At 47.6% G+C, this 1153433-nt stretch overlaps 3 protein-coding genes and 1 long non-coding RNA gene across 5 annotated transcripts in view; 2 read left to right on the top strand and 2 right to left on the bottom strand.

Annotated features, from left to right (window-relative positions):
- Positions 1-42670: 42670 nt before the first annotated feature.
- Positions 42671-596394, bottom strand: ARMH4 (armadillo like helical domain containing 4). Its single transcript, XM_069638088.1, has 6 exons — positions 596317-596394; positions 545245-546522; positions 492019-492264; positions 104210-104241; positions 44605-44739; positions 42671-44032 (listed from the first exon to the last, which is right to left on the bottom strand). The coding sequence occupies exons 2-6, from the start codon at positions 546479-546481 to the stop codon at positions 43964-43966; spliced, it is 1719 nt and encodes a 572-aa protein (XP_069494189.1). The 5' UTR covers positions 546482-546522; positions 596317-596394; the 3' UTR covers positions 42671-43963.
- LOC138527379 (uncharacterized) lies at positions 403596-459139 on the top strand. The gene is made up of 2 exons (XR_011283913.1): positions 403596-403673; positions 458720-459139. It is a non-coding gene; the product is annotated as an uncharacterized lncRNA (long non-coding RNA).
- A 155574-nt stretch (positions 596395-751968) lies between the features above and the next one.
- Positions 751969-898172, bottom strand: ACTR10 (actin related protein 10). Of its 2 annotated transcripts, XM_069638089.1 has the most exons (13): positions 898009-898170; positions 875991-876063; positions 875720-875802; positions 860169-860277; positions 858283-858390; positions 854905-854972; positions 834536-834615; positions 820612-820647; positions 795808-795887; positions 795635-795708; positions 789487-789568; positions 767343-767544; positions 751969-753590 (listed from the first exon to the last, which is right to left on the bottom strand). In XM_069638089.1, exons 1-13 carry the CDS (start codon positions 898083-898085, stop codon positions 753409-753411), a joined length of 1254 nt encoding a protein of 417 aa, XP_069494190.1. In that variant the 5' UTR covers positions 898086-898170; the 3' UTR covers positions 751969-753408. The 2 variants fall into 2 exon arrangements, with proteins under 2 accessions (XP_069494190.1, XP_069494191.1); XM_069638090.1 differs by lacking the exons at positions 875720-875802; positions 875991-876063 and having other exon boundaries at positions 898009-898172.
- A 22-nt stretch (positions 898173-898194) lies between these two features.
- The window catches only part of PSMA3 (proteasome 20S subunit alpha 3), a 261063-nt gene continuing 5824 nt past the window's right edge, over positions 898195-1153433 (top strand). The window contains exons 1-10 of the mRNA XM_069638091.1: positions 898195-898618; positions 910304-910386; positions 951547-951670; positions 999799-999900; positions 1022064-1022137; positions 1052583-1052655; positions 1086895-1086960; positions 1108073-1108119; positions 1139882-1139949; positions 1140797-1140861. Coding sequence (XP_069494192.1) covers positions 898598-898618; positions 910304-910386; positions 951547-951670; positions 999799-999900; positions 1022064-1022137; positions 1052583-1052655; positions 1086895-1086960; positions 1108073-1108119; positions 1139882-1139949; positions 1140797-1140861 — 723 coding nt within the window. The 5' untranslated portion in view covers positions 898195-898597. The remainder of the gene's footprint in view (positions 898619-910303; positions 910387-951546; positions 951671-999798; positions 999901-1022063; positions 1022138-1052582; positions 1052656-1086894; positions 1086961-1108072; positions 1108120-1139881; positions 1139950-1140796; positions 1140862-1153433) is intronic.

The raw sequence follows: 1153433 nt of genomic DNA on the forward strand, positions 1-1153433 counted from the left end.
AGTGAACTTCCCTGTCTTCTCCTTTTACATTGTACACTTTACAAATTACTGCCATCTAATTCTGCAGAGTGTGTACTAATAAGAGGCTTACTTACTCAAGCTTCAATAGGATTTTTTCCTGGCCAACATCTGCCATGGTTTTTCCTCATTCTCCAACCTAGTTTTCAGGTTGCCTGTTTTATCACACTCCCCTAGCTTGCTCTAGTTGCTGTCTTGCTCTAGTTGTGGCAGAAAGGAAGCAGCCATCCTTATGTTCGCTACAGTCTTCTATTAAACACCCAAGTAAGACCGGATATTGAAAGCCATTTCCTTTTTTGGAGGAAAGAAAAAAGCTGTGAGTTTTCTTGGGTTTGAACATTTGTATTGACAAAAGTATATAATCCTAATTCTCATAGGATGTCTGTGCATTGGGAACTGAGCATGTGTGCCTCCATTCTTATCCCAGAGCCTGATAAAATACATTATCAGGAAAAGGAAACATTATCTCCAGATGGCGCTTGCAATGCTATGTTCTATCCTCCCATCTAACTGTGAGTGTTTGCGGAAAATGAAATGGCGACCAAGCTCCGTGTGCATTAAATAATAAGTGATCAAGCATAAACCCCCCTCCTATCTCAGACCTAGTTATCAGATATAAAGACCTCTGGTCATTTTTACGTTTCCATTATGATCTATGATTTTGTGGAAAGCAATTAGGTAGCCTCCCTGGTGTTATTTGTCCCGTCCCCTTTCTTACAGGGGTATTTCTTAAGAGTACATTATGAGTGTACTATCCTGCCCATCTTGCAATGATCACGTATCAGGAAATAATTGATGTGGCTATTCTAGGTTTTGATAATGTGACTTGCTCAGTAAGACAAGTCATGTCCTTATTGTGATGAAACTATACCCTGTAAGTGATCATTACAAATTAACATTGTCCAATTTTAAGAAGACCCAGATTACTACAAGTAAATATTTTCTTTTTAGAAAGGAGCTACTATTCCTTACTGCCTGACTATTATGCAAGTCTATGCAAAAAGGACGAGCATTCTCGTCCTTGGCGCTTAAGGGGTTAAAAAACAGCCCTTGCACCTCAAGATGCTGGGTCAACACACAAGTGTGGGCCAATGCGTATCTCTTGCAAGGCATTTTGTGCCTGTTTTCCTTTTTCTATATTACTTCACGGTTGTTCATCTATTGCATATGCTTTTGTTGGCACATTGGTGGCAGAGACTTTGCCTAATTGCTCCTCTTTCTCTTCCTTGGCGGGGCTCTGGGTGGTTTACACCTAGTTTTGCACATTTATTTATTTAATTAGATATGCAAGAAAGTCCCTGTGAGTGTGTATTTAATTTCAACATTTGGTTTTGCATACAGTCCATGGAAATTTTAAAGAAATGTAACTCAGTATTGTGGATCTGCTTGCCACACTTTTTCTGTTTTTGATGTCACTTTTTGCAGGCCTGTGTTAAAAGCATTTGTGGCTTTGCCTCCCTTGTTTGTTTTGTGGCTTGTGCACCTCAATATAGCTGTTCATTCCTCTGCTCATGCAGCAGTCAGCACTGACGGGGCTGGCAATAGGAAATGCACATCTGACAATGCAGAACACAGAGAGCGTGCTAGGTCAGCTATAACACCAGTGCGGCTAGTCTATGCAAAATGACTCCATCTGTGCCTCTGAATTGTTTCAACTATTGAAAAAGGGACATCTTGTTCAAGGGTCTAAATTCAGATTTCATGAGCAGGAGCTAAAACGAGCTCCTGGGCTTCAGGCATCACATAGCAGGCAGGAGCTACCTCGAGAGAACCAGGAGCTAGTACATACTGTGCCGCAAAACTACTTTTATGTGAGATGCAAACTTTAACCTTCTTTAAATGCTTATTTGTACATTTTGCCAAATATAGAAAGTTATATCACAAAGATATGTTAGAATGGCACCACTTGGTCTCTGGAGCCAAATGTAACTCCTGGTAGCTGTTGGTGCCAAGCTATGCAGGTTCTCCAGTCAGAGACGCAGGAGCTAAATAGCTCACAGCAATTTCAAACCCTGCTTGTTTAAGGTTTTTGTTGGGACAATAGAGTTTAGAAATCCTTTGCCGTTTTGAAACATGCTTTTATTTGAGGATCGGGTTTGAGACCGCCAAAACCTCTAAAGCTTTCGTCGGCTAAACTGATCCCTCTGAGAAAGAGCAATGAGGGAAATTCTTTTGCAGATACATGAGGAAAATCAAACAGACCATCTGGTAATGTCACCAGACACTTTCTGGGGGGAAAATACTCTTATTGAACAAGATTGTTTGAAAATAAAGAAATCTTTTCCAGAATAGAACAGAGGCTGTTGCGTATGGGTATAGATGAGAGCAATTTGTATATTTTGTGACCAGTTCGGTATCGTAACAGTGTTTATACCAGATGAGCTTACTTTATTTTAATGTAGACTCTTAGGTCCACTTTTGTCAAAGTGAATGCCTTGTTGAGGCACTACGCTAATTGTAATCCTTCGGCTCTCCTGCCTTCATCGTCTAAACTGATACCTGTGAGAGAGGGCAACAAGGGCAGCTCGATTTCGGATAATCAAACTGTCTTCTAATGTCACATGTATGTGACATTGGGCCTCATTCAGAGTTTGCCGGTCCGGAAACAACGTAAAGGAGACAGTGGGTGGAATCTGTGTAAGGAGAGAAGAAGAAGGGAGCATGTGTTGGAGAGATACAGGAAGAGGAATATGAGGGTGTGGAAGGAACAGCGAGGGAGAATACCTGCGTGTCTGAAAGGTACATCCCTTAAGTAATTCTTGTGGGGAAAGCCATTGGTTGGGAATCCGTAGATCGTTCCAAGAGGAAGCAAAGGTAGTCCATCACCAGAAGACAGATCGTTTCTTTTAGACAGCAGGAGTTACCGATCTCTAGTACCAATCCAGGATCAAGGGGCGCATGAGTTGGATGTGGGGCTGCCCCTTCCTAGGTTAGAGAGGGACGGCAATAAGGCCTGCTGCTAAAATACAAAAAAAAAGACTCTTGAACTGTCTCTGGGAGCTGGTGTGCAAATAACAAGGGGGGGGGGGGGGGGTCCTGGGAGACTCTCTGCCAGACATGAGCCCTGGTTACAAGAGCCTTACCCAGAGTCTTTGTCCTTGATGCCATCTGTGACACACTTTCAAACCAATTGTCAGACACGCAAATGCTACAGCGATATCTGTGTTTTGTGTATGCTGCTAAGACCAATTCCTGTGCACAGATTCTACATGAAAGTGTTTATACAGTGGCATGCTGGCATATATTGAACACAGTCACCATGAATATGTTTTACAGTGGTAACACTGGCATATGCTGTGCACATAGTTTGAAAATGTTCATGCCGTCATATGCTGGCGTGTTTTACAGGACCATGTTGGAATATCTTTGTGGATACTGGCACCATACAATGGCCTCATTACACGGAAGGTGGTATTGATTTAACGTTACCGGTAACAGAATACCGGTAACGTTAAATCCCCATGCGGATTACGACCCGGCTCACCGCCATTAGCGGCACCGTTAAGTACGGTGCCACTAATAGCGGGCAGGCCGCGTGCGCGCGACCCTCCATCCTGTAAATTACGCCATGCCGCTATTAGCACAGCATCACAAGGCTGGTGGACATGCCAATAGCGGCATTGGTAAAGCTCCCCCAAACCCCTTACCGCCATGGTGCTAATACCGGCATCGCGAACCACCCTGTTAAGTGAACTGAGCAGTGTTCCCACCTGCCACAGGTTGACACAATCAGCACAGGTGGAGGAAATGGAGACTGTGGCAGCTCAAAAGGAGCACACAACACCCCTTCCCACACAAAGATGGTTCCAATACTGGCAGCATTACATGGCCTGGAGGACCTGATTGCAGCGCAGCTGCTACAACAACAGGCAGCACAAAGGAGACGCAGGAGGAGGAGGAGGAGGAGGGCAAGATCGGCACAGCAAGCACCACCACGGCACTTAATCGTACCACAGAGGCACCCACCAATCCCCAGGATCAGAGCCAGCCCATTTAACCTAACCCCTGAGCAGATACACACCCTGTACCGTCTGGACCGGGATACCATCACCAGCATCGTGGACATGATACACGACGACATTGTGAGCCTCATAGACATCAGAACTGCCATCCGCCCGCTACTGAAGGTGGTGATTGTGCTCCACTTCCTGGCCACAGGCACCTACCAGCATACAGTGGGACAGATGCATGGCATCTCACAACCAGTATTCTCCCGCACGCTGAACCAGGTACTCAATGCCCTCCTGAAGCATGCACCTGAACACATAACCATGCCACGGACTGCACAGGAGATTGCAAACACAAAAGTTGGATTCTATTCACTGGCAGGCATACCAAGTTGCATCGGGGCCATCGACTGTACCCATGTGGAATTGGTGGTCCCACATCACAATGAAGTAGTCTACCGAAACAGGAAGCAATTCCACTCCATCAATGTCCAAATGGTATGTGACGGCAACAAGATAATCACACATTGCTGTGCTCGATTTCCCGGATCAACCCATGATTCCATGGTCCTGCGGAACTCAACTATCCCACGCTACATGGAGCGACAAACCGCACAACGTTCGTGGCTACTTGGTGAGTAGCAGGGCAAGCACATGGCAGTGTGATTGGGGGGGGGGAGATACATACTCCAACTGGGTGTGTTTTGGGGGGGAGAGATACATACTCCAATTGGGTGTGTTTTGGGGGGGGGGATACATACTCCAACTGGGTGTGTTTTGGGGGGAGAGATACATACTCCAACTGGGAGTGTTTTGGGGAGGGGGGAGAGATACATACTCAAAATGGGTGTAGCTTGTCGTCCGCCGGACAAATGCACATACAGATGTACGCCAATGTCCATCTGGGAAGGCCACAACGTACTTGAGATGAACCGACATGCAGGTATAAGCTACACAACATAGATAACAATCCAGGTCTAGAAACATTAAACATCCATCCACATTGCACAACATTCCACGCCACAAAATATTACATTTTACACATGCCATCAAGAGAGCCATCCTGAATTAGTCCACCCCAACATCATATATGCAATGTGCCCCATAATGCATGCAAATGGATCACCCCTAGCCATAGCATTTCACCACGCACCTATAGCACCACTGAAGCGATACCTCTCTGCATGGCAACATCAATGTTGGTATGGCAGTACACCAGCAGTGCAGAACTACATCTGCCTGGCCCCAGGGACACCAGAGACCTCGCCTCACCCAGGACATGTCAATTACTGCTGGAGGCATTGATGGGGCATGTCCACTTGCAGGGTGTATCTCCCTCTTGCACATTGCTGTCACACAGACCATCTGCATGTATGCTGTCAATTGTGTACGTGAATCACAATGCAATGCCAATTTGTGTCATTTGAACAGGCCGCTCTTGAGGAGAACAGTGACAGGACCCCGTTCCCTCGCACATACAGGTGATGCGGGCTATCCCCTGACGAGCTGGCTCCTCACACCTGTACGGAACCCACAGAACAGGCACGAGGAGGAATACAACCGTGCACATACCCGGACCCGCATCATGATCGAGCAGACCTTTGGCCTTTTGAAGTCACGTTTTGGGTGCATTAGCAGGTCTGGTGGCGCTCTCCTGTATGGACATGAGAAGGTGTCCAAGATCACCATGGCATGTGTCATGTTGCACAATATGTGTATCAGACGGAATGTGCCACTGCCCCCTGACATTGAAATAGAAGCACCTGATGAGGATGATGATGAGGACGGAGGTGAAGGGGATGCAAGTCTTGCAAGAGGGGATGGGCAGGAGGGACGTGCTGTGAGGCAGCATCTGATCAACCAAATATTCTGAAGAATGTTTTCGTACTGTCACATGGATATTGTTAGTAATGCACTGGTGTATGTTTGTGAGCACGCAATGGACCCTGTTGCCAATAAAGTACACAGACACAATGAGGATGTCCAGGCCTGTGTTTTGAACATAAACCAGTGTATTGAGTAATGAAAAGGTGAAAAAGTGCAAGTCCCCGAACATCCCAACACCCTTCCCCACACGACACACCCATAACACCATTCCCCCCACCCCCCACAACACACCCATAACACCCTTCCCCCAACCCCCACAACACACCCATAACACCCTTCCCCCTAGGCCCCCAACATACCCATAACACCCCCCCCCAACCGCCACAACAGTTCTTCATGTGTCTGCCATGTATGCATTTGCCCATGCACGAAGTGGAATTTCTATCAACCCCCTATTTGTCATTGTCTGTGGCAGCATTTTGAGAATGGGCAAACGAGCGCCTGGTGGTGCATGTTGAGCGCCGGAGGGGGCTTGTCTGTCTTGATCCTGAAGCTGATGATGGGGCAGACTGTCCTTGTTTCAAGATGTGGGGGTCCATGGCATCAGCCATGCGAGATAGGACCTCCCTGAGCCTTGAAATCTCAGTACACAGGCTGTCAGTGTTTGCGTCCATCCTGTCAGTGGAGTGCCTCGCCGTCTCCGCAATGTTTTCCCTGAGATGGGCAACCTCTCAACATGCTGCCCAACCAGCACAGTCAATTCTCGTTGACGCTCCAGGATGGTGGTCAGTTGGAGGGCAGTGCTGGGTGATTGTGCACTGGATGCAGTGCCCTCAGAAGCATCCACTGCAGCTGGTGAAGTCACCATGGGGGACATAATGGCAGGATTGTTCTCTCCAACAGTCACATCAGACCCTGGGGTCTGGAATGGTGCAGGCTCTGCGGTACTAGGGGGGCTTGGGGTGTGCATCCCCATTGGGTCAACTATGGTGTCCTCAGGATCAGACAGGGGGGCAGTGGCAGCTGCCTCACCAGCAGAGCTTGCCGCAGCTGATGATGGGCCCTCAGTGGCTGCTATTGGTGCCTGTGGGATCTCCTCCAGTGGTGTGGCTGCAGTTTGTGGTACAGCTACTGCTGCCCTGACAGTGGCACTTCGTCGGTGTTTCATGGTCATCAGGTGTGACCTTCCCCCCCTTGCCCCAGGAAGTTGTGGGGGTGTCCTCCGATTCCTGGGCCCTTGGCCTCTTACTAGTCGCTGGTGCCAGGGATGCATCAGCGGCATCCTCGCCATCTGTGTGTGAGCCTGTCAGGGACAAGAAGGGGTTGGCATTGGATGATTTTCAATTTACTTAATGCAGTTAACATCAATGATGCAGTTGTGGCCATTGGGACTTAGTAGTTGTGGATGCAGGTGATGTGCCAGTTCAGTGCCTCATCCATGCATGGTTGTGTTTGGAACTTGTGACTGGTGATGTGCGCATGTGTGTGTGTTTGGGTCTGACACTGACATGGAGAGGGATGGATGCATGTGTGGATGTGTCCATGCATGAGAGGAGTCTGTGCTGACATATGGGTCAAACAGTACATTCACATCGCATTCTGTCATGTGTACACTCACCTGCATCCGAAGTGGTACCCACGCCGACCTCTATGCTGCCTACTCCCTCAATGGATTCAACTGCAATGAGGTTCCCACAGGTCTCCTCCCATTCTTTGAGTCAGATGGGTGATCCAGCTCCTCCTTCACTGGCAATCCGGTGGTTCTCCGCAAGGATGCCCCTCACCCGCAGCCTGAGGTCGTCCCACCTTTTCCGGCACTCTCGCACTGTGCGGGTGCTGGTGCCGACTGCACTGACTTTTACTGCCACTTGTTCCAAGATGGCTTTCTTCTTCAGTATTGTGGGCCGCCGCATGTCATTAGCAAAAACGACATCAGCATTCTCAGCCAGGGTCTGTGTTAGTATATTCAATTCCTCAGGAGTGAATTTCTCCTTGCGCTGCCTGTCAGCGCTTTTTTTGAAGGCCTTGGGCATGATGCAGGGGTACAGGATGATTTCCAACTCTGAACAACTCGTAACACGTCCAGGGGGCAGAGGATGTAATGGATTGTGTTTTTGAAGATGGCCGCCATGCTATTTCCCGTTCCTGTGCAATGACGCTATTTCCGGTTCCGCAAAATAACGGTCACCGCTAAAAGCGGTGACCGATATTTCCATGCAGCAGGAGGGCGGTAGGTGACTTTATTGGGTCTTTAACGCCATGGCGATAGGGGGTTTACCGGCATGGCGCTATGCTCGTGTCCGCGAACTCGTAATGGTATGCTATTGCCGCCCTCTTGTGAGGGCGTACACGTTAATAGCACCATGCCGGTAAATTACGTTTTTTACCGCGTAGCGTGTAATGAGGCCCACAGACACCTGTTTAATAATAAAAGGCTTTATTTAAGTGTAGTGTGTGTTTTATTTATGTATGTGGTTTGGAAGAATCCATCCAGCCCACCATGAGGCTAGATGGAATGTTGAAAGTAAAGTAAAAGACAGAACAATAAAAAAGAACTCCCTTGCCCGAGAATAGGCTGGGCAAGGCAGAGAAAGAATACAGGAGGATTTAAAAATAAAGACAGTTGAAAAGGGCAGTTGAAGAGAGGTAGAGAAAAAGAAAAAGACTTAACTGGCAGGCCTTAATCTGTTGAAAAGCACCGGGCGGCGCAACAGGGATCCCCTGCAGAGAATGTGCAGGGGGGACGAGCTGCTGTGCCAGGAGCGGCTCGGCCATGGCGTCTTTAGTCCCGCCAGGGTCATTCATGACCCGGGCAGTATGGCGGTGGCTGCACGGGTCCATCAAGAACAACCGGGCCAGGGCCGAATGTGTGGGATGGCCCCGACCAGACTGCCCAGCCGTGCCCCCAAAGACCCGGCTCGTGCCAGTGAGGCTGGCCGTTCATCAATGAAATCCTTCTGGGCTGGTATGTCAGGAGCAGCCCGGGAGGGCATGCAAAGACTCACAGCGGAAGCCCCGGTTTGGCAGCGCCCAACCTGGGTGAAGAGGAGGCAGTGTGCAAGTCCCGGGTCACTCCCTTGAGCGGACTGGGAGAAGAAAGCCCTGTGCTGCCCAGTAGAGTGGGCCAGGTGAAGACTCATTGCTGAGGGGGCGGGCCAGGAGGGGGCCTGACGCTGTACAATGAGCGCGGCAGTGTCCTCATAGCAACAAAGGATGCCTCCGGCTCCGCTAATGGTGCCCCCAATCAACAGGGCCCTCCCATGGACTTTAAAGAGGCTGCTGGTCATGGCAGTGATGTCAGGTGGGACCTGCATGATCCGAACGTGGCTGATTTTCCCGCGGCCGGAAAGTTTGCATGAGAAATGTGCGAACCACCAAAGGTTTGCACATTTCCCATGCAAACACACGTACACAATACCTACATACCCATACCCCCCACAGACACCACACCCACGACACACCCCTAACACACCTCCACCCACACCCCCAACATAAACATACCCTACTTACCTTGTTCTTCACGCTAAGTCCCTGCTGCGGCAGTTCCCTTTCACTTCCGTGATCGGGAACAGGCGCCACAGGGACCTTTTCTTTTATTTATTTATATTTTTGTTACGGGGGCTGCAGGGTTGTCCCCCGCAACCCCTGCTCACTATACCTGAAAGTACAGTAGTGAGCGGGGTGTTGCGGGGGACACCCCTGTGGCCCCAGTTTTTTTTTTTTTTCGGGTGTGCTGCGGGGGTGTTCCCTGCAACACCCTGCTCACTATACCACACAGTATAGTGAGCGGGGTGTTGCGGGAGATGCCCCGCAGTCTTTTCTTTTTTTTTTTACCTATAATGCTACCACCAAAGGTTCAAACTTGGTGGTTCGAACCTTTGGTGGTAGCATTTTTAGGACTTTTTGTCCATGCAAACCTTTGCATGTGGTCCGTTCGTACAATTCCGTCAGGTGGGCCTCCCAGCCAATGGGGCCCACCCTAGATATTATATAAATACCACGGGTCGCGGCGGTGAGTGTGGGTGGTCCTCGGGTGCATAGGGAGCTGCCCGGGACCATAAAAGAATGCAGGATGTGCGGTGGCCCCACCTGGTGGACAGGGCCACCCTGGAAGAAAAGGAGGGGGCCAGGCCTCACTCGTCATCTGTGAGGAAGGGCCCAGTTCAGCCAGTGTAATCAGGGACAGCCCTGCACATTGGACAGAATTAAAGATACTGTTAAGGGGTGGCTGTCTGCAGCAGTCACCCCGTTGTTATAAGTGTTTTATGTTGTGTGTATGTATGTATATATGCATGAGTAGTTATATGGGATTCATGTTATGTAGGGTAAATGTTAAGTAGGGAGAAATAGAGAGTTGGGGTGTTCGGGGAATGTTAGGTAGGGTAACTAAGTAAGCGTGGCTGCCCGGGCCATGAATGTCTCTGGTCTGTCCTTTCTGGCCCCCGCCCGGGCCGACAGGCACCAATGCCCAGGGGCAGCCGAGCCACTCCTGGCATAGCAGCTCGGCCCGCCTGCACAGTCTCTACGGGGGATAACTGTTGCGCTGGATGCTGCTTTTCAACAGATCAAGGCACCAGTGGGCCGCTCGAGGCAGCGAGCCTCCAGGTAAGCCTTTTTCTTTTACTCCCTCTCTTCAGATGTCCTTTTCAACTGTCTTTATTTTTAAAGCCTCCTGGATTTTTTCTCTTCCGCTGCCCAGCCTATTCTTGGGCTGGGGAGTTCTTTTAATTTGTTCTGTCTTTTACTTTACTTTCAACATTCCATCCAGCCCCATGGTGCGCTGGATGTATTCTTCCAAACCACATACATAATTAAAACACACACTAAACTTAAATAAATAAAGCCTTTTATTATTACACTGGTGTCTGTCTCTTTCTTTCCTAAGGGCCAGCATGTAGCCCAACTAGCTGGGACCTGTGGGGCCACGGGCTACACATATGTCCCCTTACAGAATGCCCTGTACATTGTATGGCTTTTTTGCACCATTTTTCGAATTTGTGCAGCAAAATCTGCCATTTCAACCCATTATTGGGCGAGTATCCCCCCAAACCCCCCTAAATGCCTTACGGTCACTTTCTCTGTAATTCTGGGGAAACTATCTACTGTACTCAAGTAAAAGATTCCCAGTCACCATTGCTTATGGATAAGTACATCTGAAAACAAAGACCCCTTGGAATCATTTGCTCTTACTCAACATAATATCTTTCAATACATTCTTCAGTGCCTAAAAATATTTCTGAATCTGGGACATTTTGTGAACATAGTCTAATTTTGTTTTGCGTGCTTGCTTTTTTTTTTAATTGCAAGTACTGAACATGTTGTGAATAATGTACAGAAGCCGGAAAGTTAATGGGTGTAATAAAGTTTGGAAACCATTGATCGTCCTAATGTTTCACGATTTCAAATGTAGGCATGCAAAGTAATAGCGCTAAATACTTTGAATATAGTGTTGCTTCATTAAAATTCCAGTACCCTCGTGAATGTTCTGGATCTTCCTCTTGAGGCTCCTGAATGACAGACACCGTCACCTCCCTTCCATGTATCGGAGTTTCATCGTCCCCTTCTGTCGAAGAACCCCACTTGCCATTCTCTCCATCTCCTCGAGAACATCTTATTGGATCGCGTATCATGGGAAGTGGTGAGGCCTTTGCTGCCCACCTTCGATTATCCTTACTACTGGATGTCCCCTGAGGTAGCATCAGTATGTGGTGCCTACTGTGCCAATTACCACTCAGCCAAAGTCAATCCAGAGCTGTAAACAATGTCATTCTTCTCTTCCTCCTTTGCTCCCCATTGCAGCGATTGCAGGGTTGTTCTTCAACTGAGATTGTGTTGCTCCTTGAAATGGAGTTACTCTAGAAAGCTTTGCTATGGCCTCGAAGATGAGGAAAATGCTATTATGAAATCTGGCTGACTTCCTACATCGTCAGGGTGGTGATTACACAAGATATGTGCATCCAATAGTAAGCTCCTTCTACCGTGATTTTCTTTCTCTATTCGGCAATGCTCTCTTTTTTCATATTGAGATGTAGATGGTTAAATGTGTTTGCTATTAATTATTTCTAATCTAATTGTATTGCTGCAATATCTTTAAAACTATGTAAAACAATCAAACTGAGACCAATAATACATGTGGCCCTCTGAACCCATGTTCCCTAAGTACAGAAATACAATTTTTTGTTGTGTAAACCATTGTTCTCGATGTTTGGTGAAGATTGTTTTTGGAAGGGAGATGGCGATTGATCTTCACCACTGCTGCTGACGAGCGGAGTACGAGTGGCGTTTTCTACAATACACTGTGCGTTAATGCTGTTAGGCCCTGCCCACTACTGACTACACAAACGGCAGCCACGTGATCCTGCGCCCCACACACCCAGAAGAGCACAGGCAGTGCTGTTTTGCTGGGAGACGCAGAGTGATTTTCACTGCTGCTGACGACGAGCGGAGTACAAATGGAGTTTTCTACAATACACTGTGCCTTAATCCGGTTGGTCCATACCTGATTACACTGATTCTATGCATTTGTGACTTTTCTGAACAGTTATTCAGTATTAGCCCCCTAAACAACTGTTCTCCTGGTATTAGTTACGACCCCGCCCACCACTGACTACAAAAAACAGCAACCACTTGCACCCAGAAGTGCACAAGAAGTGCTGGTTTTCTCGGAGATGCTGAGTGATCTTTACTGATGCTGCTGACGAGTGGAGTTTCTACAATAGACTGCCTTAATTTGGTTGGTTCTTAACTGACTACACTGATTCTACAGAGTAGAACTGACTTTTGTGACTTTTCTGAACAGTTATTCAGTATTATTCCCCCCTAAAGAACTGTTCTCCTGTTATTAGGTTTGGTCCCACCCACCAAAGACTACACAACAGTAGCCACGCGCACCTGCACCCACATGTGCAAAACAAGTGCTGTTTTGCTGTTCTGCAGTGTCCGAGTGGCTGTGCCGGCGAGGTAACGTGGGGAACATGCAACAGCACCTTTACTGGCTTTTCAGTTGGCCACAAGAGAGAGAGCCACGAATGTACTTCACATGCATTTGTTGGAGTAATTAGTGCCTGCAACGCTCATAGAATACGGTCAGATAAGGAACCGCCTAAAAAGGTTTGACGTTTCCCTAGCAGAAACGTGTCCATAACCCGGCACTTGTTAATGTCTGCTTAATTACAACATGACATTGTGATATATATGTATATGTACCTGGGTGATAATAGGTAGTAGTTAACATTCCCTACGGGCACCGTGGTGTTCGGTGTCAAAGTCATGGGCTGTGGAGGGTTGTGGGTTTGTGAAGGAAAAGAGATTGTGTTATATCCTGTGACTCTGTTACACAACTACTTACAAGTAACTTTTAGTATTTTTTTTACACTGCTGAGAGGGGGTGCAACGCCACGACTAAGTGTGTCCGCGTTGCGAGTGTACGAGTGTGTGTGTGTGTGTGTGTGTTTAGCGTGTTGAGTGAATATTCCAAAGCTTTTAATAGCACACCCTAAGTAACAAACTTCATGAGGCCGGAACAAAATTCTTTGATAACAATAGAAGTAATAACCAATTGTGTTGTGGCAAACACTGTTAATAGAATTAGCATCATTAAAGAAGCAGCTATTCACCTTACCGCCTCGCCGGAATGTGCCATAATTGAAAATGATGCAGATTAATTTGTCAACAATCGAACCACAATAGCAAATAAGACAAATCGGGGGGGATCATCTCGTGAGTTATCCCTTGTCACTGTCCCCTGGGAGGTTTTACCCACATCGTGGTAATTGGATGTGTACACCTAAAACTATCACCAAAACCAGCTTCAGCAAAACAAAGGGATGTGGGAGTATAGGTGGAATTGGAAATGGAGGGAGAAAAGTAATGTGCGTGAGAACAAAATTGGAGTTATGACTAACTATTACCCTAAGAAAGGCACTGCCACCATGGCAAATGTGATTGACATCTCTGAAACAATTGAAATCACGAACAATGTGTGAGCGATCCAATTAACCAAACAGAAAAAGTAGCTGCACCTAAATAGATAGCACAGGAACTAAATTAATTTTGTCCCTGTTTGGCAACCAAATTAATCGAAAATGCCCTTTATCTGCCATCTGATATCTATGTGAATGAGGCCCTGAATAAAGACTGAGGTCCAACAGCCTTGATAACACCATCACCACACATCCTCAAACGAATGCGCCTCCAGCAGTGAGACTCTTCCCACCTGAATCAACCAACATAATGACTAGTCCCCTCCGCCCAGGGGCCACTTCTATAGATTTAGATCAAAAACACGCTGACGTATATAACACTGCAACTAATACGTCATCACGGAACATACTGGAAGCTCATGACCAATATTTAAGTTAAGAGGATGTAACACGAGATCCATCTGAGCCAACAGAGACATCTAATGTAGCTCCCCAATCAAAACTAATGACAACGCCACAGGAAAATCATACCACCAATCTAGATGATTCTAATATTAGTACAGCAAGCATATCATCAGCAGCGATGTTTCAAATAGTACAAAATCTTGTGTGTAGTTTGACTTCAATGCCGCCTCGAATACAGAAGTTTTAGGTCCATCATTTGAAATTATCACTGAAGAATTGCTCCCCATAACATCTAAACGAAAAGGAAAGACTAAACTGAAAAGCAAAAAGCAAGTAATTGCTCAAGCATTCATGTACACGTCTAAAGGCCAAGCTAAAAAAGTAAATGGTTGCATCCACAAGGAGAACACAAATAATTCACCTATGATTATACAGGCGAGTGCAAACTCTGACTCTAGCAATACTAATGCATTTATTGTTCTAGGTTCCCACAGTGGCAAGCAACATCTGACACTTGATCACGAAAATGAGGATCAGAATTATAAAATATGTAATATATATAAATAAATTATAATGAGGGAGCCACCGCTTATTCTAACCTAACCAGTGAATTAATGTCATGCAATCATATTTGCAAATACCTATGTGACCTCATACATGAATCACAGAATATCTCCACAGGTGACAGTGACACAGTAGGGAGTCAAAGTGTACAGAAAGAAGTAGATACTCTTAAACATAATGAAGAAAATATGGATGTTCAATTGCCTTTGCCACCAAATAGTTTTACAGAAACATCCAGCGCCCCCGGTAAAACGGTGAACTCGGAGACAGGGAAGCAGATAAAACCTAATGAAACGCAAAATACGTGATCCAACGACTGCAAGAGAGAGAAATGCAGATGCCGATAACCTGAATAAAGTAATTAAAGCATTAGAAATGTAATCGGTAGAAGAAATCGATAACCATCTTCCATTTAATAGAACAACTGTGCTTCATATTCTTGATGAGCTAATACCACTTAGAGTGATAACATGTTAAGCTCTTCTAATTGTAGACCAACTGGAAGATAAAAACCATGTTACCTCCAACCTGTGGCCTAAATCCAATTTCATTATGACCTACATATTTACAATATGAGGATGAACTATTTAAACTGGGATACTGTTGTAAAGAAATCGAAATGAGAAAAATAAAATATCCAATAAAAAATCGAAGATCTATTTTAAAGGTAGCTATCCTGAATATATCTATACTAAGGATTAATGGTCCACAGCTAAATAGACCCCAATCAAGCACTATAGCTGTCAATAAATCATCTAATGGCATGACTAAAGTATTACAAGTCGAAGAAGAACATGATAAAGACGGTTATTGGCAATTGCTACCCACCGTCTTTAAAGCTCACTTCGCCGATAACATTGGCCTAATGTGTTCTTGGAACACCAGGGGGTTTGCCAACCAACAACAAATGGTGCATTGCTAGACAACATCGACTTTTTTACAATAGTGACACTACAAGAGACTTGGATGTCGGAATACTGTGAGATAGATGGTTGAAGCTCATTGCAAGTATTGGCAACTAAGGGGCCAGTGGGTCAACGTCGCGGTGGTGTACTTGTAACAGTGCGTCATCCCTGGAGTCTAACATCAATCTGCACTTCCCCGATGATACAAGCAGTGAAAATGAGTTGTGGGAAATCGGGTTATGAACAGGTTTTACGAATAAATATCTACAACCCCCCCAAATGATGTAGCCACCAAATAAAACACAGGAATAGTGAAAAGAATCCTTCAATCCACTAATAATAACAAGCCAGTGCTTGTTTTAGGATATTTTAACACCAGAATGAATGACCACACAGCTTGTCCATTTATCCAAAGTGGTTCTGGACCTACACCCACTCCTAAAACAGACAGGCAAGGTAAAACACAGCTGGAGCTGCTTACCCTTTTCTATTACACCATGCTTAATGGTAATTGTAAAGGCGACTCAATAAAAGTTTATACTAGAATTGGTGGTAAAAGTGCATCAACAATTGACTATGTGTTTGCCAATGAAGCGGCCACGGCCATTGTGAATGATATGTGCATTATACACCGTGAAGAAAGTGATCACCTCCCGCTGTGCGTTTTGCTGGACATGGGCAAGAATGAAAGTGCAACCTTATTGAATGGCGACATCTTTCTTAACTCAGGTAAAAATAGAATAAGTTGGAATCCCACATACTTGGAGGCCGCACGAGTAATAGCGGAAGAAGGTCTCTGTCAATTTACTGAACACGGTCTGCTTCCACCTAAAAAAAAGAGATTAACTGTCCTTACCGACTTCTCAGATCTAATTAAACTGATTAGTGCTGCTACGCAAAAAAAAGCCTAGCTATAAGACCCTGTGCGAAAGATGGAATAATAAGCATCGACAGTGACCGGAATAGCCAAAAAGCAAAAATAGCTTTGAGAGATGACATCGCTAAAGCAGTTAATAATGAGGGACCCGATGCATCCCAGAATAACATCCCAAAAATGATTAAAGATCTTAAAAAGAATTTTCGTAGCTCGTTACGCAGATATAACATAAAAAAGCAATATGAACTTTGGATGCAATTGGCCCTTTATGACAAAAATAATAACACAGGGATTTGGACCGTCCCGAGAGGGGCCGTAAAAATAAAATCTACCAATTAATAGTGTGCCTGAAGAGAGTTGGCGTAGCCACATTAAGAACACTCTGGGGGCCACTATTCTCTGTGATGAACAACACACAATAGATAAAGTGAGATGGATTTGTGGGTCATCGATTGACAATATCTCACTCATGATAACTAAACTAACGTCATCTCGTACAATGGGTCCCAATGGCAGATGTAATGCCCTGCTCAAGTTATCTCCTTGTAGCTGGGTCAAGGCTCTTCATCCCTTGTTTAATGAAATAGGTGCGAGTGGAAAAGTACCTGACTCATGGCAAGAGAGCACCATTCTGCCCGTGTATAAAAAAGATTGTTGAAAGTCACGATCAAATTATTGTATGCTAGCCGTGCTAGACATCCCTGCAAAAATGTTTGCACGCGTGCTTCTTAATGAGTTGAATCACTGGATAAATGATCAACAAATCCTATCCCTTAACCAACCTGGCTTTAGAGCAAAATCCAGTACCAACCACAACCTATTATGCTTGACCACTACCATAGAATATGCTTGTGAAAGATGTCAACTGCCAGTTTTTGGGGTGTTGATTGATTTTAGTGCCACCTTTGACACGATCATGAGGAATAGACTATGGAAGAAATTAGTGAAATTGAATATTCCTCATGGTCTGTTACATATGATCCAGTTGCTATATACTGACACTAATTGAGTGAGAACTAGTGGAAAGGGCCAAGTGACTTAGCCATTTCCTACAGAGCGTGGTGTAAAACAGGGCTTGCTGCCACCCTGTTTAATCTGTATTTGGCTGACTTGGCAGTGACATTAAGACTGGTGGAAGCCCGCCCAGTAAACCCTTGTACTCTTAGTTGGCTAGGATATGCCGATGACCTTTTGCTTTTTTTGAAGTCTCTCTCGGTAGGGTGGAGCACCCACCACGAGTCCACCACCTCCAGGGTTCTAAATAGGCGTAGGAGGCTAAGGGCTTGCGTGAAATCTCCCGGGGTGGGGGGGTGGTATTTATCTTTGGTGGGGTCTGGCACTCCGTTGAAGTCCCCTCCATTACTGTCTGGCCTTCTGTGAAGCCCGAAAGGGAGGCACCCAGTGAGTCATAGAAGCTTGCTTGACCCGAGTTGGGAGTGTACACTGAGACGAAGGTGTAGAAATCTCCCAGTAAAAGGCATTTAACTGCCACGAAGCGGCCCTCTGGGCATGATATTGAGTCCAAGATCTGGGGATTTAGGTCTTTCCTAATGAGGATCGGCGTGCACCCCTTATTAGATCCTCCTGAGGCGAGGAATTGATGTGGATATAGGCGGGATTGTAGGCACCTGAAGTCTGCTGGAAGGAGGTGAGTTTCTTGGAGCATCGTCACCCCGGCTTCCTTGTCCTGTAATTTCTGTAGGATTGACTTGCGTTTAGAGGGGGAGTTCAGCCCATTAACATTCAGTGAGAGGCACTGTAGTGTCTGATGTTCATGGGCCGGAGACCCTGTTGTGTCATGATCCAGTGGGAGGAGGTTGGAAGAGCAACAGTTAGTCGCCATCATAGGTGAGGGTTAAGTGTGTGTTGTCCTGCTCTTGGGGTTTTAACAGGGGCCCCCAATGGGAGGCCAACTTTTTAACTGGTGGAGTGGTCGGCGTTGTGAGTACGGCCAAGCCCCTGGCCAACTGGGCCAAATAAGTCACTAGAATAACTTGGCTTTCCAAGGACATAGAGGTGGAACGTACCTTGGCATGGGCTGTGGATGAAGCCCGCCGTAATGGGTAGTAATACTCTTCGGCTGTGTCGGAAATAGCGCTTAGCTGTAGAAGAAGGCTGGGCACGTAGTCCAAAGGTGCGGCAATGGTTTATGTGGTGTGGCCTGAATACTGTTTACCTCCTCCTGTTGTTTCGAGAGGCTCTCAACCATGAGGACCGTCTAGGCTGCGGGGAGACAGCGGACTCCAGATTCTCTGTCGCTTCTGCGATCGCTGAGGTGGACTTATTGGGGGAAGATGGGTGCATGATCTTACTGGCATCTTCCAGGTGGCTAATTCTCCACAGGGTACCGTTATATGAGAATTGCAGGGCTATTGGGAAAAGCCATCTATAATGTACCTGATGTTCTTGAAGGAAGAGGGCTAAGGGGCGAAGTGCTTTTCTCCTCTGAAGAGTTAAGAGCGAGAGGTCTTGGTAAATCTGGAGAGCGAGCCCTGAAAGGTGAGATCATCTTTTGAGCGGCTGATGGCGGAGATAGCCTCTTCTGTGGAGAAGAAATGGACCCTGGTGATGACATCTGGAGGGAGGTCCAAAGCTACCCCCCGACGTGGGCGCAGTCTGTGGGTGCGGTCTGGTAATAATAGAGATTTGTCCAGTTGTGGGAGAAGGGCTTGGAAGAAGTCACCCACATATTCCGCTAGCTTTTTGTCTGGGACCGAGGATGGAATACCCCGGATCCGAAGGTTGTTGCGCCGGGCCCTATTTTCCAAGTCTTCTTGCTTGAACTCCAGGATTTCGCACTTGTCTTGAAGGTCCCTAACTGCTTGTTGGATGTCACCCAGCATGGTTGCCTGGTCTTGGGAGCGGTCCTCAATCTCCCCCAGTCTCTGCTCCACTTCGGTTACTCTGTGGTCGGTTTGTTCCAACTTGGTGGAGAATTCTGTCATGCAGGACCTGAATTCAGCCTTAATATCTGCCATGAATGCTAGTATGTCACCTCTGGTGGCTGGCGGATCGCCCTCCACTTGATGGTCCTGTGAGGTAGGCTTGGCAAGGTCGGGGTTTTTCCCTTTGTCCGGGGCTGTAAGCATGGTGGCTATGTCCGCGTTTTTGCTTGCTTTTGTTTGTTTGGACATAGTGCCGGTTCGTGGGGCAGAAGATATGTCAGTGAGGCAGATTTGCGTTCACCCTAGGGGGGTGCTGATTTTGGCTGAGGTGTGTTGGTATTGGAGTCCGATGACGTGGGTCTCCCAGGAGTAGGCGATGGAAACTGAGTGGGGAGGAGGGTTGCGGCGCCCCAGGAGGTGGGAAGCTGAAGGAGTTGCTGCTTTTAGGAGAGGTGTGGGCTCAGAGCCTCCTCCAAGGAGGGGGGGAGGGTAGGGGACCGAGGTGTAGCAGCCGGCCTTGGTGCACAGCCCACCTGGACTGAGGATTATGAGCTTCACCACTGGCCTGGAGGGCCTGGGGGGGGGGTTAGAGCAGCTGCCTAGTGGCCCTAATTGCTTTTGTCGAAGGGTGGCTGTGGGCTCCTGCCACTGTGGAGGTGCTGGTTTGAGGGCCTTGGTCTCAGAGGTGGGTGTAGCAGGGTCCCCACTGCCCATCAGAGGGGGTGGCCACTAGTTATGGTGAGCCAGGCGTGGAGCCACCACTTTTGCTGGGAAAGGGAAAGAGGCAGCCCCTCTTATTCTTGGCTTGGGGGGAGGAGCTGTCCGGAGGTGTGGGCCGGGGTGCCCCAGGAACCGGGAGAGCAGGCCTTATGTTCAGGTTGTTCCTTCAGGTGCGGATCAGTGAGGAGAGGGGTCCAGGGGAAGTTTCCAGGGCCGCCGGGGGGGCAGGCACTGTCTTTGTGCCGCCCTCAGCGCGGGTCCACGACCCCCCCAGGTGGGGGCTCGGGACCCAGAGTAGATCGTCCCCCACCCGAAGCCCCTTAGCAGACCCTACCTGTGCGTGCGCCGACCGCGCCGCCTCTGCCGCAGTTGTTGGCGCAGGATCCCCCAGTCGGCAGGGCGCCGAGTCCCGCGGGGGCTGTTAGCCGGCCTGTAGAAGGCTGCCCATGGCTCGCGCCGCAGTGAAGGTTGCCTTTTGTGATGGTGTTGCGCGGGGAGTGAGACGAGGGCAACACCCCCTCTGTTCAGGGTTCAGAGTGTGGCCGCTTAACACAGGAGGACTTTGGTCCAGGGCTGCTGTAGTTGGGCGGTATTCTGCCTGGCCGCGGGGTCCAAAGCGCTATGGGGATCATCTGTGCCGCCTCTGCTGCCACTGCTCTCCCGATGAAGGCGCACCCGCCATCTTGGATTTTGGCACCGTCCTGAGCTAGGGCTCTTCGGTGAAGATTGCCGGGTCTTGTGAGAGTGTTAAGCTCTCATATTTGGACTATGGGTGTCTTAGTTGTTCCGACCGCCCTGGGTGTCAGCAGGGTCCCAGCTGAAAGTCAGGAAGCCGCATATTTTAGCTTTTACGGCGGACTTCTCACGGATGGCCTCAGGGGAGCAGCCACATTGATGGCGCTCCAAGCCACGCCCCCCAAACCAACCATATGTTTGACATTAGGGTATACAGAAGTTAAAGTCATCATCCATTGAATTGTAACGGCTAAAGTAAATACTGTGAGGCATGATGTTTTCACATTGTGACAAGGAGTATTGAAGAGGAGATAAAAGAGAAGAAAGAGAGATAAGAAGAAAAACAAGATTGTTAGTTTAACCCTGTTATGAGGTGCATGAGTGAAAAACAGCTGGGCAGGTGCTCACTAGAGCCATTATATTCACAACCTTGTTGTTGTAAAGTACCTTATATATATATATATATATATATATGAGTAGGATCTTGCCAGATCGATACTTGGAGAGGGCATGTATGATAGCCTGTAGCAAAGGACAAAAATGTGGTTGTTGTTTGGTAATCCACATATTATAAAACTCAGTCTCAGTTGGCAGTCAGTCAATGCCTTATTCCTTAATGCTCTTGTGGTAACGTGTCCAATGTATTAACATCAACATACCTATTTTGTGCATTTTGAATGAAAATGGATGATGACTTTAACTTCTTTATACCCTAATGTCAAAAATACAGTTGGTTTGTACATATAATTATTTTTTGATTTGTGTGTCCGCCTTGTTAATCTCTCTGTTGATTTGTGACCATGTTAATTGTTTATTATTTGCCCATCACACATGCCCGTAATATTTTGTTATTTGATTAGCCTCAGAGGAAGAGCACGTTTATGCTCGAAACACGTGTCAGGCTGTCCATGTGCAATACATTCTGCTGCAACACAAGCAGTTATACAAAAATGTAACTATTGGCGCTGTGTGATTGGCATTCTTGCGTGTACTTTATACGTAGCTTAACAACCCAAGACAACTTCCAGCGATGGCTACTAGGTGGCTTTATGGAATGTGTGACTTGGCTCAAATGGACTTTCCTATTTTTACATTTCAGGTGAAATGTTTTTTCAAACCTTTTTAAACCCACCATAACTTTCTTGGTGTTGTGAAAACAGGGCACAATGCTCCAACCACAAGGCTGTCAGGACTATACTACACTTATGATCCCTAATAAGGGTGAAACAAGGTATGTAGTTGTCCTGGCAGCCTTGCAAATGTCTGTTTTAGGTTGATTAAGCTATGTATAAAGTAGCACTGCCCTCTTAGACAAAGAAAATTTCCTGGTGAAGAAGGTTTGTAAGTGAGCTAATTTGCATACCCACAATGCCTTGCAGTTGGGGCTCAGAACTGGAGGTGAACTTCCAGCGATGGCTACTGGGTACTAGGTGGCGTTGTGGAATGTGTGACTTGCCACAAATGGACTTTCCTATTTGAAATCGACATCAGAATTCTTCAAATTATTATGTCATTCCAAAAGTTGGAGATAAACATTGTAACACTCCCCCTCCTGTTACGTCAGTATGAAAACTTGTTTTTACTTTATTTGCAGTGATGTTTGTTTGTTTGTTTATTTGGTAATGCGCACCAAACCCTCAGGAAGATGTGCTTGCCCAACCCATCACTTAATGGATAAAAAGTAGGCGGGGACAATGCACGGGAGTGAAGATGTGGGAATTGCTAATGCTCTCATCATTCTCACCATAACTCATGGAAACATAGTATGCAGATTTTCTGAAATACCTCCTTCAGTATCTTTAAAAAAAAAAACGACATAGCTTACAGATGTACTGGTGCTGCACATATAAGAATGCAATTGCCCTTAGTTGATCAGGTGCAGTGACTGTGCCAAGAATGTATACAATGCCTAGCGAGCCCCTGTGTGTCTCAAGAGGTTCTGGCACGTTGCGCAATCACTCCCATTTGCAGAGTGAAACCTGAAACAGAATTTTTGATTTGTAGCCAAAGATATGACTTTTTCCATAAAATACACTAACGCATGCACCATTGGATGGGAAATCTCGCCTGTGGTCTTTTGGATATGTTACTATTGGTGCACCTCCTCCCAGCCCCCGACCTATTGTTCTCAAAATGAATATTTTTACATCCGAATTCTAAAAGACTGGTGATCACTGGTTGAAATCAGCGAGCTTCTTCTCAAATTTCGTGGCAACCTGTTATGTGTCGTGCAGCATGACTCCCAAAAGATTGTCTTGTGCCAGCAAGTCACTTTTGGGGAGTATGCCACGCATTGGGGACCCATGTCATGATACTTCAAGTTAATGTTGATGCAAGCTCCTAAAAATCAAGCTGCCATAAGACTGGTGCTCTACCTGCATTTATAACATTCTGGATATTAATTCTAAAAAGTCTCCCAAATTCTGCAAAATGATTTGGTTTGTTTGAAAATGTTCAACAACTGTCGCTTTCTTCCTAAATATCAATTAATAAGGGCCTCTTTGTATTGTATTCCTGGTAATATTGGCACCATAATCATTAAAAAGAGAATTGTTTGAAGTTAAATGTTTGAGCTCGGCCAACTTTCTTTCCAGTCTGCTTGTTTCCCAAATGGTGTCATATTAGGAGTGGCAGTAATACATAAATCATTCCCAGCCTTGTGTACACAATATGCCATACAATTCTCTTAAGACATCCTTCAATCCTGTACCCTATTGATTCTTACAGCGCCCCATTTAATAGTTAAAGTCACAGGTCATAATCTCGGATGTCTGTGGTTTTTATTATGTGGGGCGAGACCCCCGCCCCTCCACTTCCTCCCACCTTATCCTATTCCCTTACCCAACCCCCCCATCTATGTTTTAAAATGTACCTACTTACCTAACCAATTCGAAGAAAAAATAATTCGAAGATTTCTGATTCGGTGAAATGTACAGATACATATAATCTCTGGCTGTCAAGAGCTTGCTACCCTTTTTTGTTGATTTGCTAGAAGAAACCTTTGTAGGCTTGTAGCATACTCCTATGATTAATACGATTTATGGACCATTTCTGAATTATAGTACCCCTCCAGAATATTTCAACTCCCCTTCCCTCTGATGACGCATCAAGACATATTTGAGCATTGCGCTTTAGTAAAGAAATTAAAAAAACCTCCTCTAAGCTCTACTTCTATGATGAAGTAACTGCAACAAATGGTGCTCGTCAGGACGTCTCACAAATTGTGTTCTTGGTCCAAACCTAGGCTAACCTAACATCTGCCTTACCACTATGCAAAGAAAGAAAGAGAATTTCAAGCAAGTCTCTTCTCCTGGGATGTATTCTCCTGACCTGTATGAGTTGCTGTTCAGTACCAAACCAAAGTTCGCTCTATGCCCCTCCTGTGATGTTTACAGTTTCAGCCTCGTGTAGGATCTAGGCCTGTTCAGCCCTATTTGCATTATTCCTTCTCTCGCGCCGCCTCCCGACCCCCCCCCCTGGGGGAGTCAGCTCGCTAGCCCTGCATGAGCTATGGTCCTGATCAGTCCTGTATCGTCGGTTGCTTCTCTCGCCCCCTATGGGGTACTTGGGATGTTAGCCCTGTGTGGGCTTCAGGCTTGCTCAGCCATGTATCGTTGATTGGTTCTCTGATGTCCTCATGGAGTACTCTGGTTGTTAGCCCAGTGTGGGCTTTGGGCTTTTTCAGCCTTTTGTGGTCGGTTGCTTTTCTCACCACAGCGTCTGGTATTCGTATTGTTGGCCCTGTAGGACTTTCGGGCCTTTTCAGGCCGGTGTGATCTGTTGTTTACCTCACCCTCTCCTGGGGTATCCATGTATCTTGGGCCTTCCCAGGCTGTGCACTCTGTTGCTTTTCTCACCCCATCTGGGGTATTTGGGTCGTTAGCCCTGTGTGTCTCTCGGGTCTTCTCAGGCTAGGGTGGTTGTTTGCTTTTCTTATCTCATTATGGGATATTGGGTCATTGGCCCTGTACCTTTCTTTCTGGCCCTTGCAGTTCAGCGTCCATGTCGCTACTTTGAGTCACGCGCTCTGTCCTTCCGCTGTGCCACTTACGTCTCTTGACGTTGGCAGAATAGGACACTGATGCATCCAGGTGTGGTGACCTCGTGGACCGCCTGATCTGCCAGGGCCTACTATGTCTCTCGTTCACACAAAGAGAGACAGAGACAGGAGATGGGGTATACACTTCTTTTTCGTCTTCATACAAACAGGAACTGGCCTCCCTCCCCTTAGCTCCTCCTCTTCCCACTGCCCCATGTCCCTTGCCACGTGACATGGGTCAGGTGACAACATCACACCAGGATTGTTCGGTTCATTTTCGGTCTTGCGCGGTTCTCTCTCTGGAGCGGCTGCAGGCTGCCATTGGCATTGGCGCTCCATGCCGAATGTATGGCTATCCACTCCTCCTGTGGGGGAGAATCTCCCTCTGTGGCCCATCCATGCAAGCTAGCATTCCTCTCCTTCCAGCTGATTCTCTTTTACTCGGTTAGCGTGGTGCTCCCAGAGATGCCGCGTCTCAAGTGTCACAGGCCTTTGGGGACTGTTTCTGCATGGAGTGACGTGTAGGGATCTTTTCCATCTGCGCAACAGCAGTCTTGCTTTCTTTGGAGTGTGGTCTGGGCGGTCCGGGTCATTCCTAGGCATGTTAAATATTTTTCTCCCTTTGTCTGCCATTTTGTTTTCACTGAGCTGACACTGCGGTCTCCGACTATGAACAACCGTTGGTTTCTTATGTGAGGAATTCCCCGCCCCCCCTTCTGGGTTGACACAACCACAACCCTCTTAGAACCGCAAGCTACTGGGAGCTTGAGGAGACACTGGGGACCCAGACAATGGGGGTCATTGCGAGGTTGAGGGAAGGGTTTAACGGCGCCGGTAAAGGTGCCGTTAACCCCTTACTGCCGTATTCCGAGGTCCTTTAGTGGGCCCCGCTAAGGGCGGCTGGTTTTACCAGGTGCCCTTAGTGGAGCCGCTAAAGGACCAGCATGCTAACAACGTTGTTAGCATGGTCCCCATTCCCATTGAGCCCTATGGGGGATCGAATGGGAATGGGGATGGGTTCCCTGGATGGGGAAATACCGGGTCCTCCAAGGTTGGAATGACCCGGTAATTCCCCATTTAGGGAACCTGGACCCGGTATGCGGTAAGGGGGTAGCCATGGCGCTAATAGCGCCATGGCTACCTCCAACCTTGTAATAACCCCCCCCCCCCTCCTCCCGCAAATGCCTTCATGGAGAGGGAGTGCAGCTTCACCCCTATCAAAATACCTGGTGAATTGTGGCTATCTGTGAGGAGAAGCACCTTAGGCCATGGGTGGACAGCAACACAAGCAACGATTTGATCTCTGATATAAGAGCAGCCTGTATCTGCCACCATTTTGCACATTTTAATCCTGTGACGGAGCCGATTTAGGCTTTCATAAATCAAGTGCTGCAGCCCTTCGTACCCCAACCCAGTGAGGGAAATGATTTGTGGATGCTGAGCTCCAGAGCTACAGTGCTTGTGAGCAGTGTAGTCACAGACTATGAACACTATGACCCTCTAAGGGGTGTGGTGAATCCAGTGACGTCATTGCTCCCTCTCCACGGACATTCTCTTCCCATGTGGCCAGTGAAGGGCAGCCGCTACCTGATCCCGACCCTGGGGCTGCCTGAAAGAGGATCACATGGGGGGAAGACACCCTACATGGGAGGGAAGGAGACTCATTGGCAGGAACCTAGTTTCCCCCTTTCCACTCGGGCTATGACGCTCACTCTTTAAATCCCCCAACCTGTATTGCATATTGCAAAATAAAACCTGCTCTCCTACTCAGTACTGACTATAAGGCTTTCTTCCATTCCCCTTATGGAAGACTGAGACGAGAAAGATTGCGGGAGTAATGCAGAGCACTGATCTAGAGACGTGCTCTAATCGTCGGAAATATCCGATAGGTGTAGGGACTTTCAAAAGCCCGGCACCACAAAGAAGATGGAGATCGAGGTGAAACAGATCCACTTTACCCGGCGCCGGTCAGAGAAGGAAGCAGATGACAGCAGGAGAAAGGAGCAGGCCAGTGGCTGTCGGCGCCACCGCAAGAGGCTGGACAGAAGGTTTCCTCCTTCCAAACATTTAGGAGTCACTATGTCGCCCAAGGTCAGTGTGCACAATAAAGATCGGTAATTCCTACTGTCTACAGTAGCATCTCTACTGGGGAGGGCTTTAAAAAACGAATGCCTTATCTGTCTTACTACCTCCGAGACTTCCTAAGGATACCCTACTCTACTGTCCTCCTAAATGATGGTCTTGTTGTTCGGGATAGTGCCTGTTTCTTCAATCTTCCGTACTGAGTCTCTCCCTGATGTTTTGACTCCTTACTGCCTGCTCTCATTCCCTACTTCCTCGCTCATCTTCCTCCCTCTTACTTACCCACCATGTCTGCTCCCTTTCTCGTCCCCGGGTCTTCTCCCTCCTTCTCTCCTACCTTCTATTCTCACCTCCCACTATCTCCATTCTCTGCCTCTTCTCTCTTTATTTTTCTCTTTCTTTCTTTTGCTCTTTCTGTCTTTCTCTGTCTCGCTTTCTCTCTCTCTCCTTCTCTGAGTTTGTCTTCACCTCCACCAGTGGTAGTTCAGCTTCAAGCAATTCGAAACAAGCATTGCTCTGTCTCTTGTGCAGAAGCTGAACTTGGTATATAGCAGGACCTCCTCAACTCTTTAGTGACAACCCATGCTGTCATGAGAGATTGGAGAGCAACCCTGGAAGAACTGTCACTCTGGGGGACATGCTCTAGACTAGTGGCAGTATGACCCTCCCAAATCAAGGGACCCAGAAGACTCTGTACACTCTTTCCCTGGAAAAAGGGCCAAGGCCTTCTAGGGTACCCCCACAACCAGGGTTGCTACACTCCGGGTATGGCGGCTTCTTTGGTTGAACTTAAAGGGGAATCCTGGAGAGACATTAAGAGCGCTGCTAAATCAGCTTCAAACATGCTTAGGCAAGCTTCAAACATGCTTAGTCATGACTAATTCAGTCTTTCCATAGAATGAACTCACAAGCTAAACAGTATTTCTGTCTGAAGGTTTTTTTCATTGCGTCATATGAACCAGAGAGCGTGGAGTGGCTTGCTACCTACTCATTGTGTAAGGCCTGTGAAAAGGAAGACATGACAAAGGGGGTAGTGGCCTGATTACTTAACATTATTCTTCATTACTCTGAGTCCGAGTCTTCCTCGTCACAGTAATTCGCTCCCAGTACACAACACTCGTGTATGTTTACTTCATTATGAACAGAAGGGTTCTTGGGGGGGGGTGAGGCTAACTCTTAGATTCTGGAGAGGGCGAGCATTGTGATGTGCTTGTCTCTGCATGTGAAAGCTGGTGATGTCATGTGGAGTGTTGCCTTGTGAATGTCGGAATGTTTACCCCGCCAGAGTATGTGTAGGTAGCGCTTCTGCTTGTGTCATTTGGTAGTGCCCTGCCAGAGTATTTAGAGGTAGCGCCTCTGCCTGAGTAATTGGAGGTAGCGCCTCCAGCAGAGTATGTGTAGGTAGCGCTTCTGCTTGTGTCATTTGGTAGCGCCCCGGTGTAGTTGGAGGTAACACATCCACCCGAGTAGTTAAACTAATCTCACCTCCCACCAAACCCCACCTGTTGAATCCTGCCCATCGATCGACTCTGTCCCTGAGGCCCTCCCGCCACATCTGAATCAATGAGACAGCTCATCTGCCTACATGTCTGTAAATGGGGGCTGTCCCCCATACCTGTGTTCCTCTCCAATCTATCCTCCCCGCCTTTCTCTCTCTAAATGGGGGCTCTGGTCCCTATCCCCATTCTTCTCTCTCCCAGCACCTTGCAATATTCACTCAACGTCCCTCCAGCTCCACTCCAACCTCCTTCTTCTGGTTCCTCAGCACGTCATCCCTCGTCCCGTTTCCTTCCATGGAAGTCGTCCAGCTCCCGGGCCTTCGAAAAAAATCAAGGCCCACACTTTGTCCTTCAGCACCTCATTCGCCAGCCCAGGTTCAGCCCTCCTGGATCTATGGAAGAGCTAGCAGATCCAGGAGAAGTCGTCCTTGCCATAGTGGAGCTCCAGGACTGGTCTGTAATGTGCTAACCAGTCCTGCCCTTGGGGAGGGGGAGTGGTGTCTTACGGTGGGAAGGTTGGCAGAGCGGAGGGTGGTGAGTGTGTTTCTCCAGACTGCCGGGGCGTCCGCTGTGTGTATATTAGCTGAATGTGTGTGTGTACTGTAAAGTGAAAGGGAGGAGGACCCATGGATTGGTGGTGGCAGGTTTGTTAGTAGTGACCTGCCCCTGGCTATCTGGTTCCTTGAGCCCATTTTGACTAAGCAATGTCAAGACCTACTTCTCTTTTGTGCTTATCTAACTCTTAGATTCTGGAGAGGGCGAGTGTTGTGATGTGCTTGTCTCTGCATGTGAAAGCTGGTGATGTCATGTGGAGTGTTGCCTTGTGAATGTCGGAATGTTTACCCCGCCAGAGTATGTGTAGGTAGCGCTTCTGCTTATGTCATTTGGTAGCACCCCGCCAGGGCCCCAGTGTAGTTGGAGGTAACACCTCCACCCGAGTAATTGGGGGTAGGGCCCCACCAGAGTATGTGTAGGTAGCGCTCCTGCTTGTGTCATTTGGTAGCGCCCTTCCAGAGTACTTGGAGGTAGCACCTCTGCCTGAGTAATTGGAGGTAGCACCTCTGCCAATGTCATTGGAGGTAGCGCCTCCGTAAGAGTATTTTGAGGTAGCGTGTAGCGAATCTGCTAGAGTATTTGGAGGTAGCATATCCACCAGTGCGATTGGGGATATCACCCCAGATGCTTGAAGGTGTAGCTGGGTGTGTAGGGTTAGTGGCCTACAGAAGTAGGGAGAGTGTCCCTAAGAATTGATATTCCCCATGCTGGTGATGGATGTGGAAAGGAGGGGAATATGCTGTGGTGTGCTTGTCCGTGTGTGTTGACATTTGAGAAGAAGGGAGATATGTTGTGTCTATTTGATGTATCTGTCTGGGTGCACTGTGAATCAGTAAAGGAAGGAGAGGTGTTATATCGTGCCTGAGTGTGTTTGTAATGTTTATCAGTAAAGGAAGGAGATGTGTTGTGATGTGCTTGTCTCTGCATGTGAAAGCTGGTGATGTCATGTGGAGTGTTGCCTTGTGAATGTCGGAATGTTTACCCAAGGATTCCACACCCAACCAGTTAGAGCTCCCCAGCCTGGGTGATGGGAGCTAGTGTTATGTCCTGTCCACTTATGTATATAACTTCATGTAACTGTGACTTAAGTACTTGTAATAAACATATAAGTAGTCCCAAGAAGCCTGGAAGTCACTTTACAACAGCGAGTTGAGAATAAGGGACACAGGCTCGTTTGCATAGGACCTGGAATGTGTTCTATTCTGGGAAGTGTGGCAAAGCATGCCTGTCTTGACAGAGATCCTCTTCAATATGTAAGGACTTTGACAGTGAAGACGAGGATTTGGGGGTAATGAAGGTTGCCAGTAAGTAGTCTGGTCATTGCTAGTGATGTTCATAGAGAACCATGTAAATTACAGGGTTTCAAGAACAAAGTAATACATCTGGATCAGGTACATTTGATCACACTTGCGTTTTGCTGCGTTTTTAGCAGTTTTTTTATGCGGGGGGCTATACCCTATAATCCCCTAGCCGTACCTCCTAAAAGAAACTCTGCAAAGAAAAGCAGCAAAACAGCTATTTTCCAAAGGCAGTGAAAAGGTTGAAATCAGATGGGTGGTTACCAATGACTCCTGGACCCCGCCCCTATGTCTCTGGGGCCGCTCATTCAATAAGTTTGACAGTGTTGACTCTTCTTTGCTCTGTCCCCAGCGTACCGCTGTCCTTTTGGTGGCATCCTGGGGCTCAGTCCTGCAAAGTGGGGGTTGGACTGGGGCGAGGCAAGATGTGAAACCTGCGGCCTTCATGCATGTCTTGAAGCCAGTAAGATAAGATAGCTCAGCGGGTTGAGCGCTCGCTGCTGCGATCTGAGCGTGATCTGCAGGTCGCAGATTCGGATCCTGACAAGGCCAACTCAGCCTTTCATCCTTCCGAGGTCGATAAATGAGTATCAATTTCAGTTGGGTAATATTGTATGTAAATATGTGCTCTGTAAAGCGCTTTGGATTAAGGCGCTATATAAATAACACATCATTAACACATCATTATCATTATGTAGGTCTTATCTGTCATCTATGTGCTTGTGATTTTCTCGGTGAGTTGCATGTGAGGTTTGTGTTGCCATATGATAGATTATTTAAAATGCGCTTAATACCCAGAGGTTTCTAAGCGCTGACCCGGGATCGAACCTGTGTTGCTCTGTGTCGTCTTGTTTCCAAGACGAGCATGTTGCCCCTGAGCTATATTCCAGAGAGTTGCCATAGGGATCTATATGTTTCCTACACAGCACCCCTTACTAATCTCACCTCCCACCAAACCCCACCTGTTGAATCCTGCCCATCGATCGACTGTCCCTGAGGCCCTCCCGCCACATCTGAATCAATGAGACAGCTCATCTGCCTACATGTCTGTAAATGAAGGCTGTCCCCCATACCTGTGTTCCTCTCCAATCTATCCTCCCCGCCTATCTCTCTCTAAATGGGGGCTCTGGTCCCTATTCCCATTCTTCTCTCTCCCAGCACCTTGCAATATTCACTCAACGTCCCTCCAGCTCCACTCCAACCTCCTTCTTCTGGTTCCTCAGCACGTCATCCCTCGTCCCGTTTCCTTCCATGGAAGTCGTCCAGCTCCCGGGCCTTCGAAAAAAATCAAGGCCCACACTTTGTCCTTCAGCACCTCATTCGCCAGCCACGGTTCAGCCCTCCTGGATCTATGGAAGAGCTAGCAGATCCAGGAGAAGTCGTCCTTGCCATAGTGGAACTCCAGGACTGGTCTGTAATGTGCTAACCAGTCCTGCCCTGTGAGCAGGAATGGTTCTTGGGGAGGGGGAGTGGTGTCTTACGGTGGGAAGGTTGGCAGAGCGGCGGGTGGTGAGTGTGTTTCTCCAGACTGCCGGGGCGTCCGCTGTGTGTATATTAGCTGAATGTGTGTGTGTACTGTAGAGTGAAAGGGAGGAGGACCCATGGATTGGTGGTGGCAGGTTTGTTAGTAGTGACCTTCCCCTGGCTATCTGGTTGCTTGAGCCCATTTTGACTAAGCAATGTCAAGACCTACTTCTCTTTTGTGCTTATCTGAGAAGTGTCTTGACTTGACAAGGTATTTCCTTGCTTATGTTACAGTCTTTGTTTACTTCCATCAGCTATGAGGTAGGCAATAGCAGAGCCGCCCCTGGTTTATTTGTGAAGAGGCAGTACATAAAGGGATTTCCTTGCTTATTCCTCAATGACTCAAGGGGTTACCTGGCGAGTGACCTGTTGCGGTGATGTCCGATTTTAAGGTTGTTATCTCTAGGTTTCTGAAACGTTAAGCTGGTTTCACTGTGATTGGAGAACTCCTTTCTCACGTCCTGTTGCCAGGCTGCCTGTAATGGGGGATGCTATCATCGGCATAGGATTAAGTTTATTGTCGCTGGATCAATTATCCCAGGATGTGCCCAAGCTCAGACGTTCCCTGCCTCGTGGGGTGCCAGTATTGGAATTATTTTCCATGAAGAGATGTAAGTTTTTCAGGGGCTACTGAAAGTTCAGCTGGTCCTCGTGTATTCAAAGTTGCCTGGACATAGTTTTCCAGAGGTTGGTGGGCAAACAGCCATGGTGGTCCCTCCTTGTCATGTCCTATTGGACTATGGAGTTGTTACTAAGAGGGCCTTGGTGAATCATGGTCTTGACCCGGGGCTTATGGGTGAACTTTTTCAAGGTCACTTCGATAACTATGACGTGAAAGGCTTGACGGGTGGTGCAGGGGTTTTGGACTGCATCTCTCTGGAAGGCAGTGAAGGGCCTGGGATGATATGTTTTCACATCTTCAGTCTCCGTCGGGATCAGGCTGCTGCGTTGAAAGCGTATCACAAGGTAGCCCGGGTGGCCTATGTACAGGCTGTTGGCATAGTCCCATCTTGAGGTTACTCTTGCGATGGCTGGCAATGTGTGGCTACAAAAGGCATGGAATGCACTTGGTGCTATGTTGAACTCATAAAAAACGAACATTGAGTTTGCATTACAAATGGGGCCTGTTAATTTGCAGTAATTAACAGTAATTGACTTGTTACCTTTGTTTGAAATTAAGTTATTGGCAGGGTTTGGAGGTTCTGACTAAAAGGTCATTTGGAAATGTTAGGAAGAGTTGGCGCCGTTAGAAGCACAGGAGTTCGAGGAACTTGGTCAGACTTCGCCAGGACTTAAAGACCATTTTATGAGGGGTTACGGTACGCCACCGCGGGATTTTGAGGCACGTAATTCCAAATGGTTCATTAATATGACTTGGCTGCAGTTAAGGATCACATTACGTGAAGCTTGCTGGTGCTCTTCCAAGAAAGAAATCCTTAGCAAATTGTGTGGACTATGCTCCATGGTCATGGCCATTTCATTTATGAAGTGTTTATTGCGTGCAGGGAGCTGTCAACGTAAACAAAATGTAAATGCCTCCAAATGGTCCTTTGCAGACGGCCTTGACCGTGGATTCCTGTGGAATCTGCCTGCTTTTAGCAAATGGAGCCCGATTCCATAGGATTCCATTCGTTTTCCTCTTGGATGACACAAAGTCCCCCTGGGAGACTGAGGAGGAGTGCACAGCAGAAACGCTCATTCTGCTTCAGGGCCCTACTCCCACATCAAATCGAAGCCACATTCCCCGGAGCGGTAAAAGCAAGGCGTAACTGCTTTACCGCTCCGACCCTTATGAAATGCCCCCTGTTTGTCTGAGGACCAGTAATAGTGTTCCGACTTCAGGGAAGGGGATTTATACTCAAAATATATGTGGGTGAAAGTGGGGGATCTTATGCACAGAATGCCAGAGAGATTTGCCACTTGAGGGGGAGTTTGGGAATTCTTTCTCGAGGAATATGAAGGATCTGGGGGCATTTGTAAGTACAAGGGAAGAGGGACATTGAGCAAAAGTTGGAAGGACAAAGACTATTTTACAGACATCACTGGGGGCTTTCCTCTAAGGGCTGTTCTGTAAATTCATTGGCACATGGGCTATGTAAAGGCCTATTGGGCCAGTCATTTGGCGTGTAGTGGCTGTTGCCCTCTGCATGAATTCGTGTTTTTGAAGGGCCTGTCGCTGGCCTTTCTATCATGCTACTCGACACCTGGACGTGCCTGTCACTTACACGCCTGTTATGCCCGAGGAATCTGTGCAAAGCACCAGAAGAAGAGAGGTTTGCACGAGAACACTGGCATGGGCACACATGTCACTTCCTGTACCTTGCATTCCTCTGCCAGCCTTGCAGAATATCAAAAGGCGACAGCTGGGCGCTGAAAGGTGTATGGAACATTTGTGACAAATAATATTGATGGCTTCAAAGAAAACCTCGCTTGTAAAGGTAATTCATGAACAGTTAGCCGCCGATGCCACATGTTTGCTCGTTTCCCACTTGCACATATGTGACTTTCATGGTGTCAAAGAAAAGACATTTAGTCTAGCAGGGTTGTCCAACTTCAGGACTCGAGGGCCAGAAACCTGACGGGTTTTCAGGATATCCCGAATTAATATTCATGAGCAAAAATGTGCATACATTAAGAATCATTGTATGATGTGATGTGATATTTTATTTATATCGCGCTCCTACACAAGTGGTTCAGAGCGCGAGAAGGCAAGGTGGGGGGCACAGGGGAGAACAACCTTACTAGTCCCATTGACATTGAGAATGCGCAAGTGCATGAAAAAGTGGTAGGGGAAAAGTGCACGGAAGGGTGGGGAAGTGAAAAGTGCAGAGCAGAGGAGAAACAGATAAAAAATTAATAAAGAAAATAAATAATAAAGGCAATAAACAGTGGTAGTGCAGCCAGCAAGTGCTGCGTTTAAGAGAGCAGACAGGGTATGTCTGATAAGTGCAGGGAGAAAAAGAAAGAGGGCGTGGGGTTCTGTATGGGTACATATACAGACCCCAGTGCAAGGGGTGGCTCGGGGACAGTGCAGGAGGATGGCAGGGTGAACAGGTACCTGGGCCCGGAGGCTAGAGGGTGGCCAGGTGCACAGTGTTGAGACAAACAGATCAGCAGGGGAGAGGGGGGGCAAAGGCAGAAGCAAAGAGGACGTTCTTGAGGTGCTTCTGGAATCTGAGATGGTTCTCCTCAAGTTTCAGAGTGGCAGAGAGGTTGCTCCAAGGGGAGACCCCAGCTAAAGACAGAGATCGACCCCCAGCTCGTTTATTTGAAAAATTACTGACCCTGATGGAGTTAGAGGTAGAGGAGCGAAGAGCTTTAGAGGGGATGAATTTACCGAGGGATAGTTGAAGTTATTTAGCACCCAGGCCCCAGAAAGCCTTGTGGACAATGCAGAGGGTTTTGAATTTAATCTTTACATCCACTGGGAGTCAATGGAGGGATTTCGGAGCTGGACAGGTACGATCCCAGGGCTTCAGGCCAAGGACAAGTCTCGCAGTTGTGTTCTGGATTAGTTGTAAAGGGCAGAGAGTAGAGACAGGAAGATTTAGAAAGAGACTGTTACAACAGTCCAACCTGGAGAGAACCAGAGCTTCGGGGACAATGAACTTCTGGGCGAAGGAGAGGAAAGGCAGAGTACCACTGAGGAGGTGCAGTAGGACGTTTCACTTTTTTTGACACATCAGAGATGTGGGCGGAGAAGGAAAGTGTGGAGTCAAAGATGACCCAGAGGTTCTTAGCCTTGCAGATGGGAGTAGGAGGAAAGGCAAGGGAGGCCTGCCAGAGAGTGAGGGGAATGGATGGTGAAGGTGTACCAATGAGGAGGATCTCCGTCTTATTGGCATTTAGACAAAGATCATTGGTGGCACACCGCTCTTGAATGGCAGTTAGGCAATCAGAGATGAGAGAAGGAGAGAAGGTGGCTGAGGCCAGCCTGAAGCTGAGTTGAGTGTTGTCAGCGTAGCACTGGAAATTTGAACAGAAAATGGCAATGCAGTGGGAAAGAGTTGCCAGGTATTGGTTGAAGAGCCAGGGTGAGCGGTTAGACGCCTGGGGAACACCCGAGAGGGAGATGGGTCCTTCCTATCATCTAAATTGGACCTGGGAGGGTCGGTCGGAAAGGAAAGAGGTCAGCCAGGCCAGAGCCTGATCAGTGATACCCAGGTTATCACAGAGACGGTTGAGCAGGGTGATATGGTTTACCATGTTGAAGGCAGAAGAGAGATCGAGTAAGATGAGGACAGAGGGAATGTTCGTGTCACGGTTGGAGAGCAGATCTTCACGGACGTTCAGCAGAGTAGTTTCCGTGCTTCTGGCAGTTCTGAAGCCAGACTGGTGGTCATGGAGTGAGCCAACAGAATCGGAATGGTTAAGCTGAGAGATGGCCAGTTTTTCCAGGAGTTTACTCAAAAGGGTGTAATAGAAATTGGGCAATAGTTAGCCGGACAAGAAGGGTCAGCTGTGGGTTTCTTGAGAAGAGGTTTCACAGGGGAGTGCTTCAGACGGGAGGGGAAGGATCCTGAGGCAAATGGGAGGTTGCAAAAATCTGCGAGGGTATCAATGTGGTCTTTGATGGTTTTAGAGGAACAGGGATGAACCTGTTTTGACGAGGCTTTCATAGATCGGACTTATCTAGCGACCTTATCAGGGGAGAAAAGCGGAAAGGATGAGAAAGAGGTTTGGGAGGTGGATGAAGGAGGGTCAGCAAGTGCAGACGGAGAGGGACGAGGAGGGGTAGGGGAGGAGAGGGTGGACAGGATGGCCTGGGTTTTTTAGATAAAGTGAGAGGCAAGGGCATTGCAAAGAGCCTGGGAGGCAAAAGGAGGGGTAGAGACTGCAGAAGGGTTGGCCAGCTCCTTTCAGATTTAAAAGAGTTTGGCCGAGTTGTTAGAAGCCGCAGAGACATGGGCTTGAATGTGGGCTCTCTTCTTGGTGAGGACAGAGAGTCGGTATTGCCTTTTGGAGCAGGCGACTGGCCAGTTTGTCAGAGGATGAACAAGAAGCCCTCCATTTCCGCTCAGCCGCCCTACACTTATGTTTAAGCGTAGCTAGCTCGGAGTCATACCAGGAATTGCACTTGGCCTTGGACTTCAGTCGGATTCTCACGACAGGGGCAAGAACATCAAGAGTATCAGAAATAGAAGAGTAGAGAAGGGACAGAGCTGTGTCAGGGTGTGAGTCAACTGGAGGAGGAGGGGGGAGAAGGTGGCAACGAAAGCCTCAATTGACGCACGCTTTGCGGGCCGGATGTCCAAGAAGGTAGGTGGCAATGTTGGGGTAGGCTGGGCTTGGGGGGAAGAGAGAGAGGGAGGGATGAGAGGAGAGGAGACAGTGGTCACTCCAGGAGAGAGGTGTGGTCAGAGGGGGAGCCCAGAGGAGATCAAGGCATTAAGTGTGTGTCCTGCAGAGTGAGTCGGGCCAGAGGGGAGGATGGAGAGGGAATCGCAGAGGTCGCGAAAGAGCACAGATGAGGAACAGGGAGAATCGAGATGGATGTTGAAGTCACCCAGGAGGAGGAGTTTAGGGGATGAGGCCAGGAGGGAGGACAGGTCTGCCCACTCAGAGGGAAAAGAGGTAATTTGACCAGGGGGCCGATAGAGAGTAGCGACAGTAAGAAAGTGGCTAGGAGAGAGGGAGAGCCTGCAGACAAGGCAATCGAAAGAGGTGTAAATCTGAGTGGGAACGGTAGTGGCAGGAATCCACACAGGAAAGATATGGGCTACACCTGCTCCAGGCCAGTGGATCTGGGTGCAGAGAGGATCTTTTAGCCTTCAGAGAGGAAAGTGTCAAAGCTTGTGACAGACCTGGCTGTTAACCATGTCTCTGTAAAACCGAGGACATCAAGGTCAAATTCTTCCAGGAGGTGGCAGATGTCAGAGGCGTGTTTGACAGAAGAGCAAGAGTTGAGTGGCAAGATGATGAAGGTTGCCAGCTTTAAAGACCTTCCGAGGAGGGGTACAAATCAGAGGTACGCCCTGTGGAGGTGTGGAGGGAGCCCGAAGTGGGGCAGAGAAGGAGGGAGGGGGGGGCAAGGTAGCCAAGGGAGGAAAGGAGGGGAAAGCCGGAGATGAATGGAAGTTGATGAGGTGAGGGAACCACCTATCGGAGAGGAGGAGATTGGCCTGAGGGCCTTGGACCATGACAGTGCCATTTAGGTAGACATTAATGAGGACTCTGGAGGAGTCGAAGGAATCCATAAGGACTTGCCAATGAGTGCCACCATTAATGAGAGAGGAGGAGACAGGACAGAGCACAGAGATCATATGTGGGGTCCATAGATCTGGTGAAGGAGCGTCAAAGAGGATGTCGGTGATGGTCTGTCTGGAAGAGGCGCTGGAATAGGCATCAGCAATAGAGAGACCTGGATTGGAGGCCAAGATATACTTTTTAAACTTCTTCCCAGACTTAGTGAGAAGGGAAGGATAGTTGATCGAGAAGAAGTAAGAGTAGATAGGAGAAACAGATAGCGCCATGGGCAAGTAGAGAGAGGAGGCAGTGGGAGGAGTATGCAAGTACAGTGGTATTGAACAGTCACTGGGCTAGAAGGTTATGCAAATTTATCTCGCAAATATTAATAAGGGGTATCCTGAAATCCCAACATGGATCGGGCCATTGAGGCCTGGAGTTGGCCAACCCTGTAACGTGTTACGTATATGCAAGTTGCACACATGCCAGTCAAACAAAAGTTACCAAGACACTTTATCCCCAGGTATGTCAGTATGCCACATCGGCCTCCATCTAGTCCGTATGCCACATCGGTCTCCAACTAACGTGCACATTACTTGTTCAAACCACACGATATGTGGAGCAGCTGCAGTAGAGTGCCCACTCTTGGTTAAAGGGTTTTTTTGCTCAGAAGGAGACCCTGCTCCAGGTAATGGTGGCCATCAGTCCAGCTCCTGGCCTAGTGAAGATGCAAGTTATCTGGCACTGCAGTGTTGAGTGGAGACAACTAAGAAGTGCTGATGCACTGGTATGCCCACTCTTTTAACCTGCTTGGCTATTCTTGACCAAAGCGTTTGGCCACTCAGACACCACCTAAAATGATGCCTACACAAGGGTGCGTGTGGTGTCAAGACATGCGGACCATACAGTTCGGATGGGCTGGTGGGGGCTAGTTCCTGTCAATTACAGCTGTAGTGTGGTTTTCCCAGGGCCTGTAGCAGGCCTAGTAAGTGTCCCTAATCCTTTTTCTCACTAGTTCTCTGCTCGGATACTTGTGTATTGCCTTACCAAATGGCTCAAGCAGTCCAGGTTTGTCGCCGGGTGGTTGTTTATTGGAGCTGAGGCATTGGGATCTCCAAGGGAACCACCTGAGCAGCAGCCTTAAGGCTCTCTGCAGCCTTTGCCTCATGTGTTCCTCTTGCATTGGCATGCAAGCGTCCACTGATATCGAGCATGCAAGCGGCCGCCATTTCTCTATCAGCCCTTCCCCGTCCTCATCCCTCAGGCCATCCGCATAACAGGCCAACTGGCTAGTCTTCAGGTGCTACTCTGACACAAAGTATAAAAACTGAAAACTGGAAAGTTGCAAGTGGAAATGTATTTTATTTGGAAAATGCTACTCTGACACAGCTTGCCTTCGGTATCTGGACTTTCCATCGAAAATGAATTCATCAAATTCATTTCCATCGAATTTTATTAATTGAAAATACTTTCCATCGAAATGCAGTTGTATTGAATAAAATTTGATGGATTTCAATGAAATTTAGGCTTAGGGTTAAGGATAGGGCAAGGGTTAGAAATAGGGTTAAGGCAAGGATTAGAATTAGGGTTAGGGTTAGTGGGGGTGCCCTTGGGGGTTGGGTTGGGAGGGGAACACCCCCTCCCATTAAATAATAAACACTAAAACGTTACATGAAGCTGGCCAGTGCCGAAATACTTTGAAGATTTCAGCACTGGACAGCTCCATGTAACGTTTTAAGGTGTAAAACAAATGCATGGAAATGCTATCTTTGACATTTAAAAGTACATATCCATCGAAACCGTCCATTCCTATATTCGATGGACAAATTTCGATGGATATGCACTTTTACATGTAAAAGATAGCAATTCGATGCATCTACATTCGATGCATTTCCTTCATGGATTTCGTTTTCTGTGAAATGTTTTTGTTGAAAAGACCATAAACCCTTGCCTTCACATTGCTGTCCCATCCCTGCAGGTTCTTTTTCTCACCAGCCTTCAGTCAGTGCCCAGATGAGACTGCTCTGTTTGGCCGAGCCTACTTTAACTTGCCCTGTCCCCCCCACCCCTGTTGTGATAGATGATGTTGCGTCAGTGCACGGATTGACCCCTTGTTCTCGGGTACTGCTAGTAATAGCCATTCAGCAGCACAGTAAGCGGCTTCAGGATCCAGTGGCAATTTCTCTTTTATGTTGGTAGTTACCAAGGGGCGAGCAATATTTTGGGGGTGCTGTAAACAACATGCTGCTCTCGAGCTATATGTTGGGGACCACTGGTATAGACAATCCCTTCATTGTTATTGCCCCCTATGACATGGGCTGCGAGCTATGCAATGCAACCCCTGGCAGTGGTGTCCGAGGGATCCTCAGTCTCCACTCGGGGCGCCCCATTCAGTGGAATGCAGTCACCTCGTCTTGCATCGAGCCATAGTCACCCAGCGGGAAATGGCTCTTATAAGAAGTCAGATGGAATCCATCAATGTGTAAGGCAGGAGGGAGAAAAACACCCGCAGTAAATCAGACCGATGAAAGGTAAAACACAAAAGATGGCCCTCTCCGACGGCTGACCCACATGTGGAATGGAGATTTGTGATGCACCAAATCCTACCGAGGACCTCAGAGATGAGACCGACAGAAAGGGCACTGCATTAGAGGAAAATACATGGATTTCCTCCATGACTGGGCGTCTGAGCAAGTGGGTTGAAATAATGCACAGGAGAGCAAATTCCACTCTCACACCCCAGGCCAACAACGGCTAAGTCCTATTGGCAAGAAAGCTGGGTGGAACTACAGGCACTCTTAACTCAGGGTGGGTTTTGAACTCTGGCTCGCTGGACCAGGCTGGCAGGACGTTCTTGAGGCGCTGGTAGCTTTGTGGGTATGGCTTCCCTGTGGCACCGACTGTGGCTTAGAGTATGGGCTCTTATGGGAGTCGACACTTGGACCAGGCTGGCCGGACGTTCATGAGGCGCTGGTAGCTTTATGGGTATGGCTTCCCTGTGGCACAGAGGATGGCTCTTTTAGGAGTCAACCCCTGGACCAGGCTGGATGGACGTTCTTGAGGCTGCTGGTAGCTTTATGTGTATGGCTTCCCTGTGGCACCGAGGATGGGCTCTTCAGGGAGTCGACACCTGGACCAGGCTGGCCGGACATTCTTGAGGCTGCTGGTAGCTTTATGGGCATGGCTTCCCTGCGGCACCGTGGATGGGCTGTTTATGTGTATGGCTTCCCTGTGGCACCGAGGATGGGCTCTTCAGGGAGTCGACACCTGGACCAGGCTGGCCGGACATTCTTGAGGCTGCTGGTAGCTTTATGGGCATGGCTTCCCTGTGGCACCGAGGATGGCTCTTTTAGGAGTCAACCCCTGGACCAGGCTGGATGGACGTTCTTGAGGCTGCTGGTAGCTTTATGGTCATGGCTTCCCTGTGGCACCGGGGATGGGCTGTTTATGTGTATGGCTTCCCTGTGGCACCGAGGATGGGCTCTTCAGGGAGTCGACACCTGGACCAGGCTGGCCGGACATTCTTGAGGCTGCTGGTAGCTTTATGGGCATGGCTTCCCTGTGGCACCGGGGATGGGCTTTTCTGGGAGTTAACCCCTGGACCAGGCTGGCCAGACGTTCTTGAGGCTGCTGGTAGCTTCATGGGTATGGCTTCCCTGTGGCACCGGGGATGGACTCTTCTGGGAGTCAGCCCCTGGGCCAGGCTGGCCGGACGTTCTTCAGGCTGCTGGTAGCTTTATGGGCATGGCTTCCCTGTGGCACCGAGGATGGCTCTTTTAGGAGTCAACCCCTGGACCAGGCTGGATGGACGTTCTTGAGGCTTCTGGTAGCTTTATGGGCATGGCTTCCCTGTGGCACCGGGGATGGGCTGTTTATGTGTATGGCTTCCCTGTGGCACCGAGGATGGGCTCTTCAGGGAGTCGACACCTGGACCAGGCTGGCCGGACGTTCTTGAGGCTGCTGGTAGCTTTATGGGCATGGCTTCCATGTGGCAAAGGGATGGGCTTTTCTGGGAGTTAACCCCTGGACCAGGCTGGCCGGACGTTCTTGAGGCTGCTGGTAGCTTCATGGGCATGGCTTCCCTGTGGCACCGGGGATGGGCTTTTCTGGGAGTCAGCCACTGGACCAGGCTGGCCGGACGTTCTTGAGGCTGCTGGTAGCTTCATGGGTATGGCTTCCCTGTGGCACCGGGGATGGGCTCTTCTGGGAGTCGATCTGCATAATCGAGGCTTTTGTAACTTTCTCGACCTGCGATTTACGCAACCAAATACTCACATATATTTTTAAAAAATCATGATTTTACGAAAAAAGAGGCTATAGACGGATTCCTTTTCTACAGCATGCCTCTACTGATAGCCACATAATGCCATAAAAACTCAATGCACCTCTTTGCATTTGTCAACAATATTGCGAATCTGTCTTATTGCAATTTTATGAATTTGCCAAAAAAGCAATGACAAGTACAGATGGTTGCTTGCTTATTCATGAACATGGCGTCGTCCCTCCCTCGTTATCTCTTTGCAAAGTCACGACTTTGCTGCAAATGTCGCCTTTTACCTTTCGCGCGCGGCGCTTCGCTGCCATCTTCCCGTATTGATTGCCTTCATTTGCCAGCCCGCCGCGCGTTACAGGCTCATTAAGTAAAATGCGAGTTCATTGGAGGTTTTTGAGAGATATCAATATTATGGATCAGACAGTCATTTATTTTTATGAATAATAAATTATAGGATGCATTACAGGCCCAGAGAGACAAACATTTACTGTTGAATCACATTTACTTGTTTCATCTTTTTAACTGTAAATTCAATATTCTAGCTGAACACACGCAGGGTGGGGACAGTACATGTCTTCTCCCGTACGAAGCCACGAACATACACAATAAGGGTCCTAAAAATAAACAACAGGCCATTAGTATAGAATACTTGTTTTCCTGTGTTCCCAAACATACGTTTTTTCTTTTTTTTTTTTACAACATCCGGTATAATTCTCCTGTATGACATGATCCAGTTCATTAGCAGGCACATTTCCATAACAATAATTTCCCAACACAAAATGGCGTCCCGCAGCAAGCTAAGCAACTTTGAAATGATCCATGCTGTTAAGTCTGATGGGACGTCGAGGGCACCATGGGGGCAAAGCATGAGCCAATGAAGTGCCAGAGAAGGAAGCAGGTGTGTCACGCAGGAGCCGTGGAGGACCGGCGCTCACCTGCACTTATGAAGTGCAAGCGAGCGTAGCAAATGTCCATTTGGCTCAAAGACTAAAGGTGACTATGGATGTGAGTGAAATACATATGTTGCTACTTGTTATGTGGTTCTCCAAATGTCTTGGACTACATCTCCCATGACCCTTCACCACTGTCTAAGCTTCTTAGGCCTGATGGACTTCAATTCCCATGACTCCTTCACCATTGACTATTCTAGCTAGGATTGGTGCAATGCACCTCCCATGCTCCTTCACAGCCACCTGTGCTGATCAGGGCTGATGGACTAGACCTGCCATGATTCTTCATCACGGACTAGGGTGATTGTCAACAACTCCCATGATCCTTCACCGCTAAATATTCTCGCGAGGGCTGATGGATTACAGCACCCACGAGCCTTCACCGCTGACTATGCCGGCTAAAGCTGGTGGGATTTCAAGTGCAAACCATTGGGTCTTGATCAGGCACTCATTTCAAAAGCTTGTCGCCCACAAATTAAATAGATTTGAACGTCTGCAACCACTTAAAAGAAACTGGTTACTAGTGGAAAAATAATCAGTTCTTATCACATCTTCAAAATAGCACTTAATGGACTCCGCACAGCCATGAGGTGGATTGTGCATAGAAACAAAGAAATCAGAATAAAAAAAGCATGCCAGTGTTTTTTCAGTGCATTAAAACCACTACACAGTTGGTGGAGAGCAGTGAGACAGCTGTGTTTCGGTCTTCTGCAAAAATGTCATTGGAAATCACAGCAGCACCAAGGGCGGATTCAAAATTCATCTTCTGAGCTGTCTGCGAGCAGCATCACTCGGTCCTGCATGCTGTTGAACTCTATCTGCTTGAGGAGCAAAAGAGGGAGAGAGAGAGAGAGAGAGAGAGAGAGAGAGATATTACACGGCCGAAACAATGGCAAAGCAGTCGCTCAATTTTCCTCATACAACTCTCATACAGAAAACCAGACAACCACTTCTCTGCACAGCAATCCACATGCACTTCACCACACTGCAACAACAAACTAATAACGCATAACCCGGCGCAACCGCACATGGGAGTTCGCACAGACCCGTTAACCATGCTTAAACTCAGCGAACGGTCCGAACAGAACTGAAGCTGCCAACACAACATCACAAATCTCACTTTCCTATTCCCAACTACACCATACTAACCCTCCACTAAACCCCATTTTTTCTACACTCTCCTTTTCAGCTCCGGCAGAGTGCCTGGGGACCACTTTGGTGGTGACGGTGCGCGGTACAAATACCTTTAACATTAACATTCTGTAGGACAAAAGGCCATAGATGTCACACAGGCGGCCCTGTGGCCCGTCAAGGTGACAGCCACAGTGATCAGATGAGAGCGGATTAAAAAGACAGCATGACAGAGAGGCGTAGGAGGAGAACACTGTAATACCTTTCTTTTATTCCGTTTGAAGCCCAATCTCCTCCGACGATTCATGAATTTGACGCTGTAGAGGACTCCCAGGATGAAGAAGGCTCCGGCGATGCCAATCCCTACTGGCAGCAGCATCCCTGACATGTATCCGGCCTGTACAAGAAGCAAACAACCACATGAATACTAAGTACGGCCCGGCGGCCCTTTACAAATGCATGGCACGCTACCGCTCTGTGGTATTTGCATCACTGCGCTTTCACAGCATCCTGGATGGCAAGGCTGATACAGGCCCTATTCTAGCAGCTGTATTCCAGATCTTTGCGTTACAGAGAAAGCAGGCAGAACTCATAGGGATTTCATAAACATGGCCACCACCATTACTGACCACCTGGAACAGAAACCCATGGGGAACCTGGATGACATTGCTATTTTCCGCTCTCTCCGTACATTGAACAAAATTCGGCAGGCCAGATGCGGATGCAGTCCAGGTCCGCTCTGCTCTGTCTGCGAGGGAGTAATTGTTTATTTAAACATTATAGCAATAGTTATATCTCCTGCAGATTCTTAATCTAGGATTGAAGTAAGTGATCCAGTTGCCGCCTTACAATGGCATGAAAGTAAATGCAGAGCTGCTGGGATGGTTGGTAAATCAGTGTGTGATGAAGGGCGTGGGTGCTTGTCTAATGGGCGTTTGAGCCATTAGTGTGGGAGATTGGAGGTGGTTGGTTGTTGCATGAAAACAACATGCCCCATGTCTTGGGAGGATTACTCCGGGGCAACTTGCTCGCCTTGGAAGCAAGACGGCGACACGGAGCAACACGGTTCGATCCCAGGGTCCGCACTTTGAAACCTCTGGGTATTAAGCGCGTTATAAATAACCGATCATATCATAACCAATCATATCAATCTATTGCTCAGTTGAAGGATTTGAAACATCTTTAGCGCACCAATTTCCTTTAACTGTCTCTACTGGAATGATCCGGGTTTTAATGAGTTGGTGAACAATCTGAGCCACTGTATATTTTTGAGAAACCATGCAATGTTCTTGCTTCAGGAAGCATGGCTAACGGAAGGTCCTGTGTTTGACGGTTAGCTATTAGTGTTTCATCTGGCCAGCAAGGGTAACCGCGGTTGCCCCTTCCGGGAGCCAACTCATTGCCGTGAGGAATGATCTAGAGTTTAACCGGATGAAGTATATTGCTTTGGGAAGGGGGGTGGTGGTGGACTACTTGCTGAGGGAAACAAGCTCCCTGCGGAAATACCTTATGATAGTCAATATAGATTGAAACTATGGAAGCGTGTGGCCTGCAATGCTGAATTATGAAGTCAATAAGATTTATTATACATGCCACAGAATAAGATGACATCTTATCACAAGGGGTCATCTTATTTGGTCCTGGATTACATATCGGTTTCTAAATCGCTCTTGGATATATGTATAGATTTTATGTATTAGGGATATTCACTTAAGTGACCATTGTCTGTTAGCAGCGACATTCTTAATTTCGAGGACAAGCAATGGGCTGAAATTGGTTGGATGGGCATGATCGCGGGGTGCAGTAGATTGAAATGGAATGATGCCAATGTGGATTGTTTCATGAGAATATCAAATTGACTTTTATTAATACGACCATTGAGCAGAAAATGCAACTTTATTCTGTGGATGACTTTAATAGTGTCATTAAACAAGCTATGCCACTCGGTAAAGATTGGAAGGGAAGAACCGTAACACTGAAGTCCCCTTTGCATAGGTAGGATAAAAGTGTACAGGGTCAAGAAAGAGTAGGAGAAAAGTTACAAGAGAGACCAGACAAAAGGGGTTAGATTTTAATAGTACTGTCAATCTAATAAAGAAGGAGAACAAAGGATGAAAAATTGCTTAAAGCCTGACGTTCCATCCTATGGCAGAAGGATGGAGAGGCGATGTTGTCCATCATTGAGGTCTGAATCCCATTCCAGAAGAGGTGTGGGTGTGGTATTTTTGCAACACCGTATGGGAGGGAAGTAGGGGGTGAGTGGCTGCATTTATCCATGGATACCCTTACATTGGATTTGACGTGGGATGAGGTGGTAGGGTTGATTGCGAATCGCTTGAGAGCTGGTGGTCCAAACCAACTCTCAAATATTATCTTTAAACAGACTCCCGAGTTATGGGAATGTATTTTGTTTGTTTTTGTTTAAAGATATTGGGCCTCACTCGAGTTAGGAGGTAGCCATGGTGCTATTAGCACCATGGCTACCCCCTTACCACATTCCGGGTTCCCTGAATGGGGACTTACTGGGTCATTCCAACCTTGGAATACCCGGTATTTCCCCATTCAGGGAAGCCATCCCCATTCCCATTCAAGCCCCCATAGGGCTCAATGGGAATGGGGAGGGAGCTAATAACAGGCCCGTTAATAACAGGCCCGTTATTAGCTCCCTGGTCCTTTAGCAGCTCCCGTTTTACCAGCCGCCCATAGTGGGACCCGCTAAAAAGTTGAACCAACAACTACTTCTCGAGGTAGTCTTTAGACTTTCCAAACAATTGGCTTCCATCTTCCTCAAGTATACTGAACACAAGGTTAATGATTCTCACATTGATATGTTTGCCATAGGCAATGCAGGTTACAGTTCTCTCCCCCTTGATCCCTTATACGAGGCAGAATTTGCTCCTGCAGTCTCTGATTACACAACCTTTTGGCTGCTGGCAATGTAGTTTTCAACTTTCTCCCACAGGGTATCTTGCTTTGGGAACATCATATTTAAATTGCTTTGGTGTCACCCTCAGCTTTCTTTGGCTTTGGCAATGCCGGTTACAATATTCCCTTATTGGATATCCCTCTTTAGGCAAGTTGTGTTTTTGCTTCATTATTGCCCCTTTTTGGCTTTGGCAATACGGGTCACAATACTCCCCTATTTGACATCTCTTAATAGGAGAGTTACGTCCAGTTTGCTTTAATTCAAATGTTCGATATTCAAAAGGTTCATTATTATCTAGCAGTCTTCCCCAGAGTGCCCTGGAGTCACCTGCATCAGGCCAACTCACTGGTATGTCCTGGCCTCTCCTTCTGACTTGTCAGTACTGCTTCTTCGTTCGTCAGGACTTCCTCAGCGTTTGCCAGCTCCTGTCAGTCTGCCAATGCACGTGCTGACTGTCAATGGAGCTTTCACAGCACCATATGCTCTCTGGTGAAAACCTTACACCGGAGCAGGTCACAGGACACAGAGAGCTTCTCTCTCTCTCTCTTGGGGTAACTGGCCTCGATACTGCTTACTGCTGCACGTCTTCTGTATAAACCAGGAATCCCGACCTCAGCCCATTTTTCTGCGCGATGTCCCGCTGTCAGCACAGTGGCAACTCCAGCTTCTGCTTCTCCCTGCTGCTCTTTCTTAGCCCGCACCTGAAAGGTCTTTAAATGTTTAAAGGTCCCGCTCAGGTGTGGGTCGTTACAACAACTAGACCGCTCATTACAGTTCGTTAACTCTGTACCCCTCTTCATCGTCTCAGTACTAAGGGGACTTCTAGCCAATAATGTTCTTAATTGTTTTCTCATTATTTAATCCAATCTGTTTGGGTGATTTATATGATGTATATTTAAGGGAAGATTTCAAAGGAAGTGGTGGTTTTCTCTTGGGTATACAATACAAACACAATGTAGAATCAGAACTACTAGAAGTAGTAATATTAACTCCCTGACCTTTATATACATCCTTTCCATGTTTATAAAAAGGGTTCTCATACTTGGCATCTTGGGTAAGTCTGGGAGGGAGCCCTACTGTGACAACATGCCATTAAATATTCAGACACTAGGCAAACCTCATTCTCAGGAGAGGATGAACACAGCGTCTCTCCTGACAGAGTCACCACCTTCCCTTTTATTTATTTTAATTGTTATGCATTTGTAAGGAGCTTATACATCAAGTAAATTGTGTTTCAAAGCGCCCACAGGGCAACGGGGAGGGCACATGGGAACGAAAGGCAAATATAATAACAATGAAGAGAAAGAGGCGGTTTTACTAGGCCTTGTGAGCATTCAGAACATGCAAGTACAGAGAAAGACAGAGAGAGAGAAGAGACGAGGAAAGGGGGTAAGTGCTAGGAGTTCCATGGAAGGAAGTGTTAGGGAATGAGTTGCAAGCAGCTGTTAAGTGCTTGGCAGAGATCACTTGGTAAGAGTTGTCAACCAATACAATGAGTGCAGGCCTGTGAGACAGCACAGGCCAGTGGGCGCCCAAAGGCAAGTGCAGGGCGTGGGCGGAGGCCAGAGGTGATTGGAGGGGGAGGACAGGACCCAGAAGGACACATAAGCGCCCAGGTCAGCAATCTCAGCAACTGTGGGGTTTAGCAAGGGAGGGAGAAGGCAAAGGAGGAGGAGAAAAGGAAAGTCTTGAAGAGCCCCTGGAATTTGAGGATATCCTGCTCAAGACAGAGGAAGGAGAGGCTGTTCCAGAGGAGGGGGCCAGCTGAGAAAAGAGATCGACTGGCTTGACAGCCTTCTCCTCCCATGTGATCCTCACTTCGAATACCACCCCCAGGGTTAGGATCAGGCAACAGCTGCCTTTTTCTGGCCACATGGGAGGGGACTTTAGGCTGGGTTTTGTGAGGACTCCGCAGGATTCATCACAATAATCACCCCCTATTGCCAGTGGCTTCCCCATCTAAGGCTATATAGGGGTTTTTGATGCTTTCACCGCAGGTCCCGGTAGGGGTGGCTGGTTTAAATTCATCCTCTTCCCAGGTGTCGAGGGGGGGGGGTATATCTGGACTTCTCCGTTTTTTCAATGATGTTTCCAATTGTGAGAAGTCTGTGGCGATAACAATTTCCTCTGGGAGTCTGCGGATGACGGCTGAGCTAATAAGGATGACACCTGATTTTAATAGTGACTGGTGTCTGGTGATATACCTCCTCATCTCCATGTACATAGATGATTTTGAGGAGCATTCCCTTCTGTAGTTCATTGGTAGAGATCAGATCGTCTCTTACCGCCGTTTGTTTGCGTCTCGGGTCTACTAGAGCGGACACTTGGACTCCATTCACTGTGACAAGTTCATGTGTCTTAAAGGGGGTGAGCAGACAGAAACAGTTGCTCATTGTTTCAATGTCCGAGTCCTCTCGAGATTCTGTATTTTCTCACTCTTCACCCCCTCCATCGAACCTATCACCATAGGTGCCTCCTTTTTATTTTGTGGGCTGTTTCTAGCTAGGTGTCCTTTCTCCTTACAAGAGAAACAGGTTAATATCGGTGCTCTCATCCTCTTCCCCTCTTCTGGTTCCCCCAACCCTGCTCTTTCATGAGAGGATATCGTAATCTCTTTTCTCAGCCTCCATAGCCCCTGCTTTCACAGATTTAATGGGGTCTTCGGGGGGCCATTCTCTAAAATGACCCTGGGACTTGTTAGAAGGTGGATTTCGGAAGACTATTTTTTGGTCTTTACATCCTTCGTTTTTGTGTAAAGCCCTTAGCTGTTTGGAGGCTTCAGCATGAGCCTGGTCGGTTTCAACGGTGGTATTCATAGAGGGCTTACTTAGTTGAAACACTGCCCTTTGTAAGGAGAGCCGCAAGCTATTAATCAGTTGCTCGAAGGCAAATTCCCCAATAGCCCCTGGCAAGTTTTTTCTCGAACCACTGAGACAGTGTATTTTATATTCAAGCGCCTAACTCTAAATGTGTTTCATTAGAGTTAAACGTAATTTCCCTGAATTATTGCCGGTAGAAGCTTTCTGTCTGTCCCACCTGGTGTACTAAGCCCTGTTTAATTTCATCAAAGGGAGTGATACCCAGTGGGTTCAGGCTTTGGTATGAGGCCTGAAGTTCACCTTGCAAAAGAGGAGCGAGATAACAAGTTCTAATAACTTCACTCCAATGAAATTGCGGGGCAAGTCTCTCGAAATTTAAAAAAGGAATCCCAAGGTCGTCTCGCTCCCTTTAGGGCTGTAGAATACCTTGCAGGAGAATTGGTCTTTGTTGGCAATCTGTAAACCTATCTAATCCTTCTTGAAACCTAGTGTCTGACTGCATTTGGTGTGCCACTAGGCGTTCGTGTAGGGCCTCGTTTGTGTTCAGGTTGACTGATATTATAGGGAAACTGGAGGTCTCAGGAATCTCCTCCACCTCTGGTGCTAGAAGCAGCCAGTAACAGGGATCTGGGTTTTCTTTTGAGGGGAACACTTCCTCAAATTATTTAGGGAAACTTCCTTCTTCCTTTGACAACTCTGCTTTTTCCAGGTTATCCCCTTTTTCTTCAATTGGGCTCTCGGCAGGAGAGGAAGTTTGAATAGTTCCCATGGGAGCTGTAAAAGGGGGTCGTTCTATGCTACATTTTATGCCTAGGAGCCTATTGGTGGCAACTCCCTATTTGGTTTTACTACCAAGTTCAACCTTGAGTTTGGACTGATCAAATAATCATAAAGTCGTAACTCATTCACTGGGGCTGTTTCCTTGTAGAGGAGCCGTCGTTGGCAAATGTCAGCTTTGAGCTTTTCCAAAATCAACACTTTGATAGCAGAGATTTGGTCCCTGGAGAAACTTGGAAACAGATTTCTTCTCCTTTCAACTCTTTGCTTGTTATGATCCTAGATCTTTTTCATGGGGCAATAGAGAGGGTGGTAAGGATTTTGATCATGGGCATCTCTGGGCCCTCTGCTTTTTATCAGGCGAATCAGCATCCCGCTCTAACACCATATATAAGGGTGTGGAAGGAGGAGACTAACACACAGGTGACATTGTTGTGGTTGTAAACTTTTATTTGGCAGAAATAAAGGAAGAAAAACCCCAAGAATCCCTAAAACTAAGAGGGGTTTCCCTGCCTTAGCTAAACACTAAAGATTCTGTCAGGAAGTCTTTCGAGATTATGTAGTCCACCCTCCTGTGTCAAAAGACTATTTCCATCCCTGACACTTTTAACTCAACTAAAAAGGTTGGCGAGTTTACTTAGTACCGAAGAATGGCTTCCTTCTCCTGTATAGCAGACCATCTTGCCAGTAGTCTGAGGGGACTATTTCCTGAGGGAATTACTCCATTTTCCAGGTTGCAGTTCTTCTCAAAGGTACAACAAAAGGTTCCAGATTGAAAAGTCTCAGTTCCAAATTAAAGCAAAGTTCTAACTCAAACTCCTGGTACCAAGAGAATGAATCCCTTCCCTTGGTCTTTCCCAGGCATTTAAAAATATTCACAAATACCAGGGGGTGTATGCTTTTCTTCCCTTGGTCTTTCTCAGGTTTGCGCAGTTCACTATGCTTGGGGGTGTGATTCTTCCCCTGCCCTTTTTCAGGTTTGCACAATTCACAAACATTATCACAATGTTCCCAGGTACCAGGGGTTATGACTCTCTACACCTGGCAACTCTTAGGCTTCTTGTGATGCCAAGAGAATGACTCCCTCCTCTTGGCCTTCGCAATCTTCACAAACTTTATCTCAATGTGTTGAATGGGGGGGTTCTGCTTCTTCCCCTGACCTTCCTCAGTTCACAATGCCAGGGGGCATGCGCCTGTTCTCCTGGCCTTTCTCTCACTACCCACCTGGTTCACTACCCTGCCAGGTACTGTCACTCTGAAGATGGCTTTGGAGGCAGTTTGTGTTCTGTTGCAGGTTTCAGACATGTTCCTTGTGACCTCTCCGCCCCTCAGGGTACCCTCCAACTGTCCAGCTAGCCAGACCTCTCCAGGTTTCTTACAAGTGCCCACCAGTTGTCTGTGGGCTTCTCTAACCCCACTCTGGCTTCTCACAGCCCTCCATGACCCATACTGTACTTGCCACGTTCCTCTGCTCCTGGACAGTGCACTTCCAGCTCTCTGCGCACACCAGCTCTCTGTGTTGGCTGTGTGAGGAGTCAGACATGCAAGTCAGACACCGGTTTGCCATGTTTTTGGTTAAAAAGGGGTTGGGAAAAGGCCTCTCTGACCCTGCTCTAAGATGAATTTCCCTACCCAAACCAAAAACGTAGGATCAGTCTGTGTCAGGATTTCAAAGAAAAAGGGCCTCATTACACGGTAGGCGGTAACCATGGCGCTATTAGCGCCATGGTTGCCGCCGGTATTTTACCGTGTCCGCCTTGGTGGATGGCGGAATTACCGCCCTACTCCAGGGTGAGCGAGGGCGGTAATTCCCCATTCACCAAGGCACTTCCGCATTCCCATTTTTTCCCCCATAGGGCATAATGGGAATGGGGAAGGTGCTAATTACGGTACCGCAAATTGCGGTACCGTAATTAGCTCCAAGGTCCCTTTGCGGCACCCTACTTTAACGGCTGGTAAAACCAGCCGTTAAGGTCGGGTCCCACAAAGGGAACTCGTAGTAAGGCGGTAAGGGTTTACCGGTACCGGTGCCCTTACCGGTACCGGTAAACCCTTACCGCCTAACGTGTAATGAGGCCCAAACTGTCCTGTGGCAAAAAGGTCTATTCTGACCCTCACACTACAAACTATACTAAAAGGGTGAAAAGGGAAATGTCTTTAACCTTTGAAGGTTCGGAAAATGTGTTCATAAAGAATAAATGATGCAAACAAAATGTTCCTCAGAGAAGAAGGTTCTTCGTTCCAGAGGGTAGTTCCCTTCCCCCCCATTCTTCCTTGTTCCGTGAGGCTTTTTCCACACAAAAGTTCTTTGCGTCTCGTTAGGCCAACTACTACACTTGTAGTCAAAACTGTTTAGCTTTACAATATTGGTTTCTTCTTTCTTATTTAACACACTCCTTTCCAATTGCCTGGTATATTCTCCTGCCAGGTCTTTTGACACATACACATTTGAACTGACCTGGTTTGCTCTACTGCCAGGGATTCTGTTTTTGAAAACTTGGATGGCCTGGTTTACTCTCCTGGCAGAACATCTGTTTACCCACACTTCATTGGCTTGGTTTACTCTCCTGCCAGGGTTTCTGTTTACACACACTTGGATGGCCTGGTGTACTCTGCTACCGGGACTTCTGTTTTATACACACTTGATTGGCCTGGTTTACTCGTCTGCTAAGACTTCGGGATTCACACACTTGGATGGCCTGGTTTACTCTCCTGCAAGGACTTCTGTTTTCATACACTTGGAGACTTTGCCCGCTCCCACATGTCCTTGTATATAAGGTTGGATAAAGTGTCCCCCTAATAGGTTATCCATTCAGTGTTCGTTAAATGTTTGCACTTCGCACATCCACACAACAGGAGATGGGTTCATTGCACTTCACATTCCCCCTTTTCAATATGTCCAAACTGTGTCTCTGTATACTGCCTTTCATATATTTTCACTTGGGGTGCTTGCTGATCGGCCCCAGTGTCCCCTCTGCTTCTGGGTGGACTCACTGGTCTTCGCTGACGTTGACTCGCTCTCTCGCGATCTGCAAGGAAGGATCCCAGCCTGCTTTCTCGTTGTTGCTACCTTCTCTTCTTTCACCGGTGCTCCGCGGTTTCCGCTTGACACGCCTGCTTCCTTCTCGGCTTCGGTGAGTGCTGTACTGCATTTCCCCATCTGTGAATGCCCAGGAGTCCTTCACCGGCTCCTGGCATTCTTGTGACGGACCTTCAGTCCGCAGCTTTTTCCCCATCTGTGAGCCGCTCGGCTTCTCCACGCCGGCATTGGCTTGCAACGAGGTTCAGCTCTCGCTCCCCAGTCACCACAGCAGCTGTCAATTCCTCTTGGTTTGCGCTACTTACATTTCCCGGATATAGGTGTGTCCCGGTAAACACTAGACTGCCCCTTGTGCGTGTGATCTCTTTTGCCCCATTCTCTCTTTGTCGTCCCAGTACTTCAAGGATTCTGGGGCCTGTAGTCCACTGGTGATATTTTTGGTACTTTGAACAAGCCTAAAAAGGTTTTGATGGATAAGTGGATTTGTCAAAGCTGATTCCGTCAGGTTGGCAAAGTTGTTTTACAAGATTTTATATGAGGGTTTTCCCTTGTTCTTCTTAGAAAAAGGAGAAGATAACATGAGAATAAGCCATGAGGGTTGCAGACAAGGGGATGTTATCTTCAAGGGAAAATGAGGGATACCATTTCTCATCCGATGGAGTCATATTCCCCCGGAGGCTGTCTCCTCCCATGTGATCCTCCCTAATAAAACTGCCCCACAAGGTCAGGATGTTGTCCCCTGGCTGTCCCCTGGCCACATGGGAGGATGTTACCGCCAGGGAATTAGTGATGACTCCACCGGATTCATCAAAGCTGATTGTCCTGCCCTCTGCCTTCTTCTCTGCTCAGACCACAGTGGAGTTACCGGGGACGCCTCTGCCGACAGCCAAGTGTCTCGGCCTCTGCACTCGTGGCATCTCCCTTGCTTTGACTGCGTTCGGCTGTCTCTGCTCTTCCAGGAAGGATCTGATGGGTCGTAAAATCCTTCTTCCCTTTTAACCCTCAGCGTGTACTTGTTTGTTTCACATTGTCTGGGCTGCTCATGTTGGTTCTGTGGGGCACTCTGCATTGCTCTGCACCGCCTCCTCGTCGCAGTATTAGTGTTCTTACTCTCAAGTGGGTTTCTCCAGCATTGGATCTTTCATGGATTCACATGCTTAGAATATTCCCCGTCGTCAGGCTGGGAATCCTCAGTAAATTATATAGACCTTTTCCGTAGGAAAAATGTCGACACTTTTGTGTCCTATCTATGTCATTTTGGGCCACAAATCCCTGCCCCACTAGGACGTAGAGGTATAAGTAGCCCCGCCCCCGCGGCTACCTCAGATTTCAACCGTCTTCCAAAGTAGTGGGATTACCTCGAGTATCTGCTATTTTTGCTAGGTTGTGCGTTCTTTTTCTTCGACTTCCTTCGAAAATGTCTGGAAAGGCGTTGTTTCGTCCGTGTTCTACATGCGGTCTTAAAGTGTATGAAGGTGATGGGCATATGGACTGTATTTAATGTCTTCACCCTCATCATTCGGCCGACACGTGTGAGATCTGTCAAGGCTTCTCCCAGAAGACCCTGAAGGACCGCAACAGACGCCTGGTGACTTGGCTCAATGACAGGGCGGGTGCGTACCCTGCATCGGAGGTAGGCTCTACTGCCTCGAGATCTAAATCCCCAGTGCCCCCACGTCGCTCTGCGTCAGCAGAGCCCCCGACGAAGAAACCACGTTCATCGGAAAAACCCCCTCTGATAAACATCCTGCGAGGGACTCTTTGTCAAAGAAAACGTCCTTTTCTTCCTCCTCATCAAAATGACAAGAAATTGAAATCCTCCTCGGGAGACCGCCATGGCTCTACCTCGAGTCGAGTGTCGTTGGCCCACAAGCCGAGTTCAAAAACGGCGAGTGCGCCACAAGGCTCTGTGCCAAAACCTTCGTCGTCGACGATGGTCAGATCGTCAACGTCTTCTTTGCCATATGTGCGTGCTCTTCCCGCGATCACTTCGGCGGGTCAAGCAGCGGTTATGGAGAAGATGTCATCGACGGTGGCACCTTCGGTGGGTTAGCTGCCGGAAGTTTTCGACCCGATCTTGCCTGAGGCCTTGTTGCAGCTAGAAGCGGTCCTTTCCATCTCGTCGGCAGAGGATGACCATAGTCCGATCGTACAGCCAACTGATCTGGGGTTATGTGCAATCAGTTCGGGGGAACCCCCGAGTGGGAGTGCCATCCCAACCGCCTCTTCCTTGCTGAATCCCCAGTCTCTATTGTTCCTGGAGGTGTTGAACACGTTACAGAAGCTGTTACAGCGTCTGGACACGAAGTTTCCTCACGCTGGTGTCCCGACGGTACCGCGGGCTACGCCGGTCGTCGCCGAACCAGGCCCGGCTCCTCGTTCGACGACCAGAATACCTACAACTTGCCCGGTGGAGGAGGATTGTCTCGCCCACACTCGGAGGAGGGAGAACTGCCGGAGTCGGAGACAGAGCATGAAGGGTTCCTTTCAGACGTCTCACTGTCCCCCTCAAGGGACCCCACATGGGAGTAGGATGCGGAGATGGAAACTCCTAAGAGCCCGTCGCAACCATCACCACCGGATAACATCGGGGCCTTCCATGCAATGATGGGAAAAGCGTGTGCGGAATTTGGCAAGGCGCCGGAAGAAGTGAAGAAAGATTGCTTTCTCTTCGATCATATGGGCAAGAGAAGAAAATCGATGTTTGCTATCCCCATTTTGGACCATGTCTGGCAAGAGGGGTTGAGGACAATGCGTCATCCTTTCTCAGAACCGGCGATAAAAGGTCAGTTAGAAAAGAAATTCAAGGCTCCGGAGTCAACCCCCAAATGCTTGACGTCTCAAACTTCGCCGGATTCGATGTTGTCCACTGCTGCGTCCAGAAAAGCGAGGTCGCAACACAAATTCACGACCCCGCCGAACAACGATGCCAGGAGACAAGATGCGTTTGGAAAGAAGGTATTGTCAGTCGGTGCAACTACAGTGAAAGCAGCCAACTCCCTGGCCATTATGGCACGGTATGGTAGTGCGATGTGGCATCGTTTGGCTCCTATCTTAGACCATCTGCCAGAGGAACACAGGAAGTCCGCTATGCTGCTAGTACGTGAAGGGGAAGAAGCTTCCAATCACTCATAAATATCGCTGTCGACCTGGCGGAGGCCGGTTTTAAACAAATCAATAACGGCGTAGTGTTAAGGAGGCAAGCCTGGCTTAAGTGCATGACTTTTAGACCAGAGGTGCAATACAAAGTGCTGGACATGCCGTGCGAAGGGGAACAACTGTTTGGCGAGAAAGTGGATGAAGCCTTGAAGGGCATGAAAGGAGACTCTGACACTGCTCGGTCACTCGGAGCCCTCCAAAGTGGCAGAAATGTTCAATCCTTTCGTCCTTTTCAGAGGTGCTTCCGGAAACTCCCGGTTTGGATCACCTAGTGACTGAGGTTTCAGTCGGCCCTCCTACTCTTCCCAAGGCTACAGACGTGCAGCCCAAGCTACTCGTCGAGGCAGAGATTACCAGTCCTCAAGAAGGAGAGGCTCCTACTCATCGTCGGCGAAGGATCGACAGGCGAAAACCCAGCAATGACATGTTTCGAGACGTCCTGGGGGCAGAGTGTCTCGTCGCGTCGACGAGTGGGAACGCATAACAACGGACCAATGGGTTTTGGACACGATACATCTGGGTCACTCCCTACAGTTCAAGGACAAGCCACCACACATTCCGCCAGTGTTCTCGCCGCAATCCCATCTTCAGATACTGGTGCAGGAAGTGACGCTTATGCTGCAGAAAGGGGCTATAGAACTGGTCCCGGGGGCCGAAAGAGGAAGGGGAGTGTACTCCCGTTAATTCGTGGTCAAGAAACCCAATGGAAAATGGCGTCCCATTCTAGATCTACGGGCTCTCAACAAGCTGCTAAAGAATCTAAAGTTCAAAATGCTTAATCTGCAAGAGGTTATCCGATCGATACAACCGGGAGATGTTTTGTCGTCGCTAGACCTTCAAGACGCGTACTTTCATATCCCGATGAGTCGACGACACATAAGATTTCTGCGGTTCGTTGTCGGGCGAACCCACTATCAGTTCAAGGTCCTCCGATTCGGCCTAAAATCGTCTCCCAGGACGTTCACGAAATGTTTGGCACCAGTGGCAGCCTGGTTACAGAAGGAAGGTCATCATGTGTACCCATATCTGGACGATTGGTTAGTAAGGGGGTTATCTCCAGAAAGGGCACGGGAAAGTCCGAATGCCACCATGTCCCTTCTACAGCGCTTGGGCTTCGCAACAAACTTAGAAAAGTCCTCCTTAACGCCATCAAGGACCTTGGTCTTTCTGGGGGCGGATTTCCAGACGCAGTCAGGATTGGTAAAACATCCGTCGAAAGAGTTCTGAAACTACGACACAAGGCATCGGAATGGAAAGTCGACACCAGAGTTCGATGAGAAGGTACATGTCCCTGCTGGGGACCATGGCGTCCTGTATACCCTTGATCAACAATTGTCGTCTCTTCATGAGGCCCGTTCAGGAATTCTTGACGGATCGATGGGCACAGAGTCAAGGTCGTTGGTCGGACAAATTGACCATCAACAGCAAGCTCGTGCAGGCACTTCAGTGGTGGAGAATCTCCACAAATCTAACAAGAGGAGTGCCCTTACTGGAACCTGTGTTCCAGATGCTTCTCTGATTGGATGGGGAGCTCGTCTGGATTCCCTTCAAGTTCAAGGTTGATGGTCATCGGAGGAGTCCAGCCTTCACATCAACGTGCTGGAGTTAAGGGCAGTGTGTTGGGCCCTGAAGTCCTTTCTACCACGAATAAAGGGATCAGTTGTACGGATAATGACAGACAACACAACAACAATGTTTTACCTGAGAAAACAGGGGGGTACTCGCTCCAGGACTCTGTCGACCGAAGCCCAGGAGATCTGGCATTGGGCCCTCCGCCACAGGATATGTCTATTGGCGTTCCACTTACCAGGAGTCAAAAATGTGCAAGCAGACTCTCTCAGCAGAGAGATGAATCGACTACACGAATGGGAATTGAATGACCAACAACTACACTGTGTCTTTGAAAAGTGGGGTCGTCTGGCTCTAGATCTCTTTGCGACGAGAGAGAACACGAAGTGCTTACAATACACAAGCAGGTGGCCACAGCAAGACTCACTGGGGGAAACGTTCTCCTTCCTGTGGACGGACAAGTTTTTGTATGTGTTCCCCCCGTTTCCGCTCATACGTCGGACGCTGCAATGGATTCACAGATATCCATGTCGGGTGATCCTGGTGGCCCTGTGCTGGGCGAGGCAAGTGTGGTTCTCCGATCTACTCCATCTTTCAGCAGCAGAGCCCATGAGGTTCCAGAGGATCCCGAACCTTTTGTCTCAGGACAAAGGGGCGGTTTGGCATCACGACCCGGACAGCCTCAGTCTGACAGCCTGGCTCCTGATTTCTCCGAGTTTGGTACGTTAGCAATTCCACCGGACTGTCGTCACATTTTGCAAGCTACAAGGGCGCCGTCCACGAACGCTTCGTATACATACAAATGGAAGAGATTCTGTATTTGGTGCGGGGATCACCCAGGTTTACGTCCACTTCACATCACACCGGAGCAGCTTCTACCATACTTGCTACTCCTGGCTCAAAAAGGTTTGTCTTTTTCATCGATAAAAGTGCATCTGGCGGCCATTTCGAGATTTACTCGGAAGAGACATACAACTCCATTATTTAGTGACCGGTTGATTAAACATTTCATGAAAGGATTGTTCCGAACTTTTCCTCCAACGAAGAAGTTTCTTCCGATCTGAAGTCTTAACCTGGTCCTAGCAGCACTAATGAAGGCTCCTTTTGAGCCGATGTCATTGTCGTCATTGAAATTCCTATCATGGAAACTGGCTTTTCTGGTGGCTATTAATTCGGCTAGACGTCTGTCAGAAATACAAGCGTTAGTGATCGATCCACCATATTTGAGGTTTTTCAAAAATAAAGTCGTGTTGGCTACTAATCCTCATTTCATTCCTAAAGTCCCTACCATGTTCCATAAGCACTCTTTTATGGTGCTACCGACGTTTTTTCCAACACCTTCGTCTGCTGCAGAGAGGGCTCTCCATACGTTGGACGTGAGAAGGGCTCTGAAATTTTACCTCCATCGCACTCCAAATCTCAGGGACACAAGACAGCTATTTGTGGCCTATGGCCCTTCGGCTAAAGGTAAAGCAATCTCAAAACAAGGACTGTCCAGCTGGGTGTCATCTACCATTTCTTTTTGCCACTCAAAAGCTGGGAAACCGCTGGAAAGACGTCCATGAGCCCATTCGACGAGATCTGCTTCGTCGTCGACGGCATTGTGGTCCGGGATTCTGCTGGGAGATATGTCAGGCGGCTTCCTGGTCGGTACCACATACGTTTCCCCGGCATTATTGCCTCGAACAACAACATGTTGAGGATACACAGATGGGTCGTGCAGTCCTACAGCACCTATTTCAATAAGGTAGGCCCCAATAAAGGGGGTATATCGTTCGGCTAATGTACTTTAAAGTGTTGTTTTTTAGCTGTTCATGTACTATGATTTGAAGTTTAGCCATGATAAATATGCATTCATGGTTATAGTGTTATTGGTTTGCATACACACCTCCAACTATGGGGGATACTGCTGTACAATCTATTCTAAGCATGTGAATCCATGAAAGATCCAATGCTGGAGAAGGGAATAGTTTCTTACCTGTAACTCCATTTCTCCAGTATTGGTATCTTTCATGGATTCACATGCGCCCGCCGGCCTCCCCTGGCATGCAAACCAGATGTCCCCCCATACTACTTTGGGGGTCGAAACCTGAGGGAGCCGTGGGGGCGGGGTTACTTATACCTCTACGTCCTAGTGGCGCAGGCGTACGCGGCCCAAAACGACGTAGATAGGACACAAGTGTCAAAATATTTCCTATGGAAAAGGTCTATATAATTTACAGAGGATTCCCAGCCTGACGACAGGGAATATTCTAAGCATGTCAATCCATGAAAGATACCAATGCTGGAGAAATGGAGTTACAGGTAAGAAACTATTTGCTTCTTGCATTCTTCTTTGGGCCAGTTTCTATAGGTGATTCACAGAGATGATCCCTACCCTTCTTCGTCCCAGTATTTTCTAGGGAGGTCATGTCATCTACCCTACAAAGACACATGGAAATATGTAGAATTATGGGACTCTCTATAGGGTTGGAGGATGAGGGAGGTGGGGATATGTTTTGTGTGTACCGTGTTCCTCCCAGACTGTCGTCCCTAGTTCCATAGGGGGGGGTCCCTCCCCATGAGATCCACCGGCAGAGTACCACCCCCAGTGGGACTATCGGGTACCGGCTTGGCCTCATGGGAAGGGGCTCCCCTAGGGGAGAAGGGACACCATCCAAGGTTTTGTCACACTATAAACAGTGATTGGCTTGGGGTAAACATGCGGCAACTATCTATGGTTCCATATAATAATGTCGCCACAAAAATCTCGCCATGCAAAAATATCGCCGAAAAATGGGCGCTTTTTCTGGCGATATTATTGCATGGAAAATGCGGGGAACACCCCCGCAACACCTAAAACTTTTTTTATTTTTTTGAAAACATTTTGTTTGCCCCTGTCCCCATATATTTGGTCACCCATATAATATCGCCGCGACACTTTTCCCGGCGATATTATTTACGGCGACCATATATATGGGGATAATATTACCTGATACCCTATCTATATGGCCTCCTTAGAACTCTCTACAGTTTTTGATTTGGTTGCTCAGTATATCGTGTGGGCTAAACTACATAGGTTGGGCATTCCTATTGGGCTCCTAAAAATTATGATTTACCACCATTCAGATACTGTGATACAGGAAAACCTAAATCATGAGTGAGTACTGTCAAGAAAGATTGGTACTATGTCAGGCTTGAGGCAAAGGTGCATGTTGGCACCCTGCCTTTTTAATCTATATGTAGCTGATTTAGGAGCAGTTTTAGAAAAAGTGTCCGTTGTGCCCCCAAAATAGGAAATAAAGTTATCATGGCTTGCATATACTGATGACATTTTACTTTTAGATTTGACACCAATTGGTCTGGATCGCTTGTTAACGGCTTTTACACAGTTTATGGAGGAGAATAAATTAAAAATCAGTCTGATGAAATCTAAAGTGGTGACGTTTTGCCAGAAGGAAAAGAAATATAGATGGAATTGGTCTATTCAAAAGGTAAGGCTTGAAGTCCCAAATAGCTTCGTGTATTTGGGGCTTCTGATTGTGGCAAATCCGAACATGAACCATCATAGAGAAATTTTAAAAAACAAAGCAAATATTTTGGCAGCACAGATGGTGAAAATCGATACAAAATATGGGAAATTCTCCTTGGTTCGTGTTTAAAAATATTATACGGGTAAGGTCGTCCCAAAACTCTTGTATGGTCTAGAGGTTTTTCCGGATTGGCTCTTAGAGGAGCTGGACTAGTGCGAATTCCTTTTATGAAGAGAACACTCTATTTTGTTCTGAAATGGGTTTAAATCATGGAAATTAAGCATGAGTTGGGCCTACAATCATTATGGAGCAGGGTTGTGTGGAAAAGACTGGCCTTGTACCGTAAAATATTGTGTTTCACATAGGACACTATGTATTCAGAAATAGGATTAGATTCTTTGGCATATACTGGTGCTTTGGTTAGGGATTTTATGGCTAGCTGCGTGAGAAATCTTGAGGAGATAGACTTGCCAAAGGAGACTTTGATTTGTAATCCAATGAAAGTGAAGAGGGATTTGGTTTTAAGAGACTGGATACCAACAAGAGAGAAGCAAGGGGGATTTACCTTGCATGCCATTTAACATGCCTACATAAGAGTTGGTATATAATAATAATAATAATAATCTTTTAGCTCCAAAAAATAAATTTTACAAATTTAACTCACAGAAATACAAAATGTACAACTAAGAAGATCTCAAAAAGCAAAATACAAAATATGGAATACATATATGAATTCACAACAACATATAAATAGACAAACTGTTATGTAGTTGAACATTCAACATTTAAACCTGTCAAACATTCATTTAGCCCAATAATAAGTTCATTAGATAAAATTAGATAAAAATTCAATAAAAAAATGTAATTAGAATTAAATAAATATTATGCCCTACTTACACACATACAACTGTTGGGTAATTAGACATTCAAGAAGGTAGGCCTCCTATGACAATTATATTAACTACACAAAGAAAAAGTATATGAACTACACAAAGAAAAATAAAAGAAGAAAGGAAAAGAAAAAAAGGGAAGAAGAGGAAAACACCCTAAAAAAACAATAACACCATAAACTAAATGGATTGGCATACATAATATGATTGTATGGCCAATCTTCTACATCATTCAATATTATATCATTGTTTATGTTTATATTTAACTTTCTTGCGTATTTCTAAACCATCCCTCTTGCTGAACATGCTAAAGTAGGGCCTTTATATGTATCCAAAGGTTATACAATGCAATATGTACTGTATCCGAATCCGTGTTTAAACAATAATGCCAAAAGCCGTCTGACTTAATGGTATCATATTCGCCAACGAAATGTCCCAGTGTGCACATATAGTTTGAGGCCAACTTGGCACACTGGGTAAATACATGTCGTGTGCTTTCTAGTTTATCAGTACATTTGCAAATACACATATTCAGGTTTCTCTAGGCATTTTTATAAAGGTGCTCTGTGTCACTAATAAAGGGAGTTGGTTGGTTCTGAATCATAAGATAAAGCTGCAGACTTTCGCGTTTGGGCATTTAAGCAGATAATGCTGTGTTTGGAGGTATTTGTGGGAAACACCCATCATATATGTGTAGTTATGTAGTTTTTCCAAATTGACGCACTTTTTCACCCAGTAGTAAGTACCTTTCCATCTTATTTGTGAATATTTTCTGTAGCTTTTGAAAACCGGTGCCTCGGCTAAAATCAGGTACCCATCAATTTCATAGAAACATTTCTCATTCAAACTCACAAAGTCTGGTGATTTTAATTTTATCCTGTGCTTTTTTGCTCTGCCCACTATGTTAAATAGCGGGCATTTCGAATTGCTGCACGCGTTCACATACAGCAATCCCCGCCGTAACATACACTGCGCTCTCAGTGAAAGGAGGATGAGTTCCGGACGTAAGTAAGCCATCAGAGTGGACTGGGCCAAGGTCAAAATTAGTTTCCAAAAATTGCCCTCCAATACATCGAGCAATCTTAAATCAGGTATTGCCACAGCATCCAAACCATATAAAATACCAGACACAAAGCAATGTTGGTATAATTTGATGGTATCGGCAAGGAAGAATCCTGCCGTAGATTTGGAAAAGGTACTTATGGCATACAGCCTTACATTTCCGTGCTTCAATAAGGTTGTCATATTTGCTCTTTGCCGATAGTTCCACTCCCAGGTACTTCTATGAGTCTACATAATCTATGTGGCCCAATATTGTATCAAGTCGGACTTGGTTTACCTTGCCCCCGGGGACTACCATCATTTGTTTTTTATACATGTTTATTGTCAGATGTTTTTTCTTAGTACATTCAATCAAGATTTAAAATGTTTCCTTCACCCCAGCTATGGTCCGATCTGTGACTATGAGGTTGTCTACGTATAGGATGCTAGGTATACAGATGTCACCTATTTTACCAGAACAACCTTGGTTGGTAACCAGAATTGGCAGAAGGTCTGCCAAATATAGGTTGTACAGCAGGGGTGCCAAAGAGCATCCCTGCCTAACTACTACATGTATTTCCACCCTGAGGGACAAGTTTCCGGCATCATCCAAGCAAACATATGCTACGGTGTTAGTGTGTAGTGATATAAATAGTTTCACGATCCAGTCAGGGCAGCCTATAGTTCTTAACCTTTGCCAATGTAATTCCCTGTTTACTGAATCGAAGGCTGCACTGAAGTCAACGAATATAAGATAGGTGACTGAGTTACCTCTTGTTGCTGCTTCTAGGATACTTTTCTCTACTGCCCGATGTTATGTGTGGTACAAGAGCAAGGTCTAAAACCTGTCTGGGTAAAGTACAAGATGTTATTGCTAGTTGCCCAATTTTGTAGGGCCTCAAAGACAAAAGACGTAAACACTATCCCAGTTACATCAAGGAGAGAGAGTAATCTATAATTTTCTGGTCTTTCTCGATGACACTTCTTGTGTACGGATAGCAAAATGGCCTGTCGCCAAAAATCAGGTACAACATCCTTGCTACACTCCTTATTGTAGAGGATCTCCAAGATTTTAGACCAAATAAACGGGTTTCCTTTTAGTACCGCATTGGATAATCCATTGGGACCCATTGCTCGGGAACCCTTTAGCTTGAAAATTGCACTGCAGTTTGCCTCAGCTCCAATAACCAATGGAAAGGGGCTTCTTTCCTCATTGGTATTTTCCTCCTGCATTGCCCGTACAAATTTGGATTGAATGAAACAGGTCCACTTGTATGCATAAATAGGGTTAACAAGCTGCCGTTTTGATTCAGCCTTTGCACCAGCTAGGAGTTGCCATATTAGTTTAGAATTACGACTACATAGCGTAGAGAGCATATTCTGCCACCACAGGGTCATTTTGGCTAGCCTTTTTGTCTTGAGCCAGGGCTGAAAGTTATTTTTAATCTTTCTTACCCTGGCTCCGCCCTCCAGTTGTGATACTCCCATATTTTTATATTTTTTGCAGTCCTTTGCGGTTTTGTTTCCTATGATTGGCGATTCCTTTTTCTGCAAACCTGATAAGAGTCTCTGTTACCTGGATGCTGCACTTAGAAGTGTGTATTGCGGCTGCTGCAATATTTACCAAACAATTCTTTTTAACACCACACTTTTTAGGAGTGCGCTTCCGGTATTCCCTTTCTTGTCATTCAAATCATACAAAATAATATCTTTAGTTGTTGGTTCATATCTTTGTTTATTGTCAAACATGTGATTTTCTCCTTCAATTGTTAAACCATATTGCCTCTCAACACGTGTTTCTCCACGCCCAATATGCGTGGTTCATCAGGAGAGTTTCTAATTCAAAAAATAAAAATAAATTTCTTCACATAATGAAACCTTTTAACTTGTTTTGATACAACAAAAATAGTGGTGGTGAAAACACCTTACATTAAACTGTCTAACATACTCACCAATTTTTAGAAATATTGGTTTGATTTCAATTTTTAACTAGTAAATTATTACTTAATCCAGGAAAAACGTTTTTAATTCCTTTTCCATCTTCTAAGTGTGATATTTTTTGAAATTCTGTAAAAAACAGAAGTATCACAAGCAAGGTTTTAGACTTAAACTAAAGTTCTGTTATCCTTCTAATTCAGGGATCACAATGTGTGCCTTATGCTGCTCTCCTTATTATAAAATGTTACCTTGCTGTCGAGGTGCGATTGCCTCTAGTCCTTCTTGATCCGTGCTACTCAAAAAGTGAGTGACTTCTTTCTATTTATATTCGCGGGCCAGCTACGCGTGACGTCATCGCGCCGCGCGATGACGTCACGCGTTACGTTGCGCGATGACGTCACATGCATTACCTGAGCGTCTGGCGGCCATCTTGACTTCTAATTTTTGCCGTGTGTTTCACATAGTTTCAAAACACTATTAGAGATCATGGGGCTAAATCTGATTCAAATTGCATTTTTACAAGGATCAATGACAGTTTTACCGGTCTAGTATTTTCTTAGGTGTTCTTTGATTATAACCCTAAACTATTAGGTGTTCATTATAAAGAACATTTTTTTTTTTAATTTATAACTAATGAAACGTTAAAGCAGGATTTAGAAATAAAACCAAGGTTAGTCTACAGAAGGGCGCCAACCCTAAAACAAAAAATCAGTCTAAGTTATATGAAAGAGGAAAAACCGGAAGCTCTGAGTCAATTTTTACAAGTGCCGGCACCAACAGGAACTTATAGCTGTGGTAATTGTGGAATATGTGACCAAATGGAAAATGGTGTAAAAGAGATAAGGTTACCAAATGGTAAAAATCAAAAACTGAGACAATTCATTAATTGTAATACGAAATATGTGATTTACACAGTCATGTGCATCTGCAACAAAAAGTATGTGGGAAGTACCATCAGAGCATTGAAGATAAGATTACAAGAACACATAAGAGCAATTAAGAATAAGGACACGAGATATCCTATGGCTACTCATTTCAATAAAGAACATAAAATAACGGATATCAAGGAAATCAAGTTTTTAGGCATTGAAAGAATTGAAAGCATGGAAAGAGGTGGTAACAGAGAGTTACAATTAAGGAGAAGAGAAGCCAAATGGATTTGTATTTTGGACACTTGTAATTCGGGGTTAAATTCAGAAAATGAGATGAGTTACTGGCTGTAATGCAGTGATTTTCGAAACATCATTTCATGGGACTGTTTGTGAACATGTGAAAGTGAAAAATCGGTATTGTTGTTAATATGCTACAATGTAGTTTGTATTTTGCAAATCATTGTACCAATGTGAAGGAATACATCTATTTGAAGAGTGTGTGGGAAAGAGAAAGGTCTTCAAAAAAACATTGTTTATATATATTGTTTAAAAAAATATTGTTGAAAAGTCATTAGTTATAAATTAAAAAAAATGTTTTTCTTTATAATTAACACCTAATAGTTTAGGGTTATAATCAAAGAACACCTAAGAAAATACTAGACAGGTAAAACTGTCATTGATCCTTGTAAAAATGCAATTTGAATCAGATTTAGCCCCATGATCTCTAATAGTGTTTTCAAACTATGTGAAACACACGGCAAAAATTAGAAGCCAAGATGGCCGCCAGACGCTCAGGTAATGTGTGTGACGTCATCGCGCAACGTAACGCGTGACTCATCGCGCTGCGCGGCGCGATGACGTCACGCGTAGCAGGCCCGCGAATATAAATAGAAAGAATTCACTCACTTTTGAGTAGCACGGATCAAGAAGGACTAGAGGCAATCGCACCTGGACAGCAAGGTAACATTTTATAATAAGGAGAGCAGCATAAGGCACACATTGTGATCCCTGAATTAGAAGGATAACAGAACTTTAGTTTAAGTCTAAAACTTTGCTTGAGATACTTGTTTTTTACAAAATTTCAAAAAATATCACACTTAGAAGATGGAAAAGGAATTACATTTTTTTTTCATGGATTAAGTAATAATTACCTAGTTAAAAATTGAAATCAACACAAAATTTCTAAAAATTGGTGAGTAGGTTAGACAGATTAATGTAAGGTGTTTTTTCACCACCACTATTTTTGTTGTATCAAAACAAGTTAAAAGGTTTCATTATTTGAAGAAATTTATTTTTATTTTTGAATTAGAAACTCTCCTGATGAACCACGCATATTGGGCGTGGAGAAACACGTGTTGAGAGGCAATATGGTTTAACAATTGAAGGAGAAAATCACATGTTTGACAATAAACAAAGATATGAAGCAACAACTAAAGATATTATTTTGTATGATTTGAATGACAAGAAAGGGAATACCGGAAGCACACTCCTAAAAAGTGTGGTGTTAAGAAGAAGTGATACTCCCATGTATTTGATTTTTCTTATCTGCCAGCGCATTTTCCGTTTTCCGTAATCTTTCTTACCCTGGCTTCGCCCTCCATTCGTGATACCCCCATATATTAGATTTTTCTTATCTGCCAGCGCATTGTCCGTTTTCCGTAATCTTTCTTACCCTGGCTTCGCCCTCCAGTCGTGATACCCCCATATATTTGATTTTTCTTTTCTGCCAGCGCATTTTCCGTTTTGCATCTCTGATGTCTATTTAAAGTTGTTAGGTTGGGCACTTGTAATTCTATTAGCCATGGAACCTACTTCCAATGCCAAAATGTGTAGGCGAGCGGCCATTTCATTCGCGCCCATGCGTGCAATATTGATGGTTTCAAATTTCAATAGTCTATACGCAGCATTTGAAGCCTTATCAATATTTTGGGGTATCCAACCCAACCTGTTCCCGGCACTATTAACAACTACACCTGGGTTGCCTACTAAGGATTGTTTCAGTTTGGGCATTTTCAATGATATGGTCAAAACATGGTGGTTACTAAAAGCTGTATTCTGGTTTACCATGGAGACCACCTTCTCAGCACATGTATTGCTACCCAAGAAATAATCTAATGTAGTTTGTCTACTTGCCATCTGCCAGGTGCATTGCCCCGGGATATCCCCATATGTTCGTCCATTAAACATAACAAGGTCCCACTCACGAAGCACTGAGATCCATTTTGCTCCCTTGATGTTACCCCTCCCATTCAACATTACACTTGCAAGTACCACTGACCCATACTCAGCTACTAGCTCTTTATCTATGCAGCTGGCATTCAGATCTCCTCCCAGCAATAAACATTCATGGGTCTCCGTCATCAGCCAGCTCGTACAGATATTATCGATAGTTTCATGTACATCCTCTAGGTTTCTCAAAACCGGTGAGATATAGACATTCATCAATAATAGAATCAAAAGGCACATGGTCTCCAATATCCAAACTATGTTATGTTGTCAAAACATTTGCTGTACAACACATTATTTTTGCATTTAAAATAGATAAAGTACGTCTGACCCCTATAATCAGTTCAACCCTGGTTGCCAATGACTGAAATAAAGAAAATCCTTCCAACTGTATTCTCTTAGTCAACCATGTCTCTTGTAATAAGAAGCAAAAACAAAGGGATGATGGCTGGAAGGTTTAGACTGAATCTTAACCACTGGCATTGCTCGGGGCAACCCTCCAGACCATCGTTCTTCGCCTGCCAAGCCATTACAGAAGAGGAAAGACCATATGCAAATCAGGCATGGCCCCACCCCAAATGGGGCAGTCCAGCCCGAACTGCTAGGTCACATCCCTTCTGCACGAGACCACAAGCATCCCCAAACATGTTTCGCCCTTATTGGGGCTCATCAGTGAGGAGTAGCTTGGGTCTCTAGGCCCAGCAGGCACGGGACCCACGTCTGGGCATACCCGTCCCACTCGGGGTGACAAAGCAAAAACAAAGAGGTGATGGCTGGAAGGTTTAGACTGAATCTTAACCACTGGCATTGCTCGGGGCAACCCTCCAGACCATCGTTCTTCGCCTGCCAAGCCATTACAGAAGGGGAAAGACCATATGCAAATCAGGCTTGGCCCCACCCCAAAAGGGGAAGTCCAGCCCGAACTGCTAGGTCACATCCCTTCTGCACGAGACCACAAGCATCCCCAAACATGTTTCACCCTTGTTGGGGATCATCAGTGAGGAGTAGCTTGGGTCTCTAGGCCCAGCAGGCACGGGACCCACGTCTGGGCATACCCGTCCCACTCGGGGTGACAAAGCAAAAACAAAGAGGTGATGGCTGGAAGGTTTAGACTGAATCTTAACCACTGGCATTGCTCGGGGCAACCCTCCAGACCATCGTTCTTCGCCTGCCAAGCCATTACAGAAGGGGAAAGACCATATGCAAATCAGGCTTGGCCCCACCCCAAAAGGGGAAGTCCAGCCCGAACTGCTAGGTCACATCCCTTCTGCACGAGACCACAAGCATCCCCAAACATGTTTCACCCTTGTTGGGGATCATCAGTGAGGAGTAGCTTGGGTCTCTAGGCCTAGAGTGGGACGGGTATGCCCAGACGTGGGTCCCGTGCCTGCTGGGCCTAGAGACCCAAGCTACTCCTCACTGATGATCCCCAACAAGGGTGAAACATGTTTGGGGATGCTTGTGGTCTCGTGCAGAAGGGATGTGACCTAGCAGTTCGGGCTGGACTTCCCCTTTTGGGGTGGGGCCAAGCCTGATTTGCATATGGTCTTTCCCCTTCTGTAATGGCTTGGCAGGCGAAGAACGATGGTCTGGAGGGTTGCCCCGAGCAATGCCAGTGGTTAAGATTCAGTCTAAACCTTCCAGCCATCACCTCTTTGTTTTTGCTTTGTCACCCCGAGTGGGACGGGTATGCCCAGACGTGGGTCCCGTGCCTGCTGGGCCTAGAGACCCAAGCTACTCCTCACTGATGATCCCCAACAAGGGTGAAACATGTTTGGGGATGCTTGTGGTCTCGTGCAGAAGGGATGTGACCTAGCAGTTCGGGCTGGACTTCCCCTTTTGGGGTGGGGCCAAGCCTGATTTGCATATGGTCTTTCCCCTTCTGTAATGGCTTGGCAGGCGAAGAACGATGGTCTGGAGGGTTGCCCCGAGCAATGCCAGTGGTTAAGATTCAGTCTAAACCTTCCAGCCATCACCTCTTTGTTTTTGTCTTGTAATAAGAAAACATCAAGGTCTTGTAAATGAAACATGGATCCTTTAGGGTTCACCAAGTGGATACGCCCCAGTGTGTTCCAAGTGGCCACCTTCAGCAATCAATTAGGGTGCACTAGATGTCTCAACAGGAAAGTCCTGAACCATTCCCAGCTTATAGCATCCTCGGGAAGCGAGATTAGTGAGTTCCCCGTACCCATTATTGCAGTAATGGCTGGTATTTGTGACCTACTTGCCAGTTGGTTAGCTGCCTGGTCTTCATTTTATTGTTTAAGACTGATATGTGTGGCACTGTCCAGCAAGTATCCTACATTCTCGATTGCCTCTCGATGGCTCTTACGAGTGCTGAAACCTACTGTGTAGAACAGTGCACCCACACAAAATTGCCTCGTAAAGTTTTCACAGGTTCGACGAAACTAAAGTCAGCCGAAGAGAGCACACGATATACCAGAACTTTTTTACAGACCAGCATCACATCTGATCTATTGGTGGCTTTGTCCACAAAATTCTGTGCACCTCTCCCAAATGTAAACACTTTAGGGTCTTTGCTGTCATTGCCAACTCCAGCCACTAACGGTTCAAGGTGTACCATTACAGGTGAACGAATAGGCTGGTTTGACAATGCAATGGGCGCTAACACTGGAGAGGGTGCCTTATGCATAGGATCAGTAGGTTGAGATATGCAGGCAAGAAGGGCCGTAGGAGCCGATGTAAGATCTTCCTCCAATATCACAGGGAATGCTGGTCTCCAAATTTAGTTATTGGTCATTAGCAGCAATATCAGCAGAGGATGGTACCCCTAATCCTCTCAAAATGTACAAGAAAGTGCAAAGATAGATGCTGACAAATGGCGCTTAGACCATAAACATCAAAACATTAAAAAGTCTCTGAGTGATGCGTAATTTTTTACGGGTGAGGTCTAACACAGCCGACACGTGTTTCGACCTATGGTTGTCCTCAAAGCAACTCGTTCCATCAATTGCTTTCCCTAATAATAATGTCTGCCGAGTTATCTTCCAGTAATAGCGAGAACTTCTCAAAGTTCCCTATGGTCACCAAACCTAATTCGGATCTATTGTCGCGTAATTCTGTAATTCCCCAATTAATCAATAGAGTTCATCTTTCCTATGTTGTTTGTCCTATAGTTATTTGTCTAACCTTTATTATATAATAAATGGTGACTTGTGAGAAAACTCCACCTGTCTGTCAGTCTCCCATATCTGACTCCTCACAATATATTGCTTTGTCATTGGCGGTTTTACGTTTTCTTAAGGATTTAGACTTCTATAAATAATTAAATGTATAAAGAATGTGTTTTATTCTGGTATTTACATTGAATGTATTTTATTGGCATCTAATAATGAGGTGTATGGAAAGTGATGTTATTTAATGATGAGATGTGTTTAATGGGTTGGGATTCATTTTAAATGTGCATTATTGTAACTATTTGTTTTAAACCAAATATAATAAAAAAAACATCTTTATTGTTTATTGTGAAATACATTCTTAAAATCATTTTTTCACAAAAACAGTATCAAAAATGGTATCACAACCGTATCAAAGCTTGTTAAAACCAATAATTACAATTCACAATGTCTACAAACAATTAAAAGAATGGAATCATAACATTAATAGCAAACATAGGTTATTGCTACAAATCCACAATCAGTAAACATTTTTAAAAAAAAGAATGTAAATGCATACATCACATAAAGGAGAATTTATTTTGGAGATATTGTACATTTTATGAAAACTGTACAAACTAAATTCAAGTTTATATGGAGTACATCAGATGAACAAACACTTAGAGGTCATTAGGACTGCATAAGCGAACACCCTTAAATAAGGCATATAAAGAGGCCAGGAAGTTTTGTTGTGTGGACCTTTAGCTCCACTGCTTGTCTCTCCACCATCCAGAATACAGGTATACTGTAGTACGGCACATATTGTCCTATAGCATCATTGCTTTCTAACGGCATTGGATAATACAGCTTTTACTGTATGCCCCTAAGCCCCGGTGTTAGCTGTGTTATCAAATGTTTCATTCATTATAACTAACTCACTCACAGAACTACTGTAACAAGTAGTTGAAAAATCAAAAGCAAAAACTACCGAAAAAATGAAGGATTAAAAATAGTGCTGAAGTCAAAAGCAGGATATTGGTCCATATGGGCAAGGCAATTTTTCCCAAGTCAAGCCTTCAATTTGTGTTTTCGAAGAGCAGACCAGATTCTGATTGAGTTCCCTCAAGCAGGATCTGGTTGCTGATTTATTTCGGATTAAGTGTAATAGTTTTGAATCAGCTCGGTAAGAACTTCAATCAAGAAGGAAATTCTTGAAATGTCAGCCCACATTGCTGGACTCAGAAGGTGGATCCACGGTTGTCGGATCAAAGATGCAGATTTTGCAATTGTTTTGGAGCCTTTGAACAGTCGCTTGTGCAGGGACATCTGACTTATGCGTGCGTTGCCTGGCAGGTGTTGACTAGTTGTTCATAATCGCATGCATGTTCCCTTAAAGCGATATAAAGACTGGAAACAAAGAAGGCAGTGGTGACCATATTGCTATCTGTAAGGGAGTCCCAAGGAAATGGCATGTTTCGGGTTACAGAACTTTATTTTACAACCACAAAAAACGAATTATTCCTGTCTCTATTAGGGGGTTCCTTGCCTCAACCTAGGAAAATAAAGAAATGTCAGAATGTCTGTCAAATGATAATATGTCCTTGTCCAAAACCCTGCTTCTATCCCTTACACTTAAACCTAAAACGTTAGATATAATATAAAGTTCGTCTACTAGGACTCTGCCTCCCTTCTCCTAGTATCCGGTTATGGTAAATGTTCAGGAGAATACCTCCCTTCTCTTGGTAAAATCCAAAAGTTCAAAGCAAAAGAAAAGTTCTCTCACCAGGAGGATGCCTCCCTTCACCTCGTAGAAAACATCCAAAAAGCCAGCAAAATAAAGCCTGAATGGGAGATTTGGCCGAATTTCAGCCGATCGAAAATTCTGAACGGCCGAAAAGTTTGACCAAATCCCCCATTTGGTGCTAAGGGCTGCAGGGGTGTCCCCCGCACCCTTGTTCACTATATTGTGTGCGGGGGTTGCGTGGGTGTCCCCTGCAGCCGATCCCAACAAATAAAAAAAACGGAAAGGACCCTGCGGTGCCGGTTCCTGATCACGGAAGTAAAAAGGAACAGGTATCGCAAGGACACAGCAAGTCGGTGGCACACAACAAAGTTTGCTGCCGCAAGTTAAATAGGGGGTTCTGGGAGATGGGGGCCAGGGCCCAAGTCGGAAATTTTCAGATGAGAAAAGACAAAAGGTTTTTATGGAAAAATAATCTTCTGTCGTTTCTCCCTCTAACATTTTCGTCACAGGATTCTAACCCCAATCCCACCTGGTAAACTCCAAAAATTCAAAGGAAAAGAAAAGTTCTCTCACCAGGAGAATGCCTCCCTCCTCCTGATGTCTGGTGTCTCTAAGGTCAATGCTTCCCTTCTCCTGGTTCTTCTCCTTATCAAAGAACTGTCTCTGTAACTCTTGTAGCTCCTGCCGAGCTTCCTTCACTATGCCCCCAAAGTCTTCCTTGGTCCGGCCTCCTCTCCCAACGCCTTCTTGTTAAGGGATATTATTCCCTATGCACGGTTCCCTTGAGAGTTGGGAAGTGGTCTTTTCACTGTGAAGGGAAGATACTCCTCTGATACATTCTTTATGATTGGAGTATTGGTAAGTGGCTTTAGGATTGCCACTGTGGTGAGGAAACACTTCTCTGTGGTACTCTGTCTTCCAACTTGGGTCAGTGGTCTTATACCTGCCACTATAGTGAGGAAGTTCTCCTCAGATGCTTGATTCGATACTGCTAGGGTCCCCGACACATCTATGGTGATCATTGCACTGATTGCTGGCACTCTGATGAGGAAGTTCTGTGGGGATACTTGATTCGTTATTGTTAGGGTTCCTGGCCCATCTCTGGTGGTCGCTGGGCTTATTGCTACCACTGCGATGAGGAATTTCTCCTCGGATGCTGGATTTGATACTGCTAGGGTTCCCGACACATCTATGGTGATCAGTGCACTGATTGCTGGCACTCTGATGAGGAAGGTCTCCGGGGATACTGGATTCGTTATTGTTAGGGTTCCCGGCCTATCTCTGGTGGTCGCTGGGCTTATTGCTACCACTGCGATGAGGAATTTCTCTGCGGATGCTGGATTTGATATTGCTAGGGGCCCCGACCCGTCTCTGGTGGTCAGTGGGCTTGCCACTGTAACAAGCAGGCTCTCCTCGGATGCTCACTCCACTCTTCCCAATAGTTTGCCTGTTACTCCTGGGCCACAGCAGAGCCTCTCAAGCCTGCCTCTCTTTCACCCCTGTGTCCCCTCCAGGTCTCTCGTACCTCCCGTTACCTTTTTTGGGACTTTGGTACACCACTGGGGATTCCTGGGACTGGGGCCCGGCTTTTCGGCTTCTCTACTTTGCTTCCACGACACCGCAAACGCTTAGCGCTCTGCTGTACTGCTCAGTTCCCTTTTCTTGCTTCGAGCTCAGGTCTGCTCCACCTGGACCCACAGAGAACTCCCTCAGTGATTCGCTGGGGTCCTGGGCTCTCCCATTCCTCCGGTCTGTCGACAGAATTTGAAACTCCCGCTCCGGATGGCTTCCACACATGTTGCCTCTCCCGGCTGGGCTTGACAACTTATTTAGTCTATCATATCTTCTTATACATTGTTGCCAGTCCCTCCCTGGCGGATTGTTAAAGTCCTTTGTTCCTTTTGGCACCTTGATCTGTATGCCTGCTCTGGGCCACCTTGTACCACTACTAGTACAGTCAGTAATATCTGTGTCTTCTGTGCTCTTCTTTCTAGTACTTTCTGCTTTGGCTGCATACATTGTACTACAGTAATACATTGGCCTACTTTCAAGGAAGTGGTTTGGAATGGAGGGGCGGGCGGGGGCTAGGGAATGTTGGGGTGTGATGTGCAATGGACTGTACCCCAGGTGATTGTCCTTACCCCCAGAGGGGGGGTGAGATCTTCCCTCATTAAACCCCTAGGGGGACTACTGGGTAGGAGCCGCACCTCCCTAGCGTCGTGGAAAAGGGCTCCCCCTGGGGTGAAGTTACGACACCTATTGAATCATCACATACCCCTCTTGGGAACAAGCACACGTACAACAAGCGTACCGTAAAGGTGGTATATAGAGAAATGGGGACTTGGGGAGTACTACCAGGTCCCTGGGAAAGGGAGGCGGTGAGACAAGTAAAAAAAAAAGAATACTGGTTGTTTGGAAAACACCTTTTCAACCGGGCCTGTGGTAGAAGGACCTCATCTGGTGGTGTAATCTGAAAGGCCTGTTGTGCAGATGTGCGTCTGGCCCTATCCTTCCCTGTGAACAAGGTTCCAAGTCAAGGAGGAGAAGGAGACAAAGGGGCTCTAAATTTCCAGGAGAGTGGAGCGGGACATTTAAAACCCCCAGGATTGCTTTTCTGAGACACTAGCTAGTGACATGGAATCCTGGTTGGACAAGATGAGTCCACGGTTAATCTGCCCATCCTTCTTGAATAGGGAAAGTATCTTAGAAGTTGTGGTACGTTTTGGTGAATACATTTCTCTTGTTCCAACCCAGCATTAGAGAGAAAGTAAGTGTGAGAGACAGAGTGAGAGAGAGACAGACAAGTAGGAAACCCAAAAGATCAAAGCCTTACCAGTCTTTTGGTTATTGACAGCCACCCTGAAAGCTTTGTCCAGTTTTTCTTGGCAGTATTCACCCACCCAATCCATCCCATCTTTGAAAAATCCAAATAAAGCATGTTTTACTTTAGAAAAACTATACAGATGTTACGTTGATCTCACTTGGCTTAGTGACAGGAGGGGGTGCTGCGCCTGCTGTAACGTATCACTAAATCAACATTTTTCCACAGAAGTCTCTCAAATGTATATATACTCGAGTGCAGAAGCGCTCTTACTTTCACTGTCTTTTTCAGCCCAGCCAAGTTGCCACTATGATGGCTGATGTGTTTGGCAAGTAGACAATAGGGGTTAGCCGCAGCAAGATCTGGCAGCAAGAAGGGCACTCATGCGCAGATACGTCAAAAAAGGAACCAAATTCCTCAGGTTGACTCAAAGCTTCTACAGGGCCGCTCATGCAAAGATACGTCAAACTCAACAGGAGCCTGACTCCTCAGGTTGACTCAAATGCTTCTACTGGGCCATTCATGCACAGATACGTCAAACTCAACAGGAGCCTGACTCCTCAGGTTCACTCAAAAGCTTCTACTGGGCCATTCATGCACAGATACGTCAAACTCAACAGGAGCCTGACTCCTCAGGTTCACTCAAAAGCTTCTACTGGGCCATTCATGCACAGATACGTCAAACTCAACAGGAGCCTGACTCCTCAGGTTCACTCAAAAGCTTCTACTGGGCCATTCATGCACAGATACGTCAAACTCAACAGGAGCCTGACTCCTCAGGTTCACTCAAAAGCTTCTACTGGGCCATTCATGCACAGATACGTCAAACTCAACAGGAGCCTGACTCCTCAGGTTCACTCAAAAGCTTCTACTGGGCCATTCATGCACAGATACGTCAAACTCAACAGGAGCCTGACTCCTCAGGTTCACTCAAAAGCTTCTACTGGGCCATTCATGCACAGATACGTCAAACTCAACAGGAGCCTGACTCCTCAGGTTCACTCAAAAGCTTCTACTGGGCCATTCATGCACAGATACGTCAAACTCAACAGGAGCCTGACTCCTCAGGTTCACTCAAAAGCTTCTACTGGGCCATTCATGCACAGATACGTCAAACTCAACAGGAGCCTGACTCCTCAGGTTCACTCAAAAGCTTCTACTGGGCCATTCATGCACAGATACGTCAAACTCAACAGGAGCCTGACTCCTCAGGTTCACTCAAAAGCTTCTACTGGGCCATTCATGCACAGATACGTCAAACTCAACAGGAGCCTGACTCCTCAGGTTCACTCAAAAGCTTCTACTGGGCCATTCATGCACAGATACTTCAAACTCAACAGGAGCCTGACTCCTCAGGTTGACTCAAAGCTTCTACTGGGCCATTCATGTGCAGATATGTCAAACTAGTGCATGGTATAAATATCCTTTAAATAAATATCTTTTAACATAACAACTCAACAGGAACTTGGGCCGCTTATGCTTAGCAGCTGCTGCTCTCCCAAACTCGCTCCTCTGCAAATGAGCGCATAAGAGAAGGAGGAGGATTAGTAGTAATGTTTATTAAGGGCAAAAAAAACGGTTTCAAGGCACTGACTGACATTACATACATATAGTTACAATACTTACAAATAACACAAATATAATTATATAAAACCATTGTGAAAATCCTACAAGATTTCCCAACCACTTTTTCTTTCGGCATCAAAGAACTGAAGGCACAAAATAGGAGCATGGATGCTGTTAGATACGAAGTTTCAACATTTGTTAAGAAACACTATTTCTTTATACAAACTGGTAGGTTGTTCCACAAATGACAGCGTAACGCACGCCACCGTAGGGGTACGTTTGGCAACCTGCGATAAATCTTTGTCGCTAGATCTAAGAACTCGAGCAAGGGCATGTTGCTCAGCAAGGATAGACAACTATTTAGGTGCCAATCTATGTATTATTTTTCAAATGTGTGTAAGAATACATGCTTGGAATTGACCTTCTATCACTAGCCAGGTCAGTGAACTACGAGCAGATGAAATGGATATTAGTTGAAAATCTCTTTTTCGCCATACCAAAATAAAAAAAATGATCTTTAGAAAGACTACTCTGAGCAATATTTCTAAAGGGACCTGTCAAGTCCCTCTTCTTCCAGCTCGCAGCTTCCTTTCAGCTCCCCTCCCCAAGTATAAAATAGCTCCAACAAAAGTCTGAAAATTACCTTTAAGTTCAGGATGCTACAGTTTTAGCCAATACTCAGGGTTCCCTTCCCCTAGTTCCAAGTAACACAGTCCCAAACACAAAAGAAGCTTGAGACTCCGTCCTCAAGGCAGTACATGTTTCAAGTTTCAGGTTTCCCTTCCCCAAGACTTAGCTTCAGCATCACAGAAAGATCCTTTGCCTTCTTAGGGTTCTTCGTCACACTGGCGCCCTCTTTTTATGGTTGGTTTTCATGTGAATATCTTGACTGTGTTAGAGTAAACTTCAGGGTTCCAGTTCATTCTGCTTCCAAGGTATATTTCTGTTATATGTAGTTTTCACGCAATTTGGCATTCAATATGCCTCTGCTCGGTTCAATGTTAAAGTTCCATTCACTTTAGAATTCATCATATAGTGATTTTACCTGAATTTAAAGTTCTGTTCACTTCTGAACCCAATATGTAAGAATTCTGCTTATTTTATTTTTTATAAGCTTTATTTTGCTTAATGAACACAACACCAGTAACCATCACAGTCAAACAGCAATATTTCCATGCAACAGCTCGGCATTTAGGTTCACAATGTTTTAACTTTAACTCCCATCCTACCCCCAATTCCCCCACCCCGTCCAACAATTGAACTTTTGGTGGACGACATGACAAAGTATGATTGTACTCAAGGTTCAGGCTTAGTCCATCGACTGATTATGCAAGGTTTCCTTCACTTTATGTCCAGGTCGAGTGAAGATTGTTCAAAGTACATAGAAGTTTCAGAGCATGGCAGGTTTGTGGTAACATTGATCTCTCTCCAATACAAATTCGTGAAACGGGAGCCATGTGTTCACACATTTCTGATATTTACCCATTGCCAATGCTAACACTTTTTCCGGGGCCATAATACCCCACATTCCGACCCACCACATTGCTAGTATTCGGCCTTGTTCTGATTTCCAACTATGGGCCACAGTAATTCTTGCTGCAGTGAGCATGTGAGTAATTAGCTCGGCCCCTGGGCCGCTTGCGTCGTACAGGACCTCTGCCACTACTCTGAATAATACCACCTTTGGGCACAAAGGAAGTTCAATAACCATGATCTCCCGTATATGGCTCAGGATTTCTTTCCAGTAAGCCTTTGCCCTTCAGCACGTCCACCACATGTGCCCCATGTCCCCCTCCTGACCGCCCCCCCTCCAGCATGCCACCGGTAGTTTCGGGATTCATCGCATGCAGTCTGTGCCCCGTCATATACCATTGCATATAGATCTTATATGCCCACTCCTTCAACATGGAGCAACGTGAGCCCCTTTGCGCCCGCACCCAGACCTGCCCCCATTCGCCACCTGTGATTGTTACTCCCAGATCCTGCTCCCATTTACTCATTTATGGCAAGTTCTCCCCTGGCTCAGCCCCATCTAGCAAGTGGTACAGTCTCGAAATACCCTTCCCCGGGGATCCCTTCTTCATGGTTAATTCCAGACCCACTGGAGCTCTATTTGTTGCCTCCCTGCACTCTCTATTCCAAACCTGGTGTCTAACCTGTGCATAGTGGACCCTTTCTCGTTTGGGTAGGGAACATTTCTTTCTACATTCTTCAATCTGTAAGGGCGTATCATTCTTGGAAAAAATCGCTCAATCCCCGCCCAATTCACCCAAAAACCCGGACCTCTTCCCAGAGCGAAATCCAAGTTACACCCCATTGGGGTAACGGAGCCCATCTCCGGCTTGAGTTTTTTTGCACCATAATGCCTTGTCCCAGTAACGCAGTGTATTTTTCGTGGATTCTAACAGTCAACTACCCGCTTCCCGCGCCCTTGTTTTAAAAAACCCCAAGCACCCCAGTGGGATGTCAGTAGCATGCTGCTCCAGCTCGCACCACCCCCCTTTCTGTGGTTTGTGAGGCCCAGTGTAGCATTGGAGCCAGATGCGCTGCCAGAAGGTACTGGGACATTTCTGGGACCCCCAAGCCACCCATGCCTGGGTCCCAAAATAATATTTTCTTCAACACCTGTGGTTTCCTGCCTCGCCAGCTAAGTGGGTTATCCGTTCCTGTAATCGAAGGATTAGTTGAGTGGGACTCCCTATCAGGAGGGAACTCATAACATACAGGAATCTGGATAAAAGATCATTTTGATAACTGTAAAACAGGCGAACCATGAGAATTCCTGAAATTCCCATCTCTTGAGATCCCCATGCAAATTCCCCAGGAGGTCCAGGATGTTGCCAGCATATAGCCCCTCAAATGTGGACGTCAATTTCACCCCTAAGTATTCCATTCCCAGATCAGAGGGTAAGACTTACGCCAATGCCCTTCCATGGCGGATCTTCTGTGATGTTAAGCGCCTTAGATTTCATATAATGAATGCGAAAGCCGGATGCCTTGGCAAATTCATCTAAAAGGACCATCACCCTCGGGATCGAACGCCTGTGTCCCGCAGGAACAGGAGCACGTCGTCGGCGTATAATGCAATTTTTTGTTTGGTCCCTTTGACGTCTATTACCCTTACTGTCGGGTCCACCCTGATTTCTCGTGGCAGGGGCTCCATTGCCATAGCAAACATCAGGGGCAATAGCAAAACCCTCCAGTGTCAGTTTGAGGTAGTTCCAGTCCATGCTGTCGAATTCCCTTGTGGCGTCCAGAGCTAGCATGGAGAATTTCTGTCCCCTCCTCCTGCCCCATGTTGTCAAGTTCACTGCTCTCTGCGGGTTGTCTTGTGTGTGCCTTCCTATTATGAACCCTGCCTGGTCTGGGTGTATAGTTTTTGGCAGGACCGCCATCAAGCGGAAAGACAGGACCTTTGCATACAATTTAGCATCCCCATTGAGCAGGGAAATGGGCCAGTAACTGGAGCAAGATGTGGAGTCCTTCCCCGGTTTTAGCAACAGTGTGGTTGTGGATGTGCCCATGTCCCCGAAGACTACCCCAGTCTCTCGTACATGGTTAAAGATTCTGGTTAGGGGGCCTGTTAGAACAGTCTGAAATTATTTTTTGTAATTGTTCCCGAGCCCATCCGAACCAGGATTCTTATTCCCCGCTAATGAACGTATTGCCGAGCTAATCTCTTTCTCGGTAAAGGGGGCTTCCAAGGCCATGCTGTCTTCCTTCACGATATGCAGCAGGTCAAGTCCCCTCAGGAATTCCTTTTGGCCCCTTTCATTTAAGCCCTCACTTGCTAGTTCCCTGGAGTAGAAATTGTGCATGATTTCAATCTTTTCGGCTTCCCCTCTCTCCAGGATTAATTCCCCATTCCTCAACTGTGTCATATAATCCTTAGTGCGATGTTTCCTAAGTTTCACCACCAGCAATCTATTTGCCTTGTCCCCTTTCACATAATATGTTTGTTTTGTTTGGATAATTGATTGCGCCGATCTGTCTGCTAGATGTGTTTTTAATTTTGCCTTCACCTTCATCAGAGTCTGCCACGCTTTCTTAGACCCAGTGTCTTTGTGTATACCCTCGGCTTCAACTACCTCTTTTTCAAGTGCCACCCTCACCAGTTCCCTTTGCCTCATGAAGGCTGATGCTTAAGGTCTAAATTCCCCCCTCATGACAGCTTTATTTGCGTCCCATACTATGCCCCAGTCCGCTCCATCAGTATCGTTTGTCCCGGAACAATTTTCTCAAGGTGTCCTCCATATGAGTCCTCAACAGCAAATCCCTTAGTATTAGGGCATTCAGCTGCCATGGTTTATGGACACTTGGGGCCACCATGAAAGGCTCCAGATGGAGGATCACTGGGGCATGGTCCAATAAACATCTTGTCCCAATTTCCAAATTCGTCACCTGAGGGATGAGAGAATCCGAGACCAAACCATATCTATGTGGGAGAATCGCATGTGTACCGCCGAATAATGTGTGTATGCCCTGGTTTGAAGGTGAAATAAATGCCAGGTCTCTGAGAGGCAGGGTGGGAGGGAGAGTCTTGTCCATGAGAGGGTCCATCACGCAGTTGAAATCCTCCCCTACCATTACCTTTCCCACGCACCACAGCAACAATTTCCCCCACAGATTTGCAATAAAATGTCCTTGTTTCTCATTGGGCCCATAGACCACAACCAGTGTCTCCAGCTGGTCTTGTAGAAGCCTCCCAACCACTAGTTCTTGTAGGAGAACTGCTTATTGAAATCTACCTCCTTGGTGATCAGTATCGCCACTGCCCTCTTCTTTGTGCCACTTGAGGCAAAATACAGTTTGAGAAATGCTTTGTGTCTGAGCCATACTTCATCTTTGGTGAGCAAGTGTGTTTCTTGCAACCAGGCAACTGTGGTATGCATCTCTATCAGTCGCCTCAGTAAGGAGCGTCTCTTGACCGGGGAGTTTAAGCCCTGGATGTTTAAGGAAACCATATGTAGATCAGCCATCAGCCAATCCCCGTTCTGAACTCCTGGTGGGATTCCCTTCAATGGCACAGCACCCCAAGTACCAGACCAAGCCTCTCGTACCACCACCCCAACTACTCTAGTGAAACCAACAATAACTGAACCCCACCACCAACTACCCCCCCCTTGCACCCCCACATTCCCAACTGCCCCATAGGACTTTAGTCATCCACCACTGGGCATCAGCAGAATGATAAGGGCTATTCCGGTCTCTCTCTCCCGTCCCACCCCTCCCTGCCCCCTGTTCACATGTATCTTGTGTCCATCCCAAAGAATGGCTAAATATCAAAAAGTCAAGGCTTAAATTCTGTTTACCAGTTGTTCTGTGGTACCTCCCTCTTATTCAAGTACCTGGCGCCTTTCTGTACATTTTGATCAGGTCGGAGCAGCATCTTTAGTTCCCTTGTTCCTCCCTTTGGGCTGCAAGCGTGCCGATTTCCATCGCTCTTTCCTTGCCGACTGTATAGCACCTCCTTATCCTCACAACCCTCATTTAGCCTTGCAGGGTGCCCTTCTCCGCCCCCTACCATCAGTTCAGCCACTCCTCCTTTGGAGATCAAGTAGTGTTGTCTGTGCCATTTAAACCGCAGGGCATATGGGAGTGTCCATCGATATCGGATCTTGTTTGAGCAGAGCCAGTTTGTGAACACTCGCAGGTGTTACCATTTTACAAGTGGGGTGTCTCTGAACCTCACTGGTTCCTGTTTGCGGCCTTCTCTCATTTCTTCTTCCCCCTAAGAGGGACTGGAACAAACCCTTCACATAGTCCTGCAGATCAGCATCCGCCACTGACTTGGGGACCCCCAGATCCGAAAGTTATTCAGTCGTGATCTGTTCTCAGCCTCCTCCTGTTTATCCAGGACCGACTGCATCTGTTCTTCTATGACGTCCATTCTTTGTGCCAGCTCATCGTGCTCATGCCCTTGATCACACACGCTGTTTCAAGATGGTCTACTCGCCTCTCCACTGCCATTACATTTTTGTTAAGATCAGAGATGGCCTTTGTTAGATCAGCAGCGATCTCTTTGATGTCCTTCTTCAATTCCATCAGTAGGGCCATCAAGACCGACCTTCTTGGTAGAGGGTCCTCTACCTCCAGCTGTGCAGGGGTTGGCAAGTGTATTTGGACGTTTGCTTGTTGTTGTGCGTGCTTTTGCGATTCCGCGCCCTGCATAAGCGCTTTGATGTCCTCAGATTGTGGCCCTTTTTGCTTCACTGGTTGTTTGGCCATGGTAGTAAGCAGAACTCGTGAGGGAAGCCCCTTGCCTGTCTTGGGGGGTTACGCCACACTCTTAATATTACTCCACAGGACGCCTTCCCACTTGTCTTGCTCTTTTATGGCTCACACCCTCCACAATCTACTCCTCCTTATTGCTTCTAGCCTCCTCCTTCTCACTCCATCGTGCTACTTTCAACACATCCTACCGCCAGCTGCCTGTTTTGCTTAGTGGTCTGTGTTTCTCATCAAGCTGCGGTATTATTTATCCGCCTTTGTCACCTTTGTTTCCGTTCGGCTGCAGGGGACATGCTGTGGCTGTAACGCAGCAGCTACATGTAAAAAAGGTAAAGGTGGAAACCGCTGCCGGGACTGGGACCGGGATCTTCCTTCCAGACATGCTGCAGCAGCTCACTATGTCCTGCTTTGTCCTGCTCCAGCCCCACACTGGAGCCGTCCCTCGCCGCACCACACTCCCACGGGGGATGGGCTTTTACACAGAAGATTCTGATGGTGTCTGCCCCTCCACCCACTCTCAGTCCCCTTCCCTCGCAGTAGGTCTTCCCCTCACCGCGGCGATGCTGTACCTTCGACTAAGCTTCAATCAAATGTGATTGACAACGACGCCTCTCCTCTCCGACGGTTCAAATCTGCACACCTTTTTGTCGGATCCTCGGGCCTCTTTCAACTGATCTGCGCTCTCCGCTATACTGCCAGGTGCCACTCCATAATGCACACAGTGTGTCCCCAAGCAAGGGGGGGGGGGTACTGTGAGACACCTAGAGGTGTCTCACTTGCTAGTCCCCAGGGATCTGTCATCCAGCTGGCCAGGACATGGCCATTGCTACTGGATCCAGTTCCTGGGGTGGACCAGATGCGGGAGGATCACCTGGATGGGGGGTTCTCGGGAGTGGAAGTGGGACACTGACGGGTGAGATGTGGTATTCCCCTTCTTATAACACCTTTTCCCCATCCTACCACGTAGGATACTCAGAAACTCTACCCCCAAAGCCATTTACCTGACATGTCCCAACACAAAGGTCAGGCAAAGTCAGGAAATTGACCAGAATCACACACGCCTGACATCCCTTCACCTTCCCCACAGGGTTAAAAGGTGGAGTACGAGAGCACACTACGAGCAAGGCAGACCGCACAACGAGACAGCTATCTCAGGGCACCAGTTCAAGAGGAGGAGAAAGGTGGCGAGAACCGAAGGGGCAACAAAGAGAGAAGGGACCTTGCCCTTTTCTAGCCGGACCCACAAAGCCTCCGTGAAGGGAATCATAAGACCACAAACAATAGCCAGCCTGTGTTGCAGCAGATGTCAACAGTACACACAGCCCTCCTACATTGATAACCAGGACAGGAAGAGACGCTTGCTACCGCAGTACCGTCGGTGTCTTCAAAGATGAGAAAAGCCAAGCGGTTCATCACAGCCAGTGAGTCGAAAGGAAAACCGCTAAGAAACCGAACTGTGTTGAACGAAAGTTGTGAATGGCAAATTAAGGGAAAATCAAAGAACTGCTAACATCTCAGTGGAAAACCAGCTGCAGAGGGGTCTGGCACCACGTGGGTGCTCACTCGAGAGACTCTGGTTGATTCCCCTATTGCTGAAACTACCAAGACCAGAAGGCCTTAGGAGAGCCGCAAGGAAAAGGTCAAAGTGGTCATACAGAGGTCTAGCAAAACCCCCTGTACAGTCGAAAGTCTTCGATCGGCAAGTAATTGGAAAATGAAGAGAAGCGAATCCCACATAGTGCAGAAGTAGAAAGAACTGTGAGGCTGGCAAACGTGAACCCGACAGAGGGATGCCGGCAGAACGGGGGCCGAAGCATGATGCCCCAATTAAAATTGTGTTGACAAGAGTGAACCCGACGGAGGGAGGTCCACAGTGGATTAAGACTTGTGAATGCAACAGGTGAAATTGTTTAGGAAAAGCCATAATGAACCAGACATTTGAGGAAGGTTTGAGCCCGGAAGAGAGGATTCCCGGAGTGAAAAGCCATCACCCAAAGACTTGTGAATTAAATGGATGTAATCTTGTGATTAAAAGCCATAGTGACCCGACGGAGGGAGGTTAACATTCAAGAAGGTCTGAGCCTGGAAGAGGGGGATCCAGGGGTGAAAAGTCATCACCCAACGTACATAGTGACAGGACTTTTTTGTTTGATTGTTTTGAACACATCAGGTCCTCGAAGGCAAGAGACTTTTATTTTGAATAAGAGAGACTTAACCCCCATAGATCCTGATACCTGAGAATGGAAATGTAGTCTTGTGCTGGGAAAGCTCAGGAGTGTGCTGTGCATAGAGTGCCGCCTTGTCCCGAGCTCAAAACATGGGAAGGGAGACCCCCGGCTACCACATCCTGACTTATCATTTTGTGAACACTTCTTTCTTATGAACACTATCTCACACTCTTTTTGTATTTAGTTGTAAGGATTGGCAATAGTTTTTTTTTTTTTTTTTTTTTTTAGTAAGGGCCCTTTTATTTGACAAGACGCCACTAGAACGGTATCAGGTAATAATGTCCCCATACATAATGTCACCGGGAAAAGCCATTGGCAACATTATATATGGCGACATTGTGTATGGGGACGGGCTGCGGGGAAGTCCCTGGCACACCTTGTAAAAATTTTTAAAAAATCAGGGGTTGCGGGGTTGAACCCCGTATGTTCAATGTAATAATGTCTCCACAAAAAACGGCAATTTCTTTTGTCAGGAGACATTTCTGCGGGGACATTATTACATGGAACCACTAGGACTGCCTTATTATTAGTTGATGGTCGTAGCTTGCTCCCACCTTATATTTAGGTTTAGGGGGAGATACCAGGGTTTGGGCAGGATCAGGACCGGAAGCCCAGCGGAGAAGCATCTGCTGGCGTCTCTGGCTAGCCACGCCCCCCCAATTCTGCTTATTTTAAAAGTATTTTAGAATTCAGCAAATAGTGGTTTTACTTGAAATTAAAGTTCTGTTCACTTCTGAACTCAATGTGTAACAGTTCTGCTTATTTGTGAGGTTTTCATTCAGTTCGGTATTCAATAGACAATGGTTGCACTCGTAATACACTTTTAACTCAACTCCCTGTTTAATATTCTTTTAGTTTGCCTCAAACAAAATGCCCAGCACTCGGAGACTTTCAAAAACGTGTTTCTTTAAACAATCGACCACTACGATACAAAGTATTACTGATAGTGCCGTAGTTGACAATGGTTTAAACCGGAGACCTTAGAAAATGTGTTTCCCGAAACATGCGACCACTCCGATACAAAGTATTCCTCTAGAATAGAAAGGTTCAAACGTTCGCGCTCCGGGTTTCGCATATGTTAGAAACACTGGTCATGTTTACAGCTTTGCCAGCAGCGTGGATCACACAGCCTTATGCTTTTCATGTCGGGGGTCCAAATACTGCCACTTAGGAACTCCTGTGTCGACCTCTTAACACAGGGGAATGAGTATCTTGAACACAAGGGAAAGGGACAGCCTCTGCACACGGCTACCTTCACAACGTTTGATTCTGTTTCACAGAGCCCCAGCTCCCACGCTACACTTCCATTGACTGCCTCTCTCTGCAGACCTCAGTGTCTCAGCATGCTTCTCAGATAGGATTCCCTGCTGCTCACTCCGGCCTTCCTGCTGCTTCTCCTGTTGCTCTTCCTGTTGCTCCCCTTGTTGCTGGGCTGGTCTACTTTTTTTACACCTGCAGCCCCATGACAGGCTGCAGGTTTGGATGTCCAATTAGCCCTGCCTGACCACAATCAATGGGACATGCCTGACCCTCACAGTTGTTAGCAGGCATCTTCCTTTTCCCAGTATCAGGGTGATAAAAGAGCGTAGTCTTCATTGCTCTTAGTTGCCTCTTCTTCATCCCAGTACTGTCAAGTGTCATGTGTGAAGAATGAGGGGAACTGGCTTATAACAGCGCATGAAAGTTGAGGAAGGGTTGGTTTGGTCGTCGACAGGAAAATGGGGATACCATGTCTCTCCCAAGGGCACCCCAGTCCCAGTCACGAAGGACCCTCCACCCAGGTGATCTTCCTTCACTTCTATGCCCTCAGGGTCGGGATCCAAGAGTGATGGCCTTTCCCTAGCCACCTGCCCAGAGGATCTGAAGGGTTTAGGAGTGAGAATACCCTCAGGTTTCTCACACTGTGTATATTATTTTTGTGGGGGCGGGACTGTATATATCGGGAAATAAAGGGGAGGAGTAGTGATGGTATTCGTGGGGGTGAAAACCCCGATTTGACAGAAAGCACGGGAGAGATGATAGGCTTTAAGAGGTTCTTGGGGGGAGGGAGGAGGTGTAACCCCACCTCCCCGAAATCATGATATTTTCAAATATTGAAGGCCAAACCAAATCGGACGAAAAATATCAAGTCTTTTTTGCGGGCCCCTTCAATATTCGGAAATTTCACATAGAACCATGAAATGTGCTCATAATGTTTTACTTTTTAGCCCCAAAATGACACATATTGCACAATTTCAGACTGGTTGGAGCTTGGCGAGTAGTTTCTTAGCAATGCCCAGATAGATGGACACACAGTACTGTATCCGAGATCAGACCGCAGCCTGATCTAGTATCTTTACACAGTCCTTACTTAGTAGATGCCTACATAGATTTATGCAATACAGGTGAAAATGCACATTTTACATGACAGGGTGCATCTGTGGGGCAAAAGACAATTTACTGTCCAACAAAACACCCAGGTTTCTAACTACCACCAGAGAGTCAGGTGGAACGCCTAAACTAGTACGCCACGAAAAGGGAACAGGGGCCTCAATCAGACCACCAAGCAGTAGGATTTCCCTCTTGTTACCATCATTAGGCCTCAAATAGTTACCTTGCATCTCAACAAAAGATTCTCCCACTGCTCTGCCTCCATCATGTCTTTCATGTAGAGCTACTTTCAATTATTTATACCAGAAGATAAACATAAACATTGCTCCTTTTAAAAAACAGCTGAAGACATTCCTGTTCGATGAAGGGACGGTGTATCTTATCAGACTTTATCTTACTCCAGCCTATTAGAACTTTCTGCATTGAATGTTTTCTATCCTGCGCTGTATGTTGGTTTATGTCTGTGAGCGCCTTGAGGCCTATATGTCTAAAATATCTTCAGCAATCCCTATGCAAATACTTCCCCTCTCGAGCTCTTCGCTCGTCTACCTCTAACTCCCGCAGGGTCATTCGTTTTTTAAAGAAACCAGTTGGGGGTAGATCTCTTTCTGCAGCTGGGGCCTCCCTGTGGAACAGCCTCCCTGCCACTCTGAAACTTGAGTAGAACCATCTCCGGTTCCGGAAGCACCTTAAGACCTTCCTCTTTGCTTCTGCTTTCGCCCCCATCTCCTCTGCAGATCTGTTCTCTCTCGGCATCGTGCACCTGGCCACCCTCTGTCCTCCAGGCCCAGGTACCTGCTCACCCTGCCACCCTCCAGCACTGCCTCCGGGCCACCCCTTGCACTGGGGTCTGTATCTGTACCCATACAGTCCCCACCTTTTTCTTTCTGCACTTATCAGACCTACACTTGTCTGCTGCCTTAAACCGAGCACTTGCCATCTGCTGGCTGCACTAGCGGTGTTTGTTGCCTTTATTATTAATTAATTTATTATTATTTATCTGTTTCTCATTTTCTCCGCACTTTCGACTTCTCACCTCTCCCTTGCACTTTTCCCCTCTCCCTCTCCCATGCACTTGCGCATTCTCAATGTCACTGGGTCTAGTAATATTGTTTTTTTTTGTTCTCCCCTGTTCCCCTTCCTTGCCGCGCTCCGAAACACTTGTGTACGAGCGCGATAGAAATAACATTTCAATTCAATATGGGTGAATGGTGCGATACAAAAAACAATATAGATGGATGGATCGGTAGAAGAAAGGATGACAGAGCCTTGTGGGCCCCCCACACGCTAGATAACTACTGAGCTACTGGCAGAGAGAGAACTTCCCATCTGGGCCCGCTGACGTCTATTTTTTTAAATAGGAGTCCAGCCAATCTAGCGCTGTTCTGGAGAGGTTCATCAGAGAATTGAGACGATGTACCAGAATACTATGACATAGCAGATCCAAAAGCATTAACTCGCAGGGTCCCCTCGATCACTTGTGGCCGGGAATCGCTCCCGTACATACAACATCGATGTCTCTGTGAGAAGAGCCCAAGCCCGATTGAGAACTTGCCAATAGAGTGAATGTTTCTATCAGGCAGGCGATTTTGCCTAGGAAGGGAAGATTGGATATAGGTCTACAATTGAAAATTATTTTGCAAAAACACAGATTTGTAATCGTTTTTTTGCGAAGAGCCGTTGTATCTCCGATACAAAACATAACTGCTTTCCCAACAATGGATTACTCTCTCCAAACTGCTCAACTGCAGCCAGACGTCAGAAGTAATGGTCCCGCGCAATAGCCTTTCCAAATGAACAGGGCCGCCATATGCCAAATGGCAACTGTTGGCGGGCAGCAAAGCTCGCTTGTTCTCGCCTGTTCCAAGCCTTTTGTGAAGGCACCAAGAGCAGGCACGTTTTTGCTTGTTTGTTTCGAGGAGGCCTTCGAGAAAAGCAGCCTTCGTGGTAAAGATGTGTTGTGAACGAAAGGAAAAACTGTGTGTGGCTTTTTTATATTTTTAGCCTGCTATTCAATTTTCTTGGCATTTTTCCAATGGCTGTCACCAGCTTTTCCTCCCAAAGGGCCACAAGGTAATGACAGCGTGAGCTTTATTTAGCAGCGCTGGCCTGTCTATTGTCAGAGGTGCCCCAGATTGACTCAGCAATGGGGCGCAGAGAGAAACAATATGTCCATATTGTACCAGTCGCCAGCCTTATCCCGAATGTTGCAGCTATATGTTTTTTCCCAGGGAAAAAAAAGAGTCTGCATGTGAACGCAGTTACACCTCCCCCATCCCCAGCCTGCAAGAGAATCTCGATAATATGGATTTTAACAGATTTTGCTAGGAAGCAAATTTGAGCCAGCCCGGGACCGAGCGACGTAATGAAATCCGACATCATTCTCAACTTTCGAATAGCCAGGCTGGGACTCAATCGATAATTTTAAGGACAATTCCAGCCTGAAATTGGAAAGTGTGCCGTTTGCTGCGAAAGGACATCGGAAAAATGAAGAGAAAGCTAAATGGGCGGTGAGGCGTGACGCGCCTCGCCGCGCACTCAAAATAATGAAAAGGACATTAAATGACTGTGACAAAGTGAGCGCTTGCCCAATCATCCGCTGGCAACATGTGATTATGGACCAGCCACCGTGGGCCTTGCAACTGGTCCACGGACCGCGTACTGAAAATTGGAGCAGATCATTGAATGGGAAAATTGGCTCATTTTTCCATTCACTAAGCATTGGCTATTAAAACATTTCTAAGAATAGCTGTGACTTTGTGACCTCTTCTCATATGTTCCAGCTATTTCTGCATCACTGTGGAAGAGCAGTGAGGCAACTAACAAAAAACTAAAAAATATATATGATGACGATATATTATCCCAAAGCACCATCAGATGCAGCAGTTCTAGAGTTTCATCTTCCAAGAAATGTGGCCCGCACTGTATGTCTATTGCACATTACATATTTTGAAGCATTGCACGGGTGTCATGAGGATTATGTGAAGAGATGCTGCAGTGTTCCAGCCTTCTGCTTTCACCAGCCGTCGCTCTCTTGCAGGGGATAGGCTCTGCTCACCGGATACATACTTGCAGCCAAATACTATTATAACCCTTGGAATGTTCAAAGAAAATTCTTATTTTTGCAGAAAATCCCCATTCCACGGGCTTGGGCCTATAACGTGGGTTCCCGGGTCCGTTATTACCTGTCGCAGCCCGTGGAACGGGTGATTATTGCTATTAGCACCCTGGGTTGCCAATCCGGTAACATGGCGTGCTAAGAACAAAGTATTTTGTTTGAATGAACGGGACGCCCCACTGCGTCCCGTCCATTCAATCAAAATATTCACTAAAGATGGCCGTCATGGATCGGGGACACGGGGCAAGGTTCAGCCCGCCTTCCGAGCAACCTGATTGGTTACTACCCCCGCCGCGGGTGCTAATGGGCAATCTACAGACTATACGAATCAGAAGAGCCTGCAGATTCCTCAGAATGCTAGATTCAAAGTGCATACCCGCTGCCGATTCCGTATGACTGCTGAGTTAGGCTTATGTGAAATCAACTTCTATACTATGCAGCGGAATGCAAGTTATAATAGCTGCATAGAACACACCCTCTGGCCGTACAAGGCATTATGGGCCTGTGCACCTTTTAAATGCCCCCTGCTCTAAGACCTTGAACGCAGTCTTTAGGACCCATCAGACCAGGCCTATCAAGCTTTATCAATCTAGCACTCTTAATCTCCCTCAATGGCTTATACACATTTAATCTCTGTTGCTATTTGTAATGGCAGGTGGCCCCTACTCTTTTGCCTGGCCTGATTTACTTTCATGACCAATGAACGCTGGTAATTCTGGCACCGGCATTCTTCCCTGACCGGGGAATCACAAGTTTCTGAACTACTGGAAGGCCTGAGCTGCCAGGAGTTCAAGCCCCTACTGGCAAATGCCAGAATTACCGGCACTACCAGTCAATCCCTTACCATCGAGTCCTATAGGACTCGACAGAATGGGAACTTACCAGCGTCCCGATAATACCAGGATATTGGGCGGCGGAAACGGAAAGCAGTTTTGCCGTTATCCCGCCGGAATTAACGGCAACCCTGTAATGAGGGCCGTTGTTACTTATTTGTAAGTAGTTCTTGAAAATGAAAAAAGTGCTTTGCAAAGAAGCACTGTACAAAGGGGCACATTGATGGCTGGAGCGATTGTATTGCTGCGTGCCTTAGGTAATTGTGGTAGAGTTGATAATTCAGCAAAGCGGCCGGTGGAAGGGAGCGAGCTAGCAACAGTCAATAGGAGCTGCACAAGTACCACATTGAATACACCTTCAGCAAACCGGCGGCATTGGTGGCCATTGGAGGTCATGATGGCACTTTAAGACTCTTGAGCTCCCTCCTGGTACAGAAGGCCAATTTAAGGGGGATCTTGATGTCAGTCCCTGTTGGAATGCAGTTCATTTTTGGGTGAGGGAGGGAGTTCCAATGATGGCATGTCAGGTGGGTGATGCAGCATAGGCAAGCAGCAGCACGGGGGTTGGCACGCTTGTGGTGAGATTGTGTGCCCTGTCATGGATTTAAGTCCTTATGCTCAGGTTTCAATAGTTTGTGACCATTCAGTGGCAATATATTGAGAATCAGCCTCCCGTGTCCTTCTGATGGTTACCAGGGCAGTTCAGGGACTCTCATCCCACAGGAAATGCTATTCCTGTGCCTTGTGTGATGCTTTCCCGCCTACCTTTGGTGAGGTTCCTGACATGACCATGCTTTTTGACCTTGCCTTCCCTGGTGCCCCAGCCTGCTGCTGCCCTAGTGTTACCTGACCTTGCCCCCTCGCTTTTTCATCCTGGACATCCCTCATCGCCTGCAGGACTCTTGATGTTCCTATCCCGCCCTCCCACTCCAAGCTTCCCCTAGGCGGGGGGCACGCGTTGATTCGTTGTGCTGTGGAGCTGTGTGGCTGGCATGCCTCTGCGTACATGCTTGGTTGTGCTTTGGAGACAGGGTGTGGCTGGACTCAACATGAGTTGTAACACCGCCTCGGTTGTATCGCAGACCACAAATACGCTAGGATGGAGACCGGCACCTGAGCTCTGAGGACCGGTGATTCTGAACATGCTCAGATGGACTGATCAATAGCTGTAGGGATCCAGTGCTTCAATTCTAAAGAAAATAATGAGGTCCCATGGCCCAAATAGGTTCTAGCAAGCCTGTCTCGTGTCTCGGCGTCCACTGCTGCCACCACCCACTGCTGCTCGCCACAGTGCCGTCATACCCGGTGTTGCATCTGCTACTCGCAGTGGGTCCAAGTTTGCACTGCCCATGGCAGATAGGAAATTTGCGAGTACCAATCAGCATAATATTACATACAAGTTGTATCTTGAAATGAGACACTAGATGTTCAACTATTTCTTTAAGGACATGATCCCCGGGAGGATAGCTCAGCGGCAACGCGCTCGCCTTGGAAGCAAGACGACGTGAAGCAACACAGGTTAGATCCCTGGTTCCGCGCTTAGAAACCTCTGGGTTTTAAGTGCGTTATAAATAACCTATCATATCATATCCTCTGTCTAATTTTCCTGCGATTCTATAGGCGTGCATTTTGAGGTTCTAGTGGCACAAAATAGAGCAAGGGTGCTTTCTTCCTAGGTAGAAGTGATGGACAAATGAAGACAAAGACTCAGTATGACTTTGCTAGTCTAGAAAAAATGCAGGTAATTCCGGCATCGTCATTTTTTCCGGACCGGCAAAACACAAGTTTGCCGGTGGGGGCCACGGATCTCCCAGCATGCCCGACCTGCTGGTAGAACAGGCACCTGAATAACTGGCACCCGTAATACCGGCGATTCAGGCAATCCCATCCCATGGAGTCCTGTCGGGCTCCATAGAATGGGAACTTCCCATTGTCTCCACCGCCCGTGATATCCCAGTAATACCGGGATGTCAGGTGGTGGAGACGGTAGGGCCAGTTTTCCGGTACCCCACTGGAATTACCGGCGTGGTACCGGCATACTCGTAATGAGGGCCGAATTCATTACTGAACTGGTGGACCTGTCCGTGAGACAATGCGGCAAAACCTTATATAGATTGGACTCAGTACAGCCGCTTCTCCTCGCCAGTGGACCTGCACATATGCTGGTAGATGACGGTCTTCTGTTCCTCTCTGTGCTGGATGCCCCTCTACCCCACTAGGGGCACGAGTGAGGGTGCCCCACCAATTGTAGTCACGTGCTAGCCTGCGCTTAAGACTCAGTGAGTTGGCGACCTGGCACGTGCCTACATATCAGCGCTCCACATGCACACTGTGGACCAGAATAGGAAGGGGCTGTGCCCAGCTTATCAAGGCTCTGTGCCCGCGTTTGCAGAGGTGCAGCAGAGCCATGCATATCAAGCAGGGGCGTCGCTAGGACGGGTCTGAGGGGGCCGGGGCCCCCCCTGTGAAACCCTGTGCCCCCTCTTGTGCCCCCCTATCTAAGACGAGCAGTGACCATGTTCTCCCCCTACTTTTGTCTGTGCCCCCCTACTTTTGTCTTTGGCCCCCTCTGTGCCCCTCCTAAATTTGATTCCTGGCGACGCCACTGATATCAAGTGCCAGGCATACCAGAGGCACAGATACATGTGTGTGCCTGCCTGCCTACTCAACTAGTTAGCTGCCTGCCTCTGGTACTGGGGCTGTAAGGATGCTTCCTGCACCACACACATGTGCCACCCACTGCTGTTGTCAATTGTGTGACTATGAATGACAGCAAACTTAAAAATGAAGTTGCCAAACACGATCTCATAAGCAAACTTAATCTAGGGTAATAAGATGCAGCCCTGGCAAACACCCCCACAAATTAAGCACTGGAAGAACCTAACCCGGATGGCTGGTTCTGGTCTGCAGCAGGTGCACTGTGCTCTTCAATGGATGCAGTTTTGATTGGTTAGTTGCCTGCATGCTGCGGCTCCTGTTCTTGGGATTCTGGGATCTGCTCACCACAGGCCCTTGATTTTTGGCCCCCCATATCCCTGACACAACTGTTTCCTCTTCCCTGGAGGCGGGGGGCATTATTCGTGGGTCTCTTCCCTGGAGGCGTGGGGCATTATTCGTGGGTGCCTTGCTTCATGGGCCAATCGCTGAACCCCCCCTGCCCTAAACTTGTGCATCCCTGCATAGAGTGGATCCCTTTTTGACTGAGGATCCAACGCCTCCATTGCCTTGAAGATCTACTGCATGGAACTAGACGTGTTTGTCTAATCCACGGATGGCCTTCTGATGAGTGTGGCACCTGAGCCTGACAGATGTCACAATGTCACTCACCTGGACTGAATTCCTGCCAAGCACATTTTAATGTTCTGCTCATTAGCATAGAAGAAGGCACATTGATGCAGAAGGGTGACAGGCTTCTCCTGAGAAGGTCAGTGCATCTATGATCACCGTGAGCTGTCGGGGACAGCTCTGAAATCTGTGTGACTGCCACTTTACCTCTGAGGCCACATTCATCAGAAGCACCGGGCTCAGAATCCTAGGTCGCGCCACATCCCAAAATGTAGCGCCCTCACCTTTCTCCGAGAGACTCATTCTTTTTGTCATCACAGGTACATCGAAAAATTGAGCAGCCGCCAGGCAAGATATTGAAAATGTAATCTGATTTATAGCGACATCAATGTCCAATGCTCCAGCTGTGTCGCTCTCTTTAAGTGGATTTTGGAGGGCTGAGGAACAAAGCCTGCCCTTTTTGCAAAAACTCTTCCCTGTAATTCAGGCTTTTTTTTACAACAAAAACAAATACACTTCCAAGTTGGGCATGGTGTTTGAAATCCTCCCCCAACCCTGTCCAATTGTCTCAGCTTTCGGGGGTCATTGTTAGAATGACCCCATATCATCAGTGTGTGAAAATGCAACAAGTGGGGGGAGAGGGGGTGACTAAGGCTAGGATTCTACAGTTTTAAAAGCACATTTAGACCGTTATATGTCATTTTATCAACCAAAATTCTGAAAACCACCACGTTTTTGGGTCCCCCAAAACCCCTGTTTTTTTATCCTGACAACGCCACCCCAACCCCATCCCGACCCATTTTAACCCCTTACCCCACTACCCTATACATATTTATTTAATATTTTCAGTGTTTTCCGGCTTTATACCTACGGGTTCCTCGCGCTGTACAAATGACAAATAAATAAATATGGTCTTCGGTGAAATGTGCCACTCTGATTTGTTTTCGGTAAATTGACTTGATGCCCTTTAGACGAGAAAGGTTTTCATATATAGGGTTTGTCAAATGCACAAGAAATCCTAGCGAGAGTCTGGACAATTTTACAATAAGAGAACATTGAGAAAAGCTCTGGAAAGGGGGAGAGGAAGTGAGCTGGGGAAAGCCAAGAGCGAACACAGCTGTAACACGAGGTGTGTGAGATCTTGCAACGCGCGCGCTTCGTCTGGGCATCTTTCCTCTTAGGTGGCAAAAATGGATGCCATTGACGCGAAGTGCATTCATTTGTTTAGTCACTGTGGCATTTCAGTCGTTGGGCAGCCAGAGCAGGCAACACAAATGATTCACGGAGCAGAGGGTTTCAGTGACGGATCTGTTGTGGCGTGAGTGGGCCTAAGTCGCTGCGTGTGGCGCACGTGGAAACATGGACAGACACGGAGGATTGCAGCATACGTCTTCTCTTTATTCTTAACAACCTTCAACCAGTGTTGCCAGGTCGGAAGGAAAAAATAAGCTGAATGCCCTTCAAAAACAAGCCCAAAACAAGCTGACTCCCATCCAAATAAGCGGAAAAAACAAGCGTGCACCTAAAAAGTTGTAGAAAGGTCTCAAAAGTAAGAAACATAACACAACAAGAAAAACATACATAGACAGAACACTGACATAGTGTGTTAGAACAACAATATTTTATTGCATGGTGACTAGAAGTCCCAGATTGCAAAATAATACGGCCCTGAAATATTTGTATTTATTGTTTTATATAGCGCCTTACTCCAAGGCGCTATATAATATTGTAACATGGCCAATTGGAAGCTGAAAAAAAACATGGCCTTCCTGAATACATCTCTCTGAGAAAATGTTTTATATAGATGTAAGAATGTTAAGTGTTACCATAGTTACGTCTTCGTGTATGATTCCAGAATGTTGATGGAATCATACACGAAGATGTGGCTTGAATGAGAAAGCCCGTTTCGGGGGCTCCTCCTATTAAACTAATTAATAAGCTAAATGTACTGGCGTTACTTGTACATTTATCACAAAGCTATTTCACTACAATTGGCGACGAGGATGCTGATCAGTGGAGGGAGCCCCCGGACAGGAGAAAGAGTGGAAGTGAAAGTATATGGCGTGAGAGTCGTTTAAGAGTGAGCTGCGGTGCCGGAGGATACATTGGTGGCAAAGAAGGGGTGAGCTGCATTATGGAAAAGTGATAATTCATCAAGGAAGTAGAATATCATCTTACAAGGGAAAACGAGGGCAGCGCGAGAGGTTGGATCAACTGCCGCTGGAAGTTAGAGTAAAGGACCCTCGTGCGTGAGTTGCGTGCGGCCATTTTGGACACAAAAAAAAAAAAAAAAATTTTTTTTCGTATGATCGCGATTTCAGCGATCAGCTGTGCTGATACAGTTACAATGTATCAAAGAAGATAAATTAACGGAGAATAACCCAACGCTCACAGTGTGCACGGCGTTAATGATTTGAGTTCGTTTTTTTTTTTGCTGTAAAACAGGAAGTTCGGAAATAAAATAAGAAGTATACTAATGAACTTCAGAAGGTACTACCTATGAGTAGGACATTACAGACTATTGATCATCAAGCTTTAGCCATGCAAAACACGGCTGCTCCTATAAAATTCTTGTCGGCTCCTGGAAATCCAACATGCCCCTGGGAGCAGTGGCAGGACAACTTTCATGTGTATTTGAGAGCGATTGGTGGGGCAAAATTCAATGATGATCAGAAGGAAGCAACGTTGTTACACTGTATTGGTACAGAAGCTTTGAGGATATTTAGGTCGTTACCTGATCTAGAACAAGATGAAGAAACATGGGGTGAAGCGTCAAGTGGGTCAAGAAAGTACGATATAGCAGTTGCTAAATTGAACAAACATTTTGGTAATAAGTCCAACATTGTTTTGGAAAGATACAGATTTTTCACAAGAAAACAGGGCAAAGAAGAAAGCATTGATTCATATGTAGCTGCATTGAGAGGACTAATGGCCACATGTGCCTTCACTGGAGTCACGGATGAATATTTGAGGGATCAGATAGTGTTGCATGTGGCTGACCCGCGTATTCAGCAACGACTATGGCAGGCGAAAAATCCCACATTAGAGAAGACGGTGGAGATAGCCAGGTCGATGGAAATGGGTGAAAAATGTATGAGAGAGGTTCAAAGTAAACCAGAATTCACGGGAATTAAGTCAGTCCAAGGGATAGATGATGATCAGCTAAACAATCAAGAAGAAAATTTGGTTGCCATGGTCAAGAGAATGGTCAGGTCAGAGGCATCTGGTGTTTACAGACAAGATGGAGGAGATGCATTCAAGCAAAATAATAGGTGTACATATTGTGGATGGAGCAAACATGAAAATATGGAAAAGGAGTGTCCAGCGTTCTCTGCAGAGTGTTTTAGGTGTGGGCATACTGGACATTTTGGAAAGATGTGTCGCGCCAACAGAGGAAGAAGCAGATTTAATGGCAGATTTCGTAGGAATACTGGTCGATTTTTTAGAAGCAGAGGTGTAACTACCATGGGCGTGAGAGCAGTCGAGGAGAGTGCTGCTTCCAGTAATTTGGTAGCAATAACAGATCGGGCAGAGGATAGAGTCCAGATACTTACTGTTACACCAAGAGATGGTGGAGTAGGATCTTGGGTTCCTATGGATATTGATGGTGTAACGTTACAAGTGATGGTGAATACAGGTTCCCCTTATACTATGGTTGATGTACAGACGTATGTAAATGTTTTGAAGAAGAAGATGGAAGATTTACAGATGACAAACACCAGAGCAACAGGTTATGGAAAGACACCTATCAATATTATAGGTTGTGTTTGGGTGAAATTGAAATTTGAAGGACGCAAGACATACTGCAGATTGTATGTGGCGGAGGATGGCTTTTCAATAGTAGGATGGTGGGAGCAAGCTGCATTGAATATCAAAATTCATCCAGGAGAAAGTGTACCCATCCTGTGCATTTCTGAAAAGGTGTGTGACAATGCAGAGAGTTTGGAAAAAACGTTTCCAAATGTCTTTAATGACAAGATTGGTTTGCTTAAAGGATTTGAGCATCGCATTATTCTCAAACGAGGTGTGACACCAGTTGTACATAAAGTGAGAAGTATACCCATCGGCACCAGAGATGCATTAAAGGCTGAGTTAGAGAAACTATGCAAACAAGATGTCATTGAACCAATTGAAAGTTCGGAGTGGTTATCGCCTATTGTATTGGTTAGAAAAACAGATGGATCCATCAGAATGTGTGTTGATTTAAGAGATTTAAATGCAAACATATGGATTGATCGACATCCTTTACCGAATATTGGAGAAATGTTATCCACCATGAGTCCAGCGAAATTTTTCACGACTTTGGATTTGTCGTCGGCCTACCATCAGGTGGTACTTGAGGAAGGATCGAGACATTTGACATCTTTTGTGACGCCGTTGGGAGCTTTTAGGTACAAGAGAATGCCGTTTGGGTTAGCTTCGGCTGCTGCAGTGTTCCAGAGGTTAATGCATCATCTTTTTGAAGGTCTACAAGGAGTGTATTATTTCCAGGACGATATTTTGGTGTCAGGAAATTCTCAAGAGGAGCATGATGCAAAATTGTTAGCTGTGCTGCAAGTGTTACAGCAGAAGGGTATGACACTCAAGATTGAAAAGTGTAAGATAAAACAAAATGAAGTGACATATTTGGGTCATCGAATAAGTGATAAGGGCATCATGCCTAAAAAATCTTTGGTGGACACCATTCTTAAAATTGCAGAACCAAATAATAAAGACCAGTTGAGGAGTTTTTTGGGTCTCACAGAATATTATTCCAAATTTATTGACCACTACTCTGATAACACTGAAAACATGCGGAAGTTAATGTGCAAAGGAATGAAATATGTTTGGTCAGAAGAATGTAAAAAGGAGTTTGAAAAGATAAAGACTATGATTAATAAAGCACCAGCTTTGAAATTGTTTGACTCGAGTGCCAGAACAAGAATAGCAGTGGATGCAAGCAATGTGGGGTTAGGTGGTATGTTGGAACAAGTTCAAAATGGAGAAGTGGTTCCCATAGCGTTTGCATCAAGGACATTAAGAGGTGCTGAGAAAAGTTATTCGACAATAGAAAAAGAATCACTTGGAGTAAAGTGGATATTGGAACATTTTAAGAGTCTTATTTGGGGAATTCCTGTAGATGTAAGAACAGATCATAAGCCTCTTGTTCATGTATTGAACGCAAAAAATTCCCACATGATGTCTCCACGCATAAGAAGATGGACTTTGATTATTATGCAATTGAATGTGACCATAAAGTACACTCCGGGAAAGAGTAATGTGGTTGCGGACTGTTTCTCTAGATTGCCATGTGAGGATGATGTAGATAACGTCGAAGATGAACAAGTGTTCAGAGAAGAACAGAGCATGGATTGTATTGTAGCTCAGGTGCATCCTAGCTTTTCAAAAAAAGATTGGATGGAAGCAATGGACAATGATATTGAACAAGAGATGTTAAGAAAGGCTATTGAAGCTGGTTGGAGAGAAACTGATGATAAGCTGAGTCACTGGGAAAGATTTAAGGATGAATTGTCCAGTGATGAGGTATGTGTATATAGAGGAGATCGTATAATACCACCGACAGTTTTAAGAAAAAGGATCATGGACATTGTGCATGAGGGCCATGTGGGTAGAATGTTGACGAAAAGAAGAGTGTGAGAGGCTTATTGGTGGCCCAACATGTGGAGTGATATGGAAGCCTTGGTAAAAAATTGTACTGCTTGCTCTGTAAGCGACAAAAGCAAATCTGTACGAGTGACTCCATTACAACCTGTGGACATTCCTGTTACTGTTTGGACTAAATTGGCTATTGATATAGCTGGTCCATATGAATCTTTGGAGTGTCAGAAGATCTATCTAATGGTATTGGTTGATTATACATCCAAGTGGGTGGAATGTGGCATAGCAGAGGAGTCAGTATCTGCTGTTAAAGTAGTGAAATTTTTGGATGAGATTTTCAGTAGAGAAGGAGACCCGCAAGAAATTGTGTCAGATAATGGAGCCCAGTTCATGTCGTCAGAGGTTCAAGGATTTTTAAGGGACAGATCTATCAAACACAATACTACAGCGTTATACCACCCAATGGGTAATGGGCTGGTAGAAAGAATGAATGGTTTCATTAAAGGTATATTGCAGTTAGCGTTGGCAAATGGGTTACCATGGAAGGAGACACTTAAGGAAGCTCTCACAACATATAAGGTCACACCACATTCAATTACCGAGGAGGTGCCATTTACTTTAATGAGAGGGAGACTGTTCACCAATAGGTTGAGGCCAGCCTGGATGATGAGCAATGAGAGTAAAAAAATTAACATGGATGACATTGTTGTCAAAGTAAGAAGGAAACAAGAGAAATATAAAAGTTATTATGACAAGCAGAGAATCGTTCAAGAGAGTAAAGTCAAGAAAGGTGATATGGTTAGAGTGAGGGAACCAACACGTGTGATGAAAGGAGAACCTACGTTTCGTGCTCCACAGAAAGTTATGGAGTGCTCAAGAAAGTCTGTGTTATTGGAAGATGGCAAGAAATGGTCATGTGATGATATTGTGGTGGCAAAGGAGAAGGAAGTGATGAGATATGAAGAAGAGGGTCTTGCTGCAGAAAAAGGAAAGTTGCAAGAGATGGAAGAGCAGGAAGGTTCTATTGAAGAGAAAAATGACAGTGTTCAGTCTGGATCTAAATGTAGAAAAAGAGTATGGAATTACAAACAAGACTATGTATATTATTGAAGAGTTCAACTTAGTGTCAGTTTCAAGACGGGTTGATACGTGAGAAAGGAAAAACATGGAAGAAACTGTATCCTTTTTCTTGGTTATTAATATACAGTGTGATGTTTAAAATATATTGTTTAGTGTTTAGTTAACTTTGACAGATAATTTTTGTTGATTACAATTGGTAGTTTGTTTAGAAAGGGAGATGTAAGAATGTTAAGTGTTACCATAGTTACGTCTTCGTGTATGATTCCAGAATGTTGATGGAATCATACACGAAGATGTGGCTTGAATGAGAAAGCCCGTTTCGGGGGCTCCTCCTATTAAACTAATTAATAAGCTAAATGTACTGGCGTTACTTGTACATTTATCACAAAGCTATTTCACTACAATAGATTCCAATAATCCTCTAACCCAGTCTTGCAAAAAAAAGTTTTTAAAAAACAAATAAATAAAGGATGTTAGTGGATAATGCGTCAGCACTGGGGATATCACCAGGATAATATTGCTATAGAGTGACGCTTGCTAAACTAAACCAATCCCCTTCTTTACATCTTTACATGCCAGTGTGTCTGCCTGCATGAAAAAACTTTTAAAGTGCGCTTTTTTTGCATATGTTTAGGCATTTGGCATTGATGGGCAAGTAACGATCCCATCAGTGCCAAACACTTAAGCATATTCAAAATACAGGGCGCCCCCAAGAGCAAGACAAAGCAGCATTTGCCGTCAAATGCTGCCAGCAGCCCAGTGCAGGACGCTCTGTGCGACGTGTAATGGGCTTAACAGCAATATAAACAAGCCCAATTACACGCGCACAGACGGTCCAACAAGCGGACGAAAACCGCGACAAGCGACCTCCAAATATTATAAGCGACTTTGGGCAAAAACAAGCCCAAAGTCGCTTATAATAAGCGGACCTGGCAACACTGCCTTCAACTAACTCAAGTCCCTCCTCCCACCACCCGTCACATCCCTTTCCCCAACGTCACTTCCCTTTCCCCATGACCCGCCCCCCATAAACATGGAGATGTCAACATGACAGGCTCAAAACATATCATTAAAGCAAATCTAATGGGGGATTGAAAAGACATCTTACCTTGTCTTTCAGTTTCTCCATCCAGCTCCTCACTAGAAAACAGAAACACACAATGTTCACAATATCCCACACAAATGTTGTATTGTCACATTGACTTAAACAGAAAAAAGTGTAAGTGCTTGTTTTGAGATCGTTAAACATAGAGTATCAGGCCCATTACCTCCCTAAAAACAGACATATGCTCCCAACCAGAAAAGAACAGGGAGTGCAAGTAATCCTAGCATAACACAAACAACTGATCTCAAGGATCCTGCCCCTCCCCCTCCAGCTCCATGGAGACTATTGGTGGTACAGGGCATCAGCAGGGAATGAGCAATGCCTCAGGAAGGAACTCTAAAAACTGCAGATCTGAAGAGCAACTTTAAGATAAAAAGCCATCTGTTGCTGTGTTTGAATTACTAGGTGCAAAGAAGTATGCAATGAAAAAAGATATTGGTAGGGTTGATATATAATTTTGCTTGCCTAAAAATATCGCTATTAAGAATGGAAATGCCATTTCATAGCTCTCAACTCACACGCTTTTGGCGGGTGTCACCCGCCTTGTAAAGGGCTGACTCACCCGCCAAGCCTCCTGCACGCCCATTCATTCCAATGGGCCTCTCACCCGCCAAAAACAAAATCGGATGATTTCACCCACCTTTGCAAGACAAATGGTTGAGAGCTATGCCATTTTTACTCTCTAAAAACATTTTTCTCCCAGTTTCAGAGTTAGAGAGTAAAATAGGCCCTTTTCAAAATCGTACCTGGAGCCCTGATTAAACTAAACTTAAAAGACGGATTGGTTAATGCACGTGCAACAGTCTCGTGCTCAGAAGTCGCAACAGTTCTTCTAAAAAGCAGCATGCACTACAGGCTGGTTTAGGGATGGGTCACAGTACACGCCGTGCATTGACAATCAGCACAATCATGTACAGAAAAAATACATCTTTACAGGGAGTAAAGGTGAACACCTATAAAAATGGATCTATGTGATCACTGCGCGGCACGAAATTCCAACAACGAATATGTCGACTTCAAAATCTGAGCAGCGCAGTGACCACATAGATCACTTTTCCCCGAATCTCCATACCCGCTACACAGGGGTGTTGCTAGGTCTGGAATAGGTCCGGGGCTAGGCTAATGTTGGGACTGTCGAGACTCGGGGCTAGCCAGCCTTTTGCTTGTAGCTCCTGGGCTTCTCTCCGGGGCTACAACCAAAAGACCCGGGGCTATAGCCCAGGCCCTGCTCCAACAGGGGCGGGCAGGGGGGCCAGGCCCCCCTACAGCCAGTCTCTTGCCCCCCCCCTAGAAAGGAGGCTATGTCAGTGGTGTTACACACCACTGGTAACTGAGGGAGTGGGGGGTGGATGTCACTCTTGGATGTCAGCAGCAACCTCCGAGGCATCATTCTGAGAGTCTGAATTGCAGGAGGCCCGGCCAGGATTTGTTTTCTTGCCCTAGACAATGATTTATGCCCCATGCCATGAAAGTACAAATGACCAGGGAGATGGAGGGCCATTCACACCTCGAAGTGAGGTAGCACACTTATTCAAGCAGGCTGCCTACAACTATTTTCTCAAACCTAAGATCACAATTTTGGTTTCTGTAATCTAAAGTATGTTTATTTTTTGTGGCAATATAGTGGTTTTTCACATCATACTTAACTATATCAAACAATAAATGACAGGTAAAGTTGCTTGAACACAGATTTCTGTAGAAGGTGCGTCAACTGACTCGGAGCCCTTACAAATGACATTCAAAGTATATATTCTGCTGCATTAACTACTTGAGTATAAGTGAAAAGATAAGGTTGGTAGTAATGAAAATGTAATTCTGGAGGGGAGAATGTAGTCAATTCAAAAAGTGATAAATGCAAGGCTTTGATTTAAACATTACCACTAGCGTTGCTCTGCGCAACATTCCATGCCATAATTCTGTAGAATGTCTGTGCGATTAGAGAAGGGGACAAGGCATTAACCAATCCCTTTTGGTGCTGCCACCAAAAGGTGCAGTTCAGTCTCAGTTGCTAGGCCGTGTTCCATCTGCACTGGAACACAAGCAACCACATGAATGTTTAGGCCCTGGGGTCTAGCAGTTTGGGAAGGGCTTCTGGCATTAGTGACAGGGCCAAGGCTGATATGCAAACAACGGAATGGAAGGCTGGCCAGAGCAAAGATGGTGGTTCTAATTGATTCAGAGACGTTTTACCTATTAGGTACAACCAGAACGCATGCTGTGGAACACAGATAGGATGGCAATAAACTGTGAGGAGAAGCACACATCCTATGCTTGTGCCTAGTCATTTACCCACCTAAAGACTAGTCATGGCTATGTTAATGCCTCACCACCAAAACCTAATGTTTCTAGAACTCTTGGAGCAAGCTCTATCACACAGTAACACCAAACATGTTGCTGTATAGGGCCTGCCAGTGTTATAGCTACGCATTCTTTTGAGTGTTTAATTACTTAATTGCCTCTGTAAATGAGCTCCTGGTGTAGTAAAGTTCTCTTAATGTGTGTCTTCAGACAGTTGGTTTTATAAGCAATATATTTGTCACTGCCTCTGTGACTTTCGCTGAAGTCCTGTCTTAAACAAGCAATCACAAAGCCAGCAGTTTTGTCATGCGTATTGGTATTAGCAGACATTTGCCATGCCATCATATGCCCAGTTACTGACACCATTTTCCAGCTTGTACCCTTATGGCAGTGCCTGGAAAATGCCTATCCATGCCTAATCGAAAGCCCAAGCTGTTGGCTAGGCCAATGCATGTCCCGAAGTGAACGTGTATATGCCCAGATGTGGGTGTCTTGCTTGCTATGCCTAGGGAATCAAGCTGCACCTCACTGAGCTGGTCCAACAAGGCCCTACCTGAAAACGATAAGGCTAGTATTGACCAGTTTCGGATCTTCTCATGCATACTTGCCTGTGGGGCTCCGACCTAAATAGAATGTATCTTTGTTTGGAAGCCTAGTCTACTCTGCCAGAACGTTTCATAATTCAATCTGATAAGTACTGACTTGATAGCCTCGTTCTGTTTGAGTAACTTTACAGAGTTTGCATGCAAACGGAATATGTCATGTGTGTTGTGGGATTTGTTTGGAAAGTATGATGTAAATCCTGGGTGCTCAGTGCCAGAAATGAAACCTGAACACCCGTAAAATAACAAAAAAGAAGAGCGTTTTCTATAACGTTGCAGGCAAAGAATAAAAGGTGTACATCTTTTATAACTAAAAAGCCGTATTTAAATATTTTCTAAAGAGTGCAGAGGTGATTTAATATTTGGACAAGGGACAAAAGCCAATGCCCCCCGCCCCTGCTCTACTCTCACCCCTCGCCCCTCAAATACAAACAGCAGGGCTGATGACGTGTGTCAGAGGCAGATTATTTCCAACAGGAAGTGATTAGACATGAGAAAAGGTAAAAGGGCAGTGACCATGGCTGTGGAACTTAAAAAGAAAATGATATAAGGTTTTAAGAAGCTATTTAAGTGTAATTGTTGGGTGATTCATAATTAAGGGGATACAGAACAAGCTCTGTGAAACAATAACCTTGTCATGCATTTCATTTCACTTTGTGTCTGTATCAGACTTTTTGTAAGTTCTCATTAGTTGCTATGCTGGAGCTTCTAGGCTTCCATTCAGGATGGGGAATACTTTTCCAGCTCAAGCAGAGTGGAAGAAGTTGCACTAAATGCATTTAGCTCCACTTTTTATGAGCTGCAGGATTTTGTATGATTTGACAGGTGAAGTTGGAGAGCAGATCAGACTTAACAAGGTACCCCTACCAAATCCGATTGGTATTCCACCAGCATGTATTTTTACACTGGGGGAAAACCAATGGATTTCCTATGGGTTCTGCCTGACTTTTACACCTGGTAAAAGCGTGCAGAGTCCAAAGGAATACATTGTGGATGGCTCCCACAATCGTTAACTGTGGAAGTGATTTACATTTTTCCAGACACGTAGTGGTAAAGTAAAGAGCAAAGGCAATTTTCGCCTGTGTTTTACTCTTTACTTTTCCAGTACTTGGTGGAAACATTTAAAATTAATGAATGGCCCCTTTTGCAAAAAAGTGCAAACAGGAGAATTCTGCTCTGTGCAATTTAGGATTCAAAACAAAATGCCCCCCTTAATCTTATCATCAACATGTTTCTACAATGAGGAATACATTGTCAGGTTCGTTTATCATGTGACTTGTGCATTTTTAAAGTAATCTGTATAAGATTTAGCATTATTTTAGGTATTCAAAGCCAAACCTTGACACATATTTGTACCAACATGAGCTCGGAAGATGTGTGGTCAAGTATCTAAATTTCAGGCTAGGCTAAATTATGGCTTTACCACTTGACCTAAGTGTGTGATCCTTGGCATATTTTTTTATTTCACTATGCCTTACCTGTTAAAATTAGGTGCCCCCAGAAGTGATTCAGTTCGCATTTATTCCAAAAAGCCTCACTCATGGTTTAATAGATGGGCAGCCCAGGCATTAGGACACACACACATCTAACTTTGAAAATATCCGGCCCACATTTATTGAACAAAATTGTGTCATTCAATAGCAAATCAAAGTAAACACATAAAACAAAGAGTTAGGATGGACAATTGCATATTATAACAAGTATGTACCAATGATGTACAGGGGCACGCCACCAGGAGGCCGCAAACCCCTCAACCAGCACAGTCTGCCTCCTGATGCAGCCCTTACAGCCCTAGCACACTCAACTCAATTAAAATGTGCTGCAAAAATGCACCAGAAAATGTGTTTAAAATGAAATTTTGGAAATGAACCATTGATGGGAGACATTCAGAATGGGACTACTGTAGGGGTTCAGTTGGAAACGAGGGGGGTTGTGGAATTTATTGGAGGATATGTTGTTGTGCTAGAAATATTGTTAAAATCAACAAGGCTACCTGAATTGATTGGACATGACATGTTCTGTTCTTGAAATTAAAAGAAGCTTGAAAGAAATGTAATTTTGTAGGAAACAAAATCTCCTATTCCTTGTTTTGGTATTCTGGGGGGGTGTCTATCTTTCACAACAAGATGAAGGGAGCACAAGCATCTCCTCCGTGGCCTGCTGGGAGTAGCCACAGTGCTCAGGAAGGTATTGTTGGGTGGACATCATCTGAGATGGTACAAAGACTGGGGGCCTCACTGCTCAGCCCTCTCAGAGGAGGAAGAGGAGGCATCACCCTCAATTCTCCCAAGGCAGGCCAGGAAAGGCAAGCTGGGTGCTGGTGGGATAGAACGTAAATGGGATCGGTGGTTAGGGCAGCTGAGGGAAGATGACTGGACGGTGAAAGGTGAAGGAGGATCAGATATAACAGAAAGGGGAGAGCAGATGGGAAGGGAAGATAAGTAGATTGATGTTGCAACACTATTTCCCTTGCTTCTCTTTTGTTATGTACTGTTTTTTATAGAGGGGTTCAAATGTATTTTTGCAGATCTGGGAAGACACTTTTTGCTGGATCACGGATCTGAGAAATCTGGATCAACGCCAGAACTTTTTTTAGGATACTCCTAGACCCACACCCAATGGAATGTGGGCCCCCCTGATCTCGACCCTGGCCCACACAGATGAAAAAATTCCTGGAGCCGGGTCTGCCATAGCCCCCACCAGCAACGCCTCTGCTGCTACCCCTTTATACCCATACTTACTTTTCTGCGGCACACTTCTTTGTGTGCCCGTCACTAACTCCCCATTACCCCTGCGGCGTCAGTTCCATTCCACTAACTTGTGTCAGGACTGGCTTTACAGGGTCCTTTTTTTTGCTTTTTTTTTTACTTTTTTGTTCCCAGCTATCCATGTGATGGAAGCGCGGGACACCCCCACAACACCCAAACCCATTATACTGAATAAGTGGAGCGGAAACACCCCCAAAACCCTGCTCCCCTTGTTCGGTATAATTGGATTCGGTATTATGGTTGCAGCCGAATGCTCAGTGAAAGTGCTTCTGCTTTTTTATCAGTATTTTGAGCCAATACCATAAAAATGAATGTCCAAATGTTGCAAATGCCAACAGTCAGGCTACAGACTCGGTCCAAATCAACAATTTCCTGTGAACAAAGGCCATCCGACAACAAATCAAACTTGAACATACACTGCAGCACAACTTTAAAACACACTCTTTAACTATAGTCTTGATGTGACAATCTAATATTTAAAGTGAATGTTGTGACGTAGCACGGTAGTGCGAGTTAAGGTTGGATTTATAGTCAAAAGGGCTTTGTTACAATTCAAGAAGTTGCTTATTTGTTTTGTGTGTCTGTACCCTCCGTTGCCATTTTCAGTGTTTGCAGACTTTAATTTGTCTTGGTAGTAAGCTTTTCTCGCTGTAAAAAATATGTTTTATGCAGAATTGTGTGTTTCGGTCTGTGCCAAGATCGATCTGTGGGAAGGCATTGTCATGCTTGCTCCATGTCTGCACATGTTTTGTTTTCTGCATATTTGCATGAGTGTATCTGGTTCTATGTTCTTAGATCGCTAGGTTTTTTCGCAGAGTTTTTTCCTGAACATCTTTGGCTGAAAAAAGTCATTGAATATTATAATGTTTTATATTTGAGGGGTTCCCCCTCAAGCTTCTCTTCCCTATTATCTAGTGCCTATTCCCCCCTACCTCTTATATACCCTTACCCACCCCCCATATTTTTGGGAGTTTTTTTGGCCGAAAATTCGGCGAAAAAAAAGCTTGCTGATGTAACAACGTCGTACCGTGTTTCTACGATTTTCACGTCTGGCCAAATTATTTTTCTGGCGCATATTGAGCTCGGTTGCTGGTCTCATACGCACATGTGTATCCCAAGTTCCTGCTTTTTTGGTGCATGTTGTTTCGCGTGTTCTGTGCACCCCTAGAAACCAGGAAACATTTTTCAAATTTGAAATGTGATAAACTCCCCATTTCCAGGAATGCGTTTCGGAATGTTGGTTTTGTGCGCCAGTTTCTCATAAGAAGTAGGGGCGTGCCACATTCCTATTAATCAAAGTCTTTCATTTTGAAGTATTTGAGAAAGCATGGCGTTATGCTCTAATTTGCCATATCCTCACACTGGCTAAACTTGGTGAAGTTCCATGAGCGAGGTCAAAGTTGCTGAGAAAAATTTGTTGTCAGTTTCCTATGTGTGTGAAGTGCCATATGACCTTAACAATGGTGCCACTCTGATGACAATTATACATACATATGTATATTTATATCGAAAATAAATCTACAACCCAATACCTTAATCGGGCTAAGAAAGTCTTGCATATGCGTGATTTTGTGGTCTTCACCACTTTTTTTTAATTTTATTTGTGCCGCTGGTAATACAACCTTTGCACATAAAACAAACAAATAAATAAATAAAAAGGCCGAGATTAAATGAAGTCCATACATGAAATGAAATACAGAAAACATAATAACAAAATCAAATAGTAATCAGCAGTTATGGAAACCATAACTGCACCAGAGCCATGTTACAGCATGCATAACTTGGCCACTGTCATGTTCATGTCCTGCTCCCGATGTCACACAAATGCCATGTACATAAGCAAACTTTGAACTGGTCCAAAAACCAACAGAGAGTGCATTAAAAAAATACTGCCAACTGCTTGGGTTCGGTTCATGTTTATTGTCAGAGTGCACACAAACTAACAAAAATATTATAATGTAATAACTGGAATTGGTAGGGGGGGTCAGCAGAATAAGACCCTTCATGGGCAGTGCACGGGGTGGCCGAGGCATTTTCAGCATTGGGAGGCAAAGCTGTTTCTTTGCACCGAGCCCAGGACTTCACAACACTTTAAAAAAATATTATATGCAGATAACCGTACACTGGTCCAACTGGTCTTCGGTGGACTTACTGGCAGCCTATAACAGTGTCTCTTGGCCATATTGGTTGACATTCCCCTCCCCATCACGTGCCGTCTCTCTGTAGGCCTATCCTCAGCGTCGCTGTGCCTTCTCTCTATGGGCCTCATTTCGGGGCTAGCGGAAACCCTGCCGGTGATACAGGCAGGTTCCCGCCATATCTGAAAAAAATTACTGTCGCCTGACTTCCCGGTAACACTGGAGTATTACATCCCCGGCGGCCGGGAAGTCAGGTGCCGGTATTCCTTTTAATCCCCATTGAGTCCTGTAGGACTCCATGGAAATGGGGACACGGGAGCACCGGCACCATTAACAACAGTGTTGGTGCTCCTGTGAGAACTCAGCGAGCGGTTGCCGTTCCGCCTGGCAGGTCTGATCCTGGCGTGCAGGACGGCACTGGCCTGCAGAGTCGTACTGTCGCCGGTCCGTTAACAACGGTGCTGGTAAGCCTACCGGCAACATTGTTACTGGATGGCCGCCGGTCCTAATGAGTCCATGTCTCTGCTTTCATTCAACGGTGTGGTCCATGCAGTGCTTTCTACCCTTTGGTGAAAGCATGTAATGCCACTCTAAGCTTGGAAGAGTATTCGTGCATTAACTGTGCCTGCTCTCCAGGTCCACAGAGTGTGCATAGTCTACCTCTCGGTGACATCGAACATGCTCTTGCCCTCGTTAGGTCCATTAGCGGCCCCAGAGGGACGTAATATGCTCCTTTTCAAGCTGTTGGCAGTGTAGAATCTGCGTACTCAAGGCGGGAACCCTGCCAAGAAACCCTAGTGCCTAAACCTCTTTTGGTGATTTTATCTTTGATTTGAGGGCAGACATCTTCACGTGATCTGATAGCAGAAGCAACCCAAACTATTCAAGTACCATGATTCCAAACTAAAATAACATCTAGTCAATGTACCATAACATAGAACATTTTCATTTGAAACAATAATAATGCAATCAAATACCTTAACCCTATGACATCCCACCCCTGGAAAAGAATATAGAGAGTAAGCAGACTTTTGTGAAAGGGCACTCTAGGTAGATGAGCAGGAGTGTTCAGCCAATCGGACTGGTCAACAATCTCGATTTACAAAGTTTAAAAAAATAAGGTGGAAAAAGGTAGCTTAAAACAAGTCACTATGATCCCAAAGGTGAACCAGGGACGTCATTTGGGTGTCACTAGGGGTAGCAGCGGTGACCTCTTGAGGTCTCCCTTGCTACCCCTAAAAAAAAAATCATAATCTTTTGAGCACATTGGGCCTCATTACAAGTTTGCCGGTCTGGAAACAAGAGTGGTGGTAAGCTCACCGGCACCCTTGTTTCTAGACTGGCAAACTACAAGTCTGCCTGCCAGAGCCGCTGTGCCCGACATGTCAGACTCAGCTGGGCGCAGAGGCCACGGTAGGCAGACTTGTCACAGGAGCACTGGCATTGTTTAATGGTGCCAGTGCTTCCGTGTCCCAACTCTATGGGAATGGGGTTAACAAATGTACCAGCGCCTGACTTCCCGGCCCCCGGACTTGTAATGAGACCCATTTTCTTTTTTTTCATAAAATGGAAGTTCCTGGGCTGTGTCCAGCACCATGTGGCTCTTGGTGTCTGGAGTGGCTGGCTTTCTTTTTCAGGCCCCTTAAGAAATCAGGGGGTTCCACAAGTGTAACAGTTTCAGCAGTGACCCTAAATAAGAACGATTAGGAATAACACATAATTTCTCTTTCTGGAATTCTATACAATAATTGCTAGACTCATTAAAGTATTATTTCAGGCACACTTCAGGGGGTGAGACACTGACTTAGTCTGTTCTTAAACACCTCAAATTCACAATTCAGACAAAATCGTGCAAAAGGCATTTAGCGTAGAATAAGCATCCATTCCGCACTATGTATTTTGCCTTTCTCAAGTTGCAGTTATAGCATGTTTTTTTCTGCCCTTGTCTCTGTAACGATCATCACAAGACATTCCATCTCGGTGTCCTCAGTCACTTGACAAAATCCTTGTGCTTAAAGCTTGCGTACAGTGTAGAAATGTTTCACCATAGCACATCAAGTGGACATTGATTTCATTGTGCCACAATGAATGCTTTGTTGTAATGTGTCTATCTTTCCTATCTCCCTGGCATGCTGTTCAGGATGTTTGCTTGCATGAATAAGGTAATGAGTGCCAGAGTACAGGATGCCGTGTGAGTGCGCTACCTTCCCTGTAACGAGTGCCCAGTAAACGGAATGCTGTGTGAGTGCGCTACCTTCCCTGTAATGAGTGTCCAGTGTACGGGAGGCCGTGTGAGTGCGCTGCCTTCCCTGTAACGAGTGCCCAGAGTACGGGAGGCCGTGTGAGTGCGCTGCCTTCCCTGTAAGGAGTGACCAGAGTACGGGAGGCCGTGTGAGTGCGCTGCCTTCCCTGTAACGAGTGCCCAGTGTACGGGAGGCTGTGTGATTGCGCTACCTTCCCTGTAACGAGTGCCCAGAGTACGGGAGGCCGTGTGAGTGCGCTGCCTTCCCTGTAAGGAGTGCCCACAGTACGGGAGGCCGTGTGAGTGCGCTGCCTTCCCTGCGCTACTCTAAATTGTTTAATAGACAGCTATGAACCCTTCCAACGGTATGTATTTTGCCAACCTCTGAAGCCTGAAAAGTAGATCCACGCAGGCTTGATATGTGGCCAACATTGCACCAGACCTGCAGATGAACTGGCCTGCTACTACATCTCAGTTACCAGCTTAATGGTATCCACTACAGAGTGTAATTTGCTTTCTGACTTTGAGAACATTCAGACATGTAATTGCTCATTTTATTATAACCGGTAAGATAGTTCAGTGATGTGAGCGCGCAATGCTGCAATGCGTGTGTGTGTGATCTGCAGGTTGGAGGTTTGAATCCAAGCAACACCAACTCAGCCTTTCGTCTTTCTGAAGGCCGATAAATGAGTACCAACACAGGTTTGGTGATATTGTATGTATATTTGGTCTATATGAAGCACTTGAGCGTAAGGGCTATACAATAACACATCATTCGTTTGGCCTTGGACGTCTGCTTGCATTCACAGTAATTTGGTAATATGGGCCTATACACATTGATATTAACGATACATATGGTGATCCATTTTTGTATGAAATGTATATCACATTGCAGTGATATCGTAACCATATTTTCCATAGTGTACTTAGGACGATGATATGTGATGTCACTTACTGTTTTGTCAAAGAGTGAAAGGTTGTGTTCCATGGCTTCCCATGATGTCACATCCAGATAGGGTCAAATTACATCACTTCCTGTGATGTCGTGTGATGTCATGATGTCACTGAGGTGGACCAGGGGGACAGGGTATCTTCACAGTACCTTTTATTCTTGGCATTGGGGTCTCGACAGTGTTGAGCCAGACTACTTGGCACTTTAGCTGTGGGCGAACTGATGTTGAGATATTTCGAGAAGATGCAATCCCAGTGGAGGCCAGTGGTTCGATGGCGCAGGCTCACGAAGAGTCGGGTCGTGGTTTGAGATGGTGATATAGTGCCATCCAATGGTTCGAGCAGCAGGAGAGTCTGCAGAGAGACAATGGCTTCTGCTGGGTCAGGTCAACGTTCACAATAGTGAGTTTGATGAATTCCAGAAGGTCGAGTAGGTGCTCAAATCAGGTGCTCCCATAAAGGCCGAGCCGGTAGGTGGGTTGCTCGAGACGATCCGTAGCAATGGGTTGAGCTGGCGTCTGGATGGCTCGAAATGCAGAGAGCATTTTAAAGGGGTGTAAAGTGCCAAACGAAACACTCTGGTTCCTGTGGCGCTCGAAAGCATCAAGCACAGTCGTTCAGGCTTGAAGATGTCTCAAGGTGTGGAAACAGGATTCCAAGCTGCTTCTGGACTTCTGAGATGCTGTGCATCCCAAACCAGGGGCTCCAGAACAAGGTGAGTCCTTCTGGGGGCATGGTTCACCTCAGTGAACAGGGTGCTGATTCCTATGCAGCCAGCTGTGGGGCCTTGCCCCTTATTGTTCCCTGGGGATGGTTGGGAGAATTAGCTCTCCTCTGCCTTGACTTCTATCTTAACCTCTACGGCAGGGCACTTTGAAGTAGCCAGTACTTCCAACAGAAGTTCATTAAATCCTTCTGGTCCTTGGAAAAAGTCCAAAGATGATTAGAAAAATGAGGGGGTACCCCTCTCCTTATAAAGACAAAATGTGAGAGGATTGACCCAAAGCAAGCCTGCTGTGAGGGGTCCGATACAGGTTGTTGTAACAAGTTCCCTTTACTTCATGGCATGCTTTGACTGCCCATCAAAGTGGCAGCATTAACAGCCATTTTCATGTATACCCTTCAGCCATTATTGGACCGGAAAATATTGGCAATGTCAACGTAATTATTGGAGATTTTTCAAATAGTCCCCTCATTGCTAGCTCTTCCTTCTGGTGACATCGATTATGTGGCTCTACCCAATCACCGAAACGAGCGCATGGTCTGTCACTTTTATTCTAACCTAATGGCTCGTATGGTATGGGAGGAGCGGCTCACACTGAGCTCTTTAGGTTTTCATCGTCACAGACTCAATAACCAGGAAGAGGCCTTGGCCTTTTTGTCTGTTTTGTCTTTACCACAAAAGTGGGCAACTCGGAGAACGGCCTTAAGAGGAGCCTTGGACAGACTGTAATAACAACAACTGAACAATCATCTTCTTCAAGTGAACCCCCAGCTCAAGATTGGTCATGGTTGGATGCAGCTATAAATATCTTTTCAAACAGTAGAAAGGGCCTGAAGCTATTCTAACGAAGTGCCCTTATCACTAACTTCACAGAATGTTTGTGGTCAAGCCAACCTGGTTAAACCTCTTATGAACTGTATCTATTTCAAGGAAAAACAAATCAATTTGTTACAGAAGACGATGGTGAGGGTTTCTCCACATTTACCAAGCCGGCCTCTAGAGGCCTCACGGGTCGCCCCAGTGGAGGTCTGGCTATTGCAATTGACATGAATTTGGCAATTAATGCGCGGAACATCGATTGTCCCCACTAAGGCCTACTGGCTGTTGGGTTGACCTCAAGAGCAACTAACTTGGAACTTCTTTTAGTTCATTTGTATTGGAATCCCGCTAAGTCGACCTTGGCTTCGATTCAATCCGCCCTATCAGTGATATTGGAGGATTGGCTGGAGCAGGGTTTTCCAAATGTTGTAATCTTGGGGGGGATTTCAATTCGGACTGTGCTGTGGGTGCCAAAGTAAATGACTCGAGGGCTGTCCCCCTCTCGAACACCCCTCAATATGTGGTGAGGGGGGGGTCGCTCGGGACTAATTTCTGACCAACTGGGAGATCTCCCTCGTGTTGCTGCATGGTGGCAAAGACCCTTTGACTTATTACACATAGCATCGAAGAAGAAAGGTCCATCATTCTTGGATAGATCATATTTACGTTTGCAATACAGTCAGCAATTTGTGTACTCCTATCTCCTTTCATGATTGTTGGTGACCACATTATTTCCAGACCTTTACAATTCCAGAATAGCTGTATCTAAAAAGCTCAGACGTGTTAGACTGAGGGACTTGATGTAGCATAATATTTGCAACAAGGAGTATTCAAAGGCCAAGATGCTAATACTACAAGATCATAAGAACTATGTTAAGTCGCTCAAAGCTGAAATGTCCATCAACGTTAATCAGATAGTCCTAAAAACCAATCATGTGTCATAACACAGCTCAGTCTTGGTCTACTAGCAACAACAAACTGGGCAGTGTTAGTGTTCGTTTGGAATGTCCTATCGCAGAACAGGTTTGGGTTGACTGTTATAAACACAAATATTCTATGCCTATGGGCTATGAGACAGATGTACACAAGATTATAACTCGGGAGCCCCTCAGCACTTGTACTTGGACTGAAGACGATATCCAGCGGGCCATTACTAGAGCTAAGGCCTCGCGAGCTCCTGGACCAGATGGTCTGGCACCTATAGTTATCAAAAGTGTTCCAGACCTATGGTCCCCAATCTTAAAAGCACTGTTTGACTACATCTTTAAGACCCATGTTTTCCCCCTGACTTGGAGTGAGTCTATAATAGTACCAATTTTAAAGAAAGGTGATTCTAGCAATCCTGATATTTATAGGCCTATAGCCTTACTAGACGCGGCCAGTAAATCCATTTTCGTCACTACTCTTGAGAGACCTTAACATCAGTCTCAACAAGGCAGGAGCAATCACGAAACATCAGATCGGCTTCAGGCCACAAATGGGGACTGAATTGAATGCCACTGAAATGGCTCACCTACAAGCTTCTGTTAAAAGAAAGTACCATCTACATGGTATCAATTGATATGGCCAGCGGCTTTGATCGAGTGATAAGATCAACTTTGTGCTCAAAATTACTGCCCAATAAGGTTCTTTTAAAACTGGTTTAGTTGATGGCATTCCAACACACCGTTATGACCGTTAAGGTTAGACTTACAAGTGAAGGATCCTTGTCTAGATCTATAGAAACATCAGTGAGCCTTAAACAAAGATGTGTATTAGCACCAGTATTATTTAACACATACATCGGTGACATTGATCAACTCTGGCCAAATAGCAATACCTTTGCTGTCAAACTGGGTCATCTAAAATTACACTGGATAGCTTTTGCCGATGATCTTGTTTTCTTTAATAAGACGCAATGGGTCTGCAGCGGACACTAGACCTATTCTTCTAATTACCAATGCAAATATATTATTGGTCAATGGACAAAAATCCCAAATTGTTATTTTTTCGTCCACGTCTAAACCCAAGACTATGTATTGGGTAATTTTGAATTGCAGATTGGATAGAGCGCTTTCCATACGATATCTTGGCTACAATATTTCCAACTGTAACTCATTAAGGGCATGGAAGGAGTCCCTGAAAGGTAAGATGTGTCCTTTTGGTTTCTCAACTAAACCGGTTTTACTATCAACTATGTACGTTCTCAGCTGTTCCGATGTTCAGATACTATTCAGCTAAGATTGAACCAGTCTTGCTTTTTGGCCTTGATATGACCAATGTTGATCTGGGCGATTACTTAACTTAAACATCATCCAGGGTCAAATATGGAAAGAAACATTGTTTCTCGTCATGTCATTACCCAATGCAGTTGTAAAGACATGAGCTAGGGCTAACCTCTCTTCAAAATGACCACCTATGCCAAAATGATTTCGCCTCCACTGCAGTCCTTGTAAACAGATCTAAAAATAATGACTGATGAGAGCTCTATTGACTCAACGTCTTTAAGAGCAAGATGATGAACATCTTAGATAGCATCTGCTCTTCGGAGAAGGAACTCATTAATCCACCACTCTCCACCAAAAACAAGTAGACTGGGCTCTCACCAGTGAACAAATCACCTTATATGCTGGATTTATATGCTGGATACAAAGAGTATGTCACTTTTTTAAGAAAGAGAGGCGAACTATGAGGGTATTTGTGTATTTTTCCCTGTAATAAAGGTGCGCAACATGTATTTGTGTTTCCGACTTAACCAGTTACCTTCTTTGGAACTAACTGGCTGTTGGAAAGCGTGCAGGGTCGTGTCCACTGACTGTCGAATACGCAAGGGTTTTTCGAAACATTAAGACATTTGGTTGCTTCTTGTCCCAGTCTGTGTCAAAGGAATTGTCAATTTAAAGGCAAAACTCCTCCTGAAACAGATTGTACAGGAGACTTATTCCGGGCCAGAATGATGTGGGGGGTGAGAATGTCTCATTAATAATAGCTTTGTATAATTTTCTTGTGGCGGTTTTTGTGATACTTAATAATGATTAGGTTTTAGATTTGTCATGATTATTCTGTTTGTGTATGATTGATTATTTTATGTTTCTGCTTGTTTGGAAATTTCTTTGCTATGTAAGTATTGTAAAGGTTTTTGCTAAACCTCACTGATGGCACCCAATGAGGCCAAAACATGCCTGGGGATGCGTGTGCGGAAGGGACGTGACCTAGCAGTTCGGGCTGGACCAACCCTTTTGGGGTGGGACCAAGCCTGATTTGCATATGCTCTTTTCCCTCCCTTGATGGTTGACAATTCTGAACAACAATGATGTGGAGTGTTGCCCAGAGCAATGAATTACAAACAGTCCAGGCATCAACTCTTGTTTTGCTGTAGTCATCTCGAGTGGAACGGGTTTGCCCAGACGTGGGTCCTGTGCCTACTGGGCCTACAGAGCCAAGCTACTCCTCACTGAGGGTGCCCAATGAGGCCGAAACATGCGCTTGCTGGGGCTGCTTGTGGACTCCTGCAGAAGGCATGCGACCTAGCAGTTCGGGCTGGACTGCCCCTTTTGCGGGGTAGGGGGAGTCCGATTTGCATATGGTCTTTCCCCTTCTGTAATGTCTTGGCAGGCGAAGAACGATGGTCTGGTGGGATGCCCAGAGCAATGCCAGAGGTTAAGATTCATTCCAAACCTTGCAGCCATCAGCTCTTGTTTTGCGACTTGAATTAGGGCACTGTTTTGGTGCTATTTGCATGAGCATCTACCATCATCTGGGTTCAAGTCCATGCTGCATGCATTAATAAGGCATGCCCTAAAGATGCCCAGCGCCAGGGTCTGAGCATCGGCTGCACGGCCAGCACGGAAAGGGTTACATTCTGGTGCAATGGCCGGCGGAGAAGCCGGAGCAGCGCATGAATTCCCTTTGCGCCTATATTGACTCCATGCATAATGCAGATACCCGCAGCAGCAGCAGGCAGGCGGTTCTTTACGTGCCCTGTCTAGAGTACGAAACAGATTGGGATATGCATAATGGAGGGGATAACAGGCAATATAGTACTGCATTGAGCCCCCCCCCCAAAAGAAATGGACAGCAAACAATCGGATTGATGACCCAGCCACACAGAATTCCAATCCAGTTCCTTTGCACACAACCCTCCCCCAGGACTCTATGCATTGGGGTGATGGCAGAGGTTGGGAGAGGCCGGGAGTGAACTATGGAATCCAGTTCTTGTTTTGGCAGATCGATCCGGTTCTAAAAATGTGTAGTGAAATGAGACGGCAAGAGTGTGGTCGAAGAGAGCGGAAAATGACGGGAACGGCGTTCCACTACTTTTATTTTTTATTGTTAACAGTGCCACGACTTTTTTCACACTTCTCCACTTTAACAGGAGGTAGCAGTTACAGCTCAAATTAGATATGCGTCAACTCAGGTGGCTGTCAACAAGCACGGGTGCAACTCTTGAAATATGTGTTGCACGTTGCCCCCTTCCCGCCCACTCTGTACCCCGCCGGGGTCACCGCCCCACTACTTTTCTGGGTACACTTCTGCCAATGGGGCAAGGCCTAATCAGCCATCTTCTTGCGCCCCCGCATCCGCCCTTCCTGGAGCATTAGAGCGCTTGCAGCCTGTGTATTGAATCGGTGCGACCTTTCCAAGCAGAGCTTTTTCCCCTGAGAAAATGTTGTGCTGAAATATGCATTATGTACGACAAATTCCTGAATACCTGGGATACAAAGTCATAGAATGTGCAATTGCTTCGGTAGGAAAGGCACGAGATATTCCATGCCACTCACAGTACAGAGGGCATTTTGCAAAACAGGTTCATGCTGGCTGTGCCCAGAAAAACATGAGGCATGTCTAACAATATATGACACCACGGCCCCGCTTTCAAGTTGGTTATGGCTACAGTAGCTCGAGGGGCCGGTCAACCTTGCACCAGCAGTGCCCCCCTATCACGCTGGCTGTACCCCAAGAAAACCCAGGAGGCACGGGTCAGCAATATGTGCCCACACTGCCCGCTTTCAAGTTGGTTGTGCCCAAAGCAGATCGTGTGACCTGTCAGCACTGTACGCCATTCACGAGGGCACTCAAAACATTGTACTTTTATTCAAGTGACGTCATAGCGAGGGCTTAAAGCAACCTAGCTGCTGAAATTCGGCGAATGTGTTTCTGCTCAACTCTGAGCCCCTCTGTTGCTCAGCCCATGAGCAACACACTGGTCAGCCCAAAGATGACGTCACTTGCTGGCATTGCATTTGACATCATTGGAAACTATAGTTCCCTGATGATATCGCAGGTGGCATCAGATGCCATGTCTTTTATAAGTTCAGACATAACTACATCCAGTGGTTAAAACTCAATGACTGCTAACTGACTGCCCAACCTTACCATGCCACTGTAAACCATGTAAATATGTATATTCTTAAACAGTATATCACTGCCTCTATTGTAACTGTTTTTACCGATGTACTCACTGTAAATACTGGACAGCATTGTAACTAAGCTGAGAATATCCTTGTCCGCTCCTGAGCCCTCTTACCCTCGGGTCCGACGCGCAATATAAGTGAATAAAGAAACAAGTGAAATTTGCTTCGAACAACGCGGACCACGTGTACAATTGCGATGTTCTGTCAACACGACACAAAAGATGGACAATAATCCACAACAACACACGCCACTCTGCTGCACTTACAATTTAAAACGATGCAAAGATCCTTTTACTTTACTCCCCAAGGCCAGCATTAGATTAGACCAGGGTTGTCCACCTGCAGGCCTCGAGGACTGGATCCATTTCTCCATGTTTGGTAGATCTCTGTCCTCGGCTGGGGCCTCCCTTTGGAACTGCCTCCCTGCCACCTTCAAAACCCCTCTCGAGCCCTGCGCTCCTCTACCTCTAACTCCCTTACGGTCAGTTGTTTTTCAAAGAAACGAGCTGGGGGTAGATCTCTCTCTCTCCTCGGCTGAGGCTGCCCTTTAGAACTGCATCCCGGCCACCTTGAAACTTGAGGAGAACAATCTTCCTCCTCTAGACCTTCCTCTTCGCTTCTGCCTTCGTTCCCCCTCTTCTCCCCTGCTGATCTGTTCTCTCTCGGCATTCTGCACCTGGCCACCCTCTGTCCTCCAGGCCCAGGTACCTGCTCCCCCTGCCACCCTCCAGCACTGCCTCCGGGCCACCCCTTGCACTGGGGCTTGTGTCTGTACCCGTACAGTCCCTCACCCACTCTTCTTATGCACTCATCAGATACACCCTGTCGAACTAACCTTCACTTTGCCACTCACAGGCTGCACTACCACTGTTTTTTTGATCACCTTATTTATTTATTTACTTATTATTTACCTTGTTCTCTCCTATGCTTTGCACTTTCCAATTTCTCCCCCTCCCATGCACTTTCACCCTTTTCCCTTCCCCATGCACTTGCGCGTTCTCAATGTCACTGGGCCTAGTAAGATCGTTGTTTTTGTTTTCTCCCCTGTTCCCCTCCCTTTGCCTGGTCTCGCTCTGAAACACCTGTGTAAGAGCGTGATATAAATAAAATATCATATCATATCGGGTTTTCAGGACACCCCTCATTAATATTCTTGAGATACATTTGCATACAATGATTCTAAAGTAATGCACATTTTCCCTCGTGAATATTAATGAGGATATCCTGAAAACCCGTCAGGATCCCAGCCCTCGAGGCCTGGAGTTGGACAACCCTGCATTAGACTCAAAGTATTTCCTCATTTTTCTGCAAAGCAATTTATACTTTCCAACTATAATTAAACACTCACCACCAAACTTCACATGTATGATCCCTTCCCGGAATTCCTTCCGGGTGCTTTTTTATTACTTCCTCTTGTACACTCCTAAAACATTGAGACCTAATCCCTCTAGCAAAAATTAAAGGAATTCTCGGACATCCAAAATCATCTGCAAACTTGAATGTATCCACCTCACCGGCCGCTAGACACGCCAACGCCCCCTGGAAACATGCCTCAGGGACCCCCCTCTACCAGCACCTTCCATACAAATATTTGGACCCAAAGGGCTGCTTTTGTAAAGGTGAATTGAAGCTTCTCTGCCTGTCACACTGTCATTACAGGGGTATAAGAGGGTATAAGAGCCTAGTCAGTCATTTATCCATGGTTGTCTCTGATCAATTTCACGCCACTACCCACGCTGCAGACTCTCTTGTTGCTGTTGGGCTGCATATTATGTTTGGAAAAGAGTTTTTAATGATGTGTTGTAATTGGGGGTTAAAATGAAAATGGACTGGTGTGTGTGCATTTGCTGATAATTTTGTAATCTCTTTTGATTGTGTTGTAAGGCTCTTCGCTCATTTATTAACAATTGGACCCTGTGTTGTATAATTGTTTTACAGGTCTGTATCGCGCACATACATTTTACCCCTCTTCCCCCCCCCCCACTCCCCAACAGAATGCAGGCACGAAGCCATTCAGTGACTAATGGCCCATCATGAGGAGTTTCCTGCGCTACATTCTGTTGGGAGAGGCTGCAAGCTGCTCTGCACACTATGGAGGTCGCTGAGCGGAAGCCGGGCAGGAACACCTGAGCAGTGGCTCGTGCTCATGTTGGGAGGGGCTGCAAGGGGGGCCCAGGATTCGCCACTGGCCAGGCAACGCGTTCGTCTTGGTAGCAAGACAATGCAGTGCAACACAGGTTCGAATCACGGTCCCGCGCATAGAGGCTGCTCCCCGGTTTGAAGCGAGTTATACAAGATTCATTAGTTAAACATTAAACTTTGGTAACTCCAATAGCTCATGGGTTTCACCTGAACTATAGGGCAGATAATGACAACTCAGGCAGCTTTATTGACGGGGAATGCTCTGCATGACGTAGTGGCGGTCTGCGCACAATGGAGGGGCTCTGCCTAATGCCCGTTATGCATTCTGTCTCTGGTCTAGGGCAACCCTCCAGACCATCGTTCTTTGCCTGCCAAGCCATTACAGAAGGGGAAAGACCATATGCAAATCAGGCTTGTCCTACCCCAAAAGGGGCAGTCCAGCCCGAACTGCTAGGTCACATTCCCTCTGCACGAGACCACAAGCATCCCCAGACATGTTTCAGCCTCATTGGGCCTCATAAGTGAGGAGTAGCTTGGTTCTCTAGGCACAGCAGGCAGGGGACCCACGTCTGGCCATACCCGTCCCACTCGGGGTGACTTACACAAAATCTAGAACTTCCTGACTCAAGGAGTGAACTTCCCTGCATCACTAGGGTCTCTGCATTGTAAATAACTAAGGTTCCTATTACCCCAGTAAATGGTACTCATTTTATCTCTGCAAAAGGATGAAAGGCAGAGGCAGCCACGTCAGAATGGTAACATACACAGACATGTTGCACAAAGTACATATATGTGTACCTGGTCTAAAAGTGGTGAATGTTGAAATGTTTCCACTTTGTCTCACAACAGTAATCTACTTGAAAAAGTTACTGTTCTATATTAGAGTTCTAAAGTACCCACCAGAACCCATTTAACATCACTTGCTCTTTCACACTCTAAAAACATATCTGAAAGTAGAGCGCTCAAATCATACTAACGCATATCATTTTGCATTCACATAAACTCTAGCCTACAAGTACCAGAATGCAATATGATCTGAGCCTTAAAGCCAGGAATGGTTATTTTACACCTGGCATTGAGCAGTGGGAGATCTGGGTAAACTAGGTGTTAACTAAGGTTGAGAATTAGTCTAGGGCTATAAGTGGTCAGGGGCTATGTGGGACTCAGATGGATCAAAAATTGCGCTTGAGCCGCAGATGGGCCCGAGTTCTGCAGCCCGATTTCCTCAATCTGTTTTCGCCAACTTGATTTTCCTCTATCCTACAGACGATGAAAAGATGAGTGACGTTGCTGCTCTTGGCCATTAGATGTTATATCATCAACCCACCCTTAGGATTACGACATCAGTTTCAGACATTTGGAGTTAGATTATTTGTTTTTTAATACTCTGAAGGCATATATATATTATAGAGACACCATTTTGGGTTTTTTGCAAAACATTATATCCAAGTCTTGCATTTAGAATGCTAGAATAAAATGAATGAATGCATAAAATTGCATTCACTTATTTTGCTTAGATTTAGTTTTTATATTTGACTATTTTTATTTAAACTCTATTTTTTTACTTCTGATCATTCAAATGATATTGAACTCACCCATTAAAGTAGATTTAGCTCCCTTCCATGTCCTTTGGTTAGACAGGCCACGCCCCTTGTAAAGCTCCTTGTGATTCTTAGCTAGGGCAAGGCACTTTACTCCCCACCCCCACATATTGTTTTGTGACTCTTTCACACTTCCACTCAATTTCCTAACCCACTGATTTAGACACTCCCAAAAGAGACTGAGAAAAAGCTACCTGTTTGTAATCACTGACAGAGGCATGCAGCATCCAGCGATATTACCAAATAGGTAATAACGAAAAACATTTTTAATGAATCATTATTACAGAACAAATACAGAATATATATATTTGTATTTTGTATTTTATTGAATATATATATAGCATTTTAATCCAAAGCGCTTTACAAGAGGCACAAAACAAGATACATCAATCATTAGAAACATCAAGCATTAGGTAACAAATTGAATCAAACCAGAAAACGGTACAAGAAACACTTTACATTATAGATGAGTATTGGTGAGAGAGAAGAAGGAATAAGGCATTAGAGGGAAAAAGAGGAATGAGTAGTGGTAAAAGCAGAAGTAAAGAGGAAGGAGGCAGTGAAAGGGAGAAGAATGGATGAGATAAGAATTGGAGATGCTGGAAGTAGGGTAGGAGGGAGTAGAGTGGAAGGGTTGGGGAGGTGAATGGAAGAGATAAGATTTTAGAGAGCTACGGAAGATAGGGTATGGAGCGGATAGAGAGGGGGAGGCGGTTCCAATGGAGGGGAGCGAGCAGTTGGAAAGAGCGGAAGCGGGAAGAGGCGCAGGGGGGAGGAGGAGGAGGAGAGAGAAGGAAGAGATCAGCAGAATGGAGAGAACGAGAAGGAGTGTGGAAAATAAGGAGGGAGGATAGGTAGGGGAGGGCAAGACCATAGAGGGATTTGAAGACTAGGCAGAGGAAGTTGAATTTGAGCAGAGAGTAGAAAGGGAGCTAACCAAGTGAGGTGAGGGAGGAAGAGATAGAGTCAAGAGGTGAGAGGAGGCAGAGGGAGGGAATAGCAGAGTGGTAGACAGATTTGAGGGGGGAGAGATGAGAGGAGGGGAGGGGAGACCAAAGAAAAGAGTAGAGCAGTAGAAATGTCTAGAGAAGATGAGGGAGGAGATTAAGAGTTTAGTAGCATGAAAGGTTAGGAAGGGCCGAATTTTACGGATGTTGTAGAGGTGAAAACGGCAAGATCTGGCAGTAAGAGAAATGTGGTGAGATAGAGAGAGGTGAGGGTCAATGTAAAGACCAAGGCTACGTGCCTGGGGGGAGAAGGAGAGATGGGAGGGGAAAAGAGAATGAAAAGGGGAGGGGAGGGAGGAGGGAGAGTGTTGGCAGGGAAGAATAGGACTTCAGTTTTGTCAGCATTGAGAGTAAGGAAGTGAGAGGACATCCAGGATTTAATAGCGGAGAGAGACAGGAAGAAATCTTATGGTGGATATCGGGAGAGAAGGAGAGGAAGAGCTGAGTATCATCGGCATAGAAATGGTGTGAGACACCAAAGGAGGAGATGATAGGGGCAAGGAAGGAAGTGTAGAGTGAGAAGAGAAAGGGGCGAGGGCAGAATCTTGGGGAACACCATGTTTAAGAGGGAGGGTGGGAGAGGTGGAGCCACCCCAGGAAACAGCAAAGGTGCCGTTGGAAAGATAAGAGGACAACGAGTTAAGGACAGAGTCTTTGAGGCCAAAAGACGAGAGAGAGTTAAGGAGAATAAGAATAGAGGAATGTTTCGAGGAGCGTGCAGAAAGGAGAGAGTTGAGAACAGAGATGAGGGCAGTTTCAGTGGCGTGTAGAGGATGGAAACCAGATTGGGTAGAGGGAAGAAGGGAATGGGAAGAGAAGAAGGAAGAAAATTAAGAATAGACAATACGTTTGAGAAGTTTAGAGAGGAAAGGGAGGAGCGAGATGGGGCGATAGCTGGAAGCAAGGAGGGGATTAGCAGAAGGTTTTTTGAGAATGGGAATAATAGATGCATGCTTGAATGGGGTTGGAAAGGTGGAAGATGAAAGACAGGTGTTGAAAAAAGAGGTGAGGTAGGGTATGAGAAGGGGGTAGATTTTAGGAATGAGGGGGGTAGGAATGGGGTCGGTGGGAGAAGCTGTAGGATGAGTTTTAGAAAGAAGGATGGCAACATCAGATTGAGTGACAGTAGTAAATGAGGACATGGAGAAAGGAGGGGGAGGAGGAGAGTAAGAAGGGGAGGAGAGGATAGTTTGGCGGAGATTGAGGACTTTGTTAGAAAAGAAGGTGGCAAGATCAGAAGCAGAGAGAGGAGAGGCAATGGAAGGATCAGGGGTAGCTGGAGAGAGAAGTCTAGATAAGGTTTGAAAGATGCGACAAGGGTGAGAGGGTTGAGACTGGAGAAGGTCAGAAAAGTAGGTGCATTTAGCGCAGTGGAGGCAGGAGTCATAGAGGGTGTAATAGGAGAAGTAAGCTGTTTGGTTGTAGGGTGTAGGGTGTTTGAGCCAGAGTCGTTCAAGGCGCCTGAGGAGGCGGCATTGAGGAGAGATGAGAAGAAAGCCAGGGTTTGAGCAGGTCGATGGGAAAGGCGGAACGAGGAGAGAGGGTAAAGAAGATCAAGAGTGGAAGAGAGAGAGGAGGATAAGGTGGAAGAGGCTTCAGTAGCAGAAAGAGAAGAGAAATGAGAGAGGGGGGAGGGAAGAGGAGCAGGATGCCAGGAATAAAGAGGGGTTGAATTTGCGTAAATCACGCCGGGAGAGGTGGGTGTAGGATGGGGGGGAGGGAGCGGAAGGGAAAGGAGGGAGGGAAAGAGAGCGTAAGGAGTGGTCGGATAGATAGTTGGGTAGGATAGAAATAGTAGAAGCGGTGAAAGAGGAGTTAAAGATCAGGTCAATAGTACAGCCAGACTGATGAGTAGGAGGGGAAGGGAGGGGGGAGAGAAGGTAGGAGTCAAGGATGGATAAAAGAGGAGAGGTGGGAGAGATGGAGATTGAAGTCACCAAGTACAAGTAGTGGAGTAGGGCAAGGAGTAATGAGAATGAGGAGATGGTCAATGCCCTCATAGAAGGAGCCTAGAGGGCCAGGGGGGCGATAGATGATGAGGAAAGAAAAAGCATGGGGAGAATTAAATATTTTGAACATGAATTCAAAGGAAGGGAGAGTGGGTAGCGAAGTACGAGAGGGAGAGGAGGTAAAGTGAGGGCGAAAAAGAAGGGCCAAGCCACCACCGTGGCCTGAGGAACGAGGGACATGTTCAAAAGAGGATGAGGATGAAGTGAGGGAAGCAGGAACGGAGGTATTGTGGGGAGGGATCCAGGTTTCTGTGATGCAGAAAAAATGGAGGTTGAGACATAGAAAAAGGTCAAGAACAGCCGTAGTTTTGTTGCAGATCGAACGGATGTTCCAGAGTGCAACATCAAAGGCATTGGAAGTATTGGTGATTTGAGGGTAGATGAGGTTGGGGCGGTGGATTGAGGTGTTAGAATGCGGGGCAGTGTGGGTAAGGGGGGAGGTGAGGAGGTTGAGAGAGGAGATGGCTAAGAAGAGTAAGCAGAGAATTTTGAAGGGGGAAGGAGGGGAGGGAAGGGGAGAGTAATGGATCTGTGAAGAGGGACAGATCATAACAGAGAGTAATGGTAATGGGGGGATGGATGGTGAGTAGGGAGGTAGCCTATGGGTGTAATCCTGAGAGGGATAGGGACTGAGAGGATGAAGAAGGAGGATTTTTCGCAAGGAGACGGATGTACGGTCAGGAAGCCCAGCGCAAAACAGTAGTGATAGGAGGGGTGCCAAGGGAAGATCAGCAGCAGCCAAAGGTGCAGGGTGGAGGCTGGAAGCACCGGCAGAAACGCAGGGGAAACAGAAGAATGTATAATGGGTGGGGAGGGGGTTGGGGTGGTGTTATAAACAAAGGAAAATGTGGGGCTTGGGTGGCGGGGACCAACCCAAATAAAAGAAAATATAGAAAATCAGTATTTTGTCGGTAAAAAGGACCGTCCCAAATAAAATAAACAAATAGAAAATCTGTATTTTGTTGGTAAAAATGTTAAGTTAAAAAGGTTTTCGTTATTTTTTTAATTCGTTAATATCACATGGAACCGTCGCTCTACGGAGTTTTGGTGCTATTGAGTTGACCAAGAGTGGAGGTTTCCAATGCCTTTCTGAAAGTAAGGTGGTTGCCAAGTTCCCTAAGGTGGGCGGGAGGGAGTTCCAGAGATAATGGGCTTGAACAGAGAAGGCTCAGCCGTCTTTCCTGATGAGGCAGACTTTGGGTGGAGCCAGCAGTTCTTTTTTTGTGGCTTATCTCAGGGATCAGTGCCTGTTAGGAAGGATTACCATTTATGTGAAGTTTTCCCTCCAGTTGTGTACCCCCCAACTTTTTGCTGCTGTTTAAACACCCAAGTCTGTCTTCTTTGCCATTGGAGCGCAGCCTTCAGCTGCACTCTTTTTATGGGGAAACTGACATGCCCTTAAAGACAGTCAGTACTGGGAGACTTTGTTTCCCTTAGTCCTTTGCAATGTCTCAACTTTTCTGCAATATATTACAAGTGCACAATGTACCTTGCACCTTACAGTACAGTGCACTTGGCTCCCCCTGTCATTTCCAAAGGCCCTAGACACCCTCGAAGGATCTTTTTGGAGAAGTGCAGATGTGCCTTGGACAGGGCTGGTGGCAGCTTATCTTTTCATGTATTTTTAACCCTTTCTCGCCATGCAAACCGCATTTACCGCGGGTGTCACAGAAAGGTGGCCTGGCTGCAAAATGGCCATGCCACAAGGTTCTTTGTCCTGTCCTTTGGCCATCTTGCCCCTTCACCTTCCCCAGGTCGAGCCAACCAGGGTCAGTCCTTATTTGGGCATGCATTTTCCTGTGAAACGCCAAGCTATCGTGGGATTCTGCATGCCTTGTTGGTGTGCTGTGAATGGCTGGGACCACCGTGGTCCTTGATTGGTCCACGTATGGTGGGCCTGTATGTGAGCAGATCTCGCATTGGGTCCTCTTCATTTTGGCGCGAAGGAGATTCTGGATAAGAGAAGGCTCCAAACACCCATACCATGTCGACCTCTTGAGTTCTCACTGAACAAAGGATATGATCCAAGTATCCTGACACTAAGAAGCCGAGTCGAGGAACCGCTGGTGACCCGCTGGAAGGTTTGGCACCCTGAGCCTGCTGTCATCCTGTGGGGCCCCTCTGCATCTGATTGATCTAGAAGGTCTGCGAAGATGCTTTGACCCATTAGAATAGTGGGAACAACTATTCACGGCACCTTCACCAAACCCTGCAAGTAAGCTTTCTCTGAAGTGTCCCTGGGCCAACCAGTGGGCTGACCAGCTTGCGCAGGACCTTTGTTCTGACACCGCCGCCTTTTCAAGGAGACCCTTGAAACCTGGTACATCGCAAGCTCTGGTTTCACGGCACTCACGCCAAATTTTGTACACTTGGCATTCCCAGGCCTGGAGTAAAGAGAGCGCGCCAGAACCAGAGTACATGCAGTGTCCATGTCGCTCAGCAGTGGTGACAAACTTCGCAGGTGCCTTGCTGCTGTGCCCCCCTGTGCCCTGAAGCCTGCTACAGTGAAACTGGCTTGATCCATCCACCAGGAGTGGAGAAATTGCCACTGTCCCGTTTGGGAATCAACACTGTAACTTTGCTGCTGAAAGCCGCAGTGCCGCACAATTGCCGCATTTGAACCTGCAACCGAAGTGGACTCGACTGACAACCCTTACCGGTGGACCCTAGCGCATCCACCTACTTTTACGCACCAGTGTCCCCTGAGGGCCACTCTCCTTTCCACAGATAGCCTGAGCTATGGAACCATTCCCAACTCCTGGAACCTGTTCTGCCCTTTTGGGGAGACCCTCCAAGAATAGTGGGAACTTATTCTGTATCACCTCACCCACCTTCCTGAGCTGCTACAGTCCCTACAAGAGACCCCATTTTCACCCTTCTGCGCTATCGCATCCACCAGCACCTGAAAGTACATTTGAGCACTAGGGTCCTCTCAACGTAAGGACTGGACTGCCTTTCAGTTAGGTACTGAACTTTGCAGAACTGCTTAAATATAATTTGCACTGCCTGCTTCCTTCCCTTGTAGGTTGCGGATCCATTCTGTGCGTTTAACCCTTTAAGCCACTTGGTCTTGTATATATGTATTGTAGTAGGATCGTATTAGTTTAAAAGTATTACTGTTGATAATTACTGTGTGTTGAAACTCAAAGGCCTTGTATTTGTACTTTTAATATATATACACCTGACAGAGTGATTTGTAAGTGTCCTTTACTCTGTGTGCTCATTGAGGTCTTTCAGTCACCCTCACCCCTCCTGAGACCTAGTCTTGACCGTCGCCAATGATACCTTTATTGGTCTGGCTTGTCCAGAAGTTTACCCTGTTCCAAGAAACTGGGCTGGCCTTCTGAACCTCTGCCCACGAGGTCAGAGTTCAGAAATCCATCTTAACCATGCCATATGTTTTTCTGATGCTTTGAGGATGAAGGCGAGACACACGCCATGATAGGCTCAGCCAGCAAGGCTGAGGTTTTGTATCTGGTTCTCTGAAGCATGGGAGGCCAGCGGAGGAGTCCCAGTGCTTGTGAGATATGAAATCAAAGAGGATAGTGGCACTCCTTTTGCAGTGTTTTCTGCAGCCATTATAAAACTGCTGCTGCCGATCCGAGCTGCATTATGGAAACTAAGCCAGTGGGGGAGGTGGATTGGACGCCCAGGAGGTCTGCTGGATAAAATGGCTGGCACCCGTCTACCACATGCAGGGCCTTCCTGAATTGCTCTGACAGGGCTGCAGCTGGTCAAAAATTTTCCAGGCTGCTCCAGAAAACCCAGTTCCCTTCTCTTTGAAGGAGCCCACTGGCCCCCCCACCCCCCCACACACACACAGTTTCAGGGCCTGGGTAGTGGTAGAAACCTGCAGCTCTCATGCTCTGTCGCACCCAGCTGCTGAGAAGTCTGATCACATTACATCGCGTAGGTTGTCACCAAACTGCTGACGACTCATAACTCCAGCCGCATAATTGTGGGATGGAGGCCTGGGCTGCAGTTTCCATGATGCCGGGTAGGCTTTCATAAGAGCGTCCGCACAGCATTCTGTGAAGATGACGCTTACTTTGACCACTGAAAAAACTCTGACCTCAGGGCAGTTTCTAGCCAACTTGGTGCCCAGGCGAAACACTAGAATGTGCCCCCCTGACCGGCACACGTCACGCCCGAACTACACCTCTGTGTCGCACGACTAAACCCCTCCTCAATATCAATAAATCATTGCTGTGCAAATGTAGCTGGTTTCGTTGCATTGTAATTCAAGTGAAATCTAATGTGAGAACACAGCTGTCCTGTCCAAGTAAATGGTTTTCTGTCACCTGCTCTTAGGGAAGGCCTTGCCTGAATGCAGTTTCAAACTGTTTGTACTGGCACACTGCGGTGTGACGAGCCTTCTGGGGTCGGAGGGTCTCCATATGAATTATTTTCTGATAGAAGGTTATCATTCCAAGATGGACAGTCTGGAACACTCCTATTGTACTCTTTGAAAATACCTCTATGAGAGTGGGAACTGGGACAAATAGCACCAATGAGTGTTCCTGTCCGCTTTGCATTAAATCACAGAGCATTTCAGAAACATAACAGTGATCAGAGATCTCTATATTTGATTAACAAGTCTGTGATAAAAGGGTTGCTGTATGTGTGAATCTCTAAATACTGCGATGAATCAGAGGATGTCGTCCCTTCTCCCCTCGGGAGAGACCTTTCCCATGGGACCAGGGTGGTGCGTCCTCAGTACAATACGTGCACCACGAACACTGCCTCAGGCCTACCTATTACACCCGGTGGAGAAATACACCCACCCTTTCCCTCTAAGATCCACGAACAGCCATCTCCTCAGAGGGCCCACCTTCACCAGAAAGACCGCAGGAGGACAGAGCTCTCCCGTCATGGCTGCCAAACTCTGGAACAATCTCCCCATCAGCCTGAGAAAGAAACCCTCCTACTAGACCTTCAGAAAAATTCTAAAAACATGGCTTTTCACCTAAAAGCTCCCTGAGCTAACCGACTAAGACATTTGCATACCTGTCTCCTACTAGCCCCCCCCTCTTGGTTCTCGAACCAAGACTTTAAGACACCATGACACCCCTCCCTCTTGGGTGTGTTTCACATTGGTTTCTTGTGTTCTCTGTATTCTGTATTTTTTGTCTCACAATGTAACTAGCGCCTAGATAGCCAAGGGTTCAGTGCGCTGCAACAAATGCAAAAATAAATAAATAAATACTCCCCCTGAGGGTGGTGCACTGAGGGAGGATCACATGGTGGAGGAACCCCCTTTTGGGATTAGGGACGACCATGTTCAGAGTACACAGTAGGCCCCCGTGTTAGTACACCTAAACCCTTCTCCAATATCCAGTCCTCCCCTGCCAATATCTGTTATTGTCAAGTTACTCCACCTAATATACTTGACAAGGTTCAAACCTTAGAAAATGCAAAGTATGTTACAACTGACTCTATGGCATGTACTGAGAAGAAGATGATGACCAGGAGTCCAAGGATCACTCTGGAGAAGCAGAGTGAGCACTCTAGCTTCTCAACAACTGAGAATAAGAAGATGACCAGGAGTCCAAGGATCACTCTGGAGAAGCAGAGTGAGCACTCTAGCTTCTCAACAACTGAGAATAAGAAGATGACCAAGAGTCCAAGGATCACTCTGGAGAAGCAGAGTGAGCACTCTAGCTTCTCAATGACTGGGAAGAAGAAGATGCCCACTGTGGGACAGGCATGGTATAAAGAGAGATGACACAGACAACAGAACTTACATTTCAAAGAATGCTTTATTCAATTGTCAGGATGTTGTAAAGCCTAGCTTGCCCTAAAACTAAGGTAGGGATTGAAATCTAAGGGACGCCTGTACCTGGAAGTCCAAATCCAAAGTCTGTCTGAGTCAAAACCTATGCTTGCCCTCACATCTAGAAAAAATATGGTGTGGGATGCTTCTTAACCTAAAAAAAATGGTGATCAAAAGTAAAGTCTCAGCTGCTCTCAGCTTAAGTTCTTCTTGGATTCTCTATCCCAAGTTCAACATAGTTCCAATAGCTGCTTATTTCCCCAATGATCCACCAGATTTGAGATTCCCTTCCCCAAGTGCAATCAAGCACAGTTCACACAAAATGGGGGTCTTGAGGTTCCCTTCCCCAAGTCAGTGTTTCTCAGTTCTTTCTGTTTTCACAGTTCCATTCCCCAAGATTTCATTGTAAGACTTACCCTAGTTCACACAAAAGGGGGTCCGGAGGTTCCTTTCACCAAGACACTGTTTGTCCGTCCTTTTGATTCACAGGATTCCCTTCCCCAAGATTTCACTCTAGCACTTATATTGCGTTCGCTTGTTCAATGTTCATCATATTGCTCACAAGGTCTTTAGCTTGTCACCATTTAATGCTCCCTGGTCTAGGCGCAGTTGTCAGACCACACGGTCCACCCGTCATAGGTCGCACAACCAGGAACCCTACGCTTCCCCTTGGCTTGATTTGTGATGTTTGTGATGTTCACCGTAGGGGACTCCGTGGTCTAGGACCACCCAATACAGGTCACGCAACCATAAGTTCCCCCTAGCTTTGCTTGGCCTCCCACAGGCTATTCTGCTACGGGCTTCTGATTTCTCACACTGGCATTCCTTTTGGCTAGTGTAACACTCTTCTGCATCAGTCTTTTGCCTTGCCACAGAACTATATGACAATATGACGTGATCTTGTTCAAATAGCACTTTCCATTCAGTTCTGTATTCAATATAACGTGGTTTCATTATGACCACAATTTCCATTCAGTTCGGTATTCAATGTAGTTCGTAATTACTTGTATTCATGGACCGTTTCTTGCATGCCATCCCCTGGGAGCACTCCGGTCTTCCAGTGACCTCGGACACTCACCGGCTCTTCGTGTCTCCCCACCGGTGGTTTCCACTGCTTCTGTTCACCTTTTCCATTGCAGAGAAGCTGAAGGCTTGGACTCTGCTCACTTGCCAGGCACATCTCTGCATGTGTTGCCGTCCTCACTGCACCACATTGGACGCGGACTGCATCCCCTCTGTGCCCGGCTCTCTCTGCAGCTCCAGCTGAACGTGGGCTTTGGTAAGGGACCGGATGGCATCCTATCTGCCCCTCAGCTGTTTGACAGCCCCAGCTGCCTGCCTTCTGATTCGAAGGCTCCCGGTCCTGCAGCCACCATACAACTTGCTCTCTAAGGGTCCTGCAGGTCCTCCGGGATCGTTGCTGTCGTTCAGACCTCCTGACCTCATTCAACCACGTCGATTCTCCTGCCCTCCCCTGATCGAGTTTCCTTCCTTTATACACCTGATCCCATTAGGGGGCTTCAGGTGTGAGTCGTTGCCTGACCATAATGAACCCAATCAATGGGACATGCCTGACCTTTAGTACTGCAGGCTTTCAGACCCCTCTTGTTCGTCCCAGTGCTAGAGTGGCGTTTGTCATAGGAAGTGTGCATTTCTCCTAATGGCTTCTTCCTCTTCTCAGAACCTGGTGAGTCTTTACAGTGACAACTAGGGCATAGGTGGAAGTAGTCCATGAAGGCTGAGGGAAGGTAGGGTAAGTCAGTATTAGGGAAGGGGATACCATGTCTCGCCATCTGGCACCTTCTCCTCAATGCCTTAGGACCCTCCACCCAGGTGATCTTCCCTCGCTTGTCCACCCCCAGGGTGAGATCCAACAGCGATGGCCTTTCCCTGGCCACCTGGGCAGAGGATCCAAGAGGAAAAAATATGAGGACGCCCTCAGGTTTCTCACACCAGCAGTCAAAGGATCACTCTGGAGAAGCAGAGTGAGCGCACTAACTTCTCAATGAACGTGATTGACCAGGAAGCAACTCCCTTTTCCAACACAGGAGTTTAAACATCCCACAGCTGAGATGTATAGAGGGAAAGATCCTCCAAGGAGAAAACCAGCGAGCCTGGCAGGGGCGAGAGGCAGAAAAGCCAGCAAGAGCGAAGCCGAGAGCGCAGGAGGAAAACGTGAGTGAGGGTACAGAAGCAAGGACTGTTCATGTTGCTGCTGTGTGGAATCTCCAGGCATTCAGAGCACCGGCAAACCGTTGTGGAGACAGGACGCACTGCCGGGAAGAGACAGACGTCAAGAAAGCTGCTGTCGACTGCGCAAAAGCCACGAACATGACAAGTGCCTCCAGAGACTCAACAGCCACTCAGATACGTGAGATATCCGAGTGGTGCTGGAGGCCCTGGTGAGCAAGGGGGTGAAGGCAGAAGCCGGATTATGAGGGTCTGGGACCCTGGGAATGAAGTACGAGTCTGGGAGACTCAACCATATGAGAAACAGGAGCCAATCCGAATATTGCAAGTCTGGGACCCACAAATTTATGAGAAACTGAATCAAAGCAAAACAGTATATTGGGAGTCTGGGACCCGCACCCAAAAAGAGGACTGTTGCTTGGCAGGAGAGTAAACCAAGCAACTGGGCTTGGCAGGATAGAGTATCAAGCGGTTTGAATATTGCGAGTCCCGGAACCCTCACCCAAACAAGAAGTTCACGAAAAGATAACTGCTTGGCAGGGGAGTGAACCAAGTAGTTATATTGCAAGCCTGGGACCTGCACCCAAAAGAGGGATTGTCCATGAGAGGACATTTGTTTGTCAAGGACGAAACCAAGCCATTTGGAATACTGCGAGTCTGGGACATGGCCCTAAAATAAGTGAAGAATACATGGGGCCTCATTACAACCCTGGCGTTAAGGGGTTAACGGCGCCGCAAAAGGTGGCGGCGCCGCTAACCCCTTAACGCCTGATTACGAGGTCCCTTTGCGTGTTGGCGATTTTAACGCCTGCTTTTTGCAGGCGTTAAAATCCAACCCGCAAAGGGACCTTGGTGCTAAGTACGGTGCCGCAACTTGCGGCACCGTACTTAGCGCCTTCCCCATTCCCATTGAGCCCTATGGGGCAAAAATGGGAATGGGGAAGGGCCCATGGTGAATGGGGAATTACCGCCCCGCCAACCTTGGAATGGGGTGGTAATTCCACCATTCACCATGGCGGACCCCGGCATGGACCATGGTGCTAATAACACCATGGTTTAGCGCCGTGTCGTAATGAGGCCCATTGTGCAAACAGATGCTACACTAGGCCAAAAAGAGTGTGCCAAGTTGGTGGGATCAACAGAAAAAGCATAAGAAGTATATTCTTGTGAACTGCCTATTGACATTTGGTTAAGCAAGTGCAGGCCTGAGAGGCCTCAAAAAGGAGAGAGAACCCACAAGAAGGATTCTAGGGGAAAGGTTCATCATGACCCTAACCTTGGAGTTCTACCGGTTTTTTCATTGTTTTATTTTTGCCATTTGTGACCGCCTAGGAGCCTGGGAATGTTTCTGTTGGTTGGATCTACACAGAACACTTTACTTTAGGAAGAGAACTTCCTTGCACAGGTGGTTTAGATTATTAGTGTTAGGGACAGAAGTAGGCTTTTTGGGACACAACAGTGACAGACTTTATAATTCTGAAAATGTCCTTAGTTTACTTGGAGGGAGGGATCCCCTCTTAGTTTTAGGGACAGAGAGGCATTTTTCCAACCCCTTTCCGTATAATGAAGGTTTCTACTCAAAAGCATGCCACCATTGTGTCCGAGCCTTACTTCTGTACCCTCACAATACATAACAGACACATTTGCTCACATCACTGTTCACGACACTCACCCTAACATTCAAATGTTTGTAACCATAAACTATACATGCTCATTTGGACAGCTTACATTTTGGGATGCGTGTATAAAATGGCTGCAACATCAGTCACTCAAATGGGGTACAAAGGCTCTTTTGCCTCTTGTTTCTGGAGAATTGTAGATGATGGGAGGGCTGGGACTCAGTGTGAGCATACCCAGCCCCCAATACAGATACATCTTCAGGGAATTATATCTATAGACAGGAAAGGATACCCTACAAGAGACACCCAATAAACAATGCACAGTAAGGATACACAGAAAGGATTGTGCCTCTTGCAAGCGTTAGCCTGACCAGTAATAAGCTGATAAAGTGTTTTAAACAAAACTGGCTTCTAATGGATGATAAAGGGGCCACAGTTTCTCAGCCACTATATCCTCACCATTGCGCAGGCCTGAGGGGGTTTTTCTGCAAAAAATAGCAGGCCCATGCTTTGTGTAACAGAGGTCGCATTGACATCTCTTATTAGTGCTGGCCTGCAGCTTTTGAAAATCATGGTGTGGCAGAGTAAAAAGGGCATTTGGCCTAGTGGATATACAATTTGAAGCAACTTCTTTGATCACTTTATGTGTTTAAGTGTGGGCACAGTATGGCATACTTGTCAGAGCCACATACACAAAACGGTCCAGTGTGCTGTTGTATGGCATGGGACACATCAGACAAAAACAGGCATATGTGCCGTTACATACAGGATCACCACATAGATGCCATTAACCAACAGGGTGGTGACTTGTGCAGTGCACAATCATTGCTGCACACATCACTGCATTGATTTGCCTTGGATTACCGTCTGCTTGGTGACACACAATGAACCCTGCTTTCCTAAATCAAAGTGCCAAGTCACATTGAGCTGCCATCTGGTGGGCGCTAGGCAGTGGTTGGGTTGTTAAGAAAATTAAAAGACCTTTGATGCTGAGCTGAAGAATTTACTTCATGTCCCAAAGCAGCCACTAGAATACTTAAGCAAGAAAATGACAGTTAACCTTCCCGGGCATGCCCCATATGTAACTAAAAATGTACACAAAACAAAGTTTTGGTGTGTCAAAAAGACATGAAGATAGTCTAAAACGTTTTCTGTGTGGCACGTTAATTCTCTTGGAAGAATGCATAGATTTGGTCAGCTAGCTGATGTTTCGTGCTGGCCTTCAGAAAACAAATGCCCCATGTTCAGTTCTTAACACTGAAATGTTAAGCACATACTCTGTAAAAACAATTGTTTGCTAAATGGTCCATCCCTTAAAAATTGCCCCCACTTGAAAGGCTGCCAACAGAGTGAGGGGCACAGGGTGTATGCCTCAAGAGCATCTCGGAGGCTGCATTCGGAATATGCATTCCTTTGTTTTTAACAAAGGAATGCTAAACTTCTTCTCGTACGAGCTCAGAGGCAGATGTCTGGGTGGGCCGCTTCCTGCACCACCACCTTCCCTGAGCTATTCAGCTCATCTCCCCAGACAGTTGCCCCCCTTCGCCCGCCCCAAGAAATGGGTCTGGCAGAAACATCCTTCTTTGTGCAAGCTGGTCAGGATCTTGTGTATCTACAGTCTAGAGGCCTGTGTTCCTAGCACCACCTGCTTCTCTCAGCATTCTGCTCTCAGGGCCGCAAATATATTGTATTTATTTAAAAATGTGTACAGTGTATTAGCACCCGGGGAGCCGGCGCCAGCCAAATCAGCAGCTCTGGATTGCAGGATGAAACCGCTGATGAAAGCCCTTGTTCTATCCACTGGCCGGCATCTCACTCCTCAAGCCCCTTCCTCTCGAGCCATGCCCTGATGCCTTTCTCTCCCTTGGCCACCAGCACAGCATCAAACTGCTCCCCCACAGCAGGATAGACCACCTTAACGAGTGCAGGCCCTGACTCCTTCCTCCGTTGTCCCCCTAATTTTCCTGCCGTCTCCCAAATCATGAAAATAGAAGAGGGGCACTGAGTGGCGGAGCATGTAAATCAGAAACAGGTCCACCGTGGTGAAGGAGAAGGGATCCCGGGGAGGGTAATTGGTCATGTGGCGGAGAGAGCCAGTGAATATTTACATGCAATGGTGTGGCTGGACAGTTCCGTTCAGGAGGAAGAACAAGGGGATGGAAGCCTGGAGAAGGTGGAGGAGAAAGCTTGCAGATGAATCAGGTGGATTCTGTGACGAATTCCACGATGTCGTCACTGCTTCCGAAGGGGGAGCACTTTCCCATGAGGCCAGGGGGGTGAGGCCGCTACCCGATAATAGCCCTAGCGGTGCTACTCAGCGGGTGGATCTCATGGAAGGGGAGACCTCCTTTGGGACCAGTGATGACCATCTAGGGAGAAAGCGGTATTTGCACCTAACACATGAACATGGTGCCCCTTCCCAAAGTTACCCCACATTTGCTTCCTCACCTCTACCCCCTTCACAGTCACATCCCATCTATTTTGCTAAGGCAACTCCAATAGAGGATATTGAGACAAGGAGGAGGAATAGTGAGTCACCGTCTCAAAACTGACTCAGTACTGAGACGAGGAAGAGGGACAGGGAGTTATCATCTAAATATTCACCTGGGACTGGGACGAGGAGGGAAAGTGGAAAGTATGGAGTCCGCGTTGGAACTCCTTTCAACAGTCTAGTGGTTCATACTTCATGATTGGCCGAATGAAGATAAATACCAAAGAAGGACTTGAGAGGGTGCCAAGCCCTTTCAGGAGGAAACGCAAGAGCCGAATCTAGCCGAACGTAGAGACAGGTAATGACCGAGACGCTGTACAGTGGAGGAAGGAACTCTGGGGTTTGGTTCAGGCTGGAAGGACCACGAAGCACAAAAGCAGAAGAACCCTCCAGGCGTATCGGAGAACAGGGAACCCGTGAAAGTGAACAAGCATGTTTGCCCCGATGAAAAGAGCCCTGCACAGGCACTGCAGGGGGTGAGAAGCTCCAGAAAGGTTTTGGAGTACCGTGTGTGAGGTCAGCTGCCTCGAGGGAGCCAGCAGTCAGGGTTATCAGACTAGCCAACTGGGATGGGGTCACATGTCTTGATGTGGTATGAATAAGGTCATGGGTTTGACCTGTGCTGTGTTTAGGTCGGAAACAAGTTAGGGGAAGCTCAGAGACTCAAGGTTGGAGAGGAATGCTTTAGAGTGGAGTAGCCAGGGTTGCTTGGCCCAAATGATACAAATTGCAAAGAGTTTAGAATATCACAGGAGAGGGCAGGAGGGTGTTATATAGTTATTATGGCAATGCGAGCGGAATGTAAATTATAGAATCACCATACGCATGGTGATTCTAGAAGAGGTTTGGCTGAAGGAGTCTGCCGCAGCGTACGCTTCGGAGGCTCTCTATGAATAAATCATATAAAAGCTCATAATGTGTCGTGGCAATTTACTACAATTGGCGACGAGGAGACTATGAGCCCCCGCAGCCCACACTCTATGTCCAGGAGGTCGCTGGGGAACAGAGATTCACGCTTATGAGTGCTGCGTACCAACAACACAACAGGCGAAGACTGCATTCTTCTACAAAGGTTACAACGGCATTTAAAGAAAAGGTCAGGTGAGCTGACATTACTTCGTGTGAGCGGACATTGAAACTACGAGAAATAAGGAAACCAAAAGTATACCGTTAGACGCGTGCCTTTGGCGTCTTTTGAAGCCACAACTGAACGGTCTTTGGAAAAATATTAGAAGAAATGACCTGTGAACGTGGGGATACATGGCAGCCATGTTTTTTGTAACCATTGCAATGTTGTGGGGTTGCTAAGCAACCGAAATTAGACGCTGCCCAGACGAAACGCGTATGAACGCGTGTCAATTTCAGCAGTAAATTCTGTTTCATCTACTCTCCGGTTACATAAAACGAAGCGGAACGTGCAAATTTACATCTTTTACCCTTTGGAATGCATAATATAGTGAGACTGAAAGGGACATGTGTGCTATCATCCACAACCGGACATATTAACACAGGAAATATTATTTTGAAGTGAAAATCAAACTGAGTCCTTTTACGGAATGCAAATAGAGCTGATGTTTGGGCATATGAACTCCAGTGGGAGATAAAGTTGGGCGCAACAGAGTCAACCCACAAGGTGCATCATTGTGAACAATACAAACCTACAACCTTACTGATCTGTATACTGAATAGTGGGATACTCCCTGTATCCTGCATCATGCAGCATTTCACGGCGCCAACGCAATTTCTTCCATGCCCTGGAAATCCTACATGCCCCTGGGAGCAGTGGATAGATGGCTTTCAGGTATATGTGAGGCCGGTTGGTGGGAACAAGTACAATGATGACCTCAAAGAGGCAACACTGTTCAACAGCATAGGAGCGGAGGCGTTGAGAATTTTCAGCTCTCTTCCTGAATTGGATGATACAGAAGGTGGCTCCGGAGACACTAATCGCAAGTTTGAAAGTGCATTAGGTAAACTTGCAAAACATTTTGGAAATAAGACTAACATTGTGTTGGAGAGATATACATTTGTCTCCAGGAAGCAGCTTAATGGAGAGTCGATTGATACATATATAGCATCTCTGAGGGGACTTATGGCAAAATGCAGCTTCACTGGAGTGAGTGATGAGTACTTGCGAGATCAGCTTGTGTTGAATGTAGCCGATTCTCGTATCCAACAGAGACTATGGCAGATGAACAACCCATCTTTGGACCAGGCAATTGAGATTGCTAGGAGCATGTAACTTGGCGATCGCTGCATGAAGGAGAGACTTGATAGAACTGAGGACAAGGAAGTCAGAATGATCCAAGATAAGCCGAAGGAAGAGTTAGAAGAGCCTTTAGTGGCAATGGTAAGGAAAATGACCACTACTAACTCGAGAGCCAGTGCGAGGAGAGGTAGAGATACGGGACATATGCCTCTATACCAGAACCGTTGTCAAAAGTGTGGTTGGTGGAAACACAATGATACTGAAAAGGGGTGTCCTGCAGCGGCCGTAGAGTGTTACAAGTGTGGTAATTTGGGACATTTTGCCAAGGTATGCAGAAATGTCTGTGGCAGAGTGGCAAGGTTCAGCAGATACCAGCCCAACAGAACCTTGAGAGGCAATATAAGGGTCGTGGAGGAGAGTAAAAGTCACGACAATATGCTAACTGTTGCTCAGAGCAATGCACAAGTACAAATACTCACTGTTTCTTCAATGCATCAAGGCAAGGGTCCATGGGTAAACATGGAGATAAATGGCATATCTTTGCCAATTATGGTAGACAACGGATCCCCGTACACCATGGTAGATGTAAAAACTTTTGTTGAAGTGTTGTCTGGCAAAATGCAGGATGCACAGTGCACAAGGGTGAAAGAAACAGGGTATGGGAAGACCCCCATAGATATAGTTGGATGCATTTGGATAAAATTATGCTTCAAAGATAGAGAAACCTACTGCAAACTCTATATAGCAAAGAACGGATCTTTCGTAATAGGTTGGGAGGAACAGGCAGTGTTGAAGGTCAGAATTCATCCTGGAGAGGAAACCCCAATTCTGAGTGTATTTAAAGATGACAATGATATAAAGGCTACGTTAGCTAAGCAATTCTCAAGAGTATTCAGAGGAGAAATTGGGTTACTGGAGGGATTTCAACACAGAATAGTTCTCAAACATGGGGCGGTGCCTATACCTCACAAGGTTTGGGGCATTCCAATTGGTGCAAAGGAGGCATTGGAGGCTCAGAGTGGCTCGCTCCATTAGTTTTGGTGAAAAAACCTGATGGCTCCTTGAGAATGTGTGTGGACCTACGTGACATAAATAAGAATATATGGATAGATAGACACCCTCTCCCCAACATCGGTGAATTGTTGACTACAATGAAACCAGCCAGGTTTTTTAGTACCCTGGACTTATCTTCAGCTTATCGTCAGAATGCCCTAGAAGAATCATCAAGAAGTCTCACTTCATTTGTCACCCCTGTAGGAGCATTTAGGCTCAAAGGAATGCCTTTTGGCTTGGCTTCTGCGGCTGTGGTATTTCAAAGGCTAATGTCACATTTGTTTGGAGGTTTGGAGGAAGTGCAATGTTTTCAAGATGACATTCTTGTATCAGCCAACACGGAAGAAGAGCACGATGCCAAATTGATGGGAGTTTTACAAGTTATCCAGAAAAGTGGCATAACCTTAAAGTTGGAGAAATGTAAAATTAAATTTGACAGGGTATTATATCATGGTCATTCCATTGACGCCAACGGGATTAGCCCTAAAGTGGAGTTGATAAATACCATTTTGAAAATTTCCGAACTAGAAAATAAGGACCAATTGAGAAGCTTTCTAGGGATGACCGAATAGTATTCTAAGTTTGTGGATGGATACTCTGATAAGACAAAAACATGAGGTACATTATGAAAAAATCAACAAAATTTGTGTGGTCAGAAGAATGCAAGGAAGAATTCAATCAAATCAAAATTGCCATCAATAAAGCACCAACCCTTGGAATGTTTGATTGCAAGGCTAAAACCATACTTTCAGTGGATGCCAGTAAGGTCGGATTAGGAGGAGTCTTGGAACAACTACAGGAGAAAGGCAAAGTGACCATTGTGTTTGCATCAAGAGTTTTGAGAGGGGCGCAGTTGAATTACTCCACCATAGAAAGGGAAGCCCTAGGTGTTAAGTGGATCTTGGAACATTTTAGAAATCTGATTTGGTGCTTACCCATTATTCTCAGAACAGACCACAAGCCACTTGTGCATGTTTTACAGTCTAGGGCTCCTCACTTGATATCACTGAGAATTGAGATTGGTCCTAGACATAATGCAATATAATATTCAAGTAGGTTTCATGCCTGGTGCACAAAACCAAGTGGCTGATTGTTTTTCCAGATTACTGCCAAATCAGGATGTTATGATAGAATCAGTGGAGGAAGACATCATAGCTGCCATAAATCCTGGAGTTGACAAGGTGGAGTGGAAAATTTTGACGGACAATGATCCAGAACAGATGCAGATCAGGAAGGCTATAGCCAGCGATTGGGTAGAGTATGAACAAGATATTGCAGAGTTTGCTCGAATTAAAGACAAACTGTCTATGGACTCTAGTCATATTTACAGGGGTGATCGCATAGTTCCTCCTGTACAAGTGAGAAATAAGCTTCTTGCTTTGGCTCATGAAGGACATCTGGGAAGGAGCCTAACAAAAAGGAGAGTAAGAAATGGATACTGGTGGCCGAGCATGTGGAGAGAAGATGAAGAATTGTTAAAAAATTGCAATGCATGTGCTATGAGTGACAAATCTAAGGTGGTAAGGAAAACACCATTGCAGCCTGTGGAGATTCCTAAAAGTGTGTGGTCCAAGCTTGCTATTGATGTCATGGGTCCATATGAAAATCTTGGTTCTGTGAAAGTGTACATCATTGTGCTGATTGATTATACCTCCAAGTCGGTGGAATGGGGAGTAGCGGAGGGGTGCATAACTACAGAGAAGATGGTGATCTTTTTAATTGATGTGTTCAACAGGGAAGGTGACCTCAGAGAATTAGTGTCGGATAATGGATCACAGTTTACATCATTGGAATTTCAAAATTTTCCGAGGGATAGAGCTATTGATCACATAACAACCTCATTATACCATCCCATCGCCAATGGACTTGTAGAAAGAATGAACAAGTTGGTAAAGAGTGTGATCCAGTTGGCCATTGCAAATTCTCTTCCCTGGAAGGAGACACTTAAGGAAGCTCTATGTGCATATAGGTCAACCCCTCATTCCACCACTAACATTGAACCGTTCACCATGATGCGGGGTAGAGTAGCATCGAATCGACTGAGACCCGCTTGGATGTTTATGGACAAAAATGAGACAAGACTGGATATGGACTTAATATTGAGAGAAGTGAAGGAGAAACAAGAAAGATACAAGAAATATTATGATCATAGGAATGGAGTTATGGAAAAGTGTATTAAAGAGGGAGAGTGGGTCTTCATCAACGAACCAAAAAAAATAGTGAAGGGTGAATCCAGATTTAGGTCACCACACAGAGTGAAGAGCAGCCAAGGGAAGTTGGTGGTGATGGAGGACGGCAAAAGATGGTCATTTGATGATGTTGTAAAAATACAGAATGATTGTCAGAGACCGAGTACAAGTGGAGATCTCAGTTCGTTGTCTTCCAAGCAAGGAAACAATAACATTTCCGTGAAATCCAACTCTGTAAGGGACAAAGACTATGCAGTACTTGATACCAGAAGGAAAGAATCTTTTGACTGTGGCTATGATGGGTCATGTGAACATTTTCGGGGTGAATTATCTAGAAGAAATCGAAGAATCATTCGGAATTTCAACAATGATTACATTTACTACCAATTCGGCCACATTACACTGGCCACATATCCTTTGTAATATGTTAAGTGATTGAATGCTATTTATTTGTCATGTTCTTTACTTGGTTTCAGTTTTCCTCATTTCCCTTTGCCAGTTGTTTTCAGTTATGTTACTGTTGCTCATTTTCTGTTTGTATAAAGGAGGGAGATGTTACATAGTTATTATGGCAATGCGAGTGGAATGTAAATTATAGAATCACCATACGCAAGAGGTTTGGCTGAAGGAGTCTGCCGCACCGTACGCTTCGGGGGCTCTCTATGAATAAATCATATAAAAGCTCATAATGCGTCGTGGCAATTTACTACAGAGGGAGAGTCAGCAAAGTTTCCCAGAGTGTGATAGGCAACAGGGATATGAAAGTTTAATGTTTCTGAGAGGGGGCAATGGGAGCAGAAGGGCTTCACCTGAAAGGGTGGGTGAAACAATAAGAAACAGTCTTTTATAAAGGAGAGCCACTCCGCCATGGAGATTGGCTCTTGTGTACACGATTGTACCATGGGCTGTCCCCTCTGTGACAATGGGCCTCATTACGGGTATGGAGGAAGCCATGCTGCTATTAGCGGCATGGCTACCCCCATACCGGGTACCAGGTCCGGGTTCCCTGAATGGGGAAATACCGGGCAATTCCGACCTTGGAGGGCACGGTATTTCCCCATTCAAGGAACTTGGACCCGGTACATCCCCATTCCCATTCGAGCCCCCATAGGGCTCAATGGGAATGGGGATGATGCTAACAACGGGCCCGTTAATGAGGGGCCCGTTGTTAGCATCCTGGTCCGCTCGTGGGACCCACTAAGGATGCGTCCTTTGCGGGTCCCGCAAGCAAACCTCGTAATGATGCAGTAGGGGGTTAACGGGCTGGCAGCTCTCCCGGCTCCGTTAACCCCCTACCGCCAGGGTTGTAATGAGGCCCAATGTGAGTACTTTGATCAATTAGCCAGAGGATTCTACAGAGAAGGTACTCCATAGCATTATCAAAAATAATCGACTACGAAAGATCCTAGTGCCCTTGGAGCCCAAGCAAAGGGCCTGAGAACATTTTCAATGCCTCCACAAGCGAGGTAATACCCAATTTAAATCATGCACATAACCCTCCAAACCAAACAAAGGCACCTACATGATTCTTCTCTTCAGATCATATGGCAGAATGTTTCAGAAAACCATGGCAACCCTTGCCCCTTTAATCCAGGCTTCACCGCATGAATAGGAGCTCATCCAAATGCACTACACTTGCACGTTTTTCAATTGACCCTTTCACTACCATTAGGAGGTATATATGCGTGTCCTAATTCCCATACGAGAGCATTGATGCCCTGGCAGTGACAGGGTTAACTAAACCAAATTCAGAAAGGCTTCAGAGCAAACTGAAGCAACCAGATGGTTCTCTCAGTCCTCCAACCTAACTTGTGTTGACCTCTGGCACATCCAACCTTATGTAATACGATTTGGATTGTTTGACCACGGTTGAATTGTTTGCAGCGGAATTGACAATAGTCATTTTTGCCCCAAATACGTTTTTACCGCAGCCAAACAAACCAAACAAATGTCCCCCAAATTACAAGTATATCCATAAACCCCCAAATATCCTCTACTTACCTTTTCACCATCCGCTGCCTCCCCTGTGTCCTGTGGCGTCAGTTCCATCCCTCTAACGCGGGTCGATTCTGACGCTGCAGGGACCCTTTTTCTTTTCATCCGCCGCCTCCAATATTGAGGAAGCGGTGGACACCCTTGCACCTCCGAAAATCCAAAAATACCAAACACGGGGAACGGAGGACACCCCTTGCAACCTCTGCTCTCCGTGTTTGGTATTTTGAAAAATTGATCGAAAGGTACAGACTGAAATCGGTCAAATGTACCATTCGATCGATGTTTTTTTGATCAATTGAGCTAATTCCATATAATATGGTGTTTCTCGTGGGTAACTCAAACAGACTGCATGAGAACAGGGGAGACCCAGAAATTCTCTCCAACCCCGCTTGAAAGCAAAACTCACCAAAGTGTGGGGAAAATCCTGGGAAAAAGAAAGAAAAAAAAATCACCTGAGCACATGGCTGCCTACACAAAAATGGAAATTGAAAAGGAGGCAGGCCAGAAGCATCCTTAAAGATTTTCAGGGGAATGCACAGCCTATAGGGGAGTAGCTCAGCTAGATATTGACCAACAGGAACAGCTGACATAGAGGGCGAATGAGAGCATAGAGGAACTCCAGCTCAGATAAAGCTTGGCTATAAAAAGCCAGCAGGTGCAGGGGAGGATGAAAGGTGTTCATTTGAGGTCTGGAGCAGAGGAGGTGGACCAAGGGGCCATTGAGGTGGGCGTTGCAAGTGGAGAAGGATTGTAAGTGGAGTTTTGGAGTGCTGTGGAGGTGAGGTGTTGGTACTGGGAGGGGAGTATAATTAAGGTTGTTTGCGAGTGATTGAGAGATTGCCTGTAGGAAGGATAGAGAGAAGGAGGGAGAGTTAAGAGTAGGTGTAAGACAGGCTGATTGGGTGTGGGTGTGGGTATGAAAGGTAGAGGGAACTGAGAGAAGGCAGTTAGAGTGGTAGGAGTGAGGGAAGAACATGAGGAAGTTGGCTGCTTAGACAGGAGTGTGGAGAAAGAGAGCAGCAAGAACATGGGATGGAGTGTAGGGAGAGGAGTAGGAGTGTAGGGAGAGGAGTAATACCAGGAAGCAGAGTATAGGGACAGGGGAGAGACCAGTTTGAGGGGGGAGATGGGAAAGACAGTAAGATCGGTGGAAGGAGTGTGGAGAGAAAGGGAGACAGAAGCAGAAGGATGGGTGTGAGAGAGGAAGAGGAGACAGGAGTGAGTAGAATCGGTGGTGTTAACCATTGACGGAAAAGAGACAGTCAACCCCTTGGATTGATTAGAAATTCTCAGAGAGAGAGAGGAGAGAGAGAGAGCATTAGATAAGGCCACAGCCTTTAGACCTTCCTTGGTGTAAGGGATAGATCCAGTCAATAGGGGTCACTTGACGGTTGTGTATTGGTATTTAGAGAATCATCGTGGGGAAGCCTGGGTTGTGGAGATGGGAGCTCATTTGGAGATCGAGGAAAGCTGAAGGGAGCACCCCTAATCTGGGTACTCCAACTGATTTGAAAAATACCAATTTCTTTTCTGATAAAAAATTAAAAGGTAGTCATTGTCCTGGAGTAAAGTGTCACAAGTCGTGTCATCGCGGAATCGTTTAGGCCCGATACAAAGGCCACCCACAAAGGGGAGACCAAGGAAAAGAACACATTGGTCCTGTGCCCACACGATGTGGGCACAGGACCAGAATCTAGTCACAGATGCTAACTAGAGCAGAATATTATCAGAGAAGATCAGGGTTCCGGATCCAATCTCCCATGCAATGACCGATCGGCATGCCTACCAACTCTAAGATCCCAGTGGGAAAATGCTTCTGATATTGACAGCACTTACTACTGCGGGATCCCAGAAAAGGAGAGGATCATGTTCAAACCCGACATGAGGGTAGACCAGCCAGCAAACAGCTTTGAGAAATTCACCCCAACCCAGAGCAACCCGAAGGTACCACTCTACCAGTTGGTTACAGTGGTTTGACAATTCACGGGATCTCGTCAGAGGGGATCCCTTCTCTGTGAGGCTAGGGAGGCGAGTCCCCTACACAATATTTCCTCTAAGGGTGGCAGAAAGCAGGACCTCATGCACAGAGATTCCCTCTCTTGGGTATATGAATTCCTGTTCTGTCCAGGAACTCACCATAACCTCTTCCGAGGCGATAACCAGAACATCATATTACCAAAACCTTCTCTCCGAACCAGTCATTATCTGATACTGCAATATTATCAATAAACAATCTTCAACTACCACTCATACTGTGAAGAAGAAGATTAAGAGAACCATGAAGAGTAATCATTGGTTGGCAGCCAACCACACTGAGACGACGGAGAGAGAACGAGGCATAACGAATGTACCCCGAAAAAAAAAAAAAATGACATCGGCCTGTGCTGGGGAGGACCAAACGCTTCCTCATAAAAACCAAGAAAGGACTAATGAAAGACGTCTCATCTTCGGAGCCCGGGAAGTTCGAACCGGGTGGAGAAAGCAGTAGGAGGTTGGGGCGTGTGGTCCTCTAACAATGCTAAGACCATACCAGGATGGGCTCTGCAAAGCTACAAACTGAAGGAGGAAGGACAGGAAGCCCATGCAGGTTGTGTCAGTCAGACAAACCTGACCCCAATAGAAGAACCAGTGATGCCAGCCTGGCACAAGAGAGGTAACGGGAGCAGCAGGGAAAGGGGCGAGAAACTAATGAAGAGTGCTGAGTGACCAATCCTGCTTGTCCCACTAAAAATGAATTTTGGAGAGCTAATGACGAGTACCGAGGGACCAATAATACTCATCCCAGTATGAATGAATGTTGGAAAGCTAATGAAGAGTAACAAGGGACAAAATCATACTCGCCCCAGTATAAATTAATGTTGTAAACCTAATAAAGAGTATCAAGGACCAATCATATTTGTCCCGGTATAAGTGAAGGTTGGCAAGCTAGGGAAGATTACCAGTAAACCCTCATACTTGTCCCTGTATAACAAAATGACTATTTGTGAAATGAAACAAACAGGTTAGGGGAGGACCCCGGGCATACCAGAAGTTGGGAAACAACATAGAGACACTGCTAGACTCGGAGGAAAGAAAAGCCCCAAATCTCTGGTCATCGAATCAAGGAACTGTACTAACAGTAGAAAAGGGGAAGCTCCAGAGGGACAAAAGCCCCTTTGATGAATGAAAGGAACTTATTCAGAATATCGCCAGAAGCCATCGGTAGAGAGACTGGTTGAGGCTCTAGAAGCATGTCCAGGAGAAGGGAGTCATTTTTAGTTTGAGCCTTTCAGAATAGTCGTAGGGACAGAAAAGGGTAGTTTGGGATGGAGGACATAATATTCCTTTGGACAATCTAACTGATGACGAGCACAGTAGTTAGTTTGTGTTCGGTAGGGTAAACACCCTGTTATTTGGGATAAATAGGCCTTCTTTACTATTTAAAATGAATCTACTTGTGAAAATGCCACCAGTTACTCTCTGTCTCCTTCTTCTGACCTACCACAGTGGTCAACTCAACGGAGCACTGTAGTAACACTCGTGGCTTGCTGATCAATATCTTCCCCACCCTTATCCAGCTCTAGTCAGTCGGGTTTGGTAGGATACCATATGGAGCACTAAGAGAGACAGATCGCATGTTAGATGGAGGGATCCGCCAAGCCTCCAGTCCCTAGCTGCTTAGTACATCGGATACACAGACCAAGTAGCACCAGATAAAGGGAGCCGCCAGGCATGCTGCAAGGTTTCTTGCTGTGTTCTAAGGATGCTTAACACATCAGATGCAAAAGGCAAATCATACCAGATCGAGTGATCCACCGAGCATCCTGCATGCTCTCCTGCTGTTATTGAACCTTTACAAGTCATGATACTTTTGCTTGGTTCCACAAAGTTCTTTGCGAAAGTTGCACTATCACATCATCTTCTATGCCACTTATCCTGGTTTGAGTCTCAGTGTTCTTTCTAATTGTATGATGTAATTTCTAACTTACTGTGAGGTCATCTAGTCTTGTGTCCATCGAAGCAAAGCCCACTTTCATGTCGCTGAGTATTTGCTGGAATTCCTTTTCCTCGTGGCATTCACACCTTGTAGCCCATTAAGGGAACAACATGTTGCAATGCCTGACAACCGATATTTAGGAACCTTGTGTGCAGAGGTACTTTGCATTCTCCCTCTTTTTGTCATTTTAGGGATTCACTTGACGATCTAATGAGCAGCAGAGTAATGACACTGTATAAGAGCGGCGCAGTGGTTGCAGCGATTAGAGCACTAATCAATAGCAAATTAAAGTGCCAGCCATTTTACATAAATACAATTGAAACACTTGCATCCCAGTGCAATAAAATGAACAGGCACACATGCTTTGAATTTTCAAACATAAGTCACTGAACACGTAACCACTGTAACAGGTCTTAGGAGAATGATGACTAAGAAACTCATGGTGGCAACAGTAACGACAGACACAAGTGATCACAGTTCAAGGGTGTCTATTAAACTGCAAAAGTGGGTGAGATAAACGCCTAATCTAAACCTAAATCTAAGATGGGAGCAAGCTTCGACCATCAAATGAAAAATAAGGCCATCCTTGTGGTGTCTTGTTAAATCAAAAAGGGCCTATACTAAGAAACCTACTGCCACACCTTACAACTACATACAAACGAGTGTGAGATAGGATTCATAAGAAAGAAAGATGTGTTCACAAATAATGTGTCAGGATGCAGTAGTCAGGGTCTTCCCCACGTTTTGAGCACGGGATAAGGAGGAACCTCTGAGCACAGCACACTTCTCGGGCTTCCCCAGCACGAGACGACAGTTCCGCACTCAACCTTCAAGAACCTCGATGGCCAAGTCTCTTTTCATGCAAAAGTGTCTTGCTTTCGATGGTCGGAAAATAATAAACCAAAAAAGTTCCTTTTATACGATAGTTAGGGTGATAATAGCTCACCCCTGGGTCCCCCTCTTCCGGGCGTACCCTTCTAAATTTTCAGCCTCCCCCTGCCAGGTTCACTATGGCTCTTGTTCGCTCGTATTCAGTGCCTTTGTACCTTCATTCACCTCTTACGATATGGGATTCATTTGCCCTTAGCTTCACAATTCAAACAGTTCACTGTGGACATCCCTTGATCGGGCTCACTTCTGTCAACACACTGTTCATAGGGACTTCATGCTTTGCCACTTTTTGTCTGCATCCCTCAGCTCACTGTTGACGACTTTATCAATCGTGCCTTTCTCAATCACCTGTCAAAGTCTTTCGATTGTACAGAGGATTTTGTAAGACCCCTATATGACCACTTTGACCGTTCCTTTGCAGCCTCCCTGAGGCCTTCTCATATTAGCAGTTTCAACAAACACGGGATTGACCAGAGTCTCTCGAGTAACGTGATGCCAGATCCCTCTGCAGCTGGTTTCCCCTTTATTCTAACAGTTCTTTGAACTTCCGTTAAATTGCTATTTTGCAGCTTTTGTTCAACACAGTTTGGTTCTTATTGGTTCACCCCTCGATTTACCGGCTGTGGTGAACCGCTTGGCTTTTCAGAATATCTGGCGTCAAGGCCGATACAACGGTAGCAGGCACCTCCCTTGGTCCTGCTTATCAGTGTAGGCACTGTCTTTGTAACATAAAAGGCTCACTGTTTTCAAAATTCCTTCATCTTGTTGTGACGAATGTAGCAATATCGTCACTGATCCTCTGGAGTGAAGGTTCTCTTACATGGCCAGGGAAAAGCAGAAACTACCTGCGTCTGACCCTGTGGGTGGATATCTGCGGGAGGACCACTTGGGGGAAGACAAACTCCTGAGGGGCAGACAACCAATGGATAAAAATAATCCTGCAGTCACATTTCCTAATGACACTCATGTGCCTCTGCAACGTATCTACATGGCGCCCCCCTTTTTAGTACTGAGACGAAGAAGTGGGATAGAGCAATGAAGATGACCAGTAGCGAGAAGCCAAGGTCGTGTTTTAGTCTTTGGAAAATGTTAAGCAATGCTGGGAAGTTTAAAGCTGACATAGCTGACCAGACTGGTAGAGAGAGGCAGAGACAAACTGCTTGTAACTTGTTCTGACGCCGGTCGGAACGCTAAAGGCAAACAGACTGCAAAAAGCAGTACGGAGGCTGACACGAACAGCGTGCAAGGAGACCAAACTGAAGGAAGCTCACTATTTAATGGCCTTAAGCAGCTGAAGCCACACAGAGCAGAAGAAGGCAACGCGAGGGTCAGCGGGATGCACGCCAAATCAGCAGTTTGAAACAGAAAGAGAAGGAAAGACGTGAGATACACCAAAGCCGCCCGCTAAGCCCAGGGAAAGTGAATGGGTTAACAGAGCACCTGAAGGTGAATGCTGTGTCGCACTAACAGCACGAGAGAGTCAAAGTGATACCATTAAAGAAACTGATACGGATGCAAGCAATATTAAGACAGGGTCAGCGATCCAATATTTCAGAAGAGGAATTATTGTAAATGCAAACTTTGCTGAGAAAGGGTTGGTGACCCAATATTTGTAAAGAAGAGTTGAAACAGATACAAAATTTGATACTAAGTGGTCGGTGACCCAATACTGGAAAAGCATTGTTGCGTGGATGAATGAGAGAGTGATTGGAGAACGGAAAAGCCCTGGCAGGTTAGTGAACCAGGCAAACAGGGAGTATGGGACTCACATAAATACAGGAAGATAAAGCAAAACAGTAGCACGACATCCTGGCAGGAGAGTAAACCATGAGTGGAAGGGGAAGTGAACTTGAATTTGTGAAACAGTAGTGTGACATCTTGGCAGGAGAGTAAACCAGGAGTGGAAGGAGAAGCAAACTTGAATTTTTGGAACAGTAAAATGACATCCTGGCAGGAGAGTAAACCAGGAGTGAAAAGGAAAGTTAACCTGAAATTGTGAAACAGTGACAAATGGATATAAAAAGGAAGAATCATCCTCCTTTTAAAGAACAGGAAGATAAAGAGTCTAATGGAAGTACAAAGTGTGAGAAACTGAACATTTTATAGAATTGTGTATTGAAAGGTAGCTCAAGGGAAGATTCTTTCCCCTTGTACACACCTGAACTGTGTTAAGTGAAGTAAAATGTATCAACAGAATGAAGTATTTTCCTTATAAGCTCTGGAAGTAACACTGACGTGAAATACTAGGAGTAAAACGTGAACTGTGCTAAGTGAAGAAGAAAGTACCCAGGACAAGAGGTACTTTCCTTACAAACTGTGGAAGTGTAAAAAGGTGGAGAAACTCAAGGGAGAGGCCGTCCCCCTTTAAACGGAAAAGTTAAATATTGGAAGGAAAGCGAAACACTGGGGAGGAACCTCCCACCCCCCTGTTTATTTGAGCAGTGGAACATTGTTGATCTTTATCCGAAGGTGCTGGATAGACCGTGAAAGACCAGAAGGAACCATAGGGGAACTTTATTCTTTTCTTTTCTGCACCTTAAAACATTACATTGTGGAACTATGAAAGAAAGCTAAAAGTGTATAGCCTTCAGAAATCCACTTGGACGCATTGTATTGAGTGTAGAGTGTAAGGGTCGGAGTAGGATTTGTGGACACAGGATGGAGGACGCTCTTTTGACACAGATGATCCTTAGTTTCATTGAGGCAGGGAAACCCCTCTTAGGATTAGGGATAGATAGGATTTGCCCCAATGTTCTTATTACTTTGATAAGTAAATGTCTATAGCAAGCACCTAACAGGCCACTGTGTCCAAGCCTTACTCTTGATCCCTTACAGTATACAGAACCCCACTGCACTTCTAAGAGGGTATACAGTGCACCTACATATGTAAATGGCAGAGATTGTAGTGCTGTGCAGATAGAGGGGGGGAGTGAGAGAAGCCAGCTTGCACCACTCACACACACACTGGACAAGAAGGCATAGCCCTTGATCAGTAAACCTCTGCGTCAGGTCAGTTAACGGTGTCCAGAGAGCGCCTCCGCAGCTACTGCAAAGCATGCCTCGATCGGACAGTAAGGCCCAGTGCCGACAACCGGTGGCAGGAGAAGGGAACCTGCCAATTCCAACAGTTTTAAATCAGTTGGAGTAGCTGTCGCTGCACAGTAGGGAATCCCTCCATGATCCAGGCTAATCAATCTCAACGCGTTCAATCACGAGAAGCCGACCCCCTCCAGTCGAGATAGAGGGCATCCCGGCATCAGGATGGTGGTAGCGAGAGATGCACTCTGAGCCTGCATGGCCTCCAGATCAGTGCCAACCTCCACCCCCATCACCCCCCGCCCCCGCCCACCGACAGGTGCAAGGCTATCATGTGCCCTCCAGGGGAGTTGCTAGGTCTGTAAAAGACCCGGGGCTAAGCTGATGTTGGAAATGTCAGGACTGGGGGCTAGCTAGCCTTTTAGGTGTAACTCCCGAGATTCTATCCGGGGCTACAGCCAAAAGACCAGGGGCCATAGCCCCCTTATCCCCCCCCCTAGCAACACCTCTGGTGCCCACCATACCAGACAAAGGGTATGGAAAATATCGATATTAGTTCAGGCAAACTTAAAGGGGCCGAGTGGTTGATGGTTCCAAAAGAAATCGAAAGCTCCATTTTGAAAACCACCATTTTCCTTGAAGACTCACTACGCCAGTCCTTTCCTCTTTATTACAGCTCCCAAAAATGTAAAAAGCAAACGTAAGAGCTTTTACATCATGTCAAGAATATCATGCAAGGAGTTTCACGCTCCAGCTATTTCATGCTTCTGGACTTTAGGGGAAAGACAAAAGAAAAAGACATGTACAAAAAGTCTGTATGAACAAGATCATGAAAGAATTGTGCGACAGAAGGCCTTAAAAGTGCTCATGATGGCTCTTTCAGCCTTTTCATTATGCTGGTCTCACCTCGCACATGTTACACACATGGACTTCACAAGCAGAAGGAGGTATGCTTGAGAAAAGTGGGCATTTTAAGTCAAGTTTGCCCTCTGGCATTAAAGAAAAGAAAATTCATATTCAGAAACTGAATTCCTATTGCTGGGCGATACACCGAGGAATATGATCTTTTTGGAGTGACCCAACACTTGGGTATCTTTGTTAATGCAGACCTCCCCTTCATCCCCTCAAATCCACTACCCTGTGAATAAATACATCTTCCAGTCTCAAGATGGTAAGTGGCGTCCTGAGTGTTCTGATAAGATACAAAAGTGTTGTAAAGAATCCACATACGAGCTGCTACACTATGCATACATATCAGGACGTTGGGCCATTTCACTCCTGCCCGAAAGCGGCTCCACTAACTCCTGAGGATTGCATTCAGTCCATGTGTTCAAAGCCAACCCCAATCCAGTATATCTTAGAAAGCCGGACCCACGTTTAACCCCAACCACACCATGGAGGTCCACTATCTCTGATCAGAAGACCAAGTTCTTGCATCCCAACTGTGTAACACCCTAGACATGCCACTGACATCCTCTCCAAGCTCACATGCCATCAAAATAAACTTGAGAAGAGCAATATCGGAAATGCAGAAGACTCCCGGGGCGTCTCCATATGTGGCGGCGGCCCTGACATCAGCAAGGAACCGGAAATGTTGACTAAATGAGATAATATTGTTGAAATCCCCAAAATTTTGTAAAAAGGGAGCAGAGATGGTAAACGTAATAGTCTTAATTTCCCTTGTACAAATAACAAGGAGTAACAACCCCGGTCCCCTTCAAGCACCCAGCAAACGACCGTCCTAACGGGAAGTTCCAAGAGCAGAATGTTCTGGAAGGCAGTAGGTGGAAGGTGGAACGCAGTAGTGGAAAGGATGAGGAGCCAGCAATGGTGGTCAGGGGCAGTGCAGGGACAGAGGACAATGCAATGACAGGAAAGGACACAACAAATTAACCTTCAGAGATATTGAAGACGCGGAAATGGGGGGGGCGGGGCCAGTAGAGAAACTGGAGCAACAACCAGAACCTGGAAAAGTTAGAATTCCACACTTTCCCAACAGCAATAAAGTGTTTCAGAGGATCTATATTAAAAATCCAAGTAAGGCGAGATGAGACACCAAGAAAGGAAAAGAAAAGGTCTAAAGACTGTTTACGGAAGACTTAAGTTCGAGGGTAGATTTCATGTACACATTATGAGAAAGGAATAAGTACCAAGTTGCCCTGAAGAAGCACAAGTGCAGACGTGCCATGTTTATTGGATGGAAGTATATATTTCTGAAATAAACACAAACGTAATTTGAGTGGTTTTTTGTTTATTATTGTTAAATTACACACTCCGAAAAATTGATGCTAGCACAGTTGAAAGTGTGTAATTAGTAGTATTCTGACAGAGTCAATTCCCACCTACATGTGGAGACCCATTTAGGGAATATCCAAGTGAAATAACGGTGCTGACTAGATACACGCAAGCTTTGATGATCTACTTACCTGAAGAGAGCACCATCAAAGGAAGATGTCATTGTGTAGGACCACCCACATTCCACTTATCTGGGTGCACAAACTATAGATCTAACCCCCAAGAACAAACTCCAGCTTCTTGTGTACAGCAGCCCTGGACCCACTTTCTCCTCCAGCCAAATCTGACTTCTCCCGGGATTCCATCCTCCTTCGATGTGGACCCTCTTTTAATCAAGTCATCCCCCGAAATCTCTGAATGACATGCGGTTCCATTCACACAGCGAGACCAGCCTACAGTAGTTCAGTTTAGTTTATTATTTGTAGAGTGCACCACACCCTGGGGTATCTGGGCGTTTGGATGCCTTTTGTATGCACCCCACGAGGCGCTGCCCCCTCCTGAATGAAATTAATTCTGTAAAGTGGCTCTACAGTGACATTTACGCATGCCACCAAAACCGAGTACGCAAATAATTATTCAAAGAAGCTCCTTTTTCTTGGTCTAGCTGCCTCCCTCAAGTTAGTTGGGCCGTTTTTCTGATATTTCAAGTTTTTTGTAATCATTTAACTGAATAGTAGTCTTTGGGGAGAGGACCTGTAATAGAGCGGCGAGGAGGTTGGCTGATTTATCGCGAACCCTGGGTAAAGAAGGCTCTGATCCACCATTTGTGCCAAGGTTGGTGGCAGAGTGAGCGGGAATGCCACAAATAAGTATTTCAAAAGTAATTATTTACTTCTAAATCTAGAAAAATCCAAAATCAATTGGTAAAAATATGCGAAGGAAGAATAAGTGCATATGGAGTATAGATAACCGCAGGCTGGATAAGGTGAATCTGATTGCTTATTTATTTTAATCATTTTTTTTATATCGCAGCCAATTCCGTACCAGAATTCGGTTTCTAAGCACGGATCCAGGATTCGAACCTCTGCTGCTCTGCATAGTCTTTCTTCCAAGACCAGCACGTTGCCCCCTGTGCTATCCTCCGTTCACATATGTAGGATTACTTATTGGCAACAAAAAACACAATCTGCTACAATAAACACAGAAAGAGTGGCTGATAAATTAAGACCTACTTCCTGGGATATGGAAAATGGATCTGATGGTGTGTTTTTTTTCTGAGATACTGTCTAAACTGGAGGGACATATATTAAGATCTATGTGATCACTGTGCGCCCCGAAATTCTGAATACGTAAATGCTGAATACAAATGTCGCGGCGTGCATTGGTCAAATAGATCACTCTTTCTCGCATCCCCCATACCAGCTACCCCTTTACCCATTCATACTTTTTTCTGGGTCGCTTACCTTCTTTCCCATATATGATATGATACATGATATGTTATTTATAACGCACTTAATATCCAGAGGTTTCTAAGCGTGGACCCGGGGATCAAACCTGTGTTGCTTCGTGGCGTCTTGCTTCCAAGGCGAGCACTTTGCCTCTGAGCTATCCTCCCGAGACATACCTCGGCTTTCTTCCTCCTCTTTGCGACGTCAGCTCCCAAACCCTAAAGGGAGTAGGAACTTCCGCTGCTACATCCCTTTTGTTTGTTAAACTTTATTATCACCCGTAATCCATGTAATGGAAGCAGGGGGCACCCCCGCAATCCCCAAACCCATTATACCGTTCCTTGCTCGGTATAATTCGATTCAGCATTTTCGTCAATGCCGAATGCACAGTAAAAGCGCACTCAGCATTTTTTGCCGATAATTTCGAGCGATACAAATATCTTATGCTACCTCTCTGGTCTGCTCGGGGATGACCAGTGCAGGCTATTAAAATTGAAATTAACATACAATCTTTATATGCGTTAGCCGTACAAAAATGTTAATAATGTATTTTAAGATTATTCATTTTTGAGAAAACATATTAAAGAACATTTTAAACAAAGCTATTCAGATAGGTTTGAAAAAGAGTTGCTACAGTATAGAATTAATTGTGAACGATGTATTACCAACAAAGGGTGGTGGGGGGTATCGCAGGTGAGAATATAAAGAAAGGGATTTTTTAGGGACATTTGGACAAGAACATTGCTCTCTCAGAATGGGTTACATTTTCTGAACACCAGAGAAAGTTAAATATCTTACTAGAATTAACAATGCACTTCCCTAGATAGCGAGAGTTTTAAAAGTATACCTTACAACTACCAGAGAGAAATGTTGCCAGGACTCTCTTAACATTTGGACTAAGTCTACTGGAGAGGTTCTAGGAGCTGAGAATTAAAGATTTCATTACCTAGAAACTGTGGATTTTGCAAACGAGAACTGAATGACCTTGGTGAGAAAATGTTTACTAAGTGGGTACCCGTGAGCGGTTGCACTGGGATGGCTTTCCTTTGGTCTATAACTATGAATGGTAAGCAGATTTCTGTAATCATTGCTACTATACTGTGTGAAGATATTGTAACTTTATAAATGTCCATGATTTATTATAGTATTTTAAAAGATGTTTGATACAAACCAAAATACTGGAAACATGTACTGCTAATCAATGCATGTGGTGTCCATTGTGACGAACCCAAAGAATGTGTCGCCAATCTCCCCAAGAGGAAGCCACCCCCTTTGGGACAGCAAAAACAAAGAGGTGATGGCTGGAAGGTTTAGACTGAATCTTAACCACTGGCATTGCTCGGGGCAACCCTCCAGACCATCGTTCTTCGCCTGCCAAGCCATTACAGAAGGGGAAAGACCATATGCAAATCAGGCTTGGCCCCACCCCAAAAGGGTAAGTCCAGCCCAAACTGCTAGGTCACATCCCTTCTGAACGAGACCACAAGCATCCCCAAACATGTTTCACCCTTGTTGGGGCTCATCAGTGAGGAGTAGCTTGGGTCTCTAGGCCCAGCAGACACGGGACCCATGTCTGGGCATACCCGTCCCACTCGGGGTGACAAAGCAAAAACAAAGAGGTGATGGCTGGAGGGTTTAGACTGAATCTTAACCACTGGCATTGCTCGGGGCAACCCTCCAGACCATCGTTCTTCGCCTGCCAAGCCATTACAGAAGGGGAAAGACCATATGCAAATCAGGCTTGGCCCCACCCCAAAAGGGTAAGTCCAGCCCAAACTGCTAGGTCACATCCCTTCTGCACGAGACCACAAGCATCCCCAAACATGTTTCACCCTTGTTGGGGCTCATCAGTGAGGAGTAGCTTGGGTCTCTAGGCCCAGCAGGCACGGGACCCACGTCTGGGCATACCCGTCCCACTCGGGGTGACAAAGCAAAAACAAAGAGGTGATGGCTGGAAGGTTTAGACTGAATCTTAACCACTGGCATTGCTCGGGGCAACCCTCCAGACCATCGTTCTTCGCCTGCCAAGCCATTACAGAAGGGGAAAGACCATATGCAAATCAGGCTTGGCCCCACCCCAAAAGGGTAAGTCCAGCCCAAACTGCTAGGTCACATCCCTTCTGCACGAGACCACAAGCATCCCCAAACATGTTTCACCCTTGTTGGGGCTCATCAGTGAGGAGTAGCTTGGGTCTCTAGGCCCAGCAGACACGGGACCCACGTCTGGGCATACCCGTCCCACTCGGGGTGACAAAGCAAAAACAAAGAGGTGATGGCTGGAGGGTTTAGACTGAATCTTAACCACTGGCATTGCTCGGGGCAACCCTCCAGACCATCGTTCTTCGCCTGCCAAGCCATTACAGAAGGGGAAAGACCATATGCAAATCAGGCTTGGCCCCACCCCAAAAGGGTAAGTCCAGCCCAAACTGCTAGGTCACATCCCTTCTGCACGAGACCACAAGCATCCCCAAACATGTTTCACCCTTGTTGGGGCTCATCAGTGAGGAGTAGCTTGGGTCTCTAGGCCCAGCAGGCACGGGACCCACGTCTGGGCATACCCGTCCCACTCGGGGTGACAAAGCAAAAACAAAGAGGTGATGGCTGGAAGGTTTAGACTGAATCTTAACCACTGGCATTGCTCGGGGCAACCCTCCAGACCATCGTTCTTCGCCTGCCAAGCCATTACAGAAGGGGAAAGACCATATGCAAATCAGGCTTGGCCCCACCCCAAAAGGGTAAGTCCAGCCCAAACTGCTAGGTCACATCCCTTCTGCACGAGACCACAAGCATCCCCAAACATGTTTCACCCTTGTTGGGGCTCATCAGTGAGGAGTAGCTTGGGTCTCTAGGCCCAGCAGGCACGGGACCCACGTCTGGGCATACCCGTCCCACTCGGGGTGACAAAGCAAAAACAAAGAGGTGATGGCTGGAAGGTTTAGACTGAATCTTAACCACTGGCATTGCTCGGGGCAACCCTCCAGACCATCGTTCTTCGCTTGCCAAGCCATTACAGAAGGGGAAAGACCATATGCAAATCAGGCTTGGCCCCACCCCAAAAGGGTAAGTCCAGCCCAAACTGCTAGGTCACATACCTTCTGCACGAGACCACAAGCATCCCCAAACATGTTTCACCCTTGTTGGGGCTCATCAGTGAGGAGTAGCTTGGGTCTCTAGGCCCAGCAGACACGGGACCCATGTCTGGGCATACCCGTCCCACTCGGGGTGACAAAGCAAAAACAAAGAGGTGATGGCTGGAGGGTTTAGACTGAATCTTAACCACTGGCATTGCTCGGGGCAACCCTCCAGACCATCGTTCTTCGCCTGCCAAGCCATTACAGAAGGGGAAAGACCATATGCAAATCAGGCTTGGCCCCACCCCAAAAGGGTAAGTCCAGCCCAAACTGCTAGGTCACATCCCTTCTGCACGAGACCACAAGCATCCCCAAACATGTTTCACCCTTGTTGGGGCTCATCAGTGAGGAGTAGCTTGGGTCTCTAGGCCCAGCAGGCACGGGACCCACGTCTGGGCATACCCGTCCCACTCGGGGTGACAAAGCAAAAACAAAGAGGTGATGGCTGGAAGGTTTAGACTGAATCTTAACCACTGGCATTGCTTGGGGCAACCCTCCAGACCATCGTTCTTCGCCTGCCAAGCCATTACAGAAGGGGAAAGACCATATGCAAATCAGGCTTGGCCCCACCCCAAAAGGGTAAGTCCAGCCCAAACTGCTAGGTCACATCCCTTCTGCACGAGACCACAAGCATCCCCAAACATGTTTCACCCTTGTTGGGGCTCATCAGTGAGGAGTAGCTTGGGTCTCTAGGCCCAGCAGGCACGGGACCCACGTCTGGGCATACCCGTCCCACTCGGGGTGACAAAGCAAAAACAAAGAGGTGATGGCTGGAAGGTTTAGACTGAATCTTAACCACTGGCATTGCTCGGGGCAACCCTCCAGACCATCGTTCTTCGCCTGCCAAGCCATTACAGAAGGGGAAAGACCATATGCAAATCAGGCTTGGCCCCACCCCAAAAGGGTAAGTCCAGCCCAAACTGCTAGGTCACATCCCTTCTGCACGAGACCACAAGCATCCCCAAACATGTTTCACCCTTGTTGGGGCTCATCAGTGAGGAGTAGCTTGGGTCTCTAGGCCCAGCAGACACGGGACCCACGTCTGGGCATACCCGTCCCACTCGGGGTGACAAAGCAAAAACAAAGAGGTGATGGCTGGAGGGTTTAGACTGAATCTTAACCACTGGCATTGCTCGGGGCAACCCTCCAGACCATCGTTCTTCGCCTGCCAAGCCATTACAGAAGGGGAAAGACCATATGCAAATCAGGCTTGGCCCCACCCCAAAAGGGTAAGTCCAGCCCAAACTGCTAGGTCACATCCCTTCTGCACGAGACCACAAGCATCCCCAAACATGTTTCACCCTTGTTAGGGCTCATCAGTGAGGAGTAGCTTGGGTCTCTAGGCCCAGCAGGCACGGGACCCACGTCTGGGCATACCCGTCCCACTCGGGGTGACAAAGCAAAAACAAAGAGGTGATGGCTGGAAGGTTTAGACTGAATCTTAACCACTGGCATTGCTCGGGGCAACCCTCCAGACCATCGTTCTTCGCCTGCCAAGCCATTACAGAAGGGGAAAGACCATATGCAAATCAGGCTTGGCCCCACCCCAAAAGGGTAAGTCCAGCCCAAACTGCTAGGTCACATCCCTTCTGCACGAGACCACAAGCATCCCCAAACATGTTTCACCCTTGTTGGGGCTCATCAGTGAGGAGTAGCTTGGGTCTCTAGGCCCAGCAGGCACGGGACCCACGTCTGGGCATACCCGTCCCACTCGGGGTGACAAAGCAAAAACAAAGAGGGTGAGCCCGCTACGATTAACACCCCCTAAGGGACAAGGTAAGCAGGATCCCCTGGAGGTGACTCCACCTTACGGGACAGGGACAGCCCAGAGAGGCACATAAGGCACCCTCCGAAACCCTAACATTTTTATGGGGTATGTAGGAGCTAAGGTGCATGAGAACCCTCTAACAATGGCTAGCTCGGCTTCTGAACCAAACTTCATTCAACCCTCCTCGAGGGAAACAGCAGACCGGCAGAAAGACCATCCTCCTGGAGGCACATCAGAAGAGGAGCCAATCAGCAAGGAGTGTCCGCACAGGCCGAAGAGTTCAATTGCGCCACAGCACACATTGGGCATGGGAATCTCGGAGAGAGAGGGTACCAGATGTGGCATTGCGCTCGAAGGTCCGCACTGGGAGAGTGCGATGAGGCCCGGCAGGCGGGTAGCCGGGGCCATGTGGTATGGCAGCCTGAGCGAGATCGGAGTACCTCAGTGGCCCAAGGCAGAGCTTGGAGTTGGAACAGTCCATAAGACCCAGCACTGAGCAAGAGGGAACAAAGAGGAGGCGCATGCCATAGGCGAGTCCAGTTGCGGAGTCGTACAAGAGGTTCAGCGGCAAGAGGAGGTACAGTCGCACCACATCGCCCTCCCAGGGAGCACTACTCATCTCAGACAACTACCCAGAGGAAGGGAGGGCGGGTGGCAAGGCCACACAGAGAATCCACAGTGGGGGAGGGGTTCAAAGAGGGTGCAACCAGGTAAAATGGAGCCCACCCAGTGGAACCATTTACACAGGCAAGAAAACGACCATGCGCCTAGTCACGTGGCTAACAGAGAGGATACTCTATCTGGGCAACTATGCCCTTGGGGTACTCTTCCCTAGGAGTCATTAGAACCTTTAAGGCAGAGGACAAAAACTCAGAGCCCCACATTCTGTCAGACTTGAAATAAAAACTGGCGGGGAGAAAACTAGCCACAAACCCAGACAAGCCAAAATAAGTACAGAGTGCTACCACATGTGGTAAAAAGTGTCGAGCACATAGAAGGTTCTACTGTAACTGTCCCCTGCCGCATGATGCGGGCGTAGAGTGGATGACCAAGGGATCCGCCCTATGCCGTCCCCGGTCCCAACATCCAATAGCTTGAGGGGGCACCATGCCCAGAGAGTCACTGCGTTGGTGGTCCCCAGAACTAGCCAGAGGTCTTTTCTGCTTCATCATAACTCCATGATTAACTGCATACATGTACCTGTAATGAAATAAGTATTCATAACTAAGTGTACACATGTGACTAATGAAAGTGAGGGAGGTCACCCCATTACTGAGCTCAATACATGTAACTCTAATGAATAGGAGAGTGGAGTCACCCCATAACTGAGCTGAATAAATGTAACTCTAATGAATAGGAGTGGGTTCCATCCATAACTAAGTGAATACATGCAACTCTAATGAATAGGAGTGGGCTCTATCCATAACTAAGTGAATGCATGTAACTCTAATGAATAGGAGTGGGCTCTATCCATAACTAAGTGAATACACCTAAGTAATGAATAGGAGTGGGCTCTATCCATAACTAAGTGGGCTCAATCCATAACTAAGTGAATACACAAAAGTAATGAATAGGAGTGGGCTCTATCCATAACTAAGTGGGCTCTATCCATAACTAAGTGAATACATGCAACTCTAATGAATAGGAGTGGGCTCGATCCATAACTAAGTGAATAAATGTAACTCTAATTAATAGGAGTGGGCTCCATCCATAACTAAGTGAATACATGCAACTCTAATGAATAGGAGTGGGTTCCATCCATAACAAAGTGAATGCATGCAACTCTAATGAATAGGAGTGGGCTCTATCCATAACTAAGTGAATAAATGTAACTCTAATGAATAGGAGTGGGCTCCATCCATACCTAAGTGAACGCATGTAACTCTAATGAATAGGAGGGGCCTCTATCATAACTAATTGAATACATGTACTTAAAGAATAGGGATGGGGGTCTACCATAACTAAGTGAATGAATATCACTCTAATGGGTAGGAGGGGCTCTATACATAACTTATTGAGTACATTTAACTAATGACTAGGAGTGGGATCTATTTATAGCTAAGTGAATAACTATAACTCTAAGCAATACAAATGGGGTCTACCCATAACTAAGTGAATATACATAAGTAATGAATAGGAGTGGGCTCTATCCATAACTAAGTGGGCTCTACCCATAACTAAGTGAATACACATAAGTAATGAATAGGAGTGGGCTCTATCCATAACTAAGTGGGCTCTATCCATAACTAAGTGAATACACCTAAGTAATGAATAGGAGTGGGCTATTTCCATAACTAAGTGGGCTAAATCCATAACTAAGTGAATACACAAGTAATGAATAGGAGTGGGCTATTTTCTTAACTAAGTGGGCTAAATCCATAACTAAGTGAATACACAAGTAATGAATAGGAGTGGGCTATTTTCATAACTACGTGGGCTCAATCCATAACTAAGTGAATATACATAAGTAATGAATAGGAGTGGGCTCTATCCATAACTAAGTAGGCTCAATCCATAACCAAGTGAATACACCTAAGTAATGAATAGGAGTGGGCTATATCCATAACTAAGTGGGCTCTATCCATAACTATGGGAATACACCTAAGTAATGAATAGGAGTGGGCTCTATCCATAACTAAGTGGGCTCTATCCATAACCAAGTGAATACACATAAGTAATGAACAGGAGTGGGCTCTATCCATAACTAAGTGGGCTCTATCCATAACTAAGTGAATACACCTAAGTAATTAATAGGAGTGGGCTCTATCCATAACTAAGTGGGCTCTATCCATAACTATGGGAATACACCTAAGTAATGAATAGGAGTGGGCTCTATCCATAACTAAGTGGGCTCAATCCATAACTAAGTGAATACACCTAAGTAATGAATAGGAGTGGGCTCTATCCATAACTAAGTGGGCTCAATCCATAACCAAGTGAATACACATAAGTAATGAACAGGAGTGAGCTATTTCCATAACTAAGGGAATACATGTAATTCAAACCCAGGGAAGTGCAACGAGCCAATCAGGTGGCTGGAAACAGCAGGCGAGAATACACATTCGCCACCTGCTGTTTCCAGTCACCCGAGGCCCTGCCCAGGTGGCGCCACTTTAAAATAATGTTTTAATGTGTGGCGACAACAGGCAGCCTCTCCCTGTTGCCTGAACCTCTTCCTTACCCGCTCCCTCACTGCCCACTTACCTGCTGGACCGGAGCTTTGAGCAACAGTGCTATGTGGGTTCGGGTCTGGTGGGTAGGGAAGGGAACCCGTTCCCCTGAATTCGTCACTGCTCCAACAGCGGGTTTCCCCTCCCATGAGATCCACCCGCTGAGTACCGCCCCCAGGGGGGCCATCGGGTGGCGGCCTCACCTCCCTGGCTTCATGGGGGCAGAGGGGGGGGCTTCCCCATCTAAAGCAGTGATGATATTATGCATATGATTGGTGTCTAAGTGAACAGATGCACCTCTACTTAACGTGGGCAGTGTGCATCCAAACACTGATAATTGGATCACACCCATCTAATTAGTAGGAGCGAGGTGTGGGCAGAACTCATTCCTTTTAAGTACCTCTAATTGTTACCACTGGGGCTGTATGGCGAATTGTCGAAGTGTACCCCCAAGTAATACGCGGAGGAGCTGGCCAAAACACGCGGTGTACATGTACCCCTATTTCAAGCGAGTGGTGTGTGCCCACGAGCACCCGTAGAAAAGCGCCTCTCGTGATTACGAGCGCCTCCTGAGCGTTTCCAATTCCATGAAGCTGCGCCTCTGCTTAAGAACTGAGGGGTGGGGTACTAACTGCGCGCCCCACCGTTGGAGGACTTCTGCTATAACAGGATATTGGGCGAAGTTTTCAATTGCATTTCAAAAACAGAACATTGTGTATTTCAAATAGTTGCTCTTTATTGTCTCACGGGCTCAAGAATTGCTAAAGGTGAACACGCAAAGCATAAGCACGCACACGCACGCACCCGCCGGATATACTTATATAACTTAATGGAAACATGGCATTTTTATCACACAGGCAGTCCATTTATTTATTTATTTATTTATTCTTGGCATTTATATTGCACACCTAACCCTAAGGTGTCTGGGCGCTTTAGCATAAAATGATTGGGTACATCCATTGCTCACGATGGTTACATTGTAATGTTGCATTCATAGAGCGTGCGCAGGGTAGCAAACCTCACCTCGTGTTTGGGGTACATATTATGGTAAATGCAAAAAAAGAAACGAGAAGACATCAAGTTTGTTTAAGTGGGGTCCAGAAACCTTCGTGTAGCTCCCATGCTGCACTGCGTGCCGGTAAAGCTGGACGCTTCTGGAAGGGAACTCTCAAGCCTGCAGGGGGCCTGTTCCACAATGTCAGGCGTGCCCACAGGGCAGACCGGCGAAGGCTTCTCCTGCCGGGGGCTCTGCTACCAATTAGGCAAAGAGCCATGAATAATGGAAGATGAGACACCTACATCGGGGAGCGCAGCTGCATTTTAAGCACCTCTTCACGGTGTCACCGTGTTGCTTGCGGTTCCGGGCGCAGAGGTCTCTTTTTAGATAATGCGTCCCCTCGGGGTACAGAAGACCTTGCGCCGCATATCTATTCCATCCTCGTTGCCATCGAGAAGCCCTATATCGTCTATGCCGTCCTCGTCGCCAGCGAGCAGCCCCGTAGCGTCTATGCCATCCTCGTCGCCAGCGTGCAGCCCCGTAGCGTCTATGCCGTCCTCGTCGCCAGCGAGCAGCCCCGTAGTGTCTATGCCATCCTCGTCCCCAGCGAGAAGCCCCATAGCGTCTATTCCATCCTCGTCGCCAGCGAGAAGCCCCGTAGCGTCTATTCCATCCTGTTGCCATCGAGAAGCCCCATAGCGTCTATGCCATCCTCATCGCCAGCGAGACGCACCGTAACATCTATGCCATCCTCGTCGCCAGCGAGCAGCCCCGTAGCGTCTATGCCATCCTCGTCGCCAGCGAGCAGCCCCGTAGCGTCTATGGCGTCCTGGTAGCCAGCGAGCAGCCCCGTAGCATCTATGCAGTCCTCGTCACCAGCGATCAGCCCCGTAGCGTCTATGCCATCCCCGTCACCAGCGAGCAGCCCTGTAGCATCTATGCCATCCTCGTCACCAGCGGGCATCCCCGTAGCGCTTATGCCATCCTTGTCGCCAGCAAGCAGCCCCGTAGCATCGGAGCCATCCTCGTTGCCAGCGAGCAGCCCCATAGCGTCTATGCCATCCTCGTCGCCAGCGAGCAGCCCCATAGCATCTGAGCCATCCTCGTTGCCAGCGAGCAGCCCCATAGCGTCTGAGTTATCCTCGTCGCCCGGGAGAAGCCCCGTAGCGTCTATGCCATCCTCGTCGCCAGTGAGAGGCCCATAGCGCCTATGCCATCCTCGTCGCCAGCGAGCAGCCCCTTAGCATCTGTGCCTTCCTCATTGCCAGCGAGCAGCCCCGTAGCGTCTGTGCCATCCTAGTCACCAGCGGGCAGCCCTGTAGTGTCTGTGCCATCCTCGTCGCCAGCGAGCAGCCCAGTAGCGTCTGAGCCATCCTCGTTGCCAGCGAGCAGCCCCATAGCGTCTATGCCATCCGCGTCACCAGCAAGCAGCCCCATAGCGTCTGAGCCATCCTCGTTGCCAGCAAGCAGCCCCGTAGCATCTGAGCCATCCTCGTCGCCAGTGAGAAGCCCCGTAGCATCTATGCCATCCTCGTCGCCAGCGAGGCCCCATAGCGCCTATGCCATCCTCGTCGCCAGCGAGCAGCCCCTTAGCATCTGTGTCTTCCTCGTCGCCAGCGAGCAGCCCCGTAGCGTCTGTGCCATCCTCGTCACCAGTGAGCAGCCCCGTAGTGTCTTTGCCATCCTCGTCACCAGCGAGCAGCCCCGTAGCGTCTATGCCATCCTCATCGCCAGCGAGAAGCCGCCCATAGCGTCTATGCCATCCTCGTCGCCAGCGAGCAGCCCCGTAGCATTTGTGCCATCCTCGTGGCCAGCGAGAAACCCCATAGCATCTATGCCATCATGGTCGCCAGCGGGCAGCCCCATAGCATCTATGCCATCCTCGTCACCAGCGAGAAGCCCCATAGCGTCTATGCCATCCAAGTTGCCAGCGAGCAGCCCCATAGCGTCTATGCCATCCTCGTTGCCAGCGAGAAGCACTGTAGAATCTATGCAATCCTCGCCACCAGCGAGAAGTCCCATAGCGTCCATGCCATCCTCGTCACCAGCGAGAAACCGTCCATAGCGTCTATGCCATCCTGGTCGCCAGCGAGCAACCCCGTAGCATATGTGCCATCCTCGTCACCAGCGTGCAGCCCCGTAGCATCTATGCCATCCTCGTCGCCAGCGGGCAGCCCTGTAGTGTCTATGCCAACCTCATCGCCAGCGAGAATCCCCATATCGTCTATGCCATCCTTGTCACCAGCGAGCAGCCCTGTAGCATCTATGCCATCCTCGTCGCCAGCGAGAAGCCACCCATAGCATCTATGCCATCCTCATCGCCAGCGAGAAGCTGCCCATAGCGTCTATGCCATCCTTGTCGCCAGCTAGCAGCCTCGTAGCGTCTATGCCATCCTTCTCGCCAGCGAGCAGCCCTGTAGCATCTATGCCATCCTCGTCACCAACGAGAAGCCCTGTAGCGTCTATGCCATCCTCGTCGCCAGCAGGCAGCCCTGTAGCATCTATGCCATCCTCGTCGCCAGCGAGCAGCCCTGTAGCATCTATGCCATCCTCGTCACCAATGAGAAGCCCTGTAGCGTCTATGCCATCCTCGTCGCCAGCGAGCAGCCCTGTAGCATCTATGCCATCTTCATCGCCAACGAGAAGCCCTGTAGCATCTAGGCCATCCTCGTTGCCAGCGAGCAGCCGCCCCGCAGCGTCTATGCCATCCTCATCGCCAGCGAGAATCCCCATATCGTCTATGCCATCCTTGTCACCAGCGAGCAGCCCTGTAGCATCTATGCCATCCTCGTCGCCAGCGAGAAGCCACCCATAGCATCTATGCCATCCTCGTCGCCAGCGAGAAGCTGCCCATAGCGTCTATGCCATCCTTGTCGCCAGCTAGCAGCCTCGTAGCGTCTATGCCATCCTTCTCGCCAGCGAGCAGCCCTGTAGCATCTATGCCATCCTCGTCACCAACGAGAAGCCCTGTAGCGTCTATGCCATCCTCGTCGCCAGCAGGCAGCCCTGTAGCATCTATGCCATCCTCGTCGCCAGCGAGCAGCCCTGTAGCATCTATGCCATCCTCGTCACCAATGAGAAGCCCTGTAGCGTCTATGCCATCCTCGTCGCCAGCGAGCAGCCCTGTAGCATCTATGCCATCTTCATCGCCAACGAGAAGCCCTGTAGCATCTAGGCCATCCTCGTTGCCAGCGAGCAGCCGCCCCGCAGCGTCTATGCCATCCTCGTCGCCAGCGAGCAGCCCCGCAGCATCTGAGCCATCCTCGTCGCCAGCGAGAAGCCCCGTAGCATCTGAGCCATCCTCGTCGCCAGCGAGAGGTCCCATAGCGCCTATGCCATCCTCATCGCCAGCGAGCAGCCCCTTAGCATCTGTGCCGTCCTCGTCGCCAGCGAGAAGCCCCATAGCGTCTATGCCATCCTCGTCGCCAGTGAGCAGCCCCATAGCGTCTGTGCCATCCTCATCACCAGCGAGAAGCCCCATAGCGTCTATGCCATCCTCACCGCCAGCGAGCAGCCCCGTAGCATATGTGCCATCCTCGTCACCAGCGTGCAGCCCCGTAGCATCTATGCCATCCTCGTCGCCAGCGGGCAGCCCCGTAGCGTCTATGCCAACCTCATCGCCAGCGAGAAGCCCCATATCGTCTATGCCATCCTTGTCACCAGCGAGCAGCCCTGTAGCATCTATGCCATCCTCGTCGCCAGCGAGAAGCCACCCATAGCATCTATGCCATCCTCGTTGCCAGCGAGAAGCTGCCCATAGCGTCTATGCCATCCTTGTCGCCATCTAGCAGCCTCGTAGCGTCTATGCCATCCTTGTCGCCAGCGAGCAGCCCTGTAGCATCTATGCCATCCTCGTCACCAACGAGAAGCCCTGTAGCGTCTATGCCATCCTCGTCGCCAGCGAGCAGCCCTGTAGCATCTATGCCATCCTCGTCCCCAATGAGAAGCCCTGTAGCGTCTATGCCATCCTCGTCGCCAGCGAGCAGCCCTGTAGCATCTATGCCATCCTCGTCCCCAATGAGAAGCCCTGTAGCGTCTATGCCATCCTCGTCGCCAGCGAGCAGCCCTGTAGCATCTATGCCACCTTCATCGCCAACGAGAAGCCCTGTAGCATCTAGGCCATCCTCGTTGCCAGCGAGCAGCTGCCCCGCAGCGTCTATGCCATCCTCGTCGCCAGTGAGCAGCCCCATAGCGTCTGAGCCATCTTCGTCGCCAGCGAGCAGCCCCTTAGCATCCGAGCCATCCTCGTCGCCAGCGAGAAGCCCCGTAGCGTCTATGCCATCCTTGTCGCCAGCGAGAGGCCCCATAGCGCCTATGCCATCCTCATCGCCAGCGAGAAGCCCCTTAGCATCTGTGCCGTCCTCGTCGCCAGCGAGAAGCCCCATAGCGTCTATGCCATCCTCGTCGCCAGTGAGCAGCCCCATAGCGTCTGTGCCATCCTCATCACCAGCGAGAAGCCCCATAGCGTCTATGCCATCCTCGCCGCCAGCGAGCAGCCCCGTAGCATATGTGCCATCCTCGTCACCAGCGTGCAGCCCGGTAGCATCTATGCCATCCTCGTCGCCAGCGGGCAGCCCCGTAGCGTCTATGCCAACCTCATCGCCAACGAGAAGCCCCATATCGTCTATGCCATCCTTGTCACCAGCGAGCAGCCTTGTAGCATCTATGCCATCCTCGTCGCCAGCGAGAAGCCACCCATAGCATCTATGCCATCCTCGTTGCCAGCGAGAAGCTGCCCATAGCGTCTATGCCATCCTTGTCGCCATCCAGCAACCTCCTAGCGTACATGCCATCCTTGTCGCCAGCGAGCAGCCCTGTAACATCTATGCCATCCTCGTCACCAACGAGAAGCCCTGTAGCGTCTATGCCATCCTCGTCGCCAGCGAGCAGCCCTGTAGCATCTATGCCATCCTCGTCCCCAATGAGAAACCCTGTAGCGTCTATGCCATCCTCGTCGCCAGCGAGCAGCCCTGTAGCATCTATGCCACCTTCATCGCCAACGAGAAGCCCTGTAGCATCTAGGCCATCCTCGTTGCCAGCGAGCAGCTGCCCCGCAGCGTCTATGCCATCCTCGTCGCCAGCGAGCAGCCCCATAGCGTCTGAGCCATCCTCGTCGCCAGCGAGCAGCCCCGTAGCATCCGAGCCATCCTGGTCGCCAGCGAGCAGCCCCGTAGCATCCGAGCCATCCTCGTCGCCAGCGAGAAGCCCCGTAGCGTCTATGCCATCCTTGTCGCCAGCGAGAGGCCCAATAGCGCCTATGCCATCCTCATCGCCAGCGAGAAGCCCCTTAGCATCTGTGCCGTCCTCGTCGCCAGCGAGAAGCCCCATAGCGTCTATGCCATCCTCGTCGCCAGCGAGCAGCCCTGTAGCATCTATGCCATCTTCATCGCCAACGAGAAGCCCTGTAGCATCTACGCCATCCTCGTTGCCAGCGAGCAGCCGCCCCGCAGCGTCTATGCCATCCTTGTCACCAGCGAGCAGCCCCATAGCGTCTGAGCCATCCTCGTCGCCAGCGAGCAGCCCCGTAGCATCTGAGCCATCCTCGTCGCCAGCGAGAAGCCCCGTAGCATCTGAGCCATCCTCGTCGCCAGCGAGAGGTCCCATAGCGCCTATGCCATCCTCATCGCCAGCGAGCAGCCCCTTAGCATCTGTGCCGTCCTCGTCGCCAGCGAGAAGCCCCATAGCGTCTATGCCATCCTCGTTGCCAGTGAGCAGCCCCATAGCGTCTGTGCCATCCTCATCACCAGCGAGAAGCCCCATAGCGTCTATGCCATCCTCGCCGCCAGCGAGCAGCCCCGTAGCATATGTGCCATCCTCATCGCCAGCGTGCAGCCCCGTAGCATCTATCCCATCCTCGTCGCCAGCGGGCAGCCCCGTAGCGTCTATGCCAACCTCATCGCCAGCGAGAAGCCCCATATCGTCTATGCCATCCTTGTCACCAGCGAGCAGCCCTGTAGCATCTATGCCATCCTCGTCGCCAGCGAGAAGCCACCCATAGCATCTATGCCATCCTCGTTGCCAGCGAGAAGCTGCCCATAGCGTCTATGCCATCCTTGTCGCCATCTAGCAGCCTCGTAGCGTCTATGCCATCCTTGTCGCCAGCGAGCAGCCCTGTAGCATCTATGCCATCCTCATCACCAGCGAGAAGCCCCGTAGCGTCTGTGCCATCCTCGTCGCCAGCGAGCAGCCCCGTAGTGTCTATGCCATCCTCGTCCCCAGCGAGAAGCCCCGTAGCGTCTATGCCATCCTCGTTGCCAGCGAGAAGCCGCCCATAGCATCTGTGCCATCCTCGTCGCAAGAGAGCAGCCCCATAGCGTCTATGCCATCATAGTCACCAGTGGGCAGCCCCGTACCATCTATGCCATCCTCGTCGGCAGCGAGAAGCCCCATAGCGTCTATGCTATCCTTGTTGCCGGCGAGAAGCATCATAGCGTCTATGCCATCCTCGTCGCCAGCGAGAAGCACCGTAGCGTCTATGCCATCATCGCTGCCAGCGAGCAGCCCCGTAGCATCTATTCCATCCTCGTCGCCAGCGAGCAGCCCCATAGTGTCTATCCCATCCTCGTTGCCAGCGAGAAACACTGTAGAATCTATGCCATCCTCGTCGCCAGCGAGCAGCCCCGTAGCGTCTAGGCCATCCTCGTCACCAGCAAGAAACCGCCCATAGCGTCTATGCCATTCCCGTCTCCAGCGAGCAGCCCCGTAGCATATGTGCCATCCTCGTGACCAGCGAGAAGCCCGATAGCGTTTATGCCATCCTCGTCCCCAGCGAGAAGCCCCGTAGCGTCTATGCCATCCTCGTTGCCAGCGAGAAGCCGCCCATAGCATCTGTGCCATCCTCGTCGCAAGAGAACAGCCCCATAGCGTCTATGCCATCATAGTCACCAGTGGGCAGCCCCGTACCATCTATGCCATCCTCGTCGCCAGCGAGAAGCCCCATAGCGTCTATGCCATCCTTGTTGCCGGCGAGAAGCATCATAGCGTCTATGCCATCCTCGTCGACAGCGAGAAGCACCGTAGCGTCTATGCCCTCATCGCTGCCAGCGAGCAGCCCCGTAGCATCTATGCCATCGTCGTCGCCAGCGAGCAGCCCCATAGTGTCTATGCCATCCTCGTCGCCAGCGAGAAGCACTATAGATTCTATGCCATCCTCGTCGCCAGCGAGCAGCCCCGTAGCGTCTAGGCCATCCTCGTCGCCAGCAAGAAACCGCCCATAGCGTCTATGCCATCCTCGTCTCCAGCGAGCAGCCCCGTAGCATATGTGCCATCCTCGTGACCAGCGAGAAGCCCCATAGCGTTTATGCCATCCTCGTCACCAGCGAGAAGCCCCATAGTGTCTATGCCATCATGGTCGCCAGCAAGCAGCCCCGTAGCATCTATGCCATCCTAGTCGCCAGCGAGAAACCCCATAGCGTCTATGCCATCCTTGTTGCCAGCGAGAAGCACCGTAGCGTCTATGCCATCCTCGTCATCAGCGAGAAGCACCATAGCTTCTATGCCACCATCGGCTGCTGATTTGACACTAGTTCCCGTAAACATTGTTTGATGGAGAGCAGTGAGGGTGTCCCACACGACTGTGTTTTTCCTGACTTCCCAAAGTCTCTGAAGCGAGAGCCCCCACGAGTCGAAGTGCCCCCGTCTCTAAATGTTGGTCTAGTTGTGCCCATGGTTATAGGCCTAGAGGTTACAGTTGTGTTGTAATGTTACATCTTTGCATGGATTCCAACGCTTTTGGTTTTCCTTGGTGCCATGGAATCCTGATCTTGGCAATAGTCAATTTACAATAAATGGGCGGACTCTCTAAGAACCCATTTATTGTACTAAACTGTCTTCCTTAATTTGCGAGTTATGCAAAGCGCAGCATGCGTCCCCAAGCCATGACGACAAGGAAATAAGAGTATCTTTCTGAAAATGGCGACAGTTGACAAAGCGGCTTTCCCGGCGACATTATGTATGGGGACATTATTACCTGGTACCAGTTGTTCTTGGTCAGCTGGTACATGGCGAACGGGAAGGGCGGTGGTCTGTCAATGTCCCTCTACCCTCCGAATGACTGTCTACTTCTAGGATTGGTTTGAGTTCTTTCCTGAATGGTTGCTGCTTCCCTTGAGACCCCAGAGGGCTGTGCCAGTTGTTTCCAGGGTTTGGCGCCTGATAACTTTCCGACTTCTTCCGCTGCTTGTGGAGAGTCCCCGAGGAATAGCCCGACCCGTGCGGTCTCAGGCCATGGAGTCTCTTTGAGATTTGCACTGGTGGATTTGTAGGAGAGATTTACCACGCCTCATGAATGCAGTGGATTCGTGTATTTGCTCCTCCATGCACACTTCCAGGAGCCTTCACGCGACAGGGTGAGAAACTAGGGCCAATGCTAAAGAAAATCCCTAGCCCACACACCTGCATGGGTAATGGCCCAAAACGTCACCCTCACAATTACGACGGCCGAAAATGCGGACTTTTTTTTAGACCCTCTTACACCACATATATATGTGGGGGGTATATGATGGAATATTAATAAGGGAGTTTCCGGGGGTCTCCCCCCGCATATATATGTGGCGTAAAGGGAGCATTTTAGGCCGTCGTAATTATGACGGTCGCAGTGATCACATAGATCCTTTGCATGTACCCTTGGAATTATGAGGTCCACCATATACGGGCCACGGCTCCTCCCAGAATATCTCGATGCAGAGAACAACAAGCTGTGGAAAAGCCAACAGTTTGGGCTTTTTGTGTAGGTATTGCATATATACATTTGCCTGGCACTGCCCTAGTGGTACTGCTTGGCTGGAAAATGGTGTTAGGACCTGGGCATAGTCTGGCAGTGCCTGGCAAATGCCTATGTAATGCCCATATAAAAGGCAAAACTGTTGGCATTTCCAATGCTGGTTTCTAGCAGGAATTCAGTGCAAGTAACAGATGCAAGAACATACATAGTGCCTATGAATCAAGTGGCTGCAGGCACACTTGGTAAAGCCATTTTTTATTACACTAGGAGCTTAATTACAGAAGCAGTTAAGCTTTTAACTCACAGAGCCAATCCACAAAGCTCGCTCAAAGAGATCCCAGTGGGGTGTTTTGGGCCGGGACATGCAGGTAGTGGGTGGGAATGACGAGAAGGACTGCATTGGTCTTGGGTGGCTAAAGCCAAGCAACATCCTCAGGTGGTGTGCGCATCCTCGCCTCCCAGCTCTCTCACAGCTCACATATTCCTAGGCAATAGTTACAGCGGGATCTAAAAAAAAGAAAGGATGTTTCTGTGTTTTCTGTCTCTGCATCAGCATTTAGTAGATCATGGGTGTTCGAGTTCTTCACCCAGGTTCAGTTCTTTTAAATCTCTCCTGCTTGATCCGCTTGCCATTGCAAGAAAGCAGGCTCTGTAAGTGATGACTTGTGTATGTCTTTTATCCGGTACGACGTCCTTTCATCGTGGGATGTAATTTCGCAGGGTTTTTTGCAGCAATTTTTATATCGAAAAACCTCTCTGAATTATTTAGGCAGTATTAGAAAAATATATATATGGGGTGTGGGTGTCCGGGAATTGATAACAATTAAAGTGGATGGGGAGGATTTGGTGGGGAATCCCCCCAAAATAAAAAAATAAAAAATTCGATGAGTTTTTTCGTTATATCATCAGCGGAAAACTTTTATCCGGAGACCAATGCACAATGACATTTTATTAGCATTTCGGCAATTGAAATTTGTCGACATGTTTAAGAGTTGATCGTGTACAGATTGAATGAGGGGATTGGATCAAAGATCAGAAGAATGAGTAGAGTGCTTGATAGAATTAATGTGTGTTCCTTGCATTAATGCCGCGGCTGTGGGGTCGAGTGGAAGATTCGGATTAAGCCGGCCAGAGCACGTAGGCTTTGAGCCGGTTCACACTGTACTAACCTCAGCTTAAGAACTGCTTCCTGTCGGACATACGCACCCTCACTGCGCCGTCCGTTAGTGACTGCAACCCAACATGTCACTGTCTGGGATTGCCACGCTCCACCTAGGAGCAATGGCATGCATAGACCTCATTGCTGTCCAGGAAGCCTCGTCAGTAAGTCTGGACACAGATCTTGCGTCTTTCCTCTGGTTCTCTTACGCACTTGCACAGTGCTAGGACTATGGCGTTTTCTCCTGAAATGGTAAAAAGTGGGTGGCACTTCCTTCACACCTTGGTTCCACTACAGCTGCCACCACAGGACCAAAATCTGCCAAGGTTTAGAAAGGGTCATGAGTTATATTGCTGGTATTTTTCCTACTATGCACTATGACGATTCAAAGGTATTCGTCCTTTCTCCCCAAAAAGGGAGCCTCCCCCTTTGAGGCTAGGGAGATGAGTCCACTCTGCAAGACCCTCCCTAGGGGTCTGGGCAAGTGGAACCTCACTGGGAAAGACTCCCCTTTAGGGGACAAGAACTCCTGTTCCTGTGAGAAACCACACAGCTTAGTAGCATACACGGCACTAATTGCTACAAAGACTAATGTACCTTATACCTGTTTGGCTGAAGGTAATATTGGAACCTACCAGCATGAAGAAGGAAGTGTGACTATCTCTTTAAGAGGTCATGCATACAACTGGGAGGTGTGGAGGAATTTTGAGAAGCAGCGAGTATCCTGAGTTGGGGAAGCTCCCTGACATGATGTTATGGAACCACTTACCGGATATGATACCAGTGAGAAACCCTACAGCGGAATCCAATCTGGTGGTTGCGTAACTCCTACCCGGGGTCTCCTGATCTCAGCGGGACCTTTTCCCCTAAACACCTCTCTATCTTTTAGGTTAACCGACAGATTTGTGGTTAGAGCAAAAGAGCGAGTTATACCAACATAGTATGCACCAAGCTGTAAAGAAGAATAAAGAATACTTTAGAATCTTAATAAAGATGTAGGCACAACTGGACTGGAAAGGCAGTAGGGAAATTAACCTGAATAATGGCCAACTGAGCAGGAAACCTATAGTGGTATGAAGGCTCTTGACTCGTAGATGATGTGCCCGGAAAGAAATCCAAAACGTGGTGGACAAAATAATAAACAGGAAGGTTAATAGGAACCTACCCAGGCGGCACGGGGAAGCTCTAACGACCCTATCAAAGGCACCTGAAATACAGCAAAGCATCTTGCAAAGGTGTCCACCAATCGTTCCAAATCACTGAAGTACAAACAAGGAAAATCCACAGTAGTCCGATTGCCAGTCTGAGATCAGTTGAGGGAGCGAGGGCAAACGTAGAGCCAAGTGTATCCAGACAGTCCGTTATCAAGCCGAGGTCAGTGTAGGAGAAGAACATAGGAATGAAGAGCTGAGGAAGCCAGCAACCACTGTGCGACCCGATATTACAGCAAATAGCCGGATACAGCTGAGGTAACCAGACAACCCGCCGTGTGGTCCGATGTTACAGCTGTCCGCATGAGCACAGGTAACACGAGCACAGCCTGTAAGTAAGCGGGAGCCTGGGTAGTCAGCAATCTGCCGCGGTCCGATGCAGCAGCTGCTAAGTACGGGATCCGCCCGTAAGATGGTTGGCAGTTGCGGAAGCAAGAAGCTCATAATGGACAGGCGTCACAATGAGGGACAGAACTGGTGCGGAGACAGAGTCTGTTTCACTGCAGGGCTCCAAAGGAAGGAAGGAGAGAAGGCGAAATCCACTCGAATCAGCAAACAAGGTATCCAAGGAAGAACGGTCGTCGAGTAAGGCAGCAATAAAGTTTTAACCAAACAAACTTTAATTAGAAGCATAGGATTCCGGAAAAGGAAGACCTTTATGGAAAGGAAGATAATTCCCCTTCTGGCATTCCTAGCGTTGAGGTAACCATGGCAACCGACCGGGTTCCGCGACGCAAATCAGTCGTCTGCATGCATGAAGCTGATGCAAGCGGCAGGGAAGACGCCAATCTCGCAGAAGGGGATAGAGCGTGAGAAATCTTGTCCATATCTCTTCTTTCTGCCATGGCAAACCGAACACATGAGCACACCTGGAGGAGGCGGACCAGAGAACAGTCGGAGAGCCTGCGACTTTTGGAGAGCGGGTGAATGACTGAATGAGACGATGGATACCTGGCGTATCCAACGTCGGGAGAACCGTTTTACTGCAGGAAAGAAGAGTCCTGCTGCAGGTGGTGGCGAGACCACGTCTCTACCATGGTGGGCCCAACCAAACATGACAACACCAATCCGAGAAGATAAGTGGAAGCTTGAACAGCGTACGGCGTGAGGGAATCCAAGAATGGGAGACCAACGAGCACGCAGAACAAAAGAGTCATTGGGAATACGAGCAGCTTCAGAATTGCCCACTCTGCATACAGCAGGACAGCCGAAGAAGAGGGCACGGGGAAGGAAGGAGAAACCCAGTAGTGGAGAAGAACACCCGAGCTAAAGCAAGAGCCTACACTGTTCCCCAGTCTGCACAGAGGGAATTGAATAATCCTAGGTGTGAATTCTAGTAAGGTTCTAAACCAGAACCTAATAATAAAAGGAAAATACTCTATGAGCAACAAGCTGCAAAGATAAGAAACTCTGACATAAAGTCTGGTACAGTACAGAAAGTGGCAATAAAGAGAGAATCCATAGGGGGAAATATCAGGTGGGCAGAAAACCCAATCAAGCTGAGAGAACCTGGATCAATAGACTGTGGGAGGTCTAAACCCTGTGAGAAAGTATCACGAGGCAGGTTGGCCTAAATACCTGGTTAAAGGGAATATCAAATCCAGTAATGTAGAAGAATTACAAGAGTTAATTCAAGAAATAAACACAGACCATTACTAAAGATTCTGCTCAATAAATGACAACCGGAATAAAGACATTGATATAAAGATGCCGTCGGAAAAGACTGGTACAGAAGGAGACTCAAGCCAATCTCCTAGTTCTGTTTAAGTTTAGTTTCTTAGTAGCGGGATCAGGGTAGAACTAGATTAGGACGGAGGGCTTTTCATTCTTGGGTACGTCCTGGCAACAGACGAGCAACCTAAGTTCCTTTAGATAGGTAGGGAAGCCCCTTTTGTATAGGGAAAGCTAGGCTGTTCTCTTATCATTTAAATAAAGGTAATTTGGAAATGTCCTCCAAGAGTCTGACTCCTTCTTCCAACCCACCACAGAACCCTATGTCTGCAACAAGTCAGCAACGCAGACAAGACTGCCCCCCCACCATGCTGCGCTTTAGAAAGGACCTGCCGATACTACTCCAAGAACGCATTGCCAATTTCTGATCACTCCACTCAACACAGTCTCCAATCTGTATCCCTCCTTTAGAGCCGCTCTTCATTCCAGCGCTTATGCCCCTCCCCCCTGCAGGTTTACCTGTAACCCCTCATGTGCATCCCCTATGCATAGCACTGCATTGGCTCCCAGCGACGTTGGCTCTTTTTCCATCCCATACATTCAAGGGGTAACCAAGGCAACACGCGTCCACCCTTGGCTGGACAGTATCATACCGGCCAACTGGCCCAATGCCACAAGTGACACCTTCAGCAAATCCTATTTTATCACTTTGCATTCTGGGACATGCGGGCTCACACTTCGAACGATAAGAAAACAACTCCAAGTCTCAGTATGCTAAGTGCAGCGCCAGGGCGGGCTCCAGGTATTATGCCTGGCATGGAGTGACTTCGCCGCCAGGTGGTATCTGGGTGAGAGGTACCAGTGTCTTTTGCAAGCTGTAACTTTGTTGATACTTGCCGAGGACTCGGCGGAGCAAGGCTTTTCAGCCAGTGTTGCAGGCCTTGTTACCTCCATTGATTCCCGTCTGCCCACACCCCAGGTCTGCAGCCAGTTGCTCTTCAGATGTTCTGAACTATGACTCACATGATCCCTCACCATTGACAATGCTGTCTAGAGTAGATGGGAGATGTAGTCTGCAATACCTGGCGAGCCGAACGTTACAGACCCCTGACCTACACTTGGTTTATGCATCGATGTTAACATCCATGCAGACGACATAACACAAACTCAGTGACACTTGGTTATATCAGAATACTAGAACAATATGGTTAGAACTGCAATTTAACATGCGTTAGAAATCTATGATGCATGTCAATTCTGCATGCTTGTGCGGTTCCTTTTCCTGATCTCCCCCCTACTTCTGGGGTGGTGGAAATAAGTGGCAGACAAACAATTGCAATACTGGGTGACATTATAAGACTGGTTATGTCAGTTTTCATGTTCACCTAGAGCGTTTCCTAGGCTATGTGATGAGCTTCTTTACGTGACACCACCCTCATGCGTTAAAACTATTTAACAAACACCTTAAATACCAGAGAAGGAATATGGCCAGATTTCCCCTCAACCAGAACGTAGGAAAAATTGCCTCCCCAGATCCAGGTTCCGGTAAACAAAAAGCCACTTTGCAAAACGGCATAAGCAGTGATGACATGTGCGGCTTACATGTGAAGTGGGTGGATACTTCTGTCCTGAGCACAGAAGCATCCCTTCCCAGCAGCCCATAGACTTCATTCCAGGCTCAGCAGAGCTCCTGTCCTGTTTGTCTTTTTCCCATTTTTTAATTACACAGGGACATCCCCAATAACCAGGAAACAGGAAAAACTACCAATCATCATGAAAAGTAACTGAAGAACCATAAAAAAAACTCCTCCAACTTAACAGAACGACTGGAGATCACCAAACCACAAACAACGACCATGGGCAACGCTGACCTAGACACTGAAATAGATATACTTCACAACTGGATCACCACAACAATCGAAGAGATCGCAAAAGAAAAACCTTTCAGTCCATCCGGCAAAAGAGCAACAGCAAAATGGTTCACCGCACTACTAGGCGCCATGAGAAAAGGAAAAAAACGAAAACTATAACTAGAATGGAGGGCCAATAAAGACTGCAGAAAAAAACTTCACTTGTGTGCGTCGCAGGGGCTGACGGTTCGATTTAGAAAGAATGATCTGTGCGGTCACAGTGCAGTCTTTCTAAATGAGTCTTTTTTTCAATTTGGAAAAATGGGCTGGGTACTTGCTCCTGGCTCCACCGCAGAAGCTCCTGCTTACTGGGTGAGGCCTGACACCAAGGAGCTGGTTTTAGTCCATGCTCACTGAACCTTAGTGTAGAAGCAGGAGCTAAATTGCGCCCAGCAATTTCGAACCATGTAGTCATGCCTCCTGGGTTTGCCTTGGGGAGCGGGATTGGCTTTGTTCCAGCAAGTGGCAGACTAGGCTAAAAGCGGGCGAGGAGACCGCCTTGCCCGCATCCTGTTGTACCGCGGATCGAGTCTTCAGCGAGTTGGTCCACCATATTTGATTAACATAAGGTGTGGGCATGGGAGAAGACAGCTGTGCAAGAACCTGCAGATCGAAGACTTTTCACGCACCCCACATTTTTACACATTTGGTGGTAAGATAGCTCAGCGGGTTGAGCGCTCGCTGCTGCGATCTGAGCCTGATCTGCAGGTTACAGGTTTGAATCCCGGCAAGGCCATCTCAGCTTCTCATCCTTCCGGGGTCGATAAATGAGTACCAATTTCGGTTGGGTGATATTGTATGTAAATATGTGCTCTGTAAAGCGCTTTGGATTAAGGCACTCTATAAACACATCATTATCATTAAGTGAGCGGGTCTCTGAGTGGGGGCTTGTGAGGGTTCATTCCCACTCACAGTTTTCAATGCCAAGGCACCCCATAATAAATGCCCGAGCCTGCTTACGTTCTCTTCTTACTGAATTGGTGGTGGGGTCTTCTTGACTGTGGGAGTATTTTTCAATATCTACCCCTTCTGGGGTGGGATGTTATAGTTTAGCCTTTTGTGACAGGTGTGGACAAGGGGACCCTCCACATGGCACTTCTTCACTGCACATTAAAAAAAAAGGCTAGTACAGGAGGCTCAAGTTCCCTGGGGTAACGCTTCTCTACTTTTCATTAGAGCATTTAACATAGGAAGCGATGAAAGTCAGATGGCTGCAGACATAGCAGCGAGTGAGTAAATGGAAGTGGCTATGGTCTGCGGCAAGCCCCTTAAGAGGTGCGAGTACAAGCGGGTGAGGAATTGCATTTTCCTTCACTGCACGTTTTAAGTCCCAATGACACAATTGTACAACTCAGAGATTGTTTGGCTCACATTACATTGCATTCTGGTACTTGTAGGCTTCCATTCAGTATGGGTGAAATGAATCAACAATCATACTCTATTTTTGCTCAACATGTTACGTTAACTATATATATATGTATGATACATTACTCACCGTAATCATATTTATGGTGCTTGTATCTGCTTAGATTCACATGCTGTGCATAGGCCGACATCTAGTGGAAGCTGCAGAGTATTACAGTTTGTTTTTCGAAACTAAAAAAGGGGCGTCGAACTAGGGCGTGCCAGTAATACTATCCCTAGTGTGACGTCCACTGGACCCCTGATCCCTCACGCGTATAGGACCCTCCGATTTTATTTTTTCGGACATGAGGTAGCATGAGGAGTAGCATGAGTACAGAGTATCCAAGCAGATAGATAGATAAGACTACAAGCATCCATGCACCTTCTCTCAGAGGGGAGGAAGGGCGGGCGCATGTGAATCTAAGCAGATACAAGCATCAGAAATACGATTGCAGGGAGTAATGTATCCCTTCTGAGGCTTGTGGAATCTGCTACCCAGTACCTCTTGTAGAGTGGGCTCTTGGCGTAAAAGGCAGTGTCTTTTCTGAAAGGGAGTAACACAGCTGGATACATCTGACTATCCATTTAGAAATGGCACCTTTAGAGACGCGATCCCCCTCTCTGCCTGTAGCTACGGAAATGAACAGTTGATCTGTCTTTCTTAGCGGTCTGGTCTTGTCTACGTAGTAGGGAACCGCTCTTCTCACATCTAGAGTGTGTAGTTTCACCTCAGCAGAGCTTTTGGGTTCTTGGAAAAAGGCCGGTAGCTCAATGGACTGGTTAACGTGGAATTTAGAAATAAATTTAGGTGACAACCTAAGGTGAGTTCATAGAACCAGTTTATCCTTATGAACAGTAAAGAAAGGATCCTGCACTGACAGAGCTTGAATTTCACTGACCCTTCTTATGGATGTAATGGCTACTAAGGAGGCTGTTTTATAAGTCAGGTGTTTAAGACTAGCTTTATGCATGGGTTCAAAGGGTAGGGGGGGCATGAGTTTAGCAAGCACCACATTAAGGTCCCACCCTGGTGGTGGGTTAGAAATTGGAGGGTGGAGTCTCCTCACCCCTTCCATAAAGGCTTTGACAACTGGCAATTTCCACCATGACACCTTGTTATGGGAGGTCGTGTAGGCTGACAGCGCCGCCAGGTGTACCTTGAGTGAATTAAAGACCAACCCTGCGTCCAGAAGGTGGAGCATGTAGGTGACAATATTGGAAGGAGTGCAATCAATTGGTTTGATTTGCTTATTCTGGCACCAAATAACACATCTTTTCCATTTATCAAAATAATAGTGCCTTGTGTTAGGTTTCCTTGATTCTTTTAAGATACCCATACATCTCTGGGATAAATTGAGATGGCCGAACTCTATGACTTCAGGAGCCATACTGCCAAGTTCAACGAGTTCGGTTGAGCATGCACTGTTTGTCCTTCGTGCTGGGAGAGTAGGTTGTACCAGCACGGGAGCTTGATGGGGTCGCACACAGCCAGTCTGCGTAGGTGTGGAAACCATGGTTGTCTCGCCCACATAGGAGCAACTAGGATGAGCGTCATCGATTCCCTGTGTATCTTGTTGACCACCTTCCTCATCAGAGGGGTTGGTTGAAAAGCGTAGGCAAACATCCCTGACCAATTCATCCATAGAGCGTCCCCCTTGGAGCCTCGCTGGGGGAACCTGGATGCAAATTCTGGGCATTGTCTGTTTTCGCCTGTGGCGAATAGGTCTATAGTGGGGAAACTCCACTGAGAGAAGAGATCTTCTACGACTTCGTCGTGTAGTCGCCACTCATGTTCTTCTGGGAGGGGATCTCTGCTCAAAGCATCCGCTAGTGAATTGAGATACCCTGGAACATGTTGAGACGACAGGTAAATGTTCCGTCTGAGTGCCCATATCCAAATTTTCTGGGCAAGCTTGGACAGATTTGGCGAACAAGTGCCCCTTGTTTGTTTATGTAAAACATTGCCGACGTGCTGTCTGTTAGGATCTGCACTGACAGGTTGGATAGGTGGGGTTCGAATGCCCAAAGCGCTCTGAAGACTGCCAGAAGTTCTAGCAGGTTGATGTGAATCTGAGCCACTGTGTGAGACCAGACACCTTGAGCTGTGTGGTGAAGTAGGTGTGCTCCCCACCCTGACCGGGACGCGTCTGTTGTGACTACGACCTGTATTTCTGGATCGTAAAAGGGTTTCCCCTTTGAAAGATTCTCTCTTGTCCACCAGCGAAGACTCTACTAGTGTTGGCGAAACGACCACTTGATCGTCCCACTGACCACTTGCCTGAGACCACTGTTTCGCCAACCATTCCTGCATGGGTCGCATATGCAGGCGCGGGGGCGGAACCAGGTAAATGCATGATGCCACCATGCCTAGTAAACACATCGCTTTGCGCACCCTTATCTGGCGACCGGACTGATATTGAGGAATTTGCAGTAACAGATTCCGAATTCTTTCATTTGATGGAAAGGCCAACCCCTCTTTGGTGTCTAGGACAGCTCCTAGGAACTGTTTGGAGGTGCTTGGCACCATGCTTGATTTATTCTCGTTGATTGAGAAGCCCAATTGGAAGAGGAGGGCGATTGTTCTTTGAATGTTGGATCTGCAAATTAGGGGGGTTTCCCCTGTGATGAGCCAGTCGTCCAGGTAAGGGTACACTGGGATTGCCTCCCTGCGTAGGTGCACCGCCACCACCGCCAGTACCTTGGTGAATACCCTTGGTGCCAAGGCTATTCTGAAGGGCAGCACTTTGAACTGGTAGTGCTGGCTGTCTACCTTGAAACGCAATCATCTTCTGTGCGCTGGGAACATGGAAATATGAAAATAGGCATCTTTCATGTCCAATGTTGCCATGTAATCTCCTCTTTATAGTAGGGGGATTACCTCTTGGAGTGTAGCCATGTGAAATTTTTGAGGCTTGACATACTTATTTGCTGGGCGTAAGTCTAATACTGGGCGCATCGTTATATCTTTTTTTGGCACAAGGAAGTAAGTTGAATAAATACCCTTGTTTACCTCGTTGCCCAGGACGAGTTCTATCGCGTCCTTTGCGAGAAGAATGACGATCTCCTCGAGGAGAATTCTTTGGTGCTCCAAGGAGTGTATCTTCTGTCTTGGTCGATGGTCGCGGGGGCACTCTAGTGGTTCTATACAGCATCCCGCAGACACTGTGGATAACACCCATCTGTCCGAAGTGATCCCTTCCCATGCGTGGGTGAAGATGGAAATGCGCTCCCCTACCGGGGATGCATGGAGAGGGATCCGGAGCGGAATGTCACTGTTTATTGAGAGGCGTAGTGCTTCTACCTGGGCTGCCTCTCCCCCTACCATGGCCCCTCTTGACCTCTGGCGAAACCTTGGGTAGCTTGTTGGTTATCGCTCCACGAGGCTCCTTGGTTCTGGTAGTAATTGCACCCTCTCTGGGAGTTTTGGCCACGAAAGCAACAAAAATTGTTATTTCCCCACTGGTTTGTGGGCTTATTTGTTAGTTGGCCAAGGGACTTTAAGGTGTCATATTTGTCCTTAGCCGTCTTCAACACTTCCTCCACTGCTTTCCCAAACAGGACATTAGGTTCTACTGGCATATCTATAAGGGTGGCTTGGGTTTAAACCCTGACTGCCTTAGCCAAGCGTGTCGTTTAATTACTGTGCTTTCTGCTATCAGCCTCCCTGCATTGTCTGAGGCATCGAAGTTAGCCTTGACAATGCATCCGAACACTCATCTTCCTTCCGGCGCAATCCGGGCCAACTGGCTCTTTAGAGGTTCTGGTGCAGAGGCAATGAGGGCAGCTACCTGTTCCCATTGGCGGCAGTTGTAGCTTGCTAGCAGAGTGGTGGTATTGGCAATGCGTGCTTGGTATGTCGACGTGGATGCCACCTTCCTACCTAGAGCGTATATTCTCTTGCTCTCTTTGTCCGGGGAGCTTCCGAAGATGCTAATGGTGTTCCCGCCCTCTTCCTGCTGGTTGTAACCACTAATGAGTCGGGTTTTAGCTGACCTCTTATGTACAGTGGGTCCGAGGGAGCAGCCCTGAATCATTTTTCTACTCTTGGGTTAACTGCCCGAGTAAGATTAGAGGTCACCAGATTCTGCGTTGAATAGATTTTAGAATGGGGATAGCCTGAGCAATGGATCGTTTATCCCCTAGAATTTGCTCTGCAAAATCTCTCTTTTCCTGGGCATCCTGAGTGTCAATTTGGAAATGGGCTGCCGCCTTGGCTAAAACTTCGTTAAGCAAAGGCTGATTGTCAATAGGTGAGTCATTCACAGGGGGGTCCTTGGGAATAGGGGAGTCGAGACTATAGGCATCCACCTCGTCTTCCTCCTCCTCTTCCTGGTCCTCATCATCTCCATAGTAATCGACCCTGGCCTGGTCGTCTAGCATTTGTACTTCCGAATCCTCACCATACTTTTGGTAAGGTTCAAAACTGAAAGGGTCTGAAATGAGCCCCTGAACTGGAGTCTCAGTACGGAGTCTCTTAGTAGGAGGTTGAGGGTCTTTGGATCCCGAAGGGGCAGGGGTAGCAGGAGTACTCTGATAACTATGGAAGTAATTTGGGTCTTTTTCGTAGAAATCTACAAAAAAAGACATTCTCCTCAATACTCTGTCAATGTCCTCCGAGTTCCATTTTTTGGAACTGGGAATAACCCTTTCCTGCAGTGGTTCCTCATCCATGCCCATATCCCGAGGAGTGGGAGGGACAATTTTTGGTCTAGTGACAGGGTCAGGGGCCTTGGACTTTTCTAAAGGTTGTTTGTGTTTCTCCTTCTGAACTTGGTGTTCAGAGGCTTTCTTATGTTGTTTTTTCCCCTTTCCCATGTGTAGAGGAGTTTTTTCCTGACCCCTTGGACTTTTCTGAATCTTTCGATGCTTGGCGTCGAGATTCAGAGGAGGGATCATGAGATTCGGTAGTCTTGGAAGAGGGGCGTTGAATCTCGGAAGCTGATGTCGAACAACTACCGGAGTAGCCTTCGAACGTGTTGCCTGGGGGTAGAGGTCAGATTCGTCTTCTGACGACCATACATCCGTAACTTTAGGTAATGTGCCACTCTTAGCAATCGTAGACTGTTGCTGTGTGTCATGGGGCAACCATGACCTGGAACGCCCAGAAAACACCGATTCTGCGGACCGCTCTCTCTGTGCCTTCTTCTGCCAATCACTCGACACACGTGTCGGATCTCGGGTGGGGTGAGTGTGTTTAGTGGAAGAGGTGTGGGTAGCGCTCTTGCTGCCGGGTGTTGTCCCCATAACTGACCCGCCGGTCAGTCCTCCGAGGTTGGGGGCTTGTGATTGGGGGCCTGACGACACCCCTGTGCTCTGGCCATCCGATACAGCGGCATTGCTGCCATCGCTGAAGGAACCCACAGCGTCCATGGCCTCGAGTTGCCTGGCGTAGTGGGCCCAACGCTTGGTTGAGTGGTCCTTAAGTGTCTTGGCTTTGAAGAGCTTACAAGCTCTACAATTTGCCTCGGGGTGGTCCCTTGGAAGACACAGGTTACAGGTATTATGTTTATCTACCCAGGAGAACTTACGGTTGCACTTCGGGCAGAATTTAAATGGAGTACTCTCCATATGTCAATATCTGGCAGCGGGTGGGTATATGTAGGAAACAAGTGTGTGTGTATATCCAGCACCCACTCTCCCTACTTGGCAGGGCCGAGGCCAGAGGCCTTCCGAGGCTGAGGGCCGAGGCCAGAGGCCTTCCAAGGCCCAAAGTCCGTCGTGTAGTCCCGACGGCTGTTCTTCCTCGGTCTCAAGTACCGACGGCGATCTTCGGCGATCTTGGACATAGGGTTGGAGAACGGGGATTTTTTGATAATTATATGATAAATGGCTAAAAGCCAGGGCACTCTGCGATAATGCTTCCGACAAGTATGGCGGAAAAAAACAATCTGAGGGTCCTACACGCGTGACGGATCATGGGTACAGTGGACTAGGGATAGTATTACTGGCACGCCCTAGTTCGCCGCCCCTTTTCGAGTTTCGAAAAACAAACATCAATGCTCTGCAGCTTCCACTAGATGTCGGCCTATGCACAGCATGTGATCTAAGCAGATTCCACAAGCCTCAGAAATATATATAGATATTGTCAGGTGGGTTAATGGTGTCCTTTTCAAGCCATCTATGCAAAATGTAGTATTATTTTAACAGTGTTTTACACTTTTTACAAGCCGGTAACGTTCATGGCACGCCCTTTAAACCGCCCTAGCCCCGCCCCCAATGGCTCAGGCCGCTCCCCCACCCCCACAGATGGTGGGTTTCGGGTTCCTTAAGTGATGGATGCTAAGGGAAACAGTATACTGAACTTATCTGCTTCCACCAGAGGTAGCAGCCATGTTGCCTTGTGCAATGCATGACACCTCGAGCCAGTCCTGGTTTTACACACTATATGCTGCAATGTTATGTTATGTTAAAGGTACTTCTATAGCACACCGCCACCAACGGAATTGGTCGCCAGGCACTCTGGCGGATCTCAGGAAGGAGGGCAGGTAGGGTTAGTCGGGTGGAGCGTGAGTGGGAGAGGTGGTGTGCTGTTGGCATCTTCAGCTCGGCATACACTGAGTGCTGGGCTTTGGTGCAAGTATCGGTTCAGGCGAGACCTTGTGTGCTGTAGGTGCTGTTTATGTCGTGTGGTAAAGCGCGTGCGGATTGCTGGGAGAGAAATGGTTGTGTGAGTTTTGTGTGTGTTCAGTGTGCAGAGATTTGAAGGCTGGGTTAGTGGGGTCTGTATCCTGATTCTGAGACTCTGAATGCGTAGGGCCATACTTAGAGTGTGGGAAAATGTAACTAGAAGTCTCAGCGGGCGAGGGAAAAACCAGGACTGGCTCGAGCTGTCCCATGACAGGGGCAGCTTGGGAGCTAAGGAGAGGACAAGGTAATATTACATGTTACACAGTGAAATACATTATTATGAATCAAATCTCGCGCAACGCTGCCGTCGCTTGGCTGTGCCGTGCTTCCATTTCATTCGCCCCTTGTTTCAGGGTGACGGTAGACTTGGCCATTGTTCTTTAACTAACAAAGCCCTCTCCATTCTAATTGGTTATTTTAATACCCAGAGGTTTCTAAGTGCGGACCCGGGGATCGAACCTGTGTTGCTCTGTGTTGTCTTGCTTCCAAGGCAAGCATGTTGCCCCTGAGTTATCCTCCTGAGAAAGCATATGGGGATAGTCTGTCTGCTCCCATTAGTAACTCCATCTCGTACAGGCCGCGTTTCACAGGATTACTGAACCGAATGTAAAAAATCTCTTTGCCAGCAACCGGGCCGGTGACAAGTTAATAAGAAGGCAGAGCAGCTGCTGCTGTTCCCGCGCGAAAGCAAATGGACTTAATGATAAGAATGAAAAATCGCTGTCTGTGTTTCCTGGTTAGTACTGAGTCGGCTCCTCTGGCATCTCTGGTCGTAGGCACAGCATACGGAGACACTTCCAAAATGGAAGAAAAAGAAAACGGTGGACCCGATTCATGGAATATTTGCCCAGTTCAAAGTGAATTTGCACTGCTGAAAAGTGACTTTGCACTGCCGACACAAGCCCGGATTCCTGGAACCGTGCAAAGTGTATTTCTCCAGTGCAAAGTCAGTGCATAGTCATTTTTGCAGTTCAAAATTCCTTTGCTGGAACTTTGCATGGCAAAATATTTCCATGAATCGGGCCCATTGTCTGCTACAAGGTGTGGCAAAGGTGTTTCGTGTAGGGGCAGCCCTCATTTCCTTTGTGAATTGCATGACGGCCGGAATGAGTCTTCCGTTGATGGGCACGATGGTCCATGGTCTAGGGCTGTTGTTACCAACTCTGATACTGCGTTTTCTTTTGGTTTTCTCTGACGAGAGACTGAGCTACAGCGGAACAGCTGTGTCATGCAAGGTCGCAATGCTGTGGAATGTGTGCGCACCATGCCTCAGGCAGTCCGGCGGCCTCGGCCCCTCCTGAGAAGTACATAGCTGACGTGACTAAAGACGGCTGAAGCAAGACCCCGAAGGGTAGAGGTAACCTCGTGACCGGGAAAGAGCCCATTGTCCGGAGCAATTTCCAGCTCTTTCTCTGCATCCCACCTTGCATGGACTTCCTAGCTTGACGTGCTCGGTCACTGGTGGAGTTTGGGCTAGCCGCTCCATCTGTATATACGGACGTGACCCGCCTTGGAGAAGAGAGCAGTCCTTTCAGGCGTTTGGCTCCTGCTTGCATTACACGCCATACTTCTCTACTTCTGGTCTCCTGTGTCTTTATTTGGTGTTGGGGTGCACTGGTAGCGAGGCGGAGCAGGACGGGTCGGTAACAGCTGTAAAGGGAAAACATGAATTGTGTGCATGACATGAGCAAGCAGGATTGTGGTCTGTTCAATATTTCATGCTGGTCTAACCAGTGACCATTAGGAAATATATAGGGGCAAAGGTTAAATTGACAGGGAATGTCCTTGTTGAATCTGTTTTTTTAACACGAAAGGTATGGACAATTACCAACTGTATTGCAATTTGGGTGAGAACAACCAAAGGTCTAGTCTATTTTCCAAAGTTAGGTCAACGACCTGTTCATCGGAAAAAAACACTGTGGTTGAGGGCACACTTTGTCACAAAGGGGAGTGCTGTGGGTTTTAACACCCACAGGTGCAAGGCTGTGTAGGATGACAGAAAGGGATAGAATGACCAGTGACCACACAAAGATGACACTGACGTGGGCAGTGACCTCCATGAGCTGAGGACTAAGGGGCACAGATCCACAGAGGGAAGGGTCCTGCGTCCTAGTGCAATCACACACATACACATACTAGTAGGACCCACCCTGAAGACTGGGGTCTCACCGCCTCGTCACCTCTGCCACCAGAAATAGAGACTCTCTAGGCACTGAAAAGAGCCCTCTTCTGCGGTTCCCAAGTCACTGGCAGAGAGGTGTTTGCGATGTCGGCCAGGCCTTTTCCTCTAGGGGGTTTCTGCCTTCATCTCAGTGTCCCGCTGGCCTTAGCGGGGTTTGATTGAGAAGCTGGACCCTGCTCTTAATTGCTCCATCCTCCTCGTACGCCACTTCCCAGGACTGCGTCTAGTTTCTTTCTTCTTCTCGCTCTTTCCTTAATGTCCCACCGGTGGGGTGCCGCCATCTCAAAACTCCTCGCCCGCTAGCCTCTTCCCCGGATCCCCGTAGTCACTGGACACTCCCCCGTCTTATCTTGTTCTTTCCTATTCGTCACTTCCTTATACTGCCCCCTGTCTACCTCGGGTGTCTCTTTACCACTCCCTCTGATGGGATTTTAGACTCTTCACTATTTTGATCCTATCTGGTACCCCTTGCTCTGTTTATAGTCATTGCATCGAAAACAATAAATCGAAATGCCAATGCATTGAAATGTCAATGCGTCGAAAAAGATGCATCGAAAATAAAAGCATCGCCATTCTATCTTTTTCATTAAAAGTACATATCGATCAAAACTTTTCTATCGAATGGATATGTGCTTTTAAATGTAAAAGATAGCATTTCGATGCGTTTATTTTCTACATTAAAACGTTACATGGAGCTGTCCAGTGCTGAAATGTCGGCACTGCCCAGCTCCTTGTAACGTTTTTTTAAATAAATATTGGTGGGGAGGGGTTGCCCTAACCCCTAACCCAAACACTAATCTAACCCTTAATATAAACCTTAATCTTACCCTTAATCTAACCCAACCCTAACCTTAAACTAACCCTTAATCTAACCCTAGCCCCACCCCTAACCCCCAACCCTAAGCCAACCCTTCATCTAAACATAAATCTAACTCTAGCTCCAACCCTAACCTCTAACCCTAACACTAACCCTATCCATCGAAATTAACCATCGAAAATTATTCAATGAATATGCTTTTCGATAGAAAGGCAATTCAATGAATAATTTTCGATGGTGTGGTATTCGATGGTATGGCTTTAGATGGAAAGACAAGATACCCCCTGGCTCCCTTCTCTAATGTGATACGCTTCCCTCTCTCTTCGCAAACTGTGTCTTCATTTTGGATTGCGTTCTGGCCTCTGCTACATGTGTGCTTTCATTCCTTCTACTGAGGCTGTGTGCTGATCTCTGTGTGCCTCTGTGTGTCCAGTGCATGCTTTCCTTCTACAGCACTCCTCCACTAAGACTGGGAAAATGCTGCTTTGGTTTGTTTCCTCTGCTGTGGATTTAAAAGGGCCCCGTCTCCTGTACCCCTGACTGGTTCTGCATACCCGGGCACAATGGTTTATCAGGCAAAAGAGCGATTTGTCTTGTGGCCGGGGGAACCAGAGGGCCTCAGGTTTCTAAGAGACCCAACTCGGGTCTAGGGGTGGACTATGAACCAGAAGAGGCCCTGGAAATAATGTTCAAAGTGGCCCCATATTTCACTTCTTCAGCACCCAACCCTTTCCTTATGAAAACATTGGGAAATAAAACAAGTTACCACCCAAAAGAGGCCCTGGGTGCAGAGGCCTACCCGGAAAACTCTGGAGTTCCTTATAGGCCAGTCCACCGCTGGCTGGGTCCAAAATGACCCTAATTTCCTCGCCCTAAAAGTTAAAGAAACTTCAGCCACCACACTGCCTTTCCAGAGTAGATGCCCGATCGCCCACTTTAGCAATCCTCTCATCTGTGTCAGACATTCAGAGTTAAATGATTTGTTTTGTATGACTCTCTGGGGAAAACATAATAGAGAAAATACTTGGTTTCGTTTTTGCAAAATGTTATATTAATGTCTTGAATTAAAACAAACTAATTCCATTATAACCAAGGATATCTTCCAAGGAATTGGTTTGGGTTTATATGACCTAAAACATTTGATAGTATTTATGTGACCTCTTTTTCAGTCTAAAATGCGGGGGCGGGAGGAGACCCCTGCAATCCCCCACACTTCCCCTCAATCTAATCTGTGCACTTACCCACCCCCATATATATATTTAATTAAATTTGACTGACAAAAGGTCAAACAAAATTGATCAAATGTTTTTAGGTCAATTATGCTAATACCAAGGAATTGAGGCATCAGACGCTGCATTTACTTATTTCGATTTGATTTCCTTTATGCATTTGAATATAATTATTTGAGTCCATGTTATGTTTAACACTCAAAATAGCTTTCGCTCCCTTCAGTGGCAGGTAAGAAAACGCGAACACATCTTCTAGAAAATTCCTTCCGGTGCACGGGCGCACTTCTTGCAAAGGCTCCTTGGCCACTTGCGATTCTTAAGCTGCACCAGGCAGCCGTTAGGCCTGGCACCAAAATATTGTTTTGCTACTCCTTAGCGCTCCTGCACAATTTCTTATGGCGCTTAAAGCGGATGTGTTAGCTCGAGCCTCCCCCACACCCTACATTCACAGCAGTAGTGGGCCGGGCACTGCGGAAACAAGGTTGCAGTGCCAGGCTCTGGTTTTGATTGGACCGTATCCTGTGGTTTCACCAGCGGAAATCATTTCAGAGTAATTTACTAATTTACTCAAATATATAGAGTTGTGGGTTTAGGTGTAAAAAAGGGGCGGGGAGGGCTTTGGGTAGGGGTAGTAGGTTATATGTGATATTACCGAAGCACATTTCAGAGAGGTGCATTTCACCGCAACCAAAATACCTAAAAAATACTGAGCTTTATTATTTCTTAATTTGGAGGGTACCCCCCAACTTTCCCCATTTTATTATCCTTATAACCCCACCCAACCCTATCCCGACCCATTTTTCCCCTTACCCCACTAGCCTATATATATTTATTTAATATTTCCAGTATTTTTCAGTATTATGGTTGCACTGAAATGTACCACTCTGAAATTTGCTGCCGTAAATTACCTGGGTAACGGGGTAGGAGTGACGTAGAAGGAAAGGTATGGAGGGGAGGGGGCGCCAAACCTAAAAGAAATTTGAAGTAACATTTCACAGTAATGACTTCGAAGTAAATTAACGGTGAAATGACATGGAACCGATTGGATGGCTGTGCATCCATTTTGCTTTTCCAAAACAAAAGGCTGTTCGCAACTGAGCCTGAATTCACCCCATTGGGGAGAAACAGAGGGGTGACTGAGACAGACAAGGAGTCACACCTTGACGGGGGTGACGGGCAATAAGAGTAGAGGCTGGCCCTAGTAATGACAAGTGTCACCTTAATCAAAAGAAAACTGGGTAGAGAAATGAGTCTAAAGACACACAAAACAGAACGACGTGCCCCCAATTCTTTTGAATAAACTCCATTGCTTTGGCTAACTTTTTGTATAAATGACCGAATGCCAGAGGTACTGTGTGCCAGGAGGGCAACGATTGAGTGAAGCGTGTGGCAGCTGGAAGCGCTGTGTGCCAGGAGGGCAAGGATTGAGTCATGCGTGTGGCAGCTGAAAGCACTGTGTGCCGGGAGGGCAAGGATTGAGTCAACCGTGTTGAACCCAGAAGCACTGTGTTCCAGGAGGGTAAGGATTGAGTCAAGCGTGGGGCAGCCGGAAGCAGTGTGTGCCAGGAGGGCAAAGATTAAGTCACGCGTCTGGCAGCCCGAAGCACTGTGTGCCATCAGGTTAAGGATTGAGTGAACCAGAAGCACTGTGTGCCAGGAGGGCAAAGATTGAGTCAAGCATGTGGCAGCCGGAAGCACTGTGTGCCATCAGGGCAAGGATTGAGTCATGAGTGTGGCAGTCGAAAGCACTGTGTGCCAGGAGGGCAAGGATTGAGTCCAGCGTGTGGCAGCCAGAAGCACAGTGTGCCTGGAGATCAAGGATAGAGTCAGGCGTGTGGCAGCCGGAAGCACTCTGTGCTGGGAGGGCAAGGATTGTGTAAAGTATGTGGCAGCCAGAAGCACTGTGTGCCAGTAGGGCAAGGATTGAGTCAAGCATGTGGCAGCCAGAAGCACTGTGTGCCAGGTGAGAAAAGATTGAGTCAAGCATGTGGCAGCCAGAAGCACTGTGTGCCAGGTGAGAAAAGATTGAGTCAAGTGTGTCAGACCCAGAAGCACTGTGTGCAAGGATGGAAAGGATTTGAGTCAAGCGTGCGGCTGCCGGAAGGACTGTGTGCCATCAGGGCAAGGATTGTGTCACATGTGTGGCAGCCAGAAGCACTGTGTCCCATCAGGGCAAGGATTGAGTGAACCAGAAGCACTGTGTAACAGGAGGGCAAGGATTGAGTCAAGCATGTGGCAGCCGGAAGCACTATGTGCCATCAGGGCAAGGATTGAGTCATGTGTGTGGCAGTCGAGAGCGCTGTGTGCCAGGAGGGCAAGGATTGAGTCAAGCCTGTGGCAGCCAGAAGCACTGTGTGCCATCAGGGCAAGGATTGAGTGAACCAGAAGCACTGTGTGCCAGGATGGCAAGGATTGAGTCAAGCTTGTGGCAGCCAGAAGCACTGTGTGCCATCAGCGGAAGGATTGAGTCAAGCATGTGGCAGCCAGAAACACTGTGTGCCAGGAGGGCAAGGATTGAGCCAAGCCTGTGGCAGCCAGAATCACTGTGTGCCATCAGGGCAAGGATTGAGTGAATTAGAAGCACTGTGTGCCAGGATGGCAAGGATTAAGTCAAGCATGTGGCAGCCAGAAGCACTGTGTGCCATCAGCGGAAGGATTGAGTCAAGCATGTGGCAGCCGCAAACACTGTGCCAGGTGAGCAAAGATTGAGTCATGCATGTCAGACCCGGAAGCACTGTGTGCCAGGATGGCAAGGATTTGAGTCAAGCGTGCGGCTGCCCGAAGGACTGAGTGCCATCAGGGCAAGGATTGAGTCACATGTGTGGCAGCCGGAAGCACTGTGTGCCATCAGGGCAAGGATTGAGTGAACCAGAAGCACTGCGTACCAGGAGGGCAAGGATTGAGTCAAGCATGTGGCAGCCGGAAGCACTATGTGCCATCAGGGCAAGGATTGAGTCATGTGTGTGGCAGTCGAGAGCACTGTGTGCCAGGAGGGCAAGGATTGAGTCAAGCCTGTGGCAGCCAGAAGCACTGTGTGCCATCAGGGCAAGGATTGAATGAACCAGAAGCACTGTGTGCCAGAATGGCAAGGATTGAGTCAAGCGTGTGGCAGCGGAAGCACTGTGTGCCATCAGCGGAAGGATTGAGTCATGCATGTGGCAGCGAAAAGCAGTGTGTGCTGAGAGGGCAAGGATTGAGTCAAGCGTGTGGCAGCCAGAAGCACTGTGTGCCGGGAGAGCAAGGATTAAGTCAAGCGTATGGCAGCCAGAAGCACTGTGTGCCAGGAGGGTAAGAATTGAGTCATGTGTATGGCCGCCAGAAGTACTGTGTGCCAGGAGGGCAAGGATTGAGTCACGCGTGTGGCAGCCGGAAGCACTGTGTGCCAGGAGGGCAAGGACTGAGTCAAGCATTTGGCAGTTGGAAGCACTGTGTGTCATCAGAGCAAGGATTGCATGAACCAGAAGCACTGTTTGCCAGGGGGGAAAGGATTGAGTCAAGCATGTGGAAGCCAGAAGCACTGTGTGTCATCAGGGCAAGGATTGAGTCATGTGTGTGGCAGTCGAAAGCACTGTGTGCCAGGAGGGAAAGGATTGAGTCAAGCATATGGCAGCCAGAAGCACTGTGTGCCAGGAGGGCAAGGATTGAGTCAAGCGTGTGGCCGCCAGAAGCACTGTGTGCCAGGAGGGCAAGGACTGAGTCATGTGTGTGGCAGTTGAAAGCACTGTGTGCCGGAAGGGCAAGGATTGAGTCAAACATGTGGCAGCCGGAAGCACTGTGTGCCATCAGGGCAAGGATTGAGTGAACCAGAAGCACTGTGTGCCAGGAGGATAGGAATTGAGTCAAGCATGTGGCAGCCGGAAGCAGCGTGTTCCATCAGGGCAAGGATTGAGTCAAGCATGTGGCAGCCAGAATCACTGTGTGCCATCAGGGCAAGGATTGAGTGAATTAGAAGCACTGTGTGCCAGGATGGCAAGGATTAAGTCAAGCATGCGGCAGCCAGAAGCACTGTGTGCCATCCGCGGAAGGATTGAGTCAAGCATGTGGCAGCCGGAAACACTGTGCCAGGTGAGAAAAGATTGAGTCAAGCATGTCAGACCCGGAAGCACTGTGTGCCAGGATGGCAAGGATTTGAGTCAAGCGTGCGGCTGCCCGAAGGACTGAGTGCCATCAGAGCAAGGATTGAGTCACATGTGTGGCAGCCGGAAGCACTGTGTGCCATCAGGGCAAGGATTGAGTGAACCAGAAGCACTGTGTACCAGGAGGGCAAGGATTGAGTCAAGCATGTGGCAGCCGGAAGCACTATGTGCCATCAGGGCAAGGATTGAGTCATGTGTGTGGCAGTCGAGAGCACTGTGTGCCAGGAGGGCAAGGATTGAGTCAAGCCTGTGGCAGCCAGAAGCACTGTGTGCCATCAGGGCAAGGATTGAGTGAACCAGAAGCAGTGTGTGCCAGGATGGCAAGGATTGAGTCAAGCGTGTGGCAGCGGAAGCACTGTGTGCCATCAGCGGAAGGATTGAGTCATGCATGTGGCAGCGAAAAGCAGTGTGTGCTGAGAGGGCAAGGATTGAGTCAAGCGTGTGGCAGCCAGAAGCACTGTGTGCCAGGAGGGCAAGAATTAAGTCATGTGTATGGCAGCCAGAAGCACTTTGTGCCAGGAGGGCAAGGACTGAGTCAAGCATTTGGCAGTTGGAAGCACTGTGTGCCATCAGAGCAAGGATTGCATGAACCAGAAGCACTGTTTGCCAGGGGGGAAAGGATTGAGTCAAGCATGTGGAAGCCAGAAGCACTGTGTGTCATCAGGGCAAGGATTGAGTCATGTGTGTGGCAGTCGAAAGCACTGTGTGCCAGGAGGGAAAGGATTGAGTCAAGCATGTGGCAGCCAGAAGCACTGTGTGCCAGGAGGGTAGGAATTGAGTCAAGCATGTGGCAGCCGGAAGCAGCGAGTTCCATCAGGGCAAGGATTGAGTCATGCATGTGGCAGTCAAAAGCACTGTGCCGGGAGGGCAATGATTGAGTCAAGCATGTGGCAGCCAGAAGCACTGTGTGCCAGGAGGGCAAGGATTGAGTCAAGCGTGTGGCCGCCAGAAGCACTGTGTGCAGGAGGGCAAGGACTGAGTCAAGTGTGTGGCAGTTGAAAGCACTGTGTGCCGGGAGGGCAAGGATTGAGTCAAAAGTGTGGCACCCGGAAGCACTGTGTGCCATCAGGGCAAGGATTGAGTGAACCAGAAGCACTGTGTGCCAGGAGGGTAGGAATTGAGTCAAGCATGTGGCAGCTGGAAGCAGCGTGTGCCATCAGGGCAAGGATTGAGTCATGCATGTGGCAATCAAAAGAACTGTGCCGGGAGGGCAATGATTGAGTCAAGCATGTGGCAGTAGCCGGAAGCACTGTGTGCCATCAGGGCAAGGATTGAGTGAACCAGAAGCACTGTGTGCCAGGGGGCAAGGATTGAGTCAAGCATGTGGCAGTAGCCGGAAGGACTGTGTGCCATCAGGGCAAGGATTGAGTGAACCAGAAGCACTGTGTGCCAGGAGAGCAAGGATTGAGTCAAGCGTGTGGTAGCCTGAAGCACTGTGTGCCGGGAGGGCAAGGACTGAGTCAAGCGTGTCGCTGCCGGAAGCACTGTGTGCCAGGAGGGCAAGTATTGAGTCATGCGTGTGGCAGTTGAAAGCACTGTGTGCTGGGAGGGCAAGGATTGAGTCAAGCGTGTGGCAGCCGGAACCACTGTGTGCCATCAGGGCAAGGATTGAGTGCACCAGAAGCACTGTGTGCCGGGAAGGAAAGGATTGAATCAAGCATGTGGCAGCTGGAAGCACTGTGTGCCAGGAGTGCAAGGATTGGGTCAAGAGCTTGGGAGCCAGAAGCACTGTGTGCCAGGAGGGCAAGGATTGAGTCAAGCGTGTGGCAGCTGGAAGCACTGTGTGCCATCAGGGCAAGGATTGAGTGAACCAGAAGCACTGTGTGCCGGGAGGGCAAGGATTGAGTCAAGCGTGTGGCAGCCGGAAGCACTGTGTGCCAATAGGGCAAGGATTGAGTCAAGCATGTGGCAGCCAGAAGCACTATGTGCCAGGTGGGCAAGGATTGAGTTCAAGCGTGTGCTTAAGACCGGAAGGAGGGTGGGAGGAAAGACGGCAGTTCCAGACTGTGGCTCCATCTTGTGTTGTCTGCTCCCACTGGCATCCTCAGTGTATCTCTCTCTTGCCTTCTGATTGGCGCACTCACCATGTGAGATCAGATAGCTTGTGGGCTGCCCCTTCTACCTTGATGGAATCAATCTTGAGGTATAGCTGTGTGTCACCGGCGTATGGCTGTGTGGCTAAGAGGGCTAAAGCCACTAAAGAAAGATGTGTAACAGTGGATGTTCCAGGCTTAATTTAATGTTCAGGATTCCTTGAGCCAGGAAAGAAAGAGTAACGAGGAGCGCTGCATGCTGGAACTTGATGTCCAAGGTTCCTAGATCCGGTGGTAAAGAAAGGGGGCGTAACAAGGAGCCGTGAATGCTGGCAATTGATGTTTACTCTCTCTACAGGCAGCAAAGAAAGGAAAGGTAACAAGGGAAGATGAATGCTGGAACTTGATGTCCAAGGTTCCTAGATCCAGTAAAGAAGCAGAAAGTGAGCATGAGCCCTGCATGCTGGCACAAGACTAAAAGACGTGTTGACGGAGCTCTCCGCAGCATGTGCATTGATCTAGTTAGCAGCCTTAGCTGCGCAGTGATATTCTACCAAGCCAGAACACGTGTCCTGTGATTGAACAGGTGTATTACAGAAGAAGCCAAGAGCCGCTACATCAAGCAAGTGAGAATTCATCTAAAGTAGCCCACGTTTTGGGACAGAAGGATGAGCGCTGGCATACAGCTGGGCCTGTAGCCAACTGGGTTAATGCACCCATGACAGGAATCTGTGCTTGGCCTCATGGTTGGATGCTGGCAAGGGTGTTGCTAGGTTCGGAAAAGATCTGGGGCTATGCTAATTTTGGGACTGTCGGGACACGGGGCTAGCTAGCCTTTTTGTTTGTTACCTCTGAGCTTCTATCCGGGACTACAACCAAAAGACCTGGGGCTATAACCCCGTAAGCCCCCACCCCTAGCAACGCCTCTGGATGCAAGAATCCCAGCAGATCTGCTCAGGTGGATAAATATGGCATGAATATACTTCCAAGGTCTGTAGCCGGTGCCCTGCACCATTGGGAGGCGCTCGAAGGGATGTGGCGCAGACAGAGCCCGACTCGGCGCCTTCTGAAGTATGTCTGAAAAACAACAAAGCTTTGAGCAGGAGGCCAAAAGACTTTTAAAAGGAACCATTGAGGGGGTGCAGTGTTTGAACTGCTGAATATGTTATTGTGAATAAAAGAAAGGCGAGAAGGAAAGGAACTCCCCAAAGACCCTTATAAACTTGCATCTAATACCAGAAATGTATTGGGAGACAAAATATGCCATTGGATAGCATTTGTGTCAATAGTTCGTGAAAAAGTAGAAGACCGGCCCTCCTATCCTCTGGCCTACAGCCGCCAGGCATTTCTGCCTGGCTCTATTGGAAGGTTTTGCATTTCCAGGTAGTTCCATGAACTGTATAAAAGCTCTAGCGTCCATTTCCCTGGATACCAATCTGCCGCCAGGCAGGTCGCGCTAGAAGTCACTATTGCTCATTTGCAAAGGAATCATCCAAATTGACCGAATGGGGGATTAGGCCGTATTTCAGCCGTTCGAAAATTTCGAATGGCCAAAAAGTTCTACCAGATCAAGACCAAGTCGGAAATGTTCAGGGGAGAAAACATCAAAGGTTATTTCGGAAAATTAATCTTCAGTCTTTTCTCCCTCGAACATTACCGTCATGGTCTTTCAACCCTGATACTTTGCAAAAGAGGTTCTGAACAGTACCTTCTTTTGGTGATGGGGAGTACAGTGTGCCCTTCATTTCCTTTCTCATTAGAAATTTTGGGGTTTTTCTTCATTACCCCATAGCCCCTACTCCCTCCTTTCCAGGCTGGGAGGATAGCAAGACAACGCCGAGTGTCATGTGTTCGAATCCTGGTCCTGTGCTCGGAGCTTAGTCTTCAGCCTGAAGCGTGATATAAAAGTTAAATTCCATCTGTTTCCCTGTCTCCTTTTTTTCTTTTTCGCTATAACACAATAAACCCTGAATGCACCCCACTTAAATAGCACACCTTAATACCAGGACTCTGTTAATGTTACAATGTTTAATCAATTCTATAACTCATCCTGAAAACCAAAAGTCGTATAACTGTCAATGATGGCTGATTTCTGCTAGAAATATACTACATGTGGATAGTAAACTAGAACTCCGCCCGAAGGAACGGTCTATTGGCATTCGTGTACGGATATTTCTAAGTAGTGTGTACATACATATATGTGTGTGTGTGTATGTTTATACATAACATCGGTACACATGTTTTTTGACTTCGTTATCATGATGCCTTTCTTTTGTGCAGCACTGATATATATGTCTTGCGAGTACGAATACATGGACCTACCAAGGATGGGCAATTCTTCTTTGAGTCTTAACCTTGACATCATACTGAATTTTAAATGAATTATGTAAATTACAATGAACTGAATGAACTGTGATGAATGTACTATAATATGTATCTATGTATGTATATATTTGCAACTTATTCAATTGTATGTGTACTCGTATATAAGTCAATATGTGCATTTATGTATATGTATTAAATGTGTTCTATGTATGTTGTGATAAGCTCATTGAAGCTATATACTTAACAATGAACATAAGTAAACCAAAAATGTCCATAGCTCGTAAACCTTCTATTTTGAACTTTCCTTAATACAAACTGCAAATGTGATACATCCACACAATACTCCCAGTCACATTGTGCACATTTGATACCTCTATACAATACACACCTTGATTTTTGTGTATTGTGTAGATGTATCAAATTTGCAGTTTTTTATTGACGAAATTTCAAAATAGAAGGTTTCAGATATGGAAATTATTAGTTTACAAGGTGTATTTTTAGGATGAATTCCACAATCGATTAAACATTGTCACATTAACAGAGATCTGGTATTAAGGTGTGTTCATTAAGTGTGGCGCATTAGGGGTGTATTGTGTTATGGTATATTTTAAGAAGTGCTTTTACAGGTTGGGGCCGGATTAACCCTATGCTGACATATTTAGGAAGGATACATTTTGGTGTTTGAGTACTGTATAGTTTTAAGAGTCCGCCCAAGTGCGATCACTTCAGGAACCAGAGTTAGTACTCTTCTCTTTTGTACCCACTTACACTTACCTTTCCAGACCATGCATTTGCCCATTTGGCCCAGGTCACACATGCCACAGTCCCACCCAGTAGCCATCACTACACGCTCGCTTTATTTAGAGCCACTTCAGCAAAGTATTGTGGGTATGCAAATTAGCTTGACCGCAAGTCTTCTGCTCCAGAAAATTGGGTTTGTCTTACATGACAGTGCTACTTTAACATAGACTCTTCAACCGAAGACATACATTTATCAGCATACCTGTTTCACACTTATTATGCAACATCAGAGTAGTATGACAACATTATTGTTGGAGCGTGGGCAGCAAACAGCATCAAAGTTATGGTGGGTAAAAAAAAAGGCTTGGAAAAAACCCTTCCATCTGAAACGCGAAAGTAGAATAAGAGATTTGAGCTAAGTCACATGTGCCACAGCACCACCCACTGGCCACCACTGGAGACTCAGAGCAATATTAGCAATGCATTGTGGGTATGCAGATTGGCCAAAGTGCAAACCTTTAGCCCCAGAAAATGGTCTTTGTCTCACATCTTATACACAGCTTCTTTAACCAAAGTCAGACATTTCTCAAGGCTGCGGACAAATGTAGTCTGCTTCTGATTGAGCGAGGCTCTCTCCTTTCCTATGTTTATGTTTATTTATTTTATATAGCACTTTAAGCCAAAGCGCTTTACAATATAACAACAAGATACAATAATGGCAGAAGCAAGTTAACAATGATGATACAAACAACGATTTAATATGTAGAACAGTTTCCTTGGAAGTGGAGATGATGGACCGGAAAGAAGGAAGGGAGAGGAGGTAGAAAGGAAGAGGAGCAATAAAGTCAAATATGTGATATAAGGTCAGGTGGATGTGAGAAGGGAGGGGAAGGGAAGGTATGAGGGACAGGGAGATGGCGAGGAGAGATGGTAGATGGTCAATGGGGGAGTGAAGAAGAAGGGCTTTCAAGGTGGTGCGGAATGAGGTGTAGGTGGGGAAAGAGCGGACAGAGAGCGGTAAGGAGTGCCAGTGTAGGGGGGCCAAGAGCTGAAAGGAACAGAAGCGAGAGGCTGCACATGGTGACGGGGGTACAGTGAGCAAGAAGAGGTCAGCAGAGCGGAGAGGACGAGAGGGAGTGTAAAATGAGAGAAGAGACGAGCAATGTCGTGGAGTGATTTCCTTGCAGGGATGTGGGGTTAGTGAAGCAATGGACCCAACAGTGAGTATTGTTTCAGTGTTACACCAGGCAGCTGTCCCGAGGGCCTTGTCAGACCATGAAGACTTGGGTCTGCTAACACAATTATGTCAGTTCCTTTTTCATCACAAGCAAATGACCCAACCTTGAAACAGCATGTGCATAAATTGACATCAGTCCCCGAGAGGGAGGCACCAGCCAACCAGGAGGCTAGGAAAGCGGACTTGAACCAACCGTATAAACCCCCGTTCCTTTCCAGCCTCCATCACCACCAACCCATGCTACCATTTCTTTACTTGCAGGTCCCGCACCCAAATCCCCCAGTGGCCCCCCTCACCACGTCCATTACCTTCCCCACCTCCCACTCCTGTTCTCCCTCTGTCCTCGTCAACTGCTTAACCGCTCTTCCTGGCCCCTCGTTCCCTCGCGGCCTGCTCCGTCCTCCTTCAACACAGAAAGGGGACTTGCGCCTTTTTCTTTGCCGAGCGATGTCCATATATTTTTTGAGAGAATCTGGCTTTTGCTGTCGCTGCAGACCCAACTCCCCCCGCAAAAAAACGAAAATGTTGGGAACACCCCCAATTTTTACCATTAGACATTTTGCAGCATTAGGTTTCTAAGCGCGGACCCGGGGATCGAACCTGTGTTGCTCCATGTCCTCTTGCTTCCAAGGTGAGCGCGTTGCCCCCGAGCTATCCTCCTGAAACCATTACAGATGTGTGTCAGGTCGAGGGACAGAGAGCAATAAGAGGGGTCTGGGCCGCAGAGTAAGGAGGCAGACACTGCACATAAGAAGTGACGAAATGCAATAAAAGGTTCTGTGCAGTGAGACACTCTTGGGGGGGGGGGGGGGGGGGGGCGACTCTCTCTCTCTCTCTCTCTCTCTCTCTCTCTCTCTCTCTCTCTCTCTCTCTCTCTCTCTCTCTCTCTCTCTCTCTCTCTCTCTCTCTCTCTCTCTCTCTCTCTCTCTCTCTACATTAAGAAGAAGTCGCCAACATTTTCCATCGCCTCCCAACCAGAAGATTGATTTTTTTTTTTTTTTTTCCCTGTAGGTGACATTTAAGCCCCATTAGGGACCAGGCGGCAAGAGAGCTCTGACGACATTCTCCGGAAGGATCAAAAAGAAGCTTCTAGAACTGCCCTTTACTGTAAACGCCAAGATGACGTGTGACTGTATTTACCCTCTAACGCCTCTCTCCTTAGCCTTCTAATGGTACACCCTAATACTGTATCCCCTTGTCGTACAGTGCTCCCTTGCGCCACCGCTAGGTGTGTGCTATATAAAAACCTGACACACGCATACATATATGTCACAGTACTCTGTACCAGTGGAAATAATGGGTCCACATTGAATGTGAACTGTTTTCTTCACTTCAGATGGTGTGCAGTCGAGGCCTAGCTTTATTTGATAGATAGCTCAGTGGCAACGCGCTCCTCTTGGAAGCAAGACGATGCAGAGAAACACAGGTTCGAATCCCGGGTGTGCACTTAGAAACCTCTTCGGTATTAAGTGCGTTATAAATAACCAATTATAATGTGTGCGGATGCACATTATGCGGTCGCGCTTCCACACAGTGACATGCAGCGACTATAGTCCGCATCTGGGTCTGTGGCTCAGTGGACTAATGCATCCACTACATTGGCCTGTGTTTGACCTTATGGTCCCAGGTTCGAATCCCGGCAGGTCCCTTCATCGTTTCGAGGCCTTTAATTTGAGCACCATTAAGTTGGCCAACAAACATCTATGTCAATAGCGCCAATATACGAAAAAATGTGCGCTCTACAAATACAGCTGTTATCAGCCCTACAGATAAGGTGTGTATTGGCCACTTTCACTCTCTACAAATATTCCCAAATAATAAAAATTGTGAGTAAAAATATTCCAACAAAAAATAGGAAACAGACATTTAGGACCTTCTGGCCCTGCTTTAGCCCAAACAGCTCCATTGATAAGGTTGGACCAGCAATACATGAAGAACGACAGGAGGAAACTACTATTCTTACTGCCTGATTCGAAGTAGTAAACATGTATATTTTAATGTAAATGAATAAGTGCAAAGAAATAATTATTAAAAAAACATTTGCAGTTTTCTAGTTAAAACATGTTAACTCGCCCATAAAATACTCCCATGAACTTATATTTGTACTCCCCCAAAAATTATTTTACTTGAACTTTCAAAAATAGGGAGTAAATTACTCACACTTCAAAATCTTATCTGGAGCACTGGCTGTTAGGTTACAAATGGAAAGCGTGGCAGAAAATGGGAAGATGTTGATAATGTGCGAGGGATACAGAGGCGAAAGATATGGCAGGTAATGAGAGTTTCACCGCCAGTGAGCAAGCACATCATGATCCGTGGTAGCTGAGTGAGAGGACTTGTCGGGCAGTGACTGATAAAGTACTCACCCCCAGGGGGCCCATCTAACACTAAAAGACCAGACAGAAGTAAAAAAAAAAAAAAAAAAAAGAGAAGAATAGAGGAAGCCAGGAACTGCCCAGAAATGCCTTCAGTTTGGCTTAGAATGAAATACTGCGGGGTTCAGTCCTAGAGACTAAACACTGAAGAGGTGCAATCTTTCTCAAGAAGCGGTCGCTTGTATCCTACGTGGCGCCCCCTACACTATAGGCCGGGAGGATAGCTCAGGGTTAACGCGTTTGTCTTGGAAGCAGAGTAACACCGGTTTCAATCCCGGACTCGAGTTTAGAAACTGTATTCAGCGTGTTATAAAAGAATGATGATTATATAGTAGACCCCCTCCCCTATTCTATGGAACTCGCTCCGACACACAGGAATAATGAATGCCCATCTTGCCCCAATCTGTGTTGTGTATTCATAACCTACTTCTGCCTCATATGGAGTCTTCCCAACACCTTCTACTAATCCCCTCATTACATCCCCTGCCTTCCTTCCTTACCTCTTTCACTGACTCCATTCTCACAGGTCCCCCTCCTAGGTGTACCCACAACACACACTCTGTGGGAGCCACGTAATCCCTACAACTTAATTACAATATGTGTTCAATGGCACTAATTTATTAATCTTTTAAAAGGCGCTCAAGACCTGTCTCTTAGCTCTTGGGGCCCGGGATTCGAAAATGTGTTGCTTTGCATTGCTTTGCTTCCAAGACAAGTGTGTTGCCCCTGGGCTATCCTCCCGCCCCCTCCTGCAAAGCTTACCATGCTCACTGCCATTCCACGAAGACGCGGGCTGCTTTTTATATAGTACAGACGTAGCCAGAACGCAGTGGCGCGCGGTAGAACAGCGGCACATAGAAATAGAAAACAATTGGAAGGAATGGCTACTAAGGATACTCTTGAAGGTCGTGGAGAGAGGCGATACAGAGTTAGAGGCAGAGGTTACAGGTTTGGGCAGGAAAGGCAACCCTCTGTCTTGATTTATTTCTTTGGGGATCCCCAGCTTTGCTTCTGTTGACGCTCTGTAAATTTGACAAGATCTAGCCTTCCTAACTGGACGATTGGCTCCGTGGATCTCCATCCAGTCTTCTGTTATGAGAGAGGAAGCAAAGCTTCTCATCAGTCCAGGAATTGTAAAACACGAGATGTCCGATTTAATGTATCTTTCAATACATTCCTAATCTCCTGATGATTTTTCAGGAGGGACTGAAAACATACCGGTCTGCTTCATGCATTCAACGCTGCATCCCTGCGCGCGTTTAATGCCCGGGCAATGAGCGCATTGCTTTTTTCAATGATTTCTCTTGATCCTTTTTTTAATGCTTTTAAAAATACTTTATATCATTAATTCGTCTCGCTGCCTCTTTATAGTCTGCGATAGGCCCTCGAAGGCGCATCGACGGATATAGCCCCTCAATGATCGATGGATATAGCCCCTCAATGATCGACGGATATGGCCCCACAATGAAACGGATAACAAATTCCCCAGCAAACACTGTGAAGTGTTAAGTCCGCGGATAATGATCTTTTATTTCCAGAGTTTAATGGCTGCGCTGGGCTTTTGTGTTTAATTAAGAGGCAACGCGTTTCTTGGAAACATAGTTCTAGCTTTGCGGTGAAAAAAATCTATTTGCACTCCATCTTTCTGATGAAACATGTCCTACTAAATTATTTGAAGGTATCAAAATGTCTTTGGTACCAACATCAAGAGAGGGTTTCTTTTCTGCCAGCATATGGTGGTATGGGGCCTTGAGACTCGATTTTTCCTCCAGTTCATTGGACCGGCCCATTGTATTTGGTTGCCCGAGGTTTAGAGGACCATTATTCTTGGGTGTGATAGTCTTGCATGCATAGGGTGGTATGGGACCTTGAGGCTCGATCCCTCATTCAGTTCATTGGACCGGCCCATTGTTTTTGGTTGCCCGAGGGTCAGGGGACCATTGTCCTTTGGTGTGATAGTCTTGCATGCATGTATAGTAACCGATTGCGATACTCTTCTTCACTCTGGTCGTCTTCTTTTGGCGTCTTTTTATACATGCGAATCGTAGGAGTGTGCGTTATTAATCCCAGTAACATAACAAAGTCTGGCTTGCGTGGGATCCTACATCCAAGACTGGCGATCCCCTGCGACAGCCTCCCTGAGCCTACACCATGCTAGGGTAGTCGGTCCCAACACTGCAATTCTAGCCTCATAGTTACAATGACCAGCAAGGGAACTCAACAGGAGAGTGTCTTCCATGTACCGCTTGCCAACCTGTTGACATTAGCTCTGTCGGTGCAACTCAACTCCAAATCCTCCACTCTTCTCCCCATGTTCCGCACTTGCGTGGTGGCATTCGCTAACCGCGTGCAAGGTCTTGGGAGGATAGCTCAGGGGCAACGCACTCGCCTTGGAAGCAAGGCAACACAGGTTCGATCCCTGGGTCCACACTTAGAAACTTCTGGGTATTAAGCGCTTTATAAATAACCAATTGCAATAAAAATTGACGGGATTATATTATGTAATATATGTTGCTAAAGTTCCCCTCAAATCCTTCTACAATTCACTGCGTGCGGATCTTCACAATGCCCCCCCACATCCTGATTGTACAGTTTGCATAATATACCAGTTTGCAGCTGGTCCGATAGCACAGCGATTAGAGCGCTCGCTTTGACATCTGTGCAGAGCCTGCCAGCGCAGGGCCAAACTCAGCCTTTCATCCTTCGGGAAGGACGATAAATGGGCACCACACACCGTGGATAATAATAAGCAGCGCTCAGATACCTGAGGGTTTGTAGCGCTTATAAATGGTAAATTATTATTATTTTGTTTGTTTGTTTATTCATTTGTTAAGCGCACCAGACTCGTGAGTAAAAGGGCGCAACGACAAGGAAATGCAAGGCTTACATAGTTACGTATACACAGGTTACAGAATTTACATATAGCTAGATGAACAATTTTTGCATGACTACAGGATATATACAATATGAACAATAGGGCTGAAGCAAAGGTACATGCACTAAGGATATAAAGCTTATATGGTTACATATACACAGGCAACAATATTTACATAAAGAACGAATATAGCAAGATATACTGTTATCTTGATTGCAGGATAGTGTCCTCAGGGGAGAGGGTGATGGGAGTCTAAGGATTGGTGGCAGTGATGTGTTTTATTAGGTTTTTCCTGAAGAGTGGATATGGTTGGTCAGCCCTCAACTCGTGGGGCAGTGAATTCCAGCTTTTGGCTGCCTTAACAGTGAAGCCATTGCCCCCGATGGTAGTGAGTTTGTATTTGGGGATATTTAGGCAATTGGTGTTCCCACTTCTAGTTGGTTTGAGAGAAGTTCTTCTCTGAAGTTTGTCTATGAGGTAACTAGGGGCCGCATTGTTCAGGGCTTTGTGTGTCAAAGAGAGTGTTTTTTAGAAGTATTTTATTGGATGTGGAGAGCCATTTGTGTTGACGTCTCAAGGCAGAAATGTGGGTTTTCTTGTTTATGCCGAGGGATGCTCTTAAGGCGTTATTCTGTAGCGTTTGGAGCTTTTGAATAGTAGATTTGTTAGCCCCAATGTAGAGGGCATTGCAATAGTCGATTCTAGAGAGTATAAGAGCTCTAGCCAGGATCAGACAACTATTGTCAGAGAGGAACGTTTACCAGCTCTAAGAAGTTTGCATGTGTAAGCCGTAGCCGAGGTAAGGGATTTGACCTGCTTGTCAAAGGAAAGTGTGGAATCCAAGTAAAATCCCAGGGTTTTTACTTCCTTGGAGACTCTAATAGTATTGCCGTCAATTTTGAAAGATTAATATTCTTGACCTAATTTTTTAATATTGGCCTGCGAACCCAATATTATTAGTTCAGTCTTTTCATCGTTCAAACATAGACCGTGAGTGGCCATCCATGCTTGAATGATAAGGTAAACCTTGTTCACTAGGCCCATGTCCGTACCGTAATCCCCAGAAAATGGTAGGAGAATCTGGGTATCATCTGCATAGTTAGTGTAGGTGATACCCAGCTGGTCCAGATCGCCAAACAGTAGCTTAGTGAAGATGTTGTAGAGGGTAGGCGAGACGCAGGATCCTTGGGGAACACCACATGGGATGGGTGTAGGATCGGCCGATGCTGAGGGGGAGAAAACTCTCATGGTCCTCTCACTCAGGAAGGACTCGATCCACTTGATAGCGTCCGTGGAGAAGTGAGCTGCAGAGTCAAGGTGCCGACATAAGACCTTGTGGTTGACCAGGTCGAATGCAGCGGAGAGGTCGAGTAATTTTATTATTATAAAATGCATCTGTGTTGTCTGTGTGCACTGCCGCCAGAGCAAACCAAGGCATTTTTGAAGTAACCCAATCCACGCGCTTATTCTTCCATTTTGTGAGCCATCAAGCATCGCGGCGGGAGTTAAATATGGCGGTAGGCCGCCCTTTAACGCAGAATGTTGACAGCAACTCGGCGCAGTGCAATGCAACTCTAAAACAAATTCTCTAGACCGCGTTCAGCAACATCGTGCGCCCTGCGACCTATGGGTGAGTGGCGCGATATACAAATTAAAATAAAAAAATATTCAGTAACACATCGGAGGCGCCAACACTCTGAATGCCCTATATGGTGCCAAGCCTCTAGAAGACAGGGAATTAAGCCAGCCCCTTCACTCCTCGAGTCAGGTAGACGACCTCTCTGGACTGGCAGGAAATACACCCTCCAGTAATCCAGCCTCATTAATTCCATTTAAGCTTTTTATGCAGTGCGTGCAAGGCAGCAAGCGCAACAGGGCGTGGTACAATATTAGCATTTTTTTTTTTAAAAAAATGTTTTTTATTTATTGTGCAATAGCCAACTTTTGACTTTTAACACTTTCGAAACAATACATAGCAGAAATAAAATTACCACACTTCAAACAGTTTAGACAAGTCACTAACTAAAATCTTCCTCAAAAGGAACAAAGGAAAATAGCCTACTCGCACTGAAGTTACATTATGAAACACATAAGTAATAAAAGAAAAAAAAACATCATGAAAGCAAAAAGAGCCTAAGTCAAAAAAAGAGCAGAGAAGTCAAACTCCAAAAATCATCTATACACATAGCAACGGTTCCAATAGACAAAGCCATGAGAAAACAAAACAGAGCAGTGGCTCAGGCCATTTTGTCTCTAATTATTGTTCATTTCCTTTAGTTAAAAAAAAGGACTCAGTTCCTGATCAAATTCAAGTCCCTTAGAGCTCTGACGAGTTCCATTGAGAGAGCAGACTCATGACAAGAGGATAATCTCTCCCGGAACTCGCCGGAATTTAGCCAAGATACCCGATGAAGAAATCTGCCAAATCATGGACCAAGTGGCCGGACAGATTGATAATAAATCTTTAGATGATTGCATAACCTTGTTATGACACTTGTCACAGTACGGTTCTATTTTCCCTTCTTTGTCTCTAGTGGCCAAAATCTCCAGAGTAGAAAGTAGATTTCATCGAAATCTGAGGAGAGATGGTCCAAAACATGAAGCCAGTGTTTTTTTCAGATAGGCGGGGACCATGGATAGAGGCTTGTCAACCACAATAAAAGAGGCAGGTCTCTTCGCTCTCCTCATACTCTCTATAGTGTCTAACCAGTCCCTCTGTTTCACTTTATATTTTACCCTATCAGGAGTAAGTTTGAATCACAGTCTACTCTCCCTAAAATTTCCAAGCATCTTTGCTGGAACTTAGTCAGAAAAGAATTTTTACCCTCATGCAACTCTCCAGCAATTTCCTCAAATACAGAATTCTTCGGGGCATCTAAAATTGATCTATACAATGTCAGCCACTTCCGTTGTAGCCATGATCTGAGGGACAGAAAACCCAGTTCATAACGGAGAGAGACTATTGGCACACAATCCGGTAGTCCTAGTGTGCGTTTCCATAACTTGGCTTCCCAAAAGTAAGTCCCACTCAAGTTCCATAGCTACAAAGTTGTAGTCCAGACCAAACAGGATTATCGGAATTACTTTCCCTATATAAAATTTCACCAAAGGGAGAATCGAGAATTTGCAAAATTGGGATCTGATTTTTTTCATTTGTGCTACCAATTTTACAACTTTTAGGTCAACTGAGCGCAGCAAGCTGCCTTTTGTTGGAAAAGAGCTAATTGATGCTCCCAAATAGGTTAGTTCCGGGACAACCTCAATCGGTAGTTGGTCCAGATTCCAGACATAGTGCCTTACTATCTTTCTTGGATGTTTAACTCTTATAATCTTAGACTTCGCTGGATTGATGGTAAGATCATTTTTACCTGCATAATTTTCTAGAGCGGACTAAAGGCGCTGCAACCCTACTTGGGAATGGTCCAGGACTACCACATCATGTGCGTATGCCAGCCAATTGATTTTTGTTTTGCCAAGGACCGGTGATATTAAACATATATCCCTCAACCACTCGGCCAGATCTGCCATAAATAAAATAAACAGAAACGGGGCTAACACGCATCCTTGGCGGATCCCTCTCTCTACCCTGATAGGGTTTGTCAGAAGACCAGATCCTAGGTAGCCTCACCTGCATGGAGTTGTTGTGGTGTAATTCTCTCAAGATTGACAATAAACAAGGAGAAATACCCCAATCGTCCAGTTTTTGCCATAGAAGATTCCTGTCAATCGTATCAAAGGCTTGGAAGAGGTCTAACCAGGCCCTAAAAAGGGGAGTCCCCCCTCCTTGGATAGACGGGGTGGTCAGACAGCTTAAAACCAGCCCATTGAGAGAGGTAGATAGACCCTTTCTGAAGCCCGATTGCTGCCTTGGAATGACCCCCTTCTTTTTTGCCCAAGCTTCCAATTCCCCTAAAATGAGACCTGTAAAGATTTTGCTGTCTGCATCTAAAGGGGAGATTGGCCGGTAATTAATTGCTAACAGCCTATCCCCCTTTTTGTAAATTGGAATCACTATGGAATTCTTCCAAGAAACAGGGGAAAGCTTCAGACAAATGATGTTATCAAAAAGTTTGTTTTTTTTAAGAGTTTTTGCCCACAACGGAGGGTCCCTTTTTAGTATTGAGTTACTCAACCCATTGGGACCCACAGCTCTGGAAAGTGATGATTTCCTTATCAGCAATTCCAGATCCACAGCAGAGAAGCCCAGGGACCACTTAATCGATGTACTTCTATCCCTGACTATAGCATTTGGGGAGTCATAGACCCTAGCAAAGTGCACACACCAAACCTGTTCTTGGATGACTGCGTCAGGTTTTGGGCTACGATTTACCTCATTTTGCCCTACCAAAGCCCAAAAGTTCCTTGAGTTTCCCCTCGATAGAGCTGATAACATTCTCTCACCATCCTGTTGCCACATAAAGTACCTGTGCGCCCTATACCAGTTTCTGTAGTTATTACTGAGGGTTCTCAAACCTTCCTTAAGCTGCACCAAAACTGTACACATTCTCTTTAACTTCCATCTTTGAGATCTAAGAAGCTTCTTCCTTTCACATACTTCCAAATTAAAAGTGTGTTTGTGGATCCTATGTGTGTGCTGGGAAACAGAATCAGCAGATGCCAAGTTAGAAAGAAAAAGAGAAAATTCGCCTGGGCTACAAAGGTTTGAGAGTTGTTGATCTGAAAGTTGATGCACCAGAACCCTCAATTCACAATTTAAACCCCCCCCCCATGTGAAAAGACCTTACAACATAACCTGCTCTATTCGTAGTGAGCACATGATCATAAAACAATGCATCCTGAACCCATTCAAAGGGCAGGACTGCTCTTAATATTAAATGATCATCACTGTTCCCATCACCCACTTGAAAACTTGAGCATGATTCAAAAATACATTTCGAGGCAAAAAGATAATCGATAGTTGAAAAGGCGGATCCTTTACGCCACGACGGGGCATTTGGGATATCCCCCACAATGCTCCCATTAAACATTTCAATACCCCCATTCATGCATAAAGTCTACCCAAAGTTTACCGTTTGTGGTAATCTAACGACATCTACCCGAAATAGGGTCCTCTGTGGAGATACATTGGGAGTTTAAATCCCCTGCAATAATGAGATCATCCAAGGGAAATTGGAGAGAACATTCCAACAGGCCATCCGAGAGGTTAAGCAGAAACTCTGACAGGGAGAGAGAGCATTGGGATTCCAGTACACATTTACAATGAGCATGATTTTCCCTTGTTAACCCCTCTCTTTGTGGCTCTCACCACAAGAATGCCTTCACTGACATTCGACACAATTTTTGAAGACTCAAAAATCTCATTGCTACAGGCCACAAGCAATCCCCCCGTAGGTCTTCCCCCTTCTATTCCCCGAGCTAGTTGGTGAAAAATAGAGAAACCATCAACCCCCACTGAAACGGCTAACCAAGTCTCTTCAAAAAATATTAAATCAGATAAGTGAAATATTTGAGTTGTCCTGGGTTCCTGGGAGAAAGATGCGTACCCTCTGGTGTTCCATGATAGTAAATTAATTTGTTTCTTCCGTAGAGTCTCTGTTGGGATATTAACATATGCAAAATACATGTATGCCACCTTCAATTCCCATGTAACCAATAAGCATTGCAGTCTAGAAGGTGGGATGGAGCCCTGCCTTAAGCATTCATGGGATCCCACTTGGGAGGGTATCATGTGGCGGGTTCACCTCCCTATTCCCAAAGGGGGCAGTTCCCCCTTGGGGAGAAGGGACGAGAAGGGAGAAGGGACGAATTCCCTGGATGCGTCACAGCATGTAAACCAAATTTAAAAACGGAAGAACACACCATTATAAAGAAAAACCCTTCATAAAAAACACCACACACTTTTACCACAGTACCACATACTGTCACATAATATCCCTTCAAACACGCTATTATTTCACCTACTATCACAAATGTTCGTTCATTACTCTTTCAGCACACAAAAGCAAGGTGTATGAATAAGAAGCAAAGATGGGGTCCAGTGAAACGGGCATCCACAAATGTGATAGTCTTACATTTTATCGTGTGACCCCGCTCCACCTTCGGTGGGCAGCCTATCACGAGTTGCCCGAGCCTGACCTACTCCAGAGGTGGGGGTTGGGAGGGATCTTAGTCACCTATTGTCTGAACGCAGGTGAAAGATTGATGCCATTTTGGCATCTGCAATGCCTGCCAGTCTCTGCTGCCCATGTTTCTGGTCGTATTGCGGAACCACTACTCTCAGAAGCGACCAGTTAGGGGCAAGGAAAACCCAGACAGGAAACACCCAGGTGACCTTGTGAAACATAGAACCCCATTTTCGTCATCCAAAATGCGGAAACTGCAACCCTTCACCAACATGCAGATTACAAATGAATGGAGCGATGAGAATTCACTTCCGGCAGAAGCTAACATGGCAAAAACAAAGTGTTCTTACCGGCCGAAGCATAGGAGACCCAAAAGGCGGCGGGGCTAGCCAGACTTTTTGAAGCCTTTGGACACCTGTCCCAATAGAACAAACAGTGACTGGCCTGATAGGAGATGGAGTCCTGAGAGCCAATGAGAACAGAGAGGTTAGGCTGTACAGGGTAGGCTGGGCTATAAAAACCTGGCCAATCCATACCCGAGTGAGAGCGCACCTTCAATGTCGCCATGCGGTCTGAAATGTCCTCATCACATACCATCCGAGCAGGCGTGCCACAGGGTTCAAACCTCAGACCCTTCCAGTTCAACATCTTCATCCGACGATCTCCACAAGACCGACCTGGTGCTGTATGCGGACGATGTTGCAGTCATCTCCCAGTCATTCAGCGAAAAGGAAGTGGTGAAGAACCTGCAAGCTTCATTGGATAACATCTCGACGTGGTACAGCGACTGGCGGATAGAACTCATCAGCAAGACAACTGCCATGCTGTTCACCAAAAAGAAGATCAAGGAGCACCCACACATCAGCCTCAACGGAGAAACCACCATCAAGTGGGAGAGCAGCAGCCGCTACCTCGGTGTGACCCTGGACAGCAAACTCAACTGGGGAAGCCATATCGAAAATACTCATCAGAAGGCAATATTTAAGATGGCAGTACTGTACCCACTCCTGAAGACCAAGTCCATGCTCCTCCGGACAAAGATCAATGTCTACAAGACGATCATCAGACCTACCCTGACGTATGCCTCGCCAGCATGGATGACCTGCCATGAGTGACACCAGAAGAGTCTACAGATAGTCCAGAACAAGGCCCTGCGGATATCGTCTGGAGCTCCAATCTTTACAAGGATAACTGACCTTCACAGAGAACTGGGCATCGAGATGTTGGACGGACATCTAGCGAAGCTGAGTAAGAACTTCTGCCAAGTATTGGATCAGAATCCGAACCCTCTGATCAGAAGACTCACTGCTATCACTGCAAACCCTTTCAACCGCTACCCGCGGCCCATCATGGCGAAGACCATGTGAAACCAGCCCTACTGTGACAAGTCCACACAGACCAAGAAGAATCCTAACCCATGACCATACACTGAACCCGAGAAGATGGAGTAATGAGGCTCGAGCCTCGGTATTCAAAAACCACAGCTGATGGATAAAATCTATCGGCAATAAGAAGAGGAAGCAGGCGGACCTGAGTAGGTGGTGTCTGGGTGAGGTCAGTAGCGGAGTTGGTGGTCCAAGAGAGCAGGGTGGTGGTGGTTAAGTGTACGAGAGCAGCAGACACACTGTGGCGCTTTTGTAAGAGAGTGTGCAGGTATGGTGTTTTGTACGAGAGAAAGTGGTACCAATTTTGGAAATGTGGAGTGGTGTGTTTGATAAGAGTGCTTGTAAGGTAGAGGGAGGAATGAGATGCAGGAAAGTAAGAGCAGGAGGGGAACACATTTCGGGATCACTCCGAAACCTAAAGCTAACTTTGACAATTGGTTACAAGGTATATTCCATCAAAAGTAGGTTGAGTGCGAACAATTGTGAATCCCGATTGGAGTCAGAGTATAACTCTGTGATAATAAAGGGGAACACAATTCAATTTCGTGCAAGTCTTTAACCTTTCACCGGCCATGAGTTTTCCCCCCCCCAGTGCCAAGGCCTTTTTTGGTGATTTCAGTATTTCACCATGCAAAGCCTTCTAACATTTTCTCCTTCATTAACCCCTTAAGTCCCAAGGACGAGATACCTAAATCTCTATCTGTATTGAAGAAAGACCCTTGAAAAATTCAGACCATGTATCCTAAGAAGATAGACGTTATTAAACTGATGCGCCGAGCAAGCATTGCCCACGCTAGTAGGTGAATCCTTCGTATAGTGAAACCAGCCCTAAGAACTAATCACCCTGTAGAGGAGGAGCCAAGTACCTCCACTCCACCTGCCCCGCCTGCATTACCTGAGACGTATGAACCAAAGTATGTGACGTATACTGAACAGTTAAACCAGGAAAAAGAAGAGCGTGGGCTCTGTGCAGTACCCATAAGAATACCTATACCTAAGAGAATGTGGAAGGTGAAGTACCCATTGAGGAAACCATACCTGCATACAAGACACTATGATGGCCATTTGAACGAGATTCCAGAAGAAGCAAAGAAACGAAATGACCAGGATGAATGGTGACGTCATACAAAGCTGAATCGACACCCATATAGAAAGATAACCGGATCAGAGAGGCAGACGATTTATAAAGAACAAGGAAGTAGCAAGGATAAGTGACATCTTGGGATAAAGATGAAGAGACTTATGCCACAAACCTGATGAAGAAACTTAGTTTAAATGTGTACAGATGCAATGTAACGCAAGCAGCAAAGCAATCATGAAGCTAGCCACATGCTTAAATAGATTAGACCACGACAAGCGCCAACATATACCTATATACCTCATAGATACATATGGATTAAGTAAAGAATGAATGTTTCCACTACGTATAAAGCAGTACTGAACAACGAGAAAGGCTTCAGTCTAGCGTTGCAGTTACTAGAAGCAATTGAATTAAACAGAATACATTTCAGCTAAGGAGTTCACTGAGCCAAGAAAGTCAAGGTATTATCAAACTAGGAGTTGGCCGACATTAGATACAACTAACAGGAAGGAACAGAAGCTCCTGTTCAAGAAGGTCAAGCAAAAACAAAAGACGTCAGAAGACTATTGAAGAATAAAATCAAATACACAAAAATAGCTCAGTTCATGGTGTCCAGACACGTGATGGAAGAAAGTTGGACGGATGAGAAGATCCCACCTACGCACGGAAACCAGGCAGTACCCATACTCCTTGAAAATTCTCAGAGAACAGTACAGACTCAAGGCCAACTTCAAAGTGCTAATTGACACTGGACCATCGAGGTGATGATGGATCACATTTTTAATTGGTGGGAAGCTGGTATCAAGACAAGCTCATCCGCACCTGGTAGTTCGGTCTGCATGCTGATCACGTAGGTGGAAAGTTACTGACAGGGGTTAGTAGCCAACCACTTGTAGGGGACCTCGCAGTTGGGGGTCCTATAGTTTGTGTAGCCAATGGGATGTCGTACATTTAGTGATGTTCATAGTGGCCATTTTGAAGGGAGGTCTTAGTTGCCCCACCTGATGTTCACTATCCTATTATCTCTCTCCGTTACTCCATACAGATATAGAACCTATGCTTAGTTATTCCCTTAGAACCAATCCGCTTCCCGATAAGTTTCTGTAGTTTACCACGTAGGATGACGTTGATAATGACACAGGTCAACGCGTCAGCTATGACCAATTATGGGTCTAAGAACCCATCTTTTTTATGAAGTAGTAGAGTCAGAGTATCGAGCGATTGCTGATGTTCGTTGTACTCTCTGTTTTAAATACTTGCATCAAAACAGACTAACTTTTGCCAAACTATTTGTGACGTCTTGATTGATGTTTGATTAAAATCTGTAACCCCATCTATAGCCAGGGTACCGCTAATCATCTTAAAGGGGTGGGAGCGTCCAATTCAACCTGCATTCTGAGAGTGTTGAAGTTGTTAAAGGTCCAGTGTCCTCTGATACAAGAGTGACTTTATTATCCCAAGCTGGAAGTGTGGCAATACAGCTTCAGTGTAGATACTGGAACCATAAAAGTGTGCATGAAGCTGGGGAAGGGAGCTGGGTGCTTGAAAACAAGATCAAATTAACAATCTGTAAGACTGAGACTGTTTCAAAGAGAAGCAGTCTGGAAGCAGAGGCAGATTACATTGGTGGTAATAAGACAGGCAGAAGAGACAAAGAGCATACTCTGCCCCTTTCTCATAGTTTAGGAAAGAAGAGTACCTCATTTACCCGTGTAGGTCGAGAATCTTGTCTTCAAACACCTTATCTTTTTAAAAGCTTAATAAAATCTTGAAACTTTATATCTTTTGGCATTGGATTTTTGGAGCCATCTGTGACACTATATAAAAGTTTGGCTTGGGAGGATAGCTCAGGGGCAACGCGCTCACCTTGGAAGCAAGGCAACACAGAGCAGCTTAGAAAACTCTGGGTATCAAGTCTGTTACAAATAAATAACCAATTACAATATAATTAAATACCAAACACGAGGTAAAAGCAACATGAACACTAAATGTAATGTCAAATAAAATCAACACTATTGGAACCATAACACCCCCTCAAAAACGACAAGTAAAATAGTAAACTCAAAAGCCTGCATAGAAAACATGCCATACACCCATAAACACACAGCATCACCATTTAAATATATAGGACTAACATACACATTATATTACATGACCTACACGCACACACACACACACAATCACACCTAATGTTAAGTGACCTCAAAAAGTACACACTTACAATTACTAAAATAACTAGGAACCAACAACATATATTCACCAATTAAATGTAACACTGACCTGCCCGGTACAAACAAGTACACATACAATTTCAGTATAAAAAAGTAAACAGAACATTTGCTAGCTCTATCCGTCACATTTGACTTTTCAGAAAGCTGTGCAAGTGAACTTCTTCCATCCATTTTGTGTGACTTTTTTTTGTATGGATTAGTACATAATTTCCAATTACCGGTTAAAATAACCTCTGAAAGTCTCGAAGCCCAGGGCAGAAGACTGCCACATCAACTACCAATCCGCGAGCGGACCTGCCAATATTCCTTCACAAATGCTCGCGAGCCAATCCAACTGGAAATGATGGACTGTGATCCTCGCGAGAACTCTACGCACCCAAGGGCCACAGGGTTTTTTGCGAAGAGAGATTGACAATTGAATTAAACGATTGTGTGGCTTTGGTGATGCATGGTGTTGAAGATCGGGGATCAAAACTCATTCAGTATGAAGCTGCGGCCTGAAAGGTCAGTAGTCCATCAAGCCCCAGTACCCACAACATTTCTCAATGTTGCCAAAAAGATCAAATAGTACAGGCTCAACGAATAAGGAAGAGATTGCGTTCATCGTAAATGCGCGGTCACTCATTCTTTCAAATGTATTTCCAAATCCTAGATGAAATTACTTTTTAGAACTGCAGAATTTTGGGGGGGCATTTGGTGTTGCGGAATCGCTGAAAGAACCCATGAGAAATCAATTCCACTTCCAAACATGTATTAACAAACTGCAAATTAGTGATTCTATGGGATATGGTCGCTGCAAAAATCGCTGGAAAAAAAAAACGGATTTTTGTTTTAGAAAGAATTTGGACTTTATATGCAGGGGGGGTCTAATAAATAATTACTCTAACCCAACCCGCACATATATATATGTATGAAAAGTTAATTTATTTTTATTTAAATCAGTATTTTTTGCCGCTGGATTTTTTCGCGTCGACCATATGGGATACATTACTCACCCTAATATGCCACGAGAGGGCAAGTGTAGCGAGGGAACTCAAACAGATAATGTGGGGTTCGGGAGAGGATGCTCTGCCAAGAAAATGACACAACTGAAGGGCTTGTCTGCATTACTTTGTTGGAATTAACTCAACTTTCACAGAGATTTTTTTCTTGCGTGGTTTACCACGTTACATAATTTCTAGTACAAGTTTTTAATACACTGCAAAAATTCGGGGAAAGGGTGTATGCATTTAGGAGTTGCGCCGCACTTGTCTTTTGGTTTTCAAACAAACCAGTGATCAGACAGAGATGCCGCACTACGTGCATGATTTGTATGTACAGTGTGTTGTGAATGGAAAACCATTCAGTTGCAAGGTGTTGTTGCCCACAGCATAGTCTGCTATACTAATTAGGAATTATGAAGGTGGAAAATCTACCTTTTAATGCTTGTGTGTGGTGTGAGGAGCCAGGAATAAGACTCGGACACAAGGGATTCATGGTTCTGGTCAAAGACTTTTATTAAAACAGGAGGGGGTGGGGAAATACCTCTCTGTCCCTGCACTAGAGGTGTTTCCCCACCTAGAACCAACACTAAGGGTCTATTGATGTCAGAAGGTCCAAAACAAAACTGCCCTGTGTCCGAAGTACTATTCTGACCCTCACACAGTAACTCTAAGGTGAAAAGGGAAAATGTCTTTGGCCTTGAGTGATTGATCCAGAGTTCCTTGGTCCAGAGGGTGATTTCCTTCACATGGATTTCTCTTCCCTCTGTAATATTTTCAAAATATATCAGTTCCTTGAGTTTCTCATAAATCAAAACTGATGTTTAAACAACTTGGTTTGTTATCTTTTAGCTTCCAAAGATACCTGGTGTACTCCCCTGCCATGTTTTCCTTCTTCTTTTCTTTGGTTTTACACAGCCCTTGCCTAGTTCTGATATATCCTACTTAGGACCCCTTTAGGTGATGTATTTCTTATGTCTTCTCTACCAGGGCTTTTCTTATTTAATGTATAACTGTCTGGTATACTCTCATGCCAGGGCTTTCTTGAACACACTTATAGTTGCATGGTATACTCTCCTGCCAGGACTTCTCACAAACACTTGCAGCTTTATCTTGTTCGATTCACCATTCTATCTGGTCTTTTCTCCTTTGGGCCATGCACACACTTCCAACTGTGATGTCTTCCTGACTTTGCGATATCTAATACTGTATCTGTCAGGTATACTATCCTGCCAGGGCTTTTCTTATCTATGTATCGTATACATTCATATGACGGTAAGTCGCCTCTTTGGTTTCCCAGCTCAACAAAATGCCTTTTTGGCTTTATCAATTGTCAGTACTTTATTTGTAAGCTTAATGTTCATATGCATGCAGCTGTCACTTTTCAATGCTTCATTTGCTTTAATGTTTATTTACTTGCAGCTCGGTTGCCCATACGCCCCAGTATTTCTGTTTTCCCTTTTGGGGACTCAACAGAGCTGCTTGGCAGGTTTTCTCCCTTCTGCAGCAAACCAGTAACTGGCAATCAGCAAATCTTCTTCTCTTGCCTAGCTCACTCTTTGGTTTCTCTGCCTGCTGAGGTCCATCCTGGGCTTCTCTTCTCTGTGTAGGGCTTCCCTCAGGTAAGTAGTATCACTTGGTGACTGTGAACGCCCACAAGCCCTCGTTTGGCTTCTGGTGTTCCTGCAGTCCCTCTTCTCTCACCAATGACCTTCTTCTTGATCCTCTTTGAGCCAGATGGCTACACGGCAAATCCTGCAGCCCCACAGTCTTCCAAGTCCAATCGAGAGAAACAGCCTACTCCTTCCAGCAATGGCGTGCCAGCTGTGGACGCTCTTTAAATTTCCCGGTTTCAAGTATGCATGTTGAACAACTAGAGCGCAGCATGCTCTCCTGTTCTTTTACGCTCTGCATCAGTCGACTCCTCCTCCTCGTCTCAGTATCCTTGTAGTTATGGGAATGGTAGTCCATTTCTGATGCTTTATACAGAAAATGTGGGTAAGTGTTCTTTAAGGGCAAGTCAGCTGTGCGTAAATTGCAGGTAGGTTTTGGAAAAGTGTTTCCATGAGACTTCCATACAGTTTTTGAGAAATGATCTGCCATGTTCTCCCTAAATGGATGAGGGGATGTGTAACAACATGACATAAAGGCATTGGGTATGGATTTATGTGAACGAAGGCTGAGGACGGTGATCTATCTCCCATACTTAAGTGAGTTGATTACTTACTTTTCATTCATCTTCACCCTTACTGACCCTCACTTCTTTCCCCACCTCGCTCACCTCCGTGATATCTGAACACCAATATGCCTTTAAAGCTCCACGCTCTAGTATTCTGTATTCACTTAACATCTCAGAGACCTCTTACCGTTCTAACCTATCCTAACCCACCCAGGTTCACGTGGATAAATTGGGTCAGTTGTGATCACGTCTTGACTTACAGCTAGTTGGAGCAATGGTGTCCCATGAGTTTGACACAACATGTTGAACCATGATTTCTTTATGGGTTTCCTTTTTTTCTTGACACCCGGGCTCAACCTTCTCACTGTTTACCATCTACCAAGCATCCCAATATAAACACAGCTGTAATGCCATCTCTATGACATTGAATTGTATATGATTTTCCTTCCCCTTTTTTTTGTCTCCTTAAATTGTTAAAAAGAGTCCAATTAGGCCCTCTTGAAGAAGAGGGACTCCTCGAAACACGTCGGCCACCACATAATTGGACATCGTACTATGCATCATTTGTTGCTGCTTTTTTTCACATTTGAATATGTTGAATGTAAATAATCATTCTTTTCAATTGGAAAATGCCTTTGGGCATAATTTTGATAGGTTTAATAAATTGTGATTCTTAACCTATAGAGTATTGCTATACCTACATGTTTGAACACCTTTCTTTGGCATCTGTAATTAGTATCTAGGGAAACTTATACAGAAAATACCACTCCTGAACAGAGTCCACACTCACCAGTTGTTAGGCTTTTGCATTTGCACAGGACAACTTGGAAACTCTCTCCGCCTATGTCGTTATGCCAAGATGGTGACGATCACAGGACGCTCGTCACATAACCAGTGACGTCAGACGTCCAAGATGACCGCCGCCAGCAGTAAGGATTTGCTGTGGACATAAAAACGACACAGTTCCTTGTATTCTTCAAAGTTGCCTACGCTCCTGTCTCCTAGTTCCTTCTCTGTGTTCCTCTGCACCATTTGGTTTCCTTCCTTCTCATTCTGTTCTTCCTTGAACCTACTACCTGCTCCCCCTTGGATACTCTCCTACGTATGTCGGTGCTCGACTACTGGCTTTGGATACTCACTGTCCCTTGCCTACAGCAAGAGTATATAAAGGGCGCCTGGCGAAGTCCTGATATGCCCAGGAGGGTACTTATAGGCAAATAGATAGAAATCAGGGTGAGAGATCCGAGAACAGCTGTCAAGTTTTTGAAGCTATTTTATTTTGCCTCCAAAAAGATTTTGCACAGATTAGTATTTTTAAACATTTACACAACTTTCGATAAGCACGAAAGGTTAGGTGGACAGATATTTCTTTCTTTGCGAAATACAAATGCGTATCGTCTTTTTTTCTGGCGGAGGAACAATTTTCACAGTGATGCACGAGTATACAGTACAAGTGATTGGTGACAGAAGGTGTCAACAGTGCGCAGCCCAGGACTGTGATAGGTCCGGGGGTACTAGAATAACAATAGTGAACACAACAATATTTTACAAACATATATAAACAGGGGTTGTGTCACAGAAAATCGACATGACAGTGTTTCGGCCAAGCTGGGCTGGGATTGAGCCCGAGGTTGTAGTGGCCTTCATCAGGATGGTTTCTTACTACAGGTTCTGTCCGTAAAAGAAATCTGTGGGGAAGGGGAGAGCTGTCAGGATCTCGGGTAGTTAAGGTTTCATTTACGTATTAATAAATAATGGCTGAATGGTGCCTAAAAATACACTCGGCGTGTATTGCCATAGAACAGCTTACCGTCTGCAGTGGTGCAGCGGGGACGCTGTGCTAGAGTCCTGTAAAGGCTGCTGGACTCATTGGAGAGATGGGAAGACTCGTATGACTCGGGTCACTTAGGCTATTAATGCCTATGGTCTCTGGGAGCTGTAGAGACAAAGGTAAGTATACCATTAGCCCCGCAAGTGGGGGAGTTAGTGTATTTCAAGCAACACGAAGCCCATGTACATCCAGCATGGGAAGTGTTAGACTGGTGAGTGTTGGACCTGGAATGATGAACACCGGTGGTGGGGGTGTCTCGTGAGAGTGGTGTTTGTCAGCTAAATTATCAGGTGAAGCCTATCGATTTGGTATCGTGTCGGTGGCAGGAATCGAGTTAAAAATGCCACAGTGGACTATGGGCGGTAAAACCCAGTTGACTGTGATTCAAGGTGATACGACCGAGCAAGAGGAGATACGATTTTGTGGTGGGTGTAAGGCCCGGAGTGCTTGTGCTGGATCAGGAAGGAAGCCTGCTGTAGCCATCGCCATGTTTTTTTTTTTTTGGTATATAAGGTCTTCCAATCTTGGTGCAAGCATGGTGCTGTCGTGCGCGTTTAGAAATGTCTACCAAAAGGCTAAAGGTTTCTACAGCGCACGAGTGGGACTATAAAAGGACAGTGGATTAGGTAGGAAATGCTGGAGGTACCTAGGCTGTCTGTTCCGAATTGTCTGAATGAGAGAAAGAGCATAAATCAACAAGGTGACTTACCGATGTTCACTTATCCTTTGTTTAATGGGTCTAGTTGTTTTCCCAATGTAAATGAGCTTGCATGGACACTTAATCACATAGATAACGTTTTGCTACATTGGGAAAACAACTAGACCCATTAAACAAAGGATAAGTGAACATCGATCGTGCATCAAAAACTCCATACAGGATAAACCACTAGTGGAGCATTACAGCAGAAAAGGCCACACCAATGAGCAATTGACCTGGACCATCTTACAACAACTACAACAACAAAGAAGAGGAGGTGATATCAATCTAGTGCTCACGAGGCTCGAACAGAAATGGGTCCACAGACTGGACACAGTAAGGACTAGACTTAATATCACCGTAGAGTGGAAACACTTCTGGGACGAAGTAACCCCCGTAGATTCCACTGGCGATTGTCAAGTACAGGTCATCCCCGAGTACTGGTTCACATCCTGCTGTCCTCTGTTTTTGACACTGTATGTTTGCATATTTCTCTTGCAGATTTTAACATCAACATATATACCATTGAACAACTGTGTACATACAGCATTTTATGGTCCCGTTTTAAATTTATCAAATAAGAAACTATATTGCCTATCTTGCGTATATGTGGATTCTTCCACACTAGCTGTACTAGACGGGGACCCTCTTTGCCCTCTCGCAAGCTCACACATATGGGTCATTTCTGCTGCCTGTCATACCTCATCCTTATTGGCCCATGTTGAACACCAATAACCACGGCCATTACTCAGTCCTATCTCTGCCCTACCCTACTCTCCACTGGGCACCCCATTGGCTGGCCGGCCCGGCTGAGCTGTTTTTAACCTATGGTGTCGGCACTCCTTAGTAGCATTCATTACCGCGAGGAGCGCAGACATTGCCACAACAGGCTTCGGTAAGTCACCTTGTTGATTTATGCTCTTTCTCTCATTCAGACAATTCGCAACAGACAGCCTAGGTACCTCCAGCATTTCCTACCTAATCCACTGTCCTTTTATAGTCCCACTCGTGCGCTGTAGAAACCTTTAGCCTTTTGGTAGACATTTCTAAACGCACACGACAGCACCATGCTTGCACCAAGATTGGAAGACCCTATATACCAAAAAAAAAAAAAAAACATGGCGAGGGCTACAGCCGGCTTCCTTCCTAATCCAGCACAAGCACTCCGGACCTTACACCCACCACAAAATCGTATCTCCTCTTGCTCGCTCGTATCACCTTGAATCACAGTCAACTGGGTTTTACAGCCCATAGTCCACTGTGGCGTTTTTAACTCGATTCCTGCCACCGACAAGATACCAAATCGATAGGCTTCACCTGATCATTTAGCTGACAAACACCACTCTCACAAGACACCCCCACCACCGGTGTTCATCATTCCAGGTCCAACACTCACCAGTCCAACACTTCCCATGCTGGATGTACATGGGCTTCGTGTTGCTTGAAATACACTAACTCCCCCACTTACGGGGCTAATGGTATACTTACCTTTGTCTCTACAGCTCCCAGAGAACATAGGTATTAATAGCCTAAGTGACCCGAGTCCTACGAGTCTTCCCATCTCTCCAATGAGTCCGGCAACCTTTACAGGACTCTAGCACAGCGTCCCCGCTGCACCACTGCAGAGGGTAAGCTGTTCGATGGCAATACACTCCGAGTGTATTTTTAGGCACCATTCAGCCATTATTTATTAATACGTAAATGAAACCTTAACTACCCGAGATCCTGACAGCTCTCCCCTTCCCCACAGATTTCTTTTACGGACAGAACCTGTAGTAAGAAACCATCCTGATGAAGGCCACTACAACCTCGGGCTCAACTCCAGCCCAGCTTGGCCGAAACACCGTCGTGTCGATTTTCTGTGACACAACCCCTGTTTATATATGTTTGTAAAATATTGTTGCGTTCACTATTGTTGTTCTAGTACCCCCGGACCTATCACAGTCCTGGGCTGCGCACTGTTGACACCTTCTGTCACCAATCACTTGTACTGTATACTCGTGCATCACTGTGAAAATTGTTCCTCTGCCAGAAAAGAGGACGATACTCATTTGTATTTCGCAAAGAAAGAAATATCTGTCCACCTAACCTTTCGTGCTTATCGAAAGTTGTGTAAATGTTTAAAAATACTAATCTGTGCAAAATCTTTTTGAAGGCAAAATAAAATAGCTTCAAAAACTTGACAGCTGTTCTCGGATCTCTCACCCTGACCTTGCCTACAGCATCAATCGCTGGGCATTTGGTTGAGTGTTACGCATAATTTGGAGCCTTGCATTTTCCTCCTGAGTCCACGCAGCACTTGCCTGTTCCTTACCATCATTCTGGACACCCGGACTAGCAGCAGAGGTTTTTCTACCAGATCGGGTTTCCTCCTCAACTCGGGGTTGTACTTCCGGGGAAGCTGCTTCTACTCTCTGTTTTTTATCAGGGAGACGAGGTGTCTTCTCGGGTAGACAGGCCTTATCTCTTCAATAACTCAGCTAAGCAGACATCAGAGGTAAGTCCAGTCGCTGATACCAGTTCCTATCCAACTGGCGAAGACCAGCTAAATGTTTCAGGCTCATATCAATGCATCAATGCAGGAAACAAGGCCAAGGTAGTTCCTTTGCAGGACACAGTGGACTCAATTATGAAAGTCCCTTCAGAATCTAGGCTTTCAAAGAATGACCTCACCACTTCTTGCAGGGTGAACTCCTTGCCTTCATAGTCGTCCTTGTCCTTCACTGGGCAGCGTCGAGTCACTGTTATTCCGTGTACATTCAGGCTGTCTGCTTACATGCAGGTGGGCCCTTTTCCTCGCTACTGTCACAAGGCTAGGGCAGCGAGTTTAAGGAACATGTGGCTTTTGAAGTGTATCTCACTTCTGTTTCACCATCTCTTGTAAAACTCCATCTCGCCCTGCAGAAGACTTCAGCGTGACCGACACCAAAGCATCTTCTTCATCACCCTTTAATGGTCGCCTCATTGAAATACAGCAAACCTGCTGACCTTAAGAGCCATCTGACGTTCCTTGCACTCCTTTCAAGCTCCCCAAAATGGTTTCAATTCAATGGTTAGACTCTCCACTGAACTCTGTTTCATTAGAAACCCATGAGTCTCAATTGTGCCCCCCGTGTGGACTTTCCGGCACCCCAGTTTAGCTTCAAGTATCAGGATGCTCTTGACAACACACCTTTGCAACTCCTCTGCCACCCCAGCAGCCACCTTGCAGTGACCACACAGTGATTACAGCCTGGACTCTGATTGGACCATGGACTGTTTCACCTCCATTACTCTTCCTGTTATAACTTGAAGATGTCAGGACTGCCTGCCAACTTCTTCTCTTGCACGGGACATGGCCTCACATGGGGTGGATTGAACTGTTCAAGCAGATTGTATTGGTGCCCCACTCCTTTTGTGTAAGACAGGCTTGTACTTTGATTGCAGAGTCGGAATGCATGTTAGGAGGCGGGAAGAAGAAGAAGTGCTAATAGGTTGGTGCTGTTCTTAAATATTCTGTGGCTGTTGTGGTTTTGTGATCCTCCCAATTCCTTTCAGCTCATGCTGTAAAAGTAAAGCTGGCTCCCGAATGAACGGTCCTTTTGTTAAAACAGTGATCATCCTGGTTGGCTTTGTTTGTCATTTTGTGTTTTATGTGTAGAGTAAAACCTGTGACTCAGAGGCGTGGCCTGGATTGTCTAACAAGTGGGGCCTGAAGCTAATTAAGTTGGTCCCACCTTTGTGGCATAAACATCTGTAAATGCCTGCACAGAACTGCTGAGTGGTCATTTAAAGATTTTGGGTGGGCCTTGCCCACTCAGGCCCTACCCTGTCTACGCCTCTGCTGTGACTTAAGATCTGGTTGCAATATGCTCTTTTGGATAGTCAACTGGCTTGTCTTGATGAATTTGAGGTTTCAGATGTTAGCGATGCTTGCCTTTTCTGGTGATACACAAGGATGCTTGATTTGAGCTTTGCTTCTCCTGGAGGAAAGGGCCTCACAGAGTCGGTTTGTGTTGTTGATCTATTTGAAGGGCGTTGAAGGTTATGCATATAATAGTGAATGCAATAATTGCTTCCAATGGCAACCATTGCAAATTGACCAGTCGGGGAGTGTTGTGTTGCATAAATGGTGCATGGTTTGTGTTGGCAGGGGTGTGCACCAGACTCTAGTGCAGAAATGGGAAGAGCACGACAAGAACACAATTCATTACTGGGTCTGTTTTTAGTGAGTATTTTGCAGGATCCTGAGTTATCTTGGAGAACCTGCGGTGACTGAACACTGGAATAAACAAAAGCAAAAGCAAAGAAAGAAAGAAATCGAGAAAGGTACAGGGATGGGAAGCAGCAGGTGGTTCCTGAAGCAGATAATGAATGCTTTATAATGAGGACACCACACAAGGATGTGCACCAAGACAGGGGTGCGTTAAATGTACATGGTTATGCTGCTCTTGGTAGTGCCCCCATCTGCAGCCGAACAGTGCCATGCACTTCCAACAGTTCTACTGACCCAGCGCGTGCTCCGCATAATCAATCATTCTTAGTAATGACATGTTTCTGAAAGGACAGTCCCTATTTACATCATGTCATTGGAAAAGCTTTACAACTCCATCTCAACTACAACCAATCTTAAAGTAAGGCTGCAGGTGCGAGGACCACAATCTGCACCAGCCCATAAGTATTTTGGATATGTGGAGGTAGTTTGCTGTCTTGCCCCATTTCTACTACAGGAGGCCTGTGAGAAACATGAAGGTGTCTCACCCGCTAGTACCCGGGAATCTGTCATCCAGGTGGCCAGGACACGGTCATCGCTTTTGGATACAGTTCCTGGAGGTGGACCAGTGCGGGAGGATCACCTGGATGAGGGGTCTTCGGGGAGTGGAAGTGGGACACCCGATGATGAGACGCGGTATCCCCTTCCCTGTAACACCTTTACCCCATCCTACCAGGTAGGATATTTAGGGATTCAACCCCACCCCCCCGCACCCTTTTCCGACACAAACACTTTCTCAAGGACAACTCACTGTGAGGGAAAACAGACTAACACCGAGCCGTAAACCTGACATGTCCCAATACAATGGTCAGGCAGTATCAGGCAATTACTGATCATTACACACACCTGACTTCCATCTCACTTCCCCACACAGATTAAAGGAGAAGCACAAAAGCGCACTCTGAGCGAGGCAAAGCACACGAGGAAGCAGCAGTTCCAAGATGGCAGTTTAATACGAGGAAAAAGACGGTGAGACCAAAGAGGATTGCAAGGAGGGAAAGTGCCCTTGACCTTTTCACTGAAAGACTGTAACTTTCACGAGCCTTCGAGAGTAGAAAGCGTGAGACCTGGAATCAAAGCTGAAGAGTCCTGCATTGTGTGTTCAAGGTACCCGAGGCTCTCCTGCATCAATAATGAAGGTGGGGAGAATCGTTTGCCGCTGTTTTACTGTCCTTGGCTCCTACAACAAAGCAGCACCAGTGAAGTCAGCAGAGCTGGTGATTTGGGGAGAGCTTTGAAGCTAAAGACAGATACTGTAAACACAGTGGTCCGGCACCATGTGGGTGCTCATTCGAAAGACTCTGTTAGGTATCCACCCAAAAGGGGACCAATGTAAAGAGAAGGAATTGTAAAATCAAAGTGGTTCTGCGACGGGTCAAGCCAAACCCTGTGCACATTAGAAATTCTTCGATATTCGATTGAAATTGGTCCGAGCCTGGCTGAGGGAGACTAATTGTGTCAAGAGGTTCTGAGCCCAGCTGAGTGGGCTCGAAGGTGAAAAGTGTTAGCTTAAGGGGATCTGAGCCTGGCTGAGGGGGGGCCCGGGCTGGACCGTGAGTCACCCGAAAATAATATCCTACGAACATTGTGAAAGAAAGGGATCTGAGTCCATCCTGAGGGGCATCCAAGGGTGGACTGTGAGTCATCCGAAAAGAATATCCTACAAATATTGTGAAAGAAAGGTATCTGAGCCCGGATGAGGGGGATCCAAAGGGAACGCACATTGCATTAAAGAGATCCGAGCCCGACTGAGGGGGATCCGGGTGAATAGTGAATCACCTAAAAGTGAATACTTGTGAAATTGCGAAGAGGAAAAGAACTTGTCATTTATTTTGGTTGCATCAGGCCGTCTGAATGAAGAGACTTTGAGAAACAAAGAGACTTGCGTACAGAAGGTCCTGATGCTACTTATCAAACTGTATCCTCGTGCTAACGAAGTCAGAGACTGTGCTACGCTCGAGCGAATGGCGTGTTCCCGTGCTGAAAACATGGGCAAGGGAGGCCCACGGCCTGAACATCCTGACATATCATTTTGAGCACTTCTTTCTTTATAAACACTAACCCTACACTATTTGTATTTAGAGGTAAGGTTTGGCAATATGTTGTTTTAGTGTAGACCCTTTTATTTTGACGAGACTCCACTAGGACTGCATTATTATTATTTGATGGTCATAGCTTGCTCCCATCTATAGATTTAGGATTAAGTAGGCGTTTATCATGCCCTTGTTGAAGTTCAATAATAATAAAACACCCTTGATCTGTGGTCACTTGTGTCTCTCTTACTGTTGGTAACATGCCTTTCTTACAAGGCCCCAGCGAGCGGCATAGCTTGCCCCGCCTCTTGTGAGTAAGTAGTCCGCTCGTTTCCCTATCCTCTTTAATCATGGCGTAAGGGCCACGTGGGACTATGTACGGTTTTGTGTGAGGCTCTGTTAGGTGAGGCTTTGCACTTTTGTAAGCATCACTTGCCCTACACCGCATCTAGGGCCACTTTCCTCCATGGGTGCTTGATGCAAAACCGCGTAATAATTATATATGGAGCCGTGTGGTAGCTCTGTGCCCAAATAGGACCAGACACGGATAACATCTTCTTTCTTAGGTATGAAATTATTCCTTCAATAAATATTAATAAGAGTTATTAGACATTGCTGACCACACAATGGGTTGATATCAGAAAAGGCAAGATTAGCATCACTGAAAGATATCTGTCAGTATGGCAATTAAGGTGTTGTTGGATGGGTATCTAAATAGAGCCGACGAGGCAATGCTGGGTTCAATATTTAGCACGTAGAGAGATACATTTGTTTGCTCTGCTTGCTCCATGAGACACCACATCCATCTATGGAATCACCCAGCCTGAGAGGTGGCCACCTGCCTTCCATGGACAGAATCCATGTGGCAGCTCCAAGCTCTGTTCTGCAAAACTGAGCAAGTATATTCCCTGCTTGTACGATGATCCGTTATGCGATTTCATTTTCTGGGTTCCATGTCATTTCATCGCAGGATGTTTTTTCGCAGGTTTTTTTACTGCAGATTTTTTTTTTGAAAAAACTCATTGAATTTTTTATTTTTTTATTTTAGGGGGTTAACCCCCAAACCGCCATCCCCTTTAATTTTTTTTTATATCCCCGTACACCCACAGCCAATTTATATAATTTCTTTAACCTCCCCCCCCCCAAAAAATTAGATGATTTTTTTCGCAAAAAAAATCTGCGGTAAAAAACCCAGCGAAAAAACATCTGGGGATGAAATGTCGTCGTACTCTCTCCAATAACCTCTGGAGGCCCTTTGGGCCCACCTTTACTCCACGCACCCATCTACTTTGTGCAGGTGGGGTTCGGAATACAGAAATCTGGACTTCTGTGTGGGATTTTGTTTTATTTTTGTATTTCTGAAATATATTTCCGAAAATTCAGGGATATTCATATTTCCCTTGTCATATAGCCGAGTGGGGTCAACAAAGGGGCTCAACACAACTGCAGAGGTCAAAATAGATATTACTAAACACACGGGTCCTCCTCATGCATCACAAACAAAATAAAAAAGCTCATCGGTAGGATGGTATCTTCTCAGAACCTTCCAACCGGGTTAGGGTGGCTTTAAAAGCAAGTTCCCAAGGTTTGGGGTCTTCTCCACTCAATCCACCCCAGATGCTCATTCCTCCTCCCACCATGGCATCGGCCCCTTTAGATCGGGGCCTTATTAGCCCCCTGTCCTGCCTTCTAGTGTCTTCCTGATCTTACTTGCAAGCTCCTGCTAGACTCCTGAGATTTCCTACCAGCCTCCCCCCCCAATGTCCTTAAACAACTCATGTGTCCTTGTGCCAACCTTCTCCTTGCGTTTCCAGCAAACCAACTGTTCTTTAATCTTTTATCCTAACCTCCTCCAGATGACTTCCAGCAACCTCAAGAAGACATCTCTCCCTCTTCAGCCTCATTCACGCTCCTTCTCTGCCCAACCCTCTTCAAAGTCTTTTTCCCTCCAACCCCCTTTTAACTCAATCTCACCTCAACCTCCTTCAAATGTCTTCTCTTCCCAACCTCCAACTCTTGCTCGCCTTGCCAATCTCCACCAAATATCTGACACCAACTCCTACTCCAAACACCCGGGAGGGAGTATAGCTCAGGGCAACGTGCTCGCCTTGGAAGCAAGACGATACGGAGCAACACAGGTTCGATCCCCGGGTGCGCGCTTAGAAACCTCTGGGTATTAAGCGCGTTATAAATAACCTATCACAATCACAAAAACCAACACAGTTGGACTGAGAGCTTAGCCTTAAATAGTCCTGTAACCCTAGGGTTGGGATTGCGCTTCCTTTGAAGGTCTGCACTTGTGCAGTGGAATGAGTGTGAGCCTTTACACGTCTAAGCTTCATTGGCTCACCTTTGTCTGGTCTGAGGATTTGGTGTTGGGCCAGTCCTTTAAAAAGCAGAACCACCAATTAGTTTTTTCTGCTCTTTCCTGCAGTACCATGGGCGCTTAATGGCGACCCACTGGTATAGACAGTTAATGGAGCACGTGCTAGTGCGCTGCATGTTTTTACATGAAGATAAGAAAGGGGAAGGCACTTTTGTAGGTTTCACACTCTCTATACTGGATCCTCTGGGGTGGCTCTTCAGGAAAACAAATGAGATAGTCTATGGTGGAAAAGTCCATATTTCAGAGTCTCATGCGTTGGACGCTAGGTTAGCTACGAAAGAACAGTATTGGATGTACCAAACAGGCGGTCACATGGATTTATTTTTATTTTGTATTTTATTTATTTGTAATGCGCCATAGCTTGCAGGCATCAGGGTGCAATCCACAGAGGCCCCTTACAGAAACATAAGACTGTCTGAACAATACAGTTAGTTAAACAATAAAATGTTAACTTCCTTCTAAATGGGGCGAGTTTTTCTCCCTTCCGGACGAGCTCCGGAAGGGCGTTCCAAGCCATAGATGCTTTAACAGGGAAGGAAATGCCTTTCCCGCTTGCTCTTCTCACCCGAGGGACTACGAGCAGGTTTGCTGTGCTAGAGGGCAATGATCTGGTCGGCACATGCCTAGTTAGCATTTGTGTAAGGTATGCTGGAGCCTTGCCAAACGGGCATTTATGAGTTAGTGCAAGGATCTTAAACCGGATCCTTTCTGGGACAGGCAGCCAGTGGAACTCTCTCCTATAACTGGAGATATGTTCTTTCCTGGGGATGTTACAACCTATTCTTACCGCATTATTTTGAACAATCTGGAGTCGGTGTATATTCTCCTTACTTGCCCCCACAAGGAGGGCATTACAATAGTCCAGCCGTGGCATGATGATTGCGTGAACCAGAGTTTCGCAATTTTTGCGGGAAACTATTGGTTTTATTTGGCAGAGAATTTTTAGATGGTATTGGGGATTTTTAACGATGTTGTTTACGTGCGCATCCGCACTCATAGATGCTTCTACCACTGTAACCCGGGTTTTCACTTTTTGGTTTGATGGTTTGTATAACCAGGATGAGTAGCATCAATTAGGTTGTGTGTAAACTTGTGTGTATTGGAGTTAATTCTATGATGTAGCATATGTGCACACTACGTGTGAGAAGTCAGGCCTGCCAGATCGTATAACCACTTGTTATGGTGACCTCACCGATGATTATATTGTCATCTAGTTATGGTAGCCCTTTGCGACATACTTACAGCACGAGATATGTCAAATTTGAATTTAATAATTAATTGCTGACTCGATATCTCATCTTTTATATTGGAGTGTCGTATTCCCACATGACTAGATGCAAGGGACGTGACGTTCACGTGAGGATGTAATGGTTTGGGGCGTGATCATATGATTAAATGCTGCAACCGTTCAAGATGGCGATAAACGGTTGCGAAGCTGTTAGGCGTCTTGGCGCATTTCGGTGGTAGAGGCTGTCCCAACTAGGGAAGGTAAGTGCAGTTCCTTTTTAAGCAGTTTCCTTTTCATTCGTTGATGGGGCGAGCTGCTCGTCTGGTCTCAAATTCTTGTTAGATAAGAGTTGTTAGGTTTATGTTTGATTATACAACAGGTGACCTTCAATGTAATCCAAGTTCAAACGAACAAAGCCCTATGAGGATTAGACTGTTAGTATTTACCTATAATGGATGATGGCGTGTTCAACATCTATTACCGCGATTAGTCGATATATCGGCAGTATTGCCTTCAAAGAAATTCACACTAAGGTAAATACCATGGAGTTATGTGGATTATTGTTATTATATTAAGGGAATTAAACACCTTAAAAATCATACTTATCATTTTCGTATGCATAAATGAGCCTGGAATTAAGAAGAGTTGGCAATAGTGTCCAGTTCATTTAGGATTCAAACCAGAGAAACTAGGTAAATGATTGTGTATCAAATTTTGATTAGCCTGTTGTATACACAGTTGAGCGGGATTATTTATGGGAGTATTTGTTTGATTACACTTTCACTGATGTCTTGGTTCTGAAGAAGACTGATAATCGGGGAATGCGATGCCATCAAGTCAAAATTAGCATTATAGAAGGTGTTGAGGACTGTTAACGGAAGTACGGCCCTTGAAATATTTTTTCTCAGCTCGTCGACCATTGGTTTCATGTTTTCTTTAGGGTGTATCCTATGACTTGGTACACACCATGAATTATGAACAGGAGAGCAATATATGTATTTATTGTATGTATTTGAGTCATTTATTGTATGTGCTTTGTTTTTGCTGCTATTCGATTGCGATGTGATTATTCCGGTTTCATTTAGGTTATTGTTTCTGATGTGGTGTTTTTGGCAAATATTTATATGTGTTATGTTTCATTCTATTAAAGTAAATATGTTTTCACTTGATGTGTTACGAGGCTAATTAGGTGACCGATTTTCAAATTACATTTTCTGAACAATCATATCATTGAATGTATCTCATGGTACACCACTTGTCCTTGTTCGATTCAGGAAACCAAACGCACTCAAAATGATTGATCTATTCCTGTGTCCGACGCATCACATGGTATGGAAGTAAGAATAAGAATTGTATGATATTAAGTGGGCAAGAAATAAGTAGGTTTTCTTCTTTATGCCTCCTGGTATAAGTATCTATTGTCTTGCATTATGTAAAAATATTGGTTAAGGAAACTGGCTATTGGACCAAAACTTTTATCAGTAATGAAAATAAGGAGAAAGCCTAACTTTCCCTACCTTAACCAAAAGTGCTGACGGATCTGTCAGGACGTCGTTGCAACTAAAAAGAGTCCACCATCCTGTGTCAAAACCCTACTTCTGTCCCTCATACTTATATCTAAACTAAAGAGGTAGTGAATCTTCTTGGTCCAGAGGAATGGCTCCCTTCTTCTGGACAACGGATCACAGTTCCGATTGCTAGGTGGGATCTATACCTGAGGGTCTCAATCCCTTTCCAAGGCACAAAACAAAGGTCCAGCTTGTAATGCCAAAGAGCAGTAAAGTTCTTAATTCAAACTCAAAAAGGTACATTTCCAGTTCAAACATCAACGTTCCTTATTGCCTATAGTTGCTTCTTCACTATTGGGGTCCTGGAGAAGGCCTTCTCCAGGTATGTTGACACAAAGCTAGGGGGAATTACTTCCTTCCCCTGGACCCTCTTTTCACTTGGTTCCATGATTTTACAATGCCAGGGTGAATGACGCCCTTCCCCTGGCCTTCCTTGGCTTTGTTCTCACACTCTTGGCTTTTATTTTCACAGTTCACAACACCAGAGGGAGTGACTCCCTTCCCCTGGCCTTTCTTGATTTTAGTTTCACAGTTCACAATGCCATGGGGAATGTCACCCTTTCCCCGTCCCTTCTAAGTCTTTTTTATCACAGTTCACAATGCCAGGGGATTGTCTCCCTACCTCTGGCCTTTCTCATATACACTGGTCGATGTGGGTCCCAAACTTGTATCACAGTTCCTTTAGTGAATTGTTTTGGCAGAACTGGTTCACTACCCTGCCAGGTACTGCCACGAAGAAGATGACTAGTGATGCTCTCCCTCTCAAGTTGTGGGTGCCAGACCATGCTCTCTTCTTTGTATTTTACTCCTAATAGATCTTGTTCATTCTCCTGCCGGGTAATATTGTTTCGAGGATTCCTCTGTATTATATATGGTTCCCAGACCCTTGGTTTGAGGTTTCTCTTGTCCCCTTTTCTGACCCTGACAACCTGTGTACCTTCTGGGTCTCTGTCGTTCCTCATTCGACGGTCTCTGGCACGTTCCACATCCTCGTTAGCTTCTCTCGCTGCTTCCGAGGCACTTGTGGTGGCTCTGCAGCGTTTCATTCTGGGCAGTGTGAGGATCTCATGGTGACGACAAGAAAAATGCCTAATCTAAACCTAAATCTAAGATGAGAGTAAGCGTCAACCATCAAATGAATATAATGCAGTCCTAGTGGCATTGTGTCAAAATAAAAGGGCCTATACTAAGAAACTTATTGCCAAACCTCACAACTAATACAAAAAGGGGTGTGGGATAGTTCTCAAGAAAAGAAAATAGTGTTCTCAAATAATATGTCAGGATACAGTAGCCTGCGTCTCCCTTCCCCAGGTTTTGGACACGGTAAAATGTCAGCTGGAAGCACAGTACAGTCTCGGGCTTCTCCAGCACAAGACAACATTTCCAATGGCAGCTCTCAGGACACACTCTCTGCTTTTCTCGAACAAGATGGTAGTTCAGCTTTTAACGCTCAAGCTTTCAGTCATCAGGGCCGTCTATGGCCAAGTCTTGCTTCACTTGAAAGTCTCTTGCCTTCGAGGACCGGAAGTGTTCAAACAACAAAAAAAATGTTTCTTTAACAAATGAAAGTTCTTTTCCAATGTTTGCTGGGTGATGGGTTCACCCCTGGGTTCCCCTCTTCTGGGTGCTGACCCTTCTCAATCATATTCCAAAATATATTGCAGTTCCTTTATCAATCAACTTTTGGTGACAGCTTGACCCCTGGATCTCCTTCGGTGGTGCTCGGATCCCTCTTGCGGGATTTCTTTCCCTTGTTTTATCAATGTTCACTTTCACTGTGGCATTCACTTCCCTTTTCCTCACACTGCTTGTAGATCAAAGTCTTTCAATTGTACTGGGATTTTGCTTGACCCTCTGTATGACCACTTTGACATATTCCAGCGGCCCTCCTACGGCCTTCTATTACTGGTAGTTTCTCTAATATGGGGCTCGACCAGAGTGTCTTGAATTAGCACCCACGTGGTGCCGCTTTCCCTCTGCAGCAGGTCTCCCCTTCACACTTTTAACATTTCATTCAAAATTCATTAGCTTTGGCTCTTAACTTGCCACTTTGCGATTCCTCATCACAGCCCGGTTCTCCCCTCGACTCACCGGTTGTGATGAACCGTTTGGCTGTTGGCTTCTTTGGAGTCAAGGCCGGTACCACAGGTGCAGGAGCTTACCTCGCACCTGCCTTTCGGCATAGGCTTGCCCCGTGTACCGTTGACACTTGTGCTATTGTTCGCTGTCTTAGGCTCTCTTCCATGAAAGTTCTGCGGGTCTGGGACAAAAAGAGCAAGGCCACTCCTCTCCACCCACTTGATTCCTGCCGCCTTTCTCCTTCTCTTGAACTGCCACATGGTAGCCGTCTCATCATTCTGTCTGCTGTGCTCGCCTTGTTCGTACTGTGCTCTCTGGCTCCACCTTTTATCTCTGTGGGGAAGGGAAAGGGCTTTCAGGTGTGTGTGTGTGATTCTGATCAATTGCCTGACTTTGCCTGACCCTTGTATTGGGACATGTCAGGTAAACGGCTCTGGTGTTAGTCCGTTGTCCTTTGTGTGGTGCGAAAGCGTTAGAGTTAGAAAGGGGGGGCAGTGGTTTGGAATGTCCTCCGTGAGAGGATGGGAAAAGGTGTAAAAGGAAGAAGGATAGTGCGTCTCAACCGATTGTTGTCCCACTCCCACTCCCAAAGGACACCCCCCATCCAGATGAACCTCCCTCACTGGTCCACCCCCAGCAACTGGATCCAACAGTGATAGCCATGTACTGGCCGCCTGGATAACAGATCCCTGGGGATTAGCTAAAGGGACACCTTCAGGTTTCTCACAGCGAGCTGCGCGTGTCTCCATGAACATGCCATCCGATCCGGCTGCTCCTGCATCAAGACTCGCGTTTTTCCAGCTCTCCAGTTGGCCTGTGGACAGCGGACTGGATAGAGACGCCTTGGGGCCACTTCTCGCGTCCTGGACATCAACCTCTCCTTCCTTCCGTGCTAGATGTCCAACCAGCTTGCGTTTCCTCCTGGGAGGGTTTGACGACAAGGTAAGTCCTTCCTCTGTCTTTATGTTGAATGAGCAATGACAGCTTGAATGCTCTTTCAAGTTCTTAGGAGGACTCCTCATTGTTCTGCCCCTCCTCCTCCTCCTCCTCCTCTCAGTACCTGTCGAGGAGACCATGATTAACTCATCCCCATGCTTCCTCATCTCAGTAACTGTAGGGTATTCAGTCTCACATATATACATGGAAGTGTGTGTTATGGAAGTGGGGGATGATGAGGTGGGCCTCATGGAGAGAGGGGAGGTAAAGGAAGTTAGTGGAGGGTCAGAGGCGTTGTACCGAGTTCTCCCCAGATGGTCGTCCTTGTCCCTAGTGGTCTTCCGTGTCCCTAGGGGCGATCTCTCCCCCATGAGATCCTCCCGCCGAGTACCACCACCAGAGGGACTATCGGGTAGCATCCTCGCCTCCCTGGCCTCATAGGAAGGGGCACCGCCTCCGGGAGAAGTGAAGACATCTAAGGATTCGTCACAGCTCCCACAACCAGAACCCCAGAGAAACCTGGCTTAACACCACAAACACCACTCCCTGCCAAAACCTAGATCAGAATTCCATTATCTTCAGGTTTTTGTTTTAACAAAGACGTCGGCTAGAAGATTTTCCTGGAAAGAGTCTCCATAAAAATGCGGATCTGGTTTCTGCACGTCTTGTTATGCTTTACAAAGCTATACATGGTGGAATATCATTCTGAGTGATGCTTGTATTGATCACACATTAATACATTCTATGCACATAATTCACAATATTGCCCCGCCACTACCAATCCCAAGAACAGAATGATATTGACAACGCAGCGCAATAGCGATGAGAACTGCAGAGCTTCACTAAAGGCTGGTGATGAAACATTTGAAACTTTATTGGTTCGACTGCAAGTTTTCGCAAAATAAATTAGTCTCCCAGCCACTTCCCGCTACAAAGAGTGATGCGTCCCTCCCAACAGCTCCCGGCTGCCCGCGGGTTATTGAGCCGGAGTGCCGGACAGACCCAGAATGGATTCCTGTAGACTTGTGATCCATCACCCAGAAGTGCGAGGCTCAGTGGTTATCTTAGATGCGCCTCAAGGCAGCAGGCACCGAAGAGGAAAATAAAACACCTGCCTAGGTTTTAGTGGTCCCACTTCATGGGCTCTAATACAAAAAAAGCATTTTGTTTCCTACTTTTAGCTTTTTCTATCTGATTCATCCACAGGGGGAAGAACAGCCGCTCGCTTTGTTCTTACAAAATTATAGATATGTTGACCATCCTGGAAAACGTTTGCATAAAACATGCACTCTCCAAAAAGGTGGTAATACAGGTAGATTCCATGAGAGAAGCTCAACCTACTCAACTTATTATTATTATAATTGGTTATTTATAACGCACTTAATACCCAGAGGTTTCCAAGCGCGGAGCCGGGGATCGAACCTGTGTTGCTTTTCTCAATATTGCTTCCAAGGTGAGCGCTTTGCCACTGAGCTATCCTCCCGAGACATAAATAGGAATGAATGCACATTGTGTAAATCCAAGAAGAATGGCGGGTTGGGGAATCCAGTTCACCCAGGACACTCTGCCTTTTACCCAGAAGGTCTTTTGTGTACTGTTTTGCACGCGCGCAGGCGCAGCACGTTCAAGGGACGCAAAGTGATTTGAAGCTTTTTACGCACAGCGTGAAGACACATTCCAATCTATTTGACCTGGTCTGTTGGAGTTGTAGTAATTACCGACTCCCCGCTGTACGCATGGAACACTGTTTTCAGAAATAATAACTGAATCCAAGAAAAGACTAAAGCTTTTCTGTGCTCTGCCCACTGGCTGCTTCTAGCCCATGAAGTCCAATCAAGGAGCATTTCATGCGGCACGCGCTATATGATTGCATGACACTCCAGGCTCCATTATAACCCGGTGATGGCTCCTACCCAGTCTTTGGACGGTGTATTTTTCACTGCAGTAACTTTTGTTTACCCGTTTTTTTTTGTTTTACAGCTTTTTTGCCGAAAAATGCAGGGAGGCTGTTTGGGTAATGCAAAATGGCGTAGGTAGGAGTCAATAGGGTTTGGGAGGCTGGGAGGGTCGTAGGGGTTAAGGGGAAGTGGAGGGTATCTCCCCTCACTTTGCAGCAACAACAAAAAATCTGTGATGGAAAAAGTGCACGGTACAGACACATAGCACCCCCAGTGACACTATAGTGGAAACAATGCACGGTACAGACACATAGCACCCCCAATGACACCATAGTGGAAATAAATGCACGGTAGAGACACATAGCACCCCCAGTGACACCATAGTGGAAAAAAATGCACGGTAGACACATAACACCCCCAGTGAGACCATAGTGGAAATAAATGCACGGTAGAGACACATAGCATCCCCAGTGTCACCATAGTGGAAATAAATGCACGGTAGACACATAGCACCCCCAGTGACACCACAGTGGAAAAAAATGCACGGTAGACACATAACACCCCCAGTGACACCATAGTTGAAATAAATGCACGGTAGAGACAAATAGCATCCGCAGTGACACCATAGTGGAAATAAATGCACGGTAGACACATAGCACCCCCAGTGACACCATAGTGGAAATAAATGCACGGTAGACACATAGCACCCCCAGTGACACCATAGTGGAAATAAATACACGGTAGACGCATAGCACCCCCAGTGACACCATAGTGGGAAAAAATGCACGGTAGAGACACATAGCACCCCCAGTGACACCATAGTGGAAATAATTGCACGGTAGAGACACATAGCATCCCCAGTGACACCATAGTGGAAAAAATGCACGGTACAGACACATAGCACCCCCAATGACACCATAGTGGAAATAAATGCACGGTAGACACATAGCACCCCCAGTGACACTATAGTGGAAAAAATGCACGGTAGACACATAGCACCACCAGTGACACCATAGTGGAAATAAATGCACGGTAGACACATAGCACCCCCAGTGACACCATAGTGGAAACAAAATGCACGGTACAGACACATAGCACCCCCAGTGACACCATAGTGGAAATAAATACACGGTAGACACATAGCACCCCCCAGTGACACCATAGTGGAAAGAAATGCAGGGTACAGACACATAGCACCCCCAGTGACACCATAGTGGAAGAAAATGCACGGTACAAACACATAGCACCCCCAGTGACACCATAGTGGAGAACAATGCACGGTACAGACACATAGCATCCCCAGTGACACCATTTTGGAAATAAATGCACGGTAGACACATAGCACCCCCACTGACACCATAGTGGAAAAAAATGCACGGTACTGACACATAGCACCCCCACTGACACCATAGTGGAAAAAATGCACGGTAGAGACACATAGCACCCCCACTGACACCATAGTGGAAAAAAATGCACGGTAGAGACACATAGCACCCCCACTGACACCATAGTGGAAATAAATGCACGGTAGAAACATAGCACCCCCAGTGACTCCATAGTGGAAAAAAATGCACGGTACAGACAAATAGCACCCCCAGTGACTCCATAGTGGGAAAAAGGCACGGTATAGACACATAGCACCCCCAGTGACACCATAGTGGAATAAAATGCACGGTACAGACACATAGCACCCCCAGTGACACCATAGTGGAAAAAAATGCACGGTACAGACACATAGCATCCCCAGTGACACCATAGTGGAAATAAATGCACGGTAGACACACAGCACCCCCAGTGACACCATAGTGGAGAACAATGCACGGTACAGACACATATCATCCCCAGTGACACCATAGTGGAAATAAATGCACGGTAGACACATAGCACCCCCGCTGACACCATAGTGGAAAAAAATGCACGGTACTGACACATAGCACCCCCACTGACACCATAGTGGAAAAAATGCACGGTAGAGACACATAGCACCCCCACTGACACCATAGTGGAAAAAAATGCACGGTAGAGACACATAGCACCCCCACTGACACCATAGTGGAAATAAATGCACGGTAGAAACATAGCACCCCCAGTGACTCCATAGTGGAAAAAAATGCACGGTACAGACAAATAGCACCCCCAGTGACTCCATAGTGGGAAAAAGGCACGGTATAGACACATAGCACCCCCAGTGACACCATAGTGGAATAAAATGCACGGTACAGACACATAGCACCCCCAGTGACACCATAGTGGAAAAAAATGCACGGTACAGACACATAGCATCCCCAGTGACACCATAGTGGAAATAAATGCACGGTAGACACACAGCACCCCCAGTGACACCATAGTGGAAAAAAATGCACGGTACAGACACATAGCACCCCCAGTGACACCATAGTGGAAATAAATGCACGGTAGACACATAGCACCCCCAGTGACACCATAGTGGAAATAAATGCACGGTAGACACATAGCACCCCCAGTGACACCATAGTGGAAATAAATACACGGTAGACACATAGCACCCCCAGTGACACCATAGTGGAAAAAAATGCACGGTACAGACACATAGCACCCCCAGTGACACCATAGTGGAAAAAAATGCACGGTACAGACACATAGCACCCCCAGTGACCCCATAGTGGAAGAAAATGCATGGTACAGACACATATCACCCCCAGTGACACTATAGTGGAAAAAATGCATGGTACAGACACATAGCACCCCCAGAGACACTATAGTGGAAAAAATGCATGGTACAGACGCATAGCACCCCCAGTGACACCATAGTGGAAAAATGCATGGTACAGATACATAGCACCCCCAGTGACACTATAGTGGAAAAATGGATGGTACAGACACATAGCATCCCCAGTGACACCATAGTGGGATAAATGCATGGTACAGACACATAGCACCCCCACTGACACCATAGTGGAAAAAAAATGCACGGTACAGACACATAGCACCCCCAGTGACACCATAGTGGAAATAAATGCACCGTAGACACATAGCATCCCCACTGACACCATAGTGGAAATAAATGCACGGTAGAGACACATAGCACCCCCAGTGACACCATAGTGGAAATAAATGCACGGTAGACACATAACACCCCCCAGTTACACCATAGTGGAAATAAATGCATGGTACAGACACATAGCACCCCCAGTGACACTATAGTGGAAACAAATGCACGGTAGACACATAGCACCCCCACTGACACCATAGTGGAAATAAATGCACGGTAGACACATAGCACCCCCAGTGACACCATGGTGGAAAAAATGCACTGTATAGACACATAGCACCCCCAGTGACACCATAGTGGAAATAAATGCACGGTACAGACACATAGCACGCCCAATGACACCATAGTGGGAAAAACGCACGGTACAGACACATATCAACCCCAGTGACACCATAGTGGAAAAAATGCACGGTAGACACATAGCACCCCCCAGTGACACCATAGTGGAAAAAAATGCACAGTACAGACACATAGCACCCCCAGTGACAGCATAGTGGAAATAAATGCACGGTAGACACATAGCACCCCCAGGGACACTATAGTGGAAACAATGCATGGTACAGACACATAGCACCCCATGGACATTATAGTGGAAAAAATGCACAGTACAGACACATAGCACCCCCAGTGATACCATAGTGGGAAAAATGAACAGTGCAGACACATAGCACCCTAAGTGACACCATAGTGGAAATAAATGCACGGTAGATGCATAGCACCCCCAGTGACACTATAGTGGAAAAAATGCATGGTACAGACACATAGCACCCCCAGTGACACCATAGTGGAAAAAATGCATGGTACAGACACATAGCATCCCCACTGACACCATAGTGGAAATAAATGCACGGTAGAGACACATAGCACCCCCAGTGACACCATAGTGGAAATAAATGCACGGTAGACACATAACACCCCCCAGTTACACCATAGTGGAAATAAATGCATGGTACAGACACATAGCACCCCCAGTGACACTATAGTGGAAACAAATGCACGGTACACATATAGCACCCCCACTGACACCATAGTGGAAATAAATGCACGGTAGACACATAGCACCCCCAGTGACACCATGGTGGAAAAAATGCACTGTATAGACACATAGCACCCCCAGTGACACCATAGTGGAAATAAATGCACGGTACAGACACATAGCACGCCCAATGACACCATAGTGGGAAAAACGCACGGTACAGACACATATCAACCCCAGTGACACCATAGTGGAAAAAATGCACGGTAGACACATAGCACCCCCCAGTGACACCATAGTGGAAAAAAATGCACAGTACAGACACATAGCACCCCCAGTGACAGCATAGTGGAAATAAATGCACGGTAGACACATAGCACCCCCAGGGACACTATAGTGGAAACAATGCATGGTACAGACACATAGCACCCCAGGGACATTATAGTGGAAAAAATGCACAGTACAGACACATAGCACCCCCAGTGATACCATAGTGGGAAAAATGAACAGTGCAGACACATAGCACCCCAAGTGACACCATAGTGGAAATAAATGCACGGTAGATGCATAGCACCCCCAGTGACACTATAGTGGAAAAAATGCATGGTACAGACACATAGCACCCCCAGTGACACCATAGTGGAAAAAATGCATGGTACAGACACATAGCACCCGCACTGACACCATAGTGGAAATAAATGCATGGTAGACGCATAGCACCCCCAGTGACACTATAGTGGAAAAAATGCACGGTACAGACACATAGCACCGCCAGTGACACCATAGTGGGAAAAATGAACAGTGCAGACACATAGCACCCCCAGTGACACCATAGTGGAAAAAATGCATGGTACAGACACATAGCACCCCCAGTGACACCATAGTGGAAACAATACATGGTACAGACGCATAGCACCCCCACTGACACCATAGTGGAACAAAATGCACGGTACAGACACATAGCACCCCCAGTGACACCATAGTGGAAATAAATGCACGGTAGACACATAGCACCCCCACTGACACCATAGTGGGAAAAAATGCATGGTACAGACACATAGCACCCCCAGTGACACCATAGTGGAAATAAATGCACGGTAGACACATAGCACCCCAAGTGACACCATAGTGGAAAAAAATACACGGTACAGACACATAGCACCCCAAGTGACACCATAGTGGAAAAAAATGCACGGTGCAGACACATAGCACCCCCAGTGACACCATAGTGGAAATAAATGCACGGTAGACACATAGCACCCCCAGTGACACCATAGTGGAAATAAATGCACGGTAGACACATAGGACCCGGGTTACACCATAGTGCAAAAAATGCATGGTACAGACACATAGCACCCCCAGTGATTCCATAGTGGAAATAAATGCACGGTAGACACATAACACCCCCAGTGACACCATAGTGGAAAAAAATGCACGGTACAGACACATAGCACCCCCAGTGACACCATAGTGGAAATAAATACACGGTAGACACATAGCACCCTCAGTGACACCATCGTGGAAAAAAATGCATGGTACAGACACATAGCAACCCCAGTGACACTATAGTGGAAATAAACGCATGGTACAGACACATAGCACCCCCCAGTGACACCATAGTGGAAATAAATGCATGGTACAGACACATAGCACCCCCAGTGACACCATAGTGGAAAAAAATGCACAGTACAGACACATAGCACCCACAGTGACACCATAGTGGAAAAAATGCATGGTACAGACACATAGCAACCCCAGTGACACTATAGTGGAAATAAATGCATGGTGGACACATAGCACCCCCAGTGACACCATAGTGGGAAAAACGCATGGTACAGGCACATATCAACCCCAGTGACACCATAGTGGAAAAAATGCACGGTAGACACATAGCACCCCCCAGTGACACCATAGTGGAAAACAATGCACGGTAGACACATAGAACCCCCAGGAACACTATAGTGGAAAAAATGCATGGTACAGACACATAGCACCCCAGGGACACTATAGTGGAAAAATGCACAGTACAGACACATAGCACCCCAGTGATACCATAGTGGGAAAAATGAACAGTGCAAACACATAGCACCCCCAGTGACACCATAGTGGAAATAAATGCACGGTAGACGCATAGCACCCCCAGTGACACTATAGTGGAAAAAATGCATGGTACAGACACATAGCACCGCCAGTGACACCATAGTGGGAAAAACGAACAGTGCAGACACATAGCACCCCCAGTGACACCATAGTGGAAAAAAATGCACGGTAGTCACAAAGCACCCCCAGTGACACCATAGTGGAAAAAATGCATGGTACAGACACATAGCACCCCCAGTGACACCGTAGTGGGAAAAAATGCATGGTAGACACATAGCACCCCCAGTGAAACCATAGTGGAAAGAAAATGCATGGTACAGACACACCCCCAGTGACACCATAGTGGAAATAAATGCACGGTAGACACATAGCACCCCCAGTGACACCCCAGTGACACCATAGTGGAAAACAATGCACGGTACAGACACATAGCACCCCCAGTGACACCATAGTGGAAATAAATGCACGGTAGACACATAGCACCCTCAGTGACACCATAGTGGAAATAAATGCACGGTACAGACACATAGCACCCCCAGGGACATTATAGTGTAAAAAAATGCATGGTACAGACACATATCACCCCCAGTGACACTATAGTGGAAAAATGCATGGTACAGACACATAGCGCCGCCAGTGACACCAAAGAGGGAAAAAAGCATGGTACAGACACATAGCACCCCCAGGGACACTATAGTGGAAAAAATGCATGGTAGACACATAGCACCCCAGGGACACTATAGTGGAAAAAATACATGGTACAGACACATAGCACCCCCCAGGGACACTATAGTGAGAAAAATGCACGGTATACACATAGTACCCCCACTGACACCATAGTAGGAAAAAATGCACGGTAGAGACACATAGCATTCCCAGTGACACCAGAGTGGAAATAAATGCACGGTAGACACATAGCACCCCGAGTGACACCATAGTGGAAAAAAATACACGGTACAGACACATAGCACCCCCAGTGACACCATAGTGGAATAAAATGCACGGTACAGACACATAGCACCCCCAGTGACACCATAGTGGAAATAAATGCATGGTACAGACACATAGCACCCCCCAGTGACATCATAGTGCAATAAATGCATGGTACAGACACATAGCACCCCCAGTGACCCCATAGTGGAAATAAATGGACAGTAGACACATAGCACCCCCAGTGACACCATAGTGGAAAAAAATGCACGGTACAGACACATAGCACCCCCAGTGACACCATAGTGGAAATAAATGCACGGTAGACACATAGCACCCCTAGTGACACCATAGTGGAAAAAAATGCACGGTACAGACACATAGCAACCCCAGTGACACTATAGTGGAAATAAATGCATGGTACAGACACATAGCACCCCCAGTGACACCATAATGGAAATAAATGCATGGTACAGACACATAGCACCCCCAGTGACACCATAAAGGAAAAAATGCACGGTACAGACACATAGCACCCCCACTGACACCATAGTGGAAAAAAATGCACGGTACAGACACATAGCACCCCCAGTGACACCATAGTGGAAATAAATTCACGGTAGACACATAGCACCCCCACTGACACCATAGTGGGAAAAAATGCACGGTACAGACACATAGCACCCCCAGTGACACCATAGTGGGAAAAACGCACGGTACAGGCACATATCAACCCCAGTGACACCATAGTGGAAAAAATGCACGATAGACACATAGCACCCCCCAGTGACACCATAGTGGAAAACAATGCACGGTAGACACATAGCACCCCCAGGGACACTATAGTGGAAAAAATGCATGGTACAGACACATAGCACCCCAGAGACACTATAGTGGAAAAATGCACAGTACAGACACATAGCACCCCCAGTGACACCATAGTGGGAAAAATGCACGATATAGACACATAGCACCCCCAGTGACACCATAGTGGAAGAAAATGCACGGTACTAACACATAGCACCCCCAGTGACACCATAGTGGAAATAAATGCACGGTAGACACATAGCACCCCCAGTGACACCATAGTGGAAAAAAATGCACGGTACAGACACATAGCACCCCCAGTGACACCATAGTGGAAATAAATACACGGTAGACACATAGCACCCTCAGTGACACCATAGTTGAAAAAAATGCATGGTACAGACACATAGCAACCCCAGTGACACTATAGTGGAAATAAACGCATGGTACAGACACATAGCACCCCCAGTGACACCATAGTGGAAATAAATGCATGGTACAGACACATAGCACCCCCAGTGACACCATAGTGGAAAAAAATGCACGGTACAGACACATAGCACCCACAGTGACACCATAGTGGAAAAAATGCATGGTACAGACACATAGCAACCCCAGTGACACTATAGTGGAAATAAATGCATGGTGGACACATAGCACCCCCAGTGACACCATAGTGGGAAAAACGCATGGTACAGGCACATATCAACCCCAGTGACACCATAGTGGAAAAAATGCACGGTAGACACATAGCACCCCCCAGTGACACCATAGTGGAAAACAATGCACGGTAGACACATAGAACCCCCAGGAACACTATAGTGGAAAAAATGCATGGTACAGACACATAGCACCCCAGGGACACTATAGTGGAAAAATGCACAGTACAGACACATAGCACCCCAGTGATACCATAGCGGGAAAAATGAACAGTGCAAACACATAGCACCCCCAGTGACACCATAGTGGAAATAAATGCACGGTAGACGCATAGCACCCCCAGTGACACTATAGTGGAAAAAATGCACGGTACAGACACATAGCACCGCCAGTGACACCATAGTGGGAAAAACGAACAGTGCAGACACATAGCACCCCCAGTGACACCATAGTGGAAAAAAATGCACGGTAGTCACAAAGCACCCCCAGTGACACCATAGTGGAAAAAATGCATGGCACAGACACATAGCACCCCCAGTGACACCGTAGTGGGAATAAATGCATGGTAGACACATAGCACCCCCAGTGACACAATAGTGGAAATAAATGCACGGTACAGACACATAGCACCCCCCAGTGCCACCATAGTGGAAAAAAATGCACGGTACAGACACATAGCACCCCCAGTGAAACCATAGTGGAAAGAAAATGCATGGTACAGACACACCCCCAGTGACACCATAGTGGAAATAAATGCACGGTAGACACATAGCACCCCCAGTGACACCCCAGTGACACCATAGTGGAAAACAATGCACGGTACAGACACATAGCACCCCCAGTGACACCATAGTGGAAATAAATGCACGGTAGACACATAGCACCCTCAGTGACACCATAGTGGAAATAAATGCACGGTACAGACACCTAGCACCCCCAGGGACATTATAGTGTAAAAAAAATGCATGGTACAGACACATAGCACCCCCAGTGACACTATAGTGGAAAAATGCATGGTACAGACACATAGCGCCACCAGTGACACCAAAGAGGGTAAAAAGCATGGTACAGACACATAGCACCCCCAGGGACACTATAGTGGAAAAAATGCATGGTACAGACACATAGCACCCCAGGGACACTATAGTGGAAAAAATACATGGTACAGACACATAGCACCCCCCAGGGACACTATAGTGAGAAAAATGCACGGTATACACATAGTACCCCCACTGACACCATAGTGGGAAAAAATGCACGGTAGAGACACATAGCATTCCCAGTGACACCAGAGTGGAAATAAATGCACGGTAGACACATAGCACCCCGAGTGACACCATAGTGGAAAAAAATACACGGTACAGACACATAGCACCCCCAGTGACACCATAGTGGAATAAAATGCACGGTACAGACACATAGCACCCCCAGTGACACCATAGTGGAAATAAATGCACGGTAGACACATAGCACCCCCACTGACACCATAGTGGAAACAAATGCACGGTACAGACACATAGCACCCCCCAGTGACATCATAGTGCAATAAATGCATGGTACAGACACATAGCACCCCCAGTGACCCCATAGTGGAAATAAATGGACAGTAGACACATAGCACCCCAGTGACACCATAGTGGAAAAAAATGCACGGTACAGACACATAGCACCCCCAGTGACACCATAGTGGAAATAAATGCACGGTAGACACATAGCACCCCCAGTGACACCATAGTGGAAAAAAATGCACGGTACAGACACATAGCAACCCCAGTGACACTATAGTGGAAATAAATGCATGGTACAGACACATAGCACCCCCAGTGACACCATAATGGAAATAAATGCATGGTACAGACACATAGCATCCCCAGTGACACCATAAAGGAAAAAATGCACGGTACAGACACATAGCACCCCCAGTGACACCATAGTGGAAATAAATGCACGGTAGACACTTAGCACCCCCACTGACACCATAGTGGAAAAAAATGCACGGTACAGACACATAGCACCCCCAGTGACACCATAGTGGAAATAAATTCACGGTAGACACATAGCACCCCCACTGACACCATAGTGGAAAAAAATGCACGGTACAGACACATAGCACCCCCAGTGACACCATAGTGGGAAAAACGCACGGTACAGGCACATATCAACCCCAGTGACACCATAGTGGAAAAAATGCACGGTAGACACATAGCACCCCCCAGTGACACCATAGTGGAAAACAATGCACGGTAGACACATAGAACCCCCAGGAACACTATAGTGGAAAAAATGCATGGTACAGACACATAGAACCCCAGAGACACTATAGTGGAAAAATGCACAGTACAGACACCATAGTGGAAGAAAATGCACGGTACTAACACATAGCACCCCCAGTGACACCATAGTGGAAATAAATGCACGGTAGACGCATAGCACCGCCAGTGACACTATAGTGGAAAAAAATGCACGGTACAGACACATAGCACCCCTAGTGACACCATAGTGGGAAAAATGAACAGTGCAGACACATAGCACCCCCAGTGACACCATAGTGGAAAAAATGCACGGTACAGACACATAGCACCCCCAGTGACACCATAGTGGGAAAAAATGCACGGTAGACACATAGCACCCCCAGTGACACCATAGTGGAAATACATACACAGTAGACATATAGCACCCCCAGTGACACCATAGTGGAAATAAATGCACAGTAGACACATAGCACCCCCAGTGACACCATAGTGGAAATAAATGCACGGTAGACACATAGCACCCCCAGTGACACCATAGTGGAAATAAATACACGGTAGACACATAGCACCCCCAGTGACACCATAGTGGAAGAAAATGCACGGTACAAACACATAGCACCCCCACTGACACCATAGTGGAAGAAAATGCACGGTACAAACACATAGCACCCCCACTATAGTGGAAAAAATGCATGGTACAGACGCATAGCACCCCGAGTGACACCATAGTGGAAAAAATGCATGGTACAGACGCATATCACCCCCAGTGACACTATAGTGAAAAAATGCATGGTACAGACACATAGCACCCCCAGTGACACCATAGTGGAAAAATGCATGGTACAGACACATAGCACCCCCAGTGACACTATAGTGGAAAAAATGGATGGTACAGACACATAGCATCCCCAGTGACACCACAGTGGGAAAAATGCATGGTACAGACACATAGCACCCCCACTGACACCATAGTGGAAAGAAATGCACGGTACAGACACATAGCACCCCCAGTGACACCATAGTGGAAATAAATGCACGGTAGACACATAGCATCCCCACTGACACCATAGTGGAAATAAATGCACGGTAGAGACACATAGCACCCCCAGTGACACCATATTGGAAATAAATGCATGGTACAGACACATAGCACCCCCAGTGACACTATAGTGGAAAAAATGGATGGTACAGACACATAGCATCCCCAGTGACACCACAGTGGGAAAAATGCATGGTACAGACACATAGCACCCCCACTGACACCATAGTGGAAAGAAATGCACGGTACAGACACATAGCACCCCCAGTTACACCATAGTGGAAAAAATGCATGGTACAGACACATAGCACCCCCAGTGACACTATGGTGGAAACAAATGCACAGTAGACACATAGCACCCCCACTGACGCCATAGTGGAAATAAATGCACGGTACAGACACATAGCACCCCCAGTGACACCATGGTGGAAAGAAATGCACGGTATAGACACATAGCACCCCCAGTGACACCATAGTGGAAAGAAATGCACGGTACAGACACAGAGCACCCCCAGTGACAACATAGTGAATAAAAATGCACAGTAGACACATAGCACCCCCAGTGACACCATAGTGGGAAAAACGCACGGTACAGACACATATCAACCCCAGTGACACCATAGTGGAAAAAATGCACGGTAGACACATAGCACCCCCCAGTGACACCATAGTGGAAACAAATGCACAGTACAGACACATAGCACCCCCAGTGACACCATAGTGGAAAAAAATGCACGGTACAGACACATAGCACCCCCAGTGACACCATAGTGTAAAAAATGCACAGTACAGACACATAGCACCCCCAGTGACACCATAGTGGAAATAAATGCACGGTAGACACATAGCACCCCCAGGGACACTATAGTGGAGACAATGCATGGTACAGACACATAGCACCCCAGGGACACTATAGTGGAAAAAATGCACAGTACAGACACATAGCACCCCCAGTGACACAATAGTGGAAATAAATGCACGGTAGACACATAGCACCCCCATGGACACTATAGTGGAGACAATGGGCCTCATTACGACCCTGGCGGAGAGGGTTTTACGCCGGCGTAGTGCATGGCGTACCTTTCCGCCTGACTACGAGTTCCCGTAGCGCCATGGTGATTTTTACGCCTGCTTTTTGCAGGCGGTAAAATCCATGGCGCTAAGGGACCTTGTTGTTAATTACGCCACCGTAATTTACGGTGGCGTAATTAACGCCTTCCCCACTCCCATTATACCCTATGGGGCAAGAATGGGAATGGGGAAGGGTAAAATGGGGATTGGGGACTTACCGCCCCGCCAAGGTCGGCATGGGGCGGTAAGTCCGCCAACCACCATGGCGGAGTTGGCAGCTTAGCGCCATGGACCATGGTGCAAATTGCACCATGGTTCTCCGCCAGGGTCGTAATGAGGCCCAATGCATGGTACAGACACATAGCACCCCAGGGACACTATAGTGGAAAAAATGCACAGTACAGACACATAGCACCCCCAGTGATACCATAGTGGGAAAAATGAACAGTGCAGACACATAGCACCCCCAGTGACACCATAGTGGAAATAAATGCACGGTAGACGCATAGCACCCTCAGTGACACTATAATGGAAAAATGCATGGTACAGACACATAGCACCGCCAGTGACACCATAGTGGTAAAAATGAACAGTGCAGACACATAGCACACCCAGTGACACTATAATGGAAAAAATGCATGGTACAGACACATAGCACCCCGAGTGACACCATAGTGGAAAAAATGCATGGTACAGACACATAGCACCCCCACTGACACCATAGTGGAAATAAATGCATGGTAGACGCATAGCACCCCCAGTGACACCATAGTGGAAATAAATGCATGGTAGACGCATAGCACCCGCAGTGACACTATAGTGGAAAAAATGCATGGTACAGACACATAGCATCCCAGTGACATCATAGTGGCAATAAATGCACGATAGAGACACATAGCACCCCCAGTGACACCATAGTGGAAATAAATGCACGGTAGACACATAGCAACCCGAGTGACACCATAGTGGAAAAAAATACACGGTACAGACACATAGCACCCCCAGTGACACCATAGTGGAAAAAAATGCACGGTACAGACACATAGCACCCCCAGTGACAGCATAGTGGAAATAAATGCACGGTCGACACATAGCACCCCCAGTGACACCATAGTGGAAATAAATGCACGGTAGACACATAGCACCCCAGCTGACACCATAGTGGAAAAGAATGCACGGTACAGACACATAGAACCCCCAGTGACACCATAGTGGAAATAAATGCACGGTAGACGCCTAGCACCGCCAGTGACACTATAGTGGAAAAAATGCACGGTACAGACACATAGCACCGCCAGTGACACCATAGTGGGAAAAATGAACAGTGCAGACACATAGCACCCCCAGTGACGCCATAGTGGAAAAAAATGCACGGTACAGACACATAGCACCCCCAGTGACACCATAGTGGAAATAAATACACAGTAGACACATAGCACCCCCAGTGACACCATAGTGGAAGAAAATGCATGGTACAGACACATAGCACCCCGAGTGACACCATAGTGGAAAAAAATGCACGGTACAGACACATAGCACCCCCAGTGACACCATAGTGGAAAAAATGCATGGTACAGACACATAGCAACCCCAGTGACACTATAGTGGAAATAAATGTACGGTGGACACATAGCACCCCCAGTGACACCATAGTGGGAAAAACGCACGGTACAGGCACATATCAACCCCAGTGACACCATAGTGGAAAAAATGCACGGTAGACACATAGCACCCCCCAGTGACACCATAGTGGAAAACAATGCACGGTAGACACATAGCACCCCCAGGGACACTATAGTGGAAAAAATGCATGGTACAGACACATAGCACCCCAGAGACACTATAGTGGAAAAATGCACAGTACAGACACATAGCACCCCCAGTGACACCATAGTGGGAAAAATGCACGATACAGACACATAGCACCCCCAGTGACACCATAGTGGAAGAAAATGCACGGTACAAACACATAGCACCCCCAGTGACTCCATAGTGGAAATAAATGCACGGTAGACGCATAGCACCGCCAGTGACACTATAGTGGAAAAAATGCACGGTACAGACACATAGCACCCCCAGTGACACCATAGTGGGAAAAATGAACAGTGCAGACACATAGCACCCCCAGTGACACCATAGTGGAAAAAAATGCACGGTAGACACATAGCACCCCCAGTGACACCATAGTGGAAAAAATGCACGGTACAGACACATAGCACCCCCAGTGACACCATAGTGGGAAAAAATGCACGGTAGACACATAGCACCCCCAGTGACACCATAGTGGAAAAAAATGCACGGTAGACACATAGCACCCCCAGTGACACCATAGTGGAAAAAATGCACGGTACAGACACATAGCACCCCCAGTGACACCATAGTGGAAATAAATACACAGTAGACACATAGCACCCCCAGTGACACCATAGTGGAAAAAAATGCACAGTACACATACATAGCTCCCCTAGTGACACCATAGTGGAAATAAATGCACGGTAGACACATAGCACCCCCTGTGACACCATAGTGGAAATAAATACACGGTAGACACATAGCACCCCCAGTGACACCATAGTGGAAATAAATGCACGGTACAGATGCATAGCACCCCCAGTGACACCAGAGTGGAAATAAATGCACGGTACAGACACATAGCACCCCCAGTGACACCATAGTGGAAGAAAATGCACGGTACAAACACATAGCACCCCCACTGACACCATAGTGGAAGAAAATGCACGGTACAAACACATAGCACCCCCACTGACACCATAGTGGAAGAAAATGCATGGTACAGACACATAGCACCCCGAGTGACACCATAGTGGAAAAAATGCATGGTACAGACGCATAGCACCCCCAGTGACACCATAGTGGAAATAAATGCACGGTAGACACTTAGCACCCCCACTGACACCATAGTGGAAAAAAATGCACGGTACAGACACATAGCACCCCCAGTGACACCATAGTGGAAATAAATTCACGGTAGACACATAGCACCCCCACTGACACCATAGTGGAAAAAAATGCACGGTACAGACACATAGCACCCCCAGTGACACCATAGTGGAAAAAATGCAAGGTACAGACACATAGCAACCCCAGTGACACTATAGTGGAAATAAATGTACGGTGGACACATAGCACCCCCAGTGACACCATAGTGGGAAAAACGCACGGTACAGGCACATATCAACCCCAGTGACACCATAGTGGAAAAAATGCACGGTAGACACATAGCACCCCCCAGTGACACCATAGTGGAAAACAATGCACGGTAGACACATAGCACCCTCAGGGACACTATAGTGGAAAAAATGCATGGTACAGACACATAGCACCCCAGAGACACTATAGTGGAAAAATGCACAGTACAGACACATAGCACCCCCAGTGACACCATAGTGGGAAAAATGCACGATACAGACACATAGCACCCCCAGTGACACCATAGTGGAAGAAAATGCACGGTACAAACACATAGCACCCCCAGTGACACCATAGTGGAAATAAATGCACGGTAGACGCATAGCACCGCCAGTGACACTATAGTGGAAAAAATGCACGGTACAAGCACATAGCACCCCCAGTGACACCATAGTGGGAAAAATGAACAGTGCAGACACATAGCACCCCCAGTGACACCATAGTGGAAAAAAATGCACGGTAGACACATAGCACCCCCAGTGACACCATAGTGGAAAAAATGCACGGTACAGACACATAGCACCCCCAGTGACACCATAGTGGGAAAAAATGCACGGTAGACACATAGCACCCCCAGTGACACCATAGTGGAAATAAATACACGGTAGACATATAGCACCCCCAGTGACAACATAGTGGAAATAAATACACAGTAGACACATAGCACCCCCAGTGACACCATAGTGGAAAAAAATGCACAGTACAGATACATAGCACCCCCAGTGACACCCTAGTGGAAATAAATGCACGGTAGACATATAGCACCCCCTGTGACACCATAGTGGAAATAAATACACGGTAGACACATAGCACCCCCAGTGACACCATAGTGGAAATAAATGCACGGTACAGACACATAGCACCCCCAGTGACACCATAGTGGAAATAAATGCACGGTACAGACACATAGCACCCCCAGTGACACCATAGTGGAAGAAAATGCACGGTACAAACACATAGCACCCCCACTGACACCATAGTGGAAGAAAATGCACGGTACAAACACATAGCACCCCCACTGACACCATAGTGGAAGAAAATGCATGGTACAGACACATAGCACCCGAGTGACACCATAGTGGAAAGAAATGCATGGTACAGACGCATAGCACCCCCAGTGACACTATAGTGAAAAAATGCATGGTACACACACATAGCACCCCCAGTGACACCATAGTGGAAAAAATGCATGGTACAGACACATAGCACCCCCAGTGACACTATAGTGGAAAAAATGGATGGTACAGACACACAGCATCCCCAGTGACACCACAGAGGGAAAAATGCATGGTACAGACACATAGCACCCCCACTGACACCATAGTGGAAAGAAATGCACGGTACAGACACATAGCACCACCAGTGACACCATAGTGGAAATAAATGCACGGTAGACACATAGCACCCCCAGTGACACCATAGTGGGAAAAAAATGCATGGTACAGACACACAGCAACCCCAGTGACACTATAGTGGAAATAAATGCATGGTACAGACACATAGCACCCCCAGTGACACCATAGCGGAAAGAAATGCACGGTACAGACACATAGCACCCCCAGTGACACCATAGTGGAAATAAATGCACTGTAGACACATAGCACCTCCACTGACGCCATAGTGGAAAAAAATGCACGGTACAGACACATAGCACCCCCAGGGACACCATAGTGGAAAAAATGCATGGTAGAGACACATAGCACCCCCAGTGACACCATAGTGGAAATAACTGCACGGTAGACACATAGCAACCCCAGTGACACTATAGTGGAAATAAATGCACAGTGGACACATAGCACCCCCAGTGACACCATAGTCGGAAAAACGCACGGTACAGGCACATATCAACCCCAGTGACACCATAGTGGAAAACAATGTACGGTAGACACATAGCACCCCCAGGGACACTACAGTGGAAAACATGCATGGTACAGACACATAGCACCCCAGGGACACTATAGTGGAAAAATGCACAGTACAGACACATAGCACCCCCAGTGACACCATAGTGGAAATAAATGCACGGAAGACGCATAGCACCCCCAGTGACACTATAGTGGAAAAAATGCACGGTACAGACACATAGCACCGCCAGTGACCCCATAGTGGAAATAAATGCACGGTACAGACACATAGCACCCCCCAGTGACACCATAGTGGAAAAAATGCACGGTACAGAAACATAGCACCCCCAGTGACACCATAGTGGAAAGAAAATGCATGGTACAGACACAACCCCAGTGACACCATAGTGGAAAAAAATGCATGGTACAGACACATAGCACCCCCAGTGACACCATAGTGGAAAAAAATGCACGGTAGACACATAGCACCCCCAGTGACACAATAGTGGAAATAAATGCACGGTACAGACACATAGCACCCCCAGTGACACCATAGTGGAAATAAATGCACGGTAGACACATAGCACCCCCAGTGACACCATAGTGGAAATAAATGCACGGTACAGACACATAGCACCCCCAGGGACACTAGTGTGAAAAAATGCACGGTACAGACACATAGCGCCGCCAGTGGCACCATAGAGGGAAAAATGCACGGTACAGACACATAGCACCCCCAGGGACACTATAGTGGGAAAAATGCATGGTACAGACACATAGCACCCCAGGGACACTATAATGGAAAAAATACATGGTACAGACACATAGCACCCCCCAGGGACACTATAGTGAGAAAAATGCACGGTAGACACATAGTACCCCCACTGACACCATAGTGGGAAAAAATGCACGGTAGAGACACATAGCACCCCCAGTCACACCATAGTGGAAATAAATGCACGGTAGACACATAGCACCCCGAGTGACACCATAGTGGAAAGAAATACACGGTACAGACACATAGCACCCCCAGTGACACCATAGTGGAAAAAAATGCATGGTACAGACACATAGCACCCCCAGTGACACCATAGTGGAAATAAATGCATGGTAAACGCATAGCACCCCCAGTGACACCATAGTGGAAATAAATGCACGGTAGACACATAGCACCCCCACTGACACCATAGTGGAAAAAAAAGCACGATACAGACACATAGCACCCCCACTGACACCATAGTGGAAAAAAATGCACGGTACAGACACATAGCACCCCCAGTGACTCCATAGTGGAAATAAATGCACGGTAGACACATAGCACCCCCAGTGACTCCGTAGTGGAAATAAATGCACGGTAGACACATAGCACCCCCAGTGACACCATAGTGGAAATAAATGCATGGTAGACACATAGCACCCCCAGTGACACCATAGTGGAAAACAATGCACGGTACAGACACATAGCACCCCCAGTGACTCCATAGTGCAAATAAATGCACGGTAGACACATAGCACCCCCAGTGACACCATAGTGGAAATAAATGCATGGTAGACACATAGCACCCCCAGTGACACCATAGTGGAAATAAATGCACGGTACAGACACATAGCACCCTCAGTGACCCAATAGTGGAAAACAATGCACGGCACAGACACATAGCACCCCCAGTGACACCATAGTGGAAATAAATGCACGGTAGACACATAGCACCCCCAGTGACACTATAGTGGAAAAAATGCATGGTACAGACACATAGCACCCCCAGGGACACTATAGTGGAAAAAATGCATGGCACAGACACATAGCACCCCAGGGACACCATAGTGGAAAACAATGCACGGTACAGACACATAGCACCCCCAGTGCCACCATAGTGGAAAAAAATGCACGGTACAGACACATAGCACCCCCAGTGCCACCATAGTGGAAAAAAATGCATGGTACAGACACATAGCACCCCCAGTGACTCCATAGTGGAAATAAATGCACGGTAAACACATAGCACCCCCAGTGACTCCATAGTGGAAATAAATGCACGGTAGACACATAGCACCCCCAGTGATACCATAGTGGAAACAAATGCACGGTACAGACACATAGCACCCCCCAGTGACATCATAGTGCAATAAATGCATGGTACAGGCACATAGCACCCCCAGTGACCCCATAGTGGAAATAAATGGACAGTAGACACATAGCACCCCCAGTGACTCCATAGTGGAAATAAATGCACGGTAGACACATAGCACCCCCAGTAACACCATAGTGGAAATAAATGCACGGTAGACACATAGCACCCCCAGGGACACTATAGTGGAGACAATGCATGGTACAGACACATAACACCGCCAGTGACACCATAGTGGGAAAAATGAACAGTGCAGACACATAGCACCCCCAGTGACACCATAGTGGAAATAAATGCACGGTAGACGCATAGCACCCTCAGTGACACTATAGTGGAAAGAATGCATGGTACAGACACATAGCACCCCCAGTGACATCATAGTGGCAATAAATGCACGGTAGACACATAGTACCCCCACTGACACCATAATGGGAAAAAATGCACGGTAGAGACACATAGCACCCCCAGTGACACCATAGTGGAAATAAATGCACGGTAGACACATAGCACCCCGAGTGACACCATAGTGGAAAAAAATACACGGTACAGACACATAGAACCCCCAGTGACACCATAGTGGAAAGAAATGCACGGTACAGACACATAGCACCCCCAGTGACACCATAGTGGAAATAAATGCACGGTCGACACATAGCACCCCAGCTGACACCATAGTGGAAAAAAATGCACGGTACAGACACATAGCACCCCCAGTGACACCATAGTGGAAATAAATGCACAGTAGACACATAGCACCCCCAGTGACACCATAGTTGAAAAAAATGCACGGTACAGACACATAGCACCCCCAGTGACACCATAGTGGAAATAAAGGCACGGTAGACACATAGCACCCCCAGTGACACCATAGTGGAAAAAAATGCATGGTACAGACACATAGCACCCCCAGTGACACCATAGTGGAAGAAAATGCATGGTACAGACACATAGCACCCCGAGTGACACCATAGTGGAAAAAAATGCACGGTACAGACACATAGCACCCCCAGTGACACCATAGTGGAAGAAAATGCACGGTACAAACACATAGCACCCCCAGTGACACCATAGTGGAAATAAATGCACGGTAGACGCATAGCACCGCCAGTGACACTATAGTGGAAAAAATGCACGGTACAGACACATAGCACCCCCAGTGACACCATAGTGGGAAAAATGAACAGTGCAGACACATAGCACCCCCAGTGACACCATAGTGGAAAAAAATGCACGGTAGACACATAGCACCCCCAGTGACACCATAGTGGAAAAAATGCACGGTACAGACACATAGCACCCCCAGTGACACCATAGTGGGAAAAAATGCACGGTAGACACATAGCACCCCCAGTGACACCATAGTGGAAAAAAATGCACGGTAGACACATAGCACCCCCAGTGACACCATAGTGGAAAAAATGCACGGTACAGACACATAGCACCCCCAGTGACACCATAGTGGAAATAAATACACAGTAGACACATAGCACCCCCAGTGACACCATAGTGGAAAAAAATGCACAGTACAGATACATAGCTCCCCTAGTGACACCATAGTGGAAATAAATGCACGGTAGACACATAGCACCCCCTGTGACACCATAGTGGAAATAAATACACGGTAGACACATAGCACCCCCAGTGACACCATAGTGGAAATAAATGCACGGTACAGATGCATAGCACCCCCAGTGACACCATAGTGGAAATAAATGCACGGTACAGACACATAGCACCCCCAGTGACACCATAGTGGAAGAAAATGCACGGTACAAACACATAGCACCCCCACTGACACCATAGTGGAAGAAAATGCACGGTACAAACACATAGCACCCCCACTGACACCATAGTGGAAGAAAATGCATGGTACAGACACATAGCACCCCGAGTGACACCATAGTGGAGAAAATGCATGGTACAGACGCATAGCACCCCCAGTGACACCATAGTGGAAATAAATGCACGGTAGACACTTAGCACCCCCACTGACACCATAGTGGAAAAAAATGCACGGTACAGACACATAGCACCCCCAGTGACACCATAGTGGAAATAAATTCACGGTAGACACATAGCACCCCCACTGACACCATAGTGGAAAAAAATGCACGGTACAGACACATAGCACCCCCAGTGACACCATAGTGGAAAAAATGCAAGGTACAGACACATAGCAACCCCAGTGACACTATAGTGGAAATAAATGTACGGTGGACACATAGCACCCCCAGTGACACCATAGTGGGAAAAACGCACGGTACAGGCACATATCAACCCCAGTGACACCATAGTGGAAAAAATGCACGGTAGACACATAGCACCCCCCAGTGACACCATAGTGGAAAACAATGCACGGTAGACACATAGCACCCTCAGGGACACTATAGTGGAAAAAATGCATGGTACAGACACATAGCACCCCAGAGACACTATAGTGGAAAAATGCACAGTACAGACACATAGCACCCCCAGTGACACCATAGTGGGAAAAATGCACGATACAGACACATAGCACCCCCAGTGACACCATAGTGGAAGAAAATGCACGGTACAAACACATAGCACCCCCAGTGACACCATAGTGGAAATAAATGCACGGTAGACGCATAGCACCGCCAGTGACACTATAGTGGAAAAAATGCACGGTACAGACACATAGCACCCCCAGTGACACCATAGTGGGAAAAATGAACAGTGCAGACACATAGCACCCCCAGTGACACCATAGTGGAAAAAAATGCACGGTAGACACATAGCACCCCCAGTGACACCATAGTGGAAAAAATGCACGGTACAGACACATAGCACCCCCAGTGACACCATAGTGGGAAAAAATGCACGGTAGACACATAGCACCCCCAGTGACACCATAGTGGAAATAAATACACGGTAGACATATAGCACCCCCAGTGACAACATAGTGGAAATAAATACACAGTAGACACATAGCACCCCCAGTGACACCATAGTGGAAAAAAATGCACAGTACAGATACATAGCACCCCCAGTGACACCATAGTGGAAATAAATGCACGGTAGACATATAGCACCCCCTGTGACACCATAGTATAAATAAATACACGGTAAACACATAGCACCCCCAGTGACACCATAGTGGAAGAAAATGAACGGTACAAACACATAGCACCCCCACTGACACCATAGTGGAAGAAAATGCACGGTACAAACACATAGCACCCCCACTGACACCATAGTGGAAGAAAATGCATGGTACAGACACATAGCACCCGAGTGACACCATAGTGGAAAGAAATGCATGGTACAGACGCATAGCACCCCCAGTGACACTATAGTGAAAAAATGCATGGTACACACACATAGCACCCCCAGTGACACCATAGTGGAAAAATGCATGGTACAGACACATAGCACCCCCAGTGACACTATAGTGGAAAAAATGGATGGTACAGACACACAGCATCCCCAGTGACACCACAGTGGGAAAAATGCATGGTACAGACACATAGCACCCCCACTGACACCATAGTGGAAAGAAATGCACGGTACAGACACATAGCACCCCCAGTGACACCATAGTGGAAATAAATGCACGGTAGACACATAGCACCCCCAGTGACACCATAGTGGGAAAAAAATGCATGGTACAGACACACAGCAACCCCAGTGACACTATAGTGGAAATAAATGCATGGTACAGACACATAGCACCCCCAGTGACACCATAGCGGAAAGAAATGCACGGTACAGACACATAGCACCCCCAGTGACACCATAGTGGAAATAAATGCACTGTAGACACATAGCACCTCCACTGACGCCATAGTGGAAAAAAATGCACGGTACAGACACATAGCACCCCCAGGGACACCATAGTGGAAAAAATGCATGGTAGAGACACATAGCACCCCCAGTGACACCATAGTGGAAATAACTGCACGGTAGACACATAGCAACCCCAGTGACACTATAGTGGAAATAAATGCACAGTGGACACATAGCACCCCCAGTGACACCATAGTCGGAAAAACGCACGGTACAGGCACATATCAACCCCAGTGACACCATAGTGGAAAACAATGTACGGTAGACACATAGCACCCCCAGGGACACTACAGTGGAAAACATGCATGGTACAGACACATAGCACCCCAGGGACACTATAGTGGAAAAATGCACAGTACAGACACATAGCACCCCCAGTGACACCATAGTGGAAATAAATGCACGGTAGACGCATAGCACCCCCAGTGACACTATAGTGGAAAAAATGCACGGTACAGACACATAGCACCGCCAGTGACCCCATAGTGGAAATAAAGGCACGGTACAGACACATAGCACCCCCCAGTGACACCATAGTGGAAAAAATGCACGGTACAGAAACATAGCACCCCCAGTGACACCATAGTGGAAAGAAAATGCATGGTACAGACACAACCCCAGTGACACCATAGTGGAAAAAAATGCATGGTACAGACACATAGCACCCCCAGTGACACCATAGTGGAAAAAAATGCACGGTAGACACATAGCACCCCCAGTGACACAATAGTGGAAATAAATGCACAGTAGACACATAGCACCCCCAGTGACACCATAGTGGAAGAAAATGCATGGTACAGACACATAGCACCCCCAGTGACACCATAGTGGAAATAAATACACAGTAGACACATAGCACCCCCAGTGACACCATAGTGGAAGAAAATGCATGGTACAGACACATAGCACCCCGAGTGACACCATAGTGGAAAAAAATGCACGGTACAGACACATAGCACCCCCAGTGACACCATAGTGGAAAAAATGCATGGTACAGACACATAGCAACCCCAGTGACACTATAGTGGAAATAAATGTACGGTGGACACATAGCACCCCCAGTGACACCATAGTGGGAAAAACGCACGGTACAGGCACATATCAACCCCAGTGACACCATAGTGGAAAAAATGCACGGTAGACACATAGCACCCCCCAGTGACACCATAGTGGAAAACAATGCACGGTAGACACATAGCACCCCCAGGGACACTATAGTGGAAAAAATGCATGGTACAGACACATAGCACCCCAGAGACACTATAGTGGAAAAATGCACAGTACAGACACATAGCACCCCCAGTGACACCATAGTGGGAAAAATGCACGATACAGACACATAGCACCCCCAGTGACACCATAGTGGAAGAAAATGCACGGTACAAACACATAGCACCCCCAGTGACTCCATAGTGGAAATAAATGCACGGTAGACGCATAGCACCGCCAGTGACACTATAGTGGAAAAAATGCACGGTACAGACACATAGCACCCCCAGTGACACCATAGTGGGAAAAATGAACAGTGCAGACACATAGCACCCCCAGTGACACCATAGTGGAAAAAAATGCACGGTAGACACATAGCACCCCCAGTGACACCATAGTGGAAAAAATGCACGGTACAGACACATAGCACCCCCAGTGACACCATAGTGGGAAAAAATGCACGGTAGACACATAGCACCCCCAGTGACACCATAGTGGAAAAAAATGCACGGTAGACACATAGCACCCCCAGTGACACCATAGTGGAAAAAATGCACGGTACAGACACATAGCACCCCCAGTGACACCATAGTGGAAATAAATACACAGTAGACACATAGCACCCCCAGTGACACCATAGTGGAAAAAAATGCACAGTACAGATACATAGCTCCCCTAGTGACACCATAGTGGAAATAAATGCACGGTAGACACATAGCACCCCCTGTGACACCATAGTGGAAATAAATACACGGTAGACACATAGCACCCCCAGTGACACCATAGTGGAAATAAATGCACGGTACAGATGCATAGCACCCCCAGTGACACCAGAGTGGAAATAAATGCACGGTACAGACACATAGCACCCCCAGTGACACCATAGTGGAAGAAAATGCACGGTACAAACACATAGCACCCCCACTGACACCATAGTGGAAGAAAATGCACGGTACAAACACATAGCACCCCCACTGACACCATAGTGGAAGAAAATGCATGGTACAGACACATAGCACCCCGAGTGACACCATAGTGGAAAAAATGCATGGTACAGACGCATAGCACCCCCAGTGACACCATAGTGGAAATAAATGCACGGTAGACACTTAGCACCCCCACTGACACCATAGTGGAAAAAAATGCACGGTACAGACACATAGCACCCCCAGTGACACCATAGTGGAAATAAATTCACGGTAGACACATAGCACCCCCACTGACACCATAGTGGAAAAAAATGCACGGTACAGACACATAGCACCCCCAGTGACACCATAGTGGAAAAAATGCAAGGTACAGACACATAGCAACCCCAGTGACACTATAGTGGAAATAAATGTACGGTGGACACATAGCACCCCCAGTGACACCATAGTGGGAAAAACGCACGGTACAGGCACATATCAACCCCAGTGACACCATAGTGGAAAAAATGCACGGTAGACACATAGCACCCCCCAGTGACACCATAGTGGAAAACAATGCACGGTAGACACATAGCACCCTCAGGGACACTATAGTGGAAAAAATGCATGGTACAGACACATAGCACCCCAGAGACACTATAGTGGAAAAATGCACAGTACAGACACATAGCACCCCCAGTGACACCATAGTGGGAAAAATGCACGATACAGACACATAGCACCCCCAGTGACACCATAGTGGAAGAAAATGCACGGTACAAACACATAGCACCCCCAGTGACACCATAGTGGAAATAAATGCACGGTAGACGCATAGCACCGCCAGTGACACTATAGTGGAAAAAATGCACGGTACAAGCACATAGCACCCCCAGTGACACCATAGTGGGAAAAATGAACAGTGCAGACACATAGCACCCCCAGTGACACCATAGTGGAAAAAAATGCACGGTAGACACATAGCACCCCCAGTGACACCATAGTGGAAAAAATGCACGGTACAGACACATAGCACCCCCAGTGACACCATAGTGGGAAAAAATGCACGGTAGACACATAGCACCCCAGTGACACCACAGTGGAAATAAATACACGGTAGACATATAGCACCCCCAGTGACAACATAGTGGAAATAAATACACAGTAGACACATAGCACCCCCAGTGACACCATAGTGGAAAAAAATGCACAGTACAGATACATAGCACCCCCAGTGACACCATAGTGGAAATAAATGCACGGTAGACATATAGCACCCCCTGTGACACCATAGTGGAAATAAATACACGGTAGACACATAGCACCCCCAGTGACACCATAGTGGAAATAAATGCACGGTACAGACACATAGCACCCCCAGTGACACCATAGTGGAAATAAATGCACGGTACAGACACATAGCACCCCCAGTGACACCATAGTGGAAGAAAATGCACGGTACAAACACATAGCACCCCCACTGACACCATAGTGGAAGAAAATGCACGGTACAAACACATAGCACCCCCACTGACACCATAGTGGAAGAAAATGCATGGTACAGACACATAGCACCCGAGTGACACCATAGTGGAAAGAAATGCATGGTACAGACGCATAGCACCCCCAGTGACACTATAGTGAAAAAATGCATGGTACACACACATAGCACCCCCAGTGACACCATAGTGGAAAAATGCATGGTACAGACACATAGCACCCCCAGTGACACTATAGTGGAAAAAATGGATGGTACAGACACACAGCATCCCCAGTGACACCACAGTGGGAAAAATGCATGGTACAGACACATAGCACCCCCACTGACACCATAGTGGAAAGAAATGCACGGTACAGACACATAGCACCACCAGTGACACCATAGTGGAAATAAATGCACGGTAGACACATAGCACCCCCAGTGACACCATAGTGGGAAAAAAATGCATGGTACAGACACACAGCAACCCCAGTGACACTATAGTGGAAATAAATGCATGGTACAGACACATAGCACCCCCAGTGACACCATAGCGGAAAGAAATGCACGGTACAGACACATAGCACCCCCAGTGACACCATAGTGGAAATAAATGCACTGTAGACACATAGCACCTCCACTGACGCCATAGTGGAAAAAAATGCACGGTACAGACACATAGCACCCCCAGGGACACCATAGTGGAAAAAATGCATGGTAGAGACACATAGCACCCCCAGTGACACAATAGTGGAAATAACTGCACGGTAGACACATAGCAACCCCAGTGACACTATAGTGGAAATAAATGCACAGTGGACACATAGCACCCCCAGTGACACCATAGTCGGAAAAACGCACGGTACAGGCACATATCAACCCCAGTGACACCATAGTGGAAAACAATGTACGGTAGACACATAGCACCCCCAGGGACACTACAGTGGAAAACATGCATGGTACAGACACATAGCACCCCAGGGACACTATAGTGGAAAAATGCACAGTACAGACACATAGCACCCCCAGTGACACCATAGTGGAAATAAATGCACGGAAGACGCATAGCACCCCCAGTGACACTATAGTGGAAAAAATGCACGGTACAGACACATAGCACCGCCAGTGACCCCATAGTGGAAATAAATGCACGGTACAGACACATAGCACCCCCCAGTGACACCATAGTGGAAAAAATGCACGGTACAGAAACATAGCACCCCCAGTGACACCATAGTGGAAAGAAAATGCATGGTACAGACACAACCCCAGTGACACCATAGTGGAAAAAAATGCATGGTACAGACAAATAGCACCCCCAGTGACACCATAGTGGAAAAAAATGCACGGTAGACACATAGCACCCCCAGTGACACAATAGTGGAAATAAATGCACGGTACAGACACATAGCACCCCCAGTGACACCATAGTGGAAATAAATGCACGGTAGACACATAGCACCCCCAGTGACACCATAGTGGAAATAAATGCACAGTACAGACACATAGCACCCCCAGGGACACTATAGTGTGAAAAAATGCATGGTACAGACACATAGCACCCCCAGTGACACTATAGTGTAAAAATGCACGGTACAGACACATAGCGCCGCCAGTGGCACCATAGAGGGAAAAATGCACGGTACAGACACATAGCACCCCCAGGGACACTATAGTGGGAAAAATGCATGGTACAGACACATAGCACCCCAGGGACACTATAGTGGAAAAAATACATGGTACAGACACATAGCACCCCCCAGGGACACTATAGTGAGAAAAATGCACGGTAGACACATAGTACCCCCACTGACACCATAGTGGGAAAAAATGCACGGTAGAGACACATAGCACCCCCAGTCACACCATAGTGGAAATAAATGCACGGTAGACACATAGCACCCCGAGTGACACCATAGTGGAAAGAAATACACGGTACAGACACATAGCACCCCCAGTGACACCATAGTGGAAAAAAATGCATGGTACAGACACATAGCACCCCCAGTGACACCATAGTGGAAATAAATGCATGGTAAACACATAGCACCCCCAGTGACACCATAGTGGAAATAAATGCACGGTAGACACATAGCACCCCCACTGACACCATAGTGGAAAAAAAAGCACAATACAGACACATAGCACCCCCACTGACACCATAGTGGAAAAAAATGCACGGTACAGACACATAGCACCCCCAGTGACTCCATAGTGGAAATAAATGCACGGTAGACACATAGCACCCCCAGTGACTCCGTAGTGGAAATAAATGCACGGTAGACACATAGCACCCCCAGTGACACCATAGTGGAAATAAATGCATGGTAGACACATAGCACCCCCAGTGACACCATAGTGGAAAACAATGCACGGTACAGACACATAGCACCCCCAGTGACTCCATAGTGCAAATAAATGCACGGTAGACACATAGCACCCCCAGTGACACCATAGTGGAAATAAATGCATGGTAGACACATAGCACCCCCAGTGACACCATAGTGGAAATAAATGCACGGTACAGACACATAGCACCCTCAGTGACCCAATAGTGGAAAACAATGCACGGCACAGACACATAGCACCCCCAGTGACACCATAGTGGAAATAAATGCACGGTAGACACATAGCACCCCCAGTGACACTATAGTGGAAAAAATGCATGGTACAGACACATAGCACCCCCAGGGACACTATAGTGGAAAAAATGCATGGCACAGACACATAGCACCCCAGGGACACCATAGTGGAAAACAATGCACGGTACAGACACATAGCACCCCCAGTGCCACCATAGTGGAAAAAAATGCACGGTACAGACACATAGCACCCCCAGTGCCACCATAGTGGAAAAAAATGCATGGTACAGACACATAGCACCCCCAGTGACTCCATAGTGGAAATAAATGCACGGTAAACACATAGCACCCCCAGTGACTCCATAGTGGAAATAAATGCACGGTAGACACATAGCACCCCCAGTGATACCATAGTGGAAACAAATGCACGGTACAGACACATAGCACCCCCCAGTGACATCATAGTGCAATAAATGCATGGTACAGGCACATAGCACCCCCAGTGACCCCATAGTGGAAATAAATGGACAGTAGACACATAGCACCCCCAGTGACTCCATAGTGGAAATAAATGCACGGTAGACACATAGCACCCCCAGTAACACCATAGTGGAAATAAATGCACGGTAGACACATAGCACCCCCAGGGACACTATAGTGGAGACAATGCATGGTACAGACACATAGCACCCCCAGTGACACCATAGTGGAAATAAATGCACGGTAGACGCATAGCACCCTCAGTGACACTATAGTGGAAAGAATGCATGGTACAGACACATAGCACCCCCAGTGACATCATAGTGGCAATAAATGCACGGTAGACACATAGCACCCCGAGTGACACCATAGTGGAAAAAAATACACGGTACAGACACATAGAACCCCCAGTGACACCATAGTGGAAAGAAATGCACGGTACAGACACATAGCACCCCCAGTGACACCATAGTGGAAATAAATGCACGGTCGACACATAGCACCCCAGCTGACACCATAGTGGAAAAAAATGCACGGTACAGACACATAGCACCCCCAGTGACACCATAGTGGAAATAAATGCACAGTAGACACATAGCACCCCCAGTGACACCATAGTGGAAAAAAATGCACGGTACAGACACATAGCACCCCCAGTGACACCATAGTGGAAATAAAGGCACGGTAGACACATAGCACCCCCAGTGACACCATAGTGGAAAAAAATGCATGGTACAGACACATAGCACCCCCAGTGACACCATAGTGGAAGAAAATGCATGGTACAGACACATAGCACCCCGAGTGACACCATAGTGGAAAAAAATGCACGGTACAGACACATAGCACCCCCAGTGACACCATAGTGGAAAAAATGCATGGTACAGACACATAGCAACCCCAGTGACACTATAGTGGAAATAAATGTACGGTGGACACATAGCACCCCCAGTGACACCATAGTGGGAAAAACGCACGGTAGACACATAGCACCCCCCAGTGACACCATAGTGGAAAACAATGCACGGTAGACACATAGCACCCCCAGGGACACTATAGTGGAAAAAATGCATGGTACAGACACATAGCACCCCAGAGACACTATAGTGGAAAAATGCACAGTACAGACACATAGCACCCCCAGTGACACCATAGTGGGAAAAATGCACGATACAGACACATAGCACCCCCAGTGACACCATAGTGGAAGAAAATGCACGGTACAAACACATAGCACCCCCAGTGACACCATAGTGGAAATAAATGCACGGTAGACGCATAGCACCGCCAGTGACACCATAGTGGAAAAAAATGCACGGTAGACACATAGCACCCCCAGGGACACTATAGTGGAAAAAATGCACGGTACAGACACATAGCACCCCCAGTGACACCATAGTGGGAAAAATGAACAGTGCAGACACATAGCACCCCCAGTGACACCATAGTGGAAAAAAATGCACGGTAGACACATAGCACCCCCAGTGACACCATAGTGGAAAAAATGCACGGTACAGACACATAGCACCCCCAGTGACACCATAGTGGGAAAAAATGCACGGTAGACACATAGCACCCCCAGTGACACCATAGTGGAAAAAAATGCACGGTAGACACATAGCACCCCCAGTGACACCATAGTGGAAAAAATGCACGGTACAGACACATAGCACCCCCAGTGACACCATAGTGGAAATAAATACACAGTAGACACATAGCACCCCCAGTGACACCATAGTGGAAAAAAATGCACAGTACAGATACATAGCTCCCCTAGTGACACCATAGTGGAAATAAATGCACGGTAGACACATAGCACCCCCTGTGACACCATAGTGGAAATAAATACACGGTAGACACATAGCACCCCCAGTGACACCATAGTGGAAATAAATGCACGGTACAGATGCATAGCACCCCCAGTGACACCATAGTGGAAATAAATGCACGGTACAGACACATAGCACCCCCAGTGACACCATAGTGGAAGAAAATGCACGGTACAAACACATAGCACCCCCACTGACACCATAGTGGAAGAAAATGCACGGTACAAACACATAGCACCCCCACTGACACCATAGTGGAAGAAAATGCATGGTACAGACACATAGCACCCCGAGTGACACCATAGTGGAAAAAATGCATGGTACAGACGCATAGCACCCCCAGTGACACCATAGTGGAAATAAATGCACGGTAGACACTTAGCACCCCCACTGACACCATAGTGGAAAAAAATGCACGGTACAGACACATAGCACCCCCAGTGACACCATAGTGGAAATAAATTCACGGTAGACACATAGCACCCCCACTGACACCATAGTGGAAAAAAATGCACGGTACAGACACATAGCACCCCCAGTGACACCATAGTGGAAAAAATGCAAGGTACAGACACATAGCAACCCCAGTGACACTATAGTGGAAATAAATGTACGGTGGACACATAGCACCCCCAGTGACACCATAGTGGGAAAAACGCACGGTACAGGCACATATCAACCCCAGTGACACCATAGTGGAAAAAATGCACGGTAGACACATAGCACCCCCCAGTGACACCATAGTGGAAAACAATGCACGGTAGACACATAGCACCCTCAGGGACACTATAGTGGAAAAAATGCATGGTACAGACACATAGCACCCCAGAGACAATATAGTGGAAAAATGCACAGTACAGACACATAGCACCCCCAGTGACACCATAGTGGGAAAAATGCACGATACAGACACATAGCACCCCCAGTGACACCATAGTGGAAGAAAATGCACGGTACAAACACATAGCACCCCCAGTGACACCATAGTGGAAATAAATGCACGGTAGACTCATAGCACCGCCAGTGACACTATAGTGGAAAAAATGCACGGTACAGACACATAGCACCCCCAGTGACACCATAGTGGGAAAAATGAACAGTGCAGACACATAGCACCCCCAGTGACACCATAGTGGAAAAAAATGCACGGTAGACACATAGCACCCCCAGTGACACCATAGTGGAAAAAATGCACGGTACAGACACATAGCACCCCCAGTGACACCATAGTGGGAAAAAATGCACGGTAGACACATAGCACCCCCAGTGACACCATAGTGGAAATAAATACACGGTAGACATATAGCACCCCCAGTGACAACATAGTGGAAATAAATACACAGTAGACACATAGCACCCCCAGTGACACCATAGTGGAAAAAAATGCACAGTACAGATACATAGCACCCCCAGTGACACCATAGTGGAAATAAATGCACGGTAGACATATAGCACCCCCTGTGACACCATAGTGGAAATAAATACACGGTAGACACATAGCACCCCCAGTGACACCATAGTGGAAGAAAATGAACGGTACAAACACATAGCACCCCCACTGACACCATAGTGGAAGAAAATGCACGGTACAAACACATAGCACCCCCACTGACACCATAGTGGAAGAAAATGCATGGTACAGACACATAGCACCCGAGTGACACCATAGTGGAAAGAAATGCATGGTACAGACGCATAGCACCCCCAGTGACACTATAGTGAAAAAATGCATGGTACACACACATAGCACCCCCAGTGACACCATAGTGGAAAAATGCATGGTACAGACACATAGCACCCCCAGTGACACTATAGTGGAAAAAATGGATGGTACAGACACACAGCATCCCCAGTGACACCACAGTGGGAAAAATGCATGGTACAGACACATAGCACCCCCACTGACACCATAGTGGAAAGAAATGCACGGTACAGACACATAGCACCCCCAGTGACACCATAGTGGAAATAAATGCACGGTAGACACATAGCACCCCCAGTGACACCATAGTGGGAAAAAATGCATGGTACAGACACACAGCAACCCCAGTGACACTATAGTGGAAATAAATGCATGGTACAGACACATAGCACCCCCAGTGACACCATAGCGGAAAGAAATGCACGGTACAGACACATAGCACCCCCAGTGACACCATAGTGGAAATAAATGCACTGTAGACACATAGCACCTCCACTGACGCCATAGTGGAAAAAAATGCACGGTACAGACACATAGCACCCCCAGGGACACCATAGTGGAAAAAATGCATGGTAGAGACACATAGCACCCCCAGTGACACCATAGTGGAAATAACTGCACGGTAGACACATAGCAACCCCAGTGACACTATAGTGGAAATAAATGCACAGTGGACACATAGCACCCCCAGTGACACCATAGTCGGAAAAACGCACGGTACAGGCACATATCAACCCCAGTGACACCATAGTGGAAAACAATGTACGGTAGACACATAGCACCCCCAGGGACACTACAGTGGAAAACATGCATGGTACAGACACATAGCACCCCAGGGACACTATAGTGGAAAAATGCACAGTACAGACACATAGCACCCCCAGTGACACCATAGTGGAAATAAATGCACGGTAGACGCATAGCACCCCCAGTGACACTATAGTGGAAAAAATGCACGGTACAGACACATAGCACCGCCAGTGACCCCATAGTGGAAATAAAGGCACGGTACAGACACATAGCACCCCCCAGTGACACCATAGTGGAAAAAATGCACGGTACAGAAACATAGCACCCCCAGTGACACCATAGTGGAAAAAAATGCATGGTACAGACACATAGCACCCCCAGTGACACCATAGTGGAAAAAAATGCACGGTAGACACATAGCACCCCCAGTGACACAATAGTGGAAATAAATGCACGGTACAGACACATAGCACCCCCAGTGACACCATAGTGGAAATAAATGCACGGTAGACACATAGCACCCCCAGTGACACCATAGTGGAAATAAATGCACGGTACAGACACATAGCACCCCCAGGGACACTATAGTGTAAAAAAATGCATGGTACAGACACATAGCACCCCCAGTGACACTATAGTGTAAAAATGCACGGTACAGACACATAGCGCCGCCAGTGGCACCATAGAGGGAAAAATGCACGGTACAGACACATAGCACCCCCAGGGACACTATAGTGGGAAAAATGCATGGTACAGACACATAGCACCCCAGGGACACTATAGTGGAAAAAATACATGGTACAGACACATAGCACCCCCCAGGGACACTATAGTGAGAAAAATGCACGGTAGACACATAGTACCCCCACTGACACCATAGTGGGAAAAAATGCACGGTAGAGACACATAGCACCCCCAGTCACACCATAGTGGAAATAAATGCACGGTAGACACATAGCACCCCGAGTGACACCATAGTGGAAAGAAATACACGGTACAGACACATAGCACCCCGAGTGACACCATAGTGGAAAAAAATGCATGGTACAGACACATAGCACCCCCAGTGACACCATAGTGGAAATAAATGCATGGTAAACACATAGCACCCCCAGTGACACCATAGTGGAAATAAATGCACGGTAGACACATAGCACCCCCACTGACACCATAGTGGAAAAAAATGCACGGTACAGACACATAGCACCCCCAGTGACTCCATAGTGGAAATAAATGCACGGTAGACACATAGCACCCCCAGTGACTCCGTAGTGGAAATAAATGCACGGTAGACACATAGCACCCCCAGTGACACCATAGTGGAAATAAATGCATGGTAGACACATAGCACCCCCAGTGACACCATAGTGGAAAACAATGCACGGTACAGACACATAGCACCCCCAGTGACTCCATAGTGCAAATAAATGCACGGTAGACACATAGCACCCCCAGTGACACCATAGTGGAAATAAATGCATGGTAGACACATAGCACCCCCAGTGACACCATAGTGGAAATAAATGCACGGTACAGACACATAGCACCCTCAGTGACCCAATAGTGGAAAACAATGCACGGCACAGACACATAGCACCCCCAGTGACACCATAGTGGAAATAAATGCACGGTAGACACATAGCACCCCCAGTGCCACCATAGTGGAAAAAATGCACGGTACAGACACATAGCACCCCCAATGACACCATAGTGGAAATAAATGCACAGTAGACACATAGCACCCCCAGTGACACTATAGTGGAAAAAATGCATGGTACAGACACATAGCACCCCCAGGGACACTATAGTGGAAAAAATGCATGGCACAGACACATAGCACCCCAGGGACACCATAGTGGAAAACAATGCACGGTACAGACACATAGCACCCCCAGTGCCACCATAGTGGAAAAAAATGCACGGTACAGACACATAGCACCCCCAGTGCCACCATAGTGGAAAAAAATGCATGGTACAGACACATAGCACCCCCAGTGACTCCATAGTGGAAATAAATGCACGGTAGACACATAGCACCCCCAGTGACTCCATAGTGGAAATAAATGCACGGTAGACACATAGCACCCCCAGTGACACCATAGTGGAAACAAATGCACGGTACAGACACATAGCACCCCCCAGTGACATCATAGTGCAATAAATGCATGGTACAGGCACATAGCACCCCCAGTGACCCCATAGTGGAAATAAATGGACAGTAGACACATAGCACCCCCAGTGACTCCATAGTGGAAATAAATGCACGGTAGACACATAGCACCCCCAGTAACACCATAGTGGAAATAAATGCACGGTAGACACATAGCACCCCCAGGGACACTATAGTGGAGACAATGCATGGTACAGACACATAACACCGCCAGTGACACCATAGTGGGAAAAATGAACAGTGCAGACACATAGCACCCCCAGTGACACCATAGTGGAAATAAATGCACGGTAGACGCATAGCACCCTCAGTGACACTATAGTGGAAAGAATGCATGGTACAGAGACATAGCACCCCCAGTGACATCATAGTGGCAATAAATGCACGGTAGACACATAGTACCCCCACTGACACCATAATGGGAAAAAAATGCACGGTAGAGACACATAGCACCCCCAGTGACACCATAGTGGAAATAAATGCACGGTAGACACATAGCACCCCGAGTGACACCATAGTGGAAAAAAATACACGGTACAGACACATAGAACCCCCAGTGACACCATAGTGGAAAGAAATGCATGGTACAGACACATAGCACCCCCAGTGAAACCATAGTGGAAATAAATGCACGGTCGACACATAGCACCCCCAGTGACACCATAGTGGAAATAAATGCACGGTAGACACATAGCACCCCAGCTGACACCATAGTGGAAAAAAATGCACGGTACAGACACATAGCACCCCCAGTGACACCATAGTGGAAATAAATGCACAGTAGACACATAGCACCCCCAGTGACACCATAGTGGAAAAAAATGCACGGTACAGACACATAGCACCCCCAGTGACACCATAGTGGAAATAAAGGCACGGTAGACACATAGCACCCCCAGTGACACCATAGTGGAAAAAAATGCATGGTACAGACACATAGCACCCCCAGTGACACCATAGCGGAAAGAAATGCATGGTACAGACACATAGCACCCCCAGTGACACCATAGTGGAAATAAATGCACGGTAGACACATAGCACCTCCACTGACACCATAGTGGAAAAAAATGCACGGTACAGACACATAGCACCCCCAGTGACACCATAGTGGACAAAATGCATGGTAGAGACACATAGCACCCCCAGTGACACCATAGTGGAAATAAATGCACGGTAGACACATAGCAACCCCAGTGACACTATAGTGGAAATAAATGCACAGTGGACACATAGCACCCCCAGTGACACCATAGTGGGAAAAACGCACGGTACAGGCACATATCAACCCCAGTGACACGATAGTGGAAAAAATGCACGGTTGACACATAGCACCCCCCAGTGACACCATAGTGGAAAACAATGTACGGTAGACACATAGCACCCCAGGGACACTATAGTGGAAAAATGCACAGTACAGACACATAGCACCCCCAGTGAGACCATAGTGGAAATAAATGCACGGTAGACGCATAGCACCCCCAGTGACACTATAGTGGAAAAAATGCACGGTACAGACACATAGCACCGCCAGTGACACCATAGTGGAAATAAATGCACGGTACAGACACATAGCACCCCCCAGTGACACCATAGTGGAAAAAAATACACGGTACAGACACATAGAACCCCCAGTGACACCATAGTGGAAAGAAATGCACGGTACAGACACATAGCACCCCCAGTGACACCATAGTGGAAATAAATGCACGGTCGACACATAGCACCCCAGCTGACACCATAGTGGAAAAAAATGCACGGTACAGACACATAGCACCCCCAGTGACACCATAGTGGAAATAAATGCACAGTAGACACATAGCACCCCCAGTGACACCATAGTGGAAAAAAATGCACGGTACAGACACATAGCACCCCCAGTGACACCATAGTGGAAATAAAGGCACGGTAGACACATAGCACCCCCAGTGACACCATAGTGGAAAAAAATGCATGGTACAGACACATAGCACCCCCAGTGACACCATAGTGGAAGAAAATGCATGGTACAGACACATAGCACCCCGAGTGACACCATAGTGGAAAAAATGCACAGTACAGACACATAGCACCCCCAGTGACACCATAGTGGAAAAAATGCATGGTACAGACACATAGCAACCCCAGTGACACTATAGTGGAAATAAATGTACGGTGGACACATAGCACCCCCAGTGACACCATAGTGGGAAAAACGCACGGTACAGGCACATATCAACCCCAGTGACACCATAGTGGAAAAAATGCACGGTAGACACATAGCACCCCCCAGTGACACCATAGTGGAAAACAATGCACGGTAGACACATAGCACCCCCAGGGACACTATAGTGGAAAAAATGCATGGTACAGACACATAGCACCCCAGAGACACTATAGTGGAAAAATGCACAGTACAGACACATAGCACCCCCAGTGACACCATAGTGGGAAAAATGCACGATACAGACACATAGCACCCCCAGTGACACCATAGTGGAAGAAAATGCACGGTACAAACACATAGCACCCCCAGTGACACCATAGTGGAAATAAATGCACGGTAGACGCATAGCACCGCCAGTGACACTATAGTGGAAAAAATGCACGGTACAGACACATAGCACCCCCAGTGACACCATAGTGGAAAAAAATGCACGGTAGACACATAGCACCCCCAGTGACACCATAGTGGAAAAAATGCACGGTACAGACACATAGCACCCCCAGTGACACCATAGTGGAAAAAAATGCACGGTAGACACATAGCACCCCCAGTGACACCATAGTGGAAAAAATGCACGGTACAGACACATAGCACCCCCAGTGACACCATAGTGGGAAAAAATGCACGGTAGACACATAGCACCCCCAGTGACACCATAGTGGAAAAAAATGCACGGTAGACACATAGCACCCCCAGTGACACCATAGTGGAAAAAATGCACGGTACAGACACATAGCACCCCCAGTGACACCATAGTGGAAATAAATACACAGTAGACACATAGCACCCCCAGTGACACCATAGTGGAAAAAAATGCACAGTACAGATACATAGCTCCCCTAGTGACACCATAGTGGAAATAAATGCACGGTAGACACATAGCACCCCCTGTGACACCATAGTGGAAATAAATACACGGTAGACACATAGCACCCCCAGTGACACCATAGTGGAAATAAATGCACGGTACAGATGCATAGCACCCCCAGTGACACCATAGTGGAAATAAATGCACGGTACAGACACATAGCACCCCCAGTGACACCATAGTGGAAGAAAATGCACGGTACAAACACATAGCACCCCCTCTGACACCATAGTGGAAGAAAATGCACAGTACAAACACATAGCACCCCCACTGACACCATAGTGGAAGAAAATGCATGGTACAGACACATAGCACCCCGAGTGACACCATAGTGGAAAAAATGCATGGTACAGACGCATAGCACCCCCAGTGACACCATAGTGGAAATAAATGCACGGTACAAACACATAGCACCCCCTCTGACACCATAGTGGAAGAAAATGCACAGTACAAACACATAGCACCCCCACTGACACCATAGTGGAAGAAAATGCATGGTACAGACACATAGCACCCCGAGTGACACCATAGTGGAAAAAATGCATGGTACAGACGCATAGCACCCCCAGTGACACCATAGTGGAAATAAATGCACGGTAGACACTTAGCACCCCCACTGACACCATAGTGGAAAAAAATGCACGGTACAGACACATAGCACCCCCAGTGACACCATAGTGGAAAAAATGCAAGGTACAGACACATAGCAACCCCAGTGACACTATAGTGGAAATAAATGTACGGTGGACACATAGCACCCCCAGTGACACCATAGTGGGAAAAACGCACGGTACAGGCACATATCAACCCCAGTGACACCATAGTGGAAAAAATGCACGGTAGACACATAGCACCCCCCAGTGACACCATAGTGGAAAACAATGCACGGTAGACACATAGCACCCTCAGGGACACTATAGTGGAAAAAATGCATGGTACAGACACATAGCACCCCAGAGACACTATAGTGGAAAAATGCACAGTACAGACACATAGCACCCCCAGTGACACCATAGTGGGAAAAATGCACGATAGAGACACATAGCACCCCCAGTGACACCATAGTGGAAGAAAATGCACGGTACAAACACATAGCACCCCCAGTGACACCATAGTGGAAATAAATGCACGGTAGACGCATAGCACCGCCAGTGACACTATAGTGGAAAAAATGCACGGTACCGACACATAGCACCCCCAGTGACACCATAGTGGGAAAAATGAACAGTGCAGACACATAGCACCCCCAGTGACACCATAGTGGAAAAAAATGCACGGTAGACACATAGCACCCCCAGTGACACCATAGTGGAAAAAATGCACGGTACAGACACATAGCACCCCCAGTGACACCATAGTGGGAAAAAATGCACGGTAGACACATAGCACCCCCAGTGACACCATAGTGGAAATAAATACACGGTAGACATATAGCACCCCCAGTGACAACATAGTGGAAATAAATACACAGTAGACACATAGCACCCCCAGTGACACCATAGTGGAAAGAAATGGACAGTACAGATACATAGCACCCCCAGTGACACCATAGTGGAAATAAATGCACGGTAGACATATAGCACCCCCTGTGACACCATAGTGGAAATAAATACACGGTAGACACATAGCACCCCCAGTGACACCATAGTGGAAGAAAATGAACGGTACAAACACATAGCACCCCCACTGACACCATAGTGGAAGAAAATGCACGGTACAAACACATAGCACCCCCACTGACACCATAGTGGAAGAAAATGCATGGTACAGACACATAGCACCCGAGTGACACCATAGTGGAAAGAAATGCATGGTACAGACGCATAGCACCCCCAGTGACACTATAGTGAAAAAATGCATGGTACACACACATAGCACCCCCAGTGACACCATAGTGGAAAAATGCATGGTACAGACACATAGCACCCCCAGTGACACTATAGTGGAAAAAATGGATGGTACAGACACACAGCATCCCCAGTGACACCACAGTGGGAAAAATGCATGGTACAGACACATAGCACCCCCACTGACACCATAGTGGAAAGAAATGCACGGTACAGACACATAGCACCCCCAGTGACACCATAGTGGAAATAAATGCACGGTAGACACATAGCACCCCCAGTGACACCATAGTGGGAAAAAAATGCATGGTACAGACACACAGCAACCCCAGTGACACTATAGTGGAAATAAATGCATGGTACAGACACATAGCACCCCCAGTGACACCATAGCGGAAAGAAATGCACGGTACAGACACATAGCACCCCCAGTGACACCATAGTGGAAATAAATGCACTGTAGACACATAGCACCTCCACTGACGCCATAGTGGAAAAAAATGCACGGTACAGACACATAGCACCCCCAGGGACACCATAGTGGAAAAAATGCATGGTAGAGACACATAGCACCCCCAGTGACACCATAGTGGAAATAACTGCACGGTAGACACATAGCAACCCCAGTGACACTATAGTGGAAATAAATGCACAGTGGACACATAGCACCCCCAGTGACACCATAGTCGGAAAAACGCACGGTACAGGCACATATCAACCCCAGTGACACCATAGTGGAAAACAATGTACGGTAGACACATAGCACCCCCAGGGACACTACAGTGGAAAACATGCATGGTACAGACACATAGCACCCCAGGGACACTATAGTGGAAAAATGCACAGTACAGACACATAGCACCCCCAGTGACACCATAGTGGAAATAAATGCACGGTAGACGCATAGCACCCCCAGTGACACTATAGTGGAAAAAATGCACGGTACAGACACATAGCACCGCCAGTGACCCCATAGTGGAAATAAAGGCACGGTACAAACACATAGCACCCCCCAGTGACACCATAGTGGAAAAAATGCACGGTACAGAAACATAGCACCCCCAGTGACACCATAGTGGAAAGAAAATGCATGGTACAGACACAACCCCAGTGACACCATAGTGGAAAAAAATGCATGGTACAGACACATAGCACCCCCAGTGACACCATAGTGGAAAAAAATGCACGGTAGACACATAGCACCCCCAGTGACACAATAGTGGAAATAAATGCACGGTACAGACACATAGCACCCCCAGTGACACCATAGTGGAAATAAATGCACGGTAGACACATAGCACCCCCAGTGACACCATAGTGGAAATAAATGCACGGTACAGACACATAGCACCCCCAGGGACACTATAGTGTAAAAAAATGCATGGTACAGACACATAGCACCCCCAGTGACACTATAGTGTAAAAATGCACGGTACAGACACATAGCGCCGCCAGTGGCACCATAGAGGGAAAAATGCACGGTACAGACACATAGCACCCCCAGGGACACTATAGTGGGAAAAATGCATGGTACAGACACATAGCACCCCAGGGACACTATAGTGGAAAAAATACATGGTACAGACACATAGCACCCCCCAGGGACACTATAGTGAGAAAAATGCACGGTAGACATATAGTACCCCCACTGACACCATAGTGGGAAAAAATGCACGGTAGAGACACATAGCACCCCCAGTCACACCATAGTGGAAATAAATGCACGGTAGACACATAGCACCCCGAGTGACACCATAGTGGAAAGAAATACACGGTACAGACACATAGCACCCCCAGTGACACCATAGTGGAAAAAAATGCATGGTACAGACACATAGCACCCCCAGTGACACCATAGTGGAAATAAATGCATGGTAAACACATAGCACCCCCAGTGACACCATAGTGGAAATAAATGCACGGTAGACACATAGCACCCCCACTGACACCATAGTGGAAAAAAAAGCACGATACAGACACATAGCACCCCCACTGACACCATAGTGGAAAAAAATGCACGGTACAGACACATAGCACCCCCAGTGACTCCATAGTGGAAATAAATGCACGGTAGACACATAGCACCCCCAGTGACTCCGTAGTGGAAATAAATGCACGGTAGACACATAGCACCCCCAGTGACACCATAGTGGAAATAAATGCATGGTAGACACATAGCACCCCCAGTGACACCATAGTGGAAAACAATGCACGGTACAGACACATAGCACCCCCAGTGACTCCATAGTGCAAATAAATGCACGGTAGACACATAGCACCCCCAGTGACACCATAGTGGAAATAAATGCATGGTAGACACATAGCACCCCCAGTGACACCATAGTGGAAATAAATGCACGGTACAGACACATAGCACCCTCAGTGACCCAATAGTGGAAAACAATGCACGGCACAGACACATAGCACCCCCAGTGACACCATAGTGGAAATAAATGCACGGTAGACACATAGCACCCCCAGTGCCACCATAGTGGAAAAAATGCACGGTACAGACACATAGCACCCCCAATGACACCATAGTGGAAATAAATGCACAGTAGACACATAGCACCCCCAGTGACACTATAGTGGAAAAAATGCATGGTACAGACACATAGCACCCCCAGGGACACTATAGTGGAAAAAATGCATGGCACAGACACATAGCACCCCAGGGACACCATAGTGGAAAACAATGCACGGTACAGACACATAGCACCCCCAGTGCCACCATAGTGGAAAAAAATGCACGGTACAGACACATAGCACCCCCAGTGCCACCATAGTGGAAAAAAATGCATGGTACAGACACATAGCACCCCCAGTGACTCCATAGTGGAAATAAATGCACGGTAGACACATAGCACCCCCAGTGACTCCATAGTGGAAATAAATGCACGGTAGACACATAGCACCCCCAGTGACACCATAGTGGAAACAAATGCACGGTACAACATAGCACCCCCCAGTGACATCATAGTGCAATAAATGCATGGTACAGGCACATAGCACCCCCAGTGACCCCATAGTGGAAATAAATGGACAGTAGACACATAGCACCCCCAGTGACTCCATAGTGGAAATAAATGCACGGTAGACACATAGCACCCCCAGTAACACCATAGTGGAAATAAATGCACGGTAGACACATAGCACCCCCAGGGACACTATAGTGGAGACAATGCATGGTACAGACACATAACACCGCCAGTGACACCATAGTGGGAAAAATGAACAGTGCAGACACATAGCACCCCCAGTGACACCATAGTGGAAATAAATGCACGGTAGACGCATAGCACCCTCAGTGACACTATAGTGGAAAGAATGCATGGTACAGAGACATAGCACCCCCAGTGACATCATAGTGGCAATAAATGCACGGTAGACACATAGTACCCCCACTGACACCATAATGGGAAAAAAATGCACGGTAGAGACACATAGCACCCCCAGTGACACCATAGTGGAAATAAATGCACGGTAGACACATAGCACCCCGAGTGACACCATAGTGGAAAAAAATACACGGTACAGACACATAGAACCCCCAGTGACACCATAGTGGAAAGAAATGCATGGTACAGACACATAGCACCCCCAGTGAAACCATAGTGGAAATAAATGCACGGTCGACACATAGCACCCCCAGTGACACCATAGTGGAAATAAATGCACGGTAGACACATAGCACCCCAGCTGACACCATAGTGGAAAAAAATGCACGGTACAGACACATAGCACCCCCAGTGACACCATAGTGGAAATAAATGCACAGTAGACACATAGCACCCCCAGTGACACCATAGTGGAAAAAAATGCACGGTACAGACACATAGCACCCCCAGTGACACCATAGTGGAAATAAAGGCACGGTAGACACATAGCACCCCCAGTGACACCATAGTGGAAAAAAATGCATGGTACAGACACATAGCACCCCCAGTGACACCATAGCGGAAAGAAATGCATGGTACAGACACATAGCACCCCCAGTGACACCATAGTGGAAATAAATGCACGGTAGACACATAGCACCTCCACTGACACCATAGTGGAAAAAAATGCACGGTACAGACACATAGCACCCCCAGTGACACCATAGTGGAAAAAATGCATGGTAGAGACACATAGCACCCCCAGTGACACCATAGTGGAAATAAATGCACGGTAGACACATAGCAACCCCAGTGACACTATAGTGGAAATAAATGCACAGTGGACACATAGCACCCCCAGTGACACCATAGTGGGAAAAACGCACGGTACAGGCACATATCAACCCCAGTGACACGATAGTGGAAAAAATGCACGGTTGACACATAGCACCCCCCAGTGACACCATAGTGGAAAACAATGTACGGTAGACACATAGCACCCCAGGGACACTATAGTGGAAAAATGCACAGTACAGACACATAGCACCCCCAGTGAGACCATAGTGGAAATAAATGCACGGTAGACGCATAGCACCCCCAGTGACACTATAGTGGAAAAAATGCACGGTACAGACACATAGCACCGCCAGTGACACCATAGTGGAAATAAATGCACGGTACAGACACATAGCACCCCCCAGTGACACCATAGTGGAAAAAAATGCACGGTACAGAAACATAGCACCCCCAGTGACACCATAGTGGAAAGAAAATGCATGGTACAGACACACCCCCAGTGACACCATAGTGGAAAAAAATGCATGGTACAGACACATAGCACCCCCAGTGACACCATAGTGGAAAAAATGCACGGTAGACACATAGCACCCCCAGTGACACCATAGTGGAAATAAATGCACGGTAGACACATGGCACCCCCAGTGACACCATAGTGGAAAACAATGCACGGTACAGACACATAGCACCCCCAGTGACACCATAGTGGAAATAAATGCATGGTACAGACACATAGCACCCCCAGGGACACTATAGTGTAAAAAATGCATGGTACAGACACATAGCACCCCCAGTGACACCATAGAGGGAAAAATGCAGGGTACAGACACATAGCACCTCCAGGGACACTATAGTGGGAAAAATGCACGGTAGACACATAGTACCCCCACTGACACCATAGTGGGAAAAAATGCACGGTAGAGACACATAGCACCCCCAGTGACACCATAGTGGAAATAAATGCACGGTAGACACATAGCACCCCGAGTGACACCATAGTGGAAAGAAATACACGTACAGACACATAGCACCCCCAGTGACACCATAGTGGAAAAAAATGCACGGTACAGACACATAGCACCCCCAGTGACACCATAGTGGAAATAAATGCACGGTAGACACATAGCACCCCGAGTGACACCATAGTGGAAAGAAATACACGTACAGACACATAGCACCCCCAGTGACACCATAGTGGAAAAAAATGCACGGTACAGACACATAGCACCCCCAGTGACACCATAGTGGAAATAAATGCACGGTAGACACATAGCACCCCCACTGACACCATAGTGGAAAAAAATGCACGGTACAGACACATAGCACCCCCACTGACACCATAGTGGAAAAAAATGCACGGTGCAGACACATAGCACCCCCAGTGACTCCATAGTGGAAATAAATGCACGGTAGACACATAGCACCCCCAGTGACTCCATAGTGGAAATAAATGCACGGTAGACACATAGCACCCCCAGTGACACCATAGTGGAAATAAATGCACGGTAGACACATAGCACTCCCAGGGACACCATAGTGGAAAACAATGCACGGTACAGACACATAGTACCCCCAGTGACACCATAGTGGAAATAAATGCACGGTAGACACATAGCACCCCCAGTGACACCATAGTGGAAATAAATGCACGGTAGACACATAGCACCCCCAGTGACACCATAGTGGAAATAAATGCATGGTACAGACACATAGCACCCCAGGGACACTATAGTGGAAATAAATGCACGGTAGACACATAGTACCCCTACTGACACCATAGTGGGAAAAAATGCACGGTAGACACACATAGCACCCCCAGTGACGCCATAGTGGAAATAAATGCACGGTAGACACATAGCACCCCCACTGACACCATAGTGGAAAAAATGCACGGTACAGACACATAGCACCCCCAGTTACACCATAGTGGAAAAAATGCATGGTACAGACACATAGCAACCCCAGTGACACTATAGTGGAAATAAATGCACGGTGGACACATAGCACCCCCAGTGACACCATAATGGGAAAAACGCACGGTACAGGCACATATCAACCCCAGTGACACCATAGTGGAAAAAATGCACGGTAGACACATAGCACCCCCCAGTGACACCATAGTGGAAAACAATGCACGGTAGACACATAGCACCCCCAGGGACACTATAGTGGAAAAAATGCATGGTACAGACACATAGCACCCCAGGGACACTATAGTGGAAAAATGCACAGTACAGACACATAGCACCCCCAGTGATACCATAGTGGGAAAAATGCACGGTACAGACACATAGCACCCCCAGTGACACCATAGTGGAAGAAAATGCACGGTACAAACACATAGCACCCCCAGTGACACCATAGTGGAAATAAATGCACGGTAGGCGCATAGCACCGCCAGTGACATTATAGTGGAAAAAATGCACGGTACAGACACATAGCACCCCCAGTGACACCATAGTGGAAATAAATACACGGTAGACACATAGCACCCCCAGTGACACCATACTGGAAAAAAATGCACGGTACAGATACATAGCACCTCCAGTGACACCATAGTGGAAATAAATGCACGGTAGACATATAGCACCCCCAGTGACACCATAGTGGAAAAAAATACACGGTACAGACACATAGAACCCCCAGTGACACCATAGTGGAAAGAAATGCACGGTACAGACACATAGCACCCCCAGTGACACCATAGTGGAAGAAAATGCACGGTACAAACACATAGCACCCCCACTGACACCATAGTGGAAGAAAATGCATGGTACAGACACATAGCACCCCCAGTGACACCATAGTGGAAAAAATGCATGGTACAGACACATAGCACCCCCAGTGACACTATAGTGAAAAAATGCATGGTACAGACACATAGCACCCCCAGTGACACTATAGTGGAAAAATGGATGGTACAGACACATAGCATCCCCAGTGACACCATAGTGGGAAAAATGCATGGTACAGACACATAGCACCCCCACTGACACCATAGTGGAAAGAAATGCACGGTACAGACACATAGCACCCCCAGAGACACCATAGTGGAAATAAATGCACGGTAGACACATAGCATCCCCACTGACACCATAGTGGAAATAAATGCACGGTAGAGACACATAGCACCCCCATTAACACCATAGTGGAAATAAATGCACGGTAGATACATAGCACTTCCAGTGACACCATAGTGGAAATAAATGCACGGTAGACACATAGCACCCCCCAGTTACACCATAGTGGAAAAAATGCATGGTACAGACACATAGCACCCCCAGTGACACTATAGTGGAAAGAATGCATGGTACAGACGCATAGCACCCCCAGTGACACTATAGTGAAAAAATGCATGGTACAGACACATAGCACCCCCAGTGACACTATAGTGGAAAGAATGCATGGTACAGACGCATAGCACCCCCAGTGACACTATAGTGAAAAAATGCATGGTACAGACGCATAGCACCCCCAGTGACACCATAGTGGAAAAAATGCATGGTACAGACACGTAGCACCCCCAGTGACACTATAGTGGAAAGAATGCATGGTACAGACGCATAGCACCCCCAGTGACACTATAGTGAAAAAATGCATGGTACAGACACATAGCACCCCCAGTGACACACTAGTAGAAAAAATGGATGGTACAGACACATAGCATCCCCAGTGACACCAAAGTGGGAAAAATGCATGGTACAGACACATAGCACCCCCACTGACACCATAGTGGAAAGAAATGCACGGTAGAGACACATAGCACGCCCAGAGACACCATAGTGGAAATAAATGCACGGTAGACACATAGCATCCCCACTGACACGATAGTGGAAATAAATGCACGGTAGAGACACATAGCACCCCCAGTAACACCATAGTGGAAATAAATGCACGGTAGATACATAGCACCTCCAGTGACACCATAGTGGAAATAAATGCACGGTAGACACATAGCACCCCCCAGTTACACCATAGTGGAAAAATGCATGGTACAGACACATAGCACCCCCAGTGACACTATAGTGGAAACAAATGCACAGTAGACACATAGCACCCCCACTGACACCATAGTGGAAATAAATGCACGGTACAGACACATAGCACCCCCAGTGACACCATGGTGGAAAGAAATGCACGGTATAGACACATAGTACCCCCAGTGACACCATAGTGGAAAAAAATGCACGGTATAGACACATAGCACCCCCAGTGACACCATAGTGGAAAGAAATGCACGGTACAGACACAGAGCACCCCCAGTTACACCATAGTGGAAAAAATGCATGGTACAGACACATAGCACCCCCAGTGACACTATAGTGGAAACAAATGCACAGTAGACACATAGCACCCCCACTGACACCATAGTGGAAAAAAATGCACGGTACAGACACATAGCACCCCCAGTGACACCATGGTGGAAAGAAATGCACGGTACAGACACAGAGCACCCCCAGTGACACCATAGTGAATAAAAATGCACGGTAGACACATAGCACCTCCAGTGACACCATAGTGGAAATAAATGTACCGTGGACACATAGCACCCCCAGTGACACCATAGTGGAAAAAAATGCACAGTACAGACACATAGCACCCCCAGTGACACCATAGTGGAAATAAACGCACGGTAGACACATAGCACTCCCAGGGACACTATAGTGGAGACAATGCATGGTACAGACACATAGCACCCCAGGGACACTATAGTGGAAAAAATGCACAGTACAGACACATAGCACCCCCAGTGATACCATAGTGGGAAAAATGAACAGTGCAGACACATAGCACCCCCAGTGACACCATAGTGGAAATAAATGCACGGTAGACGCATAGCACTCTCAGTGACACTATAGTGGAAAAATGCATGGTACAGACACATAGCACACCCAGTGACACCATAGTGGTAAAAATGCATGGTACAGACACATAGCACCCCGAGTGACACCATAGTGGAAAAAATGCATGGTACAGACACATAGCACCCCCACTGACAACATAGTGGAAATAAATGCATGGTAGACGCATAGCACCCCCAGTGACACTATAGTGGAAAAAATGCACGGTACAGACACATAGCACCGCCCGTGACACCATAGTGGGAAGAATGAACAGTGCAGACACATAGCACCCGCAGTGACACTATAGTGGAAAAAATGCATGGTACAGACACATAGCACCCCCAGTGACATCATAGTGGAAATAAATGCACGGTAGACACATAGTACCCCCACTGACACCATAGTGGGAACAAATGCACGGTAGAGACACATAGCACCCCCAGTGACACCATAGTGGAAATAAATGCACGGTAGACACATAGCACCCCGAGTGATACCATAGTGGAAAAAAATACACGGTACAGACACATAGCACCCCCAGTGACACCATAGTGGAAAAAATGCACGGTACAGACACATAGCACCCCCAGTGACACCATAGTGGAAATAAATGCACGGTCGACACATAGCACCCCCAGTGACACCATAGTGGAAATAAATGCACGGAAGACACATAGCACCCCCACTGACACCATAGTGGAAAAAAATGCATGGTACAGACACATAGCACCCCCAGTGACACCATAGTGCAAAACATGCATGGTACAGACACATAGCACCCCCACTGACACCATAGTGGAAAAAATGCACGGTACAGACACATAGCACCCCCAGTGACACCATAGTGCAAAAAATGCACGGTACAGACACATAGCACCCCCAGTGACACCATAGTGGAAATAAATGCACGGTAGACACATAGCACCCCCAGTGACACCATAGTGGAAAAAAATGCATGGTACAGACACATAGCAAACCCAGTGACACTATAGTGGAAATAAATGCATGGTACAGACACATAGCACCCCCAGTGACACCATAGTGGAAAAAAATGCACGGTACAGACACATAGCACCCCCCGTGACACCATAGTGGAAAAAATGCACAGTACAGACACATAGCACCCCAGTGACACCATAGTGGAAATAAATGCACGGTAGACACATAGCACCTCCACTGACACCATAGTGGAAAAAATGCACAGTACAGACACATAGCACCCCAGTGACACCATAGTGGAAATAAATGCACGGTAGACACATAGCACCTCCACTGACACCATAGTGGAAAAAATGTACGGTACAGACAAATAGCACCCCCAGTGACACCATAGTGGAAAAAATGCATGGTAGAGACACATAGCACCCCCACTGACACCATAGTGGAAAAAAATGCACGGTACAGACAAATAGCACCCCCAGTGACACCATAGTGGAAAAAAATGTACGGTACAGACAAATAGCACCCCCAGTGACACCATAGTGGAAAAAATGTATGGTACAGACACATAGCACCCCCAGTGACATCATAGTGGAAATAAATGCACGGTAGACACATAGTACCCCCACTGACACCATAGTGGGAACAAATGCACTGTAGAGACACATAGCACCCCCAGTGACACCATAGTGGAAATAAATGCACGGTAGACACATAGCACCCCCAGAGACACCATAGTGGAAATAAATGCACGGTAGACACATAGCATCCCCACTGACCCCATAGTGGAAATAAATGCACGGTAGAGACACATAGCACCCCCAGTAACACCATAGTGGAAATAAATGCACGGTAGATACATAGCACCTCCAGTGACACCATAGTGGAAATAAATGCACGGTAGACACATAGCACCCCCCAGTTACACCATAGTGGAAAAAATGCATGGTACAGACACATAGCACCCCCAGTGACACTATAGTGGAAACAAATGCCCAGTAGACACATAGCACCCCCACTGACACCATAGTGGAAATAAATGCACGGTACAGACACATAGCACCCCCAGTGACACCATGGTGGAAAGAAATGCACGGTATAGACACATAGCACCCCCAGTGACACCATAGTGGAAAGAAATGCACGGTATAGACACATAGCACCCCCAGTGACACCATAGTGGAAAGAAATGCACGGTACAGACACAGAGCACCCCCAGTGACACCATAGTGAATAAAAATGCACAGTAGACACATAGCACCCCCAGTGACACCATAGTGAATAAAAATGCACGGTAGACACATAGCACCCCCAGTGACACCATAGTGGAAATAAATGTACGGTGGACACATAGCACCCCCAGTGACACCATAGTGGAAATAAATGCACGGTAGACACATAGCAGCCCCAGTGACACCATAGTGGAAAAAAATGCACGGTAGACACATAGCACCCCCCAGTGACACCATAGTGGAAAAAAATGCACAGTACAGACACATAGCACCCCCAGTGACACCATAGTGGAAATAAATGCACGGTAGACACATAGCACTCCCAGGGACACTATAGTGGAGACAATGCATGGTACAGACACATAGCACCCCAGGGACACTATAGTGGAAAGAATGCACAGTACAGACACATAGCACCCCCAGTGATACCATAGTGGGAAAAATGAACAGTGCAGACACATAGCACCCCCAGTGACACCATAGTGGAAATAAATGCACGGTAGACACAGTGACACTATAGTGGAAAAATGCATGGTACAGACACATAGCACCGCCAGTGACACCATAGTGGTAAAAATGAACAGTGCAGACACATAGCACACCCAGTGACACTATAGTGGAAAAAATGCACGGTACAGACACATAGCACCGCCAGTGACAACGTAGTGGGAAAAATGAACAGTGCAGACACATAGCACCCGCAGAGACACTATAGTGGAAAAAATGCATGGTACAGACACATAGCACCCCCAGTGACATCATAGTGGAAATAAATGCACGGTAGACACATAGTACCCCCACTGACACCATAGTGGGAACAAATGCACGGTAGAGACACATAGCACCCCCAGTGACACCATAGTGGAAATAAATGCACGGTAGACACATAGCACCCCGAGTGACACCACAGTGGAAAAAAAATACACGGTACAGACACATAGCACCCCCAGTGACACCATAGTGGAAAAAATGCACGGTACAGACACATAGCACCCCCAGTGACACCATAGTGGAAATAAATGCACGGTCGACACATAGCACCCCCAGTGACACCATAGTGGAAATAAATGCACGGAAGACACATAACACCCCCACTGACATAGTGGAAAAAATGCATGGTACAGACACATAGCACCCCCAGTGACACCATAGTGCAAAAAATGCATGGTACAGACACATAGCACCCCCACTGACACCATAGTGGAAAAAAATGCACGGTACAGACACATAGCACCCCCAGTGACACCATAGTGCAAAAAATGCACGGTACAGACACATAGCACCCCCAGTGACACCATAGTGGAAATAAATGCACGGTAGACACATAGCACCCCCAGTGACACCATAGTGGAAAAAAATGCATGGTACAGACACATAGCAACCCCAGTGACACTATAGTGGAAATAAATGCATGGTACAGACACATAGCACCCCCAGTGACACCATAGTGGAAACAAATGCACGGTACAGACACATAGCACCCCCAGTGACACCATAGTGGAAATAAATGCACGGTAGACACATAGCACCCCCACTGACACCATAGTGGAAAAAATGCACAGTACAGACACATAGCACCCCAGTGACACCATAGTGGAAATAAATGCACGGTAGACACATAGCACCTCCACTGACACCATAGTGGAAAAAATGCACGGTAGACACATAGCACCCCCAGTGACTCCATAGTGGAAAAAATGCATGGTAGAGACACATAGCACCCCCACTGACACCATAGTGGAAAAAAATGCACGGTACAGACAAATAGCACCCGCAGTGACACTATAGTGGAAAAAATACATGGTACAGACACATAGCACCCCCAGTGACATCATAGTGGAAATAAATGCACGGTAGACACATAGTACCCCCACTGACACCATAGTGGGAACAAATGCACGGTAGAGACACATAGCACCCCCAGTGACACCATAGTGGAAATAAATGCACGGTCGACACATAGCACCCCCAGTGACACCATAGTGGAAATAAATGCACAGTAGACACATAGCACCCCCACTGACACCATAGTAGAAAAAAATGCACGGTACAGACACATAGCACCCCCAGTGACACCATAGTGCAAAAAATGCATGGTACAGACGCATAGCACCCCCAGTGACTCCATAGTGGAAATAAATGCACGGTAGACATATAGCACCCCCAGTGACACCATAGTGGAATAAAATGCACGGTACAGACACATAGCACCCCCAGTGACACCATAGTGGAAATAAATGCACGGTAGACACATAGCACCCCCAGTGACACCATAGTGGAAAAAAATGCATGGTACAGACACATAGCAACCCCAGTGACACTATAGTGGAAATAAATGCATGGTACAGACACATAGCACCCCCAGTGACACCATAGTGGAAAAAAATGCACGGTGCAGACACATAGCACCCCAAGTGACACCATAGTGGAAATAAATGCACGGTAGACACATAGCACCCCCACTGACACCATAGTGGAAAAAATGCACAGTACAGACACATAGCACCCCCAGTGACACCATAGTGGAAATAAATGCACAGTAGACACATAGCACCTCCACTGACACCATAGTGGAAAAAATAAATGGTACAGACACATAGCACCCCCAGTGACACCATAGTGGAAAAAATGCATGGTACAGACACATAGCACCCCCAGTGACACCATAGTGCAAAAAATGCACGGTACAGACACATAGCACCCCCAGTGACAACATAGTGGAAATAAATGCATGGTAGACGCATAGCACCCCCAGTGACACTATAGTGGAAAAAATGCACGGTACAGACACATAGCACCGCCCGTGACACCATAGTGGGAAAAATGAACAGTGCAGACACATAGCACCCGCAGTGACACTATAGTGGAAAAAATGCATGGTACAGACACATAGCACCCCCAGTGACATCATAGTGGAAATAAATGCACGGTAGACACATAGTACCCCCACTCACACCATAGTGGGAACAAATGCACGGAAGACACACAGCACCCCCACTGACACCATAGTGGAAAAAAATGCATGGTACAGACACATAGCACCCCCACTGACACCATAGTGCAAAAAATGCATGGTACAGACACATAGCACCCCCACTGACACCATAGAGGAAAAAAATGCACGGTACAGACACATAGCACCCCCAGTGACACCATAGTGCAAAAAATGCATGGTACAGACACATAGCACCCCCAGTGACACCATAGTGGAAATAAATGCACGGTAGACACATAGCACCCCCAGTGACACCATAGTGGAAAAAAATGCATGGTACAGACACATAGCAACCCCAGTGACACTATAGTGGAAATAAATGCATGGTACAGACACATAGCACCCCCAGTGACACCATAGTGGAAAAAAATGCACGGTACAGACACATAGCACCCCCCGTGACACCATAGTGGAAAAAATGCACAGTACAGACACATAGCACCCCAGTGACACCATAGTGGAAATAAATGCACGGTAGACACATAGCACCTCCACTGACACCATAGTGGAAAAAATGCACAGTACAGACACATAGCACCCCAGTGACACCATAGTGGAAATAAATGCACGGTAGACACATAGCACCTCCACTGACACCATAGTGGAAAAAATGTACGGTACAGACAAATAGCACCCCCAGTGACACCATAGTGGAAAAAATGCATGGTAGAGACACATAGCACCCCCAGTGACACCATAGTGGAAAAAAATGTACGGTACAGACAAATAGCACCCCCAGTGACACCATAGTGGAAAAAATGTATGGTACAGACACATAGCACCCCCAGTGACATCATAGTGGAAATAAATGCACGGTAGACACATAGTACCCCCACTGACACCATAGTGGGAACAAATGCACTGTAGAGACACATAGCCCCCCCGTGACACCATAGTGGAAATAAATGCACGGTAGACACATAGCACCCCCAGAGACACCATAGTGGAAATAAATGCACGGTAGACACATAGCATCCCCACTGACACCATAGTGGAAATAAATGCACGGTAGAGACACATAGCACCCCCAGTAACACCATAGTGGAAATAAATGCACGGTAGATACATAGCACCTCCAGTGACACCATAGTGGAAATAAATGCACGGTAGACACATAGCACCCCCCAGTTACACCATAATGGAAAAAATGCATGGTACAGACACATAGCACCCCCAGTGACACTATAGTGGAAAAAATGCATGGTACAGACACATAGCACCCCCAGTGACACCATAGTGGAAATAAATGCACGGTAGACACATAGTACCCCCAGTGACACAATAGTGGAAAAAAATGTACGGTACAGACAAATAGCACCCCCAGTGACACCATAGTGGAAAAAATGTATGGTACAGACACATAGCACCCCCAGTGACATCATAGTGGAAATAAATGCACGGTAGACACATAGTACCCCCACTGACACCATAGTGGGAACAAATGCACTGTAGAGACACATAGCCCCCCCGTGACACCATAGTGGAAATAAATGCACGGTAGACACATAGCACCCCCAGAGACACCATAGTGGAAATAAATGCACGGTAGACACATAGCATCCCCACTGACACCATAGTGGAAATAAATGCACGGTAGAGACACATAGCACCCCCAGTAACACCATAGTGGAAATAAATGCACGGTAGATACATAGCACCTCCAGTGACACCATAGTGGAAATAAATGCACGGTAGACACATAGCACCCCCCAGTTACACCATAATGGAAAAAATGCATGGTACAGACACATAGCACCCCCAGTGACACTATAGTGGAAAAAATGCATGGTACAGACACATAGCACCCCCAGTGACACCATAGTGGAAATAAATGCACGGTAGACACATAGTACCCCCACTGACACCATAGTGGGAACAAATGCACGGTAGAGACACATAGCACCCCCAGTGACACCATAGTGGAAATAAATGCACGGTAGACACATAGCACCCCGAGTGACACCATAGTGGAAAAAATGCACGGTACAGACACATAGCACCCCCAGTGACACCATAGTGGAAATAAATGCACGGTCGACACATAGCACCCCCAGTGACACCATAGTGGAAATAAATGCACGGAAGACACATAGCACCCCCACTGACACCATAGTGGAAAAAATGCATGGTACAGACACATAGCACCCCCAGTGACACCATAGTGCAAAAAATGCATGGTACAGACACATAGCACCCCCACTGACACCATAGTGGAAAAAAATGCACGGTACAGACACATAGCACCCCCAGTGACACCATAGTGCAAAAAATGCACGGTACAGACACATAGCACCCCCAGTGACACCATAGTGGAAATAAATGCACGGTAGACACATAGCACCCCCAGTGACACCATAGTGGAAAAAAATGCATGGTACAGACACATAGCAACCCCAGTGACACTATAGTGGAAATAAATGCATGGTACAGACACATAGCACCCCCAGTGACACCATAGTGGAAAAAACTGCACGGTACAGACACATAGCACCCCCCGTGACACCATAGTGGAAAAAATGCACAGTACAGACACATAGCACCCCAGTGACACCATAGTGGAAATAAATGCACGGTAGACACATAGCACCTCCACTGACACCATAGTGGAAAAAATGTACGGTACAGACAAATAGCACCCCCAGTGACACCATAGTGGAAAAAATGCACGGTACAGACAAATAGCACCCCCAGTGACACCATAGTGGAAAAAAATGTACGGTACAGACAAATAGCACCCCCAGTGACACCATAGTGGAAAAAATGTATGGTACAGACACATAGCACCCCCAGTGACATCATAGTGGAAATAAATGCACGGTAGACACATAGTACCCCCACTGACACCATAGTGGGAACAAATGCACTGTAGAGACACATAGCACCCCCCGTGACACCATAGTGGAAATAAATGCACGAAAGACACATAGCACCCCCAGAGACACCATAGTGGAAATAAATGCACGGTAGACACATAGCATCCCCACTGACACCATAGTGGAAATAAATGCACGGTAGAGACACATAGCACCCCCAGTAACACCATAGTGGAAATAAATGCACGGTAGATACATAGCACCTCCAGTGACACCATAGTGGAAATAAATGCACGGTAGACACATAGCACCCCCCAGTTACACCATAGTGGAAAAAATGCATGGTACAGACACATAGCACCCCCAGTGACACTATAGTGGAAACAAATGCACAGTAGACACATAGCACCCCCACTGACACCATAGTGGAAATAAATGCACGGTACAGACACATAGCACCCCCAGTGACACCATAGTGGAAAGAAATGCACGGTATAGACACATAGCACCCCCAGTGACACCATAGTGGAAAGAAATGCACGGTACAGACACAGAGCACCCCCAGTGACACCATAGTGAATAAAAATGCACGGTAGACACATAGCACCCCCAGTGACACCATAGTGGAAAAAAATGCATGGTACAGACACATAGCAACCCCAGTGACACTATAGTGGAAATAAATGCATGGTACAGACACATAGCACCCCCAGTGACACCATAGTGGAAATAAATGCACGGTAGACACATAGCACCTCCACTGACACCATAGTGGAAAAAATGCACAGTACAGACACATAGCACCCCAGTGACACCATAGTGGAAATAAATGCACGGTAGACACATAGCACCTCCACTGACACCATAGTGGAAAAAATGTACGGTACAGACAAATAGCACCCCCAGTGACACCATAGTGGAAAAAATGCATGGTAGAGACACATAGCACCCCCACTGACACCATAATGGAAAAAATGCACGGTACAGACAAATAGCACCCCCAGTGACACCATAGTGGAAAAAAATGTACGGTACAGACAAATAGCACCCCCAGTGACACCATAGTGGAAAAAATGTATGGTACAGACACATAGCACCCCCAGTGACATCATAGTGGAAATAAATGCACGGTAGACACATAGTACCCCCACTGACACCATAGTGGGAACAAATGCACTGTAGAGACACATAGCACCCCCCGTGACACCATAGTGGAAATAAATGCACGGTAGACACATAGCACCCCCAGAGACACCATAGTGGAAATAAATGCACAGTAGACACATAGCATCCCCACTGACACCATAGTGGAAATAAATGCACAGTAGAGACACATAGCACCCCCAGTAACACCATAGTGGAAATAAATGCACGGTAGATACATAGCACCTCCAGTGACACCATAGTGGAAATCAATGCACGGTAGACACATAGCACCCCCCAGTTACACCATAGTGGAAAAAATGCATGGTACAGACACATAGCACCCCCAGTGACACTATAGTGGAAACAAATGCACAGTAGACACATAGCACCCCCACTGACACCATAGTGGAAATAAATGCACGGTACAGACACATAGCACCCCCAGTGACACCATAGTGGAAATAAATGCACGGTATAGACACATAGCACCCACAGTGACACCATAGTGGAAAGAAATGCACGGTACAGACACAGAGCACCCCCAGTGACACCATAGTGAATAAAAATGCACGGTAGACACATAGCACCCCCAGTGACACCATAGTGAATAAAAATGCACGGTAGACACATAGCACCCCCAGTGACACCATAATGGAAATAAATACACGGTAGACATATAGCACCCCCAGTGACACCATAGTGGAAATAAATGCACAGTAGACACATAGCACCCCCAGTGACACCATAGTGGAAATAAATGCACAGTAGACACATAGCACCCCCACTGACACCATAGTGGAAAAAAATGCACGGTACAGACACATAGCACCCCCAGTGACACCATAGTGCAAAAAATGCATGGTACAGACACATAGCACCCCCAGTGACTCCATAGTGGAAATAAATGCACGGTAGACACATAGCACCCCCAGTGACACCATAGTGGAAAAAAAATGCACGGTACAGACACATAGCACCCCCAGTGACACCATAGTGGAAATAAATGCACGGTAGACACATAGCACCCCCAGTGACACCATAGTGGAAAAAAATGCATGGTACAGACACATAGCAACCCCAGTGACACTATAGTGGAAATAAATGCATGGTACAGACACATAGCACCCCCAGTGACACCATAGTGGAAGAAAATGCACGGTGCAGACACATAGCACCCCCAGTGACACCATAGTGGAAATAAATGCACGGTAGACACATAGCACCCCCACTGACACCATAGTGGAAAAAATGCACAGTACAGACACATAGCACCCCCAGTGACACCATAGTGGAAATAAATGCACAGTAGACACATAGCACCTCCACTGACACCATAGTGGAAAAAATGCATGGTACAGACACATAGCACCCCCAGTGACACCATAGTGGAAAAAATGCATGGTACAGACACATAGCACCCCCAGGGACACTATAGTGGAAAAAATGCATGGTACAGACACATAGCACCCCAGGGACACTATAGTGGAAAAAATACATGGTACAGACACATATCACCCCCAGTGACACCATAGTGGACAAAATGCATGGTAGAGACACATAGCACCCCCAATGACACCATATTGGAAATAAATGCACGGTAGACACATAGCAACACCAGTGACACTATAGTGGAAATAAATGCACAGTGGACACATAGCACCCCCAGTGACACTATAGTGGAAAAAATGCATGGTACAGACACATAGCACCCGCACTGACACCATAGTGGAAATAAATGCATGGTAGACGCATAGCACCCCCAGTGACACCATAGTGGGAAAAATGCATGGTACAGACACATAGCACCCCCAGTGACACCATAGTGCAAAAAATGCATGGTACAGACACATAGCACCCCCAGTGACTCCATAGTGGAAATAAATGCACGGTAGACACATAGCACCCCCAGTGACACCATAGTGGAAAAAATGCATGGTACAGTCACATAGCACCCCCAGTGACTCCATAGTGGAAATAAATGCACGGTAGACACATAGCACCCCCAGTGACACCATAGTGGAAAAAAATGCACGGTACAGACACATAGCACCCCCAGTGACACCATAGTGGAAATAAATGCACGGTAGACACATAGCACCCCCAGTGACACCATAGTGGAAAAAAATGCATGGTACAGACACATAGCAACCCCAGTGACACTATAGTGGAAATAAATGCATGGTACAGACACATAGCACCCCCAGTGACACCATAGTGGAAAAAAATGCACGGTGCAGACACATAGCACCCCCAGTGACACCATAGTGGAAATAAATGCACGGTAGACACATAGCACCTCCACTGACACCATAGTGGAAAAAATGCATGGTACAGACACATAGCACCCCCAGTGACACCATAGTGGAAAAAATGCATGGTACAGACACATAGCACCCCCAGGGACACTATAGTGGAAAAAATGCATGGTACAGACACATAGCACCCCAGGGACACTATAGTGGAAAAAATACATGGTACAGACACATATCACCCCCAGTGACACCATAGTGGACAAAATGCATGGTAGAGACACATAGCACCCCCAATGACACCATATTGGAAATAAATGCACGGTAGACACATAGCAACACCAGTGACACTATAGTGGAAATAAATGCACAGTGGACACATAGCACCCCCAGTGACACTATAGTGGAAAAAATGCATGGTACAGACACATAGCACCCGCACTGACACCATAGTGGAAATAAATGCATGGTAGACGCATAGCACCCCCAGTGACACCATAGTGGGAAAAATCCATGGTACAGACACATAGCACCCCCAGTGACACCATAGTGGAAACAATACATGGTACAGACACATAGCACCCCCACTGACACCATAGTGGAAAAAAATGCACGGTACAGACACATAGCACCCCCAGTGACACCATAGTGGAAATAAATGCACGGTAGACACATAGCACCCCCACTGACACCATAGTGGGAAAAAATGCACAGTAGAGACACATAGCACCCCCAGTGACACCATAGTGGAAATAAATGCACGGTAGACACATAGCACCCCAAGTGACACCATAGTGGAAAAAAAAACACGGTACAGAAACATAGCACCCCCAGTGACACCATAGTGGAAAAAAATGCACGGTGCAGACACATAGCACCCCCAGTGACACCATAGTGGAAATAAATGCACGGTAGACACATAGCACCCCCAGTGACACCATAGTGGAAATAAATGCACGTTAGACACATAGCACCCCCGGTGACACCATAGTGCAAAAAATGCATGGTACAGACACATAGCACCCCCAGTGACTCCATAGTGGAAATAAATGCACGGTAGACACATAGCACCCCCAGTGACACCATAGTGGAAAAAAATGCACGGTACAGACACATAGCACCCCCAGGGACACTATAGTGGAAAAAATGCATGGTACAGACACATAGCACCCCCAGTGATACCATAGTGGGAAAAATGCACGGTACAGACACATAGCACCCCCAGTGACACCATAGTGGAAGAAAATGCACGGTACAAACACATAGCACCCCCAGTGACACCATAGTGGAAATAAATGCATGGTAGACGCATAGCACCGCCAGTGACACCATAGTGGGAAAAATGCATGGTACAGACACATAGCACCGCCAGTGACACCATAGTGGGAAAAATGAACAGTGCAGACACATAGCACCCCCAGTGACACCATAGTGGAAAAAAATGCACGGTAGACACATAGCACTCCCAGTGACACCATAGTGGAAATAAATGCACGGTAGACACATAGCACCCCCCAGTGACACCATAGTGGAAATAAATGCACAGTACAGACACATAGCACCCCCAGTGACACCATAGTGGAAATAAATGCACGGTAGACACATAGCACTCCCAGGGACACTATAGTGGAGACAATGCATGGTACAGACACATAGCACCCCAGGGACACTATAGTGGAAAAAATGCACAGTACAGACGCATAGCACCCCCAGTGATACCATAGTGGGAAAAATGAACAGTGCAGACACATAGCACCCCCAGTGACACCATAGTGGAAATAAATGCACGGTAGACACAGTGACACTATAGTGGAAAAATGCATGGTACAGACACATAGCACCGCCAGTGACACCATAGTGGTAAAAATGAACAGTGCAGACACATAGCACACCCAGTGACACTATAGTGGAAAAAATGCACGGTACAGACACATAGCACCGCCAGTGACACCATAGTGGGAAAAATGAACAGTGCAGACACATAGCACCCGCAGAGACACTATAGTGGAAAAAATGCATGGTACAGACACATAGCACCCCCAGTGACATCATAGTGGAAATAAATGCACGGTAGACACATAGTACCCCCACTGACACCATAGTGGGAACAAATGCACGGTAGAGACACATAGCACCCCCAGTGACACCATAGTGGAAATAAATGCACGGTAGATACATAGCACCCCGAGTGACACCACAGTGGAAAAGAAATACACGGTACAGACACATAGCACCCCCAGTGACACCATAGTGGAAAAAATGCACGGTACAGACACATAGCACCCCCAGTGACACCATAGTGGAAATAAATGCACGGTCGACACATAGCACCCCCAGTGACACCATAGTGGAAATAAATGCACGGAAGACACATAACACCCCCACTGACATCATAGTGGAAAAAAATGCATGGTACAGACACATAGCACCCCCAGTGACACCATAGTGCAAAAAATGCATGGTACAGACACATAGCACCCCCACTGACACCATAGTGGAAAAAAATGCACGGTACAGACACATAGCACCCCCAGTGACACCATAGTGCAAAAAATGCACGGTACAGACACATAGCACCCCCAGTGACACCATAGTGGAAATAAATGCACGGTAGACACATAGCACCCCCAGTGACACCATAGTGGAAAAAAATGCATGGTACAGACACATAGCAACCCCAGTGACACTATAGTGGAAATAAATGCATGGTACAGACACATAGCACCCCCAGTGACACCATAGTGGAAAAAAATGCACGGTACAGACACATAGCACCCCCAGTGACACCATAGTGGAAATAAATGCACGGTAGACACATAGCACCCCCACTGACACCATAGTGGAAAAAATGCACAGTACAGACACATAGCACCCCAGTGACACCATAGTGGAAATAAATGCACGGTAGACACATAGCACCTCCACTGACACCATAGTGGAAAAAATGCACGGTACAGACAAATAGCACCCCCAGTGACACCATAGTGGAAAAAATGCATGGTAGAGACACATAGCACCCCCACTGACACCATAGTGGAAAAAAATGCACGGTACAGACAAATAGCACCCGCAGTGACACTATAGTGGAAAAAATGCATGGTACAGACACATAGCACCCCCAGTGACATCATAGTGGAAATAAATGCACGGTAGACACATAGTACCCCCACTGACACCATAGTGGGAACAAATGCACGGTAGAGACACATAGCACCCCCAGTGACACCATAGTGGAAATAAATGCACGGTCGACACATAGCACCCCCAGTGACACCATAGTGGAAATAAATGCACAGTAGACACATAGCACCCCCACTGACACCATAGTGGAAAAAAATGCACAGTACAGACACATAGCACCCCCAGTGACACCATAGTGCAAAAAATGCATGGTACAGACACATAGCACCCCCAGTGACTCCATAGTGGAAATAAATGCACGGTAGACACATAGCACCCCCAGTGACACCATAGTGGAAAAAAATGCACGGTACAGACACATAGCATCCCCAGTGACACCATAGTGGAAATAAATGCACGGTAGACACATAGCACCCCCAGTGACACCATAGTGGAAAAAAATGCATGGTACAGACACATAGCAACCCCAGTGACACTATAGTGGAAATAAATGCATGGTACAGACACATAGCACCCCCAGTGACACCATAGTGGAAAAAAATGCACGGTGCAGACACATAGCACCCCCAGTGACACCATAGTGGAAATAAATGCACGGTAGACACATAGCACCCCCACTGACACCATAGTGGAAAAAATGCACAGTACAGACACATAGCACCCCCAGTGACACCATAGTGGAAATAAATGCACAGTAGACACATAGCACCTCCACTGACACCATAGTGGAAAAAATGCATGGTACAGACACATAGCACCCCCAGTGACACCATAGTGGAAAAAATGCATGGTACAGACACATAGCACCCCCAGGGACACTATAGTGGAAAAAATGCATGGTACAGACACATAGCACCCCAGGGACACTATAGTGGAAAAAATACATGGTACAGACACATAGCACCCCCCAGGGACACTATAGTGAGAAAAATGCACGGTACAGACACATATCATCCCCAGTGACACCATAGTGGAAAAAATGCATGGTAGAGACACATAGCACCCCCAATGACACCATATTGGAAATAAATGCACGGTAGACACATAGCAACACCAGTGACACTATAGTGGAAATAAATGCACGGTGGACACATAGCACCCGCACTGACACCATAGTGGAAATAAATGCATGGTAGACGCATAGCACCCCCAGTGACACTATAGTGGAAAAAATGCACGGTACAGACACATAGCACCGCCAGTGACACCATAGTGGGAAAAATGCATGGTACAGACACATAGCACCCCCAGTGACACCATAGTGGAAACAATACATGGTACAGACACATAGCACCCCCACTGACACCATAGTGGAAAAAAAAATGCACGGTACAGACACATAGCACCCCCAGTGACACCATAGTGGAAATAAATGCACGGTAGACACATAGCACCCCCAGTGACACCATAGTGGAAATAAATGCACGGTAGACACATAGCACCCCCACTGACACCATAGTGGGAAAAAATGCACAGTAGAGACACATAGCACCCCCAGTGACACCATAGTGGAAATAAATGCACGGTAGACACATAGCACCCCAAGTGACACCATAGTGGAAAAAAAAACACGGTACAGAAACATAGCACCCCCAGTGACACCATAGTGGAAATAAATGCACGGTAGACACATAGCACCCCCAGTGACACCATAGTGGAAATAAATGCACGTTAGACACATAGCACCCCCGGTGACACCATAGTGCAAAAAATGCATGGTACAGACACATAGCACCCCCAGTGACTCCATAGTGGAAATAAATGCACGGTAGACACATAGCACCCCCAGTGACACCATAGTGGAAAAAAATGCACGGTACAGACACATAGCACCCCCAGGGACACTATAGTGGAAAAAATGCATGGTACAGACACATAGCACCCCCAGTGATACCATAGTGGGAAAAATGCACGGTACAGACACATAGCACCCCCAGTGACACCATAGTGGAAGAAAATGCACGGTACAAACACATAGCACCCCCAGTGACACCATAGTGGAAATAAATGCACGGTAGACGCATAGCACCGCCAGTGACACTATAGTGGAAAAAATGCACGGTACAGACACATAGCACCGCCAGTGACACCATAGTGGGAAAAATGAACAGTGCAGACACATAGCACCCCCAGTGACACCATAGTGGAAAAAAATGCACGGTAGACACATAGCACCCCCAGTGACACCATAGTGGAAAAAATGCACGGTACAGACACATAGCACCCCCAGTGACACCATAGTGGGAAAAAATGCACGGTAGACACATAGCACCCCCAGTGACACCATAGTGGAAATAAATACACGGTTGACATATAGCACCCCCAGTGACACCATAGTGGAAATAAATACACGGTACAGATACATAGCACCTCCAGTGACACCATAGTGGAAATAAATGCACGGTAGACACATAGCACCCCCAGTGACACCATAGTGGAAATAAATACACGGTAGACACATAGCACCCCCAGTGACACCATAGTGGAAATAAATACACGGTAGACACATAGCACCCCCAGGGACACTATAGTGGAAAAAATGCATGGTACAGACACATAGCACCCCAGGGACACTATAGTGGAAAAAATACATGGTACAGACACATAGCACCCCCCAGGGACACTATAGTGAGAAAAATGCACGGTACAGACACATAGCACCCGCAGCGACACTATAGTGGAAAAAATGCATGGTAGACACATAGCACCCCCAGTGACACTAAAGTGGAAAAAATGCATGGTACAGCCACATAGCACCCCCAGTGACACCATAGTGGAAAAAATGCACGGTACAGACACATAGCGCCCCCAGGGAGTAAAATCCTCAGACTTGAAAATCTTGTTGGAGCCTGACTGGCCTCAAGCAGTGCGTAGGTCATAGGAAATTGTATTAGATGCTTTAGAAAGTGGCAGAACGTATCAGAGCTGTGCTCGATACCCGCGGGCAAAGCACGAGGACATGAGGAGGGCACGGCACAGGGATCCTTGTTACATTCCTCTAGCGACAGCCACCAAGTGATGCTAACTGTCCTCGTCACAGGAAGCCGCCGCCATGCTGGGACGGTCCTGCTTATATGGCCGATATGTCGCCAACGATGGATAGCCTAGGACAATCCTCTGCGAGCCCAGGTGGGCAAGCATGGCTTCTGAAGACTAACAGCACAGATACATTGATACTGATGGCAGATCATCTCTGCCCACAACCTCGTGGGCAGAGAAGATCTTTGTCTCGGGAGGATAGCTCAGCAGCAACGTGCTCGCCTTGGAAGCAAGACGACACAGAGCAACACAGGTTCGATCCCCGGGTCCGCGCTTAGAAACCGCTGGGTATTAAGCGCGTTATAAAATCCCTATCATATCCTAATCCCCTGAGACCACAATCTCAACTTTGCAGGAACCCACTGACTACCCACCTGAGGACTCAATCCCAATAACGGACCATCTTACACTTGGTCCATTATTGGGTGTATACGGGAGACCGGTGGAGGGGACAGAACAAGGAATTCTCCTTTAAACTGGTCTTTACTTGGCAGTTCGGGGAAGGGGAAACACTCCTGTGACGTGTGAGAATACATTCTATACAAACAGAGCGAGAAGCTAAGTTATGGAATTTCAGATATCGGTAGAGTTTGGACAGCCCTGGCACACTAGGACACTATCGGATATGTGGGTGCGCCTTTGGCATAAAAGGGGGGTCGAAGGAAATGGGGTTCCTTAAATCTTTTCACTACCCATGAATGTAGGAATCCTTAAGGCTCTACTTAGTCTCCAACTCTGTCTTTTCTCAAATAGTACGATTTCACCATTGCCTTAAATTCTGCTGATTGTTAAACACCTCCTCTCCCAAAAATGGCCATCGGCCGGCGGAACAGCCATCCTCTGCATTATTGCACTGATACCCTCCCATCAAGCAAGAGACTAGGTTGGTGCCGTCCAACTGTCTGTGATCAAGCAAAATGGGCGGCATCTGGCCAATCAGCAGGATGAAACATTCATGGCCATAGAACCTTTCAGCCAATAATTGAATAGGAAAGCTCTGCATTCTGGGATTGCTTAGGAATGTGCCGGCCAATCAGGTGGTCTCAACTCTTCAACCACTCTAATTGTCTGGAAATGTTCTTCTAATTAGAAAGGCCTTCATTCTGATAGCAGCACATGTTTTCAACCTCATTACACGTACATCGATGTACAAGCCCTCATCACGGTCAACAGACCTGGTGGCATGATAGACCTAGGATGGTCTATACGGGTCACCATTGGCCTCCAAGCCCCATTTTTAGTGGGTAGGTTCACAGCCATTAGAGAATCCAGCATCAATTGCATTTACTATGGGAAATAAAGAGGAACAGATTGCAAACGTCCTCCCCTGGCCAGGAGATGCTTCGATCAAAAGCTTATGCCAGTTGTCCGCAATCTTGCACTCTCTAGATATTTTGGACTGCAACTACCGTTAACCCAGCATAGTCAACAGTAAGGGATCATGGGAGTCATAATGCAAAACATCTGGAGAGCCCAAGGTTGTCTGGTGGACCGTGGAGCTGGTAGGCCGAAACATCTAGAGAGCCGCAGGTGGAAGATCCCTGCCTTAGACATGAGTTCTGCAAGCTGTGACTCTCCAGATGTGTTGACCTATGACCCCCATGATCCTTCACTGTTATCTATGCTGGCTTGGGCTGGTGGACCATGGAGCTGGTAGGCTGAAACATCTGGAGAGCCGCATGTTGAAGACCCCTGCCTTAGACATGAGTTCTGCAAGCTGTGACTCTCCAGATGTTTTGACCTATGACCGTCCCCATGATCCTTCACCATTGTCTATGCTGGCTTGGGCTGGTGGACCGTGGAGCTGGTAGGCCAAAACATCTGGAGAGACCTGGGTTGCAGGCCCCTCATTTAGACAGTCTAGGTGTCTGCTGTGACAATACATGTCTTTGCCGAAGCTCCAATGGGGTTATAAGGAGCCACATTACTTGCCCGAATCGTACAAAGTCAATAGCCAGTGTAAACTAATGAGGAAGCTGCTTGCAAACTACCTGCTGACTCTGCTTCTTCCGCGAGCATCTCGTCAATAAGCCAGTGATGGTCACAGAAGGGAAAGCATTTGTCGCCTTTAGGGAAAACCTTTAAGTCAGCTGACAGACCTGCAAGAAAGAAAAGGGTCGGGGATGACGGGTACATCTAAGCTCCCGTTGGCAATGGTCACTCTAAACCAGGGGTCTGCAAACTTGGTAGTGCACGACATGGTCTGCACTACAACTCCCATCTGCCCTAGCCAACATAGTCAATGGTGAGGTATCATGAGAGATGCAGTCCAAAAACATCTGGAACGCCACAGGTTGGCAACTCCTGCTCTAGACTCACAAGAATATGTGAGGCCCATGGTGAGGCTCGGACACAATGTGGAGCTCTCCAGGCCTTCGTCAATAACCAGGGGAGTTGGACACGGCTGCGTATTGGCTCAGTGGCGCGACACACAGATCCGGGACAGTCACAGTTTAAAGACACTGTAAATCTGCCGCTATCAGTCGCTTAACTTGAAATGGCCACCAAACCCAACTCAACTCCCTTGCCAATTATTGGAAGAAAGGGCACTGACCATCAAACTCAACAAGACAGACACTTGCACAAGGGAATAGGCACCGGAGCCTTTGGTGGACCGTTAAAGATCACAGAGTAGCGAAGGAGACCTGTCACCATAGGACAAAGGTCACCAGAGGCAAATGTTTCAATTTCAGCCACAGCCCTTTATGGGCCCTTTGCCTAGGACTAAAAAAAACTGGGTCCAAATGTTGCTCCCATAAGAGCGACGTTAATAGGGCAGTCTGCTACAGGCCGCCCCCTTCAAGGTACCTCTCGGCCACCACAACCCTTGCCACTTTTGGGGTACCGCCGCAAATACTGTTTCTGCTGTGTGGTTCCCACCTGCACACTTACCTGTGATTGGGGTCCACCAAGGACATCACTATTATGTGTCCACCCTCGCACTACGCTCTTGAGTGCATTGCACTTCCCAAAGGCAGCCACTTGACCACAATCGCAATAACACATAAATGCCTTAAGGTAAGCCAAGGCCGGCTGGCATTGGCCAACTATGTGGTCCGGGGGCACTCTTCTACTAGTCAGGCTCTAACTAGATATACAGTGCTTAAGAAAGTGCTTGACAAAAGCGCTTGCATTTGGCCTGTACCCACAATAGCACCCCCCTGCTAATACAGCGCCTAATACATGAACTGAGAATCTAGCAGCAAAACAGCCAAGCCCGGCCCCTACTGCAGGCCAGACACTTCCGTCTGTCCCATTTACTGCGACAACATACACCTACTGTGTAAGGAAAATCAGTGCCAGGCAGAAACCTGCGCCACAAAAATAATAGAACTGCAACAGAGGTGGAAACCCACCCACACAGCAATCACAACCAGTCTCACTGCAACACAAACAGGAATTAAGACAGGAGTACAAACTACCACCAATCAGACAGCGCTGCAAGATTAGAGGGATGCCCGTCTTCACTCCTTGTGCATTCACTTTGCCATGCAGTCACCTCTTCATGCCTTTACGACTTCTGCCTTTCACTCCAGGGGGTGACCACCTCTAACGCTCTTGTTTTAATGCCCATATTCTTCTCCCTAACCCCAACCTTACAGCTAACTAATTAATTAATCTTGCAATATAATAAAAGGCCAGATGCCTGTTTGTCCGATGTAGTCATGCGCAGTAGAGACTGCCTGTTTCACCTGTTGTCACCGCTAGAGGGAGCTGTTGCCTTAGAAATATATCCAGCCAGATGTAATATTAACACTCTGAAAATCTCTATCCTCATGCACTTTGGCCTGTGTACACAGGCTACGACATTAGTCGTTTACAACAAGCTTAATACCGGAGCCCGGTCTCGAAGCGCGGCACCGGAATTCGAACCTCTGTTGCTCTGCTTTATTTTGCTTCTAAGATAAAACGCGTTGCCACTGAGCTATCATCCCAGCCACCTATCCTGCTGGTTAACCTTACCACATCCATTGGCACCTTGACAATGTAAAGATGAAGACGAAGTCAAGGTAAGCAGGTGAAGTAAAGGGGGGGTGCATTGATTAGAGGAAGTATCACTTCAGCACAAATCACTGACAACAGGAAGTAGCGACAACACACATTTAAGCATCATGGCTTGTACGCACCACAATCCAAAAACAGCAAGATGCACCCGAGAACTAAGATGGCCGCTGACCACAACCCGACAACAGCAAGATGCACCCGAGAACTAAGATGGTTGCTGGCTGCAACCCAACAACAGCAAGATGCACTAGACAACTAAGATGGCCACTGGCCACAATCCAACAACAGCAAGATGCACCCGAGAACTAAGATTGTGGCTGGCCACAACCCAACAACAGCAAGTGCACCCGAGAACTAAGGTGGCGGCTGGCCACAACCCAACAACAGCAAGATGCACCCGAGAACTAAGGTGGCGGCTGGCCACAACCCAACAACAGCAAGATGCAGCCGCCACAACCCAACAACAGCAAGATGCACCCGAGAACTAAGATTGTGGCTGGCCACAACCCAACAACAGCAAGTGCACCCGAGAACTAAGGTGGCGGCTGGCCACAACCCAACAACAGCAAGATGCACCCGAGAACTAAGGTGGCGGCTGGCCACAACCCAACAACAGCAAGATGCACCCGAGAACTAAGGTGGCGGCTGGCCACAACCCAACAACAGCAAGATGCACCCGAGAACTAAGGTGGCGGCTGGCCACAACCCAACAACAGCATCAGCAAGATGCACCCGAGAACTAAGATGGCCGCTGGCCACAATCCAACAACAGCTAGATGCACCCGACAACTAAGATGGCGGCTGTCCCAAGTAACCAATCCAAATGTAAGGGCACAGAGCACGAGACTTCCTCTAGCGCCCGCGCACCCTGAATAGTTTATGGCCAGCTACAAATAAAGCGAGCCTTCAAAGTCAGCCACAAAGGCTGGCAATATTCTGGAATGCTGGTTCAGGCACACGTGCTTGCTCTTGGAAGCACGCGTCGCTTCCTGTCACGTACACCGCGCCCTGTTTCTTCTCGCGCGCCGTTTCCTGCTGACCTTGCACCGCTGGTAATGCTGCTTCATATCCCTGCCATATTGAGGGTTATTTTTGGGATGCTGCAGATCGATACATTACTGCATTAGAGAGTTCTTAATGGCTCCAAACCCAAGACTAGATTTTTGCAGCAAAGGCAGAACTTTCGTTTTTTTTCGTGCCAGAAGTGCATTCCTGAGCCATCAATGTTCAAGCCTCTTCGTCTTTTTGCGATATTACTTATAAAGTGTATTTTCTGATTGCAATCCGATATCATTATTTTTCTGGTGTGTGCAACTTTGCAGTTTGAGTTATTTGTGTGGGCTGGCCTGCACATGCTTACACCTCATTTTTAGGAGTTGTGTGTGGAGTGCTAAGCTTGGCACCTTGAGGACCTTTCACGGCGCCTGCAGGTGCGGTGGAAGGTTGAAACGGAGATGACTTGCTGTTTACCCCCACGATACTCCGCTACAAGGGCAATGCCTGGCCCTTTAAGACCACTAAAGTGGTGATGTGTGCAGTGTAACATAACTGTTGTGGATTGGCTGCAGCAGCGTTTGCGCGGTGCTTTCCCCTCTGATGGCGGGACCAAAGTCCTCAAGGGGGGGGAGAGGTAGGGGCTGCATGGCAGATCCTGGAGGAATCTGCAGAGCGCAGCTGGGCATGGCGGTGAGTGGGAATTAACTTGCTGTTACTTCATTGACAATTCTTTGTCTAAACAGAGTAGTTGTCAGGTTTCTCATAAACATTTTGGACCTAGTTACGAGTTTGGCCGTCTTAGCTGTGCTAATATCGCCAAACGGAAGTACTGTTGCCACATTCAATAACTATTTAACTGCATCATACAGGGTCGGGAGGATAGCTCAGGGGCAACGCGCTCACATTGGAAGCAAGACGACACGGAGCAACGCAGGTTCGATCCCTGGGTCCACGCTAGAAACCTCTATTTATTAAGCGCGTTATAAATAACCTATCATACCACATCATGTCATAGATGGAGCCCAGGGGACTCCCTTAGGAATGTGCGGAATTATCCCACGCAGCAATTCTGCATGAGTCAAAACTGCCCCGTACGATCTGTGGTGCAATAAAACAGGTGGTATTATGAGAGGTCTCTTTTACAGTGAGTGCACAACTCCGAATATGACCCTCCGACTTGCGGCTGTCAACTGAGTACTCAGACTCTTCCTGAGGTGTTTCAAATTCCAGAGGTGCACCCGAGTCTCAGGCTCCCCGTGTGCATGCTACAAGATCAATGGTATCCAGGGAAAATGTGAGCAACACAAATGTGGTCAGTGAAAAAGTCGTGGTGAAAATACCCCTGCAGTGAAAAAGCTACCAAGCAAAAAGTAGTACATTAATGCAGCTGAAAAGTAGCCAGAAATGTCGCTCTGCTCGGGTAACAGTTAGGGTTAAGAAAGGGTACATGGGCTTGTGATTGCCTGGTTAGGGGTTAAGATAGGGGTTGGGGAAAGGATAGGGGCTAGATTAAAGAAAATGGGGTTTGGTTCGTCGTTAGGGTAGATTAAGTGTGAGGATTAGTGTAAGGGCGCGGGTCATGGTTAAGGCTAGTAGACTAATGGTTTGGGCAAGTGTTAAGGAAAGGGATAGGGAATTGGCTGGGGCTGGTAATGTTGGCGCAGGATAGCGTTTAGGATAAACCTAGCGGCTAGGGTGAAGTAGGCACTAGGGTAAGGGGTACAGTTGCAGTTAGGGCATTCAGATGGATGTTCCGAAGCCCAGTTATGGTGCATCTATGGTGTCCAAATGTGGGCGTACTCAAGAGATTTTATTTTCTACACATTCCAGTTGGAATCAAGGCTCACACCCGTGCAGTCACCCTACAACGGGAATCGGCAACCCGCATCTGCTACAGATGAATTCGACTAAGATTTCCGTGATCCCTAATCATTGAATATGCTGACTACGGCTAATAGAAGTCTAAGATTGTATGATCCCTAATCATTGAATATGCCGACTACGGCTGATGCTAGTTTAAGATTGTATGATCCCTAATCATTGAATATGCCGACTATGGCTGATGCTAGTCTAGGATTGTTTGATCCCTAATCATTGAATATGCCGACTACGGCTAATAGAAGTCTAAGATTGTATGATCCCTAATCATGGAATATGCTGACTACGGCTGATGGGAGTCTAAGATTGTATGATCCCTAATCATTGAATATGCCGACTACGGCTGATGAGAGTCTAAGATTGTATGATCCCTAATCATTGAATATGCCGACTACGGCTGATGCTAGTCTAAGATTGTATGATCCCTAATCATTGAATATGCCGACTATGGCTGATGCTAGTCTAGGATTGTTTGATCCCTAATCATTGAATATGCCGACTACGGATAATAGAAGTCTAAGATTGTATGATCCCTAATAATTGAATATGCCGACTACAGCTGATGGAAATCTAAGATTGTATGATCCCTAATCATTGAATAAGCTGACTACGGCTGATGGGAGTTGTAGTCCAAAACATCTGGAGAGCCAAAGGTTGTAGACCTCTGCCCTACAAGTTAAAGCGGCTAAAATAGTATATAAGGGGGTCCTTCTACTGGGCCTTGTACGTTCATTGGTTTATTATTTAAATCTGCGGAATCTTCTACCACCGCTAAACTGCGGCAACCGGATTAATACCTGCAAGCTGCAGCTGCCCCCAGCAGAAAGGGGCTGCTTGCAGCTGATCCACTAATACATTTATTAAAGGGGCGGCCGCCTGAGCTGTGGGTTCCGCGCCAAGAGAAGGGAGGGAAGAGGGGGAGGCTGTGAGCCTCAGGAGAGCAGCGAGAGAATAATTGAGACTGGGAGCTGATGCTTCGAAAAGGAACCTCATACCACCTAGTCTTTTTGAGATTGCGTGATCCAATTTCCTGCCTTATTCAATCAAAAATAAAATAATTACAGAGTTGCAAAAAGGGCCTTTTTTGTTTTTTATATGTGGCTGCCTGTTAATGAAGGCAATTCAGACTCCGCAATCTTTGTACATATTAGGGAAATCGCCCGCCCCAGTATTTTCAAGATTTATTTTAATTTCAAATATTTTACTTTACTAAATAAAGCACACCCTAATTGCACCAAGGTTCCCAGGATTAATGGTATCTGATGATAGTGCATAACTGCTTGTTTCATGTCAAAAATGACTACAAGCACGTGGCTCACACAGCCTCTTTTGGAGTGTTTCTAAGTCTTGAAAGTAGTGTAACCCATTGGGCAGGCTCTAAAGATGCATAACAACAACTGTAGAATAAACAGTCTTGGCTTTTAGCTTACTTCACGTTGCATTCTGGTACTTGTAGGCCTATCTTTACATACTGTACCATAAATGTGAAATGGAGAGCTAGTACAGCCCCCTTCGGTCGATTTGATTGCCTACGACAACCCTTGTTTCCGATGCTGACCCAACAAGATCCAGCCACGGATCCCAAAACAGTGCCCGCTGGCACTAGCATCTTTAGTCCAGATGCACACGGTACCAGCACCTACTGAATCTCAGGCTTCTGCTCCGGCATCATAACGACAACCCTTGGTTCTATTGCCGACCCAACAAGATCCAGCCACGGATCCCAAAACAGTGCCCGCTGTCACTGGCGTCTTTAGTCCAGATGCACAGGGTACCAGCACCTACTGAAGCTTAGGCTTCTGCTCCGGCATCATAACGACAACCCTTGGTTCCATTGCCAACCCAACAAGATCCAGCCATGGATCCCAAAACAGTGCCCGCTGGCACTGGCGTCTTTAGTCCAGATGCACATGGTACCAGCACCTACTGAATCTCAGGCTTCTGCTCCGGCATCATAGCGACAACCCTTGGTTCCATTGCCGACCCAACAAGATCCAGCCACGGATCCCAAAACAGTGCCTGCTGGCACTGGCGTCTTTAGTCCAGATGCACACGGTATCAGCACCTACTGAATCTCAGGCTTCTGCTCCGGCGTCATAACGACAACCCTTGGTTCTATTGCCGACCCAACAAGATCCAGCCACGGATCCCAAAACAGTGCCCGCTGTCACTGGCGTCTTTAGTCCAGATGCACACGGTACCAGCACCTACTGAAGCTCAGGCTTCTGCTCCGGCATCATAACGACAACCCTTGTTTCCAATGCTGACCCAACAAGATCCAGTCATGGATCCCAAAACCGTGCCCGCTGGCACTGGCGTCTTTAGTCCAGATGCACACGGTACCAGCACCTACTGAATCTCAGGCTTCTGCTCCGGCATCATAACGACAACCCTTGGTTCCATTGCCAACCCAACAAGATCCAGCCACGGATCCCAAAACAGTGCCCGCTGGCACTGGCGTCTTTAGTCCAGATGCACATGGTACCAGCACCTACTGAATCTCAGGCTTCTGCTCCGGCATCATAGCGACAACCCTTGGTTCCATTGCCGACCCAACAAGATCCAGCCACGGATCCCAAAACAGTGCCTGCTGGCACTGGCGTCTTTAGTCCAGATGCACACGGTACCAGCACCTACTGAATCTCAGGCTTCTGCTCCGGCGTCATAACGACAACCCTTGGTTCTATTGCCGACCCAACAAGATCCAGCCACGGATCCCAAAACAGTGCCTGCTGGCACTGGCGTCTTTAGTCCAGATGCACACGGTACCAGCACCTACTGAATCTCAGGCTTCTGCTCCGGCGTCATAACGACAACCCTTGGTTCTATTGCTGACCCAACAAGATCCAGCCACGGATCCCAAACAGTGCCCGCTGGCACTGGCGTCTTTAGTCCAGATGCACACGGTAAAAGCATCTACTGAATCTCAGGCTTCTGCTCCGGCGTCATAACGACAATCCTTGGTTCCATTGCCGACCCAACAAGATCCAGCCACGGATCCCAAAACAGTGCCCGCTGGCACTGGCGTCTTTAGTCCAGATGCACACGGTACCAGCACCTACTGAATCTCAGGCTTCTGCTCCGGCGTCATAACGACAACCCTTGGTTCCATTACCAATCTAACAAGATCCAGTCACGGATCCCAAAACAGACGCAGGCGAGGATCAACAGGATTGTGTTGAGGAGCACTTACCCAAAAGCCGGATCTTTCGAATAATGACTTAACTGCATCATGGCCTGAAGGGGTCATCTATCGGAGGACCCTGCTGTAACTGAGTCTGGGGTCCTGGCAGGGTGTAAAGGGGAGCCAGTAGGTGGGGTGATATGCATGGCTCGGTCTTTATTCAAAATCTGATTGGTCTAATTCTTTGGAATTCTGCATCTGAAATACCTGAAACCGATCCACCCCCTCCGCCCTTCCCTCCCCCCGAGAATCCATTTCACCAAAAATGACAATTGAGCTACTAAGGGCCTGATTATGGGCCAGGTGGTACTGTCGGTGCTTCCACTGCCAAACTGAGGGGCTGGTTCCACCAGTGGGAGTGGTAATCCACTGCCCAATATGAGTGTTTGTTACTCCCCTTTGTGATACCCCAAAAGGCATTCATTGTAGAGTAATGGTATTACCACAAGCAGTAATGCCGCCAGCATCATCGCCAACATTGTGAGTGGTGGTAAAACCTACACCAGCGGTGGACAACCTGCGGCCCTCCAGATGTTTTGGCCTACAAACCCCATGATCCCTCGCCATTCACTTGGCTGTATAGGACTGCCGGAAGTTGTAGGCTGAAAAATCTAGAGAGCCGCAGGTTACACAAGCAGGGTTTTTTTCTCCATAGGTTTCAAAACCCATTATCAGGGGCCCGGTAACACAGGAGGTAATGGTATCACCACTCATTTGTAACACTACTACCCAAAGCGTAATATGGCCCGAAGTAACAATGCTGTTATAGTCTATGGGATAAACCAATTTTAGAAAAGTCCTTCCAGATAAACCAATCACATTCCACGAGCAGAGTACAGATTCAAGAGGTCCAATATCATTCCATCGCCTGGGTTTTGTCACACAGTTTTTTGGGGTGTTCCCCCAATCCTCCCTTCACAGTTTTTTACTACCTATTCCCCACACTCCCATACCCTTTATATGCCTTTGCCCCCTTCACCCCAAATTTTCGATTAGTTTTTACAGCCAATAATCGGCGGCAAAAAACTCTGAAGGAAAATATAACCTGGCGATGAATGAACGTCGTAAGGAATCAAGATGAGAGAGCAAGACGAGAGAGAGATTAACCCAGCAGGACACCAGCTGATCCGGGTTATAAGAATGTAAAATGGGCAAACCAACTAGCCCAGCTCAGCGGAAGCCTATCTTGGGATTATTACAGTGGCACAGGGGGCGAGCACCTACACACTGAGATAGGAAGGGGAGAGAACAACCTGTTAAAGAGCAGATGGTCGCCTGCCTCCGAAGAGGACACAGGCCTGGGACGAAGAAGAGCAAATGAAGGAGTAACGCAATGCCAATGCAGGACTCTGGTAAATGAAGTACGCTGTCCTTAATTGGGTCACTTATGCTCTCAAACTAAATGAAATATGGGTATGGGACGCGATTCCATACAGTGCACAGCCAACTCTAGTTTAGTACCCACAATAACCCATTCGATTTGTTCCTTCCGGTTGGGCAATCCTAATTAGGTCTCTGTAAACCTACGAAAGAGTGGCTGGGAGACAACAGAGAAACTCATATTGGAGGGACCAATATTGCACTTCCAGGGTGTTTACTCCTTTCACCATTTGATAGGTGTAGAATGGAAAGGGTCACCCACGCAAGATATCTTCCTTCAGAAGTCATGGTCTCGCTTAGACCTCATTCATCCCTGGATTTAGGAAAAGCCAAAACGGTCTTCCGTTGAATCCGGATGGCCCTTTGTCTTAATCACCTTCTGAAGGCTAGTCAGTTCCTTCCTATCAAGCAGAATGAGTCTCTTTCATTCTTTCCTATCAAGCAGAATGAGTCCCTTTCATTCCTTCCTATCAAGGAGAATGAGTCTCTTTCATTCCTTCCTATCAAGCAGAATGAGTCTCTTTCATAGTCCACAATTTGGTCAACTCAATTTGGTCGACTAAATTTCGACCTTTACTTTTTTGTTTTGTTATGGGGGACCCACCCATGCCCTCCTCCCCTAATACCACCTCCTACCAACCCCACACCTCGCCACCCGCATACATATGCACACAGACGGGGAGAGGGACATCAGGGAGTGAGAGAAGGAACACTGATCCGGCTACAGTGTCTGGAAAGCAAATTCCTACCTTATTTTAGCACAAACACTTTGATAGTTTCGGGCTAGGGACGGATTGCCCTTTTAAAAAAAAAAGAAATCCATGAGCCGCAATCAGCCGGGCCGATTGCCCTTACAGGGATGTTCTCATTGTTGGGATCGTTTCTCTTCATCGCCAGATGTTTTATCCTCGTTCACTCAAGGAGCCACGAATACAATAAACAGGACAGAGACACTGGAACAGGGAATATTCCTTTATTCCCCTGTACATCTCTATGTCTCAGGCTCTAGGAGCCCCGCCTCTTCCTCCCTCATCCCGTGCCATTTCCTTCCTCTTCCTACTTTAAGGTCGTCCCTGGTTTAAAGAGGACTGTCCTTATTTGCTCTACAACAGCTCCTGTATACAGCCAGAGGGAGACTAAAGAGTATGGGCCTCATTACGACCCTGGCGGTAAGGGGTTAACGCCAGCGTTAGCTGCGCCGACCCCTTACCGCCAATTACGAGGTCCCTTAGCGCCATGGCGCTTTTAACACCTGCTTTTAGCAGGTGTTAAAATCCATGGCGCTAAGGGACCATGGAGTTAATTACGCCACCGTAATTTACGGTGGCGTAATTAACGCCTTCCCCACTCCCATTATGCCCTATGGGGCAAAAATGGGAATGGGGAAGGGTAAATGGGGATTGGGGACTTACCGCCCCGCCGACCTCGGAATGGGGCGGTAAGTCCGCCAACCACCATGGCGTAAACGTAGTTTACTCCATGGTGGTAAAGTCACGGCCCAGGCGGTAACTTACCGCCTGGGTCGTAATGAGGCCCTATGAGTCAATCATCTCCAACTCCTCACCCATGGATTAGGTAAGCCCTAGCGTCCTACCAAAAGAATCAATAATAACCGTTGAACCTTCTGTAGAAGCTGGAGTGTTCTTTGGCCCATCTGCGACACACCGTCTCCCTGCACCGCTCCGGTCCCACTCTCCTTGTACTGTGTCTGTGGAACTAGTTAGGCCAAGCAGGCCTTGGTATGCCTGTGCTTCTCTGGTCGCTGATTTGATGACCTGGCCTTCGATGGCAAAATGCGGCCTCCAGCTTGTTGCTCCATCTTCTTAACTTCGGCCGTGTTGCAGATCGCCAATGTGGATAGGTCACCCTGCCGCTACATTCACGCACAGAGCAGGGAAATCACGTAACACTGTGACATGACTAAGCACTGTGCTACTTGTTGTATCAACTTTTCCAGTCCTAAGTGGTACACACAGTTACCCTGTGATTTCTTTTTTAATGTCCGAGCTGCAATTCAGGCGGCAGCGGTGAATATTGTTCACAGGCAGGCGGCTTCCACATGACTGTATTTTGTTTTGTGTTTAATGATTTGTATTTCTCATTTGATAATAATAAAAGTGAAACAAATGATTAGATCAATCTTTTTGATAGGTTTAACATGAATAGGTGAAATTACCAATAACGAAGGTATCGCAACAATGTTACACAAATCTAGTGGTAAACGAGAAGGATGATCAAATCATCGTGTAATAATTATGAATGGACGAACAAGGAGAGGACATACAAGAACGAACATCGCTCTCCTACCATCATAGGCCTGTCTCCAACCAACAGAGGGTGAGAGTTTAATCTCAGCCATTGCGGTCTACAAGATCACATTAACGGGTCGAGTAGGACACAATTACCACCAGCAATTGGCAAAATTCATCTTATATTTTGGATTCTCCTTTTTCGTGTTAAAACAGTATTCCACAGATCAAAACTGCCACCGTGAAACCAAATATTTGCGATTTCACCGATTTTTCGTGACTTATACATGGAAATTGGCTGGCATTTGCACCAACAGAGTGAAAGCATGGGCAGCCGAAGAGGATGGAGGAAGGCAAATCACCAAGCCCGATTGATGGATCCATGGCGCAGAACTTAGAGCCTTATGATATGAAGTTTAAAGTATTCTTGTTCCCGTGCCCTGATACCTTTGGGTCTGTTGCGCACTACAAATAAATAAACAAACAAGCATATGATAGGTTATTTATAACGCGCTTAATACCCAGCCGTTTCTAAGCGCAGACCTGGGGATCGAACCTGTGTTGCTCCGTGTCGTCTTGCTTCCAAGGCGAGCACGTTGCCCCCAAGCTACCTTCCCGAGCCTGCATTGCTTTCATCTGAAACCAGAGGCAATGCAGGCTTTGGGCACATTCACTGCTGTGGCACACAGCGCCCCCCACCTCTGCTCGCCAACACCTCGAGCAGTAATGTGACAGGCCGTTTGGATCCCTGCCATCCGGACAATGGGGCCGACAGCTTGCAACTCTGCCAACCGAGCATCTAATCAACCTGGCATCAAATGATCCGGAGATGGCAAACACAGAGGGGTAGATCACCCGATAGGTCGGAGGGGGGGGGCACCAAAGCGGGGCATAGGGCACTAACCAATCGAAGACTTCAGAAAATGCACACACACACAAAAAAACATTCAACCTCATTACGAGTTCAGCTGTGTGAAAGAAAAGGACGGTGATAGAATGACCCTAATGTCGCTTTCCCACGCCACCAAATTGTGAGCTTGGGGGTGAAGTGGAGGATTTACCCCAGCTACTTTACCTCCATGGCAGAGGTCAAGCCTCCACTTTACGATTTACTGCAGCAAAATTCTGCCAAAATCCCCATGGAGTCCCATGGCCCCCCAAAATGGGGACTAACACCGCTGTTACCCAATTCGTAATCCAGTGGTAAGGTCACAGTACCATGTGGCGCTACCAGTAAACAAATGTTAGGCCGTGAAGAGGCCCATTGCTCCTAAGGAAATTACAAAGATCAAATCATCTGAGCAGACAAAGGTTCTGGGGGAAGGCGGTCTGATCCAAGTCGTCCTTGAGCGGGGAGCTCTCCACAGTAGTCGCACATCTATCCATTTCTGCCTTATAGTTGCCATATGGGATCAAGAGATTTGTTTTTAGAGTAGGCTGACAGGGAAGGGGTCTGGTTTGGGGTGTTGCGTTTAGGGAGGGAACACTCCCCGCCAAAATAAATTGAAGACACCTTTTGATTGATTCAGAGGGTAGCGGGGTTTGGAAAAGTGTCTCACTCACTAGGTTGGTGGTGTGACTGGGCGGCCGGGCCTGTCTCAGGAGCAGTAGATGTGAGCTGTACATATGAAATGTGTAAATACAAGTCGCCAAGGCTCGGGAGGATAGCTCAGGGGCAACATGCTCGCCTTTGAAGCAAGTCGACACCGAGCAACACAGGTTTGATCCCAGAGTCTGCATTTAGAAACCTCTGGGTAGTAAGCACGTTATAAATAACCAATCATATCACTAGGCACAAAAAGATGGGTGTTCCCGTCAGTAGAAACATTACTAATTTCAGATGAAACCCCAAATGTTTCAACAACTCTCAAAATTGCGAAACCACTTCCATTGAGAACTACCATGGTGAAAGAACCTGTCCTATGGGATGTTACAGTCGCAGAACAGTCTAAAATCACCAAAAAGTGTGAGAGCGCCGTTCTCGGTAGAGGGGCACTCACACGCGTCACCCTAAGTTAGTAAGTGCAATCCAGACGTGGAGCCCTCGCTCTCTGTGCCTCGAGACGCTGTGCCTCAGCTACCTCCCTCATCTGCTGGCGGTACGCTTGTTCAGCTTGCAATTAGACTGGTTTACAGATGGTGAGTTCTCCTGTAGTATAGTATGAGAGCTGAAACGTGAATGTGGTTCCTCTTGAGTGGGCATCACCCCATAGAACTGGTTATTTGGCCTGGTTTGTTTTCAGTAGAGGAGGGCATGCACGCACGGAGCAGCAAGAAAGCTCTCTGCAGGACAAGGATCAACTAATACTGAACCAAGAAGGGGCCTCATGAAACTACACCCTGCACTGTCTCAGAACTCCCTCTTGAAAGAGCTTACAATCAGATGAAATTCACCTGCCTGGTCGATATTAGCCTATTTGACCTAAAACAATTGACCTAATGACCAATTTGGTGGAATTTTGCATGGGTGATTTGGCCTTTGGGGCAATTTGGTTGCATATATTGCAAAATACCAACCCTGGAGAGCAGGGGTTATGGGGGTGTCCCCTTGCTTCCTTAAAATTGAAGGCGGGGGACAAAAAAAATGCATGTGCATTTAAATTGGGCTCCGAGCAGATAAATTGTGGTCAGTTTGCCGAGATCAAAAAAATTCGGTCAAACACACTCAAAAACCGCCGGGTCCACCCTCCATAAAATATTTGTATTTGCATTTTGTATTTTATTTGTACTTAAATCGCACTTTACACCAAAACGCTAAACAAATTAAAATGGTACATCAAATTCGAGCAATGGGCAATAAAGCAGTTTAAGTGGAGAAAAGATCATTTTTTTTTAAAATTCTTTTATGTATATATTATATTTTACAACAGTTAAAAAATGCCACAATATCAAACAAGAAGCCAAACCAATATTGGTATCATAAAATCAACTGAAGCGACCCCATCTTTGAGGGGAGTGCGGAAGAGAGGGTAAGAGGAAAGGGAACGAAGATGAAGCGGGAGCGCGTTCCAGTGCAGAGGGCCAGCGGTGCAAAGGAACAAAAGCACGACTGAGCACAAGCAGGACGATAGACAGTAAGAAGAAAGTGAGAGTGTGAACGGAGAGATCGGGCAGGGGAGTAGGACACGAGGGAAGACCGAAGGGGCGGGACGAGATTATGAAGAGGTTTTAAGACTAGAGAGGAAATTGAATTTAAGGCACGAATGAAAGGGAAGCCAATGCAACGAGCTGGGCCAGGGAGATAGAGTCACAAGAGAATAGTAGGCATTCGAAGCGTTATAGATGGATTTAAGAAAACTTAAGGGTGAGACCAGAAGGCCACAGAGGAGACAAGAACAGTAAAAAGGCATGAAAAAATGAGTGAGGACACTAGTTGTTTAGAGGCATGAAAAGAAAGAACAGGCTGTGCTTTACGAATGTTACAGAGATGTGCAGGACAGGAACGGGATATAGAAGAGATGCGATGTGCGAAGGTGAGTGAAGAATAGAGATAGACTCCAAGATTACCCCCCCCCCCGTAGGAGAGATCAATAAAGTAGAGGGAGGAAACGAAATAGAAGTAAGTGGAAGAAGGGGAGGAACCGTAGAAGTGGGGAAGAAAAGAACCTCCGTTTTTGAGGAATTTAAGACTAGAAAGGGATATAACCATGTGGGCTGATTTGTGGACACTCTTGCTAGCCCGATCTTCAGGGCGGGCTGAAGACATGTCACAGCTGGCAGGGACCCCTTTCAACATGATGTTTAGAGGACCCCCTTGCCTTATGGCTGGGAGAAACAGTCGGAGGTATCCGTGCGGTGTTCAAATAAATCATAATGAAATCAAAAGAATGCAGAAAGGTGGTGAATAGCTGCAGATTATCATGGGACAATGAGCCAGCAGGGGGCAGACACGCTAAATGTCTGCGGAAAAGTTATTAATCGCTCTTTGACACGAGGGCGCTAAACCTGGGAAACCTGAATAAGATGGCGAAGAGGGACTAAGACTGCAAGAGTGGCGTGACGGCCTGTAGTGTGCATGCTGCACATGTTTAATGTCCCCAATTAAAGGAGTTTGTTTCTAGACTGCCAACATGGGGCAGCTGCCTGGCGTGTCCCGGTACCTCTGGCCCATTTCAACGGAACATTTTAAAGGCCCTCACGCCCCATCCTTCCTCAGGATCCTAAAGAGACTTATGCAACACAGCGCATCTATGTAACACCAAGTTCCCACATCTGCTCACTCATGGCACTAAAGTTTTGCCTTCTCCCATAAGGGTTATTGGGCCTCATTATGAGTGGTGGCAACGTGGTGTTGGTTCCCATTTTTTGTATTGGTAGGACTCAAAGGGGATTTTGGAAGTTTTACCGCAAGCAGAGACGTAGCCAGGATTGTCTAACAAGTGGGGCATGAAGCTGCAGTGACATTAACATCCGTAAAAGCCCACACAGCGCTGCTGAGTGGCCATTTACAGGTTTTGGGTGGGCCTTGCCGCTCAGGCCCTGCCCTGTCTACGCCTCTGTTAATTCCGCTTTGGACAATCTACACATTTTCGGCCATGAAGTGGACTATTTACCTTTAGTATCTTTCTGGTGGTAAACCCAATGCAAGTCTATAATTTGGGAGCGCGGTAAAAGTGGCAGTAATTCTGTTATCATCAAATAGAATAACCACTACTTTTTAACGCAACGCCGAATGCGTGATGTGGTTTGCCAACACTACAGAGATTGCAGGAGAGCCGTCTTCAGTCAAATAAAGCGGTATTGGCATAATTGACCTAAAACATTAGATTTTTTTAAAACCTTTTTTTGGTCCAATTTAATTAAATATATATATAGGGGTGGGTAAGGGTATAGATTGGGTTGAGGGGGAGTGTGGAGGGGTTAGCTGGGGTCCACCCCCACATTTTAGTCTGCAAAAAAGGTCATATAAATTTGATCAAATGTGATTAGGTCAAATACACCGAAACCAACAAAGCACATGCTGATGGTTTAACTACTCCCATTTTCACCTCACCCCTGCAACTGCTTCCTACCCTTGACAGAACAATGGCAATTCTTACTCAACCGCACCTCCCTATTGGGAGACTTTGGCATCCGGCACATACAACCCACAATGGGCACCTCCATTCAGGAGTTCTGAAATGTGGACCAGATTGCTGGCATGTGGTTTGCTTACAATGTGGGTATGTTAGAGGGCCAAGAAACCATGCAGGTGGCAACAATGCGCGGTATAAGAACCTTTAACATAACATGTTAGCCAATTACATACAACTTAGATGCTTCATTTGCACTGGTCGAAAGGTACAAATCTTCTGCAGTGTGTTGGCGGGGTCCAGGTTGGCACAGTCCTGCGCAAGTGTTGAGTGGACACGCACCTTGACTCACCATGCAAAATCACTGGGCGTCTAATGCATTCTTTTTGTGGGACAGAGAGCAATCCCAGAACGCACTTCAGAAGCAAGCATGGGGTGACATGTCACATTTCTGTTCACTTCAGTGACCTTTACATTAAAAAGGAGAAGGAGGTACGACTGTGCATACCAGAGAATAGAATACAGGAGCATGGGGCCGCATACCAGATTACTGTTTACACTGCTAACCTAACCCTGATAATAACCAGCACAAGGGGTAGTGACAGTGCATGTGGGCAACACAATACATGAGCGTGGGGTGGCATGTCACATCCCTGACCCAGACAATAACAAGAAAAGGGAGAGCGACCACACATGCCAGACAATACAATATATGAGCATCAGGTGGCCTGTCACATCCCTCACCCTGACAGTAACAAGAAAAGAGAGAGCGACCACACATGCCAGACAATACAATATATGAGCGTGAGGTGGCCTGTAGCATCCCTCACCCTGACAGTAACAAGAAAAGGAAGAGCAACCGCGCATGCCAGACAATACAATATATGAGCGTGGAGTGGTCTGTCACATCCCTGACCCAGACAACAAGAAAAGGGAGAGCAACCACACATGCCAGACAATACAATATATGAGCGTGAGGTGGCCCGTCACATCCCTCACCCTGACAGTAACAAGAAAAAGGAGAGCCACCACACATGCCAGACAATACAATATATGAGCGTGAGGTGGCCTGTCACATCCCTCACCCTGACAGCAACAAGAAAAGGAAGAGCAACCTCGCATGCCAGACAATACAATATATGAGCGTGAGGTGGCCTGTCACATCCCTCACCCTGACAACAAGAAAGGGGAGAGCGACCACACATGCCAGACAATACAATATATGAGCGTGAGGTGGCCCGTCACATCCCTCACCCTGACAGTAACAAGAAAAGGAAGAGCAATCGCGCAAGCCAGACAATACAATATATGAGCGTGAGGTGGCCTGTCGCATCCCTCACCCTGACAGCAACAAGAAAAGGAAGAGCAACCGCGCATGCCAGACAATACAATATATGAGCGTGAGGTGGCCTGTCGCATCCCTCACCCTGACAGTAACAAGAAAAGGAAGAGCAACCGCGCATGCCAGACAATACAATATATGAGCGTGAGGTGGCCTGTCGCATCCCTCACCCTGACAGTAACAAGAAAAGGGAGAGCGACCACACATGCCAGACAATACAATATATGAGCGTGAGGTGGCCTGTCACATCCCTCACCCTGACAACAAGAAAAGGGAGAGCGACCACACATGCCAGACAATACAATATATGAGCGTGAGGTGGCCTGTCACATCCCTCACCCTGACAGTAACAAGAAAAGGGAGAGCGACCACACATGCCAGACAATACAATATATGAGCGTGAGGTGGCCTGTCATATCCCTGACCCAGACAATAACAAGAAAAGGGAGAACGACCGCGCATGCCAGACAATACAATATATGAGCGTGAGGTGGCCCGTCACATCCCTGACCCAGACAATAACAAGAAAAGGGAGAACGACCGTGCATGCCAGACAATACAAGATATGAGCGTGAGGTGGCCTGTCACATCCCTGACCCAGACAATAACAAGAAAAGGAAGAGCGACCGCGCATGCCAGACAATACAATATATGAGCGTGAGGTGGCCTGTCACATCCCTGACCCAGACAATAAGAAAAGGAAGAGCGACCGCGCATGCCAGACCATACAATATATGAGCGTGAGGTGGCCTGTCACATCCCTCACCCTGACAGTAACAAGAAAAGGAAGAGCAACCGCGCATGCCAGACAATACAATATATGAGCGTGAGGTGGCCTGTCACATCCCTCACCCTGACAACAAGAAAAGGGAGAGCGACCACACATGCCAGACAATACAATATATGAGCGTGAGGTGGCCCGTCACATCCCTCTCCCTGACAGTAACAAGAAAAGGAAGAGCAACCGCGCATGCCAGACAATACAATATATGAGCGTGAGGTGGCCCGTCACATCCCTCACCCTTACAGTAACAAGAAAAGGGAGAGCGACCACACATGCCAGACAATACAATATATGAGCGTGAGGTGGCCTGTCACATCCCTGACCCAGACAATAACAAGAAAATGGAGAACGACCGCGCATGCCAGACAATACAATATATGAGCGTGAGGTGGCCTGTCACATCCCTGACCCAGACAATAAAAAGAAAAGGGAGAGCCACCGTGCATGCCAGACAATACAATATATGAGCGTGGAGTGGTCTGTCACATCCCTCACCCTGACAACAAGGAAAGGAAGAGCAACCGCGCATGCCAGGCAATACAATATATGAGCATGAGGTGGCCTGTCACATCCCTCACCCTGACAATAAAAAGAAAACGAAGAGCGTGGAGTCGTCTGTCACATCCCTGACCCAGACAATAACAAGAAAAGGGAGAGTGACCACACATGCCAGACAATACAATATATGAGCGTGAGGTGGCCTGTCACATCCCTCACCCTGACAGTAACAAGAAAAGGAAGAGCAACCGCGCAAGCCGGACAATACAATATATGAGCGTGAGGTGGCCTGTCACATCCCTCACCCTGACAACAAGAAAAGGGAGAGCGACCACACATGCCAGACAATACAATATATGAGCGTGAGGTGGCCTGTCACATCCCTCACCCTGACAGTAACAAGAAAAGGGAGAGCGACCACACATGCCAGACAATACAATTTATGAGCGTGAGGTGGCCTGTCACATCCCTGACCCAGACAATAACAAGAAAAGGAAGAGCGACCACGCATGCCAGACAATACAATATATGAGCGTGAGGTGGCCTGTCACATCCCTGACCCAGACAATAACAAGAAAAGGGAGAACGACCGCGCATGCCAGACAATACAATATATGAGCGTGAGGTGGCCTGTCACATCCCTGACCCAGACAATAAGAAAAGGAAGAGCGACCGCGCATGCCAGACAATACAATATATGAGCGTGAGGTGGCCTGTCAGATCCCTGACCCAGACAATAAAAAGAAAAGGGAGAGCCACCGTGCATGCCAGACAATACAATATATGAGCGTGAAGTGGTCTGTCACATCCCTCACCCTGACAACAAGGAAAGGAAGAGCAACCGCGCATGCCAGGCAATACAATATATGAGCATGAGGTGGCCTGTCACATCCCTCACCCTGACAATAAAAAGAAAAGGAAGAGCGTGGAGTCGTCTGTCACATCCCTGACCCAGACAATAACAAGAAAAGGGAGAGTGACCACACATGCCAGACAATACAATATATGAGCGTGAGGTGGCCTGTCACATCCCTCACCCTGACAGTAACAAGAAAAGGAAGAGCAACCGCGCAAGCCGGACAATACAATATATGAGCGTGAGGTGGCCTGTCACATCCCTCACCCTGACAACAAGAAAAGGGAGAGCGACCACACATGCCAGACAATACAATATATGAGCGTGAGGTGGCCTGTCACATCCCTCACCCTGACAGTAACAAGAAAAGGGAGAGCGACCACACATGCCAGACAATACAATTTATGAGCGTGAGGTGGCCTGTCACATCCCTGGCCCAGACAATAACAAGAAAAGGAAGAGCGACCACGCATGCCAGACAATACAATATATGGCGTGAGGTGGCCTGTCACATCCCTGACCCAGACAATAACAAGAAAAGGGAGAACGACCGTGCATGCCAGACAATACAAGATATGAGCGTGAGGTGGCCTGTCACATCCCTGACCCAGACAATAACAAGAAAAGGGAGAACGACCGCGCATGCCAGATAATACAATATATGAGCGTGAGGTGGCCTGTCACATCCCTGACCCAGACAATAACAAGAAAAGGAAGAGCGACCGCGCATGCCAGACAATACAATATATGGCGTGAGGTGGCCTGTCACATCCCTGACCCAGACAATAACAAGAAAAGGGAGAACGACTGTGCAAGCCAGACAATACAAGATATGAGCGTGAGGTGGCCTGTCACATCCCTGACCCAGACAATAACAAGAAAAGGAAGAGCGACCGCGCATGCCAGACAATACAATATATGAGCGTGAGGTGGCCTGTCACATCCCTGACCCAGACAATAAGAAAAGGAAGAGCGACCGCGCATGCCAGACAATACAATATATGAGCGTGAGGTGGCCTGTCAGATCCCTGACCCAGACAATAAAAAGAAAAGGGAGAGCCACCGTGCATGCCAGACAATACAATATATGAGCGTGGAGTGGTCTGTCACATCCCTCACCCTGACAACAAGAAAAGGAAGAGCAACCGCGCGTGCCAGGCAATACAATATATGAGCGTGAGGTGGCCTGTCACATCCCTGACCCAGACAATAAGAAAAGGAAGAGCGACCGCGCATGCAAGACAATACAATATATGAGCGTGAGGTGGCCTGTTAGATCCCTGACCCAGACAATAAAAAGAAAAGGGAGAGCCACCGTGCATGCCAGACAATACAATATATGAGCGTGGAGTGGTCTGTCACATCCCTCACCCTGACAATAAAAAGAAAAGGAAGAGCGTGGAGTCGTCTGTCACATCCCTGACCCAGACAATAACAAGAAAAGGGAGAGCGACCACACATGCCAGACAATGCAATATATGAGCGTGAGGTGGCCTGTCACATCCCTCACCCTGACAACAAGAAAGGGGAGAGCGACCACACATGCCAGACAATACAAGATATGAGCGTGAGGTGGCCTGTCACATCCCTGACCCAGACAATAACAAGAAAAGGGAGAACGACCGCGCATGCCAGACAATACAATATATGAGCGTGAGGTGGCCTGTCACATCCCTCACCCTGACAGTAACCAGAAAAGGAAGAGCGACCGCGCATGCCAGACAATACAATATATGGCGTGAGGTGGCCTGTCACATCCCTGACCCAGACAATAACAAGAAAAGGGAGAACGACCGTGCATGCCAGACAATACAAGATATGAGCGTGAGGTGGCCTGTCACATCCCTGACCCAGACAATAACAAGAAAAGGAAGAGCAACCGTGCATGCCAGACAATACAATATATGGCGTGAGGTGGCCTGTCACATCCCTGACCCAGACAATAACAAGAAAAGGGAGAACGACTGTGCATGCCAGACAATACAAGATATGAGCGTGAGGTGGCCTGTCACATCCCTGACCCAGACAATAACAAGAAAAGGAAGAGCGACCACGCATGCCAGACAATACAATATATGAGCGTGAGGTGGCCTGTCACATCCCTGACCCAGACAATAAGAAAAGGAAGAGCGACCGCGCATGCCAGACAATACAATATATGAGCGTGAGGTGGCCTGTCAGATCCCTGACCCAGACAATAAAAAGAAAAGGGAGAGCCACCGTGCATGCCAGACAATACAATATATGAGCGTGGAGTGGTCTGTCACATCCCTCACCCTGACAACAAGAAAAGGAAGAGCAACCGCGCATGCCAGGCAATACAATATATGAGCATGAGGTGGCCTGTCACATCCCTGACCCAGACAATAACAAGAAAAGGGAGAGCGACCACACATGCCAGACAATACAATATATGAGCGTGAGGTGGCCTGTCACATCCCTCACCCTGACAACAAGAAAGGGGAGAGCGACCACACATGCCAGACAATACAATATATGAGCGTAAGGTGGCCTGTCACATCCCTCACCCTGACAACAAGAAAGGGGAGAGCCACCACACATGCCAGACAATACAATATATGAGCGTGAGGTGGCCTGTCACATCCCTCACCCTGACAACAAGAAAAGGGAGAGCGACCACACATGCCAGACAATACAATATATGAGCGTGAGGTGGCCTGTCACATCCCTCACCCTGACAGTAACAAGAAAAGGAGAGCGACCACACATGCCAGACAATACAATTTATGAGCGTGAGGTGGCCTGTCACATCCCTGACCCAGACAATAACAAGAAAAGGAAGAGCGACCGCGCATGCCAGACAATACAATATATGGCGTGAGGTGGCCTGTCACATCCCTGACCCAGACAATAACAAGAAAAGGGAGAACGACCGTGCATGCCAGACAATACAAGATATGAGCGTGAGGTGGCCTGTCACATCCCTGACCCAGACTATAACAAGAAAAGGAAGAGCGACCGCGCATGCCAGACAATACAATATATGAGCGTGAGGTGGACTGTCACATCCCTGACCCAGACAATAAGAAAAGGAAGAGCGACCGCGCATGCCAGACAATACAATATATGAGCGTGAGGTGGCCTGTCAGATCCCTGACCCAGAAATTAACAAGAAAAGGGAGAGCCACCGCGCATGCCAGACAATAAAATATATGAGCGTGAGGTGGCCTGTCACATCCCTCACCCTGACAGTAACAAGAAAAGGAAGAGCGACCGCGCATGCCAGACAATACAATATATGGCGTGAGGTGGCCTGTCACATCCCTGACCCAGACAATAACAAGAAAAGGGAGAACGACTGTGCATGCCAGACAATACAAGATATGAGCGTGAGGTGGCCTGTCACATCCCTGACCCAGACAATAACAAGAAAAGGAAGAGCGACCGCGCATGCCAGACAATACAATATATGAGCGTGAGGTGGCCTGTCAGATCCCTGACCCAGACAATAAAAAGAAAAGGGAGAGCCACTGTGCATGCCAGACAATACAATATATGAGCGTGGAGTGGTCTGTCACATCCCTCACCCTGACAACAAGAAAAGGAAGAGCAACCGCGCATGCCAGGCAATACAATATATGAGCATGAGGTGGCCTGTCACATCCCTCACCCTGACAACAAGAAAGGGGAGAGCCACCACACATGCCAGACAATACAATATATGAGCGTGAGGTGGCCTGTCACATCCCTCACCCTGACAGTAACAAGAAAAGGAAGAGCAACCGCGCAAGCCGGACAATACAATATATGAGCGTGAGGTGGCCTGTCACATCCCTCACCCTGACAACAAGAAAAGGGAGAGCGACCACACATGCCAGACAATACAATATATGAGCGTGAGGTGGCCTGTCACATCCCTCACCCTGACAACAAGAAAAGGGAGAGCGACCACACATGCCAGACAATACAATATATGAGTATTGTTGACTTGCCTGATTTTTTTTGTCACAGATAGCCTCAAGATCACACCAACTTTCAAAAAAGATTCAAGCATTTTTATTTGTGGACATGAACAGGGTCCAAGCAAGGGCAGTCCCTCTCACTCGTCTCTCCCCAGGTCACCCTCCACCCTAGCACAGACTTCCCTCAATCCCAAGGATGACACTAGAGATTGGTAACACCTACTGTCTAGAATCTTGCTGGCTAGAGGGGACGGCTTAAAGGCAACCACTATATTTCCGTCTTACTCCCTTCAGTTCTTCTAAGTGGCTCCTAATATGGGGTACCACAAGAAAAATGATCACAGGAATTGGTACCCTCCAAACGGCAGGTCTTGATTAACCTTTCCTCCTACTCCTCACCCTGATGTTCTTTGCTTCCTTTCCCTTCTACTATCCTCACTTCTCTTCCTTCTCTCTCTTTCTCTGTCCCTCTGCTGTTACGCCACCTGAAGCATACTTTTCCTATCCATTCACACTACCCCCCACTACTCCCTGCTCTCCACTACTCTCTGCTATTCTCCTCCAACTATTCTCTTTACTCTTCTCTCCCACTACCTAGTATTCCCTCCTCTCTTCTGCGCTGTTCTCCTCCTCCTACAATCAACCTGCTTCCACTTTCTTAATTACCTTTATCACACAGCCTGACTCACTCCCCTATGCTCCCATTTAGTCTTACTCACTATACACACACACTCGCACCAAAGTACCACTTCTCTCACCAACCAATACCGCACCTTGCACATGCTCTCTGTAATTCTCTTCCATGCTCCACTCCACCGCTCTGCTGCCTGGTCTCTCTGTCTGCCTTCGCCTCACTCTACCTCAACCGAAGAACCCACACGCACCCATTCTTTCCAATCTCTGCCTTGCTCTGCCCCAGGGGCCGAATTACAGAGACGGGGTATCTTAAAGCTGCCCTTAAGCCCTGCCCCCTTTTGGAACGTGGGTCTGCCAGCGTTTTGCAATGGTGGCCCGCAGTAGCCGCAGTCAGTTTTACAATTTCGTGGCAGATCAGCATTCTGCTTTCTCGTCCCCCGCAAGCAACGTTCCGACGCCTTGTTGTTCACTCCCCCATCTTCCACCGGTAGGTTGTATGTGTGGTGCCGTCCTCGGCTGCAAGGATCTCTGGATGTGGTAATCCTGAAACAGCAATTTGGCCAACATGTTGTACAGCAAGTATAGGTGATCACAAGTGCTCCTTTGCAATTGTGACTAGGCACGTGGAGAGGGGGCCGAGCCTGTGGCCATCCCAACTACATCATCCCCGCCAGTGGGGTGGGACTGGCTCTGGGAACACCCTGATAAGCCTCCTGCCCCAGTTTGAGAGGGATCTCCACTCCTCTGACCCTGTCACACTTTTTACACAACTAATTCTGACAATTACAAGAGAATTGTGAGCCACAAAGTATGCCAGACATTACAATACATAATATGGGGTGACCTTTTAGATTAATGTCCACACCACTAACCCCTGTGATGGGGGCCAGGCAAGGGCTCAACCTCCACCTGCATGCTCTCAGGGAGGCGAATACAGGAGCCTTGAGTTATGGTGATAACTGGCACACAGGAATCCGTGCGCCCCTTTTATTAAGAACATGACATTGTGTACCACGTGTCACAACATGTGATACTGCACGAGCCCTGGGTGGGGCCGCAAATCATAAGATCCCATGCCAAGGGTATAATGTTGAAACAACGATAAAATACAACATGAGACACAACACAAACCACCTACAGTACAAATTGTTCCATTTGGGAACAGTGGGGCCAAACAATAGTTACATACGATGACAGTGGGGGAGGGGGGCAGCATTCGAACGAGGCACCAGCGTGGCATTCACTGAGTCAATTTTAAGCATCTTGGACATGACCGAACACAGCTTTTGCTGGGTTTACTTTAATCATCTTAGGACATACGGATCGCAGCTTCGGGCATGCCTCACAGTCTAACGGTGTACTGGGGCATTGGTACACCTGCGCCAAGGATAACAAAGTCTTTACGTTTTGGTCGGGCACTTTATTTATCCCTGAGTGGAGAGCGTTCCACTAGCTGGCAAAGCCGCACTCAGGAGCACCGGGTGCCACACCGACATCAGTTCCTTAGTTCCAGGGGAATTGCGCTCACTACGCCAGCAGGCAAAACCACACCCGGATACACCAGGGGCCGCTGAGTTTTTATTGTTGGAATTGGGTGCAGGGGGCAGGCATTGACCTTCAGGAGGTGATTGAGGGTATTGAGGGCGAGCATTCGGCAGGTCCCTTGAATGCAACCTTCTGCAGGAGTCTTGCTGGCATACTCTACGAGGCTTTGAGCACCGCGACTCTGCATGGCAATAAGTCATCCCTGTGAGGTCCACACCTTGCCCTCACTCCCAGGCGGGAGATGTGCATGTTTCAATGTGGCAGCGTGTTGCTTCCATCAGCACGGCAACATTGGCCCTGCCGCTCCCTCTTTCCCAGGCGGGAATTATTTTATATAATGCTGGTTGTGGAGCTGGCGGAGGGCCGCTTCTTGTATCCCCAGGCTGGATCTCCTTTGAGCGCCGGCTCACGGGCTGCACGGCTTATCAGGCCCAAGCTCTCGCAGTCTGGAGTACTCATCATGGGGACAGTGGGGCGGGCGGTGGTCACGGGGTGCGCCACAGTCAGCTCCGGGATCCAGTGACAAACAATGTGCAGGAGTACTTCAAGCTCTCTGGCAGCGCTGGGCTGTGCACACACAGGAGCTCGTCGGACCACTCACGGTCATCGGCAAGGCCGACAGCCTTTTGAAGATCGGCTGGGCGGATCTGGTTCGGCGTCGGGGAGGCTGTGGCCCAGGAGGACTCCATGGCCCTGAGTGCCATGCCAGCTCCGGTAGAAGCGAGCTTTGCCAGCATGGCAGGGGCAGGCTGAGCCACTTTGTATGTTCAGGAGCAGTGGGGTGCTGCATCCCACCTCCGTTGCCATTGTGATGGGGCACGGTAAGGCCTGATCCCCCCGCCCCCACCTCCATGCTCCCGAGTCTCACACAGGAGCCTTGAGTTGTGGCGATAAATGGCCCTTTCATTAAGAACTTGACATTGTGTACCACATGTCACCAACACGTGACACTGCGCGATGCCCTGGGTGGGGCCGCAACTCATAACCACAATGGCAAAAAGAAGGTGGCGAGGGGGAGCACATGCCAGACAATATAATATACAAGCATGGGTGACTGACGAGAAGAAGCGGGAGGGGGGTAACAGGGCATGCCAGATAGACCATTGGATGTCTGTTTATGTGCACGCTTCCACCAGCTCCGATATTAATTCTCCACTCTGCAGATCTTGCCCCCTCTTTCTCTTATGGACTATTAAAAGGTCCCTGTATTCCTCCCTCGAGCCCTCTCAACTCTCCTGCAAGGCAACACCATAAATCGCCGCTCTGCGTCACCCAGGAGGCAGCAGCAGAAGCAGCTCGGGCGGGCAAGTGGCCCTGCGCTCCCATCCCCCATTGCTCACATACGAGCCACGGCTCCGTCTGAGTCTGCGCAGCAGAGGTCACGCCCTTGAGCCCCGGAAGTCAGCCATTCTGTGTTTCAGGCATGATTGACGCATGCGCAGACGTGTTCTCATTCTCAGTCTGGCTGCTTGCGTAGGCATTCTACTGTCCAGCAAGTGCACAGCCACCCATGCTGTGTCATTTAAGGCAATAAGAAAGTGTCGACTACAGGTGGCCCATTCAGAGATCAAACTCTTCACGCAGGCCCCCACAAGCACAGTGTCAAAATAACAAGAACCAGTTTCGTATTTAGTGTTTGCTTAGTTTTGTTGTTTTCTGATTCTGCAAATACTGATTATTATGGGGGTTAGCCTGTCTGGCCCCCATGTTGAGAGGTTGCCCTAGGAGGCAGGGCTGCCCGTTGGGTCCATTGCACAGCCGGCTACAAGACGCACGCTCACACAGGTGTATGGCTCGAACTGCCGAGCGGGAGACCACTCAGCTCTTTTATCGCATGGTCACCTGGTCACACACACGTGACCTTCAACATGTGACAAAGTGCGAGCCCTGTGGCTTGGCGGTGACATCATAAGACTCCATGCCAAGGGTATAAACCAAATGAAGAGCACATTCATGACAACGAGACATAGCATGCATTATTATCACACATAATAAGCTCACATTATACTCATTGGTCATTGAGGGGCATTACTATAAACAATATATGGAGGGTCCGCTCTAAAACATGTGAGCGTTCAGCTGTAGCTCGTGAGTGAAGGTGATAACTACTTGGTGCATAGGGAGTTCTAGCAAACAATGATGACATGCTATCTTGCTGGGCCCGTTTTAAGCATAGCATCTTTACGGGATCAAAGCTTCAAATATACATTACTACTGAGTCCACTTTGAGCATAGCACGTTTGAAGGATCATAGCTTCAAATATGCCTCATTGATCATTCTCATGGTAGGAGTTTAGCGACACTTCATTAGTCCAGAACAGAGTAGAGGGCACCCCACTAGCCGGCAAAGCCGCCCTGGCGACACCAGAGCTACATCAGCAGTTTGATCGTGAGTACAGTCCCTCATTCTTAGTCCACAATAGAGTAGGGAGCGCCTCACTAGCCGGCAACGCCACACTGGGGCCACACCGGCTGTTGGCCGTGGGGACGGTCCCTCGTTGGTTGTGAGAAAAATGTGGAGAGCGCTCCACTAGCTGGCAAAGCCGCACCCGGCGGCACCAGGGGCCACATAGGCTGTTGTCTCACTGGCAAGTCAATGCTCAGTCTAGGCAGAGCACAGAGGCCACCGTTCCGAAGCCGGTGGAAGGCCTTCAGAGCCTCTGTTCCTAGGGCTCCCATTGCAGTAAGGTCATGCTTCCAGCGGGGCCTGGGGTGGGTCTTACTACTTGCGGTCGGCAGTTAGGGATCTTTTGTGCCCCCCCTTGATGATGGGGGTAAGGGGATGGGCCCACTCCTTGTGTCCCCTCTCAAGTGGGGAAAAGCTGATGGTAGTGGGCAGGGCATGCTGTGTTTCCTGCTGGGGCATCCAGCGCTAACAGTTGGATTGTTGTGGTCACACAGACTTACGTGGTTGTCAGGGGCACCAGTGTTCTTGCTGTGGCCATGGGCACACAGCTGGACAGTGGCCTGGGGGAACCCAGATTATACATACTGATCTGGGATCATCCAGATTAGTGGTAGCCGCAGTACTGTGATCACATGGCCTCAGCCTGCAGGCCCGAAATGAGATACGAGAAAGAAGTGCCATTCGTGGACTCTGCCATCATTCTCATTCTCCCCGGCAGGAGTTCCTTGTGGCTGCTGTCCAGGTCGCGCCATCTGTGGACTCCCCCAGGCGAGAGCGATTTGTGGTGATGGATGGGGCGTAGGAGAGGTAGCGGTACAGGTCGCACCATCTCCAGCCCCAGGGTCAACCCTCCTTGTCAAAGTGGCAGCTGCACCGCATCGCTTCCTCTCTCTCCCAAGCAAGAGAGGGTCCCACTGCTGTGTCGCAGCGAAGGCTGCGCTCGTGTTGTCTCCCCAGACGGGAGTTCGCTGTGGCTGCGGTCCAGGTCGTGTCATCTACAGGCTTCCCTTCAGGCGGGAGCAATTTGTAATGATGGGGCTGTGCAGGATAGGCAGCGGTCCAGGTTGCGCCAACTCCTTGCTCCTCTCTCCTCACTCTGCGGCGGTGGCTCAGGGGCCCCACCACATGCAGGCGTCTCGTCGCTTAACAGAGGCAGGCCACTACTCAGTCATTTCATGCGGCCATGATGATCGCCTCGTCTCTCCCCCAGGTGGGAGATTCATCTGTTTTTGCTGTGGTGGCCGTGCCACGATCTTCTCTCCCAAGCAGGAGTTGTTGTCTATATACGGCAGCCGGGGGTTCCGTGCCACTTCTCTCCCCCAGACGGAAGTATTATGTTTCAGCTCTGGATGCGGCAGGAGCATAGCATCCTCCATCTCCAGCAATGTGGGGCAGACCATGTCATGTTGGGCCGGAGGGCCTCAGGGCCGAGCACCGTGCACTAGCAGGGGCAGAGACCAGGCCAACTCTGGCTCAGCTCCCTCTTCCGGGAGTACAACAATATTTTGTGTTGTTTAATGTCAGGACTATCCCGCCACAGCAGACTGTGCTGCACGGGTCTGGGTGCCCCCAGGCACGAGCCGATGGGTTCATGAGAAGAACCCGACACAAGCCTGCGGGCCCGTAGACCCTCGTCGCCAGTGTTATGGGGACCAGCCTGTCTGGCCCTCAAGTTGAGAGGTTGCCCTAGGAGGAAATGTGGCTCAATGGACCCATTATGGAGCTGGCAGCATCCGGCTGCAAGAAGCACGCCACGTGGGTGTATGGCTCCAACTGCCGAGCGGGAGACTGCTCCGCTCTTCTATATGCATGGTCACCTGGTCACACACGTGACCTTGAACATGTGCCACGCACAAGCCCTGTCGCTCAGCAGTGACATCATAACACTGATTACTAATTTAACGATAGTGGTAAAATATCCAGGATATTGTAATAGTTTTGTCTCTGAAGCTCTTCTGTTATGCCTGATTTTATATGCGGTAATTACCGCCAAACAAAACCATCACATGCGGTAATTACCACATGCAGTAATTACCGAACACAATAGAGTTCTATGGGACTCCAAAATGGGAATATTAGAAGGGTCCGCATGACTTGGAATCACATGAACCCTTTTGGTTACCCATAATTTACTGCGTATAGTAATAGAACTGAGATTGCTGGTATTACCGGAGGTAATACCTCAGGTGATAATACCACCAAACCCATTCAGGCCTCAAGTGCTACTATTACCCATCTCGCAGATACTCCTTTTATCACCCTAGAAAGTGTGATAGGCGGAATCGACCCTGACAGAATTTGAATTGGAGACCGGGAGGTTGCACTCAGGAGTGAGTGATTAGTTAATGTACCTACTAGTAGGACTGTTCTTGTAGTATTAACACATACACATTTTGGAACAATTGCCAGCTTTGTAGTAGGTGAAACTGTTGCACACATTTGTTTTAAGCGAACTATAATAATTGTTGGCATAGAGAGCGTTTTCACTGCCTTGGGGATTTCCAGCTGCCTTGTCTTGCAACATAATTTCCTCAGGAGAGTTAACAGCTGCGCGGAGAAGGCTTGTGAATGAGGAATGGGAGAAACGTGAAGCAACTTACTGGAGTTTGGATTTATTACATCGAACCAACTTGATCGCAGGAGAATTGGTAGAATAATTTTTTGGCAGTTACATTTTGCTGCATATATATGCGGGGGCAGACCCTGCAGGCCCCCCCCATAACCCTTATACATTAATTATATCCCTAAACCCAACCCCCATATATATATATATATATATATATATATATATATATATGCCTAAATGCGCAGTAAAAATTGCAACCAAGTCGCCGGCAACCAATTCGGACACATAGTAATCAACCAACACCCTTACTGGTGGGCAGTGTAGCCCAATGTAGGAAGAAAGCCGCCTTGGTACGAGTGCCACCTGTTTCCTGGGTAGAGCTCCTGTTGGAGTGGAGCTTCAGAGCATCTGCATTGACCCCAAAAGATATGGGAAGGGAGCCAGAGTCCAATAAAATCAGTGGAGCCATTGAGACAGTGACCAAGAGTGAGGTTGTGGCCTATGGTCTGAGACTCACAGCCAAGGAGTTTGACTCAGAGCACCTGGATTTCAGAGGTGCCGCCTTGTCACATGATCCACTTAAAAGGCACATTTTTATTTAGGTTCAAAGCTTAAAAGTGTTATCAGAAAAGCCCTTGGAAAGTGGGCATGGGCCAATGTTTCAAAACAGCGGTCTGCCTGTATGTGTGAACAGGGGAGTTGCTAGGTCTGGAAAAGACCCGGGGCTAAGTTGATGTCGGAACTGTTGGGACTGGGGGCTAGCTAGACTTTTGGCTGTAGCTCCTGAGATTCTATCCGGGGCTACAACCAAAAGATCAGGGGCTATAGCCCCCTTCGCCCCCCCTAGCAACGCCCCTGTGTGTGAATCTCACAATGAGAGTCAGTTTGGTCGGAAGACTTAAGAAACTTTTCATGAAGCCTGCAAGTGCTCAATCCACCCGCCATTCCATGACACCCTAGGGCTGGTCTGGAGGTTTGGGGTTCTTTTAAGGGCAGAGACTCACAGAAATAAAACACTCAGGGGAATTATTAAAGGTTGGAGTCAGGAAGGGAGTCGAGAGGTCAGGAAAAATAAAGGGTATGGAAGAAGGTGAATCAGGTTAGCCAGAGCCAATGAAGCGTTGTTTTCTATACATATAAAATAGCAAATTAACCTCAGCTTAAAAACAGAACAGGTGGTGCGGGTGTGGCAAGGAGGCGGATGGCTACAGCCTGCGCGTTCAAGTGGTTAAATGTTAGGCTCTCTCACTAGATTATTTTATCTGCTTTGGAGGCCTGTGTGCACTATTTGGAATCTGAAAACAGACGTCTTTGCCACTCATCTTTGCAAAGTGTAGGAAAGATTAAGTGAGTTAAATTGAGATTTCATGGCACGACACCGAGACCGGTTTGGGACAGACAGCGCCAATCACATGTCGGGCATTCTTGGGTCTGCTTTTGATTTTTTGGGAAATCATGTAAATGAGTTGCATTGACACCTTTATACCGTGTGGATAGTTAATCGCAGTCATGAGCAGCTGAAGGCATGGAGGACTGGGACCGAATGACTCACTTAGCACGCATCCATGATGCCGCCTTCCATCCCTCTGACATGACTTGAATGGATAACAGCTTCATGGGCAATTCTGCAATGCTATGAGTTCATGGCAGCCCAGTACCAATGAAAGACCAAGACAGCACTGACCTCTCTGTTGAGTGCTTGATATGATATGATATGATATGGTATTTGTAACGCGCCTATACACAGGTGTTTCAAGGCGCGACGAGGCAGGGAGGGGAGGAACAAGGGGAGACAAAACAAACAATCCTACTAGGTCAGGTGTCATTCAGATCGCGCAAGTGCAGGGGTGGGGGAGGGGGGAAAAGTGCAAGGGGAAGGGGAGGGGGAAGTGCAGTAAAGGTAAGTGGCGTAAGTAATAAATAAAAAAGGGCCAGCTAGTGGCAAGTGCAAGGTAAGTGCAGAACAAGTGCTGGGGAAGGGGGGGGGGGCTGTAGGGATACAGAGACAGTCCCGTAGTGCAGAGGGGTTCCAGGGGATCAGTGACTGGGACCAGGACCGAAGGCAGTTTAGAGTGGTCCAGTTGCAGGATCAGTGCAGTTTAGTGAAGAATTAATTAGCTGTTCAGCAGGGGAGAGGGAGAGAGAAAGCAGAAGCAAAGAGGAAGGTTTTGAGGTGCTTCCGGAACCGGAGGTGGTTCTCCTCAAGTTTCAGGGAGGCAGGAAGGCTGTTCCAGAGGGAGGCCCCTGCCGCGGAGAGAGATCTACCCCCAGCTCGTTGCTTCGAGAAGCGGCTGACCATGAGGGAGTTGGAGGCGGATGAGCGAAGGGCTCGGGGAGGAAGATATTTGGGAAGAGAGAGTTGAAGGTATTTAGGACCCAGGCCCCAGAAGGCCTTGTGGACAATGCAGAGGGTTTTGAACTTTATCCTCGCAGCCACTGGGAGCCAGTGTAGAGATTTCAGTTCTGGAGAGATACGGTCCCTGGGCTTGAGGCCAAGGACAAGTCTCGCAGTTCTGTTCTGGATGAGTTGCAGAGGGCGGAGAGTGGAGGCAGGCAGATTAAGATAGAGGCTGTTACAGTAATCCAGCTTCGAGAGAACCAGGGCTCTGGAGACAGTGAGTTTCTGGGGGAAGGAGAGGAAGGGAAGAATACCTCTGAGGAGGTGCAGCTGGTAGTGTGACCTCTTGGCGACGTCAGAAATATGAGGAGAGAAGGAGAGTGTGGAGTCGAAGATGACCCCAAGGTTTTTTGCCTTGCAGGTAGGAGCAGGGAGGGGGCCAAGGGAGGCAGGCCAGAGAGCTGCAGGGAAGGAGGGAGTGGGTGTGCCGATGAGTAGAATCTCAGTCTTACTGGCATTAAGGCAGAGGTCATTGGCGGCACACCATTCTTGGATAGCAGACAGACAGTCAGAGATGAGGGAAGGAGAGGGGGAGGCTGAGGGTAGCCTTGCAGGTAGGAGCAGGGAGGGGGCCAAGGGAGGCAGGCCAGAGAGCTGCAGGGAAGGAGGGAGTGGGAGTACCGATGAGTAGAATCTCAGTCTTACTGGCATTAAGGCAGAGGTCATTGGCGGCACACCATTCTTGGATAGCAGACAGACAGTCAGAGATGAGGGAAGGAGAGGGGGAGGCTGAGGGTAGCCTTGCAGGTAGGAGCAGGGAGGGGGCCAAGGGAGGCAGGCCAGAGAGCTGCAGGGAAGGAGGGAGTGGGAGTACCGATGAGTAGAAGCTTCATTTGAAGTATATGTATAAGTATATGTATTGAGCAGCTAAAAGCAAAAGGGGTCATTATGAGGCGGGCAATAATGCGAGTTCCGGCAGTATTTGCCAAATACCATAGGAATTCAGGAATGAAGGGAAATACCTGTCACCGAAATCCGCCTTATTTGTACATACACCCGGAGGAAAAAGCAAACATTTTAAAATGTCTTCCAACATTTTAAAACTTTTTTTCACCTATATAGAAGGAAAGTGCAAACCCTGCTCTTCAATAAAGGAAAAAGTGCACACACAGTACCCCTCTCACCTCCTTTCACGTATAATACGGAAAAGGTCCAGAAATTATCATTTATTTTTGCACAAAAAGTACAGAAGTGGTCAAAACCACTAGTGTACATTCATACGTAATTTCCACCTTAACACTGAGCCAGGGTTGCTATTTAACCGGGACCAACAAGAGGAGTCCTTGCCACGCTTGTTGGGCCCCAGATTGGAGTTTAAGGTCAGTTAATTTTACTGTATGTTATCGAAGATGTTTTGGGCTCCTTAGGTACCTTTTCTCGAAAGATTCAAGTTAGCCAATAAAACTTTCAAATAGCTTCTAAAGGCAGAATCCATGTTTGCGAGATTCAGAATTGTTTTGTACAGGGCCGGAGGGAGATGTCCAACTATTAGAAAAGATCCTTTCACTGCAAATTGGATAGAGGATATGTCCAGGCGGGCTCTTTTTGCAATGGCAGAAGTGCGTCGAGGGGCAGCTACTGCATAGTAAGCATCATCCCCGACCAGCTGATGCCTCAGCATCCTCAGGCAGCAAGCATTCTGCTACCTCCCTTTATCCCGCTCAGCATCAGACGATGGGGAAGGCTGCAGCTTCTTCTTTTCAGTTAATTGATCTTGGCAGACATTCCCTGCCCAATCTGCAGGCAATTGCAGAGAATTCATGGGTGATATCGAGCTATACAAGCGCCTGAACTGACGTTTGCAGCAGGTATTCAGCTTCATGCGTCTACCCCAAATGCTGTGGCTATATATAGTTGTGTGATCCTAGTAGCCACCGTGTCATAATCAGGCATTACTTATATTTACAGTTTAACGTTTGCAATTTAACAGTTTTACAGTTTAATGTGAATGTCTACTGATTACTGCTAGTATATACACACAAACTTGGTGAATTTACTCTTGCTAACTATTTGTTAATCATGTGCATCAGGCTATTGCTACTATTCTCATGCAACATATCGCGCCACGCCTACTAGTGTCGCTGCAATCATGTTGTGCCCTTTGGTCGCTCATTGACCACAGTAATTGCGTTGTGCCCTTTGGTCGCTCATTGACCACAGTAATTGTGTTGTGCCCTTTGGTCGCTCATTGACCACAGTAATTGCGTTGTGCCCTTTTGGTCGCTCATTGACCACAGTAATTGTGTTGTGCCCTTTGGTCGCTCATTGACCACAGTAATTGTGTTGTGCCCTTTGGTCGCTCATTGACCACACTAATTGTGTTGTGCCCTTTGGTCGCTCATTGACCACAGTAATTGTGTTGTGCCCTTTGGTCGCTCATTGACCACAGTAATTGTGTTGTGCCCTTTGGTCGCTCATTGACCACAGTAATTATGTTATGCCCTTTTGGTCGCTCATTGACCACAGTAATTGTGTTGTGCCCTTTGGTCGCTCATCGACCACAGTAATTATGTTATGCCCTTTTGGTCGCTCATTGACCACAGTAATTGTGCTGTGCCCTTTGGTCGCTCATTGACCACAGTAATTGTGTTGTGCCCTTTGGTCGCTCATTGACCACAGTAATTGTGTTGTGCCCTTTGGTCGCTCATTGACCACAGTAATTGTGTTGTGCCCTTTGGTCGCTCATAGACTATAGCAATTGTGTTGCCCATGGCCATATATTCACCACACTGCCATCTGTACGAGCCCTATGATTACTGCAACTTAACACTATGTGCCTGACCTCATTCTCTAGATAACAACATAGCAGACTTAGCAGTTACTCTGCCTGCACTATACCATAACTAAAACTCTAGCCACCTATCCAGATACAGGATGCTTACACATTACACAATGCTCCTTATACTATCCTATCTAGTATACCTGGCCTCCTCACTTGCCTCACTCGCCCCATGGGAACATTTCACTATGTCGCCTCTTATAGCAACTACAATACAACAATCCACTACACAATATAACATAGCTGACAGAAACCTAAGATTACGAGCAAGACTACCCAGAATCTTTGATCCGCTCATCAAATACGAAACTAACACCACTCGAGAACCTACTCGCAAACCATTCACCCATAACCACGTTAAGCACAATAACTACCAAACTAACAAAGAAACATTTGCCACTCCCAATGCTGCAAAAAATACTACTACACATCTTAACCGCACACCTAAACTCAAAGGAGCCTTAATAAACGCTAGATCCTTAGTCGCCCACGCCATAGAAATATCTGAAGTTATCCTGACAGAAGACTACGATTTCCTAGCCATTACAGAAACTTGGCTGCATGAGGCATCAGGCCCAGCACTATCCCTAGCCGTGCCCAATAATTATACTATCCTCAGATCGGATAGGTGCGGAGCTCGAGGTGGAGGACTAGCCATCATCGTCAAAACTAAACTCCAGATGAGACTCACCCCCTCACCAACCATTGAATCTTGTGAGATAATGTCCACCAAGACACCTACAGCTAACTCACAAACCCTTAACCTTCACTTGATATACAGACCTCCAGGTCCAATCAAGAATTTCATAGAAGACTTAACTACCATCCTATCAGAAAACCTTAAAGATACTACTCAATCAATATTACTAGGCGACCTCAATATTGGCTTTAATGATATCAACGACTTACAAGCCACAGCAGCCTCCAACACCCTAACAGAACTGGGTTACACACAAAGAGTGCTTGAGCCCACCCATATCAAAGGGAGAACCCTTGATTGGATTGCTGACCACAACTGCATTATAGCCACTCTCACCATCTCACCCCAAATCTGGTCAGATCACCATCTAATCTCATTCTCCTTGGACACTGCCACCCCCAAACTGCAACAACCGTGTGCACCTCCTGCACTTACCAGAAACAAAAAAAACATGACACTAGACAAACTACTCCCCGGCATCATGCCCACTTTGGACGCTCTACCTGACAACCTTAACCCTAACAGCCTAGTGGAAGAATTTAACAATATCATGAACAAAACTCTTGACAACATCGCACCACTCAAGCTCAGAAACAGCAAGCCAAAGAACCACCTGAACAACTGGTTCACCCCTCTCTTAAAAAATCTGAGATTAGAAAAAAGGAAATGGGAAAATACATGGAAAATTAACCCCAGCCCAGAAAATAAACTGAAATTAGCTAAAATCTCTTCTCATTACAAAAAAGAAATCATCTTAGCTAAACAAGAGACCTACAATAACAGAATCACACAAGCCAAATCAAGTACTAAAGAACTGTTCACCATACTCAGAGAACTTGAAAACCCAATAACACCTCAAGACAACTGTCTTAAAGATAAAAAGTGGTGCTCCGAAATCCAGCAAGCCCTCTCTAACAAAGTCCGAAACCTCCAAAAGAAAATAGAACTAAAACGTGAGACCCTAGCACCCAATATATTACCGCCCATCAAGACACTTCCTAACTCCAAACCCACTACGCAATTCCACTTCTCCAAAGTCTCCATACTAGAAGTAGAGAAAGTAATACTCGGTCTAAAACCGTCCAACTGCAAAGGAGACTTATGTCCAGCACAACTCATCAAAGATGCCGCACGAGATCTAGCACCATTTATCACCAAGTTAATTAATGCCTCCTTTACCACAGGCATTATCCCCAGTAACTTAAAAGAGTCCTGGGTGCTCCCACTCTTAAAAAAGGCTACTCTAGACCCCACTATACCCACTAACTATAGACCTATTACTACGGTACCGTTCCTTCTGAAGATACTGGACAAGGTGGCATATATACAAATCCAGAGCTTCCTGGAACAAAACCAACTACTAGGCTCTCGACAATCTGGCTTCCGCCCTCTTCACGGTACAGAAACTGCATTGATTGACCTGAAAGCCCAAATAGACAAAGTAAGAGATTCTGGAAAACCAGCACTCCTCCTGCTACTAGACCTATCGGCCGCTTTTGATTTAGTGGACCATAAAGTCCTATGTAACCACCTAGATTCAGCAGCACACTTCTCCACTGAGGCTATAGCATGGATACAATCCTTCCTCAGTGACCGCACCATGAGGGTTTTCTCACCTATAGCAGCTGCAGACCCCATCCCTATTACCTGCGGTGTGCCACAGGGATCATGCGTTTCACCAACGCTATATAACATATTCACTAAGCCCCTGTTTGATGATCTGGACCATCTGGGTATCAGGTATACCAACTACGCTGACGATACCCAGATCCTCCTCCCACTCACAGGGGTTTAGCAATGGTCTAAAAGATCTAGCAATGGTGAACAAAATATACAGCATCGTTCAGGCATGGATGGCAACCCATGGCCTATGCCTGAACGATGATAAAACTGAGCTTCTTATCCTAGGCACCGCACCCCTCATCAAAAAACTAAGCTCAAACTACTCTTCCTTCATCATAGATGGGAACTGCATACAAGTTGCCAAAGAAGTTAAAACATTAGGCATCTACCTTGATTCTACCCTATCATTCTCCAAACAGGTAAACTCCCTAGCTTCCTCGACAGCCTACACATGTAAGCTCATTAGAGCAGGAAAACAATTCCTTTCCCAGCACAGTTGTCTAACATTAGCCAGAGCCCTTATCATCTCTAAACTAGATTATTGTAACGCACTGTACATAGGAGCCACTAAATCTATCATAAACAAAATCCAGATACAGCAAAACAAGGCCCTCCGAGCGGCATTGAACATCCCCAGGAGAGAACACATTACAGTAATAAGAAGGAAACACAAATGGCTCTCCACCCATGAGAAAATCAGACTCAAAACTGCATCTCTCACATACAAATCCCTACACAACAAAGCCCCCCAATATCTTAAGGACAGATTCACCAGAACACACCCCACAAGACAAACCAGACTTGCTTACACCAATCGCTTACAAGTACCACGCTTTAAACTGACCACCATAGGCGGAGCTAGCTTCCCAGTCAAAGCTGCTCAATTGTGGAACGAATTACCCACTACTGCGAGGCTAGAACACTCCTTTTCCAAATTCAGGCAAATTGTAATCAACTGGCTAACGACAGCAACTGCTAATTGAACCCATGATAATGCTCACGCCTGTTTGCTACACAGTATCTGCACCATACGATTGTAAACTTGTATTGTAAACTTGCACCTGTAACTGGTAATGTCTGTAACTGGTAATGTCTGTAACTTGTAACTGTAACCTGTAACTTATGCTCTAAGCTGTACATATTCTTACTTTCTGCGCCCTTATACCCCAGGGTCCGGTGCGCACAATAAATTCTAAACAAACAAACAAACAAACAAACAACGTGCCACCAGGCTGACTAAGGTGCACTATTATTATGTTTTGAATCCGAGCTGTAGAACATTAAAAAAATCACTTGTGTTGTTGGAACTTTGTCTCTCAGTAGCTGTCAGGAATGCAAATGTGACCTTTGAACCTGCACTTTTGTCACTCCAGGGCAGATGCTGGAGATGTAAGGAAGCCGGCCCATCAACGGCACATGACTACACTATGTGTGAAGCATTAAGGAAGGGGTGCTGATAAGCAGATATCCCTTTCAGAAACAGAATAACCCACATTATTTTATTAATAAAAATCAAAAAAGGTCTGGCTAGTCTGCCCTCACCAGATGGCCTTCTGCCACAGATACAAATCACAAAGCAGTGCTCGAGAAGGGGCACATATTGATTCAGAAGAGCGTGGTGTGGAGGGGCCTCTCTTATCTAATGTACATTGTTTTGCGACCTGCTGACACTGAGGCATTGGGAAGGTGGAAAGCCTCCCTATCAGAACCCCTGGTGAGCGGAAACTCTCTAGATTAGCACTCCAATCAGCTGTCTGTTGCCATGGCACAGCCAGAATGATAGAACACTAGTTTAGCAACACTGTAAAGGCCAATAGATATATAGATAAGGAATCGGGCAACAACTGGTCCTAAGCAATGGAGACCAAGCCTAAATAATGTCCTTCAAAATTGTAGGTATCCTCTTCGGTCATTGGAATAGACGCTGGGCCCTGATTTCTGGTCCGGGATCGCAGGAACTTGTCGTACCCCACTTCCCAGCGTTGGGCAAGCTGCTTTCCATTCTCTTCAACAAGCCCCACATTTTGGCAATAGGGAATTTCTGCATTTTTAAACTCGGGTCTTGGGATATATCCTCTCTACCGTATCCTTCCATCATACGAAATCTATAGTTAAGGCTTTCATCTCTGCCTGGATGGAGAATTGTTGTTCCAGCTATCAGTGAACTGCAGAAAAGGGAGAGGAAGAGGTTTTTTTTTTACAGAGTAACGAACATGGAGGGCCAGATGTGGCTCAGGCTTGTAAACGGGAGAATATCATGTCAGCATTAAGATCCCACCACCAGCTGGTAGTTCAACACAGCTTGATTCAAGATTTAGGTGTGAATCTTTGTTCTTCAGGAAGGTACTTGCCGGCCATGCTCTACTCTAAAGCAGGGGGAGGAGGCGAAGGGTTTTTCATTCTCAACTCTTGCCTCTACTCTTTGGAATTCTCTTACTGGGCAAGTCTGCTTCTGGATGACTTCATACATTTTCATCCAAGTAGTGAGTATGCGTTTCTCCCTTAGTGACCACATTTTGATTTTAGCCATTTGTTTAGCTAGATTAGCTTCATGTTACCCCGTGGTGGAGTGTGTGATCTAGAAAAATTTAATAGACCATTGTTAAAGGGGATACATTACTCACTTTAATTGTATTTCTGATGCTTGTATCTGCTTGCATATGCCAACATTTAGTGGAAGCTGCAGAGTATTACAGTTGTTGTTTTCGAAACTCGAAAAGGGACGTCGACAGGGCATGCCAGTAATACTATCCCAAGTTTGACATCCACTGTACCCATGATCCAAGGATCCTGATCTACTTGCAAATCGATTAAATACCCAGTTGGATGTTTTATACAGTTGTAAGCTGTAACCAGAAGGAGCCGCAATGAGTGCATCTGCACAGAAGTAAATGGAGGGTCTTCTGGGAGCGTGCCAGCATTTCCTTATGCTTGCGGCTCTTTCCTGGATGGTTCATCATATTCCAGCCATCTCTAGTGTGCCCGTAAACCCTTTGCATTTGCGGGACTGAGATTGCAGTTAAAAGTTCTCCCGTTAAGCTCGCCCTCCAATTTTCTACCGAGAGGCAAGAACGAGTATCCTCATTTGTAACCATATGACAGGTCCTTGGTTCTTGCTGTGTTGGTAGGTGGCAGATTATACAAGATGTTCATGAGGCCTAGGTACTTTATCCGGTGGCCTGAGTTATGCGGCTGCCTGAGCTACATGGGCCAGATGGTGTGTGCGGGAAGTGTGTGTGTTGGCACAGATGTGTTTGGAGCTCGTTATGGTAGCAGAGTTATTAGCCGTGGCAACTGGAAAAAATGATGGAGGTGAGGGCATTTTCCTACGACTTGTACACCGTCAACGATCTGTCAAAACCTTTTCGCATGTCGCTCAATAGGGAGGCCGCGTTCAGGCTTATTAGCATTAATGTTATGGAGGAAGGAGATAAGCCACACATCGTAGCCATGAGATCAGCCTCCTGAAAATGATTTCAGTGGATCATTATCCTGCAGAGTTATGTTATGTTAAAGGTTCTTGTACCTTGTACTTTTGCCACGTGCGTCGTTTCTTGGTACTCTGGCGGATCTGTAAAGCAAGCGGGGTGGTAGGTTGGTAGGACCGAGCGGGAGAAAAGAACAAGAGAGCTGTGATGTGCTGTTGGCAGCTTCAGTTCGGTTTACACTGTTCGCTGAGCATACTGTGTTATTTAAGTTGATAGTCGCCATGTGCTGTTGGGCGGGTCTATCTGTGTTTATTTTCGTTGATATGATAATTGGAGCACTGTTAAGACGTTTACAGTGCTTTTGTTGACTCATGCAGCCGTTGTATTTCAATGCGGCACCAGATAAATATTCTGGTATGGAATTCTGGGTTGTTTGTGTTTTAAAAAACAAGCACTCGTATCCAACATGGGCGTTGGAAAAGCAGTAGGTCCTGTTTGACCAAAAGAAGGGGCTGAAAATGGGGCAGGTTCTCCCGAATCGCAACTGTTCTTTCTTGTTGCATAACTCATGATTGGTCCTTATTCTGTTTCTCTTCAGTATTAATAACATTGTGACTTTCCTCCAAGTTCCTCCTGGAACATCGTCAATTCTCTCCAGCAGTTGAAGTGAACCATTGCCCACCAACCATGATGGGGGGAATTGGTGAGAGTGTGTCACAAAGATTGATCACTGCTTCTGTATCTGACATCAGATTTTTAAGCGAAGAATAATGTCTGGGATTGCCGAAAGCGAGGGGATCATTAAAAGAGCTACTGATCCACCAAGCGACGACGTAACAGAACCTTGTCGATAACCATTACTGATGTATTTGTCTTGCCAAGAAGCAGTAATACCCCTTGGGGTATGTCCGATGAGCTATTCCTTCCACTTCGGACGGTGGTATAATGCGTAAGGTCACAGAAGAGAGGAAGCCTGTGTCACAGAAGATTGCGTTCGAGGCAGGACTGTTTGCTGATGCATCCTGATGCCGTTAATATCCAAAATGAATGTTAATGATCTGCCTTTTCATAGAAAATATTACTGGAAAATACAATTATTTTACATTAACAAATGGAGAAAAATAATAGGATTGTCAGGAAAAAGTCTGGGGGAATAAGGGGAAATGGGGCTAAAGATGGGGAAAAATAGGATATGAGGGGGACCCCCAAATGTTGGCAGGGTCTTTGGAGGGATTCGGGGGGGGGTTCGAGGGAATGGCAGAAGTTGCAGTTCAGGGAAAGGGTGTGTCTGCTCTGTGGCATAGATCCATGTCATCGGGTGGAAGGGAGAAGGTGGGCAATGTTGAGCAGATGGAAGCAGAAGAAAATACCAGTTATTATGTTGACTAAGACATGGTTTGGAGCTTGTGTGACCATCAACATCTTTTCTATCACCTACAATTGTAGTTTATGGACACGCGGAGGCAAGAGGTAGATGAATTGTACCTATTTATATATATTTTTTTTAATTTTAATTTTTGGATTTGTAGAGCGCACTACAGCCCACAGGCATCGAGGCGCTTTAAGGTCACTTAAGGAGGCTTGCTTGAGGGTTACAATAAGAGGCCCAAGAATAATGCTTAGTTAAAGTTTGTTAGGTTACAGTTGTTCACAGTTTGTTACGTTACATTTGTTCACAGGATTCTTATGCATAGTAACATATGCAATACAGACAGGATTCTTATACATAGTAACATATGCAGTACAGAGCTCATAGGGATAAGCTCTTTAGACAAAGAGCCTGGTTTTTAAGGCCTTGCGGAAGGCTGCGTGAGAGTTGATGGATCTGATCTGTGCTGGGAGGTTGTTCCACAGGGTTGCTGCCATTGTTGGGAAGTAAGCGCCTCCCGCACGCACTCTGCACGTGTGAGGAACCGTGATAATAGGCCGACCTCGAAGGTCTGGAAGCTGTTTGTTTGGTGATCCTTTGCGCTAGGTACATAGGTGCCTGATTGTGAAGACATTTATGTGTTAGGGCCAATGTTTTAAAGACAACCCTTTCCTTGATGGGAAGCCAGTGTACCTGCCTCCTGACCTCAGGGATGTGCTCCTTACGTGAGAGGCCTGTTGCGGCCCTTAAGGCATTATTTTGGGCAATCTGGAGTTTGGCCAGGTTTTTCTGAGAGGTTACAATATAGAGGGCATTGCAGTAGTCCAGTCTGGATCCGATGATGGCTCTGGCTATGGTGATGCAGTTCTCTTGGGATAAGAAAGGCCTAACGGCATTGATCAGTTTGGAGTGGTATGCTGCAGAGGAGGCGATGGCATTGACCTGCCTGTCCATGGTAAGGCTCGGTTCAAGATACACGCCCAATGTCTTGATCGTTTGAGAGACTGTGATGGGGATGTTGTCAATGGTGAAAGAGTGGTACTTCCTGTCGAGTTTGCCCAGTGTGGAGGGAGACCCGACCAGCAAAAGTTTTTTTTTTCTCACTATTTAGACAGAGCCAATTGTCTGCCATCCAGGATTGAATGGTGGAGTAAATAAAATTCAGGGTGTTCATATCAGTTAGATAGTGCCCAGAGAGACGGATGAGTACCTGGGTATCATCAGCATAGTTGGTATATGAGATGCCCAGTGTATCAAGGATTCTGAACAGAGCTATGATACTATGTACATAATGAGCCCTGCCAGCTTCCATCTACCTCTCCTCTTCCTGCTCCAAACGTCGGCTCTCCTGTTCCCCTGATGGAATCTGATCCTCCTCCAGCACTCGCGTGGGCACCCGGAGAACGCAACCTGAGAACGAGCCACACCGCACACCCCATTCTCTTCACAAAGTTCCAACATTCATCCAGCGAAGCTTTGGGGGTCGTCTTTCTCGTCACATATTCTCTGAGGTACTTGGGCTTCTCATTGCACCTCCAGGAGCTCGAAATGAACGATTTCCCATCTCTACAGCTGGGCAAGGAAAATTATCTGTCATTAGATCTCATCTAGCTCATCCTGGCACCATCATCACTCTTGCAGACACTTGACCCAACATCTCTCTCACTCCTGCCTGACCCACTCACAGTGGCCTTCTCTTCCCTTTCCCCCCCTCTCATTAAAGACACTCTCTCTATGTTCCACACTCTGCCATCATCCAACCTAACAGCATGTTTCAAGACGTTTCTCACCTTTTTAAGCTTAGACCATCTACAACACACATCTCTGAGAGTGAGGGGTCATTTGATTCTCATCATATCTCCTATAGTGGGAAGAATGTTGCTCCTCCCCACACCAGCACCATTACACGGTCTTTTGCTACTAATGTGTCTCTTCTTTATATTCTCAACCACACTTCCTAATTTGCTCTCTAATTCAGGAGTTCTGCCCATCCAGGCAGGTACCCATTTTGTGTTGGCCTTCCTGCCCCTGCTACGTTCAAATGGGGAGATACCCGTTGTGCAATGAGGAGTGAACCAGTAAGCAACAACAATGGGCCTCATTACACGGTAGGCGGTGGACCAAGGTGCTATTAGCACCTTGGACCATGCCGGTAAAATACCGGCACCGCCTTGGAGGAAAGGGGAATTACCGCCCTATTCCAAGGTTGGCGGGGCGGTAATTCCCCCTTCCCCCATTGCCCTTCCCCATTCCCATTTTTGCCCCATAGGGCATAATGGGAATGGGGAAGGTGCTAATTACGGTACCGCAAATTGCGGTACCGTAATTAGCACCCTGGTCCCTTTGCGGGTTGGTTTTTAACGCCTGCTAAAAAGCAGGTGTTAAAGTGTAGCCGGTCAAGTGGCACAGCGGGTAGAGCGCTTGCTTTGACATCGGTGCAGAGTCTGCTAACGCAGGTTCGAATCCCGGCGGGGCCAAACTCAGCCTTTCATCCTTCCGAGGTCGATAAATGAGCACCACACACCGTGGGTAATAATAAGCAGCGTTCAGATACCTGAGGGTTCGTAGCGCTATACAAATGCCAAATTATTATTATTATTATTACCAACCCGCAAAGGGACCTCGTAATCAGGCGGTAAGGGTTAACGGTCACCGGTACCATTACCGGTGACCGTTAACCCTTACCGCCTTCCATGTAATGAGGCCCAATGTCTCTCACCGCCCCTTCCAATCTCTGCCATTGGCCAGGGCCCATCTGATTGATTCCTTCAAGACCTTATTAAAACGCTCTACCATGCCTTTGGTTTGGGAATGATATATGGCACGGGGGTAGGAGGAGGACCAAGGGAGGCCGGCCAGAGAGTCAGGAGAAAGGATGGAGAAGGTGTACTGATGAGGAGGATCTCAGTCTTGCTGGCGTTCAGACAAAGATCATTGGCTAAACACCAATCTTGAATGGCAGTTAGGCAATCAGAGATGAGAGAGGGAGAGGAGGTGGCCGAGGGCAGCCTGAAGAGGAGTCGAGTATCATCAGCGTAGCACTGGAAATCTGAGCAGAAAATGGTAATGCAGTGGGCGACAGTTGCCAGGTATTGGTTGAAAAGCCAGGGAGAGAGGTTAGACCCCTGGCGAACACCACAAGTAGAGAGGGAGATAGATGATAGGAAGGACGCAAGTTTGACCTGGGAGGGTCGATCGGGGAGGAAAGAGGTCAGCCAGGCACGAGCCGTGCTCGGTGATACCCAGGTTATCACGGAGACGGTTGAGCAGGATGGTATGGTTGACCATGTCAAAGGGAGATGAGAGATCGAGTAGGATGAGGACAGAGGGAATGTTAGAGACAAGGTTGGAGAGCAGATCCTCACGGATGTTCAGGAGAGCAGTTTCTGTGATTCTTGCAGCTCTGAAGCCAGATTGGTGGTCATGAAGAAAGCCAACAGAATCGGAATGAAGGTTAAGCTGAGAGATGGCCAGCTTTTCCAGGAGTTTGTCCAGAAAGGGAGTAATGGAAATTGGGCAATAGTTAGCCGGACAAGAAGAATCAGCTGTGGGTTTCTTGAGAAGAGGATGTACAAGGGAGTGCTTCAGAGGGGAGGGGAAAATCCAGAGGCAAAGGAGTGGTTGCAAAAGTCGGCAAGGGCCGGAGCAAGGGTGTCAATGTGGTCTTTGATGGTTTTAGAGGAACAGGGATGAACCTGTTTTGATGTGGTTTTCATAGATCAACCTCATCGGGGGAGAAAAGAGGAAAGGACGAGAAGGGGCCTGGGGAGTGGCGGAAGGAAGGTCAGCAGCACAGACCGAGAGGAGAGAGGAGGGGAAGGGGAGGAGAGGGTGGACAGGATGTCCTGGGCTTTTGAGATAAAGTGAGAGGCAAGGGCATTGCAAAGAACTTGGGAGGTGACAGGAGGGGTAGAGACTGCAGCAGGGTTGGACAGCTCCTTGCAGATTTTAAAGAGTTTGGCCAAGTTGTTAGATGCTGCCAAGACCCAGGCTTGAATGTGGACTCTCTTCTTGGTGAGGACAGAGAGTCGGTATTGCTTTTGGAGCAGGCGACAGGCCAGTTTGTCAGAGGATGAACAAGAAGCCCTCCATTTCCTCTCGTCCGCCCTACACTTACGTTTAAGTGTAGCTAAGCCAGAGTCAAACCAGAAATTGCACTTGGCTTTGGACTTCAAACGGATCCTCATGACAGGGGCAAGAGCATCAAGGTATCAGAAATAGAAGAGTAGAGAAGGGATAGGGATGTGTCAGGGTGGGAGTCAGCCAGAGGAGGAGTGGGGGGGGGGAGAAAAGGTGTTAGCAAAAGCCTCAACTGACACACGCTTCATGGGCCGGATGTCTGAGAAGGTAGGTGGAAGTGTTGCAGTAGGCTTGGTTTGGGGGGAAGAGAGTGAGAGTAGAGGAGGCAGTGGTCACTCCAGGAGAGAGGAGTGGTCAGAGGAATCGAGAGGGGGAGGCCAGAGGAGATCAAGACATCAAGTGTGTGACCTGCAGAGTGCGTCGGGCTGGAGTGGAGGATAGAGAAAGAGGGAGCAAGAGAATCGCAGAGGTTGCGAAAGAGCAAAGATGAGGGACAGGGAGAATCGAGATGGATGTTGAGGTCACCAAGGAAGAGGAGTTGAGTGGTTGAGGGCTGGAGGGAGGAGGAGAGGTCAGCCCACTCAGAGAGAAAAGAGGTGATTTGACCAGGGGGGCGATAGAGAGTAGCAACAGTAAGAGAGTGGCTAGGAGAGAGAGAGAGAGCCTGCAGACAAGGCATTCTAAAGAGGGGTAGACCTGAGTGGGAATGATAGTGGTAAGAATCAACTCATGAAAGATCAGGGCTACACCACCTCCGGGCAGATCTGGGTGTGGAGAGGATCTTGTAGCCATCGGGAAGGAGAGCGCCAAAGCTTGTGACAGAGCTGGCCGTGAACCATGTCTCCGTAAGACCGAGGACATCAAGGTCCAGTTCTTCAAGGAGGTGACAGATGTCAGATGAGTGTTTGACAGCAGAGCGGGAGTTGAGTGTGGCAAGATGCAGAAGGTTGCCAGCCTTAAAGACCTTCCGGGGAGGGGTACAAATCAGAGGTATGACCTGTGGAGGTAAGGGGGTAGCCTGAGGTCAGGCAGAGAAGGAGGGAGGAGAGGGCAAGGTAGACAAGGAATGAGAGGGAGGGACAGCCATAGATGAAAGGAAGTTGATTAGGTGAGGGAAATGCCTATCAAAGAGGAGGAGATTGGCCCGAGGACCTTGTACCATGACAGTGGCATTAAGATAGACATTAAAGATGACTCTGGAGGAGTCGAAGGAATCCTTGAGGACTTCCCAGCGAGTGCCACTATTAATGGGAGAGGTGGAGACAGGACCGAGCAGAGAGATCATATGAGGGGTCCATAGATCTGGCAAAGGAACGAAAAAGAGGATGTCAGTGAGGGTCTGTCTGGAAGAGGCACTGGAATAGGTACCAGCGATAGGGAGGCCACTATTAGATGCCAAGATATCCTTTTTAAACTTCTTCTTTCCAGACTTAGTGAGAAGGGAAGGATAGTTGATAGAGAAGCAGTTGGAATAGATGGGAGAAACAGAATGCGCCATGGGTTGGAAGGGAGAGGAGGCAGAGGGAGGAGTATGCAAGCACAGCGGTAAGTAGCAGTCAGTGGGCTAGCAGGTTACAATCAATGGGCAACGTTATATGCAAAATACACCCAAGTTTGACTTTCAAGTTAGGCCCTGTTGTTAAGGAAACAAAGTGGGAGTCAGATGATAAAGGTGAGTATAGAACGACTTAATTAAGTACATAACAGGGAGAGCTGAGAGTACAGGCAGAGATGGGGGTACAGGGCAGTCAGGAGGATGTAACTAACCCATGCAGAGTGAGGTAAGAGAGTCATGGTAGTCCAATAGTCCAGGGATAGCAACCACAAGGAGGGTTGGGCTGTGGTAGAAAGTCTCATGTAGCGGCCTGTCAGCGGACAGTGAAGCAGACATGGGGCTTAGAAGTGGGCCTTGGTACAGGGGCCGGCTGCCGCCTCCCGGTCCCTCGTTGGTTGAAGTAGGCAGCACCCCAGCCAATGCCAGAGCTGGATGTAGGCAGTCAGCTTGCACCCACTGTCTCAATGTAGATTTGTGCTCAGGCGGCCATGATGGAGGCACCACATGGTGACTGTGAGTTCTGGCCAACTGCAAGAAACATCTATAAATCGTAATGTGGCAGGCAGCAGGATGATTTGGCAAAAAATGCACAGTGGTGCAATGTCAAGCGCTATAAATTACTGCCTTCCCGCACCAAAACAAAAATATTTATGATACTTCAAAATATTTTCGGAAATGCAAAGGATACAACGTCTGATGATCCTCTCAATTTGTAGATCACATGCTGGCCACAAGTTGTCATTTCATATCCTCTGTTTCGTTTTAACTATTCCGTGCATGGCCAAATGCTATGAGGTGCTTCCGAATCCTTTCAGGTGGGATGATCTAGTCGCTACGCACCACCATTTCACCATGGACGCACAAATCACCCCTCACATTCCAGAAGGATGACAGTTGTAGTTTCTCGAACACCTTTTTGCTGTGAGGCCTGTCCATCTCCAGCTCCTGTTTAAGTCTATTTAAAATTGTATCAGGTCTCATCGCCTCCTTCCATTCCTCTCGATGTACGGGCAAGGACAATACTTCCAGAGCTACCTCTTGATCATTTTCTTCATTGCCCAGCTCTACCACAGTTGTCATTCTTGATAGCCAATCTGCTGCATAATTTCTCAAAACTGGTATATATTTGACTATGCACTTATACTCCTCCAGTTGGGATACCCATTTCCTAATGAAGTTCTTTTGAAGTTATTATTTCCACCAGAGGTTTATGATCTGTGTGAAATTCGAAATTTGTGCCCCAGATAAAGCCTCTAAATTTTTCAGCAGCCCATTTGATCGTGGCATAGGTTTTCTCAGCTCCCTTAAACAATCTGGAAGCAAAAGCAATGAGAAATTCCTTTCCCGGTTCTTCTTCCTGTGACATCACTGCATCCAAACCTACAAGTGGCGGGTCATTTGATTCTCACGATATCTCCTATAGAGGGCAGAATGTTGCTCCTCCCCACACCAGCACCATCACGTGCTCTTTTGTTCCTGACTTCCTGATATTCTCAACCACGCGCCCCAATTTGCTCTCCTATTCAGGAGTTCTGCCCATCCCAGCAGGTACCAGTTTTGTGTTGGCCTTCCTGCCCTGTATAGCGTTTGTGAGGATTAATCACCGAGGATGGATGATGATGGCTGCAGTGATGTAGCATTCGAGCCATTGGATGTTCGACCGCTCACATCACTGATACAAGGAAGGTGCAGAGTGATGATCATGATGATCATTGTAGGGATGTAGCATTCGAGCCACTGGATGTTCGACTACTCGCGTCTCTGATACAGAGAAGGTGCAGAGTGATGATGATGATGATGATTGTAGGGATGTAGCATTCGAGCCACTGCATGTTCGACTACTCACGTCTATGATTCAGAGAAGGTGCAAAGGGCATGAAATGGCTGTAACTGGTGTTGGGAAGGGAATGGCCCTATCCCCTCCCCAGTTGTAGCCCCATCTGAAGCTAAGGGGGGGGCAGCCCCCATCTTTAGGGCACGTGTAAAAGCCCTATAGTGTATGCAATTACATGAATAACATAAGCCATGCCCCAGCGTTAACACTTCATTTTGTATTAGGGCCGGGCGCCATTTTTTTACTAGCCCCAAAACCACCACTCCGAGAGCTGCGGCTCTCGCATTTCCAGCTCACACCGAGGTGCCAAGTCATCAGCACACCAGGCCAGCTCTGCACGAGCCTTGTTCCCACAGAAGTCCATACGTTCCCTGTCCTCTCAATGTTGCAAATAACCAGTATCATTTCCAAGAATGCGCTCTGCAAAGAGCGTGAGACAGTACCAGGCCCCAGCGCTGTGTCCATCCATCTCCACTAAACTGCCAGCGTACTCCTGACCCCCACCCCACCAGCCCGAAGCCCACCAAACTCCTTTTTCATGACCCTAACCCTCAATCTCCTCACATGCCAATAAATCTCTGGCCCTCTGATGCTGACCATTGTAGATTGGCCACCACAGATCTAAAGCCTGCACGGCTGTATATCACTCCGATGGTAACACAGGTCTTCTCGTTTCATGAGGCAGCAGGGCAGGTAGATCGTAGATCAAGCCCCCGGGGGAGAGCACTGGGTGAGGTAACTGCGGTCTTAACGATGTCCTAAATGTGAGGGTCAATATGCCTATATATTATGTCCCTTTGGTCAGGCATCTCAGTCACACAGTGTTCAGGTGCTTGCCATGTCTAAGAGAATTACGATTTCCTGTTTAGCTTAGATTAGATAGACTGTATCTCATGTATGACTCGACCCTCCCAGCGAGGATGAGCCCAGCTGACCCACGTGCACCAAGATCGACTGGGACGCAGCAGCCAATTAGCGCCTGGCATCCCCTATGGAGCAGGCAGAACTATATGTTCCCACCAACCAGCGATATGATTTTGTATCTTATGTAATGTCGTCCTTGATGATGCGTTTGCCCTTTTTAATGTGCTGCCCGTGTCATTTTTGGTAGAGCGCTCTCGGGCAGCAGAGTTCTTTGCTGGCATTCATCTATATAAAATGTGTTATCCTTGCAAACTATCTCCTTGCATTATTCCCTAGCGGGCTGTATTATTCTTTGGCGTGTACGTCAGGCGGCAGAACCATTCATTGGCCATACTAGGCTGTGTTGACACGTGTAGCAGTGTCACTAGCCCAGGATGGCTCTACTGGGTGTGGCTGTGGCAAATAACCACTGCAGTACTTGCTAGCAAGACACTACTTAGATAAACATCTTCTGTCTGCTTTGTAGCACTGTATTTCATCCCTCTTACACTACTTGTGGTATTTGTGTACATGCACTGTCCCTTCTTGTCATGCAATCCGGGTCAAATATAATCATGGAACATTGCTTCCTGCTCAGGTCAAAAAGTCACATGATGATTTTATCAGGCGCAGTATGCCACAGTTTCGATGAATTGACGTAATAAGTAGGGGTGCTGCTAGGTCTGGAAAAGATCCGGGGCTAAGCTGATGTCGGAACTGTCGGGACTCTGGGCTAGCTCGCCTTTTGGTTGTAGCCCCCCAGCTTCTATCTGGGGCTACAAGCAAAAGACCTGGAGCTATAAACCCGCCAGATCTCCCTAGTTACGCCTCTGGTAATCAGAAATATCTAAAGTAATTGGGGTGATTGCCCCTTCTGCGCCAACCTTGCACCCAAAGTTATACAGGGTTTTTGGCTGACTCAATGGCCCCGGGGAGGGACTCTAGATTCCAGTCCTCAGCTTCCACTTTCCCCTTAGCTGCCTTCTGGGGGCTGTAGTGCCGAGTCACTTCAATGTAATTCAAATGGTATGAAGGTGATGTTAAGTAAAAAAGCAAAGCCCGGGAAAGGACTAAGGTGCTCCTGGTGGCATGGAGCCATCTGGCAACACTAAGGATATATATATATATACCAAAGCCAAGTGGGCGTTGCCGCACAGTCCAAGTTACAGAAAACCCAATACTAGGATTTCAGGTCAGCACCCGGAAGAGCCCTTCCTTGTGGCACTGACTATAGCACCAAGCCTCCCACAGCCCCCCTCCACCAGACTTCCTCCATGAATCTCCTCTTGCAAGTGGTTATTTAATACATGTTGAATGGGAAGCAAGTCTCACTTTTTCCAAGATATATTTAGCTTCATCAAACCAATATAGGGGCGTCTTTTTCGTTCCATTACATAAAAGCAGGGGTCGTCATTCTTCAGTACCCCCCCTGCCTTAGAGTCAGGGATGTCTCACAGGGTGTTTCCCCTCCTGCCAGCTGGACACCGGCAGAGACAACATGGTTGAGTCTGCTGGGTGTCACGTGGCGTTGGAAGTTTCTCCGTACGTAAAGGCTGCGACATAACGGAGCACTACGCAGAGTAGGCGTGATCTGAAAATAGACAGGGTCTGGAGAAGTAGACACGGTTGGAGTCAGTCACGCGATAGCCACGGCTGTGACTCCTGTCATTTGGCTGTCTGGCTTCACTACATTATAGCCAGTTCCATCAGAGCCACTCAATTCTCCTCCACGCGCCTCCATAACTCAGCCTGGAACATTTTTTTATTGTTGTCCCGTGAAAAAAAAAGTCCCATTGTAGAGATGACTTATGCATATTAAGTAGATTTGGGTTTTCACCCTAAGTTACTAAGGTAATCCAGACACGGAACTCTAGCTCACTGTTATTAGAGAGGCACAGCGCCACCTCACTGACAAGACCCAACCAGGCCAAAACACATGTCTGGGGTTGCAGAAGAGAATTGCCTGGCATTTCGGTGCTGGACTGCCCTTGGGCAGGACAAAGACTGATATGTAGTGAAAATTTCTCTTCTGTGAAAGGATGGTGAGCTAAAGACTCTGGTTGAGACGCAAACCTGAGATATATGCCAGTAGAGAGAAACTCCCAGAACCCCCCTTGTTTTATATATTAAGTAGCCTTGGGTTTTCACCCTAAGTTACAAGGGTAATCCAGACGTGGAAACCTTGCTCACTGTTCTTAGAGAGGCACAGCTCCACCTCACTGACGAGGCCCAACCAGGCTGAAACACGTGTCTGGGGTTGCTGTTGGTACTCTTGTTCAGAAGAGAATTGCCTGGCATTTCGGTGCTGGACCGCCCTTCGTAGGACAAAGACTGATATGTAGTGAACATTTCTCTTCTGTGAAAGGATGGTGAGCTAAAGACTCTGGTTGAGACTCAAACACGGGATAGAGGCTGGTAGTAGAGAAACTCCCAGAACCCCCCCTTACTTATACGAGATGATTAAAATATTAATTGGGCCCATCCAACCGGCTTTCACACAGACTGGAACCATTTTATACCAGGCCCCCCAAAAATGGAATGTGGTAGATGGGCGTTGAACATGTTTATAGCGTCCCCTGGGGGCAGGAACAGGCAGTGACGCACGCCCACCTATCTGACACACCCCAAGGAAAGACCTGCGCTTATGCACTTATTTTTGGTCTCAGCGACTACAATGCGTGCTATATAATCCATGTGTTTTTTTTCTTCTGGATTATATGCTGCTTTATTTGGCTTAATTCAAGGCTACGTTCATAATCAAAACAGGTGCGTATTGTAATGTACTTCACACACACTCGTATTGTGTTCCGATGACTTACACAGATCTTAGTATAAAACCGCTTAATTATAAATAAATCGGATTCTCTGGTTCCAGTGCCTGTGGCAAGGCAGGAACCTCGCCCACCTGGTAACCATCTTAGTGCGCGGGCCCGGGTGAGGCATAAGATCCCATGTCACAATTTTGTGACTCTAAATATCGCTGCCCTAATATTTCCTATTTTTTTCTTGCAGCACTGCTACCTTTTCGCACAGGTCTCTGCCAACCCCCACCTTTGGCATCACTTTCAATCCCCATCTATTTTCCTTGCCTGCACCCAGCATCTCCCTCTGTAGCCCTCCTCCCCTCCACAAAGGTATAGTTTAATCGAGTATGCAACCTTTGGCGCGCCAGATGTTTTGAACTACAACTCCCATCATGCTCTAGCCAGCACAGCTGTTTGTAGTGAACTGTCACTGCTGTTTAGAACAGGTGCTGATTCTCAGGCTCCTCCCACCAACCCTGGGTAGTGGCGGTACCGAGCGGTGGGAGGGCGGGGGGCAAGCTGCCCCTCCACAGGCTCTTTTGCGAGCCTGACCGGGACATTTGTCACTGGGACATCTCTCTCGTTTGGCACCTCAATGAGGCTGCCCAACTGGAAAGGTGTCCCACTGGCAGAACAGTGTATCCCGAGCAATTCCTGCTCAACACGTGCATTGTCCTGGCAGCAGGACACCTTACTCTTACCCCAAACGGGAGAGGTGTCTGGCTGCCAGCACAATGTCCCCAGGAGCTCTGGGCAGCAGAGGGGCTCTCACATTGCTCTCTCTCAACAGAGCATTTCAATGTGAGCCATTAGGGGGAGGAGACTATTAGCAGGGACTTTTGTCCCTTTGGAAATGTGCATGGGAGGGAGTGATCAGCAGTGAGAAGGGTGCATAATGCTGCAGGCTTTAGGAAATAATGACTATGGCTTTACCCAAGGGGGATTTTGTTAGGCTACATTCATCGGCATGATGTTATTGTGACTTGGCATGCAGGATGGGGAGAATAAAACTAAAGCCATACTCTTATTGCTCAACCAACATATTTATGTGATGATGCATATGATGTAAAGCTAATTATGAAAAGTTAGTTTATTATGTATTGTCCTTTCAAGTATTATTTAAGCACATGAAATGCAAAGGGAAACCTTAGAAAATATCTATATCAACTGGACCTGTTAAGATGTGCTCAGTTGCTTAAATCGTTCACATCCTGGTTTCACCATTTAACCAAAGTGTGTGTGATCCTGGACATATCATTTAATCACACCGTGTGTTATCTGCAGCTCTGTGATTAACTTCACACCTTATGTTAATTTATCACGCTGTTATTTTTTTAAAAAAGCCTGACCGTAGAGCTGCTCCATATATAATAGTGCAATTTAGGTATTTTCCACCGCAAAGTTATGTGCCACTTGGCTTACCTATGGCAACTTATTCTAAAGTCACTTCCATGGCGCCTCCAAGTATCAAAGACGGATCATGCTCCGTGCAATGTCCTTTTCTTTGAAGTCACTTCTGTTGGTGTAACCCATATGCAAATTAGGAGGTCTGTATGTCAGTTGCAGGGACCGGCCTCTTTTGATAATCCTACAGACGTCACATCCGTCCTGCGTGAGTTCAATGCTAGGCCACGCTGGTGAGGCTGACGGCTCAAACATAACATTGCCCCGAGTCTAGATCCGGAGGAACCCTCTGCTTGAATCAGACCTTAGGGGACCTCCTCCACGTTAGCCATGTCCCTTAGCATAGCTCTCAACCATTTGTGTCGCAAAGGCGGTGAAATCACCCGATTTTGTTTTTGGCGGGTGAGACGCCCATTGGAATGAATGGGCGTGCAGGAGGCTTGGCGGGTGAGTCCGCCCTTTACAAGGTGGGTGACACCCGCCAAAAACGTGTGAGTTGAGAGCTTTGCCTTAGTCATGATCCTGGTGCCATGAAGGGGCCGGGCACCAAGTTCACAGACAGTAGGGCACATCTGGTAAACTTTCATTTAAGTTAGTGGCTTCCAGGGCCTTGTTCTGAGAAGCATGGCAGGAGTCAAGGTCGATGTCCCGGGAGCTCCTCCGTGCTGATATCCTTGTTACCACACTCCACCATTCAGCGTTTGCGAACCATCAGGTTCACCAGATCGGCCCTTGAAGAGCCCCACATTCCGGGCCACCTGAGTGCACCCCTGTTCTTCTGTGATGTCTCCACCGTTCGCCGATACTGCGACCATCAGACGCGTTGGCTTGAAGGGAAGACGTCAACCCTTGGTTCTTCAGCACAGCGGCTTGCCTAGATACCTCCAAGGAGGAGTAAGGCGTGGTGCGGTATTCAGGCAGGAAGCAGTGCATTGCCCACAGCAGCTTCCCATTTTCTGTGCGTGCTAGGCATGACTTCTTGTTGAGCATGCCCATGAACTGCTCCACGTGACCAAAGGCATCCCACAACCATGGGGTGATGAAAACGTGAAGACATCTCACTGTAGCAGGAATTCTTGATCCTGGAGCATTATCTCATGATATGGCCTCAGGGCGAGCATGGGTGGTGAGGACCTTCTGATGCACGTGAAAGACAGCTGCCATCACTTCATCACTTCATGTTACGACACCTACCTGGGTTAGCCCCGTGCGACGTGCCCGGGTCTGGCAGCTGTACATGTGGTTTCGCTTTTGGGGGAAATGCGCTCCCCGATTTGCAGGCTCGCGCCCTCTTCGCGCACGGGCTTGTGCGAATGCGCTGGACTCACGGGTCACGAGGAGACGAGCTTGCGTTTCAAGCCTCTTTCTCACTTCCGCTCTGTCAATGCGCGTACGCGGGGGGGATTTGCGAGCCAAGCCTCGGTTTCAGGCCGAGTAATGTAAACAGCGGTCGGGTCCGGAATCAACTGCATCTCAACACGGTTGGTTCCTGAAACACCGCAGCGCTCCCAGAAGTTCGGCTTGCCGTTTACAGCTTTAGCTGCCTCCTTGCCATTGCCTGTCCCTGGTTCCCTGTTTTCCCCCTCCTTCCTTCCCTATTCCTGGGTTGCTCTTGCCTTCTGGGTCCTGGTTCCCTGATCTCCCAGCTGCCTTGCGGTCCTTACTCCTCCTTTGTTGGTTTTGAGGTGGTTGGGTCCTGTTTCCCGTTTGGCTGGAACCCTTCTCTCTTCTCCCGTCAGGCTTGCCTTGGAGTCCTTCCTCCCTTGAACTGCCTCACCTGCCTCCTGTCTTGCTAGGGTACCAGCACCGGGTGGACTTCCTCTTCTCAGCAGCCTTTTACCTTGCCTGGACCTCTGCGCCTTGTGTAAATACCTTCCTACTGCTCTGCGAACTTGCTCCTAATCTCGTATCCTGACCAGAGGACCAACAGCTGCCAACCTTCCCTGTCAGTGCTTGCACTGCCCTGGCGTCACGCTAATCCGCAGGGAAGAGTTTATCCATGGCGTCAGGAGCTGGTCCCCTTTCAACCCTGTATTATCAGGGTGGAATTAGGGAAGGTTCCTTGCGTTGCATTTCATCACCCTGCCAACGGATCCAACAGTCTGGCTAACCCGGTACAGACTTCTCCTGGGAACCCAGGTACGCAGCGTCCACGTGAGGCACATCTTAACACTTACGGGTGCTGCAGCTGTGACCTGTGAGAGGAGGAGTGTGAGGAGAATGACCAGAGTGCAACTTACCGTGAATATGTGGATAGGGGGTTTCATGTGATAATCTCGCTGTGACCCCTAAAATTCTTTCCCCCAATATTCTTTATGTACTATTGCCTCCAATCGTAGAATATTTGGGGAGTGTTTGATTGTCACCACCTGGCGGCCATTTTCACAGTGACGTTATCACTGGATAGGGTGGGAGTAGCAGGTGGGCCGGTGGAAAGGGGCATGGCCCGCAGAGCGATAGCTGCCAGAGTCCCAAAGTGAGGGGTAGGAAGAGGGTGGATGGGGGAAGGATGAGGGTGTGTAGGAGCATGCCGGATGGGGTTTGGGGGGGAGCAAGACCAGCATTGGCCAACAGTGGGCCGTTAGCAGCCGCAAAGTGGAATGGAAAACAGTCCAATAAGGCACGTGTCACACGCACAGGGTGTTAGATAGGCTAATCCTTCTTATGATACTGTGTAGCAGTGCACAACCCTGGGATACAGTAACGGGTACAATAATACGGTTGGAAGGTCCTGGCCAGGCGATGTGGAGGGCAGCAGGAAGAGGATAAAGTTTAGGGCGGGAAATGCAGACCCAGCCTAGGTCAGGAAGTTCCAGGGCAGCGCATCAGTGCATGTTTCCAGCGACCTGACTTTTCCAAGTCCAGTCTTTAGTTTAGTCCTCAACCTGCACCAGTCCTCTTCTGCTATAAGCAAACGAACCAGGGTGTTCCCTTTACACCGCCACCCTCCCGACCGAAGACCTCAAAGGTGGCAATCAATCATAGGAGGAAGAACAAGGCTAGGGAGCAGAGAAACCAGGGAGTGGGGGGCTAACAACAGGGGAGAACTTCCCCTTGATTTCCAGGACATTTTAGGTGGACATTAACAGGAGGAAATGCCCACCAAGCAAAGCAAATTATATGCATTGAGTAAGAGGGGGGCACTGCGTAAAGAGATAGGGGCCCAGGTGTTATGGTACATAGGAGCCAGACAGAGCTCATTGAGTGCTCTTTACACCTTAGTAAGAAGACAGGCATTCCAGGTTTGGGGAAGAGGTAGGGCAGTGTTTGTTTGTTTGTTTATTTTATTTGTAGCGCGCGCCAGACCCGGAGGTAACCAGGCGCGTGTTCAAGAAAACTTAAAGCTTACAGGTTACAGTTACACATTCCAAATAATTACATGGTGTATTGGCAGCAAAAAGATGACGATATACAAGGTTATTTATACACAGGTATTTGTACACAGAGGTGTATACATAGTATACATTGAGAGTTAAAGGGGCATGTTGGTGTACGTTCAGTTGCAGGTTAGCAGGTGAGTTAGGCGTGAGTAGTCCTAGTGTCGGTCAGTTATAGGTCATTTTCTTTCAGCCATTTAATGCAGTTGAGTCTGAAGTGTGGATAGGATTGGTCAGACCTTAAGGAAGGTGGGAGGGAGTTCCACAGCTGGGCCGCTTTGACAGGGAAGCTGTTGCCTCCGGCTGTGCTCAATTTAAATGGGGGTACAGCTAGTTGGTTGGTGTAAGCTTCTCGGGTGGGTCTATTAGAAGTTCGTCTTTTGAATCTTTCTGTTAGGTATTTGGGGCTAAGTCATTGATACTTTTGAATGTTAGTGATACTGTTTTAAGTTTCATTTTGTCCGCTATAGAGAGCCAGTTAGATTGTCTTCCGATGTCTGATATGTGCTCTCTTCTTGGGATTCCTAGTGCGGCTCTGAGGGCATTGTTCTGCAAGGTTTGAATTTTTTGCAGTGTGTGTTTATTGGATCCTATGTATAGTGCGTTGCAATAGTCCAATTTGGATAATACCAGGGCACTTGATAGGGTGAGGCAGCTGGTAGTGGACAAGTATGGTTTAGCTGCTCTAATCAGTTTACAGGTGTAAGCGGTGCTAGAGTCCATCGCGCTCACCTGCTTTGTTAGGGAGAGGCAAGAGTCGAGGTATAAACCTAATGTTTTTACCTCTTTTGCTACTTTGATGGTGTTGCCATCAATAACAAATGATGAATAGTCATTGTTCAGTCTTTTGATATTTTGTGTGTTCCCCAGTATGATGAGTTCCGTTTTGTCATCATTCAGGCATAGACCATGACGGGGCCATCCATGCCTGGATGATGAGTTATATCTTGTTCACCAAGGCCAAATCCTGTTCGTAATCCCCCGAAAGTGGGATGAGAATCTGAGTGTCATCTGCATAGTTTGTGTAGGTGACACCCAGAAGGTCCAGATCATCAAACAGGGGCTTCGTGAAGATGTTATACATGGTCGGAGAGACCCAGGATCCCTGGGGAACGCCGTATGTGATGGGTACGGGGTCAGCTGCTGCAGAGGTAGAGAAAACCCTCATGGTTCTGCCACTTAAGAACGACTTGATCCATGCAATGGCATGTGTGGAGAAGTGGGCCGCAGATTCCAGGTGGGAGCAGAGCACACCGTGGTCCACCAGATCAAATGCCGCTGAGAGATCCAATAGGAGGAGTAGGCCAGTTTTTCCAAGATCTCTCAGCTCATTAACCTGGGTTTTGAGATCGATAAGTGCAGTTTCGGTACCATGTTGAGGCCTGAAGCCCGATTGTCTGGTACCTAATAGTTGATGCAGATCCAGATGCTTTTGGATCTGTAGATAAGCCACTCTGTCTAATATTTTTAGCAGGATCGGTACCGTAGTGATTGGTCTGTAGTTTTCATGATTTCATGAATATAATAATAATTTGGCATTTATATAGCGCTACGAACCCTCAGGCATCTGAGCGCTGCTTATTATTACCCACGGTGTGTGGTGCTCATTTATCGACCTCGCAAGGATGAAAGGCTGAGTTTGGCCGTGCCGGGATTTGAACCTTTGCCAGCAGGCTCTGCACAGATGTCAAAAGCAAGCGCTCTACTCGCTGTACGATCCGACCGGATAATGCCAGCAACCAGTGCTTTAAGTGGGCCGGGGCCAGCCTGGAGTGGGCCCCGGCAGTCTATGAAAAGTGGGACTGAGCTGGGGCCCAGATGGGGCCCCCTGGTCCCACCGCAACGTTGGTGGGACACATTATCTCACTGCAGCCGCGAGGGGAGATGCGCACGCATTAATTCAGGCAAACTGACAGAAGTCCCAGCCAGCCGCAGCGTTGCTGTGACTGGTTGGCACTTCTGTCAGTAACTGTAAATTCCTCTATTGACCCCTCGCGCGAGGGGTCACCAGAGGAAGTTAGAACCTGGGTCCTCTGTGCTGATTTGTGTGTTTATAAAAGATGACTTGAAAAGTACACAATTCAAGCCATGAAGCTGACAAAGGAAAAAAAAGCTTTGTCCGTCGGCAAAGCTTTATAAAAGATGTTTGTACTTTTCAAGCCATCTTTTATAAACCCAGAAATGTTTAAAAAAGATGGCTTGAAGAGTACGGAAACCATAAGGTTCGCACACAAATATATAAAAGTTATATATTTGTGTGCGTACCTTACTATGGTTTGTGTACTTTTCAAGCCATATTTTATAAACATAGAAATATTGTTACATATTTCTGTGTTTATAAAAGATGGCTTGCATAGTACACAAACCATAGTAAGGTACGCATACGTTATATATAAATGCCGACATGCATTTATACATTTGCGCACCTTCCTATGGCTTGTGTGCTTTTTTAGGCCACGCCCCCAAAGAAGCCCCCGCCCCCTTCGATGTTTATTACCCCACTTAAAGCCCTGCCAGCAACCGAACACGCAAGGCTGGTAGCGATTGCACAGAGCAGTGCCCGGAAGAGTTCCATAGTACTGCTCCGAGCAGGCCAGCTGCCAGCCCTGCTCCACTGCACACCTGTGTCGGAGAAGCCAAGGCCACCTGGGACAGGCGAGAACAGGGATGCCAAGCGGAACAGACCTGTCCGACAGGTTTCCGCCTCTGATCATGGGATGGGGATTCTGTTCTGGAAGCAGGGGGTCCAGGCGTGGTCATGTGCCCTCAAGCGCGCCACCGCCACTCAAAGCCCGTGTGACGGCTCAAGCACAACGTGCTCGCCTGGGGAACATGGCATTGCCCTGTGACGTGGGGCAGGGGAGCTCCGACTGGCCGACGCATCTCTTCATCCTTCATCCATAGCCGGTCAGATAGCATAGCGAGTAGAGCGCTCGCTTTGACATCCGTGCAGAAAAATCCCGGCAGGGCCAAACTCAGCCTTTCATCCTTGCGAGGTCGATAAATGAGCACCACCCACCGTGGGTAATAATAAGCAGCGCTCAGATGCCTGAGGGTTCGTAGCGCTATATAAATGCAAGATTATTCCTATTATCCTCCAGAATTCTGAAATTTGAGGACCACGAGTGGGTCACGACAGTGACAATATTATAACACCAATTAGAAGTTGGAGGATTAGACATGAAAAGCTACATAAATCGCCAGATTATTATAATTAATGATTGTAATTAATCATTGCGCACAGAGGCCTCCGGGCGCGCTGCGCTTTATAAGAAATTAAATAATAATAATGATAGCCCTGGCAAAGCCAATATGGCCTTAATTAAAAACGTGTGCATGTCTGGCATCTTTGTCTGCAAGCTAATTGGCAAGGCGCAACATTGTGGCACGCAAACCCTGGGTGGATAGCATAGGAGTTAAGTGCTCGCCTCCCAGTACATCCCGCGGCAGCGCAAACCGTCTATTAATTAAGCCGTATTACATTGTTTAATAACACCTGTTATTACAGCACTTGGAAGCAGGGGACTGGGCCACGATGTGCGATATAAGAAGTCACACATGACTATGTATGTAACACAGAAGAGGGAGGACCATGGGCCTTGCTAATAGTTCTGGCGCGAGGCATTTCATGATAAGTGTTCTCAGAGCTATTCACAGCCACACATAATGTAGGAAAAAAGACAGAGCCTGCTGCAGCGTCCATGTGCCCAGTGTGTGCTGTGAGAGAGAGAACCTTGGCCACCCCCCCTCGGCTTCATTCATGGCATGTGACCATTTCTACGGGAGGGAAGCTTGCAGGCTTTTCATTGTATAATGGCTTGCACTCCTGCTCGTGCTGGACCTTCTCTCTCTGCCAAGGAAGCTTGCAACCCTGCTCCTGCTGGACCTTCTCTCTCTACCAAGGAAGCTTGCACTCCTGCTGAACCTTCTCTCTCTGCCAAGGAAGCTTGCACCCCTGCTGAACCTTCTCTCTCTGCCAAGGAAGCTTGCACCGCTGCTCCTACTGACCCTTCGCTCTCTGCCAAGGAAGCTTGCACCCCTGCTCCTGCTCAACCTTCTCTCTCTGCCGACGAAGCTTGCACCCCTGCTCGTGCTGGACCTTCTCTCTCTGACAAGGAAGCTTGCACCCCTGCTCGTGCTGGACCTTCTCTCTCTGCCAAGGAAGCTTGCACCCCTGCTCCTGCTGAACCTTCGCTCTCTAGCAAGGAAGCTTGCACCCCTGCTCCTGCTGAACCTTCGCTCTCTGGCAAGGAAGCTTGCGCCCCTGCTTGTGCTGGACCTTCTCTCTCTACCAAGGAAGCTTGCACTCCTGCTGAACCTTCTCTCTCTGCCAAGGAAGCTTGCACCCCTGCTCCTGCTGAACCTTCGCTCTCTGGCAAGGAAGCTTGCACCCCTGCTCCTGCTGAACCTTCTCTCTCTGCCAAGGAATCTTGCACCCCTGCTTCTTTTAAACCTTCTCTGCCAAGGAAGCTTGCACCCCTCCTCCTGCTGAACCTTCTCTCTCTGCCAAGGAAGCTTGCACCCCTGTTCCTGCTGAACCTTCTCTCTCTGCCGACGAAGCTTGCACTCCTTCTCGCGTTGAACCTTCTCTCTCTGCCAAGGAAGCTTGCACCCCTGTTCCTGCTGAACCTTCTCTCTCTGCCGACGAAGCTTGCACTCCTTCTCGCGTTGAAACTTCTCTCTCTCTGCCAAGGAAGCTTTGACCCCTGCTCGATCAGAACCTTCTCCCTCTACCAAGAAAGCTTGCACCCCTGCTCATGCTCAACCTTCTCTGTCTGCTGAGGAAGCTTACACTCCTGCTCAAGCTGAATCTTCTCTCTCTGCCAAGGAAGCTTGCACCCCTGCTCCTCCAGAGCCTACTCTCTCTGCCAATTAATCTTGCACACCGGCTCCTGCTGAACCTTCTCTCTCTGCCAAGGAAGCTTGCACCCCTGCTCCTGCTAGGCCTTCTCTCTCTGCCAAGGAAGCTTGCACCCCTGCTCGTGTTGAACCTTTTCTCTCTGCCCAGGAAGCTTGCACCCTTGCTCATGGTGAACCATCTCTCTCCGCCAAGGAAGCTTGCACACCGGCTCCTGCTGAGCCTTCTCTCTCTGCCAAGGAAGCTTGCACTCCTGCTGAACCTTCTCTCTCTGCCAAGGAAGCTTGCACCCCTGCTCCTGCTGAGCCTTCTCTCTCTGCCAAGGAATCTTGCACGCTGCTTCTTTTAAACCTTCTCTGCCAAGGAAGCTTGCACCCCTCCTCCTGCTGAACCTTCTCTCTCTGCCAAGGAAGCTTGCACCCCTGTTCCTGCTGAACCTTCTCTCTCTGCCGACGAAGCTTGCACTCCTTCTCGCGTTGAACCTTCTCTCTCTCTGCCAAGGAAGCTTTGACCCCTGCTCGATCAGAACCTTCTCCCTCTACCAAGAAAGCTTGCACCCCTGCTCATGCTCAACCTTCTCTGTCTGCTGAGGAAGCTTACACTCCTGCTCACGCTGAACCTTCGTTCTCTCTGCCAAGGAAGCTTGCACTCCTGCTAGTGCTGAACCTTCTCTCTCTGCCAAGGAAGCTTGCACCCCTGCTCCTCCGGAGCCTACTCTCTCTGCCAATTAATCTTGCACACCCGCTCCTGCTGAACCTTCTCTCTCTGCCAAGGAAGCTTGCACCCCTGCTCCTGCTAGGCCTTCTCTCTCTGCCAAGGATGCTTGCACCCCTGCTCGTGTTGAACCTTTTCTCTCTGCCCAGGAAGCTTGCACCCTTGCTCGTGGTGAACCATCTCTCTCTGCCAAGGAAGCTTGCACCCCGGCTCCTGCTGAGCCTTCTCTCTCTGCCAAGGAAGCTTGCACCCCTGCTCCTGCTGAACCTTCTCTCTCTGCCAAGGAAGCTTGCACCCCTGCTCCTGCTGAGCCTTCTCTCTCTGCCAAGGAATCTTGCACCCACGCTCCTGCTGAACCTTCTCTCTCTGCCAAGGAAGCTTGCACCCTGCTCCTGCTGAACCTTCTCTCTCTGCCAATGAAGTTTGCACCCCTGCTCGCACTGAACCTGGCCTCTCTGCCATGGAAGCTTGCACCCCTGCTCGTGCTGAACCTTCTCTGTGCTGAATCTTCAATCTCTGCCAAGGAAGCTTGCACCCGTGCTCGTGCTGAACCATCTCTCTCTGCCAAGGAAGCTTGCCCCCCGGCTCCTGCTGAACCTTTTCTCTCTGCCAAGGAAGCTTGCACCCCGGCTCCTGCTGAACCTTCTCTCTCTGCCAAGGAAGCTTGCACCACTGCTCCTGCTGAACCTTCTCTCTCTGTCGAGAAAGCTTGCACCCCTGCTCCTGCTGAGCATTCGCTCTCTGGCAAGGAAGCTTGCACCAATGCTCCTGCTGAGCCTTCACTCTCTGGCAAGGAAGCTTGCACCAATGCTCGTGCTGGACCTTCTCTCTCTACCAAGGAAGCTTGCACTCCTGCTGAACCTTCTCTCTCTGCCAAGGAAGCTTGCACCCCGGCTCCTGCTGAACCTTCTCTCTCTGCCAAGGAATCTTGCACCCCCGCTCCTGCTGAACCTTCTCTCTCTGCCAAAGAAGCTTGCACCCCTACTCCTGCTGAACCTTCTCTCTCTCTGCCAAGGAAGCTTGCACCCTGCTCCTGCTGAACCTTCTCTCTCTGTCAAGGAAGTCTGCACCCCTGCTCGCACTGAACCTTCTCTCTCTGTCAAGGAAGCCTGGACACCTGCTCGTGCTGAACCTTCTCTCTCTGCCAAGGAAGCTTGCACTCCTGCTCGCACTGGACCTTCTCTCTCTGCCAAGGAAGCCTGGACACCTGCTCGTGCTGAACCTTCTCTCTCTGCCAAGGAAGCTTGCACTCCTGCTCGTGCTGAACCTTCTCTCTCTCTGCCAAGGACGCTTGCACCCGTGCTCGTGCTGAACCATCTCTCTCTGCCAAGGAAGCTTGCACCCCTGCTTGTGCCGAACCTTACCTCTCTCTGCCAAGCAAGCTTGCATCCCTGCTCCTACTGAAACTTCTCTCTCTGCCAAGGAAGCCTGCACCCCTGCTCGCGCTGAACCTTCTCTCTCTGCCAAGGAAGCTTGCACTACTGCTCGTGCTGAACCTTCTCTCTCAGCCAAGGAAGCTTGCACCCTGCTCCTGCTGAACCTTCTCTCTCTCTGACAAGGAAGTTTGCACCCCTGCTCGCACTGAACCTTCTCTCTCTGCCAAGAAAGCCTGCAAACCTGTTCCTGCTGTACCTTCTCTCTCTGCCAAGGAAGCTTGCACCCCAGCTCATGCTGACCCTTCTCTCTCTGCCAAGTAAGCTCGCACCCCCTGCTCGTGCTGAACCTTCTCTCTCTGCCAAGGAAGCTTGCACCCCTGCTCCTGCTGAGCCTTCGCTCTCTGGCAAGGAAGCTTGCACACCTGCTTGTGCTGGACCTTCTCTCTCTACCAAGGAAGCTTGCACTCCTGCTGAACCTTCTCTCTCTGCCAAGGAAGCTTGCACCCCGGCTCCTGCTGAACCTTCTCTCTCTGCCAAGGAATCTTGCACCCCCGCTCCTGCTGAACCTTCTCTCTCTGCCAAGGGAGTTTGCACCCCTGCTCCTGCTGGACCTTCTCTCTCTCTGCCAAGGACGCTTGCACCCGTGCTCGTGCTGAACCATCTCTCTCTGCCAAGGAAGCTTGCACCCTGCTCCTGCTGAACCTTCTCTCTCTGCCAAGGGAGTTTGCACCCCTGCTCCTGCTGGACCTTCTCTCTCTCTGCCAAGGACGCTTGCACCCGTGCTCGTGCTGAACCATCTCTCTCTGCCAAGGAAGCTTGCACCACTGATCGTGCTGAACCTTCCCTCTCTCTGCCAAGCAAGCTTGCACCCCTGCTCCTGTTGAACCCTCTCTCTCTGCCAAGGACGCTTGCACCCGTGCTCGTGCTGAACCATCTCTCTCTGCCAAGGAAGCTTGCACCCCTGCTTGTGCCGAACCTTACCTCTCTCTGCCAAGCAAGCTTGCATCCCTGCTCCTACTGAAACCTCTCTCTCTCTGCCAAGGAAGCTTGCACTACTGCTCGTGCTGAACTTACGCTCTTTGCCAAGGAAGCTTGCACTCCTGTTCGTGCTGAACCTTCTCTCTCTTTCGCTCTCTGCCAAGGAAGCTTGGACCCCCTGCTCGTGCTGAACCTTCTCTCTCAGCCAAGGAAGCTTGCACCCTGCTCCTGCTGAACCTTCTCTCTCTCTGACAAGGAAGTTTGCACCCCTGCTCGCACTGAACCTTCTCTCTCTGCCAAGAAAGCCTGCAAACCTGTTCCTGCTGTACCTTCTCTCTCTGCCAAGGAAGCTTGCACCCCCTGCTCGTGCTGAACCTTCTCTCTCTGCCAAGGAAGCTTGCACCCCTGCTCCTCCGGAGCCTACTCTCTCTGCCAATTAATCTTGCACACCCGCTCCTGCTGAACCTTCTCTCTCTGCCAAGGAAGCTTGCACCCCTGCTCCTGCTAGGCCTTCTCTCTCTGCCAAGGAAGCTTGCACCCCTGCTCGTGTTGAACCTTTTCTCTCTGCCCAGGAAGCTTGCACCCTTGCTCGTGGTGAACCATCTCTCTCTGCCAAGGAAGCTTGCACCCCGGCTCCTGCTGAGCCTTCTCTCTCTGCCAAGGAAGCCTGCACCCCTGCTCCTGCTGAACCTTCTCTCTCTGGCAAGGAAGCTTGCACCCCTGCTCATGCTGAGCCTTCTCTCTCTGCCAAGGAATCTTAAACCCCCGCTCCTGCTGAACCTTCTCTTTCTCTGTCAATGAAGCTTGCACCCTGCTCCTGCTGAACCTTCTCTCTCTGCCAAGGAATCCTGCACCCCTGCTCGTGCTGAACCTTCTCTCTCTGCCAAGGAAGTTTGCACCCCTGCTTGCACTGAACCTGGCCTCTCTGCCATGGAAGCTTGCACTCCTGCTCGTGCTGAACCTTCTCTGTGCTGAATCTTCAATCTCTGCCAAGGAAGCTTGCACCCGTGCTCGTGCTGAACCATCTCTCTCTGCCAAGGAAGCTTGCAACCCGGCTCCTGCTGAACCTTTTCTCTCTGCCAAGGAAGCTTGCACCCCGGCTCCTGCTGAACCTTCTCTCTCTGCCAAGGAAGCTTGCACCACTGCTCCTGCTGAACCTTCTCTCTCTGTCGAGAAAGCTTGCACCCCTGCTCCTGCTGAGTCTTCGCTCTCTGGCAAGGAAGCTTGCACCACTGCTCCTGCTGAGCCTTCGCTCTCTGGCAAGGAAGCTTGCACCCCTGCTCCTGCTGAGCCTTCGCTCTCTGGCAAGGAAGCTTGCACCACTGCTCCTGCTGAGCCTTCGCTCTCTGGCAAGGAAGCTTGCACCCCTGCTCGTGCTGGACCTTCTCTCTCTACCAAGGATGCTTGCACTCCTGCTGAACCTTCTCTCTCTGCCAAGGAAGCTTGCACCCCGGCTCCTGCTGAACCTTCTCTCTCTGCCAAGGAATCTTGCACCCCCGCTCCTGCTGAACCTTCTCTCTCTGCCAAAGAAGCTTGCACCCCTACTCCTGCTGAACCTTCTCTCTCTCTGCCAAGGAAGCTTGCACCCTGCTCCTGCTGAACCTTCTCTCTCTGTCAAGGAAGTTTGCACCCCTGCTCGCACTGAACCTTCTCTCTCTGTCAAGGAAGCCTGGACACCTGCTCGTGCTGAACCTTCTCTCTCTGCCAAGGAAGCTTGCACTCCTGCTCGCAGTGAACCTTCTCTCTCTGCCAAGGAAGCCTGGACACCTGCTCGTGCTGAACCTTCTCTCTCTGCCAAGGAAGCTTGCACTCCTGCTTGTGCCGAACCTTACCTCTCTCTGCCAAGCAAGCTTGCATCCCTGCTCCTACTGAAACTTCTCTCTCTGCCAAGGAATCCTGCACCCCTGCTCGTGCTGAACCTTCTCTCTCTGCCAAGGAAGCTTGCACTACTGCTCGTGCTGAACCTTTCTCTCTCTGCCAAGGAATCCTGCACCCCTGCTCGTGCTGAACCATCTCTCTCTGCCAAGGAAGCTTGCACCCCTGCTTGTGCCAAACCTTACCTCTCTCTGCCAAGCAAGCTTGCATCCCTGCTCCTACTGATACTTCTCTCTCTGCCAAGGAATCCTGCACCCCTGCTCGTGCTGAACCTTCTCTCTCTGCCAAGGAAGCTTGCACTACTGCTCGTGCTGAACCTTTCTCTCTCTCTCTCTCTCTCTCTCTGCCAAGGAAGCTTGCACCCCCTGCTCGTGCTGAACCTTCTCTCTCAGCCAAGGAAGCTTGCACCCTGCTCCTGCTGAACCTTCTCTCTCTCTGACAAGGAAGTTTGCACCCCTGCTCGCACTGAACCTTCTCTCTCTACCAAGAAAGCCTGCAAACCTGTTCCTGCTGTACCTTCTCTCTCTGCCAAGGAAGCTTGCACCCCAGCTCGTGCTGATCCTTCTCTCTGCCAAGTAAGCTCGCACCCCCTGCTCGTGCTGAAACTTCTCTCTGTGCCAAGGAAGCTTGCACCCCTGCTCTTGGGGAACCTTCTCTCTCTGCCAAGGAAGCTTGCATTGCTGCTCAGGCTATACTTCTTCGCACTGTGAAGGAAGCTTGCCCTTCGGCCCGTGCATTACATTGTCAGCCTGTGAAGGAAGCTTGCGCTCCAGCCAATGCTGTACTTTTCCTCTCAGTGAAGGAAGCTTGCACTCTGCCCGTGCATTGCATTCTCAACCTGTGAAGGAAGCCTGCCTATGCTGTACATTTCCTCTCTCTCTCCATGAAGGAAGCTTGCCCTTCTGCCGGTGCTTTACATTTTCAACCTATAAAGGAAGCTTGCACTCCAGCCTATGCTGTACTTTTCCTCGCTCTCTGTGAAGGAAGCTTGCCCTCACTCAAGGCCATGCTTTACATTCTCAACCTGTGAAGAAGCTTGCGCTCCAGCCTATGCTGTACTTTTCCTTTCTCCCCGTGAAGGAAGCTTGCCCTTCTGCCAGTGCTTTACATTTTCAACCTGTAAAGGAAGCTTGCACTCCAGCCAATGCTGTACTTTTCCTCTCTCTCTGTGAAGGAAGCTTGCCCTCACTCATGGCCATACTTTACATTCTCAAACTGTGAAAAAGCTTGCGCTCCAGCCTATGCTGTACTTTTCCTTGCTCCCCGTGAAGGAAGCTTGCCCTTCTGCCCGTGCTTTACATTCTCAACCTGTGAAGGAAGCTTGCCCTCTGCCCGTGCATTGCATTCTCAACCTGTAAAGGAAGCTTGCACTGCAGCCTATGCTGTACTTTTCCTCGCTCTGTGTGAAGGAAGCTTGCCCTCATGGCCATGCTTTACATTCTCAACCTGTGAAGGAAGCTTGCGCTCCATCCTATGCTGTACTTTTCCTTGCTCCCCGTGAAGGATGCTTGCCCTACTGCCCGTGCTTAACATTCTAAACCTGTGAAGGAAGCTTGCCTATGCTGACCTTTCCTCCGTTTCCGTGAAGGACGCTTGCCCTCCTCGCCATGATATGCTCTCTCTTTCTATGAAGGGAGCCTGTGAAGGAAGCTTGCATTTCTCAATCTCCTATACTTCTTTATCTCCATGAAGGAAGCTTGCCCTTCTGCCCGTGCTTTACATTTTTGAACCTGTGAAGGAAGCTTGCGCTCCAGCCTATGCTGTACTTTTCCTCGCTCTCCGTGAAGGAAGCTTGCGCTTCAGCCATGCTGTACTTTTCCTCTGTCTCTGTGAAGGAAGCTTGCCCGTCTGCCCGTGCTTTACATTCTGAACCTGTGAAGGAAGCTTCTGCTCCAGGCTATGTGATACTTTTCCTCACTCTCCGTGAAGGAAGCTTGCCCTACTGCCCGTGCTTAACATTCTAAACCTGTGAAGGAAGCTTGCCCTACTGCCCGTGCTTAACATTCTAAACCTGTGAAGGAAGCTTGCGCTCCAGCCTATGTGATACTTTTCCTCACTCTCCGTGAAGGAAGCTTGCCCTTCTGCCCGTGCTTTACATTCTCAACCTGTGGAGGAAGCTTACGCTCCAGCCTATGCTGTACTTTTCCTCGCCTTCCCTGAAGGAAGCTTGCCCTTCTGCCCGTGATTTACATTCTCAACCTGTGAAGGAAGCTTGCGCTCCAGCCTATGCTGTACTTTTCCTCACTCTCCGCGAAGGAAGCTTGTCCTCCTGCCTGTGCTTTACATTCTCAACCTGTGAAGCAAGCTTGCCCATGCTGTACTTTTCCTCGCTCTCCATGAGGGAAGCTTGCCCTTCTACCCGTGCTTAACATTCTCTACCTGTGAAGGAAGCTTGTACTCCAGCCTATGCTGTACTTTTCCTTACTCTCCGTGAAGGAAGCTTGCCCTTCTGCCTGTGCTTTACATTCTCAACCTGTGAAGGAAGCTTGCGCTCCAGCCTATGCTGTACTTTTCCTCTCTCTCTGTGAAGGAAGCTTGCCCTTCTTCCTGTGCGTTACATTCTCAACCTGTGAAGGAAGCTTGCACTCCTGGCCATGCCAAAATTTCTCTTTCGATGAAGGAAGTTGCAAAGGAAGCTTGCCCTTCTGCCCATGCTTTACATTCTCTACCTGTGAAGGAAGCTTGCACTTCAGCCTATGCTCTACTTTTCCTCACTCTCCGTTTAGGAAGCTTGCCCTTATGCCCGTGGTTTACATTCTCTACCTGTGAAGGAAGCTTGCACTCCAGGCTATGCTGCACTTTTCCTCGCTCCCCGTGAAGGAAGCTTGCCCTTCTGCCCATGCTTTAAATTCTCAACCTGTGAAGGAAGCTTGCGCTTCAGCCTATAATGTACTTTTCCTCTCTCTCCGTGAGGGAAGCTCGCCCTTCTGTATGTGCTTTACATTCTCTACCTGTGAAGGAAGCTTGCGCTCCAGGCTATGATGTACTTTTCCTCTCTCTCCATGAAGGAAGCTCGCCCTTCTGTATGTGCTTTACATTCTCTACCTGTGAAGGAAGCTTGCGCTCCAGCCTATGCTGTACTTTTCCTCACTCTCCGCGAAGGAACCTAGCCCTTTTGCCCGTGGTTTACATTCTCCACCTGTGAAGGAAGCTTGTGCTCCAGGCTATGATGTACTTTTTTTCTCTCTCCGTGAAGGAAGCTTGCCCTTCTGCCTGTGGTTTACATTCTTTACCTGTGAAGGAAGCTTGCCCTTCTGCCTGTGCTTTACATTCTCAACCTGTGAACGAAGCTTGCCTATGCTGACCTTTCCTCCGTCTCCGTGAAGGAAGCTTGCCCTCCTCGCCATGCTATGCTCTCTCTTTCTATGAAGGGAGCCTGTGAAGGAAGCTTGCATTTCTCAATCTCCTATACTTCTTTCTCTCCATGAAGGAAGCTTGCCCTTCTGCCCGTGCTTTACATTTTTGAACCTGTGAAGGAAGCTTGCGCTCCAGCCTATGCTGTACTTTTCCTCGCTCTCCGTGAAGGAAGCTTGCGCTTCAGCCATGCTGTACTTTTCCTCTGTCTCCGTGAAGGAAGCTTGCCCGTCTGCCCGTGCTTTACATTCTGAACCTGTGAAGGAAGCTTCTGCTCCAGGCTATGTGATACTTTTCCTCACTCTCCGTGAAGGAAGCTTGCCCTTCTGCCCGTGCTTTACATTCTCAACTTGTGAAGAAAGCTTGCACTCCAGCCTATGCTGTACTTTTCCTCTCTCTCTGTGAAGGAAGCTTGCCCTACTGCCCGTGCTTAACATTCTAAACCTGTGAAGGAAGCTTGCGCTCCAGCCTATGTGATACTTTTCCTCACTCTCCGTGAAGGAAGCTTGCCCTTCTGCCCGTGCTTTACATTCTCAACCTGTGAAGGAAGCTTACGCTCCAGCCTATGCTGTACTTTTCCTCGCCTTCCCTGAAGGAAGCTTGCACTTCTGCCCGTGCTTTACATTCTCAACCTGTGAAGGAAGCTTGCGCTCCAGCCTATGCTGTACTTTTCCTCTCTCTCTGTGAAGGAAGCTTGCCCTACTGCCCGTGCTTAACATTCTAAACCTGTGAAGGAAGCTTGCGCTCCAGTCTATGTGATACTTTTCTTCACTCTCCGTGGAGGAAGCTTGCCCTTCTGCCCGTGCTTTACATTCTCAACCTGTGAAGGAAGCTTGCGCTCCAGCCTATGCTGTACCTTTCCTCACTCTCCGCGAAGGAAGCTTGCCCTTCTGCCTGTGCTTTACATTCTCAACCTGTGAAGGACGCTTGCGCTCCAGCCTATGCTGTACTTTTCCTCACTCTCCGCGAAGGAAGCTTGCCCTTCTGCCTGTGGTTTACATTCTCAACCTGTGAAGGATGCTTGCGCTCCAGCCTGTGCTGTACTTTTCCTCGCTCTCCGCGAAGGAAGCTTGCCCTTCTGCCCGTGCTTTATATTCTCAACATGTGAAGGAAGCTTGCGCTCCAGCCTATGTTGGACTTTTCCTCACTCTCCGCGAAGGAAGCTTGTCCTCCTGCCTATGCTTTACATTCTCAACCTGTGAAGCAAGCTTGCCCATGCTGTACTTTTCCTCGCTCTCCATGAGGGAAGCTTGCCCTTCTGCCCGTGCTTTACATTCTCAACGTGTGAAGGAAGCTTGCGCTCCAGCCTATGTTGTACTTTTCCCTGCTCTCTGTGAAGGAAGCTCGCACTCCTGGCCATGCTATGGGGTGAGGGATGTGACACTGTCAAGAGGGGGCGGAGTTAAGGGGTAACCAATCTCCGTCCAAGTGAGTGCTTGGACATTGGTTTTGTTTGTGCAACCTATATTTATTAGAGTGGCCGACACGTGTTTTGGCCCACCTGGATCATTTTCAAGGTAATTAGTGTTGAGAGGTGGCTTCAGTGAGCCGTTTTAGACGGTGTCTTTGACACGTGTTCAAGACTCCTGCTGGCTATGGGTCTGGAGCCACAGAAAGTAGCACTTTGTGGACTCTGGGAGAGCTCTGTAAGATTTGCTCTTTTGGCCGATCAGCATGTCTGGGGATGCTTGTGGTCTTGTGCAGAGGGGATGTGACCTAGCAGTTCGGGCTGGACGGCCCCTTTTGGGGTGGGACCAAGCCTGATTTGCATATGGTCTTTCCCCTTCTGTAATGGCTTGGCAGGGGAAGAACAATGGTCTGGACGGTTGCCCCGAGCAGCGTCAGAGGTTAAGATTTATTCTAAACCTTCCAGCCATCACCTCTTTTGTTTTGCATAAGTCACCCGAGTGGGACGGGTATGCCCAGATGTGGGTCCCAAGCCTGCTGGGCCTAGAGACCCAAGTTACTCCTCACTGACGATGCCCAACGAGGCTGAAACATGTCTGGGGATGCTTGTGGTCTCGTGCAGAAGGGATGTGACCTAGCAGTTCGGGCTGGACTGCCCCTTTTGGGGTGGGGCCAAGCCTGATTTGCATATGGTCTTTCCCCTTCTGTAATGGCTTGGCAGGTGAAGAACGATGGCCTGGAGGATTGCCCGGAGCAATGCCTGAGGTTAAGATCTATTCTAAACCTTCCAGCCATCACCTCTTAGTGTTGCTATTGAATTCTAAATAAATACATTCAATTGGGGTATTTCTTGGGAGGCACAGGAGAGATTTCAAACAGGTGCGCTCAAGCATTCCCGGCTCAGTTTTTCATTTCTTTGCCCACATTTTTGCACCATAAATTACCGTAGGTATAAACTTTGCTATACATATCTTAAGAAGAGCCTTACTAGACTATCTTCCGTGCCTGCGTGCAAATGCATTGATTTATCTGTACACTATCAAGCTTTCTGTGCCAGTTAAACCCCGTATCCACTATAATGCCAAGATATTTGTAAGCAAGTACCTGCATCGTTTCATTATTTATGTACCAGCAAAAGTCCCTTTTTTATGTCTCGGACTGAATGCCATGATTTTACTGTTGCTGGCAATTATTTTACTCGAAGCCACTTGTACACAATCCAACCTTCAGTCTTGGAGCCGGGGTGTCCATACGGTGTTGCATCAGGAGACAAGGCGTGAAGCGCCTTTACTGAGTGGTGGACAATCCAACCTTCAGTCTTGGAGAGGGGCTGGCCATAGGTTATGTTATGTTACTTGGCATTTATATAGTGCCTTATGTATCATTGGTATGATCTCAAAGCGCTGGTAGGTTAAACGCCCTCGGGAACCGTAGTTCGTCAGTAGAGAGAGAGAGAGTCATAAGGTGCGTGGGTGCACCGGGTATGTGTGCAGCCGGTGTGGCAGTTGCATGATAGCTGCATCTTAGCGGTAGGTTAGGTGGTGGGACGGTCAGTATGCTGGAACATCAGGACTGCAGACTTGAACTGAATCTAGGAAGTTTAGAGCACTGTGGGGCACCGGAAGAAGGACTCAGACTACATTGGGTCATAGTTAAAGATGTGTGTTTAATATAAAGAAAACGCCTAACTAGCCCTATAGCTATGAGGGAAGTTCCATGCCTAACGTCAAGTCCAAAGTAAAAAGTCTTCTGGACGAATCCTGAACAACTTACTGGCCCTCCCACTTTAGAAAACACCTAACTAAAAGGGAAGAGAGGAGGTTTGCACAATAGCCTCGGCACGTGCTTCTGCCTGGCCCGACTTGCAATGGACTTGTTCTCGGTCTCAAAGCTCCTGTACAACACACTGGTTTATTCTTTTACAATCTTTGCATGGACTTTCCTGGTAAAAACAATAATTATCTTCTGTGTGGGGTTCACTCTCCCCTTGACAAAGAAAACTGTTGCTTAATTGTGCTTCCTCCTGATTTATTTCAAATGTCCAGATCCCTCCAGGATTACATCACAAGACACTTCTTTGTCTCCCACCTTCGTGGCACTGGCACTCCCCAAAGTCCTGTGGTTCTCGGGTACGTGTCTTGTTTCAGCGCTTGTTCGGGTATAGCAGGTTCTGTGGCCTTATGACCGTGGCTAGCCTTGCTGCAGAACATTCACATTCCTTTCACTCTGTTCCCCTGTAGCCTTCTCGGCTATTCCAAAACTGATATACAACGTTCATAACTCTTTCACACTGTTCAGCGGGCTGCGAGTCTGTTAGCTTCCCTTAAATTCTCTGGTCTTTTGGTGGCTATTCTAGCCATAACATATAGTGTTCGTATCTCTTTCACTCTGTTGTTCGTACATGCGTCGGTTTCGGTACTCCGTGAAACCAACCGCTGTAGGCATCCACAACTCGATAGCTTCCATGGTCCCACCATAACCTCCCTCGGTGTAACAGGCGCCTGCCGAGTGGAGCTCAGAGACCCATGCTCCTCTCCTGTCTCTGGTCTTGATTTTGGTTGCTGGGCGCCCAGCAACAACTGCTCTTCAATGGTTGCACTACCATAGACAACGGTTGTCTTCCTGTTGTGTCTCTTTTCCTGACCAGAGCCCCTGGCTCGGTCAAGGCATATGCGGCCAGCCTCCAGCTAGTGGGTATCCCTTTGTTCACACCACCACTGGCTCTGCGGCTTGACGCCCCTTCAGGATGTCGTTGCTGCATAGGCTCGGCTATGTGTAGCAGTTGTTCTCCCTCCGTAGGAGTCTTTCCTGCATTTACAGTCCGTTCTCCTCTTATATACGTCATTGGAATGAATGGAATTGTGTCCGTCTTCCTTGATTATGGCATTCAGGCAACGTTCAGCATTACCTGAAGGCAACAGATTTAAAGAAGGATCTTTGTGGATTATGGTTGTAACAGGGAATGCCAAAGTCTTTCCAACATCCATATGTGCAGAAAGGCTGGTTTGGACTGGGAGTTCCTTATTGGAATGGGAGACCTTGTCCCCAAGAGGGGAGTCACTCCAAGTGAGGTTCCACTTGCCCAAACCCCTAGGAAGGGCCTTGCTTAACTGGCTCCCCTCCTTAGCATTAAAAGTGGTGGCGCACCACTGTGGAAAATGGACAAATTGTCCAGATTCGTCACACCACCTAAGGTTCAGTCTTGGAGAAGGGGTGGCCGGCCATACAGTGGGTCATTAGGACTCAAGACTAGAAGCGCATTTACTGAGTGGTGGACGATACAACCTTCCGGCTTGCAGAGAGGATGGCCATACACTGGAATATCAGCACTGCAGACTTGAAGCTCATCTACGGAAGGTTAGACCATCCAAACATCAGTCTTGTAGAGCAGGTGGCCATACACTGGAATGTCAGGACTGCAAACTTGAAGCTCATCTACGGAAGGTTAGACCATCCAACCATCAGGCTTGGAGAGAGGTTGGCCATACGCTGGAATATCAGGAATGCAGACTTGAAGCTCATCTACAGAAGTTTAGACATTCTAACCTACAGTCTTGGGGAGAGGTTGGCCATACACTGGAATATCAGGAATGCAGACTTGAAGCTCATCTACAGAAGTTTAGACATTCTAACCTACAGTCTTGGAGAGAGGTTGGCCATACGCTGGAATATCAGGCAGGGTGGCATTGTGTCAGAGCATCAGAACCCACGCGATGAAGGTCATTTTTCTCAGAGTTAGACAATCCAACTTTAGTCTTGGAGAGAAGGTGGTCATAGAATGGAACATCATGACCCAAGACTTGAAGCGCCTTTACTAGAGGTACACAATCCAACCTTCAGTCTTGGAGACAAGCCTCTTTTGTAAGGTGGACACAAGTTTCGCTTTCGTGAAAGAACCAGGGACCTCAGAAGTCCATACCAGTAGCTCAAAAGAGGGTTATCTTTGCAAGGGCTGAGGAAATGACTTCTTGAATGGCTTTAATACGCCGCTTAGAAGGATAGCATACATTAATGCCTGAAGGTGGCATGGGAGACACTGCCTCAGGGCGGCTTGGACCAGTCTATAGGCCAATGCATGAAGGGTGGGTTCAGCAGAGTAGGGTTGGGCAGTTTTGTGAGCCAATGAAAGCCAGTTTGATGAATTAAGGCACAGTAAAGCTGGTAGTATTGACCAAGGTTACTAACCCAGTGGCCTTTAAAATACATTATTTTCCATAAATGTTACCAAAAATGTGTTCTTAGTAACTTCTCAAACGGTGTTCAGCATAAAGCTGTTGGTGGATCACTTTTTTTGTTGGTGCCTGGATGCAGTCTGACCCAAGATGAAGGTATAGAGCGATAGGGATGGCATATGCCCGCATTTCCCCTTCCTTGTCCAATGAGGATGAGGCATGTCACTGTAGTCACCATGGCAGAAGGCGACCAGGGCCAGTGCTCTCGCAGAGCGATGACACACACCAACGCTGGTATTTGTCTGCTAGGGACAGAGGCAAAAGCAGAGATGACAGTGTAGTATAAATCAATGGTTGGCATCTTGCATTCTGGGACTTATAGTTTACCATTCAGGATGTGAAACTGAAAGCCAGGATGATATTATGTTAAGGATTTACATGCTGTAATGAGGATTGATTTATTATGCAATTTGTGTTTCTTGTAAGTAAACTGTAAAAGACATTACTGTAGACCTTGAAATCCAACTATTTGAGGCAGGGTTTGTGATCCTCGTCGCCCCCCATTCACCCTCCCGCTCCCCTGCCCTCACGGCCATCTGTTCGGCCATCCCACTCCCTCCCTTTTGGATGCAGCCAGAGTACCACTAGTTCATTTTTTTCACTTCCATCCCTGGGCAGAAGTGACTGTGCCTCTGGCCCTGACTAGCATAGCACTGCCTATACAGGTCAGCAGTGGACTCAGATTAACACTAATGATGGATGCTCTTATGTGGTGGGACATTAGTTCAGCAAGTTAAGTGCATGTCGCTGAGCTCTGTCTGTGTTCGGCCAATCCCACAATGCCCAAATCAGCCTTTCACCAATTCGAACTTTCTAAATTTGGTTTGGTAATAATAATTGTATGTAAAAACATTCTAAATCAGGGTTGTCCAACTCAAGGCTCCGAGGGCTGGATCCATGTGGGATTTTCAGGATACCACTCATTAATATTCATGAGATACATTTGCATACAATGATTCTAAATGTATACACATCTGTGATCATGAATATTAACAAGGGATATCCTGAAAACCTGTCAGGTTTCTGGCCCTCAAGGATTGGAGTTGGACCACCCTGTTCTAAGTAAAGCGCTTTGCTGAAAGCACTATATGTAAAGTTATTTGTCTTTTATACTGCACACACCACCATCGTAATGGTCTTAAAGTGTAGAGTCTTGTCCGTATGGAGTTGAATTGCAAACGCCACCCATGGTGGCAGCCAGACGGTGGTGTGTGCGTGGTAAAAAGGAAAAAGCGCCAGGATAAATCGATTATTATTATTATTCCTACCAGACTCTCTTCGCATCTAAGTGCTCCGAGAACAGGTGTTCTTATTGCTGTCACTAATAAATCATTGATTTACTTTTCAAGTTATGTATAGTGCCACAAGCAGTGGGGATCCACTCTAAGGTGCTAGAATCAGGGTTGTCCAACTCCAGGCCTTGAGTGCCACACTCCTGACGGGGGTTTTTAGGATATCCGTTATTGATATTCATGAGGAAAAATGTGCATACATTTAGAAGAACAAGTTACTTTCTTACCTGGTAACGTTCTTTCGATGGGATGGTCCGACGACGTATTCCATATCTATGACAGGTAATCACCACAGCTGTGCTGCTTCGAGAAATTTTCACCACATGCGTCGATGATGTTGATACGCTGTCCTCGAGGGCCTCTGTTGAGCCGACGTCACCGGATGTTATAAGTAGAACGCACAACGCCCGTAGCCTCAGTTGTAGTTTTTTGCCCAGAACGTGTGGCACCAATCTTCTGCCAGTATGACCACAGAAAGCCTTGAGGAAACGGAAGCTGCAATAGCATAAGAAATTCTGTAGCAGGGCAGGCTTGGAGGGTACAATATGGAATACGTCGTCGGACCATCCCATTGAAAGAACGTTACCAGGTAAGAAAGTAACTTGTTCTTCGAGGGGATTGGGTCCTCCAAAGTATTCCATATCTATGACAGACTCCCAAAGCAGTACCAACGTATGGAGGAGGGAAAAGAATTTAGAATATAGAAATGTAAATGTCCAATCAAATTGCAGAATGGAGGACTGCCTTGCCAAAGGCCAGATCCTGCCCATGGATAGAATCTAGGGAGTAGTGTCTTACAAAAGTATGGACCGAAGCCCATGTGGCTGCTTCACAGATGTTACGAATGGGAACACCCCTCTGCAGGGCAGTAGAGGCAGCCATACCCCTAGTAGAATGGGCCCGTAAGCCTACCGGAGGGTCCTTACCCGCCAAGCGGTAACATTCAGATATTGCCAAGATAATCCATCTAGACAAAGTCTGCTTAGTCACAGCTTGTCCCAAATGCCTTCCAGCGTAACCTATGAAGGGCTGATCGTCCACTCTGACCCGGGACATGCGTGAAATATAGAAACTTAAAGCTCTCCTAAGATCCAACCTATGGAGCCTCTCCTCTTCCTTACCAGGATGCGGAGGAGGATACAATGCCGGAAGAACAACCTTCTGGCTTAATTGAAATTCCAACAAAAAATCAGGATGGGAGACCCACACTTTTGAGATTTAGGATAATTTTAGTTTAATCTCTGAATTTTGGTGATGATACATATAATATATCAATTGTTAGCATAATAACAGACAGACGGACAGTTGTACTTTTGATATGTAGGTGTACCGGTAGGTACCACCCTCAAGAGTGTGGAGCGTGCAAGCCTTCCGATGGTGCAAGATCTCTTGGATACACAGTTAACAAGAGTTTACAACACAAGAGTGAATGCAGCCCAGGACCTCAGTTGGTCCATGGGTATTGTCATAGGGAAAAAACACAACAACAGGTGTGTACAAGTATGCAAGGGGTGGAGTTGTGTCATAGATCGACACTGTAGTGTTTCGGCCACAGGGTACTTGGGATGGATCGGCACATGAAAGTAAGCGTCCTTGAGGTCGAGAGACACCAACCAGTCCTGAAGTTGAAGGGCCTGGAGGACTTGAGAGAGAGAGTAACCATCTTGAACTTGTCATTCCTGAGGAGCTTGTTCAAACCACGCAAGTCCATGATGGGTCTCAATTCCCCGTCTTTCTTCGTAATCAAATAATATGGGGAATACCATCCCTTGTCCCAATCCGCTACAGGCACCAGTTCTATGGCGCCTTTCTCCAGCTGGGATTTGATTTCCTGCGCAAGGAGCGGATCTAGACTCTTCAAAGAGAGATTCCCTGGTGGATTGTCATGAGGCCTCTGCCGGAAACGAAGACAGTAGCCGTGGGCTATGATCTCCAGAACCCACACATCTGAAGTAATGGCACGCCATTCTACAAGATGCTGTGCCAGCCTTCCCCCAACCGGCGAACCATGGGACATGGCCTCATGACTGAGCTGAAGCGGCTGCGGCAGTGCCTGAGGGCAAAGAGGCAACTGCTCGAGCGGCCTTGGAACCTCGAGTACCCTCTTTTCCACCTCTGGTACTCTTACATTGGCCTCTTTGACTGGCAGCTCCCCTCGATTTACCAAAGGTCGAGTAATATCGAAAGGAACCTCCCCTCCATTGCTGTCCCCTAGGATGAAAAGTTGGAGGTTGGCGAACTGCAGCGCTCAACGACTTTGCTGCAGCCTTCGAGGTCTGCAACCTATCAAGGCTCTCGTCAGCCTTGCTGCCAAAAAGATGGTCATCATCAAAGGGCATGTTGAGAAGCCAGGCTTGTACATCCGGAGCAAACGCCGACTTCCACAACCACGCAAATCTGCGCATCACGGTGCTCGCCGCCATGGACCGGCTGACACAGTCTGCCACGTCCAGACCCGACTGAACGGATTCACACATGGCCTCCTTGCCATCCTGTACAAGAGCAAGAAAGCCATCCTGTTCCTCCCCTTCGGGAATATATTCAGCCACTAAGGAAACACAATTCCACAGAGTATGAGTGAAACGTGCTAAGGCACACACAGAGTTGACTGCTTTCAAAGCCATACCCCCTGAAGAACACAATTTCTTCGCCCAACCGTCAAAACGCTTGTCGTCCCTATCAGGAGGGATGGTAGGGTACAACGCCTGTTTAGCCTGGACCGTAGCCGCCTGCACCACCAAACTCTCCGGAGTAGGGTGCACGGACAAGTAGCCGGGGTCGCCACTGGCTGGGCGGTATTTTCTCAGCAACAACTTCCCTACTGTCAGGAGACTCTCCGGAGCAGTCCAAGCCACTGCCACCCTTCTTTGCAAGGCCATATGGAATGGCAGAAATGGGTCAATTGGTGGACCTAAGTCCAGGATATCTGTCAGGTCATCCTGCAGAAAACCACTGGGGGCGCAGACCACCCCAAGTACTCCGACACCCTTGACATAAGCCGCCGGTACGAAGACTCGGTGTGCGTACCAGGCTCAGGCCTACCAAACTCGACCTCCGGGGAGGTGTCCAGACCACTGGCGTCGTGCAACGACTGACGCAGGTCTTCAATCTGGCTATGACCAGATAATATTTCGTCAGGTACCTCATCAGGAACCAAACTTTCCTCAGACCCTTCTTCCACCTCAGAAATATAATCCAGAGGCTGGAATGGGGGCACAGAAAAAGGGACAAAAAAATGTTTGGACTTGGCCAGCGCCTTTTTCGGGGCTTCCACGGTGCCATGGGGTACCTCCGACAAAGCAGCCTCGAAAGGCGTTGAGGGCGTCGATGGAGTTGACGTCGAGCGTGGTGCCGACGGCCTCGACACAGTCCTCTAGGGCGGTGCCCCGAGCGTGTCCTTCGACGGCCTTGGCGCCGATGGCGTCGAGGGTTTCCCCGGAGCCGGAGCCTCGAGTGAACCTCTCGACGGACATGGTGCCGATAGCGTCGACTTCATCGAAGAAGAACTCACAGGCTCCGACGGTCTCGAGGGCGTCGAGGACTGGGACCTGGAGCGGGCATGGCTAGAGTGATCCACCTTGTCCGATCGAGACCTCGAAGGTTCTCGATGATCGCGCCGACCACCCGAGCCGAGTGGTGGCTATAGCACGGTCACAGCTGGCTTCTCTCAAATGCGCAGACGGACCGGAGCCCTGTGATTCAAAAATCACCAACATTTTCTTGCGAAATGCCTCCCATTCTGCATGAGTCGAATGCTTGCTGGGACAAGCAACCCGTCGTCGGGCAGAGTCCTCGGACGAGGACAGGGAAGGCGACCGGTGGCGGCGCTTCCGCGAGTGCCTCGAGGAGACAGAGGAATGGCGGGAACTACTCCGGGACCGAGACCCCCTGGACTTACGCCGACGACGCAAAGAGTCGCCCGTCGAATTGTCGGTGGACAGTCCAGTGGACCTCGGCTTACTGGGTTTGGAAACCCTACCTACCGAAAGCTTCTTCTTCCGCTGCCGCAAGGCCTTCGACGTGAGCAACTGGCATTCGTCACAATCGTCCGCAGCGTGGTCCTCCCCGAGGCACCAGAGGCAGGCGTCGTGCGGGTCCGTCAGCGACATCTTGGAACCGCAGTCCCAACACTTCTTGAAACCCGACCACAGGACGGAAGAAGAGGAAGACATGATACAATCTTCACAAAACAAGTTCGAAGAACCGATAGAAACTCAGAAGATCCAAGGTGCGCCGAGATCTCCAAAGCGAACACATTCACAGAAGAAATAGAACTGAGGCTACGGGCATCGTGTGTCCTACTTATAACATCCGCTGACGTCGGCTCGACGGAGGCCCTCGAGGACAGCGTATCGACGTCATTGACGCAGGACGCAGATGCCAAAAACGTTCCGAAGCAGCACAGCTGTGGTGATTACCTGTCATAGATATGGAATACGTCGGAGGACCCAATCCCCTCGAATCATTGGATGAAAATGTATCCCATGAATATTAATAAGGGGTATCCTGAAAACCTAACAAGAATCCGGCCCTCAAGGATTGGAGTAGACAACCCTGTGCTAGATAGTTTACATTTGCCTTAAATACTACAAGCTATTGGAGGGAGCGTGGTAAGTCTTGCAAGCTTTACCAAATTCCTACCCTTTACATTAAATTACAGTCAGGAATAAAGCCAAGGTGATTATACCCGAGCAATTCTCTGAGTGAGGACTCACTTCACTCAGTGGGTCTTTTCCCAGGAGCACTGCCATTACCCTCACGTTGCTAAGGCCGAATGAAGTGTCTCTGGCACCTGACCTTTAAGGATTTCAAACAAGTCGGTATTTAAGACATCCCTCATTAATATTCATAAGCTCCATTTGCATGCATTTAGAACCATGATATGCAAATGGGGCTCATGAATATTAATGAATGATAGCCTGAAAACCCAACATGTTTGAGGCCCACAAGACCAGACGGTCAACACCCACTTACCTGTGTCAGAAACCCAGGCCAGCCCACTCCTATTCCAAGTATGCCAAATGAAGCACCAGCCCACTCCTATTCCAAGTACTCCAAATGAAGGACCAGCCCACTCCTATTCCAAGTACCCCAAAATGAAGGACCAGCCCACTCCTCTTCCAAGTAACCCAAATAAAGGACCGGCCCACTCCTCTTCCACTCCTATTCCAAGTACACCAAATGAAGAGGACCCAGCCACTGCACTTCAAAGTACCCTAAATATAGGACCCGGCCACTCCACTTCCAAGTACCCTAAATGAAGGACCAGCCCACTCCTCTTCCAAGTACCCCAAATGAAGGACCAGCCCACTCCTATTCCAAGTACCCCAAATGAAGGACCAGCCCACTCCCATTCCAAGTACCCCAAATGAAGAACCAGCCCACTCCCATTCCAAGTACCCCAAATGAAGGACCAGCCCACTCCTCTTCCACTCCTATTCCAAGTACACCAAATGAAGGACCAAGCCACTACACTCCCAAGTACCCTAAATATAGGGCCCGGCCACTCCCCTTCCAAGTACCCCAAATGAAAGACCCGGCCGCTCCACTTCCAAGTACCCCAGATGAAGGACCAGCCCACTCCTATTCCAAGTACCCCAAATGAAGGACCAGCCCACTCCTCTTCCACTCCTATTCCAAGTACACCAAATGAAGGACCAAGCCACTACACTCCCAAGTACCCTAAATATAGGGCCCGGCCACTCCCCTTCCAAGTACCCCAAATGAAAGACCCGGCCGCTCCACTTCCAAGTACCCCAGATGAAGGACCAGCCCACTCCTATTCCAAGTACCCCAAATGAAGGACCAGCCCACTCCTCTTCCACTCCTATTCCAAGTACACTAAATGAAAGACCCAGCCACTACGCTCCCAAGTACCCTAAATGTAGGGCCCGTCCACTCCCCTTCCAAGTACCCCAAATGAAAGACCCGGCGTTTCCAGAAGTAATGCCTGAAAATTGATAATCAATATAACTTCAGGAAATTGTAATGGTTTGTGTCTGTTGAGTAACCGGAAGAGCAGCTAAAAGGGTGTTGCCGTGGCAGCAGGATGGCTGACTACCTTGGCAGCAGGATGGGCACAGGCGAGATAACTACCCTGGCAGCAGGGTGGGCGCGGGCGGCCTCAACCGGTTTTACTATAGAAAGTCCAGCTGACTACCCTGGCAGCAGGGTGGGCGCGGGCGAGATGACTACCCTGGCAGCAGGATGGGCGCGGGCAGCCTCGCCCGGTTTTACTTTAGAAAAGCCAGCTGCCTACCCTGGCAGCAGGGTGGGCGCGGGCGAGATAACTACCCTGGCAGCAGGGTGGGCGCGGGCGGCCTCAACCGGTTTTACTATAGAAAGTCCAGCTGACTACCCTGGCAGCAGGGTGGGCGCGGGCGAGATGACTACCCTGGCAGCAGGGTGGGCGCGGGCAGCCTCACCCGGTTTTACTTTAGAAAAGCCAGCTGACTACCGTGGCAGCAGGGTGGGTGCGGGCGAGATGACTACCCTGGCAGCAGGGTTGGCGCGGGCAGCCTCACCCGGTTTTACTATAGAAAGTCCAGCTGACTACCCTGGCAGCAGGGTGGGGGCGGGCGAGATGACTACCCTGGCAGCAGGGTGGGCGCGGGCGGCCTCACCCGGTTTTACTATAGAAGGTCCAGCTGACTACCCTGGCAGCAGGGTGGGCGCGGGCGAGATGACTACCCTGGCAGCAGGGTGGGCGCGGGCAGCCTCGCCCGGTTTTACTTTAGAAAAGCCAGCTGCCTACCCTGGCAGCAGGGTGGGCGTGGGCGAGATGACTACCCTGGCAGCAGGGTGGGCGCGGGCGGCCTCACCCGGTTTTACTTTAGAAAAGCCAGCTGCCTACCCTGGCAGCAGGGTGGGCGCGGGCGAGATGACTACCCTGGCAGCAGGGTGGGCACGGGCAGCCTCGCCCGGTTTTACTTTAGAAAAGCCAGCTGCCTACCCTGGCAGCAGGGTGGGCGCGGGCGAGATGACTACCCTGGCAGCAGGGTGGGCGCGCGCAGCCTCACCCGGTTTTACTTTAGAAAAGCCAGCTGACTACCGTGGCAGCAGGGTGGGCGCGGGCGAGATGACTACCCTGGCAGCAGGGTGGGCGCGGGCAGCCTCGCCCGGTTTTACTTTAGAAAAGCCAGCTGCCTACCCTGGCAGCAGGGTGGGCGCGGGAGAGATGACTACCCTGGCAGCAGGGTGGGCGCGGGCGGCCTCGCGCGGTTTTACTTTAGAAAAGCCAGCTGTCTACCCCGCGGGCGAGATGACTACCCTGGCAGCAGGGTGGGCGCGGGCAGCCTCACCCGGTTTTACTTTAGAAAAGCCAGCTGACTACCGTGGCAGCAGGGTGGGTGCGGGCGAGATGACTACCCTGGCAGCAGGATTGGCGCCGGCGGCCTCACCTGGTGTTACTATAGCAAAAGTCAGCTGACTACCCTGGCAGCAGGGTGGGCGCGGGCGAGATGACTACCCTGGCAGCAGGGTGGGCGCGGGCGGCCTCACCCGGTTTTACTATAGAAAGTCCAGCTGACTACCCTGGCAGCAGGGTGGGCGCGGGCGAGATGACTACCCTGGCAGCAGGGTGGGCGCGGGCGGCCTCGCCCGGTTTTACTTTAGAAAAGCCCGCTGCCTACCCTGGCAGCAGGTTGGGCGCGGGCGAGATATCTACCCTGGCAGCAGGGTTGGCGCGGGCGGCCTCACCCGGTTTTACTTTAGAAAAGCCAGCTGCCTACCCTGGCAGCAGGGTGGGCGCGGGAGAGATGACTACCCTGGCAGCAGGGTGGGCGCGGGCGGCCTCGCGCGGTTTTACTTTAGAAAAGCCAGCTGCCTACCCCGCGGGCGAGATGACTACCCTGGCAGCAGGGTGGGCGCGGGCAGCCTCACCCGGTTTTACTTTAGAAAAGCCAGCTGACTACCGTGGCAGCAGGGTGGGTGCGGGCGAGATGACTACCCTGGCAGCAGGATTGGCGCCGGCGGCCTCACCTGGTGTTACTATAGCAAAAGTCAGCTGACTACCCTGGCAGCAGGGTGGGCGCGGGCGAGATGACTACCCTGGCAGCAGGGTGGGCGCGGGCGGCCTCACCCGGTTTTACTATAGAAAGTCCAGCTGACTACCCTGGCAGCAGGGTGGGCGCGGGCGAGATGACTACCCTGGCAGCAGGGTGGGCGCGGGCGGCCTCGCCCGGTTTTACTTTAGAAAAGCCCGCTGCCTACCCTGGCAGCAGGTTGGGCGCGGGCGAGATATCTACCCTGGCAGCAGGGTTGGCGCGGGCGGCCTCACCCGGTTTTACTTTAGAAAAGCCAGCTGACTTCCCTGGCAGCAGGGTGGGCGCGGGCGAGATGACTACCCTGGCAGCAGGGTGGGCGCGGGCGGCCTCACCCGGTTTTACTTTAGAAAAGCCTGCTGACTACCCTGGCAGCAGGGTGGGCGCGGGCGAGATGACTACCCTGGCAGCAGGGTGGGCGCGGGCGGCCTCACCCGGTTTTACTTTAGAAAAGCCAGCTGACTACCCTGGCAGCAGGGTGGGCGCGGGCGAGATGACTACCCTGGCAGCAGGGTGGGCAGATGACGGACATGGAAAGATATATGTTGAGAAAAAAAATGGGCAGAAAATTCATGCGCCAAGAATTCGAGGTAGCCAACGTGGCTTGAGAACTGGCACTGAATTCACGAGGCTGGAGTGGGTCTCCTTGTTTACATTGCAAAAAGCGGCGGCAAGACTGCGGTGGGGGGCGGGGAGGGGGCTCCTTAGAAACGGGGGCGAATAGCATTGCGGCCCCGCAAAGTGCTGCGCAGGGCTGGAAGGCAACGGCCCTTAATCACGCAGCGAGCTACAGGGAGCAAATATCCCCCAAGAGACACCTCTCACCTCTGCCCCCCACCCTCCTCTACACGCCGAATTACCGGAAGCATCCATCGTGCGTCCATTAAAAGGAGGCGGGATGGAGGAGGGGCGAGGGCCTCCAGCAGAAACAGAATACCTCTGCGCGCGAAACCATCAGGGGGTTAGAGCTATGTTCGGGTTCAGGATAGAACGCAACGGAGGTAATTAAGACTCGCCATTTACAGCTGCAGATGAATTATAGATTCATGTCTTTATTAGTCAGTACTTAAGTGCTAGATGTTTAATCTTTCCCTATGGAACTGACGTCGTAAATATAGATCCTAGGGGTGCTCGAAAGGGTTAACTCTGCCACCAGCGCCTAGCACGTGTCTTAAGCAAACACCGGCCCGCCCAGCCAATTTAATACTGTAGCGCTATTATTAGAACACATACCCCAGATAACGGTACTCTGCTACTCTACAACACAAACAATTATTGGCCTGTCCGCCAAAACAAATGGCTGCTTCCTCCAAGAAATGCTGTTCTGCAGCGCACAGCGGCATCCTTCATCGCGCGGCGCGTGTACGTGGCGCAGCATCGGTTTCCCGGATGCGCGCATGACGCCAAGGCCATCAATATCCCCATGTACACACTGGTGTATGAGCCGGGATGTTGGAATGGGACACTGTAGCTGTGGGCCTTTGGCAAGGCTGACGCGCGCCCTATTGCTCCACGCGCCTCCCCTTATCCGTCCTGGAGGCCGCCATCTTTGCTCAGTACCGCCTTTCCACATCATTTGGCACCGTCCTCTCCTTAAACTGCTGGACGCACCATTGTGGAGTTTATTGTGAGGCCCTCGGGCACACGGTAGCGCTTTGCACCCCTGAATGTTAAGCTATCCTTCTGGTTCCTGAAGTCCTAAAACAAAAACTCTAATTGAAAGAGGAGAAGCAATGGGTTCTAAACTTAACGCAAATCAGGAGGAGGTCCGCAGCTGCATATGGTAAGGTCTGAAGTAAGGGCATAAACAGAACCAGCTGTGCATAGATGGTTAGTGCAAGGGCACGTAGGGTCCACTGACCGCAACCAATATTGATGGCGGTCAGTGGCCGGAAGTGTCTTGGTGGCGGTCAGGAGAGCGGACAAATGGATGGTCCACAGCCTAATGGTTTTTAGCAGGACTTGAAGGAACGAGGCACCGTTTAATGGACCTAGGAAATGGCTCTTGCCAGTGAGGGGCGGGGGGGTGGAGACAGTCTGCGGCATGGCCAGACTTCCTGTGTTACGGTCAAGAGCAGCCGCAGAGTATGAAAGTCTGCTGCAGTGCTTTGTGGCATGCGCTGGAGTCTTGGAGTAGGCACAACTAGGTACTGGACACTGTCAGGTGATCGCGCAGCTTCCCAACTTATAAAGCGGCAAGCCCCAACGATGACTAACAAAAAAAAACATTGGTCCTCATTACGAGTGTGGCGGTGCGGAAATAATGTGCCGATCATTTCCGGTTACCGGCACTCATTCCGGACGGCAATGCTACGAGAGGGGATGCCGGTAACAACAGCACCTGTAACAGCGTCTACTGTGCTACCCCGTTGCCGGTAGCACCGTGAAATGAAGATACGAGTCCCTCCGGAAGCCGCGCCGGAAACACCAGCACAGGCACAAAAATGACGGTGCCACCGGGAAAACCATGCCGGGAACACTGGCACCGTTAAGCAGAAGGTAACCAGGCCCAGGTGTGGAGGAACAGGTCACAGATTTGATTTGATTTGAATATTTCTATTGCGTACCAAACAAAATAAACTACATACGGGTGCAGGTGTTAACTATAAGATAGGATTTCAGAGTATAGATTCATTTTGTTTGTTTATTTATAGGGCGCCATAAAACCCTTGGGTAGCTGGGCGCACAGAGCAACAAGAATACTTAGAACTTGGTTACAGGTTACAGTGTTATCACATGTTGGTATTATATGTTATATACAGTAATTACATTATATACAATCTTTACTTTACATATAGGTACATATTATAAACAGGAGATGCATTATGTACGTTTTACATGATAGAGTGGAGAGGTGCGTATGGTATCAGTACACAATACACAAGGTCTCAAGTTACAAATTATGTATTCTGTAAAGGAGGCAACTATTGAAATAAAAAAGTTTTCAAACTCTTTCTAAACAATGTTAGAGATTTGCAGGATCTGGTCTCGAACGGCAGTTGGCTCTATAATTTCAGGCCAAACACCCCAAATCTTCTGTCTCCCTTAGAGACCAGATTGGACCTTGGCACACAGATCAAGAGTTGGTCTCCTGAGCAGAGATCTCTGCGTGGACAGTATCAGGGTGATCTTGTCCACCAGATATTCAGGGGCGAGTCCATTCAAACCCTTCTAGATCAGACACGCCACTTTGAATTTTATTCTGTCCTCTACCTTCAGCCAATGTAGGGATCTGCGTAAGGCAGATACGTGGTCCTTTTTCTCAAGGTGTCCAATTAGCTAGATTGCAGCGTTTTGAGCTCTCTGCAATCTGGCAATCTGTTTGGCTGGGACTCCTGCCAGCAGACGGTTCCTGTAGTCCAGGTGGGGGTTGGTCACAGGTGCACACAATGCACCCAGCTGCACACAATGAGCAGTAGGACTGCTGAAAAGGACCACACCCACACCACACGCACTGGCCAACTCAACCATGCTGCCTATCTTAGCAGTAGCTATGGACCTGGCAGTGCTGCATGCAGGAGTGCAGCTTTAGGAGCGGGAGCTGCGTGAGAGTTAACAGGATGGCAGGCAGTGGAGGAGGAGGAGAATGCTGATGAACAATGGCATGCAAGTGGCGATACAGAGACGTGCAACAATACCCCGTTTTAGGGCCACACCCTGGGCCCTGACTGACAGGCAGATCCACACCCTAAACCGCCTGAACAGGGGCCGCATCCTGGAACTTGTGGAGCTCATTTTAGGATGACATCCAGAGCATCATAGGCACCCGGACTGCCATACCACCCCTGTCGAAAGTGGTGTCAGTGCTGCACTTTCTTGCCACAGGCACATTCCAGCACTCAGTCGGTGAGCTGCATGGCATCTCGCTGTCTGCATTTTCAATTGTGCTGGTGCAGGTCCTGGATGCCCTCCTGCGCCATGTGTCCCAGCACATCGCCCTAGCTACCACCCAGGTACAGGTCAACGCCACCAAGGTCTGCTTCCATGCACTTGCAGGCGTGCCTAATGTATTGGGAGCAGTGAACTGCACACACATAGAGCTTGTGGCTGCCCACGCCACAGAGGAGGTGCATAGAAACGGTAAGTAGTACCACTCATTAAATGTGCAGGTCGTCTGTGATGCAGACCTAACAATCACCCACTGCTGTGCCCGCTTCCCGGGATCAACCCATGACTCCATGGGTCCTGCGGTACAGCACCCTGCCTGGGTACATGGTGCATTATGGGGGACAGAAGACCTGGCTATTGGGTGAGTGAAAGCATCAACACACACACACCTAGTCGAATGGGAACTACGGCACACGGGGGAGGGGTTTGTTGTCTGGAACAAGTGCCTATCCCACAGCCACCATGCCAATGCAGGACACAATCGGCCTGCAAAAGTAGGTGGTCAAAGATAGCATCAATCACGTGTGACAACGGATGGACACACCCTTACAATCTGAGCACGGATCTACAGGCACAGATCTACAGGCACATTCAATGCACTACATGTACCAGAATGCATCACTGCCTTGTCACAATACCCATCCCATCCAGACTCAGCCTGACCCACCACCACCAACCCATCCTTGCGAGACAGACCCTACACATGGCCTGAGCAGCACTGCCCGTCATGGGGTGCATGAAGGTGAATGAGGGCCCGCAAGTGCACAGACCCAGATGCATGTGTCACACACTCACATCCCCAGATGTATGCACTGCCCAGCCACTTGCACGTAATGGCCTTCGCTGTGTCCCATTCCTTGCAGGGGTCTCTGGTTATCCATTACTGCCATGGCTGATGACCCCTGTCAGAGATCCCCAGACTCAGCAGGGGATAGCCTACAATCACGCTCACATCCGAACATGGACAACAATCGAGCAGACCATTGGACTGTTGAAGTCACCGCTCAGGTGGGGCAATAATGTACAGGCCACTGAAGGTGGGGAGGATAGACCTGGCCTGTACAATGTTGCACAATATGTGCATTAGGCGGAACCTACCACGTCCCACGGACATGAACATGCCTCCGGCGGACGCTGATGACTATGGCGACGGGAATGCAGCTGTAGAAATGCAACAGCACCAACACAGGGATGTCAGGAATGGGCGTGCAGCCTGGCAGGATCTCATTGAGAACTCCTTTTGAGCACCCATCCACCGCACACAACCCCTGGCCCACACTGCCTGTGATCCAGCGAAACAATAAAGCAGATAACTTCACAAAATGTATGTCCAGACGTAAATGCCTTTGCACAACTATGTGTATTCTGAAGGAAACAACATCACAAAATCTGTAACCCACCACACCCTCCCCAACTAATCCCCACCATCGCCCCCCTCCCAAACTAACACTCCCTACCCCCCTGTAGGATGCAGTTGTGTCACATGTTGTTTAGCGTCACTTCCATGGCCTCTTGTCACAAGACCTGCCCTTCCTTGGTAACCCCGACAGGTGCAGGGCACGACGTCTTGGGCTGCTCTGTTGGGAGATGGCAGACGTGGTGATGGTACGAGGGTGGGGGGTCAGAACCAGCTGCATCCCTGCGCTCTAGGGCCACCTGCAGAGAAATGGTGAGGAGATGGGCCTGTTCCCCGAGGACCCTCTGTGCCAGCAGGACCGTTGCACAGGTAGAGGAGCCCAGGGCACGGGCACAGCCGGCTGGTGGCTTTCACACTTTCATGCATAAGGCATCTCCTCAAGCTGCTGCCTCACAAGTCCAGCCATCTCCTCGTGCCTTGATTCAATCCTCCGGATGCAAGCATTAATTTCCCGGATACTGGGTATCGGTGGTGGTGTGCTGTGCAGGTCCGATGGGCTGAAGGCAGGGCGATGGTAGGGGGTGTGCTCCGGAAACTCCTTGGTGCTGTTCCTGCCCTCCTGCATGGCATCGTCGTCTGTGGATGTGGCAATATATCTAGGAGGCTGGTGGCGTGGGGGGGCAGTGGCTGTCTTGGCAGGCTAGTCAGCAGTGTGTCAGGGCCAGCCGGCTGTGCCTCCGTGGGTGAAGGTGCGGCTGCAGGGTCAGCTGGCTTGGTCACAGGGCCCGCAGTTTGTATTTGCGGGGCTGTTGTGGCCTCAGCAGTGGTGGCGGGAGGTGTGGACCTCCTCCTCGGTGGCTTTGATGTACTCGGCCCACCATGCTCGCTGTCAGACAAGGGGCCTTTGGGGGTGAGATGGGCATGCCATTATACACCTCTGTGACATCCTAAGACCTGCCAACATGCAGTTTCAACATTGTGTGGCATGATGCCTGTGCATGGAGTCATGACATCAGGACGGCTTTAATGCGTGCATGCATATGTGTGTATGTGTATGTGTGTGGTACGGAGGCACATTACTTGTGGTGCATGCACACCGCCTTGGTCAGGTGTGTGCCTCGACTATGTGTTGCTTCCCATGTCATCACTTGGTGCACATGACCATTACTCATGTGGTGATGTGTGTTTGGATGTTTTAGGGGGCAATGCCTGGCTACCCATGGGCAACGGCCATGGTATTCTGGCCACTTCATCCATTTCATGGGTTGGATGAGGTTTGGTGGCATGCTGTTGGACACGTCTCATTGTAGTGTGTGCTGCATTTTCCTGTCCACTGTGTATTGTTGTTTTGGTGTGGCAAGTTGCACTCACCGGCCTCTGCATGTATCCCTGCACCAGCCTCTGCCACGTCCACTCCCTTAATTCCTTCGAGGTGCAGCACATTGCTGCATTTCTCCTCCCAGGCCATCAGCTTGATTGGGAAGGCTGATGGACTCCTGTGGGCCGAGAGCAGGTTGTGGACACTCAGGTGGACGTCATCCCACCGCTTGTGGCAATCTTTTTGGGTGTGTGGGACGGGGCCTACGGCCGACGCCTTCTGTGCCACCACCTTTAATATGGCATTTTTCCAGATCTGGCTACTCCGCCTGCGGTCAGTGGCGAAGAGTTCCCCACATTTTCAACTATGGCCTCCGTCAGTACGGTGAATTCCTGCTCTGAGCAGAGAGTGGGGGGTAGATCTCTTTCCTCTACTGGAGCCTCCCTCTGGAACAGCCTCCCTGCCTCTCTCAAACTTGAGCAGAACCACCTCCGGTTCCGGAAGCAACTCAAGACTTTCCTTTTCGCTTCTGCTTTCTCTCTCTCTCCCCTGCTGATGTCCCTTCCTGCTCTGCACAGTGGTCCCCTGGCCACCCCCTGAACTTCGGGCCCAGGCTCCTGCATGTCCAGTTGCCGTTGCACTGCCTCCGGGCCTCCCAAGCACTTAAGGGTCTGGAACCCTACAGTCCCTTCTGCCTGCACTTAAGTGCCACCTCCGGCAGCAGTTATGAGTTACCTGCACTTTTCTCTCCACCCCCCCCTCCCCGGCACTTCTCCCCCCTCCGTCCCCCCACACTTGCGTGATCTGAATGACGCAAGGCCTAGTAAGATCGTTTTGTCCTCCCTCTGTCCTCCCCTCGTCTTGTCACGTCTAGAAACACTTGTGTACAGGCGCGTTATAAGTGACTTATCATATCATTATCCAGGCATAGGTCTTTGCAAAAGTCTTTCATCGGATGCGAGTCTTCTAAGTTGTTCATGGCAACCGCAGGTAATCTTCTCAATGATAATGAGTATTCTTGCTCGTCAAGCAATTGATTATAACACATAAATAATGCAAATCTAGCAGATTCAATAGTCCTGTTTCCCCTTCTTGTACCTTTATAATTACACCGGTGTTCTGGGAGACTACAGTATAAATTGTGGACTTCTGCCCGGAACCAAGGCCCAAATGACATCCTGAGCGTCCGCTGATGTTTCATCCGGGGAAAATGAACAGCAATTGGTGGGGACTGCAATGTCTTGTCCTTTTGTGGGCAGACATAAATATTTGTAATAAAAATATCAATGATAATGTGATCAGCCTGTCTGTGATAAGTTTGCGGGTTGTTAATTCGGTGCAAGTGGCCACTGCGTAGGACCCGCTGGGCACCATCTTATTATGAATCGATGGCCGGCTTTATCAAGCTTTACGGTTCCTTTGATGGAAGTAGTGCTGGGAAGGGCTGCGAGTTGGGGGAACAGGGTATTTCAGAGGGGTCCACAAATAACTGATTGCTCCACCTCTAAATGCTTCAGTGCGACTGGCGGGTCACCTATCGGGGCAGCAATCGTTGATCTGCGGCTTCACCACTGGAGGGAACGTGGTGGGGGGAGTCTTCACCGCCAGTCCAGGGCATTCGAGAAAGGCTCGAAAGACTTTGCCCAAAGTCTTGCACGGGATCATACAGCCTATTGGGAGCCAATCAGTGGGACTCCATTGCAGCTCAAGTGAGGCAAAGATTATGCAGAGTCGTGGAGATATGGGCGACCCTTCCGATATTCTACTGTACTGCCGCTGCATTGAACTCAGAAATGTGTGGAGCGGCCCATGGCAGAGTCCCCCCTCTATAGAAGTCTCCAGGCACAAAAGCCAACTGGTTTGCAGTTTTAGGGTCTGGCTTTGTTGACAGATGTGTGAAAATCCAGTGAACAATAGTGTAGTGACGCTCTTGGGAGAAAGCAAGACCAGGCTTTATAGGCTGGCAAAACTCTACTTCTCTTCAATCAACTTGCAAACCTCACCAACTGACCAAACACCTTACCAAGTCAAACACCGGAGGCCTCCCAGCTGGAGACGCAACGTCTCCGGTGTACAAATCAATACTCAGCTGGGGAACACGCGTGCACGTACGCCACTCGCTCGTGGTTCTACAAGCATCAACAGATAAGCACACCGCCTGGTCTTTGCCCTCCCCACTTTCTCTTTCAGACCCACGTGAGCACCTGGAGACCATGCAAATGGCAGCGGCGCGCAGCATAACTCCCAGTAAGATAACATGCCATGGATTCACCACGAGCACACAAGTCAAGACTGTCTGATCGGTGAGATTCCGAGCGGGCTGCCCCCATGCACACAGTGAACCTGCGGGCATGGGGAGACACCATTGGCAGACTACCACATCCGTCAAACGCCTTTTCCCCTGCATCAACCTTCATGAGAATTAGGGCTGTTTTTTCTTTCATAAAACAATGTATTTAAAAAATATATATGGTATTGTGGATGAATTGTGGCTTTTTTCATTTTCGAAATGGTTAAAAATGTTTGAGAATATTAAGCAATACCAATAGGGTTCTTGGAGAAACTGGGTCTTCACAGCAGACAGGTTGCAAGGTTTAAGACAAAATAAAGACGAGTGTACCCAAAAACGCCAACGCAGAACAACAAATATAGTGGCTTTGCAGCCAGCAGTGTCATGCCCGCGCCGCTGGCGCACGCATTGGCAACCATCATGGACTACTTGGTACTCATTTATCCTTCTAAAACTCTTTGAACAACTCCTATTCATGCCTTGGTCTTTTATTTCCATTTGCTCAACTTTGGTTATACTGTCATGCCCGCGCCGCTGGCGCACGCATTGGCAACCATCATGGACTACTTGGTACTCATTTATGCTTCTAATACTCCTATTCACGCCTTGGTCTTTTATTTCCATTTGCTCAACTTTGGTTATACTGTCATGCCCGCGCCGCTGGCGCACGCATTGGCAACCATCATGGACTACTTGGTACTCATTTATGCTTCTAATACTCTTTGAACAACTCCTATTCACGCCTTGGTCTTTTATTTCCATTTGCTCAACTTTGGTTCTTTCTTATTTTATTCAATTAACTACATTTACCATAATGCACCTGGCTACAGTCCTCTATTCCTGGCTATTCTCATTCATCGTTATTGGGACCACAATCCCCAGAAGCCCTAGCGGCCAGTGCTGCTTCCACCTGCTCAGGACCAGAGAGCGAGGAGGCAGATTGTCTTCAGGTGTGCTGCTCCAGGTGCTGTCAATTAGCCTGCCTCAGAACAGGGCAGGGCTGTATATAGGCAGCTGCCTGCAGGAGCACAGTGTCTTGCATCTTGAGATCTCCCCGCTCTTGTTTGCCTTGACCCTCTACTTTGTATGCTGTTCCTGTATTATCCTGTTTTGATCCAGTGCCCTTTCCGGGCTCCTTGCCTTACAGCCTGCCTCACTCCGGGCTGCCTACAGGCCTTGTCCTCTGGGCTCCCTACCTTGCAGCCTGCTCCCTCCGCTGCCTACAGCCCATGTCCTCTGGGCTCCTTCTTTGCAGCCTGTCGCCCTCCGCTGCCTACAGCCCTTGTCCTCTGGGCTCCCTGCCTTGCGGCTTGCTACACTCCTCTGCCTTACAGCCTGTTTTACACTTAGCTGCCGACGGCCCTGCTCCTCTTGGCTCCCTACCTCGCGGCCCTATTATTTTCTGCTCTCTGTCTGTCGCCTACTACTAATCTCTCTCTGTCCTGTTCTTCTGGACTCCCTGCCTTTCAGCCTACTACGGTCCTCCGCAGTCCAATACAGTTTGCCTGCACCTAGTGCCACTCTTGACTGCAGACCTGCTTCCTACTTTGCAGCCTTCTGTTTTCCTGACGGCTGCTCCTTGTTCTCTTCCTTGAGTCCTCTGTACTCCACCTTAGGTTATCTATTTCAGTCTAACTGCCTTTCCTTCATTTCCTTCTGCTAGATGGCTCATGGACTTCCTTTTCGCTGGATATTTCTGTTCTTGTCTTTCCATGTGTCTTATGTAATCCCTTTGTACAGAGCTTGCCCGTTGGTTTCCGGCAGGCAACCTCTGCCCCTTCCCTTGTCGCGTTTTCAGTGTTACAGACACCCACTGCTGTTGTTCCCAGCCATGAGCATACAGCGTGGGCTTCTGTTATAGCAATCTGTGCAGAAGGCTTGAGTTTCCTAAGGTTCGTGGAACACTCTTTCCCATTTCAGCATACACCCCAAGAGGGAATCCAGTTTGTTTGTATCTTTTGCCCCTTTTGGCTCACAGCTACAGTTTCCTACTCTTCTTTCTTGTTGAACTTCCTGCCGTGTGTGCTTATCTGCTGCCTTACTTCAGCACAGCCACCCAAAACCTACCTGGGTACCCTGTGCCACTCTTGACAGAGTGCCATTCTTGACAAGCAAAGTCACTTCCATCTTTCCCATTGGCGCAATGCGTCTCCCGGAAGTACGCATCTCCCGGGGGCAAGGGTGTCCCTTGGAGCGCTCTCCGCCAATAGGAGCATCGTTGCCTGCTCTAGTCCCGCCCACGCGTTGCAGACAGAGCAGATGCTCTCACCCCATGCTCATTGAGAGCATTTTAGAATCAATCTTAACCGACAGTACAGGGAGATCTGTTTCTCCATACGCTTCCAGATTCCCTGTGTCCTCACCAGGATTCCATAGCGCTACCTTTCATCCCTCTCTTCAAGTGCAAAGATGTTCTTCCAGTACAGTACCAAGCTTCTGTCCATGCAGCTAGAAAAAGAACATGTCCTCCTGTTACAACAAAAAACGAACATGTGTTCCAAACTGAAGTGTCTAGTGCCAATCACCAGTGATGAGAGGAAAGCATTCTCAAAACCATTGGCCAGATATGTGAACGAAACACTCTCTCTATGAGCGATGGAAGTATCCACATGGGTGCAATAGCACAGATGGGATCTGGAAGTATCCGCAGGGGCGCAATTGCACAGATGGGATCTGGAAGTATCCACAGGGGCGCAATAGCACAGATGGGATTCGCAAGTATCCACAGGGGCGCAATAGCACAGATGGGATTTGGAAGTATCCGCAGGGGTGCAATAGCACAGACGGGATTTGGAAGTATCCACAGGGGCGCAATAGCACAGATGGGATTTAGAAGTATCCGCAGGGGCGCAATAGCACAGATGGGATTTGGAAGGGATTCAGAAGTATCCACAGGGGCGCAATAGCACTGATTGGATTCAGAAGTATCCACAGGGGCGCAATAGCACTGATTGGATTCAGAAGTATCTACAGGGGCGCAATAGCACAGATGGGATTCGGAAGTATCCACAGGGGCAAAATAGCACAGATGGGATTTGGAAGGAATTCAGAAGTATCCACAGGGGCACAATAGCACTGATTGGATTCAGAAGTATCTACAGGGGCGCAATAGCACAGATGGGATTCGGAAGTATCCACAGGGGCGCAATAGCACAAATGGGATTCGGAAGTATCCACAGGGGCGCAATAGCACAGATGGGATTCGGAAGTATCCACAGGGGCGCAATAGCACAGATGGGATTCGGAAGTATCCACAGGGGCGCAATAGCACAGATGGGATTCGGAAGTATCCACAGGGGCGCAATAGCACAGATGGGATTCAGAAGTATCCACAGGGGCACAATAGCACAGATGGGATTTGGAAGGGATTCAGAAGTATCCACAGGGGCGCAATAGCACGGATTGGATTCGGAAGTATCCACAGGGGCGCAATAGCACAGATCGGATTCGGAAGTATGCACAGGGGCGCAATAGATTTGGAAGTATCCACAAGGGAACAATAGCACAGATCGACGCTGGAAGTTTGGACAGGTGCATAGTAGCGCTGGTAAGTGCTGAAAGTATCAAAGAGCAGAGTAGTACGGATCAGTGTTAGAAGTGTCGACAAGGGTCTACTAGCACAGGTCTGTGTTTGAAGTATCAAAGAGTGGAGCAATACAGATCAGTGTTTGAAGTAACAACAAGAGCGTAGTAGCAAAGCTTGGTGTTGGAAGTATCGACAAGGGTGTAGTAGAACAGATTAGTATTGGAATTTCTGTAGTGCAGATCAGTGTTGGGACTATCGGTATGGGTGTAATAGCACAGGTCGGTGTTGGAAGTATCAACAGGAGCATAGTAGCAAAGATCAATGTTGGAAGTATCAACAGAAGCGTAGCAGCACAGAATAGTGTTGGTATTGTCATCAGCGGTGCTGTAGCGCAGATCCATGTTGGAAGTAGTAATACAGATCCGTGTTGGAAGTATTGACAGAGGTGTTGTACCACATGTCAGTGTTGGAAGTATCAACAGGGGTGTAGTAGCAAAGATTGGTGTTGGAAGTATGGACAGGGGCATAGTAGCACAGATCAGTGTTGGAATTATCAGCAGCGAAGCTGTAGTACAGATCAGTGTTGAAACTATCAGCATGGGTGTAATAGCACAGATCAGTTTTGAAAGTATCAACAGGAGAGTAATAGCACAGACCAGTGTTGGAACTGTCAGCATCGGTGCTGTAGCGTACATCCATGTTGGAAGTAGTAATACAGATCAGTGTTGGAAGTATTGACAAAGGTGTTGTCGCACAGATCGCGGTTATAATTAGCAGCGGTGCTGTAGTGCAGATCTGTATTCGAAGCATCAGCAGATGCCTAATAGCAAAGATGAGTGTTGGAGAAGTACCGATAGGGACATGATAGCACAGATTGGTGTTGGAAGTATCAACAGTGGCGTAGTAGCAAAGATTGTGTAGGAAGTATCGGCAGGGGTGTAGTAGCAAAGATCGGTGTAGGAAGTATCGGCAGGGGTGTAATAGCACAGATCAGTGTTGGAACTATCGGTAGGAACATGATAGCACAGATCAGTGTTAGAAGTAGCGGTTGGGACGTGATAGCACAGATCGGTGTTGAAAGTATAGGGAGCGGCGTAGTAGCAAAGATAGGTCTAGAAAGTATCGGCTGGGGCGTAGCAGCAAACATCGGTGTAGGAAGTATCGTCAGGGGTGTAGCAGCAAAGATAGGTGTAGGAAGTATAGTAGCAAACATTGGTGTAATTAGTATTGGCAGCGGCGTAGTAGCAAAGATCGGTGTAGGAAGTATCACAGGGGCGTAGTAGCAAAGATAGGTCTAGGAAGTATCGGCAGGGGCATAGCAGCAAACATCAGTGTAAGAAGTATCGGCAGGGGCGTAGTAGCAAAGATCAGTGTTGGAACTATCGGCAGGAACATATTAGCACAGATCAGTGTTGAAAGCACTAGTTGGGACGTAATAGCACAGATCAGTGTTGGAACTATCGGCAAGAACATGATAGCACAGATCAGTACAATTCACAGGGACTCAATATTATCTTCAAGTGTCCTTCAAAATAAACGAAGCAGAAGGAACCAGAGTTATTAATCCAATCTATTCATGGCCTTGGCTCTTCCGGCAGGAGTCGTGCCAAATGGCCAGGGTCTAGGACGCCTCTTCTCGCCGTGCTCCCGATGCACTCCAAAAGCTCTGATCTCCTGTCTTCCGTCAGCTGGCCCATGAATATTTCATGCCGTCCCTTTAAACTCCCTACACCATGCCTTTGTTCAGGGGCATGAAAAGAAAAACAGATGTCTGATCCCAGCAGATTTGGCACATGTCGGTTCCTTCCCTGAACTGCAGATCAGTATGTGTTGGGTTTTAGGGAAAAACACATCTAAATACGATTTTAGGCACCAGTATTTTAAATCAAAGAACAGGAACAAGGCACTTGTAAAATGCAATCCAGTAATTTGCACATATCCCCTTATGGGACCCAAGCAACAAGCAGAGCCAGCAGCACAGGAGCCCGTGGTGGCGAATGAGACAGGTCAGCACCGCAAGAAGCGCCCGCACCCACACTACCCGCGAGCATGTGTGTATTTCCCACCAATACATTTGCGCCCGCATTTTAATAATGGTGCAAACATGCTGCCTTTGCGTGAAAATCGTTTCTGGCAATTTTCTTGCATCCTCTGCATTCCGATACGGTTTTTCAGAATGGAGCGGGATTCCAGGTGGAAAATCTGCCCCGCCCGTTTCACCACTCCGTGCAGGAAATCCGCGTGCGTCTCAGGCCGCCTCAGCGGAGAGACAGGGATTCCTATAGAATCCGCCTGCCAGAATGCGGAGTCCACAGGGATCCGCAATACAGGTGGCTGCACGTTTTATCACGGTGACCGCATTACAGTGCTCTGACTTCTGTGTATGGCGAGACCCGGTCGGATTTTCCGCGTGCAGTGAAGAGGCACAAGAATCCGGGTCTGCCTGGACTCCAGTACCTCGGCCCCACAGAGATGGCAGTTTAGGGCACTTGCTGACGGATTCCGTGGCACAAACAGAATGAACTCCTAGTGCACGAGTAAGGTATATGTGTAGTCTGTAAACATAGATATTCTCACTTGGTAAATACAACACAGTGGGCACCTTGAAAAGCTGTGTATCTAAATGAGCTTGCAAATATGATTTACTTAGAAAAACTATAAGATGTGGCAGAACTTGTGGGCTGTATGCTGCCCAATTGTAAGAGGTGTGTTTGTGGGTGTGTCTGACAATGGTGTGCAGTTTTTCTGTCCCGCCTCCCACCTTGTTCCATTTCCAAGTCAGCAGAGGACCTTTTAGTCTGGCAAGAAGAGCTTTGGCTCTCTGGCAGAGCTCTTGCAGTATGCAGAGCAGGGTCCCTCACTGGGGCCACACCTTCCTTGAGCTGTGAGGATGAGGCGAGGAGCCTTCCTTTTAGTCTGGCAAGAAGAGCTTAGGCTCTCTGGCAGAGCTCTTGCAGTATGTAGAGCAGGGTCCCTCACAGGGGCCACACGTTCCTTGAGCTGTGAGGATGAGGTGAGGAGCCTTCCTTTTAGTCTGGCAAGAAGAGCTTTGGCTCTCTGGCAGAGCTCTTGCAGTATGTAGAGCAGGGTCCCGCCGAGGAGCCACACGTTCCTTGAGCTGTGAGGATGAGGTGAGGAGCCTTCCTTTTAGTCTGGCAAGGAGAGCTTTGGCTCTCTGGCAGAGCTCTTGCAGTATGCAGAGCAGGGTCCCTCACAGGGGCCACACGCTCCTTGAGCTGTGAGGATGAGGTGAGGAACCTTCCTTTTAGTCTGGCAAGGAGAGCTTTGGCTCTCTGGCAGAGCTCTTGCAGTATGCAGAGCAGGGTCCCGCCGAGGAGCCACACGTTCCTTGAGCTGTGAGGATGAGGCGAGGAGCCTTCCTTTTAGTCTGGCAAGGAGAGCTTTGGCTCTCTGGCAGGGCTCTTGCAGTATGTAGAGCAGGGTCCCGCCGAGGAGCCACACGTTCCTTGAGCTGTGAGGATGAGTTGAAGAGCCTTCCTTTTAGTCTGGCAAGGAGAGCTTTGGCTCTCTGGCAGAGCTCTTGCAGTATGCAGAGCAGGGTCCCGCCGAGGAGCCACACGTTCCTTGAGCTGTGAGGATGAGGTGAGGAGCCTTCCTTTTAATCTGGCAAGGAGAGCTTTGGCTCTCTGGCAGAGCTCTTGCAGTATATAGAGCAGGGTCCCGCCGAGGAGCCACACGTTCCTTGAGCTGTGAGGATGAGGTGAGGAGCCTTCCTTTTAGTCTGGCAAGGAGAGCTTTGGCTCTCTGGCAGAGCTCTTGCAGTATGCAGAGCAGGGTCCCGCCGAGGAGCCACACGTTCCTTGAGCTGTGAGGATGAGGTGAGGAGCCTTCCTTTTAGTCTGGCAAGAAGAGCTTAGGCTCTCTGGCAGAGCTCTTGCAGTATGTAGAGCAGGGTCCCTCACAGGGGCCACACGTTCCTTGAGCTGTGAGGATGAGGTGAGGAGCCTTCCTTTTAGTCTGGCAAGAAGAGCTTTGGCTCTCTGGCAGAGCTCTTGCAGTATGTAGAGCAGGGTCCCGCCGAGGAGCCACACGTTCCTTGAGCTGTGAGGATGAGGTGAGGAGCCTTCCTTTTAGTCTGGCAAGGAGAGCTTTGGCTCTCTGGCAGAGCTCTTGCAGTATGCAGAGCAGGGTCCCTCACAGGGGCCACACGTTCCTTGAGCTGTGAGGATGAGGCGAGGAGCCTTCCTTTTAGTCTGGCAAGGAGAGCTTTGGCTCTCTGGCAGAGCTCTTGCAGTATGTAGAGCAGGGTCCCTCACAGGGGCCACACGTTCCTTGAGCTGTGAGGATGAGGTGAGGAGCCTTCCTTTTAGTCTGGCAAGAAGAGCTTAGGCTCTCTGGCAGAGCTCTTGCAGTATGTAGAGCAGGGTCCCTCACAGGGGCCACACGTTCCTTGAGCTGTGAGGATGAGGCGAGGAGCCTTCCTTTTAGTCTGGCAAGGAGAGCTTTGGCTCTCTGGCAGGGCTCTTGCAGTATGCAGAGCAGGGTCCCTCACAGGGGCCACACGCTCCTTGAGCTGTGAGGATGAGGTGAGGAACCTTCCTTTTAGTCTGGCAAGGAGAGCTTTGGCTCTCTGGCAGAGCTCTTGCAGTATGCAGAGCAGGGTCCCGCCGAGGAGCCACACGTTCCTTGAGCTGTGAGGATGAGGTGAGGAGCCTTCCTTTTAGTCTGGCAAGGAGAGCTTTGGCTCTCTGGCAGAGCTCTTGCAGTATGCAGAGCAGGGTCCCGCCGAGGAGCCACACGTTCCTTGAGCTGTGAGGATGAGTTGAGGAGCCTTCCTTTTAGTCTGGCAAGGAGAGCTTTGGCTCTCTGGCAGAGCTCTTGCAGTATGTAGAGCAGGGTCCCGCCGAGGAGCCACACGTTCCTTGAGCTGTGAGGATGAGTTGAAGAGCCTTCCTTTTAGTCTGGCAAGGAGAGCTTTGGCTCTCTGGCAGAGCTTTTGCAGTATGCAGAGCAGGGTCCCGCCGAGGAGCCACACGTTCCTTGAGCTGTGAGGATGAGTTGAAGAGCCTTCCTTTTAGTCTGGCAAGGAGAGCTTTGGCTCTCTGGCAGAGCTCTTGCAGTATGTAGAGCAGGGTCCCGCCGAGGAGCCACACGTTCCTTGAGCTGTGAGGAGCCTTCCTTTTAGTCTGGCAAGGAGAGCTTTGGCTCTCTGGCAAAGCTCTTGCAGTATGCAGAGCAGGGTCCCGCCGAGGAGCCACACGTTCCTTGAGCTGTGAGGATGAGTTGAAGAGCCTTCCTTTTAGTCTGGCAAGGAGAGCTTTGGCTCTCTGGCAGAGCTCTTGCAGTATGCAGAGCAGGGTCCCTCACAGGGGCCACGCATTCCTTGAGATGCGAGGATGAGGCGAGGAGCCTTCCTTTTAGTCTGGCAAGGAGAGCTTTGGCTCTCTGGCAGAACTCTTGCAGTATGCAGAGCAGGGTCCCTCACTGGGGCCACACGTTCCTTGAGATGTGAGGATGAGGCGAGGAGCCTTCCTTTTAGTCTGGCAAGGAGAGCTTTGGCTCTCTGGCAGAACTCTTGCAGTATGCAGAGCAGGGTCCCTCACTGGGGCCACACCTTCCTTGAGATGTGAGGATGAGGCGAGGAGCCTTCCTTTTAGTCTGGCAAGGAGAGCTTTGGCTCTCTGGCAGAGCTCTTGCAGTATGCAGAGCAGGGTCCCTCACAGGGGCCACGCATTCCTTGAGCTGTGAGGATGAGGCGAGGAGCCTTCCTTTTAGTCTGGCAAGGAGAGCTTTGGCTCTCTGGCAGAACTCTTGCAGTATGCAGAGCAGGGTCCCTCACTGGGGCCACACCTTCCTTGAGATGTGAGGATGAGGCGAGGAGCCTTCCTTTTAGTCTGGCAAGGAGAGCTTTGGCTCTCTGGCAGAACTCTTGCAGTATGCAGAGCAGGGTCCCTCACTGGGGCCACACGTTCCTTGAGATGTGAGGATGAGGCGAGGAGCCTTCCTTTTAGTCTGACAAGGAGAGCTTTGGCTCTCTGGCAGAACTCTTGCAGTATGCAGAGCAGGGTCCCTCACTGGGGCCACACGTTCCTTGAGATGTGAGGATGAGGCGAGGAGCCTTCCTTTTAGTCTGGCAAGGAGAGCTTTGGCTCTCTGGCAGAACTCTTGCAGTGTGCAGAGCAGGGTCCCTCACTGGGGCCACACCTTCCTTGAGATGTGAGGATGAGGCGAGGAGCCTTCCTTTTAGTCTGGCAAGGAGAGCTTTGGCTCTCTGGCAGAGCTCTTGCAGTATGCAGAGCAGGGTCCCTCACAGGGGCCACGCATTCCTTGAGCTGTGAGGATGAGGCGAGGAGCCTTCCTTTTAGTCTGGCAAGGAGAGCTTTGGCTCTCTGGCAGAACTCTTGCAGTATGCAGAGCAGGGTCCCTCACTGGGGCCACACCTTCCTTGAGATGTGAGGATGAGGCGAGGAGCCTTCCTTTTAGTCTGGCAAGGAGAGCTTTGGCTCTCTGGCAGAACTCTTGCAGTATGCAGAGCAGGGTCCCTCACTGGGGCCACACGTTCCTTGAGATGTGAGGATGAGGCGAGGAGCCTTCCTTTTAGTCTGACAAGGAGAGCTTTTGTCTCTGGCAGAGCTCTTGCAGTATGCAGAGCAGGGTCCCTCACAGGGGCCACGCATTCCTTGACCTGTGAGGATGAGGCGAGGAGCCTTCCTTTTAGTCTGGCAAGGAGAGCTTTGGCTCTCTGGCAGAACTCTTGCAGTATGCAGAGCAGGGTCCCTCACTGGGGCCACACCTTCCTTGAGATGTGAGGATGAGGCGAGGAGCCTTCCTTTTAGTCTGGCAAGGAGAGCTTTGGCTCTCTGGCAGAACTCTTGCAGTATGCAGAGCAGGGTCCCGCCGAGGAGCCACACGTTCCTTGAGATGTGAGGATGAGGCGAGGAGCCTTCCTTTTAGTCTGGCAAGGAGAGCTTTGGCTCTCTAGCAGAACTCTTGCAGTATGCAGAGCAGGGTCCCGCCGAGGAGCCACACGTTCCTTGAGCTGTGAGGATGAGTTGAAGAGCCTTCCTTTTAGTCTGGCAAGGAGAGCTTTGGCTCTCTAGCAGAACTCTTGCAGTATGTAGAGCAGGGTCCCTCACTGGGGCCACACGTTCCTTGAGATGTGAGGATGAGGCGAGGAGCCTTCCTTTTAGTCTGACAAGGAGAGCTTTTGTCTCTGGCAGAGCTCTTAGAGTATGCAGAGCAGGGTCCCGCCGAGGAGCCACACGTTCCTTGAGCTGTGAGGATGAGGCGAGGAGCCTTCCTTTTAGTCTGACAAGGAGAGCTTTGGCTCTCTGGCAGAGCTCTTGCAGTATGCAGAGCAGGGTCCCGCCGAGGAGCCACACGTTCCTTGAGCTGTGAGGATGAGTTGAAGAGCCTTCCTTTTAGTCTGGCAAGGAGAGCTTTGGCTCTCTGGCAGAGCTCTTGCAGTATGTAGAGCAGGGTCCCGCCGAGGAGCCACACGTTCCTTGAGCTGTGAGGATGAGGTGAGGAGCCTTCCTTTTAGTCTGGCAAGGAGAGCTTTGGCTCTCTGGCAGAGCTCTTGCAGTATGCAGAGCAGGGTCCCTCACAGGGGCCACGCGTTCCTTGAGCTGTGAGGATGAGGCGAGGAGCCTTCCTTTTAGTCTGGCAAGGAGAGCTTTGGCTCTCTGGCAGAGCTCTTGCAGTATGTAGAGCAGGGTCCCTCACAGGGGCCACACGTTCCTTGAGATGTGAGGATGAGGCGAGGAGCCTTCCTTTTAGTCTGGCAAGGAGAGCTTTGGCTCTCTGGCAGAACTCTTGCAGTATGCAGAGCAGGGTCCCTCACTGGGGCCACACGTTCCTTGAGATGTGAGGATGAGGCGAGGAGCCTTCCTTTTAGTCTGACAAGGAGAGCTTTTGTCTCTGGCAGAACTCTTGCAGTATGCAGAGCAGGGTCCCTCACTGGGGCCACACCTTCCTTGAGATGTGAGGATGAGGCGAGGAGCCTTCCTTTTAGTCTGGCAAGGAGAGCTTTGGCTCTCTGGCAGAGCTCTTGCAGTATGCAGAGCAGGGTCCCGCCGAGGAGCCACACGTTCCTTGAGCTGTGAGGATGAGTTGAAGAGCCTTCCTTTTAGTCTGGCAAGGAGAGCTTTGGCTCTCTGGCAGAGCTCTTGCAGTATGTAGAGCAGGGTCCCGCCGAGGAGCCACACGTTCCTTGAGCTGTGAGGATGAGGTGAGGAGCCTTCCTTTTAGTCTGGCAAGGAGAGCTTTGGCTCTCTGGCAGAGCTCTTGCAGTATGCAGAGCAGGGTCCCTCACAGGGGCCACGCGTTCCTTGAGCTGTGAGGATGAGGCGAGGAGCCTTCCTTTTAGTCTGGCAAGGAGAGCTTTGGCTCTCTGGCAGAGCTCTTGCAGTATGTAGAGCAGGGTCCCTCACAGGGGCCACACGTTCCTTGAGATGTGAGGATGAGGCGAGGAGCCTTCCTTTTAGTCTGGCAAGGAGAGCTTTGGCTCTCTGGCAGAACTCTTGCAGTATGCAGAGCAGGGTCCCTCACTGGGGCCACACGTTCCTTGAGATGTGAGGATGAGGCGAGGAGCCTTCCTTTTAGTCTGGCAAGGAGAGCTTTGGCTCTCTGGCAGAGCTCTTGCAGTATGCAGAGCAGGGTCCTGCCGAGTAGCCACACGTTCCTTGAGATGTGAGGATGAGTTGAAGAGCCTTCCTTTTAGTCTGGCAAGGAGAGCTTTGGCTCTCTGGCAGAGCTCTTGCAGTATGCAGAGCAGGGTCCCTCACAGGGGCCACGCGTTCCTTGAGCTGTGAGGATGAGGCGAGGAGCCTTCCTTTTAGTCTGGCAAGGAGAGCTTTGGCTCTCTGGCAGAGCTCTTGCAGTATGTAGAGCAGGGTCCCTCACAGGGGCCACACGTTCCTTGAGATGTGAGGATGAGGCGAGGAGCCTTCCTTTTAGTCTGGCAAGGAGAGCTTTGGCTCTCTGGCAGAACTCTTGCAGTATGCAGAGCAGGGTCCCTCACTGGGGCCACACGTTCCTTGAGATGTGAGGATGAGGCGAGGAGCCTTCCTTTTAGTCTGACAAGGAGAGCTTTTGTCTCTGGCAGAACTCTTGCAGTATGCAGAGCAGGGTCCCTCACTGGGGCCACACCTTCCTTGAGATGTGAGGATGAGGCGAGGAGCCTTCCTTTTAGTCTGGCAAGGAGAGCTTTGGCTCTCTGGCAGAGCTCTTGCAGTATGCAGAGCAGGGTCCCGCCGAGGAGCCACACGTTCCTTGAGCTGTGAGGATGAGTTGAAGAGCCTTCCTTTTAGTCTGGCAAGGAGAGCTTTGGCTCTCTGGCAGAGCTCTTGCAGTATGTAGAGCAGGGTCCCGCCGAGGAGCCACACGTTCCTTGAGCTGTGAGGATGAGGTGAGGAGCCTTCCTTTTAGTCTGGCAAGGAGAGCTTTGGCTCTCTGGCAGAGCTCTTGCAGTATGCAGAGCAGGGTCCCTCACAGGGGCCACGCGTTCCTTGAGCTGTGAGGATGAGGCGAGGAGCCTTCCTTTTAGTCTGGCAAGGAGAGCTTTGGCTCTCTGGCAGAGCTCTTGCAGTATGTAGAGCAGGGTCCCTCACAGGGGCCACACGTTCCTTGAGATGTGAGGATGAGGCGAGGAGCCTTCCTTTTAGTCTGGCAAGGAGAGCTTTGGCTCTCTGGCAGAACTCTTGCAGTATGTAGAGCAGGGTCCCGCCGAGGAGCCACACGTTCCTTGAGCTGTGAGGATGAGGTGAGGAGCCTTCCTTTTAGTCTGGCAAGGAGAGCTTTGGCTCTCTGGCAGAGCTCTTGCAGTATGCAGAGCAGGGTCCCTCACAGGGGCCACGCGTTCCTTGAGCTGTGAGGATGAGGCGAGGAGCCTTCCTTTTAGTCTGACAAGGAGAGCTTTTGTCTCTGGCAGAACTCTTGCAGTATGTAGAGCAGGGTCCCGCCGAGGAGCCACACGTTCCTTGAGCTGTGAGGATGAGGTGAGGAGCCTTCCTTTTAGTCTGGCAAGGAGAGCTTTGGCTCTCTGGCAGAGCTCTTGCAGTATGTAGAGCAGGGTCCCGCCGAGGAGCCACACGTTCCTTGAGCTGTGAGGATGAGGTGAGGAGCCTTCCTTTTAGTCTGGCAAGGAGAGCTTTGGCTCTCTGGCAGAGCTCTTGCAGTATGCAGAGCAGGGTCCCTCACAGGGGCCACGCGTTCCTTGAGCTGTGAGGATGAGGCGAGGAGCCTTCCTTTTAGTCTGGCAAGGAGAGCTTTGGCTCTCTGGCAGAGCTCTTGCAGTATGTAGAGCAGGGTCCCTCACAGGGGCCACACGTTCCTTGAGATGTGAGGATGAGGCGAGGAGCCTTCCTTTTAGTCTGACAAGGAGAGCTTTTGTCTCTGGCAGAACTCTTGCAGTATGCAGAGCAGGGTCCCTCACTGGGGCCACACCTTCCTTGAGATGTGAGGATGAGGCGAGGAGCCTTCCTTTTAGTCTGGCAAGGAGAGCTTTGGCTCTCTGGCAGAGCTCTTGCAGTATGCAGAGCAGGGTCCCGCCGAGGAGCCACACGTTCCTTGAGCTGTGAGGATGAGTTGAAGAGCCTTCCTTTTAGTCTGGCAAGGAGAGCTTTGGCTCTCTGGCAGAGCTCTTGCAGTATGTAGAGCAGGGTCCCGCCGAGGAGCCACACGTTCCTTGAGCTGTGAGGATGAGGTGAGGAGCCTTCCTTTTAGTCTGGCAAGGAGAGCTTTGGCTCTCTGGCAGAGCTCTTGCAGTATGCAGAGCAGGGTCCCTCACAGGGGCCACGCGTTCCTTGAGCTGTGAGGATGAGGCGAGGAGCCTTCCTTTTAGTCTGGCAAGGAGAGCTTTGGCTCTCTGGCAGAGCTCTTGCAGTATGTAGAGCAGGGTCCCTCACAGGGGCCACACGTTCCTTGAGATGTGAGGATGAGGCGAGGAGCCTTCCTTTTAGTCTGGCAAGGAGAGCTTTGGCTCTCTGGCAGAACTCTTGCAGTATGTAGAGCAGGGTCCCGCCGAGGAGCCACACGTTCCTTGAGCTGTGAGGATGAGGTGAGGAGCCTTCCTTTTAGTCTGGCAAGGAGAGCTTTGGCTCTCTGGCAGAGCTCTTGCAGTATGCAGAGCAGGGTCCCTCACAGGGGCCACGCGTTCCTTGAGCTGTGAGGATGAGGCGAGGAGCCTTCCTTTTAGTCTGACAAGGAGAGCTTTTGTCTCTGGCAGAACTCTTGCAGTATGTAGAGCAGGGTCCCGCCGAGGAGCCACACGTTCCTTGAGCTGTGAGGATGAGGTGAGGAGCCTTCCTTTTAGTCTGGCAAGGAGAGCTTTGGCTCTCTGGCAGAGCTCTTGCAGTATGTAGAGCAGGGTCCCGCCGAGGAGCCACACGTTCCTTGAGCTGTGAGGATGAGGTGAGGAGCCTTCCTTTTAGTCTGGCAAGGAGAGCTTTGGCTCTCTGGCAGAGCTCTTGCAGTATGCAGAGCAGGGTCCCTCACAGGGGCCACGCGTTCCTTGAGCTGTGAGGATGAGGCGAGGAGCCTTCCTTTTAGTCTGGCAAGGAGAGCTTTGGCTCTCTGGCAGAGCTCTTGCAGTATGTAGAGCAGGGTCCCTCACAGGGGCCACACGTTCCTTGAGCTGTGAGGATGAGGCGAGGAGCCTTCCTTTTAGTCTGGCAAGGAGAGCTTTGGCTCTCTGGCAGAGCTCTTGCAGTATGTAGAGCAGGGTCCCTCACAGGGGCCACGCATTCCTTGAGATGTGAGGATGAGGTGAGGAGCCTTCCTTTTAGTCTGGCAAGGAGAGCTTTTGTCTCTGGCAGAACTCTTGCAGTATGTAGAGCAGGGTCCCTCACAGGGGCCACGCATTCCTTGAGATGTGAGGATGAGGCGAGGAGCCTTCCTTTTAGTCTGGCAAGGAGAGCTTTTGTCTCTGGCAGAGCTCTTAGAGTATGCAGAAGCCTCCTGGTTTTAAACCTCTGCACTGTGACCATTCTGCAGAAGTTAGTGCAGCTGTCTAAGTTGGGGGAGTGAGGGTCCACAAATGTTGCTTTTAAGAGCTTCTTTTGTTTCTGTGCTTCGTGGCACCCTGGTATCAGGTAATAATATCGCCACATATATGGTTGCCGTAAATAATATCGCCGGGAAAATGTTGTGGCGATTTTATTTGGGTGACCATATATATGGGGACAGAGGCAAAACAAAATGTTTTTTTAAAAAAAATTTGGGGGTTGCGGGGGTGTCCCCCGCATGTTCCATGTAATAATGTCGCCACAAAAAACGACCATTTTTCGGCGATATTTTTGTATGGCCATATTTTTGTGGCGACATTATTACATGGAACCGGCGCACTACACAGCCTATAGCATCCATCACTGTGCAGTGCTATATGTTATGTTTTTGGGATTAATACTGCAAGCCGCTTATATTTGCATGGTCTCTGGGAAATATGGTGGACCTACAAGGGAGGGGGATGGGTTCGATGAATTAATTAATCTTTTATACCACGCTTAATATGGGAGACCAGGCCCGACGTGCAGGACCTGGAGTCGAGCCTGAGTCCTTCTGCTTCCAAGACAAACGCGTTGCCTCAGAGTTATACGCCCGGCTCAGTGGGGAATGGGGGGGAGAAAGAGGAAGAGAAAGACAGAAAGAGAGAGACAGAGAGAGAAAGAGAGAGTGAGAGAGAGAGAGAATCCATGCAGACTAGAAGTCCCCTAAGGGCCCCAATGGTGCCTGTTTCTATGGGGCTTCTGTGTCCAGAAGAGAGCCATGCCTACAAATGTTGTACAAAGCATTGGCCGCCACTCGGGAGGATAGCTCAGGGGAAAAGTGCTTGCCTTGGAAGCAAGACGACACGGAGCAACACAGGTTCGATCCCCGTGTCCGCGCTTTGAAACTTCTGGGTATTAAGCGCATTATAAATATCATATCATATCTAAGGTGATTGTAGAGGTGTAGCATTCTGTCGTTTCTTCTCTGTTGGATCGGTTATTCAATTGCTGTGCGTGAGTGACTTATTTAGTACGAGTATTGCGTGTTTCGGCATAGTGGCCGAGAAGGTTAGTGTGAAAAGATCAGTGGCGGGTACAGCGGGGAGCCTGGAGCATCCGTCCAGTGCGGCTCTGGCAAAGTCTTGGCAGAGGTCCTCCTCGGGAAACATCTCGGTAGTGACACCCTTCTTAAGGGACTTGTAGGAAGATGTCCTGAGGCCCCCCTGAAGTGGGCTGGTATCTCTGGCAGAGAAGAGAGTGAGGGACGACAGGGAGGAGTGGAAGCCCTACGGGGCATGCAGCAGTGAGTATGATATGATATTTTATTTATATCGCGCTCGTACACAAGTGTTTCAGAGCGCGACAAGGCAAGGGAGGGGAACAGAGGAGAAGAAAACAGCGATCTTACTAGGCCCAGTGACATTGAGAACGCGCAAGTGCATGGGAGCGGGGGAAGGGAAAAGTGCATGGAGGGGGAGAAGTAGAAAGTAGTGAGCAAAGGAAAACAGATAAATAAAAATAAGTACATGGATGATAAAGGCAACAAATGGTGGTAATGCAGCCAGCAAGTGGCAAGTGCTGGGTTTAAGGCAGCAGACGGGGTAGGTCTGATAAGTGCAGGAAGAAAAAGGGGCAGGCTGTATGGGTACAGATACAGACCCCAGTGCAAGGGGTGGCCTGGAGGCAGTGCTGGAGGGTGGCAGGGTGAGACCTGGGCCCGGAGGACAGAGGGTGGCCAGGTGCACGATGCCAAGAGAGAACAGATCAGCAGGGAACAGGGGGAGCGAAGGCAGAAGAAAAGAGGAAGATCTTGAGGTGCTTCCGGAACCGGGGATGGTTCTCCTCAAGTTTCAGCAGACAGTGGGTACAAATGGTTCCTGAGGGAGTTCAGAGAGGGAATTCCACGCAGGACACAATCCAAGGTAGTTGCCAGGTCCAATTTAGCAAGCTACAAGGTCATGTTGGGGTATCTAAAATGAATCGCGCTACCCGGCGGCCGCTCCCCCGCACTTGGCATTGAGAGAACTCCATAACTTCAGTTTCAGAATGATGCTAACACCCTGCTGTTGTGTGCCACCAGCTGCCCCCCCATCCACCTCCCACTCTCCCCAAAGCAGCATATGATGATCGATCGATATAGGATCGATTATTTATAACGCGCTTAATACCCAGAGGTTTCTAAGCGCGGACCCGGGGATCGAACCGGTGTTGCTCCGCGTCGTCTTGCTTCCAAGGCGAGCACGTTGCCCCTGAGCTATCCTCCCAATATGGTGCCCTGTCTCAGGCTCTCAACAGGTTGAAGCTTGTGAAGAATGAACTGAGGATGAAAAAGGAGAGGAAGTAGCGAAGGAACGAGGAAGGGCTTGGGGTCCCTGCTGAGTCTTTTTAACCCCTTAAGTGCCAAGGACGAGTATGCTTGTCCTTTTTGCATAGACTTGCATAATAGCTTGCCACTTTAGGGCATACATATGAACTGTATTTTCTTCTCTGTTCCTGCTTGCCATCCAATGAGTGCGAGCCCCTGGCTTTTTAAAGCGCTCTGCCCTCTTTCATTAATGACTCACTTAAATGGATTAATTATTGTAATTGCCCGTCATTAGTCTCCTGAAGTGTGGTGCAAACACGGATCCTATTTTGATGACAGGAACTGCATATATTTGTTCCTGGGAAAGTCGCCTAGGGCAGCAGCTCGGCTGCTGTCTTTATTTACCGCAGAGTTAGCGGATGCATGGCGGAGGAGCAGTGCACCGCTCTTTTGTGTCGCTAAGAGCTCGCCCACCACGAGAGGTTTCTTGGCACTGAAACGTATGCCATAAACACAGAGGGGCTCATACCTCGTTTGGCAGTGCGGTAAAAAAGTGGTGGTAATTCCATAACCAACACTTTTTTGGGCGATAACGAAAATGACCTCCATTTTATGTGCACCGCCAAATTACACGTTTTGCTGGAATTACCACAAGCAGAATTACCGAGTGGTAATTCTGCAGACTTTTGGAGGAAAAGGGCTGGCTACACCTCCAGCATGAGGCTGGAAGCAAATTCTCCACTTTTGCTCCAGAAATCTGCAGAATTGCCGCTTGGTAATTCCACCAGTGGTAATTTCCCCAGAAATCGCCAAATGGGGACTAACACGGCCATACCACCACTTGTAATCTGTGATAAACCCACAGGACCAAGTGGCAGTAATGGTATCCGATTTTGGCAGTAATTCAGCGGAATCAGGGGAGGAATGAGGCCTGAACAAGACGGAGCTCGCACTGAGAACAACTGTCTTTGTGAAGCACTGTTCTGTGTAGACACGAGGCTCAAACCCCCCTCACCTCCCACCTCCACCAACTTGAGGAAGCGCTCTGCCCCTGACTGCCATGAGTCTCCTGAACACTGTGTCTGGGACGCAGCATTCAGGAAACTGAAGCGAGTCACGCCGTGTCTGCGGCACAGCGGTCAGGAAACTGCAGCGAGCAGCAGTCAGGGGCAGAGAGCTGCGGAGAGCTTCCACAGCTTGCTCAGCTACACTGCATTGTGTGACAGGGCCAGCGTTGTCAATTTCCAGTTCTGGGCGGGATTACCACCGAATTACTGCCAAACTCTGAATGAGCCCCAGAGTATAATAGTACCTTATTTGTCAAGCAGAGAGGTTTCAAGGTGCTTTCAAAATTATAAATAATCTTATATTTCACGCACGGATGGTGGTAGGCAGTTCTAAACTATTTTAGCCGCACCGAAAAAGCTTGTCCGCCACCTCTGCTGCGTCGAACAAATCAGATTCTGTGGAGCATGGCATACAAATCTTTCAGAATTTTCTCTCAAAGAAATGTGCATTGCTGTGTGCACCATCCACAGTGCCTTGAAGTCTAGCCTAATGACAACAGGTCACCAAAGTAGACTTCTGGGGGTAGGGTATGTGTCCTCCTCTGCCCAGTCAAAGCAGAAGATGCGCAGCTGCGTTCCGCTTCAACTGGGACCCGAGAGTGGAACCCGGTTAATGCCAAGTTACAGCTGTGTAATGAAGAAGAGCCAAAGGGGTTGACCAATGACCCTCTATGAGAGAAGGTGGACGAGTGCACACGCCGTTTTTTCAGCAGCTAGAGTTGATGTTTCTGCCGCATTATCTACGTCGCTGCACAGGTTCAGGAGAATTGATCCAGCACTCGCATGCCTATATTGGAAAACCATTCTTTGCCCATACAACTGAAGGACTGGCGCGCAGAGATATAGGTTTAAAAAGGGGCGTGGAAACTAGCGGGTCCTGTGATGCACCAAAAGCCAATAGGGCCAGCTCTGGAATAATAAGCCGTTCCCTGTCGGATGGAAAAGATTTTAACCGATGGGGCACCTGATTTGGAATCCCGATTCCCAGTAGCCGTCCAAGTATTTCATGGTTGATGGTGTTGAGCGCAGCCAACAGATCCAATAAGATCAGTGCACATTGTCGGCCAAGCCACAGCCCTTGATCGAGGCAATAGATCCATCTTCCGTCAACTTCATCACATAAACCGGATTTTAGAGGAAGAAGTGCTTTTTCTGGTTAACTAGAGCAGGGTTCTTCCAAGTCTGGTCCCCGTAAGCCCAACACGCCATGTTTTTCAACGAGCCAATTACTATACAAAGGGCTCCCATTAACATTCATTATATTCAAATGTATGTTGTGTCAATATCCCGAAAACACAGAGTAGAGTAATCTCCGGAGGAGGAAACTGGGAACGGGAGGTTTTGCTGCAATACATTTCCTTGAAGGAGAATTTGTCACATTTCTTACTGCTGATTTTGCTGCACATAAATGTGGGGGGTGGGTTTAGGGAAATAATTAATGTAGAGGGTTTAAAGGGGTGTTCGGGGGTCTCCCTCCACATATATAAGCCGCCTAAACAACCTGTCAAAAAAAATGTGATGAATTCTCCTTCAATGTATTCAAACAAATCCTCCTAAACCGAGCAGCCTTGGAGACCCCTGAATGACAGGCAGGCCCCCTACCATGAAAGAAATGCAGGTGACGGTGTCCTTTGGCGCCTCGAGAGTTAACCCTTTGGCAGAGCAGTCTTGAGAACAAAAGGAGAGGGACTTGTGAGACAGGCATGGTATCAAGAGAGACACAGACTGAAAAGTATTTGTTTTAAAACCTTTATTTACTAATGTTCCTGGGGTGGTGGAGTGCCTGACTGGCCCTAACTCTAGAGGGAAGGTTCCCTTAACTGATGCTTCTAATGGCCGTCGTCCTCTAATAGTCCAAAATAAAAGTCTGCCTGTGCCTAAACCTAGGCTTGCCGTCACGCTGTACAAAAATGGGGTAGGACGTTTCTTGGAAAGGAAAAATAGTGGTTCAAGAAAAATGGTGAAACCAAAGTTGGTTTCAGATGGTCTTCTCACCAGGTGCAATTTGGTCAATGTCACAAAGAGGGGTTCACACTCACCGGGGCTGTTTGTAAGACCTTCCCCACACAGCCCTTACAGTGAATTCAAACATCTCCAATGTCTCTGAGTTCCTTGGGGTACCCTTCCCCAAGCCTTATCTTGTTCACTTTCAGCTTTCAATGCAAAACACAAAGTCAGTTTCTTGAATCGGCCTCTCAGGGTTCCCTTCCCCAAGCTCAGGCCTCTTCCAACTTTCAAAACACAAAAACACAAAGTCAGCTTCTTGAATCGGCCTCTCAGGTTCCCTTCCCCTAGCTCAGGCCTCTTCCAGCTTTCACAACACCAAGCAGCTGGTCAGGTTGTGCCTTTTCTCGTGTACAATCCTGTCCTGCATTTCATCCTCTTGTGGGGTAGAATCAGAGGCTTATGAAAACGCTAGGCTCTTTACTTTTCTTCAGCGCAACCATTCTGACCATTTGCCCCACTCTCTTGGTTAGTTAATTTCTCTTCCTTCTTAAATCTTTTAATTCCGGTGCTTCCTGCACAATTTTCCTATGTTCCTTCACCTTTTCCGTGCACACTTGCACTGACCTTTCTTTCTTATCTTGCTTGTGCCTCTTGCACGCTTCTTTCATGCTTTTGTGCAGGGTTACACTTGCTTCTTTCTTTCTGGGTCCCTGGCACCCTTTTTATACTGTCCTTTCCTTTTGTGGCACTTGCACCTATTTTCACGGCCTCCAGTCCCCTTCGTGTTGCTTGCACCCTCTTTATACTGTCCTTTCCTTTCGTGCCACTTGCACCTTTTTTCATGGCCTTCGGTCCCCTTTGTGTCCCTCGCACCCTCTTTATACTGTCCTTTCCTTTCGTGCCACTTGCACCTATTTTCACGGCCTTCGGTCCCCTTTGTGTCGCTTGCACCCTCTTTATACTGTCCTTTCCTTTCGTGCCACTTGCACCTTTTTTCACGGCCTTCGGTCCCCTTTGTGTCCCTCGCACCCTCTTTATACTGTCCTTTGCTTTTGTGCAACTTGCACCTATTTTCACGGCCTCCAGTCCCCTTCGTGTTGCTCGCACCCTCTTTATACTGTCCTTTCCTTTCGTGCCACTTGCACCTTTTTTCACGGCCTTTGGCCCCCTTTGTGTCCCTCGCAACCTCTTTATACTGTCCTTTCCTTTCGTGCCACTTGCACCTATTTTCACGGCCTTCGGTCCCCTTTGTGTCCCTCGCACCCTCTTTATACTGTCCTTTACTTTCGTGCCACTTGCACCTTTTTCCACGGCCTTCGGTCCCCTTTGTGTCCCTCGCACCCTCTTTATACTGTCCTTTCCTTTCGTGCCACTTGCACCTTTTTTCACGGCCTACGGTCCCCTTTGTGTCGCTTGCACCCTCTTTATACTGTCCTTTCCTTTTGTGCCACTTGCACCTTTTTTCACGGCCTTCGGTCCCCTTTGTGTCGCTTGCACCCTCTTTATACTGTCCTTTCCTTTCATGCCACTTGCACCTATTTTCACGGCCTTCGGTCCCCTTTGTGTCGCTCGCACCCTCTTTATACTGTCCTTTTCTTTCGCACCACTTGCACCTTCTCAACAGGCTTCTGGCCCTCTTTCATTCAACTTGTTTCATAGTCCAACACACATACACACGCGTGTCTTGCGCTTATACTGTTACAGTGTTACTGGTATCTTTGTCAGAGTTTTCCTGCCCGCTTCAATAAACGCCCATTCAAACGCAATCTGCTTTCTTACGTGTTTATGGCGGTACCTTCTGTCGCACTCTTGACAAGCTGGCTCGGCAAAGCTTTCCGACTCACCAGGCTGACTTCTGCGCCGCCGCTACACTCTGATTCTTCGTTCCGAGGTCAGGGTCTCACTACCAGCCCCTCGGACAATGCAGGGCTGTCTCGTCGGCCCAGGGGAATGAGAATTCACATAAACAGGTTCTGTGGGTCGACAGCATGCCTCTCGGCTCCCGTGTACGGACCCTTCATGGCTCCCTGGAGACACGGTTCCCTTGCCATGCTTCTGCCCTTTTGCACGGCAATTCCTCAGCGTTTCAGCCTCCCGGTCTCTGGACTCTGGTCCTGGATAATTCTGATGGTTTGGCTCTCTTCCCAACTCGTTCTCCTTCTGGCTCTTTTACTTGCTCATACACATGTGACAGACTACACTTTTACAGTGAAAAGACCAGTCAAGTGAAGTCTGGTGTGAATGGTTACCATTGAATGCCTGACCCTGCCTGACTATTAGAGGGACAACTTCACTTCTTTCTATGGTAGGTTTCCCTTGCCTTCCCCATGTTATTCCTATGGGGTAATCCTTACTGATCCTAGTCGCCTCTTCCTCGTCTCAGTATTTAGAGGAAATGGGGAGGGTGAGATGTGACTTGACATTGGTGGGCCAGGTTATTACAAGGAGATTGGTAAAGACTAGGGGAAGACCCATTGGCCCTACTTTGGTAAACAAGAGATGAATCCATTTGTATTAACGTATTCCCTATATTACCCCCTCGGATATTGCGAGCACAGGCCCTTGTGACCCTTCCTATGATCTGAATGGGGAAAGGACAAAGAGATGTTGGGATTGAGAGTCTGTTTTTGTCTCGCCTTGCTTCCTCCTTTCCCTGGGGTTGCTCCGGGACAATCTGGTGGTCTCTTTCTTGGGTTAGGGATAATGGGGCCTGCATACCCCGCAAAGGCTTCTGGGATTTCGCCACTTATTGTCTCATTGGTATATCGCGTCTCCCTTGGGTATTCTCCTGAGAGCTGCCCCGGCTCCCCCCACCCAGGTTATCCTCCCTCGCTTGTCCACCCCCAGAGTTGGGATCCAAAAGCGATGGCCCTCCCCAGGCCACCTGAATAGAGGCTTCTCTGGGCCTACATGGGAGAATACCCTTAGGTTTCTCACAGAGTGGATTAATTCACCCATGAACCAGTGCAATGCTAAGAGCAGTTATTTCAGCAAAGAGTAGTGCTCCAGTGCAGTAGATAAACTACTTTTCTGCCAATAATGGTCGTTTTTATGAAACAGGAAACTTCTCCAAAATCTAGGACTACGCAGAAGAGAGAAGTTAGAGCAATATTCCAAATGGTATTAAAGAAAGTTTAAAATATGTCATAAAATAATTAGAATATCAATCGATAAGTGAAAACTAAGATTTTATGAGGAATGTGAGGAAGGGGTCTTAGCCTAAAGGAACCGCATGAAAGACCTTAAATTCAGGTGCCTGCAATCTTGTGCAATTGTGTGTTCTGTAAAAGATACCCGAGAGGTTCTTAACTCGTATAGACACCAGAGGGAAACCTTCGAAGCGTATCAAATTGATTTATTCATATAAGTAACTGTTGTAAATCAGGCGCAGATTCGATATGAGATCTAAAAAATAAAATAACACTATAGTATTACTGGATAATTAATGATGGTTTTAATAAGGAAGTCTTCTTGGAAATGTAAATATTTAAATGGGTTTTAACCTAAAGTACCCAATCAAAAGTATTCGTGCATTTATCTGCATGGAGGCTCAAAACCAAGCACTAAAGCAATGATGGGGATGTTGCCAGAAACCTAGATGTCACAAGGTCATATGTACCCTCCCTCCCTGCCTTCAAGACGAATGTCAAACAATGGTTACACGCAAATGACCACTGACGACCTCAACCTATATTGTATATATGAATATTTTGTACTTTTCCTGATCTCTAACTATATATATATATGTGCCTGTAACTGTCTATGTATACTGCCCACAATGTATTGCTATTTTACCTATGCACATGTAACCATGTATATGTAACTATGTAAACCTTTCAAGCGCCCAGATGCCTGACGGCCAGGTGCGCTCTATAAATAAATAAACAAACAAAACATAGACTTTCTTATGTGCTACCCCGCACCACAGTGCCCTCAAGTTAAGGCCACCCGGCAGGTGTGCATCACACACTTTGGTGATGGAGTCCAGTCGACGGCTTGGCGAGGTCTTTGCCATTGTAGTGAGGACTGCCTTTGGAGGAGTTGGGGGTTCAGTGTTTCCACCCCTACAAACCTTCCTGAATTTTGGAGGGATGAGTCAGATGCCAGTTAGCTCTCTTTTGAGAAGGTTCTGGGGATGTCTGGGGCTTTTTCACTGGACAGCCTTGTGGATGGAGCAGAAGCCCTCCCTCGAGGAGGATTCTCCATTTGATCTAGAGCTTGCGGGGGTCTTGAGGGTAGGGGGCGTGATAGTGAAACCTGCCATTGTACAATTCTCTACCATTTAAGTTTATGGGTTCATTTTACGAGCAGACGAAGGTGCAGGATGTTTTAACGTTCCATTCGAACGGGCCATTGGATGCCACTAGGGAGGGCATTTCATGTTGTAATAATTGTGGCTTGACTCGTGATTTTGATGAATTGGTTAGTTTGGAAGAGGAAGGCGAGTTCTCAGTAGACAAACAGCCAGACATTGCTGACTTCATTTTGCGGTGGTCCACGGGTTGCATGGAACACCAAGTGCCCCGAGCAATGAAGGGACATTGAGGAAAGGGAGGCGTGAAGACCACTCCTCCTTGGCGCCATGCACCTGGCCACCCTCTGTCCTCCAGGCCCAGGTACCTGCTCACCCTGCCACCCCCCTGCACTGTCTGCGGGCCACCCCTTGCACTGGGGTCTGTATCTGTACCCATACAGTCCCCCACCCACTTCTCTTCTGCACTTATCAGATATACCCGATCTGTTTAACCGAGCACTTACCACTTGCTGGCTGCACTACCACCTTTATTTATTGTACTTATTTATTTATTTATTCTGTTCTCTCCTCTGTTCCGCACTTTCCACCTCTCCCCCCTCCCATGCACTTTCCCCCTTTTCCCTTCCCCATGCACTTGCGCGTTCTCAATGTCACTGGGCCTAGTAAGATTGTTGTTTTTGTTCTCCCATGTTCCCCTCCCTTTGCCTGGTTGCGCTCTGAAACACTTGTGTACGAGCGCGATAGAAATAAAATATATCATATCATACTGAGTGACAAGATTGTGCTAATATTGCAGAAGGATGGGGAACTTTCATGGATGTCATTTAAGGGTCGCCAAGGGTCGCAACTGGGACCCGTGAGGTCTCCCTTGCTACCCCTATAAATAAAATACAAAAAAAAAAGTTTCTTTTTACATATTTACATTGAGGCTCATGGGCTGTGGCCAGCAGCATGTGCTCTTTGTTTCTGGAGTGGCTGGTTTTCTGATGGCTACAGCAGGTAAGATAGCTCAGTGGGTTGAGCGCTGGCTGCTGCAATGTGTGTGATCTGCAGGTTCGACTCCCAACAAGGTCAACTCAGCCTTTCATCCTGCTGAGGTTGATAAATGAGTACCAACACAGGTTCAGTGATAGTGTATGTATGTTTGTTCTATATGAAACGCTTAAGTGTAAGTGCCATATAACGATAATGGTGTTATTTATATAGCGCCTTAATCCAAAGCGCTTTACAGGGCACATATTTACATACAATATCACCCAACTGAAATTGGCACTACATCATTATCGTTTGGCCTTGGACGTCTGCTTGCATTCACAGTAATTTGGTAATATGGGCCTATACACACTGATCTTAACGATACATATGGTGATCCATTCTTGTATGACATGCCGCTTCTTGTTTTGTCGTGGGATGAAAAGTCGTGTTCCATTGCTTCCTGTGATGTCACTTCGTGGTGGGATCAAATGACATAACTTCCTGTGATGTCATCAGAGGTCCAGGGTTGTGTGATGTCACTTCCGCTACCCCTGGCATATTGGTGAAATGACGTCCCTGGTAACTTTGCTGACAGGTGCCGTAGAACAGTGTACCAAAACCTGTTGACCTAAAATCAGGAACATTATGACTGAGGCTGAATATTCGGATGACCTTGGAAAGGCTAGTGGGAGTGCGGGGTGGGGAGTGCTTGTGGGATAGACCCATGGGCCCATGGCCGCACATTATAAATGTATTAAAGTAAAGTAAATGACTACTTATATCATATCATGATAGTAGGACCCATTCTCCCAGGCCATCCTTCCTCCCCCACCCGGGAGGCATACCGACACCGATTGACGGGCCCCCTACCACCAACGCTACTTGAGGGTTTAGTTTGCATACGTGAAGGGTGTGACGGCACCTGCTCTTGAGGGAGTCCGCCTGCACTCTTTTATTTATTTATTTATATTGCGCCGGTAGCTCTCGAGCTTCGGGGCGCAGAGACAAGAACACAAAGACAAAAAGTAAGACAATAAAACACGTAACACGAGACTTAGGGCTTCATAGGTCAGGTGTGGGTGATACTCTGAGTATCACCCACACCAGAGTCTTGGGGATCACATTCCTGGATCCAGCACTGTTGCACATTTTGTAAATGCAATCTCTGAGGCAGGTGGTGGCGGTGGCACCGGTCCTGCAGCCTCACCGCTGCTTCTAGAACAGCACGGGAGTGGTGCTCTCTATGAAGACTTGCACACGACGGCCCGGAATGGAGGGGAGACAGGCTTGCAAGTCTCGATAAACGGCTTTGTAGCTCTACTACCCAGCTGATGCACAGCTTCTGAGCCCGATGGGGGCCGTCATACTGCTCACCAATAGCACAAGAAGAGCACCGTGGCGGCATCAGAGCAATGGAAAGGCCTGGAGTTGGGAGCAGGGCTCCCCGAGTCACATTGTGGGGGGGCTGCGCCCGCAGGCTCGTTATCGTGAAGAACAAGGCGAAGAATCAATGACGGCGTTGTATCCGCACTCTATAACTGAGTAAGCCACCTCCTGAGCTGGGATGACTAGAACACGTGAGGACATGAGCCTAAGCACTCTATGACAGCACAGTGCGGTCTTCCAGCCGCAAAGCGAGCAGGAACTGCTTCGCACATTCCGAAGGTATGAATATCCGTTCATGTAACTGGAATGCCCACCCCGGGCCCGTGGTCAAGAGGCTCCCAATGAAGGCCACCTGATGGGTGGAAACTTGCGTGAGCTTTTTCTTCAGGGTTTCCCAACCATATAAACACCAGCAGAGTGCTATTGGCTAAATTTGTACATGTGAGAGGAGGCAGGGGGCGGTAGTCAAATTCCTACCTGCCACTTGTCCCTCACTGCCAACACCCCACAGCTCTCCTCTGAAAGCATGGACGCAGAGGAAGAGGTGCTTGCCATGCCATGCCATGAGTACTGATAAAAAAGAACCTGTAAATTAATTCACTCTACCGCCTGCACAGGTGAGCAGGACGCCTCATCACAAACTGGGCTATACCGTCCAGAACCTCCAGTCTCCAGCCTGACCAGCTTTTTACACTTTCAATGGTAAAGTCATATCAGGTGAGAGCACAAGGAGGCTAATGTGTTCGTCCTGGGTTCCCCTGCTCATTGGTTCCCTCTCTTGCATTGCCGCGTTGTTTGGTCACCGCAAGTAATATCTTATGATCCATTTTCTGCTTGGTGAGGACCAGAACTATTCCTCTGAGCCTGTACTGTGTGTCCTTAACAGTAGTGAACAACCTTAAGGCCTTCGTGTTTTGACCTACGATTCCCTCGATGCCTCATTATGGACTATGCTCGGTAGGAATGATGGAAGTTGTAGGCCAAACCATGTGGAAGACCGCAGTTTCCCACCACTGGTCCATAATGCATTGAACTGTCTTCAAATTATCCCCATTGGAAAGGACCATTTGAACAGTTCACAGGCTTAATTCCTTCCTAGTTTTTTCTGCTTCTGAGGATCTCCCGACACTGGGAAAGACCTTGAGCTCTTGGCCACACAGTCACATGTTTCTTCATAAAAAAGTGATCTTTGTGGCACTTGAGTCACTGGCTCATTTGTCTGAAGCCCCGTCCACAACCGCAGTGAAGAAGAGTCAATACTGCTTAGTCGGTTCCATGTGATAATATCCCCGCAAAAAATATCGCCATGCAAGAATTGTGCCGTATTGTTGCGGCGATTTTACCACATGGAACCTGCGGGGAACACCCCCATTTAAGGGAACAGGGGACACCCCCGCAACCTCTGCTCCCATTTACCCCATAAATAATATCGCCTATGCCATTTTCCAACGACCATATGTATGGCGATAATATTGGGATAATATTACCCGATACCTCTTAGTCCTCTATAAATGAAAATACTTTTGACTCAATTCACCTCCAATTCCCAGAGGCCCGTCTTGCTTCAGAAGTTAGTGTCTAGCTCAGCATTCCTTAAGCATTGCTGAAATCTCAGTCAACCAAATTCAAGAAGTCCATGTACACCGCAAAGCTCCGATTACCCGACTTTACACTCTCCCAGCTACGAGCGAAATCCTGATTATATGATAACCATAAATAGTTAATGTTCTTCCAAATTAATGTGTGTTCATGGGTTGATTATGCAAAATCGCTCTTGGACGAAGCGTCTCTCCTTCAGCGTCTTTCTGACATCCTCCAAATCGGGCCAATTTTCCTGGAGGAGCTCCATTATGAGAGCCTGTCGGCAATCCCCGGCTCTCATCACGGAGGATCAGACAGAGCACGGCTTTGGAAATACAGCACTTATGGGCCGACAGCACGTGCCGCTTAGAATGCACAATGCTCTTCCACCCACTCCGTCATTCAATGCGCGCCATCGGCTAATTGTCTGCGCGGAGAGACTGACATCTCAAGATGTGTTTTTGTCGTCTGCCCTTTGGAAGGCTGTTAAATCAATGAGATGGAAAATAGACGACTGGGGATACCGCTGAATAACATCTTTCACTGCAATGTGAAAATAGCCCTACACAGTGATAGTCTATGAATTGCAGCGGATCCGGGTTCGATCATGTGATAATCCTACCGAAGAGTGGCTCATTAGGATATCCATGTGGCGAGGTATAGTAATCGAATGATATGGCGGAGCATAACTACAGATACTGCCAAAGAACCAAGGGCTAGGAGGGCAATCTCACTCGCCTCCTGCCATACAGCCTGCCCTCGTGCCTAGAGTGAAGCTGACCCAGATCGAAACATGTTGCCCTTCCTCAGGACCGCCAGCTCCTGCCAATAAATGTCAAATATGCAGTTGGCTATCCACCAACTTTCTGCTGAGAACATACTTTTTTTTTCTCCAATTAAATGTTCTTATCTGCTTGGCAGTAGGTCTATGCTTGAGCAAAAAGTGCTCGAATTTTTTGGGCCCCCAGAATGCAGATAGTGAGTTGGGGGACAGGCAATATTAGTGGGGGTGGGGTCGGGTAGTGAGCAGTTTGGGGGTTGGGGCGGCTCCCGCCCCCCTTTCTATCAGAAAAATGTCAAGCAAAAAAACAAAAATAGAGCTTTTTGATTTGCGGTTCAGTCGTACATTCGTCTGCTTTTTGCTTAAAATAGGAAAACAAATGTTTTTCTCCAGTTCCATTTTTTGTAACATTATAACTTCTTCTCTGTTTCGGTTTTGCAATTTGTCGGTAACCATCCGCTCATGTTCTTGTTTTCCAATGAGGGGGAGGAGTAATTCGCTGCAGCGGGTTCATGGAGCAATGCTTGGCTGTGCTGGCAGATGCTGTAATACCGAGGTAGTACACCCAATACTTGCGCTACAGCCAGAGGTGTTGCATGGCCTGGAAAAGATTTGGGGCTACTCTAATGTCGGGACTGCCGGGACTCGCTAGCCTTTTCGTTGCAGCCTCTGAGCTTCTATCCGGGGCTACAACCAAAAGATTGAAGCTATTTTGCCAAGTGAAGATAGTCTGGTAAGACCTGCGGCCGCACGCGCAGCGAATGCCCGGCTTTTGCATCTCTGGGCATGGACATAATATGGGTTCTTGGTGCCTCCCCCGTAAAGATTCTCACCTCTGTAGATCCCCAGGACCTGCAGACGCTGTTTCTTTACACCAGGTGCAGTGTAATAATATATCCTGTTATAAGACAGGAAGCCAAGCTTGGAGGAGATCTCAGTAAGAGGGCCTTAGAGGGAGCGACGATGATCACAAGCATTGCTTTCAACTTCGCTTCAGCTCTCGATACAATGTGTTACTATTCGTCACTATTCGCTTTTTCCAATCTTTCGCTGTCTTCCTATTGGGTAGAGCCTTAGAGGGAGCCACGATGATGACAAGCATTGCTTTCCACTTCGCTTGAGCTCTCGATACAATGTGTTACTATTCGTTACGATTCGCTTTTTCCAATCTTTCGCTGTCTTCCTATTGGGTTGAGCCTTAGAGGGAGCCACGATGATCACAAGCATTGCTTTCCACTTCGCTTCAGCTCTCGATACAATGTGTTACTATTTGTTACCATTCGCTTTTTCCAATCTTTCGCTGTCTTTCTATTGGGTAGGGCCTTAGAGGGAGCCACGATGATCACAAGCATTGCTTTCCACTTCGCTTGAGCTCTCGATACAATGTGTTACTATTCGTTACTATTCACTTTTTCCAATCTTTCGCTGTCTTCCTATTGGGTAGGGCCCTAGAGGGAGCGACGATGATCACAAGCATTGCTTTCCACTTCGCTTCAGCTCTCGATACAATGTGTTACTATTTGTTACTATTCGCTTTTTCCAATCTTTCGCTGTCTTCCTATTGGGTAGGGCCCTAGAGGGAGCGACGATGATCACAAGCATTGCTTTCCACTTCGCTTGAGCTCTCGATACAATGTGTTACTATTCGTTACTATTCACTTTTTCCAATCTTTCGCTGTCTTCCTATTGGGTAGGGCCTTAGAGGGAGCGACGATGATCACAAGCATTGCTTTCCACTTCGCTTCAGCTCTCGATACAATGTGTTACTATTTGTTACTATTCGCTTTTTCCAATCTTTCGCTGTCTTCCTATTGGGTTGAGCCTTAGAGGGAGCCACGATGATCACAAGCATTGCTTTCCACTTCGCTTGAGCTCTCGATACAATGTGTTACTATTCGTTACGATTCGCTTTTTCCAATCTTTCGCTGTCTTCCTATTGGGTTGAGCCTTAGAGGGAGCCACGATGATAACAAGCATTGCTTTCCACTTCGCTTGAGCTCTCGATACAATGTGTTACTATTCGCTTTTTCCAATCTTTCGCTGTCTTCCTATTGGGTAGGGCCTTAGAGGGAGCGACGATGATCACAAGCATTGCTTTCCACTTCGCTTCAGCTCTCGATACAATGTGTTACTATTTGTTACTATTCGCTTTTTCCAATCTTTCGCTGTCTTCCTATTGGGTTGAGCCTTAGAGGGAGCCACGATGATCACAAGCATTGCTTTCCACTTCGCTTGAGCTCTCGATACAATGTGTTACTATTTGTTACCATTCGCTTTTTCCAATCTTTCGCTGTCTTTCTATTGGGTAGGGCCTTAGAGGGAGCCACGATGATCACAAGCATTGCTTTCCACTTCGCTTGAGCTCTCGATACAATGTGTTACTATTCGTTACTATTCACTTTTTCCAATCTTTCGCTGTCTTCCTATTGGGTAGGGCCCTAGAGGGAGCGACGATGATCACAAGCATTGCTTTCCACTTCGCTTCAGCTCTCGATACAATGTGTTACTATTTGTTACTATTCGCTTTTTCCAATCTTTCGCTGTCTTCCTATTGGGTAGGGCCCTAGAGGGAGCGACGATGATCACAAGCATTGCTTTCCACTTCGCTTGAGCTCTCGATACAATGTGTTACTATTCGTTACTATTCACTTTTTCCAATCTTTCGCTGTCTTCCTATTGGGTAGGGCCCTAGAGGGAGCGACGATGATCACAAGCATTGCTTTCCACTTCGCTTGAGCTCTCGATACAATGTGTTACTATTCGCTTTTTCCAATCTTTCGCTGTCTTCCTATTGGGTAGGGCCTTAGAGGGAGCGACGATGATCACAAGCATTGCTTTCCACTTCGCTTCAGCTCTCGATACAATGTGTTACTATTTGTTACTATTCGCTTTTTCCAATCTTTCGCTGTCTTCCTATTGGGTTGAGCCTTAGAGGGAGCCACGATGATCACAAGCATTGCTTTCCACTTCGCTTGAGCTCTCGATACAATGTGTTACTATTTGTTACCATTCGCTTTTTCCAATCTTTCGCTGTCTTTCTATTAGGTAGGGCCTTAGAGGGAGCCACGATGATCACAAGCATTGCTTTCCACTTCGCTTGAGCTCTCGATACAATGTGTTACTATTCGTTACTATTCACTTTTTCCAATCTTTCGCTGTCTTCCTATTGGGTAGGGCCCTAGAGGGAGCGACGATGATCACAAGCATTGCTTTCCACTTCGCTTCAGCTCTCGATACAATGTGTTACTATTTGTTACTATTCGCTTTTTCCAATCTTTCGCTGTCTTCCTATTGGGTTGAGCCTTAGAGGGAGCCACGATGATCACAAGCATTGCTTTCCACTTCGCTTGAGCTCTCGATACAATGTGTTACTATTTGTTACCATTCGCTTTTTCCAATCTTTCGCTGTCTTTCTATTGGGTAGGGCCCTAGAGGGAGCGACGATGATCACAAGCATTGCTTTCCACTTCGCTTGAGCTCTCGATACAATGTGTTACTATTCGTTACTATTCACTTTTTCCAATCTTTCGCTGTCTTCCTATTGGGTAGGGCCCTAGAGGGAGCGACGATGATCACAAGCATTGCTTTCCACTTCGCTTCAGCTCTCGATACAATGTGTTACTATTCGTTACGATTCGCTTTTTCCAATTTTTAACTGTCTGCCTATTGGGATAGGGATGTTTTGCTGCAGTGATTTCGTAGAATTAGCTTTCATCGAATTTATTTTAATGAATTTTGCTCCAAGTATATGTGGGGGGGGGTTTCACTGGAATACAAAATGTAGTGGGCTTATGGGGTGGCTGCGGGAGGTCGCCCCCGCATATATTTGCGGCAACATCTGCCAGAAAAAAATGTAATTTGTTCAAATCTTTCCAAAATAAACACATAGAAACCTTCCTATAAATGCATTCTCGAATCCTCCGAGAATTGTATATGCATTATTCCAAGTCCAACAGGTGGAAAGTGCCTGCAAAAAGAATCCTCCTTTTCAGCGGTGCTCTGTGTTTGTGATGTGCTGGGACTTTCATTATGAGGCAGTGCCTAAACCCAAGGGCATCTTTGTGTGGTGCAGCAGGAATGCCTGCTATTCTGTGCCCGATCCTGGGTGTTAGTTTTGGTGGAGAGTGGCCATGCTTATGCCTGATGTGATGGATTTCCTTGTGAGGGGCAGCAGGCATGCCTGCTATTCTGTGCCCGATCCTGGGTGTTAGTTTTGGTGGAGAGTGGCCATGCTTATGCCTGATCTGATGGATTTCCTTGTGAGGGGCAGCAGGCATGTCTGCTATTCTGTGCCCGATCCTGGGTGTTAGTTTTGGTGGAGAGTGGCCATGCTTATGCCTGATCTGATGGATTTCCTTGTGAGGTGCAGCAGGAATGCCTGCTATTCTGTGCCCGATCCTGGGTGTTAGTTTTGGTGGAGAGTGGCCATGCTTATGCCTGATCTGATGGATTTCCTTGTGAGGGGCAGCAGGCATGCCTGCTATTCTGTGCCCGATCCTGGGTGTTAGTTTTGGTGGAGAGTGGCCATGCTTATGCCTGATCTGAAGGATTTCCTTGTGAGGGGCAGCAGGCATGTCTGCTATTCTGTGCCCGATCCTGGGTGTTAGTTTTGGTGGAGAGTGGCCATGCTTATGCCTGATCTGAAGGATTTCCTTGTGAGGGGCAGCAGGCATGCCTGCTATTCTGTGCCCGATCCTGGGTGTTAGTTTTGGTGGAGAGTGGCCATGCTTATGCCTGATCTGATGGATTTCCTTGTGAGGGGCAGCAGGCATGTCTGCTATTCTGTGCCCGATCCTGGGTGTTAGTTTTGGTGGAGAGTGGCCATGCTTATGCCTGATCTGAAGGATTTCCTTGTGAGGGGCAGCAGGCATGTCTGCTATTCTGTGCCCGATCCTGGGTGTTAGTTTTGGTGGAGAGTGGCCATGCTTATGCCTGATCTGAAGGATTTCCTTGTGAGGGGCAGCAGGCATGTCTGCTATGCTGTGCCCGATCCTGGGTGTTAGTTTTGGTGGAGAGTGGCCATGCTTATGCCTGATCTGAAGGATTTCCTTGTGTGGTGCAGCAGGCATGTCTGCTATGCTGTGCCCGATCCTGGGTGTTAGTTTTGGTGGAGAGTGGCCATGCTTATGCCTGATCTGAAGGATTTCCTTGTGAGGTGCAGCAGGCATGCCTGCTATTCTGTGCCCGATCCTGGGTGTTAGTTTTGGTGGAGAGTGGCCATGCTTATGCCTGATCTGAAGGATTTCCTTGTGAGGGGCAGCAGGCATGTCTGCTATGCTGTGCCCGATCCTGGGTGTTAGTTTTGGTGGAGAGTGGCCATGCTTATGCCTGATCTGAAGGATTTCCTTGTGTGGTGCAGCAGGCATGTCTGCTATGCTGTGCCCGATCCTGGGTGTTAGTTTTGGTGGAGAGTGGCCATGCTTATGCCTGATCTGATGGATTTCCTTGTGAGGGGCAGCAGGCATGCCTGCTATTCTGTGCCCGATCCTGGGTGTTAGTTTTGGTGGAGAGTGGCCATGCTTATGCCTGATCTGATGGATTTCCTTGTGAGGGGCAGCAGGCATGTCTGCTATTCTGTGCCCGATCCTGGGTGTTAGTTTTGGTGGAGAGTGGCCATGCTTATGCCTGATCTGAAGGATTTCCTTGTGAGGTGCAGCAGGCATGTCTGCTATTCTGTGCCCGATCCTGGGTGTTAGTTTTGGTGGAGAGTGGCCATGCTTATGCCTGATCTGAAGGATTTCCTTGTGAGGTGCAGCAGGCATGTCTGCTATTCTGTGCCCGATCCTGGGTGTTAGTTTTGGTGGAGAGTGGCCATGCTTATGCCTGATCTGATGGATTTCCTTGTGAGGGGCAGCAGGCATGTCTGCTATTCTGTGCCCGATCCTGGGTGTTAGTTTTGGTGGAGAGTGGCCATGCTTATGCCTGATCTGATGGATTTCCTTGTGAGGGGCAGCAGGCATGTCTGCTATTCTGTGCCCGATCCTGGGTGTTAGTTTTGGTGGAGAGTGGCCATGCTTATGCCTGATCTGAAGGATTTCCTTGTGAGGGGCAGCAGGCATGTCTGCTATTCTGTGCCCGATCCTGGGTGTTAGTTTTGGTGGAGAGTGGCCATGCTTATGCCTGATCTGAAGGATTTCCTTGTGAGGGGCAGCAGGCATGTCTGCTATTCTGTGCCCGATCCTGGGTGTTAGTTTTGGTGGAGAGTGGCCATGCTTATGCCTGATCTGAAGGATTTCCTTGTGAGGGGCAGCAGGCATGTCTGCTATTCTGTGCCCGATCCTGGGTGTTAGTTTTGGTGGAGAGTGGCCATGCTTATGCCTGATCTGATGGATTTCCTTGTGAGGGGCAGCAGGCATGCCTGCTATTCTGTGCCCGATCCTGGGTGTTAGTTTTGGTGGAGAGTGGCCATGCTTATGCCTGATCTGAAGGATTTCCTTGTGAGTGGCAGCAGGCATGTCTGCTATTCTGTGCCCGATCCTGGGTGTTAGTTTTGGTGGAGGGTGGCCATGCTTATGCCTGATCTGATGGATTTCCTTGTGAGGGGCAGCAGGCATGCCTGCTATTCTGTGCCCGATCCTGGGTGTTAGTTTTGGTGGAGAGTGGCCATGCTTATGCCTGATCTGAAGGATTTCCTTGTGAGGGGCAGCAGGCATGCCTGCTATTCTGTGCCCGATCCTGGGTGTTAGTTTTGGTGGAGAGTGGCCATGCTTATGCCTGATCTGAAGGATTTCCTTGTGAGGGGCAGCAGGCATGCCTGCTATTCTGTGCCCGATCCTGGGTGTTAGTTTTGGTGGAGAGTGGCCATGCTTATGCCTGATCTGATGGATTTCCTTGTGAGGGGCAGCAGGCATGCCTGCTATTCTGTGCCCGATCCTGGGTGTTAGTTTTGGTGGAGAGTGGCCATGCTTATGCCTGATCTGAAGGATTTCCTTGTGAGGGGCAGCAGGCATGCCTGCTATTCTGTGCCCGATCCTGGGTGTTAGTTTTGGTGGAGAGTGGCCATGCTTATGCCTGATCTGATGGATTTCCTTGTGAGGGGCAGCAGGCATGCCTGCTATTCTGTGCCCGATCCTGGGTGTTAGTTTTGGTGGAGAGTGGCCATGCTTATGCCTGATCTGAAGGATTTCCTTGTGAGGGGCAGCAGGCATGCCTGCTATTCTGTGCCCGATCCTGGGTGTTAGTTTTGGTGGAGAGTGGCCATGCTTATGCCTGATCTGAAGGATTTCCTTGTGAGGGGCAGCAGGCATGTCTGCTATTCTGTGCCCGATCCTGGGTGTTAGTTTTGGTGGAGAGTGGCCATGCTTATGCCTGATCTGATGGATTTCCTTGTGAGGGGCAGCAGGCATGTCTGCTATTCTGTGCCCGATCCTGGGTGTTAGTTTTGGTGGAGAGTGGCCATGCTTATGCCTGATCTGAAGGATTTCCTTGTGAGGGGCAGCAGGCATGTCTGCTATTCTGTGCCCGATCCTGGGTGTTAGTTTTGGTGGAGAGTGGCCATGCTTATGCCTGATCTGAAGGATTTCCTTGTGAGGGGCAGCAGGCATGTCTGCTATTCTGTGCCCGATCCTGGGTGTTAGTTTTGGTGGAGAGTGGCCATGCTTATGCCTGATCTGAAGGATTTCCTTGTGAGGGGCAGCAGGCATGTCTGCTATTCTGTGCCCGATCCTGGGTGTTAGTTTTGGTGGAGAGTGGCCATGCTTATGCCTGATCTGAAGGATTTCCTTGTGAGGGGCAGCAGGCATGTCTGCTATTCTGTGCCCGATCCTGGGTGTTAGTTTTGGTGGAGAGTGGCCATGCTTATGCCTGATCTGAAGGATTTCCTTGTGAGGGGCAGCAGGCATGTCTGCTATTCTGTGCCCGATCCTGGGTGTTAGTTTTGGTGGAGAGTGGCCATGCTTATGCCTGATCTGATGGATTTCCTTGTGAGGGGCAGCAGGCATGCCTGCTATTCTGTGCCCGATCCTGGGTGTTAGTTTTGGTGGAGAGTGGCCATGCTTATGCCTGATCTGAAGGATTTCCTTGTGAGGGGCAGCAGGCATGTCTGCTATTCTGTGCCCGATCCTGGGTGTTAGTTTTGGTGGAGAGTGGCCATGCTTATGCCTGATCTGATGGATTTCCTTGTGAGGGGCAGCAGGCATGCCTGCTATTCTGTGCCCGATCCTGGGTGTTAGTTTTGGTGGAGAGTGGCCATGCTTATGCCTGATCTGATGGATTTCCTTGTGAGGGGCAGCAGGCATGCCTGCTATTCTGTGCCCGATCCTGGGTGTTAGTTTTGGTGGAGAGTGGCCATGCTTATGCCTGATCTGAAGGATTTCCTTGTGAGGGGCAGCAGGCATGTCTGCTATTCTGTGCCCGATCCTGGGTGTTAGTTTTGGTGGAGAGTGGCCATGCTTATGCCTGATCTGATGGATTTCCTTGTGAGGGGCAGCAGGCATGCCTGCTATTCTGTGCCCGATCCTGGGTGTTAGTTTTGGTGGAGAGTGGCCATGCTTATGCCTGATCTGAAGGATTTCCTTGTGAGGGGCAGCAGGCATGTCTGCTATTCTGTGCCCGATCCTGGGTGTTAGTTTTGGTGGAGAGTGGCCATGCTTATGCCTGATCTGAAGGATTTCCTTGTGAGGGGCAGCAGGCATGTCTGCTATTCTGTGCCCGATCCTGGGTGTTAGTTTTGGTGGAGAGTGGCCATGCTTATGCCTGATGTGATGGATTTCCTTGTGAGGGGCAGCAGGAATGTCTGCTATTCTGTGCCCGATCCTGGGTGTTAGTTTTGGTGGAGAGTGGCCATGCTTATGCCTGATCTGATGGATTTCCTTGTGAGGGGCAGCAGGCATGTCTGCTATTCTGTGCCCGATCCTGGGTGTTAGTTTTGGTGGAGAGTGGCCATGCTTATGCCTGATCTGATGGATTTCCTTGTGAGGGGCAGCAGGCATGTCTGCTATTCTGTGCCCGATCCTGGGTGTTAGTTTTGGTGGAGAGTGGCCATGCTTATGCCTGATCTGAAGGATTTCCTTGCGAGGGGCAGCAGGCATGCCTGCTATTCTGTGCCCGATCCTGGGTGTTAGTTTTGGTGGAGAGTGGCCATGCTTATGCCTGATCTGATGGATTTCCTTGTGAGGGGCAGCAGGCATGCCTGCTATTCTGTGCCCGATCCTGGGTGTTAGTTTTGGTGGAGAGTGGCCATGCTTATGCCTGATCTGAAGGATTTCCTTGTGAGGGGCAGCAGGCATGCCTGCTATTCTGTGCCCGATCCTGGGTGTTAGTTTTGGTGGAGAGTGGCCATGCTTATGCCTGATCTGAAGGATTTCCTTGTGAGGGGCAGCAGGCATGTCTGCTATTCTGTGCCCGATCCTGGGTGTTAGTTTTGGTGGAGAGTGGCCATGCTTATGCCTGATCTGATGGATTTCCTTGTGAGGGGCAGCAGGCATGCCTGCTATTCTGTGCCCGATCCTGGGTGTTAGTTTTGGTGGAGAGTGGCCATGCTTATGCCTGATCTGAAGGATTTCCTTGTGAGGGGCAGCAGGCATGTCTGCTATTCTGTGCCCGATCCTGGGTGTTAGTTTTGGTGGAGAGTGGCCATGCTTATGCCTGATCTGATGGATTTCCTTGTGAGGGGCAGCAGGCATGCCTGCTATTCTGTGCCCGATCCTGGGTGTTAGTTTTGGTGGAGAGTGGCCATGCTTATGCCTGATCTGAAGGATTTCCTTGTGAGGGGCAGCAGGCATGTCTGCTATTCTGTGCCCGATCCTGGGTGTTAGTTTTGGTGGAGAGTGGCCATGCTTATGCCTGATCTGATGGATTTCCTTGTGAGGGGCAGCAGGCATGCCTGCTATTCTGTGCCCGATCCTGGGTGTTAGTTTTGGTGGAGAGTGGCCATGCTTATGCCTGATCTGAAGGATTTCCTTGTGAGGGGCAGCAGGCATGTCTGCTATTCTGTGCCCGATCCTGGGTGTTAGTTTTGGTGGAGAGTGGCCATGCTTATGCCTGATCTGAAGGATTTCCTTGTGAGGGGCAGCAGGCATGTCTGCTATTCTGTGCCCGATCCTGGGTGTTAGTTTTGGTGGAGAGTGGCCATGCTTATGCCTGATCTGAAGGATTTCCTTGTGAGGGGCAGCAGGCATGTCTGCTATTCTGTGCCCGATCCTGGGTGTTAGTTTTGGTGGAGAGTGGCCATGCTTATGCCTGATCTGATGGATTTCCTTGTGAGGGGCAGCAGGAATGTCTGCTATTCTGTGCCCGATCCTGGGTGTTAGTTTTGGTGGAGAGTGGCCATGCTTATGCCTGATCTGATGGATTTCCTTGTGAGGGGCAGCAGGCATGTCTGCTATTCTGTGCCCGATCCTGGGTGTTAGTTTTGGTGGAGAGTGGCCATGCTTATGCCTGATCTGATGGATTTCCTTGTGAGGGGCAGCAGGCATGTCTGCTATTCTGTGCCCGATCCTGGGTGTTAGTTTTGGTGGAGAGTGGCCATGCTTATGCCTGATCTGAAGGATTTCCTTGCGAGGGGCAGCAGGCATGCCTGCTATTCTGTGCCCGATCCTGGGTGTTAGTTTTGGTGGAGAGTGGCCATGCTTATGCCTGATCTGATGGATTTCCTTGTGAGGGGCAGCAGGCATGCCTGCTATTCTGTGCCCGATCCTGGGTGTTAGTTTTGGTGGAGAGTGGCCATGCTTATGCCTGATCTGAAGGATTTCCTTGTGAGGGGCAGCAGGCATGCCTGCTATTCTGTGCCCGATCCTGGGTGTTAGTTTTGGTGGAGAGTGGCCATGCTTATGCCTGATCTGAAGGATTTCCTTGTGAGGGGCAGCAGGCATGTCTGCTATTCTGTGCCCGATCCTGGGTGTTAGTTTTGGTGGAGAGTGGCCATGCTTATGCCTGATCTGATGGATTTCCTTGTGAGGGGCAGCAGGCATGCCTGCTATTCTGTGCCCGATCCTGGGTGTTAGTTTTGGTGGAGAGTGGCCATGCTTATGCCTGATCTGAAGGATTTCCTTGTGAGGGGCAGCAGGCATGTCTGCTATTCTGTGCCCGATCCTGGGTGTTAGTTTTGGTGGAGAGTGGCCATGCTTATGCCTGATCTGAAGGATTTCCTTGTGAGGGGCAGCAGGCATGTCTGCTATTCTGTGCCCGATCCTGGGTGTTAGTTTTGGTGGAGAGTGGCCATGCTTATGCCTGATGTGATGGATTTCCTTGTGAGGGGCAGCAGGAATGTCTGCTATTCTGTGCCCGATCCTGGGTGTTAGTTTTGGTGGAGAGTGGCCATGCTTATGCCTGATCTGATGGATTTCCTTGTGAGGGGCAGCAGGCATGTCTGCTATTCTGTGCCCGATCCTGGGTGTTAGTTTTGGTGGAGAGTGGCCATGCTTATGCCTGATCTGATGGATTTCCTTGTGAGGGGCAGCAGGCATGTCTGCTATTCTGTGCCCGATCCTGGGTGTTAGTTTTGGTGGAGAGTGGCCATGCTTATGCCTGATCTGAAGGATTTCCTTGCGAGGGGCAGCAGGCATGCCTGCTATTCTGTGCCCGATCCTGGGTGTTAGTTTTGGTGGAGAGTGGCCATGCTTATGCCTGATCTGATGGATTTCCTTGTGAGGGGCAGCAGGCATGCCTGCTATTCTGTGCCCGATCCTGGGTGTTAGTTTTGGTGGAGAGTGGCCATGCTTATGCCTGATCTGAAGGATTTCCTTGTGAGGGGCAGCAGGCATGCCTGCTATTCTGTGCCCGATCCTGGGTGTTAGTTTTGGTGGAGAGTGGCCATGCTTATGCCTGATCTGAAGGATTTCCTTGTGAGGGGCAGCAGGCATGTCTGCTATTCTGTGCCCGATCCTGGGTGTTAGTTTTGGTGGAGAGTGGCCATGCTTATGCCTGATCTGATGGATTTCCTTGTGAGGGGCAGCAGGCATGCCTGCTATTCTGTGCCCGATCCTGGGTGTTAGTTTTGGTGGAGAGTGGCCATGCTTATGCCTGATCTGATGGATTTCCTTGTGAGGGGCAGCAGGCATGCCTGCTATTCTGTGCCCGATCCTGGGTGTTAGTTTTGGTGGAGAGTGGCCATGCTTATGCCTGATCTGAAGGATTTCCTTGTGAGGGGCAGCAGGCATGTCTGCTATTCTGTGCCCGATCCTGGGTGCTATTTTTGGTGGAACGCAGCCATGCTTATGCCTAATCCGAAATACATCTTTGTGAGGAGAGGCTGGCAGGTGTAAACCTGATGCTAAGGACATCTCTTCGAGGGGCAGTGACCATGCTTATGCCTGATCAAGGATATCTTTTTGAAGTGCCTCACGCATGCATGTCTGCTATTCTGTGCCTTTTCACTGGGCTCCATCTTTACGAAGTGCAACAGACAGGTCTGTGCCTGGTTCGACGACCATCTTTGTGAGGAGCAGCTGGTATGTGCATTATTATGTGCCTTAGTTGGTTTGAGAGATCGAGAGAGAATGACATACACAGACAAATCCATCCATGTGTGTGTCTGTTTTCCTTTTTCATTTCTCTTGCCACTCACAACGATGCCCTAGGACCAGACCCAGGCATGCTTCCTGCCCCTCATCAAGATGGAGCCAACAGCAAAATACCAAGCACACAACAGAAGACATCCCCACTTGCACTCACAAAGACGCCTTTACCATCAGGCACAGACATGCCTGCTGCACTTTGTAAAGATAGCACCCCAAGCCAAACACACAACAGAATACATCTCCACTTGCCCTCACAAAGATGCCATTGCCAGCACACAACAGAAGACATCCCCACTTGCACTCACAAAGACACCCTTACCATCAGGCATGGACATGCCTGCTGCACTTCGTAATGATAGCACCCCAAACCAAGCACACAACAGAAGACATCCCCAATTGCCCTCACAAAGATTCCCTTACCCTGAGGCATAGACATGCCTGCTGCACTTCGTAAAGATAGCACCCCAAACCAAGCACACAACAGATGACATTCCCACTTGCCCTCACAGAGACGCCCTTACCATCAGGCATAGACATGCCTGCTGCACGTCATAAAGATAGCACCCCAAGCCAATCACACAACAGAAGACATCCCCACTTGCCCTCACAAAGATGCCCTTACCATCAGGCATGGACATGCCTGCTGCACTTCGTAATGATAGCACCCCAAACCAAGCACACAACAGAAGACATCCCCACTTGCCCTCACAAAGACGGCCTTACCATCAGGCACAGACATGCCTGCTGCACTTTGTAAAGATAGCACCCCAAACCAAGCACACAACAAAAGACATCCCCACTTGCCCTCCCAAAGATGTCCTTACCAGCACACAACAGAAGACATCCCCACTTGCCCTCACAAAGACGGCCTTACCATCAGGCACAGACATGCCTGCTGCACTTTGTAAAGATAGCACCCCAAACCAAGCACACAACAGAAGACATTCCCACTTGTCCTCACAAAGACGCCCTTACCTTCATGCATAGACATGCCTGCTGCACTTCGTAAAGATAGCACTCCAAACCAAGCACACAACAGAAGACATCCCCACTTGCCACAGAAGACATCCCCACTTGCCCTCACAAAGACGCCCTTACCCTCAGGCATAGACATGCCTGCTGCACTTCGTAAAGATAGCACCCCAAACCAAGCCCACAACAGAAGACATCCCCACTTGTCCTCACAAAGATGCCCTTGCAGCAAACAACAGAAGACATCCACATTTGCCCTCACAAAGACACCCTTACCATCAGGTATAGACATGGCTGCTGCACTTTGTAAAGATAGCACCCCAAGCCAAGCACACAACAGAAGAAATCCCCACCTGCCATCACAAAGACGCCCTTACCATCAGACACAGACATGCCTGCAGCACTTTGTAAAGATAGCACCCCAAACCAAGCACACAACAGAAGACATTCCCACTTGCCCTCACAAAGATGCCCTTACCATCAGGTATGGATTTGCCTGCTGCACGTTGTAATGATAGCACCCCAAAGCAAGCATACAACAGAAGACTTCCCCACTTGCCCTCACAAAGATGCCCTTACCAGCACACAAGAAAAGACTTCCCCACTTGCCCTCACAAAGACACCCTTACCCTCAGGCATAGACATGCCTGCTGCACTTCATAAAGATAGCACCCCAAGCCAAGCACACAACAGAAGACCTCCCCACTTGCCCTCACAAAGATGCCCTTACCATCAGGCATGTACATGCCTGCTGCACTTCATAAAGATAGCACCCCCAACCAAGCACACAACAGAAGACATCCCCAATTGCCCTCACAAAGATGCCCTTGCCATCAGGCACGGACATGCCTGCTGCACTTCGTAATGATAGCACCCCAAACCAAGCACACAACAGAAGACATCCCCACTTGCCCTCACAAAGATGCCCTTACTAGCAATCAACAGAAGACATCCCTGCTTGTCCTTACAAAGATGCCCTTCCCAGAAAACAACAAAAGACATCCCCATTTGCCCTCACAAAGACACCCTTACCATCAGGCATGGACATGCCTGCTGCACTTCGTAATGATAGCACCCCAAACCAAGCACACAACAGAATACATCCCCACTTGCCCTCACAAAGATGCCCTTACCCTCAGGCATTGACATGCCTGCTGAACTTTATAAAGATAGCACCCCAGGCCAAGCACACAACAGAAGACATCCCCACTTGCCCTCACAAAGATGCCCTTACCCTCAGGCATAGACATGCCTGCTGCACTTCATAAAGATAGCACCCCAAACCAAGCACACAACAGAAGACATCCCCAATTGCCCTCACAAAGATTCCCTTACCCTGAGGCATAGACATGCCTGCTGCACTTCGTAAAGATAGCACCCCAAACCAAGCACACAACAGAAGACATTCCCACTTGGCCTCACAAATATGCCCTTACCATCAGGCATGGACATGCCTGCTGCACTTCATAAAGATAGCACCCCAAGCCAATCACACAACAGAAGACATCCCCACTTGCCCTCACAAAGATGCCCTTACCATCAGGCATGGACATGCCTGCTGCACTTCGTAATGATAGCACCCCAAACCAAGCACACAACAGAAGACATCCCCACTTGCCCTCACAAAGACGGCCTTACCATCAGGCACAGACATGCCTGCTGCACTTTGTAAAGATAGCACCCCAAACCAAGCACACAACAAAAGACATCCCCACTTGCCCTCCCAAAGATGTCCTTACCAGCACACAACAGAAGACATCCCCACTTGCCCTCAAAAAGACGGCCTTACCATCAGGCACAGACATGCCTGCTGCACTTTGTAAAGATAGCACCCCAAACCAAGCACACAACAGAAGACATTCCCACTTGTCCTCACAAAGACGCCCTTACCTTCAGGCATAGACATGCCTGCTGCACTTCGTAAAGATAGCACTCCAAACCAAGCACACAACAGAAGACATCCCCACTTGCCACAGAAGACATCCCCACTTGCCCTCACAAAGACGCCCTTACCCTCAGGCATAGACATGCCTGCTGCACTTCGTAAAGATAGCACCCCAAACCAAGCCCACAACAGAAGACATCCCCACTTGTCCTCACAAAGATGCACTTGCAGCAAACAACAGAAGACATCCACATTTGCCCTCACAAAGACACCCTTACCATCAGGTATAGACATGGTTGCTGCACTTTGTAAAGATAGCACCCCAAGCCAAGCACACAACAGAAGAAATCCCCACCTGCCCGCACAAAGACGCCCTTACCATCAGACACAGACATGCCTGCAGCACTTTGTAAAGATAGTACCCCAAACCAAGCACACAACAGAAGACATTTCCACTTGCCCTCACAAAGATGCCCTTACCATCATGTATGGATATGCCTGCTGCACGTTGTAATGATAGCACCCCAAAGCAAGCATACAACAGAAGACTTCCCCACTTGCCCTCACAAAGATGCCCTTACCAGCACACAACAAAAGACATCCCCACTTGCCCTCACAAAGACACCCTTACCCTCAGGCATAGACATGCCTGCTGCACTTCATAAAGATAGCACCCCAAGCCAAGCAGACAACAGAAGACCTCCCCACTTGCCCTCACAAAGATGCCCTTACCATCAGGCATGTACATGCCTGCTGCACTTCATAAAGATAGCACCCCAAACCAAGCACACAACAGAAGACATCCCCAATTGCCCTCACAAAGATGCCCTTGCCATCAGGCACGGACATGCCTGCTGCACTTCGTAATGATAGCACCCCAAACCAAGCACACAACAGAAGACATCCCCACTTGCCCTCACAAAGATGCCCTTACTAGCAAACAACAGAAGACATCCCTGCTTGTCCTTACAAAGATGCCCTTCCCAGAAAACAACAAAAGACATCCCCATTTGCCCTCACAAAGACACCCTTACCATCAGGCATGGACATGCCTGCTGCACTTCGTAATGATAGCACCCCAAACCAAGCACACAACAGAATACATCCCCACTTGCCCTCACAAAGATGCCCTTACCCTCAGGCATTGACATGCCTGTTGAACTTTATAAAGATAGCACCCCAGGCCAAGCACACAACAGAAGACATCCCCACTTGCCCTCACAAAGATGCCCTTACCCTCAGGCATAGACATGCCTGCTGCACTTCATAAAGATAGCACCCCAAACCAAGCACACAACAGAAGACATCCCCAATTGCCCTCACAAAGATTCCCTTACCCTGAGGCATAGACATGCCTGCTGCACTTCGTAAAGATAGCACCCCAAACCAAGCACACAACAGAAGACATTCCCACTTGGCCTCACAAATATGCCCTTACCATCAGGCATGGACATGCCTGCTGCACTTCACGAAGATAGCACCCCAAACCAAGCGTCTGTGTGCGTGTGCACACGCAGAGATCCATCCATATGTGTCTGTCTCTCTCTTTATACATACATATATAAATATATACATATTACAAATAGTATGTATAGTCGGTAAGATATATATATATATATATTTATATATATTTACAGCCGGTAAAATGGCTCAGCGGGTTTATTGCTCGTTGCTGTGATATGTGTTTGATATGCAGGTCGCAGGTTCAAATCCCGTTAAGGCCAACCCAGCCTTTCATCCTTCTGAAGTTGATAAATGAGTACTAATTTCAATTGGATAATGATAGTAATATATATAAATAGGTCCTATGTAAAGCGCTTTAGATTAAAGCACTATATAAAAAAGCAAATTATAAATATCTATAGAAATAAAAATGTAAATGTTTGTTCAAAATCTTAAATCTCCGAAAGTTCTTCACCGATTGCTTTGAAATTTGGACACAACGTTGCATTTGAATAGGCACGTGTTTTTATATACCTACTATACATAGATGTCACACCTGTGACAGGTAAAAAGATACTTTTTCTGAAAAGCAGCGCCATCTGTTGGATGTAAAATCAACACACGCTATACTAAATATTTTACAATCCATTTCAATGTTTCCGTAGCTCAAATACATGCCGAGGAAGCAGCAGAGCGGTGTGCGGCCAGACTTCAGGATGCACGGTTGTGAGCACGGCGATCGCGTTCTGCAGCTTCAGATCTACTTCGTTCTCAACAGAATGAACGCGACAGGTTAAGAGTGGCTGAAAGACGTCAACGAGAAACAGCAGATCAGCATCACACACGACTCCGTACTCAGCAATCACGCGATTACAATCGCCTTGCATTCCGGTACAACCCAGCTGATGATTATAGTTTGAGCCAGCATGTTCTCATCAGCACCATGACTGAAGTGTGTCCTTATTGCAAGGCTCTGAAATTTAATGGAGAAACGAAAGGAATGTGTTCCACCGCCGGGAAAATTAAACTGCCTCAACTTGGAGAACCGCCAGAGCCATTGTGAAATTAAACATATTAGAAACGTGCGCTTTCTCTTTTCTTTCTTTTCCATTTAACCAGACTGAGCCACAGCAACGCGTGGCCGGGGACAGCTAGTATGTAAAATAAATTGATATAGAAATCAGGGGTGTGCAGTCTTTGGAACCTTTCACTAACTACATGTAGTGGACTACAGTTCCCAAAAGCTTTATCCTGCACAGCCAATAGCGAGGATTAATGGAAGTCATAGTCCAAAATATCTGGAGAAACAGAGCGTAGATGGATGTCTGTAGAATCCACCAATCCCTCTACTACCAGCGGACCAACACCCCGAGATCCTGCAAAGCAGCTTCTATTAGCCATGCAAAACTTCAGTCGGAGACATCACTGAGAATATTCCTTCTCCGTTCTCTGGCCCAAACTGTGGAGCTTAGTCCTGAGACATCTGTGCGGAGAGGAGGGCCACCTTGCCTTCAGAAAAGCCCTCAAAACCTGGCAATCGACAATACCGCAACTCACAAACTAGCACGGCGCCCAAACACCGGACCCAAAAGAAGCATGTGTGACCAACAGCAATCCCAAACTCAGGACTCAACACGGGCAAGCAATCCCAAATACACGCAGCTTCTGACTTTTGACATCATAAGTACACATCCCAGACTGGGACCAAAAGCCCCCCTCCCCCCGAAGCAAAGAAGGACCGGAAGAGCAACCTTGCAAACCAAGAAGAAAAAGAAATGAGGCCCCTTCATTTAGTCTCCCCAACCAAGGAAGTCAGGAGATCAGACACAGTCAGGTCAGCCACCACCCCTGCTCTTGCTATAAAGTGACACCACTGCCTTTTCCAACAACACCACCACCCCAAAACCACCAATCTGAGAACAAGGGTAGACTGGACCTCTACTGGCTCCATCTAGCACTAAACCCTACACCGGGAGTCTCCACTAATTCCAAATCCAATCTCCTGCGCCAAATATCTAACACACATCTCCAATTCCTTGCACCTCGCACTAGACACACACACACACACAATACCTTGCACACACTATCTAACACCTACACGCTCTAAAATGGTACTTTCCTGTTGGGCAGCTGCCCAATTCCTCCAAATCGCAACACACGTTCATTTGCCCCACCTCCTTCCCTCGCTAGTAGAGGATACCAGTTTCCATGGCTTTTTCTACGTCTCTCACGCAACACCCTACCCCACAACATCAGCAGAAACAGTGCTGCCCACACAGAAGAGTACTCTAGCCTCACACACCTTTCCTGTGGGTCCAGACTGGCCTGTCATGTTACTCCAGAGTCTTCCCAATAAGTAGTGCTTCCAAGAGGCCAATATGGGGTGGGGAATGTCGGCAACAATGTGCACTGCCTGATATGTAATTGACTGATCCCCAATCCTATTGGCCTAGGAGTAACAGCCTGCCTGTCGCAAAGTCTTCAAGTTTCCAAACCTACTTTCCACCTTCACGATACTCCCTCTGGGGGAGACTGGCCATCAGGGGAGCGAGAGCGATTTCCCAACATGGAGTATCTTTCAAAGACCACGTAGGTGGGGGCATAGCACTCCGCCTGACATACAGCTGACTTCCCCATACCTAATGGTCTCCACTTCCTGTTGTGAATTCTTCACGTTTTTCATAGCAAGAAGCCCTGCTCACCTCTCACTCATCCTCACCACTCCTCCTCTCCAAAACACAAGCTTATGTATGTTAGTCTAATATTTCATCAGGAATGTTGTCAGACATTGTTTAATTCCATTCTCTTTTCTAATCGGCACCCCATATTTGCTTCTCTTGAGTTGTTACATTGCATTCAATTGAGGAGACGAAGTATTCGGCTGGAGCCGAATTGCTTCTTTTCAGCCCCTATTCGGTCGAGTACTTACTAGAAGATGACGTTCAGTGCACCCCTAGTGATTGGACCTGCCCCAACCCGGTCAGCTCACTGAGAGAATCCCCTCTCTTTTTTTGGCCTACGACGGTGGGGATAGTCATGAGACAGAATCCCCTTGCCTCACCACGTACCCTCGACTTGTGTCTTGCACAAGTGCACATAAACAATTTATGTAGTTCTATGTGAGATCCAAAGAAGGTATGAAACTCACTTTCTTTCTTAGCTACCTTTGAACTCACAAGAAATTGCAATGTGTGTGATTTGCAGTGGCAATTGTAAATGTCAGTGGCAATTTTATTAATTGCAACCTGGCACTTTGGGTCTGTGAAGCATGGCACTTTGAGAAGCAACATCCTTCCTTACATTTAATCACTGTTTTTTAATTTTTTGCTTTGTTAGACTATTATTTTCTGGCTTGTTTCCATTAAATATTGATGATAAATGGATAATTGAAATCTGTGAACACATTTTGAATATTGTTCTTTTTGTTTTTGTTTTTCTTCCAGGTGCAGAACCACTATTTGGTTATATATTTGGGTTCAGCCGAATAATTGATGAACTATTTGGTATTCGGATTAATAATGAATAGGCTATTAGGTACATAGATAGATAGATAGATAGATAGATAGATAGATAGATAGATAGATAGATAGATAGATAGATAGATAGAATTGTGTGGCTGGATGTCCTTACTGAATGCAATGAATGGCCGACATGCAGTGCTCGTGTTTACCTGCAGGATGGAGACTGTGCAGAAATGCTAACGAGGGTGCACTGCCACGCCCACTCAGTATTCGCAGCAGCTGGGTCTGTGCCGCGCAGCAATTAGAAGAAAGCACATCAGTCACCCTGGGCGAGATGAGTTTGATTTGCACCAGTGGCTCTCCGCCATCACCCCGGCATCCCAGCGCGCATTTCATTTCAGCGGTTTAATTGCGGTTTCGTTCTGCTGAGGCAAATTGTCTAGAATGCCAGAACTCTCTCCAGATAACTCTTGGAATACCAATGGAAATGTGAGGTAGGGAAAGAACAGGCAGAGAAAGAACAAACAGCCAGGGATTTCAGAACTGCCCAGGAAAGGATACATCTTAAATGGATGTCCTCGTGCACCCAAAAATAACGAGCTGGAAGTGAAAGTGATGTTGTAGGGTCAGATTATTTACTGCTAATCGTCATTACTCGGAGCCCCATTCTTCCTCGTCAAATTTTCTATCCAGTAGTAGGGGACCGGCCACTGCAGACAGGAACCCTGTTGCTCTAAAGGGCACTTCCTGTATAATACCAAGCAGCACCGTCTATGACTAAAGCATCTTCATGCACAAGGTCACACCTGCACCTTCCTTTCCTGTCACACTCTGAACGGCCTCCCTTGCCCTCCTCCTGCTCCCACCTGTGAGGCTAAGAATCTCGGGCTCATCTTCGACTCCACTCTTTCCTTTACTCCTCACATCTCTGACATCTCTAAGAAGTCAAATTACCAACTGCACCTCCTCAGAAGAATTCTTAATTTCCTCTTCTTCCCCCAGAATCTCACCGTCTCTCAAGCCCTGGTTCTCTCTAGGATGGACTACTGCAACAGCCACTTTCTAAATATTCCTGCTTCTACTCTCCGCCCTCTGCAACTCATACAGTACTGGACTGCAAGACTTGTCCTTGGCCGCAAGCCCAGGAATCGTATCTCTCCAGCCCTGAAATCTCTTCATTGACTCGCAGTGGCTGTAAGGATTAGGTTCAAGATCCTTTGCATTGTCCACAGGGCCTTCTGGTGCCGAAAGACCTTCAACTATCCATTCGGAAATAGCTTTCTACTCGAGCTCTTCGCTCCTCCACATCCAACTTCCTCCGGGTCAGTCGCTTCTCCAAACAACGAGTTGGGGGTAGGTCTCTTTCTTCGGCTGGGGCCTCCCTCTGGAACAGCCTCCCTGCCTCTATGAAACAAGGAGAAACATCTTCGGTTCTGGAAGCACCTCAAGACCTTCCTCTTTGCTTCTGCCTTCGCTCTTCCTCTCCCCTGCTGATCTGTCTGCTTCGGCACTGGACACCTGGCTACCCTCTGATTTCGGGCCCAGATCCTGGTCCACCCAGCAGCATTCCCGCACTGCCTCCTGGCAACCCTTGCACTTGGGTCTGTACCTGCAACCCTAAAGTCCCCTACCTGCACTTATTAGACACCCGCTGTCTGCACCTTATCCTTGCACTTACCAGCTGCGAGCCGTGCAACCTGTTTTTGTTTTGAGCATGTGTTGAGCACTTTTCACTCCCCCCTTCCCCCTGCACTTTCCCCCTTCCCTGCACTTGCGCGTTCTCCATATCACTGGGCCCAGCAAGATCGCTGTTTTTTCCTCCTTTGTTTCCCTCCCTTGCTTTGCCATGCTCTGAAACACGTGTGTATGAGCGCAATATACATAAAATATCATATCATAAGGGAGGGAGGGAGGGATATAGTACTGTGACGAAGAAGAGTATGGCTCTCCACCCGGTCCCTGTTCCAGGCCACAGTCCTTATTTATGAGGATACAGCAAGCCGTGCGCCTACTTTGTGACTGATAAAAGGGCAGCACTAGAAAGGAAAGTATTTGCTGAGGACCGTGCGACTGCAAGGAAGGCGCCAGAAATTGAAACTCCAATGGCCTTTCGCCCTAAAAGGCCACCTTTTATTTATGAGTGCAAAAAAAGTACAAAGCACATTATGGAGCACTATACCATAATACGGCGCAAATGTTGGCATGGAAACAGGAACATTCAATTAAAAACACAATAACTTAAAGAAAAGTTCAAAACAGTGGCGCACAACACAGACACAGGAAACCCGAGGAGCAGTGAACTGAAACCATGATGACGTCACATGGACCAGTGAGCCGGGGAGGCGGGATATCCAGTGAGTGAGCGGCAGGTACCGCAGGAGCCTGGAGCAGAGGCCGCGAGGCAGGGCTGCTGCTCTAAGGGCGGTCACTTCCGGGTCCATTACTGTACAGTGGCGCGTGACTTAAGGGACTTCTCCCTGAGCCCAAGGACAGGTACAGCTGTGTCCAGCAAAGCCATATGTGGGGACAGGCCGCGTGACGTTCAGCTAGCCCCAAGAGATGGCTTTATGGGAAGGCGAAAGGAGAGCTTGCCCCAGGACCCCACCACAGACCCCCACATGGCTGCCTGGTTCAAAGAAGTTGTATCCATTTTTTCAAAACCTAAAAAAACATGCACAATGAGATGGTGGTATAGTGTGCTGCTACGCATGGCCATCGTAAGGGATTTTGGTCACTGGGGCATTATAGACCCATTTTCGACCCAATCCACCCCTCACCCCACCCCCCTCAATCATGATCACTAGCCAAACCTTGATATGCTGCCCCGGCCAGCGATCAAAATAAGCATAGAACCCCTCGAAGTACTGTGAACCCCTTCATTGTGCTGTAATCAAGGTCGACATTAGCAGGCCATGAGGAGGGCCCTATATACGGAGTTATCTCCAGCAAAAATGCACGCTCATTACAAGTGGTATTGCAGAAACTTTCCACCAGTGCAAGGCAAAAAGCACATTCCTGCAATGCTTTATTCCACCAGAGCAAGTTAGGCCTATTTATTTGCCCTGTTGCAGCAATGCCATGCACGATTATGGGCCGGTATTACAGAATTGTTGCACGGGCACAAGTGCAATTAGCACTAGGGCAAAACCTGCCCGTGGTGCTGCCCCTTCAAGGGCACACGCACGCGGCAGAGTGACGTTACCCTCAGCTGCATGCAGTATAATGGGGTGTTCCCGGCCGCAGCAGAGCGACTGGGGAGCCCGAACTGACAAGTGTGTGCGAGTGGCCTTTGTTGACAGGAGTGGGGCTCACGCTAGCGGGGGAGTGGCGACGAGCATGTGACTCATGAACCCAGGCACGGCAGTGAAAGCGGTGAAGTTCTTTTCATTTATTTGATCTGTATTTCACCGTTCTAAATGCCGCAGAGAGGGGAAGAGCCACACGGGTTGGTTGCCATTTTGGAACACATACTCGGGATGGTCGCAGGTCTTTCTTAGAGTGTCTGTACACTATCTGGGCTGAATTTTTTGACGATTTGTCAGTGGAACAGCTGATAATGCACATGCTGTGCTTTTTGAAGTAATTTTCTTCATTTTCTTGTCAAGTATGAGGTGAGGAGCTGAAGCAGGCCTGCAATTTCCTTTGTCTTGTTCCCCTTGGCCCACCCTGGTCAATTTCTGCAGCCACTGGAGTGACTAGGTGGTCCCTTGGCAGTGCAATCTGCCCATCTACACACTACTGGAGAAGGTGGATGCCTGGTGCCCCATTTTGTTTTCATTTTGGACATTTTTGGGGTGCATGGTTGCATGGACAGGCGTGCTAGTTGCATGGTGGTAGAAGGAGTCATCAGAAGATCCCAGGAGCAGGAGCTCAGCTGCATTGTCACAATCATCCGGAGTGTGCTACATCTTCACTGCCTGACAGACACTGTCACACTCATCTTCTGGGTGCCGGGTGGGGTGCCTGTGCACTCGCCATCATGAGTAATGCTCAAGCAGCGGTGATACCTCCGGTGCCCCAGGCTCCGGTGCCCCAAGCACCGTTGGGGACGAGACATCCAGGGGCACTCCAGCCAATGCCGGAGTTTGACATCTCGGGTGCCCCGTCCTACTCGCCACAAGGATGACAAGACTTTGGACACTTTCTACGGGTGGCCCTGCCATGCGCATGGACAATCAAGACACAATGATGCGTAACCAACTGATCCAAGGGCGCACGTTTGGCAAGTTACGCAGGCAGGTGCTGCATGAACCAGGAATTCCGCTGTCTCGCATTTTGGAGCTGGGTCGGTGTCAGGAAGTGTGGGAGGTGACGGCGTCCAGAATGGAGGCAGGGGTGCGCCCAGGGAAATCGGGAAGAAGTCTGTGCAGTGGGCCGTGGCCAGTGTGGCAGAGACGCCAGGCGCCTTGGTGGAGACCAACGTGACCGGGGCACCATGACAATGGACTTGTGCATGAAGGGCAGATATGACCTCCCACACCCTGCAGAGTATCCAGCGCTGGGGAAATCATATGGCTGCTGTGGGGTGTCAAACCATTATGCCCGAATGTGCAGGGCTCCACTGCTGGTCGTGGTCCCAAGAGGGCCTGTCAGAGTGGGATTCTTCCAGCAACAACACCCACCCAATGTGGCCCACGTTGATTAAGGGGAAGAAGGTGCCCCTCTGGAGGACGATGATGAGGAGGAGGAGAATGTGTTCTTTGTGTCGGGTGTGGGCGTACTGCGGTCAAAGACTAGGAGGCAGCCACGGTGCCTGGTGAAGGTGAACTGGTCATCCGTTCCGGAGCTGGTTGACACAGGGCCCTCTGTGAATGTCATGGCACAGGAGCACTATGATGCCATGGAACACCCGCCAAAGCTATTGACTCCCAAAGCTTGCATCTTTACATTCGGTGGGGCACAACCAATCCCATTGGATAGTGCGTTCATAGCCAGCGTGGGACGTGGTGAAGCATCAATCTGAGCTCGCTTCTACGTGACGATGGTCAGCAGCGACACCTTGCTGAGCTGTGCGGCGGCAGAGGCGATGGGCATTGTCAGTTTTGCCTACTCTGTATACGTGGCGGACGTACAGGAGCTGTTGGCGAAGTACAGTCGTCTGTTTGAGGACATTGGGCACATGGCAGGTGACCCGGTGAGGCTCCACATCTATGAGTCCATTCAACCGATAGCATTGAAGCATCGCCGGGTTCCGTGTCACCTGAGGGACTTGGTTGACAAAGAGCTGGACAATCTGGTCAAATTAGACATTATTGAGAAGGTGGAAGGCCCGACGCCCTGGTTTTCCCCTATGTGATCGCCTGGAAACCGAAGCAGCCAGACTCAGTCCAAACATGTGTAGACACGCGGCTTCCTAACAAAGCAATTAAAAGGGAACTCCATCTGACCCCCACCATAGATGACATAATTGCTGAGTTGCAAGGGTCCCGTTTCTTCTCAAAACTGTACTTCAGGGCCGAATACCATCAGGTGGTGCTGCACCCGGAGTCGCAGTACATTACAACGTTTACAACTCACCGTAGTCTCTACCGCTACAAGCGCCTCCGTTTTGGTGTGTGATCGGTGGCTGAGGTCTTCCAGAATATCATCTGCGGTGCCCTCGCTGATCTGGACGGAGTACTGAACATTAGTGATGACATCTTGGTGTTTGCAGGGTCAGAGGTGGAACATCTGGGCAGGCTGGCAAAGACTTTTGAGTGGCTCCAATCTCTTGGTCTGACACTACACAAGGACAAGTGTGAGTTCCTGAAAACGAAAATCGAGTTCTTTGTCTTCAAAGAAGGGTGTGTGTCACCAGACCCTCGGAAGGTGCAGGACATTGTGGTGGCACGACCTCCGGAGAATGTGTCAGAAGTGCAAGGTTTTCTAGGAATGGTCACATATTGTAGCCGGTTCATCAAGAACCTCGCCTCCCGATCTGAGCCGTTGCGAGCTCTGACCAAGCAGGATGTCACCTGGCAGTGGGGGCCGCTGGAACAGGCTGCTTTTGAGGACGTCAATGGGGCCTTGACGACAAAGGACACCATAGCCTTCTTTGATCCGTCTCTTAAGTCTGAGTTTGTGGTGGATGCCAGCCCCTTTGGAATCAGGGCCGTGCTCACTCAGATCGATGCCAACTCGGAGGTCTGGCCAGTCGCGTATGCCAGCAAGGCCCTATCTGAGGCAGAGCAGAGGTACTCTCAGATCGAGAGAAAGGCGTTGGCAGTCCTGTGGGGTTGTTGTCATTTCTGGCTGAACGCCCTGGGGAGGTCAGTGACTGTAGTCACCGATCACGAGCCCCTGTTGCCCATACTGGCGGGGTCATCCTCTAAGCCGCCAGCAAGGATCAAGCACTGGCTGCTGACACTGCTAGAGTACGGAGTGTCCCCAGTGTACCGGCCCGGGAACAACAACGCAACCGACTACCTGTCCAGACACCCGATGGGGGATCCAGACGGGCAACACAGAATATCAGTGCGGAGGAGGCCGATGAACATGTCCGACTGGTGGTGGAGGCGGCCACACACAACTCAATACCGGTCGGTGAACTGGAACAGGCGGCAGCGGAGGATGAGCGTTTCATCATCCTGAAAGTGGCCCTGCAACAGGGCTTGTGGGGGTCTGTGGTGGACACGCTGGCACTGAGGACCAAGGAAACAAAGGCGGCGTTAGAACAGCTGTGGAGGATCAGGGATGAGCAGGCTTTCTCCGAGGCCGGACTGTTGCTCATGGGTGACCGGATTGTGGTCCCGCAATCAAAGAACTCGAAGGTCATTGAGCTGGCACACCTGGGACACCAGGGCACCGCCAAGACAAAGGCCTGCCTGCGCCAGAAGGTGTGGTTCCCCGATCTGGAGAGTAGAGTCGAAGAGTTTGTGGCAGTGTGTGTGTGGTGCCAGGCAGCGTCTCCGGCTCAGAGGGAACCTGTCATAGAGACGATGCAGCGAGGCACCAAGCCATGGGAAGCTGTCCACGCGGATTCGGGTCCACTGGCCGGGACACCCATTTTCTTGTGATCGTGGATGAGTGTTCCAGATACCAGGAGGTAGAGTTGGTAGAGTCGGTCGCTTTTGAGAATGTGGCTGTTTTGTTGTAAAGAAAATCTTCGCCACCCACAGACTGCCTCAGGTACTGTGCTCTGACAATGGTGCGCCCTTCCAAGGGGAGAGTTTTGCCCACATGATGGAGGGGTACGGGGTCCACCACCGAAAGATCACGCCATTGTGGCCCAGGTTGAATGGTGAGGCGGAGCGTCTAATGAGAACTCTGAGTAAGGTATTCCGAATTGCTCAGGGCCAGGTTCAAAGTCTGCAGAGAGCCCTCTACAAATTCCTGAAGGAGTACCGTGCCACCCCACATTCCACCACTGGTGTTGCGCCAGCTGAGGCAATGTTCAGGAGATGCCCAAGGGGCCTCATCCCGGAAGTGGTTGAGCGTGAACCAGCGGTCATCAATGATGAGCAGGTGGAAAGGGAGAGGAAAGAAAGGACCGAGCAGGAGAACATCCGAAGGGGACTTCGCCCCCAGCAGTTCATCCCAGGTGATGAGGTGCTGGTCAGGAACCGTCATCCGCAAGGAAAACTGTCGCTGACGAGCCTGCCCTTGGACGTGGTAGCAGTGCATGGCTCAATGGTAGCAGCGTTGGATGGGACTGCTTCAACGCGAGCTTCTTTGAGAGACTGGGAGAAGCCAGGATGGAGGCAGTGCAGAGAAGGGGTGTGACTGATGTGCCGGATGAGGGCGATGGCGCCCATCCGCCAAGGTCCCTAGCCCAGGGGAGTCCAGGTGAGGAGGGCCTGATCCAGTAGGTGGGCAGGAGGTATTCCCAGAGGGTCGGAGGGGGAAGCCTGCCCACCTAAGTGACTATGTTTTGGCCCCTGAACTGGCGGGAACACCCTGTGGACTGGAAGTTACATGCGGGATGGGGGTGGTTGTGATTAAAGGGGTCTGTCATTTTGTGTGCAGTGTGCTTTTATGTTTTGTAGGTAGCGATCCTTTGTTTTTTGTTTTGTTATGAAAAAGGAGAAGTGTGGTGCTGCCCCTTTAAGAGCACAAGCACGTGGCGGAGTGACGTTACAATCCGCTGCGTGCAGTATAAATAAAGGAAGCGTTCGCGGCAACAGCAGAGCAACCGGTGAGTCCTAACCAACAACAAGTGTGTGCGAGTGGCCTTTGTTGACGGGGGTGGGGCTCACGGTGCTCCGGCCCGGCTACCGGAGGAACACAAGACTGCCTGTGTGCAAAAAACCTATTCTTCCAAAGAATTTTCTCACCATGGCAACATTTGCTCTAGTACATACTGCATTGAAAGAATGTGTTTTTTTCTTGCATTTGAGCAATTTTTTGCACTGGTGCCAGTTGTACTCGCACCAGTACAACGTTTTTGTGTGAGCGCCCTGTGAGTTCTGTGCAATGTTTAAAGAACATCCCCGACTCCTGAGGATTGCTAAAAAAAAAAAAATACAAAATGACAAGTCTGCGGTCAAGTTTGTCTCCCAGCCAAACAATCAGTGCAAACAAACAGATGTGTTTTAATCTCTTGCATTCCATTCGCACGCGCCTTAATTTGTTTCATTATTTGAAAACGGCGACGGTATTTTTAACGAGTTAACAACTTGTCAGCGTCTAAGCTTTGGCTTTATCCTGCCCTGCCCTCTGCTGGACAGAGAGGGGCAGACATGCAAGGAGCTTGGAAAACGTCCATTGCAGTCTCAGGGCACCAGAGCCAGGCGGGGCCTCAGCAGCTTCTCTGAGGACCAGGGCACCAGAGCGAGGCTGGACGGCTGGACCTCAGCAGCTTCTCTGAGGATCCGGGCACCAGAGCGAGACTGGACCTCAGCAGATTCTCTGAGGATCAGGGCACCAGAGCGAGGCTGGATGGACCTCAGCAGCTTCTCTGAGGATCCGGGAACCAGAGCGAGGCTGGACGGCTGGACCTCAGCAGCTTCTCTGAGGATCCGGGCACCAGAGCGAGACTGGACGGCTGGACCTCAGCAGCTTCTCTGAGGATCAGGGCACCAGAGCGAGACTGGACCTCAGCAGATTCTCTGAGGATCAGGGCACCAGAGCGAGGCTGGATGGACCTCAGCAGCTTCTCTGAGGATCCGGGCACCAGAGCGAGGCTGGACCTCAGCAGATTCTCTGAGGATCAGGGCACTAGAGCGAGGATGGATCTCAGCAGCTTCTCTGAGGATCAGGGCACCAGAGCGAGGCTGGACCTCAGCAGATTCTCTGAGGATCAGGGCACCAGAGCGAGGCTGGACCTCAGCAGATTCTCTGAGGATCAGGGCACCAGAGCGAGGCTGGATGGACCTCAGCAGCTTCTCTGAGGATCAGGGCACCAGCTATGGACCTCAGCAGCTTCTCTGAGGATCAGGGCACCAGAGGGAGGCTGGATGGACCTCAGCAGCTTCTCTGAGGATCAGGGCACCAGCTCTGGACCTCAGCAGCTTCTCTGAGGATCAGGGCACCAGAGCGAGGCTGTACGGACCTCAGCAGCTTCTTTGAGGACCACAGGCAGCAGCAGGACCCTCCCAAAGAACACGCAGAGTCTTTCCCAGCAGATCACCGAGAAGATGGCCACAGGTGCAATACAATATACCAACAAGCGAAACATAGTGCAAAGAAGATGCTGGCGGACGGAATCCCTCCTGAAGCACTAGATGAGCACGTGGGAGTATTATCAGTAACGTGGGTGCAGCTCAAGGAGAGGAAATGCCACTGGTAAGCAGGGGAGTATCCAGCATTGCAAGAGTGAGGGTGGGGGAGAGTCACAAAAAAAGTCCTGATATTTTTACCCCAAAATGCACCTTGGAAAATGAATGCTAAACTGACTGAGGCACAATCGCTCCTGCACCAGATCTGAGTACTTGACTCTGTACCGTCTCCCTGCACCATTCAGACAAGCGATGGGACATGGAGCTGTGTGCTCCTGCGCAGCCCCTTATTGGGCCGATGCGATAGTGAGGTCATGCTCCTGCTATGCCCCCCATTCTGCAGGAAGGATGTAGAGCAGGAGCATACGGCCACACTGCTGTCCCGGACATCATAACCCCACCCCCAAAAAAAGGCACGCCACAGCCAGACGGGCTGCTCTTAAATGCCAGTCTACCTAAGCAATAACACATAACAGACATAGAAACCTAACTTGCATATGTGTTGCACGGTTGCACCAACACAAGTGACCTCACAGAAAAGGACATTGCAAGGAGCATCATCAGTCTTTGATACTTGGAGGCGCCATGGAAGTGACTTTAGAATCAGTTGCCATATGTAAGCCAAGTGGCAAATAACTGTGGTGGAAGATGCCTAAATTGCACTATTATTATATATGGAGCAACTCCAGAGTCATTAGGCTTTTTTAAATAATAGCATGATATATTAGCAGAAGTTATGAAGTGAATCACTTACGGAGCTGCAGATAAGACACTGTTCAATTACATTATTTGCCCAGGATCACACACTTGGTTAAATGGTGAAACTGGGACGTGGACAATTTAAGTAACTGAACACATATTCACAGGTTTAGTGGATATGATATGATAAGTCACTTATAACGCGCCTTTACACAAGTGTTTCTAGGTGCAACAAGACAAGGAAGAGTAGACAGAGGTAGGACAACAAAATATATCTTACTAGGCCTTGTGTCATTCAGATCGTGCAAGGGGGAGAGAAGAGGAGAAGTGCCAGGGGTGGAGCGTGGGGGGGGGGACAGAGTGCAGTGGCAAGCGTGGTAAGTGCTGCCAGACGCTATAAGTGCTGCCAGGGTAGTGGCTCAAGTAAGTGCAGAGAGGCAGGGGACTGTGGTTGCAGATACAGTGCCTAAGTGGGCGGGAGGCCAGGGGGCAGTGCAAGGGGCTACTGGTCGTGCAGTGCCCGAGAGGTTCAGTGGGTGGCCAAGTAACCAGTTAGCGCAGCAGACAGGAGCATCAGCAGGGGAGAGAGAGAGAAAGCAGAAGCGAAAAGGAAGGTCTTGAGTTGCTTCCGGAACCTTAGGTGGTTCTGCTCAAGTTTGAGAGAGGCAGGGAGGGTGTTCCAGAGGGAGGCCTCAGCCGAGGAAAGAGATCTACCCCCAACTCTGCCTGGAGCAGCGTCTGACCCTCAGAGAGTTGGAGGTGGACGAGTAGGGGGCTCGAGAAGGAAAGTATTTAGGAAGAGCGAGTTGGCTGTAGTGTGGTCCTGGCCCCAAAAAGCCTTGTACACAATTCAGAGGGTCTTGAAGTTGATCCTTGCAGCTACCGGGAGCCAGTGGAGAGATTTCATGGCTGGAGAGATACGATCCATGGGCTTGAGGCCAAGGACAAGTCTCACAGTCCTGTTCTGGATGAGTTGCAGAGGGCGGAGAGTAGAAGCAGGCAGATTTAGAAAGAGGCTGTTGCAGTAGCCCAGCCTAGAAAGAAACAGGGCTCCGGAGACAGTGAGCTTCTGGGTGAAAGTGAGAAAAGGAAGAATACCTCTTAGGAAGTGCAGCCGGTAATGTGACTTCTTAGAGATATCTGAGATGTAAGGAGAGGGTGGAGTCGAACATGACACCAAGGGTCTTTGCCTCACAGAAAGGTGAGGGCCGAGGGTGGGCGGCCAGAGTGCAAGAGGGAAAGCGGGAGCAGGGGTCCCAATAAGGAGGATCTCAGTATTACTGGCATTGAGGCAGGGATCGTTGGAGGCGTGCCATTCCTGAATCGCAGATGGACAGTCAGGGATGAGTGAGATGAGGCTGATGGGAGCCGGAAGGAGAGCCGAGTGTCATCTGCATAACACCATATATAACAGATATTTATTTATTAAGGTTTTGCTTTGCATTTCATGTGCTTAAATAATACTAGCAGTTATTAAATAGAGAGAATGAGACTTTGCCCAGAAATTACCTACAGAGTATTACACAGGTCAGTTACGCAAGGCGGGGGCAGTCCCTAGCGGGGGTGGCTTGACCAGTGTCATTGGAAGAATGGACGTGGTAGACCTGGCCATGAAAGGGGTAAGTTCAAGAAATAATTGAGACCCAGTACATTTGAATAGATGTGTGGGGTTGTGGAGGTGGAAGGGGCGCAGATGCCCTGTGCAAACCCACTGGGAGGAGTTTAGGGGTCAGTACTGTGTCCCCCATGGATCTCCTAGGGTGTACAGGTGTAGGGTTTGAAGAGGGCATGGCTATCCCCGGATGTTGGAGAGACCCGCGCCACTCGGCACAGGAACAGGGGTTTGGCTGGACCATGATTACCCTAGAGATCGCCCTTACAGCCCCAAGCACACATGCTGGGAGTGCAGGGGAACAGTGGGAAGCTGGGCCTGGATAGGAGCAGGGGGCCACTGGTAGCCCTGGGGGCCCAAGGGAACTCCCAGGCACACCTTCAGTAGGAGCCTCGGCAGCAGAGCTGCCCTGTCCCCGTCCCTCTGGCTACATGGATGGGGGGGGCTTCCAAGTGTAGAGCAGAGGTTTGTGCAGCAGACCCACCTGCCCTCTCCCCCATTCCCTCTCCACGGTCGCAAGAGCAGGATTTGCAGAGGGTCACACGTAGGCTCGCATTTGCTCTGGAGACCTGAAAGAGGAATACAGGCAGTACAGCGGGAAGGGGGAGGGGCAGCAGCACAGAATGGCCTGGATATCCCCAGGCATACACACTGGCAGCACAGGAGGCGAGGAGTAGACTTGGTGCTTCCGGAAGACCCCTACCCTGCGTGTACATACATAGGGGTAGCACTAGATGCATCCTGGAGAGCAGTAGAACATCACTGAACATGCAGAAGGTGAGGGGTAGCAGTGGATGCGACCTGGAGAGCCCTAGATACATCACTGACCGTGCAGAAGGCGAGGGGTAGCAGTGGATCATGGAGATCCCTAGATACATCACTGACCATGCAGAAGGAGAGGGGTAGCAGTGGATGCGACCTGGAGAGCCCTAGGTACACCACTGACCACGCAGAAGGGGAGGGGTAGCAGTGGATGCGACACAGAGAGCCCTAGAAACATCACTGACCGTGCAGAAGGCATGGGGTAGCAGTGGATGCGACACAGAGAGCCCTAGATACATCACTGACCGCACAGAAGGCGAGGGGTAGCAGTGGATGCGACCTGGAGAGCCCTAGGTACACCACTGACCACGCAGAAGGGGAGGGGTAGCAGTGGATGCGACACAAAGAGCCCTAGAAACATCACTGACCGTGCAGAAGGCGAGGGGTAGCAGTGGATGCGACACAGAGAGCCCTAGATACATCACTGACCGCACAGAAGGCGAGGGGTACCAGTGGATGCGACACAGAGAGCCCTAGATACATCACTGACCGCGCAGATGGCGAGGGGGTAGCAGTGGATGCAACACAGAGAGCCCTAGATACATCACTGACCGCGCAGAAGGTGAGGGGTAGCAGTGGATGCGACCTGGAGAGCCCTAGATACAACAATGACCTGCAGAAGGCGAGGGGTAGCAGTGGATGTGACCCAGAGAGCCCTAGATACACCACTGACCGCGCAGAAGGCGAGGGGTAGCAGTGGATGCCACACAGAGAGCCCTAGATACATCGCTGACCACGCAGAAGGTAAGGGGTAGCAGTGGATGCGACCTGGAGAGCCCTAGATACATCACTGACCGTGCCAAAGGCGAGGGGTAGCAGTGGATGTGACCCAGAGAGCCCTAGATACACCAGTGACCGCACAGAAGGGGAGGGGTAGCAATGGATGCGACACGGAGAGCCCTAGATACATCACTGACCATGCGGAAGGCGAGGGGTAGCAGTGGATGCGACATAGAGAGCCCTAGATACATCACTGACCGTGTAAAAGGTGAGGGGTAGCAGTGGAAGCGACTGTCACAGGATTCCCCTTTTCTCACCCGTTTTCTCTGTTTTGCAGAGTCCTTTGTTGGGGTTTTCTTCCGAGCAGTTCAGGTCTTGTACAAGCCCGCTCGGCCGTCTTCGGATTCCAGGATTTGGTCAGCTTCTTCGTCCGGGATCAATGGAACTCCAGGAAGCTTGGAAATGGAAGCAGCACACGGAGGCGGTCTGCGCGGAACGCAGAAGAAACAGGATCAAGGAAGGTAGAAGGAAAGGAGAAGGAGGAAGGTCCGGGAACCAGGAAGCAAGACAGTTCAGGAGAACGAACTACGGAGCAAGTCAGGCCACAGGTATCGGTAGAGTTGAGACGCACAGAACCGCAGGGGAGTGGGTCATTTATAAAACGTGCTGCATAGGACATAAAGGTTGATAGACCGCGTTCCGTGTATACGGCCATGTTGGGTGTACTACAGCAAGTAACCCCCAATGTGCCAGGGACCAGAAAGACCAGAAAGGGCGTGATCGACAGATCATGACAGCATGGCCCCTTCTAAAACCCGTTCCACTGGGTTTACCTGGATGTATTCGGTGGAACCTTCTGAGCAATCTGGGGGAGTTCAAATTTGAGACTGGTTCCCAGGTACGTTCGCTGGGTGGATAACCTTTCCATTCCACCAGGTATTGAAGTTTGCCTCGTCTATATCGGGAATCACAAATACAAGAAACTTCATATTCCAGCTGGTCATTGAAAAGCACAGGACTAGGTCTAAGAGCAGTCCGGGTAGTTTGGATGAAAGGCTTCAACAGGGATTTGTGAAAAACTGGATGCATCTTCTTCCAGGAGTCCGGGAGTTGGAGTTGAAAGGCCACAGGATTGATGATCTCTTTTATAGAGAAGGGTCCATAATACCGGGGAGCCAACTTATTCGGTCTGAGATGTCGAGGTAGAAGTTTCGAGGATAGCCATACTTTATCCCCAATGGAGTATGAAGGCCCTGGTCTTCTCCTTGAATCTGCATAGTGTTTGGGTTGGATTCGGGCTCTTTCGAGATGTTCCTTGGCTTCTCTCTGAACATTTATGAGTGTTTCAATCCAGGAATCGACAGTAGGAACAGGTGTAGGGTGTGGAAGAGCAGAAGGTAATACCGAAGGGTGAAATCCTTGGCTGCAGAAAAAAAGGGCTGGTCTTAACAGCCGATGGTCCGAATTATTGTAAGCGAATTTAGCTACTGGTATTAAAAGTGACCAATCATCCTGGACTTTGGTAGAGAAACAACGAAGAAATTGTTCAAGGGTTTGATTTACTCGTTCTGTGACACCGCTGGTTTGGGGATGATATCCCAAGGACAGAGCTTGTTGAATCCCTAGTATCCTGCAGAGGTGTTTCCAGAACTGAGAGATATACTGGGGACCTCTGCCCGAACTGATCTTGGAAGGAAGTCCATGCAGTCGAAAGATGTGTTCCAGGAACATACCAGCAAGTTCTGAGGAGGATGGTAATTTATACAGAGGAGTAAAGTGAGCCATATGAGTGAATAGATCAATGGTGGCCATGACAGTGGTATAACCTCTAGAAGGCGGCAATTCCACAATGAAGTCTGTAGCAATGATTTCCCACGGTCTGGTTGGTGGTGTAGGCTGTAATAAGAGACCTGCTGGTTTCTGGTTATCATGTTTGTTCTGATTGCAGACAGAGCAAGATTGAATATACAGTTGTACATCGGTCTTCATCTTGGGCCACCAAAATTGTCTTTGTATTAGACGGAGGGTGTTGGAAATACCACGATGACCGGAATGAAGAGTATCATGCCAGAGATTTATTATTCTTTGTTGTAATTTTTGTGTAGGAATGACCAGATTGGTATCTTTGAACAAGTATCCGTCCTTGATTCTCAAGTCCCATTGATTCCTTTCTGAGATTCCTTTCAAAAGTTCCAAAGTCTGAGTTTGCATACAAATCTCTTCCAGGAGGTTGTTTGCTTGAGCTACGAATATGGTATGAGGAAACATCTTGGGATACGTCCGATCTTCCGGAGGTTCATAGTCTGGACGACGAGAAAGTGCATCAGCTATTACATTTTGGGTTCCAGGGACGTGGTGAATCTGAAACTGATATTGGGCAAAAAAGAAGGCCCACTGAGCTTGGCGACTATTCCTACATTCCAGGGCTTGCAACACTTGTAGGTTTCGATGATCCGTGCAGACATGGACCGGACATTTGGCTCCTAGAAGTAAATGACACCATTCTGTGAAGGCTTGACGGATGGCTAGCAGCTCTTTTTCTAGGACGGAGTAATGGGTTTCACTAGGAGTTAATATCTGAGAAAGGTAGGCGATGGGATGTTCCGAGCTATCCTCGAATTGCTGTTTTAGGACGGCTCCAATGGCGTAATTGGAGGCGTCTGTCTCCACTATGAATGGTCGATTAACATCAGGCTGAGCAAGAATGGGAGCTTGTGTAAATTCAGACTTTAACTGTTGGAAAGCTTTCTCTTGGGCCATGGTCCAATGGAAAGGAACATCTTTTTTCAATAAGGCAATTATTGGTTGGACAATCTCGGAAAAGGAAGGTATGAATTTCCTATAGAAATTAGCCAAGCCCAGGAAGGATTGTATCTGTTTTACCGAGGCGGGGCTAGGCCAGGATAAAATAGCCTTAACCTTGGATTGATCCATACCGATACCATCGGGAGTAAGGACAAACCCTAGATAGTGAACAGTAGAAGTATGGAAGATGCATTTCTCGGGCTTCGCCAGGAGTTTATTTTTGCGTAAGCGTTGTAATACTGCTTTCACATGTTCTTCGTGCTTGAGAGGGTCCTTCGAAAATATTACAATATCGTCTAGATAGACAATCACAAAAAGGAACAGCATGTCCGAGAACACGCGATCCATGAAACGTTGGAACACCGCTGGGGCATTAGCAAGTCCAAAGGGCATGACTAAGTATTCAGAATGCCCAAAGGGTGTTCTAAAGGCTGTTTTCCACTCGTCACCTGCCCTGATATGAATCAAATGATAGGCACCCCTGAGATCCAGCTTGGTGAACACAACTGCGCCTCTTACTGCCTCCAGGATGTCTGAGATCAAGGGCAACGGATAGCGGTCCTTGCGAGTACATTGATTTAGACCTCGATAATCCAGACACGGTCTGAGTTCTTTAGTGTCTTTCTTAGGAATGAAGAACAGGGAGGCCCCTGATGGAGATTTAGATGGTCGTATTGGTGCCATTTGCAAGATTTGTATCCAGGTATTCACGAAGGGCTTTCTTTTCAGGTTCTGATAGGATGAACATCCTTCCAAAAGGAATCACCGCGGAAGGTTCTGTTTCAATAGCACAATCTTCAGGTCTGTGGGGAGGTAAGGCCTGAACTATGGCAGAGGAGAAAACATCGGAATATTCCTGGTAAGCCTCCGGAACCCGGATGATGTTTGAGACTGAGATTGTGTTCTGATGAGTTGTAGGAAGTCCTTTCGATGGTGTAGGATCAAGGTCTGGATGTAAGCAGTGGGACATACAAAACTCAGAACCCAGGAACAAGGATCCCGCTGCCCAATTCATATAGGGGTTGTGTCTTTGAAGCCAGGGCATTCCCAAAACCATGGGGTAATGGGCTGACTTGATGATGTCAAATCTTATCCTTTCTCGATGTTGATTTATAGCAAGCTCAATCTCCTTGGTCTGCAGGGTTATAGGTCCAGAGGAAAGGGATCTTCCATCAATTGCTTCTACAGGTTGCATGATAGTCCGGGATTTGTAAGGAATATGGTGTTTTACGACCCATTCATGATCTATGAATACCCCCATAGCTCCACAGTCGACCAGTGCCAGGATGGGGAATATTTCTTTCTTGGATGTTGTCAAGAAGGCCTGTAAGATTACCAAGGAATTTTGTCCAGGAGAGTTCAAGGATGGAATAGAGGTGGAGCAGACATCTCTCTCCCAAACCTGCGCTCCGTTTAGGATCGGGAGCTGGCGTTTCACAAGCGCCGTGGGGGGGCAATCGGACATTCTCTTACTAAATGTTTGTCGGATGCACAATACATACATAATCCAGTATGAATCCTTTGCATTCTCTCTTGGGGGGTAATGGGTCCACGGAAGGCCCCTAATTGCATAGGTTCAGGCTCATTGCTTGGAGTAGAAATGCCTTCTGAGCTCGAAGGGTTTCCAATGGAGTTTTTCTGGAGTGGTAACTTGGTTTTCTTTTTTTCTGCCTTTCTCTCCTGAATGCGAAAGTCAATCTGTAGAGCGAGATCCATTAGGGCTTGAAAGGAACCCGGGCGTGCCACTCTGGCTAGTTCGTCCGTGATCTCTTCGTTTAGCCCTCTTCGAAATAAAGTAAAACAAGCTTCAGAGGGCCAATCCGCTTCCTTAGCCAGCTGTTTGAAGCGTGTGACATACGAGAGCAAATCCTGGGTACCCTGATGAAAGTCGAGTAAACGTTCCTGGGCACTGTAAACCTGTTCCGGGTGTTCGAACATGGTCTTGGGGGCTTCTATAAAGCCGTCGTAGTCATCCAGGAGAGCATCACCAGAGTTAACCAATGGGGTGGCCCAGGTCTGGGCATTCCCGGAAAGATGCGAAATAATAAAGCTCACTTTAGCCCTGGGCGTAGAAAAATAATAAGGCTTAAATGTAAAGTGGACCAAACAAGAATCTAGGAATCCACAAAGGATCTTTGCTGAACCGTCGTACTCGTCAACAAAACCGCCTAGAATTACACTCTCCTTCGTGGCGGAATCACGGGATAACACCAATTGTTTTAACGCAGAGTTTTCCGCCTTTAATTTTTGCACTTCGGTCGTCAGCTCTTGCATGCCACGCATAAGATCCTGGACGGCCGCTTCCATGTCTGTATCGAGATCGGTCAGGTGGCGTCTCAATCTGTCACAGGATTCCCCTTTTCTCACCTGTTTTCTCTGTTTTGCGGAGTCCTTTGTCGAGGTTTTCTTCCGAGCAGTTCGGGTCTTGTACAAGCCCGCTCGGCCGTCTTCGGATTCCAGGATTCGTTCAGCTTCTTCGTCTGGGATCAATGGAACTCCAGGAAGCTTGGAAATGGAGGCAGCACACGGAGGCGGTCTGCGCGGAACGCAGAAGAAACAGGATCAAGGAAGGTAGAAGGGAAGGAGAAGGAGGAAGGTCCGGGAACCAGGAAGCAAGACAGTTCAGGAGAACGAACTACGGAGCACGTCAGGCCACAGCTATCGGTAGCGTTGAGATGCGCGGAAACGCAGGGGAGTGGCTAATTTATAGAACGTGCTGCATAGGACGTAAAGGTCGATAGACCGCGTTCTGTGTATACGGCCATGTTGGCTGTACTACATCGAGTAACCCCCGATGTGCCAGGGACCAGGAAGACCAGAAAGGGCGTGATCGACGGATCATGACAGCGACACAGAGAGCCGTAGATACATCACTGACTGTGCGGAAGGTGAGGGATAGCAGTGTATGCGACGCAGAGAGCCCTAGATACATCACTGACCATGCAGAAGGTGAGGGGTAGCAGTGGATGCGACAGAGAGCCCTAGATACATCACTGACTGTACGGAAGGCGAGGGGTAGCAGTGGATGCGACATAGAGAGCCCTAGATACATCACTGACCATGCAGAAGGTGAGGGGTAGCAGTGGGTGCGACGTGGAGAGCCCTAGATACACCACTGACCGTGCAGAATGCGAGGGGTAGCAGTGGATGTGACCTGGAGAGCCCTAGATACATCACTGACCTGCAGAAGGTGAGGGGTAGCAGTGGATGCGACATGGAGAGCCCTAGATACATCACTGACCTGCAGAAGGTGAGGGGTAGCAGTGGATGCGACATGGAGAGCCCTAGATACATCACTGACTGCGCAGAAGGTGAGGGGTAGCAGTGGATGTGACATGGAGAGCCATAGATACATCACTGACCGTGCAGAAGGCGAGGGGTAGCAGTGGATGCGACATGGAGAGCCCTAGATACACCACTGACCGTGCAGAAGGCGAGGGGTAGCAGTGGATGCGACATGGAGAGCCCTAGATACACCACTGACCGTGCAGAAGGCGAGGGGTAGCAGTGGATGCGACATGGAGAGCCCTAGATACACCACTGACCGTGCAGAAGGCGAGGGGTAGCACTGGATGCGACATGGAGAGCCCTAGATACACCACTGACCGTGCAGAATGCGAGGGGTAGCAGTGGTTGCGACATGGAGAGCCCTAGATACACCACTGACCGTGCAGAAGGTGAGGGGTAGCAGTGGATGCGACATGGAGAGCCCTAGATACACCACTGACCGTGCAGAAGGTGAGGGGTAGCACTGGATGCGACATGGAGAGCCCTAGATACACCACTGACCGTGCAGAAGGTGAGGGGTAGCAGTGGATGTGACCTGGAGAGCCATAGATACATCACTGACCGTGCAGAAGGTGAGGGGTAGCACTGGATGCGACATGGAGAGCCCTAGATACATCACTGACCGTGCAGAAGGTGAGGGGTAGCAGTGGATGCGACATGGAGAGCCCTAGATACACCACTGGATGCGACATGGAGAGCCATAGATACATCACTGACCGTGCAGAAGGTGAGGGGTAGCACTGGATGCGACATGGAGAGCCCTAGATACATCACTGACCGTGCAGAAGGTGAGGGGTAGCAGTGGATGAGACATGGAGAGCCCTAGATACACCACTGACCGTGCAGAATGCGAGGGGTAGCAGTGGTTGCGACATGGAGAGCCCTAGATACACCACTGACCGTGCAGAAGGCGAGAGGTAGCACTGGATGCGACATGAAGAGCCCTAGGATGCGACCTGGAGAGCCCTAGATACATCACTGACCGTGCAGAAGGTGAGGGGTAGCAGTGGATGCGACATGGAGAGCCCTAGATACACCACTGACCGTGCAGAAGGCGAGAGGTAGCAGTGGATGCGACATGGAGAGCCCTAGATACACCACTGACCGTGCAGAATGCGAGGGGTAGCAGTGGTTGCGACATGGAGAGCCCTAGATACATCACTGACCATGCAGAAGGTGAGGGGTAGCAGTGGATGCGACATGGAGAGCCCTAGATACACCACTGACCGTGCAGAAGGCGAAAGGTAGCAGTGGATGCGACATGGAGAGCCCTAGGATGCGACCTGGAGAGCCCTAGATACACCACTGACCGTGCAGAAGGCGAGAGGTAGCACTGGATGCGACATGAAGAGCCCTAGGATGCGACCTGGAGAGCCCTAGATACATCACTGACCGTGCAGAAGGTAAGGGGCTGCACTGTACTTCCCAGAGACCCTCTTATAGGCTCTCACAGGCAGTGCAGATAATTAGGGTAGGCGGGGGAGGGGCTCTTGCCTATAGCCCCCAGCACGCACAGGGATACACCAGAAGAGGAAAGCCCTGTGTGCCCAAGAACCCCCCAGGCCCACGGAGAGCAGGGAGTAGGTGTGAGAGAAGATGCCCTGGAGCCTTAGACCCCACTTAAGTCAGCGCACTCAAGCTGAACTATTAAAAATGCCCTTGACAATAGTCTTGCGTTTTCTTATTTCATATATATTAGTAACCCTCCTGCTTGTTAATATGCAAGAGTAGAGATGCACGACTATTCTTATGCATACACGGGAAGTTCAGTTTGCATAGTGGGCTGTTCACATGTTTCTTCTTTATTTTGTGAAACATTATGTGCCCTTCTCACTTCTGACCACTCCCTCCCATTCCCATTTCTAAAAGTCCCTGCTAATAGCCCCACCTCCCTCCCATCAGTGCCTTATGGCTCACATTGTAATGCTCTGTTGACACAGAGCAATGCGAGAGCCCCTCTGCATTGTCCTGGCATCAAAGCTCATTGAGACATTGTCCTGGCATCAAAGCTCATTGAGACATTGCCCTGGCAGCGGAGCGCCTTGGGACACTCTTCTGGCAGCGGAGCTCCTTGGAACTTTGTCCTGTCAGCGGAGCTACTTGAGACAATGGCCTGGCAGGAGAGCTTTTTGGGACATTGTCCTGGCAGCGTAGCTCCTTGGGACATTGTCCTGGCATCAAAGCTCTTTGGGACATTGTCCTGCCAGCAGAGCTCTTTGGGACATTGTCCTGTCAGCAGAGCTCCTTGGGTCATTGTCCTGGCAACAGAGCTCCTTGAGACATTGTCCTGGCAGCAAAGCTCCTTGGGACATTGTCCTAGCAGAAGAGCTCGATGGGATTTGTCCTTTCAGCGGAGCTACTTGAGACATTGTCCTGGCAGCAAAGCTCCTTGGGACATTGTCCTGGCAACAGAGCTCCATGGGATTTGTCCTTTCAGCGGAGCTACTTGAGACATTGTCCTGGCAGCAAAGCTCCTTGAGACATTGTCCTGGCAGCAAAGCTCCTTGGGACATTGTCCTGGCAACAGAGCTCCTTGAGAAATTGTCCTGGCAGCCGAGCTCCTTGTGACATTGTCCTGGCAGCGAAGCTTCTTGGGACATTGTCCCGGCAGTGGAGCTCCTTGGGACATTGTCCTAGCAGCGGAGCTCCTTGGGACATTGTCCTGGCAGCGGGACACCTCTCCCATTCGGAAAGGGTCAGGTGTCCTGCTGCCAGGACAATGAAAGTGCAGAGCAGGAATTGCTCGCCACACATTGTCCTGCCAGCGGGACACATTTCCTGTTTGCACCCTCATTAAGGTGCCCAACGGGAGAGGTGTCCGAATGACAAATGTCCCGGTCTGTATCTTAAAAGAGACACGGGGGGGGCAGCTTGACCCCCCTGACCATGCCCGGTTCACCACTGCTTGTAAGGTACTCTGAAGGACAGGCCACAATGGCCGTTTGTTTGTGACGGCCACTCTTAGTTGCCCTCCTACCTCTCTTCTAAAAACCCCATGTCCCCACCACCTTCCCTGCCCTGAATCCGCCAACATTCCCAATCCAAGGTGCCCTTTGGTGGATACACATGCATCCAAGCCCTCCCAAAACATTCCTTTTTTCCATTTTCCATCATCCCTTCCCTATTTCTGTCGAAATGACACCCGCGTTTGCATCCTCTTATCTTCTCCCGATTCCTTCCTTTTCCTGTACAGACTGGGGTCCCGATCCCCCGAGCGGGGCGCAATACACCAAGCTCCAGACAAGCCAGAAGCTCTGAGACCACTACATGTGTGATCTGGTGCAGCCTGAAAGCTTTGTAAAGGGCCAGAGATGGCACAGAAAACACGGCTAGTCCGAAGGACCGCTCGAGGGTTTTTATTGAGATCTTTGTGGGGCCTAAGGCTGCCCCTCTCTCTAATGTCTGAGGATTCCCTAAACGACTCCCTCAGCGCCTTCCTAACTTTCTCTACACTCACCAAAGGTTAGTGTTCTAACTGGAATTGGGATACTGCCTTGCACTTCCAAACTCTCCCACGGTCGCCTTTCACTTCTACTCAAGAGGCTTCCCCGCAGACTCCTCCCGCCAACCTCTGTCCCTCAGATGTTTCCCTCCTCCCGTCTCCTGCCTCGGGAAGATAGCTTGGGGGCAACGTGCTTGCCTTGGAAGCAAGACGACACAGAGCAACACAGGTTCGATTCCCGGGTCAGCGCTTAGAAACCTCTGGGTGTTAAGCTGGTTATTAATAACCCATCATATCATATCCTACCTCCACCCTTTGATGTTGTCTTCCACTTCTACTCATTCCACACTACTACTACTCGGCTCCCACACCACTACTCCTTCCCCACACTAGTCCTTCTCCCACGCACCTAATCATTCACCCTCTTTTTGCTCTGTATTCACACAACACTACCCTTCGTATACACACGTCTTTCAAACATTCTCACTCCAGAACCACTATCGCCCATAAGCCAAAAGCATCATCTACTCCACGCAACGAGCTCCCGCTTCCTCCTTCGTCCCACTGGTCTCGTGGTCGCTGTCCAACTTCACCTCTGACCTCTCCCAATATAACCATGCTTTCAGCTTCCTTTCTCCTATTGCTGCTTCTCTCTCTCTCTCTCTATAACCAATCTGGCCCTTTCTTCCCCTCCCCAGGCATGGATGTGCAGGGAAGATTCTTAAAAATGGAGCAAAGCAGCACCCACTTTCTTCACGTTGGCTTGCCACATAATGGACATGGCAGTATAAGCAGTTCAATGTTACAGGTCGTATTTCTGGGTTCAATTTCCTGGATCGTTTTGGTAAGTGTGGGGAGCGGGCCCTGGTTTCCTTAGTCTCTGGTGGTCTTGTGGGTTGCTGTGTGTATCGGCGAACTGATGTCGGTTTGCTGATCCTTGAAGCGGCACTGCGTGCTGCAGCAATGTGCAGCTGGCATCTCCCTCTCGCTGGTGAGCCGGGCGCTATGATCGGGTCTCTGCGGTGCTATGGCTGTTCGCTGGGCTCTGTTCTCGTCTCTCTGTATGTGTGGTGCTGAGACTGCTTTTCCTGCTGGTTTTCATCCGTTCTCTACTTTCTGTAGTCTGAATATTTCTGCAAATGAAAAATAACACTGGGAAGAATATGTACCAAGAGGTAAGGCTGGAAATAAGGGTCTGAAAAGACATCTTGGCGCGGTCGAAGGTAATATTATCCCCAGGTCATCGGGAACGGCCATAGGCGATATTTTCAGTGGGGATAATATTAGGGTTTTTTGAGAGCGGGGGTTGCAGGGGTGTCCCTCGCTCCTTCTAACAAAATACAGGGGTTGCAGGGGTGTCCTCTGCAGGTTCCATGCCTTAATATCTCTGCATAAATATGGCGATATTATTGTATGGCGATATTTTTGCGGGGATATTAACACATGGAACTGATGGTGCAAGGGAGGAGGGGGCAGAGTCGGGTCGCTCTCTACCGCCACCGTCCACCTCAGACGTAAGACTGGCTCTGGATATCTCCCTGGCAGGCCCCCCAGTTCTGCCTGACGGGGGGGGCGGGGAACTCCTGCTCCCCTTTGACAAGGCCAGGTTACCGGCCTTGTCACACATGTAACATACTAACAGGCATGCTGGAAGACCTTATTTTGTAAATTTCCCTAAAATTCCGGAACAAATAAACTATGGGCCCATTAGGCAATCATGCTGATGCAGCAACATGAGCAGGGCTGTCAAGAAGTGGAGATGCGGGCCTCGTGATTTCAAGGGCCTGGAACCGTGCTCTTAGGGGCATGTCCCCAACTGTCAGGATCTGTCTGCCCCCCACCCTGTTCTGAAGATCAACATCTTTAAAGGAAACCAAACACGACTAGCATGAAGCAGTGAATCTCCCTCCCTCCTGGGTCATAGTAAGAACGTTACAGTCGGCGTATTGAGCAAAGCACCTTATCAAAACCTAGACTAAGCCGATTCATTATTTTGTGATAGAAGGTTATCATTCCACAATGGACCGTCCGGTATGTATTCTTCTGAAGTACGCCCATGAGAAAGGCAAGCACCGTTCCACCTGTTTTTCATAAAACATAAGAGCATTCTGGTAGCATACAAAGGACCACACATCTTTATATTTGACAAATATATTTGTGATAAAAGGGTTTTATGCTTTAATCACTATGTACATAATGCACGCTGGGATTGGTGCTCATTTCATTTTTCGCAACACTCACCCAAACATAAAAATGTTTGTAACATTGAAACATTTGGTCCTTCCGCAAAAACCTCAAAACCTGGCTCTTTTCCCAAGATACATAGAAGTGACCCTCCTCGAGGTGTAGCAAATATGTCCTAACCTGCCTGTATTCGATACAGTACTTCTCCAGCACATAGTAACCTGGTATAATGTATAACTACCATAACCTAATGCAAGATGCAACCACTTTAACCAAAGAATGTAACCTACTATATAAGGCCTCTGTAACCAAATATGTAACCTACTATGTAAGACTGTAACCTAATTCAAGATACAACCAAAGTATGTAACCTACTATGTAAGACTGTAACCTAATTCAAGATACAACCAAAGTATGTAACCTACTATGTAAGACCGTAACCTAATGCAAGATGCAATCACTTTAACCAAAGAATGTAACCTACTATGTAAGACCTCTGTAACTAAAGTATGTAACCTACTATGTAAGACTGTAACCTAATGCAAGATGCAAGCACTGTAACTAAAGTATGTAACCTACTATGTAAGACAGTAACCTAATGCAAGATGCAACCACTGCAAGATGCAAGCACTGTAACCAAAGTATGTAACCTACTATTTAAGACCGTAACCTAATGCAAGATGCAACCACTGCAAGATGCAAGCACTGTAACCAAAGTATTTAACCTAGAAAAGTAAGACTGTAACCTAATGCAAGATGCAAGCACTGTAACTAAAATATGTAAACTACTATGTAAGACCATAACCTAATGCAAGATGCAACCACTGCAAGATGCAAGCACTGTAACCAAAGTATGTAACCTACTATTTAAGACCATAACCTAATGCAAGATGCAACCACTGCAAGATGCAAGCACTGTAACCAAAGTATGTAACCTACTATGTAAGACTGTAACCTAATGTAAGATGCCAAGCACTGTAACCAAAGTATGTAACCTACTATTTAAGACCATAACCTAATGCAAGATGCAACCACTGCAAGATGCAAGCACTGTAACCAAAGTATGTAACCTACTATTTAAGACCATAACCTAATGCAAGATGCAACCACTGCAAGATGCAAGCACTGTAACCAAAGTATGTAACCTACTATGTAAGACTGTAACCTAATGCAAGATGCAACCACTTTAACCAAAGAATGTAACCTACTATGTAAGTCCACTGTAACCAAATATGTAACCTACTATGTAAGACTGTAACCTAATACAAGATGCAAGCACTGTAACTAAAGTATATACACTACTATGTAAGACCGTAACCTAATGCAAGATGCAATCACTGCAAGATGCAAGCACTGTAACAAAAGTATGTAACCTACTATGTAAGACTGTAACCTAATGCAAGATGCAACCACTTTAACCAAGGAATGTAACCTACTATGTAGGACCACTGTAACCAAATATGTAACCTACTATGTAAGACTGTAACCTAATTCAAGATACAACCAAAGTATGTAACCTACTATGTAAGACTGTAACCTAATGCAAGATGTAACCACTGTAACCAAAGTATGTAACCTACTATGTAAGACAGTAACCTAATGGAAGATGCAACCACTGCAAGATGCAAGCACAGTAACCAAAGTATGTAACCTACTATGTAAGACTGTAACCTAATGCAAGATGCAACCACTGTAACCAAAGTATGTAACCTACTATGTAAGACAGTAACCTAATGGAAGATGCAACCACTGCAAGATGCAAGCACAGTAACCAAAGTATGTAACCTACTATGTAAGACTGTAACCTAATGCAAGATGCAACCACTGTAACCAAAGTATGTAACCTACTATGTAAGACAGTAACCTAATGGAAGATGCAACCACTGCAAGATGCAAGCACAGTAACCAAAGTATGTAACCTACTATGTAAGACTGTAACCTAATGCAAGATGCAACCACTTTAACCAAGGAATGTAACCTACTATGTAGGACCACTGTAACCAAATATGTAACCTACTATGTAAGACTGTAACCTAATGCAAGATGCAACCACAGTAACCAAAGTATGTAACCTACTATGTAAGACTGTAACCTAATGCAAGATGCAACCACTGTAACCAAAGTATGTAACCTACTATGTAAGACAGTAACCTAATGGAAGATGCAACCACTGCAAGATGCAAGCACAGTAACCAAAGTATGTAACCTACTATGTAAGACTGTAACCTAATGCAAGATGCAACCACTGTAACCAAAGTATGTAACCTACTATGTAAGACCGCAACCTAATGCAAGATGCAAGCACAGTAACCAAAGTATGTAACCTACTATGTAAGACTGTAACCTAATGCAAGATGCAAGCACTGTAACCAAAGTATGTAACCTACTATGTAAGACTGTAACCTAATGCAAGATGCAAGCACTGTAACTAAAGTATGTAACCTACTATGTAAGCAACTCTTGTAACCAACCATCTTATGCAAAAAGTACCTAGATGCATCCGGGTTCGGCACGCTATACAAATACCAAAATAAATAAATAAATATAAACTCATTCAGACAACCTTGGGATTCAGGTGTGTGGATGGAGCAGCTGTGATACAAGTCACTCCATTGGCATCCAAGGGCCACCTGTAGACAGCGTTACCTTTCCCTGCGCGTTTCGCAAGGTAACGATGGCTGTGCACATGCTCACTTCCCAATGTACAGAAATCCTAAAGCAATTATATATATTGATAGCATAAACATGGCGGCCTCTTGAAACAGCTACCGCTACTCATGATACCTTAGAGGCTACAAGAAACCGTCTTAAAAATGCATCATTTACATAGTCCAACCCACACCCCACTGCTAACAGCATCTAATACCAAACTGTGTTTGTTATTGGCTTCCCACGGGTCGTAAGGTAGAGGGAAAGAACACCAGCCATGGAGGCACCAGGGGACGCAGAAGTAGAAGGTGGTAGCTTCATCTGTTACCAACTCTGTATGCCCCCTCGACATTAGCAGCAACCCCCCACATAAAGCAAAATGCAAAACAAAGCCTGTATGTATCAATAAGCCACTGCGTCAGTACCAAAAGCTACTTTTGATAGAACGAAGCGTGTTGGTCTCTGCCCTCTTCTTTTTCAGGCCAGTGAAAGAGGCTGGGCCTGGGATGGCATAGGGCTAGAGAAAGTGGTTTTATATCCATGTTGGTGATAGGAGTCAATCCCTTTGTGGTGGTGCAGAGAGGTCCTGTGGGAATACCTGGGCTGAAGGCAAAGGAGATTGGTCCTGTCACCCTGGCGCCCACCCTTTGCATGGGCTTGTGGGCCATGCACTTGAGAACAGAAGCATGGAGACGAGAGTTCTGATCCTGGCTTTGGCTGTGCCCAAGACCTCAACTGATTCTGGTTAATCACTTTTTCTCCCCGTTGCTTCAACTCTAAATACCTGCTACGTGTGTCTATATATATTTTTTGCCGTACACCGGAAAACTGCCTCTGGTGCTGGTAATGTAAATATGCCGAAAATTGATTGTAAAGTGTGCTGACTAATCTTGTCCAAATTACATGCATCCCCTTAAATATTTGTAGGCCAACCCCTGTAAAATATAGGCTACCCCAGAATATTCACAGTCACCCTGTGCTCCTGAATCTCACCATGAAGTCTCTTGAAGAGTTGGGCGCTCTGCTAAAAGTATGGTAGACATAGAAAAGATACTGGTTCTAATGTGTCTTCAAGCATTCTTGAAATAGTCTTTCTTCTGTTTCTATCTCCCTTGCTGTAAATAAAAGTAGTATTATTTCTAGAACATAAGGGCCCCAGCACTAGAAATATCAGCAATCCTCTTTCTAGCATAAAGTCTGCATGTTGCTAGACGGACTATATGGTTTTGTTTTTAGCCGTGGCCGGGGGATCCTGCCCCTACATGCACAGCAATAGAAACAAACATTTATGGTACAGATCCTTATAAAAACAACGATTACTATTTCAAGCACAGGCAACACTGACCTAAAACAGAATAAATAGTTAATTTAGGAGAGGAAGATCCAGAAAAGTATGGGATCTAGTGTGTTTAGATCTTTCAGAGAAAAATAATACATACCATTTCTAAACTGAGCCTGCCCGCGCTAGAAATTGTCTGAAAAGGAAGCCAGGAAGGTACCACATACTGGCTCTTACGTATGATTTCCTATGAAAGGACAGATTGGCCGATCATGGGCTTGGCAACACCAATCATAGCATGCCACAGCTTCCCGGCTGCTTGACACCTTCAGCTTAGTCCATAAAGGTATTACATATATATCATAATTGGTTATTTATAACGCGCGTAATACCCAGAGGTTTCTAAGCACGTACCCGGGGATCGAACCTGTGTTGCTCCACGTTGTCTTGCTTCGAAGGCGAGCGTGCTGCCCCCGAGCTATCCTCCAGAGACTATTCATGGGGGCACCCTGAGCCCCTCCTCTAGATGGATTCCCACCACCACCGGCAATCTTTTATCTCCTCCCTTTTCAGGAAATCCTGAAATCTCTTTTGTTCATTATAGTTGCCCTCTGCCCTATGAGCTTTGGTGCCAAGGTGCAAGACTAACCCCTGGAAGCAATCCAGTTCACAAGCGGAGCCACTGAAGTCTAGAATAACACTCACAACACTAGCCGGCACGTGCCTTGCAGCAGTCCTATTTCTATGTTTGCTGACCGCCACACATCCAGAAGGCCATACAAATACCAGCCCCGCTACACAAGGCCCGATAACATTACATCATTATTCAATACACAGGTGGACAGTGTTTTGATCACAAACACACTCAGAGACATCTGGACACACAACAATAAGCAGACACATGTTATCAGGCCTACAGTAGCGGACTGCGCCCGGTCCATGTAGCTTTGTGTAACCACGGTCAGACTGTGCCCTGCAACTGGCCCGGACACCAATGGCCCAGAGTAGCAAATAGCAGTGCATTCATTTTGTGATGAGCTGTTTCAGCAATACCTAAGGGGAAATTTTGGGGTAAAATGTATTGCAAATTCCTCTTTTTAAAGGATATCTGTTCAGAAACACTGTTCAAAACGACTAGCCGCATAGTAACTAAACAAAGTGGTCCACTCTGGCTAAAATACTGGCCCAATTTGACATAAATAACGGCCTCACACTAGCATGCTGGGCATGCAATTCGGGCATTGCCCCATTGCCCTATAGACCAGTCCGAGCCAGTTTGTAACTAAATCACAAAATCATTTAGAATGCATTCCCCATCAAAACTTTGCCAAATTTGCATGTGATTGAAGGCCTGGGCTTTCCACTCACCGAGCCCTTGGTTCTGCTTCTCCCATGCCAAGGTGTCGGGCTCCCGGTAGGACAGCTCTTCCAACGCTTGCTCGTTCGTCTGTTCCGCCAGAGGCTCGCGGGAAGACACGATGGGGAGGGTGAACGCGGGGAGCTCGCCATCAGCCTCATCGCTCCCGTCTATGGAGTCCACATCTTTATCCTCTTCGTCCTCCTCCTCGTCATCCTCCTCCTCTTCATCATCTTCCCCTTCATCTTCCTCACCCCCTGGATGGCAAAGCCCAAAAAAAGGAATAAGCGCGCTTTAGAATGGAGTAATCGACACAACCGCGCGTTATTCATTACTGCATTTGGTAATAGTGTTTGTGTAGCGCTCCAACCCACCCAAAGGTGTCTAAGCTCATTGTCAAAAACAGTTGAAAAGAAGGATCTTAGTTTTCCTCTTAAACCGAAGGAGGTCCTTTGGTTTGGAAATGTGAGAAGCCCTTTAGCTCCTGCTTGTAACTTAGACACCGGGATAGCTTCACATCAACAGCCACCAGAAGCTACTTTGGACTCTGCAGGCCAACTAGTGCCATACAAACATGCATGTGTGAGAATAACTTTGTGTGTTTGGAATATGGATGACGGAACACTAGGACACACCTGGGAGACATAATAGATCACATATTCATTCATTCATTCTGTCATTTGTATAGCGCCTTTCACCATGATTATGCTTCCAACGTGCTGTTGGTTTAATGCCATCGTAGGGACCGGAGTCCAAATTTGGGAGAATTGGGATGTGCTGTTGAGCGTGTGTGCATTTCAGCCATTAAAGTTATGTGAGGGTGGGCAAGACCCTGCTAGTCACCCATGTCTCATGGGCGCAGCAGAGTTAAACTACAAACTAAACAGGGGTGCGTTGTGTTTACGGCGATAGTTATGTGAGAAGCTACAATTCAAATGTTGTCGTTAATGGTAGCTTCATTCTTATGACAGGGGTGTTGTGCAATCATGTTTGCATTATACGTGAGCGCAGGGTGTGTGGAGTGAGCATGTGTCTTCTGCTAAGTTACAAAGGTCACGAGGAGTGCGAGGGGAGAAAATGGGTTCGCTGTACAAACGAAAATATAATGGACTGTTATATTTGGCATCTCATGGGGAAGTTACCACACTATGTACTAGCTCCTCGTACCCAGGGGGTAGCTATCGCGTACTGGATGATGCCCGATACCCAGGATCTGCTGTTAGCACTTTCCTGGATACCAGGGACATACGTATGGAATCATCTATTTTCAGCGGCGCCTTCGCTCATTCCCAAGTGGGGCCACTAAATTTTGCAACTTAGAAATTGGGATAACTTAAATGGCGTGCAACTGGAATTCAGTAACCACGCGTCTTTTATGAAGTTTTGATACTTCCAAATAAAGATTTTACACACAGTAACCACAACGCTCTATGCATGGATTTTTGTTGGCCAAAGTAATGAATGCACCCCAACGAGGAGGACTGCAAAGGAGTAACAGGAAACTGTCCGTGGGTCCGGGTCTTGCGAAAGATGGCGGCGAGCTCACACTGGGATGCAGATATTGGCTGGGAAGATCCCAGGGAACTCATCAAAGTAGATGCCATGTGTGTGAAAATAAGAACTGCTATAGAAATCAGTAGATGTGGCACTCCTCCTGGCACTATAGAGAACTTCAGCTGCAGCGCGGCCGGCACTTCAATCCCTATACAGCAAGAAGCGCCTGCACTCTGCTATGGTTGTTGATACAGGACAGCTGCAGGCCAAATGCAGTGACGGCAATAGACTGGTTGCGGCTGCAGATCTGGGCAGCACTGCTCCATGAGGCTGTGGTTGGAATCCCTGCTCGTTGGGCGGACTGAGGCAGAACAAAAGCGGTGATGGCTGGAAGGTTTAGAATGAATCTTAACCTCTGGCATTGCTCTAGGCAACCCTCCAGACCATCTTTCATCACTTACCAAGCCATTACAGAAAGGGAAAAGAGTATATGCGTATCAGGCTTGGTTCGACCCCAAAAAGGGCAGTCGAGCTCAAACTGCTACGTCACATCCCTTCTGGACGAGACCACAAGAACTTCCAGACATGTGTCAGCCTCATTGGGTGTCATCAGGGCAGGGGAGCCGACTTATGAATTTCCTGGGGGTGCCCAAATGTAGTAAGTGACTTCACTGCCAGTTATATGACCGCATTTGCACATGGTCGCCAACTTGGGGTGAGGGGTGAGGGGGGGCGCAGAACAGTGGAAACATTGGCTAGCTTGTACTGCATATACTAAAGTCAAGTAAGAAAGAGGTTTAAGCCTTCCAGTTGCATTCCAGTAGGCCATCACTGCCCCTGCTCCACCCCTCTATAATCACCCAGGTTGTAGTAGCCCTCAAAAGACAGAGCAACACAAGTAGGATAGGAGAACGAAATGCCAGCCATCCTGTGAGCGTGTCAAACCTCAGAGCAAAGACTGTGCGTGTGCCTCCTACTTTGGAGCACAATCTCACTAATTTGGTGCAAATCTCACAAGTGGGAGCATGGGAATCCCCTGCGTGTGTGTGGGCTGCAGACCCCGGGATCACATGCTCACTTCTTCAGTGTACATTTCTGGCCAAGGCTCTTTGGGCAAGCATTTGGGATGGGTCTCACACCTTTAAACAGTGTGATATATTGAGTGAGCTCCTCACTCCTTGGAGCATAGTATCACCTGTTGCTGGTAATCTCACAACTGAACGTACAGTTTCACTCTTGGTCATCTCAGTGACCCCATGTGTATTAATGGGGTCAGTCTCCCTTCTGGGAAGATAATTATATTTCTGTTAAAACACTCTGAATTCTCGATCCATACCATATTCATTCAATGTGTGTGCAGGGGTGATAACTTGTGTCTGAGAGAGCTCATTCTTTCATTCAGGACAGATAAAGGGGTAACAGACCCTGCTGATCCTGATATCTTACAGGCTGAAGCCTTCTATCTCTTGCCCCATCACGGCTCCCAACATCCTGAGCGGCAGCTTATGGGCAGCAGGCAACTCGGGGCATGCCTGGTGTCAATTGAATGTAGCCAGATCTACTATTTAGACACTGGGAGAGTGCCATGAATCCACATTTGTGGTGAAGAAGTACTCAACATACAGAACACAATGGTAAAGTGTTGCAGTCCTGCTGAGAAATGACAATTCAGTCTGTTTAAATGTAAAGCAGAGTGGCTGACAGGTACACGCACTGTGCAGTTACAAATAAAGCAGCTGTGGTGGGTGGAAGTGCTGCCTCGGTGGCATCAAGAGCAGGCAATTCCCTCCGGGTAGTGTTGGTCATTTCCTATTGAAGTATAGCAGCCCTATTGAGAAGTGCCATTAAAAGTGAAGCTGTCCAGTAGGCTGGATCAGTGCTGCCCCATAAAAGGTGTAGAAGCCTCTGCGAGAAGTGGCAGTACTGTCCCAATGGTGAGAGGTGTAGTATTTTCACATGAACTATGCTTAGGCACTTTGGGTTATTGAATAGTGCTGCTACATTCGGAGTAATTCCATCCCTTTAAATATATAAGCTCTTGTATAACCACAACAGTGTTCAGTTATTCTGATGATGACAGACTTGCTCAATAGTTTTGGTTCTGTATCATTAAATGTACTTCAGATCTTTAGAGTATCGGAAGGATAGCTCAGGGGCAACGTGCTCGCCTTGGAAGCAAGGTGACACAGAGCAACACAGGTTCGCCGCCTCGGTCCGCGCAACACAGGTTCGCTCCCTCAGTCCGCGCAACACAGGTTTGCTCCCTCGGTCCGCGCTTAGAAACCTCTGGGTAGTACACGCATTATAAATAACCAATTAAAATAAAAAGAAATACATCTGTTGAGAAGTGCTGGGGCCTTGTCAATAAGAGTGTAGCAGCTCAACTGAGAAGTGCTGATGTTGTCCCATCAAAAGTATAGCAGCCCCACTAAAATGAACTAGCATTGCCTCAACAAAAGCATAGCAGCCCCACTAAGATGAACTAGCATTGCCTCAACAAAAGCATAGTATTACCGCTGAGAAGATTCAACAATTATAGAAGCCCTGTTACAGCAGTACTATCCCATCAAGAGTATAGCCAGCTAACTGAGGAGTACCAGCATTGCCCCATTTCAAATATGGCAGCTCTACTAGAAAGTGCTGGCTCATATAGATTGCACAGCCCTGCTGAGAAGGCTGTTACTGTCTCTTCCTTAGAATTCAGGGGACTTCTCTCCCTCAACACCTCCGTTCCCCGCCCATAGCATTCACCCTCACCACGTGCACAGTCAGAGACATGCAAACAGTCTCATTTGTCCTCTCCCTGCCCCCTCCCTCCGCAGATGCAATGGATGCAATGCAAGAGGGGTGCACAGATGTAGAGGTACACCCAAACCAAAACGATTTTTAGATATTGAGGGACAGATGCAAGCAAGAGCCTCTTGCTTTGCATATGTCCCTCAATTTCTAAACAACAGCTTTTCCCCGGGCCGCCAGAGAGAGACACTGTACGGATGGATGGAACAAAGGGTCATCCATTCTGCATCTCTTCTCTCTGCGGCCCGGGTGGGCGGGGGGAGGGGGGGGGGCTCAGCCCCAACTTCATTCTGCCGGCGCGTGCCCGGGCCCCGGAGCACCCGCGTACTCGGCGCCTCTGCATCAGGGTGGAATGGCTTGGGTCTGTAGGCCCAGCAGGCTGGGGACCTACTGGGCATCCCCTGTCCCACTCAGGGTGACTTATGCAAAACAAAAGAGGTGATGACTGGAAGGTTTTGAATTAATCCTAACTTCTGGCATTGCTCTGGGCAACCCTCTACACCATTGTTCTTCGCCTGTCAAGCCATTACAGAAAGGGGAAAGACCATATGCAAATCAGGCTTGGTACCGCCCCAAAAAAGGCAGTCCAGCCGGAACTGAAGTGATGAATCGAGTGAGCAGCCAACACCAAACACATGGAGGCCATCAGATGAGTTCATATTGGAAAGTTATTTTAGAATACCTGAACCAACTGAATATCATTGAGTAAATGAGTAATGCTGCTGCCCCTAGGCTGGTCAAGCAAATGGTGGGCTGGGGCCCCCTGACCAACAGAGAGAGGCTGCATTTGTACTGCCACAAAGAAGGAGGCCAGGGAGCTTGGTGGAAGTTCTGATGAGGGAGCTGTTGTTGGTCAGGTCCAAGTCTGGGGTAACAGAAGCTACCCCGGACTAGAACCCGGTTGCAACATGACTACGGCCAAAAGAGCAGCAGCGACGCATTAATGTTCCAGGGACACAAAAGCAGGCAACAAAATTAATAGGAAAACGGCGCAGCATCCTCTACATCATTATTTAAACCCCTTTCCCAGCATACAAGCTCAGCCAGGTTAAAAGTCACCCATTTGGGGAAAGCTTGGCCGGTTCATCAGAGAGAAGAAGGCCACCTTGCACAAGGAAGTGGGCAGGATGGAGCTCACCCTGAAAACCTTCTGTTCAAGTGTTTCATCTGCAAGGCAGCACACCAAAGGAGTGGAAGCCTGCATTATGGGCGCCTTTTCTGCAGTCAATGAACTGGCAACAAAAGAGTGGAAGCCTGCATTATGGCCGCCTTTTCTGCAGTCAATGAACCGGCAACAAAGGAGTGGAAGCCTGCATTATGGCCGCCTTTTCTGCAGTCAATGAACCGGCAACAAAGGAGTGGAAGCCTGCATTATGGCCGCCTTTTCTGCAGTCAATGAACCGGCAACAAAGGAGTGGAAGCCTGCATTATGGCCGCCTTTTCTGCAGTCAATGAACCGGCAACAAAGGAGTGGAAGCCTGCATTATGGCCGCCTTTTCTGCAGTCAATGAACCGGCAACAAAGGAGTGGAAGCCTGCATTATGGCCGCCTTTTCTGCAGTCAATGAACCGGCAACAAAGGAGTGGAAGCCTGCATTATGGCCCCCTTTTCTGCAGTCAATGAACCGGCAACAAAGGAGTGGAAGCCTGCATTATGGCCGCCTTTTCTGCAGTCAATGAACCGGCAACAAAGGAGTGGAAGCCTGCATTATGGCCGCCTTTTCTGCAGTCAATGAACCGGCAACAAAGGAGTGGAAGCCTGCATTATGGCCGCCTTTTCTGCAGTCAATGAACCGGCAACAAAGGAGTGGAAGCCTGCATTATGGCCGCCTTTTCTGCAGTCAATGAACCGGCAACAAAGGAGTGGAAGCCTGCATTATGGCCGCCTTTTCTGCAGTCAATGAACCGGCAACAAAGGAGTGGAAGCCTGCATTATGGCCGCCTTTTCTGCAGTCAATGAACCGGCAACAAAGGAGTGGAAGCCTGCATTATGGCCGCCTTTTCTGCAGTCAATGAACCGGCAACAAAGGAGTGGAAGCCTGCATTATGGCCGCCTTTTCTGCAGTCAATGAACCGGCAACAAAGGAGTGGAAGCCTGCATTATGGCCGCCTTTTCTGCAGTCAATGAACCGGCAACAAAGGAGTGGAAGCCTGCATTATGGCTGCCTTTTCTGCAGTCAATGAACCGGCAACAAAGGAGTGGAAGCCTGCATTATGGCCGCCTTTTCTGCAGTCAATGAACCGGCAACAAAGGAGTGGAAGCCTGCATTATGGCCGCCTTTTCTGCAGATAGATATATATATGAATGGGACACAGGCTACCCCTCCCTTCTAGACCTGCAAATATGTGTGATGCACTCCACTATGACAGATCACTAAATTGGTCTGTATTTTTCTTATAGCAGATCATCACTTCTTGTTAATACACAAAAATAACATTTTATTTGTCATCATATACTTTTAAAAATAGCCTGTTCTCAGGCTCTAAATTGTAACACAAACACATTTGTTATATACAATACATTTTTTGAGCACCTGCCAGCACCATATTTACATTCATATAGTGCTATATTATAGGGTGCTCTTGAACATGCGGTGAGGGAAGGTTAGTATACAGTGGCTCCATGTGTTGCTATTATTTCAATACACATTTCAAGGCGACACTGCGGGTGTTCCCAGCATGAGTGAAGTCTATACATTTGTTGCGATCGCTCCTCTCATGCTTTCCTCAGGACTGCTGAATAGGGGACTTTGGTGTTTTCTTCATATCCAAGAACCCACTAGATCTGGTCCTATAAATGTAATTAGAAAATGACATTGAGGCTGGGTGTATCTGTGGTAAATGGGTGCTGTGCATCCCTGCACGTGCACTCTCGGTGTATTGGCTGAATTCCTTTTCTGCAGTCAGTGAACTGGCAACAAAGGAGTGGAAGCCTGCATTACGGCCACCTTTTCTGTGGTTAATAAACTGGGAACAAAGGAGTGGAAGCCTGCATTACGGCCACCTTTTCTGTGGTTAATGAACTGGCAACAAAGGAGTGGAATCCTGCATTACGGCCACATTTTCTGCGGTCAATGAACTGGCAACAAAGGAGTGTAATCCTGCATTACGGCCGCCTTTTCTGTGGTTAATGAACTGGCAACAAAGGAGTGGAATCCTGCATTATGGCCGCCTTTTCTGCGGTCAATGAACTGGCAACAAAGGAGTGTAATCCTGCATTACGGCCACCTTTTCTGCGGTTAATGAACTGGCAACAAAGGAGTGGAATCCTGCATTACGGCCACATTTTCTGCGGTCAATGAACTGGCAACAAAGGAGTGTAATCCTGCATTACGGCCGCCTTTTCTGCAGTCAATGAACTGGCAACAAAGGAGTGGAATCCTGCATTACGGCCGCCTTTTCTGCGGTCAATGAACTGGCAACAAAGGAGTGTAATCCTGCATTACGGCCACCTTTTCTGCGGTTAATGAACTGGCAACAAAGGAGTGGAATCCTGCATTACGGCCACATTTTCTGCGGTCAATGAACTGGCAACAAAGGAGTGTAATCCTGCATTACGGCCGCCTTTTCTGCAGTCAATGAACCGGCAACAAAGGAGTGGAAGCCTGCATTATGGCCGCCTTTTCTGCAGTCAATGAACCGGCAACAAAGGAGTGGAAGCCTGCATTATGGCCGCCTTTTCTGCGGTCAATGAACTGGCAACAAAGGAGTGGAATCCTGCATTACGGCCACCTTTTCTGCGGTTAATGAACTGGCAACAAAGGAGTGGAAGCCTGCATTATGGCCACATTTCTGCAGTCAATTAACTGGGAACAAAGGAGTGGAAGCCTGCATTATGGCCACATTTCTGCAGTCAATTAACTGGGAAAAAAGGAGTGGAAGCCTGCATTATGGCCACCTTTTCTGCGGTCAATGAACTGGCAACAAAGGAGTGGAATCCTGCATTATGGCCACATTTCTGCAGTCGATTAACTGGGAACAAAGGAGTGGAAGCCTGCATAATGGCCATGTTTTCTGCAGTTAAAGAACTGGCAACAAAGGAGCGGAAACCTGCATTATGCCCACTTTTTCTGCTGTCAATTAACTCTGCATGAAGAAAGGACAGAACACTCTTTGGTGGCAGAGAGTGTCTCCAGCTCCAGACGGAACGCCCCTTCCTGGGCTGCTCCAGGCCCGGCCGCTTCAGCACAGCGTGTGGACAGGAAGCAGTAACATGTGGACCCAAAAGGTTAGTAACTGCCTCCCATGCTTTCCTCAGAAACTACCAAACAACAATTGTGTAAGTCTTGGCAATAAAAGGCTGTGGTTTTTATTGCACATTAGGTAATAATAATAATACACAATGATATGATAGGTTGTTTATAACGCACTTAATACCCTGAGGTTTCCAAGAGCGGACCTGGGGATCGAACCTGTGTTGCTCCGTGTTGTCTTGCTTCCAAGGCGAGCACGTTGCCCCCGAGCTATCCATCCTCCTAATCATCATGATAATACTTAATGTACACTTTTGGGCACGGGGTCCACGGTTGTGCCCCCCGGCCCGTGCTGCCTTCCTCTTCCCACGACAGCGTGGGCCCTGTTCGTTGCCCTGTATCTCTTCTCTAAGTTTTTTCTCTTCCCTTTTTTCTCGGGTGGGAGGGTTCTTGGGAAAGAAGAAAGTATTCTGCGTACGCAGACTACTTGTTCGCTGCTCCGTGTGGTGTCTCAAGCAGGACTGTACCTTCTTCCCGCTGCTGGGGCAGCTCCTTATATTGTATACTTCACACCTTGGGGTGCTGTTTTGTTCCCTACCTGGGGGTTTCCTGCCTCCTGCCTTTGTTGCTTGTCACCTTCTCTTGTACTGTATCGGCCCTTTGTTTCCCTCATCCTGCCTGGCACCGTGTGTCTGTGGGAAGGGCCGGGGAGAAGTGTTGCACTTGCCCTGTGTCGCTCGTTGCAGCCTGACAACCTGTGATCTGCCCCTCTCCCCATTTGTTTCGGGAGGATAGCTCAGGGGCAACGTGCTCGCCTTGGAAGCAAAACGACACATAGCAACACAGGTTCGATCCCCGGGTCAGCACTTACAAACCTCTGGGTATTAAGCGTGTTATAAATAACCTATCATATCATATCATTTGTCCTATGTTGCCCCGCAGGTTACTGGCCCCCGCTTTCTCAGCTACAGGGTGCCCCACCGCAGCGCTGACTAGAAGCAGGGCCAGTTTCTTCATCTTGCCAGAGCGTTAGAAACCGATGCACCCCCCAGGGCATTGGAATGTGCAGCGAGGCACAGGAGGGCCCCATTCACACGTGGCCCTGCAGTTCTCCAGCCTGCTTTCCCAGAGGGCCATGCGAGACTGAGAAAGAAACCCCCAAGCCTTGCATGGCAAAGGGAAACTAGGGTTCCCTGCCTTTGCTGTCTCGCTCTGGTACAGCGGCGAAGACCACACCGGAACTCCGGCATGTGAACTCGTCTTCCCAACTGTAGTTGGAAGCAGTGGCGTCGCTAGGGAGTGGTGGGGGGGGGGGCCGGGACCCCCCCTTGTGCCCCCCCACCTAAGATGAGCAGTGACCATGTTCTCCCCCAACTTTTTTCTGTGCCCCCCTACTTTTGTCTTTGGCCCCCTCTGTGCCCCTCCTAAATTGGATTCCTGGTGACGCCACTGGTTGGAAGACATTTTGTTTGCAAAAGTCATTTTTGCGTATTTGGATGGAAAACACTTTCCGACTGTGTAATACAGAGCTCTACTTTGCTAGGTGAATTCTTTTATTATGATTTATTTATTTAGTGTTCATAGAGCTCTACTTTGCCAACTGAATTCTTTTATTATTATTTATTTCGTGTTTATAGAGCTCTACTTTGCTAGCTGAATTCTTTTATTATTTATTTAGTGTTTATAGAGCTCTAATTTGCTAGCTGAATTCTTTTATTATTATTTATTTAGTGTTTATAGAGCTCTACTTTGCTAGCTGAATTTATTTATTTATTTATTTAGTGTTTATAGAGCTCTACTTTGCCAACTGAATTCTTTTATTATTATTTATTTAGTGTTCATAGAGCTCTACTTTGCCAACTGAATTCTTTTATTATTATTTATTTCGTGTTTATAGAGCTCTACTTTGCTAGCTGAATTCTTTTATTATTTATTTAGTGTTTATAGAGCTCTACTTTGTTAGCTGAATTATTTTATTATTATTTATTTAGTGTTTATAGAGCTCTACTTTGCTGGCTGAATTTATTTATTTATTTAGTGTTTATAGAGCTCTACTTTGCCAACTGAATTCTTTTGCCAACTGAATTCTTTTATTATTTATTTAGTGTTTATAGAGCTCTAATTTGCTAGCTGAATTATTTTATTATTTATTTAGTGTTTATAGAGCTCTACTTCGCTAGCTGATGTCAAGTGTTGTTTTTGCAGCAGTTTCATGATTTCTTTTTATTTTAATTGTGTTTTATGATGTATTGCCACCATCACGGCTAACTTGTCCTGTGCTCTTTTCCCCTCCCCATCAAAATGTTTGGGTTCTACCTGCTGAGTTTCATAAACAAGAACTGAAAAGTACACAAATCATCATAAAGTACTCGGACAAATGCGCAAATAATTATAGAAATAGGTTAAGCAAAAGGAGTACGTGTGAAGCCTTATTTTCTCCCGTCCTAAATGGAAGACTGCAACTACCAGAATGCAGTTCTGCGAAAGGCTAACAACTATAGCCCGTGGGTTTTATAAATGTACTTTCCAGACTTAAGGAGTGAAACTGTGACTGTTTTTTTAATGCATTGTTTGACTGAAGGCATGCTTCATATATGATGTGGGGAAACGGGTACTGCTCACAAAAAGTATTTTGAAGTGTCAAATGTAAAGCAAAATGTGGCCAGCTAGTTTGGGCTTTTTTGTATCCTTTCAGAATAAAAATGGGACGGGAAGAACAGTTAACCTGATGCCTGGAATACAACCTGCATTACTTGTTTTTCTCGCGGCAGCTGGAACCTGCGGGGCCCCCATGGGGGAGGCGCAGACGCCCCAATGCTTGGGCTGGCCGGAGTTTGGAGGCTGCAGCCATTTGATTTGGGACTGGGAAGCAAGCGGCCAGCAATCCTTGCCCCCACACTACATAACATAACGATTGCAGCCGAGTGTGCAGCTCATCTTCCTCCACAGGATGGCAGCATTGCACCGCGCACGAAGTCATCGGAACTCATGCGTTACAACACTAGTGTAGGCTGGTCGCCGCTAGCAGCAACACACTGATACCTTTTAAAACGAGTGTTTCCATCCACGCCCTAAACTCTGGGTTTTATTGAGACTTCGCTTTGGGAGCTGGCAAGCGGGCAAGCAAGCAGGGGCGGCAAAGTCCTTCAAAGGAAGCGTCGCCTCTAATCAAAGAATTGGCCTAACAGCGTTATTTATTTATTGTTTACATTTATTAAGCGCACAAAACCAAAGGGCATCGAGGCGCTGTTACAACCGGGTACTTTTGCATTGTGGACGATCGAGAGGGACAAAAGGGCGTAACAGGCGCGTGAGAGGCTGGGTGGTCGAGTTATCAATCTATTACCATATGTACTGCCCATCCAAGGGAGGACATTCTGTGGAAAAGAGGCGTGTTGAATACAAATAACCAGTAGTCAAAGAAAAATCTGCTACAATAAAGATATTTAAATAAAAACACACTTCAATGAAAATAAGCGGATGCAGGTCTGAATCGCCTGGAGATAGCCCAGGGTGTTCAAGTGCCTGCTCTCACATGCATGTGCCCTGCAAGTCAAAATGTCCTATACGCTTACGGCACATTCAAACATATGTTTATTGACTGCAAATTTGCCCAAACATTTTTGGAAATATGTTTGGGATACTTTGAAACGTATTTTTAAATGACCACGCCATATTAGTTTCCAGTTTCTCTTTTTCGGAAGCCATCTGCTCCAGGGTGCATTTCCAACTCACGCAAGGCATTTCTGTAATCTGTTTATTCTGGTTGCCATTCAAACTATTACAGCTGATTGGACTAATTTAGATCGCGTGAATTGCAACACCTGGTGGAACTCTAAGTGCAATATTCATAGATTGGAGGGAAATTCTGCCTCCTCTCCTGGTCTCCTTCGTAAACATGAATTAAGGTGGAAAAGGTTTCTTCAGCTTCTGTCTATTAATGCACCCACCCCATAGTACCCTAGTGGTACCATCTTATCCCTCCTTCCCCCGAATCCTTTTGTTTCGGTCTGTTGCGTCTGTCCTGTCTCCGTCTCTTCATTTTAAACATGTAGGATCTTAATTTGCTTCATGTATATGTATATATATATATATATATATATATATATATATATATATATATATATATATATATATACACATACATACATACCACTCTACTTTAATTTGTATTTTTTCTCCATCGCCCTATTCTATATTCATTTGCACTCATGCATTTCTGTTTACAATGTCTCCTGGTATATTGCTATGTACTACTTACTACTCCTCAATGAATTACTTCCAAACAAAAAAAGATGTCCTATGCCAGCAAGGTAGCTCAAGGGGCTAATGCGCCTGCTGCATGCATAGGCAAGGGGCATTACAGTGTGCAGTTCCCACCAGCAAAACAACAGCGCAGCAGTCATTCCACTCTCACTAAGGACCCAAAAATATACTCTCCATTTAGCTGCCCATATAAACTAAAATCCAAACTGCCCTAGAAAAGGTGGAAAGCACCTTTTAACAAATGCAAGCCTTTGCTTCCAGGACCGCTCTCTGGCAAGGTCACGTGTTTCCGCGCCTCGGGCCGGGCAGCCTCTAGACATTACAGCGCCCAGGATGAAACCCTAGAAATGTCCTGATTCACGCAAAACCGCTGCACTGTAACCCCGCTGCAACATTATTACGGCATTGCAATAAAACCAAACATTTGTAGGCCGATTCATGGAATTAATGTGCGCCGAAAAAACGGCGCATGCGTGCGAAAACGTGCGATTCGCAGTGAAATAGCGAAAATCGCAGTGCAAGTGCGATTATCGCACAGAAAACATCGCACATCAATTCATGGAAGTCCGTGCACGCGCAAAATGTGGGATGTGCGCTGAAAAAGTGCGCGGCGCACGCTGGCGCACAGGTCATCGAACGCCGTGCGATAAGGCCACAGTGAATTCGCACATAGCGCGGCGCACATAACAAAGTAGGCGTAACACGGGGCGTCACACGCAGAATGGGGAACAACTCGTTAAAATGTGGGCGTCACGGGGGAAGTACAGGAGGCAAGTGCGCAGAACGCCCACACGCTCGCCTACAACACGTATTCATGGAATCGAATAGGGAAAAACAGAGCACGGCCAAAGACGCGCACAGGCCCATACATGTCCGCCACACGAAAGCAGGCGGTAGCATCCCTGCGCAGGAAAAAAATGTGCGCCAAAGTTCTACACGCGCGAGAAGGCCCACACGCGATCGGGCCTGGGGGAGCGTGTGCGTGTATCTCAGAGGTGCGTGAGAAGTTTCACATGCGATCGGGCCTGTGGGAGCGTGTGCGTGTATTTCAGAGGTGCGCGAGAAGTTTCACACGCGATTGACCTGGGCGCGTGTATTTCAGAGGTGTGCGAGAAGTTCCACACGCGATTGGCCTGGGCGCGTGTATTTCAGAGGTGCGCGAGAAGTTCCACACGCGATCGGGCCTGGGGGAGCGTGTGCGTGTATTTCAGAGGTGGGCGAGAAGTTCCACACACGTTTGGCCTGGGCGCGTGTATTTCAGAGGCGCGCGAGAAGTTTCACATGCGATTGGCCTGGGCGCGTGTATTTCAGAGGTGCGCGAGAAGTTCCACACGCGATTGGCCTGGGCGCGTGTATTTCAGAGGTGCGCGAGAAGTTTCACACGCGATTGGCCTGGGCGCGTGTATTTCAGAGGGGCGCGAGAAGTTCCACACGCAATTGGCCTGGGCGCGTGTATATCAGGGGTGTGCGAGAAGTTCCACACGCGATTGGCCTGGGCGCGTGTATTTCAGAGGTGCGTGAGAAGTTCCACACGCGATCGGGCCTGGGGGAGCGTGTGCGTGTATTTCAGAGGTGCGCGAGAAGTTTCACACGCGATTGACCTGGGCGCGTGTATTTCAGAGGTGTGCGAGAAGTTCCACACGCGATTGGCCTGGGCGCGTGTATTTCAGAGGTGCGCGAGAAGTTCCACACGCGATCGGGCCTGGGGGAGCGTGTGCGTGTATTTCAGAGGTGCGCGAGAAGTTCCACACGCGTTTGGCCTGGGCGCGTGTATATCAGGGGTGCGCGAGAAGTTCCACACGCGATTGGCCTGGGCGCGTGTATTTCAGAGGGGCGCGAGAAGTTCCACACGCGATTGGCCTGGGCGCGTGTATATCAGGGGTGCGCGAGAAGTTCCACACGCGATTGGCCTGGGCGCATGTATTTCAGAGGTGCGCGAGAAGTTCCACACGCGATCGGGCCTGGGGGAGCGTGTGCGTGTATTTCAGAGGTGCGTGAGAAGTTTCACACGCGATTGGCCTGGGCGCGTGTATTTCAGAGGTGTGCGAGAAGTGCCACACGCGATTGGCCGGGGCGCGTGTATTTCAGGGGTGCGCAAGAAGTTCCACACGCGATTGGCCTGGGCGCGTGTATTTCAGAGGTGCGCGAGAAGTTCCACACGCGATCGGGCCTGGGGGAGCGTGTGCGTGTATTTCAGAGGTGCGCGAGAAGTGCCACACGCGATTGGCCTGTGTACGCGATTCCATTGGACCAACGGCCCTGACAGCGCAGGCGCGTCTGTGACGTGACACGCGCGGGCGTGTCCCTGTACCCGGGGGAATGTTACAAGACCAAAAACTGCACGTCCGAGTGTCAGCCCGCGTAATTGGAGGATAGTGCCTCAGTGCATATACGCAGAAGTGACGTTGGACGTGTGGCTCGGTTTAAAAGGTGCATGTAGTACGTCATTTCCTTGTACGTGCTTCCCGTGGAGAGCGAGTGGGTGAAATCTGTACTTCTTGTCGGTTCACACGCGATTTACTTCACAGCGTTTCTAGTTCGTACTCCCTGTTACCTCTGTCAGTATTTTTCTGATTTTCTCTTCGACCTGTTTCCTCAAACAGCGTTGACTTCTCCTTTTGTCCTGTCTCCTCAGACAGTGTACAATTCTTCTTTTGGCGGGGGTGTTGCCAATGCGCACACGCGCATATTTTTCACGCTCTTTTCCCAGGCAGACGGTGAGTCGCGCACGTATTTACCAACTGTGCTAGCCCCGTGTGTAGTGTACCCCTTCAGAGGTCATTGTAGGCTGCGTGTGACACGCATACGTTCATTTTTGTGTTTCTGGGTGCCACAGCGTAGTGCAGGTTCCTTTTCCCACACACGTGGTCTACGAGGGGTCGCGTGCACGTCATTTTCTGTTTTAGGGGTGCCTGTGCGCTGCGTGACCCGTCATCTTTCCCCAGGGGTTCCATACAGCCTTGCTAGAGCACTTGGGTACGAATTCCATCTAGTACCCTACCCCTTTGACCCCCAATTGCCCCGGACAATTGTCCACTGCAACTCCCATACGCGCAACTCCATCAGTGCCATGGCTGAGAGGCGAGCAAGTGGTAAGGGTGGCAAAGGTGGCCGAGCCTCAAGAGGTGGCCGTGGTGGGCGCGGTAGGGGACATTGCCAGGATTTGCAGACTCCCCCTAGCCCCCACGTGTGGAGGACCAGTCAGGGACACACATCCCTCCCCCCCCATGGTCGAGGGAAACGTGGCTGACACCATCCCTGCTCAGCCCTTGTTGGACCGGCCCGTTGTGGCACCTGACCTAGCACAGGGTGACTCCCAGGCTGACTTCCAGGTCGCCAAGTCTAGGCCACGGGTGGCGGTGCAAGCCAGTGTCACCAGGCCACGTGGTACAGGGGCAGCCATGTCATCTGCTGCCCCGAGTAGGCTGGGTGGGGAGGCTGCAGGGGCAGCTGCAGCTCCGTCCACCCCAGCTCTGACTCTCCCAGCAAGGACAGTGTTGGTCCCGGTACATCAGATTGAGGTTCCCCCTGCCATCATCACACTTCAGCTAATGCCTGCAGAAAGTCATGTGGTCAGTGTGCCATCGCACACTACTACTACACAGTCAACCGGTGCTCCTGCCTCTAGTGTCCAGAGCGGCGTAGGGCACTCCGGATCCCCACCACCCACAAAAAGAAAGAGGAAGAGTGCTCGTCCAGTACAGGCTGATGACCCCGACACGGCTACACGGTCCGGCACGCCAAGGAAGCCTAGCTTCAATGATGCCGAACTGGATGCACTTGTGCAGTATGTGTCCGAACATGACGCCGAAATGTTGGTCACTTCAGGGTGTAGGATTACACCTGCTCGACGTCAGGCACACTGGCAGTCCATCGCAGACAGCATAAGTGCCCTTGGGTTTATAAGGCGCACAGCTGTTGAGTGCTACAAGCGCTGGAACGACCTTAAGCGTAGGGCAAAGAAAAAGCTGGCCTCAAGTCATGTCGCAACTCTGGTGACTGGAGGTGGGTCTCCACAAGAGGACATAGAACTCACTCTACATGAGCATGTTGCCGGGACCTACGTCACTGAGGAGCAGATCCAAGGTGTGGGAGAACTGCCAGATTACGAGGCATTGTCCGGTGAGTGCACATGCATGTGTGTGTGATCCATGTGTATGTTGTTTGTGGGAGGGGTTCTGGTTGAGTGCCAGGTCAGGGTGTGTGTGCCTGAGTGTTTTGGGCCACCCAGGTGCTTCATCCAATGCATTCGGCCCCCCGGGATTTGGGTATTACAGTATCCCTTCTGGCCACAGTAGGCGTTTTGCACTACATCGCGCCAGTTGCCCTTGAAGTGGCATCTTGCTACAACATTGTTCCGTATTTAGCTGTGTTCATTCAGGCTGATTGTAGAAATTCACCTGGTTCTACTGCGCATCACTCTGCCCTATTGTCACATATATGACATGCCTATGGTACATGCCATCTGTGGTGATGGCATGTGTCATGTATGTGTATTGGACATGCCACTCACAGGCCAATGTGTGATGGCACTGCTAGCCAGCATGCAGCTGATGTGTTGCTCTCCCATCTTGGTGTCATCAGTGTCTGACATTTTCCTCCCCTTCCAACTCATGGACAGTGCATGCATGGGAGGGTTATAGTCATGTGGGACATGTGTAAATCAAGTACTGGTACTGTAGCTTGTCTGGCCTAATAGCGTGCCATGGTGCTAATGCCTGTTTCCATTTTTTGTCTTTCATGTTTTTGCAGAGGATGACGCACCTGATGCTGTTGAGGGAGAGGAGATGGTGCAGGCCCAGGAGGGATCTGAAGCACGACCAGGCACCAGTGGGGGACGTGGTTTGGTGGTGGGGGAGAACCCTCTCTTGCTGCAGGCCATACTGTCCAGGGGTGTCCCTGGCTGCACCTCCCCAGAACTCTTTTCAGGTGTTGATTCGGATAAGGCATATGTGGATTCTCAGGTATGTGTTCATGGAAGGGATACTGTTCTGTCCGACCCACCTGCACCAGGGGTAGAGCCCACTATGGGGATGTCAGTGTTGGTAGGTGCGCCTGTGGTGGTTACGGATGCAGGGCCACACTCCGCAACATCTGATCCTGTTCCTGGGCCAGCAGTTCAGAGGGGAAATGCAGTCCTGCAGCCTCAGGCAGTGCCGACACAGCAAGGCGCAGTTCGCCTTGCCCCAGACAGGTGTGGTGCCCGCCAACGCAGTGGCCGTCCGCCACCGGGCAATACCGCATGGGAGCAATCCATTTACGGTATGGCCAACCAACAGGCAGCATCATCAGAAATGATTGCTCAAGCCATGGAGAGGGTGGCCACTTCCATTGTCCCCCCAGAAAGGCAGATGGAGCTACTACAGCAGGCAACAGACTCCATTTGCCAATCAGTCAGGGAGGACATGTTGGCGTCCAACAGGGACAGACAGGCGGCCCTGGACAATCTGAGGGAATCAATTTCTATAGCTGCCCAGGGACAGAGGGAAGCCCTGAGGGGAGAGGTCCGGAACCTCAGGCAGACTCTTGTGGACCTTGAGGCCTTCCACTGTCACCAGGACGGAACAGCTGCTGGAGCATGTCACCCGTACGCTCTCAGCAGAGATGCAGGCAACTCGGGCGGAGGTCTGGGCAACACGTCGGGTGTTGCATGGGGATCTCGGCACCATATCCCTCCAGAACGAGGCCTTCCACACCCGCATGCTTGCTGCCATGGAGGACCAAACTAGGGCTTTGCGTGGGCTGCCTCCCATAGAACCACCACCTCCTGTGGCAGCATCAGCAGAGGTTGAGGAGAGCGAATCCAGCAGTGAATCTCCCACTATTTAGTAGCCGTGCAGGCCATGAGCCCATGGAGGTGTTTTTTTTTCTCGCAACATTCACGCAGGTGGCTGTTGGTGGGCACCCTGTCCTCGGACCTCCTGGGTGGCCTCCCCACCCCCCCTGGCCCACAAATGGCCATTTTTGATTTTTGATTTTTTGTTGCAGTGTGTTGCCTTGTGTGGCTTCCGTGGGCATCCACTGTATTCCGGCTGGGCACATGCAGGCTTGTCCCGAGTTTGGGTTAGATGCTTGGGTTCGTGAGACACACACCCCTCCTGCTTCCCGTTTCCATGGGCTTGCAAAGGGTGTGCCCAAGTGACAGTGACTTACACAGTGATGTTGGACTCCCACGACATGTGTGGGCAGTCTGTAGTCAATGCTGTGTATACATTCCTAGTGCATATTGTTGTTGTATTGTGCACTGCATGGTGTATTGATGTGTGCTTGTGCATCCATGTCTCCCTCCTAATTTGCAGGTTCTTTCCTCATGTCTTCACAAGGCCGTCCACTTTGGAGATGGAGCTCATGTTGTGAGCAGTGGACCTCCAGATGTGCGTGGCAACAACACTGTACAGTTGGAGGTGGTGGATGTGCTGGCATTCTCATGTTGTAAGACTACGTATCCTTTGCCTTAGTACTGTCATGTTTATGCTATGTCGATTGTATTGTGGTAAGTATTTAGTCATGTGTGTTGTTGTTTCTACATTTATGTGGGCATATTGTGTGTGGCCAGTTTCCATTAGGGACACTGTACTTTGTGACACGTGTCATGTTTGGGGGATGACTGTTTGCTCTCACATGGCATGTCATGCCATGGTGTGTTGGGTGGTGGTGCTGGGAAGGGGTTGGGTGACATGGCACTGTTGTCATGTTGTGTCTTGCAAGGGGGTAATGATTTTAGCAGCATAGAAGTGTGTTTTTTGAACACAGCATTGGTGGTGTTTGTGTAGGTAGGGAAGCACACAATGGAACACTTCCAGATGTACAATCTCAGGCTGGTATGGTTGTGACAGTTGACTGTCCATTGACACATCATAATTGTCAGTTACAATCATCATTGATTGTCAGCTGGTATGTGCCAGGGCTGTGTGCACTCCACAGGGGTGTGATTTTATGTGAAGTAATTAGCCACGAGCTGCGTACGGGCTGCCTCACCCCGTGCCCTTTCCCCTCCCATGCGCAGTGGGCATGCATGTGGTTGGGGATGTGGGGGCACCACCATGTCCACGGCCAGGGCCCGGCGTGTTGCAACGTTGTGCAGGACACATGCTGCCACTGTGATCCTGCACACTACTGGGGGAGCGTATAACAGCTGCCCGCCAGAACGGTCAAGGGAGCGGAAGCGTGACTTGAGCACTCCGAATGTGCGCTCTACAATGCCCCGGGTTGCAATGTGGGCTGTGTTGTATCTTTCCTGGGGTGGCGTGGTGGGGTTCCGAATTGGCGTCATCATGTGGGTGCTGAGAGGGTAGGCACTGTCCCCTGGGGAGGTGGTGATGGGTATCATTAGTGAGGTTGTGACTTTACTGTAGTATCTGCGCAGTGGCATTTATACTCACCGAGCAGCCATGTATCGCCATGCCACCCAGCTTCTATGTCCCGGTTTAGGGTAGACATTCTGTAGATGAAACTGTCGTGGGTGGAGCCTGGATAGTTGGCGTATACTGAGGTGATGATTCCCTTGGCATCACATACTACCTGGGCGTTGATGGAATGCCAGTGCTTGCGGTTTCTATAGATGTGCTCAGTTGCCCTGGGGGGACGTAGAGCCACATGGGTGCAATCAATGGCACCTAGCACTTTGGGGAATTGTGCTACCCTGTAGAAATCCTGGGCAACAGCCTGCCTTTCTGCAGGTGTTCTGGGCAGGTATATGTGCCTGTGGACTGATGGGCGTGCAGTGATGATGGCCAAGACCTGGTGTAGGCAGCGTGACTGCGTGGCCTGTGACACCCCCCCACTATGGCACTTGTCCGCTGAAATGATCCAGTGGCCAGGAAGTGCAGTACATTGAGGACCTTCTCCAGGGGGCTGAGTGCTTGGGAGCACAGGGTGGTTGATGTGAGGTCATCCTCCCACTCACTGACCAGGTCGAGTATTATGTGAGGTGGAAACCTGTACCTCCCATGCACATGGTCATCAGGCATCCCAAAAAGGCTGGTTCTGGGTGTAAAAATTCTGGCCCGGACTATCCTCCTCCTCCTCCTCCTGCGGTATCCCACGGCCACTGCTGCTAGAAACGGTATGTTCATCCTGGCGTCTGAGCTTGTTTGTTGTTTGCGTGCACTTTTATGCTGTGCGGGTGGACGTACGCCTACTTCCTGCTGGCGTACGTGTTTCCGGATTGGACACGTTCGATTCCATGAATACGTGTTGTAGGCGAGCGTGTAAAACTTCCCGCGCAGCCCTGGAATACCCGCACCCAGCACAATCGCGTGTGGAACTTCTCACGCACCCCTGAAATACACGTACCCTGCTCCCCCAGGCCCGATCGCGTGTGGAACTTCTCGCGCACCTCTGAAATACACGCACATGCTCCCCCAGGCCCGATCGCGTGTGGAACTTCTCGCGCACCTCTGAAATACACGCACACGCTCCCCCAGGCCCGATCGCGTGTGGAACTTCTCGCGCACCTCTGAACTACACGCGCCCAGGCCAATCGCGTGTGGAACTTCTCGCGCACCCCTGAAATACACGCACACGCTCCCCCAGGCCCGATCGCGTGTGGAACTTCTCGCGCACCTCTGAACTACACGCGCCCAGGCCAATCGCGTGTGGAACTTCTCGCGCACCCCTGAAATACACGCACACGCTCCCCCAGGCCCGATCACGTGTGAGACTTCTCGCGCACCCCTGAAATACACACACACGCTCCCCCAGGCCAGATCGCGTGTGGAACTTCACGATCGCGTGTAGTACTTCTCGCGCACCCCTGAAATACACGCGCCCAGGCCATTCGCGTGTGGAACTTCTGGCGCACCCCTGAAATACACGCACCCAGGCCATTCGCGTGTAATACTTCTCGCGCACCCCTGAAATACACGCACATGCTCCCCCAGGCCAGATCGCGTGTGAAACTTCTCGCACACGCGTGTTCCCGACACCCGTAATACTCGTTCCCCGCTTTGCGTTTGCTGTTTGCCAGTCCGGTAAACTGGTACAGGGTTGGCACAGCCCTTTGCGATGGTTTTGCGATCTTGATGGCTTTTCCTTGCGCGAGGGCGTTCTTGGGGGCGTAACTGGCGCTGCTGCAGGGTCGCTGCACCACTCTGCGCCACGTCTGCTTTTGGAGGCAAGAATCCATGAATACGCTGTGCGCGGAAATTGATTTTATCGCACGCGGCTGGCGCAGACATTCGCACGGGCACGCTGTGCACCAGCCGCGTGCGACACTTTTGTGAGGAATTACATGAATCGGCCTGTTGATCTCTTCACTGATTTTTTCTGGTCTTTTTTAGTGTTCTGTTTCCTTATTTGGTCTTACTCTATCTTTTATTTCTACTCTTGGTTGCCTCTTTTTTAATTCACGTTTAAAATGAAATTTCCTGTGCCTAGTCTTCAATTCTCTTTATGGTCTTGCCCCGATTTATCTTTCTTTTCTGGTATCTTTCTACACTCCGACCCGCTCTCTTCGCTCTCAGTCTCAATTTGTTCTTGCAGTACCGCGTCTTCCCTGTGCTAAATCTGGCTTTCGTTCCTTTTCATTACTCGCACCTTCTCATTGGAATTTGCTCCCACTTCCTCTTTGGCCCATTTCTCTATATTTTTTATTTCGTTCCTCACAAAGTCCATCGTCTTGAAATTGACTTGCACGGTTCAGTGCTTTTACTGTTAGATGCATTTTCATTTTAGTGTACTGTTTTTATTGCCTATGTACAGCGCTTTGGCTTACAGCGCTTTATACATTCCAAATGCCTACGGGCATGTGGTGCGGTTTATAAAAACTCAAAGAAATAAAAATAATTAAAAGAAAAGAAAGAAAACAAATACTAATACAAATAAAAATGTGTTTCATTTACTTTTAACTAAAACACTTAAATGTAGTATGATGCTACAACAAAGTAGAGAACAAATTGCACACACAAAAAAAATAAAAATCGCTCTTGTTATTTATTTCTATTTTCATTGCCTTAAGTGCCGTGTCCTAGATATTGCATGTACTTCTCATGGGTAATCTAGTATTGCAATCATTGTGCTGGCAATTCAAAATGTAACTACAGCCAATAGCCTTTTTTTTTAACCATTAAAGACCATAAATATGTTCAGGGAAGTTTTAATTTTCTGAATGTCCTGTTAAAAAATTGGTTTGGGTCTATTTGACCTAAAACATTTGACCGAATTTATTGGACCTTTTTTTTTGGTCTAAAATGTAGGGGGAGAACCCCTGCAACCCGCCCGCACTTACCCTCAAACTAATCTATACCCTTACCCACCACCATATATATATTAAATTAAATTTGACCAAAAAAAGGTCAGAATAATTCGATCAATTGTTTTAGGTCAAATGTTTTTAGGTCAATTATGCCAATGCCAAAAAATCAGCAACAGTGCCTGTAATCAAGATCGTCTGGGTGACCGGCACATCTGGAAACCGCAAATATTTCTTTGTGTGGGGAATAGGTTGAAACTAAGAAATCCTTTTTACACTCCACGAGTTATAACTTTTGATTCCGCTAATGCTTCAATATACACTATTAAGCTGGGGCTTTTATAATAGAATACACTGTGAACAGAATCATTTTTAAGGACTCACAATTCTGGCAGCAAGGGCCCAGTCAGGTTACTGGAGTTGCCCAGGATCCCACACTCTAGTTAAGTGGTGAAGCCGGGATTTGAACCCAGTCTGCAGGTTAGGCACTTATAGCTGATCCAGTCAAGTTGCCAGAGCTATATGTATTTTGGCTTTCCCGTCCTAAACACATCTTCTGCTTCATAGCGATGACTCAAAAAGTACACAAATCACACAATAAATCAACACGACATAATATAAATCCTCATAGAAACATGTTGACCAAAATGGGTGTGCTTGCAGCTTTATTGCCTCACCCTGAAGTGACTTAAAGACACACTGGGATGGGAAACGCATGATACGGTCCCCTTGCTGTAATAATTGCTTGACACATAATGCACCCCACCAAACTTTCTCTGTGGGGACATCCCAGTAATAATAATCACTCCCAATTACCCACTCAATCATACATCCACAATCATCTAATGCTAATCACCCGTTTACAAGTAACCAGGACAGTATGTTTTTCTTTGCACGTGATATGATATAAGTATTTATAGACGCGCCTGTACGCAAGTATTTCTAGGCGCGAGGTACAATGTGATACAGACCGACAGGAGCGAGCCCTGAGAGTGCTGACTGGGACCAGCAGGTCCTGCGCCCTCTCCATCATCCCGCCCTGGACGACTTCCCACTTCGCCCATGCCAAGACATGGCGCTGCCCCTATGACTTGAAGGATGAGCCCCCCGCCCGTCTGGACATGAGGGCAACCCCTGGCCCTGCCTGTGTCCTCCTGGTGCCTTGAGCACATATGCCAACCTTGGGACCACACCGCCACGCTGGACTCCTGGACCCAGGAATCGTGTCGCTTCTCAGGCTGCCTACTATGAATATTCATCAAGCAGATTTGCAGATGTGTTGCTCAGTCTGAAAGCCCACCCGTGGGCGGCCATGCACAGGACTGTGAGGGAACACCCGGAGGGACTCATCCAGGAAGTCGCTCACACTCACGCCTGAGAGAAAGAAACACCTACACACAAATATTAGAACATGCCTGTTTGACAGCATCGGAAAACCCAAACACCCCCCAAAAAAGGGTAATGAATACTTGATCGAAAAACATTTGACCTTTTCAATTTGACCGAATTTTTGTTATCATTTTTTCAGTCGAATTAAATGAAATAAATATATGGGGAGGGGTAAGCGAATAGGTTAGGGTGGGGGAATTGGGGGGGGGGTGCAGTGGGTTTCCCCCTGCATTTTCAACCACAAGAAACATACCAAAAAAAAATAGGTCAAATTGGAAAAGGTCAAATATTTTCGATCAAGTAGACCTACTTACTTGTGAATATATTTTATTGGAATGTGATTTTAGATATGCCAGAGACATCTTGGAATATAAATCTGCTATGTTGTTTGTGAAGTTGAGTAATTTGACAATTAATAACGTGGAGTTTTTATCCACGCCACTGCGCCACACTACACACCTTTGCCAATGGGGAAAGGAAATTGCCAAGAATGGAGGCAGTAACCCCTGTGCGCACTAAGTTTGCAACCCATTAAGGAGGCTGTATGCCCTGCCAAATACACCGGCAAAGTGGTGTAAAAGCAGGCATCACTGCTGTCACCTGTCATCTGTCATCTGTCACGGGAAACACGCCCACAGAATGGCTAAAATCCGAAAATGCCACTAAATACAGTTTCCTAATCAAGGGCAACCTTCAAAGTGCTGTTTTGGTGCTAAATTCAGTTATTTTTCCCAGTGAATTATTGAAGGGAGAGTGTGCTGGAATAACGTATCATCAAGGCAGCCAGAGGGATCCAGGCATCAGAGCCTGACAGCTGGCAAAAGAAATTGGCTGTAAAACTCAGCTTAAATGTATTTCTTTGCCCTGAACATTTTTTAATGTCACAGAGCCCAGTCTGAAGCCAATTCACATGTGAACTCTGATCTGACAGGGCCTGCCCTGGGAAATATGACTTCTCCTGTTGACACTTCCTTGGGAACAGGAAGACTAATGGCTGTTAATGGGTCACGCATAATCCCAGCAAGCCACTGATGGATTTGCATTAGACATTTGTCTGCTGACTAAGCAAAGAACAAAGGACATGCTGAGAATTGGCCTCTGTCAGGAAGAGCAGGAAGTGGGGAGGTTCTCAGTGAACTTCAAAGGACCGGCCATCTGCTCACTTTGGGAAGCAAGAGAAAACAAAACCTGGACTGGATTTTGAATGGAAATTACTTGTTTCTGCCTAAGAACTTTATGACATTTAACATGGCAGCCAAAATAAGTAGACAAGTGAAAGTACAAACTTATAAGTCTGAACTCATGCTAGACAGTTGAAGAGGTGGTAGGAGTTTTTACTACATCAGGAACCAAAGATACACTAAAACACTGATTGTGGCAAAACTATGAATGTTGAAAGCTTAAAATTGTATGTACACAATCCATTGATCAGCGCCCAGAGGTTTATCAAATTAGAAATAATGAATCTAAAGTGTTCTGGGTAAAATGGATGAAAATCCATAAAATGACCAATACAGCTCTCACAAAGATGGAAATTGCATGTAAATGTAGGCAATCAAATGTGAAAAATATGTGTCTAATCTTGTGAGGGTGCATAATGGAACAAATGTGCATTTGTGCAAAAGTATGTTTTGAGTAAAAATCCAGGTGGGAGTTCCCAAATCCTGTCATAAGATGACAGCCCTGCTTAAGCTGCCAACCAAAATGAAGTGCACGCCTGTAGCCACTCACAGATAGGGAGGTGTGTTCTGAAGTTCTACCCATGCCATAAAAAGGATAATGAATAAATACATGGAGGACTCAACTGAACTCTACTCCACACACCCTGCTCCCAGAACCCATGCAGATGTCTGCGCAGCACCTTATTCCTGAACCTTTCACTTTGTAGCTGACTCCAGAATTCTTTGAGAGACCCAGATTTCATTGCAGAATCCATACTCTAGCATTGCAAGATAACTGCTAGCCCGACCCAATTGCAGAAATCCCAAACCTGAAGAGATTTCATTTTAATTCAGCTTTGCTGGCTACCACTAGGCTTGCCCACTGGAAACTTGTCTCTGGCTATCCACCGTGTCCAGTCACCAGAAGGGGCTTTCCAAATCCAGTCTGAGGTGCAGTCCCAACTTGACCAGAACAGCGCTGCTGACCCAAATCTCTCCAGAGGTGCCTGTTTGCCGGTGGACCTGCCCAATCCATGACTAGAACTGACGGTCCAATTTAATAAATTATTCTGTGAGTATTAATAGGAAGAAAAGTGACCCTAATATTTTTGCATTGTCTGATCCCTATTTCAAACCTATCCCATCTCTAATTCAGAACCATCGTCTTGCTAGAACTATTTTTGCACTGATTTCTTTTCTCATCTGAAGAAGTAGAGTATCCACAGCGGGCGGGTTACGCTGATCACGTGACTGTAATATCCTTCTGTTTCATTCTCTTTTTAATAGTCATAAGCTATTATAATCAACCCATCTGTCTTTTCAAAGTGCATTTCTGTTTTCCATTCTCGCGCCTATTTTACAAAAACTACCTTTACTAAAACCTCTATAACTCTGTCAGTTTTTATGATAGAAACAAAATTTCAACTCCTACTTGTACCTTACATCCATAGTGCGATTCTCCCGTCATAGCAAAAATCGTGCAAGGAAAAGTTTGCCATGATTTTAAAATTTGAAAGGTTTTACACGTGTGAAATAGCTTTAAATTGTTTCTTATGTGGACTTTGAGATTTCAAATGCTTTCTTTGGACTAAATCATTGTTTGTGACTGTGTGCAACTGTTCAAAGCGGCTCCCATAGTAATATTTAACAATTTAAGTATTTTTGATCACATTTGGTGTTTTTGCTCAGTCAATTCTAAAGACAATTTAAAAGCCATGCTGACAGCTGAAAAGTCAATCCTGTTTTTCTCTTGTGTTTGAAGGGGGAAGGTGGGACTGATGTTCTGTCTGATTCATGCCATTCCTGAATACCTGCTCTCTCCTCACATCTATTTAATTGCCTATTGGGGGGTTTAGGGGTGTTGCAGGGGGAACCTATAACCATAGTGCCATCTATACCAAACCAGCACAAAAGTATTATTTCCTGTGCTGCATTTGTTTTTGTGCTCATTCCTTGATTCATAGTGTATTAAAGATATTATTCTGTGTTCTGTCACCCCATTGGTGATTGTTGTTTACCTATTAAAACATATTGGGCCTCATTACGAGTCGGGCGGTAACCGTGGCGGTAAAACCACCTGGTTACCGCCGGACTCGTATTCCCATTCCGCCTCCTTGATTCCCGGAATTACCGGGGCATTACAATCCCGGTTTTCCGGGAATCACGGAGGCGGAATGGTGTTAATCCCCATTCCCATCGAGTCCTATGGGACTCGATGGGAATGGGGATCATGGAAACACCGGCAGCATCTCGTAATGCTGCCGGTGTTTCCTTGTCCGCCTGCAGGCGGGCGGTGTTAAACCCGCCAGGTCAGACCTGGCCGGAACATCATCTCCCGCCTGCAGGAGTTGTGATCGCCCGGCATGGAAACAACGGTGGCGGCGGGTTTACCGCCACAGTTGTTTCCATAGCGGGCGATTTGTAATGAGGCCCATTGTGATTACATTTTAAATACATAAAAAAATATTAACCTTTACAAACTAGCCTGATTCCTTGTTCAGTGTGACCGGGGGGGTCTCTGGAGAAGGGTGTGATATGAATGGTATATCGTTGAGAATATTGAACTTATAGATAAAAATTAATAAGGGTTTCAGTTGCGCATTACATGCTGGCCGAGACTTGGGTGTGTGCCGGATTGAAATCACTTACAGTACATTTTTGGTGGAATTGATGAAAATATTTATCAAGAGGGAAAATTGTTGACAGCTTAAATCAATTTATTCATTATATTTGACATATGTTAGATGGGCAAAGGATAATGCCTCGACCTGGCTGAATATATCTCAGGCTAAGGTGAAGAGACTATTGCAATTATCGATCTATGGCTGCGCTAAAGAATGAGAAACGATACAATTAGCTACCAAATCTTCTAGATGGCAACTCCTTCAACATCGGTCTGTTGAGACAACGAAACTCAAATATGAATATCCGTTTCCCCATCAGGCAACGGTTAGTTCCTACCTTATGCTCAACAGATGTGATACGATGGAGATATTAGGTGCTAGAATTGGCATTGGCAGAAAGTTGAGAGTCTGTAGACTATGTGGCACGGCAAATATAGAGACTGTAAAACACCTGCTCCGCTACTGTGAACGTTTTAATCAGCAGCGTGATAGATACCTGAAAAGATATAAGAATTCCTGTCTGTCTGATGATATAGAAAAGATATGGCAAGGCCTGATGGAAGGGAATTACCTTAATCTAATATTCCACATGATGACATTTTATGATTTGATTTGAACTATTTTAAAAGAATTGTCTGCTGGTATTTTTGTATTATAATGTATTTGATGAGAACTGGTTTTAATCATTGAATTGAGTATGTATTTGTATGTTGTATATGTAAAGCCAGCGATGGCTATAAACATATTAAATAAATAAACCCAAAAAAGTACACACACCCTCTAAAACGACAACACAAAAAAGAAACGTGCATCACAAATCCATTCTTCCGATCCCTAAATCAACTCAAATCACATGCCCAGAGAGCTGACAATGGGATTTCCTCACTCAGCTTTACCAGCACACTGCAACTATCACACAGGCTCAGCAATAAAATAGCCACAAGAATGCGCAAAAACAGAACGATGGTAACAACCATACTGTATACTTGAGCGCCGCGCAGTGGCAGGTCCAGACTCTTCTAACTGAGGTGGCCCAAGTGGGGCACTGACTTATGCAGGGGTGGCATGAAGTACAAGGGTGCACACACACATAATGGTCATAGTTTAGGATAATGGGGTTGTGCCTGGGGTGGCCAATCAGATTCCAGGGGTAGCACGCACCACTCCCTGGACATGCCTCTGCCGCCAAACCAACCCTCAAGTTCTACCCAAATAACCACTAAGCAGCGTCCCAGCCGCCCCCTCACCTTACACTCAGTAAGGTACTGGGAAGTCCAAACACCACTGTTAACCCAGCGCTCTTCAAAAGCTACCGTCCGTGGCAAAACTGTAAATCGCCATTTTTAGTGGCGTTCATTTTGTGGCTTACCATCTGCCTTATGCTCCATCTGCTTCCAGACTCCCTCCATACGGTTGCAGGGGTGTTGCTACGTCTGGAAAAGATCTGGGGTACACTAATGTCGGGACTGTCGGAACTGAGGGCTAGCTAGCCTTTTGGCTGTAGCCCCTGAGCTTCTTTCCGGGGTACAACCAAAAGACCCGCACCCCTCTCTAGCAACGCCTCTGCGGATGCGGTTCTGTCCCAGTTTTTTACCCAGGGTAAAGCCAACGCAAAAAGGCTGCAGCTGGACGATGGATAGTGGCAGAGAATCTAGCAATGTGACTCTGAATACATTGGGGGCACCGCTAGCCTATTTCATCTGGTTTGCGCGCCGGACACAAAATTGAAACTCCTCTCCTCCTAAACATGTGTTACAAACGACTGCAGAGTGCAGCCAATCAATGTAGTGGACTAGTGCATCCCTCGTGGCCACTTTGGCACTAGCCAACTAGCGAGTCCGTCTAATGAAGTTCCCTCTTATCGCTCATCGCCTACCTAGACCTTAAAGCGACTAGTCCTCAACCAAGGACACAACTGTGACGCAATAGTCATTGTCGCAAGAACCTGAGCAGGACATCTCCAAGGTCCTTGCTATGTTATGTTACATGCATGTATTAAGCGCTGCCTTTACTGTCTAGGGCATCATGGCGCTAAAGGTTAAACTGTACAGAGGCAATCAGGGAGGCCACAAGGGGAGCTCAGGCTGAAAACAGAAAGGTCTTCAGGGCTGTTACGCTCACCTGATATCCCCGGGGGCGTCTGGAAGGCTCTGAGATCTGGAACCATGGATGCGTAGTTGCCCAGTGCTGAATAATGAATCTTAGTTATTTGTAGGGTGAGCTATCCGTCCTTCGTTTCTTGTGCAGGGGCGCTTGACGTTTGTTGGCGAGCTGCCCAAGTTGCTTCACTGGTGCAGTTCGCCTTCCTTGGGCCCAGGCCTGCTGTGAACCCGAATCTGCTGGTAGGCAGGAAGGTTTGTTAATTGTAAGTTTTTGTTCTGTTTATGGTGGGAATTCGTTAATGTCTTTATCTCCTTCTTTTCAGGTGGAAGGTCTTGATGCTGGCGTGTCGGAAGGAGAGGCATGTTTTCTAGGTAAGAGAAAGCGCGAAGCGCAGTGCCTTTATTGTCTTTTAAAGCTAACCCGTGTTTTCTTCTTCTTCTCCTCACAGGCCGCTGTGGTGCTGCGGGTGGATGAGAGTGCGATGAAAAACAGGCCCCCGGAATCCGTTAAGGTAAGTACAGCGCTGTGCGGTTATTATATATTGAAAGCAAACCTGAATATGTCTCTTTTCCTTTGCAGATGTTGCTGTGGTGCTCCGGATGGAAGTGTGGGGAGCGCGATGGAATTCAGGTGAGACTGTTGGAATTCAATGTTTTCGAAGCGCGCGTTCTAATCTTGTTTTCCCCTTTCTCGTTATTGCAGGTTGCAATGTTCGAACAGCAGCTGTGGTAGCGGTTCGCTGGAAGTCTTCAAGCTACTACTCACAGGTGAGTGATGTTTCTTCTTCTTTTGGTTTCCACAGATTGCAGCCCAGTTGAGATGCCGAGTGCTGGATGGTGTTTTCTCAGGTAAGACAGAATAATCTTGTTCTTGTTCTTGCAGGATTACAGGAAGATGCTGAAGACCAGGAACTGGACACAGTGAGTTTCACACTGCTGGTGGCAGAATAACACGAAGCGTGTTCTGCAGTCAGGGTGTGGTTTATATAGCCCAGGTAAAGTAGTACCAGGGAAAGTAGTTCCAGGCCTGCTACACCCAAAACACTAGACTGCATGGCATGATTCTTAGAACTAGACTGTTTGGTGCTTCCATGTTGGATTTAAAGGCCCATGTACATAAATGGGACCTAGTTTGAACAGTTCCTCCTTCCTACATATGAGCCTGGCATCAGGACTGGCTCTAGGAGCCCTTTTGCAGTGGTTTTAAGGCCCTCAGGGTTCTGGTGGGAGCATGCTTGTGGCACAACTTGTGCCCCCTCACAGTGGTCATGACAGCACGCCCCTGAAAGACAGGTGGTCAGTAATCTCCAGCAGGAACAGAGGGGTAGGATTCCATAGCTGAGCTGCCACCACAGAGAACGAACGACCACCCACGCGAGAATATATGAAGCGGGGAAACCAGCAGCCGCAATGTGGTAGAGGGACGCAAGGAACGGAATGGGACATCCTGATTAAACTTGCAGATATTCGGGCCCCGCTTTATAGAAGGCCGGATGGACAATGCAAATAAGACCCGCCAGGTAAGGAAAGCAGGCACATATGTACCCTCAGGAATTGAGCGGCCACACCTTCTGCATAAAGCGCGAGGATCGCCAACGTTATCTTTTTCATCTGGTAGATCAGTGAGTGTTCTGTAAGGCAGCGATGGCCTCCCCAGCAGAGCTTCTGTGCTGGGATCCGTAGCGTTCTTGCTCGTCAACCACCCTGTTCACTATTTTTACAAAACCATTATTTTAGTTGTTGGTAGACAGGGATATCCTGTATACAGATAATGCAGACAGAACTCAAATACTGATACAGCTTTCTGGGGACTATGAAACAGACTCAGCTAGGATTAATGTCATTTTTGAATTTATTCAAAGTTGGATGGCACATAGTGGGCTTGCACTCAAAGAGGCTAAAACTGAATGTCTTCTTGCTGGAACGCAACCCAGGCTTGCTAAACCTTCTGCTTCATACAAGAGTTTTACCACTGCCGGCTGCAACATCGATGTTCTTCCCAAGCATTGGGCATCTACTTGGACTTGTCACTTTCTATGAAAGATCATGTCAATGTGGAGGTATCCTCATCAGCGCACTATTTAAAGCTGCAAGGGCGGAATTGGCCGTACATCTCTGAGGGTAATTGTGCCGTGCTTGCTCTGGCAATAATAGGGACGGAAATAGATTACTCCAGTAGCTTGCTTTTGGGCACCTCATACAGCAATATTGCCAAGCTACAAGTGTTCCAGCACAACGCTGATAGGATTGTGACCTGCCTTAAGCGCAGATCACGCGCTACTTCGGCTCGTAGAGCACTGCACTGGCTACTGGTGAAAGAGCACCTACATTTTAGGACACTCACTATAGCCCAGAAATGTCTTTTGGGGAAAAATCTGTTTTACCGTAATCAAACCCTGCTTGTAAAACAATACCTGTACCCTTTAAGATCTAATCGGAGTGATCTACTTACCGTGCGCCAGATAAAGTTGGAGAAGGCTCATAAAGGTGTTTTTAACTTCCTCGCCCCTGTCCTTTGGAAGAAATTGCCCCCTCGTTTACAATTGGATACATCTCTTGTATCTTGAAAAAAAAATGACATGATTCAGCCCTAGAGTTTCTTTTTACCACTGGGGCTCAATGTTTTTATTTGTATATATGTTTTAATTTCCAGGTTCTAATTTGAGTATTTTTATTGTCTCTCCTTTTATTCTCTGTTTTTATCTCGTGGCCCTTTCTTAGTTTTTTCAACCTGGTTTTTATGGTGTTTATTTTGAGCTAATGTGCATTGCATTGCTTGTCCATCTTTCTTGTGTTTGCCCCTGTTTGCCAATGGGCCCAAGGCACATTATGAATGAATAAATAAATAACGCTACAGCACTAATGGCCTGGTACAAGAGATCCCAAGGAGATGAAATGGGGAGCCTGGCCAGCAACATACCTCCAGAAACACAGGGAATAGTCAGAAAAATTTTACCAGAAGGGAAACTTTCCGTAAATAATATTATCAAAAATAGTCTGGCTGCGGCAGAGACAGGTGGCCGACAAATAGTGTGGCAGTCGTAATCAAGAGGCATGCGCGGCTGAGAAATACAGGTTTCAAACCAGTAATTCCGGCTACTGTCATAGTAAACCTGAGTCAGACCTTTTCTACAGAACCAAATGAAACCATACAAAAAAGTGTTCAAGAAAAGAAAAAAAGACCGAGAATGAGACTGCGCCCAGTTGTAAGAAAATAATATTTAATGCGTTGAGGTGCCCTTTGTGATGACACGTGTTTCGGTCCCTTAATAGACCTTTCTCAAATCAGGGTGATTATAGTGAATATACAGTAATTAAGTGCCAAAAATAACAAAAAGACATTATGTTATATCACATATTGTACATTAGCAAAAGAATGAACATAGAACAAAGAAACAAGTCACATATCCAATTCATATGGATGATAAATCAAAAAGCAAAACAATAATGCAAAAATAAGATGAAAGACAAAAATAGGTGGGGGATTGGGAGGGACGGGAGGGGTTCAAGAGAAGGGCATAAAAGGCTCAGTTAGTTAATGCTTTGTCCATTATCTCATAATACCTTCTTACAGTGTATGGTAAGTAATAGTTGTGTTACCTCTTATTCTTTGAACTGCCCCTATTATTTTAGCTTTTGCAGAGAATATCCTCAATTACTGTATATTCACTATAATCAGCCCTGATTTGAGAAAGGTCTATTAAGGGACCGAAACACGTGTCATCACAAAGGGCACCTCAACGCATTAAATATTATTTTCTTAAAACTGGGCGCAGTCTCATTCTCTGTCTTTTTTTCTTTTCTTGAATACTTTTTGAGTGTTTTTTTTCTTGGCTGTACCACTAACCGTCTGAGACGCGACCTTACAGAAAAACCTTGGAAAGTAAACATTTGTTTATTTTATATAATTGAAGTGAAACTAAAATGTCGCCATGTTAGACCTGACCGACCTAGCCAAGAATTCTTAAACTTCCCATACAATAAAGTGTCTTTTTTTTCCAAAGTAGTTCATAGAACACAACCACGGGTTCTCACCAAAATATATATTATCATTCCATGTTAATCAATCCATTGAACTTCCTTGTTTTTTCCCCAACACACAGAGTAGCAGAGAAAAGGCATTACACACCCTGCATGTGCACAGGGAAGTGATGTTCTTTCTTGACAAAGCAAAGCAAACAAGGAAGACACAACAGGTCTTTGTCTCATTTACAACAGGCGGAGAAGGGGGATCCCGTTACCAAGGCCACCACCGCCAGATGGATCGTAAAATGCACCCAGCTTTGCTACATGCTGGAATAGAGAAAAACTCCCATTTACACAAAGAGCTCACTGCACACGCAGCGCCCGGGCAACCTTAGCCTGCAAGGCTAATGTACCTTTACAAGAAATGTGTAGGGCTGCGACATGGTGCTCAACATGTACTTTTACATAACACTATTGAGTAGACACGCTAGCTAGAGCGGATCCATACAGGCAATTCTAAAACATTTATTTTTGTCAGCGATTGGGCGTACCTGTTCCAGGTGATGGCGGTCTTTCGTGAGATAGGGTCTTTCTCTGCTGGAAGCCGCAATGTTCCAAGGGGTTTAGAACTGGAGAGGATGTGAATCCCAGGGCAATAGCCAAAGGAAAACCCTCACGTGGAAGACACACCTCAGACTGGTCTGTAACAGCATGATCAGTGTTGCAGCAGGGTGAAGGCCAGACCAGAACTGGATGGCAAAGATCAGCAATGCAGGATGGAAGGCTGCACCAGGACCAGAAGTAGGTATTCCCACAGAAGAAGGTACTCCCAAGACTAAAGGAATGGCAAGCCAGGAGGGGAAGACATCTCCCACAAGAGAAGATAAGACGCACAGAAACCACACAAGGAGAGGAACAGCAGTTCAAGTAGGAGAGCAGGAAAACTTAGGGCTACGAAGAGTCAGGAGGCCAGGAAGGGAAGAAAGAGGAACGTCTGCATTGGAGCGTTGAGACTCTCTGACCTGGGGGGGTTTTACCCGTTTATAACCGGTGTCCTGAGGGAAGCACGTCTCGGCATCAGGCATCACCATCTTGCGTTGGGTGCATGACGTCATGACGTAACCTGCATGACGTCTCGCGGGCACCATCGTGGAATGGGATTTAGACACAGTCGAGCCTGGATGTGCAGCATTATGAGAGGCACCACCTGTCCCATTGGGCCCAATGTCGTTCTAGGAATCGTCTGAGGCAAGTGGCACCTTTCTGATGTTCCTACTGCTCACTCTCCACCTGCTCCAGTTACTGCTTGCTAATCTATGCATAGCATGTGAATCTAAGCAGATTCATAAGCTCCAGAAGACATATAATACTTACCAAGTAATTGTCTGACTGTAGCTTGTATCTGCTTAGAGTCACATGCGCCCACCCTATTTTCCCGCAAGACAGAAGCGGAACAGTGGGCACAAAACACATTACTGAGTTGCAGTAAAACACATACTCTGGGGAAAACCAAGCAATCTGAGGACGTCGACGTGTGAAGGCTTGTGGGTCACTGCACACGTAGGATAGGGATAGTTTTAACAGGAACACCCCTGTGTACAACCAGTGTTTCAAATAAAAAAAAATGTAATACTCTGAGCCAACCACTAGATGGCAAACTATGCATAGTATGTCACTCTAAGGCTCTAAGCAGATGCAAGCTACAGAAGGACGATTACTGGGTAAGTAACATTTGTACAAAAGGAAAGATCAGGACTGTATTTATGAACTGGACTGAAGACACAGACAGGCCTTGGGAAACAAGGTCTGGTGACACAGAGCAAAGGAATGCACTATTAAGAGAAAAGGGATTGACAGACAATAGGGCGACAGTAGACCCCACACACGAATAGACATCAGAGGTAAAGAACTAAAGAGCTAAGAATAGAAATGGAAATAAGGAGAACAGGACTTGTGAGACAGGCATGGTATCAAGAGAGATGCGACAGACAACAGATGTGCAGTTCTAAACAAAACTGTAATAATGATCAGGATGGAGTAATGCCTAACTTGCCCTATACTATAGTGGGATTTCCCTACCTCAACAAACTAAGGACTTTCTGTGTCTGCAAGTGCAAAAGAAACGTCCGTCTGTGTCAAAACCTATGCTTGCCCTCACAACTATGATGTGGCATTTATAACGCGCCTGTACACAAGTGTTTCTAGGTGCGACAAAACAAGGAGGGGGAAACAAGGGAGGACAAAATAACGATCTTACTAGGGCTTGTGTCATGCAGATCGCGCAAGTGCGGGGGAAGAGGGAAGGGGAGAAGTGCCAGGCAGGTGGGAAAGGGGGCAGTGCAGTTAACTTACAAGTGCAGCCAGCCGGTAGCTCATAAGTGCAGAGAGAAGGGACTGTAGGGTTGCAGATACAGAGCCTTAAGTGCTGGGGAGCCTGGAGGTAGTGCAAGGGCAACTAAACATGCAGGAGCCTGGACCCTGGCTCAAAGGGTGACAAGTGCGCGGAGCAGTCAGGTGCATCAGCAGGGGAGAGGAAGAAAGAAAGAAAGCGGAAGTGAAAAAGAAGGTCTTGAGTGGCTTCCAGAACCGGGCGTGGTTCTGCTCAAGTCTGAGAGAAGGGAGGCTGTTCCCGAGGGAGGCCCCAGCTGAGGAGCTAGATCTGCCCCCAACTGCCTGCTTGGAGAAGTGTCTGACCCTCAGAGAGTTGGAGGTGGATGAGCGGCGAGCTTGAGAAGGAAGATGTTTTGGAAGAGAAAGTTGGAGGTAGAGCAGTCTCAGGTCTCAGAAGGCCTTGTGGACAATTCAGAGGGTCTTAAAGTTGATCCTTGCAGCCACAGGGAGCCAGTGAAGGGATTTCAGAGCTGGAGAGATACAATCCCTGGGCTTGAGGCCAAGGACAAGTCTTGCAGTCCTGTTCTGGATAAGTTGTAAACGTCGGAGAGTAGAGGCAGAAAGATTCAGAAAGAGGCTGTTGCAATAGTCCAGCCTAGAGAGGACCCGAGCTCTGGAGACTGAGCTTCTGGGGGAAAGTGAGGGAGGGAAGAATACCTCTGAGGGGGTGCAGGTGATAGTTTGACTTCTTAGAGACGTCAGAGATGTGAGGAGAGAAGGAGAGGGTGGGTCGAAGATGAACTATAACTAAACATGAGGTGGGAATCTTCAGCAAAAATAAAAGTGTTCAAAGGTAAAGGTTAAGCTACTTTCAGCTTGAGTTTTTCTTGGGATCCCCATCTCAAGTTCAATACAGTTACAATAGAGGTTCACATCAATAGCGTTTTGTCATGTTCTGAAATTCCCTTCTCCAAGTTCGAATATACCACAATTCACACAAAACGGAGGTACCTCCTGCCTCCTCCACCCAGAATCCTGAATCAGGGGAGTGAGAACTCCATAAACCCTGAAACCAGAACAGCAAACATTGCAACTTCGCATGGGGGGGGCTGATTGCGTCTGGCAGCTCGCTTAACACCGTGGCATAGCAATTACAACAAATATGGAGGCACCCAAATAGGGTCACTGTGCCAAGGCACAACAGAGTAGTAGTGGCCGCCAGGGCCTGGTAGAAGGACAACACACAGATTCAGACGTGGCTGAGTAACAAAGGCCATTATACAAACAATGATTTAGTTGCAGAACGATCCTGGTAAATGTTGGTCCAGGAATTTGCACAATGCGGAATCTGGCGGGGTCCATCATAGCATAGCTGACTCCAAGGTCCCTTAGCCTCTTCTTGACTGAAAGGAAAGATTTGCGTTCCTGTTGTACAGCGACAGAGAAGTCAGGGTATAGGTGGATTCTATTCGATCGAAACATTAGCTCGCCTTTGGCCATGGCAGCTTGAAGAAGCACATCCCAACTGCGATAGTTCAGAATCATGGCGATAATTGGGTGGGGGGGGGGGCCACAGGTTTAGGCTTGGTCACTGGCGAGTGATGAGCATGCTCTATAGCAAAGTGAGGGGAAAGCTTGGGGCTATCTAGTAGAGAGAGAAGGGTACTCTCCACAAAGTCCTCCATGGGGCCTGAGGTGTTGTCTTCGGTGACGCCAAAGATGCGTAGATCGTTGCGGCGAGACCCAGACTCGAGGTCCTCATTCTTCTTGCTGTCTGCCGGCACTTGTCTGGTGAACGCGGTCAAATTGGCTCGGAGCGTTGTAATATCATCTTGAGTAGTGCCGACTTTGGTCTCGACCTCTGCAACACAGGAATCAGTCTTCTCAATGCAAGCTTGTATGGCGCTTATCGTGCCGCTCATCTCGTCCTGTTTGGTGTCAAGGGTTGTAAAGCCTTCCCTCATGTAGTTCATCATTTTTTGCCTGGGGGGTGTGGCTTCACCATCATTCCCCGGCGCTTTGGGTGAGGTTTTGGAGAACATACTCAGAGCTCTGCCTCTTACCTCCACCCTTGGTCATGGCGGCACCCCAAGGCAGCGGTGGGAGTAGAAGAGGAGGATTACCGCCCAGAAGTGTCCGACCCCTCAGCGCTCATCCAAAAGCACTGGCTGGGGGCCAGTACAAGGAGCAGCGGAAGATATGTTACTCAAAGCAGCCCTGACCAAGGTGATACCATGGGGTGGGGGTGGAGGAATGATTGCAGGAGGCGTTGCACAGATGAAAGCAGACTGCCGCCGGAGGAAGGGCCGCATGGAAGCTCCCCTCGGACCCGCTGGCAGGTGGCAGTTCCCCGGTGCGGCAGGTGCTGTGCTGCGGGGATGAAGCGACACTGGTTCAGATCCAGCTACTTCAAGGCGCCCAGCACGGAAATAGAATCACACTGTGCAGACTATGAGACCAGGCGATAACAGCGAGGAGTCCTCCACCAAGGGTGAGCAGTACGAGCAGGGGCCTCCAGCTGCTCCGGTAAAACCGGGCACTAGGAGCACCCACAACACCAACCTGGCATCTGATGAGCAGGTCGCAGCCAGGCACAGAGTCTCAGTCCCAGGCGCACCCAAGAGAAGTAGCCCAGGTGCTGCAGTGATTAGACAGCAGGTGTTGAGTGTAGCTAGCAGCAATCCACAACAGGTCGGCTGCGACGCAGTGGATTAGACACCCCACAATCCACGTAGGGATGTGATCCCCACCAGTCCAGAGCAGTATCAGAGCAGGCAGAGGCTTAATGGCAGAGCGTAGATTGTGCCCTCACATCCCCATCGCAGCACAGTCAGGCAATTCCTGCAGCCGGGGTGTGCCATAGCTCATCAGGATAGCTGGCCGCACGGGTCTAAAGTTCAGCAAAACGGCTGGTAGCCCAGCTCAGCGCACGCCCAAAATGTCAGAGGCCCTGCTCCTCCATCCGAAAACGTTGCCACAAGCCCCCAGAGCCGCTGCAGGAGAGGAGGGGGGGGGGGGGGGCAGTATGGAGAGCTCAATCCACAAGTCCCCTGCTGGGAGTGAGTTCAGAATCCCCTTAGGCCGATAAAACAGATCTCGGTGGCCCAGGGATCACACAGCACTCTCTGTGGCCCACACAGTTCAGCAGAGCGTATATAGCAGCAGATGCGCCTCTGCAGTCCGGCAGGCAACGTGCAGTGCTAGTAGGGTCTCCCACACCGCCCATAGCACAGCACTCCTGGCAGCGCGAGATCCAGGGTAACCCAGGGAGAGAGTGTGCTGTCGCAGTAGGAGACGCCACCAAAAGGGAGCACAGTGTAGGAGCGGCCATGCAGGCAGCTTGTCAAGTCAGCGCCGTGTTGCCTCAGCGCAAAACAGCAGCGGTCCTCGCTCCAGAGGCCGCGAGATATCGCAGGAGGGAGCCGCAAGTAGTGCAGCGTCTTACAAGGCATATTCAGCCCAGCATACAAAGAAGGTGGATTGCCCCCGATTATCTCCGGAACAGGCGGGAGCTGCATTCGGTAGCCTGTGCACACTGGTTTGAGTGGGCTGCGCAGGCGGGTCAGGATTTTACTGCTCCAGTCCACTCAATAGCACCCAAAGCATGCCCCCTTGAAGCTGCCACCTTCAGGATGCTTCAGTGCCCAGTAAGACTTGGAATCGTGCCGGGGAAGGATGGTGTATCTGCCGCGGTGGATCGACAGGCGGCAGATCCGCTCGTTCAGGCAGCCATCTTAGTCCCTGGATACTGAGCCTTCTTGGCTTCATGTGGGTCCCAGACCGTTATTTCCCTTCTCTAGGAATCTAGCAGACCTGGAGAACCTTCCAGGTACTGCCACTAGGAGGATCGCTCTGGATGCACCTCGATTTCCCAGGTAGGTCCTAGACCCTTGTTCCCCTTCTTTGGGAACGTGGCAGATCTGGTGCACTAACCTCCCAGGTACTGCCACTCAATTTCACATGTGGGTTCAAGACCCTCACTTTCTTATCTCTGTCTCTCTGGGTCCCCAACAGCCTTTCCGGTCCTGCTCGCCGGTCTTTCACAGCTATCCGTGGGGTTCTGCTCCAGTTCTCTGCATCTCTCACAGGTTGCAGGGCCTGCGACAGCTCTGCAGCGGTTCCCTGTCTTTCTGGTAAACGAACTGGTCTACAACCCCTTCTCGTATAACACAGCTTCCCTGTTCCTTATTCCTTGAGGGAGGGGTTGACCTTGGTTCCAGCAGTAAGCAACTCTCTAGCTTCTTCCAGCACTCTGTACTTCACCAGCTCGCAAAGGTTCCCCCCTCTCTCTGGTAGGCAAACTGGTCCACACAGCCCCTTCTCACCCTAACAGTTTTCCTGCTCCTTGCTCCTCCAGGCAGGGCTTTACAAAACATCCTGGTTTGCCTCCTCTATTTCAACTCTAGTTAGACCAATCGGAAGCCAATGCTCAATGCGGTTCTCAGGAGTATTTGTCATGACTTAACTTCTCCTCTTCGTCCCAGTATTTGTTCCATGTTGTCTGGACCGCTCATGTTGGTTCCACGAGGCACTCTGAATTGCTCTGCATCTTCTTCGTCCCAGTAGTGAGGTTTTCACTCTCACTAAGTTGTTGGTGTTCATTCTCGTCTAAGTGTCTAGAGATAATCTACCTATGTGACACTTTCTCTTCCCCGTCTCATTACCTCCTAAGGACTGGGTGTTCTCTACCTTACCAAGGCGCATGGAAGTGAGAGGGCAAGATACATCTTGTGCGGGGTAAGTGGATTTCAGAGAGGTGATGTTTGGGGGACATACCGCATTCTCTCCAAATGGTTGTCCCTAACCTCTTAAGAAGTGTCACCCTCCTTTGGAGCAGCGACAATGCCTTACGCTTCATCACGCTTTACACAATCACAAGTATGAAAGCCGAACCTTAAATGAGCAGAATTGGAGTTGTGTAGTCAATAAAATGCGTGACGAATAACGCTACATGGAAACCTCTAAAATGTGGTAGCAAAAAAACGGGGAGGAAGGGAGAAACCCCCAGGTACAGATCCTTAAGGAGAGGAGAAAGCCCACTGCAAATCACTAACAAGTAATGTGAAAAGAGACTGTTACGCAAAAAGACTCAGAAAAGAGTCAAATGTGCTAGGTCAGAAGGAGGAGACAGACCAGGAATTTCCATTTCAAAAGATGTTTATTAGAAATCATGAAAAATGCCTAACTTTCCCTATTCTAAGAGTTTCCCTACCTAACAGAACTGACTATGATGCTCGTCGTCATGTTCTAAGTCCAAAGGGAAAGTCTGTCCTCTGTCCAAAAATAAACTACTCAATCCCTACCACTTATTCTAACTAACTAAAGACCAGGAGAATGACTCCCTTCTCTTGGGATTGCTTTTCTGCAATTTATTTTCAACACCAGATCTTCAAATCGTTCTTTGCTATTTCTTGCACTAGCTCATTCAGTTCTCTTAGGGGACTTCTCCACGTCCCTCTCTTTATGTCTCCTTGGTTTCTCAAGTTTCTCTAAGTGTAATAGGACCTGCATATCCTTTTCTTGTATTCCTCTCAAGGATGGCTGACAGTTCCTCTTTTGTTAACACCAGTTTCACCAGTGTTGGTCCTGCTCTCTCATTACTTTTTTATGATCTGTTGTACTCTTGTGTTCCTACTGGGATCTGTGTAATGTACCCAGTGACCAGTTTCCTTACTTTGATTATTCTTCCCTTCACTGGAACGAGTAGGCGAGTCCCTGAATATTCTTCACTTGTTTTAGGTTTTAACCATTCACTGGGATGAGTCCCGGAATGTTTGTCACTCTTCTTAGGCTTTACCCATTCACTGGAACGAGGAGCTGAATATAATAGTTATATTCATACCTCTTACTATGACACATATAATTATGCCTCTCTGTTTTATGATTCTTTGTCTGGGTCTCCCACCCTCCCTGTTACCTGGGGTGTTGTAGGGCTGAGTCACCGGGTGGGCACTCACTTTCATAGACTGTGTCTTGTCAGGGTGGCTCCTGTGGTTGCTTGTTCTCCCTACATTATCATGCGTCTGCGTCTCCCTCTTGGTGTGGGTTCGATTCGGTGTCGGAAGGGAGTTTTACCCTTTCACTTTTCCCACTACCCCTTTCCTATTGTAACTCTTTTCTGTGACTTCCATCAGGCAGGTAGGGTCCCCCACTTGGTTGCGATAGCCTGTACACTTCCCAGCGACGGATTTCCTTTAGTCTACCATGAGCATCCTGTAACAGTTCTCAGGCTTGCAAACTTCCTCTGGCCTGCTGCGTACGCAGTGCAATTCTGGCACTTCCTTCTTCCCACTGTTTGCCTGTGGTAAATGCAGCTTCTCCTCTGGGTTCCCAGGTTCTCTGTCCAGCTGATTTGAATCTCGCGGGTCACTCTCTCTTGTTCTCTGGCTCCTCCCCTTTTTATATGGGCGCTGTGGGGCTTCCCCAGTTTCTCATGGTAGTCCTTCTTTTGTGTCGGGGATATACCCGTTATATCTCCTTGGAGTTTCTTCGTCCCAGTACCCAGTGCTCCAGATAAGATTTTGAAGTGGGAGTAATTTACTCCTTATTTTTTTAAGTTGGGAGTAAAATGATTTTTTGGGTTTTAAAAATGTAAGTCCATTTCCCATTGGGGGTATTTTATAAGCGACAAAAAATGTTTCTACCGGAAATGTTCTTGTAATAATTATTTAATTGCACCTAGTTATTAATACCCATTTAAAGATACGCGTTTACTTCTTCCGGTCAGGTAGTAATTATAGCAGTTTATTCCTGTGGTACTTACTACAGGGACTATGTGAGAAACCTGAGGGTATTCTCCCAAGTAGACCTCAGGAAACTCTTATTCAGGTGGCCAGGGGAGGGCTGGTGCTCTCAGATGCCAACGCTGGGGGTGGACGAGCAAGGGAGGTGCAGTATTATACCGAGGAGGAAGCTGAAGGGGACAAAGTCCCTGAGGTTTTCATTGGTTATTCTACATCGACATCCCTTCCACCCAAAGAAGCTCCTTTAACAAAATCCTACCACCCCTACAACTCTAATAACCCAATTAGGAACCCGGTCACCCTTTACCATCGAAGAACCTGATGCTGGAACGGAACTGTCGGCTCGTGCTGGCAAAGCTCGAGCGTGTGCTGTTCTCTAAGGTCCCACCTTGTCCCGTGCTGAAAACGTGGCAAAGGGAGACTCCTGGCAATCACATCCTGACTTATAATTTGGAACACTTCTTTTCTTTATTGAAACCCTATCCCACACTCTTTCTATAATTAGTTGTAAGGAAGTGGCAATAGTTTTTTCTTAGTATAGGCCCTTTTATTTTGACACAACGCCACTAGGACTGCCTTCATTTTCATTTGATGGTTGACGCGTGCTACCATCTTAGATTTAGGTTAGGCGTTTTTCCATCCTGCATTAAAGTTCAATAAACACCCTTGAACTGTGATCACTTGTGTCTGTCTTTACTGTTGCCACTAGGAGTTCCTTACATATGGTGTCAGAGTGGGATATGATTCAATTGATAATAGTTGGAGAACCCACTTAGATGACGAGCGACCAAATTAAAATGTCCATGCTTTACCCAGGGTGTTAGAGAAAGAGCGAATGGACATCCCTCCCCAGTATGACTCAGAAACTTTGGCGTCAAAAGGCAAACTTTATCAAGCCCCTTTTGCCCTGAATGGTGAGAGATTGATGGAGAGCATAACACCTCCATTCCAATCCTTGGTACAGAAAATGGGAGTCCAATTCTTCCGCTTAACCTGTCAAGCTATTCTTCCTGACCAAAAAACTATAGAAGGAAATAGCTAATTTCTCTGATGTCCCTATACCTTTCACATCCCAGAGGGAGATAAAATAGTGGTCTCTCTGGGCTTACAGGTGGGTTATTCTACCACCTCCGCCATCTATGTGATACCCCTCAAAAAGCGGGGTATAGAGATCTTTCCCCTTAAATCAGGTGGAAACAAGCCAAGGTTCTCCTCTTCCCAGAACTATTCGGTAGGGTGAAATACTAGGAACTCTCATATATTAGAAAACTATGGAGCTCCCCACTGAAGAACCCCACTAAAAACTTGGACAGTGTTAATGAGACTCCAGTAAGATCTCCCTACCTCTTCTCAGAAAATCACCATCTTTTGTAACCCAAGACATATAAAGCCCCATCGTTAGAGAACTTCCTATCAAACTCATTTCAGGGGAAAACAATATGGACAAAATACCTTAAACTCCCCAGGTTGAAGGTAGGAGAAAATGGAAATTTGGTAAGTGAAACACCTGGGGAACCCAAGCTGAGGGAAATACCCAAAGAAAACCCAATGTACAAGACCTTGGGGTAAATATCTTCACCTAAAACATCAGGAGGAGACCTAGAAATCCCTTCTACCAAAAACCAGATCCCAGAAACCCTTCCTTATTATTCAAAGGAAAAAGTAGGGGCGAGCAAAGGAGAGGGGAGATGCGAGAGAGATTGTATGTTAACCAGGAGGGGCAAAACCTAGAGAAACAGAACACCCAGCAACATTTATTTTTAGGCCCCTGAATAAGAACAGCAGAGGGTCAACATCTACCATCTCTATGGGAGTCCGAAACATCCCAAATAGACTGGTGCCTATTTTGTGGGGAAAAAAGCAATGTTATATAAATCGGCCCTGAGGCCATCGAGGATGAACTATTGAGAGCTCAAGAAGGGGTACAGAAGATCGAGAGAGGAGGAGTAGTGCATACCCTCTTGAATGCATCTTCTAAACAATCCATGCTAGACCAAGAAGGGGTTAAAAGTCCTAACGGTGACAATCCCAGTTACATGATGAAAGGCTTGGACCAGCAGTCTGGGTGTTCCATAGAGGAGTATCGACATAAAACACTGCAGGCCAACCAGTACGGGGGAAGGGCATGTGAGAAAACTGAGGGTATTCTCTCAAGTAGACCTCAGAAAACCCTTATTCAGGTGGTCAGGAGAGAGCTAGCGCTCTCAGATCCCAGCCCTGAGATTGGACGAGCGAGGGAGGATCACCTGGGTAGGGGAGCCCAGGGTTATGCTAAGGGGAATTCCCAAAGGGAGACGCATTATATACCCAGGAGGAAGGTGAAGGGGATGAAGTCCCTGATATTTTCCTTGGTTATTCCATATCGACCTCCCTTCGACCCAAAGAAGCTCCCTTAACAAAATCCTACCACCCCTACAACTCTGGTAACCCAATTAGGAACCCTGTCTCTCTAAAAAACCACAAATCCCAGAATCCTTGTTTTCCCGGGTTTCACCCAAATACTCCCCATCCTTCGTCTCCACATCCCTCTGGTTATTCTTTTCTGAACACCCAATCTATTATGACAGACAACTACCCTTGACAGACAACTACCCTTGACAGACAACTACCCTTCCCACAATCCCTCTTGTACATTTCGCGATCCAGGCTATTCCTGTTCACTCCACAAACCCTACAACAACCACCCTTCTGAGATCACTACCGACCCTGCCAGTACGAGGGTTACAATTCCCTATAACAACTGTTCCCCCTCCTACCAGTAGGATATTCCGACACCAACACTTTCTCCCGATGTAGGAAGCAACAGACTAACCCTAAAATTGTTTACCTGACATGGCCCATCCGAAGGGTCAGGCAAAGTCAGGCAATTGACCTGAATCTCACACACACCCGACGGCCCTTCCCTTTCTCACAGGGATAAAAGGTGGAGCACAAGACGAGCAAGAAAGACTGCATGACATGAGAGGTAACTCAGCAAGGCAGTTAAAAGGAGGGGAAAGACAGCGCAGACAGAGAGGGTGACAAGGAGAGAAGTGACCTTGCCCTTTCCTGACCACGACCAGTAAAAACTTCTGCAGAAAATATAACACAGTGAACAATAGCCAGCATGTGTTTCAGCAGATGTCTACGGTACGCGAGACCCTTGTCCGCTTATAACCAAGGCGGGGAGAGACGATGGTCTCGGAGGTACCGACCTTGACTCCAAGGATAAAGAAAGGCAAGCAGTTCATCACAGCCGGTGAATCAAGGGGAGAATCGGTAAGAAACCGAAGTGTCATGAACGAAAAGTAGCCAACTGTTAATTTGAACTTTTAAATTGTAAAGATACAATTGAAGAAAGAGGGCAAAAGCCAGCAATAGAGGAGGTCGGCACAACATGGGTGCTCAAGCAGGAGACTCTGGACTACTCCCCGATGGTAGTAAGACTACCGTAACCAGAAGCCCCTGTGAAGAGGCGAAAAGAGGTCAAAGTGGTAATACAGGGCTCTTATAAAATCCTCTATACTGTTGAAAGTCTTTAACCTGCAGATTATTGAGAAAGCTAAGGGAAGTGAATCCGGCATGGTGAACATTAATACATGAACTGTATCTCGTAAAGATTAGCAAGAGTGAACCTGTTGGAGGGATGCTAATCAGAGGGGGTGAAGTCTAAAGTCCCATGAGAAGTGGCAAGAGTGAACCCGATGGAGGGATGCCAATTTAGAGGAGCAAAGTCTAAAGTCTTGAGAAAGAGTGTTTTGACAAAAGTGAACCCGGAAGAGGGATGTCCACGAGAATTGTTTGAAAAGACATCAAGACTGCTAAAAGTTAAAAGATAAACTGTCTTTGTGCAAAGCCATAGTGAACATGGAAGAGCGAGGCTGAAAACTGAGACAAATATTCGAAAGGGGTCTGCGCCCGGAAGAGAGACCCAGGGGTGATGAATCCCCACCTCGAGTGCAATCAGAAAGGAACTTTTGTTTATTGTGTTGTTTAGTTTCTTTTGGAACCATCAGACTCTTGGAAGCTGGAGACTCTGAAGGTTCTGATATTGATAAAGAACTGTTTGAGGGGTCTATGCCCAGAAGTGGGGGACCCACGGGGGACACCATCAACCGACAAGAACTATGGAATAGAATTTTGTGTTTTTTTGTTGGATACATCAGGCCTCGAAGGCAAGAGACTGTTGTTAAAAGAGACTTTACCATCGAACAACCTGATAGCTGGAACGGAACTGCCGGCTCATGCTGAGAAAGCTCGAGCGTGTTCTGTGCTCCAAGGTCTCACCTTGTTCCATGCTGAAAACGTGGCAAAGGGAGACCCCTGGCAATCACATCCTGACTTATTATTTGAAACACTTCCTTTCTTTAATGAAACCCTATTCCACACTCTTTCTATAATTAGTTGTAAGGCAGTGGCAATTGGTTTTTCTTAGCATAGGCCCTTTTATTTTTTTTGACACAACGCCACTAGGACTGCCTTAATTTGCATTTGATGGTTGACACTTGCTCCCATCTTAGATTTAGGTTTAGGTTAGGCGTTTTTCTATCCTGCATTTAAAGTTCAATAAACACCCTTGAACTGTGATCACATGTGTCTGTCTTTCCTGTTGCCACCATGAGATCCTTACATATAGTGTCAGGAGTGAGATATGATTCAATTGCTAATAGTTGGAGAACCCACTTAGATCACGAGAGACCAAATTAAGGTTTCCATGCTTTACCCACAGTGTTAGAGAAAGAGCGAATGGACAACCCTTTCCATGACTCAGAAACCTTGGAGTCAAGAGGCACATTTTATCAAGCCCTTTCTGCCTCAATGGTGAGAAATCGATGGAGAGCACGACACCTCCTTTCCAATCCTTGGTACAGAAGATGGGAGTCCAATGCGTCCCCTTAGCCCCTCAAGCTATTCTTCCCGACCGTAAAACTATAGAAGGAAATCGCTATTAAATCTGATGTCCCTATACCTATCACATCCCAGATAGAGAGAGAGAATAAAATTGTGATATCTCTGGGCATACAGGTGGGTTATCCTACCACCTCTGCCATCTATGTAATAACCCTCAAAATGCGGGGTATACAGATCTGTCCCCTTATATCATGTGGAAATGAGCCAAGGTTTGCTGTGCTTAACTTTGCTCCTATTCCCAGAACTATTCGGCGGGGTGAAATACTTGGAACTCTCAAATATGAGAACCTATGGAACCTATGGAACTCCACTAAAAACCTGGATGTGGTTAATGAGTCTCCAGTAAGATCTCCCTTCCTCTTCCCAGAAAATCACCATCCTATGGAACTCAAGAGATATAAAGGCCCATCATTAGAGAACCTCCTATCAAATTCATTTTAGGGAAAAAGACAATATGGACAAAATACCTTAAACTCCCACAGGTTGAAGGTAGGAGAAGAATGACATTTGGGAGATGAAACACCTAGGGAACCCGAATTGAGGGAAATACCCAAAGAAAACTCAATGTATGAGACGTTGGGGGAAATATCTTCACCTAAAACATCAGGAGGAAGCCTAGAAATCCCTTCTACTGAAAACAAGATCCCAGAAACCCTTCCTTATTATTCAAATGAAAATTAGGGGTGAGCAACGGAGAGGGGAGATGCGAGAGAGACCTTATGTTAACCATGAGGGGAGAAACCTAGAGAAACATAATTTATAAATTATTTTTAGCCCCCTGAATAAGAACAGGAGAGGGTCAACATCTACCATATCTCTAGGGGAGTCAGAAACATCCCAAATAAACTGGTGCCTATTTTGTGGGGAAAAGGCCACGTTATAGAAATCTACCTTGAGGCCACAGAGGAGGAATTATTGAGAGTTCAAGAAGGGGCAAGGGGGTAAGGAAGATTGAGAGTCCAATCACTCCAGCCATGACATCTAAACCTACCTCTAAGCCAGTCCAGACTTGGAAGCCAACCTAATGTTCCCTTGGTGGTGAGAGAACTAGATCTGGAGAGATTAATAGTCTTTCACTGACAGTGATAGTTATTTCGGCACTACTATGGAGAGATCAAAGCTAATTGGCTCAGCAGTGGCTACTGTGGGTGACAAAGCTTTGGGACTTTGTTTAGATAATTTGAGGATTCCCCAGCTTTTATCAGTGGAACCGGATCCCACCCCTGACACCCTTTGTGGTAGGACAGAAGGAAGATACAGACCAGGATTTTCCATTTCAAAAGATGTTTATTGAAAATTATATGAAAATTGCCGAACTTTCCCTAGTCCAAAGGAAAAGTCTGTCCTCTGTCCAAAATAGATTACTCTATCCCTACTTTGTATTCTTACTAATTAAAGACTAGGTGAATGATTCCGTTCTCCTGCGAAGTGTAATAGGACCTACATATAATTTTCTTGTATTCCTCTCAAGAATGGCTGACAGTTCCTCTTTTGTCAACACCCGTTTCACCAGTGTTGGTCCTTCTCCCTCTCATTACTTTTTATGATCTGTTGTATTCTTGTGTTCTTACTGGGATCTGTGTAATGTACCCAGTGACGAGTTTTCTTACTTTGATTATTCTTCCCTTCACTGGTACGAGTAGGCTGAGTCTCTATACGTTTCTCACTCTTTTTGGTTTTTAACCATACACTGGGATGAGTAGGCTCTGTCCCAGAATATTTTTCACTTGTTTTAGGTTTTACCCATTCACTGGGATGAGTTCCGGAACATTCTACACTCTTCTCATGCTTTACCCATTCACTGGAACGAGGAGCTGAATACAATAGTTATATTCATACCTCTTACTATGACACATATAATTGTGCCTCTGTTTTTATACTTCATTCTCTGGGTCTCCCCCTCTTCCCGTTACCTGTGGTATTGTAGGACTGAGTCACCGGGTCGGCACTCGCCTTCGTAGATTCTCTGTCTCGTCAGGATGGCTCTTGTGCTTGCTCGTTCTCCCTCATTTGACACGCTTCTGTGTATGACTCTCGGTGTGGTTTCAGCATTGGAAGGGAGTTTCACTCTCATTTCCCACCACTACTTTCCTGTTGTAACTCCTTTGTGGGACTTCCTTCAGGCAGGTAGGCTCTCCCGGTTGGTTGCGGTAGCCTGGGCACTTCCCAGCCACGGTTTTCCTTTAGCCTCCCATGAGTGTCCCTCCTGTAACCGTTCTCAGGCCTGCAAACTTCCTCTGGCCTGCGGTGTATACACTTCTGGCACTTCCTTCTTCGCGCTGTTTGCCTGCGGTAAATGCAGCTTCTCCTCGGGGTTCCCAGCTTCTCTGTCCAGATTTGATATCATTGGTTATTTATAACGTGCTTAATACCCAGAGGTTTCTAAGTGTGGACCCGGGGATCGAACCTGTGTTGCTCTGTGTCGCCTTGCTTCCAAGGCGAGCATGTTGCCCCTGAGCTATCCTCCCGAGACCTCCCGGGAGGATTTAAATCTCCCGGGGCTCTCGGGCTCTCTCTCTCTCCTCCCCTTTTTATGATGATGCTCTGGGGCTTCCCCCAGTTTCTCATGGTAGTTCTTCTTTTGTGTCATGGATATATATATATATATAACTTTAACAAATACAACCTTATGATTATTGAATTCAGAATTGAAAGAAAACGTAATAAATAAGTAGCACCGTTACATATGGGATTAAAAGTCAATGGAGCTTTAAATTCAATGCAATCACCATGTGCTGAACACAGAAATGAATGGAATGTCAATCCAAGTAAAAGCCATGTATGTTGAACTTTCAAGTGAACAGAACTTTGAATTTAAGTGAACCCAGTACCTACTGAACTTTAAAGTATATGGAAACTTAAGAGCGCAAGTGAACCTAATATCTGCTGAACGTCAGAGTGAATGGAACTTTGGAGGTGAACTTTAAGAGTGAATCAAAGAGAGACATAATAAACAGCAAAGTGAGAGAAAAATATGCTTTGAAGCTGAATGAACTGCAGCCCTGAAGTTGAACTAGCAGTCAAGATATTTGTAAAAAGATGAATCATCCAACAGGGCGCAAAGGGGCGCAGATCTTACAGACTCCTGAGAACACTATTGCGATAGGGAAACTGTGTCTTGGGGAAGGGACCCCTGAGGCTTAACCCTTTTATTGACTTGAGGACAGAGACTCAAGATTCTTTTGTGTTTGGAACTGTGTTTATTTGGAACTTGGGGAAGGGGACCCCGAGTATTGCTTAAAACGACATCATCCTGAACTTCAAGAATACAATCCTGAGACTTCCTGAGACAATCCTGAGACTTCCTGAGACAATCCTGAGACTTCCTGAGACTTCCTGAGACTTCCTGAGACTTCCTGAGACTTCTGTTGGAACTGTTTTACACTTGGGGGAAGGGAGCTGGAAGGAAGTTGTGAGCTGGAGGGAGCTCAGAACATTGTGTTGGACACTTATGCTGTTGGTTGCTGACATCGCTGCACATTGTATAGATTATTTGTGAGGGAAAGTATAGGTTTTGAACATAGACAGATTCCTAACTCTTTGACTCAGACTTTCCTTAGTTTTGTTTTGGTAGGGAAATCCCAGTATAGGGCACGTTAGGCCTTCTTCCATCCTGACTTTTAAGTTAATAAAGTGTTTTATTTCTAATTCAGAATCTGTTGTCAGTGTCTTACTCCAGGATGCCTTCACAAAGCCTATTAACATAGCATAACATTAGGCAAGGGGCCATGAGATTAGGGTTGACTGGTAAAGATACACAGCAAATGAATCTGGGCCAGCCGCTTTTCCTGCTCTCTGGTCACATATAGTTTCTGCTACTTGTACCAGAGAAATATAAGAGCCTAGTTCGGGGTTGATCAATCCCAGCCAACGTCAGTCTGCTGCCCCGCCTCCTACATGCCCTCGATATAAGTTACAGAAGAAATCTTCCCTCTTGCTCCTTAATAACACTGAGGTCAGTACTGTTAAACGGGGAGATTTTCTTGATGGTCAGGTAACTCTGAAAGGTGAGTAGACTTGGTGCAGAGTTAGTTACTTGTCAGATGCACCTGACTCTGCCCTTGATCTTTTCCGAGGGCAGTCGAAGGAATAATCTTAACCTGGATGATATTAATCAGGGAGGAAATATTGAAATCTATGAAAAGCAAGGTGCTCTAATGCTGAGGCGGTGACATGCCAAATGTGCCAGACTCTTCATCTTTCTCATGGCGACACAATCAGTACCATTGATATGGAACATATTAAATAATTGGTGACTTTGTGGTGATCAGTACTTCTGAAAGGCTATATGGGCCATGGAAGAGTTTGTCATTTATGGGGTATGCCTGGATCAGTCTTTCATCCTTCTAGGGGGCGGGGGTGATGCCGGTACAAGTGAAGTGGGTAATACTGCGAGTGACAATTTACTATTGGGATCTGGTAACCTCGAGACTCTGCTTGTGCTGGAGCGGAATCAGCCGTACTTTAGTTGCGCTTGACTCGTCCTTTCATCAAGCGTGAATCCAGAATCCATGGATCATTGACCCAGTTTCACCACTTGAGCACAAGTTGTCTACTTGGGCAATAATGCTCCATCGTCTGTGGCCCCGCATCCTCATTTTCTAAATTTAGCAGCACTTAGGAAAAGACCCACTACAGGTTTCCCAGCCCGATATCAAACTCTGACATTCTGCAAAATCAGCTCACCCATGGCTTAGGATCTCACTCTTCCACTATATGGCAAGGAACGTTTAAGGTTTCCCATTGATGTTCCCCAGAATCTCACTAACTGAAGCTTTGATATGTTGGAGGACAGAACCAATTAGATTCATTTAACAATGATAAAACAGAACACATTTTCAAATATGCTGATAAATTGCTTGACCAGCTAGCAAAGCAATGCCTGCTAGCTAGTTGGATTTCACATAGCAAATTCTGCACTAGTTCCTTCAAGTATGGCCTAGAATTATGTGAAAAAGGGATAAACATGTATTCATAACCTATTGCATGAGAATAACTAACATACTTTAAACTACTGGCTTTAAAACATGGTCTACCTCTAATTTAATTGATAATGGACTAATAGATATCAATAACAAAAATGCTGTCTTACCTCTGTCTTCGTTCGCCTCCAAACTTGAGAGACCGATGGTGCGAGGCAAAGGATTTGAAAGGATGTTACCAGCAGGCACAACTGTACTGCTTAGAGTAGGCCCAGGGTCGCCTGCATATGGCGCTTGGGAAACCTGTAATCCAGGGTCAGTGGCTTCAGCTGGCGTTCCTGGCTCTGCTATGGTTTCCAGTAAAGTGCCTGCTGAATGCGTGGCAAACCTTTCCTCCATTTTCTCTGTGGTTGCATCCATGGGATTTGTCAAAGTAAGACCCATTTTTCCGCTGTCGACGTCAGTACTCACTGTTTCAGGAGTCGTTAAAGTTGCACTTCCGTGTCTTGTGAATTTTTCTTGGCCCGTAGGAGGGAGTTTAGTATCATCCCAATCTTCACTGATTTCCGAGACAGGCGATACAGACAGTGTTTCCGCTACTAAGTTTTCTTTTATATCCCTGTTGTCGGTTTCCAATCGGGTAGAGATATCAGTGAACAGCTCGGCGCGTACGCTGGTGACAGTCGTCAGCTGTGCAGAACTCAGAATGTTGGATACACTCACGCCAAGTTCCGAATTTTCATGCTGGTCAACAGAGGGTGGAGACAGAGTAGAAGATTCGGTTCCTGTTTGAACAATGCTGGTTCTTGGGTTGGTAGTCAACATTTCTTCTGTGTTGAACTGTGACAGTGGTGGATGTTCAACTACGCTGCCATTATCTTGACTGTTATGTTCGGCCCCGTTTGTGGGCATAGATTCTTCCAAAGACTGGGAAGCATTAGGCTCATTGGTTGTGGGGATTCCAAGTGAGGTCTTGGCAACTGTAGCACTCGTCAAGTTGAACTCTATATTGGATGTTAACGGAGAGGCGATAATGATGGTTGTCAAAGCCAGTCCATTTCTATTTGACAGTCCACGGAGATTAGATAATTCCTGCTCCGCAGCTGATACAGACAAAGTTGTACTGTCAATATCTGAGCTCCGATCACCCGTGGGCACGTCCTGTTCAAGAGCTCTGGTGGTGAAATTGTTGTTCAGCGACGTCCTAGGTGGCACAGTCAATACACTTTGTACATCTAAGGAATCCGGCGCAGGAGAGGTCTGCGGGGACAGCATTGGATCATCCAGCGGGATTTGGGCCGGATCACCAGGCTCTGTTTTTTGAATGGCCGCACACATAACGCCCAGGGTGCTGAGCAGGACACCACAGAGGACCGCACAAACATGGAACCCGCAGAGTGTCATCATGTCCGAATATGGCTGAGCAGGTGTTGCAAGATGCTTGAGTCCTTCTGGGAACAATTAAACAAGCCTGTTACATTCAGCAATATGAATTCAAGTAAACACAGACTTAAGAACAACACTGCAATTAGTCAATATGTACACAATTTAATGTATTCTATTTAGTGTGTCGTAACATGCATCAGTTTGCTTTAATGTGGTTTTCTTTAAAAAAAAAAACACTTAATCACATTTGTCATGGTTTCTCCCCATAAGTTTTTAACCTAGAATACAGACACCCCAATTCCTTGACAACCAGATGGATAGGTCGTAGATAGAGCACCCTGATGTATGCTCCTTTTATGCACATTCACAAAGGTACTGAAATCAATCAGGAGTAAGGCTCGGACACAAGCGCATTTTGTTGATTGCTAGAGACTTTTATTAACATAAAATGGGTTAGAAAAGACCGTTCTCGCCCCATCACTAGGAGGGGTTTCCCTTCCTCAACAAAACTAAGGATGTCAATTGTCGGAATGTCCAAGTAAAAGAGGTCTCTGTCCTGTGTCCGAAATCCTAACCTGACCCTTAAATTCTAAACCTACGTGACAAGGGGTATAGCCTCTTAGGTGAGCAATGGCGGTTCTCCACACACTTTCAACACAATGTCCCAGAGTGGAAAGGTGCAAAAGGAAACAAGTAATCAAAATGCCACAATCCTCAGGGGGTCCTCCCTTCCCCCGAGTTTCTCAGCACAAGCCGTGTAGGCATCATGGAGCAAGACACATACAACAGATTTGCCTTTCCTAACAAAAGTATTTTTATTTTAAATGTCAGGGTGGAGTGAGGCCTAACTTGCCCTATGCTAAGGTGGGATTTCCCTACCTAAAGAAACTAAGTATAGACTGTGGCTGTAAATTCAACTTAAAAGTCTGTCTGTGGCCAAAAACTATACTTGCCCTCACAACTAAAGATATACAATGTGTAGGGATGTCAGCACTAAAAGAAACAGTGTACAAAAATAATGTTCTGAGCTTCTTTCAGGCCTGGCTTGTTTTCAAATTCCCCTTCCAGAAGTTCAAATAGTTCCACAAAAAGGCTCAGGGGTTCCTCTACACAAGTGCAACACAATTCCAGGATGTCTCTGGGAACCTTTCGTCAAGTTCAATACAGTTCCAGGGTATCTTGGGGTTCCCTTCCCCAAGTTCAACACAGTTCAAGTCTCTTGACTTTCAATGATACTTCCACAGTCTCACTTTATGATCCTTTGGCCTTCGCAACCCTTCAAACAGATGCTTGCCTTTTACTTCAACAATTATACAACACAGCCATTGTCTCTTGGCATCTCGCGGCTCTTTGCCAAGTAGGGCAACTCGGTCCAAGCGCAGTCGTCGGACCACACACTCCACCCATCACAGGTCACACAACCGATAACCTTTAGCACTTTGTGATGGTTTTTGGTTGTCCTTGACCAACACAGATTTGCACCCTGCACCAGTGCCAATAAATAAACATATGCTGTGATTTCTCCTTGGCGGACTCTTGGCTTTCACTGTATTCTGTGGTGTATCCTCCTCCCCCACCTTGCTTTCACACTGTCCATTCAAGTTCAGCAACTTGCCTTTCACGCTTGCTTTTCACTTTTTCATTAGTATTCATTACAGGCTTTTGCTTTGTTCATCAATACTTCTCAGTGGTTTTCACTACTTCCACAATAGCACATCATTCGCTTTCCACTTGTGTCATCATTTCATATCATTTCCATATCTTCTCTGTAGTTCGGTATTCAATATATGTTGTTGTATTAAAGAAAATACTTGCCAACTTGTTCAAGATTCAAAGTTCCCTCATTCGGGTTCCAAACCCCATTCTTATAAGTTTCACTTCTACTTCTGTCGCTACCAGCAAATGTCCAATTCTCACCTCTGGAGTGCCCCGGTGCGAATATTCCCTGTCTTGTACTCACCGTGGCTTGTCTGTGCCTATGGGCGCCTTTCTTCTGTTCTCCGACTTCGGCCTCACTCCTGGGTATGCGTCGAGAGTTCCAGTGAGCAGCTCTCACCATCTGTGAACCTCGTGGCAGCGGCCCACAGTGGTTCGGAGTCTTCTGTGTTCCCCAGCTCCAGCTGGGAACAAGCAGTAAAGGGGACTGCAGGGGGCTCCAACCTTTTCACGGCCCGTTTGGGTCATAGTGCCTCTCTCCTCCATCTTCAATGCACAGCATCCTCTCCACTGGCCCCTCTCCAGCCTCCTCCTTGCCTCGCAGCTGTGTCCTTCTCACCAGGCAGGTTTGTCCTCTAGTGCTGCTAGGCTCTCCTTTTAAGCACCTGTGGCGTTTTAATGGGTTGCAGGTGCAAGTCCTTTGCCTGACCACAATTGTACCAATTAACTGGACATAACTGACCCTCCCATAGGCATATGATTATGGGACAGTGGTTGTGTTTAGAAGGGATAAAGCCTTACAATAGCCTACGAAGGTAAGGAGAGGGCAGGACGCATTCTTATATGGGAAAAGAAGATACCAAGTCTCACCTGAAGACACACTCTCCCCACTCCCCAAGGTCCCTCCACCCAGGTGATCCTGCCTGGCATGTCCACCCCTAGGGTCCAGATCCAAAGGTGATGGCCTTTCCGAGGCCACCTGAGAGGAAGATCAAAGGGGAGTTTATGGGAGGATGCCCTCAGGTTCCTCACAAAGCACAGTTATTTTCCTCCGAGATTTACACTTTTCGAATCCAGGAGGTATGGTTCCCTTTTCATGGATTTCTCACACTCAAGGGGCACTCTGCTGACCCTTGCCTTCACAGTTCAAACAACACAATTCCCTCCCCAGGGGGTATGATTCTCTACCTCTGAAGTCTCCAAATTCTGAAGAGGTTACTTACTTGTTCCTAATTCTAACAGTCAATTACCCTGCCTAGCATACTCTGATGTCAAGTCTTTCTGTTACACTTTGGGTGTGGGTCCCAGACTCGCAGTTACATTGCCTGGTATACTCTCCTGCCAGGGCTTTCACTTCACTTTGGGGTGCAGGTCCCAGATTTGCAGTTACATTGCCTGATATACTCTCCTGCCAGTGCTACCACCTCACTCCAACAAAAAGGTTTCCTCTACTTCAGGGGGATTTTCTTTCCCTGAATCAAACTTCCACTGGTTTCCACTTTAAAGGGGTATGGGTCTTCCCTTGTTTTCTCAGATTTAGGTGTAAGTTCCGGACGCACTGGGTTTTCATCATTGTTCAAATGTCCCGTTTCTTTCCCATTCAAACAGTTTACAAACGTTCTCCTTTCCTTATTTATCGTTCATGTCTACGACCCACTCTCAATCAGATATATTATTTGTTTCTGCTATTTCGGTGTTTCAGCTCCCTCGCTGCCGTTTACCCAGTTTGTTAAAGGTGTGCGGCAAATCCTTCGGAACGCCTCAGCGTCCTAGATTTCCCTATTGGGCTCAAACGGTATTCGTCGGCATCTCCAGCTTCCCTCGCAACTTCCCATTCTCTCAGAAGTTGCCCATCAGCTGACCTTCCTTCCCAGAGTCTCTCCGTCTGACACTTCCCATAGTATCCCACTCCGCTCTGCAAACTGCTTCTTCTCCATATCCCGACCGACTTCGGGAATGAAGTGTCTCTCTCCATTTTGGCACTTCCTATTTTTAAAAAGCGCAACACCTCCTGGACTCACAAAACAACTAGAGCGTGTCTCTAGTTCTGGACTCCATACTACTCTCATGCTCTTCCTCGTCTCAGTTCTTGTAGGAGTAAAGTGGGAAAAAGTCTTACAGTTTTCTCAAAGTGGATGGACTGGTTCGATGTTGCAATAGGCCATATGTGTTGGGACATTTAAAGAGTGTGTTTCAAAGCTTGAATGAAAGAGGGTTTCCAGTTCCTCCTAGTGAGACTTCTTCCCTCCCATGAGGGTTACCTCCTCTCATGTAATCCCCACTCAGACAACCACCCACAGGGTCGGGATCAGGTAGTGGCTGCCGTTCCATGGGCACATGAAAAGAGGGTTACCACTGGGATGGAGTGATTACATTGTTAAATTCACCACAGTACACACAGTGTGGAGCTACACAAGGTCACATGTTTTAATCCTAAACATATCCACTAAGCCGCCCCATTTTGGGACAGATACAATATTTCTGTAATTGTATTCTCTTTTATATTTATTTATTGAAATGTAAAAGGTGCTGCCACAGGAAGCAGTTGTAAAGGTGCAGAAGGAGAGAGACGAGATACAGGTGGCCTATTTGTTTGGGCTAAAGATTTTTTTTTACACCAAAAGAAAGGAAAGGTAAAGCCTATCTTGCCCTCTTCACTATGAGGGGTTGCCCTACCTCAACAAAAAGAACACCAGGGACTCGGTCAGGATGTCCGTCAAACAAAAATTTCCATTGTCCCGTGTCTAAACCTATTTCCATCTCTTACACTTTCAACCTAACTAAAGAAAAAGTGGATGTCTTCTTAATTTCAGAAGGAGGTTTCTCCCATTTTGGAAGCACCTCAAGACCTTCCCTCTATGCTACTGCTTTCTCTCCTCCTCTGCCCTGCTGCTCTCCTGGCTGAAATGTGAAACTGCACTGGTTACCTTGCTACGCTCTGATCTCAGGCCCAGGTCCCGTCCCCGCCAGTTGCACACCTGCACTGCCCCCCTGGCAACCCTTGCACTCGGGGACTGTTTCTGTATCCCTGCAGCCCCTACTAGCACTTGACACCCGATCTCTGCACTTACCCTTGCCCTTGCCACCAGTTGGCCGCACTCTTATTTATTATTATTTACTGTCTTTATTTATTTCACTGTTATCCTATGTACTGTACTACCCCCTTCCCCCTGCAATCCCCCCTCCCCTGCACTTGCGCAATCTCAATATCACCTTACCTAGTAGGATCGCTGTCTCTTTCTTTCCTCCGTTTCCCCTCCCTTGCCGCGTCGCGCCTTGAAACACTTGTGTATAGGTGCGTTATAAATGCCATATCATATCATATCATGCCGACACCCAAAGCACAGTTCTTATGCAAACAAATATATATATAGTTCAATGTTCACAAGTTCAACCAAACTTAAAGATAACACAGTTCCCCACTCTCCTGGGGGTCGGGGGGGACCACTTCCTGGTTTCTTGGTTCCACTTATCCGCAGAACAAAGTTCCTCAAAATCCTTTGGGGAATTCCTCTTCCCCAGTCAGTAGCACAAAAGGATCCTTTTCAGTCTCTTGTCAGGTCTGGTTCATTAACCTGCCAAACCTCACTGTAGACTTTTCCAAAGATACACTAAGTCTGGTTTACTCCTCTGCCAGACTTGATTTCCACAATGTTCAGTTTCAAAGATATTTGTATTTTGGGCTCCAGCCCACTGGTTATAATTCTTCCTGCATCACAGTGGGCCCTTGACCTTTATATTTTCCACTGGTGCGCTTTGCCCTTTTCACCTGGGTCCCAGACCCTGTTCCTTTGTCTTGGTGGGATCTTTGTCCCTTCCTTACATAGTGTCCACTTGGACAGACCCGGTCTACTCCCCTGTCAGGCACTGTCCTACCTAGGTGCAATGTCGATGTTTGTATCTGACTGTATTCCTCGTCTGGTATTTCCTTGAGCCCATAGGGGCGTATTTATCTGCTTCAGACAGTTTGTGCTATATTGTGTATTCTCTTTCTCACCCCCTTGTGCTCTTCTGGATGTTCTTATTAGGTTTATAAAGTTTGTATCTGTTTGAATACTTCCCTTAGCATCCCCTTGTAATCTTCAGGGTGTTTTTATAAGGTTGGTAAAGTTAGTATTAATTTGTTTAGGATCTGTTTCTCCCCCTGGGGCTCTTCGGGATATTTGCTCCCTCAATGCCCCCCTGACTGGGCCGGCCCTTTCCCTACCTTTGGGAAATCTCAGGATGGTCTCCAGTCTCTTCAGGAGGAGGAACAAAGCTTCTACATTCCTGCCACGCTCGGCGTTCTTCTCACGGGTCCACAGCTTCAACATCTCTCTCTCTCGTTTTTGGTTGCCCGCGTCTTTGTTCCTGGTCGGTTTTCGCCGGTCTGGCTTCCCATGTCTCTGTCCCTTTTGGGGTGGGACCAAGCCTGATATGATCTTTCCGCTTTTGTTGTGGATTTGCAGGCAAATAACGATGGTCTGGAGGGCTTCCCATAGCAATTCCAGAGGTGAAGTTTAATTCTAAACCTTTCAGCCATCACCCCTTTTATTTTGCTCTGCCACCGGTCAGGTCCACCTCGTTAGGACCTCTCAGGTACCTGTGACTGTTAGCGTCCCGGTCTCTAGTCTTCAGGATTCGCTGTACAGGATCACCGTCTCTGTTTCCCTGTTCCTACAGGGCTGACTTCTCGACCTGAGAATGAGTCCTTCCGTTTTTACCATTAGGCTGGCCTTTGGAGGTGCTGCACCGCGTGTGTTGGTTCCGCGGTGGGCTTTTGCCTCCTTGCTTCATCTTCCTTATCACAGTGATATTTTGCATCAGGCTTGGGTGAGTCTCCCTCTTCCTCGTCTCAGTCCTTTTAAGGATGCCCTCTGCTAAACAAACAGTGGTGTGGGGGATCGGAGGGACTTGAGTGGCGCTAAAGGAAGGGGGGACACAAAGGGGTGAATGCATACTGCGTTCTCCCAGGACCATTGTCACCAATCCCATGAAGGGTTTCCATTCCCACATGATCCACCTGCTGAGTACCACCCCCAGGGAGACTATCGGGTAGCAGCCTCACCTCCCTGGCCTAGTGGACCTCCCCCATGGAAGAAGTGACAATGCCCTGGGATTCGCCACACAGTGCACAGGGTGATATTATAGGCTGAAGCAGCCCCATTGGTTGTTACTATACACATTCATGATGGAGTAGATAATACATTCAACTGGATGGTGACGGGGAATGAGCTGAAAACCGTGAACTTTAAACACAACTTCAGTCATTACAATAGTTAGATGTACACAGATGATGTGCAGTCCAGGGATGATGGTGGTTGGGGATCGTTGGGGGAAGGGATGGCAGAATTATCTGAGTCTAGAGTCCCCTCCTGTTAGAGAAGGTGCAGCTTGAAGCCAGTCACAGCCGGTACGTCCTTCTCAGAGGGTAGGACGTTCCAGTGATGAGAGTCGGAGGGGGTGAATGAGTAGATGCAGGAGCGAACACAAAATAAACAGGGGGCAGTTTTGTTGAGGCGAGCCTGGGAGCATAGAGGGGGGAGAGAGAGGGAGAGAGAGGGAGAGGGAGAGGGAGAGGGAGAGGGAGAGGGAGAGGGAGAGGGAGAGGGAGAGGGAGAGGGAGAGGGAGAGGGAGAGGGAGAGGGAGAGGGAGAGGGAGAGGGAGAGGGAGAGGGAGAGAGAGAGAGAGAGAGAGAGAGAGATGACAGATCGAGAGACCAGGCCGGGGGCGGACAGTGGGGCTCTTGAGACTGTGCCAGTGTTCTGAGAGGGTGCAGGTAAGGCATTGTGTGTAAGAGAGAGAGAGTGGTACAGTTGAGTGTAGTGTGGTGAGGGTGAGTGTGTAAAGGTGTAAAGGGTGAGTGAAAGAAAGGTGAGAGGGAGGGAGAGATAGGTATGGTGGGGTTTAGAATGGGTGAGAGTGAGAAAGTGTCACAGGGGGTGTGTCAGGAGATTGAGGGAGAGAATGAAAGGTGGCAGTAGTGGGGAGGGCAGAGGGGAGATGGGGAAGCTATCTTGGAGATGCAAGCGGAGAGAGTGTGTAAGATCACGAGACAGGGGAGTAGATCAGGTTTATTGAGGGAGATCACTGAGAGGAGAGCGGTGCAGGTAGAGAGAGAGGCTCATGTTGTGCACGGGGGGCAGAAGCGAGACTAGAGGAGAAAGAGAGGGGAGCAGATAGGAGAGGGAGAATCAACAGAATGGAGAGGAGCAGGAAAGAGGTGCAGGTAGAGAGAGCGAGACAAGGTGGATCACGGAGGGAGGAGAGTGGCGATGGGGAAAGATGGAGAATGAGGGAGTGACTGGAAGAGAAACCCTGGGGACATTGGGCATTCCCACAAAGTAAAAGTACCCCTTAGAAGGTCCCAGAGATAGAAAAGGCTACGGCCTGTAGGTTTCCCAGTCTAGATTAGAAAGACGTGGACAGTAGGGGTAATCTTGCTTTAGAGCAGCTAGGAGAGATTCGGGGGGGGGGGGGGGTCAGAACGCCTGCACTAAGGTGGTGGGTTCCCACAGGGAGGTTGAGAGAACAGTAGGGATCCCCTTAGTTTCAACTGTCCCAGTATTACCAGACCATGTGCCTCATTACGGGGCCAGCGGTAACCCTGCCGGTGCTACCAGCGCGTTGCTGCCGGCCCGTAATAATTTACCGGCGCTTGACTTCCCGGTGCTACCGGCTCATTACGAGTCCGGCAGCCCGGCAATCAGGCGCCGGCAAATTGTTACTCCCCATTCCCATATGGTCCTATGGCACTCCATGGCAGTCGGGACACGGGAGCACCGCCACCGTTAGCAACGGTGCTGGTGGTCCTGTGAAGAGTCGGCCTACTGTGGCCACTGAGGCCAGCAGGGTCAGACCAGTCGGGCGCAGCGGCCTCAGCAAGCAGGCACAGAGTTTGCCGCCACCCTTGTTTCCGGACCGGCAAACTCCTAATGAGGCCCCATGTCTTGAAAACTTTAATAAAACACCTTAAATCTACTATCCTTGTCTGTGGATTTCTGAGGCCATCTGTGACAATTGTCACAATAGAGTGTCTAGGAAATAAGACCGCAAACCTTGAAAAACTGAACTCCAATAAAGGGAGAGAACTGAGTGCCAGAAAGAAAGTTGCTGATAAGCTGTGCTCTCAGAAATGTTCTAGTATTAGAGAACCAGAAACCCAAGAAGGAACATTGGAACGCATTACGGGAAGAAAAGCATTTAAAGCGTCCACGAATGGGAGGAGGAGTTCAGGCCCAAAGAATAATAGAAACAAAAGAAGGAAACATTGAAGGACTGCACTCTGATGCAATGAAGAGCCTAGTGGCATAAAGAAATCCATGCAATTGGTGCATTCTGGGAAATAAATGTCAATCTCAAAAGCATGCCGGGAAAAGAAAAGGCGATATTCTAGATGATGAGTAGAAACCTAGAGAGACCATCCCAGTGACGAGAACCCAAGAGAAACGTGACACTGTGGGAGACGAAAAGAGCATCCATAATCCTGACAAAGGCAGAAGACTTGAGAGAAAAACCATAACCCTAGTGGAAAGAGACTTTCAAAGAAACTGCCCAGCTTATGGTTTCATTAATACATCTTTTAAATGTAATGTGATGTGTGTGCTTCCTCTAGAATTACGGTCACAGCATGCATGCAACTAACTAGCACCCTGTAGCCTCCTCTTGGCAAAATAAAAAGGAAAATGCAAACTCTTCATCCTCAGGCCCTCATTGGTTATCGGAAACTGGACTGTCTCTGTGCGTGAGGGGGAGTCGAGTCTGCAGCACTTTTATAAAGAGCCAATGCTCCTCAAAATCTACACAATTCAGTTTTTTTAGCCCTATAGTTTCAACCCAGAAATAAAAGGGTAAAGCCCGCGCAAGTAAAGGGCGCTCTCTACAATTACTGTTTGGCTGTTTGCTGTGCCGCTGTCCCGCTTCGCTGTGACGCCACAGCCAATGTTTGTTTGTCAGGTCATGATTTACAACCTTACCGACTGACACGTACCCTCGCATTGCCTCACCACTCTGAAAGCAAAGCGTCCCAATCACTCTTTTCACTAAACTCTATGGGCCTCATTACGACCCGGGCGGTAAGGGATTACCGGTACCGGTAAGGGCACTGGTGCCGGTAATCCCTTACCAATTCCGAGGTCCCTTTGCGGGTCCTCCCTTACCAGCCGTTAAGGACTGGACCCGAAAAGGGACCTTGTAGGTAATTACGGTACCGCAATTTGCGGTACCGTAATTACCGCCTTCCCCATTTCCATTGAGCCCTATGGGGGCAAAAATGGGAATGGGGAAGGGCCAATGGTGAATGGGGAATTACTGCCCCGCCAACCTTGGAATGGGGCAGTAATTCCGCCATTCACCATGGAGGAAACGGTAAGGTACCAGCGTCAACCATGGCGCTAATAGCGCCATGGTTAACGCCTGGGTCGTAATGAGGCCCTATATCCCGCCCCCTTGACGCTCCTGCATCGGATACAGCATTAAACCATCAAACCAACACACCGCTCCTTTTGCTCCGCAAGAACACGCCACATTGAACTGCAACTTTCAAAATCTAAAACCTCACTCTCTCCCAGTCCTCTGGGACTGCGAGGTGAGACGACTTGATCTCACCCTTTGACCGGAAGCCTGGTAACCATTTACCTGCATCAACCGCTAAGACGCTCCCATTCATCTTAAACATCCCATGTCCATGCCTCAGACCTGTAGACCATTACCAGTGGAATAGACTGGTTGAAAAAGGAGAGGCCCCGAGGACTGCGGGCATCAGCCTTTGACTCAGTGGCACGGACTACCTGGCAGTCTAAGTCACGCCACACACAGACCTCTCTGAAATTACTTTCTATGACAGACAGAACCAAGCAGAACCTTTGAACGATAGTAAAATCTTATATTACATAAAGACTCTGCGATTCTGCGGCGACAGGGCTTATTTCTGGAGACCCCTGTTTTCCCGCACTGGATACGATGGAAGAAGATCTCGCACAAACCACACATAATGACTCCAAAAAGGGCCCACATACAAGGCAAAGATCCAATGCACCACCTACCATAATTCCTCAAAAATAATCGCGAGGAAAAACCCTGAGTCACAACAAAAAAAGAGGATAAAGAGACCACAACCTTCATGAAAGAAGACCCTCAAACATTTCCTTCTCACCACACCACCGCCTGAACTCTCTGCCTCCCACGAACAAGCCAATACCCAAGGCGATTTAGATACAGAGCCAGACAAACCAATTCCATCACCAAAGAATGACTCCAAGAGCGACGATCTTACACAAGGACCACCTCCTCCATCAACATTGTGAGGAAGAGAATACACGCCATCTATACCCCGCAATACGGAGTCAAGCATGAAACGATGCATCAAAAGTCACTTCTTGAGTTGAACATAGCGCCATTATCAGTTAGCTGTCTAGTGTTAGACAGTTCTTTCCAACACGATACATCAAGTTTGCATCCAAACTCTACCCCTTTCCATAAAAAAGAAAGTACAGAGAAGCAAAATGAAGGCGCTAAAAAGCTACACAATAAGATGAGCAAGCCTTCCCTGCTTGGCACTCACACTCCACTCCTTCCATTGAACCATGGAGTATCAACTCATGTCGACTCTTCGACAGCACAAACCAGCAACTCCTCTCTTGCAAACTGGAATTCAGAAGCAAATGCACAATTCACCCCCCCTGATCTCACAGCGAGACAAGGCTGCTTTGGAAAAGACGATGGCAATCGCTTTATGAAAGCAAGCGGCTATCACAGGACATAGTAAACTCATCTTTCGCCCAACGAAATCCAAAGATTCCCCGATTGTCCTTGGCCATGATGGGGATTGAAGCGCTTCTCGCAAATCAAGAAAAGCGAAAAGAAGTGTTTGGCCATTCACATCACGCTAACTCGAATTTTATGCCACAACCATGTCACCTAGACGGCCTTTCTAAACTACATACATCGAACACAGAAGTGCTGATGGCGAACCTTCAGAGACAAATGTCACCACAGATACAAAAGAATTCTCCCTCCAACTTAAACGAGGCGAAACCACAGAAGCCCACGAACGCAAGTCCTCCGCATCCAACAGAGCATATGCCATCTATTTCAACCACCATGCAAGATCTTCAGAACATGCTTATTGCAGTAACATCCCAAACAATGATTCCATTCTTAAAAATGCAAGAGGCATGCGTGGATGTGAGCAAAGACCAAGCGACACTACTTGCCGTATTCATGCGAAACAGATCTTTATCGAATCTTTCGTACTCAAAATCCAGGGCCGTTTGGGCTATAAGGCTGAAACAAGCAAAATGTGGCAATCACGTCTTTCAGACATTGCCAGAAATGATCGAGTGGATAACACACAGCTTACGACAGCTCTAATAACCATGATGTCCTCCATGAATCGAACAAACAACCGCCATTGATTGAGACTCAGCAAAGATTTTCCCAAGCACTCAAAGACACAGCAAGTAAAGGGATAACCTCTGGAAACCCCACTAATAACCTTCAACCGACTGCAGACTTAAACTCCATTGTTTGCCCAGCGGCATCGAATCCCCAAATCCCAAAAAACGAAAACAAACTAAATCCAACTGCAAGCAACTATGCTATCTTTATGCCCTCGGCATCAAATGTAAAAGGACAAAACAAAGTAAAAGCAAAAAAAAAGGCAGACTGGGTCTAGAGCCTTTCTCCGAAACTTGACGACGCCAAACCAACATCACAGAAGCCACCTATGAAAAACCCACTACGGCCACCCATCTCTGCATCCCAATCCGCAAATTTGTCAGAAGATATTTCCTTGGGGCGTCGAGGATGTGCAACTAGATACCCTACTAAATCTAACGCAGCATCTTGACGAGGAACTCAACGTCTCAGAAGAAGCACAAATACAGCCAAGTGACACCAAGTGATTGTGGATGAATACGAGCAATCTGATTCTCGAAAAGATTCACAAATGAGTCTATCGTGTGAAGACGTATCAAATGCTACTCTAGACCCAGATCGAGCATACCCGATCCCCAATGGTCCCGTCGCTCCTCAGACCCAGCCATCACCTCGGTCTAGCAATTTGCCAACAGCTGCAATAAAAGAGACAATTTTCGTTAACCCGCGGAAAACTACACCTTCACAAGCATTATTTTTGAAAAGAACAGAAACGAATGCAGATGAACTGATTCTTAATAGAACAAATGTTCTGCGCCTCTTCAGAGCCATCCCTAATCTACAAAATATCACCACACAGGAGATTTAGGGCCTCATTACACGGACGGCGGTGGACCAAGTTGCTATTAGCACCTTGGTCCATGCCGGTAAAATACCGGCACCGCCTTGGAGGAAAGGGGAATTACCGCCCTATTCCAAGGTTGGTGGGGCGGTAATTCCCCCTTCCCCCATTGCCCTTCCCCATTCCCATTTTTGCCCCACAGGGCATAATGGGAATGGGGAAGGTGCTAATTACGGCACTGCAAATTGCGGTACCGTAATTAGCTCCCTGGTCCCTTTGCGGGTTGGTTTTTAACGCCTGCAAAAAGCAGGCGTTAAAGTCTCCAACCCGCAAAGGGACCTCGTAGTAAGGCGATAAGGGTTAACGGTCACCGGTACCATTAACGGTGACCGTTAACCCTTACCGCCGTCCGTGTAATGAGGCCCTTAGACAGTGGACTTCACGGATGAAAGTCATTTGGATCAAATTCACTTACTTCTTACATCTTCCAACATAAAACCGTTGATCACTAAGCAAAAAACCAATCTAAATCTGCTTGGTTTTGAAGTACACAATGTTGAACCACAAAAAGAAGCCCAAATGGAAAAAATTCTAGAAAGTAAAGGCCACCTGTCAAAACAAGACTATCGGATGGACAACTACCACAGCAAAACAAGGGACTAAAACTTGCATAAAAATGTTTGGCATACAGAAAACAATCATCAGGAGTTCCCCAAATCTTTTCAAAAACAATCTAATCATAATGGCCACCACATACGGAGGATAATGGAATGGTCACAAACAGCATATTCGGAAAGCACGGACACCACCCAATAACCACCACTGCAAACCCCTGATTCCGAAATGTCATTATGCTCTTGGAATACGCGAGGACATAGATCATAAGTCTGGTCGCAAAAGAGATAGCTATCTCAATATGACATCATCTGCATCCAAGAATCATGGATTACAACGCAGCCAATCTGCGATGGATACACAATTATGATGAGCAAAAAAGGGCAGCCATCTGCAGGTCTATTGACCCTCATCAAAGCGACCAGCAATCTCACAATCGTGGAATCAATTAAAGTAAATGATTGGATCCAAATGACCATACTCAGTACATGTGAGGCAAAGTCAAACACCAACCCTGAAATACTTGGAATAGTTAATAACTACTGGAACCCGATGGCCACGGCTGACAACGCATACATCGATAAAATATTCCCCGGTATTGATGAAATCATCTTAAAACATCCGAAGATCCACCTAATATTATGCGGGGATTTGAACCTGCCTGTATGATCATGCAGGGTTGGTGTTAGAACCAAAATACTTGTCCACACGGGCTCAACGATGGCTAAAAGAAACGTCAACCAGGGGTCTCGTTGAGTGCACTTTCTGGACAAAGCCACCAACAAACCACTGCACATGTGGACTCGAGGCTCTTCGGTGCCATCATTGATTACATCTTCATACCCAAACAGATCGAATCAAAGCTTCTACAAGTCAGAAATGTGAAATCTGACAACAGTGATCACACCTTAATGGCAACCACATGGCAAATGCATAACCCACTGACAGAAAAGTTAAATCTTCCTGAACTAACCCTAAATTCAGCTTTCAACAGATTGAAGATCTCTCACCATGATCTGAGAACATTCTCCAATGTAATCACCAGCGCTTCTATGTCAGACGCAAGACGCCTAAACTATCCACAACTACTGAATCCATTCAAGCTTCTCAGAACATCGAATAACCATAAGAACCACCCTCACATTCATGCTTATTCAAGCAAAATAGCAAACAAAAAAAGGAATTGAGATGTGAAATCAAAAAGATACAGCGTATGTCACACATGAACTACAAATAAATAAGACTACTGAAACAACAGTACAAAAACTGGATAAGTCCTAACAGAGCATTACAAAGTCAAAATGACACGGAAAAAATGCTGCATGCCCTTAACAACCGCAATTCAAGAGACTTGTGGAAATTACTGAACCCCCAAACAACATCGATAGACAAAATGTCAACAGACATCGATGAACAGGGATGGAAAATACACTTCTTGAAGCTTTATAAGAGTACCAGTAACACAGATACTCAAGACACAAACCGACAAAGACATCCTTGGTCCCTTTCTTGGCAGATATAAGAAATTGTGAAAGCCATTACCAACTTGAACCCCTCACGCGCACCTGGCCCCGATGATCTGTCAAATGAAGTCATCAAAGCGAACAAAGCCATCAGGGTAGACATCTGCTCTCACATCTTCAGCACAATTGCTAACATTCTTTTGGACAAATTAAACACTTGGGCCAAAGCAAACCGTATATTCGCAACAAGACAAACAGGTTTCGTCAAACATGTCGGGACTAACATCAATCTACTTTTACTGAATCTGCTGAAACAGGAGGCAATCCACAACAAAAGACAAATATATTTGCTGGCTTCTAGCTTTCTTTCTTCTATCCTCCTTGATTTCCCTTTCTTCTTTTCTATTCTCTACAAAACTGTTATTTTTAATTGTGCTACTCATTATTTGTCTGGACATTATATTGCTCGCTTCTGATGTTTGTTTATGCAATATTGAAATAAAGTTTGTAAAGCCCAAGAATATACGTTTGTGCAGTCTAAAACTGAAATAAATAGCATTCATTGATCTCAAACTCGCATTCGACCTATTTAATAGAACACAGCTCTGGTCCAAATTGCAGCGATGGGGATGCCCAAATGACATTCTGGAGCCAATAAAGCTACTCTATGAAAAAACATCTATTGGAGTCAGACTTTCAAAAGACGGCACAGTTACAGACACCATCCCCACACACAACGGACTCAAGCAAGGCTGCCCACTGGCAGCAGTGCTAGTCAATCTATTCACGGCAGATTACGGAAGTGAGACCAACTCGCCGCAGTGAAACCCACCAAAACTAAATTCAACAACCATTGCATGCATTATGTACACAGATGACATTGTCCTGTGCTCACAAACTCCAAGAGGACTTCAAACAGCAGTGAAAAAACTAAAGTCCTGCATGAAGACAAATCAACTAGAAATAAACACGCAAAAATCAAAAGTGATGCTGTTAGCTCCACCCCACAAGACAAAACGGGAAATAAAAACACTATTCTGGAATGACCAACCCCTTGAGCAAGTGGCAACTTAAATACATGGGGATTTGGGTGAACCAATCATCCACTGAAACTGATTGGACCAGCCTTTTGCTGGCGAAAACCTTATTAGCCCGTCAAGGTCGCTTCCTACATCGCAAACACAGGACATTTTCAGTCCAGCCTATTATAACATTCTATAGGCAAAAAGTTGTGGTAATCCTTCTCTATGGAAGCAAATCTATGATCAACATGGATGGAACAATATGGCTGCGTCTAGAAGGCATATTTTGGAGGAAAGTTTTATCATTAGCACAATCCTTCCCGATGGCCCGCCTCAGATACGAACTGGCACTCCGATCACTGAAGTCACTCTACACATGGCAAAAGCTAGATTTATATAGGAAAATCACTTCAGATCTTCATATCCCTGCGCTACACATACTCCAGCGAAAAGACCCTTCAACACAAGCAACTATGCTGTTGACCTGAAAAAACACATGGAAGCCATCAGAATTTCGGCAAATATTTCAAAATTGCTAACTCAACGTTCAGGGAAAGCAACAAAAAATAATTGCACTAAACGATTGGATAGCGACTATCGATGCCAAAGCGCAATTCAAACTCAACCAAGAATGCGAACAGGATGCTCATCCACTAAATTGCCATCCAATATATCTACAACGTGTCCCATCTGCCCATGTCAGAGACACCTTTCTACGCTTCCGGCTAAATCGGATCCCAATTCGAGAACTATCATCAACTAGGAAACTTGTATCAAAAGACACAGGCCCTCATTACGACCCTGGCGGAAAGTGACTGACATGACCGCCATAGCGTAAATAGCGTTTCCGCCACGGCACGACGGAGGAAAGTGCGGCCAATTCCGACCCATCGGGCACGAGCATCACGCCATGGCGGAAGTGCAAAGTCCGCGATGGCGGAAATGACCCCAAAACGCCCCTTACCGCCATCGTACTTCGCCCTAGGTGCAAATCCGCCACCCATCCAAGCGGCCACCGTAATGAGCGGTCAGCGCAAAATACGGTCACCGTAAATATACGGAAACGGAAGTAAAAACATGGGGCCGGAACGGGAAACTGCACGCCGCACACCTATAAATAGAGAATCCCAACACAACCATTAAAAATCGGACCCTGAGACACATCCCAACCCGTTAGCCACCCCAGGTAAAATAATAAATATGGGCAAAGTAGCAAAAAAAGCGTGCGACCGCAAGCGGCAGGTCCACTTCTCCCACGAGGAACTCACCGTGCTCACATAGACCCTCCAGGAGAATGCTGCCGTCGTCTTCTCCACGCAAATGACCAGGACGGCACTTGCGAACAAGAAGGCTATATGGGCCCTGGTGGCACAGCGGGTAAGTGCGGTGGGGACCGCACCCCGCAACCCACAGCAATGCAGAAAGCGATGGGACGACCTACGGATACGCGTCCGGAGCATACTCTCTGCCAACCGGAACATTGCCACAGCTACCGGGGGAGGATCGGAATCACCCATCAAGTTGACCCCCTGGGAAGAAATCTGTGCCTCCACCATTGGAATGGAGAGCATAGAGGGAGTCGGAGGGATGGAGAAAGGAGTGCAGACATCAAAAGAATCAGGTAGGTGGGCCAAAATAAACTATGCCAAATCCACATTCACCAACCATGTGAAGTACCACGTGTCCCCATAGTGCAACAGAAACACATGTCCAGGAGAACGACCACATACATTGCCATGACAGCGACCCTTAAAAGCCAGATAAAACAAATAAATAAATAAAAATCCAACAAACACACTCTACATGTGCACCATGCACACCCAACTGCAGACTGCAAAATAACTGCACCCCCAATCCACACAGAAATGAGACCACCCCCAAGGCCCTGACCCAAATCACCCCCAGGTACCACCCCAATGCATGTGATGCAATTGCCATTCCAATACCACAGACCCATGATTAACGCTCGCCCTCCTTTACTCCACCACAGGGTCCGATTCCAACGACGAGCTCCAGGACACCCCTACCAGCACACCTGCAAAGAGGGCCAAGACCAACGGCCAAAGACCCTCCACCTCAGCTGCACGGATCAAGACACGGCAGCTGCACAAATCGAGTGGCAGCACACTGGAGGGGACTCCAACAGGCACCCCAGCAGCCAGCATGTCCACAACATCAGCACCACAGGTACCCCCAATGGATGCCACAGAAGGCACTGCCTCTGGTGGCAGCAGCACCCCAGGTGACACTGCATACATGCCAGCATGCTCCGACACAGAAAACGGTGCTGTCAAAGCAGGACACAGCCATGACCTGTCACAATCCCCCTGTTTGTTCCATCCCGTACACCATGAGGAAACCACGCAGGGGCACCCACAAGACGACGACTGGCCAACCCCCACAAGGCCTGTTGCAAGGCAACATGAGGCGTCCAGCCCCTCTGTGACACCACCGCAAATGGGCATGGCCCAGCAGAGGCAACAGTCACTCGAGCAGATGGTAGAGCAACAGCAGCAACTGGCCACGCTCCTCAAGGAGCATGCTGCTGAATGTGGGGGTACCAAGGCAGCCATTGAAACCTCTACTGAGACACTTAGGGCAGAAATGGAGAGAAGTACCGAGAGCCTGAGGGCAGAAATGCAGAGAAGCACCGAGAGCCTGAGGGGGGAACTGCATGCGACGTCCAAAGACGTATGTGGTGAACTTGCCGCTGTGCGCCGTGTGCTCACTGAGCTCTCACAAACCCTCAGGGACATGCATGGACGTGAGCAGGCAGAGACATCATCCGTTGCAAGTTCCGTCCAGGGCAGCCCCCAACGTAGATCTGGGAGGACCCGCCGCTCCACAGGCAGGGGTGCCCCTGATACCCGGAAAGGGGGCTTGCAATAGCGTCAGCCCTCTGACATTGAGCGCCATTGGACACTGGTGTGTGGGGGGGGGGGTAGGAGGGTGGAGGGGGTGTGTTGTGCTTCATCGGGCGGCGGGTCGATTGGGTGTGTAATGTCATTTCACATCTGCAATACAAATCTTCACATCCATCAAATGAGTAGCGTGGACATTGATCTCTGTGTACGAGGCCTATCTTGGCGTACAGTCCACATTGTGCATGTTCCAGACACACACAGCGCCACAAGTCCCGTGTCCATGTAACAGCCACCAGGCGTGAGTGCTAGAAGCATACATCTGAGATTTTGACGGATCTCACGGGCCTCCTGTGCCTCGTGGACCCCTTGAGGTGCTGCCACATCCCCACCCTCATCTTGACCATCTTCAGGTGCTAGCAGTTCTGCGTCGGGGGGCATGGCCACATTCCTACGTACGCACATGTTGTGTAGCATGACACATGCGATGACCATCTTTGCCACCTTCTCATGGCGGTACAGGAGTGCCCCGCCAGACCTGCTGAGGCAGCGGAAACGACCCTTCAGTAGGCCGAATGCCTGTTCAATGACCACACGGGTACGTGAGTGGGCATGGTTGTAGTCCTCCTCATGCTGGTCCCGTGGGTTCCGGATTGGTGTAAGGAGCCATCTCTTCAGTGGATAGCCGCAATCACCTGCATGTGGACAACAAAGGATGTTTGTGGAATGTCATTACTACGTACGCACCCCCCCCCCTTCCTGCCAGGTCACTCACGCATCACCTACCCCACATAAACATGCATTTAATGAGACTCACCAAGTAGCCAGGATCGGCGCCCTGCGTGTCGCTCCATGTAGCGTGGTATTCTAGAGTTCCGCAAGACCATAGAATCATGTGTTGATCCTGGAAATCGGGCAGAACAATGTGTAATGATCCTGTTGGAGTCACACACCATTTGTACATTGATAGAATGATATTGCTTCCGGTTGCGGTACTGGGCCTCCATGGCATGTGGGACAACCAATTCCACATGGGTGCAGTCGATGGCACCAATGCAACCCGGTATGCCGCCAAGTGCATGGAATCCCACTTTTGTGTTTGTAAGCTCTTGCTCCGTGCGTGGTAAAGTGATGTAGTCGTCTGAGTGCTTCAGGAGGGCATCAAGTACTTGGAATAGTGTCCGTGAGAATAGTGGCTGTGAAATGCCATGCAACTGTCCGACTGTGTGCTGGTAGGTGCCTGTGGCCAGGAAGTGGAGTACAGACACCACCTTCAGTAGGGGTGGGATGGCGGTTGGGCTATCTATCATGCTGACAAGGTCAGCGTGTGTCATGTCGACAATGGCGGTTATGGTGTCTCGGTCCAAACGGTAGAGGGTGTGGATCTGCTCAGCTGTGAGGTTGAACGGATTAGCTCGGAGGCGTGGGATTGCGGGCTGCCTGCGTGGTGGTAGTGGCTGTGCTGGTGGGGCTTGCTGGCCATGCCTTGCCCTCCTCCTCCTCCTCCTCCTGCGTCTCCTCTGTGCGGCCGCTTGTTGTAGTAGTTGGCGTTCGTCTTCTTCTTCAAGTTGGAGTACTTGCAGTGCAATCAGGTTCCCCAGGCCCAAAATCGATAGTCCTGCCGGTAGCATTCTGGAGTGGGTGTGGTTGTGGGAGGGGGTTGGGTGTGCAATTTATGTGTTTGCAGGCTGTATTGCCTTCACCTGTGGTGATTCATTCCACCTGTGTCAGCTGCAATGCCTTTCGTGCGAGCACGTCCCGCACACGACGCTGCAATTAGACGCATGGCATCTTGCTTTTGCATTCATGTTCTTAATCCCGATGTCAGTGGAATATTGTTTTATACGCGAATTCTGCTATGGTCACATTGTTGCACATACTACATTTGCATTTGCCAGCAGACTTCTGAAGGGTCGGTGGAATGTAGTGCCCGATCAGCGGTGGACCCTCATGCAGCACTGCACCGACGTTAACCGACGGCGGGGAGTCCCATCAGTGATTGTGGCCAGTTGCCATTTTCACACACAGCCGCACTGCATAGATGTATTTGTGGATGCAAGCGTTCACAGCTGCCTTTTGAACGTGATGTTGCAAATTAGGAATTCGAAGGGCAGCGCTTTCGGTTTTCGACTAGTGGCGTGGAGACGCCCACAGGTCTGACTGGAAAAGTAACGTTCTATTGTTGAATGTCCTTGGGACAGGGCCCATGACGGGAATGCAATGAATGATATGATTTGAATGGGATGCGCTATAGCGTAGTGGACGATAAGGCAGGACGTTCCCAAATACATGTGACTTCACTGCACAAGGAATCCGGCCAGGGGCACAGTGGATTTAGAAGGCTGCATTACGCACAGACTCAATGGAAATTTCGAATGTGATGTGAGTGAATATTCAGGCGTCTTCATAACGGGATGAGGGAATGATGAATGGATGCATGGACAGTTAATTTAAATGGGAGTCTGCCATGTACATGGCTATTTGGAATCTATCCCCTTACCCTGCGCTATGTGATGCAAGGCTGCCATGGTGGGACGATCGTCTGTCTGCCCTTGTTGTACCCTCCCTGTCTCGACGCGCCTTCTATCACTTGTGTCTATGCACGTTGATGATCCCAGCTGATGCATCCTGTTCTGACAGGCGCATGCACACAGACACTCGTTTGTAATGGAGTATTCACATCGATTTGGGTCGTTATGATTCGCTAGTGGTTTTTGGGTGCAATTGGTCCTTATGAGTGGGCTAACATGCATGTGGTTGTAGGTTTGGTGTGTTGAATGATGTGAGTGATACATGAGAAGTTCGGATGCCCATTCTATCTTCTTTTTCCTTTTGGGTGACAGGTATCTCCTCCCCTTCTGCCGCTGCCATCTGTACGCCACTCCTGCAGATGGCTTCTACAGTCGACACCTGCATCTTCGAGTTAATCAGTGGAGCACCATTACGATCTTATGGGACGATCGCCAATGGCCCACATGCCCTTACGCAGTACTTGTGGCTAGGTGCAACATACCTAGCTTCCAGCTGGACTAGTGCCTACCTCATGGGACGGCCCTGCGGTCCTAGGCGCTTCCATGTTGCCTTTTTGGAGGTTGATGTTGCCCCTGTGTGCCATGAGGGTACAGGGCGTCACACTTGGGGTAGCTGGTCATTTATTGCGGATGCAGCCCACAGTAATGCTGATCATTTGTGAATTCCTGTTGTAATGGCTGTATGGCCTTGGTGATTTCGATGTGCATTAAATTTGTATTCAGATGTTAACCGTGTGGCGTTATTCTTTGCTAGTAATGTGGCATATTCCGTTTTGTGGCGCGATGTTTTGTGAGGTGTTCTGCATTGGGTTCCGGCTCCTGGGTACAGTTGTGTGGTACCTGCTTATGCTGATGGTCGGTTTGACTACTGGCATGTGTACAGGGCTGGTGCAGTCTCCCTCAGGTTGCCGCTTTGGATGTTGATTTGCACTGGTGGCAGGCGATGGGGGACAGTTGTTGTTTTGTGTCAGGATGGTATCTTCAGTTCATTTTGGTGTACTTGCACCTTCAGATGCCTGTGCTGCATCGGTACGGCAATGGTGTGTTGCCAATTGTGGGTGGCCACTCACAGGGCACTTGGGGCCCCTGCATGCATTTGTTCGTTGGCATGCTTGGGTGACTTGTGCATTTCACTGGTTGCATGGTGTGACTGCATTGCGCCTACGAGGAGTTGTGCAATGTGGGCAGGGAGTGGAGGACAGGCACTCAGTAGGGCCATTTACGGTTGGTTCGCGATGCCGTATTTCTCACCATGGCGGAATGGTACTTTCCGCCATGCTTGATTGCGTAAAGTACATGTACGCTAGGGTCGGAATTCGCGTACCGTTGCGACATGGAGGTAATTACGGTTTTGCAAGGCGCGCGTGCGCGTACTTGGTGCAGTTAGCGTTGGCGTTCACTGCGGTGTCGCTAATGGCATTGTACTTTACGGTGACGGGTCATGATCGCAACGGGCGCTATTCGATGGCGGTATTACATTTCCGCCATCGTTTTTCCTATTCCGCCAGGGTCGTAATGAGGGCCACAGCCTTTTGTTGATTCTGCAAACAAGCAAATGAGCTTGAAACTCTACAGCACATTATCATTTCTTGCCTGGCTCTGGCTGACACGAAGTCGCGTTTCAGAGACATGTATCTATCCTCAATAATCCTTATGGTCGCTAACAGACCACACTTGATTTGTGTTGTGCCTTATGGTTGCTAATAGGCTACATTTGACTGTGTTGTGTCTTATGGTCGCTAACAGATCACATTTGACTGTGATGTGCCTTATGGTCGCTAACAGACCACATCTGATTGTGTTGTGCCTTATGGTCGCTAGCTAGCTGCTACCTTAAACTTGCCTGTTAGTCGCGCCATTTACAAGCCACTTTGCAAGTGTGCTTCAATTTCGAATCCAACGCTACCTTAACTAGCCTGTCTTCCCAGGGCTTACAAGCACCAGTGCAGCCAACAACATCCACCATCCCCTAGTATCCCGCCCCGAATCCATATCTGAACTATGCCAGCCTGGCTAGTATTCATCATGTTCCCTTTCTGCATTATGCCCGATTGTACGCCATGTAGCAGAAATAGTTATATCCCAATCAGTAATGTACTCGCCAAGCTTGGCTGCCCTAGACACTACCCCGTTCTCTGCCCCACACCCTTCCTGCCCTCCCTGCATCCTTTCCCCCACAATGCACCTACAGACCATAGTACTAAAATCAGTGTTACTTTAGGTAACCCTCCACCTAACTTCACCACCCATGACCATTCTGACAATATCCACAACTCACACAATTTGCTAGAACATCGCCCTACAGCCTACCCTAACCTCATGACCCGTAACGACAGACTAGGTTATAGACTCCCCACTTTACTTAGCAAAATGACCAACACTTCTTCAACTAAAATCACTAATAAAAACACCATTGCAAACATTGTGCCACTCAAAGGAGACTTACTTAATGTTAGATTCCTTGTGGCCCACCCTACGGAAATTGCCGATATCATCGGTTCAGCAGACCTGGATTTCCTCGCCACCACAGAAACCTGGCTTCATGCCGCAGCAGGTCCCTCTCTAACCCTTGCGGTTCCAGACAACTACTCCATCCTCAGGGCCGACAGACCTAATGCCCGTGGAGGAGGTGTAGCACTTATATTCAAATCCTCGCTTGACATTAGATCTGTGACCTCCCTTCCTCTCAATTCCTGTCAACACCTATCCATTAAAATTCCAACCACCCCTAAGAATACTATCACCCTGGAACTAATGTATAGACCCCCTGGTCCCGTAGGTTCCTTCGAGGAAGATATAACTTCCCTCATAGCTGAAAAATCTAAACCTCTATCTCAGAATATTATTCTAGGTGACTTCATCTTGGGATACAATGATCCTCACGACACTCCAGCATCCTCCCTTGCTAATGCACTTTGCGAACACAACTAAATTCAATTTAACACCTTACCTACACATCAGAAAGGCAGAACCTTAGACTGGCTCGCTGCCCACAACTGTAACATTATCTGCAAGGACCCACAACCACTTATATGGACCGACCACTTCCTACTTTCATTTGACATTAGCACTAATAACCCACATCACATACAGTGCCCACCTGCACCAGCATGTCTGACGAGAAATAAGCAGAACATCACCGCTGAAGCCCTCATCCCACTGGTTCTACCCACCCTAAACATGATCCCCAACACATCGGACCTCAACTTACTAGTATACACCTACAATAACGCCATGACCAAAGCTATCGACCTTGTTGCCCCTCTAAAACTACGCAAAGGCAAACCCAAAGCACATCTTAACTTCTGGTACACACCAGTACTTAAAATACTAAGAAATAAAAAGTCTAAAATGGAAACCCTTTGGAAAATGAACCCATCAGAGGAACACAAAACCAATCTCACAAATGCATCCTCCCTTTATAAAAAAAAAATAATTTGCACTAAAAAGGAAGCCTACAATATAAGAATAAGTAATGCTAGTTCCAGTACTAAAGAATTATTCGCCATCCTGAAGGAGTTAGAAAACCCCAATCCACCTACGCACATGTCCGTGAAGGACCAACTCTGGTGCACTAGTATCCAGCATTACCTAGAGTCCAACCAACTACTCGGATTTCGTCAGTCTGGCTTCCAGCCTCAACATGGAACAGAAACGGCCCTTGTTGATCTTAAAAGTCAGATTGACGAAATCAAAGATAAGGGCAAGGCTGCCATCCTACTCCTCCTAGACCTCTCAGCAGCCTTCGACCTGGTCGACCATAAAATACTCTGCAACCACCTCTCCTCTGCCGTCCACTTTTCCCCCCTCTGCTGTCTCGTGGATACAGTCCTTCCTGGCCAATAGAACCATGGGAGTCTTCTCTCCGGTGGCAGAAGCAGACCCCATCCCTATCACTTGCGGTGTCCCACAAGGCTCATGTGTTTCACCCACCCTATACAATATCTTTACAAAGCCCCTCTTTGATAAACTGGATAGTCTCGGTGTCACCTACACAAACTATGCGGAAGACACCCAGATACTCCTCACCATCTCGGGCAATTACAATACTGATGTAGCCAGGATCAATGAAATCTTCTCTGTCATTCAGGCATGGATGGCCACACATGGCCCTGCCTGAATGACGAGAAGACTGAACTGTTGGTTCACCGAACAACTTACAAAAACGAAGTCAAAATTACTCCAACATCATAATTGATGGCAATACCATCCCGGTCGCCAAAAACGTGAAAAGACTTGGTTTCTATCTCAATGCCAATATTAACCTCACTAAGCAACTCAACTCGACCGCTTCAGCCACTGCCTATACTGGAAAACTAATCAGAGCCTGTAGACCATTTCTTTCCTCTAACAGTTGTCTCACGCTAGCCAGAGCCCTTATACAATCTAAGTTAGACTACTGCAACAGCCTCTACTTAGGGGCCAACCAAGCGATAATTAGTAAACTCCAAGTCCTTCAAAATAATGCGCTACGGACAGCGCTAAACATTCCCAGACGTGAGCACATCTCTGCCACCAGAACCACATGCAAATGGCTCACGATCCAACATAAAATTGATCTAAAAACACTCTGCCTCACCTACAAAGCTCTCAACCATCTACCCCCCCATACCTGACTAACAAATTCACCTTGAAATCTTCCATCAGAACCACAAGATCTTCCAATACCTTATGTCTCACAGTACCTAGATTTACCTCTAAAAGAGCCAGAGGCTCGAGCTTCACTGTCCTCGCCTCCCAACTCTGGAATGCCCTGCCACTGAATATTAAGTCGTCCAAATCCTTCCAGTCATTCAGGAAACTTGCCATCGGGTGGCTTCTGACAAAAAGTCAACCTTCAAGTTAGACTCGGCGATAAACCGTACTTATTGCACATGTCTCATCTCTGTCATTATTGGCTGCTATCACCTCCACTGTCTGTATATTCTATATATAACTGTTGTTCAAGTTGCTCAAGTATCACTGCTTATTACCATGTACTGTGCCTTGTAACTTGTACTAAGCGCCCTTTTACTCCCGGGTCCGGAGCGCTATAGAAATAAAATAAACAAACAAACAAACAATAATCCAACTTTCAACTGAAGATCGATGGCCGAAATTTCTCTAGGGCGGTACAAAGAAAAAAATCTTCACTATTGTTAGTTTTCTAAACACGATTTTTGAAGACAACGGAAAAAAGGAAACAGAATAATCACAGTCTGTTTACTTTCGTTTGTAGCAAAATATTGTATACACAAAAGATGAAAGGTTTAACATTTGAACCATATCATTTTAAATAAAAAAAATAAAAATAAAAAATAAGAAAAAGAAAGGGAATCCAGATAGCGGAGAGTGCCATATGCCACTCTCAGGCTGCCTACGAGCCATACATGTGTTGATTATGTTTTTGGAGGCAAGGATAAATATGCATTTTTTATCAATGGACACAGGAACTGTCTTCAATATCCTCAATCTGGCCTTTAAAGCTCCAACCTGCCATGTAGATATATTCTTATATATTCATATATTTAGAGAATGCTTATTCCTGCCAGTCCACATGGAAGGGCTCATTGGTGGCATCTCCTCGTCGCTAAGGTGCTCCTCGACAACTATGGCTTCCTCATCAAGGGTCTCAGGATTCAGGTGTTCATTGGTCATCATCATGAAGCGCCTTTGCCTCAATGTCAACACGATCCCAGTCTTCGACACCAGAAGCACCTTCCCCGGCTGGCATCCATGCCTGAGGGGCTCATATGCACCCGGACGGTCTTGCAGACATGCACAGATCCAACCTCTTAGATGACCCAATCTAAGAGGAAATCACTGGCTGAGTGGAGGTTAGTGGACATGATTGCCTGCTATGAACGATTTCTCTTGTAGCAACTTTCCAGCAATAGTTTCTATGTACCTGCAATCTTCTTGCTTTGTTTCTTAACATGTCCTGGCTTTTTGAATTGAAGTAAAGCCTTCAGCTTCACTTGACCTTTGCTCATTTGTTATGGGGAAACTGATCAGTCCTTCAGACTAGCAGTATTGGGAAACTGCTTTTCTGACATCTTTTTAATTTTTGTAAATTTTTAACCTTGCACACAGCAGTGCAATGGGGATACTTTTAGATCACCCTAGCTTTTAATACTTGGGATTTTGTGCCTAAAGACAACCTGGTGGCAGCATATATATTTTACCAATGTTTGCGTTATTTCTCGTGTGCACATTCGCGTTTACCGCGTATGGTGACTAAACGTAGCTAGTGCCCTAAAATGGCTGTGCCACGAGAGTTTTACTTGTTGTTTGTCCATATTTTAGATTGCCCTTCTTCCGGCCCTGCCAGGTCAGGAAATCCCTAATAAGGTCATGCACGTGCCCGGCAAAGCTGCTGCTTTTGCAGGTTAGGGCTGTTTTTGTGTGTGAGTGTGTGTCCCAGGAAGGGGATGGGACTATCTGGTCCCATTCACATCCGTGGGGCCAGAAAGTCTAGGTGTGGGGCATGAGTGAAACTCATAGTTGTTCCTGATTGGACAACTACTGGCTGTCTGAATGGAGCAGATCCTTACCATTGGTAGGTTTGGACTTGCTTTCAGGCTGGATTTTGCATAAGAAGATGACTCCTGCAGACATTGCTTCAGCTTTATGTCTGTAGGCCACGCACAAAAGGTTGCACCTGGGATTGCAGCACAAAAAGGTCACAATCCCGCGGGTGCAACCTTTTGTGCACGATCCCCTTCCTTTTTCTAGTTTGGGGGGGGGGGAGGGTCCCCCCGAATCCCTGGCCGCTTCAGATCAACATTGGAGCCAAGAATCCCTCATAGATGAACAGCCGACTGAAGATCCGATAAAGACTCCTGAAGAGGCCTGCAATCCCTTCCTACGTTTGGCCCGGTGAAGCCCTGTTGGAATACCTGATCTCCAAAGACCAGGAGCGGTGAGACTAGTCTGGAACTAGTGAGATCAACTAGCCTTGATACCTTCTCGAGCATCCAGTCGTACTGAGCCTTCAGAAGTGTCTGTGGACCACGCAGTGGACTGACCAGCTCTCTCATGGGCTACCTCGCCAGAAACGTCGCTGTTCTACGATTGCACCCAGAACTTCGAGTGGCCGCCAGGTCGTGGTACAAGTGAGCTTTCCTGTGGATTTCAGCATCCCAGGCTCAAGGTATTCTGTCCTAGAGAAGCTTCTTCAACTGTGACTGTAAGGACTCCTGCCGTCGTTTGTGTGCTGTGGCCATTGCGGGAACTCGTCTTCCCCCGTCCTGCGAGGTATCATGAAGGGGCCCTCATCAGTGACTCTTGCATTTCTTCATCGCCAGGGGTTGCATCTTGCATCTGGACCTGACCGGCGGAATCCGTGCACCTGCAGCTCCTGGGCATCGTTCCCTGAAACCAACTGTGGGAAATCTAACCTCAAGTGACCCCGCAGTTGACCCATCAAGTCATTTCGGAAAGTCAGAGTCAGGGGGGGGAAGTAAACGCAACGCATTTGCCCTCCCTGTCCTCCATAGGATAACATTAGGAGCCAGTGCCTTTTTTATCCTAAACTTCCATTCCACTGCCTTTTCCTCATCAAACCTGGGTAGTATTTTCTGAAAGATAAAAACACAATTTACGTAACTAGTAACCTTGCTGAATATCTTCTTTTGAACAATCACCAACACAAGTAAAATTAGAACTTACCTACACAGACTACATTCTGGGGAGAAGTATCGTGGTACCTGTGACTTATGGGCACAAGGCCCCATTCCTCTTAGGGATTGGACTGCTGAAGTTAGGAAAAGTCACTTGGGACTTGTTCTATCTTTACTGCATGGATGTCCTTACCTCCTGTGTTGATTAAGTCATTTGAATGCATATTAAGAACCTATGGTGAATGCACATATGTGTATTATTGAGTATTGTGTGAGATTACCTGCTAGTTGTATTTCTTTGTTGTGTGTGGGGCCTTGAATAAATACTTGTATTTTTCGACATCGCTGTCTAAATTGAATTATTGTGCACTATATTGTGTTGACTGATTGAGGGCCCCTGAAGCCACTCACACTCTCCTTAGAATAACCTTGACTGCTGCCTACATTTACCTTGATTGGGCTTGGCTACCCTCTCAGAATTCCCTCGATTTATCACATACCCTTTCCTTTATTTCTGTGGCTTCCCCTTCTCGATAGGGAACCGACTCGAAAAATCAACTTGCCCTCGTTCTTGACCTTTCCGATGTTCAACCGTAAAACAGAAGGCCGATGAATGCAAGAGCCAACTCATTACTCAGCCTGGAAGCACTTGTGCATAGGCGCGGTGTAAATGCCATATCATAGAATTTTCTCAAACTCATCCATGTTAACAGGGAGTGGTCTGTGATCACTCGTAAATTACGGCCTGTCAGAATGTACTTTAAATGTGCGACAGCCCACTTTATGCCAAGAGCCTTGCATTCTACAGTAGCGTAGGGATGTTCTCTTGGGAAAGGTTTCCGGCTCGTATATAGAATTGGATGTTCAACACCATCATGTTCCTGTGGGAACACCGCACTGAAGTCTACTTTAGAAGCATTGGTTTGTAATAGAAAGTCTTGATTGAAAGCTGGCATTTTAAGGGCAGGTTCACTACAAAGTATGTTCTTCAGACCATCAAACCTGGCTTGATCCGGTTTGCCCCAGAGTACCTTTTGAGGCTGGGCATTCTTGAGCTTGTCTGTTAGGTTTGCTGCTATTGTAGAATGCTTAGGGAGGAACCTCCTATAATATCCAGTTAACCCTAGGAAGGCACGTAAATCTCTTTTGGTCATGTGTATGGGTGCACACTGGACTGCCGTCACTTTCTCACTTAGCGGTTGTATCCTAAATATTTCACAGCAGATTGTGCCAGATGACGGTTTCGTGGGTTGGCTGTGAGGTCATCTTTTCTCAGGGCCCTAGTGATTTCATACAAATGATGGACGTTTTCTGGCCAAGTATCACTATCTATCACATTACCGTCCAAATATGTGGGGCATGGCTAAGCAGCCATGCAGTAGGGACATGTTTCTTGCAGCTCCTGCTGATCCAACATGATCCTGGCCTGCAGCACCGGCTCCAGCGCATGCTGATTCCTGGAAACACGCCACCCGTAGGCACAGGTGTAAGCTGAAAGTAGTCAGAGTGTGTACTGCAGAGTAGGGGCTTGCAAATAATATGCCCCGGCCGCCACAGTGAAAACAAAATGGCAGACGCGATTCATTGATCCGCGTACACAAAGAAGCAGCGCGGTATTGCACAGAGGCAGTGCAATAACCAAAGATCCCCGTGGTTCAGCTGGATCCTGCTTTGGGGCCGCAGCAGAGTCTGGCCCTGGCAAGTGAATAAGTGGAGGTGAGCGAAGCAGGCACCGCAACACGAACAGCTGTGTCGCGTGGAGGAGAGCAGAAGAGCCCAAGGCCGAGGAGAGGTACGGGTAGTACATTGTGACCTCCGCAGGACTATCAAAGGCACCACGTACAGAGCGGTAGGGCGAGTGGGGCAGGGGCGGCCCGAGGACGTGCTGCCCTGTACACAGTAACAAGGTCACGTATAACTGCAAGCGCTGTGCAGGCTCCAGGGCGCAGGTTAAGCTGGGCGACGACTAGGTCAGCACCCGGCTCGCGCTGCAAAACTCCAAACACTATAGATAATCTCAGAAAGCAGCGGCAGACTTGGGTGGAGACACAAGTCTCCGGAGTGCATTGCTCCAGTGAGCGCTATCCTTCATCCATGAAGACACAGCCCAGGAGGGGGGACCAACATAAGGCTCACGCCGGCACATAAAACATTCTTATTTCAACAGCGAATAGGCAGACAAAACCAGACACAACAGCGCCGTAAAGGACAATACACCCCAAGTAACAGGGGTAAGCTGCAAATAAGAGCCCGCTACTTTGACAAAAAGTGAACCCGGCTGAGTGTATAAAGCTGCATGCAAAACGCAACATCACACACATTTCTGACTGTGACGCGAGATAAAAGGGATAACATTTGGTGGAGCCCCAAGCTGCAACATTCATATTGGCCCATGAGACACTTGCCAAACTTTGATAGGTATGTGACAACCTAGTAGGGGGGAGACCTCAATGGAAACACGCTCCAGTGTACATATTGGCACTTGGGTGTAAATGGGCAATAGCTGACCCGCCAGGGGCGGACTACATCAGTCAGCATTACGAATGCAGCACAAGTATGAGCAGGTTGCTGCCTTCTGAAAGGGCACAAGGATGCTAAACAACACGGCAAGACGGAGAGCGTTGCCCACCGCCGGGGCATATAGGGGGTACCGGTGAGACAGCATTGCAGCCTTGGAATAGTGAGAGCTGCCTCCGCTCAGAGCCAGCTGATAACCAGAGGAACAAGTTGAAGACAAGCGTGGGACTAAAAGAGGGCGTGAAACTAACATTGTGAGTACCAACAATGGCATCCAAATCTCAGAACAACAAGTCTAAACAGCCCACATTGGATACTTTCACTACATCTACAAGCTCAACTGAGAACACCATGTCAAGGACCACAGCTCTGCAATTAGAGCAGATCCAAGTGTAGGGAGACCAGTAGGTCCTGGACGTGATAGCATTCATTTAGATTCTAGTGCAATCTTCAGGGATGCTATCAGTCTGGACGTAAACATTTTAAGGCAAGACGTTCGGTCACTAGCAGAATGTACAGGAATTCTCGAAAAGGAAGTTGCAGAGAACACATCTAGCTTGAAGGACACATCACAAGATGTGATGATACTACAACAATTGCGGAACCTGCAGGGCAGAGTTGACGATGCAGAAGGGCGTGTCAGATGCAATAACATATGAATCATTGTACTTCCTGAAGGGGAAGAAGGTACGAACCCTACTAAATTGATAGAAAACATGCTGTTAGAAGAAATTGTCCGAGGGACCCTCACTGAGGACTTTACAGTAGAAAGGGCACACAGGTCCCTGATGAGGAAACCGCCACCAGGAGCCCCGCCACGACCTATTATCGCCTGAATACTGAATTACAAAGTCAGAGAAAAGATTCTCGAACACTTCTGGTAAGGCGGCACGACACAGCGAGCATCACCCACCATCACTGCATACCCGGACTACACCTTGCAGGTGCAAAAACAGAGGATGCACTTCACATCAGTTAAGAGGGAGCTGGGGGTGGGGAACCTTAAGTATATGCTACTATACCCGACATGACTGAAAATAATATGTAAAGGCAGAGCCATTTTCTTCGACACCCCTGAGGATGCACATACTTGGATGGATACAGAAAACCTGCCAACTGAAGGGGTCAACCCGGATGACAGACGCAGGGGATACACACTGGAGGCCTACGGGGGATCCGTAAGATATGGCCAGACAGATCGGACTGATTGCAATGAGGAGTGACCTTATTGCAAAACTTCAGGCAAAGAGACCTCTGTGGAGTGCAGGAGCCAGCAATGTAGCCTCCATCCAGGAGCGCACTGCGTAGAAACATCTTTGACGTAATAGGAGATTAGTTCACAGATGCTAGTGGTTACGTATCCGCCTGCTGCACCTCAGGCACCAGAACAAGCAACTCGGGCGGGGGTGAGAAGCAGGGATGCCTGAGCACAAGGTATTGAGCTGGGCAATTGTTGGGGAGGGGGGGGCAGTTGAGGTACTTAGTTGGGAGTTAGCCTATAGATCCACACAAGAAATGTATAATATGCGCATGAGACTGTCAATGTATATAGGTATGCTTGGGTGAGATGGAGGAACTTAGGAAAGCCTTGTGGAACGTCAGGGGACTAAACAGTTATATTAAACGGAATAGGATTATGACATATTTGCAACGCCAAAAAATTGACATAGCACTCCTTCAGGAAACGCACCTTGCAGGGGAGAGGTTTGCTGCTCTGGCTAAGAAATGAAGTGGTACAACTCTAGGCTCACCATTCTCGGCATATGCTAGAGGAATCTTGATATGGGTGGTGCCATCAGTGCCATTCAAAGTCCTTAAGATTTTTAAGGCTGTAGAAGGCAGGATGATTACAGTGCAGGGACTTGTCGAGCAGAGAGAAATCTGTATTGTCAATACTTATGCCCCAAACCATGATACAGCAGCTTACTTCCGTTCGCTATACTCCCAAATGAGTACACATAGCGATGGTACGCAAGTATAGGGGGGTGGGGGAGACTTTAATTGCACACTGAACCCGGTACTCGATAGATCAGATGATAAAACTGCACATCCAAGCCCTTCAGCCAAAGCTTTGAATACACTGCTGAGAGCTTTCAATATGGAGGGCCCTACACCTGCAGGTCCGGGGATATTCTCATTACACTGCCCCCAAAGATGTATACACTAGTATTGACTACTTCTTCACAGGGGAGGAGACCATAGGGGAATTCACGATGGCAGAATACAAAGCATGAGTACTATCAGACCACACTCCTCTGGTGGTCACATGGCAAAACCGCTCTCCTAGGGAACGCATCCCGACTTGGAAGCTCAGAAGCGAATCCCTAAGAAATGCAGGGTTCCGGGAACATGTAAATGTGGCCGGTACACTATGGGAAGCCTTTAAAGTAGTGATTAGAGGGACAGCGATCGCTACGGCAAGGGGAACGCAAGCCAGGATAGAAAGGGATTTATACAAGGCTGAAACCAAGCTAGAGGCCATAGATGGCACTGGAGACGTGTACAGTGATCGTGCCTGTGAAGTCACCCATCTGCAGCAGGAATGTTTAGGACACTGAGAAAGACTGGGTAAGCTGAGTTATAAGAAATATGTAGAAAGGCAACACGCTGAAGGAGATACGCCAGGGACGTTTGCTGGCCTGGTTATGCAGAAGTGAATCTAAGCGAGATTTCATACAAGTGATTGCAGGGGGAAATGGGGAGGTTTGTATGACGCAAGAAGGCATAAACCAGTGCTTCCACAATTACTACAAGGAGCTATATGCAGCAACATCAGTAAAAACAGTTGTCAGAAATAGAGGAGGCCCTGGTACAGAAAGACCTCCCCAAACTAGATGCGGAGGCAGCAAGCAGGCTGGAGGCCCCCATTACTATAGAGAAGTTAGAATCCGCTATGCCGACCTGTCTGGAATTACGATCAACGCACAGGAATCGTGTTTGTTTCCCTTAACAGGCTATAGGGGGAAATCCCTAAACGCATTGCCAGTGCTACCGCTTAAGTGGGAGGTGAACGCATCTAGATACCTGGGAGTAGATATCTTCCGCAACCCCAAGATCGACCACTTACAGAACACATTAAAGGCTGTTGACATAATTGAGAAGTCAATGACTTTCTGGGCCAGATTGGCGCTTTCACTGATGGGGATGGCTGCTCTGTTAAAGATGGTAGTACTCCCAAGGCTCCTTCATTTTTTCACTAATGTCCCGTACAACATAACTAAAGGTTTTTCAATAGACTGGACACTATATGTCATAAGTTCCTATGGCACAATCGTGATGCCGGATGGTGCTAATGACATTAAATAAATAAACGTAAATAAATTAATGACATTGCAAAGGCCATATAATCAAGGAGGTATAAGAGTGCCCAACTTCGAAGTATATTTTGTGATGTGCCAAATGCAATTCGTCGCTAACTGGCTGTCCGAAGAACAGACCCAGGACACTGTGTTACTACAGCCTGTGTGCACCCTGTTTTTCTTGAGGGAGGTGATATGGACCGTGGCGCTGCGTGTCCCAAAACATCCGCTGCTGCCGACGCTAGGCAGGATAATACAGCATTGGGCTTGTTGCTTTTTTGAGGAAGAATTACCCTACTGCCCCCAGATTCCATTGGTGACACTAAAGGTGGAGGATCCACAACTCAGACTAAATGTGAGGAAATATTGGGAACCTATGGAGGCAGTGACTGTGGGAGATGTACTGCGAGATGGTGGACCGATGGACTTCAGCACACTCACCTCAGAAAGAGGCATACACGGAGGACAGCACATAATCCATGGTTTACTCCTCACCAGACTAAAGCAGAGATGGCCAGGAACAGACCGGGAACTACAGAAAGATAATAGAAACATTTTACAATATTTCGGAGGGTGGGTATGCAGTGTCGAGAATTTACAAATGTCACAGCGTAGAGATCAGCTTGTGAAGACCAGGCATAGCTGGAAGCAGACTTGCAGGAGATATTGACAGATGCAGTCTGCGGTTGAGCGTTAGCTCATCACAAATATGAATCCAGAAACGCAAAGCTCCAGTTGATTCAGTTGCATGTAACCCATAGGGCGTATTTAACCCCGAAGACAATCGCTAAATGTAGCAAGGCAACGCAACAGACCTGCCCAAAATGCAGATGCAGACCTGGTACACATGTTCTCGGCATGTATGATGATGCGACAATACTGGGAAGAGATAGCCCAGGCCCTAGCTAAGGCAGGTATAACGTTAGACACGCAGTCTCCCATAGCCTGTATGATTGGCATTTTTGCTTACCCTTAGCAGTCAAGACACGTTAGCAAGTTGAAAGATTTAACATCCATCCTGGTGAAGCGTAGAATAGCAATGGGTTGGAAAGCGCACAAGGGTCCAGATATGCACCTGGGGTGGAAGGACCTCCAAAAATGGACGCAGGCTGAAACCACAGTGTGGCAGGAGGTGGGCCATCGGGTATCGTACCAAAATGTCGCCCTCATTTGTGCGCCCCCACAGTCACTGCGACTTTGGAGGTGCACAAAATGAGGGCGACATTTACTGCGCCCAAGCAGAGCGGGGGTAGCGGGGGTGTCCCCCGCTTCCCATTTCGGAAAGCGGGGGACACGCAAGACATTTGTTTTACAAAAATGCACCCTGCAGCGTCAGCTCTAACCCACGTTAGTGGGAAGAGCTGACGCTGCAGGGATCGCAGAGTGCGGGCGGCACACGCGGAAGTGTGTATAGTGGATAGTGAGTAGCATAAGCCATATTTACTAGGATATAGCAATGCCCTAGCTTAGATGTTTCCAATGGCCCCACTATGTCCATTGCTATCCTGGAGAATGGCACTTCAATGATGAGTAAGGGTTTCAGTGGGGCGGGAGGAATGGGAGTGGTTGCCGTTTTCTGACAGATCTCCCACATCAGTACAAAGTTCTTAATGTCATCAAAGACTATGGGCTAATCTAATCTGGGTATTATCTGGCTTTGACTCTTTCCTATGTGCTGGTGTCCATCAGTCAAATGGGAGGGTGCCCGCTGGAGGACTTTTCCCTTATGACTTTGTGGGACAACTAGTTGTTTTCGCCATACTCCTTCTGGGGTTATGTCACCCTGATAAAGGGTTTTGGATTGTAGTCTAATATAGTTCCCTTGTGGAGGTGCTATGGTCAGTCCCATTGGGATTAGGCGTCTCTCGCCTGGCAGGATTAGAATTTTCTCAGTGCTATGTAGGCCAAAACCTTTGGACTCAGCTGTGGGTACTGTAGGGCCTTTGGACTTAGGAACAGCATGGACTACATATCACTTCTGACACCATATGTGGCTGGTCTAAAGAAGGACGCAGACTGTGTAAGGGCATTTTAGCAAGTGTTTTATTAACAAATAGAATAAGGCCTATCTTTCCCTAGCACTATGGGGAGTTCCGACTCCCTTCTCCTGAATGCTGTGTCTTGGCCCAGAGGTTTTCTGGGTTTTAATGTTCTCTTTAGTAGACCATACGTACATAGTCTCCTGTGCCTTGATGAATTAACTTCTGCAACTCCCTGAGGGGATTGTCCGTGTCTCCTTCGCCTTTCTTAGGTGGTTTCTTTGTCCTAGTAAGTCTAGAGGACTCAACGTTCCCCGGTATTTTATCCTTCTCATTTGATTGGTGATTGATTCTCAAATACTTATTATTCACGTCTTCCTAAAGTGTTCTTTCATATGTAAGATTTATCCGTGTGTCCCCACTGGGTCTTGGTTCCCAAATGTCTCTCTCTCTGGTAGCTCCGTCTGCTTATTTCTTGGGTATTGGGTAGTCTTTCCCTTTTCCCACTGTAATAGAGTTCCAATTCCATTTCTCGCAATCTTCGCTCATGGGTATTGGGACGAGTTGCTCTCCACTTATAATAACTGCCTCTCACTGTTCCAGGAGAGCGGTTCCCTTTGTTACCTTCTGCACTGCGGGGTAACGGCTCTGGTACCTGTAGCGGTTTTCTTTCTTCCTCCGCTTCCTGGCTGCTCTATGGTTCACTCTCCTTAACATCTGGTAACGTCTGCTTCATTCGCGGCCAGCTCTGGTGCGTTCGATCTGTTCAGGAATTGCTTTCTCCTAATGGTGGTCTCTGCGCCGTAGCAACGGTTCTCGCGTGATCTCGCCACCACCAAGCTCTCTACTCGAGGGGGATTGCTCCTCTTCTAGCACACCGGCCCCCCAGCATTTCTCTCAGCGTCTCTCACCTCATCGTCTCAGAGCCGTTGTGAATTACGTGGACTCCCTGCTCCACGCCATCTCTGCCTCCTTGAGCCGTATTACGCACAGGGGGCTTCCCCAGTCTCTCTCGGCTCTGTGCGCCCCATTCTCAGTGGTGAGCTGATCCTTGTCAACCTCCTCGGCACAGACCCTTGCAAGTTCTCATTTAAAGGGATAGCTTCAATTCAATCTTGACTATTAGATCGGTTCACTCTATCCTTATTTAGATCATGGAACTTATACAGTCAAGGTAGTTCAGACAAGACCATACAAGCCTTCACCTGGAGGGCATTAGGGAGTTCAACATGGGAATAGGAGTCCTTGTCCCCAAAGGGGGGGGGGGGTTCTCCCGGTAAGGTCCCACTTGCTTCGGCCCCTAGGGAGGTTATCGCGGAGCGTGCTCACCTCCCTAGCCTTTTACGGGGGGGGCACAAGAGAATCCAGCAGGAAAATACCTACAGAAAGCTCCCCCTTGGGGAGAAGGGACACATTCCCTCGATTCGTCAGACCATGTAAAGAAAAATTAGATTTGGCGACTAGTTTATTCTATTTCTTGTGTTTTCTTTTTATCCCCAGGAATAAAAGTGGACAAAACATAGCCTTGTGTGTCTTCCCAGGTTTTAAATAAATTCGTAAATGTTTAATTGGCATTACATTTAAGAGACATTAGTCCTATTCCGAAACTTGCTCCGAGATATTCAGTGCTAAAATATGTATTGAAGATAGACAATTTAAATTACATTTAAACACTTTCCTTTCAGCTTACGATACAAAAGAAAAAACAGACAGAAATGCAACTGTTGTCACTTGCCATAAATTATCACACAAGAGGGTTGTGGTTGCTATTTGGCATCTTTTCTGGGTCTGTAACCCACTGCCAGCACTCGGCTTAACCCTTCCCTTGCCACTCTGGACTTTGGGATACATGCTTTTGTGTACAGAGGAAGCGATACTGCTGTACTGGCACAGAGAAGATGCCCGGGCTTGGCAGTGTTGCCATGGCGACCCATCCTCCGGAGGAAGATTCAGACTGCAGCCCTCCTGGGCTCCCAGAGTGACGACTGGCACAGGCTGACACTGCAACATCAGAGGAGGGCGCTGCTGGCTTCCCCGTGTGAGGCAAGGACGCTGCAATGCAGCCAGTGCAATGGGAGGTGGTGGGCGCTGCTGGGCAATGCAGCCTTTTACCATGGGGGACGGGGGGCACAACAGAACCAAGCAGGAACATACCTATAGAAAGCTAGAGCCTGGCAGCCAAGAGAATAAGTGAAAAGGAGACAGAGCAGGAGAATAGAAAAGGGGGGTGGAAGGGAGGTGGAAATCATCGGGGAATGAATGAAAACACAAACTAGGGGTGCAGAGTATTCGGGGTAACTGCCCCGTGGGCCCCCTGCAATGATACGCACCATCGCTCCTCAGCTCAGCATTCCAAAATGGAAAGAAGGCATCAGACGTCTTGTACAACTGGAGAACTTGTGCCCCTCAACCATCGCCTCATGTGTGCCGGTGCTGCCCGGTGCTGGGCCACTGAATATGTTGCCCAGCACCAGCACTTATTACCAAAGCTCGGAAATTGCTTCATTTTCTGGGCAGGAGCCTGCCATGAAGAAGAGGCAAGGAAGCAGGGGGTTCAACTTCTCACCCACCCCTCCTGCCTCACAGGGACCGCCTGCGAAACCAGATCCAGCGCTTGGGAACGGGGGCAATGATTTAATGATCAGAAGATGAACAGCAGTCCTGGTCATAAAAAGGCACTATAATATGCAGGCAGTTATTAGGCAATAGAACTCGAGGAGGGGGGCATTACCGGCGGGTAAGGCCCACCTCTGAAGGTTATATTGCCATTAGTACCCAAGCACGTTGTAGCGGTGCACTAAGAGCAATTGTTCCCGCGCTGCAACCGTTTCACGACTCGAGAAAAAAATGGCCGCAAGTGATTGGGGAGAAGCGACTACATGTAGTCGCTTCTCCCTTTCCACGGAGGCCATTAAAACCAATGTTAAAAAAGCTGTGGAAGCAGCGAAGGGACTACACATAGTCCCTTCTCCCTTTCCATGGCGGCCACTCTAGGAAAGAACTCTGGGACCTAGCGGTGCACTGAGACTTGTAGGGCGGGTAAGGCGAGGGCCAATGAGCTTGCTCTTTACAAGCACATTGGCCCTCGACGGGTACTCATTTTGTGCACATTTCTTCTGTATAGGTCAGGGTTGTCCAACTCCAGGCCTCGAGGGCCGGAACACTGATGGCTTTCAGGATATCCCTCATTAATATTCATGAGGGAAAATGTGCACACATTTACAATGATTGTATGCAAATGTATCTCCTGAATATTAATGGAGGGGTATCCTGAAAATCTGACATGCTTTGGGCCCTTTAGGCCTGGAGTTGGACAACCCTAAACCAATTGTAAACCTGTTAAGTAGCTCAGCAGGTTAGTGTGCCTGCTGGACATAAGTCTTATGCAACTTGCAGAGCCACTCAAGTCTTTCGTTCTTCCAAGGTGGAAAAATATGTACCACTTGAGTTGAATATTAATAGCTCTTGTTTTTTCAAATTCCAGAAGACGTACATTTGTGGTGTGCGACATTTTTTCATTTGATTATTAATTGTACGGTGTGCAGCTTTCCCTTAACTATTAATATTATGTTCCCTTGGGAATAGTGACATTTGAGTTTGTTATAACTAACTAAGGGTAATCCAGACGTGGACTCCCTGCTCACGGTGCTCAGAGAGGCACAGCTCCACCTCACTGATGAGGCCCAACTAGGCAGAAACACGTGTCTGTGGTTGCTGGTGGTACTCTTGCTCAGATGAGAATTGCCATAACATTTCGGTGCTGGACTGCCCTTGTGGGTGGGACAAAGACTGATATGCAAATGGGTATTTTGGTATTACCCAAGTTGCCCACGACCGAATTGGCCGCATTTTTTTTGCGGCGGTTTTGAGTGAAAATATATGTGGGGGTGAGTTTGGCGTAATAAATAATATAGAGGGATTGGGCGGGGGCTGCTTAGGGGTTTCCCACCTGGATATATTTTTGGTCAAAACGGCCACAAAAAATTTGGCCTAATCGCCACGGCAATTTGATACGAGCAATTCATATACATCGGATATTTCGCCTCTGTGATGGGTGCAGTGAGCTAAAACGTGGCTGTAGGCCCTCCTGAGTGGGAGGAATTGCATAGACCAGGGTATTTGCCCCGTGTTCGTTCTCAGTAGAGGGGCCCCCACACCCTTGTTTAATTTTAGTTTGTTATGAGCTCCTTGCAAAAGCCGTGTTCTTTCCTTCCGGCCATTTGCTTCTTGATCATCGATTTCATATCAAGGTCCATCTGCCATTTTCCTCAATGGTGGTCGATGGCCTTGCCCATGAGTTGGAGTCTCTCTGGTGCTATACATTGATGGACCCCGGCTCTAAAATCCCACCCCGTTCCCCTGATTTGCTGGGACTAGCAGGCACACACAACCATAGGCATAATTTAAGGGGGGGACAGGGTTGTTTGTCCCCCCCAACTTTCATGCACACCATTTTGTCTCCATTAATTTGGCTGGGACACCTTTTCTTCAGATGTCATGTCCCCCCCCCCCCCCAACATTTTCAGCAAAGTTACACCACTGCACACAGGTCCTTGGAAGTGTCCAACCCTCTCCTAATGCACTAGGAAGACTACAAAATGGCTACCTTTAAGAAAATAACAGTAAGAAGAATGACTTCATTAGTCCTGGTTCATTTTACGTTTGGTTACAAAAAAAAATAATATAAACATTTAGTCCTGTTAAATAGATTACCCATGCCCGTTGCATGTCGATGATGGCAGGGGCGTGGGGTGGGGGGGGCAGTGCATAAACAAGGCCTTCATATTTTAACTTTGTATTTAAACTCACAATTACTGTCAAACCGTTTCTCAAATGTACCTTGCCATTTGAGATTTTTTTTTTGTATTCCAAATACAAACACGGGCCCTTGCACATCGCTGGTGGTAGGAGGGGAACATAGGCTGAGGAGAAATAGACTGAGGAAGGGAAACAGGCTGAGGAGGAGAAACAGAAATAGGCTGAGGAGGAGAAATAGGCCGAGGAGGAGAAACAGGCTGAGGGAGGGAAACAGGCTGAGGGAGGGAAACAGGCTGAGGGAGGGAAACAGGCTGAGGGAGGGAAACAGGCTGAGGGAGGGAAACAGGCTGAGGGAGGGAAACAGGCTGAAGAGGAGAAACGGGCTGAAGAGGGGAAACGGGCTGAGGGAGGGAAACAGGCTGAGGGAGGGAAACAGGCTGAGGGAGGGAAACAGGCTGAGGGAGGGAAACAGGCTGAGGGAGGGAAACAGGCTGAGGGAGGGAAACAGGCTGAGGGAGGGAAACAGGCTGAGGAGGAGAAACGGGCTGAGGAGGAGAAACAGAAATAGGCTGAGGAGGAGAAATAGGCTGAGGAGGAGAAATAGGCTGAAGAGGAGAAACAGAAATAGGCTGAGGAGGAGAAATAGGCTGAGGAGGAGAAACAGGCTGAGGAGAAGAAATAGGCTGAGGAGGAGAAACAGGCTGAGGAGGAGAAACAGGCTGAGGAGGAGAAACGGGCTGAGGGAGGGAAACGGGCTGAGGGAGGGAAACGGGCTGAGGGAGGGAAACAGGCTGAGGGAGGGAAACAGGCTGAGGGAGGGAAACAGGCTGAGGGAGGGAAACAGGCTGAGGGAGGGAAACAGGCTGAGGGAGGGAAACGGGCTGAGGGAGGGAAACGGGCTGAGGGAGGGAAACGGGCTGAGGGAGGGAAACGGGCTGAGGGAGGGAAACAGGCTGAGGGAGGGAAACAGGCTGAGGGAGGGAAACAGGCTGAGGGAGGGAAACAGGCTGAGGGAGGGAAACAGGCTGAGGGAGGGAAACAGGCTGAGGGAGGGAAACAGGCTGAGGGAGGGAAACAGGCTGAGGGAGGGAAACAGGCTGAGGGAGGGAAACAGGCTGAAGAGGGGAAACGGGCTGAGGGAGGGAAACAGGCTGAGGGAGGGAAACAGGCTGAGGGAGGGAAACAGGCTGAGGAGGGGAAACGGGCTGAAGAGGAGAAACGGGCTGAAGAGGGGAAACGGGCTGAGGGAGGGAAACAGGCTGAGGGAGGGAAACAGGCTGAGGGAGGGAAACAGGCTGAGGGAGGGAAACAGGCTGAGGGAGGGAAACAGGCTGAGGGAGGGAAACAGGCTGAGGGAGGGAAACAGGCTGAGGGAGGGAAACAGGCTGAGGAGGAGAAACGGGCTGAGGAATGGAAACAGGCTGAGGAGGAGAAACAGAAATAGGCTGAGGAGGAGAAATAGGCTGAAGAGGAGAAACAGAAATAGGCTGAGGAGGAGAAATAGGCTGAGGAGGAGAAACAGGCTGAGGAGAAGAAATAGGCTGAGGAGGAGAAACAGGCTGAGGAGGAGAAACAGGCTGAGGAGGAGAAACAGGCTGAGGAGGAGAAACAGGCTGAGGAGGAGAAACAGGCTGAGGGAGGGAAACGGGCTGAGGGAGGGAAACGGGCTGAGGGAGGGAAACAGGCTGAGGGAGGGAAACAGGCTGAGGGAGGGAAACAGGCTGAGGGAGGGAAACAGGCTGAGGGAGGGAAACGGGCTGAGGGAGGGAAACGGGCTGAGGGAGGGAAACGGGCTGAGGGAGGGAAACGGGCTGAGGGAGGGAAACGGGCTGAGGGAGGGAAACGGGCTGAGGGAGGGAAACAGGCTGAGGGAGGGAAACAGGCTGAGGGAGGGAAACAGGCTGAGGGAGGGAAACAGGCTGAAGAGGGGAAACGGGCTGAGGGAGGGAAACAGGCTGAGGGAGGGAAACAGGCTGAGGGAGGGAAACAGGCTGAGGGAGGGAAACAGGCTGAGGGAGGGAAACAGGCTGAGGGAGGGAAACAGGCTGAGGGGGGAAACAGGCTGAGGGGGGGAAACAGGCTGAGGGGGGAAACAGGCTGAGGGGGGGAAACAGGCTGAGGGGGGGAAACAGGCTGAGGAGGAGATATAAGGTGAGGAGAAGAAATAGGCTGAGGAATGGAAACAGGCTAAGGAGGAGAAAGAGGTTGAGGATTTGAAAGAGACTGAGGAGGAGAAATAGGCCGAGGATGAAAAGAAAGGCTGAAGAGGAGAAATAGGCTGGGGAGGAGAAAGAGGCAGAGGAGGAGAAAGAGACTGAGGAGGAGAAATAGGCCGAGGATGAAAAGAAAGGCTGAAGAGGAGAAATAGGCTGGGGAGGAGAAAGAGGCAGAGGAGGAGAAAGAGACTGAGGAGGAGAAATAGGCTGAGGAGGAGAAACAGAAACAGGCTGAGGAGGAGAAACAGGCTGAGGAGGGGAAACAGGCTGAGGAGGGGAAACAGGCTGAGGAGGGGAAACAGGCTGAGGAGGGGAAACAGGCTGAGGAGGGGAAACAGGCTGAGGAGGGGAAACAGGCTGAGGAGGGGAAACGGGCGAGGATGAGAAATAGGCCGAGGATGAGAAGCAGACTGAGGAGGGGAAACAGGCTGAGGAGGAGAAACAGAAACAGGCTGAGGAGGAGAAACAGGCTGAGGAGGGGAAACAGGCTGAGGAGGGGAAACAGGCTGAGGAGGGGAAACAGGCTGAGGAGGGGAAACAGGCTGAGGAGGGGAAACACGCTGAGGAGGGGAAACACGCTGAGGAGGGGAAACAGGCTGAGGAGGGGAAACACGCTGAGGAGAAGAAAGAGCCTGAAGAGAAGTAGGCCAGGGAGGAGAAAGAGACTTCCGGAGATCAGAGAAAAACAGTAAGAGAGGGATAAAAGGAGAGTCAGGGAGGGGGGTGAGAAAAGTAAAAGAGAACGGCTGGGCCGGGATTGCAGGAGAGGGAAGTCTGTACTGAGAATCTGGGGTGAAATAACCCGAGGCACAGAGAGAGGGGCGAGGGGGAGGGGCGGGCAGGGAGGGATGGAGACAGAGGGGTGGAGACTGATCAGGCGAGACTACTCGTGCTGCCGATTGCCTTTTCCTGTAGGTTTGATACGCATACTCTATTGTTAACCTTTTTGGAGGGTACATACAATGCCGATTATATGTGAGAAATAATACATTGCGGGGGACCTGGGGCGGTTATTATTATAATTGGTTATTTATAACGCACTTAATACCCCAGACCCGGGAATCGAACCTGTGAGGTTTGTATGTGTGGCACTGCATGAAAACATGTGGCTGGCGGCACTGCACAGTCCTCTGCTTTACGTGTCTTGCAAGGCAGCGTTCAGTACTGGGAAGCAGTGGCGTCTTCAGGAATCAAATTTAGGAGGGGCACAGAGGGGGCCACAGACAAAAGTAGGGGGGCCACAGACAAAAGTAGGGGGGCCACAGACAAAACTAGGGGGGCGCCTACAAAAGGGAAATGTCTGACGTCAGAAACACTCCCAAAGAGAATCTTTTGTGCACACCAATTGCCAGTGGAGTAACTTTGCTGAAAATGTTGGGGAGGACAGGACATCTGAAGAAAAGGTACCCAACCCAAATGAATGGGGACGGAATGGTGTGCCATGAAAGTTGGGGGGGACATACACCCCTATCCCCCCTAAAATTACGCCCATGCCAATTGCCACACCCTACTGCACCTCCCCTCCCATCAGAATGCAGGCGCTAAACCATTAAGTCACTAATGACCCATCATTCGCGGTTTCATTCACTACTTTCTGATTGGAGGGGCTGCTCTTGGCTGCAGGGGGAATTTACCAGCTCCTCATTGTTGTGTGGCAGCATTGATTGTGGCCCTGTGTGTGCGCTGTGCTGACAGTGCAGAGAAATTAACCCAGCTGATGTGGGGAGCAGAAAGGGGGCCACAGGATTTCAGAGTAGGGCCTCGGGCCCCCCTACCCTCTCCCTAGCAACGTGGAAGTAGGTGCAGATCCGTGCATCTCTCTGTATGTTTTTAAAAGTCTAGAACCGCCCGTAGCCGAGACCCAGCAGCCACCACTGTGATAGGCAGGCGCACCCTTGAGAAAGGACAAACGATTGTCCGAAACGCGTCGGGTATCTTAAATGTCAAATGCTAATAGATCACTCTTAAGCCATACATAGTTAAAGAGAGGTGTAGGAAGGAAGTGTAGCAAACTATCCGGAACACGATTTGTATATGCCTAAATGCGTGCTTTATTTTGAAAACAGAAGCAACATATGCAGGGGAGTTGCTAGGTCTGGTAAAGACCCTGGGCTAAGCTGATGTCGGAACTGTTGGGACTGGGGGCTAGCTAGCCTTTTGGCTGTAGCTCCTGAGATTCTATCCGGGGCTACAAAAAAGATCAGGGGCTGTAGCCCCCTTAGCCCCCCCCTAGCAACACATACATGTTAAATTGAAGACCACAGATATTGTCTGTTAGAACGCAATAAGTTTGGAAGTAAAATATGTATTTTTACAAAAACCATTCTTGAATCTTTGAATGCAAAGGCTATTCATTTATTTAAATCTGGTGATGGGTTAATCCCTAAAGGAGTGCAATTGGGCAACTCGTGTTCAACGAGTCCTGGGGCCTCATTACGACCCAGGCGGAGGACCATGGTGCTATTAGCACCATGGTCCATGCCGGTGTCCGCCATGGCGGAATGGGGAATTACCACCCCATTCCGAGGTTGGCGGGGCGGTAATTCCCCACACCGCCATGGCCCTTCCCCATTCCCATTTTTGCCCCATAGGGCTCAATGGGAATGCTGAAGGTGGTAATTACGGTACCGCTATTAGCGGTACCGTAATTATCACCAAGGTCCCTTTGCGGCACCCTACTTTAACGGCTGGTAAAACCAGCCGTTAAGGTCGGGTCCCGCAAAGGGACCTCGTAATTAGGCGCTAATAGGTTAACGGCGCCGCAGCCTTTTACTGCGCCGTTAACCCATTAGCGCCTGGGTCGTAATGAGGCCCCTTGTTTTAGTGATTTTGTCATTCGTTCTTTCTTGGGAGACACCCAATTGCACCTGAAGGGACTCAGAATATGCATAACACTTTGAATGTAGGGTACTACTAGCTGTGCACTCCCACGCGGCGTCTTGTCACAGCGATAGCATGGTCATCAGTCAGGACGCTGCGCACCACACACCGCGCGGGGACCCGGGAAGGACCGTGCAGCTGAGTGGGCGTTCTGAGCACAGTCTGGAGGGAGATGCCGTAAACCATGCACGCCACGACAACCCATTCCTCAGCATGGCGGCCCGTGGAAGTTCTCCCTTAGCACCGCCCTGAAAGACCAGAGGCCAGCCAAATGCCCGCCACTGGCGTATCCACCAGGCTGTAAACCCAAGCTGGTCAGTGCCGCCTGCCCGCCAGCCTTGCGATTCCCTCTAGCTCTGCTGGGCAGGCGCTACGCCGCAGAACATCACAACATTGCTCAACACTCGGTACGACTCAGCCTCCATGCCATGCTCCCGCCCAACCGCATCCAAACAGGAAACAGGAAGTCAAATATCCTAACCGCCAGTAGTGAAGGATGCCAAACCGCACCTTCAAGCACCAATGAGACCTTTTAGGTGGTCCTGCTGGCAGGATCAAGTTGATATATATGTTATTACGGGGGGGTTTATGGCTGTGGCAGTGCCCGTTGAGGCTCCGGGTGGCGCGACTTCTCCAGAGTCGGTCCATGGCTTATTTGAAGGCCGGTTGAGCCACCAGAACCGAGAGATCACGCAACACCACTATCCAAGTTCTGTAAAGAAGTGCTATGGTTTGACCTGTTGTGGTAACATACAAGTCAAAGGTTGTTATTAACCTACTATTCGGTCACCAACCAGAAGAAAGACACCACAGTTTGCTGCAGAACACAGATACAAAGGCAGGTCTTGAAAGAGTGGGGGGGCAGCCACGTCCATGACCAGGAAAAGGGATTCAACCCAGAAATATGTCCCTTAAAGTACCAACCATCATAGTGGCAGGGGAGAGAAGGTGGTCACTTCTAGGAGGGGCCCTCTTCCCCCCAAACTTAATAATAACGATGTGGTCGCTGGCTATTTTGAACACAAGCCGCTGCTTTTTTCTTTTTCAACCACAAGCCATTCTTTTGGTGACTGGGTCTCTGTGTCTTTGCAGGCTATGTATGGACTAGCAGCGGCTGGATGGAGGGTCAGCCTGGCCCTCTGAGGCCTCCCCGCGATGCCTCGCCACCCTCCTGCCTCTACCAGTGTCCTCCTACTTAAAGGAGTCTTAGAAGATTCCAAGAAGTAGTGTGTAAGAACTTGCGAGAAGCTGCTGCGCCTTGCCAACCTAGGACCTTCTGTGATTTGATTTGATAGGTTACTTATAACGCGCTTAATACCCAGCGGTTTCTAAGCGTGGACCCGGGGATCCAACCTGTGGTGCTCCGTGTCGTCTCGCTTCCAAGGCGAGCACGTTGCCGCTGAGCTATCCTCCCGAGACTCAAGTTTCTTACTGAATGCTGTATCCAGTGGGGTCACCGGAAAAAAAATTAATTAAATTTTACCGAAAAAATACTGAACAATAAATATATATGGGTGGGGGTAAGGGGTTAACAGGTGTGGGAGGTGGTTCAGTGGTTCGGGGGCGTGGGGGTATAAGTGTGGATACATGTGGGGCTTGGGGGAGGACCGGGACCAGTTAAAAAAACAATATTTTTTTCCGGTAACATTCATTTCGCTAAAATCACATGGAACTACTGATTTCCCATATACTCAGGATAGGAGTTTTGTATGGGATTAAATAATCCTCATACAAAATGAAGAGGAAATCTTTATATAAGCAGCATTTTTTTCTGTGCTCTGCTTGTGAGGGAAGGGTTCGTTTTATTTGCCAACATACACAGGAAGCTCCTCCAAGATCAGAAAATACCAAGATTCTAGTAGAAGGCCAGCCAGTGTTATAATGGGAAAAGCAGAACTACAAGTCCCAGAATGCAAAGAAAAAAAAAACAGGACTGGAGAAGCACCTACAGATTGGAATGGGTCATGTTGGCAAGCATACGAGCCATGTAATAAAAGGAGTGACTAACAGACGCGGGCGAGTTTTCGCACCTAAAACGAAAGAGCGTAAAATGTATTTTAAAGGGTGTGTTAATGTACAGTCAGAAAAAGGGATCAAAATACAGAAGCTCAAATATTTCATCAGAACAAGACATTACAGGGCCCATTCCCCAGTTATCGTTGCTCTGCATTAATTAATTTTATTAAATCATTCTCATGAAAAGACTTCAATATGACACTGTGCAAACAGATCAAAGCATTCATTCTCTATATTGTACTTCCACGTTAGAAAATCAATAATCTAACAGAAAGCGTCTATAACTGATGATGTGATTGTAAACATGGTGGATAGGGACATCTGCTGGAGAAGAGCAGTATTACCACCTGAGATTTTCTTTTAAACTTTATTTCATAATCAAGTTAGATCGGTAAATTCAGTTTTGGTGTGGTGGGGGAGGGGGGGTGCATGGATTACAGCAGAGTCCCGGCGAGAGGGCAGTTTTTGAACATTACTGGGTTGCTGGGGCTGAATCAGGGCTAGCCCAGTCCCACTTAAAGCCCACGTAACAGTGCGTTGCATTCATTTTAGATTATTAATAGAAGCCATTTAATTGAGTTTGCTGGCAAGGGGCTAGGTTTTTGGGAAGGAGAACCATGCTGCCTGGCCCGGCTGAAAATGTGTGGGGGCCCATTTCAACATGATGAATGTGGGGGCGTGCTTAGAGTGGAAAACAGTCTGAGGCACCCGTACATACATTATAATGGAGACAAAAATTACAGCAGGGGGCTAAAAGCCACTGATTATCAGGAGACAGCCAGCCAGCCAGGAACTGTAACACTAAATGTCCAGTGAAATGCTATAAATCCTTCTTTGTCAGCAAGGAGCGGATGTGGAGAAAACGGTGTTAAAAGGTAACAAGGAAATAACACTTCTGTCTACTCTGAGGGAAGTGACATCCGATGGGCTCCAGCAAACGCAGCTTATATAGCGATGCAAAGTTCGCATTTTAAGCCCCAGAACGAAAATAATATGGAAAAGAACATACTGCCCTGTTATAAGACTGCTGACTGGCAACGTGTGGGCAGTTGCTGAGAGCCCCCATGAGGCTCGAGGCCCCTTTCAACTGAAAGCGCTGAAAGGCCCCAACACCGTCCCTGCTGGTGCTGGCCCCTCTCACCTCAGTGCAGTGAGCAGGGGTGTGAAAGTGTACTAGGCACTCTGCCGTGTGGTAATTTGCAACCCCATGGGCTGGTGGGGAAAGGGAGCGTCTCTGCCCTTACCTTGTGCCCCGTTTCCTGCTTCCTGCCTTGAGAATAGCGCAGTGTGGGTGATACCAGCCTGCCTGCCTGCCTGCCTGCCAGCAGCCCAGCCCGAAATGAGTGCAGTCGGCCCACACCCTAGCAAGCGACAAAGCAAACACCTGCCACCCAGCCCCGCTCCCAGGGGCCTTGTTAGACGCTGTGCCCCAGACAAAGAAAAGAGTGTGGCTGGAGGTGTCAGTTTTCAAGCCAGGCCCGAGGAGGCGTGAGGGGAGGGGTGTGTGTGTGTGTGTGTGTGTGGGGGGCCACTAGGATTGCAATGATGTGTTAGTGTCACAGGGTTAGCAGGGTAGCTGGCCTGTGCCTTTTGTTTCGGTTTTGCTGCTCGGAAGCCTTTCTACTTTGCCATGCCTCGCTTTGCAAGGACTGTGACGAGGACGAGTAGGTGGTGCTTATATTGACCACTTCCTTCTCTTCCTCGTCACAGCCCCTACCACCTGCCCTTCCTAAGAATCGCTGCTTTGGCCAGAACCGGCCTGCCTGGGTAATACTCAAGAGAGTGCAGTCCAATCCAGCACCTTTTGGACAGCACATGGAGAAGCGGTCAGAGCAGGCCATGGAAAGGGTTAAATAATATTTAAAGTAACAGGGGATCCGAATGTCTTTTGTAAAGACTGGGACGAGGAAGAGTATAACAGGGAGTATTGAGAATTACCGCTAAATACTCTAGGCACTAACCCTCTGAGCTATCCTGCGTTTACTGGAAACTATGAGCTTTTACGTCACACAGACATCCCTCCAACATATGAAGCCCTTGAACATAGAAAACTATATAAAAAAAAAATACAAAAGAACATTTAAAACAACACAATTTCCAGGGAGGTAAAGTCGACTAACAACACATATTCAGCCTTAATTTTTTAATACTAGTGTAGAAGCCTGTGTACAGGGGCCAAAGTGCAGGTTCTCATTAACACAATAGGGCCACTATACATCCCAAGCCAACAGCTCCCACTAGCGGTGACACCAGGCGTAGCTATGACGGCATCGGACAAACACACCTCTGGCCCTTTATTATATTGTTAGATTAGATGTGATACCCACACGTGTGCTCACACACTCACCAAAACACAATTGTGCCAAGTGTGCCGAAATGGCTTGTGCTCTGTAGGAGTACCTGGAAGAGTAGTGTCTTAAATGCATATTCAGGCAGGCAGTGGCATCGAGTTCGGGGTACTAGAACACTCGGCAGGTCCCCGACCCGCAGAGACCGCAGAAAGTCCGCGTGACTCAGAGATGTTCAAGTTGGTGTTCTAAGGGCACCGTAAAGTTCCCATGAGGCAGCACCCATGGCATAGAAGGTGCCCAGACCGGCTTCAAGGCACTTCAGATGCAGGGAGAGCCATTGGTAGCTTTCTTGGTTCTGTGGTTGCTGTCAGACACAGTCCAGGGTCTCAGGGGCAAGGTACGTCCTGCAATTCCAAGCCAGGAAGGGTTGTAGCACACACATGCAAGATCCTGCCACCTCCAATAGGCAGGGTGCTGGGCGCCCGTGTCTCAGTTGCAGAGGCCTTGTCCGCAGCAGTGCCACCCTTGAGGTGGGTAGGTTGGCAAAGCTGCCTTCTTCCTTGGAGCCTTCTATCTTTGCTTCTATAGCAGAAGACTTTGGAATAGAAGGTATTGTCAGAGTTGCAGGGAATCCCCCTTCTTCTTCTGGGAATGCAGAGTTGAATAAGGTAACAGAAAAAGGTTTCCTTCCCTTATAAAAGGTAAAATGAGACTGTGGATTGGTCTAAAGCAAGCCTGCGGTCCGGGGTGCAAGCCGGGCTGCTGTAACAAGCGTCCTTTGCCTTTTGGCGTCATACCCAGTGGGCCTGGTCTGCTGGAAGTGGGGAGGGCAGGAACCTGGAAATGAAGGCGGTGGAACCTCTGCCTTGGCCTACCCTTTCCTGCGGGCTACTCTCAACTCCCCCCCCCCCCATGTCCGCTGGCTTCTAAGGGACTCCAGCGATCAGCACCATGGAACGAGAGCGGTGTTGTGGTGTGCCTTTGAAGGATTGGTTGCCAGGGGACCTCCAAGGAGGGTTCCTGGGACCTCCGAGGAAGGTGTTGCACTTCCACAGCAGAATTAATAGAGCAGTAGCTTCTTGGGCATTGCCCCAAATGGTGATTGTGGAGACATCCAGGCCAGACGGATAATACATATCAACCCGGTCAGGCACTGTTCACCAAGCTGGCACTAATATGATATCCAAATTCTGTGGCTGTATAGTTATGTTACCCAGTAGCCACCATCCCATAACCAGGCATGACTTATATTTACAGTTTAAGCTGCCACCAGGCTGACTAGAATCCACAAACATTATAGTTGGAGTCTGTGATGCAGACGATTAAAAAGCTTCCTCTGTTGGAACTTTGTATTCTAGCAGCTGTCAAGAATGCACACGACCCTTCGATCTGCCCTGCTGCCACTGCAGGCCTGAAGCTGGGGTCCAGGAGACTCACCAAAGGGCACACGAGTTGAGTATGATGTTGTCATGGATCATTATTAAAGGGGGGGTCCGATTAGCAGACCATCCTTTCGGAAAAAGAATTACCCGCCTCATTTCTTTCTAAAAATACCAAAAAGCTAAGGCTGCCATACCCTGTAAGAACCTCAGAATGGCCCAATCAACTTCAGCCATGCAGCTTTCTTTTCAGATAACTCAACGAGTTAACAGCTAGCTGCCGAGATCTACCATCAACCTGCAGGTCAGATGCTTGAATATTGTCAGCCTCGAAGTTTTCAGTGGAGTTAAGGTTAACCGCCCCCCAGACAGAGTGTGGTGTGGTGCTGGTGCTGTCGAGTGCCACTCTCTGGAAATACCGGCAATACATCCGGAACATTAACTCTGGTGACATCATCAGCGATGACGCCAGCCCTGCAGGGAAGCACTTAGCGTTTGCTGAATGCGCAGTGGGTATTCCAGCGGCGCCGCCACCTGCAGGGACTGGCCGGACTCTGGAAGAGCGCGGTTTACACAGTGTGTTTGCATTAGTCACCGCTCGGTCACAGACGTCTTATTTGCTAAGGCGACTGCATAAGTCCACATGTGGCTAAGGGAGGGGGGTGGGAGGGGAAGATAGACCCCTGCCAAGTTCCAGCTACATTCAGACTTCCACCAGACTCTACGGCTCAGAAGGACTAGAGAAGCCAAGCACCCCTAACTAAATGAGAGAACTCAGTGCTGAGACCACTGCTGGGTGTCAAAATGGAGCATCCTGTAGTGTACTCGACTACACGATGCTAAATATAGTGCTTTATGCGGCCTTCATCCTACTTCTAGGCACTAGAATAATAGCCGTTATTGCCCCATTGAATGGTACTCAAGTAAACGACCTTGGGCGGAAGGAGGGCAGATTCCGCCCTGCCAGGATTGCAACTTGCCAAGTGGAGGCTGGTGCCATGTTTAAGACCAGGGCTTGACTCAGGAGTATCCACGCAGACAACAGAGACCTCGTTACTTAGTGATCGAGGGAGACGCCCGCAGTAAGGATCAAACCACCCCAAGCTTATGTAAGGGTATGGAGGGAGGAGACTGGCACACAGGTGGCATGGGGATTGCTATAGACTTTTATTCACCAAGAATATAAAGGGGACATCTAACTTTCACCATCTCTAAGACGGGGTTCGCTGCCTCAACTAAAACACTCTTGGTTCTATCAGGATGTCTGTGTAAATCAATAGTCCACTGCCCTGTGTCAAAACCCGACCTCTGTCCCTTACACTTGAAACTGAACTAGAGATATAGTAGAGCGTCTTGATCACGAAGGATGACTCCCTTCTTCTGGACTGGGCATAAAAGTTCACTTTCAGTGTTTATCTTCTTAGGAGAAAGGCTTCCTTCCCCGGGTCAACCCTGTTCTCCAACAACAAAAAGGAAAAGTTCAAGCACTTCTCCTTGGCAGACACACTGTCTATCTCTTAACACTCTGCCTCAGAAAGTCTTTACAACTTACCGGGAGAATGACTCCCCTTCTCATGGTATCTTGGAATCAGAGTTCAGTACAGCCACAGGGAATGACTCCCTTCCCCTGGCCTTTCTCTTACTTAGGTATCACGGTTCAACAGCAGCAGGGGGAATGACTCCCTTCCCCTGGCCTTTCTATTACCTAGGTATCACCGTTCAACAGCACCAGGGGGAATGACTCCCTTCCCCTGGCCTTTCTCTTACCTAGGTATCACGGTTCAACAGCACCAGGGGGAATGACTCCCTTCCCCTGGCCTTTCTATTACCTAGGTATCACGGTTCAACAGCAGCAGGGGGAATGACTCCCTTCCCCTGGCCTTTCTATTACCTAGGTATCACCGTTCAACAGCACCAGGGGGAATGACTCCCTTCCCCTGGCCTTTCTCTTACCTAGGTATCACGGTTCAACAGCACCAGGGGGAATGACTCCCTTCCCCTGGCCTTTCTATTACCTAGGTATCACGGTTCAACAACACCAGGGGGAATGACTCCCTTCCCCTGGCCTTTCTATTACCTAGGTATCACCGTTCAACAACACCAGGGGAAATGACTCCCTTCCCCTGGCCTTTCTATTACCTAGGTATCACCGTTTAACAACACCAGGGGAAATGACTCCCTTCCCCTGGCTTCTCTCTTACCTAGGTATCACGGTTCAACAGCACCAGGGGAAATGACTCCCTTCCCCTGGCTTCTCTCTTACCTAGGTATCACGGTTCAACAGCACCAGGGGGAATGACTCCCTTCCCCTGGCCTTTCTATTACCTAGGTATCACCGTTCAACAGCACCAGGGGAAATGACTCCCTTCCCCTGGCTTCTCTCTTACCTAGGTATCACGGTTCAACAGCACCAGGGGGAATGACTCCCTTCCCCTGGCCTTTCTATTACCTAGGTATCACGGTTCCACAGCAGCAGGGGGAATGACTCCCTTCCCCTGGCATTTCTATTACCTAGGTATCACCGTTCAACAACACCAGGGGAAATGACTCCCTTCCCCTGGCCTTTCTATTACCTAGGTATCACCGTTTAACAACATCAGGGGAAATGACTCCCTTCCCCTGGCTTCTCTCTTACCTAGGTATCACGGTTCAACAGCACCAGGGGAAATGACTCCCTTCCCCTGGCTTCTCTCTTACCTAGGTATCACGGTTCAACAGCACCAGGGGGAATGACTCCCTTCCCCTGGCCTTTCTATTACCTAGGTATCACCGTTCAACAACACCAGGGGAAATGACTCCCTTCCCCTGGCTTCTCTCTTACCTAGGTATCACGGTTCAACAGCACCAGGGGGAATGACTCCCTTCCCCTGGCCTTTCTATTACCTAGGTATCACGGTTCCACAGCAGCAGGGGGAATGACTCCCTTCCCCTGGCCTTTCTATTACCTAGGTATCACCGTTCAACAACACCAGGGGAAATGACTCCCTTCCCCTGGCTTCTCTCTTACCTAGGTATCACCGTTCAACAACACCAGGGGAAATGACTCCCTTCCCCTGGCCTTTCTATTACCTAGGTATCACCGTTTAACAACACCAGGGGAAATGACTCCCTTCCCCTGGCTTCTCTCTTACCTAGGTATCACGGTTCAACAGCACCAGGGGAAATGACTCCCTTCCCCTGGCTTCTCTCTTACCTAGGTATCACGGTTCAACAGCACCAGGGGGAATGACTCCCTTCCCCTGGCCTTTCTATTACCTAGGTATCACCGTTCAACAACACCAGGGGAAATGACTCCCTTCCCCTGGCTTCTCTCTTACCTAGGTATCACGGTTCAACAGCACCAGGGGGAATGACTCCCTTCCCCTGGCCTTTCTATTACCTAGGTATCACGGTTCCACAGCAGCAGGGGGAATGACTCCCTTCCCCTGGCCTTTCTATTACCTAGGTATCACCGTTCAACAGCAGCAGGGGGAATGACTCCCTTCCCCTGGCCTTTCTCTTACCTAGGTATCACCGTTCAACAGCACCAGGGGGAATGACTCCCTTCCCCTGGCCTTTCTATTACCTAGGTATCACGGTTCCACAGCAGCAGGGGGAATGACTCCCGTCCCCTGGCCTCTCTCTCATGTTTAGGTTGCTCAGCACTGGCGGGGTCCTTGACCCATACTCCCCACTGGGGCCCACGTGGTTCACTATCCTGCCAAGTACTGCCTCGAGGAAGAAGATTTCTGATTTTTGTTCTGTTTTAGGTGCGGGTTCCAGGTGCGGGTTCCAGGTGCGGGTTCCAGATGCTTCTTTGATCTCACAGACTTGGTTTGCTCTCCTGCCAAGTACAGCCATGAGGAAGATGACATGTGTCCTTAGGTTTGGGGGTCCGATATGTGCCTCTCTTGAGGAACCACTTCTCATCATGGCTCTCCCTACTTCCCTCTAGCTCAGGGGTTACTCCCCATTGCTTGATTTCTGGATGTGTTCTTCTTGCGTGATCATGCGGTAACCAAGACCCTCTCGTACCCCCACCGACCAGCCCATTTACTCCCATACCTTCCGGGACTTCTCTGGAAGGCTCTGGTCTGCCTCTGGGTCTGCCTTCGCTCTGCCTGGGCCTCTCAGGCTTCCCCTGTCTTCTCCTGCACTGAAGCGGCTCTGCGGCTTCTGTGTCTCCGCAGTACGCATACCGTTACAGACCATGCAGTCCACCTCCCCTGTGAGGTCGGGTTACTTCTTCGCGAGGGGTCCTCTGGCATCAAACCCTTTGGGGATTCCGTCTGCTTCTTTTCAGCATCCCCGTCTGCAGCCGCTTGAATTTCCCACACCCAGCAGCTTCGGGGTCCTCGGTTCCTCCTGGGATGGCTGAGCAACATTGTAAGTCCTTCGTTGCTTTTTTATCTCACACTGCCATGGATGATTAGAATGATCACTCACCCAGGTTATATGGAGCGTTCTTTATGGCCCCACCTCACTGCCTCGTCACAGTACTTTTCTGGTACACTCCCTTTGAGTAGTCCCTACTCTTCTTTGTCTCAGTATTTCTTAAAGTCACAGACTTACAAAAGCTACATGGGAGTACCTGGCAAAGTGTTAGGGTCTATGGGTTCTAGAGGTGGGTAGAGTGTTGAGTGAGGGATATTATATTTTTTTCTCCCGAGATGTTCTCCCTTGTCCCCATAGGGGATGTCTCTTCCCATGAGTTCCTCCTGCTGGGTACCACCCCCAGGGGGACTATCAGGTAGCGGCCTCACCACCCTGGCCTCATTGGAAGGGGCTCCACCTCGGGTGAAGTGACTTCATCTCGGGATTGGTTCCACTTACCAAATGTCCTATTGTTGGAACGTTCCTTCTTTAGTTTGGGAAAAGCCAACCCCAAATAAAAGCCTTTCCGAAAGGCATGCGAAAAGTGCCGGACTGGTCCACAGTGAACTATGGAGATTTCACAGTGGGCCCCTGCGCCAACGGCCTCTTTGGTTGGGGTACTCTGGTTTTCTGCTCCTCTTAGAGGGATTGGGCTTGCTGACATGGTGTAACATCGGGGTACTTTGAACATTATTTCCAGGGCCACTGTTGGTTCCCAGTCCATTGTGTGCCAACCCATAAGGTCACTGAAATGCCAAAGATGGATAGTCTCAGTTTGACCCTGGGTCAGGAAAGTGGATCAACGAGGGCGCCAAGCCTTTCAGTGGGACCGTATCTTAGAAGTCACAAACTGTATGGCAGGATTCCGAGAGAAACACAGATGCTCTCAACCACCTGGCAGAGCTAAAGCCTAGAAACCACCAAAAACACACACCCTGGAAGTGCAGTCAGCTGCCGAAGGAAGGAGAACCATGCCATCCTCGGCCAGAAGAGAAACACCACTATCACCACAGCGCGCCCCTCTGCATCGGTGGCAAGAGTCTGGAAATGAAGGGGACATGGAGGGAAGGCACACCGGGCAACAGTTTAGGCCAAACAAACAGCAGAGTCCAACCACTTAGTCCCATCTTTGCGATCCAAATTGAAAGCCGAGGAAGAAGACCATTGTGCTAATTGACAAAGAGGTCTCCGTTCGCAGTCCTGGAATATATCAAATTTTTCGATATTACATCGAGATTATGTTCACACTATGTTTTGTTCAACATTTTTAACAGTTACAACTTGTACACATTTCTGATGAGATTATTTTTGTATACGTTGTCATGGTCACACCATCTGTTGAGTAGCTCTATTGCAAGTACGCCAGATTGTTGGGGATCCGATGACCGCACGCAGTAATTTCCATGAATGCAAGCGATAATCGCCGTTACCAACCACAATAATGAGGGTCTCCGCGTGATTAGGGTTTTCACCGCCCTAAGAGGCAAAACATGCAGATTTTTAGAGGTGCTATGCAATATTTCAGAAAACACGCATGTTGTATTTTGTGACTTTTTAAACATCAATTTTCATCCCTTTTTGGTGGGCGGGCTTGGATTGGATCCAATAGCAGATCACACCGCTACTGTACCATGTCAAATTCTGCACAGTAGGGTCAGTAATAACCCTTCCGTGCATTAAGGAGCGAAGCTGGTGGGATATGGGCATCGGACATGCCCACTTGCACCCCCCCCCTCCCAACCCAGTGTGCGGATCCTCTAGCACATAATTGTCCCTAAATTCAGGCAATGCATCCACGAATTCCTGCACAGAATGGCCAAAAGTGTTTTCCAGGCATGGACTGGACGATAGGGCAGTGCCCTAAGGGGCCATATCATGTCCCTGGAGGACAGCTCAGTGGCAACGTGTGCGCCTTGGAAGCAAGACGACACGAAGCAACACAGGTTCGATCCCCGGTCCGCGCTTAGAAACCTCTGGGTATTTAAGCGCGTTATAAATATGCAACTAAGACAACAACAAAACAAAAAAATGTGGCAACAGCGCCTCGATGCCACCGGGCTGCGTGAGCGCTTTAAAAATGCAAATAAATAAATAAATAAAATGGGGCAGTGGGGGGCCAGGATCGGGAGAGCGTCAGCAGACTACAGTGATCCAGTGCCGAGAGGGAGGCTCCAGGCCAAGGCACAGAACCTGGGGACCGAAGCTGGCAGTTAGTTCGCGGAAGAGTGCCAAAGTGAGCGAGAGGCATAGCATCCATTACGGTTGGCCGAGCGAGTAGAGCAGGGCATCTGCACTACCCAACACTATAGTGCTAGGACCTACCTACCTGCAATGTTGCCTACCTAAACACTGTCCCTCACCAGCCCTCCACCCATCTACCTCCAACCTTCTGTGAGTGAGTCGGTTCTCCAAGCAGAGATTTGGAGGGAGTTCCTTATCCTCAGCAGGTGCCTCCCTCTGGAATAGCTTCCCTGCTGCCTTTCGTCTTGAGCCTGATCTTCTTAAATTCCAGAAACTCCTCAAGACCTTCCTCTTGTTCTCTTCCTCGACCCTGCTAACCCAGCTCTCTGCTGTTGTCCTCCCTCCCTCCTCTTCCTTACAGCTTGCTGACTGGCCGCCCAGTGTACCTCAGAGTCTTACAGGTCCCTGGAACCCCTGCCAGTCCTCTCTCGCACTTGCCTCGGGGCCCTACGCCCCACCCACCTTCACTGCACTTGAGAAATAACCCAAGAGAGTGGCTCTCTCTGCACTTACCCCAGTCAGAACTGACCGGGTGCACTTGGACCTCCCCCTCCCCCTCCCTGTGACCGTTCAGTGAACTTGCACGAGGCGAATGCACTGCGCCTGAAGATAGTCAGTCTGTTCCGCCTGTCTCCACCCCCTAATTGCACTGGTAAAACTGCAGAATCGCCGTCAGGCCTATTTGCTCTGTCACCAACTGTTAAATGTATTATACGCACTTACTCTGCCTGTGCAGACTATTATCGTCTCAGAAATTCAAGGTCTCTGAGAGACTGTTGTTTTTTTCCCCATGTTCCCACCCTCCTTGAGCGCTCTGAAACACTTGCCTGTGGATAGGCGCTTTATAAATAAACAATACCAATACCAATAGCCAGTGGGGTGGGGAGGGAGAAGATCAATGTCTAGAAGGACCCTAGCAGTGGGAATTCCTACAAAGGTTGTCAAAGGCAGGAGACAGCCTAGATGTCTCGGGAGGATAGCTCAGGGGCAACGTGCTCGCCTTGGAAGCAAGACGACACAGAGCACCACAGGTTCGATCCTCGGGTCCGCCTATAAACCTCTGGGTATTAAGCGCGTTAAATAATAAATAACCTATCATATCATATCAAGGCCCCTAGGGTAGGAGGGAAAACAATGCACCGATTCCCCCCAGACTCCTGAAAACACGACGGGTCCAGCAATCACTGTAGACACTCTACTCATGCCCTTAGGTGGCTTGGCCGAGCTAACGGACCAAAACCAGGGTGTTGGAGGAGCGGACCCATCAAGAATACAAGAAATAACTCCCTGGGAATGAGTGGCTTTGTGGGACACTGTCCTGAGGGTACCCCCAAACTACTTTGCATTCTGGATCAGGGCCAGGAGGGTTGGACTCTGGACTATTAGCCTGTCTACTGCAGGGAATACATGGTATTGTGTGTCCCATCCAGACACGTAACCCCCCCCATCTTCTGTTGTGTAAAGAAGAGCCCCTACGCCTGCCAGAGGTCGCCCAACTGTCATTGGGGTCCTCACCATCTGGGCATCGGGCCTGCAGGTTGTCGCGAAACGTCACCCTAGTAGAGAGCCTCTGGGGTGGAGCAAGTGCTTTTATTTTGTACTTTACTTCCCTGTTGCCCAGGGGACTTGCTATTTGTGTTACTCCCTGAGGCATACAACCACGTGCTCTGTGTAAACAAAATGGGCCTGAGAAACCCAAACTCCAGCGGTTCTGTTCCACTCTTTTGACGACATCCTCTGTTAGTTAATGTTACGCTGCCTGAATATTTTCTGATGGGCTGATTGTGTCCGAATATAAAATAGTAGACATTGGGCCTCATAACGACTTCGGCGGTAACCCTTAAATCCGGCGGTAGCGCTATTACCGCCAGATTTAAGGGTCCGCCGAATCAGGGCTTCGGTGGATTTCGCCCCAGCTCTGAGCTGGGAGGAAATCTGCCGAAAATTCGCACTATTACCGCCGGCGGGAAATCCGCCTGCTGTATTAGCGCGAAGATTCCCCATTGGGGGAATGGGGCATTCCCGAATGGGCTCAGTGGGGAATGGGGACTTACATTACCGCCGAACTCGTGATCCGGCGCTATTAGCGCCGGGGAGTTCGGCTGTAGGGCTAATACCGTCCGCGCTAATAGCGTTACCGGCCAAGTCGTGACGAGGCCCATTGTATAGTTGCCGGAGGCTCACTAATGCACTTAGGTAACCTATTGTTGAACATATTGGATGTAATTTCAGTGCCACTTCTATGGTGTTGACTCACAAACCTTCAATGATCCATCAATAATCCTCTCTGTACCCCTCAACTCTGTACCCCTCTATCCCTGACTGTATCTCTGCCATCAGACTCCGCTCGCTTGATTACTTGCGCCACCTTAATTCACCCAAGACGGAAATCCTCTTCTTCTGACTGGGAGGCATGCCCTCCCCTGATGTTTCCTGGAATATCAGATTCTGCAAAAGGGGACGTGATCTTTGGAGACCTGGACCTACTTATGAATAAAGATCTCAGGAGGTGTGCCGTAAGTGGATCATGGTCAAAGTAGATTGACACTATTAGAGCGAGCGAGAGGATCCTATTAGAACTCAATCGTTCATAGTTTCATGAAGGCAAAACATCTCACAGGCGGCTTACTGAGTGCTGAAGGCCATATTCAATCAGGTTCCATAAGGGACAAAAAAGGGTGTTGAGTGTACAATAAGAAATCTAAAATGGAGCCGTCCAGAGATTTCCTTCAGAATTTGTACATCACAAGTTCGACCAACCCCGATTAAAAAAGAAACTACATTGCTAGGCCCGGTCTTTTTTTTTTAAAGGATCCCAAAACAAGCAGAGGAATTATGTAGGTCCGTGACTAAAGAGAAAGTCAGTTCTAGGTTCTTTGTTCGGCAGGTATTTTTCAAAGAGTTCTTGCAAAATATTTTTGGCTGAAAAAACCTCATTGAATTTTTTTCTTTTTATTTGGGGGGGGCTTTCCCCCTCCAACGCCCCACTTCCCGATTATATTGTCCCTATTCCCCAAACCTCTCATATCCCCTTACCCACCGCCACATTTTTTCGATTCGTTTTTTGGCCGAAAGGTTTTGTCAAAAACTCTGCAAAAAAAAGCCTGGCCATGTAACAACGTCATACCGAGAAAGTCATGTGGATCGCTAGGACTTTCAAGTCCTGTTCAGTTTTTTAAACGCTTGACAAGAGAGATATTGGCTCCCCTGATTCATGTGTTTGACTCCAAGTCATCCAGGGGTGTATCTTGATCCATCTCATGGCCAAGTATAGAAAATGCATTGGTGTTTGCTCCTTCGCTTCACTAGCGGATAACCTGGGGAATGCTAACCCCACAGAACCGAAAGATAACGACTTTACAAAGATCGCTGCAGTCGCTGCATCAGTGGACCCCCCAGCAACTTACACTTCCCACCTCAACTGCACAGATACACAGCACCCAGAATTCAGCCTTATACATTTTATGTGTCCATGCTTCATTTATTCTGTCCTATGTATTGTGATGAAGCCCTCAGGAGAGAACTGATTGTCTCAAAGGTGTCGTCACTCCTTTCCCAGCGGCGACCTCTGGTATTTTCCCCAAATATGAAAATACGGTAACAAAGAAGATGAACCGAGTAATGAAGATCAATGGAGGTCAAGAGCACAAGCTGCGCTCTAGTTGTTGCAGGAACATGCCTTATGCCGGTATATTTAAACTGGTGAACCAGCTGACAGAGAGATTCTGGCTGGAGAATTCTAGTCCTCTCAGTATCGACAGACTGCAGATTTGGTGCATGGTCCATGGAGCCAACCGGCTTACTGAAGAGGCTGACGAGAGCTGACTGCAGGGTACGGTATGCTGCAATGATGCCCAAAGCAGGAGAAAGGTTCAGAGTGTTCGCAGGTACCGAAAGGCAGCCTCCACACAGCTCAAGTCTGGAGGGACGCCAAACCGAAGAGCGGGAGCTGCGATAGGCACAGAAGCTACAGCGCAGAGGCGGCGAGAGGGAGCAGAACGCTGAAGAGCCACCACCAGCTTGCCACAGGAGAGCCGACACACACCATCAAGAGCCGGTGTGTCCACCCAAGGGAAGCAGGGACACCAGGGTTTATTGGCAACCCTGCCGAAAGCAAATAACGGTGAATGCAGTATATGAGAAAGGACAAGCAAGTGAAGGTCACTAAAAAAGACAGAACTAAGTAAATATAAGAGATTGTCAAATTTGTAAGTGTATGCTGTATACCTATAAGGAAAGCCCTGGCAGGATAGTATACCAGGCAGAGTCAGGACAGAACAGAATAAATGAAAGACTTAAGTCTGTAAGTATGTGCAGTGCACATATAAGAAAGCCCTAGCAGGAGTCAATGCCAAGCAGATTCAAGTCACAAGAGAAAAGTCCTGGCAGGAGAGTATACCAGACAGATTGAAGTCACAAGAGCATATATTTGAGAAAATCCCTGGTAGGAGAGTATACCAGGCAGATGCAAGTTTCAAGTGTGTTGATATAGGAATGCCCTGGCAGGAGAGTATATCGGGCAGATGCAAGCTGCAAGTGTATTCATATAAGAAAGCCCTGAGAGCAAGCATTCCAGTCAAGGTCAAGTTGAACAGTATGTAAAATACATCACCTAAGGAAGTCCTGATAAGGATACATCAGGACTAGCAAAAGGCTGTGTTAAAACATATTGAAAAGGAGTGAAAACCTGGAAGGAGAGTACACTGGGTATCCTACCAAGATACAGACTAACAGCCAAGGCGTTTTGTGTACCAGTTGTGTTGTTGATCAAGAGAAACCTAAGGAACCAATATTCTTAAAAGTATAAAACAGAGTGACGAGAAATCCACGGGAAGTAAACGACCCTCTGGAGCAAGGAACTCTATCCTTCTGGAACCTTTGTGTTGGGGTTACACATTTCCTTTTTGAACATTTGTACACTACTTAAAGCCAGAGACATTCTTCCCTTTCCCCTTAGAGTTGATTTTTAGAATGTGAGGGTCAGAATAGTACTTTGGACACAGGACGTTTTGCTTCGGACATTCTGACATTTGACAGACCCTTCGTTTTGTTTTAGGTAGGGAAACACCTCTTAAAGTAGGGGCAGAGCAGCATTTCCAACCCCCCTGTTCTTTTGTCAATAAAGGTTTTTGGCCAAAACCATGAAACCCCTGTGTCTGCATCTCAGTCCTAGCTCCTCACAATATGCACTCTTAGATGCCATTTTCGGTACAGCATGCATGCACTACCTCTGCGCCACAAAGGTGCACAGTACTTACTCAATATCACCACTCTAACTCCTGTATCCATCCTGTCCATCTGTAACACTTTGATGCCACTTGGATGCCAATAAGGCGCTTTACAAAATAATAATAAAATTTGAAATTCAAAAGTGTGTAGACATGCTGATTCCAATGTACAAATTGGGGGAACTAGCCTGAAGAATTTACTTTTTGTAGTCTCAGTTTATTTCGAAGGTCTCACGCATATAGTTTCAGAAGAACCAGTCTATTCTATTAGTCTTAGATTAAAAAAGGCATTCGATACGGTAAATTGGGACTTCTTGTTCGAAACCTTCAGTGCTATAGGATATTCTTGAAAAATGTCTTTGCAAACTTTGCCTGGAATACTACTAGCATTTGGGTACTTAGAAATGTATTGATTAAAATGTATTTGGGAAGAGTGACAGGCCAGGGGTGTTCTCTTTCCCTACAGTTGTTTGATATTGCTTTGGAACCATTGGGTTGAAGAATGAGGTGCAATGCCAATATTCATACCATTCATTGTGGAGATGAAACAAGGACTACAAATCCACACATTTTTAAAACAACATATTTGTTACTCTCCCAAACCCCACAGTCTCCCTCCCAGAATTCATCAGAGAGTTGAGTACCCATGCAGAAGGCCCCGGCTTCAATGTACATTATTCGAAATCAGAGATCGATGCTCTCACCATGAATCCTGAGGAAGAAACAAGTAAGAAATATCATTTTAATTTAATTGGCCACTAAATGCTCTCGACACTTGCGAGTGGACATTACTGTGATCTCTATGAATGTAAATACCCAGGCTTATTTGCGCATTGCATAAAGCTTTAGCCGACTGGGCGAAATATACTATGTCCTTGTTCAAATCGGATCAAATTGATTATCCCTCCACGGCTGTTCTCTTTCTTCCCTTTCCCAAATTGAACCCCATTTGTTTCCAAAATAACATCCTAAACTTCAGGTAAGGAGGGGATTGAAAAACGAGTGTCTTTAGACAAATAATTCTAGCATCAAATCATGATGAAACGTTGGGCCGCCAGGATTTCTTGAAATGTAAGTACCCCTCACAGCCATGGATCCTCGTGGAATGGTGTAAGAAGGTCTATGAACAACTATGGTGGGTCATGACAAGCAGGGGAGGTGAGAACTAACTAATATATATATAATGACTTTTCTAAAATATTGAAGACGCCACTCACTTCAAATTAACTCCGTCACTAAATCTGCCTTGAAGACATGGGGCACAAATGCAATCCCATTGAGTAGGACATCGGTCCCTGCCCTTTTTACTCTTATACATGGCAACCGTGACTTCAAACTGGCCCTAGACAAGAACCACGCTATGTTATCAGGCTTCAATAAGGCACCAAATGCTGAAAAGAAAGAAAGTGCATCTGCATTTTGGACATGTTTCTGGGAGAGAGAATGGAAAGCTTCCATGAACCTGAAGCTGAATTTAATCTCAGGAATTTTGATAGGTTGAAACAAAAGCACCTCCGGCACGAGGTTCTCCAATCAGAGGTAGAGAGGTGGGCTATGAGGCCGCTAACCTACTATGAGAGGAGATTGAAGTACAGTTGGTAACTTTAGAGGGTTAATATCATTAATGTACAGATTTTTGCTAGGTGTCGAAAAAGCCACTCAAGTTAAAAAACAAAGATGAAACAACATGGAACCCCACAACATGTGTCGTAGTGTGCTCTAATATCTACATCGACTATAACAATAAATATTGTGTTAGTTTAGCTATAAGACCTGAAAGCCATTGGACTAGTGTTGTTATGGCTTCTTGGTACTGAATCCAGGGATTGAGGAACACCGCCTTCACTGTATCTTAGGAAGGATCTCAAGTCTGTGGTGTTAGGAGATCGTGGTATGGAGATGGCAGATGTGATAGATTTGACCTGTCGGAAGTCTTTTGGGCATTATATGTACGGCTAAAGACTTTATCCAAATCCTTAATGGAAACCAAATTCCTAATTGAAGCCAGTAGGGTTCCCTCAAGATTGTCGCAAAATGCACCCTCTTAACACGCAAAGGACTAGTTTATCTGTGCCACATTAATTTGAAGCAATTGCGTGACCAAATATTGTGGTGAGGTGAGTCCAGTCTACGGGGGGAGAGGATGGTGGATGTTCCTGTAACCGGCTCCAACATAAGAAAAAGCCCTCTCAGGCACATAGCAAGAGCGCATGCAGGCACCACCCTACTCGCCTGGTCCACCTGGCATGGTCGCTGTGCAGAGGAATAGAATCATGCTTGCGACGTCGAGCAAACCAGAGTAATTAAAGAGAGTTGATTATCCAGTGGAAAGCCAATTTTCTTAATCTGTCATATCATTATTGCCCATGGTCGGGGTCCAAAACACATGGGTCCTGAAATCGATGTAGTCAAACACAATACCAACACGTCGGTCTTCCTGCTACTGGATTTCACCTCATTGGCTTCCACACAGGCGTGCAATGCACCCTTGCAAGCCTCAAGCCTCCTTCTAGATCTTCGGATGACCTTGGTATCGGCCACAGATGGATAATAAATGGGTCCAAAGGCATCCAGTAAAGAAGATTATAGGTGAACAGAAGCCTCGAAGTCATGGTGAAAGCAGCCGCCTGGCGCATACTACACATGTAAAAGGTGGTTGGTGCACACCTTGGGCCTCATTATGAGGTCAGGGGTAACCCGCTGGTGCGACTGGTGGGTTGCCACCGACCTCGTAACACCGGATCCCCTGCCTGGCTTCTCGGTGCCACCGGGACATTACAAGTCCTGGTGAAGCGGGAAGTGAGGCAGCAGATCTTGTAAGTCCCCATTCCCATGGAGTCCGTATAAACCTCCATGTATAAACCGTCACTGCCGGTGCTTCCATGGCAATTCTGCCTGCCGGGGCCGCGGCGCTTGGCAGGGTCAGACCTGCCTTGCGCAGCGCCCCCCGCAGGCAGACTCATAGTGTGGCAGTTCACAAACAAGGGTGTGGGCAAGCTTACCGGCACCCTAGTTTCTGGACCGCCACACTTGTAATGAGGGCCCTTGTATCTGCTCCGGAGACAGGGATCTTAACTAGCTGAGCAGTGCATACCACAACGATGAAGGTGGGAACGTAGGATCTGACGTTATAGTGCTGAGGTTCTGCGTGCCCGACGTCTAACTCCATCCTAAAAATCTCAAGTACGTGAGAGGGACGTGCATCTTCTCATGTTATATACATTCCTGCACACTCCTCCATAAGAACAGTATTAATGTTAGTAATTATATAATCATTCTTATTATTAGGGATAATAATAGAAGGGCCAGCAGTGTGGTTGGGATCAACTGCACCCTACGGTTAAAGCAGGTGTGTACAGCTGGGGTTGAGCACGCCCAGCAAGGGACCATGCTATAAAAATACTTGATATCTGGGATTAAGCGGGTTCTAATTCATGTGCGTGGCACCTCTAGGGCTCAGAGTACCCCATACTGATTGTCAGCCATCGGACCCTTCTAGACCAACTTGTGGCTCAGAAGATGTTTTGGAATACAGCTTGTATGATCACGCAACATTGACTATGCTGGCAAGGGCTGATGAAAGTTCTAGTCCAAAACATCTGGAGAGCCATGGTTGCAAATCTCCATAATAGAGAAACATTATGATATCAGACCAAACAGGTGGGAAGCATGTGGCCGAAAAGTTGCATGCCTGCCATCCCAAATAATAAAAATAAAAGAAATACTATTCTACAGAATCATTAGCAGCTGGTACGGGGGAGCCAGCCAATCAGCTCCCTCCAATGCCAGCTGTGAATGACCAATGAAAGCTCATGCGCTACAGTGCCATTGTCTACTTTGGCCCCTGGCTCCCTCTTTCTCATCCCACCCTCCTCACATCGTCCCCCTCTCCCTGCATTTGCTTGAGCTGCCTTTCACCCTCGTGGCCACCAACCACCACAGCCCACTTGTTCCAGACTGGTTGTTTTAAAGAGCGACAAGGAACTTGCTCCCAAGTGCGTGGTAGCCATCTTTATTGAGTACACCTTTGCTTTGAAGAAGGGGTGCACACTCGAACGTACTCCTTGTGGTGGGTCGGAAGAAGGAGTCGCCCACAAAGTGGACATTTTGAGGTGCTTTTATGTAAATAATAAAGAAAAAGCCTATTTCGCCCTATATAGGAGAATTCCCTACCTAATTAAATTAAACTAAAAAGTTGCCTGTTTGTCATCAGGAAGTCAAAAAACCAAAATGTCCTCAGTCCAAACCTAAATCTACCTGACCCTACCACTAATAACTAAGCTGAGCCAAAAGAATGTCTTTCTTCTGGCGGCCTCCCCTTTGCCTTTTATCTTGAGGCGTTCCTTAAGGTTTTCTTTTCTTTCATTAGCGCCTGTCGCTCCTCCCAACTGTTCATGGATCTTGCGTTCGAGGCCACATGGCCCTTACCTTGGTTCTCCTTGAGATAGTCTCTCAAACATCTTCCTTTTGCGTTATGTTGTTCACTTGCGTTAGCAGCTTCACGAGTTCCCCAGCTCCGCCGTCTCCTTAATGAACTCTTTTCATCCTGGTTTATCTCAGTATACATTCTTAACTGACACCACATTCTACACATTCTACACCCTCTCGTTAAGAGGTCTTGCTCCACTCTTCAGCACTTACCTCGCTTCGAGATATCTCTTGGGATTCTTTCTCTCTACCCCGGGTTCTTTGTCTCCACTTTCTTAATGCTTCACAGTTATTCTTATTGTTTTGGGCTTTAAACAGTTCCTTTGTTATCTCGTGATGCTTGATCTCTACTCTGTCATTGCCCCTATGGCCATCACAGTCTCTGCTCTTTATTACAGACTCTCCCGGCGGCTTCCCGCTACTCCAGTCCACCACAGTACCTGTTTTTATTGTGGGTGACCTCATGGGGCTGGTCACTCACTCAGGCAAGTTAGTCAGATTTCTTGCATCCTCTTTTCGGGCTTCTCGCTCATTCCAAACTCAGAGTCTCTGCGTCTTGCCATGTTCTGTGAATGGCGGCAGATGGGCGCTTTCCAATTTCCCAGTCTTCTAAGTTTCAGCGTTGTCATACGTGTGCCAGGCCCACCACGGCACATCTGTGGTTGCGCCACCTCGTTGGTTCCTCGGTCCCTTCCTGACAACAGCTTCCCCGTTGTCCACTTTGCCGGGCCTCTGGCATCTCCGATTAGCGTCCTCTGCTTCTCTGAGTGCCACGGGATCCGCAGCCACACTTTGCTCCGCCTCTCCACAACGTTGCGATGTAAGGGGGCTTCCCTTGAGTACCATTCTCTGTCCTCTCCTATGGCCTCCTTGTCCCATTTTCATACAAACTTTTTCTTAAAGGGGTATTCCCTTTTTGTGCAGACGGCGTGCTTGATTGAACATTGCCGATAGCCAGACAGACAGAGGACACAATGTTCGGGATGAGAGGCAGTCCCATATATGCAGATAAAGTGTCCTCCTTTGGGAATGGGAGTCTTTGTCCCCTAAGGAGGAGTCACTCCCAGTGAGGTCGCACTTGCCCAGACCCCTAGGTACGTCTTGCGAAGCGCGCTCACCTCCCTAGCCTCAAAGGGTGTGGCTCCATTTGGGGAGGAGGGACGAATATTCCCAATTCATCACACCCTTTATCAAAGTGAAAGTTTTTCTTTTGGAAAACACATTATTAGCAGCGATGCTGGGTACTAAAACTGTTAACACTGCATCCTTGCCGAGGTCGCTTCGCCCTGGCCTACTTCGGCTTGGGCTGGTGGGCTACCGTGGCTAAGTCTGCTTGCGAACATGGTGTTAGCGCAACATTATAAATTATAGTCATTATAAGTTATCATTATTGTTACATGTTATCACATGTGTAGATGGCCTGGAACTCTACTCCCTCGCCTCACCCATACTCTGGCTACCAGTAAAAAAAACACGCCAACTTTATAGTACTCTGCATCACCCACAAATCACTACACGGACAAGGGGTCGAATTTCTCCAATATAAAATCAACTGCTACCAAACCGGAAGAAATCTAAGATCGGCCCACAACGTCCAAATAGAAATGATACACTACGAGAAAAGGAAATTCAGAGGAATTGCATTCTCCTATTTGATAGCCAAACTATGGAACTCAGTACCGAAGGAATTAAGAACGACAGAAGACCACCTAACTTTCAGAAAAAGACTGAAAACCTGGTTATTCAACTCACTGAGAAGAGCATTAAAACATGCACTCCCATAAACCATAATTTAGGACCAAAGCAAATATGGGACAATACGGATCGAAGAAAACAACAATAAAACAACCACACACCCAGAGACAAACAGAAACCATCTAACCACCCCCTCCTGTTTGCCACACCTGCATCCATCTCATCTACTACACATGCCCAAAAGGGACAGCAAAACTACACACAAAACACAAAAACTACACACCCACCACTAACCACGCCACAAGACTAAACAGTTGCAAACAACAAACAAAATTTGGCGAACGGAGGATAGCACAGGGCAATGCATCTTGGAAGCAAGACCACGCAGAGCAACAGAGGTTCGAATCCTGGATCCGCGCTTAGAAACCAAACTTAGGGACGGTATTAGGCGCCTTATAAAAAAACAATTAAATGAACCCAGACACTAGACGCTACCTCTTCGGACCCAACAAGCATAGTGCACACAGCAAAGCCCGCCCAGAAATCTGACACGCACAGACGCCAGTTTCTCTCGGATTCTGCACGCATCAACAGAAGAGGACCACTTCTATCCTATCCCTCTTCCCTCACTAACCAACTCCACCCACTTTTCTTACAGAGCCACGTGAGCGCACGGAGACCAAGCTAATGGCAGCTGTGCGCGTGGTGTGCATCATCATAACATAACCTACCACATCAGTCCCCAGTACACGGATACTAAATAGTGACAATTCTAATATGAATCATGATAATTGTTGCTAAGTAACAGCCTACATGTGGCAATGTGACCCCTTTGCCTCTCCAGGTCTCCCAGCCATACCGTCTACAGTCATTACAAATAACAATCATGTGCTTCCCCATCAGTGCCATCTGTAATTAATACTAATGAATATACATTGTGTGTGGTTGTTGTGTTGCCAGCAATGGTGCTGCCTTCTCTCATGCGTAACTTTTAGGATCTTAAGAAATTAACGTTATTAGTAGTATTAGATTATTGAGTATACTAATAAAATGTAAATATTACTTTTTATTATTATAGATTATAAAAGTAGTGTTATCATATGAACATATGATAACATTCTGATATAAAGAATATGCTTAAAATCCAAACACAAAGTGTTGTTGTATTAATGCAATGATATATAATGTGTCGCTGTTGCTGCTGATCAGCACATGTGCGGGCAGCCCTGCAGGGGCATGTGCCCCTACCCCCTGTAATTACCATTATCATTTAAAATGGTCATCTATGTTGTGGTGTTGTTGCTACGGGGCAGCACATGTGTGGGCAGCGCAGGGACCCTGCCTTCTGGCCCTCCCTCTCTGTGCCCTGCACAGGCCTCCCCCTTTCTGCCCCTTGGGAGGCTGGCAGCTGCGCCCAGTGAATGCAGGTAGTGGGGGGCCGCCTTCCCTGGCAGGGCCTTCTGGCTGATCTCGAGGTAACCCTTGCAATCAACGGCAGAGCGTTGCCCGCACAGGCTGCGTGTGGGAGAGCCCAGTGCAGGGGCGGGCGCGCGCGCACACACACACACACACACACACACACACAGCAGCCTGGCTGGCTGGCACCCATGCAAACAAAGGGGCATGCTGGCAGGCAGCACATCACATACCGGCCTTGGGTGCAGCCCAGCCCTCACCGGCGGCAGCTCATGGCCCTGGGCGGCCCCAGCAGCATCCCCTGCCTCCCCAGCCACCTGCACAGGGACCAGGATGCTGCCTGCAGGATGCTTGGCTGGTCCAGCTCGGCGAACAAGCCCAACCTGCCGCCGGAAAACCAGCCAACGCAAGACTGGGGAAGGCTACACAAGTGACGGCTACACCTGAGGATGCTGTCAGATGCTTGCCTAACTAGCGACTAGACGCCCCCCGAGGCGACTTCGGGGCGCTGAGGAGTAACTGGCGGCTGAGGAGCAACTCACCAAAGATATACGAGCAATATTGAGCGCAAAATACATCTCCACACACGCACAGAGAAATTGCAGGTTGACACAAGGTCAGAGAAAGAGAGAGTGTACACTGCACGCGCACTTAAACCAACACAGTTGTTTTGGTTATTTAGTGGGATGGGCACCCTTGTGTTCTGAATTACTTTGTTACTTAGCCATAGAAATTCTGGCACGCTCTAGGACATGCTCATATGGTCCTGTTTTTTTGTGTGCATTCTGGGAGTTGTAGTCCCGGATTTCGTAGTAAAAGAAAAACTACAAGTCCCAAAATGCCGCAAAAAAGCACGACTGCATAAACAACTCCTAGAAATCATTAAGAATGTGACGCCCAATGAGGCTGAAACATGTCTGGGGTTGTTTGTACTCACACAAAACTCACACTCTGATAGCTATGCGCCTGCCCAACTAATATTCTTACTAAGATAATGAATAACAGTGGTTTAATGAAAGCGGAATAATAACAAAGCACATTCTTACCCTAGATAACGATAACCAATCAGATTATTACCCTAGCCTCAGATGTTTGCCCTAGCCTCAGATGCTTACCCTAGACTCAGATGCTTGCCCTAGCCTCAGATGTTTGCCCTAGACTCAGATGCTTGCCTTAGACTTAGATGCTTGCCCTAGCCTCAGATTATTGCCCTAGCCTCAGATGATTATTGCCCTAGCCTCAGATGCTTGCCTAGCCTCAGATGCTTGCCCTAGCCTCAGATTATTGCCCTAGCCTCAGATTCTTACCCTAGCCTCAGGTTATTGCCCTAGCCTCAGATGCTTGCCCTAGCCTCAGATTATTGACCTAGCCTCAGATGCTTGCCCTAGACTCAGATGCTTGCCCTAGACTCATATTATTGTCCTCGCTGACAAGTGTTTCAACCCTTCCAGATCTTTGGCAAGGTTTCACAATGGCAAGTATATCTTTTTTGCATTAGTTAATTATACAAGGTTCAATACAATCTGTGAGTCTAAAATACCGTGGAAGAAACAACGTCTTTTAGATATTATCTCACTGGCCTTTCGCCTCATTTCAGAGTCAACTCGTCAGATTCAAATGTCCATTTAGGACTACGAATCCGCCACCGAGACTGCACTCATGCGCGTCTCCAACATTCTCTCTAATGCTCACCACTCCAGACTCTCTGCTATACTCCTCCTTCTGGACCTTTCTGCCGCTTTTGACACTGTCGACCACTCCTCTTGCCTCCTCACTCTCCGGGACCTTGGGTTTCGCAAAACTGCACTTGCCTGGATCGCCTCCTACCTGTGAGGTCAATCATTTAATACCTCTTGAAACTTGAAAACCTTTGACCCCACCCCTTTCCCTGCCTGCTTCCCCCAAGGATCAGTCCTTGGACCTCTGCTCTTCACCCTCTGTACCTCTGCCCTAGGAAGACTTATCTCATCATTTGGCTTTCACCATCACCTTTTTTGATGACACACAAATATCCTTCAGCCCAGCCATCTCGGAACAGATTACGAACTGCCTCACTGTAATTCGTCACTGGGTGGCCCTCTGCTGCCACATGCTGAACTCTTCAAAAATGGAAGTCCTCTTTCTCTCAGCTTACAATGCCATTCCTCCACTCCCCCTCCTATCTCCTTCCCACCTGACCTTGCTCCCTCACCCCAGGCTCGCAATCTTGGGGTCCTCTTTGATAGCAACCTGCGACTGCAACAGTTCATCACTACCACTGCCTTTGCTGCTCGTATTAACCTCCTCAACATTCGTAAAATACATCCTTTTCTTTCTAACTGCTTTACAAAAACTCTAATCTCCACTCTTCAGCTCAGCAAACTGGACTACAACTCAAAGCCACTTCTTGGCCTTCCTACGGGCTCCTTCCTACCGCTCGGGAGGATAGCTTAGGGGCAACACGCTCGCCTTGGAAGCAAGACGACACGGAGCACCAGAGGTTCGATTCCCAGGTCCACGCTTATAAACCTCCAGGTATTAAGTGCGTTATAAAATAACCTATTATATCATATGAAGACAAAGTCCTCAACTTTGCTACCCGCATTCTTTACAAGCTACCCAATCGTCCACTACTACTGCCTACCGACAACATGTTGATTGGCTCTCCATCCACAACCGCTCTGATTTCAAGTTCCATCTCCTAGGCTACAAAGCCATCAATGATCTTGCTCCTCTGTACTTGTCTGATTGGATCTTAGTTTACTCATCTTCTTGGTCCCTCCAACCATCCGCTGCTCAACCTCAACGTCCCAAACCCTCTCTGTGCCTCTTCTCACTTCTGCTCTTTCCCCCTACTCGCAATTCTTCACTGGAAACCCATTGTCCATAACAATCAAATCCAGTCCAACTCTGGATCTCTTCAAAGCTTGGCTTAAACTTCACTTACTTGCTAAAGAGGGAGCTCCCCCTGTCCTCACCCCCATCCCCCCTACCTGACCCCACCACTGTGACACCCAATAATGTAATTTTGTATATTTAATTAGTACTCCTCTTTAGTTCAAAGCTCATGCCCCCTTAAGGTTAATGTTACCTTTGTAAGTCACCTATTTTCGTATACACATTTTGTTCCTGTTTTGTCACTGCGTCCATTTTTTTTGCAGAAACGGGCGCATTACTTGTCCTCGTCTTTGTGCTATTGTACAGGCACCCTTTGTGGGAATGCTTATGCCATCTGTAAATGTATTCTTGTAGGCCATTTCTGTTCGAAATTGACAATTCTGTTTTTCAAATAAATAAAAAGAAAAAAAATACAAATACAAAACGGTGAGAAAAAAATGGGCCTGGATAGTTTGATCAGGCATGCAATTCTTTTAGCTCATGTTTGTTCTCAGTAGAATATTTCTCCCAGTTGGCCCCATACAAATATACAACAAATGAATACAAAAAATACACATAGTGGACCTGCATACAATATACATGGAAATGTGAGCGCAGACAATACGCTCAGAATCTGCATAAGTAAAAACAATATGCATATAAAATGTGCTTGGGATGTACATAAGGACGGATGTTAGGCAAAGTATGTATGCAGTACCCTCTGGGACCACTGCACACAACTAGGACTACAGGTGTAAGCAAAACCAACCTTTGGTATAAGTCTGTTCCACACAGTTTTTGGTAGCGGAGCTGAGCAGCCAGGCTTATCTCAAGAGGGGATGTGAGCTTGTAAGGTTGTTACACAGAGGTCTACAGTTACAAGTATTCAAATAGACTCTTATACTCAAGGGTTCTTGGTAAAACACTTCTTTACACAATCATTTATAAAGCATTCACTAAATGAGGCAACCAATATCACACAAAGATTATACTACAATGCTGATTAATAAGCAGTTGCGCTCCCTTGAAGTCAGAGCAAAATAGCATTGAAGTAGGAGCAAAAAGGCATAAGTTAATAAAACGAATATTACAGTTACTTTAAAACGGTGCAAATAGTTTGAGTTCACCAGAGAAGTGGATTCAATGCAATAGGTAGGCCAAAGTCAATGGGCTAGTGTCTTGTATAAGTAAAAAGGGTTCTGGTATTTGAAACGGAAAAGTCTTTGCCACGGTTCTTAGAAGTAGTTCACCGAAGAAAGGTTTGTTTGTCGGGTTACAAGCTGACTATGCCTGCAAGTGGCAAAGTTCCACACTGTTTTGCAGTGAGAGGTAAGTTCTCTTGGTTGGGTTTTCACAGTATCTTATATTGAAGAAAAAGATGCAGCTGAAGTCTTCTGTTCATGGCAGTTAATGCAGATCTCGCTGTTCCTGAGCCTCAGTCATGGGGACAAGAGGGAGGACGTCGGGGGACTCCTGCACTGCACGGGCACGGATCACAAAGCTGGCAAATTGGCAAATCTTCAATTTCGGTTGCTGTTCTTCAAGCACACAAGCTGGTGTCCTTCTCCCTGGTTAATCCTAACTTGCTCCGAGAATGGTATTCAGATGGCTTACGAGTTGATTGGTCCCACCAACTCAAAGGAAGAAGTCGTCCTTGAAGGGGCTTCTCTGTCAAGATGAACTTGGCGATTCGGACCTGCAGCAGGGCTCCACCGGGCAAACCAACGTTCCAGTAGTTGCAGCAGCCGTCCTCTTCCAGCTCGTCTTCGGTTCTTTCGTTCCAGTGGTCGACTCTGCCTTTCAGTCCAAGAGACTCGCCTTTTAAACAGTTTTCTCCCATTCATTCCAGCCTAGCTGTCACTCACCCAGCAGGATGGCTGTCCTTGCCAGACAGTCAGCCAGCCAATCACGCCAGAGTGCATTTGGGTCTCCTAAGAGACTAAGCACAGGGAGGTTCGGGCACCTCCCTCACTTCCTGCCCACCCCAGACACTCAGGCGCCAGAGGCGGTCTTCATTCCTGAAGCCCGCCAAAGGCATAGAACCACAGGGACCAAACCTAGTTTGGCATACAGAGACAACCTCTACAAGGACCTTTGCAAAAAGAAATGCCAAAAAAAGAAGACCGGGAACTGTTTAAACAAAGGGGGCTCAGGCGCCATCTTGAAAAACATGGCTCCCGCGATTTTTAACTACCGGTGTTCGCGGTCGGGAAAAATCCATGGTAGTTCGTTGTAATACCACTGCCACCAGCCTAGCATTTGACTCTTACATGAGTTTCTAGACACAGGGGATACTAGGTAACCCCTCCAGCACTCTGTTGTAAGATAGTGTGGGCTGGGTCTAGGAATTTAAAAAGACTAGTAAAGTCAATTTAACTTTAAATTCTCTGGGAAACAGTAGTTTATCCCAGAGAAGGTTTTTACCTCGGGACAGCCCAAAAGGCCTCCCCTGTGCCACTGCACTGAGGGTGCTGTGTGACACAAATAAAAAAGATGATGCCTATGGAGTTGTCTAAAACTCCATAACCAAAGGAAATAAACACAGAAAACAAACAGAATTTAAAAGTTCAAAGTCCCAAAGTTTAGCAAAAGAGCTGGAGGTCTCTTATGTAGAGAAGAATGAGCACATTTTGAGAATTTTCCCTAACAACGGACAATAGGTTTTGAAAATGCTTAGACCAAAAGAACACGTTCTTAAGGAATATATACACCCCCAACCCACACCAGACACAAACACTATATTGTGAGAGGATCGGGCCATGTTTTCATGTAAGACATTTCTGTGTAACATGACCCCATGCACCCTGTTACTTTCTGCCCTTGGTCCCACTTTGGGAGGGGCCCTCACTGCCCCTCCCATCTATGACACTGCTGCTGCCTCCCCTTTATTTTTCTTGGTCTCGTGCAAGCGCCACTTCCGGGTTGCACAGGATCATTTATTGTGAACTCGGGTGGGTTGGATGCCCTTTCACTGGGGACACCCACATCCTTTTTTCCATACAGGGGACATCTCAGTGACCCCTGTTTCTTTTCATCTTGTGGTAACCTGGTCTGCAGAAACGCTCCATTATGAAGCACACACTTGCCACACACACATACCCACACACAGTTTTGATCAGGTCAGGGATTTGACCCAGTCAGGGGAACCAGGACCCCTCCCAATCTGGAGTAACGGCCTACCAGGGCATACGGCAGAACCAGTCTGTCAGGTCGTCGCCCGCGCAGGCATTGCCAGTCCACATCGTTATGTGGGCGGATCGCTGTTGCGGTCATTTCGGTAAAGGAAGGGAAATGACGTTGGTGTTAGGAAAGGGGGCGAGCGGGGTTCCGGCAGTTACTGCCTTGTACAAATAAAGGCTGGTTGTATTACGCCCCGGCTCCCGTGTGATAATTGTTAAGGCGGTTTCAGGGTCCACGCAAAACCTGACATCTGGTGACGAGGGGTGACCGGCACCCGCTCGTGCCGCACTGAGGACCGCAGTCGAGCGGCTTGGCGCATCGGCACTCCTCACCCAGCACACACCGGAAGGAGGCCACATAGCCTTGGGGCACCCACGCTGAGGCGCGCACAGTGCCAGTGGAGCAGCCCCACCCCCACGCAGCAGCCCCGACTACAACGGGCTCCATGCTGCACCCAGGGGGCCCTACCGGCACGCACACTCCAAACAGGCCTGCAGACTGGAGCCTGCACCACCCCCCCATGCCACGGACAGGGAATGCAGGGGAAGGCACGTGGGCCAGAGGGCCACGTGTAGCAAACCCCGGACTGGGTGCTACACTGCAGCCAGCAAGTGGCATCCGGAGGCACCAGACCCATGCACAAACCCCCCAAGAGGCACAGACGTCCACAGGCACCAGAAGAGCAAATCTCAGGCCCCCACTCAGGCACCATGTCAAATCCATCCAGTCCAGGAGCATCCTCGTCTGCAGCAACAGGTATGGCGCCAGATGACACACAACAGACGCAAGGGGCAGGAAACTCTTCCCAGAACATGCCCATGCCTGGCCCTTTTGACCTTAGAGACACATCTAATCTAGGACCCAGGTGGGTCATATGGCTACATGACTTTAAATTTTACACAGGGGCAATAGGCCTCACAAATGATGCAAGACTTAAAAACACACTATTCATGGCTGTAGGCCCGGCTGTCATTGCCGGTGAACTACTTAATGTAGACACAGTGACATACGGGGAACTCCATGGCAAACTGTCGAAATACTTTGCCTCCCACACCAACATAGAATACGAGCGTCACATATTCCATACCACGAGGCAAGAAAAAGGGGAATCAATGGACAACTTCGTGATGCGCCTCCACATCAAGCTAGAATATTGTGAATTCCACAGATACTCCAATGAAGAGGCACTAAGGTTACAGGTAATCGCAGGATGCATATCTCAACCTTTCAGAAAACAACTGCTTCAAAAGCAAAGGTCGCTGGAAGAAATACTTGCATTAGCCAGAATGGAGGCAGCAGTGGAATCGCAATTGGACAGCCTAGGTAAAGTCACCATACAGCAGCCGACACCAAACACGGACATGATTAACAAGCTATACAGCGCCCCCACGCAAGGCGGAAAACGCCCGGACGCCACCTGCTATCGCTGTGGATACGAGTACCCTCACACGGGTGAATGTCCCACAGTAGGACAACAATGCGCTGCATGCGGTGGAATGGACGACTATAGAGTGGTCTGCAAGAACGCGCCAGGACTGGCACCCAGCAGGCAGAGATATCAAGAAAGACGGAGGAGTTCACCCCTCAGCCCACCAGCCAACAGGGGAGAAGGAGAACAGGAGGGACCGAGAAGGGAAGACAGAGCATGAAGGAGCTCATATGCACGTGATGACAAAGGCCATCAGAAAGGTCCAGAAGGTTCCAGAGAAGGAGATTTGTCAGATACATCGGGATGCGATCCCCATCCAGCAGTGCAACTCAGTCATCTGAAGAAGACCAGAGGAAGAAAGGATACGTGTGTGCTCTCAACAATTCCACGGCCACCCAGCACAGCCCCACCCTCACACTACAGGCCAATAACATGCCCCTAGAATTCCTCATTGACACGGGGGCGACAGTTAATATAATAATTGAACAAGCATACAACTTCCTCACCAGTCCACCAAAGATTTGCAAGGCCACAGTAGATATCTATCCCAATGGAGCTACGACCCCGCTAGCCTGCAAAGGCACAATCTCAGCATGGTGTGTACACAAATCTCACGCCGCAAAGATCCCTCTACACATCTTGAAGACGGATGCCAACAGCGGGTGCATACTTATCTTTAAGACAGCGGTAGAAATGGGCGTGGTCCACATATTATACCAACTTATGGCCCACAAATATTTCGCCCGGCCTGACTCCATAGAACAAGCCTTTCCAAATCTTTTTAAAGCCCCTGGGACGCTGAAACACAGGAAGGTACAACGCCACAATAACCCAAAAATCCCTCCGGTCTCCCAACACTATCGCGGCATACCCGTCAACATACAGCAACAAGTAGAGGAAGTGCTGGACAAGCTCATCAAGCTAAATGTCATCGAACCCGTCTCTGGACCAACACCCTGGGTATCACCCATAGTCCCAGTCCCCAAGAAATCCCCGGACGGGTCAATACGCCTGTGCGTAGACATGAGAAGGGCAAACATAGCAAACGAAAGGGAAAGACATCAAGCACCCAGGATCACAGACATGATCCACCTTCTACATGGAGCACAAGTCTTCTCCAAGCTGGACTTAACAAAAGGGTACCATCAAATCGAGATAGCCCCTGAATCAAGATACATAACAACCTTTGTAACCCATCTAGGACTGTTTCAGTATAAGAGACTCCGTTTTGGCATTTCATCCGCTGCTGATATCTTTCAAGAGGAAATTCATCGAGTGATCAGACACGTACCCAACTGCTTAAATTACTCGGATGACGTCCTAGTCTTCGGAAAAACCAAAGAAGAACACGACACAGCACTACATAGGGTGTGTGTGGCCCTAGAAGCAGCTGGGCTTACATTCAACAAAGCCAAATGTGAATTCGGCAAAGGCTCCCTACGCTTCAGTCCTACCCCAAAAGTGGAGTGGGGGATTCGGGGGGGAGGGGTAGTTCCCCCTGGAGTGTGCATTGTACATGACTGCTCACACCCTTGTCTCATCCATAATGCCTGTCAGCCTCTGTTCTGGCCAGAGTTCTCTTTTGTCTGTGTCAGAACTGCCTTTCCCAGAATGTACCTTGGCGAAACCAAGAAAACCATGACTGGAACATAAGGAATAGAATCGAGACCGAACACGGAATGGATTGAGATTTTTCTTGCCCGACTGATGTGAGATACCAAACAACCGACCCACCGACCTCAGAGAAATGGTAAAGCAACAGAAAAGGTGCAGAGAGTGAGAGGGGACTCCAGGTGATCAGGGGAGGCACACAAATCTTCCCCAAATGCAGGAGGAAACAAAACTTACCAGCACATGGAGAAATCCATAAGGGAAACAAGTATCCTGAGCAGAAGCCTGCCACCCTGAAAATGGAGAGTGAAAAGGGCACGGGGCTAAAACCTGTCTTAAAGTTTCCAGAGGAAGTACAAACCCCCTGTATAAACTCACCAGAGATTGGCCAAGGGGACCATGTGACCAGGGAGACCAATGGATCCCAGAGGAGTTTTGGAAGGGAGTAGGCGGAGCTATAGGTGGTCGGCTCAGGTCAGATGGAGCGGTGGTGGCTCAAAGGGCTGGGCGGGGGGAGTCTGTGGAGTGCTGAGGAGACTGTGGCAGTGTTTTGAGAGAATGTAGGTAAAGTATTGTGTGTAGGAGAGAATGGTACCAGTTGTGTGTAGTAAGGTGTGGGGGGTTGTGAAAAGTGAAAGAAACAAATAGAGAGAAGGGTGGAGAGATTTAGAGAGGGTGAGAGTGATTGTACATGATAGGGAAGAGAGTGGGAAAGGAGAATGGGGAGAAAGTGAAAGGCGGTACTAGGAGTAATAGTGAGGCGAGCAGAGGGGAGGAAGGTGGTGGGTGAGATAGGCAGAGACCGTGTGATAAGATTAGGAGTTAGACAAGTAGACAAGCCATTTAGGGTACGAGGAGACGGGTGCATGTAGAGAGGGTGGAAGGTGAGAGGAGGAGAGTGGAGGAGGCAGACAGGGGGGGAGAAGGAGAGGGGCAAGCAGATAGGGGAGAAAGAAGCCAGAAAACAGATTGATAGTCAGGGAGATAAGAGAGAGATCAAGTAGGAAGGAGCGAGGAGACAGAGGGAGGGATAGAGAGCGAGAGAGAGAGAGTGAGGGGAAGAGAGAGAGAGAGACAAGAGGAAAGCGGTTTGCTGCTCCAAGGGAGATCATTTAGAAATCTCCTAGAGGGAGCCAGATAGAGAAGGCTACAGCCTTTAGGTTTCCCTTCCAGATTAGAAAAGACCTAGCCAGGATAATCTGTGGTCAGGGGCACCTGGGTTAGGGTGGGGGAAGTCCGCGCAGAGGTCATAGCGAGCCATGGCGACCCCAATAATCTTCCCAGACCACTTGATTAACATTTTAATAAAGCACCGTAAATACTCTTGGTCTGTGTTTTTTTAGGCCATCTGTCACACAAACTCAAAAATACAAACTACAACATGGCATGAAGAGCTTACTTTTATAAAGAGTTTTAGTTACTACTAAAGAGATGAAGTCTGCAAAGGGCGGGAAGATCAACCTTAAGGAACAAACACTCGAAATAAAGTATTTGACTAATGCAACCAAACATCACACTACACATTAAACAACTCCCTACGTCACTACTTCACATCACCCAACTCCCTACGCCACTACTTCACATCACCCAACTCCCTACGCCACTACTTCACATCACCCAACTCCCCACGCCACTACTTCACATCACCCAACTCCCCACGCCACTACTTCACATCATCCAACTCCCTACACCAATACTTCACATCACCCAACTCCCTACGTCACTACTTCACATCACTCAACTCCCTACGCCACTACTTCACATCACCCTATGCCACTACTTCACATCACCCAACTCCCAACGCCACCACTTCACATCACCCAACTCCCTACGTCACTACTTCAAATCACCCAACTCCCCACGCCACTACTTCACATCACCCAACTCCCTACACCACTACTTCACATCACACAACTCCCTACGCCACTACTTCACATCACCCTATGCCACTACTTCACATCACCCAACTCCCTACACCACTACTTCACATCACCCAACTCCCTAAACCACTACTTCACATCACCCAACTCCCTACGCCACTACTTCACATCACCCAACTCCCTAAGCCACTACTTCACATCACCCAACTCCCCATGCCACTACTTCACATCACCCAACTCCCTACACCACTACTTCACATCACCCAACTCCCTAAGCCACTACTTCACATCACCCAACTCCCTACGCCACTACTTCACATCACCCAACTCCCTACGCTACTACTTCACATCACTCAACTCCCTACGCCACTACTTCACATCACCCTATGCCACTACTTCACATCACCCAACTCCCCACGCCACCACTTCACATCACCCAACTCCCCACGCCACTACTTCACATCACCCAACTCCCTACACCACTACTTCACATCACCCAACTCCCTAAGCCACTACTTCACATCACCCAACTCCCTACGCCACTACTTCACATCACTCAACTTCCTACGCCACTACTTCACATCACTCAACTCCCTACGCCACTACTTCACATCACTCAACTCCCTACGCCACTACTTCACATCACCCTATGCCACTGCTTCACATCACCCAACTCCCCACGCCACCACTTCACATCACCCAACTCCCCACGCCACTACTTCACATCACCCAACTCCCTACACCACTACTTCACATCACCCAACTCCCTAAGCCACTACTTCACATCACCCAACTCCCTAAACCACTACTTCACATCACCCAACTCCCTGCACCACTACTTCACATCACCCAACTCCCTACGCCACTACTTCACATCACTCAACTCCCTACGCCACTACTTCACATCACCCTATGCCACTACTTCACATCACCCAACTCCCCACGCCACCACTTCACATCACCCAACTCCCTACGTCACTACTTCACATCACCCTATGCCACTACTTCACATCACCCAACTCCCCACACCACCACTTCACATCACCCAACTCCCTACGTCACTACTTCACATCACCCAACTCCCCACGCCACTACTTCACATCACCCAACTCCCTACACCACTACTTCACATCACACAACTCCCTACGCCACTACTTCACATCACCCTATGCCACTACTTCACATCACTCAACTCCCTACGCCACTAATCCACATCACCGAACTCCCTACGCCACTACTTCACATCACCCAACTCCCTAGGCCACTACTTCACATCACTCAACTCCCTACGTCACTACTTCACATCACCCTATGCCACTACTTCACATCACCCAACTCCCTACACCACCATTTCACATCACCCAACTCCCTACGTCACTACTTCACATCACCCTATGCCACTACTTCACATCACCCAACTCCCCACGCCACTACTTCACATCACCCAACTCCCTACACCACTACTTCACATCACACAACTCCCTACGCCACTACTTCACATCACCCTATGCCACTACTTCACATCACTCAACTCCCTACGCCACTAATTCACATCACCAAACTCCCTACGCCACTACTTCACATCACCCAACTCCCTACGCCACTACTTCACATCACCCAACTCCCTACACCACTACTTAATATCATCCTATGCCACTACTTCACATCACCCTATGCCACTATTTCACATCACTCAACTCCCTACGCCACTACTTCACATCACCCAACTCCCTACACCACAACTTCACATCACCCAACTCCCTATGCCACTACTTCTCATCACCCAACTCCCTACACCACTACTTCACATCACCCAACTCCCTACGCCACTACTTCACATCACCCTATGCCACTACTTCACATCACCCAACTCCCTACACCACTACTTCACATCACCCAACTCCCTACACCACTACTTCACATCACCCAACTTCCTACGCCACTACTTCACATCACCCAACTCCCTACGCCACTACTTCACATCACCCTATGCCACTACTTCACATCACCCAACTCCCTACACCACTACTTCACATCACCCAACTCCCTACGCCATTACTTCACATCACCCAACTCCCTATGCCACTACTTCACATCACCCAACTCCCTACGCCACTACTTCACATCACTCAACTCCCTACGCCACTACTTCACATCACCCTATGCTACTACTTCACATCACCCAACTCCCTACACCACTACTTCATATCACCCTATGCCACTACTTCACATCACTCAACTCCCTACGCCACTACTTCACATCACCCAACTCCCCACGCCACCACTTCACATCACCCAACTCCCTACGTCACTACTTCACATCACCCAACTCCCTACGCCACTACTTCACATCACCCAACTCCCCACGCCACTACTTCACATCACCCAACTCCCCACGCCACTACTTCACATCACCCAACTCCCCACGCCACTACTTCACATCACCCAACTCCCCACGCCACTACTTCACATCACCCAACTCCCTACACCACTACTTCACATCACCCAACTCCCTAAGCCACTACTTCACATCACCCAACTCCCTACGCCACTACTTCACATCACTCAACTCCCTACGCCACTACTTCACATCACCCTATGCCACTACTTCACATCACCCAACTCCCCACGCCACCACTTCACATCACCCAACTCCCCACGCCACTACTTCACATCACCCAACTCCCTACACCACTACTTCACATCACCCAACTCCCTAAGCCACTACTTCACATCACCCAACTCCCTACACCACTACTTCACATCACCCAACTCCCTACGCCACTGCTTCACATCACTCAACTCCCTACGCCACTACTTCACATCACCCTATGCCACTACTTCACATCACCCAACTCCCCACGCCACCACTTCACATCACCCAACTCCCCACGCCACTACTTCACATCACCCAACTCCCTACACCACTACTTCACATCACCCAACTCCCCACACCACTACTTCACATCACCCAACTCCCTACGCCACTACTTCACATCACTCAACTCCCTACGCCACTACTTCACATCACCCTAAGCCACTACTTCACATCACCCAACTCCCTATGCCACTACTTCACATCACCCAACTCCCTACACCACTACTTCACATCACGCCACTCCCCACGACACTACTTCACATCACCCTATGCCACTACTTCACATCACCCAACTCCCCACGACACTACTTCACATCATCCAACTCCCTAAGCCACTACTTCACATCACCCAACTCCCCACGCCACTACTTCACATCACCCAACTCCCTACGCCACTACTTCACATCACCCAACTCCCCACGCCACCACTTCACATCACCCAACTCCCTACGCCACTACTTCACATCACTCAACTCCCTACGCCACTACTTCACATCACCCTATGCCACTACTTCACATCACCCAACTCCCTACATCACTACTTCACATCACCCAACTCCCCACGCCACTACTTCACATCACCCAACTCCCTAAGCCACTACTTCACATCACCCAACTCCCCACACCACTACTTCACATCACCCAACTCCCTACGCCACTACTTCACATCACTCAACTCCCTACGCCACTACTTCACATCACCCTAAGCCACTACTTCACATCACCCAACTCCCTACGCCACTACTTCACATCACTCAACTCCCTATGCCACTACTTCACATCACCCTAAGCCACTACTTCACACCACCCAACTCCCTACGCCACTACTTCACATCACTCAACTCCCTACGCCACTACTTCATATCACCCTATGCCACTACTTCACATCACTCAACTCCCTACGCCACTACTTCACATCACCCAACTCCCCACGCCACCACTTCACATCACCCAACTCCCTACGCCACTACTTCACATCACTCAACTCCCTACACCACTACTTCACATCACCCTATGCCACTACTTCACATCACCCAACTCCCTAAGCCACTACTTCACATCACCCAACTCCCTACGCCACTACTTCACATCACTCAACTCCCTATGCCACTACTTCACATCACCCTATGCCACTACTTCACATCACCCAACTCCCCATGCCACCACTTCACATCACCCAACTCCCTACGTCACTACTTCACATCACCCAACTCCCCACGCCACTACTTCACATCACCCAACTCCCTACACCACTACTTCACATCACACAACTCCCTACGCCACTACTTCACATCACCCTATGCCACTACTTCACATCACCCAACTCCCCACGCCACTACTTCACATCACTCAACTCCCTACACCACTACTTCACATCACCCTAAGCCACTACTTCACATCACCCAACTCCCTACGCCACTACTTCACATCACCCAACTCCCTACGCCACTACTTCACATCACTCTAAGCCACTACTTCACATCACCCAACTCCCTAAGCCACTACTTCACATCACCCAACTCCCTACGCCACTACTTCACATCACCCTAAGCCACTACTTCACATCACCCAACTCCCTAAGCCACTACTTCACATCACCCTAAGCCACTACTTCACATCACCCAACTCCCTAAGCCACTACTTCACATCACCCAACTCCCTACGCCACTACTTCACATCACCCTAAGCCACTACTTCACATCACCCAACTCCCTAAGCCACTACTTCACATCACCCAACTCCCTACGCCACTACTTCACATCACTCAACTCCCTACGCCACTACTTCACATCACCCTATGCCACTACTTCACATCACCCAACTCCCCACGCCACCACTTCACATCACCCAACTCCCTACGTCACTACTTCACATCACCCTATGCCACTACTTCACATCACCCAACTCCCCACACCACCACTTCACATCACCCAACTCCCTACGTCACTACTTCACATCACCCAACTCCCCACGCCACTACTTCACATCACCCAACTCCCTACACCACTACTTCACATCACACAACTCCCTACGCCACTACTTCACATCACCCTATGCCACTACTTCACATCACTCAACTCCCTACGCCACTAATCCACATCACCGAACTCCCTACGCCACTACTTCACATCACCCAACTCCCTACGCCACTACTTCACATCACTCAACTCCCTACGTCACTACTTCACATCACCCTATGCCACTACTTCACATCACCCAACTCCCTACACCACCATTTCACATCACCCAACTCCCTACGTCACTACTTCACATCACCCTATGCCACTACTTCACATCACCCAACTCCCCACGCCACTACTTCACATCACCCAACTCCCTACACCACTACTTCACATCACACAACTCCCTACACCACTACTTCACATCACCCTATGCCACTACTTCACATCACTCAACTCCCTACGCCACTAATTCACATCACCGAACTCCCTACGCCACTACTTCACATCACCCAACTCCCTACGCCACTACTTCACATCACCCAACTCCCTACACCACTACTTAATATCATCCTATGCCACTAATTCACATCACCCTATGCCACTACTTCACATCACTCAACTCCCTACGCCACTACTTCACATCACCCAACTCCCTACACCACAACTTCACATCACCCAACTCCCTATGCCACTACTTCTCATCACCCAACTCCCTACACCACTACTTCACATCACCCAACTCCCTACGCCACTACTTCACATCACCCTATGCCACTACTTCACATCACCCAACTCCCTACACCACTTCTTCACATCACCCAACTCCCTACACCACTACTTCACATCACCCAACTTCCTACGCCACTACTTCACATCACCCAACTCCCTACGCCACTACTTCACATCACCCTATGCCACTACTTCACATCACCCAACTCCCTACACCACTACTTCACATCACCCAACTCCCTACGCCATTACTTCACATCACCCAACTCCCTATGCCACTACTTCACATCACCCAACTCCCTACGCCACTACTTCACATCACTCAACTCCCTACGCCACTACTTCACATCACCCTATGCTACTACTTCACATCACCCAACTCCCTACACCACTACTTCATATCACCCTATGCCACTACTTCACATCACTCAACTCCCTACGCCACTACTTCACATCACCCAACTCCCCACGCCACCACTTCACATCACCCAACTCCCTACGTCACTACTTCACATCACCCAACTCCCTACGCCACTACTTCACATCACCCAACTCCCCACGCCACTACTTCACATCACCCAACTCCCCACGCCACTACTTCACATCACCCAACTCCCCACGCCACTACTTCACATCACCCAACTCCCCACGCCACTACTTCACATCACCCAACTCCCTACACCACTACTTCACATCACCCAACTCCCTACGCCATTACTTCACATCACCCAACTCCCTATGCCACTACTTCACATCACCCAACTCCCTACGCCACTACTTCACATCACTCAACTCCCTACGCCACTACTTCACATCACCCTATGCTACTACTTCACATCACCCAACTCCCTACACCACTACTTCATATCACCCTATGCCACTACTTCACATCACTCAACTCCCTACGCCACTACTTCACATCACCCAACTCCCCACGCCACCACTTCACATCACCCAACTCCCTACGTCACTACTTCACATCACCCAACTCCCTACGCCACTACTTCACATCACCCAACTCCCCACGCCACTACTTCACATCACCCAACTCCCCACGCCACTACTTCACATCACCCAACTCCCCACGCCACTACTTCACATCACCCAACTCCCCACGCCACTACTTCACATCACCCAACTCCCTACACCACTACTTCACATCACCCAACTCCCTAAGCCACTACTTCACATCACCCAACTCCCTACGCCACTACTTCACATCACTCAACTCCCTACGCCACTACTTCACATCACCCTATGCCACTACTTCACATCACCCAACTCCCCACGCCACCACTTCACATCACCCAACTCCCCACGCCACTACTTCACATCACCCAACTCCCTACACCACTACTTCACATCACCCAACTCCCTAAGCCACTACTTCACATCACCCAACTCCCTACGCCACTACTTCACATCACCCAACTCCCTACGCCACTGCTTCACATCACTCAACTCCCTACGCCACTACTTCACATCACCCTATGCCACTACTTCACATCACCCAACTCCCCACGCCACCACTTCACATCACCCAACTCCCCACGCCACTACTTCACATCACCCAACTCCCTACACCACTACTTCACATCACCCAACTCCCCACACCACTACTTCACATCACCCAACTCCCTACGCCACTACTTCACATCACTCAACTCCCTACGCCACTACTTCACATCACCCTAAGCCACTACTTCACATCACCCAACTCCCTATGCCACTACTTCACATCACCCAACTCCCTACACCACTACTTCACATCACGCCACTCCCCACGACACTACTTCACATCACCCTATGCCACTACTTCACATCACCCAACTCCCCACGACACTACTTCACATCATCCAACTCCCTAAGCCACTACTTCACATCACCCAACTCCCCACGCCACTACTTCACATCACCCAACTCCTTACGCCACTACTTCACATCACCCAACTCCCTACGCCACTACTTCACATCACCCTATGCCACTACTTCACATCACCCAACTCCCTACATCACTACTTCACATCACCCAACTCCCCACGCCACTACTTCACATCACCCAACTCCCTTAGCCACTACTTCACATCACCCAACTCCCCACACCACTACTTCACATCACCCAACTCCCTACGCCACTACTTCACATCACTCAACTCCCTACGCCACTACTTCACATCACCCTAAGCCACTACTTCACATCACCCAACTCCCTACGCCACTACTTCACATCACTCAACTCCCTATGCCACTACTTCACATCACCCTAAGCCACTACTTCACACCACCCAACTCCCTATGCCACTACTTCACATCACTCAACTCCCTACGCCACTACTTCATATCACCCTATGCCACTACTTCACATCACTCAACTCCCTACGCCACTACTTCACATCACCCAACTCCCCACGCCACCACTTCACATCACCCAACTCCCTACGCCACTACTTCACATCACTCAACTCCCTACACCACTACTTCACATCACCCTATGCCACTACTTCACATCACCCAACTCCCTAAGCCACTACTTCACATCACCCAACTCCCTACGCCACTACTTCACATCACTCAACTCCCTACGCCACTACTCCACATCACCCTATGCCACTACTTCACATCACCCAACTCCCCATGCCACCACTTCACATCACCCAACTCCCTACGTCACTACTTCACATCGCCCAACTCCCCACGCCACTACTTCACATCACCCAACTCCCTACACCACTACTTCACATCACACAACTCCCTACGCCACTACTTCACATCACCCTATGCCACTACTTCACATCACCCAACTCCCTACGCCACTAATTCACATCACCCAACTCCCCACGCCACTACTTCACATCACTCAACTCCCTACACCACTACTTCACATCACCCTAAGCCACTACTTCACATCACCCAACTCCCTACGCCACTACTTAACATCACCCAACTCCCTACGCCACTACTTCACATCACTCTAAGCCACTACTTCACATCACCCAACTCCCTAAGCCACTACTTCACATCACCCAACTCCCTACGCCACTACTTCACATCACCCTAAGCCACTACTTCACATCACCCAACTCCCTAAGCCACTACTTCACATCACCCTAAGCCACTACTTCACATCACCCAACTCCCTAAGCCACTACTTCACATCACCCAACTCCCTACGCCACTACTTCACATCACCCTAAGCCACTACTTCACATCACCCAACTCCCTAAGCCACTACTTCACATCACCCAACTCCCTACGCCACTACTTCACATCACTCAACTCCCTACGCCACTACTTCACATCACCCTATGCCACTACTTCACATCACCCAACTCCCCACGCCACCACTTCACATCACCCAACTCCCCACGCCACTACTTCACATCACCCAACTCCCTACACCACTACTTCACATCACCCAACTCCCTACACCACTACTTCACATCACCCAACTCCCTACGCCACTACTTCACATCACTCTAAGCCACTACTTCACATCACCCAACTCCCTAAGCCACTACTTCACATCACCCAACTCCCTACGCCACTACTTCACATCACCCTAAGCCACTACTTCACATCACCCAACTCCCTAAGCCACTACTTCACATCACCCTAAGCCACTACTTCACATCACCCAACTCCCTACGCCACTACTTCACATCACCCTAAGCCACTACTTCACATCACCCAACTCCCTAAGCCACTACTTTACATCACCCAACTCCCTACGCCACTACTTCACATCACTCAACTCCCTACGCAACTACTTCACATCACCCTATGCCACTACTTCACATCACCCAACTCCCTACACCACTACTTCACATCACCCAACTCCCTACACCACTACTTCACATCACCCAACTCCCTAAGCCACTACTTCACATCACCCAACTCCCTACGCCACTACTTCACATCACTCAACTCCCTACGCCACTACTTCACATCACCCTATGCCACTACTTCACATCACCGCACTCCCTACACCACTACTTCACATCACCCAACTCCCTACACCACTACTTCACATCACCCAACTCCCTACGCCACTACTTCACATCACCCTATGCCACTACTTCACATCGCCCAACTCCCTAAGCCACTACTTCACATCACCCAACTCCCTAAGCCACTACTTCACATCACTCAACTCCCTACGCCACTACTTCACATCACCCTATGCCACTACTTCACATCACTCAACTCCCTACGCCACTACTTCACATCACCCAACTCCCCACGCCACCACTTCACATCACCCAACTCCCTACGCCACTACTTCACATCACTCAACTCCCTACACCACTACTTCACATCACCCTATGCCACTACTTCACATCACCCAACTCCCTAAGCCACTACTTCACATCACTCAACTCCCTACGCCACTACTTCACATCACCCTATGCCACTCCTTCACATCACCCAACTCCCCATGCCACCACTTCACATCACCCAACTCCCTACGTCACTACTTCACATCACCCAACTCCCCACGCCACTACTTCACATCACCCTAAGCCACTACTTCACATCACCCAACTCCCTACACCACTACTTCACATCACCCTAAGCCACTACTTCACATCACCCAACTCCCTACGCCACTACTTCACATCACCCAACTCCCTACGCCACTACTTCACATCACTCTAAGCCACTACTTCACATCACCCAACTCCCTAAGCCACTACTTCACATCACCCAACTCCCTACGCCACTACTTCACATCATCCTAAGCCACTACTTCACATCACCCAACTCCCTAAGCCACTACTTCACATCACCCTAAGCCACTACTTCACATCACCCAACTCCCTAAGCCACTACTTCACATCACCCAACTCCCTACGCCACTACTTCACATCACCCTAAGCCACTACTTCACATCACCCAACTCCCTAAGCCACTACTTCACATCACCCAACTCCCTACGCCACTACTTCACATCACTCAACTCCCTACGCCACTACTTCACATCACCCTATGCCACTACTTCACATCACCCAACTCCCCACGCCACCACTTCACATCACCCAACTCCCCACGCCACTACTTCACATCACCCAACTCCCTACACCACTACTTCACATCACCCAACTCCCTAAGCCACTACTTCACATCACCCAACTCCCTACGCCACTACTTCACATCACTCAACTCCCTACGCCACTACTTCACATCACCCTATGCCACTACTTCACATCACCCAACTCCCTACACCACTACTTCACAATACCCAACTCCCTACACCACTACTTCACATCACCCAACTCCCTACGCCACTACTTCACATCACCCTATGCCACTACTTCACATCGCCCAACTCCCTACGTCACAACTTCACATCACCCAACTCCCCACGCCACTACTTCACATCACCCAACTCCCTACACCACTACTTCACATCACACAACTCCCTACGCCACTACTTCACATCACCCTATGCCACTACTTCACATCACCCAACTCCCTACGCCACTAATTCACATCACCCTATGCCACTACTTCACATCACCCAACTCCCTACACCACTACTTAATATCACCCTATGCCACTACTTCACATCACCCAACTCCCTACACCACTTCACATCACCCAACTCCCTACACCACTACTTCACATCACCCAACTCCCTACACCACTACTTCACATCACCCTATGCCACTACTTCACATCACCCAACTCCCTAAGCCACTACTTCACATCACTCAACTCCCTACGCCACTACTTCACATCACCCTATGCCACTCCTTCACATCACCCAACTCCCCATGCCACCACTTCACATCACCCAACTCCCTACGTCACTACTTCACATCACCCAACTCCCCACGCCACTACTTCACATCACCCAACTCCCTACACCACTACTTCACATCACCCTAAGCCACTACTTCACATCACCCAACTCCCTACGCCACTACTTCACATCACCCAACTCCCTACGCCACTACTTCACATCACTCTAAGCCACTACTTCACATCACCCAACTCCCTAAGCCACTACTTCACATCACCCAACTCCCTACGCCACTACTTCACATCACCCTAAGCCACTACTTCACATCACCCAACTCCCTAAGCCACTACTTCACATCACCCTAAGCCACTACTTCACATCACCCAACTCCCTAAGCCACTACTTCACATCACCCAACTCCCTACGCCACTACTTCACATCACCCTAAGCCACTACTTCACATCACCCAACTCCCTAAGCCACTACTTCACATCACCCAACTCCCTACGCCACTACTTCACATCACTCAACTCCCTACGCCACTACTTCACATCACCCTATGCCACCACTTCACATCACCCAACTCCCCACGCCACCACTTCACATCACCCAACTCCCCACGCCACTACTTCACATCACCCAACTCCCTACACCACTACTTCACATCACCCAACTCCCTACGCCACTACTTCACATCACCCTATGCCACTACTTCACATCGCCCAACTCCCTACGTCACAACTTCACATCACCCAACTCCCCACGCCACTACTTCACATCACCCAACTCCCTACACCACTACTTCACATCACACAACTCCCTACGCCACTACTTCACATCACCCTATGCCACTACTTCACATCACCCAACTCCCTACGCCACTAATTCACATCACCCTATGCCACTACTTCACATCACCCAACTCCCTACACCACTACTTAATATCACCCTATGCCACTACTTCACATCACCCAACTCCCTACACCACTTCACATCACCCAACTCCCTACACCACTACTTCACATCACCCAACTCCCTACACCACTACTTCACATCACCCAACTTCCTACGCCACTACTTCACATCACCCAACTCCCTACGCCACTACTTCACATTACCCTATGCCATTACTTCACATCACCCAACTCCCTACACCACTACTTCACATCACCCAACTCCCTACGCCACTACTTCAAATCACCCAACTCCCTACACCACTACTTCACATCACCCAACTCCCTACGCCACTACTTCACATCACCCAACTCCCTACGCCACTACTTCACATCACTCAACTCCCTACGCCACTACTTCACATCACCCTATGCCACTACTTCACATCACCCAACTCCCTACACCACTACTTCATATCACCCTATGCCACTACTTCACATCACCCTATGCCACTACTTCACATCACTCAACTCCCTACGCCACTACTTCACATCACCCAACTCCCTATGCCACTACTTCACATCACCCAACTCCCTATGCCACTACTTCACATCACCCAACTCCCTACGCCACTACTTCACATCACCCTATGCCACTACTTCACATCACCCAACTCCCTACACCACTACTTCACATCACCCTATGCCACTACTTCACATCACTCAACTCCCTACGCCACTACTTCACATCACCCAACTCCCTATGCCACTACTTCACATCACCCAAATCCCTATGCCACTACTTCATATCACCCAACTCCCTACGCCACTACTTCACATCACCCAACTCCCCACGCCACTACTTCACATCACCCAACTCCCCACGCCACTACTTCACATCACCCAACTCCCCACGCCACTACTTCACATCACCCAACTCCCTATGCCACTACTTCACATCACCCAACTCCCTACGCCACTACTTCACATCACCCAACTCCCTACGCCACTACTTCACATCACCCTATGCCACTACTTCACATCACCCAACTCCCTACGCCACTACTTCACATCACCCAACTCCCTACACGACTAATTCATATCACCCTATGCCACTACTTCACATCACCCAACTCCCTATGCCACTACTTCACATCACCCAACTCCCTACGGCACTACTTCACATCACCCAACTCCCTACGCCACTACTTCACATCACCCTATGCCACTACTTCACATCACCCAACTCCCCACGCCACTACTTCACATCACCCAACTCCCCACGCCACTACTTCACATCACCCAACTCCCTATGCCACTACTTCACATCACCCAACTCCCTACGCCACTACTTCACATCACCCAACTCCCTACGCCACTACTTCACATCACCCTATGCCACTACTTCACATCACCCAACTCCCTACGCCACTACTTCACATCACCCAACTCCCTACACGACTACTTCATATCACCCTATGCCACTACTTCACATCACCCAACTCCCTATGCCACTACTTCACATCACCCAACTCCCTACGGCACTACTTCACATCACCCAACTCCCTACACCACTACTTCACATCACCCAACTCCCTACACCACTACTTCACATCACCCAACTTCCTACGCCACTACTTCACATCACCCAACTCCCTACGCCACTACTTCACATCACCCTATGCCACTACTTCACATCACCCAACTCCCTACACCACTACTTCACATCACCCAACTCCCTACGCCATTACTTCACATCACCCAACTCCCTATGCCACTACTTCACATCACCCAACTCCCTACGCCACTACTTCACATCACCCTATGCTACTACTTCACATCACCCAACTCCCTACACCACTACTTCATATCACCCTATGCCACTACTTCACATCACTCAACTCCCTACGCCACTACTTCACATCACCCAACTCCCCACGCCACCACTTCACATCACCCAACTCCCTACGTCACTACTTCACATCACCCAACTCCCTACGCCACTACTTCACATCACCCAACTCCCCACGCCACTACTTCACATCACCCAACTCCCCACGCCACTACTTCACATCACCCAACTCCCCACGCCACTACTTCACATCACTCAACTCCCTACGCCACTACTTCACATCACCCTATGCCACTACTTCACATCACCCAACTCCCTACACCACTACTTCATATCACCCTATGCCACTACTTCACATCACCCTATGCCACTACTTCACATCACTCAACTCCCTACGCCACTACTTCACATCACCCAACTCCCTATGCCACTACTTCACATCACCCAACTCCCTATGCCACTACTTCACATCACCCAACTCCCTACGCCACTACTTCACATCACCCTATGCCACTACTTCACATCACCCAACTCCCTACACCACTACTTCACATCACCCTATGCCACTACTTCACATCACTCAACTCCCTACGCCACTACTTCACATCACCCAACTCCCTATGCCACTACTTCACATCACCCAAATCCCTATGCCACTACTTCATATCACCCAACTCCCTACGCCACTACTTCACATCACCCAACTCCCCACGCCACTACTTCACATCACCCAACTCCCCACGCCACTACTTCACATCACCCAACTCCCCACGCCACTACTTCACATCACCCAACTCCCTATGCCACTACTTCACATCACCCAACTCCCTACGCCACTACTTCACATCACCCAACTCCCTACGCCACTACTTCACATCACCCTATGCCACTACTTCACATCACCCAACTCCCTACGCCACTACTTCACATCACCCAACTCCCTACACGACTAATTCATATCACCCTATGCCACTACTTCACATCACCCAACTCCCTATGCCACTACTTCACATCACCCAACTCCCTACGGCACTACTTCACATCACCCAACTCCCTACGCCACTACTTCACATCACCCTATGCCACTACTTCACATCACCCAACTCCCCACGCCACTACTTCACATCACCCAACTCCCCACGCCACTACTTCACATCACCCAACTCCCTATGCCACTACTTCACATCACCCAACTCCCTACGCCACTACTTCACATCACCCAACTCCCTACGCCACTACTTCACATCACCCTATGCCACTACTTCACATCACCCAACTCCCTACGCCACTACTTCACATCACCCAACTCCCTACACGACTACTTCATATCACCCTATGCCACTACTTCACATCACCCAACTCCCTATGCCACTACTTCACATCACCCAACTCCCTACGGCACTACTTCACATCACCCAACTCCCTACACCACTACTTCACATCACCCAACTCCCTACACCACTACTTCACATCACCCAACTTCCTACGCCACTACTTCACATCACCCAACTCCCTACGCCACTACTTCACATCACCCTATGCCACTACTTCACATCACCCAACTCCCTACACCACTACTTCACATCACCCAACTCCCTACGCCATTACTTCACATCACCCAACTCCCTATGCCACTACTTCACATCACCCAACTCCCTACGCCACTACTTCACATCACCCTATGCTACTACTTCACATCACCCAACTCCCTACACCACTACTTCATATCACCCTATGCCACTACTTCACATCACTCAACTCCCTACGCCACTACTTCACATCACCCAACTCCCCACGCCACCACTTCACATCACCCAACTCCCTACGTCACTACTTCACATCACCCAACTCCCTACGCCACTACTTCACATCACCCAACTCCCCACGCCACTACTTCACATCACCCAACTCCCCACGCCACTACTTCACATCACCCAACTCCCCACGCCACTACTTCACATCACCCTATGCCACTACTTCACATCACCCAACTCCCTACACCACCATTTCACATCACCCAACTCCCTACGTCACTACTTCACATCACCCTATGCCACTACTTCACATCACCCAACTCCCCACGCCACTACTTCACATCACCCAACTCCCTACACCACTACTTCACATCACACAACTCCCTACGCCACTACTTCACATCACCCTATGCCACTACTTCACATCACTCAACTCCCTACGCCACTAATTCACATCACCAAACTCCCTACGCCACTACTTCACATCACCCAACTCCCTACGCCACTACTTCACATCACCCAACTCCCTACACCACTACTTAATATCATCCTATGCCACTACTTCACATCACCCTATGCCACTATTTCACATCACTCAACTCCCTACGCCACTACTTCACATCACCCAACTCCCTACACCACAACTTCACATCACCCAACTCCCTATGCCACTACTTCTCATCACCCAACTCCCTACACCACTACTTCACATCACCCAACTCCCTACGCCACTACTTCACATCACCCTATGCCACTACTTCACATCACCCAACTCCCTACACCACTACTTCACATCACCCAACTCCCTACACCACTACTTCACATCACCCAACTTCCTACGCCACTACTTCACATCACCCAACTCCCTACGCCACTACTTCACATCACCCTATGCCACTACTTCACATCACCCAACTCCCTACACCACTACTTCACATCACCCAACTCCCTACGCCATTACTTCACATCACCCAACTCCCTATGCCACTACTTCACATCACCCAACTCCCTACGCCACTACTTCACATCACTCAACTCCCTACGCCACTACTTCACATCACCCTATGCTACTACTTCACATCACCCAACTCCCTACACCACTACTTCATATCACCCTATGCCACTACTTCACATCACTCAACTCCCTACGCCACTACTTCACATCACCCAACTCCCCACGCCACCACTTCACATCACCCAACTCCCTACGTCACTACTTCACATCACCCAACTCCCTACGCCACTACTTCACATCACCCAACTCCCCACGCCACTACTTCACATCACCCAACTCCCCACGCCACTACTTCACATCACCCAACTCCCCACGCCACTACTTCACATCACCCAACTCCCCACGCCACTACTTCACATCACCCAACTCCCTACACCACTACTTCACATCACCCAACTCCCTAAGCCACTACTTCACATCACCCAACTCCCTACGCCACTACTTCACATCACTCAACTCCCTACGCCACTACTTCACATCACCCTATGCCACTACTTCACATCACCCAACTCCCCACGCCACCACTTCACATCACCCAACTCCCCACGCCACTACTTCACATCACCCAACTCCCTACACCACTACTTCACATCACCCAACTCCCTAAGCCACTACTTCACATCACCCAACTCCCTACACCACTACTTCACATCACCCAACTCCCTACGCCACTGCTTCACATCACTCAACTCCCTACGCCACTACTTCACATCACCCTATGCCACTACTTCACATCACCCAACTCCCCACGCCACCACTTCACATCACCCAACTCCCCACGCCACTACTTCACATCACCCAACTCCCTACACCACTACTTCACATCACCCAACTCCCCACACCACTACTTCACATCACCCAACTCCCTACGCCACTACTTCACATCACTCAACTCCCTACGCCACTACTTCACATCACCCTAAGCCACTACTTCACATCACCCAACTCCCTATGCCACTACTTCACATCACCCAACTCCCTACACCACTACTTCACATCACGCCACTCCCCACGACACTACTTCACATCACCCTATGCCACTACTTCACATCACCCAACTCCCCACGACACTACTTCACATCATCCAACTCCCTAAGCCACTACTTCACATCACCCAACTCCCCACGCCACTACTTCACATCACCCAACTCCCTACGCCACTACTTCACATCACCCAACTCCCCACGCCACCACTTCACATCACCCAACTCCCTACGCCACTACTTCACATCACTCAACTCCCTACGCCACTACTTCACATCACCCTATGCCACTACTTCACATCACCCAACTCCCTACATCACTACTTCACATCACCCAACTCCCCACGCCACTACTTCACATCACCCAACTCCCTAAGCCACTACTTCACATCACCCAACTCCCCACACCACTACTTCACATCACCCAACTCCCTACGCCACTACTTCACATCACTCAACTCCCTACGCCACTACTTCACATCACCCTAAGCCACTACTTCACATCACCCAACTCCCTACGCCACTACTTCACATCACTCAACTCCCTATGCCACTACTTCACATCACCCTAAGCCACTACTTCACACCACCCAACTCCCTACGCCACTACTTCACATCACTCAACTCCCTACGCCACTACTTCATATCACCCTATGCCACTACTTCACATCACTCAACTCCCTACGCCACTACTTCACATCACCCAACTCCCCACGCCACCACTTCACATCACCCAACTCCCTACGCCACTACTTCACATCACTCAACTCCCTACACCACTACTTCACATCACCCTATGCCACTACTTCACATCACCCAACTCCCTAAGCCACTACTTCACATCACCCAACTCCCTACGCCACTACTTCACATCACTCAACTCCCTATGCCACTACTTCACATCACCCTATGCCACTACTTCACATCACCCAACTCCCCATGCCACCACTTCACATCACCCAACTCCCTACGTCACTACTTCACATCACCCAACTCCCCACGCCACTACTTCACATCACCCAACTCCCTACACCACTACTTCACATCACACAACTCCCTACGCCACTACTTCACATCACCCTATGCCACTACTTCACATCACCCAACTCCCCACGCCACTACTTCACATCACTCAACTCCCTACACCACTACTTCACATCACCCTAAGCCACTACTTCACATCACCCAACTCCCTACGCCACTACTTCACATCACCCAACTCCCTACGCCACTACTTCACATCACTCTAAGCCACTACTTCACATCACCCAACTCCCTAAGCCACTACTTCACATCACCCAACTCCCTACGCCACTACTTCACATCACCCTAAGCCACTACTTCACATCACCCAACTCCCTAAGCCACTACTTCACATCACCCTAAGCCACTACTTCACATCACCCAACTCCCTAAGCCACTACTTCACATCACCCAACTCCCTACGCCACTACTTCACATCACCCTAAGCCACTACTTCACATCACCCAACTCCCTAAGCCACTACTTCACATCACCCAACTCCCTACGCCACTACTTCACATCACTCAACTCCCTACGCCACTACTTCACATCACCCTATGCCACTACTTCACATCACCCAACTCCCCACGCCACCACTTCACATCACCCAACTCCCTACGTCACTACTTCACATCACCCTATGCCACTACTTCACATCACCCAACTCCCCACACCACCACTTCACATCACCCAACTCCCTACGTCACTACTTCACATCACCCAACTCCCCACGCCACTACTTCACATCACCCAACTCCCTACACCACTACTTCACATCACACAACTCCCTACGCCACTACTTCACATCACCCTATGCCACTACTTCACATCACTCAACTCCCTACGCCACTAATCCACATCACCGAACTCCCTACGCCACTACTTCACATCACCCAACTCCCTACGCCACTACTTCACATCACTCAACTCCCTACGTCACTACTTCACATCACCCTATGCCACTACTTCACATCACCCAACTCCCTACACCACCATTTCACATCACCCAACTCCCTACGTCACTACTTCACATCACCCTATGCCACTACTTCACATCACCCAACTCCCCACGCCACTACTTCACATCACCCAACTCCCTACACCACTACTTCACATCACACAACTCCCTACACCACTACTTCACATCACCCTATGCCACTACTTCACATCACTCAACTCCCTACGCCACTAATTCACATCACCGAACTCCCTACGCCACTACTTCACATCACCCAACTCCCTACGCCACTACTTCACATCACCCAACTCCCTACACCACTACTTAATATCATCCTATGCCACTAATTCACATCACCCTATGCCACTACTTCACATCACTCAACTCCCTACGCCACTACTTCACATCACCCAACTCCCTACACCACAACTTCACATCACCCAACTCCCTATGCCACTACTTCTCATCACCCAACTCCCTACACCACTACTTCACATCACCCAACTCCCTACGCCACTACTTCACATCACCCTATGCCACTACTTCACATCACCCAACTCCCTACACCACTTCTTCACATCACCCAACTCCCTACACCACTACTTCACATCACCCAACTTCCTACGCCACTACTTCACATCACCCAACTCCCTACGCCACTACTTCACATCACCCTATGCCACTACTTCACATCACCCAACTCCCTACACCACTACTTCACATCACCCAACTCCCTACGCCATTACTTCACATCACCCAACTCCCTATGCCACTACTTCACATCACCCAACTCCCTACGCCACTACTTCACATCACTCAACTCCCTACGCCACTACTTCACATCACCCTATGCTACTACTTCACATCACCCAACTCCCTACACCACTACTTCATATCACCCTATGCCACTACTTCACATCACTCAACTCCCTACGCCACTACTTCACATCACCCAACTCCCCACGCCACCACTTCACATCACCCAACTCCCTACGTCACTACTTCACATCACCCAACTCCCTACGCCACTACTTCACATCACCCAACTCCCCACGCCACTACTTCACATCACCCAACTCCCCACGCCACTACTTCACATCACCCAACTCCCCACGCCACTACTTCACATCACCCAACTCCCCACGCCACTACTTCACATCACCCAACTCCCTACACCACTACTTCACATCACCCAACTCCCTACGCCATTACTTCACATCACCCAACTCCCTATGCCACTACTTCACATCACCCAACTCCCTACGCCACTACTTCACATCACTCAACTCCCTACGCCACTACTTCACATCACCCTATGCTACTACTTCACATCACCCAACTCCCTACACCACTACTTCATATCACCCTATGCCACTACTTCACATCACTCAACTCCCTACGCCACTACTTCACATCACCCAACTCCCCACGCCACCACTTCACATCACCCAACTCCCTACGTCACTACTTCACATCACCCAACTCCCTACGCCACTACTTCACATCACCCAACTCCCCACGCCACTACTTCACATCACCCAACTCCCCACGCCACTACTTCACATCACCCAACTCCCCACGCCACTACTTCACATCACCCAACTCCCCACGCCACTACTTCACATCACCCAACTCCCTACACCACTACTTCACATCACCCAACTCCCTAAGCCACTACTTCACATCACCCAACTCCCTACGCCACTACTTCACATCACGCAACTCCCTACGCCACTACTTCACATCACCCTATGCCACTACTTCACATCACCCAACTCCCCACGCCACCACTTCACATCACCCAACTCCCCACGCCACTACTTCACATCACCCAACTCCCTACACCACTACTTCACATCACCCAACTCCCTAAGCCACTACTTCACATCACCCAACTCCCTACGCCACTACTTCACATCACCCAACTCCCTACGCCACTGCTTCACATCACTCAACTCCCTACGCCACTACTTCACATCACCCTATGCCACTACTTCACATCACCCAACTCCCCACGCCACCACTTCACATCACCCAACTCCCCACGCCACTACTTCACATCACCCAACTCCCTACACCACTACTTCACATCACCCAACTCCCCACACCACTACTTCACATCACCCAACTCCCTACGCCACTACTTCACATCACTCAACTCCCTACGCCACTACTTCACATCACCCTAAGCCACTACTTCACATCACCCAACTCCCTATGCCACTACTTCACATCACCCAACTCCCTACACCACTACTTCACATCACGCCACTCCCCACGACACTACTTCACATCACCCTATGCCACTACTTCACATCACCCAACTCCCCACGACACTACTTCACATCATCCAACTCCCTAAGCCACTACTTCACATCACCCAACTCCCCACGCCACTACTTCACATCACCCAACTCCTTACGCCACTACTTCACATCACCCAACTCCCTACGCCACTACTTCACATCACCCTATGCCACTACTTCACATCACCCAACTCCCTACATCACTACTTCACATCACCCAACTCCCCACGCCACTACTTCACATCACCCAACTCCCTTAGCCACTACTTCACATCACCCAACTCCCCACACCACTACTTCACATCACCCAACTCCCTACGCCACTACTTCACATCACTCAACTCCCTACGCCACTACTTCACATCACCCTAAGCCACTACTTCACATCACCCAACTCCCTACGCCACTACTTCACATCACTCAACTCCCTATGCCACTACTTCACATCACCCTAAGCCACTACTTCACACCACCCAACTCCCTATGCCACTACTTCACATCACTCAACTCCCTACGCCACTACTTCATATCACCCTATGCCACTACTTCACATCACTCAACTCCCTACGCCACTACTTCACATCACCCAACTCCCCACGCCACCACTTCACATCACCCAACTCCCTACGCCACTACTTCACATCACTCAACTCCCTACACCACTACTTCACATCACCCTATGCCACTACTTCACATCACCCAACTCCCTAAGCCACTACTTCACATCACCCAACTCCCTACGCCACTACTTCACATCACTCAACTCCCTACGCCACTACTCCACATCACCCTATGCCACTACTTCACATCACCCAACTCCCCATGCCACCACTTCACATCACCCAACTCCCTACGTCACTACTTCACATCGCCCAACTCCCCACGCCACTACTTCACATCACCCAACTCCCTACACCACTACTTCACATCACACAACTCCCTACGCCACTACTTCACATCACCCTATGCCACTACTTCACATCACCCAACTCCCTACGCCACTAATTCACATCACCCAACTCCCCACGCCACTACTTCACATCACTCAACTCCCTACACCACTACTTCACATCACCCTAAGCCACTACTTCACATCACCCAACTCCCTACGCCACTACTTAACATCACCCAACTCCCTACGCCACTACTTCACATCACTCTAAGCCACTACTTCACATCACCCAACTCCCTAAGCCACTACTTCACATCACCCAACTCCCTACGCCACTACTTCACATCACCCTAAGCCACTACTTCACATCACCCAACTCCCTAAGCCACTACTTCACATCACCCTAAGCCACTACTTCACATCACCCAACTCCCTAAGCCACTACTTCACATCACCCAACTCCCTACGCCACTACTTCACATCACCCTAAGCCACTACTTCACATCACCCAACTCCCTAAGCCACTACTTCACATCACCCAACTCCCTACGCCACTACTTCACATCACTCAACTCCCTACGCCACTACTTCACATCACCCTATGCCACTACTTCACATCACCCAACTCCCCACGCCACCACTTCACATCACCCAACTCCCCACGCCACTACTTCACATCACCCAACTCCCTACACCACTACTTCACATCACCCAACTCCCTACACCACTACTTCACATCACCCAACTCCCTACGCCACTACTTCACATCACTCTAAGCCACTACTTCACATCACCCAACTCCCTAAGCCACTACTTCACATCACCCAACTCCCTACGCCACTACTTCACATCACCCTAAGCCACTACTTCACATCACCCAACTCCCTAAGCCACTACTTCACATCACCCTAAGCCACTACTTCACATCACCCAACTCCCTACGCCACTACTTCACATCACCCTAAGCCACTACTTCACATCACCCAACTCCCTAAGCCACTACTTTACATCACCCAACTCCCTACGCCACTACTTCACATCACTCAACTCCCTACGCAACTACTTCACATCACCCTATGCCACTACTTCACATCACCCAACTCCCTACACCACTACTTCACATCACCCAACTCCCTACACCACTACTTCACATCACCCAACTCCCTAAGCCACTACTTCACATCACCCAACTCCCTACGCCACTACTTCACATCACTCAACTCCCTACGCCACTACTTCACATCACCCTATGCCACTACTTCACATCACCGCACTCCCTACACCACTACTTCACATCACCCAACTCCCTACACCACTACTTCACATCACCCAACTCCCTACGCCACTACTTCACATCACCCTATGCCACTACTTCACATCGCCCAACTCCCTAAGCCACTACTTCACATCACCCAACTCCCTAAGCCACTACTTCACATCACTCAACTCCCTACGCCACTACTTCACATCACCCTATGCCACTACTTCACATCACTCAACTCCCTACGCCACTACTTCACATCACCCAACTCCCCACGCCACCACTTCACATCACCCAACTCCCTACGCCACTACTTCACATCACTCAACTCCCTACACCACTACTTCACATCACCCTATGCCACTACTTCACATCACCCAACTCCCTAAGCCACTACTTCACATCACTCAACTCCCTACGCCACTACTTCACATCACCCTATGCCACTCCTTCACATCACCCAACTCCCCATGCCACCACTTCACATCACCCAACTCCCTACGTCACTACTTCACATCACCCAACTCCCCACGCCACTACTTCACATCACCCTAAGCCACTACTTCACATCACCCAACTCCCTACACCACTACTTCACATCACCCTAAGCCACTACTTCACATCACCCAACTCCCTACGCCACTACTTCACATCACCCAACTCCCTACGCCACTACTTCACATCACTCTAAGCCACTACTTCACATCACCCAACTCCCTAAGCCACTACTTCACATCACCCAACTCCCTACGCCACTACTTCACATCATCCTAAGCCACTACTTCACATCACCCAACTCCCTAAGCCACTACTTCACATCACCCTAAGCCACTACTTCACATCACCCAACTCCCTAAGCCACTACTTCACATCACCCAACTCCCTACGCCACTACTTCACATCACCCTAAGCCACTACTTCACATCACCCAACTCCCTAAGCCACTACTTCACATCACCCAACTCCCTACGCCACTACTTCACATCACTCAACTCCCTACGCCACTACTTCACATCACCCTATGCCACTACTTCACATCACCCAACTCCCCACGCCACCACTTCACATCACCCAACTCCCCACGCCACTACTTCACATCACCCAACTCCCTACACCACTACTTCACATCACCCAACTCCCTAAGCCACTACTTCACATCACCCAACTCCCTACGCCACTACTTCACATCACTCAACTCCCTACGCCACTACTTCACATCACCCTATGCCACTACTTCACATCACCCAACTCCCTACACCACTACTTCACAATACCCAACTCCCTACACCACTACTTCACATCACCCAACTCCCTACGCCACTACTTCACATCACCCTATGCCACTACTTCACATCGCCCAACTCCCTACGTCACAACTTCACATCACCCAACTCCCCACGCCACTACTTCACATCACCCAACTCCCTACACCACTACTTCACATCACACAACTCCCTACGCCACTACTTCACATCACCCTATGCCACTACTTCACATCACCCAACTCCCTACGCCACTAATTCACATCACCCTATGCCACTACTTCACATCACCCAACTCCCTACACCACTACTTAATATCACCCTATGCCACTACTTCACATCACCCAACTCCCTACACCACTTCACATCACCCAACTCCCTACACCACTACTTCACATCACCCAACTCCCTACACCACTACTTCACATCACCCTATGCCACTACTTCACATCACCCAACTCCCTAAGCCACTACTTCACATCACTCAACTCCCTACGCCACTACTTCACATCACCCTATGCCACTCCTTCACATCACCCAACTCCCCATGCCACCACTTCACATCACCCAACTCCCTACGTCACTACTTCACATCACCCAACTCCCCACGCCACTACTTCACATCACCCAACTCCCTACACCACTACTTCACATCACCCTAAGCCACTACTTCACATCACCCAACTCCCTACGCCACTACTTCACATCACCCAACTCCCTACGCCACTACTTCACATCACTCTAAGCCACTACTTCACATCACCCAACTCCCTAAGCCACTACTTCACATCACCCAACTCCCTACGCCACTACTTCACATCACCCTAAGCCACTACTTCACATCACCCAACTCCCTAAGCCACTACTTCACATCACCCTAAGCCACTACTTCACATCACCCAACTCCCTAAGCCACTACTTCACATCACCCAACTCCCTACGCCACTACTTCACATCACCCTAAGCCACTACTTCACATCACCCAACTCCCTAAGCCACTACTTCACATCACCCAACTCCCTACGCCACTACTTCACATCACTCAACTCCCTACGCCACTACTTCACATCACCCTATGCCACCACTTCACATCACCCAACTCCCCACGCCACCACTTCACATCACCCAACTCCCCACGCCACTACTTCACATCACCCAACTCCCTACACCACTACTTCACATCACCCAACTCCCTACGCCACTACTTCACATCACCCTATGCCACTACTTCACATCGCCCAACTCCCTACGTCACAACTTCACATCACCCAACTCCCCACGCCACTACTTCACATCACCCAACTCCCTACACCACTACTTCACATCACACAACTCCCTACGCCACTACTTCACATCACCCTATGCCACTACTTCACATCACCCAACTCCCTACGCCACTAATTCACATCACCCTATGCCACTACTTCACATCACCCAACTCCCTACACCACTACTTAATATCACCCTATGCCACTACTTCACATCACCCAACTCCCTACACCACTTCACATCACCCAACTCCCTACACCACTACTTCACATCACCCAACTCCCTACACCACTACTTCACATCACCCAACTTCCTACGCCACTACTTCACATCACCCAACTCCCTACGCCACTACTTCACATTACCCTATGCCATTACTTCACATCACCCAACTCCCTACACCACTACTTCACATCACCCAACTCCCTACGCCACTACTTCAAATCACCCAACTCCCTACACCACTACTTCACATCACCCAACTCCCTACGCCACTACTTCACATCACCCAACTCCCTACGCCACTACTTCACATCACTCAACTCCCTACGCCACTACTTCACATCACCCTATGCCACTACTTCACATCACCCAACTCCCTACACCACTACTTCATATCACCCTATGCCACTACTTCACATCACCCTATGCCACTACTTCACATCACTCAACTCCCTACGCCACTACTTCACATCACCCAACTCCCTATGCCACTACTTCACATCACCCAACTCCCTATGCCACTACTTCACATCACCCAACTCCCTACGCCACTACTTCACATCACCCTATGCCACTACTTCACATCACCCAACTCCCTACACCACTACTTCACATCACCCTATGCCACTACTTCACATCACTCAACTCCCTACGCCACTACTTCACATCACCCAACTCCCTATGCCACTACTTCACATCACCCAAATCCCTATGCCACTACTTCATATCACCCAACTCCCTACGCCACTACTTCACATCACCCAACTCCCCACGCCACTACTTCACATCACCCAACTCCCCACGCCACTACTTCACATCACCCAACTCCCCACGCCACTACTTCACATCACCCAACTCCCTATGCCACTACTTCACATCACCCAACTCCCTACGCCACTACTTCACATCACCCAACTCCCTACGCCACTACTTCACATCACCCTATGCCACTACTTCACATCACCCAACTCCCTACGCCACTACTTCACATCACCCAACTCCCTACACGACTAATTCATATCACCCTATGCCACTACTTCACATCACCCAACTCCCTATGCCACTACTTCACATCACCCAACTCCCTACGGCACTACTTCACATCACCCAACTCCCTACGCCACTACTTCACATCACCCTATGCCACTACTTCACATCACCCAACTCCCCACGCCACTACTTCACATCACCCAACTCCCCACGCCACTACTTCACATCACCCAACTCCCTATGCCACTACTTCACATCACCCAACTCCCTACGCCACTACTTCACATCACCCAACTCCCTACGCCACTACTTCACATCACCCTATGCCACTACTTCACATCACCCAACTCCCTACGCCACTACTTCACATCACCCAACTCCCTACACGACTACTTCATATCACCCTATGCCACTACTTCACATCACCCAACTCCCTATGCCACTACTTCACATCACCCAACTCCCTACGGCACTACTTCACATCACCCAACTCCCTACACCACTACTTCACATCACCCAACTCCCTACACCACTACTTCACATCACCCAACTTCCTACGCCACTACTTCACATCACCCAACTCCCTACGCCACTACTTCACATCACCCTATGCCACTACTTCACATCACCCAACTCCCTACACCACTACTTCACATCACCCAACTCCCTACGCCATTACTTCACATCACCCAACTCCCTATGCCACTACTTCACATCACCCAACTCCCTACGCCACTACTTCACATCACCCTATGCTACTACTTCACATCACCCAACTCCCTACACCACTACTTCATATCACCCTATGCCACTACTTCACATCACTCAACTCCCTACGCCACTACTTCACATCACCCAACTCCCCACGCCACCACTTCACATCACCCAACTCCCTACGTCACTACTTCACATCACCCAACTCCCTACGCCACTACTTCACATCACCCAACTCCCCACGCCACTACTTCACATCACCCAACTCCCCACGCCACTACTTCACATCACCCAACTCCCCACGCCACTACTTCACATCACCCAACTCCCCACGCCACTACTTCACATCACCCAACTCCCTACACCACTACTTCACATCACCCAACTCCCTAAGCCACTACTTCACATCACCCAACTCCCTACGCCACTACTTCACATCACCCAACTCCCTATGCCACTACTTCACATCACCCAACTCCCTACGCCACTACTTCACATCACCCAACTCCCTACGCCACTACTTCACATCACCCTATGCCACTACTTCACATCACCCAACTCCCCACGCCACTACTTCACATCACCCAACTCCCCACGCCACTACTTCACATCACCCAACTCCCTATGCCACTACTTCACATCACCCAACTCCCTACGCCACTACTTCACATCACCCAACTCCCTACGCCACTACTTCACATCACCCTATGCCACTACTTCACATCACCCAACTCCCTACGCCACTACTTCACATCACCCAACTCCCTACACGACTACTTCACATCACCCTATGCCACTACTTCACATCACCCAACTCCCCACGCCACCACTTCACATCACCCAACTCCCCACGCCACTACTTCACATCACCCAACTCCCTACACCACTACTTCACATCACCCAACTCCCTAAGCCACTACTTCACATCACCCAACTCCCTACGCCACTACTTCACATCACCCAACTCCCTACGCCACTGCTTCACATCACTCAACTCCCTACGCCACTACTTCACATCACCCTATGCCACTACTTCACATCACCCAACTCCCCACGCCACCACTTCACATCACCCAACTCCCCACGCCACTACTTCACATCACCCAACTCCCTACACCACTACTTCACATCACCCAACTCCCCACACCACTACTTCACATCACCCAACTCCCTACGCCACTACTTCACATCACTCAACTCCCTACGCCACTACTTCACATCACCCTAAGCCACTACTTCACATCACCCAACTCCCTATGCCACTAGTTCACATCACCCAACTCCCTACACCACTACTTCACATCACGCCACTCCCCACGACACTACTTCACATCACCCTATGCCACTACCTCACATCACCCAACTCCCCACGACACTACTTCACATCATCCAACTCCCTAAGCCACTACTTCACATCACCCAACTCCCCACGCCACTACTTCACATCACCCAACTCCCTACGCCACTACTTCACATCACCCAACTCCCTACGCCACTACTTCACATCACCCTATGCCACTACTTCACATCACCCAACTCCCTACATCACTACTTCACATCACCCAACTCCCCACGCCACTACTTCACATCACCCAACTCCCTAAGCCACTACTTCACATCACCCAACTCCCCACACCACTACTTCACATCACCCAACTCCCTACGCCACTACTTCACATCACTCAACTCCCTACGCCACTACTTCACATCACCCTAAGCCACTACTTCACATCACCCAACTCCCTACGCCACTACTTCACATCACTCAACTCCCTATGCCACTACTTCACATCACCCTAAGCCACTACTTCACACCACCCAACTCCCTACGCCACTACTTCACATCACTCAACTCCCTACGCCACTACTTCATATCACCCTATGCCACTACTTCACATCACTCAACTCCCTACGCCACTACTTCACATCACCCAACTCCCCACGCCACCACTTCACATCACCCAACTCCCTACGCCACTACTTCACATCACTCAACTCCCTACACCACTACTTCACATCACCCTATGCCACTACTTCACATCACCCAACTCCCTAAGCCACTACTTCACATCACCCAACTCCCTACGCCACTACTTCACATCACTCAACTCCCTATGCCACTACTTCACATCACCCTATGCCACTACTTCACATCACCCAACTCCCCATGCCACCACTTCACATCACCCAACTCCCTACGTCACTACTTCACATCACCCAACTCCCCACGCCACTACTTCACATCACCCAACTCCCTACACCACTACTTCACATCACACAACTCCCTACGCCACTACTTCACATCACCCTATGCCACTACTTCACATCACCCAACTCCCTACGCCACTAATTCACATCACCCAACTCCCCACGCCACTACTTCACATCACTCAACTCCCTAGACCACTACTTCACATCACCCTAAGCCACTACTTCACATCACCCAACTCCCTACGCCACTACTTCACATCACCCAACTCCCTACGCCACTACTTCACATCACTCTAAGCCACTACTTCACATCACCCAACTCCCTAAGCCACTACTTCACATCACCCAACTCCCTACGCCACTACTTCACATCACCCTAAGCCACTACTTCACATCACCCAACTCCCTAAGCCACTACTTCACATCACCCTAAGCCACTACTTCACATCACCCAACTCCCTAAGCCACTACTTCACATCACCCAACTCCCTACGCCACTACTTCACATCACCCTAAGCCACTACTTCACATCACCCAACTCCCTAAGCCACTACTTCACATCACCCAACTCCCTACGCCACTACTTCACATCACTCAACTCCCTACGCCACTACTTCACATCACCCTATGCCACTACTTCACATCACCCAACTCCCCACGCCACCACTTCACATCACCCAACTCCCTACGTCACTACTTCACATCACCCTATGCCACTACTTCACATCACCCAACTCCCCACACCACCACTTCACATTACCCAACTCCCTACGTCACTACTTCACATCACCCAACTCCCCACGCCACTACTTCACATCACCCAACTCCCTACACCACTACTTCACATCACACAACTCCCTACGCCACTACTTCACATCACCCTATGCCACTACTTCACATCACTCAACTCCCTACGCCACTAATCCACATCACCGAACTCCCTACGCCACTACTTCACATCACCCAACTCCCTACGCCACTACTTCACATCACTCAACTCCCTACGTCACTACTTCACATCACCCTATGCCACTACTTCACATCACCCAACTCCCTACACCACCATTTCACATCACCCAACTCCCTACGTCACTACTTCACATCACCCTATGCCACTACTTCACATCACCCAACTCCCCACGCCACTACTTCACATCACCCAACTCCCTACACCACTACTTCACATCACACAACTCCCTACGCCACTACTTCACATCACCCTATGCCACTACTTCACATCACTCAACTCCCTACGCCACTAATTCACATCACCGAACTCCCTACGCCACTACTTCACATCACCCAACTCCCTACGCCACTACTTCACATCACCCAACTCCCTACACCACTACTTAATATCATCCTATGCCACTACTTCACATCACCCTACGCCACTACTTCACATCACCCAACTCCCTATGCCACTACTTCTCATCACCCAACTCCCTACACCACTACTTCACATCACCCAACTCCCTACGCCACTACTTCACATCACCCTATGCCACTACTTCACATCACCCAACTCCCTACACCACTACTTCACATCACCCAACTCCCTACACCACTACTTCACATCACCCAACTTCCTACGCCACTACTTCACATCACCCAACTCCCTACGCCACTACTTCACATCAACCTATGCCACTACTTCACATCACCCAACTCCCTACACCACTACTTCACATCACCCAACTCCCTACGCCATTACTTCACATCACCCAACTCCCTATGCCACTACTTCACATCACCCAACTCCCTACGCCACTACTTCACATCACTCAACTCCCTACGCCACTACTTCACATCACCCTATGCTACTACTTCACATCACCCAACTCCCTACACCACTACTTCATATCACCCTATGCCACTACTTCACATCACTCAACTCCCTACGCCACTACTTCACATCACCCAACTCCCCACGCCACCACTTCACATCACCCAACTCCCTACGTCACTACTTCACATCACCCAACTCCCTACGCCACTACTTCACATCACCCAACTCCCCACGCCACTACTTCACATCACCCAACTCCCCACGCCACTACTTCACATCACCCAACTCCCCACGCCACTACTTCACATCACCCAACTCCCCACGCCACTACTTCACATCACCCAACTCCCTACACCACTACTTCACATCACCCAACTCCCTACGCCATTACTTCACATCACCCAACTCCCTATGCCACTACTTCACATCACCCAACTCCCTACGCCACTACTTCACATCACTCAACTCCCTACGCCACTACTTCACATCACCCTATGCTACTACTTCACATCACCCAACTCCCTATACCACTACTTCATATCACCCTATGCCACTACTTCACATCACTCAACTCCCTACGCCACTACTTCACATCACCCAACTCCCCACGCCACCACTTCACATCACCCAACTCCCTACGTCACTACTTCACATCACCCAACTCCCTACGCCACTACTTCACATCACCCAACTCCCCACGCCACTACTTCACATCACCCAACTCCCCACGCCACTACTTCACATCACCCAACTCCCCACGCCACTACTTCACATCACCCAACTCCCCACGCCACTACTTCACATCACCCAACTCCCTACACCACTACTTCACATCACCCAACTCCCTAAGCCACTACTTCACATCACCCAACTCCCTACGCCACTACTTCACATCACTCAACTCCCTACGCCACTACTTCACATCACCCTATGCCACTACTTCACATCACCCAACTCCCCACGCCACCACTTCACATCACTCAACTCCCTACGCCACTACTTCAAATCACCCAACTCCCTAAGCCACTACTTCACATCACCCAACTCCCTAAGCCACTACTTCACATCACCCAACTCCCTACGCCACTACTTCACATCACCCAACTCCCTACGCCACTGCTTCACATCACTCAACTCCCTACGCCACTACTTCACATCACCCTATGCCACTACTTCACATCACCCAACTCCCCACGCCACCACTTCACATCACCCAACTCCCCACGCCACTACTTCACATCACCCAACTCCCTACACCACTACTTCACATCACCCAACTCCCCACACCACTACTTCACATCACCCAACTCCCTACGCCACTACTTCACATCACTCAACTCCCTACGCCACTACTTCACATCACCCTAAGCCACTACTTCACATCACCCAACTCCCTATGCCACTACTTCACATCACCCAACTCCCTACACCACTACTTCACATCACGCCACTCCCCACGACACTACTTCACATCACCCTATGCCACTACTTCACATCACCCAACTCCCCACGACACTACTTCACATCATCCAACTCCCTAAGCCACTACTTCACATCACCCAACTCCCCACGCCACTACTTCACATCACCCAACTCCCTACGCCACTACTTCACATCACCCAACTCCCTACGCCACTACTTCACATCACCCTATGCCACTACTTCAAATCACCCAACTCCCTACATCACTACTTCACATCACCCAACTCCCCACGCCACTACTTCACATCACCCAACTCCCTAAGCCACTACTTCACATCACCCAACTCCCCACACCACTACTTCACATCAACCAACTCCCTACGCCACTACTTCACATCACTCAACTCCCTACGCCACTACTTCACATCACCCTAAGCCACTACTTCACATCACCCAACTCCCTACGCCACTACTTCACATCACTCAACTCCCTATGCCACTACTTCACATCACCCTAAGCCACTACTTCACACCACCCAACTCCCTACGCCACTACTTCACATCACTCAACTCCCTACGCCACTACTTCATATCACCCTATGCCACTACTTCACATCACTCAACTCCCTACGCCACTACTTCACATCACCCAACTCCCCACGCCACCACTTCACATCACCCAACTCCCTACGCCACTACTTCACATCACTCAACTCCCTACACCACTACTTCACATCACCCTATGCCACTACTTCACATCACCCAACTCCCTAAGCCACTACTTCACATCACCCAACTCCCTACGCCACTACTTCACATCACTCAACTCCCTACGCCACTACTTCACATCACCCTATGCCACTACTTCACATCACCCAACTCCCCATGCCACCACTTCACATCACCCAACTCCCTACGTCACTACTTCACATCGCCCAACTCCCCACGCCACTACTTCACATCACCCAACTCCCTACACCACTACTTCACATCACACAACTCCCTACGCCACTACTTCACATCACCCTATGCCACTACTTCACATCACCCAACTCCCTACGCCACTAATTCACATCACCCAACTCCCCACGCCACTACTTCACATCACTCAACTCCCTACACCACTACTTCACATCACCCTAAACCACTACTTCACATCACCCAACTCCCTACGCCACTACTTCACATCACCCAACTCCCTACGCCACTACTTCACATCACTCTAAGCCACTACTTCACATCACCCAACTCCCTAAGCCACTACTTCACATCACCCAACTCCCTACGCCACTACTTCACATCACCCTAAGCCACTACTTCACATCACCCAACTCCCTAAGCCACTACTTCAAATCACCCTAAGCCACTACTTCACATCACCCAACTCCCTAAGCCACTACTTCACATCACCCAACTCCCTACGCCACTACTTCACATCACCCTAAGCCACTACTTCACATCACCCAACTCCCTAAGCCACTACTTCACATCACCCAACTCCCTACGCCACTACTTCACATCACTCAACTCCCTACGCCACTACTTCACATCACCCTATGCCACTACTTCACATCACCCAACTCCCCACGCCACCACTTCACATCACCCAACTCCCCACGCCACTACTTCACATCACCCAACTCCCTACACCACTACTTCACATCACCCAACTCCCTACACCACTACTTCACATCACCCAACTCCCTACGCCACTACTTCACATCACTCTAAGCCACTACTTCACATCACCCAACTCCCTAAGCCACTACTTCACATCACCCAACTCCCTACGCCACTACTTCACATCACCCTAAGCCACTACTTCACATCACCCAACTCCCTAAGCCACTACTTCACATCACCCTAAGCCACTACTTCACATCACCCAACTCCCTACGCCACTACTTCACATCACCCTAAGCCACTACTTCACATCACCCAACTCCCGAAGCCACTACTTTACATCACCCAACTCCCTACGCCACTACTTCACATCACTCAACTCCCTACGCCACTACTTCACATCACCCTATGCCACTACTTCACATCACCCAACTCCCCACGCCACCACTTCACATCACCCAACTCCCCACGCCACTACTTCACATCACCCAACTCCCTACACCACTACTTCACATCACCCAACTCCCTACACCACTACTTCACATCACCCAACTCCCTAAGCCACTACTTCACATCACCCAACTCCCTACGCCACTACTTCACATCACTCAACTCCCTACGCCACTACTTCACATCACCCTATGCCACTACTTCACATCGCCCAACTCCCTAAGCCACTACTTCACATCACCCAACACCCTATGCCACTACTACACATCACTCAACTCCCTACGCCACTACTTCACATCACCCTATGCCACTACTTCACATCACTCAACTCCCTACGCCACTACTTCACATCACCCAACTCCCCACGCCACCACTTCACATCACCCAACTCCCTACGCCACTACTTCACATCACTCAACTCCCTACACCACTACTTCACATCACCCTATGCCACTACTTCACATCACCCAACTCCCTAAGCCACTACTTCACATCACTCAACTCCCTACGCCACTACTTCACATCACCCTATGCCACTCCTTCACATCACCCAACTCCCCATGCCACCACTTCACATCACCCAACTCCCTACGTCACTACTTCACATCAACCAACTCCCCACGCCACTACTTCACATCACCCAACTCCCTACACCACTACTTCACATCACCCTAAGCCACTACTTCACATCACCCAACTCCCTACGCCACTACTTCACATCACCCAACTCCCTACGCCACTACTTCACATCACTCTAAGCCACTACTTCACATCACCCAACTCCCTAAGCCACTACTTCACATCACCCAACTCCCTACGCCACTACTTCACATCACCCTAAGCCACTACTTCACATCACCCAACTCCCTAAGCCACTACTTCACATCACCCTAAGCCACTACTTCACATCACCCAACTCCCTAAGCCACTACTTCACACCACCCAACTCCCTACGCCACTACTTCACATCACCCTAAGCCACTACTTCACATCACCCAACTCCCTAAGCCACTACTTCACATCACCCAACTCCCTACGCCACTACTTCACATCACTCAACTCCCTACGCCACTACTTCACATCACCCTATGCCACTACTTCACATCACCCAACTCCCCACGCCACCACTTCACATCACCCAACTCCCCACGCCACTACTTCACATCACCCAACTCCCTACACCACTACTTCACATCACCCAACTCCCTACACCACTACTTCACATCACCCAACTCCCTAAGCCACTACTTCACATCACCCAACTCCCTACGCCACTACTTCACATCACTCAACTCCCTACGCCACTACTTCACATCACCCTATGCCACTACTTCACATCACCCAACTCCCTACACCACTACTTCACAATACCCAACTCCCTACACCACTACTTCACATCACCCAACTCCCTACGCCACTACTTCACATCACCCTATGTCACTACTTCACATCGCCCAACTCCCTACGCCACTACTTCACATCACTCAACTCCCTACACCACTACTTCACATCACCCAACTCCCTACGTCACAACTTCACATCACCCAACTCCCCACGCCACTACTTCACATCACCCAACTCCCTACACCACTACTTCACATCACACAACTCCCTACGCCACTACTTCACATCACCCTATGCCACTACTTTACATCACCCAACTCCCTACGCCACTAATTCACATCACCCTATGCCACTACTTCACATCACCCAACTCCCTACACCACTACTTAATATCACCCTATGCCACTACTTCACATCACCCAACTCCCTACACCACTTCACATCACCCAACTCCCTACACCACTACTTCACATCACCCAACTCCCTACACCACTACTTCACATCACCCAACTTCCTACGCCACTACTTCACATCACCCAACTCCCTACGCCACTACTTCACATTACCCTATGCCATTACTTCACATCACCCAACTCCCTACACCACTACTTCACATCACCCAACTCCCTACGCCACTACTTCAAATCACCCAACTCCCTACACCACTACTTCACATCACCCAACTCCCTACGCCACTACTTCACATCACCCAACTCCCTACGCCACTACTTCACATCACTCAACTCCCTACGCCACTACTTCACATCACCCTATGCCACTACTTCACATCACCCAACTCCCTACACCACTACTTCATATCACCCTATGCCACTACTTCACATCACCCTATGCCACTACTTCACATCACTCAACTCCCTACGCCACTACTTCACATCACCCAACTCCCTATGCCACTACTTCACATCACCCAACTCCCTATGCCACCCTATGCCACTACTTCACATCACCCAACTCCCTACACCACTACTTCACATCACCCAACTCCCTATGCCACTACTTCACATCACCCAACTCCCTACACCACTACTTCACATCACCCCACTCCCCACGTCACTACTTCACATCACCCTATGCCACTACTTCACATCACCCAACTCCCCACAACACTACTTCACATCACCAAACTCCCCACGACACTACTTCACATCACCCAACTCCCCACAACACTACTTCACATCACACAACTCCCCACGACACTACTTCACATCACCCAACTCCCCACAACACTACTTCACATCACCCAACTCCCTACACCACTCCTTCTCATCAGCCATTTTAGATATTCGGAAGCTAACATCCACGAGGGATAGTTAAATCGTGTCCTGTGAAACTCTGCTGTAATGTAGGCTAAGGTTTAATTTGTAGTGCGAGTATGTGCACCTTAGCTTAGCGCCCCCCCCAAAAAAAAATCACATCTCCCAATATCATGCATTGTTTGTTTTATCTTGTACTTTTATGGCCTAGAATTGATTGGTTGGTTGGTTGGTTGGTTGTGGACCTCACCTACTTATAAGTGGGGACCGTAACTCTTTACAAACATTGAGTGTACACAGACCAACTACTGTCTACCACAGGGGTCTGCAACCTCTGGCGCGCACATGTTTTGGACTACGACTCCCATGAGCCCTCATCATTTACTAAGCGGCAAGAACTGATGCTAGTTGTAGTGTCCCCACATATCTGGTCATCCAGAAGCTGCAGGCCACTGTTCCACTAGAAAGCTAGTTAGTTAAAGCAATTTGCTACCCAGGGGCACAGGGTGCCACCGCCCAACTTCCATACAACGTGTAGGCAAGCTGGAGCACGCACACGTTAAAGAGCCAGACCCCAAAGAGTAAGAGCCTCACAAATAAGGAGTGTTTGGAGTAAGCATTTAAAGACAGGGTCGGCAGTACCTGGGCCCGTCCTCAGTGTTGCTGTGGCCAGGTGTCCCTCCTGGACCCCAGGGGCAGTCACCCCCACTCAGTGGCCGGTGGTCCTTCCCTCAGCGTCCCGGGAGCACCACTGCCGCAGTATGAAGCCTGTCAGTGGGGTGGGGGGGACTCTTTAGTCAGCAATGCAGAGGAACCCGTCTGGGGAGTAGGCAGGCCACATTGCTGGGGGAGAGACACCCCTGTCCATGGGAACATCCGCATTCTCACCCAAACACACGTGGATCGTAAACACACTATTCCACCGAGCCACATTATCTCTGAGAGAAAGCAATGTAAGCCATGATATCAGCAAGTGGCTCATATGGACTGTCTTCTTAAATCTACAGACATAAACCGCCATGCCATGCAGGGGTGTGGCGATTTGAAAAGCACATCTTCAGTCAACGCTTCTGGTTTTCTCTTTTTCGATTTTCAAGGGGTGTTTTTTTTTCGTGAAAGTGTTTTCTGTGGAGAAAACGGCCATGACGCACTTTTAAAGTGAGAACTCGGTTATTAAGAATGCGCGGTATTCCCAGACTGGCCCCTGCAAGTGAGTGCAGCGGGGGTTTGGGCCTCATTGTCAGCTGTGTGGGACTGGTAATACAGGTTGTATCAGGAATGCCGCCCGTTTTTCCACTCTACATAATTATGGGTTTTGTCACCCACGTAACAAAAATCTACCAGGTTGTGAGTTGGGGTATTACAGTGACACAAAATGGCGGCAATAACCTAGGTGGAATTATCCGCGTGAGTCCAGTGGGACTAAATAACTGCCAGTCACGAAGTGTAAATGACGCAGTAAATGACTGTTACTGCGTGTGGTGATGGTAATTCAGTGTGGCAATACTGGCACAGGTACACAATTAAATGGGGTTTTCATATCACTCTTTATGCCGGAGTTCCAGTCTGGCCTCTAAGTGCGGCACCGGGTATTGAACCCTTGGTGCTTGGCGTCGTCTAGAGTCCAAGACAAGTGTGTTGCCCCATAAGGTGAAACAAGGCCCTCTGCATTTCCAATGTCAACGTTTTATCCGAGGATCACCAGGATGGAAGTATTGAGGACGGGCTGTGGAAAAAAAGCAGGGGTGTTGCTAGGTCTGGAAAAGATCCAGGGCGAGGGCATGGCTTGGGGCGAGATGTAAAGACATGGTCGCCTGAGAGCTCCCAACCTATCAAGGAGAAATGGCCTGCTACGATCACAGGGACCAGGGTTAACCCCTAGGCATGAGCAGAGCACAGGGAAAACCCTCATAGGTCTGAGGTGCACCACTCCACAACTTAGGGCGCAAGGCCGATATCGGGAGATATTGAGCCCGCAACACCGGGTCCACAGTGAAGATGGCTGCCGCCCTCCACGCGTCCTGTGGCACCCACATCAGAGCAGGTAGAGCAGACGGACGCTGCTACAATGTCTAATCCCCCACACTAGCGTGAGATGGGGGTTTAGATTCTATAAAAGACAAGGAGGGGAGTATTATGCATTACAATCTTTACTCTGAACCACAGCAGCAAAGAATAAAAAACTTTGTAAAACGAAATTTTTTCCCAATAACACAACGTTATAAGAATGCAATGGGAAACATCCCAGTCCAACATGGTGGGCAGGTCATGCCCTGGGGGTAGCCAATAGGGAGCGAGCCAGTCCCAATATAGGTCCATTCCTTTAATAACTCCCCCTCTTTCTGACGCTGATCTGTCTCACACGACCACCAAACACCTTCTCCACGTAGAACGAAGAACCAACTCCCATGGAGACGCCGGGGCTGAAACCTTCTGCAACCTGCAGCTCAATCTTCCACCTCCTCCTGCATCGAAGTCATCAACTGCCCTCTGAAACAACAACCGACACCAGTAAGGGTGGGTGGGTGGGATAATACTCGCCTCCTTGTCTTTTATAGAATCTAAACCCCCATCTCACGCTAGTGTGGGGGATTAGACATTCTATGGCAAGACAGGAGGCTCATATTATGCAAGTTCAAAGCCCTTGCATTACATCCACCGCTACATGGGCAATACGCTTATGGTAAAATGTCTTAAAAGTTGATTCCCTTGACCAGTCAGCTGCTTTTAGGATCTGTTCCAAACTACCCCCCAGAAAGGCTGCTTTAGAGGCCATAGCGCCTCGGACTGAGTGGGGACCAAAAGAGGATGTGTCAACCCCCGCCTCCTGCATAACCCATTTGATCCATCTGGCCAAAGTAGAAGGGGAGACCGGCTTATGGGGTTTCCTGTAGGAAATCAGCAGCTGAGAGGTATTGGGAGGTCTAAAACCGTCAGTTATAATCTCAAAACATTTCAAACAGTTGACCACACAGTTTACAATCTTCAGGAAAAGCTGGATAGGATATCGATGAAATCATGCATTTAGTCCTTCGTGAGATAAAGAAAGTAACCCCTTGAGGGGTGAACATCTTATTATCCACATCAAGAGCTCTGATATCAGAGACCCTTTTAATAGACACTAGACATAGTAACATAGCAAGTTTGGCAAACAACTGCTGCAGGGACAGTTCCTCATTAAGAGGCCAGGACCTGAAGAGCTGCAGCACCACATTAACATCCCAAAGAACCGAATACTTCGGCTGTGGCGGAATCTTAATACGGATAGATTTGAGGGCCCTTCGCACTAAAAAGTGCCTACCCACTGGTTCCCCTTTAACCAAAAGGTGACCGGCTGAAATAGCTGAACGAAAACCATTAACAGTCCTGTAGGCTTTCCCTTCCTTAAACAATTCTACAAGAAAATTAACCACCTCTACAGGAGGGGCAGAAACGGGATTGAGGTGCCTAGCCACACACCAGCTAACCCATCTGTTTCATGCTGTGGAATACCCTGCCTTAGTAGAGGGCGCCCAGGAGTCCCTGATGACCGCCATAGAGTCTTGCGAAAGGCCTCTGAAGCACCAGGAAGAGCTGAAATCTTCCAAGCCATAAGGGTGTATTGCTCTCCTCTAAATAGTGCACGGAACTACCCTAAATCACCAGTGCAATTATAGAGCAAATACTTCAACCCAAAAACAGACACAATAATTCACAGCCACGCACACTTTAGAAGATAATCAGCTCTTTACGGCTATTTATTCAAAGCTTACAGGTACATAGAAATAACTCGTACAACTCACATGGGCATAGATCACAGAAAACATAAAGAAGTCAAAGAAAGAAATACATCACCGTGGGCGTAGCTTAATGGAACTTCATCTGGCCAGAAGCGGCTGAAAGACCCCGATAACAGCCAGGCCAAGAGCACAACAACCCACAGGAGTGTCGGACCGAAGCGTCCCCCCTCCGACTGAAGTCTTTGTGCTTATCCCGCCTGACCGTTGAGGGCTTCCGCATATATGCCCTCCTCAACAAGGGGTGGAAACTTCTCGAACCTTCTGGCAGTGCGCTTGCGCATTGATGGGCGACAGTTGGTTGCCAGCTGAATCAACCGACAGTAACCTCAAGGAGCAAAGCACTTCTCTCTCCTAAACGCCCCGGGAAACAATTCCATAACTCATCTCAAAACCTTGGCACAGGCCGAGCAAACCCAAAACAAACTTCGCTATCAGGTACCAGCCGGCACCTGCGGATCTTAGCTTTCCCAGCGCCGTGTCCTTGGATGGGAATGCCTGCATTCCAAGCCCATCAGCAATAACGTTGAAAACATGTTGTTTCGCAAAGCAAGTGTAGCTTTCCACTGAGGCATGGATAAATATCCATCATGGCTCTGAGTTCCCCCAGAATGCACTGCGCACCAGCGCCATGTTTTAGCTCAACCATCACAATCCACCCTTGGATATTTACTTTCCATAGCCCAGTGGCAAAAGAGGCGGTCTTTAAAACCGACGAAATGTTAAAACCAAGTTGGGAATACATTGAATACAACAAGCTATTGTGATAGCTAATATAATACAAATGCAAGCAAAAGCATAACGCAGTGTACCTTAAACAACACATCCCTTCAACTGCGTTACAACCTAAATTATGTTTTAGCAATAGATAATCAACAGCAGCTCTGTTTTGCAAAGTAACTCTTCTAATAACTTCACTATCAAGGAGTAACTCTTGTAAAGCTTGCGAAATATGATTGATTGAAACTCTTAACTACTAAACATGCTAATTTCATCAAAGATTTGTAACCCCACAGCAGCTAAGCCCTAAACACCTACTAATGAAAGGGTTAATGCTTAAACCTCAGCTTCTGATAGCAAATGTACATGTTAATCACAGTCAGGAAATAATCCCATACATTCAAAAGTTGACCTTTTACCTCGAGTTATCACTGAGTGTAAAGGAAACATCATTAGTTCTAATCAAGTCAAAGCACATGTTACCACATGGAAAGAGCCATCCTGTTTCAAAGTCAACCATCTCTAATTAGAGCTCACACACTTGGCAGCATTACTACAAATCAAAGGCCTCAACATACGCACAGCTAACTCTGGTGTGCGCATTCCTTTTGTCTTAAAATATATAATGCTCCTGCTCGCCCAACCCTGCTGCCCAAACAATTCATGAATCATTTTCCTGGCCACATACAATGTAGTCATTTTGGAAAAGGCAAAACATATTAATCTCTGGTTAAGGCAATTCCTTTGGAAGGGCAAAACCTTTCATTTTTTCTTTTTCATACATTAATCTCAAAATGCATTTAAGAATTAGGTTTCAACATGTTGGCATTCAAGTGCTGTTTCACACAGCTGTTTGTGGTGCATGATGTCACAGTCCACAACTTATTGTCCACAGTCCTTTGAACAAAAAAGGTAAAACATATCAATAAGGTCATTACAACCGTCGACTGAATCATTCGAATATGCAGCATCAAATGTTTGACAATATGCCAAGTCCGCACCGTGACAGTTCAGCAAAAGTTATTACTTTGTTGGACACTTCTCACAGGTTGCCGAACGAATGTTTTCACTTTTCACGCACGTTAGCAGCCTTGAGTGCGGTGCAGGACAGGTTCAAAGTTGAAATAGCATGTCGCAGTGGCTCGCTTTCTCTGAGAATGCGTCTGCTTGACTGATCAGTGTTACCCGGCAATTGCACACGTCTACCCCTTAATCTACTTTCTTGGTTATTTGCCTAGGCAAAATACAAACAGAAAGGTTAAGATTTCATCAAAAGGTACACTATCAGTGTTATCCACATTAGGATGTCATCAAGACTTCAATATCAACGTTGTCCACCCCTTCCCTTAACACCACCCTTCTGCATGTTACTGGGGGCTTATTTGCACTCAATCATACGGGGTGTAACCGCCTACTCACAAACTCATTTGTGTAATGCGATCATAGTTGGTCAATGGTACCTCAGACTGATCTGTGATTTTACAATAGCCATATAATAAGTACCCAAGTCGCACTTCTCAATGGTCTTTTTCACCAAAGCAATCACGAATGCCAGGCACCAACTTGCTTCCAGTATTTCATGATCTTGATTTAAATTGCCCTGCTGGCATCACTCCATTTTTCATAGGTAAAGTCTTTTCGTCCAATACTGCCTACAGTTGCACAAGCAGCCTTGTTTATTTTCTCTCCATACAGGCAGTGTCTTTCAAGCCTCTGGTTTTCCACTTGTCATTTTCCCAAAGGGTGTTTGCGGGCCACCCTTTTGAGAGCGATAGTTTGAGTCAGTTCCTTTATTTGCTTCAACAAATCATTCATTCTTGCACTAAGCCGTGAGGCTTATGGATCATGGCTAATGTGCAGTGTTCATGTTATGCTCCAAAGCCTCGCTCTGCATGTTGTCTCTTGCAAAACGGCTATCTTTGTCAGTTTGCTTCCATCTGGAACACCATAATGTCTTTGTCAGTTACTCCAGCCCTGGCAATGTAACTTGCATTTTGCCGGCTGTGTGACAGCTGTGTATTTTCACTCACAAAGCGCCTAGAGGTTTCTTCTCCAGTGCACAGCGCTTTACTTCAGTTCACATCACATGGGGCACTGGAATGCAGCTTGCATGGCAATGTCTCTTGAAATGGGCAGCTGTGTCTTTTCTTAGCCCATTCACAAATGCACAGTTTTCCCCAAATGTTCATATGCGCGATGCGCCCAGTCTGCCATTTGATACTGGGCAAATTCTTTACTTGCATACATCATCCTTCAGTTCAGTTTCAGCATTCTGTAATTGCACCCCCCTCCTCAGTTTTTGACAGTGTCTCTCACAGGGGATGGAATGTCATTGTTTATCTTTCGCGCAGCAAGCTTATCTCTTTGCTCTATAACTCTTAAACTGTGGCGGCTTTAATGGAAGGCACTCGTTTCAGACAGTTCACTCAGATTAACTCTTTCCTGCACTGTTCCAGCAACTTAGATCTGCCAGCTTCTGTAAACACCATTTCACCGAACAGGAGTGCTTTTTCTGCCTTCCTCAGCAGTTTTTTTTTTTCGCGCACCTCGCCCAAGACAGTGCAAGTTATCTCCAAGCCACAAGCTCCGCACAGCAAGACTCCCATGTTCAAAAGAGGCACATTTTCTTGTCATCAGATTCAACTTCATGTAATTTTGCAAAATGTCTTTTTAGCCTGTTTAAACTGATGTCCCATTTAAAGGCATACATTTTTTTTCTTTTTCCTCGTAACCTTGAAGTTTGGCTTCACAAACTCAGTCCAATGCACTGTGCGATCTTTCAACCCACTAAATCTTTGTGCTGTCTTATCACACACAGATTTTCCATTCTGTTGTACCATGGCCAGAATATAACCACTTATGTCAGTGCATTTAAAACATGTCATGTGTAGTGCAGCTCCCTGCACGTTATCTACAAAAGCAACCCACACTCTGTATTGCTTGTGGGCCGTTAATTTGTCAACAACATTATCACTATATATCACAATCAACTTGTCCTTGTCTCGTATAAAACATACATCCCTTAATAACAACAGTACTTTTGCTTTTAGCAGCAATTCCATGGTATAGCGTGCGAACAGTCAAAATACTCTAGGGGCAATTTAGAAAATATAAATTGTCTTTTCCCCCCCCAAACAATTCCAAACTGGTTCTGCAATTTCAAATCAATATACAAAAATCGAAAATTCAAATGCCATTCACTCACTTTTTTTTTTAAGTGAGCCTCTCACCCATTGTAAACATGGCACAACAGGCAATTTTAGTGTGTTCCTTAAACATAATGCACCGCCAGCACATGGAATTTATAGTTGCCAAAAACAAACCCTTTAAGCTTTCAACACCGATGTTACTCTTTCTCCTAAACACGGCTCATTCCCACGTTATCTTCAGGAATGTGAACACTTCAAAAGCATACATTATAAGAAAGGCGCATCCTCGCCTCCTTGATATTACAGCCCCCCACTCACCAGCACACTGGGGCTGAATCGCAATGTTTAATGTTTAAACACTAGTTCACAATTTGCTCATCAAATACTTGCAATTGTTTCTTTCTCTGCTCTCATGCCAAAATAGGGCAAGCTTTCACTTTGCAACTTTGTCAAGGGAAACCGCATGAAAAAATTCTTTCCTAATTGAACATAAATCTTTAATTCATCATTCATCGGAGCACTGTGAACATAGACATTTTTTCCTTTCTGCTCACGGCTTTTCGGCTCCTTGGTTTCATTTCCCAGCAGTAAGTCAGCCACGACTGCTTTACTGAAGGGGAAAGATCTCAAACACACATGCTATCGGCCGCGGCAGGCCAACACAAAAGGTACTGTCTATTGGCTGTCTCAGAGCTGCAGTGAGACGACCAAGGAAAGGCGACAGCCTGCTCTGCACTCTCTCACACAATCGTCATTTCACAGCAAGGGAAAAGGAAAAAAACAAAACAGCTTAACACAGTTCAACACTCACTGCCCAATTAAAACAACCTTTCGCTCGTTCAAACAGATTATTTGGAACAGTTCATCACAAATATCTCTGCTGCATACAGACGGATTCTTTAATATTTGGAGCAATTCATCACAAATATCCCATCCTCGTCGCCAAAAATGTATTGCTCTCCTCTAAATAGTGCACAGAACTACCCAAATCACCAGTGCAATTATAGAGCAAATACTTCAACCCAAAAACAGACACAATAATTCACAGCCACGCACACTTTAGAAGATAATCAGCTCTTTACGGCTATTTATTCAAAGCTTACAGGTACATAGAAATAACTCGTACAACTCACATGGGCATAGATCACAGAAAACATAAAGAAGTCAAAGAAAGAAATACATCACCGTGGGCGTAGCTTAATGGAACTTCATCTGGCCAGAAGTGGCTGCAAGACCCCGATAACAGCCAGGCCAAGAGCACAACAACCCACAGGAGTGTCGGACCGAAGCGTCCCCCCTCCGACTGAAGTCTTTGTGCTTATCCCGCCTGACCGTTGAGGGCTTCCGCATATATGCCCTCCTCAACAAGGGGTGGAAACTTCTCAAACCTTCTGGCAGTGCGCTTGCGCATTGATGGGCGACCGTTGGTTGCCAGCTGAATCAACCGACAGTAACCTCAAGGAGCAAAGCACTTCTCTCTCCTAAACGCCCCGGGAAACAATTCCATAACTCATCTCAAAACCTTGGCACAGGCCGAGCAAACCCAAAACAAACTTCGCTATCAGGTACCAGCCGGCACCTGCGGATCTTAGCTTTCCCAGCGCCGTGTCCTTGGCTGGGAATGCCTGCATTCCAAGCCCATCAGCAATAACGTTGAAAACATGTTGTTTCGCAAAGCAAGTGTAGCTTTCCACTGAGGCATGGATAAATATCCATCATGGCTCTGAGTTCCCCCAGAATGCACAGCACACCAGCGCCATGTTTTAGCTCAACCATCACAAAGGGCAAGGTGTCCCTGCGAGACCAACTCGTGAGGGAGACCCTCCGGATCCACTAGCAACAGGGGATCGCGAGGGAGAAGACGGGGAATATCTATTGCCAATTCTAGAAGGGCCGGGAACCACACTTGAGAAGGCCAAAAGGGGGCAACCAGAACCAGAGACACCGCCTGAGTGCGAACCTGGACCAGAACCCGGGCTATCATTGCAAAGGGAGGAAAGGCATACCCCAACTGACCCGACCAATCCTGGAGGAAAGCGTTGGTGGCAAGAGCTAACGGATCTGGTCTCCAACTGTAAAACCTGGGAACTTGACAATTCAGTCTGGAGGCAAACAAGTCTATCATCAGAGGACCCCAGAGGGACTCTATGCGGGCGAAAAGAGACCTGTTCAGCATCCAATCGCTCCTGTCCTGCAGGTGCCTGGAGTTCCAATCTGCAACAACGTTGCTGACTCCTGGGAGGTATTCCGCTTTCAAGAGAATATCTCTGTCGAGGCAAAAATGCCAAAACTCTCTCGCCAAATCCGCTAAGACTTTGGATCTGGTACCCCCCAGGTGATTGATGTACCTCACCGCAGATATGTTGTCCATGCGGAGGAGAACACAACAATTTCCCTGATCCTTGAGGAGACTCCGAACAGCAAAAGACCCCGCTAACAACTCTAGGCAATTGATATGGAGTAGTTTCTCTGACTCCGACCATTTCCCTCCCGTGGAGACCTGACCCAATCTGGCTCCCCAACCTGATCTGCTCGCATCTGACTCCAGAACGACATCCGGCGATGGGCCAAAAATTGCCTTGCCATTCCAGGCCTCCATGTGCCTGAGCCACCACAGAAGTTCCAACCTGGCCTCTGGCGGCAATTCCACCATTTGGGAGTAAGAGAGACACTTGCGCAAATGCTTGGCCTTTAAGCGTTGCAGCGCTCTGTAATGTAGGGGAGCAGGGAAGATAGCCTGAATGGATGCCGACAACATCCCGACAACTCTGGCTAACTGCCTGAGGGAGATCCTCCCTCTCCTGAGGAGTAGACGAATTTCCTTCTTTATCTTGGACAGTCTGCTGTCTGGGAGAAGAAGGATGCAAAGCTTTGAATCTATATTGAAGCCCAGAAATTGGATACATTGCGTAGGCTTCAATATGGATTTTTTTTACATTTATCACAAAACCTAGATCCTGTAAGAGGGTCACAGTAATTTTCAGATGAGAACACAGAGTTTGATAATTCTGGGCTAGGAGCAACATGTCGTCCAGATAAACTATGATCCGAATCCCCCTGGATCTGAGAAGAGCCATCACAGGGCGCATGAGCTTGGTGAAACACCATGGGGCCGAGGACAGGCCAAACGGAAGGGATGCAAACTGCCACACCCGACCCCCGTACTGAAACTGAAGACACTCCTGATGTGGGGACAAACGGGAACCACTAGGTAAGCGTCTTTGAGGTCCAATTTGACCATCCAGTCTGCAGGGAGAAGAGTATCCCTGAGTAAATGAATTCCCTCCATCTTGAAGTGGTGATAAACCACAAAAGAGTTGAGAGCTTTCAGGTTGATTACTGGGCGAAACCCCTGGTCCAGTTTCGGAACTAGAAAAATGGTACTCAGGAACTGAGAGGCCCTGTAAGAGGCCGGGACTACCGCCCCTTTGGAGATGAGATCCCGTACCTCTCCATCTATAAGGGATTGTTTGACTTTGTCGAACACCAAAGGAAGGGGAAAGGACAACTGGCAAGGAGGGGCATAGAACTCTATCTGATAACCCTGAATCGTTTGTAGCACCCAAGGATCCGAAGTGAGAGCCTCCCACTGTGGAAGGAACCTGGCTAGTCTGCCACCTAAACTTTTGAGGGGAAAAAACTTTTAGCACCTCGGAAATTACCTGATGGCCCTCTTGATCTTCCGGCTCCCCTGCCGGCACGTCCTCTCCAACTGGAGTTTTGTTGCGGGTAGAACTGATTATGTGCTCCTTGAGCAGAGGAGGTATGGTATGCGCCACAGGGCGCAAACTGGCGGGGGCGGGAGGAGCCCTGGGAAAAACGGCCGGAGGAGCAGGCCCTACCTCGTCCAGCCTTGTTAAAAACCTTTGGGGCAAAAACCTTTTATATATTAACCTGCGCTTGGTCCAGCGCGGTAAATGTGTGAACATAAGCTGACAAATCTTTCAGGAAAGAATCCCCAAACAAATTACCCTGAGCTGCAGGGCCACCTTCCCTCTCCGACATAACTGCCAGTTTGGAATCCAACCTCATTAATAATGATTTTCTCCTTTCCCTACATATGGAGGCATTAGCATTGCCGAGCAGGCATACTGTACGTTGGATCCAACCCTTTAATGTGTCAACATCTATCGGGGTATTAGAGGACGCCGCCTCTTCTGCCATTTCAAAAATCTGCGTGACTGGACCCAGGATGTCCAATAGTCTGTCTTGACAACTACGCCACGCTTTATCGACCCCTTCTTGGGGTCCTTCCCTTTCTGGGAAAGAAAAGCCGCCATAGACTGGTCTATTTCTGGCGCTAGAGCTACCTTGTCGGCGAGCAACGGTCTAGGACATTCCGCCCGTAATTTATTACGATCCTCTTTGGCCATAGGGCGCCGGATCCAGAACTTGAGGAAAGAGGAAACCTCCTCAGAGGGTTGCCACTCAGCAGACCTGGGGTGTTGAATCAGGGCAGGATCAAAGAAAGGTACACCACTACCATCCAGCAGGGGACCCCTTGAGGGGCTACCAAGGTCACCTTCCTTTTTTGCCTCTTAGGGGGCAAATCCGAATCATCTGCACTGTCAGAGGAGGAGACATCAATAGGGGGCTCCACCGGCGCGAAAGGCGCAGGGGCCGGCCAGGGGGTGGAAGAGATAGGTCGAGATTCTTCCCACCCATGCTTTAAATTACACTTAGGGGAAGCAATAGGAGATATGGCCACTAGGGGACTGAGTTGTCCCTGGGTATGTTTAGTTTTAACTTTACATTTTCTGGGTGCCTGGGACGCCACAGATGGGACAGCGTCCTGGGAGGGATGAAAATCTGCAATGCGGGTAATCAATCTGTCAAAGGCTGACGCCAAAGTATTATTCCAATCAGTTAAAGCGGAGTCCAAAGAGGACTGAATAGCTTGTGCCACTAAAGGCTGGGAATGACAGGCTTGATCCCCAATGTTTTCAAGAACCTTCTCACTTTTTTTGGCAGTGCGCACTTGAGTGCTGGCATCTGCAGAGGAGGGAAGCACTCCTTTGTCCATGACAGCACCAATTTCTTTGGTAAATAGATATAAATATATATATATACCGTTAATTAAACACAGCTGGGTCAAAGCTGCACTCACACAAGCCGAGCAGGCTGTAAGGACTCAAGTTAATAGTGTGCCACAAACTTCAGGTAAGGGCCACCAAGGCAGAACATGGACAGTGTCTGAATTCCCACAGACAAACACGCGAGCAGCATGTGAGGGCAAAGAAGCAAAATTTTACCATACAAAACAACTGTAAACTATTACCAATTTATAACAGAAAATGGAACATATTACGGAAAAAATAAATATATATAAATTTTTTGTGGCGGAGAGCAGGCACAAACTGCTAAACCTGCCTTACACAAGGAGCACGCTTACCGCGTGTGCCACAGAGCTCCTTAGGCAACGCGCGTCGTCCGTCAGAATGTTACTGTTCTGAGCCGGTCGACGCACGCAACAAACAAAGCAAATGCTCGCGGCCTCACAACAGGCGAACAAGTAAATAGAACGCTGCAGCGTTCCCCAAGGGAAGGTCACGAAGAGTGCCTCACAATGCGAGCGAACGCCACGCTCGAACAAATCCCCTCAGGCGAACGCGGGCGAGATAAACAAACGCTCCGCTTGCCTGCTTGAGGAAAGTCTCAGCATATACAATGTAACAAGAACAAAAAGAAACGCGTTCTCCCAAACGCTGCTTCCTGAAAGCAAGTGATACAAGTAACACTTTGAACACACAGTCTAAGAGAAAACCAGAGGTGTGACTTAGCTGTGGGTCAGCAGCAAAGAAAGAGGGGGAGTTATTAAAGGAATGGACCTATATTGGGACTGGCTCGCTCCCTATTGGCTACCCCCAGGGCATGACCTGCCCACCATGTTGGACTGGGATGTTTCCCATTGCATTGTTATAACGTTATGTTATTGGGAAAAAATTTCGTTTTACAAAGTTTTTTATTCTTTGCTGCTGTGGTTCAGAGTAAAGATTGTAATGCATAATATGAGACTCCTGTCTTGCCATAGAATCAGAGCAGAGCAAAAGAAATCTGGAGCGGCAGCCCGTGGTGGTAGCCGTGAGAAGCACCGACGCCCCACCGCCTTGGCTTGGAAGAGGCAGGAGAGCCAAGGTGAGAACTTTTGGCTGGAGGGGCCTAGAACGTCCAGCTGGGCTGATAGAGCAGGCAGAGCTCAGAGCCCAGGCGACATCCTCACCCGCAGTTCAACATCCACCCACTGCGGTGGCCCGGCCTCGCCGTAGAAGGTAAGCTCAACGCAGCCCTGGACTGGAGCTCTCAAACCGAGAGGAGCAATGAAAGCGAGCTGGTTGGAAATGGGGGCCTGCCGGGGAGGCTCCAGGAACCCCAAGGCGGAGGAGCTTGCTCCGACACTCGGAGCCACCAGGGCTCTTACATTGCCCCTGAGGCCTAACACCCCACACAGTGCCCTTCTCATCTCATAGAAGGCCGGCCTGCCACACCAGTGGGTCCCCCACGGCCCAGGCATGCTCTAACCCGACCAGAGGAAACCAGTCGTCCCTGCAGGGGACATGGTCTGGGACACGGTCTGGGACATGGGGCCCCCACATCAGCACCCTACGCATTGCACAGTTGCTCCCGGGACGGGGCTGGCACCCCCACTGACCACCACTGGCCCCCGTAGGGCCCATACCACTGCAAATTCAAAGCAGATGGCTGCAAACAGACTGGCTCCGCCTTCCATATAATGGCAAAATCTGGTAAAACCTCCAAATCGGCAGACATTGCAACATTGCTGCAGACTCAGGACAAGAGGAAAAAAGAATCGATAATGGTGGCCCAGGTTCATGGAGGGAAGACAAGCTCGACTCCAAACCCGCAACTTGCCACGAAAGATTATCTCCTACAGTGGCTCACCGAGATCCACAAGGACATCCAGGGTAGTCTGGCGGAAATGGCGGGAAAAGTCTCGGCCATAGACAAACGCCTGACGACGATGAGCAGAGGGTGGAGGAGATGGAGACAACCCTCTGCGAGCAATCGTGTGAAACTAGCGAATGGGTCCAACGCCTGGAAGCGCTGGAGGACAAAGTGGCCTTCTTGGGGGACCAATATGAAGACTTCAAGAATTGCTCCTGGTGAAATAAACTTTGCATCAGAGGAGTCCCCGTTGACATCCCAGAGTTCAATTTAGAAGCGTATGTCATGGTCCTCTTTCACCAGATTCTCGGCACCCCGGCGGTTGAGCCAATCGAATTAGACAGAACGCATCGAGTCCAACTGGCAAGCTCGGCACGGCGAAACCTAGCTCCTGACGTCCTCCCAAGAGTGCGCTTTTACAAGGCAAAGGAGAGGATCTTGGCCCGCACCAGGCAAGCCGGAGAAATCTGCTTCAGGGGCAACATCCTGTCGCTTTACCAGGACTTGGTGGGCATCACTTTGTTCAAACGCAAGGCTCTCCGGCCACTGACAGAATGGCTCTGGGAGAGAGAGGTGTGCTACAGGTGGGGATTATCCACTGCCCTTCACTTCAATTACCAGAATCGGTCATGGTCGGTGTCATCGATGAAGGTGGCGGAGCCACTACTCACCCCGGATGCAGAGGACCTCCAAGTGGACGGCAAGCCGGCCCCAACGTCCAGGGCAGAAACCAGAGTCGGACCATGGGCCAGAGCAAGCAGGGGCCGAAGGAGGAGGAAGGACTCGAAAACCCCCGGGTTAAGCAGCGATCGCAGACACCAGCCAACTGTCCGGCCACGGACGATGCTAACCATCAAAGGCTCAGCACTGGATCACTATGGCTGCTCTCCCCTGTGAGTGAGGGAGACTGTCTATACTCAGGGAAAGGATCCTGGTCAACACTTGTAACTCACTGATAGCTGAACAGGCCGGTGCGTTGCTCAACCTCAATGCACAGATGAGAGGGAGCTGCTCCGGATAATAGTTCAGCCCAAGCTGTGGTGTTTTTCCCAAAAGGGAATACACCAAGAACCAGGCCACCTCAACTTGAGGAACTCTTTTTAGCAATATACCCTTCTGCTGTGTAAGATGACAGACAGAATGGTGGTTTACTCAAAAGAGCGGAGATACCCACACCGCTACGCCAAAACTGTAAGGAAAAAACAACAACAGGTTAGTCAGATGAAAAGGAACTACCTTCAAAAAAATTGGGGGTTGAATGTTAATCTACCTGTTTCCCCCTAAACAGAAACTTGGAATTCAATAGGAATGGATCTCTACCAAATAGCCAACAACTGGAAAAAAGGAGAAAAAAACAAGAAGAAACCAATTAACCCCTTAGGTGATAGGATAATGCCTAAATAAGTACCCTTTTGAGTTCTTACCCCTGGTGAGGCAGGAAGGACAAAGTGGTTGAGAAACAATGACAGGAGAAAATAACAAATAGGAAGGTTAGTAGCGGGAAGTACCCCGGACGACAAGCGGAACGCAAACTAGAGCCGGATGGTGCACTAACAACACGATAGCGTCCACAGTGCACAAGGGTTCCAAGGCGTAAAGTTTGACACAGAAAGAGTCACTACTAGGCGATGATATCAAAAGGTCCACTTGGAAGCAGGCGGGTTGATTTCAAAAAGAGTGTCAAGAAACAAAGGCAATCCACCCTTTGGTTTGCTAAGCGGTAGTATGAATGTATTGCAGGGTAATACAGGGGTAATACAGCGTTGACAAAACAGGATTGAGATCTCACCTTGAGGCTGATAGGGCTGTGTCATGAATTCCAGGAGAGAAGTATTGGAGGTGATGTTAGGTTGCCTGTTGCCGCGGGAGGTGAGAATGAATGAAGCGTACTGATGCTCCGAGCGGAACTTTAACAGCGGAAGAGGCAGCATGCAAAAAAGGAAAGTCCAGAACGTTGCAGTAGGCAGGGAAGACTTAAGGAGGAATTACCTCCAAAAGACCGGTACGGAAACCGGAACCAGTTTGACAAATCCAAGGGAGTAGACAAGCAGGAAGATCGGGTCGAGGTCCAAAGTCTGGTAAACAGGAATCAAGGTTTGAATTAGAAAAAGTGAGGAACGCTAATTAGAAGCAGCGTTCGGATGCGCGGTTGGCGTTTATGAATGCCTTGCTGGAGGGGCGCGTCCTCGGTGTGTCGCCGTCAGCTGACTTACACGTGACTCGGTGCCGAGGTGAGAGAGGCGAGCCCCGCGTCTCCACGGCAACCTCCAACGTTGGAGGAATGGAGACGCACACCGCCTGAATGTATTTAAATGGGCCGTGCGCCTACAGCGCGGGGCCCGAAATGTTACAGCATCCGCCCCAAAGGCCAGGACAACCCCCTGGCAACATGAAAGGATCGCAGTAAATCTGGCGAATGAATATGATCCAAAGGTTCCCAGGTACGGTCCTAAGGCCCGTAACCCTTCCAATCTACCAAATAGAATGGTTTGCCCCTGGACAACCGGACGTCAAGAATAGCGGAAACCTCGAATTCCTCCTCTCCATCAACCAAGATTGGGTCCGGTCTATGCAACGGCCGGGTACCAGCACGGTAAGGCTTCAACAGTGAAACATGAAAAACCGGGTGTATCCGCCAAGAGGGGGGCAGAGTTAGGAGGACCGCCACCGGATTGATCACAGAGCAACAAGGTAAGGACCCACAAACCTAGGCATTAATAGTTTCTTTCCAGGAATTTTCAAATTCGAGTGGACAACCAAACCTTCATACCGGGCAAGTAAGTAGGGGCCGAAGATCGTCGGGCATCAGCGTATTTCTTAGCCCTGGCTTGAGCACGTAGAAGGTGCAGGCGAACATCTCGATGCACTTGGTCCATATCCCGGACGCAGGCAAAGGCAGCCGGATTGCCGGACGGCAAGGACGATTCGAGTTTCAAAGAGCGAGGGTGAAACCCATGCAAAGCAAAAAATGGAGAAGAACCCACAGCTGAGTGCACAGAGTTGTTATAAGCAAATTCTGCTTGAGGTAAGGCAGATAGCCACGTGCACTGAAACTGAAGACATAGGCACCTTAAGTACTGCTCCATGGTTGAATTCAGACGTTCTGTCTGACCATCTGTCTGTGGATGGAAGGCGGAAGAAAACCGATCCTCGATTTTAAGAGACGAGGTAAGGACCTTCCAAAACTTTGAAGTAAACTGCGAACCTCTGTCATTTACAACAATAGAAGGGAGACCAAAACGTCTGAATACGTGCGCGGAAAAGAGTGTGGCCATGATAACATCAAAAACAATGTCTTCGGAATGTCCCTCCGACGTGCACATGGAAATAGGAACGGTCTGTTGAGTTACTAGACCGGATACCAACGCAGAACCATCCACCGCACTGACGGATACGGGGTTGTGACTTTTCGACCAGCTCGATCCCTGAACTAATGGCAAAATGCTGGTCGATATAGTTTTCAGTGGCACCCGAGTTGATGACCACCGACACCGGGAATGAAAGACCATTAGCCGCTGTAAATGTAGCAGATAGATAAACTAACGTTGTCTGATTGTGAAGGCGAGAGTCCAAAGCTAGCCTTCCCGACGTATGGACTCTGCCCACTGTCGGGATTTTGCGTTTCCCGCCTTCTTCTTGGGTTTTTTGGTACAATCAGGAAGAAGATGCTCAGAAGAACCGCAATACATACAAAGATTGTGACTATGGCGGTATTCCCATTGTGCCGGAGTTAGAGGTCTTCTAACGGCTCCTATTTGCATAGGCTCAGGTACAGGGACGACTGCCGTAGGGGCCTCTGGAAGCAGAGGAAGGATGTTGGAACGTTTCTCACCCTTCCGCTCTGCCCTACGGGCATCAATCTGAAGTACCATGTCCAGTAGTTCCCCCGAACACGGTTGGCATAATAGGTACTGTGGATAAAGTATCTTTCAATTCGTCAGAAATGCCCTGATAAAAAACGGCCGATTTCTTTTCTTCGGGCCAATCAGTTTCGGCTGCTAACTGATTGAAAGGGGCTAGGTAAGTGAATAGCGAAGAAGAACCTTGCCTAAGCTTGAGCAGTTCCAGATCAGAGGCTTGGGAAGTATACCTAGTATCAAAACCGTGCTCATGGCAGTTAGTAATGCGTCACAATTATACAGTACATGACTGTTGGCTTCCAGCAGAGGATTAGCCCATGCAGCAGCAGTACCTCCCAAATGGGACAATGTAAATGCAGCCTTGGTGGTAGAGGTGGGGAATGAAGTGGGCCGACACAAGAAGTGTAATTTGCACTGATTGACAAATGTCCGGTAATGCTTCTGGTCGCCCATAAATTGCTCAGGTGAGCTAACGGGAATTGTGCTGAAAGCACTATTGGCGTAGCCTCCTGTTTGGATGGAGGAAAACCAGAGCCAGATGCAGTAGCTCCTGATGCTCCTGCTCCCTGTTGACTGGAGGTGACTGGCGAATGGATAGCGTCGATGCACTGTTGGAAATTATCCTTCATGGAAGACATTTCAGCCCTTAGATCTGCAACTACCTGCAGTATCTGTCCCATCGTCTCCGTAGGATCCAGGCTTCTAATTCTGTAACTCACCGATAGCTGAACAGGCTGGGGTGTTGCTCAACCTCAATGCACAGATGAGAGGGAGCTGCTCCGGAAAATAGTTCAGCCCAAGCTGTGGTGTTTTTCCCAAAAGGGAATACACACAGAACCAGGCCACCTCAACTTGAGGAACTCTTTTTAGCAATATACCCTTCTGCTGTGTAAGATGACAGACGGAATGGTGGTTTACTCAAAAGAGCAGAGATACCCACACCGTTACGCCAAGACTGTAAGGAAAAAACAACAACAGGTTAGTCAGATGAAAAGGAACTACCTTCAAAACAATTGGGGGTTGAATGGTAATCTACCTGTATCCCCCTAAACAGAAACATGGGATTCAATAGGAATGGATGTCTACCAAATAGCCAACAACTGGAAAAAAGGAGAAAAAAACAAGAAGAAACCAGTTAACCCCTTAGGTGATAGGATAATGCCTAAATAAGTACCCTATTGAGTTCTTACCCTTGGTGAGACAGGAAGGGCCAAGAGATTGAGAAACAATGACAGGAGAAAATAACAAATAGGAAGGTTAGTGGCAGGAAGGACCCCAGACGACAAGCGGAAGGCAAACTAGAGCCGGGATGGTGCACTAACAACAGGATAGCGTCCACAGTGCACAAGGGTTCTAAGGCGTAAAGTTCCACACAGAAAGAGTCACTACTAGGCGATGATATCAAAAGGTCCAAATGGAAGCAGGCGGGTTGATTTCAAAAAGAGTGTCAAGAAACAAAGGCAATCCACCCTTTGGTTTGCTAAGCGGTAGTATGAATTTATTGCAGTGGTAATACAGGGGTAATACAGCGTTGACAAAACAGGATTGAGATCTCACCTTGAGGCTGACAGGGCTGTGTCATGAATTCCAGGAGAGAAGTATTGGTGGTGATGTTAGGTTGCCTGTTGCCGCAGGAGTTGAGAATGAATGAAGCGTACTGATGCTCCGAGCGGAACTTTAACAGCAGAAGAGGCAGCATGCAAAAAAGGAAAGTCCAGAACGTTGCAGTAGGCGGGGAAGACTTAAGGAGGAATTACCTCCGAAAGACCGGTACGGAAACCGGAACCAGTTCGACAAATCCAAGTGATTAGACAAGCAGCAAGGTCGGATCGAGGTCCGAAATCTGGTAAACGGGAATCAAGGTTTGAATTATAAAAAGTGAGGAACGCTAATTAGAAGCAGCGTTCTGATGCGTGGTTGGCGTTTATGAATGCCTTGCTGGAGGGGCGAGGCCTCGGTGTGTTGCCGTCAGCTGACTTACACGTGACTCGGCGCCGAGGTGAGAGAGGTGAGAGAGGCGAGCCCCGCGTCTCCACGGCAACCTCCAACGTTGGAGGAATGGAGACGCACACCGCCTGAATGTATTTAAACGGGCCGTGCGCCTACAGCGCGAGGCCCGAAATGTTACAACACTTAATATCCTGGCCACAGGCTACTCTTTGTTTTTGGCCCCCACTCCCCGACCTGATTCTTAGGCCACCCATTGGTTGGTATCAGGCATCGATAATGTTTGTTGGGGTTATGTTTGGGGGATCAGTGGTGGGGACAGGGGATGGGATCCAAAAGAGAGAGATGGGCTGCCAGCATGGGATGGATTCACCAGGGACACGAGCGGAACAGCTAGCGGTACATGTGTCACACACAAAACACACAATGGCTAACACAACCTTAGACCCGCATGACAGTACACTGACAAGATTTTTATTTATTTATTACATTTATTACATTTATAAAGCGCCTAAGCCCAAGCATCAGGGCGCTGTTGCAGACCAGTTACATTCAATGCTATGCAGTACCTCCCTTAGAGATAGCGGTGAACAGTCAGGTTTTCAGGGCTTTGCGGATGGCTCCATAGGATGTGTGTGCTCGGTGGCCCATCGGTAGGGCGTTCCAGTGGTGGGGAGCGATGGTCGGGAAGCTCACTCCACCTCACCCTTGGCTCTCTTCACTCCAGGTGTGGTGATTTTAAAAGCGTGGCATGATCTTGGTGGTCCTTTTCAATGGGCTCTTTCAATTCTTTGGGACAGGTACTTTGGCGCAGTGTGACTCAGCATTTGTGCGTGATGGTAAGTGTCTTGAAGATAATCCATGTTTTTTAGATTACGTTTTGAGGTTCCTGTAAAAAGGGAGTTACAATAATCCAGTCTGGCACCTGCGATCGCTCTGGCAATGGTGAGACAGCTTTCTGTGGAAAGGAATTGTTTGGCTGAAGTAATGAGATTGGCCGTATGGGCTGCAGATGGCATTCACTTGTCTGTCAAGGGTGAGGGAGGCGTCGAGGTACACCCCTAAGATTTTGATTACTTCAGAAACTTGGATTTGGATGCCGTCTATGAAGAACGCTGAGTATTGTGGGTTGAGTTTTTTTTAGGAAAGTCAGGATTCTACCAGGAGGATCTCAGTCTTTTGTTGTTGAGGCATATATGGTTGGTTGCCATCCATGCCTGTACTGAAGCATATACTTTGTTGAGTAGCTGTGTGTCAAGGTCGTAGTCACCCGTTAGTGGTAGGAGGACTTGTGCGTCATCCGGGTAGTTGGTATAGGAGATACCTAAGTGGTCCAGGAGTGGTTTTGTAAAAATGTTATAGAGGGCTCTCTATGTTGCTCTCTTGGAATATTCAGGGCCTTAACTCACCCATTAAGTGCAAATTAGTGACGGCGAGACTCAGCGATCTCTCCCCCTCAGTAGTGTTCCTACAGGAGACCCATTTACTGGAAGAAGATGAGGGGATATTCACTCATGCCCACTTTGCACCAGGATACTTTGCGACGAGTGGAGCAAAGAGGAGAGGGATGGCCATTTAGTTTAATAAAGCTACTCCCTTCACGCAATCTGGGAGCCTGCGGGACCCCGAAGGGAGGTTCCTGGGGTTAAAGGGACCCTATTAGGCAACGCCTTCACGTTGGTTGCAGTATATGCCCCCAATGGCTGGAAGGACTTGTTCTTAGAAAACCTTTTGGGCAGATTACAAGCTTTTGTTGAAGGCACTCCAATTATAGGCAGGATCTCAACGTAGCCCGAACCCCAAAGCAGATGAAACTCTTCCGGCATCTAGGACGGACTTTAGGAACTCCCTGGCACAGATGTGCATCTTGCGTGAGTTGTGACTGGTGGAACTCTGGAGGCCAAGGACCTGTGAGGATGGAGGTATGGATGGAGGTAGGGGGAGAGGCGCTCTGGGTGCGGGGCCGGGCTTGCGGCGGGGTGCCTTGGGAGCGCTGGTGCCGTCGGCACCCGCTCCGCTGCGGCCTGTGAGCAACTCCGGGGGAATGCCGCGGGGCCTGAGGACGCCTCCTCTACCTCCCGCGCCGGGGCCGCCTGCGCTGCCGCAGCACCAGCCCCTCTCGGATTGGCTCGGGGCGCGGACGCTGCGGCAGAGCAGCACAGGCCCACAGGCAAGCGGGCTGCGGGCCAGCCCATTTCCCTCCGGTGTTGGCCAGCGGCCGGGCCTGGGAATATGAGCACCGGGCTCGAGCCAGCCGCTCAGCGTCAGAGGGGTTGACAGCACCCCACAGTACAACGATAGGGACCCATTCAAAACCCCCTCCCATTACCTGTAATGACAGCCAGGCCTGTCTATCCCTCATGGTGGCCAGACCCCGGTGCTCCACACACGGGGGGCGGAGCCTGCAGGGGGCTCACATGCCAGGCTGCACACGTGTGCTACGACACCAGCCAAGGAAATGCTGCCAGGGTGCTGAACAGAGTGCTGCAAGGGCCTGGCACCTGTGCTGTCATGCTAGCAACAGCACTTCAGGGGACAGCGGCACAGAGCATCGCTTTCCGGCATCGTGCTTGTGCGACACATAAACAGGAACTAGGAAGCTCATTCAGTGTCCTGGTTTCTGTCTGGAGGCGCGGGAGTGCGAAGAGGTTAGGACGGTGTAACATGAGACGTGGCCCGGGCAGCATTTGAAAGCAGAGCAGAGGTACTTTAAAGAAAAAATGTTTTATTGTGTTTGTGTATGTTTGTTGGGGAGCTCTGTCCAAGCCCTCTGAGACAAAATACATGCACACTTCCTAATTAGCATATGGATTGCACGAACAAAAGGGACTTCACAGAAAAAGACATTGCAAGGTGCATCATCAGACTTTGACACTTGGAGGCACCATGGAAGTGACTTTAGAGTAAGTTGCCATAAACAAGACAAGTAACAAATAACTTTGTGGTGCAAAATACCTAAATTGCACTATTGTTATATTTGGAGCAACTCTATAGTCATTAGCCTTTTCCATTATAATAGCATGATTCTTTAAAATAAGATTTGAAGTGAATCAGAATCACTTACAGAGCTGCAGATAAGGCACAATGTGATTAAATAATTTGCTCACGATCACACACTTGGTTAAATGGTGAAACTGGGATGTAGCCAATTTAAGCGACCATGCCCATCTTTCCAGGCTTAGTTGATATAGATATTTATTAAGGTGTTGCTTTACATTTCATGTGCTTATTATTTATATAATACATATACCATATAACTATTTATAGCAATGCATTGGAAGCAAACCACATTACATAATATATACATAACTTTTCCTCCTTCGGCACTTCCCTGAAATCTCTCCTTCTCCATTCCCTATGAATCCTACCCCACCTCTCTTTCTCTCCCCTTCCTTTGAATCTTTCCTATGATCCTCACTCTCCTCCCTCTTCCCTTTATCCTTCCTCATTTTCGCCCTCATACCCCTTCCCTCATCCTTCCCTTCCTTACCCCTTCCCTATTCCCCAACAGATTAATTGCCCTACCTACTGTTTTTATTGGTTCGATTCATGATTGTTTATTGCTTCTACTGTTATAATGTTCTATGTATTCTGTTGTTATAATGTAAAGCGCTTTGGATGAAAGTGCTTTATAAACAAATAAATACAAATACAAATAGTAAACTAGCCTTTCATAGTAAACTAACCAACTACTATATACATTGTCATAGAAATATGTTGAGCAATGGGAATATGGCTTTAGTTTCATTCTCCCCATTCTGCATGCAATGTCACAATAGCATCATGCAGATTAATGTGAGCTTAACAAATCCTCCTTGGGTTTTAAAGCCAAAGGGCCTCATTACCCGGTAAGCGGTGAGCCATGGCGCTATTAGCGCCATGGTTCATGCCGGTAAAATACCGGCACCGCCTTGGCGGAAAGGGGATTTACCGCCCCATTCCAAGGTTGGAGGGGCGGTAAATCCCCTTTCCGCCATTGCCCTTCCCCATTCCCATTTCTGCTCCATAGGGCTCTATGGGAATGGGGAAGGCGCTAATTACGGCACCGCAATTTTGCGGTGCCGTAATTAGCTCCGAGGTCCCTTAGCGGGTTGGATTTTAACGCCTGCAAAAAGCAGACGTTAAATCCCCCAACCCACAAAGGGACCTCGTAGTAAGGCGGTAGGGATTTACCGGTACCGGTATTTTACCGGTACCGGTAAATCCCTACCGCCATCCATGTAATGAGGCCCATAGTCATTATTTCATAAAGCCTGCAACATTATGCACCATCTCACTTCTGATCACTCCCTCCCATTCACCTTTCTAAAGGCACAAAAGTCCCTGCTAATAGTACCCCACTCCCTCCTGTCAGTGCCTAATGGCTCACATTGTAATACTCTGTTGATACAGAGCAACGTGAGGACCCTCTGCTGCCCGGCACTCCTTGGGATATTGTCCTGGCAGTGGGACACCTCTACTATTCGGAACGGGTAAGGTGTCCTACTGCCAGGACAATGAGCGTGCTGAGCAGGAATTGCTCAGCGCATATTGTCCTGCCAGCGGGACACCTTTGCCGTTGGGCGCCCTCGTTGAGGTGCCGAATGGGAGGGATGTCCCAATGACAAATGTCCCGGTCTGGCTCTTAAAAGAGCTATGGGGGTGCAAATTGACCACCCCCTTGCGACTCACCCGCTCGGTACTCCACTGCTTGGAGCCATTTGAAGACAGGAAAACATACCTTAATTTTAATCCGTCAGAATCTTGTAGAAAAAATCTATCAGCACGCAGACATATAAGGTGCTGTGCAGAACCCAAGTTTGGACATATATGGCATTTAAAAATCTATACCAATTATACTTGGTCACCCACTGCACTGCATTAACCAATGGTTTCTGCCTTTGAATGAAAGGAAAAATCAGGCAAATTGCTGACATTCCAGTGAATCTGATCCTTTAATCCATGGCTTTATAGTTCAGCTAGGTCAAGTCAACATAGCCCAACATTTCAGGTATCAAGGGGTGATAAAGTCTGGTCTGCTCAAGGGACGTTGCGCCACTGTTTCCATGTGTTATAGTAAATGTACATATAAAAGTTGTGTACACACAGTGTATGTCAGTGGGGGTGCTGGGTGCATTTGTGTGTGAGTGAGAGTGTGTGCAAGCATATGTGTGTTGACATTTATGTCTGAATGAATGATACATAATGCATTGTTTGTATGTTCTAGTGGAATTAAGTTTGTGAATGTTATGTTGTGTCACTGGGTGCATGGCAGGCCTGCTGAAGATGTGTGGGGCCCAACTGAATTTTAAAGGTACGCCACCAGTCTTATGAAAGTTATAACAGAGCGTCAGCAATGGACTCTTGAGGTGTAGTAGTTTAGTGTTATCCCTCAGGGATTTAGGTTGTTTGACCGAAGGACAAAATCACGGCAGAATTAACCGTGGTCATTTTCGCTGCGAATATGTTTTTACCTCGGTACAAAAAACCAAACCCATGTCCCCTCAAACTGCCAGTACACCCATAAACCCCCAATTTACCTTTTCTTCATCCGCTGCCTCTCCTGTAACCTGCAGCGTCAGAACCATCCCTTTAACGTGGTTCGGATTTGATGCAGCAGTGTCCCTTTTCTTCTTTTTTTTTGTTGGGTACCCTGCCACCAATGCTGAAGAAGTGGAGGACCCCCCCCGCAACCGCCAGAGCCAAAAATACCGAACATGGGCTGAGGGGGCCACCCCTGCAACCACTGCTCTTATGTTTGGTATCTTCGGCTTCAAACTAATGGTGGTGACCGAATTCGGTCAAATCTACCATTCTACCACATTTAATTTAACAATTTGGCCAAAACGATCCCACAAAGCCACCATCCGCCCTCCCATCACCCCACCCCTTTCCTTCAGTTGTCATGTCCCCCCTACAACATTTTCAGCAAAGTTACTCCACTGATTATACTCATTAATTACATGTCCACCGGGCCTATACGCGTATTGGTCTCGACCTCCTTGGACCCTTGTATTCCGGATAACACCATCCATGTCATCTCCACATCGGACCATGTGCCGGTTTCACTCGCCCTTTCAATAACTGGCTTGGCCCAGTCGTCACGTAAACCATGGAAGTTCTATGGTCTGATATTGAAGGACCTGTTAATTCAGCGTGAGATAGGTTCAGCCATTACCTCATACTTCAATCACAATCTCACCTATGACATGCCCCTAGCCATAGTATGTGATGCCATGAAAGCCACGGTGAAGGGGATATCATAAGTCTTACGTCGCCTTACAGACGGGCTAGAACCCAGGCACAACAAACACTGGAAGAGGAGGTGCACCAACAAGAGGCCACACACAAATAGTCGGGTTCTTGCAAGGATGGGCGCCTCTTGAATATCATCAGAGCCAAACTTAATAACCCACTTGGCGGAACGCACCGCTCAGGCCCTCATCAAGGTCAAACAATTCTACTACAGTAGGAGGAATAAGGCCAACAAAATACCAGTTAACAAATTGGCTAAACACAGGGCCCACAACAATGTGCACATGCTAATAAACGAGGAGGGCATATCTCCCCCTCACCGAAGAGGATAAATTGGGGTGGGTACATACTTATCACCTGAAAGCAACAGAAGCTTCCCCTTCAAGCTCGGTCACCCTGACTTCCTACCTAGAACCAATTACTTTCCTCACCCTGGCCCCTTCCCTACTCACTCAGTTGGAACAACCCATAACACTAGAGGAGGTAACATTGGCCATCAAATCCATGAAAAACATGGTCCCAGGGCCGGACGGCTTCACTGCCGACTTTTATAAGGCCTACTACGAGATATGTGCCCCCCAGTTTACCCAACTCTACAAATCCTTTCTCGCATCAGGCACACTTAGATCAACAATGCTCAAGACCTCCACTATCTTACTCCTGAAACCACACAAAGACCCCGGCCAGCTTGGCTCATATCACCCTATTTCCCTCATCAACTTGGAATGCAAAGTGTACTCCAAGATTCTCGTCACTGGGCTAATGCCGACCCTGTCCACTTTGAGTCACACGGATCAGACCGGCTACATTTCACACCGATCCACTCAGGACAACATTAGGAAGGCGCTCAACCTAGTGGAGATAGTAACCAGGGCCAAACTTGGGGACAGCCTCTTGGCCCTCGATGCCCACAAGGTGTTCGACCGGCTGGACTGGTCGTATGTTAAAGCGGTCCTCCAGAGGGCGGGCCTTGGCACGGAATTTCGCCAAATGATTGCGGCCATTTATATAGGCCCCACAACCCGCATTCGGGTGAATAGTGGTACCTCCTCAATAATTCACATTGGCAGAGGCACGAGACAGGAGTGCCCATTGTCCCCTCTTTTATTCACCCTCTCTATGGAGCCTCTAAGCAGCCCGGGTCCGCACTCAACCGTTCATCCGAGGGATCTGCTACAAGGATGGCCAGCACAAAATATCTTTACATGCAGATGATGATCCCAGCCTTAATGGGCGAGTTGCTAGATTTTGGGCAGGCCTCAGGGTTCACGGTGAACTAAACCAAATCACTCAGCGTGACTATCGGGCTGATGTGGGGGGGGGCACAAACATCCTGGCGAATCTCTGTCCAATCAAATGGAAACAAGACAATATCGAGTATCTGGGTGTTAACATTCCCAGCTCTACCAAAGCGATATATTCGGCCAATTTCCCCTCATTATTTGCCATGGTGGAGTCAGACTTGAAGAGGTGGCACAAACAAACAACGTCATGGCTTGGGCGTATCACAGCCATTAAAATGACCATGAATCCCAGGCTCCGCTATCATTTCCTAGCACTTCCCACCGCTGTTCCACTCACAAAACTACATGAATTACAGGGGAAATTACTGACCTACATCTGGCAACACCGCAGACTGAGAGTGGCTACGAAGGCCTTGATGCACAAAGGATGCCTGAGGTCCCAGACCTCCTTCCTTACTACTTCATCTCACACCTTTCACACGGGGCCAGTCCGGGGAAATCCCGGGGTGGGCACAAATGGAACAGACTGCGTCAGTGATCCCATTAAAACAACCACCATTTGTTAGAGTATATGGCAGCCAGCCTAAACCAGAGTTCCTGCCGTCGACCCTGCACACACTTAAATGCTGGAACATAGCAACGAAACATTGGGGCTAACAGAACCCTGAACGCGCTGGAGCTCACATACTTGGTGGGCAGGACCAAGGGAAGCACCTCAAAGTTCTATGCTCGGCTGGATCGCTTTGACCCACAAGCCTGTTTGCCCTACATGGTGGGATGGGTGAGGGATATAGGCAGGGAAATCGGGGAAGACTCATAGAGACATACATGGCAGCGAAACCACAAAGCCTCCAGGTGCACCACAGACAAAGAGTGCTGATTACAATTCTGTTATCGCTGGAACTACTCCCCCGATAGGCTGCACTGCATGGACCCTTCTTATCCCGAAACCTGTGAAGGTGCTGCCAGGAGAGCAGAGCTTACTACCACATGTGGTGGCAATGTCCTAAAGTGCAATCCTATTGGAAGGAGGTACTTTCTCACATTCGGACCCTGTTAACTATTGACTTACCCTTGGACCCACCGATAGTTTTATTGGGGGACTGTGGCGATGGACATTACCTCTTGACGGGCTGCAGGGCAAAATTACTCAGCTACCTCTTGCTCGCAGCCAAAATTGCCCTGGCTCGAAATTGGAAAACTACCACCAGCCCAGTCCTGAATATGTGGTGGGGGAAACTGGAAAATGCTTGCATCAGAAAAGATTACGCCCCATGCTGAAGGGGGGTACCCTTCCTATGTGGCTACTTGGCTCCCTTCATTGACTATACACAAACAAATTACCATGGTGCCTACAGACCCACATTATATAAATACCTAGCACTACTTTAAGCAGAGGCAGGGACTTGGCCGCCTCACTTTCGTAGACCCAAACAGTGTGCAGTAATCCTGTGTGTATACGTTTATTGTTGTGGAAACTATGTATCCTGTGCATTCCGTTCTCTACGGAATCGATTCTGTGCTGTCTCCCAAAAATGTATAAATAAAGACATTTTTTAAAAAAAAGGAAAATATCTGGGGCTACGCTAATATCGGGGCTGTCTGGACTCGAGGGGTTAGCTAGCCTTTTGGTTCTGGCACCTGAGCTTCTATCAGGGGCTACAACCAAAAGACCTGGGGCTATAGCCCCCCCCTCCCCAGGCCCTCCTAGGCCCACCTAGCGATACCTCTGAATGAAAGTACGCTTGAAGAGCTTCCCGGTATCGTTCCTGGACTGTGGCATGGCCATTGTGCACATGACCAGTGCAAAACATCCATTGCCCAATCCAAGTAGTGAAAGACGGTGGAGCAATTGTGGCAAGTGGGGGGGAGTCAAGAGTTGGGGAGTGGTCAAATACTCTGAGGAGGAGAGGGGGGCAGGAGAAGTGTTGAGGGGGGGATGGGTGTCATGGATTCCGGCGGTGTTCCCTAGATACTGACAAAGCGGAGCCGGCACAGGGAGGACAAGCTGATGGAGAAGGTGGACAGAAGGTGTTCATGGGGTGGCTTCTGGAGAGTGAGAATGGGGAACAGGAGGTGGTTGTAGGAACATGGAGCAAGAAAGATCCTTTTCGAAACTCCCATTGTGCGAAATTCTGCGCTCAATAGCGGGTGTTACAAAAAGGCTAATTTAGCATTGATCACATACAATCAGCTGTACAATAGGGACATATATGACCGACAAAGGAGACAAGGTGGAGATGGTAAGGCCGTCACCGTCACAGTCTGGACTTCACTGCACTATGGACAAATAGAAAGGAAGTATGTCCCACTGGCATAGCCATGGTAGGGCTCTGGAACTCGGTCAGCACCAGAATCGCCATCTGGGCTGCTACAGTTCAAGGAGGAGTTTAAGATCAGTGTTTTCATGTCGTGGCTCCTCCCTAGCACCTAGGTCCACACATCCTCCACTCCGCACCCCACCTGAGACTGGGCGTTCTGCTCTACACTGGTTGCTTGTAGACCCCTTGCTGCCAAATTGCCCACCCTCCCCAGTTATTAGCTCCACACTCCCTTTTTCCTCTGGTTCACTCACAGTGTTCATCGCCCTAGGCTTGCAAAGGCCTCTGCTGCTTCCCAAAGCTAGGTCCATGCTCTGCTCGATCAATATCCTAATCATTATAAAGGGTTTGGAGATGTACTAAGAGGAATTTACCTATTGCTACATTTTTTTAATTTACTTGTGTATAATCGTGTTTGCGATTTTTACAAGGTAAGAGCTGCTCATTGTACTGTTCATTGAAATGTAAACTAAAAACGTTTAAACTGCGGACTGTAAACTAAGAACTGTAACCGCAGAACCCTCCAACGGCTAATGAAGACAGCTTGTTTGGGCTGAAAATAATCAGTTCAGCAGCTTCGAAGATTGATTAATCTTTTTGAGAGCGATGTCAAATAATGTTGTCGAAGCAATGGTCCTTTTGATGTTTTCTCCGGACATGAACCTGTTACACCATACTGATTTTTCGATGATGGAAAGGTCTGCGCAAAGTGGAAACAGGTATGCTGCCCTTTCCTGTTTAAGCTCGGGACAGTGAATAAGGAGATGTCGTGAGGTTTCAATTTGATTTGGCAGGGTGCACAATCTGCACTCCTTGTGATTTGTCTGCAATCTGATGGCTAGGATTTCACGAGTGGGGAGCAGGTTCAGACGAGCTCTCATGAAGATTTTCATTAAGCGTTTATCTGGGAATTTGGCGCAATAGGCCAAAGTTATTTTATGTTTGTTAAAGTTGGGAGGCAGGTGTTTTACAAGTTTGTTAGCTTGTGCTTTATCGGATGTAACGATCCAGTCCTAACATTCCATTTTAAACTTGACTCTCAGTGGATTCGTTATTAGATCGTCTTCAGTGCAGGCTAACTCATTCAGCTTTGTTTTTCGAATCTCTGCCCAGGCGTTTAGGGTATTTGATAGCCCGCTTGATATCTCTATAGCAATTATCTTGTATATCGGAAGTGTATCAGTAAGGAGAGTTCTCCTAAATAATTCCATAGTGCTCTGCTCTACTGTTGATGCCAGGGACAACAAGCCAAGGTCACGCCTGATGGTCGCTGTCGAGACCGAGTTGGGCAGGCCAAGGATTGATTTCCATAAGAGACCTTCAGTTTGGGCCAAATTGTTGCAGGCATGATGAGCGTAGCTCTCATTCCATAGGTTAGGGTCGGCACCACTTTGCCTTTGTAGAATTGAATGACTGGTACTAATGAGAATTTGCCATGTTTTTTGTCAATTGCTCTCATTTGCGCTGTAAGGTTCCTTGATTTTTCCCACAGGATCTATTGCGTTTTTAGCTCTTGCGCAGAGCCGTCAATTATCACTCCCAAGTACTTGTAGTGAGGAACCACTTCAATGTTAATGTTATCCAGATGCCATTTTCGGTTACGTTTATTTTTTGCTTGGTGTTTTTCGAGAATCATAACCTTTGTCTTTAGTTTGTTGATTTCCAAGTTATTTGTATCCATGTAGTGTGCAAGGTTGGTAAGTTGCCGCTGAAGCCCGATTTGGGTCTGATCTAGCAAGATCAGATCATCTGCGTATAGTATGCGCAACACATTGACATTGCCTAATTTAGGCGGGAAGGCCCGGATAGCAGCTTCTGTGTCCTTGTAGTCACCCAGGTAAGTGACAAAGTGCTGGTGGTAGGGGGCAACCCTGTTTTACCCCACGCTCAGATGGAATTTCCATTGACAGTAGACCTTGGCGGTTTAGTCGAACTCGCAGTTTGGTGTGGGTGTGTGGAGAGCCAACACAGGATCTAATATTTCATTCGGGCACTTCCATCTTTTAAGTTTGGTCCAGAGGATGCTTCTGTACACCTTGTCAAAAGCCTGTGAGAGGTCTACAAAGGCCAGAAAGACTGTTGGTGCACCATGCTTGACTTTAGATTTTATTAAGTTCAGTAGTAGAATGTTTACTGCTGTGCCACTGTTTTTTAAGAAGCCCATTTGGAACGGGTCATTGGCTGGTGATGTTTGGGCCCAGAATTGAAAGTGCTTAAGTAGCAAGGTGGCGAAGATTTTTCTGATGATGTCTAATAACGCAATCGGGCGATAGTTGGCTGGCTCTTCTCTGTTACACTGCTTGAATAGTGGAACCACCACTGAGTGTGTCCATGAAGTCGGGATTGATCTTGTTGAATTACAGTGGGTAAATAGGATACTGATGAATGTTGTCCATTCCTCCATATTTTGTTTGAGGTCAATGTTTGTTAGGCCATCGGGCCCCGGTGCTCTTGAAGTGTTCAGTTTTTTGATGGCATCTCGTATATCATCTTGGGAGGATAGATTAATCCAAGCGTCTGAGGCAGGCAGAGAAACTGGATTTTGGACGGACAGGGCTGCAAACAAGTTTTCAAATAATTTTACCCAGTTGTCTTCTGAGACTGAGTTGGTAAGTTGGTTCACCTGGGTCCTATCTGATTTTGTGATAAGGGACCAGAAGTCGCTGGATTTTTTGGTGCTGAGAGTCCTAAGCATAGCCTCTGCGTTGTTTTGGAACATGATGTGTCTACGATTTTATAGCCATGATTTAGAACTCTTGGCTTCTATTTGCCACTTTAGCCACACTGTTTCAGTATTGTGAGTAATAGCTGATCTTTTCGATTGTCTCACAAGTCTTCTTCTTTCGACCAAAATTCTGTCATACTCGTAGTTTGTCTTCATGCCGGTTATTTTCCCTCCTTTCGGCTCTATCTTGTATTTGAGCAGGAACGGAAGATAGTCTGGTCGTTCCTTTTTTTCAGAATTATTTAATATGGCTCTTTCATAATTGTCCGTGATGTTTTTGATGTTGGCGGCGGTCAGCCGTAGCCTGGTTTGTTGGTTATTTGCCACCATTAATGATGTGTATGTTTTTCCCACAGGACGGACCGATGTCCATGTCATGGAAAGGAGGTTATGGTCACTTTCTTTAGTCCGTGTGACTTCGAAGGATTCTATGAATGACAGGAGGCAGTGGGATACAAAAAAGTAGTCTAGGGTTGCCCTAGAATTTTCACCTTCATATGTCGGGATAGTCTGCTCACAAGATTTCAGCCAGGCCACATTATGAAAATTGAGAGAGTTCATCAAGGACAGCCATGCGTTTCCTCTATCTTCCGCTGAGCTTTGCGAGCCCTGAGTGTTAATCTTGCTCCTGGCCAGAACGCGCTTTGCGTTCAAGTCACCACATATAATTATATGTGTCGTATTCTGGTCCACGTAGATGTTGTCAATGACGCCAGCTACTTGATTGCAAACGTTTGGTGTTGTTGTTGTTTGTGGATTCCAATAAAGGTTTATGATGGCTAGCTGGGACGTGGAACGGACTCTGGAGCAGGATCTTGATGGCTCCATGTGGTTAGGACAGCTAGAATTCCATATGCCTCTGTTAATTTTTTGATGATCTTAATTCCTGATCCAAGCCGAGCTGCTAGTAGAAGACCCGACGAAGGCCGACCAAACAAGCCTTTTGAAGCCGGAGAGAGCTCAAATGAGAAGCCATCCAGGGATGGTTTCTCCATTAACCAGGTTTCTTGGAGGCATAGAATGTTAAAAGCCCCCAAGTCCTGGTTATTTGGGTTGGTGAGATGGGCATGACCTCTGGTGTTCCATGAGGCCATTGACAAGACTTTTATGGCCGGGTCTTCTTGGTCAAGATGTGTTGTTGACCATTCAGGGCTTAATTCCAGTTGTGATTGCTATCTGCTAGAGTTTACATTTAATGCTGCTTTTAGCCATTTGCATGGGCCACTCGGGGTTCTGTTTTCAATTTGATCCAGTGATTTCACTGTGATTCGGGAGGAGTTTTTAGGTGTCTTTACCGCTCTTGTTGGTTCCACAGGGACTTTACTACGCGGTCTGGTTTCTTGCAATCTTATCTGGTAGTTATAATCGTAAGTTTTGTCTGATCTTTGTCTTGCATATCTTTTTCAGTTATTCACTTGCTTGTCGAAACCGCTAGTGGAGGCCTGTCTTTCTTGGTGATGTCTGTGTGACCCTTGATGATCTGTCTCGCGTGTGGTCTCCCTTAAATTGTGTCTCTTTTTATTGTAAAGTTCTTGGATTTTTGATATGTAGTGAAATATTTGTTCCCGGCTGTCATTCTGTGTGTTTTTTCGAGTCTCTTTATGTGACCCTTCAATTTCAGTCAGTAGGAAACCAGCACACTTAAGGTCATTGTAAACCTCCACGGAAACGTCTTGTAGGGCCCTGGATTTTATGTGCAGATATCTTTGCTTTTTGGTCTTTGTGGTATGGCCCGATCAAGGTAAAATCTTACATTCTCAGCGAATGTAGTGCATCTATTTTGCTCAATGTTTTCAGCACTGTTTTCCTGTTTAAGATCATGTAGTTACTTCTGCTAGATACTTGCTCTAGTTTGAATATGCGGTTCCTCCTGAGTGTTTTTCTAAATTGGTTGATTGTTCACCGCGTTGCTTGTTTGTTGATTTTAAATCCAGCTGGCGGTATGTTCGCCTTTTTGGTGAAGTGACCAAGTTTCTAGAAGAGACGGCCATAGGTGATGACTCTATTACTTGAACCTTTTCATTTTGGCCAAATTTGTGATCGTAATGCTGTACTTATGTTGGGCGCCACTTTCCAGAGCAGGCTGAGTGTTGCCCCCCATAGAGGGTTCCGGTGCCTTCTGTGGTTCATCGTTGCTTGGTACTATGGAAGATTTCTAGCTGCTATGCACCCGAAATTTGAGTGGTGATGGGTCTGGATTTGAGTGGTGTGACAGGTCCATTAGGGTGCTTGATGCAAGAAATTCTGCAAGTGTCCTTGGCGATTTGGTGAGGACAGTAGGCTCTTGTGCCTCCCTTAGTTTTTTTTGTTGGGGGCTAATTATGATTGGGATCTGTTCACTACGGTCTTCGGCTTGTTTGTGACCTATAATCGGTTCCTTTGCGATGATCGTTTGGTTGGCTCCTGCCAACTGTAGGGCTATGCTTTGTTTTTTAGTGCAGACAGTTGTCAGGCTATTTTTGGGAGGACTGGTAAATACTGTGTTTGTTTATCGTAACTCTGTCATAGCTGGTTTGTTGAAAATTAGGGCAAGTCCTCCTTGTGTGTTGTCAATGGCGGTCTCAGTTGCTTTTTCTGATCCCATGTCCTTGGGCGGATGGATAGGTCTGGGTTCCTTCAGTTTGAGTTCTAAGCTTGCCAGTTTTGTTTCCCATGTGGCTTGATGATCAGCATTTTTTTCCCTCTACAGCCGTTATATAGCCCTCATTGAAGGTGAGTTTTGACTGGATCGTTGCCCGCATCGTGGTGTTGTCCTTTGTAGAGTCATTGATGGCTTCTCATAATTTGCCAAATGGGGCCAGCGCTATAGTTATAGCTGACATGATTGTCGTCAAGTCTGTCTTTTTCTTTGGTGAGGCTTTGTGCGGTTCAGCAGAGAGTTCACTGATTCTTCTGTTTTTAGCAGGTGAGTATCTGAGATCTGGACATTGGGTGGAGACATAAAGAGCGGGTGGAGTCTCCGACAGTTAACCAACCTGTGGTGCTGCCCTTGATCTTGACAGCATGAAATGCTCTCCACCGCTGCTCGTGTTCAGGCTTGCAGCTTCTAGATGCAGGTTTGTTGATTTAATGCCCCAATCTATTTGTTGAAGATGTACATTTGCCCAAGGTTGGGGGCTCATCGTTGCCCCTATGAGGGCCTCTTGATTGCGCTGCCCATAGATTGATTTAGCTCACTAGTGGATTGGCTGTTGCGCTCTAAGTTAGCCTCGGTGTGTACCCGCTTGACCGGTTGGTCGACCATTTGTGTATGTGCTTTACGCCCAGGTTCTGGTTGTCTGCTTTGAGGCCGGACACTATCAGATGTTTGTTCAGAGCAGGGAGGGACACCCAACACTAAAGGGCTTGGGGTAACGGTATTTGGAGGCTGAACAGAAGGCAATTCAGTTTGTGTATTGTTCTGATTGTCTGTTTTTCTAGACTTGTTTGCCGGTAAAGTGCTGTCTAAAATCTCCAGGATTTCTGCATCCGAAAGTTAAATTTCTGCATTTAATTTGCGCTTGCATTGTTGTTTCTTGAAGAAGTTGAAAAGAGCACTCGAGATCAGTGGATTTGATAGGGTTTGTTTCCCTGGATCGTTTTTCTTGTATGAGGTTGCATTGTTTTTCTTGGAGTCTTGAGGTGCGTTTTAACCTTTTTTATCAACTGGTATCCTCTCTCGGTGCTAACCTTTCACTAATCCAGGCTCCTTGTGCCTTTCCATTTCTTCTTTTGTTATACACTGATTGTTTCGGAACTAGAGGGTGAGATTTTTTTTTTAGGTGAGACGGCCTCCATGGCAGTTCCCTTCAGATCGATGAGCGCGGGATCACTGCTGGACTCATTTTGGATATCTTGATTAGCGTAGTTGACCGATTGAGGACCAATACTTCCCCTGTCAGCGACAGTCATTGTGATGCTGCCCGATGACGGGCGCGCACGCGGCGGTGTGACGTTGGACGCCGTCGCGTGCAGTATAAATAAACGGGGCGTTTCCCAGCCGCATCAGAGCGACCGGGAAGCCCGAACCAAGATGGACGTGTTGGTCTGTGTTCTTGGGGCCGGGGCTTACGGCGAAGCGCGCGGGGGGCGCCAGTCACCCTCAACAGTGGCGACGAGTGGGGGAAACGATGCCCGGGCCCGGCGGTGATAATCCGAACAATTTTTCACCGGAACGAGGTCGAAGGACAGACTTCGTTTCATGCCGCGGGTAGTGCGTTGCCCACGCGGCTTGCGGCCATTTTGTGCAACGGCTGTGGGACTTCAAGGAGCTCCGGTTTGGGCCCTGAAACGACCCCAGGCCTAATTTTTGGACATTTCAGTAGCTGACAGCTACATCTACACTGAGGTATGCATATTTAGTGCATTAACTCAATTTTGGGTTTACTACGTCGAGTGGAAGCTAGGAGAAGGCCTATCTTGACTGGGCCTGCTGTATCCAGTTACTATTTTGCTACCAATTTTTGGAACACTGAAAGGCACTCTGCTTTTTTCGTCCACTTCATCATCATCCTGGTGACTCCATCTATCTTCATCCTCTTCATCATCACAGAGGTGGCAGGAGTCACTGCATCCAGGGGTGGTCCATGCTGAGGGTCACTGTGGGCTGAAGATTTGAGTTGCGGCCCCGATCAGCACTATGGGGGTGCCAGTGCGCTCAAGCTCATGAGTGACACCGAGGACCAGGACGGAGTACACGGTGTGGCGGCGCAGTTTCATCCCCGTGCACCAGTGGCCCCGCAGGGTTTTCTACCCCCAATGCAGCAACCAGCAGCTCCAGTAGATGGTCAGGCAGCGGTTCCCGCCCTTCAACCCCCAGTTCAACCTGCTGTTGCTCCTGGTTTTCAGCAGGCAGCGCCTGCCATGGCGCAGGTACGTGCGCATGCTGCCCTGCAGCCCATCCCCGAATTTGATGTGTCGGGCCCGCCTTCCAGCCTGGGGCCCCGATGGAGAAGGTGGGTGGACCGCCTGGACATGTATTTCAGGGCTGCGCAAGTGGTTGATGATGACACCAGGCTGGCCACAATGCTGTAATCGGCAGGGCCCTCTGTCCAGGAGATTTTTGAATCTTTGCCACAAGGGAATGGAACCTACGATCAGGCAAAGGCCGCCCTCCAGGCATACTTTTTGCCCTTAGCCAACGCGGACTATGAGCGGTTCGTGATGCTCTCTGCCAAACAAAAAGACGACAAGACTTTGGACACGTTCTACGGGCGCCTGAGGCGTCTGTCGCTCCCCTGCGCCTGGGGCGATGCAGAGGACATGATCAGGACCATGCTTATCCAGGCGTGCTCATCAGGCAAGCTCAGGCGCCAAGTGCTGAGGGAGCCGGGGATAACGCTCCAGCGCATCCTTGAACTAGGAAGGAGCCATGAGGTGTCAGAGGCGAGAGCGGCAAGAATGGAAGCCGGGTCGCGCCCCATAAAGACTGAAGAGATCTGCGCGATGTGGCGAGGGGGAAGAGGTGCTAGGAGGTATGGCGGCGGCACACGGGATAGAGCTGGGAGGGCAGGAGAGATTTGCCAAAAATGCGGATACGACCTGCCTCACCCAGCGGAGTGCTCTGCAGCTGGAAAGACATGTGGACGGTGCGGTTTGCCAGACCACTTCTCAAGAGTGTGTAGGGCGGCCTTGCCCGTACTGGTGCCAAGGGGTCAGGGCCGAGCGGTCGCCATTCGCCAGGGTCAGCAATCCAATCTCGCCCAGGAGGACCAGGGCGAGGAGGAGGCTCAGGCAGAAGAAGCAGAGGAAGAAGATGAAGAGAACATTTTCTTCGTATCAAGTGTGGAGCTCCTAAGAGGCAGAAATCAACGTCAACCTAGGTGCGTGGTTGAAGTGAACCAGTCTCCGATCCCTGTACTCGTGGACACAGGGGTATCGGTGAACGTCATGGCCCGAGAACACTACAACGCCATGGATCGGCCGCCCAGGCTGGTCACGCCAAAGGCCCGCATCTTCGCGTTCGGTGGTGTGGAGCCCATCCCTCTGGACGGGGCCTTTGTGGCAAAAGTGTAACACGATGGCTCCCACATCACAGCCCGCTTCTACGTGACGCCAGTGAGTAAGAACACTTTGCTAAGTTGTGCAGCGGCGGAGGCTCTCGGCATCGTAAGCTTCGCATACTCCGTTTACCTGGAGGACATTAATGACTTGCTGGAGAAGCATCATGCCCTATTCAAGGGGATTGGACAGATGGTCGGAGAGCCGGTGCGGCTGCACATTGACGAGTCGGTACAGCCGGTGGCCCTCAAACATCGGAGGGTACCCTTCCACCTCTGTGAGCAGGTAGACAGAGAACTGGACAGCCTTGTTGATCTAGACATTATTGAGAAGGTGGAGGGACCGACTCCCTGGGTGTCCCCCATAGTGGTGGCAAGGAAACTCAAACAACCGGGCGCAGTCAGGATCTACGTAGATATGAGAATCCCCAACAAGGCCATCAGGAGAGAGAGGCACCTCACACCGACACTGGATGACATCATTGCGGAGGTGCAGGGCGCTCGTTTCTTCTCGAAGCTCGACCTCAGGGCCGGATATCATCAGGTCGTCCTCCACCCCGACTCAAGGTACATTACCACCGCACCACGCCACATGCGTCCACGGGGGTGGCCCCGGCAGAGGCGATGTTCAGGAGATGTCCGCGAGGGCTATTGCCGGAGGTCGGAGAGCGGGAACCTGCGGTGATTGACGACCAACGGGTCGAGATGGACTGGCAAGCAAGAACTGAGCAAGAAAACGTGCGGAGGGGGCTTCGCCCACAACAGCTGGAGCCGGGCGATGAGGTTCTCATTCGCAATCGACACCCGCATGGGAAGCTCTCTTTGCCGTACGAGCCTGAGCCGTCTGGGGCTCCATGGTGACGGCGTCGGATGGACGGTCGGAAGTGACGCGGAACGTGAGCTTCTTCAAAAAGATCAGAGACCCCCAGAACTGACCCACCTCCTGACCCGGACCTGGGAGGAGTTCTGGAAAACGAGGGAGACCCACCCTGCATGCTGGAGTCCCCAGTGCGGGGTCCGTCGGCGGACCGATCACCCGTGCCGGAGGCGAGCAGGAGGTACCCCCAGAGGACTGGGCGAGGGAAACCAGCTCGCCTCACCGATTATGTGCTGGGACAATTGGCTGATAATCCCGAGGGTGAGAAAGTCTAGTTAAGGGGACCCGGGTGGATGCTAATAAAGGGGTGCTCATGGGACAGGGTTTGTGTGATTTGTTTGTGTTGTCCCATTGTTCTCATGACTTGTTTCAGTTGCAGTGTTTTGTAGTTTGCAGTGGAGAGTTTAATGATGGTTGTTGGTTCTCCCCGAAAATGGAGGAGTGTGGCGCTGCCCGATGACGGGCGCGCACGCGGCGGCATGACGTTGCATGCCGTCGCGTGCAGTATAAATAAACGGGACGTTTCCCGGCCGCATCAGAGCGACCGAGAAGCCCGAACCAAGACGGACGTGTTGGTCTGTGTTCTTGGGGCCGCGCGACATGCTCCTCCTCGGCATGTATTAAGGATGTTGCCTGGAAGGGTGTCGAGCTGATGGATCCTGCTCGATTTCCAAGTTGATAGGGATCTTTTGCAAGCACCCTCGTTTGGGGCGTGTTAGCAAGTGCGACGACTGATCAATGCCCCCTGATTCAGTGCCCTTGTTTGCAAGTCCGATAAATCGTTGGTGCTTTGTTTGATCACTTGGATGTTTTCATATAGATTTCCATCCGGGTGACTACCGTTGCTGGCGTGCTGTGTGATGAGTCTGCAGTCGAGGTCTGTGATGACACGCACAGCCGAAGAAAGGGCCCGCCCAGGTCGCCCTCCGACGGCCTCGGTGGGCAAACCTCTCGCCGAAGCGGAACTCCGGCTTGCGCTAAGCCAGACTGGCGAAGCCTTAGCAGGTGGAGAAGCCGGGGACACATTCCGGGTATCAGAATCAGGTAAGTTGTAAATATTTTGAAAGTTCACCACTCTGGATTTGCTGGATTTGCCGGGTCTGTTGCCGACTACCTGAGGGGTTTGCGGGATGTCTGGTCCCTCGTCGGCTGCAAATTTTTTGGGCATTTTTCTAACAGAGCCGGGCTTGGGTCCGATGAATCTCCCATGGCGCCTGCCTGCCTCTGCCTGCAGAGGAATGCAGGACAGCTTAACTCTGCACTCAACTCCGCGGAAAGCTCTGCGGAAACCTCCGACGTTTTGTAGATTCGCCCACAGAGAAGTTAGTTACCTATTGGCCCGGGAGGGCTACCTTACCAGAAGGGGAGACTCACTGACTATTGCAATTCAGATAGAAACATCAGGCTCAGTGCAACAACCCTTGGCTGGAGGGTGGGAATATCGAAGCCTGACAATTACGCAGAGCAGGGGGTAGAAGTACTTGCTGGTAGAAGTGTATCAAGAGGAGTGCTGGTCCCTATATCCCTGGGGCTGAGACTGCCAAGGAGGAAGCAGGGTGCTGTATGCCAAGGTACGAGACAGTGAGAAGGCTGGAGACTAAAGAAAGGAGCAGAGTGCAATATCCCTAGGACCGACATTGTCAAGAAGCGAGCCTGTGCTATCCCTAGAACTGAGATCACCAAGAAGCAAGCAAGGTGCTATACCTCTAGGACTGAGACTGCCAAGGAGCAAGCAGAGTGCTGTATGCCTAGGTATGAGACGGTGAGGAGGACAGAGACTAAAGAAATGAGCAGGATGAAATATCCCTAGGACCGACATTGCCAAGAAGTCAGCCTGTGCTATCCCTAGAACTGAGATTTCCAAAAAGCGAGCAGGGTGCTATAACGCTAGGACTGAGATTGTCATGAAGTAAGCAGGGTGCTATCCATAGGACTGAGATTGCCAAGAAGCAAGCAGGGTATTATACCGCTAGGACTGAGATTGGCAAGACATAAGCAGGGTGCTATACCCCTAGTGCTGAGATTACCAAGAACCAAGCAGGGTACTATACCCCTAGGACTGAGATTGGCAAGAACCAAGCAGGGGGCTATACCCCTAGGAATGATATTGGCAGGAAGCAAGCAGGGTGCTATAGCCTTAGTACTGAGATTGCCAAGAACCAAGCAGAAGGCTCTACCCCTAGGAATGAGATTACCAGGAAGCAAGCACAGTACTATACCCCTAGGACTGAGATTGCCAAGAAGAAAGTAGGATGCTATACGGCTACAACAGATTACCAAGAACCAAACAGGGTGCTATACTCCTAGAACTGAGATTCCCAGGAAGCAAGCAGGGTGCTGTAACTCCTAGGACTGAGATTGCGAGGAAGCAAGGGTGCTAAACCTCTATGACTGAGATTACCAAGATCCAAGTAGGGTGCTATACCCCACGGACGGATATTGCCAAGAATCATGGAGGGTGCTATACCCCTATGACTGATATTACCAAGAACCAAGCAGGGTACTATATACCTAGGACTGATATTCCCCCAGACGTGAGGATGACAGAGACTAAAGAAATGAGCAGGGTGAAATATCCCTAGGACCGACATTGCCAAGATGCGAGCTTGTGCTGGCCCTAGAACTGAGATTACGAAGAAGCGAGCAGGGTGTTCTACCCCTAAGACTGAGATTACCAAGAAGCAAGCAAGGTGCTATACCTCTAGGACTGAGATCGGCAAGAACAAATCAGGGGGCTATACACCTAGGAATGAGATTGCCAGGAAGCAAGCAGGGTGCTATACCCCTAGGATTGAGATTGCCAAGAACCAAGCAGGGGCCTATACTACTAGGAATGAGATTGCCAGGAACCAAGCAGGGGGCTTTACCTGTAGGAATGAGATTGCCAGGAAGCAAGCAAGGTGCTATACCTCTACGACTGAGATTGGTATGAAGCAAGCAGGGTGCTATCCCTAGGACTGATATTGCCAAGAATCAAGCAGAGTGCTATACCGCTAGTACTAAGATTATCAAGAAGCCATACCACTAGGACTGAGATGACCAAGAAGCAAGCAGGGTGATATGCCCCTAAGACTGAGATTACCAAGAAGCAACCAAGGTGCTATACCTTTAGGACTGAGATTGACATAAAGCAAGTAAGGTGCTATACCTCTAGGACTGAGATTGTCATGAAGCAAGCAGGGTGCTATACCCCTCGGACTGAGATTGCCAAGAAGCATGGAGGGTGCTATACCCCTATGACTGACATTACCAAGAACCAAGCAGGGTGCTATACACCTAGGACTGATATTCCCCCAGAAGTGAGGATGACAGAGACTAAAGAAATGAGCAGGGTGAAATATCCCTAGGACCGACATTGCCAAGATGCAAGCTTGTGCTGTCCCTAGAACTGAGATTACCAATAAGCGAGCAGGGTGTTCTACCCCTAGGACTGAGATTACCAAGAAGCAAGCAAGGTGCTATGCCTCTAGGACTGAGATTGTCATGAAGCAAGCAGGGTGCTATACCCCTAGTACTGAGATTACCAAGAACCAAGCAAGGTGCTATACCCCTAGGACTGAGATTGGCAAGAACCAAGCAGGGGGCTAAACACCTAGGAATGAGATTACCAGGAAGCAAGCAGGGTGCTACACCCCTAGGACTGAGATTGCCAAGAACCAAGCAGGGGGCTATACTCCTAGGAATGAGATTGCCAGGAACAAGCAGGGTGCTACACCCCTAGTACTGAGATTGCCCAGAACCAAGCAAAGGGCTTTATCTCTACGAATGCGATTGCCATGAAGCAAGCAAGGTGCTATACCTCTATGACTGAGATTGTCATGAAGTAAGCAGGGTGCTATCCCTAGGACTGATATTGCCAAGAAGCAAGCAGGGTGCTATACCCCTAGTACTGAGATTACCAAGAAGCAAGTAGGGTGTCATACCACTAGGACTGAGATGACCAAGAAGCAAGCAGGGTGCTATGCCCCTAGGACTGAGATTACCAAGAAGCAAGCAAGGTGCTATACCTCTAGGACTGAGATTGTCATGAAGCAAGTGTGATGCTGGAAATGCATCTGAGGGACAGGGCCTCTGAATCCTTGTCCTTTTTCTGTTTTTGCCGTGTGTTCTGTTATGTTTTCTGCCCCGGAGTCCATGTGGGACTCCTGGCAGTGCAGCTCTCTCTTTTGGTTTGGTGAACAGACCCATGGGATACCCTTATGGCACCCATGGGTAGGGGTGCAACCCTGTGCCCCTAGTGTATGTTTTTGGGCACCTGTGGGTGGCCCCAGAGCAGGGTATGGGCTGGTGGCAGCTCCGTGCTGAAATTGACAGGTGCCCTGGGTGTCCTCCATTTTGGGATACCCAGGCCCTGCCATTGGGATCTGTTGATTCCTGATAGGAAACAAGATGGCCCCTGTGGCCTCTTGCTTTCTATTGCCTGTTATCTTGTTTTCCCAAAGTCCTGGGAAGCCCTGTCTCTGTCCCTTCCCCCTGACTGGCTGTTGGGTGGAAGTTCCATGTATGGCATTGTTGTGAAGGCCCAGCTAGACTGGCTGGAGCCTTCCCAGTGTCTGTATGTTGTGGGTACCTCCTGTGGGTGGGACCTGGGTGAATGGAGTGTGTGACCAATATACACTTCTTGTTGTGGTTGTCTGGTTTCTGGCATAAGAGATAAAGACTGAGACAGCCCTGCCCGAAACTGGCCTGAATGCAGTGTGTAGTGTTGAATGGCTGGGTACTTGTCCCAATCCACATTTCTTGTTGTGAGTGTCTGGAAGGGAGGAGTGTGGCCTGAATGCACTGTGTGCCTGATTGGCTGACTGACTGCATGAATGCCCTGCAGTATGATTGGCTGCTGAGTGTGTGCCAGCAGCGTGGATGAGAGAGAGGATAGTATATCTGGGGACCTCTCACCACTGGAAAAGTGTTCAGAAGGGACCTTTGGTTGAGAAGCGACCATTGTGCTCCTGAAGCAGCCAGGGAGCGGAGTCTCCACTCTACGAGTAACTGGAACTGCTGATCCTCGACGTCCAGCTGGAAGAAGAAGATTTGCTGTGGCATTTGCTTCGACCGATCCGAAGGCTGATGAATTCGTCGAGGGCTGACCCGAGAGAGGACCTGGTAAGGCGCTCTCTTCCCGTGCTCCGAGGGACCATCGAGCACCGCTCCATCTTCGCCGAAGCGCCCTGGAAGACAGACCCTCGAAAGGCTGTCGACCCGAGACGGGACCGCCGAGGAGATCGAAGTGAAGCACCCGGACATCGACGGCGTCGAAGTCCATTGCCGTCGACCAGGGTTCGCAGGTTTGTGGAACCGCTGGAGGCCCGTCGAAGTTGTGTTGCCCAGCCGTGAGAACCACTTGACGCCGTGCCGCCGACGACCGGAGCCGTCCGCTCCTTTGCCTAAGAACATTCAATCGAAGGACTCTCTCGACCGCTTTGTCGACCTCTTATCCTGCTGGAGAAAGTCGATGACGACCAACGCGCCGAGGAGAAACCTGCCGGTGGGTTTCCCGCCACCCGACGACCTCAAAGACTCGGACGACTCGACGCCCTTGCTGGGCTCCCGTCTCTACAATCTTTGCGGTCCAGAACTATTGTCATCGAGGTGCCCCGCACACCTCCTCCTTGCAGGACGCCGACGCCCCGACGCCGACGAGCACCGCTCGGACGAAGCTGCCGCCTCTTCGACATCGTTCTACCTCGTTTGTCGACGGACGTTCAACGCCCCGTGCCTCCCGCTTGAAAGGGAAGGCATTCAAGAAGGGCCGTCGATTCCCCGTCGCCGAACAGCGAGTCCCTCGACGTTTGTCGACGCCTCTTCGAGGAGCTCGACTCCACCAGGTACATTGGGGGGGTAAAAACATTATAGGAGAGAATAAGACTTGCAGAGCAATATATGGACTGGGCTTGTGCTATATCTTTCTTTACAGGTTGCCCAGGTGGGGGGATCTCCACACAGAACTGTGCCCAGTGGTAGGGGCCAGTATTCTGCCTATTGCTCAACCATCTTGTTTTCTCTCCTCTTTCTATTGCTGGTTTCACTCTATTGGTCTGTGTGACATTGTACAGTATTGTTCATGCACTTCAATGAGATCTAGGGTGGTACCACTTTAGGATTGTAAATATTTGTCATTGTAGATTTTGCCGGAGTACAAAGTGAGTTATCATGATGAATGTACATAACCTTAACTTTTGATTATATAAAGACTGTGTTTCTAACCAATACAGAGTGTGGATATTCCTTTGTGGGGGGCTTGGGAATACACTGTACTTAAGAACCAACCTGCATCACCTCCTGAGAAGCTAGGCCTTGATTGCTCGACCATTGCTACCAAATAGAGAATCTTGGCTGGGGTCTCCTGTGCCTCTCCTCCACCATATAGGGAGTGGGAGTACAGACACCCCCCACCGGTCGTTGAGACCCGTTCTCTCACAGCAAGCAGGGTGGTATACCCCTAGTACTGAGATTACCAAGAACCAAGCAGGGTGTTATACCCCTAGGACTGAGATTGGCAAGAACCAAGCAGGGGGCTATACATCTAGTATTGCGATTGCCAAGAAGCATGGAGGGTGCTATACCCCTAGGACTGACAGAGACTAAAGAAATGAGCAGGGTGAAATATCCCTAGGACCGACATTGCCAAGATGCGAGCTTGTGCTGTCCCTAGAACTGAGATTACCAAGAAGCGAGCAGGGTGTTCTACCCCTAGGACTGAGATTACCAAGAAGCAAGAAAGGTGCTATACGTCTAGGACTGAAATTGTCATAAAGCAAGCAGGGTGCTATCCCCCTAGTACTGAGATTACCAAGAACCAAGCAGGGTACTATACCCCTAGTACTGAGATTAACAAGAACCAAGCAGGGGGCTTTAGCTCTAGGAATGCGATTGCCAGGAAGCAAGCATGGTGCTATGCCCCTAGGACTGAGATGACCAAAACCCAAGCAGGGTGTTATACCCCTAGGACTGAGATTACCAGGAAGCAAGCAAGGTTCTATACCTCTACGACTGAGATTGTCATTATGCAAACAGGTTGCTATCCCTAGGACTGATATTGCCAAGAAGCAAGCACTGTGCTATACCCCTAGTACTGAGATTACCAAGAAGCAAGTTGGGTGCCATACCACTAGGACAGAGATTGACATGAAGGAAGCAAGGTGCTATACCTCTAGGACTGAGATTGTCATGAAGCAAGCAGGGTGCTATACCCCCAGTACTGAGATTACCAAGAACCAAGCAGGGTGCTATACCTCTAGAACTGCGATTGCCAGGAAGCAAGTAGGGTGCCATACCCCTAGTACTGAGATTGCCCAGAACCAAGCAGGGGCTTTACCTCTAGGAATGTGATTGTCAGGAAGCAAGCAGGGTGCTATCCCCCTAGTACTGAGATTACCAAGCACCAAGCAGGGTACTATACCCCTAGTACTGAGATTGCCAAGAACCAAGCAGGGGGCTTTAGCTCTAGGAATGCGATTGCCAGACAGCAAGCAGGGTGCTATGCCCCTAGGACTGAGATGACCAAGACCCAAGTGTCATGATCTCTGCTTCCAAAAGGTCAGGATTTACCCAACTCCCTTGGAAGCAGACCCATAACCCAGGTTCCGAGTGCCAACCAGTCCCAATTGGGACCTTTTGGACCCTGTCCTGGTGCCAGTGGCACCAGGCTCATAAATATGCCCAGTCCCAGCGCTGGAAGCGCCGGGCTCATAATGCTTGGGTGGACTTACCTGCAGCAGACCATGCTGCTTACTTACCTGCCAGTTGAGCCTCTAATCCTCTTCTGTTTGGGACTACTTTTCCTGTTGGGTGGGGCAGGAGCCACTCCCTAGGTTCAGAACACTGGAACTCTTCTGGAAAGCAGGAACTCTTTCTTACCTAGGCGTGGCTGTGGAAGAAGACACCTAAGCACCACAGGAGGCTATTTAAACCACACCCGATAGATGAATCTTGCTTTGTGTTATTCTGCATCCTCTGCAGCAGAACGCTCATCGTGTCTTCTGCATCTGATCCTGGGCCTAAGGGAAAAAGGCTTACCATCCTGAATCCAGTCTTCAGCAACACCTATAAAGACAAGAAAGAACAGGTTAGCATTACGGTCTTCAGTGACAGCGCTTCTCTTACCTTGTCCATCGGCTGTCACCAACGCCTCGCGCTGCATTCCGGCATCTGAAAGACAAAGGCTTACCTACTCTTCGCGTGCTCCGGAGGTCTTCGCACTGCATTCCGGCATCTGAAAGACAAAAGCTTACCAACTCTTTGCACGCTCCGGAGGCCTTCGGCGCTGCATCCCGCATCTAAAGACAAAAGAAGGTGCGTTTAAAGACATTGGGTAACTTTATTACTCACGTGCCATTACTCCTTCCCACGCCAAACCCAGTGGGTATTCCGGCACCCTTCAGCAGCTCCGAACTTGTACCTGCAAGATAAAAGGACAGTTAGTGCGCATCGTGAAGCAGGCAACAAGCGCTTACTTACGTGCTTCCAGGCGCTTCTATTCCTCACCCGGGTCCCATCCTCAACTCACTTCAGCCCGTCATCCGCCATCGCCGGAACCCTGCAAAACAAGAGACATCATTACAAAAGACTTTTAAAGACATTTGAAATACTCGGAACTTACCGTTCGTGCAGTAAACGACGGACAGCAGTCCTCTGAGGTCAAGAGGCCTGCACCCTTATCCAGTGAAGAAACTGGTTACGGCACCCTGCCCCGAGGCAGATGGAGAGCTTGGCGTTCACTTACCTACGACATCTTACTCTTCGAGTCAGACATACAGTGCACAGAGATCCAGCCCAAAGAGCCAATCGTGTATTACACATCACCTTTGAAGATACGGTATTCGCCCAGCCAAGACCGGCGCCTCTGCGGGAATCAGGTGAGCGTTACAGAACACAAAGCCTACCGCAAAACTCTCGCCCAGGCGCTATGGAAACCTCGGATACCGATCAGCTAGCCCAGTTACTTGGGGAACTAAGAGCAGAAGTGCATGCAGCCCGTCAGGAAACGAACGCTCTAAGAAGGGAACTGATCATTTCCAAGGAGCGAACAGACGATCTTGCTAGACAATTGCTACAGTCACAAGCCGGACAGACCCCATTACCCGCATCAGGGGCAAATCTTCCTTCAACATCCTCTATGAATCCAGTGCAAATCAACCTACCTGGGAATGTACCTCTGGCTCCGCCCGAACGATTTTCTGGTGACCCAAAGAGGTTTGCAGTATTTCTTAATCAGTGCCGGTTGCATTTCTTATGCCGGCCAGCAGCCTTTCCAACTGATCAAGCTAAAGTAGCTTTCGTGCTTTCGTACCTTAGTGGCAATGCGGCAGACTGGTCGATCCCTCTAATTAATCAAGATGATCCGGTTCTCCATGATTTTCAAGCTTTTCAGCTCAGTATGGAAAAACTGTTCGCAAGACATTCACAGGGGCAGGCCTTGGACAATGAGCTTCTTTCGTTGCGACAGGGTAATCAAGACCTTTTGGCTTATATTGTGTCTTTCAACAGACTGATAGTGGAAACCCAATGGCCTGAGGACAAAAGGATTATGCTGTTTTATAGAGGTCTACGTGGAGAGCTCAAAGATGTGTTAGCCCAAGTAGTGAATCCCCCGCAAGACTGTTCGGACTATATAGACTTAGTCGTTCAAATAGATCACAGACTGCAGAACAGGAAGGCCGATCGTTCCAAGTTTGATGCTCGAGTATTTTCCAAACCACCAACTCCTTCCAAAGGAGTAGACTCCGGGGAACCCATGCAAATAGGGGGCCTTAAAGGACCACTCACACAAAAGGAGCGGGAAAGGAGAAAACAGTTGCAATTATGCCTCTATTGCGGAAACTCAGGGCACTTTCTTCGAGACTGTCCGGTGAAACCAGCTAAGAAGGCAGTAGGAGCTGCAGTTACCAAGGTCACAAACTCTGAGCAGGGAAACAACCTCGCCCGACAAGAATAGAGGTCCTCTTGCCGAGCGTTAAAACCAGTTCCGTGACCTCGCATTTCGTGATACCTATGGTCCTCATTAGCCCTGATCATCCGGATCGATTACATGCGATTGAAGCTTACGTCGACAGCGGTGCCACCGGCAATTATGTGGATCATGAAATGGTTTTGAGGATGAATCTAACTCTTTGTCCTAAGGCTGTAAAGGACGTCATAACTATGGTGGATGGTACGGAGATAGCCTCCGGAACAGTAACGCATACCACTCAAGAAGTGACGCTAGTAAGTCAAGATGGACACCATGAGAAGATCGTGTTCGATGTGATCAAGGCCCCTCAATTCCAGATTATTCTAGGAATACCTTGGTTAGAGAAACACAATCCTCAGATCGATTGGCGAGCAAGAACGGTTCACTTTCCAGAATGTGTCTCTACTTGTCACCCTCCACCTGGTGTTGCACTGGCAGCAATTTCTTCGGAGACTCCCCAGTTACCTCCCGAATACCTAGAATTCCAAGATGTTTTCCAGAAGGATCAGGCTAACTCTCTACCTCCTCATAGGTCTTATGACTGCCAGATAGACCTGATACCTGGATCTACTCCTCCTTGTAGTAGAATTTATGCCCTCACCGAGCCTGAGAAACTTCACCTCCGACAATACCTGGATCAATACCTAGCGAATGGGTTTATTCATCCTTCCAAGTCCCCTGCTTCTTCAGCTTTGTTCTTCGTTCCAAAAAAAGAAGGGGACCTTAGAACTTGTATAGATTATCGTGCCCTGAACCAGATCACCGTTAAGAATAGATATCCGTTACCTTTGATCCCTGAACTCCTGGACCAAGTCAGAAAAGCATGCATATATACAAAGCTGGATCTTAGAGGAGCCTACCACTTGGTAGGAGTAAAAGAGGGCGATGAATGGAAGACGGCCTTCCGCACCAAGTATGGGCTATTTGAATATCAGGTCATGCCCTTCGGACTTTGCAATGCCCCGGCCGCCTTTCAATATTTTATGAACGATGTCCTCAGAGAGCTCATAGATGTGTGTGTTGTTGTTTACATTGACGACATCCTCGTTTATTCTTCATCGGAATCTGAACATCGGAAACACGTGAAAATGGTCCTCGAGAGATTGCGTCAACACAAACTTTTTGCCAAGTTGGAAAAATGTGTTTTCAACGTGACTGAAGTTGAGTTCTTGGGATTCATATTATCACCTAGCGGAGTGCATATGGATTCAAAGAAGGTCGATGCAATTCTCAAATGGCCATCACCATCCTCCGTAAAAGGTGTTCAAAGCATGTTAGGCTTCGCTAACTTTTACCGCAGGTTTATCCCCGAATTCTCTCGAATAGTCCAGCCCATCACCGCCTTGTTAAAGAAAAACAAACGTTTTGAATGGTCTACCGAGGCGGAGCAAGCTTTCCAGAATTTGAAGACTAAATTTATCTCTGCACCAATTTTAAAACATCCTCGCCCCGAACTCCCCTACATCGTGGAAACTGATGCTTCGAGCCTTGCCATGGGGGCAGTTCCATCACAAAAGGACCCAGTAACCAATCAGTTGCATCCCGTGGCATTTTGGTCCCGCAAATTCTCGCCTCCTGAAATCAATTACACTATTACTGATATGGAACTTCTGGCTATCAAGTCTGCCTTTAAGGCTTGGCGGCATTATCTTCTGGGGGCCCGACACACCGTTACTGTGATTACGGATCACCGAAACCTGCAATATTTGAAAACCGCAAAAGCCCAATCCTCTAGACAACTCCGTTGGGCACTATTCTTTGCCGAGTTTGACTTCATAATTACCTATCGACCTGGTACAAAAAACGGTAAAGCTGATGCCCTTTCTCGGATGGGAGTGGAAGAACACTTGATCAACCCTAAACCTGTACCTATCATTCCCGAACAAAGAATTGTGGGTGTAATCGCCACACAATCCATAGAGGAAGTTAAGGATAAAGCCAGGCAACTTGTAACTCCAGCAGACATACAGAATTGGCATCTGCAGGGAAAGGACTTTGCAGTGAAGGACAACTTATTGTATTTCCAAGAACGATTATACCTGCCCAGCACAGATTTACAGAAAAAGGTAATCTCTTGTTATCACGATTCCTTAATGGAAGGACATCCCGGTATGGCCAAAACCTCAGAAAAGATCAAGCGCTACTTCTGGTGGCCGTCTTGGAAAAAAGATATCAGAGACTTTATAATGTCCTGTGGAGTATGCGCCCAAAACAAGAGTCAAAAGGAAAAACCAGCCGGCCTCTTACGCCCTATTGACATCCCACCTCGCCCTTGGCATACGCTTTCTATGGACTTCATCACCGATCTACCTCCATGCTCCGGATACAATACGATCCTAGTAATCGTGCACTTATTCTCCAAGATGGTGCATTTCATTCCACTCAAAGGCTTGCCAACAGCAACAACTCTGGCCCGAGAATTTCTCGAAAACATCGTCCGACTGCACGGTTTTCCTTTAGTTCTAATTTCGGATCGAGGTAGTCAATTCATTTCTCATTTTTGGCGAAGTTGCTGTCGGTCGGCTCAAATTGATGTGAGACTATCGACCAGTCACCACCCTCAAACCGACGGACAAACCGAGAGGACCAATCAAACTCTGGAACAGTATTTATGCTGCATGCTGCAACAAACTGAAAAAACTTGGAAAGATATCCTTTGGATAGCCGAATATGCCTACAATAACTCTGTCCACTCGGGAACTGGGAAAACCCCGTTTTTTCTTCTATACGGCAGTCACCCTCGAACCTCGGAGTTGGATCCACTCCAAGATCTTGGAACACCAGCAGTAGACTACCTGCATTCTACAATCACCCAAGCCTTTAAGGAAGCCGTTTCTCACCTTCAAAGGGCTAAGGAACAATACAAGAAAGGAGCAGATCAACATCGGAAGGAAGCCCCCCAATATCAAGTAGGAGATCAAGTCTGGTTATCCACCAAATATCTACCTCTAAAAGGGCCACGCACATTCAACCCAAGATACCTTGGTCCCTATTCCATCACTACCATAGTAAACCCAGTAGCGGTCAAGTTGGACTTGCCCCCTCACATGAAGATACATCCGGTCTTCCACGTCTCTCTATTAAAACCCGTGCAACCTCAAACCCGACTAACTAAATCTCCAAAACCTATCCTAGTTGATGGAGAACTCGAGTTTGAAGTCAAAAGCATCCTGGACTCCAAGATCTCCAAATCCAAACTATTTTACCTAATTGACTGGAAAGGCTACGGCCCCCAAGAAAGATCCTGGGAACCTGCAGAATATGTCCACGCTCCTCGTCTAATCAAAGGATTCCATCGAACATTTCCTGACAAGCCCAAACCCCCGGAGAAGCCCGGTTTGGGAGGGGCCTTGAGGGGGGGGTGCTGTCATGATCTCTGCTTCCAAAAGGTCAGGACTTACCCAACTCCCTTGGAAGCAGACCCATAACCCAGGTTCCGAGTGCCAACCAGTCCCAATTGGGACCTTTTGGACCCTGTCCTGGCGCCAGTGGCACCAGGCTCATAAATATGCCCAGTCCCAGCGCTGGAAGCGCCGGGCTCATAATGCTTGGGTGGACTTACCTGCAGCAGACCATGCTGCTTACTTACCTGCCAGTTGAGCCTCTAATCCTCTTCTGTTTGGGACTACTTTTCCTGTTGGGTGGGGCAGGAGCCACTCCCTAGGTTCAGAACACTGGAACTCTTCTGGAAAGCAGGAACTCTTTTCTTACCTAGGCGTGGCTGTGGAAGCAGACACCTAAGCACCACAGGAGGCTATTTAAACCACACCCGATGGATGAATCTTGCTTTGTGTTATTCTGCATCCTCTGCAGCAGAACGCTCATCGTGTCTTCTGCATCTGATCCTGGGCCTAAAGGAAAAAGGCTTACCATCCTGAATCCAGTCTTCAGCAACACCTATAAAGACAAGAAAGAACAGGTTAGCATTACGGTCTTCAGTGACAGCGCTTCTCTTACCTTGTCCATCGGCTGTCACCAACGCCTCGCGCTGCATTCCGGCATCTGAAAGACAAAGGCTTACCTACTCTTCGCGTGCTCCGGAGGTCTTCGCACTGCATTCCGGCATCTGAAAGACAAAAGCTTACCAACTCTTCGCACACTCCGGAGGCCTTCGGCGCTGCATCCCGCATCTGAAGACAAAAGAAGGTGCGTTTAAAGACATTGGGTAAATTTATTACTCGCGTGCCATTACTCCTTCCCACGCCGAACCCAGTGGGTATTCCGGCACCCTTCAGCAGCTCTGAACTTGTACCTGCAAGATAAAAGGACAGTTAGTGTGCATCGTGAAGCAGGCAACAAGCGCTTACTTACGTGCTTCCAGGCGCTTCTATTCCTCACCCGGGTTCCATCCTCAACTCACTTCAGCCCGTCATCCGCCATCGCCGGAACCCTGCAAAACAAGAGACATCATTACAAAAGACTTTTAAAGACATTTGAAATACTCGGAACTTACCGTTCGTGCAGTAAACGACGGACAGCAGTCCTCTGAGGTCAAGAGGCCTGCACCCTTATCCAGTGAAGAAACTGGTTACGGCACCCTGCCCCGAGGCAGATGGAGAGCTCGGCGTTCACTTACCTACGACATCTTACTCTTCGAGTCAGACATACAGTGCACAGAGGTCCAGCCCAAAGAGCCAATCGTGTGTTACACATCACCTTTGAAGATACGGTATTCGCCCAGCCAAGACCGGCGCCTCTGCGGGAATCAGGTGAGCGTTACACCAAGCAGGGTGTTATACCCCTAGGACTGAGATTACCAGGAAGCAAGCAAGGTTCTATACCTCTACAACTGAGATTGTCATGACGCAAACAGGGTGCTATCCCTAGGACTGATATTGCCAAGAAGCAAGCACGGTGCTATACCCCTAGTACTGAGATTACCAAGAAGCGATTACCAAGAAGCAAGTAGGGCGCCATACCACTAGGACTGAGATGATCAGGAAGCAAGGAGGGTGCTATGCCCCTAGGACTGAGATTACCAAGAAGTAAGCAAGGTGCTATACCTCTAGGACTGAGATTGACATGACGCAAACAGGGTGCTATCATTATGACTGATATTGCCAAGAAGCAAGCAGGGTGCTATACCCCTAGTACTGAGATTACCAAGAAGCAAGTAGGGTGCCATACTACTAGGACTGAGATGACCAAGAAGCAAGCAGGGTGCTATGCCCCTAGGACTGAGATTACCAAGAAGCAAGCAAGGTGCTATACCTCTCGGACTGGGATTGACATGAAGCAAGCAGGGTGCTATAACCCTAGTACTGAGATTACCAACAACCAAGCAGGGTGCTGTACCCCTAGAACTGAGATTGGCAAGAACCAGGCAGGGGCTATACACCTAGGAATGAGATTTCCGGGAATTAAGCGGGGTGCTGTACCCCTAGGACTGAAATTGCCAATAGCCAAGCAGGGGCTATACTACTAGGAATGAGATTGCCAGGAACCAAGCACGGTGCTATACACCTAGGACTGATATTCCCCCAGAAGTGAGGATGACAGAGACTTAAGAAATTAGCAGGGTGAAATATCCCTAGGACCGACATTGCCAAGATGCAAGTTTGAACTGTCCTTAGAACTGAGATTACCAAGAAGCGAGCAGGGTGTTCCACCACTAGGACTGAGATTACCAAGAAGCGAGCAAGGTGCTATACCCCTAGTAGTGGGATTCCCAAGAACCAAGCAGGGGGCTTTACCTCTAGGAATGGGATTGCCAGGAAGCAAGCAAGGTGCTACACCTCTACGATTGAGATTGTCATGAAGCAAGGAGAGTGCTATCCCTAGGACTGATATTTTTTATTTTTTTATTTTATTTATTTTATTTTATTTCATTTAGTTTATACAAACTTTTTGAAACATTTTCCCTTCCATACACATTTACAAAAGGCAGAGATTTTGCAAACAGCCCTATTGGCCCAAGTTAGCACGGTTTGTTCCATTCATCACATAGAAAGGTGTGGAGAAAAGACTAAAAAGAAAGGCTATTCACGGTGGAGTAAAGTCCAATCCACGTTGGTCACAGCTACTATACGCTCATCAATTGATGTTGTTTTAGTTAGTCTCTCAGGTTGCTGTTTCGACATCTCTGCCCCTTTGTAGTTTCCGATTCCTGAGGTAATATCTCTCAATTTTCCATTGATAACAAGATTTCCAATTTTAGTAGGAAATTTGTCAGGCCAAAAACGTCTTTCTGTAGTGGATTTGCAAATTTCAACCAAAGCTCTTCTCCTGATAGTGTTGCGTATTGGTTAATTACTTTGCTCAGATGCACACTTCTCAGATCTGTTAGTCCAGGGCAATATAACGTGAGATGTTTTAGTGTTTCAGGGTGGTCATTACAGAATCGACAGCTCTGTTTCACATCAAGCTTCCGATATCTCAGGGCTAGACTTGATCTTGTGTCAAACAGGTTTAACCTGAATTTTAGAAGCATCCTTCTGTGTCTGGCATTTGCTGTTTTTACCACATATTACAGCTGTTTGTTTTGATCCTTTGCTTCAGTAGCCGCATCTCTCATCAGTGTATGGCGATTTCGTCCACTGTTGCACACCAATCTCGTACCCATAACTTTTTTTTCACATAGTTTGGGTTAGTTTTCAATGTTTCCGAGTTAGTGCCTATTTCAGCAAGATGGCTTTGGCATGCATCAATCCATTTTTTCAATACAGATTCCTGGTTTCCTTCCATTGCGTCTCGTAATATTACAAATTGAGGTGTACATTCGTCAATAATTATTTTCCTGTAGATAGACAGCGTGTTCCACAAGACTCGTGCATTTATGGATATTAGATTTAGTTCATACCGTAGACATGCGCTTGGAAGGCCTCTTTGTAGTTGAAGGACACGCCTACAATATTGATTTTCTAGTTGTCCCCATAGATTTGAGGCAACTCCTAAAGGGCATTCTGCTCCATAAATCAATGTTGGGACTGCTTTTTGATTGTAGTGGGCTAAAACAGGTAGCAAGGAAAACTTCCCATATCTTTTGTTTATTATCAATCCTTGACATGCTAGTTGTTTGCATTTTTGCTTTGCATTTTCGGCCCACTGGGCGTCATTTATGTTGCTGTTGATCCACATTCCCAGGTATTTGACCTTTTTGATGCAATTTAATTTTTCGTTGTTCAGTTTCCAGGTTAAATTGTTTCTTTTGACTTGTTTGTTATTTCGTGCAAGATCTTGTAGAATTATGACTTCCGATTTTGCAGGATTCATTTTCAATTTATTTTTCTCCACGTATTTTTCCAGACTCTTTAGCTTTCTTGCCAGTCCAATAGGTGTTAAATCGAGCAGTACAATATCATCTGCATATAGCAACCAGTTTACACTCGTTCCATTTATTCTCGGTGGATTGGAGTTTACTGCTTCGATGGATTCTCCGATATCGGACAGGTACAGGCCGAATAAAGTCGCTGCCAACGGGCAACCCTGTTTTACTCCTTGGTTTGTTTTTATAGATTCGCTGAGAGTCCCCCCAGCATCTAATCTGATTTTAATTTCCGTGTCGGTATGTAGCTCTTTAATAGGATCTAAAAAGTTTCCTGGACAATTCCATTTTTCCAGTTTATCCCAGAGCATTCCCCGATCGATGGTGTCAAATGCGCTGGACAGGTCGACAAACGTAATATAGATCTTCTTATTTTGGCGCATGGCTTCCATTTTTAGGAAATTTATGATTGCCAGGTTTAGGCCACAGCCGACACCCTTAACAAATCCTGCCTCCCGAACATCGTAACTTTGAGATTCTTGAATCCATTTAAGCAGTTTAATCTGGAGTTGAGTTGCAAATATTTTCCCCACCACATATAGAAGGGCTATTGGGCGATAGTTTCTTGGGTCAGTGCGTACGCCTTTTTAAAAAATTGGTACAATGATAGCGCTTCGCCATGCGGTCAGAATCTTTTTCTCCTGCAGGATAGTGGAAAATAGAATGTGGCACAAGTCTGTCCATAAATCAGGATGTTGTTTTAGCATTTGATTTGTAAGCCCGTCCGGTCCAGGGGCTCTGGATGTGCTGAGTCTCATGATATTTTTGTATATATCTTCTTTGTCTATTTTGATAGACCAGTCATTACTCAAATTGGATGGTTTGCTGCATGTTATGTTATTGTTGTTAAATGTGTCAGAGTAATGTTTGACCCAGTCTTTCTCCGGCACCATATTTTTTATTATAGCTTCTTGTGGTGTCGCTATGTTGTTCAAATAGGTCCAAAATGCATTGGTATTCCTTTTGGCTATTGTTTCCATCATTACTTCTGCATCTCTTTGTAGCATAACATGTTTATGACTGATCAACCAATTCTTGTAGGTTTGTCTCATTTGTTTTGTCTTCCTTTCACAATTAGCACAAGTATTGGTTCTTTTCAGCTTTCTCAGTGCTTTGCTCAGCTCTTTCTTTTTGACGACAATCTCACGATCCCAAGTATGTAGTTTTATAAAGTCAGGTCGTGGCTTCACAGTTTGCTTCTCTCGATACATTTCCAAGAGAGCTGTGTATTCAATTTTCCCTGTGGCTGGCCTATTCTCCAATGATTTTTTCAGTTTTTCTAACTTATTTTGGGTAAGCTTTAGTCGATTGCGCCCTGGCATCACAGTCAGGTTTGTACATTGGTAGGAGATTTTCCCTTTTGCACGGTGAATCTTCAGAGTTGTTTTTAGCATACAGTGATCGCTTGCCTCCATTTCAATAATGTCCAAGCGAGCAACATCCTGTTTCATTCTCTCTGACACGAACATGTAATTGATGGTAGACTGTTGTTGGTCCCTTTTCCATGTGAAATGTGCCGGAATATCACCTGGTGTTTCTCCATTAAGTATCTTCAGATTCCATGCTTTCATTTCTTGTAGCCATGCAGAGACAGTTGGGTCACTGGACTCTTTCCCATTTGCACGGTCAGTTCTAGTGGCATCTGTAAGGCAGTTTATGTTAAGATCGCCACAGATCAAAATCTTGGATCCTGTCCCATTGTCTTTGATATTCGAGATTATTTCCGTGACTAGTTCCAAGAATGTTTCTGTCTGCATCGCAGTATGTTGCCAATAGACGTTTATCAGTGTTATTTGATCTGCATTTCTGGGTTGCTGTATCGGCAGTTTAATCTCAACTACTTGTATATATGCTGATACGTTTTTTTCTGATAAAATACGTATGCCGCTTCCAAGTTTAACAAGTGTGAGCAGCCCCGACATTGGACGCCCTTTGGCTCCTTTGAATGCAGTATTAAAAGCAATCTTGAAGCCGTCAGCTACAGGCAGATGCAAAAGCCAGGTCTCCTGTAGGCACAGAATATCCACGTCTTCTAAATCCATTGGAATTTCACCAAACAAATGCCTGTGGCCTCTAGTGTTCCACGAGGCAATACAGAGCTCCTCTTGTTGACATGGTTTCTGGCATTAGCTTTTGTTACAACAATTGATGGTTTGGGCAACCCAGGTCCAGTCTTGTTCCTCACTGGGCTCGGGACAGTTTAGCTGGACGACTTTGTCGATCTTACTGATCGTTATTTTGATCTGTTCGTCTTCAAAGATCTGCTTGTCCTCACTCACCCGATGGGGCGACTCATTTTTCTTGCACTTGGCCTTACATACTCTCCCTTGCTTGAGGGGGCTTTTGATTGCAAGTGAGCGGCCATCTGAGGGACACATACGTTTCTTGGGCTCCTCCGGCCCATTGCTCTTATTAATTTCAGTAATGTCAAACCTCAGGGAGTTCAAAGTGATGCTACTATTTAGTAGTGAGTCACAGATAACTTTTGATGCTATATGTAGAATAACATGATCGTGCTCACTTTCATCTTCAAATTCCACAATTTGAATATCCTCAGAGGCCACCGTCCTCAATTGCGGTATGTGGTGAAGTAAAAACATCAAATTTTTCCGATTCAGTATCAGAGCATCTTTTTCTTTTTCAATTTGTTCAAGCCGTATAAGATATTTCCCCAATTTCTTCCGATCATTATCCGTTTTGGGTTTACGATTTATTTGTTTGTTTACTAGTGCATCTGATAACTTTGCCCCACGTTTATAGCAATCAAATTTTATCTTCCTTGTTATAGAGTGACATTTATCTGTTCTTCTTGTGTTTGTCTCCTGCTTAGGTGATTCGCTATTATACTTCACTGCTCGTGCGTTTAGGCTTTCTTTAAGTTTCACTGCATGCATCAGAGTTCTTTTTGACTCGAATGTGTGGAATTCCTATCTATTATTCTTTGGATCATAATTGGGTGATACTCCGTCCAGTTCGTTGGTCATAGATCTTTTATCATTAGCGATTCAAATTCTTTTAGCTTCTAAGGTGAGGAATTTCTCACAGCTAATAGTTGGAGGTATCGAGATGATTTCTTCCTGCTTTTTTATATCCACAGTCACCGTCCTTTGGTTGTTAGATGTGAGTACCCTTGTTTCCGGGGCAATCGATTTTGTTGCTGGATACTTGTTTCGTGGCGACTCAGCTGACCCCCCTGTTGCCATTTGTAGGTGAACATAGATCTATATTTATCTTTGCCGAGGGCAGTTGAGAAGCCACATATGTGTCAGTGGCTGTGGGCGGTACCGTTTCACTTAGCTCTTCTTCGTAGTCCTCATAAGTCGAAACGTTTAGCAGATCTCCAGGGATGCTATCGTCTTTCTTCGAATAGTCTTCACCAGCCATGTTATGGTTTTTTTGTTCATCGGTATTCGTTTTTTCACTCTTTTCCGTGTTGGGGTTTATTAGCCCTTTGTGTGTCTTATCACAGGTTGTTGTGATACTGAAGCCTTTGATGTTTCTTAGAAACAGTCGCACCTGTGATCTTTGCTGAGGTTTCCTTTTTCTCATGTTTTTAGATTTCTTTTCTGTCAATGTGTGTTTTGAGCCACTCTTTGTGGCAACATCCAGTTTATTTCGGTTGAAGATTGAGAATACTTCTTCTATGAGACAAATATCCTTTGCGCTATTTTCCACACAGTCATGTTCGTTGGCTGACCCTTGAGTGGGTAGGCTTTGAGTCTTATTATGGCCTGTTTGATTTACTGTATCAGCTGGGCAAGGGGTATCACTCTTCACCCCTGTTTCTAGTGCACCCGGACTCAGATCAGGATCTGGGATCGTAATGGGCAGTTGTTTGGAAGGTGTAAACTGTTTTGCTTCATCTGCCACTTGTTCAGACGGCATGGTTCCCGTAATCGCCTTGTGTACACTACTTCCACTTGGTTGCTCTTTTGATGGTCGTTTGTCTTCCACTTCCTTACTGTATTTCACCTTTTGTTTGCATTTTTGAGGTGGCGCAATGGTGATAGAGTTTGCAGGTAAGGTATCGTTAATGTTTTCAGCCATAGAGCTTGATTCAATACCTTCATTTCCTTTTGTTGCGGTTGTTCTCTCTTTGTGATTTGTATACATCTTTTCACCTGCAATTCCTCTCTGATCGTCGGTTGCGTGGTGTTCATCCAGTGTTGGCATTTTCACATTAGATGATTTCAGCAAGGCAATTGCTTCTCTGGCAACTTCAGCAAGCAGGCGCTTATCTGTTGCACTGTTCTTGGTGTGCTCCAATATTACCTTTACATTAATTTCAGATTTCGCATGTTCATTGGCCAAGATTTGTTTGGTCGCCGTTAGTTCTTGCTCTATTGCCATCATTTTAGTGTTCATCATGGCTAATAGAGTTGTATGATCCTTGGCATTGTCCTTCAGATGTTCGTAAAGTTTCATATAAGATGCCAAGGATATGATATGAGCCGCCATTATTATTGTGTTCAGATTTTCAGCAATTTTTTTGGCTAGAGTTTGTGCTAATGGTTGGGTTGGCTTTTGGCGTTTGTGGCATGGCCGTTTAATTCTTGCCCCCCAGAATGTCTGGGACTTTGTTGGTAGCTCGGAGAAGTCATTAGCAGCTGAGAATAAGGAAGGTGATCCAATTTGTAGTTCCTTGTTTAATCTCTTTTGTGAATGCGGAACATACTCTTCCGTTAAAGATTCCAATCTCTTCCTTTTCGCCAAGGGGCGCAGCCACGAATACGGTTTCTCATCCTGCCTGATATCAGGAGTTTGTACTTGTACTAGATTCTTAGGTTTAGTACCTTGAGCCCCACACGACTGATCATGTGGGCTATCTGCATTTGGGTACTCTGCAGGTTGTTCTGGAGGTTGTTCTAAGTTTGGTTCAGGATGATGTACATTTCCAAATTTTGCATTGAGCTCTTTTAGGTCGCTTAAGACCTTGTCAATGACCACAATAGAGCTACGCCTGTTAGCACCAGTCGTGAAACTGCCCGTTTCCTCATACAGGCAGTTCGCGTTGTCCCAATCAGGGCATATCTGTGGGTTTCCTGCTTGATCTGTTGATGATTTCTCACTCGGTGAATAAAAGCTGTTGCCTGCATCAAGGGAGTTGTCAAGCTCGATCTCTTGGATCATTTTATTTTCCAACGTTACGTTTTCCCAAATTATCTCTCCTGTTGGTAGATTTAGGGAGATTATAGGCTTTTCAGTCTCAGGGCCGTGCACATTTGTGCCGCTGGTGTCACAATTGTTGATAAGTATAGCGGCTTGACATGCCGAGGAATGGGGAGTTTGGGCGCTTTGGTCAGCGTTTCCCACGTTGTTTGAGGGTAGACCATTTGTCTCTCTGGTCCGCGTAACGCCAGAACACGTTGGACTGGTGGACCTAGTCGCCTCCGCTTCCACATTTTCTGCACACGTGGCCCCACTCATGTCTACCCCAGTGGTCATGCCCACAAGCGTTTAAGTACCTCTCGATCTCTCTATGACTGCCTCCTTATCCATGTTACCTTCCAGATCGATGATTATATATGGAATTAGCGGGGTGGGTGTCAGGGATACTGGGGAGCTGTTACCCAAGCAGTCTAAAAAACATCGTAGTTAGTGGACATAGTTGAAACACAAGTCCTTTTTCGTACAACACGGGCACTTACCGGTGGGGGCAGGGCCATTTGCTCCGGTGACTCCTTTCCACCAGCGGCTAAAATTTGTCGCTGTTGCCGTGTTAGTGGATGAACTCCACCGTCTGGACTCGTGTTCTGAATCAACACTGCTTCATTGTATGCCGTGTGTTTTAGTCCGGAGGTGCTGGGCCCCTGCATAGGTACGAGTTGTGAAGCAAGAAAGCTTCCGTTCCCGGAATGTTGCTTATATTGAATTACCATCAGGGCTCAGAGCCCAGTGCCCCCATGTCCACGTGCAACACGGACAACACACTCGCCGCACTCCGCGACACTCTGCGTGTGAATGTGTGTTTTGTACTGGTCGCTCCACCTCCACGCCAGTAGAAAGAAAAGATAGACTGCAGCTCCTCAGTGATTCAGGGAAACAACACAGACAACACACTCGCCGCACTCCGCCACTCTAGGACTGATATTGCCAAGAAGCAAGCAGGGTGCTATACCCCTAGTACTGAGATTACCAAGAAGCAAGTAGGGTGCCATAACACTAGGACTGAGATGACCAAGAAGCAAGCAGGGTGCTATGCCCCTAGGACTGACATTACCAAGAAGCAAGCAAGGTGCTATACCTCTAGGACTGAGATTGACATGAAGCAAGCAAGAAGCTATACCTCTAGGACTGAGCTTGTCATGAAGCAAGCAGGGTGCTATACCCCTATTACTTAGATTACCAAGAATGAAGCGGGTGCTATACCCCTAGAACTGAGATTGGCAAGAACCAAGCAGGGGCTATACACCTAGGAATGAGATTGCCAGGAAGCAAGCAGGGTGCTATACCCCTAGGACTGAAATTGCCAAGAGCCAAGCAGGGGGCTATACTCCTAGGAATGAGATTGCCAGGAACCAAGCAGGGTGCAATACCCGTAGTACTGAGATTGCCACGAACAAAGCAGGGGGCTATACCTCTAGGAATGTGATTGCCAGGAAGCAAGCAGGGTGCTATACCCCTAGGACTGAGATGGCCAAGAACCAAGCAGGGTGTTATACCCCTAGGACTCAGAATACCAGGAAGCAAGCAAGGTGCTATACCTCTACGACTGGGATTGTCATGAAGCAAGCAGGGTGCTATCCCTAGGACTGATATTGCCAAGAAGCACTCAGGGTGCTATACCCCTAGTACTGAGATTACCAAGAAGCAAGTAGGGTGCTATACCACTTGGACCGAGATGACCAAGAAGCAAGCAGGGTGCTATACCCCTAGGACTGAGATCACCAAGAAGCAAGCAAGGTCCTACACCTTGAGGACTGAGATTGTCATGAAGCAAGCAGGGTGCTATCCCTAGGACTGAGATTGCCAAGAAGCAAGATGTGTGCTATACCCCTATTACTGAGATTACCAAGAACCAAGCAGGGTGCTATACCCCTTGGACTGAGATTGCCAGGAAGCAAGCAGGGTGCTATACCCATAGGACTGAAATTACCAAGAACCAAGTAGGGTGCTATACCTCATAGGACTGAAATTGCCAAGAAGCAAGCAGGGTTCTATACACCTACGACTGAGATTTCCAAGAACCAAGCAGGGTGCTGTACCCCTAGGACTGAGATTGCCAGGAAGAAAGCAGGGTGCTATACCCCTAGGACTGATTTTATCAAGAACCAAGTAGGATGCTATACCTCCTAGGACTGAGATTGCCACGAAGCAAGCAGAGTGCTATACCCCTAGCACTGAGATGACCAAGAACAAAGCAGGGTGTTATACCCCTAGGACTGAGATGACCAAGAAGCAAGCAGGGTGCTATACGGCTACAAAAGATTACCAAGAACCAAACAGGGTGCTATACCCCTAGAACTGAGATTCCCAGGAAGCAAGCAGGATGCTATACCTCCTAGGACTGGGATTGTGAGGAAGCAAGCAGGGTTCTATACCTCTATGACAGAGATTACCAAGAACCAAGTAGGGTGCTATACCCCTCGGACTGAGATTGCCAAGAAGCATGGAGGGTGCTATACCCCTAGGACTGACATTACTAAGAACCAAGCAGGGTGCTATACACCTAGGACTGATAGTCCCTCAGAAGTGAGGATGACAGAGACTAAAGAAATGAGCAGGGTGAAATATCCCTAGGACCGACATTGCCAAGATGCAAGCTTGTGCAGTCCCTAGAACTGAGATTACCAAGAAGCGAGCAGGGTGTTCTACCCCTAGGACTGAGATTACCAAGAAGCAAGCAAGGTGCTATACCCCTAGTACTGAGATTACCAGGAACCAAGCAGGGTGCTATACCGCTAGGACTGAGATTGCTAGGAAGCAAGCAGAGTGCTATACCCCTAGGACTGAGATTATCAAGAACCAAGAAGGGTGCTATACCTCCTAGGACCGAGATTTCCAAGAAGCAAGCAGGGTGCTATAACCCTTGGACTGAGATTGCCAAGAACCATGCAGGGTGCTATACAACTAGGACTGAGATTCCCCCAGAAGCGAGTGGGTGCTATTGCTAGGAATTAAATTACCAAGAAGCAAATTGATTCACGATTTTAAACATTCTGACCTGCTTGAAGACAATCTTCTGACTACTCAGTGGGTTCCAATGTGCTTGCTCAAGGGAAGACATTGGCGTTTCACTCTAGGTTTTCATCACTTGGTCTTGAGGTTTTGGTTTCTTGGAAAGCACTCAATACTCACTCAGCCATTTCAGACAAGTGGTTGCCCATTTATGTGTTTCACCAGGAAAGAGTCCACCAGAATTGTAATACAAAGCAAATAGTTTAGATTGCGCCATTTGGGCTCTGAAGACAGAAGATATTGTCAAGCCCTGCTTAATCAGGTTGGAAGGTATATGATTCCTAATGCATTCTTGTCAACTTTATTGGTCTATCCCTGAAACCTATAGTAATATTTGCAATCCTTCTGTTAGAGAGTGGTCTCCCCAATTCACAAACCTAGTTCTGACTTCCCCTGTGCCCTTTAAAATCATGGCTTTTTCTATTTAAAAATTCTCTCTCTTGAAAATGGCCTCAATGCTGGCCATCACTGCAGCAGAACCAGCGTGGGCTACCTGACGATGATTCAGAGATGTACATGCAGGGGTTGCAGACTATCGCACAGTGCGGCACATGGTTGTGTTGCCGAGCATGTGACAGCATTATCCCTGGTGTTTTCTCTGACTCGTATTAAGCATGATAGTTGTAAATGCTGGCTTCAGATCAGTTCAGGGACACAGCACCACACCTTGACCTGTCTCAGGTAACTGGAGGTCTGATGCAGCGAGGGTAAAGCTTGGCCATCAGGACGGGTCTTAGCAGGTTGCAAATTCCAACATGCCCTCCTCATGCATGATCAGTCTTCTGGCTGAAGTTTTCCTCAATGCTTCAGGACTCATTCCCACGTGACTCAAACAGGCCCTCAACATTTCCAGGTATTTGGGCTTGAGGGAGACCCTAGGCCCCAAACAAAGGAATACATACATCAAAACGTTCAAGCAGCCACCCAAATAGTGGAGGATGCCACATCCAACCTTTGTGTGCATTCTGCCAGGGTTTCCTGCTGGTGTGGATTCAGGCTTTTATCCCAAGCACCATTTGCAAACCGTTCCTAAGTAGCTCTTACTCTAGTCCTCTCTCCCTGAGGCAGACAGTAGCCATGGCCATACATGGCCGCATCTGTATTCCACTCACTTGATGCATGCAGTGCTGGATTCTACTTGAAGTTCCTGGTTGGGTCAACCCCTGGGTATATGATGGAGTATCCCATGGGTTGTAGGATCAACAGAAATCACGAGGGCCAAATGTACATGTTTGCAACCTTTGCGGGCATGGAGGATAGCTCGGGGGCAAAGCGCCTGTCTTGGAAGCAGGACAACGCAAAGCAACACAGTTTCGGTGCCACGCTTAGGGACTGGTCCACTGTATTAAGCACATTTATAAAAGGTGAATTGCCGGTTCTGAATAGCTCTCCTAAAGATGTGGTGATCTGATATCCCCAAGGATGACATTTGCTTGCACTACCTGACCTTTCTTATACATGGACTGCAGCCGGTCCCTCACTCATGATGGGAGGATTCTGGCATAGACGACTCAATCAATGGAAGCTCACCTTGCAGGAGCCCTGGGCTTGCTGTGCATCAGCTATACAATCAGGTACCACAATTAATGCACTCGAGGTCCCTTCTAAGGTTACGCAGGAGAAGAACTCTTCCATTGACTTTCTTTCACCGCCAGCCATATCTCCCGGGAGCAAGCCTGCATGGGGAAAGTGGGCAGGGCTAAGATTTGCTTTTAAGCATTTCTTTACACATGCATACCCAGGGAGGGGGAGGAAGCCAGGAGATTGCTTAAGGGCAGTGGACCAACCCTCGCCCGGGGAGGGCTATATAACCCTGGGGCAGGAAACAGGAAGTGTGGGTTGTTCGGGTGAGGATAGAGGAGGTGGGTGTGGTGCACCAAGACAACAGCAGTAAGAGGAAGGAAGGAGCAGCAGAGCATGGGGGTGTTTATTGGAAAAATAGGAGTTATTGGATTAGTGAGGGCAAGAGTATTGCAGTATGAGTATGCGTGGCAGGTGAATAGATGTTAGAGTAAGGAGTTAATGTTAATTGAATGGTATTGGGTGGAAGGAGTGTGCCTGTGTAGTGGAGCGGCAGGAGAGTAGTAGCAGGAGGAGGAGAGTAGTAGTGGGGGAGGAGTAGTGTGGGAGGTGTTCTAGTGTGGGAGTAATAGTAGTGTGGGAAGAGTAGTAGAGAAGGAAGGGTAGCCGCAATATCACCGCAGGAAGAAGAGCAGTAGTGTGGGAGGAGTAGTAGTAGAGGTGGAGAAGAGCTAAACATCAAAGGGTGGGGGCATGAGAAAGGCCGAGCGAAACGGAGGGACAGACGATTGGAGGAGGGGAGTCGAGAAGAGGAGGCAGGTAGAGTAGAAGGGCAAGGTAACAGTGGTCGTGAGTGGAACCAGGTACATCTTTCAGAGCAATTGCAGGGTGCAACCCCACTCCCCATTAGAACACTACCTTGTGGTGAGAATATGGAAAATTAGGATTTCCCTGAGGGAGTTAGTGAGCCTGCATTAGAGAAACCATCTCTAGGCTAGCACAACAATCAGAAACTAGGGGATACGGATCTGTGAGGAATCTGGTGATGTCCTCACTTCTTTCCCTGGGGGGCCTTTCACCCATGTGGCCAGGGGATGGCAGCTACTACCCGATCCTGGCCCTGGGGATGGCTATATGAGGGAAGACCACATGGGGGAGGTGACCCTCGGAGGGGGGAGGGGAGGATAACATGGCGACTCCGGGATCAGGCCCTGGAGTGGTTGTCCTCCTGAACCGACCCGCTCGGGTCCAACTTGGGTCCTTTTCCTCCACCATCTCTCTCTCCACATGTGGTGTTTCCCAGGGCTCTATCCTTTCACCCTGGCTCTTTAATGTCTACTTGGCCGCTTTGAGCTCGCCATTCTCCTCTAACTTTCAGTGTTATCGGGATGACACTCCGCTCTCTTTCAGGCTCCCCTCAGCCTCCTCTACTCTCTCACTCATTCCTGACTGCCTCTCCGCGATTCAGGATTGGTGTGCCTCCAACGATCTCTGCCTTAATGCCAGTAAGAGGGAGATCCTTCTCTTTGGGACCCCTGTCCCCACTTGCCCTCTCACATTCTGGCCGCCCTTCTTGGGCCCTCTTCCTTCACGGCAAAAAGCCTTGGTGTCATCTTCGATTCCACACTCTCCTCACATCACGGACCATGCCAAGAAGGCTCACTACCAGCCACACCTTCTCAGAGGTATTCTTCCTTTTCTTACTTTCCCCAAGAGGTTCACTGTCTCCAGAGCCTTGGTTAGGGTTAGTTTACTATGGAACCTCCAAGGAAGGTTTGTGCTTTTCCAAGGAAGGTTTGTGCTTTATGAAGTTGTGAGAAACCCCGAAAAGCAACCTGGGGAAGGGAGCCATAGCCTGCAACTGTGCACCTTATCCATTGACAACCTTTTGTTGGAGTACCTCCATATTTCATTTTAACTTGAACAGTTGTGCACTTTTCAAGAATAAAGACATTTCCCCTTTACGCATAAGAGTTACTTTAGAATGTGAGGACAAGGATAGGATTTCAGACACAGGACAGTTTTGCTTTGGACATCTTGAAATTGGACAGATCCTTAGTTTTATTTGAGGTAGGGAAATACCTCTTGGAAGTAGGGATAGTGAGGCATTTTCCAAACCCTTATTATTCAATAAAAGTCTATAACCACAAATATGACTTCTCTGTGTCCGTGTCTCATCCCTGGCTCCTCACAAATCGGTAGCACTGTGAGTTACGGACAACCTGGGTTAGAAAGGAGATACCACGGAAGACGAGAGAGGCAGCGACGGCCCTAGCACCACTTCACAAACCCCTTCTCCAGCCGGTGCCTTGGGTTGAACTGACGGTCTCTATCCTTAAAAATATCCTTTGAACAGTCAAAAGATCTTACGGCATACTTCAATAAAACCCTTGGAACTTTTTTGTGGGCCCATGAATAATTAAAGCCATCTGTGACACTGGCTATACACAGAAAAAGCAAGAACTGAGTGGGAAAATGGTTTGTGAAGTACAGAAGTACACATGAGGTAAAGAACCATGGATGGAATTCAGTTTTTAAAGTGTAAGCACTTGGTGATTTTTTTTCTGATCACATCCGCAAGGAAGTTCTAACCAGATGGGAGAAAGGGACATAAAATATGGTTGCTTACTTATGAACGAAACACATGTTTAACAAAGTTTCAAGTGGCAATGTCCATCTCTAATAAATATCCGATGCTACTCATTGATTGTGTGTGCCATTCCCAAACAATGCTCCCTGCACTTCTTCATAGTTCGCTCTCTAAAGTACTTGTAATGCTTCTATGTAAGTACTTGATCAGCGCAAGTAGTTATAAGCTGTAACTTAGCACTCCTTGGGGTACAAGAGCATGAGACAGCCTCTGCCCAGAACTGCTATGAGTGGAAGAGCTGTACCTTATGGCCAATAAAGGTGCCCATTTGTACTGCATCAGTATCAGAGGATATGGAATTAGTCAATGATGCAAGAGAGCTTCTTCAGTACCACAGATAGCGTTATTACATATGCTGGCTACTGTTTAGTTTAGATCTCTCTGCGGCGTTGGACACCATCGGTCATTCACTGTGCCGACGCTTTCGAGCGGTTGTGTGGGCATCAGATTCTTCTGTGAAATGACCCTCGTCATGTTTAAGCAACCATACATCATGTGTCAAAGCTGGCCCATAAACTAGAGTACAGAGCCAGTGGTATTTGGGGTTACTCAGGAATCTTATTTCTTTTATATATATATATATATATCCACTTCAAGATCTTTTGGTCAGTCCAGGGGCAGTGTTCCAGAACTGCACAGACAACGTGCAGTTGATTTTTTTATCTAGAGTGGGACCAAGCAACCAACTGTGCGCATATTCAGTTCATCTTTCAATGCATTGAACTTAGGATGGTCCAAAACTGGCTTGGGTTGAACGAAGGCAAGACGGATATTCTATTGGTGGCCTCTGCTTCGGCACTTTCTAAATCAAGATCAACCTACCCTGACTTTATTCTAGGGGAACATAATATTAAAGTCCAGACTCATGTTAAAACCACGGGTCTGATGTTTGATTCCTCTCTCTCTGTGGTCCCGCTAATCAATCTTACATTATAAAGTTTTAATTATTTTGCAATGCTGCTCCGACAGATAAGGCCAGTCCTTTCAGAACACCATTGCTCTATTTTGGATAGAGCCCAAGTAGCGTCCAGATTAGACTACTGCAATTCTCTATATGCAGGGTCTACTCTGTTCTATATTCATCCATTTCAGGTTTTACAGATTCCTTTGGACAGGATTGTCCAGAACACAGCCAGATCGGCACTTATTACACCTGCTATTCGGGGACTTCTTTGGCTGCCAACTAGGAGTAGAATATCTTTTAAACTTGGCTCATAAATTGCTCTACTGACCTTTCCCTCTCTACATTAAGCAACGCTGTATGTGGTTGTCATCCTCTAGACCACAACGGTCTTCTTATTGTAATCTTTTGTTTATACATCCCTCAAATCATTCGACAGCATTTGGTAGATCTAATGCTGTTCCGACTGCTGAACTGTGAAATCATCTTCCATCTGATCTCCGAATAACAGACAGTCTGGTTTTTTTTTGTGGAAAATTGAACACCTTACTATTCTAATTTTCCAGATCTGTTGGTTATGGAATTGGGCAGAGCACTGTAAAACCTCATGATAGTAGTGCCTCTTGCCACGTAAAATAGATGTCGCAAAAATGTCCTGCTTCAGCCTTGCAGCATGGAAAGCTTATTTAGTTATTTGTCATGTAACATGGAAATCACTCTTCTGCTGAGAAGAACAAGTTACTTAAACCTGGTATTGTTATTTTGACTCGATGTTCCTCATCCTATGATATATCCTCTTCCAGCTTCAGCTGCTTTGGAATTTTTTTCCCTCAAGGGCTTCCATCTCTGAGTCGACGTCGTCGGTATATATCACGCACAGCACCCAGTAGGCTTCTGTTTCATTTTGACGCCTTCCTCATGCAGAATTACCAGCCATACTGAGTCCAAGACTCTGAAGGAGCGTAAAGTGTAATCCCTGGAAATTCTACAGCACTGGTAGGGTGGGAGGGGCAATGAGGAATACCTGGGAGGAACATCCGGTCGAAAGAACATTACCATTGGTAAGAAACCTGTTTTCGAAATGGATTGTGTCCTCCCACATATTTCTCATCCTATTTTAGACTCCCAAAGCAGTGTTAGGTTTTGGAGGAAGAACTTTCAGTTTCAAGATTTGTCATGGATCGGGTATAAGGCTGCTTTCCCAAATCGTCCTCCCTGGCTAGAGGATGAGTCCAGACAGTAATGTTTCGTAAAAATATAGATGGTGGACCAAGTGGCTGCCGCACAAATGTCATTTATCAGCAACCCTCTTTGAAGAGCGGAAGATGTCACCATGCCCCTTGTGGAATGGACTCGTACGCCTTCTGGGTGATCGTTCCCAGCACTCTGTAGCACTCTGAAATAGCGAGAATTATTCATCTGGACAAGGTTTGCTTTGTAACTAAAGACCCAGTTCGTGTCCAGTGTACTGTGAGAAACCTGAAGGTGTCTCCATAGCTAGTCGTGGCCAGGATCTGGCCATCGCTACTTGATCCAGTTCCTGGGGGTGAACCAGTGAGGGAGGATCACCTGGATGGGGGCTGCTTGGGGAGTGGGACACCGACGGGTGAGACGCGGTATCCCCCTTCTTTCAACACCTTTTCCCCATCCTACCACGTAGGATATTCCAAAATACTCCCCCCCCCTTTCTGACACAAATACTTTCGCACAACACAAAAGACATCAGACTAACACCGGAGCCGTTTATCTGACATGTCCCAATACAAGGATCAGGCAAAGGCAGGCAATTGACCAGATTCACCCACACCCGACAGCCCTTTTTCCGTTCCCCACATGTATAAAAGATGGTGCACGAGAGCAAGGATAAGCAAGGCAGACGGCACAACATGAGGGCTAACTCAGCATGGCAGTTCAAGAGGAGGCGAAAGACAGTGAATACTGAGTAGGGAGAGAAATGACCTTGCACTTTCCGATCAAGGCCTGTGAAACCTCCTCACAGAGAAACATAAGACCGCGAACAAAGGTCAGCGTGTGTTGCAGCAGATGCCTCTGGTACATGAGACCCTCCTCCGCTGATAACGAAGCCGGGGAAGAGATCAAGGTCTCCGTGGTAACAACCTTGACTCGAAGAAGAAAGGCAAAACAGTTCATCACATCCTGTGAGTCGAGGGGAGAATCGATAAGAAACCGAACTGTGTTGAACGAAAAGTAGCCAACGGCTAATTTGAACTTTGTGAAAGATCTAAAGAAACTATTGAGAGAAGAGGGGGAAAACCAGGAACAGAGGCGCCCAGCACCACGTGGGTGATCACGCAGGAAACCCTGGGAGATTAACCAATGATAAAAGACTACCATAAACAGAAGGCCTTGGGACATTTTTGACTGACAGATGATTGGGGAAAAAAGGGAAATGAATCCCGCATGGTGAAAGTTAATACATGAATTGTCTGTAGAAGTTGGCGAGAGTGAACCCGGCAGAAGGATGCAACGAGACGGGACAAAGTCTAAAGTCCCATAGTAAACTGTTTGTGCAAAAGTTGGCGGGAGTGAACCCGGCAGCAGGAAGCCGACAATCAGGGGCGGAGCCTGAAGAGCTGTTTAAAAATACATTAAGATTTGTGAACCAAGAAAAAGACATAGTGAACCCGAAGGAGGGAGGCTGATGAACAAAAAGTATCCAAACCCAAAGGAGGGAGATACTGGGGTGGAAAGTCAACACCCCAAAGGTGCATTGAAAAAGGAACTTTGCATTTGTTTTGTCTAATACGATTCGTGAGGGGTCTGCACCCAGAAGAGGAGGGCTCAAGTGTCCTCACCCAACGTATATGTGGAATGTAAATTTGTGTTTGTTTGTTGGATACATGCGGGCTCGAGGGCAAGCGGCTTTTTATTGAAGAGACTTAACCATCGAAGAACCTGATAGCTGGAGAGGAACTGTTGGCTCGTGCTGAAAAGCTTGAGCATGTGCTGTGCTACAAGGCCCTACCTTATCCTGTGCTGAAAACGTGGGGAAGGGAGACCCCTGGCAATCACATCCTGACTTATTATTTGGAACACTTCTTTCCTTATTAAAACCCTATCCCACACTCTTTCTGTTATTAGTTGTAAGGAATTGGCAATAGGTTTTTTCTTAGTATAGACCCTTTTATTTTGACACAACACTACAAGGACAGCCTTATTTTTCATTTGATGGCCGACGCTTGTCCCATCTTAGATTTAGAGTAGGCATTTTTCCACCCTGCATTTACAGTTTAATAAACACCCTTGAACTGTGATCACTTATGTCTGTCTTTACTGTTTGACACCATGAGTTCCTTCCAGTACCCAATGAAAAGCTTGATGTGTTGACGTATCTGTCATCCAAGAAATGTAAAAGCTCAAAGCCTTTCTGGGATCAACCCTAAGTAGCCTTTCCTCTTCCTTGCTAGAATGAGGCAGCGGATAAAGTTGGAAGCACAAGTTTCTGAGCTAAATGGAAATCCGACACAAATTTTAGCAAACAAGACAGTTTAACCTTAAGGTCAACCTTATCTTAAAAAATGGTAAACGGAGGCTTACTAGATCCTGCAACTCACTCACCCTGCAGGCTGATGTTAACACAACAGAATGGCTTTCAATGTTAGCAGTCTTAATAGACATGAGTGGCACGGCTCAGAGGAGCACACGTCCAAAATCTTAATACCAGATTAAGATCCCAAATTGGGGCTTGAAAAGGTGTAGTAGGGAACACGTTTGAAATTGTATAATCAATGGTATTTTGAAATAGGATACACCTCTTCGGAGGTGCGCTTAAAGATTGAAAGTGCTGCCAAGTATCCTTTAATAGTCCCAATCTGCAGCCCCTGATTAGCCAAATGTAACAAAAAAAAAATAACACCATTGGTGTATTGCATTGAAAAGGGTCCACATCCTTTTCCCTACACCAGCTGCAGAATTTGTTCAAACAGCAGCGGCATAAGGGTTTCGTTGCTGGGCTTCTGTCCGAGAGCAAAATCTCCATTACATCATCAGGGAGGTCCCAATCCTTATATCTCAATCTCTCAGAAACAAAGCGTGAAGGTTGAGTGTCCTGACCTCTGGATGGAGAACCCGACCCTCCTCTCGTGAGAGAAGGTCCTCTCTTCGTAGAAGACATATTGGAGGGCAGATGATATGCCCAGAAGGTCTGGGTATCACAACCTCCTGGAGCAATTAGGATCATGGATTTCCCGAACTTCCTCAACCTCCAAAGCACGTGAGGAATGACGGGGACTGGAGGAAACGCTTACATTAGTGGAAACTCCCAGTCCACCACAAACGCGTCTCCTAGAGATCCGCTTGGGGGAAATTCCCTGGAGCAGAACAGTTCGCACTTCTGGTTGACACTGGTCACAAACAGGTCTACCTGAGGGGTTACCCAAAGGGTGAAGATCTCTTAAAGGACTTCCTGAGCTAGTTCCCACTCGCAGGAGACTATGCTCTGCCTGCTCAGGCTGTCCGTCGCCGTGTTCTCCTCTCTGGCTATGTGAACTGTCGATAGGGAGACTCCTGCTTGAATTTCACAGAACCAGAGCTATTGTTGCATTGCCTCTCTGTACAGTGGTAGTGACCCTACACCTCACCTCTTGTTGAGGTACTACATAGCCACTGTGTTGTCTGTCATTACCAAGACATTCTTTCACCATACAGAGGGCAGAATGGCCTTTAGCGCTAGTCTGATCGTCCTCGGCGCCAAAGGGTTGACGTGTAGTTTGGACTTCGAGGGAGACCAATGACCGCTGACTGTCAGATTGTTGGTGTGGGCTCCCCACCCTGTGAGTGACGCATCCGTAACCACTGTAATCTCTGGCCATGGTTGCCAAAAGATTCTTCCGTCAGAATATTGTCCTCGCAGGCCCACCACAGTAGATTCTTTGCGACCCAGTTTGGAACCTGAAGTAGGTCTGACATCCTGCCCGTGAATTGAGACCACTGCTTCAAGAGGGCACATAGAAGGGATCTCATTCTCAGGCGAGCCTCTGGCACCACTAAAATGTAGGATGCCATGAGGTCGAACAACTTCAAAAAGTCAAACGGCGGAAGACACTGGCGACTCTGGAATTTGGGGACCATCTGCTCGGATGGTGAGGCTTTTCCCAAAGGATGCATCGAAGACTGCTCCTATGAATTGGAGTCTTTGAGATGGTATCATGTGGGGCTTCTTGAATTGAGGGAGAAGCCCAGTATGTGGAGAGAGTGGCAGGTTATGCTGAAATGTTCCAGGGCCTGTTCGGGAGAGCAAGCCCTGATCAGCTAATCGTCCAGGTAGGGGTAGACTTGAATCCCCCTCTCCTGAGACTCGCTGCCACCACCACCATCATCATCAACTTGGTAAACACCCGGGGTGGAGATCAGCCCACATGGCAGAACTCAAAACTGATAAGTTTGCGGTTCTCATTAGGTACTTTCTGTGCTTGTGATGGATCGACACACGAAAGGAAGCGTCCTGATGGTCCAATGACACCATCCAATCCTGAAGCTGGAGGGCCTGAAGGATCTGAAAAAGTGTGACCATTTTTAACTTGTCCTTCCTGAGGAACTTTTTTAAGCGTCTCAAGTCCAAAATGGGTCTCAATCCTCTGTCCTTCTTGGGGATTAGGAAATAGAGAGAGTACCACCCTGTGTTCCTCTCCATCACAGGTGCTGGGTCTACAGCACCTTTCTTTAGCAAGCTCAACATTTCCTGCACAAGGAACAGATCTGGAACTTTGAATGAGTGGTTCTCCGGTGGACGATTCCAAGGCCTCTTTAGAAATGGAAGGCATTAACCGTGGGCTGCTGTTTGGAATGCCCATGCAGTGGAAGCAATCCCTCGCCATTCTTTCAGATGCAGTGAGATTCTGCCTCCCACCGGGGTCTTGTGGGATAAGGCATCAGAGAACTTTTGAGGTGGCCGAAGCAACCACTGATGGTAAAGTAGTTGTTGCTTGGGCAGGCTTTGCACCTTTCCCTCGCCCACCACGAAGGAATCTTCTCTGACCCCTTTGACTAGCCAATCCTCTCGCTCTTCCAACTGAGTAGACGCAAAAGGACTAACCCCTCCAAGGTGATGCACTGCGATTTGAGGATTGTGGCTGTCCGATTGCGGCTCCAAGGGACTTTGCCGCTGCCTTTGAGGTCTGCATCTTCACCAAGCTTACGTCAGCTTTGCTGTCAAACAGCTGGGTGCTGTCAAAGGGCATGCTGAGGCAATACCCGACTTGCTCAACCACGGAATTCTGCATATTAACGTGCTTGCCGTCATGGCTCTGCTGATGCCATCAGCAGAGTTCAATCCTGATTGCAGAGGCTCACACCTCGCCTTCTTGCCTTCTCTTACATTGCTCAGGAAACCGTCTCTCTTACCCTTCGAGAGTATGGTCAGCCGCCATAACTACACATTCCCACAGGGTGAATGTAAACGTGTCTACAGCACAAGTGGAATTTTCAGACTTGAGTGCCATGCTTCCAGCAGAAAATACCTTTCTTGCCCAATCGTTGAAACACTTATCCCCATCTGGTTGAATGGTAGGGTACACAGTCTGCTTCAAGGTTGATCTTGCTGCCTGAACAACTAGGCTTTCAGGTTTTGGGTGTTTTGACTGGTAGCTAGGGTCACTACTAGATGGCCTATAATGTTTGGTGAGATTTTTGTTCACGGCTGGGCTCGACTCAGGAACCTCCCAATTAGCCATAACCCTTTTCTGGTGGGCTACATGAAAAGGAAGTATGGGATCCGGTGGAGCTGGTCTGCCCCATCCCAGAAAGTCAATGACTCTAATCGCCAGATGCCTATAAGAGGCATCAGCATGTTCTGCCGGATCTGGATTGCCAAATTCCATCTCATGTGAAGTGTCGACCCGACTAGCTGATTGCACATTTTCATATAAATCCTTTAGCCTGGATTAATCTGGAACAAGGCTTTCTGGGACATTATGTGTGCTTAATTCCAATCCAAATGGGGGAGGTTTGTGGTCTGAAGGCTCGTATTCCTCATGAATTGATCATAAAGCTTAAAGAAATCTTTTTTTGGTAGTGCTAAGATTTCTGAATTGCCTTAGGCTTGGGCTTGGAAGGTAAAAGCATCAATGGTTTTGCTAAAGACGTTGATGATCAACACTAACAGTGTTGACGACTGACATCGATTTGATTTCCACTAGTTTCCCTTTATGCTCTTTCAGAGCCTTACCGGTCATGGACTGACAGGATTCACAGTCCGCTTTTCCATGCTCAACACCAAGGCACCAAAGACACTCCCAATGGGGGGTCCGTGAGGGACATCTTGGTGCTGCAGTTATAGCACTTTTTGAACCCGGTCTTCGGAGTTGAAGGTGCTGAAGACGTGGCCATTGTAGTCAAATGAAATCTACTCACAGAAAAAACTGAAGCGTGCTGTAATTCTTCAAAGCGTTAGCTATCATGGAAAAACGAAACTGAAGGCAATGGGCGCTGCACGTGCTAGAGATAGATTATATATATATTACTCAACATAATCATATTTCTGATGCTTGTACCTGCTTAGATTCACTTGCTATCCATAGGCCGACATCTAGTGGAAGCTGCAGAGAATTACAGTTGTTTTTGAAACTCGAAAAGGGACGCCAACAGGACGTGCCGGTAATACTATCCCTAGTGTGATTTCCACTGTGCCCATGGTGCTTCACGCATCTAGGTCCCCCCAGATTGCTTTGTTTCTGACATGGGGTTGCATGAAGTGGAGCATGAGTACAGGTATAGTAAAACAGATTATGTATCATATAAAGCCCAGAAAACATCTATGCACCTTCTACTCCAAAGGGAGGAAGGGTGGACGCATGTGAATCTAAGCAGATACAAGCATCAGAAATAGAATTACAGTGAGTAATGTATCCCTTCTGAGGCTTGTGGAAATTGCTTATATCACATGGTATGCATAGATTAGCGAGCAGTGTTTGGAGAAGGTGGTGGGTTGCGAGAAGGTACAGCAGCAAATAGATGTTTTAGCACTGCTTGCCCCATCCGGGAATCTGGTTTAGAGTGTCAATGCAGTAGTGCTGAGTATAAGTGTGCATAGAGCTCCATGTAGCTGCTTTGCAAATGGCGTCCAGCGGGACATTTGCAATGGAAGCCAAAGTAGCTCCTGTAACCCTCGTGGAGTGAGCTCTAGCTTTGAAAGGCAGTGTTTTTTTTTTTTATAGAGAGTAGCAGAGCTGTATGCATCTGACTATCCACCTGGAGATGTCGTTTTTGGACACACATTCTCCTTTCCCGCCTACAGCTATGGAGAGAGTTACTCCGTTTTCCTTAGCGGTCTGGTCTTGTTTACATAGTAAAGGACCACCCTCCTTACATCTAGTGTATGGAGTTTTTTTCTCAGCCATGCTTGAGGGATTTTGGAAGAAAGCTGGTAGTTCAATGGCCTGATTGACATAGAACTTTAAATAAAATGAACATAGGTGACCTAAGGGTGCGTTCTTAATATCAATTTGTCTTTGTGGATAATAAAGAAAGGTTTTTGCACTGACAAAGCTTGCAGTTCACTGACTCTTCTTATGGAGGTGATAGCCAACAGAAAATGTGTCTTATATGTGATGTGTTTAAGGCTGGACTTATGCATGGGCTCAAAGGGGGGGGGGGGGTCCTATGAGTTTTGCAAGTACTACATTTAGGTCCCATCCTGGTGTGTTTGAAAAAGAAGGGTGGAGTCTTTTTACTCCCACCATGAATGCCTTAATGACTGGGATTTTCCACCACGACACCTTGCTTTGAGAAGTGGTGTACACAGATAGAGCTGCTAGGTGAACTTTGAGTTAAATACTAGCCCAGAGTCTAGTAAGTGAAGCATGTAATGAAGATTGTGTGATGGAGTACATTCTATTGGGTTTATTTGTTTTGACTGGCACCAAATTACAAATCTTTTCCACTTGTTAAAGTAACAGTGTCTAGTGTTTGGTTTAGTGCCTCCTTGAGGATTTCCATACACCTTTGGGGTAGATTTAAATGGCCAAACTCTAACTCCAGGAGCCAAGCTCATAAACAGAGGTTGAGGGTATTATAACGTCCCTCATGCTGTGTGAGTAGGTTCAAAGGGCATGGGAGCTTGATCGGGTCGCACATCGCCAGTTTGCGCAGATGTGGATACCAAGGTTGTCTCGCCCACATAGGAACAACTAGGATTAATGTCACTTGTTCTTTGTGCATTGGGGGGAGCATAGGCACATTTCCCTGACCAGTTCATCCACAAGGCGTTCCCCTTGGAGTTGTGTTGGGGGAACCTGGATGCAAAGTCTGGGCATTGTTTGTTTTGTCTTGTTGCAAACAAGTCTAGAGGGGGTAACCCCACTGTGTGAAGATGCAGCCTACGATAGCTTTGTCGAGTTGCTACTCGTGCTCCTCCGGTAGAGGATATCTGCTTAGTGAGTGTGCTAGAGAATTGAGTTCCCCTTGAAAATGTTGCAATGTTAGGAACATGCCCCGCTTGAGTGCCCACTTCCAGATGTTTTGTGCTAACCTGGACAGACTTAGAGAGTGTGTGCCCCCCTGTTTGCACACACTCTCCAAGTCTGTCCAGACTTGGAGAGTGTGTGCAAACCGTGAGTATTTGTACTGTCTGATCGGTCAGGTGAGCTTGGAAGGCTGCTAGTGCCTTGAGCACTACTCAAAGTTCCAGAAGGTTGATGTGATTCTGGGCTGTGATCCGAGTCCACAGACCATGCGCTGTGTGATGAAGGTAATGGGCCCCCCACCCAGTGAGAGATTTGTCTGTTACGACAACTGCTTGCAACACGCCAGGCCATGAAAGGGTTTTCTCTTCAACAGGTTCTCCTTTGTCCACTAGCATAGAGCTTGTACTAGGGTTGGCGAAAACAACCACTAGATCCTCCCACTGACCACTTTCCTGAGACCAGTTTCGCCAACCACTCTTGCATTGGGCGCATGCGCAATTGTGCATGTGTGGTCAGGTAAATGCACGATGCCATCATCCCAAGCAAATGCATTGCTTTGCGTACAGTTATCTGGCGACCAGCTAGATACTGAGGTATTTGCAGCATTATGTTTTGTACTCTTTCACTCGATGGAAAAACTGGACCATCATCTGTTTTTACGACAGCTCCTAGGAACCGTTTGGTTTTGTTTGGTACAAGGTTTGATTTTTTTCTCATTGATTGAGAAACCAAATTGAAAAAGTTGAAAACGTAGATTGATAGTTCTTTGGGTATTTTGCTTGCAAATTTGGGAGTTTTCCCCTGTGGTCAGCCAGTCGTCTAGCTAAGGGTACACTGGGATGGACTCCCTGCTGCCACTACCTTGGTGAATACCCTTGGAGCGGAGGATATGCCGAAGGGTAGCACCTTGAATTGGTAGTGCTGATTCGCTATTTTGAAACGCAAGAATCTTCTGTGTGCTGGGAACATTGAAATATGGAAGTATACATCTTTCATATCCAAGGTTGCAATGTAGTCCCCCTGCTTTAGCAGTGGGATTACTTCCTGTAGCGTTGTCATGCAGAATTTCTGTGGCTTGACATATGTGTTTGCAGAGTGCAGGCCTTTTTTTGACACAAGGAAGTACATTGAATAAATACCCTTGTTTACCTGGTTCGCCGCGACGATTTCTACAGTGTCCTTTAAAAGCAGCACTTTCACCTCTTCCAACAGGATATGTTGTTCTTCCTGGGAAGCGTTCCTTTGTCTTGGGGGGTGCTTGGTTGGTTGCTGCATCTGTTCTGTGCAATAACTGCACGCCACGGTTGAAAGTACCCACTGGTCTGAGGTGATTCTTCTCCATACGTGGCTAAAATATAAAATGCAGCCTCCTACTGGAGTAGCATGGGAAGGAACCTGTAGCGGGTGGTCATTGATTGGGGTGTGCTTAGCCGCCTCTGGAGGAGGAGGATCTAACCCTACTTCAAGACCTTCTTTGAAACCCGTTGAGACGTCTGTACCTGTGATGAACCCCAGGACAAGCTTTGACCTCGATTGTAACCCGATGCTTGTTGAGAGTTTTGCCTTCTAAAAGAGTGAAAATGATAAGCCTCTTTGCCCGGTGGGTTTATTGGTGATCTGCCTCAATGATTTAAGGGTGTCATATTCTTCTTTCACACTGTTTAGAGCGTCTTACACCGCTTTGCCAAACACAATGGGTTCTATGGGCATATTAAGGAGGGGAGCCTGAGTTTCCAGCTTGTAACCTGACTGGCATAGCCACACGTGGGGTTTGATCAATGAGACCTCTGCTATGATTCTTCCTGCATTCAAGTTGTTCTTGAGTTTGCTATTTGCTTACCCTCTACAATGGAAATTGACAGCTGTGTTTTAAGGGGCTCTGGAACTGATGCTGTGTGTTCAGCAGGGTCATCCCACTTGTGGCAGTTGTAACTAGCTAATAAAGTCGTGTTATTAGCAATTCTAGTCTGGTAAGCTGTTTTGTCCAAAAGGACCGAAAATATATGTCCAAATGCGTGATCTGGCTGAATTTCAGCCGTTCGAAAATTCCGAACGATTGAAGAGTTCTACCAAGTCACGCATTCAGTGCTGGGGGTTGCTGGGGCGTCCTCCGCACCCTTGCTCACTATATTGTGAGCAAGGGTTGTGGGGGTGTCCCCCGCAGCCATCCCCAAAGAAAAAAAATAATAAAGGGCTGCAGGGGTGTCCCCCCGCAACCCCTGCTCACTATACTATATATACTGCAGCCCTTTCATTTTATTATTTTTTTCTTTGGGGATGGCTGCGGGGGACAACTTAAAAGGTGTAATCTCCATTAGGTATGGGGAAGGCAGCCTGGCAAAATAAGTGGGGAGAGGGGACACAAACATTATGCAATACTTACACCACCACCCAAGCCTGGATGGCAGCTAATGGCTTATGCCTCAACAGGGATAAAACCGAACTCCTCATTGTAGGCCCCAAGGAAACGCTCAACAAGCTTGACAAACAGTACTCCTTTATCATGGACAAGTCCTAAATACCGGTCTCAGCAGCAGTCGAAACGCTTGAGGTGTACATTGACTCCACTCTCTCAAAGACACGTCAAGTTAGCACCATTGTGTCCTCAGCTGCTTTCACAACCAAAATAATCAATGCTGTCAAACCATACCTATCTACACCAAACTGTCTCTCCATAGCAAGAGCCACCATTGGAGCCAAATTCACCTACTGCAACGTCTTATTTGCCGGCACCTCGTCTAAATATCTGAACAGACTTCAAATCATTCAGAATGCGCTTAGGGCTGCACTCAGCATTCCCAAGAGGGCGCACATCTCCTGCGCCAGACAAAATGCTCATTGGCTTCCAGTCAAAGAACGGAGACTCTTCAAAACACTAGTCATAACCCATATATGCCTCTCACTCACAGACCCCCCCCCGAATCTGGCTGAAAATGTTACCTGAGCTACATCCTTTAGATCCAAGAGGTCACACCACTCCAACCAGCTCAAAGTCCCCACATTCAAAAGGGCCAAAGCAGGAGGGGCTAGGTTCACTTTCCTTGCTCCTAAACATTGGAATGCCCTCCCCACAACCCTTTGAAACAAGACCTCTCACCTAGCATTCCACAAATCTCTCAAAAAAGAGCTTTTCAATTAGCTCACCTAGTACTTTCTGCCCACCATTCCTTCATCCCGAAGAAGGTCTCCTGCCTTCTCTGGCCTTATGTGGTTACCTGAGCCATTTAGCCTGTTTTCTCTGCACACTCTGCCATTTCCCTGTCAATGTAAAATTCACATGTCTGGCAGTAGGTTCAATGCAACTAAGAACCACAGACAGGTGCTCATGTCTTTTTTTATGTAACCAAGTAAGCACTGCTGTAACAGCGCCGGGATGCCCCAGGGCCGCTTTGTGAGCTTCAGAAACGTAATAAATAAATAATATGCATTCTCTTAACGAGACTAAAGAAAGAACCACTCTCCCTATTGTGAGGGCCGAGGCCCATTGAGGCCTTCCGAGACCGTGGCAAAGGTTGGTTGAGCCAAGCTGTTGTAGTCGTCGACGATGGTAATGCATCCTCGATGCAGTCGCCGAAGATCTTGCAGTAGACGGATATCAAAAGGACAGAAAAAACATACCAAGTTAAACTTTTCTAAGCAATGGTGATAGCCAGAAGGAACTCGGCGATATGCAACAGACTATGATGGCGAACAAAAAAACAATCTGAGAGACCTCGATGCATGAAGCACCAAGGGTACAGTAGACATCACACTAGGGATAGTATTACTAGCACGCCCTGTCTATGGCCCTTTGAGTTTCGAAAACAACTGTAATACTAAGCAGCTTCCACTAGATGTCAGCCTATGCATAGCATGTAATCTAAGCAGATTCCACAAACCTCAGAAATATATACACAGACAATGTCCTCGACTCAGAGATGGAAGCTCTCGAGGGAACGCACAGCGCCCCCTGTGGAAAATAATTCCACAAGCAGCTGAAGCTGGAAGATACCATTTCATAAGATGAGGAATACGTGGGAGGACACAATCCATTCCAAAGCCCTTTTCAACGTGACCGAGCCTTGCTTGACTTGGTATTGCTGGTGTCATTCGTAAGTGGATACTGCTTCAATATGGACCAATGCTTTCATATTTGTTAAAAGGTACTTTTTCTTAGTCAAGGACAGCTCAGAGTCTAGTTGACTGGCAGCAGTTAACGAGCTCTAATGCATGAAGCCAAAGAGGTTCAAGGCACCTTCCTGATAATCTAACTGTATGTTTGCCCATATTGTCATTCAAAGCAGAGTCAGTCAGCACCAGCTTACTTTTATTTAGCAGCAAGAGCCTGGCAGGATGGAGGCAACACCACTAAGAGTCTCCTTCCAGGCAGCGTGCTGAACTTTAGATAGTCATCCAAACAGATATCTATGCCCTGACCCTTGGCAAGTCGTCGTGTTAAGAAACCAACAAACTATGCTGCTCCAAAAATATTTATGGGCATAGAGATGTTTTTAATGTGCATATGGTTTATTTGCGAAATTAAACTGCAAGCATACATTTGATTGCATTTAGATGAGCGAGAATAACTGGCAGCACGAACCATAAATGGTTAAACACAGAAATATCGGTTAAGACGTCTCGCCCCAACAGTATCCCTCATATACTATAAGCTATCTTACCTATAAAAGGAAGACTCGTTGAGCGGACCTACATTAATGCATCAAGAAGCAATGAAGCTATGCTGACACTAAAGGGGAAGATTAGAACCAAAGTGACACCTTGGAATGGAAAGAATGCGCCGTGATCTTTTTTTCGAAGCATGTTTCAATCGTTCCTTCCGTCCATCTCGGCCGTTACTCTATATTACAAGTGAACACTACATTTTCCATTGCACAGTTTCACGTTGCTCTATGATGTATTCTTTGCTCCAGTACAGTGCTCGGCTGCATTTGAGTCACTGGCTGCGTTAAACAGAACTGTACAAAGTACAACAGAAATCGATGATGGAATGGACCATTTAAAGGCAACGAAAAAACAGCATTGTAATATTTTCACTTGAGGAAAATTATGTACAATTTTTCACATGAATTATCACTTGTATTTCATTTTGACCCAAGTTATAAAAGAAACACTGGAATAACACACTATGAAACATATCTTAACTGCAGTGTATAACAGAAGTTCGAATAAATGCAAACAATATTAGCGACACATTCCAAGAGCAGAAGAGTGTGCGATGTGACATAAGACAGGGCTGAAACTTACTGCAAAGTGCACATAAACCTGGCGCCAACTTGTGAAGCACAAACTATAGCCGGACCTGGGCATGCACAATGATCCATTTTACAAACCTATCAGGATTGGACCTTGGATAACGAGTGCTTTCTGGGTTCAAAAACACACATGAAGAATGTCTCTGCTCAACAAACAGAACTTTTAGAACCGAAAATAAAAAATAAAAAAAAACAAGTTCATCTTGAATGAGAAACAAGGCCCAGCTTTCTGTCAGAATATTTATCTACGAAAGCCATTTTTTGAAATCCGGATTCGCAGCCACTCAAGGTGCGCCACGCTAGTAACCTGCACATTTATTAGTACTGCATAAGTGCTTCACTTACAGAAATGGTTCAAAAAAATACATAAATACTATTGCAGGGTACATTTTGCAGTAACAAAGCAAAACAGTTTTTTTACATCCACTCTGTGCAGTTGAAGCCATTTTCTTCTCCGCCTATAGAAAGTGAAATGGATTCAAAGTGGCCTTTGAAGATCTTTAATAAATAAAGACATATATAGTTAATTTGAGTGGGTTCCGGAGGGGCAGCAGTGCCGGAAAGCAATTACTGGGACCCTTGTCAATGTGGCCGAGTAGAAACCCTGATGAAGCCGCAGCAGCCGCACCGGTCACATGCCAGCGGTGGTCGCCCGGGTTATTTTTCGGTTGAGAAGGCCCTCTTCATCATTGGCGGCGGTGCTTTGGCAACATCGAACATCATTTCAAGCGGCGGGTTACTGATGCAGCACCAGTCCGGTATGCGGCCAGTCTGATTGTAATACTCCTTCGAAACTGAACGACTGCCGAGGATATCCTGGAGCGCTCCGAAAATGGCCCCTGCAAATCAAACAGTTAAACAATATTACTTCTAAAGAAGAATCTTTGCAAACTGATGCACACAGTAAATTATTTGTAGCACAACATGACCAGTGTTGGGAAGTCACCCCATATTAATCTATATAATCTTGTTGTCCATGTTATCGCGTATGCTCCAGGCAGGCTTTGACCAATTCATACAACTGGCATCTGGCCTTGCTATTCAACATCTGTTTTGGAAGGATCCTTCTCACAAAAAGATGCTTTTTCTGGGACTGTCCGATAACAAGGTGATCGAAGCAAGTTCGGGATGAGCGTATGGAAGACCAGTGTCACGAAGACAGCAAAGCCATGTTGTGCAGCCTCTATAGGAGCATGGACCAGAGCGAGGCCTGTTTTGGAGGGATTCGTGAGGCAAATACCTTCATAGTCCAGGTGCTATTAACGCATGGCACAAACACAAAATCTTTCCTGGGGCAGAAGGCAATACACTTTTAAACCAAGAAATAAGAAGGATTAAAACTCTATTGAGCCATCGACCACGCCTTTATCTCAATGTTAATTCTATTCTATTTTGTGGTGGGTCGGCTAGCACAGGTCATAAATAAGGGACTAAAGCCCAAAGTTCCATACACAGGAGGAATGACCACTTGAGCCACACACTTCTATTTTATGCACTATTAACTTCCAATTAATGAATTCTCAATGGAAACAATAGTAACGTTTCCATACAAATCTTTACTGGACAGCCAATGCGGGTTTTGACCTTGTTACACAGGTCTTCTTCGGGGCATTTGCACTGTATAGTCAGTTGGGTGTCGACACCCAAGACTTGGTTCCATTTTTCATTCTTCTTTAGAAAACGTAAGTAAAAATTTGATTTCTTGGCTTATTTTAAACCCGTAATATAAGAATCGATGAATAATCAACAAAAGCTACTGTTGTGGCACCTACACTGCACATTCCACTCTCTCTGGTCACTACCAGCTCAGAAGTCCATTAAAATGGAGTTGTGAAGCCCATCCACCTTTATGGATCCAACTAGCCGTGATGAGGTCGAAACATGTGTCGAAACTCGACTATTGTTTCTATTGAGAAATCATGTATTGGAAGTTAAAATAGAAGTGTGTGGCGCAAGTGGTCATTACTCCTGTGCGCATTTAAGCCAAGACAGATATTAGAGTAGCCAGAGAACAAGATGTTTAAGTTCACAAAATTCGGAACTTGGATAGGACTTTATTTTTTTTTTTAGGAAAATAGTTTTAAAATTTGCAAAGACAGAACTACAATTTACAAGTTCTCGAAATGGGATATATCAACCTGTTTTGCCAATGTAGAGTTCTGGAAAAGGAAGCTCCTTTTTATACATTTATTTTACTTAGCTATGCAAGTGCAGACTTAGTCCTGAGTGATTCAATCAAATACAATTGTTCTACAAGTGAAGGCGGGAAGAGGATAAACTAAATAAATTAATTTAAAAAAGGACACAGTGAGCTTATATGGGAATAGTAGGCTTTAAGATATTCAGTCAACAGGTAGGTTTTCTGGTTCTTTGGTTTCTTTCAAAGACCAGCATCCTTCGAACGTGCAATAACGTTTGGCACTAAGGGTATCGCTGTCAGCCCCCCCCACTTACTATCTGTGTTAAGGGGTATCAGATGTCCCCTAAGGTCATTAGGTTGGCTGTGGATAAATGAAATACTAAACACAACCATGGTTGCAGGTAAGCACATTTCCCAACAGAGTTGCATGTCCTGAATAGATCATGAAGTAGTTATTTGCCACCACAGGTTGGACTATTAAAGCAACAACAAACATCATACATGATGACTCCATTACCCGCAGCCAAAGAGTTTCATTCCATGGCGAAGGATCACCTGGAGAGCTGCAGGTTGCAGACCCCGACCCAAAAGATTGCAGTCTAGAATAGTTGTGCAGAGGCCGACTAGGTCAAGCTCAGCTATGGTAGGGAAGGGTGTACAATAGACCCCCTTTCCCGAGTAAGGATACCCGTAACCTGACGAAGCATGAAGACAGCGTTTTCAGATTACTGGGGCAATGTGAAAACCAAATCTGGGAAGGAAGGTGTGAAAGAGCAGGATCTACAGTGACCCTACTCATGATCTAAACCTCTGACATTTCAGAATCCTAGAAAAAAAAAAATGGAAGAGTCACACAGGGTCTACTTTGATCAGTTCAGAGGGAGGACATCGCCTAGAAAATGGATGCTGCAAACAAGACAAGGTACAGCATGTATATTAAGAGATCTGGTGAGTGGCAAGATGTGCATTAGATGGCACCTCCAGCGGTAGAGGGTCAAGTGTACCACTGCCGATTGGGATTCTGCTCATACAGAGCATGATGGAGCCTGCTCAGAAAATCTGTGACAACGTTGCTCTTCCATCAAGCGAATCGCTGCGGCTCAGATGCAGAGTGGGAATAAGTTGCTCCTTGTTAGTTGAAGCAGAACATCACTGTCGTGTTGTTTGTGATGGTGAGAAAGACATGCCATTAGAGCGGACATACTATGCATGCACCAGTAAGACAGCTGTCCAGTTCTGGTTGTTCATAAGACCAGTGTTTTGCGATCAGAGCAACAGGCTCCCGACTTATATCACAAAAACTGTTACAGAAATGTGTTGTTCAGGGAACATTGTAATGGTACCCGTTAGGGCAGCATTCCATTTGTGGCGGTTCTGCTGCCACATTTTATGGGACCCATAAACCTTTTGTCCCCCCCCCATCCCCCTCTTGGTTTCTCTGGATCTCTGACCATATATCTTTGGCCAGAGGGGGTTCTACAGACGTCCCCCCGCCACTTCAATCCTTTTTGATGTCTAGTGCTATGGTAGTACTAGCCCTTAAGGCTCCTAGGAACAGTGGTGCTTTTTCAGCACCCTATTTTGGCCTTAGGGCGATTACTCCACAAAACCAATATAGCGTGATCTAGGCTGGGGGCAGCTGCATTTTAGTTTTGGCTTCACCAAGGGTGCAGCAGGTTTTATCACATTAGTAGCCCAATGTACCTTTATGGTAGCCACTGAAGTACCAATTAATTAATTTAAGTCCTACTCTCTGCCATTTTGTTTTAGACCAGCCATTTGCTTGGAGAAACTTTGAGGCAGGCCTAAAATGGCGGTTGTGCGTACAAGGGCTCACTGGGATCCCAGGTGTGCACCACTATATTTTGTACTTGTTTAGACTGGTCCCGTACCCCGGATAACCCCAATACACAAAATGTGTGGCGGGCAAGTGTTTTTACATTCGTTAGGGCATGTAAACTTGGCTGGCCGCCAACACCTTTAAGTGGCTGTCCATTTGAATGGGGGGGGGCTGTTTTAGACAAGCTCATGAGTGAATGTGTATATCTAGGGGAGACCATGTGCATTCCACAAGTTTGCTGATGCTTACCTGATCTAGGGGATTTACCATGAAGATGGGTTGCTAGATCTCCAAGAACAAATTTGCCCATACTGACTGGGCTCTGTGCCCTTTGCTCCAATACCCTCTTTTCGCCGATAGATACTGTGACGAATCTCAAGGAGCCTTCACTGCTTTAGACGGGGGGGGGGGGGAGCCCCTTTCCATGAGGCCAGGAGGTGAGGCAGCTACCCGATAGTCCCTCTGGGGGTGGTACTCAGCGGGAGTATCTCATGGGGAAGAAGAAACCCATTTCGAATAGGGACCACTTTTTTTCGAAAACGCAGTATTCCTACCCCCTTCCACATTCCCTCAAGACCACTTCAATTCCACACTACCCAATAGCTCTATATGATTTTGTAATATATCCCAAATAGAAATTACTGGGACGAGGAAGAGGCCACAAGTAATGCAGATCAATAACCAGAAGAAACCTACCCGCTCTAGGTCTTTGGATGAGTCCATCAGTCAGCCGTCATTCATAGACACAGGGAAGAGAACCATGGCGTCTTCGTCAGTGTCGGCAGGAGCCGAGAGCTTGGGAAGGTTTGCGCAGACCAGCTGAGCAGGAGAGCAGCTGGTGTCCAGGAGAGAGACGCAGTCACAGAGGCCCGCTATGCATAGGGAGCACCGGAGAAGCAGAGAGGTACCCGCTGGTGACCGAGGCAGGTAAACAACCGCCAAACTGCAGAGATGAACGAAAGCCCGGAGAAGGTTCCGGTGAGCTGGAGAAGTCGCTGAAGCACCTGGGAGAGACAGACCTGTGAGCACCCAGAGGGTGACTGCTAAAACCCTACAGGTACAAGGGTGGCTACAACCAGGGTTGGGGTGACCCAGAAGAGAGATGAGACCCAGACTAAAGCACAGAAGGCATTCTCACCAGGCAGAGACACCAAGTGAATGGGGTCTGGGACCCATATTGGGAAAACTTATTCCGAAAGGCAACCGAGCAGAACACAAACTTTGCATATGCAAAAGCTACTCACAGGCCTTGGCAGGAGAGTAAACCAAGGCTGTGGGGTGAAGAAAAAAAAAAAAAATCAGATAAGGATAACTGTGAAAACAACCAAGTGAAGGGGGTCTGGAACCCATATTGGGAAGCAATACCCCCAAGCAGCAATTGAGAGAGATACAAACTTTCTGCATACAAGTAATACTTACAGACCTCGGCAGGGGAGTAAACCAAGGCTGTGGGTTGAAGTAAATTGTGAAAGCAAGAACGTGGAGTACCCCACTTGGCAAGCAGGTGGCCCAAGCGGAGGGGTATTGAGAGCGGGCCTGGGGCACGAGCCAGGTAAGAGGAAGACCCTTAAGAGAGCCTGGGAGAGAGAACTAGGTTGTTAAAGCTCAGTAACTGGGAGCAAGGTCAGCTTGCGTGGGGGGGTGGGGGGGGGGGTTTGGGGTCTGGGACCAAAGCGGCTTGGAAAAGGTGACCAGGCCATTCTTTTGTGTTGCAGGGCCTGAGAGACAGGCCTGTCAAGCAAAGATAAAGATTGATCTGAATCATTAAAGACACAGAGTCCAGTTTAATTAAAGTGGAAAGACTCTGGGGAAAGGGAGCCAGTCCCACGAGTCTTGTGGAACCTTTACTTGCTTTTATAAACATTTTCGGAACGTTTGCAGCCCGACAGACAGCCAAGAGACATTTTTACCTTATGTGGAGTTTAGCTTGTGAGGGATAGATTAAGATTTGGGCACAGGACAGTGAACTATACTTTGGACATTCTGACAAAGTTTCTTTAGCTAGTTTTGTTGAGGCAGGGAACCCCCTCTTAGAGGTAGCGTTAGATCGGATTCCCCCAGCCCCAGTCATTTCTGTTATTAATGAGTCTTTTCCAATCAACATGCCACCTTGTGTCTCAGTCTTACTCCTACACCCTCACAATACCTTTCCTGGGCTGTTCCTCATCATTCTCTGGTGCTCCTCACTGGATGTCCCGTGCTGCAACTGTTTCTCTGCCATTTCACAACTGTCCTCATGTGCTACCCATGTAGCACCTCAAGGTAGGAAGCCTACTCCATACAGAAGGGTGGTGGCACACTAGTACATCGCCTGTGCTCTTCGCCTGGCAAGTCCACGGTAGCCTCCACCACTGCCCCCATTGTGGGACAGTTTCTGCTGACTGGCTACCAGGGTATGCTCTTCGACTGGTCCGGATCCACTTTGTCAGGACCCTCATATTTCCAAGACACCATCCTAGTCATAGCATCTGCTCGCGATTGGTCATCCTTCTAGGAAAGTATAGTCTTCTTTTGGGCCACCATGGGAATTAAAGACCCAATATCACCAAAGACTTCTCTGGCAGCGGTAGTGCCAGATAAACCGGGATTTAGAGCAGGGGTGTGGGCGCATTGGGAATCCTGCGGTATCGCTATGATAGGAGACCTGAGGAACAAAAATAGGTTGCTGGAATTTAAGGAACGCCAGGATTCTTCAGGTATACACAAAGGTCAATTTCTACTACACGGAGCCATGCTAAGCACAATAAAGGGTAAGTGGCCAATAGTCACAGAGGAGATAGTAGGGCGAGAGGACATAGAAACAATCATGAATATCTCTGAGAGGGGCACGACATATCCAGGATATATCAGGTATTAATAGAGCGCAACTCTAAGGTGGAATTGAAATGCAGGGGGAGATGGGAGAAGGAATTGGAGAGACCTTTCGAAGACAGAGTGGCAAAGCATAGCCCTATATCATAAGAAAGTAACCAGAAATGCTAGATTACAGCTGCTCCTACTTTACATTACAAAAAGGGCATAGCTAACGCCAGCGGCAATAGCAAAGTTCAAAGGAGCGGGTGTTCAGACCTGTTATAAATTCAAGGAAGAATACGTAGGCATGTTACGCATGTTTTGGGAATGTCAGAGTATACAGGAATTTCGGAGGAATGTAGCAAATAATGAGGCCCCTGGAGGCATCAACTGTGACATCCAGTCCCCGGAGGCATGCATATTGGGGCTGTTTAGGAGAGGCACTAAACAAAAAACCCATGGGGAAGATTAGAGACCTAATATATGTGTTGGCCAAACATAGCATAACCATGCACTGGAAAGTCACAAATGGCCCAAGCATCAACATATGGTGGGAAGATCTTAGGAAATGGTCAACGGCAGAAACAGGGTTTTGGGAGAAGACACTGGGGGAGCAAAAACAACAACTACGAGCAGACATACTACAGTGGAGCGCCCTTACCGTAACACTGTTCGATCAGCGTAAGGCGAAAGCACAGCCCAGACTATACAAGACGGAACGGAGGCAAGTGGGTCGCAAAATGGAAACGGAGTGTTGCAGGACTATACTCAGGCAGTTGAGGTTGGGTAGCTAAAGAGGGTAGAGTTTCAGTTGTTTGCTAAGAATGTGATTTTAGACTTTTTTGTTACGTGCTCAAAAAGCCGATGGATATTAAACAATAAAATCAGACATTTTCCTGCGTCTCCCTTCGGTCCCTGGAGATTTACACTAAAGACAAGAATTTTATAATGCCTTTTATAAATTTCGCATTGGCCTCCTGCCTGTGGAAATGTATAAAGCTACACTATGAAACTGCTGGTTATTTTGTAGAGGTTGGGTGGGATTAAGAACCTGTTCATGTATTGGCATTTGTGGTTGCTGAACATGACCTTTTATTAAAAAAAAGTATTTTTATCACTAACCAGGTCCCCTTTTTCTCCCCCTACCGATTAGCCATATATGTACCATGCTAATCACGAGCCAATGGGCATAAATGTAGGCAAGGAGTGGGAAGGGTCTACCTTTGGCCACGTTATGGCTTTTATACATAAACAGAACATAAAGCAACAGTATAGTGCAACACAAAGTACTTATTTGAAAACTGTAGTTAATGTTGGTGTAATTTTATAACGAAGGGTATATGTTCGTATACCAGAGTATTTTAGTCTCTTGGGGTAACTAAATGACATCCTACCTCCTTTGATTAAAGCCCGACTGCTCTGCCACAGCTACTCTATTGAGCAGGCTACTACACGTCCCATGATACCTTCTCTCCTCATTGACTATGCTGCTAGAGGTGTTGTAGTCCAAAAACAGGAGCGCCAAAGGTTGCAGACCCCTGCTACAGAGTTTTTGGTCTTGCTTTTGATTAAAAACCTATCTTGCTAATAGGGTAGTGTGAGAAACCAAGAATGAGACGCAGATGACTCATGCTGATTGCTATAAACTCTAAAGGGGTTGAAAAAGGCCACACTGTCCCCAATCTAGAAGCTATTTCTCTACTGCAACCAAAAACGAACAGCCTGTCCTGTGTCAAGATGTCCAAAGCAAACTTTCCCGAGTCCGAAATCCTATCCTAGCCCCCTCATTCTAAAAGTAACTCTAAGGTGTTAAGGGTATTGTCGCTGGCTTGAAAAGTGCACAAACGTTCAAGTTCAACAAAAAGGTATAATCCAACATAAGGTCCAAATTGATAATGATCACTGTTTAGGGAATAACTCCTCTCCCCAGGGTTCAATCCAGCAAAACAAAAGTTCAAAAGAATAACCAAGTTCTTTTGTAGTGCAAGAGGATAACCCCCTCCTCTTGGTGTTGCATCTCACTCCAGGGGAAATGAGTCCCTCCCCCATGTCTTTTTCACATTCAATGTGGTTCAACATCCTAAGGGCATGAATCTTCCTTTGTATTCTCCAACTCACAAAACATCTGGTATACTTCCTGCCATGTTGCCTCACATGTTTCCTTGATATAATTTGGTTGCAGGTCCCAGACTCGCAAAGCACCTGGTATAGTCTCATGCCTGTCTTTCTCCCATGTCTATTTCACTCTCTCATACATCCTGGTATACTCCCCTGCCAGGACAATATCTCTCAGGGGATGATTGTTCCGTGCGATAATTGTGAGGAGTGTGAAACGGGAGGGTATTCTCACTCCTATTCCCCTTGGGTCATCTGCGCAGGTGACCAGGGAAAGGCCATTGCTTTTGGATCCTGACCCTGGGGGTGGACAAGTGAGGGAGGATCACTTGGGTGGAGGGTCCTTGAGGACTGGGAGTGGGGGGCCTTGGCCGAGACATGGTATCCCCTTTTCCTAACGACAACCCACCCAATCCTTCTCCAACCTTTATGGGTTAGTGTAAACTTGCTTCCCTTATTTTGTCTCAGTCATGCCATTCTAGTACTGGGACGAGGAAGAGACGACTAGGAGTCATACACCCCAATATGCAACTACACCTCTCTGGTACTGAGATGAGGAAGAGAGCCTTGCAGCAATACCAGGCATGTCTCACTAATAAGCCTAACTATAGCCAGGCAATTGAACGAGGACTCGCATCTGCAGCTCATTACAAACCACATGTGTATAAAAAGATGTCTGCATTCAAACATTCTTATTGAATCGTGCTTTTATACTCTGCCTTGGCTGCGTTCAAACAAACTTTGCCTTTGTGTATTTTTTTGCATTAGCACTCTTGTACCATTCAATCACTCGTTGGCGAGGTTGACTGAATGCCACAGCGTCCGAAGCCTTTGCGTGGATAACATGTCTCCTTCTCCACTGCTTGCTGTAACAACTCCTCACAATGGAACAAGGTTGCCATTTTTAAATTTCCCTTTCATCACAGGTTTGGGAAAACAACTAGTACGCATGTTGAACTCCGCTCTCCTGTCACTTTGCATAAAGTCTCGACTCAGTACCCGACGGTTTATGGGAGTTGAAGTCTATAACTTTCTTTGCCTTTTTAACTCCAGGGCATTTTTTTTCCATGGTTTTTACAAAAAGGTACATCAAGATCAAAAGATGTTATGAGTGAGTTGTGGGTGAAGGGTGGGAACCGGACTAAAATGGCAATAGGCCATTAAGAACCTTGGTATCAGAGGGTCTTCCTCATAGGGATGGAGGAGGGACACACCAACTCCTAATGAAGTCATGACAGCTCCCTGTAGTTGTCTCCTCCCATGTGATCCTCCCTCATAAAACTGCCCCCAGGGTCAGGATCAGGTAACGGCTGCTGTCCCTTGGCCACATGGGAGGAGGTCACCGCCGAGGGAATCCGTGATGACTCCATTGGATTCATCACATAGTATACTTCAACAATTACACTTATGGGTGCGGGTCCCAGACTCGCACAAGACTTAGTTTTCTAAAATTCACTTTTGTTCATTTGGTTTTCACAATGTCCCATCTCCCTTCCGTTCTGGGTTTCTCTGCGGTCCACGCTGTGAAGCGCCTTAGTATCCCCTTTCTGCGTTCTCTGGCTCACCGGTATTATTAGGCGGCTTTGGCTGACCCATGTGTGCTCCTCTCGCGCATCAGTGGTGCTTATCTAGGCGTCAGCGTCTCCAACACTCACCGGCCCTCTCCCTGCTCTGGTGTACGCTGCAGAGCTTCCCCTGCTCAGTGTCTTGCATCAGCGGGCTGCTCGGTCTTGTGTCCTTCTTTGCTTGTGTGTCCACCCAACAGCTCTGGTCCCCCGGCAATCACCAGCCGGTCAGAACTGCCAGCAATCACTATCCGGTCAGGTCTCTCTCCAGTTCTGCACAGCTTCATCTTTGAACTCTCGCAGTAGGGAAGGGAGCTGTCTGTAGCCAATTAGATTCCTCCAACAGCTGGACCGCTCACTTCAGTCGGGCTGAGTAATCGTCATTCTAGTTGCTCTCTTCTTCGTGACAAGTCTTTGTTAATGATAACACTGTGGGGTGTTTGAGAGTTGTGATGAATCCTGCAGAATCATGACTAAACCCCAGACTAAGATCTCCTGCCATGTGGCCTGGGGAAGGCAGACGCTACCTGATCCTAACCATGGCTGTGGTATCATGAGGGAGGATCACATGGGAGAAGATGGATGTCAGGGAGAAGTGGTGACTCCTTTGGGAGAGACTCTTCATTCATCTTCATGTGAAGATGAGTGTTCCGTAATGACAAAGTATCCGATAGCCTGCTGTCCTCACATAGGTCCTTCTCATGAGGAAACCCAAGGAAACATCTGTGGCAAGTTACTGGGACAGAATAAGTTGCACACCTTGGGAGTTCCTAAATATCAAGTGATATCCTCTAATGGCCGGGAATCTCTATAAATATTAAGTCTTACATCACTCCTATAACATTTCCTAACTCTAATAACATCCTGTTCAATAGACAAATGGAAATGGACATCAAAAGGCATAAACCTATTATGGACTTCAAGACCCATAATGTCTGTGGTACTGGGATGAGGAAGCAGGACCAGGAGTCAATGAGGATTGAGAATGTCATTGAAGAATGTCTACAATATAGTTGTTTTGATGCAAGGCACCTGAGCAGGACATTTAAATTTGAAGATGGACCACAGTTGAAGGAGCATGACAGTCTTTACTCTCCCAAGCTGCGGCTTAAGGTTGGAACGTATGCAGAGTAGCAGGTGTGCAGAGAGGCGAAGATACAGCCCTGACGTTGTGCAGAAGGAAGACGGTAGTCCGGGAACACCGTGGTTGCCGAGAGCAGAGCAGCACAGGCTCCCAGAGAGAGAGGGAGAGAGACCTAGATGGCGACAGAACCGGAGGGGCACCAGAGAAGCCGAGACACTGAAGGGAAGAGCTGCAATAGCATGCAGCACCCGAGGAGAACGCTGAAGCTGCCAACAGTAACCAGTGAGCCTCATTAGGGACACAGGGCACCGGGGCTCATGACGTTTGCTGCTCCTGGGATTGATACACAGGGAGTCCTAGAGCAAGGTGACAGAAGGAGGGGGCGGCCAAGAGACTTAAATTAACTCCTAAAGAAAATCTTTAACTGGCGCAGTAAAACAAGGGTGCAATTCTCAATTAATGAGAAGTCAAATTGGGGAAACCTGTAACCCCCGTTGCCAACAGCCAAGAGGTTATCCAGAAGGAGCAGAAATGCAAAGAAGCCACAATTCTCCATGTTATGAGACGTCAGCTTGGAGAAACCAGTAACCCGTATTATCACTAAAGAAACAAACTGTAGTGATGGGAGTTTTCTTCCTGGCAGGGGAGTAAACCAGGAAAGGGACCATTTAGAGTTAGTCCGGGCAGAAAAAGTCAAACTAAAGAAATGTGGCTGTGTTAAAAAGGTGTGAAGAAACATTGAGAAGTAATTCATTTTGACAAACTGTGGCATAACCAAAGTTAGTAGTCATGCTATACTCACAAAAGCATTCTATTGGAAGAATAGCAGATGTGTTGAGAAGTATTTTGGAGCCTGAAAAAGAGTGTGTGGAGGAAAACACGCTAGTGTTTGTAAAAGAGACATTTTGCTTGATCAGGAAGGATACTGTGAAAGAGAACTATTGGTCTGGCCTTTGAACAAGTGTTTGTGGAAAAGACATTTATTTTGGAACGGGGAAAAGATGTAATGGATGAAGAAGACATTTTGTGTTGAATTGAAAAAATCATTGGTCACATCAGAACGTATCTAAGGGTATTCCCGAATTGATCCAGGGGACAGAAGTCCAACTCTGGTCACAAGGAGGGCTCTCTAAAACCTAGGAGTTTAAACATTTTGCAATGTTTAGTTGAACTGAAGCCAGCTAAATGTTCCTTTTACATTTGTGTTATATGTAGTGGTGTGAGGGTCAGAAACTATTGGAGAGTAGGTAATCTTCTTTATTGCTAGGTAGGGCTACTCTCATTAGGATAGGGAACGATGGGCGTTTACCTCACCCCTTTTATTTTAATAAAATGGTAAAACTTGTGAAAACTATACCTTTGGATCTGTCTCGCTTTTCTGAACCCTCACAGAACTCTAAGACTAAGTGTTTGGGAATATTGGTGATTACTGCCACAATAAGCCATGAGGGCCTGGGTTACTGAAGGGGGTCTCTCTGAAAGGGAACTGGGGATACCATCATGTCCCACCAATGATGTTGCTTCACCCCCCCAGGGTCAGGATCAGGTAGCGGCTGCCGTCCCCTGGCCACATAAGGAGAGGCCACTACTGGGAAAGGAGTGAGGACACCATCAGGTTCATCACAGTAGATAGTTTTGCCTTCCTCACTAGACCGCTGTGACAAACCTCCAAGAGAATTTTTTTTTTTTTATATAATCGCCAGCAGAGGAGATTTGGGGTGTTGAAATTGTAATTTCTCAAACTGCCACTCTGATACAAGGTCTCAATTTCCATCTTAATAGTCTTATTTGCAATCTGGGCACAGAAAAACATGAATGTCCTGAGCCCCAGGAAGCTCTGATGTGGTGCAGGTCAGAATTGCACCGATAAATGAAACTGTTGGGGCATACAGAGATCTCGGCTCATGTACCAATCAGTTAAATTCTGGTGTTGCACACTTTCCGGAGACTCAAGAGGGTTTCACAGATGGCCTCAAAACACACTAACTCTCCAAGGCAGTTCAAGGCTTTTTATTGAAGAAATTGCCAAGGGGCTCGAAAATGGGCATCCCTCTCTCGTCTGGTGCAGGAGGTTCCCTCCACAGCCAAGGCTTCCCTCAACCCCAGGATGGCCTATAGAGTTTGGTAATCCCTACTGTCAAACCATTCTGCAGGTACTGGCAGAGCGTTGCAGTCAGCCTGGTCTTGGCAAGATGCACAGCAAACCTTCCTGAGGGTGGTCCTCTGGTTGGTGGCATCTTCTTTTGCTTCAGGACTCTTCCGAGGGTTTGTCACGATAAGGGGGAAAACTCCCAGGTTAGAAAGGGAGAACACGGGAGCAGAGTGCAAACTTTGCTTCCAAACACTACGGTGCACCCTTTCCAACCTTTGGCTGACACCCCAATAGCTAGAGGTCGTACCATTCCAGCTTTCCCCAGCTACTTCCCTAGCGTTTACTGAAGCAGCAGATACAGCTCGAGAATCCCAGACCAATCAGGGTCACCTGCCACGGCTTTTCAAAAGCAGATAGAAGCCATGACCATATATGGCTTCACATACGGTTTCCCTTTCACGTACAGGGAAACCGGTTCAGCTGCTAAAACTGGATTTCACCGTGACAACCTAACCGTGAGAGGGCAACAGTCTGAGGGGGCACTTCAAAGAGTCCTGGAAAAGGATGTGGACTTATCCTTGAAAACATTACGTAAACTAGTCATGAAAAAGCAAGAGTTCATGGTCTCTTGCCTGAGGTACAGTTTAGGACTTGAACCCTCAGATGAGAGTCCTGGACTAGTCACAAATCCAATGTTGATAATGGGGCGACTCTCTGCCATTTACAGGTGATCAATACAAGAGATGGGGCTGGTGAATACATTGTGAGCTAGGGGAGCTAAAACACAAGACGAGAAGTAAGTGTAAACATAGTGAACTGAGATACCATTCATGGAACCAACGCGTTACCTACCGGTTCAGAGAGCTCATTTCAAAGGGAGAGTTGAGGCGAGTGCCAATTAGTAAGCCACTCTGAAGAAGAAAAAACACAATTCAAGGTCAATCATTCATGTTGGCTCTTACCTCCAAGCCAGGCGACACAGTTGGGCTTTGCAGGAGGGTTGTGGATTCTGAAAGTCTTGGTTGCAAGAGCCTCTTTGTATTTTGGCTTTTCCACTAAATATCGGATCTCTGCCATCAATCGGTGTAGAAATCCAGGCAGCATCGTAGTGCCACCCATGACCACCAGGTTCTCAGCCAGCTGCTTTCTTGTGTCTATTGGGCACTGGAGAAAATTGAAACACAAAGTACACAGAAATGTAACTTCCATTTCAGCTGGCACATCACAACATTGGGGTTAAACATGTTTGGAGAATCCTTTATAGTTCTAGCCCAACCAACGTATTTGGTTTATTGATTTTCTAAATCATTTGGTGATCAGAAAACCGTATACTGTCAAGTCTGAAATCAAGAGGCTGCATCTCCGGGAAATAATCTGGGAGGAGCAAGTAGACACCGCCTAGGCTTTCTGGGGACGGCATTGGACTGTGTAACTGTGTGTACACAATGTACAAACGGAATACAACACAAGAAGGCGGCAGCTCCAGATAGGTTACTTAAAGAAATGCTCTAATGTAAAACATCACACAGTAATGTGAGAACTGTGGCGGGTCAGAAGGACAACGACTCTTGCATGACATGGCGTACGCCGTTTTATTAAATTAACTAAAAAGGCCTACCTTTCCCCATCACATAGTGATGCCTACGTTACTAAGGTGCTCGTTCGTCAGTCGTGAATGTACAAATAAACAAGTCAGCTGTCCAACACTACCCTATCACTCATACAAACTAACAAATCAGTAGAATGACTCCCTTCTCCTAAAGGTACTCCTCGTAGCACTATGTGTGTTCCTCATTAGCATTTGATTTGTAAATAGTCTCTTGTGACTTCGTGAATCAGTCTCTTTAATTCATCAATCGTATTATCAAATCTTCTTCTCTCTTTGGAGATCCCTTTTGGAACTTCACATATGATCCATAACTCTTGACGGTGCCGTTAGAATATCTTGGTAAAGTATTCTTGTTCCGGTAGATTGTCCTTCATGGACAGTTCTATTAGTCGCCTTCAGTTGGGCTACTTCTCTTATTATATTTTCCAATTGTCCATCTCTTTCAGACTTTGGTTCACACTCGGTTCTCTCTTTCTCTTTATGCCTTTGTGTAAAGTTATTAGTCGATTTCCCCTTTTCCCCAAGGAGTTTCATTCCTTTGCTTTTCTTTAGCCTGGCTTAGCTTTTCAATGGATTCTTTTTTTAGTATTACGATTGCAGTTAATTTGTTTCCAAATGCACTCGATTTCATATTCATCACTGGGACGAGTTGTTTGTGCGTTGTAACAATACCGTGGGTTTCCCAGGGTTTCTGGTCCTTCCAGTTACCTTTGGTCCTGGCAGGAGACATGCTCAGAAGATTAGTCGATCAGGCACCTCTCCTCACAAGCTACTGCTTGCTTTGTTTCACTGGCATTTCTCTTTACGCTTTCCTTGGCTTTTTCGTAGCGTCCCGGTCGATCATGGCATGACCGGACGTTTTTGGCCTCACTTCTGCTGGTGGTCTCGGCAATAGTTTGGGGATGGTGTGAGGGTGCAGAAGTAAGGCTCGGACACAATGGTAGCATATTTTTGAGCAGAAACGTTTATTATTCAAGAAAAGGGTTGGAAAATGCCTCTCTGTCCCTAAAACTAAGAGGGGTGTCCCTCACTCAAAAAAAACTAAGGAAATAGTCAGAATGTCCAAAACTAAAAACGTCTGTCCCCGTTGTATCTCAAAAGCTTACCTCTGTTCCTAACACTAAACTTAAACCAACTGTGCAAGGATGATATCTTCTAAAATGAAGTGTTCATTGAGGTTCCACCAACAGAAAAGTTCATTCTCTTGGGTAATCAAAACTGGCGAAATACAGAAATGTTCACAAATGTAGAACTCCAAGGCTAAGGTTGTGATCTATTCCCCTAAATGCCTCCTTGTGCTACTTTTTCCTTGCAAGCCTCTCAGGCCTGTAATTCCTTAAACAAATGCCACTGGATAATCCACAAGAATAGGTTTCTTGAATCCATACTGCTTTATCCCAAGAACTTGGTGTACTCCCTTTACCAAGCGTAGGATTCGTTTCGATTATTCTTCTCTCACTTTGGGTGCGGGTCCCAGATTTGCAATATTCAGAACGGCTCGTTTCACTCTCCTGACAGGCAATGTCCCCTCAAGGAATCTGGTGCGGGATCCAAACTCGCAATATTCTGAATGGCTTGAAGTTCTGTCTCTCATACGAGTGTGGGTCCCAGAGTCGCATTGCAGCATTGCATCTGCTTGGTCTGCTCCCCGACCAAGTATATAACTATTTCTTATTTGCTCATTTAATATTTAGCGTTCCAAACCCTCTTATTCTCGGTTTCTCATAAGGCTGCGGGTTCCAGACTCACACCATTCTATGGGTCCCAGACCTTCTTACTCAAGCCTCTGCCTTCAACCTCTTGCTTCCCCGGACCTCCAGCAGCTCTTGGGTAACCCGGGTACCCGTTTGCCTTCTCTGTGCACGTTCCTGGCATTTACAAAGCAGCTGCTTCTTCTCTCGAGGCTCTGGTAACTTTCGGGGAACCGACGAGGTCTGTGGACATTCGCTTCTTCACAGCTGCGTGTCCTGCCTCTCAAGGTGCTTTGCTGATGCCTGGAGGTTTGTCTCGCAATACCCTGAGCAATCCGGTCATGGACCACATTCAGGTTCTCAGTATCCTCCACTTGTGGCTTCCCTTCTGGCTCTCGTCTACTCGGCTGGTGCACGGCTGACCGATTTCCTCCTCGGAGGACAACACACTCTTGGCATCTCAGCAGAGCTGTGTCTGAACTCTCGCACTAGAAGGTTGAATTGATTTGGGCCATGACACACTATGGGAGTCTAGAGCGCTCCGCTCTGCTTCTCCAGAGTGACCCGTGGACTCCTGGTCATCATTTTCACAGTTCTCCAAACCACATGTAGCATACTTTGCATTTTCTGATGTATTAGTCTTGTCAAGTATATTCGGTTGACTAACTTGACAAGAGAAGATATTGGTCCTATTAAGAGGGGGGGGGGGGTTATTATTGGAGGACGGTTTAGATGGACCGACGCGGGGGAATACTGCATTCTCTGAGAATGGTCGTCCCAGATCCCATAAGGTCCCCCCAAACATGATCCTCCCTATGTGTACCACACTGGGGGGGGGGTAGGGGGGGCTACTGTACTGTGGATGCACGGCCCTGGCACCTAGCCCCATGGCAAAGGTCTCCCCCTAGGAAAGAAGGGACGACATCCTCAGATTCATCACATAGGGCTATCCTATGTGACGGGAGGATAGCTCAGGTTCAACACGCTCGCCTTGGAAGCAAGACGATGCAGAGCAACACAGGTTCAAACCTCGGGTCCGTGCTTAGAAACCTCTGGGTATTAAGCGCATTATAAATAAACAATTAAAACTATCCACCACGGTTGCCCGTTTGTGGTCTCACCACCACCTTTCGGCAGGCTTGTGTCCTGCTGGGTTCTCAATTTGGCTTTGCAATGTCACGGGCATCCCACACTGCTTTCTCTGGCGAGTTTGAAACTCGACGACTTCTGGGTTTCCGTCTTCACCAGGAATGACGTAGCAGGGGAGTTCCCCAAAGCCAGGTCTCCTCTCTGCTGCTCGCTGGGTTCTCACAAAGAACTCATTAATCAACCTCCATGTCTCAGTAGATTGGTTACTTTTGCTTAAAGGGGTATGCTCGGCTCCCACAAGATAATAGCATTGTTAGGTGCATCTTCATCCCTTTCTGGATACTTTGTATATTCTTGTTCATTTGAGCATCCCATGTGTCCAGTCTCAGGGAGTGCTTTATGGGAGCAGGAGTACCTGTCCCCAAAGGGGAGTCTCTCCCAGTGAGGTCCCACTTGCCTCTACCAATAGGGAGTGTGTTTTGCGGAGCAGACTCATCTCACTAGCCTCAAAGGGCGGTGGAGGGTTCGCCTTTGGGGAGAAGGGAGGAATTCCCTCAATTCGTCACAGAACACACACTTGTTCGAAGTCTCCAGGAAATTCAACAAAATGTTGAAGGCATTTAAAGAAAAAATGCAAAGTCACGTTGAACAGTAAGGGTTGCTTAAGGTGTCCCGTAAAACTAAGGGTGGACAGGGTAGGCAGGTGCAGTAAGGAGGTTGGCACAGGTAGGGCTCAGAAGTCTGAAAGACTATGATGTAGTGACAAAACATGCGACTGAAGTAGTCAATGTACAAGCATTTTATTTACAGATAAGTCGTTGTTGGGACAAACACCAATGGCGTTTTTGGGACTGGGGGCTGCTGGGAACCACCACCTGCTCCTAGATGCAGGAGCTTTAAAAGGGGCATAGAGAGGGTTCCCCAGGCCATCCTTAGCCTTCTCTGTCCCAATCACAGGGACCCTTTCCACTCTTGGCAATGTAAGAATATAGTACAAAATGGACAACCTAATAGAAGTTCAGACCCATGAGTAAAGATGGTTAAGTCTGCAAGTGTTGCTCACTGGCCTGTTCACAGACGCCGCTAACTTACATTCACAGGCTCTCGCAAGTATAAAAAAATCCCAAGTATTAACCGTTTATGCGAGAAAATAGGCAAGGGTCTCATTGGTAGCAATAAGTGCCACAGGCTGCAGTGCCAATCCAAAATGGCAGACAAAGGTAAAATATCTTTGGGTAGAAAAGCCACTACACGGTGTGCCAGCCAATAAGTATCACATGCTGAAACATGTGGTTACTGACCACACCCAGGTTCTCCAAGCACAAAGTCTCGGGCATCGAATGCCAGCTGCTTCTTGGCTCCCAAAAACACACAACAGGAAATGGATAGGATAAACGCCAAAGGGATCTACAAGTATGTGCACAACAGAACAAGGATTCCCTCCTTGATGTTGGCCTCCATAACACCGTCAAAATGACACAATGATATAGTGTCAGGGTTTTCACTATAATGCAGGGTTCGAAATTGTGATTCGATGAGGAGGAGCTAAAACCATCTGTGCGTCTCATCACCCAGTAGGCAGGAAATACCGCAAGGGAACTAGGAGCTACCAAAGATGCTCCCTTAACCTTTTGTCCATTTTGTAAGAACCAATGTGTTTAAATGTGTATTAGAGGTGTTCTAATTCTTCTTTATTAACATTCTCAAACACTCAAAATGAATGTCATATTTACATGTTTGTAGGTCACCAGTTGGCCCTAGGAGCCAAAAGTAGCTCCTGGTAGCTGTTGGTTTCAAGCTAACCAGGCTCTACTATGCTAGAGGCAGGAGCTAAATAGCACCCAGGTGTGCCCTCAATTTAGAACCCTGTAATGGGAATACTGAACTCCACTAGGTTCTCAAACCACAACACAGTCACAGCGATATAGTGACCAGCGTTTCTTTGCCACTTGTTCCCTTCACAGGGATTGAATGCCCAGCACACCCTTTGTAATCCATATCAGGAGGACAGCGATTACTTCATAATGCCAGATTTCACTAAGGAATTATGGCGCACCTCTCACTTTAAAGGGATATGAAGCTCTACTCAAATTGTGAGCAATGAAGTCAAAAGCCTCTGGAGCCCAGAAAATCTTAAGACCCGCATTGAGTTCCCAGCTTGGATACAGGGCACTGTCTGAGTCTGCTGCAGCGTCATTCATTACACCTCTGTAGGATTGCAGTAAATGCAAATTCTCCCTCTTCCCAAGAGAGTCCTCTTCAACACATGTGGTCCCTTTTTCCCATAAATAGAGACCTTGGGTGTAGTGAGAAGGGGCCGGTGGCGCTCGCCTGATGCTCTGATCAAAACGTTCACAGCCTCTAGTCTCAGGTGAGCACCTGGGTTCCTTGCAAGACCACCTTTGCTAAAGTGAATATTGTTGCGGTTTGGGATTGTACTACCAGCTGTGCAAGAGATAAGCTCTGGGTCGGATAGCACAGGCAAAGTGCTCTCCTCAGCGTCAGAGGCCAAGTCACAGAGGTCCAGGTAAGGCCCTGAGAACAGAGGGAGGGTCTCTGCTGATCCTAACCTGTACCACCTCGAGGCAGTCTGGCTTTCCTGGATTGAATAGAACCCTCTGAGCCTTGTGACCGGGATAGAGGCCTGTCCTTACCACTAGGCCTAAACTAACACAGTTAGGGATTCCAGGTTCTTATGAAACAGAGCTTATGGGCACCCAACAAAAGACCAGTACGTACAGTTGAGGTACCCCAATGTGGGGAAAACCATTACAGCAGTGATGGTTGGAGGAATTTTGGCAGAGGAAGACCACTCCTTGAAGGCAATAAGAAAAAAAAGAAAAAGGGCAACAAGAAATAGCTGCAGATTCCTGCTGAACTCCGCTACATCTGAATAATAATGAAACATGGCGATATAGATGTGCAAAGTATTTAGGGGTTTCTTATCATGCAAGGCGGTTTGAAGATTTCCAGGAAATGATATGAGAAGCCGCGGGTTCCTGGATGCATGGACTGGTCCAGATAGCTGAGCAAGATCTACCCATGTTCAGGGCAGATCTAGAGCTAAATGCATTGGGGCGACGTGACGACAACAATGTACTGCTACGTCATTGATGTAAAAGGTTGGACGGAAAAGCCGCCAAGGTGTTCCAGGCAGGAGGATGCAACACTCCTGAGTAGGAGACCACTGGAACTGCAAGCAGAGGTTTGAGGGAACGCTGTAAGTGGAGGGCCAAGTCAAATTACTGGGCAGGGTTAATGCCGCTCAGTGAAATAACTGGGCCTCACCAGACCATAAGCAAAAATTCCTCTACTAAGGTGGACCAGGTCCTGTGGCTAGGGTTTCTGGCTAGACCCAGCATATCTTAGCCTCCAGTTTCAGCTTCAAGCTAACTGTACAGCTGCTGCCAGATATATTATATGTTATACATGGGGCGTGGACTGGTCCCTCAGAGGTTGAATCGGGTGTACAGTAGGAGTACCAGTCATTTGTGTCTGTAACGGTTTCATTTGTACATAAACGAATTTGTGAGCCTTTTGACTTGGTCCACCTGTGAGGTATCTAAATTGGCAACAGAAGACTATCAATTCAGCATTATGAACAAAAAGCTTTCTTAGGGGCCCGGTGTTAAGGCAGGTTTTGCACAGGCTTCTGGTGAGGGCTGTACAAACACTAAACTTAAGGTGGGACAGATCAGTCAGCCCAAAAGGAAAGTCAAACCAATCTTAAAATGGTCTACTGGCAGGGCAGCCAGGTTTAACTCTAGGAGGTGGAAGTATGCAGACACAAAAAGGTACAAGAAGTCCATGCACTTAACCATAGACAATACTGCCCTTCTGAGAATTATACACATTAGGTTACACATATATACCTCCATCATAATAAAACTTCCAATTATTCTGCATACCCAACCTAAACACAAAAATGTAAAAAATAAAAAAAAAAAAACACTCCCATCTCAGCAGAAACTTGAAACCACCGCAACTGACACACATTCTGCAGCGCAATACCCACTACCTCAAACGCACCACAGAAAAATGAACCACAAACATGCAAATCACCCATGCATGCACAGGCACATACAAAAAAAACGGCTTGACCACCACTAACCAAACACACACACACACACACACACACACACACACACACACACACACACGTTGATTTCTGAACTGAAGCAACCAACGGCACATCAAAGCGCTCATGCGCTCTGCCTCTCGAACCCACTAACCAACCACGATCCCAGATTCCTTTTCAGATCAGCCAAAGTGCCTGGAGACCCTGAAAATGGCAGCGGTGCGCATTATAAATCACACTAAGATAAAATCAGTTAAGTTAGTACTATTGGTGAACATAACACACAATGTCAGTACCTAGTGTATTATAACGGCTCACTACATTGTGATAGGCACATTACAAAAAGGGCCAAGGAGTAGGAAGAGTGGGGAAAATGGCATTAAAAACCACAGATAAGATAGGCCAACACTAAGAAAGTCACAGTATTTCTGGACCTCTAGGAGCTAGTATTCGAAACATACAAATGGACACCTCACAAATCAATTAACTTTGAGACGTGCGGAAAACAAGACTAAAACTTAGCCAGAGGCCACCAAAGGACAAGACATTTGGTCTAAAAAGCACAAAGGTATTCCACTACAGGGAAAAATAAAAACCTTGTCATCCAAATCAGTTACAGTGTAATCAGGCAGTCACATTTATGGAGCAGTAATGCATATCTGTATAAAGACATCAAACATTACTGGTGCAGGCTGAAATCCCAGTCCTTAATCTAAAACTCCCTGGACACAAACGGGATGCAGCAAAATGTCAAAGGGCAGGTAACAACCTCCAAAGTCACTTTGCAGCGTTCAGGTGAGTAAAATGTTCCCCATAGACGTCAATAGGCAACCCACTTATATGAGGGAAACGAGATGCAACTCCCAGTTTTACTCCTTAGATGCAGATGTGGTAGTAAACAATCCTAGGGAGATCCACAGGGGACCTGAATGAAGAGTTCTGGAGGTTGATTAGAGTACCATTAGCTGCATAAGAAGGATCTATGTGTTCACTGTGCCACCGAAAATGTTGAATCGGAAAATCTCAAATTAAAAAACAGAGGCACACATTGATCATATAGTGCGATGGTAGCGCGGCTGAGCTGTTCTTTTCTTGTAGTCGGATGCATCAAAGTTGAGACATGTGCCTCCCCCACCTCCCTAAAGGCCTTTCCGGGATTCTTCTTTGTCAGTCTGCTTACCTTTTTTTGGCACGTACGTCTCCGCTCGCCTCCTTCCGCCTTACTCTGCTCGCTTTTCCTCTGCCCTACCGGCGTGTTCCTCTACTCCCACAAGACTTTATCATCTTCTCTGTCTTCCCTTCTTCATCGCAAACCCTCAAACCAGTTTGCCACATCCATATTTACCAGCAACACAACGCAGACACCCCTGCAACCTCTGGACCTGCTACGAGCATTATTGTAGCTGCAACATTTCCGTTACTGCTATTTTTGCAGTAAACGATCTTGCGCAGTATTCAATTCTGTATTTTTGAACGATACCCTATAAGAAGTTGCATCACAGTAGGAAAATCTCCAATGGAAACCTATTGGAAAATGAGTTGAGGAGCCTAGGAATGAGTTGGACTATGGACCATTGGATGCCCTTACTGAGAGCATCAAGAATAACCAACTACCCGAGGGCCCTCAGTTACTCACAATGTTGTTACTTAGAAAATTGTCTCCAAAAAGACTAAACAACCCGGTAAGCAGAAGGCTGCTTTTCTAGGTGCGGTTTACAGGATGCACCGCCCAATGACCCAAACAAACAAAAGACCTTTGAGAAGCGCGCCCCTCAAACCAGAAGCACACGCATCCGCAAGGAACCCTATAAGAAGGCGGCAGCACCCGACTGAAGGTGAAGCAGGAGCTTCCCTTCAGCAAGGTAAGCCCCGAGCCGATTTCCGCCTGAGACCGCCGACCACATCTTCAGCTATGCTATTATTCAACACAAACGTGGATTAGCACACCGACGCCGTGCTTACCCTCATACAGCTGTGTAAAGCAGCTGAAATTGGCAATCTAGCTAATTCTTCCTCGTGCACCCAGACGAATGCACACAGGGTCGACCACTCCAAGATGGCCGCCTAGCCCCCCCGGTCCTCACTGCCCGATTTCCACTTCCAGCTTACCTGGCCACAAACCCCTCTGATTGGCCCTTACGGAATTCAAATATCCAATCCGGAGCCGGGAGGCGTGAGCCGGCATCCGGAACGAAGGCAGTAGGAACAAAGGCTACTTCCTGTCTTAGCCTGTTCTTGCCTCTTGCCAGAACCCCTGTATCGCCGGACTTGTACTTAAGTTAGAAACCTAAGGTACTGTCTGACTACACGCCATATTACCACCTCATAACACAGCCACTCTCAGTGGCCATATTTCCCGGCTTATATTCCCGGCTGCCATTCAAGCATATGGACTATCAATAATATATACCGCCACATGTCACTATGCCTCTGACTACTAGATTGTATACTGCTGATTATTTACGCAATGTCTCCCTATGTGAGCCTGCTAATTGCAATTGATGCCCATACTGTGACACCTGAAATTACTTATAGCCAAATAACACCGAGTTTTGTTACATTCTGTCAGATATTACTGCATTCAGCCTGCCAATAGCACGATTTTAGCCTATCTGCACCCCGATTTAGGAATTGCACCCAGCCTATTAACTGGACCCAACCTATCTATGTCTTCCTATCTGACACTGCGACCATCCTGATAGTCGCATCTAGCCTGCCTGTACTTAGCCATTTCAAATTGTATTCTACCAACTGAAATTGCACCTAGCTTGCCTCTACTCAGCCACTTGGCATGTACACCCTGGGTCTCGCCTACAGGTCACCCTGGCTATCACTGTATATTACCCTCTCCATCATACTAGGAGTACAATCACTTAACTTGACCACCAAAGCTAACACCGAGTCTCTACGCCACGTCCTATCCCACCCATCTTACCTACTCTATCATGCTCGACACACAACAACACAATATAGGACTTAAAATGACCCAAAATCCTGACAGTATCACTCTACAAAGGCCATGTAATACTGTAGACAGAAACCTAAGACTACGCGCTCGCCTCTCCAAATTGCATGAGATCACCAGCCAAGAAAGTTGAACTTCTAAATCTCCAAAATAAAATACAGTTACCCTTCAAGGTTACCGCAGAACCCACCAGGAAACAGTCCAAGCCCATTAGACCTATACTAAACGGCACCAAACAGACAGCCAAAGTTAGTCATAACACTACCTGCCTTAACTCAGAATGCCACAAACCTTATCTCAAAGAAGCGCTTATAAACGCCAGGTCTCTAGTCGCACACGCTACAGAGATATCAGACATCATTCTTACTGACAACCTAGACTTCCGGGCCATCTCAGAATCCTGGCTACATGATGCGGCAGGCCCTGCATTATCATTAGCAGTCCCGGACAACTATACAATTCTACTAGCGGACAGACACCTCCCGAGGTGGAGGCATAGCAATCATAGCTAAAACCAGCCTAGACATGAGAATTATCACAACCACCACTATGAAATCCTGTGAATGCCTCAAAGTCAAAGTAGCCATCGCTAACTCCCAAACCCTAAACATCATCCTCATCTACAGACCACCAGGTCCTATCGGAACCTTCGCTGAGGACATCTCGACATCCCTGTCCAATAACCTAAAAAATACACCCCAAACAATAGTGCTAGGAGACTTTATTCTAGGCTACAATGACAATAAGGATATCCAATCTACAGCGATTGCCCTGACCCTGAAAGAGCTGGGTTTCTCCCAGAAAGTTGAATTACCCACCCACAACAAAGGTCGTATCCTTGATTGGATAGCAGAACATAATTGCGAAGTAAATATTACGGATTCCGTACCTCAGATCTGGACTGACCACCACCTGATATTATTCACAGTGACGACCAACCCGGCTACTGCCCTGTCCTCACTTGCCCCACCATTGCCCACGAGGAACAAGAAAATTCATGACAGCGGAAAATCTGATGCCCGTCATAATACCTAAACTGAACGCACTACCAGACATTATGGACCCCAATCTGTTAGTTGAACAGTATAATGAAGCTATGAATTCAGCCTTTGACCACATAGCTCTGCTCAAACTAAGAAATAGCAAACCGATAAAACACCTCAACTCATGGTTCACGCCTCATCTAAAAAATCTCAGGCTGACCAAAAGAAAACTTGACACCATTTGGAGACTCTCCCCATCATCCGAAAATAAATTCAACCTTTCCAAAGCCTCCTCCCATTACAAGAAAGAAATACTATTAGCCAAACAGGAAACCTATAACACCAGAATAGCCGATTCAAAATCTAGTATCAAAGAACTGTTCAGCATTCTGAAAGATTTGGAAACTCCCGTTGTACCTCAAGAAAACTGCACCAAGGACAAAAAATGGTGCTCCAGTATACAACTTGCCTTAACAAATAAAGTAGCTAACTTACAAACTAAAATTGCTCTCAAGAAGGCATCCAAAACGTCTCACATCCCTCAAAGCTTAGCGCCACCACCACAGCCTAATCAAGAAGCCCGATTCTGCTTTTCTAAGGTATCGACCATAGAGGTAGAAAAGGTCATCCTGGGACTTAAACCGTCTAACTGCAAAGGCGACCAATGCCCAGCACAACTTATCAAGGGTGCTGCGAGAGAACTATCGCCATTTATAACCAAACTTATCAACTCCTCCTTTACCACAGGCTCAGTAGCAAACAACCTAAAAGAGTCTTGGGTACTGCCACTTTTAAAGAAACAAACCCTCGACCCTGCCATTCCCACTAACATCAGGCCCATCACGACTGTGCCCTTTCTTCTAAAAATCCTACATAAAGTGGCTTACATGCAAATACAAAACTTCCTAGAGTCCAACCACCTACTTGGAACCCGTCAATCAGGATTCCGCCCGCAACATGGGACTGAGACAGCTCTAATAGATTTTAAGGCCCAAATAGATGAATGCAGAGATAATGGCCAAGCAGCCCTGCTGCTCCTTCTGTACTGATCAGCGGCATTCGACTTAGTTGATCACACAGTCCTATGTAGTCACCTCGACTCTGCAGCCCACTTCTCAAAAGAGGCTATAACATGGATCAAGTCATTTCTGAGTAACCGGACTATGAGAGTCTTCGCTCCATCAGCCTCAGCAGATCCAATCCCAATAACATCCGGTGTACCACAAGGATCTTGTGCGTCACCCACCCTCTACAATACTTTCACGAAGCCCCTCTTTGATGAAATGGATCATCTGGGTATCGCCTACACCAACTATGCAGACGATACCCAGATCCTCCTCCCGCTCTCAGGAGTTTACGCCAGGGACCTGGCCCTAGTGTATAGAATCTATAGCATCGTTCAGGCATGGATGGCCACACACGGCCTATGTCTGAACGACGATAAAACCGAGCTCATCATCCTAGGCACCCCTACCTATATAGCCAAACTCAGCCCTGATTATGCCAACTTCATTATTGATGGGAACAACATAAAAGTAGCTAATGAAGTGAAAACCCTAGGATTCTACCTAGACGCCACCATGAACTTTACCAAACAAGTTAACTCTCTAGCCTCTGCCACAGCATACACATGCAAACTTATCAGAGCGAGTAACCAATTCCTCTCTACAGACAGCTGCATTACACTTGCCAGAGCCCTGATACTATCCAAATTGGATTATTGTAATGGACTCTACATTGGGGCAAATAAACAGACCATCCACAAAATACAAGTTCTCCAGAACAATGCCTTGAGAGCAGCACTCAAGATTAACAGAAATGAGCATATATCCTCTATAAGAAGAGAATATAAATGGCTCTCCACCGCCGATAAAATTCAACTCAAGATCGCCTCCCTCACCCACAAATGCCTAAATAATAAAGCTCCACCCTACCTCATGGACAGGTTATGTAAAAGAACCTCGTCCAGACCAACTAGAACAGCCAACACTAACTGCCTCCAAGTTCCGCGCTTCAAACTCTCCACTATAGGAGGAAATGGCTTCCCTGTCAAGGCTGCGCAGTTATGGAACTCCCTCCCCCATGACATCAGAGGACCTCAGCCTTTCGCCAATTTTAGACAGAACCTAACTAGGTGGCAGAGAGCCAATGACAGCTAAACTACTCAAACCTGCTTTGACCTGATGTCACACTGTACATTACAGTATATTACCAGCCTATGACTTTGCATGAACATGCACCTTGTCCCCCTTGTTCCTGACCTTCCTTGTACATACCTGCCTATTGTAACATTGTTGATGTATGTACTTTTTTTCCCCCTACCTTCATGTACTTGCAAATAGTTGAGCATATCTGTAACCAAGCTCAGCAGATCTCTGTATTTTTTCCTACCTTCATGTATTTGTAACTAAATTGAGCATATCCTTGTCTGCTTGCGCCCTGATGCCCCAGGGTATGGCGCGCCATATAAATAAACTAAACAAAGCAGGTTCATCAGTTCAATGAACAAACTACGGCGGCACAACCACCAGAAACAGCCCACCAGCAAAGAATACTGTGGGGGCAGCCCAGGACGGTCCTCAAGAGCAAATCAGGTAGGATGGTGGAGTATCAACACCTTTCCAGGTAACGCAGCAACCAGTACCAAGTTGAGACGACCATGACAGGAAGCGGACAGTATAGAAGGCCTTGCCCAGCACACACGTGGAGCCAGGAGGAGGATGGAGGAGGCTGTGAGAAACCTCAAGGTGTCTCCGTAGCTAGTCTTTGGGGATCGGTCATCCAGCTGGACAGGACAGGGCCATCGATATTGGATCCAGTTCCTCGGGGTGGACCAGTGAGAGAGGATCACCTGGATGGGGGTTGTCGGGGAGTGGGACACCGACAGGTAAGACCTGGTATCCCCCTTGAACACATTTTCCCCATTCTACTGCAGACCTTCAAAAACACTGCCCCTGCCCCCTTTTCCGACACAAACACTTTCATACAACACGCAAGAGACAGACTAACACCAAAGCTGTTTACCTGACATGTCCCAATACAAGGATCAGGCAAAAGTCAGGCAATTGATCATAATTACACACACCTGACAGCCCTTATCCTTCCCCATAGGGATAAAAGGTGGAGCAAGAGAGCACAGTACGAGCATGGAGCATCTATCAGCAGTTCACGAGACAGAGAAAGGAGGTGAGAACAATAGCTATACAGTCTCGCAGCAGATGTCAACGGTACACAGGGCATGCCTACGCCGAAGACCCGGAGCGAGGGAAACTCCTGCTACCGTGGTACCGGCCTTGAATTCAGATAAAAGGAAAGCCAAGCGGTTCATCACAGCCGGTGAGTTGAGGTGGGGAACCGATAAGAACTGGGCTGTGTTGAATGAAAGACGCAAAATGGCATATTGCGAGAAGCTCAAAGAAACTGTAAAATTGTTAAAGAAAAACCAGCTGCAAAGGGGACCAGAACCACATGGGTGTTGTCTCAAGAAACCCTGGTTTATCCCATATTGATTATACTACAGATACCAGAAGGACATAGGAGAGCTGTCAAGACATGTCTAAGTGGTCATACAGGAGGTCTAGCAAACTCCCCATACAATCGAAAGCCTTTGACCTAAGAACTGTAGCGAAAGAAATGGAAGTGATTCCTGCATCATGAGAAGGCAAGGAAGTGAATCCCGCAGACATTGAAAGTAAATGAAAAGGGGGCAAAGTCTAAATTCCTCCCATGGTAAACTGTGTGGCAAAAGTTGGCTAGAGTGAACCCGGCGAAGGCTAATGAAAAGGGGGCAAAGTCTAAAGTCCAGAGAAACAGTGTGTTGACAAAGGTGAACCCAGGAGAGGGATTTCCACTGGAACTATTTATAAAGACATTGAGAATTGTGAATGAGAAAAGCCATAGTGAACCCAGTGGAGGGAGGATGAATATCCAAGAGGGGTCAGCACCCAGAAGAGGGGAGGCCGGGGGTGAGTAAACCGCATCCTAAGTGTCACAAGGATACAAACTATCATTTGCATTTGTTAAAGGAACTTTGTATTTGGTTATTGGGAGTACATCAGATCCTTGAAGGCAAGAGACTTTCAGGAGAAACAAGACTGAGGCGGAACAGTCGTCTCGTGCTGGGGAAGCTGAAGGGTGTACTGTGCTCCAAGATCCCACCTAACCCTGTGCTCAAAACATGGGGAAGGGAGTCCCAGGCCACTGCATGCGGACATGATTTGTGAACACTTTTCTTCAAAACTATCCCACACCTTCTTTGTATTAGTTGTAAGGATTGTCAATAGGTTTTTCTTAGTATAGGCCCTTTTATTTGACACAACGCTACTAGGACTGCCTTATTTTTCATTTAATGGTTGGCGCTTGCTCCCATTTTAGATTTAAGTTTAGATTATAGCCTGCATACAGTTTAATCAACACCCTTGAACTGTGATCACTTGTGTCTGTCTTTACTGTTGCCACCATGAGTTCTTTACAAGGCTCAGGACGGACCACCATTAGCCAAAAGCCACAACAAGAGATCAGCCCACGATACAGCAGTCAGCCAGTATGGCCAGATCTGGTCCTTAAAACGCTGTAACGGAGGGAAAACAGTAGGTAAGTAAACCCCCTCTTCTGAAACAATCCTGGCGAAAAACGAGCATAGGTAATGGGTTTCCTCTTCTATACCACCACTCAAAGGGGCTGGTCTAGGCCAGCCCAATAATCGCAATATGGGCCTAAGGACATAGGGGTAGGAGGCCAGCCCATTGGGTTGGCCCTTAAATATGCCACTCAGCCCAGATCCCTTAACCCTCGACCCCCTCAAGATGTGATAAGGCCATATTAGGGACAGGGTCTAAACAAGTCAAAACCTTATTGGACACAACAGCCATGTAAGGCCTTCTTCATGGTTTCCCTGAATACAGAAAGCACCCAAAATACAGTGTCTGAATACAGGACTTTAAAGAAAATCCATTGGTATCCTAAAGGCTGCCAAAATGAACATTGTGCTACCAATGTGGTAAATTGACTTGCACCATGAGTGTAGCCAAAACTAAACAGCTGGCACCAGCCTACGCCCTAACACCAAAGAAGGACGATTATAATCTAGAAAGAAATCTGGCCCGGAGTCCGGCCGCAAACCAATCAACATCAAAAGCCTCTCCCAGAACATCAGAGGACTTTCTGGCAGACGAGGTCCTGATGAATATCTCTCAACACCTTGAGGACACTCAAGACACATCACCGGACAAAAGTGGGAAAATGCCCCAACCACCAAATCCGCAGACTCCTTCACCTGAAGGTGATCAAAACGCTAAAAAAGAAAACCCAAAGGAATCGTCAGAAGAGGACTCCCCATACAATTTTACCACCTTGGAAGAGCGTAGGAAAATCCTCCAACGTCAGAAACTCGCTACCTCCCGTAGCCCTATGAGCTCCCGAGCGGTGTCATTCACATACCCACCAGCTCGCGAGGGGCAAACTTGTAAAAAGTCAGCCTCCGGCGTCCAACACAGCCCACAGCAGACGCGACGAATTCAGGACCTCCACCTAAAGTCCAAAGAGGACACACATTTGGAGCCAAGGAAAACCGACAAAAGGGGGCAACACCCACGACCCCACTTCATTTCAAGGACTGAACAACACCGGAAAAGACATGGCTCCGCGAGGGAGTCCCCCATCAAGCTTGAACAACACGCTGAAAAGGACGACGACATCATACTGAATAGAAGAGGGATTCTCACACTATTCAGCCTGATTCCAACCCTCCGGAAGATCAAGTCCTCCGATCTAAAAATCATCGACCCATACCACTCTAACGAAAGAGCGAAAGCCTATATCCACCCAGTATCAAAGCGCACCAAGACGAAAATCGCGGACGCAACAAACGACCTGGCTGCGCTAGGTTACATTGTGCAAAGGGATCCTCAAAATTCCCAACGTCGGGAGAAGGCTCAACCGGAAAGAAAACCGTATCGAAAGGACAAAATCCCTGAAAAAGAGAAGAAAGCGGAGCTACGAAGACTTTCAGAACTCACTCGAACAGTGGTAAATTCATCCTCAAAGCCACATGAGAGCCACCGAGAAAACAAACACGTCAACCCCAGGCGCGAAAAGCCGCAAAAGTCCATAGAAGCGACGACCTTGAAATCTAAACAGCCAAAAGCAAACCTAATCAACTTGACCAAGACCGTGTTTATGGCGCAGAAAAACAGGACGAACATCGGAACCCCCAACAGAGAGCGCCTCTACATCCTCAAAATCAGTCGTGAAACTACAGGGGCTGTGGGCCTGGCTCCCAAAGGCCTTATCCCACGCGACAAAATAGCAATCCGCAGGTCGGCCCGCCGAACCCATGGGGAAACGGAAAGTCGACCACTTCATATCTTCACTACATCTTTGCTCATGGAACACGAGAGGACACTTACATCTTACCACAACGGGTGATGCAAACCTAGCCTCATTCGACATCATTTGTCTCCAAGAGACCTGGCTCAGACAAAATCCAGCTATGGACGGATATGATACAATCCTGGCCCCAGCCAATAAAGGAGCCCTAGGTCGGCCGACATCAGGTCTCCTTTTGGCCTGCCGACAGGGAATTGGGCTGACACTCAAGTCTACCCTTCAATCGAATCTCTCAATACTAGCAGTACTACTTGAATGGGCCGAAAAACCCTCCTCCAGTCCATCGCAAATAGCGTTGATTAATACCTACTGGAACCCAGCCGCCATCAATCACCAGTCCTACCTTTCAATGATGGAAAACCTGGTTGACGAAATTCAAGCAACACGACAGGTCTCTTCAATCATTATCTGTGGGGACTTGAATGCCAAATGCTCCAAGGAAGTGCGAACGCTGGATGCATCCTCTCAAACCACAACAGCAGTGAAAAGAGGCTACCTATGGTCTTCCTTGATGTCCTCCAGAAAATTCGATAACCTGAACTTCGTCTTCCCAAATGAGAATCGTCTGCCGACTTGGGAACAAGGCTCACTAAACGCGACCATAGAGTACATCTACTTATCCAGACCCCTCCTGAGCAAAGTACAAACCTTTGAAGTCCGACAGACGACAGCCAGCGACCACAATCAGCTGACGATGTCTCTGGTAAACCACTTCAAGGCGCCCGAACCCTACACCATGGAAGTAGAATCAAACGCCCGTGGAAACCGCCTAAACTTGACAACTCGAGCGGTTAAATCTTTGTTGGCAAATTATACTGGGGAAGAAAGATCCAAGGGGGCAAACAGTCTCGACTATGTACCACTGCTGTTAAAACACCGGGTGAACTTAAAACAGAAAGCCGCGGCCTCCGCATCGCCAAAGCATGCCTATGATTCCACCTTGGTGACAAAACGACGGGAGCTCCGAAAACTCAAAAGACAACTAGGTAACGATCCGTCAAATAAAGAAAAACTAAAATCGGCAATCGTAACCTATAAATCATGGGTGAAAGAACACCGACTATACCAACAAGACGCGGAAATCATGCTAAAAGCCATCAGTGGCAACAAAGCCAAAGAATTCTGGTCTTTGCTGAAATCTGCGGTGCCTTCAATCAACGCCATGCCGGAGCACAAATGGATCACACACTTCTCTACGGTCTTTCAAGTCCCCGCTCAAACCACCTGCCGGGATATCACAGACCAGACGTCAGCCTGGATCCAACTGGACGACCAACAAGAAATCAGCAACCACATCAAAAAACTGAAGATCTCCAGAGCAGCGGCCCCGGACGGGATCTCAAACATCGACCTGAAAAATAACTGTCAGGAATGGGCCGCGCTGTTAGCTTCCATCTTTCAGAAATGTTCTGAGCAGAAATCCCTGCCGCCGTCCTGGACAAAAGCAATCATCGTTCCCATCTACAAAAAGGGGGACATTACTGATCCCCGAAATTACCGTCCAATTGCCCTGTTGGACTGCATTGGCAAAGTCTATGGAAGTCTGCTTCTGAACCGCTTTCAATCTTGGGCCGAATCTGCCCCATGCAATGACAAATACCAATCGGGCTTTAAGAAAAACATGGGCACGGCGGCGACCATGTTAGCGATCAGCACTTTGAAAAGCAAAGCCTGGGAAAAAAAATCTCGAATCTTTATCGCCTTCATCGACCTCTCACAGGCGTTTGACCTTGTCGACAGATCTCGCTTATGGGAAAAACTGGAGAGGTGGAGCTGCCCACAGGAAATACTACAACCAATCAAAGCTCTCCACACGGACATTTCCCTCAGGGTTCGACTTTCCCAAAGAGGCACCCTATCAGACAAAATTCAGATTGGGCGAGGGGTAAAACAGGGATGCCCGCTAGCTCCTGCACTGTTTCTTGCATATATCGGCGATTACGGGGACTCAGAAGATCTGGAGCATACCTTTCCACAGGCTCTCGCATCCTCGAAAATAAGCCATCTGTTGTATGCTGATGACTTAATACTCCTGGATCAGACCCAGATCGGCCTCCAGAGACAGCTATCCAACCTCTTGAGCTACACTGCTGAAAATAACTTAAAAATAAACCAAGAAAAAACTAAAATAATGATACTGGAAGGAGGCCAGAAGAACAAAACCTCTGAAAAATTCAAATGGTTCCTGGAGGGAAAAGAGATCGAGAGGGTCACCGACTATAAATATCTAGGCGTCCAGATTGACCCCATGAAAAATGAATTATCTATGCAGAGCGCCCTGGAAACCAAGCTAAAGAAATTAGCCTCTCAAGCAAAGGCGATCGATTCAAAATTTGGCAAATTTTCGTGCATCCCTGCAATAGACTTTTACAAGAAAAAAGTTGTCCCTTCAATTACCTACGGAGCTGAGGCTATACCAACAATCCCAGAAAGAACTTGGCAAAAACTGGAGAGCAAGTTCTGGAAAACGGTCCTGGGTCTCCCAAATTCCACATCCATTGCGGCAATCCGCCGAGAGCTAAGCTTATTGTCACTAACAGCAACAGTCAACCTAAATTCACTCAGGTTATTTAGGAAATGTATCACAGCCGACAGTGAGCAAATCTTTGGCCTGTTGAACAAAGAACTACAAAGTGGCAAAGTCAAAATGCTAACAACTTGGAAAGGCAAAAATACGTCCCTTTTGGATTCAGTGATGTGCTCGGAAGCTGACCTCGTCACAAATCCTTCGAGAGTTTACAAGAAATTGAAAGAATTAGACTGGATCCAGACTCAAGATCTAGCCACCAAAAATAAAATTCTTCACCTTCCCCCCTCGCTCTCTAAACTAAACGAGCCGATGCAATACCTCAGAAAATTCCCAAACAGGGGGGCACGAAACTACATGCTAAGAACCAGGTTGAATCTGCTCGAAACCAACGAGATTTTAAACATCAGAGGCCTATCTGACTCCAACACGTGTCGTCTGTACAACGCCAAAACAGAATCCATCAGGCACTTACTGCTCTCATGCCCAGAAACCCTAGATCTGAGATCGGCCTACATAAAGAACTTCAGCTCAGAGGAATGTGGGTGGGACGAAGACATCTGCTGGAAAAGACGGATAGGAGGGGATCAAACCTCCTGGCTCCTAGCAACAATCAAAATACTGCAACATAGTCTGCAGAGGATAGAGGGTTGATGGTCCCACCCTTGTGCAGTTACTGGACTTTTGTTTTTGTTTTCTCTGCGCAACTCTCTTCTCGTCTTTTTGTAAAGTTCTAAATGAACATACACAAATTAAAAAAAAAAAATTAAAAAAAAAATAAAAAAATAATCACCCTAGGCACAAATGGTGCAAACCAAGACCATATCATGTTAATGAGTGAAAAGGGGTTGGAGTAGCAGGGGATCTTGAGTACAAGTCCCCCTGCCAGTGTGACCACCAGAAAATAGATCAGTTATCCAAAAATAAAAAGGAGAAAAAACAAAAAGGTCAAGGGGAACCTACAATGTCCCACAGAATTTCCAGAAATGAAATTCTGTCCTAACACACTACAAAAAACTCCACACAAATGTACATACTGTTCCCATTACCTGGCTACACTGGGTGCAGAGTGAAGCAGGAAAGCTATCTGGCGTGATGCCCTCTAAACCCCCCCCTGCCTCACGGCCCCACCCCCTGGCCTTAGTTTACCAGCTGTGGACCTTAGTGTGGGGCGCATGGAACTATTATGATCTCTCGCTTTCTATGCCCCCAGCCAGGTCTGCTATGCTGCAAGTAGCACTTCAAAGTCCCATTCAGCAACCTAGACTTACAAGGAATTGCATTTTTTGAAGAACCCTAATTTTGGAAGCTACTAAAAACACACATTCAATTTTTTGCTTCCAGGTCTAGAACTATGCTGCTTATTTTTTATGCTTCTGGACAGGACACACCTTTGCTGCAATATATGAAAATAAATCAACTAGTCTGTCACTACACGTGGAAGAGTAAACACTTCCACGTTTAGTGGCATTTTATGAACACATGACCTTGAACAATTGCTATAATTAAGTGCTCTTTACGATGTAAATTAAATTGGGCATTCATAATTTTTTGCCTTTTTATAAACTGGCAGAAAGGCAATAAAACATCCCAGCAGATCCTTCAAAGAACGAGTGGTCTACTTTTGAATGTGTATTTCAACCACTGACTGGCAGGTTAGATTTTCAATTATTAGGATGCTGATCCGATACCACATTAGTTTCACCATTTCCACAGTTTTTAACATCTACACAATATACCTCTAGAACAGAACCTGCATGCATGCATGTGGGAATACCTGTACAAGGGAGTCCAGGATCAATGTTGCCACCGATTTCTCCTCGTTGTCCTGCTCAAAAAGGATTTCAACAACGGAATCTCTGTTGGGGGAAAACAGATCGGTCATCCCAGGTGCATACATGACTTGCTGGGGAAACATCTACTCCTTAATGCCACACACTACTCCGTTTTGCCATTGCAAACAACCACTGCAGGACATGTAAAGCAGAGCAAACACCCTAAATATCATACATCAGTGACAGGGTGGTCAGCGCCAAGCTTCTGGTTATGCTATCCATCTATGCTGGATGAACCACACTCCGATTATCACGTTTTCTACATTTGCCTTATCTCTCGTGAGAGGCGTGCTGGAACACAGAATACATATACAGTTAACGTGAATGGTCAGGTAAATAATCTTCTATGGGGACATACACAACAAATGCATCAAATAGAATGCCATGCTGGGTGCAAGTGCACAACAGCCGTTAATGATTGGAAGCACACATTTAATAATGTTTGGACAGTTTTTCTGAAGTACAACTGAGGGCTTCATAAAGCCATATCCGAGGCAGTAAAAAACTCCACTCTAAGTATAAGGCTGTACCACCCGAGAACATTTGGTAGCGTAGACAGAGCAACCAGGCTTATTTTTGGAGGGGGAGGGAACGGGGATGTAGCAAAGAAATTGTAGCATACATATGGTCCAATAAAACACTGAAATACTATGTATTGTAAAATAAATGGTTTAAATAAAGTAGGCCAAGACCAATCTTGGAAAAGTAAGTACTATTACATATCATGTAACCAATTGTTAAAACCAACTCAATACTTGGTATACAAAAACCAAAGTATAACCTTATTAAGAATAGCAAGTCCAGATTCAAGGTGAGTCAAACCTATTACCCATTCAGAATGGCATTCAGCTATTCTTGGAGAGTAAAACCACAGTTACTTTTAGATTGCATTAAGTAAACCAAGGGTAGTAGACCCGACTGGTTAGAACATACAGTATTATTCACTTTCAGAAGAGTCCTTAGTTATGCCAACTCTGGTTACAAGTATCTCTTGCAACCTATGTAACTTTCTTCTATCAAGAATGGATAAAGTTACAAGACCAAGGTCACTTATACAACCTAGAGGCCTAAAGCTTCAAGGATACGTATGGATACAATACATTATTTTAGAAGTACCCTAGAGCAGTTCAGGGAAGCACAACTCTGGATTTCAGCTATAGTAGAGCAGCAGCTATTCAAGGTCAGTAAAACCTATAGGTATTTAAATGATTACACTATTTCTAAGCATAGGGATATACAGTTTGACCAATGATACTTTTCAGAAGTGTACAATTCTATGTTAAGTAGGAACTTTAGGACAATTTCAGAAGTTCTCTGCAGCAGTTCAGGGAAAGTATAACCCAAGTATACACTTTAAGAATGGCAAAGCTATTCAAGGTAAGTCTGGAACCCATTATATAGAAGGGCACTGAGCAATTCAAAGACTAGTATCAACTCCGAGTGTTTTAGAAATGCACAAGGCAGATCAGGGAATGCAAAACCCAACAGTACACTTTAAGAAGAACAGTTATTCACGGTAGGGGACCCCTATTGGTAAGCTTTTACACTCATTCAGTTAATAATAAAACAATGCCAACACTTACTTTAAGAAGAGTGCAACACTATTCAAAGTAAACCAATGTATATACTTTTTAAAAGGAGCAACTTAAAAAGTAATAACTTTTGTAACACTTTTTAACTTATCAATTTCAGAGATACAGTTACAATACTAACTCCTTTGCAAGCAAGTACTTTTACACTGGTTATAGTTTTCAAGACAACAGCCTTATCTTTTGTAGTCCTTCCAGATTCTAAAGCAGGAGTGATTTCAGAGGCAGAAGCGGGACCCTAGTGGTCTAGGAGCCAGCTGTAGGAAAGTCAGGGACAGGACAGTCAGAGTTCCAGAGGATATCTACGTCAACAAGTAAGTATTAGTTTTAGTGTTAGTTTTAAGTGTTCAGGGACTTCACAGAATGCTCCCTATATGCGGTTCAGCTTTAGGCCTGGGCAAATGGTATGCGCAAACTCCCAAACACTTGAATCACCCACTCAGCCTCACCGGATTCACCCAAGGTTTAAGCTATTACCCAAGCCAACACAGTACCTTAGGAGAAAAGAAGAGCTTTTGGTTGGTTACCTTCAGGATGCAGCAGAACAGGACCCCTTCCCTGGATTCTTGGTCTGGAGACGAACAAAACAGACACTGGATAGGAACTTGCAGCAGCCAGAGGAGGCTTCCAGCAAAGGATTCTTCACAGCTTCTCATGGCTCTGTGGATTTGGCACCTTTTTATACAATCGTGGCTCTGGAGGGATAGCAGAAGTCCACCAAAGTTTCAGGGGGCTTCAGACTTTGGAAGACCGTGCACTGCACTCAGGCTCAAGATCCCCAAGCATTGGCTGTAGCCTAGGAAGGTCCCAGCACGTCAAAGATGGCTTGTTTTTCAGGTCTTTTTGAGACTTGTGGGTCTCACCAGCCTCTGGGTAGGAGTTGTCATTTTTGGAATCCCTCCACCCCCAGGTCAGAAAGGAAGGGTTCCATCAGGCTATGGTTACAAAGCAGGCTCTTCAGTCGCTGGAAAACTGTTAGATGTCGTTTCTTCAACTTTTTCTTCGAATTTGGTTCCAGTGGTCGACTTTTTCAGCAGCTTCCAGAATCGGAGTATTTATCAAGAACTACTGCACAACTTCTACAAACTCTCCCTGCAGTTTAAAGAAAGGGGTGGTCTGCCTGTCCAATCAGGACTGCCAGCCCCCCAGTGGGAACTGGTTCCTTTCAGGAAAAGTCAAACACAAAGGGCTGCAGAGTTTTGGACTCCTCCCTCGCTTCCTGCCTTCTCGAACACCCTGGAGCCTCCGCGGATAATACAAAGCATTTCTACCAAAGACAAAACGTCAACCAGGGTCTTTCCCATCCAGGACCGCAGAAGCAAACTCAAGTAACAATAAGCAAAATAGAAATGGCAAAAAAAGGATCCCACCTTTCTCGCAGAATGGTGGCCCTCGTGTGCATGCCGGGGCGGATTTGACAGCTTGCAAGCAATAATGACTAAAAGTCATAAAAGTAGTTTCACTGCAACGAGCCATTCAAGTAAACTTGCAATTGTAACAGATATGTTACCAAGTAAGTAAGAAAGGGGATACATTCCATCCCCCCAGCACTCCACATAAGGTGGGGTGTGCTGCCTCACTATATAAAATGTAAAGGGGATGCAAATCCCACTTTACCCCTTGGGAACAGTAGTTCACCCAAGTAAACTAAAGAGAAATTAAAGGGAAGGCACTGCATTTAAAATGCAGTGTGCTGCCATAGTACTTTACAGTCAGTCCAAAGTTATAGGAAACTATAACTCCAATCACACTATGGATACAGAAAAAAAAAAAAAAAAGAGGTCAGCCATAAAAAGCGTAAGACTAGGAGAGAGGTGGAAAGGTGCCCACTCACCCAGGAATAAGGAACAAAATCATCACAAAAGTGATCAAAGTGAGCAAGATTCAGCTGGGGACGCTGATTTTTCGCATCATTATAATGGTTTACGATTCGGATAACTTTCCTAAGTTACACAATAATTTAGGTGAAGATTTACTACAGTATGTACTTGCCATTTTGCAATTGTCAGTAGAACTCTTCAACGTAGGTTATCTTTCGAAAACGTCTGTTAACTTGTGGCAAGAAAGACATGCCGTGACAAAATCCTATTCTGGCCACAAGTAGCACAATATGGAGGCACAGGCAACTGAAGGGCAATGCCCAACCTTGTAGCGTTACTCCCTCCGATGTGTTTGCAGTCAAAAGTGAAACAGAAAAGAGTCAATACTCCTCTCCTTTGCCTCTATTTTCGTAGCATGGTCCGAGGGCATGCCAGGCTTTCCTGTGATGTGTATCAGCCACAATATGGTAAGTACCAAAATAAAGGTAATGTCCAAGCAAGGCTGGCTCTACGAAAATAACAGCCTTTACTAAACATAGAAATTAAAGTATTAATGGTAGTTCCAACCAACAGAAAAGTTCCCAGTCTCTGGGGCAATCAAAACAGATGAAATAAACAATGTTCACAAACGTAACACTCCAAGGCTAGGGTTGCGCTCCTTTGCCCTAGATGACTTTTTACTTTCCTTCCTTTGGGCGTCTGAGCCCCGAATCCTCTCAGGTAAATGTCACTGGGCAATTCACAAGGATATGCGTTTCATATTCACGGTTCTTTATCCCACCAACTTGGCGCACTTCCCTACCAGGTGTAGGATTCCTTCCGATTAGTACTCTTCAGTTCCAGGGTTCTTGTTCTCTTCTACTCAACCGCTCAGGTCTCAGACTCCCAATATTATCAACGTCTTGGTTTACGTTCCTGCCGAAAAACTGTCCTCTCATGGACGGTCTCTCTTTCTCTCACAGGGTCCCAGACACTCTTATTCTTTGTTACTTTAGTCTTTTGTCTCTAATGGGTGCAGACTCACAATGTAGCATTGCATCCGCTTATTTTACTGCCCTGACAAGCAGACAATGCTTCATTGTTTGCTTCTTTTAGAATCAGAGTCCCCAACCCTCTTATTCTCAGCTTCTCAAATGGGTGCGGGTCCCAGACTCCCAATTCATTATCAGATCGGCTTAGTTGACTCTCCTGCCAAACATATGATTCCTCTTATTCTATCTTGAATATTTTTTGGGTCCTAGACCCACTGATACTTTGATTTCCACATGGGTGTGGGTCCCAGACTTGCAATCTCTTCTCAGTGCCCCAGACCCCATCATGTTTGCTTCTGCTGTCACACCCTTGCTTACCCAGACCTATAGCACCTCTCGGGTAACCTACATATCTGTTGGTTTCTCGAGCAACTGCGTCCGTTCGATGCTCTGGTAGCATTCTGTCCACTGGTGGGGTCTGCGGCGCTCTACAGGCATCTGACTCTTGCCTGCTATGCGTCCTCTCTCTCAGGCACTTTGCCTGAGCCCGGGACGGCCAGAGGTTCGACTAGACAGCACCCCGAGTAGTCCTTCCGTCCTGGACCACGTTCGGGTTCTCTTTCTCTGTTCATCGCTTCCCTTTCTTCTCTGGTCTGCTCGCCTGGTGCACAGCTCCTGCAGTTCCCCCTCGCAGGATAGGTCTTCCTTAGCGAGAATTGTTCGAGGGATTAATCCCAACAGTTTACTTCTGACTATTCAAGGTGATTATAGACTCCATCCAACCAATATTCTGCACAGGATCTGGAGAATGGAATTGCTGTCTGACTTCGACGCAGGCTGTGCTTAGCAGCTGGGAAATATAATCAGATCACAGATGAGGCAGGCATCGACTATCTAGTCCTCGGAGCCCCACTATAATCACATCGCTCATCCAATTTTTTCTTAAACAAGGAAACAAAGTCCATTAAGGTATCATCAACCCGGAAACAGGCCTGGAAAACCACCACAAGGTCGAAACATGTGTGTCGGCTGTGCACAGTATGGAATAAATCCTACGCACCAATAGAACTACTTGTTTTTTGTTCACTATTTGAACTATACAGAAGATTACCAAATGTGTAGAGACAATATCCTGAGCACGAGTCACCCTTCCAACTTGTTTTGATTCCTTCAATCCCATAAGGGTCTTCCTTCCCCATGTGATCCTCCTGCGGTGCACCACCCCCAGGGGGGCATTGTAATTGTACTGTGGATGCACCGTCCTGATCCATGGGAAAGATCTCCCCCCAGGGTAGAAGGGACATGCTCAGATTTGTCACAGCAGGTTGTACTCTCAAAAGGGGTGTGAATGTGAAATTAACAACCCACGGCAAAGTACAACAGCCCAAAATAACGAAACGTCCAATCAAGGGTCTATAAAAATATACTTTAAGCAAACCATTAGCAAAAATAACTAAATAGAATACACTATACAAAACTCACCCAATGTGGAAAGAACACAGAATATGCGAGAGAGAGAAGGATGCACCCTGGGTAATGGAAATGGGGGTGAAAGGATGCACATACCATGTATCAGGAGGGGAGAGGTGGTGTTACTGCTCTCATTTGTTGCAAATAATGAGATTCAGTGATCAGCACAGGTTTTCATAAAGGTACTTATGTAGCAAAGCTACTATTGGATGCAAGGGTCCAACATAATGAAAACGATACCTGATTGAGCCATTTACATGCAAGATCTTTTCTCCATCTAGGGGGTAGTCGACATCAGGAGGAGGTGCAGGACGCTAAAGACCGGGACGAATCACAAAATAAAAGCATAATCAGACATTGTAGCCGCAACAACATTGATATCGTTAACGAAAGCGGGGAAGTCCTCATCATACCTCAGAACTGCCATCAATGTTAAACTTGGCTGCTTGAATGTTCAGGCCACGTTGAAGATCGCTCACAAAACATGTACGGACTAAAAGAAAATGTAAATGTCTTAAGAGTAGTCTCTTCTGATAAAGTTACTCATACAAACATGGTTTTTAAATACCATTATTAACTAATCGCCTGTAACATAGTTCTCCATATAGGTGGATCCTCCCCAAATTTATTAGCTCTTGAATAAGTCCTTACCTTTACAGGTTTGCATCCAGACCCATATTTATTCATTTTAAATAATTAAAATATGAAAACAAGGTCTTTAAATCAACAAAAAAGAAAAAGAATGTGTGGTCAACACAAACACCTCAGAAATACTGCAGTATTAGATAGTTTTCTAAAAGCAGTTAGCATCACTTCCTGCTACAATGCTAGGCACGAAGGCAGTCACTTTAGATTGTTATTTGGGGAATCATGAGCAACCCAGAAACCAGTGCGACAGGAGAATCATGTGGGTATTCGATGAGGAGCCAAAAGAATCGCACAGGTATCTCGACTGGATAACTATTCTGTACCATTATTTGAGGTAATTAATTGTTCCTCCTGGGATTCAGTCAATTCTCCCAAAAAGGGAGCGTTTCCTTGTGAGGCTAGGGAGGTGAGGCTGCTATGCAATAATGCCCCCATCAGTGGCAGGATACAGGACTTCACTAGAAAAGACTCCCCTTATCAGGACAAGAACTCCCGTTCCACAGAGGAACTCCCTAGAACCATAACATAAGAATTAGCGCAATATCAAACCAAACCATTATTTGTTATTGTAACAAAGGCTAAGAACCAAACTGAGGATCAATGTAGTACTGTGACGAAGAAGATTGAACAAACAATGAAGAGTGAGCAACTAAAAGAGAGAACAGACTATAATCCTCCACTGGGTAGGACTCAGTAGCCAGTAATAAAAAGAGATGCTGGACTACGGTCCATCAGAAGTGAAACCCAGGAGTTTCAAACTAGCGGAGTGAGGAGTGCTGAGAGAGAATGGGAGATCCTGTCGGGAGGAAACCACAAGTTGCTATCGGCAAGAAGCACCGAGGAACTAAAAGACAAAGAAAGGAACGATATACCAAGCAGCGAGTGGAGAACGTTGGCGTGACCCTGGAGAGGTGAACTGTTCAGTCTGGTAACAGCGCTGAGAACATGAAGCATAGTGCTGCGGAGAATAGAAGGAGACTAAGCGAGAACCAAAGCTATTATGACTACGAAAGAAGTTCCTATCTTGCAAACAGGTCCGGTGATGCCAACCCTTAGAAAACAAGTTAACGGGAAGAGACCCAGGAGGGAGGACAGGGCTAACGAGTACACTCTTCTTACTCGTCCCAGTGAACGGCCCAAAACTAAGAAGAGTGAGAAACACTCTAGGATACAGCCTACTCGTCCCAGTGAAGGGCAGGAACCCAAGAAGAGTGAGAAAATTATGAAACTTCTCTTACTCGGCTCAGTAATATAAGAAGTAATATAAATTGGGTTGACAATAAACCGCTCAAGGAGAAAGACCTAGGAACAGAGGAGGAGGAGCAAGATGGTAAATGCCTTATTAATTTAAAAGACCTCCAGAAACACAGAGGATAATCACCACAGAAAGAGGGATTCAGTATCCCTATTAGTCTCAGAGGAGACACTTGAGACATTGAACAAGGATATTCGAAGCCTGTAACATTTAGGAGGAAAAGCCTACAAAGAGAACGAACAGGGGAGCCAAAGACTTGGAAAAGTCCACCAGAAGAACTCCTTTCCTGGATGCCTATGAGCAGGCAGGTTCCCTTCAAGCCCCCGCTTACCTCAACCCGGAGATGGCAGCAGCAGCGCCGTCGCAGAGGAATACCAAGGGCCACCTTGGCAGACCGTGTGGAGTAGCGGTCTGCAAGAAACCACAAGACGCCACAAACGCGACCACAGCGCTTTGACGCCCATGGGCTTTAGCGCACAATAAATAAATGAATAAAACAGCAGTCAAGGGAGTGCCGCAGAGCAGCAGTGATTCTGTACCCTGGGATACAGTGGCTGGGTCAACACCAGCCGCTGCAGGGCGAAAGGAGCATGGGCAGGCACACAAAACCCCTAAAGGGAATGTATTAGAGGGGCCTCTAGGAAGGCCTTCCCCATCCAATTATGCCACCAGGGATTGATATATAACGGCCCACACGAAGGCCTTAAAGTAAAGTACATGGTCCATATTGAAAAAGGGGAGGGGCTTACAAGCCCTTTTTGAGCCTGAGCCTGTCACACCCCTCTAGCCAGGTAAGTCGATTGGTTAGGATAAGTATCCAATCCTGGGAGGACTGGCATATTTGAGGAGGTGTGTATGAGACGGAGGGCGTCCGAGGGACCAGAGCAGGCGAGAAAGGAGTGCAGAGACTATTGGAGAGATGGGGTCCGTGGAGTGTCTGGCTGAGAGTGGAGAGTATGAGGAGTAGAGGTAGAGAAGGAGTTGCATAGTGGCAGTAGTAGCAAAGGTAATAGCAGATGTTGGGAGTAAAGATAGTAGGGAGCCAGAGTAGCGAGTGAGAGGAATAGGCAGTAGGGCAGTTGGTAGTAGAGAGTGATAATGAGCGTTAGTGAGTAGAAGCATTAGGAGACTGACAGTAAGAGGAGAAAGAAAGGTAGAAAAGGGATGGGGTTAATAACAGAGTAGGAAAAGTAGTAGAGGGAGAACAGTAAGAGCGACAGGAAGTGGGAGAATAGGAAAAATGGTAGGAGCAGAGAGGGATCATAACAGGAATAACAAGAGGCAAGGAAGTAGAGTGGGAGGAAGGCGTGAAGAGAAGATAACGGAGACAGACGTAGAGGGGTAGTTGGAGGCAAGATCAATAGCAACAACAGGAGTAATAAGTGAAGTTAGATCAAAGGGTGGAGGTGGAAAGACTGAGTGAGAGATCAGAGGGTGTGACGAATCTGAGGATATCATCCCTTCTCCCCTAAGGGTAGACATTTCCCATTGGGCCAGGGTGCTGCATCCCCAGTACAATAATCCTCCTGGGGTGGTGCACCGAGGAAGGATCACATGGGGTGCAAAGCTCCCTATGGGATTGGGGATGACTAAACTCAGGGAACATGCTATTCCCCCACCTTAGTACATCCAACCCCTTTTCAAATACCAATCTTCCTCCCTCTTTCTAAATAGAGCAAACGTGCTCTGTTGCCATAACGCAAAATACGAGAGAATACAGAGTATCATGTATCCGAGTTGAAAGGGAGTACTCTGAAGATGATCATTGAGAGTCAGAGTATCAATCGGGAGAAGCAGAGTGAGCAGTCTAGCTTCTCACGAGATATCTGAACGAATACAGTAAGCCAGCGCAGTGTTCAAAAGGAACTCTGCTGGGTAACAGAACGATCAGAGGAGGAGGAACTTTGGGAGCCGTACACTGGGCGGGCAGAGAGAAGCTAAAGGGGAAGAAGCCACGAAGCGAGGAGGAGAAAGAGAAACCAAACGTGGTCCAAGCTGGAAGGACCGTTCGGGGTGCTGCTGGTACATACCTCAGGGCACTCCAGGTTCTGATGAACCACCTACAAAGCAGGACACATGCCGGGTGGAAAGAGAGACGCCTGCAGAACCGCTGCAGACCATGCCATTCATCCAAAAGCTGCTGGAGCCTCGAAGAACAACGCTGTGGCTGAGGAAACTCTGGTACTTACGGAGTTAGCAGGAAACAAGTATGCAGGTTTTCCGGGAGGCGTTTGCGGTCCGGGGAAGCCAGGGGGGCGAATACAACCACTGGAGAAGGAGCGTCTAGAACCCTGAGGGAACATTGCAAGTCTGGGACCTAGGGCTCCTAGTCCTTGTCCTACCATTTCTCTATGTGCGTTTTCTCTACATTTTCTGTTACTGATGTCCAGCCTGGACCTCGAAGTTGTAAGAAAGGCATGGTATCAAACAGTGAAGACTGACACAAATGATCACAGTTCAAGGGCGTTTATTGTACTTCAATGGGATGAACGCCTATCTAAACCTAAATCTAAAGATGGGAGACCAAGCTACGACCATCAAATAATAACGCAGTCCTAGCTGAGTCTGTCAAAATAAAAGGGCCTATTACTAATAAACCTATTGCCAATCCTTACTTCTAAATACAACATGGTGTATGTAAAAAGAAAAGCGTTTAAAAAATAATATGTCAGGATAGTTGAGCAGTTGGCTTCCCCACGTTTTCAGCACGGGGCAAGGCGGCACATTCAAGCTTCTCATACACTCTGGCTTTTCTGCCATAAGGATACAGTTTAAAGCAGGGGTATCGGGGCTTTTGGCAAAGCTTCTTTTCCAATAACTGTCTCTTACTGCAGAGGGCCTGTCACAACAAATAAGCACCAAAGTTCCTTTCTTATCAGGGCTTCGACATGTACAAGTTCTCGTTTTCAATATTCATCATTGGTCTCTCTTCTTTAGGCTTAGACCCTTTTTTACCACAATGTTCACAACTGGTCTCCCTCGTTCGGACTCTCATCCCTTTAGCACAATATTCACATTTGGTCTCCTTCGTTCGGGCTCGTACCATGCAATCTCACTTTCTACGGTTTCGTCTTCATATCAAAAATCGAAGATTTTCAAATGTGCGATGGGTTTTGCTTAACCGTTGTAGGACCACTTCAATTCACTTCACACAATGTTCTTACTTTCGTTTCTGCCAACTCTTGGCTGGATACCTTTACAGAGACCTTCGATTGAGCACCCACATGGCACCAGACGCTCCGTCACTGGTTTTGTATCTTTCCTTCTCAAAGTTCAAAGATTCATCAGCAATTTAGCTTTACTCGCGTTTTTCATCACACGCGTTTAACACTGTTAGTTCCTGCGCTCGTTCTACAATGTTGCCGCTTGCAACCTATACTCCAGACCGGTCTTGTATCGCCCTCCCCAACTCAACGCTGTGTTGATCTCTCTGGCGCTACTTTGTTCTTGGAGCCAAGGACGATCAACACGGCGGCTCCTGCCCCTACCCGACTTGGTCAGCCACGCAGGAGGGCTTCCGGTATCTACGACACAAAGCAGGATTATTTAGCCTGGTTTCCTGGCCTTAAGTTTTCTGATCTACAAGGTTCTTGAAAGTAACAGTTTCCTGTCGGAAAGGTCAAGGGTATTTCCCTTCTTGAAAATCCTTCTTGGTTTGCCATCTTTCTCCCCTTGTGCAGCTGCTTTCTCAAAACTGCTGCTCTTTCGTGTGCTTTCCCTCGCTCAGAGTGTGCTCTTGTGCTCCGCCTTTTATCCGTGTGGGGAAGTTTAATGTCGGTTGCGAGTCTGTTTTCTCCCAGAGCAGGCTGTCTGTGTGGAAGTGTTTGTGAAGGGAAAGGGGGCTTGTGGGATAAAGTTCTAACGTACCCTACCTGGTCAGACCCTCCAGGATATTGCAGCATTTAATGGCAAATTTTGCGGCATGAAATGTAAACTGTACAACACCGCCTCGATCACTGGTGCTCTCATTAATGCCAAATCACTGCCAGCCCATGCTCTAGACATTGCGGACTATATCACCTCACACAACTCTGACTTCCTAGCCATTACAGAGACCTGGCTCCATAATGCATTCGGACCCACACTGCCTCTTGCTACCCCAGACAACTAATCCTTCATCTGACACGATGGAGATTCCCAATCATCTAGAGGCAGGGGCATCGCCTTCATCTCAAAAACATTAGGCTGAAGAATCATTGCTAACCAAACCATGCCCTCTTCAGAACTATCATCTATCAAGCTTCCGATTTCTCCATCCCGCACGATCACCATCCACCTCATATATAGACCTCCTGGCCCCACCGCCACATTCGAAGAGGATATCTCGCTCCTTTTAATCGACCACCGCATAACAAAGGCAGAATCTTAGATTGGTTAGTTGACCTCAACTGCGACAAAGATTCTGTCCAACACACAATGTGCATGGTCAGACCATCACATTATCTCTTTCACCATCAAGAAAAGCAACCAGCCCAATCAACTGAACATCGCCCCGCTAATGAGCGCCAGAGACAAACTTAACATAACAATGGAGAAACATCTACCCCTACTACAGCCAATCATCAACTCCATGACACTCAACGACCCTACGGACTTAGTTGACCTTTATAATCGCACATTACTCAACGCCATCAATACCATAGCTCCTCTAAAACTGCGCAAAACTAAACCTTGTGCGCATCTTGGTTTTATCCTACACCTCAGAGCACTACGAAAAATCAAAAGAACTGCAGAGGCCCACTAGAAAATGCTTCCCTCAACAGCTAACAAGGATGCCTTTTTAACGACCTCTCTCAACTACAAAACAGCTATTGTCCAGGCTAAAAAAGACAACAATAGCGACCATATTTTCAAAACTAATTCTAATACCAAGGAACTCTTTAATATACTCAAAGAGCTAGAATCTCCTGCCCTACCACCTGACCCCGGCACCAAAGATATCTCTTGGTGCACTAATATCCAGAAGGCATTAGAAGACAAAATCTCAATGCTCAAAAGCAAGATCGAATCGAAAAAAAGTCAACACCACCAAGGTAGCACTCACCACCATTCCCCTCCATACCAAGTGTGAATCCCCATAACTAATTCAATTTCTCCCCCCTCTCGATCAAAGAGGTCGAGGACATTATCTCAAAACTAAAACCCTCCAAATGCCAGGGAGATATTTGCCCTGCCCCTATAATTAAAGGATCAGTTAAGGAACTCGCCCCCTTCATCACATCCCTAGAAAATGCTTCATTTAAGTCTAGCATTGTACCCAACAACCTAAAGGATGTCTGGGTACTCCCGCTACTAAAAAAAACAACCTTAGACCCTAATAACATCTCAAACTACAGACCCATTACCACAGTACCCTTCCTTTAGAATTTAACGGAACCCATCGTATATATGTAATTATATTCAAACCTTTGCCCTGTATGCAACTAAAATTCCGGTGTGCAATTTTTCAAGCTGTATGATAAGAATATTTAACTCTATAACCTGTAAGACAAGCGCTCAGATGCCTCCGGCCTCTGTGCGCTCTACAAATAAACAAACTACTACAAATGGCACATTTTGCAGCACAAACCTTTATTGCAGGATTTTTTCAGCACATTTCTTATTGACTGGAAGGTGCAAGATTGGCACATTGCAGGAAAGAGGCAGTGTTAAATAGGAAGAGTCCCAGGTTTGGGAGAATTGTTTTGGCTACTTTTTTGGTTTAATGTGCATGCCCATTTAATATTATTAATGGTATTGATAATTATAAGTTGCAATGCTGAAAACCTTGCCCTTCTATGTTCTCCAATCCCCCAAACACCCACACATCTCCCTCACCAATTGTCCATCACAACTTGTATTCCCGAACCGTTCACTCAGTCATACACACATGCTCTGTCACACTGCCAAGTCACAATTTGCACTCTCCCGTCCCTGCCAAACTCCAAACCATACTCCCAACTTGCACCTTACGCTCCTCAATTCCTCCCACAGTATACACAGTCCTTCATTCTTTTGTGCTACTTCTGCTTCTTGCATCCTTTCTCCCATTCTATTGCGCTCTTCCCTCATCCTTTCTCCCAATCTGCAGCTCACTGCCTCTTTCCCAGTTTTTGGCCCCTGACGACTGAGTCCAAGCTCCCTCTACTTTCTGTACCTCTGCTCCCTCTCCGATTTTTGGCCCACCACCCTATTGCTTCCTCTCTGCTCTCTTGCCCACTGCTTCCCCCTCTGCTTTGCCAACCACTCCACAACTCACCCATCACTCCCCACTTCCCTCTCATATAGTGAAATGTTTAAACATTTTGAAAACTGTAGATTTCGGCCCAGATCCTCATAAAATGGGGCATCTAAAAATAGAGCCGAGAGCATGCTATTTTTAGATGCCCCATTTTTAGAAATGAGCAGGTTACCCTATTCTCAAAAGGTCACCTGCGCATTTCCACAGGGCTGAGCTGTAGTGCAAATGATGCGCTAGGCAGCCGCCAGGAATATGTTTGTGTTGGAAGCGCTCTACCGACAATGTTTTACAGGCTCCCCGTGCAATGCACTGCAACGGGGTTCCATGTAATAATGTTGCCACAAAAACATTGCCATGCCAAATATTGCTGAAAAATGGTTGTTTTTTGTGGCGACATTATTGAATGGAACATGTGGGGGACACCCCTGCAACCCCTAAATATATATATATATATATATAAAAAAAATGTTTTGCCCCCGTCGCCACATATATGGTCACCCAAATAATATCAGCACGACATTTTCCCGCCAATATTATTTACGGTGACCATATATGTGGCGATATTATTACCCGATACCTGCGACGGGTAAAATGCGACCCAAAAAAGACAACAAAAAAAAATAAACACATTTCTATCCCGTCTGAGGAAATTAAAGATTTGCATATAAGATGCGCCCATTCAGATGTCATTTTTTGGATTGGGCTGCTATTTTTTTTTTCACATGTGATGAAATGTGTTTACGCATTTCATTTCGAGTCAAAGTTTTGAGAAACTGGGCCCTTGAGTTTTTTTTTTTTTAATGGTTTTTGCAAAAACTAGTTTTTGTGCTTTTTTAAAAAAACATCAGTTTTTGCAACATTTTGCACGATCGCTACAATGTGGAGGGTCTGCCTGGTAGGATTGTGTAAAAGTGATACAGGGCGAGGGATACCGTGTCTCGCCGGCCGGTGTCCCACTCCCAGGTGATCCTCCCGCACTGGTTCACCCCCAGGGTCTGGATCCAAAGGCGATGGCCGTGCCCTGGCATAGACAGACAGACAGACAGACAGAGATATCTCTGGGGACTAGCGGGTGAGGAACCTTCTGGTTTCTCACACAGTGCAATTCATCATGTTTTCCTTTTGGTGAACACCACCCACGGATAACCTTATGGCAACCCATGGGTGGAGGTACATCCTTGTACCCCTCTTACGTGTGTTATTGGGCACCTGTGTTTCTCCCACAGAGCAGGGCATGGGCTGGTGGCAGCTACATGCAGACTTGGCAGTAGCTCCGAGTGTCCTCCATTTTTGGGACACGCAGGCCCTGCCATAGGAATCAATGTATTCCTGATAGAAGACAAGATGGCCACTGTGGCCGTTGGTTTCGATTGTCTTTTACCTTGTTTTCCAAAGTCTTTGGAAGCCCGGACTCCGTCCCTTCCTTCCGTTTGGCTGTTGGGTGGAAATCCAATACATGGCTCTGGGGCTGCCTCCTGTCAGATTGACTGGAGCCTTCACAGAGGCTGTGTGCTGTGGGTACACCCTATGGGTGGGACATGTGTGAATGGCGTGCGTCTGAAGTCAACTCACATTCTGCGTTATGGGTGTCTATTTTCTGCGTGTGACACAATGGCTGAGACAACCGTGACTGAAACCGACATGAATGCAGTGTAGTGGGCTGAAAGGCTGGGTACTTGCACCAATCCACATTCTTTGTTATGGGTATCTGGGTGGAGTGAATGGCCCGAATGCCTGTGAGCCCGATTAGCTAGCTACCTGCCTGCCTGCATGAATGGCCTTCTGCCTGATTGGTTCCCATTCACACAGGCTGAGCCAGGCTCAATGTGTATAACCGGGGACCTCTCACTCACCAATTTGTTCAGAAGCTGAAGTCGAAGCTGAAGCGAGAAGCTGTTCCTTGAAGCCCAGCAGAAGGAGAAGTCTGCTGCTGCATTTTCTTTGTGTAATCCAAAAGCTGCCGTGTTCTTCCAAGGAATGATCCAGAGAAAACCTGCAAAGGAGACCTTTCCCCGAGGGACCATCGTGCAACCTGCTGCTCTTCATCCGAAGTGCCCTGGAAGCCAATCCTGTGTGCCTGCCATCAGAAGGCGTCTTTGCGAGTCCTGAAGAGGAGTGCCCGGACATCTCGAGTCGAAGAAGTCCATTGGTGTCACCCAGTGTCCAGATGTGCGTTTCGTGACTGCTGGAATCCGTTGCGGTCTAACGCCCAGAAGAGGGGGGTACCCTGGCATAGTGCTGCTGGACACCCAGAGCTGCGAAAGTTCCAAACTGCCTAAGAACATTTCAAAAGGACCTCCTTGCCATCAGCACCGACCACTTTTTCCCACCAAAGAGAGAGGCCAGAGTCGCTGAGTGCAAAGGAAACTGTTGATGGGTTTCCCACCACCAGAAGCTAACAAAGACATCCAGAGCGTCCAGACTTGAGGGTCTGTGGCCCACTCCAGTGGTCGAGTCCAGGTCTCCAGAAGCCGTCCAGAGGTCCATGATGCGGCTTCAGTACCGAAAGTCGGACAACCACAATATTCCGAACCCTGACACCAAAAGTGACCTATGCACCCGTAGCCAAGCCTTTAAAGGCACCCACAGCAAGTATCATCTTCACAGGACTTCTACAGACAAAGGAATCATTGACCAACGAAGAGCGCCGCGATGAGTCAAACTGCTGCACTACAGAAAGACTGTTCCATTTTTCTTCTTGGACTCAGCATCCCAGTGGCTCCTCCTCCCAAGAAGGGGGAGGGGAGGGGGACCATCCTCAGAGGGAATCATCAGGTGAAACCGAGAAACTGCCACTTCGCCTGCCAAGGCACCAAAGGTAATGTGACAAGACAAAGAAGAGCATCTTTTAGCCTCACGAGTAGTCCGGGGTTCCCAGATTCGTCTTGGATCCTATTCTCCTGTGGCCTCTCAGGTACTTTGGAGCAGTAGAACCTTTTAAAAGAAAGCAGAAGGTTGTTGAACATTATTGGACAGGGCTGTAAAAGAGAAGATAAGTTACTCCCTAACTTTTTCATTACGGGTGGTGGGAGGAGGGAGGGGGGATCTTCACACAGAATTGTATATCTAGCCTAAAGAAAATATTCTGCCACGGTTCACAACTAACCTGCCTTTCTTCCATATTTGATGCCGATACATCTCACTTAAGAATTCACATGTCCATTTAAAACTGTCTGCAGTTAGTGCATCCATTACTGAATTTGAGAACTGTGTGGTACCACACAGTGCATATATTTGCCATTCTTTGAATTAGTATTTCCAAGTGCAAAGTGTTATATGTATACATTTTGGTAGCAACCTTATTCTGTATAAAGAAGCTGTGTCATCACCAAGAACCTGCCTGCATCACCTCCTGAGTGTGTACATCTTCGTTGCTTGTCCATTCTACCATAATAGAGAACCTTGGCTGGGGTGCTCTGTGCCTTTGTCCCAACCATATAGAGGGCAGAAGTACAGATCCCCTCCTCCAGTCTTTACACACACCCATATGGAAACAAAGTATAAGAGGGCCGGGGACCATGAGAAACCCCCCAAGAGAAAGGAATCATATGTTTGGCAGGAGAGTGAACCAAACAGATCAGATAACCAACACATGAGCGATGAGGATATTAGCTTGGCAGGGGAGTGAACAAAGTTATATTGAGAGACTGGCACCCGCATTCATGTAGATTGGCAGAGAGTGAACTGAGCTATATTGCAAGTCTGGGATCGGCACCCACCTTAACCATGAGACGATATTAGCTTGGCAGGAGAGTGAATGAAGCTATATTGTGACTTTGGGGCCCACACACATGCGAGAGATTGAAAGCGTAAAGGGCCCCAGAATTGAAAAAAAAGGAATCCTACATTTTCTAACGGTATCAAGCTGATAAGATAAAGAATAGCAAAGCTAAGCTACATATCCCTGTTAATTGTCCAATGACATTTGCTTAAGAGGATACAAGGGGTTTACAAGCCCAAAAGGAATGAAACTCAGAAGAATTCCAGGGAAAAGGTGCACAACCCTAGCATGGGAAACATTGTTTATTTCACCACGTTTTACTACCAGAGAGACTGGGAACGTTTCTGTTGATTGAAAACACATTGAACAGTTGTTACTTTAAGAAGAGACCCTCCTTGCACATTTACTTTAGACTATTAGTGTTAGAGACAGAAGCAGGTTTTTTTGGGCACAACAGTGACAGACCTTTTACTTTCTGACTGGCCGACAATGTCAATAGTCTTCTTTGAGGCAGGGAAACCCCTCTTAGCTTTAGGGATGGAGAGGCATTTTTTCAACCTTTTCTTATTTAATAAAGGTTTATACCCAGAAAAATGCCACCGTTGTGTCCGACCTTACCCCTGCACCCTTACAAGGGATAGTAACATGGTGGGAGGAGAACATCTTCAGAACCAACCAGTGTGGTGAAAGGTCATGTAAGAAGGTGTGTGGACAAAGGGAGAGTGACACTGGGCAAAAGAAGGCACCATCCCCAACGCCCTATAGTACTAGGCAGGATAGGTTAGATAAAGTATAGCAAAACCACAGAGAGTGAGTTAGCGAACGCTTTGGGAAAACACCTATAGCGGACGATTGAGTGGGTACCTTCCCAAAGAATAGCTCATTTGTAACACTTGTGTATAGGCGCGTTACAAATGCCATTTCATATCATCTAGTTGTGTTAGTTCTTGCACAGGGGCGCGTAGGCCTATTTTTCGATTGTTTAAGGGACTTCGGTTTAGTCACCCTAGGTTTCCTGGGGTCATTCAGATGTGAACCCCTTGCTCACTGGGCTCAGAGGCACATCTCCACCTCACTGATGAGGCCCAACAAGGCTGAAACATGTGTCTGGGGTTGCTGTTGCTCCTCATGTTCAGAAGAGAATTGCCAGAACATTTTGGTGCTGGACTGCCCATGGGGGTGGGACAAAGACTGATATGCAAATGGGTATGTCCCATCTGTGAAAGGTACAGTGAGCTAAAGTGTGGCTGCTGAGTCTCGAGGGGTACCTTCCCAAAGAACAGGTCATTTAGGCGTGTTTGTTCTCGCAGAGAGAGGGCTATGACTATTTATTCACCTATAGCATTAGTCAGAACAGCAGACAGACAGTAGCTCACCAACAGGGACACCTAACACCTGTTAACGATGCCTTGGATAGGGAGGGGGTAAACCGGTGGGAAATGGGTAGAAAGGAATGGCCCTAGAACCTGGTAGAACCAAAAGACCCTTTTAAGACTCTACAGCCAACCTACCTAGAGACTGTCTGAAGCCGCCAGAGCGATTTGTGGCATCACACCGCACCTTACAAACATGATAAAAACGTAATTTAATAACAAAATTCACATTGACCTATGTTGGAGTACATTGAAAAATAACCTTACTATGTATGTATATTTCAATTCATGACATCATCAAGAGTTAAATTCTGCCTTCAGAGAAGTTCAACAGCATTTGAAAAAGTATTTTAAAAAGTGCCTACTTGACTCAGGACACAGCATGAAGTATTGCTGAAACAATGGTGCATTTGTTCTACCTTTCCCGCTACCATTCAACCAACGACCCAAGGACTGCAGCTACCGATGAACATGGTGAGCACGAAACAGGAATATATATTCTAGGTGCGATTTTACAAGGCACTCTGACATGAGTGGGGAAAGGTTCTGCTTCATAATATGAAGACTCCTCAACACAAGAGCCCGAATTTCTCTTACTCCCCTAGCTGATGCAACAGCCATCAAAAGAGTGCCTTTGTCGGTTACAAAAAGATAAGACGTTCAGCTCTTAAGGAGTGGCCGTTTGATTGGTGAAATCAACTATTTAACCCCTCTAAAGAAATCATACATTTTTGGAATCCTAAGCAAAAGGACTCCTGGGAAGGGGATTTTCTGTAAGCCGAAAACGGCAGTGAGAGAAGATCCGATGGATTGCAATCCTTGACTAGCAGAAAGCAGAGAAGGAGCTAATGCTTCTGTTGACAAGTTCAGGATCCTAGCTGTTTTGCACACACCAGTGACTGAAACAATGTCCATTTTAGGCATGACTTATGCAAGCAGTTTTGCCAAACTGCATGACTCCTGAGCTAGGGGAGCGATCAATGCTGCACTCTTCTTTGTCATTTCGGTAGCTTCTGGGGAGGGGGTTGCAGAAGACAGTCACACTTTCAGTGATATTCAACTTCCACCACATGTGCACGTATTTCAAAAAGTGGAGAGGAGCTCACTTCTCGTTGCCTCCTGATAATGTACATGCTTGCCTTATTTTCAGTTTCAATGGGGCCATGACGGTCTGCTGTTAGAAGACTTTTTGATGACAATGAGACTCAATGTGCCTTAATTCCATTCTATGTACCTATGGGAATTCCTCTTTATGTGCCAACATGCTGTGCATTCCCAAGAGCCGAGCAACCCTGAAGGGGGCATCTGTAATCAGTCTCCATATGAACCGGAGGCTCCAAGGGGAATGCCTCCAAGTTGGTCATCTTCCTTATACGGGAAGTTCTTGTGCTAGCAGGCTACGGTCTACGGGGAATTTCCTGTCCTGCAGAAATCTGGTGTGCACGCAAGCTGTTAGGGAGATTTCTCTTATGCCAATCGTTTCCCCTTTGTTTTGAGCCTCGCAGCACTACTGCTGGACTCCGCTATATTTTTCTGACTCAAGAGGTGAGTGAGACTGTCTCACCCGCCTCCTGCATGTACTTTGGATTTGGGTTCACTAGACAGCTCTTTAAAAAAAAAAAAAAAAGAAAAAAAAGGGACCCAGTGAAGGGGTGATCTCTCCCCTAGTCTTTTTGACCCTCATGCTTTCCTATGGCAGCACCTCACCATAGGTGTCATGCCAACAGGGACTCCTAGGGTCCCTATTGCAATGTCGTTTTGGGTTCACTGGGGTGCCCCGAGGCTCCCCAGTGCAGGAGTAGTCACCTTTTTTGTGACTAGTATTTTCTACCCATTGCAGCACATCCTCAATGGAGTGGTGTGGGGACACTTTGTATCCCCTTAACTTTGTTGGAAGTGACAACATGGTTACTTTCAGGCATTTCCTGAACAGGCTGCTGACAGTTACTTTTTACTCTTATTTGAGAGTGCATTGATCAAGGGTGCAGCCGCGATAATGCACTATGGGGTACCATATACGCAAAATGGCTCCCCTTGTCGTTTAAGTCTTGTTCAAGGTGTTCTGTCCTTTGTGGGCCATACTTACTTCCCAGGTGGGGGAGGGCCTCTTCCCTTCATGAACCTTTGCAGGTTTCTTGCAGAAAGCCTGCAAAGGTTCCCCTTTGTGTGCATGCTGGCAGGAAGTGTGAGGGTAGCCCAGACCACAATACACATTCCTTGAGGAGACTGTTGCTGGGGAATATTCTGGAAGGCCAGCTGTCCCCCAACTGGATTTGAATGTTGCTTGTGACCTTATTGGAGGGTTGAAATAACCCCCATCCCCTATTTTGTATATAGGAGACAAGCTGAATCTAGGAACACAAGTCGACCACTGGACCAGAGGAGATCCGAAGATGACGACCAAGGGACGCTGAAGGACTGCACCAGTGACCAGTAGAAACCACTGAAACCACTGCTCCGCGCACCTCAATCTTCTGATTGATAGAGAAGACCTCTTTGAGGTGCCTTCCTCCCTATGTCTAGTGGGACCAACCAGTCACCGGTCCTGCTAGAGGTTGGCACCAGTTTTCCACCTCAGAGCGCGCACTGCTGCACAAGCCCTGCAAGGCCCAAAACTAGCCAGCTCCCTTTGCATGGACTTCCGGCTGCCCAAACGGCGGGAGCTCAACATGGACATCTTCAAGGCTCTGCTGGGACTCTAGAAATCCACTGCGTTACCCTCCACCGGGAGAGGTGCCCGCTGGACGACCGGAGTTTGACCGCCGAGTTGCCTTGTGCCCCATGTCCCCGTCTGTGGTCAACACAAGGAGTGTATCCGTGAAGATGGGCCCCCTCTTCATTGTGGAATCAAATGCAAGATGTCCCATTTCCCATACGAGGCCACCAGAGGCTTCTGAAGACAACTGGGGGGTTACCAACCTTGAATCTGCGACCAGACGACCCTCCCCGACTGTTAGGTAAGATATGAATATTGATGAAAGATCTTCCGGACCTGTGTCAACCCCAGAACTGTTTGTACTTGGTAATTATTTTTACCTTGTCCTTAGGCGAGTGTGAATCTTTTCCCTCTTTCATCTAGTCTTTTACTCTTTATGGGTGACCTTTTTATGTCTCTCCATAGTGTTTGGTTGGAGTTAACGTTTCCTATAACGTTTGGGCTTAGGCTGGGTTGCCCCTTTGGGCTCCACTGTTAATTTCGCCTTCATGTACTTGCACATCCCACCTTATGTGAAGTATTGGGGGTGAAGGGATGCATGTCCCCTTTCTTACTTGCCTGTTATTTTTGTTACAATTGCAAGTTTACCTGAATGGCTGGTGGCAGTGGTTTTACCTTCGTGACCTTTTAGTCTTATTACTCACAGGCTTTTAAAATCAGCATTGGTAATGCATTGAAGGGCCACCATTTTGCCAAAATGGTGGGCTCCTTTTTTTCGCCGTTTCTCGTTTGCTTGTAGTGTCTGAGGTCTTCCCCTGCCATTCTAGGCAGGAACGACCACAGTGGAAGTTTGGTCTTCGGCAGGAATCCTTTGTATTCCCTGCCCAGGCTCCAGAGTGTCTGAGAAGGCAGGAAGCGAGGGAGGAGTCCAAAACTCTGCAGCCCTTTGTCTTTCACCTGCCTAAAAGGAACCAATTCTCAGTGGAGGGCTGGCTGCCCCGATTGGACAGCCAGACTGCCCCCTTTCTGTAAACTGCAGGGAGAGATTGCAGAGGTTGTGCTGTAGTTCCTGATAAATAATCTAAACCTGGAAGCTGCTGACAAGTCGAGCACAGGTGCTGAAACCTAAGAGTAAGATGAAGAAAGGACGTATGTAGCGATTTCCAGCAAACTGAGAGCCTGCTGTGTAACCAGAGCCCGATGTAACCCTTCCTTCCAGTCAATCTGGGGTTTCCGAACGTGACGACTCCTACCCAGAGGCTGGTTAGATCCACTAGTCTCAGGACGACCTGCATTTTGAGCCATCCCACAACATGTTGCAACCTTGCTGGGCTGCAATACCCCAATAGTCTGGGACCTAGAGCCATTGTGCAGTGCATGGTTTTCCTAAGTCTGAATCCGTCCAAAACTTTGGTGGCCTCCTCCTGGTTCTCCAGAGACACGATTCGAATCCCTGAAGTCCCCTCAACACACTGCAGGACAAGTTTACATCCAGTGTTCAGTTCTTTCGTCACCAGACCATTACTTACCTTAAGTCTGGTGGGCACCTTGTGAGGTTGAGTGGGCTATTCGTGTGGTTGGGAGTTTGCCCATACCACTTGCCCGGGCCTATTGCTGGAACACATAGGGAGTCTTCTCAGAAGTCCCTGAAAACTTAAACAAGGAAGTATTCACTTTCAGAGTTAGTTAAAGAAGATTTCCTCTGGAACTTTGACTTTCCTGCAATTGAAACCCATCTCAACCTGCCTACAGCTGGCACCTACACCACTAGGGTCCCTCTTCGGCCTCTGAGAAAACTCATGCAACAGACTATGGAAGGACCGGATAAGAAAAGGCTTCTTTTTTGAAAAGCAACGTATATAAATGTACTTACTTGCTGACACAATCAGTGAGGTAACCATCTCTGTGAAAGAAGAAGTTACAAAGTGTCCTTAAATGTATGCTTACCTTTGAGTTGCAGTGCCCTCTAAAAGTACTTAAGTGGGTTTTTGAATGGTGCCCCCCCCCTTCTGAAAAGTAATAAGCGTTGGCACTGTTTTAGCATTGCTGAACTGAATGAGTGTAAAAGCTTACCGATAGGGTTAACCTACCTTGAATGACATTGTGTTCTTAAAGTATACCATAGGGCGTTGCTTTCCCTGATCTGCTTCATACAGACCTAAAACAGTCCTTGCGTCAATACTGGCCTTTCAGTTGCTTGAACCCCCTCTTAAGGTATATGGCTCCTTACTTAACTTGAACAGCTGCTGCTCTTCTAAACGTGTAACACTGGGCTGTGCCTTTCCCGAATCTGCCTAAAGCATTTCCAAAATAGTCATAAGATACAATACTTACCTTGAAATACCTTGGGTATAAGTGTAATTGGGTTTTAATTTCCTTGAATTGCTGATTGCATTTAGAAACAGTTCTTGTGCGTTAATACTCGTCATTGAGTAGCTTAAGGCCTCTCCAGAAAGTATGAGTTGATGTACTAACTCTGAACTGAGTTCTAAAAAGTAATGTTGCAAGGAGTATACTTGTAACAGGGTTGGTTTATTAAGTGATTTCTTAACCGAGTGTCACTGCTTGACTGACATGGTCTATTACCCTTAGATTACGGACTGTATTCTAAAAGTATATCTAACTTGGTTTTACTCCCCCAAGAATAGCCGATTGCATTCTGAATGTGTAATAGGTTTTTGATGCATCTTGACTGCCAATTGCTATTCTAAATAAGGTTATACTTTGGGTTGTATCCCTCAAGTATTGCATTTGTTTTTATGATTGTGTTTATATGATATGTTATAGTACTTATTTCCCCAAGATTTATCTTGGCCTACTTGTATTTAAATAAACCATTTATTTTCACAAAACACGGTGTTTCAGTGTTTCTTTGGACCATATGTATGCCACAATTTCTTTGTACCAAGCTCCAGCCTTCTCTCCTGCCTAGCTGCTCGGTCTACGCTACCAAATGTTCTCAGGTGGTACAGCCTTATACTAAGAGTGGATCTATGTACTGCCTCAGATGTATGGTTTTATGAGGCCCTTAGTTAGACTGTAGAAAAACTGTCCCAACACCGACGCCTTCAATGGTGAGCCTTGCTTCTTCCAGCGATTTGCTATCGTCTGGGCCTATTCCTAACATTTGGGGAATTTGGGGCGGGATGAGATTGCGTTTATCAATTGGCCCGCCGCCTCCCCATAGGGTCTGCATTGGACACAAAGTCCTGCTTACCTTAACGCTATCCGGGGCTGACCCAGAGAGGTGATGTCCAGGCCAGTACTTCTGTGGGTCCTCCTCTAGACTCCCAGTGGTGGGGTAATTGCTCCTCTTCAAACCGGAACTGGACTGAAGGCTTCTTAAATCCTCATCTCCCATTGATTTCTATCACCTGCATGGACTAAACATTGTACTGTGCCTGCCTGAACGTAGTGTATCCTCCAGACTACTCACCCACACCCTCTAGAACCTTTTGGGACAATTACAAGATCTTCAGAGACTTGGGTTGACTAGGGCTAGACTTCTAAAAGTGTACTATATATGTTATCAGGCCTCACTGTGAGATAACCTCACTTGATCCCTACTTTGAAGGTTTGCATGCACCATCTATGCTCACGTACGTTAAGCGTAGCATGTAACCCATATGGGTGACCAAATTCGAGTTGTATAGGAATCACACCAAAATGTTGACCACATAATTGCGACATATCCGTTACAGCGCCTTTGTGGCGTACAAAATCCCTGATCCCTTTGTTTGGTGTAACGGGCTCGGGGGTTGCAGGGTTATCCCCTGCTTCCATTACATGGATAGCAAGGGACAATAAAGTTTAAACAAAGGTTTTAAAAAGAAAGGAAAAAAACCCTGCAGTTCCAGTTCTGACCCACATTAGTGGAGGGGAATTGACGCTGCAGGGATAGAGGGGAGTCGGCAGCACACACAGAAGTGTTCCGCCGAAAAGGTAAGTAAGTAGGGAAGGCGTGGGGGGCGGGAGGGGTATGCGTGGCACAAGTGATCTACGTGATCATCGCTTCTCGCCGTAATGGAAGTCGCCCTTTTCGGCGGCGAAGTGATCACATAGATCCGTTGTATTAAGTATTTTTACCTACCTTATGATCTTTAAAATGGACCTTAGTGTAGTACTGTAATAAAAGTGTTATTTGATCAGTAAGAAGGCCCACACAGTTAAATTACCTGTTCCGATAAGAGTTAATTGTACTGCACAACAGTGCCCCCTTCCTCCTTGATTCAGCCTTGCTGCTCGGTCATGCTACTACAGTGATGGCTTCTCTCCAATGGGGGTTGTAAAAAACCTTGCTAACTCTAGATAGGCTTTCCCAAGTCCTATCCCAGATAGAGACTTTGAAAAACACTCCTAACACAAGCCTTTGTGGTGAAAAGAAAGCAGAACAGCATCAGGCCTAGAAGTGACCCATATCAGGTAAACTGAGTCTCCATGAAGTCCTGAATCTTCCAAAACGGGTCTACAAATGTCCGCCCTCCAGAGGTTTTGTTCTACAACTCCTATGAGACCTAGCCTGGAAGGAAAATCAACAGCTGGTCAGTCTCATGTACAGGCAAAATATGGGTAAACACTTTGCTATTAATAGTGTGGGAGCTCTAGCAACAGACATTAACATGGTTAATGTTGCAGTTGTGCGACATTATGGACTAACATCCAACCAGCGCCAGAATAATCCACGGATTTGTCTTCCCCACAGATGTTTGCAGAGGTAGGTCAATTGTCAGGCCACAAGATAAATTGGGGAAAAACAGTGGCATTCCCTCTGGATGTTAGTATCCCACGTGATGTTTTGGGTTCTTGGAATTGCCACTGGGAAATGGGGACAATAAAGTATCTTGAGATTTTAAAAGAATGGCTGAATTCAATGTATCACGAATATTGGAGGTGATCAAGAGGGACATATTAAAGTGGGGCCAGTTGAGGGTGGGGATATGGGCCAAGATTAATGCCATTAAAATGCTACTTTTACCAAAGATTCTCTACATAATACAGTCCATCCCCCTAAAATTCACGAATAAAGTAATTACTCCTGTTAACAAAGCCTTCCAAGATTTTCTTTTGGGGGGGGGGGGGAGGAGGCCTAGAGTTCCTAAATTTATTTTAACATGTCCTGTGAAGGATTGGGGATTTGGATACCCGAACTTGATGAATTATTGCATTTTATTGAGAGTGCCCAATTTTCACCATATGCTCTTAGAGATATGTACTCTATGTTGAAAGTACCGTCTTCAGTGAAGAAGCTACAATGTGCGCTACTAGTGAGGCGTTAATGCGCTTTATGGAGATTGATGTTGGGAATATTTGGATGCGTTATGATGCATCTTTGTGGCATAATGCGAGTCTACAGTTGGCAAATAGGCCCTTGTGCTGGAAGAGTTGGATCAGTAGGGGCATACTTAGAATTTGTGATGTGTGGCTAAACGATCAAATGATCCCCTTTGACCAATTGAGAATGTCTTTTGGGATTGGGGCTAGAGAAAGAGGACGTTATGATACCTTGAAGAGTCTCTCGTCTGAGAGGACGGGTTCATGAAAGAGAGACCTTCATTGTGTGAAATTCTCCGTTCTACCTCGTGTGTGGTTTCCACGTGTATGGGGTTAATGCCGATGGAAGGAACGGATGTGGAGGCTTGGGATAAACTTCGCCAGGCTTGGATGAATGACCTTGGTACAGATATCCTTGTTAAGGAATGGGTCTATTTACTTCATGTAGGGGTACACGCAAAGTTGGATTTACAACCGAGATATATTAGACAAAGGGTCCTCTACAGATTATATTGGACACCGTCCGAGATGGCTAGGTTGGGAATTTCGGATTCGGATTCTTGTTGGGGTTGTGGATGTGGCGGGGGTTCTTTGATGCATATGTTATGGATGTGCTCAAGAGTGTCTGATTTTTGGTCTGGTGTATTGGATAGGGTGGACCTTGTGGTGGAGGAGAAACTTCCACGCACTTTCCATTCAACCATATTATTATCCAACATGGGTAGAGGGGACAGGGCAGATTGGATTAATAGGGTTTTGATTTTAGCGACAAAGCAGATATTGCGAGTTGAAATCTAGAAAGAAACCTGGTGTGGAGGAATGGCTATTGGACAAGAAAATCTTGTCAAACTAGTTATGCTATTGGGACAGGAAAGGGAGGGACATTACTCTCGGCTTTGGGGACCTTTTAATGATCTATACGGTTGAGAGTACAGGTTCCGGGGTTTTATGATCTGTCCCTTGAGTGGGGGATGTTTTTATGGTGGAGGGGGACTGTTAGTTGTGCGTTTTACTGTTTTGTCTTTTTGGTTGTGTGTCATGGATCTTTTATAAGGTTGTAAAATATTGTTCTACATGAGTTATAAGTATCTATATTGTTAGGTATTTAATTAGTCCATTTTATTTCTAATGTTATTATAAGTTTTGCAATTTGGACATAATGTTGTGATATGTAGACTGTTGTACTGATTTTGCTTGTTTAAAATGTTATATAAAATGATTTTTAAAAAAATAAGAGTGAATGTGAACAGTACAAGCAGTTACACAGAGGACTTTCAATCACAGTGGTTCAAATAAACACTTATGCTCAAGGTTTCTTGGTAAAAACACTTATTCATTTATTACACAATCATTTAAAAAACATTTCACTAGAAGAGACAACTTAATATTATAAACCAATACACTTCAATACAACATTCTAAGGTTTTGGGACAGTATGAGCTCCCCTGAAATAGGAGCCAAATGGCAGTTCAGTTACTTAGAAAAGGAGCAAAAGGCACAAGGTAAGTAAAATAGATCATATATACTTTTTAGACAGTGCAAATAGTTTCAGTTCACCAGAAGAGTTAAATTCAACTCAATAGGCCAGGCCACAGTCAATGGGCTAGTGTTCTGGATAGGTTCCTAGCAGGTCCTGCAGATCTCACTGTTCCTGAGCCTCAGTCGTGAGGACGTCGGGGGACACCGGCAATGCACAGGATCGTCAGAAAAGCAAACAAGATTGAGTCACTACAGTTCCAGTAGCTGTAGATTAAAGGGCACAAGCTGGTATCCCTCTCCCTGGTTAATCCTAACCAGCCTTAAGAATGGTATCCAGGTGGCTTACAAACTGATTGGTCCCATCAACTCAAAGGAAGAAGTCATCCTAGAAGGGGCTTCTCTGTCAGATGAACTTGGCAATTCGGACCTGCAGCAGGGCTTCACCGGGCAAACCAACAGTCCAGGAGTTGCAGCAACCATCCTCTACTAGCTTCTTCGGTTCTTTCGTTCCAGTGGTCGACTCCGCTTTCCAGTCCTGGAGACTCGCCTTTTAAACAGTTTCCTCCCTCTCATTCCAGCCTAGCTGTCACTCACCCAGCAGGGTGGCTGTCCTTGCCACACAGTCAGCCAGCCAATCAGCCAGAGTGCTTTTGGGTCTCCTAGGAGACTAAGCACAGGGAATTTCGGGCACCTCGCTCACTTCCTGCCCACCCCAGACACTCCGATGGCAGAGGTGGTCTTCAGTCCTGAAGCCCACCAAAAGCACACAAACAAAGGGACCATACCTGGTTTGGCACGCAGAGAAACACAGTAGAAGGACCTTTCCAAAAAGAAATGGCGAAAAAAGAAGACCGGACCGGTTTAAACAAAGAGGCGTAAGGTGCCATCTTGAAAAACATGGCTCCCGTGATTTTTAGCTACCAGTGTTTGCGGTCGGGAAAAATCATGGTAGTTTGTTGTAAAACCACTGCCACCAGCCTTTTCAATAGGAAAGGGTAGCACTTGCCTGCTACATTAGTTTAGACACAGGGGATACTATGTAACCCCTCCAGCACTCCATCATGGGTCTAGGAATTTGGAAAGACTAGTAAAGTCAATTTAACCTTACATTCTCTGGGAAACAGTAGTTTATCCCAGAGAAGGTATTTAAAAACCTGTGGGAAGTCTAAAAAGACATCACTGTCACTGTACTGAGGTTGCTTTGTGACACACATGAAAAGATGATGCCTATGGAGTTATCTAAAACTCCATAATCAAAAGAACACAAATGTAACACACACAAACATACATGAAAGAGTGGGAAAAAAGGCTCACTCTTTCCAGATAAGAAAATCAAGTCCTGAAAAATCCAGCAAAGTTGCTGGGGGTCTCTAAGGTGAAGGGAATTAGTATATTTATGAGAATTCTTCCTAACAGTCTCCCCACGTAGAATGGTTTGCAAGAGGGGAAACAAGGTCCTAGGTATGCAACATGAAGCGACTCAAATAAAGACCCCTGGGAGAGGTAGGAAGACAGGGTTCCTGGCTACAACTTCCTTTTGGAGAGAAGCTGCTACTTTTATAAGAGCTGGTGAAGGAAACAAGGAGGCTTGTCTAAGAGGCAGGACGCTGAGGAAGTTTAGCCAACCTGCTGCTGGGACCCCCAAAACCAGCAACAGACACCAGAGATGACTGAAGAAAATGAGCAAGTCCGGGACTAAGACTGAGAACTAGTGAAAATCATCAGCAGGGCAAGATTGCATCACAGCAAAGGCACTGAAGTGGCTATTTGAGCGGTTTTGTTCTTTTCATTTATATTCCTTTATGTCCAGGCTGGTTGTCCTTCCCGCTCGCCATATGACAATACATGGAGAGGAACTGTTTTGGTCACAGCCAGTAAGCTGGGAACTAGAAGTGAGCCTAACGATACATAGAAGAAACCTTGTTTGAAAAAGGAAAATACACAGAGTAATACATTGACCAGAACCTTTAGGCGAAATATCAGCAATTAATTTAGGTGACTTTGAAAAGTTAGGTTACATGAACATGCTTTTATGCTCAGACAAATAACCACTGTGGTAGTTCGAGAACCTAGGATTATCCATAGAGTGGCGTGTTCTGGCGGCACCTGGGGTAGCCAGACCGTAGTCTGCTGGAGTAAAGGTTTAAGCCAGTAGATGAGAGAGAAGGAAACATTTGTAACCAACAAGTGGGGTCGGAGGAGGGGGGGGCGTGCAGCAAAGAAAGAAGCTTTTATGGTAGCATGGGTGCATGTATGCCAAAGCGGGTGACCTTAGTTCTGGAGAGAGAAAGGATGGTGTGAGTTGGAAGATTTCAAATAACAAGGTGTCCTTTTGGATGTGTGAGGGGCATGAGAAAGTGCCTTGGCAATCCTGAAAATGTGGCGGCTTAAGGTAATGCTGGAAAACACTGCAATTTGACCGATACATATTTGAACTACATTTGATGGTGAGACTGAAATAGTTCTGCAGTGTCCTCGTTTGAATGCCTGGGATTTGGTGGTGAACTAGAAGTGCAATTTGGTCAATGACATTCCAAACTCACAGTTGCATGCTGTTGAAAAAAAGTCTTTAGTGTACAAGCAATATGTATTACCTTTAATGTCTTCCACAATGTCTTCAGGAACAGAACCTAATAAGTGATTCAAAATAAAAAAATAAAAATTAATGAACTATTAACAGAGGTTTGCAAAATACTACTCAACTAAAAAAAGATCATGCAAGCACACAGGATAGGCAGTGCTACCCAATCAGATTTTAAGATCATGGTTTACGTAAATCCTTGTACCAAAGAAAATAAAATAGGGAAAGATTAGACTGCAGACTAGAAGTTACATGACTTTATTCCCAAATTACAGACTATGGTGTATATATTTGACTAGTCACTATTTCAATACACCCCACATGTTGTCGTAGGAGTCAGCATTAAGGAAGAGCACAAAGGTTGCAGTTTCCGGCTACTTTAAAAGCACAGAGATTAAAATTAGCATTGGATCTGGACGTTTGCCCAATGAGATCACCCTCAGGCTTTCTCTTCAAGTTCTCGCTGTCACTAGTTGTGCAACAGAAGGCCACTCAAAGCCAATCAGGGAGCTTGGGGAGGAAAGCCACGTTATTTGTATTCCTTTGATGTCAATGTTCCATAATTAACAAAGTTTGGTGAGGTTTGGTCCAGGGGGGCAAAGTTATAGGGGGGTCCCAAAATGTATTTTTTTACATAGACATAATGGGGAAAAACTTTGCTCACGCCTACAGCCCAAACCTCTGGACGTAGTTTCACCAAATTTGTGGCAGGAGCAGCGGCTTGATCCCAAAAACGTGCTTTTGTTAATTTGGTGTAAATCCGTACAGTATTTTCTTTTTTTAAATGACCAAAACGTAAAGCAAAAGAATTAGAGATATCTAGGTCTGCTGCGCGGACACACTTCCCTGTTCGCTCAGCAAACAGGACACCGATTGGCTTATTGACTTGCATCATGTCCGCAGACACCCAACGTTTTCGCTGATTGGTTGGAGTCAAGTGCGTCAGATTTTTGGAAACGCCCGCCAACTTGGATTCGCCGACATCGGCCGGGTGTCCGCAGACATCGCAGTAAAAAAATAAAAAAAAACACACCATTGCACTTGTCAAACATATCAAATAATCTCTGGGGAGGTGAGCGGTGATGAGGCTGGGATGTAATATGGCTGCAAGAAGCAAAAAAAACAGGTGTTTTTCACCGCAAAAGTCTGCAAACAGTTTGGATGTTCGCAAACAGTTCTGTGAAAGTTTGTGGACACCTCTGCATTACTGGTTTGGTGAAAAGCAGTTATTTGATGGCTTGCCACTTAATGGAACTGCATGTAACTTTGCAATTATATTCCTAACCTGATCCTGGATGAGTTTGCAAAGTTTGGTGGGATTCTGTCAAGAGGGGGAAAAATTAGAGGGGGGAGGGTCCCAAAATAATTTAAAGGCTTATAAATGAGGTGCCATTTGACAAATATACACTTAATTTGGCAAACTGATAATAGATCTAGATATAAATGTTTTTGGAAAGTCTGAATGGATTTTGTCAAGAGGGGGCTAGGTTATATGATGATTGTACGTGCATCATTTGACACTTTTGAAAAAAATAAAACATGGGTGGATTTCTAGCAAACTTGTATAAGGAGCATTGAGAAGGACCTGAAAGTATGGTTTTGCAAATATGCCCGCGTTTTATTTTTTGACACGTGTCATAATGTAGGTAAAAAAAAATATATATATATACCTTTGGTGACTCAGGTGTAGCCTGTGGCCATGGGCAGTGGCCGAATTGTCCGGGTCATGGAATAAGGTCATGATCCGGACAATTTGGCTACTTGCCATGACCACGACGGTCAAAACATGGGGTTAAAGTGGCCATCTCCACCTGGAACTGGCTTTGTAGTAAAGTTATTCGAAATTGGGAAAGATTTGAAAAATAAGAAAAATGTGCTTGTGGTAATATGGTCATAGAGTTCTCTTTTTGCCTTCTGCAGGCTGCCATGGAAAGCGAAGAAGGGCCCTGTATGGAACAATGCCTTCCCTTTCCATGGTGGCCATCTTGGAAAAGGATTTTCCTTCCTACACCGGGACGCCGCAGGTGTCCTGGTGTAGGAAGAAAAATCCTTTTTTTCAAACACCCCGAGATCCCTCTTTGGGAACCTAGGGTGCCAATGGCCTTCATCCCCCATTACAGGGGCTGGGATGGGGGGATAATGGTCCAGAGACCTCATTATCCACCCTTGCATCGCTTGGGCTGATAACTTGGGCTGCCGGCCGGTATCCACCGTTCCAGCCCTGGAACGGAGGATGAACGCCACAATATTCCCATTAGCATAACACAAAATGGAAATGTTGGCAAATCTTGAGTCAATGTACTTTACTGAGAAATAGCAAGTAGATGGGAGTCTATAATTTTTTTTAGTTCTATTTTTTTAACTGTGAAAGGTGGTTCCTCTGAAAGGAACATTTCTTTTGTTGTTTTTGGATTTATTTATTTTTTTGGGCAGGAAACTAAAAACGAAATGTGGGGAGGAAATAAGGGAAGAAGCACAAACACTAATATGGAGGGGTAGTTGGACAGGGGAAAATGTTGAGCGTGTTTTATTTCTAAGGTAGGGGGCAGTGTTTCTCATGCTCCTTAATTAAAGCAGTGGTGGTGGCTCTTGGGGAGGAGGGATGGCAACAGCTAATGCCCTTTTAAGATAAATAGCAGTTTTGCTAAATGTATGTACTGTGTACTAGATTGTTAATGGATAATGAGTAGGAATAGGTGTTGGAGCTGTGCAAGGGAAATTTTGAAGTTGAAAGTTCCTAGATCAGTAGAAAATGCAGTTCAGAACTGACCGCGAAGCACGGACGGATTTTCAGACATCATCATGCCGCGGGCCAGCATATGGTCATGTGGCACTGTCCGGAAGGTCTGCAATGAAGTCAGATGTTCGTAGACGTCCACGGATACAAAACTAGTTGATATAGTTGCAAAAAGTGTATAGAAGTGTTAAAAATGATTCTAGAAGGTGGGAAATGGCAGATGTTTAAGGTGACACTTTGTAAATTGGACACAAATGTCTATATTGGTAAGTATGATATTAGCAAGTTGTAGGAAAATAGCATGCACTGGTAAAAACCCATGAAATTCAATGAAAAAAAAAACTGTTATGGTTACAGGTAAAATCGAAAAAATCCTGAAATTCGCCAGTTATGGTAAGCTAAGCAACCATAACTCGCGCCACCACCGTGCACTGCTAAGACTAACACCCAGGACATCAATGATGGCATCACAAATATCATTGATGACATCACCTACTGGGAATATTCCGCCAAACAAGGCCCTATCTTGGATTCCGAGTGTGCAAGTGTATTGAGCAAACAGATCCTGTTCCAAGGACATCACAGTTGGCGGTTTCAATCCCTTGGCTCTGCAGGGTGAGGCTCTGCTTGGGGGTCTGGAATGCCCGAGCATAGACTCCTGTGCAACGGCTAGTGAGTCTTGTGGTGAACCGAGGTCTAGGACCATTAGAATTCATGTTCAAAGATATGTATTCAAATTAAAGAACCAGAACACCTGACTCACCCCATCACTATGATGGAGGTTCCCTACCTAGAAAAATAAAAACTAAGGGTGCACGTTAATGTCCAAATTAAAGTTCTTCAGTCCAAATCCTGTTCAACTAATTGGCCCTACCAATTTAGAAAATGCCCAACAAAAAAGAAAAAAGGAGGTGGCTTTGTAGGATAGCCTCATGTAAGACGGACACGAACCATGAGTAAGACAACAACACAAGCATACACGCTTCAACACCTTTGTTGGTAGTTTCAGGGGGTTGGAAAAAACGCCTGCATGGCCCTATAGCCAAGATGGGAGTAATTTCAACCATCAAATAAAAAGAAAAACAGTCCTAGTCAGTCTTAGTCAAATTATAATTGGCCTATGCAAACAAAACGTAACCTTGCTCTCTTTTAGTATACAAAAAGTGTAAAGGGAGGTGTAAAAGGAAAATTAGTGATGCTAAATCATATGTCAGAATGGCTTCTTGTACTGCCCAAGAGATCTCCCTTCCCCACATTTTAATCAGAGGGTTTTCCGGTCTCGGACGAAAACAAGTGAGCGACACAATCTGTTAGGGCGAATCCTCAGAAATGCGCTAATTCCCTTCTACCTTACAGACCCCTTAGAGTCCCTGGCTCTTTTGCTGAACTTTAGGACTTTTTATCTCATGTAATTCTAAATGTGACTTATTCTCTGCATTGCCTTTTACTTTGGAGTCTGAACCTCCATAGGCATCATCTTTACATTGTGTCAGACAGCACCCTAAGTGCAGTGGCACTGTGAAGTCTCTTAGATTTCTCAAGGGTTTAAATACCTTCTCTTGGTGAAACATCTGTTTACAAGAGCAGTGAAGTGAAATTGACTTTACTTACATTTTGTAACTTTCTAGACCCAGCACACACCATCTTACCATAGGGTATTACCCTTCCTACAATTAATGGCTGGTGGCAGTGGTTTACTTTTTACTACCATTGTGTGTTTTAAAGCGGGCTGCGTTCACAGTAAGGCACCCATGGGTGCCCATTTCATCAAAATGGACCGGTCTTTTTTCGCCATTTCTTGTCATGAAGGTCCTTATTGAGATCTGCTCTGCACGCCAAACCAAGTTTGGTCTCTTTCTTTTGTCTTTGGTGGGATTCACGAGTGAAGCCCGTCGCTGGCACCAGTAGGTCTGGCAGGGACAGGAAGTGAGGGAGGTGCCCGAAACTCCCTGTGCTTAATCCTCTTGGTTACAGAAATGCACCCAAAGGCGATTGGCCGGCAGCTGGCTGTCCGGCAAGGACAGCCACCCTGCTGTGTTATTGACAGTTAGGCTGGAATGAATGGAGAAACCTGCTTGGAAGGCAGAGTCGACCACTGGACGAAGGAATCCGAAGAAGAACTTGGAAGAGACGCCTGCTGCAACTCCTGGACCGTTGGTTTGCCCGGTGAAGCCCTGCTGCTGTGCTGAAGGTCCGAATTCGCCTCAACTAGAGAAGCCCTGCAAGGACGACTTCTCCCTTTGAGTTGGTGGGACCAATCAACTCCAGTAAGCCCGTCTGGACATCCTCTCCAAGCTGGTTGTATTTTCACTGCAGTTGCTGCTGGAACAGAAGAGCCAGGGAGAGGAACACCAGATTGTGTGCATTGCTTTTAAGTCAGACCCGAGCACTACGAAGATTCTCCGGACTTCCCTGATGCAGGACTGACCAAGCCCGAGGCACCTCACAGTGCAGGACCCCAGATGCGAGGAAAGTATGAAGTGGTATCCGAGAACCACAGTGTTGCTATTTGCTGTCAGACACGAGGAGCTGAAACACCCAAGAACCGCTGAATCGAATTTTACCCATTGCTGTAGCTTATCTTGCCAGCGCAGAGCAGGAGTCCACAGACATCCTCCCTCTTGTCCCCAAGACTGAGGCTCAGGAACAAAAGGATCTGCAAAGCTGTACTGGAACAGAAGCCAGCTGGATCCAGATCTTCTAACCAGAGGTACTGTAAAGTCTAAGAGAACTTACCTCTTGTTGTGTAGCCTTGCTTGCTCTCTGTTGAGACCTGCCTTGGTTACCTCGCAGAGTTGCTAAAGCTTTGCCCCTCACAAGCCTCCCAGCCTGTGGCCGTTCAAGTGTTCTATTTTCTACAAACATTTCTAAAAACATTCAACTCCCCTTGAAATTGTGCAATTAACATTGGCTGTCCTGGCTCCCTGAGAGACTCCTCTTTATCTCTGTCTTTGTGCTTTGGAAGGTGTTTTAACACTACTTGCCTGTTTATCAATTATTTGTTAACCTTTGTTTTATTCCTCCATTTTATCTTTTTCACCTAACTCAGTATTGCTCTAAATGTACCAGTGATAAATCAATGTCCACAGTGTCCTAGCTATTTAAGTCACCTGAGGGTGTAGGAAGTGTCTGTGTGCCATTCCCAATGGGCGGCATCTGATTTAGAGAAACTGAAAGTGTGTTTTGAAGTATATTTGTGTTACAGGTTTTGCTCCCTTTCTGAAGAAGGCTTATATAACTGACTGTTAAATAAATTAATAATTGTTTTATCAAGTAACCTTGAGTATGTGTTTATTTGGATAAATGTATTTATGAAACTCTGTCACAACATTAATGCTCACATTGACTCCCCTTTAGATAAGCCTGGCTGCTCAGCCACACTACCAACCTGTGTAGTTCTGACTTATACCAAAGGTTGGGTCCCTATTGCCAAGAGGTGAAGGTTATTGTAGTGCACCCCAGGGTACTGCATACAATCTTACATAATACAGTCCCTTGAGCTGGCCACACTTTGGCTGTTGAATGAGTCCCTTACATTTTTCACAGTTTGTGGTTCTCAATTCACGGTTCACAGTTTATAGTTAACAGTTCAATGAGGCCCCTTTGGTTCTCCTTCCCGAGTCTGGGTCTCCCCTTTTCTTTATAACTGGACTTCCCTCAGTCAGGGTCGAGTTACTCTTCCTTCTCTATGGGGTTCCTGTTCCCAGACTACAGCCTTTTCTCACAGTTTCAAAAATAATTCTGCTTTCTCCATTCATAAGAATGTTCTAGTTTCACAATTGCCTCCGTCACAATAAACAAAGTGCATCTTGGTTATTGTACTCAACAGTTCCTCAAATTTACAAGTGTCTGCAGTCAGCCACGCAATTGTTAACTCGCTACTTTTCTTCCACGGCAAGTCCCACACTGTCTTTTCTCTTTGCGCAAGTTGTTGGACTGCACATCGCATGATGCTTTTCATCAGGTTCACAGAACTTGATCCGCTTTTAGTTTCTTTTCACTGTGCCTGGCAAATATATATTAACTTTGTTTCTTCATTTGCATTCAACCACATTGATTCTGTATTTCTTGGTGCCACATGCGGTCACTTTTAAACCATACAAAGAGACTCTTGCACAATACAAAGACTCTTGAAGACTTTCGAAAATCGCGCCAATATTTCCCTTAGCACGGGACCACTTCAACCATCACTTCTAGTCTTTTGGTGTTCATTTATATATCTTGGATTCTCAAACAGTTCAACACTGGGCTCCCTTGAGCTGCACCACTTGACATAGATACAAAGGGCCTGATTCATGGAACGTTTTCCTATGGGACTGCGCCATTATAAAACACTTCCATGAATCAGGCCCAAAGTCTCATGCAACAATGCTTCTCTCCTTCATGGTTACACTCCAGCCGGCTTCTAGCTATCAAGCTTAACCGGCCAGAGACGAGAGATGTCCGGCCTGCTCTATGGGTCTCTGTGCGGTTTCCCAGCCAGGTGAGGGCCTCCTGTCCCTGAGAGACTCCAAGCAGTCTGCCTTGTTACGGGAAAAAGAACACACTTTGCAACTTGGGGTTGGGGGGGAGGGGTAAGGTCAGAGGCCACCAAACTTGACCTCCTCCTTTCCAGGTCTTGCAGACTTCGCTGGAAGCTCCTGCTCCACACCACACCAGCGTCTCCACCAGACAGTCCTGGGCTTCACTGGATTCTTGGTCCTGCTCTGTGCACCATGGCTCCACTCTGTGCCTCGCCGAGTGTCAGCACTTAGGGTTCCCCTGCTGGTCTCAGCCATGCAGCCTCCCTGTACCTGTGCTGTGCCTTGCTCACCACCCTCTGAGTTTGAGCCTTCTTCCTTTATACACCTGCATCAGGTTAACAGGATGCAGGTGTAAATCCGAGGGAAGGTTGCCCGACCTTCAATGAACTTATCTTTGTGACATGCCCGATCTTTCCTCTGCCGGGAGCTCTGTTCAAATTGAGATTGAGGGTTTTCCCATGAGGTTTTCGTTTTTGTTTCTTTATGGGAAAGTGCTGGCGTAGGAGGGGACTTGGTGGCAGTATCCCAAGAAAGCTGAGGGAATGTCGGGTAGGGTTGTGTCGGAAAGAGGGGATGGGGGGGGGGGGGGGAAGGGATGCCATGTCTCGCCCAGAGGGCGTTCCCTCCCCAGTCCCCAAAGATCCCCTGCCCAGATGATCCTTCCTTGCTCGACCGCCCCCAGGGTCGGGATGGAAGCATGATAGCCCTCCCCTGGCCATCTGAACAGAGGATCCCGGGATCTACAAGTGAGAACACCCTCAGGTTTCTCACTCAGCAAGCTTCTGCCTGGCCTAACTTGTACTTGACTTGTTCTCAGTCTTCATAGTTCCTTTTCATACAGCAGGATATTCTTCCCAGTCTTTGTTAAGAGGAGAGCATGAAACCCATAATTTGATACAAAGAAAACTGTCTCTTGATGTGAACATTTCCATTAATCCAAGATTTCTTGTAAATAAAAAAAATAAAAAAAAATAAAAAACAAACACTTCCACCATCGAAGCGTTAGGACCCCCCCCCCCTTCCTCCTCCTCCAAAGTCCTGTAACCCTCGGACAGCTTGTTTTTCACTCACCCAAGTTATTTCCCGTAGGGTGGCTGTCCACCCTGGTTTGTCAGCGTTCTCCAACTTCTTTGGCTTGCTCATCCCTAATTTGAAATTCTCAGGTCTGTCTCTGTGCCCCCCACTTCCTAGGGCATTTGTACACACGGGATCGCCAGTTGCTGTAACCTGGGGCGCTTTCCCGTTTGTATCTCCCCTTTCAGAGGGTGTTAGGACACTGTATTCTCAGGCTTCCGTAACCTTGATAGCTTTCTGTGGAGGGGACAGAAATGAGAGACAGGCACAAGGTTTTGTATTTTTGGTTAAAGAAATTATTAAATAAAAATGGGTTGGAAAAACACCTCTAGCCTCATTCTAAAGAGGCACTTCATTAACTCGAAACTAAAACTTAGGATCAGACAAATGTGAAGGAACCTTTGGGTCGGTTATCACTATGCCTCCGCGACCTGGTTAATTGCAAAAATGTGCGCTGTCGCATTGGTGTGTCATAGAAAGGAGACGGAGTTCCTCGACTCCGTTTGTTAAACTCAAAAAACAAGCTGCTGTGACTGCACCCTATTACTGCGCCAGAAGAAAATAAGGCTGAATCCAGGTAGGTTTATGTGATAGGAAGGTTTAATTAAATTGCCCTATAGATTACACATGTTACGGCAAGGTGCCTTCCTCAAATCAGGGCATATCCAGCATTGTTTCTTGTAACCATTACTGAAGATGTAATAACTGGGATCAATCCCAACTGAAAATGTTTTTTCCGCGTCCCGCGTCGTGGCAAAGTAGAGGGGCTCGATATGCCCTGATTTGAGAAAGGCACCTTGCTGAAACACGTGTAATCTATAGGGCAATTTAATTAAACCTTCCTATCACATAACCCCACCTGGATAAAACTTAGGACCAGTCTGTGTCAGGGTGTCCGTAACTGAAAAGCCATCGTGTTGTCCAAAACAACCTATCCGGACCCTCACACTTAGAGACAAACAACAAACGCTGCAAGAAAAGGTCTTTTAACTTGATGTTCCAAAAAGTGTTCAAAACCAAAAGTGGAAGAATAATTCCAACAAAAATGTTCAAGGTAAAGACCTCTGGACCCAGACCCATTTGGATCCATTTGATTCTTAAACATGATGGCAGAATTTCTCTTTAACCAACAGCTCCTTTGTATCTTCACTGGACTCACAAAGTTCTTGTTCAAGCAAAATGTTCTGTTCAAGCAAAATGTTCTTTAACAGTCTTTCTATAAAAGTTCTTGCATCTTTGCAGATTACCTGGTATGCTCCCATGTCATGAATCTTTACTCGCCTGCCAGGAATTCGTATGCGTTTCACAGTTCCTTGATAACACTTCAGCATATAGCATGTGGTGCTTGGTTGAACCGTCTATGGTAATATTTTCTCAAATGTACTTTCTCAAACTTCTCACCCACATTGGCATCTCATGCATCTGTAATTGATTGGGGTTTGCCTTTATACTTTGTCTTATCTGCATTCATACATTCTTCTTATTGGGTGTTGAATTTGTACTTTGCCTTGACTGCATTCAAACAAACTTTACTTCTGTATATTTTCTGCATTAGCAATCTTGTACCATTTAAGCACTTGTTGGTGCGCTTGTCGGAATGCCCCAGGTCCCCCAGCTGCTTTGGGCAGACTCACAGGTTTCTTCCAGGGTCTCCGATGCTGCTAAGGATTCTGCAGTATGGCTTCTCTACCCGCCTTCCAGTTTGAAGCGTGCAGGCGCTTCTCCAGCATCCAGCATGGTTCCGCGGTCGCACGGCAGCTTTCCTTTGAGGCCCTGGGTGAAGACTGCTGTCCCGGCGAGCAGCCCGGCCTCCAGGAGCTTCTGCCCTGCTCCCAGCATCTCTAGGACCTGGGCGATGACTGCTGTCCTGGTGAGCGGCAGGGCCTCCAGGAGCTTCTGCACTGCTCCTAGCATCTCTACAGACCCGCCTTGCTCGCACACGAGTCCCCTCTCCATGTCCCGGCGGCGTTCTCTGCTTCGCCAGCTTTCTTGGTGTGCCTCGTGTTCAGGAGCCTTGGCGTGGATGGCAACATCTCCTTCTGCACCTCCCTCCACCATAGTGCAGTTGCCATTTTTTAAAAAGCTGCAGTAATTGCAGGTTTGGAAAAACAACTAGTCTGCATGTTGCACTTCAAGTTCCTGTCACTTTGTACAAACTCCTTTGTCCTTCTCCTCGTCTAAGTACCTGAGTGGTTATGGCAGATGAAGTCCATAACTTTCTTTGGGCTTATAACTCCCGGTAGTTTCCTCTCATGGATTTCACAAAAACGCACATCAAGAACAAAAAAGATGTTATGTGCGAGTTGTGGGCGTTTGGGAACTCGGGTATCGGAGGGTCTTCCTCATGGGCGTGGGGCAGGGTACTGACTCCTCCAATTAAGTCATAACATCTCCCTGGTAGTTGTCTCCTCCCATGTGATCCTCCGTCATATAAACGCCCACAGGGTCAGGATCAGGTAGCGGCTGCCATCCCCAGGCCACATGGGAGGAGGTCACCACCAGGGAATCCGTGATGGCTCCACTGGATTCACCACATTTCACAGTCGTTATTCACAATGCTCGTATCGTTCTCAATCCCCTTCTTATAGGGCGTCTGCACACACTGGTTTCTCAGGCTCCCGTAACTGATAGCTTTCCCTGCTGTTACTCACAATATTCGTACCTAGTATCCGTAGGTTTTCTGTCTGGTTTTTCAGGCTCCTGAAACCTTGTTGACCTTCGTAGCCTTCGCTCAATGTCTGTGCATCTCTCTGCGGTATTTGTTTCTCATGCTCGCATAACCTTGTAGCTTTCGTAGCCCCTCTTCAATGCGATCGTACCTCTCAGCGGTACGCTCCGTCAGGTTTCTGCGGCTCCCATAACAGAGCAGGTTTTCCCCTTGGCTACTTGTCTCGGTAGCTATGATCTGACTTGTGTGGAGCTTGGCGACCTAGGCTCCCTCTACCTTCTGGTCTCGACGTCCGTAACTGGCCTACCATAGATACTTTGTGGTTGCGCAGGCCTACCATAGATACTTTGTGGTTGCGCAACCACACAGGACGGGTGGGCTTCAGTCTCTGATATCTCGCTGAACTTGGTCGGGTAGAACACCACCAACCTCGAGGTGTTCGGGTAGTAGCGCTTTTCTTGCCCTCTTCCATGCTACTGGCTCCGACCCTCTAGGATGTCGATGCTGCAGAGGCTCGCCTCTGCATAACCATTCTCCTTCCTCCATAAGAATCTCTCCTTATGCACGTCACAGGAATAAACAAGACAGTGTCCTTCGTTGACCATGGCATTCAGGTTGTGTTCAGCATTACCTGTATCCAATAGAGTTAACAAAGGATCTTTGTGGAATATAGTCATCATGGGAGATATTAAAGTCTTTTCCACATCCATCTATATATGCAGAAAGAGTGGTTTGGACTGGGAGTGCCACTCTGGAATGAAAGTCCCACTTACCCAGAGTCTTAGGGAGGGCCTTGCGTAGCGGGCTCACCTTCCTATTTATTTATTTGAATTTATAAAGCGCCCAACGGCCGGGCGGCATTGTGGCGCTGTTACAGCATATTCACTTAGTACAGGTACATTTACATAGCGGTTATACAGATTTGGGAAATAACTTTATGTAGTAGAACTGGTTAGGCATTGTAGGAGTAGTTAGTTAAATAGATTTGTTTTTAGCACCTTTCTGAAAGCTGTGAGGGATTCTTCGTGGCGTAGGTTTGGGGGGGGGGGGGAACTGCGTTACAAGCTTTAGGGGCTAGTACGTCAAAGCTCGTGCCACCTGCTTTGGCTCTGTTGAAAACTGGAATTGGTAATAGGTGGGAGTATAGGTCCCGTCTTGGCCTGTGGATTGGAGCAAGGTGTATTCTTTCAGTCAGGTAGGCAGAGGCTGTTTTTGCAATGCATTTGTGAGTGATCGTGAGGGCTTTAAGTGTTATGCGTTCTTTGATAGGGAGCCAGTGGGCATCTTTTGTTGCCGGTGAGATGTGTTCTCTCCTAGGGATGCTGAGGGCCGCTCTGAGGGTGTTTTGAGCCGTTTGGAGTTTGTTAATGTTTTTAGCGGAGGTGCCTAGGAGCAGGACGTTGCAGTAGTCACGTTTTGCGCCAATGGTGGCTCTGGCGATGTTGGGGCAGTTGGTCGGTGATAACGGAGGTTTTACTGTGTTTATGATTTTTATTGTGAGTGCAGCTGAGCCTCATAGGGGCTAGCTCCTATTTGGGGAGAAGGGACAACTTGTCCAGGTTGGTCACAATCTGCTCGTGACTTATATAGTGTTGGGTATGGGAACCCGAGCGTTATGGAGATTTTTACACACTCCTCTGGTGTGGGATATGCAACAGTCTAACCTAATGGCGAGACAACAAATTAACCAAAAGGGGAGGTTAAAACTTGCTAATGATGATAGCAATGGGAGAGTGATCAGGCTTAATTTAAGTAGGGAGACGGGCCGGTAAAGAAGGAGTTATTCTACATAATTAACCAAATTTAAAAAACACCCAACACTAGTATATTGAAATAATCATACACTTAATTTAAACTGATAGTTAATGTGTGTGACTTTAATAAAGTATCTTCGGTGCACACTACATGATAGAACAGAAGGTCACAGAACGGATGTGGGCTAGCAGTTTGGGCTAAACTGCCCCTTTTGGAGGTGGAACCAATCCTTATTTACACATGGCCTGTCCCCTACTCCTATTGTATTGACCCGGCAGCCAAAACAATGACGGTCAGGTGGTTTGCCTAGAGCAATGCCCATGGTTTTGATGGATTGAAAATCTTCCAGCAGTCACCCTTCGGTTTTGTTCATATTTCCAGTACATTAACCGCGCACAACACTGTCGGTGTACATTGTGTATATAGCGCAACGTTCACCACCTAGGTCATCTGTTAGCAGTGGTTCCAAGGTGGCGATGGAGGCCCAGGGAGGTATTTATTGTTGAAATAACCATGTTTTCAGGGCTCACCAAAGGTCAGCAAAACGCTAATCCTGCAGTAAAGCCGGTTCCAAAGAACTGTGTTGCAAACCCATTACCCCAGTTGCACAGTTGCTAAAAGAAAGATTGAGAGTTGAATACTGGGTGAAAAGCAGAGGTTTCTGAATGTGTTTTTAGTGATGGAATTTAGTCTCGACGAAATGAGGCCCCGTTTTGCAGTATGCACAGGTCTTGAATTCAAGCAGTTTTTCAACAGGCAAGCAGTAGAAGTAGGGTTGCGCACGGGACATATCTGTTTGCAAGTGCAGGATTCGCAAACCATTGGAGACTTCGGAAAGGCAAGCGTTGAGGGCCAACGTACATGCTGTTACCATAGTCAAATCTGGAGAAAATAAGGGTGTTAAACACTGCATCTTTAGGGGGAATAGGAGGAAAGGAAGGACTGGCTTGAGTTAGGAAGAGAGAGAGATCCACATCTAGCTGCATGTCCAGAATGTTATATTGTTGCAGGAGGTTTTGTTTAAATATTCAGGCAAACTTCAACAGTTGTCAATGTGCACCTGGCTTGAAGAAATTTGCATGCATTCCTGACGGGATGAATATGTGGTGTTCTTCGTGAAGAAAGAAGTTCTAAACTAAGAAATACTGCCAAACAAAGAAAAACATTAGATCACACTCACCCATGACAGATGTCAAATTCTGTCCCTTCGCCATGCCTGTGTCGACAGTGCACTGCTCCAGCAGTTGACTTTCCAACTCCCTAAGAGATTGCAAACCTAGGAATTAATAACTGTGTACAAAAAAAACGTAATCACTGCATTGTTTCGATTTTCACATTTCATCTCAATGTACTGGCACAAGTGCTTAGCAGGCTTTTTTCATCACCCCAATTAACTTGTGTGGCTACTGCCGATGTTGATGGAAATGCACTTGTTCTCTGCCTTTGCATTATGTTTTTATGAAATTGTGTCACATATGGCCTCAAAAATCCACCAACTTGAAGATAGTTCAAGAGCTTTTATGTTGAATCTTGAATAGGGTCTTCCCTATCTTGTGGCTTCCATAGCCCAGACATCCCCAATTCTTAAGATGTTCGCTAGATATCTGTAGCCCCTACAACATCAAGGTCTGCCTGTCTAAGCGCGAGGACCTAAAGGCTTGTCGCTCTAGGATCAACAAAGCATAAAATAAACAGTGTTGCATAGCAATTTGCATTGGTTGTCCTAGTAGGGCCCAGTATGCCCAAAGATGTGAAGCCGATAGTCCCTGAATTGCCCTCAGAAAGCCCATGAATGAGGGATGCTTGATCCAGACAAACCTTCAGTCACCTGCACTGTTAGGGAGAATTCTCAGAAATGTGCTAGTTCCCTCTGCCTTAGAGAACCCCAGCTCTTTTTGCTGGACTTTTGGACTTTTAAGTTCTAACCTGGAGAGAGTGAGACCCTATTCCCACTCTCTCATGCATTTTTCTGTGACTTGGACTCTGTGTTTCAATTGACTTTGGAGTCTGACAAACCCCATAGGCATCATCTTTACATTGTGACACACAGCACCTTCAGTGCAGTGGCACAGGGAAGTCTCCTAGATTTCCCAAAGGTTTAAATACCTTCTCTTGGATAAAGTACTGTTTCCAAGAGCTGTGAAGTGAAATTGACTTTACTTACATGCATAAATGTCTAGACCGAGCATAGACCGAGCACACACCATCTTACAATAGGGTGCTGGAGGGGTTACTTAGTATCCCCTTTGTCTAGTTTCTCATTTAACATTTTTATGTTACCCTTTCTACAATTAATGGCTGATGGCAGTGGTTTACGTTTTCCTACCATTGGGTGTTTTTACCACAGGCTGCAATTGCAGCTGCATTAAGACACCCATGGGTGCCCATTTTTCCAAAAAGGGCCTGGTCTTCTTGTTTCGGCATTGCTTGTTGGTTAAGGTCCTTCTTGAGATTTACTCAGAGCGCCAAACCAGGTTTTGATTATATTTTATTTCTATCGCACTGCTGAATTGAAGTTTGCCCATTGCTGCCGCCGAACTTCAAATTGTAGTGCAGGAGTCCCCAGACGTTCTCCCTCTTGTCCCCACCACTTAGGAACAACAGGATCTGCAGAGCTACACAGGAACAGAAGCCAGCTGGAACCATTTCTTACAGCCAAAGATACTGTAAGGTTAAGAGGACTTACCCCTTGTTGTGTAGCCTCACTTGTTCTCAGTTGATACTTGTCTTGGTTGCCATTGCAGAGTTGCTTGCAGCTTTGCCCCTCACAAGCCTCCCAGCTTGTGGCCCTTCAAGTGAATCTTATTTCTACAAACCTTTCTAAAAACATAGTATAAGACTTTCTCACCTGCAAGAAGATATTCAGCTCCCCTTGACTTTGTTCAACTAACATTGGCTTTCCTAGCTCCCTGAGAGTCTTTTCTTAGCTCAGACTTTGTGCTTTTGCCTTTCCCCCAGGAAACGGTTAATTTACTTTGCATTGGAGGGTTCAAACGTGCTTACTAGTTTATGAATGATTTGTTAACCTTTGTTTTATTCCCATATCTACTCCTTTGCACCAAACTCAGTATTGTTCTAAATGTACCAGTGATAAATCAATGTCCACAATGCCACAGCTATTCAAGTCACCTGAGGGTGTAGGAAGGGTCTGTGTGCCATCCCCAATGGGTATCATCGGATGTAGAGAAACAAAGTGTGCTTGAAGTATATTTTAAGTCTTACATGTTTTGCTCCCTTCTGAAGAAGGCTTATATAACAGTGAAATAAATTAATAATTTTTTTTATCAAGAAACCAAGTCTTTTTATGTGAATAAATGTCATTGTAAAACTCTTGTTACAACCTTAGAGCTCACATTGACCGCTCTTGAGATCAGCCTGGTGGCTCAGCCACACTACCAACCTGTGTAGTACAGACTTATGCCAAAGGTTGGGTTACCCATTACCAAGAGGACAAGGTTGGTGTAGTCCCCCAAAGGGTACTGCCCACAAACTTGGCCAACATGCACCAAGCCAGGTGAGGAAACCTTACTTGCGTCCAAAGCACAAACGTTGAGAGTGAAATTCATGGTTGCATTTGGTCAGTGATTTACCAGATGTTCTTTGAAGAGTAAGGTCTTCAGGTCCTTCCTGAAGTGTAGGATGGAGCCCACCAGGTAAGTTATTCAAAGGACAGGGTGTTTTCTTTATTCTACAGTTTCTTTATCCCAGTCTGGCAACGTCGTAACCTTTGGTAGTGCACCGTCCTCTGGAGATGCTAGATTTCTCTGCCAGATACAGTGGGGTTTTGGTTGAGACTGCTTTCTAGGCAATACAGGCTATCGTGAACATGATGCATGTTTGAAGGGGTAGCCAGTGCAGCTCCTTGAGGTTGGGGGTGATATGGTCAGAATTTCTCAGACCTGTGATGAGGCATGTGGCTGCATGGTGGACGGCTTTCAGAGAGGGCTATGGTGGTACATGGGATTCTAGCTAGAAGGGACTTCCACCGTCCAGGTGGGAGTTGACTAAAGCTTCGACAACTGTTCTGAAATCTGGTGTTGGGGATGAAAAGCTTGACTTTGCAGAGGTGCGCAATATGATGCCATACTGTTTGGGTCCTCTTGGCAATGTGCGTTATGACTGAGAGGTCAGTCTATGGTAAATCAGGGAGATTTTGCAGTGGACGAGATTGGAGTGGTGAATTTGAACTTCATGTCTGTCAAGAAAACTCTGTACTTGAGCATGCTTGGGGAGGTTACCTGGGAGAAGGAACTCTGCCTTTGTGATGGATGAGGTACAGACATTTCTGGAGTTGAAAGATGTATTTGATACAATTGATCTTAGGTAAAGGTACGAGTCCTCTGCACATCAGTGTACCTTAAACTGGTGTTGGTGAGAATTTCCCTTAGAGGATCCACATAGAGGATGAAAATGACAGGGAGCAGATGCAGCCTTGTGTAATTCTGCCGTAGCTAGGTGGTTCTGGGCTCTCTGCGGGCCCATCTGGATGAGTCGGCCTCTGTTGGAGAGGTAGGAGGCGAAGCACTTCAAGACTGTTCCATTGAAGACTAAGCGCATGGTGTGAGATTGAGGAGGCTTTATGGTCAGTGGTATCGTCGGTGTGACTCCCACATGGAAGGCACATAACTACACTAGATGCCGATTACCAAAGCATGTAATGGAGGCTCTGATCGATTAGTAAAGAAGGGATGCGTTCCTCCAAATGCATGCCTTGAATCCGGCGACATGCAACCTTGGCAGTGAAAGGGAGGTATTCTAAAAGAATTTAGATTAAAACTATGAAAAAATGAGTTAACTAAAAAAAAGTGTGAGGCGTTTTCACAGGTTCCCTCCTCTTCCCAGAGGCTTTAGCCTGGTTATTCACTCCTGGCTTTAAAGTCAGCATAATTGGAAGACCGTTTGTTCCTTTCCTTGGCATGGGGTTGGCTCAGGGTTCAAGCCCATGGGCACCAGATCCTGTGAGCTACACCTAGGAAAGAAGGCTCTACTTGGCTAGGTTCTTTCACTATGCTGTCGTTTCCAACGAAACTGCCGATGCGAGTACTGATCCCCCGACTGCTCCCATCCAACTTGGGGAAGCCATCCGCAACCTGATCCTTACTCTGGAGGTGGCATTATAAGGGAGGATCACATGGGAGGAGATGGCTGTCGGGGAGAAGTGGTAACTCCCTTGGGAGAGACAGTATTCTTTGGCATGTTGTCAATGGGCAAGCCCCTCCCACGTTAAAACCCAAAGAACACTATATGAGAAAGCACCTAGACAGAAGATCAAGGTACTTACTCCGGGTAACGTTCTTTCAACTGGAGGTTCCTCCCCCATTATTCCTCATCTTTTGATATGTTCGTCTCCAGCGTCAGCTGGTTTGGAAAAGAATATTTCGGAGAGGGCGTTGTGTGTCGATGCAGTCGACTCGTCCCTCGAGGGCCGCAATGTCATCACTGGTACATTTAGCATGCGCACCGCCCGTTAGATTCAGTTCTGTTTTTACGCCCCTTTTCTTGCAGAATTATCAGCATTAGTGTGCCCATGGCAGTGTAAGACCCAGAAAGAGTGTAAAGTGTAATGCATGGAAATTCTACTGCAGAGTAGGTTGGGAGGGGCGAATGCATGTGAGGAACATCCAACAGAAAGCACTTTCTCAGGGATAAGTAACTTGTTCTTCGAATGGATTGTGTCCTCCTATGTATTCCTCATCTTTTGATAGACTCCCAAAGCAGTGTCCGATCAGGAGGGATTAAGAATTTCAGAATGTACAACCGCCTTCCCAAACCCGCTTTCCTGGCCTGAGGATGAATCCAGACAGTAATGTTTACTGAAGTGTGAATGGAAGACCATGTGGCTGCTGCACAAATATCATGCATCGGCACCCAAGGCGTTTCCAAGCCCCTTGTGGAATGGGCTCCAAGGCCTTCTGGGGCATCTTTCCCAGCCAATCTGTAGCATTTTTAACACCGAATATAATAAAATCTAGACAAAGTTTGACTTCAAGTCTCAACTCTTGACATGTATACCCAACAAAAAGTTGGTCAGCTTGACGTGACTTAACCATCAAGTTGTAAAAGATAAAAGCTGGTCTTGGATCAAATCTATGCAGCATTTCCTTATCCTTGCCAGGATGTGCAGGAGGATAAAAAGATGCAAACACAATTTTCTGGGATAAACGAAAATCCAATACAATTTTTGGCAGAAAAGGTGGTTTGATTTTAAGAACTAACCTGTCCTTGAAGATGGCAGTACATGGAGGCTTGCAAGATTAGGCCTGAAGTTTGCTCACCCTGCGGGCTGATGTGAACGCAACTGAAAAGGATGGTCTTGAAGGTCAGCAATCTTATTGGACATGAATGGAGTGGCTCAAAAGGAGCGTACATAAGGAATTTTAGAAAAAGATGAAGGTCCTAAATCGTAACCTGAAATGGAGATGGACGCAACACGTTAGTAAATCCCTATAGAAATTGTATGACCAAACGTATCTTGAAGCATGATACCTACTCTAAAACGCGCTTGAAGATTGAAAGTGCAGCCAAGTATCCTTTAATGGTCCCAATATGGAGCCGCAGATTTGCCAAACCTAACAAAAAGGACAACACCATAGGTGTACTGCACATAAAAGGGTCCATATATTTTTCCCTACACCGGCTGTAGAATCTTTTCCAAAGTCAGCAATACAAGGATTTTGTTTCTGCCCAAAAGCAAAATCCCCATTACGATTTCCGGGAGGTCCCAATCCTTATACTTCAACCTCTCAGAAACCATTCATGAAGGTTGTGCGTCTTTATCTCAGAATAGAGACCCCAACCCTCCTCTTGCGAGAGAAGGTCCCCTCTTTGCAGAAAACTAATTGGAGGTGTAAGGAAGGCATGCATCAAACAGTAGGAAAGACAACAGACCACATTTCAAGTGTGTTTATTGAACTTCAATTGGGTTTGAAAAACGCCTATCTAATCCCAAGTCTAAAGATGGGAGCAAGCTATGACCATCAAAATAATAATAATGCAGTCCTAGTGGTGTCTTGACAACATAAAATGGCCTAATGCCAATAAACCAATTGCCAATCCTTACTTCCAAATACAAATTGTGTAGGAAACAATGTTATACAAAAGATAAGTGTTCCCTTCCCTGGGTTTTCAGCATGGGACAAGGCGGCACACTTGAGCTTAGCACATACTCTGGCTTTTCTAGCACGAGGATGCAGTGAAAATCTCAGTATCATGGCTTTCTGTGCCAAAGTCTCTATGCCATTCAAAGTCTCTTACTTCAGAGAGCCTGATGCGACAAACAAAGTTCCTTTCTCCTCAGGATTCTCACATGCACAATTTCTCTGACGATTCACTGTTCACCCTGGGTCCCCCTCTGCAGGGTTCAGACCCACTCACTCCGCCAGGCTCGGACCAATTAATCTTGTTTTCAAAATGTCTTTACGGTATCAAAATCGAAGACCTTGGACTGTGCGCAGGATTTTACTTGACCCATTGCAGGGCCACTTTGATTTACAGTTCTTTACAACATTTTGAAATTCACTTTTGAGACTTCTCAGCTGGATACCTTAGAGCACACACGCGGTGCCGGACAACTCGGTCAAAAGTATTGCATCTTTTCCTTTCAAAGTTCAAATACTCATTAGCGGTTAAAAACTTTACTGGAGTCTTTTATCACATGTGTTTTAACAATGTTTGTTCCTGCACTCGCCATACAATGCGTTTTTGAAATTTTAATTTTAAATTTTAACAATACCACAATACATTAAAAACATCAATGTAATGCAAAAATAAACTATATAGAAGATTACAAATCACTGAACACAAATTCCACCCCACCCCCAATCTTAGAATTCACATCCGAACATTTACAATTGTCATTTTCAGTATATTGAAAGAAATCTCCCCCATATCTTATTAAATAGCATTTTCTTGTCTTGTCTTTTGTATAAAAACTTTTCCACATCAGCCAGACAATGCATTTCATGAAACCAAAAATCTTTGTGTAAGGTAGTAGCATTTTTCCAATTCCTTAAGATGATTTTTTTTCCAATCATGGCACCTCTATATAACCATTTCTTCTGGCATTGTGTTAGATCTAACAAGTTATCATCACAACCCAAGACCAGTGTTTGAAAATCAAGCTCAATCCCCTCATTCAAAACCTTCTCAAAGATCTCTCCTAATTCCGTCCAAAATGCTCGCACCTTCCTGCAGTTGATGCTTGCAACCTTGGCTTAAACACAGACAGGTCTTGTAACGGTCTACACAACCCACCGGCTGTGTTGATTTTACTGATGCTTTGTTCTTGGAGCCAAGGATGGGACCACAGCGGCTGCTGCTTCTTCTTCTTCTTCTTCTTCCCGCCTTGATTAATGATTTGGGAGAGCACCAGGTATCTGACACACAATGCAGGATTCTTCAGCCTGGTTTCCTTGCATTATGCTTTCCAATTTTGAGGGGGCTTGAAAATAACGGTTCCTTGTCGGAAAGGTCAAGTGAATTTCCCTCCTTGCGATCCCCTGTTTTGCCGTCTTTCTTCTCTCATTCTGCAGCCTTCTTGAAACTGCTGTTTCCTCATGTGCTTTGCCTCACTCAGAGTGTGCTCTCAAGCTCCACCTTTTATCTGTGTGGGGGAAGTTTAATGCAAATCAGGCGTGAGTAATTGTCAGCAATTGCCTGACCTCATCTGACCAATGCATTGGGAAATGTCAGGTACACGGCTCGGGTGTTAATCCATTTTCTCTCATAGCGGGCTGTCCGTGTGAAAGTGTTTGTGTTGTAAAGGGGTGGGGAATAGAGTTCCTAAGTATCCTAACTGGTAGGATAGGGTAAAGGTGTTACAGGGTGGGGGAATACCACGTCTCACCATCTGGTGTCCCACTCCCTGAAGACCTCTCACCCAGGTGATCCTCCTGCACTGGTTCGCCCCCGGGAACTGGATCCAAAAGCGATGACGTGTCCTGGCCACCTGGATGACAGATCCCGGGGAGTAGTGGGTGAGACACCTTCTGGTTTCTCAAAGAGGGCAGATGTACATGTCGAGAAGGTCTGGGTACCCTGTCCTCCAGGCCCAATCCGGGGCAATTAAGCGCATGGATTTCGTGAACTTTCTCAACCTGCTGATCATCTGAGAAATTATAGGGACTGGAGGAAACCCGTATAGGAGTGGGAACTCCTAGTCCAGTACGAACACGTCTTCTGGAGCCCCTCTTGGGGAAAATTCCCTGGAGAAGAACAGTTTGCACTTCCGGTTGACACTGGTCACGAACAGAGCCACTTGAGAGTTTCCCCAAAGGGTGACAATCTCTTGAAGGACTTTCTGATCTAGTTCCCACTCGTGGGAGACTATGCCCTGCCTGCTCAGAGCGTCCGTCGCCATGTTCTCCTTTCCGGCTAGGTGAACCGCCGATAGGATTGCTTCTTGAAATGCCCAGAACCAGAGCTGCATCGCCTCTCTACATAGTGGTGGTGAACGTATGCCTCCTGTCTTGTTGAGGTAGTACATGGCCCCTGTGTTGCCCGTCATGTGGGAAACCTGAAGGTGTCTCATCTGCTAGTCCAAGGATTTATCGTCCAGGTGGCCAGGACATGGCCATCGCTTTTGGATCCAGTTCCTGGGGGTGGACCAGTGAAGGAGGATCACCTGGATGAGGGGGTCTACAGGGAGTGTAAGTGGGACATCGGATAACGAGACGTGGTGTCTCCTTCCCTGCAACACCTTTACCACATCCTACTAGGTAGGACACATAGAAACCTGCCCCTCCTTTTCCAACATGAACACTTTCTCACGGACAGCTCACTGTGAAAGAAAACGGACCAACACCCGAGCCATATCCCCGGCATGTCCAAATACAATGGTTAGGCAGGGTCAGGCAATTACTGATCATTACACACACCTGACCACACGGATAAAAGACAGAGCACGAACGCACACTAAGCAAGGCAAAGCTCACAAGGAAGCAACAGTTCCAAGATGGCAGTTTAATACAAGGCGAAAGATGGCAAGACCAAAGAGGATTGCAAGGAGTGAAACGCCTGTGACCTTTTCACAGAAAGGCCCCAACTTCATGAGCCTTCGAGAATAGGAAACGTAAGACGTGGAATTAAAGCTTGAAGAATCCTGCATTGTGTGTCGGAAGTACCCAGGGTTCTCCCGCGTAGATAGTCAAGGCAGGGAGAATAGTTTTCTGCTGTGGTACTGTCCTTGGCTCCTAAAACAAAGCAGCAGCAGTGAAGTCACAGCCAGTGAGTGAGTTAGTTTGTTTATTATTTATAATGCGCATCATACCCAGGGGTAGCAGGGTGCAGTAGTTACAAGTATATGCGAAGTATGGCAAAGTTGGGGAGACTGATACAAGACCGGTCTTTGTGGAAAACAAGTTTGCAAGCAGCAACATTGTATAAATAAAATTGAACAGTTTATGAATCGCATGTGGCAAGCAACGCAAATAGAATAGCAAAAGCAGATGAGTGACTGAATTTTGAAACTAAGAAACAATACCATAGACAGAATGGTCCAGCCTCACATGAGTGCTCATTCGAAAGTCTGTTAGGTATCCAACTGAAAGGTGATCAATGTGAAAAGGAAAGGAATTGTGAAATCGAAGTAGTCCCGCAATGGGTCAAGCTAAACCCTGTGCACAATCGAAAAATTGGTCCGAGCCTGGCCGAGGGAGACAAATTGTATTAAAAAGCGATCTGAGCCCGGATGAGCGGGATCCAAGGTGAACAGAGAATCACCTAAAGTGAACAATTGTGAAAATCTAAATAGGAAAATAACTCTGCTTTGTTGACAGGTTGCCAAGCAACCACACTGTCTCCGCATTGGGGATACCCTTGTATATTTGCTACTGTATCCCGCAGGAAGGTGCAAGCCGGCACCCTACTTAAGGCATGAATCTGTCCGTGCCGCTGGGCCACGGCATGCTGCCGGACCATCTCCAGCAGTGCACTGACGCCAGACATGAACCACTGGGATCCGCGGTAAGAAAAGCCTGCTACCTATAACTCCGTCTGAACGTTAAATCACTTGCAACCTTGTTCCCCTACCCCTGCGGCTGCATATGCAAATACCCCGTCTCTCTCTGTTCGCCGATTCCCATGACCCGATTCACTATCCACTCTGCGACTATGACTAGCACGCATTTGGCTGTCCATGACTTCCAATCCAGACTCTTTGTGCAAACAATGCCTTGCGATTTCTCATTTGCTCAACGCTGACCCATTCGTCAACCTTTGTCAATCACTGCCGATATTGTCATCTGCTAGCTTCACCGTATAACCATGCTTTCTAGATGAACTTTGTCTCCCAGCTTAGCTTGTTTCTCCAGCTGCAGTAAGAAGCATGGTTAATGTTGCGAATGACCTAGCATTACCATTACCGTGGTTACTGCATACCGCCTGACATCTGTGATACGAGTTATTACACAATGCTGAACTAGTTATGTTGCCGAATACATCACTAGAATGTTATATATATACACCCCCTCTTTACACGACCAATGTTTTTGTTGCCCAACCTTTACCTAATGCAGAACCAGCTTATGTATGCGCTTAGCGTCCATTTTCTCCTGTTGCATGATTGTAGCCTACTTGTAGGAATAATGCTCACTAGCCCATTGCTCAATTTTGAATTAGCCTACCTGTATGCATAGGGTTCTCTGGCCCATTGGTCAAATTCGAACTAGCCTACTTTTATGCATAAGTGTTCACCGGCCCATTGCTCATACTGGTAAGCCCACTGCTGCTCCAACTATTACACTGTACCACTATACTACTGCTTGTACCTCATGTAACACAGTACAGCTTCCCAGCTGTGGATACACTACACAGTTATTGACCTCTAACACACAATGTACGCCACCAACATCCTACATCTACACTTAATGTGTGCCTTACTAGTATTGGGTCAACTGACAAGCCCTACTGGTCACATTACCACTCCAGCGCCCTACCAATCAATGACTATATCATGCCAACTACCATAAAAGCCATATTTATGCCTCCTTTACCCCCAATTTAACAGGATTATCCAATACGGTATATCCACTACAGTGCCTGAAAAGATCATGCCTGACAAGAAATCTCAAACAGATCATATATATTCCAATAACATTAACCAACAATTGTCCGATAACCTTCATCCCACCTTGGGTTTATCCAAAACCAACACAACATGCCACACACTAATCAGAAATAACAGACTTCGATCCAGGCTGACTAGACTTCACAAACCACCTGTCACTAAGACCTACATAGAACAAAGCAAAGCATGCCTACATAGCCTGCCTATAGACAAATCTATTTGTAATCCGGTTACCACACTAGCCACTCCTACATTGGCTGACCTGACCACAAAGAAACAACAGAGTAAACATCCCTCTGTAAAACTTGATGAAGAAGCAAGCAAGTGCATTTTCATCTACCCTATTGAAAAAAAGGAATAACACGTCCCAGACCTCAAGGGTGCACTGATCAACGCCAGATCACTAGTGGTGCATGCCATCGAGATAGCTGACCTAATGACCTGCTAGCCATAACAGAAACTTGGCTACATGCAGCAGCAGGCCCTGCCCTCATGCTCGCAGTGCCTAATAACTACTCTATCCCCAGAGCAGACAGGACAGATGCTCGTGGTGGAGGCTTAGCCATCATAGCCAAATCCAACCTCAATTTAAGACGAATCCCTTCAATTGACACCAAATCTTGTGAATCTCTTATGGCCAAAATACCCATATCCGACTCACAAACGTACTATTCACCTAATATACAGACCTCCAGGCCCCATCCGCGCCTTCGAGGAAGATAGTTCCACTATTTTATCTGATAATCTGAAAACTTCCTCCCAAATACTCCTGCTGGGGGATCTCAACCTGGGATTCAATGACCCTAAAGACCAGAAAGTCCTAGCTGTCTTCAACGTGCTCAAGGAACTCGGCCTCTTCGAAAGAGTGTCCCTCCCCCGCCCCCCCCGATAAAGGGAAAACACTAGATTGGGTAGCAGACTTTAACTGTAATGCCTCAATCACCGCCATTACCCCCAGCTTTGGACTGATCACCACCTCCTAACCTTTACACTAGCTGCCAAAATGTTGTCACCTAAAAATAACCCAGTAAGCTCTGCCTATTCAAACCAGGAATATAAAGAACATCACGACTGACAAGCTCATATCCCTACTGGTACCGTCCCTTAACTCAATGCCAGAGTCCACTGACCCATCTACCCTAGTAGATGCCAACAATAAAGCTATGACCGAAGCTCCAGATACCATTGCTCCACTAAAAATGAGAAAAAGCAAACCCAGAGCCCACAAACTCGTGGTTCACACCAAGAGCGGAAAAAAGAAAATGTGAAGTTGCTTGGAGACACCCTCTGATGAAAACAAATCCAACCTCACCAACATCTCGTCCCGCTACAAGAAAGAAATAATACTTACAGAAAACGAAACTTATAAACAGGATTCTCCAAGCCAACTCAAGTTCAAAGGAATTCTTTGTAATCCTTAAAGAGCTAGAAACCCCGATTCCAGTGCCAGACAACTGCTTGAAAGAAACTCTGGTGCTCTAATGTTCAGCAAGCACTAAACAATGTTACGTCACTCCAGGCCAAAATCGCCATTGAAAAAGATGAATATTACCAACACTGATAGACCAGCCAATACTCCTTCACAATCAAATAAACCAGAACAACGCTTTAACTTTGGGAAAGTCTCAATCTTAGAGTTGAAAAAACTATCCTCACCCTAAAACCACCAAATTGTCAAGGAGACAAATGTCCACCCCAAATTATTAAGGATGCAGCAAGAGACCTCTCTCCCTTCATAACCAAGCTAATCAATGCCTCCTTCACCATTGGTCCGCTCTGAGCAATAGGACTATGAAGGTCTTCTCGCCAGCAGCAGCAGATCCTATTCCTATTACATGTCGGGTGCCACAGAGATCTTGTGTCTCACCCACTTTGTACATATTTACTAAGCCCCTTTTCGATGATCTGGACCACCTGGGTGTCACCTACACTAACTATGCAGATGACACCCAGATTCTCAGACCGCTTACCGGGGGATTATGACAAGGATTTGGCCATGGTAAACAAAATCTCTCATCATCCAGGCATGGATGGCTGTCCATGGACTATGTCTGAATGATGACAAAACTGAGCTCATCATTCTAGGGACTGCTTCCACCCTCAACAAACTGATCCAATTACACCTCATTTAATATTGATGGCAACAGGATTAAAGTTGCCAAAGAGGTAACACTCCTGGGCTTTTACATTGACTCCACCCTCTCAACGCTATGGCATCCGGAATAGGACAAAAAGTCTGAAGCCCAAAAGTCTGACCCCTATTTTTTATATACCAAGGTTCAAATTGACTAAAGCTGGAGGAAGCAGCTTCCCAGTCAAAGCAGCTCTATGGAACTCCCCCGCCCCCCCGCCCCCCCCGCCCCCCCACCCCCCTTTTCCTGAGGGCAGATCAAACCTTTCAAAAATTCTAACACCACCTTGGAATGGCTCCGAGAAAACGACCACTAGTCTGTCCACTAGACTGACATCTCCCCCGCTCACCACTTTCTGGACTCTTGTAAATAGAAAACACAAAGCCTATCCTTACGATGCTCTTTAACCTGGTAACCTATGCATCAATGCGCTGCCTGTACTTATTTCACACATACACCCCTCTAACTGTATGATTATAGGTAAATACTGTAATCCCTGCCTCCAACTATATGATATATGTACATTCTGTAATCCTTCCTTACTTCCTTCCTTCTTATCTGCTTGTAATTATGTAACTTTTCCTGTATAACACTGCTTGCTATCTATGTAACCTCAAGCTGAAAACATTCCTGTATCTGCTGCGCCTTGATACCTTTGGGTCTGGTGCGCATTACAAATACATAAACAAGTCGTTTATTTGGTTGCCTCAGGCCCTCTGAATGAAGAGACTCTGAGAAGCAAAGAGACTTGCGCAAAGAAGACCCTGATGCTAATGATTGCACTGTATCCTCGCACTAAAGCCGCCAGAGACTGTGTGAAGTGAAGCGCCTTGTCCCGTGTTGAAAATGTGGGCAAGGGAGGCCAACGGCCTGAACATACTGGCATATAATTTTGTGAACCCTTTTTCTTAACACCGTTTCCCACACTATTTGTATTTAGAGGAAATGATTGGCATTAGGTTTATTAGTATAGGCCCTTTCATAGCGACAAGACATAAGACCGCGTTATTTGAAGGTCATAGCTTGCTCCCATCTGCAGATTTAGGATGAGATGGGTGTTTTTCAAACCCCTTTTTGAAGTTCAATAAACATCCTTGAACTCTGGTTACTTGTGTCCGTCTTACTGTTCATTCCATTATCAAGACATTCTTTCCCCGTACAGAGGGCAGAAAGTCCTTCAGTGCTAGTCTGATTGCCCTCAGCTCCAAAAGGTTGATGTGTAGTTTGTACTCCGATGAAGACCAACGACTGCCGATTGTCAGATGGTTGGCGTGGGCTCCCCACCCTGTGGGTGAGGCGTCAGTCACTATGGTTATCTCCGGCCATGGTTGCCAAAAGGATCTGCCTTCACAGAAGATCCTGTGCGACTCTCCTTGTAACCTGAAGGTCTGACTTCTTGCCTGAGAAGCGAGACCACTGCGTCCTGAGAGCCCACTGGAGGGATCTCATTCTCAGGCGAGCCTGTGGCACCAGGAAAATGCAGGATGCCATGAGGCCGAGCAACCTTAAAAAGGCAAGCAGGATGGCAGAAACCTGTGTGTATCGGCGCTGGATCCGTGAATGATGATCACATCTGGTTAATTCCCAAAAAATCAAGGGTCAGGACACTTGTAGATTTAGTCTTGATTTAATGAGAGATCACATGAGGAAAGCCAACACATGTTTCGACCGTAGCTCTTTATCAAGGTGGGTAAACAAAGCTGTTGGAGGAATTATTCTTCAGTCAATGCCCAAATAGGTCAGAGCTGTAATCTCACATGTTACGTAGTTATAAAATACACTGCAGTTGGAGAGCTCTTAGTGAGCTCTTTTCTTTTTTATTATCAGGGCTGTTGAGAGTAATTTTCCTTGGTCACAGACCAGAGCGGTCAGAGCTGTATTCTAACATGCAACTTAGTTACAGAATGACAGGTTTTAAAATCGTTAAGCTCTTTATAGGAAGACATTGAGCTTATGCGCAGAAGTCCCAAGCTAACAGATCTTTGTTTCACCATTGTCACGGTATAACCACTTGGGTTACTAATTCTCTAAAGCATAAATCTTCCGGGTACAGCCCATCTCTTGCTATGGCAACCACCACCAAGCCCTACTGTATGCCCGACACATGCCTGTACCCAGAATCGGACGCTTTTTTCATCCCTATGTTGCAAACCACTGGTTTTCAGCCAGCCTGGCTAGGTCACCGCTATCAGATGTCCATTCAGACGCCCTCCTCTAGCCGCTCAGCCGACACAACCATCTTGTGAATATCAGATAACGGGCCGCCCTGCACATACTCCAAAAATCTCAGTCCGGTCGTGTTATAGTCATCCAGCATTTTACCATACTTGTATGCAGCCTCATGTAGCATTATACATTGTCACCCATCTAGTAGTAACTGGGCATACTTCCACATTTTTCTTTGTGAAACTCAGGTCACTCACCTACAGTAAACACACTAACTCGGGACACCGCCTGTCTCTACCTGATTAGCTCCCCTCTCCGGGGGACATCCAATCTGCTTCCAGCTTACTACGGACTGCCTGGCCACTCAGCAAGCTTCTCTTATTTAATACAGGAACAAGATGGCAGACGGGATTGAAATATCACTGACGGCGCATCTTGTTCCTGCAGCCCTCCAGGTTCCACAGCTAAGCACTCCTAATGGCCCCCTTCCCCCACCCACAGTGCACATCAGATTCCCCCTTGGCTTTTGTCGCAGGCCTCGCTCCACTTGTGCATCCAACTCCCTGTGCTAAGCCACCCATCACTGAACTTAACCCACCACGGATGCACCCCACCACCCTCGTGCCATGGTAGACACATACACTGGCATTAGGGACCAATAACACCCTTAATTGTCCCTCCGCTACTCACAACCATCAACGCGCACTAAAACTGGAGCCCAGGCACAATGCTGCTAAAGAGCTATATACTTGCACTTTTGTCCCTCAAAGTCAACTGCCTTTATCTTCAAAAGGCACCATGGACATCCTATCAGGTTATTTTAGCAACCCTTCACCTCAAGCTTCAAGAACGAATCCAGGCACAGGCCATGCTTCACTGCGATCACCACAAGGTACTGGCGCAGTCCGGGAACTCCCCTCCTAACACTACTACCTAAACCGGTCCATAAATGTCTTTTCTCTCCTTCAGTTGCTAATCAGCACCCCCCCAATCAAGGTCCTCACCTACCCATACAATCTGGTAAGCACTCCAACCAGGTACTAAGTATCCATACTATTTTTAGCGATCCGTGCTAACCAGCATCTCATTTATCTCCCTCCACTCCCCACAATCCTGGTCATGCCTTTCCTTGGTGCAAAAATTCTTTTTTTAAATTGCAAAAAACAAAGTTATATTTTTTCTGTACGTTTTTATTTTTTTTTAAAACTATAACCATTCCGACATGAATTGTAGTCATGCATATAATGGAAATTGGTGTGTAACATGTCACAACACTATTCCCCACACCATTCACACAATATAAGATGGACCATGTCTTGTTATATCACTCAATTAAATGTCTTGTAACATGCTGCATCGAGATATGTCACGGAAACTGTCACCACATTACACCTGCACATCACCACCAACTTTCACAGCCTTGATAAAGACCTACGGTCGAAACATGTGCTGGCTTTCCTCACGTGATCTCTGATTAAATCAAGACTAAATATACATTCAAGTGTCCTGACCCTTGATTTATTGGCATCAACCAGATGTGATTACCACTCACGGATCCAGCGCTGATACACACAGGGTTTCTGCCATCCTTCTTACCTCTACATATGGGAATCTGCAAGCTTGTCCCTTTGAAACCCTGTAAATAGGCAGCAGGAATAAATTAGGCACCTAAGAGAACCAATCGAGCACAGAGGTCCGCCTTTCCTATAAGCTTGCAACCACCTATTGAAAACAAAGACTTGAAATCCTTCCTTGGTAAAGGTTTACAAGTTTTTTCAAGCTCCTTAATGACACTGGCAGGGTTTAGAAGGCAAAGAAGTCTATGGTTTCGGCCCTGATGGCATTGATGCTTTGGACACTAATGGCATAAATGTTTGTGAAGACTTTCTCTAAGCCCTTGAGGGAGGGGCTCGATCCCTGACTCGATAAGAGTCTTCGACGATTTCTCGTCAAGACTTCAAAGGTTCGTGGGATTTTTCGCCTGTGTCCCGGGCTTGAAGTAGAGTAGGATTTTGGCTTAGTCCTTTCCTCGTCAGTCTCCAACAGCACAAAAGAAGCATGGCTCTGGTCTTCTGTTTCAAGGGAGTCGGGGCCTCCTTCTCAAAAATGTTTAACATTTCCTGTCTGAATGCCTCCCATTCAGCAGAAGTCGATGATTTGGTCAGCCAAGATATTACCCCTCCGACCCTCCCCAGAAAAGTATTGGAGGATGGAGTAGAATAAGATGAAGATTGGTGCAACCCATTCTTGGAGCGAAAGCACTTTTGGGAGTTTTTCCTACGGGGAGAGTTGCCTCTAGACTCGAACAAGCGTATTCGACAGATTCATCGAGGGGGATATAGTTTGGGACCCACCTGCCACCAATTTCCCTTTTTCAACGTCTTACCGGACATTGCTTGGCAGGGTCAGCAGTTTGCCGTCTCATGCTCCTCGCCAAGACACCATACACACACTCGATGAGGGCCAGTGAGCAACATCTTGCCACCGCAATCATGCAATTTTTCTTAACCCAGTCTTCAGGGTTGATGGTGTCGACGATGAGGCAATCGTTTTTGACTATGTCGCAGTTTATAACTGGAATTGAAGCGTGCCGTAATTCTCAAAGTGTTACCCATCACGGAAATACGGAACTGAAGCCAACGGGTGCTGTACGTGCTATATGCATCAGTGATGACGTCGACAATGCCCTTGAGGGACATGGCGTCGACTGCATAGACGCACAGCACCCTCTGCCTACATTTATTTCCCGAAGCTGGAGACTAATATATCAAAAGATGAGGAATATGTAGGAGGGCACAATCCATTTGAATAGGTTTTACACATTAGGAATCCATTAATTACATGCAACGTCTCCAGATTATAAAGATTCTGTCATGGGTAAATGTCCGGACCATAATATCACTGCAAATCATATTCACAGAACATCTATTGTTCATGACATACCCAAGTGCAACCAAACAATATAGCTTTGGAATGTGTAAAAATGTAATGGACTTAACTTCCCATAATACTTAGGGTACTGGGTCAAGGAAGGGGAGAGAAGATTCAATGTGGAACAGTTGCACTCTTAAGCCAGAAGTGCAGACTAGTTCTAATCATGATCAACTGTGTGGGAGATTTAAAAAAAATGGTGCACATTACTATGCACAAGAGAAAAGAGGATACAATTCTCTGCACGTGAGATGTCCGTTTGGGGAAACCTGGAACCCACATTGCCACATGCAAACAGTTTGCAGAGAATCATCATTAGCTATGTGAAACCATTCCTGGCAGGCGAGTGTACTGCGAAAGGAACAACTTGTGTGAAGTAAAAAGCATTCCTGTCAGGTGAGGAAACCAGAAAAGGAGCAGTTCCTTTAAAGGAGAAAAACCTGTAATAAAGAGTGCGGTGGGAACAAAGTATTTGCTTTAACATTTTGACAAACTATTGTTCAACAAGAGAGACTTGCTTCGACATTCTGACAAAAATATTCTACCAGAAAGACTGTTATTACATCCTTCAAAGTAATCATTTTGGCATCGGGACAGGAATACTTTGCGAGAGAAACAGTTGCTTTGGTTTTGAACCAGTGTTCTATGGAAGAGACATTTGTTTTCCCAATTTGAGAGACGTGTGGGATTTACATTAAACTGAATAGAATATTGTTGGACTAGAACCCTTTCAAAAGTCTTCCTGAATTGATCCTGGAGAATGGAGTCCAAACTGGGCACAAGGATTACTTCATCAGTTACAATTTTTAACTGTTGATTACTTTTATGAACTGGAATGATTAAGTTGGCTCGCAAATGAAAATGTATTTGAATAACATCGGTTCTGTTTTATATGTATGATGTTCATTTTTTTTTTTAAGTTCTTTATGAACTTTCTACCGTCCCTGGAACTCTTTCATTGGTTCATGTTGTAGTTGTACTTCCTTCCGTGAATATGTTTTTCTGCATCCACAAGGGTTTCAATGAGCTCTGGACCAAGAACTAGAATTTAAGGACTTGCTTCCGATTTTTTAATGCATTTTAAAAGTCACGATCTCCACTTCTCTCATTGTGAATGTATAAAAGCGGTGTGGCCATTTCCCCCCTGAAGTGTATTGTACGGATGAATGTTTGTTTCTAAAACGCCTTTCATTCTTGGGGGCCTCTGGCTAGAATTTTGAGGTTTCCTGCTCTTCATACACAGAGTTCTCGAATTGCAAAAACGTCAGTAGAGAGCGATATGCACAGATTACATCTATGAGGATTTTGCAGCATAGTTCCTCAGGTAAGCATGCACCAACACCTGTTTAAACCCTCTGTCCCAACAGGCCATCCCGACCCTCTCTGGTCCCCCCGGTGTTGCTCCCTTGTGCACCCCCCCCCTTCCTGCACACAGGAGTCCGTCATGATACATTCTGGTTTCACCATCACCGTCTTGTAACCAATGCTGGATTTTACTTTTATGGACTTCATTGATTCACGGTGCGTCACCCTTTCTCAACTCTCATGCTGGACTTCCTTTGCATCTTGTACTCATGGTGGCCCTGAATCATGCTGTTCCCATCTTCATCTTGTATCCTGGCTTGCAACATTATGTGTTACTACTGACTTCTGCAATTGCATTTGCTCTCCTCTCTTGCTTCTCCACTCTTTTTGACTGCTTACTCTCTGTTCTCTCCTCCCCTCACCTCTCCCTTTTCCTATCCCCTCCCCTTACTTTCTTCTATGCACTTCAGAATTGTCCCTGGACCTACTATGATAGCAACCTCGTTTGTCGCGCCCCTATCCCCTTACTGTTGCGCCCCCCCCTCCAGTACTATCTGAAACGTTGTCAGGCCTAGTACGATAGTCACTGGTTTTGTTCCTCCGCTCCCTTTCTGCAACCCTCTCCCTCACCTTTTGTTTTCCTCCGAAATGTCACCAGGCCTAGTACAGTAGTCGCCTGTCTGTTTCCATTTCCTTCCCACTCTCCCCCTCCCTTCCTTATCTAGGTCTTAGCACTTGCACCATCTGAAATGTCGTCAGGCTGAGTATGATGGTTAATTTTACATCCTTACTGTTCATGGCCTGTAACAATGTCGTATTTTCCCCTTGTTCCCTTCCTTGCCTTGAAGTGCTTTGAAACACATTGTGTATAGGCGCTATATAAATAAACTATCATATCATTGCTTACATTTTTGAAAAGTCACAGGGATGAACATTTTTGCCAGCACTTACTTGTGAATAGCCTTTCCGCCGAGTGGGAGGGCTTCCCAGCAGTTTAGAATCGGGATGCCTTCATAGATCTGCATATAGCTAAAGAGAAACCTGCAATCCGACAACACAATATGCTTTGAAAAAGTCACATTTCATGGGCTCGCTTGAGGAAAGGACAGAGTGAAAGACTGGGGCTTTGATATAGTTTGTGGGGAATGGGGGTGGATGAATGCATATCCCCAATTACACAGTACACACAGTGGGGCGGATCCGATCCAGCACCTAATTGTAGAACCCATCACAAATGCAGGGTCTTGAAGGAACACCTCAAAGTCCCCATGTCTGGTGGAGAGTAGCAGTGAAACCAGGTTGGCGGTTCTAATAGTTTTGGGGGACTCTAGTCATTTTACAAGCTTTGTACCACGGTGTAGGTCTCCATAACAATGTTCAAGCCGTCATAGGCTCCTGGCGTGCCTGCCACTGAGTGCACCCTCACCCCGCTACCTGATCAGCAAATCTGACCTTGCAAAATGAAGGAACGGATCCCTGGGCACAGAAAAGAGGCTACTGGAATCCACTGAAGGGGTAAGTGCGCTGATCTGCCTCACTCGGCTATACTACTTAGCCACTTTAGAGAGCCTGGAGAACATGCAAATAGCAGCGGTGTGCGGGACAACTCACAATAACGTAACATTTTGACAATACCATAGCATTAGGTGGTTAGGCAATCTAGGGGGGCCCGTAGAAATGGGTGGGAGGGAGCAGTGAAATAGTCTTAATGACGTCTATAATTGACATTTATTTATGAGAACAATGTCACATGTTTGTGCGGGTAGGTACTCAGACCAGATACATAAATAGAGGAAGTCCTATCATGCACACTGTGGAGGGAAAGCCGTGTTGCCAGGAGTCAGTGAGAAATTGGATGCTGTGCTATTCCTCATTGCTGCTCACTAAAAGGCCCTAAGGCCTTGGAGCCCAGATGCAAAGGCGGTAGGCGCGAGACGGGTCACTGGCCAAATAGAGTGAGTTGTGTGCATGAAGTGGACCAAGCAGCTGATGGTTAGTGTGGGTCTAGAGAAAAGGACATAGGACACAGGTACTCTGTTTCCTTATGGTGGTTGTCCAAAGGTTTAAGCCACATTTCTCTAAAGTAACCTGGGTTCTAACTTTACAGTGCAAGATTTGAATGTTTATTCAGAGAAAAGCTTACATTTTCATTTGCCACAAGCACATCTTTTTCTCCAGCACTTTTCAAGACGATGACTGTGCCAGTGCTGCCTCAGCACAAAGTTCATGTTGTCATCTCTAGTCCGAGCCTTCAGAACCCTCCTCATCCTCTTGGACATCACTAGTGTCAAGTACCTCCAATACTTTCATGATGACCAAACAAAAAAACTACCCTTACACCAACAAAAGCATGACCATTCCTGAAAACCTACCTCTATTGTTCTTGAACGACATATGCACCAGCTTCCTCCCATCCATTGAAATACCTCAACCTATGGCAATATGCCACATAAATACCATAATCAAATGCATACATAAACCACAACGCCTGGATCTGATAACTATTCTACCACAGAAGCATTACCAAAAAGGTCTTTAGATGCGAAGAAGGCGCAAGAACGTCAACTTTCAATGGTTATGAAGCAGTAGCTAATACAGCCTTCCTGTTGGATAGTATTATGTTGTAGCGAGGCAGATGTATACATCATCTATAGACCCCACGCCCTCACCGCCGCCATATTGGAAGAACAGCAAGAGAACACTGCACAACACCGGGTATCATCTCAATACCACAGAGAAGCTATGAAAGACGTTATGAACGCAGACAACCGTATCAAATGTACCCTTCAACTGAGGTGGTAGACAGAGTCAGCAGACACTACCAGACATAGAACAATAAGTGAAGTCTGACAGATGCAAAGTGATGTCATGAAGAGAAGACGTGTGGAAGCACTGAAACGATGTATGGATATCTAGAGAATGAAGATATGACTAAAGTGACGAAGTAAATATATGAGAATATGAAAAAAACCATATACACTTAGAAGATAAGTAACAAGAGATGCAGTAGATGTACATGCGCAGAAACGCAAGGTAGATAAGACAATGTAGAAGCTTGAAGTAGGAAGTATAAGGTGAGCAAAAGCAGCCATGTTGAGAAAATGGTCATCGGCATTGTATAAAAGTGAGAAACCTCGAGAAGGGAAACCAAGGCTGCAGTGCCGACAGGCGCTGGAGTACAGATTTGTGCAGAGCAAAGGATATTTGTTTGGCTCAGAATCAAGAATGCTGCAGCAAGAAGCAATTGCAAGGCACAAAAGGAGTTGAAAAGAATAAGCTATGTACGCAGGACAGATTTCTCTTAAGATTACGTAAAGGAGTGACTGAGTGCCAAGTATATGACGATCAAAGATCTAGAAGGCACATGCAAGACAGAGCAACCAAGTCTCCAGAGGCCGAGGCGAATAATAGCACCCAATATCATTGAATCAAATAGCACTAAATAGAAGGACTGAATGGACAAAATCATAGTCTCCTCACACATGATACAAGACCAGAAAACAAGTCCTATTCATAAAGCTCCAGACGTGGATAGCAATGTACCATCACTCCCTTTAAAGTTCTGAGGAAGAGAACAGTTTGGGCCTAATTGATGAGATGGTAGGCTAATTAGCTAAGGAGGGCAGATGTCCGACGTTCTCTTGCACCTGAGTTTCGTTGTTTACGTGCTGCTATCAAGCCGAATTTCCATGGTTGGAAGAGGGTGCCAACCAATCATGAGGGCCTATGTAATGGTGGACTATAAATTGTTGCAGAAGCCTATCCGCTGCTGGGATTATGTTAATATCAGTATTTTACGTAGTTGGAGGTGGTTCAAGCCATGCTTACCAGATAACGGGCAGCCAATGATGATACTTACACTCATATGAACTATGGGTATATGTTCCCTTCACCAATGCCTCCACGCGATAGATTTGTACCGTTTGCCATGTAGGTTTGACGTCATAGCTGACATACATCAAGGTATGAATGCGCTGAGTGTGCGAGCTACAATTTGTTTGTTCGCCAGGTTTCCCCAACTTTATTGAATTGATAATGAAGTAATATTTTGCCATATTCTTTGAGTCTGTCTGGTTATTTGGACCAAAGATTAATTTATTTGGTAATCCCATTCAGCACTTGGAAGGCTCCAAGTGCTATTGCACATTTTGCAGTATTTACCGCTCCCACCTCCTATTGGTTTGCCTTTTGTTGGATAAGGCTGGAAGCCGACTAATCTGTAACAGAAATATATTACAAAGATTCTTATAGATGCCTTGCAATGAACGCCATACAATTTTGCTCTGAAAACAAAAGGTTCTCGGGAAGAAACACTTTTCGAAAGGATACGGGCAGGACTAAACTTTCTGCATAGCCACAGTCCAGTACCATGGCTGAATTGATACCAAGCGTCAGCAGAGACATCAGGTGGCTTGGAGCAAACAGAACCGAAGGAACCTGCAAGTGAGCAACAAACCATTGTTAGTATAGAAAGGACATGTGCTGGATTAATGGATTTGTCACAACATTGACTACTTTACCACACTTGCTCCAGACGAAGGCCCTTCATTAGGTGGGTTTTGTGGATACTAGATTAACAATATGTTTTAAAAGAAATGATTACCCCAACACCACCAATGTACATTTGCCTCTCCTATTAAAACCAAATAATTTCTGGTTGCAATTGACTGCACACATGTTGGTAAGCCACCACAGCAGCAGAATACTTCTGCTTGGAGGTTTGGCTAGGGCAGCCAAATGTCCATTGGTGTGGGGTTATTTATTGAAAAAAGGATGGCTAATCCATTTGGTTACATTTAATAACTACACAAGGGACCGAATGACGAATCTGCGATCAGAAACCCGTCATGCAATGAAAAACACGTGAATAAAATCTATAAAACATAATACATGGTGATAATGGCCATCCTGGAAATTATAAAATCGGGGAAGATTTGGCAAATCGCATACAAAGGCAATGTAGCGGATATGAGCAAGAACATACATACTTTTAAAATACATTTAAAATGGAGTTTTGTACCTTTGTGTCAGTGTAGTTCATTTCTACTGGACACTACTGGGGGCGCATATAGCGAGCAACATCTCCCCCGCCCCCCGCCCCCGATGACGACAAAACAACCTGGAAGCCAATCTTTGATTTGGCAGGTGTTCATGACGAAATCCTAAAGCGTGAAAGCATTTAATTAAGTGTGCTGTGCTGATAGGAAAGAAATACTCCTGAAAGCAGTCTAATCGTCGCTCATTTGATGTGAGCACCACCAAGAAGTGCAGAGCCACTATCAAAACTATTTGTAACGGTGGCCCAAACGACATAAATGGGTAGTACGACAGGCTGAGCGGCAGCCTCGGGCCACCACCGATTTGCCCAATCGAGTTGGGGTACAAGCATACATTTTTTCTGCAAATTGATTCTATATGAGCTGTAGCATCTGCACACTGAGCAGTAGAGGATCAGGTGCGCTTTAATTAAAGCACTACCACACGTGACTCATGCAACTGTAAGACAGCGGATGACAAGGAACGACATGGGACGTCACTTATTCTCTGGGCCAGGCGGCACTGGTACGAGTATTGTTAGAGACTCCTAACAGCCACACTCGGGCACGGAACGTGTTCAGTCACTTCTGGAGGGGAGATAATCTCATGCTTGCCACCATTTTTTCCAATGAATTGCCCGACACACAAAGAATTAGAATAGAGTCTGGGAAACTTCAATAAACGTTTGAAATGTATTGATTGTTTTAATTTCCTAAAGAAAACATAGGTAGGAGAAGAGTTAGCAAAACAGTAGAGGACTAAGTGGTGGGGAGCACGAGGAAATCAATTTAACCAAAAAACAAAACAAAAAAACAAAACAAAAAAAAACACACTAAAATAAAACTAATCCCGGAGAGTAACCTTTTAGGCAAGTTGGTTAATGATGGCCTTCGTCTTCACGACATACAACCACAGACAGACTTCTCATAGCCAGACATGACAGGATCATACTTGGCCATTTTTTATTCATTTTACACAGTGGCACTAGAGTTAAATTGCACAGGCTCTGGGTTCCACCTTTTCTGAAAAATTGATAAGAACCGATGAGGGTCGCTGGCACCGCTGTTGGTATTAACAAGTCCATGTGAGGGTACCCGGGTACATCACAACAGGGCCGAACTAAAGATCTCATTATCACCATGAAACTTATGCCGGTCATTGAGAGTGCCCTCACTTACCTCGAAGTACTTGAAGAGAACACTTGTGAGCGTTTCTTTGAAGTGAGATGGGCACAGAACCGATTCCACAATGACCACACGCCGATCCCTTGGATTCACCAACAGATGCCTGCGATGGAGAAGGGAGAGAAGTTAAGTTATAGTATCACAAAATAATCAACAAGGTTTATGCATTTTATATAGTTTACGCTATAATATGTTTTTAAAAAAAGGCTGATTTGCATGGAGAATTGTGCCCCCTTATGGTCAGTCATCCTGTGAGGGCCGGGGAGGGGCAGATTTCAGTTAGTTTGTTGCCTCATCAGATGCTGGTTATATATAGATCTCCTGCTATGGTCTACGTGATAGGGAAGTGGGTGGGTTGGAGATGGTGAGGGATATGTGGGAAGGAGGATGGCTCCGTGGAGTGTATGCCCTGGCGGGATGGAGTATGGGGAGGACAGCATAATGGGTACTACCATGATCAAAATGGACAGTCATGGTGTTTGAAGGTCAGGCTTTGTGCTTCACTGTCATCTGCCAGCTTTCCTCCTGGGAAGTGCCAGGATACGGCCATATATTACTGTTGCGGACTGGGGCCTCAGCCTGTGAAGTAGTTTCAGTGTGTGAGCGACTGGTTTGGGTAAGCAGCAGCAGGTGGACTCAATCCATATTCCAAATCTTAAGTGAGTCCTGCCTGTACAGAAGCCGACTGTCCATGGTTGGAAAGGCGCCCAGACGTTTTTATGTAGCAGGTCTCCAAGTGTGTGTGCTTGCATCCTCAAGGCCAGCATTGTGCACATTAGGAAAGGATCTGGAACCAGTCTTCAGTGAATCACTGGGGCAAAGTATCCGAAGATGAAGAGGCTGGAACTGCCATTGTCCCAGCCAGCCACCGCAAGGCAACGCTCAGATTTCACTCGGTAGTGGAGAGATTGCATGGTGCCTCCATCCATCTCATAAACTTGACACCTGACCAGTTACAAGTTGTTGTGAGGGGACAGAAATGAGAGAGACACAAAGTTACAATTTTCTCATGTTTATTAAAAACAAAAAGGAGATGAATAAAGACCCATCCATCCCTATCCTGATAAAAATATTCCTGCCTATCAAACTAAAGTTAAAGAAAATTGACCTTTTGTCCAACTATGTCTGATCCTCACATTTACAACCAAAATGTGAAGTATCTATTTCCAGTTCAACAAACATTTTCACAAATTCAAAATTATAATTCCAACAAAGTAATCCTTGTATCCAGGGTTTGACTCCCATCCCCTGAATCAATTCAGGAAGACTTTAGGGTTTTGCTCCAACAATATTCCAGTCAATTCAATGAAAAATGTTTCTTTCATCCAACATGCTCCTCAAATTGGCAAAGTAAATACCTCTTCCACAGAACACTAGCTCAAGGGCAAAGCAACCGTTTCTTTCATGAAATACTCTCCTAAAGATGTCAAAACGATGACTTGGGCGGATGTAATACAGAATACTTTCTTCAAGATGTTACTCCAAGTGCTTCTTTCATAGAAGGCTTTTCTCAGGAGGTCAAAGCAAGCGTTTCTCTTATAGAAGATGTCAGATTGGCAAAACAAATGTCTCTTTTTGTACAATAATTTGTCAGGATGATAAAAGCTCATGTTTTCTTTCCACCACACTGTTTATAATGGGAAAGGTGCCTCCTTTACACAACTATCTTTCCTGATTTACTCTTCTGCCAGGAATTGTTTCTACTTCACACAACTGTTCACTTTCTTTCAAAGCACAACCGAGCTGTACATCCTTACAAATTACACTTAGTTGACTCCAGCCATTACTTGTTCCAACTTCCCCTTATTGGAGTTCCACATATGGAGGTTTGTTCAAGGACTGTCAACTTCCTTCTTAGCTTTGGCAATGGTTGTTCCAATTTTCCCCAAACTGACATCTCATGTAAGGGGAAATTGTACAATCTTTGCCCCTTTTATTTATTCTTAATGTCGATCTGCTTGTGGAAATGTTTGTTCCAGGTTTCTTCTCACCAACAGCTCACATGATCCAATACCAAGGAACTGTTTAGGATCCTAAAAGGAACTCGAGACCCTGTGCCACACCACAACAGAAGTTGTTAAAGATACCACCCGGTGCACCATCATACAGGAAGCAATGAGAGGAAACATTTAAAAGATCAGAAAAATATCGCAATAAACTATACCACCTTAGACTGTACGATGTACGAACTTCCTTCACCCATCGCTGCACCTTTCTCTTTTAAGGAGGCAACAGAAACGGCAGTTATTAGTCTTATGCCCACCACATGCAAGGGGGGACATCTGCCCAGCAGTGACTGTTCAGGCCTATGCGGCTCAACTACTGCCAATAACCAAATGGGTCAATTGCTCATTTCAAGAGGATAATGTAGACTGGCTCCATCAAACAGGCATGGATCTTCTCTCTCGAAGAAACCATCTCTTGACCCAGCCCTGCCTGAGAACTATTGCGAAATTACAAATATACCCTTTCTTCTTAGGATTTTGGATAGGGCATCATATACCCAGATACAGGGCTTCCTGGAAACCCACAACCTTCTAGGCTAGCAACAGTAAGTTTCAGAAAACAACGCAGGACTGCGTCCACGATCTTAAATCCAATATTCTGCATCACTTCAAAGAGGGCAGTACAGTTATTGTGCTTGATCTGTCCTCTGCATTTGATGTGGTGGATCATACTATATTGGCACAGAGACTCTGACACCACTTTCTTTGCTCCCAATGCAGCCAACTGGGTCAAATCATTTGTCCGAATGACCAACGTTTTAAGTTATTTGGTGACATGTGGGGTGCCATAGGGGGTGTGTACCTCGCCTTCTCTGTTTAACATCTTTACCACTCCCCACCTTAACATGCTGGATGAGGAAGGCACCCTGTATGCCAACTATGCCGATGACACTCAGTGCCTAATCCGCCTCACAAGGGACTATACCAAAGATACCACCCGTCAACCATGTGTTCGGCCACATTGAATCCTGGGTGAGGGATAATGGGCTAGCACTGAATGCCAAGAAAACAGAGCTGATGATTGCTGGCACTGTTGGCCAGACTAGAAAACTTTGGAATGAATACCAAGTCTAACATCTCGGTCTCCGAAATCAAGATGCTCAACAAGATCTTGGGGGTGGTACTGGATCAGGAGCTTTCCATGAAAGCACATATTAGTGGTCTGGTATCTAGCACAGGCTGAAGTGCTGACCCAAATCAGACACTTCCTCAGTAGAACCAACTCACAAGAACAATGACGGGACCTACATAGACTGTTGTCCTAGCCTTCTCCAGGGCATTGGCAAAGGGGAGCTGGCCAGATTACAGGTCGTCCAAAATAATGCTGTGAGGGGGGGGTGTGGAAGGTCTTAAAAGATCTGACCACGCCTCCGCCGCTCGACAAAATCTCCACTGGCTTCCAGTGGGAAAAAAAAAAAAACAAAAAAAAAAAAAATAAAAAGAGTGGTTTTCCAGACACTCTGCATCCCACAGCAATGCCTGCATAGAGATGTTCCCCAGATAGCTTGCAGGGAAACTGGCCCGGCTGCCGGAAAGAAGGGCTCTGCGATCTAACAACTCTAATCTCCTGCTTATCCCCAAGGCAAGACTGGCTGTTGTCGCACAAACTCTTTTGTCCACACAGCTCCAATGCTTTGGAATGACCTTCCACCGGATCTGAGAGCCTGTACCAGCTTTATGAAATTTAAACATGATCTCAAGACTACCCTCTTCTGCTAAACCGATCTCTGTCCACTCCTGCCCTTCTCTCTGATCCTAAATTGTGTGTCCTTGCGCCATTATGCCTATGAGCCAGATCTATGTGCAATGCACATAAAATAAATTAGGAGAATTGTACAATATTTGCCTTTCTAGCTCTTCTTTAATGCTTTTTGGCTTATGGCAATGTGGGTTGCAGGTAACATGTCCCGCCCCCAACTCCTTTTGGTTGGCTCACCGGTTTAACGTGCTTCCACAACGAAGAACCACCGCTTTGCTGATTTCCCCCAATTGCACAGAGTCGCTCTTGGTTCCTGCGTTGGTCTCTTACGTCTCTGCCTATGGAACCTTTGCTGTTCAGCAAAACTGTCTGGTCCAGTCCTGCAGCAGCTGACTTTCACCAGTGTCCTTCTCCTCCGGTACGCGACGCCTCCTGGTGGGTGCCTGCGAATGTCCCCCGCCTTCAGCACAGCTCGTTTCTGCCTCAGAGTTCCACTTCTGCTCTGCGCCCTCCGCAGCTTTCCGTTCCTTCTCATTAATTCAGACTGTGATCACCACCTCCTTCTCCTCTCCTACCGTTCATGATGATCCTATAAGTTGATATGCTGCCTCGCAGAATAATAAGCAAGTTTACTCCCTTTGCCCTCTTCATGCTTGCTCTCTTCATGCTTGCTCTAATCAGAATGATAAACAAGTAGCATTTGAAGACCAACATTAGCAGTCTACAAAGGGGTTACTGTTCTAGTACATACAGGATACTTGTTATCAATAACATCCATGAAGGTAGATGTAATATTAATGCAGGACAGTATGTAACAGGTATATGTAACCCATAATAGACAGAACTCACATTAGCTGCCTCACAGAATGCAAAAGTGCTCATGCACGGATAGACGCCACCAATTGGAAGGGAGGAGAACGCTACACATACCGTAGCATGGATAGTAGAGGCAGATTAGAAACTACCAGAAAGGTGTCTTTATCCAGACAGACTAAGATTAGAAGTGGGATATGGTTTTCAAATAGTAAAGGGCTGACAATTTTGAAAGGTTTAGGGACTGGCAATACAAGATTAAACGAGATGCCCAGGGTCACACATTGGTGAAGGGGTGAAGCTGGGATGTGTGCCTACTCTCCAATTTCTGCATTTGAACACTTTCTTTTCCAGTTCTTACCATGAACTGGACAATCTCATTGTTTTTATTTATTTTTTAAACGGACTTGGAAAGTACACAAATCACATGACCAAACCGACCATTTTTAAACAAAATATTATAGAAGGGTGTTATGCAAAATGGGAATGATTCTAGCTTCATTCTCTCCATCAAGGGAACTATATAAGAACCAGCATACCAATGATGCGATTTAACACATTTAATCTGGATTTGTCATTTGTATTTTAAACCTTTAAATACTTCCAAAACAATGGCTTGTGACATTTTCATTTATAAACGTGCATAAAAACCTTAGACTTTTACCAAAAAGCAAACCGTTTTTTGTGTCAAACAAGCAGACCTTAAAAAATGCTTGCCCGAGGCCGCCAACATATGGTCCACTGTTCGGTCTACCAACCCTTCCACCCAAATGGCCTACATAAGAAGAAAGATCAAGTAATGGGCTAAACGATACCAGCAGCAGGCAAGAAGGCAAACCTCACAGAAGACAGCACAGTAATGTAAGATATATTACATGATTTGAACAGGATCACTGTATCGTCTGCTGGCAAATCCAGAATACAAACATGAACGCGGTTGTTCCATAGTATTGAATCTGGAAACGTACTCACCCCTTGGACTGTTTATGCCATCGTTGGTGGCGATTGCCTCGGTTTTACAACACCCTATCTGAACTTTCCAATTTCTAGACCTTAACAATACGGATGATAGGTTCGTTTTTATAGCAACCCCTATCTGGTATAGGTACTTTGCTGATAATAGCAGATGTTCTGCAAAACCAAGTACATACGCAGGCAGGTTTATAAACTTCAGACATATGAAAGGCTCAGCCAGCCTTGCTGGAATGTGATATTCTAATTTTGCATATGACCACATCTCTGAAATGGGTGCTTCACACACTGAGCTAACTTCTGAACCACTGGGGCACTCAATTTATCAATATGCATTTCACTGTTACCTATTGCACATGATCAACATAATTCTCACAGGAAGGAAATAATGCTACAGAGTTGTGCCATAGGGAACGCAAACTATGTATACCACAGTGAACACAAAGCAATACATGATGAATTGATCAAGGCAGAAGGCACTAGCCAAAACAGAATGGCAATGGGTTTAGAGTCTCAACAGCATCCCATAAAATATCCTGAAGTGTGCTATTTAATACTGATGGAATCTTACTTCTTCAGATCAGCTGGCCATGTGGGGCCCCCGGGCAAGTGCCCCTTTTGCCCTCCAATAAAAACGTCTCTGCGAAGCGCACCATTTTTAAATCTCCCTCACAGCTGATTATTCCAACAACAAGTCTGCGTCTTCGGCTTGAGGTTATTCCTGTTCCACATGGAATCCTCTTCTTCGTCCGAGTACCATAGTTGTTTTGGGAGTTGAAGTCCATATTGTTTCTAAACTTTCCAAGGATATATTTTTCTAAATGCTTGTTGGAATTGAGTTTGTGAGAAACAGGAAAGGTTATGTGAATATGTGCAGCAATATTGTGCGAGGGCTCTTACCCAGTTTAGAACGATTAGAATCCAGGGATGTCAAGTGTGATCCAGGGATAAATCTGATTCTGCTTAGGTGGTTTTTCATACAAGGTTATTTGGGTTTTAACCTGTGAAGTAACAGCATGCCATTAGGCCTTTGGGGATTAGAAGATCTTCATTTTCAGAAACAGAAGGATACGGTGTCGCTCATAAGGGGGGGGGGTTGCCTCTTCTCCCAGACAGCCATCTCCTCCCATGTGATCCATCATCATAATGGCACCCCCAGGGCCATGATCAGATAGTCTCTGCCTTCGCCTGGCCACATGGGAGGAGATTTCAAACCATGGAACAGTCTCCAGGCAGGCAGCCTGTTACCCCACAAACTAGGGCCTCTGAAAATCCATGCACCCTGCAGAATACCTGCGAGTGATGGCGGAACATCGCCGTTTCTTTTACACCTTCCTCGCATTACCCATTTTCACTCATTCCGTCTTTCATCACATGTCGTGCCTTTTTGCAAATTCGAAACCTGGTGGGTGTCTTTTCATTTTTTTTATTTTTTAACATCTTTGCACTCATCTGCAGTACTAAAGTATTCCCAGCGCACCTGCCCTCTTTTTGCCTTGGCTACTAGGCTGCCTGGTGAGTTTGTGTTCGGACTGTGCTGTGCAGCCCCTCCTTTTTCTTCCAACTACCCTCCGCCGCCCCTATGGCACTCAACATCTCCCCTATCTTCTGTAACTACCTACCCTCCCTCTCTCAAGAAGTCTGGAAGAGGAAAAGCTTTAAAGAAAGACATCCCGACCACCAACACTGGCCTACCTATTGCAGATACCCATGTGAGCGCAACTTCCAGACACCGATATCCAATTTTCTGTCCCATCTCCAAATCTATGGACTCCTCATCTATACTGTCTCTCCACTCACTTCCTCACTCATTAATGGTGGCACTAAATGGGATGTCCGCTTGGCAGGCGTTGCATCATCCAGGTCTATCATTAATGTCCATCACACTGGCATCATCTTGGTTCAGGGTCCTCAACCCAACATCCTCCGCCTCTTTGACTGGCGCCTGCCATCCCGCATTAACTTCCTTCCAACACCTGCTACTCCTTCCACTCCCTCTGCCACCCACCCCCGCTCGTGTACCATGCCCATGTACCCCTCCTCTGAAGACCTTCAAAAGTGCTCGTTCTGCCATCGAACACTCTGCCGGCATCTGCCTCCTCCTTGAAGACATGGACCTAGATATCCTTGCCCTCACGGAAACGTGGTTCAATGCCAGCTCAGTCACTGCTTTTGACTCCCTTCTCCCCGATGGCTACAAGATCTCAAAGCCTCGCCCTAACCGTGCTGGCGGTGGGGCTACCCTAATCGTCCCCGAGTGGGTCCTTTCCTCCCTCATACGCAGCAGGCCTTACTCTTCCTTTGAGAGCCTGGTCTGCAAGCTGGTCATCTCTCCCACCTCCTCTCTGACCACTGCCACCATCTACGGGTCACCTGGTTCTAGCACCCCGATCTCTCCAAATGGGCAGATTACTTCTCTCTCTCTCTCTCTCTTTCTCTCTCATTGCAACCACCTCTAAACTCCTTCTCGTGGGCGATTTCAACATCCACCTTGTCCTCAATCACTGCATCCACTCTCTTTGCACCTTGCTCTCCCTCTCCATTCTCCCTTCTGGTCCTACCCACTCAGTTGGACACACTCTTGATGCCTTCATACACACTGATATTTCACTCTCCTCCACCTTTATCACCCCTCTCTCCTGGTCAGACCACTCTCCTCTCACCTGGGTCCTCTCGGCTCTCTGACCGCAACTCCCCCACGAACATACGTTCGATGAAGTGTGTTGGCTGCTGCCTTTACATATACCTTCATTCCCCTCTCTGTCCCCACTAAAGACTACCTCCGACTTTGCTCTCAGCAACCTTCATCTTGCCATTACTAATACCCTTGACATTCTTGCCCCAGTCATGAGAATCCACCTGAAACATGCCTTAAAGTAACACCTGGTATGATTCCGAATTTGCAGGCTTGAAGAACAGAAGTGGCAGACCTCAGGCTCACCCTCTGACAAACTGGCCCGTCACCTGCTCCAAAGGCAATACAGACTTTCCATCCACACCAGGAAAAGGGCCCATATCCAGGCTAGAGTTTCTGGTGTATCCAACAACACGAGTGAGTCAGTCTCTCCCTCATCCCCCTCACCCTTCACCCTTCACTGCAAAACCTCAGGACATTTTGGAGGAGCCATGCATCCCTCTCCCCCTCCCTTGCCTATCTCTCCAGTCACACCCGATTAGGTCACCAGAGGTGTCCGCTCCATAAAGGTCTCCTCCAAACAAGTTTCCCCCTGCTCCTCCAGAACCATTAAAGACAATATTTGCTCTCTTGACCCGGCACTGGCTGATTTCAGCAAACACTTTTGCTACTGGATTCCCCTCCCCCCCCCCCCCAGCCCCCTGCTGAAAAGACCTTATGCAGACCAGCATTGTCCAGCCATCTACCGCCCCATATCCATCACTCCCTTCCTTGGGAAACTCTTGGAGAAGCTGGTCTTCCCCCAACTGACCCAGCACACTAACTTGTCGGTTGCCTCCACGACCATCAATCTGGATTCTGAGCATCCAGAGCCACAGAAACTGCTCTTCTGAACACCTGTGCGGAACTGCTCGCTTCTCTTGATTGCTAGTCTCCAGCTGTGCTCATTCTACTTGATCTCATCTGCATTTGATACAGTCAATCACTCCATCCTCATAAAATGGCTCCAAGATACCTTAGGTATCTCAGAGCGGGCACTAGACTGGCTGACCTTCCTCAATGACCATCCATCCCAGGTTATTCTGGGCTATTTCTCCTCCCCCACCTATGGTGTCCTCCAGGGATCCAACCTTTCTCCCTGGCTCTTTAACACCCATCTTGCTACACTTGCAGACCACATTTCCACCTTCTCCCCTAATTTCCAGTGGTATGCAGATGACACAAAACTCTACGTCAAACTTCCCACTGACCCTCTCCTTACTTCCTCCTTCATTCCCCGACTACCTATCTGCCATCCAGTCCTGGTGTAATTCTAATCATCTCTGCCTCGACGCCAGCAAGACTGAGATCCTTCCTCTTGGGACTCCCGATTTCCCCCCCCCCCCCTTTCTTCCCCTCACACTGGCCTCTCTCCTTCTTCTGAAGCCAGTAACCTTGGAGTCATCTGCGACTCCTCTCTTTCCTTCCTCCCGCACATTCCAGACCTTCCTAAGAAGGCCCACTTTCTCTACCTCCTCAAAGGAATTCTTCCTTTCCTCACTTTCCCCCAGAAGCTCAATGTCTCTAGAGCACCGACTCCCTCTAGGCTAGACTACTGCAATACACAACAAAACACTAGGAGTTTGAGGGAGAAATTGGAATCACAAGCAAACCCTCACATTAAGGGTGGAACCCTTGGCAACAACAAAAAAGCTTGTGACTCAAAAACTACCGCTTTCTTGGAGAGTCCAAGAAAGTTAGTGCATGTCCTCAGTAAGCACCATGCTCATCAGTAACAGAAGACAAAAGGAGGTAAAAAGATATAAAAATTACATACTTTAACTGTTTTTCAATACAAATACAATAAATATGTTAAATACAAAAATCGGTGTAGATAACCTTTCATAAACTACACTAGCATGTTATGAGTTAGCAATGAGAAATAGAACACAGAGCATTAAAGTGCACTACCATTGCAACGCAATTCCACATTTAAGTCCCAAAGATGGTGACCTGGATGGTTAAGTAGCTTATACACAGTGATAATCCATGATAAAATTCATTTACTTCCTAACCCCACTCATCCTCATTCGTCCCATACACGAATCATTATTCATTTATACACAATCAGTAAATTCCGACAATCATAAAAACAAGCCCCCTGCAATAGCCTAGTGTGCTCCTGTTACTGGGCTCTCATGCAGCCTGGTGCAGTTATCCTGCAGTGCGTCCTTGTTGTGAACCTGGAAACTCCCTTCTCGGCTGCGACTGCCAGCCACCAAGAATGGAAGTCCTGCAGGAGCATCGGTCTTGTGGTCGATTGTCCTCTTGCCTACAAGAACCCCCCCCCCCACCACTCCCCCCAACCACTGTATGGAGTCACTTTAACTGCTCGCCGGGACCAAGATCTTACCAACCTGGGGGCAGGGTTTGAGCTACCCGGGGGCTTGGCTCTTTGTGGTGGAACCCAAACCTGGGCATCCCATCTGGGATAACCCTGGATGACTGAGCTAGGTAGCTGCCCTTCTCACAAAGTCAGGTTTCTTGTATAATTATGCGATATATTGCACTGGCCCCATTACTTTATATGGGAGAAATTTTAAATCTTTGCAAACTACACCCAAGCAGCCAAAACAGCAAACTTACTGTAAAGATTTGTGAATGCTGATCTGTGGCGAAGGCTTGTACTCCAAAAGCAGATTACTGAGCGTTGTTGTTTCCATAAAACAATGTGAGGCCCATGTTATATTGTTTAACATTTTCCTCGCCACTTCTACAGTTAGTTTTGACATTGAAAGTGTGTGAATTACAAAGTGTAGTATGGGCCCCCTTTTGAAAACCAAGTGTTAGCCCTTAGTTGGACTTCAGAAAAACTGTCTTAGTAAAACCATACAACTGAGACAGTACAAAACTCCACTCTTAGTATAAGGCTGTGCAACCTGAGTATTTGGTAGCATAGACAGAGCAGCCAGGCTAATCTCTGGAGGCAGAGAGGGCTGTAGGAAGGCACAAAGATCGTATACCAAGGGTTCAACCAGAAGCATTATAAAAAAATAAAGGTTTTATTATAAATACAATTAGGCCAAGTTATGTCTTGGAGGTAAGAACTTTGTCATAGAGCCATAGGCACATTATAAAAACACAACACAATGCTTTAAAGTACACAGACCAAAGCATAGACCCTGTTCAGAAATCTAGAAGTATTTCTAGGGAAGTCAGACCTTATCAAACACATTTAGTATAGGGCACACCTATTAATGGTTAGTAAAACCAGTTACTTTTGCATTTGTTTACAGTAAGTCAAGGGTAGTAGACCCTGTTGGTCATGCAGTGACACTCCGTTAAGGAATCACTTAGTAAACCAACCCTGTTACCAGGATACTTTTCTGAATAGTGGAACACAAATTCATCAAACAGTATAAACCTATGACTACATTCAGGATAACACATAGTTTTACCAGGTGAGTAAGACCTTTTGGTGTAATATACAATTACAGTTGCTTTTCAGATCAGTGGAAAACAGGCAAAGATAAGCAAGAACTCTTTACACTTATTTAGGATGCACCGGGCAGACCAAGGTCAGCTACACCTACAGGACACTTTTTAAGAATGGTACACAGCTATTCTAGATGGGTAAAACCTAAAGGGGGACTTAGACAGGCTAAACAGCAGGTCAGTGGAAGCAAGACCCAGTTGGCATACTTTTACATTTATATCCTAAGTGAAATAGTAAAGGGAAGCGAGCCGGATTACTTTTGGGAAGAGGCAGAACCAAATCGACAGGCGAGTAAAATAACCTTACATATACTTTTTTCAGAATGGCAAAACACATTCAAGCTAATTAAGAATGTTTGTAACTGCTCGCTCTCAGGGTGACTGTTACGAACCAACTCCTTCACAGTTAAGTAACTTTTAAACACGTGTTCTCTTTTCTAGGCAACGGGCCCAATCCTTGGAAGTCTTTCCCTATTCATGGAGCACGAGTGCTCTCAGTGCCAGACGGGGGGTCACTAGGTCTCTAGTGTGCAACAGACAGTTCAGGATAGGCACATGAATAGAGCGCCTAAGGATCTGCAGCCAAAAACCCAGGTGATTCATTCCTTGTCATGAAGACTGAAGACCGGACATTGGAGCAGGGATCAACAGGGAAAGCTCCGGGCTAATGTTTTTCATGGCTGGATGCGGCTATGGTTTAGGCGCGCTTTTCAGCAGCCAGAAGGCAGAATATCTCTGGTCGGATTTGCGTCACTTGCAAGGTCCAGAACAGCAGTCTGGTGGGAGGATTCAGACTTGATTCATGTCTCCGTAGGTACAGAACAATGCCACCAAAGTTTCAGCTCAATTCGGAAGACTGCGCACTGCACAGTGGCTTGAGGTCCCAGGGTGTTGGTGTATTGCAGCCCAGCAGGGTCACAGCACTTTGTGGGATGGCTCAAACTGTAGGTCGTCTTGAGTCCAGTGAATCTCACAAGGCCCTGGGGTCAGGGTCGTCATTTTCGGAGTCCCCAGGTCACTTGGAAGGAAGGGTAATAGCAGGCTCCAGTTACATAGAAGGCTCTTTGGTCGCTGGAAATCGTCTCAGCCGCATATTCTTAATCTTCCTCTTCGGATTCAGGTCCAGTGGTCGACTTGTCAGCAGCTTCCAGGTTCGGAGTATTTAACAGGAATTACAGCACAACGTCTGCAATCTATACATGCATTTTACAGAAAGGGGTGGTCTGGCTCTCCAATCAGGACAGCCAGCCCCCGCACCGCACATTGAGACTGGGCTCCTTTCAGGCAAGGTGAAAGAGAAAGGGGTGTAGAGTTTAGAGTTTTGGACTCCTCCCTTGCTTCCTGCCTTCTCAGACACTCTGGAGCCTTGACCGGGAATAAAAAAAAAAATAAAAAAAAAAAAAAAAAAAAAAAAGGATTCCCACTGATGACAAAACTCCCACCAAGGTCGTTTCCACCTAGAACGGCAGGGGAAGACCTCAGAAACTACAAGCAAGCAAGAAATGGCAAAAGAGAAGGAGCCCACCGTTTTAGAAAAATGGTCGCCCGTCTGTGCATTACTGAGGCTGAATTAACAGCCTGTGAGTAAAAATGACCAAACGGCAGAGATAAAGCCACTGCCACCAGCAATCCAATTGTAACAAAAATGTTACAGGTAAGTAAGAAAGGGGATACATTGTATCCCCCACATAAGGTGGGGTGTGCTGGCTCACTATATAAAATGTAAAGGTGGGGGAATGAAAATCCCTCTTTACTACTTGGGAACTGTAGTTCTAACAAGTTTAGCCATAGAAAATGCAGAACGGAAGCCGAAAGGGCAACCCAGCAACAAAGTTTTATATGTCAAAATGTTGTCAAAGAGTATAAAATTAAAAGGACACTATGGAGAGTCTTAATAATGACACCTATAAAAAAAATAAAGAGTAAAAACATCTGCGAGTGTGGAAAAGGGTACCCACTCACTAAGCTATAGGGAAAAATAATCCAGTCTAGCAAAACGTTCTGGAGTCTCACAAGTAAGAGCGATTTAGCACTAAATTTAAAATCTTACCTAACACCAAGCTTTAAACGTAGGTGTATGCAATAGTTTTCCTTACCTTTTATAAGTTTATAAATTAATGTGTTGCTAAATAAGAGTATTTTTGCACTTCCTGTATTATTGCTTGACAAGCTCTTTTGATCGTAATTGTACTTTCCACCAAACCCCCTGATCTGTCGAGCCTCAGCCTTACTGCTCAACCTCGTTACCAAGCACGAACCATACATCAATACTGGTTTCTGAGAAACCTTGAGCCTACTTAAAACAATGAACTGGAATTTTCTAACCGGAAATAAAAAGCTTACTGGGAGCTTACAGTGAATCTCACACGCAAACTGGCAACCATGGATCTCCTCTCTCTTAAGAAAGCCAAAGGCAAACATACATTTATCAAATGTGCCCCTGGTGTTAAGAAAAAATGCTTTCCTGCTCTTCTGGTTTCCTACAAAAAGCATCTGCTTGCCCTCTCCTCTTCCCTGGACTTCGCTAAATCTTCCAACACCAACCTAATATTGACTGGTTCCATGCTCAAAAGCCATTGTCCACTCTTTAAGCTTCCATCCTTGTCCAATCATCTCTTACCATTCCTCCCTCTGCTGATGACAATCTCCGATTAGTCCCCAAAACATTTTAAAATGAGGAACACCTTGATCACCCTCATCCTCCCGTCCAGCGCTACTCTGGCCCTTTTACAACCATGCCCATATCCCACTACCCAAGTTGAACTGGCTCCCATCCTCTGTTCTGTTAAAATACATCTGTGGCCCTTCCTACCCATTATCACTGCAGGCGATCAAGGAACTGGCCCCCAATATTTCCATTCTGAGAACTTCTAACCTTGAACTACACCAGGGGATGTAGGTCTTTACTTCTTCTGCGTTCACTTGGCCATACATTCACTTGGTTGCCTTTACCTCATCAGACCTTTATTTCTTTGGTCTTACTCTTCTTCATACATTCACTTGGTTGCCTTTACCTCATCAGACCTTTACTTCTTTGGTCTTACTCTTCTTCAAACATTCACTTGGTTGCCTTTACCTCATCAGACCTTTACTTCTTTGGTCTTACTCTTCTTCAAACATTCACTTGGTTGCCTTTACCTCATCAGACCTTTACTTCTTTGGTCTTACTCTTCTTCAAACATTCACTTGTTCATTACAAGGGGACACCGTCTTAAGCTCCCCTTAGTTTCTAACCTATATTATTCCCTTTACTCCAACCTTGATCCCAACCCTAACCTTAGAGCTAACCATATCCATTATTCCCTGATGATGTGAAGTTTGAAACAAAGTAAAGGTAAAAAGATGTAAATGCATGAGGAAGTTTATGTAGAGGCGGTAAGTGTAGAAGACATTATCCGAGCCAAGTAAAAGGGGCACACCAACCAAGGTGGCTACCCTCCTTCCCACCTTGAAAGGAAGCCTACAGCTGACCCAAGCACCGCAGCAAACCATAAGCCAGTCTGCCTCATTAAACTAAAGAATTTAAGAGTGGTTAAATCAACAACACTGCCCCGGCAACCCTGAGTAACGACCTGAACATCTGACTTGGTAAGTGGGTATACTGGAAATCTGCAAATATGTGCATTACGGGCACAGATGTGAGGGCATTAGTGCATCTGATAAGTGGGTATAAGGTGAACCAGTAATGATGTATTAAGTGTGTTTGTTGGAAACCGGCAAAGATGTGCTAAGTAGGCCTATAATGTGCGAGAAGAAAAAAGAAAAGAAGAAAGAAAAATACATGCATTATTATATTTTTCAAAAATATCGGCTGCCTTATATTAACATTGTTACTTTGACGTTTGTTTAAAAAAAAAATATTCAGTCCCAAATTCTCAACTCAAATATACAAATACAGCAATTCAGTTAGAAATGTCTGGAAAGTAAAGGCTTGAATCATGCTTACCTGAAATAGAGCATGTGAATAAACTCCTTCAAGTACGAATACAACTCTTCTGTATTGATATTATACTGAACAACTTTGATAAGCTAAAAAATAAAAAAACAAGGGCGTTGGTCACCCGTGGCTGATCTACTTCTAAATTGCCACAATTACAATTACCGAAACAAACAGACACAGCGTTCCCCAAAAAATAGAAATACTCATCAAGTGATGGAATCACTGCGTTAAGACGTTTCTTGGTACAAAATAAGAACTTTATCATGAAAGAAAATACCTTTGAACATTCCGTTTTTCTTATTTCACTCGGTATAATACATCGTGGCCCAGTTTCTCCAGCAAACCCGCATCTTAAATGTTTAAAAATAAAAAATGGTTAAATTGGTTTTTTCCCTCACTTGGATTCCTCACTTATGTAGAAAAGTAGGGTAAAATGGATGCCTATGAAGCGTAAAGGCAACAAAAAGCGACATTAAAAAAGGGAGGTGAAATTGTACACTACCGTAACATTCCTTAATACGTTTACCACAGGAAGTTCACAAAATATACCATGTTCTGTAGAAGATACTCATTCCCCATCAGGCCAACACATGAGAAAGTTGCCCTTGCATACACGACACTCTACAGAATGTGGTCCAGATCTGCGATTCAAAGCTTCTGCTACTTCTGTGGTGCATGTTGGGTGACTGATCAACCCATTTTTAATAGACACAGGATGTTCGATGCAATCCTGGCAAAGCCTTAGGGTATACACACAGTGCATGTACGGGTCGTTCTCAATCTTTGGGCTGGCAATGTTTAATTTGACAGGATTTATAAATGCTTTAAGGCTTTAAAGCCAATGCTTGCTCCACGAGTCAGAGTGGTCCCTGAAAAATACAAAGACCAGGGAACTCAAATCTAACAAACACAAAGTCTTTATAATATAACACAAAAATACTCTTATTAATTAAACAATTCTCAAATTATTTCTCATGCTGCACAACCCCATGCATGAATAACTCTTGGTTGGCCCGTTCAGTTTTGACAAGCCACACATTTTATAAAGGAGACAGTCACATAAAGACAATTATGTCATAATGGATATGAAAAAATGCATACAGAGCATAGTTATAAAACGGATACAAATCACATATAAAAATAGGACATAAGTGCAAAACGAATTGAAAAGTGCAAATGCTCACGTTTAAATATATGTCTAGCATGGAGATGCATATCAAGCTAGACATGTTAGTACAAGAAAAGGCCTTTGAGAAATCTGAACTCTTAAACGTCCCAATTGGTTGACGATAGACAAATATTAGCCCTTTAAAGTCTTGACTGATGGTGGAAATCTACACACAGTCCAGGGTATATACAAATCCACACAAAGGATATACAAAGTTGTGAAATCATGCACAGAACTCCAAGTGTAGAGATACTCGTTTCAACAATGAGCCACTAGAGTCTCTCCATCGGGCCAATATTGAGGATGAACGTATGGGCCAAATTTCAAGGCTATACAGCGCCCCTTACATACATCCAAGGCTGATGTGCTTCTTAGATGCCAAAATAAATCTGCTCTTTATTCATAGAGACATGGGAAGAATAGAATAGTCTTCCAGTTGAAGCAGGGAATTAACTCGGAATTGTGATCTGGACAATGTTCCAGGCGCAATACATGGTTTACGATATGGCTTTTTATTTGCATTTCAACAATCAATGACAGCATCAGACAAAATATATATTTATTCATATTTTTATTTTGTTGATAAATAACCGTCATGGCTTTCACTGATATTAACTAATTGTTACTCTAAAATTCTACATTTCTTTCGCTGTACTTTTTCTCAAGACTGACCTTTCTTCGACGAGTTCTTGGAGTGTTACTTGTGCACCTTCCGTGTCCAGAATTAGGGGGTTGAGAGGGAATACATATGACAAGTTTTGGGAACCCCCCCACCCTTCCCGATTTCCACCATATTATTCAAACGCCCACCGCTTTACTTGGCAATTGCAGTCACAGCGACGAGCGAGAGCCCTCTGTTTCGCTTTCCCCGTCAGCGTACAACCATAGCAGTGTGCTTAAACGCTGCTCAGTTCTGCAGCGACCTTTCTTTACTTTTGTCACAGCAGAAACCATGCAAAGTGCACGATTCTCCCGGGGCCTGGTCTATATTTATTTACCATTACATCTTCTGCATGGTTTAGCCATTTAAACCTTCAGTTATCACATAGTGGGGGGAGAAGATACTTCATTGTGTGGTTAAACCTTACCTGTGGATTGTGTTCCAATTGGTTGGCTGTGTACCTCGCAAGACCTCATTTCTGTTACAATGTACTATTGTTGTTTCCAAGTTGTCTGCAAATAAAGGGGGGTGCCCACACATAGTTTGGAGCTCTCTAACAGCAAGTTTCTGAGTGGTGATACAGCCGATTACAAGTGGTCACTATTGCATGCGTATTTAGGCTTAGTTGAGATAAGCACCTACAGTCCACGATGGCTCGATTTCTCACAGTGTAATTTAGTGAAGAACTGCTGGCAGAAGCAATTAACTTTCTTCTTTTTTTTGACAATTTATCTACCAATATTGTACCTGCTGGCATTCAGAAAGCGACTAGTGATTCAATTTTAAAATTATAGAAGAAGATGTTCACAACACAAATGCATGGACATTTGCTGACTGAATATCTTTAAAAATAAAGATCATAGCAGTCGGCCTACAGGGTCTAAATGAAGCGTGCCTCTCTATTGATGAAGAATATAAAATAGCATTTTCGGGAGTTGCCCCGAAATGCAGTAGAGATTGGATGTTAACCATAAATACTGCTTTAAAGAAGCTTAAAGATAGGAGAAGAAATAGAATGAGTAGAGTTGGCTTTTGCTGCTGATAATACAATATAAAATGCTAAAGAAAAGCTAGAAGTAGTAGAAAAACAAGTGAGCAATTTTGTCAAAAGCACTAATAAAAAATGGAAACGCTCGTAAAAAGATACTCAGAATGTATCTAAAGAAAATGTGTAGCCCCATCTCATTTCTGATTACAGATTATGATAATCAAAGATTTGAGCCAGGTCAGAATTTTCAAATAAAAGAGTGTCACCTTTTCCAACACATCCTCCGATGAGGGAGATGCTGGTTTTTTCCGAGGGGATAGAGGTAAATGGACAAAATAGACAACCAAGGGGCAGAGTCAATAGCATAGGTTGAAGAATAGGCGAGTTTCAAAGCATACTTATCAACATCAGAATTTTCCACAAGGTCTCCGGACCAGGGACCTCCACCAATATCCAGGTTTTTCGAGGGCTTGCAAATGTTACCTACAACGGTGCTCAATATTTCTGAAAGAATAGTCCAAAAACGATCTTGATGTGGTGGAAAAAGGAGAGACGACAGAAAACGGATGCAGAAATGTAACCGCCAAATTATTTTGAAAAAGAAGGCCAAAATAATGTTTCGGCTTGGGAACTAATGATAATCCTGTTATTGAGGAAAGTCCGCCCTTTAGGCATAAGTCTTCATTCACCCCCTGCATAAATATGATTTCCAAAGAGACCACTATTGAGAGGACAGTCTTAAGGGAATTGAATTTGGTTTATGACAGGAATGATCGTAAATACAACTCTAGTTTCAATTTTAATAAGGTAGAGGGGGACCATCTTTTACAGTTAGTACTGAGTAGTATAGTCATAAAAAAAGGCTGAAAGGGATGGAGGAATAGTAGTGTGGGATGCAGCCAAAGTTTAGATTTTTTTCTTAAAACCATTGGTAGCTAAATCAGGTACTTACCTGGCGGATACTACAGATGTGATAAAAATCAAGGTGTTACGCTCACCTGGTCTCCGTGGGGGCATTGGGGTGCGCTTGGAGCCCTCCCTGGGCCTGGCTCCCGTAGATCACCTCTCTCCCCCAGCCACTGCATTATCAAGGACCCAGGATACTGGTTCTGCTCCTGAGAGAGGAGCAGAGGGGGTGAAAATGGCATGGTGATGTTGGGATTTCCCTCAACCCTTTTGTACCAGAAGGTTGTGAGCAAGAGTTTGCTCATGCAGGCTCACCTGTTTTGATTGAAAGGTGAGCTCTCCGTCCTGCTTTCTTCCAGCAGGGGCGCTGTAGATGGATGCAGTTGCGTCACTGGTCCTTGGCGTGAAGGTCCAGACTGGCTATGACCATTCCGTCTTGAAGGTAGGTTTTGTGATTATGATTATTGTTTGTATTGATTGTGTTAAACTTCCTCCATGATTATTGTCCGTAACCCTTTATTGTCCTTTCTTTCTCCCTTGGGTATGAAGATGACATAGGAACGTGTGATGACAAAGTCTACTCCGGAGGAGCTACCAGTGGTAACTGGCCTCTACCTGGAGTTTGCTGCTTAGAGTATGAAAGTCTATGCAAGTGCTAATCTTGTGTTTCCTTTCCCTTTGCAGGTGCAGCTGATGCTTGATGGGCGGTTTCCGAACTCCTACAGGCGACCGGAGATGAAGATCCTCGAGGATGATGCGTCGGAAGATCCTGCGTTGATGGAAGCTCGGGACTGGAAAGGATGCCGGGCAGCACTCTCGATGGGCTGCAGATCCAGGTAAGATATGCACATGGCTGCAGAGGGGGAAGCGATAGCAGCGCTTCCAGCGATGATGCGGCTGACGCAGGCAAGATGCACGCGTAGCTGCAGAAGTGAAGTGGTGGCAGTGCTTCCAGCGATGGCGTGGCTGACCCAAGGTAAGATGCCGGAGTCTGAGGATACATGTGCTGAAACAGGTAAGGTCTTCTGATTGGCGGTAAGCGTTATGCTGTTCTAGCAGACTAACGCGAAGCGCCAGCATGCGGTTGGGGCCGGCTTATATAGCCTGGCCCCAGCCACTCCCTTTAGGCCCCACCTTGCCACTACTCCTGCCTTCTGCACGTGCCTTCCATGCATTGCTAGGGCCCCGCCCTGTCCAGATGCACGTGCCTTCAACAGTCTGTGTGCAAAGCACACTTTATAATGAGCTTGGTGCCAAGACTGTGTCCATTGGGACCCTGCAGGACGTGCAGTAACTGGCCCATGGCCAGTGGCCATGACACAAGGTGAGGGCCTAGCATTTGATGCAAGTACTGATTTCCTCATAGCAGTAGATGTAGAATCCCTTTATTCCAGCATCCCCAGAGATTCATTGAATATAACGAAGTAATGTTTAGATGAAAGCGAAGGACAGGTCTCAATACCTAGCAAGTTCTTAGTTGAACTTGTGGAAGTAGCCTTGACAACAACAAAACCACAAACATTTTTTTACCAAAATCACTGCAAATCCACTATTATACCCAGCTAGAAAGGGACAGCAAATGGGGCTGCTTTTGCCTCCAATTTTGCATAGATAGATATAAATGTGAGCAACTGTTTATTTTGGCAGACACTAATCCTTTCAAAAAGGCTTTGAAATGTTTACAAACGTTACAAAGATTTGGGACAGTAAAGAAGGCAATCACCTCATTTTCCTAGAGTGGATTAATGTGTTAAACTACAATTTAAGATTCACCATGCATTCAAATAAAAGTTAAATATTCTTAAAAGCATAGCGGCTCCTTGATTGTTGACTTATTTCGTAAAGATACAGACAGGAACACCACATTTAGATATGACAGTGTTCACTTACAGGTCCTTGTGAAGAATATCCCATATGGCCAATTTTTAAGGGCAAGAAGGAATTGTACGAGGTTAGAAGATTATAATATCCATTCAAATCAGATACAGGACCGGTTGTCTAAAAGGGCTCAACCTACTAGACTACTGAGAATGTCTAAAAAGAGAGCAAAGAACTAGCTAATGGAGAACCTACTGAGGAAGGATGATGGAGACGAACAAGGAGAATACTCGATTGGTATGTGCTATGACATACAATACTCATAATGAAATCAGAAAGGCCATTTGGAATACTTGGCATCTACTACAGTTTAAAAAACCCAGCCTTGGAATGTCCATGTTTGCCTTTAAGAAAGGAATGAATGGTTATGCAAGGCTCACAGAGGAAACATAGTTAGACCTCCCACTATTACATCTATGTGGGGATGGCACCTGTGTTAGGCCATTATCCGTGGGGCAGTTGCAGTAACTGTGGGTCTACATCTCCATGTAGTTCCATTACAATAAATCAAAAAACATGGAAGATAAGATGTCAAACTACATGTAATAGCAATGTTATCTATCTTATTACTTGCCCGTGTAATAAGACCTATATAGGGAAAACCTCTGGGGCTGTAAAATTGAAGATAATGGAACATAACCCCAGAATCAGAATCCAGAGTTTAACATCTCCTCTGATTAAAAAACATGGCCCAGAGGAGCTCACATGGTGGGCCCTCGAAAAAGTTAGTGGAGCCGATGCATACAATATAGCCACTAAACTCTCACAGCGAGAACAGTGGTGGATGTACCAAACCCAGAGTTATATTTATGATCTTAATAATCAGGATGAATGGAAACGGTTTGTGAATATTCCATTTATACGGCTGTGAGATTTGGGACACTCCATGCTGATAAGAGTCAGTATCCTTCCACATTCTTTGCCCATAGTTTATTGTCTGATATTAGCAAAAGACTTGATAATATTTGACGATACAACATGGGTACATTAGTGAGTCATTCTTGGCGTTATTCACTTTAGAAACCAGAGGCTTTGTGTATTGCCAGTGCCAGATGGCATGTTTTTAAAAATAAGAAACCAGAGGGTAATATGTGGTTTGGTAACAAAAGGTATTGCGCGACAATTGCAGTACTTGCTTGCTCTCTGAAAAAGACTAGTCGAAAGAAGCAGCTTCATGTAGTGGCATCTTTCTTCTAGTACATTAGAACATGAAGCTAGTTTTATTAGCAGACATATTTTTCTCTCTCTTTTTTTAGGACAAATGTGTGTATTCAACCTAGCACAAAGTTCAAGATTATGAAGGTGGGTTATAAGCGTCCATGTTAAGATGGTGCCCATTATTCAGTGTCAATTGTTGTGCCAGTTTGAATGCCGGTACAACACAGCAACAGCATTGTTGACACTGGTGCTGGCTTTCTATTGATGGAGAGTTGAACACAGAATGTGGTAAGCTAACATTATCAAAAATCCATAATGTAGGGTGCTTGACAAATCTACGGACCCTCCCTTTTTGGTAATTATGAAGTATAAGTGAAAAACAACATTTTCACATTAGTTGCTAGTTGGTTTGGCAGTCACAAGCGTTTGAAAAGCATAAATACAGAACACATGCTATTTTTGTGGTAACTGCTCGAGTGGCAAGGTACTATAGGTGCACCTTATTCATAGAGAGGGTTTAAAGATCTGCAATAGCCGGTAAATAAATAAAAAACTTCATGGAGTGCATCCCTTCTTCGTGGTAGTCGCTAGGGTTGCAATTAGCCAAGAGTATTTTAGTTGTTAATTTACAAGTCCCAAATAAAGAAATCTCTGCAGTATGTGCAACTTATTTGAGTAATAGTTGCTAAGCAACGTTTGCCTCAAAATGTTTGGAAAGAGGCTCATTTGTTTTTAATACAAGAACGATTTTTTTATTTTGCAAAATTCAAATAAAAGGTCTAGTATTTTAGATATATCCAGGCATGTGTAGACCATAATTAACCACAGGGTTGGTTTGCAACAAAAAAAGTTACTTCAAGGAAAGAATAAAATCATCTTTCGACGATTTTCTCGGTCGGGATGAATAAAATTGGCAGAAAAGGTAGGTTGATATGGTCTATTCCTAGCACAATTAGATTCACAGTATTCAGTGACCATTACCAAAATATTAGAGGTTATTTACTCAATAATTTGGTTTGGTCATTTGTAAATTTTGCATTGCTGATGAAGGTTGTCCGTTCATCGAGCAATTGGCAACGGCCTTTAGTAAGCCACAGAATATAGAGCAATGGGGTTTGAACAGGTACATGTCTGTATTTGAATGTTTATGTGTTTTACGTCTATAGACTTGCTACAGATTTTCCAAGAGGGTCAATGAAATGCAGAGCGAGATCAGGCACCTTCCTATCTACTAGTCTGTTCCTGAAGAAGACAGACATTATTATATTTACAGCATTATTATAGTTCTATATGTTTATCCGTCGAAACTAGATTAATGGAAAGTTGGAAGCTGAGGTGGAAGCAGTCTGCTGCAGTCACCCTGTGTTTTTGCAGCCTTTTCGCTGTCTCTACTGGTGCCTGTGGGAGGAGACAAACCTACATAAACCACCACATACCGCGGAGGGCCGCGGAGTTGGAAGCAGTTTGCTGCAGTCCGCGGCAGCACAGCGCAGCGTGCATCCCTCTAAGAATGGAGGATGTGGGGCAACGCCTCCGAAGTCAACGGCCAAGTCGAGAGGATTCAGGCTTGGATTTGAGGAGCCCCTTGAAAAATCCACCTCGGCAACAGCGCTTTGCTCCTGTATCATCGCCCAACATACTGCCAAATGCAGGTATGGATCAAACTGGTTCTAAACTTCCAACAACAAGCCCAAATAACTCTGTCATTTCCCGTTTGCTCACTCCCTCATTATGCCCACAGACAGAATTTATGCGTCCGGCAACTCATTCTGTGGATGCCGGTGGACAAGAGAATCTCCAAACTCTGCATGACTTATGCGCCCCACTTACCGGATGGGGGAGAGGGGGGGTGCGGAGGGGATGGACTGCGGGCGTTCAAGGCCCGCTGAGAAGGAGATCAGCAAGCGGCTGCGAGCGACCGCAGGAGGTGTCGACGAGGCCGTTTGGAATCCCGTGACTCCCAGAGGCCGGAGCATCCAGGGAGGTCGCTGGGGAGTGGGGGGGGCCGGGAGCGACCCGTGCGGAGTGTGACTTCGAGCAGGGGGGTCAGAGGTGGTAGAAGCGCCGCTGGTTGGGGCTGGCGAGGCGCGCACACAGTGGGAGAGCCTGCCGGGAACTGAGGCGGGGGAGGCCCCTGCTGCAAGTATGGTTGATCCGCTCCATGATAGTCAGGAAGGCGTGGATAGCGACGCACACCCGGAAACCCCCCAGGTCACGCTAACAGCACATACAGCAATCCCCAACAAATCAATAATTATCACTTAGAGATCCACCCTCTGATGACAAGGGCAGACTTGAAGAGCCCAGATAACAAGATTCCTCCAGATGAATCTGCAATACAAGAAAATATGAATTACCCAGAGGAAAAAAAATGAGGAAGTAGTGGGAAACAAGATTGGTGAAAGTAATCCTTCTAAAACCTGTGCCCTACCTGTGTGCAACGAACCACACTTAGCGTGTGGTGAGTCATTGAATACAAAAACTCCAATAAAAACCACTAAAAAAAATAAACCACACAAAAGGGCAGAACTAAAAGGGTAACAATAGTACCAGGGAAAGCGACTCAAAAAAAAAATACAGGCTTACTAAACAAAAGAGTGTTACGCAAGATCATTCCTGGATTACAAACAAAGGCCTGTTCCCCAAACTCTGTGCCCAGATTCTTCCTAAAACCATTAACTAAGGTCCAAACGCAAACAGGGGAACTGTCTGATGCGGATTTATTGGAAGGAGCAGCCTCGCCTATAAATCACAGTTTGCAAGGATCAAGTTTTCTTTGGTCAGGAATGAGAATGGACACCCCACGAACAGCTTTAAAAACAGGGATTCGATATTTTAAAGATCCGGAATCACATGTGGTGTCGGACAGTCAGGTTTTGCTCGTGCTAAACCACCAAGTGCCAGAGAAAATACTGGAGAAATCAAGAGACACCCCCTCCGGCAGCCAGAACAACTTGGCAAAAGGGCGTATATTTCACCCACAAGTAGATAGTGACGACAACAGAGACAAGGATGCCGATTACCTTTCCTCCCAGGAAAATAGGGAGCCAATTACATGTGAAAACAATTGTCCTCTGAGCGAAATAAACTCAAAGGACGTACCATATGAGATTTGCTCTGTGGGCAAGGACCCAAAAAAAATACACCAATAAGTGATACTGGAAAGGGAAAATCAAGTATAAAAATTACAGAAGAGTAATGACTTTGGAACAAGCCCTACGACTTATCCCCATTTGTCACCAACACGAAACAGAAGATCCTCAACCTTAATCTCTAATAATGAGAAAGAAACTCCCAAAAAAAAGAAATAAAAAAAAAAGACATTTTCGCTGTAATGTCAGCCATAAAAAATTGCCCTGGCTCCCTTCTGTAAATTATATGAATCCATCCATGATACTTTAAAGGACCATACAACTCTGGCAGCTAAGCTGCATACGAAAATGATTTATATAGAAGGGTATAACACGACTTTGGAAGCAAGGGGAGGAGGGTCTTGTACAGTCAATAGCGCATCGGGCTATACTAATGGAGTATCAAAACAACAAGACTATCTGGAAGTAGATAAGAGCATCCAGCAAAAAACCTTGGTCGCATCACAGACCGAGGAGATATTAAAAACAGCTATGAACATACCAGTCATAGATGAAGGACAAAAGCTAAGTGAATCACGAACGGCTCGAGATAAACACAGCTCTCCAGTCAACGTTTGTGAAGTATCCAAGAAAGCCCCCCCAGTAAAATCATTAAAACAGCAAGGGGCTCATCAGCAGATTCCAACAAAGAAGCAACCAGTTAATGGATGCGCGATTATGACCTTGGGGTAAAAAAAATGCTCCGAGTACGACTCCGGTTGTAGGCGGACGGGAAACCGAGCCCCAAATAGAGCCTTCATGGGCGATCCCTCTAGGGATTCTTGAACAAAGAGACATTGATCTACAAAGTAAGGAACAAACATCATATCCGCCATTTTCAAATGAAAAGAGACATACAAAAAAAGTAGGAAACCGAGTGATAATTGAAGATCAGCAAACAAACTTGGAGGCAAACAATCAGAGCAAAGAGGTTCGGATTAAAAAACAGACGAGAAATAGATTTGCGGTTGCTTCAGAATTCAGAGTCACCTATTGTTGAAAAAAATAGGCCAGGTTGTCACTTTAAATAAACAAATGGTGACTGAAGATCCCGAAGAAAGTACAGATCTTATGGCCCTCTCGGTCTACTCAGTAGAAAATTCGGATTCAGAAACCCCACAAATGGTACAACAACTGGCGATATCGGAAAAGGACCTTGGATTAAATACTGACAGAGCAAACAAGTCCATACCTTACTTTGCAAGAAAGGCGGAAGAAATTATTAAAGATCTCCCCTCAAAGAAAATTGGACAGAACGTATTCACCAGGCAGAGAGCCTAGAGGGAGAAAATTGGTTCAACGGGATATAAATCACAGGAGTAGATCACCCTGTGCAAGAAGAGATGTGAATAGCCAGGTTTGGGAGGAGGTTCAATCAGTAAATCATCGAAAGAATGCACAAAAGAGGAAAGCTGTACTGGAATTAAGCCAAGAACGAAATTTACCAAAGAAAAGCAGTCATGATCTAGACAAAGAAAAAGATACCTACATCTCATAGTAGTTGGGTAGTGAAAGGACTTTTAAACTGGAACGTGTGGGTGATATCCGTGATAATTTGATTTTGAACAGGAAAAACATCATGGCCCTAATTAAATGCATTCCAAATCTGAGGCAGATTAACTGCGAAGAATTCAGCTCCACCGGTAAAAGATTGTGTTTACCTACACATCCCTTCTCCAATAACAATGCTGATCATGGAGCAGGAAAGTTTCCAAATGATGGGCTATGATTTGTGCGATTGCCATTCAAGAAGCAACAAGGTACAACAAGAAAAACGACAACAGGAACCCTAAGAGAATACACACTCAACGCAAGGGAGTACATCAACTTGTACCAGCGAGTTAGCAGCTAGATCAATTAAAATGTTCACACACAAAGAGGAAGAGACCGCGACTGTGAAGCCGACTGGAACCTTCGGGAGGTCTGGTCAAATAGCAGAGCTGAATACAGGGCGACTGGAGGGAACCTCATACTTGGATCCTTTGAATAATGGAATATATCCAAAGGGACCTCTCCAGAGGTTAACAATTACATTTGCACAAGAAGCCCCAGATACGGAAAATGAACAATCAACCTCTAAAAAACTTAAGGATGGGGAAAAAGGCAACCATTCCCGATGGTCATGGATTTCAAAAGCACTAGTAAAAAAAAGCTAGCCATGTATGGAACAGATGGATAGAAGTGAGGATGTCTGGAGTGATGTAGCCAAGGATCCGGGGAAAGATACCATTGTAATGGGATGCTGGAACACTGGTTCAGTCACCTCCTGGCTACAAGCGATGTCAATTTAGGGGATTTCGACATCCTATGTCTCCAGGAGACATGGCTAAAAAAAAAAAAAAAAAAAAAAAGCCATTCTTGGAGGGCTACGAAACCTACCTTTCCCCAGTGATACGATCTGAAAGAGGCCGACCATCATCAGGCCTGCTGACCGCTATTAGATCTGGATTGGGACTACATTATATAAGTACAGTAACATCAAATATCCACTTCTAAAGATAAAGGACAGAATTCTACTTAAAACTATTTCCCTCACTTCTAAATCCCTCAACAATCAAGCACCCCCCTACCTAGCGGAAAGAATCAACAGGAGACCCTCTAACCGACTGACGAGATCCGCCAACACCTTCCTACTGGAAGTCCCCAGATTCAAACTTACCACAGCGGGCGGTGCTAGTTTCCCAGTTAGAGCTGCACAATCATGGAACACACCTTAGATGCCCTTTACCCTACACAAGATTCAGATCCTACGCTCTCAAATGGCTGCACAACAACGACATGCAACGACCCTCACCCTAGTGGAAACGGCACAACCTGTTAAAATGTTGCTCTTATGCGCTTAAACTTGATATTTTATATGCATTGTATCACCCACTGTAAGCAATCATTGTTTTTCTGTAATAGCCTGTGTCAGGCACTGTAACTAAGTTTCGAGTCCTCTTGTACTGCTGCGCCCAGATGCCCACGGGCTCGGAGCGCATTACCAAATAAACAAACAAACAAACAAACTTCCAAGTGTCTCTTTTGAAATGGACTAAGCAACCCATGGAAAAAAAACAAAAATAAAGGCTGAAACTGATTTTGAAACACATATTGGAATCCTGCAGTGATAAAGAACGTGGATTACCTGGAACAGGGAGATAACACCTTGGAAAAAATACATCTCGAATGGGCCCCGAAATTCATCATTCTATGTGGAGACCTCAATGCGGTTTGCCCTAAATCTAAAACTTCTGAAGGAACGAGGAAAGAAGTTCCATTACATATGGTCCGAGGACACTTATGGGTTGCGATGAGGACCTCTTGGGACCTACAAAGTTTAGAAACATCAATACCTAGATCCAGTTCTACAATACCAACATGGGAAAGAAATAATCAGAGTGCAAACCTAGATCATATTTTTGTCTCAAACGAGATGCTGAAGATCGTAACTGATTTTGAGGTTGTGAGAACAACCAATAGCGATCACAACCTTTTAGAGGTAAAATGGGCTTCTACAAGGAGCATCAGACCAAGCATGGCAGCCGAGATTGAGCCATGCAAGGGAGGAACAAAGCTGAGATTGTCCGCAAATGCAGTTGTAGAATTGACCGATACATACACCAACATTTGCAAGATAAAGCAGCAAATAGGCTGGAAAAATAACATTGATTACCAACCTTTGTTAAAAAAGTCTACGAAATGAAAAGAAAGACTTGGCCAAATCGCGAGATAAAAATGAATCTACACGAATTTAACAAATGTATTGTGGAAGAGAGAACAAAAAAAAAAAAAAAAAAAAAAAAAAAAAAAAAAAAATGTATGAAACTAAAACGTCAAGCAAAAAAAATAAACACCCTCGAGCTTGTGAACCAGGTAAAAGCTGCAACAAGGGTATATAAAAGTTGGGTACGACACCAAAGAGAGACTATCAACCAAGTAGACGCAGCTGCAATGCTGAAGACAGTGTGCAGTAGAAAAACAAGAGACTCCAATCAGGACTCTAATCCTGAATTGAACCTTCAGGATTGTAACTGAGACTAAGGGATTCAAAACAATCCGATAAACAATTTTGTGGGAGAAGAAGCCTGGTTGAATCATTTCACAAATCTATTTCAGAAAGTCGGACATATCAACCCACTTAACCAAGCTGTGTCAAATACACCATGGATGAAAACCTGGGACCTGAAAGATATTAATAGAAAACTTGCTCGTTTGAACAACTCAAGGTCCCCGGGGCCTGATGGCATTACGGACACGACCTAAAGGAACATCTGGTAGAATGGGCAGACTTCATCTACGAGGTAATAAAAAACTGCACAGAAGCCAGATCTATACCTTCCTCATGGACAACAGCAACTATCGTACCAATTTATAAACATGGATCCAGAGACGAAACCAAGAACTACCGTCCAATAGCACTTTTGGATGTTGTTGGGAAAGTGTTTGGATCGCTACTGCTGGAGAACTTTCAAAAATGGGCAAGCTCTACTGGACTGGAGGACCCACTTCAATCTGGAACAGCACCAAACATCCTTTTACTAAGCGCCGCCTTAAAAAGTAAGATCCATGAAGGAAGCCTTTTGTTGATCTGGTCCAGGCTTTCAAACAGGTCAACCGTTAAATTCTCTGGGAAAAATTAAGAGCAAGAAGTTGCCCAGAAAGCATTCTAGGACCTATCAGAGCTCTCCATCAAGACACCTCCATCAGGGTCATTTTTAATCAAGGAGGGAAGTTATCAGAGCAAATCCCTACGGCCAGAGGAGTGAAACAAAGGTGTTTCCTTGCGCCGACACTTTTCAACTCGTACCTTTGGGACATTAAAGAATGTGAATTGCAGGTCCACTCATTCCCCACCCTCCCCACCCGATAGTAGGGAAGACTAGGATCTCAAGACTGCTTTACGCGGATCTTACTTTATTGGATTACACCCCAACTGGCCTCCAGCGTCAACTAAATGAACTGGCGACCTACATAAAGAAGAACAATTTGGAAATTAATAAGGTTAAAACTGAAGTCATGACTATGGAGAAACAAAACCACCGTACTGAGACTTTTGGATGGACCCTGGAGGGGGGCGGAGAAGATTGAACAAGTGAAGGAATTCAAATACCTGGGGGTAATACTAAGCAATAATAAACAAGAGCGTCCAATGCAAAACCATCTTTTGGAAAGAGCAAGGAAGTTGGCAAGTCAGGCCAAAGCAATAGACAGAAGATACTGTCGATTCACAGCAACTCCCCTGGTATTTTATAAGGGAAAGGTGGTTTCCTCCCTAATCTACGGTAAAGATGCTATGCTGATGATACAAGAATTTTGGAAACGCATAGAAGGTCTCTTCTGGAGAAATACTCTGAATTTACCAGCATCAACACCAGTAGCGACTATACGTCAGGAACTGTGTTTGCAATCATTGGAGTCTATGTTTGCTAGAAACACAATAATGCTATATAGGAAGACCATAACTAGCAACTGTCCAAATGTAATATCCATCATCATTCAAACAGAAATCAAAGAACAAAAGCAATTTACTGATGACCTGGGTGAAATAAAAAAATAAAAAAAAATAAATCAAAAAATCTTGGAAGAAATAGATAACTCTGAAGAACTCATTCAAAACCCAAACAAAGTAAAACAAAAATTGTGGGAACGAGATTGAATACAGACGACATCCTTAAAACACAAAAGTAAACTGATAAACCACCTTCCACCAACAACAAGGGGCTTAAACGATCTACCGAAGTACTTAAAAAAGTTCCCAAACAAGTCTTTGAGAAACATCTTTTTACGAGTATGAATGAATCTTCTTCCAACTAATGAGATTAGAGCTATAAGAAAAACACTGGATAACAGTTGTCGTTTCTGCAAAAAGAAAGACCAAACTGAGACACTCCGACATCTTTTATTGTCATGTACAACACTGGCGAAGCTGAGCGCCACGCATTTGGGACATCTATTTAAAGATGTCGAGAATATGTGGAGAAGAGGAGTGGTGGAACCGACTAAGAGGGGGACAATACTTCATATGTGATAGCGGTTTCCCAATTCTTTATGAACTTGAAGCTTCAGGATTGTAACTGAGACTAAGATCAAGCTTTCTAAAATTCTTTGTTTTGTCTTAAGAAACTTTTTTCACTTGGTGAGGAGGGAGGGGGGAAAAGGTAAAAACTCTTTTGTAAAAATTCCTTGTAAATTGAATCAAGTAAATAAAAATTCAGGAAAAGTTCTACGTTGAATAGCGAGCGAGGAGCGGTCTTGCTCCGTGCAACAACCTTTAGTAGACGACTGTAAAGAATGGGGTTTGAAAAAGGTTCAATTTAATTTTGATAAATAGGGGCGTGTGCACTAACATTGCAAAGTATACAATTCAACACTTCCTAAATAGAATGCAACTCTAGCTGGTTTGCACTCTCAAGTGTATTAGCACATCCTATGCGTAGCTTTGCACAACATTCAATTCATGTATTGAGGAATTTTTATGGAATGTCTCTTCATTGTACGTACATTGTATTTATAAAAGGTTTTTTACTATAATTATTAAATTTACACATTTGCCTGGACAGATCTTTGTTTTTTCGTCTAAGCTTTAGAATTGTTACCATGGGAGACATAATTTCTGTTAGAATTGGCTCTGTACTTCTTCGTGCTTCCGAGAGACCCTCAGGCTCGCCGTGATCAATAACAAGTCTCCAAAGGATCAACTGGGTGGTCCAGCCAGTGGTGGAGAGTGGTGGTGTGAAGGAAGGTGAAGTTCACCAGGGGATCCTCCCCATTAAAAAGTGCAGAGGAGACAACCCAAAAGATTAACTACAACCATCAAAAAGCATGGTACAGTCCAAAGGATTCTGCATGGAGATCACTGCTCTTTCCGGGTACCAGTCTATATAATTTGCATAAGACTACTCCGTTCGCTCTTCAGATGGAATTACGAAAAGGCAGATGAAATTGCGAGATTGGAAGGACATGCCGGGAAAAAAAAAAAAAAAAAAAAAAAAAAAAAAAAAAACGAACAGTGTTATTTCATTTTACGTGATTCGCAATAAACACCAATGTTAGAAAAAGCGGTTTGATTTCACCAGTGTTTTGGCGGAAACGTATGTGAATATTTTCGTGATACAAAACCAAGCACATTACCAGGCTTTCCCATTGTCCACATTCCCCCTCAAGGTGACCATAGCGAACCCAAATGCCACATTTCATCACAGCACTCAGGAAAAGTGCCCTTAAAGACAAGTGCAGCAATCCCCACGCTCCTGTAGAGTTCCGAGTAGGCAGTCAGAAAGAGACATGCAAGCAAGCACTTGCATGCTTAATCCCAATCCCACCCACAGGCTTCAGACACTCAATGGTAGGCAGGCTCACGGATGAAAATGCTCAAACTTCATCTGACTGAAAACGAGAACATAGTGCCAAGCGAGTACCTCTGCTTGGTACCAAAATTGCAGATTTTGGCTTTAGCCCATGCCTACCCAGACACTAAATAGCATGAATTATGAAAGGAGAGAAAATCAGGGCCATCAGTTGGGTAACTGAAAACATCTGAGCAAACTTACAGGAAAACATACCAAAAGTAATCACAAGGTGGGGGTGAGAAGCGGAACTGAAATACACCAATCCATCACCCGATGAAGCCTATATAATAAAATTACAAAAAAAAAAACCATAAAACCTTGGAGTGACAGGTAGGCAGGATATCAGACAAGATCACTGGATTCAAGACAGAGGCGCACATTTCCAGAATAAGGAGAGCTGTTAGTCTGGAGAGGGCTTTATCTCAACAGTTGGGGGGAATTAGGACCAGATCAAGGACGTTGGCAACAAGGCTATTGAGTGCTATAGCCCGCCTAATGGTACGACCCCGAGACCAGAAAGGAGAAACCCATGCAACTGTTTAGCGCTGATATCAATACCCCCATGGAAAGAGTTGGGGGCAAACCTGCTGGAAGGAGTGTGCCAAGGCACTGCCATTAGCCCAGGAGGACAATCTGCAGATAGAGGGCAAGAACATTAATGCCCCGTCAGACCCATACATGGGACGGTGCTGTGTGCCTCATGGACACCACTTTAATTATTATATCTTCATCAAATAATGACAGGAGTCAGCCTGCATGTCTGAACTCCTTTATTCTCATATAACCTACTCCTCTCCATTCCATCCCTTCCCAAGTTCTACCCACCAAACATTCCACATTCTATTCAGCTACAACACCTCCTCCTTGCTTATCATAGAAGATTCAGCCATCCAAGATTCAGCTACAACACCTCCCCCTTGCTGATCATAGAAGTTCACTGTCACTGTCAGTGTCACCTCTACATTTGTTCAATGAGACATACAGAGGGCGCCCACAGCCGGTCAAATAAGGAGGTCGAATGTCCAGAGTATTTAAGGGACAGGAAATTTAACAGGTTCTTCACTCCTCCTTTCCCCATACAGTTCTCCATTTGAGCCATCCTGTGACATAAGCCTACCAGGTTCCCCATTTCTCCCTGATTCTTCTTCCAACTCCTCCAGGAACATTGCATGAAAGAGTGAAGCATCTTCCATCGTCCCCGTTACTACACCATTCTCTCTCACAACAGTTGCTATGGGCCTTTTGACAGCCACGAGTGTTACTGAATCTGGGTCACGACTGGATGCCACCTTCCTTTGTTGTTTTTGCCTATGCAGTATAAATTCACCTTCATTCACCCCCCATTTCCAAAATGCTTTGTGTCCAGACCTTTCCTTTGATGTTACTGCTTTGGCACATCTCAGCTGGGACTGACATTTTTTACATATCCATTCGCACTAGGTTTTATGCTCTCCTTATCAGGAAATCTCACCACGCCAAGCCTCCTCCTTGGTAGCAATTGTGTGCTAGATCTCCATGTTGCTGATACTGGGGTCTCTTCTTTGCACATGATCCAGAAATGATTTCTTTGCCCACATCTTATGCATATCCGACCAAAAGCTGGACATCTACCTCTGTGTGGAAAACCCAATCCACATCTATATCACTTCTTCTCCAGCTGACTCCTGCCTGTGCCATACCATGCACTTTTCCGGGTGAACAGGTTTGAACATCGAGATTGCCTCTGTCTGTTATCTCTGATACCGTTAATGGTATTTAACTCACTTCGGTTTTCCATCTTGGCTACCTGCCTTTCAGTTCTTTCATACACTCGTGCCAACTCCAGGACTTCTTTAATGAGAGAGGCACTCTTAGAAGACGTCTTCGAAGTTGTGATGACGTATGCGCTTCAATGATTCTCAGCCTAATCGCCTCATCATCGCTAAAGCTTGCGAATTCACAACATTCTGCTCTTCTCTTTAATCGTAATACAAATTGGTCAATTGTTTCATGTGGATTCTGTGTGCACTGATTAAATGCATATCGTTCATAGCCCTGATTGGGAGGGACAACCAAAAGTTCACCAATCGCAGCACCCAATTGTTGATATGTTGTTCTTTCCTGAGCTGGAATGCTCATTACCACATTTCTCACCTCCTTTCCAACCAAATTAACAAATTTGTCCATTTTGCTTGAGGCATCCTGTATCTCTGCTGCTCTCAAGAAGCCCTCAAACTCCTCCATCCATTCCTGCCATCGTTGACCCCGACTTTCCGGTGTCCCAAGTATAAATGGGTCCGGGCAATGTAGATAGTTCACCAGAATCCCCTCATTCTGGACTGATGCTGAAGATCACAAATGGGAATACAGGAACATGGTTACTTACTTCTGGCCCAGTTGCTTTGCTCTTTCTTTCATCAGCAGTAGTTGCCTTTGTTGCTTGATTGCATAATGTTATTTCCTTTATTGGTCAATATTATTTCATCTGTGCAACTTTCATTTGTCCAGTTCCATCTTATTTTGTTGCTCTCGCACCAGGATAACCATCCATGAAATTATGAGCTTTCTGAACAGTGTTACAGTATAAAGTTGCTCCGGCTGTTACAGTATACGGTTGCTCTATGCACCCGTGTGTGAGTGCAAATGAGGTGCACCTCACAATTAGCACCACTTTAAACACTCCCTTTTTTTGTGCCAATCCCTTGCTGGTTCACCTATGAAGTGTACTGTTCAAGGTCCTACAGCAGCACAATTGTGATTATATACACAGGGAGATAGTAGACCTTGTGCCACTAGCTCATATGTGTAGCATTCCACTTGTTCACTTTCATCCAGATTCACCTTCCATGGTGTGGGCTGTTCACTGGTATCTTTCTTTGCCACCTTAATTTTGTGTTATATTTTCCGTTCTGCAGCCAGTATGGAAAACAATTTCCCTGTGTGGGCACTTATGTTGTTGTTGCAATCTGTGCCTCACACACTGTGCTCTTTATTCCACACTTTGATTTAATTGAACTTTCATAGTTTCCATTTTGCACTCATGACACATTTTAGTTCATTTCACTGTTTGTTTTATTTAGTTAGTGTCTCGATCTTATGTTCCTTATTTGACACTCTTCGTGCAATCACTCATGAGATGGCAGCATTTTATTCTTTGCTCAATGTCCTTCATTTGGTTGCACTCGCACCACATCACTTTCCTTTCAATGCCTTACTTTAGTTTTGCTTCATAGAGTCTCAGCCAGCGACTCTGACACCTCCAACAGTCTTAGACCTCACACACCTGTGAATATCAACAGTTCCAGTTGATCAATTTTTTGGGGGAAAAATGCCTTTCTTGCTCAACAGCCCGCTGGCAATCTTCTCCTTCATGTATTCATGTATGCCCCATTAGAAAGTCATGCCAGTCAATTCCACGCAGCGTTGCTCCTTTGTCTTACTCTTTCCTTCCTTTGGCTTCTGTTTCCTTTAGCTTTATTTCTGTCTTTTCATTAACCACTTCCACTGTATTTTTTTCAAATAGTTTCACAGGCTGCTTTCTCTTGACCATCTCTTTAGCTCATCAGTGTTTCATTGGGTCAATCCCTCCTTCGTCGCCAATTGTTGTGTGCCTCATGGACACCACTTTAATTATTATATCTTCATCAAATAATGACAGGAGTCAGCCTGCATGTCTGAACTCCTTTATTCCCATATCATAACTGACTCCTCTCCGTTCCATCCCTTCCCAAGTTCTACCCACCAAACATTCCAAATTCTATTCAGCTACAACAGACTGGAGAGAATATTTCCTGGTACAAGAGTATCAAAACCTATCATTATAAGCCCGTATTGGCACCTCGTGCGAGAGAGTGAGAATATCTAACCCAAGGTTGTACAGTGAGCAAGCTGTGGGTGGGAAGATGGATGGTCAAGGGAGAATCCTTTCTGGTAGTAGTTTGTCAAAAACCCAACTCTGCACTGTATCCACCCCTTTGAGGTTTGAGACAAGAAGCATGTTGGGCACTATGTAGTAGAGTATTCTGAAAGGACCATTGGTCCTTTGTACAGGCTCTTGCACCATAAACACATGACATTTTTAGTAAAGTAGCTTATGGTGCTGAACGTGTTGCTCTGTCGAACCTTACAGTGTGTCTTTGAATGTCTCCAATGGTCGAAATTAAGACTGGATAAGCAGGACCTAAAAGCATCTCTTGGGTGTCAAGCATTAACAAGTAACAAGCTGGGGAATGAGGAGCTATTATATAGTGTCCCATCCATTTATCTTCCACATAAGATGCAAAAATGTCATTGTGTCCTTTATGACCCCTTAGGTTTTAAATGTCATATAGGTGTGTCCTAATGTTTAGTTATAGATAGTCCGACATGTACAGAGTCAAATTCACATAGGCAGTGCTCCAGATAAGATTTTGTAGTGGGAATATTTCATTCCCTATTTTTTAAAGTTGGAAGTAAAATAATTTCAAAAGGGAGTAAACATACAAGTCCAATTCCCAATGGGAGTATAAGTGAGTACAAATGTTTTAACTGGAAAAGGTACATGTTTTTTGTAATTATTATTTTCTTAGTCCAGTGATGCATCATGCTCAACAGCATTTACAGGGGAAATCGGGGACTCCTGCGATTAGGTTTTTGCCACTGTCAAAGTGAGAGACAACCTTGGGCTTGGACATCTGCTCTGAAACTCAGCGGGGCGATATCATTTTGACTTTGCAGAGAAACACCTCATGCAATGGAGCCTCAACCCCTCTCCTGCGCACTCATCTCCCTCTCTCACGTGCCGCTGCTGCTTATACGTGTCAACATGTCTGGTCCCATTAGGGGACGGCGAAATCCAGCGCTGCTTTACTTTGCATTCTGGGACTTGTAGTCCTGGATGTACCGCCACGATAAATCCAGAACGCAAGGGGGTCGGGGAAGCAGGACTATACTACCATGTCTCAGAAGGGGCACGCACAGATGTAGCCACCCCCCCCCCCCCCCATCGCATTCACGCAGTTGCTTTCACCCACCCACCCAGCCAGCCAAACACATCCAGTCGCAACCCCATACTCGCACACTACGCTGCACTAGCCCCGATCTGCCTGCCACTCACTTGGTGAACGCCTCTCCCAGGTCTATGACGACCGCTGTTTTCTCGCCTCCACTCCCCAGACCCTCGTAGAGCGGCATTTTGCTGCCCCTCTGACACTTCTGATCGCCACACACTGCGCATGCGTGACCAGTCCGCCTTCTTCCACTACAGCGAGGGTACTAAATCACTCCCTCGCGGCCACTGCGCAGGCGCAAAGCCGTTAGACAGGCCTAACAGGCTGCGCTTGCGCAGGACTTCCCGCTAGTGGTTGGGGTTCGTTTCTCATAGTGTACATTTATTCCCAGACATAGCTGAAACTTGGATGGCTATACTATTCCCAATTCATGATGGCGATAAGGGATTTTATATGCTGTCTACTGCGCATGTGCCTCATATGAAGATCCTTGCTGATCTGTGGCTTTCAAAGCTTTGACTACGTGAGAAAAGCCGGAAGTTTGGCGTTTGTCCTCTTTCTATTGCCACGCCAAAACTGTCACAGACTCTCGCTCGTCCAAGGGATTGGTTGCGGTTCAGCCAGTGAGAGCGCGTGTTGTTACCCGGTGAGCTTTCGGCGGATCTAGTGTGGAGAAAGTGCAGATTCACCGCGAAGATGAGCTCCATCGGCACCGGGGTGAGACCTGAGACTCGGTGAAGAAGTAGAGCAGCTTTACCTTAAGGGAGCCGGCGAAATAGCAGCCGGGGTGTGGGATGGGGGGCGTCATGTGTGCACCGAGAAGGTCTGCCCTTATCCTGGAGCTCCCAGCCTGTCTCACAAAGCCGCAAACCCTTAACCCAATGCAGAAGAAATGCCCCTCCCTCAAATAAAGTTAATACGGGACTTCTCCCAATTCCCCCCCCCCGTCCCTCCGCCACTGGACAAGTTTCCACTAACCTCATTTCCACAAAAGCTCATCCGTCTTCCCCAAAACACTGCCCCATTGCAAAATCCCCCCCCCCCCCCATCTCAGCACAGTGTGGGGACCACCCATCTACCCATGAGCCTCTATCTGCCCAGGGTCCTCCCTCAGGCCGAGCAGATGTAAGATGTCCGCCTCTGCTTGTGTTCTGTGCCTCCACTTATGCCAACAGCGTCTACCTGCATATAATAATAAGCCAGACTTGCTGAGCAGGCAGGGGTTGACAACTGCTCAGGCTCCACAGCAGAGACCAATTAATCACAGATCTAAAAGCTATGCTGTTGGGAAGAATTTTCAGTTTAGTGATAAAGTCCTCCCACCGTAGGAACCCCCCAGCTCTTTTGCTGAACTTTGGGACTTTGTACTTCTATGTGTTTTCTTGTTTCTTTGACGTTGGAGTCTGACAAACTCCATGGGCATCATCTTTATGTTGTGACACACAGCCCCTACAGTGGAGTGGCACGTGGAGGTCTCTTAGATTTCCCAAAGGTTAAAATGGCTTCTCTGGGATAAACTACTGTTTCTAAGAGCAGTGATGTAAAATTGACTTTAGTCACATTTTGTAACTTTCTAGACCCAGCACGCACTATCTTACAATAGGGTGCTGGATGGGTTACTTAGTATCCCCTTTATCTAGTTTCTAATGTAACATGTTTTTTTGTTACCCTTTCTACAAGTAATGGCTAGGGGTAGTGGTTTACTTTTTACTACCATTGTGTGTTTTTACTGCGGGCAGTGTTTGCAACTACATCAGTGCCAATTTTGTCAAAATGTCCCCGGACTTCTTTTTTTTGCCATTTCTTGTTGGAAAGGTCCTTCTTGAGATTTGCTTGGCACGCCAAACCTGGTCTGGTCCCTTTGTTCGTTTTGTCTTTGGCGAAATACACAAGTGAAACTCGCCTCTGGCTCCAGTATGTCTGGCAGGGGCATGAAGTGAGGGAGGGGCCTGAAACTCCCTGTGCTTAATCCCCTTGGTTATAGGAATGCACGCAAAGGTGATTGGCCAGCTGGCTGTCCGGCTGCTGTGTGATTGACAGCTAGGCTGGAAGGAATGGGAGAACCCTGCATAAAAGGTGAGGCTTTTTTACTTGGAAGTCAGTCGACCACCGGATGAAGGAATCCGAAGAAAAACTTGGAAGAGATGCCTGCTGCAACTCCTGGACAGTTGGTTTGCCCGGTGAAGCCCTGCTGCTGTGCGGAACTCCGAATTCGCCTCGACTAGAGAAGCTCTGCACGGACGACTTCTCCCTTTGAGTTGGTGGAACCGAACAACTCCAAAGTAAGCCCGCCTGGACATCCTCTCAGGGCTGGCTGTACTTCCACTGCTGCTGGAACTGACGTGCCTGGGAGGGGAACATCAGATTGTGTGCGTTGCTTTTAAGTCAGACCCGAGCACCATGAAGATCCTCTGGACTTCCTGAAGCAGGGCTCACCAAGCCTGAGCTACTTCAACCGAGTGCTGGACCCAAGATGCAAGGAAAGTCCAGAGTGGTATCCGAGAACTGCGGTGTTGCAATTTGCTGACAGAAGCGAGGAGCAGAAACACATAAGGACAGCTGAATTGAAGTTTGCCCATTGCTGCCGCTGACCTTCCCATTGTAGAGCAGGAGTCCCCAGACGTCCTGCCTCTTGTCCCCACGACTGAGGCTCAGGAACACCAGGGCTGCAGAGCTGTATAGGAACTGAAGCCAGCTGGAACCATTTCTTCTAACCAGAGGTACTGTAAAGCCTAAGAGAACTTACCTCTTGTGTAGCCTTGCTTGCTCTCCGTTGAGACCTGTCTTGGTTACCTTGCAGAGTTGCTATAGCTTTGCCTCTTACAAGCCTCCCAGCTTGTGGCCCTTCAAGTGTTATATTTTTAACAAACATTTCTAAAAACATTGTGCACTACTTTTTACCTACCTGCAAAGATATTCAGCTCCCCTACACATTGTGCAATTAACTTTGGCTGTCCTGGCTCCCTGAGTGACTCTTCTTTACCTCCGACTTTGTGCTTTGGCCTTTCCCCCAGGAAAGGGATAATTTTACTCTGCATTGGAAGGTTTCTAAAGTACTTACCAGTTTGGTAATTATTTGTTAACCTTTGTTTTATTCCCTTATCTAACCTTTGCACCAAACTCAGTATTGCTCTAACTGTACCAGTGATTAATCAATGTCCAGTGTCCTAGTTATTTAAGTCACCTGAGTGTGTAGGAAGTGTCTGTGTGCAATCCCCAATGGGTATCTGATTTAGAGAGTGTCTTTTGAAGTGTATTTTAAGTGTTACATATATTGCTCCCTTCTAAAGAAAGCTTATACAACTGACTGTGAAATAAATTAATCATTGTTTTATCAAGAAACCTTAAGTGTAAGAGTTTATTTGAATAACTGTCAATGTGAAACTGTCACATTACTGCTCACATTGACCCCCCTTGAGATCAGACTGGCTGCTCAGCCACACTACCAACCTGTGTAGACTTATACCAAAGGTTGGGTCCCTATTGCCAGGAGGTCAAGGTTATTGTAGCGCACCCAAAGGGTACTGCATACAATCTTGCCTAACATATGCACTAGCCACCCATTAATAAGAGTCCATGTCGAAGCACTTTACATCAATCCCAGAGCACTGCAAGGTTAAGGAGGCAAATTCATCAAATCCAATACCAACCAGGGAGCTAAAATCAAGTAGCATATGAATGGAAAGCAGGCAACACTGCGAGAAATACAGATGTTCTGCTTTCTCCACCACCGTTCATGGTCCCCTTCTATTGTCCCTTTACACTACCCCGTTATCTGATCTTATTAACACCTATGATCTATCCTCTCACTTCTACACTGATGGTCAAATCCTTTTCTCTTTTTCTCTGACCCTTCATTCTACTGTTTCCAACTGCCTTTCTGCTATCTAATCTTGGATGGCTTCTCACTTTCTCTCTCATTTGTACAAAAACAGCTCTTTTTTCCCCTGCTAAAACTCTATTTCCCCCTCTTCCTCCACACTCTCGATATTCCCCCCAACTCCTCTTGCCTTCTCGTCTTCTGCTAAAAACATAGCTGTCCTCTTTGCGCCATCTCTTTATTTTCCTATATATCCAACTCTGTTCGGATTGGTAATTTTTCATCTTTATATTGGTCATGCCTGACCCTTTATCTGCCACCAAACTGGTTATTGTCTCATTTTTTTAATCGCATAAATGTTAAAGGTATTTATACCGCACACAGTCACCAATGGAGTTGGTCCCCAGGCGCTCTGTCGGATCTGCAAATGAGAAGACTGGGTGGGTTAGTAGGGTGAAGAGGGAGTAGTGTACTGAGAGGAGTAGTGTTCTGTTGGCAGCTTCATCTCGGTATGCACCGTGCGCTGAGCTTTGGTGCGGGTATACGCACAATATCAGTCCTTGTGTGCTGTTGGTGCGGCTTATTTGTTGTTGTCACATAGACTATTATTCTGCTTTAATTGACCTTCCTAGTTCCTATCTTATGCGCCTTTGCTTCACTTATAATGCTGCAATGCGCCTCCCTTTTTCTCTCCTCCACGTACTCCTTCATTTTGACTACCATCTTTTATTGAACTTTCTTGTTGTGTATACATTTCTTAATGAGCTCCCGCGTTTCTATCTTTAATCTATTATTTCACTAGTTACTCTGCCACGTTCCTATGCTTACAAGTCCAATTCTTTCTTACGACTCCTTCTTGTGCTCCCGCTTGCTTCCGATCATTCCCACTTCATACGCGTAAACTCTGTAAATCCCTCACCCTTTCTATCCGCTTTATTCTTTCCTTGCAGCTTTCATGTACATTCCTCAAGCCCAACTACTTTGTTTGATCTCCGACCTGCTTACACCCCGGCCTACATGATTTTTTAAAATTGCATAAATAGTTTGTTTTGCTATTTTTCAATGATACATCAGCTTGGCAAATACGATTTATAAGTTCAAACAAATATACAATGGTGTCCAAACTTTGGACCGCGCTGCCTAGGGAAGTGCGACATGCTGTTCAATGCGTAATTGATGCGACCGCTAACAAGGCAATGTTAAATAAAGGAAATCAAACCACTGCACATGGCACTCGACTCGTGACATGGAACAAACCCATAGGCAGCACCACACCTCTCTCGGAAGCTACTGTGGGACACACAACTCCTACCACCACCAAAGACACGCCGCTGACAGAGACTGAATGAAAGTTAAAATCGGAGTGAACATCACACTGGCTCCTGAGACTGCCGTCTCCTATCAGTAAAGCTATGCAGGGAACCCACTCGCCCTTTTGAACCGCAGCAGAAACCAGTGTACCAGCGTCTTATCAGCCTCGTTTTACTGGCTCTACAAGGGCATTCCTCCCTTTGTAATCTGATTGGTACTGGGCAGTGCTACCATTTGCATGATCTCCGGACTCTGCGGCGTATCTAAAATGGGGTGGATTTGGTGTGTCGGGAATATAGGCGAGAAATGGTTTAGTTTATTTATTTCTATTGTGCGCCTGGCCCGGAGGCATCTGGGCGCATTTCTTTCAATGTGAAAGGTTACATATACGCAGTTCCTACAAGATAAGTTACATAGACAGTGAGTTGTTACAAAAATAGAAATGTTAGAGAAAATAGCTGGTACAAAGAATTGCTTACAGATTATCAATTACAGGGGATAAATGATACAGTTGTTATAACAAAGTGCATGATACAGTGTTTAGTGGTGCAAGTATGATGCTGCTATTTCCTGCTCTGAGAGCCATTTTTTTGTTTTGCGTTTGAAGGCAGGGAAGGAAGGCTCCTCTCCAAGTAGGCTGGGAAGGGTGTTCCAGAGTTTGGCAGCGAGGACCGGGAAGCTGGCCCTTCCAGCTGTTTGTAACTTGAATCTAGGAATGGACAGTGAGTAAGAGAGGATCTCGGAGATTGTGAGCGAGTTTATGTGGTAAAGCGGTTGGCCAAGTAATCGGGCGTGATGTTAGCTTGACACTTGTGAGTAATCATTGGTGTTTTCAATGAGATTCTGTGGGCAACCGGTAGCCAATGAAGGCTCCGCCTGGTGTCCAGGATATGTGATTTCCTGGGAAAATTGAGAGCAGCCCTGATGGCATTGCTCTGTGTACCCTGGAGTTTGTTGATGTCTTTGGCTAGTCCCAAGGTAGAGGGCATTACAATAATCAATCTTTGACAATATAAGTGGTCTCGCCAGGATGATAGTTATTAGTAGTAAGAAAGGGTCTGCAAGCTGTTATCAGCTTACAAGTGTAAGCTGTAGCAGAAACCACTTTTTGTTTGACGTTGAAGTGCTAATGTGGAGTCTAAATAGATGCCACAGGTTTTAGTATTATTGGAGACTTTAACAGTATTCCCCTCGATGAACGACTGGAATGTGGCGTCCAGTTTATTTAGTCTAGTCTTTGAGCCTAGAATAAGTAACTCGGTCTTATCGTTCAGGCATGATTTGCCATCCAGGCTTACTGTATAGACATCATTAAGCGTCTTTGAGTCGGTCTCATGATCACCTGTGATGGGGATCAGTATCTGGGTGTCATCTGCGTAATTCGTGTAGGTGACACCCAGAGAGCCCAAAATATCAAAGAGCGGCTTTGTAAATACATTATATAATGTGGGAGAAACACAGGACCCTTGTAGGATCCTGCATGTGACTGAAGAGGGATCAGCAGTAGCAGAAGGGGAGAAGACCCTCATTCTGTTCGCCAAGAAGGATCTAATCCATGAGATTGCATCTTCTGAGAAATGGGCTGCAATTTTGAGGTGATGGCATAGAATTAGGTGGTTGACCAAATCAAAAATTCTGACAGGTCAAGCAGGAGAAGGGGTGCCAGTTTGCCCTTGTCTTTTAGATCCTCAATTTGTGTTTTTAGATCAATCAGGACAGTTTCCGTCCCTTATCTATGTCGGAAGCCTGACTGACGAAGGCCCAGTAGTTTGTTGTCTTCCAGGTAGGCCTGAATTCGAAGATGGGCGGCATGGTCAAGAATTTCAGGAGAAATGGTACTGTGGTAATGGGTCAGTAGTTTAAAGGGTTACTTGGATCAGGGTTAGGTTTTTTGATTAGTGGGATGACCCACGCGTCGTTCAAATTTTTGGGTACAATGCAGGGCCTTGAAGGACACATTAATGAAGGTGGTGATGAAAGGAGCAAGGTCGTGGGCTGCCTCCTTGAAAATGGGGGGGCAGGGCAAGGATCACCTTGACAGTTGGAAGGTTTAATGTTTTCCACGTCTTGGATAAGGGAGTGAATCGGAGGGGTTGGAATGAATGATTAGGTGCTGGTAGTTTGTTGTTGTCGGAGTAGGTTAGTAGGTCTGGTGGCAGGTTACGTTGTTTTTTATTTGCAATGTTGAGAATATCAAGAAGTGCTTTTTGGATATTATTGCACCAGTGGCGTCAGTGTTGCATTTGTTAGTAGGGCAATCGGTGATTCGAGCTCTTTTTAGGATTTTGAATATCTCTTTAGTATTGGCTTGAGCTAGCAATATACGTGTTATAGACATCCTTTTTTGCTGAGAGAATTGCTTCTTTGTAGTTGGATGAAGCGGTGGTTAGCTTCGGTTGGATGCCCTTTCCAGTGAGACTCAGCATTTCTTTTTGCTTTTTCGTAGATGTTGCAAGCGGGTTGTAAACCACGAATTGAGATGTGCCTGGGGCTTGGGTTTACGTAATTTTAGTGGGTCTGGTATCCAGGGCTTTTTGTAAAGAGTGGTTGTAAGTGTCCACTAGAACGGTGGGATCAGAGCACAGTGACAATGTGTTATTGAGAAGAGAGAGGATGAGAGGAAGTCGTTTCTCCTTTGTTATATCCTTATTGTTGCAGGTGTGCATAGCAAGTGCAATATTGGGGGTAGGTCTGGAGGTGTTGGCTTGGATGGCAAAGGTAATCTTAAAGTGGTCACACCAGATACAGGGTGACGCGGACACCTGATCGATGTTACAGGTTAGATCAGCAAGCCAGTCAAGGGTTCTCCCTTTGTTCTGTGTAGGTTCTTGAATATGGTGGATGAAGCCTAAGTCTGTTAAGGAGTTAGCAAGGTCTGTGGCTTTGTGGTCGTTAGTCGAGATATCCTAGATTGAGGTCTCCAAGTAATATAATTTGAGACTTTGGCTTAGTGTTAGCTGCTAGGAGAGATGCTATGTCGTCTAGGAATGTGGAGATAGGTCCTGGAGGACTATAGATAAGGTGTACCATGACCGTTTGGTTAGGTGATAGTGGCAATTTGGCTGTGAGTAGCTCAGCCGAGGCGATAAGGGAGTTAGGGGTAGCTCTAAATTCAAGGGATTTTTTTGACGATAAATGCGACCCCTCCACCATTGGATTGATTTGCGTCTCTATCGCATCTGATAATGTCATCATTGTCAGGTATTACCAGTGCCCGCTGCTGCATGTAGCCAGTTTTCCATGATGGCTAGGATGTCAAGGTCTTCAGTTATTATGAAATCGGCAATGTCAAGGATGTGTGCTGGTATAGATATGGTATTGATCAGTGCGCCTTTAATCTGGGTGACTTTGGCTGTGGGGCAGCTGATGGCTTGGGTGATGGGCGTGGTGAACATAAGTTGCAACTGCGTTTTGGAAAGTCAGTATTTTGGGATGGACATCGTTTGGTCATAGGTAGTGGTTTGGTCTCAGGGAAAGAGTGTGTGTGTGAAGTTCTGTGGCGAAATCTGGAACCTAGTCTAGAGTTCCTCATTGTGAGTGTACAAGTTTGGTTGGGCGTGGGTTAAGTGACAGTGTTTCATCCATAATGCTGGGTCGTTAAGGTAAGGGTTAATACAAGGCATAGTGGGTCAAAGTTGAAAGGCGTGAGAGTGCGCTGTGTAGGACAGTGTGGCACAGTGGGTAGGACAGTGTGGCACAGGGCCAGAGGAGCTGGTAGAAGATAAGGTAGCGCCTGGGTTGCGTGTACCGTGAGTGTTTGCCTACTAGTGATGCACGTGATAGTGGAAGTAGGCTGTCTGCTTAATGTGGCGATGATAAATAGGAGATGTAAGCGGTAAAACTGGTGTAGCCAGTACTTTGTGAGGTAGTCGCGAGCGTGCGTAGGATGATGTTGGTGAGCCAGGTAAGCGATGGTGGGTAAGAATGGACCAGACTACATGCACTAGGCGGATCCGGGTGGAGTACTTTGGCGGTATGCAGTGATTTAAACAAAAAGAAAATAATGAATAACATTAATATCTAAACATTTATAAAGAAAAAAAGACCGACTTTATATATGGCTTGGCGTAAGCGGTTAGAACAGGTGGAGAGAGGGTTGGGGTGGGATTATAAATGAAGGGCGAACCAGGATTGGGGTGCGACCCAAATAATTTAAAAAATCTATTGTTTGTTATACATGTTTAGAAATAAATGTTGGTCTTTATTTTATATTCGTTAAAATCACATGTAACCGGGAGAAATGCAAGATTGTGGTGCTTTGTGTTCTGTGCAGACTGGAAGTGCCCGGTGCGTTGCATGCATTGGAGCTTGCTTCGTTTATAAGAGGCATTAATGGCATGTGTCCATGGAGGAGACCGTGTGTGCTTGTGCTGAAGGGATGCCTTGGCTACAGCCTTCATTTGTAACTTTGATTATTGATGGATGTTCGATTCTGAAAATTTGCTAATCAAAAGCAGTCAAAACTGTTTAATGCAATTTTTTTTAAAAAAATGAATACATTTGTATGCATATTTCTGACGAAATGTTTCTAGCCACTGATTAACTTTCGTTCTGCCTAATGAGTGGTATACACATTTAGTTAATTACGGCTGTGGCTTTGTATTGCCAACCAGTTATTGATCTATTCTTATTGGCTGGTCAATCTTGAATATTTTAAAAGCGCATATGACTATTTCTTATGTGGGAGCAGACTTTTGTGAAGGCTTTATTTTAAACAGTGATGCAATACTTATGGTTTGCTGCTTTGTGGACATGAGTGCAGAGTTTTTCAGCATGAACTGTCAGTATTTTTTGGAAAATGCAGCCAAATTGGGGGTCTCCATAGCCATTATTGCTAATTATTATTGCCTTACATGCCAGCCATGGGCAAAGGTTGGCCTGTGTGTGTATGTGGGAGATTACAAGGGTGTGCTTGGACCCTGGTAGTATTTAATGTGCATCTCGTTAATCTGCCTTTGCACTGAGTATGGAATGGAATGTCCTTGCCAAGTTGGGTAAGTACATGATGATGGGCCAAACTGCTGGAGCCCTCGAATGATCTGTTAGCAGTCCAACCACATGACACTTAATGTGATCTAATCCTAAATAAAGACAATTTATGACGGTTCGGAAAAAGGGAGGTATTTGTTTTAAATCCCAATTTAATACATTATTTACAATGGGGTAGAATGCTATTGCATTTTTGGAGTGCTGTTTAAGACTTTTCTATGCAAACCCTGCCCCGCTCTAAGCTGTACTTTTACCAGGCTGGTCCTTTTTTGTACCCTGACTTAGAGATGTCGAAGGACACATGCCTTAATTGGTACTTGGACAGTTGTGATTAAGGATTTAAGTAAAAGGCCAACGCTTCACTAGATACCTTCGATTTAAAAATGAACTGAAATGTAAAGACCAAGGCTTAGTAAAAAAATGTCAAGAATACTTTAGGTTTTTTCAGGGGAGTGGGTTCCTCGTCAGTATAAAGCCCAATTCCCAGATCTACGTGGTGCATATTCACAGAGCTTGGAGTCGCCAACTAAGGACGCAAGAGTGGAACCAAATACTGCGTGATAAAAGAACCTGCAGGTGATGTAAGGCTGCAGGAAACATCTGTCCATTGTCTAGAATGTAGTGCAGCTTCTTAATAGTGGTCTATGTATCCAGCAACAAGGATTGGTGATAAATGACTGGTTTGTAGCAGGAGGAGAGACATCAGCCTATTGATGCTTACAGATAACTCGCCCGCAGAGCTGAATCTGGGATCTGTTTGATTGTCGGTAGTTTGGGATAATGCTGATACCGGTCTTCTGTTATCTTGCTAACCAGAAGCAAATGGAACAGTTGTGATATAACTGACAAATCATATTTTAAGATGCCAGTAGAATTTTGACAGGCGTTTTTATTTGTCTGATTTATTTTGTAAAAAATGTATATAAAGGTTTGTGAATCAAATTATAAAACCAAGTCACTGCTGGTGAATTCAAATCCTACTTGGACAAACGGTTTGTATGGCACCATTTAGTTGGATGAGTTAAAGAGAGCTCCTGGAAGCTGTTGGTGTTACGCCTACTAGCGCGTCTTTTGAGCAAGCAGTAGCTAAATAAAGCTGAGACATTTCCAACCCTGAATTAGGGCATATTTAGAACATTCCACCCACCGCTCTTCAGTTGTGCTTCCTTTACTACAAAGTGTGTTTTCTAGTTGGACATAGAGCTTCTATGCCACACCCTGGCATGTCATTGGTGTTCATTTTCGTTTGTGTTCAATAGAAACAAACTCTTGCCAGTATTTGCACTCGATTGTTACACAATCGAACTGATGTCCATGCACTCTTTATTAACCAACCTGGCCAGTAATGTTGCTAGCAGCCAACACAGAACCGATCAAAACTACATTGCGACATGGTGGAATTACTAACAGCATTATGTGAGCTTTGCTTTAAGGTCAAACCGCCTAGGATTCTTCTTGCAACCAAACCACATAACCTCAAAGTAACATTGCCCTGACTTCATGGCAAATTGGGTTGTAATTTCTTCAAACTTAAGGCATTGATCCGTGCCTTTATCCCACATGCGTTTGGGTGGTAGTGATGAAAAGTGGCCTTTTACTCATTATAAAGGCAACTAGTGCAAATGCTGATTAATTTATTTGGTGTACAAAACGTACGCTTTTTGAGCTGTGCTGGAAATTGTGTTTAAATGCTGCAGAGGGAATCTCTGCTTTTACTGACCTCTTAAAGGGAAGGGAGCTGCATAGACCATGATGTATTAAAAACCCAGGTGGAAGCCATGCGAGTGCAAGACGAGTATTGTAAGGTTTCTCTTTTGCGTGTGTGTTTTTTTTTTTTTTGTGTTGCATGTGATTATAACTAACCAATAAATAACGAACAATACTTTTGTCTAAACATTTATAACATACAAATATGTTACGTTTTTTAAATTTGGGTCGTCGTCCCCCCATTCCACCTGTCTCCCTTCATCAATAACCCCACCCCCAGTTTTAACCCCTTACTACCCCAACATATATATTTACAAAAATGCGACATATTTTTCAGTTATGTTTAGTTCAAATTGCTGTTCGTTATTTTCCATTCGTTATAATCGCTGCATCCTGTTTTTCTTGTTGCTGCAGACAGAGTTCACCCCTTGTCGCTTTCCAACCCCCTTTATGAGTACACTTGTCATATAAGTTGTTAGATCAATTTGTTATGCCACTATAACTGAAAATTAATGAGGTCTGGAGGTTTGCTGTATTTTTGTTGTGCTGAAGATGGCTTCTCTTTGCTTTCGCAGTACGATCTGTCCGCCTCCACCTTCTCCCCAGATGGAAGAGTATTTCAAGTTGAATATGCCACAAAGGCCGTAGAGAACAGCAGGTGAGAACACAGCACTTTAATCGCAGACCAATGAAAGCTGAAGCCGGCCATATTGAGATACTGTTTTACTGAAGCATATCACTTTCGGAATGGCATTGAGATGTTGTTGTGAGAATGAAGTCCTGATCCTTCAGCTTTTTCCTGAGTATTTTTAACACCAGGATAAGTCCACATATTTTTGTATGCCCCCTGAGACACGACCGTGTCCCCAAGACCGTGAATGGTTGGCTCTTGGCACAGATTTATCCATTTGTGATAAGTGAGAACCAGTACAGATTGACGCACCTAATCTTTGCAATGGGAAACATCTGGGTTTGGCATTAATAAAACAAGGACATTGTTCATTTGCCTCAGTTTTGGTCTTATTTTATAAAACCTGGTTTCTCATTTAGCTGGATTTCTCTCGCCCTTATGATTACTTAGTATTTCTTCCACATGGTTTTTTGCCAGTGCCCTTCGAAGTATTTCACAATTAATTTTTTCTCAGGTTCACATACTTTTTCTCGTCACCTTACTTAAGCTCTAGAGAATGTTTAAAGCGCTCCATATCACTCTCATGCTCTAGACCAGTGGGGGGCAACCTGTGTCTTCGAGATTTGGCCTACAATTCCACGATTCATTAGCATTGACTATGTATGCTGTGTAGGGGCCATGGGAGTTGGAATAAAAAATATCAGAAAGGACTGCCGGTTGTCCAACATTGCGCTAGGTGCTTCTCGGGGGTTCCCAGCTCTTCTTTTAGTCTCTGTGCACTTCTCGGGGAATCTTGGCAACTAGCCACTCCGAGTTTTATTTTCAGCGCCACTCTGGCTTAGGTGCTTTTCAGGGTGGCCAGCAACCCTCTAGCTTGAGGTGATTCTAGGGGGTGGGGGGTGTTTTGTAGCATGGCATCCAGGAACTGGGAATCCCATCAGCCACTTCCTACGGCAACTTGGTGCTCCAAACGGCATCTGAATCGCCTTCAATCCCACACTCCTACCCTTCCTCACAGAAATCCTACCTCCTGACTAGATGTTGGGTCAGTGCAGGGTAGGAATTCTCCGTTTAGGTCAATGATCAAGTCCTGAATATGATGGGGCGTGATCCAGCGGGAATCCCCAACCGAGAGAGATCAGGAAATAAACCCACAAAAATTCAACGTTGCAGCTCTCTGGTGTTAAGCGCATTTTAAAAGAAGAAATTATAATTCGTGCTTAGAAACTGGTCTCTGTTCTGGTAGCGTTTTTAGAAAAGAACAATTATAATTATTCCACCTGAGTTGGCTTTGTTTCATTTGTATTGTGCACTCTGTAAATCTGGGTCGATTCTAGGCACTTCTGCTGTGTTCGACAACTTGAATATCTTATCTTGTGTCTAAGGACCAAGAGTCTGATGCAACTGGCTTGCAGTAGGTGTAGTGCCCAAGATCTTTGGATCCCCCAAGGTTCATTTGAGCACCTGGAGACCATGAAAATGGCAGTGGTGCCCATTTTAAATCAACTTGACATATTGGCTGCTAAAAAACCTACGTTTTCCACTGAGGCTTCAATCTTGGCTTCAGGGGAAGCTGTATCAATCACCAGCATCCGGTTCTTCTTGGTTCGGTCCGGCAACATTGACCAGGGTATTTGGGCCGATGCTTGGATGGGGTCCACCAGCTGATCTATATCTTCAACAGCTCCTTTTCACTACCTTGGAGTCTCACTGCAGGTGTCTGTGGCATTAAATAACATTGGCCCATCAAAAAGCATTGGGTGGTACTAAGCCCAATCTAGACTTGTGCTGGCTCTGCTCCCAGTTTGACAGCTGCACCTTACTGTTCCTTTCTACCTTGTTTACTATGATCTTTTAAAAAAAAAAAGGTAGCTTACCGATAAAATGACGGTTAACTATCTCAACCGTAAACCAGTATAACCAAAAATGAAATTCCACCATTAAGAAATGAAGACCTTATTGCTTGTTTTCTACAGTGATGTAGAACTGCAGAGATATCCAGAACTGTTCCTTATGATGGGCCTGCTTCTTTAGAAGTCTATCCTCATCTTTTTAAAGGCATTTAACATTGTTTTGTTATCTAGTCAAAGTGCGATTTTTAACGTCTCCTTTTTAATTTCTGTGCAATTTTACTCGATGTTTATTTGAATGTCCACCAATTGCAAGATTGTCTAAAACATCTTATAATATGAAAAAAAAAGTTATAAAAAACAATGGATTTCTAAACTCCCCTGTAACACTGCGCTTTTGTTTCTGCTAAAGCTACACATAGAGTATGATTTGACTTTGTGTGGCCACCGCCTTTTTATGTGTTGTGTTCTACGCTGCACAATTTGTCCACTCTGTCGCATCTCTGCCTCTCTCGCCCCCCACACCTTTTTCCCGACCCTGCTGGGAGAATGAAGCCCATACAGAGAGATTGCATCCTAGGTGTGTATTGAGATTCCCGAATTCTACTGTTGTGTTTCTCAGTACCAACCCTGGTGTGTGGTTCTGGGAAGCCGGTTTAGTGGACCTGCAAACGCTTTTCACACTTTGGTCTAACCAAACTCTCTAGGTTGCGGGGGCTGAGCAGTAAGGCTTAGGAGATCAGGCGTTTGGTGGAAGGTACAGTTAACATCAAATCAAGTTGGTAAGTAATTGAATGTCCGCACAGATCTATAAAAATGTATTAAATGATCACACATGTGCGAAATCCACATCAATGGATCTGCAGCGACTCTTGCCTGAAGGCAGCGGTGGTGTCATCTCTGAGGATGATCCAGGCACTTGGGGAGGTCCAGTAAGAGCAGGACCTCTGTGCTGGTCTAAGCTGTCCAGTCTAAGGTGTTACAGGCCCCCCTTGTTGCTGGAAGGCAGTACAGAGGTACCCTTGTGGGTGACTTTGACCATGCTGGTCCTCAGCACTAATCCACTTATAAGGGCCTTTTCGCTCCCTGTCTGGGCATTCCTACCAGCTACCACCAAACTCTGGAGTTTGCTTGCTCGACATTATTTCTGCTATGGCTGCTGCACTTGGCAGGTAAGACTTACCACTGCCTTCCTTGCCTATGTTCCCCTCGCCACCTCACCTGTGTAGGTGGTACGGTATACTACTGCCTTTAGCATGCCGCTGCATCTCCATCCCGGCACTCGCCGGGCACTTCGCTGCGTTGATGTTCTCATGGTGACGCTCTGTCTTTGTGACTTAACCTCCATCCTGCCTTGCAGTGCAGGACTCCTGGCATGCGCCTGCCAAACTTCATCGTGCCGTCCCGGCAGCTTGTGTTTTCTACCGGCTCTCCCCGTTAATGGGCTGAAAACTGGCGGGGATTGCAGCAGCTTTACTCCAGACTGCCATCTACTTTATCAAATATTGCATTGGTGGTCCCACAACAGACCTTGCATACCGGCCTGCATCTACTCTTTGGACTTTGTTGTTTGCCTAACGCTGCCTCTGCACCCTACTCAAATGTATCTAGCAGTTATCTGCATTTGCCTAGTACCTGCCGGTCACTTTGGATTGGGACTCTGAAGTCAGCCCAGGCTGCATTATATTTCACCTGCCTGTAACCACTGACTATTTCACCCTCTTACCTACATGTACCACCCAATAAAACCACTTTCTTGTAACGTCCTGATGCCCCCCACCCGCACTATGTGGTGTGGCAGTCCAATGTTGCTCCTCACCTACTTGTTCTTCTTTTTCGCTAAAGCCCCTCTTCACCACGAGGTGAGGCTGTCCCTTAGTGTCCACCCACTCCAACTGTCTCCTCCCTCCAGCCTGTGCTTGCTTGATCCTGTTAACTTTACACTTACTTTACCTCTCCTCGCACCTTCATTCCTTCCTTCCTGCACTCCCCTTTCCCACCTGATTTATGTTAAAGCACTTGCACGTTCCAAATGTATCTGACCTAGTAGGACTGTTTTTTGTTTTTTCTCCCCTGTCCACCCCTCACCCCACACCCTTTTTTGTCTTGATGCACCATGAAACACCATGTGATGTATAGGCTCATTATAGATTCCTAATAGATTTATTCTAATAAATGACTAGTGTCTTCAATCTTCAGAGTCTTGTTTTTAGTGGCAATATCCAGAATGGCTTCAGCCCCTCTCTTTATATTCCAAATTCGGGCTGGGAGTGACCCTAGCCCTCTAATGATAAGGATCTTCACGATTCAAATAGGAATAGGCTGCTCAATCATGGACAGCCAGATGTGGGTTGGGACACGCAGACTGGAAAAATAGGTCTTGTACCACATTGGCCAACCATTATGAGTGGCTCTACTGTGATAAAACCAGCAGAGGCAGGTTCACTGCAATCCTATTCTGTTCACATCAAAGAAGGGTAGCAAAAGGTTCCTAAAGAAAAGGGGGAACCATGTCCCTGCTGTACGCCACTTAACATGGCCTGTGCTACATTAAAACAAAGGACAAACTAATTGGACGGGAATCAGGTGCATGTCCTGGGACGATGAATTGGAATTGTTTTTTTATAACGCACTTAATACCCAGAGGTTTCTAAGCGCAGACGCGGGGATCAAGCCTGTGTTGCTCCACGTCGTCTTGCTTCCAAGACGACCATGTTACCCCTGCCCTTTCTTCCCGAGACAATACAGAACACCTCTAATGGCGCGTTACTAAACGGCCTCTGAAAAATGTCACGTGCATTCTGTAACCCCACAATTAATTACCCAGAATTGGCACAGGCCTTTGGTGTGAAGAATGCCGCTTTCTACTTGACCAAGTCTGCCAGGCCAATGGCCTGAAATAATGTGAAATGTTCTAAGAAATTTGGCAGTGCCTACAAGCTTGTCGGCTGGAGGCAATGGGTAACAGTCTGTCTTGCTGTTGGGGTGAATTCTCATTTCTGTGCGAATTCCCTTCTCCCCTAGAGACCCCTAACTCTTTTTGCTGGACTTTAGGACTTTTAATTTTTATCCTGGAGTGAGTGAGACCTTTTTCTCACTCCCTCAAGTATTTTTCTCTGATTTCGACTGTGTGGTTTTGGAGTCTGACAAACTCCATAGGCATCATCTTTTTTTATTGTGACACATTGCACCTTCATTTCAGTGTCACAGAAGTCCTTTGGATTTCTCTTAAGGTTTAAATACATTCTCTTGGATAAACTACTTTATCTAAGAGTAGTAAAGTGAAATTGACTTTACTTAACTTTTTTTTCTCTTTGTAGACCCAGCACACACCTGATGAGTGCCGGGGGGTTATTTAGTATCCCCTTTGTCTACTTTCTCATGTAACATTTTTGTTACCCTCACTACAATTAATGGCTGGTGGCAGTGGTTTAATTTTCCTACCATTATGTGTTTTTACCGCAGGCTGAATCCTCAGCTTCAGTATTGCAGCCATGGGTGCCCATTTTGTCAAAATGGCCCTGGTCTTCTTTTTTCACCATTTCTTGTTTGTGGGGTCCTTCTTGAGTTTTACTCTGCGCACCAAAAAAGGTTTGGTCCCTTTGTTTTGTCTTTGGCAGGATTTACAGGTGAAGCCGCCTCTGGTTCCAGCATGTCTGGCAGGGCAGGAAGCGAGGGAGGTTCTTCAAACTCGCTGTGCTTACTCTCCTTCGTTACAGGAATGTACCCAAAAGTGATTGGCTGGCTGTCCTTGGAGGACAGCCACCCTTCTTTGTGAGTGACAGCAGGGCTGCAAATGAATGGGAGAAACCTGTATAAAAGGCGAGGTCTTTTCTCTTTTGCATGGAAGGCAGAATCGACCACTGGACGAAGGAACCGAAGAAGAACCTGGAAGAGAAGCTTGCTGCACCCCCCTGGACTGTTGGTTTGCCGGGTGAAGCCCTGCTGCAGTGCTGAAGCTCCAATTTTCGTATCGACTTGAGAAGCCGGGAACGGACGACTTCTTGCCTTCAGTTGGTGGGACCAACTTGACTGGAACCCCTCTCCCTGCTGGCTGTACTTCTTAGCTGCTGCTGAAACCGAGTGCCAGGGGACAGGAACACCAGGAACGAGTGTGTTGTCTTTAAGCCTGACCCAAGCTCCGGGAAGATCCTGAGGACCCTCACGAAGCAGGGTGACCCAAGCTTGAGCCACCTCAACAGGGGGCTGGACCCCAGAAGCAAGGGGAGCCCACACGGTGGCCAAGAACCTTGGTGGTGATATTTGCCGGTAGCTGAAACCGCGAAGTGCTGGTGATCTGGAGTAAGCCCATTGCTGCCGCAGACCTTCAAACCGCTGTGCCGGAGAACCACAACGTCCTCCCTCTTGCACCCACTACTGAGGCCCAGAAACACAGGATCTTCAGGACTGCAACAGGAACAGAAGCCAGCTGGACCCTTTTCTTCAGACCTAAGGTACTGTCTAACTAGGGGTACTTTACTCTTGTGCGTAGCTCGCTTGCTCTCACTGGAGACTTGCATTTGCTGCCCTTTGCAGAGTTGCTTGAATCTTTGCTTTTCACAAGCCTCCCAGCTTGTGGCCCAGCAGTGATTGCTTTTCAACAAACTCTATATAACATTGTGCAAGACATTTGTGCTATCTCAGTATTGCAGGGTATCTACTTTCTTAACTGAAACTGAAGGACTGCTGTTGCATATTGCCCTTTCTAAAGAAGGCTCATTTTAAAACGGACTTAAATTTAATAAATTATTATTTTTAATAGGAAACCTTGAGTATAAATGATGTTTGAATGATTGTCATTCTGAATCTCTGTTGCACCTCTACATCTCACATTGACTCCTCTTGACATGAGCCTGGCTGCTCAGTCACTCTACCAACATGTGTAGTACAGACTTATACCAAAGGTTTGGTTCTTCCCTATTGCCAAGAGGCCAAGGCTGGTATAGTCTCCCACAGCGTTACTACATACAATCTTGCCTAACGCATGCACTGGTGCTTTAGGGCCTAGGACTACAGGCCAGGCCCATGGAGGGTTGAATAATCAAGATCACTGGGTATGCAACCATTGGCTCTCCAGGAGTTCTTCAGTACAGCACCATCAGTCTGAGGCTGCATAGTCAATCAAGGGAGTCGTAGTCCAAAATATAGGGAGAGCTGCATGTTGGCGACCTCGTCCCTATATCAATGGCTACAGCAGCGTGCAACCTGCTGAAAGGAGCTGCACCATTCAACGTGGAATGTTATGATTTGTGAAAGTGCTACAAATTGCCCTCTAGGGGCATCAAGGTACGGAGAGACTGGAAAGTTACACTCGTACAATGTATCCGGTCAGGTGGGCTGAACATGCATACAGAAAGCCACAGCCTAGACCTTGCCAAAAAGATATATTTTATTTTATAAATGCTTCAGGAAGGCTGGCTGAATGGTTATCAGTGTTAATGGCAATAGGTAAATTCATCTTTAGAATGGAGTCACTGGAAGAAAAGCAGCCAATCCCCAACTGGCCTTTTGGGAAGGGCTTTGGGCTGAGAAACGGAGGGCCAGCTTGGTGGGATCCTTCTGGAGTTGCCAGTGGAGCTGGGTCATTCTGGGAGTAGTGTGTGCTTAACCTTTAAATTAAAAAGAATTGGGCAGTAAAATTTAACTCTGGCTGAAATGTAGGCACTCGTTATAGTCACCTGATTGCTAAATGGAAAAAGAGATGGATGTCTATGTAGAGGGCGAAGCGAGCTGTATGTAGCAGGATTGGCTCACTAATTTTTTTGTGGGCAGAGAGAACATTGGTTGTTAAATGCAACTCCCAAATCACACTCTTGCCACTGGAAAAATGTGTAGGGTCTAAAACTGTGGGCCATGGTAATGTAGTCGATAGGAAACTGCAGTGGCCACAAAGTAGAAAAGTTTGCCTTTAAGGAATTCTATTTCCACTGATGGGCGTCGGCTTGTTGGGTTTGTGGCTGCATTGGAAGTCTTGCTGCACACCCACTCGAAGTGGAGAGCAGCTGCTGCATGCGGCAGGCATCCTGGGCCACAAGGTGAAGATTTGCTAGCCATAAGCTTCAACTCAAGCATGTTTGCAGCAGCGATGTGTGAAGGGTCCGGAATGAAACTCTGACACAGTGGATTCATGTTTTTGGCTATAAACCAGGGGGTGCGGCTTACACGTTTCTCGCAAGGAGGTCCTTTCTTCTGTGCTGATTAGCGTTAATTGCTGTTTCGGGCTGTAAGCAGCGACCAGCTGCAACCAGCATTCGGTGTTGGTGACGGGGAGACCCCTCCCGAGATATTCAGACCTCGAGATACAAGTTTCTTGCTCTGGGAGTCCCGGATGCCTCAGAGCCGAGGGAGGGGGGGGGGGGGGCTGCGAGAGCAGCAGAGTAGCTATTTCGAGCTGCAGAGTGCCAAGTGAGGATCGAGTATTAATCTCCTTTCTACCGCCCTATTTAATAGATAACTAAGATATAATAGCTAAGTCATAATTGTGGTGTGCGAAGTGTGTGTCGCAGTTTGGCAGGGTGAAATGCTGTTTTTTTCCCCCGACTTGGATTGTGACTGGAAAGCTAGTATGTCTCAGCGCTCTTTACTATGTGGAAGTGTACCGGTGTCTTTTAAAAAGGGGAAACGCAGCACAGAGTGCAACGTTTGTGTCACAGTTTGGCAGGAGGGGAGTGCCTCACATTATCATCTTGCAGCTTGCACCTCTGGGTGTGTGTACAACAACCCTCTTTCTTATCTCTCTGCTTTCCCAGATATAAGGTGGGCTGTTCTGTATGAACACTGATCATTTATAGAAAGCTAGTCCAGGAGTGTGGGGCGTTTTTCAAATAGCCCTATAGCCTGCATGTGCGAACACTGAATGACTGCAGTGAATATTTCCCCAGGAGTGTGGCGGACATAGAAAAGCCTCATAACCCGGGTTGAAGTTTTTCTGCAGCGCTCTGCTTCTGGAGTTTGATATCTGACACTAACGTGCGACTTGTGGAATGGTAAAGCTTGCATTTCCATCCAACTCACCTTTGATATCTCTGAAACACATATGCTGCAGGCAGTTAATCTATCATTGACGCCTTCCCCGGTACCAAAAAAAGCTTGTGAACCATGCTATAAACCCCTCGTATGGGAACTTAAGGAGCGGCTTGGAGTTGCAATCCCCCATGACAGCACCAGCGGAAACTATCCCCTGGATGAAACGACAAAACTCTGTGATCACCTCGTACTTATTTCCACAAGAAAAGCTTAATGTGTCAACAGATTTACTAGCCACCCCCGAAAATCTTGGTACTACACAAACATCTTCTGATTATACGAGCTGATCTTTTTGGATCCATAAAGATGACCAGATCTTGTTGTGTGACTTGGATGACTTGATAAACATGAGTGTTTATGATGAAGGCCAGAACAGATCTATAAGAATGGGGCTTGACTCTGTTCCTTTTTTTTTGTGCCTAACCATCGCCTTTGGATATGCTGAGACACCCCTCATTGTCCACTTCAGGAAGACATTTTCGATTTTCTCTTCCCCACGATCAGTCGCTTACCGAAATTAATCAAGCATTATGTATTTTGGTTAAACTTGAGGGTTTGAAAACTGATGTTAAGGCCAATACAGATCTACTTGAAACATTGTTAGCGAAAGTGGGGATAGTACATGATCCATGTTAGTAATCAAGGGATGAAAAAGATCCCTGCATCAAGTGTTCTAAAATTGCCCTTAAAAGTCGAACAAGGTGTGACTAATATGCTTCAGGGAAGCCTATTGTCTCTAATGTAAGTGATCTAAGTACTAATGAGGACCTGTGTGCTAGTAGCAAAGGTGTGGGAAAAAATACTGTGCCTATGAGTTAAAGTGCTCCTTAATGAACAAGTGCCTTGACCATCGGGTTGACAAGAGGTCACTGTCTGGGATGGTCTGAATCTGTAAATGTGTTGGGGGCGGAGAAAGCCCATGCAAACGATTGTGTCATATATGTGACATCACAGCCGCTACTTCAACAGAATCAATCCAAAGTAACACTGAAGCTTGTGTGCCAACAATTGTTACTCCTGTCTCTAGGAAAAAGATAATACTGAAGCGCAGAGTCCTTTTTCACCAATCCAAAAATTGTGCTGAGCTCTTCCCCTGGAGGTACAACGTTCAAAATTAGGGTGATTAGTTATGGCTGAATCCCAAGCACATGCTAACGAAACACTCTTGGAAAAGGAATGAATAATCCTGGGGGGGCCCACCGAATGTAAATTCTATGCGGGGTGCTGGAAAGGGAAAATGGACTAAAATCATATGCCCTGTTGTGGGGGGAAAAGGGATTTATTCAACAGGGTTTGGCCAAATCTCAAACCTTGACCCCCTATTCCTTCCCCATGGGCTCCCCAGTTACAGGCCAGGAGAGGCCTGGATGTACAGAAGACAGTATAGCCGCAGGGTGTTCCTCCAGTTAATGGCGAGCAGAGGCATGAGTGTACAAAAGAAACTGCTGTCGGAATGGAACCTCCACTACCTGAATGGTAAATGGAGTGGTCTGCAAAGTGGGCAATTACCTGATAGATTTCCAAGGGGTCCTTTACATTCCTGAGACGAAAATGATTTTAGATCTAATGGTATGAATAGTGGCGGGTGGCTGCAGGATCGTTCCTGGATTAATCCTAGTGACAATCGTTGTTCTATAATGGTTGAGTGCGTCCTTCCAGAAAATAAATCCCTAATAATGAAACTCTCTATGATCTTGCAGCTGTTTGCCGAAATCCCTAATTTGTCTGGCATAGCTTCCTCGGACATACAAAGAGTGGACTTTTTGGAGCATTAATATACTGATTGTGCTCTTGCAGTCTTAAAATCAAGATTTTATTTGACTCCATTTTGAAAGAAAGTGATAATCTGCGTGTACTGGGGTTTGATGTCTGTCCCTATAAGAAACAAGTTGGGGGGGAAAGTTCTATAGGGCCGATAGCTCAAATTTAACATATATTTTTAAAAACGACAATCGGAAGCCACAAGCAACTGGGCTTGGCTGCTAAATGCGACGCAGCAGCAATGATAACGCACAGGTATTTCCTTTTTGAAGATACTCAGATTAAGCTCCTCTCATGGAATACAAGGGGGGCTTCTACTTCTGTTTATTTGTTTCGGGTACAGGGCATAAATTAGAAGACTTTCAAATAATCCCCCTGCAGGAAACATCGTTGACTCTTCCACCAGCATTTGATGGATATAATATGGGTTTTCAATCAGCCAAGCAGGCTGCTTGGGGGCGCCCATCAGGACTCCTCTTTGCTCTTATTAGGTCTTCTAATTTGTGGGAGGAGGTAAACTCCTCTGAGATAAGCTAGGGGGGGTGATATATTTTATTTATAGCACGCCTATACACCAAGGCGCGACGAGGCATGGAAGAACAGGGGGGGGGGGCAAGACAACGATCCTACTAGGCTCAGTGACATTGAGACCGTGCAAGTGCAAGGGAGAGGAAAGGGAGAAGTGCCAGGGGAAGAGAAGTGCAGGGCATAGGGTCAACAAAAAACAAGAAGTGCAGCCATAAGGTGGCAGTGCAAGGGTAAAGTGCAGACAACAAGTGATTAGCTTGTGCAGGTAAGAGGTGGGGGGACTGTAGGGTTGCAGATACATCCCCTGGTGCGAGGGTGTCAATGTGGTCCTTGATGGTTTTGGAAGAACAGGGAAATACTGGTTTGGATGAGGTTTTCATAGATCAGACTTGTCTAGAAATCTCGTTGGGAGAGAAGAGAGGAAAGGTAGAGAAGGGAGGCGGGTGGCCGGAGGAAGAGGCGAGACTGGAAGGAGAAGCTGAGAGGGTGGACAGGATGTCCTGGGTTTTTCGAGATGAAGTGGGAAGCCAGGGCTCTACAGAGGGCCTGGGAAGGAACAGGATAGGAAGAGACTGCGGCAGGACTGGCCAGCTCCTTGCAGAGTCAGCCGAGTTGTTAGATGCCGCAGAAAAGCGGGCTTGTATGTGAACTCTCTCTTCTTGGCGAGGACAGCGAGTCGGTATTGCCTTTGGAGCAGTTTGTCTGAGGATGTACAAGATGCCAACCCTTTCCTCTCAGCCATCCTACACTTGTGTTTAAGGGTGACGAGATCTGAGTTGTACCAGGAGTTGCACTTGGCTTTAGGCTTCATGTGGATCCTCATGACGGGGGCAACTGCTTCAAGAGTATCAGATAGCGGAGTGGAGCTTGGAAATGGCTGTAGCAGGTTGTGACACAGCCAGGGATGCTTCATGTGTCGAATGACTGAGAAGGTGGGTGGCAATGTGGGCGTAGGCATGGCCTGAAAGTGGATGGAGTGAAGAGATAAAGATATATATCTATGGAGATCACAACATAGAGTGTGTGCCCTACAGAGTGAGTCAGGGAAGAATGGAGGGACCGGAGGAGGAGGAGGAGGAGGAAGAGGAACTGGAACTGTGAGAGAGAGCCTACTGACCAGACATTCCAAGGAGGAGTAGGTCTGCGTAGGGATGACCGGGGCAGGAATCCACTCCAGGAAGATCAAGACTACACTCCCACCAGAACGGTTGGGTCTGGGTTCGGAGAGGATCTTGTAGCCGCCCAGGAAGGAGAGTGTCAAAACTTGTGACAGAGCTGGCAGCGAACCATGTCTCGGTGAGATCAAGGTCAAGTTCTTCCAGGAGACGCCAGATGTCAGAGGAGTGTTTGACAGCTGAGCGTGAGTTGAGTGGCGGGATGGAGAAGGTTGCCATCTTTGAAAGACTCCCGGGAGGGGTACAAATGACAGGTTCTCCCTGTGGAGGTGTAGAAGGAGCCAGAGGGTGAGCAGAGGAGGTAGGAGGAGAGGGCAAGGTAGCAGTGGAGGATAAAGAGGTCACTGGACGAGTGGCAAAGGGTGGAGTCAGGGAAGCTGAAAACGGGAGAGAAGGGAGTGCAGGAGAAGAAAGGAAATTGATAAGGCGTGGGAAGCACCTATCGAAGCGGAGAAGGTTGGCCTGAGGGCCTTGGACCAAGACGGTACCATTGAGGTAGACATTGAAGACGACCTTGGAGGAGTGGAAGGAAGCCACAAGGGCCTCTCACTGGTGCCTCCATTAATGGGAGAGGAAGAGTAAGGAGAGAGAACAGAGACCATATGAAGAGTCCATAGGTCTGGCCAAGGGACGACAAAGTGGATGTCGGTGAGGGTTTGTCTAGAGGAAGCGCTAGTGTAGGTATCGGCGATGGGGAGGCCTGGGTTGGAGACCAGGATATCCTTTTTGAACTTCTACCAGACTTGGTGAGGAGGGTAGGATTGTCGATAGTGAAACAAACAGTTGGAGAAGATGGGAGAAACAGAGAGCACCATAGGTGACTAGGAGAGAGGAGGGTTGTGTGAGGGGAATGAGGAGAGAGTGGAAGTGGAGGTGGGGGCACTAGGGGAGAGCACAGGGGTGCAGGCAGACGCGACAGAACAAAACGGGAACAGCAGGACAGATGAAAGCACAATGCAGCCACTAGACACAGCCAAATACGGAATTAGCATAGCAGCTGAAAAACACAGTGAAGTTACAAGGCACAGCTTGCATTAATGAGTGGAAGTCCAGGTGAGACGAGATGAGGGAGGGAAAGTCATCAGTGTAGGAAGTGTTTGGGTGTAAGGGCAGACCCCACAGACCCAGTTAGTCAGTGGACAGGCAGCAGACGGGGCCTCGATGCAGGCTTTTCAGGAAGTGCCGTGCCCCGGTGCCGCTCATTGGTTAAAGAAGAAAAGTAGTATCCAATGGTGGGGCTCGGTGCAGGCACAATGAAGGAAATCGGTACAGCACTGGTAAAAGTGTTGCCATCTTGGAAGTGGCCGTGTGCAACAGGGTCAGTGGAGAATGGAGAGAGAAGCCCATATATTGTAAAGCATCAAATTCAAAACTGGGTGCTAGATGGTCAAAAAGCACTCAGTGAACAATCCTGATTATTCGCACTTAGATTTGAATGTGTGTCGTCCGTGGCGAAAAGTTGCAGAAAAATGCACTCGCAAGAAATGTGTAATTATTTGTATGATGCTGGGGCCAGTGGCGACGTTGCGGCAGCCTCGATGGTTTACCTTCAGAGAGATGCACACTGTAACAGATGTCGGGTGAGCATATGCACCAGAGCGGGAGGAACAGCTGTTGCGCAATGAAGTAGCAGAGAAATCAGGGCCTCGGTGCAGGCCTTTGAGCAAATGCCGGGTCCCGCCTCCCAGTGCCACTCATTGGCTAAAGAAGATGGTAGCCAATGGTGGGGGGTCCATGCAGGCAAAATGAAGGAAATCGGTACAGCACCGGTAAAAGTGCCGCCATCTTGGAAGTGGCTGTGTGCAACAGGGCCAGTGGCAAATGGAGAGAGAAGCCTTTATATTGTGCAGCCTTTCCACACCAGGATTGAACTTGGTACATCCTTAGAGGTGTTAATCTTGAATGTCTATTGGCATGAAGGTATGGGTACGTTGGAATCCCTTATGGAGAGCATCCCTGAGTATGTACTTGACTGGTGTGTATTTGTATTTTATTGAATTTATATAGCATTTTAATCCAAAATGCTTTACAAGAGGAACAAGCAAGATACAACAAACCATTAGATACAACAAGCATTAGATAACTAATTTAATCAAACCAGAAAACGGTACAAGAAACCATTTACATTATAGATGAGGATTGGTGAGAAAGAAGAGGGATCAAGGTGTGAGAGGGAATACGAGGTATGCGTAGTGGTAAAAGCAGAAGTAAAAGAGGAAGCAAACAGTGAAAGGGAGAAGAATGGAGAGATACGAATTAGAGATCCTGGAAGTAGGGTAGGAGGCAGTAGAGTGGAAGGGTTAGGGAGGTGAATGGAAGAGATGATTTTAGAGAGGTGCGGAAGGTAGGGTAGGAGGGAATGGAGCGGGTAGAGAGGGGGAGGTGGTTCCAGTGGAAAGGAGCGAGCAGCTGGAAAGATCAGAAGCGGGAAGGGGCGCAGGGTGGGGGAGAAGGAGTGGTTAGGAAGAGCTCATAAGATCGTAGAGAAGGAGTATAGAAAGTGAGGAGGGAGGATATGTAGGGGGAGTGTCGTGGACAGACATGCAGTGCTGGTCAGAGATCTCAACTCTGACTGTCCAGATCCAGAAACCTAGGAAGAAATTGGAAGTAGGGGGGCGTGGGGCAACAATAGGGGGAATGAGAGGCGATGGTTATCGACTATGGGAGGTCTGGGTATCAGATTTCTAACTGAGACTTATCATGGCAACGTACCATCCCTCACAACTTGGACGAATGGTGCGAGTAGCTCAATCCTAGACTGTGTTTGCCGATGAATGATTGGGGGTGAAATATTCCAGATATGTAGTTAGCAGCACTTATTTTAGTGATCATGCAATGATTGATTTAAGTTGGATTTGATTTTGTATGTAGCGTAAAGAAGCAGGGTTCTTCTCTCCTCCAAGGCACAAAGTGTATAGATAATCTCTTAACGACCAGTGCCGGTAACCGGGTCCTTTGGAGCCCTAGGAAAATCTTAAAAGTGAATTCCCTATTGGGCGATACCTCGACTCCACGGACCTCAGCTGGAGATGTAACACCTTTTATATCCTTTAACTCTGGCACCTTTATAAGAACGTTGCTACGGCAGGGAGGAGTCTTTGATAAGGGCCCTGACGAGAGGCTAAATAAGAGTCACATTCATGTGTACAATGAAGAACTGGTACAACAGAGGAACGAAATGCGTTGAAAGATTGCGCCGTTAAAAAGATCTGGCTGCCACTCGAACTCTGATATAAGAGGGGGAATACGAAAAATGTAAACTGGTCTACAGAAATTGGGTACCTCATTCAAAAGCAAGCAGAATCCAACTAGACGCAGAAGCTATGCTTCGGTGTATTAAGGGTCAAAACTCACAGGCTATTTGGCACATTATTAACAACACTGAAGCTCCTTTGCCCTGGCACAAATTAATGGAGTAGTGGAGGTGGAGTGGGTACGGCACTTTAGAGATTTATGCAGATCCAAACACACTATGGAAACCCCCAAGCTAACTCGGGATGATTTCGGGGAAGAGGTGGTTTTTGGGATACTCGCCTCCATCAGTTCTTCCCGAACCCCAGGACCGAATGGACTGACACATTTCCTACTTAAGTCAGACAAGAACTCCTGGGCCAAGACTTTATCCATAATTCTTGCTAATGTTCTGGCTACTGGTATTTTTCCATCGATCTGGGCCATGGGATACATTGTCCCTATGGGCCATTCCTGCCAGTACCGCCTGATGGCGCTTCTCAACGCGAATAGCAAAGTATTTGTGTCGATTGTTTTATCTCATTTGGAAAAATGGGCAGCTGGTACTGGAAGAATCCCGAAATGGCAGACCAGCTTCAGGCGTAAGATGGGGACAATGGTCAATGGGCTAGTGATGAACAGTGTCCAGAACTTGGCCTCAGAGGGGAAGTATGACATGATATTTGGATCCTCATCGGACCTGACCGCGGCTTTTGACGCTTTGGATCGTGGTAAGCTTTGGAAAAAATAATTAGCCTGGGGCATCCTATTAGGGCGGCTTAGATTGTCTTTATTCAAGAACTGAATTTCAGGTATGATGGAACAAGTGGGGAGCCCTATCAAGAAACATTTCAACTGTTTGGGCAGGTAAAACAGGGATGTGTGTTTGCTCCTTGTCTCATTTATTGCCCCTAGACTGCATCACTTACGATTTCTTTGGCTGGCCTATGCAGAAGACTTCTTTCTTTTTGCTGTCACTGCTTAAATGTAACAATTTGCCCTATACATGGAAGAGCATGCCCTAATAGTCAATCCAGCGAAGTCTAAGGTGATACAGTTCAGTGGGTCAAAAAAGAGGTGCAAATCCCAATGGCTTATTGGGAATACAGTGGTCTACAGTGGTCTCAACTGTTGAATTGATGATCTACTTGGGATTTTTTTGCCAACACTAGGCCTTCCCTGAGTAGCATCTATACATGGTCCAATGATCGTTCCTTTACGTTGACGGTGCACACGAAAAGGATCGACTCAAAATTTTGACAGTTCTCTCTAATACCAGCAATTCGATACTATGAGACCAAGGTTATTCCCAAGCTGCTTTATGGTATTGAAATGTACCCATGCGCCATGATGGGTCACTTATTGGTCCTGGAAGGAAGAATGTGGAGAATTCTGAATCTTCCAAATAGTTTTCCGGTGGCTGCCATAAGATACAATCTTGGTATGACATCTCTTATAGCTAGAGCTTACTGGAAAATTCTAATGCTTCTCTGTAAAATGTTATGTCCTTTAGAGGAATCCATATATGGGGATTTCAAGAAGATCTATGCAGAACAATGTTGCAGTTGGCTAAAATCGATTCAGCATACTTGTAATACCATTTTAGAATCTGTAAGCGGTTCTACCAGGTTCTACCATTGACCTGATGGACTGCCTGAGAAGAGTGAAGATTCTGATTTTATTAGAGTACTGAATTTAGAGTTTTAATTTGATGTATTCAAAGCTATGAGATGATCAAGAAATGTCAGTAGAAAATTGAAGGTAGAAGAGTTTTAATGGCATGATTGTTTATGAAATTGTGTATTTAATACTATTTTAAAGTAATGAAATATGTATTGGATTGTTTTCTTCAGATGTTCATGTAATGTGTATTGTTAAAGGTTAATATTTTCAAACAAAAATAATAAAATACATTTAAAAAAAATGGGTTGGGAAAAACGCCTCTGTTCCTGCTCCAAGAGGTATTTTCCCTATCAAAGCAGAATGAATGGCTTGGTTCTTTTGTCAAGATGTCCAAAGCACTATCTTGACTCTCACATTCTAAAGTGAAAGGGACATTTCATTGGCCTTAAAGTGTACATGTGTTCAAAAGAAGAAATGTTTAACTCCCAACACAAGTTGCAGGTACATATAGCTCACAGTTCAAGAGGGTAATTCCCTTCCCCAGGATTTCTATTAACTTAATAGCAGTTCTTTGAGTTCCTTTTAGATGGCATATGAAGTAGTGCCTGATGTACTCTCCTGAAAGACTTTCCTTTACTCTTGGGTACTTTTTATTCACACTCCTTGGTTAGCTCTCATTATTTCTTTGTCAGGATTCTTCTCCATAACCTTGCCCGATTTTGATCTTTGCCTGGAATGCCCTCTCGCCATGGCTTGCCTTTTACATAAACACCTCTTGCTTGCCAATCCCTGCTGCCAGGTCTTTGGATACAAACCACTTGTTCTCATATACTCAAAAACATTGGCAATGCCTTGTTCTCCTGGCAGGACTTTTTTGACTTTAATTTTGTACTGCGTTCCGTGTACGCTTTGATTTATTCATTAAAAAAAACATACTTTCCACCACTAGATGGCAATGTAGCATTTCTCTTGTCAGCAGCATAGCCTTCTTATGCATGATGGTGAATTTCCAACTGAAAGGCCAAATCTGTGACAGCTAAGCGAGCAACACAATAAAGCACGCATCCTTTTAAAATGTGTTCATACCCATAACGTATGTGTTGGATAAGTTTTACTCTCTTGCAGAGGAGAAAACTAATTTTTACTCTCTTGAAATTGCATTTACGCTCTAATTTGAAAAATCATGCGTAAAATACTCCCACCTCAAAATCTTATCTGGAGCACTGCTTGATATACTCTTATACGTATTCTCATATACTTGTATCATTGACATTTTCCTGAGTTGTGTCAACCCCAGAACATTTTGCTTTTACTGGAGAATTTTTCCACAAGCACAGAATCTTTTACACTTTGAGTGTCATTGTCTTTTAAAAGTTATCATCTTTGACAACTTATTGGCAATGAGTGCCAATTGTTGCTCGGTTGCCCTAGGGGCTCCCCTTTTAACTTTCTCTGGCTAACCTTGGGAGAACTGCAGTTCCCAAGGGTAGAACAGATCTTTGGATCCCTTTACATTTTATTAGGTGAGACCAGCACCACCCACCTTATGTGGAGTGCTAGGGAGTTAAGAGCATCCCCTTTCTCATTTTAAATGTAACATTTATGTTACAAGGACAAACTTGCCTTTAATGGCTGGTGGCACGGCCCCTTTAAAGGCACCCATGGGTGCCTATTTTACAAAAATGGCCCCGTCTTCTTTTTTCGCTTTTTAGTATTCCTGGTCCTTTCTTGTTTGTTCCCGAGGGAGGAGTCCAACACTCTACAGTCCTTTGTCTTCAAGTCTGATGTTGAGCGTCAAGTTCAAACTGGGAGGCTGGCTAGTCTGAAAGGATTGCCAACCCCCCAAGTTTTAATGTTGCAAGTCTGTTAGATTGGCTGGGCCCTACATAATAGTCTGATCCTGGAAGGTGAAGAGGTAGTTGACCATTTGAAACAAAACCGAAGAAAAGGATGAAGAATTTGTGGCTGAAGCGATTTCCATCGACCGGAGAGCCTGCTGTTACCCTTCCAATTGACCTGGGGACTTCGAAAACGACCCAGAGCCTGGTGCGACCCACTACACTCATGAAGACCTGCATTTTGAGCCATCCCATGTCGTGCTGGGACCTTGTGGGGCTGCAATACCCCAATACTCTGGGACTGCGAATCTTGCTGAAACTTTGGTGATATTCTGCTGGACCTGCAGCGACCTGAATCCAGTCTGAAAAGTGCCCTCGCCAGAGTGCTCAACCTTGCAAACGACGAGAATCCGACCAGCGATATTCTGTCTTCTGTGCTCCTGGAACAGTGCCAAATCCGCAGAGCCGCATCCAGCTGCGAAGAAACCCTTGCCTGAAGTCTTCTGTGTCGATACCTGCTGAAAAAAGCCCATCCAGAGTCCTGTCTTGCAATGCCTGTGTTCTTGGCTACAGATCCTGAAGTCCTCCTGCTTGGAAAAAAAAAATTCTGTGCTGACGTATTGTGCTGGCTCCTGTATTTAATTACTTTAAGTCTCTTGTTATTCCTGTGTAGTTTGGGGGTGTTTTCTATGATTGGGAGGTCTCTCGTCCAGTTCATCCAGGCGCACTTCTGAAATCCTCCTAGGGTGTCTTCTGTGAAGTCCCAGGACCCTCAACTAATTCAAAAGTAGGATACATAATTGTTTGAACAGTCTTCCTCTGGAACTCTGACTTTGCCTGCAACTGAGCCCCATCACACCTTAGCCACAGCCGGCTCCTAGACCACTAGGGTCCCTCTTCTGTCTCTGAGAGCACTTGTGTACTAGAATTTGGAAGGGCTGGATACTTTAAGGGGTCTGCGTTGAAAAGTAAAACAAGTGTTGAAAAGTTGACTGACTTGTAAATGAGTCGGCTGGTAATAGTTACAAGTTATTACTTACCTTAGATAGGTTTCCCATTCTGAAAAGTATACATAGGATTTACTTCCCTTGCATAAGCTGTGTGCCTTCTTAAATACATATTCTAAAAGTCTTACTTTACTTGGAAACTGTTTCGCCATTTTAACAGAAATTAGGTAAAGGATTAATTTACCTGTGACTTGGATTCCCCTCTTCCCAAAAGTAATGCTGTTGTTTCACTTTATTATTCACGTTAGGATAATTGTTTGAGTGTCCCTAATTGACTTGTTAGCCTGTCCAGAATAAGTATGCATAAGCATAAACTCTATACAAAAGTATATGTAGGTTTTACTTACCAGGGGTATAACTGTTATCCTAAAATAAGTTAGTTATTGCTTCCCTTAGTTTGTGAACTGAAAAGTTGTAATTGAATATTACACCACAAGATCCAACTCCTCTAGAATCTGTTATCTTGAATCAGAATTATAGGTTTATACTGTTCATAGAATAAGTGTTCCACTATTCTGAAAAGTATATTGTCTAGTTGACTTACTATGTGATTTCCTGCTGAGCGTCATGGTACAACTGATAGGGTCTACTACCCTGGTATTACTGAAAAAAATCTAAAATAAAATATTGGTTTTGACTTCCCTAGAACTACTGTTGGGTGTTCCAAATTAGGTTATATGGTATGGTCTGTGTAGCTTCAAGCTTAATGTTGCGTTTTTCTATAATGTGTTTATTTGATCTGTGATCGTACTTATTTCCCCCCAAGATGTATCTGGGACTACTTGTTTTTAAATAAACCCTTTATTTTTTAAAATACCTAGTGTTTCTTTGGGCCATTTGTATTACAATTTCTTTGTAATGATTCTACAGCCCTCTCTCCCTCCTAAGATGAGCCTGGCTGCTCTGTCTACGCTACCATATACTTGGGTGGTACATCCTTATACTAAGAGTGGAGTCTTGTACTATCTCAGTTGATTGGTTTCACTAAGGTTAATGTTAAAGGATATTTGTACCGTGCACTATCGCCACCGGATTGGTCCCCTGGCACTCTGGTGGCTCTGAAAAGAAAGGGAAGGCGGGGTGAGTTGGTGGGAATGAGCTGGAAAAGTGCAAGAGAGCCGTGATGTGCCGTTGTCAACCTCAACCAGGTTAACACACACGTTGGCCGTGCTTGGGGTGTTTTCTGGTCGGCAGCCATTGTGTACTGTTGTGCGAGTCTGTGTGGTTTCTTTTGTTGCAGTGTAGAGAGGTTTGTGTGGATTGTTGTGTTTATAGGCTTGTGGTTGTGTTTGGTTAGAGTTTGAGAGGTGTATGCAGAGGGTTGAAAATTGTTAGTGGATTTGTTAGTTGGCATAGCTGTTAGGCAGCGAGGCACTAAACTTCCATATTTCTTCTCCGGGTAAGGCGCTGGCAAAGCGCTGAACTACCATATTTCCTCTCCGGGTGGGGCACGGGAGAATCTCCACACCTCCATCCAGCTCTGGGACCAGCTGATACCCCACCATCCCTTCCACACATGATGCCCACCCGCATTCATAACCGTGTCCGAGTTTGGCCCTGCCTTTCTGTCATACCTGTCTGTATGCAGGGTAAGCAGGACTCCACTCAAATCTAGCCAAGATATCCTTCCCATAAGCCCTTAGTTGGACTTCAGAAAAACTGTCCTAACACTTGTGATTGGTAATATCGGGTATACTCTCCTGCCAGGTCTTCTATTCTTGAACTGCGTACACACGCACACTTGACTGTCTGTTATTAGACTGTTTTGGTTTCTGTAAGTTATTTGCCAACTTTCCTTCAGTCTCACTCAGCCCATTGGCTTTGGTGTCCTTTCGGCACCATTGTTGGAATAAATGTGCACATTTGCAACTTTGAGTCTCTTATTTGATTTGGTTTCTTTGATTATATGGCGCCATGTTCCGTTTCATTCATTACATTTACTTTGGTTTCTTTTCAGCACCATTGTTCGTATGCCCCGGTGTCCCATCTTCCCTTGAGTGGACTCACCAGGCTACTGCAACAGGAATACCTTCTCCCGTGGAGAACGGCCTGCAGACGTCTCGGTCTATTCTGTGGGGTTCACCACCTCTGTCGTCTGCTCTTGTTTAACGCTCGCCTGCTGCAGGCCTTCCTAGACTCTGGTAACGCGGGTGCTGGTCTCCGGTACAGCTGCACCTCGGGAGGCTGTCCCCTTCACCCTGGCATTCCCGCAGCTTTCCGGACTGGCAGTCTCTCTCTCTCTCCCAGTTCCTCTTCTGAGCCAGTTGGCTTCTCGGACCTCGCTTCTGGCTGGTAGTCCCTCTGACAGTACCGAGTGGATAGACATCACCCACACAGGCTCCTCTACTCGGCTGATCTCTCGGTTTAAATGTACCGCCTGCAGTCAGGTGCACGCAACAACTAGAGCTGCGAGATCCCTGAGGGAGTCCTCACTTCTCCCCCTCGCTCGGGTGGCCTAGGAAAGGCCATCGCTTTTGGATCCCGACCCTGGGGGTGGATATGTGATGGAGAATCACCTGTGTGGAGGGAACTTGGGGAGTGGGGAGAGGGCGTCTTTGGGTGAGACATGGTATCCCCATTCCCCCGTCAATGTGAACCCTCTCTCATGCCTTTATGGGCTGCCGTCAGTTTTTGTCCCTTTTTCCAGCCAAAATGTCCCACACACAGTTCACCTTAATACTGGGACGACTAGGAAACAGGAAGTTATGCACACTTCCATTCATTCAAATTTCCCTAAATACCACTTTGGTACTAAGCCGAGGAAAAGGTCCTAGGAGGAGTTCAGTTGTAATAGCCAGGCATGTCTAGCTAATAGGTTTCACAATAGTCGGGCAATTAAAGTTAAGGGCTCACAACTGCAGTATTTGCAAATTCCCATGTGTATAAAAATGGTCACTGCCCAGCACAAGTGAAGACTGCCTGGAGAGGACGTGGCCTGGAGAAGCGGAGCAGGCTGGAGAGGAACGAGCTTGAGAGAAGCCGTGCAGAGTAGGAGTGCGAGAGACGCTGGGACCAAGGCTGGCCATGAGGGTCTGCGACCTGGCTGTATCCCTGACCGGTGCTCACAGCAGCAGCTGTGAAGCATCGAAGCCTCCCAATCGCTGCAAGTCTCAAAGCGTGTGATGCTCTTCTAGTAGCTTCTGCTGGGGAAGAGTGGAGTTGCGTGTTACGGCATTCAAGGATGGCGAGCTCTGCACATCGTGGCTCCTGCGAAAGTAGGGCAGATCAAATGGAATCTGGGTATCGAAGCAGAGAAACCCAAAGGAGCCACTGCATGCCACCGGTGAGTGAAAAGAAGGGAACACTTATACCAGGCTAGCAGTCGTTACGGCTTGTGCCCCCTCTGCGTGTTGTCTTTCGATGTATTTCTTGTAGCTTAATTTGCCTAACCTCTCCCAGTGTTCCCTACGTTGCTGTTGTAGGCTAGGCGGAACACCTCCTAGGCTTCTTCTAGGGACCCCTTTCCTACTCGCATTATAGTTCTAACATATTTTCTGCCCTTTGTAGATCCTGCAAAATAACTTCTTGCATCCCTTTAGACTTGGCTATAGCTGCCCCCTCTTACCACTACTTTAGAGACCCCCCACAGCGTATCCGCTGAGTTTACGCTGCCTGTGTTGTACTTAAAATATTCTTTCACCTAGTCTCTCAAATGTTCTCGGAACATTTTATCTTTCAGTGCTTCAACTCTGAGTCGCCAGGTGGGGATCCTGGCTCAGGGGGGGGAGAACTTGCCAAGTAACTACCAGAGGGGCATGGTCCAAAAGGACCTGCACCTTACATTCAGCCTGTGTGAACTCACTCCGTGTTTTCTGCCCTACGAACACATAATCCAATGTTGTCTATAGATTCTGCAGGGCGGAGTAGGCTTGAGTATACTCGGTCTTGTGGGTACAATGTTCTCCATACATCTGCTAACTTAAATGTGCACTACAACATGCGTAAAGCTTTTGCTGAGGGAGTTGGACGATCAAATGTATCGACTGATCTGTCTCTCGACGGGTCCAGCATACAATTAAAATCTCCTCCCCATATCATCGCACAATCTCTAAATGGGCTAATTTTGGAGTATAAAGTTCTGAAGTAAGCAGCAGTTTCCTGATTCGATACATATTAATAATGCATATTTCTTTATTTTCAACCAATCCCTGAATTATTACCATCCTACCGTCTTTGTCTAGGAAGGTTTGTAGAATCTTGAATGGGACTGTCTGTGCCACCCATATTGGAACCCCTCTAGCATACGCTGAGTATGTTGAGCCCAGGGTCACCCCCCCCCCCCTCCATTTCCATGGTAGTGTATCTTGTCTCTTTAGTCAGGTGTGTTTCCTGCAAGAGAGCTACATCTATTTTCTGGCGTCTTCTCAAATACGTCAAAACCTGGTGCCTTTTTAATATAGCTATTCAAGCCTCTCACATTCCAGGTTGCTTTTTTGAGTGCACCCATATTCGTTGGCTTTTTCCACTTTCATCTCACCCTTGGCACCTTCACCCTCTCACCCTGTTTGTATCCGTAGGCCCACTCCTCTCTAACTACCCCAACTCCCACCAACCGTTCCCAACAATTGCCCAGCTCCAAGTCTGGATCTCAGGCATCCCTGCATCTCTCTCCTTTTCCTTGCACAATGCTTGTAATTTGAGCGCAGTGGGAGGATACTGAACTACTAGTATCCTAGCTACTATAAACTAATGTGGGTGATAGTGTGATTCTTAGCGTCGCTTAATACTAAGCAGCGCCTGTGCTTCCTGCATTTAGCTAACAGTGAGAAACATATTTGCTATGTTTCCATTTAGTTTGGTATTCAATATAGATGGGTTTGCTTACTTTCACAGACTGTTATTCACTCTCCTGATCATCTGCGGGGGACCGCCGTCGTTGCATGATCCTCTGTCGCCACAACAACCCGGGCCTTCCATCATGACCACCGGGTATACTGCGGTTTGCAGAGGCTTCTTCCAGCCTCCATCATGACTGGCTTCATGATGCATGAAGAACCCCATTGGCTGGGAGCTGGCAGGCGATCGCCGGCCCCCACCAAATGGCAACACTTTCACACCATGTCTGGCCCTGTCCGGGCTTGAGAGGGCTGTGAGGGAGCTGTGCTGCCTCATCTGCGTTCAAAGGTAGATTTACAATTCGTAACGTCCAATCTGTAACTTTGGGTTAGCTCTGCAGGAGGATCCCAACTATATGGGTACCCTCACCCCACCCCCCCGGTCCCTCCTCACTCACCCATGTTTGTGGGCATATAATAGAGATCTGTGTCTCAGCATATCTCTCCTGCAACCCTTGATTACTCCCGGAATGCCAGTACTTCTACTTCCTTCGGAATTCATACTCTAGGACTATTATTATAAGTCTGCTCCCTGCATAAATCATTGTATAACTTGCCTTAACATTTACACTGCCACGTGCACTGCTTATCTACGCAGTGCATTTCACACTTACTTGTTCCCCTCTTATACCGATGTGATCGCCAGTTCCTCAAACATTTGCTTCTTCATTGCTCCTGAAAGCTATACTTTGTGTGCTCTGACCGAGCATTTGTCAGCCTTGTATGTCTGCTTAAACTTGCTTGCCTACCACTTACTCGATGTAGTCCCCTGTACTGCGGGATTTTTTGTACCTAGCTGTGCTTAAAATTGCTTTTGCTGCATATCGATGCCATATACATGATGTAGTTCCCCTGTAACAAGAGGCGAGGCTCTCCCAAGTCATGCCACAATACCTTGTTACCTTTTTATTAAGACATTACTTAGCTGATGTAGTTCCCCGCAACAAGAGATGTGACTTTGCCAGATAGTATACACATACCAACTATGATGGTAACCATATGTATACTCCTGCATTTCAAAATATGTACTTGCACCTTCTGTAACTAGCGCCAAGATGCCTCCGGGTTAGGTGCGCTGAAATAAATGTAAAAATAAATGAATAGAAGTGCCCCGGGGCCTCAAGCACCCTCTCAACACTCCCCTGCCTTCTGTGCCTCTTCACAGGGGTTCCTGCTACTTCCCCCTTGCTTCGGAAGCCGGGAAATGCACTGGTGCAAGCCCCACTCACCTGCTGTGTCTTTCTCTAGACACACCTGCACTTCCAAGGCTTCTTCCCAGACGCCGGCATCCCCTCTGCTCCGGGTTCATTAGCAGCTCCTGCTGCTCGCTCTACGTTGTAGAGGCTCCCAGACCTGTGGCGAATACACAGCCCACTCATTTTGGGTCCCGCAAGTGGTATGGGATAACTGCTGGCATCCTGGCTCCTTCTCCCGTGCCACCACGGCTGCCCCCCCCACAAGGGTCTCCTGCTCATCTTCCTGTTGCTCTCTTCCTTGCTTGGCTAGTCTCCTTTTATACACCTGCAGCCCCTTGACAGGCTTCAGCTGTGGATGCTTGATTAGCCCTGCCTGACGATAATTAAAGGGACATGCATGACCCTCACAGCTCTTTGTACGCACCGTCCTCGTCCCCGTACTAAAATGGTGAATGGGTGTAGTCTTTATTACTTTGTTGCCTCTTCTTCGTCTCAGTACTGAGTGTCACATGGGGGGGGAAAGAGGGGAGCTGGCTTGTAACAGCCTAGAAAGGTTGGGGAGGGTTCGGTTGATCGTCAATATGGAAAGGGGGATACCATGTCTCGCCCAAGGGCACCCCACTCCCAATCCTCAAGGACCCTCAAACCAGCTGATCTCCCTCGCTTCTCCACCCCTAGGGTCAGGATCCAAGAGCAATGGCCTTTCTGTGGCCACCTGCTTAGAGGATCCAAGGGGAGTTGGAGTGAGTATACCCTCTGGTTTCTCGCAGCTTCCAGATTTGACTATGGTTCTTCTCTTCACCTAAAGTTGAATTTCACACACAAAAACAAATTGCCAAAAAGCAAAGTTCCCAAGTGTAACATCAAATCTGGTTTACTATCCTGCCAGACTTGATTGTATCTCTTTTCGTTCCCGAAAGTGTATAGTCTTTCTATATTGGGTCCTCAATCCCTTTCCTGTGCTTTTTCGTATACCTTTCACTCTTTTGCATGTTTCCCAGACCCCTCTGGGATATCTTGTTCTCCCAGACTTGCTCGTATCTCCTCTTTCATGTGGGTCCCCAACCCCTTTATGCTGTCTCAGGACTCTCTCCGACTTGCTGTGGGCCTTCCTTGTTTGCATGCTTCTTTAAACTTCAGCGGGTCCTTAACCCGTCTGTACTATTCTTGTGGGGCTTCCCCAGTTTCCTATAGATCCCAGACACCTCTATCAGGTGTGGTGCATAAGTTAACCAGACCTGGTTCATTAACCTGCCAGGTACTGTTTCTCATATGTCTGCTTTTTATTTCCCCAATTGCTGGGACATCCCCAACTGCCTTGTTTGTTCTCCGTAACCCCTGCTACCTGCTGCAGTAACCCAGGTACCATTTGTGGCGTTGCCAACTCGTTCAGGTGACTTTGCGGAACCACTCTTGGCGTTCAACGTGGCAACGTGGTCCGACTCCTGGTTGCTCATAGACCTCCGATTCTCCAGCCAGGACAGATCTGAACAACACGTGTATTCAGCGAGGCTCCTTCAGCGTCCCCTGTTCTCTGTGGCAAACCTCCAGCCAGCTCTCGGTTCCTCCAGGGAGGATCTGCATCAGCGTACACTCCTTCTTCCCCTTTTATGTTTTGCTTTGACTCTGATTGACTGTACCTCATGGGTGTACGACAGTGGGCTTTTCCTTCTTGCCCATTCTTCTTTGTGTCAGTTGTAAAAAACACTCCATCTGTATAGTTCCTACTCTTTCTACCTCATCCCCGGTAGCCTTATGGAGTGACCAACGGCCAAAAATATCTGAATTGAGCAGGCAAAATCTCACCCCAAAAATCAAAAAGCTGCTTATCTACTCTCAGGCCATAGACTGTTTTAACTTTTACTATGCCGTCTACCACTCCCCTACTAAGCTATATTTGCCCATACCTCCACTCACAGGAGCTACCTCATGACATTTCAAATGTAACTTTTTAAACCTCTGGTCTTCTCAAAGGCTCATTCCTGGTATTTATCTGGTTGCTCCAGTGAAGTTGTGTCTTGCAGACGTCCTTTAAGATGCCTCATGAATGATTTTTCTTCTTCTTGGAGTCCAGTACTTGGTGGTGCACTATATTATGAGTAGTTCTGTTATGTGTGACAGGGTCAGTAGCCTGACCTTGTCAAGCGGGATAGTAACATCGCTCAGCCATGGGCTGAGAGGCCTAACGGAGAAGAAGTTTGAGCCAGCCCACCGCAAAGGGTTGGGGTGGTGACAGTAGATAGGGCCCCATTTTCTGTCCCCTCTCCCAAAAATCCTGCCTTTTCATGTCTAGTACCAACTCGCTTTACCTCAAGCCTTCTGCAGAAAATGCTGGACAAGTCTTTTCTCTTTTCCAGAGTCACTGGAGAAGTAGCAAGAAGACAGACCATAGAATAGCAACCCATTAGCACTCCAGCCAGAAGAATGAGTTGACACATCTACCCTAACTGCAACACAACACTCCCTTGCTTCGATGCGCAGAGTAAACTTTCAGGGGAAGCGCCAGCACAGAAGGAACCAGCGAGTCTTCATGGATTTCCCCGTTCCCTGCTTCACTGGCCAGCCTCGGCGGGCAGAGCCACAGCACTGACAGCCAGGCTGCACAGCTGGGGACTTACGATGGAGTGAGTAACACTCCACCAGACTGCACTTACCTTGGGGTGTCCACACCACAGACCACTTACATGAACTCTGACACTTTACAGCATGGCTGCCATCATTCATACACAGCAGCTCTGCACTTAAAAAGGGGGCAGGCATTTGTAAGTTCTCCGCGGCAAGTTAGGGTCAGCATGATGAAGGTCCGAAAAAACAATCGGAATATGGTGGAAGGGGAATGAGAGCGGCAACAAGAGGCAGAACACTGTGGGTTATTCAACTGAGGTCAGAGGCGGAGCTAGCAGACCAAAGGACCACAAGGAGAGAGGCTGGTGGAATGACATGTGGGGGCGTATTGAAGAAAGGGTGAAGTATTGATTGCTGAGCGCAAATGGTACTGTTTAGTGAGTGCTTGGAAGTGATTGAGAGTGAAAGCGTGACTGGGGAGAAGGAGCGGAGGGGGGAGTGGTGGTAGTAGTATTGTGGAGGAGCGAGTAGTAAACTCGAAGGGTGGAGCCAAGTGGTAGGACGAGTGCTCGAGAGCTGAGGGACAGAGGAAGACTCTGGAGTAGGAGTGAAGGTGGCTGGAGTTGGGAGCAGGAGAGTATTGGGAAGAGAATATCGGCCCCAGGGAGAGGAATACATGGGCGTGATGGCGTTTGGTAAGATTTTCATCTTTATGATCAATCTTCCTGACCTTGCTTGGACTTGGGTATTTTACCTTGTCCCTAGGTGAGTGGGAATCTTTTTTCCCCTATTACCGAGTTTTTTACTATTTTATGGGTGACTTTATTTGTCTCTTCATAGTGTGTGATTGGAGTTATAGTTTCTTATAACTTTGTACCGACTGTAATGTACTATGGCAGCACACAGCATTTTAAATGCAGTGGCTTCCTTTTAATTGCACATGGTCTTTTTCCCCTGCTTTTGTAATGGCTTGGCAGACTGAAAAACTATAATTTGGAGGGTTGCCCAGAGCTGTGCCCGTGGTATGATTTATTCTAAACCTTCCAGCCATCAACTTTTGGTTTTGCTTGCTTTTCATTCTTATTATTTCTTGGTTGAACTACTGTTCTGAAGAGTTAAAGGGGGATTGACATCCCCTTTACATTAATGTTAACTGAGCCAGCACACACCGCCTTATGTGGAGCCCTGGGGGGGGGGGGGTACAGCTTATCCCCTTTCTTGCTTATCTGGTAAGATTGTTGTTACATTTGCAAGTTTACTTGAATGGCTGGTGGCAGTGGTTTAACCTTTATGACCTGTAGTCATTATTACTAACAGGCTGTCAAATCGGCCTCTATAATCCACAGAAGGGCCACCATTTTGCTAGATGGTGGGCTCCTTCATTTTTCACAATTTCTCGTTTGCTTGTTTTTTGAGGTCTTCTGCCATTCTAGGAGGGACCACCTTGGTTTAAGTTTTGTCTTCGGCAGGAATCCTTTGCATTTCACACTGTAGAAATCAGGACAGTAGGCGAAGTGGAGTTTTGTAGACCTTTATTACACAATGTCTTAACCAAGGTAGTTGGACTCCAGGTTGACCCCACAGTTACTTCACTGTGAGTAAAAGGCACCAGGAGTTCCTCTTCTCTTTGAGTGTCTCCTACTCTCACGGACCCGGATAGGCCCACCAGTTGCTCTCACTCTCCTCTCCTTCTCCCTGCAAAAAGCAACAAAAACGCCATTAGGCCAGTCCCTTTTATACCTGGGGTTTGGAGGGAAAAAGGGCCAATCGGGGACAACTCCCCCCCCCCCCCCCTGTCTGATTGGTGGGGACCCTAGGCAGCCACCCTCTATGAATAGTGCTGCCTCCTCCCCACCTCCTCCTTTATTCTGGCTGCCTGGCTCTAGCTTCCCCTCCCTGTTGTCAGCCACACACTCTCCATTGGCCCCGCCCCCCCAACATTGTGTCTCCTTCGAGGCATGTCTCCCGGAGGCCCGTCCTGCTTGAGGCCCCATGCTACCGTTCTGGGACTGCCCTGCATGAGGTAAGGAGGGGGTTCTGGTTGGCTGCCCCCGATGGGTCCTTGCCCAGCTGTCTGGCGCACCTCCGACGCCGAGCGGTCGGCACGAGTCGGGCTCTATAGTTCCCGAGCCTCGCCGCCGAGGTACGTTGTGCTCGCGGGTCTCCCAGCCGCAGCGCCAGTGAACCCGGTCCTCGTGGGCACACGCGGCGCTGCGGCTGTGAGCACCCGCGGCGCCGCGGCTGCAACGTTGGCACCGTCGCGGGACGCCGACGAGGCTCTCCCTTTAACAGGGACGCCTTCCCGGCGCCCGCGTTCGGCGCCGCACACGCCCGCGGCACAGCGGGCTCCTCTGGCCGTGCGTCCCGCTCTCCCTCTCCGTCCACCCTCACATCCCCACATACCCCCACCACAGATCCAGGCCGGTCGGGCCGGATCGAACTCCTGGACAAGTAATCCGCCACCAGCTGAAAGCTGGCAGGTCTATGCAAGGTAACGAAGTCGAAGGGCTAGAGGGACAGGAACCACCGTAGAACACGTTGGTTGGTGTCCTTGTGTCTCGCCAACCACTGCAGGGGTGCATGGTCGGTATATAACGTAAACTTCCTCCCCAGTAGGTAGTATCGCAATGAATCCACCGCCCATTTAATGGCGAGACATTCCTTTTCGATAGTGAAATACGCTAACTCATGCGGAAGGAGCTTCCGACTGACAAAACAGATCAGTCGCAGGAACCCGTCTACCTCTTACGTCAGGACCGCCCCCAACCCCATGCCAGAGGCATCCGTCTGCAGAAAAAAATGCTTCCGGAAGTCCAGGCATACCAACACCGGGTGGGATGATATACTGTGCTTCAGTCCCTCAACGGCCAGTATAGCGGCGTGATTGGTTGACAGGTCTGGGGAACCCCCGATTTTCAACGCCTCGGTCAGTGGCGCAGCCAGGGAAGAAAAACAGGGAATAAAGCGCCTATAGTACCCTATAAACCCCAAGAAGGCCCTAATTTGTTTTCTGTTAGTTGGTACTGGGATCCCCTGAATAGCCTCGATTTTGGACACCTGTGGCCGAATCACGCCGCCACCGACTATATGTCCGAGGTACTTGGTTTCCTGGGTCCCTAGTACTGATTTCACTGGGTTGATGTGGAGTCCGGCCTGGGTCAGGGTGCCGACCACCTTGCGTAGATGGGTTAGATGGTCATTCCATGATGCGCTGTATATCACGATGTCGTCCAGGTAGGCTGCAGCGTATTGGTCGTGGGGCTGTAGGAGGACGTCCATCAGCCTCTGAAAGGTGGCCGGAGCCCCATGCAACCCGAATGGTAGCACTTTATATTGAAAGAGCCCCTGTGGTGTAGCAAATGCGGTTTTTTCTTTGTCAGATTCCCGTAGTGGGATCTGCCAGTATCCCTTGGTGAGGTCCAGGGTACTGAGGTAACGGGCAGCACCCAACCTTTCCAGCAGTTCATCCATCCTGGCCATGGGATAGGCTTCGTATTGGGATATCAGGTTGAGTTGCCTAAAGTCCATACAAAATCGTACAGCCCCGTCTGGCTTGGGTACGAGCACGATTGGAGAACACCAGGCACTGGTTGAGGGTTCAATGATATCCAACCTAATCATTTCTTCGATCTCTTTCTTAATGATCAACCTTCGGGCCTCTGGGATCCTGTAGGGTCTCAGCCGGACTATCTGTCCGTTTAGGGTTTCGATACGATGCTCCATTAGGTCGGTCCTTCCAGGTAAATGGGAGAAGGTGTTGCGGTGTGGTTTGAGCGTCTCCAGGATCTCGTTCTTCATGTGTTCAGTGAGTGTTTCACCCCACTGCACCGCATCCAATTGGCCGGTTGCGTGTAACAACCCTGTATCCTGGGTGGTCAGAATATCGACCGGTGCAGGCTCGTTCCATTTCTTTAGTAGGTTTATATGGTAAACCTTATATGATGGGCATCGGTCAGGTTGGTATATCCGGTAATTCACTGGTCCCACCACGTCCTTCACCACATAAGGACCTCTCCACCGAGCCAACATTTTGTTCGTACTGGTGGGTAGTACCACCAGTACCTTATCCCCTGGTTCTAGCTTTCTTAGGCGACAGCCCTTGTTGTATGTCTTCTCCTGTCGGTCTTGGGCTATACTTAGATGGGATTCCGCTAGTCCCCTTAAAGTAGATAGATGGTTCTTAAGGTCCTCAGCGTACTCGGTGAGGGATGTTTCCTTAATGTTTTCCCAATCCTCTTTAACCAGGTCTAGGATTGTTCTGGGCTGTCTTCCAAACAGTAGCTCGAATGGGGAGAATCCTGTCGAGGACTGGGGGGTGTCCCTTAATACCATAAGGATCAGGGGTATGACTCTATCCCAGTCCTTCCCCTCTGGGCCTGTTACCCTCTTCATCATTTTCTTTATTGTTTGGTTGTACCTTTCCACCAACCCATCCGTTTGGGGGTGGTAGACTGAGGTACGTAGACGTCTGATCTGTAGTCTTTCACAGACTTGTCGCATGACAGCTGACATGAAGTTGGTACCCTGATCGGTGAGGATTTCGGTGGGTAGGCCTACCCGTGCGAAGTAGGGGATGAGCTGGTCACATATTTGGTTAGCCGACGTCCCCTTTAGGGGGAAGGCCTCGGGGTACCGGGTGGCATAATCCACAACGACCAGCAGGTATCGATATCCACGACTGACTGGCTCGAGCGGGCCTACCAGATCTATACCTATCCTTTGAAAGGGTATGGTGATCAATGGCATCCGCTGCAGAGGCGCTTTGGCTGGCTTTTCCCCACTCGTCAACTGGCAGACTTTGCATTCCTTACAGAATTTCGCCACCTCCCCATAGACCCCCGGCCAATAGAAGCGTTTTAGAATGTTTTGCTGTGTCTTTAGGGAGGCCATGTGGCCGCCACAAGGGTGATTATGTGCCAACTGGAGGTCAATGCCCCTGTGTGTTTTGGGTAGGAGTAGTTGTTCCCTCCGTGTACCTCCCTCTTCTTGGTAAACCCGATAGAGTAGGCCCTGTCTAGATATAAAACCAGCTCCCTTGGTCAGGTCTGGGTCCCCATTAGTGATGGCCCTTTCGCGGGCCAATGTTAAGGTAGGGTCCGTCGGGGTTTCTCCCCGGATGGAATCCTCATGGTCCTCCGGGTTCCAGGCTATCCGTTGGGTGGCATACATGGATGCGCACTGAGCAAGGCGAGCTTCCCTTCTTTTCCTGGTGGGTCTCTCTCGTCCCTGGGTGTTCGGGGGGATGGGCTCCCTGGCAAAGGGTGCTTCTTCCCACCATCCCTGGTCTAGGGCCTTGATAGTCTGGTGGAAGTGGGGTAGATCGGTCCCAATCACCACTGGGGCGGGTAAGGAGGGGAGGACGGCAGCTCTCATCTCTGCAATGGTAGGGCCCACCTCTACTGTTATGGATTTCATGGGGTAGGTCCTTACATCCCCATGCATACACCGAATCGGGATACTAACATTGGCGAGGTAAGGAGAATCACTTACGGTTGGTAGTACCGCCGTCTGTCGACTTCCACTGTCGAGTAGGGCCCTGGCTTGGTTCCCGTCTACCCGGACGTCCATCTCGTAGAGACCTTGGCATCTTGGTCCTTGCTCGGTCCTCATGAATCCGATCTCCATCGGCTCGGTGCCTCTCTTCCGGGGACAAAACCGGGCGATATGGCCCCACTCGCCAGTCATAACATTGCGGTTGTCGGTATCCCGTGGACAACTGGGTGGATCGAGGGTCGGGACCGCTCCTCTTCTCCTCGGATCCAGAAGGACGTCCTTCCGTTGCTCTCCATTTGGGAAGCCCTCCTCGCAGGCTCTTGGTTGGGAGGGGTTCCAATGGTGGCATTGGATTGCGTATGGGAGATCCGACTCCGAAGGGTTTACCTGCTCCCCCTGCCTTTTGGTAGGCCGACGCTATGTCCACCGCCTCAGATAAGGTGGGCCTGTGATGTTGTCGGACCCATCTTTGCATCGGAGGGGGTAGGGCCTCAATGAACTGCTCGAGGGTGACTTTATCTAAGACATCTTGGAGACCTGTTCCCGGTACTTGTAACCATTTCTCGGCGAGGTCCTTAACTCGGTAGAAGAGTTGTCGGGGGTTCTCACCCGGTTTGAGTTTAGTGTCGCGCAGCCTCATTCTGTAGGCCTCTTCGTCAAGTCCCAACCGGTCCAATACTGCTTTTTTGATTTCAGCGTAAGGCGTGGTTCCGTTTGGGTTAACGGCCTGGTAGGCACCTTGCATGATGCCAGACAAAAGGGGAGCAACATACTGGCTCCAGCGGTCCACCGGCCACTGAGCGTTTCGGGCGATTCTCTCGAATGTGGTGAAAAAGAAAGCCGGGTCTTCACCTTCCTTGAATTTTTGCAACACTGCGGAAGGGACCATGGGCTGGTTTTGGGTGCCGGTGACAGCATCCGTCAGGTGTTTTATCGTCTCTTGGTGTTTGTCTTGAGAAGTGGACTGCAGGGTACCTTGCAATTGTATGGCCTGCTGAAAGGCTTGGCGATCAGCGGCCGCCTGCTGGGCCTGAAGTTGGAAGAGCTGTTGTAACTGTTGTTGCCCTTCTGACAGTGTCTGTATGTATTATTTTCTCCATCGCGTACTCCTTAATCCTGCCGACTACGCCACTTGTAGAAATCAGGACAGTAGGCGAAGTGGAGTTTTGTAGACCTTTATTACACAATGTCTTAACCAAGGTAGTTGGACTCCAGGTTGACCCCACAGTTACTTCACTGTGAGTAAAAGGCACCAGGAGTTCCTCTTCTCTTTGAGTGTCTCCTACTCTCACGGACCCGGATAGGCACACCAGTTGCTCTCACTCTCCTCTCCTTCTCCCTGCAAAAAGCAACAAAAACGCCATTAGGCCAGTCCCTTTTATACCTGGGGTTTGGAGGGAAAAAGGGCCAATCGGGGACAACTTCCCTCCCCCCCTGTCTGATTGGTGGGGACCCTAGGCACCCACCCTCTATGAATAGTGCTGCCTCCTCCCCACCTCCTCCTTTATTCTGGCTGCCTGGCTCTAGCTTCCCCTCCCTGCTGTCAGCCACACCCTCTCCATTGGCCCCGCCCCCCCAACATTGTGTCTCCCTCGAGGCATGTCTCCCGGAGGCCCGTCCTGCTTGAGGCCCCATGCTACCATTCTGGGTCTGCCCTGCATGAGGTAAGGAGGGGGTTCTGGTTGGCTGCCCCCGATGGGTCCTTGCCCAGCTGTCTGGCGCACCTCCGACGCCGAGCGGTCGGCACGAGTCGGGCTCTCTAGTTCCCGAGCCTCGCCGCCGCTCGCCGCAGAGGTACGTTGTGCTCGCGGGTCTCCCAGCCGCAGCGCCAGTGAACCCGGTCCTCGTGGGCACACGCGGCGCTGCGGCTGTGAGCACCCGCGGCTGCAACGTCGGCACCGTCGCGGGACGCCGACAAGGCTCTCCCTTTAACAGGGACGCCTTCCCGGCGCCCGCGTTCGGCGCCGCACACGCCCGCGGCACAGCGGGCTCCTCTGGCCGTGCGTCCCGCTCTCCCTCTCCGTCCACCCTCACATCCCCACACACACCTAGGCTCCAGAGTGTCTGAGAAGGCAGAAGCTGAGGGAGGAGTCCAAAGCTCAGCAACCATATGTCTTTCACCTTGCCTGAAACGAGCCAGTTTCCCAATGTGTGGCTGGCTCGCTTGATTAGCCAGCTCGACCGCTCCTTTCTGTAAACTGCGTGGAGAGTTGGCAAAAGTTCTGCTGTAGGTCCTGTTAAATACTCCGAACCTGGAAGCTGCTGACAAGTCGACCACTGGAGCTGATTCCGAAGTGGAAGATGAAGAAAAGTCTGTAGCGATTTGCTGCCAATGCCAAGGGACCTTGAGCCTTAGTGGAGTGCATGGTCTTCTGACGTCGGAATCTCGCTGAAACTTTGGCCTCCTGTGCGATCTCCAGAGGCACCATTTGAATCCCTGAACTCCCCTCACCAGAGTGCAGGACTGAGAGAGTGAAGAGAATCCGCCAGCGATATGTGTTCTTCAGCCGGCTCCTGTAAAAGGTGCCAAATCCACAGACCCGAGGGAATCCCCGAAAAACCTTTGCTGGAAGCCGACTGCTGCTGCAAGTTCCCATCCAGTGTACAGTGCTTTTGTTTTCAGACCACGAATCCAGGGCATCCACTCGTAAGCTCTTCTCCTCTCCTAAGGCACTGTTTTGGCTTGGGTAATACTTGCCTGAAGTCTCGTGTGAATCCTGTGATGCTGCGGGGGTGATTCCTGTGGTTGGGGTTTGCCCATACCACTTGCCGAGGCCTAATGCTGGAACACGTATAAGGGGTCTTCTGTGAAGCCCCATAACACTAATTCTAAAGTGAATACTTCATTGTTTAAGACCATCTCCTATGGAACTCTGACTTCTGCAACTGAACCCTACCCTATCCTGACCTGCCTCCTAGACCACTAGGGTCCCTCTTCTGCGACTAGGGAAGGATTTTATAAGATAAGGATTCTGTCTTGAAGTATAACAATTGTAAAAGTACTTACTTGCTAAAGATATTAGTTTGGTAACTGCATCTCCTGTAATATAATAAGTTACAATGTGTCCTTAAGTTTATACTTACCTCTGAGTTGCATTCTGCCCCTCTAAAAAGTATACAAGTTACTTTGTATGGTGTTTGCCCACGTCTGAAATAAGTATTGGTACTGTTTTATTATTATTACCTGAATGAGTGTAAAAGCTTACCAATAGGGTTTACCTACCTTGAATAAGATTGTCATTCTGAAAGTGTACCACTGGGTTTTGTTTTCCCTGATCTGCTTAGTGGATTGCTAAAACAGTCTGGAAGTTAATGTTATGTTACTTTGCATTTATATAGCGCCTTATGTACCATTGGTATGGTCTCAAGGCGTTGGCAGGTTGAACGCCTTTGAGAACCGAAGTTCAAGTCAGTAGAGAGAATAGAGAGAGTCAAAGGTGCGTGTGCGCACCGGATATGTGTGCAGCTGGTGTGGCATTCGTGTGATAGCTGCCTCTTAGCAGTAGGTGTGGTGGTTGGGAGAGCAGTAGGTGTGGTGGTTGGGAGAGCAGTAGGTGTGGTGGTTGGGAGATCAAGAGTATGTGTTCATTCTGGCAGGTATTTATCCAGACCGATTCTGGCTGCGTTAGGCCTGAGGAGAACGCCCAGGCTGGAGGGTGTGTAACCAGCAGTGTTTAGTTACGGTGATGGGGAGTATGAGGCAGATGATGGTATGAGAACAGCTATACCCAATGGTGTCATAGCATCGCTGTGTTCTAGTTGAGTGGTGGTGTAAAGAGGAGAGTAAGCGTGTAGATGTGATATGGTGGTTTATCTTAGGTGTTTGAGATCGGGCTCCCTCCAACCGTTCCATGTACTCCATCCGTTCCATGCATTACGACCGCTTCAAGCACTCAAAATCGTTCTTTACCATGCTCTTTCAAATCCGCATTCCATGCACTCCAAACCATTGCATGCAAGTCAGGCCTTTCTATGCACTCCAGTCCGTTTCATGCACTCCAACCATTTTATGCATTCAACCATTTTATGCAATGCTCCATTCATTCATTGGTGCAATCACATTGTGTGAGACTACACAACACTTATCTGCTTAGTATTAGGTAACCCACCTTTTGGTATAGGTCTCTACTACACAAGTTGGTAGTGTGACTGAGCAGCTATGCCTATCTCAAGAGGGGTAAATGTGAGCTGTACAAACGAAATCCGTAAATGCAGGTATTCAAGTAACACTTACACTCAAGGTTTCAATGATAGTGATTTATTTAACATCAATTATTAAATGAGCAGTCTTTAAAAAGGCAATTTGTGCAACACTGTAAATATACTTTAAAAATACTTTCCAGAATCAAAACAAGTTGGTGGATAATCTTTGGATATGGTTCATACACAATTCCTACACCGAGGGGGATTTCCATCACAAGGACAGTAATGGCATTTATATAGTTATACTTATACTTTGCAGATTCTGAGGTTGCAGAAAGGAAAGGTTTGGGAAGGAAAAGGCGGAACAAGTTACTTACCTGTAACTGATCTCCAGCAAGGGTCTGGCATGGATTCACTGGCTCATGAACACTCTCCGTCGTCAGGCTGGGAATCCTCTGCAACAGAAAAAATCAGCTTAATTTCCAAACTGCACCTCCCCACAACCAACCACTGAGCTGTGGGTCACACCGCCCCAGCCAATGACTGCCCTCCACCCAAGCGCCTCCTCTGGCAGCCATTTTCAGATTTGTCTTTGAGTTGCTTGTATCCCCTCTTTAAAGTATATGGGTCTTTACTTGCCTTGAACAGCTGCTGCTCTTCTAAACTTGCAACATTGGGTTTTGCTTTCCCTGAATTGCTTTGTGCATTCTAAAATGGTGAATGTTCATACTTATCATTGAGTAGCTTAAGGCCCTTCCAGAAAGCAAATTAGTTACTTTACTAGCTCTGAACTGTGTTCTACAAAGTAATGTGTTACAAGGTGTATGCTTGTAACTGGGTTGGTTTAGCAAGTGATTTCTGTGAGTGAGTGTCCCTACATGACTGACAGGGTCTACTACCCTAGAAACACTGATTGTATTCTAAAAGAAATCCTAAAAAAAAAGGATTGTGTAGATGAACAAAAAAGGGGGAAATACTGCATCTCACCATCTGCTGCCTCACCCCCCTCCCCGAAGACCCCTCATCCAGGTGATCCTCCTTCACTGGTCCACCCACAGGAACTGGATCCAATAGCGATGGCCGTGTCCTGGCCACTTTGACGAGTTGCCAAGGACTAGCGGGTGAGACACCCTTTGGTTTCTCACATAATGCAGATATTTTTTGAGTTCATAGTTTGGAAGCTAGAATTATGATATTTGGACAGAAATTAAGAAAACATTCAGCTGGTTTTTAAATGATATCCTGGTTACCTTGCAGTGTAAGTAGTCGGACCCTTGTTAATGAAAGGATCTCTTTATCAAGGCAGTTCTCAGTTGACTAACGGAGCGAGCAGAAAGCAGGCATCAGCCCACTATTTCTTACTAATGGGACGTTCATTAGCCATTGGGTCTACGAACCGACTGGATTTGCCATACAAACCTTACCAACTGCCTTGATAAAGACCCTCAGGGGTTGAAATATATGTTGGCTGACCTTCACCACCTAGATAATTTGTCTAAACCTTATGACAATACAAGTAAAAACTTTCATGCGACAACCACAGCAGTAACGCTCGAGATCCTTTTAATTAATAAGGGTCCGACTACTTATACTGCAAGGTAACCAGGATATCTCTTTGAAATTTCCCCAGTAAGAGGTGTTGGGTTTACCTCTTCCAACCTGTGACAACGCAACCATCAGAACAATTCGAAGAGAACTATACACAGAGCTCAGCACCGGAGTGTTCATCACTTAGAACCCATCCTCTACTCTTTACCTTTTTTTTTAAATGGGTGCCCCCTTGAAACTGTTGATAAATGTTTATCTGGGGGTTCCGATTTGCAACACACCCATGGAGACATTTTACAGTAATTTTGTGCAAGCAGAAATATTGAAGAAATGGTTATTAAAATGTTGCATTCGCAAGAGGGGTGGATACAATATTGAGGGGCTATTGCCAGAATATCCCAGAAGTATCTTTCCAGGGATATTATATGGTCTTGTGATATTACCTGAGCCAATGATGAGTTGGGTGGACAAATTTGAAGGGAAACTGCTGCAATCCATCCTTGAAGTACCCTTTTTGGTTCCGTTGTGTGAGCTTGGGGTTCCCTCCATTCGTTCCCTGTGTTTGGATCAGCGTTGCAAGCTCTTTCTTGCAATTTGTAATCCCCCCCCCTCAGCGACTAATTTATTGAGCTATTTAGCTAGACTGTATCTGCGGAAAGCACACTCCTTTTTAAACACAATTAAGATCCACTGCTATGAGCCATTTTGTAACTATTGATGTAGTTTTTGAGGATTTAGTTTGTGCCTAATTTGTCGGTTCTTTTAATAAAGATATCCAATGGGTTTGATTTTAGATCCGATATTTCCTTCTTAAGGAAAAAGGTAAATAATGCAATTTTCTGTACGCTGGGATTTTGATGTGATAATCTCCCTAACAAAAGTATGCGCTCACGATATTCGCAGATATATTTTATATCTGAGTCTTAATATCCTTCCTACCCGTGAACATACTGACCGCTGGACTATTTTAGTCATGGGGTGAAGTCGATTGTCTATACGACTGCTTACGTATGGAAGGAAACGTTGCGTCTTATTGCCCTTAATAGTGGTGTTTAAGTGTAAAAAATCATGATAGTTGTCTGTTCTTTGACCATTATCAACTTTGCATTGAAATTGTATGGATTGATTTTGTATGGAAATATTTTAATGTTATATACAGTTTGAATAACTGACGTTTGTTGAAATGTTGATTCATTTTAATTGTGCAAAAGGTTTGTATTCAGCCATATGCACAAAAGAAATGTAAAAATCAAGGTCCTGTGTTGAATGTGAAGTAGTAACAGCAGTGGGTTCACTGCGCAATCTGGAGCTTGTGTGCTTTCATCTCCTAGCTAGCTCTAATTGGTCTCTTAATCATTTTTTTTGCAGCACGGCAGTTGGCATTCGGTGTAAAGATGGTGTTGTCTTTGGTGTGGAGAAGTTGGTTCTGTCCAAACTCTATGAAGAGGGTTCAAACAAACGGATATTTAACGTAGATCGACACGTTGGAATGGTGAGTCCTTGCATGTTACTTACACTACATATTTTTCTGTTCTCATAACACAATTAAATAGACTGCCACAAGATTACAATAAGATCTATTTGTTATGTGGCCTAAGAGTTTCCTGCATCAGTCAGGCCAGTAGCCTTGTTCCCTTTATAATGGGATGTCACACTAGAAGATGTGCTACAAGATTAAGCCATAATGGAAGCGCACCTGTTCTGAGAGCGAATGTCCTAACCTGCTGCTATGACACAGCATCTCTAACTGTTTCCTCTTTGGCACAATTCTTCATTGTTGAGCCCTTCTCTCTGGACTCCTCAACGTGAATGCTGTTTTTGCTCTGTGTGGTGAATCGAGGTTTTTCCTCGACTCGCACAAATAACATATTGCTGAATCACTTTGTCTGCGAGAGGAGTGACTGGTGAAGCCGGCAACATACATTGAGACACCAGCATGGGGAGAGGAAAATCACTCATCAGCTGCAAAGGAAAGGCTTCAGCATCCCTCACAACAAATGGCAGCATAGCTGAAATAGCGCAGTGGTAGAACTGGACCACCTGTTTTAATTTCCCCATTAAGGACCGTGGGTAAACTGAATCTAAATTAATAATCTCATCTACAACCCCACAAAGGCATGAAATAAAATAAAACCTTCTTTCAAAAAGCAAGAGGAACACAGAGCCATGCCAGCTATCTACCCAAGAGGAGCTAAACAGAAAAACTGGAACATACCTCTTATATAGGAGAGTTAATCGGAGCTCATTAATTGGAGCGCCTGTTATTCGAACTGACCATTAGAGTATGATTGCTCGGGGAGTCTGATGTAAGCACTACTTCCGCCAATGGTGAAGCTGGACAGTTGAGCTAATCAGTAGTCGACTAGTGGAGAAAGGACTGAATAAAAGGAGAGCCAGTTCAGTGTCAAGTGTCTCAGCTGGGTACTGGTTCCCTCGCTGGTTAAGGGGAAGCAGTGGAGAAGATGCCTGAAGCATGGGAAGGAAGCTGCTTTGTGCTTGTTAGCTACCTTGCTGTGCTCCAGATGGACACCTGAGAGAGCCCATCTGAGCCCAACGGGGGATACAAGGCCAGAGGAGCTGGAAGACAGACAGCCTGTTGCTTGCCTTTGTAACCTAAAGTTCCCCAGTGAAGAAGGGACTGTGGGCAGCCTAACGACTACAGTAGGGCAAGAGGCGAGAAGCGGTGAGCCCAGTGCGGAGTCGTGCAAGAGACTCACTCCCTTACTCTGGGTGAAGCTAACCCAAGAGGGGGTGCAAAGGAAGATACACCAAGAAAGGGCGTGAGAGTGAGGATACCCCAAGAGTGGGTAACTAGAGCCCAAAGGAGTGAGGGTGACTATGCCCAAAGAGTACAGCCAAAAAAAGGACAGGGAGTTAAGACACCCTGGAACAGGGATGAAAAAGAGAAACTAGAGAAATGCCCAGAGTGGAGCAAAAGAGTGTGTGAAGCCCTGGAGGGGAACAGAAACCCTCAGGCGTTCCGGTAAACAAGTTAAAATGGCACCCTGAGGTATCGGGAGAAAGAGAGACTGAAGTACCCCAAGCAAGATTTTACTTGGAACTACATTTGTAACATTTAGCCATTACAGTGGCACCCGAAGAACTTTATATCCAGTGAAGAAAACCTGTAACAGAAGCAGCAGTTGAGCATAGTTTAGTTGTTAAACCCTTTGGACTTGTTTGTTCGCTTTTTCTGTAAATGTAGTAGGCTAGTATAGGATTTGGGCTAGGGACCTATGAGAGTAGTAGGCTAGTATAGGATTTGGGCTATGGACTCATGTGAGAGTAGTAGGCTAGTATAGGATTCGGGCTAGGGACTAGTGTGAGAGTAGTAGGCTAGTATAGGATTTGGGCTGGGACTTGATGTGAGCGTATGTTAGACTGGCTTTCTGAACCCTGCTCTGGTGAAAAAAAGTTCGGGAGGCCGACCTAGTTTAGAGAAACAGGGAACACTTCTGCAAAGTTAGCCAGGACAATTCAAGGTAGCTTGGAGAGCAGTCATGGCTAAGTGTCAGGAGTAGTGGGGGTGATCTGAGGTCCTGGTTGAGCATACACAGTAGGACACAAGAATTACCCTTAGACGGTATATCAAAAATATACAATTTTAATGTATGTACAATCACTTTTCAGTCAATGCAGTAGAGTGCCGATTCCTGCCAAAACCTGTGAGGAGGGAAAGCGTACAAACCTCATCACAAATGGCCAACTCAAGAGAGAGGATATCCTTAACTTAAGTCCAGCCCTACGAAGATTGGTGCCTTGTACTCGGTTATTTTCGTGCATAAAAGCGCTTGTCAGTGCGTAAAGCTCACAAGGGACACACTTCAATGGGAACAAAAAGTTCGAAGAGGATACTGGAGTGTGAGGAATTTGGTTGAGTCGGAGGCGGCTCTGCTATGGAGAACAAAGCTGTCCCCAACTTTAGGACTATAGGGAGAAAGAGCTACCCCGGTTAAGACCAGGACGACAAAGGTTCCTTTCTGTGTAAAAACGGTATTTATGCACTAGCGGCCTCCGGTAATGGGTATGATTATTCCCCGCCCTTAGCTCAATCTGGGCTCAAACTTTGCAGGTGGTCGCCTGGACTACGAAATACCCTCCTTGGTTGCCCTTCAATGTGTCAGGAGCTGCGGGTGTGGGTCCAATTTACATCAGGAGCTGGATCTCGCGTCACAAATAAAGGACACAGAAAGCACCGATTCAGCTGGTCTCGGGACACTTGGAAAAAAGGCGGGAAAGTCGCCAGCGGTGACCGCCACTGCCGCACAGTGACGCAGGAGCACCCAAGTCTTTGCAGACTGATGGACGGTTCTCTCTCGCGGCCCAAAGCAGTAGATTTGGCAAGAAGGTGCCTTGCAGTGCGAACGAGGGTTCTCCCAAAGTTCGAACTGAAACCCGATATAGCCACACGCAACAATCCAGCACGGGTGCCAAGGGACAAGCTGGTCAGTCCACTGGAGGGCCTAGGGACACTGTCTTGTTTGCAGGGCACCAAGGAGACATTCAGTGATTGGTCCCACCACTCAAAAGGGTTGAATCATCTTTGCAGGTCTTAGGAGATCGAGCACAAAGCAGGGCTCTAACGGGACAACAGCAGGCTCAGGGTGCCAAACCTTCTTGGTTCCGGATAGTCACTGGCTCTGCTTCGTTTCTCTGAATACTTGGCTCCATGATTCAGACCTAAGGGTGATTTCTGGATCTGCACCCGGATCCCCCTCATATCCTAAAGTCCAAGTGCTTGCACCCATCTGGCCAATGAGATCTGCCCCACTCGTGCATGCCAGCAGTGGTCCAATCGGGGACCGCTGTGGCTCTCATGCTCTCATGCACACCAGACATCCTGGCACCAGTAGTGTGGATTGGGACCAGACAGTCCCAGCCCACTTCCTGTGTACCCACACACCTGACGTGCATTAGCCCGCAAAAAGTGCCGACTTTCGCGGGTGTGCATGCCCAAACAAGACTCCCCGGGTCACAAAGGGAAGGCCAACTGACAAAATGGCCAAAGGAGAAGACGAGACCTTGTGGCATGGCCTTGACGGACACTAGCCACAGTCATGAGCCAAGCGCAGTAAGCATGGTAATGGCTCAGTAAAAATTAATTAAAAATCCATGAAAAACTGTCTGCTGCCACCAGTCTACTCCTAGGCACATTGTTGAGTTACCAAAAAAACCTTAAGGGGTGTATAGCGTCCAAAAACGCAAGGACCCAAGTGCGAGGTACTGTAATGTACTTTGCACACTGAAATACTGTTGCCACTTTTGGCAACTGTATTTCAGTGTGCAAAGTCATAAGACTAAGGGAAAGAATGTTTCCCAATTCTGACTGTCAGAAGGACAAGTCATTTTGCCCAGAACCATGAGCGACTTGCAAAAAGTCAGGACGGGAGGCTGAAACAAAGCAAAAAGCTGGTGTCCACAAACAGAGGCGAAACGGCAGTAAGTGAAATTTTAGGTAAGAGTGGTAGCCTAGTATAGGATTTGGGCTAGGGACATACATTTTTGTTTGTTTTATTTATTTCTATAGCGCACCTTAACCCGGGGATATCTGTGCGTATTCAAGTTTACTGGGTTACAGATAAGTACAGGTGATAAAAGCAGAGAGAATTTACAGAGGAAAACTAATAATTACATAGTTACATCATTACAGAATAAGCAATAGGGAGGGTACTATGTTATTCATGTTTTGCAGTCATAGGTTAGTTCAGATTAGTGGTTTAGTGGTGGTGGAGTGGTAGAGGGAGGTATTAAGTTACTACTACTTGGTTAGCCATTTAATGGAGTTGCTTCTAAAGTTGGCAAATGAGTTGGATTTTTCTTAAGGATGGAGGGAGCGAATTCTCGCCAGATTTTTGTAATTTTTATCTTGGGACTATTAGGCCGAGTGTATTAGATGACCTGGTGGTTTGAGTAGATGGATTTAATTTGCATTTTTCTGTGAGATGCAGGGGGGGCGCTTGATTTAGTGCTTTTATACGTGAGGGACATCATTTTGGGTTGGATCTTGTCCTTTATTGACAGACAGTTATATTGTCTACTTGTTTCAGGTATGTGAGCTCTCCTTGAGATGGTCAGGGCTGATCGGAGTGCAGTGTTTTGCAGAGTTTGTAGTTTATTGAGCACATATTTGCTGGCTCCCAAATATAGTCCATTGCAGTAGTTCAGCTTTGAAAGTATTAGAGCTCTGGCAGGTGTAATACAGCTTTCCTTGGAGAGTAGGGCTTTGCATGCCCTAATAGGTTTCCTGGTATATGCCGTGGTGTTCACCTGTTTGTTGATTTAAGGTGGCGTTGAGATAGAAACCGGGTGTTTTTACCTCTTTGGCCACTGAGATCTTGTTTCCATCGATGTTGAAGGAGTTGTAGTCTGAGGTCAGTTTTTTTATGTTGGCTGCAGAGCCTACAATCAGTGTTCAGTTTTGTCATCATTCAGGCAGAGGAAGTGTGTGGCCATCCATGCCTGAATGGTGAGATACATTTTGTTCACTAATGCTACATCATCCTCGTAATTGCCCGACAACTGAAGGAGGATCGGGGTGTCATCTGCGTAGTTGGTATAGGTGACACCCAGACGATCCATTTTCTCGAACAAGGGGTTAGTAAAGATTTTGTACATAGTGGATGATACACAGGAGCCTTGGGGGGAATCCACATGTGATGGGAATAGGGTTGGTTGCTGCTGAGGGGGAGAAGACTACCGTAGTCCTATTTTTTAGAAAGGATTGAATCCAGGTAATGTCATTATGGGAAAAATGGGCTGCAGATGTGAGGTGGTTGCATAGTACCTTATGGTCAACCAAATAAAACACTGCTGATAGGTCTAATAATAGTAGTAGGGCCATTCTCTCATTGTCCTTTAGTTCGTCAATCTGAGCTTTTAGGTCTTGGCGTGGTTTCGGTCCCATGTTGATGTCCAAATTCCGATTGGCGAGTCCCTAGGAGGTGGTTAGTCTCAAGATATTCTTGGATTTGTAGATGGGCTACTCTGTCCAGGATCTTTAGTAAGAAAGGGACTATTGTAATTGGCCTATTATTTGTAGGAATGGTTGGGTCCAGAGTTTGTTTTTTAAGTAGGGGTATAACCCAGGAATCCTTTAGGTTGCTAGGTACTGTACCTGATGTAAATGAGTCGTTGATTAGTTTGGATATGAACACTGCTAGATCTCTTTCCGCATCTTTAATTATTTGTGCCTGACAGCTGTCGCCTTGGCATCGTGTGGGTTTGAGGCAGCCAATGATTTTTTGAACCTCCAGTGTGGAAGTTTTGGGGAATTCCTGGGGTGATTTGGTGTCCGGTTTAGTGTCGTCGTGGATGATGTCTTTGTTTTGAATGGGGTTTTTTTCCAGAGATTTGGAATTGCATAGTGGCTATTTTGTTGGAGAGGACGTTCTGAATGTTCGTGCATCAGAGTTGGTCCTTAGTGCATGTATCCACTGGGGTAATAAGCGTTTCCATCTCTTTAAGGATCACAAATAGCTCTTTGGTGCTAGAGCTGACCTGATTAATTCTATTATTGTAAGATTCCCGTTTAGTGCTCAGTATTTCTTCCTTGTATTTAGCAGATATAGTCTTTAGATTTGTTTTGTTCTCCGCAGAGGGGCTGAGCTTCCAGATAGTTTCTATCTTTTTTTTCCACCCGCAGATTTTTTAATTCAGGGGTGAACCAAGTGTTCAAATGCGCTCTTGGTTTGCTTTTGCGCAATTTGAAGGAGCAATGATATCCAGGGCTTTGGTCATAGAGGAGTTGTCTATCTCTACTAGTTTGTCTGGGTTGGTGATGTCCTTTGATGCGATTTAGTGTAGGGATCACAAGTGGCAGGATTGCCTCCACCGTGATGTTACATTTGTTCCTTGTCTGACATGGAGGTGCTGTTGGTTTAGTTTAGTTTTTTTAAGGGTTTATTGGAAGGGTAAATTATGAGCGTAGTAGCCTAGTATAAGATTTGGGCTAGGACTTTGTTTTGATTAATCCTGACCGGAATATCTTTTCCTTGAACATTTGAGGTTTAGAAAAGGGACCTTAGCACTTCGAGTTTATTATTTTTGTTTATTTTCTTTGATGCTGGCCAAGAAGTCAGACCAATTGTAAGACTATGAATATGATGTCATAGTCAGAGTCCTACTTCTGGTTAACCACAACTGCCAGTGACCTTGCACTGCAGACTGTGACTGGTGATGAGTCTACATGCTATCCTTGTATATCATAGTGACATGGTACAGCCATGAATTGCTACAGTGAGCATGTGAATGCGATATACATATACTCGTATATGATCCTGTTTCTGTCATGTGGCAGATGCATCTCTGCAGAAGCCAGCATGACTTTTGGGGTGAATCCACATATGGAGAGTGAACCTGCCCCCCATGTGCCATCTGGAAGAAGCCTTGCTGGGCCTAGTCCTCCTCCTGATCATGACACCAGGTAGTTGAGGGCACTAAATGGGATATTGAGAGATCCATCCCATTTCTTTCTTTCTTATCTCAACTTAAATAACTTACTTCCTTCTCAACAAGCTGGATTTTCTTCAGAAACTGCACTCCTGTGTGTATCTGATCCTATTTCACGCGCGTGATCTCAAATTTTCCCCTCTGCTGATTCTTCTTGATCTCAGTGCAGCCTTTGACACTTGATCACCCAACTCTGCCCTCCCACTCGTCTCTTGGTCTCTCTGGCACAGTCTTTAACTGGTTCACTTCTTATTTCTGTAACTGATCCTTTTGCCCTTTGGAAAGGTTCATGTTCCTTCCCTCTCTTGCATGGTGTATCACAAGGGTCTGTCCTTTGCCTGGTCTATTCTCCCTTTTTATCTTCATCGCTTCCTGCTTTGATTACGAGTTTCAGGTTCCAGGCACACCTCTTGTCATGAATCGGCCCGGGAAGCTATGGGATCGCTGAGGACACCATTGCAGTTCCGACACGTAACTATTGTGTGTTAGCGGTCTAGTTGTTAATCAACATGTATATCCATGTATATCCAGGATTCAGGGGAACGCTTCAGTGCGTTGCAACCCTGCCCAACTATAAGGTGAGATGCTAGTTCCCGCTTTCGTTGGCAACCTTGACATACTTGGTTCCGTTTCTCTAATGGCTCCTCTTTGCTCTTTCTATCCACATTTACCTTGCACGCTCCACGCTTGCTTTCCAGCCTCCTTTCGCTCCTTCTGGCCGTTCGGCCGCAGTTATCGTCCCGGCTGTGAGTCTCCTGTGGATTCTCCCGGTCTTTGTGGACTCTCCCTTATTCCGCTTACCTGGTTACAGCTATTAGCCTCAGGACAGTGCGCTCTCCTTCTTTTGGCCTATTTTCCTGCACTTCATTATACTTACCTCCTGCAGTATTATGGGCTCTGTATTCCTTATCTCATTTCCGAGCCTGAGCACACAGGTAGTCTGCCTCCGGGAGTTTATCTACTCCACCCATCCTTCATTGGACATTTGGACCAACAATCTCATTGGCTACCCAGTCACCCAACTGAACCTGCCTGCCCCCGCAAAGGACACCAGGGCCTTTCTGCCTGTTGGCTTTTCTTTGGACCGGGGTTGGCTCCCCGTAGCCCCCACTTCCGGGCTATTTGCACATTAGGCAAATAGGCAAAGTGGCCTCTGGGGGAGCCCGTCCTTACCTCTTACAGAAGAAGGGAAAGTAGTAGACAGCACCTCGGAGGGGACAGAAGCTCCTCTGAAACACCAGATGTGGAGTCTGAGGGAGAAGCTTGCATAGTTACTAAGAGTCAATCCATAGATTCTGAGACCTCTATGCTGATGATACCCAGATTCTTCTTTCATTTCCCTCCCTTTCAGACTCTTCATGATCATCTTTCCTTTTGTCTTTCTGGATGTGTTCCTGCTTTCTGGTTCTCAACTCGAAGAAAATGGAAATCTTGTTAATCCCTGCTTCCTCGCAGTTTCTCCCCCCCCCTCTCCTACTTTCCTGCACTGCACCTCCCGTTTGTCCTCTGAAGCGCAGAATCTGGGAGTCATCTTTGACCCTCCCCCTTTCTCCTTTCAAACACACATCTCGTCTGTATCCCGCTCCTGCCACTTCCATCTGTTCAACATCGGAAGAATTTGCTATCTGCTCACCTTCTCTTCAACCAAAACTTTGCTCCAGTCTCTGGTTCTCTCTCGTCTCTATCACTGCTCTTCACTTTATGTTGGCCTACCCAACTGTCTTTTTTCCTCTCCGCTCTATCCTGCACTCTGCAGTTAGGACTCTGTTTGGTCTTCATCCCTCTGTTCACATTTCACCTTACCCACCTTAAATGGTTCTGTTTCACCATTGTTAGAAATTAAATTTTCTTTGTCTTGTCTTCAAATCTATTCATGCTCTTGCCCCTTCTTACCTCTGTTCCTTGATTTCCCTTTATCAGCCCACTTGGAATCTCCGGCCGTCTTCTCAGTTTCTCCTTTCTGTTCCCTGTCCGCCTTGCGCCGCCTCTCGCATTTGCCCATTTCTACGTCTTTCCCCAAAAATGTGGAACCCTCTCCCCTTTTGAAATTCACTCTTGACCCTCTCTCTCCCCCTTTAAAAAACAGCTCAGCTCCCATCTACTCATCTTTCCTTTATTATTCTTGGTCTTTGAGCCTCAGCCCCTATTGTAAATGATTTTCTTCAGATAAAAGTGCTATATAAGCACCGCAAATAAATAAAAACAAAACATTCTCTGGCAGAATTTCCTGAGCATCTTTGCTCGTCCCCCCCCCCCCCCCCCCAACTAGTCTACTTTTTAAGGAGACCTGATCAAGGACCTAAATCTCCCTTGTTCTCCGGCGAACCTCAGAATTCAGGTCTCCCACAGCGCCTCCTTTTCTCTGAGCCAGTCTTCTTACCCACCTGGCTGTGTGAGCTCCTGTGTACATTTAGTAACTGGCCCAACATTGTTCTATTGTGTCAGATACAGATTGTTAGGACAGAATGCACATCAAGGGATTGTCTGTACACACTTTGTGGGTCCCATTTAGAGTACATTTCCCTTTGTTAGTGAAGTTCTCCAACTGTGAGTTCCTCAGCACTTTTTGCTGGACTCTTGGATTTCTGACTGATTCTCCTGAGGAGTGGGACCCTTTTTCGCTGCACTCACTCATTCTTTTGCTCTGTTCTTGGTAGCCCTTTTTACTTCTGTTTTGATGTCCCTCTTTTCTGGGATCTACCCAGTGCTCCAGATAAGATTTTGAGGTGGGAGTATTTTACTCCCTGTTTTTAAACTTTGAGAGTAAATGTGATTTTAAGAGAGTAAAAATGACTTTTCTCCTTTGCAAGAGTAAAATGTATGTGACATCCAGCGACGCATGCACAAACTGTATGGAAATCCTTACCGTACGGCAGCTTTCTGCATTGTGACAGAATACACCTTTTATTATTTCTCTAAGGTCTGGCCATTTGATCTCTCCTGTATATATTTAAATGTTGAAATCACAAAAACCTAGCCGGCTTCAGAGAAATACATTCTGTTTCAGATGTGGCTTGCAATTACATCCATGTAGATAAAAATCAAACAAAGCCTTCTGGTTTCTGTCAACCTGACCTTTGCAATGCCCTGTGCTCTAAACCTGTGTGTAAATGTACGCAGGAAAATAATAAAGCTGTCGTATTTGCAAGATTTTCATGCGTAAAAAAGCCTAGTACGCACCTTATCTGGAGGCCTGGATCTACCTTTTACTGAGGTAGCACACATCACTTTCTGTGCAGTGTTACTGGAAGCTCCTTGATCTCCAACTGAAGGTTTCTGTATTTTCCTTGGGTTAACAAACTATTACCAGGGCAGGGAGATGCGTTTTATCCTGCATGTTATTTTGTGAGATTAGCACACCCCACTTGATGTGGAATGCTGAGGGGGAAACATCTCCTTTTTCTCACTTCTACTCTTAACTTTTTGGTAACTGTTTATTTATTTTGCATTTGTAAAGCGCACTATAGCCCTCGGGCATTAAGGCGCTATGAGATCGCTTAGGGAGGCTTGATTCAGGGTTACAAGAATGCGGCCCCAGCAGAGACTTGAAAACAGAGAATAGTTACGGTTAACAACGACATTTTCATGAGTTACATTGTCAAAATCATGTTACAGAATGCATAGCAAAGGTTTTTTTAGATAAGTCTAGTTTTGATGGCCTTCCTGAAAGTTGCATGGGAGTAAATTCCCCTGATGGACGGGGGAAGGGAGTTCCACAGCGTGGCTGCCATGTTGGGGAAGCTTGAACCACCCGCTTTCACTCTGTGGGTGGAAGGTACAAGGATTCTGTTGGTATAGGCCACTCTGGTGGGCCTAATAGGAGTGTGCAGGCTGATTCTTTGAGCTAGGTAAGGTGGAGCGCGACCATGCAGGCACTTGTGCGCCAGGGCGAGAGTTTTGAAAGTAATTCTCTCCTTAACGGGGAGCCAGTGGACTTTACTTCTGGCCTCACTGTGACACGTCCCTTTTTTCAGGCTAGTGGCAGTGTACCTTTTACACAACCTTTTGTGAATTTTCATCTCCGGCTGTCATCGCGGCTGAGCTAGAGGACATCGGGGGCACCATTGACCGAAAATAGTGGCTGTATGTGTTTTTATTATTTATATTTAAAAAAAAAAAAAAGTCTAAGCCCTGGGTGGGGGAGGTTCTGTTACTTCCTTTGTGTTCCCCGGGCATCCGCTGGGAATCCTGCGAGGGGTCTTTGAGTGACTAGCAGGACAGGAAGTGGGGAGGGTCAAAAGAATCCCCCAGTCTTTGTCCTGCAGGCTGCCTGCAAGAAACCTTTTCTGTCTGTCCACAGCCATCCCCAAGTTTGAATGGTGCATGTGATATGATTTGTGGGCTCAGCCAGTGTTCCTGCATAAATCATGAGGTCTTGAAGCAGAAGCTCAGTCGACCCCTGGAACAGAAGAATCTGAAGACGACGCCAGCCACTTCTAGGGACCGCCAGAGTCCGTTGAGTAACCACTGCTGTCCTGACCTCCATTTCTGGGTAATAACAACAGGGTAAATTATGGCTTGCTTGAGCCGAAGTAACAATTATCATCCCAAACCGTAGGGGTATAGTGGTACACAAAAGACGGTTAGACGGGGAAAGGATACTTAAATTAGCAGCATACAGCTGCCATGGATAAGTAGTGAAGGTTGGGAGGTCCGGCATGGACGCTAGATGAAGAGATGCTCTGGCCCTCGGATCAGGCACCCCTTGCCCTACCTGTGGTGGAAAGGAGGGGGGGGTTGTATCTGAGGTGACCTGAGTGTGAACAAGTCTTAGTGTGGGGCTTTGTTTAGGAGGGAAGGAGTCGTTGGATGAATCTCATTTTGTGGGGTGGTAGGTATCCACCCAACATATATAGTGGTAACACCAATAGCCTGTTGGAAAAGGCGAAATCAGGCGGCAACCGCCAAAATGTTCTAAGTTGCTTAGAGAGGGAAATTATATCTCGTAGTGATGACTCAAGCACCTTATAACTAGCATGAAGGGTGTGAGGGGATTGGGATTTCCAAGTGGCTGCTTTATTCACCCAAATGTCTCAAAATCCTTTGCATGCGGGTGATTGTCTAGGTAAAAAAAAATAATAATAAACAAACAAAATGTCTAAAGTGTCAATTTTTCCGCATTTGCAGTGCTAGAAACCCATTTTGCACTGGGTTGTGGTATTTAATGTCTTGGTATCCCCTCCTTGTCTTGGGGATATCGTAAAGTATTGTGGAGGGGCCACGTCAGGACGACCGGTTTCGATGGTTAAAAGAGGTTGTGGACTATCTTCTTCAGGACATGGGATCTCTTCGTGTGATGATTAAATCACTGGCTGTCCTTGCGGGTAGGACAGCATACACAGCGTAAACAGGCTACACAGAATCCTGTATTGGGGAAACATAATGGAACATTGCAAGGAGGGCATAAGTAACCTCTAGTTGCAATGTTGCATAGCAGAATGTTCCAGAGCATTCAAAATCATATCACAGTAGCTTTTTTGGTATACAGGGATAGTGCATGTGCTCTTTTTTGAATTGGAGCATAGCCACAGAGTAGAACTTTTTGGCGGTTGCTGCCTGATTTCGCCTTTTCCAACAAGCTATTGGTGTTGCCACCATATATGGGGGGGGGGGATACCTACCACCCCACAAAAAGATTCATCCAACGACTCCTTCCCTCCTAAACAAAGCCCCACACTAAGACTTGTTCACACTCCGGTCACCTCAGATACAACCCCCCCCTTTCCACCACAGGTGGGGCAAGGGGTGCCTGATCCGAGGGCCAGAGCATCTCTTCATCTAGCGTCCATGCCGGACCTCCCAACCTTCACTACTTATCCATGGCAGCTGTATGCTGCTAATTTAAGTATCCTTTGCCCGTCCAACCGTCTTGTGTACCTCCATTTCTGGGTGACAGGGACGATCCAAACACTACTACTTCCTCCCTTGGACTGGTGGCTTTAACCAGCCCCAAAACTAACTGCATTTTGCGGCATCCTTTGGAGAGCTGTCAACTCCATGGTCTGCAATTCACCAATACCCGGGATTCTGTGCCACTTTGCGGTTATCACTATTAGATTTTACAGAAATCACAATGCACTCACCTGTATTGTGGTGTGGACTGCGTCTGAAGAGTGTGGAGTCCTCCACACCTCTCTCCACCCTCTGAAAGATGGTATCAGAGAGTGGGCGAAGGTCTGGAAAACTTTCCTGGGGAACAAAACCCAAAATTCTCAGAATGAGAAAGTGTTGATGGATATGCACGTGTCCTATAGGATAACAAGCAGTTGAATAAACTTCTAGACAAAGTACATGATGGATTAGTTCTTCACCCAACAGACTGTAACTGTAATGACAATTTAAAAATTGCAGGAGAGATATATCTAGTTAGGCAGAGGGCCAGCGTCACCAAATAGCTAAGGAGAAACGGATAACATAAATAAGGGAAAAATGAATAACTAGAAATTAATCGGGGAGAACTGTAAGGCGTAGGGAAGCGCTTTGGGCTGAGCGAGAGGTAGAGCTCCTATTAAACCAGTTAGTAGGAAAATAAGAGCAGGTCAAATAGCAGAAGCTATAGTACAGAGTGCCAGATAAGGATTTCCTCACGGCGTCGGCCATAGAGAGAGAACATGGAATGGGCACGGAATAAGTGGGGAATATGCTGCGCAAAGATCAAACTGAAGTGGTGCTCGAAGGAAAGATGGCATAGGCAAGAGAGAGGAGTCAAGGAAGATGGGGAATAAGGAAGAGGAAGGAAGTAAGTTATTGTAGCAAGTATACTTATGATGGCACTGAATCCAGGAAGAAGCAAACCATGAGGCCGAGTGTCCTGATCCGTTATATAAACTCGGCTGAGACCATGAGTCGGCACCTTTTGCGTGTGGGCCATTTTGAAAACTATACTGTTCAGTGAGTTCATTTATGTGGAGCGTTTGCCCAGCATGTTGGAGGAATAGTTAAGGGATCTGATTCCCCTATATTTCCATTTACGACATATTGGACCATGAAGGGACACGATTTGTGACAGTTTGTGCATGGAGAGGACCAGGCTTTCACGTCATGATCTATGAAATCGTCTCGCACATGTTAGAGCATGAACAAATGAGGCCGGTTCCCAAGTACGATCCAAAGGGGTATACCCCTTCCAGTCTATAAGATACTGGAGGTAGATACGATAATAACAGGAATAACATTCTGCTACTTCAAATTCTGGACAAGTGGTAGTATCCACAGGAGGTGGGGGGTCTTTGGCAGTTTTAATTGAGAAATGTGTAACACAGGATATATGCGAGACCAGGATTTGGGGAGTTGTAACCAGTAGGTTACTGGACCAATGGAATATGGTGAATGGTCCAAAATGTCGTGGGGAGAGTTTGGATGGTACCAGATGTCTGGGAAGTAATTGTGTGAATAACCAAACTTTGTCTCCTGTCTGAAGTGTGGGAGTCCTTTTTGTGATCTGTATTTTTCTTTTGTTGTAATCTCGAGGCAGGGAGGGCCGTGAGTGCCTTTTTGTGTCCTTGTATATCTTCTATCAAAACTTCAATGGCTGGACAGGTGGAGGAAGATGGTGTTGAGGATGGTATGCTAGAGGGATGATACCCGAAAGTGCTGAAGAATGGGCTACTGTTAATGGCAGCGTGATGAGTTATTGTAGGCGCATTCCGTAAGGGGGAGCAAGTTGATACAGTTCTCTTGTAGAACAGAAATAAAACAGGTTTTGATCGAATCTCTGTCTGCCCATTGGTCTGTGGATGGTATCCTGAACTAAGGGCTTGTTGAATACTCAGGGTTTTGCATACTAGAGTCTAATACCAGGAGCTATATTGTGGATTATAGTGCCGGGAAGTCCATGCATGGAAAATACAGATTTCAAGAAATGTCTTGCCATCTGAGCTGCATAGGGCACTTGGGGCACAGAGACTCCACAGTTAACATTATGGTTGTGTGGCCATTAGAAGTGGAGGGGAAGTGGGGGAGTTCAACAATAACATCTGTGGATATTTGTTGCCATGGTCTGGTAGGGAGATCTGGTTTTACTTTTTACTAATAGTCCAAACAGATAATCGGGGAGTTTTAGTTTGTAGACCAATAGTACAAGATTCCACATAATCTCCGACATCCCTCAGCAGGTCGGGCCACCAAAAAAGGGCGGCAGAGGAATTCTATAGTGGCTCAAATCGCATGGTGACCTGCGATGAAAGTATTGTGAGCCATTCTTAGTGTTTCTTTCTTCAAAGCTTTGGTAGGAATGAATAAGTGTTCAGCTTTAAAGTACAGCCAGTTTTCCAAGTCAAATTATTTTTGTTTACCTGTTCCTGTAAGGCGGATAGGCAGGTTTGCGTTTCCTTGTGAATAAGCGAGAGGAAATCGGTCATCAAGAAAATGAAGACTGCTTCAGCAAACATCTTTTCAGTCTGGAAGACTGGACCTTTCTCTATGGGGTTTCGAGATAAATCATCCACCATGATATTGTTTGTTCCGGATACAAAGGTAAAAGTCACCCTGTATGAGGAAAAGAAATGGGCCCATCGTGCCTTGCGGCTGTTTGGTGTCTGTTTGCTGGAGAACGCTCAAGTTATGGTGGTCTGTTCTTTCTTGCACTGGATCGAGGGGGCCTAATAATAGATGACGCCATTCCTGCAAGAATCTTTTTATTGCCAATAGTTATTTCTCCAGAACCGTAAAGTTTATTTCTGAAGATGTCAAGGTCTTGGACATGTAAGCAATCTGGTATTCCGGATCATCCTTCCCTGTTTCTGAACTGCTCCTATGGCATTATTAGATGCATCACTCGACTATGAATGGCTTGCTCTGATCAGGAAGTTTTAATACTGGGGCCGTAGTGAAGGCGTGTTTGAGGGAAAGAAAGGCTTGTTGTACCTCATCAGAAAACTGGGGGATGTTGCGATTAAAAATGAGAAAATCCCCAAAAACATTGTAATTCTCTTATGGTATGGGGAAATGGCCACTCCTTGACACCTTTTGACTTTCTCTGGGTCCATTTGAGTTCCATGAGCTAAAGGATGTATTCCCAAATATGAGATTTGTGATTGATGAAAGGAACATTTTTCTAATTTCGCCAATTGATTCTTTTGTAAGCGTCCAATAGCCTCTGTGACATGGTCGATATGGTTGGCAAGGGTTTTAGAGAATACCAAAATATCATCTATGTATGTGATGACCGAATGTAGTAACAAGTCTGCAAAGAAATGGTCCATGAACCTCTGAAAAATAGCTGGGTCATTGGAGAGACGGAAGGGCATTAGGCAATATTCATGGTGTCCGAAGGGCGTAATAAAGGCAGTTTTCCACTCTGCTCCCTGTCTGATGCAGATGAGGTGGTAGGCGCCTCCCAAGTCCAATATGCAATTTGGTAGAAATGGTAGACCCTCGAATGGCTTCCAAGATATCAGGGATCAAGGGCATGTGATATTTATCAGTAGTGGTGATCTTATTGAGACCCCGATAATCTATGCACGGTCTTAACTTGGTGGTGTTCTTTTTGGGTATGAAAAATAGTGTCGCCCCTGCCGGGGGTCGAGATTCTATGATCAACCCATTCTGTAGGGTTTTCTTTAGGTATTCTCTGAGGGACTCAGAATACATCTTGAAATGCAGAATAATGAAAGGGTAGAGTCACTAATAAATCCACCGGTACTGGTCGATAGACTTGAGAATGGGAAGTGCAAGGGGTATGAAGGCCAACTGAACCTTGAGTTAAACAGTGTTGTATACAATGCTCTGATCCTAAAACGAGAGAACCTGCCGTACGTTTTATAAAAGGATTTTTATTTAGTTCTATCGCGCTCGTACACAAGTGTTTCAGAGCAAGACAAGGGAGGGGAACAGGAGAGAACAAAACAACGATCTTACTAGGCCCAGTGACATTGAGAACGTGCAAGTGCATGGGAAGGGGGAGAAGTGGAAAGTGCGAAGCAAAGGAGAAACAGATAAATAATAATAAATAAATAAAAGAAACAAACAGTGGTAGTACAGCCAGCAATTTGCAAGTGCTAGGTTTAAGGCAGCAGACAGGGTAGGTCTGATAAGTGCAGGAAGAAAAGGGTGGGGCTGTATGGGTACAGATACAGTCCCTGGTGCAAGGGGTGGGCCGGAGGCAGTGCGGGAGGGTGGCAGGGTGAGCAGGTACCTGGGCCCCGAGGACAGAGGGTGGTCAGTCTGCACGGTGCCTAGAGAGAACAGATCAGCAGGGGAGAGGGCGAGCGAATGCAGAAGAAAAGAGCAAGGTCCTGAGGTGCTTCCGGAACCGGAGATGGTTCTCCTCAAGTTTCAGAGTGACAGGGAGGCTGTTCCAGAGGGAGGCCCCAGCCGAAGAGAGATCTACCCCCAGCTTGTTTCTTTGAAAAACGACTGACCCTGAGGGAGGTAGAGGAGCGAAGAGCTCGAGAGGGTAGGTATTTGCAGAGGGATAGCTGAAGGTATTTTGGACCCAGGCCCCAGAAAGCCTTGTGGATAATGCAGAGGGTTTTGAATTTAATCCTTGCATCCACTGGGAGCCAATGGAGGGATTTCAGAGCTGGAGAGATACGATCCCAGGGCTTGAGGCCAAGGACAAGTCTTGCAGTCCTGTTCTGGATTAGTTGCGGAGGGCAGAGAGTAGAGGCAGATAGATTTAGAAAGAGGCTTTTAAAATAGTCCAACTTAGAGAGAACCAGAGCTTGGGACACCATGAGCTTCTGAGGGAAGGAGAGGAAAGGCAGAGTACCTCTGAGGAGGTGCAGTAGGAAGTTTGACTTTTAAGAGACATCAGAGATGTGGGTGGAGAAGGAAAGTGTGGAGTCAAAGATGACCCTGAGGTTCTTAGCCTTGCAGTTAAGGGTAGGAGGGCCAAGGGAGGCCGGCCAGAGAGTGAGGGGAAAAGATGGTGAAGGTGTGCCGATGAGGAGGATCTCCGTCTTGCTAGCATTCAAAGATCATTGGCGGCACACCAATATTGAATGGCATTTAGGCAATCCGAGATGAGAGAGGGAGAGGAGGTGGCCGAGGGCAGCCTGAAAATGAGCCGAGTGTCGTCAGCGTAGCACTGGAAATCTGAGCAGAAAATTGCAATACAGTGGGCGAGGGTTGCCAGGTATTGGTGGAAAAGCCAGGGCGAGAGGTTAGACCCCTGGGGAACACCCCGGGTAAAGAGGAAGATGGATGATAGGAAGGACCCAAGTTGGACCTGGGAGAGTCGATCAGAGAGGAAAGAGGGCAGCCAGGCCAGAGCCGCGATACCCAGGTTATCACGGAGGCGGTTGAGCAGGATGATATGGTTGACCATGTCGAAGTGAGCTCGAGGAGGATGAGGACAGAGGGAATGTTAGTCAAAGTTGGAGAGTAGAAGATCTTCACAGATGTTCAGGAGAGCAGTTTCCGTGCTTCTGGCAGCCATAGTGGTGGTCATGGAGACAGCCAACATAATTGGCCAACTTTTCCAGGTGTTTGCCCAGAAAGGGAGTAATGGAAATTGGGTGATAGTTAGCTGGACAAGAAGGATCCGCTGTGGGTTTCTTGAGAAGAGTATTCACAAGGGAGTGCTTCAGAGGGGAGGGGAAGGATCCTGAGGCAAAGGAGTGGCTGCAAAAATCAGCAAGGGCTGGAGCGAGGGTGTCAATGTGGTCCTTAATGGTTTTAGAGGAACCGGGATGAACCTGTTTTGATGAGGCTTTCATAGATCGGACTTGTTTAGCAACCTTGTCGGGGGAGAAAAGAGGAAAGGACGAGAAGGATGGTGGGGGGGTGGTGGCTAAAGGAAGGTCAGCAAGCACAGATGGAGAGAGGAGGGGTGGGGGTGGAGAGGCTGGATAGGATGCCCTGTGTTTTTTGGATAAAGTGAGAGGCAAGGGCATTGCAAAGAGCCTGGGAGGCAACAGGAGGGCTAGAGACTGCAGCCGGGTTGGCCAGCTCCTTGCAGATTTTAAAGAGTTCGGCCGAGTTGTTAGTTGCCGGAGAGGCACGAGCTTGAATGTGGACTCTCTTCTTGGTGAGGACAGAGAGACGGTATTGCCTTTGTAGCAGGCGACGGGCCAGTTTGTCAGAGGATGAACAAGAAGCCCTCCATTTCCTCTCAGCCGCCCTACACTTACGTTCAAGTGTAGCAGGTTGGAGTCATACCAGGAATTGCACCTGGCTTTGGACTTCAGACGGATCCTCATGACAGAAGTAAGAGCATCAGAAATTGTAGAGCAGAGACAGGGCTGTGTCAGGATGAGATACAGGTGGAGGTGGAGGTGGAGGTGGAGGTGGGTTCGGGGCGGGGGGGAGAAAGTGGCAGCAAAAGCCTCAACTCACACACACTTCATGAGCTGGATGTTCGATAAGGCAGGTGGCAGTGTTGGGGGTAGGCTTGGCCTGGGAGAGGGGGGGGGTGTATAGGAGTGAGGGAGAGGATGAGATGAGATGAGAGAGTGATTGCTCCTGGTGAGGATAGTGTTCTGAGAAGCGGTCAGAAGAGATCAAGACATAGTGTGTGCACTGCAGAGTGAGTCGGGCGAGAGGGGAGGTTAGACTGGGAGAGAGTCGCAGAGGTGTCAGAAGAGTACAGAGGAGGGGGAAGGAGGAAGGAAGGTAGAGGAAGAAGAGTCGTCCACCCAGAGAGAGAGAGAGAGAGAGAGACACACGAGGGGTAGGTCTGAGTGGGAATGATGGAGGCAGGAAACCACTCAGGAAATATCGGGGCTACCGCCAAATTCCCACACCCCTCCCCTCCCACCGGACCGGGAGGATCTGGGTGTGGAAAGGATCTTGTAGCCATCAGGGAGGAGAGTGTCAAAGCTTGTGACAGAGCTGGCCGTGAACCATGTCTCAGTAAGACCAAGGACATCAAGGTCTAGTTCTTCAAGGAGGTGGCAGATGTCAGAGGAGTGTTTGACAGCAGAGCGAGAGTTGAGAGTGGCGATATGAAGAAGCCTTAAATACCTTCCGGGGAGGGGTACAGATCAGAGGTACATTCTGTGGAGGAGAAAGAGCCCTAGGAGGGGCAGAGGAGAAGGAGAGAGGGCAGGGTAACCAAGGGGGAGGGGGGGAAGAGGAGGGGACAGCAGGAGATGAGAGGAAATTGATGAGGCGAGGGAAGCGCCTGTCAAAGAGGAGGAGATTGGCCTGTGGGCCTTGGACCATGACAGTGTCATTTAGGTAGACATTAATGATGACTTTAGAGGAGTCGAAGGAAGCCATGAGAACTTCCCAGTGAGTGCCACTATTAATGGGAGATTAAGAAATGGGACACAGCACAGATATCATATGAGGAGTCCATAGATCTGGCGAAGGAACTACAGAGGATGCCGGCGAGGGTCTGTCTGGAGGAAGTATTGGAGTAGGTGTCGGTGATAGGAAGACCGGGGTTACAGGCCAAGATTTCCTCTTAGAATTTCTTCCTACCAGACTTGGTGAGAAGGGAAGGATAGTCAATGGAGAAACAGTTGGAAAAGATAGGAGAAACAGAAAGCACCATGGCGGTGGAAGTGAGGAGAGGAGGGAGAAACTGTGGGGGCTAAGGCAGGTAGGTGTGGGACAAGAAAGTGGTGAGGTCACTGGGCTGGCAAGTTACAGAGAAGCGTCAGTATACAAGCCAAATACAGAGAATTTCACAATGGGCAGCAAGATTTGACTTTTTTTTAGCAAAAATGGCAAGATCTGACTTTCCAATCAGGCATAACCATAGACGTCTGAGAATAATGGGATAATAGCCTGCTTTAATGAGGTCAAATCTAATCTCTTCCTGGTGAGTAGTTATCGTCATTAACAGGGGTCTTGTTTGTTCCTTAATGTGGCCTAACGAGAGGATTACCATCCACCCCTTCTACTGGAACTATGTTCTTTCTCTGACGGCGTGGAACTGAATGTATCAAGGCCCATTCATCATCAAGAAACAGACTGGCAGCTCCACAATCTATCAAAGTTGGTATATTCTCTACAGCAGGGTTAGGAAGACGAAGAGTGACTCACATCACTACCATCAATGAAGGATTGTGGGAACACAAATCGCCTTCCTGGATCGCAGTTCCCTCTACAACTCGGGGAAATAGCGTTTCCTGAGCGTCGAGGTGGAGCATTGGGGCATTCTTTGAACATATGGTCTTAATACATATAGTCCTTGGCGACATAGTCTAGCTCTTTCCTCTGTGGTTAATGGACTCCTAGCTGCCCCCATTTGCATTGTTTCTGTCTCAGTTGTGGAGATCGATCTGGGTGTTTCCCAGATTCTTCAGATTATGCCCTTTCGTTTTTCTGCTCGTCTTTCTAGTAGGCGATAGTCTAGTTGCATCACTACTGCTCTCATTTCAGCCATATTCCCTGGGCAAGGTAATCTGGAAACCTTGTCCTTTTAAGTCTTCTTTGAGACCTTGACAAAACAAGTTTGAGGGCATCATCAGACCAGACTGTATTGTGCGACATCTTCTTAAATTGTGTGATGTACGCCAGGATATCCATTGTTCTGACAAATGTTCTTGCGTCCATATAGTATCTCCTGTCTTCCGAACATTTCCCTTGCGCTGTTGGAAAAGCTAGGATAGGAATCTAATATGGGATTATTGGTTGTAACCAACGGTGTGGCCAAAGCAGCGCCTCTAGGTTGGAAATCATATCACCCACTTTAACCCTATCAGTGAGGAAAATACGCTAGTTTGAAGGAGAATTGGACTACACAAGAATCCAAAACTTCCTTCATTTACGAGGATTGCTGTCAAACTTGCCACCAGAAGGGCTCCCGGAGGGACTTCTCCAGCAAGTAACTGTTGGATCTGCTGGTCCATTTTGAGATTTTTAGGCGTTGCTTTCTGTTAAGATCACTATTAGATTTTACACAAAGGACTCAACTGTATTGTGGACTGCGTCTGAAGAGGGTGGGGAGTCTTCCATACCTCTCTCCACTCTCTGAAAGATGGTATCGGAGAGTGGGTGAACATCTAGGACACCCTCCTGGGGGGAGTAAAACCCAATATTCTCTGAATGAGAAAGTGTTGATGGTTATAAACACATTTTCCAGGATGACCAGCAGTAAAATAAACTTCTAGACAAAGTACACAAGTTGGTTCTGCACCCAACAGACTGTAATTGTAATGACAATTTAAATCTCGCAGGAGAGATGTCTAGTTAGGAAGAGTGCTAGAGTCACAGGAGAGCTAAGAAGAAACAGATTAAAAAAATAAGGGAGAAATGGATAACTGGAAGTGAATTGGGGAGAACTGTAAGGTGTAGGGAAGCGCTTGGGGCAGAGTGAGAGGTGGAGCTCCTATTGGACCACTTTTCAGACTGATTTTCTATACTGTGGCCTGGTGGACAGATGTATAGAAGGCCAACCTATATTGTGACAGGGACAACTCTGGGAAGCTGTAGCCAAACCAGTTTAGGTAGAAGTGACAGGCGGTCTAGGCTATGTTCTTCAGAGGTGGTGAGCTTGTAAAGGTTACACAATGGGCATCCCAAATTACACTTAGGATGTATAACAATACAGTTATTTAATTATGGCCAAAACACACTATAGGATGATTACTACAAGCAGGTAGACTCACACAACACTATTAAGCTAAATACATACATAGCCAAAAGTATTGCAAATAGTTGTATTATAAGCCCATTGACTTATTATAGGGGTAGGTTAAAAGCTCTGTACCTTACCCCCCCTTACTCCGAATCTTCCCCAGACTTGGCAGAACAAAGTAAGGGTGTCCTACATTGCTTTTCCCGCTTATTTCCAGGGGTTGCAGGTTCGAGCTTCACTCTGGTTGGTGTCTTTTGCTGGTGCAAGGACTCTCTGTCGAAGAATGCAAAAACACTTGATGCAGCACCCCTCTCGGGACTGGACTCTGGTCAGGTAAGTAGGTTTCGGACGATGCATGCCACGCACAGCGATACAACAGCGCTCAGTAGCTGCGGTTGGACTTTCTAGTCTATCTTGGGTACTTTTTGTGTCTGGACGCCGACATTTCGGAGGAGGGAGCCTTGCAATGGCAGCTGAGGCTCCACCAAGTTTCAGACTGAAACTCAGTGCAGTGACGTCGCTAGCACAGAAGTCCAAAAACTAAGCTGGTCAGCCCAGGACGTTTCCAGGGCCCTTCCGAAGGCTGTCTTTTGAAGGGAACCGAGCAGACGTCTGGAATGGATGGTTCCTCCATTCCAAGAGTCATAGCACCTTTGCAGGGCTAATGAAGATCTCAAGCAAGACCGGGCTGCAGCAGAAGTTGGTTGCCAGACCTCCTTCAGTCAGGTTTCAGGTTTTGTGACAGTGGTGCATAGTCGCACGATGAACAAATCCACCTGGAACTTTGTGGCCATCCTTTTTGACCTACGCAGACTCGACCCAGCTCCCCAAAGTCCTCTTGCATGAGACCAGGACTGATAAAATAAGTCTACCGCTGCAACATCTGTCCTTCAACTATACCTGAAAAAGGCAACAACAAGCCAAAAACTGAGAAAATACTTTGCTGGGCATCCGTGTGCACGAGAGCTGTCGCCAGATCCACCAAAGTACCCTTCTTCTGTCCACAAGACAGAGAAACCTGTGATTGTGTCTGCTGTTGCCTCACCGCTGGAACTGTCCTGCAGCAGTAACTTAATTTAAAGGTACTGTCCTGCTACCTGTAAAACGTACCTGGAGCTTTGCTTGCTGATCCCTGTATTCCTCTGGGCTGCAGATAGCTGTATCTTGCACCCCTCAAGAGCTCCCATACAGAAACATTAGGGTGGACAACCCATTCTACACTTTCCTGCCTTAGGGCACATGTCCTTGAGGCAACTCCAAAAGGAAACCCCTAGGCTCCCTAGACTTAACCTAACTTCACCTACCTGCAAACCCAGAGGGGATCCTGCTGGACTGTGCACTTTGGAGCCTTGAACTATCCTGCCTTGCCTCTGGTGGCCCAGTGCCCCTCATTGTGAGGCTCTCAAGCGAGGGTTGGACTGGTTAGAACAAAGTAATTCAAAGTTATGAGTTGGAAGAGATGTTACTGTATACGTTATTCTGAAAGTTGCTACACCTGTGATCTATTCCTGTAGGAATCTTGCAATTGTTTTGCACATAGCTTGATAATATTTCAGTGTGCCTTATTGTGTATAATTAACCATTTTATATAGCTTTTAAGGTATACGTGTTTTCTTGAATAGGTGTATGCTGAGAGTTCTTTGTACCTTCCTACAGCCGTCGTCCTCTTCTAGACTAAGAAGGGCTGGTCAGGCATTCTACAAAACCTTTGCTTGGTTCAGGCCAAACCTAAGAGTTGGAACCTTGTACATCCAAGTTGGGCTTTTCTAAGTTCTGTCAAAGACCGTAACTTGTGTAAAACTCCCTAACAGCCCTGAAACATGTTTTGCTTTGTTTTTGCTAGATGCCCTGTCTTTTTTTTATTTTTTCGTGCTTGGGGACTTGGTCTCTGCAACACTTTTTGTGCATTGCTGCCCTTTTAGGCCATTTGGCTTGTATAGACCAATTTCCAAGCCGCACAGTGGGCAAGGATTGTAAAAGCAAATGAGCATAAATGTGAAAGCCAGCCCACCTTCTGTGAGTCTATACAATGGACAGACGCTGCAGTATAAATCCATTTGTTTTTCATGTGGTAGCATGAGTAGTACCCTAAATTCTCTGGTGACTTGTTGGTTTTGTAATTTGCTGCCAGTGGTTGCCCCCCCACAACTGCTTATTTTGTGCTGCCCTAGATTTGTGCATGGGAGTGATTTATTACTCTGAAAATGTTTGGTAGCGCTGTGTAGCCTTTTTACTGCGTTCATAGCCACTTGCTACCTAAACACGAGCAAAGTCACTATGAAAGCATTTTTATAGTCTGATAGGGAAACATTTCTTTTTATTTGATTATTTAATCCATAGATGTATGGAACCCCTAACCATTTTTTGACCTGACCTGGAGGTAAGGAAAGCTTTTCTGATTCGCTCATCTATTTAGGGCACTAATCAGTCACTGCGGCCATCAAGGCAGGGGGATGATGTATGTTTTTATGCTGCACACTTAACCTCAGAGTGAGATGCAGCAGGAGAACTATGTATCCCTTTGTCTTTTGTTTTCGGCAACATTGTTACTTGCTTGATGTGTCCAAGATGGCCTGGTGGCCGCAGATATTTTTCTACAGTGTGTGATGAACCAGGAATGAGACGCGGACACAAGTGTCATGTTGATTGTAATAGATGTTGATTCAAATAAGACTGTTGGAAAATGCCTCGCTGTCCCTGCTCTAAGAGGTATTTCGCTACCTCAACCAAAACGAAGGGTCTGTCCAATGTCCAGATGTCCAAAGCAAAATGTCCCGTGTCTGAAATCCTATTCTGGCCGCTGCATACTAAGAGTAACACTAAGTTGCTAAGGGAAATAGCTTTGGCTTGAAAAGTGCCCAAATGTTAAAGTTCAACCAAATATAAGATTCCAACAGAAAGGCTTCCACTTAGGTGGTGGTCTTTCCAGCAGAACAAAAGTTCAAAAATATAATCAAATTCTTTATAAATCAAGCACATCACTTCCTCTTCCTGATATTTGCAATTCACTAGACAGACTTGCACAATTCCAAGGGTGTGGGTCTTCCTTGGGATCCTTTTCACACTATTGATTTTGCCTACTATACTGCCTTGCCAGGACTTGTATGCAGTTTCTTTTAGGCTCTTCATTGAATACTCTGAAGGGGTATGCGTCTTTCCTGGAGCTTCCCTAGCCTCTCAACATGTATCCATATACTTGGGTGCCAGCTGCAGACTCTCAATTTGACCCATCCCAACTTGGTTCACTCTCCTGCCCAACCTGGGGGTCTTCTTGCTTTCCTTTCAGGGTCTCCAACCCTCTTAAAGACAATTCAACAATGTGTGGGCTGCACTCTTTTAGAATACTTAGTCCCTGACTCCATCACGTACACTTATTCCTTGGATTCCCTTGGCCGCCGGCCCCTGTGCATCTGCCCGCGTAGCTTTTTATTGTGGTTCGTGTCTTTGGGGCAGCGGGGCGTCTCGCCAAGGCTACGGCAGCTCTCGGGACCTTTCTGTTGCTGTTCGCCATGCAGTCTTTGGTATTTATTTCATTTATTGAGTATTTATAATGCACCTTTACACAATGTGATTCGAGGTGCAACAAGACAAGGGGGTGTGGGAAAGGGGAGGACAAACCAAAAGGATCCTACTCAGCCATGTGAAATTCAGATTGTGCAAGTGCAGTAACGACAAGGACAAGGGTGGGGGTGTGGGTGGGTGGGTGGGTGGGTGTATTGGTCAGGGCGGGAGGGCCAATGAGAAAGCGAGTGCCAGGAGAGGTCAGGTGGACAGAGCCAGGGGAAAGCAGAGGGTGCAGGGAAAGGAAGTTCCCCCGAGCTAAGTGCCAGTTAAGGGGCTGGAAGGGCTACAAGGGTGCAAGCCCAACCAGGCTAGTGTGGGGGGAGGGGCCCGGAAGGGCAAGTGCAGGATGAGGAGGGTGGGGGGGGACTATGTGGAGGTCTAGCGTGGACTATGGTGCCCTGTAAGACTGAAGGACCAGGTAGCCTGTCCGGGCAGACAAGGACATTAGCGGGGGAGAGGGAAGGAAAAAGAGAAAAGGAGGGTCTCGGAGCTTCTGGTACTTGAGGAGATCTGGCACAAGTCTGAGAGGGACAGGAAGGCTGTTCCAGGGAGGCACCTGCAGAGGAGAGATCTCCCCTCCACACTCTGCTTTCTTGCTCTAACTCTCTGATCTGCAGAGAGTTAGAGTTAGACAACCGAAGGGCTCTAGCAGGGAAGTGTTTGGGAAGAGAGAGTTGGATGTAGCGGGGTCCCAGGCATCAGAAAGCCTTGTGGATGATGCAGAGGGTCTTGAACTTGATCCTCGCAGCAACCAGGAGCCAGTGAAGAGATTTAAGGGCTGGGGAAATGCAGTCTCTGGGCTTGAGGCCAAGGATAAGTCTTGCTGCCCTGTTCTGGATAAGTTGATGGGGGGCGAAGGGAGGAGTTGGGCAGATTGAGGAAGAGGTTGTTGCAGTAGTCTAGCCTGGAGAGAACCAGAGTTCTGGAGACATTGAGTTTCTGGGGGAAAAAAGAACTGCCCGTCATCCCCATAACGCTGGAAGTTAGGAGAAGGTGGAGATCAAATGGGTTAGAGGGGCCAGGTAGATGTTGAAAAGCCAGGGCGAGAGGATAGAGCCTTGAGGGACATCACAGGTGGAGAGTGAAATGGTGGAGTGAAAAGGCCCCAGTGAACCTGGGAGGGACGGTCCGAGAGGAAGGAGGTCAACCAATCCAGAGCTAGGTCCGTGATGCCAAGGGTATCCTGGAGCTGATTTATCAGGGTGGCATGGTTGACCGTATCGAAGGCAGAGGAAAGGTGAAGGTGGAGGAGAACGGAAGGAGAGCTGGGATCGAGATTTGAGTGCAAGCCTTCACAGGTGTTTAGGGGAGCAGTTACGGTGCCTCTGGCAGCTCTGAAGACAGACTGGTGGTCATGGAGACAACCAATCCAGTGTGGTGAGTAAGCTGGGAGATGGACTGCTTCTCCAAGAGTTTGCCCAGGAAGGGAGCAATGAGGATAAGGTGGTAGTTTGCAAGATAGGAAGGGTTGGCGGAAGGCTTTTTGAGGAGAGTGCACAAGGGAGTGCTTGAAGAATGAGGGGAAGGATCCAGTGGCAAAGGAGTGGTTGCAGAAATTGGCCAAGGCTGGATCAAGGGAGACCATGTTGTCAATAGTTCTGGAGGAGCAGGGGAGAACCTGTTTGGGTGAGACTTTCATAGAGTGGACTTGTCTAGAAACCTCATCCGGTGTTATGGAAGAAAAAGTGGAGAGGAGGAGGGGGGACAAGGGAGGCCTCAAAGCGGGTGAGGGAGAAGGGTGTGGAGCAGAGGAGAATGAGGACACGATGTCCTCAGTTTTAGAAATGAAGCGAGAGGTCAGAGAATTGCAAAGGGTCAGGGAAGGCAGAGGAGAAGTGGAGACAGCAGCCGGGTTGGCAAGTTCCTTGCATATTTTGAAAAGTTCAGCCGTGTTAGTGGCCGCAGAGATGCAGGCTTGGATATTTCTTTCCTGGAGTGCCTCGTCCCTTCGCTGCAGCACCCCCTTGGTTACTGAAGCTCATCCTGGGTGGTTGGTTCTCTGGGTTTTCCTTCCCGGAATGGGACTGGCACGTCTCCACCCTCCAGGCTCTGTGTCTTTTTCACGCTCTGGGGTTACCCGTACAGCTGCTACAACGGTTCTCCGGACGCCAGCTGCTTCCTCCTCACTGTCCCAGACCCGCATTTGGGTAGAGAGCGCTCTGTCCCCCCCTTCCAACTGCTGAGCAGACCAGGGTGGCTGCGATGTCGCTGGTACCTCGCTCTGCACAGGGAACTCTACTTGGTTCTCCCCAGTGAGGGAGCCTCCAGCTTCCTGTGGGCTGTGGCACTCTGTTGATGCCCAAGGGTTTCCCGTCTTTCTGGGACGAAGAGTGGTGCCCTTGGTTCCTCCAGCGCTGATCAGTTCCCCACAGGCAGTTGGGGTGCAAGGGTGCTCCTTCTTTTAGGCTGAAACAGTCCAGTGGCCCTTCACCTGTAACACACGATTCCTGTTCCCTTCTCCTCCAGGGAGGGTCTTTCTCATACTTCCGGAGTCTTTCCTGGCTTTTATACTGGCCCTGGCATGTAGGATTTGGGGAAAGACTAGACTGCTGTATGTGGTTCTTGTAGGAAATCCCCATTACTCCATACTTGCCCTCGTCACCGTACTGATCTTTTAACTCCCTTGTGAGTCATTGGGAATCTTTCTCTTCAGTCATTTTTAGGGATTTGGTAGTATTATTCATGAGCCTATTGGGGAAAGGGGTTGTTCTCAGTAAAACCACAAAACATAGAAGAGAGGTGAGTTGTATATAGGTTATTTTGATAATCTGGGTAAGGTGAATGCGACGTCTCATCTGGCAAGGCACCCTTACTTCCATGAGGATCGTCTCCCCCTCTGTGATTCCCCTCTCAAATAGCCACCCCCACGGTTTGGATCAGAAAGCGTCTGCCTCACCCTGACCACGTGAGGAGAGGTCCCCTCCCCACCTGCTAGCCCTGATGAGATCACCAAACACCAAGCCTGGTGTAACAGTATACAAGAAGTATTTCGCTCCTCCAAGATATAATACGAACCCAACACACTCTCCAAATCAGACCCGGCAGACACACCACCTATCACTAAACAGAAGCCTCCCCCTCACCTCTTCACATTCAGAGACTTCTCGGAATCTGAAGTCACTGCGCTCTTACAACACATCAAACCCTCCACATTAAAACGTGATATCTGCCCGCCTAATATTAAAGACGGCGCTGACTCCCTGGTTCCACTCATCACAGCTTTCATTAATGCATCATTCTCCTCAGGCATCGTCCCGACCAACTTCAAAGAAGCCTGGGTCCGTCCCCTCCTCAAGAAACCATCCCTAGACCCTTCATCCCCCAGCAACTACCGTCCCATCACGACCGTCCCTTTCCTCCTTAAACTCCTTGACAAGGCCGCCCACAACCAAATCCAGCACTTCCTAGAAACCCACTCCATCCTAGGTAAAAAGCAATCCGGGTTCTGTAAAGGCCATGGCACAAACTGCCCTCCCGGGCTTGAAGAACCAAATCACCAAAATAATGGACACTGGGAAACCAGCCCTACTACTACTAGACCTGCCGTCCTCCTACTACTACTACTAGACCTATCAGTCGCATTCGACCTCGTAGATCACAAAACTCTCACCTCACTAGTACGGCCCACTTCTCTAACCATACCACCGCTTGGATCACCTCCTTCTTAGAAGGCGGAGCAATGAAAGTCTTCTCAGACAGAGCTAACGCCGCTCCCACCACCATCCACTACGGTGTGCCACAGGGTTCTTGCACTGCGCTACACTCTACGACCTGTTCACCAAGCCATTTTGTCAAACTTGACTCCTTCGGCATAGCTTACACAAACTATGCCAACTACACTAGAGTCCTCCTCCCACTCACAGGCTCCTACGTTCATGACTCAGCAGCCTTTCTTAAGATCTACTCCACCATCAAGGCCTGGATGGCCATAAACTGTCTGTCTCAATGGAGACAAAACCGAGATAATCAACATAGGCCCAAAAGAAATTCTGAACAAACTCAACCCCAAATACGATATTTTCACCATTTGAAAACACCACCATCTCAGTCTCCCCATCTGTAAAGACCCTAGACGTGTATCTAGACGCCACATTATCTATGGACAAACCGGTCAGTGCCATTACCTCGGCTCACACCACCAAACTCCTAAACGCCGTCAAACTATTTCTAACCAACCAAAACTGCCTCTCCATCGCTAGAGCCACCATTGGTGCCAAGCTGGACTACTGTAACGCTCTCCTAGCAGGCACCTCTGCAAAAAATCGAAACCGCCTTCAGACAGTACAAAATAACACACTCAGAGCAGCCCTCAAAATCCCCAAGAGAGATCACATTACCCAAGCTAGGAGAGATGCCCACTGGCTTCTGGTTAAGGAAAAAAGAATGTTTAAAACGCTGACCCTAACCCACAAATGCCTTGGCTTCGCTGCACTTTCCTACCTTTCCGAAACCATTAACCAAGATACCTCCACACGCCCCAAAAGGACACATCACACCAAGCAACTACACATACCCTCAATCAAAAGGGCCAAAGCAGGAGGTATAGGCTTCCTCTATCTAGCCCCCAAACTCTGGAATGCCCTGCCCAACGTCCTTTTAGCTGAAACCTCCCTTGCCACATTAGGCAAAGGCCTCAAAACCACCCTGTACAACTGACTCACCCGATGTCCAACTGTTCTCCCCTGATGCTGACAATTTTAACGAAGTATGCATAATTGGTTGTTACTGTACCTGCAATTCATTACTCATGAATGTAACAACTCTTTGCTCCACTGTAACCAGTCATGATTTTTTCCTGTTACAAGTAACAGACTTTCCTGTAACAGCGCCACAATGGCTCAGGGCTGCTTTGCGCTTTAAAAATGCTAATAAATAAATGACATTGACAGATTCATCACATATGGTTTTTATTTTTCTCACATGCACTTTAATTATATTCTCTAAAATGGGCGTGCTGTGCATTCCTCCCCCCTGGTCCCCCCCCCCCCCTCCTGTCCTGTGGCTTTCTTCCAGCTCTGACTGATCCAGAAACATTCTATATGGAAAGCCCTTTCCTGGGCAAAGCTGTGGTATGTATGTATGTATGTATGTATCCAGATGTGGTGACTGGTACTGTCTGATACCAGTCCACAACTTGGTCAAAGGGGCTCTGTTGCTGCGCAGATGGGGTGGCCGCAGGCTGGCCATGATTAGACAGCCCTTGTCAGATTAAATGGTACAAATCCTTAATATTGGTGTGATCAGCGTGGGGGGTGCACCCCATACAAATGTAGGATAAAAAGAGGAATTCCAGAGCCATTCTTCAGTTCATTGTTGCAGCCGATATCCCTTCAAAGGGGAGCATCCTGCTGAAGACCATAGATCCGTCATTGCAGTCAACCAGCAGTGTGCTCCAACTCCTGAGGAACCCCTTCTCCTTTGTTTTGATGTAATGACGGCCTTCATTGGTGCTTCAACCACTGTAACGGTAGTGACAGCCAGTCCCTACTCCCGCTCCTGCTCTATTGCAAGTGTCCCGGGACCTGTAGACTGACCAGCACCCCTTGGGCTTCTGCGTTACATCAGCCGCCTTCCGAAGTTTGGACATGGGAAACCAGACTCTCAATAGGTGAAGAGGTCTCCGCTTGAAGTTGCAGCTTTTCAGTACGGAGAGGAACATTGTAGGACTAGCTTTTCCACCGTGCGAGCCTCATTCCGCTGCCGGATCGTGCTGTTTGTCGCTGTAGCCCGCCTTCGTGTCCTGGGGTCTCCTCAAAACATCACCATCCCGGTGGTCTTCCATTCTTTGTGCCATGGTCGGCCAGCTGTCCAATCCAGGCATAGTAACATCCTTGCCGGAAGCGCAACCGCTAACTAGCTGGACCCAATCCTGAAAGTTATCTCTGCACCAGTGACGCCTTGCTGTTGGGGAGAATTTTAATTTATTGTGCCAATTCCCCTCAACCTGACAGAGCCCCAGCACTTTTGTTGGACTTCTGGGATTTTTAGTTTTATTCTCCTGAGCGAGTTGGACCTTTTAACACTCCATGATTTTTGCTCTAAGATGGGGGTCCCTATTTTTTCTGCTACTGTTTTTTAAATGTTTTTTCTTTTCACTTTCAATGGAGTCATGCTTTGCTTCATATATTTCACTACAGGCAACAGTAATAAATAGTTGCAGGACACTGCACCCTATGTGCAGTGTTGCTGAGGAAACCCTTGGGCTTCCCTTCCAATTTTTAGTATTTTTCACTAAGAACTACTGTTTTCCAGGATAGGATACTTTTATCTTACCTTTCTTTTTGTGGGATCAGCACACCACACCGTATGTGGAGTACTGAGGGGGTATGCTGTAACTCCTTTCCCACTGATCCTGTAACATTTACAGACAAACCTAATTGGCTGGTGGCATTGGATACTTTTTTTTTAACCATGTTTGTGTTAGTTACACGCAAGCTGTTTCCACGGCTACAGTAGAGCACCCATGAGTGATCACTTCCCCAAAATAGCCCCAGTCTTTTATCTCGGTTTTACGTTTGTGTGTTCCTTCTTGCCCCTTCTTCTACTATTCCAGATTTGGGTGGGTCCTCTTTGGGTTTTGCCTTTGGCAGGTTTCCTTTGTGAAGCCTGCCAAAGGGTCCAGTGTCTGCTGAGGCAGGAAGTGAGGGCAGAGCCCGAAACTTCTCTGGCCTTTGTCTGAGGGTATGCCTGTCTGGAGCCCGTTTGAAATGGGCAGCTCTCTGTTCTGCAAGGTCAGCCGCCCCCAGGTGATTGACTGCACCGTAGGACTGAATGAATGGGTTCCTGTATAAAAGGTGAGGATTTTGAGAGGGAAGGATAAGTCGACCACTGTAACTGAATTTCTGAACAACCAGAGACGCCTGCAGCACCTCACTTATCGCAGAGGTACAGCTGCTGTTGACAGAGAAGCTCTGCCAAGGACGACTTCCTCCTCTGGGCAGGTGGGCATAACCAGCCTCAAGACACTCTTCAATTTGAGCCGTCCACTAACGTCCTGCGACTTTCCCTGGCTGCAGAATTCCAATACCCCTTCGACCATCTTGGAGTGGATTGTCTTGCCATTGACGACTGTTTCTGGAACTTCGTTGGCATCCGTATGGACTTCGACTGAGAAAAGATTACAACCAGCGGTGATCGTTCAGTGCTGTTGCTGACAAAAAGGTGCCAAAACTACAAACGGATGCAGGAGTAGGAAGAATTGTTTGCTGTCAAGTCCTTCTCTCGACTACTGATGCAGGAGCCCATCCAGGGTCCCCCCTTTCGTCACCACGACCAAGGATCAGGAGACTGGGTTTGCAGCTGTGCATCGAGCTGCATCATCTTCACTCACAAGGTGGGGCTCTTAGTAAACTTACCTTAAGCCAAATGTGTCAATCCTTTGCTTTGGGAGCATTTTTTCTGCTGTTTGGGTGTTCACTCATGTTCAGTCTCCCAGGCCTAACCGCTTGTGCCCTACTGGAAGGATTCTCCTAAGTGCCTGTACTTTTTACAAAGACTGACTTGTTACATATGTGAAGAATCCTACGGATCTTTCACTGAACCCCTGCCTAAAGGCTCCTTTCAGGTAGCCTGGGGAAGGCAGACGCTTCCTGATCCCAACCCTGGGGGTGGTGTACTGCGGGAGGATCACCTGGAAGGAGACCACGCCCAGGGCGATGAGGCGATTCCATGGGATGACACAGTATTTATTATCCTCTGACAGGAACACTCTTACCACTGTACTTAAAGAGGCTATTGCCTGTTGTCATTTCAATCTTTCAACGTCCTATTAAATCTAAAGTTGTGAACTCCAAGGTTATAAAATAAAAGCACACTATACCAAAGGAAAGATCCGTTTTGGTATCCCAAACTAAATACCCTGTTCAATCCCAAGGGTGCAGTACAAAGGAATATGGAAATGTTTTCTCTAAACCATCTTCCTCTGTAAAATTTAAATTGCACAGCCTCTTTGCTAAAAAAACCTTAAGGGAATTAAATCTACCCTCAAATGTAATTCAAAGTAGAGAAACCTAACTTTTTTGAAAAAGAACTACATGTCCCAGAATCCTAGAGGTACTGAGACAAGGAAGAGGGCTCAAGAGGCATGCAGATGTAGTAGTCAGGTAATTAAGCCTAGTAGCCATTATAGCAGTTTGGAAACTAAACCGAACAGTCTGCACCTGAATCCTATCGCCATACCTGTGAGGCATAAAAGGGCCAATCGGGAAAGCAGGAGTAGAAAGAGCTGGAACAGGAGTTGGAAGGCTGGCAGTAGTAGTGGTAGCAGAGGAGACGCACAAGGCTGGCAAATCACGAGAAAGTGTCATAATAAACAGAGGTTGGACACAGCAGATTTCATCTGTAAACTGAGTGAGTCCTTCTCTGTTAACTCTCAATTGCAGAGGCTGCGCAATGAAAGACGTGCTGGAAGCTGAGTTTTCCCCATGTGTGCGAGTTTCTGTGATTGTAGAGCTGTGACCATGCTGGAGCCCAAAGCCAAGGGTCTATGGCGAAAAGGAAACTCCCAATTGAAGTGGCCAGACCGGAGACCCCTGTGCTGGAGAAGGCAGTGGGTCCCAAGTGAGCCAGAAGTAGTAGCAGCGGTCGAGGAAGTCAGGAAAGCGCAGCATCCTGCAAAAGCAGGGACTCTGGAGCCGGTGAGTGAAGCACAGCGTTCAGATACACTTCCCGAGTCTTGCCAGGAACTTGGCCAGCTCCTAATGGACTCCCCTAATGTTTGAAGCAAATAGAAGTTGATATATTTCAACTGTCAGTTAACAATGTAATTGTAGCACTCACGCTTTTTATGAAAGCTTGAACACTCGTGTGAGAAGCGAAAAGCCATTATAGCCATTGTTGAACTCTTTTCTAGCTGAGTGGTTGCATGTCCTTAATTGGACCATTTCCGAATATTTAACATTGAAGTTGCACAAGTAATAACGAGTAAAAACTACATCAAGGGAAGATGGCATGTGCCCAATTGTGTTGCCCGAAAGAGGTCAAAGTTGCATCCTTTACCATTTCATGGGAATACAATTATATTCCTAGCTTTAACCTTGAAAATCTACCTTTTTAAAGAGTGATCATGTGTGCCCAATTATGGTTTCACTTTAAAGACTGGAATTTGTACTGTATCCAGAATTGCCATTCTTTCCAAATCCAAGACGCTGCTGCAGACAAGAACCAGCATTATCCAAGTCAAGAGGCAGCCCTTTTCTATAGTGAAATAGGTCTTGTTAAGAGCTATCCACCTATATTATGAAGTTTTCAGCAGTCACGTGGCCTAAGATACAAGTGTGGCATTGTTACCTGAAGCTGAAAAAGTGGAACTATGGCTTCTGGGTAATTACTTGGGCAGGAAAAAGTGCGAGCAAAGCTTGGGAATGGGAGCTAGGTGCTTGTGAAGTATATTCAGAAGTTGATCACAACCTGTGGTGCTAAAGACTGCTGAAGCTGAAAAGAAGCGAGTCCTGTGGGCAGAAGCAGGTTGTTATTGTGCAGTCGGACAGAAAGAGGCAAACCCTTTTTAGTACGTTTTTAAAAGTAAGAGTGCCTTGCATACTTGAAGAGGTCAACATGTCTTGTCAGATTTTGCCTAATAATTCTAAAGTACAAAGTGGTAGTAGTACCTGAACTGTGGTGGTATACAAAGTTGTCAGTGGATGTCACATTTAAGTGGTTTGAAGTAGCGGTGTACTGTGAGACAAATGTGACTGTTCTCATAGCCACAACAGTAGAAAGGTGGTTGTTGAAAGGGAAGCAGCAGCCCAGCAAAAAGCATCCGGACAAATCCACCAAATGTACTGAAGAAGTCTTAACCAAATGTAGAGTGGTAGCTGAAAGTCCTAAATAAATGTGTATTATAATTGAGGAAATATTACACCTTCTTTTGTACTGTTACGAATTATCTGGAAGAGGAGACAATTTATCATCATAACGAGGATTACCATTGGTGCTATTTTCTTTGCTGAAAATTGGAAGGGGATCTTCTCATCCAGGAACAAATCATTGTTACAAGTGGGCTTTTGTTTGGTGTACTTGGAACTGACTAGAACTGGTTCAAGACTTTTTTTCTTTTCCTTAGACCATTTTGAAGTTGACTATGAAGCCTTGAGAAGGGATCTTACCCAGGACAGGTGAAGCTCATTCAGATATTTTTAACATTGATATGGCATTTACAACGCGCCTATGCTAAAGTGTTTCAAGGTGCGAAGATGCAAGGGAGGGAGACAGTGAGGACAGAGACAATGATCTTACTAGGCCAACTGACATTGAGATTGTGCAAGTGCAGCGAAGAGGAGAGGGGGGAAAAGTGCCAGGGGAGGGGGGTAGTGTGGCAGTGCTGTACATGGGATCAACAGTAACAAGAAGTGTGTCCAGCATGTGGCAAGTTCAAGGGTAAGTGCAGACAGCAGTGTCAAACAAGTGCAGGTAAAGGGACTATGGGGTTGCAGATAAAGACCCAAGTGCAAGGGTTGCCTGGAGGCAGTGCAGGTGTGCAACTGGGTGGGCAGGGACCTGGGCCCGAACTCGGAGTAGCCAGGTGACCAGTGCAGTATCAGACAAGAGATCAGCAGGAGAGAGGAAGAGAGAAGGCAGAAGCAAAGAGGAAGGTCTTGAGGTGCTTCCAGAACCAGAGATGGTTCTGTTCAAGTTTCAGAGAGGCACGGAGGCTGTTCCAGAGGGAGGCCCCAGTCAAAGAACTTGTTGCTTGGAGAACCGACTGACCCTGAGGGAATTGGAGGAGCGAAGAGCCCTAGTAGGAAGGTATTTCCGAAGAGAGAGTTGGAGGTATTGAGGACCCGGGTGCTAGAAGGCCTTGTGGACAATGCAGTGTGTCTTGAACTTGATCCTTGCAGCCACTGGTAGCCAATGAATAGATTTCAGTGCTGGAGAGATACAATCCCTGGGCTTAAGACCAAGGACAAGTCTTGCAGTCCTGTTCTGGATGAGTTGCAGATGGCGGAGAGTAGAAGCAGGCAGATTTTGAAATAGGCTGTTGCAGTAGTCCAGCCTAGAGAGAACCGGGGCTCTAGAGACTGAGCTTCTGGGTGAAGGCGAGGAAAGGAAGAATACCTCTGAGGCGGTGCATTTTGGTAGTTTGACTTCTTAGAGACGTTGGAGATGTGAGGAGAAAAGGAGTGTGTGGAGTCGGAGATGACCCCTAGGTTCTTAGCCTCACAAGTGGGTGCAGGCAGAGGGCCAAGGCAGAGGGCCAAGGGAGGCCGGCCAGAGGGTGACAGAAAAGGAGGGTGCAGGTGTGCTGATGAGGAGGATCTCCATCTTACTGGCATTAAGGCAGAGGTCATTGGTGGCACACCACTCCTGGATAGCAGACGGAGATCAGAGAGGGAGAAGAGGTGGCGGAGGGGAGCCTGAAAACTGTCATCCGCATAGTACTAAAAGTTGGAGCAGACAGCGGCAATGCGGTGGGCGAGAGGTGCCAGGTATTGGTTGAAAAGCCAGGGAGAGAGGTTGGACCCCCTGGGGAATGCCACAGGTAGAGTGACAGAGGAAAGGAGGAAGGACCCAAGTTGGACATGGGAGGGTCGGTCGGAGAGGTCAACCAGGCCAGGGCCTAATCCGTGCTACCCAGGTTATCACAGATGGTTGAGCAGCATGGCATGGTTGACCGTGTCAAAGGCAGAAGAGAGATCGAGTAAGATGAGAACAGAGGATAGATTGGAATCAAGGTTAGAGAGCAGGTATTCACGGATGTTCAGAAGAGCAGTTTCCGTGCTTCTGGCTGCTCTGAAGCCAGACTGATGGTCATGGAGACAACCAACAGATTCAGTGTGATGATTAAGCTGGGAGATGGCCAGCTTTTCCAGGAGTTTGCCCAGGAAAGGAGTGATGGAGATCGGGCGATAGTTAGCCGGGCAGGAGGGGTCAGCAGAGGGTTTCTTGAGAAGATGCACAAGAGTGCTTCACAGGGGAAGGGAAGGCTCCAGTGGCAAAGGAGTGATTGCAGACATCTGCCAAGGCAGGAGCGTGGGTGTCAATGTGGTCGTTGATGGTAGATCAGACTTGTCTAGGAACCTTGTCAGGGGAGAACGGAGGAAAGGAAGAGAAAGAGGGAAGAGCGTTCGCCACGGGGGGGGGGAGACACAGTTAGAGGAGAGGGTAGAGCGAGGAGGAGGAGAGGACGTGAGGGTGGACAAGATGTCCTGGGTTTTAGAGATGAAATTACTTATTAGTGTCTGTTGCTATATAATTTAATTTGTATGTTTTGTTGTTTAGAATGAGTGCCATTTTACCCATGCTACATGCTAGAGATTGTTCCTTTAGCCTTTAAACTAGGTAGGGAATTCCACAGAGTAGGGAAAGAGACTTTATTTGCAAATATTTTCTTTAATAAAAATGTCTTATTTTGAGAAAACTACAAGCAGTTGTCTGACTCACATTACACACCCCTAGAACATAACTGTTCCAAGAGGTTTTTTCATCAGAACTATTGCTTGCCTTTTCACTTTGGCATTGCTGGTTCCCTTACAGTTAATCTTCTGACCCCCTTGTTACACTCCAAAACCTGAACTGAAGAACTCCTTTCTTGTTAGGGAAAAGGCTGCCTAAGCCTTATAACAGTTGCTACAGTATTGCTTACCTGTGATTGTTGCTCCTTACATTCTTGAACTTAACTATACCTGAATAATGCAGAGTTCATTTAAAAGAAGTACTTTTACTGACTTGAACTCACTCCATGTGTGGATAATAAAAGTATATAACAATTTACTCACCTGCTTTATTCTTCCTTAAGTAATCTAAAGGTACGTTTGATGCTGCTAGTTGATGGAATATTCCTTTAGCTTCTAGCTGCATTGTGGGTGTATATAAAATAAATCGTTATTTCTTTTTATATAACTACAAGTGTGTAAGTGCTTCTTTGGATCTATGTATATTCTGGTTTCTTTGTACTGATTTACAGCTCGCACTCCTCCTCCTAAACGAAGCCTGGCTGCTCTGGCACTCTACCACCCTTGGGTAGTACAGGCCTATATTAGAAGTTGGAGCTCTAATACCAAGGGATAAGACTTTGAGTCCAATATTAATTGGACTTGGAACCTACACTGGAAATAAGAGAAGACCAGTGGATTCAGAAATCCACTGGTGATTTCTGATGCAGTTGGAGTAAATGGGACAAACTTGCATATATTTCTACCCCCATACTCTTCAACTTATTAAGAGTGGTGTGTGTGTCTGAACCACCAGCCTCCCCACTCTCCCCTTAGTCTAGGCCTTACTGCCCAGTCACCTACCTTGACAGTCTGGCTAGGCTTAAGTGTCTCTTTCCTGGTCACTTCAACAGGGGGCCATTCAGAATCTGCTCAGAGGGTTGAGTCAGAAAATCCATCTTAACACAGTCCTTACACCCCTCCTCTTTTGGTTTGCGGTCTTTGTGTATTTGGGCCACAGGAAATGGCCAAAATTGTTGTTCTGGTTACTTTAGCTCACAGTGCATGCATCCCTGCATGACTGCCATCTGGTTTAGTCGGAATGAGCATTGTACTATGTAAGAATCGGAGGCGGACCCCGAGGCATGTTATCTGAACACTTATTTATTCATTAACAATGTTAGCCATTGCCACGTTTAGATAGAATTGTGAATGTCAGCCTACTTCACATCTAGACAGGATTGCGAATGTTAGTCATTGACACATTTAAATAGAATTGTGAATATTAGCCATTTCCACATCTGGAGAGAATTGTAAATGTTGGCCTGTGTCACATCTGGACAGAATTGTGAATGTTAGCCAGTACCACATTTAGATAGAATTCTGAATATTAGCTTGCGTCACATCTAGACAGGACTGTAAATATTGGTCCATGCGCTGGGTTGTTTGTTCTCCCTATTAGGGACTTCTTGAACATATCCCCACCCTGCGGCATGTTTCACTCTGGTTTCCCACTCTGGGGTTTTTCCTTTCCGTCCCCTACTTGGGCTCTCTCAGCTGTAACCTGCCTTTGGGGCTTCTCCGTATTCTTCCTTCTTGGGGTCTCTTTGTGCTCACCCCGCCTTGGGGCTTCTTGTGGTTCTCTCCGCTCTGGGGCTGTCCTGTGCTCTCCCCACCTTGGGGTCTCTTTATGCTCATCCCACCATGGGGCTTTCTGGTTCTCGCCCTGTTCCCTTGGGGCTCACCCCGCCTTGGGGCTACTCGATTCTCATCCAACCTTGCGAGGGCCTCTCGGTTCTCTCCCCGCCTTGGCTGGTCTCTCGGTTCTCTTCCCCGCCTTGGGTGGTCTCTCGGTTCTCTTCCCCGCCCCCCCCCCCTGCCTTGGGTGTTCTCTCGGTGTCCCCCCCACCCCCTGCCTTGGGTGTTCTCTCGGTGTCCCCCCCACCCCCTGCCTTGGGTGTTCTCTCGGTGTCCCCCCCACCCCCTGCCTTGGGTGTTCTCTCGGTGTCCCCCCCCACCCCCTGCCTTGGGTGTTCTCTCGGTGTCCCCCCCCACCCCCTGCCTTGGGTGTTCTCTCGGTGTCCCCCCCCACCCCCTGCCTTGGGTGTTCTCTCGGTGTCCCCCCCCACCCCCTGCCTTGGGTGTTCTCTCGGTGTCCCCCCCCACCCCCTGCCTTGGGTGTTCTCTCGGTGTCCCCCCCCCCCTGCCTTGGGTGTTCTCTCGGTGTCCCGCCCCCCCCCCGCCTTGGGTGTTCTCTCGGTGTCCCGTCCCCCCTGCCTTGGGTGTTCTCTCGGTGTCCCGTCCCCCCTGCCTTGGGTGTTCTCTCGGTGTCCCGTCCCCCCTGCCTTGGGTGTTCTCTCGGTGTCCCGTCCCCCCTGCCTTGGGTGTTCTCTCGGTGTCCCGTCCCCCCTGCCTTGGGTGTTCTCTCGGTGTCCCGTCCCCCCTGCCTTGGGTGTTCTCTCGGTGTCCCGTCCCCCCTGCCTTGGGTGTTCTATCGGTGTCCCGTCCCCCCTGCCTTGGGTGTTCTCTTGGTGTCCCGTCCCCCTGCCTTGGGTGTTCTCTCGGTGTCCCGTTCCCCCCCCCCTGCCTTGGGTGTTCTCTCGGTGTTCGCCCCCCCCCCCCTGCCTTGGGTGTTCTCTCGGTGTTCGCCCCCCCCACCCTGCCTTGGGTGTTCTCTCGGTGTTCGCCCCCCCCCACCCTGCCTTGGGTGTTCTCTCGGTGTCACCCCCACCCTGCCTTGGGTGTTCTCTCGGTGTTCCGTCCCCCCCCCCCTGCCTTGGGTGTTCTCTCGGTGTTCCGTCCCCCCCCCCCTGCCTTGGGTGTTCTCTCGGTGTTCCGTCCCCCCCCCCCCTGCCTTGGGTGTTCTCTCGGTGTTCCGTCCCCCCCCCCCCTGCCTTGGGTGTTCTCTCGGTGTTCCGTCCCCCCCACCCTGCCTTGGGTGTTCTCTCGGTGTTCGCCCCCCCCACCCTGCCTTGGGTGTTCTCTCGGTGTTCGCCCCCCCCACCCTGCCTTGGGTGTTCTCTCGGTGTTCGCCCCCCCCACCCTGCCTTGGGTGTTCTCTCGGTGTCCCCCCCCCCCGCCTTGGGTGTTCTCTCGGTGTCCCACCCCCCCCTGCCTTGGGTGTTCTCTCGGTGTCCAACCCCCCCCCCCTCTGCCTTGGGCGTTCTCTCGGTGTCCCCCCCCCCTCTGCCTTGGGCGTTCTCTCGGTGTCCCCCCCCCCGCCTTGGGTGTTCTCTCGGTGTCCCGTTCTCCCCCCCCCTGCCTTGGGTGTTCTCTCGGTGTCCCGTTCTCCCCCCCTGCCTTGGGTGTTCTCTCGGTGTCCCGTTCCCCCCCCCCTGCCTTGGGTGTTCTCTTCGTGTGTTTCCCCCCCCCCCCCTGCCTTGGGTGTTCTCTCGATGTCCCGTTCCCCCCTGCCTCGGGTGTTCTCTCGGTGTCTCTCCCCCCCCCCCCCCCTGCCTCGGGTGCTCTCTCGGTGTCTCTCCCCCCCCCCCCCCTGCCTTGGGTGCTCTTTCAGTGCCCCCCCACCCCCCCCTGCCTTGGGTGATCTCGGTTCCCCCCCCCTCACCCACTCCTTTACCTTGGGGTTCTCTTCGATGAGAGATGAGATATCGGAGGCTGGTTGGACTGACTCCAGATCCCCCTGAAGGTGATGATCTGCTTCTGTCCAGCAGGAATGGTTGCTACTCAGTGGACCTGAAGTGGTGGTCCCGCTGCCTGACCGGAGCAGGAGTTGCATGATCCTTCTGCCCCAAATGTACAGAATCCAGTGGGTTTGTTTTGGGGGTGGGGGGGGGGGGGGGGTTTGGTTGACAACTTACACAGAGGCATTTATTAATGAAACTATATCACTGAAAAAATACTGAATTTTACATTAAATATATTTGGGGGTGTGGTTAAAGGGTTAAAACGACTGGGTGGGATTATAAAAATAGGGAAACGGCAGTGTTGGGTGCAAAATAAAAGTTTACAAATTAGTAATCTTTTTTCAGTAGTCTATCTTTGGTATAAAAAAAAGCATCTCTAGGAGTTTAAAAAAAAAATACCATAGAAGCCAAATGTAGCTGCTTCTTTGTGGGGCTTCTCGGGTTCAGACCTCTGCAGCTCATCGTGCATGTGCGATTGCCTTGCAACCCTTTGTCTTTATTGGCCATACTTGTGACCTGCTACTGCTTACTCATGTCCAGCTCTTCGTGTGTCCCTTGAGAGGGCCATCCAACATTGCCAGCGGTCTCCTGTTACCCCAGTTTTCTCCAGGGGCCATGCATGTAGACCGAGCAACCACAACTGAAACATACTTCCAAACCTATGTCTGCAACAGTGAATGTAGGGCTTCCTAGGCGGCTTCCAACAGCCTTGGTCACCGTCCTGGAATTTCCGCTCCATCACGGTTCTCGTCCTTTGTGGTTCACGCCAATCCTGCTCCATTGCGCTTCTTGTCCTCTTGGGGCTTCACCACCAGTCCTACTTCAAGCACCCACTGACTGTGACACGTTTTGCAACGGGGCTTCCCTTCTGTCTTTCAACCTGCTATCGTTCTGGCCTCCTGACTTTTTCTGGTGGGGAATACTAGCATCTCTAGACCGAAAATTGCCTCCTACATCTCCTGGGACGAGCAGGTAATAATTAACTAGCTTTTCACTATAACCACAATCTGCCTACATACATTGGCAATTAAATTCTGTGGACAAACGTTTACCAACTATCTAAACTAATTGTATGACTATTCAAAACCTTTACTTCTCTGGTAAAATGTACTGTTTACTTTTTAGAGAATGGTTGGGCATCTTTTTTATTGCACTGCTTGGATTTTTACACTCCATGTTTTTCTTTTTTTATTAAAAGTTCTTGGCTTTTACGAACTGTTTAACGCTTGAAAAGTCTTGCATTTAACCTATGCTTTGAGGTCTTTGCAAAATGTCAGTCTAAAACCAATTCACACTGCAGAACTAATGTTTTTGTAGATCTATCAGTATAGGGCGTACTGGGACAAGGAAGAGTGTAGGCTCCACCAGCAAAGAGTATCCTGTAAGTACTGAGACGAAGGAGAAACCAATTGACCCACTGGAAGATCTCCAAGTTGATAGTAAGAAGAAGAGGCGAGGAGCTGTGCAGATGGCCCCTCAGAACCAAAGCGAGCAGTCGGCTGCGTCGGAGAAGGTACAAAACCTGTCAATAAGAGGTCAACCAATGTTGTCTGACCTGGAGGGATCAGAAATTCAAACCCAGAAAGACCAGAGCAGCCAGGAAAGCTGAAGCCGGGACACTTACTTGCAGCCAGAAGCCCCTGAAAGGTCTGCCGTCGACGGACCGGCAAAGGAGAAGCAACAGGCAACCAACTGATGGAGGATGCTGGCATACGCGGTCAGCAGGAGACATGCAGCCCGGGAACGGGGGAACATTGCAAAGCTGCCGCAGCCCCGGGAGAAACCAACAGACCCGAACAGGAAGGCAGAGAAACCCACACATGACCTGAGGACAACGGTAAACACCTTGCAGAGCGAAGAGTCTGGACGGTTGCTGGGGCCCCGTTAAGAACGGAAAATTAAAGAAAGGCTGGTCTGGGATCCACAACCCATAACGAGCAGTCTCCTAAGACATGTTCCTTGTGGCGCTAACTGGCAGGGTAGTGAGCCAGGTCTGCCAAAAACTTGAGACAAGGGAAGAATGGTCTGGGACCCGCACCAATAAAATTGAGAAACAAGTGGGAAATGTGCAAACCAAAGGGCCAGGGGAAGGTAGACATCCCCTCCCTGACATTGTGGACTACCTTACAAAATATAAGAAAGACCAGGGAAGAGATTCCTTCCCCCAGTGTTGGGGATCATTCTAATTTCTCCGTTAATTCCTTTCAACCTTAGAGACCCCCAGCTCTTCTGCTGGACTTTAGGACTTTTTCATTTTAACCTTGGAGTGAGTGAGGCCTTTTTCTCACTCTCTAGTATTTTGACCTAATTTGGATTATGTGTTTCCTCGGTTTTTGGAGTCTGCCAAACTCTATAGGCATCTACTTTTTGTATGGTGACACACAGCTCCTTCAGTGCAGTGTCACAGAGAAATTCTTTAGATTTCTCATACGCTTTTGTCACACCTTCCACATCACGTCCTCCTAGCATAGCTCCACCCCTACACCCAGGTACCCCAGGCAGCCCCTCTACCTTGAAACCTCCTGCGTGCACCCAGCGGCGGGATATTGTTAGGCGTTCTGTTGTTCCCATTTCAGATGGACTGTTTTCACACCGTATTCGGCGCCCATAGCGCCTATGGCCGCAATGGAGAATGCGGTTGCCATGGGGACGAGGTACAACCCACTGCCGCGCAACGCGGAACCAGTCGCGTGATCGCGCAAATCCCGATCACGTGATTGGAACGGGACGTTCATACGGAAGTCCCTCACTCAGAACTTTGCTTATCAGACGTTCGCAACAGTTGCTATGCAGCTCCTCAACCTTGTTACTTGGATCTATTCTGGTTCCTGAAATCTTGCATCGTCCCTTGACTGCGCCTGCACCACGTTTGGATCATTTCACCCGGTTCCACTAACGACTACGCTTTTGCTTGGATCACGTTTTGGTTTGTTGAACTCCTGCAAGTTATTTGATCACAGACTGCTTATCGGATTGCCTCAGTCTTCGCCCTCAGTACTATTGCTATCGCAAGAAGACTGACTCTCTGCAGGGATCCTGCTACGGCTCCTTTCCTCCTACGCTTCCTGGCAGCACTCTTGTGTCCCTTGGAATAACAGAACCTTTAGTTCCACTCGCCGACACTGAGCTGCTGCTGCTGCTGCTGGAGCCACCTTCCTGTTCCCTACTTTCCCCTGGCTTTCCATAGCTTCCCCTCAAGTGTAGAGAACATCTTTCCAGCACACCACTGCCCTTATTAGGTAGGTGTTCATTGTCTAGTTTGTGTTATACTGTTTGCAAAAACATTATCAGTAGCTAACCACTGCCTTTCTTTGCAGTAGTCCGGGGTCCTGTGTTCTTGCTCTCACCTACCTGTGGCCCTAATAACTGGTCAGCGTGTTCTGTTGCAATCTCTCTGACTGGTGCTTAGGGACGGAGGTTTTCATAGTCCACATGGTTGCAGTTTCCTGACCGGTTTAAAAATCTGTTCTTGTGTGAAGAATAGTAAAGTGAAATTGACTTTGCTTACCTTTTGTCAAGATGGCCCCGGTCTTCTTTTTTTCCACATTTTCTGTTTGAGGTCTTTCTTGGGTTTTACTATATTGAGCCAGGTTTGAGCCCTTTGTTTGTTTTGCCTTTGGCGGGTTTCAGGCCTGATGCCCGCCTCTGGCTTCAGTGTGTCTGTAAAGGCAGGATGTGAAGGAGGTGCATGAATTCAACCAGTCCTGACTGGCTGGCTGTCCTTTCAGGTCAGCCACCCTGCTGTCATTGACAGCCTAGGCGTCGCATGAATGGGAGAAACATCTTTAAAAGGCGATGGTTTTGGGACTAGAGGCAGAGTCGACCAACTGGGAGAAATACCTGACAAACCGTGAACAAAGCTTGCTGTATCCTCCTGGACCTTTGAATTCTCCGGTCAAGCCCTGCTGCTGTGCTGAAACTCGACAGAGAAACCCCGAAAGGGAAGACTTCTTCCCTTGGGTTAGTTGGACCAACTAACCCCGAGATGAACTCCTCTGGACCATCTTTCCTGATTGGCTGTACTTCTTCGCTCCTGCAAGAACCGAGTGCCAGGGGTCGAGAAATTGGTAGTAGAGTGCAACATCTGAAATGCAGCGAGAAGCTTCAGGAGTCTCATAAGGACCCTCCAGAAGCAGGACGACCAGAGCTCATGTTCCCTTTTACAGAAGGACAAAGTGCAGGACCCTAGGAGGGAAGGAAGCCCAACCAGTATCCGAGATCCACGGCGGTGCTGTTTACCGAGCGCTGCTTATCCGAAAAGAGCCGGTAGCTGCGGACGACCTCCAAATGGCTGCCGCAGGAGCCCTCCGACGTCCTCCCTCTTGTCCCCACGATTGAGGGTCAGGAACCCAGGGTCTACATTGCTGCAACAAGACCGAATCCAGCTGAACACTCTTCTTCTTAGCAGAGGTGCTGTTTAGTATTTACCTCAGTGTCTTTTTTTAGCTGTGTTCTTCTCATTTTGGAATATCATAATCCTACCTTTTTAGAGTTGATTCCAACTCTGCTTTTCACAGGCTTCACAGCTTGTGACGCTACAAGTGATTTCTACAAACTCCCTAACTTTGTGCAAGACTTGTTATCTAAGAAGTAACTCTGCTCCATAAACTGTATTCCGATTGACTGGCTGTCTTGGCTCCCTGCAGACTCTTCTCGCCCATTGTCATTGATATTTCTGTCCCTCATAGGTGGTAACTTGTTTTAGACTGTTACTGCTGGGAAAGGCTTGTCTAGATTCCATTGGTAGATTAAAGTGTCCTCACATATAGTGAGAGCCTGTTTAACCTTTTCCTTCTTTAAACCATTCCATTCTGGAACCTCACAATCGGCAAAGTATAATCTGTGTGATATATATAAATGCCATTACTGTCCTTATGAATGAAATCACTTCAGGGTGTAGGAAGTGTGGTAACAAGCATATCCATAGAGGATCCACTAACTTGTGCTGATCCTGAAAAGTATTTTTTAAAGTAATTTACCTTGTTACATGAATTGTCTTTTTTTAACAAATACTTATTTTAAAAATTGATGATGAATAACTAGTTATCACAGAAACCTTTGGTGTAAGTCTTACTTGGTTACCTGTATTTGCGATTTTAATTTCTACAGCTAATATTTACCCCTCTTGAGATGGGCCTGGCTGCTCAGTCACTCTACCAACTTGTGTAATACAGACCTATACCAAAAGGTGGGTTACCGAAAACCAAGCAGACGGTTGTCGTGTAGTCTCGCACAGTTTGACTGCATCAATTCTGACCTAACACCCAGCCTTCGTGAACTGTGGTAAAGAACCTAGGAAGGGCCCTGGGAAGAGGGTAATTTCCCTCTATCTCAGTGAAACTGCAAGCCAAGTGAGATCAGGTGTTGGAAGCCAATACACTCTGTTGTTTTGCGGGGAGTTGAGCGATCCGGGGAAGCAAGCCACTCCCTCCTTTGTTGTCTATCATGAAACGAAGCAGGAGAAGACCCAGTGAAGGGAGTTGTTTCCCTGGCACTGTGAAAGTGCTGAGGATAAGCTACCTGGAGTTGGGAGACATTCTCCAGGAACCCAATAGTGAGGACAACCTATGGCCAATAAGGAATGATGTTTTAGTTGGAACACTTGAGTTTGAACTGAATTTTACAGCATCTCAAGCTGGAACTTTTCTCGACATCCTGGAAAGGAACTGGGTCCTGGAGAAGGCAGTCATTCTCTCGGGTACAGTTCCCACCTGCCAACTGGAACTATAACCTAGTGTCTAGAAGAAGGAGCCATTCTTCTGGACCAAGAATAGCCAGTATCTCTTTAGTTTAATTGCTAGTGTAGAAGTAGGCATTTTGACACACAACAGTGGATTCTTTAATTTACTTGGACATTCTGACAGATAGTAGAGGCAGGGGAAACCCCTGTGTGAGTGTGACAATTTTGAACCAATAAAGGTCCATACCAACAATCCTGCCACGTGTGTTGGTCCCCTCCTTCTACACCCTTACAATAAGTAATCACAACTTGTGAATCTATACCCCATATCAAGCTACAAAACTGCTCTTGCAGGTACAGAATATTGTCCTTAATGTATGACAGCAAGTGATTGTCTTCACTGGACAGAAGGTGACATTACTGTGTGTTTTATTGTTGCAGGCAGTAGCCGGTCTGTTGGCCGATGCTCGCTCCCTAGCAGATATTGCAAGGGAAGAAGCTTCAAACTTCAGATCCAGTTACGGCTACGACATCCCGTTAAAGGTAAGGTGCTGGTTATGGCTGTTTTATTCTGTTCAATGTAAGATGCTGCTGTTTGTTTTTCTGCCTTGCTTGGTGCTGAACAGGGGGCAAGGAAGCATAAGATATCTGGAATCCTAATTCCTCACCCTACCAAGAGTATTTGTATTCAATTCATAAACACACAATTCCTGTCTGTGCCCTGGTTTGGAACTGTTTCTGCAATAGAGGGATTTTGTATTGATAAAAGAAAGGCGAACACTACTATCAAAAAAGCATTGTCTGAATACAACAGTGGCTCAAGTTATCCCTTGTTGGGGTGTTTTTACAGAAGGACAAAGTTGCAGATGTTTATACTTATTACAGCGGGGCAGAAGAGGAGGAGCTCATACATGCGAGAATCTGTGGTGGGAGAGTTTCTTTTGTGGGCAAGGAGATGTAGTTTGATATCTGCTTTGGAAACTGCTGCATTGGTGGTATATTTCAATATCCCGTGTGGGGGAGGGGAGTAAGGTGTCCTAGAGGAGTGGGGCAAGTATGGGGTAAGAGTGAAAGATGTAGGCAAGGAAGCAGGGGGATTGAGTAGCACGCTGGAGAGAAAATGGTGCGAGTAGAGTAGTAGTGCATGAGTGAGTCAGCAGGGATACGAGTAGATTACAGGCAAGGAGCAGATTTGAAATGGGATCAGTTTAAGTCAGTGAGAGAAAAACGAATTCAAACAGGTAAATGCACAAACGTAGTCTAATCCATTTGATATTTGTAATCAATTCTACATCTTTAGAAAACACATTTGTGCTATATTACAACTGTGAACCCGCATTCTATGAAGCGTGAAAAAAGCAATTTAACTGATAGGCATATGTTAAACATGTTAAAAACTGTCACCATAAACCAGATCCTAAAGCATGTCATTATGCTCCACAGAAGCAGTCGGGGACACTGCTGAGGGGAGGGGGTCTTCATTTATTTTCCTCATACCTTTCCCTAGACTCGCTGGCGTAGGGGGATGGGTTGTAAATTAGTTTAAGGAAGATGCTTAAGATCCAGAACTAAAATTACATTTTCACCTCCCCATCATGGGGCTCTTAATTAATTTTCATTAACCTGCATAGGTTAGCAAGCCATATCTTACCAGAGAAAAACATAAGAGGTGATGGCTGGAAGGTTTTGAATTATCTTAACCTCTGATATTGCTCTGGGCAACCCTCCAGACCATTGTTATTCACCAGCCAAGACATTACCAAAGGGGAAAGACCATATGCAAATCAGTCTTGGTCCCACCCAAAAAGGGGTAGTCAAGCCTGCACTGCTTGGTCACATCCCTTCTGCACAAGACCACAAGTAACCCCAAACATGTTTCGGCCTCGTTGTGCCTCATCAGTGAGGAGTAGCTTGGGTCTCTAGGCCCAGTAGGCACGGGACCCACGTCTGGGCATACTTGCCCCATTCTGGGTGACTACAGCAAAACAAGAGGTAATGGCTGGAAGGTTTAGAATTAATCCTGACCACTGACATTGTGCTAGGCAACCCTCCAGACCATCGACCTTCGCCTGCCAAGCCATTACTAAAGGGGAAAGACCCCTATCCAATCAGGCTTTTAGCCACACAAAAAAGGTTGTTGGTCAAATATGTGGCCCATTACTTTGCTAATATCATGTTCTGTTCCCTTGGAGGAGACCTTTCTAGGGCCAACTAAATTGACTTTATCTGACATAAAACTTGTAAACTAGATGCATGTTATGTGATGAATACTACAAATTCCTCACTAAACCCTGCCTAACGGCTCCTCCAAGGTGGCCAGGGAAAGGCAAACGCTTCCTGATAATGACTTTGGGGGTTGTGTACTGCGAGAGGATCACCTGGGAGGAGACGAGGCCCAGAGTGGTGAGGAGATCCGTGTGATAAGACACAGTATTTGTCCTTTGAAAGGGAGAACCTTCCAAGGTTGCCAAAACAGCTAATGGCGCATTGTCATTCTAATGTAGCTGAACCACATATAAGATCTGGGACGCTGGGCACAAGTACCATAAAACCTGAGCCAGCCTTACCAACAAAGACTCTTCAAGGTACTTCAGGATATACACACCCTCCTTATTCCTAAACCTATAATGTAAAGAAATCTAGAAATATTGCCTTAAGTATATTATCTTCCTCTATAACAAATTCTAATGGTTCATCTGTTAAAATCAAGCAGCTACCTAAAATAACTAACTTTGTTGGGGACTAAAAGTCCCACAAGCACTGGGACGAGGAAGAGGGCTAAGGAGGCAAAATCTCAGGGTCAGCATTATGTATTGCAGAGCCTATTTTCAGTGAACTCGTGATTCTATAATTGCTGTGAGTTTCGGCAGGCATTAGTCCAGGTTTATGGGAAAATCCAGGTTTTTAGAGCTTCACGGAAGGCCATGTATTCTTGGGTGTCTCGAAAATCAGGAGGGTGTGAGTTCCAGAGTTGGAGCCAGAGATAAGTAGGCAGACCTCCAATCCTGGTTGAATTGGAAGCTGGAATCGCTAGTAAGAGGGCAGTGCTTGACCTTACGGTGTGTGATACGGTATAATCTTCTCTTTTAGGTAAGCTGGCCTGGTTTTGTGCACTGCTTGGTCGGTAATGCATAGAATTTTGAAAGTGGCCCTTTGTCCAACAGGCAACAAGTGAAGGGTGAGGAGAGCAGGGGAGATGTGATCACTGTGTCCGAGTGCAAGGAGTCTGGCGGCAGCTTTTTGGGCTCTTTGGAGTTTAAGTTGGTATGCCGGGTTACCCAGATCTAAGGAGTTGGCATAGTCCAGTCTCGACATAACCGTGGACATAATAGCGGCAAGTCTGTTGGGGTAGGTGAAGTATGGAAAAATGTGCCTTAGGAACTTGAGGTGGTAGTGACAGGATTTTGATACATTTATCTGATGGGAGAGGGTTATTAAGCTTGAGTCCATAGTGCAGCCAAGGTTTTTGACTATTGTGGAAGTAGGGGGGTGCCAAGGGAGGAGGGCCAAGGGAGTGATTGTGGGTGAAGGACAGAGTTGCAGCTCACCATGATCTCAGTTTTAGCAGGGTTTAGAAGGAGGTGGTTTCTTGTCATCCATTGGTCAATGTCTGAGGCGGGATTCAAGGCTGAGGCTTGCCACTTTTGTCCCAGGTCGTTGTTTACGATCCTGTGATCCGTCGAAATTGGTACAACCAACATTTAAATTGAAAACGTATGGTGGCTTCATGTTTGTCATGCGCTGTCTCTGTGGAAGAAACTCACACCTTAGCTTCGGCAAGTAACTTCCTTAACTGAGTTTAAAAGGGTGTCAAGACTCTTCTGTTTAATATGAAACCAGACTAGCTTCTGTACAGAGCTCTCTATTTGTTTCTTCCCTACCGACTTCCCTCAGATCTCTCATTTTGGTTTATATGACTACCTGTTTTCTTTTGTTTGTCAAACGCTTTTAGGCCTATGGGCGAAGTAGCGGTTTATCAAAATTAAATCAATCAATGCAGTAGCCGTAGTTCAGAAATTAAGCCTAACAGCCCACACCTGAAGGAACCTAAAAGGCTTAAAAAGCCCCCTAGGTTGCAGGCAATAGGAAGGAGTTGGAACTGTGGCTGGAGTGTGCTCTGTAGTAGCGGATGAGGGAAGAAGACTGTGTTGGCAATCAAGGCAGAAGTGGGAGAACCAAAGGGACGCCGGAACGTTGATGCAGCAGATTTCACCTACTTGTTCTGTGAGTTTCCTGTTCCCCCAAACTGTGTTGCCGAGGCTGCGCAGTGGAAGGCGTGCAGGAAGACTGCCATCCCCATGTGAGACTAATTTGCAGAGATTGCACAGCAAGAAGCGTGTTGGAGGTGAGGAGTTGCTGGAAAGCCGTGGGTCGCAGGAGTGAGAGGGCCGGACCAGAGACACCTTCAGCGAGGAAGGGTGTGGCTCCTGGTGAAGCCAGAAGCAGTAGAATTTGTGTCCAAAGCCATGAAAGTTGTGCAACCAACAGGAACAAAGATCACAGAAGCTGGTGAGTCAAACCGGCCGTTGATTCTTTACGCAAGCACTGCCGGCAACAGTATCCTGTTCAATCTTCACTCACGGATAAGCAGAAGCGAGCTGAAGTTGTTTTTTGAACTTTTAACAATGGGAAAGTAGCAATTGCGTATGATCGTTAATTTCTCTGTGAAGTGTAAACTCTGCAAACAGCCAATGTTAATCTTTCTTCATTGTAAACTGTATGAAGAAGTGTTCGCGTGTGCCTAATTTCACTTAAGAGGGACCTTTACATAATTATTAATGCAAACATTAAATGCTCATAAAAAAAGTAAAGTGTTAGTGTTCAAACATTCTACCATTGAATAGAGCAAGCATTGCACAAGCCAAGAGTATCCCCCTATTAAAACTGGAAGCAGCCTTTCCAAAAGCCAGCAAACAATCCAACCAAGACTGAGTCCAATAGAAGTTTAACCATGCATAAATGACCAGTGTGCAAGCAGCACCTGGAGCCAAGAAAGTAGCACCAAGACTTCTGGGTAATTGTTTGGCTAACAGTTGGCAGAGAGATGAAGGGAAACTTGCTGCTCATAAGTATTATTTGAAGTTGAGACCATCTATATTGAGAAACCTTTTGAGCATCAGAGAAGTGGGTCGTAAAGATAAACTTAGGTTGTTGTGGCAAAGAGGCTGCCCTTTTTTGAATAGATCTTCAGAGGAAGAATCTGTTGCCTGTTTGAAGGTGTTGAAGTGCCTTGACGTAAATCTTGGCTGAACTAAAACCTGTTTTTAAATCACACAGTTCTGAAGATGTGGTGTAATCACAAAGTACTAAACCTGTGGTGATATAGCTGGGTGTCGGTGGATGCAAAAGTCAGATGTACAAGTGAAGTAGAGTACTGTGAGACAAAGGAGAAAGTACTCATGGTACACTTTAGTAGAAGTGAAGTTGTGGCAGTAGAAGCAGCTGCACTGTGAAGTCATCCTGACAAATCTACTGTGAATCCTAAGTTGTGAATAATGACATAACTGTTAACCATGAACTGAGTTTCACTAACAAATGCAGAAGTTGCATTTCGAATGGATTGTGTCCTCCCACGTATTCCTCATCTTATGATATCTTCATTTCCAGCTTCAGCTGCTTTGGAAAATGTCTTCTCGGCAGAGGGCGCTGTGCATCAAGACAGTCAACCCAATGTCCCTTGAGGGCTTTCATCTCGGTTGATGTCATCGTTGAGTACATATACCACGCACAGCGCCCATTGGCTTCAGTACCATTTTTCTGCAAATGCGATTTCTTCGCAAATTACAGCACGCTTCAGTTTTCCACGGATATGTTTCGAGATGGCCCTGTCTTCGACGCCTACTACTCCGAAGACAGGCTTCAAAAAGTGCTTAGATTGCGGCGCCAAAATGTCCATCACTGACCTGCATAAAATTTGAATCTGGTGCCTGGGTGTCGAGCACAAAACCACTGACTGTCTATCCTGTCAGTCGGTGACAGGCAAGGCCTTTAAAGAACAAAAAGCTGAACTGTCAATAGGTAGGATTTCCCCCAAATCCCCGTTCATCCGACGAGTCAAGTGATTCTTCATCTCATAAAAAAGCTCAAAAAAACGATCCCACTCGAGGAGCACACAATCCTCTGTCGTCAAAGTCAGAGAAGGTATAGAGCACCCTCTCCTTCCTCCGAGGAAAGGAGCGTAGTCTGCCCGACTAAATACTCTTCCGAAGATGAGTGGGAACTCTTTAGAAAGAAAATATGAGAAATCGTCTACGAACCGACCCCGTCACATGAAACGTAAGAAAAGTGGCCATGCTACAGTTGATGACCAGCATGATGCCAAGGCAAAACCCTGCGCACCCTCGGGCCTGGAAACAGTCAAGTCGAGGGTTGAGTCCCTCGAAGTCCAAGGACAAAGCGTCGATACCATCAACACCACAGACTTAGACAGTTGACACAAAAAAAACGGCAATACCGACTGCATTCATCGACGCCTTTGCCTCAAAGTCAGGAAAAAGAAAAGGGTTTTAAACTGCAACCTAAAAAGCGATTATTTCAGATACTTAACCTCAATACATGAGGGCTATGAAACTTCAGATGAAACCCCTCCATGTGGTCTTCAATTGGATACCCCTGGTATTCATAAAGATACCAATGTCCCTGAATGCTACATTTCAGAGGAGACCAGGGTTGGGTAGCTACATGACACCTTACAGAAAGTGGAGTAGGACCCCTCTCCAGAGCTAGAATTTGGGAAACTGGACACGGCTGATCACATGGATGCATCATACAGAAGCCTAATGTCCAGAGTAATAGAGTCCTAGGATGGAGTAAGCCAGCTCCTTCATTTGAGCAAGACGACCTTACAGACCTATTCGGGAAAGGTCCTCAATATAACCCTATACTACCATTTCATGTGGCACCCCGAAAAAAGGGTTTTGACAAACTGGGAGGCTCCAGCGTCCAACCCTGCAGTAAATAAAAATCTCACAAATACAGGCCATCCGGTAGCGACTGTGGCTACCTGTAAATACACTAGACTCTGGGAAAAGTCTAGTAGTGCAAGCAGCTACCATCCGCCTCTAAGCAAGCTGCGTATCCAACCATATCCCTTGATGGGGATGATAAAAAATGCATTGACTTATGGGCAAAGAAAATCTTTTCTGAAAGCAGCAGGGCTTTAAAGTCTAACTCTACATGTGCTCTGCAAAATTCAAAGACGGCAGCCAAGTCCCTACGTGCTATCGGGCTGTAAGTGATTTCAATCCGGCACTCCAACCAAGTCAACGCCAAGTATGGGATACCCAATGGAAACCCTTATTTATATATTTTTATGTCAAAGTTCTTTTAATTCTGGATGATGTACCCTTTTATAAAGCCCCTCTCTTTGAATTTCCCCGGTCTCACTGAACCAAGAAATAGGTTTGTTTAGCAAATTAAAAGATTTATTTGAATAATTGAACAATATATAGATTACACTTTTATGAATAATATCTGAATATCACACTTATGAATATGAACAATGATAAGCATTGGGTAATATTACAATATCAACAGTCTCTTTAATCAATTAGGAATAGGAATAGGAGGATTAACGTAGCAGAGAATACTTTGTATGGGTTCAAGGAAATGCAACACAGAAATGAAACTTATAAGACTTTAATCAAAAGACAATATGATCACCCTTTCCCCTGTTACTACTTACTCCCCCCACTATGCAATATGAAGATATGGAATGAGGACACACAGGTATCAGGAATATCAATCTACAATTGTAGTTTAATCCCAATCCCCCCAGCAGGTCAATCGCTTTTAATTGAATGGGAAAAATGCTAAAAATGATTTTAATTCACTAAATAGAGTTGCTTTGGATTGGGTCAAGTCAACACTAGCAATGATTATAGAATGATTAGCAAATGGAAAACCAAATTCAGAAGTAGAAAGCAAGAAATAGCTGTTTTATATAGAATGAAATTGAGCCAAATTTCAAATCGCGGCAACTTTTCCGCGTGCGGGAAACGTGATTGTGGAAAAACTCGCAGCAACTTTTCCGCGTGCGGGAAACGCGATTGCGGAAAAACTATAAGGAATGGGAATGTCGTTTTGGGTTCATTTGAAAGCTGAGGATGTTGACTTCAAAATGACATTTAAATTGCGTCCGGTTCAAAAGTTAGAGGTTTTTGTGAAGGTAGATTTTTCAGAAACAGAGTCAAGATTTAAAAAAAAAATGAAAGGTGCGCTTTAAAGATTTAGAACCAAGATGGACTTATACTAAGGAGCTATGAAAGTACAAGATACCCAAAGGGACAACCACCAGAACAGGGCGCCTTCCACTCTGATTGTTGTGCGCCAGGACACTTGACTTTCTTCAGAAAATATCAGCGCATAGATGATTATTGCTACAATTATCACAGACTATATAATGAGAAGAATTCAGGATAGACACACAATTCTATAATGCAGTTCTGGATAGGCTGAAATGGATGGAATAGGATTACCTTAAACTAAGAGATGACTATGGACCGTTTTAGACTAAATACTCACTCCTATGGCTTTGAAATGGAATGGGCCCGTCAAAGATCTGGTCAAGGGTTTGGACTTCACTCGCCACCGGACAGGATCAGGGCACCTGGACTCTGCTCTCAGCAAGGCACTCTGGTCTGCGCGGCCTCTTGGACTGGATCTAACGGGTTCTGGGTTACAGCTCTGCGGGTCTGGATCTTGGTTCTAGCACAGGGTTCTCAGCTAGAATAGCAAAACGGCTCAGCTAGGCTGTTGGATTTTGTGGTGCTCCTTGGAAGTTTAAGAGGTTAAAATCAGGTTGCTTAAGATTCTGAAGGCCAGCTGAGAAGAGTTCAGCTTTTGGGTTGGGCCTTTCTGCTTCAAAGGTCTAGAGTCTGGATTCTGCGTCTGTTTCTAGAGTCTGGATCTACCTGCAGGGTGTTTCGCCAAGAAATTGGTTGATGAGTGGAAAGTGTGTGTTTCTGGGTCCTCAACAGTCCCTATGTATCCATTTCCAAAGTGGGTGAGGAGGTTTATTGTCTATGCCCAACCCTCTAAGGATCTGATGGGTCGGAGAATTCCCTGTCCCCTGATTTGAGAAGGGAACAGTGTGTCATCATGTGCCATAGTGATGCTGCCATTTACAACCTAGGGAAGAACCTCCCTTTTGCTTTCACTTAGAAAATCTATTTTTCCCAAAAAATATATTTCCCATATGCACACCTTGTTCACATTACATATACACATCACAGATTAATTAAGGCACGTCTCTGTTGAAGTCCCATGTTCCTACGGGTTTCGGTTCACAAATGCCAGTTTTTTTCCCGCTTTTGGTTGGTTACACATTTTCGGATCTGTACAATTTATTTACAAATACATGCACATACCATCTGGTCATACTTCTATAATGTTTCATGTTCCTAGCACAACTAGAATAGCCACAATATTAAAAACTTCCGTGGTTCAGTCTCAGAACATCGCACAGATTCCAGGTTAGTTTTAAACTGTGAGCGAATTTTTCATTTTAATAATCTCTAAATTTCATATTTTTGTCAGTTCGGTACAATATTTTAGAAGTATTTTCCTTAAACATATATTTAATCCAATGTCAAATCCACATTTTCAGTCTGGGCCGCCTCCAAAGCTTGGCTGAGTCAGAGAGTCACATGGCTTGTCTTCCTGCCAGGGCAGTTTCTATTGACACCCCAAATTAGCATTTCCATTCAGCTCAAGGGAGCCCTTTGTCTGCACTCTCAGAGCAACAGGCCAGGGTGCCCCTCCCAGTTTCTTTCACACCAGCCTGCCAGTTTCTTAGCAGAGGGCAGGGGGCGGTAATTCCTTTGTTGGATAAAAGGTTGTGGAATGTCTTTGAAGCTCAGTGTGGGAAACTTTAACTTTTAAACACACTGTTTGAAATTGTCTTGTCCTAAAATATAACTTACATTTTTAACAAATACATCAAACCATTTCTTCAAGCCTTTTTAGAATATAGTTTTGAATTGTATCCACCTCTTAGGCTTCTGATAGCAAGTCTTTCTTTGGCATATTTTGAGTTCAATGTACAACTTTACACATGACAAGTTTTAAATCGCCGGCTTCTGACAGAGATGAACGTAACACCTGAGAGAGTAACGGTACTACACCCATTTTTGACAGATTTCTTCCAGCTCAACCATCCTCAAAAGTGGACTTTGTTCAGATAATATATACTTCTGTGGACATTGTATTTATGTGGATTCTTGAAGTAGAATGATGTTCACCACCCAACAAGGACGTTGAATCTTTTTGGGTGGTTTGAGCCATGATTTTTGCAATTTTGACAGCCAGGGAAAAACAGATTTTTAAAACAGTGCTGCGTTTCTTTTGCAATGATTTGCTCTGTGGGCAGCCAAATGATGGGTTTTGGCAGTGGTCTCCTGTGTTCCCACTGACTTAGGCAAAAGTGGACGACGGCCTATTTTTCAGATTTTTTCTGCGCACTTTCTGGTGATTTCTAGCGAGCAGCATGCTTTCTGGCGGCCATACTGATGTTTCTGCTGCAAGCAATGCACAGTAATGTTGCAGGGCCTGGACTAGTGGTTTGAAACATCCCACAGGGCAGCCCCACAGCCTTTTCACCCCAGCGGATCATCTTTGAGTGGTAGGTCCTTTCTCTGCTACTACTAAGTTGGAAGATGGAGAGGACAGGCTGGTCAAGGGGGTCAAATAAGATTACCTCGTGATGGACGAGGGAGAGGTGCAAAGTCCGCTCATGCGGCAGCATCTTTACCATCAGCCGCTGCTTCAGCCGCGAGTCTCTGGGGTCTTGACTCGTGACACCCTGGTGGGAGGCAGACTGTCGCAGCATCTGAAAGAATGGCAAGGTATTACTTCGGATGCATGGGGACTGGAAACAGTAGCCCAAGGGGTACTGCCTCCCCTTCATACTGACACCTTGGGACCGTCCGAGAAGACATTAGCTAAATGTTCCAGATCCATTCCTGTTTCAGGAAATGTTGACCCTGCTAAAGAAATGTGCTGTAGAACGAGTACCTGTGATGGAGAGGAACAAAGGATGGTATCCTCCATTTCCTAATCCCCAAGAACGGCAGAGGACTGAGACCTATCTTGCACTTGAGATACTTAAGTGCCTCAGGAAGATCAAGTTCAAGATGGTCACACTTTCTCAGATCCTTCAGGCCCTCCAGCTCCAGGATTGGATGGTATCATTGGACCTTCAGGATTCTTACTTTCATCTGCTAATCCATCACAAGGACAGGCAGTAACCCAGGTGCACCGTTGGCGGTTCTCATTATCTGTTTCAAGTTCTGCCATTCAGGCTGACCTCCGCCTGAGGGTTTTCACCAAGTTGATGGCGGTGGTGGCAGGGTTTCTCAGGAGAGGGGGGGATTCACGTCTACCCCTACCTGGACGATTGGTTGATCAGGGTACATTCACCCGAACAAGCCCTGAACATCTCGGAGTTACCTGCCACTCCCTTCACACACTGGGCTTCTCCCTCAATTACAATAGGTTCCACATGATACCATCTCGGAGTCAAGTTCATTGGAGCAGTCTTGGATGCATCCCTAAGAAAAACCTTGCCACCAGAGGTGAGGGCTCACCACATTCTGCAGATGGTATCCAAATTCCACAATGCCCAGCGTCTTTCGGCCTTTGACTTTTTGAGGTTGCTCAGCCTCATGGCACACTGCATTATTCTGGTGGCAGAGGCTTGTCTGAGAATTAGATCTCTGGACACAGTTCTCTCAATTATCAGGCAGGATGTCGGACCTACTTCAGGTTCAAAGCAGGGTCGCACAGGATCTTCTGCGGTGGGCCTGCCATGGCTGGAGATAACCGTAGTAATGGATGCCTCACTCGCAGGGGGAGCACATGCTAGCGATCTGACAATCAGCGCTCATTGGTCTCCATCGGAGTCCAAACTACACAACCTTTTGGAGCTGAGGGAAATCCTTTTTGCCCTCTGTACGGGGAAAGAATATCCTGATAATGACTCAACAAGTGAGGAAGGTGTAGGGTCACTACCACTGTGCAGAGAGTCAATGCAGCTTTGGTGGTTCTGGCCAGTTCAAGAAGGAATCTCCCTGTCGGCAGTTTACCTAGGCGGAGAGGAGAACACGGCAACAGACTCTGTGAGCATGCAGAACACAGTCTCCCACGAGGTGGTAACTAGCTCAGGAAGTCCTTCAAGAGATCTTCACCTTTTGGGAAACCCTCAAGGGGATCTGTTTGCAACCAGTGTCAACCGGAAGTGCGAACTGTTTTGTTCCAGGGAATTTCCTCCAAGAGGAGCTCTAGGGGACTCGTTCGTAGTGCACTGGTAGTTTCCACTCCTGTACAGGTTTCCTCCAGTCCTATCCTTCCTCGCGTGAACAGGATGTTCAGACTGTTCGGGAAATCCATGATCCCGATTGCCCCGGATTGGGCCAGGATGACGTAGTACCCGGACCTTCTGGACATCTCCGTCTGCCCTTCAGTACGTCTTGCACAAAGAGAGGACCTTCTCTCGCGACAGGGTCAGGTTCTGCATCCAGAGAGCCTTCATGCATGGTTTCTGAGAGGCTGAGGTTAAAAGGATTCGGACCTCATGGATGACTTAATGTAGATTTTGCTTTTGCCCAGAAGTCCAGCAACAAAATCCTTATACCGTTGCCGTTGGAACAAACTCTGCAGCTGGTGTAGGGAGAAAGATGTGGACACTTTTCAATGCAGTACACCTGCAGTGTTATCGTTTCTGCTGCATTTGGCAAATCTTGGGCTCGAGAATGGGACAGTCATGGGTTATCTAGCAGCGCTTTCCATATTCAAGCGCACCTTGGAGGAGGCGTCCTACTTCAAAATACCCTTAACTCAATTTCTTAAAGGATTCACAAATGTGTTACCTCCTCCTCCTACACCTTTCCAAATCCCAGCTTGGGACCTTTAATTTGGTTTTAAAGTTTTTGAGGTGTGTTCCTTTCGAGTCACTCAATTCCTGCCCATTAAGGTTGCTAACTTACAAAACGATTTTGTTGGTAGCGAGAACATCAACCCGCAGGGTGAGTTGCAGGCCTTATCCTGTAAACTTCTGTTTACCACCCTTTACAAGGATAAGGTTGTCCTTAAGGTCAAACCCTCTTTTCTATCTAAGATTTTATCGAATTACCATTTAGCACAGAAAACTGTCCTCCACCTCATCTTGGCAAGGAAGAGGAAAGGTTACATAGACTCGATCCAGGGAGAGCTCTAAGCTTTTATGTTTCAAGAATGGCAAAGTTGCTACAGCATGACTAACATTTCATTGGATATACCTGACACAAACTAGTTTCCAAACAAACTATCCAGATGGATCAGACCAGCTATTTCGGAGTGCTTCAGGCTAGCTGGGAAACATCCCCCAGAAGGTTTAAGGGCTCATTCCACTAGAGGCATGGCAACTTCCTTCGCTCTGATAAAGGATACCTGGTCCACCATCCACACGGTCAGTAAAAATTGTTTAAACACCACTAACAATGATGGAAGATTTGGGAAGGCAGCTCTATGCTCCATTCTTGACAAACATTAACTCTCACTCCCTCCTCCAAAAGAACTTAATACTGTTTTGGCAGTCTATCATAAGATGAGGCGTATGTGGGAGGACACAATCCATTCAAAGAACAAGTTACTTACGTTTCTTCGACTGGATGTTCATCCTACGTATTCCTCCTCGTCCTCCCAACCTACCCCATTGTAGAATTTCCGAGATTTAGACTTTACGCTCTTTTAAGGCCTGATAATATTGTCAATGGCGGTAATTCTGCATATGGGTGGCAAAAAAAAAGAGAACTGAAGCCAACGGGCGCTGGGCGTTGTATATGTCAACCGAGATGGAAGCCTTCGAGGAACATCTGGTCGACCGTCTCGGCGCACAGCTCCCTCTGCCGAGGAATATTTTTACCGTAGCAGCTGAAGCTGGAAACCAAAATATCATAAGATGAGGAATACGTAGGAGGAACATCCAGTAGAAAGAAAGTTACCAGCGATAAGTAACTTTCTTCTTTTGAACTGTGGCAAGTCTTCTTGGATTATTGAAGTGGAGGCAAATCATTGTGGCTGGGAATACCATTTGGTGCTGTTTTGAGGAAGTGGAAAGCCTATATTTCACCGAGATGATATTGTTGGAACTTTGGTTAACAAAACTTTACCTTGACATTGAAACATCAGAAAACTGACCTGAGACTATTTTACCTACGTGGAGTTCCTCGTTTCTTTTTGTTGAACATTGGAGCTGAATTTACATTGAATCCTGGGGATGGGAACTCGCCCTGGTTACTGAGAAGTTATCAAGAAACTGTGAATGTTATTGTATTTTGAAGCCATATATTTTCTTTGTATTTGATGTTAGAAGTGGGGGCCAGGCACCCTGTGTTAGTGTTTCCCTATAGTTTTGTTAGGCAGGCAAATCCTCAGCAGAGTAGGGATAGCGAGGCATTTAATATCATTTTAACTTAATGGCATATTTGGAACAGTCATCAAACAGCTGTCTGCCTCGCATTACTGACAACTCAGTTATTACCGAATGTAATCTCTTTTTAGCTGGTTCTAGGACTAGATGCATATTATTAGAGGACCGGCACAATCTCTCCTTAGCGGGTTCTAGTATCACAGCCTTTCTCCGATACCTAGAGTAGAATCTTCTCAATTGGGCTCTGTTGTTGCAGACTGCTTTTCTTAAGCGAGACATTTATGCAGTTTGGAGCCACAGAGTCTGTTCTCTGGCACTCATGAACTACGAGTGCAGCAATGATCGACTTTAGTGGTACCCTCTGAGGTTCGTCCTGAACAGATCTGGTCTGCCCATAAACTCCATGTAGCCATTGTGACAGGTTTGCACTTTACCCCTGTCGAGGATGTCCTCTGGCCAATGGGATTGTAGTCTGCGTGTCATTTTGAGAATCCCCTATAGAAGGAGTTCAAAATGGTAGAAACCCAAAAAGAAAAGCATCTGATCAGATTATCAAAATCAACGTAGACACTTGATGAGGCGTGCAGTCTTGTGTAGGACACTTCTCAGGTGCACAAAGGAGGACGACGGGAGGGCATTGCCCCCATCCAGGTGGGATAGGACCAGTGCTTGAACAGTGGATCTAAAGCTGTCCGGAGGAAGGAAGGACTTGACTTTCCGCAGGAGGGAGAACTGAGCAAGTTTTCGTAGCAATGTGTGTCCTGAAGGAGAAGTATTTGTTGATGTGTAGCCCGAGGGACTTGGTGCAGGAGGTGCACTTGGGTGTGAAGCCCTCGGGGTTCATGGTTGATAGCCAGGTCTGCATCTGGGTGTTCAGTGTTGTTGGTGAGGAGTGGGAATTCGGTCTTGGAGGGGTTGAGCTTCAAGTATGCACTAGACATCCAAAAAGAAAACTATTTGTGTAGTGTACCACTGTCAGCATTTTTTACCCCTTGAACAGGATGCTTGCCCAAATCTAATGCCTGATAGTTTGATCCTCTGCTACTTTTCTCGTCTTGGTTCATGGTGATTGAATTGCCGACAAAAGAAAAGGCTTTAGCGACCATTGTCAATATTTTAATATAGTAGGCTTTTCCCTAATTTGACTGGGTGTTTTGGATCGCAGGTGGTGCCATGTGCCCTACCGAGCATTCTGCAGACACATTTTTCCTAAGCGCCCGATGTGGGTTGTTACTGTAGTGCATTGGAGACCCCCAGCCATGTTGCTGGACTTTAGGACTTTTAATGTCTAACCTGGATAGAGTGAGGCTTTTTTTCCCCACTCCTGTAGTGTTCCGTGATTTGGACTCCGTTTCTTTTGACTTTAGAGTCTGACAAACTCCTTAGACATCTTTACATTGTGACACACAGCACCTTCAGTGAAGTGGCACAGGGAAGTCTACTAGATTTCCCAAAGGTTTAAATACTTTCTCTTGGTTAAACTGTTTCCAAGAGCATTGAAGTGAAATTGACTTTACTTACATGTTATAACTTTCTAGACCCAGCGTACACTATCTCACCATAGGGCGCTGGAGGGGTTACTTAGTATCACCTTTGTCTAGTTTCCCATGTACCATGTTACCCTTTCTACAATTAATGGCTGGTGGCAGTGGTTTACTTTTTCCTACCATTGTGTGTTTTTACCGCGGGCTGCAATTGCAGCTGCAGTAAGACACCCATGGGTGCCCATTTCGTCAAAATGGCCCGGTCTTCCTTTTTTGCCATTTATTGGAAAGGTCATTTTTGAGATTTACTCTGCGCGCCAAACCAGGTTTGGTCCCTTTGTTCGTTTTGTCTTTGGCGGACTTCAGTGCTGATACCCGCTTCTGGCATCGGCGTGTCTGGCAGGGGCAGGAAGTGAGGGAGGTGCCCAAAACTCCCTGTGCTTAATCATCTTAGTTACAGGAAGCACCCGAAGGTGATTTCCGGCTGGCTGTCCTCAGAGGATAGCCACCCTGCTGGGTGACTGACAGGCTGGAATGAATGGGAGCAACCTGCATAAAAGGCAAGGCTATTTGCCTGGAAGGCAGTGTCGACCACTGGACGAAGGAATCCGAAGAAGAACTTGGAAGATACACTTGCTGCAACTCCTGGGCTGTTGGTTTGCCCGGTGGAGCCCGGCTGCATTGCTGAAGCTCCCAATTCGCCTCGACTAGAGAAGCTCTGCAATGGACGACTTCTCCCCTTGGGTTAGTGGGACCAATCAATCCCAAAGTGAACTTGTCTGGACATGCACTCGGAGCTGGCTGTACATCCATTGCTGCTGCAGGAATCGAAGTGCCAGGGAGAGGAACACCAGATCGAGTGCATCGCTTTTAAGTCGGACCGACTCCCATGAAGCAAGAATGACCAAGCCTGAGCCATCTGAACATAGTTCTGGACCCCAGATGCGAGGAAAGTCCATTAAGGTATCTGAAAACCGCAGTGGTGCTTTTTGCGAGAGACGCGAAGAGCTGAAACTGCGAAGTACCGCTGATCTGAAGTTTGCCCATTGCTGCTGCCGACCTTTCATTTGTAGTGCAGAAGTCCCCAGACGTCCTCCCCTTTGTCCCCACGAATAAGGCCCAGGAACACGGGATCTGCAGACCTACACAGGAACAGAATACAGCTGGAAGCAGTTTTCTTCCAACCAGAGGTACTGTAAAAATAAGAGGACTTGCCTCTTGTTGTTTAGGCTTGCTTGTTCTCAGTTGATACTTGTCTTGGTTGCCTTTGCAGAGTTGCTTGCAGCTTTGCCCCTCACAAGCCTCCCAGCGTGTGGCCCTACAGTGATTTCATTTTCTACAAACATCTCTTAAACATTGTGCAAAACGTTTTACCTACCTGCAGAAAGTGCTTCAGCTCCCCTAACTTTTGCTCAACTAACATTGGCTGTCGTGTCTCTCTGAAAGACACTTCTTACCTCTGACTTTGTACTTTGCCTTTGCCCCACGAAAGGGTTCATTACTTTGCATTGGAGGGTTTTTAAAAAGTACTTACCTGCTTAATAAGATTTATTAACCATTGTTTTCTCCCTCTGAAACTTTTCCTTTTTGATCTCACACTCGGTATGTCTAGGACACTGTGGACATAGATTTAAGTCACCCGAGGGTGTACAAAGTGTCTGTATGCCATCCCCAATGGGTATCAACTGATTTAGTGAAACTGGGAGTGTGTATTTATTGAAGTACATTTTGTGTTATGATTGTTCCTTTCTAAAGAAGGCTTATTCAACTGACTGTTTAATCAAGCAACCATTTGAATACTTGTCACTGTGAATTCCTGTGTAACCACCTTACTGCTTGCATTGACCCCTCTTGAGATGAGCCTGGCTGCTCAGCCACACTTCAACCTGTGTTATGTTATTGGCATTTATATAGCGCCTTATGTATCATTGGTATGATCTCAAAGCGCTGGTAGGTTGAACGCCTTCAGAGTCAGAGGGAAAGGGACATTAGGTACATGTGTGCACCGGCTATGTGTGCAGCCGACGTGGCAGTTGAGTGTTAGCTACTTCTTAGCTGTAGGTGTAGCGGTTGGGAAGTCGGGCATGCGTTCATTCTGGGGGGATGACGCCCATACTGATTTGTGGCTGCGTTAGGCCTGAGGAGACGCTTAAGTTAGCGGTGTGCTCAGCTGATGTTTAGTCAGGATGATGGGGAGTATGCGGCGGGTGTTAGTATGAGAACAGCTATACCGAATGTGTCATAGTATCGGTGTGTTCTAGATGAGTGCTGGTGTGTAGGAGAGAGTAAGCATGGTGGTGTGAGATGGCGGTTATCCATTAAGTTATGCGTTTGAGATCAGGCACTCATCTGTACCATCCAATCCATCTGTACCATCCAATCCATCTGTACCATCCAATCCATCTGTACCATCCAATCCATCTGTACCATCCAATCCATCTGTACCATCCAATCCATCTGTACCATCCAATCCATCCGTTCCATCCGTTCCATCCACTCCATCCACTCCATTCGTTTCATCGCCTTCATAGGTTTCATACACTCTACCTGTTCCATCCATTCCATTTGTTCCATCCACTCCACCTGTTCGGTCTATTCCATCCGTTCCATCCACACTATCTGTTCCATCCACTCCATCCGTTTAGTAGCCTCCATATGTTTAGTACAGACCTATACCAAAAATTGTGTTACCTATTGCCAGGAAGATAGGGCTGGTGCAGTCTCACACAGGGTACTGCATACAATCTTGCCTAACACTTGCTTTTGATGGGGGAACTGGTATCCTGAGCACTTTCGATGAGCTAAAGAAGTTCAAAGCAGCCTGCTGACTTCATGCCTTGGAGGAACGCATCATGGGTAAACCTTGTGGATGACTGTTTAAGCCCCTCAAACGAAATCCAGTTGACCCTGTTGCCATAGACTCCACAGAATGTAGTGGAATAGGGGGGGGTATAGAATCAAGATTGCTTCTTGCGCTGCTGAGCCACGTGTTTGGGTTAATGGGGTGGCGGTTCAGGCTATGGACGATAGCCCATCCTGGAAATTAGCCATGTTCCCTGATGAATTGCCAGGGTGGTGTTAAGACAAGGATATTTATCGCCTGAAGACTCCTTTGTTGCTGCAGTGAAGTCAATGTTCTCGAGACTCATATGAAGGGCTCTGAAATAGTGTCACAATTGGTGCACAAAATGTTGCGTAGTCTGTGCCCAGGCACTGGAACACAGAGCAGGAGGGTGTAAATCAAAGGAAGGCTTGTTGGGGAGAATTTTCATTTCTATGCCAATTCCCTTTAAGCTTGGAGACCCCGAGCTCTTTTTCTGGGCTCTTTATTTCTACCTCTTGAGTGAGTGGGACTTTATTTCCTCACTCTGTGCTTTTCTGACTGGGATTGTTTGTTGCTGTTTATTGGAGTCTGGTAAACTCCATAGGGATCTGCTTTTTGCATTGTGGCACCCAGCACCCTTTGTACAGTGCCACTGAGAAGTCCCTCGGACTTCCCTTAATTAACTACATTTTATTGGGTGAATTACTGTTCCCAACAATAGTAAGATGACTCCTGTCTGTCTTGCGTTTTCTTTTGTGGGTCCAGCACACACCACCCTATGTGGAGTGCTGGGGTGGGGGTACATAGTAAACCCTTATCCCACTTGTGTAACGTTCTGGTACACTTACTAACTCGAATGGCTAGTGGCAGTGGTTTATTTTTCACTACCGTTATGCAATGTATCTGCAGGCTGATTGCTCAGCTGCAGTACAGCACCCAAGGGTGGCTGTTTTCCCAAAATGGCCCCAGTCTTCTTTTCTCACCATTTCTTGTCAGTTAGTTCCTTCTGGGCTTTTACTCTGTTGTTTGAATCGGGTTTGAGTCCTTTGTGCATTTTGCCTTTGACAGGCTTCAACCCTAAAGCCTGCCCCGGCTCCAGTGTCTCTGGAAAGGCAGGAAGTGAGGAAGGGTTTTGAAACCTCCATGTCCTAGGTCTCTAGGTGTGCCTGAGTGAAACCAGTTCTGATTGGCCGGCTGGCTGTCCAGGAGGACAGGCATCGTGCTGGGCGATTGACAGCCTAGGTCTGTGAAAGAATGGGAACTTGCTTAAAAGGCCAGGTTTTTGGGAGTAGAGGCAGTCAACCACTGGAGGACAACATCAGACGAAGAAGACGCTAAAATGCCGGCAGCACCCTTCTGGATGCAAAGTGCCTGGTGAAGCCCTGCAGCTGTGCTGACCTAGTTTTCGTTTCGACTGGGAAGACCCGCAAGGGGCGACTTCCTCCCTTGGGCTGGTGTGATGAACCAGCCTTAAGACAAGTTCCACTTTGGTGCAACCCCGACTTCCTGTCACTTTCCAAGGCTACAGAATCCCAGTGCCCGGGACCCCTGACTATCGAGTGCATTTTCTTCGGAAGTCCAAATGTGGTCAAAACTTTGTGGACATCCAGAGGACCCTACAGAAGCAGGAACCCTTCATCCAGAGTCCCCTCACCACAGTCCAGGGCCGAGGGGGATCAAGTAACTTCCAACCAGAGCTGTTTGTTCTTCTTTGGCGCTGAGAAAAAGGCACCAAAACCACAAAAGGCTACCGAATTGAGGCAAATCCATTGCTGCTGAGTCTCCTTTTTACCCCTCTTCCCCCCTCTATCCCCCCCTTCTCCTGCCGCCGCAGCAGCTCACCAGACGTCCTCCCTTTCAACACCATAACCAAGGACCAGGAACTGCAACATGAAGGCATCCAGCTGGAACCAATTCTTCAATTCACAGGTACTGTGGGACTTGGGGTACATCTACCTTTTGCCATTTGTGGTGCTTCCTAGCTTGAGGAGTACCCTTTTAACCCCCTTTTGAGTTGACCTCAACTCACCTGCACTGGCCTCCCAGCTTGTGCTTCTTCAAGGTGGCTTCTCTTCAGCTTATGTGATTTTCTACAGAACTATGGAGTATTTTAAAACATTTTCCAAGAAGGCATCAGATCTTTGAATTGGATCATTGACTTTTGGCTGTCCTGGCTCCCTTCTGAACCTATTGGCTTGGGCAGTGGGTGTTTCCTTTCAGGTTTTAATTGTTGAACACTATTATTGCTGGAATGAAAGACTGCCTACATCCCTCTGGGAGAATCTAACTTTTTCTACTTGGAGTATGTTCTGATCTAACTTAACTTTTCCCTCCTTCAAACTCAATATTGTAATGGTAATCACGAATAAGTGTTATTACTGACCTCAAAGTCACTGGGTGTGCTGGAATATGTATACAATAATACAACTTTACAAATCGCATAGACCTGCTTGTGTAGTAATGTAGCTGTCTAACCCCGCAATAATTTGACTGTTTTTGTAATTTTATGGGTTTGAATATTCATCAGACATTTGTTTTGTATTGATATTTTAAGGATCATTCACTTTTTTGTATTAATTGTTCTATAAGGTATCTTGTTTGCTAAAAATGCAGCAATAAACATAAAAAAGAGAAAAGTTTACTCACCTACTTTATTGCTCTTGCTGAACTGAATCCGAACAGCTCACATTACCCCTCTTGAGATATGCCTGGCTGCTCAGTCTCACTACCAACTTGCGTAGTACAGTCCTATATTAAAAGGTGGGTTACCTAATAACAATGGGTAAGTCTTGTAAGGTCCCACACTAGTTGGACTCTACAAATTCTTACTTAACAAAGCTGACTCGCAACCTGCATTTCCAGAAGCCTGAAGCAGATAAAAAAGCAAACGTGCTTGCGCCGAGCGGGAGGGAGGACGGGGAATAAAGAAGGAACTGCTTTGACAGTGTTCGAAAGGCTGCTGTACATGCAGTGGGAGATGGTCAGAATCATGGAGTAGCTCTCCGGTTGAGTGCTAGCTTCGCTTTTTTTCAGAAAATGACTGTGAAGATCTCTTGCTGCATCACCAGGGGACAGATATTTCGATTATAGGGCACGGGGTGTAATTCAACCTAGTAAAAAGTGTGCATGCAATGACAGTCCCGTCACAAAAACATTCGAATATGGGGCGACATTTGTGTGAAACCAAAATAAGGGCTTAAAATACAAAAAATGTAAAGTGAGAAAAAAAATACAAGAAAAGGTTGCACTACTCAGGGATTTGATTTCATCGAGCAGAAATAATTCATTCACTGGTTCATGTGGGGGGTCAGATCCACTGCCTTAAAGTGATGTTTGGTTTCTAAGTTTAACATCCAAACTTATGTAATTTTTTGCATTTTTCTTTTTCTCTTTATTTGATTCTGGTACTACACCTGCAAAGTAGGAGTGATGAGCATTTTACAAGTGAAATTGTGTATGTTTCTAGCCCGCAATTCAACGTTTGTCTTCGACAGAGATCCTCCATACAGGCGGAGACAGTGTTTTTTGTGAATGTTAATGAAGATCTAATGAAGGGAGTGCAGGGTAAAATCTGTTTTCCGCATGCAAGTCTAGTCTTCTTTGCAATCCTCTTCAGTGTTTCCCGCTTCAATCTGGATGTGCATACAGCCTGGCACCCGGACTACCCGCAGCCTGGGGTGATGCACTGAAGGCAGTTCAATTTTCTGGCCCACATTATCTTTCCATTGGTCTCCCCATCCTACTAAAATATGGACCATGGTGGCTCTCTCAATCCAGGGCCATCAATGGGTTCTAATCCTTCCAATCCAAAAGGCAGAATCCAAATGAGAAACTGTGGTCAGCCAGCATGAGCCAGGGCTCGCACCTTGCTCAGTTTAGTTTCATAGAATAGGTGTGCATGCCGCTTTATCTGAAAGGCCTGGTTTGTACGTATGCTCTGTCCCACCCATGAAGGTAAAAGTTCTTTGATTTTGAATTTCTTTCTTTGCAGCACCTTGCAGACCGGGTGGCCATGTATGTACACGCCTACACACTCTACAGTGCAGTCAGACCATTTGGATGCAGGTAGGACATGTTTTTGTACTTTCTGCATGTGGTGTGACTAGCTGTTTAATTATCCACTTCACTTTTTGTCTTTTGAGAAGCTTTAGTGTTTTTTTTATTATTTGCTTGTGTGGTGCACACTGCCCCAACATTTGCTCTCCTCTGCCATGCCACCTCCTACTACCAGGAGAGTTGATGGTGTAGAACAAGTTGCCCCTTCCATATCCATGTGTTTTCAGCTCCAAGTGCTCAACAGTACTGTATCAATAACAATTCCCTTTTGATGGGCAGTAGGTGCTACTGTTATGTTATTTGGCATTTATATAGCGCTCTATATCATTGGGATGATCTCAAAGCGTTGTTGGTTGAACGCCGTTGGACTGCATTCCGTGTCATTCGAGAGGGTATTATACAGTGCTTGTGTGCACTCAATATGTCTTGCCTTGGGAGGATAGCTCGGGCGCCAAGTACTCGCCTTGGAAGCAAGATGACCCGGAGCATCACAGGTTCAATTCCCAGGTCCGCGCTTAGAAACCTGTGGGTATTAAGCGCATTATAAATAACAAATCAGATCATGTGTGCAGCCAGTGTGATTTGCGTGATGGTGGCTGCATCCTAACATTAGGTATAGTGGTAGTGAGAGGTCAGTCGAATGTGTGCAGTCAGGTGGTTGATCTGAGACTGCATTCTGGGCGGCATTAGGCCTGTGTAGGACATCTGTGTGCAGCCTTTTTTTCCTTTTTTTTTTCTTCCTTCTTGGTGGGGGTATAGTTGCGGTCTAAAAGGTTGTTCATGGAGAATTGTTTGTATGTGTTCAGCTAGGCCGAAATTGATTGAGGGCTATAGCTGCGCTCTATTGTTTGTTGGTGTAAAGTGAAGTGAGCATGGTGGTACGATAGGTAAGTGTCTGGAGTGGATGATTTATTTGTAGGGGCCTGCTGCTCCTGTTTATTTTGGGTCTGATGACCTGCTGGTGATCCTTTTCATGTTTTGTGGTAGCGTTACTCTGAGGTAGATTCACAGGTCGAACGATAGTAATTTATGATTTGCACATTCTGAGGGTCATTATTTTAGGCACAGCACAATGTATCCGGGAGCTCATCTTCAGGGTCTCTGGTTATGGTTTATGGTGGGTTACAGGGTAGGTCTTGGCAGGATATTGGTTATTGGTCAGGATATAACTCGTAGCAACCTAGCCCTATCGAGACAATGGTGTTCAGGGACATGCTGTGTAAAGGTATGTTTTAGTGCCTTGGATGGTTTGTATCTTAAGTATGTAGTCGGGCAAGGCAGGGAGTGAATGGGTTTGATCAACTTGAAGACAGAGGGGCTACTAGGCCTGTGTAGTAGTATCGGGCAGTGGAGAGTCAGCAGATGCACATCATGGAACCAGCAGGACACGAAGGCTGCAACTCTGGCTTCACAGTTCCTAATTCTACCTTGATGGTTGGTTTCTGTGGTCACTTCCCACGGTATCCTTAGGAACACTTGTTGGCTGGCTGAAATACTTTCTAATTTAATGTCATCAAACTCATGATTCTAGAATTTGGTGAGTTTCGGCGGCCTGATACAGTACTAATCATGGTTTACGGAAAAGGCCAGGTTTTTAGAGCTTTACGGAAGGCCATGTAGTCTTGGGTGTGTCGAATGTGAAGAGGGAGTGAGTGCCACAGAGTTGGAACAAAGGTTGTGTTAGTGGACCCTCCAATCCTGGTCGAATTGGAGGCTGGAATCTCTAGTAAGAGGGCAGTGCTAGACCTTTCGTTGCTAGGATGTAATCTGCTCTTGTAAGTATGCTAGCTCGCTTTTGTGCACTGCTCAGTGGGTAATGCATTTTGAAAGTTGCCCTTTGTCCAATGGGGAGCCAGTGGAGGGTGCAGAGAGCAGGGGAGATGGGATCCCTGTGTCCCAGTGCAAGGAGTCGTCTGGCAAGTTGGTATGCCGGTGTACCGAGCTATAAGGCATTGGCATAGTCCAATCTTGACATAACATCAGACATAGTGGCGAGTCTGTTGGGAAAGCTGTGGTAAAGGACAATGCATTTTATGAGTTTGGGGTGGTAGTGACAAGATTTTGATACCTTGATCTGATGGGACAGGGTTAAGCCTGAGTCCATAGTGCAGCCAAGATATACGACTATTTCGGAAGTAGGAGGAAGGGTGCCGAGGGAGGGGGGTATGGGAGTGGTTGCAGGAGAAGGGCAGTGTTGCTGCCCACCATGATCTCAGTTTCATCTGGATTCAGAAGGTTGTTTCTTGTCAATGTCTCTGAGGCAAGCTTCAAGGTCGGGTTGTGGGTTGAAACTTGTTTTGAGAATTCTCAGGACAATTTGGGTATCGCCAATGTAGTTGTAGCAGGTGAGGTTGTGCATGCGGATGATCCCTGGTAGAGTGGTCAGATAGAGATTGCAGAGAGGCAAACGCCTTGTGGTACTCCAGTGTTCATGGTGCGAGCGGTTGTGAGAAAAGGGGAGAGAAAAGTGATTTGTTTCCTGTTGTTGAGGAATGAGGCAATCCAGTCCAGAGCCTCGGATACCAAGGTAGTGAAGTCTGTCAGGGAGGATAGAATGGTTAACAGTGTCAAAGGCGGCTGACAAATCAAGGAGAACCAGCGCTGCACAGCCCCCTAGTCTGCCAACACCTTGATCATCCCAGATCGAGATCAGAGTAGTTTCTGTTCCATGGCGCTGGCTGAAGCCTAATTGAGCTGGGTCAAGTAGGTTGTTGGAGTCTACAAAACTGTTCAGCTGAGAGTATGCTGCGTGGTCAATGAGTTTCGCCAAGAATCCGTGTTGGAAATCGGCCTGTAATTCTTGGGGTCGAGGGATGCCTTTTTCAGAAGAGGATTGACATGCACGATTTTAAAGGCCTCAGGAAAGATGCCAGAGGTGAGGGAGTCATTTAGTATGGACTTTGCTTGTTCTCATGCACATGTGGATGAGAATATTCCTTTCAAGAGAGGCAGGACAGGGGTGAAGGGAGGATCCAGAGGGTCTGCTGCCGATAGTAGATCAAGGAACTTGTCTCTCGAGATGGGGTCGAAAGAGTCGAAAGATGGCATTGGAGCGGTGGAGACAGGAGGGGGAGGTGTGGGGCAGGGGGTGAGGGTAGAACGTTGGGTATTAAGGATAGCCATCTTTTCTAGTTATGTGTTGTAGAAATGCAGTGAGGTGGAGTCGCAGAGTGTTTGCGTGGGCGTTATGGCAGAGGTGCAGGCGGGTTTCACCAATTCGGAGATGATCCTGTGAAGCTCTTGGCTGCTGTGGCGAAAGTACAGGATTAGTGTATTGTAATAGGCCTTTTTGGCCTTTCGGATTTCATGTTTGTAATTACGGTGGTGGCCGGCGAACATAGATCTGCTGAGGGCTTTTGGATGTTTGCCATTTGCGTTCAGGATTTGTTTTGGCTTTTGAAGGTCCTTGGATAGGGTGTGAACCATTTGGGGGACGGCCCGGTCCTTTGTGAGAGGCTGCGGGCATGAGGGGGTGAGTGGAAGTAGTGATGCTTTAAGCCAGGAGTCAAAGGATTTGATGGTTAACTGTCTAACTGGGGTCGGCGGTGCTGGGAGACTGTGTAGCATGCCTTCAGCTAGATCAGGGAGTACCTTGACTTTGTTCCAGAATTAGTGATCATGTGTGCGGGCCGGGAGAACCTTGGGTGGAGGGGGTGGAGTGTGGACAGAGAAGGGATGGCACATTGGTCTGTCGAGATGAGCGGTTTGGGACTAAATACAGAGAAGAGGTCGCAGGGGCTGAAGATTGCATCGAGAGTGTGACCTCCAGAGTGGGTTGGACCAGTCGTATGACTGGAGAGGTTTAGTGCCTCTACATTGTCAACCAGGGGGTGGGTCATAGGTTTGTTTGGCACATCAAACCAGATATTGAAGTCCCGAGTAGTGTGACGGTTGGGGGGTTTACCTGAATGGTAGCTAGCGAGTCACAGATTGTTGGCAAAATGTCTGTCATATCTGGGGGCTCTGTATAGGAGTAGAAAGCTGTGAGAGACTGTTGGCAGTAGAGTTTCACAAGAAGGGATTCACAGTTCGCATTGCATGGCTGATTTCGGTGAGTGAGATGGAGAAATTAGGTCTATAGAGGATTGCTACTCCACCACCTCTGGAAGGTCTATTGTGAGAGATGAGTGAGTAGCCTGGGGGAATGCCTTGTGGGCGACTGGAGCAAAATAGGCAGAGAACCAAGTTTCAGTGATGAAAATGTCAGGATTGTCAGAGGGTAGGAGGTCAAAGATGTTGTCTGTTTCTCGCTATGGAGTGAGCATTGAAAAGGAGGAAGGTGACTTTGTGTGGCGTGGGGGTTTTCCTGACACTCGGGGTTGGGAGGGTATGGTTGGATTGAAAAGCGGTGGGTAAGGTGTCAGTCGTTGCGATGCAAGGTGTGGTGGAAATAGTCTGGGTGGCTGAGGCTGATCGAGGGGTGGTAGTGGGGGTTTGGTACAGAAGTGTTCTTTGACGGGGGCGAGTTGGTTAAGTCGATAGGGAGCGGGAAGAATAGGTGGTGCGGGGGGAAGAGACTAAGTGTTCATGACGTGGTGGGGTGGATCATTGGTGGGAAATGTCCATCTCAGCCAGACAAGTTGTTTGGTGTGGTTCGTGTCTGGAGGGAGCAAGGGGTTTAGGTGTACTGGGTGAGGGGTTGTGTTAGAAGAAGTGGGGTGGGCTTGAATATAGGGCTGGGAATGGATCGGGTGTTGGACTGATTAAGAAATGGCGAGGTATGGAGACTCTATGGAGAGGGCAGGTGACCAATTCTGTGTTTTGTGCGTTTGGCTGCAAGAGGAATGTGAGAGAGTGTTGGAGGGTCAGAGGGGGAAAGGGGATGAAGCAACAGTTTTAGAAGTGGCAAGACGTGCTACTTGAGAGAAGGGAAAGGAGTTGAAGGGGGAGGTCTGTTGGTGGGGTTCGAGGAGTTGAGGGGAAGGGGGGACGGGGGTAGGGTGAGAGGGATTTGCAGGTGAAGTGTGGGGGAGTCGCCAGGGTGCAGAGGTCTTAGCGGGTCTGCGCTGTTAAGGAGATGCTGGGATTTTGAAGGGGTGATGTTTGAGATGAGGAGGTGTGGGTTTGATGGGGGGGATGGATGGAATGCGTGTCAGCAGAGACTTGATGATGGTGCGACGTGGAGCTCTGGACGAGTGGGTGAATGCTAGTGCAGGTGTCAAGGGGGTTTTGGCAGGGGTTGGAGGACAGGTTTGGGGGGAGAGTTCATGCGTAACTGCACCAATGCCATGGGCGTGTGGCTCGTGATGTTTGGAATGCCAGAGAGCTTCTCTGGCTTGTGAGTTGAAAAAAGCGCAGGGTGTAGGAGTGGGGGGTAGGGCGATGTTCTAAGTGGATGCTTGGGGGTGTGGGAGGTGATGGTGGGACGGTGGCCGTATGGTATTTGTCCCGCCAGAGCGCTCCTCGTATAGTTTTAGAGGAGGTATGGTGATTGGGGGTAGGGCGAGGGTTGTCGCAGTGTATGGGTGTTCGAGTGGAGGGGTCGGAGATGGCAGTGTGAACTGGGATGCAGAGGGCGATTGTGAATGAGGGGGCTAGTACAGAGGACAAGGGCCAGGTGGGGTGTGTTATTATTTGGCGGTAGTCTTGGTTGTCGTGGTATCTCGGTTAGGCAAGTTAGTCATGGTTGTGGGATGGAGTAGTGCAACAGGTGAGCAATGTGGGGGTCAGAGAGTAGCTGCAGATGCAGAGGATTAGGATAAGCTATCAGGGTTGATGCACCCAAGACTAAAATAGCAGCAGATGTGAGAGTTCATGAAATGGCAACAGCTAGATTTAGGACACCTGCATATAGGGAGAGAGGGCTTTACATGGAGGTGCAACAGTAAATGTAATAACAGTAAGTGCAATAATAGTAAATGGAAACACAGTAAATGTAATAATAGCACTTAGATTTTGGATACTTGGTTAGGTAGAGAAAGGGCCCAACACAGGGCACAACAGTAAGTGCAGCAACATTGAATTTGATGGCAATAAATGCAATAGCAGCACCTAGGTTTGGGACACCAGGATAGAGGGAGAATGGCCTAACATGTGGGACGGGGGGGGGGGGTGGAGGGCAACAGCTTGTGCAATAGCAGTAGATGTGATATCATAGCGAGAAGGGCCTAAAATGAGGCAGAACAGTAAATGCAGTAATAGTGAATTCAATGGCTAAGTGCAATAGTAGCACCTAGATTTGAGACACCTAGATAACGGGAGGAAAGGCCTAGGTTTCACAGAATGGCCGGCAGTAATAAAATACGCCTAGCTTAGAGACTCATATATAGTGGGAGTGGGAAGCGGCTGGTAAGGTTTGTGTTGGAACCGGCTGATCTGACTCAGAAACCAGTGTGGCTTGAGACAGCTACCTATGGGTACGGTTGTGTTATGAGCGTGTTCGTTCTGCGTAGGTCCCTTCCTCTAACAGGCTTCTCCCAGCAGGCTTGTTTGAGGCTGTTAGCGCAGGTGCTTTTGTGCTCGGAGTTCTGAAGTCTGCCAGGAACATGACTGAGACTGACAACGAGCTTAGAGAGTTTGTAGACTGCAGAGTGGCTCGAGAATCGGCTCAAGCTCAGCCAGTCTCAGCGGTCTTGGCAACGGTCTTCGCAGCGTAACGTGGAGCTGCCAGCGGCGTGTTGGAGGTAAGATGCCGTATACATTGCAGTACACTGCATTTTCCCCTGGTGTGAACTAGTGAGGGGAGTTGATTGGAGACCCCAGAGACCCAGAGTCTCCAGAGAGCGGTGTTGATATGGTTGCCCGCCTCTGATACACATACTGCTGACGGCTGACTATTGTCATCAGCGGGGGCTGTTTACACGCAACATTAATTTTTTTTCCGAATAATCTGCATTTCATCCACTGCTATACACACTGCAGTACGGGCGACTGTGGGCCAGTGGCCTTTGAGCCGTATTGACCATTGCTTAGCTACACTCTGTGGAACAAAGGGCTTCTGAGTCTTGAGTTTTCAACCTTGAAATGCCACGCCTGCGGGCCTAGGGCCTTTGAGCCGTACTGACCTGTGGGCCTAGCCTAATTCTATTGCACTTCGTGACAGTGTTTTCTGATCCTTGAGTTCTGCATTTTGTAGTGCGACGACTGCAGACATAGCACTTTTAGCCGCACCATCTCTGCGGAACTGGCTAAGAGGCAAAGAACAACTTTGAACTGCATTCTGGATAGGGTAGTGCACTAACCGTTCTCTGTGTGGAACCTAATTATTTTTCTGTGAAGTCAATGTGGGTACTGCCTCTGACCTCTACAAGCAATTATAATTAATTTGGATACGGCCTGGGCCCTGCACTGTCTAGCTGGTGACTGTGGATTTGACTATCTTTGAACCAGCTGGAGAATATTAGACATACGGCTGTGGGTACTGCACTGAACACTTGGTCCTGGGAATACGCTGTTGATTGGATACTCGACAAACTTGCTACCTCACACCTGTTGGTGGCTGCTGATTTGTCATTGAGCCTAGGCTGCTATTACTGAGCTACTAAACGGCCCCACTTACTGCTTTGCTGCAGATTAACTAAAATAAAATTTAGTAGTAAGCTGAAAGGCAGCAAAAAGACCAGAAGTGGTGTGCCTGAAGCAGATATGGTAGAAATAAGTACTAAAACCAAACCTATCCAAAGAAAAGAAGATCACTAACTTTTTTTGGGGAACAAACTGCGGTTGCAATGGTACATACCAAACCAGAAGGAACTGGTGTACTCTTTAACAAGGCTGCTTGCATCTCAGCAGAATTTGACAATAATAATTCAGTTAAATTTGTGCTTGAGCCTTGAAGGCCAAATATCTAACTTGGAGCAGATGAATGCACATGGGCACGATGTGGAATCTGGAAATAACGCTGCCCCAGACATTTGTGTTGCTGATACAACACCCAGTATTCCACATGCACTGGCTACGGATAGACTTTCTTGCTTGCCATGACTTACTGGCCTTGTGGGTGGGTTAACTGAGGCGAATGGTGCAAATCAAGACTATGCATTCAAGTACTTGCCATGAATGTGATAACTGTAACATTGGAAATAAGCTTAAGGAACTGGACATTCATAATACGGCAATTAGTTTTGCCCTGACAATTATGTTAAGACTGTTATACTATTGTTTCCCAAGTTAGAAATAACGATGATCTGCTTAAAGATATGATTAAGGTGAATACAACTGTAAGTCCTATGGCTCCAACTATACAAAAAAAGTATATCATCGATACCTGTCACAGTGGATATATGTAATGAAAATCTAGAATCCACATTAGTGGAGATCATGGCTGGTAGTGATTGTGAGACTCTAGATATTAGTATTGATAGTCTTATTGAAGCTATGTAAGCCCCAATCTCTAAAAAGAAGCCTAAAGTGAAGTTTATAAGCCCGGTACAGGAATTACCCCAGATAACATAGCAGGGTCATGTCTCTTTTATGGTCTCTTAACCTTCCTCTGAGAGTGAGAATAATTGTCTACCAAGGGGACAATTCACTAGATCGGCAAGAAAAATAGGAAGCTGATCAATAGAAGCAAGCTGCTGGAAATCATCAACTATCAATTAGCATTGGGGATTTTATGTTTGTAGAACAATATCCGGGGACGTCAACCCGGGTTCATTGCTTTTCCGAAACAGTGGTCTGTCTGATGAGGGATTGTAAGGATGAACTGAAAAGGAGTGGATATCTGTTTGATGTTGGAGTTGAAAGTGCTGATTCAGGTGGTGACGCGGGATTGAGATCAAGGAAAGATGCCTAAGGCAGACCATCCACCTTATGGCGATTTTGCGATTTGCAAAAAAATCGCAAAATTTGCCATTTCCTGCAATTGCCGCTATAAATCATTAAATGAGCGCAAAAAAGACACGTTACCTTAGTGTCTTTTTTCGCGCTCATTTAATGATTTAGAGCGAACACAGCTGGCTGCTGATTGCAGCAGCTTGAGGGTTAACACCTCGGCTCTGCGTTGCAGGCCCAGGATTGGGGGAGGGTCACGCAGGCCTGGGAGATGCACATCATTTGGCTGTGACCCCAGGCACCTCCAAGGCTCATTGAGTGCCCGAGCTGACAGTTGGTGAAGCTAGCCAGGTAAGCACTGGCCTGTCCACTCATCTGCCCCCAACTCAGAGCACCCAAAGAGGCCACTGGACTGTTTTCATTCCCGGCGCTCGACAGAAAAGTAAATTACTTTCCTGTCGAGCGCCGGAAAAGAAAGCATAAACTTAATGCTTCCTGACACTCGTCTACAATTGGTATCATGCAGCCCAGCCTCAAGGCTGGGCTGCATGATACCAATTGAAGACTCTCGTAGCTGTGTTAATTTCAAATTGCTTTACAATTGGTATCATGGGCTGCATGATACCAATTGTAAAGCAATTTGAAAACGAATACAGCTACGAGCGTTTGTATCATGCAGCCCAGCCTTGAATCAAGGCTGGGCTGCATGATGCCAATTGAAGACTCTCTTAGCTGTATTCGTTTCAAATTGCTTTACAATAATTGTAAAGCAATTTGAAACGAATACAGCTAATAATAATAATAATTTGGCATTTATATAGCGCTACGAACCCTCAGGTATCTGAGCGCTGCTTATTATTACCCACGGTGTGCGGTGCTCATTTATCGACCTCGGAAGGATGAAACGCTGAGTTTGGCGCTGCCGGGATTCGAACCTGCGTTCACAGGCTCTGCACTGATGTCAAAGCGTGCGCTCTACTCGCTGTGCCACTTGACCGGCTACGAGCGTTTGTATCATGCAGCCCAGCCTTGAATCAAGGCTGGGCTGTATGACACCAATTACGCACAAAATTGGGTGTTAAAATTTATGAAAGGCAAATGCCATTCGTCCTGTGCAATTTTGGTGGTTATGCAAAGCCAATTTAATGATATATGCATATTTCACCTTGATATGCTAATTTCTGATGACATCACATGCCATTGCATTTGTTAATGAGTTCCCTCCCCCACTTTAATTTGTAGGACTTGACCCCTGGTAGTGTTGTGTTGTTTCATTTCTGTTTGTGGGTGTGTTTAGTCACCATGTGTGGGTGGCATAACCAAGGAATTATGACCACCCAAGAGAGTTCATTGTTTGGCTAGGTATTATGGGCTTGCAGTTACTGCCACTGCATTGCCCCTGTGTCTTGGCCTCATGGATTCCTTCCATGGAGAAGTGTAGAGTTGTTTCCCCTCTCTCCTGGGGTCATAGGACAAGCGAAAAGCAAACCTATGGGCTTCAACCAGGGTTACACTTTTGAATTCAAGCCTATCTGTTTATTTGCTTTCCACTTGTCTGCTGGAAGTAGTGGCACAGCACCATTTCCCTGGAGCTCATCAGGCTGTATCCCCTTTCCCCCACCACAATCCAAAATGTTAGGCTGTGGTGACTCGACCTGGCTGTCCTACAGAGCGCAGCCAGACAGAACACATTTTGTTCCTCACTAACAAAAGCCTTGCAATTACTTAGTTTTAGGCTAAAAAAAGATGTTAAATGATATATTTTCCAACGTTAGAAAATGCCGCAAAAAACGCAGTTGGGTGCCGCAATTTTTTTCTTTTTTGTGCCGCAATATTTTCCATTTCATGCCGCAATTTTCTGGAGGGTCTGCTAAGGGTGGGGATGCTGTAGAGAAATCCCATTGGGGATGGTTATGCTCTTTCTTGCCATCCATCAACAATGGCAACTGAGCTGAACTCACTGTAGTATCAATTAACACTCAAGGACATTGCCATGTTTTGGCTAAACCGGGCTCCTATAGCCTCTTCAGTAAGGCACAAATTATTTTCCTACAAGAGACCTGGCTCATACAATCATCATTTTGATGGCTATACTGCAGATCATAACTATGCCAAAAGAGGAGAAAAGGGCAGACCATATGGGGGCCTAACTATTCTGGTGTCAAATGTTCTCAGTTTGCACTAATGTACTCTAGTACCTAATAATCCTAATGTACTCATGGTAGAAGTATGTATGAATTATGCTGGTTAATATATATGATCCTCCTGGCAACGATCATACTGTTGCTATCCAATTGGATATATGTGAATGCTTAACTGGCAAATGTACCTTCCAGGGTGTGATAATGTTATACTGGTTGGCGGTCTGAATTCAAATGTCATTTTGTCTAATAATGCAGATATAATAAAAGCTGAAAGGTGGAAAACCTTTAGAATGGACACAACTGCTGGTGGCGAATGGATTTGGGTCTGAGAAGTCCAAAATCACCTCCACTTGGACAAATGGCCTTTATACATCAATGCTGGATTATATCTGTTTGAACGTCTCATTGACTTCAAAATAGTGATGAATTCATTTAGTGGTCATGCCCTGTTGACGTGTACTGTTATGTGGGACACAAAACAAGTACATTCGGATAATATTGGGGAAGTTGTTTCTTGTAAGGGTAACAGACTAGGATGGTTTGATGCCAATTTAACGAAGGCAAGAATCTGGAGTAGAGGATTACATTTAGAGCATCTGGCCACTCAATCTGCAGAAAATAGTGAACTGGATATCTGAATGTATGTACGTATTGATGCATATAGGTGTAAAGCTAAGACTTTATAAGAATGGACAAGGCGATCAGACTGTATGACAAGGTTATCCGGGGCATGAAATTGGGATGTGTAGAGAAATGTGCTTATGTGATCAATGTGATATTAGCCCTGAGTCGCTAAATAGAGCCAAACGACGGATTAGGAATAAACATAGAAATGGGATTAGACGGTGCCTGGTATCTGAAGATATCAATTGGCAACATATGGTGCGGCTTCTGATTGTTGGTGATACTAAGAAATTCTGGGCTAGCTTTAAATCTATTAGCAATGCTGGAAACCATGAGCTTATTGTTCCTATTGACAGTTCTAGTTGGGCTAAGTTTCTTACCGACAAATTTAAAGGTGAACCTATTAAGCTGTAAAAAAACACTATCCCTAATGACCATATGCAGGGACGAGATTATACTGATAATTAAGAACTTGAAATCTTCTAGAGCACCAGGACCCGATGGGCTTTGTAATATCATAATTAAAGCTAGCCCAGAATTATGGGCGGAAATATTGGCCGTTCTATTTGACAAGGGGATTAATACTGGAATCATGCCAAATTCATGGAAGATGTCCAATATCATCCCTGTGTATAAGAACTGGCCCCACAATCTCCCTGAGAGCTACCGCCTTCTTGCGTTAACTGATGTTCCTAGTAAGATCTTTTGTACTCTAATACTCAGCGAGATTAACAAATGGCTAAACAATGAACATATTGGATATGGCCCAAACGGGGTTCCGCAAAGGCTGCTCTACAAATGACAATATCTTCATTGTGAATATATTAATTGAGCAGGCCAATGGTTCAGATAAGTTACCTTTGTATATTCTGTTTGTCGACTTCTCTTCTGCGTTCGACACTGAACGTAGGAAGCTATGGAATAAACTTGGAAGCCTTTGGCATGTCTAAACATCTACTCTATTTTTGCATGATGATAAACGACAAAAGTGAGGCCAGGGTTCGGCTTGACAACGAGGGTCCGATGTCTGACTCTGTATCTATTGGTAGGTGTCAGGCAGGGCTGTTCCCCCAGCACCCACGCTGTACAATTTGTTTATGCCGATTTTGGAGCAATCTTTAAGGAAAATGAATGCCTTGCCCAAAATAGGTACCCACAAGATAGGTTGGATTAGTTATGCAGATATTATCATATTTTATACTTACAGCGGCATTTGCAATAGTGCTAATGTGCTGTCTGTGAATATGCATCTAATAATGGCCTAAAGGTTAATCTGTCTAAAACATTTATGGCTGTTGGCCGTAATTGTTGTAAAAATTCTGGAATCTCTTGCTCGCTGGGTGTGATAGGAGAAGTCAAATGCTAATAAATATCTAGGACATGAGATCTGGGCTGAAAAAAAAAATAACCTCATGGTGCAACAAAGTAAAAGAGCAAAAGTTATGTCCACCTTTACTGCAGTGATGTCCTTTTCTAAGAAAATTGCTGGATTCAGCCTATTGGGCATTATTAATGTATATAAACAGAAGTTGGCCGCAATATTCCTATATATTTTGGAAACCTCAAACTCTGACTGGTAAGATTGGGCTGATGGAACTGAATGCATGATCTGGAGAAGATTATTGGGGCTCACTAAATATACCCTTGTCCAGGCAATTCGTCTTGAGCTGGGATTGACCTTGTCTGCACGTATAGATCTCAATAGAGCGAAGCTCTATATCAGGATTAAATTTGCTCGTCCTGAAAACATCTGTTTATTCTTCGGGGAAGGCCTAGAGGGTGGAAAAATGGCGGCTCTGAATACATTTCAGGATAGAACTTTTCAACTCTTTGATAAAATAGGATGGTCTTCTAAATGGGGAATATGGGAAGGTGCAGTGATAAAATCTCTTAAGGAATCTATAGAGAAGTGGGACTGGGCTGCCAGCCATGATAAGGTTGCTAATATGAAATCATTAAGTACATTTGCTAAGATGCCTTTTGAATATAAAAAGCCACAAAACTATCTAAAACTGCTGCCTTCCCAGCTAACACACAGAATACTTCTTGATATTAGACTCAGTCGCCTGAATGTCTTAGCAATAAGGGGACATGGACTGGTATTCTGGTTGAGAAGAGGACCTGTAGGCTCGTTCTCAACGATAAGGTGCTGGAATCTGATAGACATGTACTCACATGCTGCCCAAAGATGAGACTGATCTATGATAAATATTTTGCCAAATTTGAGTTTGCATGGGAATACATTGTAAGTGAAACCTTCTGGCTTCGATGCTTAACTGGGTTCAATAAAAGCCTGGTTATTGCCATCACACAGATTTGGAAGAAGGCTAATAAATACGTGGGTACATTTGAAGGGGATGTCCAACGTTTAATCTTGAAATGTACTCCTAACCAGCTGATGCCCTGGTCATATGATTCATGCTGATGCATATACTATTTGTTGGGAGATATATATAAGTATATGTGGATATGGATATGTGTATGTGGGTTTTTGAAGTTTGGCCATATGCTAGAAAGGCACAGTGTGTCGCTCAGTCTTTTTTCATGCCCTTGCCTAGTTTAGTATATGCTTTATGCTTATCTACCTAAATGTAATGAATGTTATTTTTTCTTTCTTGGACATTATAAATGTTATTTTATAATACTGTTATCTTGCTTTTATGTGTCTGTGTTTTGAATTTGTGTAAAAGTTTAACTATGTACACACTAAAAAAAAGTGGGGTAGGTCTAGGTTTCATGATACGAACAGGTTCCCTAAATAGTTTATTTTCAAAGTGGATTTCATAGTGCTGGCGATGGCTGTGAGTGGTTGGTGCTTTTCTTTCTGGTGTTATTGTTTGGTGGGATGAATGCTAAGGTTGTTATTGTTGCGATTGTGCGAGAAATCCGCCTACCTTATCCGTTGGTGCAGGTTGACGGCAGTCTGTTCCTTGTTCGACGCGTCTGGATACTGGAGCCGGTTGCTTCTGCTTGTTTGCAGGTGGAATTATGTGTTTTCAACCCCTTTGTTGAATGCGGTTGCACCAGGGAGGTGTTGGTTATTGTTAGAGGTAACGGTAGGAGTTTGAAACTGCACCGTGGGACTTCGGTGGGAGAACTGCAGAGCCTTTTCCTATAGGTCTGTGTGGAGTATGGGTTAGACAATGGGCACAGTGGGTATGTTTGGTTATGAGTCACTGAGCAAATGAGGGATAGTTGGTAGCTTAGTTTAGGTTTGTCTTACTGGGTGGCTGCTTCCCCTGCTGACACCTGCAGACACGGTCTGGCGCCACAGCTCTCGGATCCGCCCTTTGCCTTGGGCCATTAGCCGATGGGCTGCACGGGCAGAGGAGCTGCCCTGGGATGATGTATTAAAGGCATGATCCGGTAAAATTTTTTATTGTCCCTACGGGTCGGCCATGTTTTTTAAAGCCTAAGTGGCTCGATTTTAGAAAAATTTCCTATGGACCTTACCCGAGTTTTTGTCCATTAAACGCACGTGAAAACAGGCACCTGGGCGCTGCCATTTTGTGATAATCCTATCATTTCCCCCATCGCCCTGGCTGACCTGCTTTTGCGGCACTAAATCAAATCCCCCGCCCCTGAGCCTGACATTATCAAAACATTCATATTCCCCGCCTCTCTCCGTGACGTTACTGTGCTGCGTAGGCAAACGCGCCCAGTCGTCTTCTGCGCGACTCCACACAGAACCCAGAAACCATCACAGATCAACTCACAACACAGCGCACCACAATCCGGAATATGAAACTGTACTTTAAAATGAAACAGCAACACGGTACATTTGGTAAAGTACATTTATTTGACATTAAATGTTTAGAGAATATTCAGCAATTGCCATATGAACTCTGAAAGCCATTTATTTTCTTTTATCTGTATCCGCAATAACTGTTCCGTTTCATCTTGAGTCACGCGCTGTTCCTTTATGGTACACAGGGTGTTTATTTTCGTAAAAAGAATCACTTTGGAAGCACGGTGAACCACAAGGCTGTTCCATCAACTAGGCACTAGTCCAGCGTAAAGGTTGATATGTTGCTAGTACAGCGTAAGGGCATGTGGGCCCTTGGCGATCGTCCCATAATATGGTGATCGTGCTCCAGTTGTTGACATGAAGCTGCAGGTGTCTGCTGAAGAATCCATCCGCCGGTGTCTCAAACAGATGGCAGTGGCAGAATGGGATCAAATACCTGTTATGAAAACAAAAAAATTATAATTAGTCTCGCTAGCCGAACTTCATTAATATTACTCATTTGATTTATTACGGCCGATCAAACTATTTGCTTGCAAGGATAGTTCAATGGAGTATGTTCGTATCTAAAATCAATGCGAAAAGTAACGAGATAAATCGAGGCCAACACACAATGAGAAACGACTGTTTGTCTACATGCCTGTGTAATGATATGATATGGCATGTGTAAAGCGCCTATACACAAGTGTTTCAAGGTGCGACGAGGCAGGGGGGGGAACAAAGGGAAGACAGACAACAATACTACTAGGCCAGGTGCCTTTCAGATAGGGGAAGGAGAGAGGGGGGCAAAAGTGCTGTACATGGTTAGTAGAATACAAGATAAATAATAGGGCCAGCTGGTGGCAAGTGCCGGGAGAAGGGGCTGAAGGATACAGAGACCGTCCCATAGTGCAGGTAGGCAGTGCAGGGAAGAGTGGCTGGGCCAAGGAACAAGATAGTTGAGACCTGTGGACCTGCATGCCCATGTGCCCACTACGAACACGTTTCCCTTTCTTTTCCTAGCTCTTCATTCATTCATTCATTTATTCATGCATCCATTCATTAATTCTTCATTCCGGTATAAAAGCATCTAAAGATTTACTCACGTTATATTTGAAATTTCCATTGTGTCTCTTCGTAATGCAGTCTGTAAAACGGACCGTGCTCTTGACAACGATTTTTCGTATACTGAACTAAAATGAAACTCGGTCTAGTTTCTGAATTTTCTGCCTTATCGTCTTACGTTATTGCACACCCCCTTCAAATGAAGTTCTTTCGGCATGGTCCCTGTCTCAAGGTCAAAAAACAATGCAACCTTATACTTCCAGTGCGACTTGTGGGCCACTTCTGGCCGTGAGCTGAAAATCAAAGCCGCTGTCCTTCGCATTCTTTATTTGCAACATCCCATAATAAAGGCATCTGTGAGAACTTAAAGTTTTGAATCCATCTATGTAGTGCGCCTCAATGTGAAAATGCGAACTGGCTTCTCTCCCAAATGCCACGGCCCGCTTGGCGCGTTCTAAGGCCCCCAATTTTGTCCCCGTTGTCTGCGAGCTTTGCAGCCCCAAGAATCATAACTATGGAGACATTTAATTTTTGGATGAAGGTCAGGGAAAGTATAAAGTACCAGAGGAGTTCAGTTAAAAGTGAGATTTATTGTTTGTTTTTATTGTTTGCAATACGCAAGCCTCCCCTCCAATAACAGTGCGCAGCATTTGCATTTACATTTACATGAGATGAGACATGAGAAAAATATATACATACACATATATGAGGTGAAGAGAGAGAAAATTCAAAGATGACACCCAGCAATTTCGCCACCCATGATGGTGAAGGTAGGTGTTAGGGTTCCAGGTACACTGTACAGTAACATTTATTTACAAAAAGACAATCGTGTTGCAATTATTTAAACCGGGATTTGTACCTCACAACCAGCTCCCCTTTGGGTGGACATGGCACAATTGCAATGTTCGGTGGCAACGCATCACTGCTCTGCACAGAAACATCCAAAATTCCATATCTGTGCTTCTCTAACACAGCAACAATAAGGCCTTTCACAAAGTCAAACTGCATTTCATCATAGACTGGTTGGATCACCCATTGCTTCGTTCGTTTTGAAAAGCTCTTATTGTAGCGAGGCATCCTTACTTTACCCCTAGTCCTAGATTGTTCACGTCCGACATTGCTGTTATGGGCCAAGACCGCTAGTAGAGTGTGATGTTTCATGCCCCGAAAGCTAAAATGCAAGCGCTTTGGTCTGTACTTGAGGCACATATTGTGGAACACCTCCAAACCTCATGTGACAGAATTCTGTCACTCCTCTCAAATCTTTTGATGGAGTTTTGTCAAACAATCTTCTGAATGGCTTTGTGTCGGTGAACATGGAATCAACCACTTCTTCTTCCTTGCCTCCTCTGGGGACAATGGCCCATGTTCACATTGGTTGAAATGTTCGTTTTCTGACCAGCGGTGAAAGTTGGTACAGTGGTGCATCAGTGACCGCCATTTTTCAAGTAGTATTTCCACTGACCCTTCACAAGTTTTTGAGCTCCACCAAAGATGGTTTGTGATAGACTGGGACCACTGCAAAATACTTTCAAAACCTTTCTTTTTTCCTGCAGCCGAGATTTTCTTACTGATTGATTTAGCAAGATGCCATATGTCAAATTGATGATTAATATTTGGGAACTGCTCTCTCATTGTCTTGGCAATTGAAACGTGTCTGTCCGTGGCTATGAGTTCGATGTCCATTCTCCTTGATTGTAGATCTTGCACTGATTTTATAAATCCTAGTTTCTCCATTGCCACTGAGAATGTACATTGTGACACCTGCACGACCAACGAACTCACAATTTTCTTACTATCCATGTCCTGAAAGTGGTAGGTGCAGTACTTGTCAGAAAATCCAGGGCTGTCGCACTGTCCATCGCCGGCTAGCCTGAATCGTTTCCCTTCGAATGTACTTGCTAGAGACAATTGTTCAATTTTCCAAGCATCACTAATGGCCGGAAACAGATAATCATGTTGGTATTTGTAGTACTGCGTTTTAGAAATGAAATGGAGTCCCACAAACTGAAAGAAAGCCTCTCACTTTCTAAAACTGGAGCCACTAAAAAGTGATGCAGCTGCACACAGTAGATTGCCTGCTGGCAGTTTCCCCAGCATCGGTTGTGCAGAGCATGAGAACATATGATTTAATCTACAGGCGGCCTTTATTTTGACGTTACTGCCTTTTATTTGATGAGTCACATTATTCAATGGCTTCCCACATACTTTCCTTCTAACGGAATGCCCACATTTCAGCATACTTATAATATCCATCAAACAACTGTCGAATACAATGTATTTGTTCTCTTCCATTAGATTGTCATCTGGCGTCAACGTTGTTTCGGCCTGTGACGTTGTGGAGATTTCAACACATTGGAAAGTAATATAGCTGATATCAAGTTCGAGGGGATTGGGTCCTCCGACGTATTCCATATCTATGACATGTAATCACAACAGCTTTGCTGCTTCGGAAACTTTTGTCTGCGTCCTGCGTCGATGACGTCGATGCGCCGTCGTCGAGGACCTCCTCCGACGTGCTAAGTAGGACGCACAACGCCCGTAGCCTCAGTTCCGTTTTTTCCGCGAACGTGTTGCTTCGTGAATCTCGGTTAACGCCTCGACTCTTTGGAGTTCTGTTCTTCTCGGTTCTTCGAACCTGTTCGTTTTTGTGAAAATCCTTCGTGTGAAGATGTCTTCTACTTAGTCTTCGACCCCGCGTCCGGGCTTCAAGGAGTGCGGGGAGTGTGGGTCCAAGATGTCGGTGACGGACTCGCAGGACGCCTGCCTCTGGTGCCTCGGTGAGGCCTACGACACGGATGACTGTATCGACTGCCAGTCGCTCATGTCCAAAGCCTTACGCGAACGTAAGAAGTTGTCGTCGGTAGGTCGGGTGTCCAAGCCCCGGAAGTCGAAGCCTGCAGGGCTTTCGACGGTTGATTCGAGGGGTGACTCTCCGCGTCATTGTCGGAAGTCTCGTGGGTCTCCTTCTAGGAGTCGGTCTTGCCACTCCTCAGCCTCTTCGAGGCATTCTCGGAAGCGCCGACACCGGTCATCTTCCAAGTCCTCTTCGGAGGACTCTGCCCGGCACGTCGCTTACCCCACCAGCCGTGCGACACCGGAGGAATGGGCTTCCTTCGGGAAGAAAATGCTGGCGATTCTTGAGTCGCAGGGTACTAAGCCGTCCGCGCCCCCGAGTGGGGTCGGCCGTGAGAGGTCGAGAGACACCGCTCGCAAGAGTGGTCGGCACGAGTCACGGGAGAGGTCCCGTTCGGACAAGGAGACTGGTTCTCGACGTACCCGTTCCAGGTCCCGGTCCTCGACGCGTTCGAGACCGTGTGCACCTGTGAGGTCTTCGAGGAAGACATCGACGTCTGAGGCGTCGAGGGCGTCGACAGGCTTTCTGGAGGCTCCGGCTCCGAGGAAGTCGTCGAAGCCGTCGACGCTCAGGTCGTCGAGGGACACGCTCGGGGCTCCGGCTTCGAGGGCTGTCGACGCCGCCGATGCTGGCGGCGCTGCATCTGATGTCGACGCCGATTTCCTCGACGCCGGTTCTCTCGACGCCGGTGCCGATTCGATCAACGCCTTTCGTGTCGGAGGTACCCCGTGGCACGGGAGAACCCCCTAGGAAGGCTCTGGTTAAGAGCAAGCACTTTCGGGTGCCTTCTTTTCGCCACCTGGAATATATTTCAGAGGCGGTTGAGGATTCTGATGGCCTGGTTCCTAGTCAGGTTCCAGATGAAATTGTCTCGGGCCATAGTCATTTGACGATTTGAGGCAGTCACTGCATGATGCCAGTGGACTGGACACCTCTCCGGAGGTGGAGTTTTGTAGGCCTGAGCCTGGCTCTCATGCCGATTCCTCGTACCGGCGCCTTATGGCTAGGGTTTCTGAGTACTTGGGATGGTCTGCTCCCCCAGGGGAGTTTGTGCAGGATGATCTAACGGACATCCTTGATGTTGGTCCCCCAACTGACCCGGTACTGCCGTTCCATATGGCTTTACAGAGAAGGGTGGCGGCGGCTTGGACTGCTCCGGAGAGTCTCCCGGCGGTGGGCAGATCCTTGTCGCGAAAATACCGTCCAGCCAGTAGCGACCCCTGCTACTTGACCAGGCACCCCACTCCGAAGAGTTTGGTGGTGCAGGCGGCCACGGCCCCGGCGAAGCAGGCGTCGTACCCTACCATCCCTCCTGATAGGGACGACAAACGTTTTGATGGCTGGGCGAAGAAAGTGTTGTTTTCTTCTGGTGGAATGGCGCTTCAGGCGGCCAACTCCATTTGTGCCTTGTCTCGTTTCACACACACTCTGTGGAACTGTGTTGCGTTAGCGGCTGAACATATTCCCGAAGGGGACGAACGGGATGGTTTCCTTGCTATGGTCCAGGATGGTAAGGATGCCATGTGTGAGTCCGTTCAGTCGGGTTTGGACTTAGCTGAATGCGTCAGTAGGTCCATGGCGGCGAGCACCGTGATACGCAGGTTTGCGTGGTTGCGGAAGTCGGGGTTTGCTCCTGATGTGCAGTCCCGGCTCCTCAACATGCCCTTTAATGGTGAACACCTTTTTGGCAGCAAGGCTGACGAGAGCCTTGAGAGGTTGCAGACCTCAAAAGCTGCAGCGAAGTCGTTGGGCGCTGCAGTTCGCCAACCTCTGCCTTTTCGTCCTAGGGGACAGCAGTGGAGGGGTGGTTCCTTTCGCTATTACTCGTCCTTCGGTAAAGCGAGAGGAGCTGGCAGTCAAAGAGGCCAACGCAGGGGTACCAGAGGTGGACGACAGGGTACCCGTGGTGCCAAGGCCGCTCGGGCAGTTGCCTCTTTGCCCTCAGGTAACGCCACAGCCGCTCCCACTCAGTCATGAGGCCATGTCCCATGGTTCGCTGGTTGGGGGAAGGCTGGCGCAGCATCTTGTAGAGTGGCAAGCCATTACTTCAGATGTGTGGGTTCTGGAGATCCTAACCCACGGCTACTGTCTTCCCTTTCGGCACAGGCCTCGCGACCATCCACCGGGGAACCTCTCTTTGCAGAGTCCGGATCCGCTCCTTGCGCAGGAAATTCAAGCCCTGCTGGAGAAAGGCGCCATAGAACTGGTGCCTGTAGCGGAGAGGAACAAGGGATGGTATTCCCCTTATTTTTTGCTTTCGAAGAAACACGGGGGATTGAGACCCATCATGGACTTGCGCGGTTTGAACAAACTCCTCAGGAAGGATAAGTTCAAGATGGTTACTCTTTCTCAAGTCCTCCAGGTCCTTCAGCTTCAGGACTGGTTGGTGTCACTCAAGGATGCTTACTTCCATGTGCCGATCCATCCCAAGCACAAGAAGTACCTGAGGTTCGCGGTTGGCGACTCGCACTTTCAGTTTCGGTTCCTGCCGTTCGGATTGACCTCCGCCCCGAGGGTTTTCACCAAGCTCATGGTGGTGGTGGCAGAGCATCTCGGGCAAGGGGGAATTCACGTCTACCCCTACCTGGACGATTGGTTGATCAGGGGGAGCTCTCCCGAGCAAGTCCTGGATCATCTGTCCGTCACCTGCCACTCCCTTCACAGGCTGGGCTTCTCCCTCAATTTAAAGAAGTCCCATTTGACGCCAACACAGCGGCTCCAGTACATTGGAGCAGTGCTCGACACTTCCCTGGGGCAGTGTTTTCCTCCCCAGGTGAGGGCTCTTCACATTCAGCAGATGGTGCACAAGTTTCAGCATGCCCAGACGCTCCCAGCGTTCGAGTTCTTGAGGTTGCTCGGCCTCATGGCATCCTGCATTCTTCTGGTGCCAGAGGCTCGCTTGTGGATGAGATCTTTGCAGTGGGCACTCAAGACGCAATGGTCGCAGTCCTCCGGCAGGATGTCGGACCCGGTTCAGGTGCCGCCCTCGGTCGCCCGGGACCTTCTGTGGTGGGCCGTCGAAGGCAACTTGATGAAGGGGGCTTCATTTTTGCTTCCCTGGCCGGAGGTGACTATCGTGACAGATGCATCCCTCACGGGAAGGGGAGCTCATGCCAACGGGCTGACAGTCAGCGGTCGTTGGTCTCCGTCGGAGTCCAGACTCCATATCAATCTGTTGGAGCTGAGGGCCGTCAGGCTAGCCCTGAAGGCTTTTCTGCCGACTGTGCGAGGAAAGAGTGTCCTGATCCATGCACTACCTCAACAAAAAGGGGGGGGGTCACTTCCTCTGTGCAGGGAGGCGATGCAGCTCGAGTTCTGGGCCATCCAGCAGGAAGTTTCGATCTCGGCAGTTCATCTGGCCGGAGACGAAAACGTGACGGGCGCTCTGAGCAGGCAGAGCGCAATCTCTCACGAGTGGGAGTTAGCTCAGGAGATTCTCCTGGAGATCTTCGCCCTTTGGGGGACCCCTCAAGTGGATCTCTTCGCCTCCAGTGTCAACCGGAAGTGCGAAAGGTTTTGCTCGCAGGAATTTCCTCCAAAAGGAGCCTTAGGAGACGCGTTCGTGGTGGAGTGGTCATTCCCGCTGCTGTACGCGTTTCCTCCAGTCCCCGTCCTCCCGCAAGTGCTGCGGAGGTTACGGAAGTTCGGTTCCCGGATGATCCTCATTGTTCCGGCGTGGGCTCGGCGGACGTGGTACCCGGACCTTCTCGACTTGTCCATCTGCCCTCCACGTCGTCTTCCCTACCGAGACAATCTGCTCTCACGGGAGGGGGGTCAGGTTCTCCATCCAGAGGTCAGATCCCTCAACCTTCACGCTTGGCTTCTGAAAGGTTGAGGTATAAGGATTGGGACCTCCCTGAAGACGTGATGGAGGTGTTGCTTTCGGCCCGAAGGCCAGCAACAAAGTCTCTGTACCGTTGCCGTTGGCGTACGTTCTGTGACTGGTGCAGAGTTCAGAATGTGGATCCTTTTGCATGTAACATCCCCATGGTTCTGTCCTTTTTACTTTCTTTGGCCCACAGGGGCTTGCAAGTGGGTACCATTAAAGGTTACCTGGTGGGGCTGTCCATCTTTAAGCGCTCGTCTGAAGAGTGTTCTTACTTTAAAATCCCTTTAATTTCAGTGTTTCTGAAAGGGCTCACTAATGTGTTCCCTCCGTCACCTTTCCTGGTGCCCGGTTGGGATTTAAACCTTGTTCTTAAGTTTCTTATGGGTGCTCCGTTCGAGCCTTTACATTCTTGCCCTTTGAGGCTGTTAACTCTGAAAACTGTGTTTTTAGTTGCGGTTACTTCTGCTCGCAGAGTGAGTGAGTTACAGGCACTTTCAGTTAAGCCACCCTTCACTGTATTTCACAGGGACAGGGTTGTCCTTAGAGTTCGTCCTTCTTTTCTTCCGAAGGTAGTGACGGAATTTCATTTGGCCCAGAAGGTTGTTCTTCCGGCATTCTATCCTCCTCCGCATCCTGGTAAGGAAGAGGAGAGGCTCCATAGGCTTGATCCTAGGAGAGCTTTAAGCTTTTATGTTTCACGCATGTCCCGGGTCAGAGTGGACGATCAACTCTTTATTGGTTACGCTGGAAAGCGCTTGGGGCAAGCTGTGACGAAACAGACTTTGTCTCGCTGGATTATTTTGGCCATCTCGGAGTGCTACCGCTTGGCGGGTAAGGACCCACCGGCTGGCTTGCGGGGCCCATTCTACCAGGGGTATGGCTGCATCTACTGCCCTGCAGAGGGGTGTTCCTATTCGCAACATCTGTGATGCAGCCACCTGGGCTTCAGTACATACATTTGTACGTCACTATTCCCTCGATTCCATCCGAGCACAGGATCTGGCCTTTGGCAAGGCGCGGTCCTTTGCTCTGCTATTTGATTGGCTATTCTAAATTTTGATTCTAAATTCTTTACCTCCTCCTTGCTCTGGTACTGCTTTGGGAGTCTGTCATAGATATGGAATACGTCGGAGGACCCAATCCCCTCGAAGAACAAGTTACTTTCTTACCTGGTAACGTTCTTTCGATGGGATGGTCCGACGACGTATTCCATATCGCTCCCGCCCTGCCTTCCCCGCTGCAGAATTTCTTTTGTGATTGCAGCTTACGTTCCGCAAGGCTTTGTGTCTGACTGGCAGTTGACTAATGTCGCACGTTCTGGGGGAAAAAACTACAACTGAGGCTACGGGCGTCCTGCGTCCTACTTATCACATCGGATGACGTCGGAGGAGGTCCTCGACGACGGCGCATCGATGTCATCAACGCAGACGCCGAAAAAAGTTTCCGAAGCAGCACAGCTGTGGTGATTACATGTCATAGATATGGGATACGTCGTCGGACCATCCCATCGGAAGAACGTTACCAGGTAAGAAAGTAACTTGTTCTTCTGATGCGTCGATGGATGCTGCTGGTTCATTCTCAGTCATTTCAACATCTGTTACTTCAGCATTAATGGGAGAACACAACAATGTCGACAGGTTTTTGGGTGGCAATTTTTTGGCGGGTGTAGATTGTGTGAATTGATCTTCAATATGCGGTGGTGCGGTCTCACTGTAGCAATGGTCCAATGCAACTTTGCTGTATTCTCCAAACTCAGCAAATTCAGTTTCTGGCCATTGGACAGGAGCATCTCGAGCCTGAACACGCTGCGCCTCAAAGAATAGTTCCTCCATAGTGTACATGGTCTGGCAAGCAACATCTCTCATTCGCTTCACTGTCTGTGTATGTATAGTTCTGACACCCACAGGTAACTAGAGGAGAGATTGGAAAAGGGATGTTCAGTTTAAACACAAGATAAAGTGTAGTCCAATTGACTGGAAAAAAACAAATAGTCCCCAGCACAAACATTTTTAAAAAGTTATGAACCGTTTGTGACTAACCTTTTTTTGGTTTCTTTTCTTTGCAACTTTTTTGACTCGACCTTCAACATCTGCACGCTGTAGCTCCGGTTCTTTTCCGCATGTCCTCCCTTCCTCTTGCGCTGCAACGACTATATTTTCTGTATCCGCATAGACAGCACAGAATGAGGCTCCATCGACTCCCTGAAACATAGTACTTTCATTACTATGTATCAAAATATTGTTAGCATAAAACACACGTGAGGACGAACACACAGGTACATCTCAATAGCCAAACAGGATTTAAACATTGTTTGGAACAATCAAACGACAAGTATTCGACCAGTGATGATGTAGTTCGATGGAACTGTCAGTATCCATACCTCTGGCTCCGCATGGACTGCCATGAATGGTTGTATTGGACCGGAGGCATCAGCATCTCCCTGAAACACAGTACTTGCATTAGTATGGTTTTCAATATTTGCAACATAACACACACTTGGCGTCGACGGCACAGGTACATATAAAGAGATAACCACAAATGATGCAGTGTCTAAAACAATAAAGGAAACTCAAAATATGCAGATTTCAACGACTGATTTCACCGATTCCTTTACATCTGCATCTAAATGGGATGTTGTGATTGTAGTGGAAGCTCCGTTGTCTCCCTGAAACACAGCACTTGCGTTAATAGGGAAGAAAGTCTAGCAAATGTATTCACGTTATATGATCACGCATGATGGAGCTGTCAGTAGCCATACCTCGTGCTGCTGAAGAATATCTATGGATGTTGCAAATGTAGTGCGCACTTCCGAAAGCTGTTGCGCCGATTCGTATACGCAAGGTCCCGCTTCCACTTCCCCTGGAATCACTTGAATATCAGGCTCTACATCCAGTGCAGGGGTTGACGCTCCTTCAACTGCCTGAAACATAGAACTCGCATTATTAAGGATTACAATATTGAAAACATAACACACACTTGGGGTCGACAGCACTGGTACATATCAATGGCTAACCACGAATGAAACATTGCGTAGAACAATCAAACGACAAGTATTACAGCTCTGATGATGACGCTCGATGGAGCTGTCAGTATCCATACCTCCTGCTGGTGAGGAACATCTAGAAATGTTGTAAATGTGGCGGACGCTTCAGCATCTCCCTGAAAGACAGTACTTGCACTAGCATGGATAACACTAATTATAACTGAAAACAAACACCAGTGGACGGTAACTAAGGTGTATATCAATTGGAAAGCACTAACCAAACATTTGAAAAAATAGTTACACAATAGAATAAAACTATTACTTGACACGCATAAAACAAGTCTGTAGCGGAGTAGCGTAGCAAGATTACCTGATACGCGCTAGAAGTGGTTGATAACTGCGAGCACGTCAAGGATGTAGAATGTTCTTGCTTCAGATTGAAGGGAGAGTCAAGAAGTTGTAAAGGTAAATTATTGATTGATAATGAAATGCCAATATTAAAAATAGCCATGTAAGGCGACAGAATACTTGAAAAATGCGCAATATAGCGCAGTTCCCTTTTCCCATATATATACATTTTGTTTGTGGGTAATGAAATCGAAAAAGAATTTATTGAAAAATGTCATTATTCAAAAAGCTATACACTCGTATCAATATCAAAAGTATTACAAGGGATACAACACGTAAAATATCAATAAATCCATTAGGCTACCTACACACTGCCGCAAGGCCTAAAGCTAAATCCGGACACTTGACTCACCAGAGGCGGAATGTGGACGAATAGAGTGGGAATAGGGTTTGCGAGCAATTTCCGTGTTGTTCGCTGTTTATTCTTCTTTGTTACCCAAGATGTGGCGTACATGTCCGAGGAAAAGTGCAGGCTGCAGATGCGGTATCGATCACCCCTCTTCTCCTGTAAGACTTGTTGAACTCTACTTTCAAGCTCATCCAGTGGATATCCGCAATGTCTGACCCATTCTCTGATTCGATCAACAGTTTTCGGGAACACATGCATTGTAGTGGCTTCAGATTTCGCCTGGGTCTTCGAAGGGCAACCGCTAATCGAACAGTCAGGCATTGTTGACAAATCTCTGACAAAACAATATTCATGAATAAAGATTTGATGCAAAACTCTATACTAAACTCTGAACATGTGACTCGTCCCTTGGATGTTCTGTCTTGCACGAGAAGGAAACCTGCTTACATTATAGACTGGACCCCCGAAGGATGCAATTCGATGACAATTGACACAGATGAAAATAAATAGATCTATTGATAGCATAGCAATGGAAATTCAAGTCAATAGCAATGAGACCAATGAACATAGCACTATTGGGTACTCTACTCGCAAATAGATAGAAATTTTAAAATATGCGAAATATGACCAGGATACATGGCCTTACCTTGAGCAACAAACAGTTGGATTCAGCAAGCAGAGCAGTATGTTGCGGGAGAATAGGTGGATGGCCACAGGTAGCGCACTGATGGGTATGCTCGAAGCGGTCACAGAAGTTCACGGATAGCACGACGACGAGCAGATTAGCATAGATCTCAGTGGTTCCCAGGTAGCACGTTCGGGAGTTGACTTGCAAAGCACAAAGATGTTCTCATGAGACATATCGAGTGGTTTTTAAAGTATTAGAAACTGGGATGTGTTTGTGAATGAATGACGTATGTATGTCGTGGTATTAGGGGGGCGGCCTGCATCAAGGGGAGGCCTGCATGGAGACACGGTGTCTGAGGAGGCCATGTGACCGATGTCCCCTTGGCGTGGGATACCTTTTCAAGTGTACATGTAGTTTAGCACCTTTGCCTTTCGCGCCCCTGACAGCGCGCATCCACTGGCGCGCACCTCCTTTGATAGAGGGTGGGTGGGATGGAGGGGCCTGGGGCGTGCAGATAAGGCACAGGAAGACTGCTGAATGGAGACCCCTTGCCCTCTACTGCAGTATATCGTTGCCTATCAATAACAAATGCCACATACCGGAGATTCTTGTGAGCACAGACCCACACTTCAACCAGTGTATTATCGTGGTCAAGACCCTTGACCTAAGGCCTGTATAATCCAATGTTAATTGATATTATCGATATGTGTCGGCTTTTATAGAGACATTACCTACTGAAAGACTTTGAACAAGTGTTATTTAGTGCATGCATTATCGAGAATATTTTATTTTAGCTTAGATAGATAGTGACCACCATGCTTCACAGCGACCATAACCTTCACCAATTCGGCGCACAGTTGTCTGACGTCCATCCTTGAATGGAGACACACTTGATTCATTTAAAAAATCGAAACAACCGTTGTTAAAATATATGTGGTGTTTTATTTTGTAACTTATTTTCATGACACAAAAATACAAGACTTTAAACATTATACAGGTCAGGTTGCAGCACAGCAAGAGAAAATCCCCTGTACTGACCGCTGTCACTCGGGAACGTTTCTCTTATGGCACGAACGGCACAGGCGGGTATCACTCTTCGAACGTGGTGTCCAAGCCTCCCGTGGAGCCACCATGTAAAGGAACGATAGGCCACCAGCCTGTACCACCTGTGAAAAGGAATGAAACGAACTGTTTTTAAATGACCAAGATAAGTTTTCCCCCCCCCAGTGCCAAGCCCTTCTTGGTGATTTCGGTATTGCAACACTCAATACTTTCTAACATTTTCTCCTTAATTAACCCCTTCAGTGCCAAGGACGAGCTATCTCGTCCTTGGCACTGTGGAGGTAATCCCAAGGACGAGATATCTCGTCCTTGGCACTTAAAAGGTTAATAAGCATTTGTTGTCAATGACAATTCTTGTAACTAATGGCATTCAGCACGGACAAATGCTATCTAGACAATGCACACTATTGAACGACTTTCATGCGTTACTATGAGATGAATATATAATTTTGGATATAGTAGAAGACCATGAAATAGGAGTGGCATGACAAGCAGAGTATACTTACTGGTTACTCGGATTACGAGGACGAACAGTTGCGCGAAGTTCGTGCATAAGCACCATCATTATTCTCAAAACGGCCCGTGTGAGGCAGGCTGCCCTGAAGTCTGGCAGCTCGGTGATGCATTGCGGTCGTGGCTGCCTTCCGAAATGTAGGCCAGGCATCCCGAATTTTCTCGGCAGCAGCAGTTCTCGTCCTCGGTTGGCATTAGCTCGCACTTGCATGTGCACCAGGTGGAGACGCCGTCTATGCGACTAGGCCCAGGCGCTTCATCTGTTGAATCGTCCTCCCAACTGTTGTCCGAATCCCCATCATTTTCGCGTGCTTCCCTTTCCAGTAGTTCCTCCTCGGTATACTCGGGCTCGTACATGTAGGGCATTATTGTAGCCATTGTGTGGTAAACAAAGTACAATAATTTAGAGACGGTACAGGTGTTCACACGGGCTACAAGCGGCGAAGGTAGCTGACCAGAGCACAGAAACGGGTCACAGAATAACAGAGGAATGGAATCGAAAATCTGCTGCTGTGTGTTGTGAAACGGTCTGTTTATACTTATTGAGGAAAGAGGCGTCCTGCCATTTCCATGGCGACACGTCATTGGCTGAGGCGCAGCGATTGTTGGCACGAGACGTGCTTTGGTGTTGGGAAATGGGCGGTACGCGTCTGCTGATGACAGGCTCAGGGGCGGGGGATTTGATTTAGTGCCGCAAAAGCAGGTCAGCCAGGGCGATGGGGGAAATGATAGGATTATCACAAAATGGCAGCGCCCAGGTGCCTGTTTTCGCATGCGTTTAATGGACGAAAACTCGGGTAAGGTCCATAGGAAATCTTTCTAGAATCGAGCCACTTAGGCTTTCAAAAAACCTAGCCGACCGTAGGGACAATAACATTTTTTACCGGATCATGCCTTTAAGAGGGTGTACCGGCCAATCAGAGGATCAGGGCGGAGAGGCAGGAGGGAACAGGAAAAGAGGGTGGAATAACCAACCACGCACGAAACGCTAAAGCAAAATAAAAACCTAAGATTTTTCTATTAGGTACAGACTATTGGGGGAGGGGAGTGGGCACTTGCTTACTTCTGAGAAAGCGAGGCAGGGGTTGCACGGTAACACGCAAGCCTTACCTGTGTGCTGTGATAAGAAAGTGAACTCTGGCCTGCTCCAGGGGGGTCTAGTTCCCTGTTGCAGATTGTAACAGCCTTTGAGGCTAATCACGGTGTTGGTGGGCGGGACGGTGGGTGGAGAGAGCGGGGAAGCAGGAATCGGCCTGGGTCGGGAGCGGGTGGGGACTGGAGCGCTCGAGAGCGCGTTTGTTTTACAATTAAAGTAAGGATGGTGGTCGGCGTATCGCGTGTTCACGCAATCCTTACCTGTAGACTGTGCCCTAAGCAGTGGCCTGAGCACTCCCAAGGTGATTATGGAGATGATCAGGTGAGTGGATAGGATAGAGGGCATGTCGGCTACAAATTTTATAAAGGCTGGGTATTCCGATGACCAGGTTTTCTTCACTGCTGCCCTGCCTCTCCTCACACACTACAGTATTAATGAACTCTGATTTCCCTCCCCACAGTTTCATGATGGGATCATATAACGAAGATGATGGCGCTCAGCTTTACATGATAGACCCATCGGGCATTTCCTATGTGAGTATTTTTGTATTTAATTTCCATGTTTTATTTCTTGTTGCTGCACTGTGCACAATTTGTGAGCATTCCCTCAATGAAGCAAAGCATCTACTGCTAGGATTAATGATGTATTGAGTAGTACAGTCCATTAAGACTTCTGCAGTATAAAGTTGAGTGACAGTTCCACCTTGGAATATTTGGCTGTATCCCTAGCCTACTTTACCAGACGATTCGAGTCCTCATCAAAGGCCTCCACAGAGATGCAAAATCTCTGGGGGTCGTATCCTGGGTAAGCCCAAACCCTTTATTAATAACAATGTGTTTTTTCTGCTGCACCCTACTAGTGTCTTTTCAGAAAGCCACTCTTATATTTTTCCACAACCCCCAGGTGAGGGGTGTGAAACAATATAACCTAATGGCACAACAATGCCAAAAGGTAGCACAGACCTCTGTATAATGGTAGCTATTGCAGAGCAGACAGGCTTGACTCAAGGGTGGAAGGGGAAAGTGGAGTTATTGGCAACAGTCAGCCTAAAGAACACCCTAGAAGGGTGTACTGAAAAAAATCACTTTATTGTATGGTAACACATAGAATACTTAATGGCTAAAAATACGTACTTGAGTAAGCAAAACGGTGTATGTTAAACAGTATAGGCCACTGTTGTAAATTTTTTCCTCCAGTTCTATTGTCTGACCCAGGTTTAAGCAGAAAGCCCACTTAGTAGCAAAAGTGGGAGCAAGCACCCTGTACTTTTGCTGGCTGTACGGGGGTTCGGACTATGTCTTTTTGCTCTGTATTAAAATTCCTTATGAATCCCAAAGCAAGTTAGTCATGTAGCTAGGCTCGTGGTGGATCTTTCTCCTGTGCAAGGTGGTTCCACTGGGTGGAATCCATTTGACCTGGTTGGGTCCTTTTTCACCCCCCCCCCTTCCATTCATCAAGATAGAGGTTTAGTTTCCTGCAAAGACCTGGGGGGGGGGGGATATGACTCATCTGACTAGGATAGTTAAGTGGGTTGCTTGGGTCTATGGGCTACACCCCCCCCCCCACCTCCTCTCCCCTATGTTTTTGTTCTCCTCATCCCCTTGCATTACCGAGTTTACCACCATGTATAGGTCCTACATTTAGCATAGGAAAGAGACCTGTTTACTGCTTTGTTTATGTAAACTCTACTGTTTCACTGCTCAAGTACTTAATTTGATCTGTTTTATGTATACATATTTCTGAGGCTTGTGGAATCAGCTTAGATCACATGCTGTGCATAGGCCGACATCTAGTGGAAGCTGCGGAGTTCATTTGTTTTTCGAAACTCAAAGGGGCGTCGAACTAGGGCGTGTCAGAAACACTATCCTTAGTGTGACGTCCACTGTACCCATGATCCCTCACGTGTGTTGGACCCTCAGATTGTTTTTTTCCGCCATACTTGTCGGAAGCATATCCCTGTTTTCTCCAACCCTATGCCGAAGATCGACATTGGTGAATACGCTCGCTGCCAATTAGTAACATATGGAGAGTACTCCCTTTAAATTCTGCCCAAAGTGTAACCGTAAGTTTCCCTGGGTAGACAAACGCGATACGTGGAACTTGTCTCCCACGAGACCATCCTGAGGCTAATTGTAGAGCTTGTAAGCTCTTCAAGGCCAAGACACTCAAGGACTGCTCGACGAAGCGCTGGGCCCACTACGCCAGGCAACTAGAGGCCATGGGCGCCGTGGGTTCCTTCAGTGATGGCAGCGACGCCGCCTTATCGGACGGCGAGGGCACAGGGGTGACATCACACACCCATGCGCAAGCCCCTGACCTCGGAGGACTGACCGGCAGTTCAGTTATGTGCACAACACCCGGCAGCAAGAGCGCAACACACACTTCTTCCACCAAACACACTAACCCCAGCCGAGATTCGGCACGTATGTCGCGCAATCGGCAAAATAAGGCATCGAGAGCAGTCCGCTGATTCGGTGTCCTCTGGGCATTCCAGGTCACGTTCGCCTCATGACACACAGCAACCGTCCACGGTTGCAAAAGGTGCCACATTACCAAAAGTCATTGAGGGCCGGTTGTCAGAAGACTAATCCGACCTCTTCCCCCAAGTAGCATGTTCAACGTCTACTTCTGTAGTACGGTCGACGTCTGCTTCCGAGATTCAACGCCCCTCTTCCAAGACTCCGAATCTCGAGGCCAAGCGTTGAGACATTCAGAAAACCCTAAAGATTCAGGAAAACATTCCTCTAGTCATGGGAGGGGTGGAAAACAACATTAACAAAAACTCTGAACATCAGGTTCAGAAGGGAAAACAAAAAGAGAAATTCAATGTTCCTGACCCTGTCACCAAAGAAAAGTGTTCCTCCCACTCCTCAGGATATGGGCATGGATGAGGAACCGGAGCAAGAGAGGGTTATCCCCAGTTCCAAGCAATGAAACTCAGAGGACATTGATGGAGTAATGAGAAGGATGTCCTTTTTTGTAGAGTTCTACGAAATGGACCCTAAATATTTTCATTGCTATCAAAGTACACCAGCTATCTCTGCCCCTTCGGGATCAAAAGACCCTCAACCCCATACTAAGAGGCTCTGTTCTGAGACTCCAGTTCAGGGTTTGGTTTCAGACCCTTCAATAATTCAGCCTTACCAGCCATATGGTGAGGAGTCAGAAATACAGATGCAGTAAGACCAGACAGGGGTTGATTACTACGGGGATGAGGAGGACCAGGAAGAGGAAGATGAGGCGAAAGCCTACAGTCTTTACTCCCCTATTCCGAAGGATCACCCAGTGAATGACTCACTGGTTGATAATCAACCATTACTTAATGAGGTACTAGCTAAAGCTGCAGCCCATTTTCAAATAGACACACAGGGTGTCCAAGAAAATAGAGATTCTGCAGAAGAAATCCTAGGGGACAGGAAATCCATTGCCCAAGCTATGCCCATATTAAAATCAATCCAGCGCAGAATTGATCCTTCTCTGGTAACCCCTAATCTTACTCGGGAGGTTAATCCACGAGTAGAAAAAAATGTTTCGGGCCGCTCCCTCCGATCCCTTATACATAAGGGGTCAGTTGAAACCAGACTCATTGGTAGTAACAACCACCAGAAAGAGGGCGGGCACACCACTAGCTGCTTCAGAAGCACCCCATGACAAAGGGAGCAAGAAAATATATGCTCTGGGGAGGAAGGTGGCATCCACGTCAGCATACCAAGCACGGATTGCCAACACCACCACTCTGTTAGCAAGCTACAATTGCCACTGATGGGAACAAATAGCTGCCCTAATAGCCTCTGCACCTGAACCTCTAAAGGGCCAGTTGGCCCAAATTGCATCAGACGGAAGATCTGTGTCTGGATGCATCCTTAAGGCAAACTTCGATGCAGAAGATAATGCACGGAGATTAATAGCAGAATCAAACGCCATGCTTGGCTAAGACAATCCAGGTTCAAGCCCGAGACCCAAGCCACCCTCACAGACATGCCGGTAGAGCCGAATGTCCTATTTGGGAAAGTAGTGGAGGAGGCACTAAAGACAGCGAAGGGCGAATACGAGACTTTAAAATCCCTCGGCCAACTGACAAGCCCTCAAGTCAAAGGGGAAATAATTTTCGTCGCTTTTCGCAGCCAAAGCTCCCAGAGGGGTTCCAACTACTGTCATAATCGAGGAACCTCATGGGGCAGTAATCAATCCCAGGCTACTCAGGGTTTCACCAGAGGTCAACGCAGGGGCTGCACTGGGGGTAGAGGCAGCCCCGGTAGAGGTGGTACGTCACCCAATAAACAGTGACGTTCTGCTCCGGGTCCCTTCTCCTGCATCCCCAGTAGGGGGGTGCATTTCCACCTTCACCCACACATGGGAAGGGATCACTTCGGACAGATGGGTGTTGTCCACAGTGTCCGCAGGATACTGTACAAGAGCTACCAGAACGCCCCTGCAACCATCCTCCAAGACAGAAAGTATACGCCTTGGAGCACCAAAGAATCTTCCTCGAGGAGATCGTCATTCTCCTAGTAAAGGACGCGATGCAACTCGTCCCGGGCAACCAGGTAAACAAGGGTATTTTATTCAGCCTACTTCCTTGTGCCAAATAAAATCTAACGATGTGCCCAGTATTAGACTTGCGCCCTGCAAACAAATGTCAAGCCACAAAAATTCTGCATGACTACACTCCAGGAGGTAATCCCCCTACTAAAAAAGGATGACATGGCACATTGGATATGAAAGATGCCTATTTTCATATTTCCATGTTCCCAGCGCACAGAGGATTCTTGCGTTTCAAGATAGACAGCCAGCACTACAAGTTCAAGGTGCTGCCCTTCGGAATAGCCTCGGCTCCAGGGTATTTACCAGGGTACTGATGGTGGTGGCGGCGCACCTACGCAGGAAGTACCCTTACCTGGAAGACTGGCTGATCGCCGGGGAAACCCCCGTAATTTGCAGATTGAACATTCAAAGAACAATCAACCTCCTCTTCCAATTGGGCTTCTCAATCAACGAGAAAAAATCAAGCCTGGTGCCGAGCACCTCCAAAACAGTTCCTAGGAGCTGTCCTAAACACCCAAGAGGGGGTTGGCCTTTCCATCAGAGGAAAGAATTTGAAATCTGTTACAAATTCCACAATATCAGTCCGGTTGCCAAATAAGGGTACGCAAAGCGATTTGTTTGCTAGGCATGATGGCTTCTTGCATTTACCTGGTTCACCACGCGTGCCTGTGCATGCGACCAATGCAGGAATGGTTGGCGAAACAGTGGTCTCAAGCAAGTGGTCAGTGGGACACTAGTACAAAGTCTTTGCTGGTGGACAAGAGAGAATCTTACAAAGGGGAAACCCTTTTACGATCCAGAGATACAAGCCGTCGTCACAACAGATGCCTATCTGGCAGGGTGGGGAGCTCACTACCTTAACCACGACCAACCAACCCCAAAGTAAGCCACCTGGACACCCATCTCGGAGCTGGTTGAATTTCCTCAGAGTTGCTACAGGAAACCATTTAGCCCGGGAGAGGTTCACCAGATTGTGTTACATTTAAGCTGGCCTAAAGCGTTTGTAAGATTCTCTGGACTCCCACAAAGCAGGACTGGCCAAGCCTGAGCCCCCTCTGCAGAGTGCGGGACACCAGAAGCAAGGACAGTCCACTTTGACAGCCAGGAACCGCGCTGATTGCTATTTGCTGTACCGCACCGAGCTGAAACGCGAAAAAGCCACTGAAAGTGAAGTTTGCAGTTTTGGCAGTCCCAGTGCAGTGCAGGAGTCCCCCGACATCCTCCCTCTTGTCCCAACGACTGAGGCCCAGGAACAGTGAGATCTGCAGAGCTGCACAGGAACAGAGTCTTCAGCTGCATCTTTTCTTCTTTACCAAGGTACTGTAAAAAAATTTTTTTAAAAAAAGTATAAGAGAACTTACCTCTTACTGTAGAAGTGCTTGTAACTTTCACAAGTCTAATCAGCTTGTGGCCCTACATTTGATTCTTCTTTTCATCAGACTCCTAAGAACTTGTGCAGAGACTTTTCCATTGACTTACCAGAGGTGCTTTATCCTATCCGAAACTTTTGCCCATTGACTTTGGTTTAGCTTATTGAATTGAATGACCCTTCTAGTGAACTTTAAAAGTATCTGCACTGCTTAAGAATATTTGTGGTCTCTTGTGCTCTAATATCATTTGCCTTTTACCCACTTTTTAAAGAGTGTTCTGAATGCCAACAGTAAGATATTAATGTCCCCAGCACCTTTGTTACTGAAGTCACTGTTGGGTGCAGGTTGTCTGTGGGCCATCCCCAAAGGGTCTTGTCTGATTCAGAAACTCAGAGTGTACAGTATTGAAGTATATTTGTATGTTACTATTCTATTGCTCCCTTCTGAAGAAGGCTTTATAACTGACTGATATATTAATAATTGTTTATGCAAGAAACCTTGAGTGTAAGAGTTTATTTGAATACCTGTAACTGTGAATCTTTGTGTACCTCCACTACAGCTCACATTTCCAGTCTTGAGATAAGCCTGGCTGCTCAACACGCTACCAAAACTGTTATACCTATAGTCATAGTTGTTTGTAGTGTTCCCAGAGGGTACTGCATTCAAACATTGTCTAACGACCCCAGGCTCCGGCTACTCCTCCACCTCCGCAGGATATGGATGAGGAGGATCCAGACACGCCATCCTCAGCCAGAGCGTTCCACGAACGTCTTGCATAGCTGGCGGACTACCTGGGCCTACCCCAACCCGAGGTTGAGCAGCCGGCAGAGGGAGTTCTGGCTGAAGTCCTCACAAGACGCCCCTCTGCCAAAACGGGGATTCCTCTGCAGACCGATGTAGTCTCACTGACCAAGAAGGGTTGGCTGAAGCCCTACTCTGGCCAGCCTGTCAATCAACACCTGGACGCCAATTACAGGCAGATGGAGGGGGATACATGCTTGCTATCGGCCCATCCTCAGCCACACTCCTCGGGGCATCGCTGAAGCATCACTATACTACAACCTTCAGTTGTCCTCAGCGGCGCTGCTATGCATGGAGGAGATCTTGGAGGCGTACGAGAAGAAACTCTATTTCAATGCGTCCTTGCATCTTCGTCAGGCCAACGCCGATGCCGTGCTGGCTGCCGCAAACCAAAGGTTAGAGCCGGAAATTGCAGACTTCCTCTCGGAACTCCCTGCGCAGTGCCAATCACGTTTTAAGGCAGAGCTGGCTGCGGCCAAGCTGGTGGTGCAGGACCTCATGGAATCCACTGTGGCCCATATTGACACCTCTGGCCGGGCCATCTATATCGGCACGGACATGAGGATGACATCCTGGCTCTGGGCGACGAAATTCAACCTGGACGTCCAGGAACACATATTAGATCTACTGTTCGGTGGGGGGGTAAGGGGGTGGCCTCTTCCATTCCACTACGGACAAAGAGCTGGACAAGCTGTCATGATGCCTACCCCCAGGCATCCGGATCAATCCCATCCGCCCCGGGAGCAGGCATCCAGACATTATTTAAAACCCCAGCAGCCCCGGCTGGGGGCTGTCTGGGTTCAGTCCTGGCGCCTTAGGCGCCAGGCTCATAGACATTACTTACCTCATGCAGACCATGCTGCAAATGAATCCAAGCCAACGTGAGGCCTGGATGGGGCTATTTTACTACAGGGACTATTTTTTACTTGGGTGTGGTTCTGGGGAACTTCTTACCTGGAACTATTTTGGAGGCTATTTAAACCACGCCCGAACAGCAGCACACGCTTCGCGTTATTCTGCACTCAGCAGCGTAACGCTCACCGTGCCTGCAGTCAGCATCCAGTCTTCTGCCACGCCCGCCTCGAATCCGGAGCTCCTAGAAAAAGGGGAAAGGAGGATGAAAGGTTAGATCACGGACATTATTTTATTTCCTTACCTGATTCCGGATCCAGCATGTCTCCGAGCCTGGAAAGGACATTATTTCTGCTCGCTTAGCCAGCGCTGCGCCATACTCACCAGTCCTCACAGCATCTTTCGATTCGGCGCTGCCTCCATCATTTTCTTCGCCGAACTCCAGCACCTGGGGAACAAAAGAGATAACAAGGTGTGATGCTGGAAATGCATCGGAGGGACAGGGCCTCCTTATACTTTACTACTTTTTATCGTATGTTCTGTCGTGTTTTCCGCGCAGGAGTCCATGTGAGACTCCTGGCGGTGCAGCTCTTTTGGTTTGGTGAACGGACCTGTGGGATACCCTTATGGCACCCATGGGTGGGGGTACAACCCTGTGCCCCTAGTGTATGTTTTTGGGCACCTGTGGGTGGCCCGCAGAGCAGGGTATGGGCTGGTGGCAGCTCCATGCTGAATTTGACAGGTGCGCGGAGTATCCTCCATTTTGGGGATACCCCGGCCCTGCCATTGGGATCAGTTGATTCCTGATGAAAAACAAGATGGCCCCTGTGGCCTCTTGCTTTCTATTACCTATTACCTTGTTTTCCCAAAGTCCTGGGAAGCCCTGACTCTGTCCCTTCCCCCTGACTGGCTGTTGGGTGGAAATACCATATATGGTGTTGTTGTGAAGGCCCGGCCAGACTAGCTGGAGCCTTCCCAGTGATGTATGACTCACCAGTCCTCACAGCATCTTTCGATTCGGCGCTGCCTCCATCATTTTCTTCGCCGAACTCCAGCACCTGGGGAACAAAAGACATAACAAGGTGAGCCGAGAGAGCCAACAAATATAATCTCTTTTACCACCATAGACTTACCTGATTACCACCGGAGGCATTAACCTTTAACACGCCACATCTTCTTATGCCGCACCTGTAAAGGGAGAGAACACAACAAGTTAAACACATGCAACTTTTACCAGACAGTGTTGAGTAATACAGACTCTTACCTGAACGCCATCAGTTGCCACAAGGCAATGTTCTCTCGGACCCCTGCAATTCAAAAGGGGAAAATGGAACAAGAGTGAACATCGGACATATTGAACTCTTTGAACTTTATACTTACGGGACCTCAGAGTCAATATTCATCCTGAACTCTTCCAGCACCTTCAAACCAGTGAAGTACATGGTATCTACGCGTCCCTGCATTCCACGCAGGATGGAGAGCTCATCATTTAAAAACATAAGGTGAGATTACTGTAAGGGGATATCGGAGGTGACTAGTGGGGAGAACAGTGGGGTGCCATCACTAAATCCACGGGTGGCTAAATCCCTTTCTCCACTTGTAGGAGAATACTTCTACGGGTCAAGTAGACGAGATTAGGCGGGCCAGTCCAGTCTGTCATCTCTGCACTACGCATCGCGTTGGTGGAGACCGCAGCTGTCCGAGTCCGATCGACTCCCCTGTGGGAGCCAGGTGAGTGTAACACAAGAAGAAAAACAGCTCACAAACGGCCAAATCTTTATCCATCTTGACAAAGACCACGCCCAAGTCGTACACCCAATCACAGCAGCCCTCAGACAGGCGGCATACGTATGGAGGGTTTCGTGGCGTCCAGGAACGGAGATCCAGGCAGCCGGAATGTTCGCCGTCTCAGAACTGGTGCAAGCAACAAAAAGGGAGGGGTTGTGCGGGGTGGGGGGTGTAAGGGCTTTTTCCAGTCCCCCTCCTCTGCGACAGCCTCTGATGGAAAGAAGGCATGTCGCGCCCCTTCGGGTCCACGTGTCTCCAGTGGGGGGCAGGTTTGCTCTCCATGCACATTTCTGGTACCAGAAGTTCGCAGACCCCTGGATTCTCTCCATAGTATCCACAGGGTATCGCCTTCCCAACCCATCCTCTCCTCCCCTCCCTCTCGTTGGGTCAGCAACTCTTCTGGCAGAGATCCGGTCGCTTGTAGAGAGCCAGGCAGTGGAGGAAGTCCCAGCCTCCCAGCAAGGCTTGGGCTTTACTCCAGGATTTTCACCATTCAGAAGAAAAACCAGGCGGGCCTGAGTTGTGCTGGACCTTTCCACCCTCCACCTCTCCTTACCCCTACAAAAATTCAAGATGGTTACGCCAGCTTTTATAGCGGAGACATTGTGCAAGGGAGACTGGGTGTGCTCACTGGATCTGAAGGATGCGTACCTACACGTCCCGATTTGGCTGCCCCATCGTTAGTTCTTTCCTACGGTTCAGGTTCATGGGCTACCTTTTTCAATACAAGATCCTTCCTTTTGGCCTCAATTCGGCCCCCAGGGTCTTTACCAGGCTCACGAATACAGTGGCTGCCCTCCTCAGAGCCCAGGGCCTTCATCTATCCATACCTCAACAACTGTCTCGTCAGGGCTACATCTCCGGAAGCGGTTCATCACTCTTCCCATGCCCTTATGAACGCACTGCACGATCTGGGCTTCTCGCTCAATCTCAAGAAGTCGCAGCTGCAGCCCACGCAGACTGACATTCTTGGGCCTCATCTGGGACACATGATCCGAGAAGGTATTTCCATCGGAGGACAAGATCTCGGCCATCAAGAGGGCCACCACCCAGTTCCTCAGCCGAGAGGTGACATCAGCATGGTGGTACCAGCATCTCTTGCGTCTCTTGGCGGTGATCTTATTAGCCGTTCCACACACAAGATTGAGGATGGGGAGGATTCAGCTGCTCTTCGCGGCCTCATGGAACCAGGAGCAGGGCTCCCAATCCGAGATTATCAACGTTCCTCAATCTCTCCACCCGGACATAGCATGGTGGTGCAGGGACTGCAAACTGCGGAAGGACAAGCCCTTTCGGCCACCCACCCCACAAGCCACCATCACCACAGACTCGTCGCTCGAGGGCTGGGAAGCCACCCTGGAAGATCTCTGTCCAGGGCACCTGGACTCGGCAGGAATACCATCAATAGGTTAGAGCTGAACGCCATCTGGCTAGCACTCGGAGCATTCCTACCACGTCTCGGGGGCAAGGTTATCCTCATCCAGACAGACAACTCAACCAGCATGTACTATATCACCAAGCAGGGAGGAACCAGACCCCTCCCTAACCCCTCCCCCCCCCTCTGTTCAGACTGGCAATCAGCATGTGGGAGTGGGCCCTGGAAAACGGCATCTACCTCACGCCAGTCAATCTTCCGGGGGAATACAACCTGGAGGCACAGGCTCAGCAGGTGGGAGCAGACAATTACAAGTGGCAGCTAAACAACCTCGCTATTCAGATCTTCAATAGGTGGGGTCATCCCCCAGGTGGATCTCTTTTCCACCTGGCACAACAAGAAGTGCCCTCAGTTCGCTTCCTGGGCAACACATTTCAGCTTCAGTAGAACGACATGGCGGCTTACGCCTTCCCGCCCACTCTGTTGATTTAGAGTGGTTTGCAAGATCAAGAGGCGTCTCGCCAACTCAACCTCATTCTAATAGCTCCATAGTGGCCGGCCAGGCCATGGTTTTCGTAGCTGCTCAGCCTCTCGGAGATGCCTCCGATTCACCTCCCGCCAGGCCCAGCACGTCCTCTGGCACAGCAGGGGGGCAGGGTCATCCACCCCATGCCTCAGAAAATAGCCCTTACAGCGTAGTGCCTGAGCAAGTAACGCTGTGGCTCCTCAGCCTCTCCCAGGCTAATCTGGAAATCGTGCAGGGTGCAAGGAGCAAGGCTACCAGGGCCCAGTATAAAGGTAAATGGACCAGGTTCTGCCACCGGGTAGACTCCAACGAAATTACCCCGTGTCATGTTATTTGGACGATGTGCTCTCCTTCTCGGCGCACCTCGCCCACTGGGGGGGGGGGGGGTCAAGGTGGACACCTGCTGTACATACCTCGCAGCCATCGGAGCCCACAGGAACTCTGAGGCGGGGGATCTTCTCCTCCTCCAATCCTATCGTCAAACATTTGACGGGGCTCGCAAGGCTCTACCCGCCCATCAAGAGGCCGCACCCCATGTGGGATCTTAACATAGTCTTGGGCGCTCTGACGCACTAACCGTTTGTGCCAATGGCATCCACGGACATCAGGATGGTCACCATCAAGACCGCCTTACTGGTCGACCTCGGCTCGTAGAGTCAGCAAAATCAGGCGCTGGTTGCCTCTGAACCATATACTACCTTTCACAGGGACGAAGTAGTCCTGCGGACACACCCAGCATTTCTGCCCACAGTGCCCTCTGCTTTCCTCTTGAACAAGGAAATAGTCCTTCCTACGTTTTTGCCGATCCTAAGGACGAAGCACAGAGTGCTGCACTGCCTGGATGTCAGGTGAGCCCTTAAGTTCTACTTGAACAGGACCAAGGGCTTCTGCAAATCGGATGCCCTGTTTGTCACCTTCGGAGGCTCAAGACCAGGCTATCGGGCTTCCAAGGCCTCCATATCCTGATGGATGGTCTCGGCCATCAAAGAAGCTACGAGGGCCAGCACAAGTCACTTACGGCCAACATGCATGCCCACACAGTCAGGGCCAAGGCAACAGCCATCGCATTCCAGTGCCATGTCCCTTGGCAAGTCGTAAGCAGGGTGGCCACCTGGGCCATTGCCTCGGCTTTCTGCAAGCATTACTGTTTGGATGCCATCTCTAGATCTGACGCGGCTTTCGTACAGGCGGTTCTCAGGAACCTATTTGCTTAAGGAGAGTCGCCTCTCCACCCTGGGGCTACATTCAGTTGTAATCGCCCATGCAGAATGGAGGAAAGGGGACGGGACGTAAGAGTAATTATAAGTTACTCACCGTAGTGACTAACGTACTCTTAGTCTATAGTCCCCTTTCCTCCATACGTCCCACCAATCTACCCCCTAATAATACTGGTGTCATTAGGCAATGTTCAATCTATTGTCGACACGTCAATGGGGACTGAGGTGTGGCGCTGGAGGGCAGAGTCAGGGCAGCGCATGCTCTATGCGCCGCACCCCTGCGTGCCTCTAATGTTAAAGGGGAAGGTTTTTTTCTGGTGAAAAAGGTTCTGTCTCCCGTCCCTTAGAAGCAACGCCCCATGCATTTGGAGTAAAGGGGGATTTAGGAGTAAGAGTAGGTTAGTCACTACGGTGAATAACTTATAATTTTTCCCTTATATCTGTGTAGTCTACTCTTGGGGTGTGTATTGGGATCCTGAATATACCTATTCTCAAGCCTTCTTAATTCCCTTGATTGAAGACTGACTGCTCCTGTTAGGTAAGATTTTCATAGTTTGGATAAATCTTCCTGACCTGTGTCAACCACAGAAGGTTTTGCTTGGACTTGGTAACTATTTTCCCTTTTCCCTAGGTGAGTGGGAATCTTTTTTTTTTTCCCCCTTCACCTAGTGTTACTCTTTTTATGGGTGAACGTTTTATGTCTCTCCATAGTGTATGGTTGAAGTTATAGTTTCCTTTTGACTTCTGTTAATTTCTTTCATGTACTTGGGTGAACTACCGTTCCCAAGTAGTAAAGGGGTATTATCATCCAGTTACATTTTGTATAAGAGAGCCAGCGCATCCCACCTTATGTGGAGTGCTGGGGGATACAATGTATCCCCTTTCTTAGTTACCTGGTAACATTTTGTTACAATTGCGAGTTTTACATGAATGGCTGGTGGCAGCGTTTTTACCTTTACAACTTTTAGTCTTTATTACCTGCAGGCTGTTAATTCAGCCTCTGTAACGTACAGAAGAGCCATAATTTTTCTAAAATGGTGGGCTCCTTTTTTTTTCTCCATTTCTTGTGTGCCTGCTGTTTCTGAGGTCTTCCCCTGCCATTCAAGTCGGGAACGGCCTCAGTAGAAGTTTTGTCTTCGGCGGGAATCCTTTGGATTCTGCGCCCAGGTTCCAGAGTGTCTGAGAAGGCAGGAAGCGAGGTAGGAGTCCAAAACTCTGCAGCCCTTTGCCTTTCACCTTGCTTGAAAGGAACCAACTCCCAGTGGGGTCTGGCAGTCCTGATGGGACAGCCAGATTGCCCCTTGCTGTAAATTGCATGGAGAGAATGCAGAAGTTGTGCTGTAGTTCCTGTTAAATACTCCGAACCTGGAAGCTGCTGACAAGTCTGCCACTGGAGCTGAATCCGAAGAGTAAGATAAAGAAAAGATGGCTGTATCGATTTCCAGTGACCGGAGAGCCTGCTTTAACCCTTCCTTCCAATCAGCCTGTGGGTCCCGAACGAGACAACTCCTACTTAGGGGCTGATGAGATCCACTAGCCTCAAGGACTGCATGATGAGCCATCCTACAACGTGCTGCAACCTTGAAGGGCTGCGATACCCTGGGACCTCGAGTCACTGTGCGGTGCATGGTTTTCCGAAGACCGGATCAATCCGAAACTTTGGCGACCTCCTCCTGGATCTCCAGACACTATTTGAATCCCAGAGGTCCCCTCACCACAGTGCAGGACCGAGAGAGTGATGAGAATTTGCCCAGCGATATTAGTTCTTTATCTGGCTGTTGAAAATGGCGCAAAAACTACAGAACCTAAACCAGCCACGAAGAAACCCTTGCCTGCAGTCTTCCCCGTTTAATCCCTGCTGCAAAATCCCTTCCAGTGTCCATGACTAGGAATAGATCGACCATGTTTTCGGCTGCAGATCCTGAAGATGTCCTACTGCAAACTCTTCTTCTGTGCAGAGGTGTACTGTGTTGGCTTGGGTATTACTTACCTTAAGCCTTGTGTGATTCCTGTGTAGCTTTTGAGGTGATTCATGTGATTGGGAGTCCTCGCCTCCATTTCACTCTGGCCCACTGCTGGAATCCCTTTAAGGGTGTATTCGCTGAAGTCCCTGTACCCTAACTAACTCTAACGTGAACTACTTGGTTATTTTGAAGAGACTTCCTCTTGAAGAGACTTCCTCAGGAACTCTTGACTTTACCTGCACCTGAACCCTATCTCAACCTGCCTACAGCTGGCACCTAGACCACTAGGTCTCATGCAATAGAACTCATGCAATAGACTAGGGAAGGACTGGATAAGAAAAGCGTTCTGTCTTAAAGGGTGTCCAATCATTAATTCAAAAACAAAAGGATTGAATGCAATACATTCGCGTCAAAAGGACTGGGAAAAAATATATATTTTTTTTTTTGGTAAAGGTAAAAATGTTTTTTGGCCAAAAAAAACTGGGGGGAGGGCAAAAAAAATGCATTCGTTTTTAAAAAATGTTTTTATTCCGGCCCTTTTGTTTTGAGTGTATTGTTATTCAAACCTTTTGTATTCGAATCTTTGACCCTAAACCGTCTTAAAGTATATTAAAAGTTCATTACTTGTGAGAGTTGGTTGGTAACTGTCCCTCTGAAAAATTTGCAGTTACACAAATCCTTACTATCCTTTGAATGTGTTTTGCCATTCTGAAAAGTATATATATAAGGTTATCTTACTCACCTGTGAATTGGTTCCCCCACTTCCTAAAAAGTAATGCTGTTGGCTTCACTTTACTATTTCTGTTAGACTATAAATGTATAATTTTACCAACTGGGTTTTGTTTTCCTCGACCTGCTGTTTAGCCTGTCTTTGATGTCTGCCTGGGGTTTTACCTACCCTGTATAGCTATGTGCCATTCTCAATAAGTGCGCTGTGGGTGTAGCTGGCACTGGTATGCATGGATAAATCCTAAAATAGGAGTTCCTGCTTACCTTAGTCTGTGTTCCACTGATCTGATAAGCAACTGTAATAGTTTATTATACCATTAGGTCGGTATCGGGTAATATTGTCCCCGTATATAATGTCGCCGTACATATAGTCGCAGGGAAACAGCATAGGCAACGTTATTGCTGATGCTTGTGTAATCTGCTTAGATCACATGCTATGCATAGGCCGACATCTAGTAGAAGCTGCGGAGTATAACAGTTGTTGTTTTTGAAATTCGAAAAGGAACATCGACAGGGGGTGCCAGTAATACTTTCCCGTGTGACGTCCGCTGTACCCATGATCCCTCATGCCCCGAGGTCCCTCGGATTGTTTTTTTCCGCCATAGTGAGCTTTCGCATATAAGCAGAGTGCATGTTTCGGCTTACGCCATTGAACTTACAAAGTATTTAAGATTAGTATATCTTTCTGTTGTTTATCGATGCTGTGCCTCGACGCGGTGAAGACTTCAAGAAAAGGACAAGACTAACCGCCGGACAGAGATCTTGACGGCACCACCCGGCCTCGGACGGCCCATCGGGCCTTGGCCTTACAGTAGGGAGAGTGAGGGGTGGTCATAACATCATGTATTTTCCCACCCCTTCCCTGAGTCTCCCAGCTGTCTGCACCCATTATGGAGCGTACTCTTTTTAAAATTCTGCCTGTCTTGCAATAAAAAATACACGTGGGTCGACAAGCACAAGGTGTGTAACCTTTGTTTGCATCGGGACCACGACGAGGCTCATTGTCGGGCCTGTAAGCGCTCCGACCCAAGACCCTCAAGGATAGACGTACGAAATGTTGGGCCCATCACACCATGCAGGCCGAGGCCACCATGGACGTCGAAGGGGCATTCAGCGACAGCAGCGACGCCGGCCTCTTGGACAGCGAGGGTGACGTAGGAACCTCTGCATTCCCCAGTGCTAGCCCGCGACCATAGCAGACAGGCCGGCGGTCCTGTTATGGGGATGACACCCGGCGGGAAGGGCACCACACTCCCCCACACTAAGCACACACCCCACGGCGATGTGAGTGTAGTCACACGCTGAGAGTCGATGACGAATGGCAAATCCTCGAATTCACAGTATTCTGAGCGCCCCGAGCGGCCGCCTCCATGATAAGACCGCTAAGACAAAGGACGTCGGCTTCAAAACCCCCTCGCCCGGCCTCGCGATGTCGAAGGATGTCACACAAGCCGTTCCCGTAGTCGAGACTCGACCTACACACAGGGAGAAGCCCAGGGAGTCTGGTTTGTCCCGTTCTGTCGAAAAACATGTCCCCCGGGCCCCTACTGCAGTCCCCAGATCTAGAAAGTCGTCTTCCAAGAGCAAAGACCATAAGGACAAACAAAAATCCAGTTCCTCTCATAAGGAAAGGAACACAGGGGATAAAAGGGACAAGTCTAGGGAACAGCCAACTACCCCACTGGAACCTGATGGTATTCCTGTACAGGACATTACATATGAGCCTGATCCTACACATCAGCCTGATCCTATCTATTTGGAGGAGGAGGAGGAGTTATATAGTGGGTTACCTACCCCCTTTACCCCTGCCTCTACCTACCCGGGGATTATCCCCAGTTCAGCTGCCTCGTCTTCCCAGGATATAGATAGGGTTATGAGGCGCATTACCTTTCTCCAGCATTGGATCTTTCATGGATTCACATGCTTAGAATATTCCCCGTCGTCAGGCTGGGAATCCCCGGTACATTATATAGACCCTTTCCCGTAGGAAAACTTTTTCGGCGCTTATGCGTCCTATCCACCTCGTTTTGTATCATGCGTGCCCGCACCGTCAGGACGTCATGATATAAATACAGGACCCGCCCCCGCGCTCCCTCAGATTTCAACCGTCTTTCAAAGTAGTGGGATCCTCGTGATTACTACTAGTGGAAACTAGGTTGTTTTTTCTGTTTCGCTTCGGCGACGTTCAAATTCTGGAGAATTATGTCTGGAAAAGCGTTATTTCGCCCTTGTGCGACATGTGGCCTCAAAAAAGTTTATGAAGGAGATGGCCACATGGATTGTATCTACTGTCTCCACCCGCACCACACGGCGGATACATGTGAGATATGCCAGGGTTTCTCCCAAAAAACCCTTAAGGACCGTAAAAGAAGGCTGGTCGACTGGCTTTATGACGGAGCGGGTGCCTACCCGGCTTCGGAAGTTGGCTCCACGGCCTCCAGGAGCAAGTCGGAACCTCCATCGAAAAAGGTACGGCCAGCGGAAATCCGCGCTGAGGACAAGCATAAGGGGAAGCATGCTGGGTCTTCCTCATCACATAAAAAGCCCTCCTCCTCCTCATCTAAGACGGAGAGGCAAGCGCTGTCAAAATCCTCCTCAGGGGACCGTCCCAGGTCTTCCGTGAGTCGAGACGCTTCAGCCGGGAAGTCGGCATCGAAATCGGCGATGAAGTCTAAGGGCTCGACGACGACTACTTGCTCGTCGACCTCGGTGTCATTGACGATGCCTATTACCGTTCAGGCAGCAGCGGTTGGGATTCCTTCGTCGACGGAGACTCAGTCTATGGCTTGGCTGCCAGAGGTCTATGACCCGATCCCCCCTGAAGTCTTACTGCAGCCAGACACGGCCTGCTCGGCGGAAGGAGAAGGTGGCATGGTTCTGCAGCCATCGGATTTGGGCTTACGGCCTTCCACGTCGGCGACGAGTGCGAGTGGGGGTATGGTACCTATATCAACGTTACTGACCCCCCAGACAGTTTTGTCTCGATGTGCTTAATACTCTTCAGAAGCTACTGCAGCGGCTGGATACGCAGATCCCTCAACCTGGGACTTCATCGTCACCTTTTTCTGTACCTTCCGTCGACGAGCAAACTTGTGCGGCTCGCTCGACGACTAAAAACCCATCGACTCCCCAGGCGGTAAAAGATCGTCCTCGAGCGCAGGAGGAGGGTGAGTTGTCGGAGTCCGATTCTATACTGGGTGACTCAGGGTCAGACATTTCCCTGTCACCGTCGAGGGACCCAACATGGAATTCGGATGTAGAGGTAGAGTCTACGAGGAGCCAGACACAGCCATCTTCTCCGGATGATGTGGGAGCCTTCCATGCAATGATGGGAAAAGCGTGTTCCGAGTTCGGCTTGATTCCTGAGGAGCAGAAGAAAGACTGTTTCCTTTTTGACCATATGGGTCAAAGGAGGAAATCGGTATTTGCCATCCCAATTCTGGACCACGTGTGGCAAGAAGGTCTCAAGACGATGCGCCATCCGTTCTCGGAGCCGGCTATAAAGGGGCGGATTGAGAAAAAGTTTAAAGCTCCGGAGTCCACTCCAAAATGTCTAACATCACAACCTCTGTCAGACTCGGTGGTGTCGGCGGCAGCGGCTAGGAAGGCCAGGGTACAGCAAAAATGTTCAACTCCACCAGAAAGCGAGGCTAGGAGGCAAGACGCCTTTGGAAAAAAGGTGCTCTCGGTCGGCGCGACGACGGTAAGAGCAGCCAATTCCTTAGCGATCGTGTCACGATACGATAGAGAAATGTGGCACAAACTAGCCCCTATCCTAGAACATCTGCCAGACGAACACCGGAAAGCAGCCATGTTACTGGTGCGGGATGGCGAAGAGGCTTCGAACCACGCAATTAATATTGCAGTTGACCTAGCAGAGTCTGGCTTCAAACAAATCAACCATGGCGTAGTACTTCGTCGACAAGCGTGGCTCAAATGTACTACTTTCCGTCCTGAAGTCCAGTACAAAGTCCTTGACATGCCATGTGAAGGGGAACACCTGTTTGGAGAAAAGGTTGATGAAGCTTTGAAGGGGATGAAGGAAGACACGGATACTGCTAGGTCCCTCGGCGCCCTCCAAACGGGTAGAAACTTTCGCTCTTTTCGCCCCTTTAGGGGTGCTTCTGGAAACTCCCGCTTTGGAGCCTCGAGGGACCGTGGATTTAACAGGCCCTCGTACTCTTCACAAGGGTTCAGACGAGCGTCCCAGTCGGCACGTAGAAGCAGAGACTATCAAGCTTCCAGGCGGCGAGGCTCGGGTCCCTCGTCGACGAAGAACAAGCAAACCAGCAACCAATGACGGCCTTCGGAACGTCCTGGGGGGCCGAGTCTCTCATCACTTCGACCAATGGAAATGCATCACCACAGATCGATGGGTTCTGGACACGATTCGCATGGGTCATGCGCTACAATTCAAAGACAGGCCTCACGTCTTCCGCCTGTATTTTCGACCCAGCCCCACCTCCGAATCCTACGACAAGAGGCGGCGCTTATGTTGCGAAAAGGAGCGGTAGAGAGAGTTCCTGTGGCACAGGAAGGACACGGAGTCTATTCCCGGTTCTTCGTTGTCAAGAAGCCAAATGGAAAATGGAGGCCCATTCTCGACCTGAGAGTACTCAACAAATGGCTAAAGAGCCTAAAATTCAAAATGCTAAAGCTCCAGGAGGTTATCAGGTCGGTGCAACCCATGGATTATCTATCGTCACTAGACCTTCAAGACGCCTATTTTCACATCCCAATACGCCCACGACACAGGAGATATTTAAGGTTCGTCGTCGGGAGAAAGCATTTTCAGTTCAAGGTCCTCCCGTTCGGGCTCAAGTCCTCCCCCAGGACGTTCACCAAGTGCTTGGCCCCTATAGCGGCCCATTTAAGGAAGGATGGTCACCATGTCTATCCATATCTAGACGACTGGCTGGTCAGAGGTTCGTCCAGGGAACAAACACGAGACAGTCTAAGGGCCACAATGTCCCTCTTACAGGAACTGGGCTTCGCAATAAACTTCAACAAGTCCTCCGTAGAGCCTTCGAGGACCTTGGTCTTTCTAGGAACGGAGTTTCATACACACACAAGCCTGGTGAGACCATCCAGCGAAAGAATTCAGAAACTTCAAAGCAAGGCGTCGGAATGGAGATGCGGTACCAAGGTGTCAGTGCGCAAATACATGTCCCTGCTAGGGACCATGTCGTCCTGCATTCCGTTGATAAGCAACTGCCGTCTGTTTATGAGGCCTTGCCAGGAATTTCTAGCGGACCGTTGGGCGCAGAGCCGAGGTCGCTGGTCCGACAGACTGGTCGTCGACGAACAACTAGTACAAGCACTCTGCTGGTGGAGAGTGTCTACTCATCTAACGAAAGGAATGCCTCTACTGGAACCGGAGTTCCAAAAGACGGTGGTGACGGATGCATCGCTGAGCGGATGGGGAGCTCATCTGGATACGTTACAGGTACAAGGCCAGTGGTCGTTGCAGGAGTCCTCCCTGCATATCAACCTGCTAGAACTGAGAGCAGTGCGATGGGCTCTGAAATCTTTTCTTCCTCAACTGAGGGACTCGGTGGTGCGTGTCATGACGGACAACACCACTACAATGTTCTACTTGAGGAAACAAGGAGGACAGGTTCCAGGTCCCTATCGATGGAGGCACAGAAAATCTGGCATTGGGCCCTGCAACACAACATGCAAATCTTGGCGTTCCACCTGCCAGGCGTGAGAAATGTGGAAGCCGATGCCCTCAGCAGAGAAATGAACGAAGTTCACGAATGGGTGCTGAACGACCAACAACTACAACAAGTATTCAAGAAATGGGGACATCCTTCCATAGACTTGTTCGCGACGAAGAACAACAGGAAATGCCATCAGTACGCAAGCAGATGGCCTCAGGAGGGCTCACTGGGGGATGCGTTCTCCTTCCCATGGACGAACAAATTCCTGTACGCATTCCCTCCATTTCCCCTTGTCCAGAGGACGTTGCAATGGATCCTCAGGTACCCATGTCGGGTAATTCTGGTGGCCCCGTAATGGGCCAGACAGGTGTGGTTTTCAGACCTGCTACACTTAGCGGTGGCGGAACCGATGAGATTCCAGAAGACCCCCGACCTTCTGTCTCGACAGGAGGGTGTCGTTTGGCATCACGACCCGGACAGCCTCAAGTTGACGGCCTGGCTCCTGACTTCACCGAATTCGGTCGGCTAACGATTCCGGAGGACTGTCGGCGTATCCTGCAAGCGGCAAGAGCACCTTCCACAAACGCCTCATACGCGTACAAATGGAGAAGTTTCTGTCAGTGGTGTGAGGATCAACCAGGTTTGGCCCCGCAATCGATTAAGCCGGAACAGCTCCTTCCATACTTGCTGTTCTTAGCTCAAAAGGGCCTATCGGTATCGTCAATAAAAGTACACCTGGCCGCCATTTCCAGGTTTACTCGTCAACGGCATTCGGCACCATTGTTCAGCGACCGCCTGATTAAGCACTTCCTTAAAGGCCTCTTTCGGAGTTTCCCTACAGAGAAGAAATTTCCGCCGGAGTGGAGCCTCAATCTGGTCTTAAGGTCTCTTATGAAGCCTCCTTTTGAGCCAATGTCATCATCGTCTCTAAAGTTTTTGTCGTGGAAATTGGCCTTCCTGGTGGCCATCACTTCAGCCCGACGTATTTCAGAAGTTCAGGCTCTAATGGTAGACCCACCATACTTACGATTTTTCAAGAACAAGGTAGTCCTAGCCACTAACCCACAGTTCATACCGAAAGCTCCTTCGGTGTTCCATAAACACTCCTCTATTGTGTTGCCTACGTTTTTTCCGGAGCCATGCTCGGGAGCGGAGCGCACGTTACACACATTGGATGTAAAAAGGGCTCTCAAGTTTTATCTTCATCGTACGCAACCGTTCAGAGAAACGAGACAGCTGTTCGTGGCCTATGGTTTGGGTGCTAGAGGAAAAGCCATTTCAAAGCAAGGACTGTCAAGATGGGTGTCATCTACCATTTCGTACTGCCATTCCAGGGCAGGGAAACCTCTTCTACGACGGCCAAGAGCTCATTCAACTAGAGCAGCGGCATCGTCGACGGCACTGTGGGCCGGAGTCCCTCTGGGGGACATCTGCATGGCGGCTACCTGGGCGGCTACACACACCTTTACCCGCCATTACTGCCTGTCGCAGCAACATGCCGAAGATACCCGGATGGGACAGGCGGTGCTCCGACACCTATTCCAATAAGGTAAGCCCCGGCTGAGGGGTTGCATCCTGTGGAATTTATGACTGTATGTGGTTCGTTTTCCTATGTTAACGATTACTAATGTATACATGATCATAGGGAACGGGCTTTGCGAAGAAAGTATATGGGTTTGCATGCACGCCTCCTCTTTGGGGGTGGTACTGCTATGTAATCTATTCTAAGCATGTGAATCCATGAAAGATCCAATGCTGGAGAAGGGAATAGTTTCTTACCTGTAACTCCATTTCTCCAGCATTGGTATCTTTCATGGATTCACATGCGCCCACCTGCCTCCCCTGAACATGCAAACCGGTTCCCCCACTACTTTGGGGGCCGAAATCTGAGGGAGCGCGGGGGCGGGTCCTGTATTTATATCATGACGTCCTGACGGTGCGGGCACGCATGATACAAAACGAGGTGGATAGGACGCATAAGCGTCAAAAAAGTTTTCCTACGGGAAAGGGTCTATATAATGTACCGGGGATTCCCAGCCTGACGACGGGGAATATTCTAAGCATGTGAATCCATGAAAGATACCAATGCTGGAGAAATGGAGTTACAGGTAAGAAACTATTCCCTTCTAGCAGATTTATTTGAAGAGCACCCCCCAGGCTCTTCAAAGTCTAGCGAACACGCCTCCCACTACCCAGGCGTCCAGCTCGAAGACAACACCTGTGCCCACTCAGTCAAGTTTGTCTACTCAGCCGTCAGGGAAAAGATCACACCCCCCAGTGGTACTGTATAATGAACCAGTCCACAAGACGCCTCTCCTCTGACCTTTACGACCTAGATGCAGGAGATGAATACATAGACAAGGATAACCCTTATTATGAGGACGTCTGGAATCGACGACGGCAATACAGGGGACGATCAGGATGACACTTAGTCGGTAGTCTTTGCAATGGTCTCTCCAGTCCCGCAAGACCCTCCAATACCAGATTCCCTGGTGGCCAACCAGCCCCTATTCAACGACCTACTTCTCAGGGCGGCTGAACATTTTGCGATTGGAACACAGGAAATCCAACAAGATGAGGATTTCACAGAAGACCTCTTGGGGGATAAGAAACCGGCTACTCAGTTTATTCCCTTACTCAAGTCGGTACAGAGAAGGATTCAACCTTCTCTAAAGATGCCTAATCGGACCAGGGCGGTAAACCCCAGAATCAAAACCTTTCCGACCAGCGCCTTCTGACCCTTTGTATATAAGGGGCCAACTTAAACCAGACTCTCCGGTAGTTACCACAACCCGCAAGAGAGTGGGTACCCCCTTGGCCTCCTCCGAAGCTCCACCGAACAAGGAGATTAAAAAACATTATACTATGAGAAGGAAAATGGCGTCTTAGGCAGCATACCAAGCAAGGATTGCTAATAGCTCCACCTTACTAGCAAGCTACGACTGTATTAAGTGGGATGAAGTTACAGCCCTTGCAGAATCAGCGCCAGAACCACTTAAGTCCAAGCTCTCCCTTGTGGCTGCCGAAGGCAGAGCAACAGCAGCCGTCCTGCTAAAGAACAACTTTGATGCAGTGGATAACACTGGACGCGTTCTTGCTGAGGCCACAATCCTGAAACGTCACGCCTGACTTACACTGTGGATTTCAACTAGAGACACGGGCTACCCTACTCAACATGCCTGAGCCTAATGTTTTGTCTGGAAAGGCAGTTTAGTACGCTCTAAAGTCCGCCAAGGAAGAATACAAAACACTTAAATCCCTTGGCCAACTAACAACCGAGCAAGCCAGAGGGGTGGCAATAATGTTCTGCGTTTTCGTGGCCATAACGCGCAAGGAGGCACTGGATACCGTCATAGCTAAAGTTCCTTGTGGAACAATAGCCAACAGGCGTCTCAGTGTTACCCCAGGGGTCAGTGCAGGGGTCGCGGAAAAGGGAGAGGCTCCCCCACCAGAGGTGGAGGAACACCCTCCAAACAATGACACTCCGCTACAGGTCCCCTCCCATGCCTCCCCAGTCGGGGGACGAATATCACATTTCACCCATGCATGTGAGGGGATAACATTAGGCAAATCGGTGTTGTCGATGGCGACGGGAGGTTACTGCATAGAACTCACAGGAGTACCATCAAACCTCCCTCCGCGCCAGAAGAAACAATCACAGGAGGAACAACTCATCCTGGTGGAGGAGGTCAAGGCTCTACTCCTCACAGACGCCATCAAAGTTGTGCTGTACACTGAGGTAAACGAGGCTATTTATTCAACTTACTTCCTTGTTCCAAAGAAAGATCTAACCATGCGCCCGGTACTACACCTGCGCCCTGCAAACAAGTTTGTCAAACCATAAAAATGTTGCATGACAACGCTACAAGAAGTGATCCCTCTGTTAAAACGGGGGATAACATGACAACATTGGACATGAAAGATACTTATTTTCATATTTCAATGTTCCCAGCTTACAGAAGATTCTTGCGATTCAAAGTAGCAGACCAGCACTACCAGTTCAAGGTGCTGCCTTTCGGGATAGCCTCGGCTCCAAGGGTGTTCACCAAGGTACTGGTGGTGGAGGCAGTGCACCTACGCAGGGTGTCAATCCAATTGTACCCTTACCTGGACGACTGGCTGATCACGGGAGAAACCTACCAACTTTGCAAGCTAAACACGCAAAGAACAATGGACCTTCTCTTCCAATTAGGCTTCTCAAAAACGAGAAAGTCAAGTCTGGTACCAAACCGATCGAAACAGTTCCTAGTAGCTGTATTAGATACAAAGCCAGGCTTAGCCTTCCCATCCATGGAAAAAGTACAAAACATGCTTCGGCAAATACCCTAGTATCAAGCCGGTCTCCGGATAAGCGTACGCAAAGCAATGCATCTGCTACGTAGGATGACATTGTGCATTTACATGGTCCCCCACGCACGCCTGCGACCAATGCAGGAATGGTTGGCAAAACAATGGTCTCAGGCAAGTGGTCAGTGGGACGATCAATTGATTGTTTTGCCTACATTGGTTCAGAACGTACCCTGGTGGTCAAGGGAAAATCTACTCCAAGGGAAACCCTTCCACGAACCGGAAGCGCAAGTGGTCGTCCCAACAGAAGCGTCCACTACCTTCACACAGCACACGGCTTGTGGTCACTGACTGCACAGAAACACATCCATCTATTGGAGTTATTGGCAGTTTTTATGGCACTACAAGCCTTCGAAAACCACTTAACAAACCAGTCGGTACAAGTCCTAACAGACAGCACCACTGCAATGTTCTATGTCGACAAGTCGGGAGGTACACGCTCTCCAAAACTGTCCAAACTGGCTCAGAAAATATGGAAGTGGGCACTCAGACGAGGGATGTTCCTGTCCTCCCAACATGGTCCAGGGGTACTGAACACTCTAGCGGACTCTCTCAGCAGAGATCCTCTGCCAGAAGAACATGAGGGGCAACTACACACAGACGTAGTAGATCACATCTTCTCTCTATGGGACTACCCCTCTCTAGACTTGTTCGCTACAAGAGAAAACAAGCAGTGCCCAGACTTCATGTACAGGTTCCCCCAACCAGACTCCAAGAGGAACACCCTATGGATGAGCTGGTCAGGGAGATTTGCTTACGCCCCCTCCAACACCATTAATCAGCAGAATAGTGAACAAGATCCACAGGGATCAGATGACGCTCATCCTAGTTGCTACTATATGGGCGAGACAACAATGCGCAAGCTGGCGATGTGCGATCCCATCAAGCTCCCGTACCAGGTCAGCCTGTTGACTCAACATAGGGGGAAAACGATTCACCCACACCCTCACTCTTACTTCAGGAGCCATGCTGCCAAGTTCAGAGTTCTTCCACAGCAGACACTGTTATTCCCTCAAGTGGAAGAGATTCTACATTTGGTGCCAATCTAAACAGATCAACCCAATAGAATGTACACATCACACATTCTAACATACATGCTCCACTTGTTGGATTCAGGGTTGGTCTTTACTTCTTTAAGAGTCCACCTAGCAGCTTTATCAGTGTACACCACCTCTCAAGGTAAAGTTTCATGGTGGAAAGTGACAGTCATTAAAGCATTCATGGAGGAAGTGAAAAGACTACACCCTCAAATCTCTAATCCCCCACCAGGCTGGGATCTCAATGTAGTGCTAGCAAAACTCATGGGCCCTCCCTTCGAGCCTTTGCATCAAGCTACTTTTAAACACATTACCTATAAAACTGCCTTCTTAGTGGCTATTACTTCCATAAGAGTCGGCAAACTCCAAGCCTTGTCAGTGCAGGACCCTTTCTTTATCATCCATAAAGACAAATTGGTTTTATGTAATCACCCTCGGTTCTCCCCTAAATTTATTTCCAAGTTCCACGTAAACCAATCAATCGAGCTTCCGACCTTCTTTCATAAGCCAACCAGCTCAGCTGAGGTCAAGCTCCACACACTAGATGTGAGGAGGGTGGTTCTCTACTACAGAGATGAAACCAAACCGCTTAGGAAGACTGATCAACTGTTCGTCTCCATGGCTACAGGCAGACAAGGAGAGCGTGTTTCTAATAGAGCCATCTCCAAATGGATAGTCAAATGTATACAATTATGCTATTCATTATCAAACAAGACACTGGCTTCTACACCAAGAGCCCACGCCACACGGGGCACTGGGGCTACTTTAGCTTTTATTGCAAACGTCCCCTTAGACAGCATTTGCAAATCGGCTACATGGAGCTCAGTTTGCACATTCACTCAGCACTGCATTGACACACATTCCAAGACAGATACACAGGTGGGACAAGCGGTTCTAAAACATCTATTTGCCGCTACTCCTCCTCCCAAACCACCACCTTCTCATAATACTGCTTGCTAACCTATGCATAGCATGTGATCTAAGCAGATTACACAAGTATCGGAAGGAATACATTACTCACCGTAATCGTATTTCTGGTGCTTGTATCTGCTTAGATTCACATGCGCTCACCCTTCCTCCCCCGAGAGAAGGTGCATAGATGTTTATATGAGCTTCTACAAATATCTGCTTGGATACAACTGTACTCGCATGACACTCATGCTATCTCATGTCAGAAGAAAAACAATCTGAGGGACCTCGACGCGTGAGGGATCATGGGTACAGCAGACGTCACGCTAGGGATAGTACTACTGGCATGCCCTGTTGACGTCCCTTTTCAAAAACAACTGCAATACTCCCCAGCTTCCACTAGATGTCGGCCTATGCATAGCATGTGAATCCAAGCAGATACAAGCACCAGAAATACGATTACAGTGAGTGATGTATTCCATATGGAGACAATATATGGGGTAAATGGGAGCAGGGGTGTTGCCGCAAAAAACTGCGCCATTTATGTTGGAACATTATCACATGGAACCATTCGGTCTTTCTCCCCTAGTATAACTGAATGTTATCGTGAATGTAGTTGGGGTTTTACTAACCTTGGTCTGCCTTGTGCCGTCCTAAAAAATAAGTGAGTTATTGCTTACCTCAATCTGTGTTCTGCTGATCTGAAAAGTAACTGTAATAGTGTATTGCAAAATTAGGTCTTAATCACCTAGTATAACAAAGGGTTATCCTAAATGTAGTTGTAGGTTCATACTGTTCCATGAATTTGTGTTTTTCTATTCAGAAAAGTATCCTGGTAACAGGGTTGGTTTACTAAGTGATTCCTTAACTGAGTGTGAATCTACGTTAAAATAACAAATCTCAAAACTTGAGTTACAAAAATGCAAAGCCGTCTTGTTCCCATTTTGTAACTCGAGCTTTTGGCATTTTCTTATTTTGTCCCCTGCTCTACATTTAATGTGTGCAGGGGACACCCCTGCAACCGCATCTCGCATAGTTCAGCATTTTTGGCTTCAACATTTTCTACAATGCTGAATGCACAACAAACGCACATTCAGCATTTTCTTTACAGCATTTGGTGCAATACCATTGAGTGTCACTACATGGCTGACCGGGTCTACTATACTTGAAATACTGACTGTATTCAAAAAGTATATGTAACCTGGTTTTACGCCCAAAGAATAGCTGATTGCATTCTGAATGTTATAGGTTTCCCTAACTTTGAACTGCTGACTGCTATTCTTAAGAGAATACTTTGCTTTGTGTCCCTTAAGAATTTAGTTGGTTTTTATAGTTGTACTTATGTATAATGTGATCTTACTTATTTACTCAAGATTCCTCTTGGCATACTTGTATTTAAATAAACCATTTATTTTTACAATACATAGTTTTTCAGTGTTTCATTCGCGCCTTGAAACACTTGCGTATAGGCGCATTATAAATGCCATATCATATGATACCATATCATTGGACCAGATGTATGCTACAGTTTCTTTGTACCAAGCTACAGCCCTCTACTTCCTAAGATGAGCCTGGCTACTCTGTCCATGCTACCAACATTCTCAGGTGGATACAGCCTTATACTGAGAGTGTAGCTTATGTACTGTCTCAGAAGTATTGTTTTACTACGCCCTTGGTTGGACTTCAGAAACGCTGTCCTAACAGCTCTGCCATAGTCGCCAATTTAGAGAGTCTGGTCTACCTTTTAGGTGGGAATCTTATGTACCACCAGCCACCCATTCACATTCTGCAATCTCTGACTCGTCCCACTTCTCACCTCAGCTCTTGAATATTCATTTTCTTCTGGTCACATTCCTGACTCACTTCAACACGTGTTCATCTCTAATCTTCTTATGAAGTCAGACCTAGATCCTGATGCTGTTGAAAATTACTGACCCATCTCTCTTCTCCCGGTTGTTCTGAAACTACTTGAAGCCATTGGCATGCCGCAACTTTCTGCCTTTCTCAAAATCATCATCCTCACCCTTTCCAGGCTGGTTTCTGCCCTGGGATGGGCATTGAGTCCGTTTTGGTCTCTTCTCGACGACATTGCTTTACTTCAGGACCGCCGAGAGACTGGTACTCTTCTTCTCCTTGATCTCTCTGCGGCCTTCGACACTGGACCATCATCGACTCCTCTGTTGTCTTCATGAAGCCGGAATCTCTGGCGTTCCCTTGAAGTGATTCTCATCTTTTCTCTCCAACAGAGTTCAGACTGCGTCTCCCTCTTTTCACCTCCTCTCCTGTTACCCTGTATTGCGGGTAACAGGAGAGGAGGGGTCAGCCCTTTTCCCCCTCTCTAGTTCAACTTGCATATGTCGGTTCTTGCTAAACTCCTCTCCAGTCACAGCATTCACTTTTTTTCCTAAGCCAATGAGACACAAATTCTGTATCGCCTCAATTCCTCTCTACTGATCCTCCATATAGGCTAAAGAACTGTTTTTCCGCTGTCGCTGACTGGATGTCCAAAAACTGGCTCAAGCTTTAACGGTTCTTCTTGGACCTCTGAATACTGACCCTCCTCTCTTGGCCTATGTCCGGATAAAAATCATGTCTTCCGGGTCCAGGTCATCTCAAGTGTCGGCCATTTGCCAAACGGGTTTTGCTAAACTCAAACTATTGAAAAATGTTCTTCTTTTCCTTCCTATTGACTCGCGATCCAAAATTGTTACGGCTTCTATTATGGTGTCTATTGACTATTGTAACGGGATCTATATTGGCCAACCAGAATTTTTACTACACCGCCTGTAGACTCTTCAAAACTCGGCCGCTCGTCTGGTCCTGAATGCCCCCAGATTGGCTTCCTCCCAGGAGCTACTTCTCCAGCTTCACTGGCTTCCTATGAAAAGCTGTATTAAGTTTAAAGCCCTTTGTCTTGTTCACTGTGCTATTCGTGGCAATGGGGCAGAGATTCTGCAATCTAAATTAGCACCCTATAGAACCTGCAGAGCTCTCAGCTCAGCTAATCTTTCACTAATTAGCGTTTTATTTTTTTGGTTTTTTTTTGTTTTTTTTGACTCGTGCCGGAGGAAGATCTTTTTCTATCCTATGCCCGACTCGATGGAATGCTCTCCCAGCTGAGCTGAGCAATATTGCCCAATTTCTTCCGTTCAGTAAATGCCTAAAAACCTTTGTTCTAGCACCCTTGAGCACTTGCGCCTTGATTCCTTTACCGGTCATGTTCGTGTTTTATTCATTTTCTATACAATACCCTTAGGATAGGTGGTTGGAGATCTCTCACCAGCGGGTGGCAGACAACTCTCTGAAACAGTCAAGCTGTGTTGGAGCTTTTCAGAGTATACTCCCCTCACCCCTTATTTCTTGGGAATGTTCCTCTGTAGTTGACATTTAGAGAAACCTTTCTTATGTAATGTGAGCTGCCCACCTAGTGACTCTCATTTGCATTGCTCTATTCAGCACATTAGAGGGAGACATTTGTTAAATAACATGTTTTGAATAAGATTTAATGTTGTTTTTGTCGATTCAGTGGTAATATGTACACTTTCATCGTTGTTTTAATCGTAATTAATTATAGCTGCAAACTTCGAAAAGCCTCACACTAAACTTCATATACATTGTCGATAGGATGGTCGTCCTAATCGGTTTCAAGTTTTGCTTTACCCTTCTGCTTCGCAGAACTCCTTTTTTTGTGGCACTAGCGGGGACCTTTACTGGCGATTTAAGACCCTGCAGGGCCGTGTCCAAAAGGCATGCAGGCTGTTTCCATGAGCTGCTCGCCCTCCTCAGCTCCTTGTAAAACTCACTGCTGCCAGCTATGTGTGTTTTAGCAGACTGCACATTGCAGCAGATATATACGTTTCAAGGCTTTGTTTAGAAAAGCCACCTGTATGTGTCATGATCAGTAGAATGCAACCCATGTTTCCCATCCCTCCTACAAATCTTACCATAACCCCTACGCTTGAAAGGGGATTATAATATGACAGTAACATAAACCAATAACCTGGAAAGAGGTGTGTGCCACATATGGTTAGGTCTTCCCAAAACAACATTTTTGGTGCTGATGGTCGTGATGACCAGGGTGTGCATCAGCCCCCAAGAACTGCAAAATGATTGGGGAGGGGGGATATCTGCAACTTACCTTGTTCTGAAGGAGCTGAAAGCAGAACTTATTCATTGAAACAAAAAGCTCAGCACCTGCTCCAGGGTGAAGTACTACTGGGCTCTGACACTCCACACCTCAAACATACCACCAGATGGAATTACCCGGTGCTCTTCCCTCGGCTCTTGTGGACACAGCTGTGCCTGCATGGTCAGCAAAGGACCTTCAGTCTGTAGTATTTGCAATTTATGAATGCACAAGGTAGCAGCTTGTGTTTGTGCGGCTGGGGGTACCTTTTGTTTATCACTTTGGCTATGCAGTCTACAGTACCCGCTTCCAAAGTAGCTGCACCCTACCCCAGCATCTGATTTATCTTTCTTCACTCCAGCGATGTCGTGGAAAACCTGCACTGACCATCTTGGCTAGGGGTCCCTTGTTAATATCCTGCGCCTCCTTGTTGGACCGTGACTTTGAGCTTTTCTCCTGGTCTATCACATTCAGTAATATTGGCCGGTAGAAAATAACTGAGTGCACAATAAAAACAGGGACATGTGCTCACACTGTCAATGCAGGACCTTTCCTCTTTACAGTAACCCCAGCAATTTACTATTGACGTCATAGACTTAAAAATAATTGGGTTTTCCTAAATTCTAAAAACCCCATAACACTAATTTAAGGATAATAGGGAGAGTTCTCAGAAATATGCTAATTCCATCCACCTTGGAGACCCCCAGCAACTTTGCTGGATTTTGAGGACTTGATTTTTTTAACCTGGAGTGTGTGTGACCCTTTTTCCTACTCTCTCATGTATTTTTTTGTGATTTTTAACACTTTCTTTTGAGTGTGGAGTCTGACAAACTCCATAGGCGGCATCCTTTACATTGTCGCACAGCACCTTCAGTGCAGTGGCACAGGGAAGTCTTTCAGATTTCCCAAAGGTTTAAATACCTTCTCTGGGATAAACTACTGTTTCCCAGAGCAGTAAAGTGAAATTGACTTAACTTACCATTGCAACTTACTAGACCCAGCACACCCTTTCTTACAATAGTGCTGGAGGGGTTACCAAGTATCCCCTAGTTTCTCATGTATCATTTTTTTACCCTTTCCTCACTTAATGGCTTGTGGCAGTGGAGTTGTTTGAACTACCATGGTGTGCCTTTCCCGCGGGCTGCATTCGCAGCTACCATAAAGCACTTACAGGGGCCATCTTTGTCAAAATGGCGCCTGGACTACTTTTTTCGCCATTTCTTTGTGGAAAGGTCCTTCTTGAGATTTACTCTGAGCACCAAACCAGGCTTGGCCTCTTTGTTCTTTTTGCCTTTGGCAGGATTCACAAGTGAAACCCACCTCTGGCTCCCGAGTGTCTGGGGTAGGCAGGGCAGGAAGTGAGGAAGGTGCCCGAAACTCCCTGTGCTTAGTCTCCTAGGAGACCCAAATGGACTCTGGTGATTGTCCGGCTAACTGTCCGGCAAGGACAGCCACCCTGCTGGGTGACTGACAGCTAGGCTGGAATGAATGGGAGAGAACTGAATAAAAGGCAAGTCTTTTGGCTTGGAAGGCAGAGTCGACCACTGGACGAAGGAACCGAAGAAGGACTTGTAGAGGACGCCTGCTGCACCTTCTGGACCGTTGGTTTGCCCGGTGAAGCCCTGTGCAGTGCTGAAACGCCAAGTTCGCATCGACGGAGAAGCACCTGCACGGACGACTTCTCCCCTTGAGTTGGTGGGAACAATCAACTCCAAAGTAAGCCACTTGGACATCCATCTTGGAGCTGGTTGAATTTCCGCAGAGTTGCTGCTGGAAACTGTATAGCCAGGGAGAGGAACACCAGATTGTGTGTGTTGCTTTTAAGCTGACCTACAGCTTTTGGAAGATTCTCCGACTCCCTGGAAGCAGGACTGACCGAGCCTGAGCCCCCTCAACAGAGTGCAGGACCCCCGAAGCAAGGAAAGTCCATCTCGACAGCCAGGAACCGCGGTGTTGCTATTTGTGGTAGACACAAGGAGCTGGAACGCCGAACAGCCACTGAAAGTGAAGTTTGCTGGTTGCACGTTTTGACCGACCCAGTGCATTGCAGGAGTCCCCCATAGTCCTCCCTCTTGTCCCACGACTGAGGCCCAGGAACAGGAGATCTGCATAACTGCACAGGAACAGAGGTCATCAACTGCATCTTTTTCTTAATTTCTAAGGCACTGTAAAAAAAAGTCTTGAGAACTTACCTCTCACTGTAGAGTGTTTGTAACATCTACAATTCACGTCTTATGAGTTTGTGGCCCTACATTTGATTCTTCTTTTCATCAAAGACTCCTAAGTACTTGTGCAAAGACTTTTCCATTTACTTACCAGAAGTGCTTCATCCTATACAAGACCTTTGCTCTTTCACTTTGGGTAAGCCAATTGAATTACTTTTCTAGGAAAATATAGAAGTACTTTCCTGCTTAAGAATATTTGGGGTCTCTTGTTCAAATAACCTTTGCCTTTTACGAACTTTTAAGAGTATTCTAAATGCCAAAAGTAAGATATTAATGTCCCCAGCACCCTAGTTATTGAAGTCACCTGTGGGTGTAGGTTATGTCTGTGGGCCATCCCAAAAGGGTCTTTACTGATTTAGAAACTACGAGTGTACAGTATTGAAGTATATTTGTGTTACTATTCTATTGCTCCCTTATAAAGAAGGCTTTATAACTGACTGATAAATTAATGTTTGTTTATGCAAGAAACCTTGAGTGTAAGAGTTTTTTTGAATACCTGTAACTGTAGATCTCTGTGTAACTCTACTACAGCTCACATGTTCCCCTCTTGAGATAAGCCTGGCTGCTCAACACGCTCCCAAAACTGTGTAGTACAAGCTTATACCAAAGGTTGCCTAAACCTGTAGTCCTAGTTTTTTGTATTGTTCCCAAAGGGTACTGCATTCCAACTTTGCCTAACAAAGGACTAAAGACTGAGCCTTTGATCTATTCCAGTGACTTCATCGGAGGTTGCCAGCTAAGAGACGAGTCCTAAACAGATACTCCTCTGTGACACTGTATTTTCAACTTTGGTTAAGCCTATCTAAAAAGGGTTCCATGTTAATTTGCTGAAATTACTTTGTGGTCATTTACTTCGAAGTGGTAACATTTTACATTTTCACCCCCATTCCCCTCTTCCCCTTAACTCCCACCCAAAAACCATCCCCACCCTCTTTTTACCCATAACCCTCAACTACATATATATATAATTTGAAGTAATTACTTCAAATTAAATTAATTCAAAGTCCTTCTTTTTTATTGTTGAAACAAGAGTAGGAAAATCCTTCTAGTAGGTGCACCAAGAGCGAGCAAGCGTAGTTTGGATTTGGAGCAGAGTAAAGTTAGTGCTGGGGTGGGGGTGTGAGGGGGGGGGATTGGGGCGGGGCAGGTGCTCTTTTGATAGTGGTATCACTGATCCTTTTGTAATGTAACTTTGATTAGAAGCATGCAGGTGACATGTTAACTTTTAGGAGTCTTCTATTGCAACAGGATTATAGATGAGCATTGATGAAATGTTTGTGCCTTTCTCTACCTTCTAGGGCTATTGGGGTTGCTCGGTTGGCAAAGCACGGCAAGCAGCAAAAACAGAGATTGAAAAACTCCAGGTAAATCGGGTTCACTCGCAGCAAAGGTTGTTTTTTGGCTTCTGGCCATAAGCCCATTTGTTTAATGAATCCTTTCTATTTCGCTTTCATGCTCTTTTTCAAAATTGGAGCACATTTGGTGACATGCTCGTTTTGCAAATATACACAGCATCCTGAAGAACGCCAAGAGGGAAATGTAAGGGAGGAGTCAAGCGTCCAGTCTGGAATGTACATACTTAAGACACTTGGACAATGGGGGTATCTCGTATGGTGAGCTTTAACAAGGCATACAATAAGCAGTGTCGCATAGCAATTTGCTATGCAATTCGTTAGGGTTGCTAATCAAATGGGCACTTGTGTAGCAAAGTCAGCCATTTAAGTTGCCATCTCCTATAAACACAGCTTGCCTTGCATTCCTCTCTCCTCCTCAGTGCTCTCTTCAATCTGTTTTCTCTTTCTCTGTTCACAAGTGCTAATGGAGATAAAGTGCTGCAATCATCTCCTCCACTAATGCCAAAGGCATGTGTGGAAATGCTAGGCAAGAATTTCTCTTTTTCAAATAATTGCAAACCAGAAATAATCGGGATGATACTTTTGCTAAGCTTTCAATATCCTGTCTGACAAAGACCACTATGTGTCAACTTTATATTTTTTTAAAAGACAATTCTGCAATTCCACTCCTAAAATGTAAGTTACATAATGCCTAATTACAATATTGATACTGTAAAACACTGCATCATCTCCAGTAAAGTTTAGGTTGGTGTTGTAAATTTCAACTACATTTTGTTGGGAAAGATGCATCATATTGACAAGTGAACACTTTTGAAAATGTACATGATCACATCATCAAATGCTTTTGATGGCAAACCTAGTTCTGTAAACTGCAGTTTGAATACATCTTGCAACTGGTGCGCGAACCCATACTCCTTGACATTCTATCTAATCACCCTGTTACTTTATACCAGTTACCCTGAAAGTGAGATGACCACAAACCACACTATTTCACCTAGTTTGCTCAGTTCTGACTGCTATTCAATCCACTCTGTCTTTCTTGCCTCTTACATAATGAATACACTATGCAAACTAGATGCTTATGCAAAAAAGTAACCAATAGTTCCATCCAGTCTGTAGATCTACTGCAATACCAAACGCTGTAGTTGGCCTCCTGAGCTCGCTTTGCTTTATGATTATGATGATTATATATTGCAATTTGCAGAGACAGCTGGCCAAACTGTTTTTAGAGCCTTTTTATCTTATGTATTTGTGGCCATTCATGCAGCTAACCTTCTACATTTTACAGACTCCTATAAGGCTTGCAAAGTCTTTTCACCCACTCGCATAATCAAGTTGATTTTATGAAGGACGAGTAGCATTTGCAAGAGATGTTTTAAACTTTTAACATTTATTTTGTTTGCAGTAAATATCAAATAACATTTCAAAGGTTTCACTGTGCATGGCAGCCTCTGAGTGGCAGCAGTGTTCCGAACATAAAGTGGGTTTGTAGTGACATGCACTCTTTTACAGAAATCGGATTTCAAATGCATTGTCCTCTTTTGCTTTGGGTAGAGTGCATTTCTCTGAGGTTGAATAGGTAAACTAAGTACTCCTACGTCCCGTCCCCTTTCCTCCATACTTATGGGGGACATCAATCCGTCCTGTGGGACGGGACCGGAGCGCTTTGTAAAAGCATCCAAAATTAAAAAAGAAAAAATTTACTTTTGTCCTTCCTCTTTCTACGTGGGGCCCGGTACGCGGCTGTACTCCCGCCCATCTCGGCTCCACCCCGCGCATTGTCCATCAGTCCTTTTCTCTGCTCGATTAGGACTGGACGCACTTGCATCCTCGGAAGATCTTCTTCCTTTTTCCTCCTCTCGGGCTCTCGCTAGCGATCGTTTACTAGTCTGTCTGTCGTTCAAACTAGACTTTCCAGATTGTTCGTGTCACCGACGCTTCGCGAGGGCGGACCCCCATCCTCTTTGCTTAGAGTGTTTGGGTCCGGATCACCGTTGGGACTCCTGTTTTTATTGTGACTCCCTTTCGGTCCGGGCACTTCAACGTCGGTTGGAGCAGTGGGAGGAGGTGTTTTGACGTACTCCTCCTTCGCATTTTCAGGAGTTTATCGACGAAAAGAAGAAACGCCCGGTGAGTTCTTTACTTTTCAGAGCACCCCGGCTGTCGGATACCTTTCCGGGCTCGTCCCGTGCCGGGAGGAGTGTTGATCGCTCTGTCACCGGTGATTGCCCAGAGGTGCCTTCTGGGCCTAATAATTGTACTGGAGTTTTCTCCGAGGGTCTCTATAAGGGGCCTGTGGATACTGGAGCTCGCTCTGATGCCTCGTTATCGGCTTCCCTCGAAAGTACCGGGCTGTGCCACGAGGCCTCGGCTGGGCTTGGTGTTACCGAATGGATGTTCGAGGCCCGTGCTAGTAAGGCTGTTACCGGACCTGGGTCCGAGGTCCCTCGTGCAGAGGCTAAACAGACCAACATTTCTGAGAGCCCTGCCAAGGCCTTATCGGTGAACGTACTTCCTCACCGTTCCCGCTCTTGTGGCGACGCCAGAATGTTGAGGGGGCAGGGAGTGAAAGTTCTTCCCTTACCGGCAGTGCCGAGGTCCTTCCTGGGAAGGCTAGTTCGGCTATTGGTATGTCGCAGAAACATTCCAGGCCTCATAGTACCGTCTCGGCCGAGGTTCCTTATGTAAAGGCTAAGATTAAGACCCCTGATCCACCGACGGGGACACCTGCCTCACTTCCACACGTGCCGCAGTTCCCCTCAGGTGATGGCAAAATGGCTGCCATTCCCGCCACGACCACGGCGGCCATTTTGGGCGCTCACCCTACAACCACGCCTTCGGCCTCTGGTGTAGGAGTTGGTTCCGCGGGTGAACACAAAGTTCCTTGCACGCATCCGTTTCGTCCAGTTTATGATTGGAACGGCCGGATGCCTCTCCAGCACAATGTCTCGCTGCCTGTTGGTTCGGCACCTTTGATTTTTGTGGACACTTCGGGGGATGGGCTTATGTGGCAACCGTCCCCCCTGTGTCCCTGGAATTATCCTCCTCATTAGAGGCCTTCTCCGGCGGCTCCAAAACCGTCTCCGGAGCACGCCTTTTTCGGCAATTTCAGACGCTCATGCGTACCGACCCCATGAGAAAGTATTTCAAGGGTCTTTTTCAGAAGATTTGCCAGCCCGCGCCTCTGGCTCCACCAGTGGTTCCGCCAGCGCCGCCCTTGCCTACGGTGCCTCCACCGACGCTTCCGCCCTTGCCCCCATTGTCCCCCGTGGACCAGACTGTGCCTGACACGGTTCAGCAGGATCCTGACCTGTCGGATGATGCGCAGGGCGAGCAGGAGAGCAAAGACCAGCCCCGCTCTATTAGAGCTTTTCACGACCAGGTACTGGACATGTGCTTATTGGATGTCCCAGTGCCCAAGGCACCCACTCCGCAGGAGGGTGCGCTTTCGGCGGTGTTCACCTTGTCTCCTTCGGAGCGTACCGGCCTGTTCTTGCAGAAGGACGTTCTGGCCGAGGTCTGCAGGGTCTGGGAAAAGCCACACTCTGGACTTTTCATCAATAAGAAAATTGACACGCGTTACAGGCTGACGGAAAGAGGACAAACTCCTGGACTCCCTTGGGAGGAAAATTTCGCTAACTTGGCCTTACAGCTCCGGCAGGCCAACGCGGAACTGGTGTTAGCAGGGGAAAACATGAAGATGTGGAAAGTTCTGTCAGAGTTTGAGGAGTTCATTCCGGTCGATAAACTGGAAGACTTTAGGGCAGGTTTATCTGACGCCAGAGTCTTGGCTCAGGATCTGCTTCAGGCCACGGCTCATCACGTCGACATGTCGGCTCGTGGCATTATGCTGGGTGTTGACACCTCTCGACAGGCGTGGTTGCTTGCCACCAAGTTCTCGAGGGAAGTACAGGTCAAGGTGTTGGACCTGCCGTTTGACGGTAAAGAGCTTTTTCATTCCACAACGGACGTGGAGCTCACCAAAACAAAGGACAGCACCCAGACAGCTAAATCCTTGTCTGTCCTGATTAAAACTCCTTTCAGGACCCAGAGACCGCTGTCAGCCCTCCTCTGATTTTAGGGGCTTCCCAGACCGGAAATCCCACAGAGTGGGTACTCCTTCGGGTAATAACCGCCGGAGGCAGCAACGGACTCAGTTTTTTCTCCCGCTCCTCAGCCTCCGCTTCAGGTTCAGGTGGTAACGCCACTGGCAAGCCTGCAAAATGAGGGTTTTCCTCGCTCGCACGAGACTCCGGTGGGAGGACGCATTGCGTCTTATTGGGAAGCGTGGCAACCCATCACTGAGGACAGGTGGGTCTTGTCAGTCGCTCGGGCGGGCTTCCGCTTACCCCTACCCCATCCTTCAACCCTCCTTTCCAGCAGTCTGGATCGCCATCCCTAAAAGCTGAGGTGCAGAAGCTGCAGGACCTCAGAGCTGTGGAACCCGTTCCTCTTTGGGAGCAAGGGGAGGGTTTATACTCCCGGCTGTTTACAGTGCCCAAACCCAACCAGGCTGGCCTGCACACCATCCTAGACCTTTGCCAATTGAATCTTTTCCTACCCCAAGAGAAAATCAAGATGATCACGCCTGGCCAGATACGGTCTTCCCTGCAGATGGGCGATTGGCTCAACGTGGTGGATCTTCAGGATGCCTACATGCATATCCTGATCTGGGGTCCACAAGGAAATATCTGTTTCTCTGTGGGAGAGGAGCAATTCCAGTTTCAAGTGCTTCCTTTTGGCCCAAGTTCGGCACCACATGTCTTTACGAAGATGATGTTGGTGATGGCGGCCTATCTTCGTCTGCAGGGTATCCATGTATATTCGTATTTAGACAACTGGCTCTTGCGCAGCTCTTGTCCGCTGAACGCAGCTCTTGTCCGCTGAAAGCTGCTGCAATCTTCAGTCTCTCCTCCAGCTCCTGTTCCACCTCGGGCTGTCGGTGAACTGGCGGAAATCTTCCATGACGGTCTCTCAGGACTTGATCTTACTGGGTTTTCGCTGGAACACGATCGACTGCACAGTGTACCTGACTGGGGACAGAATGGCGGATCTGTTGGCCACGTGTCAGATGTTTGCGCAGTCGGAGAGCATGTTGGCCTGGTGGTTCCACAGGCTTCTGGGCCTCATGGCCTCGTGCGTTTTGGCACTTCCTCTGGCGCGCCTCTAGATGAGGCGGACTCGGATGGCTCTTCGGAGTTCTTGGCTTCAGGCTGTGGATCCGGACTCCAAGTTGATAACGATTTCTGCTTCCATGAGAGCGGACCTGGACTGGTGGTCGTCTCTCAGCAACCTGTCGGTGGGGGCGGAGTTTCAGGACCCAGCTCCAACGGTAATGGTCACGACGGACTCCTCCCTTCTAGGGTGTGGTGCGACGTTGGATCTTCTTCAGGGTCTCGGATCTTTGGTCGCCTCAGGACAAGCGCCTCCACATAAATCTGGAGCTCCTGGCGATCTTCCTAGCCCTCAAGGCGTTCAGACCGATCATAGCCAACAAGGTGGTCCGGATTTGCACGGACAATGCAGTGTCGATGTTTTACATCAACAAGCAAGGGGGAACCAAGTCTCCCCCGCTCGTGGAACTATCCATCCAGATTTGGGAGTGGGCGGTTCAGCATGGTGTTTGGCTACTTGAAGTACACATTCTGAGCCAGCTGAATGTCGAGGCAGATGCCCTCAGTCGGCGGACGATAGTCCGCTACGAGTGGGAATTGAAGCCGGAGGTCCTCTCATGGATTTTCCTGCGCTGGGGAACTCCGGAGGTGGACCTCTTCGCTATGGCGGCAAACAAGAAGCTTCCTCTGTATGCTTCCAGAAACTGACTTGGAGCCTCCTCTCTGGGGGATGCTCTTGAAATTCCATGGCACAACATGAGGGCTTATGCCTTCCCGCCTCTGCCTCTAGTTCATCGGGCGATTTGCAAATTGAAGAACTCTGTGAACTGTTCTCTTCTGCTCATTGCCCCGTGGTGGCCGGCCAGGTTTTGGTTCTCAGAACTTCAACACCTAACAGGTCAGTGACCCCTATCTTATTCACCAGGGGGAACAACTGTGGCACCCCTCCCCACAATCACTCAACTTGGCGGCGTGGTGCCTGAGTTCAATCTTGGCCTGTCTGCGGATAACATGCGCATTTATCCAGGCAGCCAGAAAACCTTCGACTAGGTCCCAGTACAAAAGCAAATGGCTTAGGTTCTGTCATTGGTGTTTAGACAAGCAGATGGACCCGAGGCGGGCTACAATTGACAAAGTACTGTCCTTTGTATCCTACCTAGCAGAGTCAGGAGTTCATGTTTTATCATGTAGAACTTACCTTTTTGCGGTTTCCGCCTATTTATCTATGGACCAATGTTCTTAGTCTCTGGCTAACCCAGTGGCTAAGAGATATTTTGCAGGCTTGATGCGCCCCTTTCCTCTGATTTGCAGTCCGCACCAGACGTGGGACCTAAATGTGGTCCTGACGGCGTTGTGCCATAAGCCTTTTGAACCAATGGCCACGGTAGACCTCAAGCACCTCTCATGGAAGGTGTCCTTTGTGGTGGCCATCACTTCGGCAAAGGCGTGTGAGCGAAATCCAAGCTTTGTCGGTGGAACATCCCTCCTTGGCTTTTCACAAAGATGAGGTAGTCCTAAGGACAAACCCTGCTTTCTTGCCGAAGGTGGTTTCTGAGTTTCATCTAAACCAGTCTATTACCTTGCCGGTCTTTTTTCCAAAGCCCGCTTCAGAGGCGGATGGGGTTCTACACTGTCTGGATGTTAGAAGGGCTCTTAAATTCTATCTTGACAGGACTTCTGAGCTTAGGAGCTCTTCTCAACTGTTTGTCACTTTTGGTAATCTGCAAGGAAAGCAGGCCTCTAAGGCGACCATCTCCCGGTGGATTGCGGCCTGCATTACGGAGTCTTACACCGTTCAAGGGCTGAAGCCCCCTAAAGGTATTCATGCACATCTGGTGTGGCGCAAGGCAGTTGCCTTTCAGAAATATGTCCCCTGGGAGACCATCGCATGACATACTTGGGCCTCCCCGTCAGCTTTTTGTAAACATTGTCTAGACCTGAGTTCAAGAGCTGATGCCCAGTTTGGTCAGGCTGTGCTGAAGAACCTGTTCCAGTAAGGGGTTTTTCCATACACCCATTGTTCCTGTAAGGAGTGCTTGGGAATCTCCATAAGTATGGAGGAAAGGGGACGGGACGTAGGAGCATAACCAGGTTACTCACCGTAGTGACCACCTTACTCCTAGTCCATAGTCCCCTTTCCTCCATATGCCCGCATGCCGTCCCCTCTAATAAGGTTCCTCTGTTATTGATAAAGGGTCTCTGACCCGGTGATAGAAAAGGACTGATGGGCGATGCGCGGGACAGAGCCGAGATGGGCCGGGTGCTGGGCCCCGCGTAGAAAGAGAGGAAGGACAAAAGAACATTTTTTTTTTCTTTTTGAATTTTGGATGCTTTTACAAAGCGCTCCGGTCCCATCCCACAGGACGGAGAGATGTCCCCTTAAGTATGGAGGAAAGGGGAATATGGACTAGGAGTAAGGTATGATATGATAGTTTATTTATATAGCGCCTATACACAATGTGTTTCAAAGCGCTTCAAGGCAAGGGCGGGAACAAGGGAAAATACAACCACTTTCTTACAGGCCATGAACAGTAAGGATGTGAAATTAACTATCGTACTCGGCCTGACGACATTTCAGATAGTGCAAGAGCTAAGACATAGATGAGGGAGGGAGGGAGGGGGAGAGTGGGAAGGAAATGGAAAGAGACAGGCGACTACCGTACTAGGCCTGACGACATTGGTGGTAGAGTCGGAGAAAAACAAAAGGTGAGGGAGAGGGGTGCAGAAAGGGAGGGGAGGAAAAAACAAGCGACTATCATACTTGGCCTGATGACATTTCAGATAGTGCTGGAGGCGTGGTGGGGAGGAAAAAAACAGTAATGGGAGGGTGGAGGAAACAGACTAGGTTGCTATCATATTAGGTCCAGGGACATTTCTGATAGAGTAAGTGCATAGAAGAAAGTAAGGGGAGGAGATGGGAAAAGGGAGAGGGGAAAGGAGGAGAGAAAAGAGAGTAAGCAGTCAAAAAGAGTGGAGAAGCAAGAGTGGAGAGCCAATACAATTGCAGAAGTCATTAGTAACACATAATGTTGCAAGCAAGGATACAAGATGAAGATGGGAACAGCATGATTCAGGGCCACCATGAGTACAAGATGCAAAGGAAGTCCAGCATGAGAGTTGAGAAAGTGTGACGCACCGTGAATGAATGAAGTCCATAAAAGTCAAATCCAGCATTGGCCACAAGATCTTGATGGTGAAGGAAGGCCCCCGGTAGACGGGGATTGCTTAGTGGTGAAAAAGAGCAGCAAGCAGGAAGGCACCTATTGGGTGGGGCTTGCTAAGTGGTGAAAGAGCGATAGTCAGGAAGGCACCAGGTGGGCTGGGCTTAGGCCAGGTGACCTAGATCCACTTGCACCTGCTCCCTATCTGCAAAGGAAAAGAAGCTGGAGGGCTCCTTAAGTAGGGAAACAGAGCGGCAAGCAGGAAGGCACCAGGTGGGCATTGCTTGCTAAGTGGTGAAAAAGAGCGGGAAGCAGGAAGGCACCAGGTGGGCGGGGCTTGCCAAGTGGTGAAAAAGAGCGGCAGGCAGGAACGCACCAGGTGGGCGGAGCTTAGGCCAGGGGACCTAGATCCACTTGCACCTGCTCTGAACTACGGTGAGTAACCTGGTTATTACCCGACCTGCAGGTCTAGCTGAAGTTTTTGCAAGGCCTGACTTCTCTCACTAATGTCTTATTTCAGCGGTACACACAACTACTGTATTTTTGCTAATTTCATTTCTTGGGTACAAATAACTAACTCCTGGTGACATTACAAATATTAGTACAAAACTGCTAATCAAATGGGTTTGTTTGCTAATCAAAAAAGATTTAATTAACAAACTCTGCTAATCAATTTTTGAAAACTAAATTATGCCTTGCTTTAACCTTCTGTGCCCCCTGCTTCGGGCCTGGAGTCTTGGTGAAAGTGATTTTCAGAACCTGCTTGTTCTTGAAGTAGCCGTGTTGCTGCTGCATCAGTGTTCAGCATGTTCATGCTTCTGCACTGTAAACTTTGAAGTTCGGTCCTTGCAACGCTTCCAGTTAAAAAAAAAAAGCAGGCGATATATTTGCCTCTTGTTGTAGACCTTATGATTCACCTGCCCTTACACTCAAGTGTCAGCAGGATGGTTGAGGGCATCTACCTAAATCAACTCTTCGTGCTCAATCTTCATTAGCCCAGGAACTCCAATGGGTCCAAGAACCTTGCTAGTACAGAAAAGCTTGGTAGAGGTTGCCTGCAGCAGAGACTGGGCTTAAATCTTGATTATATGTGCTTCTTTCATTATTCTTGTATCCTGTTATATTGTGAAGCACTTTGGATTAAAGCGCTATATAAACCAAATAAATAGAAATACAAAATTAAGTATCACACTTATGTAACATGGTCTTGTATAATGCCCATCTGCCATTTTGTAGGCCGTGCAATGTGTTACCCCATAGGAAATTAGGGCTACGGAAGTTGGGGGTGGTCCAGAGTGGGAGGCAGGTGTGATACCTGGGTTGTTGATGCAAACAGTCCGGAAGTACCAGAATCCTGTATGGATTGTTTGGTTCCATGGGTTTGGTTTTTAAGTGGTTATTCACAGGGGTAGCCCAAGGCCCGATGAGACAAATTGCTGCATGTCTTGGTTAGGTGAAATAGAGCGAAGAAAGTGGTTTACTCAGGTCGCTGCTACCAAGAGTGAACCGCTTCTGGTTGAGGTTTTAGTTTTTTGCATAATATTTGTGTTCATTGAACATCCAGGCTTTCAGTTTTTTCTGAAGGTCAGGTGGTCTTCTTTGCAAAGAGTTTTTGGGCACAGGCCCCCTTTAAAAGCAAGTGACCCAGCCTAAACACTGGCCGATGTAACGATTACTTCAATTACTGTTGTGCATATGAAACTACTGTGCGGAAGAATAATATAGCGGTCGATGCAATGCGCTCTCACAAACAGCCGCTCCTCCCCACCAGATACCGTAGCTGACCTGGATTTGTTTGAATGTGTCAAAATGCTGTCACTACCACCTCAAACTTCTCAGATGCATTTTTCCCTACCTTTCCTACCCAAACAGACTTGCTGCAGTTATGTCTATTGTGATGTTGAGACTGGACTATGCCAACTCCCTATACCTAGGAGCTCGGGCATACCAACTCAACAAACTTCAAAGAGCCCAAAACGCTGCCGCAAAACTGCTCCTCGTCCTGTGTCGGAGGCCATATCTCACCTGCTCTCCGAACCCTCCACTTGCTCCCTGTTGGACGAAGGGCCACCTTCACGACCCTATGCATCACTCGCTGAGCACTGCCGAAGACTGGCCCAATGTACCTACAAGAAAAGTTAAATTAATACCTCCCATCTCGCACACTAAGATCAGGCACCGGCCTCCTAGTGATTCCAACCTCTAATTCTGTCTGGATCGAAGGATCCGCCTTCTCAACCTTGGCCCCAACTCTGTGGAACTCGCTCCCCCACACATTCGACACATCCAAGACTTTATGGCTCTTTCCGTAATTGCCTACCACGACCATCTGAGACGACTGAGTGCTTGCAACCCAATTACAAATGCTCAATGTGATCCCGAGCAGTGATGCCACTGAATACGCTTAAGTCATTATTAAGCAAACGCACGCTTGAAATCCGGAATTGCGAACTCCTTAGATCACAACTCCACCCAAAAACGCACCTCCCATATCACTATGCTTACTTTCTACTCTACACCAACACACAATTAGAGTGCATCTATACCCCTCGATCAATTTCGGTATAGCTGCTCACGTACGAACATTACCCCATGAACACCTCATCCTAATAAAATGCAGGTACATCCCATGACAAACCGGCCTAGCTGCACACATGAGGGTCCTACACAGGCCTAACGCAGCCCGAAGCCAGTCTTGAAGTCCATACACCAGACTGCACACATTCAACTGATATCTGGTGCACCCAAGCACCATATGACACCTTACTCTCAACTGTTTTTCTCTCTTGGCACAGTGCACCTGGACACCCTCTGTCTTTCGGGCCCAGGTACCTGCTCACCCTGCCTCCCTCCTGCACTGCCTCTGGGTCTCCCATTGCACTGGGTTCTGTATCCATACAGTCCCCCACACTTCCTCTGCACTTATCAGATATACCTTATCTGGCTAATCGTGCACTTGCCACTTGCTGGCTGCACTAACAGCTTTTCATTGCCTGTATTTATTCATTTATTTAACTTATTCATTTCTCTACTCTGTTCTGCACTTTCCACTTCCCCCCCCCCCCTTTCCCTTCTCCATGCAGTTGCGTGTTCTTAATGTCACTGGGCCTAGTAAGATCGTTGTTTTTATTTTTTGTTCTCCCTTGTCCCCTCCCTTTGCTTGGTCGTGCTCTGAAACACTTGTGTACGAGCGCAAAATAAATAAAATATATCATAACTGACCTGGACTACGGTCCTCGAGGGCGTTCAACCTACAAGTGCTTTGAGGTCATACCAATGATATATAGTGCGCTATATAAATGCCAAATAACATAACCGGCTTCACCATCAACTATGCTAAATCAGGGGTCTTGGGGATAGGAATATCTAATGACACGATAAACTGGCTCCGCCAGGCGTACTGTTATGATAGAATTAATGTAGTAACCCTGTGGGAGATTACACCACTCTTGTCCCACCAATACAATTAGCCAAGTAACACTTAAACTCAAGGTTTTTGTTATAAATAATTATTTAACAGTAGTTTTTAAATGAGAATTCTTTAAAAAGGGCAATGTATGTAACTATCAAATATACTTTTCCAGAATCAACACAAAGCTAGTAGATACTCTTTAGAGATGCTTCTTACACACTGTAGCACCACTGGAGCAAAGAATTCTCAAATCCAGGTGTAGCCTCCACCTTCATTTAATATATGCAGATACCTGCTACAGTATGAAACCTAGGCCCATTCGTATAGGACTCTTGTAGGACTGGACAAATATTGACCCAGCAGAGCAATCTCGCAGCCTACGGTACGTATATCTCACACCACTAGTGTGAACACAGGCTGCAGGCACGGCCAAGCATCCATGCACGATAGAATATGGCTAAGCACATCCAGTCTAGTTTCACACATAGCTGGCCAGACAAACACCTGACGTACCTCAACACCTCTGCCACTCTCATACAGCGACCATCACCGAAAGGAACCCAGTATTGCTGGCCTCACAAACACTTTCTGAACAATAGCAATCTATCTCTAATCCTCAACAGCACACACCCATGTGTCTGACCTCTCTTGGGCTGCTTAGTCTAGCCTTGCTAGCTACCCAAGTCTTAGACTGGAAACATGCACACATGCATATCCTAATCTAAACTCCATAGAATTTACAACCACATCGACTACGGTCACCAAGGGCGTTCCAATTGAGGAAAAAGCGCATTGAGGCCACACAAGTGGGAAAAGAGCGCTATATAAATAACCAAATAAAATACTTCGTACACCCGGAGGTGACTTCACTAACTAGGACAGTTTTGGCATTTGTATATCACTAGTACACTTTGTAGATTCTGAGGTTTCGTAGAAAGTAAAGGTTAAGGGAAGGAAAAAGGTTAAACCGGTTCTCGGAGCATGCGAGCACTCGAATCTTCCAATGAAGTCTAGATATAAATATTCCCAGCAATAATAGTTAAAAACCAAGTTATCACCTATGAGGGACAGTCCGTATCAAAGTCAAATGGGCTAGAAGTCTGCAGGGAGCCAGGACAGCCAAAGTCAATTGGAGCTGTCTATGGAGCTGAGGCACTTCTGCCAGCCACTCAGGACTGGGTGCATGCAGGCATTCCTAAATACAAAGGACGGGAGTTTCTGGAACCTTCCTCACTTTCTGCCCTTCCATACACACTGGAGCCAGGTGTGGGTTTCAGTACTGAAGCCTGCCAAAGGCAAAACAAAGGACTCAAACCTGGCTTGGCGCGCAGAGAAAGTCAAGAAAAACCTCACAAACGGAAAATGGCGAAAGACGACAAGGGCCATTTTGACAAAATGGTCACCCGTGGGTACTATACTGCAGTTGAGGAATCAGCCTGCGGTAGAAAAGCACAATAGTAGGAACATTAAACCACTGCCACCAGCCGTTTAAAGTAGTGAGGGTAACCTAAAAAAAATGGTACATTAGTAGGATAAGGGACTACTAGGTAACACCCCCAGCACTCCACATAAGATGTTGTGTGTTAGGCAAGATTGTATGCAGTAACCCTCAGGGAGACTACACAAGTCTTGTCCTCTTGGTATCAGCTAACCCAACTATTGGTTTAGGTCTGTACTACACAAGTTGGTAGAGTGACTGAGCAGCCAGACTTATATCAAGAGGGGTAAAAGAGAGTTGTGGAGCTGTAGCATTGAAATCCACAAATACAAGTATACAAATAACACTTACACTCAAGGTTTTCTAGTAAGATAATTATTTAACGATCAGTTTTAAATGAGCCTTCTTTAAAAAGGGTAATATGTAACAATAATACACTTCATAACACTTTTTCAGAATCAATGTAAGCAAGTAGATATTTGTTAGATTCTTCATACACACTTCCTACACCCTGAGGTAACTTCAATTACTAGGACAGTATTGGCATTCATATCACTTTTTGTACTTGGTAACATTCTGAGGTTGTGGAAAAGGTTAGGGAAGGAAAAAGGTTAACCGGTTCTCAGAGCATGTGAGCACTTTTCCATCTCCCAGTGAAGTCTAGATTAGATCTTTCCCAGCAATACAAGTTAAACATATGCACCACCTATCAAAGTCAATGGGTCACAAGAGTCTGCAGGGAGCCAGGACAGCCAAAGTAAAAAAAATGAACAAGGTCTATGGAGCTGAGGCACTTCTTTTAGATAACACAGTCTTGCACAATGTTTTTAGAGTTTGTAAAGAATTCACTGTTGGGCCACAAGCTGTTAGGCTTATGAAGGACAGAGCTGAGACCAACTACAAAAAGCAGCTAATGCAAGGCTCAAGTGAGATGATGCATGCTACAGGCAAAAGAGGCAAGTACCCCTTAGTCAAGACAGTACCTTAGGTTTGAAGAAGAGGATCCAGCTATCTTCTGTTCTCGTTGCAGTCTTGCAGATCCTGGGTTCCTGGTCCTCAGTCATGGGGACAAGAGAGAGGACGTCTGCAGGACTCCTGCACTGCAGTTTGAAGGACAGCAGCGGCTATGGGCTCTTTTCAATTCAGCAGCACTTCACGGTTTCAGCTACCGGCAATAGCACCACCATGGATCTTGGAAACTTGATGGGCTTCCCTTGCTTCTGGAGTCCAGCTATCTTGTGAGGTTACTCGGGCTTGGGTTGTCCTGTTTCGGGAGGATCCTCAGGATCTTCCTGGAGCTCTGGTCCGGCTTAAAGACGATGCACTAGACTACAGATTTTTTGACCCCTGGCACTCGGTTCCAGCAGCAGCAAAGAAGTACAGCCAGTTGGGGAAGGTCCTCCAGCAAAGTTCATCTTGGCGTTGGTTGGTCTCACTAACCCAAGGGAAGAAGTCGTCCGTTCCTGGGCTTCTTTCGTCGATTCGAAATTGGAGCTTCAGCACTGCAGCAGGACTTCACCAGGCAGTTCAATGGTCCATGAGGGTGCAGCAAGCTTCTTTTCCAGATTCCTTTGCATGTTTCGTCCATTGGTCGACTCTGCCCTCAGTCCAAGAAACCTCGCCTTTTAGACCCTTTTGATACAGTCCACAGGGATAAGGTAGTTCTGCGCATTCATCCCAGATTTGTGCCTAAACTCATCTCAAAGTTCCATGTGAACCATCGATCGAGCTACCTACTTTTTTTCCAGAACCCCAGTAGCATGGCCGAAAGAAGCCTACACACAATAGATGTGCGCAGGGAAGTCATGTTCTACCTGTAAAGAACTAAACCACTGAGGAAACAAACCAATTTTTCGCTTCCGTGGCAGCTGGTAGAGAAAGGGAACCTGTCTCTAAATCAGCCAACTCAAGGACGATTGTCAAATGCATCACACTATGTTTCTCTCTTGCTAAGAGAGAACTGCCCTTCAAGCCTAGAGCACACTCTACTCTGGGCACTGGGGCTTCCATAGCATTCATTGCAAATGTTCCCCTAGAGTCAATGTGCAAAGTGGCAACCTGGAGATCTGTACACGCCTTTACAAAACACTATTGCCTAGACACTCATTCTAGATCTGACTCTCAGATGGGACAAGCAGTATTAAGACCTCTTTTCTCTACTGTTCCTTCTCACATCCCACCTCCAACTCCGGGTACTGCTCGCTAGTCTATGCACAGCATGTGATTCTAAGCAGATTAACAAACATCAGAAGACATGCATTACTCACCGTAATAGCATTTCTGATTGTATCTTCTTAGATTCACATTCGCCCTCCCTGCCTCACTGCTCGGGGTGGAAGGAACATAGACGACTTTCTACTTTCTCTCTTAATGTACTCTCACAATAGCCTTGGGCAGAAAGAAATAAAATCGGAGGTAGTGAGGGATTTTGGGTACACTACACGTCACGATAGGGGTAGTGTTACAGACGCCTATGTCGACGTCACCTTTCGGTCCCCAGTGTGGTATGCCGAAATCGATATGACCTACCTGCTGCATAGGTAATGCGGTATGCTAGTTTAGTTAGGCATAATTGGTGCAGAGGCAACCACACAATGATTGCAACATAAATAAATGCAGTGGCAGCCACATATAAACGGTGCAAAAGCAAGTAAAAGGCTATCAACCGGTGCAAAAGGGCCTATTGGGTGCAAGGCAGCCACATATGTAATGCAGAGATTGGGCTAACCATAGAAGTGAAGAGAGGCAGAGCGTAATAACAGTGATCGTGTGCAGAATGAGGGATCAGTCTAAGCCATAATACAGTGCAGCATAGAGTATATGATACAGTACACAGTGATAGGTGCCCCACATGCAATAGTCTAACGGCTAAGCAGCAGGATATTAGTTAACTAATGGTGTTGAGTGCGGAGCAAACGGGGGATGTATGTAGATGGAACGGGTGAAGTAGTTGAAGGAAACGGGTGAAATGTGTTGGAAGAAACGGGTGTAGTAAAAGTAGGAACGGTGGATGGATCTAGAAGAACGGGTGATGTATATGGACACAACAGATAAAGTATAAGGAAGGAACGGGTGAAGTATGTGGGCGAAAGGGGTCGAATTTATTGAATAGAACGACTGGAGTATGTGGATGGAACGGGTGAAATCGATAGATCAAAGGAAAATGTGGTTGGAATGAAGGAAGTACGAGTCTGGAATGGGTGAAGTATGTGAGTGGAACGGACGAACAGATGAACTGGGCGGAACAGATGAACTGGACGGATCGGAGGAACTTGATGAACAGGTGAAATATTGTGGAAGGAAAGAGTGTAGTATATAGATGGAAAGATGAAGCATGTGGACGGAACGGGTGGAGTATGTGGACGGAACAGTCTGAGTCCATGGAACTATTGTAATGGGCACGATCCCAATCCCCTAAAATAAACCAACATACCACACCCCACGCTTATTCTCTTCTTTACACCACCACTCAAATAGAACACAGCGATGCTATGACACCATTCGGTATAACTGTTCTCATACCATCACTTGTCTCAAACCGCCAATCATCCTAACTAAACACTGCTGGTTACACACCTTCCAGCCTAGGCGTTCTCCTCAGGCCTAACGCAGCCAGAGTCGGTCTGGATAACAACCAGCCAGAACAAACACATAAGCTTGATCTCTCAAACACCACACCTACCGCTATGAAGCAGCTATCACTTGAATTCCACACCAGCTGCACACATATACGGTGCTCACACGCACCTTTCGACTCTATCTACTGACTTCAACTTCGGTTCCCGAGGGCGTTACCAGCGCTTTGAGACCATACCAATGGTACATAAGGCGCTATATAAATGCAAAGTAACATAACATAATGGAAATAATATGCACTGAACACGTTTTCTGAGATGGGGGACAGCTTGCAGCGTAGCTAGCACTTGCATGGGCATTAGTGAGGCTGTTAAAGGCGATTTAGCAACACGGCTACCCTGGCATAATACAGTAATAGGTGAAAGCAGAGGCGCTAGCGTAGCTAAAGGGAACATTTTGGTAACGGCGGCAGTAATGATATGCTGCAAAGTTCAGTGAAGCATGGTCACGTGCGTGGTAATGGGGGACATTTTGTAACAAAGGTAAGGTTAGCAGTATACTATAATCAGTAAGGCACGGACACTTACAAGGCTAAAAACGGAGCGTTTAGGTAGCAGGGGCAATGCTGGGCAAATACAATTCCCGATAAACATGAATGTTTACGTGGCTAATGGACTGTTATGGTAACGAACGTGCGGACACTTGCAAGGCCAAAGGAAGCGTTTAGGTGACGGGGATAATGCTAGGTAAATACAATTATCGATAACGCAGAGGTTTGCGTAATTAGGAGCGTTATGGTAACCAAGGAGACACTAACGAGGTACAACAGTCATGCGAACAAGGATGTATTTATGCCTGTTTATGTAACGGGGCACATGGTACATTCAACATAATGTGTTAATGGGAATTCCATATAATGCGTTCGAGAAATCAGACAATGTGGTAACTGGACACGGTGAAGTATAGGCGTTCATAATAGTCAGTACTCCCGTTCCAGCATGTATAGAGGTATAAGTGTAATTATTGGGTGTGACTATTGCCTGCTGTCGGCCTCCAATGAATGAGCAAAAGGTGCCCAGAGCATAATGCAATGTAGGTGAAACAAGCACTAGTAGTTGGTGTAAAGAAAGTAACTGTTTTAGAGGCGGTGCAAGTCTTACCCCGTGGAATGTTTGTTCTCCGTGCTTTTGAGCCTTAGCCTTGCGTGTCCGATAAGGTATTGGATGTGGGCTAGGCAGGTGGCGGTAGTGGTGTAGTCCTCGGGGGAAGGGGAATGACTTTGGGCAGGGATTCGTGGCACTGCCTGCTGGACAGGCACAGGACAGGTGCCTTGTTAGTGTGCCTTTGTTAGGGGCTGGCTATCGCCTGCCGGTGCCCCTGGATTGGCATAGAGGCGGCAGGGTAACCAATCGCGCTGCACGAGCATTTACTGCTCTGGAGATTCTACTTTCACGCGGCAGCGGCCATTTTAGTATGATCAAGCTTCGCAGTTACTTAAATCAGCTCACAAAATGAAGTGCATGAATCGAATCCAGGCGTTGTACACATTAAACATGAGAATTCTTGAAGCAGATGTAAGGGACTATGTGGGCAATCTTAGGTGGTCGAACGTGGCTGAAAGCGATTTCAGCGCACATGCACTAGATGAGCTCCGGGGCTTACCTTGCAGCAAAGAGGCAATGCGGGGTGGGTAAGCTGCTCCTGCAGCCCCACGGTGGAAGAGTAGCTCCTGCTCTTCTTTGGATAACGTTGATTGGCACAGGCGTCTTTGCATCTACCTGATCTGAGACTGCAGGTTACGGATGCGACCTCTTCAGGAGTTCCTGGATGCTCGCTGGATACAAGTGTCCAGAAGCTTTGCAGACAAGATCGGGATCGACAAGGAATTCTGTTGGGCGGTAAGGTGGTGGGGCGTTCACTTCAACATCTCCCGGGGCACTGGGTTTCAAAACGCTCTATACCACGAAACTGTCATGACGGATGCTTCCCTGGAGGCCGGTGAGCCCACACCGGCAGTCTGCATGGCAGAGGCCTGTGGCTACTGGGGGAGCAAGATCTACACATCAATATCCTGGAGCTACGGGCAGTGTTCTAGGCCCTCGAGCCCTTCCTTCCATCTCCGAAGGGCAAGGTGGCGAGGATCTTCATGGACAACACAACCACAATGTTCTACATCAGGAAGCAGGGGGGCACGCTATGCCCAGCGCTCTCCAAAGAGGCGCAAGACCTGTGGCACTGGGCCATAGGACAAGAGATGTTACTCGTCCCATTTCACCTGGCAGGAGTCAAGAACACCATCGCGGACTCCTTCAGCAAGGAGTTGCGCTCCTGCCACGAATGGGAACTTCAGCAGGACCAAGTGGACCGCATCGTCATCAAATGGTGCAATCCCCAGATCGACCCATTTGTGATGGCGGTGACCTCCAAATGCCAGAGGTTTGCCAGCAGGTTCCACCAGCCGAGGAGCATGGGGGGACGCGTTCTCCTTCCCGTGGGGAGGCCTGTTTCTGTACGTGTTCCCGCCGTTGCCTCTCCTCCTGCGTGTCATCAATAAACTCACAGTGCCAATGCGGGATGATAATCATCGCCTCGGCGTGGCCGAAGCAGATTTGGTACCCTGACCTTCTCGCCCTGTCGGCGTCGCCCCCAGTCAAACTTCTGGTAGTCCTGGACCTTTCCACCAGAGAAGGGGGCGCAATCCTGCATCCCGATGCGGGGTCGCTGAACCTGAGGCTTGGCTCTTGCAGCCCTGGAGTTTGGAGGATACGAGTTGCTGGCGGATTGCAGGGAGGTCCTTGCCAAGGCCAGAGCATTGTCGAATAGCTACCGTCACTAGTGGAACCCTTTCGCTACGTGTTGCAGGTCGCAGAAGATCACCCCTCTGAGGTTCACGAATCCGCAGCTTCTTCCGTACTTGTTATCCTTGCCGAAGGGGCCGAGCTGGTGCACGCATCTTTTAAAGTACATCTGGCGGCTATCTCCCGCTACACCAGGTCTCCAGGAAGCTCTTTTCATTGGTCTCACCGTCTCAAGGAGTTCCTCAAAGGTCTGTTTCTATCTTTCCAGCCAGAGAAGGCTACTGCCCTGGCTTGAGAACTCAACGTGGTGCTGACGAGACTCATGGTGGGCAGGGGGGCCTTCGAGCCTATGCATCAGGCCCCTCAAGTTCCTCTCATTTAAAACTGCTTTCGTTGTGGCCATCACCTCTGCCAATAGGGTAGGTAGGTGAGATTCAGGCCCTATCCTGCAAGCAGTCTTATCTGACTTTCCACGACTCGAGGGTGGTGCTGGGGGCGCACCCCTCTTTAATGCCGAAGGTTCCATCAGAACTCTACCTCAACTAACCTTTGGTGTTACCTGTGTTTTTTTTTTTCCCCGAAGCCTATGTCACCGGCTGATGGGGCCTTGCACTCGCTGGACGTTGCTCGTGCTCTGAAGTTCGAAGTGGCACACAGAATTTTCAGAAGACGTCTCAACTGTTTGTGGACTTTGGTCCTTTGAATCATGGGAATGCCTTGTCCAAGGCTTCCATACCTAGGTGGCTCTCCAGCTGCATCACACACACTCATCGGTTGGTGAACTGACCGCTGTCCGGTCGTCCGAGAGCCCACTCAACCAGAGCGATCGCCGAGACGGCGTTCCTGTCTGGTGCCAGGCTGCTACGTAGAGGACCACTCGCATACATTCACGAAGTTCTACTGCGTCAACATGGATTCCAGTGGAGAGTCCAGAGTTGGTCAAGTAGTGCTACGCAACCTGTTCGCTTGAGGTGAGTCTGTTCCAGAGGTAAGGGTTGATTGCTTCTATTGAGCCTTGCCACCTCCCATGGTTGTGTAATGTTGTATTACTATGTATTCTTTATTTATGACCGTGTGAATCGATGCCAGACCCCATGCTGGAGAAGGAAAAGGTTACTTAGCTGTAACCATTGTTCTCCAGCATGGGTCTGGCATGGATTCAAATGTGAGCCCTCCCTCCTACCCATCTGCGGCTCTTCTTGGTCATACTGCCACTTGACGTGCTTAGCAAATCTGAAGATGGCTGCCAGAGGGGCTTAGGGAGAATACTGCCATTGGCTGGGGGCAGTATGACCCAGAGGACAGTGATTGGTTTAGAGGAGAAATACAGTTTGTAAGTGAAACTGTTTTTTCTTTTACCGAGGATTCCTGGCCTGACAGGGAATATAAATGAGCATGTGAATCCATGTCAGATCCATGCTGGAGAACAATAGTTACAGGTAAGTAACTTGTTCCATATATCAAAATAAAAAGCATTTTTTGAAAAATATGAATGTTTGAATTTCCAGTAAATCTGTATTTGCAATATTTTACCTGTCCCACACTCTGGCAGTGCTTTGAAATTTCTTTAGTCACAATATGTGAAGTATTCATTGGCTAATCTATTTTTATTTTATCTTCAGATGAAAGATATGACCTGTCGGGAAGTCGTAAAAGAAGTGGCAAAAATGTAAGTCTTTGACACTGCTTGACAAAAGTGCAACTATTTGTAGTATTCCAATCATTCTGGTGGGAAGCCAGGCCACACTAGTCAGTCTCCTAATTATTAACATCTTTAACAGCAATGGGCGACCTCTGTAACAGGGCCTAGAGCAGTGGTCTTCAAACCTTTCTGGCCTGGGCCCCCCTGAGCAAAATTTGGGCGGGCCAGGACACCCCAAAAATGCCAAATGGACAGTATGTACAAATGGCTATGAACTATTGCGCGACGTCACCGCACCCTTTTCCCAGTGTAGTCCAAGGGCTCCCCCACCTGCACCCTTCAGTCGGTGGGCTCCCTTATCCCACTCCTGCCCAGTCCCAGGAACACTCCCTGAGCTGGGAAAAGCAGCTGAGGGGGAATGCTCAGTGTTTCACTGGGCTGGCTCTTCCATAGTGGGCGAGGTGGCCTACGGGTGAGCTGCCAGGTTCGGACTGGCCTATAGGGCATTGTCTGTAACAAAAATGCTGGTGTGGGCCGGCCAGTCAAAATGGGCCACTTTTTGGCCAATGTGGGCCAGTTTGAGAAGATACTTCACTGTGCAGCTAGTAGCTTTGGCCATTGTTGCTGAATAAATATTCTTTAAATATGACAATTTGTTTATATTTTAACAAAAAACACCCCCTTGGGGGGCGCTGTTGAGCGGCCGACAAAATGGCCGCCTAGCCTTTTTGCTCCATGCGCCGCCGCTTATTATCTGCTTGCATCGGCGGTCAGACACTCCGTTTTGTCCTTATATTGGGTTCCTGCCTTGTCGTCATTCAAAGCTGCTCGCTCGTGAAGTTTGGGCCCGATTCGGAGCTGTTGCCCTGGAGTACGGCCACCCGCGCTGCCTGCACCGCCTGGTGCCGTGCCGGTCTGGGACCTGGGCTGTTGGGGTGCCCGGCGGTCGCTGTGTGACAACCACCGCTGCCTGTGCCCTGTAGCCGCCGTGCGCTCTTGGCGGCTGCCTTTTTGCCTTTGTCCTGTCCCCCCGGCCGGCTATCGGGCGGCTGCGGTAGTGCCTGGTGTGTGGGAGACGGCTTGTTAGATACGCGCTGAGACGTGTTGGCCGTGCCCTAGTGCTGTGCCGGCGCCGTCAACTGGGGCTCTCGGCGGCCGGCTGGAGCTGAGCGGCAGCGTGCAGTGCCTCGCCCCGGCCCTCTCATCGCGGCCTTGAACTCTCCTGCTGCAGGCCGTCTGACACTACCCGGCCCCCCCTGGATCATTGCAGTGCGGCGTGCTCCGCGGCCGTGCCTTTGGCCCCTCCTCCTGGGCCTGCTCGGGCCGCTGCTGGCACACACTTCATCGTTGCCCTTCGGGTGAGCACACTGGGGATCCTCTGCCTGGGCGCCGGGCGCAGGCAACGTTTAAGGTGAGAAGTTGGTGGGGCTCTCACACTCTTGACTTTGTTGCTGCTCCGCCCTCCATCACTGGGACTGCCTTTCTCCCACTCCTAGGCCCTACCTGACTATCCCTGGCCCTCTATGAACCTTTGAAGTGAATCCCTGTGGCGGTCCTCAGTTTGCCTGCTTGGGCGCCTTCCTCTATGCCCGGACCCTGGACACTGGTGGCCCTTGCCGTGGCAGGTGGGGGCGGCGATCATTTGGAGTGGAGGCTGCTGTCTTGGGAGTGGGGCGTTGGCACCTGTATCACTCATTTAACAAATGAGTGTGTAACATCTGCACTTTCAGTGAACTTTGAAATATTAAGATGTCACACAGAATGTAGCTCCCTGTTTTGTTTTGAACCAGTGGCTGGATTCATAGTTTGGGAAGCTGCAGGCCTTTCCTGACTCACCAGAACAGATTTCAGATTTCTTAAATTGGTGCATTTGAGCTGTACACATTTTCCACTATCAACTCCTTATTTTTCTGTTTGTTTCTAATTTGCAACCATACGTGGAACTCTGGACTACCCGCACAGGTAACATCACTGTTTGCAATTGATGAGCACAACACCAGAAACAATCGCCGGGGTGGTCCTCTGCTGGTTGCTGATTCCCTTGACTGGGCGCTCTGTGCGCTGCTGATGTGCTACTGTGTGGGGGGGGGGGGGGTCCGGTTCTCTACCTTTGTCTCTGCGCCACACTTCTTACGGATACATAATACCCACGGTGGATTCAGCACTGCACTCTAAATATTCGGTCACCATACTATACAATGTCCAGCAGATGCAGGAATACTAAAGACTGGAGTCATGGACAAATTTGCTAAAGTCACTTGAGGTCGGGCTCTGCCAATGCATCTGGCGAACAGGTGGATGCTCCGCTCCCTGTAGAGGCTCTCACTACGGACCTAACGGTCATAATGGAATCTATGGCCAGGAACTTCATCCAGCCTTTCACAAAAAGCTGGATGACATTAACGCAAATGTGGCATCTCTTAGGGCTAAACTGGATCAACAGGGGACGAGACTGACCGAAACTGAAAATAGGATTAGTGTCAATGAAGACAATATACTCACGCTACAGAGCACAGTATCCACTCTGGTCACGAACATGAAGACGACTATGGCCAAGTGTGATGACCTCGAATCTAGATCAAGGCGGAATAATATACGCATTATTGGGGTACCGGAAAATGCGCTAAAGGGCCGTCTTGAACTGGCGGTTGAGATCCTTTTGAAAGACCTGCTGGGCAACCCTGACATGTCCCCCTTCACCATTGAGAGAGCACACAGAGCGCTGTCACTGCATCCCAAGCCTGGAGATTTCCCGAGGCCCATCATTGCAAAAGTCCTAAGTTTCAGAGATCGTGACCTAATTCTTCGTCTTGCACGTGAAAAGGGAGAGCTTCGAATGGAGTCGCAAATCATCAGAATTTTTCCTGACTTCTCAATAGGAGTTCAGCAGGAGCGCCGTCAATTCCTCGGGGTTAAAAAATTACTCCGTGAGAGGAATATTCCCTATGCCATTCTCTTTCCTGCACGCCTGAAGTTCACATTCAATAACAAACTACTTTTTCACGGTGCCATCGGAGGCGGTGAAATGTATAGAGGCTCATATTCCCCTTCATCAGCCCGCTGTTGATGTCATGGACGGCTTGGCTTGCTCCCTCTGGTCATCCTATTGCTATGTCTATTAGATCTTTAGCGAACATTGACCTTCTCTACAACTAATTCAGTTATTATACCTACTGTTACACTGCTCAATGTACTCGCGTCACTTGGTATCTTCGATACATGCTGCTACACTACCGTAGCACTGAACAGCTCATTTTGACTGCGTTGATTGCTCATTACTACTCGAATATAACGTTCCAATGTTTCACATTTTGTCCCCGAAGCTCCACTTAGTAGCACTAGGGCAGGCATTATGAGACCGCAAAAACTGCTTGTTTTGCAACGGAACCCTCCGGGTCCCAATCGTACTGGCGCATGGCAACAGTGCATCCCATTGCGATTGCAATGTTCTCTACACTTTTGTTGTGGGTTAGCCCCTGTTGGGCTTTCGAAAAGGCTGAGCCAAGTTGGGGACAGCTCAGATCTGCACAGTTTTGGGTAGGGGAAGCTTACACTGCTAACTTTGAATTGGTGGTGAGGGAGGTGGGTGGGAACTGGGTGTTATATTAAAACGGCACGCAAGGTTACACGCCATGTGCATCGGTAGGCTACGATTGCACTTTCAACTCTAATCTGGGGAGCTAACATCATTGGTTGATCTGGGATGTCCACTTATAAAATGCATTATATGATTGTATACTGGGCACTGATATGTCTACTGTTATAATGTCCTGGAATATCCGGGGATTAGGCAATTACACTAAAGCCCGTAAAATTATGTCCTATATTAATAGACATGGCTGTAGGATACTGTTTCTACAGGAGACACACTCCAATGGCTGTGTGCCAAAGACCATAGCCCCGGCATGGGGGCCCGCTAGATTCTTCACTTCCTACTCTACCCAGTCTAGGGACGTTCTCACGATGATCCATAAATCACTCAAGTTCATACTGCATAAAAATTATACAGACCCTGAAGGGCGCTATGTTATATTACACTGCACATTGGTCAATGGAGAATACCTACTGGTCAACACCTACTGCCCCAATGTAGACTCCCCCGACTTCTTTGACACCATAGCCACCATACTGTTGGGCTGCGCAGGGATCCAGATTATATGGGGTGGAGACCTAAACCTCATTCTGGACACTGCTCTGGATAGAACCGGCACTACTCCCCGACCCATATCCCGTGCTGCCCGCAGATTGCATCACCACATCAAGGCACTTCACATTTACGATGTCTGGAGGACACTACACCCCCAGCTGCGTGAGTATACTTATTATTCATCTGTACATGACAGCTCGTTCAGGATTGATCTGTTTCTTGTATTTAGTGAAATAATGGGCAGGGTGGAGGGGTCCCTGATCCTACCTCGCACACTGTTAGATCACGCTCCGATCACGGTATCTATAGCATTGGGAATACCCGTCCCCACATTCAGCACCTGGCGTTTTAAATCCGAGGCCCTCAAAGCCGATATACTGTCGGATATTGAGTCTTTCTTCGAACACAACTCTCTTCTGGACACATCAGCTGCAGTTAGATGGGACACCTTTAAGGAGTATATTAGGGGTATGTCTATTTCCAGAGAAGCTGGCGTGTTGAAGGCTATCGGGGCTGCCCTGGCCCGTTCCGAAGCCAAATTGAAACAATTAGAGCAGAAATGCTCCTCTGTCACTGACCCCGTCATACTCGCACAGAGCAGCGATGAACTCCAAGCATACAACGAACTTGCCTCCAACAAAGTCCAATACTTTAGCTGCCCACATGCCGCCAGGAAATAAGGCGAAGGGGACAGACACGGACTCGGATCGCCTCCATGAAGGACAAACATGGTAATGCACAGTGGGCTGACCAGCAAATCTTAGACATATATTCACTGAGTTTTATAGATCTCTTTATTCTCAGCCTGCCGAACACCCCGAACAACACATCCGAGAGCTTCTTGAACAGATCACCACTACAGAAATATCCTCCTCCCGGGACCAGCTTGATTCCCCAATTACTTTAGACGAGATAGTGACTGCCATCTCGGACTTGCCCAAAAGCAAGGTCCCGGGCCCTGATGGCCTTACCGCCGTATTTTATCAAGAGCACATCGCTATGTTGGCCCCCAAACTGCTAGAGGTCTGGGATGAATCACTTCCTCAAGCCTGGTAAACCCGATGATGAATGCAGGTCTTATAGACCTCTCTCCCTCATGAACCTCGATACAAAAATCTTTGCTAAAATTATAGCAAATCGCTTCTTGCCCATCATGACATATTTAGTTCATGAAGACCAGGCGGGCTTCGTGCCTGGGAGTTTCACATCCCATAATATTAGAAGATTGTTTAGTGCTATGTCCCGTATAGACCAAGACGCGCAAGCTGTGGCGGTCACGCTGGACGCGCAAAAGGCCTTTGACATGGTCTCTTGGAAGTATGTGGCTGGTACTGGAGACAATGGGCGTTGGCCCAAATATGATTAGGTATATCAAATTACCATACACCTCCCCGGTGGCGCGAGGAAGAACTAATACGCTAACATCTGACCTTTTCACACATTTCAGGGGTACCCGACAGGGTTGCCCCTTCTCCCCGATTCTATTCGCTCTAGCAATAGAGCCGATGGCTGACCATGTTTGTGCGCGTCATGCCCGTAAAGGAATAAGACTGTCAGAGAACCCTGAAATTATTTCCCTATATGCAGACGATGTTCTATTGTATGTTAGAGACCCCTCAGCTCATCTTGACCCTATACTCGGAGACATCACCCGCATCGGAACCCACTCCGGCTTCACGATTAATTATTCAAAATCTGAAATCTTCCCGCTCACTAAATCTACCCAACAACCCACCACCGAATACCCCCTCCGCTGGTCCCCGGACGGTGTCAGATATTTGGAGTACAAGTATCTCCAACCAAACCCCCCTTGCTTGCTGATAATTACACAGCAGTGGCACAAATAGTTGAGACCAAGATCTCACGTTGGCGCTCTCTTCCATTATCTATGGCCGGTCGGCTTTCCCTCATTAAAATGATTCTGTTCCCAAACTCCTGTACACTTTTGGCAACGTACCCGTCTGGCCTGGTAGGGAATACTTTGCCAATCTACATACGCTATTTGCACAATTCCTCTGGCACTCTGGCGCGGTGCGCAAGAAGTGGACTGACATGGCTCTCCCTTACAAACAGGGGGGGTTTCACGACCCCGGACCTGATACTCTATTGGACTGCGGCTCAAGCCCAACACGCCACTCATTGGTACTCTGGTTCCCCAGCGCGCCCACATGTCAAATTGGAACGATTGGCCACCGCCAGCATCAACTTAATGTCCCTCATACTCCATCGGCATTATACACCTGACTCTTCCATTGATCCACTCAATAGGACCCTTCAGGCCTGGGCGTGCTTACTATACCCGACACCAGAGTCCTCCCCATACTACAAATGGCTCCCCGCGTGGTCCTTCCCCGGTTTGGAACCCACACATGATACCGCTTTGATCCGACACTGGGAGGCGATGGGATACCGGGCACTGTGACTTTTATCCTGTGGGCAGGTTCATTGACCCCCAATCTTGGAAACGAGGACACACCGGCTCCGCTTTGGAGACTCTCCAATATTATAGACTCTGCGATGCGCGCTAAATGGCCCTCGTTTACAGATGAGCCCCGGGATAACCCGGCAATCACATATATTGCCAACCCTGGTGGCGCCTGTGGAGTAGTATCTTCACTATACACAATCCTACAGGAAACTGCCCCGCTTCCTGCTGCCAGGGCGCGCCATGACTGGGCGGTTGAACAAGGCTTAGAAATATCTGACGATCTTTGGGGGGCAATGTGCCTACATACTAACAAGGTTTCCCTCAATTTCTGTCACCGTGCTATGCAGTACAAACTCCTGAACAGGCTTTATTATACCCCATATAGGACTTCAAAGTTCACCCACACCACAGCACACCTTGGTCCCCGTTGTGGATCGGCAGGTGCTGATCACTTGCATACGTTCTGGACCTGTGATAGATTGTTTGCATTTTGGGTAGCATTTTAGAAACACTCGCTGTTATTACTGAAACTGTGGTTGATCCTGATCCCTTATCGGTTCTGTTTGGGGTTTGGAATACGGATGACACTAGACGTTTGGCTAAGTTTCTAAATATTCGTTGTATGATTGCCAAAAAATGTATGCTCCAGAGCTGGAAGAGCTCCTCCCCCCCGATATACCAGAAATGGCTATGGTTGCTCACTTGGTCTCGGAACTGCGAGGAGGAATACCTGACCATGATCCCTGCCCAAGCCCGCCCCAAGAACATCTGGGCTGAATTCAATGCATATCTTAACAGTCAAAGCGAGGGTACGCCAGGGTCAGGCTTGTTCCCTGCTCCATCAGGGACCGCTTCTGTACCATGAGCGCTTACTCGCTCCTCCTTCAAGTGCTGCTCTGTGGACAGCGCTCTAATTGCTCTGATCAATGTATTAAGACCTATTTGTTTTTCCATAGCATACTTTATGCAGTTGTTGTCCTATTGTTTGTACTGTTGTGAACCTCTGCTGCCAAAAATAAAAATTAAAAAAAAAAGAAACACCCCCTTGGATCCTATTCAAACAGTCTGTGATTAAAGGAATGAATATACGTTTGCACCTGTGGGACACTTTTTCATTGGTGCCTGAGACAGTTTGATGGTCCAGTCTGACCGTGTGAGATGCCCCTGCCCATTTCCTTCAATCCAAAAAAGTGTTTTTTTTTTTATATTTCATGCTGGGCTCTCGTGCCCTCCTGACCCCCCCAACCCCTCGGGGGAGGGAGGGTTGAGGGGGGGGCACACCCCACAGTTTGAAGACCTCTGGCCTAGAGGATCTCACGTTGACGCTATGTGTCGCAGATGGCACATAAATCACCCCAGATCTGAGCGGATCAACAGTTTTTATTGAAATGTTAGTGGGTCCTATGGCCGTCCGGCTCTCATTGCCATGCACATTCTACCTAGCTCAGATGTCCTTAGCACAAGATTAGTATATAGCAATAGTTTCTCCCTCAGTATTCTAATCGATACGTGAATATAGAGGTTTGTCTTTGGCCTTCTCTCTCCATCATAGATTTCTTAACTTTTGTTACTTTATCCAATGGTTAGAGTTCTACAGGGATAGGTAATTGTGCCTTGCAGGTGCCCTGCTTGAGTAAGGCTTCTTAGTTAAGACACTCTCCTCTTGCCCTGTCTTTTCCCCTCCTCCTGCAACTCCATCTGCCTCTCTCGACTCCTCCCTCCACTTCCTGTCCCTCTGACGTCTCACTTCTTCGCAGCCTCGCCTCCACCCTTTGAATGTTACTACCTACTCTGTCACCTCTGTCCTACTCCACTGTCAGCACTACTCAGTGTGAAGAATCCTGCAGATCCCTAACTGAAAACCTGCCTAAAGGCTCCTCCCATGTGGCCAGGGGAAGGCATGCGCTTCCTGATCCCAACCCTGGTGTACTGCGTGAGGATCACCTGGGTGGAGACGGGACCCAGGGTGGTGAGGGCATTCCGTGAGATGAGACACAGTATTTTGCCTGTCAGAAATTCTTCCAGTGTACCAAAGGAGGTCATGGCTTATTGTCATTATAATGTCTCACTCTGATGTGAGATCTAAGGTTGTGAATCATACCTTATACATTGAAAGCACATATCAAAAGCAAGAACATTATTGGCGTCCCAAAAATACCCTCCTCAATCCCAAAGTTGCAAGATAAAAAATTATGGAAGTGTTGTCTTCTCTACACCATCTTCCAATGGAAAAGTTCAATCTTAGTCCCTCTGTTAAGAATATTATGGGAATAACATCTACCTTTTAAAAAGAAAGCAAAAGTTGAAAAACCTAGCTGTAATCGGAAAAACGACAAGTCCCAGAATTCTAAAAAGACAAAGGCGGAAGAGACATGCAGGTATAGTGGTCAGGCAATCCAGCCTAGTAGCCATTGCAGGATTCATGCAATTGAACGTAATGACTCACACAAGAAGTCTGTTAAGCAAGCTGGGAGGCATAAGACCCCAGGCAGAAAGGAGTAGTAGAAGGAGCTGGAACGAGGACTGGAAGGCTGGCTGGAGTAGCAGTAGTAGAGTATGGGCACCAGGCTGGTACATCACTGGAAAGAGGCAAGATGGAAGGGATACTGGAGCATGGCTACAGATTTCACCTGCAAGCTCTGAGTCTTTTCCTGTCAAAGTCCCAATTACAAAGGCTGCGCAGCAGAAGACATGCAGAAGGCTGAGTTTTCCCCATGTGAGCCACGTTTCAGTGATTACAGGGCCGTGGAAGTGCTGCAGGAGACGAAGGATAGAAGCCGAAGACGAGCTGATGGTCTTGGGAGAAAAGAAAGCTCCCAAAGCCAGTGGCCGGACCGAAGAAACCCGTGCCTGAGAGGGGTCGGGGGTGGGTCCTTAGCAGGCCAGAAGTAATAGAAGAAGTGGTGAAAGTCGGGAAAGCGGTGTGATCCGCAGGACTAGTGACACGGAAGCCGGTGAGTAAAGCACAGTGTTCAGGTGCACTGCGCAGGCTTTTCCGATGACTCCTAATTGACTTGCGTTAGATGTGAATGTGAGGAAACCTTCACCGTTGTATTGAGTCTTATCAATGACATTGCAACAATCGCGTATAACATTGAAGAGGCTAGTTCGCGTGAGAAGCTAACCCACTGTTGATGTATCCAAGACTGTTTGTTATACAACTAAGCAGTCGCATGTCTTTAAGTTAAGAGCGCACTTCGCAAACCTGATCGAACTGTCTATACACGAATTACAAGTAGGGTGAGAACTATTATGAAGATAAATCGTGTGTGCCTTGTTATTATTCCTAATAGAAGCTCAAACTGCATTATTTGCTTTTATATGGGAAAGCAAGATTTTGTATCCACTTTAAACCTTGGAAACTGCCTGAAAGTATAAGTAGATTTTGCCTTGTTAGGTTTACACTGTGAAGTCTGAACTCTGCATCGTATTCAGAATTGCCATTCAAACTATTTTACGGAATAAGAAGGCTAAGAGCATTCAAGAGAACACGCATTACCCAAGCCAGTAGACCTCCCCTTTTCAGAGTGAAAATTGTTTGCCAAGCATTACAGAACTAACAGCGTTATATGATTTCTAGCAGTTAAGTGGCATAAGAAGCAAATACGCCATTATTGCATAAAGCTGAGGAAGTGGCACAGAAACATATTGGTGACCACCTGGGCAAATACCAATGATCTTTGTCTGAAGACAGAGATCCTCCTTATCGGCACACCTTCACCGTCCTTTCCCGTCACTCTGTGGCTGGCCTCCCTTGGCCCTCCTACCCCCACCTGCGAGGCTAAGAACCTTGGGGTCATCTTTGACGCCACACTTTCCTTCTCTGCCCACATCTGAGGTCTCTAAAAAGTCAAATTTCGAATGGATTGTGTCCTCCAACGTATTCCACATGTTTGACATGTAATGTCCACAGCTGTGCACTTCGGAAACTTTGTCGGCAGAGGGCAGCCTGCATCAGTGGCGTCGGGTCGATGTCCCTTGGAAGGCCTCCGTCTAGGACGACGTCACCGGATGTTATAAATAGGACTCGCGGCACCTGTAGCCTTAGTTCTGTTTTTTCCGCAAACGTGTTTGCTTCAAGAACTCGGTGCGCTTTGTGTATTCTTTGTGAATATGCCTTCCTCTTCGACCCCTCCGACTTTGCAGTCTGGCTTCAAGACTTGCTAGGACTGCAAGTCTAAAATGTCGATCACCGACCTGCATCGCATTTGTTTGTGGCGCTTCGGCGAGAGTCAAGACACCGACGACTGTTCCAAAAGCCAGTCGCCGACTGCGAAGGCCTTGCAGGAGCGTAAGGGGAAGCTTCATGTAGGTAGGAGTTCAAAACCTAGTAAGTCTCATAAGTCCAAGTCTATGGGTATGTCCACCGACGATTTGAGACGTGACTCTCCGCATCAGAAGGAGTCCCAGGAATCTCGGTCTCGGAGTGGTTCCTGCCATTCGTCCTCGTCTCTGCGTTCTAGGAAGCGCCATCACCGGCCGCCTTCCCCAGCGCTGCGAGGAAAGTGGCTTGCCCGACTGACCCTGGAGGAATGGGCTGATTTTTGAGGAGCAGATGTTAGCGATTTCCAAACGCAGGGCTCAGTTCCGTCCGCGCCTTATGACTAAGCCGGCAAGGAACGATCTCGATCCGTAGCCCGCACGCATTCGGGTCCTTGGCACGATCCTCATCAGGAGCTTCGAGGTCCCGTTCGGACAAGGCTCAGGATGATCACAAGAGATGTGCTTCCAGGTCTCGGTCCTCGTCCCCAGCAAGACCGCAGAAACCTGCTAAGGGCTTGAGGTCCGCGTCGGCGCTGTGTCCTTCGGATACCAACGTCGAAGCTTTGCCTTCGTATCAGTCCTCGGCGCATGTGTCGATGCCGAAATCGTCGACGTCAAAGCCATCCGCGCCCTCGACAACTTTGAGGTCTTTTGGCCGAAATGTACCACCGGAGATCCCTACTGATGTGGATCCTCCTAGGAAGGCTGCTTCCAAGTCTGAGGACGGTTATGGACTCCAGACCCTTGGCTGTTCCAAGACGGGACTTTTTCCTCCATCTGGAGGAGGAGAGGTCGGATTTTGATCTTGACCCTGTTGAGCCTGGTGGTGGGGCTCCTGTCTTTTCAGGGGATTGCCAATTGGAAGAGTTGAGGCAAACTCTTCGTGACGCTAGTGGCCTGGACACTTCTCCTGAAGTGGAATTTGGCAGGCCCGATCCTGGTGCGCATGCTGAGTCGTCCTACCAGAGGCTCATGGCTAGGGTCACAGAGTATCTGGGCTGGTCCAGTGCTCCTGAGGCTTTTGTGCAAGATGATCTAACAGACATTTTAGATCAAGGTCCGTCCTCTGACTCAGTGTTACCTTTTCATCTAACCTTACAGAAAGGGGTGGCGGCTGCTTGGCAATCACCGGAATCTTTTCCGGCTGTTAACGAATCGTTAACCAATAAATACTGACTTTCCGGTAGTGAACCCAGCTACCTATCCACTCGGCCCACTCCCGAGAGTTTGGTGGTTCAGGCAGCTACAGCCACCTCGAGGCAGGCGGCGTACCCTACCATCCCTCCTGATGGGGACAACAAACGCTTCAACGGTTGAGCATGCAAGGTTTTTTTTTCTGCGGGGAATATGGCGCTGAAATCGGCCAACTCCACTTGTGCCATGGCAAGATTTTCACACACTCTGTGGAACTGTTTCTCTTGCGGCTGAGCATATTCCCGAGGGGGAAGAAAGGGAGGGGTTCCTTGTTCTCATGCAAGATGGCAAGGATGCCATGTGTGAATCCCTTCAGTCGGGTTTGGACACAGCCGACCGTGTTAGCCGATCCATGGCTGTGAGCACCATTATACGCAGATTTGCGTGGTTGCCGAAGTCTGGTTTTGCTCTGGATGTGCAAGCCCGTCTTTTGAACGTGCCCTTTGATGGTGTGCATTTGTTTGGCAGCAAGACTGACAAGAGCCTTGAGAGGTTGGAGACCTCAAAAGCTGCAGCAAAATCTTTAAGCGCAGCTGTGCGTCAACCTCCGCCTTTTCGTCCTAGGGGACAGCAGTGGAGGGGAGGTTCTTTTCGTTGCTGCCACTCCTTTGGTGTAACGAGAGGAGCCGCCAGTCAAAGGGGTCAGCGTAAGAGTACCTGTGGTGGTCGGGTAAATGGAGGTGCCAAAGCTGCTCAGGAAGCTGCCTCTTCACCTTCAGGCGTTGCCACTGCCGCTCCAAAACAGTCATGAGGCCATGGTTTTCCGGTTGGGGGGTAAACTGCCTCAGCATCTTGAAGAGTGGCGAGCCATTACTTCGGATGTGTGGGTTCTGGATACAATCGCCCACGACTACTGCCTTCCCTTCCTAAAGCGGCCTAACGACAATCCACCAGAGAATCTCTATTTGAAGCTTCCAGATCTGCTTCTTGTGCAGGAGATCTTGACCCGGCTAGAGAAAGGCGCTATGGAACTGGTGCCTGTAACGGAGAGCAACAAGGGTTGGTATTCCCCTTTACTGATGCTTGTTAATCTGCTTAGAATTGCATGCTGTGCATATGGTCCGACATCCAGTGGTAACTGCGGAGTATTGCATCTTGTCTTTCGGGGGCCGAAAGGGGACGTCGGCATAGGCGTGTCTGTAACACTATCCCTATCGTGACATGTGTACCCAAAATCCCACACGCGCCGAGATCCCTCAGATTGTTTTTTTCCTGCCCAGATAACTGATCGCCCTATAGCGGAGCTCTTCATAAGAGACATTGTTTATCTTTATACCGACTTTGTTGGTTATTTCCCCATAAGTCACTTCAACAGTTTTTCAAGTAACTTCGACGAAGACTGCAGGAAGTTTCTACGGCGGTGGATTTCGGCACCTAAGAACAGCATCTTGCCGGCCTACACAGTAGGGAGAGTGGGGTCGGGGTGTACATATCTTTCATTATGTCTCTCCTCTTTTCCCCCCTCGAGGTCTGCTCATCTTTGTCTATATCTTTCGCTATGGAAAGAACACCATTTAGGTTCTGTCCTAAGTGTAGGGTCAGGTACTCGTGCAAAGACTAGCACAGTCGTGTAATTCTTGTCTACCCCTAGATCACAACGAGAAGCAGTGTGCGGCCTGTAGAGTCCTTCGGCCTAAGACCCTTAAGGAGCGCTGTGTAAAGCAGTGGGCCGCGTATGGCATGTTGCGGGCTCAACCCTCTTCACCCACCGCCACACTCGCCGAAAGGGACACTGATGATGACCAGACATCCGTGTCTGATGTCATCGACCTTGAGGCAGACGCTTCTAGGTCCGCCACGCCTGTCCCTGACCCTTCTAGGCCTGACTTAAGTCTCGCATCGGGAACACCCAGCGACAAGGGCGTACAGAAACCACACACTAAGCACACAACCCCATCACCGATTTGACGGTTATGCCGATAAAGGTGAAAGCACCAACAGGACTGCCGAAAATGTTGACGGAATCCTCTAATAATGAATAATATTATCTGGTAGATCAGCAGCCTTCCCTGCGTCCGCAGCAGCGTCTTGCAACTGGGCAATCTGGTTTACACGCCGAAGCGCGGTCATCCGATGCTCCGGCGCCCCGTAAGGCACCGGTAGACCCAAAACCTACTCCTAGGCCTCCTAGCTTTTCCGCAGGTGAAAAATCTACTGCTAGTCCCTCTGGCGCTGCGGTAGGCAGTAGATCTACCGCTGATCCGTTGACTCACACCGATTCTGCGGCGATTGAAGAAAGTCTCGTGAGGATTACTTCGATGGTTGGGCTGACGCCTAAGACACTGTTGAAACGCATGGAGCGTGCCGCGGATGTGTTTAAAGACGCACCATGGCGCTCCAGTACTCGTGAAACCTATGAGGCCAGTCAGGAGCTTCTGTCCAACACCCTTGGGGACAGATTTTGAAGAAGACAAAGTTTTTCCGCCGTTTGCCCCTGCTGGTCTGTCTAGATGGACCAGTGAAAAGATTGAAGGGTTCATGGACCACCTAGAAAGGATTCTCTCGTTCAGAGCATCCTTCCCTTAAGAGAGCTCGTGAAGACCCTCTTTTAGTGTCTGCTCCACGTTTCTCTGAAAATCTTGACTCTCAAGACACTTCGGCTTCTGTCCACCTTGAAGATGTGGTCCAGATGGACACTTACCAAGACATCTATGATGAGGAAGAAGACCCTTCTTTCCTACAAGACTACCTTGATGACCAGGCGGATGCCATGGGCAATTGGGAGGAGACACCGCAAGTGGAGGCGGAGCCATGGGCGCTCCCTACGCAAGATCAGGACACCGATGTCCTATGCCTGGATTCCCCTCCTACCACTCCGGCACGCCAGGCCTCGCCTGTGGACGATCAAATGGCTTTCAATGCCATTTTACGGAAGGCAGCAGAGCACTTTAAGATCACCACCTAGGAGGCGGTTCCCGAACAAGATTTTGTGGAGGACATTCTCAAAGAAATACCCCCCTGAAGCCAAGCCATTCCTCTCCTGAACTCTGTTAAAAGAAGGTTGGTCCCCTCCCTGGTCACACCAGCACAGACCTGGGCAGTGAATTCAAGAGTGGAAAAACTATTTCGGCCATTTCCTACTGACCCTTAATATTTTAAAGGCCACGCCACCCCGACTACTTGGTAGTGACTTACCACCCGGAAACTGGTATCTACGGGGGAGGCACCTCCGGATAAGCAATCTAAAAGGTTGTTTGCCTTGGGTAAACGTGTTGCCTCGGAAGTTGCGTTCACCACATTGCTTGCTAGTTATGCAGACGCACAATGGAAACTTGTACAAGAAGGTCTCCAAGAGGTTCCTGAACCCGCTAGGTCAAGACTACTCACCATCGTGGCCAAGGGCAGACAAGTAAATCAAAATGAGGGCACACTATTCAAGCGGCACGCTTGGCTCCGTAACTCTGGGTTCAAGCCTGAAAAACAGGCCAATCAACTAACAAACCCATAAGAGACCAAACGCTTCTGTAAAGCGGTCGACAATGCTCTGGAGATGGCCAAGAAAGAGCACGAGAAGCCCTTAAAACAACACAGAACTGCACCCCCCACACACCCCCGTTGCCTCCCCCAACCCCTCCTCAGGGGGAATGGGGTTCTAGTTGGTCCTTTCGAGGCCAATCCCGTTCAGGTCAAAATAACTACAATACGGGAAACAAACTCTGGACAAGCATCCGGAAGCACTGCCAACTAACCACCTAGGGGGGGTCAACGATAAGGCAGAGGAAGAGGCCCCAACCCCAGAGGAGCCGCAGCCTCTGGTCAGAAATTACCAACGGATCCAGGTCTCCTCCCAGGTCACCCCGGTCGGGGGGGCGCTTAACATCTTTCCTTGCGGCATGGGAGAGGATAACTTCAAACCAGTGGGTCATAAAGACGGTCGCCCATGGGTACTGTGTGGAATTCGCCTGACCACCACAGTTCAGACCGCCACGTTTATGATGCCTCACGCTGGACCATCTGCAGATCCTGATTCAAGAGGTGGAAGCACTTCTGGGAAAGGACGCCATAGAAGCCGTCCCTATTCTTCAGGTAAACAAGGGTATTTATTCAGTGTACTTCCTTGTACACAAAAAGGACCTCACCCTGCGCCCTGTTCTAGACCTGCGCCCATTGAACAAATTCATAAAACCTCAAAAGTTTAGTATGGTAACCCCGTGAGAGATGCGTCTGTCGTGAGAATGGCTTCATCTGCGTGATTGGTGAAGGTCATCCTCTTAAAGAGGTTTTCCCCTCAACCACCACTGCAGAGAGAGAACGAGAGCTGGCGAGACAACTATCAGATCTTACCATTGTCCGCTGGCCTAACACCCCTGGCTGTTGAGCCACTCTTGACCGACCTGTTCGCAACTCGGGAGAACGCCCAATGCCAAGACTATGCCTCCAGGTACCCCCAGAACTGCTCCAAGGGGAACAGACTCTGGATAACATGGTCAGGGAAATTTGTCTACCCTCCCCAACCGACTCCCCTACTCAACAAGATAGTGCACAAGATGCACCAGGAACCAGTCGCCTTGATATTGGTGGGCCCGCCAACCCTTGTGCGCTCATCTAATGGAAATGTCCCTCTCCCCACCAGTAAAACTACCCTGCCCGTACAACATGTTGTCTCAGGACAGGGGGAGACCCCACACCAGTGGTCTTCAAACTTTTTTGGCCTGGGCCCCCCCCCCGAGCAAAGTTTGGGCAGGCCGCCCCCCCCAAAAGTGCCACATGGACAGTATGTAGAAATCGCTATGAACTTTTGCGTGCCGTCACCTGGGCTCCCCCACCCTACTCCCACCACTATCTCAGTGCTTCCGCCCATCCTGCTACCACCAGAGTCCCATAACACAAGCGTACACACATCCATACACATTTAAATAAAAAATATATCGCCATAAACGTACTTTCTGCAGGGGCCTGCGCGTGGTTGCTAAAATGCCCCGCTCCAGGTTGCTCTGCCCGTATGTGCGATGAGGCGCAGGAGCACCCCCTCGCACATACATACATGCAGTGCCCCAGCCAGCATTTCCAATGAGCTATGCAAGGCTGGCGAAGCAAAACACCCCCAGCGTTGCATGGCTCCGTGATCATGTGCGGCTGGGGAAATGAACTGTCAAAGGCAGTGTTTCCCTTTGACAGTTCAGCCAGCCCAGGAAAAAGCAGCTCAGGGAGTGCTCGGTGTTTCACTGGGCTGGCTCCTCCATAATGGGTGAGGTGGCCAGTGGGTGGACGCCCCCTCACCCATTATGGATGAGCTGGCAGGCTTGGACTGGCTTATATGGCAATAGGGCGATGACTGTACCAAAAATGCTAGTGTAGGCCAGTCAAAACGGGCCACTTTTTTGGCCAATGTGGGCCAGTTTGAGGAGTTACTTCACTATGCAGCTAGTAGTTTTGACCATTGTTGCTGAATAAATATTCTTTAAATATCACATTTTGTTTACATTTGAACAAAAAACCCCTTGGGTACTATTCAGTCTGTGACTAAAGGACTGAATATCCATTTGCAACTGCTGGCCATTTTTTCATTTGTGCCGAAGACCGTTTTATGGTCCAGGCTGACCATGTGAGCTGCCCCTTCCCATTTCCTCCAATCTAAATAAAAGACATTTTTTTTAAATGTTTTGTACATTTCATGCTGGGCTCTGGCACCCCTCCACCCCCCGGGAAGGGGCCGCGCCCCCACAGTTTGAAGACCTCTGCCCTACACCCATGCCCACAAACTCTGAACTTAGCAGCCTGGCTCCTGAGGTCATAGTTTGGACACCTACAGCTCCCTCAGAGATGCATGGACATACTCGGGGAAGCTAGGAAACCTAACACCCGCTATTGCTACTCCATTAAATGGAAACGCTTTGTCATCTGGTGTAATACCAAGGGCGTCAATCCCATCGATTGCTCACCCACACACATTGTGCTGTACCTAACCCATTTGTTAGACGCAGGATTGGTCTTCAATTCCCTTAAGGGTCATCTTGCTGCTCTCTCAGCCTACACCACGTCGCAGCAGAAAGTGTCATGGTGGAAAATACTGGTTATTAAGGCCTTTATGGAAGGGGTTAAGAGAATCCATCCCCCCATTTCTCATCCAGCTCCTGGATGTGATCTAAATGTGGTTTTAACCAGACTCATGGGATCTCCCTTTGAGCCAATGCATAAAGCAAGTCTAAAAGACCTTACTTACAAGACGGCCTTCCTAGTGGCTATCACTTGTATTAAAAGGGTTGGCGAACTACAGGCCCTTTCGGTTCTAGACCCTTTTGTTACAGTCCACAGGGATAAGGTAGTTCTGAGACTCACCCCAGATTTGCACTTAAATTCATCTCGAAGTTCCATGTGAACCAGTTGATCGAACTACCCACATTCTTCCAGAATCCCAATAGATGTGCGCAGGGCAGTCATGTTCTACCTGAAAAAAACGAAACCACTGAGGAAAACAAATCAATTTTTTGTTTCAGTGGCAGCTGGCAGAGAAGGGTATCCCATCTCTAAATCAGCTTTTGAATGGATTGTGTCTTCCAACGTATTCCACATCTTTGACATGTAATGTCCACAGCTGTACACTTCAGAAACGTTTTCAGCAGAGGACGTCCTGCATCGATGACTTCAGCTCTATGTCCCTCGAAGGCCTCTGTTGAGGGCGACATCACCAGATGTTATAAATAGGACGCATGGCGCCCGCAGCCTCAGTTCTGTTTTTTCCACAAACGTGTTGCTTCACGAAACTCGGCGCGCCTTGTGTGTTCATCATTGAGATGTCTCTTTCTTCGACCCCTCTCACTCCGCGGTCTGGCTTCAAGACCTGCTGGGACTGCAAGTCAAAAATGTCAATCACCGACCCGCATCGGATTTGTTTGTGGTGCTTGGGCGAGTCTCACGACACGAGGACTGGTCGAAATGCCAGTAGCTGACTGCCAAGGCCTTGCAGGAGTGGAGGGGGAAGCTCCAGGTAGGTAGGGGTTCTAAGCCCAGTCCAAAGGGGTTTCCACCACGACTCGAGGGGCGACTTTCCGCGTCGGGTGGAGGCCCGGTGTTCTCGGTCCCGGAGTGGTCCCTGCCATTCTTCTTCGTGGAAGTGCAGTCACCGGTCGCCTTCCCCGTCCTCCTCGGAGGAGGGAGCTGCGAGGAAAGTGGCATGCCAGACTAAGTCCTCTACTCCGGAGGAATGGACTGCCTTTAAGGAGCAAATGTTAGCAATATTTCAATCGCAGGGCACGTACTGTGGCTCGCACGCCTTCGGGCTCAGGTCCCCGACTCAAATAGGGACTCTTCGGGGTCCCGTTCTGACAAGGCTTCCGAGAGTCGAAAGACGTGCTTCTAGGTCTCGGTTCTCGGTCCTCGTCCCCAGCGAGACCGATGCAACCTACTAAGGGCTCGATGCCGGTGTCATCAACGCTTTGCCATCTTATCAGCCCACGCGCCGGCGGCACCAGTGTCGACGTCACAGCCTTTGGTGCTCTCAGCACATTCGGGTATTTTTGCCTGAAATTTGCCATTGGAGTAACCCAATGTGGTGGATCCTCCTACGAAGGCTATGGCGAAGTCTGCGAGGCCAGTTTTGGACTCCAGGCCGTCTTCTATCACCAGGCCTGGGTTTCAACTCCCTCTGGCTGACATATATGAAGAGGAAGAAAGGTCTGAGTTTGAGGACCCTGGTGAACTTGATGAGGCGCCAGTTTTTTCTGGAGACAGTCAGTTTGAGGAGTTGAGGCAGACCCTCCATGATGCCAGTGGGTTGGACACTTCTCCAGAAGTGGAATTTGGTAGGCCTGAGCCTGGGGCTCATGCGAAGTCTTCATACAGGAGGCTCATGGCTAGGGTCTGAGTATCTTGGCTGGTCCAGTCCTCCTGAAGACTTTGTGTAGGATGATCTAACTGACATCTTAGATCCAGGTCCGTCCTTTGACTGTGTTTTACCATTTCATCTCACCTTACAGAAAAGGGTGGCAGCTGCATGGCAGTCCCCGGAATATCTTCCGGCTGTTAATAAATCTTTGACGAAGAAGTACCGTCCTTCCGTTAGCGACCCAAGCTATTTAACTACTCACCCCACTCCTGAGAGTTTGGTAGTTCAGGCGACTACGGCCACCTCGAGGCAGGCGGCATACCCTACCATCCCTCCAGATAGGGATGACGAGCGCTTCAACGGTTGGGCCCGGAAGGTATTTTCTGCTGGGAGCATGGCCTTGAAATCGGCCAACTCCACTTGTGCCTTGGCAAGGTTCTCACACACTGTGTGGAAATGGTTTCTTTAGCAGCTGAGCATATTCCTGACGGGTTAGAAAGGGATGGGTTCCTTGCTCTTGTGCAAGACTGCAAGGATGCGATGTGTGAATCCCTTCAGTCGGGTTTGGATACGGTCGACAGTGTTAGCCGATCCAGGGCTGCGAGCACCGTTATACGCAGGTTTGCGTGGTTGCGGAAGTCTGGTTTTGGTCCGGATGTGCAGGCCTGTCTTCTGAACATGCCCTTTGATGGCGCACATTTGTTTACATGCAAGGCTGATGAGTCTTGAGAGGTTGCAGACCTCGAAAGCTGCGGCTAAATCTTTAAGCGCAGCTGTGCGTCAACCTCGGGGACAGCAATGGAGGGGAGGTCCTTTTCGTTACTACCCCTCCTCCTTTGGTAGAACGAGAGGGACTGCCAGTCAAAGGGTCCAGTGAAAAAGTACCCGTGGTGGTCAGGGAAAACGTGCTGCCAAAGCCGCTCAGGCAGCTGCCTGTTTGCCTTTGTGCACTGCGGCAGCCCCTTCCAAACAGTCATGAGGCCATGTCCCATGTTTCGCTGGTTGGGGGCAGACTGTCTCAGCATCTCGAAGAATGGCGAGCCATTACTTCAGATGCGTGGGTTCTGGATACCATAGCCCACGGCTTCTGCCTTTCCTTCCTTCAGTGGCCTCACAACAATCCACCGGGGAAACTCTTTGAAGCTTATGGATCCAATCCTTGCGCAGGACATCCTAACCCTGCTGGAGAAAGGCGCTATAGAACTGGCCCCAGTAGTGGTACAGCTATGGTGGGGGTCTAAAGCATAAATACACAAAGTTCCAAAAGCTGTATTAGACCTGATTTTGACTAAATCATGGGTTTAATCCCATTTGCATCAAAATTTGGTATCCTAATAAACAGATATCCATACTCAGTTTCCCTTGAGGACTGAAATATAATCAAGAGAGCAAAGGGGGGGGGGGGGAGTTTGTGTGAAGAAAAACTTTTTGTAATATTTCCCAATTTATTGAGGACTGTAAAATGATGTAAAAAGGAAAACAAACACTTTAGTTTAAAAGCAATCAATATTGAAAGGAAAACAAATTATATAAACTCTTGAGTCGAAAAACATGTGAAAGATGGTCAATAAAGAAACAATGAATGAATTTGTTGCACAACCTATGCAAAAATGTCAGTTTACAATATTTTAGATTATACATCCGTCAATATATCTGCCTACGTAAACAACAACCACTGCTGTGTTCAAGGTCTGGGATGCTATTACTGAAAATTGCTCAAGATTCAATCTGGCATTGACCTAGTTACGTTTCGGCGAGCCACCTGTAGGGCAGTGTGTCAAAAAAGCCTTCCTCAGGGCAGGTTTGTGATAATGATCCCTAGGGGGAAGCAGACAAAAAGGAAAATATTTGTAATTTATTATTTTAAACTTCTTTTTGATTATATTCAGCTAGCAGGGAAGCTTTTCATATTGCTCAAAAGACTTCATTTGACTACTCAGTGAAAATGTCCTGAAAAAAAGCCTTGCCCAACAGTAGTGGGGAGAGTTAATGAACAATTTAATGACAGGAACCCATGTTGGAGCAAACAAGCATGTCAGACAGGGAGAAGAGTCATTGCCAGTGTTAAACCTTTATCATCTGTAGATGGACAAAGTAATCCTATTTTAGACAGTCCATCTACCGGTAATCAATACTTAAAGCCATGCATTTAAGTAAAAGTAGTACGTGGGACCTAAAGTTCATACCAGAAATCCAAAGGTTCTGTGTATCCATGAATAAGTGGTGCCACAAAGTCGCAGTACATCAATTTGCCACCGGTCGTGTTTGTGTTATTGGTACTTCAAGACAAAGTTCAGCCTAATTGTTAGAAATGAGTAATATTAAGAATGAAAATACTAATGGATGCCCTTCCGAAGTTGCTTTTTATACAAGTAGGAACTTGAAGCTAATGGTGGTGGTGGCAGTGTATCTCAGGCGGGGGGGGGGGGATTCACATCTACCCCTACCTGGACGAATGGTTGACCTGTGCCCGCTCTCCCAAGCAAGCATTGGCTCACCTCGGTCTCACCTGCTGCTCCCTCCACAGGCTGGGCTTCTCCCTCAATGTCAAGAAGTCGCATCTGACACCCTCCCAACAGCTCCAGTGCATTGGGGCTGTGTTGGACACGTCCTTGGGGAAGTGCTCACCTCCCAGGGTGAGGGTTCATCACATTGTGCAGATGGTGGAAAAGTTTCAACGTGCCCAGAGTCTCCCGACATTCGAATTCTTAAGGTTGCTCGGCCTCATGGCATCCTGCATTTTTTTGGTGCCAAAGGTCAGGCTTAGGATGAGATCCCTGCAATGGGTCCTCAAGCTGCAGTGGTCACAGTTCTCAGGCAAGATGTCGGATCTCATTCAGATTCCAATCTCGATCTCCCAGGATCTTCTGTGGTGGGCCAACGAAGGGAACCTGATGAAGGCGGAGCCGTTTTGGCAACCATAGCCGGAAGTGAATGTAGTGACTGATGCTTCCCTCACAGGATGGGGTGCTCGTGCCAATTCCTTGACCACCAGCGGTCGTTGGTCTCCGTCGGAGTCCAAACTCCACATCAACCTGCTAGAGCTGAGGGCCATCAGCCTAGCTCTGAAGGCTTTTCTGCAGTCTGTGCGGGGGAAGAGTGTCCTGAACATGACAGACAACACAGTGGCCATGCACTACCTCAACAAAAAAAAGGGGGGCAGGGTAGGCTCACTCCCGTTGTGCAGAGAGGCAATGTAGCTCTGGTTCTGGGCCATCTAGCAGGGAATTTCGCTTTTGGCAGTTCATGTGGCCGGAGACGAAAATGTGGCGGCGGATGCTCTGAACAGGCAGAGCACGATCTCTCACGAGTGGGAGTTGGCTCAGGAAGTCCTTCTGGAGATCTTCACCCTTTGGGGAACCCCACAAGTGGATCTCTTCGCCACCAGTGCCAACCGGAAGTGCGAGAGATTTTGCTCAAGGGAATTTCCTCAGAGATTAGCCTTAGGAGACACATTTGTAGTGGATTGGTCATTCCCACTGCTGGACGCATTTCCTCCAGTCCCCGTCCTTCCTCAAGTGTTCCGGGTTTTACATGATCCCCATTGCTCCGGATTGGGCCAAGAGAGTGTGGTACCCGGACCTTCTAGAAATGTCCATCTGCGCTCGCGAAAGGGGGGGGGGGGGTGTCAGGTTCTCCATCCAGAGGTCAGGACTCGCAACCTTCACGATTGGTATCTGAAAGGTTGCGATAGAAGGATTGGGACCTCTGGGATGATGTGATGGAGGTGTTGCTTTTGGCCAGAAGGCCAGCAACAAAATCCCTGTACCATTGGCGTACATTTTGCGACTGGTGCAGAGGACAAAATGTTGATCCTTTTCAGTGTTCCATTCCTGTTTTCTTACTTTTTGTCCCACAGGGGCCTTTGTGTAGGTACCATTAAAGGTTACCTGGCGGTGCTATCTATATTTAAGCGCTTGTCTGAAGAATGTTCTTTAAGATTCCTTTGATTTCTTAAAGGACTGACTAATGTGTTCCCACCGTCCCCTTTCCAGGTGCCGGTTTGAGATTTTAATTTGCTTTTGAAATGTCTAACGAGTGCTCTGTTTGAAACTTTGCACTTTTGTCCTTTGAGATTATTGTCCTTCAAGACAGTGTTTTTGGTTGCGGTTACTTCCGCTCGCAGAGTAAGTGAATTGCAGGCACTTTCATCTAAGCCACCCTTTACTGTGTTCCATAAGGACAGGATTGTACTAAGGGTATGTCATTCCTTTCTACCTAAGTAGTGTCGGAATTTCATTTGAGCCAGAAGATGGTTCGACCTTCCTTCTTTCTGTCCTCCTCATCCTGGTAAGGAAGAGGAGTGACTCCATACGTTGCATCCTAGGAGAGCTCTGAGCTTTTATATTTCTAGGATGTCCAGGTTCAGAGTGGATGATCAACTCTTTGTAAGATATGCTGCTGGACACCGATTGTGCCAGGCTGTTACCAAGCAGACCTTATCCAGGTGGTTTATCCTCACCATTACTGAATGCTACTGATTGGCGGGTAAGGACCCACCTGAAGGGTTGCGAGCTCGTTCCACTAGAGGTGTGGCTACTACCACAGCCCTAAAACAGGGGGGTTCCTATTAGGAATATTTGTGATGCAGCCACATGGGCTTCTATCCACACCTATGTTAAGCACTATTCCCTGGATACGATCCATGGTCCAGATATGGCCTTTGGTAAGGCGGTTCTTTGTTCTGCCATCTGATTGTCTATTCGAAATTCTTTTCCCCCCTCTCCATTTTTCTGGTACTGCTTTGGGAGTCTGTCAAAGATGTAGAATAGGTTGGAGGACCCAATCTATTCAAAGAACAAGTTACTTACCAACTGGTAACGTTCTTTCAATTAGATGTTCCTCCAACGTATTCCACATCGCCCTCCCAGCCTGCCCTTCTGGAGAATTTCCTATGCGATAGCCTTGCGGAAACGTAAGCTGCAATGTGCAGTAATGCAGGCATTGGATTGGTGCCACACGTTGAGGGGAAAAATCATAAACTCGACGCAGGACGCCCTCTGCCGAAGAAGTTTCCGAAGTGCACAGCTGTGGACATTACATGTCAAAGATGTGGAATGCGTTGGAGGAACATCCAATCGAAAGAACGTTACCAGTTGGTAAGTAACTTGTTCTTCCTACTGCACCTCCTCAGAGGTACTCTGCCTTCTCCAGCATGGGGTCTGGCATGGATTCACATGCTCATGAATATTCCCCGTCGTCAGGCTGGGAATCCTCGGTAAAGAAAAAACCAGTATCAGTTTCGTTTCTGATCTGTCTTTCGTAGTAATAACCAATCACTGGTCTCTGCGTCATACTGACCACAGCCAATGACTGCCCTCTACCTAAGCACCGCCTCTGGCAGCCATCTTCAGATTTTTACCGCACGTTCATGTGTTGGGATCCTCGTGCTATTGCTCTCGAGCGTTAGTGCTATTTTTTCGCGCTTTTTACAAAAAACTTAGATTCTTTCGGTCAAAAGAGCCTCAAGCTCCACCGATCCTACATCCGATCAACGGGGACCCGTGTCGGATTCATCTGTGCCCCTCAAGGGTGAAGATTTTGTCGAGCTACACTTCGGAGGACTCCAGAAGCTTCTCAGGCCCTGTCTCGGAGATGGCCCAGGAGAAGGGAAGCTCGACGCCCGGAAAGCTGTTCAGGGTCTGCCCTGGATGCCAGCTGCAGAACGTCTTCAAGGAGGACGAACACTCTTTCTGCCTTTACTGCCTTCATGAGGACAAGACGCACGTGGAGAAGGACTGTGCGTTTTGCGGCAACATGTCGGAACGGACCATGAAGGACCGCCATCAACGTCTCGCCAACTGGCTGGAGGGTAAGAGCCCGTCTGGCGAGAAGAAGAAGAAATCCGAGCGGTCTTCTAAGACCTTTGAGGGCGCCCCGGCGACGGGGGCCCAACATAAGGCCAAGCACCGCGAGTCCGCTGGCACCGGGAGCGCCGAACGGTCGCGCTCTACGGGCGCCAGGCAGGGCGCACCCTCCCCGGCACCATCAACCACGAGCCAACGCTCTGGGTCGGGTAAGAGGAAGGCCGAGCACCCGGCGAAGCTCCTGGAGAGGCCCCGGTCGAGCTCTAAGGCAGAGGAGCGTGGCAGTGCCCCCTCCCTCAAGGATAAGGCGGTGAGCGCACCTAAGGTGGTGAAGGCCTTGATCCATCCGACCAAGCCCTCTATCGAAACGGTCGCGGCGGCCCTGGCTCAGCCTGTGGTGGCTGCACCAGTGGTGGCGACCTCAGGGCCCAGAATCTCCCTGCCTCCTCGGAGGGAGTCTTCCTTTGTGCCCATCGATAGGACCCCCGTGAAACCCTCCGTGGGGAAGAAGAAGGGGGGGCAGGGCGTCGTCGTAGAGTCGGCCTCAACCTCAGAAGAGGAGCTGATCGAGGTCTTAAGCCACGGCCTAGGCGTGGAAGAAGGCCAGCCCGTCGGAATGGACCCCGACGCAGGTGACGACGACGACATCGTCGAGGATACCGACGGGGCCCCTGCTCGCCCGTCTGATTCCCCTCTGCCAGCGCCGCAAGACAACTCGGCGGCCATTTTGTTGGCCATACAGTCCTTATGCTCCGAGATAAGGACGAGGCTACCGTTACCGACGGAGGAACCTCTCCCGTCGGGGGATCCAGAACCGGGACCTTCTGGTGTTCCCCCTACCAAGAAAAGAAGGATCCATCCACCACCTCCTTTTCAACCGTCGCGCCCCTTCCAGCCCTCCTCCCCGTCCACCCGAGGGGATGATACGGGGACTGACGCGGCAGCGACGGGTACGGACGACGAGGCATACGACGAGGATTTTCCGTCGTCGCCTCCCACCAGGGCCTCTCCGCCCGACGAGATCGGATCTTTCCACTCCATGATCTCCAGGGCTTCCGAGCTTTTCCAACTCTGCCCTGAGGAGAAGAAAAAGGAAGGCTTCCTTTATCAGCGGCGCGAGGCCAAGAGGAAGACGGTCCTCGCAGTGCCTCTGTTGGACGACATTTGGGATGAGGGCCTTTCCCTCCTCAAGAACCCTTCCACGACGCCAGCTAGAAGAGACCGGTACGAGAAAAAGTACCGGGTCCCGGACACGGCCCCCCTATGCCTCCGGGCGCAGCCTACCCCGGACTCCGTCGTCTCCGCGGCAGCCAGGAAGAAAGCGGGGGGGGGTGCGGCCTCCACATCGACTTCCCCGCCGGACGGCGAGGGAAAGAAATTGGATACTATGGGGCGTAGAGTCATCTCGTCGGCAGCGACGACGATTAAAGCGGCCAACGCCTTGGCTATCGTGGCCCGCTACGACAGGGAGCTCTGGTACAAGATGGCTCCCCTGCTGGATTTTCTGCCGGACGACAAGAGGGCGGAGGCCCTTGAGATCCTGCAGGAAGGTGAGGTGGCCTCGGACCACGCCATCACCGTGGCGACGGACATCGCCGACACTGGATTCCGCCAGCTGGGCAACGGTGTTTGCCTTCGACGTCGTGGATGGCTCAAAGCTACGGACTTCCGGCAGGACGTCCAGACCAGAGTCCTGGACATGCCCTTCGACGGGAACAACCTGTTTGGGAAGACAGTGGACGATTCCCTTCAGGCCATCAAGGCGGATACTGAGACGGCCCGGGCCCTTGGAGTCCTGCAACGACGGACGCCCTTTCGGAGCGGCGGAGGCAAGGGCGCCTCCAAAGGTTCCGGCGGCGGTTTCGCTTCCTACCGTCAAGCGGCCCGCTCGTCGTCGCAAGAGGCCTACAGAGGACGAGGCAAGTCTAGCGGACCCCGCCGTCGTCGCCAAGGAGGTCAAGGCGGCAAGGCCGCGTCCAAGCAGGATTGAACCGGCCGTGGGGTCGGGCCCCCACCGAAGCACCCCGGTGGGAGGCCGGCTGGCGGGCTTCGTCAGCGTGTGGGAGTCCATCTCCACCGACCGTTGGGTGCTGGACGCCCTGGCCCGGGGCCACGCGCTCGAGTTTCAAAGAAGGTGCCCGCGCGTCCCCCCCGTGGCCAGGAAAGAACTTCACGTCCCTCAACTTCTCCTGGAGGTAAAGGCGATGCTCAGAAAGGGCGCCATCGAACTCGTCCCAAAGAGGCTTCGGGGCTCCGGAGTCTACTCGAGATACTTCCTCGTGAAGAAGAAGACGGGAGGATGGCGCCCCATCCTGGACCTGCGACGTCTGAACAAGTTCATCAAGGCGCAGAAGTTCCGGATGGTCACCCTCCAGCACGTCCTGGGTCAGCTGGAGGAAGGAGACTTCCTATCGTCGTTGGATTTGGAGGATGCCTACTTCCACATTCCCATCCTAAAGGGGCACCGCAAATTCCTCAGATTCGTGGTCCAAGGGCGTCATTACCAGTTCAAAGCCCTTCCCTTCGGACTACGGTCGGCACCCAGGGTATTCACCAAGTGCCTTGCACCGGTGGCGGCGCAGCTGCGCCGCGAGGGGATCCACGTCTACCCCTACCTGGACGACTGGCTCATCCGCGCCAAGACGAGGGAGCTCGCCGTGGTCCACACGGCAAGGACCGTCCAACTCCTCACGGACCTGGGATTCTCCGTGAACTACGCCAAATCCCACCTGGTGCCCGCGCAAGTCGCACTGTTTCTGGGAGCGAGGCTCGACACAGTGTCCCTTCTGGCCTCCCCGTCGGAGGAGAGGACCAGGACCATCTTGGGCAAGGTGCAACGGATGTTGGTGGCCGACGCGGCCAAAGTGAGGTCCATCAAGTCCCTCCTCGGGATGATGTCTTCCTGCATCTACCTCATTCCCATGTGCAGGCTCCGGATGCGCCCGTTGCAAGAATTCCTGGATGCGCGCTGGATCCAGACGACGGGCAGCTTCGAGGAAAGGATCAAGCTCGACGAGAGTTTCCGACGAGCGATACGGTGGTGGGGCACCCGCGCGCATCTGACGGCGGGCATGGACTTCCAGACCCCAGCCCACCAGGAGACTGTGACCACGGATGCCTCCCTGGAAGGGTGGGGAGCGCACACCGAAAATCTGCACGCAAGGGGACTCTGGCTCCCAAAGGAGAAGTCCCTACATATCAACGTCCTGGAGCTCCGTGCAGTGTTTTGGGCCCTCAGGTCCTTCCTTCCGTCCCTCAAGGGCAAGGTGGTGAGGATCTTCACCGACAACACCACCACCATGTTTTACATCAGGAAACAGGGCGGAACCAGGTCCCCAGCGCTGTCCAAGGAGGCGCAGGACCTGTGGCATTGGGCCGTCGCCCAAGGGATTTTTCTGGTGCCGTTTCATCTGGCAGGGATAAAAAACACCATCGCCGACTCACTCAGCAGGGAGCTGCGCTCGTGCCACGAGTGGGAACTACGGCAGGATCTGGTGGATCGCCTCTTCCGACGGTGGGGCACACCCCAGATCGACCTGTTCGCGACGGCGACGAACACCAAGTGCCGGAGGTTCGCCAGCAGGTTTCCCCAGACGAGGAGCATGGGCGATGCTTTCTCGTTCCCCTGGGAGGGCCTGTTCCTCTACGCGTTCCCTCCCTTGCCTCTGCTAATCCGGCTCGTAAACCAGCTCAAGAGGTCACGGTGCAGGATGATCCTCGTCGCACCTGCGTGGCCGAGGCAGATATGGTTCCCGGACCTTCTGGACTTGTCAGCGTCCCCGCCGATCAAGCTGCCGGCGGACGCGGATCTACTCTCCAGGGAAGGAGGCGCCATCCTCCACCACGACCCGAAGTCGCTGAACTTGCAGGCCTGGCTCCTGCAGCACTAGAGTTTGGAGGATACGACATACCGGCCGATTGCAGAGAGGTTCTTGCAAAGGCCAGGGCGTCCTCGACTCTTAAATGCTACGGACACAAATGGAAGAGGTTCTCTGTCTGGTGCCACGCACAGAAGATTAACCCTCTACGGATTACGGCTCCCCAAGTACTGCCGTACCTGCTGACGCTGGCCAAAGCTGGTCTGGCACATGCGTCCATCAAGATTCATCTTGCTGCGATCTCCCGATACACCAGAACCACGGGCCGGACGTCCTTGTGGTCTCATCGTCTGGTGAAAGAGTTCATGAAGGGACTGTTCAGATCGTTCCCGCCGGTGAAGGCTCCGGCCCCGGCGTGGGAGCTCAACGTGGTGCTGACCAAGCTCATGGGACCTCCGTTCGAGCCTCTGCACTCGGCCCCGTTGAAGTTTCTATCGTGGAAAACAGCTTTTCTTGTGGCCATCACCTCCGCACGACGAGTGGGAGAGATCCAGGCCCTTTCCTGCAAGGCCCCGTACTTGACTTTCCACGACACGAGGGTAGTGCTCAGGACGCACCCCTCCTTCATGCCCAAGGTACCGTCGGACTTCCATCTCAACGAACCCTTGGTGTTACCTGTGTTCTTCCCGTCGCCTTCGTCGCCGGCTGAGAGGACTTTGCACTCGCTGGATGTAGCTAGAGCGCTGAAGTTCTACGTGGACCGCACGAAGGGTTTTCGGAAGACGTCACAACTCTTTGTGAACTTTGGACCTGTCAATCAGGGGAAGGCTCTCTTGAAGGCTTCCATCTCCAGATGGCTCTCCGGCTGTATCATGTGCTGTCACCGGTTGGCAAACCGACCGCTGCCTGGCCGTCCGAGAGCCCATTCCACCAGAGCGATCGCAGCTACCACGGCGTTCCTATCTGGTGTGCCCCTGCTGGACATATGCAGGGCTGCTACGTGGAGGTCGACGCACACCTTCACGAAATTCTACTGCGTCGACCGGGATTCCAGGGAGGAGTCCAGGGTCGGCCAAGCAGTGCTGCGCAACCTGTTCGCCTGAGGTGAGCCTGGTGAGGAGGTAAGATGCTTAATGTTGAGTTGATGTGATGCTTAATGTTGAGCCTTTGCCACCTCCCGTGGTTGTGCATGTGTGTACTGCTATGTATTCTTTATTCATGAGCATGTGAATCCATGCCAGACCCCATGCTGGAGAAGGAACAAGTTACTTACCTGTAACTGTTGTTCTCCAGCATGGGTCTGGCATGGATTCACATGCGAACCCTCCCGCCTACCCCTCTGCGGCTCTTCACTTGGTCATACTGCCACTTCACGTGCTTCCAAATCTGAAGATGGCTGCCAGAGGCGGTGCTTAGGTAGAGGGCAGTCATTGGCTGTGGTCAGTATGACGCAGAGACCAGTGATTGGTTATTACTACGAAAGACAGATCAGAAACGAAACTGATACTGGTTTTTTCTTTACCGAGGATTCCCAGCCTGACGACGGGGAATATTCATGAGCATGTGAATCCATGCCAGACCCATGCTGGAGAACAACAGTTACAGGTAAGTAACTTGTTCCTTTCCTCTCCTTCCCCCCAGAAGCTCACTGTCTCCCAAGCGCTGGTTCTCTCTAGGGTGGGCTATTGTAACAGCCTCTTTCTAAATCTACCTGCCTCTACCCTCCTCCCTCTGCAACTAATCCAGAACAGGACTCCAAGACTTGTCCTTGGCCTCAAGCCCTGGGATTGTATCTCTCCAGCTCTGAAATCTCTCCACTGGCTCCCAGTGGACGCTAGGATTAAATTCAAAACCCTATGCATTGTCCACAAGGCATTCTGGGGCCTTGGTCCAAAATACCTTCAGGTATCCCTCCGCAGAAACCTCCCCTCTCGAGCTCTTACTGTGGTAGTGATACTGACTAAAAAGGCTGCCCCTTTTGAGAAAGCCATTAAAAGGAAGAGTGCCTTGCCTACCTGAGGAGGCTGAGTGGTTGGTTGAAATCTATCTAAAAGTCATAACTACTGAAGCAGTAGCAGTCACACTTGAACTGTGGAGGGGTATACAAATTGTCAGTAGATGTCGCATCGAAGTGGAATTGTGCTATGAAACCATAGTACCAACAATAAGAGTGTGGTGGTTGGAAGTAGAAGTAGTAGAACATCCCGACAAACCAGCCCAACGTTGGGTAAACATTGGGTACCTATGACTACATGGACTGCAGTTTTATTCACTTTGCACTGTGGTCATCTGTTACACTGGACATATGTTTGCATGCTTCCAATAATGCACTTGATTTTTCTTTGATATTTTTCATTTCTTTTTCAGAATCTACATAGTTCACGATGAGGTGAAGGACAAGGCATTTGAACTTGAGCTAAGCTGGGTTGGAGAAAGTAACTACATTTTATTTATTCAAAAAGTGTTGTGATTGTGGGCTATATTCCTGTGTGGTTCCTGTGAACCTATGTCTTGTGCCGATCAGGGTTAACCACTAAACCATTATGTAGACAGTAGGCACAATGTTTCACAATACTGACGTTTTTTCAGTATTGTAAAATTACTCGTGGTAGGATTTAAGGGTTAAAGTAGGAATGGAAAACAAACAGATAGCGAGCTTGAGAGTTCGTAATAAAGGTAGGGAGCGAGAAATTGAAATCATGCACATGATTGGTTGCAGGACTGCCTGAAAAGCAGTCCAGACTTGTAGTCTGATCCCTGATCTGCCTTCCTAAAATCATTTTCCAGCAATTCGACAGTCTTCTGCTTTGCATAGTCTTTCCTTCTAGCGCTTGAGCCTTGATAATCTAAGTCACCTGATATACTCACCTAGTAGATGGAGCCATGTCTGTGGACCTGATCAATTATCAGGGTTGCCTTGAAATTAACCCATTGCATAATATCCCCCTGTTGCCTTTATTATGTATTTATTTTTATTTCTGTTTCTCCTCTGCTTTGTACTTTCCACTTCTCCCCCTTCCATGCACTTTTCCCCTCCCCCATGCACTTGCGCGTTCTCAAAGTCATTGGGCCTAGTAAGATCACTGTTTTGTTCTCCCCTGTTCCCCTCCCTTGCCTTGTTTCGCTCTGAAACACTTGTGTACGAGCGCGATGGAAATAAAATATCATATCAAACCATGCTCTTAATTCCAGATGCTTTTGAGGAACAGCCCACTGCATCAAGCTTTCCGCTAAAAGCTACAAACCTTCAGACTGATGCATGATCTACTTTTGTATTCACAGTCACCAAAGGAAAGCATGAAATTGTTCCCAAGGACATCCGAGAAGAAGCAGAGAAGTATGCAAAGGTAAGAACATGGCATGGGAATTATGCCATTTCAGGTGAAAAATCAGTTGACGGTCAACGGCAGACTTTACCATAAATACATGGAAAAACAAGGTGTATGCCTTCCTGGCTTATTATAACCCCTTGTGTCAAAGCATTGCTTTTTCTTCAGTTTTGAAAATGCACTAACCTTTACGTTGGTAGCAATCTGAATATTTGTACAGTACATTAAATGGTATATTCGCAAGAGCAAATCCAGGCTATGCTCCCTGTATGAATATCTCCAACGGATCCACACAAATCTAGAACACACTACTCACCTTCCGCATCATCACCTAAAGTGGTCTGAATGAAGGGCTCCTAGCTGATGCTACATAAGTCATCAACCATTCCACCTTAGAGCCTGGATGGCGTGTGGCTCTATCAAGAGTACCCTTGTTACCAGGGTCGTCATTTCAACAAAATGCCAGGAGTAGCAGAAGTGACATCACATGACCCTTGACGACATTACAGGACGTGATGTCATTTGACCCTACCCTGAAGTGATATCGCAGGAAGCGATGGAACACAACCGTTGACAAAATGGGAAGTGGCATCACATAGCATTGTACACTACAAAAAATATGGTTACCATATCACTATAATGTGATGTACATTTCATACAAGAATGGATCGCCATATGTATCGTTAAGATCAGTGTGTATAGGCCCATATTGCCAAATTCCCATGAATACAAGCAGAGGCCCATGACCAAATGATAATGATGTTATTATATAGCACTTATGCTTAAGCGCTTTATATAGGAAAAAATACACACCCAATATCACCCAACCTGTGTTGGTACTCATTTATCGACCTCAGAAGGATGAAAGGCTGGTTTGAGGCATTTAAGAACAGACTAAATCAGTGACTCACTGCCTGAAGTGTGCCTGAAGTAAACCTTTAATGAGTCTAGCAATTATTGTATAGAATTCCAGAAAGACACATTATTTGGTATTCTTAATTAGGGTCAGTGCTGAAAGTGTTAGACTTGTGGCACTCCTGTTCTTATTTTTCCTTTTTTTTTTTTTTTAAGGGTCCTGAACAAGAAAGCCAGCCACTCCAGATGTAAAGTGCCACATGCAGCTTGCATTACAAAAAAGGAAAAAAAAAGCTTTTTTTTTTTTTGTTTAGAGGTCGCAACGGAGACCTCCAGAGGTCGCATTTGCGACCTCTGGCGACCCCTAAATGACGTCCCTGCTTGGTACTGGTTAAGTGTGTTAGGGAGTTTTACACAAGTTACCATCTGGGACTACACTACTTTGTTTTGCTTTAACTACAGAAGGATTTGGTAGAATGGCGAGCAGTTAAGCTTGGTCTAAGGAGGGCTGTTTACGAAGAACTCGGAGGATACCCTTAGTCGAAGAAGACACTAATACACATAGAATAGGTATTTATTATATACACTAAGGCAGAGGTGATAATTCACAAGTCAAATGAGTACTTTAAAACCAAGATAATATAAGATCACTTTGTAATATTCTTTGGATAGTAAACCACAGTTAGAATAGCATAGGTAACAAATCATTTAGTAAAATGATCTGAAACATATGTGCAAACTGTTCCAAACTTTTACTTTATTTCAACCCGTCTTAATGAGTCCAACCCTATCTTATGTGAGCCACTCCGTGTTCAGCTGGGTCACTGGGCCAGCAATCTGCAGCCCCCAGGAACAAGCAAACAGCCCACAGGTAAGTTGTACTGTTGTATATGTCTTGCCTGGGTGAGCAGGAATGTTTTGATGTCATGTGGAGTGTTGATGTCTGAGTGTTGGAATGTCTGAGCGAAGGTTCCAGCCCTGGTCAGTTGGTGAACCCCCTGCCTGGGTGATGGGCCCGCCAGTGTTAATGTCCTTTAATGTCCTTTATGTAACTTACTGTGAACTATTGTAACTGCTTGTCAAGGTGTCATAAGAAGCTGGAATAAACCTTACAAGTACATTCAAGAAGGTATGAGAGTCACTTCTTAACAATGGCGACGAGTCGGTCTTTGACAAGGAACCGGCGTGCTGATGCTGGACAACCTGCTGCGGGGGGTGCAGGAATAAGGAAGAGCACAACACTGCCCCCATACCAAGTAATGCCCATCACCCAGGGCGGGAAGGGGGGAGCAGAAAGTCACAGCCCCCCTATGTATGGACTAATCTCAGGGCCTCAAAGCTGTAAAAGCCCCCATAAGGAGGGACTGGTGGTCCATGAGAGCCTGGAAGAGCTGTCTTGGGGCTTGAGAAGCAGGACTGGGATGTGCCCCACATATATGGAGGAATAGGCTGCTCATCAATCTCTAGAGATGAAGGATCGGCTACCGTAAAGTGGAAGGAGTGCTGAGTCCAGGGGGGCTGGAGTGACTATCGGGGCCACAAGAAGCCTGGATAAGAGCTGTGCTCATGAGGAGAAGATAGGGATTGAATCCCATGAGCTGTTGAATGGCACATAGAAGCAGTATCATGAATTGAAGTGCCCGTGGTGTTGCTAAGGTCGAGTGAATGAGAGAGACCCATAAGTGCAGTATAGAGCACAGTAAGGGCATGTCTGCGCTCCTATAGCAGATGTGTGAAGATCAGGTGGCCCTAGAAGTATAGAGTACAGGGGCACGAAGCGTAGCGGATATAGTGAAGGAAGAATGGCACCTGTGCTGCTGATGGCTCGCTTGTGTGACAGTTGGGCGGACTAGGAGCTCTGCTACCCTCTGCTTCATGTTGTGACTGATGACATCACATTGCGAGCAGAGGGAGTCGGCGAAGCCATGGATCTGAGCTCTCATCGTTCCATGAAGGAGACCGTCTCAGTGCGAGGAAGACTGAGGACGACTTTAGAGTAAAGGACCCAAAAGCGTCAAGACAACATCTCCTTACGTGCTCAGGAAAAATCAAATTTTAAGGTGATTGGAGCCGTTGGTCGCATCCGTGTGTCGCGGTATGAAGGTGCGCACGTTGGTTCAAGGAGTTTGTTTTGTTCGATCGGCAGCAGAGGCATAGTAGCTGCTGGTTGACTCGTGTCACTGTCCGCTTATGCGGCAAATGGATACGTTACTTGCCGGCCCATGGTAACCGTTACGGAGCAGCAATTCTAGCAGGGAAGACGACCTGTAAGCACGAGACGAAGATGAAGAGGACACCCATGTTATGCTACGAGGCAGTGTGTCTGGTGCCATTAAGTCTAATATTGTATCCCTTCATGTGAGCATATTAATTGCTGTATATGGCATCTCTTCGTTTGTTTAAGGTTGGTAAACCGAAAACATTCGGTCAAGTGGAAGGTTCCAGCATGAATGCTTGCGGCGTGTTATGGATGTTCATGCTACGCTGTTGGATAATGCAACGTTGTATTAGGATTTGCTGGTTACAGGAGTGAAACACCCATGGACTCTTAGTTGAAATCTTAATGTGCAGAGACAATTTAAAAGTTTGGAAGTTTAATGGGTGAGTGTGGTAATGGCTAGAGTTAAGTATAAGTATAACCATATTTGAGGATTTTCAGGTAAAGGTTCGCTATGGACTCTTAGGAGGTGTTAGTAGGTCATGGCATTAGGTTGCTTGAAGGCAACGTGGACTTTTAGGAATTCCTAGAATGTTATTGTACCTGATTTGATGTTGCCTCTTATGACAAGTTTAACTAATTTGAGGATTTGCAGCTTAGGTCTCATAGCGACATGGACTTTTAGGTCGGGTTTTGGAATGGATTGGGGGCATAAAATGTTTTTGAAGATTATATGCTTTTGCCTTCATGATAATTTATGTTTATTTTTTTAAGGAACACATTAATGGAAATGCAAACAACAATGTTATGTAATTTGCATATTATGATGTGTGATGTATGGATGGGAGTGGTTAAGAGTGCCTTTAATCCTGGTTATGGATGGTGATGACATACATGTTAGAAGCACAGATTGGCTGATGGTGAGTGTGCCTAACCGACGTGCTTAACCTACCATATGCTGAGATGGATTGATCTCAGCATAGTTTTAAGTATGGTATGGGTACGTCTGTGGTAGGGGCGTACATGGGTTAACTGTATACGTTGGATTGTGGAGGTAGCGCCACCATTTCTGTGTGGAAGTGTCTGCATTGATTCAGATGTATGGTGAGGCCACGTATATTGGTGCATGGTGGTAGCGCCACCATTACTGTGAGGGCGTGACTGTGATATAGTCATGCAGGGTCAATGGCTATTCTTAGTGGTAGTAACCTATCCAGACAAGGTGCGACTTTGAGTACAGTCCTGCTTTAGTTAGTTATTGTGCTGTGTGGTAGCGCCCCCAGTTGGTTGGAGACGGGTAAAGAGGTATGTGTGCGGGTGGTAGCGCCCCCGGTGTTTGTAGGACCATGTTTGTTGGTGATGGGCATGAAAGGTCACACATGTACTTCTATATTGTGGTCGTGTACCACTAATGTTTTCCTTTATTGCACGCAGTTGGTTGTTCCTGGCTGCACTGCGTGCCTATTGAAGACTCGCACCATCTTTCAGGGTCCAGTGTGTGCTAGTATTTTGTTGTTGGTCCCGGTGTGTGCCTGGCCAGTACACTGGGAGTAAGCTGAGTGTCAGAGTGTTGTGCACATGCGGTGTGCCTGCCCTGGTCATACAAGTCTGTGTGGATGGGATATGTTGTTATGAGTGGAGGTGTGTCCCGTGGTGTTTTGCATGTTGTGATTAGTTGCTAGCAGGGGAGATGTGCTGTGTGCAGTGCCTAGTGTGGGGTGTGTTAATGTAAAGGGGGGAGATAGGTTGTATATGTCTTGCCTGGGTGAGCAGGAATGTTGTGATGTCATGTGGAGTGTTGATGTCTGAGTGTTGGAATGTGTGAGCGAAGGTTCCAGCCCTGGTCAGTTGGTGAAACCCCTGCCAGGGTGATTGGCTGCCAGTGTTAATGTCCTTTATGTAACTTACTGTGAACTATTGTAACTGCTTGTCAAGGTGTCATAAGAAGCTGGAATAAACCTTACAAGTACATTCAAGAAGGTATATGAGTCACTTCTTAACAAGAGGAGGTAGGACAGCACCTTCAGGTGAAGAAACATTTGCTGCATGACGGTTCCAGTGGTGAGGCGACAGCAGACCCAGTACTGGTTGTCTGTCTTGGCATCAAAAGAAAGGGACTTAAGTGGATCACGCGACTGCTCTTGTGCGGACGGACGCCCAGCAAAGGATCATCTTGGTTTTAGCTTATTGGCATCTTTTTCAGGCTCAGTTGAAGGATGATGTTCGCGGCGGGTGACTATTCTCTGGAGCTAGTTCAGGTGACTGCAGGTACTCTGCCTTTCCTCTCCTTCCCACAGAAGCTCACTGTCTCCCAAGCTCTGGTTCTCTCTAGGGTGGACTATTGTAACAGCCTCTTTCTAAATCTACCTGCCTCCACTCTCCACCCTCTGAAACTAATTCAGAACAGGACTGCGAGACTTGTCCTTGGCCTCAAGCCCTGGGATCGTATCTCTCCAGCTCTGAAATCTCTCCATTGGATCCCAGTGGATGCAAGGATTAAATTCAAATCCCTCTGCATTGTCCACAAGGCTTTCTGGGGCCTGGGTCCAAAATACCTTCAACTATCCCTCCACAAATACCTGCCCTCTCAAGCTCTTCGCTCCTCTACCTCCAACTCCCTCAGGGTCAGTCGTTGGAAATCTACTCTTAACAGTATGTTTGCTGTCCATGATTAATTGAAAACTGAGCAGTCCCAAAGGTAGAATGGGTGCACAGTTACAAAGGTCGGCATACAATGGACCTCTGCGTCAAGTCTAAGTTGAAGTCTTGTGGGTGGTGTAGAAGTAAGGGAGTTTCTGTGACATTAGCACCCAGTTCAGGTTGCGCAGCCAATCGGGTTCCGCAAATCGCCGGCTGAAATCTCAAAACGGGAGTCTGGGAGTTCTTGTCCATCCGCTACAATATGTATTGAGAATCTTCTGTGTATTAGTTGAATAGAGATCAACTTGCAGCAGTACACTAGGGTTGTTCCCTTATCTGCCACACATACTTTGGCATATGCTCTTCCGCTTTGTAACGGCAACTCATCGCAATTCCCTGGCAAATGTATTCTTTACCTCTCTCCCTCTGATGCACATTACTGAACTAGCTCAATCATGTTCCCAGTCCCTGATTCAGATTACCTCTGAATATTGTCCTTGCAAGATGCATCATCGTCTGTAAGCACCTCTAACGTTGCTGGCGCGTCTTGGGTCATATATTGGTCGAAGGAAGGACAGAGTTTTGTATTTGACATCAGAGTTGTGCTTTCATCTGCAACTGAATAATGTTTTTTCTTTCTAAGTGGTGTAAGGGTAGCCCAATTTAGGGTCACACCAGAGTAAATGCACCCTTCTAGGGAAGCAAGGCCAAGCTTCTATCTTGCAAGGATAACAAATGTATTCTTTACAAAAATGAAAAGAGGCTAGGAGCAAAGAACTCTGCTACATTAATGGTCTCTTCTGTCCCTCAACCGTCCCGTTCTCCTGCAAACTGGAGCCAGACAGGAGCTTGTATACTCTTAGCTTGCTCTAGTGGCATCTCTAGATATGGGCATTGCTCCATACCACACCGTCCTGCTCCCAAACAAGGGATGCTGCAAAGATTTCCTTCCTTCATGGTCAGCAATTTCTGTTTAGAACACGCTACTTTACATATTACTACCTTACAGCCCTGCAGGCTTTTACGAACCTTGAGGCCTCGCCCCAGGAAAAACTAAAATTTCTGATGCTTGTTAATCTGCTTAGAATCACATGCTGTGCATATAGTCCGACATTCAGTGGTCACCGCAGAGTATTGCATCTCCCCTTTTCGAGAATCGAAAGGGGACGTCAACATGGGTGTGCCTGTAACACTATCCCCAATGTGACGTGTAGTGTACCCAAAATCCCTCACACGTCGAGGTCCCTGAGATTGGTTTTCTTTCCGCCCAGCATACTGGTTACCTTATGCGGAGCTCGTCCAGAGAAATTGCTATTGTTCTCTTCGACCCTTGGTCATAATATATATTAAAGTTATTGATATTACCCTACCGTCCCTTCCATTGACTGCTGTTCTCTGCCGAAGCCGGTCCATGGATCTTCGACGGACTGTGTCCGGTCGGCGCTGCCGACCATGTGGCCGGGCCTTCTGGCCGGCCTACACAGTAGGGAGTGGGGTCGGGTGGACATTTCCCTTTCTGAGAATACCTTTCCCTTTCCTCTCTCTTTGTGTTCCCTCTGTCTATTCGTCAGTTTATTTCATCAGCTATGGAGAGGACTCCATTTAGGTTTTGTCCTGTTTGCAGGGCCAAATTCCTTTGGAAAGATAAACACCATAAGTGTAACCGGTGTTTACCCCTCAATCACAACAAGTCGGTTTGTGCGGCTTGCAAGCTCCTGCGCCCGAAAACTTTGAAGGAGCGCCGTGTTAAGCGGTAGGCGGCCTACGGAATGTCGCAGGCCCAGTCTGGTTCTCCCGCTGCCACAACTGCCGATTGTGACGAGGGGTTGAGCACACTCGCTTTCGCGTCGTCTGTCTCCGGCTCCGCTAAGCAAGACCTAGGTCCTGCTATGGCGAATGTACACCCCGGCGACATAGACGCACGTGTCCCCCACACTAAGGAGACAACCCCAGGGACACTTTCGACTTAACAGTCGAAGCGGTCCATAGCGCCAACATGCACACCGAAAGCTTCGGCCCTGCCCGCTGACAGTCCAGATCTGCAGACTTTCCCGCATGTGCACCTTGCGACTGGGCCTACTAAATCAAAGTCACGCTGACCCCAAAATCCACCATCCCTTTGAGACGCATCGGAAGGTGTCCACAGCCAAAAAGGCCCCGGTTCCGCCGAAAGTAGCCGCGCCACCAGAGGCCCGTACTTCAGAACTTCCCGATGCTGAAGTAATTACCCAGAGCATCGCCAGGATCATTTCGGCAGATTCTCACAAAGGTCCAAGGATTCATCGAAACCCAAGGACAAGCACAAGGATTTGTCGAAGCCCAAGGGTAGGCTGAAGAATCTACCGGAACCTACAGAAAAGCCTACAGACAATAAAGGACATGCTTCAACCGTCGGAACCCCAAAAAGACTTTTCAGAAGCTTCTGAAGGGATTTCTTCGGCGTTGAAGAAAAAATCTTGACATTTGCAAACTGAGGATCCACTAGATGAGCCCTTTCCACCCCTGGACCGCTCTGGTTCATCTGTTTGGACCAGAGAAAAATGTGGAGGATGTATGGACAGGCTAGAGAGATTTGTGGAACTCTGAGAAGTACACACCCAAGAGGTCTAGGGAGGAACCCCTCCCCCCCCCCCCTCCCTGTGGAGCTGCAGAGGGTCTTTGACCCTACTCTAGATGAGGAAGAGGAGGAATACATTTATGACCTCACTGAGGAGAAGGCTCAAAATGAAGATCCCTTTATTGACTCGGAGGAAGTTCATTTAGACCCCACTGAGGGTTGGGGGGGGGGGGGTAGACCCGGACTCCATTGATCCTTGCCCTTGGCAGTCACCTACTCCAAACCCAGAACTTGATGCCTTGTGCCTGGACTCCCCTCCAACCACCCCCACTAGACAGGCTTCCCCGGTGGACGATCAAATGGCTTTCAATGCCATATTGAGGAAAGATGCGGAACACTTCCAACATTGCTACCCAGGAAGCCGTTCCAGGGGCTGATTGTGTGGAGGACATTTTGAAAGAAAAACCTCCTGCCAGCCAAGCTACTAAATTCAATTAAAGAGAGGTTGGCCCCTTCTTTATTAACACCTGCACTTACTAGAGCAGTGAATGCGAGGGTAGGTGAGCTTTTTTGACCCTCCCCCTCAAACCCTCTCTACATCAGGGGTCATTCTACTCCAGATTCATTGGTTGTTACAAATAACCTGCCCTGCCGAGGGACCATTGACGAGGAATGTAAGAGACTTTACGCTTTGGGAAAAAAAATAACTGCGCCGGCTTACTTCACTCGCATTGCCAACAATACAACGTTGTTGGTCAGCTATGCTGATGCGCAGTGACCAAGCTAGAGGAAGGCCTTCAAGAGGTCCCAGAGCCAGTGCAAGCCCGTCTGCTCTCAACAGTGACAGAAGGCATGCAAGTTAACCAAAGTATGCTAAAAAAATACTTTGGATGCCGTAGAAAAGGCTGGAAGGTCTTTGGCTCAAGGTACCCTCCTGAAAAGGCACACATGGCTAAGAAACTGGGTTGAAGCCAGAGACAAAAGCTTCACTTATAATAAAACCAGTGGAGGATAATAATTTATTCGGAAAAGCAGTGGATGAGGCCCTCGAAACTGCAAAAAAGGAGCATGACACCCTTAAGACTCTGGATCAGATCACCCAGAGACCTTCATGAAGAAAGGGGAGTGGGAATAGACGTTCCTTTCGTGGGCAACAATTCCCCCAAAATCAATACAGCTCGGGGAATACCTGGTCCTCTCCCCAAGGAACCAGCAGCTACAACACCCCATACCCACAAGGGGGCAACAACGTGGTAAAGGAAGGGGCCAAAACTCCACCCCTCGAAGCTCCCCAGCCTCAGGCCAGAAATGACCTGCAGTTCCGGGTCCCCTCCCATGCATCCCCGGTCAGGGGCCGGCTAACATAGTTAATTCAAGCATGGGAGGGAATAACTACAGACCAGTGGGTGCTAAAGACCGTCGCCCATGGGTACTGTATAGAATTCAGCTGGACCCCACAGGTCAGACCGCCACGAGCAAGACGCCCGACACCAGAACATCTGCGAATCCTGCTACAAGAAGTGGAAACCCTGCAAGAAAAGAGCGCCATAGAGGTCGTACCTCTTCTACAGGTAAACAAGGGTATTTATTCAGTGTACTTCCTTGTACCCAAAAAGGATCTCACCATGCGCTCTGTACTAGATTTGCGCCCAGCGAACAAGTTTGCGAAGCCCCAAACGTTTTGCGTGGTCACTCTACAGGAAGTATTTTCCCTGCCCACACAGGGAGATTACATGGCAACATTGGACATGAAAGATGCATAATTTCATATTTCAATGTTGCCGGCGCACAGAAAATACCTCAGATTCATGATACAAGACAAGCACTATCAGTTCATAGTACTACCCTTCGGCATAGCCTCTGCACCAAGGGTATTTACAAAGGTACTGGCAGCAGCACACCTGTGCAGGCAATCGATTCCAGTTAATCCTTACCTCGACGACTGGCTCATAACAAGGGACTCCTATGAGACAGGCCTGTGAAATACCCAAAGAACTATAGATCGTTTATTCAGTTGGGGATTCTCCATCAACGAGAAGAAATCCAGTCTAGACCCCAGTCAGGTCATGCAGTTCCTAGGGGCTCTAATTCGGACAAAGGACGGCCTTGTCTTCCCCTCCAATGAGAGGTTCCAAAACATACTGTTTCAAATGCCTCAATATATAGCCAGTGGAGAGGTAACAGTAGCAAAGTTATGCGACTTTTAGGAAGGACGGCGTCATGCATTTATTTGGTTCCTCACACGTACTTGCGTCCAATGCAGGAGTGGCTCAACAGCCAGTGGTGTCAGACCAGCGGACAATGGGACGATCTAGTGGTTGTCTCGCCAGCCCTCGTTATCTCGCTACGGTGGTGGTCGAGGGAGAACCTCTTGATGGGGAAATACTTCACCACCCCCGCATTTGATGCCACTCTAACTACAGACTCATCTCTCACAGGGTGGGAAGCTTACCTGCTTCATCAGACGGCGCACAGAGTTTGGTCGTCAGACATAGCATCCAACCACATAAACCTGTTGGAACTGTTACCAGTCTTCAAATCATTAAAAGCTTCCCAGACACAACTGCAGGGAAAGACGGTCCTGATCCTCACAGATGGCACCACGGCCATGTACTATCTGAACAAGCAGGGGGGGAATTAATCTCCAGGGCTGTCCAAACTGTCCCAGAACATTTGGAAGTGGGCTTTCAAACACATGTTCCTGTTGTCACAACATGTTCCAGACCAACTACGCAGAAATGTCCCTCTACCCATGGAGTACGAATGGCGATTACATGAAGACCTAGTCGTCAACGTTTTCCCAGAATGGGGCTTCCCAGAGATTGACTTGTTCGCAACACTGGAGAACGCTCCAAGCTAAGATTACGCATCCAGGTACTCCCAGAACCGTTCCAAGGGTAACCGACTCTACATAACATGGTCGGGGAAATTTGTTTACGCTACCCCCTCCCCTCCCGACTACCCTACTCAACAGGATAGTGCACAAGATGTACCAGGAACCAGTCACAATGATATGGGTGGCTCCCATGTGGGCCCGCCAACCCTGGTTCGCTCATCTGATGAAGTCCCCATCCTCTGATGAAACTGCCTTGCCCGTACAACATGTTGTCACAAGGCAAGGGGGAGACACTTCATCCATGCCCACAAACATTGAACTTAGTGCCCTGGCTCCTGAGGTCAGAGTTCGGGCACCTGCACTCCCTCAGATGTATGGACATACTCAGGGAGACAAGAAAACCCAACACATGATGTTGCTATTCCAGTAAGTGGAAACGTTTTGTTATCTGGTGCAACTCTAAGAGCATCAACCCATTGACTGCTCTCCTACAGATCATTTTGTATCTGACTCAGGCCTAGTCTTTAACTCGATAAAGTTAACTTACCTGCTCTTTCAGCCTACACTACATCACAACAAAAGGTGTTGTGGTGGAAGATACCAGGTAAGGCTTTCATGGAGGGAGTAAAAATAATTCACCCTCCCATTTCTAACCCAGCTCCCGGATGAGACCTAAATGTGGTGTTCACTAGACTTATGGGGTCTCCTTTCGAGCCCATGCATAAAGCAATTCTCAAAGATCTCACCTACAAAAGTGTTTTTTAATAGCCATTACTTCCATTAGGAGAGTCGGTGAACTACAAGCGCTCTGTTCTAGTCCCCTTTGTAACAGTTCAGAGATAAGGTGGTTCTGCGCACTCACCCTAGGTTTGCGCCTAAATTCATTTCAAAGTTCCATGTGAACCAATCCATAGAACTACCAACCCTCTTTCAGAACCCCTCAAACATGGGAGAAAGAAGCCTGCACACACTGGATGTACTCAGAGCAGTCATGTTTTACATGGAAAGAACTCTACCACTAAGAACAACAAATCAGTTTTGTTTCAGTGGCTGCAGGTAGAGAGGGAGACCCTGTCTCCAAATCTACTATCTCTAAATGGATTGTCAAATGCATCACTCATACTTTTGCTAAGAGAGAACTGCCCTTCAAGCCTAGAGCACATTCTACTCGAGGCACTGGGGCTTCCATAGCATTCATTGCAAGTGTTTCCCTAGAGTCCATTTGCAAAGCGGCAACCTGGAGTTCTGTACACACCTTTACAAAACACTATTGCCCAGAGACTCATTCTAGGTCTGATTCTCAGGTGGGACAAGCAGTACTAGGACATCTTTTCTCTACTGTTCCTTCTCACATCCCACCTCCAACTCCAGGTACTGCTCGCTATTCTATGCACAGCATGTGATTCTAAGCAGATTAACAAGCATCAGAAGACCTGCATTACTTACAATCATCAGAAATGCCTTTACGTTATCTGCTTAGATTCACATACGCCCACCCTTCCTCCCCACTCGGATGGAAGAAACATAGACGTCTTACTACTTTC

The sequence above is a fragment of the Ambystoma mexicanum genome, chromosome 14, assembly GCF_040938575.1.
Source record: "Ambystoma mexicanum isolate Mex_15411 chromosome 14, UKY_AmexF1_1, whole genome shotgun sequence".
Classification (NCBI taxonomy): Eukaryota; Metazoa; Chordata; class Amphibia; order Caudata; family Ambystomatidae; genus Ambystoma; species Ambystoma mexicanum.

Coding starts and splice junctions, on each gene's coding strand:
- ACTR10 (XM_069638089.1), bottom strand. CDS start 898,085: ATGCCGCTCTACGAGGGTCTGGGGAGTGGAGGCGAGAAAACAGCGGTC. Junction 858,391..860,168: donor TTCTCTTCAAGTACTTCGAG/GTAAGTGAGGGC, acceptor GCTCACTTGCAG/GTTCCTTCGGTTCTGTTTGC. Junction 795,888..820,611: donor CATTGTGGAAGACATTAAAG/GTAATACATATT, acceptor ATTTTCTTTTAG/TCCGTACATGTTTTGTGAGC.
- ARMH4 (XM_069638088.1), bottom strand. CDS start 546,481: ATGATGACACTCTGCGGGTTCCATGTTTGTGCGGTCCTCTGTGGTGTC. Junction 104,242..492,018: donor GAAGCAGAACCAAGGGCTCG/GTGAGTGGAAAG, acceptor TCTGTTTTCTAG/TGAGGAGCTGGATGGAGAAA. Junction 44,033..44,604: donor TCAAACGGAATAAAAGAAAG/GTATTACAGTGT, acceptor TTGCTCCTCAAG/CAGATAGAGTTCAACAGCAT.